The sequence below is a fragment of the Brassica rapa genome, chromosome A06, assembly GCF_000309985.2.
Source record: "Brassica rapa cultivar Chiifu-401-42 chromosome A06, CAAS_Brap_v3.01, whole genome shotgun sequence".
In the NCBI taxonomy this organism is placed as follows: Eukaryota; Viridiplantae; Streptophyta; class Magnoliopsida; order Brassicales; family Brassicaceae; genus Brassica; species Brassica rapa.
In genome coordinates this window covers 3,227,220-4,168,806 of record NC_024800.2, presented here as the reverse complement: position 1 = coordinate 4,168,806, position 941,587 = coordinate 3,227,220, and the positions used below count along the sequence as shown (strand labels likewise).

At 35.5% G+C, this 941,587-nt stretch overlaps 205 protein-coding genes, 13 long non-coding RNA genes, 8 other non-coding genes and 5 pseudogenes across 357 annotated transcripts; 113 read left to right on the top strand and 118 right to left on the bottom strand.

The window, feature by feature from the left end:
- Positions 1–3,209: 3,209 nt before the first annotated feature.
- Positions 3,210–3,316, bottom strand: LOC117126393. Its single transcript, XR_004448960.1, has one exon. It is a non-coding gene; the product is annotated as a small nucleolar RNA R71 (small nucleolar RNA).
- Positions 3,317–10,464: 7,148 nt separating this feature from the next.
- Positions 10,465–13,090, top strand: LOC103871846 (polygalacturonase At1g48100). Its single transcript, XM_009150159.3, has 6 exons — positions 10,465–10,875; positions 11,263–11,394; positions 11,474–11,695; positions 11,894–11,938; positions 12,026–12,233; positions 12,386–13,090. Exons 1-6 carry the CDS (start codon positions 10,465–10,467, stop codon positions 12,967–12,969), a joined length of 1,602 nt encoding a protein of 533 aa, XP_009148407.1. The 3' UTR covers positions 12,970–13,090.
- Positions 13,091–13,422: 332 nt separating this feature from the next.
- LOC103871845 (putative proline-rich receptor-like protein kinase PERK11) lies at positions 13,423–17,295 on the top strand. Its single transcript, XM_009150157.3, has 8 exons — positions 13,423–15,121; positions 15,388–15,831; positions 15,949–16,035; positions 16,166–16,236; positions 16,345–16,421; positions 16,515–16,662; positions 16,746–16,907; positions 17,009–17,295. The coding sequence occupies exons 1-8, from the start codon at positions 14,215–14,217 to the stop codon at positions 17,243–17,245; spliced, it is 2,133 nt and encodes a 710-aa protein (XP_009148405.1). The 5' UTR covers positions 13,423–14,214; the 3' UTR covers positions 17,246–17,295.
- A 12-nt stretch (positions 17,296–17,307) lies between these two features.
- LOC103871844 (transcription factor bHLH90) lies at positions 17,308–19,882 on the bottom strand. 2 transcript variants are annotated; one of them, XM_009150155.3, is made up of 8 exons: positions 19,456–19,882; positions 18,940–19,134; positions 18,786–18,855; positions 18,615–18,683; positions 18,222–18,503; positions 17,925–18,122; positions 17,669–17,848; positions 17,308–17,585 (listed from the first exon to the last, which is right to left on the bottom strand). In XM_009150155.3, the coding sequence occupies exons 1-8, from the start codon at positions 19,560–19,562 to the stop codon at positions 17,478–17,480; spliced, it is 1,209 nt and encodes a 402-aa protein (XP_009148403.1). In that variant the 5' UTR covers positions 19,563–19,882; the 3' UTR covers positions 17,308–17,477. The 2 variants fall into 2 exon arrangements, with proteins under 2 accessions (XP_009148403.1, XP_009148404.1); XM_009150156.3 differs by having other exon boundaries at positions 18,940–19,131.
- Positions 19,883–20,153: 271 nt separating this feature from the next.
- LOC103871842 (AMSH-like ubiquitin thioesterase 2) lies at positions 20,154–21,618 on the bottom strand. The gene is made up of 7 exons (XM_009150154.3): positions 21,391–21,618; positions 21,216–21,305; positions 21,065–21,127; positions 20,907–20,981; positions 20,768–20,830; positions 20,645–20,697; positions 20,154–20,569 (listed from the first exon to the last, which is right to left on the bottom strand). The coding sequence occupies exons 1-7, from the start codon at positions 21,544–21,546 to the stop codon at positions 20,395–20,397; spliced, it is 675 nt and encodes a 224-aa protein (XP_009148402.1). The 5' UTR covers positions 21,547–21,618; the 3' UTR covers positions 20,154–20,394.
- Positions 21,619–21,712: 94 nt separating this feature from the next.
- LOC103871841 (uncharacterized protein At4g28440) lies at positions 21,713–23,013 on the top strand. 3 transcript variants are annotated; one of them, XM_009150150.3, is made up of 3 exons: positions 21,713–21,827; positions 22,136–22,374; positions 22,529–23,013. In XM_009150150.3, exons 2-3 carry the CDS (start codon positions 22,137–22,139, stop codon positions 22,717–22,719), a joined length of 429 nt encoding a protein of 142 aa, XP_009148398.1. In that variant the 5' UTR covers positions 21,713–21,827; position 22,136; the 3' UTR covers positions 22,720–23,013. The 3 variants fall into 3 exon arrangements, with proteins under 3 accessions (XP_009148398.1, XP_009148399.1, XP_009148400.1); XM_009150151.3 differs by having other exon boundaries at positions 21,717–21,903; XM_009150152.3 differs by having other exon boundaries at positions 21,808–22,045.
- A 419-nt stretch (positions 23,014–23,432) lies between these two features.
- LOC103871840 (gibberellin-regulated protein 8) lies at positions 23,433–24,081 on the bottom strand. Its single transcript, XM_009150149.2, has 2 exons — positions 23,891–24,081; positions 23,433–23,779 (listed from the first exon to the last, which is right to left on the bottom strand). The coding sequence occupies exons 1-2, from the start codon at positions 23,970–23,972 to the stop codon at positions 23,595–23,597; spliced, it is 267 nt and encodes an 88-aa protein (XP_009148397.1). The 5' UTR covers positions 23,973–24,081; the 3' UTR covers positions 23,433–23,594.
- Positions 24,082–24,317: 236 nt separating this feature from the next.
- Positions 24,318–25,600, top strand: LOC103872187 (annotated as a pseudogene).
- A 3,628-nt stretch (positions 25,601–29,228) lies between these two features.
- Positions 29,229–31,101, top strand: LOC103871839 (transcription factor bHLH168-like). The gene is given in 3 exon segments (XM_033273989.1): positions 29,229–29,812; positions 29,963–30,280; positions 30,404–31,101. Coding segments are annotated over 3 exon segments (531 nt in total). The 5' UTR covers positions 29,229–29,668; the 3' UTR covers positions 30,473–31,101.
- Positions 31,102–31,481: 380 nt separating this feature from the next.
- On the top strand, positions 31,482–33,892 carry LOC103871838 (pre-mRNA-processing factor 17). 2 transcript variants are annotated; one of them, XM_009150147.3, is made up of 2 exons: positions 31,483–33,203; positions 33,610–33,892. In XM_009150147.3, the coding sequence occupies exons 1-2, from the start codon at positions 31,510–31,512 to the stop codon at positions 33,614–33,616; spliced, it is 1,701 nt and encodes a 566-aa protein (XP_009148395.1). In that variant the 5' UTR covers positions 31,483–31,509; the 3' UTR covers positions 33,617–33,892. The 2 variants fall into 2 exon arrangements, with proteins under 2 accessions (XP_009148396.1, XP_009148395.1); XM_009150148.3 differs by lacking the exon at positions 33,610–33,892 and having other exon boundaries at positions 31,482–33,207.
- A 156-nt stretch (positions 33,893–34,048) lies between these two features.
- Positions 34,049–36,517, top strand: LOC103871837 (4-substituted benzoates-glutamate ligase GH3.12). 2 transcript variants are annotated; one of them, XM_009150145.3, is made up of 5 exons: positions 34,049–34,543; positions 34,638–34,739; positions 34,826–35,277; positions 35,392–35,592; positions 35,686–36,517. In XM_009150145.3, the coding sequence occupies exons 1-5, from the start codon at positions 34,275–34,277 to the stop codon at positions 36,255–36,257; spliced, it is 1,596 nt and encodes a 531-aa protein (XP_009148393.1). In that variant the 5' UTR covers positions 34,049–34,274; the 3' UTR covers positions 36,258–36,517. The 2 variants fall into 2 exon arrangements, with proteins under 2 accessions (XP_009148393.1, XP_009148392.1); XM_009150144.3 differs by having other exon boundaries at positions 34,826–35,592.
- Positions 36,518–37,815: 1,298 nt separating this feature from the next.
- LOC103871836 (4-substituted benzoates-glutamate ligase GH3.12) lies at positions 37,816–43,367 on the top strand. The gene is made up of 4 exons (XM_009150143.3): positions 37,816–41,410; positions 41,521–41,622; positions 41,711–42,489; positions 42,585–43,367. The coding sequence occupies exons 1-4, from the start codon at positions 41,142–41,144 to the stop codon at positions 43,154–43,156; spliced, it is 1,722 nt and encodes a 573-aa protein (XP_009148391.1). The 5' UTR covers positions 37,816–41,141; the 3' UTR covers positions 43,157–43,367.
- Positions 43,368–43,615: 248 nt separating this feature from the next.
- LOC103871835 (4-substituted benzoates-glutamate ligase GH3.12-like) lies at positions 43,616–47,268 on the top strand. Its single transcript, XM_033273990.1, has 4 exons — positions 43,616–44,856; positions 44,982–45,083; positions 45,183–45,919; positions 46,039–47,268. Exons 1-4 carry the CDS (start codon positions 44,588–44,590, stop codon positions 46,608–46,610), a joined length of 1,680 nt encoding a protein of 559 aa, XP_033129881.1. The 5' UTR covers positions 43,616–44,587; the 3' UTR covers positions 46,611–47,268.
- Positions 47,269–49,405: 2,137 nt separating this feature from the next.
- LOC103871833 (ubiquitin-like-specific protease 1C) lies at positions 49,406–52,557 on the bottom strand. Of its 6 annotated transcripts, none has more exons than XM_009150137.3 (14): positions 52,121–52,557; positions 51,990–52,023; positions 51,837–51,922; positions 51,459–51,754; positions 51,333–51,381; positions 51,163–51,248; positions 51,046–51,075; positions 50,873–50,968; positions 50,687–50,789; positions 50,411–50,508; positions 50,122–50,244; positions 49,913–50,027; positions 49,723–49,830; positions 49,406–49,634 (listed from the first exon to the last, which is right to left on the bottom strand). In XM_009150137.3, exons 1-14 carry the CDS (start codon positions 52,466–52,468, stop codon positions 49,533–49,535), a joined length of 1,674 nt encoding a protein of 557 aa, XP_009148385.1. In that variant the 5' UTR covers positions 52,469–52,557; the 3' UTR covers positions 49,406–49,532. The 6 variants fall into 6 exon arrangements, with proteins under 6 accessions (XP_009148385.1, XP_009148387.1, XP_009148388.1 ...); XM_009150139.3 differs by having other exon boundaries at positions 51,837–51,898; XM_009150140.3 differs by having other exon boundaries at positions 51,837–51,892.
- A 2,888-nt stretch (positions 52,558–55,445) lies between these two features.
- Positions 55,446–58,004, bottom strand: LOC103871832 (U-box domain-containing protein 18). The gene has a single exon (XM_009150136.3). The coding sequence runs from the start codon at positions 57,774–57,776 to the stop codon at positions 55,689–55,691; it is 2,088 nt and encodes a 695-aa protein (XP_009148384.1). The 5' UTR covers positions 57,777–58,004; the 3' UTR covers positions 55,446–55,688.
- Positions 58,005–58,949: 945 nt separating this feature from the next.
- LOC103871831 (protein PLASTID REDOX INSENSITIVE 2, chloroplastic) lies at positions 58,950–60,534 on the bottom strand. Its single transcript, XM_009150135.3, has 3 exons — positions 60,169–60,534; positions 59,979–60,074; positions 58,950–59,374 (listed from the first exon to the last, which is right to left on the bottom strand). Exons 1-3 carry the CDS (start codon positions 60,427–60,429, stop codon positions 59,186–59,188), a joined length of 546 nt encoding a protein of 181 aa, XP_009148383.1. The 5' UTR covers positions 60,430–60,534; the 3' UTR covers positions 58,950–59,185.
- A 239-nt stretch (positions 60,535–60,773) lies between these two features.
- On the bottom strand, positions 60,774–60,989 carry LOC117126348. The gene has a single exon (XR_004448920.1). It is a non-coding gene; the product is annotated as a small nucleolar RNA U3 (small nucleolar RNA).
- A 162-nt stretch (positions 60,990–61,151) lies between these two features.
- On the bottom strand, positions 61,152–64,809 carry LOC103871830 (NLR family CARD domain-containing protein 3). Of its 2 annotated transcripts, none has more exons than XM_009150132.3 (18): positions 64,554–64,809; positions 64,224–64,476; positions 63,944–64,150; positions 63,809–63,867; positions 63,591–63,728; positions 63,403–63,477; positions 63,222–63,305; positions 63,040–63,101; positions 62,889–62,958; positions 62,682–62,757; positions 62,473–62,603; positions 62,347–62,406; positions 62,195–62,269; positions 61,999–62,103; positions 61,812–61,907; positions 61,666–61,746; positions 61,487–61,588; positions 61,152–61,409 (listed from the first exon to the last, which is right to left on the bottom strand). In XM_009150132.3, exons 1-18 carry the CDS (start codon positions 64,602–64,604, stop codon positions 61,341–61,343), a joined length of 1,794 nt encoding a protein of 597 aa, XP_009148380.1. In that variant the 5' UTR covers positions 64,605–64,809; the 3' UTR covers positions 61,152–61,340. The 2 variants fall into 2 exon arrangements, with proteins under 2 accessions (XP_009148380.1, XP_033129873.1); XM_033273982.1 differs by having other exon boundaries at positions 61,158–61,409; positions 63,944–64,157; positions 64,554–64,800.
- Positions 64,810–65,029: 220 nt separating this feature from the next.
- On the top strand, positions 65,030–76,230 carry LOC103871828. 7 transcript variants are annotated; one of them, XR_633594.3, is made up of 6 exons: positions 65,030–65,547; positions 65,669–65,729; positions 65,790–65,855; positions 65,973–66,221; positions 66,361–66,447; positions 74,563–76,230. It is a non-coding gene; the product is annotated as an uncharacterized LOC103871828 (long non-coding RNA). The 7 variants fall into 7 exon arrangements; XR_633592.3 differs by lacking the exon at positions 74,563–76,230 and adding an exon at positions 68,801–68,888; XR_633591.3 differs by lacking the exon at positions 74,563–76,230 and adding an exon at positions 68,564–68,650.
- LOC103871829 lies at positions 66,565–72,498 on the bottom strand. Its single transcript, XM_033273988.1, has 5 exons — positions 70,218–72,498; positions 69,494–70,136; positions 68,756–69,438; positions 67,594–68,670; positions 66,565–67,515 (listed from the first exon to the last, which is right to left on the bottom strand). The coding sequence occupies exons 1-5, from the start codon at positions 71,635–71,637 to the stop codon at positions 66,941–66,943; spliced, it is 4,398 nt and encodes a 1,465-aa protein (XP_033129879.1). The 5' UTR covers positions 71,638–72,498; the 3' UTR covers positions 66,565–66,940.
- Positions 76,231–76,454: 224 nt separating the features above from the next.
- On the top strand, positions 76,455–77,924 carry LOC103871827 (iron-sulfur assembly protein IscA, chloroplastic). Its single transcript, XM_009150130.3, has 3 exons — positions 76,455–76,692; positions 76,925–77,143; positions 77,603–77,924. The coding sequence occupies exons 1-3, from the start codon at positions 76,518–76,520 to the stop codon at positions 77,743–77,745; spliced, it is 537 nt and encodes a 178-aa protein (XP_009148378.1). The 5' UTR covers positions 76,455–76,517; the 3' UTR covers positions 77,746–77,924.
- Positions 77,925–81,107: 3,183 nt separating this feature from the next.
- Positions 81,108–82,439, top strand: LOC103871826. Its single transcript, XR_633590.2, has 2 exons — positions 81,108–82,097; positions 82,207–82,439. It is a non-coding gene; the product is annotated as an uncharacterized LOC103871826 (long non-coding RNA).
- A 2,025-nt stretch (positions 82,440–84,464) lies between these two features.
- On the top strand, positions 84,465–86,846 carry LOC117125912 (annotated as a pseudogene).
- Positions 86,847–94,185: 7,339 nt separating this feature from the next.
- On the top strand, positions 94,186–97,421 carry LOC103871820. 2 transcript variants are annotated; one of them, XR_004448757.1, is made up of 3 exons: positions 94,186–94,814; positions 94,924–97,314; positions 97,388–97,421. It is a non-coding gene; the product is annotated as an uncharacterized LOC103871820 (long non-coding RNA). The 2 variants fall into 2 exon arrangements; XR_633587.2 differs by lacking the exon at positions 97,388–97,421 and having other exon boundaries at positions 94,189–94,814; positions 94,924–95,421; positions 95,520–95,768.
- On the bottom strand, positions 96,321–108,278 carry LOC103871825. Of its 6 annotated transcripts, XM_033273987.1 has the most exons (11): positions 106,312–108,278; positions 104,103–104,291; positions 103,840–104,010; positions 103,498–103,551; positions 103,031–103,177; positions 98,940–101,353; positions 98,733–98,828; positions 98,516–98,599; positions 98,298–98,434; positions 96,959–98,212; positions 96,321–96,875 (listed from the first exon to the last, which is right to left on the bottom strand). In XM_033273987.1, exons 1-6 carry the CDS (start codon positions 106,525–106,527, stop codon positions 101,117–101,119), a joined length of 1,014 nt encoding a protein of 337 aa, XP_033129878.1. In that variant the 5' UTR covers positions 106,528–108,278; the 3' UTR covers positions 96,321–96,875; positions 96,959–98,212; positions 98,298–98,434; positions 98,516–98,599; positions 98,733–98,828; positions 98,940–101,116. The 6 variants fall into 6 exon arrangements, with proteins under 6 accessions (XP_033129878.1, XP_033129875.1, XP_033129877.1 ...); XM_033273984.1 differs by having other exon boundaries at positions 98,733–101,353; XM_033273986.1 differs by having other exon boundaries at positions 96,959–97,119; positions 97,220–98,212; positions 98,298–101,353.
- On the top strand, positions 100,551–100,874 carry LOC103871824 (ras-related protein RABA5c-like). Its single transcript, XM_009150127.3, has one exon. The coding sequence runs from the start codon at positions 100,551–100,553 to the stop codon at positions 100,872–100,874; it is 324 nt and encodes a 107-aa protein (XP_009148375.1).
- A 995-nt stretch (positions 108,279–109,273) lies between the features above and the next one.
- On the top strand, positions 109,274–115,031 carry LOC103871818. 2 transcript variants are annotated; one of them, XR_004448732.1, is made up of 5 exons: positions 109,274–110,350; positions 110,478–111,023; positions 111,211–111,509; positions 111,570–111,645; positions 111,731–115,031. It is a non-coding gene; the product is annotated as an uncharacterized LOC103871818 (long non-coding RNA). The 2 variants fall into 2 exon arrangements; XR_004448731.1 differs by having other exon boundaries at positions 110,478–111,509.
- Positions 115,032–118,919: 3,888 nt separating this feature from the next.
- On the top strand, positions 118,920–120,522 carry LOC103871817 (two-component response regulator ARR4). The gene is made up of 5 exons (XM_009150125.3): positions 118,920–119,304; positions 119,398–119,474; positions 119,564–119,641; positions 119,737–119,807; positions 119,889–120,522. The coding sequence occupies exons 1-5, from the start codon at positions 119,130–119,132 to the stop codon at positions 120,247–120,249; spliced, it is 762 nt and encodes a 253-aa protein (XP_009148373.1). The 5' UTR covers positions 118,920–119,129; the 3' UTR covers positions 120,250–120,522.
- A 1,177-nt stretch (positions 120,523–121,699) lies between these two features.
- Positions 121,700–127,369, bottom strand: LOC103871816 (paired amphipathic helix protein Sin3-like 6). Of its 2 annotated transcripts, XM_009150123.3 has the most exons (20): positions 127,169–127,368; positions 126,774–126,810; positions 126,542–126,673; positions 126,275–126,455; positions 126,103–126,201; positions 125,912–126,019; positions 125,641–125,746; positions 125,191–125,432; positions 124,935–125,089; positions 124,749–124,873; positions 124,407–124,661; positions 123,813–124,309; positions 123,389–123,706; positions 123,227–123,315; positions 123,008–123,146; positions 122,767–122,919; positions 122,534–122,685; positions 122,340–122,451; positions 122,084–122,255; positions 121,700–121,982 (listed from the first exon to the last, which is right to left on the bottom strand). In XM_009150123.3, the coding sequence occupies exons 2-19, from the start codon at positions 126,791–126,793 to the stop codon at positions 122,088–122,090; spliced, it is 3,051 nt and encodes a 1,016-aa protein (XP_009148371.1). In that variant the 5' UTR covers positions 126,794–126,810; positions 127,169–127,368; the 3' UTR covers positions 121,700–121,982; positions 122,084–122,087. The 2 variants fall into 2 exon arrangements, with proteins under 2 accessions (XP_009148371.1, XP_033128687.1); XM_033272796.1 differs by lacking the exon at positions 121,700–121,982 and having other exon boundaries at positions 122,088–122,255; positions 125,656–125,746; positions 127,169–127,369.
- A 311-nt stretch (positions 127,370–127,680) lies between these two features.
- Positions 127,681–127,752, top strand: TRNAP-AGG. The gene has a single exon. It is a non-coding gene; the product is annotated as a tRNA-Pro (tRNA).
- A 387-nt stretch (positions 127,753–128,139) lies between these two features.
- On the top strand, positions 128,140–129,913 carry LOC103871815 (serine/threonine-protein phosphatase PP2A-2 catalytic subunit). The gene is made up of 6 exons (XM_009150122.3): positions 128,140–128,494; positions 128,662–128,776; positions 128,864–128,972; positions 129,043–129,120; positions 129,267–129,458; positions 129,546–129,913. The coding sequence occupies exons 1-6, from the start codon at positions 128,242–128,244 to the stop codon at positions 129,717–129,719; spliced, it is 921 nt and encodes a 306-aa protein (XP_009148370.1). The 5' UTR covers positions 128,140–128,241; the 3' UTR covers positions 129,720–129,913.
- A 127-nt stretch (positions 129,914–130,040) lies between these two features.
- LOC103871814 (transcription factor BPE) lies at positions 130,041–132,211 on the bottom strand. Its single transcript, XM_009150121.3, has 6 exons — positions 131,565–132,211; positions 131,164–131,328; positions 131,012–131,077; positions 130,869–130,937; positions 130,702–130,773; positions 130,041–130,461 (listed from the first exon to the last, which is right to left on the bottom strand). The coding sequence occupies exons 1-6, from the start codon at positions 131,871–131,873 to the stop codon at positions 130,336–130,338; spliced, it is 807 nt and encodes a 268-aa protein (XP_009148369.1). The 5' UTR covers positions 131,874–132,211; the 3' UTR covers positions 130,041–130,335.
- Positions 132,212–135,201: 2,990 nt separating this feature from the next.
- LOC103871812 (tropomyosin-1, isoforms 33/34) lies at positions 135,202–139,287 on the top strand. Of its 3 annotated transcripts, none has more exons than XR_001958922.2 (13): positions 135,202–136,196; positions 136,292–136,336; positions 136,423–136,521; positions 136,588–136,698; positions 136,767–136,941; positions 137,034–137,090; positions 137,342–137,478; positions 137,582–137,641; positions 137,728–137,805; positions 137,928–137,995; positions 138,187–138,260; positions 138,340–138,449; positions 138,518–138,682. XR_001958922.2 is itself a non-coding variant. In XM_018659496.2 (13 exons), exons 1-13 carry the CDS (start codon positions 136,125–136,127, stop codon positions 139,029–139,031), a joined length of 1,194 nt encoding a protein of 397 aa, XP_018515012.1. In that variant the 5' UTR covers positions 135,215–136,124; the 3' UTR covers positions 139,032–139,287. The 3 variants fall into 3 exon arrangements, 2 of the variants coding, with proteins under 2 accessions (XP_018515012.1, XP_018515011.1); XM_018659496.2 differs by lacking the exon at positions 138,340–138,449 and adding an exon at positions 138,972–139,287 and having other exon boundaries at positions 135,215–136,196; positions 136,429–136,521; positions 138,518–138,681; XM_018659495.2 differs by lacking the exon at positions 138,340–138,449 and adding an exon at positions 138,972–139,287 and having other exon boundaries at positions 135,222–136,196; positions 138,518–138,681.
- A 5,055-nt stretch (positions 139,288–144,342) lies between these two features.
- LOC103871811 lies at positions 144,343–147,186 on the top strand. Its single transcript, XM_009150118.3, has 9 exons — positions 144,343–144,813; positions 145,189–145,269; positions 145,349–145,705; positions 145,781–145,916; positions 145,988–146,150; positions 146,221–146,349; positions 146,427–146,621; positions 146,694–146,816; positions 146,895–147,186. Exons 1-9 carry the CDS (start codon positions 144,630–144,632, stop codon positions 146,994–146,996), a joined length of 1,470 nt encoding a protein of 489 aa, XP_009148366.1. The 5' UTR covers positions 144,343–144,629; the 3' UTR covers positions 146,997–147,186.
- Positions 147,187–156,028: 8,842 nt separating this feature from the next.
- On the top strand, positions 156,029–158,311 carry LOC108872317. 6 transcript variants are annotated; one of them, XR_001959090.2, is made up of 4 exons: positions 156,032–156,843; positions 157,166–157,247; positions 157,358–157,519; positions 158,025–158,311. XR_001959090.2 is itself a non-coding variant. In XM_033274172.1 (3 exons), exons 1-3 carry the CDS (start codon positions 156,694–156,696, stop codon positions 157,457–157,459), a joined length of 261 nt encoding a protein of 86 aa, XP_033130063.1. In that variant the 5' UTR covers positions 156,029–156,693; the 3' UTR covers positions 157,460–157,846. The 6 variants fall into 6 exon arrangements, 4 of the variants coding, with proteins under 4 accessions (XP_033130063.1, XP_033130062.1, XP_018515310.1 ...); XR_004448845.1 differs by having other exon boundaries at positions 156,034–156,843; positions 157,143–157,247; XM_033274172.1 differs by lacking the exon at positions 158,025–158,311 and having other exon boundaries at positions 156,029–156,843; positions 157,431–157,846.
- LOC117126284 lies at positions 157,024–158,659 on the bottom strand. The gene is made up of 2 exons (XR_004448846.1): positions 158,272–158,659; positions 157,024–158,168 (listed from the first exon to the last, which is right to left on the bottom strand). It is a non-coding gene; the product is annotated as an uncharacterized LOC117126284 (long non-coding RNA).
- Positions 158,660–158,918: 259 nt separating this feature from the next.
- Positions 158,919–164,551, top strand: LOC103871810 (nuclear pore complex protein NUP98A). 2 transcript variants are annotated; one of them, XM_009150117.3, is made up of 14 exons: positions 158,919–159,114; positions 159,231–159,320; positions 159,610–159,686; positions 159,812–160,111; positions 160,508–161,095; positions 161,179–161,406; positions 161,489–162,141; positions 162,323–162,410; positions 162,488–162,548; positions 162,648–162,786; positions 163,044–163,160; positions 163,268–163,442; positions 163,548–163,589; positions 163,691–164,551. In XM_009150117.3, the coding sequence occupies exons 3-14, from the start codon at positions 159,668–159,670 to the stop codon at positions 164,365–164,367; spliced, it is 3,087 nt and encodes a 1,028-aa protein (XP_009148365.1). In that variant the 5' UTR covers positions 158,919–159,114; positions 159,231–159,320; positions 159,610–159,667; the 3' UTR covers positions 164,368–164,551. The 2 variants fall into 2 exon arrangements, with proteins under 2 accessions (XP_009148365.1, XP_033130050.1); XM_033274159.1 differs by having other exon boundaries at positions 159,231–159,325; positions 159,613–159,686.
- Positions 164,526–166,271, bottom strand: LOC103871808 (wall-associated receptor kinase-like 15). Its single transcript, XM_009150116.3, has 3 exons — positions 165,555–166,271; positions 164,914–165,278; positions 164,526–164,801 (listed from the first exon to the last, which is right to left on the bottom strand). Exons 1-3 carry the CDS (start codon positions 166,046–166,048, stop codon positions 164,740–164,742), a joined length of 921 nt encoding a protein of 306 aa, XP_009148364.1. The 5' UTR covers positions 166,049–166,271; the 3' UTR covers positions 164,526–164,739.
- A 2,249-nt stretch (positions 166,272–168,520) lies between these two features.
- On the top strand, positions 168,521–169,559 carry LOC103871807 (glutathione S-transferase U17). Its single transcript, XM_009150115.3, has 2 exons — positions 168,521–168,907; positions 169,006–169,559. Exons 1-2 carry the CDS (start codon positions 168,587–168,589, stop codon positions 169,366–169,368), a joined length of 684 nt encoding a protein of 227 aa, XP_009148363.1. The 5' UTR covers positions 168,521–168,586; the 3' UTR covers positions 169,369–169,559.
- On the bottom strand, positions 169,435–178,046 carry LOC103871805 (putative pentatricopeptide repeat-containing protein At1g10330). 4 transcript variants are annotated; one of them, XM_033274163.1, is made up of 2 exons: positions 176,365–178,046; positions 169,435–169,883 (listed from the first exon to the last, which is right to left on the bottom strand). In XM_033274163.1, exon 1 carries the CDS (start codon positions 177,814–177,816, stop codon positions 176,425–176,427), a length of 1,392 nt encoding a protein of 463 aa, XP_033130054.1. In that variant the 5' UTR covers positions 177,817–178,046; the 3' UTR covers positions 169,435–169,883; positions 176,365–176,424. The 4 variants fall into 4 exon arrangements, with proteins under 4 accessions (XP_033130054.1, XP_033130053.1, XP_033130051.1 ...); XM_033274162.1 differs by having other exon boundaries at positions 169,435–169,888; positions 176,370–178,046; XM_033274160.1 differs by lacking the exon at positions 169,435–169,883 and adding an exon at positions 176,191–176,303 and having other exon boundaries at positions 176,363–178,046.
- On the bottom strand, positions 170,381–171,774 carry LOC103871806. The gene is made up of 5 exons (XM_009150114.3): positions 171,427–171,774; positions 170,988–171,355; positions 170,823–170,900; positions 170,636–170,734; positions 170,381–170,548 (listed from the first exon to the last, which is right to left on the bottom strand). Exons 1-5 carry the CDS (start codon positions 171,686–171,688, stop codon positions 170,543–170,545), a joined length of 813 nt encoding a protein of 270 aa, XP_009148362.1. The 5' UTR covers positions 171,689–171,774; the 3' UTR covers positions 170,381–170,542.
- On the top strand, positions 173,377–176,271 carry LOC117125911 (annotated as a pseudogene).
- Positions 178,047–178,417: 371 nt separating the features above from the next.
- Positions 178,418–181,904, top strand: LOC103871804 (zinc finger CCCH domain-containing protein 5). Of its 5 annotated transcripts, none has more exons than XM_033274167.1 (10): positions 178,418–178,728; positions 178,820–178,960; positions 179,042–179,143; positions 179,250–179,445; positions 179,578–179,924; positions 180,053–180,142; positions 180,240–180,409; positions 180,569–180,643; positions 180,733–180,950; positions 181,051–181,904. In XM_033274167.1, the coding sequence occupies exons 7-10, from the start codon at positions 180,353–180,355 to the stop codon at positions 181,703–181,705; spliced, it is 1,005 nt and encodes a 334-aa protein (XP_033130058.1). In that variant the 5' UTR covers positions 178,418–178,728; positions 178,820–178,960; positions 179,042–179,143; positions 179,250–179,445; positions 179,578–179,924; positions 180,053–180,142; positions 180,240–180,352; the 3' UTR covers positions 181,706–181,904. The 5 variants fall into 5 exon arrangements, with proteins under 5 accessions (XP_033130058.1, XP_033130059.1, XP_033130056.1 ...); XM_033274168.1 differs by having other exon boundaries at positions 178,812–178,960; positions 179,578–179,627; XM_033274165.1 differs by having other exon boundaries at positions 178,812–178,960.
- A 4,854-nt stretch (positions 181,905–186,758) lies between these two features.
- LOC103872184 (RING-H2 finger protein ATL78) lies at positions 186,759–187,466 on the top strand. The gene has a single exon (XM_009150526.3). The coding sequence runs from the start codon at positions 186,759–186,761 to the stop codon at positions 187,464–187,466; it is 708 nt and encodes a 235-aa protein (XP_009148774.1).
- A 2,994-nt stretch (positions 187,467–190,460) lies between these two features.
- On the top strand, positions 190,461–190,928 carry LOC103871802. Its single transcript, XM_009150110.3, has one exon. It carries the CDS (start codon positions 190,461–190,463, stop codon positions 190,926–190,928), a length of 468 nt encoding a protein of 155 aa, XP_009148358.1.
- A 543-nt stretch (positions 190,929–191,471) lies between these two features.
- Positions 191,472–192,488, bottom strand: LOC103872183 (nucleolar GTP-binding protein 1). The gene has a single exon (XM_033272844.1). It carries the CDS (start codon positions 192,486–192,488, stop codon positions 191,472–191,474), a length of 1,017 nt encoding a protein of 338 aa, XP_033128735.1.
- A 7,568-nt stretch (positions 192,489–200,056) lies between these two features.
- Positions 200,057–207,240, bottom strand: LOC103871801 (dynamin-2A). Of its 3 annotated transcripts, none has more exons than XM_033273278.1 (22): positions 206,812–207,240; positions 206,448–206,498; positions 206,236–206,356; positions 206,060–206,164; positions 205,652–205,713; positions 205,365–205,482; positions 204,949–205,285; positions 204,591–204,738; positions 204,199–204,300; positions 203,995–204,114; positions 203,683–203,766; positions 203,472–203,599; positions 202,856–202,940; positions 202,615–202,738; positions 202,380–202,456; positions 202,229–202,285; positions 201,826–201,970; positions 201,598–201,737; positions 201,147–201,260; positions 200,979–201,046; positions 200,722–200,894; positions 200,057–200,616 (listed from the first exon to the last, which is right to left on the bottom strand). In XM_033273278.1, the coding sequence occupies exons 1-22, from the start codon at positions 206,950–206,952 to the stop codon at positions 200,369–200,371; spliced, it is 2,748 nt and encodes a 915-aa protein (XP_033129169.1). In that variant the 5' UTR covers positions 206,953–207,240; the 3' UTR covers positions 200,057–200,368. The 3 variants fall into 3 exon arrangements, with proteins under 3 accessions (XP_033129169.1, XP_033129170.1, XP_009148355.1); XM_033273279.1 differs by having other exon boundaries at positions 206,060–206,128; XM_009150107.3 differs by having other exon boundaries at positions 200,369–200,616; positions 206,060–206,152; positions 206,812–207,239.
- Positions 207,241–208,046: 806 nt separating this feature from the next.
- Positions 208,047–211,293, top strand: LOC103871798 (glycosyltransferase BC10-like). Its single transcript, XM_009150104.3, has 2 exons — positions 208,047–209,551; positions 210,366–211,293. Exons 1-2 carry the CDS (start codon positions 208,949–208,951, stop codon positions 211,005–211,007), a joined length of 1,245 nt encoding a protein of 414 aa, XP_009148352.1. The 5' UTR covers positions 208,047–208,948; the 3' UTR covers positions 211,008–211,293.
- Positions 211,289–213,994, bottom strand: LOC103871799 (pentatricopeptide repeat-containing protein At1g10270-like). The gene has a single exon (XM_009150105.3). It carries the CDS (start codon positions 213,937–213,939, stop codon positions 211,480–211,482), a length of 2,460 nt encoding a protein of 819 aa, XP_009148353.1. The 5' UTR covers positions 213,940–213,994; the 3' UTR covers positions 211,289–211,479.
- A 98-nt stretch (positions 213,995–214,092) lies between these two features.
- Positions 214,093–216,988, top strand: LOC103871797 (protein FAR1-RELATED SEQUENCE 11). Of its 4 annotated transcripts, none has more exons than XM_009150101.3 (4): positions 214,093–214,223; positions 214,617–215,606; positions 215,687–216,130; positions 216,217–216,980. In XM_009150101.3, exons 2-4 carry the CDS (start codon positions 214,629–214,631, stop codon positions 216,832–216,834), a joined length of 2,040 nt encoding a protein of 679 aa, XP_009148349.1. In that variant the 5' UTR covers positions 214,093–214,223; positions 214,617–214,628; the 3' UTR covers positions 216,835–216,980. The 4 variants fall into 4 exon arrangements, with proteins under 4 accessions (XP_009148349.1, XP_009148350.1, XP_009148351.1 ...); XM_009150102.3 differs by having other exon boundaries at positions 214,220–214,358; positions 216,217–216,988; XM_009150103.3 differs by lacking the exon at positions 214,093–214,223 and adding an exon at positions 214,249–214,407 and having other exon boundaries at positions 216,217–216,988.
- Positions 216,989–217,253: 265 nt separating this feature from the next.
- Positions 217,254–221,604, bottom strand: LOC103871796 (biotin carboxylase, chloroplastic). The gene is made up of 17 exons (XM_009150099.3): positions 221,476–221,604; positions 221,325–221,396; positions 220,889–221,229; positions 220,527–220,668; positions 220,289–220,387; positions 220,138–220,194; positions 219,918–219,989; positions 219,509–219,598; positions 219,172–219,231; positions 218,814–218,999; positions 218,605–218,697; positions 218,426–218,507; positions 218,232–218,338; positions 218,017–218,092; positions 217,837–217,883; positions 217,685–217,747; positions 217,254–217,603 (listed from the first exon to the last, which is right to left on the bottom strand). Exons 1-17 carry the CDS (start codon positions 221,575–221,577, stop codon positions 217,556–217,558), a joined length of 1,737 nt encoding a protein of 578 aa, XP_009148347.2. The 5' UTR covers positions 221,578–221,604; the 3' UTR covers positions 217,254–217,555.
- A 1,368-nt stretch (positions 221,605–222,972) lies between these two features.
- On the bottom strand, positions 222,973–227,592 carry LOC103871795. Its single transcript, XM_009150095.3, has 2 exons — positions 226,216–227,592; positions 222,973–224,389 (listed from the first exon to the last, which is right to left on the bottom strand). Exons 1-2 carry the CDS (start codon positions 226,835–226,837, stop codon positions 224,325–224,327), a joined length of 687 nt encoding a protein of 228 aa, XP_009148343.1. The 5' UTR covers positions 226,838–227,592; the 3' UTR covers positions 222,973–224,324.
- A 271-nt stretch (positions 227,593–227,863) lies between these two features.
- On the bottom strand, positions 227,864–230,362 carry LOC103871793 (mitogen-activated protein kinase 1). Of its 2 annotated transcripts, none has more exons than XM_009150092.3 (3): positions 230,161–230,362; positions 229,342–229,779; positions 227,864–228,818 (listed from the first exon to the last, which is right to left on the bottom strand). In XM_009150092.3, exons 2-3 carry the CDS (start codon positions 229,762–229,764, stop codon positions 228,132–228,134), a joined length of 1,110 nt encoding a protein of 369 aa, XP_009148340.1. In that variant the 5' UTR covers positions 229,765–229,779; positions 230,161–230,362; the 3' UTR covers positions 227,864–228,131. The 2 variants fall into 2 exon arrangements, with proteins under 2 accessions (XP_009148340.1, XP_009148341.1); XM_009150093.3 differs by having other exon boundaries at positions 229,342–229,776.
- A 1,501-nt stretch (positions 230,363–231,863) lies between these two features.
- LOC103871792 (LIM domain-containing protein WLIM1) lies at positions 231,864–233,200 on the top strand. Its single transcript, XM_009150091.3, has 5 exons — positions 231,864–232,129; positions 232,253–232,349; positions 232,419–232,462; positions 232,559–232,648; positions 232,745–233,200. Exons 1-5 carry the CDS (start codon positions 231,995–231,997, stop codon positions 232,949–232,951), a joined length of 573 nt encoding a protein of 190 aa, XP_009148339.1. The 5' UTR covers positions 231,864–231,994; the 3' UTR covers positions 232,952–233,200.
- Positions 233,201–233,467: 267 nt separating this feature from the next.
- Positions 233,468–233,549, top strand: TRNAS-AGA. Its single transcript has one exon. It is a non-coding gene; the product is annotated as a tRNA-Ser (tRNA).
- LOC103871791 (NF-X1-type zinc finger protein NFXL1) lies at positions 233,469–240,292 on the top strand. Of its 2 annotated transcripts, none has more exons than XM_009150090.2 (2): positions 233,469–236,284; positions 236,590–240,292. In XM_009150090.2, exon 2 carries the CDS (start codon positions 236,651–236,653, stop codon positions 240,002–240,004), a length of 3,354 nt encoding a protein of 1,117 aa, XP_009148338.1. In that variant the 5' UTR covers positions 233,469–236,284; positions 236,590–236,650; the 3' UTR covers positions 240,005–240,292. The 2 variants fall into 2 exon arrangements, with proteins under 2 accessions (XP_009148338.1, XP_033129168.1); XM_033273277.1 differs by having other exon boundaries at positions 236,497–240,292.
- A 597-nt stretch (positions 240,293–240,889) lies between these two features.
- LOC103871790 (protein PHLOEM PROTEIN 2-LIKE A9) lies at positions 240,890–241,984 on the top strand. Its single transcript, XM_009150089.2, has 3 exons — positions 240,890–241,237; positions 241,322–241,413; positions 241,494–241,984. The coding sequence occupies exons 1-3, from the start codon at positions 241,175–241,177 to the stop codon at positions 241,903–241,905; spliced, it is 567 nt and encodes a 188-aa protein (XP_009148337.1). The 5' UTR covers positions 240,890–241,174; the 3' UTR covers positions 241,906–241,984.
- A 33-nt stretch (positions 241,985–242,017) lies between these two features.
- Positions 242,018–242,536, bottom strand: LOC103872182 (protein PHLOEM PROTEIN 2-LIKE A10-like). Its single transcript, XM_009150524.1, has one exon. The coding sequence runs from the start codon at positions 242,534–242,536 to the stop codon at positions 242,018–242,020; it is 519 nt and encodes a 172-aa protein (XP_009148772.1).
- A 1,713-nt stretch (positions 242,537–244,249) lies between these two features.
- Positions 244,250–245,224, top strand: LOC103871789. The gene has a single exon (XM_009150088.3). It carries the CDS (start codon positions 244,522–244,524, stop codon positions 245,032–245,034), a length of 513 nt encoding a protein of 170 aa, XP_009148336.1. The 5' UTR covers positions 244,250–244,521; the 3' UTR covers positions 245,035–245,224.
- A 657-nt stretch (positions 245,225–245,881) lies between these two features.
- LOC103871788 (calcium-transporting ATPase 3, endoplasmic reticulum-type) lies at positions 245,882–256,057 on the bottom strand. Its single transcript, XM_009150087.2, has 34 exons — positions 255,788–256,057; positions 255,654–255,704; positions 255,522–255,555; positions 255,387–255,404; positions 254,924–255,060; positions 254,405–254,479; positions 254,099–254,144; positions 253,672–253,731; positions 253,491–253,571; positions 253,161–253,246; positions 252,828–252,929; positions 252,493–252,546; positions 252,111–252,212; positions 251,623–251,681; positions 251,184–251,328; positions 250,782–250,889; positions 250,272–250,424; positions 249,949–250,053; positions 249,533–249,729; positions 249,264–249,372; positions 249,062–249,160; positions 248,837–248,982; positions 248,652–248,709; positions 248,370–248,462; positions 248,142–248,192; positions 247,890–248,021; positions 247,646–247,747; positions 247,477–247,531; positions 247,245–247,330; positions 246,900–247,048; positions 246,717–246,822; positions 246,582–246,635; positions 246,345–246,390; positions 245,882–246,270 (listed from the first exon to the last, which is right to left on the bottom strand). The coding sequence occupies exons 1-34, from the start codon at positions 255,818–255,820 to the stop codon at positions 246,206–246,208; spliced, it is 2,997 nt and encodes a 998-aa protein (XP_009148335.1). The 5' UTR covers positions 255,821–256,057; the 3' UTR covers positions 245,882–246,205.
- Positions 256,058–260,111: 4,054 nt separating this feature from the next.
- On the top strand, positions 260,112–262,331 carry LOC103871786 (transcription factor bHLH74). 3 transcript variants are annotated; one of them, XM_009150082.3, is made up of 8 exons: positions 260,112–260,847; positions 260,946–261,125; positions 261,227–261,292; positions 261,394–261,462; positions 261,561–261,632; positions 261,734–261,844; positions 261,930–262,017; positions 262,093–262,331. In XM_009150082.3, exons 1-8 carry the CDS (start codon positions 260,407–260,409, stop codon positions 262,113–262,115), a joined length of 1,050 nt encoding a protein of 349 aa, XP_009148330.1. In that variant the 5' UTR covers positions 260,112–260,406; the 3' UTR covers positions 262,116–262,331. The 3 variants fall into 3 exon arrangements, with proteins under 3 accessions (XP_009148330.1, XP_018508060.1, XP_018508061.1); XM_018652544.2 differs by having other exon boundaries at positions 260,115–260,847; positions 261,725–261,844; XM_018652545.2 differs by having other exon boundaries at positions 260,117–260,847; positions 260,949–261,125; positions 261,725–261,844.
- On the bottom strand, positions 262,295–265,368 carry LOC103871787 (branched-chain-amino-acid aminotransferase 2, chloroplastic). The gene is made up of 11 exons (XM_009150086.3): positions 265,174–265,368; positions 264,429–264,539; positions 264,272–264,345; positions 264,004–264,178; positions 263,752–263,928; positions 263,526–263,657; positions 263,183–263,281; positions 263,003–263,119; positions 262,843–262,938; positions 262,661–262,773; positions 262,295–262,583 (listed from the first exon to the last, which is right to left on the bottom strand). The coding sequence occupies exons 2-11, from the start codon at positions 264,492–264,494 to the stop codon at positions 262,469–262,471; spliced, it is 1,164 nt and encodes a 387-aa protein (XP_009148334.1). The 5' UTR covers positions 264,495–264,539; positions 265,174–265,368; the 3' UTR covers positions 262,295–262,468.
- Positions 265,369–266,248: 880 nt separating this feature from the next.
- LOC103871785 (branched-chain-amino-acid aminotransferase 1, mitochondrial) lies at positions 266,249–270,836 on the bottom strand. 5 transcript variants are annotated; one of them, XM_009150080.3, is made up of 10 exons: positions 270,675–270,836; positions 268,997–269,079; positions 268,123–268,297; positions 267,868–268,044; positions 267,517–267,648; positions 267,339–267,437; positions 267,138–267,254; positions 266,958–267,053; positions 266,608–266,720; positions 266,249–266,509 (listed from the first exon to the last, which is right to left on the bottom strand). In XM_009150080.3, the coding sequence occupies exons 2-10, from the start codon at positions 269,062–269,064 to the stop codon at positions 266,395–266,397; spliced, it is 1,092 nt and encodes a 363-aa protein (XP_009148328.1). In that variant the 5' UTR covers positions 269,065–269,079; positions 270,675–270,836; the 3' UTR covers positions 266,249–266,394. The 5 variants fall into 5 exon arrangements, with proteins under 5 accessions (XP_009148328.1, XP_009148326.1, XP_009148327.1 ...); XM_009150078.3 differs by lacking the exon at positions 270,675–270,836 and adding an exon at positions 270,323–270,598; XM_009150079.3 differs by lacking the exon at positions 270,675–270,836 and adding an exon at positions 269,475–269,549.
- Positions 270,837–272,298: 1,462 nt separating this feature from the next.
- LOC103871784 (ergosterol biosynthetic protein 28) lies at positions 272,299–274,735 on the bottom strand. Of its 3 annotated transcripts, none has more exons than XM_009150076.3 (3): positions 274,484–274,735; positions 272,739–272,945; positions 272,299–272,616 (listed from the first exon to the last, which is right to left on the bottom strand). In XM_009150076.3, exons 1-3 carry the CDS (start codon positions 274,596–274,598, stop codon positions 272,549–272,551), a joined length of 390 nt encoding a protein of 129 aa, XP_009148324.1. In that variant the 5' UTR covers positions 274,599–274,735; the 3' UTR covers positions 272,299–272,548. The 3 variants fall into 3 exon arrangements, with proteins under 3 accessions (XP_009148324.1, XP_018508123.1, XP_009148325.1); XM_018652607.2 differs by lacking the exon at positions 274,484–274,735 and adding an exon at positions 274,009–274,272; XM_009150077.3 differs by lacking the exon at positions 274,484–274,735 and adding an exon at positions 273,175–273,972.
- Positions 274,736–277,124: 2,389 nt separating this feature from the next.
- On the top strand, positions 277,125–279,444 carry LOC103871783. The gene is made up of 2 exons (XM_009150074.3): positions 277,125–278,091; positions 278,372–279,444. Exons 1-2 carry the CDS (start codon positions 277,475–277,477, stop codon positions 279,108–279,110), a joined length of 1,356 nt encoding a protein of 451 aa, XP_009148322.1. The 5' UTR covers positions 277,125–277,474; the 3' UTR covers positions 279,111–279,444.
- Positions 279,445–279,871: 427 nt separating this feature from the next.
- LOC103871782 (amino acid permease 8) lies at positions 279,872–283,429 on the bottom strand. Its single transcript, XM_009150073.3, has 6 exons — positions 282,823–283,429; positions 282,023–282,116; positions 281,722–281,936; positions 281,483–281,625; positions 280,886–281,113; positions 279,872–280,627 (listed from the first exon to the last, which is right to left on the bottom strand). The coding sequence occupies exons 1-6, from the start codon at positions 283,175–283,177 to the stop codon at positions 280,202–280,204; spliced, it is 1,461 nt and encodes a 486-aa protein (XP_009148321.2). The 5' UTR covers positions 283,178–283,429; the 3' UTR covers positions 279,872–280,201.
- A 1,052-nt stretch (positions 283,430–284,481) lies between these two features.
- Positions 284,482–286,922, bottom strand: LOC117125910 (uncharacterized protein At2g29880-like; the record flags this gene model as incomplete). The annotated part of the gene is made up of 2 exons (XM_033272843.1): positions 284,482–286,742; positions 286,815–286,922. Coding segments are annotated over 2 exons (723 nt in total), but the record flags the coding sequence as incomplete, so codon positions are not given.
- Positions 286,923–286,924: 2 nt separating this feature from the next.
- On the bottom strand, positions 286,925–293,484 carry LOC103871781 (amino acid permease 8-like). The gene is made up of 6 exons (XM_009150072.2): positions 292,109–293,484; positions 291,695–291,788; positions 291,396–291,610; positions 291,099–291,241; positions 290,717–290,944; positions 286,925–290,618 (listed from the first exon to the last, which is right to left on the bottom strand). Exons 1-6 carry the CDS (start codon positions 292,419–292,421, stop codon positions 290,199–290,201), a joined length of 1,413 nt encoding a protein of 470 aa, XP_009148320.2. The 5' UTR covers positions 292,422–293,484; the 3' UTR covers positions 286,925–290,198.
- Positions 293,485–293,790: 306 nt separating this feature from the next.
- On the bottom strand, positions 293,791–298,306 carry LOC103871778 (amino acid permease 8-like). 7 transcript variants are annotated; one of them, XR_004458769.1, is made up of 9 exons: positions 297,835–298,306; positions 297,517–297,610; positions 297,206–297,420; positions 296,695–296,837; positions 296,171–296,395; positions 294,671–296,026; positions 294,365–294,554; positions 294,188–294,281; positions 293,791–294,087 (listed from the first exon to the last, which is right to left on the bottom strand). XR_004458769.1 is itself a non-coding variant. In XM_009150071.3 (6 exons), the coding sequence occupies exons 1-6, from the start codon at positions 298,256–298,258 to the stop codon at positions 295,607–295,609; spliced, it is 1,521 nt and encodes a 506-aa protein (XP_009148319.2). In that variant the 5' UTR covers positions 298,259–298,306; the 3' UTR covers positions 293,791–295,606. The 7 variants fall into 7 exon arrangements, 1 of the variants encoding a protein (XP_009148319.2); XR_004458770.1 differs by having other exon boundaries at positions 294,188–294,238; XR_004458768.1 differs by having other exon boundaries at positions 294,188–294,554.
- Positions 298,307–301,245: 2,939 nt separating this feature from the next.
- On the top strand, positions 301,246–305,754 carry LOC103871777 (protein FAM135B). Of its 2 annotated transcripts, XM_033292985.1 has the most exons (16): positions 301,246–301,477; positions 301,509–301,523; positions 301,627–301,938; positions 302,032–302,120; positions 302,202–302,356; positions 302,447–302,685; positions 302,781–302,835; positions 303,060–303,272; positions 303,372–303,508; positions 303,591–303,777; positions 303,853–303,912; positions 303,990–304,229; positions 304,325–304,583; positions 304,652–304,857; positions 304,957–305,007; positions 305,224–305,754. In XM_033292985.1, exons 3-16 carry the CDS (start codon positions 301,760–301,762, stop codon positions 305,524–305,526), a joined length of 2,373 nt encoding a protein of 790 aa, XP_033148876.1. In that variant the 5' UTR covers positions 301,246–301,477; positions 301,509–301,523; positions 301,627–301,759; the 3' UTR covers positions 305,527–305,754. The 2 variants fall into 2 exon arrangements, with proteins under 2 accessions (XP_033148876.1, XP_009148318.1); XM_009150070.3 differs by lacking the exon at positions 301,509–301,523 and having other exon boundaries at positions 301,253–301,463; positions 305,224–305,526.
- A 1,764-nt stretch (positions 305,755–307,518) lies between these two features.
- LOC103871776 (receptor-like protein kinase 7) lies at positions 307,519–312,483 on the bottom strand. Of its 2 annotated transcripts, none has more exons than XM_009150068.3 (3): positions 309,620–312,472; positions 309,109–309,538; positions 307,519–307,698 (listed from the first exon to the last, which is right to left on the bottom strand). In XM_009150068.3, exons 1-2 carry the CDS (start codon positions 312,147–312,149, stop codon positions 309,174–309,176), a joined length of 2,895 nt encoding a protein of 964 aa, XP_009148316.1. In that variant the 5' UTR covers positions 312,150–312,472; the 3' UTR covers positions 307,519–307,698; positions 309,109–309,173. The 2 variants fall into 2 exon arrangements, with proteins under 2 accessions (XP_009148316.1, XP_033148875.1); XM_033292984.1 differs by lacking the exon at positions 307,519–307,698 and adding an exon at positions 307,868–308,363 and having other exon boundaries at positions 309,070–309,538; positions 309,620–312,483.
- Positions 312,484–315,095: 2,612 nt separating this feature from the next.
- On the bottom strand, positions 315,096–318,480 carry LOC103871775 (sucrose transport protein SUC4). The gene is made up of 6 exons (XM_009150067.3): positions 317,706–318,480; positions 316,510–317,237; positions 316,258–316,321; positions 316,125–316,168; positions 315,608–315,789; positions 315,096–315,513 (listed from the first exon to the last, which is right to left on the bottom strand). Exons 1-5 carry the CDS (start codon positions 318,232–318,234, stop codon positions 315,631–315,633), a joined length of 1,524 nt encoding a protein of 507 aa, XP_009148315.1. The 5' UTR covers positions 318,235–318,480; the 3' UTR covers positions 315,096–315,513; positions 315,608–315,630.
- A 1,103-nt stretch (positions 318,481–319,583) lies between these two features.
- Positions 319,584–322,061, top strand: LOC103871774 (protein RESPONSE TO ABA AND SALT 1-like). Its single transcript, XM_009150066.3, has one exon. The coding sequence runs from the start codon at positions 321,158–321,160 to the stop codon at positions 321,848–321,850; it is 693 nt and encodes a 230-aa protein (XP_009148314.1). The 5' UTR covers positions 319,584–321,157; the 3' UTR covers positions 321,851–322,061.
- Positions 322,062–327,716: 5,655 nt separating this feature from the next.
- LOC103871773 (phosphoglycerate mutase-like protein 1) lies at positions 327,717–328,516 on the top strand. The gene is made up of 4 exons (XM_033273415.1): positions 327,717–327,804; positions 327,888–328,007; positions 328,095–328,139; positions 328,236–328,516. Exons 1-4 carry the CDS (start codon positions 327,797–327,799, stop codon positions 328,258–328,260), a joined length of 198 nt encoding a protein of 65 aa, XP_033129306.1. The 5' UTR covers positions 327,717–327,796; the 3' UTR covers positions 328,261–328,516.
- Positions 328,517–328,971: 455 nt separating this feature from the next.
- LOC103871772 (phosphoglycerate mutase-like protein 1) lies at positions 328,972–334,522 on the top strand. 4 transcript variants are annotated; one of them, XM_009150061.3, is made up of 10 exons: positions 328,972–329,032; positions 329,130–329,210; positions 329,841–329,948; positions 331,597–331,676; positions 332,265–332,385; positions 332,660–332,734; positions 332,836–332,924; positions 333,276–333,395; positions 333,532–333,573; positions 333,686–334,521. In XM_009150061.3, exons 2-10 carry the CDS (start codon positions 329,148–329,150, stop codon positions 333,768–333,770), a joined length of 783 nt encoding a protein of 260 aa, XP_009148309.1. In that variant the 5' UTR covers positions 328,972–329,032; positions 329,130–329,147; the 3' UTR covers positions 333,771–334,521. The 4 variants fall into 4 exon arrangements, with proteins under 4 accessions (XP_009148309.1, XP_009148308.1, XP_009148310.1 ...); XM_009150060.3 differs by lacking the exon at positions 328,972–329,032 and having other exon boundaries at positions 329,045–329,210; positions 333,686–334,522; XM_009150062.3 differs by lacking the exon at positions 328,972–329,032 and having other exon boundaries at positions 329,045–329,210; positions 333,681–334,522.
- Positions 334,523–335,219: 697 nt separating this feature from the next.
- LOC103871771 (TRAF-type zinc finger domain-containing protein 1) lies at positions 335,220–337,204 on the top strand. Its single transcript, XM_009150058.3, has 5 exons — positions 335,220–335,463; positions 336,008–336,143; positions 336,422–336,559; positions 336,648–336,769; positions 336,853–337,204. Exons 1-5 carry the CDS (start codon positions 335,420–335,422, stop codon positions 337,004–337,006), a joined length of 594 nt encoding a protein of 197 aa, XP_009148306.1. The 5' UTR covers positions 335,220–335,419; the 3' UTR covers positions 337,007–337,204.
- A 172-nt stretch (positions 337,205–337,376) lies between these two features.
- LOC103871769 (rhamnogalacturonate lyase B) lies at positions 337,377–341,309 on the top strand. Its single transcript, XM_033272464.1, has 15 exons — positions 337,377–337,571; positions 338,112–338,209; positions 338,290–338,411; positions 338,488–338,538; positions 338,643–338,762; positions 338,854–338,973; positions 339,067–339,208; positions 339,344–339,514; positions 339,617–339,772; positions 339,872–339,978; positions 340,064–340,154; positions 340,236–340,377; positions 340,448–340,604; positions 340,690–340,930; positions 341,004–341,309. The coding sequence occupies exons 1-15, from the start codon at positions 337,499–337,501 to the stop codon at positions 341,235–341,237; spliced, it is 2,025 nt and encodes a 674-aa protein (XP_033128355.1). The 5' UTR covers positions 337,377–337,498; the 3' UTR covers positions 341,238–341,309.
- Positions 341,288–343,395, bottom strand: LOC103871770 (pentatricopeptide repeat-containing protein At1g09900). Its single transcript, XM_009150057.3, has one exon. It carries the CDS (start codon positions 343,193–343,195, stop codon positions 341,414–341,416), a length of 1,782 nt encoding a protein of 593 aa, XP_009148305.2. The 5' UTR covers positions 343,196–343,395; the 3' UTR covers positions 341,288–341,413.
- A 124-nt stretch (positions 343,396–343,519) lies between these two features.
- On the top strand, positions 343,520–347,180 carry LOC103871768 (probable rhamnogalacturonate lyase B). Its single transcript, XM_009150054.3, has 14 exons — positions 343,520–343,824; positions 343,951–344,072; positions 344,177–344,227; positions 344,315–344,434; positions 344,522–344,641; positions 344,722–344,863; positions 344,933–345,106; positions 345,191–345,349; positions 345,446–345,552; positions 345,710–345,800; positions 345,894–346,035; positions 346,138–346,294; positions 346,415–346,531; positions 346,617–347,180. Exons 1-14 carry the CDS (start codon positions 343,783–343,785, stop codon positions 346,972–346,974), a joined length of 1,902 nt encoding a protein of 633 aa, XP_009148302.2. The 5' UTR covers positions 343,520–343,782; the 3' UTR covers positions 346,975–347,180.
- Positions 347,181–348,645: 1,465 nt separating this feature from the next.
- LOC103871766 (probable rhamnogalacturonate lyase B) lies at positions 348,646–353,342 on the top strand. The gene is made up of 16 exons (XM_033272463.1): positions 348,646–349,003; positions 349,746–349,848; positions 349,986–350,131; positions 350,301–350,422; positions 350,510–350,575; positions 350,655–350,771; positions 350,865–350,984; positions 351,069–351,210; positions 351,294–351,464; positions 351,549–351,704; positions 351,780–351,886; positions 352,048–352,138; positions 352,226–352,367; positions 352,455–352,728; positions 352,815–352,947; positions 353,034–353,342. The coding sequence occupies exons 1-16, from the start codon at positions 348,983–348,985 to the stop codon at positions 353,283–353,285; spliced, it is 2,163 nt and encodes a 720-aa protein (XP_033128354.1). The 5' UTR covers positions 348,646–348,982; the 3' UTR covers positions 353,286–353,342.
- LOC103871767 (multiple inositol polyphosphate phosphatase 1) lies at positions 353,278–356,223 on the bottom strand. Of its 2 annotated transcripts, XM_009150053.3 has the most exons (12): positions 355,995–356,223; positions 355,725–355,812; positions 355,364–355,642; positions 355,132–355,290; positions 354,893–355,033; positions 354,714–354,770; positions 354,480–354,618; positions 354,300–354,404; positions 354,002–354,192; positions 353,843–353,884; positions 353,672–353,759; positions 353,278–353,508 (listed from the first exon to the last, which is right to left on the bottom strand). In XM_009150053.3, exons 1-12 carry the CDS (start codon positions 356,099–356,101, stop codon positions 353,504–353,506), a joined length of 1,401 nt encoding a protein of 466 aa, XP_009148301.1. In that variant the 5' UTR covers positions 356,102–356,223; the 3' UTR covers positions 353,278–353,503. The 2 variants fall into 2 exon arrangements, with proteins under 2 accessions (XP_009148301.1, XP_009148300.1); XM_009150052.3 differs by having other exon boundaries at positions 353,436–353,759.
- Positions 356,224–356,833: 610 nt separating this feature from the next.
- Positions 356,834–358,913, top strand: LOC103871764 (probable purine permease 16). The gene has a single exon (XM_009150045.3). The coding sequence runs from the start codon at positions 357,596–357,598 to the stop codon at positions 358,760–358,762; it is 1,167 nt and encodes a 388-aa protein (XP_009148293.1). The 5' UTR covers positions 356,834–357,595; the 3' UTR covers positions 358,763–358,913.
- On the bottom strand, positions 358,793–361,492 carry LOC103871765 (low-temperature-induced cysteine proteinase). Its single transcript, XM_009150047.2, has 5 exons — positions 360,981–361,492; positions 360,344–360,579; positions 360,123–360,263; positions 359,610–360,041; positions 358,793–359,069 (listed from the first exon to the last, which is right to left on the bottom strand). The coding sequence occupies exons 1-5, from the start codon at positions 361,414–361,416 to the stop codon at positions 358,983–358,985; spliced, it is 1,332 nt and encodes a 443-aa protein (XP_009148295.1). The 5' UTR covers positions 361,417–361,492; the 3' UTR covers positions 358,793–358,982.
- A 2,525-nt stretch (positions 361,493–364,017) lies between these two features.
- Positions 364,018–367,954, top strand: LOC103871763 (shaggy-related protein kinase kappa). Of its 2 annotated transcripts, none has more exons than XM_009150044.3 (13): positions 364,018–364,278; positions 364,613–364,833; positions 364,943–365,035; positions 365,117–365,176; positions 365,262–365,534; positions 365,712–365,786; positions 366,028–366,084; positions 366,157–366,297; positions 366,402–366,452; positions 366,776–366,871; positions 367,162–367,245; positions 367,340–367,442; positions 367,616–367,954. In XM_009150044.3, exons 2-13 carry the CDS (start codon positions 364,702–364,704, stop codon positions 367,702–367,704), a joined length of 1,254 nt encoding a protein of 417 aa, XP_009148292.1. In that variant the 5' UTR covers positions 364,018–364,278; positions 364,613–364,701; the 3' UTR covers positions 367,705–367,954. The 2 variants fall into 2 exon arrangements, with proteins under 2 accessions (XP_009148292.1, XP_009148291.1); XM_009150043.3 differs by having other exon boundaries at positions 364,609–364,833.
- Positions 367,955–368,024: 70 nt separating this feature from the next.
- LOC103871761 (phosphoribosylamine--glycine ligase, chloroplastic) lies at positions 368,025–370,594 on the top strand. Its single transcript, XM_009150042.3, has 4 exons — positions 368,025–368,529; positions 368,669–369,042; positions 369,209–369,739; positions 370,029–370,594. The coding sequence occupies exons 1-4, from the start codon at positions 368,256–368,258 to the stop codon at positions 370,443–370,445; spliced, it is 1,596 nt and encodes a 531-aa protein (XP_009148290.2). The 5' UTR covers positions 368,025–368,255; the 3' UTR covers positions 370,446–370,594.
- Positions 370,595–370,745: 151 nt separating this feature from the next.
- On the top strand, positions 370,746–373,154 carry LOC103871759 (pentatricopeptide repeat-containing protein At1g09820). The gene has a single exon (XM_009150040.3). It carries the CDS (start codon positions 370,997–370,999, stop codon positions 372,833–372,835), a length of 1,839 nt encoding a protein of 612 aa, XP_009148288.1. The 5' UTR covers positions 370,746–370,996; the 3' UTR covers positions 372,836–373,154.
- LOC103871760 lies at positions 373,113–374,211 on the bottom strand. Its single transcript, XM_009150041.3, has 2 exons — positions 373,675–374,211; positions 373,113–373,495 (listed from the first exon to the last, which is right to left on the bottom strand). The coding sequence occupies exons 1-2, from the start codon at positions 373,853–373,855 to the stop codon at positions 373,302–373,304; spliced, it is 375 nt and encodes a 124-aa protein (XP_009148289.1). The 5' UTR covers positions 373,856–374,211; the 3' UTR covers positions 373,113–373,301.
- A 690-nt stretch (positions 374,212–374,901) lies between these two features.
- LOC117125909 (replication protein A 70 kDa DNA-binding subunit D-like) lies at positions 374,902–377,627 on the top strand. Its single transcript, XM_033272841.1, has 10 exons — positions 374,902–375,042; positions 375,138–375,402; positions 375,480–375,576; positions 375,662–375,786; positions 375,877–375,961; positions 376,052–376,199; positions 376,278–376,474; positions 376,578–376,701; positions 376,791–377,006; positions 377,114–377,627. Exons 1-10 carry the CDS (start codon positions 374,902–374,904, stop codon positions 377,309–377,311), a joined length of 1,596 nt encoding a protein of 531 aa, XP_033128732.1. The 3' UTR covers positions 377,312–377,627.
- A 1,709-nt stretch (positions 377,628–379,336) lies between these two features.
- LOC117126004 lies at positions 379,337–380,053 on the top strand. Its single transcript, XM_033273192.1, has 2 exons — positions 379,337–379,460; positions 379,552–380,053. The coding sequence occupies exons 1-2, from the start codon at positions 379,364–379,366 to the stop codon at positions 379,995–379,997; spliced, it is 543 nt and encodes a 180-aa protein (XP_033129083.1). The 5' UTR covers positions 379,337–379,363; the 3' UTR covers positions 379,998–380,053.
- Positions 380,054–380,115: 62 nt separating this feature from the next.
- Positions 380,116–384,686, top strand: LOC117126005. The gene is made up of 5 exons (XM_033273193.1): positions 380,116–381,040; positions 381,112–381,642; positions 381,762–381,849; positions 381,936–383,752; positions 383,843–384,686. The coding sequence occupies exons 1-5, from the start codon at positions 380,167–380,169 to the stop codon at positions 384,415–384,417; spliced, it is 3,885 nt and encodes a 1,294-aa protein (XP_033129084.1). The 5' UTR covers positions 380,116–380,166; the 3' UTR covers positions 384,418–384,686.
- A 1,958-nt stretch (positions 384,687–386,644) lies between these two features.
- Positions 386,645–391,412, bottom strand: LOC103871758. Its single transcript, XM_009150039.3, has 2 exons — positions 387,280–391,412; positions 386,645–386,888 (listed from the first exon to the last, which is right to left on the bottom strand). Exons 1-2 carry the CDS (start codon positions 387,547–387,549, stop codon positions 386,763–386,765), a joined length of 396 nt encoding a protein of 131 aa, XP_009148287.1. The 5' UTR covers positions 387,550–391,412; the 3' UTR covers positions 386,645–386,762.
- Positions 391,413–393,586: 2,174 nt separating this feature from the next.
- Positions 393,587–397,489, bottom strand: LOC103871754. Of its 6 annotated transcripts, none has more exons than XR_004448519.1 (8): positions 397,375–397,488; positions 397,228–397,282; positions 396,729–397,143; positions 396,343–396,538; positions 395,927–396,217; positions 395,748–395,804; positions 395,401–395,513; positions 393,587–395,295 (listed from the first exon to the last, which is right to left on the bottom strand). It is a non-coding gene; the product is annotated as an uncharacterized LOC103871754 (long non-coding RNA). The 6 variants fall into 6 exon arrangements; XR_004448520.1 differs by having other exon boundaries at positions 396,343–396,462; XR_004448521.1 differs by having other exon boundaries at positions 396,866–397,143.
- A 233-nt stretch (positions 397,490–397,722) lies between these two features.
- Positions 397,723–401,415, top strand: LOC103871755 (YTH domain-containing protein ECT1). Its single transcript, XM_009150034.3, has 9 exons — positions 397,723–398,046; positions 398,528–398,574; positions 398,755–398,882; positions 398,972–399,053; positions 399,176–399,240; positions 399,338–399,520; positions 399,609–400,094; positions 400,557–400,943; positions 401,029–401,415. The coding sequence occupies exons 2-9, from the start codon at positions 398,547–398,549 to the stop codon at positions 401,173–401,175; spliced, it is 1,506 nt and encodes a 501-aa protein (XP_009148282.1). The 5' UTR covers positions 397,723–398,046; positions 398,528–398,546; the 3' UTR covers positions 401,176–401,415.
- LOC103872181 (putative F-box/FBD/LRR-repeat protein At5g44960) lies at positions 401,194–403,178 on the bottom strand. The gene has a single exon (XM_009150523.2). It carries the CDS (start codon positions 402,492–402,494, stop codon positions 401,508–401,510), a length of 987 nt encoding a protein of 328 aa, XP_009148771.1. The 5' UTR covers positions 402,495–403,178; the 3' UTR covers positions 401,194–401,507.
- A 227-nt stretch (positions 403,179–403,405) lies between these two features.
- LOC117126327 lies at positions 403,406–403,601 on the top strand. The gene has a single exon (XR_004448902.1). It is a non-coding gene; the product is annotated as a U2 spliceosomal RNA (small nuclear RNA).
- LOC103871756 (tRNA pseudouridine synthase A) lies at positions 403,436–406,497 on the top strand. The gene is made up of 10 exons (XM_009150035.3): positions 403,436–404,024; positions 404,193–404,249; positions 404,481–404,558; positions 404,673–404,726; positions 404,911–404,993; positions 405,189–405,288; positions 405,391–405,453; positions 405,668–405,910; positions 406,022–406,082; positions 406,182–406,497. The coding sequence occupies exons 1-10, from the start codon at positions 403,785–403,787 to the stop codon at positions 406,277–406,279; spliced, it is 1,077 nt and encodes a 358-aa protein (XP_009148283.1). The 5' UTR covers positions 403,436–403,784; the 3' UTR covers positions 406,280–406,497.
- Positions 406,498–406,751: 254 nt separating this feature from the next.
- On the top strand, positions 406,752–408,480 carry LOC103871757. The gene is made up of 4 exons (XM_009150036.3): positions 406,752–407,144; positions 407,225–407,838; positions 407,919–408,119; positions 408,198–408,480. Exons 1-4 carry the CDS (start codon positions 406,964–406,966, stop codon positions 408,237–408,239), a joined length of 1,038 nt encoding a protein of 345 aa, XP_009148284.1. The 5' UTR covers positions 406,752–406,963; the 3' UTR covers positions 408,240–408,480.
- A 70-nt stretch (positions 408,481–408,550) lies between these two features.
- Positions 408,551–411,366, bottom strand: LOC103871753 (ATP phosphoribosyltransferase 2, chloroplastic). Its single transcript, XM_009150033.2, has 11 exons — positions 411,042–411,366; positions 410,815–410,874; positions 410,602–410,715; positions 410,322–410,387; positions 410,132–410,239; positions 409,956–410,039; positions 409,593–409,694; positions 409,392–409,505; positions 409,235–409,315; positions 408,996–409,115; positions 408,551–408,831 (listed from the first exon to the last, which is right to left on the bottom strand). Exons 1-11 carry the CDS (start codon positions 411,306–411,308, stop codon positions 408,736–408,738), a joined length of 1,212 nt encoding a protein of 403 aa, XP_009148281.1. The 5' UTR covers positions 411,309–411,366; the 3' UTR covers positions 408,551–408,735.
- A 38-nt stretch (positions 411,367–411,404) lies between these two features.
- Positions 411,405–412,709, bottom strand: LOC103871752 (cx9C motif-containing protein 4). Its single transcript, XM_009150032.2, has 2 exons — positions 412,525–412,709; positions 411,405–411,666 (listed from the first exon to the last, which is right to left on the bottom strand). Exons 1-2 carry the CDS (start codon positions 412,608–412,610, stop codon positions 411,561–411,563), a joined length of 192 nt encoding a protein of 63 aa, XP_009148280.1. The 5' UTR covers positions 412,611–412,709; the 3' UTR covers positions 411,405–411,560.
- A 428-nt stretch (positions 412,710–413,137) lies between these two features.
- Positions 413,138–422,040, top strand: LOC103871751 (COBRA-like protein 6). Its single transcript, XM_009150031.3, has 7 exons — positions 413,138–413,755; positions 413,857–413,936; positions 414,423–414,879; positions 415,190–415,334; positions 415,419–415,699; positions 415,778–416,725; positions 421,902–422,040. Exons 1-6 carry the CDS (start codon positions 413,641–413,643, stop codon positions 416,062–416,064), a joined length of 1,365 nt encoding a protein of 454 aa, XP_009148279.1. The 5' UTR covers positions 413,138–413,640; the 3' UTR covers positions 416,065–416,725; positions 421,902–422,040.
- LOC103871749 (cell division cycle 5-like protein) lies at positions 417,358–420,631 on the bottom strand. The gene is made up of 4 exons (XM_009150029.3): positions 420,301–420,631; positions 418,479–420,197; positions 417,967–418,248; positions 417,358–417,867 (listed from the first exon to the last, which is right to left on the bottom strand). The coding sequence occupies exons 1-4, from the start codon at positions 420,475–420,477 to the stop codon at positions 417,511–417,513; spliced, it is 2,535 nt and encodes an 844-aa protein (XP_009148277.1). The 5' UTR covers positions 420,478–420,631; the 3' UTR covers positions 417,358–417,510.
- LOC103871750 (U2 small nuclear ribonucleoprotein A') lies at positions 420,707–423,013 on the top strand. Its single transcript, XM_009150030.3, has 7 exons — positions 420,707–420,902; positions 420,980–421,020; positions 421,332–421,461; positions 421,552–421,757; positions 421,902–422,060; positions 422,168–422,317; positions 422,775–423,013. Exons 1-7 carry the CDS (start codon positions 420,821–420,823, stop codon positions 422,778–422,780), a joined length of 774 nt encoding a protein of 257 aa, XP_009148278.1. The 5' UTR covers positions 420,707–420,820; the 3' UTR covers positions 422,781–423,013.
- A 289-nt stretch (positions 423,014–423,302) lies between these two features.
- LOC103871748 (universal stress protein YxiE-like) lies at positions 423,303–424,738 on the bottom strand. The gene is made up of 5 exons (XM_009150028.3): positions 424,477–424,738; positions 424,276–424,379; positions 424,026–424,144; positions 423,773–423,867; positions 423,303–423,607 (listed from the first exon to the last, which is right to left on the bottom strand). Exons 1-4 carry the CDS (start codon positions 424,676–424,678, stop codon positions 423,777–423,779), a joined length of 516 nt encoding a protein of 171 aa, XP_009148276.1. The 5' UTR covers positions 424,679–424,738; the 3' UTR covers positions 423,303–423,607; positions 423,773–423,776.
- A 115-nt stretch (positions 424,739–424,853) lies between these two features.
- Positions 424,854–432,035, top strand: LOC103871747 (probable ubiquitin-like-specific protease 2B). The gene is made up of 16 exons (XM_009150026.3): positions 424,854–425,145; positions 425,356–425,732; positions 425,817–425,907; positions 425,997–426,046; positions 426,559–426,753; positions 426,870–426,945; positions 427,584–427,692; positions 428,061–428,117; positions 428,460–428,591; positions 428,814–429,014; positions 429,094–429,149; positions 429,228–429,321; positions 429,574–429,664; positions 429,818–429,937; positions 430,446–430,862; positions 430,953–432,035. The coding sequence occupies exons 1-16, from the start codon at positions 425,007–425,009 to the stop codon at positions 431,811–431,813; spliced, it is 3,066 nt and encodes a 1,021-aa protein (XP_009148274.1). The 5' UTR covers positions 424,854–425,006; the 3' UTR covers positions 431,814–432,035.
- Positions 432,036–432,277: 242 nt separating this feature from the next.
- On the top strand, positions 432,278–435,220 carry LOC103871746 (protein NETWORKED 2B). The gene is made up of 2 exons (XM_009150025.2): positions 432,278–432,502; positions 432,661–435,220. The coding sequence occupies exons 1-2, from the start codon at positions 432,409–432,411 to the stop codon at positions 435,174–435,176; spliced, it is 2,610 nt and encodes an 869-aa protein (XP_009148273.1). The 5' UTR covers positions 432,278–432,408; the 3' UTR covers positions 435,177–435,220.
- On the bottom strand, positions 435,197–438,327 carry LOC103871745. Its single transcript, XM_009150024.3, has 6 exons — positions 437,875–438,327; positions 437,590–437,785; positions 437,430–437,516; positions 436,937–437,314; positions 436,411–436,534; positions 435,197–436,242 (listed from the first exon to the last, which is right to left on the bottom strand). Exons 1-6 carry the CDS (start codon positions 437,949–437,951, stop codon positions 435,371–435,373), a joined length of 1,734 nt encoding a protein of 577 aa, XP_009148272.1. The 5' UTR covers positions 437,952–438,327; the 3' UTR covers positions 435,197–435,370.
- Positions 438,328–438,835: 508 nt separating this feature from the next.
- Positions 438,836–440,997, top strand: LOC103871744 (double-stranded RNA-binding protein 1). 2 transcript variants are annotated; one of them, XM_033274011.1, is made up of 3 exons: positions 438,836–439,396; positions 439,834–440,096; positions 440,294–440,997. In XM_033274011.1, the coding sequence occupies exons 1-3, from the start codon at positions 439,378–439,380 to the stop codon at positions 440,828–440,830; spliced, it is 819 nt and encodes a 272-aa protein (XP_033129902.1). In that variant the 5' UTR covers positions 438,836–439,377; the 3' UTR covers positions 440,831–440,997. The 2 variants fall into 2 exon arrangements, with proteins under 2 accessions (XP_033129902.1, XP_009148271.1); XM_009150023.3 differs by having other exon boundaries at positions 438,848–439,346.
- A 260-nt stretch (positions 440,998–441,257) lies between these two features.
- Positions 441,258–442,353, top strand: LOC103871743 (60S ribosomal protein L21-1). The gene is made up of 2 exons (XM_009150022.3): positions 441,258–441,545; positions 441,944–442,353. The coding sequence occupies exons 1-2, from the start codon at positions 441,309–441,311 to the stop codon at positions 442,199–442,201; spliced, it is 495 nt and encodes a 164-aa protein (XP_009148270.1). The 5' UTR covers positions 441,258–441,308; the 3' UTR covers positions 442,202–442,353.
- Positions 442,354–442,572: 219 nt separating this feature from the next.
- Positions 442,573–446,004, top strand: LOC103871741 (putative pentatricopeptide repeat-containing protein At1g09680). Of its 2 annotated transcripts, none has more exons than XM_033274010.1 (3): positions 442,573–444,480; positions 444,871–444,923; positions 445,755–446,004. In XM_033274010.1, the coding sequence occupies exon 1, from the start codon at positions 442,623–442,625 to the stop codon at positions 444,423–444,425; it is 1,803 nt and encodes a 600-aa protein (XP_033129901.1). In that variant the 5' UTR covers positions 442,573–442,622; the 3' UTR covers positions 444,426–444,480; positions 444,871–444,923; positions 445,755–446,004. The 2 variants fall into 2 exon arrangements, with proteins under 2 accessions (XP_033129901.1, XP_033129900.1); XM_033274009.1 differs by having other exon boundaries at positions 442,573–444,499; positions 445,755–445,944.
- Positions 445,762–446,889, bottom strand: LOC103871742 (protein PHLOEM PROTEIN 2-LIKE A6). The gene has a single exon (XM_009150021.2). It carries the CDS (start codon positions 446,341–446,343, stop codon positions 445,819–445,821), a length of 525 nt encoding a protein of 174 aa, XP_009148269.1. The 5' UTR covers positions 446,344–446,889; the 3' UTR covers positions 445,762–445,818.
- A 123-nt stretch (positions 446,890–447,012) lies between these two features.
- LOC103871739 (KH domain-containing protein At1g09660/At1g09670) lies at positions 447,013–449,327 on the top strand. The gene is made up of 8 exons (XM_009150017.3): positions 447,013–447,221; positions 447,284–447,437; positions 447,583–447,668; positions 447,760–447,887; positions 447,953–448,093; positions 448,176–448,292; positions 448,614–448,757; positions 448,846–449,327. The coding sequence occupies exons 2-8, from the start codon at positions 447,298–447,300 to the stop codon at positions 448,999–449,001; spliced, it is 912 nt and encodes a 303-aa protein (XP_009148265.1). The 5' UTR covers positions 447,013–447,221; positions 447,284–447,297; the 3' UTR covers positions 449,002–449,327.
- A 35-nt stretch (positions 449,328–449,362) lies between these two features.
- Positions 449,363–450,815, bottom strand: LOC103871740. Its single transcript, XM_009150018.3, has 2 exons — positions 450,568–450,815; positions 449,363–449,798 (listed from the first exon to the last, which is right to left on the bottom strand). The coding sequence occupies exons 1-2, from the start codon at positions 450,641–450,643 to the stop codon at positions 449,569–449,571; spliced, it is 306 nt and encodes a 101-aa protein (XP_009148266.1). The 5' UTR covers positions 450,644–450,815; the 3' UTR covers positions 449,363–449,568.
- A 335-nt stretch (positions 450,816–451,150) lies between these two features.
- On the bottom strand, positions 451,151–453,941 carry LOC103871738 (probable elongation factor 1-gamma 1). Of its 2 annotated transcripts, XM_009150016.3 has the most exons (8): positions 453,741–453,941; positions 453,591–453,637; positions 452,996–453,142; positions 452,827–452,887; positions 452,690–452,742; positions 452,482–452,583; positions 451,872–452,361; positions 451,151–451,761 (listed from the first exon to the last, which is right to left on the bottom strand). In XM_009150016.3, the coding sequence occupies exons 2-8, from the start codon at positions 453,597–453,599 to the stop codon at positions 451,382–451,384; spliced, it is 1,242 nt and encodes a 413-aa protein (XP_009148264.1). In that variant the 5' UTR covers positions 453,600–453,637; positions 453,741–453,941; the 3' UTR covers positions 451,151–451,381. The 2 variants fall into 2 exon arrangements, with proteins under 2 accessions (XP_009148264.1, XP_033129899.1); XM_033274008.1 differs by lacking the exon at positions 453,741–453,941 and having other exon boundaries at positions 453,561–453,637.
- Positions 453,942–454,009: 68 nt separating this feature from the next.
- On the top strand, positions 454,010–455,524 carry LOC103871737 (ras-related protein RABA2a). The gene is made up of 2 exons (XM_009150015.3): positions 454,010–454,266; positions 454,885–455,524. Exons 1-2 carry the CDS (start codon positions 454,102–454,104, stop codon positions 455,371–455,373), a joined length of 654 nt encoding a protein of 217 aa, XP_009148263.1. The 5' UTR covers positions 454,010–454,101; the 3' UTR covers positions 455,374–455,524.
- Positions 455,525–455,701: 177 nt separating this feature from the next.
- LOC103871736 (leucine--tRNA ligase, cytoplasmic) lies at positions 455,702–459,647 on the top strand. The gene is made up of 3 exons (XM_009150014.3): positions 455,702–455,876; positions 455,949–459,215; positions 459,359–459,647. Exons 2-3 carry the CDS (start codon positions 457,099–457,101, stop codon positions 459,360–459,362), a joined length of 2,121 nt encoding a protein of 706 aa, XP_009148262.2. The 5' UTR covers positions 455,702–455,876; positions 455,949–457,098; the 3' UTR covers positions 459,363–459,647.
- Positions 459,648–459,744: 97 nt separating this feature from the next.
- Positions 459,745–460,134, bottom strand: LOC103872180 (glucuronoxylan 4-O-methyltransferase 1). The gene has a single exon (XM_009150522.1). It carries the CDS (start codon positions 460,132–460,134, stop codon positions 459,745–459,747), a length of 390 nt encoding a protein of 129 aa, XP_009148770.1.
- A 575-nt stretch (positions 460,135–460,709) lies between these two features.
- On the bottom strand, positions 460,710–464,608 carry LOC103871735 (probable serine/threonine-protein kinase At1g09600). Its single transcript, XM_033274004.1, has 7 exons — positions 463,736–464,608; positions 463,387–463,671; positions 462,566–463,114; positions 462,392–462,492; positions 462,212–462,317; positions 461,741–462,127; positions 460,710–461,659 (listed from the first exon to the last, which is right to left on the bottom strand). The coding sequence occupies exons 1-7, from the start codon at positions 464,132–464,134 to the stop codon at positions 461,495–461,497; spliced, it is 1,992 nt and encodes a 663-aa protein (XP_033129895.1). The 5' UTR covers positions 464,135–464,608; the 3' UTR covers positions 460,710–461,494.
- A 193-nt stretch (positions 464,609–464,801) lies between these two features.
- Positions 464,802–465,924, bottom strand: LOC103871734 (60S ribosomal protein L21-1). The gene is made up of 2 exons (XM_009150012.3): positions 465,633–465,924; positions 464,802–465,209 (listed from the first exon to the last, which is right to left on the bottom strand). Exons 1-2 carry the CDS (start codon positions 465,867–465,869, stop codon positions 464,952–464,954), a joined length of 495 nt encoding a protein of 164 aa, XP_009148260.1. The 5' UTR covers positions 465,870–465,924; the 3' UTR covers positions 464,802–464,951.
- A 566-nt stretch (positions 465,925–466,490) lies between these two features.
- Positions 466,491–468,845, bottom strand: LOC103871733 (transmembrane emp24 domain-containing protein p24delta3). The gene is made up of 4 exons (XM_009150011.3): positions 467,825–468,845; positions 466,992–467,204; positions 466,845–466,921; positions 466,491–466,759 (listed from the first exon to the last, which is right to left on the bottom strand). The coding sequence occupies exons 1-4, from the start codon at positions 468,062–468,064 to the stop codon at positions 466,615–466,617; spliced, it is 675 nt and encodes a 224-aa protein (XP_009148259.1). The 5' UTR covers positions 468,065–468,845; the 3' UTR covers positions 466,491–466,614.
- Positions 468,846–469,027: 182 nt separating this feature from the next.
- LOC103871731 (calcium uniporter protein 6, mitochondrial) lies at positions 469,028–470,967 on the top strand. 5 transcript variants are annotated; one of them, XM_033274005.1, is made up of 3 exons: positions 469,028–469,129; positions 469,670–470,091; positions 470,178–470,927. In XM_033274005.1, the coding sequence occupies exons 2-3, from the start codon at positions 469,705–469,707 to the stop codon at positions 470,679–470,681; spliced, it is 891 nt and encodes a 296-aa protein (XP_033129896.1). In that variant the 5' UTR covers positions 469,028–469,129; positions 469,670–469,704; the 3' UTR covers positions 470,682–470,927. The 5 variants fall into 5 exon arrangements, with proteins under 5 accessions (XP_033129896.1, XP_009148256.1, XP_033129897.1 ...); XM_009150008.3 differs by lacking the exon at positions 469,028–469,129 and adding an exon at positions 469,281–469,388; XM_033274006.1 differs by lacking the exon at positions 469,028–469,129 and adding an exon at positions 469,294–469,388 and having other exon boundaries at positions 469,677–470,091.
- Positions 470,968–474,672: 3,705 nt separating this feature from the next.
- LOC103871730 lies at positions 474,673–477,574 on the top strand. The gene is made up of 5 exons (XR_633565.3): positions 474,673–475,613; positions 475,802–475,907; positions 476,025–476,146; positions 476,354–476,424; positions 477,005–477,574. It is a non-coding gene; the product is annotated as an uncharacterized LOC103871730 (long non-coding RNA).
- Positions 477,575–480,751: 3,177 nt separating this feature from the next.
- LOC103871728 (phytochrome A) lies at positions 480,752–486,006 on the top strand. Of its 3 annotated transcripts, XM_009150006.3 has the most exons (7): positions 480,753–481,345; positions 481,437–481,478; positions 481,584–481,657; positions 482,129–484,198; positions 484,285–485,101; positions 485,174–485,464; positions 485,536–486,006. In XM_009150006.3, exons 4-7 carry the CDS (start codon positions 482,137–482,139, stop codon positions 485,735–485,737), a joined length of 3,372 nt encoding a protein of 1,123 aa, XP_009148254.1. In that variant the 5' UTR covers positions 480,753–481,345; positions 481,437–481,478; positions 481,584–481,657; positions 482,129–482,136; the 3' UTR covers positions 485,738–486,006. The 3 variants fall into 3 exon arrangements, with proteins under 3 accessions (XP_033128011.1, XP_009148254.1, XP_033128010.1); XM_033272119.1 differs by having other exon boundaries at positions 481,437–481,657; positions 485,536–485,963; XM_033272120.1 differs by lacking the exons at positions 481,437–481,478; positions 481,584–481,657 and having other exon boundaries at positions 480,752–481,345; positions 485,536–485,963.
- Positions 486,007–486,320: 314 nt separating this feature from the next.
- LOC103871727 (germin-like protein subfamily 2 member 1) lies at positions 486,321–487,460 on the bottom strand. Its single transcript, XM_009150005.3, has 2 exons — positions 487,137–487,460; positions 486,321–487,060 (listed from the first exon to the last, which is right to left on the bottom strand). The coding sequence occupies exons 1-2, from the start codon at positions 487,378–487,380 to the stop codon at positions 486,516–486,518; spliced, it is 789 nt and encodes a 262-aa protein (XP_009148253.2). The 5' UTR covers positions 487,381–487,460; the 3' UTR covers positions 486,321–486,515.
- Positions 487,461–488,938: 1,478 nt separating this feature from the next.
- Positions 488,939–490,258, top strand: LOC103872179 (pectin acetylesterase 1). Its single transcript, XM_018659574.2, has 6 exons — positions 488,939–489,137; positions 489,512–489,594; positions 489,683–489,812; positions 489,912–489,985; positions 490,085–490,172; positions 490,227–490,258. Exons 1-6 carry the CDS (start codon positions 488,939–488,941, stop codon positions 490,256–490,258), a joined length of 606 nt encoding a protein of 201 aa, XP_018515090.2.
- Positions 490,259–491,302: 1,044 nt separating this feature from the next.
- On the bottom strand, positions 491,303–492,939 carry LOC103871726 (transcription factor MYB61). The gene is made up of 3 exons (XM_009150004.3): positions 492,637–492,939; positions 492,439–492,568; positions 491,303–492,364 (listed from the first exon to the last, which is right to left on the bottom strand). Exons 1-3 carry the CDS (start codon positions 492,767–492,769, stop codon positions 491,629–491,631), a joined length of 999 nt encoding a protein of 332 aa, XP_009148252.1. The 5' UTR covers positions 492,770–492,939; the 3' UTR covers positions 491,303–491,628.
- An 11,296-nt stretch (positions 492,940–504,235) lies between these two features.
- On the bottom strand, positions 504,236–508,480 carry LOC103871725 (transcription factor PIF3). 2 transcript variants are annotated; one of them, XM_009150001.3, is made up of 7 exons: positions 506,987–508,480; positions 506,529–506,629; positions 505,658–506,441; positions 505,470–505,577; positions 505,320–505,385; positions 504,907–504,972; positions 504,236–504,838 (listed from the first exon to the last, which is right to left on the bottom strand). In XM_009150001.3, exons 1-7 carry the CDS (start codon positions 507,062–507,064, stop codon positions 504,449–504,451), a joined length of 1,593 nt encoding a protein of 530 aa, XP_009148249.1. In that variant the 5' UTR covers positions 507,065–508,480; the 3' UTR covers positions 504,236–504,448. The 2 variants fall into 2 exon arrangements, with proteins under 2 accessions (XP_009148249.1, XP_009148251.1); XM_009150003.3 differs by having other exon boundaries at positions 504,321–504,838; positions 506,529–506,623; positions 506,987–508,474.
- Positions 508,481–514,988: 6,508 nt separating this feature from the next.
- LOC103871724 lies at positions 514,989–516,118 on the top strand. The gene has a single exon (XM_009150000.3). It carries the CDS (start codon positions 515,178–515,180, stop codon positions 515,898–515,900), a length of 723 nt encoding a protein of 240 aa, XP_009148248.1. The 5' UTR covers positions 514,989–515,177; the 3' UTR covers positions 515,901–516,118.
- Positions 516,119–516,354: 236 nt separating this feature from the next.
- LOC103871723 (tetraketide alpha-pyrone reductase 1) lies at positions 516,355–518,728 on the bottom strand. Of its 2 annotated transcripts, none has more exons than XM_009149998.3 (5): positions 518,471–518,727; positions 517,465–517,634; positions 517,174–517,359; positions 516,745–517,097; positions 516,355–516,646 (listed from the first exon to the last, which is right to left on the bottom strand). In XM_009149998.3, the coding sequence occupies exons 1-5, from the start codon at positions 518,586–518,588 to the stop codon at positions 516,493–516,495; spliced, it is 981 nt and encodes a 326-aa protein (XP_009148246.1). In that variant the 5' UTR covers positions 518,589–518,727; the 3' UTR covers positions 516,355–516,492. The 2 variants fall into 2 exon arrangements, with proteins under 2 accessions (XP_009148246.1, XP_009148247.1); XM_009149999.2 differs by having other exon boundaries at positions 516,367–516,666; positions 518,471–518,728.
- A 588-nt stretch (positions 518,729–519,316) lies between these two features.
- Positions 519,317–521,276, bottom strand: LOC103871721 (cinnamoyl-CoA reductase 1). Its single transcript, XM_009149997.3, has 5 exons — positions 521,034–521,276; positions 520,445–520,614; positions 520,176–520,367; positions 519,745–520,094; positions 519,317–519,647 (listed from the first exon to the last, which is right to left on the bottom strand). The coding sequence occupies exons 1-5, from the start codon at positions 521,149–521,151 to the stop codon at positions 519,509–519,511; spliced, it is 969 nt and encodes a 322-aa protein (XP_009148245.1). The 5' UTR covers positions 521,152–521,276; the 3' UTR covers positions 519,317–519,508.
- A 453-nt stretch (positions 521,277–521,729) lies between these two features.
- Positions 521,730–524,742, bottom strand: LOC103871720 (cinnamoyl-CoA reductase 1-like). The gene is made up of 5 exons (XM_009149996.3): positions 523,471–524,742; positions 522,819–522,988; positions 522,551–522,742; positions 522,130–522,479; positions 521,730–522,020 (listed from the first exon to the last, which is right to left on the bottom strand). Exons 1-5 carry the CDS (start codon positions 523,586–523,588, stop codon positions 521,882–521,884), a joined length of 969 nt encoding a protein of 322 aa, XP_009148244.2. The 5' UTR covers positions 523,589–524,742; the 3' UTR covers positions 521,730–521,881.
- A 564-nt stretch (positions 524,743–525,306) lies between these two features.
- On the top strand, positions 525,307–529,546 carry LOC103871719. Its single transcript, XM_033272450.1, has 3 exons — positions 525,307–525,559; positions 525,670–525,807; positions 525,923–529,546. The coding sequence occupies exons 1-3, from the start codon at positions 525,365–525,367 to the stop codon at positions 526,022–526,024; spliced, it is 435 nt and encodes a 144-aa protein (XP_033128341.1). The 5' UTR covers positions 525,307–525,364; the 3' UTR covers positions 526,025–529,546.
- LOC103872178 (glutathione S-transferase T3-like) lies at positions 526,464–527,231 on the top strand. The gene has a single exon (XM_009150520.2). It carries the CDS (start codon positions 526,464–526,466, stop codon positions 527,229–527,231), a length of 768 nt encoding a protein of 255 aa, XP_009148768.2.
- LOC117125667 lies at positions 528,160–529,422 on the top strand. Its single transcript, XM_033272838.1, has 2 exons — positions 528,160–528,778; positions 528,899–529,422. The coding sequence occupies exons 1-2, from the start codon at positions 528,160–528,162 to the stop codon at positions 529,420–529,422; spliced, it is 1,143 nt and encodes a 380-aa protein (XP_033128729.1).
- A 1,506-nt stretch (positions 529,547–531,052) lies between the features above and the next one.
- LOC103871717 (nuclear envelope-associated protein 3) lies at positions 531,053–532,833 on the top strand. 3 transcript variants are annotated; one of them, XM_018660018.2, is made up of 5 exons: positions 531,053–531,296; positions 531,511–531,689; positions 531,760–532,284; positions 532,360–532,461; positions 532,546–532,833. In XM_018660018.2, the coding sequence occupies exons 1-5, from the start codon at positions 531,287–531,289 to the stop codon at positions 532,711–532,713; spliced, it is 984 nt and encodes a 327-aa protein (XP_018515534.1). In that variant the 5' UTR covers positions 531,053–531,286; the 3' UTR covers positions 532,714–532,833. The 3 variants fall into 3 exon arrangements, with proteins under 3 accessions (XP_018515534.1, XP_009148241.1, XP_018515535.1); XM_009149993.3 differs by having other exon boundaries at positions 531,129–531,374; XM_018660019.2 differs by having other exon boundaries at positions 531,140–531,405.
- A 12-nt stretch (positions 532,834–532,845) lies between these two features.
- On the bottom strand, positions 532,846–534,896 carry LOC103871718 (PLASMODESMATA CALLOSE-BINDING PROTEIN 4). The gene is made up of 3 exons (XM_009149994.3): positions 533,505–534,896; positions 533,270–533,396; positions 532,846–533,187 (listed from the first exon to the last, which is right to left on the bottom strand). Exons 1-3 carry the CDS (start codon positions 534,055–534,057, stop codon positions 532,980–532,982), a joined length of 888 nt encoding a protein of 295 aa, XP_009148242.1. The 5' UTR covers positions 534,058–534,896; the 3' UTR covers positions 532,846–532,979.
- Positions 534,897–535,550: 654 nt separating this feature from the next.
- Positions 535,551–538,096, top strand: LOC103871716 (probable receptor-like protein kinase At5g18500). Of its 2 annotated transcripts, XR_004448284.1 has the most exons (8): positions 535,551–535,785; positions 536,058–536,617; positions 536,699–536,803; positions 536,897–537,019; positions 537,098–537,398; positions 537,465–537,677; positions 537,757–537,917; positions 537,981–538,096. XR_004448284.1 is itself a non-coding variant. In XM_009149992.3 (7 exons), exons 2-7 carry the CDS (start codon positions 536,073–536,075, stop codon positions 537,844–537,846), a joined length of 1,377 nt encoding a protein of 458 aa, XP_009148240.1. In that variant the 5' UTR covers positions 535,551–535,785; positions 536,058–536,072; the 3' UTR covers positions 537,847–538,094. The 2 variants fall into 2 exon arrangements, 1 of the variants encoding a protein (XP_009148240.1); XM_009149992.3 differs by having other exon boundaries at positions 537,757–538,094.
- Positions 538,097–539,751: 1,655 nt separating this feature from the next.
- On the bottom strand, positions 539,752–548,825 carry LOC103871713 (pentatricopeptide repeat-containing protein At1g09410, mitochondrial). The gene is made up of 2 exons (XM_033273033.1): positions 548,814–548,825; positions 539,752–541,786 (listed from the first exon to the last, which is right to left on the bottom strand). Exon 2 carries the CDS (start codon positions 540,695–540,697, stop codon positions 539,879–539,881), a length of 819 nt encoding a protein of 272 aa, XP_033128924.1. The 5' UTR covers positions 540,698–541,786; positions 548,814–548,825; the 3' UTR covers positions 539,752–539,878.
- On the bottom strand, positions 543,516–552,685 carry LOC103871715 (GDSL esterase/lipase At1g09390). 2 transcript variants are annotated; one of them, XM_009149991.3, is made up of 6 exons: positions 552,100–552,685; positions 551,257–551,448; positions 551,003–551,169; positions 550,670–550,934; positions 547,418–547,651; positions 543,516–543,648 (listed from the first exon to the last, which is right to left on the bottom strand). In XM_009149991.3, the coding sequence occupies exons 1-5, from the start codon at positions 552,356–552,358 to the stop codon at positions 547,419–547,421; spliced, it is 1,116 nt and encodes a 371-aa protein (XP_009148239.1). In that variant the 5' UTR covers positions 552,359–552,685; the 3' UTR covers positions 543,516–543,648; position 547,418. The 2 variants fall into 2 exon arrangements, with proteins under 2 accessions (XP_009148239.1, XP_009148237.1); XM_009149989.3 differs by lacking the exon at positions 543,516–543,648 and having other exon boundaries at positions 547,240–547,651; positions 552,100–552,682.
- A 295-nt stretch (positions 552,686–552,980) lies between these two features.
- Positions 552,981–557,464, top strand: LOC103871709 (WAT1-related protein At1g09380). The gene is made up of 7 exons (XM_009149986.2): positions 552,981–554,573; positions 555,655–555,717; positions 555,897–556,013; positions 556,102–556,354; positions 556,637–556,795; positions 556,883–557,034; positions 557,119–557,464. Exons 1-7 carry the CDS (start codon positions 554,392–554,394, stop codon positions 557,348–557,350), a joined length of 1,158 nt encoding a protein of 385 aa, XP_009148234.1. The 5' UTR covers positions 552,981–554,391; the 3' UTR covers positions 557,351–557,464.
- A 397-nt stretch (positions 557,465–557,861) lies between these two features.
- On the bottom strand, positions 557,862–562,649 carry LOC117125971 (annotated as a pseudogene).
- LOC103872176 lies at positions 557,905–558,405 on the bottom strand. Its single transcript, XM_009150518.2, has one exon. The coding sequence runs from the start codon at positions 558,403–558,405 to the stop codon at positions 557,905–557,907; it is 501 nt and encodes a 166-aa protein (XP_009148766.2).
- On the bottom strand, positions 562,202–564,704 carry LOC103871711. Its single transcript, XM_009149987.3, has 2 exons — positions 563,358–564,704; positions 562,202–562,818 (listed from the first exon to the last, which is right to left on the bottom strand). The coding sequence occupies exons 1-2, from the start codon at positions 563,985–563,987 to the stop codon at positions 562,810–562,812; spliced, it is 639 nt and encodes a 212-aa protein (XP_009148235.1). The 5' UTR covers positions 563,988–564,704; the 3' UTR covers positions 562,202–562,809.
- A 735-nt stretch (positions 564,705–565,439) lies between these two features.
- Positions 565,440–593,175, bottom strand: LOC103871660 (chloroplast stem-loop binding protein of 41 kDa b, chloroplastic). Of its 2 annotated transcripts, none has more exons than XM_033274187.1 (10): positions 592,905–593,175; positions 592,320–592,454; positions 592,144–592,230; positions 591,974–592,064; positions 591,845–591,899; positions 591,701–591,761; positions 591,385–591,606; positions 565,982–566,098; positions 565,804–565,893; positions 565,440–565,705 (listed from the first exon to the last, which is right to left on the bottom strand). In XM_033274187.1, the coding sequence occupies exons 1-10, from the start codon at positions 593,004–593,006 to the stop codon at positions 565,529–565,531; spliced, it is 1,137 nt and encodes a 378-aa protein (XP_033130078.1). In that variant the 5' UTR covers positions 593,007–593,175; the 3' UTR covers positions 565,440–565,528. The 2 variants fall into 2 exon arrangements, with proteins under 2 accessions (XP_033130078.1, XP_009148185.1); XM_009149937.2 differs by lacking the exons at positions 565,440–565,705; positions 565,804–565,893; positions 565,982–566,098 and adding exons at positions 590,561–590,901; positions 591,000–591,089; positions 591,178–591,294.
- LOC103871708 lies at positions 567,832–570,084 on the bottom strand. The gene is made up of 5 exons (XR_633563.3): positions 570,033–570,084; positions 569,000–569,226; positions 568,555–568,913; positions 568,333–568,372; positions 567,832–568,259 (listed from the first exon to the last, which is right to left on the bottom strand). It is a non-coding gene; the product is annotated as an uncharacterized LOC103871708 (long non-coding RNA).
- Positions 593,176–593,278: 103 nt separating the features above from the next.
- On the top strand, positions 593,279–595,148 carry LOC103871659 (Golgi apparatus membrane protein-like protein ECHIDNA). Its single transcript, XM_009149936.3, has 6 exons — positions 593,279–593,513; positions 593,823–593,879; positions 593,960–594,163; positions 594,286–594,345; positions 594,653–594,779; positions 594,918–595,148. Exons 1-6 carry the CDS (start codon positions 593,499–593,501, stop codon positions 595,004–595,006), a joined length of 552 nt encoding a protein of 183 aa, XP_009148184.1. The 5' UTR covers positions 593,279–593,498; the 3' UTR covers positions 595,007–595,148.
- A 263-nt stretch (positions 595,149–595,411) lies between these two features.
- On the top strand, positions 595,412–597,942 carry LOC103871658 (protein AGENET DOMAIN (AGD)-CONTAINING P1). Its single transcript, XM_009149935.3, has 4 exons — positions 595,412–596,106; positions 596,591–597,067; positions 597,141–597,596; positions 597,741–597,942. The coding sequence occupies exons 1-4, from the start codon at positions 595,528–595,530 to the stop codon at positions 597,753–597,755; spliced, it is 1,527 nt and encodes a 508-aa protein (XP_009148183.1). The 5' UTR covers positions 595,412–595,527; the 3' UTR covers positions 597,756–597,942.
- A 250-nt stretch (positions 597,943–598,192) lies between these two features.
- LOC103871657 lies at positions 598,193–599,085 on the bottom strand. Its single transcript, XM_033274188.1, has 2 exons — positions 598,414–599,085; positions 598,193–598,342 (listed from the first exon to the last, which is right to left on the bottom strand). Exon 1 carries the CDS (start codon positions 598,972–598,974, stop codon positions 598,420–598,422), a length of 555 nt encoding a protein of 184 aa, XP_033130079.1. The 5' UTR covers positions 598,975–599,085; the 3' UTR covers positions 598,193–598,342; positions 598,414–598,419.
- Positions 599,086–599,718: 633 nt separating this feature from the next.
- Positions 599,719–602,487, top strand: LOC103871655 (rhodanese-like domain-containing protein 6). Of its 2 annotated transcripts, none has more exons than XM_009149932.3 (8): positions 599,719–600,163; positions 600,399–600,560; positions 600,667–600,772; positions 600,844–601,024; positions 601,111–601,192; positions 601,262–601,344; positions 601,427–601,559; positions 601,621–602,487. In XM_009149932.3, the coding sequence occupies exons 1-8, from the start codon at positions 599,966–599,968 to the stop codon at positions 602,431–602,433; spliced, it is 1,758 nt and encodes a 585-aa protein (XP_009148180.1). In that variant the 5' UTR covers positions 599,719–599,965; the 3' UTR covers positions 602,434–602,487. The 2 variants fall into 2 exon arrangements, with proteins under 2 accessions (XP_009148180.1, XP_009148179.1); XM_009149931.3 differs by having other exon boundaries at positions 599,729–600,163; positions 600,841–601,024.
- A 22-nt stretch (positions 602,488–602,509) lies between these two features.
- On the bottom strand, positions 602,510–605,556 carry LOC103871656 (importin subunit alpha-4). The gene is made up of 10 exons (XM_009149933.3): positions 605,174–605,556; positions 604,929–605,025; positions 604,745–604,836; positions 604,506–604,637; positions 604,135–604,320; positions 603,863–604,026; positions 603,684–603,762; positions 603,471–603,599; positions 603,253–603,380; positions 602,510–603,158 (listed from the first exon to the last, which is right to left on the bottom strand). The coding sequence occupies exons 1-10, from the start codon at positions 605,408–605,410 to the stop codon at positions 602,774–602,776; spliced, it is 1,629 nt and encodes a 542-aa protein (XP_009148181.2). The 5' UTR covers positions 605,411–605,556; the 3' UTR covers positions 602,510–602,773.
- Positions 605,557–606,134: 578 nt separating this feature from the next.
- On the bottom strand, positions 606,135–610,482 carry LOC103871654. Its single transcript, XM_009149929.2, has one exon. The coding sequence runs from the start codon at positions 606,824–606,826 to the stop codon at positions 606,314–606,316; it is 513 nt and encodes a 170-aa protein (XP_009148177.1). The 5' UTR covers positions 606,827–610,482; the 3' UTR covers positions 606,135–606,313.
- Positions 610,483–613,409: 2,927 nt separating this feature from the next.
- Positions 613,410–614,362, bottom strand: LOC103871653 (transcription factor bHLH149). The gene has a single exon (XM_009149928.3). It carries the CDS (start codon positions 614,204–614,206, stop codon positions 613,589–613,591), a length of 618 nt encoding a protein of 205 aa, XP_009148176.1. The 5' UTR covers positions 614,207–614,362; the 3' UTR covers positions 613,410–613,588.
- Positions 614,363–620,851: 6,489 nt separating this feature from the next.
- On the bottom strand, positions 620,852–622,141 carry LOC103871652 (nicotianamine synthase 3). Its single transcript, XM_009149927.3, has one exon. It carries the CDS (start codon positions 622,027–622,029, stop codon positions 621,058–621,060), a length of 972 nt encoding a protein of 323 aa, XP_009148175.1. The 5' UTR covers positions 622,030–622,141; the 3' UTR covers positions 620,852–621,057.
- A 2,307-nt stretch (positions 622,142–624,448) lies between these two features.
- LOC103871650 (U11/U12 small nuclear ribonucleoprotein 65 kDa protein) lies at positions 624,449–630,431 on the top strand. Of its 3 annotated transcripts, none has more exons than XM_009149926.3 (12): positions 624,449–627,482; positions 627,584–627,655; positions 627,751–627,969; positions 628,054–628,135; positions 628,250–628,390; positions 628,582–628,743; positions 628,823–628,999; positions 629,289–629,376; positions 629,484–629,542; positions 629,641–629,706; positions 629,883–629,971; positions 630,098–630,431. In XM_009149926.3, exons 1-11 carry the CDS (start codon positions 627,313–627,315, stop codon positions 629,967–629,969), a joined length of 1,323 nt encoding a protein of 440 aa, XP_009148174.1. In that variant the 5' UTR covers positions 624,449–627,312; the 3' UTR covers positions 629,970–629,971; positions 630,098–630,431. The 3 variants fall into 3 exon arrangements, with proteins under 3 accessions (XP_009148174.1, XP_009148173.1, XP_033148897.1); XM_009149925.3 differs by having other exon boundaries at positions 627,313–627,482; positions 630,081–630,431; XM_033293006.1 differs by having other exon boundaries at positions 627,313–627,482; positions 630,053–630,431.
- A 435-nt stretch (positions 630,432–630,866) lies between these two features.
- LOC103871649 (calreticulin-2) lies at positions 630,867–634,011 on the top strand. Its single transcript, XM_009149924.3, has 12 exons — positions 630,867–631,080; positions 631,519–631,626; positions 631,718–631,910; positions 631,994–632,252; positions 632,355–632,459; positions 632,549–632,635; positions 632,711–632,768; positions 633,033–633,100; positions 633,181–633,276; positions 633,365–633,442; positions 633,544–633,654; positions 633,759–634,011. The coding sequence occupies exons 1-12, from the start codon at positions 630,987–630,989 to the stop codon at positions 633,768–633,770; spliced, it is 1,269 nt and encodes a 422-aa protein (XP_009148172.1). The 5' UTR covers positions 630,867–630,986; the 3' UTR covers positions 633,771–634,011.
- A 589-nt stretch (positions 634,012–634,600) lies between these two features.
- Positions 634,601–635,885, top strand: LOC103871647 (GTP-binding protein SAR1B). Its single transcript, XM_009149922.3, has 3 exons — positions 634,601–634,864; positions 635,001–635,132; positions 635,338–635,885. The coding sequence occupies exons 1-3, from the start codon at positions 634,736–634,738 to the stop codon at positions 635,656–635,658; spliced, it is 582 nt and encodes a 193-aa protein (XP_009148170.1). The 5' UTR covers positions 634,601–634,735; the 3' UTR covers positions 635,659–635,885.
- LOC103871648 (pentatricopeptide repeat-containing protein At1g09190) lies at positions 635,814–638,061 on the bottom strand. Its single transcript, XM_009149923.3, has one exon. The coding sequence runs from the start codon at positions 637,327–637,329 to the stop codon at positions 635,875–635,877; it is 1,455 nt and encodes a 484-aa protein (XP_009148171.1). The 5' UTR covers positions 637,330–638,061; the 3' UTR covers positions 635,814–635,874.
- Positions 638,059–641,683, top strand: LOC103871705 (annotated as a pseudogene).
- An 829-nt stretch (positions 641,684–642,512) lies between these two features.
- Positions 642,513–642,917, bottom strand: LOC103871645. The gene is made up of 2 exons (XR_633562.3): positions 642,803–642,917; positions 642,513–642,694 (listed from the first exon to the last, which is right to left on the bottom strand). It is a non-coding gene; the product is annotated as an uncharacterized LOC103871645 (long non-coding RNA).
- LOC103871646 (F-box protein PP2-B15) lies at positions 642,692–644,061 on the top strand. The gene is made up of 3 exons (XM_009149921.2): positions 642,692–643,035; positions 643,122–643,240; positions 643,335–644,061. Exons 1-3 carry the CDS (start codon positions 642,769–642,771, stop codon positions 643,783–643,785), a joined length of 837 nt encoding a protein of 278 aa, XP_009148169.1. The 5' UTR covers positions 642,692–642,768; the 3' UTR covers positions 643,786–644,061.
- A 645-nt stretch (positions 644,062–644,706) lies between these two features.
- LOC103871644 (malignant T-cell-amplified sequence 1 homolog) lies at positions 644,707–646,880 on the bottom strand. The gene is made up of 9 exons (XM_009149920.3): positions 646,735–646,880; positions 646,551–646,626; positions 646,075–646,156; positions 645,919–645,986; positions 645,734–645,831; positions 645,406–645,542; positions 645,250–645,317; positions 645,040–645,103; positions 644,707–644,953 (listed from the first exon to the last, which is right to left on the bottom strand). The coding sequence occupies exons 2-9, from the start codon at positions 646,559–646,561 to the stop codon at positions 644,936–644,938; spliced, it is 546 nt and encodes a 181-aa protein (XP_009148168.1). The 5' UTR covers positions 646,562–646,626; positions 646,735–646,880; the 3' UTR covers positions 644,707–644,935.
- A 180-nt stretch (positions 646,881–647,060) lies between these two features.
- Positions 647,061–649,884, top strand: LOC103871643 (serine/arginine-rich splicing factor SR30). Of its 3 annotated transcripts, XR_633561.2 has the most exons (14): positions 647,062–647,130; positions 647,211–647,300; positions 647,394–647,459; positions 647,552–647,626; positions 647,727–647,829; positions 647,939–647,985; positions 648,091–648,148; positions 648,289–648,338; positions 648,443–648,499; positions 648,582–648,679; positions 648,785–648,838; positions 649,127–649,223; positions 649,413–649,452; positions 649,606–649,884. XR_633561.2 is itself a non-coding variant. In XM_009149918.2 (13 exons), the coding sequence occupies exons 2-13, from the start codon at positions 647,211–647,213 to the stop codon at positions 649,618–649,620; spliced, it is 753 nt and encodes a 250-aa protein (XP_009148166.1). In that variant the 5' UTR covers positions 647,061–647,130; the 3' UTR covers positions 649,621–649,884. The 3 variants fall into 3 exon arrangements, 1 of the variants encoding a protein (XP_009148166.1); XM_009149918.2 differs by lacking the exon at positions 649,127–649,223 and having other exon boundaries at positions 647,061–647,130; XR_633560.3 differs by having other exon boundaries at positions 647,063–647,130; positions 649,127–649,452; positions 649,606–649,847.
- Positions 649,885–650,056: 172 nt separating this feature from the next.
- Positions 650,057–650,128, bottom strand: TRNAE-UUC. Its single transcript has one exon. It is a non-coding gene; the product is annotated as a tRNA-Glu (tRNA).
- A 130-nt stretch (positions 650,129–650,258) lies between these two features.
- Positions 650,259–652,402, bottom strand: LOC103871641 (protein SRC2 homolog). Its single transcript, XM_009149917.3, has one exon. It carries the CDS (start codon positions 651,391–651,393, stop codon positions 650,428–650,430), a length of 966 nt encoding a protein of 321 aa, XP_009148165.1. The 5' UTR covers positions 651,394–652,402; the 3' UTR covers positions 650,259–650,427.
- Positions 652,403–652,704: 302 nt separating this feature from the next.
- LOC103871640 lies at positions 652,705–656,804 on the bottom strand (the record flags this gene model as incomplete). Its single annotated transcript, XM_033272837.1, has 3 exons — positions 652,705–654,819; positions 655,013–655,717; positions 656,706–656,804. Coding segments are annotated over 3 exons (2,754 nt in total), but the record flags the coding sequence as incomplete, so codon positions are not given.
- Positions 656,805–658,257: 1,453 nt separating this feature from the next.
- LOC103871704 (probable E3 ubiquitin-protein ligase RNF217) lies at positions 658,258–660,220 on the top strand. The gene is made up of 2 exons (XM_009149983.2): positions 658,258–659,849; positions 659,937–660,220. The coding sequence occupies exons 1-2, from the start codon at positions 659,014–659,016 to the stop codon at positions 660,019–660,021; spliced, it is 921 nt and encodes a 306-aa protein (XP_009148231.2). The 5' UTR covers positions 658,258–659,013; the 3' UTR covers positions 660,022–660,220.
- Positions 660,221–660,404: 184 nt separating this feature from the next.
- Positions 660,405–667,327, top strand: LOC103871639 (nuclear transcription factor Y subunit B-4). Its single transcript, XM_033293007.1, has one exon. The coding sequence runs from the start codon at positions 665,538–665,540 to the stop codon at positions 665,934–665,936; it is 399 nt and encodes a 132-aa protein (XP_033148898.1). The 5' UTR covers positions 660,405–665,537; the 3' UTR covers positions 665,937–667,327.
- Positions 667,328–670,641: 3,314 nt separating this feature from the next.
- Positions 670,642–675,333, top strand: LOC103871638 (sucrose nonfermenting 4-like protein). Of its 2 annotated transcripts, XM_033273162.1 has the most exons (14): positions 670,642–670,947; positions 671,109–671,242; positions 671,319–671,406; positions 671,584–671,745; positions 672,057–672,179; positions 672,282–672,341; positions 672,544–672,633; positions 672,976–673,110; positions 673,584–673,728; positions 673,953–674,126; positions 674,373–674,436; positions 674,533–674,602; positions 674,744–674,861; positions 674,990–675,333. In XM_033273162.1, exons 2-14 carry the CDS (start codon positions 671,112–671,114, stop codon positions 675,082–675,084), a joined length of 1,455 nt encoding a protein of 484 aa, XP_033129053.1. In that variant the 5' UTR covers positions 670,642–670,947; positions 671,109–671,111; the 3' UTR covers positions 675,085–675,333. The 2 variants fall into 2 exon arrangements, with proteins under 2 accessions (XP_033129053.1, XP_009148157.2); XM_009149909.3 differs by having other exon boundaries at positions 670,642–671,242.
- Positions 675,334–677,866: 2,533 nt separating this feature from the next.
- LOC103871635 (mannosylglycoprotein endo-beta-mannosidase) lies at positions 677,867–682,774 on the top strand. Of its 3 annotated transcripts, XM_033272996.1 has the most exons (12): positions 677,867–678,384; positions 678,420–678,673; positions 678,839–678,977; positions 679,385–679,612; positions 679,716–679,774; positions 679,858–679,906; positions 679,993–680,223; positions 680,328–680,497; positions 680,588–680,792; positions 680,882–681,526; positions 681,643–681,870; positions 681,983–682,693. In XM_033272996.1, the coding sequence occupies exons 2-12, from the start codon at positions 678,525–678,527 to the stop codon at positions 682,691–682,693; spliced, it is 2,814 nt and encodes a 937-aa protein (XP_033128887.1). In that variant the 5' UTR covers positions 677,867–678,384; positions 678,420–678,524. The 3 variants fall into 3 exon arrangements, with proteins under 3 accessions (XP_033128887.1, XP_009148155.2, XP_033128888.1); XM_009149907.3 differs by lacking the exon at positions 677,867–678,384 and having other exon boundaries at positions 678,525–678,673; positions 681,983–682,774; XM_033272997.1 differs by lacking the exons at positions 677,867–678,384; positions 678,420–678,673; positions 678,839–678,977 and adding an exon at positions 679,252–679,281 and having other exon boundaries at positions 681,983–682,774.
- LOC103871636 (mitogen-activated protein kinase kinase kinase ANP1) lies at positions 682,753–686,990 on the bottom strand. Its single transcript, XM_009149908.3, has 17 exons — positions 686,616–686,990; positions 686,389–686,430; positions 686,240–686,305; positions 686,035–686,145; positions 685,872–685,952; positions 685,713–685,790; positions 685,541–685,623; positions 685,346–685,427; positions 685,177–685,277; positions 685,029–685,068; positions 684,881–684,940; positions 684,749–684,798; positions 684,426–684,648; positions 684,138–684,308; positions 683,671–684,026; positions 683,306–683,376; positions 682,753–683,106 (listed from the first exon to the last, which is right to left on the bottom strand). Exons 1-17 carry the CDS (start codon positions 686,910–686,912, stop codon positions 683,012–683,014), a joined length of 2,007 nt encoding a protein of 668 aa, XP_009148156.1. The 5' UTR covers positions 686,913–686,990; the 3' UTR covers positions 682,753–683,011.
- A 513-nt stretch (positions 686,991–687,503) lies between these two features.
- Positions 687,504–689,279, bottom strand: LOC103871634 (nuclear transcription factor Y subunit C-9). Of its 2 annotated transcripts, none has more exons than XM_009149905.3 (3): positions 689,023–689,279; positions 687,899–688,610; positions 687,504–687,735 (listed from the first exon to the last, which is right to left on the bottom strand). In XM_009149905.3, exon 2 carries the CDS (start codon positions 688,605–688,607, stop codon positions 687,915–687,917), a length of 693 nt encoding a protein of 230 aa, XP_009148153.2. In that variant the 5' UTR covers positions 688,608–688,610; positions 689,023–689,279; the 3' UTR covers positions 687,504–687,735; positions 687,899–687,914. The 2 variants fall into 2 exon arrangements, with proteins under 2 accessions (XP_009148153.2, XP_009148154.2); XM_009149906.3 differs by having other exon boundaries at positions 687,899–688,613; positions 689,023–689,208.
- Positions 689,280–689,447: 168 nt separating this feature from the next.
- Positions 689,448–689,519, bottom strand: TRNAP-AGG. The gene has a single exon. It is a non-coding gene; the product is annotated as a tRNA-Pro (tRNA).
- Positions 689,520–689,690: 171 nt separating this feature from the next.
- Positions 689,691–691,497, bottom strand: LOC103871633 (phosphoglycerate mutase-like protein AT74H). The gene is made up of 2 exons (XM_009149904.3): positions 690,702–691,497; positions 689,691–690,197 (listed from the first exon to the last, which is right to left on the bottom strand). Exons 1-2 carry the CDS (start codon positions 691,156–691,158, stop codon positions 689,812–689,814), a joined length of 843 nt encoding a protein of 280 aa, XP_009148152.2. The 5' UTR covers positions 691,159–691,497; the 3' UTR covers positions 689,691–689,811.
- A 241-nt stretch (positions 691,498–691,738) lies between these two features.
- Positions 691,739–695,902, bottom strand: LOC103871632 (sugar transporter ERD6). The gene is made up of 18 exons (XM_009149903.3): positions 695,426–695,902; positions 695,244–695,306; positions 695,059–695,148; positions 694,872–694,931; positions 694,700–694,765; positions 694,545–694,610; positions 693,965–694,040; positions 693,818–693,882; positions 693,611–693,703; positions 693,450–693,530; positions 693,242–693,326; positions 693,091–693,134; positions 692,939–693,001; positions 692,793–692,852; positions 692,596–692,649; positions 692,380–692,439; positions 692,161–692,275; positions 691,739–692,046 (listed from the first exon to the last, which is right to left on the bottom strand). The coding sequence occupies exons 1-18, from the start codon at positions 695,657–695,659 to the stop codon at positions 691,922–691,924; spliced, it is 1,500 nt and encodes a 499-aa protein (XP_009148151.1). The 5' UTR covers positions 695,660–695,902; the 3' UTR covers positions 691,739–691,921.
- Positions 695,903–702,130: 6,228 nt separating this feature from the next.
- Positions 702,131–705,704, bottom strand: LOC103871631 (sugar transporter ESL1-like). 2 transcript variants are annotated; one of them, XM_033272999.1, is made up of 19 exons: positions 705,211–705,704; positions 705,015–705,077; positions 704,809–704,898; positions 704,590–704,715; positions 704,428–704,493; positions 704,259–704,334; positions 704,110–704,174; positions 703,923–704,015; positions 703,758–703,838; positions 703,581–703,665; positions 703,455–703,498; positions 703,301–703,363; positions 703,161–703,220; positions 703,013–703,066; positions 702,834–702,893; positions 702,634–702,748; positions 702,408–702,554; positions 702,321–702,345; positions 702,131–702,281 (listed from the first exon to the last, which is right to left on the bottom strand). In XM_033272999.1, the coding sequence occupies exons 1-17, from the start codon at positions 705,355–705,357 to the stop codon at positions 702,430–702,432; spliced, it is 1,413 nt and encodes a 470-aa protein (XP_033128890.1). In that variant the 5' UTR covers positions 705,358–705,704; the 3' UTR covers positions 702,131–702,281; positions 702,321–702,345; positions 702,408–702,429. The 2 variants fall into 2 exon arrangements, with proteins under 2 accessions (XP_033128890.1, XP_009148150.2); XM_009149902.3 differs by having other exon boundaries at positions 702,133–702,345; positions 705,211–705,703.
- A 4,787-nt stretch (positions 705,705–710,491) lies between these two features.
- On the bottom strand, positions 710,492–716,035 carry LOC103871629 (E4 SUMO-protein ligase PIAL1). Of its 2 annotated transcripts, none has more exons than XM_009149899.3 (16): positions 715,181–716,035; positions 714,966–715,028; positions 714,809–714,881; positions 714,605–714,670; positions 714,471–714,536; positions 714,291–714,379; positions 714,148–714,199; positions 713,992–714,066; positions 713,840–713,907; positions 712,658–712,706; positions 712,501–712,585; positions 712,328–712,417; positions 712,201–712,255; positions 712,068–712,119; positions 711,859–711,975; positions 710,492–711,777 (listed from the first exon to the last, which is right to left on the bottom strand). In XM_009149899.3, the coding sequence occupies exons 1-16, from the start codon at positions 715,198–715,200 to the stop codon at positions 710,767–710,769; spliced, it is 2,031 nt and encodes a 676-aa protein (XP_009148147.1). In that variant the 5' UTR covers positions 715,201–716,035; the 3' UTR covers positions 710,492–710,766. The 2 variants fall into 2 exon arrangements, with proteins under 2 accessions (XP_009148147.1, XP_009148148.1); XM_009149900.3 differs by having other exon boundaries at positions 711,510–711,777; positions 711,855–711,975.
- Positions 716,036–716,331: 296 nt separating this feature from the next.
- On the bottom strand, positions 716,332–721,016 carry LOC103871627 (sugar transporter ERD6-like 2). 3 transcript variants are annotated; one of them, XM_009149897.2, is made up of 17 exons: positions 720,599–721,016; positions 720,402–720,477; positions 720,230–720,319; positions 720,084–720,143; positions 719,915–719,980; positions 719,756–719,821; positions 719,590–719,665; positions 719,447–719,511; positions 718,096–718,269; positions 717,929–718,013; positions 717,808–717,851; positions 717,648–717,710; positions 717,498–717,557; positions 717,353–717,406; positions 717,205–717,264; positions 717,002–717,116; positions 716,332–716,563 (listed from the first exon to the last, which is right to left on the bottom strand). In XM_009149897.2, exons 3-17 carry the CDS (start codon positions 720,296–720,298, stop codon positions 716,442–716,444), a joined length of 1,179 nt encoding a protein of 392 aa, XP_009148145.1. In that variant the 5' UTR covers positions 720,299–720,319; positions 720,402–720,477; positions 720,599–721,016; the 3' UTR covers positions 716,332–716,441. The 3 variants fall into 3 exon arrangements, with proteins under 3 accessions (XP_009148145.1, XP_009148144.1, XP_018514946.1); XM_009149896.2 differs by having other exon boundaries at positions 720,415–720,477; XM_018659430.2 differs by lacking the exons at positions 717,205–717,264; positions 717,353–717,406 and having other exon boundaries at positions 720,415–720,477.
- Positions 721,017–721,267: 251 nt separating this feature from the next.
- On the top strand, positions 721,268–721,986 carry LOC103871626 (probable histone H2AXa). Its single transcript, XM_009149895.3, has 2 exons — positions 721,268–721,546; positions 721,622–721,986. Exons 1-2 carry the CDS (start codon positions 721,340–721,342, stop codon positions 721,841–721,843), a joined length of 429 nt encoding a protein of 142 aa, XP_009148143.1. The 5' UTR covers positions 721,268–721,339; the 3' UTR covers positions 721,844–721,986.
- Positions 721,987–722,134: 148 nt separating this feature from the next.
- Positions 722,135–722,207, top strand: TRNAA-UGC. The gene has a single exon. It is a non-coding gene; the product is annotated as a tRNA-Ala (tRNA).
- Positions 722,208–722,416: 209 nt separating this feature from the next.
- On the bottom strand, positions 722,417–724,258 carry LOC103871625. 4 transcript variants are annotated; one of them, XM_033273001.1, is made up of 4 exons: positions 724,054–724,258; positions 723,686–723,937; positions 723,170–723,288; positions 722,423–722,992 (listed from the first exon to the last, which is right to left on the bottom strand). In XM_033273001.1, the coding sequence occupies exons 3-4, from the start codon at positions 723,281–723,283 to the stop codon at positions 722,540–722,542; spliced, it is 567 nt and encodes a 188-aa protein (XP_033128892.1). In that variant the 5' UTR covers positions 723,284–723,288; positions 723,686–723,937; positions 724,054–724,258; the 3' UTR covers positions 722,423–722,539. The 4 variants fall into 4 exon arrangements, with proteins under 4 accessions (XP_009148139.1, XP_033128892.1, XP_033128893.1 ...); XM_033273002.1 differs by having other exon boundaries at positions 723,686–723,836; XM_009149891.3 differs by lacking the exon at positions 724,054–724,258 and having other exon boundaries at positions 722,417–722,992; positions 723,686–724,047.
- Positions 724,259–724,500: 242 nt separating this feature from the next.
- LOC103871624 (superoxide dismutase [Cu-Zn] 1) lies at positions 724,501–726,748 on the bottom strand. The gene is made up of 8 exons (XM_009149890.3): positions 726,489–726,748; positions 726,004–726,099; positions 725,821–725,922; positions 725,542–725,637; positions 725,306–725,337; positions 725,160–725,235; positions 724,970–725,023; positions 724,501–724,718 (listed from the first exon to the last, which is right to left on the bottom strand). Exons 2-8 carry the CDS (start codon positions 726,077–726,079, stop codon positions 724,696–724,698), a joined length of 459 nt encoding a protein of 152 aa, XP_009148138.1. The 5' UTR covers positions 726,080–726,099; positions 726,489–726,748; the 3' UTR covers positions 724,501–724,695.
- A 2,253-nt stretch (positions 726,749–729,001) lies between these two features.
- On the top strand, positions 729,002–732,581 carry LOC103871623 (vesicle-associated protein 2-2). 2 transcript variants are annotated; one of them, XM_009149889.3, is made up of 10 exons: positions 729,002–729,297; positions 729,381–729,629; positions 729,895–729,960; positions 730,285–730,355; positions 730,445–730,526; positions 730,917–731,032; positions 731,119–731,301; positions 731,487–731,909; positions 732,003–732,080; positions 732,170–732,581. In XM_009149889.3, the coding sequence occupies exons 3-10, from the start codon at positions 729,912–729,914 to the stop codon at positions 732,281–732,283; spliced, it is 1,116 nt and encodes a 371-aa protein (XP_009148137.1). In that variant the 5' UTR covers positions 729,002–729,297; positions 729,381–729,629; positions 729,895–729,911; the 3' UTR covers positions 732,284–732,581. The 2 variants fall into 2 exon arrangements, with proteins under 2 accessions (XP_009148137.1, XP_009148135.1); XM_009149887.3 differs by lacking the exon at positions 729,381–729,629 and having other exon boundaries at positions 729,005–729,297.
- A 254-nt stretch (positions 732,582–732,835) lies between these two features.
- Positions 732,836–734,438, top strand: LOC103871622 (transcription factor MYB60). Its single transcript, XM_009149886.3, has 3 exons — positions 732,836–733,282; positions 733,374–733,503; positions 733,618–734,438. The coding sequence occupies exons 1-3, from the start codon at positions 733,150–733,152 to the stop codon at positions 734,201–734,203; spliced, it is 849 nt and encodes a 282-aa protein (XP_009148134.1). The 5' UTR covers positions 732,836–733,149; the 3' UTR covers positions 734,204–734,438.
- Positions 734,439–734,670: 232 nt separating this feature from the next.
- LOC103871621 (myosin-binding protein 1) lies at positions 734,671–739,871 on the top strand. 3 transcript variants are annotated; one of them, XM_033272994.1, is made up of 5 exons: positions 734,671–735,195; positions 735,285–736,038; positions 736,415–738,235; positions 738,319–739,482; positions 739,560–739,871. In XM_033272994.1, the coding sequence occupies exons 3-4, from the start codon at positions 736,486–736,488 to the stop codon at positions 739,443–739,445; spliced, it is 2,877 nt and encodes a 958-aa protein (XP_033128885.1). In that variant the 5' UTR covers positions 734,671–735,195; positions 735,285–736,038; positions 736,415–736,485; the 3' UTR covers positions 739,446–739,482; positions 739,560–739,871. The 3 variants fall into 3 exon arrangements, with proteins under 3 accessions (XP_033128885.1, XP_033128886.1, XP_009148133.1); XM_033272995.1 differs by having other exon boundaries at positions 734,671–736,038; positions 736,415–737,892; positions 737,932–738,235; XM_009149885.3 differs by having other exon boundaries at positions 734,671–736,038.
- A 384-nt stretch (positions 739,872–740,255) lies between these two features.
- On the bottom strand, positions 740,256–741,966 carry LOC103871703. The gene is made up of 2 exons (XM_009149982.2): positions 740,620–741,966; positions 740,256–740,536 (listed from the first exon to the last, which is right to left on the bottom strand). The coding sequence occupies exons 1-2, from the start codon at positions 741,116–741,118 to the stop codon at positions 740,457–740,459; spliced, it is 579 nt and encodes a 192-aa protein (XP_009148230.1). The 5' UTR covers positions 741,119–741,966; the 3' UTR covers positions 740,256–740,456.
- A 249-nt stretch (positions 741,967–742,215) lies between these two features.
- LOC103871619 (probable prefoldin subunit 4) lies at positions 742,216–743,245 on the top strand. Its single transcript, XM_009149884.3, has 3 exons — positions 742,216–742,351; positions 742,447–742,563; positions 742,875–743,245. Exons 1-3 carry the CDS (start codon positions 742,340–742,342, stop codon positions 743,133–743,135), a joined length of 390 nt encoding a protein of 129 aa, XP_009148132.1. The 5' UTR covers positions 742,216–742,339; the 3' UTR covers positions 743,136–743,245.
- Positions 743,235–744,062, bottom strand: LOC103871618 (PRA1 family protein E). Its single transcript, XM_009149883.3, has one exon. The coding sequence runs from the start codon at positions 744,003–744,005 to the stop codon at positions 743,355–743,357; it is 651 nt and encodes a 216-aa protein (XP_009148131.1). The 5' UTR covers positions 744,006–744,062; the 3' UTR covers positions 743,235–743,354.
- On the bottom strand, positions 744,013–747,267 carry LOC103871617. The gene is made up of 4 exons (XM_009149882.3): positions 745,920–747,267; positions 745,504–745,806; positions 745,108–745,199; positions 744,013–744,998 (listed from the first exon to the last, which is right to left on the bottom strand). Exons 1-4 carry the CDS (start codon positions 746,856–746,858, stop codon positions 744,122–744,124), a joined length of 2,211 nt encoding a protein of 736 aa, XP_009148130.1. The 5' UTR covers positions 746,859–747,267; the 3' UTR covers positions 744,013–744,121.
- Positions 747,268–747,573: 306 nt separating this feature from the next.
- On the bottom strand, positions 747,574–750,869 carry LOC103871616 (putative GPI-anchor transamidase). The gene is made up of 10 exons (XM_009149881.3): positions 750,488–750,869; positions 750,341–750,382; positions 750,119–750,263; positions 749,578–749,807; positions 749,401–749,458; positions 749,071–749,148; positions 748,891–748,979; positions 748,628–748,709; positions 748,161–748,349; positions 747,574–747,963 (listed from the first exon to the last, which is right to left on the bottom strand). The coding sequence occupies exons 1-10, from the start codon at positions 750,601–750,603 to the stop codon at positions 747,826–747,828; spliced, it is 1,167 nt and encodes a 388-aa protein (XP_009148129.1). The 5' UTR covers positions 750,604–750,869; the 3' UTR covers positions 747,574–747,825.
- Positions 750,870–751,773: 904 nt separating this feature from the next.
- On the bottom strand, positions 751,774–760,129 carry LOC103871614 (myosin-9). The gene is made up of 37 exons (XM_009149878.3): positions 759,621–760,129; positions 759,401–759,529; positions 759,171–759,314; positions 758,937–759,082; positions 758,711–758,867; positions 758,572–758,630; positions 758,337–758,496; positions 757,968–758,254; positions 757,746–757,892; positions 757,558–757,659; positions 757,426–757,483; positions 757,247–757,348; positions 757,127–757,164; positions 756,911–757,037; positions 756,664–756,834; positions 756,450–756,581; positions 756,246–756,355; positions 756,108–756,168; positions 755,865–756,042; positions 755,539–755,744; positions 755,331–755,450; positions 755,158–755,256; positions 754,846–755,067; positions 754,630–754,769; positions 754,420–754,531; positions 754,283–754,330; positions 753,943–754,197; positions 753,705–753,860; positions 753,424–753,630; positions 753,210–753,353; positions 753,039–753,109; positions 752,851–752,950; positions 752,721–752,777; positions 752,574–752,630; positions 752,420–752,500; positions 752,251–752,333; positions 751,774–752,173 (listed from the first exon to the last, which is right to left on the bottom strand). Exons 1-37 carry the CDS (start codon positions 759,621–759,623, stop codon positions 752,050–752,052), a joined length of 4,593 nt encoding a protein of 1,530 aa, XP_009148126.2. The 5' UTR covers positions 759,624–760,129; the 3' UTR covers positions 751,774–752,049.
- Positions 760,130–760,274: 145 nt separating this feature from the next.
- Positions 760,275–761,777, bottom strand: LOC103871615 (F-box protein SKIP24). Of its 2 annotated transcripts, none has more exons than XM_009149879.3 (5): positions 761,503–761,777; positions 761,258–761,431; positions 760,962–761,124; positions 760,736–760,877; positions 760,275–760,564 (listed from the first exon to the last, which is right to left on the bottom strand). In XM_009149879.3, the coding sequence occupies exons 1-5, from the start codon at positions 761,727–761,729 to the stop codon at positions 760,497–760,499; spliced, it is 774 nt and encodes a 257-aa protein (XP_009148127.1). In that variant the 5' UTR covers positions 761,730–761,777; the 3' UTR covers positions 760,275–760,496. The 2 variants fall into 2 exon arrangements, with proteins under 2 accessions (XP_009148127.1, XP_009148128.1); XM_009149880.3 differs by having other exon boundaries at positions 760,275–760,561; positions 761,503–761,776.
- A 920-nt stretch (positions 761,778–762,697) lies between these two features.
- LOC103871613 (presenilin-like protein At1g08700) lies at positions 762,698–764,503 on the top strand. The gene is made up of 2 exons (XM_009149877.3): positions 762,698–763,110; positions 763,327–764,503. The coding sequence occupies exons 1-2, from the start codon at positions 762,786–762,788 to the stop codon at positions 764,304–764,306; spliced, it is 1,305 nt and encodes a 434-aa protein (XP_009148125.1). The 5' UTR covers positions 762,698–762,785; the 3' UTR covers positions 764,307–764,503.
- A 73-nt stretch (positions 764,504–764,576) lies between these two features.
- On the bottom strand, positions 764,577–768,945 carry LOC103871612 (probable ADP-ribosylation factor GTPase-activating protein AGD14). Its single transcript, XM_009149874.3, has 13 exons — positions 768,621–768,945; positions 768,253–768,314; positions 768,070–768,157; positions 767,913–767,974; positions 767,737–767,833; positions 767,175–767,570; positions 766,467–767,072; positions 766,193–766,315; positions 766,015–766,110; positions 765,843–765,929; positions 765,317–765,452; positions 765,007–765,052; positions 764,577–764,799 (listed from the first exon to the last, which is right to left on the bottom strand). The coding sequence occupies exons 1-13, from the start codon at positions 768,714–768,716 to the stop codon at positions 764,745–764,747; spliced, it is 1,950 nt and encodes a 649-aa protein (XP_009148122.1). The 5' UTR covers positions 768,717–768,945; the 3' UTR covers positions 764,577–764,744.
- Positions 768,946–769,189: 244 nt separating this feature from the next.
- On the top strand, positions 769,190–773,087 carry LOC103871611 (sialyltransferase-like protein 1). The gene is made up of 4 exons (XM_009149873.3): positions 769,190–771,155; positions 771,238–771,320; positions 771,662–771,748; positions 771,837–773,087. Exons 1-4 carry the CDS (start codon positions 771,044–771,046, stop codon positions 771,957–771,959), a joined length of 405 nt encoding a protein of 134 aa, XP_009148121.1. The 5' UTR covers positions 769,190–771,043; the 3' UTR covers positions 771,960–773,087.
- A 10,484-nt stretch (positions 773,088–783,571) lies between these two features.
- Positions 783,572–785,750, bottom strand: LOC117125960. The gene is made up of 2 exons (XR_004448428.1): positions 785,346–785,750; positions 783,572–784,916 (listed from the first exon to the last, which is right to left on the bottom strand). It is a non-coding gene; the product is annotated as an uncharacterized LOC117125960 (long non-coding RNA).
- A 1,152-nt stretch (positions 785,751–786,902) lies between these two features.
- Positions 786,903–788,658, bottom strand: LOC103871608 (phosphoenolpyruvate carboxylase kinase 1). The gene is made up of 2 exons (XM_009149872.3): positions 787,556–788,658; positions 786,903–787,445 (listed from the first exon to the last, which is right to left on the bottom strand). Exons 1-2 carry the CDS (start codon positions 788,370–788,372, stop codon positions 787,396–787,398), a joined length of 867 nt encoding a protein of 288 aa, XP_009148120.1. The 5' UTR covers positions 788,373–788,658; the 3' UTR covers positions 786,903–787,395.
- A 2,056-nt stretch (positions 788,659–790,714) lies between these two features.
- LOC103871607 lies at positions 790,715–793,255 on the top strand. 2 transcript variants are annotated; one of them, XM_033272690.1, is made up of 10 exons: positions 790,715–791,005; positions 791,207–791,312; positions 791,403–791,507; positions 791,601–791,678; positions 791,762–791,817; positions 791,917–791,974; positions 792,066–792,191; positions 792,285–792,380; positions 792,546–792,617; positions 793,029–793,255. In XM_033272690.1, exons 1-10 carry the CDS (start codon positions 790,899–790,901, stop codon positions 793,089–793,091), a joined length of 867 nt encoding a protein of 288 aa, XP_033128581.1. In that variant the 5' UTR covers positions 790,715–790,898; the 3' UTR covers positions 793,092–793,255. The 2 variants fall into 2 exon arrangements, with proteins under 2 accessions (XP_033128581.1, XP_009148119.1); XM_009149871.3 differs by having other exon boundaries at positions 790,718–791,005; positions 791,210–791,312.
- Positions 793,256–793,540: 285 nt separating this feature from the next.
- On the top strand, positions 793,541–798,209 carry LOC103871606 (probable low-specificity L-threonine aldolase 1). 4 transcript variants are annotated; one of them, XM_033272688.1, is made up of 11 exons: positions 793,578–793,685; positions 794,355–794,399; positions 795,380–795,428; positions 796,194–796,652; positions 796,836–796,947; positions 797,039–797,089; positions 797,172–797,376; positions 797,467–797,525; positions 797,619–797,719; positions 797,865–797,931; positions 798,013–798,183. In XM_033272688.1, exons 4-11 carry the CDS (start codon positions 796,210–796,212, stop codon positions 798,049–798,051), a joined length of 1,077 nt encoding a protein of 358 aa, XP_033128579.1. In that variant the 5' UTR covers positions 793,578–793,685; positions 794,355–794,399; positions 795,380–795,428; positions 796,194–796,209; the 3' UTR covers positions 798,052–798,183. The 4 variants fall into 4 exon arrangements, with proteins under 4 accessions (XP_009148116.1, XP_033128579.1, XP_009148115.1 ...); XM_009149867.3 differs by having other exon boundaries at positions 793,580–793,685; positions 794,355–794,405; positions 795,367–795,428; XM_009149868.3 differs by lacking the exons at positions 794,355–794,399; positions 795,380–795,428 and having other exon boundaries at positions 793,541–793,685; positions 798,013–798,209.
- A 205-nt stretch (positions 798,210–798,414) lies between these two features.
- On the bottom strand, positions 798,415–804,240 carry LOC103871604 (putative lysine-specific demethylase JMJ16). 5 transcript variants are annotated; one of them, XM_033272685.1, is made up of 12 exons: positions 803,659–804,240; positions 803,170–803,220; positions 802,706–802,986; positions 802,566–802,628; positions 802,406–802,483; positions 801,845–802,327; positions 801,535–801,750; positions 801,238–801,399; positions 799,668–801,159; positions 799,477–799,580; positions 799,200–799,397; positions 798,415–799,013 (listed from the first exon to the last, which is right to left on the bottom strand). In XM_033272685.1, the coding sequence occupies exons 3-12, from the start codon at positions 802,970–802,972 to the stop codon at positions 798,744–798,746; spliced, it is 3,333 nt and encodes a 1,110-aa protein (XP_033128576.1). In that variant the 5' UTR covers positions 802,973–802,986; positions 803,170–803,220; positions 803,659–804,240; the 3' UTR covers positions 798,415–798,743. The 5 variants fall into 5 exon arrangements, with proteins under 5 accessions (XP_033128576.1, XP_033128574.1, XP_033128575.1 ...); XM_033272683.1 differs by having other exon boundaries at positions 803,170–803,217; positions 803,659–804,239; XM_033272684.1 differs by lacking the exon at positions 803,659–804,240 and adding an exon at positions 803,458–803,644 and having other exon boundaries at positions 803,170–803,217.
- Positions 804,241–805,050: 810 nt separating this feature from the next.
- Positions 805,051–814,833, bottom strand: LOC103871701 (protein CHROMATIN REMODELING 20). 6 transcript variants are annotated; one of them, XM_018659995.2, is made up of 26 exons: positions 814,581–814,833; positions 814,040–814,294; positions 813,882–813,944; positions 813,682–813,777; positions 813,508–813,600; positions 813,210–813,400; positions 812,881–813,124; positions 812,170–812,283; positions 811,885–811,968; positions 810,923–811,276; positions 810,288–810,616; positions 810,109–810,199; positions 809,791–809,997; positions 809,462–809,581; positions 809,149–809,315; positions 808,511–808,652; positions 808,128–808,277; positions 807,991–808,046; positions 807,607–807,904; positions 807,316–807,445; positions 806,868–806,923; positions 806,540–806,766; positions 806,255–806,458; positions 806,088–806,166; positions 805,786–806,003; positions 805,051–805,701 (listed from the first exon to the last, which is right to left on the bottom strand). In XM_018659995.2, the coding sequence occupies exons 2-26, from the start codon at positions 814,283–814,285 to the stop codon at positions 805,326–805,328; spliced, it is 4,335 nt and encodes a 1,444-aa protein (XP_018515511.1). In that variant the 5' UTR covers positions 814,286–814,294; positions 814,581–814,833; the 3' UTR covers positions 805,051–805,325. The 6 variants fall into 6 exon arrangements, with proteins under 6 accessions (XP_018515511.1, XP_033128571.1, XP_018515510.1 ...); XM_033272680.1 differs by having other exon boundaries at positions 814,040–814,337; positions 814,581–814,829; XM_018659994.2 differs by having other exon boundaries at positions 814,040–814,298; positions 814,581–814,829.
- Positions 814,834–815,618: 785 nt separating this feature from the next.
- On the top strand, positions 815,619–816,714 carry LOC103871602. Its single transcript, XM_009149865.3, has 4 exons — positions 815,619–815,879; positions 815,976–816,042; positions 816,269–816,349; positions 816,441–816,714. The coding sequence occupies exons 1-4, from the start codon at positions 815,718–815,720 to the stop codon at positions 816,500–816,502; spliced, it is 372 nt and encodes a 123-aa protein (XP_009148113.1). The 5' UTR covers positions 815,619–815,717; the 3' UTR covers positions 816,503–816,714.
- A 537-nt stretch (positions 816,715–817,251) lies between these two features.
- Positions 817,252–818,639, bottom strand: LOC103871601 (thioredoxin-like 1-1, chloroplastic). The gene is made up of 3 exons (XM_009149864.3): positions 818,259–818,639; positions 817,712–818,053; positions 817,252–817,627 (listed from the first exon to the last, which is right to left on the bottom strand). The coding sequence occupies exons 1-3, from the start codon at positions 818,481–818,483 to the stop codon at positions 817,379–817,381; spliced, it is 816 nt and encodes a 271-aa protein (XP_009148112.1). The 5' UTR covers positions 818,484–818,639; the 3' UTR covers positions 817,252–817,378.
- A 5,355-nt stretch (positions 818,640–823,994) lies between these two features.
- On the top strand, positions 823,995–825,496 carry LOC103871600 (syntaxin-related protein KNOLLE). The gene is made up of 2 exons (XM_009149863.3): positions 823,995–824,638; positions 825,138–825,496. Exons 1-2 carry the CDS (start codon positions 823,995–823,997, stop codon positions 825,415–825,417), a joined length of 924 nt encoding a protein of 307 aa, XP_009148111.1. The 3' UTR covers positions 825,418–825,496.
- On the bottom strand, positions 825,449–827,853 carry LOC103871599 (violaxanthin de-epoxidase, chloroplastic). The gene is made up of 5 exons (XM_009149862.3): positions 827,543–827,853; positions 827,294–827,460; positions 826,572–826,668; positions 826,103–826,494; positions 825,449–826,041 (listed from the first exon to the last, which is right to left on the bottom strand). Exons 1-5 carry the CDS (start codon positions 827,846–827,848, stop codon positions 825,528–825,530), a joined length of 1,476 nt encoding a protein of 491 aa, XP_009148110.2. The 5' UTR covers positions 827,849–827,853; the 3' UTR covers positions 825,449–825,527.
- Positions 827,854–828,496: 643 nt separating this feature from the next.
- Positions 828,497–832,827, bottom strand: LOC103871598 (RNA polymerase sigma factor sigB). The gene is made up of 7 exons (XM_009149861.3): positions 832,580–832,827; positions 832,163–832,329; positions 831,491–832,096; positions 829,496–829,726; positions 829,270–829,410; positions 829,003–829,203; positions 828,497–828,937 (listed from the first exon to the last, which is right to left on the bottom strand). Exons 1-7 carry the CDS (start codon positions 832,656–832,658, stop codon positions 828,641–828,643), a joined length of 1,722 nt encoding a protein of 573 aa, XP_009148109.1. The 5' UTR covers positions 832,659–832,827; the 3' UTR covers positions 828,497–828,640.
- A 171-nt stretch (positions 832,828–832,998) lies between these two features.
- Positions 832,999–834,578, bottom strand: LOC103871597. The gene is made up of 5 exons (XM_009149860.3): positions 834,227–834,578; positions 834,106–834,156; positions 833,593–833,726; positions 833,348–833,448; positions 832,999–833,249 (listed from the first exon to the last, which is right to left on the bottom strand). The coding sequence occupies exons 1-5, from the start codon at positions 834,542–834,544 to the stop codon at positions 833,098–833,100; spliced, it is 756 nt and encodes a 251-aa protein (XP_009148108.2). The 5' UTR covers positions 834,545–834,578; the 3' UTR covers positions 832,999–833,097.
- A 114-nt stretch (positions 834,579–834,692) lies between these two features.
- LOC103871596 (magnesium-chelatase subunit ChlD, chloroplastic) lies at positions 834,693–838,724 on the bottom strand. Its single transcript, XM_009149859.2, has 15 exons — positions 838,374–838,724; positions 838,110–838,288; positions 837,951–838,035; positions 837,564–837,880; positions 837,352–837,475; positions 837,129–837,221; positions 836,719–836,814; positions 836,464–836,613; positions 836,172–836,378; positions 835,920–836,075; positions 835,677–835,784; positions 835,439–835,573; positions 835,203–835,361; positions 835,013–835,133; positions 834,693–834,929 (listed from the first exon to the last, which is right to left on the bottom strand). Exons 1-15 carry the CDS (start codon positions 838,626–838,628, stop codon positions 834,844–834,846), a joined length of 2,271 nt encoding a protein of 756 aa, XP_009148107.1. The 5' UTR covers positions 838,629–838,724; the 3' UTR covers positions 834,693–834,843.
- A 1,501-nt stretch (positions 838,725–840,225) lies between these two features.
- LOC103871594 lies at positions 840,226–842,273 on the bottom strand. 2 transcript variants are annotated; one of them, XR_004448340.1, is made up of 4 exons: positions 842,114–842,273; positions 840,959–841,764; positions 840,554–840,761; positions 840,226–840,463 (listed from the first exon to the last, which is right to left on the bottom strand). It is a non-coding gene; the product is annotated as an uncharacterized LOC103871594 (long non-coding RNA). The 2 variants fall into 2 exon arrangements; XR_633553.3 differs by having other exon boundaries at positions 840,959–842,273.
- Positions 842,274–842,539: 266 nt separating this feature from the next.
- Positions 842,540–845,009, top strand: LOC103871592 (palmitoyl-acyl carrier protein thioesterase, chloroplastic). The gene is made up of 6 exons (XM_009149858.3): positions 842,540–842,796; positions 843,194–843,720; positions 843,807–843,940; positions 844,022–844,135; positions 844,205–844,376; positions 844,467–845,009. The coding sequence occupies exons 2-6, from the start codon at positions 843,223–843,225 to the stop codon at positions 844,785–844,787; spliced, it is 1,239 nt and encodes a 412-aa protein (XP_009148106.2). The 5' UTR covers positions 842,540–842,796; positions 843,194–843,222; the 3' UTR covers positions 844,788–845,009.
- A 929-nt stretch (positions 845,010–845,938) lies between these two features.
- Positions 845,939–848,820, top strand: LOC103871590 (cysteine desulfurase 1, chloroplastic). The gene is made up of 10 exons (XM_009149856.3): positions 845,939–846,198; positions 846,570–846,703; positions 846,778–846,937; positions 847,143–847,329; positions 847,413–847,558; positions 847,646–847,718; positions 847,832–847,895; positions 847,975–848,074; positions 848,183–848,341; positions 848,538–848,820. The coding sequence occupies exons 1-10, from the start codon at positions 845,998–846,000 to the stop codon at positions 848,706–848,708; spliced, it is 1,395 nt and encodes a 464-aa protein (XP_009148104.2). The 5' UTR covers positions 845,939–845,997; the 3' UTR covers positions 848,709–848,820.
- LOC103871591 (succinate dehydrogenase subunit 6, mitochondrial) lies at positions 848,762–849,942 on the bottom strand. The gene is made up of 3 exons (XM_009149857.3): positions 849,683–849,942; positions 849,415–849,517; positions 848,762–849,189 (listed from the first exon to the last, which is right to left on the bottom strand). Exons 1-3 carry the CDS (start codon positions 849,848–849,850, stop codon positions 849,044–849,046), a joined length of 417 nt encoding a protein of 138 aa, XP_009148105.1. The 5' UTR covers positions 849,851–849,942; the 3' UTR covers positions 848,762–849,043.
- Positions 849,943–850,026: 84 nt separating this feature from the next.
- On the top strand, positions 850,027–852,695 carry LOC103871589 (protein STRICTOSIDINE SYNTHASE-LIKE 3). The gene is made up of 4 exons (XM_009149855.3): positions 850,027–850,468; positions 851,330–851,605; positions 851,778–851,945; positions 852,143–852,695. The coding sequence occupies exons 1-4, from the start codon at positions 850,134–850,136 to the stop codon at positions 852,543–852,545; spliced, it is 1,182 nt and encodes a 393-aa protein (XP_009148103.1). The 5' UTR covers positions 850,027–850,133; the 3' UTR covers positions 852,546–852,695.
- Positions 852,696–857,448: 4,753 nt separating this feature from the next.
- On the bottom strand, positions 857,449–861,774 carry LOC103871588 (putative axial regulator YABBY 2). Of its 2 annotated transcripts, none has more exons than XM_009149853.3 (6): positions 861,477–861,774; positions 858,956–859,090; positions 858,754–858,886; positions 858,612–858,660; positions 858,445–858,520; positions 857,449–857,910 (listed from the first exon to the last, which is right to left on the bottom strand). In XM_009149853.3, the coding sequence occupies exons 1-6, from the start codon at positions 861,543–861,545 to the stop codon at positions 857,800–857,802; spliced, it is 573 nt and encodes a 190-aa protein (XP_009148101.1). In that variant the 5' UTR covers positions 861,546–861,774; the 3' UTR covers positions 857,449–857,799. The 2 variants fall into 2 exon arrangements, with proteins under 2 accessions (XP_009148101.1, XP_009148102.1); XM_009149854.3 differs by having other exon boundaries at positions 858,754–858,883; positions 861,477–861,764.
- Positions 861,775–866,291: 4,517 nt separating this feature from the next.
- LOC103871587 (aluminum-activated malate transporter 2) lies at positions 866,292–870,619 on the bottom strand. Its single transcript, XM_033272679.1, is given in 6 exon segments — positions 866,292–868,134; positions 868,372–868,515; positions 868,607–868,728; positions 868,930–869,252; positions 869,711–869,798; positions 869,950–870,619. Coding segments are annotated over 6 exon segments (1,524 nt in total). The 5' UTR covers positions 870,152–870,619; the 3' UTR covers positions 866,292–867,489.
- A 130-nt stretch (positions 870,620–870,749) lies between these two features.
- On the bottom strand, positions 870,750–878,253 carry LOC108872360. Its single transcript, XR_001959167.2, has 4 exons — positions 878,058–878,253; positions 877,905–877,989; positions 877,475–877,826; positions 870,750–877,392 (listed from the first exon to the last, which is right to left on the bottom strand). It is a non-coding gene; the product is annotated as an uncharacterized LOC108872360 (long non-coding RNA).
- A 236-nt stretch (positions 878,254–878,489) lies between these two features.
- LOC103871700 (RINT1-like protein MAG2L) lies at positions 878,490–881,407 on the top strand. The gene is made up of 4 exons (XM_009149978.3): positions 878,490–879,062; positions 879,148–879,243; positions 879,322–879,404; positions 879,489–881,407. The coding sequence occupies exons 1-4, from the start codon at positions 878,768–878,770 to the stop codon at positions 881,343–881,345; spliced, it is 2,331 nt and encodes a 776-aa protein (XP_009148226.2). The 5' UTR covers positions 878,490–878,767; the 3' UTR covers positions 881,346–881,407.
- LOC103871586 (recQ-mediated genome instability protein 2) lies at positions 881,365–882,852 on the bottom strand. The gene is made up of 4 exons (XM_009149850.3): positions 882,466–882,852; positions 882,282–882,396; positions 882,135–882,196; positions 881,365–881,602 (listed from the first exon to the last, which is right to left on the bottom strand). The coding sequence occupies exons 1-4, from the start codon at positions 882,583–882,585 to the stop codon at positions 881,489–881,491; spliced, it is 411 nt and encodes a 136-aa protein (XP_009148098.1). The 5' UTR covers positions 882,586–882,852; the 3' UTR covers positions 881,365–881,488.
- Positions 882,853–882,902: 50 nt separating this feature from the next.
- On the top strand, positions 882,903–883,829 carry LOC103871585 (photosystem I subunit O). The gene is made up of 3 exons (XM_009149849.2): positions 882,903–883,160; positions 883,251–883,323; positions 883,410–883,829. Exons 1-3 carry the CDS (start codon positions 883,073–883,075, stop codon positions 883,684–883,686), a joined length of 438 nt encoding a protein of 145 aa, XP_009148097.1. The 5' UTR covers positions 882,903–883,072; the 3' UTR covers positions 883,687–883,829.
- A 23-nt stretch (positions 883,830–883,852) lies between these two features.
- On the bottom strand, positions 883,853–886,183 carry LOC103871583 (mRNA-decapping enzyme-like protein). The gene is made up of 8 exons (XM_009149848.1): positions 885,913–886,183; positions 885,793–885,833; positions 885,671–885,720; positions 885,410–885,554; positions 885,103–885,159; positions 884,857–884,971; positions 884,172–884,633; positions 883,853–884,104 (listed from the first exon to the last, which is right to left on the bottom strand). Exons 1-8 carry the CDS (start codon positions 886,072–886,074, stop codon positions 884,048–884,050), a joined length of 1,089 nt encoding a protein of 362 aa, XP_009148096.1. The 5' UTR covers positions 886,075–886,183; the 3' UTR covers positions 883,853–884,047.
- On the top strand, positions 885,956–887,557 carry LOC117125880. Its single transcript, XR_004448339.1, has 2 exons — positions 885,956–886,193; positions 886,888–887,557. It is a non-coding gene; the product is annotated as an uncharacterized LOC117125880 (long non-coding RNA).
- Positions 887,286–888,879, bottom strand: LOC103871582 (60S ribosomal protein L10a-1). Its single transcript, XM_009149847.3, is given in 4 exon segments — positions 887,286–887,831; positions 887,931–887,954; positions 887,956–888,523; positions 888,759–888,879. Coding segments are annotated over 4 exon segments (651 nt in total). The 5' UTR covers positions 888,764–888,879; the 3' UTR covers positions 887,286–887,777.
- On the top strand, positions 888,319–892,173 carry LOC103871581 (transmembrane 9 superfamily member 5). Of its 2 annotated transcripts, none has more exons than XM_009149845.3 (8): positions 888,319–889,238; positions 889,396–889,543; positions 889,940–889,980; positions 890,140–890,731; positions 890,797–890,928; positions 891,023–891,179; positions 891,256–891,743; positions 891,809–892,173. In XM_009149845.3, exons 2-8 carry the CDS (start codon positions 889,413–889,415, stop codon positions 892,023–892,025), a joined length of 1,758 nt encoding a protein of 585 aa, XP_009148093.1. In that variant the 5' UTR covers positions 888,319–889,238; positions 889,396–889,412; the 3' UTR covers positions 892,026–892,173. The 2 variants fall into 2 exon arrangements, with proteins under 2 accessions (XP_009148093.1, XP_009148094.1); XM_009149846.3 differs by having other exon boundaries at positions 889,043–889,238; positions 890,800–890,928; positions 891,809–892,169.
- An 18-nt stretch (positions 892,174–892,191) lies between these two features.
- On the bottom strand, positions 892,192–895,202 carry LOC103871580 (rho GTPase-activating protein 5). The gene is made up of 4 exons (XM_009149844.3): positions 894,036–895,202; positions 893,322–893,562; positions 893,013–893,243; positions 892,192–892,792 (listed from the first exon to the last, which is right to left on the bottom strand). The coding sequence occupies exons 1-4, from the start codon at positions 894,158–894,160 to the stop codon at positions 892,310–892,312; spliced, it is 1,080 nt and encodes a 359-aa protein (XP_009148092.2). The 5' UTR covers positions 894,161–895,202; the 3' UTR covers positions 892,192–892,309.
- Positions 895,203–895,428: 226 nt separating this feature from the next.
- Positions 895,429–903,261, top strand: LOC103871579 (transcription factor TGA9). 4 transcript variants are annotated; one of them, XM_009149843.3, is made up of 13 exons: positions 895,429–897,734; positions 897,935–898,094; positions 898,529–898,623; positions 899,145–899,218; positions 899,588–899,809; positions 900,423–900,461; positions 900,640–900,699; positions 901,000–901,077; positions 901,171–901,219; positions 901,335–901,606; positions 901,748–901,969; positions 902,711–902,853; positions 902,951–903,261. In XM_009149843.3, the coding sequence occupies exons 2-13, from the start codon at positions 898,009–898,011 to the stop codon at positions 903,036–903,038; spliced, it is 1,428 nt and encodes a 475-aa protein (XP_009148091.1). In that variant the 5' UTR covers positions 895,429–897,734; positions 897,935–898,008; the 3' UTR covers positions 903,039–903,261. The 4 variants fall into 4 exon arrangements, with proteins under 4 accessions (XP_009148091.1, XP_009148090.1, XP_018514993.1 ...); XM_009149842.3 differs by having other exon boundaries at positions 895,433–897,734; positions 899,133–899,218; XM_018659477.2 differs by lacking the exon at positions 895,429–897,734 and having other exon boundaries at positions 897,771–898,094; positions 899,133–899,218.
- Positions 903,262–903,501: 240 nt separating this feature from the next.
- LOC103871575 (U-box domain-containing protein 4) lies at positions 903,502–904,912 on the top strand. Its single transcript, XM_009149838.3, has one exon. It carries the CDS (start codon positions 903,807–903,809, stop codon positions 904,776–904,778), a length of 972 nt encoding a protein of 323 aa, XP_009148086.1. The 5' UTR covers positions 903,502–903,806; the 3' UTR covers positions 904,779–904,912.
- Positions 904,824–906,587, bottom strand: LOC103871576. 4 transcript variants are annotated; one of them, XM_033272675.1, is made up of 4 exons: positions 906,170–906,587; positions 905,885–906,059; positions 905,600–905,811; positions 904,824–905,520 (listed from the first exon to the last, which is right to left on the bottom strand). In XM_033272675.1, exons 2-4 carry the CDS (start codon positions 906,041–906,043, stop codon positions 904,932–904,934), a joined length of 960 nt encoding a protein of 319 aa, XP_033128566.1. In that variant the 5' UTR covers positions 906,044–906,059; positions 906,170–906,587; the 3' UTR covers positions 904,824–904,931. The 4 variants fall into 4 exon arrangements, with proteins under 4 accessions (XP_033128566.1, XP_033128567.1, XP_033128568.1 ...); XM_033272676.1 differs by having other exon boundaries at positions 905,885–906,014; XM_033272677.1 differs by lacking the exon at positions 906,170–906,587 and having other exon boundaries at positions 905,600–905,819; positions 905,885–906,158.
- A 270-nt stretch (positions 906,588–906,857) lies between these two features.
- LOC103871577 (protein NO VEIN-LIKE) lies at positions 906,858–911,086 on the bottom strand. The gene is made up of 5 exons (XM_033272672.1): positions 910,029–911,086; positions 909,616–909,953; positions 908,939–909,524; positions 908,661–908,780; positions 906,858–907,611 (listed from the first exon to the last, which is right to left on the bottom strand). The coding sequence occupies exons 1-5, from the start codon at positions 910,434–910,436 to the stop codon at positions 906,979–906,981; spliced, it is 2,085 nt and encodes a 694-aa protein (XP_033128563.1). The 5' UTR covers positions 910,437–911,086; the 3' UTR covers positions 906,858–906,978.
- A 3,659-nt stretch (positions 911,087–914,745) lies between these two features.
- Positions 914,746–919,164, top strand: LOC103871572 (zinc finger protein WIP3). The gene is made up of 3 exons (XM_033274013.1): positions 914,746–914,753; positions 916,333–916,965; positions 918,050–919,164. The coding sequence occupies exons 2-3, from the start codon at positions 916,378–916,380 to the stop codon at positions 918,473–918,475; spliced, it is 1,014 nt and encodes a 337-aa protein (XP_033129904.1). The 5' UTR covers positions 914,746–914,753; positions 916,333–916,377; the 3' UTR covers positions 918,476–919,164.
- Positions 919,165–919,242: 78 nt separating this feature from the next.
- LOC103871573 (beta-1,6-galactosyltransferase GALT29A) lies at positions 919,243–921,118 on the bottom strand. The gene has a single exon (XM_009149837.3). It carries the CDS (start codon positions 920,700–920,702, stop codon positions 919,491–919,493), a length of 1,212 nt encoding a protein of 403 aa, XP_009148085.1. The 5' UTR covers positions 920,703–921,118; the 3' UTR covers positions 919,243–919,490.
- Positions 921,119–922,430: 1,312 nt separating this feature from the next.
- Positions 922,431–924,889, top strand: LOC103871571 (protein SUPPRESSOR OF K(+) TRANSPORT GROWTH DEFECT 1). Its single transcript, XM_009149835.3, has 8 exons — positions 922,431–923,093; positions 923,164–923,269; positions 923,559–923,757; positions 923,837–923,905; positions 923,992–924,066; positions 924,143–924,241; positions 924,325–924,480; positions 924,569–924,889. Exons 1-8 carry the CDS (start codon positions 922,631–922,633, stop codon positions 924,692–924,694), a joined length of 1,293 nt encoding a protein of 430 aa, XP_009148083.1. The 5' UTR covers positions 922,431–922,630; the 3' UTR covers positions 924,695–924,889.
- Positions 924,890–924,968: 79 nt separating this feature from the next.
- Positions 924,969–940,316, bottom strand: LOC103871570 (DNA polymerase epsilon catalytic subunit A). Its single transcript, XM_009149834.3, has 48 exons — positions 939,960–940,316; positions 939,750–939,815; positions 939,573–939,632; positions 939,377–939,472; positions 938,824–938,984; positions 938,595–938,683; positions 938,302–938,519; positions 937,768–937,854; positions 937,551–937,685; positions 936,963–937,085; positions 936,768–936,851; positions 936,319–936,483; positions 936,057–936,233; positions 935,811–935,924; positions 935,314–935,418; positions 934,887–935,150; positions 934,714–934,808; positions 934,437–934,542; positions 934,274–934,353; positions 933,997–934,173; positions 933,794–933,878; positions 933,582–933,662; positions 933,355–933,498; positions 932,677–932,772; positions 932,351–932,551; positions 932,121–932,184; positions 931,886–932,040; positions 931,416–931,816; positions 931,133–931,262; positions 930,859–931,056; positions 930,707–930,781; positions 930,046–930,236; positions 929,761–929,941; positions 929,616–929,680; positions 929,184–929,316; positions 928,974–929,075; positions 928,805–928,888; positions 928,482–928,556; positions 928,301–928,360; positions 927,966–928,228; positions 927,839–927,887; positions 927,361–927,521; positions 927,193–927,259; positions 926,746–926,850; positions 926,512–926,631; positions 926,244–926,432; positions 925,951–926,057; positions 924,969–925,556 (listed from the first exon to the last, which is right to left on the bottom strand). Exons 1-48 carry the CDS (start codon positions 940,116–940,118, stop codon positions 925,157–925,159), a joined length of 6,543 nt encoding a protein of 2,180 aa, XP_009148082.1. The 5' UTR covers positions 940,119–940,316; the 3' UTR covers positions 924,969–925,156.
- A 354-nt stretch (positions 940,317–940,670) lies between these two features.
- On the bottom strand, positions 940,671–941,254 carry LOC103871569. The gene has a single exon (XM_009149833.3). The coding sequence runs from the start codon at positions 941,167–941,169 to the stop codon at positions 940,693–940,695; it is 477 nt and encodes a 158-aa protein (XP_009148081.1). The 5' UTR covers positions 941,170–941,254; the 3' UTR covers positions 940,671–940,692.
- Between the last annotated feature and the right edge of the window lie 333 nt (positions 941,255–941,587).

Sequence of the window (941,587 nt, the reverse complement as noted above, 5' to 3'; positions counted from 1 at the left end):
ATATAAAGTTTCGCTTTATCAACAACAGAAAAATTAAAGAGATTGGCACGAGATCATAAAGAGTCGAGCTGTGAAGTCAAAGAGGTCTATTTTTGTTATTATTTGATATCCAATAATTACAAAACTCTCGTGCACCTTACAGATTCCTCTATATTATTAACATATACATCTAAAATAGCTAAAATAATGTATACACGTAAAAGCTTATGGAGTATATATGTGCATCGATTTTTGGCTTATGCGATGTATTGTACACGTAAAAGCTCACGCGATGTAATTGGCGGAGCTAGCATACAACGAGGGTGGTCATATGACCCATGTGAACTTTTGCAAAAACAAATTTTCTTTGTGTTTTGTAAAGAAAAAAATGATGAAAGTAGATTAATGACCCTTATAAAATATATGTGTTATCAAATTGACCCATGTAAATAGATTTGCTGCCTCCGCCACTGGATGTATTGTACACGTAAAAGTATAACATGAAAAAAAGTATAACATGAAGCAAGATTTATACGCATCCACGTATGCAGTATTTCTTGGTGATATCTTTATAAATGTTTATATGAATGTGATAAAACTTCTTGATGATTGGTATTGGTTCAGTCCCTCAAAAGAAAGTTTAACTTTGCATTCCTAGACTGATCGATCCATTCGGAAGGGATGATTTACATCGCTAAAAGGATATACCAACATTTCTTTAACAGAAGGGCTCCGTCCAAACATTATCGACACCAAAATAGTTAATATGAACAACGGATTAACGAGTTAATTATGAGTTTTTGAACATTGTTGTTTCTTACCACCAACAATGACATGCAACATGTTTTGTCCACCTATAAGTCTTCGATTTTAAAAAGCAACGTTAGCTTTAGGCTAATTTTAATAAATGATTTGTCGTACACATTTCTTGATTCTTTCCCTAGATTTGATAAATGTAATTTTTTTGTAGTGATTCGTCTCGTGCAACAATGAACAGTGGCGTTTCCGCTAATTTTAGTGAAATAGAAGGTCCTTTAGAAGGATATATTTGGAGCTATATTTTTGCCAAACTAACTGTAATCTCAGTAAAGAAGGCAACATGTCTCTGGCATCTGACATATATAATAAAACGTTGCTAAAACAATTTTAACTTTCATGCAACTTCGTGTACCGCGAAGTATAATAATATTATTGCCACTAGTATTATTGGATCGCTAATATATAGTATTATATATTAGGGATTGTGTGTGCACGCAATATCGTATTCGTATTTGAGCAAAAGCAAACACAAAGGGGAGTTTGGGGTTTCACCAATTGATATATGGTGTTTTATATATCTTGTATATATGCTTTTAAATTGGTTTTCAAGTCTTTATCGAGTCTTCCTAGTCCTTTTGGAGTCATTACAGGTCTGGAGTTGCATTTGATGGGAGATGGATCAGCTGGAACAAAAGAGGCAGAAAACAATGCAATTTGGTGGTTTTCACGTAGAACAGTTTTGATGACTGTTCCGAGTGAGTGTTCCAGCGGCAGAGATTTTTTAGGAAACTACAATCATTACGGAATTTGCCCTAATTATCCCTATTTTCTCTCCCAGCCGCCTGTGGCTTTGATATATCATATTTTCTGTTTCTCTTTATCATTCTACGCTGTTTTTGGGAGAAGAAACCAGACCTTAGAGTTGGAGACTTGTGATTTGATACTTTGTAAAGGGAGAAGGCTCCATCTCTCTCACCATAGAGAAGAACCCCTTGAACCCTTATTCTATTTTATCTACACATGTTTTATTCAGTCTCTGTCTCTGTGTTTTCTTGCTCCATGGCTGAGTAGTCAGCTTGCTTAGTCTAGGGTGTTAGGGTGTTAGATCCGTGAGCTTGACATAAATAAGTTATAAATCGATTGTCTTCATTCATTGTTGTTCTTAAGGCTTGCATCAAGTTAACCACTTAGTGCCTGATTCTAGGTTTAATCTATTCATCAAAAGTGTTATAGGTTGCTAGACATAACTTGAATGAGCATTGCATCCCTAATCAGCGAAAGTAGATATTAGGGTGTTTTGTGAACAGATCGGACTTGATCTTAATGTTTGTCATCGCATCTCAGTCCAAACGACAGTTTAGGTACTGAGATCGATTGACAAAAGGTGAAGCACCACGACAGTGGGCTGATCTATCTTAAGTGATCCGAGTTCTAGACTGGTCTTTAATAGAACTTGAATAATTGTTTGGCTCACACATGTTTAACACCCGACCAAACCACCCTAGGCTAGCATTTTAATCATCTGAAATCTTTAATTACTCTTTTTACTTGCTTGTTACGAAATCAACTTTAAAACCCCCATATTGTTTTAGCTTGATATTGATCCCATAAAGATAAAGTGTAATAGTTGGTCTCTGTGGATTCGATCCTAAAGTGCTACATCGACATACCATTCGATTGTGGTAGTGTGCACATTAGGTTATTTGGTGTGCGTATACACGTAATATCAAATTGGCGCCGTTGCCGGGGACCATCTTTTTACCTTTATTTTTCGGTTATTTATTTAGTCTAAGACCTCTAACTTGCCTTAACCTTTTTGTTGCAGCTAATGTTCCAGGTGCATGACCAGTAGACATACTCGGAGAAACGCACAAGGAGAGTTAGCTACATTTACCAACCAGGAGCTAGCAAGGTTAGAAAGACCAAATCGTCAACAGCCAAGGCAAACTGACACCACTATGGGTGATCACGCCAATCAGGATGATCTCGCTGCGGCTATGGCACTCATGCAGCAGCAGATGCAACAAATGCAGCAGACCATCCAAGCTCAGCAGGATGCTGCTGAACAGGCTGCTCTCGCGCAGCAGGAACAACAGGCGCAGACTGTTCCAATCGGACAGAGAAACCTTCCGCGTAACATCCCTACTACGCGCTCTGCCATTGTTCCTCCACTCTGCACCAGGCAGGACTTCGAGATCAAGCCTGCTTTGATCGGTCTAGTACAGAGAAAGGTGTTCTCTGGTCTCTCTACAGAAATTCCAATGGAGCATATTGAGAGCTTCGAAAAAGTCTGCAGTTTCACTCGCGTGAATGGTGTTCCACCAGACTACATCACGTGCATGTTATTCCCATTCTCTCTTGATGGAAAAGCTGCACGGTGGTTGAACTCTCTCCCTACCGACTCTCTCACTTCATGGGAACAGGTCCGATCAGCGTTCCTCAGCCATTTCTACTCTAAGGCGAGAACAACTGCATTGAGGAACAAGATCACCTCCTTCAAACAGCTCACTGATGAGCCTTTCTGCGACGCATAGGAGCGCTTCAATGACTATCGCAGAGAATGTCCTCACCATGGATTTGATGATGATTATCTCCTGGACATTTTCTATGATGGAGTGGACTGGAAATACCAAGGTGCTCTAAACTCTGCGAGCAATGGAGATTTCATGACTCAAACCACTGCTGGAGCGTTTAAGCTGATTGAGAACATGGCTGCTAGCTCAGCTAATAAGAAAGAGGAGAGTGATTACTCCAAGAAAGGAAACAGTTCTGACGCCCAGAAAATAGATGAGCTGACTGCCAAGGTTGATCAACTACTGAAAAACAACCAAGGGCACGTCTTCAGCATGGAGCAAGCTACGGCTGAGCATATTCAGAACCAGAACAAGCGACAATCGCAGAGCAATCAGCAAGTTGTTCCAGCTAACGGGAACAGTCAACCAGATGAGCTGAAGGGTCTGGGTATGATGATGCAACAGCTGTTGCAGGGTCAGCAAGTTCAGGCCAAGGCGTTGAATCAGGTAACCACGGAAATAGACACCAGGATGGGCAACATGTTCACTGAGCTGAATAACAAGTATGACAATCTTGCGATCCATATAAGAAAGATCGATGTTCAGCTTGCTCAAACAGTTGAGAGTGTCAAGAGGCAACAAGAAATACTCCCTGGAAAAACTGATAAAAATCCTAGGACTGAGCACTGTAATGCAATAGAGCAGCCGTTCGCTGAGACTGCTCCAGGCACAGAAGAGAGAGCAGAGCAGTCTGCTAGCTCTGGAGTGACTGCTCCTAGCGAACCTGCTGAGACTCTACTATCTCGAGTCTATGTTCCCAAAGTACCCTATCCAATTCCACCTAGACAACTGATGGACCCCATTAGTGAAGAGCAGCTGATAGGTTTTAACAAGATGGTGAGAAGGCTTCCTAAAGAACTTGCATTTGAAGATGCTCTGCAGATTCGTCCATTGCTCCAGTTCTTTAAACATTGTAGAGAGACTCAAGAGGAGATCAAGGTCCTCTATATCAAAGCACTGTCTACACCAGCATTGAAGGTATTGCCTAAGGTTGATGATCCTGGAAAGTTTGTTTTCCCATGCTCCATCGCAGGAACAACCTTCAAGGATGCTCTGTGTGACTCTGGTTCTTGTGTGAATCTCGTCTCAAAGGCTATTGTAGACAATTTGGGTATTGCTGATGTTGAGCATTCTCAGCTGACCCTGACCTTTGCAAACTCTTCTAGAGCAGTCCCATATGGAACCATCCGCAGCCTTCATGTTCAAGTAGGGGAATGCATTGTTCCTGCTGAGTTTCAAGTTGTTGAGATGAATAAGGATCATGAGATGCCTTTGATATTTGGAAGGACATTCATGGCTACTGTTGGAGCAACCATCGATATGCCCAACAAGAAAGTCTGCTTCTCCAACATCAACAATAGAGTTTTCTACAAGGCTGTACCCACCAGATCTTCCTCATCACACGTCTCTCGCATCTCAGTGTTTGATGTAGAAAAGCTGAAAGTTGTTCCAGAGAAGGAGCATGGTGATAAGGGTGAGAGCAGGCTGTTCTCTGATGAAGATCCTAGCACTGATCCTACTAAATTCAGAGGGAATTCAAGGGTGAAACAGAAAGTCCAGAAGAAAAGGATCAAGGGAGATCCTACAATGACTTTGATACCTCTCAAGTGTGATGAGAACTCCATTGAGTATGAGGTAAAGTGCAAGGGGACCTCCAAACCGTTCTCTAAAGTCAGAGCCATTCTCACACATGAGCTGAAGGAGAAAGGGGAAGCTGCTGTGAAAGGGTTGTTGAGCAGAGTTCTGGAGCTGAACATGTCTAATTGTGGAGCTTGTTTTGGAACAAGCCTTCCTGCTCAACCCGACTGATCCCAGTCACCAAGTCAAGCTAGAGACTTAAACCAAGCGCTTGGTGGGAGGCAACCCACTGGTAAGTGTAAATATAACTTGGTTTTCTTTTTGTTTACTTATTTTTCGTTTTAGTTTATTGAGTTTCAGGTCAAAAAGCAAAAAAAAAAAAAAAATTCGAGATACTTCAAAAATTCTGGGTTGCAGAAACGGAACAACCTACCCCCTGAAAAGAACGGTTGTTCCAGGCGATCATCTGACGATAGCACACCCAGAATTTTCATGGAGCGCCTGCTCCACTCAGGTAAGTATCTCGACCCAAAAAAAAATATATATATATTTATTCTTGTTTTCTCCTTTTCTCTGATTTATTTTCACACCAGGGACGTTGTGAAGTAAGTCTGGGGGAGGGTTTTCGTCGTTTACTAACTCGTTTCTTTCTTTTGTTTTTCTTTTGGGTCAATTTGAGTCAGTTTTTATTGAGTCAGTCAAAACTTGGTGGGAATTTGGACCTTATTCTGTGTTGATCACTGACCACCTCGTGCTTTAGTTATCTTATTCAGTGACCTTAGCAGTGGCGAAAGACACACATGTGGACCTGGAACACCCTGACATATCTCACTTGATTCTCCAGAAGTTCTCAGCCGATCAGGTTACACTGGGTAGACATAACTCCACCTTACTTGAACCTAATCTTGACTGAAATTCTTCTTGTTATGGGCATTAGATCAGGGAAACGAGAACACACTCAGGACTTCTTATCATTTTCATCCATCTTGCTGATCCTGAGTGGCTAGCTCATCTTTAGCTAGTTCCACCCTGCACTTTAGCCTTTATTCCACCTTCATGCATTTGTTTTTCAGTGTCATATGTGCAGATATGTGCAAAAAGGTCGGAGAGGAAAGGATCAACGCAGTCTGCTACTCGTTACTGCTACAGAAATTCAGTAAGAAAGGAGAACAAGCAGATTAAGGGAGCAACCACTCTATAACCAATGAACTGCGCAAGAGCAGGGGTGGAGAACCAGAATGGTCGCGAAATCAGAACCACCAGTGGCACTCAGAACGATCATGTATTACCTCCTTCTTCGTCACATCACCATATCAGTATTCAAAAAAAAAAAAAAAAAAAAAAAAGAGATTAATGTGATGGAGAAGGGGAAGAAAGAAAAGAAACATGGAGCCACTAGAAAGGTCGAGCAAGAAGTTGGTACCAAGTATTGAAGAGTGTGTAGAGGAAAGTGGAAAGCAGAACAATCAGTTGCATGTTCCGTCATGAGAACAGTCGCACCAGATAGAGCAAAAACGAGTAGAGGCTGTGAACATCAATGGATCTATCCTCTCTTGCCATTTTGTGTGATATCCTGCATTCTTTTCAATGAAATGGTAGCCCCTAAACACTCTTAACTCCACCATTAAATAGCCTGTTCCACACCTAGACCGTCTACCCTGAATGATGCCTGTGATGAGAAGCTCACGCTACTCTTAAATGAATGTAGGGAGTTCTGTCTCGATAGTGTTGCTTTTTCAGGTTTGAGATGAAGAGTATGGAGCCGATTTTTGAACAGCAGTCAGTGGGGTTCCGGTAAGGGTGTGTTGTCCTAGTTTTACTGCTTGTATGGTTCAGAGATTCGTGGTTAAAGTATGGTTGCTGAGAATAGGAGAGTTCCCACACTTTCAAACCTTTCTCTCTGTTCTTGATACTTGACATTGTTTGAGGACAAACACGGATCTAAGTCTGGGGGAATTGATATATGGTGTTTTATACATCTTGTATATATGCTTTTAAATTGGTTTTCAAGTCTTTATCGAGTCTTCCTAGTCCTTTTGGAGTCATTACAGGTCTGGAGTTGCATTTGATGGGAGATGGATCAGCTGGAACAAAAGAGGCAGAAAACAATGCAATTTGGTGGTTTTCACGTAGAACAGTCTTGATGACTGTTCCGAGTGAGTGTTCCAGCGGCAGAGATTTTTTAGGAAACTACAATCATTACGGGATTTGCCCTAATTATCCATATTTTCTCTCCCAGCCGCCTGTGGCTTTGATATATCATATTTTCTGTTTCTCTTTATCATTCTACGCTGTTTTTGGGAGAAGAAACCAGACCTTAGAGTTGGAGACTTGTGATTTGATACTTTGTAAAGGGAGAAGGCTCCATCTCTCTCACCATAGAGAAGAACCCCTTGAACCCTTATTCTATTTTATCTACACATGTTTTATTCAGTCTCTGTCTCTGTGTTTTCTTGCTCCATGGCTGAGTAGTCAGCTTGCTTAGTCTAGGGTGTTAGGGTGTTAGATCCGTGAGCTTGACATAAATAAGTTATAAATCGATTGTCTTCATTCATTGTTGTTCTTAAGGCTTGCATCAAGTTAACCACTTAGTGCCTGATTCTAGGTTTAATCTATTCATCAAAAGTGTTATAGGTTGCTAGACATAACTTGAATGAGCATTGCATCCCTAATCAGCGAAAGTAGATATTAGGGTGTTTTGTGAACAGATCGGACTTGATCTTAATGTTTGTCATCGCATCTCAGTCCAAACGACAGTTTAGGTACTGAAATCGATTGACAAAAGGTGAAGCACCACGACAGTGGGCTGATCTATCTTAAGTGATCCGAGTTCTAGACTGGTCTTTAATAGAACTTGAATAATTGTTTGGCTCACACATGTTTAACACCCGACCAAACCACCCTAGGCTAGCATTTTAATCATCTGAAATCTTTAATTACTCTTTTTACTTGCTTGTTACGAAATCAACTTTAAAACCCCCATATTGTTTTAGCTTGATATTGATCCCATAAAGATAAAGTGTAATAGTTGGTCTCTGTGGATTCGATCCTAAAGTGCTACATCGACATACCATTCGATTGTGGTAGTGTGCACATTAGGTTATTTGGTGTGCGTATACACGTAATATCACCAATGTTTACAGAAAATAATCCATAACAATGTTAAAGGATTATGATTAAAACTTAAGAAAATTCCTTAGCCATTGTAATTTACGCTAAAAAAATAGTATACTGAAAGTTATCCGAATTTTGGCAAAAAAAAGGAAAGTTGTCCGACTATTTGTTTATTAACCATCAAGAGTAACGTTTCATCTCTTCTTCGTGTGATGATATTCTGTAACACTAAGTGTATTTTTCATGGGGCGGCTGATCTGGAGATCAGCCGATAGGGCATATCAAAAATGTGATTGATATTCTCGACACAAAAATCTCATTTTCTTGTTGTTTATTTGAATATCGAAGAATCAGAAATATTAGATAGCCAACAGCTTTTTGGCTTTCAAGAAGAGGACTGTCGAATCACATATATGTGTGTTCATCACATGATACTTAACTATTTGCAGATAGTAATCAGTATTTAACCATTAGCCTTTAATCATAACTCAGAAAACCATAATGGAAATAAACAATAGTCCCTTGTTCATTTTTGTTCTATTCCTTTAGGACAAAACAACTTCCATTTTTCCAGCTTACAACAGTTGAAGTGAGCCTTCTTTTGTATATATTCCTCAATTTTAATTTTTTGAAGGAGAAGAACTTGTGTAAAACTATGAGCGCACAAAGATTTTTCTGAATCCCAAAGACGGTTTATGCTTATCCGTACATGACTGCACAATTGCATGTATATATATTAATTATGTTCTTTAATTTTTTTTACAATTGGTTCTAATCATTTTTATCAACAATTAATGTCCTAAAGCCGTCTAAGACAAAATATGATTAAATTTTTGAAAACATTCAGAAAATAGTTCAATCACTGTACCGATCATCATAATTAAGGTAATAAAAAATAAAGGTAGTGAATAGTAACTAATTTATTTTAAAATTAAATATTTGTTAACAACAAATATATAAGTAAATAATTGATTTTCAAATAAGAAGAAACAAATTGTTCTTCCCCCATATTTAGAGCACTATCTTAATTCCAAACTTTTTATAACCAGTACAGTCTACCATTCGTTTTAGAGCACCTTTTTCTTGAATAATAAGTGAATTTAATGTAGATGTGTTAAAAAAAAGGTAAGAAAAACTAGAAACTAATAACTGGCGGATTTGTGAATACAAAAGCAATGCCCGTGAAGTTGGTGCATGTGAGTACTAAAAGAGATGTTATAATCAGTGTCCCATTGACAATATAGAGACCCACTCACGAGTCTCTTTCGTTTTATATATTCATATATACATGTAAATATATATATGTTTTATAAATTAACTCATTATTACAAACTAGACAGAAAATTCTCTACTTTTTTTTATCAAAAGAAAATTCTCTACTTTTAATTCTTCCCTTTTTCTTTCTTATGAATTTAGTTTTTAGATTTTTACTATCCACTTTGTTTTGGTAACGTTTTTGACTACCCACTTGGAATCCTTATTCAATATTCATTGCATTTAGTTTAATTTATTAACAATTTCTTTTACTAGATTTCAGATTTTCTAATATATCATTATTTAACTGGATTTTAAATCTGTTTTTCAAGAATTTCTATGTTCTTGGCCATAGTCTCAACTCTCTAGCATGGTGTTCTTGATAATGATTGAAATATATTACAAATCACATTCCTATGTATATTTTAAATAGTTATTTTTCTAAATGGCCTCTCAAATTTGGAGACCACAGTATATGTGAAATCATATGACAACATTATCGTGTTAATACGACAGATCCGACACATGCCTACGTTACATACACACATGCTTCAAGCCTTCAATGCTTGTATCGATCAAATGGTATATATAAAAAGATTAAGCAAGATCCTAAAACTGAATAGACACCACATTTTAAGTATCCATACTTTATGTTGTCCACAGACATGTGCTTGTATATATGTGATTATGTAAAGTCTTGGCCATCCATGTACGCAACCAAATTAGATGAGCTTTTGACCAACCAGTTATCTCTACGTGGCGGTTTTAGTTATACTAGCTTTTGGCATATTTCGACTCACAACTTCCAAAAAATTCACACAAAAAAAACTTCCAAAAAATTCACGAGTAATACTTTACATCACTGTTAATATCATCATTTATTTTACAAAAATCCAATTAAATCGAACTTTATGGTCTTATTATCACATATAGGTAGTAAGCTTAGACTTGTTCGTTTATTTAGTAGTTTTTAAAAATAAGTTTGTCACTCACAATATAGAAAATAAAGGACACTATTGATTAATTTTGGTTTAGTAGCTTAAATATAAAAATTCCGTTTTGAAAACCCGTGAGCCTCTCTAGTCTCCACATTCTTGGATTGCTTCCTTATTTAACTCCCCTCAAAAACGTTCTCTTTCTTTAAGTCTCGTACTCTCACCCACCACCAAACACTCTTGTTTAGACATAGAAACAAACCCACAAAAACATGATGATGAGAAAAGGTCTAAGGCTAAGAAGCATCACGATGGTGATGTTAATGGCGGTTTTGGTCTGGTCTGTAACCCTAGAGACCTGCATTGCTAGAAGAGGAAGACATTGGAGACATAACCACCGAAGCTCCTCTGACTTGTCTGATTCCTTGTCAAGCAAGAAACCGAAAAGCCATGGGAACAGTCATCACAACTCTCACAATAACAACAACAATCATCACCAGAAGTCTAAACCTAAACCGAAGCCAAAGCAGAAAACGCCGCCAAAAGCTGACGACAACAACTCTCCGGTGATCTCACCACCACCAAAAGTACAACCACCGTCTCTTCCGCCGCTAAAGGGATCTCAGGTCTTCAACGTGATGAATTTTGGAGCAAAGGGTGATGGCAAATGTGATGACACTAAGGTAAAAATAAACTAAATTTAATAAAATAGCTCATTAAATTATTATCCGTACAGTTTTCAACCCTAGTGCTAGTATTTGATTTAATTAGAGCATTTTAAATTTCGTTTTCATGAGAATTTTAGAAAGTTTAATTACAGTTGGGATATCATTGAAACAGAACACGAGACAGAGCTAAGAAAAAGGTTTCTCTGTCTGTAAAGTTACTTTAAAACTTCTTAATAATTTTTTGTATCTTAAATGTTAAATTGCCCCAAAAGAAAAAGACAAACGAATATAAAGTGACAACAGAAATAACAGATTACAGATGGGACCACAAATCACAAGCGTTAATCACCATTATTATACTGGTGATTAGGGTAAATTAAAAGCGTTTCATAATGTTTGCAGGCGTTTGAAGCGGCTTGGGCAGCGGCTTGCAAAGTAGAGGCATCCATGATGACTGTACCGCCTGAATACACTTTTCTTGTAGGTCCAATCTCATTCTCTGGTCCTTATTGTCAAGCTAACATTGTGTTCCAGGTGAGAGTTGATCTTTTAAATACAATAATTGTATCACTCTGGTTTAAAATATCTAAAACGTTTTAGTGTGTGGTTGCAGCTTGATGGTACTATTATAGCTCCAACGGATTCAAAATCATGGGGAAAAGGGTTAATGTGGTGGCTTGAATTCACAAAGCTGAAAGGAATTAAAGTACAAGGTAAAGGTGTGATTGATGGAAGAGGCTCTGGTTGGTGGCAACAAGATTACCCTTTCATTGATGGTGAAACTAAGCTCATCGTTCCCTTGAACAATTCTGTTCACCAAAACCCACCAATGCCAGTATGTTCATATACAAAAAAAAATTTAATTTTTTTTTCTTCATAATTTGAAGGCTTATGTCTATATAACATTAAAAAAATTTGAGTGCCAAGGCCAATATTTCATTAGACTGTGTCCAGCTCAGGCCTTGCTTCAGTAGTGTGTCATTTGTAGAATATTCATCCAAGATCAAACCCTTTTTATTTCACATTTGAACAGGAAAGAAGTGAGCTTGATTGGAAAATGCCAAGCATTAAACCAACGGTGAGAAAGAAAGAAACAAAAGAGTTTGGCACTATGAAAACTTTAAGCATTGATTTTTATACTAACTTGTGTTTCTGGTTTATATAGGCACTGCGATTCTATGGGAGTATTGGGGTGGAAGTGTCTGGTATAACTATCCAAAACAGTCCTCAGTGTCACCTCAAATTCGATAACTGCATCGACGTTGAGGTACATGACATGTCCGTTTCTTCACCTGGTGACAGTCCAAACACCGATGGGATTCACCTTCAGAACTCCAGAGATGTCCTCATTCACAGCACAACACTCGCTTGTGGTATGAATCTTGAATTCTTGAATCATAATTTCTTGAGTCTTGAATTCTTGAATAATATGAATGTTAGACTAATGGTGTATATTTGACAAAAAAAAAAAAAAAAAAAAAAAAAAAGACTAATGGTGTATCTACGTGTGTGTGTGTGTGTGCAGGAGATGATTGTATCTCCATCCAAACAGGTTGCTCGAATGTATTCGTACACAACGTGAACTGTGGACCAGGTCACGGTATCAGCATAGGTAGTCTCGGCAAAGACAGCACAAAAGCGTGTGTCTCGAACATAACAGTGAGAGATGTGGCGATGCACAACACGATGACAGGCGTCAGGATCAAGACATGGCAAGGAGGAGTAGGATCAGTGAAAGGGATACTCTTCTCAAACATTCAACTCAATGAGGTCCAGCTTCCTATAGTGATAGACCAATTCTACTGTGACCATAGCAAATGCAAGAACCAGACATCAGCAGTTGCAGTGGAAGGAGTGACTTACGAGAGGATCAAAGGCACTTATACCGTGAAACCGGTTCATTTCGCATGCAGCGATAACTTCCCTTGCGTGGATGTGCAGTTATCTGCAATAGAGCTTAAGCCGGTTCAAGAAAAGTATCATATGTCTGATCCGTTTTGCTGGCAGACATTTGGTGAGCTCAATACTCCTACTCTTCCTCCTATTGATTGTTTACAGATTGGGAAGCCTGCAAGAAACAGAGTTCAGTCTGATCACGATGTATGTTGATGGGTCTTGGAACTAGTGTGAAACATGTAGATGAATGTATATCTTGTCTAAAAGCCTACTACTACTAGTAATCTAGTACCACTGCTTCATACGAATTATAGTTTAGTTTTAAATTGATGTCTTTTTCTATACTTTTATTGCTACTTAAATGTCTCACTTTATTGATCAGAATCAAGTGGTGATAAACCATATTGAGACCAGGCAGAGTTGCAGAAAATATTCTGCAATGGTCCTGAGGTTGGATAGAAAGATAAAGTATATTATCTGTGGTTGTAAAATGGATGTGAAAAGACAAAATCTTTAGCAATATGAATATTTGTATACTGTGCTATTTAATCAGAAGCCTTAGCTGGTCCTGCTAGTTACTGTTTACCAACATTGTGTGTTTAATAGGGAATGCAAGTTAAAGTATTTGAACCACACAAACATAATATAGAAAACAACACATTAGCTAGAGACAACGGTAAAAAGCATGGAGTGATCTCCTCCATCCTTGACTGACACAACAACGATTCAAAACTATATCACTCATTAATACTAATTTGAAATTCAAACCTATAGTACTCAAATAATCTGAAGTTTATATGCATGGACGTTTCACTTTACCAGTTAATAAACTTCCACCATTATCAGATCAATGTTGTAACCCCATTTTGTGAACTATATGTTGCAAGAATTCACGGAAAGAGCTTAAAATAATACTTTAAGAAAGAATAATTTACGCGGCAACCCGACAATGAAGCTGGAGGGTGAATCTTCCAGATATTGGTACTTTTCTTTCCTACAATGATTTACTGTAAAAATAACAATAAAGTAAATTTTTAGCCTATTTTCTCAGTCATTTTTAGAATTCAATTCGTCGAGATTTAGGAGACTTTCTATTTTTACACCTAAAAAGAACACGACAGAGAAAAAAACCTCAAGGAAGAAAAACATCATCAACTAACAAAAACCTGAATCAATTTGATAGAAACTCTCTTCCTATCATCCTTGAGTCACAAGAAACCCTTTAGGCTTGGTTTTTTTTTTTTCATCTCTCTTTTCGCTAGTTTCCACCAATCTTGTTGTTTTCATGAGCACATTGTATCTGAAAATAAATTCTGGTATTTCTGTGGGATTTTAGCCGAATTAGATTGGATCTCAGAGTAAACAGAAGATCCTTTCTTGTTCTCTACGGAACCTCTTTAAGAGCAAATGCTAACATGTAAAAGAAAGAAAGAGAACAAGCAAAGGTGAATAAAACAAATGGACAAGGTCCAGGAACAAGCAGATTTTATCGGAAAGAAGATAGCTCCGTTTGTTACTTCACATCAACCAAACCTCCCAGGATTCACTGATCAGAAAATCCTCGGCGGTTCACAGACGACACAGCCTCCAGCGACCTCACCTCCTTCTCCACCATCCCCAAACAGTGGTGGCGGCGGCTCACAATCATCTCCTCCACCGGTAACGGTTTCTCCACCACCATCAAATCAACCTCCTATTACAACTCCGCCTCCAAAGCCTCCTTCTTCACCTCCACCCTCTATAACTCCACCTCCGTCACCTCCTCAGCCTCAAACTCCGCCTCAATCCACCCCTTCCGGAGATTCTCCTGTGGTGATTCCTTCTCCAAAGCCTCAACTTCCTCTTCCTGCTCTTCCTCCTCCAACCTTAGTTACTCAGCAACCAGAGGCCAAACCTAATGATAACGGCCAAGAACAACCCAACAACCCTACTTCTCCTCCATCTCCGCCTTTAAACCCTTTATCACCGCCGTCAGGTAGCCAAGGCTCTCCTCCATTTTCATCTCCATCTCCTCCGGTTATCTCGCTAAACCCTAATCTCCCAAGAAACCCTTCACAACCTCTGGACTCACCTCCCGCGGAAGGATCAAATCATGTGCCCTCGTCCTCTTCTGTCCCGTCTCCTCCTTCCCTCTCCGGCTCCGATGACAACTCTGGAGGTTCTAATAGACATAATGGTGGTAATGGACAACAAAACAATGAACCTAACTTCACTGAGAAGGCATTGATCGGCATTGGGGTCGCAGGTGTCTTGGTCATTATAATCATTGCTGTCATCTTCTTCTTTAGGAGGAAACAAAAGAAATCTTCTTCCCCTCGGTCTAACCAGCAGTATTTGCCACCGGCTAATGTCTCTGTTCATACAGGTAACAAGACCAAAACATGTGTAAATTTACTTTTGGTGTGGTTTTTGATTCTTGTCTTCTTTTATGTTCTAGATTCTTGTTTTTCTGTTCTGATATTTATCTGCCTCCTAGTATTGTTCTTGATCCTTAGCTCCATGTTCTTGATTCGTGAATTCTTTTTTTTTTATTCTTGAATTCTTATTCTTGTTTTTATTTGATTCTTGAATGTTGATTCATGTTTTTCATTGTGACTTTTGTTCTTGATCCTAACTTTGGTTTTGGCGCAGAGGGACTCATTCACTACAGGCAAAACCCTGGAAACGGGCCCGCCTCGGCGCAGAACTCATTACCGGATACAAACAACAGTTTAGGGAATCCAAAACCAGGTCGAGGAACCCCTGACTCTGCAGTAATAGGGACTTCAAAGATCCCTTTCACCTTTGAGGAGCTAAGCGAGATAACAGAAGGATTTTCCAAGAGATTTGTCATAGGAGAAGGTGGGTTCGGGTGCGTCTTCAAGGGTATTCTTAGCGAGGGAAAGCCAATCGCTATTAAACAGCTAAAGTCGATCAGCGCAGAAGGATATAGAGAGTTCAAAGCTGAAGTGGAGATCATAAGCAGAGTGCATCATAGGCACTTGGTGTCTCTTGTGGGTTATTGCATCTGTGAGCAACATAGGTTCCTTATATATGAGTTTGTCCCCAACAATACCCTGGACTACCATTTACATGGTACTTTGCAAAATCTCTTTGTTTAATTAGCTCTATATTTTATTGAATTAAGATCAGATTTGTGTTGGTATTTAGTTTTGTATTGCCTAAGTACAACCTTCTTTATATTGTTGTCAGGCAAAGACTTACCGGTTTTGGAATGGACTAGAAGAGTCAAAATTGCAATAGGCGCAGCCAAAGGACTTGCTTATCTACATGAAGATTGTAAGTACTCTCCATTACATTTTCCAATTTATTTTCTTCGTAGTGTGAATTCTTTTTTTTTTGGTAAAAATTTAAAAGATTAATTTGATTTAAATGTTTACCCTGATTTAACTTTGTATCAATTTAATAGGTCACCCGAAGATTATCCATAGGGACATTAAATCGTCAAACATTCTGCTGGATGATGAATTCGAAGCTCAGGCAAAGTCAATATCTCATTTAATTTTATTTTGTTGTTTTTGATAATGATGCAGTATTCGTATTACATGATTATGATTTTCGACCAAGCATTTGATTAGTTACGTACAGGTTGCAGATTTTGGACTCGCCAGACTGAACGATACTGCACAGTCCCACATATCGACACGTGTCATGGGGACATTTGGGTACAGTTTCAATTCACAACAAAAATATTATAATCATCGTGTACAAGATAAGTTTTAATGAAAGACGACGTTACGTTGCATGGATGCATGCAGGTATTTAGCGCCAGAATATGCATCAAGCGGGAAATTAACGGACAGATCAGACGTGTTTTCATTTGGAGTTGTGCTACTCGAACTCATCACCGGCCGCAAACCTGTTGACACCTCTCAACCTTTGGGTGAAGAAAGTCTCGTTGAATGGGTACTTTTCATGTCTTGATTTGATAAATTTGGATTTTAAAAATGGAAATAACGAAATATGAGGGGTTCGTTTGGCTTGGTCAGGCACGTCCGCGGCTAATCGAGGCCATTGAAAAAGGTGACATCAGCGAAGTAGTGGATCCACGGCTGGAAAAGCATTACATCGAAGAAGAAGTTTATAGGATGATCGAGACGGCAGCCTCTTGTGTTAGGCACTCAGCTTTAAAACGACCTCGTATGGTTCAGGTCAGAACTGATTATCATGTAGTCCTAATAAATATGTTATACTAGTTTTAAAAGAAAAGTGATGCAGAGAGTGACGCTCTCACTTTTACAAAAAAAAACAGGTTGTAAGAGCTCTGGACACAAGAGACAACTTGTCGGATCTGTCAAACGGAGTCAAAGTGGGTCAAAGTACGGTCTACAACTCTGGTCAATACAGTAATGAGATTCGTATGTTCAGAAGAGCGTCTGAAGATTCATCTGATCTCGGTACTAGTAACGGCTACTACACAAGCCAAGACTTCACGAGCCGTGAACTTGAGAGCCGAGGCTTCAACACAAGTCACCAAACAAACAACTAAATCAATTTAGCTGGAATGTTGTAACCTAAGCTGTGTTGTTTGGTTCTTTTGGGACGGACTCATTAGAAATTTTGTGGATGTCTTAATTTAAAGAACTCAAAATCCAACACTAAGATCGAGTTTATAGTTTCAAACATGTAAGTTAACACCAAAAAAAGCTTGTGAGAATCAGATCTCAGCTGTAACTTGTGGCTCAAGCAAACAAAACATTTGACCTTTTTTGTTTGGTTGCTTATGTACATTGTCTTAAGGACTCTACATTTGGGTTTTCTGAAGTTCTCATCATCATCTTGAGCAGCAAATCTCTCAGATTTTCAGGTGTAGTTCCGTCTTTGCTCGCCTATAAAAAAAATACAAACTTTGATCAGATGCAAACAATATCTTGCGACTTAAGTTAGGGGAAATGAGATGTAATTAAGTTACCTTGACATTGAGAACGGTCATGACTCTGAGATCGAGTCTAGTGAAATTGACGTCTATAATCTCAAGTCCACAAGAGTCTACTGCTTCTATCAACCTTTTGAATCCATCCTGTTTATTATGCTCCTGCGCAACCCGGATCAAGAAACCTCGCTCACCAGTCTCGTACACTTCAAGACTCACCTGAAAGAGAGACAAGAAATCAAAGGCGTTACATGGGATAAATAATCATGATCTTAAGCCTCAATACTCTTTATACCTCGTTGTTAACTATCTTGTTGAGTCTAGATGCAACTTTTTCAGTATGTGGATTAGCTATTGCAGATTCTTCCTCTGCAGCGATTCTTCTGCTTTCTATCTCGTTGAATCCTCTCAGCTCATCTTCAAGTTTCTGCTTCTCTACTAGAAGCTGATTGATGTAATCAACCGCATCACTAAGAGTTCCATTTTTGTTCATCTGAATAACATAAAGAAATGGATAACCAATCAAAAAGGGAGAGTGATCACAAGAAAGAGTTATATATCAAAAAACCTGAAATGAATTTTCAGGAAGAACCTTTGTAACGTTAGGGACAACGGCTCTTAAAGCATAGATTCTCTGATTAATCCTCTCTCTTCGTTTTCTCTCTGAATGAAGATTCTTAGATTTGAAGTTTTCCTTTGCCACCTTCTTATCGTCCATGGTGTTTTGCATCACGACATCCTCTTCCTTGTGCATTAACATAGATTCCTCTTCTTTAGAAATGATCCTGAATGGGAGTGTTTGCTCAGGGTATGGTTCAAAGAAGGTGTTGCAATGTGATATGATCAAATCAACCAGGCTTTCATCCACCGGTTTCTGCAACAGAACCAAAAGAAGAGAGGACACATTGTATGAATGAAGTTACCACCAAACAATGTGACTGAACCTTTATGCTAAAATGCTAACATATTCTTTTCTTTTTTTTACCATTATGAAGGAGAAAAGCTCAACTAGACCATCACGCACAGGGACAAGAACCCTTGTGCTAAATATATCCTGCCAAAAAAAAAGAAAGACACTGAGATCAGATTGTTCTTATGATCAAATCCAATAGTTTTAATAAAAGATATAAACAAGTAAAAAAAAGAGTCTTTTAACCTGTTTAGATCCAGGACCTGAATTAACCAACCATTTGGGAGATTTTGACATGACTACTTCTCCATGAATCCTGTAAAATTTGAAGGAGCTTCATGCCATTTTAAAGCTTATAAAAAATGTCTCGAGGTTTGTAAGGATGAAACATAACAAATACCCGGGATAGAGAGGCATGAAGAGAGGAAAACGAGAGAGAGCTTCACAAGCTAAGGTTCTGATGTGATGCTTGTTGTCTTCATCTCTGCAAATAGAGCTCATCTTTTGCGTCTCTTCTTCTTCCACATGTTCATGCTTAATGTTCTTATCAATATAACTACCACTGCAGCAGCATCCCACCCATTCAATAAACCTGCTGATTATAAACGGAATAATCAGAAACCACAGTAGGCCTAACCAGGAGAAGACAATTTAGACAAAGAAGACATGTAGTATAGAAATTTTAAGACAAAACACGAGCAATAAAAACTTAATAGTACTGTCAAACTTTAAAACACACAAATCACCATAGAATCTCAAAGGCAAGATGAGGCAAAAGACTAATAAAACAGAAATTAAAACACCAAGACCCATTAGTATGCATCAAAATTGAAGTTTGTTACTGAAACAAAACAAAACATGTACAGATTCAACATGAACAACAACAACGAACACCCAGAGTGCAAGAGTGAGGTACCGAGAAGGATCATCGCCGAGTTTCCAGATAACGCAAAAGTCCCACTCTCTAGAATCAACAAAAGGTCGAAGAAACTCCTTCACTCTTTCACCACCTCTCATCATCATCTCTCTAACTCAAAGAAAAACAAAGGAAAGCCAAACAAAAAGCCTGCAACTTTTGTGATCTCTTTTGTTCTTACTTACTTATAAACTGGGACAAGGAGAGAGAGAGAGGGAGGTGTTTGGCATATACACATAAGGTACTCTGTCAAAACAAATCAGAACACGAATATACGATCGTACAGGACAAAAGTATTAACCAACTTCGCTTTTTGAATTAAAACCCCAGAGAGAGAGACAAAAGAAGATGAGTTGAATCGTCGTCTGTACCAATCCATGACGTATACAACTGACATCCGTAGACAGAGAGAGAAAGAGGGTCTCTACTCTGACTGTACGGAGATACTTACCATGTGCTAAAAAAAACGGCCATAAAGGTTTTCTTCTCTGAAAGCAAACAAAAAGAAGAAAAAAGGACTACTGTATGGTTTTTTTTTGATAGCTACACTTAACAATAGAGAAAGGTTCAACTTTTTTTTTTTTTTTGTTTCTTTCACTTTGATAAACTCATCCTCTATACCCATTTACTTGCAAGCTTGATAGCTTTAATACTTTCAAAAAATGATCGGATCTTAAAAATTACAAGATGACTTTAATTGAAAGAGCAAAGATACAACCATTTATACAATAAAAAATTATTAACATTTTCTTAGCTTATTACAAGATGACTTTGTGTTCATATAACCTCAATAAAGACAGACTTTTTTGATTAAAAAAAATATACAGTTCCGGTTAAGTTTATGGTTATTTATTTGATATCTTTTTAGCTCTCACAGTGGATCAAGCTTGATCCTTTTTTTCACTGATATTGCCTGCCACTGAAGGGTTGTTGCTTACCTCAGCGCAGATCGAAAATCTCGAACCTAAGGTTGGAGTTCTTGTAGACGTTTGAGCATTGCTCATAAACCGGGTTTCCATCTTCCGGTTCTTTGTGTGGGTGGAATCCTGTCTCCGAGCAGCCTCTCAGTATCTCCATTCCTCCAGGGTCCGTTAGCTTAAATATCCCATAACTCCTGCAACAGAATCAGTATGAGAGTTCATAATTGACTCCACGGTAATGAAGTTAAGATGGATTTGGAAACACATACCTAGAGCTATCTGTTGGAGCCACGACAATTGCAAAAGCCTCTGGCACCATTACCTGAAAAGGACGTGATAGAAACTGAGAACTGAATTGTCTCAAACCCATAAAAGAAACAACACATAACAACCTGATACGAGTAATGGGTATGCAGATCGACTGATGACATGAAACAGCCCTGAGAAGGATGAGTCTGTAAAGCACGCATACACTCATTATAGCAAAGCCAAGACAAATCAAAACATTGAGGAGGGAGCAGAGATAAGTACATGAATCCACCCAACAGGATAAAGCTCTCTTTCGTTTTGTATAGAAAACACATCCACTTCATTCATGGCTTGACACTGCCCATTTTTATTAGTACTATAAGTTAAGCAACCATCGTCACGTCTAACACCACCACGAAATGATCGAGAAAGATACTCACAGAGTTCGCAGTTGATTCTTGCTTAGGTATTATCAGAGTGGTCACATAAAAAACTCCTCTTTCCTTAAATCATTTAATCATGCAATTAAAATAAGACTTTAATAAACTTATCAAAAACATCATATCATCAAGATTGAGAGACTAATCTTACGAGGAAGGCAGCGAGAGTTCCACAAGTCTCGAGGTCCTTCTCAGTGTTCTCTCTCGCTAGCTCAGTGAAATCCTCCATCAACCTCTCTGACTAAACCCACAACAATCCCATTATATCACATAAAAATCGTTCCTTTTCGTCAAAAAAAAAAAAGAAGAAGAAGAGAAAGTCTTACTATATGAACATCTCTTAGTATCTTGGATGGTTCAGACGATTCTCCGTGAACCTCATCCGGACCAGAGAACAGAACCCGAGAAACGTGAGTTGATTTACTACATGTCCCGCTCTCTACGAAAGAGAGCGAGGGAGATGGAAACGACAGCGTTACCATCGAAGCATCTGTGCTCTACTGGATGATGAGCTTGCTTTTAGTGAGTGGAAGATGATCAAACAAACCGTCGCATACCGGTTTTAATGAACCGGTTCGGATTAAAAAAAACCGGGGTCTAATTTTTTTAAAAGGACGTGACACGTGTTCAGGTCATGAAACTACGGTTAGGTATTAATATTTTATGAATTTTTAGACAAAACACGCCGCGTCTTTGTGTGTTTATCATCAACACAACAGATCTGATCGCCTTTTAAGTCGTCTCTTCTCCCCCAAACCAAAACGTAAGCTGAGTTTCCAAAAACCCCTATCTTTTTTCTCTATTCGATCTTCTTATCGTGAGTGTTATCTGCTCGAACCGTGAGTCAAAAGATTACATTTTTTCATTTTTGTGTGATTAGCTTTGACTTTGTATTTATGGATGTGTTGTGATTGAAAAAAATGATCTGGGAGATTAAAGTCTTCATCTTTATCACTGTAATTAAGCTGTTTCGATTATAAGGTTCGAGATTGTTGTTTGTTTGTTTGTTTTTGAATTTTGAATTGTTATTGGTTCTGATCTGAGCAAAAGTATGTTTTTTTTTTTTTTAAGAATGGCTGAGGCAACACCAGCTTTGAGGAAGCCTGTGTTCACCAAGGTTAATGAGCTGAGACCTGGAACCAATGGTCACTCATTGAATGTGAAAGTTGTCAGCTCGAAGATGGTGATGCAGAGAGGTGGAGGAGGAGGAGGTCGTCCCAATGGTCCTCAGGCTCGTCAGATGAGGATTGCAGAGTGTCTTGTTGGTGATGAGACTGGAATCATTATCTTTACTGCACGAAATGATCAAGGTCAGTACACAAATACATATGCGTGTTGCCTTTTTTGGAGGCATTTATCAAATTATAGGAAAGTGGATTGCTATTATTCTTGTTGCAAGTTTAGAGTTAGAGAGTGATAACGTTTGGATTGTAGGTTTTGATGTTGTGATTCGTTTTTGATTAGTGGATTTGATGAAAGAAGGCAAGATTGTGACCCTGCGCAACGCCAAGATCGACATGTACAAGGGATCTATGAGGCTTGCGGTTGATAGATGGGGACGCGTTGAAGTCGCTGAGGAGCCCACAGACATCACTGTCAAGGAAGATAACAATCTTTCCCTCATCGAGTATGAGCTTGTGAACGTTGAAGCTTGATTTGGCCCTCGGCCGCCGAAAGAAAACAGAGTTACTCAAAAAGTCCCATTCTCTAGTTGTAGAAGCAATAGCATCTCTATCTATCTGCTTTGAGTTTTTGCTTATCAGAATTTGCAGGTGGGTTTATGTATTATCTGGCTTGCTGGATCATTCTCTTGTTCTAGTTTTGGTTTCTTTGTGTTGTCTTTAGACGCTATAGAAAAATAAACTTATAAAGACATATGTAACGACGAGAACAATAAGTTTATCTTATTCCTACCAATGAAGGTCCACATCGAGACAACAGTTCAAATAGTTTGTATGATGACATCCTATAGCATGCGTCAAATATGTTGTGTAATGATATCATATAGTATTCGTCAAAAATGTTGGTGAATATATTGACAATTGGGTTTTGACTTTTTGACTAATGACTTAAAAGATTGGTTCGTACATGTGTTTTTTGCGTTCATGAAATACATCATTTTCTTAAGTATGAATAGCAGATTTACGGTCAATAAAAAAAAGAGGCTGGATTCGAGAACAAGTCCCTTTATCCAAGTGTCACCGAGAAGAATACAAAAGCAAGAATCAGAATTGACGAGACTGTGCGCAACGGTGCTAATTCAACATCGCCAAATGTTGTTGGGCTCGGATGAAAACAAAGCTGAGAAAAAGTAAACCTTGACATGGTGTATTCTTGACCCCCAATTAGAGTATAGGAGATGTTAGAATAAAGGTTATATATGGTTTTAATGTCATTATCTCTCATTCTTTCATATATTAATCAGTTTAATCTCACAATTTTTATTTAGTAAATCAAACATAAGATGTAAGCATATTTTCATACACATATATATCAGGTATTATTATTATGATGATCTTCAAAAACATGTTCAGGGACACTTGGGCCCGCCTTTGGAGTTTTTCATATCTCGGTAGCAAGGGCATTCGTCTCTGTGTCCAAAAGTGCCAGAGGGCACACAACCATTACACTTCTGGCAACATATATTGCAATCTTTGATGCACAAATCATGTTGTGATGCCTTTGAGCATCTCACGTTGCACTTTCCACCACACGCTGCGAATTCATGCATCATCACACGTAAAATCTTATTATTAGAACTTTAGACAAAGTAGATCACCAAATGATAAGTTACCTAAACCAACTAACTAAATCAAGTATACTTACACGAATCCGCGGTTGAAAGCACGAAGAATGAAGATGTGAGGAGAATAAAGATTATAGAGAATTGTACAATCACGAGCTTCATCTTCGTTTTCTGATTAAGATGATAAAAAGAAATTTATGTTTGAAAATTATTAGTGGTGATGACTTGGAGAAGATAAAAACCTATGGCTACAAGGAGAGGATACTTATAGTGAGAAAAACTGTAGTAAAATATTTGTTATCTGTTTGTTTTAGTTTAAATAAATAAATAAATCAACAATTGCAGATATCCTACTTGTAATGCCTTTATTATTTTCAGTTATATTTCACATACAGAATCTAGCCATGCACATATATATATATATATAGTGAGAAAAACTTTATTATTTACTTTCTAGTAAATTTGTTAACTAAAACAAGAGAGTGAACCATGGTTAACATCATTTATTTATACACTTGATATTAAAAACAAAATCAGCTATAATTCCAATCAGATTTTGTCACATAATTTTAGATTTTTCAAGTTTCAGCTTGAATATATGAATTAAAATAATTTTATATGAATATTACCTATCTGATTCATTTAATCTATATCTCTCAATCTTCATCTTTTTCTTTCTTTTGTGTTAAATTTAGCTTAATTTTCCTCTTAATAACTGTTTTTATTTATATTTTTCCATAATTTTTTTAAGCTAGAAATATTTAAATATTTATAACGTTACTCTCTTAGCTTTTAGATATAGTAAAGATAGGTCACCTAAAATAATATTTTGTATCTAATCATACTTTGCGTCTTGGATGATATTATGTCGGTAGATAGTAGAAATTCTTTGATAGATGTATATTTCAGTGGTTTTGCTATCTTAGTCTATCTTAGAAACCAATTTCACACTTCTGTAAGTCTCTATAAAATCCTTTAGATAGATGTATTTGTATGACCTAAAGTGATGCACATAGCTAGGATTTACGCTTGTGTTATATTTTGATTATACACACATTCATGCAGAAAAGAAAAATCGTTATGTAACTTGTGATTTTTCTTGGCACCAGCAGTTACCAGTGCCCCAACTTGTAGAACAAGCGACATCGTACATGATCCAGTTGAAAGAGAAAGTAAAGTATTTACAGTAGAAGAAAAAAACATTGTTAGGAGAAGAAGTCGGGTGTCGCTCAGAAGGATCGTCGTCGTCTCTTTTGCCAAAACTCAGTATCCATTCACAGGGTTCGATCATAGAGATGAACCTGATTATCAGTGTTAACATGAAAAGATTAACGTTACACGAGCTTATGGGAGTTTTTGAAGAAGAAGGAGCTCAAGTTATGAGTGCTAATCTCCAGAACTTGAATGATAGGACCGCTTATACAATCATCGCCCAGGTATACGTATGAACACATCCACACACATATGCACGCACATGCATGTGTCACGACATAATTCACTATATACGATTTTTATTGTCTAAATGAATATTTGCAGGCAATCATATCACGCATCGGCATTGATCCATCAAGAATAGAAAAGAGAGTAAGGGATATCATCTTTTAATATGTTTTCCCAAGTCATTGATAAAAGGAAACACAAGATTTCAAAGTTCAAATTCAAAAATTTACTATTCATAATTATAAGTTTGTTTTAAACCGAACTTGTCGGGAAAGATATTGTCGACGATCCTGCATACCTTAATATCCCGATGGTTTATATGAAACTGAAATATGATGCAGCCTATAAGTAGAATAACTATGCATTGTTTTTCTCCTTTTTTGGCTGACATCGAATAACTGTTCGTTACTTATATCTATACATATGTACTTAGAGCAGTTAACTGTCTAAAATTAGGTTCTCACAAAATAATTTTTTTTTTGACAAAAAGCTTTCAAATTTAAATAACATAAACGTTTACAAGATAGGATGGTAAAACCCTATAACGGTGAACATATTAGAGTAATGAACATATTAAAGTAATGGTTTAGTATGATTCAATGTATTGTATTGGTTATCTCATTCCGGGTAATCAAAGCCTATATAAAGGCTAGTACATTGTAACTGTCACTTTAACAGAAATAAGAGATTACATTTTGATCATAACAAACTCTTTCATCTCTCTCGCTTGTTATTCAAGTAATAGAACACTTCATGATAGATAACATCTCATACCTATGAAACTACTTAAGTAGAAATTAGGAAAACCAACAATGAGATGAACGATAGTAGCTAGCATTTAGAACCGCGACCACGATGGCCATGCTTTCCTCTCTCTTGCACCGTCTTCCATTCTATATCTTGGTACTTGATAGGAATTTTTGTCTTCCTCCCACCTCTTTTCAAGCCGAAAGAACTCATTGGTTCGATCTCGACTTCATCCACATCACCTAGCACAGAGAAACAAGGACTCTTGTATACATTAGTGTTAGACATTGTGGTTAAGGGATCAACAAAAGGTGTTTGGACCTCCTTGTTGATATTGTTTGATGGAGAAGTTTCCAGAAAAGGTGTTGTAGTGGGAGCAGACTGAAAATCTGCTAATAGGGATGTAGAAGTGAATAAGCTTGGCTGTGGGGTTATCCTGTTGAATCTGCAAGGAAGAGGATATAGCATTAAACCTTGCAGCAGGTGTAACTTGGCCTTCCGTAGAAGCATCTGAGGCAACCACTAGTGGTTCGTGATCAGAAATCAAACCCGTAGCCGAGATTGGAGCAGTTTTATCAGTTGTGAATTTTTTCTGTTGAGAAGTAACAAGAAGACCATCCTACTCACTAACTGGTTCTGAATCGTAGGAGCCTCATAGGTCAAGTTAGCACTAGGAAATCTTTCTTGGTCACTGAGTTCTTTTTGTTGGAATGTTGAAGTAGATGAGGCAGCATTCTCATTATGCTGGATAATGATGTCAATATCCACAATAGGTACATCATCACTAAAAGCCACTGAATTTGACACCAAGATTGAATTCTCTGGGGTCTTAAGAGGCTGAAGGCACCTTTTCTCTTTATGGCCTAAACATCCACACCTCTAGCATGTAGAAGGGATCCAAGTATAGTCAACTTTAACCAAAAAGATATTGCCCTGCTCTATAAGCTTGGGAAAGTCCCTATTGAATTCCATTTCAACCAATACCTTGGCGTCACCCCACAAAAGAAAATTATTACTTTAACAAACATGGAGTAGACCTAGTATTCCGATACTGCTATCTGTTACCAATAATTTCTGGCGCAATAATCATGATAAAGATATACATAGTTACGGAATTAACCATGGATGGTTGTGGATTTAGCGTTTTTTCAAATAGTAGTCACTCAATAATCAATCTGAGCTGCTTTAATTTAATATATGGTCAACAGCTAGTTTTTCTGTGGTGGATTATAAAAATTATGGACAGATAAAAAACATGTGCAAAATCACTAAGCCTAAAATTAGCACTTAGCGAATAACGTGGTCAGAAGACTTGACGAAATATATATACAAATGAGGAAAGGCGACTTGCAAATGAGATTCTTCATTTCTTTGCGGCTAACATGTTTTGCATGTTTTCAGATGCTTTATTATTTTTAATTTAGTTTTGGAAACACTCTAGTTTTATTTCTGCTTATTGTGTCGTACGTGCATGGCTTTATATAAATAAGAGATCGGACCGATCGGATTATAGAGTATCATATCAGTTGCGATTCACTGCAAAAAAATGTCAACCACTAAGTTGTAGTCATCATTTTTAAGTTCTCTTTCGAGTGAACCAGGAACCATAGTTATGTGACGACTGGATCATGAATCCCACTCTCATAAAACAAAATAATAATAAATAAATAATTTTTTTTTGAAACATAAGAAGTATATATATAAATAACATACAGTTTATAGTAGTTTACTTCGTCCAGTTACGTCATGCGAATTTTCTGAAGGAGAATTTTGGTTTAAGAATCATCACCTATTTCTTTATTTATTCGAGTTTTGGTCAAGTTTTGATTTATTTATTTGTTTTTATAAAATAGCTATCAGATAAAATTTATATCTACTTTTATTTGATTTAGGTTGAAATAGTTTTAATTTTAAGTTATTCGATTTTAAACAAAATAATAATTATCTTGGAATTTATACTAAATTTTGTGATTATGCTTACAAATAGGATTCACTGGAATACATAATATTATAATGTCAACGCTTTATAACAGAGTATTTATTTTTACCTAGGTATTTATATGAAAATACTTTTGATAGCAAAAAAGTTATTCAGAAAATGATGTTCATCTAGTAAATAAGAACAAGTTCACTTTTCAATGTTACTGAATAAATAAAATTTAATAAAAAAAGTTATATAGTTTAGAGGACAAAAGTTTATCTTATGTGAATCAATAAAATCAAAATCAAATTTAAATATTACCAAAAATAAAGTAATAAACTATCACAAATAAATTTTTTATATATCAAAATAGCAGCATCAAAATTTCTTATATATCTATATAGTATGTGTAGTTTATATATAGTTTTCTTTTGATTTGTTCCATTCAGTTATCACCATATACAGATTCTGCAGTTTTTATAAAATGATTATCTATATTATATATATGATATAATCAAAATCCAACCGTATATATTCTTTATTTTAGTTTGGATTGGAACAATTTGGATTGGTTTTGCCAAATTTAACCTTCTTACTTTTATTATCCCTCTACTAGAAACTGAAATCATAACATATTTCAAACCCATATATACGATGTGGCCGATCCTATCACGCACCCGCAATTTGGTCGTCGGATCTTCAAGTTAGTGAACTTTTAGATCGGTCCATGTAGAATATTTCGCCGTCAAAGTGCCTATGGTACCAGTTCATATTTGGTTACCCGAAGCTCATGTAGAGGCACCTACGGCAGGATCCGTCATCTTGGCAGGAATTCCTTTAAAATTTGGAACCCACGGGTTTTTAAGATTTTCAATACCCATGTTTCCCGAAACGCAACTTTGTTCTATTCAGTTCTTGATGTTTCAATAACTAAACAGTGTCTCGGTGAATGATGTCGGTATACAGCCAAGCACTGCTCTAGTCCTTAATTTATGTAGGGAATGGTTTGTGTCCTTTTTTTTGGAGTAATGTGGGTGGTGCCCTTTCCTTGTACATGTTGAATAGTCTTAGCTTTTCTAACCAGTGATCAGATAATGAATATGTGCACCTTATTAATTGAACATGGAATTGATTTGCTGTGGTGTCTCTTTATCTATTTATTGGAAATACAAAACAATTTTTCCATTATATGTCGATTGAATAAACATACTACTTTGTAAGGAATATTTCTTTCTTTTGTCTATGATCATCTGACTAATATGCCATTGAAATGGTCTTTGATAAGAAGTTTGTACAAACCTACGTACTATATATACTTTCTAGCAGCTCATCACTGGACCAAAGCTTATATAGTTTAAGTACTCGGATAAAAAATATATACCATGTAGCCAAGGTCCTAGAAATGTCCATATATTTTACCTTGCGGATGAATAATCTATTTTCGTAAACTTTAGTATGTCGAACTTCGAAGAGTGAAAATTACAAGTAAAAGTGAAATTTACTTAGTAGACAATAATAATTAAGCACGTTATTAAGTAGTGTGTAAGCTCATGGACGCAATCACAAGTACCATGAATTTCTTTGGAAATACGTCAGTTTCCTTTAAACTTCCCAGCTCTTTCTATCAAAATTGAGATTTGCGACTCTCATCTGTCGCTCTCTCATTATGTCTTTATATATATAGAGTGATGAGATTGGGTTGAAAAGAGAGAAACAAAGTAACAGAAAAGCTTTAAAAAGGCAAAAAAAAATGAGGAGGCAGAGGGGAAGAGAATTAGGAGAAGGAAGCTCAATGTCGTGGAAGGAACAGCGAAACCTCAGAGAGAAAGAGCGACGAATGCGCATGAAACATCTCTTCTTTACACTCTCTTCTCATGTTTCTCCCACTCATAGGGTCTGTTTTTTCTTATAAGCAAACTTAAAACAAGTGATCACTTATTGGCCTTTTACGTTCTAGTTATGTATATATATATTGATCATAAGTAAACACATTCATGCAACAAAACATGAAAGTTTCTAACTTAGGATTTTGTTGCTCTAACAGTTGCCGGTGCCTCAGCTTATAGACCATTCGGCATCATACATGATCCAATTAAAAGAGAAGGTAAATAAATTGAGGGAGAAGAAAAAGACTTTGTTAGGAGAAGTTGGGAATCACTCTGAAGGGTCGTCGTTTAATCTGCCGAAACTCAGTATTTGTTCGCGGGGCTCGATCATAAAAATGAATCTGATTATGGACCTGAACATGAAAAGAGTGATGCTACATGAGCTTGTTAGTGTTTTTGAAGAAGAAGGAGCTTAAGTTATGAGTGCTAATCTTCAAAACTTGAATGATAGGATCACTTACACAGTCACAGCTCAGGTACGCATCCACACATATATGTACATACACAAGCACATGCATGTGTCAGTGACTCAGTGTCACGTTCTTTTAATAATAGTTTTGATTAGCATGTACGTAATCGCCTAAAATGAATATTTGCAGGCCATCATATGTCGGATCGGCATCGATCCATCAAGGATAGAAGAGAGATTAAGGGATATCATCTTTTGATAAAAAAATTTAAAGCATTATTCTAAATCTCGAGTTATTAGCCTATGCGCAATGTTGTTTATTTTTTAACTGAAAAAAAAAACAATGTATAAGTTTTTAGGGTGTGTTTTTACGGGTTTACCAATGTATAAGTTTTTTAAACCAGATATGAGTATTCTTTTTATATGTTGTTTTCAGTTCGGTTATGTTAGCATGCGTAAAACCTTTTAACGGAAATTAGTCGATGATAAGTAAATGCATATTTTTATTTGAGTAATTTGTATATATCGATAAAAATTATTAAAACACACACAATTCTCCAAAAAACCAAGAAGCTATTAGACAACGACTGCTGCCTCTCTAGTAAACTCTGATGTTTAAGCATACATCATACATCTTTAAAATGCATGAAAATATTACAAAGAAATTGTTATCCAATCTTCCTCTATGGTGTACTTATATTTTTATTTCATAAATATACAAACTACATGTTTGTTCAGTTTTATAACTCTTTTCAGTCGAACAAAAATAAAGTTTACTTAAAAATCACAAAACAAGTACTTTGAATTTTGAATTTATATTAGAAGAACTAGAAAAATGTAAAGGAGAAGACAAAAAAAAAACGAATAATGTAAAGGAAAAAACATAAATAAAACATATATGGTTGGGTTGGCTCTGACCTTTACACACACGAAAAACCAGTAGAGTTGAAATAGGAATAGTTTAATTTGTAATAAGAACATCATGGACTTCACTCACTCAGCGAGAAGCAAAAGAAAACACACATTTCGCCATGTGTGATCTCACCACCGTCAACAGAAAAAAAAACCTTAAATGTTGCTTTCGGTTTTATTCGGTTTGACTTCTGTGATTTCGACTATCGAGTAAGACAAAAGGACGTAAATGTTAAACAAACACACTAGCGGGGTAAATGTGAAAAACCAAACAAACGTTAGGGGTTAATCCTTCAACTTTCACAAAATTGCAAAAAAAGGCAATTCTGAAACCCTTAAAAGACCCTCTCAGAACAGTGACGCAAATCCACAAAAATCGCGAGAATGGATCTGATTCAATCCTACGACGGAGGAGACGCCTCTTCCTCGCCGGAACCCTCACCGCCTCGCATGCTGAAGGCGAAGTCATCGGCCCCGGAGGTAGACGACACGGCGCTCGCTCTCACGGTATCCAACGCGAGCCAATCGAAATCGAACCCGATCAACCCGACGCAGCACGCCGTCGCGTTCAACCCCACCTACGATCAGCTCTGGGCTCCGATCTACGGCCCGGCCCATCCCTACGCGAAGGACGGGATCGCTCAGGGGATGCGGAACCACAAGCTAGGGTTCGTGGAGGACGCCTCGATCGGGTCCTTCGTCTTCGACGAGCAGTACAGCACTTTCCAGAAGTACGGCTACGCGGCGGATCCCTCCGGGATGAACTACGTCGGCGACGCGGAGGCGCTGAAGCAGAACGACGGCGTTTCGGTTTATAATATCAAGCAGAGCGACCAGAAGAGGAGGAAGCTTGAGGAGAGCAAAGGCGAGGAGGAGGTTGAGATCGCGGCGGAGGCTGAGAATCCGGCGACGGAGGCGTGGCTGTTGAAGAACAGGAAGAGTCCTTGGTCGAGGAAGAAGGAGGTTGTTCAGGGAGAGTTGACTGAGGAGCAGAAGAAGTATGCGGAGGATCACGCCAAGAAGAAGGAAGAGAAGAGCCAACAGGGAGAAGCTAAAGGAGAGGCTTTTACGGATAAGAGCACTTTCCATGGCAAGGAGGATAAAGACTATCAAGGGAGGTCGTGGATCGAAGCTCCTAAAGACGCAAAGGCTAACAACGACCATTGCTATATCCCAAAGCGTTTGGTTCATACGTGGAGTGGTCACACGAAAGGTGTTTCCGCTATTCGGTTCTTCCCAAAGCATGGACATTTGCTTCTCTCCGCAGGTATGGATTGCAAGGTCAAGATTTGGGATGTGTATAACTCTGGCAAGTGTATGAGGACTTACATGGGTCACGGTAAAGCTGTGAGGGATATTTGTTTCTCTAATGATGGGACTAAGTTCTTGACTGCTGGGTATGATAAGAACATTAAGTATTGGGATACAGAGACTGGTCAAGTTATATCGACTTTCTCCACTGGGAAGATTCCATATGTGGTGAAGCTGAATCCTGATGATGACAAGCAGAATATTTTGTTGGCGGGGATGAGTGATAAGAAGATAGTGCAGTGGGATATTAACTCCGGGGAGATTACGCAAGAGTATGATCAGCACTTGGGTGCGGTTAACACAATCACGTTTGTGGATAATAACAGAAGGTTTGTCACTTCAAGTGATGATAAGTCTCTTCGTGTGTGGGAGTTTGGGATACCGGTGGTTATCAAGTATATCAGCGAGCCTCATATGCACTCCATGCCTGCCATTTCTGTTCACCCGAATGGGAAGTGGCTTGCGGCGCAGAGCTTGGACAACCAGATTCTGATCTACGGTACCAGGGAAAGGTTTCAGCTGAATAAGAAGAAGAGGTTTGCAGGGCACATTGTGGCCGGTTATGCATGCCAAGTTAATTTCTCGCCAGATGGAAGGTTTGTAATGTCGGGAGATGGAGAGGGTAGGTGCTGGTTTTGGGACTGGAAGAGCTGCAGAGTGTTCAAGACTCTTAGATGTCACAACGGAGTATGCATTGGAGCCGAGTGGCATCCTCTGGAACAGAGCAAAGTCGCAACTTGTGGATGGGACGGCTTGATTAAGTACTGGTAAGTGATCTTCTTCCATTCTACTTTGTTATATTATCTTGATACGTGCGTTCAACAAATGGTCAAGGCTTGTGGCTAATTGTAGCAGTGATTAGAGTTTTCGTTGTAGTAGCCTTGCATTTACTATATCATTATCTGGTAATAGTTTCAACTTAGGATTAATTGTAGAGAATCAACTTCTCAAGGATCCATTAGGGCATATATAAGATATCGACTGTATGTTGCATCGTAGGGGGTCATGATTTTGCGCTTGAGCAGAGAAATAAACAAGTCTTCTGCTTTGATTTTAATGGTGTCTATTCACAAATAGACATCTCTAGTTTTCATGATTACCAGCCATGTAACCACCATGTCTCTAAATAAGTCAAATACAATTTGATACTGATGTTTTGCTGCGCATTTGCAGGGACTAAGACAAGCGTCTTGTCACAAGACAAGAGGGCATCACGGAGAAAGAAGTAGTAATGACGGTCTACCTAGCCTGGGATATACAGAATGCTCTCTGCATCTTTGGGATACAAAATCCCTTTTTGAGTTTTGCTTTCATCTGTTTTTAGATTCTTCGATGTTGTAACGCTTTCCGTTTAATGGATTGTGTAGTGGGATGTGACCAAAACAATTTCAAATGCTTGACTGTATCGTTATCAAGATAGCATCTCAGACTTGAATATTTCGCAGAATCTGTGTTATATGCACCGTTGCAGCAATGTAGACGCTTCTATTAAGTTTCGTTATCATTGGTTGTTTACTTATTAGCAGATAACCAAATCTTGTTTATACATTACACTAGTCCAGTACAAATGCCTTGGTCCATTTACTTCTTGGTCCCCTCAGAAATAAACAAGGGAAAAGGTAAAACAGCAGAGGAAGCAGGCAATCAAACAAAACTCTGAAACAATAATTTGCTATTGCCTGTCATTGAGTAGTCAGTTTTTTGATGGGTCTCACCAATAGTGGTGTGCTATTGCCTGTCATTCAGTGGTCCAGTTTTTTGATGGGTCTCACCAATAGTGGTGTTCGATCTTTATAAAGAAACCGCTGATATGGGGTGGTGAATGAGTAGAACAAAATATGAGTCTAGACTGTGATCTCACTGTTCTAGAAGAGCTAACATCAAATGCGAAGCAAATACAAGACGATGTTTTGACCAAGATACTCAAAGCTAACGCGAACACAGAGTACCTCCAACGTTTTCTCCAGGGGAGTGCGGATAAAGAGCTGTTCAAAAAGAACGTACCGGTGGTGAGCTATGAAGATGTTAAGCCTTATATCGATCGTGTCGCAAATGGAGAACCCTCTGATGTCATTTCGGGGGAACCCATCACTGCGTTTTTAGTAAGGTGGTATATACACCTAAAAGATAACAAGAGTTGCTTATTTTACATATAAAAGATTTTGATAAATCTAAAGAGTTGTAATTAAATGGTTGTTTAGCTCTGGAACTTCAAGTGGGAATCAAAAGATATTTCCTGCGAACAACATCTTCTTTAAGAATATTCAAATCTTCTATACGCTAGGCTCTCTCGTTATGTCCAAGTAAATTTCCACAGTCATCCTTCTTTCGTATATTTGACGCTTTCATGACAACGATGAATTGATATCTTTTTTTTTTTTTAATAAAGGTGTTTCGATGGTTATAAGCAAGGAAAGGTGATTAGGTTTACCTTCACTCATCCGATATCCACAACTCCTGGTGGTTTGCCTCTTGCTCCTACGGTAACAAGCTTCACAAAGAGTGAATATTTTAGGAGCCTGCCAAAAAATAGTCCAAGCCCCTACCAGATCATAATGTGTACGGACGCCAAACAGAGTATGTACTGTCAACTTCTCTGTGGTCTTGTCCAGAGAGATGAGGTTGCAAGTGTTGGTGCTGTGTTCGCTGCTGTTTTGGTTCAAGTTATCCATTTTCTTGAAAATTACTGGAAAGAGTTGGCCAGTAACATCAGATTTGGTCATGTCAGCGAGTGGATCACCGACCTTAGTTGTCGAGACTCTGTCTCTACCGTCCTTGTTGAGCCAAATCCAGAACTGGCAGATCTAATCGAAAATGTGTGCGGAAAAAAATCCTGGCAAGGTATAGTTTCACTACTTTGGCCTAAAGCCAAATGCATTGAAGCTATTTTTACAGGAAGTATGGCTCAATACATCCCAACATTGGAGTTCTACACTAATAATGAACTTTCTCTAGTTTCCCTAAGGTATGCTTCGTCTGAAGCATTTTTCGGGTTAAATTTGGAACCTCTAAGCAAAAATGTGTCCTACACATTTCTACCCAACATGTCATACTTCGAGTTCTTAGATGTCGATGGAGGAGCCGAGGGGGAGATTGTTGATCTGGTGAATGTGAAGTTAGGTCGCTACTATGAGATCTTGGTCACAAACTTTTCCGGTTAGAGTCCTTTTTAAAATGTAATTAAAACGAAATTACTTATATTTTTGATTTTAGCTAATGTTTTTTTTTTTAATGTTTTGTGTTTGTTAGGTTTACACAGATGTAGAGTGGGGGATGTTTTAGAGGTCACTGGTTTTTACAATATGGCACCTCAGTTAAGATTTGTACGTAGAAAAAATGCGGCTTTAAGCGTTCACCTAGAGTCAACGACTGAAGAAGAGCTTTTAAAGGCGTTGGCTCGTGCGACACTAGTTCTTGAATCTTCGGATTTAGTATTGATGGGTTTCACATGCTATGGCGATATCTCCACTGTACCGGGTCACTATGTTTTTTACTTGGAGCTCAAATCAAAAGTCGACAACAATATCACTAATGTTCTATCACTTGTTAACAAGGTACTAGTGGAATGTTGTTGTGTCATTGAGGAATCATTGAATCGTATTTATAGGCACTTCAGGAGCAAAGAGGGTTCGATTGGAGCTCTAGAGATAAGAGTGGTGCAAGAGGGAACGTTTGGTTCTCTCATGGACTTTTTTGTCTCCCGAGGTTGTTCTATAACTCAATACAAGACACCTATATGCTTAAACTCTGCTGAGGCTTTAAAGGTTCTTGGAGACAAGGTTCTTGCTCGCTTCTTTAACGACAAATCCCCTACTATCTGATCCAGATCATGTGATGATGACCACCACCAAAAAAAAACTACATCACCCTAATAATGAAGCAATAAATTTGTCTGGTGAGAGTGGTATGCGTGTGCTTGTTGTTTATGTCTTGTGTGCTTTTTCTCTTTTGTCGTCATGTTTACTGTTGTGGGTGTTTCAGTTAAATGTGATTGATGCATTCTTATGTTTTAAAAAAAAAAAAAACTGTGATGAAAACCATAACTAGAGAGCATTGATCAATGAAAATGTCTTGGGATAAATAAGAGACTGTTCTGTACAGCTTTAATCGGTTTGATTACTTTCACGGAATAGCTCAACGAGTTTGTTTCCAGGTTTTAGTCCTCAAAGCGGAGGCTTCATTCGGTTTAGACCACTTCTTGCGAATCTGGAAGTGGAAACAAGACAACAATTGCTGTTAACAACAAAGTGTTTATAGAGAGACATATAGTTTAGATGAAGACTACAATTTGTCTTTTAAGAAATACTCATATATAAAACTTAAGATGGTAAAAGAGACTAGCCTTCACTTCAGCTTCGTTGATTCTATGTGGAAGGTCTCTCCATATGTTTTCTGAGATTGGTAAATCTGGTAGAGAGGCATCTTGATTCAGGTAACTCCATTCCCTACCAGAAACCTAATCAAAACCACGTATGAGAAAACAAAAGAATCTAGTGAAGATGGTCTTGAGACTGAGAAACTGTATGCAATGATTTCAAATGCTTGACTTTGTCGTTATAAAGATAGAATTTCCGACTTGGGTAATTCTCATAATCTGTGTTATTTGCACCGTTGCAGCTAGGGATATGTCACGTGTTTTTGGTAGTATCTTTAGCTCACAGGTTTTGATTTCAATAGTTTTCTTTGATACCAAATATAGAAATTAATCGTATCCCAAACTTTATTAACTTTGAGGGTGATTCTCATCCTCGTAGTCCAAACGGTGTAGTTCGAAGAATTCAGCATCAGAAACTTGATGGACGATGGTCCAATTTCTTTGTTGCTTGTTTTTCGGTTTCGTCTTTCACGTCAGCCATGGTGGTCGTCTTCTTAGTAGTATCTTTGGTTCAGAGGTTTTGATATCAATAATCGGGTTCTAATGCCAAATATAGAAATCAAGGAATCAAATTCTCAAATTATTTTTGTATTGCTTTAGAAAAATAACTCAAAAACTAAAGCTTAATCTTGACCAAAAAAAAAACTAAAGCTTAATCACTCACATAATTAGTGATTCAACAATATATATTTCAATATATATAAGACTAGAAAACTCCTAATCTACTAATAATAGCAATTCCAATTAATTCCAAAAGTTGTGAATTTCACTTATGTTGAAAGGTTGTGTCTTTTCTAAAAATTATCTAAATAGTTGTGTATTTTTTTTATAACTGAATTGTGAAAAGAGGCATCTCTTAGTTTTCAATTTTAGAATTTTGTATTTATTTTAATATTTCATCATGAAAAGTTGCATCTAATAGTTTACGAACATTGATATGAAAGGTTGTATCAATTACTTGTGTCTTTTCAATATCTATATATAGTGTATTCTAGAACATTTTCCTAAAACTCAGTTCTTTTTTCTATTTCTTGAACCAGTACATATTGTATTTTCCATTTATCAAATGAGTAAACATTCGGTAAATGTAAATCAAAACTTTAATAATTTATATTTAATTTTCAGTAGAATAGATTTGCTTTCAAAAGTGCCAAAAGTGTCTATAAGAGGGGCTTATTATATTGATGATTTGACAGTTTTTAAGGGATTTAAGAATCTCCTAATTTAAAAGAGATTTGAGATTCGAACAAAAGTTTTAGGAAGAGAATTAGAAGAGATTTTAGGAAATCTCAGGTTTTTGAAAAAAGTTAACATGTCACTTTTAGTTTTAGTTTGAAAGTATCTATAAGAAAAAACTATTCTGGAAACTGTTGTATGAGATGATTAACCAACATATGTACACTACCATTCACGATCAGAATTTCAATAAAATTATTAATGATACAAGTTATGTTACAAGTGATGGATTTTTTTCTTCACGATCTTCTTCCTGATCCACCACTTTTTTATCTGATTTTATTTGCAATCAGATTCCAGTTTAGAAACTGTTTTTTTTTTGTCAAATAAGTGAGTTCATATAAAAGGAGAAAGATTTGTAAGTTACAAAATGTTGTAGCTATTAAGGATTTCCTTAGCAAAAAAAAGATAATAAAAGGAAAGCCCATAGTTGAATGAAAAATAGTTAGAGAAGTCATTCATGTCGTAACCAAATTTGATGAGATACATGAATGATATCCTCTTTCTTTTGCCTACGATGATGTCACCTACAGTCATGTCAATAATTTTGAAGACCATCGTTGTTAGCGCTTGTTTCAGTTGGTCCAAATATTACAAATTGTAGCACGTGTAGCAATGCGCTTAAGGGTTCGGGAGCATGAGTCCCTCAATGAAAGCCAATCAGAGAAAGCATTCCAGATTTCTCAGAGACCTATGATGAGAATCCCAACGTTTGTAACCTATCCTTTGAAGAACCAAATCCCATATTTCTCAGAGACGTAAATTGGAGACGATAATTAGCGATTTAAGTGAATCATTGCAAGTGTATGGTGAACAATTACAACTTCTTAAATGAAAAATTGCAATTGTTGGTGAATGTAATTATAGTGATGAGCCATTGCATTTGTTGGTAGTTGTAGAATTTTGGTGATAAATCATTGCAATTTTGGTGTAAACCAACCATTGCAACCCTTAATCTTCTATATAAAGAGTTATGGACATTGACAAACCATATCAATCACAAATAGACTAGAAAAATGAGAGATTCATAGTAAAAAGATCATCAAAAGTAATGATATGCTTTTATGTGTCTTTTCATTTTAAATATTTTTTATTGATATGTTTTTGGTTATTTTCTCACTTTCAGTTATATTATACATTTTTAAAATCTATGGAAAGTTTATGGATATGTTTTTCTCTTTTTTGTGACACATAAACTTCTTTGAAAACAAAAATAAGATACTTTATATAAAATCATAAATTATACAAAGTGGCAAATATTTTTTAAAATAAAAGTAGTTAACAATAATAGCTTAAAACATGCATACAAATTTCAATATGTGTGCATTTACCAATTGATTATATTCTTTTAGTTGCGGTCTATTTTTCATGTAACAATTGAATAGTTTATGAGTATTTATTCTTATAATTCTCAATTTTATCTCTATTTGATCAAATTTTATTTTATTTTACATGCAAAAGATGAATTTTTTCATGGATTTTTCTGTTGAATAGATGCATCCTTTAAACATACTTAAAATGTTGTAAAAAATGTATCCTTTCAGAAAATTAATATTTTTATATTTAAATTATATTTCAGATAAAAGTTGATCTGTTTATATGGGTGTATCTTTGCCTTTTGATTAAATGAATTGAAATATGTTTTAGACTCATTGATAAAGACATATTTAAAATAAATATATTTGCATATATTAACATATTATAAAAACATAAATTTGAAAGATGATGGAATTATGTTTTAAAAATCATATTTTTTTGTTCACACCTTTTGAAAACGATACAAATGAAAATAAATAAATATATATTAATTATGAAATATTTGATACAAAACAACTTGGAAATAAATAATGTAAATACATTAAAGACTCAACATGATTGAATATATTTTTAGGACCAAAATAAGTTGAATAATTTTTATATATTTATAATATTTTCTATTACAATATGTAAATAATTATTTTTATAAAATGAGTTTCCGTGTGACATCGCACGGGTTCTTTACCTAGTCCTAATAGTAAGAGAAAACAGCCGTTAAAATCCCGAACTTTCAAATTAAAGCCAAAAAAACCTTCAACTCATGTTTAAGCCAAAATAATCACCAACTTTCAAATATTGGTCATTTTAAACTTCATATTTTGTTGACTTGGTCATTTAAGAGCTCCAAATAGTCAACCGTTAAATTTGATTAAAAATAAATGCATGTTAACTCTCTAAACGACATCATTTTAAAAATCGATTAAAACATTGATCAACCGAGGTTTTGTTTTCTTCTGAAACACTTAAAACATCTCTTTCGCGAGACCAAAGTGAAGAAGATGAAGTTGATTTGGGGCTCTAGTTTTGCGAAAGAGATGATTTGAGTGTTTCCAGAAGCAAAAAGACGTCATTTAATCAATGTTTTAATCAGTTTTATAAAAATAATATTGTTTAGATAGTTAATAGACATTTAGTTTTAATTGATTTTAACTGTTGACTATTCGGGTTTTTTAAACGGCCGAGTCAACAAAATATGAGAATTAAAATGACTAATATTTGAAAGTTGATGATTTTTTTGACTCAAACATAAGTTGAAGGTTTTTTTGGCTTTAATTTGAAAGTTCAAGGTTTTAATGGCTGTTTTCTCCTAATAGTAATAACACTTTCAATATTTTCTAATCTTTTAGATAAACATAACACTTAGGGTTAGGATAGCTTGTGTTTGTGTTTCAAGTTAGCCTCCAAACTTAAACCAACAGTTTAAAACCCTCAAGCGATAAATTTTACATTAAACAAATAAATATCGTTTCCCACGCTTGACATTTTAAAAAACTTAAAAGCAATCTAGCAGTTTCCAGAAAAGGTAAAAGAAATTAGAGGATAGAGGCAGAATCATACCAAAATTATGAAATAATCATTTGCCATTATTAGTCATGGTCTATTCCTTTCTTATATTTTATATTATTTTTTCTCGAAAAATTCAATGCATCACTCACCAATAATAGTGTAATGGATCTCTCATCAATAATGGTGTTCTATCTGTATAAATAAACCCCTGATATGGGGGGGGGGGGGGGGGGGGGGGGGGGGGGGGTGAATAAGAATAAGAAGAACAAATATGAGCCTAGGCTGTGATCTCACCGTTCTAGAAGAGCTAACATCAAACGCGAAGCAAATACAAGATGATGTATTGAACAAGATACTCAATGCTAACGCAAACACAGAGTACCTCAAAAGGTTTCTCCAGGGGAGCTCTGATAAAGAGCTGTTCAAGAAGAATGTACCGGTGGTGAGCTATGAAGATGTTAAGCCTTATATCGATCGTGTTGCAAATGGAGAACCCTCTGATATCATTTCCGGCGAACCCATTACTGCGTTTTTCCGAAGGTATACACACCCACCATCTTGTTCTTACCATTGAATAACAAGAGTTTCTTATTTTACAAATGAAAGATTTTGATAAATCTAAAGAGTTATTGTAATTAATGGCCATTTAGCTCCGGAACTACTAGTGGGAATCAAAAGATATTTCCTGCGAACAACATCACTTTTGAGAATATTCTATTCGCCTTTTCCCTAAGCTCGGTCGTTATGTCCAAGTAATTTCCACAGGCTTCCTTTTTTTTATATATTTGACGCTTTCATGACGACGATGGGTTGATGATATCTTTTCTATTAATATTGAAGGCATGTTGAGGTTTATAAGCAAGGAAAGGTGATGAGCTTTACGTTCACTCAGACAATATCCACAACTCCTTGTGGTTTGCCTCTCGCTCCCGGGTTAACAAGCTTCATAAAGAGCGAATATTATAGGAGGCTGGCTAAAAATAGTACAAGCCCTTATCAGATCATACTGTGTCCGGACACCAAACAAAGCATGTACTGTCAACTTCTCTGTGGTCTTGTCCAGAGAGACGAGGTTGTAAGCGTGGGTTCAGTATTCGCTTCTGTCTTGGTTCAAGTTATCCATTTTCTTGAAAACTACTGGAAAGAGTTGGCTAGTAATATAAGATCCGGTCATCTCAGCGAGTGGATCACCGACCTTAGTTGTAGAGAATCTGTCTCTACCATCCTTGTTGAGCCAAATCCTGAGTTGGCAGATCTAATCGAAAACGAGTGCGGACAAACATCTTGGCAAGGTATAGTTACACGACTTTGGCCTAAAGCCAAATGCATGGAAGCTATTATTACAGGAAGTATGGCTCAACACATCTCAGCGTTGGAGTTCTACTCTAATAAACTGCCTCTAGTTTCCCCAATTTATGGATCGTCTGAAGCATTTTTCGGGCTAAATTTGGAACCTCTATGCAAGCCACAACATGTGTCCTACACATTTCTACCCAACATGTCATACTTCGAGTTCATAGATGTTGATGTCGAAGGAGGAACCACGTCGGGAGAGGTTCTGGATCTTGTGGATGTAAAGTTAGGTCGGTACTATGAGCTCTTGGTCACAAACTTTTCCGGTAGAGTCCCCCTTTCAATTGTATTTATTATAAAATAAATCGAAATTACTTCCTTTTGTTTTAACTAATGTTCCTTTTTAATGTTTGGTTGTTAGGTTTACACAGATGTAGAGTGGGAGATGTTTTAGAGGCCACTGGGTACTACAACAAGACACCACAATTCAGATTCGTACGTAGGAAAACTACGGTTTTAAGCGTTCATCTAGAGCCAACGACTGAAGAAGATCTTTTAAAGGCGTTGGCTCGTGCCACAGTAATTCTTGAATCTTTGGAATTAATGTTGACAGGTTTTACATGCTATGGGGACGTCTCCACTGTACCGGGTCACTACGTTTTTTACTTGGAACTCAAAGCCAAAGTCAACAATAACAGCATTGATGATGAAGTACTTGATAACAAGGTATTGGTGGAATGTTGTCGTGTCATGGAGGAATCATTAAATGGTACTTATAGACGTTTCAGGAGGAAAAATGGATCGATTGGAGCTCTAGAGATAAGAGTGGTGCAACAAGGAACGTTTGATTCTCTCATGGACTTTTTTGTCTCCCGAGGTTCTTCTATATCTCAGTACAAGACACCTATGTGCATAAACTCTGCTGAGGCTTTAAAAGTTCTTGAAGACAAGGTTCTTGCTCGGTTCTTCAGCGACAAATCCCCTCCTATCTGATCCAGATATGATGATGACCACCGGTGAGAGTGGTTTGCGTGTTTATAAATTGCTTGTGGTTTATTTATTGTGTGTTTTTCTCCTTTTGTCGTTGTGTTTAATGTTGTGGGTGATTCAGTTAAGTGTGATTGATGCATTTTAAAAAAAAATTCATAACTGTGTGATGAAAGCCATAATTAGAAGGCACTGATCAATGAGAATGTCTTGGTAAGAGTGGTCTATTCACAAAGAAATCTCTACCAGCCAAATCAAATCAAATCGTTTTCCATGCTTGACATTTTGAAAACTATATATAAATAAAATCAGATCGTTTTCACACGACATTTTGAAAAAACTTTTGCATCTAAAACTGAATCAGGGATATTGGCAAATATCCAAATCTGGTTATACATTAAACTAGCTTCTTTGAATAGAGATCCACTTTTCATTCAAAAACAAAAAAGAATCGAGATCCACGCATAGCCAAGCCTGGCTTGTATAAACTATATAGTTTCTACATTGAACAAATCATAAATCATTTTTTCACGCTTGTCATTGACAATTTTAAAACCTTTTTGCATCTTTATAAATAATCCCCTGATGTGGGGTTGGTGAATCAGACCTCTAAACAGAACAAAATATGAGTCTAGACTGTGATCTTACCGTTCTGGAAGAGCTAACGTCAAATGCGAGACAAATACAGGACGATGTATTGAACAAGATACTGAAAGCTAACGCAAACACAGAGTACCTCCAAAGGTTTCTCCAGGGGAGCTCCGACAAAGATCTGTTAAAAAAAAAACCGCTTGTGGTTTTACGGTCTTTGGTGTGTGTTTGAGTGTAATATATTTAAATGTTTGATTGGTGTATGATATCTTCTCGTTGTTTTAATAACAGTCTGGTGTGTTATCTTATAAATAAATAAATAAATAAAACCGTCCAGTTCTTAATATATTCCGATAACGGCATGCACTCCTAGTTCTTCTTTCAAGCCTTTGAAGAACAGACTTGCAAGGAAATGATATGTGAAGAAAGGCCTAATTAGAGCATTGGTCAATCTTGGCATGAAACCGAGAGTTTATTCTCACGGAATAGCTCAATGAGTTTTTTCCAGATTTTGATCCTCAAAGCGGGAGCCTTCATTGGGTTTAAACCACTTCTTAAACCCAGTAAAGATAACTAGATAAGACAAAATTTTGTATTAAAAACAAAAGAATATCTTGACACTGAATAAGGGACGTTGGCAGATATCCAAATCTGGTTTATATATTAAACTAGCTTTCTTTGAATCGATCCACTCATAGTCCAGCCTGGCTTGTATAAACTTATATAGTAGTCTTTTACATTAAACAAATCAAAAATCGTTTTCCACGCTTAATAATTTAAAAAACCTTTGCATCTGTATAAAGAACCCCCGAGGTTGGTGAATCAGACCTCCAAACAGAACAAAATATGAGTCTAGGCTGTGATCTCACTCTTCTGGAAGAGCTAACCTCAAATGCGAAGCAAATACAAGAAGATGTATTGAACAAGATACTCAAAGCTAACGCAAACACAGAGTACCTCCAAAGGTTTCTCCAGGGAAGCTCTGATAAAGAGCTGTTCAAGAAGAACGTACCGGTGGTGAGCTATGAAGATGTTAAGCATTATATATATCGTGTCTCAAATGGAGAACCCTCGGATGTTATTTCCGGGGAACCCATCACTGCGTTTCTTCGTAGGTATGCGTACCATCTTATTATTGAATAACAAAAGAGTTTTTTTTTATATATATATTTTACATATGAAATCTATTTGATAATATCTGAAATAGTTATATAAGTGTTGTAATTAATGATTATTTTAGCTCTGGAACTTCAAGTGGGAATCCAAAGATATTTCCTGCAAACAACATCTTCTTTAAGAATGTTCAGATCATCTATACCCTATGCTCGGTCGTTATGTCCAAGTAAATTTCCACATGCATATCCTTCTTTTATATATTTGACGCTTTACATGACGACGAAGATGGATTGATATTTATTTTATTTTTTTATTAATATTAAAGGCATGTCGAAGGCTTTAAGGAAGGAAAGGTGATATGGTTCCAGCCAGCATCCACAACTCCTTGTGGTTTGCCTATTGCTCCTGTGCTAACAAGCTTCACAAAGAGCGAATATTATAGGAGCCTGGCAAAAAAAAGTACAAGCCCCGACCAGATCATAATGTGTCCGGATACCAAACAGAGTATGTACTGTCAACTTCTCTGTGGTCTTGTCCAGAGAGATGACGTAGTAAGTGTGGGTGCTGTGTTCGCTTCTGTCTTGGTTGGAGTTATCCATTTTCTTGAAAATTACTGGAAAGAGTTGGCTAGTAATATAAGATCCGGTCATCTCAGCGAGTGGATCACCGACCTTGGTTGTAGAGACTATGTCTCTATCCTCCTTGGAGACCCAAATCCTGAGCTGGCTGATCTGATCGAAAACGTGTGCGGACAAAAATCTTGGCAAGGTATAGTTTCACGACTTTGGCCCAAAGCCAAATGCATTGATGCTATTATTACAGGAAGTATGGCTCAATACATCCCAGCATTGGAGTTCTACTCTAATAATGAACTTCCTCTAGTTTCCCTAAGGTATGCTTCGTCTGAGGCATATTTTGGGTTGAATTTGGAACCTCTGAGCAAACCACAACATGTCTCCTACACATTTCTACCCAACATGTCGTACTTCGAGTTCATAGATGTCGATGGCGAGATTGTTGATCTTGTGAATGTGAAGTTGGGTCACTACTATGAGCCCTTTGGTCACTAATTTTTCAGGTAGAGTCCCTTTCAATTGTATTTATTATTAACTAAACCGATATTACATTTTTTTAGCTAATGTTGTTACAATATGGTTATGTAACTTATGTTGAATGTTTAGGTTTACACAGATGTAGAGTGGGGGATGTTTTACAGGTCACTGGTTTTTACAATATGGCACCTCAGTTCAGATTTGTACGAAGAAAAAATACGGTTCTAAGCGTCTATGCAGAGCCAACGACTGAAGAAGATCTTTTAAAGGCGTTGGCTCGTGCTACTGTCATTCTTGAATCTTCGGATTTGATGATCACGGGTTTCACATGCTATGCCGATATATCCACTGTACCGGGTCACTACGTTTTTTATATGGAACTCAAAGCAAAAGTCAACAATACTAGCATTGATGATTTAGTACTTGATACCAAGGTATTGGTTGAATGTTGTTGTGTCATGGAAGAATCATTGAATGGTTCTTATAGGAGTTTCAGGAGGAAAAATGGATGGATAGGAGCTCTAGAGATAAGAGTGGTGCAACAAGGAACGTTTGCTTCTCTCATGGACTTTTTTGTCTGCCGAGGTTCTTCTATATCTCAGTACAAGACACCTATGTGCTTAGAATCTGCTGAGGCTTTAAAAGTTCTTGAAGACAAGGTTCTTGCTCGGTTCTTCAGCGACAAATCCCCTCCTATCTGATCACCTACTTGAAGAAGAATAATGAAGGCATGGTTTTACTATGTTTGAGTGTGTTATATTTTTAAATCTATGATTGGATTATTACATTTTCTCGTCTTTTTTAAAGAAAATAATAATTTGGTGTGTCATCATAATAAATAAATAAAACCGTTCATTTCTTAACATATTCTGATTATGGCATGCATTCTTTTCAAGCTTTTGAAGAAAAAACTTTCCAAATGCAATGATCTGTGATGAGAAAGCACTAATTAAAGAGCATTGATCAATGTGAATGTCTTCGCATAAATATCAGGAACTCTGTTCTGTACAGCTTTAATCTATTTGATTACTCTCACCGAATAATAGCTCAACGAGTTTGTTCCATATTTTGATCCTCAAACCGGAGGCTTCATTTGGTTTAAACCAGTTCTTAAGTGTTTAAGAAGAGAGGAGGAATATATTATCTATACTATACTAAAAGGGGGATATAAGCCATGGAGAGGGTGTCCACATAAGATAGAAAAATCAACCAATCAGAGAACCCGAAATTGTCATGTCATCTCATTTTTTTTCGTAAAAAATAAAAAAACAATGCGAAGGTGAGAATCGAACCCGGGTTAGTATGATATATATATAGGACAGTTACCACTAAGCCATTGAAACTTTCTTGGACACATATACAAGAACCACTAAGTATATAATCACAAACTCTTATGTACATTTACAATAATATGAATTCAACTTTCAAGACTCCGATACTTTTTTTGTAAAAAAAAATAAGTAAGTGACTAAGCTAATATATCTTAGAAAGTGTGAGAACGTTGACAAGTATGAAAAAGCATATATTTTTGTTTTCGTGACAAAGTTAAGAATTTTGTAAAAGTAAGTTTAACATATAAATTTTCGTGACAAAGTTTAACATATAAATTTTCGTGACAAATATGAAAAAACATAGATTTTTGTAAAATTTTGACAAAACAACTCATAACATACTTCTCTAATGTCTTAATAAAATATTATTTAAAGGTGCAATAATTAAATATATTAATTCAATAAATTTTGTAATTTATAGACAAAACAATAACACAACAAATTTTGAAACATTTGTTTAACCTATCGATTTTTTTCATGAGAATCCAACTAAACAGATAAAAAAATAATTAGATTTACAATATTTAATTACCATTTTATTCAATTTTGATTAATTTCAAATTATCATAATGTATCTTTTTGAAGTTACAAATATGAAAAAGCATAGATTTTTGTACAATTTGACAAAACAACTCAAAACATATTTTTCTAATGTCTTAATAAAATATTATTTAAGGATGCAATAATTAAATATATTAATTCAATAAATTTTATAATTTATAGACAAAACAATACCAAACAAATTTTGAAACATTTGTTTAACCAATCGATTTTTTTTTCATGAGAATCCAACTAAACAATTAGATTTAATATTTAATTACCATTTTCTTCAATTTTGATTCATTTTAAATTGTAATAATGTATCTTTTTGAAGTTACAAAAAAATAATGTTCTTCTTTATTACACTAGAATTATATATAGATTCTATATACACAAAATAAATATAATATAACAACATAAATTTACTTTCCCCGATTCATATGAAAACTTTTTAAGTTATCCACAAAGCAATTAATTAAATCAATGAAATTGTTAAAATACAGCAAATTAATATATAATTTTATTTTAAATTAAATTATTTAAAAAGTGTATTTTTGTTAAAACAAAATAATAAATAAGTAAAACTGATTTGATGGTAATTTTTATGATATATATATATATATCAATTCTGTGAAAGAAATAGAAGCTTAATATGGAAAAAATCTTAAATACAAAAACCTCTAAAAATAACAAAAAACTAATAAATTAAACTATGATATCACTTAAAAGCTTCTTAGACCATATTAATAAAATATTTAAGCGATAATTAGACAAATTTGATTTTTTTTCCAGCAAAAAGTTTATTATTAATTAGCATCAGTTATTTCAAGATGTTTAAGAAATGGTGGACAAAAAAATAGGATGGACATTAATGATATATGAACTATGAATAGTACTTTGTGAAGCAGACTTAGATAACATATATGCACATACATTTTCAGTCCTTTTTGATGCCTAAATTCAATTTCTTCAGAGTATTATTCCACAAATAGATCGTAATGAGAGATTGTTTTGATATGTAGATTTGTTTTTCAATGTTAAGAAGATTGATAACTGTAAAAATGTCTTATCGTATATGATATGTCTATAACCGAGTCCCCAACATGAGACAAGTTTGTTTAAAAAGTAAATAATTTTATTTTTCTTATTTATATAATAAATATATATTATTTACTGATATAAAAATATAGTTATTCATCTATCACAAATATCAAGTTTTGTTTAAAAAGTAAATATTTTATTTTTCTTATAATATAATAATATATTATTTACTGAAGTTACATCTACACAAATATCTAAAATATGTGAATCAACAACAATAAACAACATAATGATTTCCACAAAAAAATTTAAAAAATATATTTATGTTATGTAGTCATATTTTATATTTTTTAAATAATATAATATAAATTATACATTATTTTTTAGAATTGAGAAATACATATAATATCTTGTTAAAAAATCTAGTTATATATAATAAAAGAGAGAGAGAGACGCACCATCCCCAAAAACGAACTAGATCACCTACTTAAACGAATAATGAAGCAATAAAGTTACTTGTGAGAGTGGGTTGCGTGTTGATTATAAATTGCTTTTGGTTTATTCTTATTTATTTTTATTGTGGGTGATTCAGTTAAGATTGATGCACTCTTCTTATTTTTTTACAACTGTGTGATGAAAGCCATACTTGAGAAATCACTGATAAATGAGAATGTTTTGGCATAAATCAGGGACTCTGTTCTATGTACAGCTTTAAACTGTTTGATTACTCTCAAGGAATAGCTCAATGAGTTTGTTCCAGATTCTGATCCTCAAAGCGGAGGCTTCTTTGGGTTCAAACCACTTCTTGTGAATCTGGAGTTGGAAAACAAGACACCAACTAGTGTTACCAACAGTGTTTATAAGAGAGGAAGAATAGAGATAATAGAAAAAAGAAACGCACCATTCCCAGATCCTGCAGTTTCAACCTCTTAGGAGCATCTTCGATGAACCGTTGTATAAACAAGAGCACAAACAGACCACAGTCGAAATCATTCTTTTGCTGCGGAACCTGTTGAATGAAAAGTGAAATGCCATATTACTACAATTTGTCTTCTAAGAAATACTCCATATAATTAGTAACTTAGACTAGCCTTCACTTCAGCTTCGTTGATCCTATCTGGAAGGTCTCTCCATATCTTTTCTGAGATTGGTAAATCCGGTAGAGAAGCATCTTGATTCAGGTAACTCCATTCCTCAATCAGAAACCTAAATCAAAACCACAAATGTGAGATAAAAGAATCTTAGTGAAGATAGTCTTAACACTGAGAAACTGTATGCAATGATTTCTCTAGTCTCTCACCTTTTGACGTTATTAAAAATTGATCTTGTTGGATGAAGTCCCAACGAATCCAAGTGGAGTATAGTCAAACCCGATTCGTCCTCCTTGTCTGGGATGCAAATGATCACCAAGCTCCAGTGGAGACTGGAACATGTAAGAGAACAAATTATTACGCAATCAAAGAACACACTGAGATAAGCCATAACTCTGATCTAAAATAGCACTTTATGCATAATAAATTATCGATTATCATGCCTTAAAGATGCAATCATGGAAGTATCAATAGACAACAGTTCAGGAAAATACTTACTCCTCATGAATTGGTATAAATATATATGATTTACGGAATAGATCAAAACCTTTCCACCACCGTCTCAACCTCACAAAAGATGCTTCCTTGTCGTTACCCTACTTACATTGAAAAGACAAAACAAAGAGACCGCATGAGTAGCCAGAAAAGAAATATATCACAAGATTCAAAGAAGTAGTATCATCAGATTCTCCTTGTCACAGTTGAACATAAAATATTTAGACTCAACCATCTATTCTGGTCAAACAATGAAACTTGAGGACAACAGAAACCCACCTTGTATGAAACAGCTTCTGTGAGCTTCTTGTAAAAAAATGTGTTAAAGAAATGGCAATCAGCAGCTGTCTGATTCGCTGAGAAAACCTGGTGCTGCAAGAACCTAGGCAAAACACAAGGTAGAATAATCACATAAAAGCAATAACAGATAAGTTATATATGTCAAGTCTGTCACTCAAAAGTCACCTGATGTAGAAATTTATAACTGGAGATGTAAGACATTCTCGAGGTGAAAGGCATTTAAGATCATCAAGAGACACTTGAACAAGGTCTGGGTCATCCCTTGATAGTGACCAAAAAAATAACAATGTCAGTAAGTAAACCTACACCAACTACTACATGAAAGCTTTTACACTAACCTTAATGGGTAGCAAATATCTCCCGGTAACCTGCAGATTTTCACTAAAACTAAGTTACTTCCAATTAAGAATCACAGTCACTTGATGAAAGGCAAAACAGAAACAACTCTTTTTTACCCTTCAGGAAGTTCAAGTGCTTCCTCTACTACCACTGGAGACTCAGGTTCCTCTTCATCCAAATTAATTACTTTATCATCTGATTTCTATAGCAAAAAAAAAAGTTAAATAAGTTGCTAAGCTCAGTTTACATTAATAATGTAGAAAATGTATGGAATAAGATGAGTTACCTTCCTGCAGCTTGACCTCTGTGATAGAGATGCTTTACAGCTCAACTCCCTATGAGAGAAAAAAGTAAATATACATCAACACACTAAACTCTCTATGAAGCAGCGGCATAGAGAAAAGATAGGAACCTAGGAGTATCATAGCCAACAACGTCTTCGTCTTCATCATCATCATCAACGAGCAAATAAGGGGAAGTCTCCTTTGTCTTTCTTTTTCTACTTACAGAAGCTTCATCGTGTTCTCGCTTCCCTTTTGGATCCTTAAATCCAGAATAAAAGTTTGTTTCACCGATCCGAGACTTTCCTAGTCTCGGCAACGACCGCCACCCATTGCTTTGCTTTGTTGCCGTCTCTCCACCAGCCTTTCCTTTCCAGCTTTCGCGTCCCAAATCTTCACTAAACAGTTTCAGTGGTCGAGCCTCCACCTGTTAAACAAAAGGATTATCAAGCCGAGAAGCAGCAACTTGAAAAACAACAAGAGGGAATGAAAAAAAAAAAGCATCATACTTTGAGATTAACACTAAAATGAGAAACGAATGTTGACCGAGACGCCTCTTTCGATCCTGTAGCTGTATTCGCTTTCTTACACACATCTTTAAGAACTTTAAACTTTAAGCACTCTTCAACAAACATTAGCATGGACAAAAAAAAATAAAATACCTGAGCTTTTTAGGATCTGACATTCGTCCGTATCCTAACAAAACCAGTGAAAGTGACAAACTTTAGACATAAAAGACAGAACACAAACACGGACATTCAAAAAGGTTTCTTTTTTTTTTTTGAACACAAACCAAAGGACGAACCGACTTGGCGCGGCGGAGCAACCGTCGCTGCTTCTCGTACTCGAGCCTTCCGATTCTGGAACGGATTCTCTCGCCCTTGTCCGGTAACTTGTCGGCGAAAGAAGCGAGAAGCGACCTCTGACGCTTAAGATAATCGTCGAGCTCGCTCTCCTTGAGGGATTTCACGCAGACGGCGGAATCGTCGCCGGAGAAAGTAGGCTCGTGCGGCGGCGGGGTTTTGTCGACGATCTCCAAGTCGGGGACTCCCTCGTCGACCAAAACATTGTCCCAATCTATGTTGAAGCTCTTCGTCGGCGTCTCGACACGATCTAACTCGATTACTTTTTGCCTCTTCATCTCTTCATCTAGTTAAGAAAAAAAAAAACCCTTGTTTTCGGTCGGAATCTACCGGGTTACGTTTTAGAGATCACTCTATATAGTTGGATAGTTCGATTCTTTTTTTTTTTTTTTTTTCACTCAAATTTTATTAATGGGTCATGGTCCAACTGGACCAAGCCCAACACAAACAGACAAAGGCCCAAACAACGGGCAAACAGAAAACACGGGCCTAAAGCCCAAGATGGATCCCGTTGAGGAAGACGCTTGCTCATCCCACCACGTGTAACGACGCCCGGCGTCTTGAGACACGCGTCAAGGAGAGGACTAGCCACCTTCCACCGGCGATAGAGGAGGAGACTCGACGGAAACTCCGCCGTCGACAGAGCTAAGCCGATGAAGAACCGCACACGAAGGAGCAATCTTCACGGCGATCAAGTCACACACCGGATCTAAGTTTCCAAGAAAATCAAATCGCCTACAATCGATCCCACCACCATCGATCTTCCTGCTTGAGAATCAGACATCTTTAATGATAAGAAGAAGCTCGAAGATGAAGCGGCTCGCGAGGAGAAGAGGAAGAGAGAACCGAGGCTAAGGAAAGAGAGGCGATTGAACCGATAAGAACTCGAAACGTCGATCAACGAAACCGGGAGAACCCCGGTGAGAAGCCGCCGTCGCCATCGAGAAGAGCACGACGCGGAGCCAAAAGCCGGATAGCTCCGTCATGAAGACCGCGAGCCACCAGAGTCAGAGCCGGCTATACTCGTCAGAAAGACCGACGTATACCGGAGTCAGAGTCGCCGACAGGAACCGGCGATAGAAACAGAGCATCATCTCGATCTCTTCTTCGTGAAGGATACGAGAGAGAGAACGAAGAAGAGAGAGAAGCTCTGTTCTTTTGTTTGATAGTTCGATTCTCAAACGTTCCGTGTGCTAAAGAAAATATTGAGAAAAACAGAAACAAAAAGTATGGGCTTTTTAACTCAACACACAAAGAAACAATTGGCGCAAAAAAAAAGCCCAAATGTACTACTATATATTAAATGAAAAACAACTTAATTAACTTTTATTTATGTGTATGTGTCAATCATAGAAAAAGTTTTTTAAAAATTATTATAATTTGATTGGTTGAATAATATTTAATTTTAATTTTTTTTATTAAATCTAAAATAAAAGATAAGTCTAAAACTAGTTAATATCACTCACCAAATAGTCTAAATGATATTACAAATAAACATTTATGGTAATTAATTGTCAAAATTATAGAAAGTGTAATAATGTTTGATTAATTCTTTTTATAGTAATATACTACATAAAATTATTAGTAGAACATAATTTATAAAAATCGATATAATGATTTCATATTATTATATAAAACATTATAAGAATTATAATAATTATTAATGTTTTATCATGTACATATATATCTTATAATTCATTTATAAAAAATTATAAAATTATTTATCATGGCTTACAAAATTAATTTATCTTAATTTTAAATGATTTATCTGAGTTTATAAAATATTATAAAAGATAAAATTCTCCTGTTAAACGAAAAGTCACTTAAGTGATTTTAGCGTAGATGGAGATCATTCGTGAAGTCTTAAGAAATTATTAAGATTTGCTTGGTCGATAAATTTAATTTTATTTATTTTAGTTTACATTTAAAATAAAAAATAAATTTAGAACCAAGTAATATCACTTGTCAAATAATCTACAATATTTTATAAATAATGATTTATGGAACTAATTGTTGAAATTATATAAAAAATACTAACGTTTGACCAATTATTTTTTATATTTATAAATTAAATAATATAATGGACAAAACTTTTATAATTTATAATTATTTTAATTAGATCTAAAATAAAAAATAAGTCTAAAGGTACTCATTGTCATTTGCCAAATAACCTAAATGACAAATAATAATTAATGGTAATAATTTATAATTAATTATTATTTATTTATTTATTTTGAATGAATGTAAAATTTTATTCAATCAAAACTTTGTACATCTAGTGTTTCTGTTTTGTTTTGTAGGAGATTAACTATACTCTAGGTTCTATGGAAACATGTTGTTTCTTCATGATGGCGTCTTTCTGGTTTCAAACCAAGTGATCAAACTCTCTTCAAGATACTTGTGTCCCAGTCCCTTTACCGAGAGTAACTTGAGTCTGATTGTTTTATCTACAAACTTGGTGATGACACTTGCAGTTTGCGGCTGCTCTTCATGTCTACGGGTGCTTTGCTCTTTCCATAGCACATGAACCCTAGCTCAAAATATATTCGTATCTACAAAAATTATTAATCTAGTATAATGTATGTATATATTTTATAAATAATTAAGCTTTGAAAATTGGACAGATTTGAGAACTTTGATTTTTTTTAAAAAATTTACATTTAAATCAAATAATATAGTGAATAAGGTAATGTTATGATTAAAAAGAATTCTAAGATGAATTTTTGGTTTATTGATTGTATTTTTGTATTACAATTTAAAGAGAAAAATAAATATCTGGTAAAAAATATGTAAAAAATTAGGAAAACATTAGCAAAATATAATAAAAAGAACGAAATGATAATTAGAAAAATAAGAAGAGGCAGAAAAATATGCATAATATGTGTTGGTGAAGTTAATGTGATAATTACATATATAATTACACAAACATTTGTTATTACTAAATATTCTTTAGTTATTTTTACATCAAATTTACAGAAGTTTTATGACTGATTTTCAAACTATTTGAAATTAAAAAATCATATTTTTAATGTTTTTAATTATTATTCAAAATTTATGAGATTGTATCCACAATATATATTTTCATATAATATTTATATCCGTGAATTCACAAACAAGCACCTAATTATATCTTTAATATCCTCTACAATCTTTTTATTTGATTTCAGTTTTAATATGTTAATTGATAAATTTAAATTGAATAAATTTGGTGATAATTCGAGCAATTCTCCTCCAATTTGTTTCACTTCAGTGAAATAGTTGTTGTTTGAAAATTCGTTTTATTTCCAGTAAAATATAATAATTACATTATGGACACGGCTTCTCCTTCAAAAAACCAGAAGCTCATGCTCTTTGGATTTTTTAAACACACCTGAGCTTATATATACTTAACCCCTTTATGAAAGAAAGAATAAATAATTTCAACCCCCTTAATCTAAGTAATTGATTATTTCTTTTGGTAAAAAACCCTTTCAAATACTCAAGGGCTATATACCAAAATCACCATGCGTGGATGAACCGTCCTCTTTGAAAACTCGGTTCAACTGAACCGGTTTTCCTCTCCTGGTACTCATGAATCATTCTGATAAGCGCACTAGCCTTTTTGCTTCCCCCATATTCGCCGTTACTTATCACCGTGTAAAGCGACCCCATCACCACCGAGTCCTTCACAAGAACCCCAACGACGTCGTTCCCCGCGTTAAGACACAGGTTCAGAACCAAACCAACACAGTGCTGTTTCACCGCCGGCGAAGCTTCAGAAGAAGACAAAATCTTCACCGCGAGTTTCAACCCGCCGCGACGGATCACACCAATCGTCCCGTCGGGATACTCCGCCAACTTCGCCAGCGTCGCTAAACAATCCGCCGTGAGCTCACCTCCCGTTTCCTCGTCTCTCAGCAGATCGAGAAGAGCCGGAACAGCTCCGGCGGCGAGGACGCGCCAGTGGTTTTCGGGTTGCATCAGCAAACCCATAACCGCGAGCAACGCGTTGCGTTTCGCCGAGTCGCCGAACTCGTCCCCTGTAACGATCCTCATCAGTCCAGGAATCGCGTCTGCGTTTTCACCGATGAGTAAGCTGTAGTCTTCGACGGAAGAGAGATAAAACAGAGCAGAAGCAGCGTATAGCCTCGTCTCTGTTTTATCTCCTTCGTTGAGAATCTCCACGATGAGCCCCAACCCTTCTCCTGCGATCTCACCTTTCCCGGCGGCGTGTTTAGAGAGATTCAATAGCGCAGCCATTGCGTTTTCTTGAATCCTCGAGTCTTCTGAAGCCAGAAGGTTTATAAGCGGACTCACGCAGCCAGCTTCGACCAGACAAGATCTATTAAAACTACCTGTCTTGGTCAGAACGCGAATCTCTCTTAGAGCTCTGTAAACCGTCTCTTCATCCCCGTTTGTTATCAGCTCTGAAGTGAGAAACCTCGCGATGAGTCTTCCTGCTCCTTTCGCGGCTAAACTATCTGGCGCCACGTCACCGTGACTTTTTCTTTTTCGACTATTGATCGCCAAAACGACGCCGTTTGCTCTGCAGTGCTTTTGGATCACGTGGCTCACGGAAACGTTGTTAACCAACTCGGTACTGGTCAGGATCTTTCCGGTTTTGGGGCACGTGATGTTCCCGGATCCGAACCATTTCGTGATGGAGCTCCGATCGTACGTGTGCCCTGTTTCTATGACCACAGGATCCGTCATGATCTCTAGAGAAATCGGGCAGAGAAGATCCTCAACTTTTATTCCTCGAAACAAATCTTCATGAACACGCAACTCGCTTTCATCACGATGAAGATGATGATCTCTCTTGTTCAGTATCACGCATCTGCAATAGCATATGAACCCCATTAAGCTGCTGAGAAGCTCGACTCTAGCGTTGTTACTATTATTATTCTTCTTCTTATTCTCTAACCGCTCCGCTTCTATCTCTTCTCCGAGAAAGTTTACTTCTTTAACGCAATCTCCCCATGTTCGAATCCCTACGTGATCCAAGATCCGGTTTATTTCATCCGGATCAGGGCTGACTCTATTCTCGAACAGAGCAAGTACTTGATTAACGGAATCTATAACCTTTTTATCGTCCGAGTCGGGTCGGACTACGTGTTTACGGGCTTGTTGCACCACTAGGTCGATCAACTCGTTGACTTCGCTCGGTAAGTCAACGAACGAGACAGGAAACGAGCTGAGGCTAGTGGAAATGGATAGAGTCAGGACCTGGAGATGATCCGAGACTTGATCTGAGCTCATCAACATACATACTCTAGCTCCGTCTCTCGTGCAGTCTTCTAGAAGGAACTTGAGTTTCTGGAAGATGACGTGGATTTCCGAGAGGCTCGAGACGCCGGGAAAGTAGCGTCTTGGAGACCCGACTCGGATCCGGATCTCTTCCAAGACGATAGCTAGGTTTTGGATCTGCCTGATGGTTTTTTGGAAGCTTCGTTTGTTGGTGGAGAAGTGTTTCTGCTTGAACGTGAGGATGTCGCCGGCGAGTTGGATCAGCGAGTCGAGTAGCGTGGTTACGGAGATTGATTTGCATGGTTGCACAGCTGGGAATGTCAGGATCCGGCGACTAAACCCGGTTTTAGAGTGGATCATATCTCTTATATGACTTGTGATTCAAATTTTGTGTTTCTGGATGTTTGTGTTTGTTTCGACTTTAAGATCGAGAAAGTAGGCGAAAATATATAATCAGTTGGCAAGTGTGTCAACTATTTAGACGCGTGGCTATTCATTATTGGGTGTTTATCTTGGAAACCCTGACCACTGACAATGTGCCACGTGAGATCCATCGTAAACGAGGAACAGGTTGCTTCGTAGATCGGTTTATATGGACTGAGAGGTCGACACGTGGTCGTGGAGTGTATGAGGATCCACGTGATCATGAAGTTACGTGCATGGAGGCTGCCGACAATTGGTACGACCCATGTGTAAGGGTAAGGAGGAGTTGGGATATTTCCTCGTTCAATTTTTCATAACCTATTTTATATAATTCGGTATTAAAGATTAATTAATCTTATGTTTACGGTAACCGATGCCATCTTATCTGATAACTCGTATGGAATTGATATGAAAATTATAACGTTACATTAATACAGTATTTATATATAAGTTTTCTGCTCCATCTCCATTGACCATTGTTTACTCTTTTCTCAAGGTAAATGTGCAAGTTAGATGTATGTTTTCTACCCTTCTTTGAATTGTAGAAGACGTTATTGTTCGTAGTCCTCTACGCAAAGATTATCATTACTCATTAGTTTTGGCATTACCCGTTACAAATTCGAATGATTGCCTATATGTGGGAAGTTTCGTCGACTTCATTTTCTAATTTAATGATTGATGGTGATAGTATTTAGTTTTGGAATCTTATTACCTGAGAGTGAAGATGCTTTAAATATGGATATGTTCAGGTAGTCTTCAATTTATCAGTCATGGGTTGTCAATTGTGAGTTGTTATTATACTTGGGAACAATGGCCGGTTGCATTCTGGACCCATTTTTTAAAAAAAGTCAACCGTTCATCAACTATTGATTCGTTTTCTTTCTGTATGTTATTTGCCACTCCTATTCATTTAGAGGAAAACTATATAATAACACGAAGTCACGAACCAATTATTCAGAGGAAAAGTCAATAATAGTTATAGTGTTGAGCTACTTGGAAGTATCATGGGAACAGAATTATTTCGTGCCAATTCGTCCTGGCTGTCCCAACCGTTATAGTGTTTGGCTTTTGGAACAAATATAACTAGCTTTGCTTAACAACATGAGCATATTAATCTTGAATCATTATAATTATAACTAACAGATCTTAGGTATCTTCAATTCTTATTTGGTACATCGGAAGAATCTACTCAACCACACACTGATCACCTTGGGAAACAAATGATGAGACCAAGGATTTTATATAAGAAGAGAACTAATAAAATTCTGAAATCTGCAAAATTCAGTTTTACAAAGACAATACATGAGTACTGAACTATATTTTGATGATTTGAGGTTCAGGTGCTACTAATCAGTGCCGGTCCATTCCTTCCAATCTTTGTCTACATGATCCTGAGCCCATTTGATAGCTGCACGAGCGGCTTGTGGACCTCCAGGCAGTTCCCGTTCATTGAGAGTATCAGCCATGTCGATGAAGGGTACGACCAAGAGTGTTCCAGGTCCTCCATACTCGCTCCGCAAGAACGTCTCGAAGATCTGCACATTGGCGCAAAACAAAATGCTCAAAGAGTTTGATAAGAAATATAACAGTCTTAGAAACCAATAACACAGAACAAAACTTATTACATTTTATATCTCTCACCAGGACCAGACCGTCTTGCAAAGGTTTGGATCCGAGGTGCTAATTGGTAAAGTGAAAACCATTCTAACTTTTTGTTTATGAACTTTCTAGATAGGTTTAAAGTCAAAACCGCTCCTCATTCTAAATAGAGTCACATAACCCTCTTCAATATAGACAAAGAAAACACTCCCCCTAGAGTTTCATATGTTTCTGGAAGATACTGCACACTCACAAACCTAAACACGAAAGGAGATGTAGTAGAATCATACAACATCATTGCAAAAGACCATTTCCTAACCACGCATATTCAGTTGACTCTAAAAACGATTAGATTCAAGTTCAGAAACAAACAAACAAAGGCGATTTTGAATTATTGCCATTTACCCAGTAAGTAAACATGCCAAGAAAAATCATAAGCTGAGACTTAAAAAAAAAAGACACCATTTTGAGTTCCAAACACAACAATTCAAGATAATTTCAAATAGACAAGTGGGTGAAAGAGAGAACATTGTCAGGTACCTCAGTGCAGACTCCGACAATCTCATCAACAGAGTCTTCAAAAAGATCCCTCTTTGATAGTTTCTTTGCCATATGGTCCCTGAACTTCTTAGTCTCCTGTATCACCACCCATCGATTACATTCAGTCATGTATAACACAATCCATCAGAGTTGAGTATGAAGGGAAGAAGAAGAAGTTAAATGAGCTCACAGCTTCGGCGAATTCGGGTATTGGATCCGGGAACTTGTACTCCGCAGCTCTGCATACGAACCGTCTCCGAGGCAACGAAGAAAGAGAAAAGTTCGTCGATTTGGCTCTCAAACGCCGTTTAAGAAACTGGGTCGATTTGGTTGCGCACGAACTCGCAGCTGGTGAAGAGAGATTGAAGATTGTTGGAAGAGCATAACGGATGGACGAGGATGAACGAAATTGAATCCTAGAAGAGAGAAGAGCTACGTCTGAAGAAGCCATTAGCACACTTTCGCTTCACTCTCTCAACCTTATCTTTTTATCTCTGCAAGCTGAGGGTTTAAGCGGAGGTTTCATTTGAGTAGTGAAAAAAGTAGAGGGTTAAATTATGAAAGCAAAAAAAAAAATATAAGCAAAACTTTGGGGTGAAAATGAAAGATATTAAAAAGTAGAGGGTTAAATAAGAAAGCAAAAAAAAATTATAAGCAAAAGTTTGGGGTGAAAATGAAAGATATTAAAAAGTAGAGGGTTAAATAAGAAAGCAAAAAAAAATGATAAGCAGAGAGTTTAGGGGTGAAAATGAAAGGAATTAAAAATATGAGGAGAAGAAGGGAAAATAAAAAAGGAGCCTGTCAGACAACCGTGCGACCACCCTAGCGAGGTCAAGACCAGGCTAGGTAGCGATCCTCTACAGCGCGGACACTCCGAGGAGTGTCGTAGCCGTTAATCACACTCAGATCGCACGGACATGAATCATCAACCAGGTTATCGGGCCTGTCTCCTTAGAAATCAAGGATACAGAAGTACTTCCTATAGAACAGATCCTGTTCAAGTAAGGTCGTGCCCACTGATGTTTTCTAGACATATATAAAGAAGCCGTATTCTCTCCGTTTTTCCGATGTGGGACTTTTACTTCCCCCACTTACTATCTCCTCCCATGACACGTGTAATCATCTATAGCAAAACCGACCTTATAACCAGAAACCAACTCAGAACCGGAGAAAACCAGATTAAAACTCTAGATCAATTAGTTTTCTTAACCAGTAAATTGGTCGGACTTCCATGAAACGCTTCTTTGAAATAAAAACTGAATCCAACAAAAGAACAATTCAACACCTCATAAAGAATGTAACAACGACTAATGGTGCAAAACTACAAGAGGGACAAATCTTCACTTCAATGTCTCTGTCTCTCTAGAAGTAAATCTCTACTTCCTTTTCAGTCATCTCAAGAACATGGTCTCTAGCGTCCGTGAGAGCACTCTGGATTTAAATAAAAAAAACAAAAAGGCTCAGCAACCAGAATCTTTTAACAAGGAGATATATATATGTTCTTTTACCTGTCCAAACTTGGTGATGAAGTTGTTCCCCAGGTTTATAGATGTAACCGTGACATCTTCATTAGCCTTTAGAGCTTGAGCAATGGCGAATGCTCCATCATCCTTTCACACAAAACAGAATAGTAAGATCGTTCGGCTTTACAATGTTTAATATGACTCAAAGTAGTTGAATCTTTTACCCGTATTTCATTGAAGCCTAAGTCCACTGATGTCAGAGCTTCATTAACTACTTTTAAGCTCCGAGCTAAGCAAGAAGCGCCCTGACAACAATAATAACGCATCAATATACGCAAAACAAGTTGAATATAAATATGTTTGCATTTACCTCATCTCGAAGTCCATTTGCCCGCAAGTCCAAAACCGAGATCGTGTTGTTATATCTCAGCATGTCTGCAACGTACTCAGCACCCTTAGACGCTATCTGCACCACATATAAATGAAAGCCAACAATGATAAACAATTGTGAAGGATCATTTATTTCAAAGATAAAGAGTTACGGGCAGAGGCTTTACCTGGCACCAACCAAGCTTGAGCGTCTTTATATTTCCATGGAACTTGAGAATTTCGGATAATGCTTTTGCTCCGTCGGGTCCTATGGGATTATAACCAACCTCTAACTGAGGAAATAATGAAACTAGCAATGTCATCATCTTCCAAGTTATAAGTCAACAAGGAAACCAAGATGAGAAAGATCTTTTTGGCACTGACCGTCGTAATAATTGAATTATCTTTCAGAGCTTGAGCTATAGCATTAACTCCCTCTGCATGGATGTTATTTCCACCCTATTTTATAAAAATTACGTTAACAGTCACAGCATAATACTTAGAGAGAGACTGGAGAAGAAGATGTCACTTCTCACAATGTCAATGGTTGCAATTGAACGGTTTTGCTTCAGAGCATCTGCAACCTTTTCAGCTCCCTGAACCCATTAAAAAATCATTAATATAGACAACCGGGTATATAGATTGGATGTGTAATCGTATACCTCATCGCCTATATCATTCATGTACAGGTTCAACCAAACCAAGCTCTTGCTTCTCTTGATGTACTCTGCTACGTAGAAGGCACCTTTTGCGGTGATGGAGTTGTTACCGAGGTCAAGCAGAGCCAGTTTCCCTGCACACAAGTAGATGTAAGAAATAGTTAATCTTGGACGTATGAAGAGTGTTCTATTGAAATAGCTGAAAAAAAAACCTTTGTGGGAAGATAGACCAGCCATCAAAGCGCGAATCCCTTCATCTCCGATTGAGTTTCCATGCAAATGAAGTTCCTGCAGAGTAGAATGGTCAAGAGCTTAAACGGATTAACTCTTAGCTGGCAAAGATAACACATTTAACTATTAAATGGTTCTCCTAACATCGAAATGGTATACATAGAAAGAGACATGAGGAGTATGTGTACCCGTAAAGACTTGTTACCCTCAAGTCCTTTAGCTAAAGCATTGGCACCCAAAGCACCACCATAGTTTCCACTAAACAGATTATCCATAAATCAACAAAATAAATAAATAACATGAGACTAAGAAAACATCCATCTACGATCCTAAACTCACTTGAGATGTAAATGTCGTATTGTATTATTCTCAAGAAGAGCACCAGCAAGACTTGTGAATCCCTACCCTCCATTTCAAAAGGAAAGGGGAGAAGAACACACACCAGATTCAATTCATAAACCAAGATGCTTAATTTAGCGATATAGAAAGCACATGAATAGAAAAAGAAAAAAAAAACTTACAGAATAGTCAATCATGTTATTGTTTAGCTCAATAACCCTCAAGGTTGAGTTTCTCTTCAACAACTCTGCAAGTTCTTTCGCCCCCTGCGCAAGAACATTGCAAGTCCTTAAGAGCATGAAACCAATTAAAACTATTGTGGCTAAATAAAGAGCTTGAAGATCATATACTGCTTAGACAAACCTCGTCTCCTAAATCAGTACTGTTTAGCTGAAGTTTCTCGATGCTAGAATTTTCCATCAATGTAGCACATAAAGTCTGTCATTACAAGATAAAAGGGGAAACCATATCACAGAAAGAAATGTAAAACCTGGAGACTAAGCTAAGCTCTGTGTTATTTTTCGAAGCTTAATGCTAGTATTTACACTAACCTTAACTCCTTCATCACCAATGGGGTTTCCAGAGAGGTTGAGAACCTTCAACATAATATTTGACTGAAGAACACCATCAAAGGCTTTAACTCCTGCAGCTGTAATTCCATTTGCAGAAAAACTGACTTCCTCTAAAGTCTGAAACACCACATTGGTATGATTACTCAATCAACATAATAAAGTTGGTAGAGTGAAAGAGAGAGAGAGAGATCAATAACCTGATTATACCCAAGGCTTTCAGCTAGAAAGAATAATCCTTCATCTCCAAAGTTGCATCCTGCAACATAACACTCAAAGGTGAGCTACATCTAGTACCAACCATATCTCTTTAAAAAAAACAAGTCAATGCAGACCTGACATGTCAACACTTCTGAACGCTCTGAGTTCTTTAGCGAACTCATTAAGCCTCTGCTTGGCTTCCCTATCAACCTTTGCAGCAAACCCTTGTAACAGATTAGTACCAGCACCGATCGACCATTTCACTCCCTGCGTAGAAGCTTTCCCTTCTCCAGGAGAAGAAGACTTTGGGGACATGAACTTCTCAACCACTTTCCACAAAACTGTCAGCTGAACAAAACAATTTAGTAGATGCCTCAGCCGTTAAAAAAAAAATCAAAACTTTATATGCGTTACCGAAAGTGACGACAACGAATGAGCCAACGGGCAAGACGGAAGAAGCAATCTGCTGAACTTTAGCGTTAGGAAACCCAGTAGCTGCCTGTGACTCCTTGTAAACCCTACGCCTCGAGCCTCCCTCTGATGAAGCTCTGATCGCCAAAAGTCTCGGCCTTTTCTGAAGAAACACCCCCGGAGAAGCAAACAACCGGTGGTTTGAAACGGACCCACCCAGACACCCATTCTTCCATTGGCCCAACCTGGAAGAAGCCTTTCAAGTTCCAAAGGAAACAAGATTGAATCAGAGGCAAAAACTAATTGAGAAAGTGGGTTTACTAGTAGAGTTACCTTCGGGAGAGAGTGGAGATAGAGAGAGCTGGTGGAAGAAGATGACGCCATAAAGGCGCGAAATTTACACTGTGGGAAGGAGACTGGAGCGGCGAATTGGAGAAGAGAAAAAGATGATGAAGATGAAGTTTGTTAATTCGCGCTATGCGCGGGCCTTTCTTTAGTTTCGGGTTTAACCCAACTTGGACTCGGGTTTAAATTAATGACCCGATAGTCCCGAGATTAAGACAATTGATCTGATCAAGTTCAAGTCTATCTATCTACTTTGGGGTTGTTAACATGAAACTTATATAATAAAAAAAAACACTAGATCCTGACCCGCGCGCCAGCGCGGGTTTGAATTTACGGTTTTTGATGATTTAATTTAACTAAATAATGTATTTGTAATATTTAATATATTATATTCACTAAGTAAATTATTTTTTTGTGGGTGTTAAACGATTGATTTATGACGAATATTCGATATCATATAAACAAATTGAATATATACATGTAATTAGGGAATTGTATACAATATATTAAAATAATGGTTATGAATGTAAAATATGAAGAAATTATATAATGGCTCCGTATGGCATATAAGATTGTAAATTATTAATGCATATTTAAAGAAAATACAATGATTTTTTAAACTTATATGAATAATGTAACATATAAAAACAGTTGATTTATGTAAATAATTTTAGATGTTTTATTAATAATAAATTTTTTTTTTGTTTTGAGATAAAGATGAAAATTAAATGTCCATAACCAATTATGTTAAAAGGGGCCTTATTTAAAAAACCCATGTGCTGTAAAAAAAAAAGAAGCCCATTTGGTAACCGTTTTTTTTCCGGGAAAGATAACCAAAAAAAAATTGTCTTTATGTTTATTTTGTTTAAGTTATGTCGTCAAAAATTAAAAAATATCTTATCTTCTTCGATGTTCAATCTGAGGCTTGTCTTTGATGCTCAATCTGAAGACATTTTTCTGCCGTCAAAATAGGTAGTGGAAGGTGAATATCTGTAGCCCTAATTCAACTTTTCTATTTCCATGGTTTTTGACTTTCGCTGTTTTAGCTCTGATTGGGTACTTTCATCAAATCTTATTCTTCTATATATAAACTGTAAGTGCAGATCGAACTTTTGATTTGGCCGATCTATAATCATATATAAAAGATAGGATCAAGGTGATCAGGTACGGTTAAAACATGGGCCTTTTTTACAACTGAAACTTTATATCCAGTTGCTGAAACAGGGTTCAAATTAGTTACATGGATGTTGACTTGAAGTTTTCGGATCTCTTTGACAAACTGATATGAAGGTAATAAGCCAATTAAAAGGTTAGTCATCTCACGTTTTCGTTGTGTTCTATTGACATTAATCTGAATTTTAAAAAAACACAAATATGCAGAACAAACATTTATTTTTTGCTTTTCAGAATTGATCTCCTTGTCAGATTGGAGTGCCATAAACGTCAATAATACTTGTGATTCTGCAAGGGACTGATCTCAATAATACATCTGACCATTATTCAAGATAAGTTATTATACAATGCAAGAAACATTAGAATTCAAATAATGAGATTCTCATATTCAATATTTGTAAACTATCAACTGTTAACTAATGTGTTTTTTTGTTAATTTCCTTGGTTAACCAAAGTAGACGGAGGTATAATGATGGAAATGAGGTAAAGTCCAACCAAATCCTTGGAATCCATAGATAAGTCTGTCACTATAGCTTTATTGACTTGACTAAAACTTGAGTAACTGTTTAGGTTCTAGATTAATATCAACTTGAAGTTATTAATGTATACAATTCTCATGTAGTTTGTGCAGTTGAATCTTTAGAGGCAGAGCTTAATTCACATGAAAGACATTGGAGGGGAGACATAACATTATGCAATACGTAACCAAGTAAGTAAATTTTTGTAATAGCTTCAATAAAATAATAGTAATTAGGCTTCGAACTGAAACTGGTAGTTAGGAGATGAACCCGGAGTTTATTTGATGATTGTTGATTGAAGTGTGTTTTTTTATGACGTATTAGTTGATTGACTGTTTTATTTGTTTAGAAAAAAAAATTCCCATAAAATCTTAGCATAAAAGTAAATGAGAAGCGATAGTATATAGAAAGCATCACACGATTCCAAAGACAACTGAAAGAAAAGTAAAGTCATAGATTCAAGAATATGAAATGTGAATCCACGTTCAAAGTTTGACACTGAGTCATGACTCCACCGCACCTTAAAAATCTTCAACCTTTTTAAGATGTCACGGTAGCCAGCATACTCTGATTACATCACGAAATAGAACTTGATTCCCTACAAAATATTAGTATGTTAATGTCGAAAACAAATAGCCTTAGTGGATGTAAGTTAAATTACATACCTCGTCAGGCTCCTCTCACTTATAGGTTGTTGAAAACTTCTTTGAAAACAACATTCATTGTTTTCCGCTGAGGTTTACCATCTTTGTCTACAATCAAAATTTTCAATCCTTTCTTTGATGTGACTCTGGAAACTGCGACGTATAGCTGTCCATGTGAAAACACAGGTCTTGGTAGAAAGAGACCAACTTCGGATAGTGATTGCCCTTGACTTTTATTTATTGTCATTGCAAAAGCCACAGCTATAGGCAATTGTCTTCTGCGCATCTTAAAAGGTAACCTGGTGTCTGATGGTTGAATCAACAATCTCGGAATGTAAACAATTTTCCCAACCTTTTCTCCAGTTATTATCCTAGCGCCAATCATAAAATCCATAAGTTCGGTGATCTGAAGTCTAGTTCCATTCATTAACCCTCCAGTGGGATCAATGTTTCGTAGAACCATAACAGGACAACCGATCTTGAGTCGCAGACTATGGTTTGGCAAACCAGAAACCTTAATTGTATTCAGAAAATCAGGCCCCAATGCTTCATTATTTACCGAACTTGTATCGGAAGGATCAATACTATCTGCACTTAGATAGATCTTTTCTTCACCTGCAATTTTGGAGTCCAAAAGTTAGTTTATAGTTTAAAATGTCCACCGAAATATTAAGAAAAAAAAATGGAATTCACCTTCAAGCTTATCCAACATATACTCGTTAATCATATTGACGTCTTCATTAGTTGGACACAGGATTGCTCTTTGTTGAAAAAACTTAGGATCTTGGTTCACTTGTAATGAATGAATATCACCATAGACAGCTTTGCTGATTGCTTCAATAGGTTCAGCTGAGTCTAGAATCAAGAATTCAGAAGGAATTTCGATCTCTGCTTCCCCATCATTCGGTTCATTAACTTTACCATCACCAATACTCAATATCCACTCTGAAAACTCTTTAAGATCCTCTGCCTCCTCTGGCGCTAAAGAACCAGATAACAATCGCATGTTCTTTGTCAGTTGTAGAACTCTGCAGTGTTCCCAAAGGTATGATGAATTCAGTGCTGCCAACACAATTTCAGCTCTACCTCCTCCATTTATAACAGGGAGAACTTGCCTAAAATCACCTCCAAATACCACGACCTTCCCACCAAATGGGTTATTGCTATCCTTTCCAATAATATCAGACAAACTACGATCCAAAGCTTCAAAACAATGCTTGCTCATCATTGGTGCTTCATCCCATATGATGAGTGAAGACTCTTTCACTAAATTTGCCTGATCCGATCCAGGAGACATTGTACATGACGAAAATTCATCAGGATTTAGTGGAATTCCAAATCTTGAATGGGCAGTCCTACCTCCTTGCAACAACAATGACGCAATTCCACTTGATGCAACATTCAAAACTATATCTCCCCGACATCTTATAGCTGCAGAAAGTAATTTCCATAGAAATGTTTTTCCTGTTCCACCAAACCCATAAACAAAAAACATTCCACCTTTCTCCTCATTCACAGCAGTAAGGATCTCATCATATATTTTCTTTTGCTCAGTAGTCATCTTCTGAATATCTCTTTCAAGAGTTTCTAATAATTCTTCTCGTGAATAGTTGCGCTCATCTAGTATCAACACATTCGAATCATGTCTACTTGTCTTTGGCAGCTTTGGCATAGAAGTAAATGTAGCTAGAGAAGTGCCATTACGCCTCAAAAGACTGTCAATCTCTTGTAGAGCAAATTTCTTTTTGTCCTCGTCACTTAACAATAGTCCTAAAATGACAAAAATGAGGTTAGACGACATGTAAAAAGGTAGATACATATATTAAAAAAATATTTCAATTCATTACATGCTAACCTGGTCTATTGAAAAATATTCTTCGGTTATACTCAATATCTTCAGAAAGGTGCTCCCATGTACTCTCCCATACAACTTCTGGACTGGATAAACTCTTATTGATCAGCATTATTACAAAAATCTGTCGCAATTCACCTCCTGAGCAGTAGTAACTTCTCCGTAAAATATCTTCAATGTACTCTTGATCATCGTCTAATAACCCTCGAGCAGAACATGCTTCCTTGTATCCAGGATAAAGAACTCCTTCATAAGTTTTAATGTCATCATAACTTGTAGGACCTTTAACAATGTTCAGCAACACACGCAAAAAATAAGCATCTTCCTGGATCCTTGGAGCATAGTTAATCCTTCCTATACTGAAACCTCTTTTTCTCCTTTTCCACTTCTTCTGCTTCTTGTCATAGGTAAAGAAGTTTGGTATCTGGGCATATGTAAGAGTTCTCGCAAGAGGATCCACTTTATTAAGCTCAAACCATGCCAAGAACATTGTATTCTCAATGAGCTTACGGCTGACAACAACTTCCATTTTATCTTTTCCTTTGAAGAAAATTTGCTGTTTTCCGGGTAGATGGAAACTAAGCTTCTCCACTGATACAGACCGATAGTGAATAGGAAATTTGAAGATTCTCCATGATCCTTCACAAGCCGAAACATATCTAGAAGAAAAAAAATTAACTACATTATTAAGCAGTGAAGCAAGCCACAAATTTTGTAAAATAAAAAAGCATAATGATGTACCTGCAATCGAAAAAATCTTTTATTTCATTTTTCTTCTTCTCGACGCTGCTATCTTTCACATTTCCTTCCACGTCTGGTTGAACATTTCCTTGTATGTTCAAATCGCCATTTGCCAACATACTGTCAACAATATGAGCAGGAGGCTCAACAGCCACTGTAACACGATCTTGTCCTTTGTTGATGTACTTAAATAAGTACTTAATAGAACCAGCTTGGTTGCACCATTCCACATTAATGTGAGCTCGATAGCGAAGAGATAGTCTCCTGTTGTAAGGAATGACAAATCGATTATCACATTTGACCCCATGTTTCTCGACAAAACAATCAGATTGCTCCCTTCTCCTATATATCGGAAATCCTTCTTTATTAATGGTTGTCTTCTCAGAAAATGATTTAGGGTATAACTTTGAGCACAATCCATTTTCCATGCATGGGGAATTCTTATTAGCAGCTCCACATGGTCCATGAATCATCATATCTTTAATCACTTCGTAGAGTTCTGGTTCTTCTTCCTTATTAGGAATTTCTGCAGATATGAGCTTGTCTATATCGTCTGTGTTGGGAAGCTTGCTTGTAGGATGCAAGAACAGGAGGATATGGGCGTGTGGTAGGCCTCGTTTCTGGAACTCGATAGTATACATAGCTGAAACAAAAATAACAAAAGAAAAGATTAACTTAGAACATGATTAATCTTCAAAATAATCATGGGTCAAAAACAACTTACACGCCACTGTCTTGCCAAGAAGGTTTTTCTTTGTTAGATCTTGCATTAATGAATCAAGTTTAATTTTGAAGATCCTACAAACTATGTCTGGCCTGTCCTCAACATTTAGCTTCCTCTGCTTAACAAACCTTGTGATCTCAGGCCATTTAGGATTGCAAGTAAAAGTGATGAAGAGATCTGGAAATCCAAAATGCTTGCATATGGTCATAGCATCCAAGTAATTGTTCTTCATATACCTAGGACTTCCAGTGAAAGATGCCGGCAATGTGAACTCCGTGCCTTGGTCATGCAAATCACTCTTTCCAGCATGTTCAGATTCTTTTATTGAATCATAACTATCTGATCTTAAAGTAGACTGATTGAACTTAAGATAGCGTAGACGATTAGACTCAATAGTAGTGTAGGCATCGACCAGGAATTGCTGAAAAAGTCGCCTACCATGTAAAAGACTGTGTGATTCATTATCACGTTCATGCAGTCGGAAAGCAAAGAACTGTCTCATGCTGATATTAGGCTTCTTAAGCTTCTTCGAAGCTACTGTAACACCTTTCTTAATACCCAACCTGAATCCATCTTCTCCATATGTAAACAATAGAGGATACTGAAGTGCAAGATATGAGGCATGAATTTCGCTTATCCTCTTTAGCTTTCCTGTTTTTTGCTCAAGGACAATATCTCTGTTAGCCATATCAAGATTAAAATCTCCAGGTATTAGCGCAGCAACTTCTGATGCAGTGGGAGTATTATATGTCCTTCCATCTTTTGAACGCTCGCTAACAATCCTCATATGAAATGCCTCTTCTGGATCAGTCTGAAAACGATCTTTAGCTGATCTGAACTGCTTTACATAAGGATTGACCTCATCTAGCATCTTGATCAAAAGGTCAATAATTTCTGGTTTCAGCTTATCTTTCTTCTGAGTTTTGAAAGTCCCTTTCCCTGAGCTGTAATTAATAGAGCAAATGTTAGAATACCCAAAAAAAATAAGAAGATACAAACTTATGCAAAGCACACGAAAAATTAATTGAATATACCTCAAGCAGTTTGCTCTATTATTAACTTCATTTTCAGTATCAACTATATATAGTTGGCCGAACTTGGCATCTTTTCCCTCGTTAGGTTGTAAGCTTCCCATCAGGTGATAGTTTTCACCTTGTAGTTGAAACATAGAAGGTCCTACACCCTTTTGGACTGATCTTTCAACTTTTCCTCCAAGTGAAGTAAAGGAGAACACCATGTTGTAAGGTCTCATATTTTTCTGGAAATGCTTACTTAATTTATCATCTCCTTCCATCAGCCTCTTCAAAACAATCGGTGGTTCCCTTAGTAATGGTAGTTTAACTTGACCTTGCAAGCAACATAGGGCAAATTGAGGCTTCGTAGTATTCTTACGCTTGTTTAGGCGTTCTCCATACCACATAATAGCACCACAATGACAACATTTGTGTTTAGGATCACCTTCATCAAGATATCCTATATGTTGTAAACTTACACATTAATTAAAACAATTATATATTCTTGTATAATCAGAGAAACTTATACTTTAAATTTAGCTTGTTCAAAATATTATCTTTCAGACTACCTTCTTCCTTCCTTTTAGCAAATGTCGTGGTTGACTTTGATTTCGCTTGTTGGCATCGTTTCAAAATTTTTTCCATACAAAACGGTTCTGGTCGGTAAGGGTCTGTTGCCGGTGTAGCATGAGAATCTAGATCGAATCCATCAGTATCAAGACCCATATTTTCAGAGTCTGTACTTTCTTGAGAACTACAGTCAAAATCAAGTTCATCTTCTCCATCACAGATTCCTACAAGATATTTGAAATCATTGGTACAGAACTAATAAATAATTGTGTTGAATTAAATTAAAATATAAGAAAGAGTTTCCTTAGTAACAGATAGCTTCCAATTACCTTCAACGGTTGCCTTATCTTGTGTAGGATTAAGAGACTTTCCTGATGATGAACCATGTTCTGTATTAGCTAGAGAATGCGAAATATTGGTTATGTCATTCAACACAGAAATTGGCGTGTCTTTGTGTCTCTTTGAATGTGTGGTCTGAGCTGACGTAAGACTTGAGTTTGGCATAACTGAAATAATTCAAAGGCCCTATGATTAATCAATGTTGATCTACCGCAAAGTGATTTTAGTTTTAATTCTTCAATTCCTTTCAACTCACAATGTAAAGATGTCAGACAACTCCTGCTCATTGGTGTATTAGTGTTTCGATTGGACATCAAATCAACACCTAACATTGAAAAAATAAGGAACTTTCTTTTAAGAATGTCATCAATATAGGGAGTATACGTGTTATATTAGTTTATAAAACATTTGTCTTACCAAATAGACGAACTGGTATATGGTTTGGTGTTTGTGGTGACATGGTTGTCTGTTGATACGCTTGATTGAATGAGGATATTGAACCTGGTGAGGAACCAATCTCATGAAGAACCCTCCTAAAAATCGATCTCACAGGAACAGAAGCACTTGATAAGTTAGTAGTGCGATTATCATTCCTGTTTTCCCTAATCCGATTAGCCGTTTGAATCTTGTGCGCATTAGGAGTCACGTTCTCATTATCATTTCCATAACCATCCCCCCGTTTTCTTTTCATTGTGATTTGAAGCTAGTTTCAATGTTCTGAGTGTCACAATTTGTCAAAAGAGTTGAAAGTGTTTCTTCATCGTGATATTTCCTTTAACTTTGTGTAATTGTGCGTTAACAACGAACCTACATTAAAGGATACAGTTCTGAAGAATATATCGATATGGTAAATGAATAAATTAATAGCCAATTGCCAATATTTGGTAATAGCTGTTATTTGGAAACATTTAATTCTTAGAGATAATGTGTATCATATAATTGGAAATATGAAACATGTGTGATTAATATTCCAATTCGTGAATGAGGTACTATATATTAAAGTCATTATGTATATTGTTTGTACTTTAGTAACATGTCATCGCAACATGTATATATGGAAAATTATAGAATGTTTGGTTTACATTATGTAAGATGCACTTGTATTCTTAAGATCTTAGTTATAAATAAACATGATTTACTATCGTACTGGATTTTGTATGCTAGTTTGTTTGTTTAGAAAGATAACATAAAATTTGCCCTTATACATCTGTTTTGGTTTTTCTTTTATGTTATTGATAATTTCAAACGATGTGAGAAAATAAAACGAAATAGTTCAATAACTAAAATCAAAACATAACCAATTCCTGTTTAAAAACCAAAGCCAGCTAAAATTCAAAACAAAAGCAAATTCAATAATTGAACAAAACATGCAAGGAAACGATGCAGATATGCTGAACAAATCACTCTAATCCGTCTTAGTCTTCTCCAGCTTGATTTGGTTTAGGCAAATCTTCTTTGAAGTAGAAGTCAGGTCTGGTAGATCTGCATCATTTTCTTTTCTTTTAGAGAGAGGAGTTGAACAATCCGATGATGGTTCAGTGTTTTCTTTGATCAACAAAACCTATTACATTTGAAAAACACACAAAATACTTAGTAAATCAAAGATTATATTCGATAACAAAAGCATTCAGAGTATCAATTTATATTACCCCTCCAGATGACAAACAGGATGAACCACCTTCAATCTGAGTCAGCGGCTCGGATTGAGATTCAATTTTCTCAATGATATCACCTGACCAGACCTGTGTAACCTTGAAGATATCTGCTCCATCTGATGAAGTAGTTATTCCAAAACAGAAAGATTTTCCAACTAAATCTCGAATAGGTTGTGGTAATATCTCTGGATCTTCAATCTTTAAATTTTTTTATATCAGTGATAAGTTAAAAATATAAAAGCAGAAATTATTTCTAATATGGGAAATAAACTATTAGAAAAAGTTTTACTTGCCTCCTCATAAGAACCATCCCATAGATCAACAGCTTCTGACCCAACGATGGATTTAGCAACAGAATTAAGCAACAGAAGCTTACATGTTCCAGTATCATCCTCAACAATCAAATGGAGTTTGAATCTGGAATATTATAGATAAATTAGGTTACAGACTAAAAACTTAATTTGGCGAGACTCTAGTTAAAAAGATTGAAAAATATACCTTGGTTCAACATTGGAAACATTGGCACGACACTTCCCTGGGCAACGGAATAAGGGTTTGTCACTTTTACTACCCTTTCCGGAGAGCCTTGTAACACCATGTTTGCATCTGGTACATCCAAAATAGTACCAAGCCCAGTCTGTATCGATCGCCTTAACTGAACATACGATCTTGGTCTGGTCGAGCTACATTATAAAAAAACAATAGCATGACAATTTATAATCTGTTTAAATTATAATAGAGATGTATTTAAGTTTATATCAATCATAGCATATGCAGCAAACAATCGGCATATACCAACCTCAGAGATTTCAGAGATTTCGGAGATCATTGAAATCCCAACATCATCCCAATCATCGGCATGTGGTATGATTTCTCTTTTGTCATGCTTCTTGTCAGTAATAGGAAGAGCAATAGAATTTTCTTCTATCCTGAAAATGATATAAGTATTTATTTTATAGCTAACCACAATCTCTATTATAAAAATAGTAAATAAAAATATTAATTGAGAAAATGTTACCTTCTTTTGAAATCGACAGCCTCAGCCATTGTTGGGTTCAGGTCCAACAACGATGCATCAAATGCATTGGTAATTTGAATTTCACCTAACATAGGTAACAATTGGAGCATATTAGGAGATTTTTTTAAAATAGCTTTTAAATAATCGTTACCTAGAAACTCGCCGATTTTGGCAAATCTTAACAACCAAACAGTGTTTGACGGATCCAATTCTTGGACACTGTTTTCGATTTGCTCAGCATAGGATCCCCAAAGACAACATGCCAAATTGTTACCGCTACGTATGAAATGATAAATTTATATTATACACTTATAAAATTGTTAAACTATGACCAATACAAATTATAATCATTATACATCTTACCTGATGTCTCTCATACGAAACTGAATTCGCTTTCGGTCCTCATGGTTCACTTGAACGATTTGGACTGCACCCACGTCATAGGGATGGCCAAGTATGTCTAAGTTTCATTAAACAGAGTAAAGTGTGAGATGAAAAATATATTATAAGAAGCTCGTATAATATAAAATAAAACAGAACAAATAAATATACCAATGAGAACGTTTGAATTTTCCTTTCCGTTTAAAATGTTTTTGTAATTGGCTAAAGTCAAGAAAGGGTTATCATCTTGGTGGTCGGATCCGGTGAAAACCGTTTCACTGGTGATAGTCATCTTATATTGATGACTTGTTTGGTCGATATTTTCCTTTACCCACTCCGGATATCTTAAAGTTTTCAATCACACGCCACTCTCCCAACGGAAGGTTACGTTGGGTCCGAAACATGTGTGCTCGCGGACATGTTGCATGGATTTTAACACCCTGTAAACAAATTTAAATGATTAGAAACTTAAAGCTTAAACGGATCATCTAAATATAGGTTTAAGTAGAACTTACAGTCTGATCAGCTAACACGAATTCTAGTGTTTCATCGGCATAGGGAGGGGTTTGTTTCCATGAGCGAATAACTTTCACTTGTAGACGCCATTTACTTTTAAAAGGCCTCAATCCGTTTATCAAAGTAAGACTCTTGTTCTCTGACATGATAAACTATAAGCAACGATCAAAATATTAGTTTAGTAGTGGTTTAGGTTATTGAACACTTATGCAAGGTTATGTATATATAATGTAAATGTGAAGCCCTAATCAATGGAATATACTTTAAGTGGGGCGGAAGACAAAATCTTGTGATTTTATGGAAGAATATAATTTGTTCCCAAAATTTCTCCATATCGTTCGCAAATAATGGGAAACCAGTGAGATAGTTATATATTTAGATTTTTTATAAATCTAGAATTGATTGTTTCTTTCTCTGCAAGAAAATGAATTGGTTGTAATCAAAAAGATATGATATTGAAGAGGAGATATTCGATTATAGGTTTGTATTTAATGTGATGTCCTCCTACGTTTTCGGTTAAATGTGATTCTGTTTCGAATTTTTAGTTTACTTTTACGTAATCATCTTTAGAAGTTAATTTATTGATGTTAAGTTTATATTTGAATATGGAAAACACATTAATAAAACTGAAAAAGACAAGCTTAAAAATAGGTAGTTAAATTTATTACTTCAGTGGCATTCAAATGTAATTAAGTTTGAAAACTAAGGGGTAATTTTAAATGGTACTTCTCTTTTAATAATAGAGATGTGGACTTAAAATAACTATCTGTTATTGGTCTCCTCAGCTCGGCGATTATTTCAATTTGGGATGGCGTCGTTCGCTGGAATCACGACTTCGAATCCAACGTTTCTTCAGCTAAGGATCTCCACCACGAGTTTACGTTCTGTGGCTCCGTGTAATTCGATTTCATTTCCTCGTTCTTCGTCGTTCGTGAATCTCAATAGGAGAAGCCGTCTCTATGTTCGATCTAGTTCAGCTCCAGGTTCGATTTTGATCAACGCAAATACTCTGCTTTAAGAAAGTATCGATTTTTATTTCGCTTCTGGGTTGTTATTGTTTGATTCGCTTATAAAGTTTCGATTTTTATAATAGAAATAGAGTTTTTGGATTTAAAATTGAGAAATTGTTAGGTTTTGGTTTTTAAATTGATAACTTGTTAGGTTGATGATCTCTGTGATGCGGTTTCTCACGAGAATCCTTTTGAATATTATCAGTGGCACCTGCAATGGAGGGACTGAAGCCGGCGATATCTCTGACGGATAGTGCACTCAAGCATCTGAATAAGATGAGATCAGAACGCGGGGAAGATCTGTGTTTGAGGATTGGTGTCAAGCAAGGAGGTTGCTCGGGGATGTCTTACACCATGGACTTTGAGAACAGAGCCAACGCTAGACCAGATGATTCCACCATTGAGTACCAAGGTTTCGCTATAGGTTAGTTTCTTCCTTTGGTTTGTTTTGAATTTGGATTATCCTTCCATTCTAGTACAATAAGGTCCAATAGTTTAAATCAGTTAGTTGGTTTGATGGTGTAGACACGTCATGTTGCATATGAATGTCTGCTTTGGTGTATTGAAGCATGCATCCAGATAAAAAGTGATGAGGTTATTTGGTAACATTCATAAGATGAAGCTATTGGCTATAATTTATGACCTTGTAGTTTTATACTGAATGTTGTCAAGTAAGATTGTCAGTTGATTTTTCTGATGTGGAGCTTGGATTGACCAGACTAGTATTAGCTGACTTGTTAAAGTCTGCGCTCTTGTCATTTAGACAGAATCTTGGTGTGAGACTTCAAGTCCGTGAGTCTATTTGTCGTTTGCAGTCCAGTGTTTATCCATCTCTGAAATGAAATCTCAGATTTTTTTCTTGCAACACATTTTTTTTTTGCAGTTTGTGATCCGAAGAGCATGCTATTCCTTTTCGGAATGCAGCTTGATTACAGTGATGCTTTAATCGGTGGAGGTTTCTCTTTCTCGAACCCTAACGCTACACAAACCTGCGGATGTGGAAAGTCTTTTGCTGCCGAGATGTAAAACCGGCTAATATTGCAGTCAAACATATATAGTTATGGACTTATAGCTAATGAAACATTTATTACTATAGACTTATAGTTCACAATTTCCGGTTTGTGTTTTATATCTGGTTTTCTTGGAAGATTTAATTCACAGTAAAATAAAATATCATAACTTGCAAAAAATAATCAATTGCTTTATCAGTTCCTGGTCTCATAGTTTGACAAGTGGTCAAATTCTTATAGTTTGATCAGATTCTCTTTGACCAAATTCACAAGAAACTTGTACATGTGGAAGATCAATTAATAGTAAAATAGGTAAACCTAAGATTTTCCTCAGACCAAAAACGATATAAATAGAGCTTTTCTTTAGGACTGGAGAAAGTACAAACAATTTTCTTGTTATACAATTTAAACAGATTATCACAAATACTTTGGTGACTCTCTTTCTCGTTGTAGTATTAACCTTCGTTGTTTAACAACAATATTTTGGCTTCAGGTTTGGTGAAATTTGCTTTAGTTATTTTCTTAGTTTGCTATGATGATCTGAAAGACAGTAGCTGTAGAATTACCAAATATCATATTGAATATATACATATATATATATATATATATGTATATTTGTGCACCACTAAAAGTCCAAAGCGGTATGGTATGTCAGTTTAGGAAAAAAAAAATTAAATATAAATATGTATTTACTGAAAAGGAAATCCAGTTTTTGAAGCTGTTATAAATACGGGTCTAAGTTTATGTTTTTTTTTCAATTCACACAATAATAAAAAATACTAGACAAGTATTTATCTCAACACCTAAAAATAAAGCAAATCACAATACTAGTATTTTTAGGAATGGATATCCGATTGCATATGTTATATGCATATATTCTACATGTACTTAAAGAATTATATATTTAAGTTATATATATTTAAGAATTATATATTTAAGTTATATATATATATATTCTACATGTACTTAAAGAATTATATATTTAAGTTATTTATTTTAGGAATGGATATCCGATTGCTTTTAGTTATTTTCTGATTTTTGTTTATTTTAGCGAACTAAATCAGATATCCAGTCAAAAATCTAAAATTTTCCGGATATCCGGGACACCGAATATCTGGATGTAGACCTGGGCATAAAATCCAGAACCCGAAATCCGAACTGAACCCAAACCGAAAAATCCGATTTGTTATCCTACCCGAAATGTAAAAATACCCGAACGGATCTTGCAGGGTGGTACAAAAAATATTCGAACCCGAAGTGTTATTAACAGATTCCGAATGAGTAACCCGAAAATCCAAAATTAATAGTCAATATAAATATTTTAAAATATATATAAATATTTCAATTATTAAATTCAATATTTTGTGGTAATATGATATATAATACTAAATATTAAAAATTTAATAAATGCTTTAAGTACACAATTAGTTATTAATAGGTACTTTATAATTTTCTCATTGAAATAAAAAAGTCTACTCTCTATAAGGCAATATATATTATTTACAAATGATGTTTGTTTTCATGCTTGATTTAAAATTTTATTGTTATTTTATTAATTTTATGTGTGATAGATTAATTTTTATTTCATTTAGATATTTTTCTTTATGTTTTGCTACAAAATTTTTGTTTTTTACTTCGGTTATATCTGAACCAAACAAATATAACATGAATTCGTATGATATATGATTATTTTATGGGTTTTAGGACGCAACACAATTTTGAATCGAACCCGAAATGTTATTATCCGAAGCTGACCCGTACTAATAAAATTTTAGTATGGGACCTAGGAGTATAAACCCCAAAAACCCAAAAACCCTGATCCAAACGCCAACGGATACCCGAACGTCCATGTCTATCTAGATGGATACAGATCAAATCGAATAAATGATCATTCGAATAAAATGGATCGAATTACAGATACATTTAAAAAACTCAGATATCCGATCCGCTCCCATCCACGCTGTGGGGAGATCCATATATTTACTGAACAAGTCAAATAGTAGAAAATATCAAACATTTATCTTTGATAAATCACTATAATCGATAGCTGATGCCATGGTTTTGATACATGTATTGTATCGGCTTTATTACACAAACTCACTCTTAAAACTAGAGAAGTAAATAAAATGAAAAAAAAAAACAATAGACAAGTGATTTCCCCGAACAGACGCAAAAGGGCATGCCCTTGGTCCCCCGTAGCAAAAATGCGTTTCCGCGCCTTTACTGGGACTCTTCCTAATCGTATAGGAATCCAGCTGATTGTCACCTATTACAAAGTCTTCAATCGGTAAAAGGGTACGGTTCTCTTTCGCAATCCGGATATTGCAGAAATATGCGGCTTGCCTAAAACCTTTCTCCAGATATTTACCCGAACCCATCTGGACAACAGTGTCCCCGCTAGAACGTTACTTCCATTTTACCATGTTGGGGATCGGATAATCTAATGAAAATTTTGGTATACCATTATCCTACGATTTATTCATTAATTGTTAGATATATTATCTCTATAATATTATTAAAAAATTCAGTGTTGGCTTTTACGTTAATTCTTATAATTATCAATAAAAACAAATTATCCTTAAATATTAAAATTTACAATCTGATTGCCACTACTCAAAACTAGTTTAATTTCTTTTGTTACTTAATAAAATTTTTGATGGAATTTAAATTTATTTTTTATTACATATCTACATAAATAATAAAAAGGAAAATATCTATAAAATATGAATATTAATTTATATATATAATATTTCCTTTACTTTATATTTTCTTAAAAAAAACATAAGCAAAAAGGAAATATCTACATTTAAAAAAACATATCTCTCTATATATTGTTTGAAAATAAATTTTCTATATGTCATCTCCGCGTTAATTTTTATAAAACTCAATTACAAAGTTATCATTAATGATTAACTTTACTACCTAATTTTCCACTATGAAGAATTAGTTGTATATCCTTTTTTACTAAATAATATTTGTAAATAAAAAGGAAATATCTATAAAAGTAAAATTTATTATATATCTATATAATTTTTTGCTTTTATTTTCCTTTATATTTCCCAAAAATAACATAAGCAAAAAGGATATCTACGTTTACATAAATAATAAAAAGAAAATCAATAAAACATGTATTATATTGATTTATATATAATATAGTTTTATTTTATTTTCCTTTAAAAAAATTCCCAGCAATATAAAAGGAAATATCTACGAAATATAAATAAATATAAATATATATATATATATATATATATATATATATATATAAATTCACAAGGTCACAAAATTTCAAAATAAAATAATTTAGGTACTTTTTATGTAAAATAAATTACTTTTATTATATATATATTTGCCAAATGATTAGAAAAGGAAATAAAAATAATTTAAACACAAAAATATATCATCTAATATAATATTTAAAAACATTATTTATATCTTATGATTAACTTCAAAACTAATAAATAATTCAAGAGGTGAGACTGAATTAAAATATATATTTTACTATAAATATACATATATATATATATATATATATATTGGCATATTATCAAATAATTACAAAAACATCTTAAATGGCATGAACCAATTATATAGACAAAGAAACATATCCAAACCAAAGTTGAAATGTTTAGCATAACTAGTCAGTTTAAATTGTTATTATCATTGAATAATTAATTTTATATAATTTTATTTTTTGTTTACATAAATGCTAAATTAATTTTAATATCTAATCATATTTTAGCATAATTAGAATTTAAATTGTTAATTTTTGGATTTTTTTTTAAAGATCTTTTTTAGATTTTTTAAAAGAATATTCAGCTGTATTTCAAATAAAAATGTAAAGATATTGAAAGATATTAAAATTTTATACAGTTTCTAAGAAATGGTCCAAATAAAAAAAATCACACATAAGAAAAATGGACTTCTATTTTAATAGATAAGATGTGGAGAATATGGTAATAACGTTGACATTTTTTCAACAAAAAAAAACTATATTCTTTGATAGCTCATATGACTTTTTCAGGTTACTGCATGTGATTAAATTAAGATTTGAACAATATATTTACTTTGACCAAATTTACAAAATAACTTAATTGGTCAAATATATAAATGAATATCCCAAATTTGCATGTATCGAATAGAAGATCAATTAAAATCAAATCAAATAGAAATGGAAATTTGTGATTTTCCACGACTAAAACTTATATAAATAGAGCTTTTCTACAAGACATGAAAAATTAAGGATATTTCTCTTGCTAGATATTTTATACATAAGAAAGATTATGGCGAAGACACAAAATTTGGTGATTTTTTCTCTTGTTGTGATATTAGCAGCTACAATATTTAACACCAACATTTTGGTTTCAGGTATGTTGAAATTTTACTGTAGTTATTTTGCTTAGTTCGACATGATGGTTTAAAGACAATCATTGAAGAATTAACAAATATCGTATATGTTTTGTGTGGGTTTGTGTAGGTGTGGAGCAGGAGAATAAAATCAAGTATACTTACTGCGCTAAGACTTTATGCTCGGACAGCTACTTACCTCATATGTGCTTTTTTGATTGTACTACTAAAGGGTTTGAAACCGGAACTTGTATAGTTCCTACTCCTAATACTCCCTTAAGATGTTGTTGTGGTACCTTGTAGCCATCATCTACCTAATATAATCTGCCTAATATAATAAAATGATTTAAGAGCTTCGTTTTTTTTCTTGTGCAATGATTTAAGAGCTTCATTTATACTTTTCTAGGTTACTATGATTAATATTGACTGCAAAATACTACTTTATTATAATGCATATATTAAATTAATCAACGAAAATACAAGTTTTTCTCATCTGAATCTTTTATAATACACACACAAACGATTAAAGTAGGAAACACATATGTTATATGACTTGCGCTACAGGCGATAACTAAACAACAAAATAAACTGCTAAAAACAAAAACACAAAAGCTAAAGGATCACTCTGATAGGACGATGATCGTAGCGGCCCTGGCCCTCCGTAGTAGAAATGATCCCCACAGCCTCTACTATGTGTCTTCGCGACACCGTATGAGTCAGGCTGAGTAGCTCCTATGTGAAAGTCTTGAGGCGGCAGAAAAGACCGGTTCTTCTCAGCAATCTGCAGGTTGCAGAAATAAGCTGCTTTCCTGAATCCTTTGCCTGGAAATTCCCCGGAACCCATTTGGGTTCTATTGCTCATTCCAGAAATGTTCAGGTAAACAACTTCCCCACCCCACTGTACTTCGGAGGCATGATCAGAGAGTGTAGTGAATAGCTCGACGGGCCCATAACCGATCGGGACAACATTTAGTAATTTATACTCGTTTTGATAAATTCAAATTACAACATATACAAAAAAATCTAAAATTTTAATATATGATTAATGTAATTGTGTAATTTATTTTAATAATAAAAAAAATAAACAAAAATGATAGAAAGTATACAGATTATTAGCAACTCATTATTTAAAATCATTAATTACTATGTATATATCATAATCACATTAGGTAATTCCGTAGGTTTTATTTAAGAAAATAATATTTATTAAATTTTAATTTGATAAATGAATGGTCCACAATGGGCATACTATATAATATAACATTTTCTAGCAATTTAATTATGGACTAACAAAATTCTCAATTGATTTTCAAGCTGCCACATAAACAAATTAACATTCCAGTTACGTGATAACTCAGCATGACATTTTTTTAATCAATACAAACTACATGTTCTAAACTTTTTAAATGTTTCCCTATTAATATATAGAGGATGTTAAACCATTGATCATTAATTTTTAACATAATAATTTTAATAGTTTTAGTAATTTTGTTGTTTTTAATAATTCAAAATATAACATAAATGAAAAATCTATATTTTAATTTTATAGCTAATTTGATTGTTTAATTTATTTTAATAATATAAAATTAAACAAAAACGTTGGATGATATATAAATTATTATCAAATCTTTATTATTAGAATAATTAATTGTTATATATATTAGTCATATTTGGTAATTCCGTAGCTTTTATTTAAGAAAAGATAGTAATTGTACACATCAATTAATTTTATGATTAGTTTAAGGAAAAGTATAATATATACTTAATTAGACCAACATATTTTCTAAAGATTCTGAATTTCATTCTGGTGATGACACGGTTGTAATGTTTCTCAATCTTCTATACTATTATTTGCGAAGTAAATTTTTAGAACCGAGCTCTCACATTAAAAGTTAGAGCTGTGTATATCCTTAATAAATAAAATGTATAACTAAATTAAAAAATAAAAACAAAATTTTAATTTATTTGATTAGATAATTGATTAAAATTACTAATAGTAAGAATTATTCAAAATCTGAAAATATAATTTTAGAAAAAAGATAATTTCTGTATATTTTGTATTGTTATTTAAAAAAAAATTGTTTGGTAAAAAGTTAAAAATATGAATTATATGTAAAAAGTTAAAACATGAATTATATAACTAAATATTAATCAAATAAAATTCTTAATTATATAATTAAAATAGAATATTGAATTATCCAAAATCTAAAAATAATTAAAAAATATAATTTATATATATATATATATATATATTGTATTGTTATCTGAAAAAGTGTTTTAGTACAAAGTTAAAACATAAATTATATAATTAAATATTAATCAAATAAAAAAATTAATTATATAATTAAAAATATAATATTGAGTTATTTTAAGATTTATTTTAGTATAATGAATATAGTGTATAAAGAACTTTTCAAGTACCAAAATAAAAATGCGTAGCTGTCTTCATTTTTTTTTCTATTTTCTTAGAAGAAAACTTTAATTTTATATGCGACACGTCGATCTTTCGTGTTGGACTAGGTTTCAAATGCCTTGATCTCTCTTGTAGATTATTAGGCTTTAACGTTTTAACCCTCCTTGCGTTCAGACGGTTGTAGAAAAACTTTCATTGTAGGAAGAAGCTTCATCTTTCGTCAAAGGCAGCGCACGAAAGCAGCAAACCTGCTTAAATCTTCTGAATATGGCTATGATTGGAAGTCACACGTTCCCAGCTTTGGAAGGCATCTTGTGACATTGACAGAGGAGAAAAATCTTTTCCCTAGTTTGCTTTCCATCATAGAGCAAGGAACTGAAGTTTTAAGGGGAAAAGCTGTGCGCTCTTCGTTGCACTTCTCTGCAAAAATAGTAGGCGGTGGCTAACAAATTTCTTCTGCAAATACAAGATTTCTTCCCGTTGTAGACAGATTAGCCAAAGAAAAAGACAGTTATAAGCAACAATGTCTTGAGGCATTTGTGAATGTAATTGCCCCCATAATTCCGGGTTTGCTGGATACAATAATCAGTAATATTCAGCAGCTAATGACAGGAAGACGCCATGCATGCACCTGTCTCTCCCCTTAACAGTCGAGCTGCCCTAAAGACTAATGTACACTTGTTCCCTGTGGTTCTTCATCTTCTTGGAAGCTCTTCTTTTAAGAACAAAATGGTAACCCAACAAATCCTAACGCAGCTGGCAAATCTTACAAAACTTGTGGAAGCCTCATTTCAGGTCAGTAGTTACAACTTTGCGATGCCTTTTTCATATTACTCTCTTCATTGCCTTATACTCGTCTTAACCATGTTTTATGACACAGTGAACTTTGATAAAGACATACTTGTGCAATTTTTATGCCATGTTATCAGTTTGCAGGGAAGAGATGACTTTCGTATAACCCTTCTTCAAGTTCTAGAATGCATAACAGAAGATGCTCCTCTGGTTACACAAAATGCCGAGATTACTATCCGAGAGATTCTCCCATCTCTGGCTACGATTTACAATGGGAATAACAAAGACGGGGATGATCGGTTTCTATGTTTGAAGATTTGGTTCGATACAGTGACAATTTTCTTAACCGAATGCACCAAAATCGAGCAACAAACCTCTGATGATTTGAAATCAATATCCAACTCTCATTTCCTCCCACTCTACCCTGCACTGATCCAATACCAGCTTTACGCGCAAAAGCTCCTCGTCATGCTAGTTGAGTTAGACTGCATCAGAATACAGTTTCACAATGCTTTGAGTTTCGGAGACTTGTCAAGCGCCAATGTGAACAACGTCAAGCTCAGACTCGCCTTGGCCTCAGCTTTAGAGATGGAAACTAAAGACATGGAAGATTTCCTTGAGCCTCCTTTAAGTCTCTGCAGAGCTTTCCTGCCTACGGTCACTTGGGAACAAGAAAGGTCTCAGCTCAAACTACACAAAAGAGCCAACGCTTTTATCAGAGGCATCTTTTACATGCGCGGTCGATCAAGAAGAATGCATAAGAGACATTGCATATTTCGGTAGCAACATTGGCTTGTTCTTGGACCTCGCGGCTTCTAGAGAAGCAACGACGGGATTTTTAACCACCCTTCCTAAGATCTCATTCACAACTATCCTCGAGATGTGGCGTCAGGAGGAAGAGCACGGAGCTACAATTATTGGTATCGAATAGAATCTTGCATTGTTTGGGTTATGCGTGTAAGCAGTATCTATCGCCGGCGATGATTTTGTCGATATCAGGACATGATGTCTATAAGATCAACGCCATTGTCTCTGAGATGAAGAACTCAGACGTCGCTGGTCTTAATAGCGTCGCTTCGCTGGTTGCTGTGGAGTTGCAGAGGTTGCCTCGTTGAGTTTTGGACTATTCTGATTTCTAAACCAAGGTAACACAGGTTAATGAATAACGAATTGTTTTTTTATTGTTATTTATACAATGAAAAGTATTTCTACATTTCTCGTTGTTAAACTAGGAGTGAGCTGTAGTTTTTGAATATGAAAAGTAGTTCCACGCTTTCTTGAGCAGCTCTGAGACGAGAATTGCTTGTGAATAATTTATATAATATTTTCAGAAGTGTTTTGTAGAGTTTTGCAAATTGGGGTCTTGTTAAACATGTTTGTATGTGTATTTGATAATGTTGTAGTTCCTTAAGGGATCTTTTATATACTAAATCGCAAGTCTACGAATCATAATTTGCCACATAATAAATATTTACAAATTTAAAAAGAAAATTAATTTGAACAAAAGAAAAGCAACCGTATGTTGGTAAAAAAAAAGCAACCGTATAGCAGTTCTAAACCCACTACTGACTACACCAACGATGTTCCACCTTATTTATCTATAGATATTGTTTACTTTTCATGTCTATATAAACAAAGAAACTGTCAATCGATCAGAAACAAAATATGAAAGGATACTCTTTTTTACGAGCATAAGAAGAAGACGAGATCAAAACTTAACCTTCCTTTGACTGAGAGAGATAGATTGGAACTGCGAGGATTGCGAGCCTCCACATGTTATCTCTTTTGAACAGGTAAAGTTTGAATTTCTTCCAAGCAAAATACTAAGTATATCTGCTATCTTCTATAATGCTTCTCTTCGTTATATGTTCGTGTGTTTTTCAATATAATGGTCACTATCCCCTTTTATGCAAATTCTTTTACTGTGTTTTCAAATAAAATTGTTCAAGCGATAAAGATAACATATTCTTTATAACATGCTAATTTTTTATTGTTCACTAGATTTATAATATTAGTTTTTGTAAATGGAGATACCGAATGAATTACTAAATGTAATTAGCCAATGAAAGATAAATCATACAAAAAAGCTTCAAAGTAATATTTATATCAAACAAGCTAATTTGTGGTTAGTTAATGATAAGTGTGTTAACATTCTCTTATATATATCAAAGTTAAATAATACATGTTATTTTAGTTATACATAATTAAAATTTTCTTTTATTTGAAATAAAAAACATTCAAATGTTTTTACCAAAAAAACAAATATTCCCATGCATAGCATGGGCTTAATACTAGTTAGTGTACTAAACAAGAGATATCTCCGCGGGTCAAACAAGGTGGGACTACGGATACTTACTCAAATTATCAGCCCTACATGCAAACCAAATAAGCCAAAATCAGAAACTAAAACCAGAGTAGACAACTTGAAAATGTGCGTACCATTTAAGGATAATTTTTACTATATCCTTACTAATAAAAGGGACCTTTTGAGGCTCCATAGAACGTCCACATCAGCAAAAAAAACTTCTCCCGAAAGATGACACGTGGCATAAAATATAGTTTTACATTTTAATATTACTAATTTTCGAAAATTATAAATAATATGTAAACATACAGCATAAAAAAATAGAAAAACTACATTAAACATATGTAAGACTACCATTTTTCACTAAAAAAAAGACATCTTATCTCCATAATGTAACATTACTATTTTGTAAAAAAAACATTATATATAATTTTGAAAATAATAAATAATATGTAAACATACAACATAAAAAAAGGAAATACTACATTAAACATATGTAAGATTACCATTTTATATTTAAAAATAACAATAATATGTAAACATACAACATGAAAAAAATGGAAAAACTACATTAAACATATGTAAAATTACTATTTTTTACTAAAAAAAAACAGTTTATCTCCATAATGTAACATAACCATTTTATAAAAAAAAGAAAAAAAAACATAAATATAACTATTTGACTATTTGTCCAAATTCTTCTTTAAAACATTGTCGTTTTACATTAAAAATGAAAAAATACATTAATATTTAAACATCTATCTTAAAATATAAAAAATAGATATTAATAAAATATAAAGTATAAGAAAGAGAAATACACAATATATAGAAAAATAAATAATAAGTAAATATTATAAATATATAAATATACGAATTATATATACAATAATAAGTAAATGCAAAATTTTAAAAAAATGGAAAGAGTACATTAAATATTAAACATCTATCTTAAAATGTAAAATACAGATATGAAGTAAATAGAAAGTATAAGAAAAAGAAATACAAAACTTAAAAACAATGGAAAAAATTATATTAAGATTTAAACATCTATCTTAAAATATAAAATATAGATATTACGCAAATAGAAAGTATAAGAAAAAGAAATACACAATTTAAAAAAATAGAAAAAGTACATTAGTATTTAAACATCTATCTTAAAATGTAAATCTATCTTTGAGGCTCCATAGAGCGTCCACATCAGCAAAAAAAACTTCTCCCGAAAGATGACACGTGGCATAAAATATAGTTTTACATTTTAATATTACTAATTTTTGAAAATTATAAATAATATGTAAACATACAGCATAAAAAAAATAGAAAAACTACATTAAACATATGTAAGACTACCATTTTTCACTAAAAAAAAGACATCTTATCTCCATAATGTAACATTACTATTTTGTAAAAAAAAACATTATATATAATTTTGAAAATAATAAATAATATGTAAACATACAACATAAAAAAAGGAAATACTACATTAAACATATGTAAGATTACCATTTTATATTTAAAAATAACAATAATATGTAAACATACAACATGAAAAAAATGGAAAAACTACATTAAACATATGTAAAATTACTATTTTTTACTAAAAAAAAACAGTTTATCTCCATAATGTAACATAACCATTTTATAAAAAAAAGAAAAAAAAACATAAATATAACTATTTGACTATTTGTCCAAATTCTTCTTTAAAACATTGTCGTTTTACGTTAAAAATGAAAAAAATACATTAATATTTAAACATCTATCTTAAAATATAAAAAATAGATATTAATAAAATATAAAGTATAAGAAAGAGAAATACACAATATATAGAAAAATAAATAATAAGTAAATATTATAAATATATAAATATACGAATTATATATACAATAATAAGTAAATGCAAAATTTTAAAAAAATGGAAAGAGTACATTAAATATTAAACATCTATCTTAAAATGTAAAATACAGATATGAAGTAAATAGAAAGTATAAGAAAAAGAAATACACAACTTAAAAACAATGGAAAAAATTATATTAAGATTTAAACATCTATCTTAAAATATAAAATATAGATATTACGCAAATAGAAAGTATAAGAAAAAGAAATACACAATTTAAAAAAATAGAAAAAGTACATTAGTATTTAAACATCTATCTTAAAATGTAAATCTATCTTTGAGGCTCCATAGACGTCCACATCAGCAAAAAAAACTTCTCCCGAAAGATGACACGTGGCATAAAATATAGTTTTACATTTTAATATTACTAATTTTCGAAAATTATAAATAATATGTAAACATACAGCATAAAAAAAAATAGAAAAACTACATTAAACATATGTAAGACTACCATTTTTCACTAAAAAAAAGACATCTTATCTCCATAATGTAACATTACTATTTTTCAAAAAAAACATTATATATAATTTTGAAAATAATAAATAATATGTACACATACAACATAAAAAAAGGAAATACTACATTAAACATATGTAAGATTACCATTTTATATTTAAAAATAACAATAATATGTAAACATACAACATGAAAAAAATGGAAAAACTACATTAAACATATGTAAAATTACTATTTTTTACTAAAAAAAAACAGTTTATCTCCATAATGTAACATAACCATTTTATAAAAAAAAAAAACATATATATAACTATTTGACTATTTGTCCAAATTCTTCTTTAAAACATTGTCGTTTTACATTAAAAATGAAAAAATACATTAATATTTAAACATCTATCTTAAAATATAAAAAATAGATATTAATAAAATATAAAGTATAAGAAAGAGAAATACACAATATATAGAAAAATAAATAATAAGTAAATATTATAAATATATAAATATATGAATTATATATACAATAATAAGTAAATGCAAAATTTTAAAAAAATGGAAAGAGTACATTAAATATTAAACATCTATCTTAAAATGTAAAATACAGATATGAAGTAAATAGAAAGTATAAGAAAAAGAAATACACAACTTAAAAACAATGGAAAAAATTATATTAAGATTTAAACATCTATCTTAAAATATAAAATATAGATATTACGGAAATAGAAAGTATAAGAAAAAGAAATACACAATTTAAAAAAATAGAAAAAGTACATTAGTATTTAAACATCTATCTTAAAATGTAAATCTATCTTTGAGGCTCCATAGAGCGTCCACATCAGCCAAAAAAACTTCTCCCGAAAGATGACACGTGGCATAAAATATAGTTTTACATTTTAATATTACTAATTTTCGAAAATTATAAATAATATCTAAACATACAGCATAAAAAAAATAGAAAAACTACATTAAACATATGTAAGACTACCATTTTTCACTAAAAAAAAGACATCTTATCTCCATAATGTAACATTACTATTTTGTAAAAAAACATTATATATAATTTTGAAAATAATAAATAATATGTAAACATACAACATAAAAAAAGGAAATACTACATTAAACATATGTAAGATTACCATTTTATATTTAAAAATAACTATAATATGTAAACATACAGCATGAAAAAAATGGAAAAACTACATTAAACATATGTAAAATTACTATTTTTTACTAAAAAAAAACAGTTTATCTCCATAATGTAACATAACCATTTTATAAAAAAAAGAAAAAAAACATAAATATAACTATTTGACTATTTGTCCAAATTCTTCTTTAAAACATTGCCGTTTTACATTAAAAATGAAAAAATACATTAATATTTAAACATCTATCTTAAAATATAAAAAATAGATATTAATAAAATATAAAGTATAAGAAAGAGAAATACACAATATATAGAAAAATAAATAATAAGTAAATATTATAAATATATAAATATACGAATTATATATACAATAATAAGTAAATGCAAAATTTTTAAAAAATGGAAAGAGTACATTAAATATTAAACATCTATCTTAAAATGTAAAATACAGATATGAAGTAAATAGAAAGTATAAGAAAAAGAAATACACAACTTAAAAACAATGGAAAAAATTATATTAAGATTTAAACATCTATCTTAAAATATAAAATATAGATATTACGCAAATAGAAAGTATAAGAAAAAGAAATACACAATTTAAAAAAATAGAAAAAGTACATTAGTATTTAAACATCTATCTTAAAATGTAAATCTATCTTAAAATATAAAATTATTAGTAAATAGAAAGTATAAGAAATAGAAATACACAATATAAATAAAAATTAAATATATAATATAAGTAAATACCCAATTTAAAAAATGGAACATTACATTAAGATTTAAAAATATATCTTAAAATTTAAAATATAGATATTACGTAAATAGAAAGTATAACAAATAGAAATATACAATTTAAAAAAAATGGAAAACGTACATTAAGATTTAAACATCTATCTTAAAAAGTAAAATAGAGATATTAAGTAAATAAAAAGTACAAGAAATGAAAATACATATACAGGAAAATATATAATAAGTAAATATGTAAATCTATAATATATGAATTATATATATAATAATAAGTAAATACACAATTTTTTTAAAAAAATGGAAAAAGTTCATTAAGCATTAAACATCTATCTTAAAATATTAAATATATAATATAAGTAAATACACAATTTAAAAAAAAAGGAAAAAGTACATTAAGATTTAAATATCTATTTTAAAATATAAAATATAGATATTACGTAAATAAAAAATATAAGAAATGGAAATAAACATTTTAAAAAAATGGAAAAGTACATTAAGATTTAAACATCTATCTTAAAGGTACATATATCTTAAAATGGTAGTAAGTTATATAAAAATGAAAATACCACATTAAACAAAAAAAATTAAAATGTACTCCCTCCGTTTCAAAATAGATATTGTTTTAGAGAGTTTTTGATGTTTCAAAATAGACGATGTTTTCATATTTCAAGGTATCTGTTAACTTTATCAAAAACTGTGTAACCAATTATATTTTGTAGTATGTTTTGTGATTGGTTGAATAATTTTTAATTTATATTTTAGTGATACCTTTTAGATAAAAAACAAGTGTTTTAATATTTGTGTCCCAACCTAAAACTTCATGTATTTTGAAACAGAGGGAGTCAAGAAAGTCCATACAAAACTCATTATTCCATCAACATCAACCTCATACTATCAAGGAAAACTTCAAAGCACTCGAGCAAAAAAATGGTTCCACCATCAACTATTGTCGTCCCAAAAACCTTTAATGACTTTGAAGGAGATTTTCTATAACAACGAACTTTTTGTTAGGTGGATTCATTGTTGGGAAACCCGCAACTTCCAAAAGCCAAACTTATTCATGGGAATTGAATTGCTTTTCATAGACTCAAAGGTATTCTTACAAATTTAAATTAATCTAATCCATCATTTTATTGTTAATATTCATACTAACTATTTCATGATCAAACTATTACAGTTAATAACCATTCAAGCATTTATCCCAAAACACTTCCTTCCACGCCGAATCAGGTATTGGTTCATGTTGGTTTAGTATTGTTTTTGGTTTATTAACACGTTTAGGATGGTTCTATTGTAAATATAATTTAAGTTGGTTTAGCATATATTATGCTTAAAATAACTTAAATTAAATAATAGTAATATTATGCTTAAAATATAATTTTAAAGAGTTTTCAAATATAGTTTATATAACATTATAGGTGATGAATTTAATTATTAAATTTGTTTATTACTTAAAACTAAGTTATTTTAAAAACATACTGAGTTATAAATATCAATGATGGATTGGTGAGTATAACATGAAGACAAAAATATAAATATTTTATTTTCAAGATAAGAAATTCAGCTTTTACTCAGTTACTCAATATATAATATCTTAAATTATTTTTTTAAAAATATACATAATTTATATATATAGATTAATCTTCCAAACTTAAACTATTATATTATATATGAATAATGTTTTTAAATAAAAATAATTTCTGATTTAAAAAAAAAATTAAAAACAACAAATGGTTATTTTCAAATAATGGATATAATTTACATTATACTATCATTTAACAAGTATTAGATACGTTTTGATATATCATTATTTTCTATTTCCAGAAAATAATAAATTCTTAAACATCAATATCATCTAGGTTAAGTATACGGACAACACAAATTCAAACATCACAAAAAATATTTACATAAACATTATAATACAATAATTTAATCAGAAAATATAATTAAAAAGAATAGTTATATACTTAATATCTGAAAATCAAAGATATTTTTGCTAAAATTGTACTTACCTGGCCAAGGAGATCGACCATCTTTTTACGGATCGATTGATTGTTGAGCATGTGGTCGATCCAAAAATACTCAACAGTTTAATTTAATATCTAAAACATTTTTGTTAACACTCAACAGATAGTTTTGCTAAATATGATAACTAGATAGCCAACAAAATTACAAAAAATATTTAAATAGTAAAAAATATGTTAATTTAACGTGTTAAAATTTAAAAATAAGTTTTAATTATGACATGCATCTTAACATTTATATAAATATATATATCATAACCTAAATATAAATAATTTAACAACTTAAATTAGAAAAAAATAAAAATACCCGGGCGTAGCCCGGGTTAATCCCTAGTTTTGAAAATAAGGAAGCTAGATTTCACTATAATACCTTTTTAACATATGCTACGAAAATTCAAAATGATTATCTTGGCATGTAAGGCCCAATAATATTCGTTAGCCCACTTACATTCTTATCGTAGGAAGTTTTCCCGCAAGTAGCGTAGGTTTCCTAACTGCAGTAATTACAGAGAATCAATCATATAATTCTTTTTGAGAAAGAATCAATCGTATAATTCTTTTTTTTGGTAAAATCAATCATCAATCATATAAATAGAGCGCATATAATTGACATGTACAGAATATGGTAATAACAATATTCCTTGACAGCTCATATGACTTTCAGGTCACTGCATGTGATTAAATTATGATTTGAACAATATATTTTCTTTGACCAAATTTACAAAATAACTTAATTGGTCAAATATATAATAGATATCCTTAATTTACATGTATCGATATGGAAGATCAATAAATAAAATAAAACAGAAATGGAAATTTGTGATTTCCCAAGACTAAAAGTTATATAAATAGAGCTTTTCTGCAAGACATGAAAAGTCAAAAATATGGCAAACACACAAAATTTGGTGGGTTTTTTTCTTGTTGTGATATTAGCAGCTTCAATGTTTAACACCAACATTTTGGTTTCAGGTATATTGAAATTTTACTGTAGTTATTTTGCTTAGTTAGACATGATGGTTTAGAGACAATAATTGAAGAATTAACAGATATCGTATATGTTTTGTGTGGGTTTTTGTAGGTGGGAAGCACGAGGATAAAATCAAGTATACTTACTGCACTGACACTTTATGCTCGGACAGCTACTTACCTCATATGTGCTTTTTTGATTGTACTAGTAAAAGGTTTCAAACCGGAACTTGTATAGTTCCTTCTCCTAATGCTCCCTTAAGATGTTGTTGTGGTAACTTGTAGCCAATCCATCATCTACTTAATAATATAATAAAATGATTTAAGAGCTTCATTTATACTTTTGTAAGTTGGCATGATTACCAATGACTGCAAAATACTACTTTATTATAATGCATACATTAAATTAGTCAACGAAAATACAACTTGTTCTCGTTTGAATCTTCTACAACACACACACACACACACACACACACACAAACGAGCATCATGTATGTCCGTACATCTTATACAAAACGGATTGAAGTAGGAAATTGCAAACACATATGTTTATATTACTTGTGCCACTTGATTTTGATGATGGAGATGACGTGATATTTACAATACCAAGGTTTGTTCTTGCTTTAAGATCTAAAATCCTTATAACTTTTAAGACTTTATCCATGGTTTATGTATGTTTTTGTTTTGTTGGGTTCAAATCTGCGGAAGTTCATGAATCTTGAGACGGTGCCTAGGAAAAGAGCAGTGGTTTTGGATTAGATTGAAAAACTTACTTAACTTTCTCCATGTTTAATTACTATTCACTTGATTCTATAGTAGTTCTTTGTTCAATGTCTATCAAGCTCTTCTTCTTGCGTACATATGAGCTGAAGTAAACGTTGGCCTTTGTGTCATCTCTCAGCAGGCTTCTTAACATCAATCATGTGATCTGATATAGTTTTTTTGAAGTATTACAGATTTGTCAATTTTATTAATAAGATCCCACCAACAAAATTTAAATCAAACACACACAAATTCAAATTCAATTTCTGAAACACAGTGATTTAAGTCACTTCCGATCTAAAGGGTTGAAATGATCCGATCGAATGTATCAACAAACTACTCATTTGTAAAGGTTGGTGAGAAGAGGAACGAGTGTGGGGAAAGGTACGATGCTGGAAACCGCAGTGTTCTATATAAAAACAGAAGAGTTACCAATGATAATGCAGATGCAAGAGAAGATTCTCAAACCAGAAAGCAAGTCTATGTGGTTGATCTTTCTACTGAAGACCCAATGTCAAAATTCATAAAACCCGAATCTGAAGATGGATAGGAATCAATATGCTGGAGAAAAACTGTGAAGATGTTATTGACAAGGGTGTAAACAATAACAGGAGAGGATTCAATGGTATTGGAAGGCAAAAAGAGTCATAGGGAGCTCAGGACATCTGAAGAAACATATTCCAAAGTCAAAAATTCCCAGATTATTTCATCAGATTTCTGCTTCCCGTATAAGTAAGGAGATACAAAAAGATTTGAAAGAGCTTTTTGAAGTTGATTTTAGAGCATTACCTACAAACATGAGGATGCTAAATAACAAGAGACTTTGTTTGCTTTTTACGTACAAACATGAATACTCATCATCAAGCGGTTTGCAAACTATGTACACCAGTGCCTGAACCTAAGCTCACTGTCTAAGCCTCATCCTCTACTGCTTGATCATATGAGGACAGTTTGACCTGGTTCATGTTCCGAACAAAGACTGTGAAAGCATCGTACCTGTCATGTCCATTAGATCTGTAGAATCCAGCTGTTAACTCAGCTTGGTGTAAGAGAGGTAGCACACACCACTTCCGCTGAATGCTGATGAAGCAACGGAGAGGACACGGTCTGCATGGGAGGTGAGAAGAGACGAGTACCAAGTCCACCGGCTGAGAAGAACGAAGTGGAATGAGGCTGGCAGGAGCATCGTGTGGTCCACCAAGTCCCCAAAGAGGGTTCCCACCAGAGAGATTCGTCTCGAGTTGGTGAGAAGGATACCTTAGCTGAGCTCCCCGTCTGGTCCCATACCGCTAATGTGATTCCCTGTAAACACACATGATCTAAAATCAGAAACTGAAACCAGAGTGGAGTAGACATACTGAGAGAATGAAAGTGCAAAACAATACCGTGATTGTGTTACCCATGTAGTCTGAGAAAGCAGACGCAGAAACCTCCATAGGAGTCTTCCCATCAAAAACAGGAGCATCATCAACTCCAAACGACAAGCAATCTTCTTAACAATCTCCGCCACAGCTAAACCCCGAGCTCCCTGCGTGTTAATTCTGGTCTGCAGATTGAAGGACATCTATAAATTGACGGCGTTAAGTCAACGTGCAATTGAAAACACCGTCAAAGGTAAAAGTAAAGTTAACGGAGAGATATTACACGGATCCCCAGAATAGTAAAAAGATTTCACAGTTTCACAAATCTAATCCGGGACTCCTCTGATTCCTCCGGCGAAGGAGAAGACTCAGTCGACGATGTCATCTTCATTGTCCATCGGGGATGATAGCGGCCGGGAAAAGATCTCCACGGGAGATAACGGCGGAGAAGAGTCCGAAAAATCAGTTTAGCACACCAACCAAAACACAAACACAAAGAATCAAACATGTTTCCATTAACCAAAGCGAATCAGTTTAGGTTTCTTGACAAGTACGCAAGCGCCTGAAGCCTGAGTCATCGATATTCTCACATAGCTTGAGGTCCAAGTAAGCTAGTTTCTTGCAGCAGCGAGTAATTGCAGCAAGACCAGTACCAGTTATTTTCTTTACCCCTCGCAGTTCAAGGTGACTTAAGGGCTGTTCGTTTGGTTGCCGCAGGTACCGGCGGCAGCGGCAGCGTCAACATTCTGCGTCAACTCTTGTTCGTTTCGTTGACGCAGGAACCGGCGGCAGCGGCAGCGTCCGAACGCTGCGTCCTGCGGCTGACGCCGATAAAACCTGCGGTCGCGATATGATATGCGGCAGCGGCAGCGGCAGCGTCAGCGTCTGCGAAACGAACAACAACTGTCCTCATTGACGCTGCTGCCGCTGCCGCCGAAACCTGCGGCAACCAAACGAACAGGGCTTTAGATGTATTTTTTCAACCCCAGCGTCTGTTAGTTCACCCGCAGGACGACCGCAGGTTTTATCTGCGTCAGCCCAGCCGCAGGACGCGGCGTCAGACGCATGCTGCATCAACGAAACGAACAAGAGTTGACGCAGAATGTTGACGCTGCCGCTGCCGCCGGTACCTGCGGCAACCAAACGAACAGCCCTTTAGATATATTTTTTCAACCCCAGCGTCTGTTAGTTCACCCGCAGCAGGATAGAATGAGCCGGTTCAAGCTCTTGCAACCTCTTGATATAGCTGCTAAACCGTCATCTCCAAAACCAGCCCAGCTGCACTCAAAAATCAAAAATCGAAATTAAAACACTTTCCATCAAGAATAAGCTCAAACATTGTTCTACAAGGAATGTTAATTACCGGTATAGATCAAGTTCTAGAAGCTTCGAACATTTGGAGCCGATATGAAAGATCCCTTTGTCTGAGATATTTGCGCAGAGGCCAAGTTTCAATCTTAGAAGACGCGAACATTTTGAGATATACTCATTACTCAAGCCCTGTGGCCAAAGAAAAATACCATAACTGATAAGATCAAGAAACACATTTAGAGTTTCATTTGACATGTATCTTCTCTTTACCTCTATCATTAACGCCATCACAGTCAGTAAGATAGAGCTCTCAAAGACGCTTGGAGTAACATCCGAACGATTGAAGACCTTTTTCTGTTATCAAATGACAAGACTCTAACTGTAAACTCTCCAAGTTCAGACAAGACTGAACAACAGCAGAGATGGCTGCATCCAATTTCTAAAACACTGACAATTAGTCTAATTAAGGCATGGATTATGAACTTACGGATATACAGTGACTAGCTTTAAGGTTTTGAAGATCAGGATGGCCTTTGAGTATGGAGATTAAGCTGGACGAACTCATGCTTGTGACATCAATCTCCTGTTTATAGTTCTTACCAGTTAATAAATAATCTTAAATTGATTAAAGCTTCAAAATAGTACCATTCTCAAGATACTGTAACCAAGCATCATCTATCAAGGGGCAGCTTACCATGTATAAAACCTCGAGCTTTGGTAGTAAAGCAATAGAGCGGACTGAATCATTCGTGATCTGAACCAAATGACAGCCAAGATAGAAAAACTTTACACCCATACGTATCAAAGTTTTCAACTTATGCCACTCGAATAACTAAAACAGAGTAAAGAGAGAAGCTCTGAGACGAACCTTAAGATACGAAACATCAGAGAGACTTCAACTCTTTACATTTCTTACAGAGAAGATCAAAATCCCAAGATCAGAGGTCTCCATACACCATTTCAAACTAATCTTTTCTCATTTATGCTTACAGAGAACTTTTTTTTTTTTTTGAACAACGGTTATCATATTAAAAAACGGAAAAAAGGAGCTGGGCCCGTAGGCAGGTTTTAAACAGAGGAAATTAAACAGCCATGGGCCTGAAGGGCCTGTTTTGCTAAGAAATCAGTTTCCCTGTTCTGAGAACGAGGGATGAACTGGAACCCGATAGAGACGAAGAGAGAAGAGAGGCGATCGATGTCTTGGAGAACGCCGTAGACCTCTTTGATCTGACTCTTGTTGACGATAGCTCTGATGAGCGTTTGGCAATCCGAGAAGACAGTTGTGGATTGTACTCCCGCTTTGATCAATTCCTCAATGCCGTTCCGGAGAGCGAGTGATTCGGCCATAAGGGGAGAGTTGACGTTGTCGAAGATCTGTGAACCTGATCGGGCATGGTGCGGGAGGTGTTTGTTAAGGATCCATGCAGATCCCGCTCGCTTAGCTGTGGAGTCCCAGGCGGCATCGACGAAACAGGGGTTCTCAGTATCTAGACTAATATTTTACAACACAAACGATTAAAGTACTACACACATATATTATATGACTTGTGCTACAAGATGATAACTAGACAACAACATAAACGCCCAAAAACAAAAATAGAATAGCTAACGGATCACTCCGAAAGGAGGATGATCGTAGTGGCCCTGGCCGTGGCCCTCCGTAGTAAAAATGGTTTCCGCAGCCACTAGGCCCTCTACCATGCGTCTTCGCAGCCGTGTACGAGTCGGGCTGCATCGCTCCTAACTGGAAGTCTAGAGGCGGCAGAAAGGACCGGTTCTTCTCAGCAATCTGCATGTTGCAGACATATGCTGCTTTCCTGAATCCTTTGCGTGGAAATGCTCCGGAACCCATTTGCGTAATATTGCTCAACCCGGTGCGGGTTAACGTGCTATTTCTCCACGAGAACTATCGTATAGCATCAGATGTCCACGAAACTATGACCTCATGCTATATTTACATGAACTGAATATTACAAATGTATTTCTCCCCAAATTAAGAGTTACAGTCTTATTTCTCCCCGAACTATTGATTTTGACCTTAATTATACATAAAACATGATTTTGATTGGTTTATTATTTATCAAACCATATAAACTAACTAAACCAAACAAAAAACTCAATTTTAATTAAACCAGAACTTTTAACTCAAAAAAAAAATTAAACCAGACCCCACCCGACCCAATCTGACCCATTGTTCTCTTCTTCTTCACCCGACAAATTAAACCATACACACACACACTCTCTCTCTTTTTCTATCTCTTGAACAGAGAGCACAGAAGAAGTTAGAGGAAATTAAGGCGAAGATATGTCGGAAAATGAGAGAGGTGAAGACTTTATCGTCGGCAAATCCAATCTCCTCACCCGCTACGCTCGCAACAAGTTCAACACGAACTCAAAAGCCATCATTGGCGTCGAGTTTCAGACTCAGAGCATGCTCATCTCCGGTAAAAAGGTCAAAACTCAGATTTGGGAGACCGTAGGTCAAGAACGCTTCCGCGCTGTCACTCCCGCCTATTACCGTAGAGCCGTCGGAGCATTCATCGTCTATGGCATCACTCGCATCTCAACCTTCGAGAACGTTGGTGGCTCGATGAGCTCAACAGTAGGTTCTCTTCTCTGTTTCAATTGAAACTTTGGGTGAAGAAGAAGAGAACAATGGATCGGGTGGGGTCTGGTTTATTTTTCTTTTTGAGTCAAATGGTTTGGTTTAACTAAAACTGGGTTTTTGTTAGGTTCTTAACTGGTTTATGTCGTTTGGTAAATAATAAACCAATCAAAATCATGGTTTATGTATAATTAAGTTCAAAATCAATGAATCGGGGAGAAATAAGATGGTAACTTTTAATTCGGAGAGAAATACATTTGTAATATTCAGTTCATGTATATATAGCACGAGATCATAGTTCCGTGGACATTTGATGCTATACGATAGTTCTCGTGGGGAAATAACACGTTAACCCACCCGGTGCTGTTGATATATAAAACTTCCCCGCCCCACTGTACTTTGGAGGCGTGAGCCGACAGTGTCGTGAATAGTTCGACGGGCCAGTAACCGATCGGGACAACATTCAGGCCCATCCCCAACCACCAATGGCCTGAAAGTGGATCCTGCAAATTTTGTTTCTTTAATTGTTAGCAAACATTAAACCAAATCAAATGCAATGAAATATATGAGAGCAGTAATAATAACAATCAAACTTGAAAGTGCATTCTTTATTATACATGCCTAGGAGTATTAAAAAGGAATATCAACTATATGGGGGGGGGGGGGGGGGTTAAATTATGAACCCTTGCCGGTCAGTGATCAATAATGATCTATTTGTCCTCAATATGACCAAATATAACAGACGGAAACCAAATAGGAATAGTTGTTTGAACGAATCTTCACTAAAATGATAAACAAAAGAATCTAGATAGGCGAGTTTTAAAAGCTTGAAGAGAGTTGCGTTAGCTAAGGTATCAGCTTCAAGAGTTATACGCGAATTGAGCAGCATAACAATGGTCTTGGAGTCGGAGAACACTCCCAATGTTCGAAATCCAGACGTGACTGCCACACTAAGTGCAGCTTGCAACAAGAGCAGAAGAGACAAACTTGCCATCCACATGATTGGAAAAGATCCACCCCCCCATTCCATGCAGCATACACGAAACAAGATAAACCAGTACCGAGAGTACAGAATAGGAGCTCTATAAGGCCGGAGATTTCACCAACAATTGGGGCTTCATGCAAAAGAACGAGAGCTTCCAAGGAAGCTTTAAGGATCACCTCTTCCACAGTAAAATGGAAAGAGAAGTTTTGTTTCCATATGATCCAGGGATGAAAGCGAAGGTAAAATAACATGTTGGAGGAAATGAAGTTACGGAAGGTGAAGATGGATTGTCTATTGCAGGTATTGGATCCAATACCTGGGACATTTGATATAACACACGAAGTTCAGTTTCTGGAGCTCCACATCCAAACTTGTTGACCGCAAGTTCATTCTCACAAAAGAGAGCATTACTTCATCATGCTCTCTAAAAGAGGTGCGGAGGATCGTCCAGATGTTCTGAATCCAATCGAAATCAAAAGCATATCCTATGATCAGCCAAACTCAAAGATCTCTCTCATACCCTATGACCACTAGGGTTAAGGCTTTTAATCTGAGGTAAGTGGCCGGCATAATTGGATCAGCGACACATGTATTTAGAGAGCAAGGGGGAGGAAGGCGTGGTTGCTAGGAGGAGATCCATGGTTCCGACCCAATATTGATGTCCATACCTAATGAAGATGCAGTGACGTGGGGCACAAGCGAATAAGGTGTTGAACTTCATTAGAGATGGCAAAAGAAAGGAGAGGGAAGAAGTGGACGGCAAGTCAACACACATCACCTTCCCTCCTTTTCTTCACTTGTGCCTCCCAAGTCCCAAAACCCCAAGGAGATGGTAAGACCACAGTTGTAGGCTGTGTTCGAAAGTAAGAGAGAGAGACGAATGAACTGAATTGGGGTGTAGCCGAGCCAAGTTATGGTCATAGGATCGAATATGAGGGAGTTGAAAGGAGAAGAGGGGGGGGGGGGGGGGGGGGGGGGGGGGAATGAGAATTAAATGGGCACGAAGTTCACAATAGAGAAGGTCAATGACATGGAGGAGAGGCGTTACAGAGGAGCTAAGATACCACTGAATGCTAGCCCAGAGTATCAAAGTGCCCAATTAAAGATTATGTGGGAGCATTTGGTTACTCGTTTTTTTTTGGTTAACAGTTACTCTTAAAATGACTTTATAAGTAATACTGTAATAGTAACTGACCTTCCAAATCTGCAAGGTTATATCGAACTGGTCTCCCCCAAATGTCGAAGTCCCGGTGATTGCTCCACCTAGGACGACGTGCCTGTTGACGTGTACGAACCCTTTGCAATAGTGGTTGTAACACCCGCTGCTAATATATGCATCTATCTGAAATTTATAAAGACTCAACCAAATAAAATCGTATTAGTTGTTACGTTTCAGATTTACACAGACTATTTCATGTCAGTATTCAAACAACGAGATGGTTTTTTACTACCCTTGATTTCTTTATCTTACTTCTTACATGTCTCGTTTCACATGGTTCCTATGATTCTAGAAGCCCAATAACTTTGCTAACCTTTTTCTTTCTTTTGAAACTAAATTAATGAACATTGTAAACCGTACTTATGAGGTATGACCAAAGATAAAAAGCACACTACACGTCAAATCATTCAGGTATTAGAAAGCAAAAAAAGGAGAAAACTTACCGTCCAATATGTGAACAGTCTAGCTTGTCGATCGCCATACTTGTTCGGGTACACCTAAGTAACATGAAATTGAAGAATAAAGTCTATGATTAAGTCATTTGAACGAGTCTCGGTTAAGTTTAACGAGTCTTTGGTTTGTTTCCTACATTTTCGGAGTCAATAAGTTGAGCTGATCAAGTCAGTTTATTAGAGCTTTTCTACTAGTTAGTTTCTCAGTCATTTGTTTCATGTAAAGATCTATTTAATATCGTCATTCTTCATTGAATAAAGCAAGCACTCTTTCAGTATTTAAGTGTTTTAAAAGTTACAGAAACAACATAAATTGTATATTCGATAAGTTACCTGCCAACCCGTCTCAAGCGTGTTGAGGTCGTTGTGTTTGTAATTCCCGGACGTTACCCAGATTTGGGCCAGACTGAAGTCGTCCGCTGACTCCACCACGGGGTTCCAGACGTTCAAAGTGGCTTTGGTTCCATAGATGGGTAGATCTGCTTCCACGAACCCTACAGCGTACTATTTTCACCAAAAAACACTCTTATTCATGTTGGGAATAGTAATATATGTTGAACTAATCACACTATTCTAACCGAATGAAAAACACTCGCCTGATGTCCTTTTGTGGCTCTTTCTGCGGCATCGGGAATCAGGGGGCCGTACTTCCCCTGTGAAAGCTCAGCTTCAGCTTCAACTCTTTGTACAGGAACTGTTCCTTGGGGGCACGCTGTTCCATTGCGATGCCAGACTTGCCAGCCAAATCCTCCATCTTCTGTTTTCGTCATGCCGCTGGGGTAATCCTGTAAAGACAACAAAAATGGAGTTAGACATGAAAAGATAATCATGATATTTGTTCTTAGCCCAAACCAGTTTGGGGTTATTGAGATGATATATGTTTTATCTGTGTTGGAGACAACAATATTAATTCTCTGTATCCGAATCGTGTTACCAACTTCAAACACTCATCAAATCATTAAACGGTGTGGTTTTGGTGAAGTCATTAGTTAAACTAAGGTTTGAAAGTATCAAGAGGGATTGTGGAGTATTGAGCTGTGAAGATGAATACGATAGTGTCGATCATGTTTAATGATTTAAATAGCTTTGTATTCATTGGAAATATCTAAGTGTGAGAATGTTGGAACAAGGAACAACCAGACTTCATTGGAATGGAGGATTTGGAGAAAAGAGATGTTGGATAAGCTTGAAATAGCTTGTGATGCAAGTCACCTAATCCTATTATGTTATGATTATCTATAAGGATTAGGAAATATCTAAGTGTGTTATTACTAATGAGTTAAAGATAAGTAAAGTGTTATATAAGGAGATATCAATGTGTGGTATAACTTATGATGTGAGCTTTAGTTTTAAGATTATTTTCTAAAGCAATAATAGTTGAGTTCTTATTAACATTGTGTGTGTGATCTCGACTTTGATATCGAGTGTGTGTGAACTTGTCTTGAGACAATAGTTAAGAGTTGGTAATAGTGGGTAAGAGTGCTAGTGGTTAAAACAAGTTGCTTATCTTTGCTTGTAACCTTAATCTAGTGCCTAAAGTAAAGGTATAGACAAGTGAGTTGTTAAGTCTAGAGTCCCAAGTAATTGAGCTGTAGTAAGTATCTGATAAAACTACTATAAGTATGTGTGTATTGTGCTGTAACTTGTAAGAATGTATCCAATGCTAATAGAAAAGAGTTGAAGAACGATTAACAATGTAAACATCCAACGAGTTCTCGCTTCAAGAGTGTTTATATCTTTGTATCATGACAAAGGCTAGAGCGTAAAGAAAGAATAAACCAAAGCTTGTGTTATGTACACAAACAACACAAGTAAAGAGAAAAACAGAGAGCAAAGAGAACAAAACAGAGAAGAGCTGGCCGTGAGTGAGGCCAAGCCAAAAATCTCAATAGCTGTGAAGATGAAGGTGATTGAAATGATGAAATGGAGTTTACGAAAGAAAACAAAAACTGTTATAAGACCGGTACTGTTTTCACAATCGTTAGCATTTCAGGAATGTCCAAAACTTGTTATGCATTCAGCATGACAATCAATCAGGCTCATCTCAAGATAACTAGGAGCTTAAAGAAGTTCCATGAAAGTCGTTAAGAATGCTACATTTGAAGGAAATAATATTAAGGATCAATCATCATTATGATTGATTAGGAATATCTTCATATATGGTTACAATATATATTAGCATTAACTACTAATGTTATACCCTAGTATCCCCTCTTGTATATAACTTGTCTCTGTACAATACAATGAATATACATTCGATACTACTCTTACAAATAACAAGATATCAGAATAAGCTAGAGAAGAGGTGCCACATGCGTATTAGTGGTCATATGGTATGAAGCTAGTATAAAGTTAACGAGCATTGGGTTTCAAATCTTCTGGTGGAGTTTTGTTGTTTACAGATTGTTTGGATTCAGGGTTTGTGTCAAAAGTCTATCTGGCAAATTGAGTGGCTTGTTCTGTTCTCGTAACAGCTATACAAAGAGGAGTTCAAAACATTTCTGATACAAAAACGTTTGAATAAGGGTCACAGATAAGTCAAAGACGGTTTCAGTAAGTTGAAGAAGGGACTGTGTCAAAATTATTCCTAGCAAGGTTGAAATTTAATTAAGTGGCAGGTTCCATTATTAACATTGGCGTAAAAGTTTGTCTTCAGAACTGGGATTGTTTGTAAGTTTGAAACATATGTGATTCAGTGAAGAAGTTGAGCTTGACAATGTGTAGCACCTCGTGTTTGATTTTAAGGTTTCGCCTAATACAAAAGCCTTTAAAAGACTCCTCGCTATAAACACAAGCAAAACATACCTGGAAAACGTGTTTTTTCAACAGAGGATTGTTTAAAGAGGGCTGATCCAGTGTGTTGATGCACTCTATGATATCTCCGTCAGGGCTATGAATTGTCAAGACCGGTGCGCATGCTGAAAGTGGGCAGAAAGTGAGTAGCAAAACCGCAACTGTGATCACACTCTTGGTTCCTTTCTTTCTAACTCGAACATTTAGTGCATCTTTCAAACTCGTCATATATCTCGTTTCGCCTCAGAAAGTCCCTCCGGATCCTTCTACTAGAAACATTTGAAAGTAAACGTTGATCTAAGTGGCATTAACACCCATGGGGTCTGTGCACCATTATAAATTTTACTTTATCCATTTTGGGAAATCCCCCAAAATAGAAACCTTTGACGAAAATAGCAACCACCACTCTCCGTGGACCCGAAACTTTTGTTTTGTTTTCTTCTGATATTTGTGAATATATGTGTTATCAAAAGCAACCATATTGCAATGTAATTGTATAATAAGGTATACATATAATTCAAACTAATTTATTTGATTAATATGGTAAACTTATCACTTATATTTAAAATGTTTAGTATAATTTTTTCCATGCAAAATTTCAGTCAGATATTCTTTTCCTACCACTAAAGACAAAACCTATTATCAAAATAGCTAGGGCTGCGCAAAAAATATGAATCCGAAAAAGTAGTACCAAGTCGGAACCAAAATTGATTAAATATCCCAAGGAATACAAAATTTTGGTATCTAGAGAATCAAAACCGAACTCGATCCGAATATGAGTATTTCGAGTATCCGAATATATCTATAATATATTTATGTACCTAAATATATTAATTATTTTAGATTTAATGTATATTAAAAGACATCCAAATCTATAAGATAGATTTAAGTTGTCCAAAATTCTTGAAAATATATACAATTAGTCAAAAGTAAATGTCTAAAACACTAAAAATACTTGAAATATATATAAATTTTCTATCCAAATATTCAAACCAACCCAATTTATATGTTAAATTTACGTATTTTGATATATGTTATTCAAATTTATATGTAATATATTATTTTATTTATATATTTTGAGATATATAAAGTATATAATGAATTTTAAAAAATTTAAATAAATGGGTTATCCGAATCCAAACCAAACCCGCAAAGATCCGAACCCAAACCGAAATTTAGAAATATTCGAATGGGGCTGAAATCTTTAACCCTGAAAATCTGAAACCCGAATAGATCCGTTAGGATACCCGAAATCCTAGAAATAGCTTTTAGTCAAAAAAAAAAACTATTATCGAAATAGATTAGAAATGATTAATGGCACTGACATGGAGGGTCTACTATAGTGAAAATATGAATTGTAGAGAGAATGAGAAAAAAACTTTTCAAACGTACTTCACGTACAAGAAATATTGAAAAGATGATCTTTTTCGAAGAGCAATCACAACGTGAGGTTTTTATCCCAGTATTCAGACAAAAAAAAATAACATCTGAAAAACACAAGTAAAGAAGAGAGGAGAATATGATGTCAAAAAAAAAAAAGAAGAGAGGAGAATATCTTAACAAACTTTTTAAAGCATCCGTTGTCCACTGAATCTAACCCATAAATAATATCATATATTAGTTAGATAATTAATAAAAATAAAAGTTGAGTCACGAGAAAGACTGGTTTACAGTTTCTAATTTCGAGTAACATATCTGCTTTTGTATTTTTTTTTTCTCGGCTCAATAAGGTATTATACAAAATAAGAGTGAAATTTAAATGAACTGCTGGTGCTGCAAATACTGCCAAGATACTTCGAACCACATATTCATTTGCAGTGCTTTTAGCTTTTGTTAAAACTAAAATACAATTATTTAACTAAAATAATCTTATATAATATATTACTAGATTTCCACCCGCACAACCGTGCGGGTATATATTTTCACATTTATATATATAGATATTTGTTTTACATAATTATTATATATTTTTAATGTTATTCACATATTTAAATGTTTGTATAATTATGCCAAATATAATAATTTTATAGTTTTCATGCTGTAAATTAAAATCATCACATATATATGTTGTTTATTATATATTTATCCTATTGAATTTGCGTTTGATTACTAAACTATTTTTTTAATGCATGAAACAACATATATGAAAACAATTTTGTTTTTAATTTATTATAATCATGATCCGTAATTCAAATCGCTAGATTTTTTTAGTAATTTTTAATGTTTATTAATTTTATATAATAAATTACTGTATATTAAAAAGTTTAAGATAAGATAAATTTTTATACATGTATTATATAGTTTACTAATATTAACCCGTTCTACCAACATATTATATTTTTAGCGTAAATATTTTATATTTATAAAAATAAAGTATGTTAACTTATCAATTTAAAATAATTTTATCATATTTTGTTCAATATAACGTTTTTATTTTAAAATGATAGATATTATTATAAAATTGATAAAATATGATATAATTTTATTCTTTTAGTAACATTTCATTACTAATTACAAAATTAGTTGAAAATATTTATATTCAATTTATGACAATTAAGATCTTATTATAATCGTTTTCAAGAGATTTGTCAGAATTTTAATTTTTTTTAAAAAATTAAAAGATATATAAGATATTATGATTAAAGTAGTTAAAAATATTATATATATTAGCATTAGTGATATACATTTAATAGAAAATTTAAATGATGGTCCAAATAAAAATATCACTCATAAAAAAATCATGATTTTTATTTTATTAGAAAACAAATTTGAAAAAATTAAAATATAAATAAATATTTATTTCTAACAAAATCTTTAAAAATTATTAGTAAGTGTATTTTTGAAATTAATTAATTTCATTTATTTAAATTTTCGTTTATAAACCAAAACTATATTCAATTTTAATTTCTAATTATATATTATGATAATTTAAATTAAAACTAACTATTTTTCGAAAGTAGATTTAAAAAGATTTTAAGAAAATTTTAAAAAGATTTTGTTAGAACATTTTAAATATATTCATTTGTATTTCAAATAAAAATATAAAGATATTAAAAGATATAATAATGAACTTATGTAAAATATAATATTTTTTAGGAATAGTTCAAACAAAAAAAATCACACATGAATGTTTTAATATATTAAATATATTATAAGTGTAGTTCTCCCCGTTCTAACTATAATAATCTCGTAAATTAAAGTTCGTGTTAAACTATTATATAACTCACGAGTAAAAAGAGATATTACATAACTTCCATCCACTATAAGCTGGTCAACACTAGGGGCAGGTGGATTTCTGGTGAATAAGTTTATTTATATAGATAAGAGAATAGTTTATATATTTAAGTTGAAAAGGTTAATATGTCAAAGAAAATAATCAATACAATACTAAAAGTTGAATAAGAGCTCCTCTCATGCTGTCCACGTCCTCACTAATAATCAACCAATCAGAAAAGTGTTTTTTGACACGTCAGTTTGGTTAATGTCGATAATGATAAAAGTGAGATTTTTGTTTGGGTTTAAATTAATTTGCTATATTGGCCCAACTATTATCTCATCTACCTTTATCGGTGTCGTTTCCCCTTCTTCCATTAAATCTGCATGACCAGACACTAATTGCAGCCATTATTCTCTTCTTCATAACAACATAAAAACCTAACGATTTCATCTTCCACTTCTCCTCTTTCACCCAATATAAATTGATGTAGCGTTCAAGCTACCACCAGGAATCTCCTACATAAAACGAAATTGAATACCGCATGGAACTCAGAAGAACATAATTACATCGAACCTATCTCTACTCCATAGAGCTGAAACGTTTCACCTAAGGGATCTCCTCTCAAAATCAAAAACTCCAAGCCGATTGTAACTGATGCCAGTTTCATGCCTCTTCTCTTGCCGATTCCGCCGTCGCCTCCTCCTCCTCAGCTTTGGCCGCGACGTCAGAGAAATGCGAGAGGTCGTCTGTCATGTGTTGGATCACTTGAGAGAGAGGAAGGTCCACAGACTACGACGAGAAGGTTGGAGACCGTTAAATTTTTGCGCCTTTTAGGTGTGGAATTTCCTCTCAATCGATTTTTATCTCTTGATTTCAGATTTGAAAAGTAATATCTTTTAGTTTTATTTCTTAAGTTCTTTTGTCATATACTAAATTACTTTGGATATATATATATATGCAGGCAGGCTTACTCCTTCTGTTGGATCCCCAGCTTACGACGACCTCGACTTTTTTTTAATTCCACTGCGTTAGTTGATGATTAACCTATTTATATTGTGTTGCAGAGAATTTGATGGTAACAGGAATTTGTTGCACGAGATCACTAGACTTTCACCTAAGGCGAAGACAAACTCTTCATTAGTTCTCTGGGCATATTGCATTACGAGAAACAACAAAAAGAATCTATGGCCTAAATCACCAAGCATCTCCTTCTGCTATCTATGGACCTAATTAATTTAGAATTATGCTGATAATTAGGAAGAAGTATACTTGATAGAGTAATATCAATGTTCAATATTTTGTATGTCTGTGTTTTGTCTAGGATTAGTCTCTTCAATTTGTTCAAAGTGCTTCTCTTCAGATTGATCATATAATTTGGAAGCTTAATTAAATCTATTATATTGGCTCCATGTTTGATTATCTTTTCTCTAGGCACTTCTCTCCCAGGATGTTCAGTCCAACATTGCTCCAGCAAGTAGTGAACCTTACGGCAGAACAACAATACGAGGTACTAAAGCTGCAACAAGCTCTCAAGCAAGACCCCATGGTGCAGCCTTACAGCACTGGGGTTGTTGTCTTATATGCTATGCCATGAAATGAATCTCACCTGTCTTAAGAGCTGCGTTGCTTTTCCTATATTTTCTTCCTTCTCTGCGATCTAATTCTTGCTCGGTTTCCACCCTCTTCAATCCAAGGGACAAGCAACTGGGTTGGACGGTTTCATTTGACGGAAACTTGCAGCAATGAACATGGTTTCTCACACTCAAATTACCAAAAGAAGAAGAAGAAGCTTCTCTCTCAAATATACACTGCAGGAAAGCATTCTCTGATGTTTTAAAGTGATTTCAGTCTAAAGCTCTCTTTTTTTTTTATATTATCATCAAATCTAATATGTCTGTTTCACTGCCACAGAGGACAGAAATTGATCGGGTCTCCTTTTGGAAATCTGGAATACATGGATGGGGCCTTCCTGCCAGCAGAATTATCTATGAATGTGGGTTTTGTCTTTTTTTTTTATAGAGAGGGAATGATGAGAGACGGTATTTTGTTTCAGATTCTTAAACACAGACTGGAATAGGTGAGACGTACAATTTGCAGACCTGAGAGGAAGGGAAAAAAATGCTATATGAGTTGAGACTATTTCCCATTTATCTCCACAATTATGTATTCCTCTCTCTATCTCTCTTTTAACCAAGGAAAGGATTTGTGTTGCAGCTGTTCAAGATCAGTGAGAAAGTAGTCGTTGATGCTACAAATAAAGGGAATATAGCTCGGCTTATCAACCATTAGTAAGCAGTTCTATGACATGGTGTGAAGTTTCACAGTTAGGAGTGATTGCGTTAAGACCCTTTTAGGAGATTTTGTTACACTGCAATAACTCATTGAGACAATTTTACTTCTACTCCCACTCTCTCACAAGGTAACACGCTCAGAAGGCATCTTACTTTGTTCCATGTAGTATTTTTTTCATTAGAATATATGCTTGGTTTCATCACTCCTCCTTTAAGTGTAAGATGCAGCGGTTTGTGACGTGCAATAATGATGGTAAACACACACATGCGTTGTGTGTCGAATATTTAATAAACTTTAGTGAGACTGGTTTTATGTAAGCTGGAATTGGTCAAAACCAGATAAAAGCAATAAATAAACACAAGAAGTTATCAGTTTCCATGTGAAAATCAGTACAATATAGATTCAGAACATTTGTACAGTGTGATTGGTTAGATATCAGAGTAAAAAGGTAGAAAATTTTGGTGAAAATGAGAGGGATGAAAATAAATAAATTTTTTAAAAAGTTTATTTCATTAAATTGGAGTTAAGATATACTCTATTTATTGTTTTCTCACTTTTTATAATAAACGAGTTATAATAAAAAAAAATTTGATTGGGTGAAATTAGAGTAAATAAGCTAAAAATAAACTGTCACCTACTTTAATTTACTCTAGCTGTATCCCACAGTCGTACCCGTAATCTAATATACTAAATCTATTTATAACTGATCACATCAAAAAATAATTTGCTTATATTATTAGCATCGTATTCCAAAATCAATACGTGAAAATACATATATAATTACTGTTATATTGTTAGCTGAATAAAACATTACTGCAAACTAAAGTCATTTATATAGTTTTTAAGGAACTAAAACATCTGAAGCATATCTATGTAAAAAAGTAGTTCTTTAAATATAAGAACCTGCACACATGTTACCTGATTAGATTTCAACTGGTCTGATCTCCAGATTTAAAACGAAAGTGTATCAATCAATCGTATGACAAGGTGTGCATAAGTAAAATTGTACACAAATTTGGTGTTAAAAATTCAGGTTATAATTAATGGGGGGGGGGGGGGGGGGGGGGGATTTATGTCTCTTCAAATCATTTCCATGCATTTTTTTTTCTTTCTGAATGCATTATGAATAAGATGTAGCTAATAAGTCAGCAAGAAAACCACTTCGTTAGTTTTGACAACTAAATTTATTACGAAGATCCTAGAGCTCTACTAAGGAATTAAAACCAACAAAAAAACTTTAAAATCTACAAAAACAAATTCCTGTAAACGGAAGCTTAAAGTTGGATATTAAGTCTCAGAAAATAATTTTACCTCCCAAAAGAAACAATTAAAAAAGAAACAAATATACAAAAAACGAACGACGAGCACATTGGTTAATAATTTATGGGAAAATTGCCAAAAGAGAATAAAAAAACCAGGTTGTTGTCCCTTCGGTATAAAACTAGTTTTGTCCATTTTTTCTCCTTTTTACCCTTTGTATTTCTGAAAACTAATGAAATAAATAATTTTGAGAATCAAAAAAATTATTAAAAATATAAACAATTAATAAAACATCCATATACACAAGCTGGTAATTTTGTTTTGTTCAAAAACTTGGTAAATAAGATTTTTAAGATACGTTCTACTAAAAGTAGAATGCGTCTTCAACATAAAATAGTATAGTAGAAAACAATTTCTAAAATAAACACGTTCATCTACTTCTTTTAGAACGTCCATTTTACTATTTACTAAATTTCTAAAAAAGAGGAATGTGCATTCTACTAATCGTAAAGGTATCCACTTTCCTTCCGAATGCATCTTCTACGTTTATAAAGTATTCTAAATTTTAGGGAATGTGTTTTCTACAATGTACTCTTACGTCTACTCAAAGTAGAAAATGTATTCAAAATTTTTATCATTCTTCTAAACTTTTAGAACTCGCCTTCTACGGATAAGAATACCTGATTTTTTGCGAAAATTAATGAAATTTCAGTTAAGGAAATATTATAAAAATCTCCTAAAAATATTCTAACTTCCTAAAACGTGTTATGGTCGATTTTACTTGAAAAAATTAAAGAAAAAATGATTCTCCCTTCTCTTCTTCATCAATCTATGGTTTTCCCATAGTTTTTCTTTTGATTCTTCTCACAAACTCTTGTTCTCTATGATGCATATCTATACCGTTTTTTTTTTTTCGATTGCCTTTCAATTTTTTTTTCATTTTTTCCATTAACTTCTTTTTTAAATTCAAATTAACTTTTAAATTGTGTTTAATTAGATTAAATATAGGGATAGTTTTGGGATTATGAGAAAAATTATACTATTGAGACAACTTCATGTTGGTTTTACACCAAGGGGACAACAACCTTGTTTTTTTGTTCTCTTTTAGCAATTTTCCCATAATTTATTACCATGGTTGCGAAACCCACAACCGTACGTCATCCTAAAATAAGTCAAAAACGAGAAAAATAATTTTAGAAGATGTTGGAGTTTTCTCTACTACACCGTAAATATATTTCTACTTCTATTCATGTTTATCAATGGAAAATTTCTACTACCAATATTCCATGAATTCTACATATTTGAAAATATGGCATAAATCTAAAACGTTTTTAAAGTCCATTTTTTACAAAGTTACGAAATCTATATAAAGAGAGAACTTATACATCTTGCAAGCATAATTCTACCTCATGCATACGGTCTCAAGTCAATATTTTATAATTTAATTTTGTTATACTCTAATTTAGATTATGAGGAGCTTTAATTTTGAGTTTTTTTTCTACGATGCAACTTTTATTGTTTCCTTTTGCTATCATTATATATTCAGATTATTTTATTCGGTAACTTTAAAGTTTAGGAAGTGTTGGAATTTAAACCAGTTTTTTTATTTAGTTAAAAAAATAACCAAAAATTGTTTTTAGAAGAACGAGTAGATATAAAAAAGTAGAGACCAATGAAAGATAGGACGAAATAGAAATGCTTCAGTTTTTTTAATATATAATTAAGACATCTATTAGTAAGAGATTATATAAGTTTTGTTATGAAACGAAAATAAATACAAACTTAATTTATATTTAGCTTTATTTTCAATGTTTAAATAACTGCATTATAATATATATTATTACAATTTAGATATTCATATTTAATAATTTAGTCAAATTACATAAATGTAAAAGTGTAGCTTTCAATAATTTAAATAAAACTTTGCTTTTAAAAAAAAATTATATAAGAGAGAATTTTAATTTTAATAATTTAGAATACATAAACCGCGCGTAAATAGAAATGCTTCAGTTTTTTTTATATATAATTAAGACATCTATTAGTAAGAGATTATGTAAGTTTTGTTATGAAACGAAAATAAATACAAACTTAATTTATATTTAGCTTTATTTTCAATGTTTAAATAACTGCATTATAATATATATTATTACAATTTAGATATTCATATTTAATAATTTAGTCAAATTACATAAATGTAAAAGTGTAGCTTTCAATAAATTCAAATAAAACTTTGTTTTTTAAAAAAAAATTATATAAGAGAGAATTTTAATTTTAATAATTTAGAATACATAAACTGCGCGTAGCGCGGTTAAAAGATCTAGTTAATGTAAAGGTAGTTCAATCCGATTAATCAAGTCCTTGCTTCTCTTATAGACGACTCCACGAACACTTGAACATTTAATTTATATTTTTTTTATATTATATGAGAAAAAAAAGAAGCCACCAAGAATGTCAAAATAATATGGCTCGGTCAGACAATATCGGGCCTTCACTATAATCATCAGTTTCGGGCTTGTGTAAAAGTTATATTCATCTAATCTCACGCAGTGGTCAGGATTGCATCACGAAAAGTTTAAACTCGTTAACTTCATGTGCTCTTTCCTTTTGACGTTTTTGAAACATGTGTTTTCATACATAACATATACATAAGAATAATATACATAACATACATAAGTATAAACTTCTGAGGAGTCGTGTTTGAAAATCTCATTCCCACCTATGAGATAAAAAAACTGTAAAGACATCCGTCAACTTACTATTTACTATTTGGAAATCTACTAAACTCAATATCATATCATAGTCTGAATACAAATTTTGACATCATTCAAATCGAAAATCGACCTAGCCCATCCCATCAACATGAGAAAAGATATATTCTTCTTTTTAAGAAACATATATACTTGTTGAAAGCAAAATATTTAATTTACATTGTTTTGGAATTTAAATACTAGGTTTTTTGGAACACAAGATGCTAGGTTGTATATAATTAGCATGCTTTTATTTAATTGTTTTGAAATTTGAATACTAGTTTTTATATTACTGTATTGTATATGTGACCTGATTAGTGACTTTTATTGCTAGGTATACTGCAATGAATATTTTAGCATTCTTTAGGGTTCCAAAAAGTGAGAAATGTTAGCTTACACTAATAATTATAAGTTTATAACTAAAGGATGTGATTTTATGTCACTATCTTCATTTTTTCTATTGATCTTCAAAGTTCCAAGAAACAAAGATAAAACTTTGATTTATATGCGACACGTTGATCAAACTTATGGATTTTTTTCAACCCTCGATTTTTAGTTGACATCATGAAGATTTGATCCATCGTTCGTTGGCCCATATCGTTTGAAAAATCAATTCACAAATCAATCTTTAGATTTCGCAATTGTTTTTATTTATTAAATAATGTGCATATCGATTGTAAAATCTGATTTCACGCGTTATTGAGCATTTTCTTTCTACTTGGTTGTATCAGTTGTTGCGGTGGCTCTACTAGGAGGATGTCACGCTATTAAGTTTGGTTCTTCTTTTGAACAATTAAGGTTTTACATCTATATTATTAAAACTGAAGTACCTTTTAGTACTGTTTGGAAACTTAGATAGTAGATTAAATGAAAGTTGTTTGAAAACAATGATAGCAGATTAATTTTTTTTATTTACATATTTAGTCACTGTATTTCTTTCTTATTTACAGATTCTGTCGTTTGGAAACTTGGATAGCAAATTAAATGAGAATTGTTTGGAAACACATATAGCAAATTTAATATTTCTTTTTATTTACACATTTAGCCATTGCATTTCTTTCTTATTTACAAATCTGCCACTTCACTTAAAATCAAAAAAAATAATTAATTAATTACAATGAATTGTTATTTCTTTTTGTTGAAATAAAAACACAAACTATAATATATAGTATATATTAATCTGCTACAATACAATTTTCAAGAAAACCAAATATCATAAAATTAATAATAATTCATAAAAACCTACTGTAAAAATTAAATCATTTTTAAATAAATAAACAAAAAAATCAATAGGTTAATATATGAATATTATAATTACATCAAATTGCATCAAGTTATAAAATTATAAATATAATATTACGTACAGATAAAAAATTATTATCAAACATTTATATTATAATATAATATATTATACTCTAAATATATTTTACAAAACATAAAAATATAAATTGACATTTTATAAAATCAATGGTTTATAAATTTACATTGAATGCAAGTTAAATCCAACATCCATCAAGATCTAGTTATCTTTAAGAGTGGTTGTTTATTAACAAGAGAAAAAATATTTAAACTAACCTTTTAAAAATAAGCGAAGGCGAAGCTAAAAAAAGAAATACATTTATGAATAATTTAATTATTTTTGAGTGGGAAAGACAAATCAAAAGAAATCTCCAAGATATGATACGCTGTTGTGTCTAAAGAGTTAAACAGCAAATTTTGTTTGGAAGAAAGGAAAAGTCAAATGACTTAAAAAAATGTTCGAGCAAATATTAATGGGTCCCTCCCTTTAGATTTCCTTGGGACCTACGAATCCTAATTTTAATGTGGACGTCAATGCATTATTATTTGTCCACCTTCCAATTGTTCGGAAAATTGATATTTGTCAAAATAAATCATCAAATTTTTGATGGCTTTTTGGATTAGTTTATTAGACCATCCGCATCGGTTGGTTTCTACCGTAATTTTTCGATTAAAAAAAAGAAAATAATAGAAAGAGATGAAAGAAAATGTATAGAAAAAATAAAAGAAACGCCAAGTATCTCTAAGACCATACCATTACGGACATTTAAGAGACTCTAAATACCAAAGGCATGTTTTAAGTGGCTCTGTTTTGTTTATCAATAAAAGTTAATTACAAATTCTAATTAAATCCAAAATAGTTATATTATACTTGGAAGAAACTTATTTACCACCGATGCAGATGTCCTTATTGTAGAGTAACAACTAAACGTCTGGTTTGGATAATGTTATTGCGGCTTATGATTTATGGCACCCATCGGCGAATTGGAAAAAGACATTATACGCATATCTTAATTTGAATTTACAATATTTATTCTCTCTTTGTTTGTGAACTATTTATTCTATGGATTGCATTTTATACTTTCGTGATAGTAAAGTAGAAACGGACCAATCAACAATATTTTTGTGTGTTATTCATCTACATTTCTAGAAAAATACATACATCTACAACATAACGTGTTGGGAAGAACGGTTCCAAACTTGCAATGAAAGATTATCTTGGGTAAAATTCTAGATTTGGTTAACTAATGTCTTGGTTACATTGAAACATGCATGGAGAACAGATGCTGAATCATAATTCATAACTCATACATACTCGGAAGTCATATGTTACATATGTTAAAATGCTTAAAGTGTGTTGCCCAACAACATATGTTACATATCTAGTAAGACCGATCCTAAACGAGCCAGATTATACGCACTCATTGAAACGGTTTACTTTAATCGCTACTGAGGACTGCAATGGCGACCAAACTAGCTTCACATTTCAGCTTTTTATTATGTTAATGAACAGTTAAAAGTCTACTTTCAGGTTTTCACTCACACTACCTAAAGAGATATTGGTCATGATCTGTCTATGGTATTATTTTCCGAGTCCTTTGTACGGATTTATCTCCTCTATTATTTATTCGATGTAGGAATATTTTCTCATTGATATTCGCACTAGGCCCCCCCCACCGGATTTTCAGAAATCTCATTTTTTTAATATTATTTATTTCTTCAAAATAAAGTTCAATTTTTCAACCCTACAAGCACGGCACACAATAAATAAACAAATATATTTTGTTGGATTTTCCTCACTGTAGAAGAAAACTTATACAGTACTAGTACTAATTTATAACAAAAGGACCCTAAAAGATTGATTTTAATTTCTGAGGAAAGAGGGAAAAAAAAATAGGAAATATAAAAAACTGTCGTAAGAAGACAGGAAGAGGAAACGAAAACAGATGTGAGCTCTCTCTCTCGTCTTAAACTTTAATATCCTCTCCTCTCAGTTACTACTACTACTCTCGGCCATGGCCAGCGACGGTGGCGTTTCATGTCTACGGAGGTCGGAGATGATGAGCGTCGGCATCGGAGGAATAGATTCTCCACCGTTGGATGTAGACGAAGTTCACGTCCTGGCCGTCGACGACAGCCTCGTTGATCGGATTGTCATCGAGAGATTGCTTCGTATTACCTCCTGCAAAGGTTCGTCTTCCTAATTTATAAAATAACTAAAAATGTATTTAGACATCGAAAAATCTAAAAAAATAAAACACATCTCGGGCGGTTCTGTTTCAGTCACGGCGGTAGATAGCGGATGGCGTGCTCTGGAGTTTCTAGGGATAGACAACGAGAAAGCCTCTGCAGAACTCGATGTAAAGTCTTCGAATTTAAAGAGATTTTTCTTTTATAATTAGTGATCAAGATTATTGATATTTTTTTTAGTTTTCTTACTGATTCTTAGAGATTGAAAGTTGATCTGATCATCACCGATTACTGCATGCCTGGAATGACTGGTTACGAGCTCCTCAAGAAGATTAAGGTTTGAATTTCACCGCCGTTTTACATAATTATTTATTTTTATTTATTTTTGAATCCTGTCGGAACAATGTGGAATTTTCCGGAAATCTGAAACAGGAATCGTCCAGTTTCCGACAAGTCCCGGTTGTAATAATGTCGTCGGAGAATGTAATAACCAGAATCGACAGGTGAGTTTTCGTTATCAATCCTCAGGCTTTGTTGATTTCGAGTTAGAGTAAACGGTTGACTGATAAAACTGATTCCGGCAGGTGTCTTGAGGAAGGTGCGGAGGACTTCTTACTGAAACCGGTGAAACTCGCCGACGTGAAACGCCTGAGAAACTATTTAACCAGAGACGTTCAAGTTTCCAACGGAAACAAACGGAAGCTTCCAGAAGATTCGCCGCCGTTGACTCTCTCGCATGATTCGTCGGACTCTTCTCCGCCGCCGTCGACTCTCTCGCCTGATTCTTCGGACTCTTCTTCCCCGCCGTTATCTCCCGTGGAGATCTTTTCCTCGCCGCTACTTTCTCCATTAGACGATGAAGATGACGATGTGCTGACAACGTCGCCGGAGTCTACTCCGTCGCCGGTTCGACGGCAGAAGATGAGGAGTCCCGGATTAGATTAGTGACCTTTTCCGGGGGTCCGTGTAATATCTATCTCCGTTAACTTTTTTTACCCTTTGACGGTGTTTTTAATTGCACGTTGACTTGACGCCGTCAATTTTATAGATGTCCTTTAATCTCGCTCCACGTGGACGTACTTCTGTTTCTAAAAGCTTTTCGAATTTCCTATAATTATTTTAATTATTACTATTATGCAACATAATACGTTATGGTTTTGAGTTTTGACTTTGTGTTTTAGTATATAAAAGATAATGGAAGAAAATAACTTTATAGTTCACACTACTAATTAGTTTTCAAGTTTGTTGACAGTATTTAAATTATTTACATATCGAACGTAGTAGTACCATCAACTAGTTAGCACAAACGACTCATTAGAGCCTACCACTTTGTCTTTTATTTGGTGTGTGCTCTTACTTGATCATTTCTGTATTGAAAAGCTATTTAGAGAAAAAAGTATAGATATCTTTAGGATCAATTGTTCAAATATTGTGTACTTGGCTACATTTATTGAAGATAGTTTTGGTTTGACATCTTTAATTAAGTTAAAACGCTTATAGCATTTGTAAAATGCCGGACGTATCTATTATCAATAACTTAACTAGATCTGAAAAATTCAAGAATCCAAGAGCTAATGCTTTTTACAAAATAAGTAACTGATAACGTCTGAACCTGATACAAGATAAAGATATAGGTGAGACTTAAGAGCATAAGCAAGTTTTTGATGAAAATTTTAGTACACAATGTAAACTCAAAAACAAAAAATATTACTAATATACAAAGAAGTGGATGCATCATTCATATTATGCATATGTACATGTGTATAAAGAAAGGAAGAAAAAAAAAGAAAAAAGGCTGGAAATGGGCAACTATTGTTCCCTTTCTTGAAGGCATATATCTCCATATATAGTCTTTACAGATCCGTTGTCTGTGGCGCTTATTTTGAGCGTTTCTTTAAAACTGTAGAATTTATGTTTACAACTCCATTTTGATTTGAGTATGATCTTCACATGGATGCGATATACAAAAGTTACTTAACATTAAAGGATTATATTAGTATAACCTCATCATGTGCTGTTAATGACAACCAACCACATCGGAAGGAGAATTTCAATATTGAAAAATCTAGATACAATGTATATATATATACCAACAAAACCCATTTAATTATTGTCGACAACAAGATCATCCCTAAAGGATGCTCCTCACGTTTGGCGTAATTTTTTTTAAAAAAGGCAATAATAACAAATATTTTCATTGGTTTGCGTTTTGTCACCTTCATGTGGGCAATGAATATATCTTCCTTTTTCTCTCTTGTCATCTTTGGCTACTGTAGCGCCCCGGTCGCTGTTGCATGCGTCTTCCAACGTTTTTATGCTTTAGTCTTGACATGTAAGACCAAATCACATTAAACCAAAGTCTCATGTGTGTTGTTACTAACTTAAACTCATGATATTGAATGATATAGGAGATCTTCTTTTTAAGACTAATAAACATGAAATGAAAGAGTTGTTGAATGTAGAAATTACTACTCCCCGATGTTGCAAACTTTCGTATCATACAATATAATATTCTAATAAAAACTATACACCAAAAGGTCCAAAACTGGCGGAAACAAAAAGGTTGCGTAGTGATGAATCATGAGCCATATGATGATCACACCTACACCACCAAAACTTTGCATAATCTCTAATAAGAGTCAAAGAACCTTTGCCACTAAGAACCTCAGCACTAACACCTGAAACAATTAAAAAAACACAACGTTGAAGTCTAGTAAATGACGAACCATTACATCAAAAGGAAGATACGATGTTAGAGAGAAAGAACTGGAGTAAGTACGTGCTTATAGAGACGGCAAGGCCATGGTTTTGCAATTGAGCATAATGTGAAACCGCGATATTCTCCTCTGTTTTGAGATTTCGCTGATTCTTTTAAGCCTCTGTCCCATTGGGTTCCGTTTCCTCTGCTTGCTTCTGTACAAAAGATCTGATGTGTTTGCTATATACTTCACCTACACAGCAGTTTGAATCATTGGGAGGCAAAGTAAAGTTTCATTCATCTGCAAATATACAAAAACTCATGATATGTTTTGTACCTTTGAAGTACTGCAAGCCATCTTAGCTTCAATCCCGTTTATAACATTTAATCCTTCCATTGCAACAAGCATCCCCGAAGATTCATCTATACCGGTGAGTTTCTCCTTGTTCCTGCAGAGAGTTAGCTTAAACATTACTCCAGAACCAAAGAAAACATATATACACCACATGCTCTTATCAATGCTTCCTTCACCTTTTCAGAAACACTCCGTGCTTCTCTTCATCATTGACCGATGTCAGAAAATCATTTTGCAGATAGTCTGCAAAACCTGGATCCATCGCTGTACCCGTTACTTCAGGATGACTGTTCATAAGCTGAATCGAGAGAGTAGTTTCCACCGACGACTGCAAAATAAGTTCCAAAATGATATTAATAAACTAAGACTCGAATGGAAAAAAAGATTTGAAGTTTGGGAGAAAACCTACATATCTGATCCGGTATATGTTTGCGTCGTGGAGAATGGCACGTGCATTCTCATGATACACTAGATCAAAGAATCTTCCCTTCTTTCTGCAGTTCTCATATGCGTCTAGTTGCACAAGCTTGGTGTCTGTCTCATCAGATGCAACGGCGTGGAGCTGAAACATATCCAAACCATTCCAATGAATCAGGCAAGAGAGAATGGACGCAGAGAGTTAAGGAGACATGAATTTAGTTTGTTCTTACCTGCTTAACAAGCTTCTGAACTAGCTTGTCCAATGTGAAAAGAACATAGGACTGTGCACCAAAAGCAGAGCGGCACTCATCTTCATACTTTGTATTGTCACTAGAGCCGTCAAGTAAATTATAGAGTGCATCCATGAACCTAATAGTGTTATGCTTCCAAAAGTCAGTAAGGAACCGTTGTTAAAGAAAAAAAAAATGTTAACTTAGAAGATACATCACCTTGAATAAGAATCAGGAGTTGTGTTATCTGGAGCCTTCCCCTTCTTTTCTGCCTGTTTCTTTGCTGATTGCATCCTCTCGTACAACATCTGAAAACGAGCAGAAGTATTAGCACCGGAGATTGAAACTATCATATTAAAGCTTGCTTTAAACAGTCCTTACTTGATGAAACCTAAATAGCACATAACAGGAATCATTCCCGTAGAAAACTCGAGAATCATTCTGGGAGCCAGTTTCAGTAGCTTTCAATGGCCCAGGCACATGATTGGCAACAGGTTTTATAGTTTCCAGAAACCTTTCTGAAAATGCGGAGGATCCATCTTCACCTTCGGGTCCATTAGCCACCTCACAAGTGCCTGTGGGAGATAATTCACCCTCTTCCCGCTCAACCTCAACTGATACTTCCTTAGCCTTACGAATCTCTACATTTTCAGTTATCTGATCGTTTCTTGGGGACACCAGCTTCGACGACTGGATAAGCTGTAGACCATGAACCAAGGTTAGGGATCAAACTCGTAACTAAAGAATTTTATTAGAACCGAAGTACCTAAGATATGGTTTAAAACAACTCCACACAACGACTTACCTCATTAGTCAATGCTTCATCATCTTGCTGTTTATCGTGCTTAACTGTTTTCACTATATTGGAAGACACATCTTTCCCAGGAGAGCTGCCTTGCACTGCTGGATTATCCTTCTTCAGCTTTTCCGGGGATCTTGGATGCTTTTTACGGTTTGACCCAGAAGCGCTGTCCTTCACTGCCACACATCCATCTTGCAATTCTTGGTTGTTGCTTTTTAACTCTTCGTCCATCGCCAGGTTACCTTGACTCCTCGAAACAATGCCGAACATGGGCTCCAAAAAGGTTGTCCACAGATTCATTACTTTATCTGCTTGTTCAGTCGTGCACAGTTCTTCACAGTAGTACTTGATTAACAGATACAGGTCTTCGTGAATTTGTGTATCACAATAATTGAACTCCAAATCCGGAGTAAAAGAAGGCATAGTTCTGACAGAGATAGCTTGAAGCAGATCTTCTTGATGCTTTTTCTCACTGATATCTTTTATCTCTGCCACTAAACCTGCATTTAAGGACCCAACAAAACAATGGCATTAATAGCTTGAAGCAGATCTTCCCACAATGAACTTATTAAGAAAAAAATTGAAAAAGAAGCTTACATTTTGTGCTCAAGTTCTTGGCGTCCTGCTGCTTGAAATAGAAACTACGATGATCCAGTGACTTATGGTGATTCTTGGCATACACTTCAGCCCAAACTTTCTGGAAATCAGAGTGGCACCTTGCCCATTCTTCTTGCTTCTGCTTCAAGCGCGTTAGTATCACCGGTAAAGCGCTATGCAAATTCTTCTTCATAAGATCCATGACATCAAGCCCATTATCACCGTATAGCCGCTCAATGCATCGTAAGTTCATAGCTATAAGATACAGTCATATATAAAGTTAATTAGCACAAACAACCAAAAATATAGCCACACTAGATTTGTTGCAAACTAACGACTTACGTGATAAATGTTTTTCAATGCATATCGTGTCCGTAGAGATTGTATTGTTGTTGATCTTTTCCAGAAGGATCTCCACGTGTTTGATAGCTGAACTTACAGATCCTAGTAACATGTCCATTTCATACCTGCACACACATTAGGAATGTTAAAGAGGGGGATTTTATTTCATCAACTACCAGATCATACCTGTCATCCTCACACCGAAACAAGCTTTCTTCATACTGGTTTTTGCGCATATGACTGAAGGAGTAATCTTCACTCCCTGAGGTGACGGATACCAGGTGGTCATTAAGTATCTTTTTACCAAGTGCATTCCTGTACCTTGGAATCTCAACTGGATACTGCATGGACAAAGACCAACCATATGATTATAAAAGAATGGCATTATGCAGTGAATTGCAGTGTAGTATAAAGATGTTATTAAGAACAACGTGGCACTCACATCCTTTGGAAGGAGCCGATAACTTGGCGTACACTGAACGCACTCGGAAAGATCAAGTTCATTTATAGGTACTCCCACATACTTCGAAGCAGATGGTGAACTTTTTTGATTTCCAGTATCAATACTGCCAGCCTCTGCACTTTTATCAGTTCTATCTGTATCTCTTTCACTCTCTTCTCTAATTCCCCCATTGTCTTCTGCCTTCAAATAGGCTCGCTGGCCTTCTTTTTTAACAAGGGAGTCTGCAAAAATGAACTACCTTAGAACCAGAAGTAAAACTACGGAGCACTGGGATTGATCACAGTATACAAGATGAAGATACAAACCACTACTTAAGACTTTAACAGAGAGAAAAATGACCATGGTCACATTACAAAAGATGAGGGTGCATCTACATCACTAGAATGAAAGACATCTTATAGAAATGCAACAGGCCATCCGAATACTCACTTCCCAGGGAATTACCAGCGGGGCAAGCGACAAGGTTCTCATCACCATCTTCTCGTTGATCAGAGTGTTCAGACTCATATTCGAGCTTACGCTCTCGTTTTATTCTCTGTGGCAAAAAAAGAGAGAGTATAGATCAATATCTCAATCAAAAACTGAATCATCAAGTTCCCTAGAGGAAATGATGAATGGCCAAAGTTCATTTCTCCATTAAGCACACAAATATGGCTAACTGCACAAAAGATGCTATCCTTTAGAAAAAAACGAATTAAACCTTCCGAAGCGGTACTGCATTCTTCGTAGAAGTAGATTCTGAACAACTAGGTAAGAAATTAACGAACTCTACCAGCAGATCTTCATGACCCTTGAACAGCAAAGTAACCTACACAACAGATGCATTAGAACTGTCCCATTAACAAATAAGAATAAGAGGCAGAAAGTCTAAAGAGTTAACAATAAACATACCTCTTTGTAGACCTCAGTGATGGACTTTTTATCCTTTCGGTACATGTTCAAGATGTCTAGAAAACTTTTATAGGCATCTTCATCACCACCAAACCTCGCCTGCAAAAGCAGTGATAATTCAAAGTAAACCTTACCCGTAAGAAAATCAAAACAGTGTCTACATTTTACATACCTTAATCTTGGTGACAAAACTGATAGCATCGTTGTAATCCACCTTGTTTTTAGGCTTCTCTTCCTCAGGCGAAAGGGTTATTGTATGGTCTTTGGGCAAGAAAGTATTAAAACCCAGGAGTAGGTCGTTGTACCCCTTGAACAAATCTTTAATTCTTTCAATGACACCAGCAGTGTCGACTCTGCAAACCAACACGAGACACCATCAGACCTTTACAAGAAAGACAAAAGTGAAAGAGAAGAGAAGAAGGTACATATATATATATACCTTTGAGCTTTAAAGTCCCTCATGACCTCAAGGAAAGTCTCATACTTGCCTACATTGTCATGAAAAATGTTCCTCACGGTTTTGAGGTAATGCAGGGCGTCACTTGTGGTTAATCCCCTGTTATTGGTTTTCCTGAAATGCACATACAAACACACACATGTAAGAATCAAAACCAGCTGAAGTTTGTAAACCTATACGCCTCATAAGGAACCAAAGAGAGAGAGAGGCTTACGTTTCTCTTTCTCTCTTCATCTCTTCTTTCTTCTCCACTAGACAAATCAAAAAAAACAAATCAGGGTTTTTAGCAGCCAACCAAACAAAGAACAATCAAAGTTCCGAGAGAAACAGTTCAAAATCAAACAAAAGGGTTTTCGTTTTCACACAGTAATACCAGATCTACCATCGAACAAGGTTAAAACACATAGACCAAAAACAAAAAAAAACGAGCAAGAGATGGTTTGATTATTATTATTATAGCCTTGAAGACGGGGATCACGTGACTCGCACGGTGAACAGAACGAAGAGAGCTTTCACCGTTCAAAGTGTTGGCCCACGAGTCGAAAGGTTTTTCACAAGTAAACAAAAAAGAGAGCAAAACAAACGGTTTTTGTGAGTTTTAAGAGTCACCTGGAACAATCAAACATGCATATGCGATGAGATTGCGTCTGGTTCGGAGCAACTTTCACGCTTTCGCTCTTCCTGGTGTTGGAAGCGCGGAGAGGAGAGGGTAGCGCAATGCTGGAGCAGGCGGAAAATAAGAAGATGAAGAAGAGGACTTCTTGGTTTATATATACGGAGAATTAATTAATTTACATCTGGTTGTATATTTTTTAACGCATGTAATGAAAAAATCATGTTATTTGTATTTTAATTAGACCTTTAGAGTCAAACGGAAGGTTTCGAAATTGATTCCGAGCCATGGCACAGTTAGGGTTTTTACTTTTTTAATGGGCTTTTTAATTGGGTCCATAAAATAGATATGTATCATCCAAAACTCCGCCTTTTTTATGCTCTGTTTTACTGTTTAAATTCAAACGCGATATACTAGCCGCAGTTTTAATTCTATGGTTTTAATTCTAGCCGCAGTTTCTAGCAACATGTTGAATGTGTCTTACCAAACTTAACGTTGCAACAACAGAGGGCATTTGGTCTAGTGGTATGATTCTCGCTTAGGGTGCGAGAGGTCCCGAGTTCAATTCTCGGAATGCCCCCTTTTTTAAAGTTTTTTCTCTTTAACTGCATCTTCCACCTGCCTTCTCCTTGTCTCTTCATCTTCTTCTAGTCCAGGCCCATGAAATATTGACGGGCTTGCATAATGTATTGGGTTTGTTTATTCACATTCTTAAAATTGTAAGAAAACGATATTTGTGTTGGAGAGATATGATTGATTACCGAATGAGAGAGATGAGTAAATTGGCATTGAGATTTTTCGACATTTGAGTATTTGACTAATCAAAAAATGAAAATAACCATTAGACAAATTCAAACTAGAACAACTCGGCTTCCAATTTCCACGTGTTATAAATCTCGGTCTAATTCAATTTTGATACACTAAACCATATCTTAACCGGGTTATAACATGCTGACGTATTATTTTATTTTTCTGACCATATCCATTTTCTCTCAGCCAAAGAAGAGAGAGAGAGAGAGTCTGAGAAACACCAAAGACCATTTGATCTCTGGCGATTTCATCTTCCGACATGCCGCCGAACGGAGATCTAGACCGTCAGATCGAGCATCTGATGGAGTGCAAACCTTTATCGGAGGAGGATGTGAGGACGCTCTGCGATCAAGCTAAGGCCATCCTCGTCGAGGAGTGGAACGTTCAGCCCGTGAAATGCCCCGTCACCGTCTGCGGCGATATCCACGGCCAGTTCTATGACCTTATCGAGCTTTTCCGAATCGGTGGTAACGCCCCCGATACGAATTACCTCTTCATGGGTGACTATGTAGGTCTGTCCTCTTTCTCCACACCTTTTCGTTGTTGTTTATTTAGAGGGTTTGTGTGTAGATCTACGTTTGTGGGTGATTCTTTGTAAAGTTTGCATCTTTACTTAATGTATGATTGAAAGTTTGTGTCTTTTTTTTTAAGATTGGGTTTTGTTTCTTTGCTTTTGCAGACCGTGGCAACTATTCAGTGGAAACGGTTTCTTTATTGGTGGCATTGAAAGTCAGATACAGGGATAGGATTACAATCTTGCGAGGGAACCACGAGAGTCGTCAGATCACCCAAGTGTAAGCTTTTGGTTTGTTGATGTCTTGTTACTTCTGACTCTGTGCACAACAACAAGTGTTACCTCTTTGATGATTGTTTTGCTTCAGATATGGTTTTTATGACGAGTGCTTGAGGAAGTACGGGAATGCAAATGTGTGGAAGTATTTCACAGACCTTTTCGATTATCTTCCTCTTACTGCTCTTATCGAGAGTCAGGTTTGAGCTCTAAACTTTCCCGTTTGGTGTTTGGTACATAAGTACACTTCCTGACTTCATCGGTTTACAGGTTTTCTGTTTGCATGGAGGGCTATCACCTTCTCTGGATACACTTGATAATATCCGAAGCTTGGATCGTATACAAGAGGTATTACCTTTCTTCTTATCTGTCCTTAAGTTTGGTTTGTTTTAGAAGAGTTATGGAATTGTTTCTGGCTCTCTGCCTCCACTCGCTCTCTTGAGGTATAACTTATGAAAGAGCAAATCTCTTATGTATGGTGTGATGATCTGTAGGTTCCACACGAAGGACCAATGTGTGATTTACTATGGTCTGATCCAGATGATCGATGCGGGTGGGGAATATCTCCAAGAGGTGCTGGTTATACATTTGGACAGGATATAGCAACTCAGTTTAATCACAACAATGGACTCAGTCTCATATCAAGAGCGCATCAGCTTGTCATGGAAGGTTTTAACTGGTGTCAGGTATGCATATTCATCTCAATTTCTTAAGGTTATAAGGGATGATTGAATCATTGACACCTCTTCCTTGTTCTTCTTTTTTCATAACAGGATAAGAATGTGGTGACGGTGTTTAGTGCTCCAAACTATTGCTACCGGTGTGGAAACATGGCAGCGATTCTAGAGATAAGTGAGAACATGGAGCAGAACTTCCTTCAGTTTGATCCAGCTCCAAGACAAGTCGAACCAGATACTACCCGTAAGACCCCTGATTATTTTTTGTGATTTTATTTGTATTTTTTTCTTCTAAGCGGAGTTCGAGTTTCCCTCAAAACGAAAGAAAGAAACAAACATCATTTTGTTGTTGTTGATGTGATTGCTGAGAACAAAGTTTGTAGTAGAAGCGTCTATATATAGAATAGTGTCTTCTCATTGTCATTTCACTTGTTACTGCATAGAGGAATGAGGTTTCGAACCCTGCCCGCCACTTTCATTTCAGTTTCATTTATAAAATATGAGTTTGATACTGATTCAAAGTTCTCTAGATCGAAATCTTTCTACTTTCGGAATATGAATCAATGCTTTGTAGAGAGAGAGAGAGAGCTCTTTGAGAACCAAACCTTTCCTTAGATAAGATTACAACACAAGATAAAACAGAAGAAAAGCATGTGAAAGCTTAAACAGTTATTAACATGTTCTAAAACAGCAACAGAGGAAAGTATCCCACAATCTACCCTCCGCTTTACTTCATGTCTAAGCTAGGAATCTATAACAATAAACCTTGTATATATATATATATTTTTATAAATGTTTATACGTATGCTGCTGCTTCTTTTTTCGTAACTAACATTGGAGATCGAAGTTTATTTTAGTGAATATTAGCCAGCTTTCTTTCTTATCACTATGATCTTTCGAAACCACCTCCTACCTGCATATGCAACCACTCCGGTGATGCTCCTCTGCTGTATTCCCTTGTACCTTGTGCCCCAAACTGCATCCCCTGATTCTCAAACGTTTGCTGATCAAACTGAGATTGCCAAAATGTGAAATTGTTCAGTGAATAATCATTGAAAGCTTTGTTAGCATGTGGTATTGATGTCAAGAGAAGATAAAGTCTTGAGGTTGGCTAAATCAACCGGATTCATATCTAAGTATCTAACCAAGAGTGTCGTCAGAAGCAGAACACGGAAGAGTATTTGAGGAAAATTTGGGACAATGGATCGATCAGGATCATTACATAGGAGTGTGAGTACCACAACAAACTAACCTCTTTTGGCGGGAAAACCTCGATTCCAGGAGTCATTCTTGAGTTGACTGCTTCGAGTTTCATCGATAAAAACTGAAAATGGAAGCAGTAGTAGTCTTGTGAGATGCACAAGCAATAAACAAAGAAATCATAAACGTTACACAGACTTGAGAGAGAAAGGGGTGCACCTCAACTTGACGCTGCAGAGATTGTATGTAATTGATTATCTCATCTAGAACAAGCGCTTTTCCGATAACCTGCAAAGTTTCAAGTGCTTAATTAAGGTTGTGACTACAAGAGGAGAGACAGATTAAGAGAGAAACCAAGATACCTTGTTACAACCAGGGACAAGATCTTGCAAGATTTTCATCCGCTCGCTTATCTTTTCTCTCCTCGCCTGCAAAACCAAGAAAAAACTCTGTTACCTAGTCTGCTCTCTCGAAGTTTTCTCATTTAAGATGAAAAGATTATAAAAAGAGTTACCCTTTCAGCTAGACTGTGACTATCTGTAGCCTGTCCCCTTCTAGCTCGCACATGAATATAATCTTTCGGAGGTTCAGGCAACTGCTGCTTCTTTTGATCCAATGTTCCTACTTCGACTTCATCTTCACATCCTGTAGTCTTCTGCTTTTTACTGTCACCATCATTCTGTAGGCTCCACACAAAAAAAAAAAAAAAAAAAACAGAACTACTAAAACATCAGAGAGAGTGTTGCCAAGTGTACTTAATACATTCAAACATGTCCTTACACACTAAACACGCGTCTTAAAAGAGAGTTTAAACTTTTAAGACAATCAGTACCAGTTAAGTTACTAAGATCTCATCTCAACCGTTTGATCCAACGGATCCGTTATTTTTAAAGAGGGAAAAATTAAACCGTTTACCGCGTCATGTCCGTCGCTGCCGGATACGACGTTATTATCCTCCGCACCCGCTTCCCGCCGCTTCCTAGCACCGGCGATACCAGCAACCACCGCCTGCGAGAGCGCGTGGCTCATACGTGCCGGATCGTTGCAGTTAGTGTTGCTAATCAGATTCGAGTCTGCGAACTGATGGACCAAGTTAGGTCCGCCGAACGAGACGCCGCTCCTCATCGAGGTATTAACAGCCGCGCCGCCGTTGATAGTAGGATACGGCCAGATCTCCGCCAGGTTATACGCCCCGGCCTCGTTCATCATCCCGCCTGGATCCATACACCGAGTTGACTCAGCTGCTAACGGTTTCAAGAGAGAGAGTTTGATGTGACTTGTTTGAGAATGCGATCTCTCTCTCTCCTTAGACAGTGGAGTCTGATGCGCACTGTGTCTCTTCCTCTCTTTCGCGATTTCCTTTTTCTTTATAAGTTTTATTTACCGACTTTTTTTTTTTTTTTTTTTAAATCTTCTCTTTATTTTTTTTAAGAAGCTGTCTGCTTCTTTTTTTCTTCTTCACTTACTTTTTTTCTCCCTTTTTCACCTCGGGAGTTGCAGGCAAGTCACTTCATAGCGAGGTTTTCTTTTGTGGGACCAGCTTTTTTTTTGTTGATCGTCTGTGTCGCGGACTATGCTAAACAAATCTCCTTCTTTATCTACATTCTACAAGATCAAAAACTGACGGTGATAAGAGGTTCCACGTATGCACTCATATGGTATAGGCGAAAAATGTCGCATCACCTATTTAGTTTATCTAATTATTATCGGCTTTGATTATGTAATAACTAGTAACCGCAACAAGATTACATAATCATATAATTGGATTAGTGATTGACAACGATGGTTTTTCTTGGATTTTAATGATGCCAAGTTTAGCTAAACAAACAAGATAATCTCACGTTGTATTTTTCATTTCTTCCAATCATTATAGGATCATTACTACCATCTCTTATTTGGCTTTAACTGCTAAAATGAAATTATGTTGTTTACTTTTCTTTTTATCAAGTCAAATACTTAATAGTATAATCAAAGGCTACCATTTAGTTTTACTGCTCATATGGTCTTGACTTGTTTTGTTTGCTAGGTCAAGAGACTGAATTTCACTGTTTGTGAAATTTCATTTGTGATAGTCGATTTATATATATATATACTAGCCAGTCACCTTACTCCAATTTTTTTGGCAGATTATAAATTTAATACCTAGTTGTGATTATTGGATACTCTGGAACGAGTATATAACATAATCTTTCAGCTTATATAATACTCAAAACTTGTGCTTGCTTATGATAAGTCCGTTAGCTGCGATCAGAAGCTCTAACTCCACCACCTCATTGATTAAATAAGCAGCCTAACATTAAGAAATTAGATGCAACTGCACGCAATAGAAAACCACACCAAAAAGGAAGGAATAGTGATGACAAAGGCTTTATTGTTGAGAAAGACTTGTAGAATAGGAATAGCATTTTCTGCCAAACACTTCACTGTCCTGTTACCATTTTTGCTATATAATGAATAGTGCTCGTTAGGCACCTCACTCTCACCGTTTAAAGCTTTCTGTTTCTCTTTCCTTTTTTCACATTAGTGAGTCTCAATCATTATCTGAAACGTGTCACCATTATATTCCGAGCAAATAATGTGAACAAGCACCACGGATATCGTGGACGTACGATGTTCGCCTGTTTGGCCTAACTCTCCTCTCTTTTTGTCTTCGTTAAAGTAATAAGAAAGTGAGAAGGAAGTTATAATAACGTATTCTATTATGTAATACATCTATCATTCATCGGTGATATATATGCTAGTTCTTTTGTGTTACATATAGTGATCTTGATTTTAAGATGGATTTGAAACGGAATATATGTATAAGCGATTATGTTCTTTATGTTATTAGAGATGATGTTTTTTATACAAATATTTGTTGATGATCGCTTTTTCTAGGTTTTAGATTATATGCTCAATCTGCATGTGCAAGAATATGAATCCAAACGGGAACCAACTTCGAGTTACTGTCTCGCACAATAATTTATTTGCAGTTGCAAAAACAGAATAAAGGAATTTAGGCACGTGGAAAATACGTAACCTAATGTGAAAATGGACTGTTAAGTGTTCACATCATGATTCACGAGTAGTAGTACGAACAAGAGGCAAATACTCCGCGTGCTTAATTGCTGTAAAAGGTAGTGTATTCATATGTCGCATTTGGTACACATATATGGGAAATCTATCTTATTAAAACTCAAGTACAAAATTGGAGTGTTTGGAGACTTGAATAGGACTTTTAAAAATTTGGAGTGTTTGGAAACATGGATTGCAGTCTTTTAAAAAAATATATTTTTGTTTGAAAACAAGGATAGTAGTATTAAGAAAAAAAAAGTAATGGGCTTATGTTTTTTTTTTAAATTTGAAAGTTATCTAGCCACTTTTAAAATATACCAAAATGGGTCAATCTAATTCCCTAAAAAAAAATTTTCTAAACTAACCATAAAACAAAATTTAAACTTTATATACATATTTCAAATCAAAATAATAATTCAAATTTGATTTATATCAAAAATTGATTCAAAAATATACATATATTCAAAAATGGATTTTTACTAAACTATTTTTCAATAACCATTATAAAAAAATATTGTCAATATATATAAGAAAAATATAATACAAAGCCCAATTTGAAATACCAACTCAAATTATGGTTTTCATATTTCATATTAAGTTTTAAAAATATAATATATGTAATTATTTATATGATGGTATGTATAAAATACTATTAATTATATGATTACTTATATGATGGTACATATAAAATACGATTAATTATATGATGATAAAATACGATATATAATAATGACTAGGGATGGGCTTTTGGATACCCATACGGGTTTAGTTCTGATCGGTTTGTATTTTGAGTTTTCGGGGTCAAAGATTTCAGCCTTATTAGAATGTTTCTAAATTTTGGTTTGAGTTCGATTTGGATCTTTGCGGGTTTGGTTTGGGTTTGGATAACTAATTTAAATTATTTTTAAAGTCTTAAATCATTATATATTTTAAATTTCTCAAAATGTATAAATAAAATAATATATTACGTATAAATTTGAATAACATATGTCATAATACTTAAGCTTAACATATCAATTGGCTTGATTTAAAATTTTGGATACGAAATCAATAATTATTTTAAGTATTTTTGGTGATTTGAGTATACTTTAACTATTTCAGATATTTACTTTTGACTATCTATATATATTTTCAACTATTTAAACCAATTTAAAAGTATCATTTTTGATGTTTTATATACGTTAAATCTAAAAATAATTAATATATATAAGTATATAAATCTATTTTTAGATAAATTCGGATACCCAAATACTTCGGTTCGGATCAGATTCGGTTCTCTAAATAACAAAATTTTGAATAATTAGAATATTTAATCAATTTATGTTTGGGTTTGGTACTATATCTTTGGATCGGTATCGGTTATGTTCCTCGGATTCATTTTTCCAAATCTTAATAATTACATGAAAAACAAATATCAACATATTTTTCAAAATATACACCCGCGCGCCTGCGCGGGTCAAAATCTAGTTGTTATTATTTGACATATATTATATGTTGTTTTTAGGTTGTATGTTAGGTGGTTAATGTAGCTACCTAATGCAAGTAATAACTTAAACAATATCTTGAAAGATATAAGGAAAGGTTGGCTAAAAGTTATGTACAAGACACTATTCAAAGCAACAATCGAATCTGTCATTACAACAATGTCAACAAACATGGATTTGTGTGTGATCATTTGACCATGCAAACTTCGGAAACTACCTTTAATATTATTTTCAGCTCCAGCTTTAAACACTAAAAGTTTTAACGCGAGTTCAACTTGATCTACATGTAAAAAAAATCAACAAGAAGAACTAATTTGAAAGAATAGCATTGTTCTTCTCTCTTTTGTTTGCTTTTCTTTTCATCGTCTTATCGCTATGCTATGACGTTATCGTCTTATCTCACACATGCTTATGTTTATTATTTTATGTATGATTTATAAATTTATAAAATATTATCTTCATTATAAAAAATTATACGTCTTTTACAGTATATGCATGGAGAAAAAAAATATGATTTTCAAAAATTATCTTAATTGATAAATGATAATGTTGATAAATATGATAAATATGATAAATTTGAGTAAAAAATCAATTAAATCAATTTTTTTGGAAAAAAAAAATTATCAAAGTTTATTTTGTCAAATGTTTAGAATGGGTAATATAAACAGATTAATCATCAGAGAATATAATTGCTCAATTAATTACAAATTTACAAAGATATAGGATATATAACAAGAACCCAACCTCTGGTTAAAAAGAAAAACAAGAAACCCAATCTCAAAATCCTAAGGCCCACTATGGTCAGGCCCATATAGAACAAAGTAACTCCTCTGACAACTGCACAATTGGTTTAGAATCCCGACGACCTAAGTGACATTTTCTCGAGAAAATAGCGGTCGAAAAAATTCAAAAAAAAAATCGGAGGAGAAACCAAAAAATGGAGCTGCTCAAGCTGTCAAAATTCAAATTGCAGCTTCAATCGATGATCGGAGAAGTGAGAGATCTGCGTGTAAGGCGACAGAGGTTTACATATCTATTGATCGTATACATTTTCCGCTCTCTCTCTCTTCTTCATCATCCACTTTACTACCGGCGATTTTGCAGGAAAGGGAGCGATCAGTCACAGATCACTCGAATCTCATCAATCAGGTTACCGAATCAACGTTATACTGCACATGGCTTCTCGTTTGCATCGCGTTTCTGAGTCGCGAATCGTGATCGTTGCTTTGGTACAGAAACAGAAGCAAACGGAGGAGGAATGCAGCAGGAAAGTGCACGAGCTAGAATCTGAGTTAGCTTCTTCTAGAGAAACTCAAGAGGCGCTCGAGAGGAAGGTTCGTTAGATTGTTTTTTTTTTGTTTTCGGCGAATCTGTTTCGGTTTTAAGATATGTGAATGCAGGTGAGTTATCTCCAGAACGACTATAGTTTGCTGGAAAACAAGCAGAGCGAATTGAAGAATACTATTCAAAACCTGCTTCAATCGCGAGAAAGTTTCTTAAATGCTTACCAGGTGCTTGCTTGATCTTGCTTTAGGAATCGGTGTAGCTTCGGTTAGTGAAGCGGTGGTGAATTTTGCAGGAGTCGTTTAGTGAAATGAGATGTTCAGTTGAGGCCAGGGATAGGAAGATTGCTATCCTTCACCAGAAGATAACATCTCACTTAGCATTGTTTGATTCAATTGAGAAAGAGGCGTCTGCAATCAAGAACGTTATTCAGGAAGTTCAGGGCCTTGTGGATCAAAAGGAAGATGTAGGCATGTGGATCCCTCGTCTCTTGCTTTTTTTTTGTTGTTGAAAGGATATGCTTCCGGAATGCTAATGCGTTCTAACGGTTTCTTGTAATCAGTGGCTGGATTGAGAGAGAGAATGGACCATGTCTCTACGTATGAGAAAGTATTCGTCGGTGAGTTTCTCAGCGTCTTGATGCTTGAGAGGTTACTTAATTGTTTATGAATGTATGCGAGTCTTGAAAAATGTTCCATTATATTGTTACTGATGGATCTGTATAAGTGTGTATGGTCAGTGTTAGTTTCTCTGGCTTTCTTTTCTTCGTAAAGAATGAATGTAAGGCATGCCGTCTTCGTTTATTTGGAAAGTGTCTCAAATTATGCATGCTTACCCTTATGAAGATAATGATTTCTTTATTTTATGCAGAGAAAATCAGCACCTTAGAAGAGAAAATTGAGTACCAGGAAGCAGAATTGCAGAGCAAGGATAATAGAATATCAGAGCTTTGCGCTCAGCTGGAAGAAGCGAAGATGAAAAACGAATATCAACTTCAAATCGAAGAGATATCCATGATAGAGTTTTAATTTTTTTACTGCAAGGGAACTTTGTGCAAGATCTTTCCTGTTGAAGTACTTGCCATGTTTTTGTTTGCTTGACCAGCCTTACTTTCAGAAAACTTTGAAGGTCAAAGATTTAGTTGTGGAAAACTTGGTTTCTGAGAAGGAGGTAGGAAATGAGATCATTAGTTATGTAACGAGTTTGATTCTTTTTACATCCTCAAACAGTCTCTAAGTAGTGTTTCCCTTGTTTAGGCACTGTATTCTGAAGTGAGGAGTCTAGAGATGATCTTACTGCGAATTCAGGAATCTGTCACCCTTATGACCGAAGAGGTGAGAGATGAATTCAAATTTACCCTTTCTAACCTTCCATCCTTTGATAATAGTCTAGTGATTTTCAAATTCAAATGAATAAATTGAAACTTCGAGTCTTCCACTCTCTTGATATGTGACAGGACAGAAGGGTGTTCACATCAATACTGACACTCGAACAAGGTGCCCATGAAAGAAACAACTATTCTAGGTTTGTTAAATCGCTTGAACATATTCCCTACTTGTCCATGGACGGATAGTTTGCATCAGAACATGGCATGATATAGTGAATCTTTACTCTTTTGTGGTTCGACTTTGGAATGACTTCAGAGGCCTTTCCGTCTCAGTCTGAATAAAGAACTGTCCCTGATCAAATCTTATTTCTTTTTATTGGCTAACTAGGTACAATGACACAGTTGACAAAACGGAGGAACTTGCATGTGAAGCTCCTATTGTGGGTTCCCAAGAAAATTCAGGTACGGCCTCTTCTCTTGTTGCCTTGTTATTTCTTTTGCGTCAAATTTAATATCACTTGCAAGCTGTACGACAATGCAGGAACAGAGCCATAACTTCGTCTACGAAATTTCAGTGTTCGTCACTGTGAAATAAGAATTCACTTGTAATAGAATGCAAAGAGAATGTTATCTAGCTGACTTGCTGCATAGGTAGAAGAGAATTACCTTGATCAATTAGAATTTTTTGCACTAACCAGTTTTCCAACTTCCTTTTGCAGTAAACGTTATTTCATCAGCGTCTCCTCGGTGTCCTCACCAAAACACAGGCTGCAGTTTGGTACAGGACGCTGATCATAGGCTGAACTCGGCGCAGTCTCTGCAGCATAACACTGTCAGTGGCCATAGGCAGAGTACTAATAACAATGACCACTTTGACACCAAGGCAAGCAAAAAAAAACGCTTTTCTATTTGTTTCTTACTTACAGTCACTGTTAGAACTTGGAGTTAACGCACAAACATAATGGTAATATGACCAGGTTTTGTGACATTGTGTAGAGTCAACTTCCTCACAATATAAGTCATCAGCTAGTTTTAGAATGCATTTTCCTCGATCAATCTTAGATTTTTTAAGTACCTATTGCACTCAGATTCTTATGAACATCCTAATAATATCATATAAGAGTAATTACAAACTTGAAACCCTAAGTGGATATAGTCGTCAATGTTTTGCAGGACAAGTGCAAAGAGTTAACGAACCAGCCTGATTCAGAGTGCTCAACTAATCGTGTATAATAAGGGAAGTGTCTAATCACGATTTATGATCGTTACCACTTATTAAAGTTATTCTCTTGTACACGACTAGTTAGGACTCGGGTCATATAAACGACAAGAATCATGAGTTTTCTACTCTCACACGCAATGAACTAGACGTAGAGAAAAGGTATTTTTCTTTACATTTTCATAAAGATTGGAAACTAAATATAGGTCTTTCATTTTCTTTTTAAATAGACTCTTCCTTTTCCATAAGATCCATTTTTTCTAGGTGAGATATTTAAATTTAACTGACCGGAGATTGTAATCTAATGGTTTAAACCAGCTTGTCCCTGAGCGCCATTATTATTTAAATAAATCTTATGTGTTATGAAATAAAGAGAGATATTTTGTGACGATTCTTGTAACTGAGCACTTGGCTGTTACTGTTAGTAACCTAGGTTTAGAAGTCTAGTGCTAATTTATCGGATGCCATTTGGGCCATACGAAACTTACGACATGTCATTTGTTAAACGTTTCCATTAAAGCGGTGTATTTAAGATTATTGGGAACATCAAAGATGGGACCAAGGCCGGCTCAACACTGATAGGGGTCTTAGGGCAAAAAAAATTTTTTTTACTCTCTAAAATTTATATAAAGATAATGTTTAAAATATTTTTAAAATTTAATCAATAATATTTTGTATATTTTGTAATGAAAATAAAACTATATACATATCAAATAATTTTGGGCTCTTTTCAATTTTATTTATTATATTTATAATTTTTTTATATATAAAAATATAGATTTATAAAAAAATTGGGCCCCTTATTTATCATTACACGGGGGGACACGGACTCGGACCCGGGGCGGTCGCACCGCTTGTCCCCCCTTGTAAGCCGGCCCTGGATGGGACGCATGGTCCACCAATCGATCTCATCGCTGGATCCAACTATCTATACATTTTTATCAGTTTGTGTACACAAAGTAAATGCTCACAGAAAAAAGTAAGAAAAAATGTTATGGACATCTACGGGATTGCTCGAAAAGGGCATCAATGAATAATTAAAAAAAAGGAAACGTGACTTTCTATGACTGTGTTAACTTTATTTGTACCTTTTTGTCAATGTAAGTTAACTATCGATACAGGTCTGAGCATGTAACCACTAGATTTAAGATCTTTGATGGAAACTTTCTGTGTTCAGTCGATAAAAATGAGTCTGAGGTCTTAAAAGACTCTATTATGTGGTATTTCTACATCAATTATGATGGTTTTTAGACTTATTCGTCGTGGTTTTCCTTTGTATAACACATTTAACTTTCAGAGGTAAGTTATAAGAGTAGGTTTTTTAGCGTACAGGGATTTAAAGACGCCAAATAAAGTTTCCCATCACTTCACTAAAGAGTGAAGTTGGTGAAATTGATGGTTCTTGTTGGGAAAGTTGTCAAGTTTCCACTCGTTTCATTTAATGCTTCACGTCTTTTCTTACAATTATCAAACCCATTTTCAGTAGTTAATACTTAATTCTGTAATTTATTAGTTTTTATACAATTAAAAAATAGTTTTACAATCACTGCGTACGTACGTTTGGAACGTTGGAGTCATTTCACTCAATTGACGGTCAAAAACGCAGACTGATGTAGGAAGGACGAGGCACTATAGTATTCTTTAATGCAGATAGAACTTTTTAAGTGCTATAAAACCACATACATCTTTTTGACTGAATATAAAGCCACATACATACAACAAAAGAAAACCACAAGCTTAAATATGTTTTAAACAGAAAATATCAACTGCTACGTCGAACTTGGTCGCCAATCGTCTTCAATGCAATAGAAAATATTACAATATTGTGAGGAATATGCTATATTTAGTAGTTGGAACTTCAATTAATTGGCAAAAAAAAAAAATACTCCACTCTATATGCATAGACCGGTTACCAGTACATAGATATTTTGGTTGGAATATGATGAATGCAATTTAATATTTAAATAGTGTTTATTATTTCCGGTTGAAACATTATTATATATATTGGAGTATATCATCTACTACAAATCAACAGAAGGGTAGTGGAGTTAAATTGTAAAAAAGTTTTTTTTTTTTTAATAAATTTAACATTCTCTAAAAAAAAGTTTAAACCAACATCTTTTTTTTTAAAACATCAACGAACCATGCAGTTAGTTGGCGTGTCATCACAATACAGGCTTTAAGAATTCACTGATTATTTTTGAAACTATATTCTTAAATTAATTATTACTCCATTATTATAATATCTATACTATTAAAGCATGATCCTATTGTCATAATTACCTTAGGAGCATGTTTCTTTCACTAACATTGCATGTTTCATTAAGGGCAATTAAGTAATATTAATAACAAATCTATATTGGGTCATTATTTTTGGATCCAGCCCAAATCAAATCTCTTTTGGGCCATTTGGACCTATTAAAAAATCAGATTTAATATAATTTAAACATTCATAAAAATAATTGAATTTTTTTATTGAAAAGTATAAATCTTTATTAAAAGTATATAATTTTTTAATTAAAATATTAACCCCATAATAAAATTAATTTATCAGATTTATACCAACTTAATTTATTAAAAAAATAAAGTTTAATTTTTTTAACATAAATAGTCATTTAAAATGAAATACGATAAATAAAGATAAAATTTTTAAGTCTTTTATAAAATAAAACACAAATATATGAAAATGTGACATTTACTAAATATTTGTCAATTGAAAAAAAAAACAAAAATAAACCCGCGCTTTGAAAGCGCGGATCAAAATCTAGTTTTGCACTTATATCTGCTGCTTTAACTGTCAAATTATTCAGAAACTATAAATTTAAAATTTAGTAACTATATTCTATATATGAGCATAAGTGGTGGGGCGGTTATATGCATGCATATATATAAACTTGTGACATTTGACAATCGTTAAGCAATAGAAAACTATTCACAATGGCCCCTCATCTCTACAACAAGACTGTCACGTTGTCGTTTCGCATCATTATTTGCTCGTGACATTTTTACATAGCAAAATGTATTTTAGTGTAGACTCGCATTTATGTGTATAAGGCACATTAGACATATACGATAAAATGGTTGATGCCAATTAACTTAACACTAGTATTTAACAGGATGCAGCTAGAGAAATATTTCTAACGTAATTTAATCAACAAAAGCCCTACGAATTATAGTTGTGAACAGTTATTCACCTGTAGATGTAATTGTTTGTTTCTTTCGGAATAATCCAAAGGATTGTGGAAGTCTGCGAGGCGTGTGTAGAACATGAAAGAGTCAGTTCTGAACAAATCAAAATGACAAGGAGATTCTGCCAAAAACAGCAACCACACGTGTGATGTTTGTTCATCATATGTACTCATTGTTACTGTCACTATTATTATTTTGTTTTTATTACCACAACACGACAATCCAATTACATAGCGAATTATTGGTTCAATAAAATCCATTTTATTTGATAAAAAGTGATATATACAAAAGAATAAAATTATGTCGACATAAAAACCAAGAATATGTTTCTTTCATTTCTTAATGGATGGCATACCGCGTATCCAGGTTTACATACCATTTGTATGGTTGTTGTGAAATGTAGAAGCTGGAAAGCAGAAAGTCTGGAAATTTACAAATTATATTCATATGTAGTTAGCTAAATTGCCATGCCATTTGTATAATAAATATTGGACAAAATATAAAGGAAAGATCAATGTAGATGGAGCGAGGGTCCATGGATATGAGAGATTGTAACTTGTAAGATTGTCAGAGTCAAATGAAATAAGGTGGACCAACCATGACACTCTACCTTGAAATTCAAACTTTTATACCACCCAGATTAATTATTTCTTTCTACTGGTACATGTGTTCAAACTTCAAACTATTTGTATTATCCCATGTGGTAAAGCCGTAAAAGGATTTCAGTCAGAGCTTCTGCCATGGATTTAATTATCCTTGACCATCTAGTCGTGCCATATTGATAGATTAGTTGCGTACTCGGATGCAAAACCTCGTAAAATTAATCTTTGTACCTATAAATTTTTAGAATCTCCACCGTTAAAAAAAAACTATTTGTATTCATCTTAGTTGATCGCTAGTGCACTTGAAATTGAGTTTTATTTTATATTGACAGATGATTTCCTCGAGGATTTTAGTGCCAGAAATTTTAGAGAGATGAAAAAATGTTCATGCTATAATAAAAGATCGCGTGTGCCTAACTAAATACAACATCTAAAAAATGTGCTATATACCATCGGTTGAAAAAATCATACAGAAAGTCATGATTTAGACTTTTAAAATCAACTTTAAGAAAATATTAGGAAGTATTCCATATATCATGTTTTTCTTCTTCTTTTCAACGCTACAGTGTATATATGCTTATAAATCTTAATGAAAGTATCAAAATCTCTCACTAATACCTGCATAGTGCAAACCACAAATCAATTTAGATTTTTCTTTGCAATTTCTTCCGAAAAATATGAAACCACAAAATTTAATAACTTTTCCATATTTACTATAAACACGTCTCTTGCTAACTTTTAAAATTTATTTGCCGACACAACAATCAATCTTGGAGAATCGAAGTTCAATATGGTGACAAATGAATCCATACACAACCGTATGTACCAATGCACATACTATTATTAGAAAGCAAATCACTGATAGAATACAAAAATATAAATATTGATGAATGTAATTTTTATGTAAATCTCTTATTTCCGCCATCCGCGTCGACCAAGTCGTTTAGCAGCTCAAGCTCAACCATTCAAACAAGCCACGTAACTTAGACCAGACATGACCCACACTCTCTTGCATGGCTATTTTCTTTTCTTTTTTTTTGCTAAGTTAAGATTGTCACATCGGAACCTAACTTATCACCATCTATTTCTTGTGACAATTAAAATTAGTTGGTAGGATTTCAACAAATGAGATATCTTATGTTAATTGGTAATATGATATTTTCGATCACAGGTAATGATGAGTTTTGACTTCCTTAACATTTCATCTTGCTTTGTTTAGTAATACTTAACTTTTCTTAGTGAGATTTCACTATATTTTTTTTTGGTCAAAAAGAAAAAAATAGATGATCAAACTCCTTATAATGGGTAGTGTGAGAAGTAAAATTGGTTTAAAAATTTGGTTTACTTTAATGGTTGAAAAAAAAAAGATATTTACAAAACTTATGTTCTTTTAACTACTTTTCAGTCTGATATCTTTTCTCCATTTTATTGATTTTCTTAAATCTTAAAAAAACGCAAAAAATAATAATTTATTATTATTTTTAATTGTGTGCTAATACTACTTCTGTTTCTTTCTGTTTGTTCTTTCATAAAGAAAAAAAAAAGAACTTTTTTCTTCACCAAATAATTAGTCTATTTCGAAAAATCTTCTCTTATACCTCTAGATTTGTGGGTTTTCTTCATTTATAGTTGGATTCGATGATGACAGATTCTATTACAAGACATTGATCAAAGCCAGAGATATAGATAGATAGAGAGAGAGAGAGACGTAGCTCTTTAGCTAAATTTTCTGGGCTTTTTTTTCTCTCTCTTGAGAAAACTAGGTGATCGTTCATGGAAAGATTGTAGCTAATTCTAATCTAGAGAGAGAGAGAGAGAGGGATGGGAGGTTGCGTGTCGACGCCGAAGAGCTGCGTGGGATCGAAGCTAAGGTCAAGCAAGCCAAGGAAGAGTCGTAAAAGACGAAGGAAGAGAGCAGCAGCAGCAGCAGCCTCATCCTCTTCTCGTCTCTCTGATGGATCTTTTGATCATCCTCGTAACAACTTGCCCACTCCCACTTTCAGAGGTTTTAATCCTTCTCTGTTTTGGTTTGGTAGATTCGTTTGCGAGTCTTCAAAGGTTTTGTCTTTTTTGTTGCGATGCTTGATTTGGATTAATGGGTTTTTCTCTAATGCTTCATTTATTATAGTATCTGAATCTTTGAGACTAGATTCTCATTATAGAGCAGCTGTTTTGTAATAAAAGTTCACTATGTGTAATTAAAAATCTTTGCTATATTGATCAAACTGTGAATTGTTCTCTCTTAGATCTTCTTTTCTTTGGTGGCTAGTCAAACTTATGAATTACTCAGTAAATCTTCATGATTTTTATAATTTGATTTGAGGTCGAGAGAGAGAGAGAAGTAACGTGTTAGTTTGATTCTAAATGTTTTGTCAAACAGCAAGTGGAGAAGAAGCATGGTTTGAGTCCAATGCCGCCTTTGAAACAGATTGTGACGATGATTTCCACAGCGTCAACGACGGTAAATTTACATCTCATGTGTCTAGGAGCTATGCATTATCGATCCTCATTTCTTTAGCTGTTCTGTTTTTCATTTTCAGATACATTGTCTTTAGGCGGAGGTGAGCGTGTATCAGTTTCGAGTACTACAACCACATCATCAACAGGAGACTCAAACTCAAACGAAGCCATGTCGCAGTCAGAAGGTGGCTTGAACGAGCCTAAGCAGCAGCTTGATTCCATAGATTCATCTGCAGATGAAGGAGGAGGAGGAGGAGGGATCTTGGAGAACTGCAGGATCTTGCCGAGCAACTGTTTGCCTTGTCTGAATCCAATATCTGTTGTTCCCTGTGTTGACAAAAGAAGAGCTCTTAGCTCTAGCCCTCCAAGTTCCAGGAAAAAAGCGTCTATTAGATTATCTTACAAATGGAGAGAAGGTCATGCTTCAGGGGCTTTGTGTAAGTGATTCACTGGATTTAGCATGTTGATCACAAATCAAGAACTTACTTGTTGTCTTGGAACTTGTTTTTCAGTTCTTTCTAAGTTGCAGTTGAAGAGACCAATAGCTGGTTCTCAGGTTCCTTTCTGTCCAATCGACAAGAAAATGCTCGATTGTTGGTCAACGATCGAGCCAAATAGCTTCAGGGTCCGTGGCAAAACCTATTTAAGGTAATGATTTTACTCTAATGATTACTAATGTAACAAGAAGCTTATGTTTTATTCTTTTTTTTTGGGTATAGAGAAAAGAAGAAAGAGTTTGCGCCTAGCCATGCTGCGTATAATCCTTTTGGTGTCGATGTTTTTTTATCTGAACGTAAAATAAACCATGTTGCACAGTATGTCAAGCTTCCCGTTACTACCACATCCACAAAACTCCCATCTATCCTTATCGTTAATGTCCAGGTACGAACTAGTTCTCTGATTATTGTTTCTTTTTTTGGAATCTTACGTGGTTGGTCTACCGCTGAAACAGATGCCGTTGTATCCAACTACAATCTTTCAAGGTGATACTGATGGAGAAGGAATGAATATAGTTTTATACTTCAAACTTTCTGATAATTATTCAAAGGAACTTCCGCTTCATTTTCAAGAAAGCATTCAGGTAAAGTTGATTTGTATCATCTTTTTTTTGATGCTCTTTGTATTGAATCCATGTTTTTTTTTGGTTTGTTGGCGCAGAGATTAATAGATGATGAGGTTGAGAGAGTTAAAGGCTTCCCTATGGACACAACCGCTTCTTTCAGAGAACGGCTAAAGATATTGGGACGTGTTGCAAACGTAGATGATCTCCATTTGAGTGGTCCTGAGAAAAAGCTGATGCAGGCTTACAATGAGAAGCCTGTTCTTTCCCGTCCACAGCATGAATTCTACTCGGTGAGACTAAACTCTTTTTTTATTCTTGATTCAAAATATGCTTAGTAACTAATGGATTTGAACTCTCTGTAGGGTGAGAATTACTTGGAGGTGGATATAGATATGCATAGATTCAGTTATATATCCCGGAAAGGGTTTGAAGCATTCATAGACAGACTCAAGATCTGTGTTCTTGATGTTGGCCTCACAATTCAGGTAAGTTTTGGATTTTTTTAAGAAGAAAATCATAAGGATTGTATCACTTTATGTTGAGGAGTTGTGTTTATTCAACAGGGGAACAAACCAGAGGAGCTACCGGAGCAGATACTATGTTGTGTGAGGCTAAATGGGATTGATTTCATGAACTATCATCAATTAAATCAAGAACCACTATGACTAATACACCAATTCTTTCTCACTCCTTTGTTTTTCTTTCCTTGTAAAAGAAGAAACAAAAAAAAAGCATCCCTTTTAGAACCCAGCAAAAGGGTGATGATTCTCAAGTGAATATATAAAAATTTGGAATCTTAATCATCCAACTTAATGTTAATACTCTTTATTATATATTTCTACTTTTGAGGATGGATAGCAGCAATGGATGCATTCTTTGGTGGAAACTAATCAAATTGATAAAATAAATCATCGAACCGTTTGTCAAAAATCAAAATGCTAATTTGGTAATAACACAGTTTAGATTCAGAGGCCGACATCATGGCAGGCTTTTGTCACATATATATATGGGCTTTTATGCAGGCCCAAGATTAACCGTAGCATATAGTCGTCTACTAATAGTCTGTATTAATTACTAAATTTGTAGGAAAAAATTAGAATCCTTACTAATAAAAGGGACCTTTTGAGGCTCCATAGAGCGTCCACATCAGCAAAAAAAATTCTCCCGAAAGATGACACGTGGCATAAAATATAGTTTTACATTGTAAACATACAGCATTAAAAAATGAAAAAAACTACATTAAACATATGTAAGATTACTATTTTTCACTTAAAAAAAAAGATGGCTTATCTCCATAATGTAAAACTACCGTTTTATAAAAAAAAACAAAAAACATTATATATAATTTCGAAAATAATAATTATATGTAAAACATACAATATAAAAATGGAAATACTACAATAAACATAAATATGTTTGACTATTTGTCCAAGTTCTTCTATTAAACATTGCCGTTTTACATTAAAAATAGAAAAATACGTAAAAATTTAAACATCTATCTTAAAATATAAAATATAGACATTAACTAAATATAAAGTATAAAAAAGAGAAATACTCAATATATAAAAAAATAATAAGTAAATAGTATAAATATAATATAAAATATACGAATTATATATAAAAAATGAAAAAACTATATTAAACATATGTAAGATTACTATTTTTCACTTAAAAAAAAAGATGGCTTATCTCCATAATGTAAAACTACCGTTTTATAAAAAAAAAAAAAAAAACATTATATATAATTTCGAAAATAATAATTATATGTAAAACATACAATATAAAAATGGAAATACTACAATAACATAAATATGTTTGACTATTTGTCCAAGTTCTTCTATTAAACATTGCCGTTTTACATTAAAAATAGAAAAAATACGTAAAAATTTAAACATCTATCTTAAAAAATATAAATATAGACATTAACTAAATAAAATATAAAAAAGAGAATACTCATATATAAAAAAATAATAAGTAAAATATTATAATATATAAATATACGAATTATATATACAATAATAAGTAAATGCACAATTTTTTAACAATGAAAGAGTATATTAAATATTAAACATCTATATTAAAAATGTAAAATATAGATATTAAGTAAAAATAGAGAATATAAGAAAAAAAGAAATAAACAACTTAAAAACAAATGAAAAAAGTATATTAAGATTTAAACAATCTATCTTAAAATGTAAAATATAGATATTACGCAAATAGAAAGTATAATAAAAGGGTAAGGAAACACACAATTTAAAAAAATGGAAAAAGTCATTAGTATTTTAAAACATCTATCTTAAAATGGTAAAATCAATCTTAAAATATAAAATTATTAGTAAATAGAAAGTATAAGAAAGATAAAAATACACAATATAAAAAAAATAAATAATAAGTAAATATATAATATAATCTCGAAAGATGACACATGACATTAAACATATGTAAGATTACTATTTTTCACTTTAAAAAAAAGACGGCTTATCTCCATAAGGTAACATTACCGTTTTATAAAAAAAAACAAAAAACATTATATATAATTTCGAAATAATAAAGATATGTAAAACATCGACATAAAAATGGAAATACTACAATAAACATAAATATGTTTGACTATTTGTCCAAGTTCTCTATTAAACATTGCGTTTTACATTAAAAATAGAAAAATACGTAAAGATTTAAACATCTATCTTAAAATATAAAATTTTAGACATTAACAAATATAAAGTATAAAAAAGAAATACTCAATATATAAAAAAAAATAAGTAAATATTATAAATATAAACGAATTATAAATAGACAATAATAAGTAAATGCACAATTTTTAAAAATGGAAAGAGTATATTAAATATTAAACATCTATCTTAAAATGTAAAATATAGATAGTAAGTAAATAGAAAATATAAGAAAAAGAAATACACAACTTAAAAACAATGAAAAAAGTATATTAAGCATTTAAACATCTAATCTTAAAATGTAAAATATAGATATTTACGCAAATAGAAAATATAAGAAAAAGAAATACACAATTTAAAAAAAATGGAAAAAGTACATTAGTATTTAAACATCTATCTTAAAATGTAAATCAATCTTAAAATATAAATGGCATAAAATATAGTTTTACATTTTAATATTACTTATTTTTGAAAATTATAAAATATGTAAACATACAGCATAAAAAAATGGAAAAACTACATTAAACATATGTAAGATTACTATTTTTCACTTAAAAAAAGACGGCTTATCTCCATCATGTAACATTACCGTTTTATAAAAACAACAAAAAACTTATATATAATTTTAAAAATAATAAATATATGTAAAACATACAACATAAAAATGGAAATACTACATTAAACATATGTAAGATTACCATTTTACATTTTTATTTTAAGAAAAATATGTAAACATACAACATAAAAAATGAAAAAAAGTACATTAAACATATGTAAGATTACCATTTTTCACTAAAAAAAGACGGCTTATCTCCATAATGTAACATTACTATTTTGTAAAAAGAAATTATATATAATTTCGAATAATAAATAATATGTAAACATACACCATAAAAAATGGAAATACTACATTAAACATATGTAAAATTACCATTTTACATTTAAAAATAAAATATATGTAAACATACAACATAAAAAATGGAAAAACTACATTAAACATATGTAAGATTACCATTGTTCACTAAAAAAACGGGTTATCTTCATAATGTAACATTACCATTTTATTAAAAAAAGAAAAAAAACATAAATATAACTATTTGACTATTTATCCAAGTTCTTCTATTAAACATTGCCGTTTTACATTAAAATGGAAAAATACGTAAAGATTTAAACATCTATCTTAAAATATAAAATATAGACATTAACTAAATATAAAGTATAAGAAAGAGAAATACTCAATATATAGAAAAATAAATAATAAGTAAATATTATAAATATATAAATATACGATTATATATACAATAATAAGTAAATGCACAATTTTTAAAAAATGGAAAGAGTACATTAAATATTAAACATCTATCTTAAAATGTAAAATATAGATATTAAGTAAATAGAAAGTATAAGAAAAGGAAATACACAATTTAAAAAAATGGAAAAAATACATTAGTATTTAAACATCTATCTTAAAATGTAAATCAATCTTAAAATATAAAATTATTAGTAAATAGAAATTAAGGAAATAGAAATACACAATATAAAGAAAAATAAATAATAAGTAAATATATAATATAAGTGAATACCAAATTTAAAAAATGGGAAATTACATTAAGATTTAAAAATATATATTAAAATTTAAATATAGATATTACGTAAATAGAAAGTATAACAAATGGAAATATACAATTTAAAAAAATGGAAAACGTACATTAAGATTTAAACATCTATCTTAAAATGTAAAATAGAGATATTAAGTAATTAAAAGTACAAGAAATGGAAATACATATACATGAAAATAAATAATAAGTAAATAATGTAAATATATAATATATGAATTAATATGTAATAATAAGTAAATACACAATTTTTTTAAAAATGGAAAAAGTTCATCAAGCATTAAACATCTATCTTAAAATGTAAAATATATAATATAAGTAAATACACAATTTAAAAATGGAAAAAGTACATTAATATTTAAATATCTATTTAAAAATATAAAATATAGATATTACGTAAATAAAAATATAAGAAATGGAAATAAACATTAAAAAATGAAAAAGTACATTAAGATTTAAGCATCTATCTTAAAATGTACTTCTATCTTAAAATGGTAGTAAATTATATAAAAATGGAAATACCACATTAAACAAAAAAAAATGTATAGTTTTACATCAAAAAGTCCCTATAAAACTCATTATTCCATCCACATCAATCTCACACTATTAAGGAAAATTTCAAAGCACTCGAGCAAAAAAATGTTTCACTATCAACTCTTGCCGTCCCAAAAACCTTTAATGACCTTGAATGAGATTTTTTTATAACAACAAACTTTTTGTATGGTGGATTCATTGTTGGGAAACCCGCAACTTCCAAAAGCCAAACTTATTCATGGGAATTGAATTGTTTTTCATAGACTCAAAAGTATTCTTACAAATTTAAATTAATCTAATCCATAATTTTATTGTTAATATTCATACTAACTCTTTCATGATCAAACCATTTCAGTTAATAACCATTCAAACGTTTATCCCGAAACACTTCCTTCCTCGCCGAATCAAGTATTGGTTCATATTGGTTTAGTATTGTTTTTGGTTTACTAACCGGTTTAGGATGGTCCTATTGTAAATATAATTTAAGTTGGTTTAGCATATATTATGTTTAAAATAACTTAATTAAATAATAATAATATTATGCTTAAAAATATAATTTTAGAGACTTTTCAAATATAGTTTACAGAACATTATATTATAGGTGATGAATTTAATTTAAAATTTGTTTATTCCTTAAAACTAAGTTTTTAAAAAAACGTACTGAGTTATAAATTTCAATGATGGATTGGTGAGTATAACATGAAGACAAAAATATAAATATCTGATTTTCAAGATAAGAAATTCAGCTTTTATTCAGATACTCAATATATAATATCTTAAATTATTTTTTAAAAAATATACATAATTTATATATTTAGATTAATCTTCCAAACTTAAACTATTATATTATATATGAATAATGTTTTTAAATAAAAATAATTTCTGATTTAAAATAAAAATAAAAACAACAAATGTTTATTTTCAAATAATGGATGTAATTTACATTATAATATCATTTAACAAGTATTAGATACGTTTTGATATATCATTATTTTCTATTTCCAGAAAACAATAAATTTTTAAACATCAATATCATCTAGGTTAAGTATACGAACAACAAAAATTCAAACATCAAAAAAATATTTACATAACCATTATAATACAATAATTTAATCAAAAATCAATTTTTGATATATATATTTATTTGAAAAAAAAATTTTTAAAATTAATATCCTCCAGGAATCGACATCATTTACATCACAAAATGTTCATCCAAAATACTAGTTTAATAAAATCTTAAAAATATTAAAAAGATAGTTTTGTTAATATGAAATAGATAGCTAAAATTACAAAAAATATTTAAATAGTAATATGTTAAATATGCGTTTAATAACTGTAAAATTTATTAAATAAAAATGACATGCATTTTAACATTTATATAAATATAAATAATTTAACAACTTCAATTAGAAAAAATAAAAATCCCGGGCGTAGCCCGGGTTAATCCCTAGTCCTTACTAATAAAAGGGACCTTTTGAGGCTCCATAGAGCGTCCACATCAGCGAAAAAAAAATTCTCCCGAAAGATGACACGTGGCATAAAATATAGTTTTACATTTTAATATTACTAATTTTCAAAATTATAATAATATGAAACATACAACATAAAAAATAGAAAACTACATTGAACATATGTAAAATTACCATTTTTCACTTTAAAAAAAAAGACGGCTTAATTCCATAATGTAATATACCGTTTTATAAAAAAACAAAAAACATTATATATAATTTCGAAAATAATAAATATATGTAACATACAACATAAAAATAGAAATACTACATTAAATATAGAGTAATTGGCGTAGATACACCCATAAACTCATGTAATTGCTATATAACCTTGAGGCTCCATAGAGCGTCCACATAAGCAAAAAAAACTTCTTCCGAAAGATGACACGTGGCATAAAATATAGTTTTACATTTTAATATTACTAATTTTCGAAAATTATAAATAATATTTAAACATACAGCATAAAAATGAAAAAACTACATTAAACATATGTAAGATTACCATTTTTCACTTGAAAAAAGACGGCTTTTCTCCATAATGTAACATTACAGTTTTATAAAAAAAGTCAAAAAAACATTATATATAATTTCGAAAATAATAATATATGTAAACATACAACATAAAATGGAATACTACATTAAACATATGTAAGATTACTATTTTACATTTTTATTTTAAAAAATAATATGTAAACATACAACATAAAAAATGGAAAAACAACATTAAACATATGTAAGATTACCATTTTTCACTAAAAAAAGACGGCTTATCTCCATAATGTAACATTACTATTTTGTAAAAAAAACATTATATATAATTTCGAAACAATAAATAATATGTAAATACAACATAAAAAATGGAAATACTACATTAAATATAGAGTAATTGGCGTAGATACACTCATAAACTCATGTAATTTGCTATATAACCTTGAGGCTCCATAGAGCGTCCACATAGCAAAAAAAACTTCTTCCGAAAGATGACACGTGACATAAAATATAGTTTTACATTTTAATATTACTAATATTCGAAAATTATAAATAATATTTAAACATACAGCATAAAAAATAAAAAAACTACATTAAACATATGTAAGATTACCATTTTTCACTTGAAAAAAGACGGCTTATCTCCATAATGTAACATTACCGTTTTATAAAAAAAGTCAAAAACATTATATATAATTTCGAAAATAATAAATATATGTAAACATACAACATAAAAATGGAAATACTACATTAAACATATGTAAGATTACTATTTTACATTTTTATTTTAAAAAGTAAACATACAACATAAAAAATGGAAAAACAACATTAAACATATGTAAGATTACCATTTTTCACTAAAAAAAAGACAGCTTATCTCCATAATGTAACATTACTATTTTGTAAAAAAAACATTATATATAATTTCGAAAATAATAAATAATATGTAAACATACAACATAAAAATGGAAATACTACATTAAACATATGTAAGATTACCATTTTACATTTAAAAATAACAATAATATGTAAACATACAACATAAAAAATGGAAAAACTACATTAAACATATGTAAGATTACCATTTTTCACTAAAAAAACGGTTTATCTCCATAATGTAACATTACCATTTTATAAAAAAGAAAAAACATAAATATAACTATTTGACTATTTGTCCAGTTCTTCTATTAAACATTGCCGTTTTACATTAAAAATGGAAAAATACATTAAAATTTAAACATATATCTTAAATATAAAATATAGATATTAACAAAATATAAAGTATAAGAATAGAAATACAAAATATATAGAAAAAATAAATAATAAGTAAATATTATAAATATATAAATATATGAATTATATATACAATAATAAGTAAATGCACAGTTTTCAAAAAAATGGAAAGAGTACATTAAATAAAATGGACATCTATCTTAAAATGGTAGTAAATTATGTAAAAATGAAAATACCACATTAAACAAAAAAAAATATAGTTTTACATCAAGAAAGTCTCTATAAAACTCATTATTCTATCAACATCAACCTCACACTATCAAGAAAAACTTCATAGTACTCGAGCAAAAAAATGGTTCCACCATCAAATCTTGCCGTCCCAAAAACCTTTAATGACCTTGAATGAGATTTTTTATAACAACAAACTTTTTGTTAGGTGGATTCATTGTTGGGAAACCCGCAACTTCCAAAAGCCAAACTTATTCATGGGAATTGAATTGTTTTTCTTAGACTCAAAGATATTCTTACAAATTTAAATTAATCTAATCCATAATTTTATTGTTAATATTCATACTAACTCTTTCATGATCAAACCATTACAGTTAATAACCATTCAAGCGTTTATCCCGAAACACTTCCTTCCTCGCCGAATCAGGTATTGGTTCATGTTGGTTTAGTATTGTTTTTGGTTTATTAACCGGTTTAGGATGGTCCTATTGTAAATATAATTTAAGTTGGTTTAGCATATATTATGCTTAAAATAACTTAAATTAAATAATAGTAATATTATGATTAAAATATAATTTTAGAGAGTTTTTAAATATAATTTACAGAACATTATAGGGGATGAATTTAATTTATTAAATTCATTTATTACTTAAAACTAAGTTTTTTAAAAAACGTACTGAGTTATAAATATCAATTATGGATTGGTGAGTATAACATGAAGACAAAACTATAAATATTTTATTTTCAAGATAAGAAATTCAGCTTTTATTCAGTTACTCAATATATAATATCTTAAATTATTTTTTTAAAAATATACATAATTTATATATATAGATTAATCTTCCAAACTTAAACTATTATATTATATATGAATGATGTTTTTAAATAAAAATAATTTCTGATTAAAAAATAAATAAAAACAACAAATGGTTATTTTCAAATAATGGAAGTAATTTACATTATACTATCATTTAACAAGTATTAGATATGTTTTGATATATCATTATTTTCTATATCCAGAAAACAATAAATTGTTAAACATCAATATCATCTAGGTTAAGTATACGAACAACACAAATTCAAACATCAAAAAATATTTACATAAATATTATAATACAATAATTTAATCAAAAAATACAATTCAAAAAACAATATTCAAAAGAATAGTTATATACTTAATATTTGAAAATCAAAGATATTTTTGCTAAAATTGTACTTACCTGGCCAAGGAGATCGACCATCTTTTTACGGATGGATCGATTGTTGAGCATGTGGTCGATCCGAAAATACTCTACAGTTTAATTAAATATCTAAAACATTTATTTCAACACTCAAGAGATAGTTTTGCTAAATATGATAACTAGATAGCCAACAAAATTACAAAAAGATATTTAAATAGTAAAAAATATGTTACTTTAACGTGTTAAAATTTAAAAATAAATTTTAATTATGACATGCATCTTAACATTTATATAAATATATATCATACCTTAAATATAAATAATTTAACAACTTAAAGTAGAAAAATAATAAAAATCCCGGGCGTAGCCCGGGTTAATCCCTAGTCTAATACTATAAAGTAAACAATTCTCTCCTTCTCAAGAGGACACGTCACTAAATAGGATCACCAGAAACTACCACGTGTTCCTCTTCTTTGAAACTTTGCGTTTCATTTAATAAGTTTTGGGTTTTGTTCGTTGGGCTGTGTCTACATTATTTGAGCTCATATATTGATAGATAGATCCAGGCTCCCCCCAATAATGAAACGCTACGTTTTTTTTAAGGGTTTGTGGTGTCTCCATCTTCGCTCTCTCCTCCTCATCGCGCAAGCGACCTTCCATCTTCTTCCTTCCGGTGGGAAGTGGTGACAGTAACCGACATGCTCTCTTAAAGCCCTCCATTAATAGACCACTCACGATCCATATTCAATGCGACTCTTGAGACTGGAAGGCGGTGGCGTTCGACTATAAAAAGTTATGAGCTCCTGCTTTTAGAATCAGCCTCCCATCCGTTGAACAAAAAAAAAAGAATCATCCTCTCATCTATGCTAAACTAAACAGCAAACAAAAAAAGGTATGAGTTATGGCTAATGCTTTGGTCTTCCTCTCCGACTTACAGCGTGGCCGCTCTTCCTCCACCCTTCAAGTTCGCCTGCTCCGTTTCTGGGACCCCAGGAATGTAGGCCGTGGTGGAGATCTCATGGGAGTCGACATGCTCCTTCTTGATTCTCAGGTTAGCTATTAAACTTCGATTTTATCTCATAGTCTAAATAATATCTAATTCTATACACATCTCTGCCTTATTGAATCCAGAAATTAATTTTTCATTGTGTTTTGAAGTTTTTGTTTTAGGATTTTGGCTGAGCCATTCCCCAACTTTTGATGATTGCTATGTCTTTTTTTTTAAAGTTCATATTTTTAACGTCTGTGTAATTTCTACGGTTAACTGCTTTACACATCTCTGCCGTCTTCAAATTAATTAATTAAATATGAAGAATGACTAATTTTGTTCTCCTCCTCGCTGATTTGTAGTCTGTCCGTGATCTACTGCTTAGGTTTTGGGAGGCGAGAAATATGAAGAGCGGCGGCAACCATATCGGTGTAGACCTTCTCCTCCTCGATGCAAAAGTGTTTCTGGTGAGAAACTCATGATCATCAAACTATTTCGATAAGATTGAGTTTACCTCTTTGGGAGATGATTTTGGTTTGTTTGTTGATTTTAGTTTTGTTTGTTGCCGTATTTGCAGGCGACTCTCATCTAAGTCACCGTCCGGTTCATGACTGCAACTCTATCTCCGGTGAATGCTTCTTTATTTACAGGTCAAACGACTCCTCAAAGCATCAGTTGAGGAAATGAGGGGGGATTAAATATCTGAGATTACACATTAAGGCAGTGCTTATTCACTCAGGTAACTTCTACAGTAGTAAGTAGCACAGGTTCTACGACTGTGTCAGACTATGATTTAATATCCTAAAACAGGAAAGTATCGAACATAAAAGGGTATTTTCTGTGGTTGGTGATGGATTTGTATGAGCAGCTATTTAGAGGGTATAACAAGACATGAGTATGGATTATATTATGTCTACTCACTGGTGTTTTTCCTTCCTCTGGGAAAATCATCATTGATCGCATGATTCTTTGATCATTGTATGTCAACGACGATTGCATCGTATGTTTAAAATAATCTTTGAACTCCACTGGACGTGTGTCTTGCGTCTGAAGAAACATTTATATCTGAAAACCAAAATTTCATCTGACCAACGTTTCTGTCATTGTGGTTACTTGATATTTTCCACTACAAAACCTAGCTGACCAACTTTGACACAGTAGACCATATAGTGTTTGTTCATTATTGTTGAACTGATAAATGCTTTCAGTCTTTATCTTTTCTATTTAATTTGTGATGTATATAGGTTAATACATTTTTCACGCCATACACGGCAAGAAAAAAAGAAGAGGGCGATAATGAAAGAAAGACAACAACATTACACATATTCGGGTTCGACAAAAGTTTCACGTTTTAAGACAATGGAAAGAACAACAAAAACATCATGCAACTCTGTATCTTACAGTCTTATCATTATTATCTTCACACTTTTGTGCTTTGTCAAATTATAGTTTATTTGTATTTTTTGCTTCATTTGTATTTATCTGTAGCACACTCATTATCTCTGTAAATATGAACAGTTAAGTAAGCTTATGAACTCATCTTAAAGAATACTGATGATGCTTTTATGTTGCACGTTTCCAACAATTTGCTATCCAGTACAATGATGCAACGAAGATGCTCTCTAAATTGTATCTTACATTTGTTCTACAAAATGATGCTTGAAATATTGATACAAATACACGTTAGAAATATTTATATATGGGAATTGACAATCTTGGACAGTACCTAAAATCCAAAAACCTCAGTGTTAGCAATCTCTTCATTACAAGAAAAAACGAATGACAAGGAAGCAGGTCCTCGAAACAAAAGTGTTTCAAAAAAAGAAGTAAGCTATTGCTCCTAATAATTTTCCAACAAACTTATGATATTTCGAACTTTTACCATAAAAAGGTTTTACCTATTTTCTTTATATGTTCATAGTTTCTGTAAATAAAGTATTCATTTTAGCCATCACAAACTTAAACATGAATCATAATATTTTATACCATGATTCAAATTATTTTAAATAAATAGCTAAAATTGTTGTAGAAAAATTAAGCACATGGATTATATTTTTAGTTAAAAGTAGGTTAAATATTTAAAAATAAAATTGTATTATTAATTTATCTACTCGCTCGCCCGTAGGGCGGGTTTACGCTAGTGAATAATAAATCACATTAAAAGAAATAAATCGTATGAGCCATCAGCAAGCAGGTAGACAAGTCATAGAAGAAACAAAACGCCAATCTTCGCCCTCCATCGCTCCGTCAAGTTGCAACTGTCGTCGCTTTCAAATTTCCGGCGAGATTTCTCCCTACTCCGCCGGTTTTTAAGATCGAGCTCTTCGTTTCCAGGTTCATTTCCGCCTTAGTATTTCAACTCAAACGTTTGATTCGACGACGACGAATCTATTCGTTTTCTCTCCCTTCCCGGAGATTTCACTCCTGAACCCTAATTTCTTCCCCCGCAGGAAACGAATTGGACGCTCGGAGCTTCATTGATCGAAGAACGTGTGTGCGTGTGTGGACCTTGTTCGTCAATTCCTACATCGGATTCATAGGTTTTTCTTCGATTCTTTCGCGGTGTTTAAATGCAACGATTAGTCTCGATTTCGTTTTGCGTAGTTAGTTAAGTTTCTGAGTTGCTGGTTTCTATATGTGATGTTGCCTTGTTTAGAGAGGTTCGTTATCGCTGAATTCATCTTTGAGTAATCTCCGTAGTTCATAAGGTGTAGAGATTCGTCATCTCTCAGTTATACCAGCTTATTATGCATTTACTTTCATTTAATGTTGAACTCTAGTATTATTATGTTTCACCAATACTTCCTAATAGTTTGTTTTCTTTACCAGCTACAAGATAATATACTTTCTTTTGGCTGGGCCCTGCGTTCTGAGACAATAGAGGAAGATGTTTGGCTCATCTAATCGTAAGTGCACTGACATGATCTTATTCTTACTCGTTGGTTTCTGTAGCCTTCTGTTTCGTTATTTCTTTTATTTATTTTGTAACGCTACAAAAGAAAACTGACCTGAAGAAATATTGTTCTTGTAGCTTTTGGACAGTCATCTAGTAGCAGCCCGTTTGGGTCCCAAACCCAATCTTTGTTTGGTCAGACCAGCAATTCTAGTAGTAATAATCCTTTTGCTCCAGCAACGCCGTTCGGCGCGTCTGCACCTTTTGGTGCGCAGACAGGGGGTTCAATATTTGGTGGCACTTCAACCGGTGTTTTTGGTGCACCTCAAGCCTCCTCTCCGTTTGGCTCCACCCCAACTTTTGGAGCTTCTTCATCACCAGCGTTTGGGAATTCCACTCCGGCCTTTGGAGCATCTCCAGCATCTTCACCTTTTGGTGGTAAGTACGGGCCTTTATATGTCTTTCGTCGCATGGTTTGTTAGTTTTCTCGGTGATTTATTGTTTTTTCCTGGATATGAATGTATTTTCTGTCTTTAACATCATGGATATTGGATACCTGAGGAGGTGGCCTTTTGATATTTTCAATAATTTATGTGCGTTGTTTGTTTCTGTGCGTAGTGTCCAGTTCTGTGGTTTGTAGAATGTTTGTCACTATCAGATTTAATATTCTAGAACTGTTCACTTTTTTGTGTTCTCTTTCTGCTGGTTTTTCTAGATATTTGCTCCAAATTTATTTGTTTTTTTCCTTTCTTTAGTTCAGATATTATTTAGTCTTCAGTTTCACGTTTGCGTTTGGGACTAAGCTAATTTATTTGTTCTTTTTTTTTTTCTCAGGGTCTTCTGCTTTTGGGCAGAAACCACTGGGATTCTCAACACCTCAGTCAAATCCTTTTGGAAGCACAACACAGCAATCGCAACCTGCATTTGGAAACAGCACTTTTGGTTCATCCACACCTTTTGGTGCCACGAGCACTCCTGCCTTCGGTGCATCAAGCACTCCTTCCTTTGGGGCTACAAGCACACCCTCATTTGGTGCATCAAGCACGCCTGCCTTTGGTGCTACAAGCACACCTGCCTTTGGCGCCTCAAACCAACATACCTTCGGCGCCACAAACACACCTGCATTTGGTGCTTCACCGACTCCAGCCTTTGGTGGCACTGGTACCACGTTTGGCAACACTGGCTTTGGAGCTTCTAGCACTCCTGCTTTTGGTGCATCAGCCACTCCTGCTTTTGGTGCATCAAGTACTCCTGCCTTTGGTTCATCAAGTACTCCTGCCTTTGGAGCATCTAGTACTCCTACTTTTGGTGCATCAAACACCTCATCCTTCAGTTTTGGCTCCTCTCCAGCTTTTGGCCAGTCCACATCAGCGTTTGGCAGCAGTGCATTTGGCTCTACACCATCTCCCTTTGGAGCCCAAGGTTCTCCCTTTAGCATGTAGAAACTAACTGCTGTGTTAGTCATTTGAATAAAGGATAATATGTTTGAATGATTTGTTTTGTAGGTGGGCAGGCTTCAACCCCAACATTTGGGAGTTCTGGTTTTGGTCAATCACCTTTCGGTGGTCAACAACAAGCGGGCAGTCGAGCCGTGCCTTATGCACCAACAGTTGAGGCAGAGACAGGCAGTGGTGCGCCTGCTGGAAAGTTAGAATCTATTTCTGCCATGCCGGCATACAAAGAAAAAAGCCATGAGGAGCTAAGGTGGGAAGACTACCAGCGAGGAGATAAAGGTACAGTTGATCAAACAAATCTTGTATTACATCTCCTTAACGCTATATTATTGTACTTTTTGTAATAAAGATGGATTTTCAGGTGGACCGCTTCCTGCTGGCCAGTCTGCTGGAAATACTGGATTTGGTGCATCACCTGCTCAGCCAAATCCTTTTTCTCCATCACCGGCGTTTGGTCAGACACCAGCAAATCCAACAAACCCTTTTTCGAGCTCAACGTCCACTAATCCTTTTGCCCCTCAAGCCCCAACAATTGCCAGTTCAGGTTTTGGAACGGCTACCTCAAATTTTGGTTCCTCGCCCTTTGGTGTAACATCTTCATCCAATCTTTTTGGGTCAACTTCATCAACTACCACATCCGTCTTTGGATCATCCCCCGCTTTTGGAACAACCACCTCATCACCGTTATTTGGTTCTTCTCCATCAATATTTGGTTCAACTCCTGTTCAGGGGGCAACTCCAGCATTTGGGAACACTCAGTCATCTAATCTGTTCAGCTCAAACCCCTCGATCGGACAGACTGGCTCTACATTTGGACAGACTGGTTCTGCATTTGGACAGACTGGTTCTACCTTTGGACAGACTGGTTCTACCTTTGGACAGTTCGGACAGAGTAGTGCTCCTGCATTTGGCCAAACTAACATCTTCAATAAACCTTCCACTGGGTTTGGCAACTTGTTTTCAAGTTCTTCAACATTAACTACGTCTAGCAACTCTCCCTTTGGACAAACAATGGTGATTCGTTTTTCGTATTCGTTATTAAGCCCAAGCACTTAGTTTTTTTTTTCTCATTTCTTTTGGTGATGCCTGCTCTCTTCACAGTTAGTAGTTCTTTTACTTCTCTTCATTAACACCCTCTACTGCACTTCACTTTTAATCTGATTTAGGCGTTCTAATCTTGAACTTTTTTCTGTAGGCTGCTGGTATGACACCTTTCCAATCATCTCAGCCAGGTCAAGCGTCAAATGGCTTTGGTTTCAACAACTTCGGTCAAACACAAGCAGGTACCTCTGTCAACCAAGTCACTGACGGTATCATCTTATTTCTAGATGCTAACTCTTACTATATTGGTGGTCTAAAGCTAATGCAACTGGAAATGCTGGTGGACTGGGATTTTTTGGTCAAGGCAACTTCGGGCAAACGTATGGTCTTTCTGACATCAGTCCTTGCATGACTTTCGTTTCCTGGAAGTTTTGTTTTGCTCTATTGAAGCTTCAATTTTCATTCTTTTTTGTTGACAGGCCTGCTCCACCGAGCTCTGTTGTTTTGCAACCCGTTCCTGTTACCAACCCATTTGGAACACTTCCTGCTATGCCTCAGATCTCAATAAACCAAAGTGGAACTTCACCTTCAATTCAATATGGAATCTCCAGCATGCCTGTAAGCCTACAATTCTTTCAGCAACACACAGATTGTGCATTTTTCTTTTAATTCTTTCGGTCTTTCCTAAATATTATCAAATAGTTTTATTAAGGTTTTAAGTTGAAGTTTAAATCAGAACTAATATCAACTTGTTAGTAGAAATTTGATATTTTTCTAAATTAATTATTGTCATACCTGAAAGTTTCTCAACTCAATTTCTTCTTTGCCATTTCATTCATTTTCTTCTTTGTTCATATTGTTTCTTTTCCTACCAGGTTGTTGACAAACCTGTTCCTGTTAGAATATCATCTCTCTTGACTTCTAGACACCTTTTACAAAGGCGGGCCAGGTTGCCGGCAAGAAAGTATCGTCCTGGCGACAATGGTCCAAAGGCATTGCTTCTATCTTGTGAATTTTTACTCGCACTATATTTTACTCAATCTTGATATTGGTGCTACATGTTCGTTCAACATGTTTAAATCAGAAATGGTTTTTGTAGGTTCCATTCTTCGCTGATGACGAGGAGAACTCCTCAAGTACACCAAAGGCAGATGCTCTTTTCATTCCGAGGGAGAACCCTAGAGCTCTAGTTATACGCCCAGTTCAACAGTGGTCTTCAAGGGTCAAATCTACAATTCCAAAGGACCGCCCCATTGCTCCAGTACAAGAAAATGGTAAGCTTTCGTTCAAATCTTAGAAAACTTCACCACGAAAATGGTACTGACTACTGAGTTCAATGATTCCTGGCTCTTTTTGACAATATTATCTGTAAATTTCAGGGAAGAGTTCAGAAATAGCTACTGATGCGGCAAACCACGTCAGTAAGTATATAAAATAGGCAAATGTAAAAAAAAAAAAAGCTTCATTACGTTTTGCCATATTTGGACCATTCTTTGACTGACTTGAGGGAAAATATTCACAGAAAATGATAACGGAGAAGTTGGTTCTGCTGAAGAAAGGACTCGGCCATCTGTCAATGGAAATCAGAAATCAAACGGCGCAACAAGCACAGATCACGCTGGAGAGATAGACCGTCCCTCCAGAATACTAGGTGGACACAGAGCCGGAAAGGCCGCAGTTGTCTACGAGAACGGTGCAGATATCGAGGCGCTATTGCCTAAGCTACGCCAATCCGATTATTTCACGGAGCCAAGTATCCGGGAACTAGCGGCTAAGGAAAGAGCGGATCCTGGTTATTGCAGGCGGGTTAGAGACTTTGTGGTGGGGCGACAAGGTTATGGGAGCATAAAGTTCATGGGAGAGACTGATGTTCGTAGGCTAGACTTAGAATCTCTGGTTCAGTTCAATAACCGGGAAGTGATTGTGTACCTGGACGAGAGCAAGAAACCGGCGGTTGGGCAAGGGTTGAATAAACCGGCGGAGGTAACATTGCTGAATATAAAATGTATCGATAAGAAGACAGGGAAACAGTTTACTGAAGGAGAGAGAGTGGAGAAGTATAAGATGATGCTTAAGAGGAAAGCTGAGGCACAAGGAGCTGAGTTTGTGTCGTTTGATCCTGTTAAAGGGGAGTGGAGGTTTAGGGTCGATCATTTTAGTTCCTATAAGCTAGATGATGAAGACGACGATGAAGCTTAGAGTCTCATCTCAGTGTTAATTCTGTTTCAATGTTGGAGTTGTGCAGTAAGAAATAGTGTGCCCTCTCCGCTTGTTGTGTGTTTCTTTTATACCTTTCTGTTTCTTACGACTTAAAAGTTGTTTTTGTTTTGTGTATTTTGGTATCTCTTTACTATATATGTGAAACGAATTTTCTTTTTCTTTACGAACCATTCCATCTATGATAGACAGTAGTAACACAGAGAACCAATAGAGAATCTTATACCATGAAGATATCACAAAGAATATAGAAAGAAAAAGCAAAGATTTCATTCATTAAGCTTTCTCTACGAGAACCATTAATCCTTGATGCTCCCAAGTTGGTACGTACTAACGCGAAAGCCTTTAACTCCTTCAAGGAAGACTCATCACTGTCCAAAGAACCACCCATGCCAAAAGGTACATCACCCATTCTCCTGTTAATTTAAGGAAAATTATATAAGATTAGATAAAGAAGTTATAGCTGAAGATAACACCCCAAGAATTTCTCAAGATAATATGTGAAAGAGTATGGAAAGTGTTGCTTACTTGAAAACCAAGGAAGAACAATAGAAGCCGAGTTATAAAGGAAGAAACAATCTGACGTCGTATTGATCCCACCGGGACAATTACAAACGAAGGAGCTAGTCTGAGTGTTGTACCCACAAGCACCGTTACTACGCTCGCAGCCACCACACACGGCAGGGTACTCATCGAAGACGTTGAACTTGTACTTGAGTGCGATTCCATAGTTCCAATTTTCAGGGTGAGATTCTTGGGCCGGACCAAGATTGTAGAAACCGGAGTAAGAAGAGCACCGGAGCTTCTGTAGATCCATTTCAAACGATGGTCCGAGATCTAGAGGTACGTAGACGCAACAAGTTGATTCTTGGAGGTTGATCAGACTAATCGCCCTATCAAAACCGGAAAGTCAAACCGGGTTAAGTAACAAACAGATGTTAGATGATGCTCTAAAGTCAAAACCAATAGTAAACCGGGTTCATTACAATTCATATATGTATTTGTCATACCAAATGATCTAATATACTTTATCTATCACTAGTTACTTAGAGCATCTCTTATGTGATATCTCCAAGATAAATTGGAAGCTGATTCGGTTTTCATTTCGGTTTAGATAAAATCACTAGCCGGGATTAACTTATGTTGGTTAAAGGGGAATTTCGGTTTACCTGCAATTAGAGTACAAGAAGTTGCAAATGGAGGAGCTTTGACGGTCACATAGAGAGACACGTCCGGTACTGTTACTTAACGGCTTGAAAACAGGGGATTCGTCAACAGAACAGTCCAGCAGCGTAAAAACGGTGTCGTCGTGGAAAGAAAACGGCGCGTCCCAGTCCAACCCGAATCCTTGGCTGGGTCGGGTACATGCACACGTGGACATCGACGAGTCCGTGACGTAAATGGTTTGCTTGGCGTAGTCGACGGAAGTGATAGGGTAGCAGCCTGTGTGGGTGGTGAGCGTTAAAGTCTGTTGGTCTGGGTCGCACTTGATGTAACGTGTGAAACGTGGGTCACCGCAACCAGACCCGGTTCCAAGCGGGTATTTGATGGGTATTTGGCCGCATGTTTTAAGGCAGGCTTGTGAGGAGACTTGAGAAGAAAGGAATAAGAAGAAAAGGATAAGGAAGAAAAAGGAAGAAGAAGAAGAGTGCTTCAAACCCATTTGCTAGATGTTTCAGAGATAGAGGGAGATAGAAATGTGAGTAGTACTTATGAATTGAGTGTGTGACTAACCTAATAATATAGGTGAATGCTAGAGGAGGAATATGTAATGCTTGCATGTACATTTATATTCAAATATAGGCAGAATATTTGTATATATAGTTTTTCTTTTCTGTGTTAAATAATAGATTCTTTTGGTTGGGGGTCTGTATGCATTTACAATTTTTTTGTTTATATGCATTTACAAATTTTTGTTTTGTTTATGAACACAACATTCGACTTTGAATACGCTGAAAAATCATGATATGCTTGATTTACATACAAAAACATGTTTGTCAGTGTGTATTAAAACTAGCTAGCGATGGTTACAATCTAATTTATTTTGAGAAATAGGTGATAAGAATGATTGGATATATATAAATTTGAAAGTGTAATTAAGTGAACAGAAAATAAATTTAAGACAATATGTTTTTTTCTTGTGATAAAAAGGTATCCCTGTAGGTGTCCTAAACTAACCAGAAAACAAGGCCTAGAGGATTACATATGATAAAAAGGTATCCCTGTAGGTGTCCCAAACTAACCAGAAAACAAGGCCTAGAAGATATTACATAATTGAAAAGCATCATTAATATGAAGTGCCCACTCACACTAAAGCTCCCACCCAACCAAAGAAAAGGGCAGGGATAAGGGAATAGATTCAACAGAATATGGTAAAGAAGCCTAAAGGCTAAGTTAAAGTTTCTCAGGAAATTATTCTCAACTTTAGTTTGTTTTTAATTCATTGTATGATGATGTGTTTGTAGTTAGTGAATATATATATAATGCATCTTCCAAAGGCATTATTCTATTTGCTATTCTTCTCAAGAGATTGTTCTGGAAGCCGATCAACTTTTTTTTTTCATGTATAAAGATGGTTGGTGTAAGGAAAACTTATCACAAAAGAAATAATGAAAAAGAGTAACGTCTAGCTTACATTTGATGATAGCTACTAGACCATACTCATTTGATCTTTTTTAACGTATACTTATTTCATGGAAACTACCTGCCTAAATGGTTATATCGTTATAAGAGCATCTCCAGAAAATTTCTTTATTTTAGAGTTTTCAAAACTCTATATTTGAAGTTTGAAGGTGTTTTTTTTCAAAAGTAAAAATTTTAATTTAATTTCAAAATTATTTATAATTTAAACTATGGTTCTTTTTTTTGTCAACAACTTTACCGACTCATATTGACTCTATAAACCACACCGGGAGATGTTGATCCATGTGAACGAACACTATGTTCTTATATTTGTCATAATTAATACTAATCCATATATTTATTATAAAAAATTAGCACATATATAAAAATATTACACTAATATTTATAAATAAATTCTTACACTAAAATATAAATTATAAATAGAAATATATAATTAAATATTAAAGTACAAGTAAAATATCACACTATTCCATAAAATTATTTCCATAATGCTCCATCTTTGGTTACAAAAAATTTGTTTGAACAATATTTTAGAGATCTCGAAGCAAATTTTTTAGACTATTAATATTGTTACAATATTTAAATTTGTATAATAATTATGTCTTTATGTATATTTTTAAAAAATTCTTGTATTAAGTTTCTTTTGTAATATTCTTGTTGTCTAGTTCTAGTTTCAAAATATTATAAATTTTATTCTTAAAATTTTATTTAATTTTATGTGTAAAATTTCGAATTTATTAAAATAAATTTTGAAATATTTATGATATACAAAAGTTTTAAATATTAAAAATATAAATGAAAAGATACTTAAAATCATAAATATGATGTTTAATTAATTATAAAGACCAAAATATAAATAAAAATATGAAATTTCACAACTCAAAATTCTAAATTTGAAGTTATGAAGTTTTTTTTTTGAAGAGAAAAAAACTTTATATTTGAAGTTATAAAGTTTTTTCGGAGATGTTCTAAATTATTAAAAAATGCATTCAATACAAATACATAAAACATGACTAGCCAACACAAATATTAAATGTACGTATATATAGAGCAACTAAAAATGATTATTATTATTTATCAATACTAAATGACAGTATGACCTGTGTGTTTGGATAAGTGAATGTACTCGAATGGTAGATTTGTACAATTGTACGTAACGTAACTATCCTTTAAATAAGTTTCACTTGTTTCACAATATCGTAAATGGTCCCATTGAGAGAAAGCTATCTCTATGCATGAAGTACAAATGTGAACACGTGAAGATGACACAGTTGTCGGTGTGTTAATGGTTCAAGTTCACACCACGCATCCGAACAATGTGAATATGTAACGCTCGCCCCTAATAAAGTGATGCACCAACATTTCAACGTTTTCCCAACCGTAGAAGACACATGTCAAACTTTAACTGGTGCTTCGTCACCTCCATGAAATTCCGAAAGCCTTACGTTACGACCTTACCTACCCCCTCGTCGCTTCCATATAATCCCCTACCATCTACCACCAAAGCTTCAACGAGTTTAACCAAGTCCTTCTCTCTGTTCTTGATCTTGAAGAGAAAATGGCTAGCGACGAAGTGAAGGTGATCGGCGCATGGGCGAGTCCTTTTGTGATGAGGCCGAGGATTGCTCTAAACCTCAAGTCGGTTCCCTACGAGTTCCTCCAGGAGTCGTTTGGAGCAAAGAGCGAGTTGCTTCTTAAATCAAACCCGGTTCACAAGAAGATTCCCGTCCTGATTCATGCTGACAAACCGGTTTGTGAGTCTAACATCATCGTTGAGTATGTTGATGAGACTTGGAGCGCATCTGGACCGTCCATGCTACCTTCCACTCCTTATGATCGAGCCATCGCTCGGTTCTGGGCGGCCTACATTGATGAAAAGGTTCCCCTCTTTTACCTGATCCACATGTTTTATTTATAGTTTCATGTCATGAGATAATATTTATGTTTTTTATGTGACGACGTTGAACATGAATGAAGTGGTTTCCCTCTCTAAAAAGTATCCTAAAAGCTGAGGGAGAAGAAGAGAAGAAGGCTGTGTTAGCTCAAGTGGAAGAAGGGAACGCGCTTCTCGAGAAGGCCTTCAACGATTGCAGCAAAGGAAAACCATTCTTCAATGGTGATCACATCGGTTACCTCGACATTGCGTTTGGGTGCTTCTTGGCTTGGTTGAGAGTCACCGAGTTGGCAGGTGGTCATAAACTTATTGATGAGGTCAAGACTCCTTCTCTGTCCAAATGGGCTGAGAGGTTCTGTAACGATCCTGCTGTGAAACCTGTCATGCCCGAGACTGCAACGCTTGCTGAATTCGCCAAGAAGATCTTTGCCAAGCCGCCGGCCTAAGCTGATGGCTGTGGTAGTTGTGGAACTGTGGGTTGATGAGTTCTTGAAAGAATAAAATGAGAGTGATGGTACTTATTTATTTATGTTTTAATTTTACTTTGGTATGTTGTTAAGTGTATTTTGAAGGTTAAGTTTGTATCAGGCTTGCTGAATGAAGCACTTTTATTTATGTTGATCGAGAAGTAAGAAAATGATGTCTCATAAAATCCAGCACTGAACACTAAGAACATCTAATATGAATATTTTATAATCAAAATAATATAAAGAAGAAAATAAATATGAAAAGAAGTTATAATATAAGATTTTCTAAATAATTTGTTTCTCTACGAATGATGTATTTTTTTAAATAATAATGGATGTCAGGGACGCAAAAGATTATAATTAAGTAGAACTTGGGTTCTTTGGTTCTGTGTTGAGGGTGCAAGAGAACCAGAAGTATATTAACTTGTGTTGCTTTCTCCTATTGTTCAGCTCATAAGAATATTACAAACCATAACAATGAACTAAGAGAAGCAAGAGACTACACATTAAGACATCACATTTTTTTTTTGAACACATTAAGACAAGACACTATATGCAGGGATTTCCGAATTCCAGCTTCTACCATGACCTTCCTCATCTCCTCTGCTTCTGCCCAATTGTTACCCAAAGCCTTTAACGTCGACAACGCCACGTAGTGCTCTGGCTGCAGTCCAATAAGCTGTTTACCTACTTCATTTCCCAACTCAGCATCCTCATGAATCTTGCAAGCACCCAAAAGAGCACCAAGAACCAAAGCATCAGCCTCAAACGGCAAACTCTTCACGAGATTCAGCGCGTCAGCCAATACTCCAGCTCTTCCGATGAGATCAACCAAGCAACCGTAATGCTCCGACGTTGGAGACTAAACCAAACCATTAGGTAAATGGTTTGGGTTGAACCATAACCAATAGAAGATTGGTTTTATTTGGACATGGTTTAGTTTGGTTTGGTTTATCCATTTTGACAACTTTAGGCATGGATGACACAAAAATTTGGAGAGAGAACGTTAAAGCAACAACACCAACTGTCTTTTTCGTTTGAGATTAAACAAAATGCAATACGTTATTTATTACATTATTAAACCATGCATATGAAAATCGAAACACCCTCTTCTCGCTTCTTCTCCCACCTTATCCTTCTTCAAATGTTCCTTTCAATACTTTAGAATAAAACCCAAGTCAAGGTAAAATCAAAACTCATAGCTAAATTAGGCGGGACTCAGAAGGAAAAGAAATGTCCAACTTGCCTTGGATTGCGTTGGGTTAAGTCTGATTCGACGCCCGCAGCTACGCTCCTTCCTTTTCATAAGACGTCTATCCATGTCTTGCGTAAGCAGCAAGTCCATCTCCAGCCAGTGGAAATCAGTGTTAGAGATTTTACAAAAAAAAAAAAACAACTTTGAGATGAGACTGGATGAATTTGATAACACATACCTCTGATGATCGACCAAAGGGCAAGTTTTCACGGATAGTACGATCCACACCGTTTTTACAAGCAAACCTGTCCCACTCCTGCTTGATAACACATATACAATAATAAGAACAACATGGCATAATACACAAGCAGCAGCGCACACAGAGAGAGAGAGAGATGCTTACACCATACTCATGCTCTACACTCTTGAGATGGGCGGTGAAATCTTCAAAGCTTTTGACAGCAACAAAGCATACTTCGCAAGCCAAGGGATGTTCATCATTGTACCTACCCTGACTATAAACAAGGCTCGTTGTTGTTGTTGTTGTCTCCTGTTCATCAGTGACTAAGGCATCCCAATCCCACTGTTTAGAAAAGGAACGTGGTAAGGGTGTGGTGCGCTGAGGATATGCAAGAAGAATTCTGTATCCAGCATCTTCAAAGTCGGAAAGGTTAGAAGCTATCCATCCTATTCGCTCATGATCATCTATGATCATCATAGTACTCGGAGGAGGATTCGCATCGGCCCACTCATCCAAATCATGTATATAGACTGCGCGAGGAAAGCAGAGAGCTGAATCTAAACCCTAATCCATTAGAAAAAGTTATACAAGAAAGACTTACGGTGGGAATGTTTAAGAGAGATTTCAAACGAAGAGAGTCTACTCATAACGTCTTCACCAGGGATCTCTGTTAGTTTGCTCCCGATTGCAGTGATGGAGATTTGACCGTTGCGGCGGACGTGGCCTGACTTTTCCACCGCCATTTGTATTTTCGCAACTACCGTAAGAGGATCGTGACCATCTGGAATCGGACAGTTTCCCATGTCCCATAGCACAAAAGCTTTCTCCACCTCCCCCACATGCATGTTCTCGATTTGGTTCATTCTCCTGCAAAAATGCAAACGATGGGCGAGCGACGGATCAATGTGTGTGCGAAAGAGAGAGCGAGCGAGAGAGCGATCTTCCGCATATATAAATCGTCGATGCTCATTAATTGGTTTGTATGGGCCGATACGCATGGCCCATTTCTTGCCGACCCTTCAATAAATAATCTCTAATATGGTAAATGATTTATATTATAATTAAACAGTTTTTTTTGAAACACTTAAAATTAATTATTTTTTTAACAAATATCGTACCCAATAAAAATACTATTTTCTAAAAAAATATATTTAAAATATCTATATTTTTATATTTTTAATTAGGATTAAACCAGATATATATCTAATTATCTTCTCTAATATATGATATGAGATTTTGATTGTTTTTTATTTATTCTGACAAAGTTTGTTCTGACAGACAGATGTGGAAATAAACATATTAACAGAATATATAAATAATAAGAAAGACACAAAAATTTAAGGTGGTTGACAAGACTAGAACAATCAATTCAAAATCAAAATGGGCTAACAACATAGTTAGTCCATTATTTTATTTTGACATCTTTTTGGACTGATCATCTTTAAATAAGTAAATTTTTAGATATAGACCCAACAGTCGAAATATTGGTCCATCGTGATTGGCAAAACAGAGAAGCGAGGAGCAGCTGAAATCAGCTGAAGTAGGAACGGAAAGGTGTGAGCTATGAAGGTGAGTTGTTGGTTCTGTAACGATCCCGCTGTGAAACTGCAACTCTAACTGAATTTGCTAAGAAGATCTTTGCCAAGCCCACGGCCTACGTTGTTGGTTGTGGTGGATTTGTTGGTTGAGTTCTTGCAAGAATAAATCAAGAGTGATAATACTTATTCGTTTATGTTTTTTATTTTATATAAAATCTAGCACTTGAACACTATGAACATATAATATAATTTAAAATAATAAATACTATTTTCTAAATAATTTATGTCACACTTGAATGATGTAGTTTTAACTAAAATATGATTACATTTGTAATTCATAAAAATGGAGGTTCTCTAAATGCTTAACTATCACTAAGTGACTAATTATCACTAAAGTGTTCTACAATGAAAATGTGGATAAATAATAAATAGTTTATAATTAAAATTAGAGCTACTTATTTTGTATGGACTTTAAGGGTGTTTGCTAGATAAAACCTTAGTTGAGCTAGGTACATTCTATGTACACAACATATATAGTAATCTTTGTGTTCTAAAATGCGGGTCTATGCGCTCCACCGAGTTTAACCGCCGTGATTTTGGTCAAATCGGTTCAATTAATCAGAAACCTGATTAATCATTTTAAAAACCAATTAATCTTTTTAAAAACCAATTAATCTTTTTAAAAACCAATTAATCACCTAAATGACTGACTAAAACTGATTTAAACTGAAAATATTTGACTTTAATGACAATAGTTTGGGCTAGAAAACAAGTCCAATTGTCTGAAAAGAAAGGAGACATTTTCTATGTATTTATAGAAGACTCCAAGAACTCTTCTTAGTGATACTTAGTCGAACAAATGCAAGTTGGTTTTTATTTTATTTTTTCTGGTAGAGATCTCTATTTTATGGAAGAGAATGTTCATTGTTAATCAAGGTGGTGATACTTGTTCAATCGTAAATAAGTGTAAACAGGCAAGCGACGTTCGCATCATCCAAAGAATTGATCATTGGATGGCAGATACGCTGGTTCTTGCGACTCTACTCCTCATCGCAGGTGATAAGAACTTTGATATGGCTCTCCGGAAGGTAGAGAGAGCTGGTTACAACATGATTTTAGCCTTTGATGAAAGCAATGTAGCACGACTGCTAGAATACGTTGGACACAAGCAATTAACATGGAGAGAGATTCTCCTTCTAGAGGGTTGACTTTCATCGGTGTAGCAGGAAGCTTGTGACATCAATTTTATCTTTTTTTTTGTTTTGAGCGTTTGCAAAACATTTTAAGTTTTTTTTAGAAGGTACTCTAAACTGTGTACACGTGTTTCCTTGGATGGCTTTGTACTTGATAGTTTTGGAACATTAAACAAAATATTTTGGAACATTAAAAACCGATTAATCGCCTAAATGGCTGACTAAAACTGATTTAAACCAAAAATATTTGATTTTAATGACAATAGTTTGGGCCAAAAACAAATCTAATTGTATTAAAAAAGGAGACATTGTCTGCGTATTTATAGAAGACTCCAAGAACTCTTCTTAATAATACTTAGTCGATGTAGAACAAATGCAAGTTGGTTTTTATTTTATTTCTTTCTGGTCTATTTTGTGGAAGAGAATGTTCCTTGTTAATCAAGGTGATGACGCTTGTTCAATTGTAAATAAATGTAAATTGTATGAATTATTGTATGGATTATAGCAAGCGATCACGATTTGCAAGCATATACATTAATCTTGTAGTTGTTATATTTACATGAGTTAATTGATGTATCTAACATTTTGTTGAATTTTTGATTTTTTGTTTGTTTTAGCGCAGCCACAGTGGCAAACACAAAGATGTCAATTCCTGATTAAATACATAACAAAGGTCAATAAAAATCCGTAGGCTACCGGCAACAAATATTTTTGTTTCTTCATTTTAAAATTTTAAGACAAAACATGTTGTACTCTAATGATTATTACCAGATTTGAATGTTACAACTCATTTGCGTGAAGCATTCGAAAATTGGTGTGATAGTATTGTTGAACTTCTACATAAAAATTTTGCATCTCATGGAGAAAATGATTATGTCAAATTTCTCTGCAAAATCGTCTTAAAAACAATATGACGTTAGAGTACAAAAAAAACAATCTATACTATTGTTTGCGAAGTAAATTTTTGGAATCGAGCTCTCACGTTAAAAGTTAGAGCGGTTAATATCGTTTATACCCTTAATCTATAAAATATATAACTAAATTAAAAAATAAAAACGAAATTTGTAAATTATTTGATAAGATAATTGATTAAAATTAATAATCCAAAATCTGAAAATATAATTTAAAAAAGAAATAATTTATGTATATATTGTATAGTTCTCTGAAAAAGTCTTTTAGTAAAAAGTTAAAAACATGAATTATATATAAAAAGTTAAAAACATGAATTATATAACTAAATGTTAATCAAATAAAATTCTTAATCATATAATTAAAATAGAATATTGAATTATCAAAATATAAAAATATAATAAAAAAAGATAATTTCTACATATATATATTGTATTATTTTCTGAAAAAGCATTTTAGTAAAAAGTTAAAACATAAATTATATAATTAAATATTAATCAAATAAAAAAATTAATTATATAATAAAATATAATATTAAGTTATTTTAAGATTTATTTTAGTATAATGAATATAGTGAACAAAAAACTTTTCAAAAATTATGAAAATGTTTAAGTCCGCATTGCGGGCAAAACACCTAGTATGACTTTAATTGGAAACCTGTTAAAACATATAATAATAAAACGAATATTTTATCTAATATTTTTATTAAAAAAAAATATATGTTCCTTGTTTTCTATGAATGACATAATTTTTAATTTAAATTTAGTTGTATAATTAATTTACACAAAATTTATTTTTGTTTGATAACAATTTTTTTTTTTTTTTTGAAAACAGAAATACTCGAAGTGCTTTTTTTTTTTACCAAGTGCTCCAAGTGCTTAACTATCAATCAATAAATGGCTAACTATCACTAAAGTGTTATATTGTGGTGAAAGTTGAATAAATAGTAAATAGTTTATGATAAAATTATCATTGGATCTCAAAGTCAAAGGTGTTAGCTGGACTGAAACTGAAGTTAATCCAAATGTTGTCAGTTCTTTTTTATAGGTGGCCTCTTCGGTGAGTATAAACGCTAACGACGATGATCTCAAGAAGTCTTACCGGAGACTAGCCATGAAATGGCACCCTGTCAAAAACCCCTTGACCAAGAAAGCAGCTGAAGCCAAGTTCAAACAGATCTCCCAAGCTTATGACGTCCTCAGCGATCCTCAGATACGCCATGCCTACGATCAGCACGGAGGTTTTGATCTCTCTGTGTCATTCTGATGATATCTTTATTACAGGAAGCCAAAGTCAGTACAAGAGATTTTGAAGATAGAGATAAAACCACGTTGGAAGAAAGGCACGAAGACCACATTCCTTGAGAAAGGTAACCAAGAACCATTGTCAAGAAGAAAGTTTCTTTGATAGAAGCTTTAACCGGAGTCACCGTTAGCTTAACAACTATGGACGGGAGAACCTAACAGTCCTGGTTCTGGACCCTTTGAAAATAGGAGACCTCAGAGTCCGCTTAGATGTCTTGTTCCCGTCACGGCTTACTTCAGAACAGAAGAATGGTCTCAAAAGAGTTCTTGGTGGAACGCTGATGGAGCTGAAGAGCTCTTGATCATGTTTAACAACAAAGCTGCTAGTCAATCCAGTGTACATATACTCAACAATAATGGCTGTCAGGGACAGAACAGATCCTAATTAAGTAGAACTTGGGTTCTTTGACTCTGTTGTTAATGGTGAAAGAGAAACATAAGCATATTATTAACTTGTGTTTATGTGTGCGTTTGCTTTCTCCTAATGTTCAGCTCATAAGAATATTGCAAACCATAACAACGAACTAAGAGAAGTGAGAGTTTCACAGAAGCGAACTATATCACATTTACTGACAGAACATGTACTGACCTGAACAGAGATTACACAGTAACTCTTGTGTCTGAAACCAATCTATTCTCACTTCTCAAGCCAGCCTTAAGACAAGACACTATATGCAGGGATTTTCCGAATTCCAGCTTCTATCATGACCTTCCTCATCTCCTCTGCTTCTGTCCAATTATTACCCAAAGCCTTTAACGTCGACAACGCCACGTACTGCCCACAGTACTCCGGCTGCAGTCCAATAAGCTGTTTACCTACTTTATTTCCCAACTCAGCATCCTCATGAATCTTACAAGCACCCAAAAGAGCACCAAGAACAGAAGCATCAGGCTCCAACCCCAAACTCTTCACGAACTTCACCGCGTCAGCCAATAGTCCAGCTCTTCCCATGAGATCAACCAAGCAACCGTAATGCTCCGACGTTGGAGTGATCTTATACTCACCACACACGGAACTAAACATCTTGACACCTAACTCCACAAGGTTAGACCTAGCACAAGCCGTGAGCACCGCAAGTAAAGTGATCCCATTCGGATCCACATTCCTCGCCTTCATCATCTCAAACATCTCCAACGCCTTCTCAGGTCTACCGTTGGAGGCAAGAGCTGAGATCATCGCGTTCCAAGAACAAACCTTTTTATCATAAACTTGATCGAAAACGATCAACGCCGCCTCCAAGTCACCGCCTTTCCCATACATGTCAACCAAAGCAGTACCTAACGTAGCAGCGAGAATCACCTCCCTCCTCATAACATAACAATGAATCTGCTTCCCTAAATGAACACCTCCTCGATCTAAATTAGCACAAGAAGAAAGCACACTAACCAAAGTAGCTTCATTGGGTGTTACCACCACTATCATCTCCCTAAAAAGCGTTACAGCTTTGGAGTGGGCCCCGTTCTTACCAAACCCGTTGATGACACTAGTCCAAGAGACCACATCAGTTGCATGCATTCTCCGAAAGAGTTCAAAAGCAGAACCCATCTCTCCGTTTCTTCCGAAAGCATCAATCATACTGTTGCAAGCCTTAACGCAAGGTTTTAGAATTTCGTCGAACACCTTCCTCGAGCTACTCAAGTCACCGACTTGGGCGTAGAAACGAACGAAAGAAGTCGGGAGAAAGGGGTCCGTTAGAACGCCGCGTTTAAGAGCTTGGGAGTGAAGGGAAAGGCCGTAGGGAAGAGAGAAGGAAGAGGAAGATGCTTTGATGAGGGAAGGGAAAGTGAGGTTGATTGGTTTGACTTGGTTTGCGAGCATGTGGTTGAAGAGATGTAGAGAGGTCTTGTGGTGTCCTGTGGTGAGGTAGGATCGGATGAGAGTGTTGTAGACGAACTTGGTCTTACGGCTCGAAGGGAGTAGTGCGTTGGTGGTGAGCAGAACAGAGTGGATCTGTTTGATGTGGTTTGTGGAGGTAAGGAAACGTTGGAGAAGGTGAAGCGCGTCGTCGAGAGACAAAGTGAAACTCGAAAGGGAAGTAGAAAGCATGCAACTTTTACAAAGCGAAACAGAGTAAAAAAAAAAAGCAAACTTTAGTGTGAAAATTCGAAACCCAGAAACAGAGAAAGACGAGGAGGAATCAAGCAGTGATGCTTACTAAGGTATAGTGTGATTAGGGCGTACGTAGAAGATGAAGAAGGAATCAAAAGTCGAGATGAAAGTTCTCTCATTTCAAGTCAGTAGCTAACGAGAGGGGAGCTCCGACCAAGCAACTTGGAGTTGGAGTCTTCACTATCAACTGGTAAACCAACTAGGGTTCTCCGGTTTGGTATGGTTTGATCCAATTTATTTTTGTCAAGATATCCAATTTTGTATTCGCTTTCAGTTACTTGTATATCAATTGGTAAACCAACTAGGACTCTCCGGTTTGGTATGGTTTGATCCAATTTTATTCGTTTTCTGTCAATTGTATATCAAATGGTGAACCAGCTAGGACTCTCCGGTTTGGTATGGTCTGATTCAATTTTATATTCGATTTGAGTCAAATTTTTATATCAATTGGTAAACCAACTAGAGTTCTCCGGTTTGGTATGGTTTGATCCAATTTTATATTCGATTGGTGGACCGCCGAGCGAGAGGTTAACGTGATCGGCCGCGGAACGGAGAACGATCAGAAGAAGCGGTGGGAGGGAAGGAGTTGTTGAAAGAGGCGGAGATGAGCCGTAAGGAGAAGCGAAAGGCGATGAAGAAAATGAAGAGGAAGGAGGTAGCGGAGAAGGAGAGAGAGGATGCGGAGGCTAAGCTAAACGATCCGGCGGAGCAGGAGAAACTGAAGGAGATTGAGGAAGAGGAGGCGAAGAAGAGAGATAAGGAGTCGAAAGAGTTCGAGGACAGCGAGAGAGCTTGGAGAGAGGCAATGGAGGTTAAGAGGAGGAAGAGAGGCGTTGCAAGGATCTAGAGGTAGTCCCTTGTTCTTTCATTGAATGGTGTGGTTGTTTTGCTGAAGAAGTTGTGATACATTCCCTTGTTGCTTCTTTTGGCAGGCTAGTAGGAGTGATGAGTGTGTAGAATATGAATATATATGGAAGGAGGGCCTCCAGATATTATATTTAAGGGTAATGAAATCATTCTCAGAAAGAACAAAGTGAAGGTTCCAAAGAAACCAGTAGCAGCTCAGGTGGATGTTAATGAGGTATTTGATCATTATCTTTACGAGAACATACCCTCTTGAGTATTTTTTTGATTTTTCGTCTAGAGTTTTTTTTTTTTGAAGATTGTTGACAGGCCTACATCAAATCCTCTACCTCCGGGAATTGAAGCTTTTTCAAAGTATCAGAATTTTAGTTCTGCTCAACAGATTCTGGATACTGAGCAGGTGATGATTGTTCTATCCCTTTGTTGAGATGGTATTACTCTTTATGTATCATTCTTTTGCCCCTCTAGTAAATCTGCCTTATTTTTTTTTTGTTTTTTGTTCTCAGTGCTCAGGATAAAGCTCATTGTCCTTTCCATTTAAAGACTGGAGCTTGTCGGTTTGGCCCGCGTTGCAGCAGAGTTCATTTCCACCCTGATAAATCGTGCACTATACTTATGAAGAACATGTGTAATGGTCCTGGCATTGCGTGGGAGCAGGATGAGGGGCTTGAGGTCTGTACGCGCTGCCATCTCGTGATGCTTGTATCCTGATAATAATTAGTTCTTCTCTACTAATCTTGCTTTCATTTTCTGCTTTTGCTGTGTGCTCTGGATTTGTGGAGTTCTGCTTTTTGTTTCTTTATTATTGTTATTATCTTCTTTAACTTGCATCAGACATTGATGGATTCCCTTCAGTGGAGGTGCATGATTACAACCTGGACCGGGTTGGAGTTGCAGTTTACTTCTTTATATCCTACTTGACTGATTGATTAGCTATCTATATATGCACGCATTTTTGTCTTATATTAGTGCCTCTCTCTTTCATTTCTCGTTCTTTGAGTTTCTTATGAATTATGATTTCCTCTAGGTGGTGTTTGATATGTGAAAAGTGATTTATCCAATGCTCAATACCTCAGAACTTCTTGGTTTTCCTGAATTAAGAATATAACAGTTTCCTTCATGCGGGTCTGGCTGTGTTGGGCTAGTAGTGTCTGAAAAGGAACTAATGCATTTATAATTACGTAAGGCTACTAGTGATCCGGGTTTGGTTGACAACAAAGCTACTGGATCCCACATGCATATTATCTCGCCTGGTTTTCTTTCTTTTAGTCACTTTCTGTAGTTTACTCTTTTCCTGTCTTCCTTGCAGTATACAGATGAGGAAGCTGAACATTTTTACGAAGAATTTTATGAAGATGTTACGGAGTTCCAGAAGTATGGAGAACTCATTAATTTCAAGGTCTGGCGATTATTTTCTGCTCCCTCGTTCAGATTTTCTTTTCAGTGCCAGCCTTCATTTTATACTAAATCTGAATGTTAGTTTTCTGAACCTGCAGGCTGCAAGCCATACTTGGTATCCATTGACAAAACTTGTCTTTTCTCAAAAGGAAACTTTATATGTCCATTTCAGTGTGTAGAAATGGCTCATTCCACTTGAAGGGAAGTGTATATGTACACTACAGAGCATTGGTTGCCTACCAGTCCATTAATGGTCGATATTTTGCTTGTAAACAGTTTTCCTTTGGACATTTATTGTATGGCGACATTCATAATTCAGATATATAATGCTTAGAAAGTTTTCTTGTGTGTATGTCGAGGCGTGATCCCTGATTGCTTTCAGCTTGCTGACATTGTAATCCATGATTATTGCATATTCCTCTTTTAGGTGACATGCGAATTTGTCAACATCTCAAGATGGAAAGTTGCCATCTGTGGGGAGTACATGAAGTCCAGGTTTAAAAGTATATGACTATTCATCTGGTCCATTCCCTTGGATTCCATTTTTTGGCTTTATCACTAGTTCAGGATTTTCATCTGTTCTTTTTACAGACTTGCTCTCGTGGATCTGCTTGCAACTTTATTCACGGTTTCCTAAACCCTGGTGGAGACTATGAATGGGCTGACCATGACAAACCACCTCCAAGATTCTGGATTCGCAAAATGACCGCTTTATTTGGTTATTCAGATGAATACGTGAAGCACATGGAGTTTGAATATTCAGGGTCGTTAACTGATTTTAGATCAGATCAACCAACAGATTCACATAGGTAGCTTAATCTATATTGGTCTTTGAATAACTTGCTCAGTGTATTTCCTACTTAATATGGTTATGGAGCGTCATGCTCATGTGATTTGTTTCCATGTCAGGCAACTTTCAAGAAGATCTAGATCAAGGGACCATGATCATGTTAATGTTGGATCTAAACCATGTCATAGGAACAGTAAGAACCACTGTGACAGTACTCGTGGACACAAACTTAGTAGGCATGAAGAGAAGCGTCATGGTGGAGATGAAAGTCCTACAAGTACTAGAGACGGTAGTTTAGAGAAGGAGATTTATAAAGAGCGACGGTATGCTAAGGAGACAACGCGTCATGAAAGCAAATGGTCTGAACACTCTCATGGACAACGGGTGATGAAGAAAAGAATCAATGGGAGGTATCCCGTTGATGATTCTCCTGATGGAGATGACGATGGCAGGGGAGAGACGGGTCACAGACGGAAAAGCTCAAAGCGTCATGGTAGAAGAGGCTCAGATTCAGAAACTCAAGAACGGCTGGAGGATGAAGAGGACACGAGAACCCATTGGTCTAGTTCTGACAGGAGAGCAAGAAGAGAAGAGCATAGAGAAGGATCATCAGGTGATCAGGAGGAGAGCCACCATGCACATGATAGGGTGGTTCATGCAGATAAGTCGCATCTGGAACGATGGAAACATGGGCATGAAAGAAGTACAGCTCAAGATTTTCACACGAGGAGTGAAAGGATTCTGACCGAAGCAGGAAAGGAAACAATGCCGTAGAAGCTTGGGGAGTGGTGTAAGAAAAAAAAACAATATCTTTGAAACTTTCATTTGATTGGGATACTAATTAAATGATATCTGCAAGTATTCAAATAGTAGATGTCACAAAAAAACATACTTTGACTCGTTTGTAGAGGAAAAAAAAAATCTTTGAAGCTTTCGGGATTCTAATTAAATGATATCTGGAAGTATTCAGACAGATGTCAGTGTTGTCAAAAAAAAAAGATCTTATTTTGAAAACCATAAAAAAAAATAGTTTTAAGAGAAAATTTCTTTAAAAATTAGTTTTGAATGAATTTAATAGTATAAGATTTTCAGTCACCAGAAAAATTAACTTAAAAAATGTCTTTAACTCGTTAATATAAAAATAAATTTAATTCATTAAATAAAGTTAGTTTGAGGTTATTTTACTACATATTTAGTTGAAAAGTTTTAACGTTAGAAAACCATATATATACATGTAACTTCTCTTTAGTATCCACAAAATAAAAATCTTTTCTCAATACGTTTCATTAAAAAAAAAATTAGTATGGGTTCTACAAAAACTTTGATGACTTGCTTACTCGTAGTAACATTAGCAGTTTCGTTGTCTAATAATCTTAACGTTCTGGTCTCAGGTATGCTTAGAATATAACTAAAACTTTTTCAGTTACCAATAATTATTGAAAAACAATAGCTAACCATTCGTTTGTGTTTTGCATACATATTTAGAAATGGATTCAAAAGTTTTGTTAAAATTTCTACCGTGTGGACACGTTACATAATTGTTTTTGTTGATAAGTTATATAATTATATATGTAAAAGTAAACTACTAAAACACGGGACCGGTAAAACACATGTTTATATCGAATAAAAATAATTATTCTTTATGTAGGTGCAGAGAAAAAATTATCATATGAGCACTGCAATGCTTTGTGTTCACCTACATACGACGGATGGTCTGAATGTCAAAGTGACTGTGCTGAAAAGGGCTACTATTATGGAGCATGTGCTTCTCCTTCTCCTAAACTGCCTAAGAAATGTTGTTGTCAAACGTTTATATAAATTTATATATATAGAGCTTTTGCATCTCGTGTTTCTTTATAATAATGTGATGAAAGTAAAAAAAAATAACTATTTACTATACTATTTGTTTTCTATCTGAAACTGAATTTTGTTTCATTTTTAGTATAGAAACTGAAGATCATTTGGTTTAATTTGGTACGGTATGGTATGAATTTAGACAATGTATGAAACATGTGTGGGTGTGTAAGTGTCTACTGTGTAAATTTGTAAGTTGATCCACAACAAAGTTATACATGTTTGTGTGTCCATTGCATTTAACTTCCACGACTTGCATACTCTGTTTTGGGAGAACTGCACTAGCTACGACATAAGAATTGAACTGGAAGAATAAAATATAGGCAATCTAAACATCATTAGTAAGTAATTATCAATCCGAACATTGTGACTCTTTTGAAGATACAAATAAGATAAATAAAAACTAAACGAACAAAAACAATACGAAACCAAAATATATAAGAATATAATCTACTGTAAGATGGACTGCTATTGACTTAAGAGTGATCTGGTCCTCCATAATAAAAGAATGTATCATTGAGCATCTTAGCGCTGTAGTAGCCAGGATGAGTTGCTAGTAGCTCAAGGTCTTGAACTGGCTGAAAATCGTTTTTCGGACAGTGAGATCTCAAGATTACGCATGTATGCCACTTTTTCAATTCCACTGCAGGATAACAGCTGTATCCCATCTGAGTCGATGTATGTCGGCTGAAAGCATGCTTGTTCACAATCTCTCCCTTCACTCCACTTTTTCTGCATATTCGGTTAGTAGGGTGAAAAGGAATGATGGCCAATAGCCAATTGGCTCAAAGATGCCATTGTCAATAAGAACACACAGCGACCAACTCCTAAGCTTCTGATCCTATACTTGTATTTTTATTTGGTAAGAAAAAAAATATTTTTATTTTTTTGGTAAACTAGAAAAACTATAGGAAATTAGACCGTATTATGTAGTGTTTTTTTTATAAACTAGAAAAAATATTATGTTGAATAATTAAAAAAAAAGAGAGAAAAACTTTCCATATTTTAATTGTGATCAGATCGACTTGAGGGCCTCCAAAAGTGGAGATTCGAGAAATTGCACCTTCAACCACGATCTTGTTGCTTGTTTGAACAAACACGATCGGTGGTTGTAACAGCATGTGTTATTGTATGTGTCCGTCTATAATATATGCACAAAATCATATTGATAAGTTTGTTAAGAAAACTGGTAGTGGACTTTTTGAAAACTTCTTCATCAGTTACAGTATATTTCTCAATTTTATAAGAAGTTAAGATATTAATCTTTTAAAATACCTATAATATAAGAATCCAACATGTAACATATACTTAGTTAATGGTGACACTATTGTTAGTTTGTTTCTAAAATCATTTTATTCACAAATCACAAATTATATTTACATATAAACTTTAATAAAATTTTATAAAAATATAAGTAAAATTATATAAAATATAAGTAAAAATTATATAAAATATAAGTAAAATTATATAAAATATATGTAAATAATAATTTTAAAAATAATTTTTATAAATTGTGATAGATTATAGTTAAAATGTTGATGATAATATTAAAAAATAATGATATATAAATAACTTCATAACATTATCTTTAATAATTATCAATGGAATTGAATAAGTTTATATAAGTTTGCGTGGTATCTTTTATATATATATATATATATATATATATATATCTATATATGATATTAAGAAAAAATAAAATATGTTGTTAACAATTTGTTTAGGGCATACAAAAGTATTAAATCGGTTTATGATTTTATGTAAAATAAATGCATCTTATCATCTCTTGAAAATAAACTATGTGAGTAATGCGTTACCAACTCTTACAAGTTACTATTCTAAAAAAAAGTCTCTTACAAGTTTTCATATCTTGGTTTATTAAATTGTAAAGATGGCAAAAAAAAAAGTTAGACAAAAAAAAAATTGTTACACGTGTCACCAGACCAACCCATTAATTGAGTTTATCAATATAACCGGAGCAAGTTAAGAAGTTGGGTTTACTATAGAACCATAGAACATCTTCAATGATAGCTTTTCTATTGAATTTCCTCAAAATAAATAATACATCAAAGGTGAGATAATACTGTCTACTAATGTTTTAAAAAATCCATATAACATTTGTTATTCACTGAGAGGTCAATTTTAAAAATGAACCTTTAAATGCTCTTTGTACCCATGAGTCCACGACTCAAATCGCTCAAAGGCTTCTCTATTTTTATTTGAGAAAATAAATAATAAAATTGAACTTTCTTTTCCTCTTTGGAGTTTGTATCTATACTATTAAAAGGGAAGGAGTCCCAAAAAATATACTTATGAAAAGTTGTTAAACTTATTCACTAAACTTAACTATTTTTTTGATCTCACCTTATATTTTTCTAACTATACACTAATCAATTACCTTATATTTCTCTAACTATAAAAATAACCAATGCTCTTATTTAATACTCAACTTACTATAATACATCAAAGATTTATACATCAATATTATTAATTCAGAATCATTGATATATTTTACCCCTATTTTTCCTTGGAATATTACTTTTGTACCACTAAACCTATTAAAAGAAACAGATTATAACTGATTTAATAATCATACAACCCACGATCATTTTTTCTTTAACAAAAACAGTTACTATAAAAACATTTGGATTTATTGATAATTAAAGTCTGAACAATACCATGCTTTTAATTCATATTAAATGTTTTATGACCCAAACTAACATGAAAACATGATGCAAGTACGATTAACAAAAAGTTAAAAACATTATACCATTCGACGGTCAAAACATATTAACTTCCAATTACGATTAGAGAAATAGTTCACAGTACAACAACAAGCTTAACTATATTTCAAAATTATAGTTTTTTCTTTGAAAACCTTCCTAGGTTATTTTTGTGATGAAAATCTTTTACAACTGGGTTTATTAGGAGAAAGGGTTTTGTATAAATATTTTCTCAGGAAATTATAGCATTTTTAGAATGTTTTTTATGTTTAAATAAAATATATTATTTATTTTTAACATTTATAGGTAACTCAATTATACTCAACTTAAAAATAATTTTATTTCTAAAATTCAAAAATTTAATCTTAATATAGTCATTATAAAACCTATAAACTAGAATGTATAACATAAAAAAAATGTAGTTTATTCAATTTTATATCTTAGTAAAATTTACATGAGAAATTTAATCAAATTTTGAAAAATATTATCATGTTATTTTAGATTTTTACCATGTCATCTGGTATAGATTCACGAGTTAATATGGGTTTTAGATTTTAAAGGATTTTAAATAATGGATTTTTATTAAACTGAAACTAGATTATATATGGTGACTGCGTTTACTGGTTTGACTGTGGATACTACTTACTGGTGTTTTGGTTCCTTTTAGTGAAAAATTAGACTGAATGTTGAGGACTTATTAAGATATTTTTTTTAAATTTGAAATTTTTTTTTGAGTAATTTGTTTTTATTGGATAATTCAGCTTATAAATAGTATATTTAAGATATTTGGTTATTTAGAAATTACATATAATTAATATTTGTAGGTATATAATTTGTATTTTAAAAATTCAGGTATCTATTTATCTTGGTTCTAGATATATATGATATGTTCGGTTATTTATAAATTTTGGTTCAAGTTTGGTTTCATTTTTTCAATTTGATACGAGTTGATTATTCGGTTCCGAATAATATGGCCAAAAATATGGCCAAACTTATAAACTATCTTATATAAAAATTTATATTAAAAATTATTAAATTCAAAAAATAAACCCGCGCTTTTTAAGCGCGGGTCAAAATCTAGTATATTGTTAAGAGTATATACAGTTTAGATATTATCTATAACATATATCTAAACCATATATACATATATAACCCTAAGCTTTCCAACTCTCGATGTGCTTCAACAATTACTTATATTTCTCTTGCATCAGTTTCGTCCAATTCTCTCGTTCAGTAGTTGCATCCGAACCATGGATCGATCTCCCCCTCTATTAGAACTTCACACAACTACGAAAAAGCTGCCACCGTCGGAAGGGATGGAAAACAAAGTCACCGTCGTGTTTGAAACCGTTATTGACTATATCCATAATGATTCGGTCACCGGAAACCAAACATTAATCGGATCCAGTCCCGACCATTCACTCTTCTTTGCCATCAATTTTAGCACCGCTAGCACCTGTCCCAGTCACATCAGTGATCTCATTATACGTTGCCTCTTGAATTATTATCCTTCGACAATAGAAAGCTTAACCACGCGCATCGGTGGGAATGCTTGGACATGGGGTAGCTTAGCCTGCCGTATAGCTTCTGCTGGACTTCGCTTAGGTTTCGGCTTTGAAATAAACCTGCTTTTGACTACAACACACCGAAGAATCCTCTCGGTTGGGTCGTCTCCTTCTCTTCTTCGTAAGTTGGTTTTTAAAGGAAGAATCGATGTAGAGGAGCTGGAGATACTGAAGATGGGAAAAGAACCGTGTTCCATCTGTTTGGAAGATCTCTCGTGTGGTGGTGGACCTGGTGGTGTTCCATCGCGCATGCCATGTTCGCATGTTTTTCACATTCGTTGTCTCTTGAAGTGGTTCAGCCGCAAAAGTACTTGTCCCATGTGCCGGAGACTTGTGTTGTCCCATATGACGAAGAAGCAACATAGGGAGGGACAATATGAGGTTTTTAATTAATCGCTTGTCATCTTTCTTTGTTTCAGTTAATAACTCAGCTGAAGTAGGGTCGCTCTCTCTGTGGCCAGTCTTTGTGCTGTGTCTAGGGTTTAGAATCCATTCAAAGAGGGTAGGTTTTATAATTGGAACTATTTATTCCAAAGCAAGTTTCAGAACAAGATACAAAGAACCCAAGAGACCAAAGACGTATTATCATGTGCATGCTACAACGATCGTAGGATGATTAGAACAAGATACAAAGAACCCAAGATACAAAGAAAAAAAAAGAACAAGATACAAAGAACCCAAGAGACCAAAGACGTATTATCATGTGCATGCACACAAAAGCATATAGTTTAAAAGAAAAAAATAGCATAATGACATAATTTCTACTATTTCCAGCTGAGGAAATAATAAATTTAAAGTTTTACAATCATTCATGATACTCATACCCATACATGCATGACTCCAATTGCTCAAAGGCTTCACCATTTTGAATTTGAGATAATAATTAGAATTCGATTTCCTATTCTATAGGAAGATCAAGGAGACTACCATATCGAAAATAATAAAATAATAAAATAATAAAAGTTTCAAAAAATATCGAGACAAATCTAGAAAAATCTGAGAAGATCAACCAAAATATAAAACTAATGTTTATCTACATATATATTATTCCATATTAATTTAGAAAATTATAGTATTTCTATTACTTAACTTTTGAAATTATCCACGTGGAAGCGCGCCTATATGTATAGAACCCTAAAGCTTTCCAAAATCCTCAATAGCTTCTTTTTTGTCAAAAGATATGAAAGAAACACATCAATTGTAAACAAAAGGTATTATAAGTCCAAAAGGTGAAAGATAATTCTACAATGCCTTCACAAAGCTTAGCTTATTCCCTGCAAGAATCAAATACACCATATTTATTCTCTGTTTTTTCTTTCAGCTTGCAAATTACAAGATCAAACTTTACTATTACGGTCAACCGTGGATGCAAATAGTATTTCATAGTTGTCATAAAACAGGTCATCAGAGCCTGATAAAGATAGATATGCATATGGCCTATGCTTAGATAAAGATTGAAATAATGTAATGTACCTTAATTATTTGGATTCGTCTTCTTGTTTTGTACACTCTTTGTTGTGGCCAGTCTTTGTTCTTAGTCATATATCCTATTGGCCTGATAAAGATAGATATGCATATGGCCTATGCTTAGAAAACTTTTTCTTAATGTAATGTTCCAAAACCATCAGAAACAAAAACCATAATACGATATCAGAATCAAGAATAAATGTTTTTTTACCATTGGCCTGAGCCATCGAACAATAGTAAGGCAGTTCACCGTCGTCCCTCTGTATGAGGTAACATCTGGAAATGTACATTAGGAAATTCTTTAAAAGAAAAAAAAACCAATTTAAAGAAAAAACAAATAAAAAGCAACAAATAAAAACTCACTTTCGTGAGGACCTTGTGCATATGGTACTGATGGAAACTTTAATCTCAGCATAAACACAAAAAGAAAATTGTGAATATAACTCACATAAATAGCCAATGGATGATTTTCAACTCCATGGGTGAAATGTATGTTGATACCAAAACCTTCGATTCTAGGTTGTCCCCCTGGTAGAGACTGGATAAATGTAACCGGCTCATTCACAGTTAAGGTGTTGTGGTCACCTACATTGAAATTAATCACCAGAGAAGGGCTTTCGACTCTAGAATGACCACCAGGTTGAAATTAAGTTTGTGTTTTTTTTGTACAATTCTTTCTTGTTCATATCGAATATATTCATGAGTATTAATATCATCGATAAAAATTAGTATTTTAGCAAATATTTTATGTTTCTATTTTACTTTCTTGTTCTGGTCTAATGTATTTACAAGTATTAATACCACTTGGTTTCAATAACTTTTAACTCTTAATCTACAAAGTAAAAGTGAGAAGAGCTATTTTTACTTCAAAATAGACTAGTATATCATATATGCATTACGAAAATCATTTTATGGAATAATATGGTATTTTGTTTGAAGTTTAATATTAATTAAGGTATTTTATTTAAAATTTTATATTTTAATATAATATTTTATTAGTTGTGATACATTTATATATGTGCTAGTTCTTTATAAAATTTATATGAATTCAAATTAGTTATGACAAATAAAAGGACCATATTATAAAATATAAATAGTTTTGAAGTTGAGTTTGAAATTTTGCTTTTGAAGAAAAACACTTTTAAACTTCAAATATAGAGTTTTGGAAACTTCAAAATAAAGTTTCTTTTTGGAGATGTTCATAGTGGTCGGTTGCTATGAAACCTTGGTTTAATTTTAATATTTAAACTTGATTTTAAGGGCCTAACGGGTCTGGTTTTGGAATCACCGACCCAATCATTTCTATATTATTAAAATAGAAATACCCCTTAGTTTTACAATTTATTTACATTAGAATGCCACTGAAATATTTATTAAACTTATATTTAAGTATGCTTATCTTTTTCTAATTTAGTTATAGATTTAAACATTTAATATATTTTCCTAATTTAAATAATATATTTTTTTAATCAAATCTTAACCAAAATAGATTTTCCAAAAGATTTTCTAATAGATTTCGTATTAACACATTAAATACTTTTATATTTATTGGTAGTAAATAATAGAATAAAAAATCACGCATCATAATCAATTTATATAACATATAAATGAAACTATAAAAATAATTTATTCATAAATTATTAGTATAATTATTTCATAATATAATTCTAATTAGTTATAAATATTGAATTTGTTTATATGATACACTATGATATAATAGACGATTAAAATCATAAAATATAATTATTCAAAGCAATAAATAAAATTATTAGTTTGAGATGATAATAGTTATTAGAAATATATTTCCTATTCCTTTTTGAAGTTGTAATCCACGTGGGATTGTAAAAAGCGCGCCTATATAAGAAGAACCCAAAAGCTTTCCAAAAATACTCAAATTGCTTCTTTTTTTGGTCAAAAGATATGAATCCTTCTAATCAACTATTGAGAGTTCACACGTCTACAAGAAGGCTGTCTCAATCGGAAGGGATGGGAAACAAAGTCACCGTCTCGTTGGGTTCAGCTATTGAAGACATCCATGAAGATCCGGTCACCGGAATCAGAACATTGGTCCAAACCAGTAACCAACAACTCGACTCATCTTCCTTAGTCAAGTTCAGTATCCATAGTACCTGTCACAGTCACATCGCTTATCTCCTCTTCAGTCGCTTCATACACATTCTTTCTTCAGGCGGCCAAGTCTCAGCCACGCGCGTCAGTACGGTTACTTCGCTATGTGATGACTTAGCCTCCCGCATCGCTTCGGCTGCAAGTAACTTAGGTTTTGGCACTAACGGTTTCGAAATAAACCTCTTCTTGATTTTTGCAACAGAAAGAGTCTCGGTTGGTTTGTCTCCTTTTCGTCAGAAGTTTTCTTCCTTGCAATTATGATTTCATCTTCTCTTCTTTTTTTTTTGTCTTAGGGTTTTGAATCCATTCAAGGAGAGGAGGTTTTTGGTTTTGAAACAATAACTTCAAAAGTACGTTTTACTTGATTATTTCTGTTAACATACAACTCTTGAAGTTTCAGAACAAGATATAATCTTATTACAAAGAATCCAAATATGCCAAGACTACGAACTCCTGTATATAAAATATAAGAGAGCCAGTTGGAACTAAAGCCAACCATCAACGAAATAGCATATAACCACTGCAAGTATCAAATATCATAATAATCATCTAAAGCCCATCAACTTATAAAAGCATCATATAAATAGTAAAAGAAAAAGAAAAAGTGCAGCTCTTCTTCAGTCCTTTCATAAATCTTACTTAAGCATATTCCCTGCAAGAATCAAATACATAATACTTTTATTCTATTTTCTTACCAGCTTACAAATCACAAGACCAAACAGGACTATGCTTGGAGATATATGCATATGGCCTATGCTTAGAGGAAGATTGTAAGTAATGTAATGTACCTTTGAATATTTGGTTTCAACGCCTTTGAGTTTTTCCTTTCCCTCTTTTACCTGAAAACAAGTGTTTCGGTTTAAGTGTTGGTATAACTCTGTCAGCTTCTCCACGACGTGCATCTTTGTTCCTCTTTCTGTGAGACTTGTTTCCAATCTTAATAGCCTTTATCTTCTGTGACGAATCTTTGAAGCCTTCACCAGCTAACACTGATCTCGATCTTGATAAACACAGCTTCTTATTACTTTGTTGCTCATCGTTCACATCATCACATCTCTCCCTCTTTCTGCCTCTAGATTTGCTTCTTGCACGGTTCATAGCAGAAGCAGGGTCAAGACCAAGGGATAATAAGTCTCTACCCAATCTCTCCCTTGTAAACTTCTTGTCCTTGTTAAACTTTCTTGGAACAGCTGCTCTGTTCTGTGCATTGCTCTTCTTGAGTCTATGCTCTTGAATCAGCAAAGCTTTCTTCTTAAGAATATCAGCCAGCTGTTTCTTCTGCTCCTCCGTAAGTTTCTCGTCTTCAATCTCAAAATCATCTTCTTCTTTCTCAGCTTTCCTACGGTGGTCTTCTTCACTTGTCAACTCCTCAAGCCTATTCAAAATGTCTGGATCCATAAAGTCAGCAACGTTATGACCATCACAAATCTCAGGTATGATGTCATCCTTCCAACTTTCATCAGCCAAGATGTACTTCTTCTTCAGACTAGCATTATAAACTCCAGCTCCACCATTCTCATCTTCCAAATCTTTCTCAGTCTTTTGACTCTCACCAGCTTCCATGACTACCTGAGGTGTACAAGGGAGCCTCTCTTTGTCATCACGAAGCTTCGGCATTGCCACGTGGAACCTGTTCAAGTGGTCACCGATGCGTCTAGATTTCATCTTCTCCTCCACCCTTTGATCCAACAGCCTCTCACAAGCGGCATTCTTCACAGCCATCACGCCTTCTTCCGTCAGAGTACTCATATTCAAAACCACCGCCTCTTCAGTCTTCATCTCTTCAATCAGCTTCAGATCTTCTTCAGACAGGCTTTTCATGGACACTATTGGTTTATGTATACCGGTTTAGTGGTTTGATTAGATTAGTTGGTCTAATATCAATTGTATAGCTGAATATATATACACATGTAAATGATGACTTTAATTAATAAGAGATATTTTATATTTCTCCTTCTTCTCTCCCAAGGAAGCTTGTACGTAACATGGTATCAGAGCTAACATTGAGCTCGATTCTCTTGTGATTTTGCTTGCTCGAGCTCGTTTCCGTCGATAATCAAGCTCCGATGGTGTCAGTGAAGAAGATTCCGCGTAGATCGAACCGCATTTCAACTCGTGCAGCTCCGATCGCTTCTCCGGCGAACTCTGGTCCGGATCTACAGGCGTCGCGAGCTCTCGTTGGTGTTGAACATGCTGATTCGATCCACTCTCCGTTCTTCATGCACACTTCTGATCATCCTGGTTTGATTCTGATCTCTATCAAACTTGATGGATCTAACTTTGATGATTGGGAAGCTGCGATGAAGATTGCTTTAGATGCGAAGAACAAAATCGGTTTTGTAGATGGATCACTCTTACGTCCTCTTGAATCCGATCTAAACTTTCGCGTTTGGTCTCGTTGTAACAGCCTTGTTAAGTCTTGGATTCTTAACTCGGTATCAACTCAGATCTATCGTAGTATCTTGCGTTTGAATGATGCTACAGATGTTTGGCGTGATCTCCACAGTCGATTCCATATGACAAACTTACCACGAACTTACAACCTCACACAGGAGATACAGGATCTGCGTCAAGGCTCTATTTCTCTATCTGATTACTTTACCAAGCTCAAGACCTTGTGGAGTAGTTTGGAGAGTTGTGAAGAAGCTGATGATCCTTGTACGTGTGGGAAAGCCACTCGGCTCCATCTGAAAGCTGAGCGTGCTAAGATTGTGAAGTTCTTGGCAGGACTCAATGAATCATACGCTGTGATTCGTCGTCAGATAATAATGAAGAAGACTCTGCCTTCTCTCACTGAAGTTTATAATATTCTTGATCAAGATGACAGTCAGAAGAGTTTTGCGACTGCTATCTCACCTGCTGCCTTTCAGGTATCTGAGACTTCGGTTTTACCGTCGAGTGTGTGCTATGTTCAAACAGGAGCTCACAAAGGCAAACCTATTTGCTCGTTCTGCAACAAGGTTGGTCACATTGCGGAGAGATGTTACAAGAAGCATGGCTTCCCTCCAGGTTATACTCCACGAGGAAAGACACCTGAGAAGTTTCAGAAATCACCCTCTGTTACTTCAGCGGTTCCTACCTCTTCTAAACCTGAAGTGAAGTCTTCCTCTCTTGACAACTTAATTGGTAATCTCTCTAAGGACCAGATTCAGCAGTTCATAGCTTTGTTCAGCTCTCAGCTTCAGAACCCACACGTCTCAACTCAGGGTGAAGCATCTACTTCTCAGAATACTAATGAGCTCCCTGGTATCACCTTCTCCCATTCTACTTTTTGCTTCATCGGTATTCTTACTGTTTCACAGAACATTATGAACAATGGTACATGGGTTCTGGACTCTGGGGCTACTCATCACGTTTCCCATGATAAAGAACTTTTTGTATCATTGGATACGACCATTACTAGTTCTGTGAATCTACCTAATGGCTCTATGATCAAGATCAGTGGTGTTGGTAACATTCAACTAAATAAACACGTTCTACTTCGGAATGTTCTGTTTATTCCAGAATTTCGCTTGAATCTCATCAGCATAAGCTCGTTAACGACTGATCTTGGCTCCAGAGTTATATTTGATCCCTCTACTTGTGAAATACAGGATCGTACCAAGGGCTCGATGATTGGACAGGGTAGAAGAGTTGGGAATCTGTATGTGCTGGATATCAAAGAAGCTTCTGTGAGAGTGAATGCAGTGGTGGATATTGGTACTTGGCACAACAGAATGGGTCATGCTTCTTACTCGAGGCTTGACTTGATTGCTGATAATCTAGGGACTCTGAAGCAGAAGAATAAAGGAAACTCCTACTGCCATATTTGTCACTTGGCAAAGCAGAAGAAGCTTTCATTTCCTTCTCCAAACAACATATGTAATTCAAACTTTGAGCTTTTGCATATTGATGTTTGGGGACCATTTTCAGTTGAGACAGTGGATGGATATAAGTATTTTTTGACTATTGTGGATGATCATTCTCGAGCTACTTGGGTTTATTTAATGAGAACAAAGGATGAGGTTATTAAGGTGTTTCCAGCGTTTGTTGCTCAAGTTGAGAATCAGTATAATGTGAGAATTAAGGCAGTCAGATCAGACAATGCACCTGAGTTAAAATTCTCTTCTTTCTTTTAAGAAAAGGGTATTATCTCGTATCACTCTTGCCCTGAGACACCAGAACAGAATTCGGTGGTGGAACGTAAGCATCAGCACCTGTTAAATGTCGCCAGAGCCTTCATGTTTCAGTCTCAAATGCCTCTTGCATATTGGGGCGATAGTATCTTAACTGCAGTGTTTGTCATCAATCGCACACCTTCTCCAGTGATTGGTAACAAAACCCCATTTGAGATACTAACCGGTAAGGTTCCTGCTTATGATCAGATGAGAACATTTGGTTGCTTGTGCTATGGTTCAACTTCACCAAAGGGTAGAAACAAGTTTCAGCCGCGATCAAAGGCATGTGTTCTGTTGGGTTATCCTTCTGGCGTCAAAGGTTACAAGCTCTTGGACCTGGAAACACACAAGATTTCTGTTTCAAGGAATGTTATCTTTCATGAAGATATTTTTCCGCTTGCCTCTACTCAACCATCAGATGACAGCTTGAAACTCTTCACACCATCTTCTCCTTTGTCCTCAGGTAATGATCAATCACCAATTCCATCACAAATTTCTCCATCTCCTGATCTTCCATCACAAATTTCTTCTCGTACACGAAAACAACCTGCTCACTTGCAGGATTATCATTGTTACAATTTCGATTCAACCATCACTTATCCCATTTCATCTTTCCTTTCATATTCCAACTTATCTCCTTCCTACTTATCTTTCGTCAATAGCATTACTAAAATCCCAATCCCTCAAAGTTATTCTGAGGCCAAGGACTCTAAAGAATGGTGTGAGGCGGCTGATAAAGAATTTGGAGCAATGGAAGCAACAGGAACGTGGGAGATGGCTACCTTACCGGCTGGGAAGAAAGCAGTTGGGTGTAAGGTGTTGTATTCTTTGAAGTATAATGCAGATGGCACTCTTGAGAGACATAAAGTTCGTGTGGTTGCTAAAGGTTTTACTCAGAAAGAAGGTTTGGATTATACTGAGACTTTCTCCCCTGTAGCAAAACTCACGACAGTTCGTTTCTTATTAAAAGTTGCAGCATCAAAGAACTGGTTTCTGCATCAACTTGATATCTCAAATGCATTTCTAAATGGGGATCTCGATGAAGAAATTTATATGAAGATACCAGATGGATATGCAGAGAGGAAAGGTATCACATTGGCTAAAACTGATGTCTTTCGCTTGAAGAAATCTATTTACGGTTTAAAACAAGCTTCCCGCCAATGGTTTCTTAAATTCTCTGCTGCCTTATCACGTTTGGGTTACACAACAGGCACAAGTGATCATACACTCTTTTTAAAATCATTTGATGATGGTCACTTCCTTGCTGTGTTGGTTTATGTTGATGATATCATTGTGGCTGGTTCAAGTGCTTCACATTCCAGGCAGTTGATACATGATCTTTCACAACAGTTCAAGCTTCGAGATCTTGGTGTTCTTAAATACTTCTTGGGTTTGGAAATTGCTCGTACAAGTCGCGGTATTTCTTTATGTCAACGCAAATATGCTTTGGAGATGTTGACTTCTACTGGCATGTTAGGCTGCAAACCAACCTCTACACCTATGGTTCCAGATTTACATCTGGCTTTGAAGGATGGAGATCTGATTGATGAGCCTGAACGGTATCGAAGTCTGGTTGGTAGGTTGATGTACTTAACCATTACACGCCCTGATATTACATTTGCTGTTAACAAGTTGTGTCAGTTCTCCTCTGCACCAACAACAGTTCATCTCAAGGCTGCTTATTGTGTATTACAATACATCAAAGGCACTGTGGGACAAGGACTCTTTTACTCTGCATCTTCTGATTTGTCTTTAAAAGGATTTGCTGATGCTGATTGGTCAACTTGTCGAGATAGCAGACGGTCTACTACAGGTCTTTCAATGTTTCTTGGTGACTCTTTGATCTCTTGGCGATCAAAGAAACAGGATACAGTCTCTTGCTCCTCAGCTGAAGCAGAGTACCGGGCTTTAAATAGCGCTTCTAAGGAGATGATTTGGCTTATCAAGTAGTGGATATTATGACTAAACCTTTGTTCCCTCAACAGTTTTATCATCTTATGTCCAAGATGAGTCTTCACAATATCTTTGGAAGCTCATCTTGAGGGGGCCTATTGGTTTATGTATACCGGTTTAGTGGTTTGATTAGATTAGTTGGTCTAATATCAATTGTATAGCTGAATATATATACACATGTAAATGATGACTTTAATTAATAAGAGATATTTTATATTTCTCCTTCTTCTCTCCCAAGGAAGCTTGTACGTAACAGACACCAAATCAGTCTTGTTGCAAACAATCACCAACGGTTTGTTCGCGAACGAAGACTTCAAGCTGTGGAAAAGAGAAGCCTGCTGAGCAATGGTGTAGCCACAAGAGCCATAAACATCCAAAAAGAACAAAACAGCAGCTCGAAGATAGGCCAAGGCAGTGATACAACACATCTCGATGATGTTACGGTCTTCCATCGGCCTATCCAAGACCCCTGGCGTATCGATCACCTGATACCTCAAACACTTGTAATCAGTATGACCAACAAAGAGCGACTTCGTGGTGAAAGCGTACGACTGAACATCCACATCAGCTCTCGTAACTTTGTTCATAAAAGAACTTTTGCCTACGTTAGGACATCCACAGATCAAGAGAGTTCTTGTGTTAGGGTCTATCGAAGGAAGCCTCGCCATGTGCTGCCTTACCTCCTCGAGATAAGCCAAACTAGGACCGACTCTCTTCATGACAGTACACATACGCCCCAGAGCAGAGACTTTCAAGGACTTGCATCGGTACAGAGAATCACCATACTTGACTAGCTTCACGTAATCGCTGGCGACTTTGGTGATCAGCTTCTTGGCGGTGTTGAGCTGACCGAGAGCGAGCTTGTAGTGATCCTTGCAGTGCCGGCTTTGGGGTGGTGCTGAAGGTGCAAATGCACTGGGCCCTTTTATTTTCATTAGAATTTTTTACCTGTTTTAGGGCCTTTATTTTTTGAATTTTACTTGTTTTAGGGCCTTGATTTGTTGAGTTTTACTTTTTTAGGGCCCTATTTTTTTGAATTCTTTAAAATCATGTATTTACGCAGGTAAATTTTATTGTATGGCACAGGGCCCACATACTATTTAAGCCGGGTCTGGATCCTTGTCGTAGAGGACGTTAAGAAGGTTGTCGTAGAAGGGATGAATCTCTTCGAGGCGAGGAAACTCGTCGACGATGGTGGAGAGCTTTTCGACGAAGTTTGATTGTGTGAACTTGATTTTTCTCATGTAGAAGCTACGGAGTTGGCTGATGTTGTTGCTCTTGTGGGTAACTGTTGGTGTCTGGCGCTGAGTGCGTGAGAGGATGATGTCAACGAACTTTTTTCCATCTGGGACAACAGTTATCTTCTTGAAGTTAAACTTCACCATTGCTTTTTAGCTTATCTGACATGCATAAGAATCATTACATAACATGGAGTTAGGAGAGTAGTAACATAGTTCTGAGATTTCAATGACTGAATCCACATCACCAGTGCCGTCCCAAAAAATTCTGTGGCCTAAAGCATATTTAAAAATAGTGGTTAACTTTTGTTTAAAATTTTTTTTCTGTAAAAACGTATATTAATTTAGATCATCAATAAATATTAGGGAGTTATTTTATAAAAAGAAAGGATAAAATAACTTTTAAATAAAAACTATAAAACTATCAAACTATATATGAAAGATGAAAATATATTGTGATAAACATCTAAATAATCGAATGAAAAAAAAAAATATAGTAGCAAAAGCCAACTAACACAAAGAAGAAAAAACATTACTCAAAAGAAAACCACGCTAACCAACGAAAATGAGTAAAAAGATGTTGCATTAGACATTGAGCTACAATCATTTTATTGCAATGTGGCCTTAAAAACTGTGATTAATATGTGGCCTTAAGAACTGTGATTAATATGTGGCCTAAAGCACAAGCTTTAGCTGCCTTATGGCAGGGACGGCACTGCACATCACAAGAGCATCAATTCAATGAACTGTACGATCAAACAAAAATCTCTGTGATAAAACATTGTGCATGCAATAAGATAGGTTTAGAGAGTAATTATAAGAGCATATGAAGAGTGTACGGACAATGTACAACAGAGTTTATAGGGTATACAGTTAAAAGAGATTGCGAGTTCGTAAAATAAAGAGAGTCGTGAGAAGACAGACATACAAAGAGATTTCGAGTTTGTGGAGAAGACGAACGCCGGCCGCGTGAGATGAATTTGAGGTATGTTCTAAAATGGATTCCTATATATTAATCACAAAAAGTCAGAACCTTCTGAATGTGTTGGAAGGTTCTGTTTGGCATAGGGGTGTTCAATCCGGATATCGGTTCGGTTTCGGTTCGGTTTTTTTCGGTTTTCGGTATTTCGGTTAGTAAAATATAACTACCATTCTAGATCCATATTTACTTCGGTTCGGTTCGGTTTATATACCGTCGGTTTTCGGTTTATTCGGTTTTATACCAAAAAAACATAATTATTTTGTTTGAGATCATATTATATGAATTTTTAGTCATATTGTCAAGATAGTCATTTATTAAAAAAATATTACATGTTCAAATAAATGAACAAATAAGTATAAATGATTCTACCGTCAAATAAAATAATCAAATCTATAACTAAAATCAAAACTTGAAATTTTGAAAATAAAAATATGAAACAAAACAGAAACATGAAAGAAATTTTTTTTCACTCTTCCATATTTAGTGTTCATTAAAATCATGCTTTTTCAATTGAAAACTTTCCATTAATTATTGTCCATCAAATTTATAATCTTCATATTAATTTAGTGAAGACTAAAATAAATCAAAAAGATAAAAAAAAAACTTAGAAAATAAAATGTCTGAATTGCGATGTATTGTTATTTAGTTATAGTTCAAGTGTTTTACAAATTAAGGTTTTTTATTACTATAAAATTATGGTAATAGTTATTAACACAAATTTAAATTATGTAACAAATAGATTTTCATGTATTGTTATAAAATAGATACATAATTATATGTTTCTACTTTTAATCGGTTTTATTCGGTTTATTCGGTTTAATCGGTTATATACCAAACCATATCCAAATCCTACGGTTTTTATAAAATTATATCCATTCGGTTTATATGGTATATACCAAAACCAAACCATATTGTCTATTTCGGTTCGGTTCGGTACGGTTCGGTTTTACCATATTGAACAGCCTTTGGCATGTTAATTACGGGCTTCTATAAGGTTTAGAGTTTGCGGGCTTTTAAACTTGGACGCCGACCGGATATTACAAGGCGTTCACATAATAATTTTAGAAAAAAACTCAAAAAGTAAACATAACTTCCAAAATATTGCATGAACATGCCCCTCAAAAATAGAAAGGTCCACACTTGCCCAAAAATAGTTGCCAAAAACAAAAAGTTGAATAAAGAACAAAAAAGATTCAGACAGACATGGACTCATGAAACAAGCACAGAATGTGTGATAATATCTATCTACAAAGAAGACAAAACACCGGTCCCCTTCTTAAACTAGTAAAATAAGAGTGACTTAGTCCCAGAATACGGGACCCAAACTCCAGAGAAAGAATCAGTCTCCGTTTTTTTTCTTTCTTTCAGGTTCTAATACCTGTAAGATGATCCACCCTGTGGTGGTGCTGGTGGAAGCCGGTTCGGGGTGGTGCGGCGGCTGCTACCAGAGCCTGGTGATGGTAAATCTCCGTTCTGGGCAGGATCGCTGTAACGGCGGCTGTGACTGTGACCACCTGATCCGTATCTTGACAGTGAATCTGACCCTCCATTACCAGCGGCGTTGAAGGCATTCATCCAGTCATCCCCTGAAGAACCTCCACTGGTTTTTGGGCTACTTTCTGCGGGTCAAGAGATACCACAATGAAGTTTAACAACAGCCGATGTATGTAACGTAGCCCACAATAGCCAGCATTGCACTGCCGAAATCAAGAAAAATAATTTACCAGTGGAACCGTTGTCAGACCAACTTGAAGCAGCAGCAGCTCGGTTGTCATGAACGCTAAGCTGCCTTGTGAGCTTAGAAAGAAGAGAGGATTGTTTCAGGTAACGCTCTCTTTTTCCTTTGACGTTCTGATCCTCTTGAATCAATGACTCAATCCTCTCATTGCCTATTGCACTATAGATCAAATACAAGAGAGCGCAGATAAGCACACCGCAACTGAAATGAAATTCGTCACAAGGTGGAGGACCGATATTGAACCTGATAGAGCTGTATAGTTGATTCAGCATGTCTTCTTTTGATTTCTCCACTTGACAAAGAACAACAGCCTGTTTAATTCATGTTGCTTAGTATCACGACCGAGGAACAACTGGAAAAGAAAAAGAGATGAACAAGGAAACTTGGAGCTATAGATTAAGCATAGTCCACCTTTGGAACATTGGCTGCAAGACTGTTAAGGACAGCTTCAACGTAACCACGTACTTCTTGGGACATCCACCGAAGTTCCTCTTCTGGATCGACGGGTTTCCTAACCATCTTATCCTGAAATGCAGACAAGATCACAGCATAAGTAACCTCTATCACGGATACCAAGCATAAATGCCCAATATGCCAACTCGACAACAATTTCCACGTTCACTAAGACATCGTTAAGTTTTTTTCACTCTTCCAACAAAACATGTTTTAACTCTTCAACGTAAAGTTTCTAAAGTTCTTCCGTTCAGTGTTTCAAGCACATCGAAACCTTTGTAATATAGAGTTGGAAGTTCGTCAGTGATAAATGGTAGTGCATAAGACTAGTGAAGATATCTAGCATAGATCTTAAGGAAGGGAAATACGAAAGATAGATTAAGCGTAGAAGTTGGCCATGATGACTCACAAGTGAACCTTCTGAAAAACTCTGTCTCATGGAAATATTGCCCACTTGGCCTCCTCGAGCCTGAATAACCTTCTGCAACTTATTAATCCACTCGTTCTTATCGACTGCACTCTCAGCCTTAAGCACAAGGGAATTGTGAGCTGCAACATAATCGTTTGAGGAAAAGCTCATATAAGAAGGCATAGAAGATTAAGAAGTTTGAATTCTGAAAATGATTGGTTCACGTACCTTTTAGTACAGTCTTATAGGGAACCTTGCAGGTTATTTTAAATATTAGACCTGGTCCTTTTGGATCAGGTCCGTTTGCCTTCTTGTCCTTCGAACTCTTTGATTTTTCTACTTCTTCCTCAGGAATTTCTTCAATAGTGCATTCCTGAGTGTTTAACAAAGTTTACGAAAAAGTAATATCAGAAAAACAGGAAAAGTGTTATTTATAGAGCATCCACATTTCTCATTGATAATATCAGTAGTATACGAAATTCGAAGCATGAGCTTCACAACACACAAAGTAATTGTAAATCTCTATGGAAATACCAGTGTGTGTGGGATAACAAGGTGGATATGAAACAATTTTATTAGCCTTATCTATTTTTTTGACAGGAGTAAAGAAAGAATGGAAAGAGAATGATACCTCCAAAGTTATTGTGCCCCGGAAGTTTCTTTCTTCTTGCTTTTTGGTATAGCCCAGCTAGGAAAAGGTAAATGGATAAGCAAGTGATTACAGTGCTTCCTCCCTGCAGATATTTGGATAAACACCGGAAGGATATACACTAAATACTAACCTTTCCAGTTTTCTCATTTAGAACAAACCATCGCCTACTCCATCCATTTGTTTTTGCACTTTTCTTCATTAAGTACCCTATATGAAAGAGTGATTATTTGTTATAGACCTTGGAAGTTGGTTTATCAAGGGTTAAGACGAAAAAGACGGAAATCATGCAACTCATGTAAAAGGATAGGGGGGGAGAATTAAAGTTTTTCGACAGCAACTGTGTAGACGTATAATAGGATACCAACCTGCTGTTATCTCTCCCTCAGGTCCAGCAGTTTTCAGACCAGAGACCTCCGGCGTCTCTTTATCTTGCGGACTAGGTTTGTCTTTCATTGATTTCATGCTACCATCCGGCTGAGGACTAGCAGCCTAAATACATGCAGGTATGAGAATTATTTAATTAAGTACTTTCATGAACGTTAATGTAATACCATAAAAAGCATTTTCCACGACGAGGATTCAAATTAATTTGAAATGAAGACGCACCCTGCTTAAAAGGGACTGCTCAGCATCTTGTCCCTTCTTAGAAGATCGTCCTTTCAGCTCATCCTCGCGACGTTGTCTTTCCATTCTGATGAATTCAATACATCGTCAAAAAGATAGAAATGATTTTCGGTCATGAACCATGAAAACAACAATTTTGGAGTTCCCCAACAAATGTGCAGATACAGAAATACAACTGCTTGGATACCAAAGTCCAGCCATAGAGATTCTAAAAGAAGCATACTGAAGTGACCATAAACACCCCTACCAGCCAGGCTAACAAGTATACAGAATCCGCAATCAGAAAGCATGGTAACTATATCATTAAGGTATTATCTCACAGGAAAGAATAACAAAACCATAAAGATGGTTGACAAGAAGTATAAGAAAATAATGGAATAGATCAATGCCAAAGTTGTCCTAAGCGAACACTCGTACACAGGTTTCTAGTAATGAAAGCATCAAACCCCTAAATGCTCTAATTACAAACAAACACGCAAAAACAAAAACATAAAGAAATTATAGAATTCAACAAAGATCAAGCCATGGCCCTCATTAAGTCCGAGTACAACCATTAAGAGTACAAAATAAAATTGAAAAAAAAACAAAGACAGTATACCTCCTTTGCACAAGACGGATAAAATGCTGAGGTGGTACAAAAGCCCGTTCCATATCGACTAGTGCAACCACCATTTTCTTGGCTTCATTCTTGAAACCATCAAGTGCTGCACTTGCTATAGCTACAACCTGGTTGATCATTTGTTAGAAAGGAACAGCTATTATCGAAATGATAAAATGCTACTGAACAAAACACCACCCAACATTATTACCTCTCGCTTGAAAGGAGGATATCTCCCGAGTCCAGGTGTAGCATTTGCAGAGGCTGAAACTATGTCAACAAGAACTCGATGAACCTAATCAAAAGTTGACCGTATTAGCTCAACAGAGAAATAAGACAATCCAGAGATCTGGATGCATAATATTTGGAGTAGGAAATATATACTAAGACTTAAATAAGTAGATAAAAGCACTAGGACAAGAGAAAACTTAACAAAAACTCTCGGCAACGTTCAGAATAATTAAAGTGTCAAAGTGAGACGAATGCAGTAAATTACTGAGATTGAATACTACTGCATGCACACCTCATCAACACAAAGACGTGCAGGGTCTTTAGCCAACTCGAGAACAATCTTTATCAGCGACCTCAACCCTTTCTCTGGAGATATAAGATAAGGTTGATAACCATCTGCCTCCAAAACAACCTGATAAATTCAAAAAAGAACCTTGAAGTTTAGTGTCAAAACATATCTCGTGCAGAAAATTTTAGGAAAGAAGCAGACACCCACCCTTTTAACATTGTTCAAGTCAAAATGCCTATCCAATGGAAGCTGCTTGATTCGGTTGGGAAAATTTCCTTCAAAACTTGCAACAACTTTCCAACCACTTCCCTGAATAAAAAAGACTGTTAGAGTAAAACGTACACCCAGTTGCAAAAGGACTTCAGCATGAACTAAAAGAACACAAGTGCAAAAAATGTAACTCAACCCCTCAGTGGGCTTATACACTACCATAAACCTCAGCTATCCGATTTTATGAGATTTCCCACGATATAATGTGATCTAACCAATCGTATGTTAGCAAGATACTCTGATTGCTAATATTAAGACAGTTCCTCTTTTTCACGATATGTTTGGATTTCCAACGAAAGTTTAGTTTATTTATGTAGGAAAGTACTTACTCCACCACCAGCCAAGTGGAGAAGAAATTTTTCCTCAAACTCACGGCAAAGCTCCAAAGCTATAGCCCTTGTACCTTCAGCACTGTTAACGAGTTGTTCCCCAAGCCTCGCTAGCTCGTTCTGCACTATTTGAGACTTACCCTGGAGCCTGTACAAAGAATTTGAATAATGAAAACAAGAAAAGACGCCTAAATATACGAGACAAGAAAACAGCTTGGGAAAATAATCATTTTCCCTGTCTGGCACATAAATGTAAGTATCTCGGTAACAATCATCACGGATTAATAGGTGAAACAATTGGTCCAACTCTCCTTTATGACACTAATGACAAAAGATAATATATAGAGAGAAGAAATACCCAGACAGGATACTTGGAAGCCTGAGCTTCATTCTGCTACGGATCTGGCTAGCAAGGGTGTCCACCAAGGCAACTCTGCCAAGCTTGCTTTGTGGGGCCCCAGTCAAAATGGACTTCAGACTTTCACTCTCAGCCCGCCATGCGGTTTCTAAGGAGTTCTCACCACTTCCAGACTGTGCTGATGCAATTGCAACGGATTGGCCAATAAGAGCTACCCATGGGATGTCAGTTGTTTTTGGCGGTCCTTGATTTGAGAGAAGAGCCTGAACAGCTGCGAGGGCTTTCGGATTCTCTGCAGCCTGGTCAATTTTCCCAATAATGCCAACTGTCCTAGTGCCTAGTAAAGTAACAGCCATTGGTAAGTATAAAATATAAACAATAAAAGAAAGCCAGATTGAAAAATCTAATGTACTCACTCTCTGGATCATGCTCCTTCGCAATCTTCAGTGCTCGGGAAGATGAAATTTCAGATGCCTGGCTAGCAGGGACTATAACCAGAAGTATGGCATCATTGTGTTGCGCGTATTCAGCAATCTTGCAAAGAGATCCCCCAAAACAAACAAAAGTTTTCAATAAGGAATAATAACAAACATGATAGTGAATCGATGTTAGCATTTCTGCAGGCAATCCGATTAATATTGTTGAAATCTTATGTTTCATGGTTGTCAGGTGGATGAAGGGCATGAAAAGGTCCAAAGCTCACCATTGAATCATCCACAATTCTCTGGTCCAGTCCAGGCAGGTCAACTAATTTCAGTGGGGGAGCTGAAATATACAGTGCAAAAGAAATATGTTATGATGATGATCTAATAAAATTTAACACTAAGACAATGCATGTCATATGTCACTACTCAAGTTCAAAAGAGTATTATTTGTTTTAAAGCTCCATTAAATATATTATATGTTACCCACCAACTTACAGCTTTAATCTCTTAAACAGTGCACTAAATTGTAGGAGTATATGGGATGGGGGTGGCAACTTATTACACCTGACCAGTTCACTGATATCAGAGATATACTCTTATCACCCAATTAACATTAGCTGAGGATGTGCTACTTTAAGAGTAGACAGGCATGCCACTAACAATTGTGCAATTAAAAAAGGACTTACCTGTGCTGGTACGAAGGTTTAAATATATTTGATCACGATTCTTCCCTGAGGCTCCTTTGCTAAGTCTATCTTGGAGAGAGTGTCTCAGAGCACCTATAACAAACCCAATGTCGAACACAATGGTAACATTATGAGAAGATTGGTTAAATCCATTCTATTGATAGAGGGAGACTTACTTGCTGAAACTTGTTGAGATTTACTGTCGATTTGCAAGATAATAGCCTTGCTGCTCAAAGAAGCCTCCCTGCTCAAGTCAATTATTATAGGAGCTCGTGTAGCACCATTCTCACCCGTAGGCTGTCCACAGCAAGGCCAGCGTGATTTGAATGAAAGGTATGATCCAATAATAAACATTAAAAACTCACATAAGACTCGATGTACTACTTACCAGGACTGGATGTCCAATAAGACTGTTCAGAACTGCAGACTTCCCAGCTCCCTGGTTCAATAAGCAAAAGGATATCACTTAGATCTCAACACTTAGAATTTAATTTCCGAACTACCTACCTCAATGAAGCAATTCATTCTCAAATCCTTCTACTAGAGAGTTAAATGTTGATCAAAAACAGATTAGATCAGAAACTAGAGTATCTGACAAGCAGATCTTAAGGCAAATATCAAAACAAATGAGCTATCAAAATCGTTAAACAGAAAAATATCTAATCGAGATCCACCGATAACGAATCTAATATTAAACAACACTCGAGCACGGGCCTAACACACACAAGCAGATCGAGGAGGAAGGAACTCACCACATTTCCCAAGGCTACAACGTTTAGGAAAGTGGCGGGGCGTCTAGAAGAAGAGGTCTCATCGGGATCTTCGTCGGCGAGCAGAGACGCGGCCTGTTTCATCGAATCTGAGAGCTGGGACAACTCATCGATCGCCTCCATCGCGAATCGAGATCGAAAGTAGGAGATCTGGGGGGAAGAGAGGAGTCACTAGATTGGATCTGGCGAGAACCGTAACCGGCGGTTACAGGAGGATTCTTTTTCTCGGTCGTGGTGGTATGAAGCTAAGATTGTTCGTTCGTCTCCGTTTGGGGATTTGCTTAAGAGCGGAGACGAGGTCCTCCTATAGAGACGACGTAGGATTGATTCAAAAAGGCACGGGACGAAGGTTCGGATTTCAAAACAGTTGCAATTAATCTCATACGACTCAAGTGGCTTCCTCTTTTTTTATTTCCCCCTTTTTAAAAATTTCCACCAAATTATAATGTTTAGAGAATTTATTTATTAAAAAATCTTGATCGTGCAAATAAAATGTTTTTTTACAGAAACAAAAACTAAAATTTATATCTTAACTGGATTAAAATAGTTTTTGAAAAAAAAAACAAAAACCAAAAACTATTTCAAAAATCAGAAACAACCAACACCAAATAATGTTAAGCTTCATGATATCACTTCCTAAAAGTATACCATTTGTTAGGTCCACTTAAATTTTTGTATAAAAGGCATTTTTACCTATTGCTATTTTCATTTCTATAATAGTATTTAGAGGTGAAATTATTCTAACCATCTCTATTTTTTATTCTATAATATAAATTTTATTTTTTATTCTATGTTTAGAAATTACTATTATAGAGGAATATATTGAAGATATCTCATTTTTATTATAATTTTTTTTATTTTAGAAATGAAAATAACAAAATATATTGGAGATTGTGTTATACTTATTCAGGTTATTTGATTATCTCGCACCATCAAAATGACTGGATGAGTTATAAGGTATACACATGTATTCATGTTGTCTCTCATTCAAATTGACAAATAACTAATTAAAATAGTTGGTGCACAAAAAAAAACTAATTAAAATAGTTTTTCCTCATTCTTTTGTAAGCCAAGAGGAAGATTGAAAGTAACACATAGTAATCATGATAAATTTGACAATACCATTCATATGGAAGTTTTTTTTTGAAACTACCAACCAATATGTGTTCTCTTCGTGGGTGACAAGATGACACTAAAATAATATTTTAATGATGATAAAATCTTTATATAACCCCTAACCAATATGCTTTCACTTTAAAAAGGAATTTTACCTAAGTATTCCATTATATATCTTGACTAGAAAAAATATGTTTTGTTATTGTTTTATAAGATGGAACAATAACAATTTTTCATCAAAGCATTCTTAGTTCCTTAAAGTAAAATCAAAAGATAACAACATAGTCATAAACTTATGTATAAACAAAACTACTAAAAGAGTTAAAAATTTCTATTATATAATACAAAATGGAGGAATAGTTGTATTAATTTATTCTATGAAAACACATACTCTGTACCTACTTGATTGGCTGGGTAAATAATGACCAAAGCTTTGTAGATTTGTTTTTAAATGTTTAATTATTACATTATTAAGGTTACACTTGAATAATTTATAAGCTTGAAATACTGAAATCTTTTTTAAATAGAAAGTCGGACCAAAGAGATGACGAGCACTAAACCACGTCACAGTCGAACGTGGGCCTCCAGCCCAATAACTTAAAGAACCTATAAGTTCTTCCCACCTGGCAAGATCTGCGGAGTTTGAACTTTGAACTCTTTATGTTTTCAACGTGGACCATAAACTCAATTAAATTACGTATAAACTCAACTTTTAATTTTGTTTTTTTTTTATAATAATAATAAAAAAGATCAAAATCCACCACACTTCCAACTAGAAAAAAAAGACCAGATTTGTTTATGTTTCTTCTTCTTCTTAGCGGAGAATTCAATTTTTTTTTTTCTGATCTGTTCCACTCATCCTTTCCCACTCTCACGAAAGATCTGATTATGATTACGGTCTCTCCGAAGCATACAATGTTTCCATGAAAGGCTGAAACTTTATTTTTTTTTTGGAGAGATCATCATCACTCTGTTTTTTTGAGAGTTTTCTCGAATTTTGATCATGGCGAGAGGAAGAGCGGGTGAGAAGGAGGAAGGCGAGAAGCACATAGGGTTACTAAAACTGGCTCAAACGCTGTCGTTTCTGCTCATATTCATGGCCGGGATCATCATCGGCCTCGCCGCTAGCTCCCACATCGATCGCTACTTCAACTCCTTGCCCACGACGGCGTTCTCCTCCTCCTCCCCCTCCTCCGCGGCCCTGCAAACGGTTCCCGATTACTCGAACTGCACGGTCGTCCACCGGGACTGCGCAGGCGGCGAGGACGAGAATCACGACGACGACGCGGCGGAGAAACGGAGGGATCGGGAATGCTGGAGCGTGGAGGGGTTTGTGCGGCCGGGGAATCTGAGCCACGGGATGAGTGACGACGAGCTGTTCTGGAGAGCGTCGATGGTTCCTGTGAAGGAGGAGTATCCGTACGAGAGGGCTCCGAAGGTGGCGTTTATGTTTCTGACGAGAGGGCCTTTGCCTATGCTTCCGCTCTGGGAGAAGTTTTTTAGAGGGAATGAGAAGTATTTGTCGGTTTATGTTCATACGCCTCCCGGTTACGACATGAATGTGTCGAGTGGTTCGGCGTTTTACGACAGGCAGATCCCGAGTCAGGTACGTGTTGATGTAATAAAGTGTCTTGCTTTTGTTCTCATTTGTGACTTAACTTAGAATACAAGAACAGAGTATTTTGGATAAGTAGATGAGGTTTGTAATGGTGTCTTTCATATGGAGTTAGGACACTTTGGGATTCTGTAGTTGTGCTAGCTTGAGCTTTAGGAGATGAAAAATCTAGGTGAAATGGTCCTGAGATTTTGAGCTGGAGACAGTACTATTTTACCAATTCTCATGGATCTTATAGTTAGCTCATGCACGTGGGATAATCAATAACGTCCAGGGTGTTGAAGTATAGTCATTCTGGATCATGGAGATCTAGTTTTGTACAGGAAGTAAATGTAGATTTTATTTTTTCAATTGTTTTTTTTTTACTTGTTAGCTACATCTATTTCAAGGTTGTGTATGGATGAAGATTGGTTACTCTTGTAGATACATAGTTCTAAATTTTAATAATGTTCACGAGTAATTTCGCCATGATATGGAAAATAGCTTGTTATAGTTCATTTGATGGGGAACAAATTGATCCGTAGGGGTACGAAACTGAAACATACTAGTTCACAAAAACATTATATGAACTTCTCATGTTGATTTAAAATTATTTTGTTGTAGTAATCTCTTTCATTATATGAATTGCTCAAGGCTTCTTTTTTTTTTCCCCACGACACTGATTTGGTTTCTAAATATTGTTTGGTTTATAACTTTGAGGATCATGGATAGTCTGTGTCACTCTATGTTTGATCTTTATGATTACAAAAAAAAATAGAAATAATCTGTTTGGTTCTGATGTTTCTTCTATACTTTAATATCTCAGAAAGTGGAATGGGGATCTCCACTACTAACAGATGCAGAGAAGCGGCTTCTAGCCAACGCATTGCTCGACTTCTCAAACGAGCGTTTCATTCTCCTCTCAGAAAGCTGCGTCCCCGTCTACAACTTCTCCACCGTCTACTCTTACCTAATAAACTCCGCTTACAGTTTCGTGGACTCTTACGACGAGCCCACACGTTACGGCCGCGGGCGTTACAGCCGCAAGATGCTCCCAGACATCAAGCTACACCACTGGCGTAAAGGGTCTCAGTGGTTTGAAGTAAACCGTAAACTCGCCATCTACATCATCTCCGACTCGAAATACTACTCCTTGTTCAAACAGTTCTGCAGACCGGCTTGTTACCCTGACGAGCATTACATCCCAACGTTCTTGAACATGTTTCACGGTTCGGTGAACGCGAACAGAAGCGTGACGTGGGTGGATTGGTCCATAGGTGGACCTCATCCAGCTACGTATGGGGCGGATAATATCACGGAAGGGTTTCTACAGTCCATAAGGAAGAACGAGACGGATTGTCTTTATAATGAAGAGCCAACTTCTTTGTGCTTTCTTTTTGCTAGGAAGTTTGCTCCTAGTGCGTTGGCTCCTCTTATGAACTTGAGCTCTACAGTGATGGGGTTTTGAGGAGAGCAGCTGATTTTTTTTCTCTTCATGTTTCTACTTTTATAGAGATGAGATGAGAGATTCTTCTACGAGATACATACTTAGGACTTCTTTTGGTTATGGTCACTTCTTTTACTTGATCTTAGATATAAAAAAATGTAAAGGTCGAGCCTTTTTTGTATGTAGGAGTTTTGCTTCTGCCGACCTGCAGAGCTAATAGCTAATCTAGTTATAGATTACCAACATCTATTCTTTTTCATCAACTTTTTGGAAAAATGAAATTACAGTGCGAGAGTTTTTACTGATATTGAACTGCATTACTCTTTAATCTTTATTAGGAGGCTTCAAGAGAAGCATAAATACAAGTCAATCAACAACAAAAGGTGTTAGATTATGATGTTGATCTTTAATAAATAAATATCAGAGTTTGCATGCGACCCACAAACCAAAAGGCAAAGGAAGATGGGCAGAATGAATAAGCCAAGTTGTCGAACTAGTTTCTCAATTCAACTACCTTTTTTTCTTCACCGTCTTGCCACTCATGGGAGGAAGATGACACTGGCTCTTGTTGTTGAGAAAGATGACCATTCCCAGAGTTTGACCACAGTGCTTGATTAGCTGCCACTTGTCCTGACGTGGGATTTGACCACTGTGACTGCTGATGGCTAGCTGTCTGATTAGACCATGGCTGCTGCTGCTGCTGCTGCCCTGTCCAAGCTGACTGCTGGCCAGCTGTCTGATTATTCCACTGTTGCTGATGATGGCCAGTGTTTTGATTACCCCACGGTTGCTGCTGGCCAGGCGTCTGATTAGCCCACTGTTGCTGATTATGGCCAGTCTGAATACCCCACTGTTGCTGCTGGCCAGTTGTCTGATTATCCCATGATTGCTGATGAGATGAAGGACTTGACCATCCCGGTTGCTGAGACCAAGATTGCTGCTGTTGATATCCTGGTGCCTGACTCGACCATGATGGTGTCTGTCGCCCTGCCGTCTGATTAGACCAAGGTTGCTGCTGCTGGTTAGACGAGGTGTTGGACCAAGAAGGATTCTGGCCGTTATTAGCCTTGTAAGTTCCTCCTGTTGTTTGACCTGACCCTGGTCCCTGGTTCGTCCATGGGACCTTCTCTCTAGGTTGCTGGGGAGCTGCAGATGTAGCCCCTAACACTGAGGGTACACCAGGTGCAGTGTTACCAGAACGCAGAGAGTTTCTAACCGGACGGGTAACCGTATTCAAGGTTTTCTCAATCTCATCACGACGTTTTGCTTTCTCAAAAGTCTCTATGATAAACTCACGCAGTACAGGAGCAACACCAACACTATATCCAACCATCTGACCAATTATATCCTTAGCTTGGTCAAGTGCACCGCCATCGCAAAGACCTCTAACCACCACATCGTAAATCGAAGAATCTGGTTTCGGTTCCCTCTCTCCCATCTTAGTCAACACCTCTGCAGATTCAACCAGCTTACCATTCTCAATCAGCTCGCCAAAGACCCTCGTACCGAAATCAGCAACCACCCTCAAATTCACATCAACCATCCTGTTCAACATCTTGAGAGCATCGTCGACCCTCTCCGCCTTGAGATAGGCATCAATCATCGCTCTGTGGCTCGGAGCATCAGCAGGCAAGGATTTGCCTACACCTTCCGCAAACAACCTTTCAGCCTCTGGTAACATCCCATGTTCACAGAACCTCGTTACTATGTTACAGTAACCTACATAATCCATCACAAACGGCCTAGACGTCGGTTTTCTCCCAACTTTCTTGAACGTCTCAACCGCTTCCTCAAACTTCCCCATCTTGAAACACTCATTGACCATTATACCAACGGTCTCCGAATTCACAGAGAGAATATTAGGAGGTGTGTGATTATCCAACATCTCATTAAACAGATCCCAAGCTTCACTCTTTTTACCATACTTGAGAAAAACTTCCAAAAGCACATTCCCAGTATGTGGATACATTCTAAACTTCTTCTCCAACAAAGACCTGTAACACTCCATAGCTTCCTCATCCTCACCTTTCTCAAACCAATACTCCATAAAAGTGGCGTTCACAATCCCATCGTAAACAGTACACTTACTTCTCAACTCATCAAAGAACTCATTCGCCTTATCTAACTCCCCAAGGTCCAAGAACCCTCTAATCAAATTACTGTACGCAATCGAATCCGCAGCTAGGCCTTTACTCAGCATCTCCCGTAACAAACTCGCGGCGTCTCCGCTCCTCCCAGCTTGAACCAAACCTCTCGTCAAATGTCTATACGTAACCGACGAAGGAGCGAAAGGAGAATTAGCCAATACGTAACGGTACACTTCGAGAGCTTCCTCCACGTGTCCTTCGTCGCAGTGAGCGTTGATGATCTGATTGTACGAGACTACATTGGGGACGATGTGATTCCGCTTGAAGAAAAACTCGAACAGAGAGATCGAGTCTCCGTAGCGCTTGGCTCTGCACATGGCGGCGATGATGGCGTTGCAGGTGAAGACGGTGGGCCGGGTGCTGGAGAACACGGAGTTCCGAGCGAGGCGCGACGCGGCGTCGAGATCGGACGCTCTGATCAGGGACTGGACTCTGTTGTGGAGGTTGAGCCGTTGGCCGACGAGGGAGGAGGTCGAGTCCGGGAGGCGCGGCGCGTTGGGGTCGCGTTTCGGAGGGGGATCGCGCCGGAGAGCGTTGAGAGGAGGCTGGATCCGGCTCTGGCGTCTCTGTTTGCGACGCGCCGCGTCTGCTTCCTCGGCTGATGAGAATGTTCGGTTTCGGATCTGGAATTGAGAAGGATCGTTGAGTTGAAATGATTCTTGAGTGTCAGCGATCGTCTTCGGATCTTCAGTTTGTGGGGAAAATGAGATGTTGTAGAAGCGCTGCTGGATGAGTGTGATCGGAATAGGGGCGGTGGTGGTGGTGGCCGCGTAGAGACGGTGGCGTAGGAGGTGACGGAGAGACATGGCGGGAGGAAGAAGAAGGTTTGGGTTTTAAGATCAAACGGTGTGGCTTAAACCCTTTGAATTAAAAAATAAATAAAAAGACGATAAATATAATTTAGTAAAACGGTGACGTATTAGTAAGTGGGAATGTTTGGTGATAGGTGTAATAGTATTCTCGAGAGGAGTTAGAGAAGGCGTAAGATAACAAGATGCGTATGAGAAACAAAGGGATTGTTGTCACCTCCCTGCGCAAATTAGGGCTTCTCCTTCGCAACACTGTGTTCGTCACTCTCGTCTTATAATCAGTACTCTCTCTCTCTCTCTCTTGCAGCTTCTCTGTCTGTTTCTAAAGATGAAAGAAACTAGCTTTCGATTCATGCTAGTTTCAATCGTGAAACCCATCTCTCTTGTTCTCATGGCCGTAGATCCGCATACAAAATGTGACCTTGATTTCGAAATCTCTAATTACTTTAAAGTTCTAATCTTTCTGTGAGATATTTGGATTCTGAATCGTTTTAGCTTCGTGTGCATGAGTTAAAATTGAAACTTGTTATCAATGTGTCCCAAGGTCATGTTAGCAGTAGATTCTAAGCCACAAGGCGATAGCTTTATATGAATAGTTAGCCATCTCTTAACATTTTATGTGTATAGTTATCCCAATGCTACTTAGATCCTTGTTGCTGTTATGTGCTTGTCAGGTAAGGAGCAAGATGTCGGATGATGCTGGACAGATGTTGCTAATCTACGATGATCCCTCAGACCATCGATCTCTCTCTTTGGACGACGCTAGTAGCACTGAGGAATCACCAGACGGGACGGGCCTCTCTTTAGAAGCAGTTAACGATGTCATCCCGTATATAGGACAAAGATTCCTCACACACGACGCAGCTTACGATTTCTACAGCACCTTTGCTAAGCGCTGCGGGTTCTCAATACGTCGTCACAGGACAGAAGGGAAAGACGGAGTTGGGAAAGGACTCACCAGGCGCTACTTTGTTTGCCATCGCGCTGGTAACACGCCTGTCAAGACTTTAAGTGAAGGAAAGCCACAGAGAAACAGAAGATCTTCTCGGTGTGGATGTCAAGCGTACTTAAGGATTAGTAAAATAACTGAGTTAGGTTCGGTGGAGTGGCGTGTCACAGGCTTTGCTAATCACCACAATCACGACCTGTTAGAGCCGAGTCAAGTTCGTTTCCTTCCTGCGTACAGGTCCATATCAGACGCAGATAAAAGCCGGATTCTGATGTTTTCCAAGACGGGGATAACGGTTCAGCAGATGATGAGGCTCATGGAGCTTGAGAAGTGCGTCGAGCCTGGCTTTTTGCCGTTCACTGAGAAGGACGTCAGGAACTTGCTTCAGTCGTTCAAGAAGCTTGACCCTGAGGATGAAAACATCGATTTCCTGAGGATGTGTCAGAGCATAAAGGAGCAAGACCCTAACTTTAAGTTCGAGTTTACGTTGGATGCAAACGATAAGTTGGAGAATATTGCGTGGTCATATGCTTCTTCCATTCAGGCGTACGAGATCTTTGGAGATGCTGTGGTTTTTGATACGACGCATCGGTTAAGTGCAGTTGAGATGCCACTTGGGATATGGGTTGGTGTTAATAACTACGGTGTGCCTTGCTTCTTCGGCTGTGTGCTTCTGAGGGATGAGAATGTGAGATCTTGGTCATGGGCACTACAGGTACTTCTCTTTTGACCTCTTGGTAGTTATCTCTTAAGTAGAACATTTGTCTCCTATCTGACATTTGTTTCATACATAAGGCTTTCACAGGGTTCATGAGTGGGAAGGCGCCTCAAACAATACTAACAGACCATAATATGTGTCTCAAAGAAGCCATAGATGGGGAGATGCCAGCCACTAAGCACGCGCTCTGCATATGGATGGTTGTTGGAAAGTTTCCATCCTGGTTCAATGCTGCTCTTGGGGAGCGTTACAACGACTGGAAAGCGGAGTTCTATCGCCTCTACCATCTGGAATCCATAGAGGAGTTCGAGTTGGGTTGGAGAGACATGGTGAACTCTTTTGGACTGCACACGAACAGGCACATTAATAACCTTTACGCCTCACGTTCCTTGTGGTCTTTACCGTACCTTAGAAGCCATTTTTTAGCTGGAATGACTTTGAGTGGCCGGTCCAAAGCCATTAACGCCTTTATCCAAAGGTTTTTGAGCGCACAGACCCGTCTAGCTCACTTTGTAGAACAAGTATGTTTTCGTCTTCTTCTTCTTCTGGCAATGCTATATTCAGTGCTGGTCAAGCTCTTAGGCCTTTTCTATTTCCTTATGTGCAGGTGGCTGTTGCGGTGGATTTCAAAGACCAGGCCACAGAACAGCAAACAATGCAGCAGAATCTTCAAAACATCAGCCTAAAAACCGGAGCTCCCATGGAATCTCACGCAGCCTCGGTCCTCACTCCTTTCGCATTCTCCAAGCTCCAAGAGCAGCTTGTGCTTGCAGCTCACTACGCTTCGTTCCAGATGGAGGACGGGTATCTCGTGAGGCACCACACAAAACTCGACGGAGGAAGAAAAGTGTATTGGGTTCCTCAAGAAGGCATCATAAGCTGCAGCTGCCAGCTGTTTGAGTTCTCTGGGTTTCTCTGCAGGCACGCGCTCCGAGTTCTCTCAACAGGAAACTGTTTCCAGCTCCCGGACAGGTATCTTCCTCTGAGGTGGCGCAGGATCAGCACGTCTTTTAGCAAGACGTTCAGAAGTAACGCGGATGATCATGGAGAAAGAGTTCAGTTTCTCCAGAATCTGGTCTCGACACTTGTCTCTGAATCGTCAAAATCAAAGGAGAGGCTAGAGATTGCAACAGAGCAAACCTCCATCCTATTGTCCCGCATCAGAGAGCAGCCTATCTCTTCACTTTCTCTCAGAGACATCACTTCTGTTCAGAGAAATTTTTGATACTGCAAGGCAGACGCGTTTGTAATCTATGCAATGACGTAATTTAACTGCAACTGTTCATCCTAAATAGCTTGAGAGAGAAGCCATTTCAACCTTCCTTCTCTGTTTATAACGACACTCTGATTATGATGATTTCCATCCCTTTCTTTGGACTGCTTTAGCGACCAACGCATACATATATAACGTATATGCATAAACTGAGTCTGTGTTCTAGTGAGAAGGTTGAAAACGGACAAGCATAGCGTAGAGAGTTCGTCAAAAGCCCTAAATATAGGGTTCCTGGTTCGAATCACCAACTCATTGACACACCTGTCTTTTATCCACACCATTCTCCATAACTTCATGGAATGGCACTTCCCTAGAGGTACTCCAGGGAAAGACAAATACTAAAAGGATCTGAAGAAGGTAGAGACATGGCAAGAAACAAAATCTAAGGATAAATAGGCAAACACACTGAATATCAAGTCTCACATTTAAAGCCTAGTCATAAAACATTTCATCTTGAAATACTTAAATGGTCTGAAAATGAAGTTCTCACAGATCCTCACACTAAATCGACAATTCCCTTGGAACGTATTGTGAATACCATAAACTCTAAAGAAAAAACAACACAATTATCGCTGAGATCATGCCAAGTGGATGAAGACTTTGCGGGCATTGGCATAATTGATTCCCCCTTGTTCTGAAAATTACTGGTTTCATGCAAGAGCTGATGAGTTCTCTAAGCAGCTGCATTTGTCAAATCTTTCACTAGCACAATTTCATGAGGCTGCACACATAGCATTGACCATAATTTAGAATAGACAAATCATGATTTGACGAGTAAAGGGTCTAAGAAAATTGTACGTACCTCTGCTAATTCCTCTTCATGCTTGGGGATGAATGCAGTGTCAACTTTTCCGTTCTTGAAATCCTGTTACCAGCATGTAAATTTTATAAACTCCAAACTTTCCTGATAAAAAGATTCACTAAGAGTACAGCTAGCTAGTTTATTTCACACACCTCAACTTCAAGGATAAGTTTGTGGTACTCAATGGTGGTGGGAACCCCTGATGAAAGAAAAAACAAGAAACAGAATTGAAAACATTTCATCTGAAGTGCAACAAAAGAAAGTGTCGGCGAAAGATTAACAATGTTAAAACATAAACATAGCAGAATCAGAAGAAAGTTATCACTGAATACCTGTAATAATAGTGTCATTAAGTGCACGTTTCATCCGCTCAATTGCCCTTTCCCTCGTTGGAGCCCATACAATAAGCTGAAATAAATATAAAATACACCATGAATGTCAAAAAGAAACCAATGAAAAAAGCCATAATAACTGAACGTAAGAACATAAATTACAAGTTCTGGAATACAAACACTTCAATGTAATAATCACACACAGTGTACTATACCTTTCCAAGAAGAGAGTCATAGCTTGGAGGAACAACATAGTCGGGATACACATGACTATCCATTCTGACAAAGGGACCTCCAGATGGCAGATATGATGTTATTCTTCCTGTTATTGTGTGTCAGCAACAATGTTGTAATCAACGGTCATTTGCTAAAAATTGGTAAAATGTTGCATATAAGCGGTGAAACATACCGGGTCCAGGTCTGAATCCTTTAAATGGGTCCTCTGCATTGATACGACATTCAATAGAGTGTCCTCTAAGCACAATCTCATCCTGTAGAGAAAATTAATCCAGAAATTGAAGAGGTTTTCTAGCACACCCTTCACCTATGTGGAATATCACAAAGGATACTGATAAGCACTAGTCATACCTGTGTATAACGCAGTTTCTCTCCCATAGCAACACGAATCTGTTCTTCAATCAAATCAACGGAGTAAATCATCTCTGTCACAGGATGCTCCACCTATTTTAAATCCCCCAAAAACGTTAGCTATTCATTCTGCTTCAGATACTTGGATTAAAGGAAAGATTCTATTGAATTATAAATATATACTTTGCAGTCATAACAACTTATCCAACCTGGATTCTAGTATTCATTTCCATGAAATAGAAGGAACCTCTCTCATCCAAAAGGAACTCCACGGTACCAACACCAACGTACCCAATGGACGCTGCTGCTGCAACAGCTGCATCACCCATGGCTTTTCGCAACTCAGGGGTCAGTGCAGGGGAAGGTGCTTCTTCCAGCAACTTTTGGTTCCGTCTCTGTTGTCAAGTGAAGATTTAGTTATTCATGTATTTGCATCTTAGCAACTACTACAGAGAACACAGTCTAGCAGATCTTGGGAAGATTAGTAAAGAGAAATGGTCTAAAGACTAAGCGGTCAGTTTTTTCTTTTGGTTCTTAGACCACCAAGCAACAAATAGAAAATGATACCTGGATGCTGCAGTCACGCTCGCCGAAGTGAACAACATTTCCAAATTTATCTGCAAGAATCTAAATCCAACAGCTGTAGATGAGAACCTTTGATAGCACAGTAAAGATTTAAAAAATATCTGTGCTTATTCAAAGTGTGGAAAAATACAGTTGAAGTTCTTTAGATCAATTCATTCTTTTTTTTTATGAAAAAGCGAAAAATGTCAGTGGTTCCATTAATGAGACGTGAAGCCATGAAAATGAACTCTGAGAATCAGGATCAACCATATACTGAAAACTTAGCCTCTTCTTAAAAATGCTCAGATCATTTGAACAACTTCTGTAGAGAACTGTATACCTGGAACTCAATATGGCGGGGATTTTGGACGTACTTCTCCAGATAAACTCCATCATTTCCAAAAGCAGCCGCGGCCTCACTCTTTGCTGCCTGTAGAACAGAAAATTAAGAAAAAAATAAAGGTTGTTAAAAATTTACAGATCTTCATGGTATAGTAGTTAAGGGATTGGCTAACACTATAATACTTGTTGTACTTTACTACAATATCTTCGTACATGTAAAGTTGTTCTTGAAGAAGTTAGAAATATGATGCAGATCATGACAATCTAGGTTCACTAAAGAGTTAAGATTATGTGATACATTCCTATCAAATATCAGAATTCAGTAGGACATGATTGTGTAGAGCTGTTCTCTTGAACAATCCTTCTGAAATTCAGATGCTGGCCACTTGTGGGCCAGTTTCTCATACCTGCAGCAGTTTCACAAACTCTGACGGTTCATTAGCGAGACGCATTCCACGTCCACCACCACCAGCTGTTGCCTGTAAACCAGAAAGAGACCAGTTGTGAGATTCAATACTCAGTGACTCTTTAGAATATAAAGGAAAAAGAAAGCTTCAGCTGATGCCTATTTAGCAAATCCCAAGTGAGAATTAAGGTAATCTGCAACATTAAAACGAAATAGTTTACCTTGATCATCACAGGAAACCCAATCTCATTGGCGAGCTTGACTCCTTCTTCTGTGCTCTGTAACAAAAAATTTCAACTCATGAAAGTTCCAATGGATATTTTGATGTGACTCAACTTGAAATAAACAACTTATTGAACCAGCATAATATACCTTTAATAGTCCATCACTCCCTGGTACAGTTGGGACACCAGCATTCTTCATCGTCTCCCTGGCAGTTGATTTGTCACCCATGACACGGATGCTATCAGGCTGCAGAAATTAAGGAAGAGATGCAGAAGATCCAGTTAGCGAGCATTTTCTTTTCTATTATTCTAAATTTTAATTAATACGGTTAAGTGCTTTCAAATAATGAATTTCTTATATTCTGCAAATGGTTTAAAGAACTTACATTTGGTCCAATAAAGTTGATCCTGTGCTCTCTGCACATCTCAACAAAAAGAGCGTTCTCTGAAAGGAATCCATATCCAGGATGAAGCATTGTGCATCCTCGGCTAATTGCAGCTGACAGAACATTCGGTATCACCAAATACCTGCACACATCTCACAGTTTAAAAAAAAAGAAGCTAAACTCAATCTCCCCACTCCCCAGTAATCAAGCATATGGACCAAAAATCTAATACACATGTTTAATAGAAAATCAATTCATATTACTCAAAATAATACTATTAACAAGAGAACACATTTATACATAGAACCAATGAAATGGTCAAAATTTGCTGCATGTTAACAGAAGAAGAGAAAAACACTTACGACTGGTTGCTAGGAGCTTCACCAATACAAACAGCCTCATCAGCCAATTTGACATGCAATGCATCCTTGTCAATGGTTGAGTAAACAGCAACACAAGGAATCCCCATTTCATGAGCAGTTCGGATCACACGGACAGCAATTTCACCTCTGTTAGCCACAAGAATCTTATCCCCAGTACTGCAAGTAGCACCAAGCGCACCACCACCACACCTCCTATTCACGTTCTTCCGGCTAACCTTCAAAGTCTGAGTCTTTTGGCTCGGGAAGGTAATGGCTTTCCCCATCATGACATTACACTGGGAACTTCTAATGCTACCTCCCGACCTCCCCAGGAACAAAGACTTCGCAACAAACAAACAAACATTACAAATGTCACTGATGACTAATGATTTTCATGAGAGAGAGAGAGAGAGAGAGAGAGAGTGTGTTCACTTACGGGAAGGGAGGCAGTGGATTTGCAATTAGTAATCATTGAGGCGTCCATTTGCTGGATAAAGAGACGCAGATCCTGGTTTACAGAAGAAACAAACCGTTAAATCTCAACAACAATGTGAAACAAGGAAGAAGAAGATGGAGAAGCTGCATACCTTCTTGTCTCTGAGGAGAAATGTTTCGATGTTAACGAGGGGACAAGTGATTGAATCGGATCGCCCGTGTTTTGTAATGGTTAGAGATTTGGACCCACCCATCCACCAAATATTCACCCATTTTAAAAAAATATTATAATACTGGATTAAAGGTTGTCCCAAAAAAAACAAATACTAGATTAAAATCCGCGCAATAATAAATATATTTAATAATTGAGAATGAACGTTATTTATATAAATTATTTTATATATTATTTTGTATTTATCTATGTATTATAAAATAATAAATATATTTAATAATTGAGAATCGAGTAAATATTATGTATATAAAATATGGAATAAGAACATAAATCAAAGCAATCATTTTATTTATTTAAATATATAATTAAATTTAAATGATATTAACATAAATATATAGTATATTTGAATATTCATATTTAATTGAAGTTTCCTAGTTTCTAATCATATAATTTTATTAACATTTGTTTAAACAATTAATCACAAAATTTTCTATGTGAGATTCTAATAGTTTTAATAATTTACAATTGCTTTTAAAATTCAATACAAATTTTAAAATTAAAATGTTCAGATCTCAATACATTTTCAATGCAAATTTCAAAATTAACATACGTGTGTATATTATATGGTATATCGTTTAATTTTATATAATATTAAAAATATATATATATATATATATTTATATATATTTAATCTGAATATCTATTAAATGATACTTCATATACATATGATTTTATTATCGTTTATATATGTGTATTAAAAATAAAAGTAAAATTATTGTTCACAAAAATTTTACTGTAAGACTTTTAACAGTTTTAGTGATTTACACTTGTTTAAAAAAATTTTAAATATAACATATAAGAAAAAAAAATATTGTTTGTTATATGGTTAATGTGATGTTTATTTTTAATAATATAAATTAAACAAAAATGATGGATGATACAAAAACTATTATCAAATTTTTATTATTCAAAATCATTAATTATTGTATATATGTTAGTCATATAAAGTAATTCCATAACTTTTATTTAAGGAAATAATGAATAATATTCATTTATGCACTTTTAATCAATTTGATAGTTAATTTAATAAAAAGTGTAATATATTTAGATAAACCAACTTATTTTCTAAATATTCTGATAATTTGATAAGACGTGGCTACACTAAAAGGTTGTAAATTGTAATGCTCTTTAATTAATATATAAAGAATTATGAAATAAGATTTATTTTTATCCTAACTAACATAATCTTAAGAAATAAACACATGCGATAACATTTTTTTTTCTAGCATCCTAATTAAAAAAGATTTTTCTTTTTTAAATCCTAACCAAAAAACATTTGTTTTCTTTTTCTTTTTAAATCCTGGCCAATGGGAATTGAAACTTTTATTTAAGATAATGTTAAAGTTTATGTAATAGTAATTTTCTTTTCTAAAACCTTTAAAAACGTAAAAGAATAGTTTTTGTAATAATAATTTTCATTTTTTAATTTTTTTTAGATTTTAAACAAAATATATTTGCATCATATTTTGATACATGTTACAAATTTTATTGACACGTGTCATGATCATGTTCAAGGATTATGTTAATTAGCAACTTTGAGAGCCAAATTTTATATAATAAGATAAATAGATGAAAATCCTACCTTTATTTTTTGTTAATGCACAAAAGAAACCACAATAAAACATTGTGTTTTAGAGATTTCAATTTCTGAATTTGATTCATACACTTATCAAATAATTATGATAACAATACTTCCTTTAAATTTATTGTTTGAATCTCTCTTACAGTTTCATTTTTCAACCAGTTTTGGAATGTAAGAAATTTTGATGATAGATTCATCAAAATTGTTAATTCATTGTACAACCAATGTACTTGTTGGTGCTCTCACAATATATCATACTAAATCTCCAATAATCTTTTTTTTGTTTCTCTGATTAGTTATTGCGCCATTATTTTTCAATTCCTTTTTCACTATTTACCTTTTTAGTTGACTTTTTCTTTATGTGCTAGGTACTTCAAGATAAGTTTCCAATTCTTGAGAACGTCTTATTTTATCATCCAATTCATCATTATCTCTCAAATTTGACTGTTTTATATATTTTTGATATTAAACTCTTTTCCTCATCCTCAAAATCCAAATACCTTCTACAAATCTTTTTATTGGTGTAGATTCTTGATATTTGTTAACAATTTTTTTTTCTTTCATGCATATTTCATCTTATTAGTTATGCTTTTTAACTTTCAAAATCACGCTTTTATGAAATCACGCTTTTATGAGTCTCGGGTTTTGGATCTTATGGTTTAGCTTTTTCAATCACTTTTGGCATGTACTTTTTTCTTTTTTCGCTTTTAAAAATCTTAAGATATGTTTAGCAAGATTATCAGTCATTGTATAACTAATACACTTTCCGGTACTCAAACAACTCATCATATTGAATCTCTCATGGTTCTTTTTCCTCGTCTTTTCTTATATGCTATTATTGTCCATTTCCTCTCTTACTGGTTATTTTAATATGCTTTATCTTAGACATGCTACACATTTTCAAAGGAAATTTTCAAATTCTGAGAATGTTTTTTTATCAGCTAATTCACCATTATCTCTCTTACCGTTTTTTTTTCTAGTCTCAAATTCTCATCCTCAAAATTCAAGCATCTTCTACAAAAAAAAAATAATAATTTGAATTGGAGATTTCCTGATTCTTCAGCCGATATAGATATAGATGTTTGATCCTTGTTAATAATTTTTTTTCTTCCCCACATGTTTCATTTTATTTGTTTTGTTTTTCAATTTCAGGAACATGCTTCTTATGAACTTCTGGTTTAGGATTTTTAAAAATTTAGTTTCTTCAGCCACTTTTGGCATATACTTCTTACTCTTTTGCTTTTGAAGAATCCTATTATAAAATAAAAAAAAATTATAATGATTAACAATCTTAAGAGAGAAACTATTTTATATTATTAATAAATAGATGAAAATCTAACTTTCGTTTTTTTGTCAATGCACAAGAGAAGACGACCACAAGAACGACATTTTGTCTTAATGACTTCAAGTTCTGAATTTATGAAATCTATTTATTAGATAATTAGGATACTAACAAAGCAACATTATTTCATTGTTTATATTAACATCATGAGTTCATGACTCATGCATGATTCTTTGGTAGGGTTTGAAGCAAAAGCTGTGGAACTGTTCAAGCAAAAGCTGTGGAACTGTTGAAGTATTAATTAGGATAAACTGTTTTTCCAAACTAAACATAAATTGTTACCAACTTACCATTCATTATGACCTATATGTTCTAATTGAACCCAACCCAACCAAACTGATGTTGGGCTGACTTCAGTAAGTTTTTCTCCTATTTATTTTATTAAAACATAAGCATTGTTTTGGACCTAACATTTATTTTGTAAATTTTAAATTAAATACATTTTCAACTTTATAGTTTAATTTAAATTAAATTACTAATATTTATTTTTATACTAATATCCATGTTTCCAAATAATATTCTTCTTTTTCTTTATACTATCATCCATGTTTCCAAATAACACTGTAATTAATCTTTTGTCCAAACAATATAAAATATCATGTCTCATCTTTTTTATAATTGCTAACAATTTTCTTTCAAATTATTTAGATAAATTAAATAATAGAAAAAATAAAATAATTTATAAAATAACGAAAATAAATAGAACTTATTTTACAGGTTTAGATACTACAAAAGAATCTACAAAAAATCAATTAAATTAACGGATTATTTTATTTATATTTCCTAAATAATGGTTATATTATTTAGGTAACATAATAACTCAATAATATCCATACCATAAAAGAATATATAAAGTTATACATTATAAAATAAATATAATAACAAAAATAACTATGAATTTTTTTTTAAAATGTTTAAAATACTTAACACTAAAAAAACAACAAATTAAAACCAATTATAATATAAACCAAATTATTAACAAGATAAATTAACAAAACAATTATAATAAAATTAATTAAGCTATATAAAAAGGATTAATATGTTCAAGACATATTTATAGTTCTTAATTATTTGATATCTATCATTTTCACTATCAAAATTTATAAGAAAAGTCATAATTTCATAAAATTGCAAAACAATGAACTTTAAAATTTAGATTAAAAAGTGACAAATTATGAAACTATAATAATCTAAATCAAATCGGATTACATATCAGTCATCCATCAGTTCAATCGGTTAGTCTTAGGTTTTAGTAATTTTTAAAATATGGATATTTTTAAAAATCAAAATCAAATTATCGAATCACCGGATTAATCGGTTTGACCGCTGGTTCGGATCGAATTTAAAAACAGTGATTTAAATGAAAAAATATTTTAAATATAAAAAATTCTTACAAATTAACAAAAAAAAAATATTAAGGTTATTTCCTTAAAATACCAAACGTGGGCGATAGTAAACAGTACAGGTTGTCCACAGAAACAAGCAACCAAACCTCGTAAACCAGTTATTCCCACTTAGATTAAAGATTCTACGAGTTCTGTATGAATTAAGGAACTACAGACCACAACTCCCTTTGAATAATTACATATCACTAGAATTAGAAAATATAAACAGAACAAATCACATAACAAGGAACAAAAAAGTAATTAAGGTTAATGTCAGATGAAACGAATAAAAGAACTTTCAAACACAATTAAAAGAACAAAGGTTAATCAGTTTTCGTCACCGAGTTTTACCAGGAGCAGCAGCCAGGTGCGGAAGCTTCTCCTTGAGAACATTTTGGTCACGAGCCATCCTCTCGTTCATTTTCTTCTTCTTCTTTTGGGTCTTGTATGTTGATCCTTTCTTTCGGCTTTGTTCTTTGATCATTGGAACCAAGTACCAAACGATACAAGTGCACATGATCGAAACAGTTCGTCCAAAAAACACCAAGAAGACTAGAACCAAGATCACTGTCACGGGTAAAAAACGGTTCGGTCTTGAAATCTTCTTCAGATTCTCGTTCAATACACATCTATGTTTCTTCTCCGTTGTTTCTGACTCTGTCTCCTTTATTTCCTTTGCCTCCTTTGTTTTTGACTCGGTCTTGATCTTGAGATCATCTTGAGTCTCTACCTTCTTCTTGGTTATTTTCTTTGTCTTGATCATGACAGGAACGCATTCTCCGGAGCTTTTGAACACAAACCGAACAAGAGGAGGCCCATCGGAGTCTAGCCTATTTGCGTAAATGCTCTGTCTCTTCTCGTCGAGCTCAGATAGAAGTGCAGAGAACTTGTCAAGACCACGATTTGAATAAGGGTTCTTGCTTTCTTTGCTTTCTTTCCTCGATCTCTTCGGTGAAGAAAAGGGACTCAACATATTGACTGGTTCTTTGTGTGTGTGTAAGGATTGGAGAGGTTGAAGGTTTTTGGTTATGGAGGAGTTGTTAGGAGGATTTAGTATTCCGACAAGAGAGTCGGCTTTATAGTTATCATAATGAGACTTGTCTTAAAACTATATATGTGATTTTTTGTATAAACAAATAGATTGGAGGATTTGACCAGATCTCATTCAATGTGATAAAATGATCAGATCACGTATAGTTGAAACTTTTTTTATTCTCCTGGGACGAATAGAATAGTTTCCATTTAATAAAACGTCATCTCTCATCCCAGTTGTATTTTCTTTACTGATTGACTTTCTTGCGGGAGAAGCAAGGTTTATTTCATTTTCCATGATGGCTTACTGCCTTACTCGTTTTTCTCTCTGTGTGTGTGTTTAATGTTTATCTTTAATTTTGACTGCAAAAGAGAGAAATTTCATGCATATGATATTATTCTTTATTCAAATCAAAAGGTTGATTTAATTAAATGACATTTTAGTTTAGCTAAATAATGGATTATATTAGTTTATAGATTCTCGTATTTTTAATAAAATTTAGTGTTATTAGTTTGATGGTTTTGAATTCTATATGCAATTTGTTGTTCTTCAAAAAGTTGGATTTTAACAAATCCATTAAAATTAATGTTATTGGAATTGTATATTTTAATCATTTTAAACTAGATTTTAAGAATACTACATATATCTCTTATATTCTTAAAACTATTATATTAATTTATTTTTATAGATTTTCACAATATATAATTTTTTTTCCAACACTTTCAAAATTTAACAAACATGTCTAACTTTTAAATCAACAAACTCTATATAAATTTGATTACCACTAACACCACCTAAAAGAAACAAATCATGTGTTGACAAAAAGAAGAAGGAAGCAACTCGTGTAATATAGGAAGGTAACATTATTATTAGCTCGTCTGGGACTTTGAACATAGACTTATCCGTATATGTTTGTTTGGTTTCAATTCGGTAAATTAGGTAGCTGCAAAGGTTGGTGTTCATATATTTGATCAAACGAAGACTTTTGTTACACGCAAAACATCCCATTGCATCAGAGGGTTCGAAGTTCTGAAAGAAACAAACAAGCAGAGATAACAGATCACTCTATGTACATATGTTACAGTCTCACAGGCTCACTTAAAGCTTTTAGTAAAAAAATACAGCTTCCATGGCATCACGACTGGTTTCAACTTCAAGTTATTCTTATTCTACAACATAATGAGAATCAGACATAACAGAAGATCTCTGTTAGTTACCAGTAGAGGAGTTGACCTCATAGCAGCTCAGATGTTGAAGCTTGAGGATGGTAATGAAGCATCTCATTCCACATCATCTCTCTTATCATCTCCTCTCCCAACTCTTCATCAACATCGAGATCAATAGGGACTTGAGCCGGAGGGTTTGCATTCGGATCATACAGAGGCGCCATGTAAGGATGCTGAAGCGCTTCAGTGACACTAATCCTCTTGGACGGGTCAAAAACAAGCATTTTCTGAAGAAGGTCGATGGCCAAAACATGAGCTCCCGGGTAAAGCCTAGATAAAGACATCCCAGGTGAATAAGGAAGCGATCTGATGTAACGTTTAGCTTTGGGGTTATCTATGAACTCAAGATCTTCGTCTCTTTGACTACCAAGAATGTTGACTATGAGTTTAAGCTGGTTTAAGCATTCAGTTCCTTGGAAAATCGGTTTTCTACCGAGAAGCTCGGCGAAAATGCAACCAACGGACCAAACATCGATGGATGTTCCGTAGTTGTCACAGCAGAGGAGAAGCTCAGGTGCTCTGTACCAACGAGTCACTACATATTCGGTCATGAACTGTCCCTTGGTGTTGCTCGTTCTCGCAAGGCCGAAGTCACATATCTTCAAATCGCAGTTTGCGTTGATAAGGAGGTTACCTGGTTTCAAATCTCGGTGGAGGATGTTGGCTGAGTGTATATACTTGAGCCCTCGAAGCAACTACACAAAAGAACAAAGCAAAACTTAAGCAGAAAGCAAGACATGCACAAAGCTAGAACCTAGCCTTCTTGGTTTGGTTCTATAGGTTTAGGATCCGTCCAGATATTTAAAAATTTTGGTTTGACTTTGGTTCGTTTGTTTCAGTTTTTTTTGTTCGGCTTGGGTAATAAAGTTGAGAACCAACTAATATCCAAATAGTTTCGGATCCATTCGGTTCCAAATTAGTTTCAATTTTTTGGTTGATTTGGGCTAAGAAGTCAGAAAATTAGGTTTTCTGGATATAAATTTAGACAGTTTGGATAATTTTAAATATTTCGGATAACGTATTATGGTAGTTTTTTTAATGTATTTCGGTTTATAAATAATATTTTTTTATTATTTGATTATTTTAAAATTAAATATAGTTAATATTTATAAGTATATAAACTATATTATAGAAATTTGGGTATTCCTAGGTTTTTATTTTTCGGTTCTAGAGATAGGATCCATCCGGTAATTGATAGGATACAAACCAATCACGTACCTGGAACAAGAAGTATTGGCAGTGATCATTACTAAGCACTTGAGAAGACTTGATAATTTGGTGGAGATCAGTATCCATGAGCTCATAAACAAGATACACATCCTTGAAGCTCCTCTTATGAATTGGCATCATGACATCTTTCAAAGCAATGACATTCTCATGTCTAAGATGGCGTAGAAGCTTGAGCTCGCGAAGGGTCCTCAAAGCATCAATCCTGTTCTCATAGACATTGTGAATCTTCTTGATAGCGACTTTCTCGTTGTTGTCAGTGTTAACAGAAGAGCAGACTACACCGTATGCACCACGGCCAATGGGTTTGATTGGCATGTACTTAGTGTCGATCTCGAACAGGTTTTGCCACATGGTGAAGTAATGCTTCCCTTGGTTCCTAACACCATTAGGAGGATCAACTGGTGTCGCCATTAGTTTCTTCTCCTTCTTCATCACAATTCACCAATCAAGAAATTAAATTGATACACAGAAAAAAAATATAATTTTTTCATAACTATTCATCCAAAAACTCATAATTTTTTCATACGTGTTCATCCAAAAAATATATAATTTTTTTCATAACACTTTGATCACACGAACATCAACTAACACCTCAAGAACACAAAATTATAGATTTTTTAAAAAAAACTAAAGAATTGATTTACTTGTAATAGCACAAACTTTAGAATTTAAGCTGTATTTCAGTGAATTTCTTGCGCAAAAAGATTGTCTATCAAAAGTGAAAATGAAAAGATCAAATATTAAGCTTGACAATCTTAGTCGAATTTTTAAAGGAACTTGTGAGATCAGAATGTGAAAAATGTTTACCGGAGAAAGTAGGGATGAGGTAGAAACAGTTGGTGTACGCCGACGATCACCGATGAGGGTGAGATCTTAGGATTGGCCTGGGAGAGAAGATGGAACCGTGGAAGGAAGTGAGAGATTTGGTCAACGTTCGGACAGTTGACTCTCTACTTGCTTGTTCGTACGTTATCTTTTGGAGGAAAGTGGGTGATGCCTACATGATCTTGTCTTATTATATGGGCTTAAATTAAAGCCCAAACCAGTTAACAAAAAGATTCACATTATTATTAAATTATTTTTCTGTTAGTATTGTTCACCAAACTATGCATCATCATCTTGTCATATGTGAAACGGGCTAATATTAAATTTTTTTTTGCTAACCGAATATCCTGGCCCCACCGAAGTGGTCCAGACTAAAGACCGAAGTGAGCATGGACGTTGACAGGACGTCACCATGTGGCTCACCGTGTAACGGTCTTCGGTCTCGGATACTGCAGCCCATATATCTAATATTAAATCTTACTCTACGATTTTTTTCCCTCTAGGAAAACTCGAATTTTTAACACCAAAGGACATGTTAAATATAATGAAAGGTAACAACGTTTGAGAACTGAAAAAAATATATATCAAAATACAGTCACTCTAAGTCTAAGTCTAAATTGAAAATTTGTTACATCTAGAAGAAAATGGGAGATGATCACAGAATAAAAGATAAAATAGTCAAAAGTTTCCATTAATAAGAGAAAGTAGGCCCATGCAGGCAAAAAAGGGAAGGCCCATAAATCTAGGGGGTGGGCAAAAATCTAAAAAACTGTATGGAATGATAAAGGGTTTGTAACATTTAAGTAAACAAATAAAATAAGGTTAGTTGTTTGATTAAACAAAGATGTTAGGTATCATTATGATCACTCATTCTCTTACAACCAATTATGTCAATATTACAGCTCAGCCAAAAAGCCTTTATGGTAAAGCATGTCTCAGATATTTTTGAAACATAAACACACACACCATATATTAAAAAGTATATTTACAGATTTCCAACCAATTCACCATAAGCAATACAGCTTTTAATCATTATATAAAACCAGACAGAGATTCTTTCCAGTTGTTTGTTTCCCCTTTTTCTGGGTGCTCCTTAGCTTAACCAAGAGAGTAAAACTAATCTTTACAGCACAGGCATTTAATTTTAAACAATAGTACTAAGCATTGTATAGTGTCTTCCTTCACTATTGAGAAAACATGGTGTAAATGTTAAGCATTGTCATTTGTCAAAAGCCATTGCATGTCTACCTAAAATAGATTTGAAATCACAGAGTTAAATGTTGAAAATATCTAGGAGACAAAGTATTGACTGGTGCTTACTTCAAGTTTGGACAAAAATCATTAAAAGAGAAAAATGGCCGTTGAACTTTTCTCTCTATACCTAATAATAGTACATTTTTATTTATTCACCGTTTATCTTGATTACTGGATGGATTAGACAGAGACAAAAAAAACATGCTAGATTTGTCAGAGAAACCCACAAATATTCGAATTTGAATCAGCAAAAGTTCAAAAATTTAGACTGATAACTTTTTCTTTTGCATTTGAATTAAAAAAAAAAACACTTTCTTCCACAACTAGATTTGAATTTATTTCATCACATTTCTATTAATAAATTTTCAATTAACCAACTTTTTATAAGTGAATTTACTGTAAAAGTAAATTAAAAGAAGAGAGACATGTTCGTTTTCAATATATCTGGTCCCCATTTAGAGAAAAACGAAGCAACAATAATTGACACTCTCTTTCTCTCTATCATCTTCATCATCTCTTCTTCTTCCAACTCTTGGTCTGATCCTCTTACAAGAACACACAAATGGCGTTCGCAGGAACAACCCAAAAATGCATGGCCTGTGACAAAACCGTGTACCTCGTCGACAAGTTAACCGCTGATAACCGGGTCTACCACAAAGCTTGTTTCCGTTGTCACCATTGCAAAGGAACTCTCAAGGTTTGTATTTTTCTTGGATTCTTTTTTCTTCTTACATTCTGATAAAACCAGAGGTAGATCTAGTAGAGATCTTTCATACCGTGTGAAAGATGAATCTGACTACTTTTATTGTTGATGAAACAGCTTAGCAACTACAACTCATTTGAAGGAGTTCTCTATTGCAGACCTCATTTCGATCAAAACTTCAAGAGAACTGGAAGTCTTGAGAAAAGCTTCGAAGGTAAACAAAAACAGATCAAAATGTGAAAACTCTGGAGGGTATCTGAAAGTTTGATTCTTTTCTGTATAGGGACACCAAAGATTGGGAAACCAGATAGACCTTTGGAGGGAGAGGTAAATTTTCAGACAACTCTTTTTATCTGTTTCTTGATTTTGTGTTTTTGTGGTTCTTGAACTTTTATAACATTTGATCTTAAAAATCTCTTACAGAGACCTGCTGGGACCAAAGTGTCCAACATGTTTGGTGGAACTCGAGAAAAATGCGTTGGCTGTGACAAAACTGTCTATCCAATTGAGAAGGTAACCAACCATCCAAATAATGATAAACTTAAAAACATTAGGTTCTTTGATCATTGTTATATTGTTCAATATCTATTGACTGCTTTGTTTATGAAGGTGTCGGTGAATGGCACATTGTACCATAGGAGCTGTTTCAAGTGCACACACGGAGGCTGCACGATAAGTCCTTCGAACTACATAGCTCACGAAGGGAAGCTTTATTGCAAGCATCATCATATTCAGCTTATCAAGGAGAAAGGAAATTTGAGCCAGCTCGAAGGAGGAGGAGAAAATGCCGCTAAGGACAAAGTCGTCGCTGCTTAAACAGTTTCAATTTTGACCATCGAAGAATCACTATAGTGTCTCTCTACTTCTCGATCCATGACATATATATTGGTTTTGTTTCTTCTCAAGTATGTGTTCTTTTTGTTGTTGTTGTTGTCTTTCATCTTGTTTCTTTTGGGAACTCTCCAAGGGTGATATGTTCACTCTTTGTTGGGTTTCTTGAGATAAACAAACAAAATAGAGAAATAACGGATGTTTGCTTATGAAATAATATACATTAAGTTCATATTACAATTTTGTATAATTTAATTTTCATGAAGAGGATTCTTCGGCATAATGCAGTGACTTTTCATATGTTCATTTTCACATAATACATATATGGTTTTTGATCTTTTTGACAACATGTGTTAACCATAGTTATGCTTAAATATTTTAGGAGTTTGCGTTATTTCCGAGTTCAGGCGTCGTAAATGTAATGCTGCCCATGTTCTCAACAAATTAAAAGTCAATATATCAAGGATCCAATACTAAGTTTCCACACGTCTATAACAAAAGGTGGACGTGCCGGAGTGGTTATCGGGCATGACTAGAAATCATGTGGGCTTTGCCCGCGCAGGTTCGAATCCTGCCGTTCACGTTTTTAACATTTTTATTGTTATTATTTATACTGTTAATCTGTTAATATGAACTGTTCTATTGGCCCAGCTAAACTGAGTAACGTAACGTACTTGTATACTCATCATGTGTTTTTTCCTAATGTTAGAAATCAATTGTTGTCAACTTTAGGAATAGTTGTGCATAATTAATGGTTTGCCTATTTAATATATTTATACATATATGCCTACAATCTACATATGCATCTATGTCAATGAAGAAGTATAAACTTGTATTCTAACAATAAAATACTTTAAATGTGCAAAACATTATGCTTAATTTCAGTTTAATTGTATTGCGTTAGATCGTACAAGACAAATGATCGTATTAATATATATATGGATAAAGCAGGAGGTTATATATGTAGCCAAATGCTTCCTAATGATGTTATCATTCCAACTATATATTAATCAAAACTTAGGTGAATATATATACATCAAATACAATTTTACGAAATGTTCTTATAATATATATTAATATATATATACACACACCAATATCTCAAATGAAACACATGCAAAGAGTCTTCATACACGATGCTTAGTCCAAACAATCATGAGTTCGATCAAACTTCTAAAGCCAAAGTTCCCTTCTCATGGGAGCTAAAACCTGGAATTTCAAGAAGAAAGAACAGAAGTGGCCGTGATCTGCTACAATGTAAGCTTACGCCGCCTCCATGCCCTGATGCTGACTATAGTGAGGAAGTGTTGCATAGTCCTCTTGTTGTGTGTCCTTTCACGCCTACTAACTCGAGATCAAGTTTGTCAAGTTTTAGGAAGAAAAACGTTGACCCTTTTCTTGAAGCTTACAGGAAATGTTTAGAGAATAGTCCGATTCGCATCTCTTCTTCCATGGGAAGAAACGTTCGAGGTGATCATCAAGATTGTTACGCCAAGGACAAGAAGAAGTCTCTTATGTTATGGCTGTGGAGTAAATATTCTTGCAAATTTGGTACTGATGGCTGGAGTTCGGTCTCTCGATTCCGTAGATCCAAGAAGAGAATTGATTCCACCAAGTAAACATATTTTGATCTAGTTACTAGAAGTTTCACAAAAAAATATTATTGTTCATTAAAGACAATATTATAGTGAAATGTTAATGTGGGAACAGAACAGTACTACGTGCATGTTTAATACATCTTTTGTCTTTCAATGAAATACTATTAAGTTTCATTCAAGAATGAACCTTAGATTTAAATGGCTAAGTATGCATGCACGTTAATAGTCTTGAAACAATGTTAGACCGTTTCGTACTTTCATTATGTGAATTGTATAAACTTTTGGTATGCGACTCTTCCGCAAATACTTGTAAAACCTACAGTTTCTAGTATGACCGGATATGAACTTAGTGGCGTGCTGTCTAAGTTAAAGCTTACGAAGAGATGTTTACATAGTGTCATCACTGTTTTTGCCCGATCTTCTCTCATATCAAGATGTTCATATTACTCAGTGATCATTATAATCAAAACGAAAGAGGGATGAGTTTAACCTTATCTCCACGGAGACGGAGAAAATAATAATAATGAGATTATATATTAAGAAAAAAAAGTAACAAAGACAGGATCTTCTCATCCAAATCCATACTAAAAATAATAAAAACCAAATCCGTACTAAAATAAAAGCAGTACGCCCTCAAAGACGTGGTCTTACACTTAGGTGCGGATAGTTTTGTCCATGTTTTATCATGGCCAATTCTCTTTGAGCAATATTCAAACTGAGTTGAAGGTGTTGAAGACGACGTTGGAGGCAGCGAATTATACCAACGCACCCATAAACTGGGTCCCGGATACGTGCTTCTGCCTCGAAACATAGCGAGTCCACGCAAGCTTGCCTCTGGCTAGGATCAATCTCATTGAGAATTCTTACCACATTTTTTATGCCATACACATAACCTAAGAAAGCGTATTTCTCAGGTTTGTTAGCCGGCAAGTAGGGTGTTAGCACACACTTTTTTGTGCACTTTTGCCTCTTCTCTTTACATATCCCGCAGGATTCCATCCGTGGCTAATAGAGATAGAAAAAATAGAATATCTCTATTAGCAATCAACCAAACTTGGAAAAAAAAACTAAAACCTCTAAATCTCCAAAACCCTAAATATTCTATAGCAACCCAGTTGTATTATTGAAAAACAATTAAAATATATGGTATAAACAGTAAGTAATAAAAGTAACCAACCTGATTATACATGTTAGTATGAATAACTTTCTCTGTTCAGGAAAAGAAAGAGGTAAAGAAAGACAGACACACCTTAAGAATATGTATTATATATGGGAATTTGTGAGCCGGTTCATTCTTTTTCCATATTGTAATTTTTTTTTATATTGAGCGATTAGAGGGCAATTTTATCGGCCACAAAACTATAAGCTGATTTTTATGGATTAGACCGGTTAAGGTCGGTTAAGTCAGCAATATAAGCCCATTTAAGGCCCACTGCAACGAGTCGGTCCACGAGTGGGCGTCAAGCAGAATAGAAAAAAATAAAAATAAAAATAAAAAGAAAAAGAAAAAGCCGTGCCCGTCTCTCTCTCTCTCTCTCTCTCTCCTCTTTCTAAAATTCCTTTGGCTGCAGCAAAGCAAGGCGGTCTCTCACTTTCACTCTATAAATATCTTCTTCTCCATCCTCCTCATCCTTCTTTCCATTTTCGCCGTCACTCGAACACCTCTCATTGATTCCGCAGATTGTTCATTTCTTTTCCCTTCCGTAGTTTTTTTCGTCAGGTACCAATTTTTTTTCCACAATTTGTTTTGGTTGCGATTTGTTGTTTCCTTCTTCGATTCAAGCAAAGATTATGATATAAAGTAGGGAACTTTATGAGATTTTTAAGAAGGAGCAATATAGCTCAGGATCTTGATAACCCGATGTAGGGATTTAAATTTGTATTGTTGTAGATGTGTTTGATTTGTTTGTGGCATTTTGTTGAATTATTTAGGTGTAATGTGAAAGATTACTTCTTTGAGCCATCAATGTTTGGAAGTTACCAATTTCTACAATCTGAATATATATTTCTCATTTGGTTGTATAGAAGCACTTTAGTGACGACGTGTGAAGGATCTGGTTCTGTATTTGTGGAGTCAGAGAAGAACATGAGCTCTCAAGTCAGGAGAGATAGGCGTCATCAGAGTTCTCAGCAAACTTGGGTTCCTAGAGGTGCTTCTACCTCCGTGGCGGTTGTAAATGAGCCTTCACATCCTCCTGCTAATAATACAGCCGGAGTTTCTGAAAGTCTTGTCGCTGGTGCTGCATCACGTCCTGTTTATCCACAAAGGCAGCATAACGGTTCTGTTCGTCCGCCTTATAATCAGCACCAAAGGAACAATAATGTTGCTGCTCCACCTCCACATAATCGACAGAGAAGAAACAATAATGCTCCGGGAGCAACTCTGCCTGATGATAATCGTCAACGAGTTGGGTCTAGGACCAGGCCTGTGTATCAGGGGAAAAGGGTAGCTAAGGAGGATAACATTGCGTTGACAAACCCGAACTTGCCTCAGCTTGTTCAAGAGATACAAGAGAAGCTGGTGAAGAGTTCTATTGAGTGTATGATTTGTTACGACAAGGTTGGGAGGGCTGCGAATATATGGTCTTGCTCCAGCTGTTACTCCATCTTCCATATGCATTGTATCAAGAAATGGGCTCGAGCACCAACTTCTATTGATTTGTTGGCTGAGAAAAACCAAGGTGATAATTGGAGGTGTCCTGGTTGCCAATCTGTGCAGTTGACGTCGTCAAGAGAGATATGTTATCGGTGCTTTTGTGGGAAGAGGAAAGATCCACCCGCTGATCCATATCTGACTCCACACTCATGCGGAGAGCCATGTGGGAAGCCGCTGGAGAAAGAGTTATTTGCAGGAGCTGAGACGACCAGTGAGGATCTTTGTCCTCATATCTGTGTGTTGCAGTGTCATCCTGGTCCTTGTCCTCCTTGTAAGGCGTTTGCTCCACCTCGTAGTTGTCCTTGTGGTAAAAAGACGATTCATACTAGATGCTCTGAGCGGAGATCTCTTCTTGTTTGTGGGCAGCGTTGCGAGAAGCTTCTCAACTGTGGGCGTCATCAGTGTGAAAAGACATGTCACGTTGGCCCTTGTGATCCTTGTCAGGTACTAGTAAATGCCACATGTTTCTGCAAGAAAAAAGTGGAGACTGTTATTTGCGGAGATATGAATGTGAAGGGAGAATTGAAAGCTGAATCTGGTGTGTATTCGTGCAATTTGAACTGTGGGAAGCCACTTGGATGTGGTAATCATTTCTGTTCCGAGGTTTGCCACCCTGGACCTTGTGGCGACTGTGACTTACTGCCCGGTAGAGTTAAGACGTGCTATTGTGGGAAAACGCGTCTAGAAGAACAGACCAGGCAGAGTTGCTTGGACCCAATTCCTTTTTGCTCAAACATATGCAGTAAGCTTCTTCCTTGTGGATTACATACTTGCAACGAGGTGTGCCATTCAGGTGATTGCCCTCCTTGTTTAGTGCAAGTCAACCAGAAATGCCGGTGTGGGTCGACATCCAGGACTGTGGAATGCTACATAACAACTTCTTCAGAGACGGATAAGTTTGTGTGTTCTAAACCATGTGGGCGTAAGAAGAACTGTGGGAGACATAGATGTAGTGAGCGTTGCTGCCCTCTCTTGAACGCGAAGAAGAATGATCTATCCGGTAATTGGGACGAACACGTATGCCAATTACCTTGTGGGAAGAAGCTAAGGTGCGGGCAGCATTCCTGTGAATCTTTGTGCCATAGTGGCCATTGCCCTCCTTGCCTCGAGATGATATTCACTGATCTAACATGTGCGTGTGGAAATACTTCGATTCCTCCACCACTACCATGCGGGACGCCTGTTCCTAGCTGCCAGCTTCCGTGCTCCATTCCTCAGCCTTGTGGCCATTCTGCTACGCATGGATGCCATTTTGGAGATTGCCCTCCTTGTTCTGCCCCAGTGGAAAAGAAATGCGTTGGTGGTCACGTGGTTCTGAGAAACATACCTTGTGGGCTGAAAGACATCAGATGTAACAAGATTTGTGGAAAGACGAGGCGTTGTGGTATGCATGCTTGTGCCAGAACTTGTCACCCGGAGGCATGTGACACTTACAGTGAATCTGAAGCAGGACTGCGTGTTACATGTGGACAGACTTGTAGTGCTCCTAGAAGAGATTGCAGGCATACTTGTGCAGCTCTCTGCCATCCTTCGCAGCCTTGCCCTGACTCAAGATGTGAATTTCCAGTAACAATTACATGTTCGTGTGGTCGCATAACCGCTACTGTCCCTTGCGATGCGGGAGGAGGAAGTACCAGCAATCTTAGTGTTGATTCTATCTATGAAGCCTCTGTTTTGCAGAAGCTTCCAACCACGCTTCAGCCTGCTGAGTCGAGCGGAAACAGAATCCCCCTCGGGCAGCGAAAGCTTTCGTGTGATGATGAGTGTGCTAAGCAGGAGCGTAAGCGGGTTCTTCAAGACGCGTTTGATATCACTCCCCCAAATCTGGACTCTTTACATTTCAGCGAGAATGCTGCTATGACAGAGATTATTTCGGACATCTACAGGCGTGATCCGAAGTGGGTACTGGCTGTTGAAGAGCGCTTCAAGTTCTTGGTACTTGGGAAAGCCAGAGGAAGCACAAGTGCCCTTAAGGTCCATGTCTTCTGCCCAATGCAAAAGGATAAACGAGACACAGTTCGACTTCTAGCTGAGAGATGGAAACTTGCGGTTAGCAATGCAGGGTGGGAGCCAAAACGATTTACAGTGGTCCACGTAACACAAAAGTCAAAAACGCCAACACGAATCATTGGAGCTAGGGGTGGCGCTATCTCGCTAGGTGGGCCTCACCCACCGTCCTTCGATCCGCTGGTGGATATGGATCCAAGGCTTGTGGTTTCTTTATTGGATCTCCCGAGGGAGGCGAATATCAGCGCTTTAGTACTAAGATTTGGAGGTGAATGTGAGCTTGTTTGGCTGAATGACAAGAACGCTTTGGCCGTGTTCCACGACCATGCCCGAGCCGCCACTGCCATGAGGAGGCTGGACCATGGTTCTGTATACCATGGAGCAGTGGTCGTCCAGAACGGTCCGCAATCTCCATCACTCGGTGGTAATGCATGGGGAAAACTACCTAGCAGCTCATCCTGGGATGTACAGAAAGCAAATCCATGGAAGAAAGCAGTGATTCAGGAGAGTGATGAGAACTGGGGAGCTGATGATTCCCCCATTGGAGGATCATCCACAGATATTCAAGCCGCTGCGTGGAGATCAGCAACGAGCAACACTCCAGTGGTTACTTCGGTTAACCGTTGGAGTGTACTGGAGCCAGAGAAGCCCAACACGTCCGCTTTGCAGCCATTGGTTCAGACAGAAGGGAGCAGCAGTTCAAAAGCTGCAGGTAAACAACCGGTGGAAGGCTCAAGCGAAGAAGTGGTGGATGATTGGGAGAAGGTATGCGAGTGAGAATATATGAGAAGTGCCTCTCATTTTCTACTTCTTTTGCTTAGTATAAAGACGTCAGGTTGCTCAGTCGTGTATGATATAATTTTAGACCGTATGCGTGTACTGTGATGAGCTTGGGTCTGTGCCTAGTTGGGAGCATAGGTGATAGACAACGAGGTGCCGTTTAGTTTTGGCATCTTTGACGTTTAATTGGTTCATATATACTACAAAACTATCTGAATGTTTGAAGCTATTGTGAAACGGCATTTTTTTTTTTTATTGTAGTTGAAAAATTAAGGCTTTTTCCTAGACAATTATGTATCCAAGATGAAGTAATGACTACTTTACGAGGTAATAACCAATAAGGTTATTCATACAAATCACTATCCCATTCCAACTAGTGTTCATCTTCAAATGTTAAGGTAACAAGCTGGTCATTATGTTTACAGTATAAGGTGGTGGTGTTATCACTAGGAGCCACTTTCGGAAATTATTCTTTTCTTTGTCAAACTTCGCCCACTACCCAAAAAGGTGATCTAGAATATAATCTAGAATCTAGAACACCATTGACCAAAACAGGAATCCTAAAACAGCAAAGCTCAACTAAGTCCACAAGCTTAGTTATATTCTGATTTCAAGCTGTTTGCAAGTTGAAGCCAAAACACTCAACACCACCATCTTCATCGTCATTGTCAACTTCTCGTTCAACCAGCCAATAGACGTTGCCTGTTATGTAAATTTCCAAATGTAACTCCGAACTCACATCCGATACCACACAGGCAACGACAGCATTTAACATTCTAACCTGTTAAAATTCTCAACTTTATATGACTAATAAGCATTTAGTAAAATATGTAAATCCGTTTGATACTCGTAAGAAAAGTTCAGATAGAACAAAGAAGAGCCGCACACTCAGAATAATTTGCTTTTACCTTATGCGGTCCAATAGAGTTTATGCCTTTTACATGGCTGATATGTTCATTCATATATGCTAAGTTTACAAAAAAAAAAAGTAACGCACTTCTTTAGAAGAAACATTTGGGACCAACTTAATATGTTCCTCTTCTGTCACAATCTTTTTCCCCACAAGAATTCAGTACAGTAAACAAAAAAAAAACAAATCTCTATATAAAGCACACTGAAGAGAAGTGTACTTGCATAAACGAAACAAAGAAGAAAGTAAGAAAGAAAATGTCTGCCCAAAAAGCTGTCAAGAGTTCTCATTTCGAGGCAGAATCCAACATGGAACAAGATGTAATATAATGTCAAATTTTTTTCTTTTTAGTAGCTATTTTGTATTGGTTGCAGCTAATAAACCATTCAAACTTGTTTACATAGATCGTTAGAAAAGCATGGGTTTTCAAGCCAAGTGGTCTTAACTTCGTATGGGGTGGTGACTCTCGGTACTGGGTCATCCCTAAAGAAGACAGGTACCCTACATTCTTCATCTTTACTTTCTTAACCAGTTATGTTCTAAACAAACCGGCTTTTTGTCTTTGTTGTTTTCAAGGACGCCTGCTGAACTAAAGATGGTGAGTTGGTTAGAAGTAACCGGTTCGTTTGACAAGGTCGAACCAGGCAAAACGTACCGACTCGGTTTCAAAATCTCCTTCACAGGTGATGCAACCGGATGGGACAAGGCTCCGGTTTTCATGTCCGCCAAAGTTGGGAAGAAAGGGAAGACAATCTGGAAGAGGATCAAATCTATTAACACCAACTTCGAGAAGCTTAAAAGCGGGACATCACCGGTTAACATACCAGATGAGACTGACGGAAGATTCGAGATCTTCGTCAGTCCCACGGAACCAATAACACAAGACACCAAGCTTCAGTTTGGTTTGTATGAAGTGTGGACCGGAAAATGGAAGTCAGGTCTGTTGATCTATGACGCTTCTGTTCAAGAAGTGAACCAGAAATTATGAAAATGTCACAAGAACCTTATCAAAATTTATAATATATAATATATGTTTCCATCAATAAGAATCAGTTTGTGCACATGCACAACAATATCTAACACTATAACCTTAGTGTAACCTAAGTAAAGACATCATGAGACGTCTTGAACTCGTCTTCTTCTTCTTCTTCCATCACGGCACTAGACCTCGAAGTAAAGACATCATGAGACGTCTTGACAAGAGTCTGGAGAGCACCGTTACAAACCGAAACAAGAACGTCTTTAACACTATCCTGATGTTTAGGATTAGTCAAGCCTTGGAAGATCTGATCATAAGCGTTGATGTCCATGGTCTTATCGAGGTACACAGAGACTGCAGTGCTGGTGAATCTCTGGATGCAATCAGCTAAAACCTCTCTACACTTCTCATCGCAAAGCAAGCTCACCCAATCACACTCCACACCATTCTCGTTAGAGTAAAGTCCAAGAACGAGATTCTTGGCAAAGCTACCAACAACAACTGATATGAAACCAGATCCTAAGGCCTTATCGATCACTCTATCAACCACACTTGGTCCCGTATCATCATCGCTATTGTATCCACGAGAGACACCGATCGTTAGAGCCTGAGAGACGTTACAGAGCGAGTCCGTGATCATTGGATAACTCTATAAATTAATAAACTAAACCATTGTTTCGGTTCGGTTCGGTTCGGTTCGGTTCGGTTCGGTTTAGATAATGTGAGTTTCGTAATTGTAGGTGGAGCTAGGTGGCAGCAGGCGATTCTTTATTAAGGTCCATTATAGTTGTGGGCTTTGTCGGTAAGGAAGCTTAGTTTTCATAGGCCTGCGTCTGCACTCTCATACAAAATAACCAATGATCATTAACTTTCCTGACTTATATATCATGAGGAAAAGATTTAGTCAGAAAATATTATGAGGAAATGAATTTGATATTCTTTGACATCTTCAAGTTGAATCTTACCATATCTATTTTTTTTAACATGAAATGTAAGTGAATGTTCTTTTTTTCCTTTTTTGAAAGTTAAGTGAATGTTAATGAAAACAGAAAATATAACTTTTCTCAAAAAAAAAACAGAAAATATAATAGCAGCGTAAAACTAAAGTATCTTTTTTGACAGAAGTTTAGTTTCCATTGAAAATTTTAAGGGAAGAGTAAGACTAATATAAAATGATGAATCTTATACCAGTTTTTTCTTATTAAAGTATATATGTAACTATACGGAACCCATCCCTTTTTAAAATATGTTTCTTTGACGTAATGAGTATACACACGATGTAGTTACCAGAAAAGATGTAAATTATTATACTGCAGTTCAAGTCAATATGACAATATTACATGTGTTGTCAAAAGAAATCTTGTTAACTACCGACTTGATTAAATCAAAAAGGATATGCAAACAGGGTTTATGTTTGAATAATTCAGTTGTGTTCTAGAAGCAATGTTAGTTTTGACGTCGGACATGTCTCCACATGTTTGTTCTTATCTAATTTACATTTTTCTAATAAGATGTGCCCACTTACCTGCCAAAAAGAAAAGTCCAAACCTATCAATGTTTCTTTGCCACGCTTCCCATAATTTGTGTCCGCCCCACGTTTTCAATTTTTATAAGATTACTACTATAGTTGCTAATAGATAAATTACTTTTAGTTCATCAAATATAGACCCGGTTACAAGTTTCATCGTAGGGAAAAAACACAAGGGTTTTGAAGTTGGCTTTTAAACTGTTTATGGTCCAAAGTTTTTTTCCCACATACCTTAGTAAGTGAGGTAGGAAAATGTACAAAAATAATAATCATTGACTCCTATTAAAATCTAAAAGTGAAATCGATTTTGGTAACGTTTATAAGTCTAAGGAAACTTCTAAGAACATAAAATCGACAATCTAGTCTTCATTAGTTATTAATACTTTATTCTATCTTTTCTATAAATTGAATAAAAAAATAAACAAGTATATCGATAAATAGATAAATCTATTTTTCTACGACTTGAAGAAAAATACACAACATTGACTAACCCGTACATTCAGGCTTTGACGTTCGTATTTTCTTGACATTTAAATTTGAACAAAGAAAAACGCGAAAATAAACGAATATAATTGAAGGCGGCGTTATTACTCCATGTCATAAGACTTATCCAATATTAGGTACTAGTAGTCCACATATAATTTACCTTTTTAATACGACATCTAGTTTAATTTCAATTCACGTCAGTATAATATATTTATCGCTAATTGTTATCTGTAATTCACATGCTACAAACTACATGTTGAATCCAATTTATATAGTGAAAATTGAGAACTACGCACTATATTTCAATATGTATATCAACAAAAACATGTTAATGATTACTATCAATGGGACCTTGTGATTGCTCTCTTCCACACTCTTTTCACAATTATTTTCCACGAACCCTACTATTAACAAAATCCTTAAAAAGTCACGTTTGATTCTCTCAATTATTTCTTCTTTAACATATCTCTTTAAAAACTATCATTATAAAAATCAAATCGCCATTTAAAAACCCTTAAAACCACATCACACTCCAAAAACCAAACCCATCATTTCAAACACACCAAACAAACAAACAAACAAAAACTCAAAACCATTCTCCAAAGCAGAACATGAGCGACGGAGGACAAAGCCACAACAAGTTCTTGAGAATCATCTCAACACCTTTCCGAGCTTTAGGCAAAGCTTACGTGAGAAGTATCACTGGTTGTGCCTCTCGGACTCAGTATCCATCCTCCTCCGTCTCCACTGCTTTTCCAAGAAGCAAGAGCTCTTCCTCCGCCGCCTTCTCCTCCTCAGCATCTACACGTAGAACAACTGATTTTGGGATTGGCGATGATTACAGCGAGCTAGTGAGAGCTGCGTCGGTTAGGAGTTTTGGGCACAAGAACGAGATAGACATGTTTATACAAGAGAAGGTGAAACAAGAGAAGCTGCAACTGGAGATGCAGAAGAAGATGAAGTATGGAGGGTTGCCGAAGAGCTCGAGCGTGGGGATGGCGAAGATAGATGAAGATGAAGAAGGAGAGGAAGGATCTGTGAATCCGAAGACGACTAAGAAAGTCTCTGAGCTTTTGTATCCTCGTAGCAAATCATATGCTGTTACTGGTAGCCCTAAGTTTTAGTTTTAGCTTCTGTTTCTCTTTTTTTTTAAAAGTAATTTGTGGATTGATTTTTGATATTTTTCTGCAACAAAGAAATAATGATAGAAGTCGATAATCTACTCTCTCTTCGAAGCCAAGTTTGGTTGATTTTAATGTTCAAAATTTTTTTTTGGAAGTTCAATACGTAAATACGAGCTTATGTGTGTTTCAATGATTTTGCATTTTTTTTTTTAAGTTACGTTTTGAAGTTACTTTTAATTTGTATTTTATACATTTTGGGGAAAATAATTAAAAAACATGCATTATGTCAGTCGAATACGCATTAGTTCAACACGGGTGTTCATTTTATTAATTTTCTACCATAATTATGACTGGTTCACACATTAAAAAAAATATTTGGTGAATAATGTATAGAAACATACAATTCTCATACCTTAGACAGTTAACCTCATGAACATATTTTTTTGTTTAATTCTGGTCTAAGAGAATTCTGAGGGAATATAAATATCTATGTCAATTTTCGGCTTTATCATAAGAATGATAAAGTTTCTTGTTTAATTATTTTTAATATGATGATTATTAAAGCAAGAAAGCGTTGTGTTTGCCACTAGTTCACGGAATCGAATTTTGTAAACTTTTCTTTCGTGTTATGATTATTATATTATTCTTGTTTGCCCCCAGTCACCACCACACTGACAAGTGACAACTAAATCTACTTTGCCTAATCAAATATTGTACATAGAGGGGCTGCTCACTGTTAAAAAAATATAATTAACTACGTTTTTGTCCCAAGATTGATAGATACCAAGTACCTGATCAAAATATCTTACGTCCTTTTTTTTCTTTTCTTATAAAAGTATAAAACAAATAAGAGAGACCGACACCTTTTTCCGTGACATATGATCTTGGAACTCTGCGTTATTGTGAACCAATCAAATATAGATTGCTCCCAAGTTCAGACTCGATCGGCACAAAGAGCGGTAGTATACTAAATGTTGATTTGATGTAAGAATACTGTGAAACTGGTTACACCAAAAACAAAATTCGGAGAGAGTCTAATAATGGTGTGCTGGGGCCTTGAGGATTTGCATTACAATCTATCAAGATTCCCTTTCCTCTGTGTGTGTCGGTGTGTATCTATTGAGAGCCAAAACTCACCCAAAAAAAAAGCCATGTCTTTGTTTTCTCATCCTTACTTGTCACGCCGGTCCTTAGGGAGTAAATCCGTCTTCCTCAGTCTGAACCTGAACCTCAAGCCTACATTAACAACAAACAGAAGAACACATCAGATTCAGGATGATAGGTGGTCTTTTAAATAATTGAAACATTACCGGTATTTCTAGAGAGGAACTTTAGAACCTCATCGATGATGATAACCTGCAGTATTTATAGAAAGACTCAAATTAACTGATCATTTCAAGGAATTTAATTGATTTCATAACTCTCATCTCATATCTGAATGATCAGCCTACTGTCATGCTATTCCTTGATGAGTTTTAAGGTGGTCTATATAGCAAGGTAAGGTTCCACTCTGAGGGTTAGTAGACTATCAAGAAGAGAAAACTTACTGGAAACGAAAGATACAGAACGGCGGTCCATTCGGCCCATGACAATGGCGTAACCTATATTAGCAGTAAACTTGAGAGGATTAAAAACAAGAAACGCGTATGTCATACAAGGTTTGCGGAAGAGACGAAACTTACAGAAAATAAGACTGCGAGTGGATGAACATATAATATAAGCATGTGCAGAACCATCGTCAGGATAATTGAACCAACAAGCCATAAGTTACTCCTTGGGGTTATAACCCTGCAATCACAAACAATCTTTACTACGGTAACGAATCAACTGTTAACAAGGAAAGAGTGAGAGAAATGTATACTTACAGAAGGGATTGATTTTCACTGAGGTTATTTAGAGCGTTAAACATCTCTACAACAACAAGTACTGTCATAGCCACGGTCGACGGATGCCGATCCTCAAATATGCTGCAGGGATAACTTGTCTCTCTAAGTGCGCACGTTTCAAAGTTCATCTGAAATGAGATTGTGAATATAATGAAAACAGATTCCAATTGCAATAACAACGTTGGATATGAATCATTTAGTAAGAAACTTGGGTAGTAACTTTAAAAATGCTGAGGTTTACACATGAATGTTGACAAATGTACAATCAATATCAGATTTTGGGATGAAATAATCAGTAAGACATAGCTGGAGAAAGAATCTAACCAGTTCACTGTAAGTAAGCTTTGGACCACCTTCAGAATAAACAAACCACCATATAAAGCCAGCAACAGTTGCCAGGCCAACATAAACTGCCAAAAGATAACAAATTAATCCTTTTGTTGGATAGATGTTTGAAGCCACAAAGTGACCTTTCAGTACTTGGCCACGGCGATTCCAAGATCCTAGTGTCGCATAATGATTAAGATAAGTTACAAAACCATCAATTTTATTTTACCTCCGATAACCAGATAGCGGAAGAATAACCACCCAGTGACCACTGCTTCACCAACCTGGAATTTAACAACAATCAAAACCAAAATGAAGATACAAGTTTAATAGAAACTGTCACAGCAACTATTTGCAAATTAATCTACAAGGTGTTACAGTACAGTTACAGCTCCTACCTTTCGAGGCTTTGCCTTCATGACATCGGAATCTTGTTTATTGAAGCCAATGGCAGTGGCGGGCAATCCATCCGTTACCAAATTGACCCACAAAAGTTGAACCTACAAAGTTTACCAAGAAGATCACTGATTTAGACAAGCTTTATAAAAGTAAACTTTGCAGATACGACTGTCACGATATTGGTGCGATTGGACTGGAATCTATTGAGAGTACAAAGTTTACTTCCAGGTTAAACAAACTCACAGGCGCCAAGGTATCAGGGATTCCCAGTACAGCTGCTACAAATATACACACCACTTCCCCGATATTTGAAGAGATCATGTATCTAATGAATTGCTTGGTGTTATTATATATAGCTCTTCCTTCCGCAACAGCCTGTCATGAGGAGAAAATGTTTAGGAGTTGCACTAACGAAGATACTGCGGTGTGATTTGTAGCCACGAAAACCACGCTGAACCAGTTATGCGAAGTGTATATGGAAGAAAACAAACATACCGCAACTATTGAAGCAAAATTATCATCAGCCAAAACCATATCTGAAGCACTCTGGAATTCAGAAACAGTTAGAGAAAGATAGGTTAGACGAAGAAGAGCTTAGAGATGTGAACTCTTGGCAAATCAGTTTATTGAAGGGACGAAGAGTCCAGTAATAGTAGTTTTACTATTATACAAAATATAACAATCACACAAGATGCAAATCATAAACGAAAACAAGGTAAATACCTTTGCTACAGCAGTTCCAGAACCCATGGCAATCCCAATGTCAGCTTTCTTCAATGCAGGAGCATCATTGACGCCATCACCAGTCATTGCCACCTAGGAGAACAAGGTTCATGTGTTCGACGGTTAGAAGCAAGAAATTTTTCTCTGATAAGTAAAAATGTTAACAAACATTACAAAACTGAAAGTTTAAACAAAGCCACTAATAGAAAATGTGAATATACACAAACGCAGACAAAAAGGAAGAAGTGAATAAATGATAACATAATGGAAAGGGGGAGTTACCACTTCATTTTGGTTCTGTAGGGCTTCAACAAGCATCCTTTTGTGGGAAGGTTCAACCCTACACGCAGAAAACTATGGTTTCTAATAAAGGATTATAAATTTTTAGAGAAGAAACAGAATTATGCATGATGATTAAAATTGAAGTTCATTGCTTCTAAAAACACTAGGAACAGTTGAAGAAATACCTGGAAAAAAGTGTCATCCGTCGCAATGCTAGACTTTGTTGCACCGCTGGAAGCCGTTCAAATTCAGAAGCCGTGTAAGACAGACCAGAAAATTCGACCAGATTGTCGAATGCCCCTATTTTTCTACATATCGACTCTGCTGTGGACTGAAGTTTCATGCTAATCAGAATAAGCACCCAAAAAGGTAGATAATTAAAAATTTGAATGTGCTCAAATTTCTAGTACCTTGTTATCCCCGGTTACAACTATAACACGAATCCCAGCAGTCATACACGCAAGCATAGCATCTCTCACTTCTTTTCGTGGTGGATCAAGGATTCCCACCTTCAAAGAAAGCAAAAGATAAGCAAGTCCTCATCAGTATAAGAAAAATGATGAATACTCAGTAAACTCATTTCAATATATCATATTTGAAAGAAAGGCGTACCAACCCAATAAACGTCAGGTCGTTCTCATTATCATAGGAAATAGTTTGTTGACCATGGGGCACGGTTTTAAATGCTAACGCTAAGCATCTCAGTGTTTCATCTCCAAAACTGTTGCAAAGATACATGGTCAGAAAATGGAACAAACACTTCATTCATATATTTAAAGAGCAAAATTGCCATTACAAGTGACAATACAAGCATCAAATGATATCATCATTAAGTAATAACAAAATTAAATCAAATTCCATTAAACGAGTTGATGTCTAACCTGTGGAACCTCGACTCAAGCTCTGCACGGGCAGCAGCAGTTAATGGAACAACAGAACCATCACTGTTGCAGAGAAGTTTGGTACACCTAGCAATTATACTTTCTGGAGCACCCTTTGAAAACATTACATCCATTTGCTTATGGCTACACAGGACGCTCATCATTTTGCGGTCACGTGTAAACTCCAAAACATAAACCTGAAATTTAGAATAAACATGACCATCAATTACTAATATTAAATTACTACGAATTGTTTGAAATATAATGTTCCGAGGTCATTATCAACTAATATGTGTGTAACTACAAGAGTAATGAAGTATATGCGTAAAAAAGAAGGACGGCTCTTTATTCCCTAAGCTAAATGCATGTAAATAGCGGCCAACACAACAAACAGGTTGGTTTTACTAGAGCAGCACCTTTTTAAATTGGTTTTCCCAATAATGGTTGCAGTATGCTGCACGTTCATGCTTGCTCAACATGTTTAGAGCAGACGGCATCGAATCAAAACCAGGGAGGCCGACCTGAAAATTAAGCAACAGAAGTAAGATGAACAGTTCTTAAGATTCTAGACTTGGTAAGTTCAACCTCTGCGCAGGGTATACGGTAAGATGAAAAGAAATGGGAGGTCGCGGTCAAGTCTAAGATTCAACATGAAATTGGATAGAAGAGTCTGTTATGTTCCATGACCCTTCTTGTGGAAACGAATTTTACTAAAGAAAGAATTTACAAAAATACAAACCTTTTCTGCAAGAACTCGAAGAGCAACTTCAGTTGACTCTCCAATTTTTTCATAAGAATCCTTGTCTGGATTGTATTGCAAAATTGAGTCATTGCAGAGTGATGAACACATTGCTAAATGGTGAAGGCATGGTGACTGAGCAGGGAAGTCAAGCTGCAAACGAAGAAAACAATTTGTCTTAAGAATGTATGCTGTTACGAGGCATGTCCGTGTAGTTTGTAGCTTGCTATAGAGTTTTTTGTCTTTTTCTTTCACAATAATAAATCATTGATATGTGCGATAAAATGATTAAGATGATAAGGAAAGGAACTCCTATGAAATTTTAAAATCAAACGAACATATTATACATTTATCAATCAATCCTGAGATACAATTTTCGGTTCAAGCTGTCCTTGTGTTGTTGATATTAGTTTGGGAGCATGTAGGTAAGGCAACTATCCGTCATCTTCACAACTATCATGTACAAGATAATTGGCCAATTACATAGTCCAGAGGAGAAGTAATAGTTACCTGCTGGCCATTGTTGTCAAAGACGGTACCTTCGGGTGCATAAGTTGTCCCGCTAACACTGAACTCGTTAATCACAGGACCATGGTCTGCAGATTGGACTACGCAGATCTGACATACAAGCACAAGAGTGCTTGAGACACCACTATGAGAAAATTTACATATTCTATTTGAGACACCACTATGAGAAAATTTATATGCAAAATTTTAACTAGTTTAAGTTAGTTACTCACAAAATCACATGATCTACAAGCAAATTGTTATTTTTTCTTAATTAGTCCTAAAATCTCTATCAAACTACTTGCCAAGATTTGCCAACCAAAGATGTTTCAGAAAAAAAACAATTCAAATAGTAACCAATAATACGAGTTAACAGGGTCAAGCACTGAGGAATATAATGCTAACCTTAGAAACGGACATCATATTGGTTGTCAATGTTCCAGTCTTGTCACTGCAAATTACAGTAGTGCAGCCAAGCGTCTCGACAGATGGCAATGACCGAACAATGGCATTCAAACGAGCCATTTTCTTTGTTCCAAGAGCTAAACACCTAAATCCCAAAAGCATCATAACCAATTTAAGTCCCAATATAATAACCAGGAGTAGCTACGAATGTGGAAGATGACTAATAATAGCAAAGAATTTTGAACTCAGCCAGCACTAAAGCGAATTGAAACTTAAAAAAAAATTGCAATTTGATGATCGTAATAGCCACCTGCTTCTCTGGGAAATTCTTCGTATCCACGACACACTAGAGTTCCGCAGAAATCATCCTAAGTTTCAACTACCATTAGCCTTTTCCTAATATTGCTATTTGCTAGCAAAGGAATTAGTGAACACTTACGTTGTAACAACAGCAGGGAGTCCTTCAGGAATAGCTGCAACAGCAAGGGCAACTGCAATCTGGGAAAATAAAAGCAAATCACCAATCCTGTCACCAAATAAACAGTATATCGCATATTTTAAGTTGGTAAAAAGGATCTAATTACAATCTTCAGCGTTTAATCACAATGAGGAGGATACATGGAGCAGAACTTCGGTAAGTCATAAATTTGTTACTGCGTGAAGATAAGAAACGCAGCCATGACTTGTGATAGCCTAAAACTTGATAGTTAACAATGTTTACTAGCGACTCATTGCAGAAAGATAATTTCTTATTTTTGTGACTTCGCTACTTAAATCTAGAAAGTCTATCTAGGGATGTCAGCGAAAGAACGGAGAAGCAACATCTATCTTTTGTTATCACAGCAAGAGCGGAACACACACAACTAATGTCGTACTTCCAAACTACAAATTCAAAACTGTCATAAAGAGAACAATAAATTTCTGTACCTTAAAATAGTGAATTGCGCCTTTGAAAAAGCCACCGTGAGAAGGGTCACTGAAGTGACCAATGTTGACAACCCACACAAGTACACAAATCCCCGCAATCACCTATACGAACAGAATAGATTACATTGTGAGAGAACTTTAAGTTATGTTGAGAAACATATAATATACCAAGGAAATTAACTAACTATCTTTGCAAGAGATCTCTGCCACACCAGTCATTTGACAGAACATTTTCTATTTTCTGTGAATTATTTCACACTTGCTTAAATTGTAACTGAGAAAATTTGACATCCAAGGGATGGGAAACTTCATACAGCCTTGTAACTAAAGTAACCCTTCAAATGAGAGAAATTTAAACTTTCAAAAAGGAAACAGTTTTCACCTTAGCCAAAAAGCTGCCAAACTCGTCCAGCTTCTTTTTCAACGGAGTTGCCTCCTGTGACAGTAGCATTTACAAATAAGAGAGAAAAGCCTAGTAGTTATAACGCACTTCAAAACAGATGGAAAAGAACCACCACCAGACAGGCTATGCAGCAGGAAATAAGTCTACCATGTCAAAAGCGTAAAGAGTCAAAACAATTTACTGAAGGAAATTGAAGTCAATTAAAGGTACAATATAACCTTATTTTATGAGAGAGTTCTGACTGGTAATAAAGCATATTGAACTACGCATGGTGCATATCAGATAGACATGAAAGAATATTGATGATAGCTTACATCATCTGTGTGCAACATCGAATCGTGTATGCTACCCATCGCAGTGTTCGAACCAACTCCAACGACAACAGCCCTGCCCCTACCCGCGACCACATCAGTTCCCTGGCAATCATTATACATTCTACTAAATTAGACACAGATAAAGAGGTGTAAAGAGGTAACTGGAACCAGAAATAGAAAGATAACTACAACAGGTTTTAGAGCCTAAATTCTAATAGTGAGAAACAAATAAGAATATTACAGCTCGTTAAGGTGAACGCATGAAATAGAACTAGATCTCTAGATACATGAAATGATAAGACAGCTAATGTACGTATGAGTATTAACTCGTACCGAAAATAAAATATTTTTCTTGTCTTGGTAGACAGCATTTGTTGTTAAAGGACAGTCAACATCTTTCTCCACAGAGCAGCTTTCACCTGCAATTTAAGGGGGAAACAATTGGTAATGAGGGAATGAATATAGCGCACTGAGAGTAACCACTTGGAATTTATTCTACATGAAAAGAACCACATCGTTATTGAAACTGTAATGTTATAAGAAAATGCATGTTCACTAACTGGTAGAGAAAAGGGTTGGCATGAATTTGTAGTAATCACCAACTTGCATCTATAGTTATTGTGCCTAGTAAAATAAGAAGTTATGAGTAACACGATGACATACCAGTTAGAATTGCTTGATCAACTCGTAACTCATTGTTAGACATCTCAATCATCCTAAGGTCAGCTGGAATCTTACAGCCCACTGTTTCGCATGCAAGCGTCACGAAAAGCAGACATTAATAATTTAGCAAAACTCTGAGCCATTGCCACAAAACTGCGTTTTGGTGAGAGAGCACACATACCAGCCACTTCAACAATGTCGCCTGGCACCAGCTCTGTTGCTGGTAGTATAGAAAAGCACCCTGCCATTGCATACATGTTAATATGGAATGTCGTCAACCTAATAAACTTGGAGATAACCAAAAACTGGAACAACGCCCCGAGCACAAAAGGAAAGAACACAGAAACATTTTTAAATACCTAAATCTTAATGTCATTTTAGACAACCTAGACAACCGTGAGTAACAAAATGAGCTATTAGCTTGGAAGAAGAAGAGTTGCCAAGATACAAAGTTTCTCTATAGGAGATAACAACATCATATAACGATAGGCTAATAAGCAGGTTAAATAACAGTTCACTGTAAGAATCAAAACCAATGAAAGGACAAACACTCAACGTATATTTTGCAGCGATACTAATCAATGGACATATATTTAACTTATAAGTACCATTTCGCAATACTGTGGCTATATTTGCTTGGTAGGCACGTAGCTCCTACAACAGGACAAAGAGAAAACAGAGGAGGTGGATAAGTAAATGTTACAGCTTACAACCAAAATAATATCTAAGCTTAACATAATCTTTAAGCCCATTTAAGTTTGTCGTGCCCCTGACAACACACCTTGTGGAAAGACCGAAAGAGAAAAATGACTGATCTTGCACTGTCCAGTACATTTAAAATAATATATTTTCAAGGAAATCTGATATGTATCCGCAAATATGTCATCACTTAAACCGTAGCAAAAAAACTATACCTCAAGAGCCTTCTCAGCATTAGTCTCCGTAATTACCCCCACCGCCGCATTTGCAGCCAATATCAGCAGAATCACCTGTGATGGAATAGTAAATTCAAAGAAGAACTGGGATACTCAGAGAAAGCTCCACATGCAAAATTTAGTTTATGGAAGTCTTGGTGAAGGGGCAATCATATACTAAATTAAATGGAGTCATATAACAGAACAGAATCTTATAAATGCGGAAATTTCTCAGCTAGTGAAGACTTTTAGTCGGCTTATAGATATCTTATTTAGAACGTCACAAAAGAATAGGCAATCTAAAGAAAACATAAATAACTAATTTTCACAAAGACCACAGAGATAAAAGAAAAACAAGGTTTCATGTTTAAACTACTCCAAAAAAAAAAAACACTAGCCAATCCAATTGACCAACCAAAAGGTGTTAACAATCAAGCATTACTTGTTCTAAAAAAAAAAAAACTCTATCAAGCATTACATGAAAGCCATTTTGAGTGGTAAAAAAGACGTTGGACTTACAAAAGGCTCCAGAAATGCTGTTAAACCAGTCTCTCCGTTGGCCAAAGCCAATACGAATGAGACAATTGCAGCCACAATCAATATCTTAACAAGTAAATCATCAAACTGTTTGAGAACCAGTTTCCAGAATGGAGTTCCTGCGTGTTTAATTAAGACGAAGATAAGAAAAACTGACACATGTGGTAAAAAGAACCATAAAGAATTCTAACACAAATCAACTAAGACATTCTCAAGAAGAGAAGTTAAAGAAAGATCAAATGTTTTTGCAATAGAACAGCTCTATTCTAGACAAATGAACCAGAGTAAGCATGTGAAAACAAAAATGAAATCACATGTGATAACTGGTCAAATCATCAAATCGCTAAAACAATCTTGAACCATGATGCACATATTTTTCAGGAAGCAAAATATAATTAAGGAAGTAGTAAGGATGAATTTAAAAGACAGTTACTGAAAAACTTACTTTTCTCTTCGGGCAGTACTGCACGTTGTGTGGAAAAAACATGCATAAACAATTAGAACAAAACAAGATTAAAATGAAACTTCATTAAAATTTGAATCTTATAGAAATGCAAGAGAAGTGGAAGTAATACAATACCATTCCGGCCGTAAAGTCTAGAATGCTGATCAACCTACAAATTATATTATGAGCTTTCAAAGTGACTGTAACAAGTTAAAGGTTCCAACTTCCAAACAATGGAGAATCTCAATTGGGTTCAGAAACTCATACCTGAGAATCAGAAAGTCCCTTCGTTGAGTCTACCTCAAAGAAACCAAGCACCTGCATTGACAACAGAAACTCATCATCACCGGTTTGATGTGCAATCGCAGCCACAAGATTGACAATTGAAAATGCATAGCCACCTCTGAGACAGATCTGGCGTAAGCGTCTTCCATTTTGGGAAAACGTCGATGGGTTGCAGAGGGAAATTGAGCTGAAATTCTAAAAGACTAGAGGAAGAAGATGAGAACTTGTAACGCCGTCTGCTTCTCCATGAGCTTCCTTCTGATTCACCGTCTTTGATCGCTCGCCTGCCTGAGAGTGAGAGTCAAGACACACACACACTATAGCGGGTGGGCTTCGCTCTCACGCGAGGCCCATTTACTGTCGCGTTAGGCCCATTTATTGATTTTTGTTTTCCTTACGAAAATAACGTAACGTGGGCCCAACTATGAATGATTCGTACATTTGAAGGTTAATAATTTCCTCTATAGATTAATACCAATAAATAATACGTGTATTTATCGGAGCTGATCACCAACTTCGTCTTCTTTATGCGTCAAAAACGAATCCTACACATTTTTTTTTAAATCCAACAAAGTTTACTGTCAGCTCACATTGACTCTAGCCTCTATACCTACGACAAATCGGCCAGAAACACATCAACGACTCAAGTGTCAGTTGAAACAATGCTCTCCACTCCATATTTATAACTTATCAAAACGAAAGGCAAACGTATTTTGTCATTCTCGGACGTCCGTTGATCAAGAAAGCGTTACGACACTCATTTTTCAATACAAGCATGTGGTCACATCAATTCATATATGTGAATTTTATGACAAGTTCAGAGATTTTTCTATTCCGATATATCATTAGCTATATGTCCCTGCGAATATATACACATTTGGCAAACTTGAAGTTGAAGTACACCTTATAATTATATCAAAAACAAATACTTAAACAAAACGATACAGACTCAACTGTTTTTAAAAATCCAAATTACCTGATTTTGTTCATTTTTTATCAAGAGTCGGACCATCTCGAGATTTTTGGTTCACATGTCTACTCTGTAGGTACAACGAATTGTTATATTTTTAGATTAAGAAACAAACAAAGATATGTTTATGATCTGCGATCATAATAAAGCTCCTAGGAATCTTTGAGCATCGTTGTAAGTAAAAGAGCACGAACCACTCCCACTTCATGTGGCCCATTGTAGTTTTAGTTAAAAGAGGGATCCATATAAGTAGTCCTCTCGCGTGGTCGGAGGATCTTCTCGCTTTAGTTGCCATTCACGCTAATCAAAGTTTTAGATAGTCTGATTAAAACGGAGTTTAATAAGGAACTCAAACCAACTCCATTACGGTTTCTTAATCATTCCTTTACTCACTTTTTACGTGTGTCATTGTTCTTTTACAGCACATGAATCCGATTTTATATAGTACTAATACTATTATATTTATACATTGATTAATTGGTAATTATACATCTAAGATGTGATTCTTCATGCTTGTAACTTTAAAAGTGTAGTGATAAGAGGATAGTAATTTTTTTATTCGACATTTTACTGTAACACTGATTCGGTCAAGATGTATGTCATACCAATATCGATGGTGAAATTTGTTTTAAAGTTTTGTAAGATTTTAACCATATTTGTTAACTGAGTTATTTGTATATCTGTTTGTAACAATTCATATTTTTATTACAAAATTACCATATAATTAATGTGAGCATATTTCGTGAAACAGTAATCTAGTGTGGTCCCAAATAATTATTGGAGTAATGTAGAATTGAGTTGTGTGCAAGTCTCACTTATCATAATTTGGTTGGATCTTAATTTTTCTACCTTGCTTGCAATGATGAGAACCATTTCCAAGTTGAATAAAAAATCTTCTATTCCCAACCTAACTACATTTGCAAATACATCCCCATTACAAGGGTTCATATTTGGTTGATCTATTTACAAAAAAAAAAGTCTGATTTTATTATGTAGTTGTAAATACAGGTTATTAAACAATAAAAATAGTACTCTACTTATTTAGAGAAGTTTTGACAACCGCGTTTAGAGACGAGTTGTAGTATATATGATTTACAGGCCTACAGCTAATTAACAACTATGATCGTGGGTTTGACCAAATAATATAAACTTTGACCGTGATTTATGGTTGTTGGGGGTTAGTTGTCCCAAGCCCTACAAGAACTAGTACGAAAAACTACTGCATCCAAGTCTTATAAACAGCTGTAGCTCGAACTTTATGCATATAATTATCGATTAATTGATTCCATCAGATTCCCTGTTATTCCTTATGTTTCCTCCTATGACAATGAGATATTAATATATTTTGTTTTGGTACTAATCTAGGATTATTTTGTTGAGAAAAGTTAACTACTACTATTATTGTGTGTGCTTCGTACCATAATTTATGAGTTTTATGAAAAATGATATACCACCAACTACGTATTGATTCATTCGTAAGAAGCAGGGGATCGAACCTGCTCATACTTAAGAAACAAAACTGGAACTACCTGACCAAACTGCACTTAGCAGCTACTGCTGGGATCATGATGATTTCCTGGTTTCATATTGTGTGTGTTTGAACTGTTATTAAGCTATAACTTCATCAATATTACAAAATAGCAAAAAGGAGAATTGACATCAGTACTATTTAATAAATTTTCTAACTCATGTTTCATGACAATAACAACACATCATAAAACTGGTCAAGTTTTTTTGGCAGTAAGATTATTAAGTTGAATAAGGGTTTGGAACAGCTTTTGTTTTTTTTTTTCCTTTTTTGTTGCTCAAAAAAAAGGAGCAGCTATGATTTCAAGGTGAGATTTTGATTTAACGAGTATTGTTTCCAGGAAAAAAGAAAAAAGAAGAGAAGTATTTTTTTTGGAAATTATCAGTCTGCTTGCCAGTTTAACTTTGTTTGTTTTCAGAAAATGACAACACAGTATCACCTTGATTTTTGGATCCTCGTAAACTTTACGCACTGTAAATTCGTAACTGCAATTTCAGTAATGGACGATATTATTTTTTTCTTCTCAAGTTGCAATATTGGTAAATAACACCAAAAGATTACACAATGTGTCCCTCATGCCATATTCCACCTATTTAAGAAAATTTCGATCTACCTTCAAATCCTGAGAACTGAAGAAAGTATGTATTATGTGTTCACACATTAGTATTACACTATAGAAAGGAAAATAGTAAAGAAAAAGAATAAAAAATATGTTGCTTGGATCCAACGGTGCAAAGATGAGATCTAAACGTAGTGATTTAATCACACGGCTGTTAGAAAAGCTGAGTGGGAAATTATTCCGAAAGAGGGTTAGTTGGACTCAGTCTCAGAACAAATATATGAGTGTGTCACAGCAAAGAGTCTTCTGTTAGAATACTATATAGTTGTCAGTAAAAATAATATTATCTTACACATAAATCATTATATGATTTATACATGCATGTATATGTACTTATATATGTTATAATATTCTAAAGCACATGTCAGAGTAGAAGCTAGAAAGCAAAGCTTGGGCATGAAGAGAAGAACCCTCTTGCTTGCACAATGAGACTTTAAAATAAGTACATTTAAAATAATGAAAATTTTTAATGGTGTTTGAGAAATTTGATTGAAAAAAACATGGTAAAACTTACATTGTTTTATACATTTTTTTTGGGCAGTACATTTAAATGTCAATTTAAGCACTTCCAAGTGTAAAAGTTAAGACATGTATTTATCAAAAAAAAAAAAGAGAGCTGGACATGGTAAAGAGGTAGATTAGGTTGTGTAATAATGAAAAAGAAAAGAGGAAAGCAAAGCAGTTTAGCAGTAGTTGTTCTGTCCCTTTGTTTTTAATAATCATATTATGTCTCCTCTGCTTAGTGTTAACCTCAACATCTCTCTCTCTCAAAACTAGTAATTATTCTCTTTCTCTAGGTCTTTTATTGTCTCTAAACACAATTATCACAACTGTTTTATTTGATTCTATAAAAAAGGTTGGAACTTGATGCTTGCTTTGTTCTTTTGTTCAAGTACCCCCAACTTTAAATTCTTCATTCTTCCCAATTCAAGCAAAAACAGCATTTGATACCCCTTTCACTTTGAGTGTACTATCTCTTCCCTTATCTACCTGGTTTGGTTCACTGTAAAATGTAAAACTCCCACCGAACAATTTGATTCTTGATTTGTACTCTTTCCTAAGGGAACCACAATCTTGGAGTATCTCAAAACAGGGTTTGTCCCTCAGTCTTACTTCAATTTATTAATTCCCCAAATCATTGCTTCTCTGATCCTACCAACTTGATCATATCTAATGAGGTTGTGTCAGTTTCCTTCATTTTAAATTCCAAATTCAAAGTTCTCTGATCTCCCAAGCTTTGCATTCATCTGAGTTTTTGTCTTTCAAAGGTCAAGTCTTTCTTTCCTCTCTCTCTCTCTCTCTCTCTCTCTCTCTCTCTCTCTCTCTCTCTCTCTTGAAGCTTGAAGAGATTGGTTATGAGATGAGACAGTGACTTTTGCTCTCTTTCACACTCTTAAAAGCGAATCTCCTTTTTTTTACTTTTGGTAAGCTCCTGTGAGCTGTAACTTAGCTAAATCCATTGCTTATTACCACTTTATGCTCTGAAAGTTCTCAGCTTTCTTTTGTCTATTGTTGTTCTCTTTAGTTACTTTCTTCCTTTGACTTGAGAACGAATAAGCATTTTATCCTAAGAGAGTTCTCTTTCCTTAACTTGCAAAGAAGCAAACTTTGTTTTGAAATGGGTGGAGAGAGCAATGAAGGTGAGATGGGGTTAAACCATGGAGATGATCAAAGTGGGATCTCAAGAGTTGGAATGCCTTTGTATGCAAAGTCAGATCCTTTCTTCTCTTCTACAGATTGGGATCCAGCTGTCAATGTTGGTGGCTTCTCTAGCTCTCACTACCCTTCAATGGGGATGGACAATCCAGGGATGAGTTGCTTCCCTCATTACCAAACCGGTTCTGGTTCTGGCTATCCTGACATGCCTGCTAGTCTTCTTCCTTTTGGTGATTGTGGTGGTGGTGGTGGTGGTCACTTTCTTGGTTCAGACAAGAAAGGGGAAAGTGCTGGAAGATTGGTCATAGCTGGAGATGGTCATCAGGTTTCAGATGATGTTGTTCTTGGTGGTTCCTCAAACAGAAAAAGAAGGCAACCAGAAGCTGAATCACAATGGAACAAGGTGAGTTTTGGTTTGGTAGCAATAGGTTCAAGGTTTGATTCTCATAATAGCTTTTGATGTGGTTTTGTGCTGAGACAAGTGAGTGTTGTTTAAATTAGCAGAAAGCTGTGGAGGAATTTCAAGAAGACCCTCAGAGTCAGAAGAAACAGAAAAATGATCAGAGTAAAGAGAAGATGACCAAAGAGAGCTCACAGAGTGATGAAGCACCTAAAGAAAACTACATTCATATGAGGGCAAGAAGAGGTCAAGCCACTAATAGTCATAGTCTTGCAGAAAGGGTAAAATACTATTTGAATGTTGTAAAATCTGCTCTTAGTTTCCTGCCAACCATTGGTTCTGAGATGTTTTCCTGTTTTTTTTTTTGTTTTGTTGTTTGAAGGTTAGAAGAGAAAAGATCAGTGAAAGGATGAGACTGCTCCAAGAGCTTGTTCCTGGATGTAACAAGGTATTTGGAGTTAAAATGTGGCTTTTAGCAGTTTTAACTTCCTTTGATTTCCTGAGTAAATTTTAGCTGAGAGTCTTTTTGTGGTTGGTGATTGATTCTAGATCACTGGGAAAGCGGTTATGCTTGATGAAATCATCAACTATGTTCAGTCTTTACAACAACAGGTTGAGGTAAGAACAACTCCCAGTAACGCCAGATTCTTGAAATTTGCTCCAGGTTGTGGTGCTGATGTTTCTTTCTGTGTCACACTTGCTTTCATTTTCTCCAGTTCTTGTCTATGAAACTCTCGACGGTGAATCCAGAACTCAACATTGATATAGACAGGCTTCTTGCTAAAGATGTAAGAAGCTCAGAACCTCCTCCCAAAACTTCACAATGAATAATAGTTTGCAAGTTATGAATTAGTACTAAAGCTACATTTTCTACGTTCCGCTTCTGCAGCCAAGAGACAGGAACACTCCTACGCTCGGTCTGAATCCTTTCGCCCGTTTTCAAGGGACGATACCGAACATTTCTACCCCCACAGCTCCACAATACAACTCATTACCTCAGGCAAGCAATAACAGCAGAAACAACACATCATGCTTTTGTCACCACTTTAAGTTCTCTTACACATTTTTTTAATCTCACCGTGTAGACAACACTAGAGAGTGAACTACAAAGCCTCTACCAAATGGGGTTCGTCTCAAACCCATCGACTATGTCTAGTTTCTCACCTAATAATGGTACACAAACTTGCTTCTCTCCATCTCTCTGTCTCTTCCTTATGTGTCTTTATTGATAGTTTCTTCTTGCCTTAGGTCCATTGAAACCAGAGCTCTAGTACTTCCATGAATGAGTTCAGAGGAAAGTTTGAAGAGAGAAAGAGTTTGTATAGAAGAAGGCTTTGGCCTTAAGTATCATATCTGTTCTTCCATGTTATTATTCTTTCTTTAAAAAAAAAACAAGAATGATTTGGATTCTCAGTTGTTGTTTTTTCTTTCTCAACCAAGAATGCATTTATTAAAATATGGAATCAGAATACATTGTTTTTACATTATCCAAGTGAATATGACAATATATTAATATTTTATTTTATTATACATTTACACAGTCTTCTTCATTGTTGTGTATACACATCTTGATAAAATGCAGAGTGAATCTCTCTTTGTAGTAAATGGTTTGAGAACTGGTTTCTCAGTTGATGCATGTAACCCATCCCTTGGTATCTTCAATGGTTCCTGTCTGAATACCGACAAGGACCGACCGCAGTTTCTGGCAGACAGATTCATCCCCAGTTTCATACCTTATTCTGAATGTTTCAGAAAGATTATTATTACATCAGGCCAAATCTTTGTTTAAAGCCATTGTGAGTTTTTTTTTTGTTACCTTTTGTCCTGATATGTTATAGTGCCCACAGGAGCTACTCCTACAGCAGTTCCAGTGCAGAAAACTTCATCTGCATCCATTACTTCATCCACATGAACTGCCTTCTCTACTACCTGATCATATCCCAAGCGTGAGATACTTATCTGAGTTTATTATTGTTGTTTCTTCTGAGTTTTTTTTACCTTGTAACCTTGATCACTTGCGATCTCCATCACACTCTTCCTTGTAATCCCCTCTAGGATAGTTCCATTAGTGGCAGGAGTTGAGATTGTCCGACCCTGAAGTAGTGATATTAGGAAAGATACAGCAAAATAGAGTTCACAGTATATGTTATATGTTTACCTTTACAACAAAGACGTTGCAAGAAGAAGCCTCCTCAAGATACTTCTTCTTTACAGCGTCTAGATAAAGAATGTCTGAAAACCCACGGCTCTTGGCTCTGCTTAGTGCTTTCAAAACCTACACCACATGGCTTATCAAAACTTGTTGTCTTTTTGAAAGTAAGTGGGTTTTTATACTTACCGGGGCATAGTTTGTGATGCTCTTGACTCCTCCAGCTCCACCAGGAGCTGCACGGACATACTCTTCCTCTACATAGAGGTTAAGAGCAGCGGTACCTTCCTATAAAACCAGTAGAGAAAAGACTCACCAATTGTTCTATTTTAAAAAATAAATAAATACCAGAAGCTCGTAATCCCCTAAGCCCGAAACTACAACATCTAATATTAGTTTCGTCCCAACGGTCACTCGAACTGATGCGCAATGGCCATAGTCCTTTCCAGTTGAGCTAACGACCCCTAGTCACCAATCGTTCTATTGTCACTAAAGAAAAGCTTAAAAAGAAAGGATATGTATATAAAGATACCTTGAAGTAGTTACCAACAGGAGATGCATAGATAATGAATGTATATTCAGGTGCCGGTGCTAAACCAAGAACTGGACCACTTCCCATCAACAGAGGTCTAATGTACAAAGACCCTTTCCCTGAAGGAGGAACCTAACCAAAGTCCAAAACACACAAAAACTCACTCACATCCTCAAAAGAAACCTCTTCAGAGAATATGTTTGTTTACAAAGAAAGCGTTTTGTACCCAACGTTTATTTGCAAAAGCGGTTTGTTTAACTGCATCAACAAACTGATCAACAGAAGGAGAAGGCATGAGCATCCGTTCAGCTCCAAGCTGCATTCGGACAGCGTTGTGATCAGGTCGAAACAAAAGAAGCTTCCCGTTTTCTTTCCTGTATACTTTTGTACCTTCATATATCGCCTGTGAATAGTCCACTGATTAGTAGATAGTTCAGAGAAAAATCAAGAAGCGTTTTGTGGTTACAAGAGTCTTTACCTGTCCATAGTTTAAGACTCCAGCAGAAGGACTTAGCTGAATATTACCAAAGCGACTAAGTTCACCTTTAGTGAACTCACCGTCTTTTGAGCATTTCATGACGTACATGTAATCAGCTGGAGTTAGACCAAACCCGAGATTATCCCAATCCATATCAGCATACTCATTATCATCTCTACATTAAAAAAAAATAGAAACAAGGATTGTGAAACAGAGATTTTCTAATGTAATGATAGTGAATATTTACATGAGTTGGATGCAAACTTACTGATAAGTAGGTTTCTTACGCTCCTCTTGCAACGCTGATGCAGCTTGTGCGTTGTACTTAGAAAAAGATTGTAGCTGGAAAAAAATAATAAATAAAGACGTTAAACAAATATATATGCATCTGAGATGTTGAGTTTTGTCTGGATAAGACTTTATACCGTGCGAATATGTACATGAAGAGGTAACACCAGACTTTTGCGCAGAGATGAGATTGTTTTGTTCATCTTCACAATCACAGAGCCTTTGTCTTTGGTGGTGAAAAGATGATTCTGTTGATCCAATAAAGTGGAAACAAAGATAAAGAGAGAAAGTTTTTTTTTTTTTAAATGATTTTTACCAAAAAAGAAAAGGTGAAGAAACCACCAAGAACAGTGTTAAATTAAGTATCCAACACGTAAGTAATTGCGAAGCTTATGTGAAGTGTGTCTGCTTTTATCTGGAAAACGTTTGTGATTTGTTTTATTTTCTTACCAATTGGTAGTAAGAGTTCTTATCTTGTTTTTTTTAATGTTTATTATGACTTTTTTTCCTTTGCTTTGTCACTTGTGTTTATCTACCTGATAAGATCCATTTCTAGATCCAGACGTCTCTCTCTGAAACTAGACTTTTAACGAAATTAACGGAGCTTTGTTCTTGTTTCGTTTTAATGGTGGTAAGTGAAGGATGAAAGAAAAGAAAAATATGTGGTGTATCTTCAAACGAGAAAATCCTATTTTTGAATTGTTTACAAGTGATTAATTAGCCTATTATAATTCTCGATCCAATGATAATAATTAGCTTTTGTATGTTGTATATGGAGGGATCATTTCAATGACATAGTAGTCAAAACACTCATTAATTGCGTTGTCTGGATTGTTATTTGGCCCGTTTCTTTTGTGCACATACAGTAGTAAAATAGATTACCTTCAAAAGACAAAATTTCGATTACAGTTTCCTTGATGGGAGCTCCAAAGATTAGGAGGGGAGGGGAACTTGAGAAGTGATAGCCACGTCAGATGCAGATGTTTTTGTCGGATAAACAACCTCCGTTCGTTGTGTCCTCTCCACATCATTCGTCTTTCCAACGTCTTCGTCCATTACCATTTGTATATTCAACCTTTTTATAGCCCGTAGAATTTTCAAATGGTTCAGTGTTTTATAATATGATTATATGAATTGGGAGATAAATACGAAAGCTAGTGGAGACTGAGAGCCACGTCAGAGAAATAGCCTTTTTCTACGTCACGTGTCCCTGTCCATATAGTGGTGGTATCAAAAATGTCTTCGTCTCACCCCTTCGTTTACTTTTCATAAGATCCTATTTTCTTTGACAAAACATTTGAATCCTATTTGTCATATCTAATCAAAGAAACTAACAGGAAGTTTACAAAAAAAGTTCGACAAACTTAGCGTTCGACAAACCAAAAAAAAAAGGTGAAAACGTAGAATTACGTTTAAGTGGGTATGATTCAAAGGTGATTAGACATGTCTCACGAAAAGTTGAATATGTTTAAGAAAATATTTTGTGAACAAAAAAAATAAGTTTAAGAAATATTCACCAAGAAGACCTTAATTCATGAAAGGCTGTAGGCTTGTTGGTCTTCAACCTTGATGATAATCTTAGGGCATAATTAATTCCGGTCTATTAGTTGAGGTTTTTAATTTATAATTTGACATTTTTCGGTTAAGAAATGATTTTTATATTTTTTATTTAAAAAACGGTCCTTAACTTTTCTTAATTAAAATTTAAGAAAAACTAAGAACCGTCTTATCTTGACTAAAAGACTGGTCTTTTTCTTCTTCTTCGCAGGCGCTTCCAAAAAAGTCAGTGTATTCTTGGAATGGCAAATTGTGATCAATCAAAACCGACCCAAATTGTAAGGGTTTCTGAACGGTACTTTTAATTGGGCCGTTGCTGGTCTATTTAGGCTTTTCAATTACAGGATTTTGGGCCGCGTTTTGGCGACATCAAATGTTTGCAGTTATTACATCCAAAAGGTAAGCCGAGGTAATTTATCTGATACTATTGTACCTTATAAATGAAGGGATGCACGAAATGTGACAACAACCATTTTGAGAGTTCCAAATCTTTTGATACATCAAAGAGTGAGTGCAACATAACAATTGATTTATTTTTCTCTGAAATTAATCTATCTCCAACACCCAGTTCTTAGTGTCTTGGATAGAACCAGTTTGTATTCCGACAAGAATAGATCGAAGTTGCTGCGTTACAAGCCCATCTCCAACTTTGTACTCAGTCCTGCAGATAAATTAATAGATAAGTGTATAATTATAAGCATCTACATATGTACATATATACTATATTCATCATGTATGTGAAGAAGAAGAAGAAGAGACCTGGTGTTCTGATACGTGATGCTCCCAACAGAAACAACTCCGGTGGCAGTTCCAGTGCAGAAAACTTCTTCTGCTTCCTTCAGTTCTTCTACCGGAACTACTCGTTCTTCCACCTGTACATTACAGAACAGAAGAGTTGCAACAAAGTAGGAAACAGAGAAGTAGACACACTGTTTCTTTGATTCCAAGTAAGTTTTCTGTGATTAACTGTATTTATTTGATTTATTATTTACATTACTTAAGTCAAAATTTATATTTGATTATGTAAAATTACATTAAATAAACTGAAACTGAGTGTTTAGGTGCTCTGTTTTACCTCAAGAGGAACAAAGCTGTGGAATGAAACTAACCTTGTAACCAAGATCAATAGCAATTTCGATTACGCTCTTTCGTGTGATCCCTCCGAGAATCGTCCCGTTAGTAGCTGGAGTCACTATTGTATTCCCCTGAAAAAGACTCAAGAAACTTCATAATTTTTACATTACAAAAGAAGCATTCAACTTGTTTCTTACAAAAGAGTTTCCTCTTACCTTTACAAGGAATATATTAGAAGCAGAAACTTCCTCTATGTTCTTCTTAGTTTCTGCGTCCAGATACAATACATCGGAAAACCCTCTCGCTTTTGCTCTTCTCATCACTTCAAGCACCTTTTTTATTACAATTTATTACCACAACACAAGACTCACTCACTTTAGTACTTGAAACCATGACTTGATAGTGTTTTAACTTACTGGACCGTAATTAGAAATGGCCTTAACGCCACCACTCCCTCCAATATACGCGCGTGGAATCACCTCCTCAACGTAGAGATCCAGTGCTGATGTACCTTCCTGTACAAGCAATCAAATTCAAAATCAAGATTGATCTTTTGCTTGAAAAACGAAGAAAAAGATCTTTGACAGCACTAACTTTAAAATAGTTTTGAACAGGAGAACCAAACACAAGAAACGTAAACTCTGATGCTGCAGACAAACCCAAGCTTGCTCCACTTCCAAACAACAATGGTCTGAGATACAAGGAGCCTTTTCCAGGAGGAGGAACCTAATGCAAAAAAGCTTGACATTTAAGACAACAAAACCAAAGATATGTAAATTGAAATATTGAAATATAACCTTCAAAATATAAGAAATAATTTGCATAAACACATACTTCTCCAAATTTATATTAAAATATATTTGTTTCCACAATCTTATTAAATTATCTATAACCCTAAAATCTCATGACCGATATGAGGATAAAAACAAATATTGAATGTTTTACCCAGCGTCTGTTTGCAAGAACAGTCTGCTTAACACCTTCAATAAATTGTTGAACAGAGGGAGAATGCATACACATTCTCTCTGCTCCTTTCTTCATACGCATCGCATTTAACTCTGGACGAAAGAGAAGAACCCTACCATTTTCTCCTCTGTACGCTTTCATCCCCTCGATTAGTCCCTGCAAAATCCACCAGAAAATTTGCTTATTATGTGATGAATTATTGTGAGTTTTTGGGACGTGTTTTGAAGCTTTTGCCTGGCCGTAGTTGAGAATTCCAGCAGCAGGGTTGAGCTCGATGTTGCCGTAACGGCTAAGGCAACCTTGTTCGAAGTTTCCTTCTCCGGAACTTCTGGTGGCAAACATGTAATCTGTCCGTACAAGACTGAATCCGAGGTTGTCCCAATCCACATCAGCATACTCTTCATCCTCACTGCGAGATAAGTTACTTTTTGGCTAGTAAATATTCTTTTTATTTCTTTAAACATCAAAAGTAAACGTATATAAAAATAAGTTGCAAACAATATCTTTTCCTTTTATCATGTCACATTTAAGTTTAAAAATGACTATATATTTTGACATATTGAATTACTATTTTATGCATTGTACAACTATAAATCGCAACTGCACGTAGTAGAATAATCTTAGACTTTAAACCAAACACAACCTTGGATTTAAGTTTTTTTTTTTTTTTGTTGCAAACTTTAATTCTTAGTCCTTCTGAAAGAGTGGGTTGAACTTTAAGCCTTTAACTATTGAACCAATGACACTGATGACCGGGTAGCTTGAGGTCACACAAAATTCAATTTAACTAGGAGAGTACACTTTTAGCATCTAATTTTTGCCTTTTACTTTATGTTATTTTTCTCTTATTTATTACTCAATCTTTTTATGTTTCATGATATAAATATTTTGAATGATAATTTTTGTTTCAAAATATAAGTGATTTCACATTTCTAAATAATTTTTATATTTATTGGATATAGTGTGATCAATCAAATTATATAAACTTATTTATGGTTGGTGCAGTTATATCTAATTATATATTAAATAATATTAGAAAAATACTGATAATTTTTTGTAATCTTTGTATTTTTAGGACAAACGTTGTTGCATTCGAATTGGTAATTACCGTCCTGTCCCCACCATCTCCGAGACATGTTCTTCTACAACAGAAACTGCTGCCTTAGTCCCATGCATACGAAATCCACAGATCTGTATTGTTTCATTTACATATCAAACGCGCGCGTGAGCGTAAAGGAAACCAAATCTCTTTTTAATTACTAGAAAACTTAAATACAAATTGCAAAATATGTTGTAGTTGTTTCCTTCTTGTATAGAAAAGAAGATATAGAATCCTTTTTGTTTTGTTAAAGGTTAATAAGAGTATAACGTTTTTTATTCGACGATCGTACAAACGTTTTTTTAAAGTAAAAGTACAAACGCTAGAGAGATAAAACAAAATTGTTGAAGATTCAGATAAGCAGCGAAGAGCCATGAAGAATGTTGTATGAGCTTTGTATGCACCAAACTGAAACTCTTAAGATAAATGTTATTGTATGATTCTATTTTCAGAGGTTATAGAAAATGAATGATGAGCTTGTGCATACTCAGAAGAAAATATTCGAGAAACTACAAATTAAGAGGGAGAGAGAAGAGAAGAGTAGAGGCAATTACAACTATGTTTACTGCTACTAGTACTTGTATTTATAGTAGCTTTGTGAAACCATAACTTTTCTTTACCCTTACCACCAAAGTACCGTGAAAGATATGTCGTGAACTTGTGCTTTGGTCTAGATGGTATTCAGTTTAAGGCAATAACGAGCTTATGAATTTTTTTATAAATAATTTGATATTCGGTTTAAACTTTATTAGAGAATAAAAATAATTTATCATGATAGTTTTGAATTGGTATATATATATATATATTAATAAGTAACTTTGAGATAATTATGTATGTATATACGGGCGAAACACTTAATATATATATTAAGCAAAAAAAAATATATTTTATAAAGCAAAAAGATAATTTATATATATATATTGGTTGTTATCCAAAAAAGAAAATTCTTAATCATAAAAATTAAAATAAAAAACATAGGCAAAACGTTTAGTAGAAAAAGTATTTTTTTTTTCTTTTTTTATATGTTCAAATAAAATTTCACGAGACTAAAGTCGTGTAGTTAAACCGATATAAAACCATACTTTGGATCTCATTTGAATATCCAAAAAGAAAATCCATCCGTGTGTTATACTTCCGGTTTAAAGATTAGTGTGAACTCTTCCATAGACCATGAATACCCCGTAAAAAAACAAAGACAACGTTTTCCATCTGTAATTTGTCTCTTTCCATATTGTCGTGATATCAAAAGAACAGTAAGGTCTTTTTGGTTCTGTATACTCTTCTTTTTTATACAGGAAGGAAACAACAACAAAATAATTTGATATTGATACAAACCTTAGAGAGATAAGAGAAAGCTGTTGAAGATTGAGATAAGCAGCGAAGAGCCATGACAAATGTTGTATGAGCTTGTTGTTCACCAAACTGAAACTCTTAAGATAAATTGTTTTTGTACGATTCTATTTTTTAGAGGTTATAGAAAAAGAATAATGAGCTTGTGCTGACATTGAAGAAAATATTCGTGATACTACAAAGAGGGAGAGAGAAGAGAAGACATGAACATTGGTATAAATATAGAGAGAGTAGAGGACAATAGAGAAATTTACAACTATAACGTTTAGTGCTATTAGTACTTGTATTTATACTAACTTTGTGAAACCACTTTTCTTTACCATTACCACCAATGTACCTTAGAAAGATATGTCGTGAACTTGTGCTTTGGTCTGGATGGTATTCAATTTGTTGTCCTAACAGCGAGAAACTGAAAAAGTGTGGTTACAGTTGAGCCTTGACTCTATCATGTCACGTAAAATATCAATGGGGAACTAAATGTATACCAACTTTTAGTTCCTTTCATCAATTAAATGTGTTTATTTTCATATTCTATTTTTGATAATGCTATATACTACTGAGGCCATCCAATTTATATTCTTGTCTCTTCATTTTCGATACAATATTGTCGAAAGTTTGCATATATGGGTGGTTGCAAGAGTTCGCCAATTTTGAATATCTACACGGTAGATGCAGAGAAGTTGGACAAGTATGAGATTGTAGGTGGTATGTATCCTTCGCGATGCTCTTATTAGTAACATTTACTCAACTAACGGATGATATTTTTTGATCCACTGCCTGCGATTACTTAAGAGATTTTTCTTTAAAAGTTGGATATTTGGAGGTTTAGCATTTGATTAATTTGTATGACTGATACTTTTGAACTATAGCTAATTGTATAATCTAGTAATTAATAATCAAACTACAGATCCGATGTATTATACTACTGATTTGACAAGATCCACTATACAAGTTATTTACTTAATAAGAAATATTAGTATGTGATTTAACCTAAGCATACTAAAATTAGCGAAGTTTGGTGAGATGACTGAAAAGGATGTGAGATACGAAAATGAAATATTTTGATACATATAAACTTTGCGTGTCAACTTGTAAAATTGATTTTGTAAAACCATCCAAAACTTAATTTCCTTTGCTATAGCTGATGTGAGGATGTTTAACTATCTCTTGCCTTTGTAATCCTTGAATTTAAATTTAATGAAAGTTGTGTTCCAAAAAACCATCCAAATCATTTATCCATCTGTTAACCTTAGCTAAACCCATATATTTTTATTTTATTTTCACAACCGTTGTAAATTCGTGGACCAATATATCTAGGCTGTGATTGGTATTCAGTGGAGTAAAAATGAAAAAAAGAAGTTGAAGAATGGAAAAAAGAAAAGAAAAATAGGCTGAAAACAAAGAAAAATAGGCTGAAAACAAGTTTTGCTTAATTGGGTAAAAGTAGAGTAACTTAGCAGAAATATATCTTACTCTACTTTATTATCGCTAAGAAGTACTTTCAAATCACACTTTAAATATTTATGAATTATGTATAGTACTGTCTTGACTTGGGTTTTGAAGCATTTGAGTTCTTTGGGGGCTGCAAGTAACGAATAATAATGAAGAGAAATCATTATAGTAAATTCATCTTGCGCAAGACATACGAAGATAAGGGCATGTATCTTACCACTGTCTATATAGTCTATACGACAGAAAATGCATTCTCAACTCTACTTATCAAGTGTGTGTATAAATTCAAAGATCTACAAAGGCTTTGAATGCCCTATCAGAAAAAACAAAAAAAACAACAACAACAAAGTTCTTCACATAATTACTCTCCCAACTAACAACTTCCACTGTGTAACAACCTCTAAACTTGATGCTAGTTTTAGAGGAACCGTTCAAAGATTTATCGCTCACAATACCATTCAGGCTAGTGTTCATCCTCATAATACCATTAGTCATTCATGCTCAAATTTGAAAAAAAAAAAAGTCAATTCAGCTGTAGCAGATGTCATACAATACATGATTGAAAAATTTGAGTCAGGTTTATTAGAAGATAACAAGTCCTACAAGTCTCCTTGAGACTATCAAAGATAGGAAGATGAAATATATAGATCACAACAGCTCTAGGAATCCGAGCAAAAAGCCGGAGATGATTCCAACTCTTAAAAAAGTTTCAAAGAAGAAAGACCCAGTTACATGTCTTCTTGAAAAGAAAAAAAAAAGTCAAGAAAGTTTGGAGTGCGGTTGTTCAAGGGAATTCCACTCCCAGAGCATCCACACAATCGACGTGCCTGTTACATACATCAAAAATAAACGCAGTATTGGGATCATTCACACAATGAACGCAACCTACATTAACTGATTGAATACAAGAGTGGGTGATGTAATGTCTGGTGATTTCCACAAGCCATACCTGCGAAGAAGGCCACGGTTGAGAGATTGGCGACGGTCATTGTATGGTAGAAGAGGTACTCAGTCAGGAAATGGCCTAAGGCGTAGATGAATGAGAGAAAGGTAGCCAAGTATAACGGTTTATTTTCGGGGTTGAATGCACAAAGAAAGCAGAGAGTGCATGTCAAGAGTGTCCATACTCCGAACGTACGTCCATGAACTTCACTCACTGTAAAACAGTTAAAACAGACGAAAGAACATCTTGAGTCATGAGGACGGGACTATTACTGTAAACCATAAGGAGCCATAGGAAGCCTAAAGTTAGAGACTTCAACTATGTGAATCAGTCTTTTCTGGATAAATAAACTTTTTTTGTTTCCTCAGATGATGCAAAATTGTTACTATATTTTTTTTGTTACAAGAAACAATAAACTAAACACTTGGGTGACCTTACTTACAATCACATGAAAACAATGTTCCGTAACACAATCCCTTTGCAGAAATCATGCATCACAAATTACAAAGGAAACGACACACATCAAGTTGCTTCTGTTCTAATACATCTACAGCATCTGATACACTTCACTTGGTCATTGATTTACTTCAACAGTATTTTAAGAAAAAAGTGCATACTTATCCCACAAGAAAAAATGATTGTGCATTGGATTCTGTACTGTAATCAAAACCAGCCAATTCTATAATCTACATACTTCCCTCCTTCCTGATTTATAGGCATGGTGGTCCACTTCCTACCAAAGTTGCATCACCAAGGAATTGTACAAGAGTTAATAACATTGCTTATCTTTCTCGGATATGTTGCTTTGGTTTACTACTAGTCTCTCTTTTCCTACATATTCTGTCTAAAAAAACCCAAAGCACCAAGCATGCGTCATATGAAACTGAACCTTTCTCATAAAGGTTCATAGGCGCAGAGGTTCAATGAACATGATCCACTGAGACATATAGACCGGAAACAAAGATTGTTCTCTATAAAGTTACTCCCTAGGTTGAACTTAATGAAATCAACACACAACACAACAGCTACAAAACTTTTTGATATAATAAAGAATCCTACAAGTTGTCATAACTAGCGCGATAGAACAGATTTAAACAGCTAACCATTGACATCAATATAGCTTCCTAGAAGCTGGAACAAATTATCGGGTCCCAAACGAAGATAAATCTATAAAGTTATATAATCTCAACTTGCACGGAAGACCAATCTTGGAGACATAAACAAATAGACATGACATGACATAGACTATTAGCCTAAAGAATTAACATATACATACACTTTGCTCGTGCCCTGAAGCAATTAGTGAATCTGCGCATGTGTTGCTTTCGATCCAAACTACCTCAACTTTGCAATCAAAGGAACATGAATAAGCAAAATAAAATAAAAAAACTAGAAAGATGATGAATATGTTCAAAGATTCAGACTTTCCTTCTTAGTTGACTTGTGAGCTACAAACCCATTGATCTAACAAGTTCCAAATTCTTTATAGCTTAGGGATCATCCCAAATTGGATCCGTATTGGCAGACACAATATCATTCCTCCTTGGAACAATAAACGCACCTCCATAGCCACTAGTGACCAAGTATGACTAGAATCTCAAGAGACTAAGCAAGTCAATTTGATATAACAAAATCTCAAGTATCCTATAGATTCTTATGTGAAACAACACCCACTAGACTAGGATCAAAAGACATTGGAATCGAAATGGAGATTAAAAGGGAGGGAGGGAGGGAGGGAGAGAGAACAGAACTGGTGGTTTGAGAGAAGACGGCGAGACGAAGAGCCCAAATGTTGAAGAAACCGAACCAAACCGAAGCTAATCTCAGCGAACCAACCACCATTAACCAATACCCTAACGCCTTCATCTTCGTTTTCGCTTCACTTCCTTTGCTGCTTCCCCTGTCTTTGATCCTCAGATGTGCTTCTCTCTTTCTTCTGTTTTATTCCTTTTTTCTTATAAATTTTGTCATCACTGTATCATCAATTTACCCTTTAGTTTTAAAATGTTTTTTCATTATTTTATTTTGAAGAACAAACAAATAATTTATATCTTTTTAACACTAACCCATTCGAGAATTATACAAGGTTGTAATACAAATCTAAGAACACTAAACCGTCAAGAGACAAGACAAATCTAGAGAGCAAATCTAGATCAAACAAATAACTTATGCTTGTGTGGCTCTCTTTATCCATGCTCTCCTCTTGTATGCTTTGGTAAAAATCTTACATATTTGATCTCATCATCTTCCAAAGAACCATAACACCGTTGTTTGCAAGATCACTAGACCAGTTATTTCCTTATGAAACATAATAGAAATATGAAGTAGCAGCCACTACTCTTCAAACATTCAGTGAGTTGAGTTCTCGTTGAATTTGAAGTTACATTCTCTACACCATTATTACTAATATCTGTCTGCGAGGCGAGAACTACATCATATATGTCAATATCTCGTGTTTAGCTTATGTATGAAACATACATGGTTATAGATTTTTACTACATGCATACAATATAATGTTATGGTCAGTATAAGGAGTTCACGTTGTTCATGTAACACATGAGAGAAAAATGATAACACACCACAAGGACTTCTTGTTCTCTCGGTCATTTTGAAAAAATAATTTTGAATCGGAACTTTTCCACAGAAACTTATGAATTTTTGAAATTTCTAACGTGTTTACACTTCCGAGGAAACCGTCCTTTTAAAAAATCACATCAAATAAGTCAGTCACACTTTTATTCGACTGCAAAGGTAAACTCCTCGTTTTTTTCTTAAACAAATTGCTGAGCTTCTTCTTCTTCTTCCATTTTTATAATCATTTCGTATCTTTTTAATAATATATGGATTAAAGTAGTATAGTAGTAATTGTTTGGGGATTGGGCGAGAGATATGCGTGCACGTTTACGATTACACTAGATTCAATTAACTATTTATTGGTTAGATTAGTTTATTACTTTATGCTGAACGAGGATCGTGGATGATAGCTGGATTTTGCTCCCTTGTTTTCTTCTTTTCAATATAGTAAGACCATCTCCAATCACACTCTATAATTTCTTCTATATTTCACTCAAAAATAGAGTAACTCTATTATAGAGTTGAATTTGCTCCAATGGTTCACTCTATAATAGAGTTACTCTATAATAGAGTGAAATATAGAGTATTTTTGTTTTTTCACTCTATATTTGGAGTAAAAAAATAGGATTACTCTATATTTCACTCTATTATAGAGTAACTCTATTATAGAGTGAACCATTGGAGCAAATTTAACTCTATAATAGAGTTACTCTATTTTAGTGTAAATTATAGAGGAAAAAATAGAGTACCTTTGGAGATGCTCTAACATCTAGGGTTATAGACTCAGTCACTCAAGAGGACAAAGGCATTCTTTTTGTTTATAACTGTGCTTCAACAGCAAACTACGTTTAACTATTAACTATTTTTTGCTATGATGTTTTATCCAGTATTTAATTTGATTTTTGGTTTGCATTTGAGTTGAGCCTTGGATGAGTTGAGAGTTAACGAACGACATTGGTTTGGACGTTCATTGGTGCGGCCCATAACAACAAAACAAACATATAAAAAAAGCTATGTGACTGACACAAAAACGTGAGCTCCGCATAGAGGCCGAAAGATTCCCCCGATCAATGCACAAAGAGCCGCGAACGTACACGTAAGCCATTAAGGGTGCTTTCGTAAAATTAAAAGAAGTGGGGGCCCACATTTTGTGTGGTTGGTCACTCACTGATCAGGTAGAGAGAGAAAGTCAAGACTCAGAGAGAGAGAGAGAGAGACGACACCGGCGTCAACCTCTAGTCCTAGCTGGCATCTCTTGCCAGCCTGTTCCCAGCTGTGCTCCAATGCCTTTTCTCTCTACCCCTCAACTAACTCTATATTTCGAATTTACCCTTTTATTCGTACACATTTAAAACTCAAAGAAATTGTTTAAAACTTTAAAAGAAAATTTGCAAAACAAGTGTCACATTATAGCAATGTTAGCTACTCGACATCAGTTTTTTTTATTTGTTAAAATTTAGCCCGATTTTAGGCTGCTTATCAAACATTTTAAAGGAGATAATTAAAGTTATGCCCTAATCCCAATCTTTTTACGAATATAATAATAAAATTTGTGTTATTTGATTTTATGTGTGTATATAATCATAAATTTACAATGCAAATGTACAAGTAAATGTGTCTGTTAAAACTTAGAAGTATATATTTAATACCTTGGATTGGCATAAGTAAAATTGCATTCAAAAATTTACATAATACTTTTATCAAAGAATTATGATCATAATTTTTATTATTGATAATTTTTTTTTGTTATTACTCTGACCTAGTTTGCTATTTGAGAGGCAAGATGGTGTAATTTCTCTCTTTCAATAAAATGGGGTCAAAATAGTAAAGAAATAAATCCGGGGCTAATCTTTATATGTTCAGAGAGAGCAAGGACGTATTGAACAATTCAGAAAAAAATAAAAGGAAAGAAAGGAGGGAATGCAAAAAATGGAAAAAATGTATTTCGAGCTTCCTTCTTGCCCCACTTAAGAACCAGAGGCAATACAAAAAGCGAAGAAGACAAACAGCGTTCGCTGGTGGTTAGGTCGTTAAACTCCAGCGGCGCCATTAAAACGCTGCGTTTTATTCGTCACCTTCGTTTTTCTTTTGTCTAATTCTCTACTGTCCATGTTAATGTCTCTCTCCCTAAACCCTTAGTCTTCCTCTCTCTCTCTCCTTCGCCCTAAATGGATCCTTGTCCTTTCATCCGCCTCACTATCAACAACCTAGCTCTGAAAGCTCCTCAAGCGGCGAAGACGTCGAGCTCCGTCGTGCACCCCTCTCCATCCACCTCTTTCTGCAAAATCAAACTCAAAAACTTCCCGCCGCAGACCGCAGCCATCCCCTACATTCCCTTGGACGCCACGCAGTTCCCGGAGATCCAAACCCTAGCCGCCACGTTCCACCTCAGCAGCTCCGACGTCGCCCGCTTATCCTCCAGATCCATCTTCGGCTCCAAGCCGTGCCTCAAGATCTTCATCTACACGGGAAGAGCCGGAGGAGCGTGCGGCGTGAATCCCGGCCGTCACGTGGCGGAAGTCTCCGTGCCGCTGGATCTAGCCGGCGCGCAGGGGAAGCAGTGCGTGTTCCATAACGGGTGGATATCGGTGGGGAAAGGGGCGGGGAAAGAGTCGTCGTTTCATCTGAATGTGAAGGCGGAGCCTGATCCTAGGTTCGTGTTTCAGTTCGAGGGGGAGCCTGAGTGTAGTCCTCAGGTGGTTCAGATTCAAGGGAGTATCAGACAACCGGTTTTCACTTGCAAATTTAGTTGTCGGAACACAAGCGATCGTACGATGAGATCGAGGTTAGTTTCCCGACCAAAACAAATCAATCTTACCAAATTTGTCGGAAATTGAGTTTTTTTTTCACTTTTTAAAATTTATTTATTTCCCCCGAGGAATCAAATCAAATCGAAATGCGCTTTAGCATAAGATCGAACGCCTTAGATTATTGTTATCACATTCCTGGATCTATTGAAAACTTTACTCTATAGGATATTTAGTATAAAACTTTACTCTTTGTGATATTAAATTACTTTTTTTTTTTTTTAACTTACTATTTGTATATGTTTCTTTATTGATCAGATCGTTGCCGCCGGAGACAAGCGTTCCACGGAGCTGGCTAAACTCGTTCGGGAGCGAGAGAGAACGTCCCGGGAAAGAGCGGAAAGGATGGTCCATAACGGTCCACGATTTGTCAGGTTCTCCAGTGGCTATGGCGTCTATTGTTACCCCCTTCGTGGCATCTCCTGGAAGTGACCGTGTCAGCCGGTCAAACCCCGGTTCTTGGCTCATCCTCCGTCCCGGGGACGGCACGTGGAAGCCGTGGGGGAGACTAGAGGCGTGGAGGGAACGAGGTGGAGCCACCGACGGGCTCGGCTACAGGTTCGAGCTCATCCCAGACGGATCAAGCGGCGCGGGAATCGTGCTCACGGAGTCGAGTATTAGTTCCCACAGAGGTGGCAAGTTCTCGATCGAGCTGGGGTCGTCGCCAACAGCGGGTAGCGTGAGCAGAACGAGAAGACGCAGCGGTGGAAGCAGCGGAGGTACGTCGCCGGCGAGTAGTCCGAGAGGAGGGAGCGGGGACTATGGATACGGGCTGTGGTTGGGGAGTGGGTATAAAGGGTTTGTGATGTCAGCGAGTGTGGAAGGTGAAGGGAAATGTAGTAAGCCGTGTGTGGAGGTTAGTGTGCAGCACGTTAGCTGCATGGAGGATGCAGCTGCTTACGTGGCGCTTTCTGCAGCGATTGATCTGAGTATGGATGCTTGCAGGTTGTTTAATCAACGGATGAGGAAAGAGCTTTGCAGTGAGTCACTCGGCTGAAGAAAAAAAAGAAACAAGGTTGAATTTTTGTTTTTTACGGTTCTGAAATTTTAGTCACAAAAAATGGCCTTGGGAGTATTTTCTTTTTGAAAAAAAATCTTCTAAAGGCGTTAACAAAATAGGATGTATATAGTGAGTTTCTTGTTTTGGAGTGTGAGGTTTCGTATTGGCTTTTCACCTTTTTTATTTTGGGTTTGGGATCTTATGAGTGAGATGAAGAGTGAGTTTCTTTGTCACTCTTCTTTTGCCTTTGATTTGGTTATGTAACTGTATAAATTAGATTAAAATCATTTTGGAATTTCTGAATGTAAAACAAACATGAGATTGTTGCTCCTTTGTTTCCTTTGTTCAACGTCCATGATATGTTCTGATAATCAACTTTAGTTGGTTACAGATGAAGTTAGTTTGGTATTGCTTGTTTGAGAAGAGGAGCATGCTACACTTGTAATCATGAAAAACGAAATGTTTGGGTTGAAAACCCATCTTCTTGACACTATCATTTTCGACACCCTTAATCTTTCATCCTTTTCAGACATTGGAACACTTGTGTAATTACGAGGCTACTTGTCTTGTTGCTAGAGATTTTTGTCTTCTGAATTCATTAATGTATATATAGAGAAACTGTGGATTCTGATTCTGGGTGGTAGAGATAACTAAGAAAAAGCATGTACGATGATGCGATGCGATTTAATGGCATGTAGTGTAGTACTGTGTTCTTTTTTTGTGCTAGGTAGTACTGTCTTTGTTTTGCAGAATTGTACTGTTTCTATCCGTGGTCATGTGGATTCCAGTTCTATTATGTTGTTAGTTATTTATTTGTATTGTAGTTGTTCAAAAAAAAAGTTATTAGTATTGTCATGTGTTGTTGTGTTATAGTCACAGATGCATATGTTTCTAGTTCCCCCTTGTATTCCTAAAAATTAACGATTTTCATACGATTTACTAATAGATCCATTAGCATTTGTTTTCATCTTTATCATAAAACAAAACATAATAGCATAATACGTTTACAACATTATTCTTTAGCTAAAATACTTTGCTGGAAAGAAATAATATATAGTTCTTATCTAAAATAGATCAGCATAAGTAACTTAGTCTATACTCTCGAAAGGCTTGTATTTCTTGACATTATTGATTAGGCCAACAATGGATCCCACAGCAGCTAGGGCGGAGACAATCAAGCAAACCAGCACGAGGAGGTTCAGCGCCAACCATCTACCCGAATACTTCTTAACCTTTGTCTGAGCAATGTGCATTGCCACAGGAAAATAAACTGTTAACGGCCAGAACGCAAGTGCCCCAAGCAAACCCAAGATGGAGTTGAAGAAGGGGAATATCATTGCAATAAATGTTGTCAAAATCACATAGTTTGTCCTCCACACCAGCCTGAAGAAGTTGACACGAAATTTTCCGAGCAATGGTATCTTCAACGAGTATTCTTTGTTGATGAAATTGCTTTCAGGCCACTTTTTGTTACATTTGCTCTCAACAAACTGGAAAAAAGGCTGAACATATACCTGCAAATGATATTAAACTAGGATTAAGAAGATATCATTAAAATGATTATATTTTAAACCAAACTAACTCTATTTCTACTAATTTCGACTATTAATCTAAATTTCTAAAACAGAGGATAACACAAGAATATTTAAGAAGATTACAAGTGTGTTGTGATAATTAGCTGTTTTTGCTTTTTAAATGTGTGCTACGTTCTCATGTTTGTTTGTCAATGATAGGTTTACTTTAAGAGATATAATTGTTAATGCTACAATTACCTGATAGGCACCTACTAAATGGACAGCAATGCAAACATTGGCGAAAATGACGAGCCAGAAAGGTTCGTAAAACCCAAAGTCGGTAAGGAAGTCACCAGGGGATAAGTTTCCGAATGCAGCATACCCAATGCAACCACATAAGAGGTAGAAAACAGTTGTGGTTGAGACTCCAATAAGACTTGCTTTCTTCATCACTTTGTTCTCTGGTGGGCTTGATCTCAATGTGTCCTGCAACAAAGAAAAAAAATAAAAACATATTTGAGCTTCAGTATCTTTAGAGCTTCACATATATAATTAAAAAATCCATCAAGCCTTTTTGTAGATGCATGCCTACTAGGCTAATACTCTAGTTGATAGTAACATCTTATCTTCAAGGTAAATGCCACCTTCTTCTTTATCCCTTTTTGGTGAAAGAGAGAATAGAAGTGGTAGTAGATCCATATTCTCTAACTAATATATCCATAATCGGTAGTTAGAGATTACTTCTAAGAGCAAAAAAAAAACATTAATAGATCCATACACTAACTAATACATCATATATATGACTACTATGTAAATGCAAATATTCAAAGAACGATAGAAGAAAGTAGTACATACCTGTATCTCAATGAGAATAGTGGTGTAAGCGTACGAAAACGCAATATCCCCAACCGCTTGAAACGCTTTCCACACTTTATCAGACGCAGATACGTCCACTCCTATCACCGTACCTGTCAGTGTTGTCTTACCAACCTTCCCACCTTCCACATAATTATACCACTTCCACCGTTAGCTCGATCGAACATTGAAGATTCATGTAAACATTTAAACGTTGAATAAAGGAAATGAAATCGTACTTGCCACTTTGGCGATGGCCAGACCGATACCAATAGATGCATAAGAGAAGGACATAACCGCGGCAATGATTGAGAGGAAAGATAGCTTGTGAAAATTAGGAATCTGACTTAGAAGAATCTGGAGGCCGCCAAATGCCACCATGTATGGATAATTCGATGCGGTACATTTCGCACCATGTCCCTTGTCATGAAAACAATTTGCTCTCCCAATCGCTCTAGCCAAAGCAACACAACACACATGTTTTAGTTACCATCACAAAAATTGTAACCGAAATAAGTTATCAGTTGTGTAACGACTTACACTAAGCTTATGGAGGCAGTGATGGTGTAACCAATAGAGACCCCAACGAGGTTTCCGTACTGTGCTAGTCCACATAGCTGCACCTTTTTACCACCTGTCGTTTTATGTTATGGAGTATTCTAAAACTTAGTTACTCTTCTAAATTACATAGGAGTCTTTGTTTTTGTCAATCAACAGCAGCGATTACACGAAGCAGGACTTAAGCATCGAAATTGTTTATTGTCATTAATCCTTTGATGTTAAAAAGTCGGATAATCTTTTGTTTTTGTGGATAAGTTTGGATCAATCTCTCATTTTGAATTCAATTTTTTTTTGGGAGGCCAACAATCAAATTTAATGATAGCATTCTTTAATGAGATAATCCTACACTAGTCAATTCAATTCATTAAGTAATTTTGGAAAGAAGATAAATTTCATAATTATTTTATCTTTTTGTAGATTTTGATAATTAACTCATATATCTTCCCAAGAAGAGCATGCAGAATTTTCAAAATAAAAAAATTTAGAACCACAAAATAATGTTCCTCAAAAGATAGGATACACTAAAAATGGTTGATTACTTTGATCTTGCAAGAAAACATTACTTTGATCTTAATTTGTTCCTGGGACCATCTTATGAAAAAAATAGGAAAAGATCAAAAATGTATCTTCACAAGAATATTTTTACCATATAATACCAAAAATTATTAATATCAGTAGACTAAATTGTTGATCAGAAACATAATTCTATATAAAACTGAAAAAATCTTGAATAATGCTGATAAAAATGATTTAAAGGATAATGGTAATAAATTGCATACCAAGGTAAGCTCGAACGACGCCCATGTACGTGTAGTTGCGTGTTCCGGTGATGGGGTCCGGCGCTCTGTAGCAATCGGCGAGCAAAGTAGACGTGTAGTAAGTGATGATGGCGAAAATCACCAAAATCATGGTTCCAGCCACCCAACCAAGCTGTGCTAATGCCCAAGCCAAAGACAACACTCCTGAGCCTATCACCGCCGTGATAATGTGCGCACTCGCCGTCAGAAACGTCCCCGTTCTCTTCTCTCGACCATCATCGTCGACGTTCTTCACAGCGGCGTTACCGGACTCAACCGCCGAGGGATTGTGGAGTGTGTCCAAGGATTTCATTGTAAGAGGGGGAGAAGGAGACATGAAAAGAGAGGAGAGTAAATGACACAAGTCTTTTGACAGTCAAGCTTGGCACATGTACAAAGTATACTGAGAGTCATATATATATATATATGCACATATATCAAGGCTTATGTGGAAGGAGCATTTCTGTACGTTGAATCTTACATTCATTTTAGAGAATCTTTATTTTTGGTATTTTTTTATTTGGTTATTGACCTGCTTGTGGTTCTTGCTGTGTAATTGGTTTTACTTGTTTTTGGAAACCTTGAATGGCCCGTGACTGTGTTAATCTCTTAAATTGTATTTTGTCATAGTTTCATAAGAAGATAAATAACATTTATGACAATGAGGATACCTGAAATTAGTTGAATGATAATGAAAGAAGAAGAAAAATACTACGTTTTGTGCTTCTTTGATATGCTTCCGACGATAATTTCTGTGATAATATTTATCTAACTTTTAAAATCATATACTCCCTCTGTTTCTTAATGTTGCATATTATACATTTTTTGCATATTTTAATAAAACATATTAAATTTGCATAATTTTTTGTGTTTATCTTTGTTTCATAATTTTAACCCAATAAAAATTAAGTAAGGACAATTAAGTTTTTTAAAATATGCAATTAGTTAATAAAACATGTCTTGAAAATATAAAAAATAAATATTTTTAAAACAATTTTTTTTCTATAATATGTAATATTAAGGAACAGAGGGAGTACTAGTTAATAAATGAATTACCGCATTAAAAGAAGATTTACTTTGAAACTAAAGTAAAAACTCTATAATTAATCATGTTAGAAATATGATAGTTTATTAATTTATAGAGTTATTATTTTTTATTTATAAAAAAAATTAGAGTTATAATTTAAAAAAAAAATTTCTAAAAGACAAAATAAAATTCATGATATTATATATTATCAAACTTTCTAGGTATAAACTTTGTCTATTATAATTAGATTATTTGATATATTATATGTGTGTTGAACCACTTTTATTTATTATAGAAAAATCACCATTACAATTTTATACACTACCCAAATTTTTGTTATCATACTCTGCAATATTTAAACAAATACTAAAGGAAATATTAAATTTACTCAACTAAAAACAAAACTAAGTAGGAGTTATTGGTTCTACTATTTTAATGGATTTGAGAATTCTTCTAGGATTTAAGAAATCCGTTGATTCTTAAATCAAACATATAGATTTTGAAATCAAACATACAGAATTCAGAATCAAAATAAATGGATTTTTAAAATCAATCAAATGGATTTGCAATAAATTCAGCTTTATAATAAAACAAAGTATATAAAATGTAAAACACATTCATATATCATACGTTTATAAAATCTCTCCACATATCTGTTGCTATTGTGGCTCTCACTTGATTGGCATGTTCTCTTTGCTGATCCTGAGTTACAAAAATTTCTTCGTCATTGTTATTAACTTCTTGAACATGTTCTACATCCTCAGAGTCTTTTTCTGCAGGAAAATTATCTGTTCTACAAAACTTCCGAAGAAAATTATGTAACCCAACACACGCAAGTACGATCTCTGTTTGTGTCTTGTAAGGAAAAGGGGGTGCAGATTTAAAAATTAGAAACCGAGATTTGAATATACCAAAAATTCTCTCGATAACATTCCTCAAGGAAGCATGACGATGATTAAACAACTCTTTATCATTCTGAGGAGTAGAATCCTGACCAGAAAACTCTTGTAGATGGTATCGAACACCTCGATATGGAGCTAAGAAATTCTGACGATTTGCAAAACCGCAGTCAACTAGATAAAATTTTCCTGATATTAAACGATAAATTAGTTAATTATCTGGAAAAAATATGTATGATTTACAATATATTTATATATATATATATATATATGTACCTTCTGGAACTGGTAGTCGATACCTCGAATTTTGACCAACTACAAGGAGAAAATTCTCACTTATAGCAAACTTGGATCTCTTAAAAGTATCTCTTGTATAGCAATACCTCGAATTTTGACCAACTACAAGGAGAAAAGAGGCAACCATTTCTTCAAGGCTGATATATCTTGTATCAGTTAAACTTGTCTTCTCTCTGAGAAGATTGCATAACTTCAAAAAAATATTTGGATACATCCGATATAACTCTCTGAAATGAAGAGGATTTTCTTTTAAGACATGATCTATATAATCTTGACCAGCTCTTGTGATTGGGCGTCATGTGGGACGTTCAATTTGCAACTGAAGTTCCCGTTGTCGCTTCTTCAAACACATCATCTGGCAAAGAACTAGGAGCACCAATAAAATAATATGGGCATCTAACTCATCATCTTCATGAGACAAATATGATTCTTTTTCTTCTGATTCTTGTTGGCCAAGAAATTCTGAATCCATGTTTGATAATAAATTGACAAAAGAGCTTAGAACCTATCAAACAAGCACGAGACTTTAAGTAATTATTTGATGGTTTTCTCAATAAGCAACCTAGATCATTATTTATATAAATTTTACATTTTCAGTTAGTAAAGTTTTTTTCAGTTACATAATTCTCATTTATAAATTTATGTAAACTTTACATTCAATAAAAAGTAAAAAAATGTAAATATTGATGTGTTAAATATAAAAAACTTTACTTTTTAATTGTATGTAAATTTTACATAAATATAAAATGACAATTGTGCAATCGAAGAAACTAAATTTTTTACATATTTACATATACTTTACATTCAATTAAAAAGTAAAAAAAATATGTTTGTGCTTAGTGCATCGTGCTTAGTGCATCGTAATATTAGTTACATGTGCTTAGTGCATCTAATATGTTTGTATGAAAGACACATGTGCTTAGTCATGTTTCAAACTAAAACAAAGGATAGCAACACTAATTTTATTATAAAAAACCATGTAATCAAATGCAAAAACCAGTATATAAAATCCAATATCAGTAAATAATAAAATAAATAAAAACCACACATAATAATGGCTCAAATCAAAATCCTATCACGTTATGCTTAATCCATCCGTAACGTTCATCAACAGACATGCTAATGAATACGTCTTTCATTCCTAATTGATTGATCAGCTTAACGGCATCAAAACGTACATGTTCTTCCAAATCAGAAACTTCTTTGACTGCTTCCCATAGATTATTTTTCTTTTTCTCTGCTTCTCTTTGCTCAGCTTCTTGTTTTTGTCTTGTCTCTCTTTCTTCTATCAAATTGAAGAGTTTCTGAGTGATGGTTGTCAAAGTATTCAGCTCGTCAGCTTCTTCTACACTTTCTTTTTGAGTGAACAGATCATCACCTTTGTTAAGAGGACTAGTTTTTTGTCTCTTTCTTAAAGGAAGCTTTTCCAAAGTATCGTCTGAAGGACTGCAAAAAAAAGATGATTGTGATTCATAGTTTTGTTGGACATCAAAAGAAAACTCTTCACCACAATTTGCTTGCTCCTTTTCTGTTTCTGCAACTCTAACTGTTTGTGCATCAGTAGTTTCACCTAAACCAATAGCATTCGTACCCGTCGCTATATTCTTGTCAAATATAAGTTTGAGATCATCAAATTCTTCAAATATTTCATCACGAAACTTTTTGAACTTTGGATGTGCCTAAAAAAAATTAAAAAAAAGTTAACATAATGAAAAAAATAATAATAATAATACAGCCTTATGTTTATTTACCTTTAGATATTCAGCCCATACTTCTTTTGAAGCTGTAAACCTTTTTGTGGTTGAATCCCATCCAAATCCAGAACTAAAACGAAGAAGTTCAGCCGCGTTTAGATATTTTGTTTACAAGATCTTCATTCTGTTTGAGTAGTGTTGATAGGTTTTATTGCATCCATGCATTCGATTGAGAGTAGATAGAATTCGTCTCTCCACCGTAAATTTGCTGAATGTGCCATTACTGTCACGCAAACCCGAAGCAACAGCATCTAAAAGTAAATTGATCAAAGTTTTATTTTCTTCAGGACTCCATTGAATATATGAACCTTTTTCTCGTTCTTGTGATGGGTCTTGTGTTTCTTGATGTGATTCTCCCATTGATGCTTCTGGTTTTAGGTTTTATGTGTTTGTGTGTTTATAAAATTCTGTGTGTATAATGAAGATTATATAGAAATCATGACACATGTATTATGGAAAACGAAAATCAATATAGAAATAATAGAAAATAAAAAAAAAATTAGGAAATATAACTTTTTGTTCAAAAGAAACGACATACTCCTACCAAAAAAAAACGATGACATATTCTACTGAAAAATAAAAGTTGGTGTTAATAATAGAATATTGCATGATGAAAGTGCCATGGCTTTTAGGAATTTTTGTTGCATGATGAAACGTGAGATATTGGAATTTAAATGTTAGAAAAAAATTTATAAGACAAATCCATTCAAAATAACAAGCTATAACTCAATATTTGTTTCTTTGTATTTTACTCTCTAAAACACTTATAAATCTATTCAAATCCAAATTCAAATCAAATGCTTAATCAAATCCTTACTATTGAATAACACCTAATTTTGAAATCTATTTTAAAATCATAGAACCAATAACAATGAATTTGAATACAGATTTTAAAATCATAGAACCAATAACACTAGATTTTGCTTGGATTTTCAAATCCATTAAAATCATAGAACCAATAACACCCCCTAAATAAATTTGAATATTATTTCCATTTTATTTTACATGAAAATAAGTGAAAGGATTCATATACTATAAACATTCTGTTCATATAGATTTCGTAAAATATCCATTTCACTTTTTTCCTTTTATACCATTTGACTTAGAATTCGTTCGTTTTTCTTTCATTCTTAATTCAAAGTCAGGAATTTATTTTACAATAAATGTTTATCTTGGACTAGATTTTATACGGTTAATATTTATATAAGGCTAGAAAGATAATATTGATAATGATCTAATTTCACACTCAAAAGCTATCTTAAGAGCATCTCTAAGGAGTAACTTTAGAATTTTAAATATAAAGTCTTATACATTTTAAAAACAACTTCAGAATTTAAAATTTTAAGGTTTTGAACAATGAAATCTTATATTTGATGTCTTACTGTTGAAAATTTTATATTTAAAGGTTCATATTTTTCAATCTCTACAGTTATGTATCTTTCAAATAACTATATTAATTGTTTTATATCATTTTAATTTTTATAATTTTATATTTCATAAATATTTTATAAAAATGTTAGATTCAATAAATTAAAGCTTCCAATCTATATATAATTAATAAATAAGTTAATATGTTTTTTTTTAAATAATAAGTTAATATATTATTTAAAAATTCATTTATTGATTTTGTATTCGAATATTACAAAAGTAGTTTTACTGAGTAATTTGATATTTTGCTTATAACTTATGATCAAAATGTAAAGTTTGTGATACAAATGGATCATTGGGTTGGGCCGCAATAGAGTTAGCTGACATCCAAAAGTTGTTTTAAATTGTAGAACTAAAGTTTTAAACGTGAAACATAAAACTTACCTTGACTAACACTGCGTTAGTCAACTGTTATGTTAGACAAAACAACGTCATTTTATAATGAAAGAAATCTTGAAAAAAATGTGCTTGCAGCGAATCAAACCTTGGCCCAAAGATTTCATGCACACTTATGTACCTTTGTGCTACAACAATTCTATTGTTTTCTTATTAGATTTAAAACATATATAGACTGTCATCTGTATATTCTAAGATAAAAAAATTATTTTTATTTACAAATTTTATTTAATAGTGATTCATTTTTTTTCTTAAAAATCAAAACTTAACTTTTAAAATAAAAATTTACACAAATTTAAATAAAATTATATAAAACTTAAAATACATAGATTGTAGATGTAATTATAATTTATAAAGCTTAAAGTAAATCTATGTATTTTAATTTTTATATAATTTTATTTAGATTTATTTATAGTGTTTATTTTAAAATTTAAGTTTTGATCTTTAAGACAAAAATTGTAATCACTGTTATATATAGACTCTTTAATTTTAAATATTTGAATTTAGATAACTAGTTGAGAAATGTCATTTTAAAATTAGATTGAATAATTTATGAAATATCATTTTCTATTTTATTACATGTATAACAATCTAAATTTTTTTAAATACATAAATTACTGATGCAACTATATTTGAATTAAATAAAATGTGTAAACAAAAATAATTCTTATCTTAGAATATCAAAGTCTACATATTTTTTAAATCTAATAATCAAACAATATATTTTGTCGTAGCACAGTAGTATGTAAATTTGATTGTTATCGTCGGGACCATGGTTCGATCTGCAGCTATTGCAACTTTTTCAAGATTTTATCCATTATAAAATGACGTCAGTTTGCCGAACATAATGGTTGATAATTCAGGTCTACAATTCAAATTAATTTTTAGTTTAAGTCGTATTTAACACTTATAATTTGTTCGAGTATAAAAAGACATGAACTTTGATCCTTTGGTTTCACTCTCCTTCTCCCATTGTTTTTTTGCTCAACATGAACTTTTCATTAACCAACAAGTGAAATACAAATATTAGACCTCATACAAATTACACCATAGAGATAAAGGAGTGATCTAGTTTCTCCCTTGAACACTCTCCTTCTCCTTCTCCTTCTCCTTTTCCTTTTGGCTTTCGTACTGTTGAATTGACCAACATATATTTATTCACAAAAGCTTTCCTTCCCATTTATAATTTTTTTTATTCTTCTCTTAGTCTTCTTACCTTTTATTTAAGGGAACAATACAAAATATTAGTTCAATTCCCATATATGATTGAGATTTTTGTAAAAAACATTAATTACATACTGATAATATGAATGTTTCCTTGAACACTTCAAAGAAAATCTGTTTCTACATTCTTCAAAAGTAAGCCTTTCTGATCACATAATAGTATACTAGTAATATTCTAAATAAGCGGACGAAACCGCACCGGACAAGCGAGCGTTTGGGCCAACGCCGTTAACTCTTTAAGACAGACAGACATGCACCAACACTACAAACTGTTTTTATTGAAAGAAATAGTTCCCACAAAATTCAGATAGCTTAGGATACAAATAACTAATCTTAACTATGGAAAGGCTTGTATGCCTTGACACTATTTATCAAGCCGACAATGGATCCTATTGCAGCTAGGAGCGAAACAATCAAACAAACCGATATAAGGAGTTTCAACGCATTCCATTTCATAGAATACTTCTTAACCTTTCTCTGCGAGATGTGCATCTCCACTGGGAAGTAAACTGTTAGCGGCCAGAATGCTGTTGCTCCGATAAGGCCCAAGATCGAGTTGAAGAAGGGGAATATCACTGCAACAAATGTTGTCAAAATCACATATGCTGTCCTCCACACCAGTCTGAAGAAGTTGATGCGCCATTTTCCGAGGAATGGTATGTTTATCGAATGTTCTTTGTTGATGAAATTGTTTTCTGGCCATGCTTTGTTGCATTTGTTCTCAACAAGTTGGAAAATTGGTTGTGCAAACACCTGCCCATTTTTAAAAACATCATCAATATGTTTATTTTCATCTTGAGAATTATGTAACTTCAAAGTTGTTTGTAGTTGGCACTAGGTCAGAGACCCACCTGATAGGCTGCAATTAGGTGGAGGACGATGCAAGCATTGGCAAAATTGATGAGCCAGTAAGGTTCATAAAAACCAAAGTCAGTAAGGAAGTCTCCGGGGGCTCGGTTTCCAAATGCAGCATATCCCATGCAGCCACATAAGATGTAGAAAACAGTTGTAGTTGAGACTCCGGCAAGTGTTGCTTTTTTCATGACTTTGTTTTCTGGTGGGCTTGATCTCAATGTATCCTACAAAAGATAAAGAATAAGATACATGAGATTCATTCTTCTATAATACTAATAAAAATCAAGTAAAAAGCAACAGTTAAAAAATTGCTAGCTAGAATCACTATTTTGATGATGACCACCAAAATATCTATAGGAAAAGAAAAAGAATGCATGCCTGAATCTCAACGAGAATAGTGGAAAAAGAGTATGAAAATGCAATGTCTCCAGTTGCTTGAAACGCCTTCCATATTTTGTCAGATGCGGTCACGTCCACTCCAACCACCGTGCCCGTCACACTCGTCTTACCAACCTTTCCACCTTATATTTCATGCGCCAATAGTTAGAAAATTCATATGCTTATCATATGCCTATATTAATGAATGTATCAAGATATTTGCCTAGTGTTTTGAAATTGCTTGAGCCTGTTACACAGAAGTAGACAAAAACACAAGATATGGAGAGAAAAACATACTTGCCACAACGGAAATGGCTAAACCAATTCCGATAGACGCATAAGAGAATGACATAATGGCGGCGATAATGGAGAGAAAAGAGAGCTTGTGAAAATTAGGAAGCTGACTAAGAAAAATTTCCACGACCCCGAAGGCCACCATGAATGGATAATTTGGGATGGAGCATTTCGCACCATGTCCTTTTTTATGAAAACAAGTTGCTTTCCAAATCGCTCTAACCGACGCAACACAAAACAACATGTTAGTCACCATCACAAAATTATAATCAAAGGAGGTTACAAGTTGTGAAACAACTTACACTAAACTTATAGATGCAGTGATGGTGTAACCAATAGTGACCCCTACGAGACACCCGTATTGTGCCAGTCCACATAACTGCACTTTCCTACCACCTGTTGTTTTTTACATCAAAAAACTATTTTCATTATTCAAATTTAAGGTGGTCTAAACCAAACTGGAACAGGATAAAAAGAACAAATCTCACACAGAAAACCAAACGCTTTTAGCTAACTGTTTGCCTACCACCTGTAGTTCTATAAATATACTTAAAATAATCTTCATTATCCTTTCATCAAAATCATAGTACACATACTCTAAGGATATAATAGACTTAGATCTTTCATAGCTAATGGAATATACCATTGTGTTTATATTTCGTGGTTAAAACATACCGACGTAGTCGTTGACAATAAAAAGGACATACAATACGTACCAAGGTAAGATCGAACGACGTCCATGTACGTATAGTTGCGAGCTCCTGCGTCCGATCTATAACAATCGGCGAGCATAGTGGATGTGTAGTAATTGACGACGGCAAAAGTTACAAGAATCAATGTTCCTGCCACCCAACCAAGTTGTGCTATAGCCCAAGCCAACGACAACACTCCGGAACCTATCACAGCCGTGATTATGTGCGCACTCGCCGTCATCAACGTCCCCGTTCTCTTCTCCCGACCATCATCGTCGACGTTGGCGTCAGCGGATTCCACCGCAGAGGGATTATGCACCGCGTCAAAGCTTTTCATTTTGAGAGGAGAAATGGAGGATGAGAGCAAAGAGTTACAAGCAGAATCAAAGAAGAGTAAATGACATTAATGTTATATACACAAACAAACGTCAATGGTCATGATATTTTGGAGATACTCTTACCTCTTTTGGAACGCATCAGATAAAGTTAAAAAAATGTATAGTCTATTCGTTCTTTTAAAAAAATCAAATGTATCATTTTTCATAATCTTAATGTTGAATTTTGTTATCCACACCGAGATTTTATTTCCTTTAAATTTTGTTGGTTAGACTTTATTTTATTCTCATCGTTTTGAATAGAAAGATAATATACGGATTTTCTTCTATAAAAATAATTCATAAATTCTAAGTCATTATTCAATTCAGTAATGGATTGACTGGCACATTTTGGGAATAAATAATTGTTGACTTTGAACAAACAAACACAAGATCTAGGCACCACTAACACATCAACCCTATGAATTTAAGAGACGTACGAATGTTGCTGATTATACGAATTCTTATGTTGTTGATTTTTAATACGAATTCTTACTTTTAAGATATTTTAATAATCCATAAAACATTCAGTTTTAAACGAGTAACATAAAATTATCTCCAATGGATCCTTCTACTTTTTCTTCAAAATAGATTAATTTTATATTAGAATTAGATTTTATTCCATTATTACTTTATTTTAGATTATAAAAATAAAATAACGAACAAACAATAAATGAGTTAATTTATAAATAGATTTAACCAATTTTTTTACTCGAGTTTTCTTAACACAAAATTTTACTTAGTTTTTTATTGTTCACCAAATTTTTACTCTAGTTATAGTGTGAAAAATAGAATAGAGTTTGAAACTTTTTACCTCAAACTATACTTTAAAGTGAAAAATAGAATGATGTGAAAATTATATAGAGCCAAAAAGACAATAAGGCGATGTGAGTGCCTCCATATGTTAAGGCGTCTTGGATGTTAAATGGACTCGGCCAAAGAAGTAGGCAAACTAAGATGCTTGACATCCGAAAGCCATTTCAAAGTAGAGGATCTAGCAGGTATGGAGCAGGCCTGTCTCATTGTCTTTATGGACCCTGTGCATATTCCATATGAATAACAAAATAATTGTCTGAAAAAGAGCTCTAAATTATTTAAAAAATGCCCTAAATTATATCTAAAATTGCTTAAAATCTTTTTGGGCTCTGTGCAAATGCTCCATCAGCACACCTTTAGAGACAGGCCTCAGAGTACACGCAGCTGATCGAATAGTACAGTGAATGAAAATTTAGTAGATCTAAGAGCATGATTAACCCATAACCCCATTTGGGTCTCTTATTCATTATTTTAGTAATTAAAAGTAAATAAGAACTTTAGTTAAGAACTTATTGATTTTGGGTCTCCAATGGTAGTCTCTTATTTTGAAGTTCTTAAAAAAAAACATTGTTATCTCAAGGTAATCTCCTACAGGAGATGCGTAAATGAGGAACATGTACACAGAAACCAGCCTTTTAATCCTCTCTGTTCATAGGCACACTGGCCCTGAATACTGCCACAACGTGCTGCTTGTAACTCTCTGTATTTCCAGCAATGCCACACAGCAAAATAATCTTCCTCTTCAACACTTGCAGGGTACCAAAAGAGTAGAATCAATTGCACAACCAAATGGTTCTCACTCCACAGCTCGTTCTGAAGTGACAACAAGAAAGCAAGATCAACCAGACAATCCCTCTTTGAGTTTGCAACCACTGTGAGAAAAAACCATGTGATACAGCGCAACACAACATACTCAGCTTCATCTCTAGCCGTATGAAGTAATTCCAATACGCCACTGCCGTTGCTGCATCAGAAACTCAGCAAACTCAGGAAACTTCCTCAAGAAACTACCAAAAACAAAGCATTAATCGAATAAAAAAAATCAATTAACTCATAAAAAAAACTTTTGGTAAGAGAGAGAGATCATCACCAGTGAAAAGAAGTCCTGCCTCCAGTTCGAGGAACATGGAGAAAGAAGAGCAGATTTTGAAGCGAGCGTTTGTCTATGTTAGGAGGATGTTCTTCACGAGATGAAGAAGTATCCGCCCACCTCTCGCAGCCGACAAATGAGGGACCAAGTGTTGTAGAAGTAGGAATCAATCAAAGTCTCCAATACAAACCTGAGCCGAGAAGTATTAACCAAAACGAAAACTTTAACAACTCATTCTTTCAACGCAAAAACTGAGCAAACAATATATACATACAGAACACACAATGATTCAAAAGACTGACTCACCAGATTATTTCCTTCAACAATGACACGATTCTGGGATCTGATGGCATGCTTAATAGTTTCAGATAGAGAGAGAGAGAGAGACTGATTCAAGGAAACGGCTTATTCCTCCGCTGTTAACGCCACTGGTCCACTGGGTTTCAATTCCGTTATCCTTCCCTCCTCCTCTCTATTGATTCAAGGAAAGCATCAGAGAGAGCATTGATTCAATTGAAACCTACAATGCCACAAAGGGCCTCCCTGCTTGAACTTCCACTCATGAGTATTATCAATCAAAAGTGAGGAAGAGAGGAGACAAATTCATCTGATTCTGGGAAGGGGACGAGAGATTCAACAGGAAGCAAGAGAAAGTGACGTCTGTCTACAAGAGGCGTCTCTTATGTCTCTTGATTAAGAGACGTCCCTAAAGATAATTGCATTTTTTCTTTTTTTTTTTAACTTAATAACACTAAGAGACGGGCTAAGAGACACGGTTAAAGATGCTCTAAGGTCTAGATCCTTTGGTTTCATACTCTCCTCCTTTTTTGTCATGTGTAGGCTATTGACTTAGACCTTAAATTTTCCTCCTTTTTTCCAAATTTTTGTTTTCTATTACACTTTTGCTTCTTTTTTTCAATCTAATGGAACAATACAAAATATTAGTTTCAATATTTTTTTTGAAACACTTATTAGTTCCAATATAGGATTGAAATTTTTGATAAAAACATTACAATATGAATGTTTCTTTGAACACTTCAAAGTAAATCTGCTCCCATAAGGCCATAATACCAATGTTCTATAAACCGGATAAGCAAGCGTGCAAGTCAACGCCGTTAACTATATAAGATACACAAGACAGACATGCACAACAATATGTAGCGGTAGTTACTACCAACTGTTTTGTCTTGAACGAAGTAGTCACCACAAATTTCAGATAGCTTAGGTTACAAGTAACTAATCTTAACTGTGGAAATGCTTGTATGCCTTGACACTTTTTATCAAGCCGACGATGGATCCTATTGCGGCTAGGAGGGTAACAATCAAACAAACCAATACAAGGAGTTTCAACCCTATCCATCTCATAGAATGCTTCTTAATCTTTCTCTGCGAGATGTGCATCTCCACCGGGAAGTAAACTGTTAGCGGCCAGAATGCGGCTGCCCCGATAAGACCCAAGATCGCGTTAAAGAAGGGGAATATCATTGCTACAACTGTTGTGAAAATCACATAAGCTGTCCTCCACACCAGTCTGAAGAAGCTGATGCGACATTTTCCGAGGAATAGTATGTTCATCGAATGTTCTTTGGTGATGAAATTGCTTTCTGGCCATGCTTTGTTGCATTTGTTCTCAACAAATTGGAATATTGGTTGTGCAAACACCTGCCCATTTTAAAAACATCATCAATGTTTGTTTTCATCTTGAGACTTCGGTAACTTCAAAGTTGTTAGTAGTAGGTACTAATTATTTCTTTATAATCGAGCAATCCTTGATCTGAGACTCAAGCTATATTCTTATGAGTTTACCTGATAGGCTGCTATTAGGTGGAGGACAATGCAAGCATTGGCAAAATCGATGAGCCAGTAAGGTTCATAAAAAAAGTCGGTAAGGAAGTCTCCAGGGGCTTTGTTTCCAAATGCGGCGTATCCAATGCAGCCACATAACATGTAGAAAAAAGTTGTAGTTGAGACTCCGGCAAGGCTTGCTTTCTTCATGACTTTGTTCTCTGGCGGGCTTGATCTCAATGTATCCTAAAAAGCAAAGAAAGAAAACGTTTGAGATTCATTGTTTTTTAAGAGCTTAACGTATGAACCGCGGTTGAAGGCTAATTATTATTTAAAGTGATCTGTGTCAAATTCAAGATATATATTCTCTTGATAAGAATCATAATTAATAACATCATCAAAAGTTATTAACCAAACCAACATATATCATATGATTTTTAAACTCAAATGCAAATAAAAAGCAATAATGATATAAAAAAATTGCCACACTAGCTATTTTGATGATGACCACCAAAACATCTATAAAAGAAAAGATTAATGCATGCCTGAATCTCAACGAGAATACTGGAATAAGCGTATGAAAAAGCAATGTCTCCAGTCGCTTGAAAAGACTTCCATATTTTGTCAGAGGCAGTTACCTCCACTCCAACCACTGTGCCCGTAGCCCCCGTCTTGCCAACCTTCCCACCTTTCATATCACACCCTTTTAGTTAGAAAAATCACATGCATATATCATCTTACAAATCTGTGAGAATCCTACAATATATGAGGCTTAGATCGAGATGCTTTTCTACCTAAACAAACTTTTTGTATGTACGAGGGCGTTTGAAAAGATTGACAACTAATGCAATCGAACAAGTCAACCCAGTTTATAATCAGTTTTGAATATGTGTATAGACGTATCTCAGAGCTCCTAAATTTTTATGTAAAAACAGAAAAATAAACAACTAAATGCATGTGTCAAGATATTTGCATAGGGTTTTGAAATTGCGTGAGCATGTTTTACAAATGTATATTTTAAAGACAAAAAGATAAGATAAGGAGAGAGAAGCGTACTTGCCACAACGGCCATGGCTAAACCAATTCCGATAGACGCATAAGAAAAGGACATAACGGTGGCGATAATGGAGAGAAAAGAGAGCTTGTGAAAGCTAGGAATCTGACTAAGAATAATCTCCACGATCCCGAAGACCGCCATGAATGGATAATTTGGCATGGAACATTTCTCCCCATGTCCTTTGTCATGAAAACAATTTGCTTTCCCAATCGCTCTAGCCAACACGACATATTAACCAAGACTTATTTTTTCTTCACAAAACGTTAGTAACCATAACGTAATCAAAAATAAGTCACAAGTTGCAACTTACACTAAGCTTATGGATGCAGTGATGGTGTAACCAATAGTGACCCCTATGAAACACCCGTATTGTGCCAGTCCACATAACTGCACTTTCCTACCACCTGTTTTTTAAAATCAAATTATATTAAAACAACCCGAAACAGAAATGTTACAACTTTTGACGAAAAAAAAAATCTTCAAATCAAACTAATCCTAACTAACTTCATTCGATTTTTGTAATCCTTAAGTTATTTACAACTAAAATAAAGTAAATTTTTTCAAAGCCAATGAACTATACCATGTTGTTTATATTTTCAAACATGCCAAACATTAATAAAAGACATACCAAGGTAAGCTCGGACGACGTCCATGTAAGTACAATTGCGTGTTCCGGTGTCCGACCGATAACAATCAGCGAGCATAGTGGATGTGTAGTAATTGATGACGGCAAAAGTTACAAGAATCACTATTCCTGCCACCCAACCAAGTTGTGCTATAGCCCAAGCCAACGACAACACTCCTGAGCCTACCACCGCCGTGATTATGTGCGCACTCGCCGTCATCAACGTCCCCGTTCTCTTCTCCCGACCATCATCGTCGAAGTTATTCCCGGTGGCGTCACCGGATTCCACCGTATCAAAGCTCTTCATTTTGAGAGGAGAAACCGAGGAAGAGAGAAAATAGTTACAAGCTGAACTAAAGAAGTGTAAATGATCTATACTATTAAAGCAGGATCCTATTGTCATAATTACCTTAGCCTGCCCTTTCATTCACTAACATTGCATGTTTCATTAAGGGCAATTAAATAATATTAATAACAAATCTATATTGGATCATTATTTTTGGATCCAGCCCACATCAAATCTCTCTTGAGCTATTTGGACCTATTAAAAAATCAAATTCAATTCTCACTTTTTTTTTCCTTTGGGCCATTGAATCCAAATTCAAATAATTTTTTTTCAACTATTCTTAATTATAACTTTTTTCTTTTCTTTATATAATTGAAGCATTCATAAAAATAATTGAATTTTTTTATTGAAAAATATAAATCTTTATTAAAAGTATATAATTTTTTAATTAAAATATTAACCCCATGATAAAATTAATTTATCAGAGTTATACCAACTTAATTCATTAAAAAAATAAAGTTTAATTTTTTAAACATAAATAGTCATTTAAAATGAAAAAGATAAAATTTTTTAAGTTTTTTATAAAATAAAACACAAATATATGAAAATGTAACATTTACTAAATATTTGTCAATTGCAAAAAAAAAAAACAAAAATAAACCCGCGCTTTGAAAGCGCGGGTCAAAATCTAGTACTTATGTTATATACATAACAAACAAGCGTCAATGTGTATGGCACGGGTCAGAAACAAATAATTACAGTGCATGTTACAAAAGCAAATTCATTCAATATTGCGACTCTGCATTTGTCACGTAATCACTCACATTTGCCGATAAAGAAGAAAAAGGTAAAAGTCAACTCCTCCTTTTTTAGCAAATAGATAAAATCTCTAAAATCAAATGTATAATTTATGCTTTTCTTCTTGGTGAATTTGTTATATACACCAAGAAGATTTTGTGTTACAAAAAAAAGAAGAAAAAATACACCAAGAGGATTTCATTTCATTTATTTCCTTTGCATTTACTGGTTAGACCATATTTTATTCTCATCGTTTTGAATAGAAAGATAATACATGGATTTCCTTCTATCAAAAGAATTCTTAAACTAAAAGTCATTATTCAATTCATTAATGGTTTTAACTTTTAAGAGATTAAGGCTGACCTTAGACACCACCACTGAACAAACAAACAAAAGACCTAGACAGTAGACAGTAGACACACCACATCAACCCTCTGCATAAGAAAAGAATACAAAATAATTAAATGGCATTATTCAGTTCATTAATGGATATTGAAAAGTGTGTTCTCAACGACCAAATATTCTCTAATGTACTTTGAAGATGTTTTAGTCGTAAAAGACCATACCAAAAAAAAGTTTACCGTCTATAATACCTCTGTGTTTATATTTTGAGCCTTCTCTTAAAACGATAATATGTATTGTACTCTTACATGGGCCTTCTAAATAGCCCAGATAAAACGGGCCGTTAACTCATCTTAGGCCGTTAAAATGGCGGGTCGATTCGGCGCAAAAAAAAAAAAGAGAAGAAAATATCGATATGAAAATGGGAATTCGGCCAAAAAAAACCTCAACTTTACACGAATTGCCAAAACAAACATGAACTTTGGGGCTGGCCAAAAAAACACCAAACTTTCATTGACTTTAGAATTAATTAACAATGTTTTCGCTGACTTGCCAATTTAGCACGCCGTCAACAAATTTAACAGAAATATTTGACGTCGTTTATTGTTGACGTTAAGTGAAACGACGTCGTTTTCAAATGAGATGAAACGACGTCGTTTTACACGATTTGAAATTAAAAATATGTAAACCCCTGGATTCAAACCCAGGTTGGTTGGTTAAACGGGAAGGTATTTTACCACTGGGCTACTGGCACTTTCAATGTACTTACTAACATGTTTATTTTTATTTGGTACATAATAAATATAAAAAATTCTCTAAAAACTTAATAAGATCTTTAAAATTCTAAAAAATTAAAAAATAAAGAAGATTTTTATAAAATTAATTTAGAAATTAAAATTAAAAATAAGATTTTATTTTTCTTTTTAAAAAATAAAAACTCTTCCAAAATTTTCTAAAAACTTAAAAAGATCTTTAAAATTCAAAAAAAATTGAAAAAATAAAGAAATTTTTTATAAAATTAATTTTGAAATTAAAATAGAAAATAAAATTTTATTTTTTCTTTTCAAAAAAATAAAAAATCTTCCAAAATTTTCAATTTTTTAATACATTTGCTAAAAGTTGAAATTAATTATACACACATAAAAAGTTGATAATTCTAACTTTAATTTTTTGCATTTTATTATAATTTTTAAAAAATTGGATTTTTTTTAAAAAAATGAAAATTTTGGAATTTTTTTGATTTTTTAAAGAAAAACAAATATTTAATTTTAATTCAAAATTAATTTTATGAAATTTTTGGAAGATTTTTTTTTTTTAAAGGAAAATAATTTTTTATTTTTTTAAAAGAAAAATAAAATTTTATTTTCAATTTTAATTTCAAAATTTATGTTATAAAAAATTTCTTTAATTTTTTCAATTTTTTGGAATTTAAAGTTCGTTTTAATTTTTTAGAAAGAAAAATAAAATCTTATTTTTAATTTTAATTTCTAAATTAATTTTATAAAAATCTTCTTTATTTTTTAATTTTTTGGAATTTTAAAGATCTTATTAAGTTTTTAGAGAATTTTTTATATTTAATATGTACCAAATAAAAGTAAACATGTTAGTAAGTACATTGAAAGTGCCAGTAGCCCAGTGGTAAAATACCTTCCCATTTGACCAACCAACCTCGGTTCGAATCCAGGGGTTTACATATTTTTAATTTCAAATCGTGTAAAACGACGTCGTTTCATCTCATTTGAAAACGACGTCGTTTTACTTAACGTCAACAATAAACGACGTCAAATATTTCTGTTAAATTTGTTGACGGCGTGCTAAATTGGCAAGTCAGCGAAAACATTGTTAATTAATTCTAAAGTCAATGAAAGTTTGGTGTTTTTTTGGCCAGCTCCAAAGTTCATGTTTGTTTTGGCAATTCGTGTAAAGTTGAGGTTTTTTTTGGCCGAATTCTCGTATGAAAATAAACATATAGAGCCAAAAAGACATAGGAACTAGTGTGGTCGTACCCTAAACATTAATCCATCCTTTAACCCGACAAAGACAAAAAAATCAAATCTGTCTTAAAAAAAAAAGTTTCAAAAAATCAAATTGAGTCCCTGGAGATAACTTTTATTACCATCATCATCCTGCAACTTCCCCCAGATCCTACTTCTGCTCAGGGTTTGTCTAGGTTTCCTATCTACCTGTATCCTCAGATCTCTTTAAGGTTCACGTTACGGTTCGCTCTCAACATTATCAATTACTGCAATCCACCGCCTCAGATTTGGTGATTTTTTTTAAGCTCATTGACCTAAGTTTGACTTTTTGTCAACGCTATTAATCTTGTTATTGACTCACACACTCCTTGTGTTTGTGTTTCTAATCTGCAGGGCTTAGCTTGTGTGTGACCATATGAGTTTGCAACTAAGAGTATGAGGTTTATAAGAACTGGTTTCAGGATTTGATTATCCTGAAACACACAAGTTTTGTTAAGAAGGGTGATGTGAGTGAGTGTTTCTCCATATGTTAAGACGTCTTGGATGGTTAATTGGACTGAGCCAGAGAAGTAGGCAGACGAAGACGCTTGATGCTGAGGCTTACGTAGCAGCCAGGGCGGTTAAGCCTGTGCTTATGGTCGACACTGTTCAGGAGATTGCTGTTTATATCCATAGGTTCCATAACCTTGATCTTTTCCAACAAGGGTATTTATCATTGTGAACTTTTGCTCATTTATTTAGCTTAGAGTGTGTATTTTGAAGCATTTTTTAAAAAATAAATCTCTTTGATTCTTTTAGATGGTATCAAATAAAAATCAGCATGAGATGGGAGGATGGTGATAACTCCTCCTCCTCTGGGATTCCTTCACGAGTTGTTCAGTATGAAGGTAGGTACTCTTCTCTCCATCACCTCTTGTTCTCAATCATTATCTTTTGCATAAGAATCTATATGCCTTTTGTGGTCACAGCTCTTGATGCAACCTCCAACGAATCATCTGGAGTGTGGAAGATAGATGATAAAGACAATAGTTTCTTATCACAGCCCTTCCGCATCAAATACGCTAGGCAGGATGTTCGTCTTTGCATGATGGTCTCTTTCACCATGCCATTGGAAAGATATGAGGTAAAAAAGCTCTTTCTTCTCTTATCTTAGCTGCTGACTTTGTTGATCTTAGTGACTAGTAGAGTAAATGAGCAGTTGTGAATGATGCAGGGGTCAGCTACATCTGCTGTTATATTGAGGTTTGAGCTTTTATACTCTCCTATTATAGAGAGTATAGATGCTTTCCCTGCAGCAGCGCATGATTTTCGTATTCCTCCTAAAGCTCTCTCAGGCCTGCATTCTTACTGTCCGGTCCACTTTGACACCCTTCACGCCGTTCTTATCGATGTGAGTGTCCACGTCAGTGTCATGAAATCCGCTGCTTACAAACGTCCTGCAGTTTTGTCAAGGTATGTTCACTTATAGTTGGATTCTGCATCACTGACCATTGTTGAATTCCACTTCTGCTGAGTTTAATGTATCTCTACAAGTATGTTTTGTGCAGTGATTCGAGTAATGGTAAAAATTTAGCCAGCGGCAGTGTTCAGTCTTCCAAGAAAGTATGTGCTCTTACACTATCATGTCATCATGGACTAAACTCTTTTTTGATTCAGCAAATCAATTTGCCATGATGATCTTATCATGGTCTTTATAATCAATTGTTCTTTTGTTATGAAGATGAACTTTATACTTTTATTCTTCTCTAAAATCTCTACCTTCTGAATGTTAAAGCTGTTGTAGACATATGTTCTTGTCTAATATGTCTAACACACCTTGTGCTCAGATTGCTTCTGCTGACAAGAAGCTGGTGTCATTCGTTAAATCCCTACTTGAAGCGCGTGACACTTTGCTTGAAGAAATGCAAAGACTAAGCAAGGCAGTTGGTCAAACAATCGACTTGTCTGAGTTTGTATCCACTATGGACAACACTCTTTTACCTGAACCTGTTGAAGATGAAGAAGGCTTAGGACAAGGCAAGCAGCAAAACAATCTTGAGGTCCTTGGCTTTATTTTGCAACAGAGTGTGTACTTTATCTATTATTTTGTGTTTCACTATCTTCTGGAGTATAAGCTTGTTTCTCCCTTCTTGGCGCAGAAATTGAATTCCCCATTTGATTTGGAAAATGATGATGAGTGGCTTCATAACTTCTCTAAAGAGCATCTATCTCGCACATTCCACTTGCTAGGCACCCAGCTCCATCATCTCTGGAATACCTTTCTGGCGTTTCATCGGTAATAAGCCTGCAGGTTCAGATTGTTTATGAAGTCATACTTTGATCTTATTCTGATCATTGATCCTATTTGTCCTTTTCAGGGAGAATAACACAAAAATCTTGGAATATCTTCGTGACACCTGGACAAAGGATCGCAGGGCTGAATGGTCAATATGGATGGTGTACTCAAAAGTTGAAATGCCGCATCATTTTATAAGTGGAATGGATGATACTTCAAACCATAGTTCGCACAAAAGAGCCACCACAAGTGTGTTAAAGCTGAATGATGTAAGTTATAATTACAGTCTGTGTTTCCGAAAGCAAGCTTAGCTTTACTCATCCAATTCTTTTGCTCTTATGCAGCCTGCGCAAGTTGCAGCCACCCGCGCTGATCTTCACCGTCGAAGCATTGCACAAATGCGGGTTTGTCTTTCAGTGTTTCAGTTACCTGTTGGCTTCATAAGTTGTAAATATTCATTTGTGACAACTAATGGGTGCAGATAAACAATCGGGGGATACAGGACATGCATATATTTGGTGATCCTATGAGAGTTCCTATTGTTATAATTGAGCGTGTCTGGAATGCACCAAAACGTACTTTCAGTGATAGATCCTCCATGAGACATGTTGATAAAATTGATTCTAGCTTGCTTAATGACGAGAATAGGTCAATAAAACATAATACTCCACAGCATAGTGGACGTGAGCTGAAGATCGTCGTGTTTGTTCATGGTTTCCAGGCAAGTAATCAATCATTATATCTTTGCTCAAATTGCTTCTTTTTATATTTTTTTAATTTTTGTTAGTCAAGTTGATTTTTGTTAATTTACTATAGGGGCATCACTTAGACCTAAGGCTTATCAGGAACCAGTGGCTCATGATTGATCCAAAGATAGAGTGTCTCATGTCTGAATCAAATGAGGAGAAAACACATGGAGATTTCAGGGAAATGGGACAGAGGCTTGCACATGAAGTTGTCTCTTTCTTCAAGAAGAAAATGGATAAACATGCCAAATACGGACGCTTGAAAAACGTTAAGCTGAGTTTTGTTGGACATTCAATCGGCAATGTCATCATCAGAGCCGCACTAGCAGGTAATGAATGAATGCTCTTAGAATCTCGATAAATTTTGTGTTCATCATTATGTTTTATGTTGTTGCAGATAGTTTGATGGGACCATACAGGAAGTATCTACACACATATCTATCGCTTTCGGGTCCACACTTGGGTTATCTATACAGTTCAAACTCCTTGTTTAATTCTGGACTTTGGCTCCTCAAGAAGTTGAAGAGTACTCAGGTTATTCATCAGCTCACGCTCACTGATGATCCTGATCTCCAGAACACTTTCTTTTACAAGCTCTGTAAGGTAGATAAAGATCCTAACATTTTCATCAAGTTTTTGTATCAGTTTTGAAACAAATCTTTGTTCTCTGGTTCTAATGTCAGTTTTTGAAACTCTTTTCAGCAAAAGACGCTGGACAGTTTCAAGAATATTATTCTCCTGTCATCTCCTCAGGTACATTCCGTTATACATTTATAAGCAGGGACTGGTCCTGAGCAAAGCCGAATGAAATATTTTGAAGAAAATTACATAGACATAAGCCCACTTTGCGCGAAAAAAAGTTTTTAGACTCCCAAATTTGTAAAAAAAAAAATTGGTTGAAATTTTTAATACAAATATCTTACTAGATTTATTCCTAATTAACAATACTTTTTTTTTTTGTAATCACAGGATGGGTATGTTCCATATCACTCAGCTAGGATCGAGTCGTGCCAACCAGCTTCTTCCGACAACTCAAAAAGAAGCGTTGCCTTCTTGGAGATGCTTAATAACTGTATGGACCAAATACGTGGGCCGACACTAGAAACTTCTCACCACCAGAGAGTGTTCATGCGCTGTGATGTCAACTTTGACACAACCTTGTATGGCCGTAACCTCAACTCGTTCATCGGTCGAGCTGCGCACATTGAGTTCCTGGAGTCTGATATCTTTGCAAGATTTGTAATGTGGTCATTCCAAGATCTATTCCGCTGACGAAACCTTGGTTACGGATAATTCTTTCTGTTTTGGGGGAAATAGAGAAAGATTTAAAACCTGTTGTATAGTGGTAGGAGACAGTTCTTTGGTTAGCTTTGTGTACACGTATGTAATCGGATGTACTTAGAAGCAGAAGCTGTTATCTTTTATGTTACCACAACTCTGGTCTCTGTATTGTTTCAACTTTATTATAGCTTCTAGATTCGCTTCTGGATCGTTAATGGTTATGATTGTTTACAAAAATCAAGTTAAACCCACTAACAAAGGCTATGCCACATAGTGGGCTTTGGTCAACGACAAATTCTCTCATGAATGCATATGTTTTTTTAGTGTGTCACGACACTAATCGCATTACATTGTTAACTGTTTTTTTGAGTTGGCTATTAAATATTGACTTATGTGTTGCTGCAGCCTTTGGATTGAAATGCAAACCAAGGGAACAAAAAAGATGGGGTGTGGGGGAGACAGCTTTTTAAATTGTGTTAAAAGTTGTAAGATTAGTCTTGTGGCAATGTGTTAGGTATATGATGAATTAGTTTCTTATCAATATATTTGTAAATAATGCAATTATAAACTAATGGAATTATGATGTTTGTCTGCATTAAGGTTGTTCTATTACGGGTATTGTGCAACACTTGATTTTTTTACTACGTTATTTCCTCCATCTACTAGGGAATTCAAATGTAAACTATATGTCTTATGCTCTTATATAAGAAACTAATAACTACGATGGATCTGCCACTGATAAGAACAAGAACTCTCTCTCTTCTCTCTTCAAAATCTTTCAGAGAGAGAATTCGTTTGTTCTGTTCGCCGGAATCATTTCTTTGTTTCTGGCTCTTGACTCCCGAGGTTCGGGCTTTGACTCTGGCAACCGGTGGCTCATAAAGCACCGAGTTGGCCGGCTATCGACTCTGGCAAGCGGTGGCTCCCAAAGCATCGACTTGGCCGGCTTGTAACTTGAGATTCATCACTCATCTCTGATGAATTTCAATGATGTTTCGTCCGGTTCATCCGGTTTTTTAATTTTCTCTATGTTTTATACTTTCAATCTTTTCTTTGGTTTTCCTTATCAAATCGGTTTTGCTGAGTTATTATTTGGTCGCTGTGATCTTTCTCCCATTATTGGGTTGTTCCACCTTCACGTTTATTCTTATCATTAAAGGTGGCTTTTTTAAATTTGTTAGATTCACAGCTTCTTTTGTTTTCGTTGGAACTTGGTGAGACCGATTTGATTTTCAATGAAGAGATGGTGCGGTTCATAGCTCTACCACTTTTGAGCTTTAGTTGTACTTGGATGTTCGATTCTTGAGCTTCCTGTTCCGGTCAGTATCCGGTGGATCTCCGGTTAGAAATCCGGCAACGGCTTGGAAATTGGTGAAGAAAGGGATGACTCTGCTCTTCCGCCACGCGTCCGTCTACCGCTTACGTTTGACACGTTGGCTGTGAGCTGTCTTGAGCCTCTTTCTCTGTTGGGCTTTTATATGGCCTTTGCGGTTAGGCCTTAGTTATTTGTACGTTTGGGCTTTACCTTTGTCCTTTATTTTATATTTTGTACCGGTTGGTTGGCTTTTAGCCATTTAATAAAACGAGATGACAAAAAAAAAAAAAAACTAATAACTATCACACCCTCTTCAGAATTAAAATAAATAAACAGAGGTTTATCGTTTGGTAGAATGCGTTATTGTCTGATAGTGTAGGAATAGAGTATTATATGTTAGTCAAAGTCGGCAACTATAAGTATTGAGCACACGTACATGTACATTTGACCAACTTCTAAGAATCACGGGTGACGGTGTTATCCTTTCATTATTTTGAACCGCTACACGATAATAATTTTCATTTCATCATCAATTCATCATCACAAGAACTCAATTTGGATTTGGTTTCGTTTTGAGAAGTCATAACAAACTGATCGCTTTGTACTGTTTGGTAGTCACTATTTTATAAGTCGAATATGCATTTGTTTTAGCCAAAGTATAGTGCATCTAGCCACTAAAAGATTTCACATAGTAGTTGGCATTCCCAAAATTCTACAATTACAAGAAATAGTTTACATCAGAGAACATTACATTACCCTTTTTTTTGTAACACAGAACATTACATTACCTAAGATTCCATAACCAGTACTACAATCACATTCTCCATCTAAACTCTCTTACGTCGTACCTAGGGATGTTGTCATGGGCAAAAAAACCCGGCCCGGCCCGAACCCAAACTAAACCCGCCCAGAAAATACCCTAAACTATAAAACCCGAAAAAAACCCGGTACTATTAGGGTAACTCGCGAAAAACCCTAGAACTTTAGGGTTACCCACGGGTACCCGAAAAAACTCTTTTTTGAGTTTTGTGGTTTTTTAGTTAAAGTTTTATAGTTTTAACTTAAATTTATATGTATTGAATATTTAATTTTAATCATGTTTTGTATTAAATTTGATTAATTTTCAATTATCAAATTTATTTTCTGTATAAAGTAACAAATAAAATTTTCATCATTCATAATTTTCAATTTGCAAATTTATACTATATCCATAATGTAAGTAAATAAATAAGTTATAGAGAGTGCAAAATTTAATAGTGGGCATTGTATGTTTTGATTTATACATCTAATTTTTGATTTCAATCATTTAAATCCTTAAAAATTAGGGTAAAAGTCGTCCTTTCAATTATATATATATATATATATTTAAAAACCCATAGGGTACCCGAAACCCGATAGGGTAAAACCCGAACGGGTAATTTATAAATCAAGACCCGCCCAAAATAAACCCGCGAATTTTGAAAACTGAATATACGGGTTTTGGTTTTTAAATTCCAACCGGGTTTAGGGTACCCTATGGGTAGGGATGTTAACAATGGGTTTTTACCCATAGGGTACCCTAAACCCGGTTGGAATTTAAAAACCAAAACCCGTATATTCAGTTTTCAAAATTCGCGGGTTTATTTTGGGCGGGTCTTGATTTATAAATTACCCGTTCGGGTTTTACCCTATCGGGTTTCGGGTACCCTATGGGTTTTTAAATATATATATATATATATATAATTGAAAGGACGACTTTTACCCTAATTTTTAAGGATTTAAATGATTGAAATCAAAAATTAGATGTATAAATCAAAACATACAATGCCCACTATTAAATTTTGCACTCTCTATAACTTATTTATTTACTTACATTATGGATATAGTATAAATTTGCAAATTGAAAATTATGAATGATGAAAATTTTATTTGTTACTTTATACAGAAAATAAATTTGATAATTGAAAATTAATCAAATTTAATACAAAACATGATTAAAATTAAATATTCAATACATATAAATTTAAGTTAAAACTATAAAACTTTAACTAAAAAACCACAAAACTCAAAAAAGAGTTTTTTCGGGTACCCGTGGGTAACCCTAAAGTTCTAGGGTTTTTCGCGAGTTACCCTAATAGTACCGGGTTTTTTTCGGGTTTTATAGTTTAGGGTATTTTCTGGGCGGGTTTAGTTTGGGTTCGGGCCGGGCCGGGTTTTTTTGCCCATGACAACATCCCTACCTATGGGTAAAAACCCATTGTTAACATCCCTAGTCGTACCAAATCTAAATGATCCACATTAGTGAGGGGAGAGATTTGGGCCTAGTCCTCAGTTATCAACTTATTTATTTGCTCTTCACATCACTCTCTTTACTAATCACAATGCCCATCAATCTACACGGTTCAGCGTCCTCGATCATCTGAACCACACTCCTCATCGTCGGCCTTACTCCAGGTTGTCTCGCGGTGCATAGGATTGCAACCCTCAGCATCTTGATTGCATCTTCTCTATACATTTCTCCTATCTTCTTGTCCACAATCTCCATAACACTCTCTTTGCTCTTCAGATTGTTACTAACCCAATTCACTATGTCTTTGCTCTCTCCAAACTCCGCCTCTATCGGTTTTTTCCCCGTGACTAGTTCCATTAACACAACGCCGAAGCTATACACATCGCATTTCTCATTCACTTTCGACGCGTATCCATACTCTGCAACAATAAGGGCTTTGATGTTAAAAAAATGTAACACCATAACAAACTGATCAATAAGAGTTTAATAAGTCTCATTACCTGGAGCTATGTAACCGTACGTTCCCGCAACGACATGAGAAGAATCTAGACCACCATTGTTGGTCTGAAGAATCTTGGCAAGACCAAAATCAGCAATCCTAGGCTTGAAGGACTCATCTAGCAATATGTTACTTGATTTAACATCGCGGTGAATCACCGGCCTCTCGTATCCATGATGCAAGTACTCGAGTCCTTTCGCTGCACCAAGAGCGATATCAAACCGAGTTTCCCAACCGAGATTGGACTTCTTGCACGAGTGAAGCTTGTCCCATAAGCTCCCATTAGGCAAGTACTCATACACCAGCAAGCTCGAGTCATCGCTCGTGATGCTACAATAGAGTTTCACCACGTTTAAGTGACGTATTGAGCTTAGTGTTTGCACCTCTGTTTCAAACTCTTTCGATCTTCCTTCCTTTTCGTTGAGAATAGGCATCGCGCTGCTAAATGAGTCTGTGCTACTACGTCGAAGGTGTTTGACAGCTAGTTCTTTACCATCGCCGAGTAGTACTCTGTATACATCGCCACATCCTCCTCTACCGATTAAGTTCTCTTCTTTGATCGAATCGATGATATCATCTTCGGTGAAACTCATCCTTTGGAACGACTTTATACTCCAAGATTCACGTCTTAGAGTTCTTTTTTCCTTCTTCTCGCTTTCCTTGAGGTACAAGTAAAACACAAGAGACGCAAGTAAGATCAGTAAACCGAAGACTAAACACAGCACAAAGACGTGCGTGTCTCGATGCGAGCCTGAAGAGTTAATGCACCGGTTAAACGATTTAATCGTCATGCTGCAGAGTCCCGGATTGCCATCGAAGCTACCGTTATACGATGACAAACTCTGAGGGACACGACCTGATAACATGTTGTTCGAGAGATCAAGAAGGCTAAGCCTTAGAGACGACAAACTCTCTGGGATTCTCCCAGAGAGCTTGTTGTCCGAAAGATTCAAAGCATTGAGCGTCGGGAGAGATCCAAGCGTGTGCGGGATCTCTCCGGACAGCGAGTTTCGCGCCATGTTTAGATCACTAAGCATCGAACACGATTCAATCGAGTCAGGTATGTTACCGGAGAAGCCATTACTCTGTATCTTCAAACTACTAAGTCCCTTAAGCTTCCCAATAGAGCTCGGAATCTTCCCGGAAAACCTGTTATCGTTAAGCTCAACCTTAGTCAAAGCTTCAACGTCACCTATCTCCTCAGGCAACTCATCAGAGAACTTATTGAACGCTAGATACAACGTTCCGAGCATTTTCGCGTTTTTAACATCGGCTGTGATCGGACCTTCGAAGTTGTTAACGGCTACGTCGATGATCTCGACCCTCGGTAAGCCCCAGAGTCCAGCTGGAACAGTTCCGTTGAGCGAGTTGTCACTAACTCTAAAACGTTCGAGAGTTAAACAGCTGGCGTACGACTCAGGGATTGAGCCTGTGAGATTGTTTTGGAGGAGGAGAAGATCTTTCATCTTCCCTCTCTTGCACATATCCGGAGGGATCGGTCCGGTTAAGCGATTCTCAGACGCATCGATGAAATCAAAATCAGAAACTGAACCGAGTTTTTGAGGGAGAGGACCGGTTAAGTTGTTGGTATACAGAGAGAGGTTAACGAGATCTTCAAACTCGCCGAACTCGGGAGGAATCTCGCCGGAGAGTTTGTTTTCGAAGAGCTGTAGCGAGACGAGGTTGGTTAGAGATCGGAGCTCCGATAAATCGCCTTCTAGATAGTTCATGGAAGCATCCACGCGAGTCAGATTCGTCAAGCTCCCGAATCCGCGAGGAAGCTTCCCGGTCAAGCTGTTGTTGTAGAGCTCTAGCTGCCGGAGCTTTGTGAGTTTCACGATCTCGGGAGGAATCTCTCCGGTGAGATCGCTATCGGAGATCTCCAAGTTCCGAAGCTCCGTCAAGTCTCCGATCGCCGAAGGGAGTTTACCCGCGATGCTGCAGTTGGATAAGTATAGCCACGTCAGACTCTTCAGAGAAACAATCTCTTCTGGAAACGGCGTCGTATCGAAGGGGTTATCGCCTAGGCTCAAAACGACGAGCCGTTTCGCGTTTCGTAGCGATTTCCACGGGAATACGCTGGAGAACGCGCTGTTGTTTAAGTACAGATACTGTAAGTGGCTTAGAGAGGAGAACTCAGGGAAAGTTCCCGAGAAGAGGTTGTTGCCGAGATCTAAGTACGTTAGATTCGTGCAGTTGTTTATATCACTGGGGATGGTTCCTGAGAGTGAGTTGAATCCGAGAGAGAGTTTTTGAAGACTCTTGAGATCGCAGAGCGAAGCGAACGGGAATTTTCCGGATAAGGCTTGACGAGAGAGGTCAATCTCTTTAACGGAGCCTGTAGCATCACAGGTTACTCCTGTGAAGCTACAGGGAGCGGAGACGGAGTTCAGCTTCCATGAAGCTAGAACTCCGGGGTTTGAGTTCAGGAGCGATGATTTGATGTTGAGTAGGACTTGGAGGTCGTGGGAGGAGACGAAGGAGAACAGAGAGAAGACGAGGAAGGAGAAGAATCCGAAATTTCGAAACATGTTGGTGAGTTTTGGTCGGAAAGAGAGAGAGGGAAGGCGTGAAGGTGGTTGAGTTAAGTGGAAGCTTGTTTTTTTTTTCACATCGGAAGGTTTAGTTGGAGAGAGAGACGGGCGCGAGAATATGACTTTGCCGCTTTGAAGCAAAGTTGTTATCTGATGCTGGTAAGTGTGGTAGGCTGGTAGCCATTAAATATTCAAATTTTGGGTGACCTTGTTAATTTGTATATCATTTGTTCTTTTCTTTATATTTGTTTAATTAATGGCGTCATTGTAAATTTGTAATAATATACGGCGCTGTTACAAATTATCTTCGATTAACAACTTGAATAATATGGGATTTCATTAAGCGGGGCCCTTGATTAGCATACTATTCTTCTTTCTGATTACGGTAAATGTGTGGAATATATAGGCATTTTGATAGATACTTTATATTCATTATGTAGTTTTTTTTTTGCTTTCGCTGAAATCTTGAAATGAAATAAATTTACATATATGAACGAAATGCATTTACAAAACTGAAACCCATATTCATGGGAGTAGGATCATATTCTACTCAATAGAGTATTGACTAAGCAAACATTATGTTATAGTTTATTTTGAAAATCTTGGTCACAGACACCTATAATATGTTATGGAAATGGAGACCAGTATTAATGTATTAGTGTTTTTCATAATGAAGCAACGTCAACTGAACAAAACTAAACAAAAAAAAACATTCTGCCAAATATATATTAAAAAAAAAAACTTCACTAAAAACGAAACCAAATGGAACCAAAATTGCATTCAAGAGTCTCCTATACTAATTTGTATTGTATATAGACAAGTTCGTCCATGGGACATTGCTCCCCAATTATTATGGTTTGTTGATTTGTTTTCGGTTAATTAAGTATTAGTTATCCTAGAAAGCTTGCAGGATTAATTTTAGTCAACTGTTAATGCATCGCCATTGACACGAACTTGCAACCTACATGCCTTTTGCAAAGTTAATTAGGAAGTAGTTACAATGTCGTAAGACTTATAATCCTTTACTTAAACCAAATGACTATATTTTATTTGAAATTAAATTTCATTCTAGAACTTTAGATTTGATCACCAAATTTAGACCAACTTTATAAGTTACACATAACAGAGTTTCCAAATTAAATGGTACTTAAGACGGAATCATATAACATTTTTTGATTCAATATTTAGGATATATATATATATATATATATATATATAAACTTTGGTCCAAAAATTCACAATCAGAAAATATATTTATATTATATAACAAATGTACCAAATAAACTATATACCCTTTTTCAAAAAAAAACTATATACCTAATAATTTAATTATGCCGCTTCATAATTGTCATGTTCATATAGTCTTGATGCTCTTCCCTTTCCGACATAAAACACTAAAATAAATAATAATTATATATTTTTGTTAATATATGGACGAGTAAGAAAATGAGAGATTGATTAAATTGGTCATATTCTGATTAGGTTGAAGACAATGAATGATTGATTCCACGCCAGCAGACACCAGTGAGTGCAAACAAGAACATGTGTTTCAAATCTTTGAAAATTTGCAAGGAAAAACTTTTTCTGCTATTGTTTTCTTTGCCATTATTGAGTTTTTATGACTCAAGTGTAACTAAGTGATGTAACTAGGGATGGATATTATAAGATAGTATAATTTAGGTGTCAAACTAGCGCTTAAGCTAAATACTAAAAGGACCTATGATATAATAGAGTAAAAAGATGGTTTTGACTAAAGCAGTCTAATGACTAATGTTCTCAAGGTGGTGTTTATATAACGTGTGTAACCGGCACGTTCGAATAAGTTTGGTTTGGGTTATTGGGTAGTTGCACGAACACATGTGTCATCTGGAATGAACTGCGATACCATGCGCATATATTACTTTTTGGGGGCAGTGTGCATGCACATGACGAGAAAATGTACTTATCAACAAATACAGGGTGGGCGTCACATAACTTTTTGTGATATAAAATTTTTGAAGTACCTTTTTAAAGTAAAAATCTTGAAATATATATATATATATATGCTAATTGTTTTGTTTCATTCCAAAAAGTAATTACTTTATTTCTTTTAGCTAAAGCTAGAAAGGTTATGACTTAAAGAAAAACTCCCCACTTATGTAATCCGAAGGCGACTAAAGGAGAAGCAATGGCCAATAGTGAATGCTTACAACAACCCAATTCTTATCAAAAATAGAAATGCAATGTAAACATGACATAAAGTGGGAGTCATCTTTCTTTTCTCGTCAAAAAGATTTTATCACATATAAGGATAACACAATATGGGACTTTTTTTAACATATCCAAAATGTAGTGCATGCAATGCCGGGCTAACTACAATAATTGACACAACTTATGTGATTTATTGGGATTCAGTTTCTTACCGTCGTTGAGAGTATATCCCCAAGTCTCATTCTCGTAGTGTTTTGAACAAGACATCAACACATTATACTTAACAATTTCGGTACTGTAATAGTGTAATCTAAACTTATTTCATGGTTGTATTAAATTCGACAGTATTTTATAGACGTAAATCTTTTTTCGTAATAGTTTAACAAAAAAAAAAAAATCTTTTTGTAATAGCAGGTCACATTTATTAATTAATGAGTAGGAAGTGTAAAATTTGTCCTCTTTCTAGAAAGGATTGAAGTGCGAAACCCGCCGTATTTGACTGTGAATGAGAGTTCTTTCCGTTGAGTTGGCAAGACCATGATTTTTTTACTTCTTTTATATCATAAGTTTACTTATGCTTGTATAGGTTTTCAGTTTTTGCTTATAAAATCCATTTGTTTAGAGATTTGACGACACCAAAAAAACAATTACTTGTACACACCAAAGTATGATCAATCTTGCTAATGATATATCATATCATGCCTATTACTATAGTTTGTTATATATGCTATTCTGATGCCTTCTCTTGAACTATTTCAGGAAAAAGAACATAAAACATTTTCGGAAATTTTAGTATCCGTTCAAACTCTCCATTGGTACACAGGGTATCACTTTAATTTACAAGAACGTGGTTAACTGGAAAAACCTTAGGTAGACAACAAAGAAACAGAGAAGAACCCGATTTGGGGGCTTCCAACATATACCTCACAACAAACTGAATGATGTGTTATTATTTCGTTGGGTAAACTTCTATGGCTCCTCGTGGACAGAAGGATCATAGCCCCAAAGCAGAGGGAGTTAGGTCCTAGACGCTGCAGCTAAGTTAGTCACACGAGAAGAAGGCCATTGCACGAATTCAACAAGGATCACACAATAAGTGGTGCATCTCCTTGCCAATCTTCCACCATGCCTTCACACACCACTCTTTATGCGTTCCTTCGCTAAGTCTCCTCTATTTTGCATTAACAAGATTTATTAATCAGTGACAAATTTTAAGTGCTTGCTATACGTTTGGTAACAGAAGAAAAAAGGGAACTGCGACGTACTTTATAGCGAAAAAGAGAGGATGTTATGGGAGAGGGATGGGCTTCTGAATCCTTGTTCGTGGAATAGCCAAGATGGCTACAATTCCGCCAATGAAACCTGCAGCTGCTCCAACTGCAAGTGCTGGTGAATTCCCACCTCCGAATAGTTGGTCCCATGGGCCACTGCCAACAGACACAATCACCTGCATACACATCCCACTGTTAGTTAACCACAGTGATTAAACAATAAAACTAAGTTTGATGTCAAAAAATCATAAACAACATAGGAAAGAAATGCATCAGTTGGCAGCATTAGGAAAGTAAAAAAAAAAAAAATCCTATAACTGGTCATAGCTAGCTAAAACATATAAATGGATTTTTAACTAACGACAACTAAAAGAATCCGTTTGCTTCACTAATACTTGCTTATGGACTCCCTTATGAGGATTTCTAAATGATGGACGGACACATTCAAACAAGAATAGAAATTGACTTGTGTCAAAATAAATTTCTAAAAGGATGGTTGAACGAAGCATACCTGTGGGATGACAATAGCCAAATTCAGCACACCCAAAGATAAGCCTAACACAACATAACTTCGATAAGAAACTCCACTCACTTGTAGAATTAAGGCAATAACCATAATATTAAAAATTTAAAATGATGCACACCTTGACCTAGGCCCAAGGACTCAATACGTATGGAGATCAACGCATATGGGACACTGTAAGTTATCTGCGGAAGAGTAACAATTGCATCAGTAAAAACGTATAAGAATAAATAAATGCTAACCATGTAGACACAGATGAGTAGTAAAAATAACAAATTAAAAGTTATATATATCTCCAGCTTGGCAAAAAGCATAGTAAAGATTAGTAGCAAACCACAAGTAACATAACACCATAATTGCAAGAGTAACTTACTGCCAACGGGATGCCCAAAACTGTAAAGATTAAAACAGCAGCAACGACGATCCCAGCAGGCGGCTGTTCATGGCCAATGTAGCCAATATGGTACGCAACAAACGAGGTAGCGATCATCGCAAGAAAGCAAATAGCCATAATGATGTTCGATATCCCCCAAACAAAACCAGCTCCCCACTTTCTACAAAGTTTCTCCATGAGCACCGAAGTGATCCCAAGAAAAACAGAATTCAACATCAAACCAAGCGCACCCATACTCACACCAGCACTATACGAAGCTCCTTGGTTCGGTTCACCACCGTAGATCTCTCTACCCATCCAATCAGTATCAAACAAAATAAACGGAAACCAACCAATCCACGTCAGAGCTGTGACAAGCAAAATTATCCAAACACTTCCTGGAAAATATTTGAAAGTGCCTAGTATCTCAGTAAGAAAGGCTTCATCTGTTCCACTGGATTGCCCGTGTGCGTCAGAGGCCAACGCCCCGAGAGGCACCTCATGAGCCGCTGAGATGCTCAAGACGGTAGTTATTGCGATAAAGACTACGTCTATGTAGAAAGCAGACTTGAGATTAGCGCATTCCACATTGCATGCAACGGTCTTGGTGAAAGGGAAGACCTTGTACCAACCGTTGTATGATCCAGTAGCGTAGCCAAGAATATTGCCAACAGCCATAAAGAGAGAGAAGTAGCCGTTTGCTACTCTGGTTCTGCGATTATCATTCTCTGAAAAGAAACAAATTAGACAATAAGTAAACCAATGTTCAAAATATCGCTAGACATTAATTAAGCGTTTTATAGGGGGCCTTATACCTATTTTTGAATGTATAAACTGATTTTTTAATAATCTTTAAAAAGAAACAGATTAGACAAGAAGTAAACCAAAACAGAGTTTTTTTTTTTTTTGCAATGGTCAAGAAATAGCTAGGCAGTAATTAAGCTTGTTATATAGGTGATTATTAATTATGCGGGTGCCTAAACCTATTTTTTGAATGTATAGACTGAGTTTTGACCCAAATCCGATAATTAGCAGCTTAAACCGATTTTTAGAACACTAATTTCTTTTTAAATAACATTAATGCCTAATTGTGTCCAAGAATCATAAAGTTGTGCACACTCCATGTTTTGCATGTGACAAGAATCTCCAAAAATCACAGAGGTCACTTAGAACACAAACAAAGAGGTAGAGATTACCAGTAAGATCAGCAAGGAGAGCTCTACAAGGACCTTGAGTCATGTTATTAGCAACATCAAGGATCCAAAACCCCAACACAAAAGCAACAATCGCCCTCGGCTTAATCCTCCCTTCTCTATCCCCAAGCGCCCACCCTATATCCGCCGCGTGTCCAATAATCAAAACCGAGATGGCGATCGCCACAGCTCCGGCGACTATAAACGGTCTCCGGCGACCGTACTTGCTCTTACACCTGTCGCTACTGTGGCCAACGAGAGGTTGCACGAACAAGCCAGAGAGCGGACCGCAGAGCCAGATCACGCTGGCCCAAGCGTGCGGGATCCCTAGCTCCTGCACGTAAGGGGTGAGGAGCGAGAGCTGGAGCGCCCAGCCGAACTGGATCCCGCACGCGACGGAAGCTACACGGAGAAGCACACGCTTCGAGACCTTTGATAGAGGTACCACGGGACGAGAAGGATTAGGCGGTCGTGGCAGAGGTGGGCGGTTGCGTGTCGGTCGATGGTGGCGAGGTTGATCGGAAGTAGACATCTCACTCTCTCTCTATTTGTCTCTGTCTTCAACGAATCTCTATGAGACTTGTTTGAGAGTAAAGCTAAGTGGTGGAGAAAAAGGTGGCAACTACTAAATCATCATGTGGGTCTGGGGTTGTTTTAGAATCTACTTTCTAAAATTAGGTTCGTTTTTTTAATTATTTTAAATTTGGTGTGGCCAATTTGTAAATAATAAAAGTATTATCCTGAAAGAAGGCACGTAAAAAGAGGAAAATGGCATTCGTCAGTTTCCACTTTCGGCGTTCACTATACGTAGGCACAAGAGCGACGTCAAGTATTCTGTTTATTTCTCTTTTTGGTGCAAAAGCTGAGCCAAACGATTGAGTTCGAGGTGGCAGTGTGAACCGTACACGTGCATCATTTATCCCTTTACGGCTTTACGTTACGGCTTAAGCGTATAACACGAGGGTGCCAACACTTAGCCAATCCCATTCTAAAGTGATAACACGAGAGGGTGCAACATTTAACCAATCCCCACTCTAACGTAGCAACATCTTTTTTATCTTTACATTTCGTTTTAATAGCTTTACGTGAGTATCCTACTTTTACTTAAGTTAGGGGAAATTTTATGGTTGTACTGGTTCAAAATAAATCAACCAGTTGAGCAATTTTACTCGAGAAATATGGATCTTACAAAAAATTCCAAACTTATATTCTCCATTTGCTTTTAAATAAAACTATTCAGTTCTTTTTTTACAAGAGAAATGAAGGGTAGCACACAATAAAGGCCCAACAACATGTGAACAAAACTCTTCTGAGCATACTGGTGAACTTTCATAACCCAAATAAGAAATACAAAACCATACACAAGAATGTCCATTTGTCTTCTTAAACAATGCTGGGCTTTAGATTTATATTCTTCACTTACAGAAAAAAACAATTCAAAATCTTTCTATAAGCAAAAGCAAACGAAGGTAGCATATAATTGAGGCCCAATATTATGTGAACAAAACTCTGCTGAGTTTTACCGATGAGCTTTTAAATAACCCAAAAAGGAATACGAAACCATACACAAGACGGCCCTTTTATCTTCTTTAAAATATTCTTAGCAACCGACTTCAACAGGTTTCATAATTAAGAAAAGAACAGATAAATTAAAATGCGGAGAGAGATTAAAAGGCCGCAAAAAGAAACGCGGGGAGTGACGAGAACATGACCGCGTAAGGAACGAGTTGAATAAGATCCGCGCCCGTGCGTGGAGTAGCCAACATGTGCCATCCAAGCGTTTTCACTTTTTTTCCAAAAACGTATATTCTCTTTTTCTGAATGAACAAAACGTATATTCTCACTTCTTTGTCGTCATGTTTTACAATCTTTTACTATGTTTTTTACTGAATACTGTATTTATCTTACATATGTTTGAAAGTAGTCTAAAGACTTGCTTGATTTATTCATCGTTGTGAGAGTTACATATATAATCGAGTTTGTTAGAGGAGAGTATGATCTTCCTATATTACAGAAGATTTACAAACTAAACAGAATATCTGAGAATATTCTTTCAATGTTTTTGTCTGTCAAGTGTCAGACATTCTTATTCAATTTGTACTTTTTTTATTTCTACATCTTTGGAAGCATTAATATCATTGAAGCATCATCATTCTTACTTAATTAAGTGAATTACTCGGACATACATAAATAATAATTAATACTCCATAGGTATCCTAGATTTTACTGAATTCTCAGCCATTGCATTGTCTTCTTACTCACATACAAGAAAACATACACAAAGTAATACTTGGTTATATTAATCTTGTAGATTTTAGATTAACTTGTTAATAGATTAACTTGTTAATTGTGTTAGTCATTATATAATACGTTGAAAATCTGAGACTAGACCATCTTTTCTCCCATAAATTATCTGGTTAATAAAATTGTTTTTGGTTTATCGACACCAACGTTTATGGAGGTAAACATATTTTCCTAGAATTAAGTGTCGGACAAGACTTGCACCCAAAAGAAGTGTCAGACAAGACAACTACTAGAATACTTTTTTTTGTCAACAGACAACTATAATACTAAAAGTCTAAAACTAATGTATATATTTCTTAGTAAAGAAGAAAAAGATGGCGCGAGACCTAACTGGAGCATTGATGAACCATTGTTCTTTTCGTCTAGTCCAACAAAATATCCGCACAGTAAACCAAAAACACATAAAATTATAAAAGAATTGAATTCTATGATATAGTATTGTCAGAAAACTGTGTTTCTTTGCTTACATGTCGTCTTTCTTATATGACATGTGCCTTTTTCTTTTAGCAACATATGTCGGTACCTTTTCAGATGCATTTTGAGATAATGCCATAAAATTGTGATGCAACCCTGACACACTTCTAGTTAGGACTAGGAGAATCCAAAATAAAAAATTCCAGCCAGAACTGTAACAACTGTTAACAGCAGCCTGATTAACAGTTACACTATTTTAACTTGAAACTCACTAAACGATAACTGCACAAATCTTTTGTAAGATCTGAAAACTATACTCTGTTTTAGTTTCAGTACCTAAAATCACATGATTAATCAGTATCTAATTGGAAATTACAAGGTAACAGGGATTTTAGATTTTTAGTTCCATTGATTTCTTAACAGTGTTATCACACATGTAACGGAACTTGATTCCAATACGAATTATTTAGTAAATGGTTTCAAGTTGCTCTGCTTGTCTGACCATACTTCACTCCCACAAGACAACAAAAAAAGGTCACAAAACTCCATTAAGCCGGCCGACAGAAAATATAATTTCCATCCAAGAACCGACATATATTATATAAATAATAATTAAATTGTTAAAAAAAGATTTTAGTTGGTCAAGTCCAAAAAATCGTATATAAATCTTTGTACACAAAGCACGTTCCAAATACACATACTCAGTCCTTAGTGACCACTCCACAGTAGACAAAAACATGCCAGTCACCAGCAGCTCCCAAAGCTTCAGCAGCTTCGTTAACGGTTGGCTGATTCGTCACAGGTATTTCGTCGAACAGCTTACATGCGCCTCTTCCTTCGACGAAACCAACGAAGAGCAGCAACAATCTCTCGTGACCCAGTTTCTATCTCACTGTCTCCAATACTACCAAGAGAAATCCTCCGCCGTCTCCCTCGCCGGAGACAACGTTTTCACCTTCTTCTGCCCGCCGTGGTTCACCTCCTACGCCAGGCTCATCCTCTGGGTCGGCGATTTCAAGCCTTCTCTCGTCTTCAAACTCACGGACTCCACGGTCGACGACCTCACGCGCCACCAGAGGGACCGGATCTCGAGCCTCCGGTCGGAGACGAGGAGGAGAGAGAGGGACGTGATGAGGGATTTCGCGCTGGTGCAGCAGAGCGTGGCGGATCCGCCGGTGATGCTCGCGGCGAGGCGAGTGGGGGCGAGGGGGTTGGTGGACGGGGAGGAGTCGGATTTGGAGGAGGCGATGGAGGTGCTTAAGAGAGGGATGGCGAGGGCGATGAACAGCGCGGATGAGCTGAGGTGTTCGACGGTGGGGAAAGTGGTGGAGATTCTTACTCCGTCGCAGGCGGTTAAGGTGTTGAGGACCATCGGTGAGCTTCATCTTCGGTTGAGAGAGTTAGTGGGTTTGGAGAGACACCACCAATGAGTTTGCTCTGCTTCTTCCCTAATTTTTCATTTGGATCTGTTTCGGATTTAAAAAAAAACATTCACTGTTTTTGATCTTACAAGTTTTTGAAGTGATGTTATGTTTGGCTTTGTTTTGTTTTTTTCTTCCGAGATTCCCGAATTTTCATCAGTTATCAGTTATTTGAAATTACACAATCGACAAAAAGCCAATAATAGTTTGCTTCCAAAATCCTACGTAGGATATGATGTGGTTGGCCATGTCAATGCTAAAAAGTTACTTAAATGCTGACATGTTAATTTGTTCGATACGAGACGTGTATTTTTTTTTTAATTTTAAGAGCTTGATTGGTTTCTCCGCTACCATCCGCAAACGCAGCTTTTGTGGTTGGTAGCGGTTGACAGCGTTTCAAAACAATCATACAAACCGCTACAAATCGTTTCAAACCGTTCCGAACCTCTTAAATTCAAAAGCTGGTTCCAGCTAGCGTTTGCGGTTGCGGGAGGATATTTTTTTTTTAAAACCATATAAATACAAAAATAAAAATATTCAATAAATTTTTTAAAATGAAATTATAAAAATACTAAAATATATCTATTATATTTTAATTAATATTATAAAATTTTAAAATAAAAATATTTTCTATAATTTTAAAATTTTAACACTATAACTTTGAAAATATAATTTACATATTTATTATAATATTATGATTTTTGATATTTTATAATTATATAAAATGTAAATATTGTTAATTTATTATTTAACCGCTGCTGTATTTAGTAGTTTATCAGTCATAAGTATCCCGCAAATGCACCAATTTCTAACCGCGGAATCAGTCGTACAAATCTTTTAAAACCGCTAGAAACCGCAACCATCTGCATCCGCAAACGCTCGCAACCGCAACCGCAACCGCTGCGTTTGAACGAGTCAGACCCTAAAAGTCAGGCGTTTTGAATTTCCGTTTCTGACTTAAAAAATCTGGTCAAGTTTAGGCCTGCGTAGACTTTCTGGCAGCCCAGTTTTCCCAGGAAGTCAATTTGATGGGCTTTTTCATAAGCCTGTGAAAATGAACAGACAATGCTCATTATCCACTCACAAAACAATGATGTAAAGTCTAATCTTCTGAGAAGAATGGATGGGAATAAATATGGGTATGGTTTCAAAAAATATCTGGATATGATAATTTCAGTTCAACCTCCAGAAACCGCAATAAACACATATGCTATCACCAAATTAAAAATAAGAAATATTAAAACATTCAACCTCTCAATCAGAGCAATACCATAAAATACACCCTCTCAGCCCTCTTATTTAATAGTTGTTCTTGAGTGATTCGAGGATGAGATTAGAGAAAAGGTGGAACAAAAGTAAACAACATTTGCTGCATCCATGTTTAGGTTATAGGTCAAACGACACGTATTTGATTTTTTTTTTGGCACAAATTTCTTTAAGCTTAAGATGATATATACGACCAGAGGTGTACTCCGACAGTAAAATGAATAACAATAACAGGAAAAGAAATAAAACATAGAATAGAAGTGTTAAAATGAGAAATTGGTTCGGAGTATAGAAATCGGAAGATCATTCAATTGAATCCATGAAACCACAGTTCGAAAGAGTTTCAAATAGACAGAAAAGACGTTGAAATACCTTAGTGAAAAGGGTTTAACGAACCCATTATACATAATGAATAGAGTGTGAATGTAGCTTCTGAGGAAGAAGATGTTCTTCTGATTAATGTCAAGGAGTAACATAATTGTTTCATTAAGTTGTTGTTTTAAATTAAATAACTAGATTTTGACCCGCGCTTAAGAAGCGCGGATTTGAAATTTTTAATCTTTAATAAATTTTAAATCTAGTATAATTTTTTTTGTTTCACATTATAACTATTGACTTTTAATGTTTTTATTATTCATTATTTTTTATAGTGTGAAATTTGTTTGAAATAGATTTAAAGATGATATGTATGTTTTTAGTAGTAAAGATATTCATTATTAAAAATATATATTTTAATTATTGAACTGTATTAACCAATGTTTTGAAAATCTGATCGGACCGTACGATCGAACCAGTCGGATCCTGACTCGTTCTTCTAACTGGTTCTGAGTTGTGCTAAAAACCGAATTTGAGTTAAATCAGACCTAGTTCAATATAAAACCCAGTTTTTGCAAATTCAAGTTAAAAATAAAAAGTTGTAAATTTTAATAAGATTTCATCAAAATTTAGTATTGTTTTCTACTACATATATAAATAAATTAGTTTTAAAATGGGACATTAATATTTAAAAATATGTACATTAATATTAATCCGTTTGTTATGACTATTTCCTTAAGTTATTTTCTGTATTAAGAAAATGATAATAAAAATTTTAGGTAAAATATCGTTGTTAGTTACAATATCTCTTTTTGTACATTAAGGAAATTATGAGTTGATGTATGGAATATTACTTTGCCTTAAAAATAGACTAAATTATATGGTGTTAGTCTAACTAATAGGTCCAAACAACCTTGCATAAATAGATTTTTTAAGAATGATTTCCTTTTACTAGTATAGATACCAGTGATAATACGACCATGTGACTGTCCGAAAATATTAGTGAAAACGGGATATGAAAAAACATTGGTTTGCTCCAAGTCGGGTTAAAATGAAACTGTGACCTAACCTGGTGTTTGATAGGACCGAAGCAAATATCCGATCTATAAAGTTAATACTTAACCTAGATCGATTAAGAAAATATTTTGGAACTCTTTCAACGTGTGATATAGTAAAGTTCATATGTAATAATTTGCTAATTTAGATAGAAAATATAGCCTCATTTCAAATATTAAATAAAATATATCTAGTAGATTAATTAAGATTTGATCAAAATCAATTGTATTGAAGTAATTTAGTAAATTTATATTGGTTACTAGAACTAGAAGAGCTATTATTAAATAAAAAAGTATAACGTGTTTATAAATTTAAAGGTTCTAGATTACTCATAGATGTTTAAATGTGTTAGAGTTTCTAACTAGAATATTTTGACATGTGATGAAGAAAAAGAAAAATATCTCGACATGTATTTCACGACAACGATCTTTATTTATCTCTCTAAACAAAGACTGAAATGTAAAAGTTCAAAAAAAAAGCGACTAACGACCTTTCCAGACTTCCAGTTCAAGGCAATATATGTTTAACATTTCTTTCTTGGAGTTGTACGATGTCTTTTGTCTCCTTTTTTACGTGATTTGAACCTTTTTTTGGCTCTATGACCCCAAATTGAAAAATTGAATGAACAAACTATATATATATATATATATATATATATTTCTTTTTTGATAAATGAACAATTATATTGCTACGCATAGAATTTTAACTAGTCATGAGATACCGAAATTTTTTAATGATCATATGGTTTCTTCGAATCCATATACTTTTATGTACAGAACAATTTCGACTGATTTATTACATTTCTCGTGATTACATGTTTTTATTCCAGTGTATTACTTATATGATTTTTATAGTAAAAATCTGTATATTAATAAATCTGAGACTTTAATATTTTATTAATTTATTTATCTATATACAGAAAATTTCCTTTTTTAGATTTACATATTTTAAAGTAAGTTTTTACGTAAAAATAAGAAAATATTTGATTTTACAATATTTTTACTATGTATATGTATCAGTTAAATTTTGTAAATATAAAATTTTAATTATTGTTATTGAGTTATTTGGTGTATAAAAATATGTACTGTAAATGTAAATGCATTTAAAGTGTAAAATGACAAAATAGCATCAATACATTTAGAAATATTAAAAATTTATCATGTTTGTTAATTTATAGAGTTCTTAATTAGTATAATATCATTTGAAATATAGCTTGTTGTTATCTATAATAAATTCTTTATAGGATTTGAATGAATATTTCAAAAATAAAATAGTGAAAAGGTAAAAGAAACGAATGTTTAATTAGAATCTAATGAAATACTTAAGAAACTAGAGTTTAAATTGATAGTTTAATATCATTTTTAAATAAAATTTAATTCTATAATTAGTTATATTTTATTTTAAAAGTAAAAATATTTTAAAGGATAGAGACGCTCTTAGCAATACCAAGTGACGAATGAGTCAAAACTTTGATTTATAATTGCATGAAATTTTACGTACAAATCCACGTTCACATGTGTGGTCTTTGAATATTCGAGTATATAACCAAACCAAAGAAAACCATCATTTTGCCTAACAATATCATCATTTAACTATAACCTTGAGATCAAAGAAAACCCTTGAGATCTAATCTTTTCTTCCAAAATACCTTCTCTCTGAAAGATCTGGTATTTGTAATTACAAATTTGTGTCCTTTAGTTGGTAAGTTCTCGTTATTAATAATCAATGATGTTTTCATTAATGTGTGCATGCGCATATATATATGTTACCTAGTTATAGTGAAAATCATTAGATATTGTTATTCATTTGATGTTTTAGGAATGGATACAAGATTCTTGTACCCCTTGGAAAGCTGTAAAATCATCCACTTGGTAAATCACAAATTATTAACAAGACTGATTAACTACACACCCCTAACTTTTGTTAATACGTACTGATCATGCTTATTCTTTCGTTTATTCAAGTTGAGACATGGACAAGCGGAGCACAATGTAGAAGCCGAAAAGGATAGGAATGCGTTGTTGTCTCCTCATCTTTTTGACGCTCCACTTACTGATCATGGTCACCAACAGGTAAAGGAATAAATACTAAAACATTAGACCTTTATACATCTTCATGCACCTTTGCATTTTGTTGATGAGTCGTGGATCGATCGTACGAGTTCAGTGTGACCCGTGACATACTGACTATCGAGATGGTTCTGAATAGAATCAAGACCGTTCATACTAATTCACTAGCTAAGAGCATCTGCGACTTCATTTCATATGTCACTGTAAAATGGAGTGTGAAATAAAAATTGTTTCAATTAATCCAACTTGATTTTCTATTATGTAATGAAATAAAATGGATTTATTCCAAAGATGAAGTGGAATTGAAGTATTTTTTACTTCAAACTCTATTTTGAAATGAAATATGTAGAAAATATTCTAAGGCTTATTTTAGTCGCTCTTTATTTACTTCAGTTTCTTTGTTTTTCTGTATAGTTGAGTTAGTGAAAAAAACTGTAACTGCCAAGTTTTTAATCGAGTAAAATCCATACCTGAAAGTGGACATAATTCTCAAGGAATAAATCATTACAAAAATTATTAGTATTTTATTATTTCTAATCGGCTAATGCTTCTCTAAAGGTTGAGAACCTCCGCGAACGTGTTGTTTCAAGCGGGCTACTAAAGAGGGTTGAGCTAGTTGTAACTTCTCCTTTGTTGAGGTAAAATATAGTATTTGCATAGAAGTATAATGAAGACTTTAAAGTTGATTATTTTATTTGTATTGTATTCCTTTTTGTTTTATAGTGACTTGGATTAATTAAAATTTCGTTGTAATATAGAACTATGCAAACTGCGGTTGGAGTTTTTGGAAATGAAGATAACCAACCAAATATGATAAACAAACCTTCCATTTTGGCACTTGAGGTTGCTCGAGACCGTAATGTATGACTAATACGTTGAGAAATGTCTCGTACATTCAACACTTAAAACAAACTCATGTGAACAAAGCATCGAAAATCTAGAGTAAATAATATATAAAGGATATGTGTATGCACGCAGGGAGTTCGCCCTCCTGATATGAGAAGAAACGTGAGCGAGTATCAAACTATTTTCCCCACCATTGATTTCTCTCAGGCATATATCTTCTTTCACGTTTCCTTCATTTATAAATCTTATTCTTGGAAAGCTATATTATACATTACATATGATGATTTCTCTACTCTAACACATGTTCTGGATGATATTATAGATTGAAAGTGAAGAAGACAATCTGTGGAGGCCCGATGTTCGAGAATCTGAAGAAGAGATTTTGGCAAGAGGATTAGAGTTCATGAAATGGTAACTCTTTTGAATCTTTACTTTTTGAATTATAAATAACATTGGCATATACTGTAAAATAAAGAGGAATTTTATTTTATTAGGTTATGGAAGAGACCAGAGAAGGAGGTTGCGGTTGTCAGCCATGGCATAGTTTTGCAGCATATGTTGTATGTGTTCGCAAACGATTGTGACGTGTCAGTTAGACATGAACTTTGCAAGAGGTCATACAAAAAATATGTTATCCTTTGCAGTGACCAACTTATAATTCTTTGTATAGTTTTAACTAATAGGTTATATGTTTCTTACAGGTTTGCTAATTGCGAAATTCGCACTGTTGTGATTGTCGACAAAAGGTTAATATGATTTTTAATTAATATAATTTCGAATAATTAATACTAATTATCCATTTCTTGACCTTTGATTTTATTTGTTATATCTTTACTTTTCAGCCTTAGTTCTTCTACGGAGAATTGATTCCAAGGAGAAATTTCAAAGAGTTTACAGAACCTTCTTTTTTTTTTGGCAATACAGAACCTTTATTAAAACCATTGTTGAAGAAGTTATTTAATATTTATTTAATTTTTATTATTGAAGTTCAGTATTGTTGAGCTTCTTCTATTTGCCTGAGCCCCTCGCTTATCTACTTTCCGTCTTCTGCATTTTTAAAAATTGTATTGAATAAAGAGACATTTTCGCACAGTAACTCTATTTTTTTTGGTAGGCTACACAGTAACTCTATTAGTTACATTTAATAAAATGTTTCAGTTTTTTTTTCTGTTTCATTTAATAAAATATTTTACAAGCTTCTATGTCAAAATTAAACTTATTTGCTTTTTGTGACTATTTCTACAGTATTTTTTTTATGGTTGGTTACATTTTTATTCATTATTAAACAATTGTTAATTGAATAAATACAAGAATACACAACTTATATATTGTCTTAAAGTTTAACATATTATCAATTTATAAAATAGAATAGATAAAATATAACATACGGAAAGGGGGAATAAAAACGAACGGTGTAAATTTTGGAGAAACATTCGACCCACTACCCAGTCAATTTATCCAAAAAAAGAGACTCCCATCCACTTCCAGTCAACACGGCATTGACTTTAGTCAAGTCATTTGACCTACGTCAATACTTAAAAAGAGAGGCAATTGATACAATTTCGAAGAAGTTTCTGTGCTTGTTGCAGGAAAATGAGTTTTTATGGTTCCATGAAAGTGAGTAGAAGGAATTGGATCTGTACGTGATATACTATATATATATATATATGATAATATGAATGTGTAAGGAAGAAGAAGAAGAAAAACAACGATATTCATTTGGTATATATTGCTAGAGAGGTGAGCACGTATACATGGAATTGTGTGGAGTTCAGACGCTGCGCCGCTCATCGCCTAATTTCAAAACCCTTCATTTGGTTAGTCTGACCATTTATTTATTTCGTCAGTCTCAATCTTATGGAAAATATTCGCAACTGCTGGTTGATTTTCTTCATCAGGAGACCTTTTTAGAAAAAAAAGTAAACACATTTTTGACGTAGTTTTTCTTCTATGTTTGATGGGACCTTTTGTTTCGATCTTTCCAAACATAATTTTTATTTTGCGTTTACATTTTTAAAAAAAATCTCATTTAAAACAAATATTAAACAATTTTTTGCTTGCATAAAATACTATCACAAAAGGCGAACACAAAATAAAATGTTCTTTTCCTTTTTGATTAACGTCTATGTTTACAATTAAAAAAAATTGTTGCAACACACATTTATAATAAGGTATACGCAAATGCAAGCACAAAAAACAGTCAGAACATACTGACCTACAAGATATCACCAAGTAATGGTAACAATATTCACCTTCCATCAGTTGGCATATGTCATATGACGTCAACATATTGAACTTTGAAATTTCACATTTTGATAAGAGGTGAAACTTTCACATCGTTTACAGACAAATTCTCATGGCTTGATTTTGAGATATATAGTACGTAAAGGTAAAGGGTATATGTGATAGATTCTAATATCGTGTGTTGGACCGGAAATGGATGAAAGGTGAGACATGCACAAGGAATCCACAACGTAGAAATAGAGAAAGGAGAATTGACTGCTTTATCTGGCAAGCTGTTTGATGCCCATCTCTCTCTAACGGGTATTCAACAGGTGAGAAGTAGATATATATATAACTACTCCTGTTAGGCTTTGATAAATTGAGATGCCCTCCTGTATTTTTTTTAGCATCTGTTGTTTTATTACTGAACATTGCGAAATGCCCTCCTGCATATAAGTATGAGAGTCTTAATATTAGTAACTAGATTTCCACCCGCACAACCGTGCGGATATATATTTTCACATTTATATATATAAATATTTGTTTTACATAATTATTATATATTTTTAATGTTACTCACATATTTAAATATTTGTATAATTATACCAAATATAATAATTTTATAGTTTTCATACTGTAAATTAAAATCATCACATATATATGTTGCTTATTATATATTTGTCTTATTGAATTTGCGTTTGATTACTAAACTAAAATTTTTAATGCATGAAACAACATATATGAAAACAATTTTGTATTTAATTTATTATAATCATGATCCCTAATTCAAATCGCTAAATTTTTTTAGTAATTTTTTAATGTTTATTAATTTTATATAATAAATTACTGTATATTAAAAACTTTAAGATAAGTTAAATTTTTATACATGTATTATATAGTTTACTAATATTAACCCGTTCTACCAACATATTATATTTTTAGCATAAATATTTATATTTATGAAAATAAAATATGTTAACTTATCAATTTAAAATAATTTTATCATATTTTGTTCAATATAACATTTTTATTTTAAAATAATAGATATTATTATAAAATTGATAAAATAGGATATAATTTTATTCTTTTAGTAACATTTCATTACTAATTACAAAATTAGTTGAAAATATTTATATTCAATTTATGACAATTAAGATCTTATTATAATCTTTTTCAAGAGATTTGTTAGAATTTTAATTTTTTTTTTAAAAAAAAATAAAAGATATAAAAGATATTATGATTAAAGTAGTTAAAAATATTATGTATATTAGCATTAGTGATATACATTTAATATAAAATTTAAATGATGGTCCAAATAAAAATATCACTCATCAAAAAATCATGATTTTTATTTTATTAGAAAACAAATTTGAAAAAAATTAAAATAAAAATAAATATTTATTTCTAACAAAATCTTTAAAAATTATTAATAAATATATTTGTGAAATTAATTAATTTCATTTTATTTAAATTTTCGTTTATAAACCAAAACTATATTCAATTTTAATTTCTAATTATATTTTATGATAATTTAAATTAAAACTAACTAATTTTTGAAAGTAAATTTTAAAAGATTCTAAGAAGATTTTAAAAAGATTTTGTTAGAATATTTTAAATATATTCATTTGTTTTTCAAATAAAAAGATAAAGATATTAAAAGATATAATAATGAACTTATGTTAAATATGATATTTTTTTAGGAATGGTTCAAACTAAAAAAATCACACATGAAAAGAAGTCATGACTTCTGTTTTAATATATAAGATATTTTAAAAGAATCTTTCACGAGAAAAATAGAAAATAGGAAACAAAGAAAAATAGAGTGAAAATCTCTTCTTTGAAAAATATACTAGTTTGAGATTCTTTATACATTTATCAAAATTTGAGTGTTTGATATTATATTCATATTAAAATTTGGTTAAATTTTCAAAAGGTTCCTTATCAATGATAATTTCTGAAATTCTCTAAATAATTTTGTAGGTTTCTGACATGAGGAAAGAAATCAGTAAATCAGGATTACTAAACACTGTCCAGTTAGTGATTACCTCTCCACTGCGCAGGTGCTACACCTACCTACCACTTCTTCTTAATTTGGTCAGGAAATTTTAGGTAGAGCTTCCAAAACTTAGATTTTAGTTAAAAATTTGGTAAACCATAGACATTATTATTAGTGAAATAAATGACGTGCAGGTCTAAGACAAGGTATATCTAACATTTACATCTGTCAACAATGATTAATTATTGAGTATTCTTAATTATTTATCCATTTGGTAGTTTAAATTCTTAGATGGTTAACTAATAGTTTATTTTAAATAAACTAAAATTGCCTGTATTTTTATAAAATATTTATCTGTGTTTTATTTAATTGATTAAGTATCAATAAGCCTAAAATCCATCATATTAATCTTTTATTGTGTATAAAATTAAACTTAAAAGATATTCGTTAGCTTTTTCAATGAAACAAGAAGAATTTATGTTTTAAGAAAACTGTGGATTGATCCGTGACAATCCACAGTTAATCAATTGGTTAGCTCACGAGCGAACCACGAGCGAACCACGAAAATCTGTTATCCCACGATAAAATTGGTTACATGGATGGGTTAGAATTCTTTAATACCCTGATAGTAACATTGTCGATACAATTTCAGGGCAATGCAAACTTCAGTTGGAATATTTAGGGGACAAGAAGATATGAATCAATCCGATATCTTTCCAAAAGTTAACAACTCCCCTCCAATTGTAGCACTTGAGATTTGTAGAGAACGCATGGTAATATTAATTCTTTTAACCAGGAAATAAATATGGATTACTTTTATTTTAATTATATAAGAATATATAGTGGAACAATGCTATATAATTGACTATGAACTTGAGCACTCAGATTTTCATGGAGCAGGATCAACTCGTTCTCTCTCATTAATAGAATCAAAGCTTCGTTATTAATAAAAACAATCAATTTATAATGAATGATTGCCACAAATGTTCCAGTAAAGGAATCAAAATAAATAACTATGCACGTTGATCCATTGTTCGATATCCGCAGGGATTATATCCGTGTGATAAAAGAGAAAGTATAAGTACCTATCGCACTTATTTCTCAGAGATCGACTTTACAATGGTAGTTAAATCTCGCACCGATTTTCTAGAAATTCAAAATGATCATGATCTTGTTTTTATTTTCAAATTTTAAGAAATTATTTTTTTTTCATTTTATTATAGATAGAGAGTGATGAAGATGCTGAATGGCAAGCAGAGGAGAGGGAAGACATGGAAGAGGTTTCTGCTAGAGGCCTTCACTTTCTCAAATGGTGACCACCATAATTTTCTTTTCTTTGGACTTTCTCATTGGCTTTCTGTTAAGCACAAAAAACTAGTTGACATGAAACCGAGCACAAAAGTAACATTAAAACAAAAACTGTCATTAGTTTTAATTAGTATCCATTTTCATATACGAAAAATTATTAACTCCACAGAGTCGTTTTGCTTAGAACTAACAAGTCGAAATGCGATTCAAAATCTAGGTACAATTTCGTGGAGTTAGTTTTTTTTTTACATTTTTTATAAACATACATAACAATTGCAAGTACGCATTGTAAAATCTGGCAATGTATATTTCCCAACATTATTGTAACAGTCTAATAATTTTTTTTTAAATGTAGGTTATGGGAGAGGCCGGAGAAAGACATTGCAGTTGTTAGCCATGGGATATTTTTGCAACAAACACTACGTGCGCTGCATGAAAAAGTTGGCACACCTGTTGAAGAAAATCATCTTAAAAGGTAATTATACTACGCCCACTCTCATGTTTATTTATGTGCTCTAACTTGTGACTAAAGTCACGGACCTAAGTTACCGACCGTACGTACATAATATATTTTCGGAGTTGATATCATTGATCTATTTTCTTTTGTTTAGGTTTGCCAACTGTGAACTACGGTCAATTCGGCTCGAGAAGAGGTAACTAAAGTTAGACTTGAAGAAAGGAGATTTTTTTTTTTTTTTTTTTTTTTGGAGATTTGAAGTACTGTATAATGCTATATCTAAATATTGTTCGTAATCTTAAGTGCAGTGACATGGAAGCATATACACTAACGCCTTACAATAGTAGAAAATACGTTACTCCACCTTCAACCTCCATTCACACGTTTGAATAGACAAGGCATGCACATGCATGTGAATTGTGTGTGTTTATGTTTTCATGCCATATATGCACATAACGCTTGAATATTGGAACGAGTAAAGCATTACGTAGCTAATAAAACCACCGCCGATCATCATTTCGTCTATCGTGGACAGGCATATGCCATGCGTGTGAAACTCTTTCTTTTGTTATTTCTGTTTTGTTTTCATTAATAAAGGTTTACTTCTTGTGAATTTCTCTGTATTCATATTTTTTTTACTTAAATTGTTGTTGCTTATTTTAACAAACAAGGTCTGTCTGTGTTTGTGGTTGTTGTCGATTTTATTTTAAAAACTAGGTTAAGACTCGCGCTTCGCGCAGGATAAACATTATATACAAAATTTATCTATGTATTAAATATTTTTACATATTATGAAATTAACATATATATATATATATATATATATATATATATATATATATTGAATCATTAAAAGTCAGTAACTATTAAATATATAATAAAATTGGTGCGAACATATAAATCAAATTTATTAATCCAAAGAATGTTTTTTTTATATTTGATAGGATATGTAATTAAATTTAAATGATACTAACATACATAGTATATTTTAGTATATTTTTAATATTAATGTCTGTCAAATGATGATTTTTACTCATATAGTTTTTTGATAATTTGTATCTTTTATAGATTTTTTTTTTAATTTTTAAATTACTGATAATAAAATTTTCATTGTGGTATTAATAGTTATAGTAATTTATAATTTTTTTTTTTTTAAAAAGTTGTCAATGTTCTTCAAAAATTTTATCGAAAAAAATTGTTCAAAGTAAAATTTGAAACTAAAATATTTATGTATTTTATATGGTTTATAATTTAATTTAAAACGATATATATATATTAATCTTAATAATTAAATTTTAAAGCATGGATCACAAAATTTAAATGTGAGACTTTTGACAATTTTAGTAATTTATAGTCGGTTTTAAAATTCAAAACATAACATATACAGAAAAATTTAAATTTTTATTATATGATTATTGTGGTTGTTTAATTTATTTAATAGATTAAAATTAAACAAATATGATAGAAGATACACTAATTTTTATCAAATCTTTATTATTCAAAATCATTAGTTGCCATATATACTTTAGCCATATTAGGTAATTCCGTAAATTTTATTTAAGGAAATAATAAAATACACTAATAATGAATTTATTGTTAGTTTAATAAAAACTTATTATATAATTAGATGGATCAACATATTTCTCTAATAGTTCTAAGAATCATTATAATGATGACATGTGGTTACAAAAAGAAGTTGTAATGATTTTCAAATAATATATAAGGGATATCTACCATGTGAATGGGATGTGGCAATGAGCCGCGTGCAATTCAGTGCGAACAAAGGAGCGTGGCGCGTTAGTAGTAGTTCATTACATAACATTAACTAATTAAATCTAAAAGTTCGGTTCAACCATACTCTATAATTACTCATTAATTAATAAATTAATTAAACCTCCTCTTCCTCTCTCAAAAAAAAAAAAATCTGAGGTTAAAAGAACGGTGCTTGAATCATCTCACATCATCGGGTGATTCTGAGATCTCGCTTTCCTCTGATCATCGATCATCTGATCTCTTACTTCGTCCCGTAAGCTAGCTAGACGATGGCCACTGAGACTGGAGAAATCACCATCGTATGCAACCACTGGTATGTAATAATTTTATTCCTTTTCTTCTAATTCGTTTCGAACCTTAAAGGACAATTCTTTGTGGACTCTCGCAAAAGTCATGACCTTTGGTCGGTGATTGATTACAAACCATATTGCAAAAAAAAAAAGAGTTGATTTTTATTTGGGTATCATTCATGTTCATGATATAAAATGTATGTTTTGTGAGAATTCTAAAACTATGGATGATTGATTTATGAAATTTGGGACTGGGGAATTTCAACAGTTCAATTACTCTGATCTGCTTGGTGTTTTACAGATTTTATCATTGCTACAACTTTTACTTTGATTATGTTCTGTTTCAATCTTGTTTAACGTCAAGGTTTGCCTCCATAGTTCTTCTTGGGCGTTGTTTGCATTCATTAGCATCCTGTTTTTTTTTTATTATATTCCTTCTTCTGTCGTCATGCTTTAACGTAACCTTTGATGGTTTCAGTTTGCATAGTTTCTAGACGGCTGTGTGTGCTTCGTTTAGTGAGTTGGTTGATCCCTCCTTGAGCGTACTCACAATCCTAATGTTTTCAGTGACAGAGACATTCCAGCTCCAAATATCGATCTGCATCGTGTACATTGTGCTCGGAATCTAGAAAAATGCAAGATTTGTGGTGATATGGTTCCCAAAAAGCATGCTGAGGAACACTTCTCCAACACACATGCTCCGGTACGTACGCTGGTTTTTCTTTTTTTTATTTACCAGTCTCTAAATTGTATTCTGTTTGATTGATTCCCACAGCTATCATCATCTTTGATCTAAGGAATTTTTCTTAGTAATATCCATGAGAACTTTATAGTTTGATTGATGTTAAGACATGTTGATAAAAATGGTTTCCATAGTTTTTCATATGGTGGCTATAGTATCTGTTATCTGCATATTGGTTTTAGATGGTGCTAGATTCTCGAATTGACCTACTTTCTCTTATGACCTTCCTCATTGAGAAGGTACCATGCTTGATGTGCAAAGAAACCATAGACCGTGAGGTTTTTAATAGTCATACAGAAGAAATCTGCCCCAAGAGGATGGTAACGTGTGAGTTCTGCGAGTTTCCATTGCCTGCACTTGATCTTCCCGAGCATCAGGTATTCACTTTAGTAGCTTTCACAGATTTCTCCTTTTCACTCCAACGAAGTGATTAATCTTTGATTCTCTCGGGTTTCATAAACTCAGGAAGTATGTGGCAACCGCACGGAACTCTGTTATCAATGCAACAGCTATGTTAGATTGCGTGAAACATATAACCATGAAACCAAGTGCCCTGGTTCTGTGCTCAACAATGTTGAATCATCCAGGTACATTTTTATAAACTCTGATTCAGAGACTTATTAACCTTTTGGGTTAAAACTCATGTCGTGGAATGGGTTCTGATGTGTAGAAGGGTCCCAAGAGCAGCAGAGGGAGATGGAAACGGCAGGAGGAGAAGAGACAATGGTGTTTCTAACAAAAGGCTGTTCTTCACGATAGCAATAACTGGAATAGCTGTCTTGATAGGATCGCTCTTCTTCCAGAGGAAGCCTGAGGGGAGCTAAGCAGAGAGAGAGACGTAACTCGTGTGTTGTTCTGTAAATCTGCTCAAACTCCCTTCCAGACAGATTCAAAAGAAGGGGTTTTATACATTTTAAATGCTTACTGAGACAGAGATGTTCTTCCCTAAAAGATTGTTTAAGCTGATCACCATGAGACTTTCTTTTATATTTGGTTTCAATAAAAGTGTTTTCAGGAATAAACATGAACTCAATGAAGACTTCTGCCATATGAGTAATCGGTTTGGTTTCTTTGATATCCGGTCCATGTCCGGTCTGAAGAAATTGAACCGGAAGTATAATTGAATTTGATTTTGTTACCGAGATTCCGATAAAACCGGAAGTGATACACTCGAGCGTTATAACGAAACGCTCAGACAAACGCTGACGCAACTGAAACAAAAGACACACATGCGCTTTGGTTTGATCAAACACTAAAGCAGTCTCTCTGTAGATCGGTAACACGTTTACACTTGTGAGCGATAGGCTTCGGTAGTGATGAAGAAACTCGCTGATCGGCTCTTGCATCGTTTAACCAACCATGAAACCGCTTCCAACGCCGACCACCACTGTATTACTCCCTCCTCCCTTCTCTGCTAATGGCTTCTCTATGTTTTAACCTCGCTTACAAAAGAACTGTTTTGACTCTGTTCAACAAAATTGCGACTGAAAATTTTGTATTTTTAGCCTAGACGATGAAGAAACAAGTTTATTTTGATGTCTTCTTTATGGTTGTTTTGTCCCTTTACTTTAGTTCCTAATGACATTCTAAACTGTTTTTCCTTCTCCTTTTATCAAATTTGATTCCTTTCTTTGTAGAAAGGTTTCCCCTTTAGTGGCTATGCGTATGAATCCAGAAAGGCAGAGACTTTAAACGGTCGGAGGATTATAATTTATTGATAACAATATTTGGTATAGCATATAGTTTTAAAAAGACCAGTTCTAAAGATCCTATATTTATGGCCGCTACAAAAGCCTTATTTTTAGACAAAACACTTCTCTTCTTTGATCATCTCATGGTGTTGCCTTCTTCTTTGTAAAGAGGAGTGTGTAATTAATTTTTCTACAAGCCAAAAAAGCGTTGAGATTTTTGTTCTTACACTAATTTTAGGCTCAACAGGGACAGGTGAAGGTACAAGTAGTCTTAGACATAGACAGGATCGCAGGATGCCTCTTCAAGGTGTCCGGCTTCATATCAGTGACCGTTATGTAATGCAACTTTCTCAGTCTGTTAATGTTTCCTTTTTTTATCTTTCTTTCATTACAAACTGAAGACAAACATGTTTTAGGTTGTGATGGACAATGGAATCCTCCAAGTTACACTTTCAAATCCAGGTGGTATCATCACCGGGATAAATTATAACGGTGTTGACAATGTGCTCGAAGTTCGTAACAAGGAGACCAATAGAGGGTATGTATGACTCATGGTTGATAATTTTATACTGTTTTCTTCGATGGAGAAGTCAAGTTTTTATGTGAATGTATAGGTACTGGGACCTGCACTGGAATGAACCTGGAGGCAAGGGAATATTTGATGTGTATGTCCTCTATGCATTTACCCTTTAACATTCTTTAGCATTAGAAGCAAATGCACCTTAAAATGTGTGTTGGTGAATCAAATCATTTGATTGTATCTATACAGCATCAGTGGAGAGAGTTTCAGGGTGATAGTCGAGACTGAAGAGCAGGTCGAGATCTCGTTTCTAAGAACATGGAATCCATCCCTTGAGGGGAAGTACATTCCCTTGAATATCGACAAAAGGTCTATCTTCTTGCATTATGTATTCCCCTTTTGACGAGAAACAAAAGTAGAGAAGAGGCATTGTTGACATGATGATGCACTTGACTTTCAGGTTTATAATGCTCCGTGGCTCTTCTGGAGTTTACTCATACGGCATTTATGAACACCTTAAAGAGTGGCCTGGGTTTGAACTTGGGGAAACAAGAATCGCCTTCAAGCTCAGAAAAGACAAGTAATATTTGTCTGATATGAATTAATAGTTGTTTGATATCTCATATATATATATATATATATATTTATCTTCATTGGTGATTGTTTTATACAGATTCCATTACATGGCGGTGGCAGATGACAGAAAAAGGATAATGCCTTTTCCAGATGATCTATGCAAAGGAAGATGCCAAACTCTAGATTACCAGGAAGCTTCCTTGCTCACTGCTCCGTGTGATCCACACCTACAAGGCGAAGTATGAGTTCCGTAACACTGTTTCAATCATTTAGAAGTTAGAAGTACATTTTGAACTGTTTAGTCTCCTTTCTACTAAACATGAATCCGTATATTTATGCTTGTTTTGTGACATCATTAATCTTTTCTCTTACAGGTAGATGACAAGTATCAATACTCATGTGAGAATAAGGATCTGAGAGTACATGGATGGATATCCTTCGATCCGCCTGTAGGATTCTGGCAAATTACGCCCAGTAATGAGTTCCGATCTGGTGGACCACTCAAACAAAACCTTACCTCACATGTTGGCCCAACCACCCTTGCAGTAAGTGTCCCCTGTAGTCAATGTGATGACTGTTTCAATGTTGTAGTCAGAATATTAGAACACTCTTGATCTTGGTTTTCATTGTGATTGTGAATATACCAGGTGTTTCACAGTACACATTATGCGGGGAAAACAATGATGCCTCGCTTTGAATGTGGTGAGCCTTGGAAGAAAGTCTATGGCCCTGTTTTCATTTACTTAAACTCCACAGCTAATAGAGATGATTCACTCTTCTTATGGGATGATGCTAAGATAAAGGTATGAGGGAAGCAACTCAGAATCTCATTTCCAAGCGTGGTTGAATACAAAAATAGATCTGTTATAGTGAAGGGTTCACTTATCCGAGTTGATCTGCAGATGATGGCTGAGGTTGAAAGTTGGCCTTATAGCTTTGTGGCTTCTGAGGACTACCCAAAGTCTGAAGAACGTGGCATGGCCCGTGGTAGATTACTCGTCTGTGATAGGTATTAGATTGCTTCCTTTATTTTGCATTGGTTCTGTTATTTCTTTCTTATCGGTTCAACATTCCTAATGTTGATTGTTGTATAGGTTTGTAAGCAATGATTTGATTTCAGCAAAAGGTGCTTATGTGGGTCTGGCTCCACCTGGTGATGCTGGTTCTTGGCAAATAGAATGCAAGGTGATCTTCTTCCCTCAAACATTCTCAGTTATCAACATTCTCAATACCTTTTGGATTCTTTAACTTTTAATATCTTACCAGGGATACCAATTTTGGGCGATAACAGATGAGGCTGGCTACTTTTCCATAGACAATGTGCGTCCTGGCGAGTACAATCTCTATGCATGGGTCCCTGGCTTCATTGGAGATTATCATAACAACATTGTTGTTTCTGTGACTTCAGGTAAGCTTGTTCTATCAAATACTATAGTCTCCTATACATCAGCCAAGTCTTGATGGTCATAACAACACAGGGTGCAAGATTGAACTGGGTGATATCGTCTATGAACCTCCAAGAGATGGACCTACCTTGTGGGAGATCGGCATCCCTGACAGAAAAGCTTCTGAGTTCTTTATCCCAGATCCTGATCCCACTCTTGTTAACAGAGTTTTAGTCCATCCTCAAGACAGGTTTTATGAGCTACACTTATGTAAACCTTACTTCTTGAATGTGCAATTAGCCTAACTAAAGGCGGGTTTGGTTTGATTTTACCAGGTTCAGGCAATACGGTTTGTGGAAGAGATACACAGATTTGTATCCAAATGATGACCTTGTTTACACTATTGGTGTAAGCGATTATCGTAGAGACTGGTTCTTTGCTCATGTTCCTAGGAAGAAAGGAGATGTGTATGAAGGAACAACTTGGCAGATTCGGTTTAAACTAGAAAACGTTGATCAAAAGGCTAATTACAAACTGCGAGTTGCCATAGCATCTGCAACCTTAGCAGAGTTGCAGGTAAGAATGAAATTTTCACATGTCTACTTGAGATGCACAATTTTGTTTATTAAGATTTGTTCTATCTCTGCAGGTGAGAGTCAATGATGCTGACGCAACACGTCCTCTGTTCACAACCGGACTTATAGGGAGAGACAACTCGATTGCAAGGCACGGAGTCCACGGGGTTTACATGCTGTACACGGTGAACATACCGGGAAACCGGTTTGTACAAGGTGATAACACAATCTTCCTGAAACAGCCAAGATGCAATGGTCCCTTTCAAGGGATTATGTATGACTACATTCGTCTTGAAGGCTCTCCTTAACAGTATGATAGATAGTATGTGTTTGAATATATATAAATAAGACCAAATGATAGTGGTAACAGCTGTTTCATATTTGATATGCAAACTCCAAAAACCAAAATTCTGACAAATCAAAACTGAACCTAAGACATAACAAATAGAAAGGAACCAAGTGAAGTCTTCTCATAGTGATTGTACTACTTACTGCTACATTTCCCTGCAACTTGCTCTGCTGAGCTTCTCTTCATCAGCCCCTTGTTACAAAGCTCATTGAGCAGCTCAAGAGCTTCCTTCGCCATACCTTCATAAGCTATGCCTTCTATCAGAATAGTGTACGATGTCTCAGTCGGTTTACACCCTCTGTTGATCATATAAACCAAGAAATCAATGGCCCGGTCCGTCTGCCTCGTCTTGCATAGCCCCAGCATTATAGAGTTAAAGGTAACCGCGTTTGGCCTAACGCCCATCCGCTCAAACTCATGGAAAAACTTGATAGCTTCATCTACTTTCCCCTCCCTGCTCAACCCTCCAACAAGAGAGGAGTAGGTGATGGTATCAGGCCTCAGATCCTTCGCACGCATCTCGTCCAGCAGCTTTATCGCCTTCCCCGTCTTCCCAGCTTTCGCAAGCCCATCAATAACAGTATTATAAGTGATCAGCACAGGCGAACATCCCTTGCTACTAAGCTGGTTAAGTATCTCAACGGCATCTTCAACTTTCCCATCTTTACACAAAGCCGTTAACATAGTGTTGTAAGTCACAATGTCCGGGTAACAGCCACGAGAGACCATCCTCTCCAGATACTCAATCGCCCTATCCATCTTCTTCTCCTTGCAGAACCCGTGGAGCAGCGGGTTGTAGCTCAAGGAGTTAGGCTGGCATCCATGCTTAGGCATCTTCTCCAAGATATCAATCGCCCTCCCAAGCAAGCCTTTCCTGCACAAGAAGTTAATCAAGATGTTGAAAGTGACAACACTCGGCGAAAAGCCTTTACGCAGCATGTCAGCAAGAAGCTTCTCAGCATCCATCCACCTCCCCGTGCTGCACATACTCCTCAGGATAATGTTATGCGTAATCACATTCGGCTGGCAACCATAAGACGGCATATCATTCAAGAACTTAATCGCTTCATCTAATCTCCCTTCTTTACAAATCCCATTAACCAAAACATTATATGTCACAACGTCAGGGGTACACCCTTTAACCCTCATCTCATCCAAAAGCTTCATCGCCTCTCCCACACCGCTCTCTCTGCAAGTTGCTTCGATCAATATAGTATAAGTAATCACATCGGGATAACAATCTCTCTTAAGCTGCCTGTCGAGAACCTCCATGGCTTGCTTCAGCTTCCCGCTGTCGCAAAGAGAACGCAAGATGGTGTTGTAAGTGACAACATCGGGAGAAACACTCATCCTATCGAGAAGAGACAAGGCGCTGGTGATCTCCCCGGCTCTGCAGTATCCACTAATCATCACGTTGTAAGTTATCACATCGGGGACAGCACCAGAGCCTTCAAGAATCTCCAAGATCTTAGCAGCTTTCTTCGTCTTCCCCATCCTGCAGAAGCCGCGGATCAGCGTCGTGCAAGGGATGATGTCGGGGACGTTCCCGTGGTAGACCATGTTCTCGAGGAACTTGAACCCTTCCTCGAGCTCGCCGGTTCTGACGAGCTGACGCAAATGGTTGTTGCTCTCTGCGTCTTCCAAGGCGAAAGAGGAGTTGGGAGAGCTGTAGTGGCCGTTACCGTTAACCCCAGAAGCTAAAGTTTCGAACTTTTGAGCTCTGCCGTTGAGACCAGAGGCTGCGGAGGCGAGAACAAGTCGGTTCCTTTTTCGTGACCCGAGAGAGAGTCTGGAGTTAACGTTGCGAGAGGTACGACCGAGGACATCAAGCTTGCTACTTGGTTTATGCTCGCGATGGAGTTGTTGAATCAAGGAGAAGCCTTCTTGTACACTGCTGGTGGAGACCATCAAATCCATGGAGATAACGATATTAGCAAGTTCAGGACATAGATAAAGTAACTGAGTTTAGTTCGGACTGAGATAAGGTTTAGGGAGGAGGAGAGTGAGAATGGGGGAAGAAGAAGGAACAGAGGAGGCGGGTTTGGTTGAAGAGAGTGAGTGAAACCGAAAGGATATGGCAGTGCTCTGTTTTTTTGGACTTTTGTGAATTTGGGCCTCATAGAGTTGGGCTTCGGCCTGGACTTTTGTGTTTGTTAGTGAACGTTGACTTTAAGGGGAAAGGGAAAAGTTTACCTAACGTAAATGAAGCACACAAAAATGGTATTGTTTTTAGAAGAGACGTAAGTGAAAGCTTTGAGACACACATACACGAATGTCACTATGATGATCATTGCGGCTATTTTAAGCGTTTTGTTGTAAACTAACCAAACTGTTTTGACGACGAAGTCAAGAGATTATCTCCACTATACCCAACTTGCTTTATCTCACGTTTAAGGCAACATAAGTTTCTAAATCCGATCCATATATATATGCACGTATACGTATAGGAAAGCATGTACATGTACTTTTAGCTTCAGACCAAAGCGGAGAAAGACATTTCGACAATGTCGTCTGTTAAACTGCAGTTGCAAGATAAGGGCAATCATGTTGGTTTACTTGAACTCTTCTCATGATCTTCTCTATGCGTTCATTTACCTGCAGATACTAAACAAGAGTGTAACGTTTTTGATGAAATATTTCTATATTGATGATGTATTAATGGCTCTGATCAGGTGGTGATGGATAATGGCATTGCTCGTGTTACATTATCAAAGCCTGATGGAATTGTTACAGGTATCGAGTATAATGGCATCGATAACTTGCTCGAGGTTCTTAATGAAGAATCCAACAGAGGGTAGTGTGCTATATATATATATGATCCTTTATGTTTGTAAGAATAGTTATTTGCATGCTTCTCTCTGTTTTCTCCTATGGATATAAAGACTATACATTCTTCAGGTATTGGGACCTCGTTTGGAGTGGACCAGGAACCGCTGGTACATTTGATGTGTAAGTCTTCTTCATAAGCTTACAAATTGAAGTTCAAAGAGGTTTCAAAGCAACCGTTAATTAATGACTATTTTCTTTTTGTAACAGTATAAAAGGAACAAAGTTTGAGGTAATAATGGAAACCGAAGAACAGATTGAGATCTCTTTCACAAGAAAATGGGACCCATCACAAGAAGGCAAAGCTGTCCCTTTGAACATTGACAAAAGGTCCTACTATATATCTTTGACATGCATGCATGAACTTCATATTCCAGTTTTTGTTCAGATTATGACCTGAAACCATTGTGGAAACAGATTTGTTATGCTTCGTGGGTCGTCAGGATTCTACACTTATGCCATCTACGAGCACTTGAAAGAGTGGCCTGCTTTCTCAATAGCTGAAACTAGAATTGCATTCAAGCTAAGAAAGGATAAGTAAACTACGCATCACTCCTTCACATCCTAACACATCTTTGATCACTTAATTTTTTTATTAATATTATCTGAGGTTGTAGGTTTCACTATATGGCAATAACTGATGATAGGCAGAGGTTCATGCCATTGCCTGATGACCGGTTACCGGATAGAGGCCAAGCTCTGGCTTACCCTGAAGCTGTTCTACTTGTTAACCCTGTTGAGCCTCAGTTTAAAGGAGAGGTAAAGTACTAATTAAGAGAGGTTAACTTCTTTCTTGTACTAATTACTGGTACTTCTTTGGGGTTTTAGGTTGATGATAAGTACCAATATTCATGCGAAAACAAAGACATTACTGTCCATGGATGGATATGCACGGAGCAACCATCAGTTGGTTTCTGGCTCATAACTCCTAGCCATGAGTACCGAACTGGTGGACCTCAAAAACAGAACTTGACATCTCACGTTGGACCCACTGCTCTTGCTGTAAGAATACACATCTCTTCTGCTTTAACGTTTTTCTCTAAAATTTTTTATGAATGTCGTGTAACCTAGAGTGGGATCCTTCAGGTGTTTATGAGTGCACACTATACAGGGGAGGATTTAGTGCCAAAGTTCAGTGAAGGAGAGGCATGGAAGAAGGTGTTTGGACCGGTCTTTGTCTATTTAAACTCCTCTACTGATGATGATAATGACCCTCTTTGGCTCTGGCAAGATGCTAAATCTCAGGTCCTTCTTAATATATTGTTTTATATATACATAGCTAGAAGAACGAATATATCATTGTCTCCTCATTTCACATCTTGGTAAATTTGTATATCTCAGATGAATGTGGAAGTAGAAAGCTGGCCTTACAGTTTTCCAGCTTCTGATGATTATGTGAAAGCAGAGCAACGTGGTAATGTTGTTGGCAGACTTCTCGTTCAAGACAGGTAAACAAATTACAACAGAGAGCCCATTGTGATTTGCGTTTGCTTTTACCTCTAAATACTAATAAATTCGTGTTCAAGACAAGTCAACTTTACATGACAAGTACATGCATGTATCTAATCATCTGCAAGATGTCATTTGTTTAAAAATGTTTTGAAGGTACGTAGATAAAGATTTCATTGCAGCAAATAGAGGTTATGTTGGTTTGGCTCTGCCTGGAGCTGCTGGTTCATGGCAACGAGAATGCAAGGTGAACTTTAGTTTGAGTTTGGCCCCATGAAGAAATTAATGGAAATATTTAGAATTAATATGATTATATGCACATATAATTTAATTCATGCAGGACTATCAATTCTGGACAAGAACAGATGAAGAAGGATTCTTTTACATAAATGGAGTACGACCAGGCCAATACAATCTCTATGCATGGATTCCTGGTTTTATTGGCGACTATAAATACGATGACATCATCACCATCACTCCAGGTCCTCTCTCCTTCTTGCTCTCTATAAACTCCACAAACCATTTGTTTTGTATAATTAAACCCAATATACAATACTGTAATTAGTATCATTCATTATGTGCAGGTTGTTACATGTATATGGAAGATCTTGTATATCAGCCTCCAAGAAATGGAGCAACCTTGTGGGAAATTGGTTTTCCAGATCGATCAGCCGCAGAGTTTTATGCTCCTGATCCGAATCCAAAATATATCAACAAACTTTATCAAAATCACCCTGACAGGTTTTTTTTACACTCATACAAATATTATTACATTTTCTAGACTATTCAAATCTTATAAAGTTTCTAGCTAGAGTTTCTACAAATAATTTCTTTTTAATTACTGATTTTAATATCTTGCAGGTTCAGACAATATGGATTATGGGAAAGATACGCAGAACTATACCCAGATAAAGACTTGGTATATGTTGTTGGCTCTAGCGACTATAGTAAAGACTGGTTTTATGCTCAAGTCACTAGGTTGTCCTCAGCATCTCTGTCATTTTTTATTTCTTGAATTTATTACGCTCTATTCTAAGCACATTGTTACGTTTTATTTTTGTAGAAAAAAGGATAGCAAAACATATCAAGGAACAACATGGCAAATCAAATTCGAACTCAAAAACATTGATAAGGATCACACATATACTTTACGAGTAGCCATCGCATCCGCTACTTTTGCCGAACTCCAAGTACGTGTAAATGATGCGAATGCAAGCCCGTTGTTCACGAGCGGATTGATCGGGAGAGACAACTCGATAGCAAGACATGGAATACATGGATTGTACTGGTTGTTCAACGTGGAAGTGGCTGGTTCAAAGCTTGTAGAAGGCGAGAATACATTGTTTCTCACGCAGCCAAGGTCCATAAGTCCTTTCCAAGGGATTATGTATGACTACATCCGATTCGAAGCTCCCAGCTAATCAAGTTTTCATGCAAGATACTTCACAAAACTTAAGCAATTTGATTCAAAAATGTTCGTTGATTGATTTGATTTTTTTTAATATGCGTCTGGAATCTTTTTTTTTAACACAATGAGTTTGAATTTCTTATTTTTCTACTTACGATAATTCTTGTTACTAAAGATGATAAACATGGCTTGGGTGGTATAACAATATTGGTAGTGCTTTTGATATAATTTAAAGAATCTCGCTAATTCACATAACATTGATGAGGTTCATATACAAGTTTAGTTTGACGAGAAGAAAAGAAAGTAATCTTGAAATTTTATTTTCTTCTATAAAAAGTCCGTAGACGAAATCAACCCATTTGGAAATACATCTTTCAGTTTTATGACATTCTCACATATAATGGATAACAGTGAAGATTGTAGTTGACACAAGAGACGAGAAAAAAAAAACACAGCAGAGAATCCAAGTAGTCCAGAGAAACTAAATCGTTAGGGTAGGTACGTACAATTATTTTATATTATTATCCTTTTTTTCTCATTTCCATGCTCTTTTTTTGAATATTTTTTCATTTTCATGATGAGAAAGAGTATCTAAGATTTGCAAATCGTTTTTTTGTTAAGTCTTTTTATGATTCAAAGCTATGTTAAATTTGTGTGGCTATTTTAAGTGTTTCCTCTCACTGACTCACATCGAATTTAGATGTGTTCATATATTTTATCAGAGATGAAATTATTGTCCATGCACTATGTTCTTGCATAAGAAAGAAAAACCATGTAGCATTTTCTTACAATCATATGATTATTTGCGAATCAAATGGTTGTACTCACTTTTCTGGAAACCAGCTTAGGTGGTTGTCTCGATAGAACTGCTAAAAAAGAAGAAGATGGTAACAGTCTGGGCAATATATCAGCACATGATGATACAAATACGATCCATAAGTTTTACATATCTGTTCTTTATAGTGGGATTTACCAACATTTAAACCGTTTTTAAAAACAAACTCTTACATCCATTTTAGTATTTATAGAATACATTCTTGGTTGTGTTGTATCTACAATGGAAAATAAAAATAGTTTTAGCCATAAAACTTAGTCAAAATAACATAATTATCACGATTTTGTGTCCATTTTGGTGAAATTTTATTTCTTTTATATCCATTTAAGATACTATTAATAGTGACATAAGTGGTACAATATCTTTATTTTCATTGATTAGTAAATGTCTTTGACTATTTTGTAATTCGATCTTGTATATATCTAATAAATTGAGAACAAAATAAGAAGGAATCTCAAATATATAAAAAAACTGATGATCATATATAAATCTGAAGGCTAAATTTGATTTTCCAGTTAATCTTTTCCTTAGGTAGTAACAATATAAATGCGTTTGAACAATTATATTTTATCATTCATTTACTTTGATTATTTTTAGGCAATGTGTCTATAAATTTATATTTATTAACTAAGTTATCTTACTCCCTTTTTTATCATTAATTTATTATTAACTAAGTTATCTTATTCCTTTTTTTATAAATTTGAAATTTTCTCTGTTAACCCCATCCCAATGTTGTGATTAAATAGAATCTTGTTTCCTGGTTGTATTGTCAATGATTTAGACTCACAGATCAACTATTATCTGGTTAGTGACGTTATGGTTCATTTTTGGTATATATATGATAGAGAGATGTAGTTGAGGAAATATTTGTTGGTATTATTCATCAATTTGATTTTTCTCTCTCATGGAAAAGGACATTTCTGTTAAACATGATAATATATAAAAAACAAACCCGTGAAAAGTTTTTGGTGAAGCATTTGGCCAACAACCTGTTAAAAGTCTTTGCATATATCTTCTATATCTTCTATAGATTGTATATGTATGTGCTTTCCCTAACTTCAAATCAACCACCCAAGTAGCCGCATAACAACATTTTTGCTTCAAGCATCAGCATTCTTTATATTCCTTCTTCTGTTCGTGTGCATTATATATACATCTTTAAAATACATTGGCTTTTATAATTTACATGGGCATCACGTCACATACGGTACGTATTCAAGGTAATAAGCATGAGATAAATCCAAAGATAGTTGTATATATTTTTATGTCTTTAACCGCATGTTTTAAACTTTAGAGTTCTTGTAGATGCGTTTCTCTGAAATAAATAATCACATATATCTTTCTCTACCACAGTAAACTTTAGAGAATATAATGAATATTTTAAAAGTGGTGACCGTCAAGCCGAACCACTTTCAAGTGAACTGGATGTCATGTTATGATTAGGTTTGTAGTTTCCTTAGAAATCTACCGAGTAGGTTAAGTATTGTTGTGGAAAAGAAAATAAAAGAAAGATTACTAGGAGTGGTTACCTTTTACGATAGCACATGATCACTAATGTACATATAAAACGATAACTAATGTATATATACACATCATATTATATACAATTATCAATAAGATCTTAAAATGAAGTCTTGTTGTAAATATATATATATATATATATATATATATAAAATTCTTTGTTTATTGAAGAAGAAAAGTCTTTGTTGTTGCCTTAACCACTTAACTTCCCTCTTTTTTCCTCCCTTTTTCTGTTTTTCATTTTCTCTTAGTTCACATGCACCTTTGTGTTACCTCTTGTCTTTTGTCTTTGTCCTACTTCAAAGGTTTTGTATGGGTGATAGATTCTTGTTACAAGAGAACCTATATAATGTTTTGAGCTTGTCACAAATATAAACGACTCTTCTTCTAATTCTTACTTGCCTCGTCTCTACAACTTCATATGTCAGATTATTTTTGTGGACAGCATTTCGAGAAAGCTCCAAGACATATCCGCTGATTTTATCATGTTTAAGTTGTCTTCACATGTTTACCAGCTCGTGACGACCATAGGTACGCGCGAATCAGAAAAAGAAACATCATTACAATTCTGTTTGGAATTATATAATCAACCTTTCCTTTTTAACCTGATAAGAACTCAACTCCTAACGAAGTGTTGCCATGTGTGTGTACGTGTTTGGTGAAAAAAGGTTACCGGAGACACTTACTGAGACAGGGAGGATGGATCGTTGCTTTGATCATGTTCTTGTCTTTGTTTGAAATTGCGATCTCCCAAAACCAAAGTTCTGATCCAGAATCAACACAAGTCTTGCAGTTACATTACCAAGATGGACATGTATGTTCTTTTCCACTAATCAATATTATACTTCATTAGCTTTTAGTTGACTATTAGAGACACCCTTTGGAAATGAAAAAAAAAACTGTTTCTAGCTTCTTCATTAGCTTTCTTGTTATCCAAGTCATGTAGAGCATTTTAAAACCCTAAACTATATGATTAATTACAGGTGGTGGTGGATAATGGAATTTTTCAATTAACTTTGTCAAACCCTGAGGGATTTGTCACCGGAGTTAGGTACAATGGTATCGAAAATGTACTTGCCTACACCGGCAATGAACATGATAGAGGGTAAGTCTATGTATGTGACTCAGCCACTGCCCTAATTTGAATGTTTAAACTCCATGATAATGATTTTAATTGATATGATTACTGCAGTTACTGGGACTTAGTGTGGAACTTTCCAGGGAAAAAAATTAAGAAGTCCAAAGGCACATTAGACCGGTAGATAACTCTCTGTTTCAAGTTATACATATACCAATAATCCTCCAATATAAAACTTACTTGGACTACTAATGTACAGTATTGAAGCAACAAAGATGGAAGTGATAACGCAGAGCGATGAAGAGATAGAGCTATCGTTTTCAAGGACATGGAATGCTTCTTCAACTACGGCTCTTCCAGTAAACATAGACAAGAGGTAGTTATAGATCTCAACATTTAGTTTCCGCATTATAAACAAAAGCTTTAGTGTTTTGTAATCAATATTCATGTATTTTGAGTTGATTTTCAGGTTTGTAATGCTGCGAAACTCGTCCGGGTTCTACAGTTATGCCATCTTCGAGAGGTTAAAAGGGTGGCCTGCTGTTGAACTCGACAATATCCGATTAGTATTTAAGCTAAACCAGGACAAGTAATGATTCTCTTCTTCAAATATAGTAGAAGTGCTTGTTGTTATGATGGTGACTGATTATTAACCATATCACCACTTGTGTAGGTTTCATTACATGGCGATTTCAGATGAGAGACAAAGGTACATGCCTATACCAGAAGATCGGATTCCTCCTCGAGGTAAGCCTCTTGCTTACCCGGAGGCCGTTCAGCTTCTCGACCCTATGGAGCCTGAGTTTAAAGGAGAGGTAAAACTTCATTTCTTTCTAGAAAAAAGAGCAGTAAAAGCAGAGGAAACAGATGATTATTAATCTTGATTATGATCTTACAGGTGGATGACAAGTATGAATACTCAATGGAGAGTAAAGACATAAAAGTTCATGGATGGATAAGCACAAATAACTCAGTTGGTTTCTGGCAAATCACTCCGAGCAACGAGTTCAGATCTGCTGGTCCTGTCAAGCAGTTCCTAGGCTCCCATGTCGGTCCAACCAACCTCGCGGTGAGCATAGATTTTATCTACATTAGGAAGTTAGCATATAAAGATGGTTGATAATTGATGTGTGTGTGTGTGAAATGGAAACAGGTATTCCACAGCACTCACTATGTTGGAGCAGAACTAATCATGAGTTTTGAAGAAGGTGAAGCATGGAAGAAAGTGTTTGGACCTGTCTTTATTTATTTAAACTCTTTTTCTAAAGGAGTTGATCCTCTCTTGCTATGGACTCAAGCCAAGAACCAGGTCTGTCACACATATACATATAGATAATCACATGTGAGAATAAAAGAGCTGAGCTGAATTGGCTGTTTGTTTCAGACAAAGATTGAAGAAGAGAAATGGCCTTATAACTTCACAGCTTCAAGTGACTTCCCTGCATCTGACCAAAGAGGGTCTGTTACCGGCAGATTACTTGTTCGAGACCGGTACACTATTTTCTTCTTTCTTCCTTTAAAACTATGTTATTGTCCTGGGATTAGTTGGTTGGGCATCGGCCTGCCAGATATCTCCGGTTTTAAAAAAGAAAAAAAAACTATGTCATTTTTCACATAGAGCATTCCTAAGCTGTTGTTTGATTATGTAACAGATACATAAGGAGTGAGGATATACCTGCGAATGGTTCCTACGTGGGTTTAGCTGCACCAGGAGATGTTGGCTCATGGCAAAGAGAATACAAAGTAATATATATTAATTTATTCACATATGATTCATTCTTCTCCCTCTTGATTTAGCGGCAATTATAAAGGTTTTGATTACATTGACAGGGTTATCAGTTCTGGTCAAAAGCAGACGAGAAAGGATACTTTTCTATCAACAATGTTAGAACTGGTCATTACAATCTCTATGCATTTGTTCCTGGATTCATCGGTGATTACCACAACCAGACCGTTTTCAACATCTCTCCAGGTCCGAAAACTAGTAAACTGTAATACAACGAGACTGTGTCCGTATATATTGTACTGGCACTAACAATGAGTAATGTACTGGACTCAGGTACGAATATTAGCTTAGGTGACTTGGTGTATGAGCCTCCAAGAGACGGTGTAACTCTATGGGAGATCGGTGTACCAGACCGAACCGCTGCAGAGTTCTACATTCCTGACCCTAACCCGACGTTTACTAACAAACTATACCTAAACCGTTCTGATAAATACAGACAATATGGATTATGGGAACGGTATGCCGAACTGTACCCCCATGAAGATATGGTTTACAATGTTGATGTTGATAGTTACTCCAAAAAGTGGTTCTACATGCAAGTTACAAGGTTAGTCTCCTTCTAAACTCGAACTCAAAAGCTGCTCTATACGAATATGAAAACTTTGTTAATATGTGCAAGAATGGGATTTGTAGGAAGCAAGCTGATGGAGGATACAACGGTACAACATGGCAGATCAAGTTTCAACTCGACGAAAAAATGAAAAACTTCACTGGAAATTTCAAACTGAGGATCGCTCTAGCCACTTCAAATGTAGCAGAACTGCAGGTGGGTTTGAAGTTGATTTCTTTCACTATAGAAGTGAAAACATTCATTTGATATTTGGTTTAACGTTTCTCTTTTTTTCTTTGCAGGTTCGTGTGAACGATGTTTCTAAGGATCCACCATTGTTTACAACGGGGGAGATAGGAAAGGATAATACGATTGCAAGACATGGTATACATGGACTCTATTGGCTATACAGTGTGAATGTTCCAGCTTCTTCTCTTCGCAATGGAAACAACACCATATACCTAACCCAACCACTTGCCAGAAGCCCTTTTCAAGGACTCATGTATGACTATATTCGTCTCGAGTGTCCTGATTCCATCAGTCATCTCACTTAGATTTGTTTTCAGTCTCTATCTTATAAGTTGATTAATATACACATTCTTTTCTCAGTATCTAGATCATATACAAAATGAACACACATACTACACGTCCTTAAGATCTGTAATATAGAGCTTTTGGTTTCTACCAAGCATGGAAAGAAAGATTCAGGGATCAAAATCAAGCTTGAGTGAGATGCCTCTCGAACCATTTCAGATTAGCGGAGTGAACTAGCTTAAACTGTGGCAAGAGGACAAACAAACAAAAAACAGACAACAATGCTCAATCTGATTTCAGGTTTTGAAACTGGACACAGCCAGAGTTTAAGAACAAAAGTTATTAAGTAATTAGAGCTCGGTTTTTTGGCTCGACCCAACCAGCCAGCTCCAAAAAGATAACTTACCTGATGGATGGTTCTGTTTAGGGTCATCTAGATTAGCATTGCAAAGGTTGTTAAAAGCATGCTTGAGATGAGGGGTCACCACTTTGGCCTGCAAGAACAAAATAGAGCATGAATGTGTAGTCTCAACGAGGAAGATTTATAGAATACTTCAGAGGGAATGATGCAGAATACCTTGAAATCTTCAAGAGGACAGAAGTCTTTTCCATCACAACCCTGTTGTCAGAAATAGATAAACTTGTAAGGAGATGTTAGGAAGCTTATTTCTCAAGGAAGTTCTGTCTCAACAGATCTGAAGTTGGGTTTGTGTTTGTTAATCAGATGAAAACTTACTGGAACTGCAATAGGATGCTCGTTGTGCAGAACCTGGACGAAGTACTTAGGCGAGGAAGCTGCAGGACAACTGTAGAGGACAAGCATGTTGTTCCCACCGAAAGGAGCCATGGTGCTGCCTTTAAAGTCCCTGGTTTTAGGAGGCTGAGGAGGGAGTTCCAATGGTTTCTCCTTCTGTATTTTCTCAAACTCTGAAACATTTCAAAACCTTCTTTAAGAACAAGGCTTAAGGAGAATTATCTATTTCATAACAAATGCAATTGCAGGAATCTGAGAAGCGAAAAATTGATGGACTAACCAGATGCATCAAGGAAAAGTCCAAGAAGACAAGAGAAGGGGACTATTGTTTCGGCATGTGCAAACCTAAGTCTTGCTTTCTCGTAACTTCCAGCTGGGAGATTTTCTGCATGATAAAAAATGACAAATAATTAAATCTTGTTATCAAGATGACAAGCAAATGGTTCCCTTTTGACATTACCTTCACGGGCCTTGATAGCTTCTTCCATGGAATGCAAAACATCTTCGAGCAATGGAACTCCCATTTTGTAGTTCAATGAATTTCCATAACCTTTGAGAATAAACACTTCCAAGTCATCTGCCCATTCCAGCAAAGCAACCTACAGTTGATTGTGTGTTACACATAACTACCACTAAATCCATAAACTAAAGAATATTCAAACACATTAAAGAAAGAATCTGCAACTTGTAGTACCTCAGATGGAGTGAAAAGTTCACAGCTTTGATTAGTTACATTAAGCAATGAAGCTTCCTGAAATTTTGAAAAAAAAAAAAACTTTTAGCATTCCAATCTATTCATCACAGACAAGTAAGTGTGATAGCTCACAGGAAATGAAGGTAATGAAATTTTGAAGAAAAGCAAGAAGGAAGCACCTGCTTGCACAGAAACCAGAGAGAAGAAACGTCCTGTTTGGTGAAACTCAAACCATGTCTCTTAACAACGGAAGCTGTAATCTTATTCAGAACAGGTTCCTTGAGCTTATCCACAGCAGGCTCTTTAGCTTTTCTATAGCTCTGCATTCACAGACCATGTTAAAAAAAAAGAAGGTAAACCACAGAAGCAAATAGCCTGAATAATTACTAGACTGAGGATGAGTCAATCAAAACTATACCTTGTAGTTTTGACAACACTCAAAAAACCTCAGCTTGGTATCACTAGCACGGTTCTCACTAGTGACAGCAAACGCTCTATTACGCCCCGGTCCCAAGTCTCCTTTCTCACTGAACAACCCCATTCCAAACGCCACCGCACTTGCAGACGCCCGAGGAATCTACAAACAGACTTAAACCATTCAGAAACATCTTCAACCAAAATAAAAATAGCAAAAGCAGCCACCAACTAACCTGCGTAGCTCTTATGGTATAGACATCAGGGTGATAATCCTCTTCGAACAAAGTAGGGAACCGTTCCCTAACCCTGATTCCAAGCTGGTACAACTCCTCCTCGCCTTGCCTGATCAGCTCCCCGCCTTTCACTTTCCCCTTCCAAGGAGAAACCCACTTCCCTAACCATCCAGGAACTTTATCTGAAGGCAAGTTCCTTACAAGTTCCTTTAACCTACCAGCTAAATTCTCCAGTTCCCTCAACCTTTTCTTAGTAGGAGAACGAGTCCCATGCCTAGCCTAACACGTTAAAAAAAAACAACCATTTCAGTACTTATCAATCCTTATTTAGATTTTCCTTCAAAATATAAGTAATGCTTACCACAAGGTTGAGGTGGATAGGTGTACACTCACTAGGGACATTTGACCCTTCAATCAAATTTTGTGTGACATCTTTTGAAACAGAGTATCTGCATTACCAAATCCAAAATAAATAATTTTACAACTTACTAATCAGGTTAATGTAGACAAGCAAACAGTGATTCGACCAATTAGGTTAAGCAAACAGTGTTGTTCCTGATTCAGTTTCCGAGCATCGATTAAAAACATCTGAGAGTTATAATGAGAGCGAGGGGGAGAGAGTGAGAGAAACCTGGTGACAGTGGATAAGTGGTGACGAACATCAAAAGCTTGATCTGCCTGTGAAACAACGAAGAAACAACACACCAGAATGATCAGCCAAACTGTCTTCATCGCCATCTCTCAGCGCTTTTCCTATTTCCTCTTTCACTTTGGGTCAACAACACTTTCCGTCTTACTCTGCGTTGGGTCACACGGAAATAGCACACGTGTTAACTTTCTTTTCACGACACGTGTTCATTCTTCTTCACGTCTTATGGTTAAGTCTTTTGATAACCAAGATCTTTTTGTAAGTTGTTTGGTTCGCTTCCCGGTTTATGACGGTTTGTCTCTTCTAATAACGAAAACCGATTTTTCTCTTACCGACGTTTTTTTTGTCACTCTCATACCGAAGAAAATAATATTTAACACTAATTTATATGTTACAGTTTATAAAAAGATTTAAAAGATGATTTTACAAACAACAATTCTATTTTTTACGAGGATTTATATTTTATTTCAAACTTTTATTTTCATATAAAATATTAATAAATTAGGTGTTTGTCTGTGCATGCGAACATAAATATTTTACAATTACGTACTGATATATTATTTAATAATTAAAATACTATAATGATAAATTATTTATGTTTTATTTTTAACCAGTTATTATTTATGTTTTTATTTGAACATTCTTATTTATAATCTTTTTTTTCTTTCTAAATGCTTTGTACACTATATTTATTATTAATAAATAAATCTTAAAAATTACTTAATATTTTCTTTTTAATTAAAGAAAATTAAAAATTTTACTTCATTAATATTTAGTTATGTGTTTTCTGTTTTTAATTTTTTTATTAAAATATATATTTTTAGATAACAGGACAACATATATATGAATTATTTTTATTCTAGAATATACTTTTAAATCTTGGATAATTTTTATTATTATTAATTTTAATCACTTATTAAATAAAAATAATTTAAATTCATTTTTATTTTGTAAATAATTTTATACTTTTTCATTGATTGCAAAAAATCAGTTCGAAAATAATAGTATAAATTGGGTTACTAAAAAAACTTGTACTTTGAAAATCAAATCAAGCAAACATAACCTAATAACTTCCATGTCGAAACCATGACAACCTGAAAAAGAAATATGGATAGAACAACAAGATGTTATACGCAACAAGACGACTCGCTTGTTTCTGCTACTGTTTCTGATATACACTATTGACTAACTCGTGATCCAAATATCAAACAAAGATTCCTCAGAAACATGCACGTCTAATCACAAAAAAAAAAAATTAGTTAGCTAACTACAGCTGGGAACGAGTTAAAATGACTTTTAGTCTTTGCCGGCAATATGCCCCCTTTGATAACATAAAAAATAAATAAAGCCATTCTTACAGCTAATTGTTGGGATCATAACTTATTCAAAGTAAGTTTGAGTCAAAAGCATATGACAATTTCGTGACCAATACTTCTCTCTTCTTTCTCTTTCCACTGATTGAAATGTGTGTCTGCACGTTTAACCACTCATGAGGAATGAGGTCCAACCTCCAACGCCATGGTTTATAAGACTAATTAATATCTGCGCATTAGCAAAATCCAAGAAGTAGAAGAAGACTACTCATGGAGGAGTTTCAAGGTCCACCAGAACCAGGACGTCACATCACGAGCGAGATCCGATCCCTTGCTCTCAAACAACGCAAATGGTGGATATCTGTTTTCTTCTTTGTCTTCTTGATCTTAGCCGGAGACTCTCTCGTCATGCTTCTCTTGAACTTCTACTACGTCCAAAACAATCGTTCAGAGAATGACCAAGACCAACAGTACAGAGGAACATGGACGCAAGCTCTGCTTCAGAACGTCGCCTTCCCCATCCTGATCCCACTCTTCTTCATCTTACCAAAACCGGAAACAGTCTCTGATCAAACCAACACTCGCCATCCTCCTTTTCTTAGTGTTCTTTTGCTATACCTTTCTCTAGGTGTTCTTGTTTCTGTTTACAGCAAGCTATACGCACTAGCCAGATTATACGTAGGTTGGGGTATCTTGGTACCTGCTCAGCTGATTCTAACCTCCCTCTTCTCAGCTTTCATAAACCGTCTCAAGTTCAACAGATGGATCATCATATCAATCATCTTCACTCTTGCAGCAGACTTCTTCTGCGCACCTGCGTTTTCCGGAACTCCTACTGAAGATGAATCTTATACTTATGGCATCAAGGCTTGGCTGATACTCATATTCCCTACTCTCGCCTTCTCCTTGTCTCTCTCCCTAACGCAGCTCGGCTTCGAGAAAGTCTTGGCCAAGACAAAGAGGTATGGTGGTAACAACAAGAAAGTGTTCCGGATGGTGTTGGAGATGCAGATCTTTGTTTCCTTCGTTGCCACGCTCATTTGCCTTGTGGGGCTGTTTGCTAGCGGTGAGTTCAATGAGTTAAAGGGAGATAGCGAGAGGTTTAAGAAAGGGAGAACTTACTATAGTCTGAGTTTGGTGGGGCTAGCTCTCTCTTGGCAGGTTTGGTCGGTGGGGCTGTTAGGTTTGGTTCTTTTGGTATCCGGTTTGTTCGCCGATGTTGTGCATATGTGTGCTTCACCGGTTGTGGCTCTTCTCGTTGTTTTAGCTTTTGATTTCAAGGATGATGATGGCTTTGGCTGGCAGAGAAGAGGTGCTTTGTTAGGATCAGTCTTGGCTCTAGCTTGTTACTTCTATTACCTGCACAAAACAAAGAAGAAGGAGATGGCAGAGCTGAACAAAAGAGAGAACAACAACAACAACAGCGAAGAAGCTTAGTCTCTCTGCTCTTTTGCGTACAATTATGTATAGATGAGGAAACTCTTGTTTATTTATTGTGTCCTGCAAGTAACCTTTTATTGATTCAAAAGTTTGTATACATCCAAATAAGAGACTAATAATACATATCACAACAACAGCTATAAAATAATCATCTCTCAGCTTATAGATAAACGAATCCAAAGAGGCTTCCGTATGGAAGAGTTTTGAAAACTTCCTCTTACATAACCCATTCCTCGAACTTGCCAAGTTTACTGGACGCATTCTTCTTCCAGAAGGGCTTGATCTCTGTGAAATTGCCAGTTTTCTGTAAAGAAGAATAAGCTTCATCAGTCAACAAAAGCTTAGAGGTAGAGCATTGTGATCAGTATATACAATCCATGGGTCACAGTAGGGCTGGGATTTTTAACCGAACCGAATTTGCCAAACTAAACCGAAAAGTTCGGTTTTCGATTAGTTTGGCTTCGGTTCAGTTAGTTAAAAACGGTTTTTGGTTCAGTTCGGTAATTGGTTTGATTTTTTATTTTTAAAAAAATTCAAACAGTACCAATCTTAACCGAAATTCGGAACCGAACTAACCAAAATCCGAATCAAAATAATCGAACAAACTAACCAAAATCCGAACCGATATTAACCAAAACTTTTCAAAAAAATTTCAATGTAAACCGAAAATCTAACTGAACAAACCGCAAAACAAAAAAAATAACTTCGGTAATTATTTTTGAAACTGAACTAACCGAAAACTAACCAAACTAAACTTTTTGAGTTCATTTCTGTGAGATTTTGACCGACCTGAACTACCCGAATAAACCGAACCCGCAGGCCTAGGTCACAGCTAGAAGAATACCTTAAGGCAAAGACTTCTGGTTGTGTCACAGACGGGGTAATCACGCGGACAACAATGTCGACCGTCCTTGCAACACACAGCAGACTCTAGCTCGCAGCATTTCCACGAGAAACACAAACCAAACAAGTTTCTCGCACAGCAACAAGTCTCGTCAGCTGAACAATATGTGAAAAGGTTGCATTTTGTGGGACCTGGAGGTGACGGTGGAGGAGGGTTTGGATGTGTCTTGATGGGATACGAAGCCAGCATGTTGATTCCACATACTCCTTCCGAGTTGCCTGTGTTACGCTGCATGTGCATAAACCCATCCATTCCCCAGCTTTTTCCCCAAGAGTTCTTCACGATCCAGTAATCAACACCGTTCTCTGAACCGTATCCTACGATGAGCACTGCGTGGTCCAGTGATGTTGAACATGGGCCAGAGAATATTCCCTGCATCAAATGGCAAGATTTTAAAACTTTAAACGTTCAGAGAAAAGAGTATGTGTAATATCTTTATATCATCCAACGTACCTTAGAGTATAACTGAAACGCTCTCTCGCTGCCACAGATACCAACACTAACTGGCTGAGCCGCTACAGCTTCCAGTAACGCTTTCTCGTCGTTTGATTTTACGCCAGCGTAGCTATCAATTGTCACAACCTTTCTTTTCAACTGCAGAACAGAAGAGACATATGTAATATCAAGGACGCAAACAGGGAGGATCCAACAAGGAAAACATCAAGGTGATATACCTTATCTTTTTTACAGGTGCCATCACGTTCTTGATAAGGATAATCTTTCTCTGTGTCAATCCCATGGTTTTTAATGACAAATTGAAAAGCGTAGTCCATGAGACCACCATTGCATCCATCGTTGTAGGACTTATCACAATCAATGAGTTCCTGCTCAGAGAGGCTGATGAGATCTCCTGTTACAATCTGGTTGATTCCCTCCATAGCTCCAGTCGCCGAGAAAGACCAACACGCTCCTATGTATGTACCACAATAATAATCAGTAACAGTGTTCTAAATTGCTAAAGTCTACCTGAGATAAACAAGGATATTTGCCTCCAGACTTTCCTAATTGGTTTCAGTTATACCACAAGACTTCTACTTATAAATCTATCTATTTATAATTATGAAAAGAAAAGTAAAAAAAAAAAATTATTATACTCCTAAAAGGTTAAAAGCGTGAAAGAGATGGCATTATAGTCCCAGACTATGTCATGATGATTGGTCTTCATCATGTAACATAGAAGAATCAGCATCATTGTCAAGAATCCTCAAAGATCTCAGATTTCAATTTTTTGTTACTTCTCCGATCTAAGTTCCATCCTGAAAAGCTCCTATCAAATCAAATCTGATGAACAGAGAGATAAAATCAAAATACCGCAGCTTCCTTGATCTTTGACATTAGTAACAGCTCCTTTCTTCCTCCAATCAACAGAATCTGGAACCTTTCCCCGAACGTTCTCAACACTCTGTCCCTTAGCCACCAGCAACGGAGCTGAAGAAGCAGAGAATCCTCCAAGACGAGAGGCCTTGAACTCGTGGTGAGTCAGATCCGCGAAGGCATTGAGTGAGAGAGAGTAAGTAGAGTTAGCGATGTTGTTGTGGCGTGTGACGAAGTCGTGATTGTCTTTAAAGATTCGAATCCTGTGTTGTCTCTCTTCCTCCGAAGCGTACGTTTTGCCGTGTCTCTGGCACCAAGCGTCGAACAGCTCGGAGATGTCATCGGAAGATGATGATGAGAAGCTCAGAGAAGAAACTAGAAGAAGGGAGAAGAAAGTGAGAGAAACAAAGGAAGAAGACGATGATGGTGACATTTCTTTTCTTACAGGGAAACCAAACAAGAAGAGCTTTTGTTTGGTCGTCGTCGTGGATTAGATAGTTTGTCCTAGTAATAAGGAGACTTTAGCCAGTAAGGATGCAACAACGTTTACAAAACGCGCGGCTAGCGTTTGTAATAAGCGTTTAGCGTTGAATGCTGAAGGGCTTTTTATTAATGATTAGACCCGGTTATGAATGATTGGGCCAGACAGGCTAGGCCCATTACAATCAAAATTCAAATGCTACTCTTAACTAAATAAATCATTGTTTGTTTTTTTGGTCAACAATAAATCCCTTATATATTAAAAGAGAAGCATTGTAATAAATGCATTCACATTATAATAGACACGTGGCAGATTCACAATGATTTGATAATAAATATGCTAACGCGTTCACACTATAATCATAAATGTGTTCACACTACGTACTTTGTGATTTTTTTTAATATAAAACTCACATACATAGTTCCAATAAAACTCTAGATTTTTTGGTTCGAATAAAAATAGATAACGAATCAAAAGCTAAACTATATATATATTATTTTTATTGTTTACGGATAAAATTGAGCAAAATATTCATAAATTTTGATTCGATTTGTTATCCGTTTTGATTTGAACCAAAAAATCTTGATATTTGAAACTCTACGAAACAAATCAAATACTAAAATACAATATCCAAAAAAGAAATAAATCACTAATACCAATATTTTTAGGAACATATATCTAATTTGATATGTTATATGCATATATATACATATATGAAAAGAATTATATATATATGTTATATATATTATACTTTATATCAGTTTTACAATATAAATTTATTATATTAGGTACTAGAATTAAAAGGTTATATAATGTTTTATTTTTGTAATAAAATGTTATTATTAAATTATTTTTAAAATTGTATTTTATTTACAATCAAATCGAATATTCTTTAAAATTCTAAAACATTTCGGATATCCGAGTCAACGAATATCTAGGTGGCTAAAAATCGAATCGACAAAAATGCTTCCAAATATCTAGATACTTGATATGTGTCCACCCCTATTTACGAATGTAATTTTATTTTCTTTTGATGAAAAAATGACCAATGTCAAGGTCTTTTTTATTTTAAATAAATTTTAATTTTATCTTTCATGTATTATTCTAAACAAAAATATCATTTAATATTAATTAACAATATCTTTATATATTTTCAACTATTTTTATATACTTTTTACATAAATATACATGTGCACCTTGATGTGAGCATCTTATAACTAAGTATTCACCACAGCTGAAGTATCTAATTTTTTTGAAAGTTAAAATATTTTTTCTTAATGTTTCTTTCACTATTGACCAAATTGTAGTTAAATGATTTGTCTTAATAATTTTCTTTTCTTTTTCTTAAACTATTATCTGTTTAAAAACTATAATATGAAACTATTGGTTCGACATGACGACTATCTAAACTTCATAATATGAAAATAAACATATAATATTAATTTTAGGTTTTTATCCGAAAAAACCTAAAAATCAAATGTTTTAACCGAATAAACTAAAATGAATATTAATTTAAAATAATAGTTATATTTTAGAAGATTAAAAACAAAAAAACGTAAAACCTAACTAATATCCAGATTAAACAGATTTATTGTCTTTTTTATTAAAAATAACGAAACTAATAATCACATCCCGCGCATTACCTAGTTCATTGTTAAATGTAAACATAGCATATACTTTTGTAAGCAAAAAGAAAGCTACTTTAACCTTTTTAGGTTATATGACCACTCCTTGTTGGACCTACTTACGACTTTATGGCATTAACCCTTTTTAGTATATACTTTTTAAATTTTAATTAGTATAATGTAAGATCACGCGGAGACCAGAGAGTAGTAGTAACTAGTAAGTAACCAAGCAATATGCTTTAGTTTTCTGAATTACTCATATAACACTAATCACATATTATATTATCAAATACGTTTACAGATCTTTCCATTGTATATACTTAAAGAAAAAAAACATAAGTGTGGCTAGTGACTTATTATGATGATGCTAGAATAGAACGAGTGACAAAGAAACAAACACATCTTCACACTGTTGAAAAGAAGAAGATAGTGTGGCGTGGCGTTCAGTCTTTACCTAACTGTCGACAAGTAAAGGCTACTTTTTACTACTATATAATAATCAGCAAATACGAACGTGCCTTTTCTCTTTTGAAAAAATAGTATTTTTTCGATTCTAAGAACATTTATTGTTGTTTTATCAGAAGGTAAAACATTAGAATATATGTCCCATGTAAATGCATTTTAATTTAAACTGAAATCGATGGTATTTTCTTTTGTAAGTATACACAACTACTAGAGTTGAAATAAGGCTGTAGATCAAAAGTTTGAATATCAGGTTATATTAGGTAGGCTAAAAAGGTTTGAAAACTGCTTCTTATTAATGTCACAATATTCGGTGACATCTCTCTACTTATACTATTGTTTAACTGATATGTATTCCTGGCTAAACAGTGTAAAGTAATTTCTCTAAAAAATACATAACTAAGCATAAAAATTATTAAATGGAATATATATAAATAAAGGATTAAAGATATCAATGGTGATAATGATGAGTTGTCCTTTCATAATCTCGCTTGATTCAAAACGGTAGAGACAAACAAAAGGTGGAAGAAGAAGAAGTAGAAGACAAGTGAAGAGTGAACAACAAAAAAAAAATCGAAGGTTTAGCTTCTTTTTTTTCTTCTATCTGATCATTAATCATCGAGAGAGAAAAAAGTATACTTTTTTAGATGTGAAGAAGCTCATCAATCGAAGAAGACAATCATCAAATGCTTCACTTTGGTTCCCTTTCTTCATCAGAAAGCTCGAGGTGATCATCCTTATTCTCTCAGTGTGCTCTTTTTACTTCTTTTTTTTTAATCTCCCCTGTTGAATTAGGGTTCTTCTGGGTAGCAAACTGTTTCTGCTGAGCTACTTGTGTAGTTGTTGAGACTGTAATTTTAGCCGGAAGTAGATCTGATCTTTTGTTCTGTAACAGTGTATATCGCCACTAGCTCAAAAACTTCATCAGTGATTAAAAGTTTCAAACTTTCCTTTAAAATTGACTATTTTTTTTATCTCTCTGTGATAAAAAAAAAGTGTTCTTGTATGTAAAAGCTGATGATCTGTTAATTTATGATACACCTTGAAATTGTACTAGGTAGATCAGTTCTTTGATGGGATGGGACACCAAATCGCTAAGTGTTATGATACCATCAACTACTAGTTACGTGCTATCTTCAGAGCAAATACAATGGCTTCAAACGGAGTAGGCAGTTCGAGATCTTCCAAAGGTGTGAAGGCCTCTTCTAGCTCAGTTGATTGGTTGACCAGAGATTTGGTTGAGATGAGGATAAGGGACAAGGTCGAGACTGATGATGAGAGGGTAAGTCTTGCATTACTTATTTACTTTGATTCTCTTTTTCATGTTTGTTCTATTGTCTTTTAGCTTGAAACCATACCATGAGCTTACATTGTGTGAGATTATGTTTCAGGATAGTGAACCAGATATTATTGATGGCGCTGGCACTGAACCTGGCCATGTGATTAGAACCACAGTCCGTGGACGGAATGGTCAATCAAGACAGGTAGGATTGTTATGGAGAATTGATTGGTAACGTTGTTGTTATCTAACTCTTTCTAAGATATTTTATTTTTTTGATTGACAGACAGTCAGTTACATATCAGAGCATGTAGTTGGTACTGGTTCCTTTGGCATGGTTTTTCAAGTAAGATAAATTTAACATCCCTGATGGCCTGCCTTGCTAATTGATTTGTGTTCATTTCCAACGCATTTATGTTTCCTTCTGGTAGGCCAAGTGTAGGGAAACTGGGGAGATTGTTGCAATCAAGAAGGTTCTACAAGACAAGCGTTACAAGAACAGGGAGCTACAAATTATGCAGATGCTAGACCACCCCAATGTCGTTGCTCTAAAGCATAGCTTCTACACGAGAGCTGATAACGAAGAGGTTTATTTGAATCTTGTCCTTGAGTTTGTGCCTGAGACCGTCAATAGGGCTGCAAGAAGTTACACTAGGACGAACCAGCTAATGCCTTTAATATACGTTAAACTCTACACCTATCAGGTAACTAGTTCCTGGATTAAAAAGCATGAGACCATTTCTTGTTTTTTCGAAAACTTATTTTAGATGTGTTTGTGTATGTATGTGTTAATGTTGTAATGCTTTGAAAGTGTAATGAACTTTTCATTGCATGCCAGACTCTTCAAAGTTTTCTTACTAAGTTTCTGTTAATGGTTACAGATTTGCAGGGCGCTTGCTTACATCCATAATTGCTTTGGTCTTTGTCACCGTGATATTAAGCCTCAAAACTTGCTAGTAAGCTCATCTGTATCTCCCTGTTTCTGTTAATTTTTTTCTATTTTCTGAGTTCTTTCACTCTAATTTTGTATATTATACTCTCTACATTCGACAATGTCCTAATATGTTATAAATTCGGACATGATAAATATTCGGTTATAACATGCTTCGAGTTCTACAACAAGGCTCTGTATACATCTTCACAGTGGTACTTGGATTCACTGCATTTAGATTTGACTTTAGATCTATTGTTGTGCAGGTGAACCCACATACGCATCAGCTGAAAATCTGTGACTTCGGGAGTGCAAAAGTGTTGGTAAGGTTTATTGACGCAGTTTTTAAAGAATCCATTTGTGGAATATAACAAAATAAAACTTATTCTCCTTAGGTGAAAGGAGAACCCAATGTTTCTTACATCTGTTCTAGATACTATCGTGCTCCAGAACTCATTTTTGGCGCCAGCGAATACACACCTGCAATTGATATATGGTCAACTGGTTGTGTGATGGCTGAATTGCTTCTTGGACAGGTTAAAGCAAAAAAACTATATATGTTTTAGCTATGTGATTTCTGTGCTAACCATTCTGATTTTTCCCTCTCTTACGTCTTTTTGTACTTACTAACGTCGTACAGCCTCTGTTCCCTGGTGAAAGCGGAGTCGATCAGCTTGTTGAAATCATTAAGGTAGCCTTCTATAAATTCTTCAAAGTTTATTTCAAAACTAGAGCAAATCACCTGTCTTTGGCGTGCAGTGACTTGATAGGAGCTTAGAGAGATTTTGTTTACAAGTTGTTTACGTATCAGACTACGGCATCAGCTTGTTAGCTGATTGTCAATTTTATAGCTGAATAAATACTGGCTTATGGACCACAGTTTGTTACGTCTGTTACTGGCTCATAGTCAGTATGAAAGAAAGCAATTAATTTGTAGAAGTAGAGAATGCACCTCAACCTTTTCTAAAAAAAAACCTTATTTTCCTACTTGTTGTACTTTTATTTATCATGCAGGTTTTAGGTACACCAACGAGGGAGGAAATCAAGTGCATGAATCCAAACTATACAGAATTTAAATTCCCCCAGATAAAACCTCACCCATGGCACAAGGTATGCCTTCTAGTGTTCATGATCACCTACAAGGATTTTCATGAATCAGCTGTTTTGTTGGTAAATATATATTGATCTCGTGTTTGTCATGATTTTGGAGTACGAATCATTCAAGAGAATGCACAATTTTTTTAAAACTCCTAATACTGATTGTGGCTTTAGTTTTAGATAAGTATTTCTATCTGGTTGAAGATGGTTTTGGCGTTTTATTTTCCTACAAAAATGTATAGTTTGGCTGTAATGATCAATGCCTCGCTAAATTTCCTGTATGATCTGTTTGTGATACGTAGGTCTTCCAAAAACGTTTACCGCCAGAAGCGGTTGATCTTCTATGTAGGTTCTTCCAATATTCCCCTAATCTGAGATGCACAGCTGTAAGTGATCTATGATTTTGTGCCCTACACTTTACTATTGACTCAGGATCTAAGATTATAAGCACATTAAAAAAATTGGTGTTATTTTTGGTAGTTGGAAGCGTGTATTCATCCGTTATTTGATGAGCTAAGGGACCCGAACACTCGTCTTCCCAATGGCCGGCCACTTCCTCCGCTTTTCAACTTCAAACCTCAAGGTACTGTTCCCTTGTTGTTTCTTGCTGGACCTTTCCATGAAAAACAGCTTACTGTAGGCTAGTAAACCAGCTCTCATGAGATCTAACGTTTATGATCTATCAAAGTTGTTGGCATGTTGTGTGTTTGCACCTGAACTAAATGTAAACGTTAAAACCATATTTTGCACCTGCAGAGCTATCTGGCATCCCTTCTGAAATCGTGAACAGGCTTGTACCAGAACATGCCCGTAAGCAGAACTTCTTCATGGCGTTGGATGCCTAAGCGCTTATCCTGTTTCTTTTCTTTTTCTTGCTTATGTATAAACTCTCTAGATATCGGGTATTTGGAGCAGCCAGAAGGCATTACACGCCCTCTTTGGCTTTTTTTTATCAGTGAGTTGTTTGGTTATCGGGACACGATGATGCATGAATACAAACAGTACTTGAGGTCGCTGCTGGCTTATAAGACCACTTGTTTGTTTCACAACCAGTTCTTATATATATTATTATACATAACCCTTTCTATTGCGAAATGGATGCGTTATTTCTGAAGATTTTAAAGAGTTTGAAGTTTCAATTAAATAAAAATCATATGATAATTCAATATTTTTCATTTATTCTCCTTAATTAACTGATTGATACAAAAAGTAGTAAAAAACAAAAAAAAAACAGAAGAAACTGTTTAAACCAAACCATGTGCTGACCAAAGAAAAAAAAACCAAACCCTTGTTGAGCTAAGCTGCTGTCTAAAACTCTCTAAAGCCTACACCTTTGACTGTCTCCGTCTCCGTCTCCGTCTCCGTCTCTCTTCTTCTCTTTCGCAAACTTTCCGACATGTCGTTGTGTACATTCAACTTCCATCCTTCATCATCTTCTTCCATCAATCTCTTCTGCAACAACAACAGCAACTCACCTAAACCCTTTCTCAACTCTCTCCGATTCACCACCTCCACTTCTTCTTCCTCTGTTGCTCCTCTCAGATTCTCTACCACCAACCACTCCCTTAGCTCTCCTTTCTCCTCGACCCGCATCCAAAGACACCAACTTTGGCTCCGGTGCGTCTCCAAAGAGTCCGAGCAGTCTACCTCTGTTGTTCCCGGCGGCGCTGGTAAATTCCCGCGTTACCCTTTTAGATTTTACAAAGCAAATTTGGTAGCTTTCTCTTCAGTTGTTGATTGTGATTGTAGAGAGATTATAACTTGAACACACCAATAGGTTTTGAGATAGAATCTTATTATATTGTGCAGAAGAGAGCATTGTTGTTCTTGTAATCGGTGGAGGAGGGAGAGAACACGCCCTTTGCCACGCTTTAAAACGCTCTCCTTCCTGCGGCTCTGTGTTATGCGCACCTGGAAACCCCGGCATCACCACTTCCGGAGACGCTACTTGCGTCCCTGACCTTGACGTATCAGACAGCTCAGCTGTCATCTCCTTCTGCCAAAAACATAATGTCGGTTTAGTGGTCGTTGGTCCCGAAGTTCCCCTCGTTGCTGGTCTCGCCAACGACCTTGTTAACGCCGGTATCCTCACGTTCGGACCTTCTTCTCAAGCCGCTGCTTTGGAAGGTTCCAAGAACTTTATGAAGAATCTTTGCCGCAAGTACAACATCCCTACTGCTAAGGTTTGTTGCTTCACTACTAGAATCTTGGCTTACTAGAACTGAATGTAGATTGTATGGTTTGGTTGAGAGTTGATAGTGTCTCATCAGTTAATGTTTACTTGTGTTAATTAGAATAAGAATAGCAGTTTTGTTGCTTTAGACACTGACATATTCAATCAAAATGCAGTATAAAACATTTAGCGATGCGTCTGCTGCTAAAGAGTACATTAAAGAGCAAGGAGTACCGATCGTGATCAAAGCAGACGGATTAGCAGCAGGGAAAGGAGTCACCGTTGCCATGGAGCTAGAGGAGGCTTACGAAGCTGTTGACTCGATGCTGGTCAAAGGCGTGTTTGGTTCCGCGGGGTGTCAGGTGATCGTGGAGGAGTTTCTTGAGGGGGAAGAAGCTTCGTTTTTCGCGCTTGTGGATGGTGAGAACGCCATTCCTCTTGAATCTGCTCAGGACCACAAGAGGGTTGGAGATGGAGATACAGGTCCTAACACAGGAGGAATGGGAGCGTATTCTCCTGCACCGGTTTTGACCAAGGAGCTGAAGGATGTGGTGATGGAGAGTATAATTCATCCTACTGTTAAGGGAATGGCTGAAGAAGGTTGTAAGTTTGTTGGTGTTCTGTTTGCTGGTCTGATGATCGAGAAGAAGTCCGGTTTACCTAAGCTGATTGAGTTCAATGTCCGGTTTGGAGATCCAGAATGTCAGGTAATGAAAATAAACTAGTCCACTAGGCAGATTATTCGGAATCTAGATGGTAACTTGGCTCTTTGTAGAGGACTAGTGACTATGCGGATTATTCGGAATCTAGATGTAACTTGGCTCTTTGTAGAGGACTAGTGACTATGCGGATTAACGAATTATTAATTTTATTTTATATTTTTCTTTACATTTATATAAGATATTTTAGTTTTTGGGTTTAATGTTAGTTTTTGGGTTTAATTAATTAATAGAACCATTGTTGTTTCTAAACACTGGAGCTTTTTGTTTAATACAGGTACTGATGATGCGTCTAGAGTCTGACCTTGCTAAGGTCTTGTTAGCAGCTTGTAGAGGCGAGCTAAGCGGTGTGTCACTTGATTGGTCAAAAGATTCAGCAATGGTGGTTGTAATGGCAAGCAAAGGTTACCCCGGTGCTTACGAGAAAGGCTCCATCATCAGAAACCTTGAAGAAGCTGAAGCAGTTGCTCCAGGAGTGAAGGTTTTTCATGCAGGAACGGATGTTGATGCAGAGGGGAACGTTGTAGCGAGTGGAGGACGTGTTCTTGGGGTCACTGCCAAGGGTAAAGACTTGGAAGAGGCGCGTGAAAGAGCGTATCTGGCGGTACAAGAGATCAAATGGCCTGGAGGTTTCTTTAGGAGTGATATTGGTTGGAGAGCGCTTCGTGAGAAACAAGTAGCTACAAAAGAGTGAGTGAAGAGAAAAGACTTTTGTTAGTAATGGTTTGTAAACGAGTGAAACAAAAGTTTGAGTGATTATTCAAAATAACTTCCTTCTCCTTGAATTTAAATTTTAAAGAAACGTTTAATTCCATCAGTTTTGATTTCCTTTTAACCATACCACCATTTACGGTCTTTGTATATTTCGATTATTTTCCCTTTTTGTTGTAATGTATTTGATCAGCAGTGATTAATATGTTAAGCTCTTTTATTACAGTGATGAAACAAAATTGTGTGGAAAGCTTTCTGCTGGATTGGACAATAATTTTGGATTAGTAAACTGTAAACCAAATAAACTATATAAAATAAAAAAAATAGATAGTTAATAACCCCATTTCAAAGTTTTGGATAATATTGAGAAAGAATATAAACTTGAGGATGTCATTTGCAAAAAGAAAAGTTATCCTAAAGTTTGGGTAAAATGGTAAACGAAGAAGATGACCAGTGACTCAGTGAGTGGGTTCGTTACAAAAACCCAAAACCTTAAATTTCAAAATCTCAGCCTTTCTCTCCATCTCGAATCAAATGTTAATCAAATCCAGAAAATTCTCCGATCTCAAAGATGTTTTCCCGAGAAAATTCTCCAGTCTTACTACACTCTGCCCTTCTTCATCTCCCATCACCAAAAGCCCCTTCCCACCTAGTAGAGACGACGTAGCTGCAATCGCCGATCTCATAGAGAAGCAGCACTGGTCAAAGCTCAAACTTCTTCACGTGAAAGACATTAACAACCCCAACGAACTCTTTCACCAGCTGATAAGTTCCAACCTCGACCCTGAGTTATGTCTCCGCTACTACACCTGGTTAATCGCGAACATCCGTAACACCTCCCTTTCGCTAGAGCTCACGTTTAACCTCTTGCACTCTCTCGCAAACGCCAAAAAGTACTCAAAGATCCGATCTTTCCTCGATGGGTTTGTCAAGAAACGATCCGATCATCCAATTCACTCGATCTTCCACGCGATCTCGCTCTGTGACAACCTCTGCGTGAATTCGATTCTCGCTGATATGCTGGTGCTGGCTTACGCGAACAATTTGAGATTAGAGTCAGCGTTAGAGGCGTTTAAGCGCGCAGGCTATTACGGTTATAAGCTATCTGCTCTCTCTTGTAAGCCTCTGATGGTTGCGTTGCTGAACGAGAAGAGGTTTGCGGATGTTGAGTTTGTGTATAAAGAGATGATTAGGAGACGGATTCAACCGAATGTGTTTACTTTCAATGTTGTGATCAACTCGTTTTGCAAGAAAGGGAAGATGGAGAAGGCTAAGGATGTTATGGAGGATATGAAAGTGTATGGGACTTCTCCTAATGTGGTTAGTTATAATACTCTTATTGATGGGTATTGTAAGCTTGGTGGGGTTGGGAAGATGTACAAAGCGGATGCTGTTTTGAAGGAGATGGTGGAGAGTAGTAAGGTGTCTCCGAATTTGACTACTTTTAATATATTGATTGATGGGTTTTGGAAAGATGGGAATTATTCGGGGAGTATGAAGGTGTTTAGAGAGATGCTGGAACAAGATGTGAAACCGAATGTGGTTACTTATAATTCGCTGATTAATGGTTTGTGTAGTGGAGGGAAGGTGAGCGAGGCGACTTGTATGCATGATGAGATGGTGAGTGCAGGTGTGGAGCCTAACTTGGTTACTTATAACTCTCTTATAAACGGGTTTTGCAAGAACGGTATGATGAAGGAAGCTCTTGATATGTTTGCGTCGCTAAAGGGACGAGGGATTGTTCCTACTGCTAAAACGTATAACATGCTGATCGATGCGTATTGTAAGTCGGGGAAAGTGGAGGATGGGTTTGGATTGAAGGAAGAGATGGAACGAGAAGGGATTGTAGCGAACGTTGAGACTTATAACTGCTTGATTGGTGGTTTGTGTAGAAACGGTAACATAGAAGGAGCTAAGAAGCTTTTTGATCAGTTGAGTGGTAAAGGGCTTCCTGATCTTGTGACATATCACATACTCATGGATGGTTACTGCAGCAGAGGAGAATCGAGAAAAGCAGCTATGATTCTGAAAGAAGGGATATCGAAGATGGGTCTGAAGCCGAGACATCTGACGTATAACATTCTGATGGAAGGCTACTGTAAGGAAGGGAATCTGAAAGGAGCAGCGAACGTGAGGGTGCAGATGGAGAAAGAGAGGCGGTTGCGGATGAACGTAGCGTCGTATAATGTGCTTCTACAAGGATATTCCCAGAAGGGGAAGATGGAGGATGCTAACAGGCTTTTGAATGAGATGCTGGAGAAAGGTCTAATCCCGAACCGGATAACGTATGAGATTGTTAAAGCAGAAATGGTAGATAAAGGTTTTGTTCCGGACATTCAAGGGCATCTATTTAACGTCTCCACCAAATCATAAGCTATCAATGATCGGCCTGAGAAGCAACCCCCTGTCTTTTGGCCTTCTAATTTACATGATTGGCTCGATGCTGGTTCCTAAGGTCACTATACTCCTCGAGTGGAAAAGAAAGTGCCATTCTAAGCACTGAAGCATATATACCTAAGAAGAGACAGTGACAGTAGGTGAAACCAGACCCTGTAGCATAGACGAGGATGACTCAGGCCTTCATCTTCAATTTTGAAACTGAGAGAAGGTTCTTGTAATGTTATGTGTTTGCTGACCATTAACCATGTCATGTCATAATGAGATTATAATTTGAAACTTTTGAACAACAAAATGCATTCCATTACCAAGGTTTTTAAGATTAAAACATAAACGTGAGTGATCCAGCCAGTGGCTGAACCAAACATTCACAAAAGACGAGAGTTTTGCAAAGTGACACTGGATAATACAAGGGAGCATAGATTAAAAAAAGATTGAATCTTTAGACACGACCTTGCCACAGACAATCCTGCTGAACCTTCTCCGTTTTCAAAACCCTCTGGATTTCATTAGGAGGATTCATCCCAAGACGCAGAGCACGTTCCCATCGATCAACTCTCGTCATACCCACGCACGGACCGTAAGCCATGTTCATATCAAATTGCCTAAGCATCTCCTCCTTCTCGTCATAACCATCTGTACATGAAACACCACAACACAAAGCAGATATGTTATCAATATAACCTTTGAATCAGATCCTAAATCTTCTATGAGGATTAGAGTTAAACCCTAGATTTTTTTTCCTACTGCAATCGTTGAACTTCATCAATACAATAGAGAAGAAAAGTTATAATCTTGCCGAAGTAAAAGCGTACCTTTGACATCGAGGGAGCCGTGAGAAATCAACGCCGCCGGCTGGGTAGCATCGGAGCCCTGGGTGGCCGCGTGTTTGGGAGAGACTTTACGGGAAGAAGGCTTGGACTTTGAGATTCCTCCGGTGATGTTGCTCTTCGTCTGCTTGTAGAAACCCTTCATATTCTTCGCCGTCGTCGCCATTACCCCTTTCTCTCTCTCTCTCTCTCTCTCTCTCTCTCTCTAAAGTTCAAATTTTGAATCTTTGGAATCTAACTTTCCTTTTGCTTCTTCGAGACGATTCAGAGAGAGAGAGATGGTGACTTTTTATCTATCTCAGTGTTGTAAATAAAATCGGCCCACTAACCATAATGGGCTTTTTATCTTGTCCCAAATACTAATTGGGCTTGTTCTTAGTCTAGTTAACGATTCTTTTATGCCTTTACGTTTATTTCTTTTGAGTGGAGTCGAGAAGTGATTTGTCATTTGTCCCAAAATTAATTTATTAATTTAGCCATAAAGTAATGCAAACAAAAAAAAAAGCACATCGACAATCTACACTCAAATGTACAATGAATCTATACTATTAAAGCAGGATCCTTTTTCATAATTACCTTAGGGGCATCTCCTTTTTTAGTGTTTCCTTACATTTCAAAGATTAAAAAAGGGTAAATGCGTGAATTACGTACAACACGTTTTTTTCTGAGTTTTTAATATGGCCCAACCTTGATTGTTAGCCCAATCGAAATTCTCCTTACACTTTTGTCTAAATGGCCCACGGCAAGCACATATTAGGAAGATATGTAACAAATATTTAAAATCTTAACTATATAAATCCTCTTACGATTTTCCCTTTTGTGAATCACAATATACTAGCTTGCCCATGAAGCTAACGATTTATCCTTTAATGAATCAGAATATACTAGCTTGCCCATGAAGCATACGTAATAACTACCCAAATATTTGTTTCATTTAATTCGTTTATGTTAAAAAAGATTTTTAAACCAACAGAATTGTAAATATTGTTAAGATATGTAAACAACCAGACATTAACGATCTCTAAATATATTTTCTTGATCAATACTCTAACTGTTTCCTATAGAGAACTAAGAATATACGAGAGATATTTTTTTACCAGACATTTAGAACCATCGATTAACCTACTGCTATATAAACACCTACAACATGCCTAAGCTTTCTCACATTTACTCACAACTACATTCGCAATCAAAAAAAAAATGTCTACCGCAATGGCAATGAAAGTGACCCCTTTGAAAGATGTGAAACCCTACAAAAGTGGCTGGAAAGTACATGTGAAGGTTCTGCACTCTTGGAAGCAGTACAACCCAGTGCACGGGGACACCCTCGAGATGGTGCTATCCGATGAAGCTGTGAGTGTTCTAATAAGTAGTTGGTTATTTGTTGTTTAGCGTAATATGTAGCTTTACGTTTGTTCACTAACTTTTTTTTTTTCAACCTGAACTAGGGATGTAAAATACATGCCTCTTGCAAGCGAACTTACATGGAGAGTAAAGGCCGCCTTCTTCCTGTTGGAGCATGGAGGCACATCCAGAATTTCACCCTCAGTCCTTCAACTGGCATGTACCGAGCAACCGATCATCCCTTCAAAATGAGCATCATTCAGAATACGGCAATCACAAGGTCTCCTCTGATCAACGAAGACATGTTTCTGAGCTTGGTGGACTTCCAGACTGTTTTGGGTGGATCACTCAAAACATGTTTTCTCATTGGTAATTATTTGCGCATTCTTCTAATTTGTTTTACTCTCGTGGCCTCTGTATATTTATTGATGTTTTTTTTTTTCCAGATGTGATTGGTCAAGTTGTGGACTTGGGAGATCTTGAAACTATTCAAGTCTCAGGCAAGCCAAGGATGAAAATAGAGTTTACCCTTCGCGACATGAAGTTTGTATTCCTGAACAAATTTTTTTTTATTGAGATACTCAAGTTAAATTGGTGCTGCTGATGTTTTTCTTTATATTAATCATAGTGATGCTCGTGTTCCCTGCTGTCTGTGGGGTAAATTTGCGGAGATCCTCTACGAGGGGTGTAGTAAAGACGAAGAAGGGAAGCCCATTTGTCTAATAAGGTTTGCAAAGATCGGGAGATTTAGAGGTATAAGTTTATTTCAATATAGTAATGACTTTATAATAAAGTTTGTAAGGAACGTCTTATAATATTTATTTACTTTGAAAAAATCTTCAGGTGAACTCCAAATCACCAATGCTTTTGAGGCATCACTGCTCTTGATTAATCCTGACATAGCAGAAACTGCAGCTTTCAAACAAATGTAGGGTTTCATTACTTTAATAATACTTACTGTCTATACATGTAATTCTGGAGTACTCTTTTATCTTATTTGGTTATAACACTTTGTTAGGTTTGTTGATGAGGTTAAACCCCTCGCCATTTGTGAGGGTCGTGATGAGATACTTGATTTGGAAGAGGTGAAAAGTATCCAAGACAAGCGTGACAAATGGATGCTCTTTCCCAAGAGAACCATCCATGGACTTCTTGAATCCACTCAGGTGAGCCTTCATTTTTTATTGAGGTTCTTTGTTTCTTATAGTGATTCAATTATATTTTAAAACTACCTAATTTACTAGGTGGAGAAGTGCTTGGTCGAGTGCGAAGTCTATGCTATTGACTCGGATTGGGGATGGTATTACTTTGGTTGCTGCACATGCAACAAAAAGGTAGTGAAAGTGGGAACTTTAGTTAAGACAATTCATGGAAAGGAGGTCACTACACATCTCTGGTGGTGTGAGGTGTGCAAAGAGAATGTTTCAAGTGTGTCACCAAGGTGAGAAATTTAAAACATTTTTATATTCAAACCGCATGTATTTGACTCATTCCTAATCAGTCTCTCATTTACGCAATTTTGCTTACTGATGTTTTGATTGTAGGTTTAAGCTCCATTTGATTGTTAAGGATGACACAGGAGAAACAAAACTGATGTTACTTGACCAAATTGCCAAGGGAATGATTGTCGAATCGGCTGCGACTCTTTTGAATGGATCATTTGATGAGGTATGCTTTACATAGTGTATATTTTGAGTTATTTTCGAGATACTTGAATTATTTCTAATATATTCTGATTTGGTCTTTTTGTCATCTAGCTTGAGGATCCTACAGATTTACCTGACGCCATCCTATCTGTTGTTGGAAAGACTTTCACCTTTGGAATTTCTGTGGAAAAGGAACATGTTTTGTATGGATCTGAGATTTACAAGGTTGGAAAAATCTACCGTCAAAGCCAAATTGTTTTCAATGAGTCAGCCAATGTTGAGAGTTCTGAGTCTGATCAAGATCTAGCTCTTACAAGTGGAGAAGAGGTTTGACTGTATTCTTATATTCAGTGATGTGCAGTATTATTAATTTGGCTTTGAATTTGTTGTATTAATACTGAGACTTGCTAAAGTTTATGTTTCTTATTTTTCAGAACTCTGTCAATCTCCTTGACAATGAAGAACACATTGAATGTTTGTCCACACCATCCACCACACCATCCACGAAGAGAAAGGGAGCATGGTCAGACCCTCCACGCGATATCACTTCGACTTCAAAGAACCTTCGCTTAAAAACTATCAAGGTGGAGAAGATGAGTGATTTGGATCTTGAAGCAGGCAAGAAGACCTAAATCTGCGAGGCTGAAGTTTATGTTTTTTTTTTTTTGGTTTTATTTGTTTTCTTATTTCTGAAGCAATTTCATGTTTTGGTTTTTTTTTTAATAATTGTTTGGTTTTGGTTTTTTATTAATGGTTATGTTTTTGGTTAAACTTATTATAATAAAGTATGCTTCAGATAATTTCTTTGCCTTTTTTCCTTTAATTTTTAAATTTCTATATTTATTATATAGCATTGCTTGCTGTCTAAGCTAACTATCGCAATCGACTATGTTCCCTATGTACCAATATCAGTTACATAACTAACCTCCAAAAATCTATGTATTGCAATCCACTGTGTTCCCTAACTACCAATCAGTTTCATACCTATAATGCATTTGCTATGGTTTTAAGAATGGGCTTACTTTATCGTGTGGAGTTCTTCTATTTGGGCGTATCTATGAGGGAGATTCCATTGTTCCCATGTCCAAATCATCAACTGATTGGTAGCACCTTAAGTAAACCGATGAAGCTGGAAGATCAAAGTTGATGATGGTTAGGAATTATTTTTTATGAATTGTTAAAAAAAAAACGCCTTATACTCACAAAGGTAATTCAATATTTATAGTTTATTTTGTAACCATAACTAATAAAGACAATAAATAAACTTGCAAGGGCAATCCAGTAACAAGATTGTATCCTATATTCCCTAACTAATTATTCTTCAATCTTAACAATAGAATAACGCAGAGTCTATTTTATTTCAGAGAACGATGAAAGATACAACCAAAAAGACAGTACCAACTGGATCTACCATTAAGAGAGAACAGAGTACAAAAAACAATGAAACTATTGCTCCAACCGAGAATTCAGCTATCTTGTGTAAGTCATCCTTAGCCTATGTTTTTAAAGATATTGGATTTGTGTCTTTTGAATTCAGCCCAAGCGTACTCACATCTTCAAATTCATACTTGACAAAGCACAAGCAAACATCGTGTCTACTCAAAGCACTATCAATTCAGCCCAAGCGTACTCACAGATACCACCCATTACGTTAAGTTCACGCTCAGTAGCTCAACGTCTTTGTTATAAGAGGAAGAGAACAACCAATTCCATTGAAGGAGAACTAATGGTGTTATCTGATATTACCAATCAAGTTCCTTCTGGAACCACACAGACACGACAATCTTATCTAACTGCAACGCATGATGAGAGAACTATAGCGAATACAAGAATTCATTCAACGACTACGCCTACCGGATCTAAAAAAGATTACCAAGTCAAAGGAAACCCATGTGAATCTGCTAAGAGGCTAAGAAAGAACGATTCTTTCTCATGTAAGTCCTATGCTATTTCAGTGCTTTGAGTGACTACGTGTTGTATTGCTCTTGGCAGTTTATTTGTTCTTAAATTGTCGTTCTGATGTGATTGTCCAGCCCGTTCTAACCTTCACACACCACCAACTTCTTTTCCTACAAGCTCTATACCTCTATCTGATACGACCAATGTCAGTCCTTCTGTAAGGACACAGACACAACAAGAGGTTCTACCATCTACGTTTGAATCATCTAAGTCCAGATTAACAGCTAAAGGTGATTATTATTTGTGTAAATCTGTTTATTTTTCTGATAAACCTTGGGAAGTTATCAAGATCATAACATTATTACTGCATAATTTATAAAATCTGTTTGTTTTCAGAAAAAGGAAAAGGAAAAGCTGTTGCCTCAGGAAAAAAAGCAAAAACAGTACATGGTATGTAGTTTATGTTATCTAGGGCGTATTGAATTCAAGGAATATGTTTACATTGTTTTGAGGAATTTATACATCCGTCTTGCTTTATTTTATAGCAACAGAAACAGAAGGAGTTGGCCTTCATGTTGATGGATACTCGAGTGAAGAAAATGATGACTCTATATATCATGATTACGAGGGTAATCAATACGCACGAATCCTATCGATAGTTTAATGTTCTTTAATGTTAAAAAATTCAGAATAGCGAAAGAACTTAACATGGAATTTTTAAAATAAAAGGTGCATATGAAGTCGAAGGAGAACAACATTATGATTGCAGCAGTGAAGAAAGTGACATGGAGTCTGAATCAAATGTGGATTTTGACATGTTCTCAAAAGAATCAGACACAGTTGGACCCTCCAAAAGGAAAACTTCTTCGAAGGGGAAAAACAGTAGGCAAAATTTTTATTTTAAAGTTTAATTCGTTATATTGACTGTGCTTGCCTATAATTTACCAATTAGTTTGGTTCATGTTTTTTCCAGAGGCAGTATACATCGACGAAGGTGATGCAACCCATAAATGTGAGCATTGTGGGGCTATAATGTGGTATGGTGAGCGCATAAACAGGAAGAGATCTACCCGTAAACCTAAATTTTCACTGTGTTGTGGGCACGGTCAGGTACAGCTGCCACTGTTAAAAGAATCCCCAGCCATATTGAAAAGATTTTTGACAGAGGATGATGAAATGAGTCGATATTTTCGTGAGAATATTAGAGTTATCAACATGGTTTTCTCATTTACATCTCTTGGTGGGAAAGTGGACCGCTCTGTTAAAAAAGGTATTGGCCCTCAAATGTTTCAGCTTCAAGGAGAGAACTACCATTTGATGGGTAGTCTAAAGCCACCAAACGGTGAACCCAAGTTTGGTCAGCTTTATATTGTTGACACAGAAAATGAGATAGGCAATCGATCTGGTATTATCGGGTAATTTTTTGATTCTTAGTTTAACCAGTTTGCGATATGATTTTCCACCATAAATGAGTTTGAACTAATCTGGACGACCTCGTGTTTATATTTTTCTCAGGAAATACAAGAAATCAACTGAAAAAGCAAGGAAAGAAGAACTTAGGAAAAAAGTTATACAGGCACTAACGGCTATGCTAGACGAGTGCAACCCCTATGTCCATCAATTTAGATCAGCACGTGATCGATTTGACACTAATCCTGACCAGACATTTCATATGCGTATCATTAGTAGTCGAGAGAAAGATGGAAGAACATATGATACTCCTACCGCATCTGAAGTAGCTGCACTAATTCCTGGAGATTTCAATTTGGACATGGATAAAAGAGATATTGTTTTGCAAGAGAAACAGACGGGATGGCTTAAGAGGATTAGTGAAATTCACCCTGCTTATCTGGCTCTTCAATATCCTCTAATCTTTACTTATGGTGAAGATGGGTTCAGACTTGGGATTCAAAAGAGGGAAACGGAGGCAACAGCAAAGCTAAAGAGGAAGGCACTCAGCATGAGACAATGGTATGCGTTTCGTTTACAAGAAAGAGAGAATGAGTGTCATACTCTTCTCCATTCGAGGAGATTGTTTCAGCAATTTTTGGTCGATGGTTATACAACAATTGAGGCGAACAGGCTGTTTTATCTTAGAATGAACCAGAAAAGTCTCAGATCGGACAGCTATGACTCTATCCAACAAGCTGAAAACTCTGGCAAAACAGATATGCATGAGCAAGGGAGTCGATTTGTGCTACCAGCATCGTTTACGGGAGGAGCAAGATACATGAAGAATATGTATTTAGATGCCATGGCGATCTGTAAATATTTTGGGTTTCCTGATTACTTTATAACATTTACGTGCAATCCTAAATGGCCGGAGATCACCAGGCATCTACAACCCAGAAAGCTTAGTGCTGAAGATAGGCCAGAGATTCTCTCCAGAATCTTTAAAATCAAATTGGAATCTCTCATGACAGATTTAACAGATAAACAACTTTTGGGGAAGACATCTTCGGGTGAGTTATTCAGTACAATTTCACCATTCCTGTTTTTGGTCTGAAATTTATCAGTCTATTTTTTTTTTCAGCAATGTATACGATTGAGTTCCAGAAACGTGGCCTACCCCATGCACACATTCTGTTATTCATGCATCCTAATTCCAAGATTAGAACAAACGATGACATTGACAAAATCATCTCAGCCGAAATTCCAGATAAAGAAAAAGAGCCAGAGCTTTATGAAGTGGTTAAGGACATGATGATCCATGGTCCTTGTGGAGCTGTTAATGTGAACTCTCCGTGCATGGAAAATGGGCAATGTTCAAAGCAGTATCCTAAGACACATGTTGAAAAAACATTTGTGAACAAGGAAGGATTTCCAGTTTATAGAAGAAGGAAAGAGGGGAATGGATTTATAGAGAAAAAAGGATTCAAGTGTGACAACACCCATGTCATCCCTTATAACAAGGAGTTGTCTCTTCGTTATCGAGCTCACATTAATGTGGAATGGTGCAATCAGAATGGTGCTGTAAAATACTTATTCAAGTATATTAATAAAGGGCAGGATCGTGTTACTGTTGCTGTTGAACCTCCGGATAATGGTTCGTCGAAAGAAAATAGTTCTGTGCCAGCAGGTGATTAACGTGCATTAGAAGTTATTATTTAACTGCTGTGAGTAGTGTGTATTTTTCGACGACATTGTATCCTCTACTAACGGATTTGCTTTAATGTTTTTCAGATGTGACTGCGCCTAATTCTGAGACTTGCACAAATACAGCTTCAAAAGAAGAGAATAAAAATGAGATCAAAGACTTTTTTAACTGCAGGTGCAAATTTTCTCGACTCTGTTAATGCTTATATTTTGATTTTTGAAATATTTAAAAGTAAACATCTATGACTAATTTATTTACAGATATGTATCTGCAAGTGAAGGTGGATGGAGGATCTTTCAGTTCCCAATACATTATAGATCAACTCCAGTTGAGAGAATACAATTCCACCTACCAGGAAAACAGATCATTGTTTTTAAGGATGATGACACATACGAAAAAGTGACCAGCCGAAAGCTCATTGAAAATACTATGTTTATGGGCTGGTTCGAATTGTGCAAGGTTAGTGAAGTTGCTCGGACTCTGACTTTAGCTGAGATTCCAACAATGTTTACTTGGAATAAAAAGGAGAAGAAGTTTTATGATAGAAAGAAAGGATTTAGTATTGGGAGAATCAATTATGCACCACGTAAGATAGAAGAAGCTTACTACATGCGTGTCTTGCTAAACATTGTTAAAGGTCCGTTTGAGGATAAGGACATAAGAACTTTCAACGGTTTTGTTTATGAAACATATAAAGAGACATGTTTTGCAAGAGGGCTACTTGAAGATGATCAAGAATATATTGATGAGCTTGTGAGGACAAGTTTTACTGGTTCGGCATCATACATGCGCCATGCATTTGTGATCATGTTAATGTCTGGTACTTTGTCAAAGCCTGAAGAGGTGTGGGAGAAAACTTGGGAATTCCTTTCTGAGGACATTCAATATAAACGAAGACAGCAACTGCATCGACCAGGTAATATATGTTCTTATTTGAGTCTGATTGCGTCGATTCGGTTACTAAAATACCACTTAAACGATTTTGAACTTGTGACACATGCAGATCTTTGTTTGTCGGATGAAGAAAAAAAAGAAGCAGCCCTTATAGAGATCGAAAAGATTTTAAAAAGTAATGGAACTTCATTGGCTAACTGGACCTCTATGCCACAGCCAATCCCAGACATCATTAATGAAAACGTGCTGATTATGGATGAGCTCAGTTACAACCGGGAGGAGTTAAAAGCTGATCATGATCGTGACTTTCCAAAACTCACTGATGAGCAAAGGAAAATCTATGATGAGATTACCGATGCTGTTTTTACTAAGAAAGGAGGTGTGTTTTTTGTTTATGGGTTTGGTGGAACTGGAAAAACCTTCTTGTGGAAGCTGCTTTCTGCTGCTATCAGAATGAGGGGTGAAATCTGTCTGAATGTGGCATCAAGTGGAATAGCTTCTCTATTGCTACCAGGAGGAAGAACAGCACATTCTAGATTCGGGATTCCTATAAACCCAGATGAGTTTTCTTATTGCAATCTGGTACCAGGAACTGATCAGGCGGATTTGGTGAAAGCAGCCTCTCTTATCATCTGGGACGAAGCTCCAATGATGAGTAAGCACTGTTTTGAATCTTTGGATAGAAGCATGGCAGATATCATTGGAAACAAAGATAACAGACCATTTGCCGGGAAAGTAGTTGTCTTGGGTGGAGATTTTAGACAAGTACTGCCAGTTATTCACGGAGCTGGAAGGCCGGAAATAGTTATGGAGTCACTTAATTCTTCTTATCTCTGGAAGCATGTAAAAGTTTTAGAGCTAACAAAGAACATGAGGCTGATGTCAAATGATCTCACACCTGAAGATGCAAAAGAATTACAAGAGTTTTCGCAGTGGATTTTAGATGTTGGAGATGGAAAAATTGGTGATGGAAACGATGGCGAAGCTCTAATCACTATTCCAGATGAGTTTTTGATTCTTGATGCTGATGATCCAATAGATTCTATAAGCAAAGCGGTGTATGGGGATGCTGTTTCTTTACTGCAGCATAGAGAACCTAAGTTTTTTCAAGAAAGAGCAATACTTTGTCCTACTAATGAAGATGTGAACATGATTAATCAGCATATGTTGGACAAGCTGCCAGGTTCGTTTGTAGATATGTTTTTGTTTAGATTACTGACTTCTCAATGAACGATTTGTTTGTTATAAATTAAAATTTTCGTTGTCAATGCAGGTGAGGAAAAGTTCTATTTGAGCTCTGATTCTATAGACTCTTCAGACAGGTTTTCAAAGAATGACCAAGCTCTTACTCCAGATTTTCTGAACAAAATCAAGGCATCTGGTTTACCTAACCATAGTCTCAGATTGAAGATTGGGTGTCCTGTGATGTTGCTTAGAAACATTGATCCTATAGGGGGACTAATGAACGGTACTAGACTCCAGATTACAGAAATGTATGACTTCATGATACAGGCTAAAGTCATTACAGGGGAAAAGGTCGGTCACACTGTTTTTCTTCCTAGACTCTCAATAACACCTTCTGATAAAAAACTGCCGTTCAAGATGAGGAGGAGACAACTACCTATTGCTGTGGCATTTGCTATAACAATCAATAAAAGCCAAGGTCAATCACTTTCGGAGGTTGGTTTGTTTCTACCGAGACCTGTTTTCTCTCATGGGCAGCTATATGTGGCTATTTCTAGAGTGACTTCTAAAAAAGGACTGAAGATTTTGATTGTCGACCCTGAAGGCAAGCCTCAGCGTCAAACAATGAATGTGGTATTCAAAGAGATATTCTCGAATCTTTGATTTTCGTTTTGCATTTGTTTCTCAGGACAAGTTATACTACTTCCAATTTGATACTGCTATTTATTTACTTTTAAGCAAAACAATTTGTTTCAAATGAGTTTTTTACATTAAGGATATTGTAGGAATTTGAACAATTCAAACAGTCCATCAAACAGACAAAAAAAAACACCACAATTCAATCAGCATTCATCAAACAATCTCCGGTTTTTATCCTAACTACCAGTATCAGTTCGCAATCTAATCTATACAATTTGATCCTTCTAAAATGCACTTACTTATTGGTTCGCACCAGATTGACCCTATGTATTTGTCCCATGGTCCTTCAGCTGAATTAATCTGTGTCTTCAACTTTTAACTGCACGACCAGGTCAAGAATTGTTAAACTTTTTAGTCAGCGGACTCAAATATAAAACACCTAAAGTTTCTCATGTATGTCCCATGTCAATAAATCTGTAACTAATCAACCTATATTTATATGTAAGTTACACTTTTGTATTAATGTAAGAGAAGAAAAACTTTCAGGAAGGAACTTATCTTTGATTTTGACCCGCAAGTTGTTGTCCATAGACAGATGACATCTCTATGATCGCTGTATTTCGAATATTTTATTTTCTCTGAGAGTACATTGTTCCTGAAAAGAAAGAAACAAATAACCCATTTTTAATAAACATACTTTTAAACACAGATTCTAAAGTCGTCAATAATACTTCATCAGAAATTAGACTTTGTCAAAACAATCTTACGCTTTATTGGGACAGTTACTTGGCTTTTATTTAGGCAGAGATGTTGTCGAATCAATTTTAATTGATCAGATTTTCACCCGCTTCAGAACTTCGTCGGATTCTTGGAAACCATTCCAATCTCACCTGCAAAAAAATATCCGAAAAATGTTTCATGCATATATTTGGTGACTACAAATCTGAGATTAACTTTTACCAAATGATTAAAAACTTAAATTATACTTACCGTTTAATTTTCTTTCAAATCTGATTATCACTCGGCCAAATTGAAACCCAAATATCAAACAACGGAAATAGAACTGAAGCTTTCGGATCTGACATGCAAAACAGTTACCAAATATTTCTTTAGATCTTCATCGAAAACGATCTATATAATCTGAAGAACAAAAGATTGAAAAAATAACCGAAAGAGAAAGGAATACGAGAAGTCCTTGGTGGATCTTACGAGTTTCCAACCAACGGTTTGATTTTGTTTCCAAATCAGATTTGTTACCCTCATCGTTGAAGATCTTCAAGCCATCGTTACTGCTTTACCGGTAATGATATTGATTTCTGAACCTTTAATCGCCATGGATGGGGATGAAGCGTCGATTTGTTTCTTTCTATTTTTTTCTTTCAATCGCCATGGATGGGGAAAGAAGCGTCGACGGATTTGTTCTTCTTTCCTTTTCTGTTTTTTTTTTCTTTAAACATAGATGTGTCCGTCCCTGACCACCTATTTGGTCGGTGAAATATTTTAACAAGGGCACTAATACCAATTTCAAAAATAATTTATTATTCAACTATTGTTAATATTTTGTACAATAAACAAAAAATCAGCAGAAATTTTTTTTTGTATATTCTTTTCTGAATATAATTCAAGCATTTATAAAATAGTTGCATTTTTTTTTCAGGAAAAATATATATTTATTAAAAATAATATACTAATTTAGGAACAGTTTAAATTATACAAAATATTTTTACAAAAATAAATAAACAAGATAATAAAATATATTTATTAAAGTTATACAAATTTTGATGCACAAAAAAATAAAGTTTAGTTTTGTGAATATAAATGTTTTATTTAAAATGAAACATGATAAAGAAAAAGATAAAAAAAGTTATATAAAATAAAACACAAATATATTAAAATATGATATTTATTAAAAAAAATCCGTTTATAGAATATTCCGTTTATGGAAACTTAACCCGCGCTTTGAAAGCATAAATGACTATTGGAAACTTAAACTTAACCCGCGCTTTGAAAGCATAAAACTTAACCAACTTAATTCATTAAAAAAATAAAGTTTAATTTTTTAAACATAAATAGTCATTTAAAATGAAATACGATAAATAAAGATAAAATTTTTAAGTCTTTTATAAAATAAATCACAAATATATCAAAATGTGACATTTACTAAATATTTGTCAATTGAAAAAAAAAAACAAAAATAAACCCGCGCTTTGAAAGCGCGGGTCAAAATCTAGTTATATATTGAATCTCTATGCATAACAAAAATTAAACTGGTGGCCTTTACTGCATAGTAGAATATATAACCCAACAAGTCCAACACTAATCTATGGAATGAGTTAGAAAGACACACAAGAGTTGCTGGTAGTAATATTTTAGAGGTGGAGAGGCCAACGAATGCCTTCTCTTCCACAAGGTAGAGGAGCCGGCAAAGCTATGTGCGACGGCAGCTTCTCTCCCGGCATCACTACCGATACATCCATCGCTATATTCACCTGAACCTATATACCACAACATATTCCTTCTTAATTAATGTCACAAAACAATAGATTGTAGATATTTGAACAAAAATAAAACAATAGATAGTAGATACTCACACACATAGATGCATAGACAAAAAAAAAACATATATACGAATATGACAACTTCAAGACAAAACTTTTGCTTTCACTTTCCAAAATTTGGTTATTTTTCTATTTATTTTGAAGAATGTTTTTATTTCCAAAGATTTTTGCACCGAAAAGCAAAACAATTTTATTTTTTAAAGGAAAAAAACAAGAAATAATTCTAACAGTGGCAAGTTAATGCGCTTCAGCTTTATTAAATAAAGGAACAAAACATTCTTTTGAAAAAAAATGCTTTAACAACTTTTTTGTTTTTTGTTTTGTTTACCATGGACGCTTGATTAGCAAGTTTCTGGAAATGAGTGGACCCATCTCTGCTCTGGTTCTGTCGTTGTCTGATCCTATGTGGTGACTCAAATGTAGAATTCTCAGGTCTAAAGAGATGCTCAAAGATGGCCATTAACAAGAACATGGAGATAAGTATCGCCGTAGCTACGAACCCGAAAGAGATCGCATTCATCGACGTGGACGATCTCCATGGCCCGTCACTCTCTCCATCTTTGGTGCTGTAGATGCTCCACGAACTTGACTCGTTCATTTTCTCCTTGTGGCATGCGAGCTTTGAGCCTTCTTTGGTTCTTAAGTGGATGTGATGTGGTTATCTTGGAGTAGAGAATTTAGATCAAAGATATTATGGTATAGAAAAAAGAACACAAATTAAAATGAAACAAAATAGAGGAATCTTTTACAAGAGCAGACTCAGAACTCTAAATCAAGAACAAAACCAACGTTTAAAAATGATGATAAAATTATATAGAACTACAAAAGTTGACAACCTTGAAATACTTTCACGTAATCGTTGATAGTGTCTGGTTTATTTTTCCTCTGTTTTTAGAGTGTTTATAAAAAGCTGAGGAAGAAGAAACAAATCACACTCTGTCTATGTGTATTAATGGGCTGTGTATATATAGTTACAAAAGGGAGTGTATAAAATATAATTTGTTTATTATGTGCCTATAAAGTATGAAAATAAACAATTAACAGGAGTTTTTTTTTTTAATTATCAAAGAGTTAGTGGCGGTAATGGTCCCTAACTAGTAGGAACAGACAGTATAAATCATGGTCCCTGGATCCTATATATTCCTATGATCTCATCCTCTTCACTCTCTTTTTGTTTAAACTGACTACTTCACAGTCCTTACTTTTTTATAATCTCTCTCTCTCTTTCTACTTGTCAAGATATAATCACTCTATTATTTTCTATTCTGACTTATTTTGTTGCAATAATTTTGTTAATATCTATGTCCCATTTGTTAGGAATCTCTGTGAATAGTGTAAGATGAGACATATTGTATATAAGTAGTTTATTGGAGTGGATTCTTTTCGTTTCATTTAGGCTCGTCCTGTCAAACATAGTCCAATATAAATCTGACCACTGATGCTAAGATTTGTGACTAAGTTCCAGGCGGCGCAGTTGGAGATTTTCTCGTGTTGAAAACTAAAGGTACAACTCTGAACAGAATTTTCTCAAGAAACTAGAATTTAATAGCATCCATGACGACAACCCTAATTAATATATAGTTTCAATGTACCTCATATACTTTATTTAGTTTTCTTTATAAAAGTGATTCGTTAATTCTTTTTTATTCATCGATTCGTTACTTGATAAACCATTTAAAGTTGAGTTGTATACATGAAAAAGGATTACGAATATTAGATTATTAGTTTGTATAATTGGGCCATTGGAAGCATAATATATACAAAGTAAGGAAAAAGCTATTGCTTCTTTCTAAAAATGTTTTAATGACATATACACAGTATGTTCAATATTGAATACATATTCGTTGTCTGCTTTTAGTAGCTATCTTATTCTTATCCACGACCAAAGAAAAAAAAAACAATACAATAAAATAAATCAACAATAATAATTGAGGGTGGGGGTTTCGTGTTATCATAAAAGAACGACAAAGAGAGACTATTGGCTGCTTTGAAATTTGTTTACTCTAAAGTCTGGTGAATTTGTTTATAGAATAAGATTTCAATTAGTTAGTTATCTCCTAACCAAAGAAACGATGATGGATTATAATTAAACCCACTTTTAATTAGTTGTATACGGAAATATATTTTACTCTCTTTTTTTTTTTTGCTAAATGGTTCTCATTCAAGTTGAAAATAGAAAGGAACACAAGTAGTTGATTCGCAACGTGACAATGGCTTAATTAATCCTCAGTTATATAAGTTTTTAAATGCTAACCGTGCGATGTACGAAATATGTACTCATTAGCTCCATTCTTATGTATGCACTATACCTGCACTGCAAGAACATACGTGATATGCAGATGGTGATATGTTACGAGAAAACTTCCATGTCAATATTCTTTAGGTGAATTAAGCTCAATAATAATGCAAACCCTAGCTAAAGTTCTTGTTTTCTTTGCGTCTGCAACCTAATTTTTATAGTTAACAAGTGCACCAACTAATATTCGCTTTATTTATGCGAGCAGCAATTTGAGGCCTTAAATAAATAGCATATATACTAAGAAAATAAATCAAATAAAAACCATTTTTAACAGCAAATGGAATACTCTTAAAGCTTAATTATTTAGGGGGAACAACTCGCATGCTAAAGGTTTTACTTTCCATAAGAGTAATTTAAAAAGGAAAGGTTGTTAGTAAGTATCAACATAGATGTTTCTGGACACATTTGTCTTTGATGTTCAGTTTTCTTTATGTTCCGACACTGCTGAAAATATGCTTATAGATCTGCTGCGATGTAGCATCATCGCGCGATAAGACTATAATCATGTATCTTTAATATGATATTTTGTGTTGACATGTTAATATATACGTATATGAACTTGCTTAATACTTTACTCGTTTATAGATGTGATACCAGTGAAAGTGCAGATCGCATAATAAAGGTAACATTCTAATATATGTACAGCTAGCTTACTTTTCAGTTAAGCACACATTAACAAAATTTAGGTTACCGGACCCGGTTCTTATTACCATTTTAAATCTAATGTAAGAAAACTTAGAAGTTTCCGAGAATTTAATGATATGAAATATGAATAATTTAATACTACGAGTCAAATTATAAAAAAAAATTAATACTATGAGTCACGCAGTTTGAACTTCTGAGTTCTCTGATGATTCACACATTTTACCAAAGATAAAATGTACACCATTCATTAGATTTAGGTTTAATTTTTTAAAACATGAATATAACCTAATTAAAGTTAATTAACATGTATATTCTTGTTTATCAGGGTTCAGTTATTTTAACGGGTTGTAAATTAAAATACTTCACCTATTAGCTCTAGTGCATTATCTCCTGATGACATCTTCTACCATTATGGATAAAATAAAAAATTATATTTATACACAACTAACTGAACATGATTTTATATTATTATATCGTGTGTATAACAGTATAAGTATAACCAAACTAAATTAAACTCTTTCTTAAAAAATCAAACTAAATTAAATTCTAGTAAAAAAATACTTGAACCTTACAAGTTAGGTGAAAATAGAATTAAAATACATTCTTTTCAGGAATTCGAAATTATGAAAAAGTTCAACACATGTGGGCAATGATGGTCCAAATCTACCGCAATCGAATAAATTTATCAAAACAGAATAATTATGGGAGAAACAATTATTCAGAGAAAGAAAAATAGCTTAACTAGCTGCGGCAAAAGCGGAGAGGCCTATCTAATATTCATGCACATGAGACTAGTGTTTTTTTTGTCTTCTAATAAGGTTAAAACAATACAATCAATCTGAAGCATGGAAAGCGATAAGCATGTGAAAATTACTATACTTAAATATGACTGAAATCAAATCAAGTACACAAACACATTTCTAATTATAAATAAGTATAATATTCATGTAGCTCAATGACCTGAGCAAGTGTTTCAAACCAAGTTATCAGAAAATATATCCAAAATTAATATTGTAAAATGATTCACTAATTGTGTTAATTAAGTGACATCCCTTTGTTGATATAGTATACTTAGTTTCAATAAAAATAGTCTTGTTACTTTATAAAAATTAAAAATATCACTGATGCTTGCTTCAAATATGACTGTGGAATATTGGTGCTATAAGTTATTATAACAGGAGTTGGTGAATAAAATCTGTTACAATTATTAGGGACCTAATTATCATAAAGAAAATTTGGCATTTAGAGGAGAGTGGGGGCTTAGGTGAACATACAGCAAAGCAAAATTCAAAAGTTGGAATGATTTTAATGTAGGAAAAAAATAGAATTGGAGCTTTTGGCTTTTGTGACTCAATAGTCACAGATCATTCATGACAAAAAAGAGGCCATCATGTGACCTCTCTTTTCTATTCACTCTCTTTAGCTTTTCTTTTCCTCTTGGCCATTTTCATCTGAACCATTTCTTTTACTTCTTTCTCTTTTTGTTAAGTCCTAAAGAAGTTTCTCCAGCTTACCGAATCAGTCATGGATAATAAAACAAATGTGTCTAACATTTCAATGTGATGGGTGTTACATACATAATAATAATACTAAATAAAAAGATCATCTACAATATCAACAGAGGTATACTGTATACATGTGAATAGGGTTAGAATATGAAAGAAAGCATTACATAAATAATGCAGGTTCTTCTTTATGCTCCATTCATTTGAAGTCTGAAAGCTATGCTATATAATACACGGCTCATTTTAGAATCAGCACGTATGTCTGTGGAGTTATTTTCCGGGATTCAGAAATCAGTTTAACAGACGATAATGATATTAAACAGAGTTATTTAAATGACATATAAATAAGCAAAAAACTAATCAACAGAATATAAAAATGTAAGAATAACAGAGACAGTCATTTTTTCAAATTGAGTTTTTTTTTTTAGAAAGTCCTTCATGGAGTTTTATATCAAAATTAAAATATTGTTTTCCGATATAGTAATATGCATGTGAGTAACAAAAAGCACTGTACAAAAAAATGTTTTACATGCTCAGAATCTCAAATAGTCATTGCATCAAAATTATGAAATTATAGTTTCGTATTATTTTATTTTAAAATATTTCTACGGGATTCAACCTAATTTCCGAATAGATATATAGAGTAGAATAAGAATTTGACAAAAACAGGAAAATAGATTAATACTGTTAAATACAATGTTGGAAAACTATCTAGTATATATGAATCTTATCATGTTTTCCCTATACTTTACTGTGAAAAACATACGTTATTCTGTTAGACAAAAAAACATACGTTATTCTGGAATATAATCCATACAAATAATTAATAAGTACTCAACTGTGTTGCTAGAGCAGGGCACATATCAAATACCCAGATTTGATTTGTATGTTACAAATATCTATTTTTTTATTTGATTCAGAAAATAACGGATATTCAGAAAAACATATATTCGGAAAATAAATAGATATTTACAGATATTTACGAATACTTACGGATATCTCATCCGTTTTGATTAATACAAATATTCTTTAAAAATCGATACAAATTTGTTTTATAAAACATTTTTTTGCATGATATATAAAATTAAAATTAAAAGAAAGAGTGAATCTACATATTTTGTAAAAATTTTAAACTTAGTTAACAATTATACTAACATAAAACTTAAGAAAAAGTTATAATTGTCATAAATTTCTTTCTCTTATTTTTATGTATTACTTTTATATAAGTAATGATATGCATAAACTTTGTCAAATCATATGTTAGAATAATAATTATATAATTTTATACATTTAAAACTTTTAAATTTAATCAAGATATACATGTATTTATATATTGCCGGATCGGAACAAATATCTGCTTCCTAAAATTTTAATATTTGTAATTTGCTTCGATTTTAATGTATATTAATTTTTAGTATTTGTTTTGCTTCGAAAATTTACGGATATCCAAAATTTTTGGATCGAATCAAAACGAATAACAAATCAAATTTAATAGATAAAATATCCAGCCCTAATAATTTGTCAGACTAATTGTTATTTTGTTAGTCAAAGCTGTTTTTTTCTTTTCTTTTTGACTGTAACTTTCATAGCGTCGTTATCTAGGCAAAGCAAAGCTTCAATGGTGTAGTGAAAAAAAGAAACAAAAAGCTTCGGTTGTAAGGAAAATACACACTACTTTTACTAGATACTAGAACTTTTTCCGGGCTACGCCCGGGTTATTTCTGTAAAGTTTAACTAAATATAAATTAATATTTTATTTTATGTATATATACATGTATAATATTATTGCATTGCAAACTAAAATAATTTATGATTTTCAAACTATTTAAAACTAAATTTTATTGTTTTTAATATATAAAATATATGTCAAATAGAAATAACCAAAAAATAATTAAGTCTTAATTATAATCCGACTACTCATCTTTACCTGCTTGTGTTTTCACTATAAGAAACTGTTTGATTCATAAATTATTTGTATTTTTTTTTGGTTTAAGGATAAGTACTTGGTCTCGATTTTTATTTGTGGCTTTATAAATTGTATTTTTCTTTTCATCCGTCTGGCTTTTCACTATACTATCTCTATTTTATATTAATTGTCATTTTGAATTAAAAAATTTATGTTATTTTAAGTGTCCTTTATATTTTCAATGTAGATGTTTATCATTTTTCAGTTTATTCATGTTTTCTTACTTTATTAATTATCAAATACAAAAAAATAATATATTAATTAGAGATATAACATACAATTTAGTTATTTTAAATATGTGTGATATAACCTTAAATGTTATATAAAATAAAACAGATGGAATATGATTTTAGAAATTCTATATGGATGTAATGCTCAATATCCGACAAATATATTAATTGTGGAGAGAAAATCAATGAAAAATGCTCAATATCCGATATATTCAGATATTTTTTGATTACTAAAATTATTGTCAATATATTTTTGCAGATTTCTAGATTATTTGATCTCCATGATTTTGTGATTTTTTAAGTGTACGCATTGTTGAAAAATGGTTAGTTTTTTTGCATGTTACTTATTAAAATTGTTTTTTACTAAACACATATTTATCTAGATATAATATAATTTTATTTGTTTGTATTGGTTGATATTTAGATTTAGGAAAAAAATCGAAGATATTAATCTGACATAATCACTTTAATCTTTTATTAATATAAATAAAAATATTATTTTTATGATTTTATTGGTTAGTTTTTGCCTATTTGGTGTATACCAGAGAAACTAAATCAAACTAAGATTTTGTCTACACTATCCATTGGTTTTATTATTTTATTTATTTATACTGATATTACTTTGATACTTTTATTATTTTTATTGCTTATTAAACTATAATATATGTATTATTTTTAATTTATTGAAATTGTCCACTTAATTATTTCATTTTATAAACTTTATGTGTCTTATTTTTTTTTAATTTAGATATATTTTGTTATGCTAATCTTTATTATTTCACTTTTTTGTCTTCCCCTCAATTGTTTTAAGTATTCTAATCACATGACCTGATCTAGTTTTTATTTCTAAGGATTGAATTTTGGGAATTTTTAGAATTACAGTCATGTTTTATAATAAATTTAGTGGGTAATTTGTGAGAGTAGGAAAACTAATATTTGAAAATGGAAAGAAAATAAAAGATAGTAGTTAAAGTCAAGGAGTTATCATTATAAAACTTTAACATTTCTAAGTCAAAATAATTTACACAAATTAAATATAGACATTACGACACTTCCAAAAAATAGAAGTACATGAAGTTGACTCTTTTCATATTTAAAGAATCAATAAATCCAAGTATTAATGACATTATATTAATATAGCTGATGGGTCAACTGTAAAATAGTAGCGTCGAGCTCGTCAATGATCACTAATATTCTGACTGAAACTGAATCCACATGAATAGTGCAGTTTCCTGATCTGAGTTAATGAGCTAATGTACATTCCTTTCTTTTGATATGGACCTGCAGAAACCTTGTTTCACAAAACCTCTCATACTCTGAAAGCAGCCGACTCTTCCCTCTGCTAGTTAGCAAGGATTATGAAGTGCATCATCCAGTATTGCTCATTTAGTTGAGCATACTTACTGCACCAACACTTGGATAGTGTTCACCGCGTTCACTAATTAGCCTATTCATGCAATTTTCAGGCAGATTGAAGGTTACTTGAAGACGTTTCTTCTCTTCTACCTTCTGAATGAGAAGCCATTGTACACTCTCAAAAATCCTAAATGGCTTTTCACGTTACCACTAAACTCCAAAAACTGATGGAAAAGTCTATTACTCCATCACCATGTTGGACTTGTTGAAACTACTGCATTCTCCATATAAATGCAACAGACATATTTTTTGACTGATGCTAGCAATTTATCTCAACTGCAGCCTGACAAAAAAAAATAAGAAGTATCTCAGCATTGATGCAAGGACAGTTCTTGTAGTACTAAATCCAGCTTAAGAGTATAATATGAATTTGTTTGCAGAGTCGTACCATATGAAACTGTATATCTTTTGACAGTAGATACTTTATATAGAGAACCAAAAAGAATTTCAACAATGTTCTTCAAACCATAAATCTCAAGAATGATGATGATCTGCAAAAATCTATCAAACAACAATTATAAGAATTTTCGTAACATCTACAAAAGAGTCTTACACTATCTTTCTCTATAATGGCAAAGGTTTAGACATAATAAACTCAAATGTCTGATCACATTATTGAGACCAAGACATAGCCCACTACGGTGAATCCTAATATCCCACCAAAATTATGAAAACCCCTAAAACAAACTTTAATATCTAAATCCAAAAAAAAAATAACAAATCTATAAGATTTACCATTGCTCAACGATAAATAATGCACTCAGCTCGAAGTTGGTGATGCGTACCTAATAACTTGAAAAGTCCACAATACAATGGGATATCAAACATTTTAGAATGATATTCTGTGACAGGTCCCTGATCCATGTTACTAATCGAACACAACTATTATTGTGAAACAGGAAAGTTAAACATACCTTTGCTCAATTACGCTTAATTTGAAGTCTACCCTTCATGCCGAGTCCATCTTTTGTATAGACCAGTTGGGGAATTTACCATTATTCATCTTCAACTGTTCGTTCTTCTAAATTAAAAGCTAAGATTTTCATAGTCTGTTTTAACTATTTTGTTTTCTCCGCATCGGTCATAGACTCATTGTTAACCACTTTCAATCAGACTGTTTTGGCAGTCTCAAGTTGGAATCCAGAAGGTTGGTCGATCTGCACACTGTTCCTTAGACCATACTACACCAGCGGAAGGAAAGACTCCTGTGAGAAAAAAAGAAAATGTACAATACAAATCATAGTGATTAACTAATAACTCCTAAAACTCTCACAAAGAATCTACTATATCCTCTGAACTAACAAATTAAAAATCAATTCATCAAACTAACCTGCTGAAGCTATTTCTTAAAATCGAGTAAAGAGAAAGAAATGCTCGTATTTGTTTTTATTCCCAATACCACCTCGGACAAACACTCATCTGCTGGATATGTGCCTCATACTGCTCACATCTAACAACTCAAATCAAAGCAAATCAATTCGATATACATTTCACAACATCCAGGGCTGGCACATCAAAAGAAAAACCTGCACTTTAAATAAAAGCTCATCATCTCAATTATACAAATGAATTTCATATACACAGCATATATAATCCATGCCTACAACTTAAAAGATGATAATCAATTTATATACACTATTAAGCTCCTACTGTATCAATCAATTAAAGCGAGATAAGACATCCAAAAAGGGAAGGGAAGCTTATGGCTGTACTAACCATCTGAGCAGCCTCGGGATAATTTTTTAGCCAGTTTCTACAACTCTGTAACCACACATCTACCAAATAGATCCAACGAAGGCATCATAGAGTTGATTGGAAGTCGCGAGGGAAGATTCAAAAAAGAGAGATGGAACCTGATCGATTAGAGGCGGTGCGTTGAAGGTTCGACGTCAGGCTCGCCCACATCTCCGGCCCGTCGAAAGCATCTCCAAACTTATTAGGGGTGGGGTGGCGCATGACCTCCATGCAAAAGCTTGCACATATGCTTACCCGAATCAAACCCTTTGTTGATTTAATCGATGTCAAGCTCACTCACTCGTACGGCGTATTCGCACTGATTGAACCGTAACTGATCATCACCGACGGCTGTAACCCTTGGCCGAATCCGGTTTTAGTTCAGCGATCTTCTACTCTGCACAGATTGAAGCAGTGATTAAACGACGCCTGAGCAGCGGAACGGTACAAGTAGAGGACGTATTGGTTGTAGGTTGCTTACATGGTGATTATAAACGGCGGCGTTGAAGTCACCGGAGCTTTCTCTATGTTTGAATCTAAAAGAATATTGAAAGAGTAAAAATGTTAAAGGAACGAAACTAAGAAGATGAAATTGTTATGCAATTAAGTTTATAAGAAACGAAATTACAGGGAAGGAGATGAAGAGATCAATGGTAAATAGGAAATTTATTTTAGGGAAGAAGGCGAAGAGATGAGATTGACTGTGGATGATTTTCGTAACTGTTTTTTTTATAAAGACACGAAGTGGCTAGAAGTGAGTAGGCAAAATGACATGGCAAAAATACAATTTCTGATTGGCTAATTTTCCAGTCTGACGTGGACAATCTGGCTACTCCTCATATATCCCTTTTAGTATTAGTTAGATTACCATATAATCAGCACAATTCATTTTATTTATGAAAATGTGACACCAGATTTCTATCTCGTCCGTTAATACATCATTACATGCATGCATGTGGTTTAAGGTTATGCTTTGTTGGTCATAACTATGAGTATCCATTTGTATTCAAGGAAAACAGATGGACTAGCGGTCAAGCGTTGATATTTGAAGCCCAATTAGAGATTTACTCAGGCCTTTGAGGCCCAATGAGAAGCATGGGAATCCAACGGTCAAGCTATTATCCACAGTGAAAAGCTATTAAAAGTAGTCTCAGCCGTCAGATGTTTTCCTTTTACGCAAGGGTTCGTTCCTCGACGCTAAACCTCTTCCTCCTCTTTGTCACGTTCTCAAGCGGTTTCCACCGTTGGTTTTCCGGCGAATATAGCCTCGTCTTCGTCGGTTACTTCCCTTTTTCTTCAGGTCTTTTCCTTATGACTCCCCTGGATTTATATGTATATGCTTTTTGTTTGAAACTAGTGACTGAATTGTTTAGCGCGTGGAGAATTCTGAATCATTCTACTCCAATTGTAATGGTGTTATTGTGAAGTTAAAGGACAGGGTTTGATAGTTTTTGTTCATGTAAAGTTTGTTTTTTTTAGTTATGTAAGAACAGAGCGACAAGATGTAACTGTCGAAGTTTCTATCTTTTGTCCTAAAAAAAACTGACAATTGACATTAAGCATCCTGTCTAGTCTTGTAAGGAGAGAATTTTATTTGGTAGTGTTTTAGCTTTGATCAAAATAATCATCTTTTTGTGGAATTGAGACCTCATGGACTCTAACTAAAGTAATCTAACAATTGTGGATTTTCTGAGACTATTAGCAAGCATAAAAAAAAATCAATTGAGTCGTGGATTCTCCATACTAACCTTATATTTTTGGTTCCCCTTTAATGGTTGCAGTGTATCTTGAAGATTTGTAATGGCCACTGAGAGGAACGCTATGGACTGTATCCTTTTCTGCTGACTCTTTTTAATTTAATTGCTCTGTGTTTTCTTACTTGATTGATTTTTACTTTAGTAGATTCTTGATTACAGTTTTGATGTAAGTTGGTGTCTTACTTTCTAAGTTTTTTTTTTTTTTTTGTTGCTATATCAATTTGTGTTTGCCCCTTGATAATTAACTCTAGCCGAGCGGGGAACTGTAACAGATTCAGATTCTACACCAAAGAGACATAATGAGGTATTTGAAATCTTATTAGGTGAGCTGCAAACTGTAACAACAGCTGCAGATTCTACACCAAAGAAACATGACGAGGTATTCAAAATCTTTTTTAGCTTCATTCTGAATCTCTCATTCTCCTGCTGGCAAAGGTTTCTTACTTTTATGTTGGGTAATCTTTTCAGTCTCCTCCAACAGATGACACAAGTCGTATGGTCACAGGGTCAACTACCTCATCTGTGACCGTTAGTGCATGTGCTGATAATGGTAATAGAACCACCTAATTATTAACCTTATAAGTCTAGTCTATTATTCGTGTTATGTTTCAAGAATGATCTATAGCTATTTCCTTCAAGTGATTGTGTTTTGTGTTGTGATGCGTTTCGCAGGAACTGGTGTAGTCTCTTCTCAGCCAAATAAAAATGGTCAAGCATATGCTACTGATTTTCTAAAGGTTTGACTTTTTTTTCTCCATTGGCTTTTGTAGCTCATATGTAAGTTCATTGTTTGACATTGTACCATGTCTCGAGCTTATTCATTTTTTTCTGCAGGCAAGTCACCGTGACAAAAACAACAGTTCATATAATAACTATCAAGATTCGAATCTGCACGGTGATCGAGCAGTAAGAAGCTATTGTTGGTCTCAAACTTCAGTGTCGTCTCCAGGGAATCTCAATGTTTATGGTCAGCTTCCTTCCTTTACACAATCACATGCGTTCAGACCAACATTCAAGGTACTTACTCGTATCTATTTTTATAGTTTCTGTACATTCTATCCAGACAATTTGAGGTTGAAAGCTCTTTTATTTATGTCTTCTGAAGGGAAAACAAGCCTCAGGACAGTTTACAAAACATGCCAATCAAAAGACAAGCTCCGTCCCATATAGCGGTTACTACGGTAATGGAAACACAAATAGTGGTTTCAAGGATCACAGAGATGGACACAGGAAGCCTGAGAGAAACGGAGAATCTGATTCATTGGTTGAAATGAAATGCGGTCCGAGAACCAGTGCAAAGACTCATCCTCCTCCTTCTGACTCATCATCATCATCGCTCAAGCAAAACAGTTCGTTTGTTTTGGATCTTCGTAGAGAGATGTTTAACCTTCCGGATTTTCAGACAGACTACGAGGATGCCACATTCTTCGTGATCAAGTCCTACAGCGAAGATGATGTTCACAAGAGTATCAAATACTCCGTGTGGTCAAGCACTGTCAATGGGAACAAGAAACTAGATGCAGCTTACCGTGATGCTGAAGCAAAAACACTCGTTGATGGCAAGAAACGTCCCATTTTCCTCTTCTTTTCGGTGAGTAGTGAGCTTAAAGATGTCTCTTGTCTCCTTTCCTTTATCTGGTTTAGTAGTATGCCTGTGGGTTCGGTTTCTTCAGTTAAATCGGGTTGTTTAGTTCGGAATTCGGTTAGTTCGGGTCGGTCGAAGTATTGCGGTAGTGAACCGTAAAAAAGTTTGGTTTTGGGTTAGTTCGGTTTTAAAAATATTTAGCAAAGTTTTTGGTTTGTGGTTAGTTCGGTCAAATTTTAGGCTAATTTTGGTTCAAATTTGGTTGGTTATGTTAGTTTGGTTTGAATTTTGGTTAGGATTGGTACCGTTTGAATTTTCTTTTCTTAGAAAACCAAACTAATCAATTAACGAACCAATAATCAATTTTCTAAGCTGACTAACCGAGAACTTTTCGGGTCGGTTCGGTTTGGAATAACTGCAGGCCTATTTAGTAGTAACCATGATTGATTTGTTTTTCTTTTGATTCAGGTGAATGCGAGTAGACAGTTTGTGGGATTAGCAGAGATGGTTGGATACGTGGACATGAACAAGGATTTAGATTTCTGGCAAGTTGACAAGTGGTGCGGCTTCTTCCCTGTCGAATGGCACGTGGTTAAAGACGTCCCTAACTGGGAGCTATGCCATATCGTACTCCACAACAACGAAGGCAAGGCGGTTACTCATACGAGGGATACTCAAGAGATCAAACTCAGAGAAGGTCTTCAAATGCTTTCGATATTCAAGAAGTTTTCCGCCGTGACGTCTTTGTTAGATGACATGGACTTTTATGAAGAACGAGAGAAGTCTCTTCGGTTGAAGAAGGAGCATAAACCAGCCACTCTCCGCATGGATCTATTCAAAGAGAAAGACTATGATGTAATCTATGCTCATGACCTTTTAACTTCTTTGACTTTTTCTTTTTGTCTAAAACAAAAAGTATATTTGTGTTTATTTGCATCAGTATGAGAATGGAGGCAACAGGAGAATGAATCAAGATAGAGGATGTAACTGGAGCAGAACACAGCAGTCTCTCGTCAATCAAACCAAGAATCTCTCCATAAGAGGAGGCTACTCTGTCTCCAAGAATAACACTCGCAATCCGAGATGAGACACCCTTCTTAGTTCATCTTCTATTTATTAGTGAATTGGTTTTTACTTAGTTCAGGAATCATGATTGTCTTTTGTTTTCCTTTTTTAGGGAGTTCTTTTTATTTTATTTTATCTACAGATGTCTTTTGAGTTTTGAGAGAGCTTGCAGATTTCATTTTCACAAAACTCATAAACAAATCATTCATTCATGATATTTGTGACTATAAATAATCCATATAGAATGTACATTATCATCCAATAGATAGACTCTATGTGTCTTGCCTTGAACCTAGAAAGCCTTTTTTATTTATCAAAAAGTAAGCCTAACTGCACTTTTCATGAAAGATATATTTACTCATGTGAAATAGACAAAGAGATTTGACACATGGGAGAAAGCTTTGTGGATGTAAGAAGCTTCTTGTAGCTCTCTGCCTCTTCATCAGTCATATCAGAATCTCTGAAACTCAATGTCATTTTCTTGAGCGCTGCCGAATTCTCAAGAAAGTAATTTACAATTTCAATCCCAGATTCCCTTGGTTGATTACGGGAACCTATGAAGCTCGATGTCATTTTCCTGAAGGCTGGCGAGCTCTCGAGAAAGTAGTTTACTAGTTTAATCCCATAGTGCTCCTCCTTCATTGTCAGTTTGTTGATCTTGACATACTCCAAACACCAAGGCGCCTCTCTGAAGACAGTTTGCTGTGGCTTCTTATTTAAAACAGGAACGTCCGTGGTAAGAGTTTTCAACACGGGAGACCCTGAGATGAGCCTCTCCATAATCACAAGAGCATCATCTCCCATGTAACAAACGTTGTCTAGATATATACTCTTGAGACAAGGTAGAGAAACTTCAAACTTGGGATCCTCAAGCCCTACGTTTACGAGACTCAGAGACACTAACGTCTTGCTCACGTAAAGATACTTAGGCATGAAATCAACAGCACGTCGTATATACGTCTCGTTTACTACGTCTAGGTGTTCAACTCCGCGATGAACCGCTTCAGCTACCCACTCCATGACTCTTTTGCCAGTGTTGTTAACCTTTTTCGAATAATCACTACCACGCTTTCTTTTTATTCTTAGGGAAGAGTCATCATACTTGATCTTGAACTTTCGTAGGAACGATCTGTTGTTCAATAAACTCACCAAGGAGGAGTCGTCTTCGAAACGGAGGAAGTCAGCGGCGTTTAAGTCCAGTTCTGAAGTGACCTCTAGCCAGAAAAATCTCCAGCTCTTAGACAAAACACTTGTCTTAACGGCATCTTTGGTCGGAAGGTACGAGAGTATATGAGTTAGCAAAGAATCTGGCATCTCGCTGATACAATCGCAACCCACCATGCTTAGAGCACAAGGAACGCTTAGGGTTTCTAAGTTATATTATTCGTAGGACGTTTATCTACGTATAGCTAAAAGAAAAATAATCAAAGTCAATTTTATTAATCTCTTAATTAATACCATGACTCTTTTGCCAGTGTTGTAACTAATTAAGGAAAATGAGAAAACAGCCATTAAAACCTTGAACTTTCAAATTAAAGCCAAAAAAATCTTCAACTTATGTTTGAGCCAAAAAAATCATCAACTTTCAAATATTGGTCATTTTAATTCTCATATTTTGTTGACTCGGCCGTTTAAGAAACCCGAATAGTCAACTGTTAAAATCAATTAAAACTAAACGTCTATTAACTATCTAAACAATATTATTTTTATAAAACTGATTAAAACATTGATTAAATGACGTCTTTTTGCTTCTGGAAACACTCAAATCATCTCTTTCGCAAAACTAGAGCCCCAAATCAAATTCATCTTCTTCACTTTGGTCTCGTGAAAGAGATGTTTTAAGTGTTTCAGAAGAAAACAAAACCTCGGTTGATCAATGTTTTAATCAATTTTTAAAATGATGTCGTTTAGAGAGTTAACATGCATTTATTTTTAATCAAATTTAACGGTTGACTATTCGGAGCTCGTAAATGACCGAGTCAACAAAATATGAAGTTTAAAATGACCAATATTTGAAAGTTGGTGATTATTTTGGCTTAAACATGAGTTGAAGGTTTTTTTGGATTTAATTTGAAAATTCGGGATTTTAATGGCTGTTTTCTCTAAGGAAAATTCAACAATCTCTTAATTAATAAGTAAAACCACTTTGGTTTGTTTTGTTTTGTTTTTAAAACGTCCCACATCGAGAGTAAGAGGCGAACGCCTTCGAAGTCTGATGGTATAAATAAGACGCTGGGCTTCTCTTCCAATTCATACCTTTCTCGGCCTTTTGGCTAAGATCAAGTGTAGTATCTGTTCTTATCAGTTTAATATCTGATATGTGGCCCATCGGGCCACACGATATTAACTCAATTTTTTAAGGGAGAAAGCCCATTAAGATAGCTTGCTATCTGGGCTTTCACGAGTCGCCCATGCGTTGCACTATTGCACGGGCCTGGCTCAGCCCATCAAATATATAATCTAATCTTTCGGATTAATTAGGCCCAATTCCGACAAAACATTGAGACGGACATGACAAAGATTAAACTAGCATCCAAACACATCTTTGGTTGGGTAATAATAAAGGATCATCCAAAAACTTCTTAAACCCTTATGCATATAATCAAATAATCTGCGGGGAGATTAGAAAGAATGTCTGATCCTAATCTGAAGCATCCTCTAGGGGAGGACTACACAGCTTCTCAAGAGAGGCTATCAAAGGTTGCGAGGATCGATGGATTCAGTGATGAAGAAGAGGAAGGAGGACATGAGTCTGAGAGCCCAGAAAACCCTAGAGTGCAGCGTTACTTGGTTGCCGTTGAGTATGTCGGAACGCGTTTCTTTGGCTCACAACAGCAGCCTAAGTACCGCACCGTCGTCGGCGTGTTGCAGGTGAATATTTTTCTGAGTGGATCATTCATTGCTTAGTTGAATCTTTTATTTCTCATTCTCTGTTTGCTTAGATTTCGAGAAGTAGGATTCGTATGTAGTTTTGTACCACGGAGAAGAGTTCATAATTCGTATGTAGTTTAACTGATACATCTAACGATCCATTTGCAGGAAGCTTTTCATAAGTTTATTGGACAGCCAGTTAAGATCTTCTGCTCAAGTCGAACGGTGAGAGATTTTTTTGATTAGTTTATTGGCCACCGAGTTAAAAGTTTTGGTCTTTTTCATTTTCATCCCGAGCAACTTGAACCTAAGTTAGTGGGAACAAATAATCTTACACATATTAATGAAGAAATGTTTCATCTATCTACAGAAAGATTTTAAATGAATTAGAGGTAGCAGAGTTAGGTTCATGATATGCGTGCTCATTATTTTGGTTTGAAATTGTTATGGCTCTAGGATGCAGGAGTGCATGCGCTATCAAACGTTTGCCATGTAGATGTGGAACGAGTCAGTAAAAGAAAGCCTGGTGAAGTGGTATATCTTTATTTTGCACCCACTGCTATTTATTTTGTGGCTTATAATGTTCTTGGCATGATTGCATCTGTTATATAATAGCGTTCTCACTGAATCCTATTCTCTAAAATGCAGTTACCACCTCATGAACCTGATGTCGTCCAGAAAGCTGTGAACCATTTCTTACAGGTTAATATTTACATTTTTATTGTCAAAGTTAACTATAGGATACAATGGTGATGTTAATAAAGTCTACATTTTTGCTAAGAGTTTCACTGATCTGTATTTTCCTAAAAGTGCTTGCATTTCACCTAGTTTGATCTAATCTACTAACGAATATCTTCACTAAAATCCTTACGTTTTAACTAATCAGAAAAATGAAGGTGATGTTATGGTGATTGATGTTCGGTGTGTCCCAAGTAATTACCATGCCAGATATAAGGCCAAGGAGCGCACGTAGGTATTCTCTGTGTATCACTCATTAGAGAAGCTAAGATTCCGTTATTCTAGACGTTTCAGTGTTTTTAAGTACATGATGATCATGTTATGGAACCACTAGGTTATGCTGAAACTTTGAGTTTATATTTTGGTTATCGAAAATGTCTGACGTCAATGGACAATAATGTATGTTTTCATGACACTCTGCTGTAGATACTTTTACCGCATGCTATCGGGGCCGGATCCTTTATCCATCTTTGAAAAAGACCGTGCTTGGCATGTTCCTGAGGAGCTAGATCTTCGCGCTATGCAGGTTCACATACTTCTATTTTGCTAAGCTTTTCCTTTACTGTGATCAATATCAGCAGTGTGATCCAAACGTTTCTAACGACCGTTGTCGATCTTTGTTGCACAGGAAGCATGCAGAGTTCTTGTTGGATCTCATGATTTTAGCTCCTTCAGGGCATCTGGTTGCCAGGTGAACTGTCTCTGTAGCTTCTAGTTTAAACATCTCGTTATTTAGTACACTTACCAATATAGATTATATTGAATATTTTTCCTCACCCCATTCAGAATAGGCTGATCAATGCATCTAATTTTTGTGGTTTGGTAGAACTTAAATATCTAGTGTAAGATTGATGTTTTACCAAAACTTGATAAATTTTGACAAGTGTTTTTTTTATTTATTGCAGGCAAAGTCACCGGTGAGATCTTTAGATGAACTCAATGTCACTGAACTACCATCAACTCCATATTTTCCACCTCTCACTGAAAGGACTTGGAGTAACCCAAACAATGGAGATCCTCTCACATGTTCCAGTCAACCCAAGACCGAAACTGCTGGTGTTACTACAAATGGCGACACTTTCGGTATAAGAAAACGACACCGCTGCTACGTCATAACAGCGCGTTCCCGCGGGTTTCTCTACCACCAGGTTTGATTCATATCCATTCCATTGTCTCTTCCTTCTCTTGGTACATCATATTTTGTAATCTGAGATACTCTTTTTAAAGTCATGTGGTTTTTATATCTTTCTGCCGTGCAGGTTCGACTGATTGTAGCAGTACTGAAATGTGTAGGCACTGGAGAATTGACCGTCTTAGACGGTATATTCCTCTCTCTCTGTCTCTCCCTTGTCAGAGTTATATACAGTAATGGTTTCAAAAATATTGAACAAAAGGGTCTTCTCTATGATTTGCTTTCAGTCGAACGGATCCTGAAGGCCAAGGACGTGTCTGCATCCAAACCCATGGCTCCTGCATCTGGTCTGTACCTTGCGCGTGTCAAATATGAATTCCCATGAAGATTTTCATTTTTTCTGCTACAGTGTGGTGAGAGGAGTCAAAGAATTAATTGGTCCTTGTTCACAGGCAGTTCTAGATAGAGATACTATATTCTTCAGATGGATTCTTCCTGAGTGATGAACCTAACGAGTGTGGCTTTCATTGTATTATGCAGACTCTATATTAAAAAGAATAGTTCAAAAGGATCTATGATGGAATTTTTTCTTGAGTTTTTTGACAAATGTTATGCAGACTCAAACTTTTGAAACGTGCTGAATATTGGAATGTTAAGGAGTTTAATGTTGGAGAACATCCAACAATGTTCACGATGGTTCTACGTCCATGATTGTCAAAACATCAAAGGAAAGAAAGTTCATGAAGTGGACGAGGGAATGATTTTCTATGAGTTTTGTGGTCAAGGTTTGTTACAGATAAAGAGCCTACGTGGCAATGGCTGATTGGATGAGGGGAAGTTTGTTGTTACGGGATAGAAAGGAGCTCTGCATCGGCTTCTTCATTCATGAGAATAATTTGTTAGATCATCTTCTTCCTCTAAACTCTGTGTAAGCTTTCTCCAAGTTACGTTGTAGAGGTGAACTCGTTTAGTCCACCAACTCTAGAGTCAATTATTTTCTGACAAATCTTTCTTCTTCTTCTTCTTTGATAAAGTCCACTTTCGCCTTTCTTTCATTGTGAGATCAATAATGATTCTGCACTCTGTTCCTATGCTATCGTCTTCAGGAAGCTACCGTACACCTGCACCTCCGCCTTCCTTTAGAGCTCTCCGCTTTCCCTTCTCTTCCAGTTTAGGAGTTTGTTACAGAACCACAATCTCTCCTCTTTCTTGTTCCTCTAATAATGTCCAGCCTGCCCCTGTTATCACTGGTAAGAATCTTTTATCTTTCTTGCTTCTGAGTTTGCTGGTTGTTTTCTTTAAAACCCTGTCTCTGTCCGTTCCTTCTTAGCCTGGTCGGAGTTCGCTCAAAATGTGTCTGGCGAATGGGACGGTTTCGGAGCAGATTTCTCACGCGAAGGACACCCGCTGGAACTACCCGAGTCAGTGGTTCCAGAAGCCTATAGAGAATGGGAAGTGAAGGTGTTCGACTGGCAAACGCAGTGTCCCACTCTCGCCCAACCCCACCCACACACCTTTCTTTACAAGTCCATCAAACTCCTCCCCACCGTTGGATGCGAAGCTGATGCCGCCACCCGTCACAGCGTCGACCAGAGGACCATCGGTCCAACCGCCTTATCCTTCTCTTATTCCGTCTCTGGATCTTACGTCGCCGTGTGGCAGCCTCTGGGGAACAACAACCAGCTGCTAGAGTTGGAGCATTGCCTGGTCAATCCAAACGACAAGGAGTCCCGCGTCAGGATTTTCCAGGTTGTAGAGACCACAATGTTGTCGTTGCGCAGTGTCAAAGTTTTCCGTGAGCTTTGGTATGGTCCGTTCAGGGACGGTGACCAGCTCGGAGGTTGCGCCACGCGTAGCTCCGGGTTTGCTTCTACGCCTGCCACAGCAGCTTCGGCCGTAGCCCGTTCTTGGAGAGCTGTGCTTGCTACCACTAGCTTTGATTCCGTGAGTTGGCCTGACCTTATGTGTATCCATTATTCAATAACTGTCATCTACTAAAACTGAAGGTATATCCATTCGTTCAGGGCTGCATTCAACAATTTACTGGTGAGAAGGTGGTTGAGATTGTGCGAGAAGAAAAGGATCTTTTATTGCTTCCTCAAGACCTGTGGTGTTCACTCCAAGAAGGCAAAGATGGCCAGAGATTGTTTTCTGTAGGATGGCTGTTTGAGCCAGGTCATGCTATCACATCTACCTGTGTCTTCTCCAGCGATTCTAAGCTAGAGGTAAACTATAATCTCTTTGTTGGCAGTTTGCAGCTTGTGTTTTAATTGTGTTATTATCTATCTTTTTACTTTGCGCAGGAGGTAACAATGGGTAGAGAGACCGCCCTCACAGATTTATGATAAGCTTCAGTAATCCTGTTATTATTTCCTCTATAGGATGTGTAAGTCAGATTACAATAGTACATAGAATGCAGAGCCCTTGTTGGTTCTATAGTTACTGGGAAGGATCCAGACTATATAAACAATATTCCTACGGAGCTTTGTAGCTTTTGCATCTCATGTCTCAGCTCTGTAAACAAGAAAGGATTCATTGTATTATGCAGACTCCATCATAGATCAAAAAAGAATAGTTCAAAAGGAACGAGTGTGACTTTCATCTAATCAACTTCTTTTGGTTTGAGTTGAGCTAATGAATGTACAAAAAAAGAATAGTTCAAAAGACAAAAGTGGAATTTTAATTTCGATAAAATTCTTAAACTATATCATCCGGAACTGGATCTGAAAGAAGATACAAAAGACGTAAACGAGACATCTATCTGTTTTTCTTGGAAAAGATCAAAAGTCTACGATTGAAATGCATCTGACTAAACCAAAGTCTGTCTGAGTAAAAGCAGCATCAAAGTCCGAGGTTACTCAAAAGCTGACTCCATCTGGGAGTCTCCTCATCAAAAATGTATGTTAGTGGTGAAACCAACACCCCACTACCTCCCACCTGCAATCACATTTCATGAACCATCACATATCACTAAAACTAAACATGAGCTTAAACACCAATCCGCACAATAAGCAAGATGGTTTGGGCTAATAACTTTTTAACTTTTGTGTGAATCTCATAGTAATGAGACATGAAGAGTAAAGATAGATGACATTACTAACCGCTCTCAGTTGCTGCACAGACTCGTATAGAGCTGTTTTGGGTACACATATCACAATGGCGTAGAACTCAATAGATACTTTCCCATCTCGTTTACAGTAAACTGGACTTATTGTTGGTCCCTGCACATCACGAAAGAAGCACAATTATCTGAACTATCATCACCTACAATCAGTAAAAAACACCAGATAGACATTGAAGCCATTCTTCAGTTGGAACAACAAATGTTCTCGAGTTTTACCTGCAAACCTGATAATGATGGTTGGGTTTTCAAACGTGCAGCCACTTCCTCAGCATCCGTTCCTCTCATGTTTGCAACAACCTGAAGTGAAAACATAGGATGAAAGAGAGAAAAAGTGGAGATCATGCGAAAAACATTAGAATTACTCTGCACATACAGTGAATTGACCAGCCGCCTTCAAGTGGGCTTCCAATCTCTCGAGAATCTCATGCACTGTGTCTAGTGCTCCTGTTCTCTCAGTCAATGCCCTCTTACTTGCCACGAGTGCAGCCTGATAATACAAAAGAAAAAATGTTCTGGTACAACGGTTGCCAAGTGTAGAACAATAATTAGCTCCATTATATCTTTCACATCAAACCTGGCTTTGCAGAACCACCCCTCCTTCAATCTCTTTCAAGTTGTTCTCTTTAAGAGTTGTCCCACTGCTCACAAGGTCTAAAATGGCATCAGCTATCCCCATCTAATTAACAAGAAAACAATGTGTTAATAAACACTCCAGGCAACGCAATAGTAATTTCTTTCAGCTAACAAATACAATCCATCATCTCAGACTACTACGAGCTATCGATGAAAACAAGACCCTACAAGCCGGATACAAATCTTCCAGAAATGAAATCATGAGTAAACGTTCAATAGGATAGCTCTCTTGCAGAAAGATCTAATGTACTATACATTTTCAAACCAAATCCAAGGCTGATATGCAGATAGAATAAAATCTTACCGCAGGAGCTGCCTCTAGGGCTCCATCTGCAGTTGAGAAAGTCACGTGCTTTATACCGTTCTCTTTCATAAACTTAGGGCCTAGCTGCAAACACACAAATTGGATTATTCCAAGACAATTGAACTGCGTTCTGGATAAAATTGATACACAAAAGGAAAAGTTGTAACTAATCATACATAAGTGAATCCTGTAGCAACTCGTAAAGGTCTTTCCGCAGTCCACTGAGGCATTTGTGCTAGCTCCTTGAGAGAGTTTATATTCTCAAATATCCCATAATTTGGTATCTGAAATCATATGAAAACAGCACACAAAGAAGTCATCTATAGTGAGGACATGCCACAACTACTCATGTAGGTCAGAACGAACCGCAAGGGAGAGATGACAGTCTCCAAAATTGAGAGCTTCATGAACAATGATAAGATCTTCATTTCCCTGAGAAAGGAAAAACTCAAAACATCTCAGCTTTGATGCAAAACTGGCCTTCAGACCATAAGCTAACTCAAACTAGTACAGCTTCACAACGTCAAGCGAAATCACAAAAAGAGATCAGAGTGGTTTCTTGATCTCTACCATGAATATCAGTAAGGTATCCTTATCCTAGAATCTCAACATGTAAATGCTAATCAAGATAAATAACGTCATTTACCTGGCCAAATTCACTAACAATGTCAAGACCAACGATGCCTAAATCAAGATCTCCAGAGAGCAACTTTCTGACAATGTCTTTTGGTCGTTGAAACCAAACTTCAGTGTTTGGTAGCTGTCGGACAAGACAAAACAGAAAAGATTTACCGAGACAAACAATAATAAAAAAAATAAAATTAAAAGCGATTGTTGTGCTTCCCTCACAAAAGCGTACCTGAGGAATCTGAGCAACATATTGCCGCGGGTTGACTTGTTTGACAGACAATTGACAATCCTTCACGAGAAAAGGAGAGAAATGTAAGAAAATGAAAACAGTCAGGACAGGTGGAGCTATGAGTTTGTGAATCTGTGTCTCCTCCACTTTGTCCAAAGAAGGAAGCTTTCGCACAAGAAACAGTATAAAAATGAATTACAAACCACAATCTCATAATAACACCTCACCTTGAGAAGATCTAGAGTATCGGTGGCCATGCGTCCCTTGCTAGGAAGACCGAGACGAATCTGGTTTCTCACAGAGACAGCGTCGGTGACACCGTTATGAACCGAGCTCTGAGAGTGGGAGGAGACGCATGAAGTCACCATCCTGAGGCATATCTTGCGAGTTCCGGTGACGGGAACAGTCGTCGTGTGAATCGGAGAGAAGACGGAGAGGGAAGAAGGAAGAGGCGAGCGCTGTAGAGTGGTGTTGAGAGGAGTCGCTATAGACATGGTTGCTGCTCGCAAATGGTCGGCGGATATTAGAGTTTTCGCAAATATCTCTGCCGTTATAAAAGAGCAGACGATTGTCCACGTGGAAACTCGTTATTTTTTTAAAAAATGTTTTTTTATTTATTTGGAAGGTGACGACAAATTTTTACAAAAACATATTCATATCGTATTAGAGGAGACAGAAATGAGTAAATAAATGTGTGTATTCAAGTCTCTTCTTGATGATGCCATCCCTCTCGTCCTTGTATTACATTATTTCTTGATTTGCTTCAAGAGGGCAGATACAGATCCACAATGCGTTGACTCGTTGTTGCATTTCTCACAACAAGCCTGTAATTTCTCTATCACTGTCTGGCACCTGCATATTCCAAATCCACACATAATCTAATCAGAGCATAAACTATTTGGTTGATAACACTTCGTCTATCTGAATCTGCCATCAATATTGTTACAAAGTGTTTAACAATATGTAGAAAACTATCATTTAGAAAGTGAGGTTGTTGTTAATCATCAGTTAACTATGTTCACATTTCTTTATGAAACCGTATAGTGCCTTGACTTGATTTGCTACAAGATAACAAAAAATGATTAAACCTGGACAACCACAGAATGTTGATAAACCAAGGTAAGTGACAATGCATTCGTTTTTTCCTCTTCAAGAGAAACCAACTTATTAATACAATCCTAAGACAAAGGTATAAGTATAGACTCATCTACAAAACAGCCTTCGTTTGGTCATTTGACAATAAGAAACCACAAAGATTCAAGGTAAAATATCTTCTCTCATTTTCTCAGACTAGGCGGTGATGGTGAATAATTAAATTATCTAAATCAAAAGCCTGACCATCATACACTTGTCACCATTCACACCATCAAGGAGGACTGATAGGGTGAAAGAGAGTGAGTATGATCCAATACAAAGCACTCAGAAAATTGGTCCATAATCTCCAAACCAAACCTCACAGTTTGAGAGATTCTTAAGAATGCATCAAAATATTTTGCTAACAAGAGAAAGGAATTTAGCTGAAAACCCCACTTTACATGATCGATACATGAACCCTAAACTCCCAAAAACTAAATTCACAACGTTAGATGGATCTCTCCTAATCCATGGAATCTTCTTTAATGAAAATAAAAACAAATCCTTTCCCATCTAAATCGAATTTATAGACAATCGCACGGCGGAAACATAAAAGGAATGAGTCGTCGTCGTCACCTTTGAGGAAGAAAATTGTTCTTGGAGAGACAGGCTTGAATGTCGCAAGCCTCTTTCTTGCACGGCTCTTTGCTTGGTTGCGGCATCTTTTGGATGATTTCAGACTTCTCCGATCACCGACTTGTCTTATCTGCCGCCTCAGGAACTAGTCATCGGCAGCTTGGAGAAAAGAAAAATAAAAAACCGACCAAACTTACTGAACCAACTAAACCATTCAGACAGCTATAAATCAAACCAAACCGGATTATAAAATAATCATTCTTGGTTTGTCTTTTTCCAAAGCTGTTAGTTAATTCTTTAATCTTTTAAGTACGGCGTATTTACGACCATTAATTATGGTTTTCGAACGAGAACTCCAAAGAGCGCGTGAAAAGAGCCTTTTTGACGTTGACGCTCATGAAAAACGCATCTCGTTCTGACACATTCTTTCTCTTTATTAACTTCTTAATCTTTAATTTATCTCTTCCCACTTTGGTCAAAACTTTTAATCGCATGTGTATAACAATGACAACGTCTTCAGAGATAAATAGAGAGAGAGAGAGACATAGCAAACTCTTCTCTCTATATTAATTAATCGACGACCATACGATTTTCTTTCTGGTTGCATTATCAATCAAAAGCTATCTATACGTAGTTCAAACGAAAACGTTACTAACCAGTATAACTGGATTGTGTACTATGGTTAATGAATGACTTAATATTATGATTACTACATTACTACTCCATAACAAAAATTACAGAAAACAATTTAAACGTAAGCAAAATAACATCTCACGACGAAGATAACGTGAAGCGTCAAATATAACCTTATAGAATTAATGGCTGCCGGTATCATTGATTTGTGAGGTAAAACAATTTTATTTAGCAGATAATATAGCTAGAGATAAGTATTGTAAAAACCAAAAATAGAAAGGAAAGAGTTAAAGAGTGTTAACAGATGCAAAAACTCTTCGTTCAACCACTAACAGTCACTAAATCACTTAATTCTCTTGAGACTTTTATCTCTCTCTCTCTCTCTCTGTTATTCCCAAAGCCAAATCAAAATTCAAGGGATTCAACCAAATAAAAATGCTTCATATTTCTTTCGTCATCGGAATCTGAAAATTTCGACGTGACATGGTTCTTTCCTTCTTGTTTGTTCATCGTTTGTTTTGTTCCACAACAATGGGTGCAACGCTAAACCTTGTGTATGCCGTCACTATCATTCTCTTCACAATCTCATCAACCTCACGTAAGTATTTTGAATTCATTTTTTCAATATAACATTTTTCATTTGATTTGATTTGTTTTTCAGTAAGGGTTTTTGATGATTAGTGATAAAAATGGTTGCAGATGGATATGATCCTTTGGATCCGTTTGGTAAAATTACCATCAAATGGGATCTTCTTCTGTCGTCTCCTGGCCATCACACGGTAACTCTTCTTTCAGCATGTGTTTTGTTTTGATACATAGAGAGATATAACAAATTAGAAAACTATGTGTGTCTAATTATGGGACCCGCTTGAGCCTTCGAGAATGTGTATTAGAATATGGGTTTATGATCAAATACACCAGATAAAATAACAAATTAGAAAATAAAAACATTGATAAACATAACATTTACTTAAATAGTGTCCTAATCTTCAGTTTTAGAGGAAGAAGTTACTCAGTCGTTTGTTTTGTTTCCTATAAAGTTGGATTCATCTTTTACATCTTCACGTTTTGTAAAGTCCCATTATTTAGTAATATAGCCCTCGTTTAATGAGGAAATTCAAGTGATTTTTCTAAGGATTAAAGATTATAAGTTATAAATATTGATTGCTATTTACTAGTAAAACTGTACACTCTTCAGATTTCAAAACATCTAATTATCTATACAAGCACAATTTAATGATTAGAATATTCAAAAATGTTGCTAGGTACAAGTAAAACTAGAGAACATGCAAGAGTACCGTCACATTGATAAGCCAGGATGGAAGCTGAGTTGGCACTGGGAAAGCAAACAAGTGATATGGGACATGCGAGGAGCCGAGACTACAGAGCAAGGCAACTGCTCAGCCTTTGCCTCCAGCGGAACACTCCCTCACTGCTGTCTCAGACGACCAACCATCGTCGACCTTCTTCCCGGATCTCCTTTCAACTCTCAAGTCTCCAACTGTTGCCGTGGAGGCGTCTTGACCTCTATGTCCCAAGACCACACCAACCACGTCTCAGTTTTCCACATGACCATCGGAAGCTTTCCTGATGACTCTGGAGAGTTCACTATGCCTTCTAACTTTGATATAGGTGTCTCGGGTTATAGTTGCGACAATGCTACCTCCGTGGCTCCTACTAAGTATAGTACTGATAAGGGTCGTCGCAAAACGCAAGCTCTTGGTAAAGAAACCCATCTTCTTTCCACTAAATAATTCTTTGACAAGTATATTGTTGTATTTTATATGGACGTTACATGCATTGTTGGTAATATTCAAAAAATCGTTAGGCGGTAGTTAGATGTTTTATAAGAGATTAATGCCTACACCGGTTATTTTAAAGTCACGTAAGAAAAATCGTTTGGCTTTTAATTATTTGCCTATTAGATGGGCGCAAAAATATTTTTGCCTTTTAACTATTTGCCGACTAGGTTTTTAGAACACCGATTTTTAGAACACTGACTGTTGGTGTTGTATGTTGGTGTTGAGAGCAGCAACATGGGAAGCAGTGTGCGTGTACTCGCAGTTTCGGTCATCACAAACACCAAAATGCTGCGTTTCACTATCTGCCTTCTACTACCGAAACATTGTTCCTTGTCCTACATGTAGCTGCGGCTGCTCGAGTTCCCATTGCGTCAAGTAATGATTCAACAATATTTTTTATTCATAATGTCATGCACAATAGGCTGAGTTTTTTTTTCTCTTTGTTGTTGGCTTGTTCAGGCCTGGTGAGATGCCACCATATCTGGAGCAGAAACATGATCCAGAGGAGGAAGTACCGCCTGTGGTGGAGTGTACGAAACATATGTGTCCCATACACATCCACTGGCATGTGAAAGTGAACTATAGAGAGTACTGGAGGGTTAAGATCACAGCAACGAATCTCAACACGATGAAGAATTACACTGATTGGAACTTAGTTGTGCTTCATCCCAACTTAAAAAGCGTAGAACAAGTCTTCAGTTTTAACTACAAGTCCTTAACACCTTACCACAACGGCATCAGTAAGTAACTTTTTATTAAAAAAAATTATACTTATTTTCCTCAGATTGTTACATCTTGTTCTTGGTTGTTTGTTACAGATGACACAGGGATGTTTTGGGGGGTCAAGTTTTACAACGATGTGTTGCTTCAAGCAGGAAAGATTGGGAATGTGCAAACAGAGTTGTTGTTAAAAAAAGATATGGGGAACTTCAGTTTCAGAGAAGGTTGGGCGTTCCCAAGGAGGATCTTGTTTAATGGTGATGAGTGTGTTATGCCTTCTCCAGATGATTATCCGAGGCTGCCCGGTTATGCTTCTTCTTCTTCCTCCTCTGCTGCTTCTAGCTTTGTTACAATCGTATTCTGTTTTCTCCTTCTATTTGTTTGATTGAAGCGTTTTCATTGGACCTGCACTGTTTTTTTGGCTTTTTCATGAACAACAGTTTGGTAATGAAAGCTGATTTTTTTTGCATGAAAGATGATTATTACATTAGAAAGCACGTAGTATGACTGGAGGGATGATCTTGCATCATTAGCCAACATAAATCTTATACATTCAACTCATCACTGATCATATCACAAGTGTTTTATTGTAAATTTGTAAGACTGAATTAGAAAGAACAATTTTGAGAAACTGGAGCAGTACGTTGTGATTCCAAGCGACAGTGGGATATACCATTCATTGGAAATTGCTGAGAAGGCAAGGGATACAAATCGTGCAATCCTTATTGGAAAGTTTGATCAGGTGAGCGAGTGACTCTCAGTCCTGGTTTGATTGTTGCAGATGATTCTTGAACAAGTGAAAGGTATTTACGTTGTGACTGCTGAACTGATCAGAGGACATGGTTAAGAGGGATCCCAGCCTTCTTTGGATAAAGGACGGAAGCTTCAGATTCTAACTTCTCACACACTCAAGCCAGTAAGTCTAATCTCTGCTATCTTTTAAACTTTGGACTAGATTTGTTGCGAGATTATGGATATTGGCTGGAATGTGTGCTGCAGGTGCCAATCACTTCCGAGTACTGGATTCCATCAAAGTCAAAGCCAAGGTGCATAAACAGGGTTTGGTATTAGTTTGTTACAAGATAAATACGTAAGAAAAATCATGTTCCCAAATAAAAGAGGATGCAAGGAAGGGTTCAGAACACACTTTTGTATCTTTGTTACAGTGAAAATCGGAAAAAATGAAAGCAAGTCCTGATGGGAAAAGGGAGGAAAGAAAACTGTAACCATACCTTTATCATTCCGTTGAAGTCTCGGAACCTCATTTTCTGCAGTAAATGAAAGTTACACAAGGGCAAAGCTACAATAAGTGCTTGAAGAAAAATGAATCACATGATGCAGATAATATCTTTGTCTAATATCTTTAACCATGTTACGAGCTGCAATGCACCACGAACAATTAATCGTAAATCCCTTTTCATGAACAACGGTTTGGTTAAGAAAGCTGATTTCTTTGCATGCAAGATTATTTTTTACGTTAGCAAGAATTCAAGTTTTCTTTATCTGCTGTGAGTTTTGAACTTTTGACAGTTATTGTAAAACTATAACATATGACAAAGTTTTAGTAACTCAAATCTCCAAATGAACGCACCATGACCAAACACTTTGATTTTGGTTTGAATTATGCATCTAAGTTTCTTTCTCTTCCGAATAGTCTCTAGCCGAAACTAAATTAAAAGAGATCTGACGTATTCAAATTTCTTGACCATTGCAAAGTATACAAAAGAGAATCACAACCTTTACAAAGTCATTATACTCATACAAAGTCAAGCTGCGTCTCTCCTTAAAACATAGAACCAATACAAAACTCAAGTACGTAAAGATTTGACGTTTACGCAGAAGCTTCCATGGATATGGCTACGTCCTCTTCCTCTCCAGTGGCTAGTTTAGCTTCTTTCTGATTAAGAGAATCCTCGACGACATCCGTCTGTTTCAATGCTTGTGCTCGGAACCCGACCATCAACTCCTCTGCTTTTTCAAGCGTTGACAACAGCTCCCCATAACGTGCTTGCAGTCTCCGCTCCGTCTCCTTTTGCTTTACCACTTCTTCCTCCAAATTCTTCTTTCTGAAAGATGCAGCCATCTCTTCTTGCCTCTTCAATGCTTTAAAGCATTCTACTTCTGTTCCACCAATCTCAATCTGCTTCAAACTCGCCTCTATCTGGCTCCACACGGTCTCTGCTCTTTTCTGTCAAAGTGGACAAATACTAAATCATTAAATATCAAGTGATTCAACCAATTAGTTTCAGAATTAAGATAAAGGCAGTGTAGATTATATTAATTATACCTCATGGCCCTTTGTATAAGTTTTATACTTGGCTTTCATGTGTTCTGCCTTCTTCTCATCCTCCTCCATCTTTTTCCTCGCATTCTCCATCTCCACTTGCAAAGCTGCAACTTTCTCTGCCTTCACAGCAACACTTGAGGGCCCGTAAGCATTTCGAGTGGGGAAGTACATGATATCCTTCACACAATCGTCGTGAGCTACTACGAACTCGTCAAATGTCTTGCTCTCGTTTCCCATTGCCGCGCAAAGAAATTGTGCCTCCTCCTTTATCATTTTGTCAGCCTACCAAAAACAACACGGACAATTTCCTTTAGAACCCACTACCTTATACCAGATTAAAATGTTGCTTCAAACCAAGGGAGGATATACATTCATGTGCATAACATCTATCAAGCAACCTATCCATCCATAAACCAAGAGCAAACTAAGGACTCAACTCAAGAGGTCAACAAATAAATCAACTAAACAACAAAGTAAACTGAGATAAAGGAAGATATTGTTCATATTCATACCTCTTGGAGTTCATTTTCCTCAAAGTCTTCAATTGCAGTAACTTGAGAACCAGAACTGTTAGCACGGTTCTTGCCTCCTTTCTTTTTCTCAGCTTTCTCATCAAGAGGATACTTTGCATTATCATGCTCCAGCAACTGTAGAAGCTCCTTTCTTACCATTTCATCTGCATCATCAACTGGACTAGGAGGAACAACAGAACTTTTGTCTCGGTTGGCTGAAAGCAGCGAATTCCTAATCAGTTCCAACGAAGCTGCTGGAGGTCTAGGAAGATCTCTCTGCAACACCTTGGACCTTTTCCTAAGCAGCGCTTGCTGTCTTGCTTCCTCCTCAGCCTTTTCCCTAGCAATCCTGTCTGACATGTCTTCCTCAATTTTCTCTTCTGGCTCTTCACTTTCTTCAGGAGGAGGTTGTGCAACTATTTGGTATTCGTTCCTTGGCTGAGGAAGCCCAGTCAGACCAGAGCGTAAGCTCATCCTAGCTTCCTCTCGTCTCTGCCTCTCAAGTTTTGCATTTTCGTGCATGTCCATGTCTTCATTTATGTGAAGTTCATCCCTGAAGGGAGTACCTCTGGGTGTCATAGCAAAAGAAGAACCCTCTCTTGATGGCGTCAAGCCAATTCTGGGAGTAAGACTAGCTCCACCAGGCGTCATCGATGGGGTCAACATTGGATTAGGCGTTTGAATCTCTTTCTTCCTCGGAGTAACCCCAGTAAAGTCAGAAGGGTGCAACTCAGGATTATCTCCTCCAAGCAAAGGTGTCTGAGAGTCTCTCAACCTAGCCAGGTTCTCAGCTTCCATCATAATAGCATCACCTTTACCAGCAGGAGTTCTTTGAGGCGTCCTCAATGGTGTCATTCCTTGCCTTGGTGTCTGCGAGTAATTTGCCAAAAGCGCACGAGTAGCAGCACTGCCTTCCATCAGCTCCTCATTCTCCGCAAGAAGGTCACTAGCATACCCCATCTTTGCAATCTCCTCTAGCTCGTGGTCTGAAATCTGCGGTGGTGGTAACATCAGCTTTGACCTCTTCCTAACAGCTTCAGGATCATTCATCTTGTTCGCTTGCAATATAGCCGCCGGAGCATCCCTTCTCTCAGCAATCTTGTTCCTAGCAACATCTTGCTTCCGCAACTGCGCTTCCACATCAGCCCTTCTTTTCCCTTCAAGATCCTCAATGGTCGTCGGAAACTTCACCTGGTCAGCAGGACGGTCCTCATCCGCAGTATCATAAAACCCCGCAGGCGCCCTCTTCTCAAAAGGAATCTCTGCATTATAATCAATCCCCTTTCGCTTCCTTTTCCTATGGCTGTTCCCAATCCCAGCTGCTTTCAACTCTCTCCTCTTCTGCAGAGAAGCAAGCCTCCTCGCTTCCTCCAGCTGCTTCTCTCTAGCTTTTCTCTTAGCCTTCTTTCCCCTAGTGTTGGCCAGCCTCGCCCTCGCTTCGGAAAGCATCTCCTTTTCGTCTTCGTCCATGTCCACCGGATCAGGACGAGCAGGCTTTGACTCCGGATTAGGATCAATCTCGCCAGGACGCAGCTTCCGCGGATCGTCCGCTGCTTCGTAATTCTCGTCCTTGGTGCAAGCCGCGTCAAGAAGCTTCTCATACCTCTCAAGGCACTGAGATGGCGTTCGTCCCACAATGGGAGCAATAGTTCTCCACTGAGTAGGCAAAAGCTTCGCGAGATGTAGAAGCTTCTCATCCTCTTCTCTGGTCCATTCAGTCTGCAATCAAATCATACAAACGTAACTCAGTTTCTAATCCAACAACCTAAGAGCATCTTCATTCATTGTTTTCCAGATCTAAACAAGTATCTTAACAACTAACCTTTTTGATGGAAGGATCGAGCCACTCGTACCAACGAGCTTTACACTGTTTGGCGGACTTACGAACGAGAAGAGAGGAGATCCGAGCCCATTGGTTCTTACCGTACTTCATGACGGCGGCTTTGAGGATCTCATCTTCGGTGTTCTTCCACACACCTCCCTTGATCATAATCCTCATCTTCGCTCAACTGTTTGTTCTCCCCAACGCACTCAAGCTTAAAGGAAGCTAATGCTCGCGCAAATCGGCAGAACGAAGAACAGAGGACGGAGCGAGCGAGAGGGAGAGAGAGAGAGTAACCCTAGATTAGGGTTGAGGGAGAAGAGATTCAATCGAACACGTGTCCTTTTGTTTTAAATTGTTTTTTTTTTTCTAAATTAAAGAAGAAGATATTTTATGATAGGCCGACTAAAAGCCCAATGGGCCGTGATAAGAGCAAAGTGGTTCTTCTTCGAGACACTCTCTTTCCTCTGAATGCGAAGAGCAGAGAGAGAGAGCCAGGGAGAAGCGGAGTAAAACCCTAATGGTGAAGCTCACGGCTGATTTGATCTGGAACAGTCCTCACTTCTTCAATGCCGTCAAGGAGCGAGAATTGGAGCTACGAGGTAAGCTTGTTACCTTTCCCATTATCGTTCTAGGTTTTCATCTGCTCCGGCTAATACTTTGTATTTTGCGATTACAGGTAACAAGATTCCTGTAATCGAGAACTTGGGTGCTACCGAGGTACCTTCTTGCTCTGCTTTTTGGCTTCATGTTCTGTCGAGTTTCGTTGCTTCATTGTCTATCATTTCAAAACGAGCTTGTGGATGGTTTTTAAAGTCTTCTTGTTAGGTTTCTGCTTTTAGTTATTTTGAAAATTCATTGAAAGGAACAGTCTTTGATATGCTGTTGCATGTTTATAATCTCTTACTAGAGTCAGTCATTCTCTGTGAAAGTCTTTGATATGCTGTTGGGTGAATCTCTTCATGTTATGTTTATTGTACTGGATTGCTTTTAATAGCTCTGTTAATTAACTTGTCGTGTTATGCTTGCAGGACCAGTTTGATACGATTGATCTTTCGGATAATGAGATAGTTAAGCTTGAAAACTTTCCACTTCTCAACCGCTTGGGTACTTTGATCATTAATAACAACAGGATCACCCGGATAAATCCTAATATTGGAGGTATCTATCCTAATAAAATGTGAATTTGAATACATTGTTTGCTTCGTTGGTTTAGCGTGTTGTGTATGTCTTATGGTTGTTCTTCTGCAGAGTTCCTACCGAAGCTGCACACTTTGGTTCTTACGAATAACAGACTTGTGAATTTGGTCGAAATTGATCCCCTTGCCTCCATTCCAAAGCTGCAGTACCTTAGTTTACTGGATAATAATATCACCAAAAAGCCGAATTATCGCCTGTATGTGATTCACAAGATAAAATCACTTCGAGTACTGGATTTCATCAAAGTCAAAGCCAAGGTGAGGATCTTATTTATATGCTTTATCCACTGGTCATCATCCTTGCTTTTTCTAAATGCCAAGTTCAAATTACTGCTTTTGCTGCATCTCAAGTTTTACACGGTGCTAACCATCATATCATCCTGAAACACTGTTTCCTTACAGGAGAGAGCTGAAGCTGCGGCTTTGTTTTCATCTAAGGAAGCAGAAGAGGAGGTTAAGAAGGTATCTCGGGAGGAGGTTCAAAAAGTGCCAGATTCTATGGAAGAATCAGAGACTCCAAAAGTGGTGGCCCCAACACAGGAGCAGATTTTAGCAATCAAGGTGCGATCATCTATAAATCATTATTCGCTGATTTGTTTCTTTATTTATATTAAGTAAGAGAAGTGTATGATGACAATATTCGGTATTTCATTTCCATGATGATCCAGGCTGCAATTATCAACTCCCAGACGATAGAAGAAATTGCCAGACTCGAACAGGCTTTGAAGTTCGGCCAGGTTCCTGCAGGCCTGATAGTTCCTGATCTTGTTCATTCCAACGTAGCCGACGGGGAGCCTTCATCTGGTGATCCCATGGAGGTAGACTTCTTATCATGAAATTTTTGCTCCTTTTACTTCAGCTTAGAAAAACTTTTTAGGATTGAGATCTAAGTAGACCATTTTGGAGTTCGATTACAATCATTGTTGCAGGTTGTTTAGTTATCCGAACTAGTGTGACTGACAGTTTTGATCTCTTTCTTCATTCTTTTTACTTTTCTGGACCATGCATAATAAATACTTTGCTTGAACTGTGATTCTGTGAAAAGGCTAAGTGAGAACCAATATCTGTAATTTCTTAGAATTTGGAACTTGGAAATAGTATTGTGCTAAGGCATTAAAGTTAATGTTTATTGTGCGGTAAAAGTCGTGAAGAAATTAGGATGACTATGCGATTGGTTTGCTTGACAGGTTGATGCTGCTGTTTTATTTTCATAAAAAAATCATTCTCATGGTTGTATTATGTACTCAAAAACTCTCTGCATTTGCTGCCCTGCAGGAATAGAAAATACGGCAGTTGCTCCTCAAGTTGTGGTCGCTGCTGCTGGAATGCTCAGCAATTATTTCTGACAAGCTTCACGATCCTGTTAGGTTCCCGTCACATCCTAGGAAGCTGTAAACTACTTCTGCTCAATAGAGCTGTTTTTGAACCCTTGAAAAGAATGATATAAAAGATTGTAATCTTTAGTTATTTTCGCGTTATACTCTTCTCAGTTTTATATGGCTTTCCTTCGATCATTGTATCGTTTTAATGAGAAACTTGATTATAGATAGATGCAGGCCATGTTACCCCATTTCTCGAAACTTGAAACCTTCCCTCTTCAAAAGAGGCAGATGCAGGCGCCCCGAGAAAATAAAATTGGGGAAAACAAAGCATAAACAGAGCACTCTTGCTGCGTGGAAGCTTCTCGGTTTTGTATAGGAATAAAGTCTACAAACAATGACAATAGAAGCCTGTCGTTGACATAAGACTCCGGCTACAAAACTTCTCAGTTTCTTTTCCATGATTATTATCCAATGCCACAAAATCATGTGATTCGGTTCAAACAGTTAGCTCTGTAACTGTTCTTCATACTATACAGTTCACATAATTAAATCATCACCATATTTAAAAAAATAAACAAACGATGAATATGAGTACAGCACAGCACATATACTGAGTCTGAGACTGAGCCAACCAATGTTTCTATAGCTCTTATTAATTTTTACATTCACACCAATGCTTTGAGAAGTAAGAAGGTGGATTCTTTGCTTTTCTGCTTCTATAGCTTCACATAGTTCACAAACTCACACAGATGGATTTGATATCCCTTTTGCAAATGTACATATCTCCTGAGAAGCGAAGAGATGATTGGATAACTCGGTTAGACGGACACTAACATTGATAAACAGCTAGAGATATAAAGGTTTTAAGGAAAATACTATTAAGAGAATGTGGATTAATAAGACTGATGACAATCACGAAGGTGTGAACTGTCAAAGGTAAAACTTGCATACCTGATTATTCAGAAGAATCCCCCTTGGGTTTAATTATAACAACAGGGCAGTGCACATGGTTGCTGCAGTAGTTGCTTACACTTCCCAAAAACATCCTGTTGGAAAGAAACAAAAACAAATACTGAATTCAACACTGGCAAAGATGTTACGGACCGTGAGTTGAGAATCAACAGTCAGAAGTCAGTAAGGGACAAGTCATTCAGCAACGCAAAGGCAAGATACTACTACTGTGTGTGGAAGAAGAGATTGGTACCTCTTAATGCGGCCATGAGCCCGAGAACCAATGACAAGCAGATCAGCGTGCAAACTCTCAACAGTCTCGCATATCTTATACTTTGGATCCCCAACCACCACTTGCGTTTTCACATTCACCTGAGAGTTAGTAAATCATCATCACAACGTTTCTCATCAAATCAATAAACTTAAATAGACCACACACAAGTAATGTCTCCATATTCTAACTAATCTCTAATGGATATCAAGTATATGTCACATGTACTCACCGATCTATCTGCAAAAATCAGACGAGCATGATCCATGATGGTCTCTGTGATCCGTTTGTGATGTTGTTCGATGGCAGCGGTGAAAGCAGGAACCTCTAGACCACCTTCATCGCAATGTTATTTCAATAGTCAACTCAACAAACACAATATAAAGATCATATCATACAGTCGCAAAGTATATTATTAGTAACAAGACTCAACTGGGACCACCGAAAGGTATAGTGCCGGGGCTAACTCCAGCGGCTACAGAAGGTGAAGGCTGCACATGTAGTACAACGAATGATGACTCGGAAGAAGACGATGAGAGCTTGAGGTTGTCCAGTGCCCACCTCAGAGCCTCCATGCTCACCTCGCTTCCATCTACCGCAACGACAACGCAAGTCAAACTTCCCGACGTATCCATGACTTCTTCAAAAACTCAAATCTCTCTTCTCTTCTCTGTTGCTAGACTGAGTTTCAAGTTTGTATGTTTCAAATGATGTCGTCCACGTCTCCACTTTCTTTATAAATTTAAAGGCGAAGACATAGGGGTATTTATGTCATTTCGTAAGCTGTATAAAAATTGTAAAGTTACATACGCGCGTGGAGTACAGACGCGGTAGCATTCGTTGTTTGACTTGTTTCGTTTTGGCGTTTCTCTCTCTCTCTCTCTCTCTCTCTCTCACTCGACCTTTCGATTTCCGATCGCAAATCTCCGATCTCCGGCTTGGACTATCTGTTTCCCCCCGGCGATGAAGAAAAGCCTTGACGTTTTCGATTTCAACGAAGAGGACGAGCTCGCCGAGTCCGCTTCTGGAAAGCTGTTGGAAAAATTCACAAACCCTAGCTCCTCCATTTCTCCGGTTCTTCAACGCCAACGAGTCCAAAGCGGTAAGTCGATCCTCTCCTTCTTCCGTAAACTTCACACGGTGATGTAGATGTTCTCTCCCTAGTTTTCAATTTCGAGAATATACTTAGGAACATTTGAGATTTTCCCAGCTGAACTAATCTGAGAATGATTTAAACTATTTTAACAGTCTAGTGTACAATTTTTTGGTAAGCAGTATGTGAATGCTTATGAACATGGTTAATTGCTATCAGTTTGCCAAGACAAATCTGCTCAGAAAGAAGACGCAAGCTGCGCAGAGGCTGCTACTGCTATAGTCGATGGTCACTGTGAAGATGCTCCTGCTTTAGCAACAGAAGCTGAGGAGTCAACTAGAGATGCAGATCATGTTAATCCTGGATTGGCGTTTGGTTTGAGTAACGATGACCGTGCGAAAGAAGTAGATGTAGATCATGATGATAATCATGGATTGATGTTTGGTTTGAATACTGAAGACCATGTTAAAGAAACAGATGTAGATCATGGACTGGGAAGCTTCTCTTGCCAGCCAAGCGCAAAAAGTTTCTACGCCGAAACTTCGGCATATAGTCAACCCCAGATTGACTCGCCCCTTTCGGATTCTTCGTCCAGTGTATGTGTAAATCTATTTTTTTTTTGTATGCGAGAGAGCCTTCAGAACTTTTAGATTGTTTTTTAAATCTATTCACATTTGCAGGAGGAGCAAACTGATATGATGTCAGCTATTGATGAAAGCTTGAGTGATCGATCCGCATTGAGTGACGCTTCTGATTCGGAAGGTGATGAAGGTACCTGTTACAGGCTTTTCGTTGTATTTCCTTATATGTATGCTTTGATGTCCTCCTACGTCTAACTGGATACTGATTTCGTTTGTTAGATGCGCTGGAAGATTGGGTGGCTGAACGTTGCTTGGATGATATTGAAAAGGTAATGAGTTTCTTCTTTCTTGACCAGAGTTTTAAAGCCTTAAGTCCATCTTCTGTGGTTGCAGAAAGATAAAATTGATTATTTTGCTTCGTTCAACCCCTATATGACATGATACTACTTTGTGCTATCTTTTTTTTTTGTGTGATTGAGTTTTACTTGTTTTACTTGTTTTACTGCGTTTTTCTTCAGCCAAATTAAGAATCTTTTTATGCATGGTTCATGATTTTTGCATCTTTGTTCGTTCATAATTCAGATTGTTGTTTATATCTGACCTTTCTTTAGTTCAGTTTTTAAAATATTTTGCACTTTATTGTTTATGAGCTTCAAATATTTCATGCCAACGATTATAATACGATCTGCAATATGGTTTTTTTTTTGCAACGTTTCTGATGGGGCTGGTTGATAGATTATACATCTCGTTATATTTTTTATTAATTAAGGATATTTTTAATAGAGCTTGAATGTTCAAAGTAAGATTTACAGATTGTCAAGTGACGCTTTCCATTTTGCAGATCGACAGAAGCACGACTGTTATCATGATTCCAGAGTATGTTGTACTTAAGGATATGCCTTGTGCTGCATCTCTGGTAATCTTTTCATGCAATGGCATCAAAATAAAGAGTTACCTTGAAAATAATGAAGACGGGCCAAAATGTGAATTTGGAGTTGAAGACATAGTTAGTATTCAGTACAATTGGTACCAAAATGTAAGTTTCTCATTTATGTTGTGCTTCCAGATTGGAGGATACTTTATGGGCTCATTTTCTATTTTGAATTTATGAACGTCTATCAAATTTACAATTTTTACTGGTCATTATAATAGGTTGGACTGATCATTCTCAGAATTCGAGTTCTATTAAAGGATGAAAAATGCCAGGAAGATATGCAACAGACCACAGGTATTTTAAGTTATTTTATATACGCCATACAGCTTATCACAAAACCTTTCCTGCATTAAGTTATCTTGTTGTAACCATGCCAATACAATTTAATGTCTAGTCATTTTAGGCACCGGATTCTGTATATTATTTGAAATTTAGTGGAGTCATTGAAGTTCTATATGGTGTCTAACTCAAAAAATTTCTTTGTCACATGTTACTGAATCTTTTTCGCCAAGGCCTCTTATTTCTCGATGCATATGGTCTGGGTTGAGCCTTTAAAGAATTTAGAAAGGTTATATAATCGTACATTGGGAAAGAACTATAAATATGATACTACTATTTCATGCATTCAGTTTGATGTTGGTTCTATTTAGCAGAAATAGGTATTACATGCAATTCTTCAATCTGATAATTTAGTGAGATATTACATGCAGTTCTTCAAACTGAGCCAATATAATTTTATCTGTCGAACTGTGAGTGGATGTAGACCCGCGTCCTGTATGTTCTTGTTTATGATAACCAAGAGTCATAAGAGAAATGTTTATTTAATTTTTATCTCAGCCAAAAAAATGTGTAGTGGCTTTCTAAACCCCAGCTCTTTTCAACCATAGGGGATTCCTCTTCTAACTTCTTATATTGCTTCTTATGGTTTCCAGATATTGAGGAGTTAAAGTTTGCAGTTAAAGAACACAATTGGCCTGAGAAACAACGACAAATCAACTCGTTGCATGTGAAATACCCGGCTGTATGGAGTGCTGACCTCGAGTAAGCTTCTAAAATTAGGGAACTATAATTGGAAAACACATTTTTCTGCCCACTTAGATTCCGAAAAATTCATTGCATGCTCTGATGATGAGAAAGATTATTTACTGAATTATTGAGCTCGGAGAAATTTTAAACTCTTAGTTCAATCTAGTCACGAAGGTAGACTCAAGTCTGTTAAGTTTAAAGTAAACAAAACCTTTAGTCAAAAGCAAAGTGCATATAAAAGAAAATACTTCAGGCTCACTGAGGGAAAACTGGACCAAATAATAGAAGAGGGGCACTTGGCTCATATTTGGTTTTAGTTACACACTGAGCACTTTTTGTGACTTATTGTTCCAAATCATCCCATAACTGTTTCTTTATTTTAGTGATGAGGTGGAAGTATCAGGGGAAAACTTGCATCAACAGAAGCGTTATTTTCCACGGTAAGAGTATTATTAGGACCTATACTTGTGTCCTTTTGAAATCAGATGTTGTCTTCTCTTCTGCTTTTGCGGTACAAATTTCCTAAGTACCTCAGGACTTATATTCTATGACTCTCTAAAGTAGATTACTGAAAATATATATTCCTGTCATTTCATCTTGAGCAGACTTCGTTTTAGCAATATATGTTTTTTCTTAGAAGGATTGAGACTTAGTTTTAGTAATCTGCAAGTTTGTGAATAAAAGTAATGGGGCAGTTTAAGGATCCGAATAGTAATGCCAAAGAAATGAGTGACAGATGAGACATTTCATATTGAGTTGCGAGTTTTATACTGTCATTTCAGCTTTGATGAACCATTTGAGGAAGTTATCTATCCAAAGGGAGATCCAGATGCTGTTTCCATTTGCAAAAGGGATGTTGAGCTCTTGCAGCCAGAGACATTTGTAAATGACACAATCATTGACTTCTATATTAAGTAAGTCCTTAAACTTAATTTCTCTGATGGAATGTTGACATAGTATAGACTCTGCCATACGTTGTAGTATCTCTTACTTGGTTGATGGTCTCAGCATAATTCACAATTTCACTTATGCAGTTCTTGTAGTCATATTGAAATTTTCTTGTGATGCTAACCTTGTTTAACTTGGATATTAACAAATCACATCTACCGTTTTGTGTATTCTTCAATTATTCACAGTTATTTGAAGAATCAAATTCAAGCGGAGGAAAGACAGAGACTCCATTTCTTCAACAGCTTTTTCTTCCGTAAACTTGCTGATCTCGACAAAGATCCATCGAGCATAGCTGATGGAAAGGCTGCTTTTCTACGTGTTCGGAAATGGACAAGGAAGGTGGACATGTTTGGGAAGGACTACATTTTTGTGCCGGTGAACTTCAAGTATGAAAAATTTATGGACCTTCTATTATGTTAGATTTGTACTCGGTTCAAATCTGACACTGTTAAATGCTAATGACAGTCTTCACTGGAGTTTGATAATCATATGTCATCCTGGTGAAGTGGCTAACTGTACAGGTAATTTCACATGATACTCTATTTATTACAAAGTCATGATCATTCACTTTATTATATTATATGTTGTATATTTTGCAGACTTAGACTTCGATGACTCCACAAAAGTACCATGCATATTACATATGGATTCTATAAAAGGGAGTCATGCAGGGCTTAAGAATCTAGTCCAAAGGTATGTTAGCTGTCTCACAGCCATATTTCAGTTTTGTCATCTAAGCATTGCATATACGTTATCTATTTACGTTTCTCACTTGCCCGACGAGATGATAATATATTTTCCTGATACTCTCTTTGCCTTAAACGTTGAAGAAAATGCTGTAGCTCCATGCTCTGTTACTTTTGAATTATGTGTGGAACTGTATTAATGCTCAAGTTTTAAGCTGGGTAGTGCAAGTTGCTAATAACAACATTTTGCTGATTTTAGTTACTTGTGCGAGGAATGGAAGGAGAGGCATAAGGAGACATCAGATGATATTTCTTCCAGATTCATGGATTTGCGTTTTGTTTCACTTGAGGTCTGGCCTCTAGTCTTTAATTCTTTTTCCTCTAGGCCCTTTTATACGGACTTTCTCTCTTGCGTAACCTATTTTTCTGCTCTTTATATATATATATTTATGCAGCTGTTAATGATAGTTTATGTGATTTCTGATTTGCTCTTTCTATTTCAGCTGCCACAGCAAGAAAACTCATATGACTGTGGCCTCTTTCTGCTGCACTATCTGGAGCTATTTCTTGCTGAAGCTCCCAAGAATTTTAGTCCTTTCAAGATATATAATGCTTCCAACTTTGTAAGTCTATTCTCTAATTTCTTACCTCTCATGTATATTACTATAGGTCATAGAAGGGTAAATACTTGCTGCGGGGCTTTAGTGATATATGTTACAAGCCCCCAAGAGTTCCAGTTTTCTTATAATATGATGTTGAGTGCATGAACAGATCAGTTCTACTTCATACCTTTGGTTATAGTTTTTCATTTTGTCACTGTTGAATAATAAGCTTTGCCAAACTGAATCTTTTCACCCGCGATCATTTCACAGATGCATGTACGAATAATCAGCTTTCTTGCTATTGGTTACTCTGAAATTATGTTGGCCAGTTGTGTTATCTGATTTTTCTGTGTAGTTGTCTATTTGCAGCCCAGTTATTAGGATAGACTCTTCTGCTTGCTTCCTGATATCATGAATTGGATCCCAAGAGTCGAAACATATAGTTTTTAAATGCAGTTGAAATAAGAGCAGCTGGCTCTGTATTCTTCAGTCTCTTGATCTGCTGATAATTTTTTTTTCTGGTTTCCAGCTCTATTTGAACTGGTTCCCTCCTGCCGAGGCCTCATTGAAGCGTACTCTAATTGAGAAGTTAATCTTCGAACTCCTTGAAAACCGTTCACGGGAAGTTAATAGTGAACAGAACCAGTCGTGCGAAAGTCCAGTGGCCCTTAATAACAACGCGGGAATCGAGGTTCTCTCTGGGAGAGGGGGTGTAGACTGTAACGGGAGTATGACACAGTTGCAAGACGATCAAGGAATTGAAATGACTTTGCTTGAAAGATCTTCCATGAAGAACATGCAAGCTGTTAATGATTCCGGTATGGTTCTGAGGGATTTATTCGATTCAGGAGCCAACAACACAGGATCATTACTTGGACAACTACAACAAACATTCGAGGAACCATCTTCATTTTATCATCTGGGTAACAGCTCATTGGCATCAGAGGTACTACAAGATTTCAGCAAGCTAATGATCAAATCTCCTGATTATCTGACAACAAATTTTAATTTTCTTATTTGCCTCTGTTTTGGGCAGCAAGTAGATATGGAGACTGGTGAACAGTTTATGTGTCTGAACTCTGGAGAGAGCAACTTTCAACGCATCACTGGAACTGCACCTCCGAGAGAATCTTCCTGGAACCTAAGTATGATGCCGGTGCAGAAGGAAAGTGAAGCTGATTCGTTATCTGAAACCTCAAAAAGTAGTTCTAGTGACTCGGAAGATATTTGTATCATTGAGGACTTCCCAATCCCAGTGGAAAACTTTTATGAAGAAGAAACCGATGAGAGTCCACCAAGAGAGGCGGTCTCTTTATTTTCTGTAGCCCTGGGTCCTAGCACTGACCACACCACCGAGAATGAAGAGCTCGCATCTACTCAGGACGAGCTTGTGGTTGTGTCGAGTCAAGATGACAGAGACGAGCTGAAGCAATTGGAGAATGAAGATCTTGGAATTGGGGACAAGACGAGTGGTGATATCGGAATAGAGCTCAAAACGAATGAAGATCTTGAAACTAAGGACAAGTCGAGTGATGCTCTTAGAATTGGGGAAAAGATGAGTGATGATCTTGGAACTGAGGACAAGCCGAGTGATGATCTTGGGATAGTGGACAAGTCGAATGATGATCGTGGAATTGGGGACAAGACGATTGAACATCTTGGAACTGAGGACAAGGCGAGTGAAGAACTTGAAGTTAATGAAAAGATGAGTGAAAAAGATCTTGGAATTGAGGAGAAGCCGATTGAAGATCTTGGAACTGAGGTCAAGGCGAGTGAAGATGTTGGGGATGACTGTGATCAGAAGGAGGAAGAGCCAGTGGAGGAAGAAGATGAGAAGCGAGCTGCGAAACGGCCAAGGCTATCTTCCACAGACGAAGCTGAGGAGATGGAGGAATAGTGACTGTGATATGTATAACTTGTCTTTAGGGTCTTTGAAGGTTAGACTTTGGAGGATTTATCATTAACTCAAGTTGTTTTGGGAAATGTTTATATCGTTTTAGGAAACAAAAATGTCTTTCTTCGGTTTTTTTTTCAAGTTATATCGAGTAACGTTAACATATTTATATAAAATAGACGTATGTAACGAATCTTGAATGAAAATGTAATCTTCCGACTCGAATGTGAATTCTCCATTTTTGGTTAACATATGAACTTAATTAGTTTCATGAGGGACATTGTTGGTGGACACCGACGTGGTCGATAACTATAATGCAATCTAACCATCGGTGTTAGTTTTGTCATCAGTTACAAACCAGTTGAACTGACAAAGTATATTTATAGTAATATAATCACTACAGTTTTAAACGACATTAGAAAACAATATACTATCTTCCAAATTTAGGTTTTCTAGTTGAAACCCACAAGAAAGAAACTCCAGTGCCATATAAACAAGTGAATTTAACATAAGAAATGAGAGAACAAAAGAAAAGAAAAGAGTAGACCATGTTGAAGCCTTCCTCATTGTCTTCTTAATAATCATTAGAACGAAAACGATGTTGCAGAGAGCAGCAAGCAATGCTTATTCATGGTGGTGGGCCAGCCACATCCGTACCAAACAATCCAAATGGCTCGAACACAACCTTCAAGGTATATTATATATGTTCCTGTCATGTTTTCACGTAACAATGTTCTTTGGTTACATAACGTTTTTTTTTTGTAACACAATGGTTACATAACGTTTAATATCATATATTGGAGAATACAAAGACTAATTGTGTTGCTTCTTTAATTCTCAACTTTTACAGATATGGAGGAGAAAGTACATTACACACTGAAGATCATAAACGAAGATGGAGACACTTTTGCCATAAGGGCCGAGATGTATTACCGCAAGAGGCCTGAGATTGTTAATTTCGTTGAGGAAGCGTTTCGGTCATACCGTGCTTTAGCAGAACGCTATGATCATTTATCCACAGAGCTTCAAAGTGCTAACCACATGATCGCCACCGCTTTTCCTGAACATGTTCCATTTCCTCTCGACGACGATGATGATGACGATGATGACAACCATGAGAAGCCACCTAAGCCTCTTCATCTCATTCCCAGTGGAGCTAACATACCAGAGATTCCAAAAAAAGAGTTCAAGAGCCAATCTCTGATGGTGAGAAAAGGAAACGGTGGTGATATGAAAAGTTCATCATCATCTTGTGTACTGGTGAGTTCAGGATTGAGCAAAGAAGAAGCACTAGAGGAGATTGATAAAATCCATAAAGGGATCTTGGTGCTTCAGACAGAGAAGGAGTTTGTGAGGAGTTCCTACGAGCAGGCTTACGAAAGGTACTGGAGTTTGGAAGATGAGGTTACAGAGATGCAGAAGAGGGTTGTTAGTTTACAAGATGAGTTTGGAGTTGGCGCGGAGATAGAAGATGGTGAAGCCAAGACGCTGGTGGCTAGCACGGCTCTTACCTCATGTAAAGAGACGATCGCTAAGCTTGAGGAGACGCAGAAGCGGTTTGCCGAAGATGCAGAAACTGAGAAGGAGAGGATTGTTTCTGCAACAGAGAGGTTTGAAGCACTGAGGAACAAGTTTGAGATGGTTAAGGTAACAAACCAAGAGGCTACTAAGACATGTCAAGAATCTAAAAAGGAATCAAGAGAGGTTGAGTTGAGTGAGAATCTGACTAATGTAGAGTTTGCAGAGAAGATAGATGAGCTTGTGGAGAAAGTGGTGTCTCTGGAGACAACAGCTTCATCTCATACAGCATTGGTAAAGACATTGAGATCAGACACTGATGAGTTACATGAACATATCCGTGTTGTGGAGGAAGACAAGGCAAGTCATGTTTCAGATTCCATAGATATGAAGAGAAGAGTAACAGCGCTTGAAGATGAGCTGAGTAAAGTTAGAGACCTCTTCCAAAGAGTAGAAGAGCAGAACAATGATCTTCAGAAGCATTTGGTTGATGCTAATGGCACAGCTAAACACTTATCCGGAAAGTTACAGGAAGTCAAAATGGAAGAAGAGCCTTCTAAGGATTCAGAAGACACAGAGATAAAGAGTGAAGATGAGATTAAAGAGGCCATTCAAGAGACTGTGCAAGAAGAGAAAGAAGAGACGAAAGATTCAGAAACAGAAAGCACTTGTTTCGGCACAGAGGGAGGAGAAGAAGATGAGGAGAGGAGAAACTGGAGGCAGCTGTTACCTGAAGACGGCGTGGAGGATAGAGAGAAGGTTCTATTAGATGAATACACTTCGGTGTTAAAGGACTATAGAGAAGTAAAGAGAAAGTTAAGTGAAGTTGAGAAGAAGAACCGTGACGGCTTCTTTGAGCTAGCATTGCAGCTGAGAGAGCTCAAGAATGCTGTTTCTTGCGAAGACTCTGAGTTTCATTTCTTACGTCAGAAACCTGCAACGCCCGGCAAGGATTCTGCACAAAGTATGAGTGTTTCTCATAGCTCTAACTCTTCAATCTCCATGGCACCACATCATCAGCAAGGAGGAGAGGTGAAGAGAACACCACAAAGAGCAAAGGAAGAGGAGGTTAAGGTGAAGTTTGAAGTTACTGATGAAACTCCAAGAAAGAAGATTCCAACTGTGGAAGACAAAGTGCGTGGAGAGATAGATGCGGTGCTAGAGGAGAACATCGAGTTCTGGTTGAGGTTTAGCACATCTGTTCACCAGATTCAAAAGTACCAGACAGCAGTTCATGACCTGGAAGCTGAGCTGTCTAAACTCAGTAGTAATGCATCAGAGGCAAAGCCTATATATAGACACCTCAGAGAGATTCGGACAGAGCTGCAGCTTTGGCTAGAGAATAGTGCTGTCCTTAGAGACGAGCTCGAGGGGAGGTATGAAACACTTTGCAATATTAAAGATGAAGTTTCAAGGATGACGTCTCAATCAGGTGGTGGTACGAAAGTGAACGATACAGAGATAAGTGGTTACCAGGCTGCAAAGTTCCATGGAGAGATACTCAACATGAAACAGGAGAACAAAAGGGTTTCTAACGAACTTCAAGGTGGGCTTGAGCGTGCACAAACTCTGAGAATCGACGTGGAGAGAGTTGTCTGCAAACTAGAAGAGGGTCTTGGGATGTCGAATGCAGCAGCTACAAGATCTCTGAGAAAGAACACTTCATCATCATCATCATCACCTAGAAAGCCCAGGATTCCACTAAGGTCATTCTTGTTTGGTGTCAAGTTAAAGAAGTATAAACAGAAGCAGCCTTCATCAATCTTTGCTTGTGTAAGTCCATCTCCAGCACTGAACAAACAATGTAGCTACCTTGTCCCACCTGAGAAGCTCCCAATGAGTCCCTAATCAAGTCAACAGATTCTGAGGATTGCAAACTAAATGTGTATTAAGACTTTGAACATTCGAAGTTTATGAGATTTGTATTATTAATTAGTACCATGTACTGGGGAAGGCCTACTTTACATAAAATCTTTCTTTCAAGTCTCCTAATAAAAACTAAAAATTCAAAAATAAAAGCATAAGATGTTTCTGTCAAAGAACTAAACACCCTGTCCGGTTCCTCTCACAGTTGCAGCAACCTCTGCGGGCTTTCCGCATGCTTTACTCACTGTGACTACCGAACCACCGACCTTGTTGTTTACTTCACATTTTGATTTAGATTCAGAACCAGCTCCACTGTTGGATGGCACTGCAGTTTTATCAGCACCGAGAACTGCAGTCTGAGTGTGTGTAGCAGCCTGCTTTCCCCTGCTAATCTCCGAGTTTGTTGAGGTCATCTTATTTGACTGGATGGCAACCACTGAGCTTGCTCCATCTCCTCTAGCTTGCTCTTTGTGTCCACCATCTGGTTTGCAAATGACAGTCTCTGCAGTTGGCTTTAGAGGTAATACAGTTGCTGGTACAGAGGCTGAAACAACTCTCTGATTGGAGACGATCTTCGATGCAGTAGCCAACTGCGTAGAAGCAGAAAACATTGTAAATCCTTCCGAACGAGAACCCACGAGAGGAGGAGGTTTGATAGAAGATGGTGAAGGCGTCACAGGTTTCAAGTTTCCATTAGCTAGAGGCCGGGTACTCGCAGGTCCAACCGCTTTAGTAATACTAGAAGCGGCAACAGTCTTTCCTGGCTCAACCTTTGGCATAACGAGGCTACCTGTGGGACGAGGCACACATACTTCGACCTTTGGTGCTGATGGAGCAGTCAATACGACACCCATGCATGCTGCAGCAGCTGCTGAATTAGCTGTTACCATTAAATCCGATCTGGAAGTGGACCTTGCCGTTGTTTTATTAACACCAACTTGAGATTTTGAAGCTGGACCTGATGTTTCTGCCCGAGACAATGTTTGAACAACAACTGCTTTGGACTGTTGTTGACCTTGAGAAGAACGGCCTCCACTGCCTTGAGTTCCTGTGATGGTACAAAACAAAGAAAACAAAACCCCACCCATGTTAAACCGGTAAGCTACTTTTTTGACTTAGACAATATCAGAGCAAGTGCTAACCAAACTAAAGCCTCTTCCGTTATATTATAAGATACTAGAACTAGCGGGAAAAAAAAATCTTCAGCTTCTTTTACCTACTGCAACTTTTTTTGAAGGGGGTCGATTTCCCAGAGCCAAAGATAACGCATGGTTTACTGCTATCTGCGATTGGCTAGCAGAGGTCGAAGTATCATACCTTCTTCTTAGATGCGGCCACCTCTGCAAATAAAATAGTCAGTCTGATACCATCAACAAAGGTAAAAAGAATAACACATGCTAAACATCATATCATCTTCCAACTTGACAATCAGTTTTTTTTTTGACATGGACTATATCCACAAAAATGTAAACATGGATAAAAATATCATAACACATTGCCTCAGCAGCTAGCTTCTATAATTGCCAAGCGAATATAAACGCATCATCCAATGGAAACTGTTGCCGGGATTTGAACCCGGAAAAATGGGGGGAGAGACCCCCACATCCATACCAGACTAGATGACAACAGATATGTTTCTAAAGTGATTACCATAGTGGTCCTGTAGTCTGACCTCTAAGAACTAAAACAAGGAAGGTCCATTCATCCATAACAGGATACAATAGATAAGTTTAAATCACAACCTGAGAGAGTTGGGAGGCGGTCCTCCTTCCTCTAAACTCTCCTCTAGCAATATGAGCCCAGTTGCCTTCACCAAACCGCTTCACAGCTGCAATCAGGTCGGCATCCTCCTCGGCAGACCATTTCTGCCTTGTCTTCCGTTGTGAAGGCATGCTACTACTACTAGCTGAAACATTTCCATTTATTATCCCCTCGGTAGACGTAACTTTCTGAAGACAAACAGGAAAGGTGATATTCATCCCTCTTGACAACCAAGGAGACTCTGATGGTTCCTGAGTTCCCTCAGGGAGAGCATACGGTATGTTTATTGTCAAGGGAGCCTCAGATGTTGCTTCGTCCAGTATATCAGAATTCCTTGGCACATACGAAGCAGCAATCACCTGAGATGCAAAATAAGGTTGAAGCAATTACAAAAACATGGCATCTCGATTATTCGACAAGAAGACACATTAATGAAAGAACGCGACTTGATAGAATCTAATGTTCCATTCTTACTTTGACATGTGCAACAGCCTCCACTGATGCTTCAACGCTGACTTCTGGAGAAGCTTCCAACTCACACTCCATATCACTATCATCGTCCTACACCACAAGCAAAAGACTCACTTACAAACTCTAACGAAAGAGCCAAATCACAAAGGAAGAGATTAAGTACCAGAGGGTGAGCATCATCTTCAACCACATGGAGAAGAGGATCACGATACGAAAGGTGTCTCCACAGCATCTGATACTCCCTAGCATTAGTAATCCCAGTGGTGGTCTTCCTCACCATCTCATTCCAATCCATCTTCTCGACATCGGAATAAAAGGCCATCTCTTGTAACAGCCTCAGTATCGTCTTCGCATCATATCTATCAAACCGAATTAAAAAAAAAAGTTCACTTTTTTTTTTTGAAAACGTAAGAGGAAGGAGGAAGGAAGAGAGACATTAATTAATTACCTCTGCAAAAGCGAGGCGATGTCGCCTTCGCTAATGGTTATCTTCCTTCTCTTGTTACTACTACTACTCTCAACCATATTCGTAGTTATACAACGATCTTTCCGCTTTTGGAACGAGAGGACAAAAGGAATCAATTTCACCCAAAAACCCTAAGAGAGTTGGGAATCGTTCCCACGGCGATCGGAGAAGGAAACCGATTAGATGATGATCGGAGAAGAGGAGGATTGGTCGCGAGTGTTGAAGCGCGTGGAACGTACGAGTGTGGTGGCAAAGGTTTTTGATTGGGAAGAGGAAAAGAAGGAGTTAAAGGGAGGGACTAATTCCACTAATTATTATCTTTACTATTAGGAAAGTTGAAAAGGGATTATCGTCTTAATTATAATTTAGTCTATCCCTTGTTTAACATAAATAAATAAATAAGTAATCAGTTTATATTTTTTTAGAGAAAAAGACTAGAATAACACTAAACCAAGTTTATGTTCACAAAGTAGCACTCAAAGCTGAAAGTCACAAAAATAGGTTTCATTAAAGAGGTAAATATACACTTATACCCATTGGGTTAATTAATCCAAACCTTAGGGTTTAGAGTTAAGGGGTGGGTTTTTGGAATTATGGTTTAAAATTTTAAAAACAGTTTCAAAAAGTATTTTTAAATATAAAAAGAAAATTTGAAAAAAAAAATTAAAAAAAAAAAAATTTATAAAAATTTCGAATCTGAAAACATATAATCTGAAACTATAAAAAAAATTTATTTCTTTTTTATTTTTTTTATTTTTATTTATTTTTATTTATTTTTGTTTGTTTATTTAATTTTAAACTAAGGGTATTAAGGATATTTTACCCTTTAATGAATGTCATTTTTGTGACTTTCTCTTTATAGTGCTATTTTTAAGACATAAACTTCAAAAGGTAAAGGTGTTATTATTGACAATTGTCCTATTTTTTATGGAAACTTAAAAACTTTACGTATGTGTAACAAATATTATAATTGATGATAATATAATAATGCAAAATTACAGCAAAATTAAAGATGATATAATTTTACACAACTATTTTACGTAATTTGTTTGGTTAATATTAGAGTATAATAATTTAGTAAATTATTTGTGTAACAAATATTAAAATTGATGATAATATAATAATACAAAACTACCACAAAATTAAAGATGATATATAATTTTACACAACTATTTTACGTAATTTGTTTGATTAATATTAGAGTATAATAATTTAGTAAATATAATATTTTTTTAATTTATTAAACTACTTACTCATGTTTTTTTTTCTTAATTTTATTTAGTTTAAACTATTTAATTGAGCTTGTAAGAAGAATTAAAGGGAGGAGGGTTCAAAACATCTCTCTCTCTCTCGGCTTTTTTAGGAGCATCACGCGGTGTGCCTCTGTTTCCGACTAGCATCTCTTCAGCTAACATTCTGCTCTAGAATAATGACGGCGAATGAAGTTTCCTCTGGTGAAATTACTCCCCCCCTCCCTTCTTCTTCATGTCTTTTTACTTTCCAGGTTTAAAAAGTTTCATGCTTTTTTTTCTTCTCTTGCTCGATTCCTTTCTCCCCTGGGAAATTAGATTTGCAGTTTTTGCTTTCAGTTATAAAAAAGATAGCTTAATATCTTAGTTATTCTTCAGGCACTGATTGATATATGAGTATGCATTGTGAAAGTTTACCCTTTTGAGATTATGACATAGAATAGAAGCTATGCTAGTCTTAAATTCTTCAGCTTTATGCTTCCTTCATTGCTCTTTTGAATAATTATAGTATAGCTTCTTGGAGAAAGTCCTCACCTTTACATTTGCAATTTTGAGACTCCTTCCCTCTTGTGGCTTTTTAACTTATGCTTGTAATGGATAGCATCCTAGGCTTTTCATTGCTGTTTCCTGTTTCTAGGCTCTCTATGAACTTTCTCCTCATTTTGAAGTTTTTTTTTTTTTTGCTTCTCAGGTGTTTCCAATTGCTATGTGTTCAAGAGCCGGTTGCAGGAATATGCTCAGAGATACAAGCTACCAACGCCTCTCTACGAGACTATCAAAGAAGGCCCTTCCCACAAACCTCTCTTTCAGTCTACAGTGATTGTCAATGATGTCAGATACGATTCCTTGCCTGGATTCTTCAATCGTAAAGCTGCTGAGCAATCAGCTGCCGAGGTTGCTCTCCAGGAATTAGCAAAATCCAGTGACCTAACCCAATCTGTTTCACTGCCTGTTGTAAGCACCTCATCTTTCTTATCTCGTGATTCTAATTGTTTAAGTCTAGTGAAGGACTATAGCCTGTGAACTGTAAGCTTTATAGTTAGTTTGCCTGAGAATGTTTTAGGTGTGACTCGAGAGTTCCACTCGTTAAGCAATTATTTTATGTATGTTGTGTGCATTTGGCTAACTTTTGAATGGCTTCTTAATGCCAGCACGAGATGGGGCTATGCAAGAATCTTCTTCAAGAGTACGCTCAAAAGATGAACTACGCGATTCCACTCTATCAGTGCCAAAGGAGCGAGACTCTCGGGAGAGCTCCACAGTTCACATGTACTGTGGAGATCGGAGGCATTAAGTACACAGGAGCTGCAACAAAGACTAAAAAAGAGGCTGAGATAAGCGCTGGGAGAACGGCTCTTATAGCCATCCAGTCAGAATCCAAAATGGACCTTGCCAACAACTACAGCACTCAGCTTACTGTCATTCCTTGCGAGAAGAAGACAGTAGAGGTAGCAAGTCCGGTGAAAGAAACCATCATCAAGACTCCAAAAGCCAGGAGGGCTCAGTTCAAGAAGAAGGCTCGGAAAGGAAAGCTCAAAGTCGCTAAGGATCTTGAAGACAGTACCATCCCTCCTCAACCTACAGAGCATTGTCAAAACCAACAGTTAAATCTGGAACCTTCTTCGTGCGTGAACGGGTTTAAGGAGGCAGCATTTGCGAGTGTGGAGACAGAAGCAAGCCAAGCATAGCTGTCTCAAGACGAGGTCTTTGTGAGTGTAGTTTATATAGCCATTTTGTAATTTTAATTGGTGTTGACATGTTTGAACGCCATTTTGGTCTTGTTTAGTTATACAAGATCATTGTTTCTTTGTTTTTAGTATTAAGATACATGAAGCTGCTTTGGCCTTGATCACTAGAACCACACTGCTTTCACTCTATAAAGCCACCATCTTGAGAGAGAGATGATTCTTCACAAATCAGAACTCATAGTTGGGTGTAATTTGAATTTTGTGCAAGTTTGGAGCTAAACCATATACAAGTTAAAAATACAGGGGCTTTATTTTAATTAATAAAAATCGTCTTTTGAATCAAATAAGCCCAAATATCTGACCCAACAACAGGCCCATTAGAGAAGAAACCCTAATTTCAGAAGAGATAATAATCATTGCCTTTCTCTCATTTTGAGATTTTAGGTTTTTCACTTGTCGCATCCACCAAAGAGGAAAAATGCCGGCGGGTCATGGAGTTCGCGCGAGGACGAGGGATCTGTTTGCTAGAGGGTTCAGGAAGAAGGGTACAATCCCACTCTCGACCTACCTCAGGACCTTCAAGGTCGGCGATTACGTCGATGTTAAAGTGAACGGTGCGATCCACAAGGGTATGCCTCACAAGTTCTACCATGGTCGTACCGGTCGTGTCTGGAACGTCACCAAGCGCGCCGTTGGTGTTGAAGTCAACAAACAGGTCTGAAACAACTCTCATTGCCTTGAGCTTATTGTACTGTCTAAATTAGTCAAATCTGTTGACTTTTATGATGAAATATGCAACTACTTGGTTCAGTTTTTGTGTTTTGTCTCAAGGGTTTTATTTTTTTTTATATTAAGCTTTATGATCTTTGTGCTGGAACTAGTTCGATTGCTTTAAGTATTCTCTAGTAACATTCACAGTTTCAAATCAAGTCCCATAAGTGACTGAACACTTCGATTCCTGATCCTTTGAACTACTTGTCTGTGCTGACTTCAAATTAATCACTATCATTCATATACTGTTTGGCTTTAAACATTAGTATACTCGGCTCTTTATATAGATTTTATCTTAGTGGGTAACATAATTGACATATATGTTTGGTGGGTGTGTTTCAGATTGGCAACAGGATCATAAGGAAGAGGCTTCATGTGCGTGTGGAGCACGTGCAGCAGTCCAGGTGTGCAGAGGAGTTCAAGCTGAGGATTAAAAAGAACGATGAGCTCAAGGCCGCAGCCAAAGCTAAAGGCGAGACGATAAGCACCAAGAGACAGCCTAAAGGTCCCAAGCCAGGATTCATGGTTGAGGGTATGACCTTGGAGACTGTCACTCCTATCCCTTACGACGTCGTCAACGATCTCAAGGGAGGCTACTAGTTATCTACTTTCTTCCCTCCCAGTGTTTTGGAGCTTTCCTTCATATGTTTTGTAGCGACCTTAATACTGAAGACGAAGATTTTAAACCGCATGAGTTTTGTTATTGATACAATTGTGACTGCCAATTTAAAAATGTTCCTTTTTCCAACCAATTATCTTAAGATTTAGTCATTGACTTGTAATTAGATGCAATGTGACGCAGCCCCGACCCACATCAGCTGGGATTAATACTACAGATCAGTGTTCCACTAATATTTCACATTGTTAAATGTAAATTAACACATTCAACCGCGAAATTGTACATTATCAGCTTTGGACCGGTTTATCCAAAACCCGGTTATATAAAAACCGGGTTACGTCGCCGTTTGTTTTCATTTAAAATCTCTCCGTCTCCAAAATAGTCTCAGCGCCGGAGAAAGAGATGTTCAGAATCAAAATTCTAAGAAACACAGTCTCTCGATCTCACCCACAAGCCTTTTCTCGAACATCGTCTCTCTTATCGACATGGTACTCTCCAGAATCTATCTCTCCTCCTCCACAAGCAGACGACGACGATGATCCAGTTCTCGTCAAACTCTCAATTGCCATCAGAGATTCAAACTCTTCGTTTACGTCATCCCCCTCTCTCAGGAACCTCCTGCCCTCTCTCACCGCTCGTCACGTCCTCGATCTCATCAACCGCAACCCTCTCTCCCTCCCGCACCATTCCATCTTCGCTTTCTTCAAATTCATCTCATCCCAGCCTGGGTTTCGCTTCACCGTCGACTCCTACTTCGCCATGGCTCGTTTCCTCGCCGTCCACAAGATGTTCGACGAAGCGCAGTCGCTCATCGCGCTCGTCGTCTCTCGGAAAGGGAAAAACTCAGCTTCTTCTGTTTTCGTTTCTGCGTTGGAAACGAGAGGAAGCGATTTTCTTGTCGATGCGTTGATGATGGCCTACACTAATGCAGGGTTCGTACCCGATGCGATTCAGTGCTTCAGGCTATCTCGGAAGCATAAGTTTACAGTTCCGATTCGTGGCTGCGGCAGCTTGCTCCATCGGATGATGAAGGTGAACCCTACCGAGACTGTTTGGGGATTCTATATGGAGATTTTGGATGCTGGTTATCCTTCGAATGTTTACGTTTTCAATATCTTGATGAACAAGTTTTGTAAAGAAGGCAAAATGTGTGATGCGCAGAAGGTGTTCGACGAAATTACTAAGAGGAGTTTGCGTCCTACAGTGGTTAGTTTCAACACTTTGATTAATGGGTACTGTAAAGCCGGAAACTTGGATAAAGGGTTTAGGCTGAAAGAGCGTATGGAGAGAGGTAGAACACGTGCTGATGTTTTCACATATAGTGCCTTGATTAATGCGTTGTGTAAGGAGAACAAAATGGACGGAGCGCATGGGTTGTTTGATGAGATGTGTGAGAGAGGGTTGATTCCGAATGATGTTGTTTTCACGACTTTGATTCATGGTCATAGTAGGAACGGACGGATTGACTTGATGAAAGAAAGTTATCAGAAGATGTTAAGTAGAGGTCTTCAGCCTGATATTGTTCTGTATAATACTTTGGTGAATGGTTTTTGCAAGAACGGTGATTTGGTGGCTGCGAGGAACGTTGTTGATGGAATGATTCACAGAGGTCTCAGGCCTGACAAAGTTACGTACACAACTCTTATAGATGGGTTTTGTAGAGGAGGAGATGTAGATGCAGCGCTGGAGATAAGGAAGAAAATGGATCAGAATGGGATAGAACTCGATAGGGTGGGGTTTTCAGCGCTAATTTGTGGAATGTGTAAAGAAGGAAGAGTCGTTGATGCTGAAAGAGCTTTGAGGGAGATGCTGCGAGCTGGTATGAAGCCTGATGATGTCATCTATACAATGATGATGGATGCATTCTGTAAGAAAGGTGATGTTCAAACCAGTTTCAGATTGCTTAAAGAAATGCAGAGAGATGGGCATGTTCCTAGTGTTGTGACGTATAATGTTCTGCTTAATGGACTGTGCAAATTGGGACAGATGAAGAATGCTGACATGTTGCTAGATGCCATGCTTAATATAGGGGTTGTTCCGGACGACATCACATTCAACATTCTATTAGAAGGTCACCATAGACATGCAAATTCATCGAAGCATTATATACCGAAACCTGAGATAGGGACTGTAGCTGATTTGGCCTCATACAAGTCACTAGTCAGTGAGCTCTATAGAGCTTCAAAAGAACACCGAAACAGATAATACCCAAAGATTGTTCCTGGATATACGAGCTAAACTTTTCTATTAATCACCAGAGGTAGTTTTCTTCATCATAGGTAATACCCAGAGATAACTTTGACTGTATTGTCTCCTTGATTTCAATTTCTCAACGTTTTCTGGCGATTTCTCTATTTAAATCTTCTGAACTGGGTATTGTTCCCTTTGTTGGAAGTCTTAAGTGTTTTATTTGTATGTTTGAATCCTTTTTATTCTACATATTTGGGATGCATTTGTAGTGAGCTGCATGAAAAACTAATGCGTCCAGTTTATCTTTTGAAACATACGACTTTTAAAAGGCCATTATGGCCACACCATAAAGTCATAAACTCCGCTCCCAGTTTGATATATAGATTCTTCTTAATTTATATGGTGTACTTTTGTATCCACAATCTCTGCCATTTACTTTGGTCGTCCTCTTTCTTCGCAGGATTAGTGTGGAAAAACGGAAGTCCTCTCATCTTTTGCTGCCTTGTGATAAGGGTACGATTTGAACCTGCTCTCTGATGTCTATTTCACATATATTTTATCTTTAGTTTGAAATTTAGGAATCTTTAGTTTGAGCCCTTCATGACTATCATATGCAAGTCACAAGACGAGACTAGTATTGTTAAAAGATTGCTATTTGTTGTTTGTTGATGGGTGAACAACTACATGGCCTGAGCTGACCTTCTCTTTCGATTAGACTATAATTATCGTTTCGTTGTCTTTTGGGTAGGAGTTGGAAACATTCACATTCAAATTAAGCTCGAGTTATATCGCTGGATATAAATTTTTTTATTACAGTAACAAAACAATGATCACTGACTGAAAAGTAGTACACCAATATAAACACAAAAGCCCTAGTATTATGACACACCATATATGGAAATAAACCAAAAAGAAACAAACTTTTTTATTATACATTATTTTGGTTCGATTTTGATCCTGCTGGGTAAATATCATCTGTTATTTTGGGGAAGACTGAAGGAATGGTCTTTCATTTTCTTAACCTCGACAACTCTTTTGACCTCTTTAACAATTTCCTTTATAAAATCCGCCTCGGAGCTGCAAAGTAAGTAGAGTAGTTTAGTCTATACAAAGTTTCACTGAAGGAAAAAATATCACAAAGGTGAAAGTTATTGAATCAGTGAAGATGTTATTCTAATATGGTTTTTTTTAAAGCGTTTTTAAGTAAAAATGAGGCATATGCATCAACTGTACATTAATATGAACTATGACGACCCTTCAGACATTGGACTGCTGCACATTCACACGATGGACGTGTTTGTTTGTTCTGTATAATAACCAGGTTTACTTTTCTTGTCGTGGCAGGTAAGTGGTTCAGAGGGGCATGAGGGAAAACGACGAAGAAATCTGATAATTGTCGTAGCATTTTTTAAGGATGATCAGTAAGGTACCTTTTGCCGCCTAAGGACAAGCCCATTTTGTCAGAAACAGACTCTAAAGCTTCCTTCCATTTCTTGATCTGTTCCCCGCTTGAACTCTTAGCTAATCTCCAGAAGTTGCTACCGAACTCAGCCTTTTGGTATCTCACAGATGCGGCTTTCACCTTGAAGAAGATGGGTATCACTTGTAGTTTGCGTTTATCGGTTCTTTTCTTTATTTTCGCTAACTCGTTCAGGCACCAGCGTGACTCTGCGTACCTTTTCGAGAATATAGTCAGAGCTATACTCGACTGCTTGATCCTTGCAAAGAGATGTCTCCGGTCTTTTCCTTTTTGTTCGTCTTTGTCTATGAAGAAGTTGATTCCATGTCTTTTGAATGCGTCAACAAGGTGGCTCACGAAGCTGCAGCGTAGCTCCTCTCCCCGGAAGTTGATGAACACTTGGTTATCGTTATGGTTGTGTGGAGGGCCAGATAGGGTATCCTTTACTGGGATCTTGCTATTGATCTTTTTCATGTTGGTTAGGCTGGAGTTTGAATGTGAGCAATGAAGAATAGGGTGCTGCAGGTTTATATTGCCAAGAGCATTTGGTTTCTGTGGAGTTGCATATTTATAGGCAGCAATGAGGTTAAAAGTGCATAGTTATAAATATATGTATATATCTTTTGTCAACAAATATATGTTTATATCAATTGATGTTTTCTAGTCCTATCTTATATAATATTATATATACAGTGCCCGCTCTTGCGGTGTGCCCAAAGGTTGCAAATGAACAGAGCTTTTTTTTTTTATGAAAAAAATCTTTAAGAAGTTAGGGTCTTAATTTGTTAGATACAAAAAGAATAGGGTCCTAATATGTAAATTTACAGAAATATAGCTAAAACTGTCCTCACTGTATGTATTTTTTAAGACTGAGATCTGGAGTTCTGCTGATAAATGTTTTCAGTAGTTAGTATTTAAAGTTTAGACGTAGAATATCGTTGCTGTTGTGTGTGTTCTTATCTATGCTGAAGTAAATCACATATAATTGGTATTGGCGGAGGAAACATGACAAGTATGTTGGGTCTGAGAACTACTTGTTAGATAAATCGATCGTTCAGTTATCAAGGCCTATTAGTAGATGCAAAAGGCCCAAACATGTCAAAAGACTCAACCCAAGGACCTATACAAGTCCTAGTCCAATAGAGAAATGATAACAGAAAAAGAAAGAAAATCAAAAAAGGAAAGAAAAGAGAGAGACACTCTGATTTTGAGCGTAGGGCTTTTGACTCTCTCTAGCTCCTTACTGTGCCCACTCTTCACAGTCCACACCTTCTTCTCACGGACATAAGACATAGAGTTTTCGATCGCCGCCAGATCCTCCGCCGCATCTTCTCCTCCTCACTTATCTCCTGGTAAGTCTCTGCTCTCACAATCTCTCACCTTTTTGTGTCTAACTCAGTCTGAGCTTCTACAGAGTGTGAAGATATAATGGAATCGGGCGCTGGCTTCGCGGCGATGGAAGAGAGGATCCTTCCCGGAAGCTTCTTCCAGTTTCCTCTTCCTGGATTCAGTGCTTCTCCCAATCGATCCCCTTGTCCTCCTCCTCCTCCTCCCACTGGTCGTGAGAGGTACTACTTCCACTCTTTCTCTCTTCTTCCAAAGTGTGAGGCTTTACTTGGATCAATTTAGATTGACTGTTGTGGATTGGTTCCAATGTGAACTGCAAGCATCCATTGGTACTTTACATTCACATTTCTTTGAAATCTTACTCAGGTACTTGGCTGAGTTGCTGCAAGAGAGGCAAAAGTTGAGTCCTTTCTCACAACTTATGCCACATTGCTGCAGAATACTTAACCAAGGTTGGCTCTTTTATCACTTCAAGATTTAAAGTGTTGAACTTTCTTTTTTTTAACATTTGCTTTATTGCTTACATTGTTCGTGTTTGTTCAGAAATTCGAAAGATCTCCAGTTTATCCGAATTTGATAGATATGAGCATGGCAGTCCATTTAGATCGCCTGGTCTGCCTCCTACAAGTGGAAAGCTTGATTTTGACGGATGGTCAATGATGGAAGCTGAGGTAGTATCAGACTCATGTTGAAATATGAATGTGTTGTGTTGATAATGATTGCTTGCTTTCTTTAGGAGAGTTTTCATCAACAGAGAGCTTCCCCATTTCGTGCTTCTCCTGCTCCAGTAGGCTGGGTTGGGATGCCAGGGCTACATTCTCCACCCATTGTTAAAAGAGTGATTAGGCTTGATGTGCCTGTTGATAAATTTCCAACCGTAAGTTCTTTAAACATTTTAACCAGAAAATAGTATTATGATTGTGTCTATATTTTGATTTTAATTCATTGAACCTCGGCAGTATAATTTTGTTGGGCGGATTCTTGGGCCACGTGGGAACTCTCTAAAAAGAGTTGAGCATGCAACACAGTGTAGGGTGTTTATTAGAGGACGAGGATCTGTCAAGGATACTGTCAAGGTATGGTTCCTTCTTTGAAGTATCCCATTTCATCACTGTTTCAACTGCAAGTGTATATGACTTCTTATAGTGCAAAACTTCAGTTTGTCTCATATGTTTACTTGCCAAACGACTCTATAGTCATTTGTAGAATATGCTTTACTGTAAAAATAATTTGCTTCTCGTGGTGTATAAGGTTGCACGTAGCCTTCTATTACTATAGCAAGTTCTTTTTGAAATTATGATGCATTTTCTCCTGCATTATCAGCTTTTTCTTCTTGTTCCTAATCTCTCATGCGGTGGCTAGGCTCATCCATTTTAGTATTTATGCTTTCCCTGCAGGAGGAGAAGCTCCAAGGTAAGCAGGGTTACGAGCATCTCAGCGAGCCACTACATTTACTGATCGAAGCCGAGCTTCCAGAGGACATTATAAACTCTCGATTGGAGCATGCAGTGCATTTCCTGGAGTCGCTCCTAAAGCCAATGGTACATTCTTTTTGACAATCTAAGCATCTCTATCTTGTTTTGTACTCCAAACCATTTTGTTCACATGGTTATGTTTTTCTCTCTACAGGACGAGTCAATGGACCACTACAAGAGAGAACAGCTGAAGGAGTTAGCGGCTATTAATGGTACGCTCAGGGAAGAGAGTCCAAGTCCAAGCTTGAGCCCTTGTCTGAGTCCAAGCATGTCCCCTTTCAACAGCAAGCGTGCCAAGACTGGACAATAAAGATTTCTACACGAGAGATGATTTCTTTTTTTTTTTCCCCTCTGCTTCGGACAGAGAAACCATGGCATGGTCGGGTCGTGTGGACAGAGCAAATGCTCTGTCACTATCTATCTGCGAGGTGATAATGTTCTAACGTTTGATGAGACTTCAATTAATTTTTTTTGGTCATTAAGTTTATTCTTTATTTTTGAAACTTTTTGTTGGCTAGCAGAGATTACGATTAACCAGTGGGTAATAATCTTAATAATGGTGTTTATGATTTGTAATCTCGTTCTGAATAATGTAACTTTTTGTTTCATAAAGTTTGAAGCTCAACATTGATTCCACTGCAACATCATTTTTACTTGTCAAAGTAGAGATATAATTAAATTTCGTGTGCATTTATTATATATTTCACCAAGATAAAAGCATGTCGATAACAAACATAAGATCACTTGAAAGTAAAACTTTAACCAAAGACATGTTCTGATCCATCTTAATACCTATAATTTATCTTACACGGAAAAAACCAAGCCAACACAAACAAATATACCTCAAGCATTTTGTCGATAGCTTGTAATTTTTTTTTTAATCTCGAAGGCCTAGCTCAACCTCAAGTTCATCATCTTCCTCGAAAAGCTTCAACAATCGAGCATACTGCTCGTCTCTTTTCTTCTTCTGCCATAGCTTGTATAGGAAGAAGGAGAACATAGCTACAGCCACGAATCCGAGCAGTACGAGGATTACTTTTGTGCCTGTTCTGCTGGAAGAAGTGTGGGACTCTGCCTTATTTGTATTCTTGGAATCACCTGATAGACCTGGAAATAATATCATATCAAAAAGACTTAATAGATGCCTTCTTAGTAACGCATGTAAGGAAAAATCAATATTCGGGCTTTCAAGAGCTATCGTATCTTCAAATAGTTTGCAAGGAGAAACAACTCCAACACATAGACAACAGAGAAGAACATCAATTGCAACAAATCACTAAACAGAATTTGCTTTACTTATTTTAAGGAACATAATGGTCATTTCTAGAAATATCTTAAGAACTATAAACATGAAAAAAGTTTCAGTCAATTTATCGCATTACTCAAATGCAGCATCACCATGAAACCATAACCATGATGGTAGTTGCAAGAAACAAAAAAAAAAAAACAATCTCCTCCGAGAAAAGAAAGCAGGTTTCGAAGACAAGCTATTCAAAGCATCAACCCATCAAAACTATAGCCACACAAAACCACATGAACTCATGTTTTTTTTTGTCTTAACTAACAAATTTGAGCATATCCGTGGAGTTTAGTTGCTCAAGATCTACTAACAGATATTTACACACACAATCTTTCTATCTACATGTTTGAATCCTCATCGCTAAAGAAACAAGATGCAACCTCGTGAACAGAGATTAAAAATACGAAATCTGGAAAGAGCCAAGTTCAGCTGAATTAGACATAAATCTCGCGAATTCAAAACCTAAAAGTTTCAAACGAACATTAATCCGATGATTCAATAGAATACTGACAAGGAAAATTGGGGAAATCTAAGGCCTTGGAAAAATAGAATCAGGTAGATCTGGAGAAGACGAACCTAAGACGAAGTGCAGAGAAATCGAAGCTAAGAATGCCAGACGCCGCCATGAGCTCCCTTCCATCTCTCTATACATATGTAACCCACGTCTCTCGGGTTCTCTATCTCCCTGTCGATATGAGTTCGCTTGTACGCAAGGAGGGATCGTTCTTTCGCTTTGGTAAGATCAACTTTTTTGACGTTTGAGAAAAAGGAATAATTAAGACACCCCAGATCTTTATTTGGATAGTTTAATGTCTTGTAGTACTTACAACCTCATTTAGTTTCAGACCCACCCAAGACAATAATTAAACATGTATTTACTCATCCCTCCTAAAAATTGTTTTACTTTATTGATTTTAATTCTACAACTTTGTGTATTTTGTAATTTCTTACATATATGTACAGTTTACGATTACAATATCTTCAAGTATACTAAATGTTAGACTATTAGCCGAACGGAATCAGCGACCTAATCAAACACATCGACGTCGACCAAAAAAGTAGCCTAAACGGCCAAGACACACGCCTACAGACGCCGCTATAGACTACAAGACCCTTCAACATTCACAATCTCAACAAAAAGCATAAGACAACTTGGTCATGGTTACAACTTACAACCATTGTAAGAACTTCGAAAAATTGTAAATGAATTCTGTCTCAGCAAAGAGAAACATTAACACAAGAGTAAAAGATAAAAGTATTACTTAGACCGCAGCCTAGTCCTTAAAACTCGATAAGAAAAACAGACTTAAGCGACTCAAAGGATCATCAAAACACAAGTCATCGAGCAAAACTCGTACGGGAGTATCAAATCAAAACCAATATAATCTTCTCACTTGAAGCACTTGGCGTCCAAGAGAGCTTCACCTTCAAACGGCTCTGCATCTTCGATCATCTGGCTAACACGCTCCTTCTGGGCTTCATCGGAGATGTCAACCTTGGTCCACTCGTACAGCTCCATGTCGTACACCTCATCCATTACGAACTTGGGGATCTCTGGTCCACGGAACAACCACAAACCCTTCACCTTGAACGGACCCTCTGACCCGCAGATCAGCATCTTTCCAAAAGCGTACTTGCGTGCCAAGTCCATCCTCTGAAGGAATCCACCAACCTTGTTGAGGGTTACAAATGACACCATGTTCTCGTCATTGTACTTGTAGTCGCAGAACCACAGTGAGTATCCCTCTGGGTCATACATGTCCCAGAATCCTGCATTATATGAAACATGGTGATTAATTTCATAAGCTAAACAATACGTTCATTGCAACCCCTTGAAAAAACTGTAAAACTAGATAAAGAGAAAATATCACACAACGCACCTTTAATAGCAACCTCACGGAAGTTGGATTTGGTGTTAGAGTAAAGCCTCTTCCACTCATCGAGGACCATGGGGGTTGGTGGTAGCAAGTCAAGAGGGTTCTTTGCTTTGGGCTTTGGTGCCTCTTCCTCCTCAACAGGCTTAGGTGCCTCTGCTGCAGGGGCAGCCTTTTTCTTCGGCTCCTCCTTGGCCTTTGCAGGCTGAGCAGGTTTCTTGGAAGCAACAGGAGGGACAGCTTCAGTCTGTTTGACCTCACCCACCACCTTCTTGAAGTTAGGCTGGTTGATCACGGTCCAGAAGTACCTCTCAACGTGAGGGAATGCAGAGGTGAAGCTCTTGGTCATGACGGTAGTATATCCCAGGCTCAAGTTGCAGACAGTGATGATATCAGCAAGGGTGATAGAATGGCCAACAAGAAAAGTCTTGGAAGCGAGATGGGTGTTCAGAGCATCAAGTGCTCTCTTCAACGCAGAGATAGCAGCTTCCTCACCCTTAATTCACAAAACATTCAGGGATGAGAAAAAAAAAAGCAGGTGTCTTATTCAGAGTGTATCCAGATAATATTCAAAGAGCGTGTATGAAACCACCCAATGAAAGTTAGAAAAGCTTACCGGAACACTGTATGGCTTATAGCCAATTCTTGCGCCAAACCACATGAAGATGCTTCCAAAGATCTCCAATGAGGAGAAATCGATCCATTGCTCAATTTGAGCCTGCAGCGTAGAATCATGCAGATAAACAGCTTGAACACGAACAAACAGAAGAACGTGCGCAAACATATAAGAGAAGAGCAGCCCCAGGAGGGAAGCAGGAACTTACATATTCGATCAGAGAAGATCCGTTCAAGGAGTTCTCACCGTTCAATCGGCTCACTACAATAGAATATCAAAACATCAATTATATAAAAATTGCTAGCGAGCAATTAAACCACACAAACAAATGGAATTTCTATTTACCATAACGGGCAATGGCGTTGCTCTCAAAGATGGGACCCTCCGGAGTCTCAAGCACCGGAACCTAGCAAAGATAGATAGCTCAAGTTTAGAGGAAAATAGACTCAATAACAAACAAGTCAATGAGTCATACAAGCAATAAAGCTACCACCTATCAGCGATGTTAACATACCTTTCCAATAGGGTTCATCTTGAGGAACTCTGGGGTTTTGTTAGCGACACCCATCTCAAAATCGGGGACATCGATCTTCACACCAGTGTACTCTGCGGCAATGAGTGCCTTCTCAGCACCTTTGTTTCCCTTGTATGTGTGCAACACCTACAGTCATCAGGGAACAAAACTGATCAGCCAAACTCATCTTTGCTGAGATACATCCACCACAACAGATTATTTTCTCAGCCAAAACTCAACTCTAGTTATAATCAGCTTATATATAATTTCATTCAAATTGTTACACAAAACAATCATTCGCCTAACTCCATCAATAACAAAAACAATGGATAATCCGAATCGGATAATCAAAAGATCGAACGGTTACTACTGTTTACGATTGCTTCTTCACGATCAAAACAGGATGCGATCATAATCATTCAAAAGCCTAAATCCATTCAAAGATAATCCGAATCGAATAATACTACTACAGTTTACGATTGGTTCTTCACTATCATATGCTCAGTTATCAACATATCAATACAGGATGCGATCTTTCAAGGTAAGCTGGGAAACGAAGACTAACGCGTAAACAAAATCATTGTAGAGAGCTCACCAAAGCCATTGCTAAGACGGATACGACGTCGGCTTATGGTATTGAATCTGATACAGAGGGAAAACATCAAAATGTGAGCTCGGTTATTATGATAGAGAAGAAGATAAGCTAACTGGAAGAGAAATGATTGTTGGATCGATGGGATCTTACCAGGAGTGAGAGAGCAAAGCGAGCGAGAGAGAGAAAGTAGATGAGGCGGAGCGAAAGCTATAAAAAGAGTGTTCCGAGGGATAGACGAATTAGGGTTTTAAATGGTTTGGTTTACGAAGAGTATTCAATTTTCCCCGGTTTGATCCGGTTTGATTTAAACTTTGTTGTTAAAAGCCCAACTTGATAAATCCAAGGCCTCGTTCATTTTAGTCGGCAGTCCAAGGGTATTTTAGACCACACAGAATTTCATTTTTCTCGGAAGAAAATAATAATTAATTTTTCTTATATTCTTCGTCTTCTTCTTTTCTTTCTCCTTTCTCACAGTTTTGAAAATCCCAATCACTCGCTCTTCTCAAGAACAATGGCGAGAAGACCGGAAGAAGAATACGACTACTTGTTCAAAGTGGTTCTCATCGGAGACTCCGGCGTCGGCAAGTCGAATCTCCTCTCTAGATTCACTCGCAACGAGTTCTGCTTGGAATCCAAATCCACCATCGGTGTTGAATTCGCCACTCGTACTCTCCAAGTATCTACTCATCTCTCTCTCTCTCTGAACTGTTTCTTGATCTAGTCTTAGTTTCAATTTTCTGGTTTTAAAGCATCTGAAATCCACTATGAACTTGTGTGGGTGTTTTCTTGGCTCGATCCATATGTGTATATATAAATCTCCGCCTTTGTGTATGTACATGTAGACTCGGATCTAAGAACCTTGTGCAACTCAAGATCTAAGAGCCTTTCTTGATTTTGAACATAGCTTACACTTAAGGTTAACTAATAGAAATGTAAAGTTTGTTGCTTTAAGTATGAGTCAGTGTTGTTATTTATACACTCTACTCATATAATCAATCGTATATAATAAGCTTTTTAATATGAATTGTGTTGCTTACTGTTTTTATGAATTAATATTTTGGACATAAATTTACATTTAGGTTAACAGTGGAAATGTTAAGTTGTTTGCTTTAAGTATGAAGTCAGTGTTGTTGTTTTGCATTCTTGAGTTTGCTGCTAATCATATCAAATAGATATGTTGCACACTCTACTCATATAATCCATCGTATGTAATAAGCTTTTTGATATGCATTTTGCTGCTTACTATTTTTTATGATTTAACCCTTTTGACTACACCATGCTTCTTTGTTTTAAGGTGGAAGGAAGGACGGTGAAAGCTCAGATATGGGACACGGCTGGGCAAGAACGATACAGAGCCATCACCAGCGCCTACTACAGAGGTGCGCTTGGTGCGCTCTTGGTCTACGACGTAACCAAACCAACAACGTTTGAGAACGTTAGCCGGTGGTTGAAAGAGCTCAGAGACCATGCGGATTCCAACATCGTCATCATGTTGATCGGAAACAAGACAGATCTGAAGCATCTCAGAGCTGTTGCCACAGAGGATGCTCAGAGCTACGCGGAGAAAGAAGGGTTGTCTTTCATCGAGACGTCGGCTCTCGAGGCGTTGAACGTGGAGAAGGCCTTTCAGACGATTCTCTCCGAGATTTACAGGATCATCAGCAAGAAATCGATATCTTCAGACCAGGCAAATGCGAATGCTAACGTCAAGGAAGGTCACACTATCGATGTCGCTGCCTCTTCTGAATCAAACACTAAGAAGCCTTGTTGCTCTTCTTCCTGAAAGGGGCTTTCACACTTCGAAGCCACTATGTATTTCCTTTTACGGCTTGCATTGTGTTGCACTAGCTAAACAATTGCAAGTAATGTATAACTCGAGGATCATTCCATATGAATTGTGAATTTCAAATGCAAGTAAATTGTTGTCTTATCCATTTTTGTTATCCAAGCGATTATATGTCTTCGCATTATATAAAGAACTGGGCCATTTATTATGAGTTGGCCCAAAGAAAAATAATTGGGTTTTTTGATTCGAAACTGGTTATGGACCGAGACCGGTTTAGTAGGACGAGACTCCGTTAGACAACTGGACGTTAACGGCCGTTAAGTCAAAAGGATCGAAGGTTGTGATTGAGTTTCGTTCTTCAACCCTTACTTTGCTGAAAAACCCTTAGACGATATCACTCATCTTCATCATCTTTCCCCAGCTGTGGCTCCATCTCTATCAAATCTCGCATTGCTAACGCGGCGTGCTCGATTCGCTATTCCTGGAATCTCATCGTTAAGGTACTCCTTGCGTTTCCTCAAGCTCATTCTCATTTCTGTAAACGTGATCTTTGTATGATTACGTTTGAGCAGACACTGTCACGCGATGGCATCTGAATCGAAAAGCTTCGTGAGGAGAGATCGTCTTCTCGAAATCGAGGTAGCTGTACGCAAATGGTGGGAAGATGAAGGCGTGTTCTTAGCTGAGTCTCGTAAGGATCCTCCGAAGACGGGAGAGAAGTTCTTCGCAACGTTCCCTTTCCCTTACATGAACGGTTATCTACATATCGGTCATGCCTTCTCACTCTCCAAGGTTGACTTTGCTTCTGCGTACCATAGACTGAGAGGTGCTAACGTGCTCCTTCCGTTTGGTTTCCATTGCACTGGTATGCCGATTAAGGCTTCTGCTGATAAGCTATCTCGCGAGATTCAGCAGTTTGGGAATCCTCCTGTGTTCATTGCTGAGGACAGCAATAAACAAGCTCGGGAAGTTGAGGAGGAGGAGAGTGATACGCCGGCTTTACCGTGGCAGTTCAAGGGGAAGAAGTCGAAGGTCGCTGCGAAAGCTGGTGGACAGGTGTATCAGTGGGAGATTATGCGTAGTTTTGGTCTTACTGATAGTGAGATAGCGAAGTTTCAAGATCCGTATGAGTGGTTGTACTATTTCCCTCCATTGGCTGTTGAAGATCTCAGAGCGTATGGGTTGGGATGCGACTGGAGGAGATCGTTCGTGACGACTGATGTTAATCCGTTCTTCGATGCCTTTGTGAGGTGGCAGATGAGGAAGTTGAAGTCTATGGGGAAGATTGTGAAAGACCGTAGGTACAAGATTTACTCGCCTTTGGATGGTCAGCCTTGTGCTGATCATGACCGTGCTACCGGTGAAGGTGTTCAGCCTCAGGAGTATACACTTATTAAGATGGAAGTGGTGCAGCCGTTTCCTTTGAAGCTGGGTCCTTTGGAAGGAAAGAAAGTGTTTTTGGCTGCGGCTACTTTGAGGCCTGAGACGATGTATGGACAGACAAACGCGTGGGTGTTGCCTGATGGGAAATATGGAGCTTATGAAATTAGTGAAACTGATGTTTTTATCCTAACGGAGAGAGCTACACTCAACCTTGCTTATCAGAACTTTTCAAAGATCCCTCAGAAGCCTTCATGCTTGGTTGAGTTGACCGGGTATGATCTGATTTGACTCGCTTTGAGGTCTCCTTTGGCTGTGAACGAGATCATCTATGCGCTGCCCATGTTAACCATTCTGACAAACAAAGGTACTGGCATTGTTACTAGCGTGCCTAGTGATGCTCCTGATGATTACATGGCTCTGCATGACTTGACTGCAAAGCCTGCTCTTCGAGCAAAGTATGGTGTGAAAGATGAGTGGGTGCCATCTGAGATTGTACCGATTATTAACATTCCGGAGTTTGGGGATAAGGCTGCGGAGAAGGTCTGCTTGGATTTGAAAATTAAAAGTCAGAACGATAAGGACAAGCTTGCAGAGGCTAAGAGGTTGACGTATCTAAAAGGTTTCACCGAAGGAACCATGCTTATTGGAGAGTTTGTTGGTAGAAAAGTCCAAGAGATCAAGCCCATTATCAAGACAAAGCTGATAGAGTCTGGCGAGGCAATTCTATATAGTGAACCCGAGAAGCCGGTTATGTCAAGATCGGGTGATGAATGTGTTGTGGCTCTTACGGATCAGTGGTACTTAACGTACGGCGAATCAGAATGGCGTCAAATGGCTGAGGAATGCTTATCAAAGATGAATCTTTACTCTGAAGAAACAAGGCATGGCTTTGAGCACACTTTGAGCTGGCTGAATCAGTGGGCTTGCTCACGGTCTTTTGGTCTTGGAACGCGTATTCCCTGGGATGAACAGTTTCTTGTTGAATCCTTATCTGATTCCACTCTTTATATGGCCTATTATACAGTTGCCCATATCTTTCACGATGGAGACATGTATAAAGGCAGCAAGTCTTTGATTAGCCCTCAACAGATGAATGATGACGTTTGGGAGTATCTCTTCTGCGATGGTCAGTACCCAAAATCATCTGACATTCCGGCTGATGTTTTAAGTAAGATGAAGCAGGAATTTGACTACTGGTACCCGCTAGATCTTCGAGTTTCAGGAAAGGATCTAATCCAGAATCATTTGACATTTTTCATCTACAACCACACTGCACTAATGGCGAGTCGTAATTGGCCTCGTGGTATCAGATGTAATGGTCACATTATGCTGAATTCTGAGAAAATGTCAAAATCAACTGGGAATTTCAGAACACTGAAGCAGGCTATTGAAGAATTCTCTGCCACTGCTACAAGGTTTTCTTTGGCTGATGCTGGTGATGGCGTTGACGATGCAAATTTTGTATTTGAAACTGCAAATGCTGCAATTTTGCGCCTGACAAAAGAGCTCACGTGGATGGAAGAGGTTCTGGCTGCTGAATCTTCCTTGAGAACGGGCCCGCCGTCTACATATGCTGATAAAGTGTTTGAAAATGACATGAATATTGCTATCAGACTGACGGAAAAAGCCTACAAAGATTGTTTGTTCAGGGAGGCACTTAAGAATGGGTTTTACGACTTGCAAGCTGCTCGAGATGAGTATAGGCTCTCTTGTGGCACTGGCGGCATGAACCATGACTTGATAATGACCTTTATGGATGTGCAAACACGCCTCATTGAACCAATCTGTCCTCAGTTTGCAGAATATGTCTGGAGAAAACTTTTGAAGAAGGAAGGCTGTGTGGTAACAGCAGGCTGGCCAGCATCAGATGAGCCAGATCTGGTTCTCAAGGGTGCTAACAAATATTTGCAAGATTCTATCGTTTTAATGAGAAAGCTTCTACAAAAACAGCTCTTAGGTTCCAAGAAGGCGGCTAAGAAAGGTGCTCAAGTAACAGCAGTGGCAGACTCGAATCTGAAAGGTCTTGTATATGTGAATGAGCAATTCGATGGGTGGAGAGCTCACTGCCTCCAGATTCTGCAGAGCAAATTCGACCGACAAACCTGTTGTTTTGCCCCTGACGCAGAGATACTTGCAGAACTAAGGGAGATATTGCAGAAGGATGGAGAAGCAGAAAACTTCAAGCAGATTCAGAAGCTTTGCATGCCTTTCCTTAAATTCAAGAAGGACGAAGCAATAGCTATTGGCAGTCAGGCTCTGAATTTGAAGCTACCTTTTGGAGAGATGGAAGTCCTTAAGAGTAACATGGACTTGATCAAGCGGCAAGTTGGTCTTGAAGAGGTTGAAATCTATTCAGCAAGTGACCCTGATGATGTTGCTAAAGCTGGTCCATATGCTTCACTCCTGACGCAGAATCCTCCATCTCCAGGCAGTCCAACCGCCATCTTTGTTAGCAGGTAAAAAGCTAGTTAAATGTGACAAATCTTCATCATATATGTTTCCTATTAGAACATGCATGATTCTATCTGTCTCGTCCAGTAGTTACTGTTCTAGCGCAATTGTCTACCTTCCTGCCTAAGAATTTCCTCCTGCATCACAGGTAATTCAAAAGAAAAGCGTGGAAAAGCTTTCAACTAGAAGGCTTGAGAGTTTGAAGGGGTTTTCGTACTTGTTTACGAGTCTATACATTTAGCTGTTTTGGCTACTCTGCCGTGTTTCTGGTTTTGTGTAGTAAGACTAAGACTCTGTTCTTTCTTATAAATAACACTTCCTTGTTTCATTGCACGTATTCATCCTACTGTTTTTTCATATCAACGTTCTAAATCTCTTTGTACTGCTGGTGGTTTGCAGAGCCGACACAAATGTAATAAGAGAGACTAGTTTCTTGCTTTAGGTTTATCATCTAGGCCCTTCAATACTGGTTGTAAACAAGTAGGAAGATAAAGAGTTCAGATATGGGGAAACAGAGTTACGTAGCATTTTCAACTATGGACAAAAGGGTCTGTCTGATTCTGATTCCGATCCATCTCTATGGCTAGGGATAATAAAATGCCCAAGTCTCCCTTCTTGTTTCTTCATGTACCCTTCAGACGAGAAAGACTTGGAGAACTTGTCTTCTACTTCACTATTTACATCGTGCACAAACACATCGGTCTCCCCTGCCTGTTTTCTGTTCCTTGCCATTATTCCCGCCGTGTAAATGGCCGTCATCCTCCCAGGAGAATCATCATAGTATCCAGTCAGTGCGTTGACCATTATTAGGTCCCAACTAGTCTCATAGATTTCATCATCCAGATCCTTGAGTGCTAGCCAGAGCCGGACCTGAGGACAGTCATACGAAACATTTGAATGGCCCCAATTTTGTGGGACTCCCATATTAAAAAATAAAGAATTTTATCTATTTATATTTATAAAATATAATTGATATACAAATATAAATAGTTTTTGGACAATTCTCTTAAATAAATTTTTTTAAAGTTTTGTCACAAAAATAGACCTTAAAAACTAAAATGACTAAAATAGCATTTTTTATTTTGAAAATTTTAACTTTTTTTTATCTTTAAACCCTAAACTCTAAACTCCACTCCTTAACTCTAAACCATAATGTCTTGATTAATTAACCCTAGGAATATAAGTGTATATTTACTTCTTTTGATAAAACATTTAAGTCTATGTTGGTAATTTTTATTTTTGAAGTATGTATTTGTGACAAAAACTTTTTTTGGTCTATTTTAGGAAATTTCTCTAGTTTTTTTGCTATCATTAAATTAGATATATAAAAAAATTAATAGTACAACCAAAATAGGAAAGTATTTTTTGTTATTAAAACTTACAATTTCCATGTTTCAATAAAGAGAATAAATCATGTAAACTTAATATTTGTTTTAAAATTATTTAAATGATTTTTCTGATGAGGACTCTACTAACATTAAAAAAAAATAAAAAAAAAATGAAACGAATGAAGAATAAATAAATTACACAAGTCTAGCTTTCAACACTACACAACACTTCACCAAAGATTATTTATTTTCTTCTCTTTGATTGTTTGATATCTCTCACCTACCGTTTGCAGCAAGAAACGCTTGTGTCTGTCTAGGTGTGGGCATTTTACCCGGACCCGAAGACCCGACCCGGAACCGATCCGAAAAAACCCGGTTCGGGTAGGAACCGACCCGATCAAATTACCCTATCAAATTACCCTATCGGGTCTTGTTGTAGAGGACCCGCGGGTCTTGGACCCGACCCGACCCGAACCCGAAACCCGATGGGTACCCGAATTAATAATGTAAATTAAATAAAATGCATTAAGGGGGAGTCGAAGACGGGTTATTTGTCTAGAGAATATGGAGGTCAACCACTAGGAGACAACGAATTGTTGTTGTATTTCGCAAAGTTTAGTATATATACACATTTTAATATAATAAAAACACAAATTTTGAATAAAATTTTGAATATTTTCGGATATATAAATATTTTCAGATATTTTTTTGTATTTTTAGGTCTTTTTTAGATCGAACCCGAACCGAATCCGACCCGAAACCGAACCGATAAATTCTAATTATCCGAATGGGTCTAACTATCTAAGACCCGACCCGACCCGGACCCGGCACAACCCGAACCGACCCGGAACCGAAAATTTGAAATTACCCTATCAGATCCTAAACTCTTAGACCCGAAAGACCCGGACCCGAAAGAATCCGACCCGAGTCCGACCCGACGACCCGAATGCCCAGGCCTATGTCTGTCCATGATCATCCCTATTACTCTTCTTGTCCACTCGAGCTTTTCGAACCGCTACCTGAATCTGTCTTTCATGTTCTTTCAACATCTCATCTAAGTTTCCTCCTGCAGAAACTAACGGCCCTGAGTAGTTCATTTTCTCTGTCTTTTCACCGTAGCCCTAAAATATGGCAAACAAAATGTGATTAGCCCACACAAAAAGCTTCACTGCAAAAGCAAAACACACAGTTGTTCTTCTTACCAGTATGGATTCTTTGTCCTTTGTACAATCTTTGGGTTTAACCAGCAAACGTTGGGACCAATCACCATCGTCTTGCCTTCCGTCGTTGTTATTATTCAACCTATCTTCAAGCCACCGTGGGTTTGCTATAGCGAAATGTGACGCATCTCTAGCAGCTACCGAGTTTGAGAACTTTGTCAACTGTGCCGCTCCGCGTTGAACAAAAGACCGTTGTCCCCTCAGCTCTTTCCTAGGAGTAGACCTACTCGAGCCCGAGGACACACCATTGCGTGCGTAACCGTTTTGTCCGGTTCCACTCTTCAGTGGTTCGATCAGGAAGCCAGCTGCGTCTTCATTAGGATTGAACTTTTCACTCATGCTTGTCTGGTTACTCTGCCCTTGACGTTTCTTTTAAGAACAAAAAAAATAAACCAAGAGTCAAGATTACATTACTATAAACATTTGTGTCAGTTATGCTATAACCATACGTACTTGTAGTGATGCTAGTAACTCAGCATTGGCATCTGGAGCCGGCACTGCTTTGGATTCTCTAGATACTTGTTTCGACTCGTTCTGCTTACTACTTGTGCCTTTCTTCCTGGTGGATAAGACGAAATTGGAATGTGTCAGTGTTCATTTACACTATGATACTGAGTAGAAACTGGCTCTTACCGTCTTGCTTCCTCCTCTCGAAGCTTCACATCAATTTCCTTTTTGGGTTTGTACTTTGGTAAACTTGATGGGTCGCTTGCATAAGGCTTTGTCGTAAAGAACTTGAAAAAAAAAATACAAAAGTGTGAGATAAGAAGGATCTAGACAACGTCATTGATGTTTCATAGCTTTTACCTCGCTTTGAAGGGCAAGAGCCGTGGTTCCACGTGCATCTGGTTCAACAGCTAAAAGAACTTCAACTAACGCCAAAGCTGAAGAAGGAAGACTCTTAAACGTCTCGGCTACACACCTCTTGTAAGGATTCTGAGGTTTAAAGACTGTGGCCTGCGAAAGTTTCGATCTCTTCCAATACTCTTCAGAAGGCGATCCACAGAGTTTGAAGATCTTGTGCAGTTGTTCCACCTCAGTTCTTCCAGGCATGATAGGCTTCCCATTAAAAAGCTCAGCTAAAATGCACCCCGTGCTCCACAGATCCACAGTAACGCCGTAGTCCATTGAACCGAGCAGGAGTTCAGGTGGACGGTACCACAGAGTCACAACACGGCTAGTGAGAGGCTGCTTCTGGTGTTGGTCTCCGTAAAAGTTAGCAAGACCAAAATCCGCAATTTTGAGATTGTTGTTACTGTCAAGAAGCAGATTAGAGCCCTTGATGTCACGATGCAATACACCTCGGCTGTGACAATGTTCTAGACCATGTAACAATTGTTTCATATAGCATTTAATCTGCACCAAAAGACAATACTTTTGATGAGAACATTAAGAAAAAACAATAATACTACTCATTCCGTTTCATTTTAATTGTTGTTTTAGCTTTGTTGTTTACTTTAATATACATTTTTCAATAACTATCAACCACTAATATTTAGCAAATTCAAATATTTTCAATAAATATTTTTTAAAAGTATACAACTTATCAACATTAACTACTAAAACTACTTTAAAATTCTATAAAATCTTATTTTCGGAAACGAATGAAGTAACTAATAACTAATTACCTGTGCCTCAGAGAACTTAACACCAGGGGTTGAAGCAAGCCCTGAGAGATCATGCTCCATGTACTCAAAGATAAGGTACATACTCCCTGACACCCTCGAAGTGATCAAACCCTCAAGCTTCATAACATTAGGATGGTCAAGCCTTCTAAGGATGATGATCTCTCTCGCCATGAACCTAACACTCTCCGGATCCATATTAGCAAACCTCACTTTCTTCAGCGCAACTATCTTGTTCGTCTCTAAGTCCCTAGCTTTGTACACACTGCTATACGTCCCTTGTCCAATCTAAAAAAGTAAACAAGAATGTCAAATCAAAAATGATAATTTCTTAAACAAAAAGGCCTCTCACCTTCTCCATCCTCTCGAAGGAATCAGCCTTGCGTGGAATCCAACCATTGATGGCTTCTCCAGCAACGGAAGCTAGCCATGAAGGCCAACCAGCCACAACCTGAGCTCCTCTTTCTCCATTAGGTTGCTGCAGCAATGCTCCTACTTTACTGGTGTCTGTGGTGAGCCGTCTCTGGAACACAGATCTGGAAGATTTTCTCACCTTCTTCTCAGCACCATCATCAGAGGGTATCAAGAGCTCCAATGTGGCTTCGTTGATGTTGCTGTTGATAAAGCTAGCTCTTTCCTCGGATCCTCCTCCTACATTGGCTTTGCTTGAAGGAACAGGCTTTTTCTTCTCCTTCACACTCTTCTTCACGGTATCGTTTGTTCGTGTTCCTTTGGAGACATTGCAGCCCATAGTTTTTCCACAGCTTCCTGATTAGGAATCAGGAAACTGTGTGGCTTGATTAGCCTCCTTATGCTTCTTCACTAATCCTCACACAACCACCAAAACAACTCAAAGATTCGAGCTTTTTGGATCAAATGTGGTTTTGGCCTTTTATACAAAGGTTCCTACTTTGAACCAAAACAGAGAGGAGGTTTTGTAGATCTAACAAAACTAGAGAATGTGAGATCAGCAACAGTCTGTTTTGGTCTTTTATACAAAGGTTCCTACTTTGGTCAGTAGAGAAGAAAGATGATCAAGAGAGAGAGAGAGAGATTTGGAATGTGAGTGAATGAGAATATTTAGTAACCGATGAAATGAGGTTTCTTTCTCTTCTTTTATCTAATTTGGGAAATTCAATGAGAAAAACAGATTTTAACCAAAAGCTTCAAAGAGAAATGAAGAAGCAGCTGGTTTTCTATCTGTCTCTAGAGGAAGGAGACTTGGTTACAAGAGTAACAGAAATACACACTAGACTCTTTTGAGTGCAGTGTTGAAACACAAAGTTAACGAGGAGAGTGTGTGTGTGTTGCTGAGACGCTACGTGAACGCCACGTAGCCCCCACCTCAACGAACCCCACAATGGCTGAGAGTCACATTGCTTCTATTTAAAATTCAATAATTAATCTAAGCTAATTGGTTGGGGGAAAAGATAACATTTTCATAATGGCAGTCACAAAATTATCAATAACCAAAGATCTGTCATTTAAAATAAGAGACAAAAGTTTCAAGTTGCTACAAAACACAAGACGGAAAGCTCCAAAACACTGGGAGGGAAGAAAGTAGAAAACTAATAGCCTCCCTTGAGATCGTTGACGACGTCGTAGGGGATAGGAGTGACGGTCTCCAAGGTCATACCCTCAACCATGAATCCTGGTTTGGGTCCTTTAGGTTGCCTCTTGGTGCTTATCGTCTCGCCTCTGGCTTTGGCTGCGGCCTTGAGCTCATCGTTCTTCTTAATCCTCAGCTTGAACTCCTCTGCGCACCTGGACTGCTGCACGTGCTCCACACGCACATGAAGCCTCTTCCTTATGATCCTGTTGCCAATCTGAAACACACCCACCAAACATATATGTCACTCACACATACAGAAAGTACAAAAGGCCGAGTATACATAATGTATATGGTTGGCTCCAGTGAGTCAAACAACAGTATTAACGCCTATTAAGACATGATTTGAAGCCAACATTCATATAAAGTCATGAATCGAAGTATTCAATCAACGAAACCCAAATAGAGAGAACTATTGATGCAAATGCAACACAATGCTCATAAAAATCAAAGCAGTCACTTTTTGAAATCTAAAACCAAGCTACAACACAGTAGATAACTAGTTCCCGCACAAACAACACAAAACATAATTAAAAATTAAACCTTTCAGACAAATCTCAAAACCTGAACCGAACCAAGTAACTGCACATTTCAACATAAAAGAAACAGATTTGAACAATCAACGTGAGCTGTTTCAGACCTGTTTGTTGACTTCAACACCAACGGCGCGCTTGGTGACGTTCCAGACACGACCGGTACGACCATGGTAGAACTTGTGAGGCATACCCTTGTGGATCGCACCGTTCACTTTCACATCGACGTAGTCGCCGACCTTGAAGGTTCTGAGGTAGGTAGACAATGGGATTGTACCCTTCTTCCTGAACCCCCTCGCGAACAGATCCCTCGTCCTCGCGCGAACTCCATGACCTGCCGGCATTTTTTTTTCTTCCCTGCAACAAGTGAAAACGCCGCGCCGCCGAACCAACGAAAGGAGGAAGACGCTTATATTATGTCTTCTGAGCTTAGGGTTTTTTTAATGGGCCTTTTATTTGAATTTGGGATTGCTTGTTTGTATAAGCTCATCACATATTTGGGCTTCACTGTAAATACTGATATGACCGAACTGATTTTATCTTATGGTGTTGATTGATAAATATAAATGTGTACTTTTTGTTGTAAAAACATTAGCATATTTGATGCCAAAAAAAAAAAAAAAAAAAAAAAAAAAAACATTAGCATATTTGCCAATATGATCGTTAATATTTCCAAGATAACAAAAAAAAATTTAGACTTGTTGAAATAACATATATTTAACACACATATACACAATAAATAAGTACAGTGAAACCTCTATAAATTAATAATGTTAGAATTACACCAAAACTATAATTTTTTATTAATTTATAGAGATATTAATTTATCGATCTACTAATTGAACCAAAAACTTAATTTGAGATTATAAATTATATTATTTTATAGAGATTTTTAGTGTATATTAATTTATAGAGTATTAATTTAAAGAGGTTATACTATATATGAATAATTTAAAAAAAATTGAAGAAATGAAAATCTGTTTATTGGCTTTTATCCCTGAAGTAACAGAAACTGCAAATTAAATCTTTATTATTACTTTGAACCCAACAAAAAGTTCTTAAAAAGGATGTGGATGAGTCAAAACTAGCTTATATAAGCTTCTTCTTCTGAAAGTATTGCTTCAAGTAAACTACTTGTATACCAGAGACAGCAATGCAAATACCCATCGACATTGTACTGAACCAAGCTACTCTCGAGTTCGTTTTCTCACTCACGGTTCTCATATCTGCTTCTCTGCAAAATTACCCATTTTGAGTTGATAACACAAAACTTTAGACTTTAGAAGTGAATATGCAGCTGAATATATTATATTTTTTACTTGTTTCTTATGTAAACTAAATTTTCATGGATGGCTTCCACTGCAGCTTCAAGTTTCCTTATCTCCAGCTCCACTCCCTACGTTAACAAACACCAAATCATATTTTAAATGTCTTTGAAAATGTAAAAAAAGTCTATGAAAGCTCACCTCGATCTTCTCTTTCTTAGCAATATTTTTCCAATCCTTAGCAGCGATTCCAGTTTTCCAGTCAACGCTGATGCTAACATTTTTGTTTCCGTGACTCTTTGTATCTGCCGTAAAGCACGCCATGTAGTTCCCTGATTCTTGCGTTGTAAATGCAAATTCCCCAACCGTCACGTTTTCCATTTGGTGCAGATTTTTGCCATATGGGGACGTCACCTACAACATTAAGACTCTCAAAACTCAGAGGCAGAAACATTTCAACAAAAAAAAAACTTGAAATAGTAATTATAGTAAGTCCTAGACAAACATTGCAAACTCAGACGCAGATTGTCATCAAAAGCACCAGTCTCATACTTTAGGATCTTCATGTTACGGCCAAAGAAGTATTCACTGGGATTTAGCTAAACACAATCATCGGTGAATTGTGACGCTCAAGCTCTAATGATACTTTTCCAACAAAAACTATGATCTCAAAATGCCAAGACAAAACCATATAAAGATCTCTCGTTACTATCACGTCGCTAACATTTGAAATGTCTTTGTGTTATTACTACGTGAATATGAGATGCCATAATTATCACCAACGAGTTGAAACTGCCTTCGGTAATTAACAAATAAATTAATTATGGCAATCAAAGAAGACATGCAACATCATGATCACAATAATCCAAATAAGGAAACTCGGATAGAGAATTAAACTCACCCTTTATTAATTCACCGTGTTTACTTTCGGACATTTTGAGTATGGATCAGTTGTAGCTCACGGATCAAGTAACAAAATGCAGATTCAAATCACTGAAGTTGATGATTCGGAACAGAGATGGAAGACAATTTACCTTGACAGATATAGTGGGTAATAAGGAGTCATCCTCAGAGATGATAATGTAATCAGCCAATACAACTACATTGCTCTGGATTTCTTCAGACACACATTTTGTTCCCGTGGTAGGCACGTCTAGCCAAACCGCCTCACCAACCGGAACCAGAATCAATAGAAGGAATGCCGTGAGGAGGCCGTGTTGTATCTTCTTAGCAGCCATCTTCAAAGAGCTTACAAACACTCCCATTGTATTCATCGATCCGTGTATTGTGGTCGTGTGCCGATCTTTGCTCTCAGTCGTTTTTCTGTTTGTTCATTTTAATTCTCTTTAATTTTTTTTCTTTGGAAGCATAATTTGTTTATTGGGCCTTATTGCATTAAGACATGGGGCATTTATGTTTAATTTAGATAATATCGAGTTGAGAGGCTTTTGTGATTACCAATCAAAAATTTGTAATAAAAAGACAATTTGGCATACTTAAACGATTACATGAAATTAAACCATGTTTAATAATTAAATGGCCAGGCTAGCGATAGTTCTGCATAAAGACAACTCATAATGTCATTATTGCTAGTTTACGTACGTATTTTTAATAATTGCTATTAATTACTCCTTTACGAAAGTGGTGCCCTAATTGCAATGTCGATTCAAATCTAGCACTAAATCTTATCAATTCCAAATTTATTAATCATTTTATTACACTTACATGTAAGCAACATGTTTATGGTAAGACAAGCACAACATATAAAAAACCTTTTTAGTTGTCTTGTTCAGTTAACCTCTTAATAAACTCTTCTTTGTTTGCACGTTAAACCTATGTTTGCTCAAATAGTAACGTGGTTCAAACTATTGTTTATTTGTGCAATATATAGATATTTCATTAATCATCTACAATTCAATAACAAAAATAAAATATTGTCTTCTCGTTGATTCAATAAAATGAACGTGGAAATTGATACTATTAAAAAAAAGCCCTGAAATGTAGTCACCTTCTCTGGAATTTTGTGTTTAAATCGCAAAGAAAGAAGATTCAACAAACAAAAAAAAAGATCAAAAAAGATAAAGGATTCAACAAACAAATCTGGCCCTTGAGATCGTACAACGATCGTAGCTATTCTCAAGGAGATAAAAAGGGGCAAAACAAGCAAGAGGATAAACTATTCTTGCTTTCTCTTTCGAAAGAGTGCCTCCAAAGAGAGAGCTACACAATGCAAAAACTATCAAGCAGTGGACGGCAGGTCTAAAAAAAATTTTTGGTCTTCTTCTTCATTCACATTATCAATCTATAGGAAAAAAAGCAAAACTCGAAGTATTATTCAGGTACATGCATTATACGTGTTGTTATGTGTTTGTTCATGTGCCAACGAAGTAGCTTGTTCCGTATACATTCCGCGTCAAAACTTAAATCCAAGGAAAAGGATAGGTCACAGAAGGGTAGATGGATAAATCAAGCAAGCTTCCATAAATATGCATAAATAGTAGTACTATACTCCAACAACAAGAAATTAAAATCATGTTGAAATTGTGGTGATTTCTGATCTAGGAAAAGCAGTTATGATGCATTGCTAAGTCAACAATGGTTATCACCTAACAACTTTTTTAGTTTTTTGTACTTTTTTCCTCCTTTTCTGATTTTCTAAATCCAATAAATAAAGTTAATGGCTCTTTAGTTTCTACATAATGTCCGAATCATGTGATCTTTATGGAGTTTATAAAAGAGCTTTAGATTCTTAATTGAGCGCGTTAAGTCACTTCTTAAACGAATCGAATCACACCTGTTTTTTTTAAATTCATATTCATGGCTTTTTATAATTCTTGATCTACGAGACTAATTTAATTACTTTGCTTGCTTTCACGTAGAGCTCAGATCTTCGAACCAGTTCGTGAAAAAAAAAATGTGGTCAATGGGTTTGATAAGACGTACGGCGATGTCCGCCGCGATCAGAGGGTCTTCACAGAGGACGTTGATGCTTGGTGTTGGTGGGTTAAGGAGCTTCACCGTCAAAACCTCGCCGGAGAAAGAGGAGGAAATGAAGAAGGACAAGGAGATCACTATGGCGGAGGCCAAAAAGTTAATGAGGCTGGTGAACGTTGAAGACATGAGGAAGAAGCTTGTCGGTATGTCTGAAAGAGACGTCGTCCCTTACAGTGCACTTGTAGAAGCTTCTCAGGGAATGGGTCTCGCTAGATCTCCCGACGAAGCTCACGTCTTTGCTCGCGTTCTTGACGATGCAGGAGTCGTCTTGATCTTCCGCGACAAAGTCTATCTTCATCCCGACAAGGTCCGAGAATATTAATGTCTCTTCAAAAAAATCTTTAATTTTCTCTTTCTTTTCAAAAAATATCGAATCTTTTTTTTTTGTTTCAGGTGGTGGATCTGATCAGACGAGCGATGCCTCTAGATGAAACTCCAGAGGAAGATCAAATCAAGGACGAGTTCAACAAGCTGAGGAACATGAAGGAAGAGATCGATGTGTTAGCTCACAGACAAGTGAGGAGGATTCTTTGGGGCGGTCTAGCTACTGCGATAGTTCAGATTGGTCTCTTCGTTAGACTAACTTTCTGGGAGTTCTCGTGGGATGTGATGGAACCAATCACGTTCTTTGCGACAGCGACTAGTATCATCGTGGGATACGCTTACTTTTTGATAACTTCGAGGGATCCGACTTATCAGGATTTTATGAAGAGACTGTTCCTCTCGAGGCAGAGGAAGCTGTTGAAAAGTCAACATTTTGATGTGGAGAGGTTTAAGGAGTTGGGGAGGATGTGCAAAACGACGACGTCCTCGTCTTGTCACGCGGCTGCGACTATAAGGAACCGCGTTGGGTTAGAACTCGATCTGGAGGATTCGTTGCAGAGTCGCAAAGACTGATTTAAACAAACAAACAAATAAAAATTACACTTTTTTTTCTTTTTCTTTGACAAAGGTTGGTTTCGAACATCTTTGTGTGTGTATGTTCCAAATCATACATAAGTAACCAATGACCATTTTTATTACTGTGAATGATTGGTTTAACAAATTTTAACAGTTACTGTTTGGGCCAAAGGGCCTTCATTGTGTCTTGGGCCGGACATGCAACATAATACCCAAAAAGACCCGAACACATTTTTCTTGGGCTGGATATGTTCAACATAGTAACTAAAAGTTACTGTTTTTAGTTTGCTGCCCAAATTATTTCACATGTTACGGGGATCTGTAAAGTAAAAAAAAAACTATATCTATTTTTTGGTAAGAGAAATTATACGTTAATTGAGTAAAAAGTTCAAAACACTATTAAAATGTAGCACGATCACTTAACAAATATCTGACCCAACTTAAAAGTGTTGTTTCAAACCTAAGAACCTCCTAACATTTTATATTCTAAAAATACAAATAAACAGATGCTATAACAACGACTTAAACTTCATTACTTTTAATTTAAACTATGTGTTTTACCAGCATATACGGACGTAAACTTGAATATTTATTAGTTTATGTTTTATTAATCTAAAACCAACATATAAGTTATTATTTATGGTTTTAAATAATTAAATCAAACATCAAAATATTTATATATGTTAAATATTTTTTTAATCAAAATATATACAGTGTTAATTTTTTTTAAACATTCATATCTTAGAAATAGTTTATAAAATATCTTTATATAATTTTTTGCTTGACTAATATTTACTTATCAATTGTTTTTTTTATCTTAACTTTTAACTTTTATAATCTATACTATTAATTATAAAGTGATTTAGCTTATTTGTCATGACTTTCATGATTTTAGGTAATCTATACTATTAAAAGGGAAGCAATCTTGAAAAATCTACTTAAACAAGGTTACTGCACCTATTCATTAAGGTTAAATTTGTCTTAAAAAATTTTAGTCTAACTATACCCATATATAAAACAGCTTGGGCTATTAGATAGTTGTATACTAATTATTAACCTAATAATCAAGTTCTCTCTCGGGTCGTAGTACAAAAATAACCAAAACGTATATGTGCCTTTGTAATTATATTTTAAACATTTGTTCCAACCTCCAAAACGTATTCTAAAATTTTATTTTATTGTTTTATATTAGCACGTATTGTTGGATTTCGTTTAGTAATTTATGTAACAGTTTATGTGAAAGATATAAAAAATAGAAAAAGCCAAAAGAATATTCCCACAAACTAGCAACCTCTTAAAATATACGAGAATAATATATTAAACAAAATCGACCATATTTTTATCCCATCATCTTCGATTACCAAATCTAATGAAACTTAAAGAATCTACTTTATTAAAAGAAAATGAGTTTAAATAAATCTATATATGAAGGTTGACCCTTTTCTAAGAGCTAATAATTTTATGGTCCTACTTAAATTTTGCCTAACAATATATTATCATAGTTAATTTATTATATATTAATATATTAGCTATCAAAAATATATATAGAGAAACTAAAGTTAAGTATTTCTTAAATATTTTTATAAAACATATCAGGGTTTAAAAATTCATAAATATTTTTTCTAAAGTGAATAATAAAATTAAATTTCAAATCTGACATTTTACCAAAAGTAAAACATCATTAATAAATTGACGACATCAAAACCGAAAAACCTAATTTCTTAATTAAAAATTATACAAAATAGATTTTAAAAACAAAAATAAAAAACTAAAAAAATTGTCCATTGGTTTTGGTTCAACCAGTGGTTCAACCGGTACCGGCTTCCGGGCTTTAACGGGTTTTAGCGGGTTTTTAAATTTTGGTTTCTTCACAAAACCCGAATCGGATTTATCTTGGGTTATCGGGTTAACTGGTTTAACCGCGGGTCCAGATCGGGTTTCTAAACACTGCATATAACTAATAAATGGTTAAAAATTGTTTTAATTTTAGCGGATTTAGAACAAAAAACTACCCGCGCTTCTTAAGCGCGGGTCAAAATCTAGTTTTACTTGTTTGTCAAGTTTTAATTAGGTATAAACTGAGTCATTACTTTATTAATAATTTTAGTTGAGTCTATAATTTATTAATTTAAATAATATAACTATAAAATATGTAATTAGATATATAATTATTTTGATTTTGCTTATTTGTCATGTTTTTTTATGATTTTAGTCAATTTGCTTATTTGTCATGCTTTTATTATGTTTTAGCTTAGTCATTGATTTATTAATAATTTTTAGTTGAATCAGTAATTTATTAATTAAAAAAATATATATAATTAATTTTATATATAATTAAAACGAATTTTGATTTAATAATATTTAAATCTATATGTTATATTAAAATTCTTATTTTCTTATTTGTCATATTTATTAGGTTTTAAGTTTTTATATAGGTCATTGATTTATTATTAGTTTTTAACAGAGTATTTATTAATTTTTACAAAACCCGTAATGAATTTTATATATAATAAAACACGAATTTTATTTTAATAATATTAAATATATATATTATATTAAATAATTAATTATAAACTCAATAATAAAATAGTGAAAATATATTTAAAAGTTAAGAGAATTCTTATATATATTGTGCTGCTATCTGAAACAATATTTTTTATTATAAAGTTAAAAATTTAAGATATAAAACAATTTATAATTAAATATTAGTCAAACAAAAATATTTATATAAAGATATTTTCTAAACTATTTCTAATATATCTTATATATTAAAACAGAAGTCACAACCTTGATTCATGTGTGATATTTAAAAAAATAGACTATCAACTAGAATTGGTCACATTACATTTTTCAATCATTAATAATCTTGGTATTAAATAAGAAACGTTACTAATATAATCTGCTTTATCTCACGGTTATGTTTTAAGAAAATTACTATTCCTTTTGGTTTAACGCCTATTTGAATGATTTAACATATATTACTCTTTCTTTTTTCTTGGACGACACATATATAACTTTTATCATTACCCATATCAATGATAAAATAAAATCATTCTACGAAAACATATGAAAAAAATCAAGATTACTTTTGTTTTTCAGTATGAATATTTTTGTTTTTTCAGACAAAGACTATATAACTCTTTAACTCGTATTTGGACCGGGTTTATGATTGTAAGCGACATAAAAAAAGATTATATGATTGTAAGCTTTGATCTTTTCAAATGGTTTCCTATATTTTTTGAAACATAATCAACTATAAGTGAAGGAGGCATGAGGAGGTATGTAATTTAAATAAATACCTTAACGTATATTACTAAATGCTATGATTGTTTTTTGAAAAGTTCTAAAACGTCAGAGGTGTTTTTATTTTCCAGAAACTCCAACCGATATTCACTTCTGGAGGAGAGGAGAATTGGTTATTATGGTACCTCAATTTCGCCAAGCTGTTTTTTTTTTTTTTTTGCTTACTTATGGATTGGAGTTATTTTATAAATTCCTAAGTTTTTCTACCTATTTAGTTTACCGAAGAAACAAAAGGGACGATGAAAATCATCGACAATACACCCAATACAAGTTACAATATATGTTAGGCTTACATCAATATTTTTTTCCCAGACAAAAATTAGCTACCTGATAATTTTGGGTTTACCAAAAATTTTTATTGAGCTATCATAATTAGATTTAAACAATAGATGATCTATTGGATTTATAGATTGTATAGATTAAATAGATATAATTTAATGTTATAATAGTTTACCTTCGTATTTGTCGATGTTAACTTTTAAAATTATAAAGATTTTTTTTAAATGACAAAAATCATCATTATCTAACAATAATTAATTTATACTACCTTAAACTAATGAAAACAAATTTAAAACTATATAGTTTATTTTAAAAATTAACAAAAACTAAATGTTTAATTATTTACTCGATAATATAAATCTATGAAGCTAAAAGTTTAATTTCTTAAAAAGTTCCTAAATTTGTGAAATGTTACAATATATTTGAAGATGACAATAAAACAATAATTTACCAATCTTTATATATATAGTTACGATTTTAATAATGAAATAATAATCTAAAAATATATATAGAAGAAGATACAAATACATGTGAAAGTTTTAAACAATCTATTCAATAAAAAATATACAGTAAAATTATTATGTTTTACAAATTGATAGATAACTTCAGATATATTACAATGTATACCATTTAGAATTGAAAACAAAATATTTATAAAAAAATTAATAAAAAATAAATCTGCGCTATTGCGCGGGTTGAGATCTAGTGAATGTTTTAAAACTTTTAACACAATAATAAGTACATAGTTTGATGAACATTAAGCTTGGGGTTTAATTTACAAAAAGATACAAATCCACCACCGACTTTGCCCTAGCTTATAAGGGAGCGTCATCTATTATCCGTCGTTCGGCTTCGTGATTGAAATAAGAGAGTAATTTTTTTCTTTCTTCAGTGGAGGAGAAGAGAATCATGGCTTGTCGTGAAGCGTTACCCGTTGGACGGGAAAGCTCCGAATTTCTAACGTGCGCTTGTTGCTTCTCGCGAGTGGTAAATTCCTGTCTCAATCTTTGAATTTCATGCTGCTTTATTGATGTTCTGGTTGGAGACTTTGGTAAATCTTATTATGAGTTTAGGGTTTCATCAAATTCGTGTATAGCGGTTACTGTAATGGGTGGAAGTCATTATTATAGCGGCTTGTACCTGGCGTGTCTTCGAAAACGAAAAGGAGCGTGCCTGGCGTTTCTGCTACTGGGCAAGTAATACCAAGTTTCCATTGGTTACAACTGGAGAAAGGGAGCATATCTGCAACGATGATTTTTTGACAAGAAAATGGGAGCCTGATTGGCGTGCCTGCAACTTGACAAGTGGTGCCGACTTTCCATTCCCCAGCCACAACATAAATACTGGGTAATCTATCTTCTTCTTTATTGCTTGCATATATATATATATATATGAATTTTGATCATTTATTATCTTGTGCTGAACTTATGCTATGTTAGTCTTTTCTTGTTATTCATGTTTCCCTTAATGCGTTAGTATTTTTTTTGTTGCATCCGGAATCACTCAGATTGAGTTTCTGATTCTTTTTTACACAGCACTTTAGAGGATCAGCATTTGTCAGCAGAAGATGGTTTAGGCACTTGGGAACCGCCAGAGGATCAGCATTCAAATGTAACAATCATCTGCCAGTACTGCCGAGCGGTAATTGTTATTTATCTCTCTCTTTTTTTCTTTTCCTTTTTGTGTGTGTGTGTTTCAATGGCTCATGAAGAAATCCAGATCCGTCTTAGTTTTCTAGTGATATTGGTTTATATGCAGACCGCAGCTGCCCTTGAGAAGGAATCTGATACCACACAGATGAGTCTCAGACTTTCAATGCTCAAACATTATCAGTGTCCATTCTTGCATGTGAATCAGAACACCAGCTCTCATCCTTATGTGTAAGCTATTCTGATCTGTATTGCTTTTAGTTGCTTTTTTTTTTCAAATGCCATTGTGTTCTGCTATTGTTCAGCTCATACACCACTGGCCGATATGAATTGTGATCTTGATTTTTTTGGGTTGATCTCATGCTATGTTTCCCTCTCACGCTGTCTTTGTCTTTTCTAGTTTTTGATTCTCATCTTCTTTGTTTTACACATTCACAGCACTCAAGATTCAGCCCAAGTCAGTGAGAACAACGAACCCTCTTCTTCTTCCTACCATCAGTGATTTAATGGTATTTATTATATTATTATTTAAGAAGTGATTTTGCTGATAAGTCATATTCTAAATGATTTTAGCTAATTTGATTATTTGTTATGTTATAAATAATTTTTATTAATGATTTTGCTTATTTGTTACTTTTAATGAATAGTGATATATAATTAACAACAAATTTTATATTTGATATTAACAACATAATAATATTGTATCAACTAACCACGTTAAAAAAGTCTAGCCGTTCATGAATGTTGCCAGGTTATATAACCAATTAATATCTTTGCTCACACGAGTTTAAAACTTCTCCATCGTCTAAATTTTTTTTATTTCTTGGTTATATGTAGGTTTTTTATTTTCCAACTTGCTTTTTCCTTCTTTGTTTATTAATATTTTGTGCAGATCCAAAAGTTCAGAATCAAATGATTAGGAAAGAACACAATTTAGAATGATTATTTATGTTTCATAAGCCATAGCACCAAAACAAGTCTTTATTTCTGTTCGTTTGGTACTTGAAGGACTCCTAAATCTACTGTGGTTGTTTGTAGTATTTGATATGAACCTTAATTTGTGATTTTATCATTTTCTATCTATTGCAGCCATAGTCGTATATGTCACTTTAATCTTGATCCTGGAGCATTGACAGAAAGCTTCCTTTGAGTAAAATAGCTTCTGTCTTGGCAAACGACACATGAGAATTTCATGTTTCATTGCACAGTCTTCCCTCACCAGCTACCTTGTTAAGCTAACAGTGGACGCCATTGACTCCTCTGGAACAAAAGTTGTTCAATCAGTAGCTGAAGAAACTGAAACTCCTATGAGTTGTTATGATGTACCAGAAACACTATTGATGAATGATCCCTCACTGCTGTGTTGAATGTGACACAAGCAGTGGTTCATCTTCATCAAGTGTTCATGATGCATTCATTCCAGAAGAAAACACTTTCTGAGTTTGGTGGCAGGCTGGCAGCAATATATGTTTCTTTTGCGGTTGGAAGCCATGACACAGTAATGGTGTTCTTTATACCAATGCAGTTCAAACTAGAAAAAGATATTGTGGTTGGAAGAAGAGAAATGAGTTTTTTTCAATCCTACAAAGAATCGTTAAGATTCAGATTTGAATAATAATTTCCTTAAAGCAAACTGAAGGTGTTAAAATTAGTTTTATTTTTCTTCTGTTTCATGGCTGCATTTTACTGATTATCTTTTTAGATTCATGTAAGATGACATCAAGTCTGCAAACAATACTAACCTACTTTTTGGCATGGTGCTGACAAAAAAAAATAAAGTCCATTATTTGGTTGGTAATATTACTCAAGAAAATTACCTTGTGGCGAAGGCGTAAAAGTAGTGACCTACTCGCTTTCAAAGGTACAATCACCAAAACATCGAAACATTACTTATCCTTGATAGAAACATATAGTTGAAACTTGTGAGTTTCACTTTGTGAATAACATGCTTCTTTTAGCTCAACTATGAACAATAACAACAACAATACATAAGAAACTGCGAATTACAACGAGGAAGATCATCTAATCAAAACTGATACTCTTTTGGATGAAGACACTTTCATGTCTCTTGCATTTGAATGATGACCCATTGCATTGGTGAAAATCGTACATGGAAAAGTTCAATGGTACAATCGTCACATCAGAATGCAATTAACATTGATGTTATGATGAGGATGAGGTGTTGAGTTTGATGAGGATGCGAAGATTTGATTGGAAGAAGACTTATGAATTTGAGGAGGTACGATCTCTACAGAGATGTGTGATCGCTTCACTGAGTTGGATTTGGAAGATACAATTGGGTCTCTTATTAAATTCATAACCTCCATGGTTATGAGTTTGTCAAAAAAGAAAGTAGGAGATTTTCGATCGGATTCAATTGGTTACTATTAGATTAATTTGTGGACAAAATCTACAGATTTGGAGGGGGGAAATAGAAGTAACGGAGGATTCTATGTTTGACCTTGGAACGTCCAGGATGATCATCATCTCCACTAAAGGGGCCTTTACTCCCTATGTGTCCTTTGTAACACTGAGGCCTCTGGAAAACGTCGGATTGTGTAATAAAACACAAGCTCATGGTCTATACTCATGGAAGTTCCTTCGGGTTAAGAAATTTTTTACTTGTCTCAGTCTATTTTTTATAATTCTATTATATTATTTTATAATCAATTATCTAATGTAACATATAACATATAAATTTATACTATTAAAATAAAATTCATTTTTAATTATATATAAAATTCAGTAAATATATTGTTTAAAATTCATTTTTAATATAACATAGAAATTTAATATTATTAACATTCGTCTTTAATTATATACAAGATTCATTAAGGATAATTTTAAATTAATATATTAATGACTCAACTAATAACAAATAATAAATCAATGATTTAACTAAAACCTAATAAAAACATTACAAGTAAGCAAAATTACCTAAAATCATGGAGAACATGACAAATAAGAAAAATCACTTCATAAATAATAGTATAGATAGATAAACATGAATTAACTTAGCAAAAAAACATTAAAACACACAAAATCCAAATAACAACAAAATAAATAAAAATTAAATAAAAAATAAAGTTTGATGATAATTTTGAAGAATTGTCTTTTAAAAAAACGAATTGAGATAATGACAATATTTCATTGGTTTACTTAATCAATATATACATTCACTTATCTTAATATTTCATAAGTTTAGTTTTAATAAAAAAAACAATAGATAGTGATACTTTTATTATTAAAGTTAATTTATGGTTACTTATATAATGATAAATCTAATTATTCATTAAAATATATTTACTTTTATCTGTTTTAGAAACTAAACCATTAAAGACATGTTCTTTTTTTTTGTCAACTTTAAAGACATGTTCATAACATGATTATTCATTAATATATATATATATATATATATATATATATATATATATATATATATATATATATATATATATATATTTTTTTGATGACAAAAAAAAAAAAAAACATGATTACATATGCAATTCTCTAATTTAATATCAAACCATATTTTTCTTACATACACGAAGATTCTGGTTCCGCACCCTGTCCAGATAATCATAAAGTTAAAAATTTAAGATATAAAACAATTTATAATTAAATATTAGTCAAACAAAAAATATTAACTATATTTTACTTTTAATTTTTTCATGAGTTTCATAGAATTATAACTTTATTTATATTAAAAAAGTTTGAAAAGACTATTATGTAAAGAAAAATGTGATTTTGTTTTAATGAAAACTGTATTTTCCAAAATAATTTATTTTTGTTATAATTATCAAATTTTGAAAGTTAAAATATCATTTGAAAATAACAAATTATGATTTTTTTAATAAACAAATACTATTTTATAGGAAAATATTATCTCTATTTTATAATAAAAATATACAGATTGACTATAACTTATTTTTCTCTATTAACATTTAGAAATGAAAATGATAATAGATAGGAAGTGTTCTTATCTTATACATTACATATTAATGTTTTGTTTGTCAACATGGTTAGTCTGTTTAAGTGTTTCTTCAATTATTATGTGAGGTATTTTAAAATATAATTATACATATATCAATATAGTTTATTTACTTTGATTAATCTAATAATTAAAGTTGGGTTTGGTCTAACATTCTTGGGCTTTTTTATTTATTTTGAGATTTTGTAAAAAAAATTGTTTAATTACATCTTTTTATATTAAATATTATATATTTGTAGATAATTGTTTATAAATTTATATAATAAAAACTAGTTAAAGATAACGACATATTTTAAAATATGAAATATTAGTGTTGTTATCCAAAAAGTTAAAAATTAAAAAATTGAAAAATTCATAAAATAGTATTTATTTAATATTTTATTTCAACTTTTTATCTTTAAATTTATAGTACATTTATTAATAAGTATCTACAAAGGAATTATGCCTGTATATGCGTATGTTTTACGAAGATTCTGGTTCTATCTTATTTTATAGCTATATTATTTAAATTAATAAATTATGGACTTAACTAAAAACTATTAATAAATTAATAACTCAGTTTAAATATAATTAAAACATGATAAATAAAAAAAATTATCTAAAATCATGAAAATTATGACAACGATAACTAAGCTAAATAATTTCATAAATAATAATATAGATTTCCCGTAATAGGCATCTAAAACGTGAAAGGTCGATAAAAAGGAATACAAATCTGGAAAGTCCCTTACTTTTAAATTTAATCGACCCAGCGAGGCAATAAACAAACCACAAAAAGCCGATAAAACGTGAAGCCCATAAGGACTTCCCTTGTCGTCTTCCTCAAACTCCACTTTCCACTTCCGGTTATTGCCTTCATTAAACACTGCCCCATCTCATCTCTCTCTCGCTTGTTTTTTTAATAATATCTTTTACTTTTCTTTTTTTAATCTTATCCTCTAGACGATTCTCTTTGATCAGATCATCTTCAATTTGTTCTCCCACTTGCACAGTGATAGTCACACACCCGTCAAAAATAAATATCAGTTTTGATGAAGTAAAAAATAGTTTTCTTTTTAAATCTCTTTTTTTTATTTGGGCTTAGGCCACCACCGTTGTGTGTTTGGAGAGAAAAAAAATATGTTACCGGAGAAGCCGACCTTGTTCTTGGCATGTGTGTGAAGTTTTGTCATTTATCCGAAATTAGCTTAACTTGTCCCGAATATAATATAAACAAATTGGGAGCCCATACTCCGATACATGGGCATACGTAAGGTTAGGTGGACCCATTCATCGTCGTCGTCTGTGCTAGGGAGCACAAATAATAGAGAGAAGAGAGAAGAAGCTGAGGCGGTGATCGAGGTCTTAAAGAAGATTTAGAGAAAGAAAGAATTAAAAAGCCTCTGAAGAGTGTGACTCGACAAGATCTGATCATTGTTTCTTTCAAACTCCTTTTAAAGGTAGCTACTTTCCTTTTCCCCAAGTTCCCTCCTTTTCTGTTGATTTTTTCATATAAATATTGAAGCTTTGCTTTGTTTGTTCTCTCCTCAGTGTGCTCAGCCAGCAACTGGAACTCACACTCCTCTAACTAAAGTAATTAGTTAAAAGCTATTCTCTGTTAGCATCTGTTTTCTATGGTTATAAACTTTGTAGGTCTCGTTTGATCTTCTGGCTTGAGGTGTGTTTGTTTTGTCTCAGTTTTTGTTGGCTGTGACCATTTATAAGAAGAAGCACCCCATCAATCGTTTCCTATTAGCACTCTTTTCCGAAAGGTATAGCTATGAAGTCTCTATGAGTTACCTCTTTAGTCTTTACTTATATTATGTATAGAAGTATTTGAAATGTTGGAAGGCAGATTGGCTCTGATCCTGGTTAGTTTTAGTTGGATTCTCCATGTTGAGTATCAACTACCGTTTGTGATACATGTTTTATTGTCCAGATCTTGTTGATTTTTGGATTGTTCACGGAATCTGTCTCCTTTACCTACTCTGTATACATCATAATCAATGCGGTTCAGTTGCTTGTTGCTTTGTAAATGATGAATCATTGAATAGTGGAACATGGCAGGATGATTCATGCATCTGTTTCTTGGTTAAGCTAGGTAGACTTTCTAGTTTTCTAGCCCATGCCTCTTTTTGATGTGAAAGGAACTTAAGCTATAGCGGTGTGACTTAGTGTTTCAGTTCTCGGTTAGTTCTTGAATGTTTTGCATTTAATTCTTGTTGTTATGTCTTTGGCATCAGGTGAAAACATGTCAGGTTCTAGGCCGAGCCACTCCTCCGAGGGCTCAAGGCGGTCAAGACACAGCGCTAGGATCATTGCGCAGACCACTGTTGACGCAAAGCTCCACGCTGACTTCGAGGAATCAGGCAGCTGCTTTGATTACTCAACCTCGGTCCGCGTCACCGGACCCGTTGTGGAGAACCAGCCACCAAGGTCTGACAAGGTGACCACCACCTATCTCCATCACATACAGAAGGGAAAACTGATTCAGCCCTTCGGCTGTTTGCTCGCCTTGGACGAAAAGACCTTCAAAGTCATTGCCTACAGCGAGAACGCCGCCGAGCTCTTGACGATGGCGAGTCATGCGGTTCCCAGCGTTGGTGAACAGGGTGCTCTAGGCATAGGAACGGACATAAGGAGCCTCTTCACTGCTCCCAGCGCCTCTGCGTTGCAGAAAGCGCTAGGATTCGGAGACGTCTCGCTCTTGAATCCCATTCTCGTGCATTGCAAGACTTCCGCAAAGCCCTTCTACGCGATCGTGCACAGGGTCACAGGGAGCATCATCGTGGACTTCGAACCTGTGAAGCCTTACGAAGTCCCCATGACGGCTGCTGGTGCTTTGCAATCGTACAAGCTCGCTGCAAAGGCCATCACTAGGCTGCAGTCTTTGCCCAGCGGGAGCATGGAGAGGCTCTGCGACACGATGGTTCAGGAGGTTTTCGAGCTCACGGGGTATGACAGAGTGATGGCTTATAAGTTTCACGACGATGATCACGGAGAGGTTGTCTCCGAGGTTACAAAGCCTGGTCTAGAGCCTTACCTTGGCCTCCATTATCCAGCCACAGACATCCCTCAAGCGGCTCGTTTTCTCTTTATGAAGAACAAGGTTCGGATGATAGTTGATTGCAACGCAAAACATGTGACGGTGCTTCAGGACGAAAAGCTTTCCTCTGATCTCACCTTGTGCGGCTCCACGCTCAGAGCGCCGCACAGCTGCCATCTGCAGTACATGGCCAACATGGATTCTATTGCATCTCTTGTTATGGCGGTTGTGGTAAACGAGGAGGACGGAGAAGGTGACGCCGCCGCACCTGATTCCACCGCCCCTCAGAAGAGGAAGAGGCTGTGGGGATTGGTGGTTTGTCACAACACCACTCCGAGGTTTGTTCCGTTTCCTCTCAGGTACGCCTGCGAGTTTCTAGCGCAAGTGTTTGCGATACACGTCAACAAGGAGGTGGAGCTGGAGAATCAGATCGTGGAGAAGAACATCTTGCGTACGCAGACGCTACTCTGCGATATGCTGATGCGTGATGCTCCCCTGGGAATCGTCTCGCAGAGCCCCAACATAATGGACCTTGTGAAATGCGACGGAGCAGCTCTCTTGTACAAAGACAAGGTATGGAAGCTGGGGATAACTCCGAGCGAGTTCCATCTCCAGGAGATAGCTTCGTGGCTGTGCGAGTACCACACTGACTCAACTGGTCTGAGCACTGATAGCTTGCACGACGCTGGGTTTCCAAGAGCTCTAGCTCTTGGAGACTCGGTCTGCGGAATGGCGGCTGTGAGGATCTCGTCAAAAGACATGATCTTCTGGTTCCGTTCTCACACCGCTGGGGAAGTGAGGTGGGGAGGTGCAAAGCATGATCCAGATGATAGGGATGACGCGAGGAGAATGCACCCGAGGTCTTCCTTCAAGGCTTTTCTTGAAGTGGTCAAGACGAGGAGTTTGCCTTGGAAGGACTATGAGATGGATGCCATACACTCCTTGCAGCTTATTCTGAGGAATGCTTTCAAGGATGGAGAAGCTACTGATGTGAATACGAAGATCATCCACTCGAAGCTGAATGATTTGAAAATTGATGGTATACAAGAGCTAGAAGCTGTCACTAGCGAGATGGTTCGTTTGATCGAGACTGCTACTGTGCCGATATTGGCGGTTGATTCTGATGGATTGGTTAATGGTTGGAACACGAAGATTTCTGAGCTGACTGGTCTTCCGGTTGATGAAGCAATCGGGAAGCATCTACTCACACTTGTTGAAGATTCTTCAGTGGAAATCGTTAAGAGGATGTTAGAGAATGCATTAGAAGGTAACTAACTCTCTTCCTAACTTACACTCAGTTTTGCTGAGAATATATTTCAGTTAGATGACACCTTTGGTTGATTGTTTATGCAGGAACTGAGGAGCAGAATGTCCAATTTGAGATCAAGACGCATCTGTCAAGAGCTGACGCTGGACCAATAAGTCTAGTGGTAAACGCATGCGCAAGTAGAGACCTCCACGAAAACGTGGTTGGTGTGTGCTTTGTAGCTCATGATCTTACAGGACAGAAGACTGTGATGGACAAGTTCACTCGCATCGAAGGTGATTACAAGGCCATCATCCAGAATCCAAACCCTCTGATCCCTCCCATATTTGGCACCGACGAGTTCGGGTGGTGCACGGAGTGGAATCCAGCGATGTCAAAGCTAACAGGTCTGAAGCGAGAGGAAGTGATGGACAAGATGCTGCTAGGAGAAGTCTTTGGGACGCAGAAGTCGTGTTGCCGTCTGAAGAATCAAGAAGCGTTTGTGAACCTTGGGATCGTGCTGAACAACGCTGTGACTAGCCAGGAGGCGGAGAAAGTGCCATTTGCTTTTTTTACGAGAGGTGGAAAGTATGTGGAGTGTCTGCTGTGTGTGAGTAAGAAGCTAGACAGGGAAGGTGTGGTGACAGGAGTCTTCTGTTTCCTGCAGCTTGCTAGCCATGAGCTGCAGCAAGCTCTTCATGTTCAGCGTCTAGCTGAGCGGACCGCGTTGAAGAGGTTAAAGGCCTTAGCTTACATTAAAAGACAGATCAGGAATCCGCTGTCCGGTATCATGTTCACAAGGAAAATGATGGAAGTGTCTGAGTTAGGACCAGAGCAGAGAAGGATTCTGCAAACTAGCGCTTTGTGTCAGAAGCAGCTCAGCAAGATCCTGGATGACTCTGATCTCGAAAGCATCATTGAAGGGTATGTATGCAAACAATGAAATGTCTTTGGTTGGTTCTCTCTTTTATTTGTTTTTTTTGCCTTATGTTGCAGGTGTTTGGATCTTGAGATGAAAGAGTTCAGCTTAAACGAAGTGTTGACTGCTTCCACAAGTCAAGTGATGATGAAGAGTAACGGAAAGAGCGTTAGGATAACAAATGATACAGGAGAAGAAGTGATGTCTGATACTTTGTATGGAGACAGTATCAGGCTTCAGCAAGTCTTGGCGGATTTCATGCTGATGTCTGTTAACTTTACACCATCCGGAGGAGAGCTGACTGTTACAGCTTCACTGAGGAAAGATCAGCTTGGAAGATCTGTGCATCTTGCTTATTTGGAGATCAGGTATACTTTTATTAATCAGGCGACATGTTAATGGAAAATTGCATTGATGGTTGTGTTGTTTATGAAAACAGAATAACGCATACAGGAGCTGGGTTACCAGAGTTTTTGCTAAACCAAATGTTTGGAACTGAGGAAGATATGTCGGAGGAAGGACTAAGCTTGATGGTTAGCCGGAAACTTGTGAAGCTGATGAATGGAGATGTTCAGTACTTGAGACAAGCTGGGAAATCGAGTTTTATCATCACTGCAGAACTCGCTGCAGCAAACAAGTAGTCAGTTCCCAAAAGAAAAAGGGGGTTATGGCTTTTGATATTAAGTCTACACTGGTTTCTTCTCTTTGTTTGCAACTTTTCCTTATTGCTTTTGTTTTCCATTTTCAAGTTCTCAATAACGGTGAAATATCCAATCCATTTTACATCTTCTGTTTATCTCTGTTGTTCTGAAGCTGTAAACATGGATGCGTATCTAATTCCTTCTCTGAGTGTTTTTGGTTTCATGATGTATTATGAGAAATAAAGCTAATTTACAGTCTGTTATGATCATAGTAAGAACATAAACTCCTCGCATGAATATTCTCTCTTTAGTCTTGATCCTCTGAGTATAGCTTAATGTTAGAATGGATCAGCTTAACAGGCTGTGGAGCCTATGCAACAGGGCAGAGTTTAGAGGTAATGTATGATCCTTTCCTTGAGTATTGGCTTTAGCTTAACTCCATGAAGAAACAGACAAATTTTCTAACTTCTACAATGGATTTAGTTAGCTGGGGACAATAGAATCTGATCTAATCAATTAATTAATCATTTTTATTAGAGTCCCATACGTAAGTTTGATTATTTTATGCATAAAGGGTCAGATAAGTAGGCTTACCTGCTTTTTTGTAAGTTTTCAAAATAAGATCAAAACATCAGTGGAACTCATAAAAAAAGACAAAGAAGATAATACATGAGACAACGAAAGCTCAAATGCACACTCAAATATCAGTTAATTGGTTTTATTACACAAAGATATTCTTTTTTTAGAAAAACAAAACCTGTAATTAAGAAGATCATCATCACTTCTTGGGTTGGAACTTGGTTTTGATGTGTTTAACAGTCCCCGGAGACGTCTGAAACGCTTGAGCCAAGACACTATCAGGAACAGGAGGCGTAGAACCGAACAAAGTAGCACCAAGAGACTGAGTCCCAGGAAGCTGGCTATTAAAAGCAGCTACAACAGAAGCAGGGACACGACCATTGTTCTTCTGGAAATGAACAAGTCCTTTGGGGAAAGCAAAGACGTCACCTTTCTTGAGAGACTGAGCGATGAGCTTGTTGGCCGTCGTGAGGAACCCGACGTCGAGTGTTCCTTCGAGGACGTAGACGACTTCGGTGGCGCGCGGGTGAGTGTGAGGCGGGTTTAAGCCGCCTGGAGCGTAGTCGATGCGAGCGAGGGAGACGCCGAGCGTGTTGAGTCCAGGGATGGTCATCACGTTCGCGCCTGTGACCAAGGCACCGAACGTGTTGTTGGTGAGGCCTGGATTCGCTATTCCTTGCGAGAAGAAATCGAGCGATGTGACGTTGGCTGCGTCTTTGCAAGGGAAGCCGTTGACTTTGATTCCTGAAAAAATCGATAAAAATTAAAACTTTTTTTAAGGAAGATGAGATGAGAAGTGTTAAATCTAAGTTTTTATTACCGGAGGAGAGATCAGCGACACAGAGGTCTTGGAGCATGTCGGGATCTGCGGAGACTGTAATGAAGAAGAGAAAGGCGGCGAGGGCGAGGGAGATGGAGATGGAGAGAAATGGAGTTTGAGAAGCCATGTTGATTGTTGTTGATGGTGTGACTGTAAACAGTTGAGAATGATAGTTTATAAAGGGGGAGAGAGATTGAAGAAGGAGATGACTTTTTCTTCGTGGGAGAGAAAAAGCAAGGAACATGCTGCTTTTTAATTCTGTTTCTCTCTCTCTCCTCTGTCTGAATGAAAAATATCAAAGGTCAACGAATAGAATACTAAACCGGATGGATCAGGACTGTGCTATTGGAGAAAGATGGCCTATACTTGTTTTAGCATTACATGGTAATATATATTTTAATAATGATTCTGTAAAATACTTAAAATAAATGGAATCATTATTACCTAATGTATTTATCACGTAATGTTTGTCCTACTCTTTTCTGTATTTATTAAATTTTGATTTGCATAGATATCCTCCGATTTTGATGGGTTTTGCTTTTTTGGTCCGAATACATTCATTTTGTCTTTATTGGGTTGGGTCTATCTTTAAAATTTGAGTTTGGGCTTTTAGTGTTTATTAAGCCTCATCTAAGACGGACGCTTTGTGGATTTAGAGAGAGGTAAGCAGATCGTTCGAATTAATTTAGTCTAAACGAGATACCGTTATCGACAATTTGGATCAAAGGCTTGAATTTTCAGTGCAATGTACAGAGATGATGTTAAGGAGCAGTTTTTTTTTTCTTGATCACGATTTAACACGTACGTTTAATAAGGACAGATAAAATGACAGTTTGATATACAAACCTGATTTTTAGATCACTTAAATAAAAGCGCAAATTAACTTGCTTTAAAAGTGTTTTAGCCTAATTAGACAGCCTAGTGATGAAAACGAGGTGACAACTACCTGAGAATCATAGACGATTGGCTACCTCGAAGAAGTAAAGAACTCATCTAAGCTAAAGCAGAAAATTGTTAGACTTTGAGTGATTACTCTGGTTTACTGCTTATTGGATTGTCACGTTCTTTTTTTTCTAATTATGTTAATATCATTTGGAAAATAAAAAGTTCCAGTATTACAATAGACTATTCTCCTACCAATTTGTTACCTTGGCCAAAAAAACAAAACAAAAACAAGGGAACAAAAATACGACCAACAACTTGACTTCAACTTCAGGAGCTTAATCATGAACCCTTAGGAAGAAACAAAAGGAATCCTTATTAAGGAAACGAAGGGTGTAACTGGTGACAAATAAAAGGAACATATGGAATGATAGGAATCACTATTTATGGAATTTTGTGGAATGGAATCAGTATTCCATTTGTTCATGAACATTTTTGATTTGGAATGATTTTTCAAATGATAGTTAAAATTTTATTTGGAATAATATGGAATGATGTGGAATTGAATGGAATACCCTTTCCATTTTTCTTTTGTAAATGGTGAACAATTTTTGGAATGCATAGGAATTAAGCATTCCGGAAGTTTTTATTCCAAAAACATACATTCCAGTTGCAGCCGAAATATTTTCTTTTTGTCAAGTTAAGGAAACAAAATATTGTAACGAATCTCTCTTATAACTGGTAGTATTTCTTTTTTTTTTTTGAAAAATATGGTAGTATTTCTCTCTGGCTCTCTGGTCTTCGTTTATCATTATGTTTCCATGATGCATGTAAACATGACCAGGACCAGTGGTTCTGCTTTCTTAGCTGTTTATATAACTACCCACTTTACATACGTCTCGGTAATCATTAAGAGGAGAATGGATGCGTTTTCGTTGTGTTGGAGTCTCGCAGGACTTGCTCTCGTAGGCATTTTTACAAATGGGGTAACGGGTTTTGATGAAATGGACTTGTTCAACGGATTCAACGACACAAGTGTTTATGAGAAACAAGAAAATGGTGCAAATGTTCTGATGGTAGGACTCACTCTTGTTCAAGCCGCTTCTGCCAAAGGAGCCGGTAACAATCTTCTTCCCTTTCATTTCTCTTAGAAGCTTTGAATGTTTCAAACGCTAAGCTGTTCGTTTGTGTTTCTATATGAAAAAAGAAAATCCATATTTTTATTTTTATTTTAAAAACTAGAAATTACAGTTTTTGAGAACAAAATTTTGCAAATCTAAAAGGGTTGCTGTTTAATTTTACTTCTTTGTTTGTGATACAAACTCATTTTACTTTAAAAGATTGTAGTTTTCTTTAGAAGAAACACGCTCTAGTTATTAGTATGAGGTAAACGCTTCTCCATACACAAAACAATGGAGACCATAGTTTATATCATCATTACCTAAAGCTTTTTATTCATCTTTTCTTGATATTTAAGGTTGCCTCTGTGGCAGTGTGTCTGGATGGGTCAGTGCCTGGATATCATTTGTATCCTGGGTACGGTTCAGGAGCAAACAACTGGTTCATTCACTTGCAGGTTCGTACAATAGATAATCTTCATGCATAAATATAACGAACGTATCATAATCAATCGCCTAAATCAACAAGGCCAATTTTGTTGAAAGGGTGGTGCGTGGTGTGACAGCGTGAAATTTTGTCAGTACCGTAAAAGAAGTAGTTACGGATCGTCCACATTAATGGAGAAAGTGTTAGCATTTACGGGAATACTAAGCAATAAAGCCTCTGAAAATCCAGGTCTTTCTCGAGAGCCCTTATTGATGAAACAAAAGATTTGATGTTTGTGGAACTGTTCTTGAATGTATTCTCTTCTTTTGTGGAAAATCAATGTTATAGACTTTTATCACTGGGATAAAGTTAAAGTACGGTATTGTGATGGTGCATTCTTTAGTGGTGACAGCGAAAACAAGGTTAGTTAAAACAACATAAAGATCTCTTAATTTGCTAATTGATTCGCTATATATATCATTAGTAATTAACTTGAGGTTTCTATGGTTGATTACAATTAGGCCGCACAACTTCAGTTTAGAGGAAAGCGTATATTTTTAGCTGTCATGGAAGATTTTGATGGCAAAGGGAATGCGTCAAGCAAAGCAGGTAAATACATATATTTCAAATTTTAGTTCATTTGTATCTTTGTGACAAAAAAAGGTTCATTTGTATCTTTCTTTATCCCCAAGTAATTAGTGTAAATAATATTACATTAAGGCTTTGCTCACCGGCCGGTTGTTCTGCTGGGGGTCTATAAAAATTAAAACTCTTACCAATCAATCAATCAATCATCTGATCAATAGTCATAAAACCTTCGAAGTCTTCTCACCGTTTCTTTTTTTTGTTAGTATGATATTTTAAAACCTCGGAAGCTTCCCTCTCGAAGAATAAAGAATGCTAATTTGTCCACTTATCAGCATATCAACACGGTTTCCGTATATCGGAACGTTTGTATTAAGATAATTGATATAAAAAGTTATTTCGACGTCAAACTATATAGGTAAATAAATTATAGGAGAGAAGAAAAGAGAGCAAAAAGATTCCACGACATTCTCCATTGTCTTCTCACAATAGATCTTTTTTATTGTTAACTAACCGCGATAAGTGTTTATGTTAATCATACTTTCATAACATACGCCAATCAAAATTAACACAATGATTAGTTCAATGTAGCACCAATTATTCGGCTCACATGCACTAACGGTTCCACTAAACCTTATTATAAAGCAAATGCATATGATAATATATCTAAACCTTATTAATCTGTTGTTCGGTAAATAAATTACATTATACCACTGAAGATAATATACCGTTAATATATTTTGAAAATTGTTGTTTTTATCAAATGCAAAACAAATTCTAACTTTCATTTTATAATTTTGAAATTAGACTTATATGTTATGACAAATCACGTTTTTGTTTAAGATACACAATGTCGGCTTTAAATTAAATTAAAGTCAAACAAACATTTGATACTTTTTTACGTACTGGTCGAGTTATTGCGTTAGGTTAATTCGAAAAAAGTAGAAGGTGGTTGTTTTGGATTGGAATGTTAAAAAACATTTGTGTTATAAAGTAAACTAATTGACTTTATGATAAAATGAAAACCATCCCATCACTTCCTTCGTGTTTATGAAGGTCATATCCTTAATTTTATGCTTTATTTTGTCTTGTAATTAATTACAGGTCTGAAAAATGGTGAAGGATGTGACTCTGGATCACAACTCGTTCACAGAAACAGACAGAAACTAATTTATTACGTTCATCATTGTTCTTCAACAGATTAATTGCATAGACAGACCTCTGGAATCATCTGAGAATACTATACATCATAATCTCAACAACAAAACATAAATATAAAACTATATAATATGAGACTGAAAGGTTTGCAAAAGATAGAAGAATATTTGACGTATAAAACACACTTAAAATATAAATAAAACCAGCTCATTTTGTTTACCCCCATGAATATACAAACCACTTCAACCCATTGTATACGTATGCATGTATAGTATATGTTTTTTTTTCTCTACATCTGTTAGAATTAAGAAAAAAAAGAAACCTAAAGGGACTGACCAAAAGAGACGGCCATTCTCTGAAGATCCTTGGAGAACACGTCACTATCTTCAGGTGTGTTTAGATTCTCGTTCTGGCTTTGGCTCCAAGGATCTGTAATGTTCGAAACATTGGCTAAGTACTCTGCCTCTGATTTGATGTAGATCGGTTGAGAGTTTTGAGTGCTCCCATTGAAGAACGGTGTGTTCATTGAATACTCTGACCACTTCATTTCTTCCAAGTTATGATTAGGTTTAACTAGTGAAGAAGAAGAAGAAGATGAGTTTGGGCCTGACCATGAGAATCCGCCGCTGTCGAAGAAGTTTGAAGTGTTGTCCGGAGCAAGAGTAACTGAAGGCTTCACGCAAACCTGAGTCTGAAAGACAGAACCAACCATGTTTCCTGTGCTAAACTGCGCCGGGATCATGGAGCAGAGAGGAGAAGAGTCAGGTGTAACAGAGAGTCCAAGATTGGAGTTGAAGTTAAGCTTCTGTAAACCGAAGTAGTCGGAGAAATCAGATTGCCTCTCGAGGAAGAAGTCTTGGTTAGTAGTTGGAGAGGAGGAGCTAGGAGGAGACTTGTTGCTTGTTGTTGTTGTTTTGTCTTTGTCAACTTCGGAGATGGGTTTGTGTGTGTTTGGGTCAATGCCTCTTTGTCTCAGTTTCTTCTTTATGTTTGAGTTCCATAGATTCTTGATCTCGTTGTCTGTTCTTCCCGGAAGCCTCGCAGCTATCTGTGACCATCTGATCAAGAACAGAGGAATCTTAACACACACACGCATGATCAAAACAGAGGAACCCTATGATTATGTTCTTACCTGTTTCCAAGGACAGCATGAAGCTCGACGATGAGATTCTCTTCTTCTGGAGAGAAAGCTCCTCTCTTTAAATCAGGCCTCAAGTAATTGATCCATCTTAGTCTGCAACTCTTTCCACATCTCTGCAAACCTGTAAAGTAGGCTCAGATTTGTTACTTTTAATGTTTTCTCATGAGTTTATAAGAGATAAAATGTTACCAGCGAGTTTAGGGACAGAGCTCCAGCAGCCATGGCCGTGATTGGTGATGTGGTTGAGAAGCTTCTCGTCTTCTTCAGGAGACCAAAGGCCTTTTCTCAGCTTTTGTTTGTAGCAGCAAGAATGTCTACCCATTTAGTTGATTTAAAGCTGCAATGTTGTGCTAAGGAGGAATGAAAGAGAAGAAAGATGTGTTATATTTATTTATAAGTATTGAAAGAAAAAAGTTTTGAGCAGAGAGAATGTATATGAAACTTTTGAAGGTTAATGGAACCTGAGAGAGGTGGACAAAAATGAAGTAAAGGAACTCCAGAGAGAAAGAGTATTAATAAGGACTAAGAAAAGTCGCTTTCTTAGTAAGGGAGGGCTTGTTGAATTTTATGCACTCTTTTATTTGGTCTCTCTCTAGAAAAAAAAAATTGAGAGAGAGAGAGAGAGAGAGAGAGAGAGAGAGAGAGAGAGAGAGAGAGAGAGAGAGAGAGAGAGAGAGAGAGAGAGAGAGAGAGAGAGAGAGAGAGAGAGAGAGAGAGAGGCAAAAGTGTGTATTTTTAAGCCTTGTAAAAAACAATTTGATTGGTCAAGTCGGATTGGTTAACACCAATAGTAAGAGAGTCATGGTTAAGAAATGGAGTTCATGTAGTTTTGACATTTTACATCACTCCAATCATCATACATTCTCCATTTCCCTGTTGACCCATTTTCATCACATTCAAATGATACAATTATAATATGATCGTTAATTTCAATCAGTCGCCAAAAACTATCTAGATTGATTTTAGAAGTGTGATTCTAAGTAGTGGAGACATGGTCATTCATGTTCGGCCTATACTACGAACACGCAGCCGTAAAAATGGCATGACCTCAGCAACTCTTATAGAGTTTACATTTTGGATATTTATGTGAGTTCTGAAGAATTTTCCATGTTTTTTTTATGTTTTTCTCCTCCGAGATAGTCAAGGTTTACAAAAACATTTCTTTCTTGGAGAATGACTATATATTCATGTGAGGCAGAAAGACGAAATTAAATAAATAAATAAATAAACATAATTAAGCATGCTTAAAAAGTAATTAATATCATGATTGTTTATAAATAAATTTTTAGTATATTCCGACTGAAAATAATAACATCGAACTATATATAGATTGTTGGTATGAGTGTTTTTTAGTATAGTCGACTGAGAATAGAGCATCGAATGGTATCGAATAGTTTGTAACACTGATGCCAACAAAACATTTAATGGATTATATATAGATGAAACAATGTGGCTTCCAAATATATGTTGATGGCATGAGTGTTACAAACTTGTTTCAAAGTCGCACATAGACGAGAGCTTGGAGCAATGTGTGCTCCTAAAAGAGTGATAAAATTCCAAAAATATCTTAAATTCTTTACTTGAGTATCTATGTCACCAGGTGAATCTGACTTTCCCAAAATCTACAAAATTCATTGAAATGTTTAGGATGGGCGATTTACTAAAACATTAATATGAATCCAAACCTAATATTTACTAGAGCAGTCGAAATGTTGTACAAAAAATATTTACAGTGAGAATGGAACAATTAAAATAACACATTAGATGGTTGTGTGTAGATAAGATAGAAGAAAAAGAAGAGCTCTACGTTGTCGTCATGCAAGACTTGTGCAATGAATTAAAAGCAAATGCTAAATAAGGACTTAATCTTTGTTAAGATGAACGCATCAAGTAAAGGAAATAATGGAAAAGGTTCATAACCAGCAAGAAATTGTCATTTACGGTTAATGTTTCCAAAAATGATTAAATGAAATTAAATGGCTAAATAACGGAATTTAGAAAATTTGCTTGAAAAACATGGTTTCTTCTTCGTATGAATGAGAATAATTAAGTGTCTCTTTTGTTTGATTTATGCATTTTTAAATTTAAATTGACACACTTCTCTTTGGCATTTTTCTCCCTTTCTCGCCTATAAATCAGTCATAATAGAGAGGGTATATTCTTTGTCCATTCACCCAAACTTTCCCTCAAATTAATATTCACATGTTGAATTTTTGTAGTTTTCTTACGTTATCTAGAGACGGCCACTCGTTAGACTCTTACCGATAATCCATTTGTTTATTGGGACCCAAGGCTGTACGTTTATATATGATTTTTAACGTCACGAAGTTACAATTTATTTATCATGTTTTTTATTTACTTGCATTAAGATATAGTATATGTATTTGTCAAAAAAAAAAGAGATATAGTATATGTAACGCATCTACCAGTCTTGCTTATAGACAACACGTTTTTTTGGTTCGTGAGTAAATTTGAGAAAAAGCAAAGACGAGTGAGATTATAGGTACAAATACTCCATATTAATTTTTACTAGATATGATTATGTATCTTAATATTTTGTTTGATAAACATGTTTACCATAAATTTCAAATAAAGAAATTAGCAGAATAAAGACTATATATAATAATAGTATTATAAATTTTTGACAAAAAAACTATTAATAATAATATATATGTGATCAAGACTCAAATTCATTATTACGTTATTACATTCATACTTTTATTTCGAATTCAGACATCGTTATCTTTGCTAATAACTGGTCGTATGCCTCATACCTTACTTTTACCTTTCTGATTTCAACTAATGGAATTATTTGTTTCATCCGCAATATTATGAAGCCTTTAATCAGAGATACATTGTTCAATGCCATTGTTCATGCAGGAGTCCGAAACAAAGACTAGCTAAATAATACTCAAGAGATCCTTCTTATAAAAATAACCAAAACCGACATGAATGTCTCATAACCAAACACAATAAAATAAATGGACTAGTTGATTTATTGTAGAATATATCTCGAAACAAGGCTGTCAGAAGATACTTCGAATTAAATAATTAACCAAATAATTAATTAAAGAATATAGGGAAAGACTTTGCCATTGTAGCGAGTTTCCTTTTAATCATACTCAATAAACTAATAGTCTAATACCAATCAGTACGTTTTTGGAGTATATCATGGAAAATAAAACATTATGTTAACTACACTACATAATATAAGTATCGCCTTAAAAAATAGAACATATTTGATTAGGATCATGCATGATTAAGACCCATCATTTGATCATCATCGATCATTCAATTATATGACAATCATACATATATCCGCCGTAGCCCTTCCATTAATTATATGCAAACCATATCCGATTTCAGATTTCTTAGGCGTTGATTTTGATTTGATTAGGAGCATGCATCTTATTCTTTGTTTCCAAGTTTTCAGACTAATCTCATCCTTTTGAAAGACAAACTCGAAGCATATCTTCTAAGTACTCAACAGGAAGATGCCTTATACCACTAAATGCATTATTTGTTTCCTATATTCAGTAATTTTCCAAAGTTATACGTGTTTCAATTAAGATCATACATGCAAATAATTTGATAATTAATAACTTGTGGTTTTTAATTCATCAATTTACTCACATGCTAATAATTCATTTATATTTCACCATACTTAAGTTTATTACAGATTTATAAACTTAAATTTATTACAGATTTATAAATCTCTACTAATAAAAGGGAGCTTTTGAGGCTCCACATGACGTCCACATCAGCGGAAAAAATTTCTCCCAAAAGATGACACGTGGCATAAAATATAGTTTTACATTTTAATATTAATTATTTTCGAAAATTGTAAAAAAATATGTAAACATACAGCATTAAAAAAATGGAAAAACTACATTAAACATATGTAAGATTACTATTTTTCACTTAAAAAAAAAGACGGCTTATCTCCATAATGTAACATTACCGTTTTATAAAAAATAAAACAAAAAAATTATATATAATTTCGAAAATAATAATTATATGTAAAACATACAACATAAAAATGGAAATACTACAATAAACATAAATATGTTTGACTATTTGTCCAAGTTCTTCTATTAAACATTGCCGTTTTACATTAAAAATAGAAAAATACGTAAAAATTTAAACATCTATCTTAAAATATAAAATATAGACATTAACTAAATATAAAGTATAAAAAAGAGAAATACTCAATATATAAAAAAATAATAAGTAAATATTATAAATATATAAATATACGAATTATATATACAATAATAAGTAAATGCACAATTTTTAAAAAATGAAAAGAGTATATTAAATATTAAACATCTATCTTAAAATGTAAAATATAGATATTAAGTAAATAGAAAATATAAGAAAAAGAAATAAACAACTTAAAAACAATGAAAAAAGTATATTAAGATTTAAACATCTATCTTAAAATGTAAAATATAGATATTACGCAAATAGAAAGTATAAGAAAAGGAAATACACAATTTAAAAAAAAATGGAAAAAGTACATTAGTATTTAAACATCTATCTTAAAATGTAAATCAATCTTAAAATATAAAATAATTTAAAAAAAAATGGAAAAAGTACATTAGTATTTAAACATCTATCTTAAAATGTAACTCAATCTTAAAATATAAAATTATTAGTAAATAGAAAGTATAAGAAATAAAAATACACGATATAAAGAAAAATAAATAATAAGTAAATATATAATATAATCTCGAAAGATGACACGTGACATTAAACATATGTAAGATTACTATTTTTCACTTAAAAAAAAAAGACGGCTTATCTCCATAATGTAACATTACCGTTTTATAAAAAAACAAAAAACATTATATATAATTTCGAAAATAATAAATATATGTAAAACATACAACATAAAAATGGAAATACTACAATAAACATAAATATGTTTGACTATTTGTCCAAGTTCTTCTATTAAACATTGTCGTTTTACATTAAAAATAGAAAAATACGTAAAGATTTAAACATCTATCTTAAAATATAAAATATAGACATTAACTAAATATAAAGTATAAAAAAAGAAATACTCAATATAAAAAAAAATAATAAGTAAATATTATAAATATACGAATTATATATACAATAATAAGTAAATGCACAATTTTTTAAAAATGGAAAGAGTATATTAAATATTAAACATCTATCTTAAAATGTAAAATATAGATATTAAGTAAATAGAAAATATAAGAAAAAGAAATACACAAGTTAAAAACAATGAAAAAAGTATATTAAGATTTAAACATCTATCTTAAAATGTAAAATATAGATATTACGCAAATAGAAAGTATAAGAAAAGGAAATACACAATTTAAAAAAATAGAAAAAGTACATTAGTATTTAAACATCTATCTTAAAATGTAAATCAATCTTAAAATATTAAATTATTAGTAAATAGAAAGTATAAGAAATAAAAATACACAATATAAAGAAAAATAAATAATAAGTAAATATATAATATAATCTCGAAAGATGACACGTGGCATAAAATATAGTTTTACATTTTAATATTACTTATTTTTGAAAATTATAAAAAATATGTAAACATACAGCATAAAAAAATGGAAAAACTACATTAAACATATGTAAGATTACTATTTTTCACTTAAAAAAAGACGGTTTATCTCCATCATGTAACATTACCGTTTTATACAAACAACAAAAAACATTATATATAATTTTAAAAATAATAAATATATGTAAAACATACAACATAAAAATTGAAATACTACATTAAACATATGTAAGATTACCATTTTACATTTTTATTTTAAGAAAATAATATGTAAACATACAACATAAAAAATAAAAAAACTACATTAAACATATGTAAGATTACCATTTTTCACTAAAAAAAAAGACGGCTTATCTCCATAATGTAACATTACTATTTTGTAAAAAAGAAAATTATATATAATTTCGAAAATAATAAATAATATGTAAACATACACCATAAAAAATGGAAATACTACATTAAACATATGTAAAATTACCATTTTACATTTAAAAATAAAAATAATATGTAAACATACAACATAAAAAATGGAAAAACTACATTAAACATATGTAAGATTACCGTTGTTCACTAAAAAAACGGGTTATCTTCATAATGTAACATTACCATTTTATTAAAAAAAGAAAAAAACATAAATATAAATATTTGACTATTTATCCAAGTTCTTCTATTAAATATTGCCGTTTTACATTAAAAATAGAAAAATACGTAAAGATTTAAACATCTATCTTAAAATATAAAATATAGACATTAACTAAATATAAAGTATAAGAAAGAGAAATACTCAATATATAGAAAAATAAATAATAAGTAAATATTTTGAATATATAAATATACGAATTATATATACAATAATAAGTGAATGCACAATTTTAAAAAATGGAAAGAGTACATTAAATATTAAACATCTATCTTAAAATGTAAAATATAGATATTAAGTAAATAGAAAGTATAAGAAAAGGAAATACACAATTTAAAAAAATGGAAAAAATACATTAGTATTTAAACATCTATCTTAAAATGTAAATCAATCTTAAAATATAAAATTATTAGTAAATAGAAATTATAGGAAATAGAAATACACAATATAAAGAAAAATAAATAATAAGTAAATATATAATATAAGTGAATACCAAATTTAAAAAATGGGAAATTACATTAAGATTTAAAAATATATATATTAAAATTTAAAATATAGATATTACGTAAATAGAAAGTATAACAAATGGAAATATACAATTTAAAAAATGGAAAACGTACACTAAGATTTAAACATCTATCTTAAAATGTAAAATAGAGATATTAAGTAAATTAAAAGTACAAGAAATGGAAATACATATACAGGAAAATAAATAATAAGTAAATAATGTAAATATATAATATATGAATTATATATGTAATAATAAGTAAATACACAATTTTTTTAAAAATGGAAAAAGTTCATCAAGCATTAAACATCTATCTTAAAATGTAAAATATATAATATAAGTAAATACACAATTTAAAAATGGAAAAAGTACATTAATATTTAAATATCTATTTAAAATATAAAATATAGATATTACGTAAATAAAAATATAAGAAATGGAAATAAACATTTTAAAAAATGGAAAAAGTACATTAAGATTTAAGCATCTATCTTAAAATGTACTTCTATCTTAAAATGGTAGTAAATTATATAAAAATGGAAATACCACATTAAACAAAAAAAAATGTATAGTTTTACATCAAAAAAGTCTCTATAAAACTCATTATTCCATCCACATCAATTTCACACTATTAAGGAAAATTTCAAAGCACTCGAGCAAAAAAATGGTTTCACTATCAACTCTTGCCGTCCCAAAAACCTTTAATGACCTTGAATGAGATTTTTTTATAACAACAAACTTTTTGTTATGTGGATTCATTGTTGGGAAACACGCAACTTCCAAAAGCCAAACTTATTCATGGGAATTGAATTGTTTTTCATAGACTCAAAGGTATTCTTACAAATTTAAATTAATCTAATCCATAATTTTATTGTTAATATTCATACTAACTCTTTCATGATCAAACCATTTCAGTTAATAACCATTCAAGCGTTTATCCCGAAACACTTTCTTCCTCGCCGAATCAAGTATTGGTTCATATTGGTTTAGTATTGTTTTTGGTTTACTAACCGGTTTAGGATGGTCCTATTGTAAATATAATATAAGTTGGTTTAGCATATATTATGTTTAAAATAACTTAAATTAAATAATAATAATAATAATATGCTTAAAATATAATTTTAGAGACTTTTCAAATATAATTTACAGAACATTATAGGTGATGAATTTAATTTATTAAATTCGTTTATTACTTAAAACTAAGTTTTTAAAAAAAACGTACCGAGTTATAAATATTAATGATGGATTGGTGAGTATAACATGAAGACAAAAATATAAATATCTGATTTTCAAGATAAGAAATTCAGCTTTTATTCAGATACTCAATATATAATATCTTAAATTATTTTTTAAAAAATATACATAATTTATATATTTAGATTAATCTTCCAAACTTAAACTATTATATTATATATGAATAATGTTTTTAAATAAAAATAATTTCTGATTTAAAATAAAAATAAAAACAACAAATGTTTATTTTCAAATAATGGATGTAATTTACATTATAATATCATTTAACAAGTATCAGATACGTTTTGATATATCATTATTTTCTATTTCCAGAAAACAATAAATTGTTAAACATCAATATCATCTAGGTTAAGTATACGAACAACAAAAATTCAAACATCACAAAAAATATTTACATAACCATTATAATACAATAATTTAATCAAAAATACAATTAAAAAATATTAAAAAGAATAGTTATATACTTAATATTTGAAAATAAAAGATATTTTTGCTAAAATTGTACTTACCTGGCCAAGGAGATCGACCATCATTTTACGGATCGATCGAATGTTGAGCATGTGGTCGATCCAAAAATACTATGCAGTTTAATAAAATCTCTAAAACATTTATTCCAACACTCAAAAGATAGTTTTGTTAAATATGATAACTAGATAGCCAATAAAATTACAAAAAAATATTTAAATAGTAAAAAATATGTTAATTTAACGTGTTAAAATTTAAAAATAAATTTTAATTATGACATGCATTTTAACATTTATATAAATATAAATCATAGCCTAAATATAAATAATTTAACAACTTCAATTAGAAAAAAATAAAAATCCCGGGCGTAGCCCGGGTTAATCCCTAGTGTAATATAATGGGTATTTATGCTGGCACATAGTAAAACTGACGACACTACATCTTTTCCGCTATAATTTTTTCTTCTAATTACGAGTGCAAAATTTAAGAAAACAAACTAATTATACTCTTTTAATTTTGTTTTAAAATACCATTAATATGTAATAAATTCAGTTTAACCGATCATCATAAAAATTAATTATTTTTAATTTTGTACAAAAGTTATGATAGCTTATAAATGAAACACAAAAATAACTTAAACACTTATATCATAGGATAGCTCAAAGTAATAAGTAGTGATGTAAATGCAGCCATCAACATGAACCATTTTACAAACCCTTGCTTTGGTGGGGAATGAATGAATAGTTTGCATGGTTAATCTTCATGCATTAAGAAATAAGTTTAACATTGTAGCTATATATTGGAGGTATTATTAGTAAAAACCATTGTAACTAAGAATATTCATATGAGAACATATGAGATGTTCTCCCAACTCAACCCTCCTCATTCCCTCTTCATTTTTTTCATAAAAAAAATATAATTATCCTCACTGTCATTTCCGTTGGTTTGTGCCCTAGTGTGTCTCTCTCTAAGTAGAGAAGTGAAGAAGGGTTACGTCTACCGGTCGTTGTCGTTTGCCATCGTCACAACTCACGAGGATTATGATATCTTCGCCGACAAAATGTGAAGAAGAGGCTGTATACTTAACACGTCTGTTAAAGTATGTATACGCAGAAAACTCTCCTTAGATCTAGGTCTTATTTTGTTCCTAGGTCTCCATTTTTATCAAATTAACAAAAGAATATAAATGATCTGACGGCGCTTCTGGTTTCGATGTACGTTTGTTTGTATTACTAGTACATATCTGGCAATCAAAACGAAACTAATTAATGCTGAAGACGCACAAAAAAATAAAAATGAAGAAAATAAGAATCGCAACAACAAGATATCATTGCAAGATGTATATCGATGTATTCTGTTGTTTACTTTACAGTCTCCGTACAATAGTTTTCCATCACAAAAATATTTAGACCATCTAGATTAACTATTAGTGGATAAAACTACCAATTAATAATGATAAACGAAAAAATGCATCTAGTAAAGGTTTGTGAAAGTGCACAATATTTCAATACATTCTACACCGATTTGAAAGATTTATCGACCTTTTGTGGTAATGATAATTTAATTAATTAGAAAAGCTGGAAGGACTTGCAAGAAAGTAGTATAGTACATTTAGATTACGAGGGTGAAGTCACTAGAGAGAGAGGGCCCAACGAGAAGTGACCTTAATTGTATACCATCTTAATTGGCCCGTTCAGCATTTAATCTCATCATCAAGAAAACATAAGCACATGCATGCACTTGTACTAATAAGGACCCGTTTTATTTCTTCTTCTTTTTTTGAATAATTTGAAAGTTTCATTTCGCTTATTGAAAACAATTCTTCATAATAAATGAATTATGCCCATATTAACAGACATGGACGAATAACCTATGTTTGTAGGTTATATAACCTATTTTATAATCTAATATTACATAGTCAATTTAAAACAATAGAGTGGAAAACAAAACAAACTATAGTAAAATTAAATTAAATTAAAAAGGCTGACATGAAACATAAAACAAAGTTCTAACAAATACTATTATTTATTTGAATATCATATTTTCTATTATTTGATTATTAATTAAATCACATTTTAGAATCTAATTAGATCAATTATATTAACTTCTGTTACTTAAGTACCTATCTCTATGTTTTCTAAATCTTAATAAATTATTCATCCCTACTTATTTTGAATTATATTTACTTCTTACTGTTTTTCTATTTTTCCTTTTAATTAAAAAACAAAAGCTACCCATATTAAAATCTGATAATGTTGATTGATTGTAGTTTCTACTTAATCCTCTTATTTTCGCATATTTATGCGAACAAAGTTTTAATCCATGTTTTTGTTTATTGTTATTCTAATTTTACTATTTGCTTGCCTCATTTGCTTTCCCCATAAGGCCATAATGATCATTTGATCGGTGTTATATGATTTGTGGTTAAGAAAAAGATTAAACTTAGAAAAGAAGGCAAACAAATATCTAAAGATTGATTAAAAATGAGAAAAGAGCCCTCGAACATATGGTTGATTTTCTCTATGGCACAATCTAATTGGTAAGATAAGAGAGAAGAAAAGACATAATCATAAATAATTTTGATAGATTAGTGTGGCCAAAAGCAAAATGATGTCTAACTTTTCTTGTGCTTTGCCATATTAACACCATTTTCTTCTCTTTCAAGTTTCAACCAAGGGTCCTTCAATGAAAACCTATCTTACTTCATTTGTCTCCCTCTATGTTATGTGTCGGTTTCCTATTGTTTATCCTAATTCATTAGTTATCGTAATTAGTTAGAGTTGTCTAATCCATTTTTTTTAGAAGATATATCAATTGAAAGTAATGAAGTCAAAACCCTTTTCCTTCTCCACAAGACCACCTTTTTCAAATTTCACTATCCAAGTTTAAGGACACATTCATTGAAAACTTATCGCACTAAAAATTCCGTTTGGTGCAAATATGTTCGTGCGGTCTGAGGTAGACAGAAACCCCCGCCCATTTATCTCACTGAACTCTTCTAGATTATATTATGCAAAGCTTTTGAAAAGACTAGATAAGTCATAGACTCGTCAGTCATAGGTGAGAAGTTCCTTTATATTCGTTTTAATGTCAAAAGACAAAAGATATCTGAGAATCTATATATTTGCTATATATGGAAGTTGCTTAAATAGCATCGACGAGAAGTAGATAACTTCTTTGTGAAGTGAACTAGACAAAAACGCTCTAAAAGGTCTCTAACGAAATGGGCTGACAAGCCCATCACACTTGTTTCACCATAAGTCCATGCTTCACCTTTTCTTTTGTAGCTACTTTAACCTTCGAAAAGTTTATTTTTAATATACGAACTTTCAAAACTAATGTTATTGGAAATATGATTTAGTCATTGAAGTTCACAAACATATAGTATTACCAACATCAAATTTTTCATTTTAAAATAATGTTACAATTAACAAGCACAAATTACAGACAGCAGAAGCACCAAAACACTTTTTTATCATGTAATGAACACAAATTTATTTTATGTATTTGCGGGTTTTAGAATTGATTTGTTTGAATGCTATTGATAATAATTAATGCATCAGTGCGTAAGTTTGTGCTTATGTCATAACGATCCACAAAACTGATCAGAAGACGCCTGTTTTCTCTTAATCGGTCTCAAGCTATTGTTGTCCTTTGTCGTCGTTTGATCTTTAGTACCACCAGATAAATCTCTAGTCGAACCATCATCACTCTTATTCATCTCCGCCGTTGAAGAACCAAAGAAACCACCAGCAGAGACACGTGGAATAGCCATGGCCACTGGTTGTTGCATCCCGGGAACCTGGAACTGTGGTCCGTTGTTAACAGAGGGACCTCCACGGCTCATATCAGGCAAGCCCATTGCATAAGGCATTCCCATGCCCATCGCCATTGCTGCTGCTTGGTAATGATGCCCCATACCCGGTGGGAACATAACCGGTGGCATGTAGTAACCAGACGCCATTGACATGAACTGAATGAGATTATTTAGTTAGTGTGTTTTCTTTTAATCAGTTCTTAAGGGAGTAGCAAGAGTGTTACCTGTACTTGAAGTTGAAGTGACTTTAGATACTCGATTGCTTCATCTAGCATCGAAGCTTTGTCCACCTTTTACAACCAAAGAAAGCTTTCAAGTTAGTGAAGCTGATAGAATACGAAAAAACTAGTTGCAACAATATAATCTCTTACTTCACAAAAAGTGTCATGTGGCACATTTTATAGTTACCAAAAAAATGTCATTTTACAGTTTCTGTACAACATATGCTTTACTTTAATCTTAATATTAACTACAAAATACATTGATCTTATAAATAAATTTATTTTTCTCAAATACTATATGTTAAATAGATATAATTACATAGGAAAATAAATGTATTTCAGTCGATTGTCTGATTATCTATGAAAGTGACACTCTTTGCGAAACAGAAGTAGTATAAATGAGAGAGAGCCTAAACCTTGTTGCAGTTTGGTATGAGTTCTTGAAGAGCACGCATCTTCTCGTTAATCCTATCACGCCGTCTCTGAAAATTTCAGGACAGTAAGTCTGTTACCAAACAGAACAATCCTTTTTTGTAAATTTTGGACATTCACTCACACTCACTCACCCTTTCAGACAGATTATGCACTTCAGCCGAGCGGCTTCTCTTTGAACCAATGCCTGTTCGAGATGGAGCTGTTTCTTTTCTTCCATCTCCTGATTCTCCCTCAACATCCTACTCAAACAATATTGAACAAGAGAAATAAACAAGATTTCAAATGTGCATCAAATGATAAAATGAGTATAAAAACTTACTTCACTATGACACTCAATGTCCTGAACATCCAAACGCTTTCTTTTTAAAGGACTTTCAGAAGGTCCATCGAGACTATTACCAGACCCAACAGAAGAACACACAACAGCCTTTTCACTCTCTTGCTCTTTTCTATTTGAGTCTTCTGAAACTAAGCAAGTCTTTTGGTTATTATCCTTAGGCTCGTTGAGAACCTTGTCTTTAGCTCCAAGAACTCTGGTCTGAAACACATTCGGCGGGCTTTGAGGACTCTTCTCTTTAGAGACATTATTAGTCTTAGCCAAAGCTGCCGTGCGTAAGAAATGCGAAAAGTTGAGCAAACCAGGCTTGTTACTAGTTACTAACGGTTCCTGTCTCTGAGTAACAGGATCTTTAGCTCTACCGGTTCCATACAGAGAATGTGAATCAAAACCGTTGAACTGAGATGAAGAAGCAGCCGGAGCTGATTCATCGCCATTGTTTCTTCTCGGGAAAGCATCGCTCTCTTGCTCGTTGACGGTAACGGGAGAAACATCATGCAAGAGATCAGAGCAATATCCATCAAGGGATTGATGATGAGGATTCAGCCACGGAACCAAGTCATCGTCTTGGCTCAAACCGGTCATTAGTGAGGGTACTGACATTGGGATCTCGTCCACCATCGTGGCCTTGGGGCCAGTTCCGATCTCTCTAGCTCTTGCTTGATGAATAGATTGTGGTGGTGGGATGTTTCTTGATCTGCTCGACTGGCTTTGAGTTGAGATCTGACCGTTTTCCCAAACCAGCTCAACAACTTCATCCACGGGTCTGTTTGTAAGAGAAAAATAAAAAGAACATGACACTGATGAACTCGAAACAAGACAGTCATGAAGAGAGAGAAGTGAATGGACTCACGGAGAAGTGTTCTCGTCTTGAGCATATTCAACATTAGCGTTGGCGAGCCGGAAAAGCTCAAACAGAGGCATGGTGGTTCCCTTACAGACAGAGACTTGATCCTGAATATAAAAAGGACAATCTTAAGATCAGAAACAGAGCTCCCAAATTTAGAAACTTTAATTCCCAAATTAGAAAAAATATATAAAGAAATCAATGTCTCTGTCAATATGCAATTATAAAAAAAGAAGAAAGATTCATATAAAAAAATTAATGCTAATGATTAGTCAAACGAATTGTTTAATCACAGATTAAAAAAAAAACAGAGTACTCGGAGCTAATTAATCAGCTGGTTCAGCTCTAAAAGACACAAAACAAAAAAAAATCAAATCTTTCGTCGTGTTCCCTCGATCCTAACAGGAACCCACAAAAACCCAGAAACAAAACAATCAAAGTCGAAATCTAACACTGTCGCTGACCTGTGAAAACAGAGGGGTACGGTAAACTGAAGAAGTCGAAGCTGGCGGCGACGAGAGAAAACGAGATCCTCGAAGCATTAAAGAGACATCAATCCAAATGCAGAGTGTGAATCGAGAGAATAGAGGAGAAGAAGACTACATAGAGAGAGAGAGAGAGAGAGAGAGAGAGAGAGAGAGAAGATGGGGACCGAATCGTGGCACGCACTGTAAGAGAGGATTTTGATGAATTTTCACAGTCTCTGAGACGCTTCTCTCGAACACTCAACTTTTATCGTCGCTCGAATCATTAGCTCTTCTCTTTATACTCTGTTTTTGTTTTTTCCCTTCTTTTCCTCTATTTTTTTTTCTTCTCCCAACTCTTACAAACTAATAATTAATTATTTTATAGCATATGGGTTTAATACAATTCAAGTAACTGATGCTTTTATACAAGATGGTGTTTCTGCATATGTACCATATGGTTATAGAAAGAAACTTAAAGAGAAAGGGACCTAGAGGGTCATGGTTGTTATTATTGAACCAAATTGCCTCTCACTGACCCACACATCGCCTGTCTCTGTTACATGGCAGTGGCACAGTCCTCTGCATTATTACCATTAATTCATGGTGTGTCTACTACTAATACATGTGAAATATAATAGTAGTATAAGTATGGTATAGAATATGTTATCTTTATCTTAAAGTGACATGGGCCTGTAATACACTAAAGTCGTGTGATGTGAACATTGCCAAAATAAGAGCATCACACACCAAGTGGGGGTTGAGCAACCCTGTCTCTATTCCTTTATCAATCTTCATAACAATAATTAAAGATTTGACTTTCTAATCATTACTTAAGTCTTTACTATACCAATCATCCTTAAGTCTGGGGACTAACTCATCTGGTTCTACTTACAATACAATAAAATGTACTTCTGTTGTCAACTAGTTTTGAAATTTAAACTAATGAAACCAATCATTTGCTTATTAACAATTCAGATTTTGTCTAATCATGGCATGTGTTATACACTTACTCACACTGATTCAAATTCTTATCGCATATCTTTTATCTTACAATCTAGTTCTCCCTTCTTATATGTAAAATATATATTTTTTGCTAGCGACTCTTATTTTTTACTAAACTATCTACAAAATCTCTTAAGTCTTAACATAACCTTGTTTGTATGTAAATGTTAGCATCTTCTGGTTTATTTCTCGTTTTAGTTGAGTATATTTTTTTTTCTAGCAAGCAGTCTATTGTCTAATATGAAATAAAATCAAATTGGATAATTTCAGTCATGCATGTCAATATGGATAATTTCAGTACCGTATTTGGAATTGCATGGAGCCATGGACCATTAATTATTGATGTCATTGCTGTAGTTTATCCCTATCTTAACGTAAAGGAAAATATTTTGAGTAAAATAATAAAAACTATATAGACCCAAAAACAACCCATCCAAGCAAATATGGTAGGCCGATAATCAAAATAATGACAACACCCTGTCCCCCGCAACACGTTTTGATATCTCTTACTATAAGCAATATAAAGATACGCAATTACAATCTTTTCTCACTATCATAACAACTTAGAAAAAAAAATATTTTATGTTTTTATGGAATTGGCCATTCATCAGCTTATATGGTCGGGTACGTGTTATATATACATATCAAAACGTCGCTTTACGTCAACACAAAAGCAAATCTGTTGGAGGATCTTTAGTGATAATCATAATCCAAAAACTTATTCAGGACGATGGTGATGGTGATGGTGAAGGTTAAAACTGGTGACAGAACACTCGAGACACGCGGTGACTGCTGAGAGAACTGGCTGTGACTAATGCTATGACAATCAAGCTAGATTGATAAAAGTAGAGAATGTGCTTCCTTTGATGCAAAATGCTGACCAGAACAGAATATTTTGAGAAAGAAACTGCTAGTGTATGTATGCAATGTATACAGATAATATCTTTATGCAAAATGCAGTGAACTTCAACACGTTGACACGCATTATTTGCTGCGTCTTTATCAAATATGTCCCCACTTCCTTGGACTGTCCAAAAACTAATCAATACCAACTATAAACCAAACCAAGTTAATTCTGTTTGTGAGTTCAATGTATGAGATCGTATAAAAAAACCAAGCCGACATTAGTTAATATCTCTACCGACGACAATGTAAGATTGATACTGTGCTTCTTCAATAATCTTGCTGATATTACAAAAGCACGAAGCTAAATGTAATACATTGGTTTTTTTTTTTTTTTTTTTTTTTTGAACTTAATGTAATACATTGGTTCCAAAAAAAAATCCCATAATACCATTAGCATAAGGAATAAGGATGATGTAAGTGTTTTACCAAAAATGATGATATAAGTGAAATTCAGAAGGTTTTTAAAATAGACCAAAAGATACCAATAGTGGCAGTTGAATGTAAAGTCAAACGTAATAAAGAAGAAAGACGAAAAGATTCAAATGTACAATAAAAACTCTATAAGTAAAAACTCTATAACTTAATGCACATTATAAATTAATAAATTGGACCAGTTTAAAATATGACACCAATTTATAAAAATTCTATGTAAATATATGGTCCCATTAACACTATAAATTAATAATCTATAGGGACATTTGCTAAAACCAACCCAAATATTCAAGTCAAATGTAAAAGTGTACCCCACTTTCAGTCAAATGCAAAACCAACCTAAAGGAGTAGTGAAAGTACTATTTCACCCTTATGACCAAACAAAAAACATAAATGTATTTTACGTTTCTATCCTTTGGAAGTCTACACGTAATAAAAGAAGTCTACATATATATAGACTTCCTACGAAGTCTACTTTATAGACTTGTTTTGTAGTCTACACTCTAATTTGGTCTACTAATTTAATTTTGAAAATGTATAAAAATAATTATTGTGATATTTTTAATTAATCATCAATATAATGGATAATATGAAGTAAATAAATTAAAATTTCATATAATCGAACAATTTTGAAGAATATATACTAATTTGGTTATCATGTGCTAGACTATGTTCATAGTTTAGAAACAAAAGGTTCTAACATGTTATGTCTTTTAGTAGTTGATTTCATAGGGTTAGATTTTAGATTTTGTTTTTTTTTTGTTTTATTAACTTAAATCTGCATATTAATGTTTAGTAGTTTATATTTTGTATAAATGAGACTTTTTGATTATCAAGCAAAACATTTAGGGTTTGATATTTGTGGTTTAGGGTTTCGTAGACCTACAATAAAGTCTATTTATCTGAAGACGTCTTTTTCAGTCTATATTTTTCAATTTGTTTTACAAAAAATCATTATATTTAAACTAAGTTAAGTTCCTTAAGAATAAAAAAGTGAAATCATATACTATAACTATTAAAAAATAAAGAAATAAATTTAATAAATCATATATTAAAATTATTAAAATAATAAAGAATAAACAACAATAATTAAATTATTATAGTAGACTTCCAAAAAGGTCTACTATGTTATAGTAAGATCTACTCCAAAATTTTAATTTTAGTAGACTTCAAACGAAGTCTACAGTATCGTAAATTTTAACCTAGTTACATTTTTGTCTCCCTATATAAACAAAATTTATTCAATCTCTCTCTAAAGTGGCTGCACAAGTTCTTAAAACTCTCTCCCTTCTCTCTAAAACTTTCTCTCTTCTCTCTAAAATTCTCTCAATTGTTTCTAAATCTCTCTCATTATCTTCTTTCTCTCTAAAATTTTCTCAAGTCTTTCTCACAATATTTTCTTGTCATTTTAGATATTATGATTCATGGTTTTCATCTTCTCCTTTAAAAAATGTAAGTTTTAGATCTATAGATTTTAAATGTGTATTTTATGTTTATTTCTCACAATATTATCTTTTTTTGGTAGGTATTATCACTCATGGATTTCATCATCTCCTCTAAAAATGTAAGTTTTAGATTAATAGATTTTAAATATGTATTTACATGTTTATATTCAAATAAATTTATAGATCAAGCTCTCTACATTAATTTGCTACTAGTTTACCTTATAAATTATATTATGTAAAGTATTTTCAGATTTAAAATTATTTTCACATTTCAAAATATATAGATTTTTTCAGATCTGAAAATTATCAGACAGTGTAGACTTCTAAAGAAGTTTACTAAAGCTTGCAGACTTCATATGAAGTTTACTAAACCATAAAGTTTAAGCAGACTTCATTGGAAGTCTACAAAAATATGACTTTAATTTTTTTTCTATGTTTTTTAATAATTTTATCTTATTTTGCAGGTATTTTCTTCCATAGTTGTTCTCTTCTCCTCCTAGAAATGTAAGGTTTACATCTATAGATTTAAAATATGTGTTCTAGTATTTATATTCAAATAAAGTTACATATTAAAATTCATATTAATATGTCTTTAATTTATAACTATTTTGTCTATTAAATCATATTTTTAAAAGTTTTTTAGATTTAAACTTATTTCATATTTTTAATGTATTATTTTTCAGATCTATTTTTTTTGATAGAGTAGACTTCATTTGAAATCTACTTAAAACTTACGGCTGGTAGACTTCAAATGAAGTCTACTAGCCTTGAATTTTAAGCAAATTTCATTAGAAGTTTACTCAAATATGATTTTAATTTTTATCTTATTTTTTAAAATTTTATTTTATTTTGCAGGTATTCTCTTCCAATATTTTCAAATCATCTTCCCAAAAATGTAAGCTTTCCATATATTCATTATAAGATATTTTGTGTTTATAATGAACTAAATTTATAGATTCATACATTATCTTTTTGCTTTGTTACAAGGATGACAAAAAACCATTTTTGAAATATTTTCCAGAACAAAGTATTTTCAAATTTTCTAAATGCACACTTTTAAATATGAAAATTTTCCATTAGTGTAGACTTCAACTAAAGTCTACTAAACAATAACTTTACGTAGACTTAATAAAAAGTCTACTAAAATATGATTTTATTTTTTATCTTATGTTTTTCTCATAACTCTATCTTATTTGGCAGGTACTTTTTCCAAGACTTTATTTGAAGCATCAAGATTATGAAAAATCAAACATACTCAAGAATACTTTTTAATATATTGCTCTGTAATAACTTTCATAATAAAATATTAATTTTTAAATAATTTTTTAATGCATAATCTATAAACATTGTATTCATTTTTAGTTGTTTTCACTTGTATGATATTATTAATTTTTTGTTAGATATCAATTTTTTCACAAGATCTAACCAACCAAACAAGTAAAACCACCATAAGCTAAAATAATAACTAACACACATGTGAGAAGAAGAAAATCTATACAAAATTTTCCCAAAAATTTTCAAGAATAATACTAATCAAAACAATTTGCAATAAGTATCAAGTGTATAATTATAACACATTAAATTGTGAAATTCATCCAAGACCATTAAAATTTTACTAACATACACTGTAAAATAATTAAATCATGAAAAAATATGATGAATAATACACAAATACACTTTTAATAGAATTTACGACGTAGACTTCAACTGCAGTCTACATTTGTAGATTTACAAAAACGTCTACACTTATTATTTAACATATAGTCAATCCAAATTTTTTTAGTGTATTGGCGCAGGCTTGATACACAAAGGCGTACAAAGTGTGTCTTAGATAACTCGATCAAGTTCCGTACTTGTCGATTATTCGTGACAGGCATAAGAGGAGTATATTCCTATTCGGAGTCATTTGTTTTAAATGATGTTTGGTAAGGAATAGGTTAGCACCATCTTCTCAATTTTGTTGTCCAGATCATAATCTTCTTGTGTCATTTCAAGAAGTTTACCATGTGTACAGCCATCATGCACAAGGAACATTCTTCAACCTTTCCGATTCTTCATCTTTTTCGAATATTTTGTCACCCAAAATGTCTTTGGCCCATACTTCACACTCGCTCTAAGTTTCCAACCACATCCTTGAACACGACACTTAGCCACATACAGAGTTTTTGTTGTCTTATATGCTGAAAATGTAAAATTATATTCCACAGTCACCGACTTCAGCTTTGAAACAAGCTCAGCCTTACTAGCAAAACTATAAACGAAGACTTAGAAATACGTCTACAATTATTAGCTAACAACATTGTCAAATCAAATGAATTATACCTTCATAATTATAAAAAAAAAATTATTTTCAAAATCACTCAAACCCATTAGGATTAACTAACACACACTGTCAAACAAAAAAACTAGAAAAAATTTAATGAATAATACACAAATTCACATTTTTATAGATTTTTCTATGAAGACTTAATATTTAGTCTCTGAAGATGTTGACGTTCTTTTCAGTTTACAGACGTAGACTGTCAAATAGGTCTACTCTTTGGGTTGGTTTTTGCAATTGACCATTTTACGGGTTGCTTTCTATAGTTGAATAAAAGTTGTAATTTTGTACATGTAGACTTTCATTTCAGTCTACAATTTAAAAAGGTTACTTTTTGCAATTGACCAGAATTCATCCAAGATTTGACTTTCAGAACTAGACTTCATATGCAGTCTACATGTTTGAATTTTTTTGAAAGAGGTTAGTTTTGCAATTGACCAAGTTTGACTTCAAATCAGTAGATTAAAATGAACGTCTACGGGTGTGTAGACTTCTTGTGAAGTCTACTCTCAAATCCGACGGGTTGGTTTTGCATTTGACCAAAATAAAAAAGTAGACTTTATACGCAGTCTACATTTTTTTTTTAAGATAAGAAGACTGCATATGAAGTCTACAATTTAATAAATTTTTGATTGCTTTTTAAACTTTTTGGTCAAACACAAAACTAACCTATTCCACGAAGTCAAAGTTTTGGTCAAATGCAAAACTGACCTTTTATAGACTTTGTTGGCAGTCTACATTTTGTAGACTTCCGTTGAAGTCTATTTTGAAAAGTCAAAAGTTCGGTCAAATGAAAAACTAACCTCTTTTAGGTAGACGTCTTAGTAAGTCTACCGAAAGTTTTATTTTTGTTGTCAAAGGTAAAGACGGAGACTACTGGGGAAGTCTGCGTTAGAAAAAAAATTTGTCTGCTCAATTGCAAAACTAACCCGTGCGTTGACAAATAGACTGCATCGTAAGTCTCCACGGAGGCGTAGACATACAAAACAGTCTACCGTCGCGACACAGATCTGAAAAAGAACGAAAACCATGTAAATAGTTACATTTTTCATGTGTAAAGCTTGTTTCCAACCTTTTCAACCGTCCAAACTCCAAATATGAGCAAAAAGAAGCATCTTTAACGATTCACTAATGAAGAAACTCGAAAATATGAAGTTTGTGATTATGAAAATGATAGTTATGAGAGTTTTTTAGATGGAAATGTAGAGGAGATGAGAGAAAATGAAGTTTTTTGGGTTATAATGAGAAAAAAAGTGGTTGAAAATTGAATTCTAGAGCTTTAGAGCTCAAAAATGGTGGTTCATGGTGGTTGGAAAAATTGATGATGATGGCATTTTTGTAAATAAGAAGAAATGGTTAGGGTGTATTTGATTTTTTGTTAATTTCGAAATTAATAAAAAAATAAATAAAAATGGCAATTTTGTGAATAATTCAAAAACATAAAGATAGTATGGAAATTTTATTGATGAATAGTATGGACAAAAAAAAAGGGTTGGTTTTGGATTTGACTTGAAAATATGGGTTGGTTTTGAAAAACACCCTAATCTATATGTATATAAATTTTATATAAGTACAAACAAACTATTATATTGTTTGTTATATATTTACAATGGAGTCATCTTTATATTTTTTTAACATTTAATATATTTTGATGAGGTTTAGTAAAATTATATCTAAAACTACATTTATATAGAATTTCAAAAATTTAATTAATGTATATATATTAAAATTAAATATATTTTTATTTTAGGAAAAATATATTTTGAAATAGAAAAATATAAAAAATAAATCTTTGGTAAATTAATAACTTTATAAATTAGTAAAATATCAAAGTCCAAACATCATTAATTAGTTTATAGAGTTTTTACCGTTGAATCTGATTCATCGGCCCATTGAAATCTTACGTTTTTGTACATTTCATCGGCCCATTTGTTAGCTCCTTTCTCTCCGTAAATCAGAAATAGAAGCCCAATAAATCGAGCCCATTTAGAAAGCCTTTTAGTAAGAAATCGATTTTAGCTTTCTCTCTTCCTCTCGATTGAGTAAACCCTAATTTTCCCCCAAACCGCAGACAGAGACAACCATGAACCTCCCCTCCTCCACGGCGACCTCAACTTCGGAGTCGCCTGATACGGCGGCGGGGGCGATTTCCCCGGAGACGTGCGGCGGTTGCAAACGCCAAGACTCCTGGGTCATACACTCGGCTCGTCTCCGCGGCATCCTCCGCTTCTACTGCACGCACTGCCTCCTCCGCAACCACCCGGCGTCGTTTTGCCCCACCTGCTTCGCCTTCTACGACTCCTCCCCGCCGCACCAGTCCCGCCGCGTCTCCTGCAACGATTGCAACTCCGTCACTCACATCCACTGCGCGGGAGACGCCAAGTCCCCTCCTTACCGCTGTCCTCCGTGCCGCGACCCCGACGGCTTCTCCTTCTTCCGCCCCACCGTCGACGAAAACGGCGCTCGGTGCATGGATAAAGCCCTCTCGGAGGCCTTCCTGTGCGCCGCGAAGATCGCGGCCTCGTCGATGAGCAAGGCCGTTACTTTCTTCAGAAGCGAAGCTGAGCGGAAAGGGAAAGATGCCGCCGTGGCGAAGAAGAGAGCGCGGGAGGCTCTTGAGGACGTGCTTAAGCTCGACGAGAAGGCTAAGTTGGCCGTTTCGAAGCCCTCCGAGAATAGAGATCAGAAACCGAAACAGAGTCCTGCTTCGAATGGTGGTTTGAAACAGGTTGAGAGCTCTGCCACAGCCACCGCCCAAGTCAAGAAACCGAGTTCGTCTGTAGTGCAAGTTAAGCAAGAGAAGTGATTGCTTTTGAATGGTATCAGTGAATAACTTGATGTATCTTTTGTCTTGTTTGTGAAAAAAAAGGTTCAAGCTTGGCATATTATGTTTCGGGTTTTAGTGTAGATTTGTGTAAGTGGTCTCCTTGTTTTTTCAGTTTCTTTTTGGGTTTGTTTGCTATGTGTAGGAGTATGTGGAACAGTGTGAAAGTGTTAGATTTCTAATTTTAATTGCTTCATCTTGTGTCTCTTCGTTCGTCGCTTTAGAGGTTTTGTCTTTGAGGCTTTCATTGGTATCTCTAAGAGCAGTTTGAACTCAGCAGCCAAACTCTTCACTTTCTCAACGCATAGCTTATGAATCACTGTTTTTAATCGCCTTAAAGCAAGATCAAAAATATATATTCTAATTAAGTATATATATATATATATGGTCTATTAAGATTGGAAATCTAGATGAGCAAGACTAAACACATGGAAAAAATCGCTAAAAAGATTCACCATTAGCTGCATGTACCACGAGTGTTTTGACTTGATAAGATTAAGAGGCAACATCTCTGGGGTTTAAATACATCCAGTAATACATGTTGTAAATACATTTATGAAACATGATCATATTCTCATAAGAGACATTTGTCTTTGAGACTAATGATAGTATCTGTAAGGCTGGACTTGAGAGGAGTGAACTCAATTCCCAAATTCTTCACTTTCTCCACACACACTTCGTAAATAATTTCTTTCGTCATGATGTCTTTCATCTCACTTTCTCCATTCCTAAAACAAAGTCAAATGATCTTACACATTCGGTAATAATACCTTTGGTTAAGTTTGTGATGATTGATTAGCAAAGATGAAATGGATAGAGAACTCACATATCAGCAATACACAAATCTGGAAATAATTCACGCATAGTCTCTCTAATTTCGTATATTGTCATCATGCTTGGGCCATCAATGAGGTATCTGCCATTGGCCGAAGGAATCTCCAACGCTTTGACATGAGCCAAGGCAACATCTCTCACGTCCACGAACCTGTAGTTTATACAGTTGAAAGGGTTTTTACCATTTATCATATCCACAATGAATCCATCCGAAAAATTAAGGGTTGGTTGCAAAAGTGGCCCGATTACAAATCCTGGAATTATCACGACCATGTCCATTCCATTGTCTTTGGTAAATTGCCAAGCTGCATTCTCTGCCAAAGTTTTGGAGAGTGGATACCATAACTGGAGAAGAAAAGGAAATGTGAAAGAAGATAATCGAAAATTGATATGTAAGTATGTAACAACAAATTTAAAGGACCTTTAATTCGGTGCAGACACTTGGATCAGAGAAGAAAGTCTCGTCCACCACGTCGTTTGGCTCCAAAGGACGAACAAGAACCGCAGCCGTGGACGATGTTAAAATGACTCTTTTTACGGATGAAGTTTTCTTGCATGTATTAAGTACGTTAATAGTGCCCTTTACGGCTGGATCTATTAGCTCCGTCTGATAAATAAAAAGCATTTTGATAAATATGATTTCGACCTTTTAGAACGTTAGAAACCGTTCTGCTATTTAATAGTAAAAAAAATTGCAATTCCCACGACAAACCTGAGGATCCGTGACGATGTACTTAACGGGAGAAGCCGTATGGAAGACAGCGTCACAACCTTGGATAGCTTGCTCGAAGGAACATTCTTCCAAAAGATCTGCTTTGAACAGTTGAAGTCTTTCTTTTGCACCCTCAAGAGCAAGAAGATGTTCTGTTTTCGCCTTGTCCGCTAATGAAAAAAATTGTAACATGTATGTCTTCAAAATGCAACTCTACAAGTCTTACTGACTGGAGAAAATTAGAAATTATGTATATTTAGCTATGTAAGTAAAATAGTGGAAACACTTTAAGAAAAAGAGTGGAAACACTTAAAAGCGTAGAAGTAAATAAAAAATTAAGTATATGTCTCGATATTTGGAAAAACTGAAAGTCATTTTTCAACAAAACACAATATATATTATTATATAAATCTTGGTTTTTCAAAATTATTAATTAATATGATTACGACATGTTCAATAAATTTTTAAGATTGTATATCCAATTTAGTTCTTCAGAATTGTTAATTAACATGATTGCGACATATGTCAATAAATTTTTAAAATTGTGACATGTGTAAAAAATATGATACAAATTTATTTTGTTTAGAGTTTAAAAGAGATTTAGAGAAAAAAAAATTTCTCACATAATTTTTTAACTATGAAGTTATTATGGTACATAAGTGTGAATATGATGGATGTGTTTCGACGTATAAGACAAAATATATAATTAATTAAACATATTTTTTATTAAAATTAAGTTAGTTGTATAAAAAATTAAAAGAAAAACTAATTATAATTAATTAATTTTCTTTTTAAAGTATAAATAAAACAAAAATGTAAAAATAATCTTATATTTCTTATAATTAACTAACTTTATCTTTTCATAATTTTATGTTAAGAATTGAATATGAATTTTAGTGTTTTACTTCTATATGTTAGAAATATATCCTACATATTCCGTATATATCTAACATTGTAAAAAGATGATATATTCAGATAATGGAAAAGAGAAAAGGAGGGAACAAACTTGGGTTTCTAACGGTAGCCCTGACGGTGTAGCCACGGAGGAGCAAAAGCTTAACAATCCAAGAAGCTATGTAACCGGAAGCTCCGGTGACGCATACCACTTTTCCTCCACAGTTCATCTCTCGTTCAGATGAAGAGAAGAAGAGAAGTTAATTGATAAGTCTTGTAATGTTGGTCAAATACGTGTATATTAGGAGACAAAGTGAGTGGTCGTGCATCTTTTGGACTGTTTTAACGTGTTACGTGTGGATGTAATGAATTCTACATTGCTTTCGACCGTTTCATAATCTTAAATGCTAAGAAGTTGATTAAAAAAATTATTTCATTTTTAATAAATAACAGGAGTTTGAATAAGAATTGGTTACGTATTTGACACGTTTAATATTACAAATTTTTAATAAGTTTGGCAAAAGATTTAAAATATTAAATTAACTAAATATGTGACCAAACTTCTTAGAGTAGCTCCATTGGCAATATCTCGAGGGAGTATTCATTATTTAAGAAAAAGAAAAAATAGTTAAATTATAAAAGAGAATAGACAAAAGCTTTTATCGCAAAACTTTTAACAATATGTTTAAAACTTCCAACAACAGATGTCAGTCCATTATAAATAAACATAAGTAAACAAATATAATATTAATTTTCTTAGACACTATCATGGTTTCTAACCAATAATCATGCTCTTACTAGTATAGTAAGTTGGAATTTAAAAATAATTTAATCCATAATTAGGCTACTTATATTCTTTATAAAATTCATAGATGGATGAGACATCTTCAACAGTATTTAAGGTCTATTTTTTCAACGTATTTTTGGTCTATTAGAATCTAAAATCTAGATGAGCAAGACTCTGCAAACTTATTGAAGAATTCGCTCAAAACATTCCCATATGTCATTTGACGTCACAATCTACAATTGGGTGCATGTACCATGAGTGCTTTGACATGAGAGGGGCAACATCTCTCACGTCCACAACTTAAATGCATCCAATAATTACTAATATAGAAGTTGTAATACATATATTAACGTGATCATATTCTCATAAGAGCCACTTTTCTTTAAGGCTAATGATAGTATCTCTAAGGCTTGATTTGAGAGGAGTGAACTCAACTCCCAAATTCTTCACTTTATCCACACATATTGTGCAATTGACTCCATCCATCAGACCTTCTCCATTCCTAAAACAAAGTCAAAAGATGTTATGTTTCTTGGTAATCTCCTTGATTAAGTTTATGGTATGATGATTAATAAGGATGAAATGGATAGAGAACTCACGTATCATCAATACACAATTTTGGAAATAATTCACGCATAGTCTCTTTAATGTGGTTTATCGTCACACTCGGGCCGCTGATTATGTATCTACCATTGGCGGAAGGAGTCTCCAACGCTTTGACATGAGCCAAAGCAACATCTCTCACGTCCACGAAGCTGTAGTATCTACAGTTGAAAGGGTTCTTACCCTTTACCATATCCACAATGATCTCTACCGAAAAGTTAAGGGTTGGTTGCAAAAGTGGGCCGATTATAAATCCTGGATTTACCACGACCATGTCCATTCCGTTGTCTTTAGCAAATTGCCATGCTACATTCTCTGCCAGTGTTTTGGAGAGTGGATACCATAACTGAAGAGGAACGAGAAACATGTAAGAATTTATTAATCTAATTCTCAAAATTGATATGTCACAAAAAAAAATCCAAAGGACCTTTCTTTCCATGCAAACACTTGGATCAGAGAAGAAAGTCTCGTCCACCACATCGTTTGGCTCCAAAGGGGGTTGACGAACAAGAACCGCAGCAGTGGACGATGTTACAATGACTCTTTTGACGGAGGAAGTTTTCTTGCATGTGTTAAGGACGTTAAGAGTACCCTTTACGGCTGGATCTATTAGCTCAGTCTGATAACATTTTAATAAATTTGCTTTAGGACTGTTCTGTTAAATTAATAGTAAAATTTGCAAGTTCCATAGCAAACCTGAGGATCCGTGACGATGAATTTAACCGGAGAAGCTGTATGAAAGACAGCGTCACAACCTTCGATAGCTTTCTCGAAGGAACAATCTTCCAAAAGATCTGCTTTGAACAGTTTTAGTCTTTCTTTTGCACCCTCAAGTGCAAGAAGATGTTCTGTTTCCGCCGTGTCCGCTAATGAAAAAAATATAACATATACATATGTCGTCAAAATGCAACTCTACAAGTCTTACTACTGATCGATGCTTTGGAGAGGATTAAAAAATTCCGTAATTAATAGGAGTATAATTTAATCAAATGCGTAGAATTAAAGAAAAACAAAGTAGATGCTCCGTTTTTGGGAAAGGCTGAAATGTCATCATTCAGCAAAACACATATATAAGAAAAATGGTACCAGTGATAGTAAAATAAAATAGAAGTAACTAATCAAAGAAATATCAGTTTGAACTTTATGATTTATAACTGGAAATGTATTTTGGTGTTTTAGGTAAAAAGACATGCATTAGAATCTCCCGTTTATGTGTGTTCAGCTACTTTTAATCATCCCCAAGAAATGCAGTCTCGTGGCTTGGATAAGAGAGGAGGAAACAAACTTGGGTTTTGAACGGTAGCTCTGACGGTGTAGCCACGGAGGAGCAAAAGCTTAACAATCCAAGAAGCTATGTAACCGGAAGCTCCGGTGACGCAGACCACCTTTCCTCCGCCGTTCATCTCTCTTTTAGATGAAGAGAAGGGATAAGTTCATTAATAAGTTTTGTAATGTTGGTCAAATACCGTATCTATTAGGCGATAAAGTGAGTGGTCGTGCATCTTTTGGACTGTTTTAACGTGTGGATGTAATGAATTCTACATTGCTTTCGACCGTTTCATAATCTTAATGCTAAGAAGTTGATTAGAATTTTAATTCCGTCTTAGTAAATAACAGGAGTTTGAATCTGAACTGGTTATGTATCTGACACGTTTATGATTACAAAATTTTAATATGTTTGGCAAAAGAATAAAATCTAAATATGTGACCAAATTCTTCTTACTAGTATAGTAAATTGGCATATGAAAAGAATTTAATCCACAATTGGGCTACTTATTATTTATAAATTTCATAGATAGATGAAACATCTTCGACAGTATTTATGGGCTTTTTCAACGTAATTATGGTCTATTACGATTTAAAATATTGATGAGCAAGATTCAAACCTATTGAAGAATTCGCTCAAAATATCCCCAAATGTCACAATCTACAATTGGCTGCATGTACCATGAATGCTTTGACATGAGAGGGGCAACATCTCTCACGTCCACGAGCGTCTAGTTGTTATGATGCGAAATATCTGTTTATAAGAGTTGGTTGCAAGAGCGGTTCCACCCCAAGTTTCCACAACTTAAATACATCCAATAATACTAACATAGAAGTTTTGATACATATATGAACGTCATCATATTCTCATACGAGACATTTTTCTTTGAGGCTAATGATAGTATCTCTAAGGCTTGATTTGAGAGGAGTGAACTCAACTCCCAAATTCTTCACTTTCTCCACACACACTTTGTAAATGATTTCTTTGATCTCACCTTCTTCTTTCCTAAAACAAAGTAAAATGATGTCATGTTTTTTGGTAATACCCTCGATTAAGTTTATACGCCGTATGTATGATGATTAATTAGTAAGATGAAAAGAATAAGATAACTCACGTATCAGCAACACACATATCTGGAAATAATTCACGCATTATCTCTTTAATCTCGTATATGGTCATACTTGCGCCATCCATTATGTATCTGCCATTGGCCGAAGGAGTCTCCAATGCTTTGACATGAGCCAAGGCAACATCTCTCACGTCCACGAACCTGTAGTATATTGAGTTGAAAGGGTTCTTACCGTTTATCATATCCACAATCATCTCTACCGAAAAATTAAGGGTTGGTTGCAAAAGTGGGCCGATTATAAATCCTGGATTAATGAAGACCATGTCCATTCCGTTTTCTTTGGAAAATTGCCACGCTACATTCTCTGCCAACGTCTTGGAGAGTGGATACCAGTACTGAAAGAGGAAAAGGAAATTACGTGTAAGAGATAATCCAAACTCTCAAAATTATGCAAAAATCAAAGGACCTCTGTTTCCATGCAAACACTTGGATCAGAGAAGAAAGACTCGTCCACCACGTCGTTTGGTTCCAAAGGGGGTTGACGAACAATAACCGCAGCCATGGAGGATGTTACAATGACTCTTTTGACAGAGGAAGTTTTCTTGCATGTATTGAGGACGTTCATAGTACCCTTTAATGCTGGATCTATTAGCTCCGTCTGATAATCAGACACGTAACATAAGAAATGGTCCTGCTATATATTAATAAAATTTGCGATGTCCACAGCAACAAACCTGAGGATTCGTGACGATGAACTTAACCGGAGAAGCCGTATGGAAGACAGCGTCACAACATTCGATTGCTTGCTCGAAGGAACATTCTTCCAAAAGATCTGCTTTGAACAGTTTTAGTCTTTCTTTTGCACCCTCAAGTGCAAGAAGATGTTCTGTTTTCGCTGCGTCCGCTAAATAGAAAAATATAACATATTATGTCGTCAAAATGCAGCTCTACAAATGTACGAGAAAGTTAGAAAATTTCGTATTTAATAACTTAATTAAAAGGGTAGAAAAAATTTATACGTTTTTTGTGAATTGAAAGAAGTGTTATCTTTTCTCATGTCTTAAGAATTTAACCTAATTCGTTGTAATATAAATTGTTTTTCTTATTAATAAAGGTTCAAGATGTTCTCTCTAATTTAACACATCACAATTTCCAGTTTGCTTTTGTTGAGCAACTTGTAATAATGGCAGTCTCGTGGTTTGATTTTTTTTTTGCCTGAATAGTTCTTGCTTGAATAGTTTTGTTCCATCTTATCTGGTAGTGTTTCATTTTATTTATTTTACCTAACTATGGAAAATATTAAAAGAACTGAAATTTCGCTAGTGAGTATATTTATATTTATTCTGATGATATATTCAGACAATGGAAAAGAGATGAGGCACAAACTTGGGTTTCGAACGGTAGCCCTGACGGTGTAGCCACGAAGGAGCAAAAGCTTCACAATCCAGGAAGCTATGTAACCAGAAGCTCCGGTGACGCAGACCACCTTTCCTCCGACGTTCATCTTTCTTTTCTTTATCTGACACTAAACTGTTTTAGATGAAGAGAAGAAAGAAGTTCATTACTTATCACAAAAAAAAAAAAAAAGAAAGAAGTTCATTAATAATAAGTTTTGTTATGTTGTTGGTCAAATGATATATAGTCGTGTGACCAAAAAAAAAGGGGTCAAATTATATAGTGAGTGATCGCAAAGTGACGGAAGACACTTGTGTACATCTTTGATTCTTTTGGACTGTTTTATCGCGTGAATGGGATGAATTCTACTTTGCTTTTTGACCGTTTCGTAATCTAAAATGCTAAGAAGATTACTTTTTAATTGTTTTTCATTAAGTTTGAATTCGAATTGGTTACGTATTTGATACGTCTAAGATTAGATTTAAATATGTTTCGTAATCTTAAATGCAAGAAGATAATTTTTAATTATTTTTATTAATAGCAGGAGTCTGAATCCAAATTGGTTACATATTTGATATTTGGCACGTTTAAGATTCGATTTTAAATATGTTTGGCAGAATAATTAAAATATTACATTACCAAGTTCTTATTACTAGTAACTAGAATAGTAGATTGGCACTTGAAAGAATTTGACCAACAGCCATTATAAACTTCATAGATGGTTGAAACAGCTTCAAAAGCCTATATATACATCATATTATTTATCCATAAGAATTATTACTAGAACTATAAATTACAGTTAAATATAAGCATGATGTGATTACGTAAGAGACGACTGTCCTTGAGGCTAAAAATAGTGTTTCCGATGGTTTCTTCTAGAAGAGTACTAAATCCATTCTTGCACTTTCTCCACACACACACTTTGTACTCAATCTCTTTATTAATTCTTAAATAGAGTTTCAATAAAACTTGATACTGCTTATATATGGACTCATATTTTAACGAATATTAATACTTCGCGCCGATGATAATAGTAACAAACATGGATACATATACCTATTAGAACTAAATAGTTGTTCCACGGTTGTTCTTTACATCACCATTCAGAGCCTAAATAGTGAAGAAGGAGCCTAAATAGTGAAGAAGAAAAAGGATGACTCATCCATCGTGATAGTTCATTCATAAGAGCAGCCTCATTAGAGGTTTTAGACAGGTTCATGGGCTCAGTATCATAGGGCCGGACCATTAAAAATAAAGATTAAATGGGTTATTTCTCGCGACCCGCCCCTTACGAGTGACCCCGTCCGATACGGGTTCACACCACGTGTCGCGAATTGATTGGAGACGCGGCGTCGACGTCACGCGATGGAAAGGGGAGAGAGATTCATTTCTCTCTTTTGTCTCGAAAACTCTAGGGTTTCTTCCTCCCGGCGAAACCCCGTGCGACGACGATCTCTGTCCCTATTTCTCGAATTTGCTCCATCGATTCGACGAGTTATTGTCTCCTCTACTAACAGAGGTGGGTCTCGACTGGAATCTCCTTTATATTGATGTCGTTTTGGTTTCGAAATCGACTTAGGGGAAATTTCAATTTTTTTTTTGACGATTTAGGGTTCGAAATCGAGAAGGGTTTTGATTTAATGCTGTATTACCTTGTCTACGGGTTCGATTTATAGTTTTAAGGTTCGATTCTCGCGGATTGGAAATCGAAAAGGGTTTTTCGAGTTAGGGTTCAAAATAGAATTTGGGGGTTTCGATAAGTGGGTTTAGATCTTGTACTGGGTTCGATTCACGGTTTTGACTACTTTTGTCTCAATCGATTCACGGTTTTGATTATTTTTGATTCAATAGAAAAGGGTTAATCAATTTCATTTCTCTGTTTCAGATGGATCCCTCAGACGAGATAACAGATTTTAAGAGGAAGCAGGAGTTCATCGACCACCTGTACAACGTTGCCGATTCGTCATATGGGATGCCGACAAGCTGTCCGTGTGGTGGTAGAATCATCGACGAGGTTCGGGTGAAGGAGGAGTACGACACGCGTCCCGGGAAGCGCTTCTTCAGCTGCATAAACTACGAGGTAACCCACATCATTCGCATTCCCTTCATTAATCTCACATGTCTTATTATGTTGTCTAAATTTTCTAGTTAAATATGTTGTCTGACTGATGTTTCCGTGGTTTAACCAAGGCTGATGGGTTGCATTACCGTCAGCCTTGGGTTATAGGTGTCCAGGAGGAGATGGTACGCATGCGTGAGCGTGTGGATGAGGCTGTTGAGATCATCAAATGTGTGCCCATTCTCACTAAACAGATCGAGAGTCTTGAGGTTTGTGAACACTTTTTATCTCTTTGGGTGATCATCAAATTTGAGATCATCAAATTTGTGAACACTTTTTACGTTTTTATAAGTGAGTTACAAGTTTTCTTTATCTCTTATGTAGGCACAGGTTAAGAGGCTCACATTGCTGCTTGATAAGCTCACCGGTGACGTCTATAACCTCACAGTCCAGGCGGCTGCTCTGGAGAAGGCCTGTTTCGACTGAAACAGAACAGGTAAACTTTCAAACTAAACTAAAGTAGAACTTAACTAGGAACTTGAGTAGGAACTGTTTCCGTGTAGAGTAGGAACTGAGACTTAACTAGGAACTCGAGTAGGAACTGTTTCCGTGTGGTTACTTGCTTCCTCTGGTTGAACTGAGACTTAACTTGTTCATTAAATATCTAGAGTAGGGAGTGTAGTAGTACTTCATTAAATATCTAGTACTAGTTTGGTTCCTCTAATTGGTTGCTGTGATGAATGCGCTTAAATTGCTGTGTCTTAAACGTTTTAGAGTTTTTTAGAATTGATTTGATGTGTAATGAATGTCTGTGAACAAGTTGTTGTCTAATTAAGTGTAATGAATGTTTGGTAGTTAGGAAACCACCCGTAACTCAAACGCAAGTAGTTCTTTAACAAACAACAAAACACAACCCCAAACCAAAATGGATACGTTTTCACAAAGTTCTCCCGGTTTTGTGAACCTATTATCTTCCCAGTCCAGTAAAACCGTAGAAGTAGGGTCGTCTGAGGTTCCTAAACCGGCTGGTGAAAGGAGAAAGTGGACGACTCAAGAAGACATTATCCTCATCAGTGCCTGGTTAAACACAAGCAAAGATCCCATAGTTAGTAACCAGCAGAAACTAGGGTCGTTTTGGAGAAGAATAGAGGATTACTTTAATGCAAGCGCTCAGCTAGGTGGCTTTCTACCTAGAGAGTGGAGTCAGTGTAAGCATAGGTGGGGAAGGTTGAATGAACAAGTGTGTAAATTTGTGGGAAGCTATGAGGCAGCATTGAAGGAGCAATCAAGTGGGCAGAACGAGAACGATGTCATGAAGTCAGCTCATGACATCTTCTTTAACGACCACCAGGCGAAGTTTGCACTTGAACACGCGTGGAGGGAGCTGAGGTATGATCAGAAGTGGAGATCGAACTCTATATCAAGAGATGGTGGAAAGGCGAAAATGAAGGAAGCTGCGGAGACGGTGCCTGACTCGGATGAGGCTAGGCCTCCTGGCGTTAAGGCTTGCAAAGCAGCCAAACGCAAGAAGCCTGGCAATGAAGCTGCATTTGATCGCCTGGAGATCATTCTAGAGAAGAAACAGAATATTTCGAAACAGAAAATACTTGATCGTCTCCTCTCTAAGAACATAGCTACTCTAACTGAAGCTGAGGTCGCTTTGAAGGACAAACTTGTTTCTGAGATGCTTTAGGTTGTTTAGTTGAAAATTTCTTGAACTCTTTGTTTGCTTCTTTACTTGCTTTGATAATTTTACAACTGCTTTTGTTGACTGGAAACTTATATTCTTCTGTGTTATTTTGCAGGTGAAAGGATCTGATAAAGTCTGGACTTGATGGGTTTTGTAGGTATCACGGGTATTGTAGTAGTAGTAGTTCACGGGTTGTTCATGTAGTTGTAGTACTACATGTATCTTTTGGGTCGCAGCAGGTCAGTGTTTGTACTAGACACTAGTGATGAACTTGGTGTCACGGATTGTAATATGAAGTGTAGTATTTTGTTTGTCTCTACACTTCACGGGACTTGTAAAAGTTTGTTATAAAAAGGACAAGTATTTCATGTCTCTCATATATGTTCTCTTCTCTCTAACATGTGTTTATGTTCTCTTCTCTCAAATGCCAAAGCATAGTTCTCTTCTCTGTATCTACAAATCATAGTTCTCTCAAGGTCGATACCCCTCCATCTTGTTCTCTCAAACCATCCGCCTTACTCTTGTTCTCTCAAACCAGCTGCCTCACTCTTGTTCTGTCGAACCAGCCAACCACTAGACACTCGCCGACTACAAAATCGAGTGACCAAGTAAAATCTAAAATTCTTTGTTTTGTTATCTATAGTCTGTAATTAATGTTCCACATATAAGTTATAATTAAAAACGAAAAAATGAAATTCCAAGATTTATTGAAAAAAAAAAATTAATATTCCACATATAAGTTATAATTAAAAACGAAAATATGACATTCCAAGATTTTTTTTTTTTTTTAAATTAATGTTATAATTAAAAACGAAAATATGATATTCCAAGAGATATTTAAAATAAAATTTAATGTTCCACATATAAGTTATAATTAAAAACGAATATATGATATTCGTAGAGATATTTAAAATATTTGTTTTTTTCAGTTATGACATCCTCAGAGTCAGATGGCGTTGATGAAGCCTTTGAAGATATGTTTGACGAAGAATTTGATAATATCATCGACTCCCTACTAGATGTTCAAACCAACAAGCCCAAAAAAAGAGCTTATATTGAAAGAGATCGGGAACGAGGACACATTCAACTATGGAACGACTATTTCCACGAAAATCCCACTTACCCGCCGGTGATGTTTAGGCGGCGTTTTCGAATGAACAAACCCTTGTTCCTCCGCATTGTTGATCGCCTTACTACTGAAGTTCCATACTTTCAGCAAAGAAGAAATGCTCACGGCAGGTACGGCCTATCACCACTTCAAAAATGTACTGCAGCTATACGTATGCTCGCATATGGTCAATCTGGAGATACGTATGACGAATATCTTCGACTTGGTGAAAGTACTGCACTTTTATGTTTAGAACATTTCACTAATGGGATAGTACAATTGTTTGGAGTTGAGTATCTAAGAACACCAACACCGGAAGATCTTCAACGATTACTCGACATTGGCGAGAAGCGCGGGTTTCCCGGGATGATAGGCAGCATTGATTGTATGCATTGGCAGTGGAAGAACTGTCCAACGGCTTGGAGAGGCCAATACACCCGTGGTTCAGGAAAACCAACAATTGTCTTAGAGGCTGTGGCATCAGAAAATCTTTGGATATGGCACGCATTTTTCGGATTACCAGGTACCCTCAACGATATCAATGTTCTTGATCGGTCACCAGTTTTTGATGATATACTGCAAGGTCGAGCCCCTAAAGTTAAATTCAAGGTCAACAACCACACTTACCGTATGGCGTACTACCTTACTGACGGAATTTATCCGAATTGGTCAACATTTATCCAATCCATCCCACTTCCTCAAGGTCCTAAAGCTGAGCTATTTGTCCAACGTCAAGAATCCACCAGAAAAGATGTCGAACGTGCTTTCGGGGTTTTGCAATCGAGGTTTGCAATAGTTAAAAACCCTGCTCTACTATGGGACAAGGAAAAGATAGGGAAAATTATGAGAACTTGTGTCATATTGCACAATATGATAGTGGAGGACGAACGAGACGGATACAGTCTTACTGATACATCTGAGTTCGAGTCAGGAGAGTCAAGCAGAGGTTCGAAGGTCAAAACGAGAGAAAGTTTGCATGCACATAATATGCTAGGCATGCGCAATGAACTTCGGGATTCAGGAAAACATGATAGGTTGAAAGCTGATTTAGTTGAAAATGTATGGCAAAAATTCGGTAATGAATAATCTTTCTATGTTCATCAATTATCAATGTAATGAATAAAATTTTATAAATTATTATATTTTATTCATGTATTAAAAAAAAAATCAAAACTAATTTTTTTTAAAAAAATTATTATTTTAATTCCTATGAACCCCTTCTTCGGGTTCACTAATGGAGAAGTACAAAATCAAGAAGTTCATCACTATTCATGGTCCCACCATAAATATATTAAAAAATTGGTATGAACCCCAAAGGGGGGTTCACCAATGTAGATGCTCTTGCTTTTTAATGTCTTTCATAGATGTATTCAAAATTTTGGATCTACATCGATGTATTTGCCATTAAGAAATGGATTTTTCGAAAACTTTGATATGATGACATCTCTTGAGTCCGCAAACTTAATACAGAAAGAGAATATTGTTCAATAACATCTCTAGTATCGGCTGATTAGTAATAGTCGATCTACATGGGTAGTCGACAAATTTTTTTTAAAATTTTTGTTAAAAAATGAAAATCACCAAAATAGTAGTATTAGTTAAGAATTATAATTTTTTTGAATTTAGTCTATAGTTTGTGATTTAGTATTCAGAGGGTGAAATTATATTTAAAGTTTAGGATATAGGATATGTTAATATTGTATTAACTAATAAATATTATTTTAATGATTTTAATGCTATTTATGTGATAAAAATTCAAAAGTGTTTATGTAAGAGATTAGCCTTAAAAACTATTCAAATGCTTTTTTACATATACTACAATTCAATATTTTATGTTAGTTATGTCAAAACACTCAAAAGTATCTCATTGAGAGTTACATTTATAAATAATTCCAAATCTCATATCAGGGTCTTCATCCTAATATCAGCCATTTGTATTTGAATGAAGAACAAACAATAGGCAGATGTGTAGAAACATGTGACGTGCATGCAAAGAGACATGTTCATCGAAAATGCGCCCACAACAACTATTGAGGAAAATTGCAAGTATAATCGTTATTCACGAAGTTGTTTATTAATATCATATACAGTATAGTACATGGAAGTATTGATCATATAATAGAAAGATTATATTAGAGAAATTTTCTAGTATAGCTATTTTTAATTTATTTTCACAAAAACAGAATTTAATGAACAAATGATTAAAATAAGATTTATATATTTTTGTCATAGGGTTAACTAATATAGACTTAAAATTTAGAATTAAATGGGTGAATTTTTGGGATAGAGTTTCAATATTTTTTTAAAGAAATTATTAAAAATTTCAAAAAAAAAAACTATTTTGGTTATTTTCTTATTGGAGTGCTATTTTTGTGAAAAAAATTTAAAAATGACTATTTGAGAGAATTACCCATAATATTATCATATATATATATATTTTTTTTTCCAACTTATATTATCATATATATATATTTGAGATTTTACCAATGCTATACTGTGTAATGTGTTCGCACGTGACTTTATACAATTTGAATCATAAAAATACAAATAGACTTTGCCGCGCTACAGTCAAAGCCTAGCAAGTAGCAACTGAAACCGAGCCCGCCTCATGCGTAGGTTCGGTAAGGATTCGTTGCTTTAAATGACACAAAAGCCAACGCACTAGGCTCGGTTACAACGAGGCAAAACATTATTATAGCCACTTACTTTAAAACTAATCCGAACCTAAATGAATACGGACCGCAACCCAGGCTCGTCTTCTTTCCTCCTCTCGAGAAATCACAAACTTGAAAGAATCTGCAAGTCCATTGATTATTATTCGATAGCCTAATTTTCTCAACTACTCGATTAAATTACACACTCTAAAGTCTAAACCATAGCCGTTAGATTTAGGCCTTCTGGATTTTCTTCTGACTTAATTTTTTTTCTTCCCGGGGAGTTGTCGACGACGATGGAGACTGGTGGGTCACGCGAAAGTTTGGATTTTTAGGCTTTGAAGATTCCAAAAAATCTCTAAGAGTTTCAAATTTTGGATAAAGGTCGCCTCTTTTTTGGCTGTATACTTCAAAAGTATTGGTCTTTATCACTCTAGCTCGTTAATGTAGAATTGTAAGTTAAGAGGATTTGATTTCACATTCTTAATTATCTTGAGATTGTGTATTTCATTCAATCCAGGTAAAATGGCAGCTTCTGTTAGCTTAAGAGAAGAGGATGATCCTCTGTTGAATGATCTGAGTGAGAAGAAGCAGAGTTTCAGGAGAAATGTTGTGTCTTTAGCCGCTGACTTGAAGCAAGCAAGGACTCGTCTCGCTGAACAGGAGCGTTCGTGTTCACAAGAAGTCATCTCGAGGCAGGTAAGCAAGCAAGCAAAGCTCATTTATTTTAATATCGATTTTGGTTTCCAAGTTGAGACTTTTGATGCAGGAAGCAGAAGCAAGAGTTAAGAGAATGGAAGATGAAATGCTCGAACTTGCTAAGGAACTAAACAAGAAAGTTGAGCAGATCCGTGCCTCGGATCTTGCTACTGAGAAGTATGTGAAGGAAGTGGGTGAGATCAAGTCACAGCTTGCAGCAACACAGGCAACTGCAGAGGCAAGTGCTTTATCAGCTGCATCAGCTCAGTCTCAGTGCAGACTGCTCTCCAAGCATTTGCACGAGAGGACTGGTTCATTAAAAGAGCAAGAGGACCAAGTAACTCGACTTGGTAAGCAGCTAGAGAATCTACAGAAGGAGCTGGAAGCTAGAGAATCTTCACAGAAGCAGCTAAGAGATGAGGTTTCGAAAGTTGAAGGTGTTGCATCAGTGCTACTAGAGGAAGATTCTCCAAAGAATTTTGAAAGAATCGATAAACTTTTGAAGGCTAAAGATGATGAGATAGCGAGACTGAGAGATGAACTGAAGATTATATCGGCTCACTGGAGGTTTAAGACACAGGAGTTAGAAGATCAGGTAACAACAACAACACATGCTATTTAGCGTCTCTTTATGGTTTAATCAAGTAAAGCCTATGTTTATATGGAGCAGGTGGAGAATCAAAGGAGGATTAACCAGGAGCTTAAAAAGAAGGTGCTGAAGCTAGAGTTTTGCCTTGGCGAAACACGCATCCAAACTCGAAAACTTCACAAGGTAAAATAAACTCTCACTTGCTTTAACTTTAGCATAGTAATTTATATGAAAATTGAGATGTTTGTTTTTTCTGTGGTTTGGTAGATCGGAGAGAGAAACGCTGTGGCAATACAAGAACTCAAGAAGCAACTAGCTGCAAAAAAACAGCATGAAGCTGGTCCTTTTAATAACCAAAACTTCTGGGACAAGTCAGGTTTCAAGGTTGTTGTCTCCATTTCGATGCTGATATTAGTTGCCTTTTCTAGGCGTTAAATTATTGAAAGAATTCATTTAGACTATGTTAAAGTAGATAGAACAACACCTCTTTGTTACAACGTCTGAGTTTCTGCTTTGGTCCTAAAGAGAGAAGGAAACAAAAGGGAGTTTTCTGTACAAAACCGAAACTGAGCGTTTGAACAAAACAAATTTATAATGTCTTAACATTCCTAGCTTCATCTTGGTACGTTACACTAAATGAGCTTAAGCTTGTGGAACACTATCTCATAAAACTAATTCGACTCCTATATAAATTCTACTTTCTAATGAAATAGCACTGCGTGAAGAATCAATGTTACCACCAGAGTGTGACCAAAGTGAAGCTGCAAGTTGGTAGAGTCTGATAACGTTGGATTGTTCCCATTAGGTGAACCATCAAACCCGTAGACCGCGGGACCTCCTGATAATGGATTGTTTAGAGTGTTTGATGAAGGATTCGCCGGGTTAAACACTGCTGGTGGAGTTCCAACCCTTGAAAATATAGTTAAGAGATACATTTGCAGTTAGGCTTTGAGACAAGAACAAAAGTGTTGAAAGAATGTCTTTATCTTACCCGATTATCCCGCCTCCTGTTGGTATTATTGGTGTTGATGTGACAGGAGGCTGGTTCACCGTTTGTGTTGATGGGGTTGGTGTTGTTGATGTTGATGAGCCTGTTTGGTAAATACAAGAACCAGTGCCTGTGTTTTAAAACAAAAATGGTTCAGTCATATGGTTGAAATAACACGAGAGGTCATTAAAAGATAAAACAAGAAACATAGTATATATCATTTTTTTCCCTCACTTACTTGGGTTGGTGCTAACAAGTGAGGCTGCACCGCCAAAATCGCAGCTTTGAGGAGAAGGGTTCTTCTGGTAATAGCTGTTGAAGGCAAATGAGGCATGGTTCTGAAGACTGATAGGCGAATAACAGTTGCCTCCTTGCTGTATCTGAGAGCAATCCGCTCCACCTAACCCGCAGGCATAGTCAAGAGCCAGTTGGAGTGAGGTTTGAGAGGCTCCAGGCTTTGCCACGCACCAGCTTTGACCTGAAACCGAAGGAGAGTTTGATGGAATCACAGGAACCGTTCCTGAGGGTTGTGTTGGAGGGTACTGTGTCACCGGGTTGGTCACAGGTGGTGTGAGTGTTGCAGGGACTGTTGTTACTGGAGGTGTAAGAGGAACTGTTGTGGCAGGGTTTGTTGGCGTTATGGTCACTGGAGGAAATGTGGTAACCGGTGGTGTAGTTGTAGGGTTTGTAGGGAAGACCGTTGGTGGGTTTAAGACATCATGAGTTGTAGTTGTTGAGGAAGAGAGTGAGACAAGAGAAAGAAACAAGAAGAAGTAACTCTGTTTTGCCATCAGAGCTTGAGATTGGGTTTGTGTTTTTTTTTTCTCTTCTTCTTTCTTGGGTTTATAAGTACATAATGGTGTGAAGAAGATGTGATTAAGAAAAAAGGACAAAAGCTTTGAGATTCTCTTGAGAAAATTGGGGGGAGAAGCTGACTGTATTTGACATGCAAGTGACTAAGTAAGAAAAAAATAAAAGAGAAAAGATGTTTGCTTTGCTATGAAGTCTTTTTGGATTAGGCCTGTGCCTAATCTCATCTTTATATATGTGTGCAAAGATATATAAGCTTTTGCCTTATGTTAACAAAAAAGAAAGAAAAAACATTTTTGTCAGATCCGTTTCAGACATAAGCATATGCATAAAGACAGTTCTGCAAAGTTTTCAAGAAAGAAGCTGCAAATTGGTATTTACATATCTTTTTTCTCTTAGCCAAAAAGGAGAAAAAGGAAGAGAGTAGTGCTGCAGATTAAGATAATGAGATTAATTAATACAAAGGTTGATCTTCTGCTTAGCTCAGCAAAACCCACAAAGATTTAAATAAATCTCCAAAGCGGAAAGTGATTGAAAAAAGCAGAGAACGTAAAAGCTCTGTTAGCTGTTTGTTTAATGGATTAATCAATTGTCCTAATTTTAAAAGTTATACTCTCCACGTTTGAAAATGGTTCTTCTTTGCTCATTACAAAATAAAAATGTGTACAACTTTGTTCTTGAGATAAGAAGATTGATTCATGCAAGTAGGGACAACCCATGTGGAATGGTGGATCTTGATACTATCTTCTTAAAAGAATACATGGGTTCAACAGTAAAGCTACCACTAAACTATTGTCACATACCCATAAAAAGTTAACAGTAGTTATTGAATTCATTTGCTGAGAGTGGATATAGATAATACACCCCTTGAATTAAAGTTTTCGGTCTACAAAGTTTGGACTAAAATTTTAAATTGGGCTCATAATCTAATTTAAAGCCCAGTACTGGTATGTCTATTATGGTCCAAATTGAACTTCTAATTTTGTTTTTAAACCGGGGATATAACCAACCCAAATAAATTATTATTTTATTGGTTTAATCGCAATTGTGCGAGGAAACTGCATTTGGAAATAAATATGATTCAAATGGAAGCTTTACAAATTTGTTGGACTTTCTTTTTCAAGGAGACGACGATGAACAAAGATTAAGCAACCTCTTTCGTAATTTGCTTCACACAACTCAAAGGCCATTTCTAGAAGACTACTACTTCTCTCTACCGATATAAAATGTTTTTAAAGTCACAGTTTCTGTTATACATTCAAGTTTTCAACCTTCTCATGTAATGTAAAAAGTCGGACAGTTACTTTGGGTAGTAAAACATCATCCTCTGCAATATATATATATAATGTATAATATACGTATATGCAGACGGTGTTTCATGTGATGTAGTTTGCAATGCAAGCTTCTTTTTTTCTCACCACCTAAATTAAAAGATTAAAAAAAAAGTTAAAGAGAGATTGAAAATTTTATCACCTACCACTTGATAACTCCATCTCTTCTTCTTCCACCAGATTTCACAGCTCACGTTTTAAAGTTTTCTTTTATTTCTTTTAAAACTTTCATCTTTCTTGTTGTTCTTCTTCTTCTTCACATAAGAAGTTCAACATTATTCTTTACAGAAAAAAAACTCTGTTTCCCCAGAGCTCCATCTAAAAATTCTTGTATTTTTTTCTTTGAAGAGTTTCTCTGATCAAGTTTCATTCTTAGAGGTAATATATTCCTCTGTATTTCTATCATCATTGCTTGTCTTAGGCATCTTCTAACTGGATAATGATAAATGTAATGATTGCTGCATTTGGTTATATTCTTGCCTTGTTGGGTTATTAATTAAGCTCCTTAGTGGTCCTTAATGTTTAATATGGGACCACTAGATCAACTTGGAGACATCATTTTTCATGTAGTTCCTTTCTACAATTTATTTCTCTGGTACCATTGTATCAAGTTTGCTCTCTTTTAACATTGATGATCTTGAATCAAACAGATTAGGAAGGAAACTATGTCTGGACTTAAGATCTGGCAAGCAACAGTTATCTCCATTGCCTTGTTCATCATAGCCATACTTTCTGTTCTTTCCTTTTGTCTCATATGGAAAAAGAAACCAAAAATATCCAAAACCTTGAGTCTTCCCATCATCCAAACCCCTCCTATATCCAAAGAGATCAAAGAAATCAGAATTGAGCATGTCTCAAACTTTGACCCTCACAGCAATGAACCTGACAACTTCTTGCTTAATTTGGATATGGAGAAGAAGAGAAAGAACGGTGTAAGTAGCAGCCCATCTGGCTCAGGGGAAGAAGGTTCTCTGTGTGTTGCAAACATGTCTTCATCATCATTGTATGAGATGGCAACACCATCACCTCTCTCCGGTTTACCTGAGTCACACCTTGGTTGGGGTCATTGGTTTACTCTGAGAGATCTCGAGATAGCAACAAACAGTTTCTCACAAGAGAATGTGATTGGTGAAGGAGGATATGGAGTTGTATACAGAGGAGAGCTGACCAATGGGACTCATGTTGCTGTGAAAAAGATCTTGAACCATTTGTGAGTTATACTATATGGTTTCAAAAAAAGAGTTCTCTCTATTTAATTTTGTTAAATATTCTGAAATTTTGGATTTTGTAGGGGACAAGCTGAGAAAGAGTTTAGAGTAGAGGTTGATGCTATTGGTCATGTGCGTCATAAGAACTTGGTACGTCTTCTTGGATACTGCATTGAAGGCACACACAGGTATAAGTGTAAACATTTTGAGTATTTCTATCTTTTTTTTATAGAGAGAAAAAGAAACAAAACATTTTGTGACATATTTTTTGCTATAAATAGGATATTGGTTTATGAGTATATGAACAATGGGAATCTCGAAGAATGGCTTCACGGAGCAATGAGACAGCATGGATACTTAACTTGGGAGGCAAGAATGAAAGTTCTCACATGCACATCCAAGGCGTAAGCATAACATTTTCATTAATTTTTTAAGTTTTCTTATACGTTCTGCTTAGAGTAATGGTTTTATCTACTGTGCAGTCTTGCGTATCTACACGAGGCAATCGAGCCAAAAGTAGTCCACAGAGACATCAAGTCAAGCAACATATTGCTTGACGATAGATTCAACGCAAAGGTTTCAGATTTTGGCCTTGCCAAGTTGCTTGGAGATGGGAAAAGTCATGTGACCACTAGAGTGATGGGAACATTTGGGTATGTTGCTCCAGAATACGCGAATACAGGACTTCTGAATGAGAAGAGTGATGTGTACAGCTTCGGTGTCTTGATCTTAGAAGCAATAACCGGAAGGGATCCTGTGGACTATGCACGTCCTGCTAGTGAGGTAAATAGACTATTGAGAGATGAATGTGTTTGATAATTTTGAGACTCATATACATTCTTTTTGTAGGTGAATCTAGTTGAGTGGTTGAAGATGATGGTAGGAACTAAGAGACTGGAAGAAGTCATTGATCCAAACATAGCCGTTAAGCCAGCGACAAGAGCGTTGAAACGTGTTCTTCTTACAGCACTTAGATGCATTGATCCTGACTCTGAAAAGAGACCTAAAATGAGCCAAGTTGTGCGTATGCTAGAGTCTGAGGAATATCCCATACCAAGAGAGGTTAGTGTAGTTTACAAGTTACAACCATTACAATGAATGCGGAATATATGTATACATAAGCAAGTATTTAACTTAACAGGATCGGAGAGGGCGTAGAGCGCAAGAGGAAAACTCGGATACTGATAGAAGCACACCGGCTTCAAGAACACAGAGCAAGAGGCTTCAGTAATCAGAGATCTTTGCTGGTGTGGCTTATTCTCTGTTCTTTGGAAGTTGTTGCTTCTTGTGCACTTTCTTGTTCTTGTGTTTGAGATTCTACTTGTTTTGTTTCTTCCGGGTTTGCTTTTGAAAGAACAGATGGTAGAGAGGGATATATATATAGATACGTGTGATATGTAACATATATACTCACATGCTTGTATATGGAACTGGATTTGTACTGAAACTTACATATCAGTATTAATAGTTTGGTGTGTACAGCGAGTGTTTCTCTACCACACAAAAGTCTAAGCACTATTCACTTTGAAATCTTATTTGTAGACTAACCTTTGTTTAGACTTGAATATCTCTTTGGAGTAGATGAGAGAACAAGTGCTCTTCAATACAAGTAACTATGTAACAAAAAGAAATGTGCCATTGAGTTCTTGTTTTGTAAGAGATTTTTTTTGGTTCTTATTAAGAAAAGACAAGAAAAATGCTAAAAAGGGGGGGGGGGGAGTTGATAACAAGCTCAATAAATAAATAAACATAACAAAGAGAGAATTCTCATCAATGGCTGAACAATCTAAGAGACCATCCTGCTTAGCCTTTTATTGAACCTCAGCAATAACTTTGCATGAACACTCCCCGTTCTTGAAGTGATGTAGGGCCTGTTTGTTTCTCCATTTGAATGAGTCATTTGGATGAAGATGAGAGTTTTGTTTGTTTAGACACTAAAAGTGCAACTCATTCAGATGGATCATCTGGATGACTTTTGGAAATTTAGGCTTAATTTTAAAGTCCATTCAGCTGAACCAATTTGGATCATTTGAATGGAGATGGTTCATTCAAAATGGTATAATGTCTATTATGCCCCTAATGTAATTCACAGATTACAAACCTAAACATAATATCATTTTTGTCACATACGAAAACTGACAAAACTACAAAAACACGTTTTTCCGCGAAAACCTAAAAACTATTTTTTCACGCCAAAACCCCAAAAACGTAATTTCCCGCCAAAATTGCAAAAACACGTTTTCCCGTCAAAACTGCAAAAAACGTATTTTTCCACCAAAACCGAAAAATCTCGTTTTCCCACCAAAACCGAAAAATCTCGTTTTTCCGACCAAAACTGCAAAAACGCGTTTTTCCGCCAAAAACGTATTTCCCCGCCAAAACCGCAAAAACGCGTTTTCCTGCCAAAAACGTATTTTCCCGCCAAAACCGCAAAAACGTGTTTCCCTGCCAAAACCGCAAAAACGTGTTTTTCCGCTAAAACCGCAAAAACGTGTTTCCCTGCCAAAACCGCAAAAACGTGTTTTCCTGCCAAAACCGCAAAAATGTGTTTTTCTGCTAAAACAGCAAAAACGCGTTTTCCCGCCAAAACCGCAAAAAACGCGTTTTCCCGCCAAAACCGCAAAAATGTGTTTTTCTGCTAAAACGGCAAAAACGCGTTTTCCCGCCAAAACCGCAAAAATATATTTTTTCGCCAAAACCGCAAAACGCGTTTTCCCACCAATAACGAAAGATCTCGTTTTCTCGCCAAAACCGAAAAATTCCGTTTTCCCGCGAAAATCGCAAAAACGTGTTTCCCTTCAAAACCGCAAAAAAACGCGTTTTTCCGCCAAAAACGTCATTTTCCGCCAAAACCGCAAAAAACGTGTTTTCTTGCCAAAACAAAAAAATCTCGTTTTCCCGCCAGAACCGAAAAAATTGTGTTTTTCCGCCATAACCGAAAAATGTGCTTTCTCGCTAAAACCAAAAAAAAAATTTTTCCGCCCAAACCGCAAAAAGGAACGTTAATTTTGAAATAATTCTAATGTAAATATATTAAACTCAATAATTAAATGTACTATAGTTAAAATTAATATCAAACATATGATTAAACCAATACAAGGGTATTTTGGTGATTTGTTTACTAAACTCATTTGAATGGAAATGAAAATAAAAAAACAAACATAAAATCCATTTAGATGATTCATCTAGATGAACCATGTGGATGAACAAACAAACAATCACAAAAATCTGAATGGATCATTTGAATAGATCATACAAATGAATCATTTGGATGGAGATGACAAATGGTGAAACAAACAGCCCCGTAATCTCTTTGCATCTCTTAAAATGATATCCTTCTCTTTCACCTTAGAGATTAGGTTGATAGCTGCATGGCAATCTTTACAAACTCTAAGGTTTTTCATGATGCGGAGGGGTACTCCTTCTGGTAGCTTCAAGAGACCATAAGCCACCGCGAGTCTCTCGCTATGATATCTCCCACTCAGGCTATCAACTCTCTCTCCCTCCTCTGCATCGCAATCAGGATTATACCCATCTTCTCTCAATAACACATCCCATTCATCCAGAAACTTCACAATCGCTTCTTGCTCTTGATGGATATCTCCCATAGCGAACGTGTGAGCCTTATCTCCAACTTCAGTCCAGCTACAACCTGTTGACTTTCTTATACCTTTACTCAGTTCTGAAACATCACCACACCTCCTACCTTGAGATGCATCATCGTTTCTCCTGTCTTGAAGCATAGTCCAAAGTACCTCATTCTTCTTAGGCATCTCGTCAAACACTTTCTTAGCTTCCTCCATCTCTCCGTTATTCATATACCCGGACACCAACCCGTTCCAAGAGGTGATGTTTCTCTCGCCTATCTGGTCGAAGAGAAGCTGTGCCCCGCGAGGCATGCGGTTTGTGAAATGCTCAGACACCATGGAGTTCCAGGAAGAGACTGAGTTAGAGTCACATGAATCGAAAAGCTTCCTGGCTTCATGAATCTGGCTGGTACGTGAGGGATGAGTAATTTTAGCGTTTGCACTGGGAGTGACGCTTGAGCAAAACGCTCTACGTAGGAGTAACTGTGCCTTCATACTCGGAATCTCAAAATGAAACACACCGATGAGAAAAGAGTGGTTCTGAGATGACACTATCACTCAAAGCAGCGCTATGTATCCTTTTATCCAAATACATACTGCTCGAGTTTTAGTAATCTTGCAGAACAATACTCAAAACAAGATTTGATGAACATGGAAAGAGAATATACGCATTAACGGAGGTGGGCCACACGATTTCAAAAGCTACTTCTTCTGTGCTCGCGGGTCCTGCTTTGCCTTAGCCTCAGCTCCAAGGAGCTTGGACTAAACCGCTGTTAATAACTGGAGCTACAGAAAGTTCAACTTTGTTTTCTGATAGCCCTGCAGCGGAAAACTCTGAATGGCCAGCTCTGCTCTTTCAACCAGGGATATAGGTAGGAAGAAGAATCAGTCTTCCGTAGACAGAACAAAGGCTATGCAACAAACGAAACGAGTTGATTCTTCCTCGACTCAAAGAGTAAAGCTTCCTACTGATAAGACCCGGTTTCCTTGGGCTGCTCGAATGAACCCACAAACAAGGAATCTCCATCGCGTGACAGTACCCGAATAAATGGAGGATGGCACTCCTAAGGTAAATATTCCGGATCATGTACTACTCCATGGTTTACAAAACCATAGGGAATATGTGATAGGACAGTTTTACCGCTGTCTGGTACCATCTGGTGGGTTAGTGTATGCTGTTCTGAATAAGATTTGGGGTAGAAAATGTGAGATTTTCGTCAGGAAGATTAGTGAATTCTCTTATATCTTCCACATCCCAGATGAATCTACTAGAAAATTTGTTCTCCAGCGTAGTTTATGGCATGTGGATGATTGCCTCATGTTTGTTGCTCCTTGGGCTTCTTCGGAAACTTTAACCCTTCCTGAAATTTCATCAATTCCGATTTGGGTCACGCTCAAAAACATCCCCAGCACTCTATATTCCATCCTAGGAATCGAATGGATTGCTTCAGGAGTAGGAGAACCAATGTTATCTTACAAACCGTGGTTAGATCCAACTATGATAGGAGAAGCTAAGATTATGGTGGAAGTTGAGTTAGATAAACCTTTCCCACAGAAAGTTGCTGCTTGGGATAAGCAAGGGAACTTTTCTTTGGTTGATGTGGAATACTCTTGGCTTCCTACATCCTGTGAGATGTGGTCAGATTGGTCATAAATCAAGGAGATGTTTGTCTATTTCTGGTCTTAAGGCAGCTACACCAGCTACTAAGAGAAAGGATTCAGTAGTTTCCCATGTCTTTGCATCTGCTGATGCTTCACCACCCGAAATGAATATTCAGAAGGTCATTGAGGTCTCTTCAGAAACATCGCAGGAAGCTGCTGTGGCTAAAAGAGATGCAACACTTTCAGATATTCCAATCCCTTCTCAAATTAAAGAAGCTATGTCAATGGCAACGGTACAAGCATCTAACTCTCAGCAATATATTTTGCATGCTCCTGTTTCAGATAAGCCAGCTACACCAAAAGAAGATACATCTTGCATTTGTGATGAGGTGATCGACAAGATTAATTCTACTGATGTGGATGATCTGGTTTCTTTAGCTACTGTTTCAGTGCTAGAGAACTTGTACGAGTCACCAACAGTTATTTGTGTCAATGAAACAATTGAGTCTTCCCCTACGGAGTCTGCCCCAACAAAGCAACATATAGAGTCTTCCATCACTCAAACCTCAACCGAGGTTAGCAAGGAAAGTATCAGAATGCAGGAGATTGATTTGGGCTCAAATCAGTTTGCCTCTTTAACTTCCTTAGAAGGAGAAGAAGAATATCAATTGGATTTGGATGAAAGTTCTGGTCCAATAGACATTTTGACACCTTTGGGGAAAAGACTCATTCGTGAAAGACCTGTTAAACCCTTGGCAAAAGGTATGGAATGGCAATTGCAATCCTCGTCTCGCGGGCGAGGAAATAGAGGACGTGGAAACCGTGGGAAACTACGGTAGAAGCGACATTTACCCCTCTCTAAAGTCAACTAAAGTAATGCTTTGGTAGTCTCTTGTTTAACTATGTTTATTGCATGTTACAATCTTCTTTTGAAACTGTATGACTTCAGTCATAGCCTACTATGTAACCGTCTTTTCAAAAAAAAAATATATATATATATATATATACGCATTAATTTGACCGAAAAATAAGGAAAGAGAATATACGCAGTGGAAAGAAAATCTAAAGTAATATTTTGAAAGCAAATGAGAGCAACAAGGCCTGGACAAAAAAATAACTGAAAGTTTTTTTGGAATTCTACAAGAGCCATTCGTTCTTTTACCCTATACTCTTTATTAGATCCTGTATTCACTCCGATAGTATCAGAAATCGAAATGGGAGCAGGTTTGAAAAAGGATCTTAGAGTTGTTTATCGTTGGCCTCTATGGTAGAATCAGTCAGGGGCTTGAAACAACCGAAAATCAAAAATGTTAGTTATATATTTAAAATCTATCAAAAATATGCAAAAGTCTTAAAAAAATCCAAAATTTCAAAAATTATTGAAGACTTGAAATTATCCAAAAAAAATCCAAAATATTCTAAATTATTATTTTTACCTGAATCATCGTAATTATATGATACTTTATACAGAATATCCGATATTTTACTTGAAATATCTTAATTATCCGAAATAACCAAATTGCAACTAAAACTAAATGAGAAAAAAAATTCAAGATATTAGATGGTTTCTAATTTTACTATATGAACCGATCTGAACCCAAACAACCCAAGCCAATCCAAACTAAAAATTTACCGAGATACCCAAAACGCCTATGCATGAAGTCAACGTTGGATCTACGTTTTTATAAGCAATTGTAGTTTTCTTGACATATATTTGGACTTTTCGAAAACAGAGAACCAGAACAATTACAAGTCTTTTAAAATGACATTTGGTAGAACCGTAGAAGCACACATCTCCTTTCTCTTTAGTGCAATTTTTTTAAATTCACAATTAGATGTATAATCTCAGCGGCTGCAGAAGAAATGAAACGGAGTTGGTGGCGAGGAGTATTGCATAGGGGTGTCAGTTGGGTTGGACCACACCCAAATGGGTATGCCCAATGGGTATTTGTTTTTCCTGGTCTCAAGACACCCACACCCACATCTAGCCCACACCCTATCTAGTCCACACCCAACTTAACCCAACACCCATATGGCCAACCCAAGCTTTCCCATGATTAGCAATTCTGTTTAAGCCCAATTTAATGTAAAAAAAATTATCTCTCAAATCCGCTGAATGTTTAATTTGTATTTGTTCACCTCTAATACAAATATGATGTAAAATATGTGGATACAATTTTAAGGTTTTGATAGCTCTGTTTTATGTAAAAAAAAAATATAACTCTCTGATTTATTGATTCACTTCTTCTCAGCTTCCAGCTTCTCTACTTGTCCTCAGCCTGCAAAAAGGAAAAAAAGAAGGTTCAACACCTACGGTTCAAGCTACTAAAGCAACACATGTTTAACACAAAAGAAGACACATGAAAGCATATGATTGTTGTATGTAGATAAAAGTTAAAAAAGGAGCTCATGAAATCTGAATATCTCTAACTCGTTTCTGAAATATGAAACATTTTTATTTTTTGATTCTCAGCCTACAGAGAAACATTGACCACTTAAACTTACCAACTGTGCTCTTATCTTTTCAGGTATACTAGTCTACAACTAAACTTATCAACACAAGCAAAAGAATAAAAGCTCAGTGTGAACCTGAAGCAAGTCTTCAACTCAAGCCTCATAACTTGTATGTAAACAAAAGTTAAAAATGGAGCTCATGAACCTGAATATCTCTAACGGTTGTTGTAACTTCCATCCATCATCTCAGTTGTTATTCCGCTATGCCTGAAAATCGAGAAACAAGATTCATCAACATACAAACTCAAACTCAAGGCATTTCAATATCTTATCCATAACAAGCACAAGATAGTACCTTCTCTCCACTATCTCTAGTCAAGTCTGTGGACTCTCCACTCTCTTCCTCTTTTTCCTTCTCTTTCTCTTCTTCCTCTTTCTCCTCTTCTGTCTTCTCATCACCTGCCAAAAAAAATAGTCGCATGAAGCAATTGATTATATGAAGCAATTGTTTATATGAAGCAATTGTTTATACTAACCCATTGCTGGAAACCCTTTTAACCAGTTTCTAGTACAGACCAAGGCTTGGACATTAGTGGGTAGAAGACAACTCCTATACTTGTTGAGCACTCTACTACCTATGCTAAATGAAGATTCTGAAGCCACAGTTGTTATGGGTATACTCAAAACCTCTCGTGCCATTGTTGCTAACTCTCTGAACCGAGCCGAATTGTCTCTCCAGTAATGTAACACATTTAGTTTCTTGTGAGCGGCGTAGTCAAGCAATGGCTCATCCAGATATATGTCGAGAGCAGACTTGCCACTGCCAACAGCTTTCTGAGAAAAGAAGGCGTAGAATCCCTGAAACAGGTTAAACATCAGTGATTTAATATCAGAAATTCACAACACTTGTCACAAATAACTACAGAAATTGATAACTTACCCCATAACCGGCTGGAACATCGTGTGTTTCTCCTTGTGAAGTTGTTGCAGCACTACTGTTTCTCTGGTTTTTCTTGTAAGCTCCAAACAACTTATAGATCTTTGAACGAACATTAGCCAACCTTCTCTTACAAGTAGACTGATCCAAAACTGAGAAACAATATTCTAAAATCTCAAATTTCAGTCTTGGATCCAAGACTGCAGCAATTGCAAGGATGTCGCTGTACTCATCCCAGTATTTGTCGAACTTAAGCTTCATAGACTTCACCATTTCACAGATAACTTGATCAGAAGAATTTGCATGAGCTCTCAACCAACACTCAATCATCCAAATTTCATTGAAATACAAATTTGATGTTGGGTATGAGGAACCCGAAATCAAATCAGTAATCTCCGAAAATGGTTTCAAAAGCTCAGATAACATTTCCACTCTCCTCCACTCAGAATAAGAGGGAAAACTCACATAACTTTCTTCTACATCTGCCAAGTGACTTAGTGCATTTCTGAACTTTAAAGCTCTAGAAAGCATGAGGAAAGTAGAATTCCAGCGTGTGCTTACATCTAAGACCAGACCTCCTTCATCATCCTCAACTCCCACTGTTTCAACACAGCTTTTAAACATTATTTCCCTACTTTCTGATCCTCTAACGAACTTAACACTCTCCCTGATTTTTTGCAGAGCTCCTCCTATCACTGCTAAGCCATCTTGGACGATCAGATTCAAGATATGTGCTGAGCATCTAACATGGAAAAATTCTCCACCACAGACCAGATCTTTGTGCAGCTGTTTCTTCAGAATACTCTGCATGGAATCGTTCGAAGAAGCGTTGTCGACAGTGAGACAAAAGACCTTCTTTTCCAGTCCCCACTCCTTGAGCAGCTCAACCAGCTTCATTGCAATGGCTATTCCAGTATGAGGGGGAGGAAAAGCAACGAAAGCCAATATCTTAGCTTGCAGATTCCAATCATCATCGACGTAGTGCGCCGTCAAGCAGAGGTAACCTTCAATGGTGATAGTCCAAAGTACCTCATTCTTCTTAGGCATCTCGTCAAACACTTTCTTAGCTTCCTCCATCTCTCCGTTATTCATATACCCGGACACCAACCCGTTCCAAGAGGTGATGTTTCTCTCGCCTATCTGGTCGAAGAGAAGCTGTGCCTCGCGAGGCATGCGGTTTGTGAAATGCTCAGACACCATGGAGTTCCAGGAAGAGACTGAGTTAGAGTCACATGAATCGAAAAGCTTCCTGGCTTCATGAATCTGGCTGGTACGTGAGGGATGAGTAATTTTAGCGTTTGCACTGGGAGTGACGCTTGAGCAAAACGCTCTACGTAGGAGTAACTGTGCCTTCATACTCGGAATCTCAAAATGAAACACACCGATGAGAAAAGAGTGGTTCTGAGATGACACTATCACTCAAAGCAGCGCTATATATCCTTTTATCCAAATACATACTGCTCGAGTTTTAGTAATCTTGCAGAACAATACTCAAAACAAGATTTGATGAACATGGAAAGAGAATATACGCATTAATTTGACCGAAAAATAAGGAAAGAGAATATACGCAGTGGAAAGAAAATCTAAAGTAATATTTTGAGAGCAAATGAGAGCAACAAGGCATGGGCAAGAAAAAACTGAAAGCCTGAAACAACCGAAAATCAAAAATGTTAGTTATATATTTAAAATCTATCAAAAATATGCAAAAGTATTAAAAAATCCAAAATTTCAAAAATTGTTGAAGACTTGAAATTATCCAAACAAAATCCAAAATATTCTAAATTATTTTAAGTTTTTACTTGAATCATCGTAATTATATAATACTTTATACAGAATATCTGATATTTTTCTTGAAATATCTTAATTATCCGAAATAACCAAATTGCAACTAAAACTAAATGAGAAAAAAAAATTTCAAGATATTAGATGGTTTCTAGTTTTACTATATGAACCGATCTGAACCCAAACTACCCAAGCCAATCCAAACTAAAAATTTGCCGAGATACCCAAAACGCCTATGCCTGAAGTCAACGTTGGATCTAGCTAGGGGGTGAAACGTTTTTATAGCAATTGTAATTTTCTTGACATATATTTGGACTTTTCGAAAACAGAGAACCAGAACAATTACAAGTCTTTTAAAATGACATTTGGTAGAACCGTAGAAGCACACATCTCCTTTCTCTTTAGTGCAATTTTTTTAAATTCACAATTAGATGTATAATCTCAGCGGCTGCAGAAGAAATGAAACGGAGTTGGTGGCGAGGAGTATTGCATGGACAATACTTTCATGGCTACAATGGCGTTAGCTGTCTCGGTGTAATGTATCCCGTCCCAGCTTATAAACCGAGAACCTTCATCGCAGCTGTTAGAGCCACCGTGGCCACACGTTATGTTCACGTTGTAGTTATAAGGAGGCCCTCCGTATCCGCAACACGCCATTAACGGTTTCTCAAAGCCTGCACATATATGAATGAACTAAGATTACATAAACAGCGTAACCATACACTAATGGTATTTATTTATTTACTAATATGTACTATCTAGGTTCCTAAAAGATAAATGTTTTAAAATAAAATTTTATTTCATAAAGATGTATTTGAAAAAATAATAATGCAATTTTTATTAGTTAAATAATAATGAACCGTAGCCTTGTTTACAAAAAAAAAATAATAATAATAATGAACCGTAAACTTTGTACTTTTAAAACATTATTGGTTTAAAATTAAGGAAAATTAGTAAATAAAAAAATAAAAATTTTATTATGTTCTCTTAATCCTACTATATAAAAGGGACTAAATTCAAAGCTTTTGAGACTATCCACCTCAGCCAAAATATTCTCATCCAAAAAGAATTAGAAATAAATGTCATTTATAAGATAATTAACTAACATACAACTTTTGATATTTCTAGAAATTTCAAATTTGTAACTACTAATTTATTAATAGAATCATATATCTATATTGAATTATGTTCTATTTTTAATCGTTAAACTTTAAGGGTAAATAAATTATTAATTTATAATATATATAGTTTATAACTTTATATTGTAGTTATAAATAAAGAGAAAATAATCGGAGAAGGTGAAGAAGCTCATGTAAAATTATGTAATTAAAATGATAAAATGGTGAGTATCATGACGTGAATCTAAGAAAATTTGTTGTACAAATTATGGTGCTTTCTTCGTCCACTATAATGATTTAAAATAAAATACATATTCACATAAATAAATCAATATTTGTTGTTTTTTTGGTAAGATGCTAAGATTATCAATTTTTGAAAGGTTACACTATTGTTTTTAAACAACTTATTACAGCAAGGAAACAAAAACAACCAACAACAATTCAAGGTAAAAAAAGCCTTAAGGAAGTCTTATACAAGAAAGATAAAAAGAAGTAGAGAAGAAGAGAAAGAAGAACTTGCCGGGTAAGAGAGGAGACAGTCACGCATCATACGGTCGAGAGAGGCAAGGATGACTGATAAAGGTGAGGAAACAGCTGTGAACACACGAGCATTACGCTCTTTCCACAACAGGTAGATGGCTGACTGAAAGTAGAGCTTGATGACTGGAGTAGCATGCGTATCTGCATTGACGCGAGGTTGATTGATCCAGGCTGCAACAGAGTGTAGATCAGCCGGAGAAGAAATCCAAACTTCAGCAGCAAATCTAAACTTGTGCCAATATTTGTTGTTGATAGTGTTTATATTCTTTTCTAACATTAATATCTATATTTTTTAGTAAACTGATCCAAAGAGATTAATTTGTGGAGCTAACCAAATGAGGATTATAGTATTTACTTTGAAAAAAGCTATGTTACATGGAAACGGAAGCGGGTACGTGGAAGCGGAAGCGTATGGAAGCGCAGAAGCGAGATTTTTTAAAAAATTAGGAAGCGGATACGTGTTGGAAGCGTATCCATATATATATATATATATATATGTAAGACTAAAAATTAAAAATTGGAATATATATACATATGTAAGATTATTTTTAAAAATCTAAAACTAAAAATTATATGATTTAAATTTAAAATAAAGCATTTATTCATTTATAATAATTTTGAAATAACTTCATATTTAAACTGTGAAAATACACATAAATTAAATAAAATAAATAATATTATATTTTTGTAATTCTTTATAATTAATTGACATAATATATTTGAATATATGATTTATCTTTAATAAAAACCTCAATGCATAAAGATAATTTATAGTATTAGTTTTAATATTTGTATATTTCTATTCTCTCTATTCAATACTATTAAAATTTGGATTATATATAAATTAAAAACTATAATTTTATATTCTTATTGATATAAGACATTGTGTTTAAAAAAAAAAATGGAAGCGTGATTCCAAAACGGAATCGTAAGCTTCCAATATGTTTTTAAAGAGAATATTTTAGAAGCGTTTTGGAAGCGAGATTCCGTAAGCTTCCACAAGGTTCCGATTCCGATTCCGGTTCCGAAGCGGGAAGCGGACGTCCGATGAAGCTTCCGTGCAACGTAGGAAAAAAGTAATAGGTTGAATGATAGATGACGTGCGTGCTTTTTCATATGAAAATCTGCACATATATTAAAATCATAAGATTTGAATCATAGAGAAAATATAGTGTATATGACTGAAGTTGGTCCATTCTGAAACTAAAGATGGCTAAAATTCTTCTTTGTCAAAATGCATAGTGAATCTTATATGAATAGAGTTTTTCATTGCTTATAACAGTGTAATAAACTCCGTGTGTAAAGGAGAAAAAATGTTATATAAGTGAAAACAAAAATTATGATTTTTTTTCTTGTGCCTATAGGCTCTTCGCAATTTGAAGAAGAAAGAACATATTGTGTGAAAATCTTTGGCTCGGTCAAATTTTATCCAGTTGTTTATAAAACGGTTGTTATCTGATTCATGTAAATTTTCAGTGTTGATTTAAAAGCCCAAAAAACCCATCTATACTGACTTTTTGATATTTTTTTCTGTGATTTGAATTTAAAAAGGGATAAAACTTTCGATAAGTTATGTAAACTCAGAACAAGTATTTAGCTTCAGAAAACATTTACATGTTTCAAACTTATAATATATACATATATAATGTTTAAAATTATGCATATAAAACCTGTGTAAAATGTGCATGAATATGTTTCTCTTCTTTAATGTGTTAATCATACTATATATAACATTATTTTAAAATATCAAAAAGTTTATATCACATACAAAAAACCATCAATAAAAAATATAATTCTTCATCTACAACAAGAAAAATGAAAAATTATAAACATATAAATTTAAATTAAGAAAAAATAACATTGAAAAAATAAGAAGTTAATGTAAAATAAAAAACCGACAAATAATATTATAAATAAAATAAATTTATAAGACACAATCCGCGCGAAGCGCAGAAAAAATCTCTAGTATGTTTAAAACACACATAAAAATTATTCTTTTAATAACAGAGGGATAGTATATGCTTAAAAACTTACCGTGATTAGTAGAGTTTGCGATGAGATCATACTTGATAGTATAAATGTCGACATAGACTATGTCCGCATCTCTCAGCTCGGTTCTCATTTCTCGACACATATGATCCAACCCTTCGTTGAACAGCTTAGCTGCTGAGTTATAACTCGATAGACAACCGTGCTTATCTAAAGCTTCGCTATGAACCATTGTAAGTTTCTGAGGCAGACAACCTAAAGGTCCTGTATTGTGAACCCAGAACTTCCGCCCTCCTTCATCATACAATGTCTGGAACATTTTCAACAATTACTTAACTGAACCAAAAATTTCACACTTCTATAAGCGAAAGTTCTCACCTTAATAGCACTCTTGATCTCAGAAATAACGTTTGGAATATGCTTGACGACCTGGGAGTAAGAAAGGCCTTTGGAAAATGAATCCGCAATATCATTCTGCCCGATATCGATCATGTACAATGCGTTTCTGAATCCATTCTCAGTTATCATCATTTCTTTCAAAGGATCTACAAAACAAAATGAATATTACAATGTATGAGTGGATACTACGTTGATTGATAAAGAGTTGGTTGGTATCAGATATGTAGAAATACCTGAGGTGGAAGCAAGCTCGAGTGCTCGTGATTTAAAGTGGAGGAACTGCATGAGCTGAATGTTGAGAACGAAGGGAACATATCTAGGAAGAGTGGTTGATCCAACGATGGCGAAGTTAACCCCGTTTTGAAATTTCGATCCAACCAATGAGTCTAAGTATGGGTTTAGTAGACTTGTATTCAAACTTTGGCCTGCAAATATTTCATGGAACGTTACATTCATTAAATATCAACATTGTATATAGAAGTTGCACTTTAATAACTTCACCAATCATCAGAAGATAAAAAGAGCCAAAACAAAACTGAAAAGTTTAAAAGTAAAAACAAAGGAAAGCAGACTAAATTTGTCTTATTCCAAGTCTCTAATAAGTATTTGAATCTCAACATCGTTATAAACAAAGTACTTATGCATTCGATTAATTATGATCGTAATAAAAAATCAACTCTGTATATAACAGATTAAAATAATATGATACGGACAAAGAAAAACTCAACAGGCACGGCGCTCTTAACTCTTTAGTCACGCAACCTAACAGATGGAGATCAGCGCCGAATCTAAAGAGTGGGACCCATTTCCATGATACTTTGGTCTTCCATGTTGTGAAATGGGACCCCCACTTGTCTCTTCTAGTAATAGATTTCATCATTTCAAGGAGCTGTGTCGTTTTGTGATATCACGTAACGCGATCACCGACATCGATTCTCGAGCGCGGTTGTCACCCGTTGATTATGAACTTAACCCGTTTCATCTGACGGTTGGTATGGCATGACTAAAACTACCTCTAATCTCAACCGTCGCATAGTTACGTGAGTCAAACAAGAGCGAAGAGAAGTTCAACTTACAAAGGAAATCGATGATGAGTCGGCCGTCAGAGAGTCGACCAGTGGAACGCCGGAAAAATGAACGGCCGTTCGGGAGACCAATGGTGTAACCGAGTCCGGCGGCGAGTCCACCCGTGTCAGAGTTAGAATCTCCGAAGTTAAAGATCACGGGCGGATACTGGCATCCTCCTGCCACCGCCAAGTGTTGTCGGAGAACGAAGATCACCAGCAGGAGACTAAGGAGGAAGAAGGTATGGGAGTGGAGAGAGAGCGTAGCCATTTGAAGAAGTGGCTGATTGATAGTGTGCACTGAGAGCTTTGCAGCTAAATGGTAAGCCTTTAGTGTGGGCCTTCTTTATCTTTCTAAGCTTTAATGCGATCCTTTATACAAAGTTGAAGAATTTGTAGGTTGGTGGTTGACACTGACACATATAAGTCGGGTTATTTAAGATCAGGCATGTTCTATTAAGATTGTTGAGTACAATATAGTTTCCCATCGTTGGAAAAAGTATGTGGGTCTTAACCTAAGGCCCATTAATATCAACTAGCCTAAGATTTAACCCACGGGCCACGACGAAATGTACATATGATAGAATGAACCGTATTTGACGCTATGCATAGAGATGCTAATCATTACGTAAATATTTTTTTGCTAACCGAGTATCCTGGCCCCACCGAGGTGGTCCAGACTAGAGACCGAAGTGAGCAAGGACGCTGCCAGGGCGTCACCATGTGGCTCACCGTGTAACGGTCTTCGGTCTCGGATGCTGCAGCCCATATGTAAATTTCCGCAGTGGCCAAGGCTCGAACCCAGGGGCGGGCACTCCAGCTGGAGCTCATTACGTAAATATGCATATGCATTCATATTATCCAAATAAAAAAACGGAAAGTTTCTATTTTACGTAATAACGAAAAGATGAGATCGAATAAATTTACATTGGAAGCCAACAAAGAGGCACGAAAAATCATTTGGACGTCATCGCTAGCTTGTATGACTCATGCAAATGGAGCACTAATCATATATAATCCTCCTCAATGTAGAAAGCATTTCGTATAAACCACTCAATTATCCAGCTGACTCTGAATCACCGTTAACTTTTCTTGAATTTAACAACATACAATTTTAGTATATGTTTTTTTTTCTTTTTGTATGCATATGTTGTAATACATCTTTTTGGCCCGGATCAATGTTATTTTTCTTTATATTTATTAAAACATAAGAAAGTTAATTTTTATGATTATTTGGCAGTTGCTGATTTTTTTCTTTGTTACTGACTAATAATAAATTATTAAAATATTTTTAGACCATCTTCAATCCATTTTAATTTTTTTTATTGAAATTAGAATGTTATATAGGTAGAATTCAACCCAATATCTCTCTCTATTTTTTTTTTGACAACCTATATTTCTCTATTCTAAAAGTGTTATTTTAGTCTCTACAAGAACTTTTAAATTCAAATAAATACCCTAACTACATATATGAGATCTTTATTTATACAATTTCAGTGATTATGAATTATGAATTTTACTTTTCTTTCTTTTGGAATTTTACAAATAATCACAGTTATATTTGTAATTTAAATAATCCAATCAGCTTTCTGAATTTATGGTTTAAAAATACCCATGATACTAATTTTAATAATTCAACCAGTTTGGTTAATCAAGCGATAAACCAAACCCTTGATTCAATATTACAGAAACGTGTTTTTTTTTTCAAAGGCAAATTGGTTGCTTGAAGCTTGAGAAAGACATTCATGCATGCGTGCTACTTCCATTCATTCACAAGCTCCACCTAAACCCATGAATAAAACGGAAACCGAAAAATAGTTCAGAAAGACAATTAATTTTCAGTTATTTTTTGAGAAAACGCCAATTTGGGATATTTTAGTAATCAACAAGAAGAAAAGTTAAATAAAGTGCCATAAATATCAAATGATACAAAATCACCCGTTGTTTCGTGTGTCCTATGCCCTAAAAGAGAGCACATGTGTTGCAAGTAAACTTCATTCTCGAACCGTTTCTCACCTTTCTGTTTAAAACATCTCTCTCGTAATATATAGTTTTGTTTGTATGTATATTTGTATATATACATTTAATTCACATATGTATACATTTGCGACTATAAATATAAAGGTCGAATGGAAAGAAAGATATATTTGTGGGAACTAATAATTAAATGCTCTAAAGAACCCACCTCTCTCTCTCTCTTTTTCTTAACTTGGTTTCTCGAACTATAATTATTGACTAGTAATAGTAAGAGAAAAAAATATAGAGTATAAACATAATTTTTTGAAGAATATATTAAAAGAGAAGATGGTTAAATCGAGAGACTTGTTGCCGTCCTTGGCTATGGTGTTGGTGCAAATCGGCTACGCAGGCATGAACATAACGTCGAAGATGGCTATGGAATCCGGCATGAAGCCTCTCATTCTTGTCGCTTACCGCCAAATCTTTGCCACTATCGCCACCTTTCCCGTCGCATTTTTCCTTGAACGGTACGTACTAATTAGAATCTAAACATATGACTCAGTTTGTTACAAAAAAAAACATATGACTTAGTCAACGAACGATTTTGGACATGCATTATTATATGATTAACAAAATTGCATTCATGAAATGTTGAATTCATATTGTTTCTTTGGACAACATTGTTGTAAATATAAGTTTAGTTTTATTAGTTTTATGAGCTTCAAATTAATTAAGGTTTCTTACATGCTTATTGAGTCTATGTTTTAAGAAGATCAGCAATAGAACTAAACTTTCGTTGGCAATTTCAATAGTTAAAATTTTCTTCTAGTATTTGTTTTGGTTGAAGTTAACATCTGGTTCGTCTTACGTCCAACTGAGAAAGTACAAAACGATTGTAGAACGATTTTCCCTCTTCGTTTTTCTTGCATCAACCAAACTAATTACTTTCGAAAGTTTAACAAATACTAGTTTTAATTAATTAACATGAAATATCGCTTACATTTAAAATTTTTGTCTGGTCAAAGACTTTTAAGGTTACTCCAATAAGTTAATTAATAATATTGTTAGTTTGAATGGATTTTAATTTTTAGCTAATTAATTTTCAACATTTAAAATGAGTTGGCAAACTAATTAATTTCCATTGATTAAATAATAATTAAGAAAAGGAGATTAGCACGGCATCGTTTTATTTTCCGGAGATTAACCTATATATGCATAGTATTATGGTAAGCTTTAGATTTGTTAATGACTAACTATTTGCCGTTATTTTAAGTGTCTCCGGCCATCTAGAATCGTCAATCATAGCCATTTTGTCGAGATTGTACGTAATTACATCATCATAGTTTCCGGTTCTCGAGAGAACAAATGAGAAATGTGACGCACTCTCACGCAGTCCATGCGTCACGTTTCTTTCTTAAACGGAAAGCACAAACAGATAAACAAAGCATTAGTTCTAGAATTAAGATGTGAATTTGATTTAAACCCCTTAACCCTGATTGCGATGAGTAAACATTGTTTTCATTATCACATTCGATGTTAGACGAATTAATTGATAATGAATATTAACTAATGAAAACATAAATTTCGTACATGGTTTCTTGTGTGCAGTAAGACAAGACCGAAGATCACACTAAGGGTTCTTGTCCAAATCTTCTTCTGCTCTATCACCGGGTATTTACATATATACACTTTGCCTGCCAACATCAATCTCATTTTGAAAACTATATTATTAGTACTTATTTTAAACAAGCACATTCAATAACTTCTTACCAGTTAGCACTTAGCAGAACAAACAATATTTTAAGAAAACAGAGTTCTTATAACACGGTTTATCTTGATTTTCTTCGCAGTGTGACCGGTAACCAAGTGCTCTACTTCATAGGACTTCAAAATTCATCTCCCACCATTGCTTGTGCCTTAACTAACCTCTTGCCGGCGGTCACTTTCCTACTCGCCGCAATCTTCAGGTTATCTATATATCCTTAATCAAGTGTCCATCATATACTAAACTCGTTAGTGGCAACTTTTTTTTATAACTCAAAACAACATTTTCAGACAAGAAGCTGTAGGGATTAGGAAGGCATCAGGACAAGCCAAAGTGATAGGGACAGTAGTATGTGTGGCCGGAGCCATGGTTCTCTCCTTCTACCATGGTCACACCATTGGCATCGGAGAGTCCAAGATCCATTGGGCATATGCTCAAAACATCACTAACCATGGTTCTGATTCCAATGGTTCTAACTTCTTCTTGGGGCCTTTCATGATCATGGCTGCTGCCGTTTCTTGGGCCGTTTGGTTCATTATTCAGGTAATTTATTCAATCTGGAAAAACAACCTGAACCCAACTGAAATAGCAGATACCTAAAATCGAACTAATTTTAAATTTGGCTAATGCCAAGCTTTTTCTTTCTTTGTTAAGAATCACTATATTATTTTTTGTATACCTTTTTTTTGTTTCAGTTATCTTTTAAATTTTTGAAAAATTAAACTGAGTAGAACTTAATGAGTTGAGGCTAGTCAAAATTAAAACGCGTACGTATCATAATGTATATAGATTATTATGGTTGAATAATTTTATTTTTTGTTACAGACGAAAATGAGTGAAACATTTGCAGCACCATACACGAGCACACTTCTAATGTGTTTGATGGGAAGTATCGAATGTGGAGGCATCGCTTTGATCTCTGATCACAAACTCGCTGATTGGTCTCTCAGCTCTCCTCTCCGCCTCATCTCCGCCCTTTACGCCGTAAGTCCATTTACGTATACTATGCTTAGATAGTTAGATAACAATCTTAATTAAGTAAATGTATTTGATATTTAATTTTAAACGCAGGGAGTGGTGGCGTCTGCGTTAGCGTTCTGCTTAATGTCATGGGCGATACAGATAAAAGGTCCTCTCTACGTCTCTGTCTTCAGCCCATTACTGCTCGTAGTTGTAGCCGTTTTCAGCTGGACTCTTCTTGAAGAGAAACTCTACACCGGCACGTATGTGTCTATGCTCTCTCTCTTTATAAACATTAATATATATAAAACCGGATGATGATGATTTGGATGATGTATGTGTATTAGGTTTATGGGATCAGCACTTGTGGTTATTGGGCTGTATGGCGTTTTGTGGGGGAAAGACAGAGAGATGAATGAGAATCAAGACGAAGAAGAGAACCAAAAGAAGGTGAAACAAGAACAGAAAGTCAAAACTGTTGTTAACGAAGATATTGAATCGAGATTGCCTGCGGTAGGAGGAGGAGCAGCAGCAGCATCAGGTAGTGGCAACGGTGCCACGAGACTTGTATCGCCTTAAAATGTTGATGCTTCTTTGTCATATAAGTATGAGCTATTAAGTCAACTAAACTGGATATCCATGCCTTTTTTTGTTATAAAGCATATTTAAGTTACTTTACTGGTTGATTTTGAATTTGATGATAAGATCTATAAAAACAAATAAAATAAGATAAAATCATCGACCAAAAATAAAAGAATAAATCTTTACAAAAAAATCTCAAAAATAAGATAAACACTTATGGCAAAAACTATAAACCATTTATAAATATCGATAATGATTTGTGATACCGTGTATTCAACAAATCCAAAGAAAAAAATTATGTACTAATTATACATTAATAAAGATTTTAGAATCCTAAAAATTAACGCACTAACCATCGGTAGTGGAACCTAGGAATGAAGTGAACGAGCGTGGAAACCAACTAGCAAGACGATGAGGAGGTACAAACAAGGGGTACAAATATCGAATGTTGAACATGTATGTGAGTAGAGATTTGCAATAAAGAAGCTTCTGAATACATTATAATATATCTGAAAAAAATTGCTTATATTATCAAAAGTTCAACAATCATATTATGAAGTAACCATACGACTAATGATTTTTTCCATGGCCGCTAAAACATTTGTCTCTCTGTTTTTCTCAATCATCGGATTGATATTATAACCGGGCACATTAAAATCTGTCTTACATATACCAACACCATATGAAACCTCATCCATGAGTCCGTTGATCTCAGCGTAACGTTCATTGTTAAAGAGAGATACAGCATTCGTGAACGATGCGTTCACCCGAGCGTACGCTTCAGCACACTTTTGTAGACCGGGCCCGCTTCCAACTTTTGTAATGATCGTGACGATGAAGGAATCTGTGTCAGCCGATATTCTTTCAGCTTCTGTCACTGTCACTTTCAAGAGATCTTTCATGCTTGGGGAAGTAGCTTTGGCAAGGATCCCATTGCAGAATTTGATGTCTATTGTCTGTTTGCAGATTGCGTCGACTGTTTGTTGAGTGTTCGCTTCTGCGATGGAGCAAACGAGTGTAATCGCCAAAAATATAAAAAGAATGCGATACATTTTTATTCGTTTTTTTTTCGGTTTGTGAGTTGCGAGTTGCGAGTTGCGAGTCGGTGGTGGTTTGAGAATGATTCCGATGATATCTTTATATATGAAAATTAGGCATCTTAATAAATTAGTCAATAGTCAAACAATTTTTTCATGGGTGTATATTAGCTAAGTTTTGTGCGAGTATAAAGATATCGAAATCTTCTTCAGTTATAGTCAATGTGATATATGGAAGCATACCAGACTGAAGAAGATTTTGTTTGACTACGTAAATGTTTGATAGACTGAAGTTTAAGGAGTTGCATGGAATCTAACTTTGGTAAGCTTTTACTGATTGTTTATCCACAGAGGTGTGGACCTCTACAAGATAAGTAGGAATAAAGGAGTAACAATTAAAAGGTTAAGAGAAATATATATATATATATATATATATATATATATCTTATTATATAAAGCTTGGTTTTCAAAGTTACTAATTAACACGATTGTGATATGTAGCAAATATATATTCAAGATTGTGACATGTGTTAAACTATCTCCTAATTAAAAATATATATAATTAGATAATAACAAAAAAAAACAATTTGTAAAAAAGTAACTGTAAATATTATTTAATAATAATTTTTCTTTTTAAAAATCTTAAGCAAATAATTATATGATAGTAGGTTTCCTTTTAATATATCGACATGTGTTGAAATCTCTCATGATTAAATATATATGTTAAGATAATAAAAACAAATTAAAAAAAATATTTAATAGTAAGTATTAATTTCAAAAATTATTTAATAGTAGCTGTTTCTAGAAAATTTCCTTTTTACAAATCCTAAACAAAAAAAAAGATTTGTAAAATAATTTATTTAATATTAATTTCCTTTTTCTAAAATCCTAAAGAAAAAATAATTGTAAACTATGATTTTTTTTAGCATTGTAAAATATGATTGAAATAACTAGGTTTCCTGATCTTCACATGTTTTTGTTTCTTCTTAAACTGATGTTGATATTTTTGTCATAATTGTAATGATGATGTACGTTAGTTATTGTCACAATTATACTTTGGCGTTTGTACATATAGTCAAATAGATGTTATGCAGTTATGCTGCTGTACAAAAGTTAATGTGACTATTATACTTATATGTTTTTGTTCTTATCGACAATATAAATTGGTTATATTGTTGTAGTTAAGTTAATGTCAAATTATTTATGAATAATCGACTTTTCTATTTAGGTGAGTTTTTCTGCATGTCCTTTCATCTAAACACATCTAAACTGATGTTCACATAATTTACCTTCTTAGATAGACAACAAATTGCTCTTGCAAAAGAATGCAGCTCCTGTTGAATGCATTACAATGTCTATATATCAAGATTTTCAAATTTACTTTTGAAGAGAAGAATTATCTCATCGAAAAAATAATGCTTACACCAACGAATAAGGAATGAAACGGTTGGTAAAGTGGATAACTATATGTTAATTTGCTTAGACGGTGAGCAAAAGGAACATTTGAGTTCTGATAGTATTGATAACGACAAAGAATAAGTTATAAATCAGAATATTATGTATCCTACAGATTTTAAATATGTTAATTTATTCAGGGATTCCAAATCACTAACTTGATCTCAAAATAGATGTTCCAGTCATGTTATTAAGGAATTTAAATCATCGAAAAGATTTGCAATGGAAAAATTTAACTAATAACTAGCCTAGACAACATGATTACTGAAGCAGAAAAATCCTAATCGAGATCAATAATCAACAGATTCTTATTCCTAAAATAAATCTCACACCAACAGATGCAAGATGGTCTCTCATGGACAATTGTACGCTTCACTATCAAAGAGTCACTACAACTTCATGACTTTAGAATTCTTAAAGTAGACACAAAACATATTGACAATAGTATTCTACAAAATATTGTATATAAAAAAAATCAAAAATATATGATATATAGAAAGAGGTTATAGTCACACTATTGATGCTAAGGTAGGGTATAGCGGAAAACAAATTTGATGTTTATCAAGCAATATATTTGATATTTAGCTTAATATCAATAATACATATTGATTGGTGTCTTATATCTTGCATATTTACATTGTTTTGATCATTCATTCCTATACATTTTGATCATTTAGAATAGAATTGAGGCATTTTTAGGTCCCTTTTGCATTGCATAAGTATATATTAGATGTTGAACTATCCATTGGAGTTCTTGGAGGTATTTAAAGGTATTTGGGATCAAAAAGGAGTGGGAAAGTGATCATTTGGGCGAGTAGAGCACCAGAGCGGATCTTTGCAGCGACCTATATCTTTGTTTACCCAAATTGCAGTCTCATACCCTTTAACCTCACCATTATTTGAAGCCAACATTATTTTGCTTGAGTGAGGTCTTTTTATTGATAGCATGTCATGTGCAAAATCTTGAAAGTATTAATGTCGTCTAACATTAATTTTGAATTTTTTTTTGAATTTTCTCACACAATATAAATAATATAGATAGTTTTCATCAATTCTATATGTTTCAATCAACTATAATATTAAAAATTAAATTAAAGTGAACTATTTATAGAAAAAATAAAAAAATTAATAGACTATTTTAAAACACCATTATTGAAGTAGAAATACTAATCAAAATTTATGTAAGAAAATTGATTATTATACTAAAATAAGTCTTACACCAGTATATACTAAAAAAAATTCAAAAACTAATGTGAAAAATATTTTTCATTCTTTTTATGTTTTTCGTAAACTTAAAACATCAAACACGGGTCCATATCTAGTACTATATAATTTTAAGAACTTTTAGTCAAACATATAATGAAAAACCATAATACACATTGGTAAATAGACTTACAATGAAAACTAATAAACCTTTATAATTTATAACTTCTAATTTATATTTTTGGAACAATTATTATTTATTAGAAAAACTGAGAAAACGAAGCTATGTTTTTAGTGGATATATTAAATCTGAAATTTCAAGTGAATTATAATGAGTCAACTAAATTAGATATCCATATGTTTTTTTTTTGCAGCAAAGCATTTCTCAGACCAAGGTAAATCACTTATGTCAAAAACTATGAATCAAATGATACCGTGCGAGTAAACATCACGGAGAAAAATAATAAAGGATCAATAAATAAGTGTTCCAATTACCTAAAAGTTAACACATCGACCTTCGACCGATGGTGAAATCTGCAGGCTAAGTGTGGAACGGGCGTGGACAAAATCACAAAAATAACATATATCACTTGTGGCAAATTAAATACTAGTGTATTTTACTCTCATTTATCAAATTATGAACATGTATGCGAGTAGATATTTGTAATTAAGAAGCTTCACAATACATTATTTATAATATTTCTGAAAACATTTGTTTATACTATCAAAGCTTCAACAATCAAATTAGGAAGAAACCATATGACCAATGATCTCTTCCATCGCCACTAAGACCTTTGTTTCTCTGTTTTTCTCAACCATCGGATTGATATGATAACCGGGCACATTAAAATCTGTCTTACATATACCAACACCCTTGGAAAGTTTACCCGTGAGTTTGAGTATCTCACCGTATAGTCCTTTATTAAAGAACGATACAGCAGTCCTTTACACCAAAAACGATACAGCATCCGTGAACGCAATGTTCACAATAGCGTAAGCGTCCGCACACTTTTGCAGACCGGACCTCTCGTCTCCAGCATCTCTAAGGAGTGTGCTGATGAAGAAATACGTCTTGGCCGAGTTTCTTTCAGCTTCTGTCACTGTCACGTTCATGAGATCTTTGTTGCTTGGGGAAGACGTAACCAGCTTCTTGGCAAAGATCCCCTTGCAAAATTTGTTGTCTATTGTCTGTTTGCAGATTGCGTCGACTCTTTGTTGAGTATTCTTATCGAGAAGAGCTTCTGCGACAGAGCAAACGAGTGTAATCGCCAAAAGTACCAATAGAATGCGATACATTTTCATTCGTTTTTTTGGTTTGTGAATTGTGATTCTATGATCGTTTGAGAATGAACTCGGCGACATCTTTATCTTTGAAAATTAGGCATATTAGTGAACTCATTAATGATTCAGTCAATGGTCAAAAGAAAAATTTGTGGGGGCATATATTCCGTGTGGTCATTTGTTTAGCTTTTAAATGTGCGTTTTGTCATTTTTCAAAACTGATTGCATGTTTTATAACCTTAATTTTCTGTAAAATCACGTCAATGCCGCTCCATCAATAAGTACATATATTAATTTAACAATACATAGAGTGTACCAGAAGAAAATTAAGTCAATGTCTTGATATATTGTAAACAACACACAAAAGAAGACCTAACTGAAGAAGATTTTGGTTGACTACGTAAACGTTTGCAGATTGAAGTTCGGTCTTGCATGGAATCTAACTTTGGAAGCTTTAACTTATTGTTTATTGGAGAGACATTAGGAGTCCTGGAGTAGCAAGTACAAAGTAAAGAGTAAAAACTAAAAAGACAACACACTATTTACTATAATATAAAAACCAATAAACCATTATATGCATTGGTAAAGAGTTTTGAGATGAAAATTAACAAACATTTACAATTTATATTGTTTGGAACGATTATTGTTTACTAAAAATGAGAGAACATTTTTGTTAATAAAAATCAGAGAATATTTTACCAAAAAACATAGAAAATATATGCTATGCATTTTAGTGGGTATACTAAAACTATGTGTTATGGAATCAATGATTTTAAATTTTACTATAAAATCTAATTTTATTTAAAATAATTGAAGTAGTGAATCTTAAGAGATCTGCTATGGTTTATGGTGGTTTGTTGATAAAAATTTATAAATCCAAATTTTATGTTTTTTAATAAGGTTTTTTTAATATACCTAAATAATCTAAAACTTATTAAAATCAAAGATAATCCAAATCTTTCCAAATACTATATTGGACTCTCTCTTTTTTTTTTCTGTTACAAACTGCTTATTAATCTATTACTTACTTGATCTACATCATTGAAAAAGCAAGGCTCGGTAACAACTGAGCTAAGCAAATAACCATTTCCATTTGTCACCATATACCCCGAAACCGCAGACATGTTGATCAAGATTTTCATCACTCTGCCCTTCTCTATTAAAAGCTTCTTCTTGTTCAGAGGAATCTGAAAATCGGTCCTGCATCTTTTCAAGATCTTTCTTGTGGATAAAATGTCTATGATCATACGTTCGTAATCTTCCTGACAAAACTCATGGCGTACTTTCAAGAAAGTACTGGTTTCGTCAGTGTAAGCCGTTAGACAAGTGTTGAGACCAGTCGTCTCCTCAGGATCAGGATGTTCACGCAAGATGTTACCGATGAAAACATATGTATCACTGGCGTGTTCAGTAGCGATGCGGAATATGAGATGTGTGAGATCGAAGAGATTCATTGTTTTTGTGTCTAAATGTTTGTGAATGATTTCTTTGCAAAGTTCATAATCTACAGTCTCAGCGCAAATACTATTGATCAGTTCTTGTGTCGGACCACCGACTTCGAGTGCTTCCATGTGATGGATAAAAACATAAAGAGCAAGAATAGTTATGAAGCCTCGCGGGAGTTTCATATTTCTTTTAATCTGAAAACTGTTTTGCATTCATCAGGTCCAAGAAATGAAGATGTATAAATACTTGTGTAAGCTTGAGGATTTATGTCTTAGTTTGTTAATTAATGTTCCAAAATTACTGGTTCAACTGTGTGTAGGAAAACAATCTTTTAAACATAGTTTATAGTTTGATTTACTATGATAATCCTTTATTAGATATCTTTGGTTTATACCACTTAAATAAAAAGGATCAAGAAATTCAGAAGATGATGTGGAACTCCGATCATATTTTAATTTGTAACAGTTATCCATAGTTTAGATTAAATAATAACTGTAATAAATAGTATATATTTAGAGCAACATTATGATGATGACGATGATGATACTATTCTCCAACAATCGATATAATTTTGGTAATAATAATTAAAAGAAATGACGTATATATATGATGATCAAGCAAATTAATTTTTTTACAAACATTGCTTATGTGTCCTCTTTACATTTACTTTCACTAAAAAAATGTGGTATCTTATAATAAAAATGATGACATGACTTTTAACTAATTGTAACATAGACAATTACATTTAATGTTAATTTATACTTTTGGTAAAAAATTTAAAATATATTAACAACTCATATATCATTATTAAAATAAATCTAAATATAACATTCAATAATATAATTATATAATATAAATTTTAAAGTATTATTTAATTCTATTTATTATAATTATTACCCAAAACGATTTTTAAATTTTCTACAATTTTTAAAAACTTATAAATTTTTAATTGTAGTATCATTAGTTTCTTTTATATATCTAAACAATTTAGAAATATTGTTTAGTTTCACTTTTTTAAAAATTATACAGTTTTATATCAAAATAATTTTTCTTAATTTTATACAAGTTGATTAAATATATTTTAACCAAAATAGCTATATATATATATATATATATAAATCTATCAAGATTATAATTTTAAATATGTACATATCTATTCTTAAATATAATTTAAAATAGAGAATTTGTTTTTATCTTAATTTTATGTTTAATTAGATAAAATTTTACATTAATATATTTTTAAGAAAATAGTAAACTTTAAAATATTAACAAAATTCTATCAATAAATATAATTTACATTTAATTTTTTATTGATGCACATGATGAAGGAAAACACCTAATTGACAAAAACAATTGTGAGATGAAAACATGTTATTGGATATTAATTGTGATATGATCTCCCTCATGACTTCTCTTTTTAGTATGATGATGATATCAAAGTTTGATTTTGATACTTAATATATACTGCCGATTTCATCTTGTATTGACAAATGTATAATTACGCCTGGTATATAAACCGAGAACCGAAAACTGAAGGTAGTTCAGATTTGGTTCGGTTCGTTTGGACAGTTGATGCAACTTTCATTCATCTCTATGGGACTGTCTCTCCTTCACTAAGTAAACTTCAAGAGCCAGACCGCCTCTTCTTAGAAAAAGTCGAACACAATCCGAAACCAAAATACATTTGAGACGACAATAAACCCGAGAATGTTCTTCAGTTTGAGATCACACAACCATACAAGCCAATATGTTTCTATAGAAGAACAAGTTTCTTGCTTAGAATCATGTCGTCAGTAGTGAAATCCGCCTCTTTTCTGAAAGTTCCACGACCGAAGTCAAGGTTGTATGAGTCAGTGAGACCATCCACCAAATCGAACTCTGGTTTCCATCCAAGAACATGCTTTGCTTTCTCCACCGAGGCAAAGAAATGCTGCAAGATCATACATAAACAAAAACGTCAACTTTCAAAGAATTTCATCCTTTGACGTTTTGTGTAGTTTGAATCATTTGAATGTTTGGAGGTTTAACCTGGTCACGGAAAGGGAACGCTTTCTTCTTCCCAAAGTCGAACTCTTTAGGGTTGTAGTGAACAATCTCTGGCTCTGGAAACCCACCAGCCTGACAAGAGTTTAAAACATTACAAGTTTACATCACTTGCAACTAAGTTACTCAAGCAATGATCCAAAAAAGACTCAAGTGTATGTACCTTTGCGCAAGCTCTTGCTAAGCCATCAAAGGTGACGTACTTCTCTCCTGAGATGTTGAATATCTCTCTGCTGGCTTTCTCGTTACCAAGCACGGCCAGAAAGGCTGTTGCCAAGTCCTGAAAATTTACAGAATCATTTATTTGATGTTATAAATCATTACGCTCTTGAAGCATGATAAGAGAGTTAGGAGGTAGCCTTGTGGTTCTGACCAAACCGCACAAGCGAGAGATTTACTCATATTTTCAAGGAAAGTTACAGGGTCAAATGTTTTCTTAGAAGAGGTTACAGTAGAAGATGGTTTATAAGGAAGATCTACACTGGAGTCTACTATGCTAGACCAAGGTTTCTCACTATTCGCTGGTTGCCTGGGAAGAAGATTTCACAGATACTGAGCTTTGTTTGGTTCTCCTCAGAGGTGAAGTCTTCTTAGCTTCTGGTTCATTGTTCAAAGATGACTTGCCATATTTCTTGGGATAGCACTACCGTTTCTGCCCTCACTCATCTTCTCTTTCTTAGTTGCATCAGTGTTTGCATTTACAGAAGAATCATACTCTTCTTTGGAGGAAGCTTTTCCATCATCCAAGTTAGGTATACTCTCTTCTCTCTCTCTTTCTCTCGTTATAAACATTAATATAAAACCGGAGGATGATAATCTTGATAATGTGTGTATATTAGGTTTATGGGATCAGCACTTGTGGTTATTGGGCTATATGGCGTTTTGTGGGGGAAAGACAGAGAGATGAATGAGAATCAAGACCAAGAAGATAACCAAAAGAAGGTGAAACAACAACACACAGTCAAAAGTGATTTTAAAGATGATATCGAGTCGAGATTGCCGGTGGGAGAAGAAGGAGGAGCTTCAACTTCAGGTTGTGGCAACGGTGCCACAAGACTTGTATCGCCTTAAAGTTTTGATGCTTCTTCATCACATAAATATGAGCTATGAGTGTTATGAAATTTCTTGCTAGTCAACTAAGATACCCATATTTCCCGACCGTTTAATATTTGTAATACCATTTTGAGGCCAGTGATGAAGTGTTAAAATGTAGGTTATTCGAGTGTTCATCCCATGGAACACTACAACTGTTAATTCTGATCACTCTATAGTTTTTATTACTAGGGGCATAGGTACGTTGATGATCCGTTATGTAGTTTTGTGTATGTGATTTATATTTTTAATCTTTGTTTTCTCTGTGTTTTCTATAATGGGAATGAATGGAACATTGAAAGTCACACAGCTTGATTAAGTTGATATAAAAATGACTGGCTAATTCATATGTGTTAGTATTTTCATATCTTATCTTCGTAATGATTTGATCGACCATTAACTTTATCAGCGCCTTTCATGTTCAAAAATTGAGTTCTATGGGATTGGTTTGTGTTTACTTAGTTACTGTAGTATATAAATCAAATAGTGTATATATAAAGTTATAAAATTTGGATTTTAAAATTTAACAGTTTATACAAACATTAAATTAAATTATTTTACTTATTTTACCCAAATTTAATTTATATATTTTTTGAACAAACCCAAATTTAATTTAAAAATATAAAATTGTAATAAACTGTTTTTAAAATTAATAACTCTATAAATTTATAAAATTATATAGTTACAAATTCTTTTAATATATTATTGTGTAAGTTTAAATTTAGTTAAGCTGTTGGCTATGCTTATCCCAGTTTTTATTTGGTTTTAAATTACACCGTCTGTTACAATGGAACTGTTTCAAATCCATAATTTTCATGGTGAAATTTGTGGGCTGCATCTGAAAACACTAAATGGGCTATGATGTCACTTGGTTGTAGAGGATCTTTAGTACCAAATGAATTTTAAGGTTTCAGTGGGTTATATGGAGCCTTATTAATAATATTCATTTAAAACTAAAGGGTTTACTTACATTTATAATAAATTAGCCAAAATGCATGTATACATGACTTCAATGTTTCTATGTAAACATGAAATGATGCATTTAGTTTTAAACATTTTGTCAACGCTGCCTTTATTATATAAAATCTTAGTCACTATCTTTTTGGTGGGAGGTATTTTGCCGAAAATAAAAGGGAAAAACCAAAGTTCAAAATAGGTAAAAACATAAGAATTTAGAAAACTTAAATGTATGAACATTGCTGAAACTATCACTTAGGGGTGTTTGCGGCTATTATCTTTGCTTCACCGCCTCTGATTTCTATCTTCGCCGCTGGAAACGTGTTGCTTGCAGAAGCTGTAGCTTCTCGACCTTCCCCTCCAATAACTGGAGCTTTGAAGCTGCTGCTACTCTGAAACAAAGTTGTATATGTGTCAATTTAAATTTGTCGGAAGAAAATATTTTGGAAAAAACAAGTATTCAACCTCGGTGTCACTCAGGCCCGGCTTAAAATGTATGTGGGCCCTGTGCCATACAATAAAATTTACCTGTGTAAATACATGATTTTAAAGAACTCAAAAAAATAGGGCCCTAAAAAAGTAAAACTCAACAAATCAGGACCCTAAAACAGGTAAAATTCAAAAAATAAAAGCCTTAAAACAGGTAAAAAATTCTAATGAAAATAAAAGGGCCCAGTGCATTTGCACCTTCAGCACCACCCCAAAGCCGGCACTGGTTTCACTGACTGCAGACCCAGACACGGTGGTTTGGGACAAAATTGTATGGAGTGGCACGTATCTGAAAAAAAAGTATTCCTTGGCAGCAAGCTTTTAAATACATCTTGGTAGTTTTTGCCCTCCACCGTCATTTATCTATAGTACGTTTGTGAAACAATTAGTGCTTGTTACAGTTCTAAACATGGGTCAAATGAAGTGTAAAACCAAAAGATTAACTCCCTCAAGAGCCAGAGCAGCAGCATCTTGCTTAGTGAGCTTGGTCATCTCCCTGTTGAAGACCACATATGTCACTATCGTTGCCGTAGTTGCAAGTATAGTTCGACATGATACTTGTAAAAAAAGTTTGAAAAATGTTAATATATATCCCAAAAAAACGTGTTCCCCTATTTTATGGGTGAGGATGTTAACTTTTTACCTGATCACAACTGTAACGTTGGGAGAAACATATTTGTTACAACAGAGAGAAGTGCCAAATTTTTCCAACTTCCTGCTGCATCCGACGTATAAGACAACGACCAGCCTTTGTAGGAGGCTATAAACAGATGAACATCTTTCAACTTCAAAACCTATCAACTTTGACGATGGAACCGGGACGGTAGTGATCCATCCGTCCGTAACGATGGATCAGTGGATCACAGATCTCTGCGTAAGCAGGAAGACGAGTAAACCAAAACATTTTTTAAAAATTCAATTAGATAGAGTGAGATGGAATGGAATACTTTATATACTAAAACACAAGTCACATGATCAATCAAATTCTGACACATGGCTTGTGCTTCAATATAATTTTAAAATAAAAAATAAATGCATCAGTAATACAGTTAAGATTTCTTCGATGAAGAATGAAGTTGCATTGTTAAGTCTAAACCGTTCCTTGATCAAAGCCACGATCCCAACAGTTTCCACAAATAATTTATTTTCTTTTGTGCATGGAACTTTTAATCATTTCAATAAATATTTTCTTTTACAAACCGGTCTCCGTTCTGATGGTTTCTTCATATCATCTTTCGTTTTCTGTGAAACTTTTATAATTCATTGCATAGATTCATTTGTACGACGGGTTTTTACGAAATGGCAAAATCTGAGTAAATAAAAACATTAAGAGATCCATCTTTGTATTATTCAGTTTTTGAAACTATTTTATTTGCTGCAGACGTGTATGAGAAATCAAAGGTACAAGAAGAAAAGAAGATATGACGAATGTACTAGAGAGAACTGCAAAACGTTTGACCATTCAAAATTCAGGTAAACAATATTTTTATTTACTATTTAGTCTTTACAATTTAAAGAAATTAATTGTCTAATTTTTTTCTGTAATTAATTTTGGAATTTCTCAAGTTTGGTTACTGAAATTTATTTTTTTTTTAACAAAACAAATTCCCATGCGTAGCATGGGGTCAATACTAGTATATAATATATAATACTTGATACAGTGAAAATAAAAATACCTTTTCATCGAGGAAAAGAAGAGTGATTCCCATTTCTTGATATTACGGGATCACAAAAGTGGAGGAGGCGACCAACAATGAATTGGGAAGTGCGGCCAAGTCGGACGGCTGATTGGGCGACAACAACATCATAAGAAGACATTTTGAAAGAAGCTTCTAGGTTTTCGAGTGAAGATAAACTGAGAAAAGGAGTTTGTGGGGGTGTGATTCCAGACCCTAGCCTCTCTTATTTATAGGGTTTGAGGTGTTTACCGGTTTTAACAGGCATAAAGCTTCTATTGTAAATGTAGGGAGACGAAGAGTTGGTGAGCTTTAATGATTTCAATGTGAACTGAAGATCCATTGTATATATTAAGAAAGAAACATTGAACGAAGGGTATGCAAGAGACGAAGTTGAAGAGATATGGGAGGTCAAAAGTTGACAGATAAGTTTTTTTAACAACAGCAGAGACGGCGATGTTGTATCGTGGAAGATGGAGACGATTTTCAACCTAATTAAGTAACACATTAAAGGCAGAGTTTAGATTTCTTTGGAGGTTCAAACTTCAAACGACATCATTACTAAGTAGGCTTGCCAATGGGCTTCAAAATTATTGGATTCGTTTATGATTTTGTATCATATGATATATATATCAAGATAATCAAACCAAATGACAAATGATATAATGAAACCAAAAGATAAAAAATTACGTGGACAAAAAGAACGTCGGTTACGCAATATTTATTGTTTAAATGAGGTCCACAAAAAAATACCTACTGACGTGGATAGGCTTAGGAGAGAGAAAAACTCTCATATTATAATGTAGACTAGGGATTAACCCGGGCTACGCCCGGGATTTTTATTATTTTTCTACTTTAAGTTGTTAAATTATTTATATTTAAGGTATGATATATATTTATATAAATGTTAAGATGCATGTCATAATTAAAATTTATTTTTAAATTTTAACACGTTAAAGTAACATATTTTTTACTATTTAAATATCTTTTTGTAATTTTGTTGGCTATCTAGTTATCATATTTAGCAAAACTATCTCTTGAGTGTTGAAATAAATGTTTTAGATATTTAATTAAACTGTAGAGTATTTTCGGATCGACCACATGCTCAACAATCGATCCATCCGTAAAAAGATGGTCGATCTCCTTGGCCAGGTAAGTATAATTTTAGCAAAAATATCTTTGATTTTCAAATATTAAGTATATAACTATTCTTTTGAATATTGTTTTTTTGAATTGTATTTTTTGATTAAATTATTGTATTATAATATTTATGTAAATATTTGTTGATGTTTGAATTTGTGTTGTTCGTATACTTAACCTAGATGATATTGATGTTTAACAATTTATTGTTTTCTGGATATAGAAAATAATGATATATCAAAACATATCTAATACTTGTTAAATGATAGTATAATGTAAATTACTTCCATTATTTGAAAATAACCATTTGTTGTTTTTATTTATTTTTTTAATCAGAAATTATTTTTATTTAAAAACATCATTCATATATAATATAATAGTTTAAGTTTGGAAGATTAATCTATATATATAAATTATGTATATTTTTTAAAAAAATAATTTAAGATATTATATATTGAGTAACTGAATAAAAGCTGAATTTCTTATCTTGAAAATAAAATATTTATAGTTTTGTCTTCATGTTATACTCACCAATCCATAATTGATATTTATAACTCAGTACGTTTTTTAAAAAACTTAGTTTTAAGTAATAAATGAATTTAATAAATTAAATTCATCCCCTATAATGTTCTGTAAATTATATTTAAAAACTCTCTAAAATTATATTTTAATCATAATATTACTATTATTTAATTTAAGTTATTTTAAGCATAATATATGCTAAACCAACTTAAATTATATTTACAATAGGACCATCCTAAACCGGTTAATAAACCAAAAACAATACTAAACCAACATGAACCAATACCTGATTCGGCGAGGAAGGAAGTGTTTCGGGATAAACGCTTGAATGGTTATTAACTGTAATGGTTTGATCATGAAAGAGTTAGTATGAATATTAACAATAAAATTATGGATTAGATTAATTTAAATTTGTAAGAATATCTTTGAGTCTAAGAAAAACAATTCAATTCCCATGAATAAGTTTGGCTTTTGGAAGTTGCGGGTTTCCCAACAATGAATCCACCTAACAAAAAGTTTGTTGTTATAAAAAATCTCATTCAAGGTCATTAAAGGTTTTTGGGACGGCAAGATTTGATGGTGGAACCATTTTTTTGCTCGAGTACTATGAAGTTTTTCTTGATAGTGTGAGGTTGATGTTGATAGAATAATGAGTTTTATAGAGACTTTCTTGATGTAAAACTATATTTTTTTTTGTTTAATGTGGTATTTTCATTTTTACATAATTTACTACCATTTTAAGATAGATGTCCATTTTATTTAATGTACTCTTTCCATTTTTTTGAAAACTGTGCATTTACTTATTATTGTATATATAATTCATATATTTATATATTTATAATATTTACTTATTATTTATTTTTCTATATATTTTGTATTTCTATTTCTTATACTTTATATTTTGTTAATATCTATATTTTATATTTTAAGATATATGTTTAAATTTTAATGTATTTTTCCATTTTTAATGTAAAACGGCAATGTTTAATAGAAGAACTGGACAAATAGTCAAATAGTTATATTTATGTTTTTTTCTTTTTTTATAAAATGGTAATGTTACATTATGGAGATAAACCGTTTTTTTAGTGAAAAATGGTAATCTTACATATGTTTAATGTAGTTTTTCCATTTTTTTATGTTGTATGTTTACATATTATTGTTATTTTTAAATGTAAAATGGTAATCTTACATATGTTTAATGTAGTATTTCCATTTTTTATGTTGTATGTTTACATATTATTTATTATTTTCGAAATTATATATAATGTTTTTTTTACAAAATAGTAATGTTACATTATGGAGATAAGCTGTCTTTTTTTTAGTGAAAAATGGTAATCTTACATATGTTTAATGTTGTTTTTTCCATTTTTTATGTTGTATGTTTACATATTATTTTTTAAAATAAAAATGTAAAATAGTAATCTTACATATGTTTAATGTAGTATTTCCATTTTTATGTTGTATGTTTACATATATTTATTATTTTCGAAATTATATATAATGTTTTTTTGACTTCTTTTATAAAACGGTAATGTTACATTATGGAGATAAGCCATCTTTTTTTCAAGTGAAAAATGGTAATCTTACATATGTTTAATGTAGTTTTTTTATTTTTTATGCTGTATGTTTAAATATTATTTATAATTTTCGAAAATTAGTAATATTAAAATGTAAAACTATATTTTATGCCACGTGTCATCTTTCGGAAGAAGTTTTTTTTGCTTATGTGGACGCTCTATGGAGCCTCAAGGTTATATAGCAAATTACATGAGTTTATGAGTGTATCTACGCCAATTACTCTATATTTAATGTAGTATTTCCATTTTTTATGTTGTATGTTTACATATTATTTATTGTTTTCGAAATTATATATAATGTTTTTTTTTACAAAATAGTAATGTTACATTATGGAGATAAGCCGTCTTTTTTTAGTGAAAAATGGTAATCTTACATATGTTTAATGTTGTTTTTCCATTTTTTATGTTGTATGTTTACATATTATTTTTTAAAATAAAAATGTAAAATAGTAATTTTACATATGTTTAATGTAGTCTTTCCATTTTTATGTTGTATGTTTACATATATTTATTATTTTCGAAATTATATATAATGTTTTTTGACTTTTTTTATAAAACGGTAATGTTACATTATGGAGATAAGCCGTCTTTTTTTCAAGTGAAAAATGGTAATCTTACATATGTTTAATGTAGTTTTTTTATTTTTTATGCTGTATGTTTAAATATTATTTATAATTTTCGAATATTAGTAATATTAAAATGTAAAACTATATTTTATGTCACGTGTCATCTTTCGGAAGAAGTTTTTTTTGCTTATGTGGACGCTCTATGGAGCCTCAAGGTTATATAGCAAATTACATGAGTTTATGAGTGTATCTACGCCAATTACTCTATATTTAATGTAGTATTTCCATTTTTTATGTTGTATGTTTACATATTATTTATTGTTTTCGAAATTATATATAATGTTTTTTTTACAAAATAGTAATGTTACATTATGGAGATAAGCCGTCTTTTTTTAGTGAAAAATGGTAATCTTACATATGTTTAATGTTGTTTTTCCATTTTTTATGTTGTATGTTTACATATTATTTTTTAAAATAAAAATGTAAAATAGTAATCTTACATATGTTTAATGTAGTATTTCCATTTTTATGTTGTATGTTTACATATATTTATTATTTTCGAAATTATATATAATGTTTTTTGACTTTTTTTATAAAACTGTAATGTTACATTATGGAGAAAAGCCGTCTTTTTTCAAGTGAAAAATGGTAATCTTACATATGTTTAATGTAGTTTTTTCATTTTTATGCTGTATGTTTAAATATTATTTATAATTTTCGAAAATTAGTAATATTAAAATGTAAAACTATATTTTATGCCACGTGTCATCTTTCGGAAGAAGTTTTTTTGCTTATGTGGACGCTCTATGGAGCCTCAAGGTTATATAGCAAATTACATGAGTTTATGGGTGTATCTACGCCAATTACTCTATATTTAATGTAGTATTTCTATTTTTTTATGTTGTATGTTTACATATATTTATTATTTTCGAAATTATATATAATGTTTTTTGTTTTTTTTATAAAACGGTAATATTACATTATGGAATTAAGCCGTCTTTTTTTTAAAGTGAAAAATGGTAATTTTACATATGTTCAATGTAGTTTTTCTATTTTTTATGTTGTATGTTTCATATTATTTATAATTTTTGAAAATTGGTAATATTAAAATGTAAAACTATATTTTATGCCACGTGTCATCTTTCGGGAGAATTTTTTTTCGCTGATGTGGACGCTCTATGGAGCCTCAAAAGGTCCCTTTTATTAGTAAGGATTTAAGATAGATGTTTAAATACTAATGTACTTTTTCTATTTTTTTAAATTGTGTATTTCCTTTTCTTATACTTTCTATTTGCGTAATATCTATATTTTACATTTTAAGATAGATGTTTAAATCTTAATATAGTTTTTCCATTGTTTTTAAGTTGTGTATTTCTTTTTCTTATATTTTCTATTTACTTAATATCTATATTTTACATTTTAAGATAGATGTTTAATATTTAATATACTCTTTCCATTTTTAAAAAATTGTGCATTTACTTATTATTGTATATATAATTCATATATTTATATATTTATAATATTTACTTATTATTTATTTTTATATATTGAGTATTTCTCTTTTTTATACTTTATATTTAGTTAATGTCTATATTTTATATTTTAAGATAGATGTTTAAATCTTTACGTATTTTTCTATTTTTAATGTAAAACGGCAATGTTTAATAGAAGAACTTGGACAAATAGTCAAACATATTTATGTTTAATGTAGTATTTCCATTTTTATGTTGTATGTTTTACTTATATTTATTATTTTCGAAATTATATATAATGTTTTTTGTTTTTTTTTTATAAAACGGTAATGTTACATTATGGAGATAAGCCGTCTTTTTTTTAAGTGAAAAATAGTAATCTTACATATGTTTAATGTAGTTTTTCCATTTTTTAATGCTGTATGTTTACATATTTTTTACAATTTTCGAAAATAATTAATATTAAAATGTAAAACTATATTTTATGCCACGTGTCATCTTTCGGGATAAATTTTTTCCGCTGATGTGGACGCCCTATGGAGCCTCAAAAGCTCCCTTTTATTAGTAGAGACTAGGGATTAACCCGGGCTACGCCCGGGATTTTTATTTTTTTCTAATTTAAGTTGTTAAATTATTTATATTTAGGCTATGATATATATTTATATAAATGTTAAATGCATGTCATAATTAAAATTTATTTTTAAATTTTAACACGTTAAATTAACATATTTTTTACTATTTAAATATTTTTTGTAATTTTATTGGCTATCTAGTTATCATATTTAGCAAAACTATCTTTTGAGTGTTGGAATAAATGTTTTAGAGATTTTATTAAACTGCAGTGTATTTTCGGATCAACCACATGCTCAACATTCGATCGATCCGTAAAAAGATGGTCGATCTCCTTGGCCAGGTAAGTACAATTTTAGCAAAAATATCTTTTATTTTCAAATATTAAGTATATAACTATTCTTTTTAATTTTTTTTAATTGTATTTTTTGATTAAATTATTGTATTATAATGGTTATGTAAATATTTTTTGTGATGTTTGAATTTGTGTTGTTCGTATACTTAACGTAGATGATATTGATGTTTAACAATTTATTGTGTTCTGGAAATAGAAAATAATGATATATCAAAATGTATCTAATATTTGTTAAATGATAGTATAATGTAAATTACATCCATTATTTGAAAATAACAATTTGTTGTTTTTATTTTTATTTTAAATCAGAAATTATTTTTATTTAAAACAATTATTCATATATAATATAATAGTTTAAGTTTGCAAGATTAATCTATATATATAAATTATGTATATTTTTTAAAAAATAATTTAAAATATTATATATTGAGTATCTGAATAAAAGCTGAATTTCTTATCTTGAAAATCAGATATTTATATTTTTGTCTTCATGTTATACTCACCAATCCATCATTGATATTTATAACTCAATATGTTTTTTAAAAAACTTAGTTTTAAGTAATAAACGAATTTAATAAATTAAATTCATCACCTATAATGTTCTGTAAACTATATTCGAAAGCTCTCTAAAATTATATTTTAAGCATAATATTATTATTATTTAATTTAAGTTATTTTAAACATAATATATGCTAAACCAACTTAAATTATATTTACAATAGGACCATCCTAAACCGGTTAGTAAACCAAAAACAATACTAAACCAACATGAACCAATACCTGATTCGGCGAGGAAATAAGTGTTTCGGGATAAACGCTTGAATGGTTATTAACTGAAATGGTTTGATCATGAAAGAGTTAGTATGAATATTAACAATAAAATTATGGATTAGATTAATTTAAATTTGTAAGAGTACCTTTGAGTATATGAAAAGCAATTCAATTCCCATGAATAAGTTTGGCTTTTGGAAGTTGCGGGTTTCCCAACAATGAATCCACCTAACAAAAAGTTTGTTGTTATACAAAAATCTCATTCAAGGTCATTAAAGGTTTCTGGGACGGCAAGAGTTGATGGTGAAACCATTTTTTGCTCGAGTGCTTTGAAATTTTCCTTAATAGTGTGAGGTTGATGTGGATAGAATAATGAGATTTATAGGGACTTTCTTGATGAAAAACTATACATTTTTTTTTTGTTTAATGTGGTATTTCCATTTTTATATAATTTACTACCATTTTAAGATAGAAGTACATTTTAAGATATATGCTTAAATCTTAATGTACTTTTTTCATTTTTTTAAATGTTTATTTCCATTTCATATATTTTTATTTACGTAATATCTATATTTTATATTTTAAAATAGATATTTAAATATTAGTGTACTTTTTCCATTTTTTAAATTGTGTATTTACTTATATTATATATTTTACATTTTAAGATAGATGTTTAATGCTTGATGATCTTTTTCCATTTTTAAACAAATTGTGTATTTACTTATTATTACATATATAATTCATATATTATATATTTACATTATTTACTTATTATTTATTTTCGTGTATATGTATTTCCATTTCTTGTACTTTTCATTTACTTAATATCTATATTTTACATTTTAAGATAGATGTTTAAATCTTAATGTACGTTTTCTATTTTTTTTAAATTGTATATTTCCATTTGTTATACTTTCTATTTACATAATATCTATATTTTAAATTTTAAAATATATTTTTAAATCTTAATGTAATTTCCCATTTTTAAAATTTGGTATTTACTTATATTATATATTTACTTATTATTTACTTTTCTTTATATTGTGTATTTCTATTTGTTATACTTTCTATTTACTAATAATTTTATATTTTAAGATTGATTTACATTTTAAGATAGATGTTTAAATACTAATGTACTTTTTCCATTTTTTTAAATTGTGTATTTCCTTTTCTTATACTTTCTATTTACTTAATATCTATATTTTTCATTTTAAGATAGATGTTTAATATTTAATGTACTATTTCCATTTTTTAAAAATTGTGCATTTACTTATTATTGTATATATAATTCGTATATTTATATATTTATAATATTAACTTATTATTTATTTTTCTATATATTGAGTATTTCTCTTTCTTATACTTTATATTTAGTTAATGTCTATATTTTATATTTTAAGATAGATGTTTAAATTTTTACGTATTTTTCCATCTTTAATGTAAAACGGCAATGTTTAATAGAAGAACTTGGACAAATAGTCAAATAGTTATATTTATTTTTTTTTTCTTTTTTTTTATAAAATGGTAATGTTACATTATGAAGATAACCCGTTTTTTAGTGAACAATGGTAATCTTACATATGTTTAATGTAGTTTTTCCATTTTTTATGTTGTATGTTTACATATTATTGTTATTTTTAAATGTAAAATGGTAATTTTGCATATGTTTAATGTAATATTTCCATTTTTTATGTTGTATGTTTACATATTATTTATTATTTTCGAAATTATATATAATTTTTTTTTTACAAAATAGTAATGTTACATTATGGAGATAAGCCGTTTTTTAGTGAAAAATGGTAATCTTACATATGTTTAATGTAGTTTTTCTATTTTTTATGTTGTATGTTTACATATTATTTTCTTAAAATAAAAATGTAAAATAGTAATCTTACATATGTTTAATGTAGTATTTCCATTTTTATGTTGTATGTTTTACATATATTTATTATTTTCGAAATTATATATAATGTTTTTGTTTTTTTATAAAACGGTAATGTTACATTATGGAGATAAGCTGTCTTTTTTTTTAAGTTAAAAATAGTAATCTTACATATGTTTAATGTAGTTTTTCTATTTTTTATGCTGTATGTTTACATATTTTTTATAATTTTCGAAAATAATAATATTAAATGTAAAACTATATTTTATGCCACGTGTCATCTTTCGAGATTATATATATATTTACTTATTGTTTATTTTTTTTATATTGTGTATTTCTATTTCTTATACTTTCTATTTACTAATAATTTTATATTTTAATATTGATTTACATTTTAAGATAGATGTTTAAATACTAATGTACTTTTTCCATTTTTTAAATTGTGTATTTCCCTTTCTTATACTTTCTATTTGCATAATATCTATATTTTACATTTTAATATAGATGTTTAAATCTTAATATACTTTTTCCATTGTTTTTAAGTTGTGTATTTCTTTTTCTTATATTTTCTATTTACTTAATATCTATATTTTACATTTAAGATAGATGTTTAATATTTAATGTACTCTTTCCATTTTTTAAAAATTGTGCATTTACTTACTATTGTATATATAATTCGTATATTTATATATTTATAATATTTACTTATTATTTATTTTTTTATATATTGAGTATCTCTTTCTTATACTTTATATTTAGTTAATGTCTATATTTATATTTTAAGATAGATATTTAAATCTTTACGTATTTTTCCATTTTTAATGTAAAATGGCAATGTTTAATAGAAGAACTTTGACAAATAGTCAAATAGTTATATTTATGTTTTTTGTCTTTTTTTTTTATAAAATGGTAATGTTACATTATGAAGATAAACCGTTTTTAGTGAACAATGGTAATCTTACATATATTTAATGTAGTTTTTCCATTCTTTTATATTCTATGTTTACATATTATTGTTATTTTTAAATGTAAAATGGTAATTTTACATATGTTTAATGTAGTATTTCAATTTTTATGTTGTAGGTTTACATATTATTTATTATTTTCGAAATTATATATAATTTGTTTTTTACAAAATAGTAATGTTACATTATGGAGATAAGCCGTCTTTTTTTTTAGTGAAAAATGGTAATCTTACATATGTTTAATGTAGTTTTTCCATTTTTATGAGAAGTTTAAATTTTAATATACTTTTTCCATTGTTTTAAGTTGTGTATTTCTTTTTCTTATACTTTCTGTTTACTTAATATCTATATTTTACATTTAAGATAGATGTTTAATATTTAATGTACTCTTTCCATTTTTTTAAATTGTGCATTTACTTATTATTGTATATATAATTCGTATATTTAAATATTTACTTATTATTTATTTATATATATATTGAGTATTTCTCTTTCTTATACTTTATATTTAGTTAATGTCAATATTTTATATTTTAAGATAGATGTTTAAATATTTATGTATTTTTCCATTTTTAATGTAAAACGGCAATGTTTAATAGAAGAACTTAGACAAATATGTTTAATGTAGTATCTATCTTATTAAAACTCAAGTACAAAATTGGAGTGTTTGGAGACTTGAATAGGACTATTAAAAAAATTTGGAGTGTTTGGAAACATAAATTGTAGTCTTTTAAAAAAAAATTAATTTTGTTTGGAAACAAGGATAGTAGTATTAAGAAAAAAAAAGTAATGGGCTTATGTTTTTAAGAAAAATTAAAAGTCCATCATATTATAAAAAACTATCTATCTAGGCGAGATTTAAAATATACGAAAACGGGTCAATCTAATCGCCTAAAACTTTTTCTTTTCTAAACTAACCATAAAACAAAATTTAAACTTATACACATATTTCAAATCAAAATAATAATTTAAAGTTGATTTATATCAAAAATTGATTAAAAACTAATACATATATTCAAAAATGGATTTTTACTAAACTATTTTTCAATAACCATTATACAAAAATGTTGTCAATATATATAATAAAAATACAATACAAAGCCCAATTTGAAATACCAACTCAAATTATAGTTTTTATATTTCCTATTAAGTTTTATAAATATAATATATGTAATTATTTATATGATGGTACGTATAAAATACTATTAATTATATGATTACTTATATGATGGTACGTATAAAATACAATTAATTATATGATGACAGTATACGATATATAATAATGAATAGGGATGAGATTTTGGGCCCCATACGGGTTTGGTTCTGATCGGTTTGTGTTTCGGGTCAAAATCAAACCAATTGATATGTTAAGCTTAGGTATTCTGACATATGTTATTCAAATTTATAGGTAATATATTATTTTATTTATAGATTTTGAGAAATTTAAAATAGATAATGATTTAAAACTTTAAAAATAATTTAAATGGGTTATCCAAACGCGAACCAAACCCGCAAAGATCCGAATCAAACTCAAACCAAAATTTAGAAACATCCTAACAGGGCTTAAATCTTTGACTCCGAAAACCCGAAACACAAACCGATCAGAACCAAACCCGTATGGGTGCCCGAAATCTCATCCCTATTCATTATTATATATCGTATACTGTCATCATATAATTAATTGTATTTTATACGTACCATCATATAAGTAATCATATAATTAATAGTATTTTATACGTACCATCATATAAATAATTACATATATTATATTTATAAAACTTAATAGGAAATATAAAAACGATAATTTGAGTTGGTATTTCAAATTGGGCTTTGTATTGTATTTTTATTATATATATTGACAACATTTTTGTATAATGGTTATTGAAAAATAGTTTAGTAAAAATCCATTTTTGAATATATGTATTAGTTTTTAATCAATTTTTGATATAAATCAACTTTAAATTATTTTTTGATTTGAAATATGTGTATAAAGTTTAAATTTTGTTTTATGGTTAGTTTAGAAAAGAAAAAGTTTTAGGCGATTAGATTGACCCGTTTTCGTATATTTTAAATCTCGCCTAGATAGATAGTTTTTTATAATATGATGGACTTTTAATTTTTCTTAAAAACATAAGCCCATTACTTTTTTTTTCTTAATACTACTATCCTTGTTTCCAAACAAAATTAATTTTTTTTTAAAAGACTACAATTTATGTTTCCAAACACTCCAAATTTTTTTAATAGTCCTATTCAAGTCTCCAAACACTCCAATTTTGTACTTGAGTTTTAATAAGATAGATTGGTTTGATTTAAAATTTTGGATACGGAATCAATAATTATTTTAAGTATTTTTGGTGATTTGAGTATACTTTAACTATTGCAGATATTTACTTTTGACTATCTATATATATATTTTCAAGTATTTAAACCAATTTAAAAGTATCATTCTTAATGTTTTATATACGTTAAATCTAAAAATAATTAATATATATATAAGTATATAAATCTATTTTTAGATAAATTCGGGTACCCGAATACTTCGGTTCGGATCAGATTTGGTTCTCTAAATAACAAAATTTTGAATAATTCGAATATTTAATCAATTTATGTTCGGGTTTGGTATTATATTTTCGGATCGGTATCGGTTCTGTTCTTTGGATTCATTTTGTAAAACCTTAATAATTACATGAAAAACAAATATCAACATATTTTTCAAAATGTACACCCGCGCGCCTGCGCGGGTCAAAATCTAGTTTCCATTTTTATGTTGTATGTTTTACATATATTTATTATTTTCGAAATTATATATAATTTTTTTTGTTTTTTTTATAAAACGGTAATGTTACATTATGGAGATAAGCCATCTTTTTTTAAGTGAAAAATAATAATCTTACATATGTTTAATGTAGTTTTTTCATTTTTTATGCTGTATGTTTACATATTTTTTACAATTTTCGAAAATAAGTAATATTAAAATGTAAAACTTTATTTTATGCCACATGTCATCTTTCGGGAGAAATTTTTTCCGCTGATGTGGACGCCATAAAACGGTAATGTTACATTATGGAGATAAGCCGTCTTTTTTTTAAGTGAAAAATAATAATCTTACATATGTTTAATGTAGTTTTTTCATTTTTTATGCTGTATGTTTACATATTTTTTACAATTTTCGAAAATAAGTAATATTAAAATGTAAAACTTTATTTTATGCCACATGTCATTTTTCGGGAGAAATTTTTTCCGCTGATGTGGACGCCCTATGGAGCCTCAAAAGCTCTCTTTTATTAGTAGAGATATTTTTTTTGTTTTTTTTATAAAACGGTAATGTTACATTATGGAGATAAGCCATCTTTTTTTAAGTGAAAAATAATAATCTTACATATGTTTAATGTAGTTTTTTCATTTTTTATGCTGTATGTTTACATATTTTTTACAATTTTCGAAAATAAGTAATATTAAAATGTAAAACTTTATTTTATGCCACATGTCATCTTTCGGGAGAAATTGTTTCCGCTGATGTGGACGCCATAAAACGGTAATGTTACATTATGGAGATAAGCCGTCTTTTTTTTAAGTGAAAAATAATAATCTTACATATGTTTAATGTAGTTTTTTCATTTTTTATGCTGTATGTTTACATATTTTTTACAATTTTCGAAAATAAGTAATATTAAAATGTAAAACTTTATTTTATGCCACATGTCATTTTTCGGGAGAAATTTTTTCCGCTGATGTGGACGCCCTATGGAGCCTCAAAAGCTCCCTTTTATTAGTAGAGATTCTCAATCTTCACGCGTTCCCATTAATTATTGGTATTATTTTTGTCTTTCTTCAAAGTCAAAACAAAATAAATCAAATTAGGTTCCGTTTCATCGCTGGATTAATGTGCATGTTTCTTTCATCACCTTCTATGTCTCCACGTAGGTCTCTGACCACATGAATCTCGCAATATAATTTTTGGTAGCATATTTAAGATACTCGACTGTTTGATTTTGGATTAGATGATAAGATCCATTATAAATAAATAAAATAAGATAAAATCGTTAACCAAAAAGTTAATATATTTTTGACACAACAAAATCGCAAAAAAAGATAAAGCAATTATAGCGAAACTATATGTTTTATTTTAATTGTAGTATTAGGTCCGTGCACAAATTAAAAAAAATATATTTAATTATAGAATAACATTTAATTATAGAACAATACTTATTTTGAAATAATTTGTTTTCTAGTATAAACTGAAATGAAGGGAGCATCACTTATCAAAATCGATTCAACTTCCATCCCAAGATGAACATCTTCTATACTATTATTTGCGAAGTAAATTTTCAGAATCGAGCTCTCACGTTAAAAGTTAGACTGATTAATATTGTTGTTACCCTTAATAAAATTATATATATAATAATTTAATTAAAAATAAATTTTATATTAATAATATTAAATTTCTGAAAAGATAATTCTCATATATTTTGTTGTTATCTTGAAATAATATTTTATATTTCTAAAAATAAGATAATACTTATATATTGTGTTGTTATCTTTAAATATTATTTTTATTATAAAACTAATATATACAAATATATAATTAAATATTAATGAACAAAAAACATTTGTATAAAAATATAGTCTAAAACATTTCTAATATATAAGTGTTTTGAAAAATTCAATACAATAATTAGTATATATATTTTGATGAAATTTTATGTCATATATAAATTATTTTATGTTTGGTATAAACTTGTTAAGAATATAAATAATAATTTAACATATTGTTTTTGAATTAACAAAATATAAAATAATAAATATCTATAAGAATTATGTCTGCATGTGCGGGCAAGACACCTAGTCTATATTAATATATAAAATAGCAATAAAGAAGCTTTCGAATACAATATTTTATTATAATTTTTTTTTTATAAACTCTATGGGCTGATCTGGTCAGTCTTAGAAGGAAGAAACCATATGACCAATGATTTTTTCCATGGCCACCAAAACCTTTGTCTCTATGTTTTTCTCGATCATCGGATTGATATTATAACCGGGCAGATTAAAATCTGTCTTACAGATTACATCTTCACTGGAAATATTATCCATGAGTGTGATGATCTCAGCATACCGTCCACTGTTAAAGAGAGATAAAGCATCCGTCAACGATGAGTTCAGAAAAGCGTAAGCGTCAACACACTTTTGTATAACGGGTCTCTGGTCTCCAGCATTTAAAAGGAACGTGCTGATGAAGAAATATGTGTCGTCCGATATTCTTTGAGCTTCTGTCACTGTCACATTCAAGAGATCTTTCATGCTTGGGGAAGTAGCTTTGGCAAGGATCCCATTGCAGAACTTGATGTCTATTGTCTGTTTGCAGATTTCGTTGACTGTTTGTTGAGTGTTCGCTTCTGCGACGGAGCAAACGAGTGTTGTCGCCAAAACTATCAAAAGAATGCGATACATTTTCATTCGTTTTTTTTTTTGGTTTGTGAGATTATGAGTCCTTGGTGGTTTGAGAATGATTCCGATGATATCTTTTATATCAATAAATTAGTTAAAAAGTCAAAAGATCTTAATAAATTAGTTAAAAGTCAAAAGATCTTTTATGAGTGCATATCTCTATTTTTATGGGTGCAAATCCATACACATTAAAAAATCTATAAATTAATAAAGTTAAGACTAATATTTTTTTAATTAAATCTATACTATTATTTAGTAAATAAATTTTTGGAGTCTACCTCTCACGTTAAAAGTTAAAGTAGTTAATATCGTTTATAACCTTAATGAATAAAATGTATAAATAAATTAAAAAATAAAAACGAAATTTTAATTTATTTGATTAGATAATTCATTAAAAAGATCTTTTATGGGTGCATATCTCTATTTTTATGGGTGCAAATCCATACACATTAAAAAATCTATAAATTAATAAAGTTAAGACTATAATGTTTATTAATTAAATTTATTAATATTGATTTTTTTTCTAAAAAATCTATTTTAAAATAGATCTTTCTAAAATAAAAAATATTTGATTTTAGTGCATGTACGTTAATTAATATTTTAAAATTCATTATCCGTATTGTTTTACTATATTAGTTGTTGTATATAAACTATGTTTTATAAAATTTAAATATACTTTTAGATATAATTTTTACTAAATATCATCAAAATATATTGAATATTAAGAAAAATATAAAGATATTTCATTATGAATATAAACAAACAATATAATAGTTATTTGCACTATATAAAACATTTATACATATAAATTATTAGTCATAATTTTAATGGACCCATATATTCACATATAATTTTATAAAAATTATTATCATATTATCTTATCGATTGTGTCATATTTTGAATCGGTTCGACTTAAAACCACAAAATATTTATGATGTTTATTAATACACAAAAATTAATTTATAGAGTTTCTACTTATTAACTAATTTTTGTGTGATCATTTTATATTCTTAATTATGTGTTGTTGTGTCATTTTTCAAAAGTGATTGCATGATTGATCACCTTTTCTGTGAAATTACAGCAATACGTATCATGCCAGAAAAAAAGGAAAATTGGAAAAATACATTTATATGATAGTAAAATTTGAAAATTACACTAAGCTTTTATTTTTGAAAACTACACCTATTCATATGTAAAATTACTAAATTGTCCAAGTTTAGTGTTTATAGTATCTAATATCAAATTTAATATATTGATTTAGAACATAAATACTTGTTTAGAAAAATGAAAACCAAATTACCAACAACGTTATAACCTTTAAAAATATAAAAACTGTTGATGACTTTACGAAAACAACTAAATAAAGTTTCTTTGATCCAATGGTTTGACTAAGAGTTTATGTTTCTATACCCAGAGATTTAGGTTTCAAATTCCGAATAAGACGAAATTATGTAAATTAAAAGAGAAAAAGTTTACAATGTGGTCTATGGCATGGTGTAAGGAGCACCGTCAATGGTGGATCCTATAAGACAGTTCAGATGATACAGTTAAACATAATTTTTCATTATCGCTTGTAGAATCGTCTGTAATATTTCTAATAGTTTGTAATAACATAAGATCTAATTTTAAAAAGAAAACTAAATCATCTCCTATCCTAAACTGGGTTTTTATTTCTTGTTTCATATAGAGCATACATACACGAAACAATCCAAACAAATTGCTATAATTTTATTTAATAAAAAACAAAAATCCAGTAAGAAAAATATAATCAATGAGTGTGTTAATATAGTTCTCTTATCTTTGTTACATTTTAAACTGAAAATATATGCTAGATATTTTCTTGGCATGGAGCACCGAACACAGAAAAACTCGTATAGATAATTTGATGTAGCTTTTCCATTTCAAAAATGTTTAAATTGTCAGTATTTATGATGATGTGAAAAGGTTGAACACCAAAATAAACAAGAGATTCGATCTTTTTTTTTCGCTGTGAAAACACCAAATGGTAGCAACTTCAATAATAAATCTCAACAAAGATTCAAAATAAAAATAATGGAAACTAATTGAGTTTTTTTTAATTTATAATAATTTGATAATAATTAAAATTTTAAGTTAGTTACTACAATTTGTATTTTTTTTATCAAATTGGGATAAAAATATCTTTACAGACAAGAAACCTGATCGGTGTAAACACAAAGATTGCGATTTTAAACGTTATTAAGAGATTTGTACAACTGATACAACGGTTCGAAACTTATACGTTTGCAGGATACTTATGAGTTATGACTGGTTAATTACCCAATACATCAGTAGCTAAATAATAAATTAACAATATTAACATTTTAAATAATTATAAAATAATAAATATCATGTTACTAAATAAATATAAAAATTATATTTATCAAATTATATAGTTAATTTTTAAAAAAATTGTGAAAAATATTTTTTTTTTAATTTTTAATCTAAATGAAAATATAATATATGTTTTAGTATTTCAGATTATTTCAATTTTAAAATTTAATTGAACATTTTATTATTATATTTACATAGTTTTTTGTGAAAAAATTACCCTCCTGCAACCGTAAACATTAGCTGAAACTAAATTTTGGATTTAAAAGATTCAAAACGGTTTGAATCAGTTTATGACATTTTCTGTGATTGTTATAAGATACTAACAACAATTAATAACTGTAAAAATTGTGTTTACAGTTGATAGTGGAAAAACCAGTCATGCTCAAAGTTAGTTTTCTAAAAAAACAAAAAAAAGATATGTATTATTCAAAAACATGTATTTACCCGTATATGAAGACAATGACTGAATTTTCATTTGAAAAATACCCTATTTAGATTTTGAAATCAAAACACGTATTTCCATCCCAAGATGAACATGTATGTTAGTATAGAGAATTGCAATAAAGAAGCTTCTGAATAGAATATTTTGATTATAGTATACTCTTAATTGCGTGTTGTGTCATTTTTCAAAAGTGATTGCATGATTTATCACCTTTTCTGTAAAATGACAGAAATATTTACCATAACAGAAGAAAATCCAGTCAATGTCTTGATATATGATAAACAACACACAAAAGAATACCAACTGAAGAAGATTTTTGTTGACTACGTAGATGATTGCAGACTGAAGTTTAAAGTCTTATAAATGGAATCTCAATTGTGTAAGCTTTCACTGATTGTTTACCTACAGAGGTATGGACCTCTAAAAGATAAAATAAAAAATGGATTATTCGAGTAAGGATAAAGGAGTAAAAGGTAAAGAGAAAAAAATCTAAATACTATTTTTTTTTAAATAGTCAAAAATATAATAAAAACATTTATACGCAATGGTAAATAGTCTTAGATGAAAATTTCTATGCATTTAAAATTTATAACTTATAACTGATACTGTTTGGCACGATTATTATTTATTGAAAGTGTAGAGAAAATAAAACTATGTTTTTAGTGGATGTATTAAATCTGAAATTTAGAGTAATTATATTAAAGTGACTAGTCGTATGTGATTTTTTTTTTTTTAAACTATGTGTTTATTGAATTTGTGATTTTATAATACCTTTTACATATTGGATTATACGTGATTTTTTATATTTTATAGTGTTATTGTAGAGTTATTAACTATAAATTAATAAATATAAATTAAAATAACATCGTTAAAATTAATAAATTAAGAAACACTAAAAATTAATAAATTTCTCTGGTTCCAAATTCGGTCGATTCAAAATCTAACATAAATTGATAAATAATAAGATAATAGTTTTTTATAAAATCGTATGTAATATATGATCTTATTAAAATTATAAATTAATATTTTGTATGTGTATACATTTTATATAAGTACAAACAAACCATTATATTGTATGTTTCACATTCACAACGAAATTATATTTCTATTTTTAACACTTAACAATTCGTGAGTATATTCAATCTGAGACTTAGAGTGATTTGTATTAAACCTATGAATCTTAAGTTATTCAGTTATATATATTTTTTAAAAACTATGTGTTATGGAATCTATGAATTTAAAATTGGGAAAATTACATGTTTACCACTTTTATGGTATCACTTTTCATTTTTACCACTACTAAGGAGACATTTTCAAAAATATTTTCTTCATTAAGTGACAAAAGACTTTTATGTGTTTGTTATTTATATATATAATAAAATATTATTTAAATAAAAAATAAAAAAAATAAAAAAAAAAGTAAAATTTTTTTTATGTTTTCTAATTATACTTTTTCAAATTCGAATTTTTTTATAATTTTTTTTTGAATTTTTTTTTTCAAATTTCTTTTTGAAAAACGAAAATTATGCTTGAAACTATTTTTAAAAAAATATATATTTTTAAGTATTTATTTATATATTTATTAGAATCCTAAATTTCACATTCCAAAAACCCTACCCCGCCCCTCAACTCTAAACCCTAAGTCTATATTAGTTAACCGTAAGGGTATAATTATAATTTACCCTTCATTAAAAGTGAGGGTAAAAGTTGTTAGTGTAAAGATGAAAAGTAGTACTATGAATGTGCTATTTGTGGTAATTTTCCTTAATTCTATTTCTTATAATTATTACCAAAACGATTTTCAAAATTTTCTACAATTTTAAAAACTTAGAAATTTTTAATTGTAGTATCATTAGTTTCTTTTATATATCTACAAATTTTAGAAATATTGTTTAGTTTCACTTTTTTATAATTATACAGTTTTATATCAAAATACTTTTTCTTAATTTTATACAAGTTGATTAAATATATTTTAACCAAAAGAAATATATAAAAATCTATCAAGATTATAATTTTAAATATGTACATATCTATTCTTAAATATAATTTAAAATAGAGAATTTGTTTTTATTTTAATTTTATGTTTAATTAAATAAAGGTTTACACTAATATATTTGTAAGAAAATAATAAACTTTAAAATATTAACAAAATTCAATCAATAAATATAATTTAAATATAATTTGTTATTGATGTACATGATGAAAGAAAACACCTAATTGACTAAAAATAGTGAGATGAAAACATGTTATTGGATATTAATTGCGATATTCTCCCTCATGACTTCTCTTTTTAGTATGATGATGATATCAAATTTTGATTTTGATACTTAATATATACTGCTGATTTTCTTGTATTGACAAATGTGTAATTACGCCTGGTATATAAACCGAGAACCAAAAACTGAAGGTAGTCCAGATTTGGTTCTGTTCGTTTGGACAGTTGCATGCAACTTTCATTCAACTCTATGGTCTATGTCTCTCTCTCCTTCACTAAGTAAACTTCAAGAGCCAGACCGCCTCTTCTTAGAAGAAGTCGAACACAATCCGAAACCAAAATACATTTGAGACGACAATAAACTTGAGAATGTTCTTCAGTGTGAGATCACACAACCATACAAATCAATATGTTTCTATTGAAGAACAAGTTTCTTGCTTAGAATCATGTCGTCAGTGGTGAAATCCGCCTCTTTTCTGAAAGTTCCACGACCGAAATCAAGGTTGTATGAGTCAGTGAGACCCTCCACCAAGTCGAACTCTGGTTTCCATCCAAGCACATGCTTTGCTTTCTCTACCGAGGCAAAGAAATGCTGCAAGATCATACATAAACAAAAACGTCAACTTTCAAAGAATTTCATCCTTTGACGTTTTGTGTAGTTTGAATCATTTGAATGTTTGGAGGTTTAACCTGGTCACGGAAAGGGAACGCTTTCTTCTTCCCAAAGTCGAACTCTTTTGGGTTGTAGTGAACAATCTCTGGCTCTGGAAACCCACCAGCCTGACAAGAGTTTAAAACATTACAAGTTTACATCACTTGCAACTAAGTTACTCAAGCAATGATCCAAAAAAGACTCAAGTGTATGTACCTTTGCGCAAGCTCTTGCTAAGCCATCAAAGGTGACGTACTTCTCTCCTGAGATGTTGAATATCTCTCTGCTGGCTTTCTCGTTACCAAGCACGGCGAGAAAGGCTGTTGCCAAGTCCTGAAAATTACATAAATTTATTTATTTGATGTTATAAATCATTACACTCTTGAAGCATGATAAGAGAGTTGTGAGGTAGGTGTGTGTGACCTTAACGTGACCGAGCTGTGAGATCTGGATTCCAGAGTTTGGAACTGGGATAGGGCGGCCAGCTTTGAGACGGTGGAAGAACCATTCTTCCACAGGGTTGTAGTTCAACGGACCGTAGATGTAGACAGGGCGTATGGAAGTCCAGTTTACACCTTTTGATTGCAGTAAGCTCTCAGTCTCCAGCTTCCCCTTGTGCCTGCTCTTTGGGTCAACTGCATCCACCTGCATCATTTATGAGAAGATCACATACTTGGAATATCTATAAATGAAAAATCCAGAGAGATTACAAGCTGAAGAGCTAGATTAGTTTACATACCTCACAGTGTGGCAAGACATCAGATTTCAAGTAAACACCAGCTGAAGAACAGTAGATGTACCTATCAAAATTAACCAAACATTACAATTATGAAAGGATTTTTTTTTAAAAAGCTAGCAAATATTCATGTGGTATATAACTAACTGTTCTAGTTTAGGAAGTGCATCTAATATGGGCTCAACTTCTTCAGCCTCCCTCCCTGAGATTAAAAAAGAAGGTACAATGTATCAAATGTATAAAGAGACTGTAACAACAAATTAGACAACATGTTACCGTTGATATCATAAACAACATCAAAGCCTTCAGCTGAAAGACTTGACTTCACAAAGTCATAGTCCTTTCTGTCTCCTTTCAAGTGAAGAATCTAGCAAAAAAAAAAACATTCATTCTAATAATTGTTCATCAAGTTCCTCTATGTTCTTTCACAAGGAATGTAATAATACCTTGGAAGAAAAGTCAGCAAAGTCTTGGTCAGATTCGCCAGGGAGTTGTTTGGCAATAGGAGATTTACCTCTTGTGAACAATGTAACCTGTAACAGCAACCATTGGTCAATGAGTCAATGAGAGAAGGAAACTAAAAGACAGTTTGATTGGTTAGGGAAGAGAAATGAAGAAGAACCTGATGTCCTTCTTTGACAAGGAGCCTGGACAAGAAGATACCGATGAATCGAGTGCCACCCATTATAAGAATCTTCTTTTCGCTGGAGGCTGATACATAGAGTGCTCCTTTTGGCTGTTGAACCTTCCTCTTGTACTGCAGTTTCAACAACAAAGAAAAATCTGTAAGAAAATCTAAGGCTACTGATGAATCTGAAGCTAGAGCTTCACATCAACAAGGATAATCTTGAGGATGTATTCAGACATATCAAAGCCAAAACACACACCAGAAATATTCACAATTATTACTAAGAAGCTCATAAGCTTTACTTTTTTTTTTTTTTGAGCAACCTCATAAGCTTTACTCAAATACAAAAGTACAATTATTACAAGAACCACACTATTACTTTTAGAGACACATTCATTAATCTTGAAACAATGATCCGTTGCTCAAGAAGTCAAACAAGATGAACATAAACGGATACATTGTGTAATGTGATAAACATGTAAATAAACTGAAAAGAAAAAAAAAAATACAGATTTTAGAAACATAGTTTGATTTAAAAAAAAAAAACATCTGAAAGTTGATCAGAGAGAGAGAAAAGACCTGGACTTGTAAGTGGAGCTTAGCGCCATTAAAGTCAGAGACAGAAGAAGTAAGGAGAGATAAAGAAGGCTGGCTCTGTTGCATCATCATCATCTTCGCCATAATTGTTAGTTCACTCTCTCAGCAAACTGAAGAACAGGTCTTATTTGAAGTATGTGAGTGTCTGTGAATGGTTCGTGAGGCCCCATCATCTTATTGCTTCTGATCTTTAAATCTTTATTTTTCTGGATAAGACAATGATCTCATCCTCTCGCTGTTTCATGGTCACATATTAATATCCATTGTCGTCCTCTTCTTTCATAAACACACTCATCTTAGATAGCGGATGAAAAATGTAATTAAACTTTTTGTATTGGGCCTAATGGGCCATAAAGGACATACACTTGGGCCTCTGGGCTGATTTAGAATAAAAAAGATTTTACAAAAAGAGAAGAAATCACGTAGAACACACGCGCAAGAGTTTGAAGATCTGGAACTGAAGAATAAAACTTTCTCGGAAAATTCTATCTTTCTCGGAAGGAAGATCGGTATTTTCCAAATCGAAGAGGTGCTTTTGTTTTCTCTGCTGATCCTTTTTTGGATACTTGGCGAGAGATGGATCCTAGTCAGGTGAACTTAGCCTCTACGCCTCTTTTTTCATTTCGATTCATGTTAATTTATGAGTTCGATTGCCTATCAGATTCTTGATTAACCTCGATTAGTTCGATCTGATCGTTATTTGGTTAGATTTTGTGTTCTTCGTTTTCGTCTCCTGAGAAGGCTTGAGCTAAGTAGACTTGCTAGGTTAAGAATCGTTTCTAATCTCGAATTGCTCACCTTCTCACGACAATGCGCAGCGAGATTAAATGTTTATTAGCGTTATAACAGTGCAAATTACTTTAGAATTTCTAAAGATTTGATTTTTTTCTTTCAATGCAGCCACCTGTTGAAAACTATGCGAACCCAAATACATGTCTCTTCCATGTTCTGTTCAAGGTATGGGCCCAGAGTTTTTATAAGTGTATGGTTAGATAGTGGACGATGGTAACAAGTTTTTGATTTTGATTTTGAGCTAGGGTGCTGCGTTGGCGTTTTACATTCTATCCGCTCTCTTCTTCAACAGCTTTGTCATCATCTTTGTTGTGACTGTTCTTCTTGCTGCACTTGACTTCTGGGTGGTTAAGAATGTGAGTGGCCGTATACTGGTTGGTCTCAGGTGGTGGAACGAGATCAATGACTTGGGCGAAAGTGTCTGGAAATTTGAGTCTCTTGACCAGGAGGTTATCCCCTCTCTTCTTTTTGCTTCATGTTTTTACTTTATTCAATAGGCTATAAGGTTGTGGTTTTTACCTTTCTTGGATTTTTTGAATAGTCATTTATATTGTTTGTTTATATGTATTAGTCCTTGGCGCGGATGAACAAGAAAGACTCGTGGCTTTTCTGGTGGACGCTTTACCTTGCAGTGAGTAGTTCCTATCTAAAACTACAGTTTGTAGCGTATGCTTATTATCACTTAGACCTGTTTGCAATGCACCCTGAAACTTTAGTGGAGGAGTAGGAAGCAAAGGTGTTGCAACGGTGATACATATGAATTTCAGAGCTTTGTCTTTTAGTATCCCACATTGACCATATTAAAAGATTGAGACCTATCCATGAGATTGTAGCTATGTGTTTAATGTCTAACGGAAACATTACAAACTTGTGAATGTATAATGCTATCTTTTATGTATTCGCAGCTAACTCTTCTTCTTATCTTTTCCTTTCTTTAGGCAGCTGCGTGGTTGATCCTTGGGGTGTTTTCGCTGATAAGGTTTCAGGCCGACTACCTGCTTGTTGTCGGCGTTTGCTTGTCCCTCAACGCGGCTAATATCATCGGCTTCACAAAGTGCAAGAAAGGTAAGATCCATTCCAGTATAACCTTGACTTTATTAAGATCAAATCAGCTATGGATCATTAGGTTCGTAGATTTGTGTAAACAATAAGAACGTATGCATGTACATACTCTAAATCGATATGCACACTCTTCGTTGGCAGATGCAAAGAAACAGTTTCAGCAGTTTGCTTCACAGACAATCGCATCAAGGTTCCAATCCACGGTACAATCTGCCTTCACCCTTGTTTGAAAAATAAAAAAGGTTTTAGTGAGAGCAAAGACAGTGTATAAAGAAAATTGCCGCCATAAGCCACACCATGTTTTTTTGGACTGATTGTTTTTTCCACTATATATATTAAGGGATTTAAGAAAGAGGTTTATTTTAATTCGTCCTTTTTAACATGTATTACACATTATCGACTTACCCTATGTTCCTATGCGTATGTTTAAACCCAAACGAAATCTTCAAGATCCTCGTCTGAAGTTAGTCACTACAAAAAAAAGGAAAGGTTGACATAAATTGGTGAAAAGCCTTACTAAAAAGAAAGTACAGTTGGGCCTCAACGTCTTATCAGCCCAGAATCACTTATTCACAAAGCCCAAGTTAACAATTTTTTTATTTTTTTAAAGCTTTTAAAAATGATTTGATTCACGAAATCAAACAACAAAACCCTAGAAAAAGCAAACTCCATTGATCCTTCTCCCTCCACACACAGAGAACGTATCCATCTCATTCTTCCCGCCAATATCATTCTTGAACACTCGCAATCCATGTCTTCGCTGCGTCGCCAATCTCCTATGGTAACGTATCCAACGAACCAGAGGAAGAAAGCTCCTTCCAACAATAACCGTCTCCCTTCTTTCCTAAAACCCGGCGTCGCTGTGGAGATCAGCACCAACGAGGAAGGTTTCCGCGGAGCGTGGTTCATGGGGAAGGTGGTCACAGTCCCATCTCCAGATAAGGATCCCCTCAACTGCCAGGTGGAGTACGCGACGATCTCTGAGTTAGACGGGAGTAAACCGCTCAAGGAGTTCGTCCACGTGGATCATCTTCGTCCTGCGCTTCCGCCGATGTCTGAGATGGAGAAGAAGAGAGATATCTTGGCTGGAGAAGATGTCGACGCGTTTTACAAAGACGTTTGGTGGGAAGGGACTGTTACTGAGGTTCGCGGTGGTGATGGGAAGCTCAGTGTTTACTTCAGAGGCTCCCAGGAGCTGATTCAGTTTCGCAGAGATGAGTTAAGGTTTCATCGCGAGTGGATTAACGACACGTGGCAGCCTCCCCTAGATGAAGCTGTGGAGGAGGAGGAGGAATCAGAGGAAGACGAAGTAGATGACTACACAGAAGAGGTAAAATACTTAACAATTCTTTACTTCTTCGTCAATGTTCTAAAAATCGCTAGACGGTATAGATGATTATTGTTTAGGCGCGGTTATGTGCATAGAAGATTATTGTTTAGACGCGGTTATGTGCATAGAGCATTATTGTTTAGGCGGGAACCTAGGCTAATTTTTGTTTAGGCCCGGTGCATAGAAGATTATTGTTTAGGCGGGAACCTAGGCTAATTTTTGTTTAGGCGCGGTTATATGCATAGAAGATTATTGTTTAGGCGGGAACCTAGACTAATTTTTGTTTAGGCGCGGTTATATGCATAGAAGATTATTGTTTAGGCGGGAACCTAGGCTAATTTTTCGAACGCCTCGGTTTGAAAAAACTGTTCCGTTCATATCTGATTTGCCGACTACGTGGTCGCGGCTGGACCAATTTTTAGAATACTCTTTTCTTGTAGAGCATTAGAATCCACATTAATCGTTACAGTTATAATACTTGCAGTACCTTGTACCGCAAGTGAATCTGGAAACTACCAAAGCCGTTGCGAAAGAGATGTTTTCCATTGGCACAGTCGTTGAGGTTAGCAGCGACGAGGAAGGTTTCGTCGGGTGTTGGTTTGCAGCGAAAGTCGTTGAACGCATTGGCGATGACGAGTACCGGGTCGAGTACAAAGACTTGAGGGAAGTAAACGGCGTCGAGCCTTTGAAAGAAGTAGCCGACTTTCTGCACATACGGCCGCCGCCACCGAGTGACGAGGATATAGACTTTGCTGTTGGGGACAAGATTGACGCTTTTTACAACGACGGGTGGTGGGTGGGTGAGGTTATAGAGAGTATGAAGGATGGAAGTGTTGGTATCTTTTTCAGGGAGTCGGCAGAGAAGATGCGGTTTGGAAGGCATGGTCTTCGTCTGCATAAGGACTGGGTTAACGGGAACTGGGAGCTGCCGTTGAAAAGAGGAGAGGTGAAGAGAGCAAAGGTAGTGTTAGATTTCTATATTGATCAATCTTCTAGAAATGTTTTAAGTTTTTTTTTTTAATTTGGATCTGCAGAAAGTTCCATTTGAACGGAACGTGAGACGTAAAATAGCAATCGACAAGCAATATTTCAGCATTGGAACTCCAGTGGAAGTTAGCAGTATTGAAGAAGGGTTTGAAGATTCTTGGTTTCTTGCGAAACTTATCGAGTACAGAGGAACGGACAAGTGCCTTGTGGAGTATGATAAGCTGAAAGCTGAAGATGGGAAAGAGCCCTTGAGCGAAGAGGTTAATGAATTTCAGATAAGGCCTCAGCCACCAGAGATGGTCATGGTTAATCCGTTCGAGAAGCTTGACAAAGTTAACGCTCTGTATAATGATGGATGGTGGATCGGGGTGGTTAAAAAGGTTCTTGCGAAGTCGAGCTACCTGGTTCATTTCTCGAAAACTGATGAGATGCTGAAGTTTCATCATTCTCAACTAAGGCTGCATCAGGATTGGAGTGATGGCAAGTGGATAACATCTTCTAAGGTATGCTTCTAAAACTTAGATGTTTGCTCCATTATTAGAAAGAAAAAGACAGTCAGCATTGGTCCTGGTTGTTGACCTGTAACGGTCATGTATTAATCATATGCTTTTACTGATGGGGTTTCTCCCATTAACTATGTCTTTCAGTCTCAGACGGTGTAATTAGGCTGGAGAAGGCGTCAGGATTTTTGGATCTCAAGTTTTGTTAATTGGGAGGTATTTGAAGCTTGTAGTCTTAATCCTGATGTTCCCTAGCTATTTTTAGACAATTTCAGTTATGAAGATTAACTAAAAGACAAAAGAGTTCATATTTTATTGATTTCACCATGAGATACCATTACGCATAAAAGTTTCATGTAAAGCTCTGATTACTTGCCTAGTTGACTACCTTATTGTGAAGTGAACTTACAAATATATATTCTTGAAAGAGGTAAATGTAGATCATTATATCACCTACGTTATCTAGCATCTCGGTGTGTCATATCACCTATGTCATTTGTAGCAACTGTGAAGCAAATTAGTATCTCACTTCCTGTAGTATATGGTCAAACGGTTTGGAGTCAATGCATATGAATGATGTTGCTATAGTGAGTGACATACAGAACCAACTTCAGTGTAGTTTATAAATAATTATACGGTAATACTTGTAAGAACAGGATGATGTTGACATCTTATTACAGGTAAAAATAAGCAGCAACGAGTGGTAGGTAATAGATGAGAGTAAGAGCAGTGAGAAGCACTAACTCTCAAAGGTCGGTTTAAATTGTTGAAGCACACTTCAAAAGATTTTGGTCTCTTTTTACTATAGAAGCAGTGATAAGCTTGGTTAGGCCTCCTTGACGGCAACAGCCTCTTTGGCAGGTTCAACCTTGGCAGCCTCCTTGGCAGGTTCTTCCTCGGTGACCTCCTCGGTGGCTTCACTGCTCTTCTCCTTAGCAGGCTCTTCCTTGGCTGGTTCGACTTCCTCTGGGACAATAAAAGCTGAGACAGGGAAAGTCCTGGACAGTGTGGTTGGTGACTTAAAGGTGATCTTCTCTTTCTCCTCTGTATAGATCTCGCTGACACTGACCCAAATAAGAAGCTCCTTGGCCTTGACTCCAGTGAGCTTCTTGATCTTCCCGGTTTTGACCACGGCAGTGACCTCGGTTCCATAGGAGACAAGCTTATCGATATTTTCGAACTTGTGGGTGATGCTTTGTTTCTGCTTCAGCCACACAACACCTGACTCTCTGTCATACCCAGCCTCTTCTATGTCCTTCAAAGGTAGTAAGCCATTGGGCATAGATATTTCCTTGAGGAAGCATTTTGTCTTCTCCCGGCATATCTCATCTCCCGTGTACATCTCTGCCTTAGCTCTCACCTCCTCTGTGACCAAACCCATCTCCGTTTCTTGGGGGTTTTAGTTTAAGCTTTTATCTCAAAGCTGAAGTTGTGTTGTGATTGAAGTAGAGACTTAACCTTGTGATATATAGATGCATGTAAAAAGCATTAATGGGCATGGTTGAGAAGGTTTGTGGATAGGTAAATTCTGACTAGTTTCATGTCCTGTTTATCCCATTCTTGTTGGGTTAAAATATCTGGCCGTCATCATCCTCACAATAATGGACAGTTATTACTATTAATAATATGATTTGATATGATGGTGCATGCATGGCCCCTTCCATATAAATGCAGTGCCTATCATCTCACTTTGTCTTTTACATATGAATCGAATCAAATTATCCCTTGAGATATTGAGGATCACCTTTTTTCTTCACTGCCATCTTTAGAACCCAAATAAGTTCACATAACTATTAAGAGTTCCCAACTTCTAACTTATTGATTGTGATTTCTCACCTTACTTTCCTGAGACTTGATGTCTTCAATTAAATCCTTCCTGTTTTATGATTATTAAGTTTTGTGAACAAACGCTAAAACCAACAATCATATCGGATATCAAGCAAGAGCCAAGTTGTTCTCGTGAATTAGACTAATCATTATGCTTCTCAATAAAACTGTTTCAAGTAACAGCTCCAATGTAACATCCTAACCGTTCATGGCAGAGATTGTTCAATATTGTCTCTATGTGTATCATCTCCTTAGGCTTTGTGAGCACCTTGTAGTCTGTCTAAGATCTGGTTTTGAAGACGAAACTGTTGTGCGATGGACTATTGGAGATGAGCATCTTGAAAGAATCCTGAACAATATAAACATCTACATTGGACAATAGGTTCAATTCAAGGCAAAATATAAGTTCAAGGCTGAAATGGTTTAATATACAAATTTCGGTTTAAGTATATCCCGGTTTAATTGGATTCGGTTTTCTTAACCGCAAGCAAATGACTTCTTCCTGGTTCCATCGCGACTTCCCGAGCCTGAACTGAAAACCCCTAATGGGAAGAACGAGCTCGTGTGGTGGCGATGGCGAGAAGCAGAGGATTGAAGATAAAGAGCAATACGGAGTGTTGCTGTACTACAAGTACACCTCTGTTCCTGACGTAGACGAGCTCGTTTCCTTTTATGAATCTAGCTGCAACTCGCTCGGTTTACTCGGCCGAGTCAGACTCTCAACTCACGGCGTCAATGTCACCGTATGCTTCTAATCTCCTTCTCTTCATATCCGATGTTGATGAATCAAAAAGGCTAAACCTTTATGTCTTTAGAGGAATGAAAGACAATAAAGTCAAACTCTTTTTGAGTTTCTGAGTTGAGAGCTAGTTGGGTTTGATTGCAAGATCCAATCCATATGAACCAAAGTTTGAAGCTTTTTGATAGAGTTCTGTTTATAGGATTTTAATAACATTAAAAGTTTGTGTTTTGGTTTAGGTTGGTGGGAAATTAGCTGCGTTGGAGGAACATATTGCTTCCGCAAAGTCGAATTGTTTGTTCGAAGGAACTGACTTCAAGCTTGCATCTTGCCATCATCCCTTGAACGACAAAGTTTCTCAGGAGTGTGGGTTTACATCTCTCTCCATCCGTGTTGTTGAGGTTCCTTTGCCTTCTTCTCTTATTCAAAACCATACTTTTATCTCCTTAGCCTTTCTAGCATTTTTTTTGACATGACTGTGTGTGGCATTGTGCTGTGGTTTTGCAGGAGCTAGTGACCTTTAGTACTTGCCCTCTCTTGAAATCACCAGACATTTCAAACGCTGGAAAGCATCTCTCTGCTGCTGAGTTTCATTCTGTCCTGGAGAGTGCCAGTAAGATCTTTCTGCTGCTTTATTGTGATTTGTGAGTCTCATCTGATTATGTTTTGATTCAAACTCAGAAGAACAACCTGATGAATCCGAGGAGCTTGTTTTACTAGACGCTAGGAACCTGTACGAGACACGGATTGGAAAATTCGAATCAGAGAATGTTGAGACCCTTGATCCTGAGATCAGGCAGTACAGCGACTTGCCAACTTGGATTGATCAGAACGCAGAGAAACTGAAGGGCAAAAACGTTCTCATGTATGAATTAATAGTTCAATGAACATAAACATAGATACGTTTCTTGTTCATTAAAGAAGCTCTACTGTGTTGGGCAATAAAATCAGGTACTGCACTGGTGGAATCAGGTGTGAAATGGCATCTGCATATATCAGATCTAAAGGCGCAGGGTTTGAGAATACATTTCAGGTTAGCAAATGGTTTTGATACACAACAAGTCACTGAACTTGTCTGACTATTATTTGTTTCTTGAAATAGCTCTATGGTGGCATACAGAGATACCTTGAACAGTTTCCTAGTGGAGGGTTCTTCAAAGGGAAGAACTTTGTGTTTGATCACCGGTATATATATATCTAACTTCTTCTTTCTCCAGTGATTGACTAGAACAAGGGGTAACTTACTTTTTTTCATGTATGATTGAAGGATCTCAGTTGGGAGCTCAAAAGAGGATATAGTAGGCTGCTGCCTTCTCTGCAACAATACCTTTGACGACTATTCTCCACGTTGCCGTTGCAGACTATGCCGCATGCTTGTATTAGTCTGCAATCATTGCCAGGTATTGGATCTACTTCACATGGATTGTGTTTCCATGGACTTATGATGTGGTGTTGTTGCAGGTTAAAGAAGATGATTATGTGTGTGAGTTGTGCCGAAAACACGGAAAAGGACAAGTCCCTTTGAGTCCTGATCCCTCAAAGGGACTTCCCCCTGCAGGTGATGACGATATGAGAAGAAAGCTAAGGATCTTATGCCTACATGGTTTTAGGCAGAACGCGTCTGGCTTCAAAGGGAGGACTGGATCACTAGCAAAGAAACTAAAGAACATCGCTGAGCTTGTGTTCATAGATGCACCTCATGAACTACAGTTCATCTACCAGACTGCTTCTACTACCCCTCCTCCTCCACTTGGGGCATGCAACAAGAAGTTTGCGTGGTTGGTGTCACCAGATTTTGACAAACCAAGTGAAACAGGCTGGACCCAATGCCAGTTTGATCCATTGCAGTATCAGAATCAAACGGAAGGTTTTGACAAATCGTTGACATATTTGAAGACGGTGTTTGCAGAGAGAGGCCCTTTTGATGGCATTCTTGGATTCTCTCAAGGTGCAGCAATGGCTGCAGCTGTGTGCGGGAAACAAGAGCAGCTCTTAGGTGAAATAGACTTCAGATTCTGCGTGTTGTGCTCCGGTTTCACACCGTGGCCACTGTTGGAGAAGAGAGAGCAAGGTTCTATCAAGTGCCCTTCGCTTCACATTTTTGGAAGCCAGCCTGGAAAAGACAGACAGATTGTGACTCAAGCTAGCTTAGATTTGGCCGGGTTGTTTGACCAAGGCTGCGCCACTGTTATAGAGCATGACTTTGGCCATATCATTCCTACAAAGTCTCCTTATATTGATGAGATTAAAGCTTTTCTTAACCAGTTCATTTGAGGATAATGTTTATCAAGACAAATGTTCTTGCAATCAAATAACTTTTCTTCTTGATTTTGTAATCTGACAAGTAAAAAATTTGAAAAGAAAAACTGTTACAACAAAGATAAAAGTGACAAATACAATGTGTGATCAAATCCTAAACATGATTCTTCCCAGAGTTTTAAGATATGAAGATACAGAAGCAGAGAATGATTCAAACAAATGACAACAAACAAAAGAAGTATAAGAGCCTTTTTGGACCAGTACTCAAAACCCCAAACTTGAACCTCAATCACAGTTCCAAAAGATGAATCTCATTGTCCCTCAAACCAAAGTATTCAATGTTCTATACCTTTTTTCAACCAAATTTAAATCCACCAGGGGGAGCAGCGGTCTGGTTATTCCCAAAACTGAAGCCCTGTTGTGGGTTTTCATTGACACCGTCTGGCAGAATCTGCTCATCCTCTTCTTCCTCAGCCCAATATCTCTCCAAGATCTTAACAGCCTTCTCATATATCTCATTGTTATCATGGGACTGAAGGTTTTCTATTTTGTCCAACCCATCAGATTCTTCAACTATCTGAGCATAGAGATTTACTCCACCGTTTAACCCCATCTCCTTGTCAGCCTCACCAATCTTGAGAATGTTCTCGAGCCCCTCTAGGCACACTGTCACGATCCTCGGATCAGGGCAAATTAGAAGATCACAAAGAGGTTTGATGCAGCCTTGTGCTACCAAATACCTGCATGCAAAAACTATATTATAGCATTCTTCGATATTGAGATGGATGTTGGTATAAGACTATAACAGTGAACACTGAATAGAGATTGGCTTACTGAATCTGCTCATGAGACCCTCCTGAGGTAGCATTTGAAATAGCCCACGCAGCTTCCTTCTTTATATCGAACTCCGCGTTTTGGAGCAAATGCACAAGAGGGAGGACAATACCAGCGCCAACTACAGCCTATTGTTTGAATAAGATAAAGTAAGTAAAACTTTGTCTTTAGCCTCTGAAACTTTGATGATTATCAATATTTTATGAAAAGCCTCATACCTCTATCTGAACTTTATTCCCAGCAGTGATATTCGAGATTGTCCAACAAGCTTCTTTTTTGATACTTTTCTTGTGATTTTGCGTAAGCAAATTATAAAGGTGTGGAAGTACTCCACTATCAATTATAAACTGAAAAGCAAACATACATGTGTAGTCAATATAATAAACACAAACACCAAAACATTACAAAGTATCATTCTTGACCAATGGTACCTGTGTCTGAGAGTCATCACCGGTTACAATGTTCCCAACGGTTCGGAGGGCAGGAATGAGAACCGTAGGTGATGGATGACTTGAAGAAATATATATCAGATAGTAAACAAAAACAAAACGATAAGAAAAGTTAGTGAGAGCAACCAACACTCAAATTTTAAAAGGAATAAGGAACTAACCTCAGAAGCTCCACAAGTCGTGGACAGACACCTGCCTGGATCACAGCCTGAATCTTATCATTGGGGCCATCTGAAAGGTAGGAGAGAGCCCAGCATGCATCAGTGAGAACTTCTTCATCATTCAGATAAATAAGCTGCCGGAGAACTGGCAAGGCAGGCTTCACCTGGAATATATGAATATCAAACATCAATATTCGGAGTAACGCGAGGATGAAAGCAACCAAACATAAGCAATCAAGTTACATAAAAAGAATACATTTCTTCATCCCTACCTCTTCAAATGGTGTTGGTGGTTTCCCACGACAAAAGTTGGACAAGGTCCATGTAGCATTCCTTAGCATGGATAACTTTGAATTTTCGTTTAACTGAGACAGCAAGGGTGCAAGAGCACCACAGCTGAGAACAAGGTTCCTGCAGTTTGGCGAGTCTCCAGCAACATTCCCTAAGGCCCACACGGCCTACAACGGATAAACATAAATAAAGGTTTATTATAAGAAAACATTAACGTTTTAGCAACCTAAAAACTACAGAGAAGCACTTGGCTGACTATCATTTCATATTAAAAAAAAAAATATGCAATATATATCTTAGATTAAAAAAAATTGAGTTACAATTATCTATAGATAGATAGTTAATGGCAAACCTGCTCTCGAACGTCATCACTAGCAGAGCTAAGAAGCTCAACGAAGATAGGTACGGCCCCATGTTCAATCACAACCCGAGTATGATCTGATGTTCCTGAGGCAACGTTAGTCAAAGCCCATGCAGCCTCAAACTGCAAAGACAATTCTTAAGTGTTTTTTTTTTGTTTTGTTTTTTTTTATTAAAGTCACAAACCATAAGGGGCAAATCTAAAAAAAGTAAGAAAATTATGAAACAAACCTGGAGTTGTGGATGGTCTTGCCTTCGAAGAAACTCAACAAAACGAGGGATAACACCAGCTTTGATCACCTCATCAATTGGAGGACTGCGCTCTGCTCATCAAATCACAAAACAACCATCAGATGTCTGTCTATTACACACATATAACATTCTGAAAGTAAAAAAAAAAAAAGAGTATACTTACCAATAGATAACAACTTTCTAAACTGAGTAGTAGCTTCTAGCTGAGCTTGAGGATCCTCAGAATAAACACCTTGTACCATCATTGGTATACCTTCCAACTGCCACATCATCAAAGATCCAATCCGTTAAGAAGATCAGCACGTGAGTTACTAGATGTGTTGTAATATAGGATCTAATCAAAGATCCATTAATAACAAAACAGATCATAGGATCCAAAATTAAACTTCAGATCAGCGAGAGAGTTACTCGTTTCTCAACGGCGGCAGCGCTCTGGAGGGCATCGAGACCAGCTGCTCCGAGAGGCTGCTGCTGCTGCTGGAGCATCATGCCTTCGCGGCGTTTCTTGAGGAGACTGTCCTCGCGCTTGTTTTTTCGAATCTCGACGAGGTTGTCTTCTCTCCTCCGCCTCGCCTCATCGGCATCGACACCTGTCTTGTATATCTTCTTCCTCAGCTCCGCGCGTGTGCTCGGCCTCAGCGACATCTTGGCTCACTCTTCTGGAAACCACTTCGTTGTCTGAGATCTTACGATGGAACTGAAAATGGAGAAGGAGATCGTGGAGGATGAGTCGTCTGTCTGTTGCTGTCGGGTCTGATCCGGTTTGGTTTAGTTTGGTTTGGTCTGGTCGGAGTTTTTTTTTAATTATTTGTTGGAGCTACTTGGAACCTTCGTTGTGACAAAGAGTATCCTAGAGTTTGCTTTTTTGGTGAAAAAATATACAAATTTTATTTTGCATGATTGCATGAATACTTCATGACTAAGGATTCTTTCTTATAGGATATGCTAGAATTAATTTGTTCTCGCAGTGGTATAAAAGTATATTGACTGTTGATTATGTTGTGGCAGTGCTCTAAAAATTGGTCTAGTCAGCAAATCAGGTATGAACGAAACGATTATTTTAAATCGATTTATTAAAAAGTTGGTATAGACGTTACCCGTCTAAACAATAATCCTCTGTAAAGCATGCTTAACCATGTAACATAGATAACCATCAAATATTTTTAGATAATACAAGATGGTGTATGATTGTATTTGTGGTTAAAACTTCTACTGAAAAAAAAAAAAAATTGTATTCGAATATTGGTTATTAATGAAAATTTGATGTTGAGAAAAAGAGATGGATATTTCATGGCTAGAACGACGAACAATGATATGATACATTCGAAATATTTAGAATAAGAAAAGCCACAAATATAACAAACAAACAAAAACAAGACGGAGTTTTATATATCCCAATAATTTGATGAAAAGCTTGATAGTTTTGATAGATTAAGATTTAATACTTAGGATAATACAGCCACAAATAAAACCAAAGAAAAGGAAACAGTACGGGGTTTTGTATCCCAACAACTAGATGAAAAGCTTGATAGTTATAATAGATTAGGACTAATCAGAATCAGAGTCAGTGTCGATGATATTAACACAAGGACGTTTTCCCTCCCTCACTGATTGATGAGGCGGTTCATCTTCTTGAAACATGATCCCTAACTCTCGTTCGATGTTGCCAACCCCACTCCCCTCCTCAGGACCATACAATGCCATCCACGTTGCGTTGATGATCTTGAAAGCTAACTTGGCAGCAACAGATTTGTTTTTCTCGGGGCAGAGCTTAGCCACAATGTTCATGTACTGTCTACGGGCTGTTTGATAGCTACAGAACGGGGGGAGTCCGAGGACGTCGTGGAGTGTAAAACTGCTGGCGTTTATGAACCTCCAGTGAATTTGATGAGCCAGGTAAACCTGCGAGATCTTACGATGGTTTGTAGAGGTGTTTGGGAAAACAAATGTTAGTGCATGAAGAACTTCAAGGGCTCCTTTCGGATTGCCTCTTCGGTACCGCTCTTCAGCTACTCTTACATTGTTTTCAGAGAACACCATAGCTGACACTGGTAGGCTCATTTTTTAGATTGGTTTGATTGCAAAATTTTGTAGAGGAGATAATTTTGAGGTGAATGAGGTTTGAGATTACCACCAAAATTTATAGTAAAAAAAAAAAAAATATCTTAAATTCTTCTATAACTAAAATACAATAGAAAAGGAAGTATATCGATGTAAAATATAAAGGAATGCATAATTTATATATACATAAAGCGGAAAAATTAACCTTTTGTTTATAATTTATATTTTTCTTTATAATATTTTGCAATATGAATATATATGTTACGTCATTGACGAAAAATCATAATTTTTATGTTATTTCATTTTAGATTTTTGAAAAATGTATTAGAAGGAAAGTTGACTAAAAACTAATTTAACTTGGTAGATTCGTACTTTCTTAAAATTAAATAAACAATTTTGGTAAATACGATTTAATAGTTATTATGGACGATATATATGTGGAATTGAAACGCTTATACCTCTTTTGGTTAAAGCAATTCAATATTATGGTCGATATATACATGAAATTATTAAAATGCTCGCATACCAGCTCATAAAAACGAATCATTGTAATATAAGTTTTACTTTCTAACATTTTTTGATAAAAATATATTTATGTTATTATCTCGAAAACAATAATTTTATGTTATTTTCAATATTTGATATTATTTTAACTAGGAATGAAACCTCTGCGATGTCGCGGAGGAAAACTATATTAAAACTATATATAAAAAAATTTGAACATAAAATAATAATATATAAAAGTTGATATTTAAAAATATTTCTGAAATTTATATATTTAAAATTGAAAATATAAAATTCTAAAAATAGACTATGAATAGATATATGTAGCAAACGAAAAGCTTTTGAGAAAGTGATATAACTCTTCAAAACATTTCTTGAAATGATAAATGGTTGAAAACAGTATAATAAAATATTTTTACGATTATTAAAAACAGATTTCTAATTAATACTTCAAGATACCTAAACACCAAAAAATGCATGGTGAAAAAGTCTTTAATAAGAGTTGTGTGTTTTTATTTTCTTTTATTTTTTCAGTTCCAAAATTCATATGGAGTTACTAATAAATCGTGTATCTAATTCTTAAGAAATTACAGTAAAATGAAACAGTGATAACAAAAAATATATTGATAAAATTTAAGATAAAATTAGTAAATTTAAAAAAAAAATTGAGGAATTATCTAATTATTAAGTAAGACAAAATAGGATATTTTGGTGCGATTTTGAAAATGTGCCATGATTTTGTTATAAATTTTCTCAACATTTTTCTTTAAATAGACTTATTCTGCAGTGAACTAATAATATGATTGATAGATTACCAATTGATATGGTGTATCCCTAAGTGGTACTTTTCATTGTATCTTTGCCACTCTTCATCTCACTCTAATAAATCTTTGCAACACATGCATTTCTAAAAAAAACCATAAATTTTACCATCAAATACCTTATAACTTTTATCGTCGTTTATTTGTTTAGCATTTGAAGATCAAATAAATTTTCTTAAAAAATATTTTGACTCTTTTGAGTTATATGAAATATTTTTTTAGGATAAGACAACCAAATGCAAACAAGTTTTCAAGGTTTATACGTGTTTCTCCAAAGATTGTATATGATCCTTTGGGTGGTGAATCTCTCTCTTATTTTATATAGTTCTATCTTTATTTGATGTTTTTTGTTATTGCATATCTCACTACTCACAACTACTACTATATATATTTAGACCAAAGATTGCAATGGGTAACCACCAAATATTACAATGGTTGATCACCAAAAATTGCAATAGTTGAACATCAAAACTTGCAACGGTTAATCATCAAAGATTGTAATGGTTCATTTAAAAAATTGCAAATGTTCATTTAAATCTCTAACATAACATTATATATATGAAAAATACAATTTAAAGAACAAAAGCAATAAAAAGTAAAAACAAAACAAAAGCAATTATAAGAGAAAAGTACAATAAACAATTATGAGCAAAAATATATAATTCACATTTATGAGCAAAGTTATAATGAAGAGACACATTTTAAAACATTGCTTGGAATCCCTATTATAGCTTTCAAATATTGTTCTCCATCTACGAAATAAAATAAATAATTATTAGATGAAATTATACATATATGTATCATTTCAACATTGCGACCAATATGGCTTCTTGTTTAACAATAACAACCGGTGTTTAATGATTATCTACAACAAATAAGAAGAAAACAATAATCTATTAATAAGAATAAAGAAATAAACAGGTATGAGACTAGTTTAAACAAAGAGGTACTAATTCAAAAAAACATAAATTAATGAGAGATACAATTTTAAAAAATGCAAGCAGATATAAACAAAAAGACCATAAACTCTTATAAACAGTTTTTTTTTTAATAAACAGACATGAACATAATTATAATGAAAAGACATGACTTTTAGAATTAATTATGATTGCTATTATTAATAGATATTTATAAGATGTTTTATATGCAAAATTATCATGAAGTTGGTGTTTTAGACGTCAAAATATATTAAAAATTTATATGGCATTAGTTTTAAAAAAAAATTGTGGTTAATTCTGCTACTTCTGTCTCATGTGCCAGGTTTGAGACTAGATAATGGCATTACAATTTATTTATTTTAAGCGTTGTAACACAAACCAAAGTTTGTAGTGTGAAAATTCTGGTTTGAATATACTCTTAGATTTTAAATGTGTATAAATACAGTTTTGAACAAACCGAGTAGAAATTGTCAAACTGGATCGATTAGAATGTTGATTTCACACTGGTTATGAACCAATGAAAAAAGAGAGAAAAAAATGAACCAATGTAAATGCTTGTAAATTTGTGCATGTCAGTTGATCGGTCTCTCAAGACTGGTCTAACCCAATCTTTATTAATAACACGTACTCCAGAAAATCGCTCGGTCGGGAATCTTAATTTATATGTCTAATCAGATAAGTTGACAAAAAAATATGTCTAATCAGATATCTCGTGTCGACATGTCGTCATTTAAACATGTGTGTCTTTCTAATCTGTTGATTTCAAAACATCACTGCATGATTTTTTTTTTTAATATACCGTATTAACTGATCCAGTCAATTTCAGAAAAATGCATTTAGTGGTATAGAATGGAAGGAATACCACACTACATCAAATCTAATTAATTTTTTCTTCTAACAAAATTTGAACTTGATTCAAACATAGAAGTCTCCAATGCAGAAATCTTTGGGATAAACATGAACTTTCGCGGAAGTTCTTCCATTGCTTATAGATTTCGGATAGTGAAAAAATTAAACATTTTCGTATCATTTTTCTCTAGTTGTAGAATTGCTGTACAAATATAACTCTATCAAGAATTTCTCTCTTAATTGCATTATACGTTTCCTAGTTTCACAAGAGAAAGGGTTACTGAGATATATACATTTCTTACGTATGGAATTTAAACCACCTTCTGTAATATTGGATGTATGGTACGAAGAACTTATTGTTTGCATCCCAAAAAATATTATTAAACATTGAAGAGCTCTTGTCTCTTACATTTTTGTTTGGAATCAAAGCACATATGAGATCTCAATGCATCGATCTCAAACCAGTCAATCTTTATTAGTCATCTCTTTCAACACTTATATCTTATAGAAAGCCACAGATTCATGAGACTTGCGTTTACTTTGTTCCTTCCATCACAAGTTTTCAGATTTGGTTGAAGGGTTAGTTATATTGCATCAAACTAATAAAACTTGATGAAGCAGCGATCTTTATGATTTGTAAAACTTAGTTGATTAGCAAAAAGAGACTATTTGGAAATGATAGGGAAAGAGGGCGAGCTTCTATGAAGAAGAGGTTCTCAGGTTTTATGGACGATCATCAAGTGGTTTCCCAGGATCGGTTTGAGAAAACTTTAACCATGTAGATAGAATGGATTTAAAGCAAGGAGGTCGACGCTCGCTTGTTTCTAGGCTCTGATTATTAGGTGCAATATTGAGTTCCTTTGCTTCTTATTTTTTGTTTTATCTCCATTGAAGTTTTTTTTTTTTTTGATCAAACCTCCACTGAAGTTTAGAATAAAATTTTCAGGATATGGCATGATAATGTTTGATGATGAAGAAAACAAATCTAAAGGATGATAGCATCATCTTTACGTACTAGGTAAATTAAAGAGTAAAATATTAAGTTCATTTTTGGGTTTGATATGTAATAGCCCACTAGCACAAACCATAAAAATAATGGAACAAGAACACAACTATATGCAATTGGTTTGGGTTTGGGTTACAAACTTGGGTCAATAGAAAATTAGAAATATAAATACAAATTTGTAACCAAAACCAAATGGTCGTAATCTAGTTGCAGTTTTGATGGTTGAAAACTCTTTGTTGATCGAGCAAGAAATTAAATCTCATCATATAATACTCATTTGTGTATGGATCTTAGACGCTATAGATTCAAATTTCTGATTGTCTATGAACTTGTGAATTACTCTGAAATAGAGATGCACAGTTGATATCAGTTAAGACTTAGGATATTCACATTACGAATAAAAAATTTGTGCATTTTTCATTGTATGCTCTTTTCTTCCCTCGCTATCTTCATGGTCATCCAAATGGGGATATAAAGAGTGAATTTGTTTGGCGTATAATTCTAGTACGTGACTGATTACATGCAAAAGTCATAACGATCTAATATTAACTTCGGTATAAATGGTTTTAAAAGGAAAAGTTGCATGTATGTTACCAGTGAGATAGAAGCAAAAAATTATGAGTTAAGTGGATATGGTTGACTTGAGAGCACGTGCGGAAATGTAGAAAAACACGAGCACAGTTCAAAGACAACGAAATTTCTCTGCCGAAGACATGTGCGAGTGCATGCTGTCTTGCGACGTGTTCCATGTAATTACACCACACAAAATTCCCTCACATATAAGAAACCTATATATGTATATATATTAATCTGATGTGAGAATGAAAAGATATGGACGATAGTATTTTTGCTGAAGTCAAATTTTTGTTCAAAAGAAGGTTTTGTTTGCTTCTCTCGTCCCAGGACACATTGTTCCCAACACCTCAAGCCATATAGTCTTGAGGCTCCGGTTATTTCCACCGGTTGAACCGATTGAATTTTGGATTTCCATTTTCTCTTTTGATTCACTCTACGGGGATATCTGATTCCTAACTTTTTGTTATAAATACTGTAATCATCATTAAAACATACATAGACAACCAAACTACGAAAATAATATAATCTAATAAGTGAAATTACACGTTATTTTAGGTGACATTACTAGTGAAAGCAAGGTGAGTGAATAAAAAAGTTTGATAATTTTTATTTTTGATAATTATGAATGACAAGGTGAATTTGTTTCTCATTCATAAATACTATATAGCTCTGTACAAAAAAAAAAAAGGAGGAAGAGGAGACTACTATTATTCTTCAAAAGCTGGCACCTCCTCGGCCACATTCACATATGAGGTCCATAATTGGAGTCACATGGTTGCATGTGATTACATTGGGTCTACCCCTTTAGCCACATATGGCCAACTCCACGTTTTCCCCTTTCTTTTGTTTTGTTTTGTAGCTATCATTCGATGCATTTATATATATACTTTGTTTCTTATTTTGTTCTACTAATTCCAAATATCATGTGAATACGTTAACTAATATCAACAACTCGTAATATCAGGATAAGAAATGTCAAAGGATAAAATGTGGATGCACAATCGTATTAATAAAAAGTTATCCGGGTAAGATTTGTGGAAATCATTTTGTGAGAAACACCTCGTCACCTTAATAACTTTTTTCCTGGAAACAAAAACACAATGACCCACAGACATGTTGCCATTAATTTGATATATATAAAAAGTGTGAATACAAAGAAGAAAGACATATTGGGGTGTAAAAAAGAAGTAGCACACGTGGGGAGACTTAAAGAGGGGAAGAAAGATGTTCCTCCAGATTCATTTCTCAATCTTTTTGTTTCCCCTTCTTTTGGTACTAATGTTGTGGTCCTTCACACTTATTTCAATGTTACTTAGTTGCTCTCCGCTAGTGGATTTCTTCTTCTGACAAACTTACACTACCTTTGTATTTTTATACGATAATGTAAATGTCAAGTCTTCTACAACTTTAAAGTAAAAAAAATATTATCATTCAAGAGTCAGAGTTATCTAGAAAGTAACTCTTTTTGTTTATCAATCAGTTCCAAAGTTACTCTGAAAGTAAATCTTTCTGTTTATCAAGCAGTGTCAAAGTTATTTTAAAAGGTTTATCAATCAGCTTCAAAGTTAAAGAGAGGCATTAGTAGCAAAATATAGTTTTGGACGGCACTCTAGCAATAGTGCAAAAACTTCAACGTCGAAAAAGTCAAAATGAGAACATCACATGGAGTCCATTGGCCCCAAAATTAAGGTGGGTGTTCTCTACACGTTAGGCCGTCTACGCACATGCTCTTTTTTTCTGAATTGCTTCAAGTTGCAATTCATTTTAAAACTTTTTATTCTTCTCTTATCTTCTTTTGTGTGTACACTTATCTTTTTAAGGGTCTATTAACACTTTGGAATCAAGATTAGTTGCCTTTCTTTTTCTTCCTTTAGAAGATTAAGAAAAAGTGATTCTAGGAAAATATTAAGAAGATCAAAATGGATACAACTAAACAAAGTAATGTACAATGTAGAGAAATAAAATACATGAAATTATAAAACAGAAACAAATAAAAAAACTTGAGCCAAACAAAGGGGGTAAAAAGGTAAAAAAACTAGTTTAACAACTGACAAACTAACTGCCGCCGTTACGGTCGGGTCAACATCGACCGTGGCGCGGCGGCTGCTAGGAGTTCTGCAAGAGACTCCATGGCTCGGACCTGCATCTCTAGAGCCGCGATGTAATCGGTCGCTTCGTCCAAAAGGTTCGGCACGGTGACTTTCCGGCAACCGGGAACCAACCTCCCGAGAATCTTCAGCTTTCTCTCAACCGCCGGCAGTTTACTCCGCTTCCTCTCCGCCGCGGTGTCTTTTCTCGGTTTGCGAGCTCCGGTTAACTTCGCCTTCTTGTGCTTCTTCAGACTCGCTCGGACGCGAGTGGCCAAGACCGCCCTGCTCCACCGCGTCGTGCCGCGAGCCGACGCGGCGAGAACTCGGTCCGCCGTGTCGCGTATCTCTCGCGCGGCGGAGGTGATTTTACCGCCGTCGTTGGATCTCTGACGAACTCGGCGCAGAGCTTCGACGAGCTTGGAGGCGTAGATCTGCTGCACACGATTGGTTCTCCATCTCTTTAAGCTTTCTTGGTTGATCTCTGATGACTCTGCCGTCTCCTTCGCCGTCTCTGATATCCTCCGCCTCTTCCGTCTTGACTCCGGAGAGGCGTCGTCAACGGTTGCTTCGATGCTCGGAAACAGAGAATCCACCATCAAATCTGATCAAACAAAGAAGTGTAAATAGTCACAAGACCACAACAACAATCTTTTCGTCTTCCTCACTACTACTCGTAAACAAGACGAGAGCTACAGAAAATGGAGTCTTCAGAATGTGACTGTATAGAAACAAAATGAAGATGAAGGGAGAGAGCTGTTTATATATCTCCTCCACTCGACCGAGAAGAGTCGTCAACAGTTTAATACCACTTTTGCCCTTAGTTACCGGTATTTTGTTTACTCAACGGGCCGGGCCTAATCACAATACTAAAAGCAGCATTTCCTCAAAATCTATGCTGCTACGTCATCAAAAATAATTGGCCAATCACAACATTTTATTTTTGTTTTGGGTCTCAATTGTCTGGGCTTGGGTGTGTGGATTTATTAAACCATATTCTGTGTTTTCATTTCAGGCCTATCTCTAAATATAATGCATTGAGACCCGAAATCGCATGTCGTCATCTAAGTCGTATCTTCATCTTACGGCCGCCGCTTTTTCCGAGATGAAAGTCGATGATAACACCATGGACGTTACAACGTTTCATCTTGCTCTTCTTTACTTCCTGTTAATTCGTGATTTCTCCACTCCTCAGCATTCAATCCGACTCCTTCTCTTCCCGTACCTACTCACTAGAGCTTCGGGTATAAATACTTCCTCATCCAGACATGAGCATCACAGCTTCGACGAGAACCAGAAGATCTCTCTGTTCAATTTCTGGTTATTACAATGGCGAATTCCCAAGTCTTTCTTGCTGATTTGAAAGCAGGACGCTGCTCCAACGTTGCGGAGGTCCAGAGGGAAGCAAGAAATGTGAGGAAAGGAGGTGAATTGACGAGTGTTGACATGCTCGTTGTCGATGAGAATGTAAGCCTCTTTTCATAGATATGATTTCAGACAAGAACATATATATATTTGGTGTGGTAGTCTTATCATTGTTCGTTCTTTATGATCATAGTTCAAGGAAAGGTTTGCTTGTGTCCTACCCGCATTCAGCTTTTACCAACGTAATGCGGTGAACAAGGTTAGATTTCAAGTGTGATTAGTTTGTATTGATCTTTTCCTCATTTAAAATGAACTCCGTGACTGTATTAAAAAGCAGAAAGAAGCAGCTTTATAAAGGTTTTTAGTACGTATACTAAAATAAGTGTGGATAGGAGAAATAAGATTGGAGAATTTTAGTTGATTTTCAGACTTAATTTTGTTTGGATGTTGCTTTTAAATGACCAAACCAGAGACTTAAGACATGTATGTGTGCCATCATGATGCTCTGATTGTGCTATGACCCAAAAGTTTTCAGTTTTTTTTTGTTAGTTAAACACGTGAAAGCTAAAATGTTCATAAGTTCGATTTAGAGTTGTAAACAAAATTCAAAGTTATAATATTCCATATAGTTGTATAGGCTATTGACTTTTAAATATTCCATCGGTTACAGCATTGAAGACGTTCACCCAAACGGTGGAATCAAGAAATTCAAATCTTCTGTCTACTCCAACGTAAGCTTCGTCCAATCATTTTACTCTTTCTTCTAATCATTTTACTCTCAAGTCAATCATGACAATATCGAGTTGTAGCGTGCACTGAGTCTCCTAATATACTTATATCTCTCTTATACTTTTCAGTTTATATTTTCCTTTCGTCTAAATCAAAACTGGTTCCCCAATCCAATCGTTCTCAAGTCATGTCGCTCATACAACAAGGTGAGATGGCTTTGTCTGCAAATCGGTTTCAAAGGTTACGAGAAGTAGCTCGAGGTCATCTTTCAAGACTCCAAGGGATTTGGTCTCTGTGCTCTGATCAAGTCGCAGTTGGACAAAAAACTCACTCTTGCTGCATGTGTGATCGTGCTCTGAGTCCAGTTTCTTTGTCTACCCCCACAAAGTCATCATCAAGACTTCTTCATCTTCACATCTGAGTGAGAGCGGGAGCAAGGCTGCAGACCCAGACCCAGTTGGGACATCACCAGAGCCTACAACTAAGAAGCCAATGAGGTGTACCAATCTTGAGTAGACGTTATAGTGGCTCTCAATTATCGTTCAGCCCAGCTGTCATCTATCATATTTTCATAGTTTATGCTTTCAGTTTAATAATTGTAAGGCTTATTAGGTCTCTGTCTATGCAAATATTTGGGCTTTGATATTTTAAAATTAAACACTTATACACCTAAGTGAGTCAATAACATAATATTTCCCAGCTTCTTATTTCTCTTCCAAACACACTCCATCGAAGATAAATTGACTCTACAGGAAATAGCTTTCCCCGACATACAACGTTTTTTAAAACTTCGGGGATATAAACATAAGAACGTAGCTGGGTGGATGTCTTCCACCTGAGTGTGAACCCAAAGTTGACCTTTAGTTCGTCAAAAGCTTTTAACACAAGAAAAATTCCAGAAAATGTTGTGTTTTTCAGTTTTGCCAATTTTGTTGATCAGACGGCAATATAAGCACTGCGATTAAACTATGTTTGGCACACTTTGACTCTAAAGAACGATTGTCCAATTACCACCATCCACAGATATAATAAACTGAAAAACTATTAATAAATAACAAAACAATTTAATCCATCGTAACAGTAAACTAAATGGAATAATCTGGAAAAAGAAGTCCAAGTCTTAGTTTACAATATACATTACAAACTAAAATAAAATAAAAAATGCAACACAATAAACATGAATTCAAGATTATTTTGAAGACAAAGTATTTAACCAACATGTCCACAATGAATTCTTAACATATTCTCACATCTATGACATGGACAAAACATGTAAGGATTGTTAATACTTTAAAAGGAGAAAATTTTGTTATCTTCATTCAAACACATGCATTTGCATGTTTTTCTTTTGGAACATCAATTTTACTTTATGCTTTAAGATCAACTATATTTACTTTGGTGCAACTATCACCTATTTATTCTATTTTTATTGAATCGATTAGTGAAAATCACTTATGCTATTCATTTTTGACCTAAACAACTTCAAAACAAAGTAATTCACTACAATCATTAAGGACTATCAAATTGATACAAAAAAATTAAAATTATTAGAAAATAAAACATACGAACCCGGCGCGTAGCGCCGGAATACCACTAGTAATTATAATGGGCCTTAAATTATTTTGTTAGCCTATGTCCAATGTCCAAATTGAGGATCAGGAAGGGTGGATAAAAAGATTGTTGGGCTTGTTTCATTTCTTACCAGGGGTTTTCCGGCGCTACGCGCCGGTTTTTCTATTATTAAAATAGTTATATTATTAGAATCTTAATTCTTATATAAATTCGATATTTAGGTTTTTCAATGGATATTATGTAGCATCTATATTAATATGTTAAACATGATTAGAATATAATTGGTTCATAGCGGAAATCAAATACAAAACTAATTAAACGAACATATATCATGAGTAGGTACATGCACATTTATTCGAAACCAAAAAACATAACCAAACAAAAAAAAAGTTCATTTTGGGTTTGGATTTTATCAATTATCCAAGAACCAAGGAACTGGAATCGTACGGTGCCCAAATTTCTAAAATATAATATATAAACTTATAAATTAATATCAACTATATTTAGTTTTAAAATAATCAAATAATTCAAAAATACTATTTATAATCTGAAATATCCGAGTTACCAGAATAATTTTAATTTATCCAAAAATTTAAAATTATCTGAATTATCTAAAATTTTATCCGAGAACCTGAAAATCTAATACTTAATCTGAAAACTCAAAATTTGCGACTTTTTAACCTGAACTAACCAAAAAAAAAATGAAACCAAACGGGATCTTAATTATCTCGGATATTAGCCGGTTCATTACTTTGTTACATGAACGAATTGAGAACCAAAACCGGAAACGTCCCAAGTCTACAATCTTTTCTATTTTAAAATGTCTTTTAAAACATTATAATTAATTGGGTTTGATTGTAACTGATTTTAGCAGTCAATTAAAAAATGTTACAAAAATAAATAAACCAAATCTTAAGTAAACATTTAGCAGTCTATAAGTCAAGTATTACATCACACGGATGGCCCTCTATGTTTTTGTTTGTTTTTTCAAAATTTTGTGGGGATTATGTTTCTTTTAGGCAAGCTTTTGGGGTAGTTATGTAATACTCTTATATCTACGATCTATATAAGTTACGCTTTATAAAAGATGTTTGTATATTTAATTTATGCAATACCAAGTGTGTATACAGTTATTTATATGTATGCTCATTCCTCTACTCTGCTGTAATGATTTCATTTCAAAACTCTGTTTTTATTTTCAAAATAAATAATAGAGTTAATAGTTCTAGTTAAGGTGGTAGATTATAGTCCTAGCTACATCATTCACAATTTACAAATTGCAGAATATGTATAACTTTGTCAAAACAATATTTGTCTTTATTTAAAGTCACTTTTACTTAACCTCATCCACAGAGGTAGAAAACCACATAAGACTCTCAAAGTTACCAATCTGAATTGATCACCGGACTTGAAACGGAGAGCAAAGCGAGCAGACCAGATGCGTCTACGCCAATGACTGCAATATCACATACAGAACATACGCTTTCTTCCTGGGTTGGTAGAAACCGGGCGGTGAAGGACATGACACATCCTTTTGTCCTATGCAGATCGGGATATAAGTTGACCTGCATATCACAAACGGGTCTTTAAGTCGTAGTTAAGCTTGGTTTCATGGGTCATGTTGCGTTTAGGGATTTGCACAACTTGTGTAGCTGTAGCCATCTTGGCCTAGCTCGCTAGATTTGGGTTAGTGCCAAAGAATCTTCTGGAAGCAATGGCAAGGTTCTTTGGCTTGTAGGAGACGCCCATTGCAGTAAGCAGTGCGCACCGTAACTGAGGTGGTTGGAGGTTGCAGTAAAGTACAAAATCATCTCAAAATCAACATAAAATTCATGTGGTTTGACCATTTTCAAAGACTATCACAGTCTTATGCATCTGATAAGAGAAATTCAAGTGGACATATTAAAAACCAACCATTAGTGTTTGCTCATAGTCATAGAAGCTAAAGAGCATTATTGTGATCAATATGCTTATTTCATTGGCTGAATCAGATGGAGAAAAGCATCATCTGCAGGAAATACAATAACACATTGATCAAGCTACAACCATACTAATCATTAGTCCTAAAAAATACTTCACATACACTTAACCGCAATGCAAAATACAATTAAAAAAATTAGCTCCACAAACGACACCTCATAAGAACAAATATAGGTGAAGTATTTTTTAATTACATGGTATCAGTTTTAGGAACGTCAATTTTAGGGATTCTCTTACGCTATAATATAGGTGGAGTATCAGAAATGTAGAAAAGAAAAAAATAATGTTGACCTTTATAAAGAAACATGAACTTGAACTTAAATTTCAAGGCGAGAAAGAATCAATATCATATTATATCATACTGGCCGAAACAGAATCCAAATGACTAAAATATTTATAGAAAGATAGAAGCAATACCCGTAGATATTTTGATGCCATGAATGGATTTCAGGGGTTATTTGGAGAGCTTTGGTTTTGTCATTGGATTGTGGAAGAGAATGTGTTATGAGCTTTCTAAGTAATTTGTTGTCTGAAGTCTGAACAAAGCTAATATTGCCTCTGGAGGCAGCGCAACTCGGCAGTTCATCTCACTGGATTCTCCCCGCAGCAGACAACATTCGCCATCATAGACAGGGATATCCGTAATGCCATCAGTGCGAGAAGACATAGGAGGAAATTCACTACTCTTATGCAACTTTGGATTAGATAGTTGCTACTTTCTGATCTAACAATCATGTGTATACCTTGTTTTTTATTTCTTTTTGCCAAGGTATCACTTTTAGGCTCTTGTAACCCTAAACTTTCATTTTATGATATTCACAGTTTAGCAAAAAAAAAAAAAAATATTGCCTCTGTACGACAAATTAAAAAAAATGCAGGAAAAACATTAGGAACCACACATGTCACAGGAGAGAGATAAGCATCAATGAAGTAAAAGCAAGCAGGGTAGGAAAAAAAATGCCCAGTATTTGTAGAGGTCAAAATCTGTAACATCTACACAGATAAGCATGTCTATTTACGATAAATTAACAGGCACCGCTGTAACAAATCTTTTTCTTAAAATATAGCAACACCAAAGTTTAATAGGCAAGAGATGGGAAGTCACCATTTTTGTAGGCTGTGTTCCAAGGAATGGATTGTTTGCTAGAGCGAAGTCATGGTCTTCAATTTATAGGATTGAAAATAATGAAGTTGAAAAGACGAGAGATAAGTGAGAATTAAATAAAAGGATTAATGAAAGGAAAACTCAGAATAAATATCAGAGCAAAGATTCTTGGGACGTTACGTTGTCGACTTTCTGTCAAGAGGCAGGGAAGAAGAAGAACGACGAAGAAGAAAAATAACCTAATCATATTTGGGCCTATATTAATCACACAAAAGCCCAACCTATTTGGTGGGACAAACACACAGACGTAAGCGACGCGCTCGCAGAGAAGGGAGAGTGTGAGAAACACCGATCCACTCCCGAACCGACACATGTCAAAAAAAGCCCCCTCTCTTTTGGTGTCGTGGAGGCATGTGTGCATCACACAAGTCAACTTTATATATAAAGAATTGGGGTTTTTGAAAACTATTAAATAAACAATATCCTTTGCATATTGCATCAACATTTTCCAAATTGATACTTTCTTTTGTAGTTTCATGAGTTGGATGTGTCGTTACATTTCTACCATGCTCTTGCAGAAACAAATACACTTTTATAAGTTATAACAAACCAGAGAACAATGGATAGAGAAATACACCAACGCACAACACAAAGACACAAACCATAATTAAGACAGTGAATTAAGATAATAACGTCATTTTAAGAAAATTGTTCTTCCCTGCTGGCTTCCAACTCCTCGATCATCATTTTCTTCTTCTTGTTCATTATCGCATGGATCTTGGAGCAGTTACAAGGCATGAGCAAGCACGATGGCCCACCAACAATACTCCCGTTTGAGACAACGGGGAGCTTTTTGGAGATCACCACGGAGTTGATAACGTCATCCGTCGGATGATAGATAGACAAAACCTCGAATCCTTGGAGATCACACGGCTCAACGATCGGATAAAGAAACGCTCTAGGGCCATGAGCACTCCTCAGCATGAGTACAGCACCAGGAGCCATGTGTTTCTGAAGATGCTCGATCACTCTAACTTTATCCTCCTTGTTCATCCCGACAAGAGCTGCTAGAAACACGACGTCGAAGCTCTTCAAGCTCTCCGTCACGTTCATTATATCAACGGTGTGGAAGAACATGCGTTGAGAGATGTCTGGATCAGAAGAGACCAGAAGAGAGGCGAGCGAGTTCGCTGACGGGTCGATGTCAAAGTTGTGGAAGACTGTCTCTTTGAGATGGGATGAAGCAAGAACGATGGAAGTGAGAGGAAGAGGACCAGATCCAATGAAAGCAACATTCCTTGGGACAAGACCGTTTAGGTTTTGTGTGAGGAGATCGTATTCGAGCTTCCCGAGTTTTATATAGTTATTGTAATAAGGGAAAATGTTTAAATGGTGAAGAGGGTTGTCTTCAAAAGCCGTCAAGATCGAAGAGAAATGATGTTCTAGGTGACCTTCAGCTTCGCCACAGATCTTGATGAGCTTTTGTCGAGTCTCTTGGACTGTGTCACACATCTTGGTGACGTCGATGTTAGGGTTGGGTGGGATGCATGTGGAAACGAGCTGGCTGAAGAGAATGTTGACATCTTCGGATGGTTTTAGACTCTCGAGCTTTGAGATCTTTTCGTAGAGATCGCAAATTGTGTTCACCAGTTGCTCCTCTTGGCAATCCATGTCGACACTATGAGGCTTTCTTGTTTTCAAATGAAAGATAAAAATATAAAACTTTCTTCGTTTTTTTTTCTTCAAGATATTGTGTTTCTCGGGTGGTGTGAACTGTTTCGAGGGATGGATATTTATTAGGGTAAGGTGGGGACCACATCAACTCAAAAACGAATATGAATTATTTAGCATTTCATGATTCAAGTTGAACACTTAGTTTTTTTTTTTTGAATTATCACGTCGATCATTTATTTTGGTAACTGGAAACCTTTTCAAAAAATAAACTAATATATATTAAAGATTTGTTATTTTGTTTAGGTGTTAAGACTTAATATGTAAGTTTAAAGGATGGAGTTTTAATTTAGTTTTATGGTTTGTGTTTTAAATTTCATATAAATAATAATTTAGATTACTCGATGAATTGTTAAATCATAAAAATTGAAATTGCACCGTCATTAAAATTCTCCCATAGTTTTGTTAAAGATATGTGTTGTTAAAAACTACAAAAGTTTTTCTATAATCTTCAAGTTACTCTGACTTGTGTGAGCATGCATGTGTGAGATCCAAAATTGTTAGAAAATAGCTAATTTGTATCAAGCAAGATGTGTACTGTCATTAGACTTCTCTCCTATATTTTTGTTAAAGATATATGTGTTGTTAAAAACTACACAAGTTTTTTTTTATAATCTTCAAGTTACTCTGACTTGTGTGAACATGTATGTGTGAGATCCAAAATTGTTAGAAAATAGCTAATTTGTATTAAGCAAGATCTGTACCATAGATATTGCATTGGTGAAAATGATATGTTTATTGCTTGATGTTTTTCATCTTATCAATTTATCGCAGAAATTAATATCTACATGCTCTGATTTTAGCACTGATGTTTAACATTAAAATTGATTATAAAAAATATTTTAAAATATACCTAGCTAGCGGTCAAATCTAACGACTGTGCTAGTAACTTTATATCATCTATATGCAAAACCAAGCCCTAAACAGTTATGAGACTCATGTGACTATGGCCCTGTTCGTTTGCTCACCCAGGTGATCCATCTGGGTGAAGATGCAAATTGATGTTCGTTTTGTGCATTATAATGCTACATCCAGATGGATCACCCAACTGAACTTTTAAAAACTCATCTCAAATTCTCACCCAAATGAAGGTGAGTCTTGATGGTGCATCTGGATGCAGATGCATCTAGTTCAGTCCAAAATGATAAATGACAAAAATAACCTTTTAAAATCAAAATATTATTTTCAAACCGTAAATTCTATTTTTTTGCATATACATTTTTCCGCTATAACCAAAAATGCATTTTCTCGCAAAAATTGAAAAACACATTTTCCCGCCAAAACCGCAAGATGCATTTTTCCGCAAAAAAAACATAAAACACACATTTTCATAAAAACACATTTTTTGGCTAAACAAGTAAACCGCACTTTTCGACCAAAACCGAAAAAATGCATTTTTCCGCCAAAACCCAAAAACGCATATTCCCGCCAAAACTCCAAAAAACATTTTCCGGCCAAAACCGCAAAAAAAAAGCATTTTCCCGCCAAAACCGGAAAAATGCATTTTCTCGCCAAAAACGAAAAAAATACATTTTCTCGCCAAAACCGAAAAACGGAATTTTCCCGCCAAAACCGAAAAACGGAATTTTCCCACAAAACCCGAAAAACGCATTTTCCAGTCAAAACTGAAAACACACAATTTTACCGCCAAAACAAGAAAATGAAATTTTCCCGACAAAACCGGAAAACGTATTTTCCCACTAAAATCGGAAAACATATTTTCCCGCTAAAACCGGAAAACGCATTTTCCTGTCAAAACCGGAAAAACGCATTTTCCTGTTAAAACTGGAAAAACGTATTTTTCCGTCAAAACCGGAAAAATGCATTTTCCCGTCAAAACCGGAAAAATGTATTTTCCCGCCAAAACCGGAAAAATGTATTTTTTTTCGCCAAAACTGGAAAAACGTATTTTCCCGCCAAAACCGGGAAAACGCATTTTCCCGCCAAAACCGGGAAAACGCATTTTCCCGCCAAAACCGGAAAACACATTTTCCCCTCAAAACCGGAAAAATGTATTTTCCCGCCAAAACCGGAAAAATATATTTTTCTGCCAAAACTGGAAAAACGTATTTTCCCGCCAAAACTGGGAAAACGCATTTTTCCGCCAAAACCGGAAATCGCATTTTCCCGCCAAAACCGGAAAATAGCATTTTCCCGCCAAAACCGGAAAATCGCATTTTCCCGCCAAACCGGAAAAATATATTTTCCCGCCAAAACCGGAAAAATACTTTTTCGTCGAAATCGCGAAAAAAAACTTTTTCCGCCAAAATCGTGAAAAAAAACTTTTCCCGTCTAAACCGCAAAAACGTATTTTTCCGCCAAACCCATAAAACATATTTTTCCGCCGAAAATGCACTTTTTCGCGAAAAACACTTATTTTCTCAAAAACCTCAAAAATATTTTCGGCCAAAACCGTAAAAATGTTATTTTTCCGCCGAAACGTAAAAAATTATATTTTAATCATTTTATTAACAAGTCCACCTAGATGCAGATGGAAGTTAAAAAATGAAAAGCAAACGAACATAGTTGCATTCAGATGATTCATTTGGATGCATGGACAAAATGAAGAAACAAACAACACCCAGATGGAGCATCTGGATAAGACATCTAGATGGACCATCTGGATGCATCTTCCAGATGTACAAACGAACAGGGCCATGCTTTTTCCAACTTGTATGAAGCAATAAAAAAAAGTTTCGCCTTATTATATTGTCTGATACACATAATGACATAATTGTACAGACATGAAAGAGTCCAATAAAAGTGCGATGTTCCAAATAATCAAGAGCTGTTACAAATTAAGAGTTTTGATTGTAAGTGACTTGGCAAGCGTCGTCGTGTTTAATTGTATTACTAGGTGGTGATCGACTCCCTTCGCGGAGTGAATGAAACAAAATTATGGTTTAAGCTTTCTCGGTGAATGAAACAAAATTTTGTTGTTCAAAAAAAAAGGGTTCTAAATTGTGTACTGCAACATTTAGGTTTCCATATAAGCAACAAATCTTAATATTTTTTTTTCATTAAGACGCGTTGAAACAAAAATGATTACAACAATACAAAAGGGCAGCTGATTACTAACATTTGGAAGAAAAAAATTAGGACAAAATCAAATTGAGTTTTCATTTGAGAGAATATTATAAATATGTAAATTTCGGAAGAAGATATTATCTTCATGCATGGCGTGTGCCTTCCACACATTTCGTACGGCTCTCTCCGTTTTCCTTTGATTTGCTTCATGATTTCTTTCGAAAATACTTCACGCAACCATTTATTTTCTTTCTTTTGTTTTATCTAGAAAGAATAAAAAGCATCTTATCACACTTTAGCTTGTAGGAATTCTACGAAAGTAACATATATGGAATACGTTGACAAAAACAAGCCATATGAAATTGGAATCGTCCATGTCCATATGTGAGACGAGTTTGCGAATAATATGAGGGATAAAAAGACACACGCCAACTTGAAAAGAGGGACATTCCGTTAAGAGAATGACACACCATGCAAACAATCGTATTCCATGTATGCATTAGTGCCTCTTGCATTAACTCAACGGCCAACGTAACTAATATATTTGCCGCATACAATCATATATTCCTATTTGTTCCAAATAAGGTTTGCTAACATATAACGCAAACTTATGTAAAAAATAATACATTCTTCTGGTTACAAAAGTAATAGGTCCTTTTGTTACTAAATAATCTACAACTAATTAAACTGTAGCAATTTGCCGCATCCAATCATAGATTCCTATTTGTTCCAAATAAGGTTTGCTAACATATAACGCAAACTTATGTAAAAAATCATATAGTTACATTCTTTCTGATTACAAAAGTAATAGGTCCGTCTGTTACTAAATAATCTACAACTTTTTAAACTGTAGCAATTTAATTGAATTCGAGATTTAAGTACTGTTTCTCTATTAGCATCGGTGGTGGCACTTGGATCATGTTAAATATGAATGTTCTTTCTTACATATGCTTTTATCTTTTTTTGTTGAAGCGAAGTCTATATCTGTTGTTTTCGTAGGATTCCATAGAGCTAAAAATGAGATAAAAGTTGTATTATTTATTATGTATACAATACAAAGAGATGTTGTTGCGTGAAGAAGTTGAGAAATTCATGAAGTATATCAAAGGAAAATTAAGGAGAGCCATAAGAAGTGTGTGGAAGGCACACGCCAATAAGATATTACATCTTCAAGTGAAATGGACATTTGATAATTCAGTACTTACTAAATGTAAGAAGTCTTGCAATTTAGTTGATGTTGTCAATGTTAGTGTTTGAAAGGAAGTATGTTTGGTCAAGCAACCTGTTTATAATCACGGTCTCTCACTATCAACTCTATCTTCTCGTTCTACTGAATTGGGTTGTCCAACTCACATTTTATTCTTACTTCTTTTTCATCAATAGTTTTGTCTTCATATTACATTACCAATTTTATCGTAATATCATTATCAGAATAAATAAAATGCATGTGGAAACACCATATCTTATTGGTTAAAAAGTTTAAAAACTTTTACACCCAAATCTAGGGTTCGATTCACATACTATACATTTTTTTACATATTATATGATGTGAAGCTTATCAGAGGTTCAAAAGTACTGTAAGCAGAACCGTTCGTTGTGGTCATCTGCTGCGGAAAGAATCCGTCTATCGAAAATATTGTACATGTATAACCGTTCGTCGATCTAAATTTTTCATGAAGAGTTTCATCATGGAATCTTTATTTGCAGAACTGTTAATCAATATTGTTGCAGGAACTGTCCGTCGATCCAAGTGTTTATGAGAGAGTTTCATCATGGAATCTTTATCTGCAGAAGTAGTTGATCATCATATGTAATACATTTAAAGATTATACGATGATGTAATGGGTTACCCAATATTTTAAAAAAATATCTACAAAAGATTGTAAAAGAAAAGCAAATGTTTATCACAAATGATTTTCACCCAAAAGGAAAACTTTATAATGGGCCACACATGCTTTAAACAAACATAATCGTAAGTGGGCTTAATCCAATAAAAATCCCTCCTGCTAAAGCGTCGTCGTTTTAATTCAAATACAGCTCTCGGTCTGTGACTGGTTCGATTACACGACTCCAAAATCTAGTCCGGTTTAGTGACAAATCAACTTTTACCGATTATTAAAAACCCCGACAATTCAGAAAAGAAAAGAAACAGTGAACCGAACCCTTCTGTCATCGTCGTCCTGAGTTCGAGATTTAATGGCTGCACATCCGACGTCAGAGCCGGTCGTGAATCTCCCACAAGTCGCAGAGCCCTTAGGTGTAACTCTCCTGGTTAGGCATCTCCCTGATGGAATCCCTCATGATATCGTCTCTCGTCTCTTTTCTCAGTACGGAGCTTATGCGGTTCGTCCTTGCTCCGGTGGAAGGTAAAAAAATCCCTAAACCGTTTCTTTCGATTTAATTGGAATAAAAACATTAGTTTAATGTCAAGTTAGTAGTCTAAGTTGACATATAATCATTGCTACAGATTGAGGAATGCTGCATTTGTGGATTTCAAGAATGAAGCTATTGCTTCTCAAGCACATCGTCAGTTAAATGGGTACCAGTTACTCCCTCACTCATCTTCCACTAATAAGCTAGAGTTAGTCAATGATTGACCTGTTTTTTTTTTAAAATCATTTTATGATTCTTTAGGTTGAGGTTTCTTGGTAAGGTTCTACAAGTACAGAGAGCTAACAAACCTAGTGAGAATAAGAAGCCTCGTCTAAATGAAGAATCTGTAAAAGATGGTCAACCGTTCGCATTCTCAACCGTTAGTGGCAGCAATAATGATTCAAAATCTGGGGAAGGACTTGCTGGTGAACCGATCGCTCCAAAACTTGGCATTAACTATCCATTCCCTCCTCACCTGCAGTAAGTTTCACTCATTTAAAAAAAAACATTGGTGTGTGCGTGTGTGTTTGGCTCTTCATTCTTCAGATGTTTTTATTTTTACAGATATGCTTACCCACCACCGGATGCAAATATATTAGCCAACATTACTAATGCCCTTATCGCTGTCCCACCTTTATACACTCAGGTTAGCTCTACTGTGTCACTGTGCAGAAGTTTTTATTTATTTATTTCCAGTTATGATCTGTGGAGTGCAGAAAAGAACAAGAGATGTAATTTTACACTTCTTCATAAATAACAGGTGCTGCATCTGATGAACAAAATGAATCTTCCACCTCCTTTTCGCCTTGCCTTACCCACACCACCTCTACCTAAACCAGCCCAGCAACCAACTGAGCTGGATCATCAATCTAGTAGCGAGTCAGAGATGGAGTCTGATGAGGTATGGCTCTTCATGTCATGTCTGTATTCTACAAATTTAGTCAAGTGGCTTCATGCTAAGCTCATTTTGGTTGCTTCTTTCTCTCTTTTTTGTCAGTGAACCTGTGTGATAATCGCTGTGTGTTTTTCTGCACTCTTTATATGCAGTGTTATTGAGTACTTGGTTAAGAATTATGATTGTATTATGATTAGGATACAGGTGCATCAAAAGCAAGAAGGAAGCGTGCTAGACATGAAACTCTTGTTGGTCCTGGTATAGACAAGGATGTGACGCATGAGACTGTTGGAGTGAAGCCTTCATCTTTGACTCCCAAAGAGATGCCTCGGATAAGAAAGAATAAACATGTTATGCAGGTATCCTTTTATCTATAGTTTATCTTTCAACCCTTACGCTGTGTAGTTGTGCTGATATTTGTAAGGTCTATACCGGTAGATCAAGATTACCCAAAAAGTTGTTCAAGAAGAACATAAAGAGGATATTGAGCTTGAAGGCCCTGCAGAGGAGGAGCCTAGAGAAGAAGCTTCAACTTTGAAACCCTTTGCAAGTTTAGAGGAGTTGGAGAATGGAAGGCTACCTCCGCAGGATATTCTTTCACTGCCTATGTTCAAGGTATGGATACAAGTATCAAGTTATAATGTGTGTGTGTTGAGAAGAATTTTTGTAATGGTGTGAGCCTGATTATCAGTTCCAGCCTTTTCTTTGGGTCATTGATTGGCTATGCATACTTGTTACAAGGGACTCTCTAATCTCTATCTAAGAAAAGCTATTTACTGATTGATAGTGTATCTTTTCTATGTAGCTCTTTCATGTCTGTTTTACTAGTTCAAATGTAAGAGTGTTCATCTCTGAAACAACATTTTCACTGAGAGAAAATGCATTTTGTTTTTGTTGTGTGCAGAACTATACAGCTGGGAATCCGTCGCTTGTGCTGTATATTAAAAATCTTGCCAAAGATGTTATCACTGATGATTTCTATTACATATTTGGTAAGATATCGCTCTGCTAATCGAATCCAAAATCTAGAGTCTTTAATTTACTGCTGACCTTGCCTTTCTGGAAGTCTATTCATAGCTATATTTTGGTACTCATGTAGGATCACAATTTGGAAGCATCGAAGCAGCTAAATCCAGTCTTGGTGTGAGGCTGATGCAGGTGATCCGTCTGTCTACGGACTTTCATAACCTTAAACTTGCTTTGGATGATTATCAATCTTCTTGTTTATGACTATAATCTATTGTGAGAAACTTTAGGAAGGAAGGATGAGAGGGCAAGCTTTTTTGACATTTCCATCAGTTGAAGTGGCACATCGTGCTCTGGTAAATAATCCTTAACACCTTCTTGCTCCATGTAAATGTCTTTGTCAGTCTGAATACTGTATATATGATGTATATACCATTGACAGCATTTTGTGCTTGAATATATGACAAAAGTGTTTTTTTTTATACCAACATAAAGAGGAAAGTAACTGATGTTTTGTTTATGATTTTTGCAGAATCTTGTAAATGGTTTTGTGTTCAAAGGAAAACCAATGATTATCCAGTTTGGCAGGAATCCTGGATCAGCCAAGCCAAACGAATGATGGTATGTATATCACAGAGTTGTTTTCTTTTGATAAATTTAAAGGTTTTAGATGATTAATTATCTGCAAATTGCTTTTTTTAGGATCTTCATGTAACTCATTGTTTTGTAGTGGCGCTTGATTTGTAGGCTGTGGTTTGGAGAGTGGTTCTTTGAGCTTGTAGAGTTTATGATGGTCCTGAAATGGCTGAGAGGGTTGGTTACTAAGAAGCTGATGGAGGTGACTATGTGCTTATGTCTAACATCTTTTGTGGTTCTGGGAGATGTTCAGATTCTCATAGATTTAGGAAACGATGGATGTTAGAGGTGTAGCTAAACTTCCACACCATTCACAATTAACAAAGCAGAACTTATAAGAATCTTCTCTTTATTTTAAGTCTTGTAATTAGGACTCCAACCTCCAGTGTGTTGATCATAACTTTTTTCTCATGAAGTGTGGGGGTGCAATGAGTCGTTATCATTATTAACTGAAGTTTAGACTTTGAGTAGCTTTCAAGCTAACCTTCACACGAAGAAGAAAGCATCAACACAAAACATAAAAGCTAAAAGTTATAGGCTCAAAGTCGTGATTAATTAATGGTTATAAAGAAGAAAATAACACACATGAGTGTTTTCCTCGGCCCACGCTTTTAGAATTGTTCCAAGATGAAAAAAAAATCCAACGGTGGTGATCACGTTTCAGTCCAACAAACCAAGCGGTGTTTTTTACGAAACCACCCGAGAGATTTGCTTTCTATTTTCTTTTTGTTTACTCTCCCCACGAGAAAAGCACACTTCTTTTTTGTTATAACCACCCACCGCTAATATTTACCCACGTGTCATCCTTCCTTCGCCGTTCCATCCAATATAATAGCGCCATGTCACTTCTAATGACAAATATTGCTGACGTGTCTGTTTCTGATTGGATAACGTGGCAAAAGATAATATCCGTGCTAGCAGCTTGCTCTATATATATATCTCCAGGTCTTATTCAACAACCTCTGATCTCAGTGAAGCAGCTCGGATCTGAGTTTTATCAATGGCGAAATTAATCCTTAGCGTCGTCTCGTTGGTTCTTATCGGTCTCGTCGCGATCGCTTCCGCCGCGGTTATCTTCGAGGAGCGCTTTGATGGTAACCTACTTTCCTCTCTCTCTATATGTACATTTCCAGCCTCTTAGGATTCAGTGATGTGTTTGTTCGTATCCGATTATATTCGTCAATCTGAGTTTCAAATTTGTGAATGCTGCGACTGCGAGTTAATGATCCATTTTCGATCGTACAACGATATCATCGATTTCATCGGATAAGATCATTTTTTATAAATGTTTGATCATATGAATTATTACGGATCTACCAATTTGTGGATCCGTTGTTTTGAAATTATTAATCGGAGGTATTGTGAAATGACTGTTAACTTTTGATTGATGATTCTCTTCGTGGATATATATCACTAGAGCAAGGAGACATCGATTGATAAAACTTTGAGATGATTGTTCACATTGTATTACTACTTTTAATTAAAGCCTTCAGTGCAATTTTTGTTAATTTTTTCTGTCTTTGTTTTTAAAGATGGATGGGAGAACAGATGGGTTAAATCAGAGTGGAAGAAAGAGGATAAGTCTGCTGGGGAGTGGAGCCACACTGCTGGAAACTGGTCTGGTGATGCTAACGATAAAGGTATATATGATTCATTCAGTCTCCAGAGCTAGTAACCGACTCATGATTCATTTTTTATTTTATTTTTTTGTTAACTCTCACTGTATTGCAGGTATCCAGACCAGTGAGGACTACAGATTCTACGCCATCTCAGCTGAGTTCCCTGAATTCAGCAACAAGGACAAGACTTTAGTCTTCCAATTCTCAGTCAAGCACGAGCAGAAGCTTGACTGTGGTGGTGGCTACATGAAGCTTCTCAGTGGTGATGTTGACCAGAAGAAATTTGGTGGTGACACCCCATACAGGTACCATTACCTATAAGACTAGTCCTTATAAACTGACATTTATTTTAATAAATAACAATCTTCTTTTTTTTTGTTACTGGCAGCATCATGTTTGGTCCCGATATCTGTGGGTACACCACGAAGAAAGTGCATGCTATCCTTACCTACAATGACGCCAACCACCTGATCAAGAAGGATGTTCCGTGTGAAACTGACCAGCTCACCCATGTCTACACGTTCATCCTCCGCCCAGATGCTACTTACACCATTCTCATTGACAATGTTGAGAAGCAAACCGGTAGCCTGTACTCTGACTGGGATCTTCTCCCACCCAAGAAGATCAAGGACCCCAACGCCAAGAAGGTATGTGATGACTTATGAACCAACTACTTGTATCTCATTTACAGACCGAAGAACAACAAACCAGACCAATGCTCATGCAATCTAATCTTTGTTTTTAAACAGCCTGAGGACTGGGACGAGCAAGAGTACATTCCCGACCCTGAAGACAAGAAACCTGACGGATACGATGATATCCCAAAGGAGATCCCAGATACTGATGCAAAGAAGGTTTTTTCCTTGTCTATAGTTGATCTAATATCTAAAATCTCTTGCTGTGTTCTGTATTTGCTGATTTTTCTTTGTGTCCTTTATCTTAGCCTGAGGACTGGGATGATGAAGAAGATGGTGAGTGGACTGCCCCTACCATTCCCAACCCTGAGTACATGGGTGAATGGAAGCCCAAGGTTTGTCAATCTCGCTATCAACAAAGTACATATAACTTTTTTCTTCCTCTCAAGGTTGTCATATTTTTTCTGTAGCAAATCAAGAACCCCAACTACAAGGGCAAGTGGGAGGCTCCAGAGATTGACAACCCTGGTAAGTTTACTATACTGTCGCCTTATCATATACACAATTGGTCTCTTTTTAAAATTTAGTCTTCTTAATCATTAAACCCAAGGTTGCACCAATTTGATACATTTAGTAATTCATATCTTTTGTTCACGTTAAATAACAGTCTTTATGTTATTTTCGTACTCAACAAGCTGGTTTAATGTTCTTGCATAAACTTATATGAAACTTTAGCTCTCCAAGACATAATATCCAACCATTACTGTGCCTAATATTACTGGTTGCATGCAGACTTCAAGGACGACCCAGAGCTCTATGTCTTCCCCAAGCTGAAGTATGTTGGAATCGAATTGTGGCAGGTAATAGATCTTGTCACTGTGACATTTTTTCTTCCTAGATCTGTTACTCCCATCTAAAAGTGCATATCACTCTTTTTCAGGTGAAATCAGGATCATTGTTCGACAATGTCTTGATCTGCGATGACCCAGACTACGCCAAGAAGTTGGCAGAAGAAACATGGGGAAAGCTCAAGGATGTACGTGTTCTAAAAATACTGCATGGAAGCAACTATTTGTTTCTGGTTACCGATAAGAATTAGCCAATCTAATCTCTCGTAATTGCAGGCGGAGAAAGCAGCTTTTGATGAGATTGAGAAGAAGAAAGAGGAAGAGGAATTCAAGGACGCTCCTGCGGAAACTGATGTAAGTCTTTATTTCTGATTATTAAGACTTCAGAGACTTTCTTTTGTTTCTCGTGCCAAGGTCCTGAACTGATATCATGTGTATATTGAATTTGTTTCCAGGGTGAAGATGAAGCAGAGGAAGATGAAGGAGAGGAATCAGATACTGAATCAAAGACGGAGGCCAAATCAGAAGTTAGCGAGGAAACCGCTGAGAAAGACGCCACCGCTCATGTATGTTACTAAAAATACTCGCCTCTTCATTCCCCTTCCATATTGTTGTTTTGATTGAGTAAGTTGATGGGGTTATTATATTGGGTGATATTTTGTTTATGCAGGATGAACTGTAAGGAAGATGACGTTGCAGTTTGAAGACCAAAGTTTTCGAGTCTCTTTTTTATTTTCCTTTTATCCTTTCTTTCGAAGTACTTTAGCAATCTAGTTTGTCTGAGGTAGAACAAGTTTTAGCAATTAAAAAAGCGGGGGCAAATGTGTGGGGAGACACTGATATGACACAATCAGAGGCTCTTTTTGTACTGAACCATATGATGACATTTTGCACTTTCATCTCTTTCTCTGCCTTAAGTTTTATATTGATTCCATCAAGTTTAATTTCTGGATTTCAGTTGAAAACCCAGACATGCTTGATGTTACACAATGGCTAAAAGTGGTTTAGTACTTTAAACACAAATGCATCTATAGGAGGAGTAATTTTGATAGAATAAACCAGCAACATCAAATTTGTAAAATGATTAAGTTGAGATGGTAGTGTTAATTGCGTCGGATCCGACTACTTCTTAATGTGTTACTATCCACCATAACCATTTGGACTTATATATGTTTTCGTAGTTAAATGTGGCTCACTTTCCTCATCGACAATTTAAATGATGTCGTCAAAAAGAAACTCATCTCCTGCCATTAATCTTCTTTTGCCAACCATCTCTCTTTTGGCTCTCTCACCTACCCGGAGAAAGAAAATTCTATTAAAGTCCAACCAACAAAGCCAACGTATTAAAAAGATCCTAACCTCTGATTCTTAGATCGGACGGTTCACATTGGTTCGAATTACGTCAACGAGAAGGACGAGTACCAATCAGGAGGCTCCACATCAATCCACCAGCTCCCCATCATCCACGTGTTTATTATTCCCCTTTCTCCTTTTTGTATAAATGCGTTACTGGCATTTAATAATGATTTCACTCATCAATCAATCAAACAAAACCTTTTCTATTTGATTTTTGGTTCTTCTCTCTCTCTCTCTCGATTAGATCTCTGAATACGAAGATCATAAAAGTTATCTGAAGACGACTTTGTCATGTTTTTGTTCGATTGGTTCTATGGAATCCTGGCCACGCTAGGCTTATGGCAGAAAGAGGCGAAGATCTTGTTTCTAGGTCTCGACAATGCCGGAAAAACTACTTTGCTTCACATGCTCAAAGACGAGGTGATTCTTCTTCTTATTTGATTAGATATGGTGTTTTTCGAACAGCGGATTGTGTGTTCGGACATGTATATAAGCTTGTAATGAAAGGCGCAACCAAAACATGCTCAATCTCGTTTCCCTGTTTTGTCTGTTACAGAGATTAGTTCAGCACCAGCCAACACAGCATCCCACATCGGAGGAACTGAGCATTGGCAAAATCAAGTTCAAGGCCTTTGACTTGGGTGGCCATCAGATTGCCCGTAGGGTCTGGAAAGACTACTATGCCAAGGTTTTAACCATCTCTCTCTCAGTAGCATCACAACATAATCAATATCACTAGAGACATGCTTTGTGTTATTACATGGCAGAATATTGAAAGCATAGAACTATATAGTTTAGATGTTTATGCTGGAACCAAAACCAGAAGATACATGTGTGTGTCTGTGAATCTATACCTCTGTTGGTCACAAACTATTTTCTCTGTGTGTGTAAAGGTTGATGCTGTTGTGTACCTAGTGGATGCCTACGACAAGGAGAGGTTTGTGGAGTCAAAAAGAGAGCTTGACGCTCTTCTATCTGATGAAGCATTAGCAAGTGTCCCTTTTCTTATCCTTGGGAACAAGATTGATATTCCTTATGCAGCCTCTGAAGACGAGCTGAGGTATCACTTGGGTCTCACCAATTTCACTACCGGTAAAAGCAATGTGAGTCTTGGAGAATCTGGTGTTCGTCCCCTTGAGGTCTTCATGTGCAGCATCGTCCGCAAAATGGGATATGGTGAGGGCTTCAAATGGCTGTCTTACTACATCAAGTAGGAAAACCAAACAAGCATCGGCGATTTGCTTCACGGTTTTATGAATCAGACATCTCAAAAATTTTCCTCTTTGAAAAGACATAAAACTGTTTCTCTATTGTAGTTTTTCCTCTTAAAGTTCTAATGCTATGTGTTAAGTCTGATGGCTTACAACTCTAAAACAAAAATGTGATTCTGATTGTGAAGTAGTAATCATTATGATATCAAAGAATACTTCTTAGGATGATACATTGCAAACACTGCTTTGGCCTGTAGATTTTCTCAGAGATTTCTTCTTCATCAACGCTCTTACCTTCTCTACATCTTCCCATCTCCCTTCCTCTGCATACAGATTAGATAACAACACATAGTTCCCCGAATTCTCCGGCTCTATCCTCACCAACTCCATAGCTGCAACCTCAGCTAGCTTCACATCTCCGTGGCTGCGGCACGCACTGAGAAGCGAACCCCACATCGACGCATTGGCCTTTACAGGCATGCCTTTGAGAAACTCAAACGCCTCTTTGATCCGTCCGCTCCTGCTCATTAAATCAACCATTACACCATAGTGCTCAGTGCTCGGCTCAAGCTTGAATCTCTCCATCATCAAACCGAACAACTCCTCTCCTTTCTCAACCTGACCAGTGTATGAGCAACACGCCAAAACCCCCAAGAACGTCGCTTCGTTTGGAGATACTTTTCCTTCCGTAATCATATCATCGAACAAGTCTATCCCGAACTCCCCATTCCCGTTAACTGCTGATCCTGATATCATTGTGTTCCAAGAAACCACATTTCTCCGCTGCATTTTCTTGAATATCTCTTTCGCAGCCTCCAAGTCGCCGCTCTTGCAGTAAAAATCAACCAAAGCGTTTCCCACGGTGACGAAATCTTTAACCAAACCCTTGGCTTCTGCCGTGGAATGAATCCATTTCCCAGTATCCAAAACTCCGAGAGAAGCAGAGACGGGCAAGACAGTCACCACAGTGGCCTCGTCTGGATCGAAGCCTTGATCAACCATTTCACAGAAAAGCTCCAAAGCCTCACGGCCCCTGCCACATTTAGACAAGCTCGAAATCATCGAGTTCCACGACACAACACTCCTCTCCCTCATCTTCCGGAACAATCCAAGACCTCTCTCAACATCCCCAGAGTCGCAGAACCCTCTAATCATCAAGTTCCAAACGACAACGTTTCTCTCAGGCATTTCGTCGAACACCTTCTGCGCATCACCCATCCTCCCACCCGCAGCATAAAGCTCCACGACCCCGATCCGAATCGAACCAAGCCGGTTCAACCCGGTCCTAACAACCTCACCGTGGACGCACTCCCCGAATCGTGAATCGGAAATCGACGAGCACGATTTGAGGAGAGGCGCGTAGGTGTACTCGTCGGCCCAGATGCCGCGGGCTTTCATGGAGGAGAAGAAAGAGAGGGACTTTAGAGGAGGGCCGACGAGGGAGTAGCATTTGATGATGGCGTTGAAGACGAGGACGTTGGGGTTTTGGATGTGGGAGAAGACGCGCGAGGCGTAGTCGGAGTAGCGGAGGGACCCGCAGATGGAGATGAAGTGGGCGAGGAGGAGATTGGAGCCGTGGAGGGAGTGGCGGAGGAGGTGGGCGTGGATCTCGGGTAAACGGGTTCGAGTGCTGTGGCCGTGGAGGAGACGCAGCAGCTTCCGCTCGATTTCCATTAAGCCTCTCTCTGTGTGCTCATCAGCTATAGTTAGCTTTGTTTTGAAAGAAGCAAGCTTGGAGTCTTTAGCGCTAATTTCTCGGTTCGTTACGGTTTAAGTATAATTTTTTCAATTAAGAACAAAAACCAAATATTAAACATGTTATACGGTAACTTCGTGATAATACGTGTATGTTTTTTTTTTTTCATTTTATTCACAGCGTTAACAAAAAATTAAATGCTCACTCAATTTCTGAACGAGTTGGTGTCAGGTTCAATAAAATAATTATCACAAAGAGAAAATATAATATTTTTGACAAATAAAAATAGAGTTTGCAAGATTTTTTTTTTAATTATTTTCAATGAAATATTTGTAAATGGAACAATTTTAAGAAAAAAGGCAATGATTAGTATTTGTATTGATACTTTAATAAAGTGAGTGGACTTTGTGGTCCAGTAGTAGTGGACGAGCCTTGGATGCAAACACATTCCGAATTCGATCTTCTTGCTGCGGAAACTAAGTTACATTGTTCTGCTCACCATAGCTGCGGATACGTCCGTATGAAAATCCGGGAGAGGGCCTGTCGTGGGCTGCACCTCTTATCTGGGGGTTAGGTCTGTATCTTTAATAGGCCCGTGTTTAACCTTTTGTTTAACAAAAAAAAAAAAGGTCCAGCTAATTGCTTAGAGTCCCTTGCTTTCGTGTTCTGTTTTTTACCAACCATGCTCTGACTGTTGATATCTGTTGTGTTTTACAGGGGAAACATCTGGAACAACTGTGACATTTGTTATAATTGATGGTTGGACTATCACTGTTGGTTCTGTTGGCGACTCACGCTGCATTTTAGACACCCAAGGTGGTGTGGTCTCTCTACTCACTGTCGATCACAGGCTTGAAGAGAACGTTGAAGAGAGAGAACGCATAACTGCCAGTGGAGGCGAGGTTGGAAGGCTTAATGTTTTTGGTGGCAATCCGGTATGCTCATGATTGTCCACTAAACTTCAGTTATAGCTTCATTGTGTTTTGGTTTGTGGTGGGGATGTAATGGTTCTGATGACGCAATAGGTCGGCCCACTTCGATGCTGGAGGTGGTTTGTGTCTTTCGAGGTCTATTGGTGATACTGATGTGGGAGAATACATTGTCCCAATACCGCATGTAAAGCAAGTGAAAGTAAGTCCCCTTCTTCCCCCTTGGTGCATTTTTCATCAATGCTTATATCATTAGACACTGAACAAAATGTTTTTTTCTTGTTTTGTCATCTGTGTATTCAGCTTTCAGATGCTGGAGGGAGACTCATTATAGCTTCAGATGGTATATGGGATATACTGTCTTCTGATATGGCTGCCAAAGCTTGCCGTGGTTTATCTGCCGAGCTTGCTGCTAAACTTGTTGTTAAGGTTTGGTCATCAACCCCCATTGACTAAATTTTTGTACAGTGTATATCCTCTGATCTAGAGATTCCTATTAAACTCTGAATCATATGTTTTTTTTTTTTTTGCAGGAAGCATTGCGAACAAAAGGGTTGAAGGATGATACTACTTGTGTAGTTGTTGACATAGTTCCATCTGATCATCTTACCTGGCTCCAACTCCTAGTAAGAAGCAGAACACATTTCACCGCATTTCTTTCTAGGACAAAACATTCGGATACAAACAACAAGAACGGGAACAAGCTTTCTTCTGTTGGGGTTGTAGAAGAGTTGTTTGAAGAAGGTTCTACTGTGCTTGCAGATAGGTAAACCTTTTATAGCCAAGAAAGGATATTAGTAAATAGTAACTGAGAGTTTCAGAGACTGATAATCAGTCTGTCTTTATTGCTGGTTTGAAATGCAGATTGGGAAAGGATCTTCTCTCCAATATGGAAACAGGGCTCTTGAATTGTGCAGTATGCCAAATAGATCAATCTCCAGCTGAAGGTTTATCATGCAATGAGGGTCCTACCATCTCTTCAGCACCTAAGCGATGGGAAGGTCCCTTCTTATGCGCAGAATGCAAGAAAAAGAAAGACGCTATGGAAGGAAAAAGACCAAGCAAAGGTTCAGTGACCACATGTTACTAACAGGGCTTTCCAAGTTGTAGTTTTTTAAATATTTTTTTTGGTTCTACCCAATTGTATTCATTGTGCATTCTCCAAACTGTTTCTAAAGAATTATCAGTAAAATGCCAAAAACCAGCAGATTTTAAATAAATATACAATTTACATGCATGTAAGTTTTGTAAAACCCATTGTTCAAAAATGCGAAGCCCCAAAAAATTAATTAGAGCCTAAACAAATTTTAGGCAGTTTGAAAAATTTACAAAATAAATCTACGTATTGCTCATGAACCTGAAATATTCGTGAGCAATAAATTCCTTATATTTTAGAATAGAAACATCTGCTGAGAATCAAAAATATTATATCATGAGAATTAGACAAAATATGTGTTTATTAGCTTATGTGATGATGTTCGGAATTTTGTTGTTGAAAATTCCGATAAGTTTTCGTCTACAAAATTGTGCAGACAATCTCTATTTGTCGGTAATTTTTAAGTTTTTCATTGCTGTTATGTTTTATTTTGTTTAACGATTATTGTTATGTTATTTTTTTCTTGATATTGCTTGTTGAATTTTACTGTAGTATTTTCTAATGTTGCTGCATTTTTTTTATCCTTAATGAAATGTTTGGATTTGTGAGTTTATTCGTATTGCTAAGACGATTTACACATAAAGTTATGGTAATTCTTTCTAGATAAAAATTCATGACGCATGTTTATAAGTTTTATCTCTGATCCAAAAACTAAAAGATTTCAGTTTGTATTTTATGTATATAAAGTATAAATATTGGAATCAAGATACAAAAACTAAAAGTTTTCAATTTTCTTGATATCGCTTGTTGAATTTTATTGCAGTATTGTCTTATGTTGCCATATTTTTGTTTACCCTTACTGAAAATGTTTGGATGATGAGTTTTTTCGTATTTCTTAGAGAATTTTCACATAAAGTTATGGTAATTATTTCTAGAAAAAATCATGAAGCATTTTTTGTGCGTTTTATATCTAAAGCAAAAACTAAAAAAAAATTACAGTTCATATGTTATATAGATATGAAATATAAACTAAAAATTATGATGAATTGGAATCTCTGAGGCTATGATATTGTGCTCTTCCTCTTGAACCACTGATTTGGTTTATTACATTTCTGATTGCAATTAGATTATATGTGTGCTTATTGACATTTCAATTTGCTTCTTTCATTACACAAGGACGAAGCCTCCATTGTTGAAAAATGAAATCAGTCTGAAAATTATATTGTAGGCAAATAAGGAATTGTAGCTACTCTTAATATTTGACTAGTAAAGATTTATGTGATTCTTGCAACTCATACCACTCGCAAAACATATACTTATGTCATTTGCTTCACATATTTTGTGTCAAAGGTAGTATATGCATTCTTTTATTACATCATTGTGTTACTGTTTTGTTTACTTTTTGCATTCTTAGCTAAAAATACATAACACAAATTAATTTTTGAAATTATAAAAGTTAGGTGATTTTTTTAGAACACAAAAGTTAGGTGATATTTGCTGGAAAAAGTTGAAATTATGTTTTATTCAAAAATAAATTAGAAATCGGTAAATAATTGCATTTTGCGAAATGACATAAACTAAATCCATATATGTTTTATTTTTAAGAAACTAGAAAGCTTATAGACAATTGCATTTTTCAGATACACAAATTCATATTTCTTTTGGACCAAAAATTGCCAAACCTCTAGTGTTCCAAGAAAGAAAGAATATAATATATGTATTAAATTGCCAAAGCATATGCTAATATTATATCTTTTATATATTAAAAGAAAATCATTATCATTTAATGCTTTCACACTACATTGGACACGTGACAGCTTCGATTTCAATTTGAATATACTGATATGTTTGTTTCACAATCTTTTAACAATTAATGTGTTCACATATTAATTTTTTTTTTAACTTCACCGCAGACTTAGTGCGTTCACACTAACCTTTTTTTAATTAGTTGATTTTTAGTTCCTTTATTTTAAACATTTGTATTAATGTACTGAAATACTTTCGGTAAAACTACTGAATAATATCACTTTGAAATAAATAAAATTACAAAATCATTAAGATTCACATCAACTAAAATGCTGGAATGAGAATATTTTTAGAAATTGAAAGTTTCATATCTTGCTGAACTTAGCCATGGTTGAAGTTTCTGAACACGAAGGAAATAAATAATTTTGATTGGTTATGAATTAAAAAAATTGAGTTAAAAAACACCACACACAAAATCAGATCTTTAGTTTAGCCAAATATTACTTTTATTTACGGAGTTATCATATCAGACCAAGAATTCAAAACATAATCAGATTGATAAAAAATCAGAAATCAGAAAAGCTTTACAAGAAAAAAAGTTCATAAAATCGATTGAAAAACAGAATTCAGGTGCTGACTAAGATATCACATTATTTTCCATACAACTCTGAGACTTTTCGCTTGACTGTATCGTGTTTTTATTATATTTACCAAGAATTTTTATAAGAAAATACACATTATTGGTTATAGACTACGTCAATTTTTCAACATGTCCAACAATATTGACACGACGCACAACCATTTTATAAGTATTCTTAACGTATGATCCAATAACCCAAAGAACCAAACTGGAATAGATTTAAAAGTAATACTAAACACAAACTAAGACTGATTAAGCACACATATGGATCTAAAAGTTTAATATCTAGATAACCAGATCTAAATCTGATCCAAACTAAAATATTTTGAATACCAAAAATATCTAAATCACAATTATATAATTAAATATGTTAATTATTTTAAAAATTATATCTATTAGATATTCAAAAGTATGAAAATATCTAAAATTTATCAACATAATCACAAGTAAATATCTAGAAATAACAAAAAATATTCAAAATACTGAAAATGTTTATTTGTTCTTCATCCAACTATTTAAATTGAACTAATTTTTATGTAAAGTTAAATATTTAGTCTTACATTATTCATTTTTTATGTTTAATATTATTTTATTTTTGAATTTTTAGGATTTAAGTATATTTGGATTTATATTAAAAAAGCATAATTAAGATGAGTACCCAAAGTCAAATCCAAACCGAAACCGCAATGAATCAAACTAAATTCAAACCAAAATTTGTTAATATCCGAATACGATTTAAATTTCTAACTCTAAAAGTCCAAAAAATATAAATAAATCAATTGAATCCGAACAGATATATGATCCCTAAAAGAAAATTATACAACAAATCCCTTAATACAACATGTAATAAATAATTTAATAAACAATTTTATTTGGTGCATATTAGCGCGGATCAATATCTAGTAGTATGATTAATCGGTCACCGCTTTCGTCTTGAACGCAAAACACATGTAGAAAAACATAAGAAACAAACAAAGCCATCAATATTACTATTCTCTATTTTTCAATGTTGACGATTGAAGAAAGGATAATGATGTTACCAGAAGCATGCGTGGCTAATATACTCTCCTTCACAACTCCGGCCGACACATTCTCCTCGGCGTCTGTCTCCTCTGTTTTCCGGGTCGCGGGAGACTCTGATTTCGTCTGGGAGAAGTTTCTTCCCTCAGATTACAGCCGCCTCATCTCTAGCTCCACTCATCAGAGTTTCTCCTCCAAAAAGGAGCTCTTTCGTTGTCTCTGTGAATCAATACTCATCGATAATGGCAGAAAGGTTATTGTTACATTCTTGGGTCTTTCTATATATATATATATATATATAAAAGAGCTTTAGTTAACTTAGTTATGTTTTGATCTTAGATATTCAAGATCGAGAAGCTAACTGGGAAGATATCGTTTGTTTTGTCGGCAAGAGAACTTTCCATAACTTGGAGCGATCAACGACATTACTGGTCTTGGAGCCATCGATCAGATTCAAGGTCATCTTTTAAATTTTAATATTAATAAGTTGTATGGTTGGTGTCAAAACGTATTTTTATTTAAATTTATTTCTTTTTTAAAAAATCGTTTTAGATTTTCGGAAGGGGCCCGACTTATAATGACGGACTGGTTAGAAATCATCGGAAAAATCCAAACCGGGGCTCTATCGCCGAGCACGAGCTACGGAGCTTATCTGATTATGAAAGTGACTGAACGAGCATATGGACTAGACTTGGTTCCGGCCGAGACTTGGATAAAAGTGGGGAATGGTGAGAATAAAACAAAGACGAGTTATCTAAGTTGCTTGGATGACAAGAAACAGCAAATGGCCAAGAAGGAGGAGATTTTCGGATATTATCGGAGAGAGCCGGAGATGCGAGAAGACGGGTGGATGGAGATAGAGCTGGGAGAGTTCGAGACAGGACGGGAAGGTAACGAGGAGGTTGTGATGAGTCTAACCGAAGTGAAAGGGTATCAGTTGAAGGGTGGGATTGTAATTGATGGGATTGAAGTCAGGCCTAAATCTCAAAAGTTGAGCTGCTAAATTAAAGATGGGTGCAAAATATTTCGGTTAAGTTGATAAATGTGAATAATTTCGGGTGGAAACTTGTACGATGAGAAAATTAATGAGTTGGCCAGTCGTTATCACTGAAGAATTTTTCATTATTATTGAATTTAGAATTTTTAGACGACTTTTCATCCGACAAAAAATATTCATTCCGTTTTAGAATGATCCATGTTTAAAAAAATTATTTCTAAAAAGTTCATATTTTACATTTTCAATATATGTAATAATAGAAAATTGTAAATTTCAAAGACATTAATTGTATTTACTAAATTTTGATTGGTTAAAAATCATAAAAAATAGCTAAATACAGAAATTAATGTATTTATTGTCAAAATTTTACATGTTTTCTTAATAAATGTAAAAACTCTAGAGAAATAAAGAAACGGATGGAATAATAAAATATTATTTTAAAATTGATGGAGTAATAAAGAAAGAAAACCCCCACAAGATTGTTAAATTAATCATTTGGTTAGCAACCACTTGACAAAATTTATTGTAAGTTTTGTAACATAAAAGATTATTTTCGTTGACATGTTTGGTTCCAATGGCAAATTATTCTAAAAAATAATAGAGCCGACGACGTGTGCATGCGTACGTTCACCAATGCGTTCATGATGTGAGCAAATGTTGTCACTTTTTTTAGCATAATAACACGAGGGGTGAAGACATTCTTACACATCTCATGGCGGGTTAAGTTCAAAAAAAAAAAAAAATGTCATGGCGGGTGTCATTATTTTAGTTAAGTAAATAAAATGTTGTCATGGTGTCATGCAATTCACATTAATGTTAGTACTTTTGTACAACACCATAATAACTAATTAGTAGGCACTAGGCACATTATATTCCTACTTATGTGTCATCATAAGACTTGTACTGTTTCTTTCTTCAATAACTTGATATGTTTAAAGACGTAATTAAAGTAATGGGTTATACGGAGCTAGCAAAATATTTGGAAACTGTTTAACCTTAGCTAAGGTTGATTGGCCGCTCTCTCGTAAAAGAAAACATGGAATATTTGAAAACAGAAGCTAAGGTGGAGATCCGGACAAAAGCTCCATAAGTTTAGAGAAACATAAAAAGGAGATCTCTTCCACAGTGATTCACACAAGACGTTTGACTTCGTTCCTCAATCTAGCCTTTCCATCTGCAGACAAACATGCAATACAAGTTTTATAAACTCTAACTCGATAAAATCCTTTAATCGACTCGATGCAGGAGGGGAGTAAGTACCTTCCAGAGACCGTCGTTGAGGTAATGCATGTTGTCCACTCCGATTCCTTTGTTGATGCTCTTTCTGTCAACAACCAAATAAGAGATGTCACAACAAAACATAGACAACCGAGTCAGAAAACAATACTACTAAACTAGCATAGAGACCAAATCATGATTCCTACATTCCAGTTGTGATTTTGAGTTTGGCATGAAGGAAATTTAACTTACATGTCTTTGGCTGACATTTTGGTGAAGCCTATTGCTAAGGCATGTTGCTTTCCTTCTGCATATATAGCCTAAAACAAATACAAACTCATGGTTTAAGATCAACCAGAAACAAATCAACCCCAAAAAATGTTTATTTTTATTTGTGTGTTCATATACCACTGGCCTCTCTGCCTCAACTTCTTCATCAAGAACGCCTCCAGGGGACGTAAGACCAGGACACATTATGTTTGCACCAGAGAAAACAAACTTTATGGCACCTCTATCAACTTGAAACCTCTTCATTATACTTGGGTCTGCAAAAAACTCCAAGAACATTCAAGTGCCACGTCTACATTCTCGGCTAACTGATAAAAACTCAAGATTCTTTCCATTGATTTCTATTGTGAACAGGGTCGCAGAGTTTTTTCAAGAACATAGCTTAATCTTCCGGTAACAGCCAATGCCAAAACCTTGGCACTATAATAAGGCAAAGAGGTGAGCTTACATTGATGAAGAAGACGCAGAGTTGGCATGTATGGCCCATCACGGATACAGAAGAAGAGAGGGACATTGTTGACAACAACTAGGGTCAGATGGTTTGGGCTGCACACGAGAAAAAATATAAGTCAGTGGCTAAACAAAGTTGAGAAAACATAGCACTGATAATATGAAGTTTGTTAGCTTACGAACCACTTGACTACAATGAGAGGAGACTTTTTGGGAAGTAGATCCTCCAACACTGTTTCAAGCCCAGGGTACTGCAACATTACATTTTAACATCTTTACACCCAACAAGCTACACATAATCTCAACAAGTTTTAAGATGGGATAAAACAGCAAGGATACCTCTTCTTGAATACTCTGGCGAATCCTACGTTGGACAGACGCCTTTACTTGGTTCTGTGATGAAATCTCCTCCAATGAAAACCTAAGTTAAAAAATAATTAACATATCGTAGACAAAACGGGTATAGCAAAGAGATGTAAATGCCTGTCTAAGAGAGAAAGACCACTAGTAGAGAGATAGACATTTTATACAAAAAGACTCAATAGGAAGGTGTAATCATGTATGGGAGATGGATAGAGTTGATAGGATGAACCAAATAAAGATCCAATCTCATTGAATTTGATACCATCTGTAAAGACTAACAACTTCAAGAAGCACAACCCAAAAACCTTGAAGAAAATATAAAAAAACCAAGCTGATACATTACTGTAACAATAAATGGCTATCTACATTATACTCACAAGCTATTGTCCTCATCAAAAGATTTAAAACAAAAGGGTTAGTCGAATATGAATTGAGAGAAGAGAGATTCTTACTTTTTGAACATGCTTGCTGGATGATAATGAGAGGTTATTTCTTTGGTAGGTTTATGAATGAGATTGGTCGATGCAACTGCAAGTGAACAATGGAAACTGCTGATGACGACTGGAGATTGTCCGAATATAACTCTAACAAAGTAATCGGAGAGTATTCAAAGACGAGCATAACAGATGAACTTACCGGAGAGAAACAGAGAGGGAGAGATCGGATGCGTTTCCGGAGCCGAGAGAGAATGTTTTTTCTCGCGATCTAATGTTCCTCTTTCCTACCAAAACGACTGTGTTTTAAGATAACCTAGGAAACCAAGCTTGTCCTGTCCGAATCCGACCAAACTGAGTTCTGGGCCTTTTGGGTACATTAATGGGCTTTTATTACAACAATCTCGTATCTTTGTCGAGAAATTTAATCGAACGGCTGAGAGAGAGTTGAATGTAGGAATCCCACTTTACACGTGGCCGCAGCAGATCAACTCCACTTCCGTTTAAAAGTACGCTTCTGGTTAGTTGTCTTTTGTTTCCAGAACAATCTAACGCTTTCTCGCTCCTCCTCTTCGTGTCTCTCTCCCTGCAAGCAAATGTAAGAGCTTCAAATATATTTTCTGTTTAATTTTCAATTTTTTTCGTAATTTTTGTTGTTATCTAACTGCGAGGTGTCAGATGAGTAGCAGCCGATGGAACCGTACGATCTACGTTGGGAACTTGCCTGGCGATATTCGTATGAGAGAGGTTGAAGATCTCTTCTACAAGGTTTTGAATAACATCTTCTGTGTCTCTCTTTTCGAATTCATTAGGATCTATCTGCACGTACTCTTAAGTAATAGTGTTGAATCTTCCTTGCAGTATGGACCCATTGTGGACATTGATCTGAAGATTCCACCGAGACCTCCTGGTTATGCATTTGTTGAGGTATATATGATTATAGGAGCTTAAAATTTAATGTATCTGTTTTGTTCTTTCTTGTGAATGACTTATGGCTAATGAGTCTGTTATTGATGCAGTTTGAAGATCCTCGTGATGCAGATGATGCTATTTATGGGCGGGATGGGTATGACTTTGATGGATGTCGTCTACGGGTCAGTTATAACATTTATCTTTATTATGAAGGTGTTTGTTACCTTTTGTGTGAATATTTAGGTTTGTTCTGAAGATGCTGAACTTTTGTGTGATGGTTAGGTTGAGATTGCACATGGTGGTCGTAGAGGTTCATCCTCGGTGGATAGGCACAGCAGCAGCTACAGTGGGAGCCGTGCACCTTCTAGACGGTCTGACTATCGTGGTGTGTATAATATCTTCTCAAGTGTGTTTATTTTACGTTATTTCGCGTTTTGAAAAAAAAAAAAAGAAACTCAGTGTTGCCACCTTTTTTATTTGGTAAAAACATACAGTGCTTGTGACGGGGTTGCCGCCATCTGCTTCCTGGCAGGACCTTAAGGTATGGGATATGATATTGTGTCTTTCTTGATGTATGTTCTCTCTAGTTCATGCTGTGTTTACTGTGTTCTGAACTGATGTTATTTGCTACTTATGGATGATTAAGGATCACATGCGCAAAGCTGGAGATGTCTGCTTTTCTGAAGTTTTTCGTGACCGTGGAGGTGAGTTATCATTCTCTAGTTTAATAACCTTCTTGTAGATATATATAAATAATTTAGTGTCCTGTGAAAGAGAATAGCTCTAGTTCATGATTTTAATTTTTAAGTGTAATCAGCAAGACTTAACACTTTTTTTTTTATAGGCATGTCAGGGGTTGTGGACTATAGCAACTATGATGATATGAAGTACGCGGTAAGTTGTATATCTTAGCAGTGCCTCATGCCCACAATTTAATCTTCTTTGAGGCCATTGTGTCAACTCTTTGATGCTCCCTTTATAAATTTCTGTTGTAACAGATAAGGAAGCTTGATGACTCTGAGTTTCGAAATGCTTTCTCCAGAGCTTATATACGGGTATGTATGTGGTGTTGCCTTCTTTGATTTCGTTAATGACTAGATCGATATATAGTCAGTCATCTCTAATTCCAATGTTCAGGTGAGAGAATATGAGTCGAGGAGTGTGAGTCGCAGCCCATATTATTCTAGAAGCAGGAGTCGAAGCCGTGGTCGAAGCTATAGTTATAGTAGCAGAAGGTCAGTTTTATTACGTACCTTTCCATGAAACTAAAGCTGAAAGAGGTCGTTAGTCCTGCAACTTGTTATTTATGAGTTTTTGACTGACTTCAAAGCGTAATGCAGTTTGTCGCCTGCTAGATCTTCTCGTTCTCCAACTCCGTATAGCTCGATCTCAAGGTATGGTTATCTACATTTATACCATTATTACATATGTTTGCATGGAGTGCTAGTTTTCTTGCTTATTGAACTCCTCTTACAACAAAAGAAGTTTTGTTGTTTTTATCTTAAAAAAAGTTGAATTTTTTTGACCGGCCTAACTATATGTTGGTGGTACTAGTTTATCTTGTGATACTAACTCAGCTAGAAGTTCTCTTTTGTGAAAAATTTATTTCCTAATGGAAGGGCAAAGATATGTGAATCTGGATATCTGAGGTTTCAGCTGTATTGCCTTGTTTGTTTTTCTAGATCTGGCTCACTGCGGCGAGCTGGGGACTGGATCTTAGGGACTTGATGGGGTTAATCTTAGATGGATCCTAGGACTTGCTGCTCTGATACTCAGCCCGTATCAGCTGTACATTTTGGCCTAAGAGTCCTCTGATTCCCTAACGTTTCTTTTTTTCTGTCCATGCTGGAATCCATGTTTTAGTTCTTTTCTAGACCAACACCCGAGTCCAGATGGGAGATGGTCAGTAGAAAATTGTTTTGTCATGACGCCACATTAACAAGGTTTTTTGTTTTTGTCTTACTGCAGGTCCCGGTCAAGATCGAGATCAAATTCTCCAGTTTCACCCGTAAGTAAGATAAACCTTGTTTAAATAATTAGCTGCTCTCAACCAAATATAAAACACATGAGGAAGTCTAGAGAAGCGAGGGTTGTCTAAGTCTACCTTTGTGTCATTATCATGTTTGCTTCAGTTAACATCATGACAAACTTTGCTTTGCAGGTGAGATCTGACTGAAAAGAAGACCTGGTGACCGGGAATAGAGTACCGCCGTATCCAAATTGAGTCATGCTTCTCATGGTCCACTCGTAGTATAATAATCTGATTTGGATTTGAGTTACTTATTATATCTCGAATGAACAATTAATAATATGTTTTTTCTATTTAAAAACTTTTAGTTGGTCTGTTATTGTGTCTTTTAGCAATGAACCGAACCTCTTAAAATAATCTATTTGTGGTTGCTTGAAAAACGTTTGTATCGTTTTATACATAGTTTGATAATTGATCTAAACGCCTAACTAGTAGCGTCTAACTCTAAACATTAGAGTCCAATACAAATTAAAGAAGCCACTTGGAGACGTAGAATAAACATTACAGTTGTGAAAGGAACACTCTGTTGCCATACTTGATAACTAAATCCATACTTACAATGCATGAAAATAAAATAAAAAAGCTCCGTTACCGGGAATCGAACCCGGGTCTCCTGGGTGAAAGCCAGATATCCTAACCGCTGGACGATAACGGATTTGATGTTAGCATTTATACAAATAATTATCTGACATTTTTACATTTCTGAGACCTCCCTTTCCTAACACTTGAATGTTGTTGAATGAAAAACTGATTATTAATCTCATACGAAATATCTGATAGCAACATATATCAACTTCACACAGTTTTCGTTAGGAGAGAGCCAGAAACAACACACAGACAAGAAAACAGAACATGTTGATTTCTCACAGGATAATCCAAAAGAAAAACATAGAACCATTTGCCTAAAGAAAATGAAATAGTTAATCACAACACAGAGATAGCAAAAACAGAAGATCAGAAATCAAAGTCGCCACCCATATCTGCTATATCATCAATAGCTTCACCAACCAGCAACCCACCCAATAAACCAGCTCCGAGTCCAAGTCCTAGACCCATTCCAGCTCCTCCGTGCTTCTTCGGCTTCTGCGGTTTACCACCATAACCTTGCTGTTGCGGGTAACCGTACGGACCCTGAGGCGGATATCCATAGCCTGGACCTTGTGGCGGATATCCATAACCCGGACCCTGTGGTGGATAACCCGGGTAACCTCCTTGCTGTTGGGGTGGATATCCACCATGTTGGTGTTGCGGGTATGCACCGGGTGGTGGATACCCGCCAGGGCCAGCCGGAGGATAGCCACCCGGACCTCCAGGTGGTGGATAACCGTAAACTCCACCACCATGTTTATCATCATGTCCTGGTGGTGGGTATCCGGAAGAACCCGGCGGGTATGCAACCGGGGCACCTTGTCCGGGCGGGTAAGCCGTTACAGGCTGATGATCTATAGCCTTATGCTCCAGAGTCGATAATCCAGGCGCGTGAGGAGCACTCGAGGCTCCTCCGAAAGTATACTTCTCACCAAACTTGAACGAGAATTTGAGATAACCTTTGGACTTCCCGTTAGGCAGCCTCACGGCGTACGTCACCGTCTTCTCCTCCTCCTCGTTCTGATCCAAAAGCTCCTTCACCGGAACGCTAACCTCTCCCACGGGCTTATCACCCGCGATGGGACGATCAGCCACGATCTCGATGAGGAGTGTGAGACGATTCTCATTCGCCGCCGCGTCGTCGACGGTGAGCTTCATCTGGTGTCTCCATTTGGGCTTGGTCCCGCAATCTTTGTCCACCTTCGTCTTCTGCTTCGTCCTCGCGTCGCGGTTGATTGAAACGACGGCGTATAAGTCCTGTTTGCCGATGAGTTGGATGTCTTTGAGATCCTCCGCGGATATGATCGTCAGATCTAACGGCCTACACTCCATGATTCAAAAGAAAAAAAAAAGCTTTTGAAATTTAGGCAAAGAGAAGATCTTTTTTAAAAAGAAAAAGGTTTTACACACGCGGGAAGCGGTTATTCCTTTTTTTAATATTAGTTATTTTCCTTAAGTTAGTTTTCCCCTTTATCCTATCCTAAGTAATGCTAACGCTGTATGTCAAAAAAGGGTAATGTTAACGCTGTTAAAAAAAAGGCTGTTAATTAGTTTAGTAACGACAAAAAAATAGTTTGGTAAATACTAAGGAAAATAACACTTGGGAGAGTCCATAAGGAGAAGAATGAACCAGAGATTGATGTTGAGTGTGAATGCAGAGAACATATTGGATCACGGTCACACCATGGGGTTTTCTTGCACGTCCTCACGTGCAGGAGGAGCTAAGTGGGATGTATTTCGACGCCAAGACGTCCCAAAGCTGGCCGAGTATTTGCAGGGAACATTTGAGAAGCCGTTGTATGAACGAATGGATTGTTCTTAAATGAACACAACAAGAGACAACAACTGAAGACGAGTTTGGTAAGAAAAACAAAAGGACCTGAAAGCGTTGAAGAGTCAGCTAGACTAGCTGAAGAAATCAGGTGTTTACCGAATGACCATGAGGCAAAACTTCAGATTCTAGAGGTAACAAAACTATTAACCATCTCAGTGCCTTCCCTCCTGAAACTCTTGAAAAAATGGTTTGCGTTTTTAATATATCAGATAGGAAAAATATCGTTATACGCAGCTAGTTCAGCTATCAAAGAGGTTCAGAAACTTGTCTTTGATCCAAAGTAAGTTCGAAAAATATAAGCTAAAACTAATCTAAGGAGTATGTGAAATGAATTTGAACTGACATTAGTTGTGCTCTTTTGAAATTTGGTTCCATTGTTGTGACTACAAAGGATTTGGAGCAGAGCTTGGTTTTGAGGACTCTAACTTAACTCAAGCAGTCTCCAACAACTTGGATAAGGCAGTCATCAATCGGCCACAACAAATCAGCTGCACTTGATCAGTCAAGATTTGTACAGTAGTATTAACATTGTTGTGACTAGTATTACTTACTATTCAGGATTTGTAAGTATAGTACTAAGACTACTAATACTACTATTCAGGATTCGTGTATATGCTGTATAAATTATATGCATGACAGCATGAGCATCATTATTTCACTTCGATTCTCGGGATCTAGACCATATAAAAATCATTTCGAATAACCTCCCAACAAATCGAATAATAGAAAACATTACTTATAGGCAAATATGCATTCACTGAGATGAGAGGAGGGCTAGAAGAAAGACTTCACCATTTAGAAAGAAAAAAAAAACTTGGATATGTTGTGTACTGTTCGTCACATTTAACCCAACAAAAAATGAAGAACAAAGAAGAGTATGTAATAAAACCCTTATAAAAATCTTTTTACTTCTGTACACATTAGTCTATAGCAAGGCTAATGCTGTCACAGCCAACGCCCAAACTCTTCAGACTCTAAGTCTCTGAAGCTCTGCTACGCTTTAACGAAAGCTTTAAAATAATGGGTGGGAGTTTAGGATGTTCAGTTAGCGCCGGCTTTGAATCATGTCTTCGATCCAGAGGAGGCTTACTACTCTCAGTTGTGGCTCCATTATGAATAAAGCTAGGCTTTGTATCCTCTATTTGATCCAAAGGGTTGTTACTTGCTGTTGCTTTGCTTCCATCTTCTCCTCCTCTTTGCTCCTTATCTGCAATCCCATTGTCTGGCAAAAGCTGTGTTCTGTTACTCACTTTAGCTGAGTGCTTTTTCCTCGAAGATCTTTCACGTTTTCTTGGTTTAACCGTAGTTTCCATTATCTCGGTTGTAAGTAAACAAGATTCAAGAGCTTCCAGAGCCCTGGTGGTCAATGGTCGCTTTCTTGTGCTGTGTCTTCTAGGAGCATCTGTATTAGCTTCTTGTTGTTCTGATGAACCAAGTTCTTGAGTATTGACCGGGTGGTCAATGGTCGCTTTCTGATGTAGCTCAACTTCTTGCTCTTGTTCCGTATCAATGGAAACACGTCCTTTGTCTGAGCCTGATGCTGAACAGAGCCCGTTTGAGTGATGTTCTGATGAAATGAGTTCATGGCTTGTTCTTATCTCCTCTGGAGAACAGTCGTTGTCTTCACCAGAGACCGAACATAACCCATTTGGTTTGGTCTCTGACATTTCTTGGGTATCAACAACCGCAGAAGACGGTCCATTTCCAGTCTTTTCTGATTGATCAGACTTTAAGTTCTTATAATCAACCGATAACTCGGTTTCATATCTCTCTTTGTCTTCATTCATCTCTTCAATGGTGCTGTTCTTGTGTTGGACCGCACATAAACTTAAGCTGTCTGATTCAGGATCCTCTTTTGAAAGGCTCTTCTCCCTCTTTACGCAAGCACTGAGCCGTCTGCGTTTCAACGATGGAGCAGATTTTACTGAATGATGATTAGTGTCTTCTGCTCTATGCTTTTTGATCAGCCTCTTCGATGGATCCTTAACCCTCTCCAAACTCTCTTCCTCCTCCTTGACGCTAGAATCATCCTTGTTTCTGCCATCACTTGGTAAACGTTTCCATCTCCTTAAACCAGACCATTTCTTACGGTGGTCTAGACTCGTATCAACAATAACAAACCGCATTGGAGCATCCAGAGAGGGCATTTCCACATTTTGACTGGGCAGGGAAGAAGAATCTTTGTCTCCTAAACCAGTCTTTGTCTCAGAGACTTTCAGATTCCGTAAATCACACAGTTTCCCTCCAGAGGCTAAACTAGTGTCAACAACAGTGAATCTCATTTGCAGGTTTCCACGGCTAGAGCTTGGAGACTTGAGGTAACGGTGTCTCTGACTATCAGACGGGCGAAGCTCTTCATCTGATTGGTCAGAAGAGTTAACGGATTCGTTGACTATCTCTCCTCCTCCTCCTGTTTCAAACTCAAGAAGCTCAGGCTCAGAAGCAACCTTTGTTAGAATGTCACTGACAGAGTCAAAATAATGATCGCCTTTGACAAGTTCCCCTCTCGAGAACCGTTTCACTCCAGGGACAATGAAAACAATGTTATCCTTAGATGTAATATAGCTTCTGTCCTTTGGCTGCTCTGAGTGCCATCCTCTGGCTAGCAAACGCGGCCACACAGCTTCCCAGAAGATATCGCTGCACCGAGCTTTGCTTAGACGGGAACTGCCTTTTAACTGGTTTATTATGTCGGCAGACGTGAGTGAAGCGTAAGCCCCTAAGCCCGGGAACGAAGAAGACTTTGGAGAAACCGTGAACCATGGTTTGTTGGTCTTAACTGGTACTGCTGACCGAACCGTGAGATCCTCTTTTCCTTTACCAACCGCCACAGCGTCTACCAGAAGCCTGAGACCCACAAGATCCTTCATAGCGTCTATGTATTTCTTTAGAGTGATCTTCCCTTCAGCAAATGACTTGGAGACCTACAAAAAAAAAGGTAAGATCAATTACCAAAACAAATACTCCCTCCGTTTCAAATTAGTTGTCGTTGTTTATGTTAGTTTAATTAGTGGCAAAAGAGACGAATTAATAGTAAAAGTTGCATTGGAATCATAAAACGACATTTAAAATTTTGAAACGGAGGGAGTATAGCATTATAATGCAAGAGAGACTCACATTCACAAGCATCTGTTTCTGAGATTCATCAGAGATAGAAGGAACCAAACGGGACAGCAACTGCTGTTGCCTCCATCCTGAGTAGAGCTTTCTTCCATATACGCATTTTCGACTACGCTTCTTGCGTGAATCAGACCAGGTGTGGTACTTAACTGAGTTGTAGAACTTGCCAAAGTAAAACAACAGTATCTCTCCTGTGCCTTTGCTCTCCATGAACTTCTTCACCTGAGTGAAGTTCTTCCCGAAGGTGTAAAGACCAAGAACAAAGCTAGCCACCTCATGGTCCTCCCAAGAACTGGATGGTAACTCCGGAACAGCCTCAAGATTCAGTCTCCGCTTCTTGGGTTTCGGATTCTTGTCAGAGCAGCGACTTCTTTTTGATCTTAAAGATTTCAAAGATTGGTTCATGTCAACATCATCATCATCTCCATTTGCTTGTCCTTTTGGACGTTTGTCTATCCACGTTACTTGAACAGGTTGTCCGATGAGAAAGGAGTATGAGGAATGATCATCCAAAGCTAGAGGAGTTGAAAGAAGCACTGCACGTTCGGATGCAGACAACATAGGAGGAATCTTGGCCTGAAACTCGTCTCCAACACGAGGCTCAACTTTTGGATCTCCACAACAGGCAAATTCAACATCAGAAGAATCTTCGATGAGAGCTGTTTCTTCCATAAGATTGTTTTCCTCGTCCATCAATATTGTCTGCACCAAAAGAAAAAGTACATTTTAAAATAATGAATCTCAATCATTATTAACATCTAGGCAAGGTTTGGTTTACTGATCACATTGTTATAAAAACATCTTATTCAAACAGCAAAGAGAGAAATCAATGGAGGTTTCCCGGCGACATGCAGACACATAGGAGATCTGAAACTCATTGAAATTGAAATTGAAATTGACAATCAAAGAATGTATAAAGTAAAAACAAACCTCAAGGATACATACATACATTGTCCAAGAACAACACAATAGGGGGTAAAGTAGAAAGCTTTTTAACATATCAGATTCACAAAAGTATCAAACTTGAAGAAGATTCAACAACTTCAGATCGTGAGAGCAATAGAGAGACAGGGAGATTCTAATAAAAAAACCCAGAAAAGACTTTAGAGAGAAACACGAGGAGACTGAAAAGATGATAAAGCTAAGTGTTTTCAAAGCTGAATTAAAATTGAAACACAGACCTAAGATTCAGACATAAAACCAGACCTGATCAAAGCAAAACCACCAGAGAACAAGCAAGCAATCGATCCAAAACATCAACAAGTTATAATAGCTATAGATAGCCATGTATGTAATTCACAACGATCTGAACATATACCACAATGGGTACTTACTGTAAGAAGAAAAGCAGCACAAAGTCGAAACCTTTAAAACGTAGAAACACGACAAGCGGGTGATGTTATAAAAAAGGAGGAGGAGGATTCCGCATCTACCTAATCTCCGATTGTTTTTGGTTTCTAGGCACGAACCCAGTAGCGTTAGGACACAAGCAAAAACCCAGAAAGAGAGAGAGAGAGGACAAACTAAAAGACAAAAGGGAACGCCGAACGTGAATTGACAAACACGGCATAAGGGATAGATAGATAGATTTGATAACCTGACTTTTAGATGTCTCAAAACTTTTGAGCAATGTTGGAGTTTGTGGCGGCACTGAAGTGGTTGATGAAAGCAAAGAAGATCGAACAAGTACCGTGTGTTCGGTGAGAGAGAAACGAGTACTGAGGTCGCTCAAGTCTTCGAGGTGAGATGTGCTTTTTTTGTGTGTGTGCGTTTTTGGGGATGTGCTTTTGTGTTATAACTCTTTTCTTATTCGGTGTGCGACCTCGTTGAACTCTCTCTCTATGCCGTCAAAATGTAATATTGGTATACCTTATGGTTTACCAATTTTTCCAAAGAACTGGTGGTGATAATGATAATTTTAAAAATTTATAAATATATTGATTTACGATATAACATATGTCTAAGAAGAATACAGTATGATTAAAGTCATTTTACTAGAAAATTCTAAGAGAAGAAGAGGGTTGGAAAAAATATGGTTACAGTAAAAAATGTTTTGGATGTTATCAAACTTAAGGTTTGGACTATTATTAACATATGAAAACTACGTCCATGGATTTGAGATTATATATGATCGGTGAGTAAGGGGCTTTTCTTGATATTGCTCTATATACGAGCTTCAGATTTTGTTATAGAGATAAATATGCATGACAGAGCTTCTTTTTAATCTTATGTTAAAATGATTTGATATGACAACATGTAACGCTCTGACCATCCCGTCGTAGAGGCCACGGCTAGTTGGCTGTCTTTAGTCGGGCTGTTACAATCAATCCTAATGTTCAACGCGGTCTCCTAACAAGGTCTCTTAAAGAAAACATTGATTAAAATAAACAAAAAAATAATTAATAAGTTAACAAACGTCTCTTAATTAGGAGAGGGAAGATACGTGAAAGACATGTATCATCATTTTGAGAAAACAAAAATGTTATTCCTCGATGGAATATTTTTTTTTCCTGTCATTGTTCACTCTCAAACTTCAATTATTTTTTTCGTCTCTTCAGCTCCTTTCGAAATTCACTTTGATTTGTTTTATATCCTCAATTAGAGTTTGGGTGTCGAGAATCTTTGGCATCAGCCAGACAAGGCTTCAACTCTTTTCTTCTTTGTTTCTTTATGTGGTGGGCTTCTCTGATTCTCAAGTTCTCGATCGCTTTGAAAGTTGTAGGAGCCGAGAGACGGCACACATTTTTTGTTGTTGTTAAGTTATCTATTTAGAGGTTGTTGTAACTTTGTGTGTTAATATTTGTTATGTTTTAGCCATTTTTAATAGGGGCTGACATAATTTTTTGTCTTTTAATCTGATCATTTACGTAATATTTTGTTTTCCCATGTTATATATTGTCCAAAACTAATCCAAACTTTAGGGTTTAAAGTTGATGAAGATTTGAGATTGAGATTGAGATTTAAAATTTTATAAAATAAAATAAAATTTAAAAATTTGAAAATAAAAATTTAAAAAATAGTTTCAAAAAGTATTTTCGAATTATAAAAATAAAATTTGAAAAAAATCGAAAAAAAATAAAAAACAATTATTAAAAATGTTCGAATTTGAAAACATATAATCTAAAACTATAAAAAAATCATTTTATTTTATTTTATTTTTTATATATCTAAGGTATTAGAATCCTTTTACCTATTAAATAAAATATTTTGGTCATTTTCCTCTTTGTAGTCTATTTTTGTGATCAAAACTTGAAAATTATCTATTAATTATTTTTTATATTTATAGCATGATTGTTAATTTGTTTATTTCTTTTATCATTTTAACATATGTAATGTATTAAAAAGATACTAAAATTTATATTTGCAACCTTAAAAATGTATTGTTTTTATTTTGCATTTTTCAGACATGTTTTTAAAATAGGAATTTCTATTCCTATTTCATTCCATCCTTCCTATATTGTTCATGTTTTGAAATTTTAGTAATTTTACTGAGACGTAAATGTGATATTTTTTTACTCTCAAAATTTCTAGTATAATCCATTTTTATCTGGTCATGATTTTCCGTTTTACTTTTTCCTATTTTTTCATATTCTTGTTTAATGTAGTTTCTAGTGTGTTATGTAGCCGTACTTTTTATTCCTCTTTCTTCATTTTTTCAGTTTTTTTTTTGTTTTTGCTATTTTGTGTTCTCGTATTAAGCTCACATTTTGTTATTGCAATAAGTATTTGTTTCATCAAATTATTTTTAGAATTTTTAATGTTTTTTTTTCTATTGTCTTGGTTTTATTCTTCTACTTTTTTGTTGTGGACAGATCTTTTTTATCATCATTTATTTTTCTTTTTTTTTTGGTCTAATGTGGTTGGAAAAATATTATTATTAGATATGGCCCAAATAAATTAAGAAGAAAAAAATGTGAGTTGCTTGTGAGAGATGTCAAGAGATCCCGTTCTCCTCCTGTGTATATATATATATATATAGATATAGATGTAAAAGGTTCATGGTTCAGAAAATCAAAAACACTTTTAGGGTTTTCCTCCGATCTCGCTGTATCGCTTTGATTCACACTTGGCTTCGGGTTTTGATTTCGCGTCAAATCAGGTTTCGATTTGTTTCATCCGAGCGTTGTTTGAATATGAATCCAACCACAGAAGTTAGCATGGATAAAGAATTGGAATTGGCCAGGCAGAAGATTGATCTTGTTATGGCAAGAGATGCTATTGCTTCCCAAACAAGATGGATTGAAGAAGGTGACGACACCAACACTGAGAATGAGACTTGTCCAGCCTGCTACACACACGTTTCGCGTCCTCACAAACTTGAGGTGAGGAGCGGTTGCTTCCACCGCATATGCTTTACGTGCATAAGGGACTGTGTCTCATCCCAACTAGCACGAGGGGACACCGTACTCTGCCCTTACCCGGGCTGCGAGAATGAACTTGTGCTAGAGGATTGTAGAGGTGTTGTTGATGATGATGCTCTTAATCTTATCATCCACCGCAAGAAGGAGAAGGCCATCCCCGTTTTAGACAGAGTCTACTGTCCCAAGCCTTCTTGTAACTTTTTGATGGCCGACCGCGACCTCCTCGCCATTGATCCTCGGCAAAAGAAGTCAGTAGAACGCACGTGCGTGGAGTGCGGCTTGTGTTTCTGCAAAAAATACCATGTTCCATGGCACTACAAGAAGACGTGCGATGAGTTCAAGAAGTCCCAGGCTTACCTGACTTCTGATGCCGCGCTTTTCGAGTCTTTAGTGAAGACACAGGGATGGATCAAGTGTCCCCAGTGTGCCACCGTCGTTCAAAAAAATGGCGGGTGCCAACGCATTAGCTGCAGGTATTGGACATTTGTTATTATTGACACTGGTTTTATATTATTTGTCTTTTGACTCTAATTATCCGTGTTTTTTTTATTTTCTCACAGACATTGCAACCACAAGTTCTGTTACGCATGTGGGGCTGCGTGTACAAGGAAGAAAATGTCATGCAACTGCAGCCCACAAGACTAGGCTTCTAACGTGCTGAAGGGCCTGATATGCCAATCTTCTCTTCAAATAAAAAGACTATATAAGACCATTCCAAATAGTTTCCTATTAACGATATGCTAGTGAGCTTCTGTATTCCCGAACAAGTTTGTGATGCATATTCGACACTTGCTTTCCCTCTTCAAATGAAATCTAATACGAAAACGACCATTGTTGAGTTTTATAGTTAAAACTGATACCCACGTTGTAAACAATTTATGCATAAAAAGGCAAAGGTAGAATGAAACAGAACTTGTAGAAGAATGAGAAACTCGAAAATGTCCATATGTTTATGAGTGGACCAAGGCAGAATTGGTGAGAATTTGATCAACTGTCTTTTGGGGGGGGGGGGGGGGGGGGGGGGGGGGGGTGTTAGAACAGGACATATAACTGCTTATCCAGTTCCTCATCTCTTAAAGAAACCAACAAAAGCTTTTGTTTGAGTAAGCCTGATTCTCTTATCACATGATTTGACCTGTTTTGTGGCATTATGATATATACTCTGGTGGTGTCTTTTATCAACACGAGGCAATGCTTGTTCATCTGGATAACCGGCTAAATTGTGAGAGTAACCAGTTCAGATTTATAAAACAACAAAAACCACAACAGATTCTAATCAAAGTCAATGCTTTTATTACATGAGAAGTTCATGATCAAAGTCCAGTTATCAACACAGGCTTTATAGCATTGATCCCCAATAAATGAGAGTTATCACATTTACGACTTTAATTTAACTATCTCTACGTTCATTTCTGTTATTGATTTAGTTTTGGTACAACATAATTCGAGGCAGGCTGTAAAATTGTTTTAATTAAGGTGCTGGCTTGGAATATATCGATCGAAGAGTACACGATTACACGTATTAGTGAAATGAGAATCATATATAACATTACAAATGCGCTACAAAGACAGCATTAACGAATTTTATATTAATTTAAGCATACGGTTAGCTAGCAAAAATTAGGAGACCGTTAACAACTTTTCCAATTAAAACCGTTAATTGATAGATTAAGGAAAAAGATAAATGCTTTTCAGAAAGAGATGAGCATTCTAGAATTATTTTGTTTTTAATTGGTTGTGCAGGGTCTGTTTATACCATATAAAACACATCAACTAGAGTTTGAGGGTTTTTGTTTATTTTATAAATGTAGAACTTTGATATTACTGTAAACGTTTTAACTTATAGTTTACATTTTAATGTAATATATTGTGTAATTCTATAATCTTATTAATTATCTTTCTTATCTGACATTATTTTATAATAGTGCATTAAGTTTGTTAAAATGCATTACTGTATAAAAAATAGTTGATTTATTTGGTAAATATTTTTATATTTTTTCAACCTATTTATTATAATTAAAAAATTAAAATTTATAGTTAAATTGGTTTGTTTGTTAATATTTTAAATGAATTATTAAAATTTAGAGTTTTCTAATAGCATGTTTGTGAATAACACATATGAACTAAAGGTTAGTTATATAATTTATATTTTGTTATAATCATTTTAATAATTGTATATTTTTTTGAGTCTCAAAAAAGATAATATATAATTTTAGATATGAAAGTTTAACAAATGTTGACAATTTTATTTTTTATAACAAATGTACAAATTTTAACACTTATTTAACAGTGATTGATATTTATTTATTTATATAAATGAAAGCATTTTTAAAAAATGGGTTAATTTACCAATTTAATACAAATTTGTTATATTTATTTCATATAGTACTTCTATTTTAATATCAATAAACTATAATTATAAAATTTATAAAAGATAGCATATAATCTTATTCTTGTTTCTAAAATTGTACTTAAAATCATTATAATAGTATTAATTACAAAATTAAATAATGCATTATTTTATAAAAACATTGAAATTTTATAATTAGATTTTGTTAGATTTTCCTCAACTGATTTTGTTTGAACTAAAAATAAATAAATTTATAGTTAAAATTGATTCAATAAGATTTAAAAAAAATTATATATTTGATTGATAAAAGTAAATAATAAAAAATGTCATAATAATAAATCAATGAAATGGTCCTCCTATGACTTTTGCCTAGTAGATTATTTTGTGCTTCTCTTTTGACAGAGAAATGTATCTCAAAGTTAAAATCCAATGCCATCAAAATTAGTTTATAGTATACACAACAAGATAGTGCGGTTAGAGTACTTTAAGTCAACCTAGTCGAAGTATGTAGAACATTTTCATACTCGCATATTACATCCTTTTTTTTTATTATTATACATAGACACTTTGGCTCACCAAAATGGGTCCAGACTAGCTCGAAAGAGCATTTGCCCCCACGGATGATTCTTTATCGCCAATAATGTTCAAATGTTAATTTTCCGGTGGCCGAAACTCCAATCCAGTTGACTTCCCGTATTAGAGTCGAAACTCCCTTGAAAACAAGTTTTTAAACATATTCCATCTAAATGAGACATTTTAAGTTTTTTTTTTGTCAATGCATTATAAGTTCTAACATAAATATATGATCACCACAATAATTGTTAAGCCTCCAAGGTTCTTATATTAAATGTATAGTTAAATAGATAATATATATGCGTGTGTATATGTATTCTTATATTGTAGTAAGTCAATCTAAAATACAAAGCTATATGGTGTACGTACGTTTTACATTTCACAGACCGTCTCCGGTGGCTTAAATTTCTCGAAACCAGACGCGTGTTGAATCCATATATATCTTTATGCACATTCTCATAATATATAAACCAATTACGTGGCAAAGATTATCAACCTTGGTTAGCTTTTAACCACGACACTTTTTCTATAATATTTGACCTTGGCTATTGTTTATATTGTATATATTATATATACTAGTTGAATTCGATCGTGTGCAGTATGCTAGTAAGTGTATATAATTTACATTTTAATGAAACAAAGGTCAAATGCATGCGAGTGGGATTTGATCCGTACCGGATATTATGCGGATTACGTGCTCGGAATTTCATATTTTCTAATGTTAAGGTTTTGACATTCCATAAGCTTACCATTGCTTCATCAAGAATAATTTCTTTTACCAAAGTAGCTATGCTCTAATCAAAAGTTAGGTCAACTTCATTTTCGTTATGTGTATAATTATCAGTTGTCATTTAGAGCACCGCATACGTTGTTTAATCAAAGTTACTCATTAATATATATGCATATTTAAAATAAACGATTATTTAAATCTTTTCATGATACTATTATGAAATATATGTGGATGTCATCTAAAATGTTTATGCATTGTCTCGTCTTACTATCGCGATTGGATACATGATAAAAGGAGTTGGACCACGTGATGTATAATATATTTCTATGTTTATAAGCTAGTTGGTTAGATTATTATATATACTCGTAGCATTTCCATAAAGCTGAGTCTAAGGTAAAGGTTTTAAAAGCTAAAGCTAATTTGTATATTGCTAAAATAATTATGCCACAATTCAATAGTATATATATAACTTTTGTATAAAGACGTGACAATTTTAATGGGATCTCATATTTTATGTATGAAAGTAAAATCTTCTTAAAAAGTTTTATTGTCGCTACAAGAGAAAGTTTAATTAGAATGATTTTCCAGTTCACTAAAATAGAAACTATGTAGATAACATTTGGTTTGTAAGATATTATTTGAAAGCCTGTATATTAAATCTTATAATTAAATTATAAAGTCTGGTCTCTCCAGATTTCTTATTAATGGAATGCTGAGCTCAATCGAAAACAAAAGCACATCAAATTAAAATACAATACTAGTTGAGCACGTCAACACAACTTATACGCTAATATAATGATCGATCCAGATACTTCATGATGGTGGCGCAAACCATAAATCATGTTTTTTTACTGATATAAATCATAAGTTAATAGCCCAGTATTCTCATTTAACGCACTACAATGGTAAACGATATTCATTTCATATGAACTATTTGTTTATTACAGGAACAGATGCTTGTCATGTGCACATTAGCTTATATCTCATCTTAATATGTGAATTCGTTCATTAGATATATAAATAGTTATCTGTTTTCTCTGCTAATGTACGGGATCAAATTTCATCCCAGCATATAGCTGAAAGTCGATGTAAAATTAATATTTTGGTTGCGTAACCTATAAAGATTCTACTATAAAGGCCTAGCTAGCATTACTCATCAAAATACTTTTCATATTGCAACAATAATGTTATTATATACTTCCTCCGTTCCATTAAAATAAACTTTTTAGAAAAAAAATTTGTTACACAAAAATATATTTTTTGTATTTTTATGAAACAATTGTAAACTTATTATTGGTTAAAAGTTATTGAAAATTAAAAATTACAAAAAATACATTTATTATGTTAGTTTAATGTGTTTTCTTAATATATGTGAAATACTAAAAAATCTATATTTTTAGAATGGAGGGAGTATTTCTTAATACAATGAGCTGACGAAACAAAATTGAATTACTAGAGACTGATGAAATAGACCACTTAGAGCATGATTAACCCCGGTCTCTTAGCCGGGGTTCTTAATTCAAGATTGACATTTTTTATTTTTCTATACTTTTCGGCTTAAAGACGGTTTTTATATCTCTTATTTAAGAGACGTTCTTAGCTTTTCTTAGTTAAAATCTAAGAAAAACTAAAAATCGTCTCTTAGCCGAAGGTAAAAATCCCAGTTAACAGACCGGAGTTAATTATGGTCTTATAATTTACAAATCACTGTACTAGTCCTAAAGATCAGATATGATATAATAATCCCATCAATCTCAAGCATACACATATGCACATACATATGGTAGTCTGAGCATGAGAAGTTCTTTTTACAGTATTTGGAACAGTAGTGAAGTGTATTTTGATGATGATATCATGATCATAATAACGATGATTGGACGTGATCATAATACACTATAGGAAACTAGGAATCATACATTTTTAAGCTCCAAAATCAATTCAAAATTGATAAACTGACTTGTATTGTATATATTATGCTAGAAGCATCTCTACTTCTAATGCGTGAGATATTCTAATATCAGGTCCATGTTGGAATATTAATCAATTGGTTTTATTTTAAGAATCATGGGTTTCCACCTTAATACAATTGATAGTAAATTGAAAAATGTCTTTTCTATATAGTTGTATATAGGAGAATCTAACATGAATGATTTTAAGGGGAAGAAGATAGAGTGGTTTCACCGTGAGTTCCAAAGTAGACAAAACTAAATCAATGATAAAAATGAAGATGGTGATAACTAATTACATTCACAGCATACTATATTATGCTTATATAAGCTTCACATACACACATCCATAGTGACACAGAATCTTAAAATAGCATGTAATATATTAGAGTTAAGGGGTATAGTCAAGTGCAAGGACATCATAGGACATATACATATACTCATACTACACATACACATACATACACATCTACATATATAGAGAGGACCATATGTTGGATCACTTGTATAAAAAGGTGATAAGAGAGACTAAAGTTGATAAACTCAATAAGAAGAGAAAAAAATGGCCGATGAAGATAGATTGCTACCAATAGCCAATGTAGGGAGACTTATGAAGCAGATCCTACCATCAAATGCAAAGATCTCAAAAGAAGCAAAACAAACAGTTCAAGAGTGTGCAACAGAGTTCATCAGCTTTGTTACCTGCGAAGCCTCAGACAAGTGCCACAGGGAGAATCGAAAGACGGTGAATGGAGACGACATCTGGTGGGCTCTAAGTACTCTAGGCCTCGATAACTATGCTGACGCCGTGGGGAGGTATCTTCACAAGTACCGCGAGGCCGAGCGAGAAAGAGCTGAAAACAACAAAAGCAGCAACGATAGTGGAAATGAGAGAGAACCAAACATCACAAGTGGTTATAGTAGAGTTTTGGAGAAAGGAAGCAGCTCTTCGGCTCGTTGAGATAAATCTATGTGACCTGAATCATGTACTATTAAGCCAAGAAAGATCTGTAGAGAGAAGAATAAGAGGATTATATAATGTTAATGCTGAATCTTTATTACATTGTATATGTTTACATTTGCTTTATAAATGTAATTTTCTACACATAAATAAAGCTATGAGATTTCTTCTTCAAAGAAAATATTGAACCAGTGGAGAGGTGAGAAAGACAGCAGAAACAAGGCTCAAGCTAGCAAGATGATATTCTTTTTTATAAATCTTAGGTATGAAAAGTAGTAAGTTAGTAAGAAAATAAGAGGTTTATAATGCGTCTCACCCCAAAGATCGATCTAAGGATGCATCCATGAAAATAAATAGGAAAAAGGGAAGAGTTTTATGTGTATATATCACAATGCATAGATCGATGTACTGTCTTTTTCAGTGGCTTGATCTATGATAATGTTCATCCCCATATGCTGTTTGAGCCTGAGGCTAATGTAAACCAAGATAAAGGAGGATTAAAACATAACCATTTTCTTAACATTTTTACCCAAAAAAAAAAAAAAAACATAACCATTTAAATGAGTTCTTATTAGAAATGGGATTCTTGGTGAGTTCTGGTGAAGTCAGAACGTAATTAGTTCATATTAATGGGCAAAGCACCAAAAAAAAATTTTTTAGTTCAAGTCAATATTTTTTTCTTTGCCAAAGAAAAAAAACAGCCAATCAAACCTAGCACAACCATTCGGGAGATGGGCTTGTTTTGTTTGTCGCAAAGCTGAATAGTCAAAACGGTCTAGGGTTTGCGTAGAGAGGGTATTAGGTCCAGAATTCAAAAAAAATGACCCCAAGATTTTAAGGACCACCACCTCATGGGTACGCTAAACCTAAAATTATATATAATTTTTTTCAAGATTTGTATATCTTATGACATGCTCGCTTTATGGTTATCTGCAAATCGGGTGATTTTAAATCATCAAATAAGAAAAAGAAATTTAGAAAAATTTCATCAAAGAAAGATGCAGCCAATAGTTTATGTAGAGTTTTCTTGGGACCACTTCTCAACTATGTTATGTTCTTGCTCTAATCAACTAAAATTGAACATTTAACATATATAAGAGATTAGTTCGAAGAGACAAAAGCTGATATCACAAACATCAAGATCTTTATTTAGCAATGACCATACGAAGATAGTAACATTCCTTAGTACATTTAAACCATTAGTATACCAATGTGGTAATACACCATTGCTATGTACTAAAACCTTAACAATGCTATATCTGATATCCAAGTACTTAATGATTCTGGGATACATGTTGGCTTCCACTGGCTCAAACCATGGAATCGCGGCATTGAGCTCCTGCACAGGCAGGCAGGGTTGCCTTGGGAACCATGAGCGCGAATATTTTAAGGTATCCACAAGTACACACCACATCTGATGTGCCCATTGAGAAGACAGAAAGAAAGATGAAGAGGACAAGTCCATGTGAAATATAAACGCTTATTATGATGATTTGCATACAACCATTGCAGCATGGACATAAAAGAATATAATAACTTAGTATGATGTTTTTACATTCAGCCATTGATTTTAAGAAGTTGCTGAACTTGATACCCATCAGAATTAGATGCAGGTATGTCAAAACTTCTTTGATTAAAAGAAAATATCTACTTGATATCATATATATTTTGTCTCTTTGATTTTATTTACTATTAGTGTAGTAAGAAAACAACTAATTCGTAAAAGAAATTTCAAAGCTTGGGGATTACGTAGAAACATATACCAGGTTTTCCTTTTGATGAGTTAAAAGTAGGGGCGTTCAATCCGGATATCGGTTCGGTTTCGGTTCGGTTTTTTCCGGTTTTCGGTATTTCGGTTAGTAAAATATAACTACCATTCTAAATCCATATTTACTTCGGTTCGGTTCGGTTTATATACCGTCGGTTTTCGGTTTATTCGGTTTTATACCAAAAAACATAATTATTTTGTTTGAGATCATATTATATGAATTTTAGAGTCATATTGTCAACACAGTCATTTATTAAAAATATATTGCATGTTCAAATAAATGAACAAAAAAGTAAAAATGCTTTTACCATCAAATAAAATAATCAAAGCTTGAAATTTTGAAAATAAAAATATGAAACAAAACAAAAACATGAATTTTTTTTTCACTCTTCCATATTTAGTGTTTATTAAACTCATGCTTTTTCAATTGAAAATTTTCCATTAATTATTGTCCATCAAATTATAATCTTCATAGTAATTTAGTGAAGACTAAAATTAAGCAAAAAGATCAAAAAAGACTTAGAAAATAAGATATCTGAATTGCGATGTATTGTTATTTAGTTATAGTTCAAGTTTACAAATTAAGGTTTTTTATTACTATAAAATTATAGTAATAGTTATTAACACAAATTTAACTTATGTAACAAATAGATTTTCATGTATTGTTATAAAATAGATACATATTTTCATGTTTCTACTTTTAATCGGTTTTGTTCGGTTTATTCGGTTTAATCGGTTATATACCAAACCATATCCAAATCCTACGGTTTTTATAAAATTATATCCATTCGGTTTATATGGTATATACCAAAATCAAACCATATTGTCTATTTCGGTTCGGTTCGGTACGGTTCGGTTTCACCATATTGAACAGCCCTAGTTAAAAGAAAAGAAGGATTTGCCAAGATAGGTTGAGTATTTACTTTAGTAGTCATACAAAAAAAAAAGATAGATCTAGATACAGATTTAATAATGAGATTCGATCTTTAATTACAGCTTATATTATGAGATCACTTTTATAAATGAAGAGAATTAATAGAACCAAGTTTAATGCAAAATACATCATATCTATTCAAGTAGAACCAAGATAAAGGCAGCTGCATAAATCAAGTAATGTCTTGGCCTCACCTCTATTCTAACTGGACGAGAAAATAGCAATAAAGATCATGATGTTATTTACCCATAGGCAACTTTCGTTTACAGATATTCCAAATGAACAACTCTGGCTTTTACATCCTCTTCATATTGTTTTCTCATCTGCCGTTCCTCTAAAAATTCGAATTTTTCCTTTTTAAGAACATGTAAAACCCTAATTCTAAACATATCGACTTTGTAATTGGACTTCTTTAGAAATATTTCCTTCAAAGTAAAAAACTTCAGATATATATATATATATATATATATGTGTGTGTGTGCGCGCGCGCCACTCAAGAGCACGATTGTGTGCATTGCGTACATTAGGTAAATATTAATTATGACGATTTCAAAACCAGATTAATTACAGTTTACCAAAAAAAAAAAAAAAAAACAAGATTACTAACAAAAAAGTGAAAGATAAAATTGCAGTCTCTCTAATACCTGCGATGCGTCACGTAGATTGTAGAGACCACTCGACCTTAAATCCTCATATAGTTGAGACTTCATCACTGATTGGTTTTATCAGTCTCGACCTGTAAAGAGATGTTGACCTTGTCTTACTTACCTATACATTTATATGCCCCATCTTTATTTTATTTAAGCCTTGCGCGGCCTTTGACCTAACCGTCTTGTAAGTGCTTATAGATAATTAAAATACTTTGTGTCCATCAAAGTTTATGTGTATAATTTAATGCTTACAGTGAAATATACAAGCCGTGGCTATATCAACCTAACTAACAACCAGAACATATTTTGGACTTTTTTTGGAAAAAAAACATATTTTGGACATTGCTTCCTCTGTTATAGCTTTTATAGTCTTCCGAGAAAAAGAATGTAATCATAGTTTGTTTTCTTATATGCGTAACCTGATGCAGTTAAGTTTACATCATGGATACAACGAGTCTTCTGAGAAAGTGAGAACTGGGTGTAATGGACGCATGGCCGGCCTTGAGATTTTGGAGTACTGTGACAATGTATATATAAACTTTTTTTTTTACAAATTTGGGGGTCTAAAATGATTTTTTGAGAACTCATGTCTTTGTAACTTTATTTCAAAAAATTTGGGAACCTGTTGCAAATGTTTTACTATGCATAGCCCAGGGTCAGCCTGAACGATCGTCGCACGTTTATGCCCGAACATGGAGTCTCTCCTCCCTCGAATTTTTCAATTTGAAAGACATTAGACTACCTTCTCCTTATAGTGTAATGATTTAAGTTAATATACACAATGAATTGAAAAAGATGAAGACAAAATTATATAGTTCGAATTTTAAAAACAAAACAAAAGGTTAATTTGCTCACCTGTTTTACTTTAAACACAAGTGATTTAACTGATGTAAATGATGATTAGAAACATGTCCTCATATCTATTTTTTTTAAAGAAAACAGTAGTAGTTGATTATGCTTGAAAAAGTATGTGTTTATTTTCAGTTGGAAACGTTTTGACAATAATTGTCTGGTTCGAAATTAGAAAATATCAATGTCTCAAATTATTCAAGAAATAAGTAAACACAACTTATGCATATCAAATTTATTTTTAAATTTATAAATGTGATAAAATAAAGGATATGAAATATATCTGACTAGATTAAAAAACATTCAATGGGATGCTATATATAACACAAGAGTAGGGACTATTTGTATACTTTTGACAACAGGAAAAAATTGAAAAAGAATATATTGTTATTGTTGTTAATTACATAAAGTAAAACGATGTAGTATATAGTTTTGATTTTTATTTCGGGAAACTATTGTTTTTAGTAAGTAATAATAATAAATAAATAAAAAAGAAAATGGGAAAAACCATATCTCCATGGGATTAAAAACAACATTTACATTACGCTGCTGCGCTTCTTCGCCCTCAGATTCTTCCACCTCCCAAAGACCCAATCACAGATCCAACACAATGCCTTCCCAAATCAGGGTTCCGATCATCGGCGTCTGTTATCCTCTCCCGCCTTCCCGAATTTAAGATCAGCGCCGCGAATTTCTAGAAACTTTCCTTTCCTCGATTAGGTTCTCCAGTGACGCCGTATTATCTCATCAGTTGACCTTCCCCTTTCATCGCCAGATCGTTCCGTGTTCCGAGTTAGGCCTCGTTATCAGGTTCTGGTGTTCATGAATTTCAGCTCTCGTTGTAGATCGTGATTTGGGCTTCTAGGGTTTCGATTACTGGTGCCTTGGGTTTGTGAAGAATCTTCGAATCGATTGAGAAGTTTGTTAGGGATTGAGTTTCTGTGGATTGTAAACTATATAAACAAACACAGGGGATGTTTGGTTCTACAGTGGATACAAGCCGTGGGAACAGCGCTGCCTCAGGGCAGCAGCAGCTTCTTACTCCGACTCGCTTCGTGTGGCCTTATGGAGGTAGAAGGGTCTTCCTTAGCGGATCTTTCACCAGGTGACGTGGATAGTTGCTTTGTATTATGTGCTCTGTTTAGTGTATAGACTGAGTTTTGAAATGGCAATGCGAACAGGTGGACAGAACATGTTCCAATGTCGCCACTTGAGGGCTGCCCTACTGTTTTTCAAGTCATTTGCAACTTGACTCCGGGTTATCATCAGGTTAATAATTTGATCTGTTTCGTAACAATTTCTTCGCGAGTTCATCCCTGCTGGAGAATTTTAAGTCCTTATAGACTCTGTTATAGTTGATTACAGTAGTATATGAACGTGGCTATTAAGACGTGAGATGCTTAAGTAGCCTCTGATGTAACATTCAGTTATTTCATTTTCATGCAGTATAAGTTTTATGTTGATGGGGAATGGCGGCACGATGAGCATCAACCATTTGTAAACGCAAATGGTGGAGTAATGAATACGATATTTATAACTGGACCAGATATGGCTCCTGCTGCTTTTAGCCCATCGAATATGGATGTGGATGATTTCTCCCAGAGAGTGGTAAGGAATTTGACCTTTTATTTTCCGAAAAATGCAGTGTTATGATATGCTTGTTTTCGTATTAGTAGCTTAGTTTCTGTTGTGTTTCGAATAAATAAATACGACGCTTCATTTTTTTCTTCTTATTGCAAATCTGAAAATCCTTAGAAGAGATATACGTTTTCTGCAAAAAAAAAAAGGAGGGAAATAAATAGTTTATGATGGTATCGTTTTATTTGATATATATATAGCAGGAGCCTTGAGTTCCATAATCCTCATTAGGCTAAATTTCAAATTGAATTTCTGACTCGTTTTACATGGGGATATTATAGGCTGATCCTTCCCAGGATTCTATACCTAGGATGTCAGCGGTTGATTTGGATATGTCCCGTCACCGTATATCTGCTTTGTTGTCAAACCGCACTGCATACGAGCTGCTCCCTGAATCGGGCAAGGTCTGGTTTCTTCATTTTCTTACTGTTTAATGTTTTTTGTCTTCATATCCTATATATTATTGATGAGACTACCTTCTGTCATCGTAATTTAAACTTTTACAGGTTATTGCATTGGATGTGAATTTACCAGTAAAGCAAGCATTCCATATACTCTATGAGCAGGTTTGCGATATTTACTATTGTGTCAGCTTCTCATCTTTTTGGATGTTTCTCTCCCTGTCCCTCAGTCATGTATGACATTCTAATGTTGTTGCGTCCCGACCTGAAAAGGGAAGGAAGTGAAACTTAAAAGAACTAGTTTCGTCTCAGTTTATATCTTGATTGTCTGGGTTTCTGGTTTTTTGCTAATTCTGGATGCTTTCAGGGAATCCCTTTGGCTCCTCTGTGGGACTTTGGTAAAGGCCAATTTGTTGGAGTTCTTGGTCCATTGGACTTCATTCTAATACTGAGAGAGGTTGGCTTCTCTAAGAAATTGTTCATTGCTAGAGCATTCCTTCGAGTGACTGATGTATCATTTTAAACTTTCCAATAGGAAATTGTGTTAACGTCAATAACTCGATGGGGAGATTCATATGCTTTACTGTCTGATAATAATACTACAGTGGTATTAATGATAATAGGTTGGGTTCACAAATATTCATATGATTTAGTGTCTAACGTGGGATTAATTTGGAGTATAATAGATTTCCGTAGTTTTCAAGTATATTACCTAGAAATTTATGTAGATCTTTGATTAGGTTCCTCAGTATGAAGTTTTTTACTCTTGCGTGGTAATAGCAACTCTGTGAAATTGCAGCTTGGAACGCATGGATCCAACTTGACAGAAGAAGAGCTTGAGACGCACACAGTAGCAGCCTGGAAAGAGGGGAAGGCTCATATTAGCAGACAATATGATGGAATTGGGAGACCGTATCCTAGGCCACTTGTTCAGGTGAGATTCTTATTGTTGCTTTCTACCGCTATCACTCCTCATCTTTTCATTTAGCTTCCTCTAAATGATCATCTCTCTTGATTATCTTTTCCTTCTACGTTGAAAAAGATCATGTTGTTATCTCGATCTACACACTTTTGACGAGTGTTTTAGCAATCTAGACTCACATATATCTGCGGTTGATTAAACGTTATAGGTTCAAAAAAAAATGAATTTTTTTTGAGCAACAAAATAAAATGAATAACATGACTGTTTCACTTTTGGATTGGGAGGTTTATTCATCTAGGATTGTAACCGATTCATATATGCATGTCTACTTGTCGACTTGTTTACTAAACTATCTTTTGTCCGCTTCCATTTGCTTTCACTGACATATCTTTATCCTAGAAACTTCTATTGCAGTTTACACTTTTTAGTAAAAAGAGCTAGAAGATTTTCTCTTTTACCATTAATGTTTTCATAATTGCAATCAGGTTGGGCCCTATGATAATCTGAAAGACGTTGCCCTGAAAATTTTGCAAAATAAGGTGGCAGCCGTTCCAGTTATTTATTCTTCTCTGCAGGATGGGTCATATCCGCAGTTACTGCATCTTGCTTCGCTATCAGGCATATTAAAATGTAAGGTCCTTCAATTGTGAATAAGATCATAAGGCACTGATAAGCGCTCCACATTGACCATATATTTTGTTAAGGGATGGGATCTATAGGAGGGAAGTTAGAACATATAGTTGGAATAGCCTGTCCCAAATTTTAGTAACAGTTTTCCCTGTTGTGTATACACATTTGTGAAAATTTATGCTTCTTATCAAACACTTTAGCCCTAATTACACTTAATACTCCAGGTATATGCAGATACTTTAGACATTCGTCTAGCTCTTTGCCAATCCTTCAGCAGCCCATTTGTTCAATTCCCCTGGGTACTTGGGTTCCTAGAATCGGAGAATCAAGTAGCAAACCTCTCGCTACATTGAGACCACACGCTTCTTTGGGTTCTGCGCTCTCGTTATTAGTTCAAGGTAAATCCGTTTTTGCTCATGTTTCATCAATACATTGGTTACGTTTCAATCGGATTTAAATCCTCTTCATAGATCGTTATCTTACCTAGTGAACATGTGGTGTTCTTCGACCTGTTTTATCAAAGTTGTGTTTACAGGAATATTATCAATTCAAATCAGTAGATTTCAGAATTTCACATGATGCATTGCATGCGAGTCGGGCTACATCTATGTTTCTAATATCTTGTGTGTTTCTGGTATTTACAGCTGGAGTTAGTTCAATTCCTGTAGTGGATGACAATGACTCGCTTATTGACATATACTCTCGAAGGTAAAAACATGTATTCCATCAATTGACATGATCTGTCTTCTGCATTACATTTTCTGAAGCCCGGTGTTCTAATCACATATCTTTTTCATTGGCCAGTGACATAACTGCCCTGGCTAAAGATAAGGCATACGCACAGATTCATCTTGATGACATGACCGTTCACCAGGTAAACAGAAGTCAAGATGCATCCCATGTCTCATCAATGTTATCTTTCAAGTCTAAGCTGAGCTGTCATCAGAAATTGTCTTCTTTCTAAATTTTGCGAACGTATGAGAATTAATGTGGTAAAAAAAATGTGTGGTTTCAGGCGCTGCAGTTGGGGCAAGATGCGAGTCCGCCTTACGGAATCTTCAACGGGCAGAGATGTCACATGTGCTTGCGCTCAGACTCTCTTGGTAAAGTGATCGAGCGGTTAGCGAATCCAGGTACGTACCATATCCTTCGATAACATCTTCAAGCTTTGATTTTGCTTTCATTACACACACACACAAACAAACATCATCAGATGAGAGAAGTATATTTATATTGGGGTTTGGCTGTGTAAAAAAAACAGGGGTAAGGAGGCTGGTGATAGTGGAAGCAGGGAGCAAACGTGTTGAAGGTATCATATCTTTGAGTGATGTTTTTCGATTCCTGCTCGGTCTTTGACTTCCTACAACGACAAACCTGTGCTACCTCCGAACTCTCTTTTCTCATTTCCTCGAAGCAAACTATCCAACAATTTGCTTATTTTTCTTTTATTGTTGTGCTTTTTTTTGGGCAAGGAATCATGTAAATTTTCTACGAACTTGTTTCATTGTTATTTTTATTATTTTTAGTTGAACGGGTTTCCCATTCTTGTGAAGGATATTATTGGCTATCGAAATTATTACTTAGTAGTACATTTTTTCTCAGCTTCTTTTAACTAGTGTAAAATGTATTCCGTTTCATGCTTGATCTGTTAACTACTTACAACGATAAAACACCAACTTCAAAACTCTGTTTTCTCAATTCCTCAAATCAAACTATCCAACAATTTGCTTAAATTTATTCCCTACTATTCTGTTATTTTTTCGCAAGGAATCATGCAAATTTGCTACAAAAACTTTTTTATTGTTATTTTAAGTTGACGGGTTTCCAGATGTTTACTTAGTATCGCATCTCCTCTCAGCTTATTTTATTTTCTTTCCTTGTTGAGTCTTCGATTCAAAGCTTAACGTTATGTGCATTAGTTCATAAGGACAACTAGATTTTGACCCGCACGCCCGTGCGGGTCTATTTTTTTTAAAAAAAATATGATGATATTTGCTTCTTATGTCACTATTTAGGGTTGAGTAAAAAACTTGAATTCGAAGATTCAAACCGATCTTAATCCGAATAAGTAGTACTAAATCCGAACCAGAATTGATTAAATATCTTAATTATTCAAAATTTTGGTATTTGAATAATTGAAACCTAATCCGATCCGAACCGAATTATTTTGGGTATCCAAAATAGATTTATATACTTATATATATGATACTTTTAAGTTCGCATAAATGCTTGAAAATATATACAAATAATTAAACGTAAATATCTTAAATAGTTAAAAAAATACTCAAAACTCTAAAAATACTTAAATAATTATTAATTCTCTATCCAAATATTTAAACCAAACCTATTTCAATTGGTTATCCAAATCAGAACCAAATCTTCAAAGATCTGAACTGAACACGAAATCCCAAAAAGACCCGAAAACGAATCCGAACGTCCACCCCTAATCACTATTATATATATCCTATATGTGTTATCATAGGTTACAAAATATGTGTTATCATATAACTAATCGTATTTTATACGTACCATCAAATAAGTTTTCTTATAATTAATAATATTTTATACGTAAAATCATATAAATAATCACATATTATATTTTAAAACTTAATGTGAAATATAAAACCATAATTTAAGTTGGTGTTTGAAATTGGATTTTGTATTGTATTTTTATTATATATATTTAAAAAAATTATAATAGTTATTGGAAAATATGTTAGTAAAAATCAAATTTTGAATATATGTATATTTTTGAATGAATTTTTGATATAAATTAATTTTAAATTATTATTTTGATTTGAATATATATATCAAGTAACATAGATCCATTACTTTTTAATATAATGTAATAGACTTTCAATTTTTTTTAGTAGCATAAGCCCATTATTGTTTTTTCTAATTTATTGTTATCTATGTTTCCAAACATTACTATTTTTTAACTACTATTCATATTGCCAAACAATCTCAATATGTGTACTTCAACTTTAATAATATAGATATAACGGAGCAGAGACTTAAGGGACCGCAAGCAAATGCTAATCATATTATTATAACATGTAAAAGCAAATGCGACAACAATCAAGTTAAAGTTGCGATGTATTTTATATTTGTTAGCAAAAAAAAAAAAAAGACTAAGGGGCTGTTTGTTTCACCATTTGTCATCTCCATCCAAATGATTCATTTGTATGATCTATTCAAATGATCCATTCAGATTTTTGTGATTGTTTGTTTGTTCATCCACATGGTTCATCTAGATGAATCATCTAAATGGATTTTATGTTTGTTTTTTTATTTTCATTTCCATTCAAATGAGTTTAGTAAACAAATCACCAAAATACCCTTGTATTGGTTTAATCATATGTTTGATATTAATTTTAACTATAGTACATTTAATTATTGAGTTTAATATATTTACATTAGAATTATTTCAAAATTAACGTTCCTTTTTGCGGTTTGGGCGGAAAAACACAATTTTTCGGTTCTGGCGGGAAAACGAGATTTTTTTGTTTTGGCGAAAAAACACATTTTTTGCGGTTTTGGCGGAAAATGACGTTTTTGGCGGGAAAACGCGTTTTTTTGCGGTTTTGAAGGGAAACACGTTTTTGCGATTTTCGCGGGAAAACGGAATTTTTCGGTTTTGGCGAGAAAACGAGATCTTTCGTTATTGGTGGGAAAACGCGTTTTGCGGTTTTGGCGAAAAAATATATTTTTGCCGTTTTAGCAGAAAAACACATTTTTGCGGTTTTGGCGGGAAAACGCGTTTTTTGCGGTTTTGGCGGGAAAACACATTTTTGCGGTTTTAGCAGAAAAACACATTTTTGCGGTTTTGGCGGGAAAACACGTTTTTGCGGTTTTGGCAGGGAAACACGTTTTTGCGGTTTTAGCGGAAAAACACGTTTTTGCGGTTTTGGGGGGGAAACACGTTTTTGCGGTTTTGGCGGGAAAATACGTTTTTGGCAGGAAAACGCGTTTTTGCGGTTTTGGCGGGGAAACACGTTTTTGGCGGAAAAACGCGTTTTTGCAGTTTTGGTCGGAAAACGAGATTTTTCGGTTTTGGTGGGAAAACGAGATTTTTCGGTTTTAACGGGAAAACTCGTTTTTTGTTTTGGTGGAAAAATACGTTTTTTGCAGTTTTGACGGGAAAACGTGTTTTTGCAATTTTGGCGGGAAATTACGTTTTTGGGGTTTTGGCGTGAAAAAATAGTTTTTAGGTTTTCGCGGAAAAACGTGTTTTTGTAGTTTTGTCAGTTTTCGTATGTGACAAAAATGATATTATGTTTAGGTTTGTAATCTGTGAATTACATTAGGGGCATAATAGACATTATACCATTTTGAATGAACCATCTCCATTCAAATGATCCAAATTGGTTCAGCTGAATGGACTTTAAAATTAAGCCTAAATTTCCAAAAGTCATCCAGATGATCCATCTGAATGAGTTGCACTTTTAGTGTCTAAACAAACAAAACTCTCATCTTCATCCAAATGACTCATTCAAATGGAGAAACAAACAGGCCCTAACAATAAATTGATTTATGATTATGGAGGTGTGTCACTGTCGTGTTTTTCCATTTCATTTGTGTGACACGTTCTCGCTCTCGATCTTTACCACACTGATACTTCACGCTTTGGCTTACCCAAAAAATACTCCATAAGTTTTCGATTTTTCTTGTCCCTAAAAGCTTGACTTTGAAGCGAGTGGTGATCTTTCTCTCTCTAGTCCGGCTAAGTTTCTTCAACTTTGTAACGAAGCGACGACACGTAGCACCATCCCAGTAACCTTTGATCAGAAACAACAATGGCGCAGATCGGAAAGACGCTACTCGATTCCGGGTGGCTAGCTGCCAGATCAACAGAAGTTAATGACGACGGCGAGCAGCTCACCACCACAAATCCGCCGTCTCTCGGTCCCAAATCTCCGTGGATGGAAGCCGCCGTACCCGGAACGTAATCTCCACTTCCTAATTCTAAATCAATCAAACAATTAATCGTAATGATCAATCCGATCTAGTGAACTCAGTGAAAGTCAACCAATTAAACAAAGTCAAACCTTATCATTATTCCCCCACTTGATTAGTTGATGATTTGTTGAATTGACTCTACTGTTCACAGTGTTTTGGGCACCTTGTTGAAGAACAAATCAATTCCAGATCCTTTCTACGGACTAGAAAACGAGACTATCACTGACATTGCCGATTCCGGAAGGGACTACTACACTTTCTGGTTCTCCACACAGTTCCATTGTAAACGGGTGAGAGCGCGCACAGTTGTTGAATCAATATGTGACAGCCCATCCGGCTCACAGCTTTGCAGGACACCGACTCTAACCCCTCACCGTGGGAGGTTATTGGTGTTCTTGACGAGTTACTGAAACCAAGACCTTGACTTTTAACAACACTCCTCCAAACGATGAGTTGTCACCAATTGACCTGCATGTAGAAAAGTTGTTAGAGGATGAGGTTTTGGGTTCAAGGAACGACAAGCGCACCAACAACCTAATTATAAAGTCAGCAAGGATTCATAAGTGAGGGGTTGGATCGATGCCCTGTAAAGCTGTGAGCCGGGTTCCGGGACAGATTGTCACACAATATGTACACAAAATTGTTATTTATGTATACTTTCTTCTTGTTTGTTTGACGTTTTTTTTTTTAATTGCAGTTGTTGAATCAATACGTGCATTTGAATTTTCGTGCCATCAACTACTCTGCTGAGGTGTATGTAAACGGCCACGAGATTGTGCTTCCCAAAGGAATGTTTCGCAGACATACACTTGACGTTACTGATATTCTGCGTCCTGATAGCGACAATCTACTTGCTGTTATCGTTCATCCCCCTGATCATCCTGGGACTATACCTCCCCAGGGAGGCCAAGGTGGTGATCACGAGGTACAAACCTGAAACCTCTCTTTCTCTCTCTGAGAAGCTCATGTTTGTTTTTTTCTCTTTGCTAGCAAACACTATACCTTATGTGGCTGAATATTTATGGCAGATTGGGAAAGATGTAGCTGCACAGTACGTGGAAGGTTGGGACTGGATTTGTCCAATAAGGTAAATGTTTTTTTCTGCTAGAAGATTGAGCTTATCAGATTGTTAATGGCATTCTCTCTGATGTCGTTTTTCTTTTCTTGTAGGGATCGGAACACTGGCATATGGGATGAAGTGTCAATATCTGTTACCGGGGTTAGTTTAGTTGGTTTACATATGTGTTTACAACTACCTTCTTACTAAATGTGCTATTAGGAACTGATTTTTTTTTTTGGTTGCAGCCTGTAAGAATAATTGATCCCCATTTGGTCTCAACCTTCTATGACGATTACGAAAGGGCGTACTTGCATGTGACTGCTGAACTTGAAAACAAAAGCACTTGGAATGCTGAATGTTCTGTGAATATTCAAGTAACAGCCGAACTCGAGAACGGTGTTTGTTTAGTAGAGCATCTTCATACAGAGAATGTTCTGATCCCTGCTCGAGGAAATATTCATCACACATTTAAACCGGTGAGTGGTTCTCTTTTTTTGGGATCTGATTAAATTTTTGGTACTTACAAAATAGCTTTTTATAATTGTTTATTCTATAAGCTAATGAGTTTGTGAATTACCAGCTCTATCTATATAAACCTGAACTGTGGTGGCCCAATGGGATGGGAAAGCAAAACCTCTATGACGTCTTGATCACTGTCGCTGTGAAAGAATTTGGAGAATCTGATTCGTGGATGCAGCCATTTGGATTCCGTAAGATTGAGAGTGTTATTGATAGTGCCACTGGTGGAAGGTAAGCTTAACATATTTCAGTTTCAGTTGGAAATGGGTTGAATGTCTCTGTGGAAGCTTTGCATCTTGTTTTTTTTTTTTAAACTTCCAGGCTGTTCAAGGTGAATGGAGAGCCGATATTCATCCGTGGTGGCAATTGGATACTATCAGATGGGTTGTTACGCCTCTCCAAAGAACGTTACAGAACGGACATAAAGTTCCACGCAGATATGAACGTGAACATGATCCGTTGCTGGGGTGGTGGGTTGGCTGAAAGGCCGGAGTTCTATCACTTTTGTGATGTCTACGGTTTGTTGGTATGATTCTAGATTCTAAGACTTATAGTTTGTCTATCATTCTTCAGAACTTTTTGCCATTTCTGAAGTTCATCTTACTTAAATCTCAGGTCTGGCAAGAGTTTTGGATCACTGGAGATGTTGATGGAAGAGGTGATCCAGTATCAAATCCAAATGGACCACTAGACCATGACTTATTCCTTCTATGTGCTCGTGATACCATCAAACTTCTGAGAAACCATCCAAGCCTTGCTCTTTGGGTTGGTGGAAACGAACAAGTTCCACCAGAAGACATAAACGAGGCTCTGAAGCAAGACCTGAGGCTTCACCCTTATTTCACAACCCAACTGTTACCAGACCAGGATTCAGATCCTAGTGTTTATCTTGACGGTACTAGAGTTTATATTCAAGGATCCATGTGGGACGGCTTTGCAGATGGAAAGGGAAACTTCACTGACGGACCTTATAAGATTCAAAACCCTGAAGATTTTTTTAAAGACACATATTATAAGTATGGGTTCAATCCAGAGGTCGGTTCGGTTGGAATGCCAGTTGCAGATACTATAAGAGCGACTATGCCTCCTGAAGGTTGGGAGATTCCTTTGTTTAAGAAGGTTTCAGACGGGTTTGTGGAAGAAGTGCCGAATAGAATGTGGGACTACCACAAGTACATTCCATATTCTGAACCTGGAAAAGTTCATGACCAGATTCTGATGTACGGTACTCCAGAGAATCTCGATGACTTCTGTTTGAAGGTACATTTGGGATCTTGACCCTTTCACAACCCCATATTCTAGCTTTGCTTAACTGAATGTGATCTCTAAGTTCGGCTGAATAAAGTTCATGAGTTGATTTGTTTTCTCCATAACAGGCTCAACTGGTGAACTACATTCAGTACAGAGCTTTATTCGAAGGGTGGAGTTCGCAAATGTGGACAAAGTACACGGGTGTCTTAATCTGGAAGAACCAAAATCCGTGGACTGGTCTCAGAGGTCAGTTCTACGATCATCTTCTTGACCAAACAGCCAGTTTCTATGGCTGCCGTTCCGCTGCAGAGCCAGTCCATGTCCAGTTGAACCTGGCAAGTAACTTCGTTGAGGTCAGTTGATTCCCTGTAACTCTTTCCATCACAATCTCTGTGAACCGAACCAAGAGTGAATAATATTAAATTATGTAAATAATCCAAATATCATGTACTCTAACCCCCACAGGTTGTGAACACTACTCCTAAAGAGTTATCAGATGTGGAGATAGAGGCATCGGTATGGGACCTAGACGGTAACTGCCCGTACTCCGAAGTGTTTAACAAAGTCTATGCGCCGCCAAAGATAGCTGTGAAAATATCAGAGTTCAAGTACCCGAAATCAGAAAATGCAAAGCCTGTGTATTTCCTTCTTCTCAAACTGTACCATGCCTCAGACAAAACGGTTATATCCCGGAACTTCTACTGGCTACATCTACCTGGGAAAGATTACACGCTCTTGGAGACATACAGAAAGAAGCAGATACCTCTCAAGATCACTTGCAATGCAGTTAACGTCGGCACAGAGTACGAACTAGAGATCAATGTCCACAATACATCTAGAGCTGACGTAGCCAAAAACGCACGCGATGGGGGTTTGCTCCAGAAGCTCTTTAGTAGACTTGGTGGAACGGAAGATAGCAATTTTAAAGTGGTGGAAATGGAGGGAACTCATCCAGGAGTTGCTTTCTTTCTTCGCTTTTCAGTCCACAATGCAGAGTCAGAGAAACAAGACACGAGGATTCTGCCTGTACACTATTCAGACAACTACTTCTCACTAGTTCCGGGTGAATCAATGTCTTTTAAGATCTCATTTGCAGCTCCTACAGGCATGAAGAAGCCTCCTCGTGTTGTGCTTCGTGGATGGAACTGCCCTGACGGGTTTACTGTTTTTGGTTAAGGCTAATTACATTTCGTGTTTGTGACATGACTGCTTGCAAAAACTCAAAACACTTTCAATAAATGGAACAGCTCTCTATAATATGCACCCAACACTCTTCAGATTACACAGATCTAGTACATTTAAAGAGCATTTCAGAATCATATATTCAGACCAAACCTCAAGTCTACTTCAAAACAAGAGTCACATACACATATATATATATACTAGTTGAGCAATGAAAAATCGAAAGCCGAGGATCAAGACCATCTGGGCCTGTTTCTGGCAAGTCTTACCCGTAAAATTATAGCAGGAGAGACATGGAGCTTTTTGTACATGTCATTTTCCTGGAGATGCAAACCTCGATTTCTCTCTGTGTCGGCTCAAGCTTCTGTCTCTTGGGGATGATCCCGTCCCTGCCTGGCGCATGATCTCTGCAACAACATATACTAAAAGTCAACCAGTTGATTCACCAAAGTTTATATCACATCGATATTGCTATGTCATGTCGTAAAATAGTCATGTTTATTGATCTAGAGAAAAAAAAACGCATTGTCATGCAAGATTTGACATCAAAGAAAACATAACAGACCGTGCAGTGTTCAAATCATGAACCTCACAACAGGGACATACCTTGTCGCTTTCTTTCTAGTTCTTGATCAAGCTCTTCCTTCCACTTCTTCTCTATCTCCGACAAAGCAGCACTGCAATGCCAAAACCAGACAATTTTAGCAAATAAAGGAAATGAATCAAGAACCTTTGGTTAAGGTAAAAATTGAAATTGTTGCTAGACAAGTTGAAGAAAGCGCGACAGATGTTTTAGAATTCTTAAACTTCACATGTTTGGACGCATTCGTGATTACTATTCTCATATGGTTCTTAAATCAGCACTTTGAAAACCCAAAATGCAACGTTATAGCTTATGACATGCATGAATGGGACATAGTTCTCGCTTCATTATTCCTACTGAGTGCCTAAGAGGATCAAAGGAAACTAACCTCTGGCTCTTTGATTCCTGTTCAGTGTCAACAATAAGGCCCCTCCAGTCACTGACTCGGGCTGGTACACCATCCTGCGAAGCTTCATCACCCCCATCGTTCATAATCACTTCACGACTACTTCCACTTCCTGGGCTCTTAGTACAAGTAACTGTGTCTGTTGCTCTCGAGGGTGAACCACCAAGAGGACCCCGACTCGGTGACCTGCTTTTTGGAGGCAGTTTCAGGAAACCACGAGCAGTGTCCTCTCTTCTACTGCTACTTACGTTACTCTCCATGCCACTGGGAGAGCATGTGATCAAATTGTTGTAGTATTCTTCATATAGAGGCGTCTGTAACTTCTTCAGGTCTGCAGCCTAAGATTATTATATTCACTCCCACTTTAGGGACTAACAGAATGTGATTTACGTATTAATGACAGTAAGAGTAAGGAACATGATAAGTGCAGTATAATGTGCGTGAAGCACCTTTTCATCTAAGAAAGCTTTAATTCTTGATTCCGTCAGCTCCTCGTCATCTTCTGAGTATGAAGGTTGGTCAACTTCCATGCTCATTTTCGTCTCTTTCACTCCATTACATGGACTTTCGTCAAATTTGGGGTTCAAAGCATTGGACATATCACTTGTGGCATCACAGCTCTGTCGAAGTAAGATTTAATAAATGATGCTTACAGAACAAAATGAAAGTCAATTCAAACAATAGTTGAGACTTGAACCGGTCATTGGAACTCTAGATGAGAAATATGAAATGGTTACCTTCTTCATATCACTATTATTTTCAAGGATAGGTCCTGTCTCTCCTCCATTAAGTGTCAAAAAATTGTCATCATCAATCAAACACATATCGTCTTCCTCCCCTCCATTATCATTTTGTTGCCAGAAATTGTTGTTTTGGATTGATTTCAAAGGAGATGCAAGTGAATAGTTCAGACTGCCCAAGTTACACATGTCTCCTACATCGTTGCATGTAGAATTTGGACTGAAACAAAGTAAGAAGACAATAAATAGTCAGAATCTTTCGTAACACCCAAAACATTCATTTTAATACTTTTGGTTTCAGCCAGGTTTGCAGAACTTACGAGCACTTAGTGTTAGTTAACTGTGATAGTGTAGAAGTACTACCATTATTCTGGAAAATAACAAAAATGGTCATATAAAGATGTCTTCAAGAACAACTTATATGATATTCATAAGATGGTCAATATACCCACCATGACAGAACCAAGATCAGTTGAAGCAGATTGCTTGTGTTCTCCCGTTACAAAGGGATGCTGCAAATAGAACAAAATCAAGAACACGTCTACTTTAAAAAAACAAAATCCATTTCGATGGTGCATGATTAAACTGTTTATAATTCACCTTTAGTAGCTCAGATGCCGTTGGCCGCATTTTTGGTTCCCTGCCAAGACGAATCAATGATTCAGCAATCCAAAAGGCAAGACACAATAGTAGTGATGAGATCTACTTTAAAAATCTAATTTATTTTTTCTGAAGCAAAGTAGCTTACTCCTGTAGACACTTAAGCAGAAAGTCTTTTGCATCAGAGGAGAGAGTATCAGGTATTGGAGGATGGGATTTTGTTGTTCCGATGAAGAAGATAGCAGCAACCTGAAAACAAAGTATGTTCACCTGTAATGACGAAAATTCTTTACAACGAGGAATAGGATATAAAATACCTCTTTATACTGCTGACTCCAAGGAGCCTTTCCAGTAACCATTTCAATAACTGTACAGCCCACGCTCCATATATCAGCCGAGCTGAAAATAATATCCACAGTATTGTGAGAAATCAAAATTAGGGAGCGTACGTCGCCATAATTAAAATTATAATCACAGGCGTATCATAGTTACAAGCACACATAAGAGCTTACAAGCTATGTCCAGTTTGAAGAATAACTTCCGGAGCCATCCAATAGGGTGTCCCTTTCATAGATTTTGCACCAGAAATTGTAGCCTACAGATGAATATATGTATTATAAGCATATGTTATATATGGCCAACTAAGAAATATAAGCTGAAGAAAACAAAAATGAATTGACTTACCAACTCAGCTACTTGTTTGGATGCACCAAAATCAGCAAGTTTAATGCATCCTTTGTTATCCACGAGGATATTAGCCCCCTGAGAACAGAGGAACATAGAATATAATGGACAATAACTCAAGTATTCAAGAACTTTCAAAGTATGGGGAGAAAATGTTACCTTAATGTCTCTGTGCATAATTGCATGATTGTGAAGGTACTCCAACCCAACAAGCAGCTGTTTTGTGTATGTCCGTACAACCTGATTAAACCACTCTCAACACTTAAAGCAGGCTGAACATTCTAGTAATATATCGGAAAAAGTAAATTCAAGTATGACTAACTGATTCAGGAAAAGGACCGAATTTCTCCAAGAGCGAAGATATAGATCCACCGGGAACAAACTCGAGAAGGATATTCAGAGTGTCATCTTCCCTAACTGTGCCCAAATATCTCTAAAGGCCAAGAAACAAATAGCTAAGTTAGATAACACAAAGTAAGTGGTGAACCAATATGCATTGAGAAGAAGAGGATATAGCTACTACTTACAACTATATTAGGATGAGAGAGGTTTTTGAGAAGCTTAACTTCTTCTTCAAGCTCCTGAATATGAGCCTTCAAGATAGAAACCAAAGTCAATAAACAATAAACTCGATTCGATTGGAAAGGAGAGAGCATAAAGGGTTGTTTATAAGAACCTGAGTTTTTTCCTTGGAAGCATAATTGGATGCAATCAGAACCTGAGTAACAAACAATCAGATCACATCCATGAACAAAGGTAAAAATCAAAGCTTTCGACTTTCAGAATCGTTTAGTAACAGATCCGAGATTGGTAAGTAACAACAAACAATTAAAATTAGCAGCAAAAGGAACTTCCTTTATTTAATTAAGATCCAATTAGCTTCGAAACCCTAGGTGGGAGTACCTGTTTGACGGCGAGAAGCTCCCCGGAATCGAGATTCATCCCCATGTACACCGTACCGAACGCGCCGCGACCGATTAACTGACCTTTCCTCCACAAAATCGGAGGTGGAGTATCTGCGGCGGTTGGAGGCGGCGGGGGAGAGGAGGAGGGTTTGATGAGAGCCCTGGATTTGCGGATGCAGGAGGTGATCTTATCGGCGAGAGCGCCGGGGAACGGAGGCTGATTCTCCTGGTTGTCTTCATCGCCGGGAGGACGGAAGACGAGAGATCGGCGAACGGAGCCGAAGAAATCTTGCATCTGATCGATTTTGGGGGTTTTCACACTGTGACTAATGTTTCTTCGTTCGGCTAAAAGTATTAACGAGTGAGAGGGAAAAGGGCTTCGGTATCATACTTTTTGAAATTAAAAAAAAAAAACAAATTGATTTTAAAATAAGAAAGAAAAAAACAATTTTTTATTTTAAATTTTTTAAAACACATCAAGAAAAAAAAAACATTTATATTTCTTTTTCAATTTTTTTAATATTCAATTTCGGATGAAATCTTATATTTATTTGAATGTCATATGTGAAGAGAAAAAACACTAAAAAAATAAGATAATATTCTCTCTGTTTCATAATAAGTGTTATTTTAGTTTTTTTTTATTGTTACACAAAAAGTATCACTTTACAATTTCAAAACAAAAATTTCAGCTGAAAATTATTTGCAAACTGCATTGGTTTTATAAATAATTTTATTTATCTCAAATACTATTGGTCAGAAAAATGTAATTAATAACAATCTACATATATTTTCGTCCTTTTTTAGTCTTTGTGAAAAGTGTAAAAGTGACACTTATTTAAAAATGAAGAGAATAACATTTTTTGAGAATTTTTCTTTTTCTTGAGAATGATAAGATAACATTCAAATAAATAAAAAAGAACTTGTCAACCCACACTTCTTTCATCCTTACAAAGTTACAGTTTATACATTCTTCAGGTAATTCATCCCTAAATGTCTCCTTACAAGAAAGGATGGAATGAACATAATAAACAAACACTTAGAGTTTCTTCTACAATTTGAAATTATGATATGTTCTTCTCTAAACTCCTTTCTTCATTCAACTTGGCTTGACATGAACTCTGCAACAAAGAAACAACAAACATAATAATATATAACTATCAGACTGTATAGCTTTGTCTTTGAAAGCATGGAAGTCAAAACAAGTCCTCATCTATACCACCAACACAAACACCCACACACTAGATATTGATTATGCGTAAAAGAAGCTAGGGAAAAACTCACAGTTTCTATGCCAAAGCTAATTTTCCGGGTCAGGTTGGTCAGGTCCCTGTTGCTGCGGCCACATGGGCTGACCCATATACGGGTTAGGTGGGTATGCACCACCAGGGTTACCCATAACCATTCCCGGGTTCCCTATTGGCCCAGTCCCCGGAGGCAAGTATCCATAAGGGTAACCAGCAGCAGCAGCAGCCTCAGGGACAGTCCCTCTTCCCAAAACCTCATCCCTGAGATCCTCCCTAGGAACAATATCCACAAGAAAATCAAAAATGTCAGTTCTAGTCACAGCAGCTGCTATATCATTCTTCTGAAGCGTCCTCCTCTTGTTCTCCTCCGTGTGGTTCCACGACCTTAGCGTCAGCTCCAAGATGAACATCTCGCAGGCCCTTGCAAACACAACGGGAGCCTCGGCGGAGATCATGCGGACGTCCTCGTCGGCTTTCATGATCTTCTTGATCCTCGCTAGGGGAAGGCTGTGGTTCTTGAAATCGGTTGTTTTCTCAATCTCTTTGAATTGGTTCTCCCAGAAGACTTGAAGCTGCTGAGTCAGCTGTTGCTGCTGCTGCTGTTGGTGGATCTGGTGGAACGCTAGCTGGCCTTGTGGTGCTGCTGGCCCCGCGCTTCCGGGTGCAGTGGTGGTCATGGGATTGGTTTGGTATGGGTTTGTGGCGTAGTTCATGGCCCCCGACTGTCCATGCTCTTGTTGATCCATTCTCTACTAGAAATAAAAGCTTTTCATCAAACATCTAAAGAGATAAGGTTGCAAACAATTAACAAGAATAGCTGGAACAAATTTGGATTATATATATGGTTTAATCAATATTCCTAAATTTACTTAGAAGATCTACTAAAGCAATAAGTATAAGCAGTGAGATTTATATAGTTAAAAAAGAAAGTGCATAAATCTAATTATTAGAAAAAAAGAACCCATAAATTTAGTTCCTTCAAAATAGTCAAACAGAGCAAAAGATATTAACCAAGTAGAAGCGTTTCAAACAACACACCATGTCTATTATTTTTATCAAGTGCATGAATTTCAGAAAACATATGCAAGAACAGGTCAGAACAAAAGAAAAAAAAACTAACAAAGGCAAAGTAAACAGAAAATATCTGGAAAGGAGAGTGACCTATGTATGAGTTGGATTTGCAAGGAGAATCTGAGGAAGAGGAAGAGTTGGACTGTGGGGAAGACACTAGTTGGATACTCTTTGAGTTTTAAGATCTGGTACTCCTTTTTCGACTTTAACAATGAAGGAAATAGAAGACAACAACAACAGAAACGGGTGTAATAAGTGTGGAAAGCTTTAAAAGGTGGGTGTCGTGTCAAGCGCTGGGCTTTTGTCAAGATTCTTGTGCTCCTGTCAGATGATGTTTCGTTTTTACTTTCTTTTACGGATATAAAATTATAAATTAACTATTATTTCTTCCACTCAAAATTAGTAGTTACTTCTTTGTGATAAAGAAATTCAAAAAGTAAAAAAAAAACTCAACAGTGGTCCAAATACTTCTGCAAGTTGGAATCTAAAATTGAACTAAAATATTTTTGAAAACTGGGGCATTCCGAGAATTGAATTCGGGACCTCTCGCACCCTAAGCGAGAATCATACCACTAGACCAAATGCCCTTTTGCATGTTTCCTTAAAATATACCTTTGACAATAATCAACCTACATGTATCTTGTTTACTTTGCAGTTTGCAGTAACTATAATCGGTTCACCAATTGGTTTTGAGGAACTATTACATGTGTTTTCTTTAGAAAATATCACTTCATTTTTCTTCTTATACGAAAATGTAATTTCAATACTACTAAACTTGATTTACAAGTGATGAAACCAAACAACAAATGATATAATTACTAGTTTTTTTTTTCCAAAAGCAAACACGTACAATAGCAATGTACATACAAATAATCAGCATCATTCTTCGTCGTCAGTCACATCTAACAAATCGAAATACTCATCGAGTTGCAATGTACAACAATCGTTCAACGTTTCACGAGAACCATTAACACGAACCATTTGATCATCAATCATATCTTTAGACATGCCCCAAGCCAACATCTCTTCTTCAGTGTGGTGTATCCCAAAGGTGTACTCTCCTCCTGCACCTAACTCCATCACTCTGAACTCGCAGTTCCCTAAATTGTTCAGCCGCTCGAACTCTTCCACCGTCCACTTGAACCATTTCATTAGAAACACACGAGAGGTCAGCCCATGGGACACAATCACTAGGTTTAGCTCACTCAATGGATCCACTTGATGCCTGTTCATGTCCACGTCTCTCCATAGAGACTCCAAGAAACCTTTCCAATGAGGTCAAACATAGAGATAGATGTTATGTAACGTAACATTTTAATCATTTTCAATATGGAAAACCAGTAACTAGGAGCGCTACACGTTTTCCGTCAACTGTAAAAGTAATTATCAAGAATCAAGATACGCGAAGGCGTTCCAGAAAAATAAACTTAGCATAATCAACAAACTCGAAGACCAATCAAAGTACGTCTTCTCTGTCTCAAGAGACAACGTCAAAAGTCTTGAAAGTAGAGCCGACCAAATTATATCAACTAATGCAAACTTTATAAAAAGATTTTAAATTACTTAAACCATCTGGTAATGACAATTACTGTAGTGATTTTATTATTTGAATTATCCTGACCTTATTTCATACCAGAAATATCCAACGCAACTTTTCTAAAAAAAAAAGATATTTCAAATATTAATATAGTTTTAGAATGAAAAACAATTATGTGGAGATATTAATATTAGCTATCTGAATTATCATCCTCTAGAGAGGCAGAACTTACTTGAAACACGATCATAGACGTCGGAAGCAGATTCACCCTCCGGGAAACGGTAAAAGAATCTTCCAAAACGTTCCCTCGTCTCCTTCACAACTCTCATCCTATCTTCCACTTGAAAATTCCCAAAATCTTGTTCTCTGATCCTACACTCCTCCCTCACTCCTATCACGCGCCGCCTCGAGAACGCTTTCCCTACTTCCCTCAGCGTTGTCCTCGTCCTCTCGTACGGGGACACGTAAAAGTATACGCGCCAATTCTCTCCGCACGTGCCGCCGCTTTGAGCTGAGATCAGGGCTCTCATCTTCCTACCGGCCTCACGTGCCTGCGCTCGTCCTTCTTCCGTCAGAGGGATCTTGTGGTCGGGCGTGGTTGCGTAAGCCCCTTGGTCGATGTTGCCGGCGGACTCGCCGTGGCGCATGAGTATGATGCGTTTTGGAAGTATCTTTTTGTCGGTCCCCATTTTATTCTCTCTACCTTTGTGGTGCTAGATTAATTATGTTTTGGTTTTATAGTGGAGAGATCGATTATTATTATGCTTCCTTGTCAAAATTGAGAGCCCACCATTTGAGACCACGATCTCAAGAAGACGACTACTATTATGTTTATGATCCCACTCCGTTTCCCATTGATTAAAACTTAGAAGGTTCTTTTGGGTGTAACTTAGCTCAAAGTTGACAATATGATTTTATTGTTGAACTGAACTCATTTGATTAGTTACTACTAATAGTTTTGGCTGGCAATACTAATTTGTAGGTTAAGTGGAGAATTTTTATAAATTATTTTGCAAAAGCAGAGTTGTATATAGTAGTCCAAGTGGAACGGGATGATGTCAATGTGTTACGGAAGACAACAACTACTCTTTTCACATTATTCTTGCATGATGCGTATGTAATGTAATTCACGTGTTCGTACGATAGCGTTTAAGACGCAACTTGGCTAGTTTTCGTGTTATCTTTACTTGTCTTTTCATTAATTATCAAACGAATTTATATTTAAGTCTATCCTTATTTCCTTAGTCATATTAAAAAGTCGTTTCTAAGTAATCAAACCATGCATTGTTTTCCAAACAATTACATATACAAATTATTGTTGTCATTTTCCCATACAAAACTCGACCCATACAAATATCTCATTAAAACTCACAAAAATCATAATAATCGATTTTTTCTCTCTTTAATTACAATAATCGATTAATATGATGATCATTTTACACAGAACAAAATTTATTGTACAGAGTCGGAAAACAATGCTTGTATTTCTTCAAGTGATCGGCCTTTGGTCTCTGGTACCAGAAAGTATACAAACACAATCGAAAAGGCTGAGACCATTGAGAAGATGAAGAACATCCCTTGAAAAATGAACAAAAAATACAATCAGTAACAACTTATTCATAATAGTAAATAACGGTAACTAATTGTTGTTGTTATGTGTTTATATGATTATATCTAATCTACTTATGTACCTGATGCATTCCATTCCAGCATGAAATTGAAAGTATAAGTGACAATCCAACCAAACAGCCAATTAGTCACGGTAACTAAGGTTCCAGCTGACACTTTCACATTCATGGGAAATATCTGCAAACGAAATAATTTTTTATTAATTGGATTCACAAAGCTAACTCCCAACACACATTCTCCGGATTCAAGCTAAGTCACATGAAATATAAATGTTGGAATACCTCAGCCATTATAATCCATGGTAGTCCTCCCATTCCCAACGCAAATGTCACAATGTGACCCTATACATTTCATAAATAAAACCAACAACGTTAACGACAACTAATCAGCAGCAATGAAAGGAGTTCATCCAAAGAATTAAGATACAACTAAAACATTGTCATCTGTTGTTTGTTTGTTATGGTAATTTTGTAAAAAGAATGTTTTAGGGTTCTTACCAATACGCCGATGCAAGTGACGATTGGAGTGAGATCTGAGAGAATTCCAAATGACTGCTCCATATGTATTTAACAAAAAATTTGAAGACAATAATTAGCTTAAAAGATTGCATATTAACTACATATACAATGCTGTCACAAAATATTATATTCAATTCATATACGTATTTATATGAATATGGCAGGCTTCAAACTACCTGGAAACCGTAGGAAACACTTAAGAGCAAAGCACTTAACCCCATCGCAGCACAAGAAGCCTGTAAATAGAGAAATATTTTATTTCTAGTGGGATGAAGAAAATTCATACTTGATATAACTTGATTGAATCTAAAGTAGATCTAACCATTAGGAGCGTTCTCCTCCCCAGTTTATCGACTATGATTGTTCCCAGCATTGCTTTGGGAACCTAAAAATGATACAAGAATAAATTCATATTTCATTTTGGAATTTTCCCTTGTACAATAAAGTAAAGAAACATATATCTTGAAAACTTACCATCATCGTGGCTATTACAGATGTGCCAACAGCACTTGGAAATCCTGTAAGTAAATTATATATGTTAATTTTGTAATTTGGAATGAGCTATTTACAAATTACACATGAAATGTTCATGTTGTCAAGTGTATATGTATGAAAACTAAGTTACCTCCTTTTTGGAAGAGGCTACTTGCATAATAGGTTACACCGGAGCTCCCGCTCAATTGTTGCAAAAACATTAAGCCAACTCCGATCTGTATACAAACATATGTCATGATTACATAATAAGTGATTCCAAATGAAACTATTATGTAAAAAAATTGAAAACAGTCGCATATCATTAGAAACTAGTTTTTTTTGTTAGGTCAAATACTTACAAATAGCGGATACGCATATCGTCTCTGAAACAATTCAGACATTCTAGTTTCACCATCGACTTCAGACATTTCTATGGTATCCTGCAAACGAAAAAATGTTGAATTTGAAAACCAATAGTGTTTAACCGTAGTTTTTTTTTTTTGTAATAGAAATTTCATACTCTGATTGTGTTTGCTTCGCGAGAAATGTCGACGTCAGGTCCTCTTAGACATTGCAAAGCAGTTCGGCAATCTTTATCACGGCCTTTTTTCGCCTGTCATATATATAACAAGTTTTAATTAATACTCTTCAAACAAATTTTCAAAACCAGTATTAAGTTAACGGAAACCAAAACCATGCATGCATATGCAAACATAAATAAACTTACTAGCCATCTGGGAGACTCGGGAATGAAAAATAAGCAAAAGACGTGGAGCACACATGGCACAAACCCTGGAAACGTAAAAAAGCACATTGTTAAAATTAAGCCCGTTTGAATTATATATATCATTCTCTTATAAGTTTAATATCGTACCGACTATTGCTAATAATCGCCATGGAACGAAATTGCCAATGATGAAGAAGAGCGCAATGCCGCAATTTTGCATCAGCTGTGCGTATTTTATCAACAAGAATGTATGTTATTTTTTCAAAATATAACGCTGGACCAAATTAGGTTGGACCGGTTTGATCAATTTGGTTATAACATAAACCGGACCAACAAATAAACTAAAGACGGTGTATTGAATCTTAAATTTGAAGTGATTTGATTTTAGTGAATTTTTAGATGATTTTAGGTGGATTTTAGAATTGGTGTGATTTTTGTTAAATAATTCTAAAATCTCATCTAAAAATATGAGATTTGGATTTTTATTTTTATAATTAAAAAATTTCACTAAAACACCCTAAAAATATTTAAAACATTCTAAAATCTTCAACTTAATTTTTGTTCAATAACAGTGGATTTCAAAATGTTTGTTAAAATGACAAGTTCAATAATACTGAATTTTAAAGTATTTTAAAAATTATATTTTGAATAACAGTGAATTTGTAATTTTAATACAAATTTTTTGAAACTCTTAGTTAAATACACTTCTTAAGGTAACGTAACGTACTTGATTGGCGAACACAAACGAACCACGGACATGTTTCGGTGCGATTTCGGCTATATAGACCGGGATCTACACTAACACAGAACTTTGTATCATTAACTCATCATTTAAGTAATTTTCATTTGTGGTGAAAATAAATTTAGAATGGTATAAATTACCACGTAGCTAAATAAACCAACGCCGATTCCAAGTAACAATCTTCCAGAGTCCAGCCACAATGCGTCCTTCATTTCAAAATATGATTATGAGAATAAATTTAGTTCTAATAAAACTCAGAAATAAAAAATAACGATAAACAAGACAAACAACAAGTAGACGAGAGAAACAAACCTTAGCCAATGCTACCGCGAGCCAGCCTGTGACGCAGAAGGCTTCGCAAAACAACATCGTCTGTTTATTATTCAGAAAATAGTAGAAAAAGGTACGTAAAGACCGGTTCGGTAGATGGGAACCGGTTCAACCAAACAACGAGAGTCGACAAAATAAATTAAAACATGTGTTGTAATCTATAACTTACCCGCTTTCTTCCAAGGACATCAGCGACTTTACCGCTGAATATTGCACCAATCAAACCTCCTAGTGTCAAAATCGACCCGAACATTGAGTACTGCATGATCAGTCAAGAGAGGTCAACTTAGAAGTCAAACTTAAAAATTATTTATATTAAAATTTCGAAAATAACATATTTTTATTATAGGTTACCTCAGCAACTGAGAGAGATAAATCTTTGGTAATCCCTGATTGAGCACCCGATGAAAAACCCGCCTACAGAAAAACAATACATCCAAATCAGTTAAGCTGGTTCAGAGCAGCAAATGAAACTCTGAAAGACAGTCAAAACCGGATGGATTATGGTTAAACCGGGTGTGAAATCGATGACTTACGCCACAACCGGAGCAGAAGGAGCCAGAGACGGCAACAAAGGTGCTGAGGAAAACAGAGGCAGTAACACGACATTCACCATCGTCGTCTTGACTTTTCTTGATAACATCTCTCGGGGATTTCCTCGATAATCCGGTTTCTAAGAAAATGTCTTCGTTAGGGAACTTACACTCTCGTTCTCGTATGCTTAAGCTCTTATTCAGTAACCCTTTCTCCATGCTTTTTTGTCGCTCCATTTCCAAAACAATCCTTCTTTGCTTCTTATGTTCGCTCTTTGTTAGGAGGATTTGGTATATAAAAAGAACAAGTAGAGTTGTTGCTTGTGAGAGGACTTGGAAGTTTCTTGAAAGGTTCGTATGCAAATTGAGGGTTGAATTCTTATCTACTAGACTAGTGGATATATCATTTTTTCTATAGTACGTCAGAAGCCATTTGAGAAGCCGGCTCAAAAGCACACTATTTTGAAACTTTTTGAGATATTATTTTTTGCTTTGTCTAGATTCATTCATCCAGACTGAACCTGAGTATTATTGGTTTGATTTCTACTTTCTATTTTGCTTGTACTTTTAAGCAATGTGTGTTGTACAGTGATAGCTTTAAATTTATCTCTATACCTAAGTTATAGGATTATACATGCATGTCAAAAATAAAAATTAGTGTCTATGTCTATTGTGATATATAGATTTTATATACTTTTGTCAATATGTAAATATACTTGATAAAAATGAAAAAAATTGATTTAAGGGAATTTAATTTTTATACAGAAAAGACAGTTTGTCAGAAAGGTAAAAATATCTTTGGTAGAATAACGGGAGTCAGTGTAGTGCACAAAGAGAGAAATATATATATATGTCGTTATCAATATATATATATATATATATATATATATATATCACTTTTTAGTTTTATTTTCGTAGTCGACCACTTTTTTTAAAGAAAATTCAAACATTTGACTATTCTTTATATACATCCAAGGAACACAGCTTTGAAGTTGATCCATTTCAATTAGCCAGGGATCGTCAACAAACCTTAGCTATTCGTTGGATCCTTGAAGCAACTTTCAAACGTTTCATTAAGATTCTAGACAAATCTAACTGATTTATATACATAAACATCATAATTATCGACCAATTGATATTGCATAGTTGTTGACATGGGTCCCTTGTGATCTATTCGGCCATAAAGGCGTTAAACAAGAATGTACAAAAAAGCTTCATGTTGGGCTATATGAACTAATACACGTCCTTTTATCCCTTTTGATTAAAAGAAAGTGATCGGAAAACTAATAGAGAGTATCCCGTTCTACTCGAGGCATAACATAGTTCAATGTTCCAATTTACTTAGGGTCTGATTGGTGACCATTCGGGAAACAAAAGGAACAAATAAAAAATGAATGTTCGGAAATAAAATAGTATGAATAAAAAAGAATGGTTATTCCTTATCAATTTTAACAAGGAATACTTTTGTTCTTTAATTCTCTACAAAAAAAGAAATAAAAAAAAAACGTTAAAGAATGCATTATTCCTCGTCATTCTCTGGTCACCGTTCATACCCTAAGTGTTCAACGGATTATTAAAGTATGTTGTGGCCAGTAATCTATGGCCCAATTATATTTCTTTCTTTTGCCCCATTTTCTTACCGAATATATTTTGTCTATATAATTGGGCTTTTAAGCTCACACATTTATAGGCCCATTTTAGTTTTTGTCCAGCCATTGAATAACAGAGCCTAATTCACTATTTTTACCGAGACTTTAACAAACTATGCAGTTTTACGTATACAGTACGCAACGCGATTATGGGAAGCAATCTACCAACTAGTTGACTAGTTTGTTCCTAACTGAGTATTTTTTAAATATATTTGCTTAACAATTTTACCAATAATTAAATATATTTGCTTAACAATTTTACCAGTAGTTAAATATATTTGCTTAACAATTTTACCAATAGTTCATCTTCAACTTTGGTTTATGTGGGGGTGACTTCAATCAAATTCTTCATAGCGCAGAGCATTCAGACTTCAATGCAAACTCAAGCCTTGCTAATATCTATGAATTCAGAGACTGTCTGTTCCAACTGGGCGCTTATGACCTCCGCTACCAAGGACCTACCCATACCTGGTCTAATAAGCAACTCCTGTCACCGGTAGCTAAGAAACTTGATAGATGTCTTATAAACAGCAATGTTTTGACGACATTCCCTCATGCTACTGCAACCTTCCTCCCACCTGAATTTTCGGACCATGCCCCCTGCCTGATAGACCTAGCCTTCCAACTACCTAAAGCCGGGACCAAACCCTACAGATTCCAAAACTACCTTACTAAACACCCGGGCTTCACTGAGGTGGTTCGAGATGCTTGGTTTGATGCCGGGAATGTGGCTGGTAACCTTGCGTCGTGGTGCTGGAAGTTGAAATGCATTAAGAGAAGTCTAAAACAATTAAATAGAGAGAATTACTCACAAATAGAGGAGAGAGTGAAAGAAACTCACCGTTTGTTACTAATTGCGCAGGTACATGCTTTTGAAGATCCGTCACCTGAGACTTTTGCTGAAGAGAAGAATCTGAACCTCAAATGGCAGTTTCTTAGACAAATTGAGGAATGCTACTTCAGACAGAAGCCGAGAATAAACTGGCTTAAGGAGGGAGATTTAAATACAACATACTTCTTTCGGGTTTGCTTGTCAAGGGCCAGTTATAATGCTGTTAGGTCCTTTCTACTCCAGAATGACGTCCTAATTACAGACCCTCTGCTCATGAGTGCTCATGCGGTCCAACATTTCAAGTCAGTGCTTGGGCCTGATCAACAACTTTTCTATCTGTCTTCACCTTCTGATTGGTTCCAAGGGCTAACCCCTTTCCAATGCAGCCTGTCACAGAAAGAAAAAATCTTGATCATGCCTTCTACAGCCGAGATTACTAAGCTTATGTTCTCTCAGAATCCTAACAAAACCCAGGACCAGATGGCCTTACCTCAGCGTTTTTCAAAGGAGCATGGAGTGTTGTGGGGACAGAGGTCATCAATGCAATCACTAATTTCTTCAATTCTGGATTCTTACCAAAGACCACCAACTCCACTATTCTCACTCTGGTACCAAAGTTCCCGGGAGCTGCGCTTATCACAGACTATCGTCCCATAGCCTGTCTTAACACAGTCTATAAAACAATCTCTCGTCTACTGGTCCATCGCCTCAAGCCAATCCTCAAGGAGCTGATAGTTCCGAACCAAACTGCCTTTGTTGAAGGGAGACTCCTGCTGGAAAATACAGTATTGGCCAGTGAGTTAGTCAATGGGTACCATAAGAACAAGGGCGCTAAGAGAATTACCATAAAGGTAGACATTGCGAAAGCTTTTGACACTCTTTCTTGGGACTTTCTCTTTGCTGCCCTTGAGAGTTTCGATCTACCGGCTCCCTTCCTTAAGCTTCTTAGAGCGTGTGTCTGTACTACAAGTTTCTCTGTTGGCTATAACGGGTCAGTGAATGGGTTCTTTAAAGGAAAGCGTGGTCTCCGTCAAGGTGACCCGTTATCGCCGTACCTATTTGTGATTGCGATAAACTGCCTCTCGTTGATGCTGAATCAGGAAGCGCGCTCCGGCCGTCTCTCCTACCATCACAGATGTGAAAAAACTAAGCTCACTCACCTATCGTTTGCAGATGATCTTCTAATATTTGTTGATGGGTCAATTGAGTCTGTGCAGACGGTTCTCCAGATACTTCATGATTTTGAGCTGCGCTCGGGTCTAGCAGTAAGTCTCCAAAAGTCAAGTTTCTTCTCCTCGGGTCTTTCTGTCGCTGAAATCTCTGCCATAGAAGTCTCTACTGGTATGCCTAATGCTTCCCTTCCAATGCGTTACTTGGGAGTTCCGATGGTTACTAGGAAGCTTACTCTCCTTAACTGTGAGCCACTTCTCCAACAAGTGAAAGCAAGGTTCTCTTCGTGGTCAGCGAAGGCTCTTTCTTTTGCTGGAAGACTCTTGCTCATCAAGACCGTCATCTCTGGGATTACTACTTTCTGGTGTTCCTCCTTCCTGTTACCTAAAGCTTGTATCAAACGTGTTAATTCCCTCTGTGGTATCTTCCTTTGGCATGGCACAGCAGAAGGGCCTCATTCTGCGAGAGTTTCATGGGAACAGGTTACACTAACGAAGGAGCAGGGAGGGCTAGGGGTGAAGGACTTGTTAACGTGGAACAGAGCATGCATTCTTAAACTCATCTGGCTACTTTTCTTCAGACCTGATTCTGTGTGGGTATGTTGGTTCAAGGAAGTGGTTCTCAAAGGATCCATCTCTAACTACTGGACGATCAAAGTAAGCCTATCAAACTCCTGGCTGGCAAACAAGCTGATTAAATCTCGGGATCTTGTTTTCCCTCTCATCAAACGTCGGCTCGGTAATGGACTTACTACCAACTTCTGGTTTGACAACTGGACTCCTTTCGGTAGTCTCACAAACTTTCTTGATGGTTCAACTAGACGACTTGGAATTCCAAAAACGGCAACAGTCGCTTCCCTGTTCGTTGGTGAGCATTGGCTTCTACCTCCTGCAAGGACAGACAATCAGTTAGCGCTTCAGATATATCTAACTACTGTCAACTTGTCTGCTCACGAAGACTCATATGATTGGGAGGTAAATGGCAAACCTAGTTTGAAATTTAAAACTTGCGAGATATACACTTATATTCTAGGCCCCCGTCCAACACTTCCTTGGTCTGCGGTTGTCTGGTGCTCTTATGGTATCCCTCGCCAAAGTTTCTTAACTTGGCTAGTAATGTTGGACCGCTGCCCAACGAAAGACAGACTTCTCCGATGGGGCCTCCAAGGTGTTGACCCTCTTTGTCTATTGTGTAACAATGAGCCTGAGACGAGGAATCATCTGTTCTTTGAATGCACATTCAGTCGTTCGGTCTGGTCTTCGATGGCGTTTAGATGTCAACTACAATCCTCGCTCCACTGGGATAGCTTGATTGATCAACTGATTTCACTAAGGATCAACAAGGATTTGAAACGTCTTACTATTCTCTGCTTTCAGGCTTCAATCTACTGGTTATGGAATGAGAGGAACACAAGACTACATCAGCACACTTTCCGGTCGGTAGATACTCTTCTCTCCTCCATCGACAGACAGATTCGGAATAGAATCCAGTCCTTCAGAGAGACCAACGCGCGAGCTTCCTCTGCGATGTCCCAACTTTGGTTTCTCCGTGAGTAACACAAACATCAACTCCTTCACTTTTGGCTTCATGGGCCTCTCAACCATCAGCTGCCCAACTAAGTTCCTTAATATGTGTTTCTTTTAATTGCACTGGGCTTTGCCCGAATGATACCTTAAAACCTTTTTGGTTTGTAAGATTTTATTTCTTTTTGTCTTTAAATATGAAAGCCCAGTTACAAAAAAAAAAAAAAAAAAAAACTTTGGTTTATGTTGGACATTAGAAGAAACAAAAATTATGCAATTAAGGTTTTACTTTGAAAAGAGGCATTTGACTAGTCAGTGATTAAGTGACTGGACTATACTGTGACTGTCTATTATAGCGATTTCTAGAACATCTTTCTAATTAAAAAACAACAACCAAGTTTACAAAAAAAAAAAAAACCAAATCGACGAGATCATAGAAACAGAAGAAAAGGTGATTCATGAGATCATTCCCACGTGCTCGCTTTGTTCCTTTCTGAATTATTAATATATAATTATATATACATATCTTTCTAAAGTGATTCTGCTTAATCATGCTGAAGAGTGAAGACGTCCAAGTTGCCAACCACGACAGTTTTAATAGTAACAGTATATAATAAGATACCACTTGTGAGAAATAATTACGTAAGATTTGAAATCCAATAGTTTTGCAACAGACAAAAAGAAAGACAAGATTATTAAAATGTCAGTAGAGTAGTTAAACTTTCAAAGGACTGATCCTTATGGTGTATGCAAATTAGATGCACTCAGCCTGTCACGGGTGTGTGGTTGGCACATCGATAGCTAACAAATCAAAAAAGAAACTTTCAAAGTTTTTAATTCTAAGAAGAAATACCTTACTATATAATAAAATTACATGGCAAATGTGCAAGAGTGTTGACTCGCCAGATTTGCTCGCTACTATATCACTGCTGCGTCTCCATTACATTATGCCGTCTCAAGCATCGACGGTTCTTCACATAGTCGGCTTTATGGTCCCCATCCCTTTCTTTGTCGAAATAACTATTATGCAAGAGTGTGGACTCGTCACTATTACGTCAACATTATGTTTCCATCACATTACGCCGTCTCAATCATCAACTGTTCTTCACAGAATTGTTTATGCGACCCTTTCACCGAAGCTGTTACCTTCTACGGAGGTTCCCGGACTTCTTGCTCTCAAAATTCATTGGTTGGGTTCTTCAACGTTGATTTTGACTTTTTTGCGTTCGTTCGAACGCATGATTTAGGATTACAAGTGAAGCTTTTTATGGGTTTCTTCTCTCCTTAGCCATATTTATCATTCGTTATGTTTTAATTATTTTCGTTTATCGGTTTACTGTCGAGGATTTCTCCCATTGTAACCTACTTAGTCCATTGGACCTCTGATTTTAATATAAGCATTTGTGTTCAAAAATTTTTTTACATGAATAATGCCAGAAATATGGAACAACTTAACAAAACAATTGAATGTTATTGGGAAGTTTACAACCGGCCCTAATTTATTGTATATATTGTATTGTGAAAACTACAAAAATATAAAGTAACTGGAAATAATTTTATTAATTTTTTTTTGTTATAAGTGAGAGAATAATACTATACATAAATGGGAGTAGCTGAGTAACATAGAGATCTTGGGTTTTTTCCCGAGTGATCTTTGCTCTCTATTGTACAAAATGAGGAAACAACTATAACAAGCTCTCTATTGTACAAAATGAGGAAACAACTATAACAAAAACTACTATAAACCTCCTCCTCTCCCCCCCCCCCCCCCCCCCCCCCCCCAGAGTAAAAAAAAAGAAAAGAAAAATAACAATGAACATGTGAATCTGAAACTCATTGTACAAAATCTGTAAGAGAAGCTTGTATGTCTTCAAGTGTTCTTCCTTTTGTTTCGGGTACCATCGCATAAATAAAAGCTATACCCGCAGCGCATATACTAAAGAAGATCAAGAACGTTCCTGAAAAATAGTAAGCCTCAAAAATTAAAAATGATCTAATAAGTGTAAACATTAGCTTTAATTGACCATATAATTATACCTGATGCGTTCCATTCTATCATGAAGTTGTAGGCGAAAGCTACAATCCAACTAAAGGACCAGTTGGCTAAGGTCACAAGAGTCCCCGCTGAAACTTTAACATTCATTGGGAAAATCTGCAAAATTTAAAATGTTTTATATGTTTAGAGCTTATTGACTTTGAGGAGAAGTTTCTTGAAAGAAGTGAATGGTGATTTATACCTCAGACATGATGATCCATGGTAAGCCTCCCATGCCTATGGCAAATGAAGAGAGGAAACCCTGTTTAAAAAAAAAAAAAAAAAAAAAGACACATCATGTAAAAATCAGATCAATTTTATACAGAGAGCATAGTGTTTTTTAGTTGCTTGTTTTATGTCGACAAATGATTTTATACGTACCACAACACCGATGCATGTGAAGATAGGAGTTAGCTCATCTAGCATGCCATATGACTGTCCAAGAAGAAAATATAGATATGATAAATATAACAGAGTAGATTGAAAGTTTGTATGTCATGTTTTGGTAAAAAAAAGTTGTTAATTGTACCCGAAAGCTGAAGGAAAATGCAAGGAACAAGCTGAAAATGCACATTCCAGTAGTAGATGCCTGTAATCAAAACATTATGTTAAAAAAATGACTCTTTTGCTTCATTTCACATTTGATCTGAAAATATAGCAAAAGTTTACCAGTAGAAGCGGCCTTCGTCCCATTTTCTCGACCAAAATCACACCCAGTATAGATTTTGGTATCTACAAACAAGAACACATGATGCCTAGTTAAGTGTAGTCCTTGGAAGGTTTATTTAAGAATATAATGAAACTACTATGTGTAAAGACATACCATGATCACTGCAAGAATCATTGAGCCGATGCTTTTTGGAAATCCTGTCAAGCATAAAAAAGATTTGTTACTCACAAATTAAGATTGTTACATGCAAAACAGAGTTTGTCTTTTATTTCTTTTTACCTCCTTTATCAAATACGCTACCAACATAGAACATAAGCCCTGAGCTTCCAGAGAGCTGTTGGAGAAGCATTAGCCCCACACCAATCTATGAAGAAAAACGTCATAAACTTTCAGTAAACGGCAATGGAGAAAAAAAAAAACGTTATCTTCACCACAAAACGTTTTAGATAAACTTACAACAAGAGATGGAGCATATCTCCTCTGGAACAAATCCATAATCCTAGATTTTGGTCCTTGATCAAACAACGCCATGGTTTCCTGACGTGGGATTTAATTATTAGTCACTTATTGAGTTGAAACAAGAAGTATTTGAAAACCGAGATGTACTGTAGTAAGTAATACTTTGATAGTGTTGGCTTCTTCAGAAACATCAGCATCATCACCACGGAGAAGCTGCAATGAAGCTCTACATTCTTTTTCACGTCCCCATTTTCCCTACACACCACCAAATTGTAATCATCACTTCACATGTTTTCCTAAAAAGATAAAAGACTTTTTAAAAAGGGTTCATTAAGCTCTAAACACGTACCAGTAATCTAGGGGACTCTGGAATGAAGAACAAAGTCACAACTTGCAAAATACATGGAATCAGACCTGAGAAAAGAAACCGATAAATCATTCTTCTTCTCCCATCACATAAACTGCTAGAAAGAAGGGTTTGAATGCAATTAAGCTTACCGATCAAGGCTAAATTACGCCAATGAATAAAGTTTCCAATGACATAGAATAATGAACACCCACAACTTTGCATCAGCTGTAAGAAACGTTTAAAGAAATTTTAAGATCATTAGTATAAACATATTTTTCTGGCTAAATTTTCATTGCCCCCTGATTGTTTTGAATTTACCTGATTAGCAAATACAAATGCTCCTCGAACATGTTTTGGTGTTATTTCTGCGATATAAACTGGTATCTGATTGCAACAGAGTTCAACCAGTGTCAGTTTAAACTTATAATTAAAAAAACTAAACTTTCATATAAAGAAACAAGATAGTAAAAGAATAATTACCACGTAGCTGAATAAGCCAACTGCAAATCCTGTGGAAAATCTTCCAGCGTCTAGCCAAATCGTGTTCTGTGCAAATGCTATTGCAAGCCAACCGGCGATGCAGAAAACTTGACCAGACCACATTGTCTGTTTTTGTTTTTAAAGAACAAAGAAAATAAAGTTTAAATTTACTGATAGTAATAAAATTACTGAGAGTCGAGATGGTAAGTTTAAAATTACCCCTTTTCTACCGATGAGATCTGCCACTTTCCCACTGAATATGGCACCAAACATCCCTCCGAAAGTCATGCTAGATCCAAACATCGAGTACTGAAGTAAAAAAAAAAAAAAAAAAGTAAAGAAGAGACAAATGTAAGCAAAAACGTAAAGGTATATAAGCTATACTATGAGCGAAGAAGAATCATGAAATGGTTTTGCTTTCTTACTTGTGCAACAGAGAGGCCTAAATCATTTATGATCCCAGTTTGAGCCATTGATGAATAACCCGCCTGTAATATTCAACGTTCTTAGTTAAATCTATATATAAAAATTATAATAAGCATAATCACATATTTTTTTGGATATGAACTATTTGTTCTTACTGTTTTGAACCCAGACAAAATAAAAAGGAATGTGACTAACCGCACAACCAAAGCAGAAAGAGCCACAAACAGCAACGAAAGTACTGAAGAGTACAGCCACAGTGATACGACACTCGTTGATGTCGTTTCGGTTCTTGTTCAGTAACAACCCAGCTTCAAGATTTCTTTGGTTCTCCGACATAGTCATCTTGATCAGTTTCTCTCCCTCAGGAATGTTTTGCTAAAAGGTGTTTTTTGAGTATTTGCGGAAAAAGATATGCTTTGTTGCTTCGATTTGAAGAAGACAGAGCCGAAAGAAAAGCTTATTTATATTGCTTGAATAATGGAGGAAGGAAAGGCAGAGGTCAGCTTCCATCTTTTCTTTTGTGTCACGTTTCTATTCGTATTTTTTATCAATTGTATATATGTTTCTTTTATATTTGAACTCTTTAATTTACTATTGGGTCTTTTTCATTTGACTTTTTTATGGCTTTCTGGCTCTGTCGTATGATTTTTTAAACTTTAAAGAGGTGTGTCACTAATTATCTTTATCAATTTTATTTTTCACTTAGTGGTTGTTAATTATCCTTTCTTTACTGGGCAACAGATTGAAAATTTGTGATGCACTATTTATATACGATAATGTCTAGATACATTTATAAATACGTGTTGCATAAACTAACTACGGTAGCTACTATTGTTATATATATTGTTATATATTTAGTATAATTGTATAACCATCTAGACCGTTTACACAAACTTTCTGTAATTCAATATATAGTCGTTTAAAGATAAGAAAACTCATTTCAAAATTTTCCTCTTAAAATATCAATGTACGGTTTTGTCTAAAAAACACAATTTAACCCATTGACCAAAGAAAATATACATGTTTTCCATGGTGGATATTAAGGAAATATATAAGCTTAAATACAAAATAATTGCAAGAATCATTTAGTGTAGAGGTACTATATATTAATATATTATACCTAACTGGTTTCTTAATCACCGTTAACAAAAAAGTCAAGTGTCTCAGACATCACTTGTCGTATATAAAACTCTGGAGAAGAGTAAAATATTTTTGTTGACAAAAAAAAGAGTACATGTAATTTTACCTTACGTGTATATAATCAATATATCACGAATAGAACTGACTTGGCACATGGAGTAGTTGCATGCAAAATAGTAAACGCGTTCATAGAGGTTTGAAGTTTATATAGAAAAAGGCGTGCACGTTATCTGTTGCGTTAGAGTAATTAATGACCCAATTCAAGATTACTTGTAAGCAAATCTAGAAACTACATATCCATATTTATTCAGATCGTCTTATGCTCACCGGCTTCTCCTCGCATTTCAAAACTATGACAAATTGTCATATCTGATTTGATACCGACAGACTTTGATTGCTTGTTTAGTTATTTCGGTAATAAGGCATCAGGAAATCATCAACAACCTTTGAATTTTCAAGTTTCTCCGCCAAACAAAGGTATTTTATTGTCCTATCTCAGTCTCTATTTTTAAAAAATAGCAGATTAAAGGTAATTTAAAGCTTTTAGTAAAATAAGAAATTTAGGAAATTGGCTTAAAAGGGTAGAGAATGATGTTCATTTTGTGGTCTTGTAAAAATTATGTGGCTCCGACTCGATGGAACAAGTCGGAAATCACACAATCAACGTTATTTGTCAGTGTCACTATCACGTTTTCTGTAGTCGCAGGTTGGACTCATCATTTTAGAAAATGCGTTGGAACTTTGTGCGCTCCTGCATGAATGGATATGATGTTTTGTTTTATGAACATTTTGTGAAAGATAGACACTGACAAATCACCATCTTGAGCTGCTCGGCCTTACCATTTCTTAAGGGGCACATATACACTAATATTTTTTATTTACAGTCATTTACGTAGATAAGCATACAACGACTCATTCATAGGAGTAGTAGCATGCATAATCATATTGCATGTGAGACTAATAATAGAGTAAATGAAAATGTTTTTTCTTTGTTTTTTTTCTCTTGAGAGACGATGAGTTGTTCTTGGCACATGAATTGAGAAAAGTCAAAGACCGAGCTAGTAACAAGCTTGTAAGTGAGTTGTGATACTAACTTGATATGCGGTAGCAGACTAGCAGTAAAGGTTTGCACAAATTGAGTGGTATGTCTTATCGCAGACGGCGTTGTCAGACGCAAACGATGATGAATAGCATCCGAATGTACCTTTAACCGTCGACTTATAATATATACTTTTGACTTAATTATTTCGGAAAAATGGGTTCACATTTACATTACTTTTGATTAATATATTGAACTTCTTATCAAGCTCCGGTTTTAGCATGAGATAAATATTTCGTTCATCAGGTTGATAATCAAATATTAACACACGCTTAGAGATGCACTGACTAATATTTTATTTCTCTGTAAACTGTTTTTTTTTATTGTCGGCCCTCTTTGAACTTAAAATATTAAAAAGAAAAAGGCGCAGTAGCAACAAACACTAAAATATAAGAGAAAGGTGTCTCTTCCTCAGTGATGATCATAATGTGACAACAAAAAAGATAGTGACCGACTCGTATCTTCAAAAATCTTAATGTTGGGATTCTATTGTGTTTGGCTTGGCTTCCTTTTACTGACTCATTTAAGATCTACAATGTCCATTTTACATGTGACGAAGAAAGTGGGTACTCCAATAACAACAAATCATGACCTAAAAGAATTCATTAATAATACCAAGGTGGTTTCATAAGAACTTTTTTTGATAGGGCCGGTGGATCGAGAAGAATATTTATTTACTAGAGACAAAATTTAAATTATTGTTAGTAATTAAATTACAACGTTATGAAAGCTTTTATCCTGGATTTGAAAACCTATTGTACTTTTGTTACTGGCTCAAGACACTTAAACACAGTAATATAATCATAGGCAAAGCAGACAAAAACAAGTACCAGAGGGAAGATCCAGATTAAAAAGAAAAGTTGAAAAAACTGTCAAGACTCAAGATCATGAAGAGAGGAAATAAAAGAAAAACCATAAAACATACAATAATCAATAAAAACGTTAAAAGTTAAAACAGATAAACATGAAATCAATGTGGGAAAGAAACAACTATTTTATGCCCAAAAAAGTCCAGTATCAATAAATAGAAAATTGACAGCACAATGGGGAGAAAGAATATGTAGAGTGAAAAAAAAAAGAGTAAATTAAGCAGGACGTCGTACTCCTTAAACCGCAGTTAACCGCAGGGGATAACAATGTCAAATATGAAGCACATAGCCATAGTAGTAATGGTAAATTAGAAGATATAATAAAGAAGTATATATGAGGTTTATTGAAGAGACAAAGGAACATGAGAGAATCATACTTATTTGGAAAGAATCTAGTACTATACCGTCACATTTGCTGGCTCCGGATCCCCATATACTGTTTTGAATGTTACAAAATATATGGAAAAAATTTACAGGCATGGGAATTTTGTACAGTTGCAACAGATTGGTGGTGTAACAGACAAGTGGAGTTCCAGATAGAAAATATAATACTTGTAAATTTGGTTAAAAGATATAAAGTGTGTATATTATTCATTTGTTTAATTAATTTGAATAATTTCGTGGTACATAGGATCCATTATCTCTCTCCTTCAGATGTCCAATTAATATTCGGTAGATTATATAAAGTTTATAAGCACGAGGTTGGCTATTATACATTCATATCGTCCTCTCCTGTCGTCTTTCGTATATTGATTTCGCCCTCAAATAATTGTCCTTTTGATTATAAATATTACAACTCAGAGGATAAAATAACAGATGCGCTTTCATGTTTAAAAAAGAATATTACTAATAAATTCGTATTATTAATTTGAATAGTTCACGTTTTTAGTATGATGAACAGAGTACCTACCTATGCCACCAGTCAGGGGCGGAGGTAGTGAAGGAGGTGTGGGGTCAACTGACCCCACTACTTTTTTTAAAAATATTTCTTTTTTATTTAAGAAAATCTGTACTGACCCCATAAAAAAAGAAAATTTGACCCCACTAAAAATATAACTTCACAAAAATAATCACAAAACATTAAAGATTGAAAATAATTTTAAACTATATAAATAATATGTTTATTTTATTTGTTAAACATTTGATTTATATTAATTTTAGCTTAAATTTCAATAAACATGTTTTTATATTAAATGTTAGTTACATATTTCAATAAAACCCAAATTGTATTAGGTCCAATAATTTTTTTTTTTTTGAAATTAATGAGTGAATTTGAAAAAAAGTGATTTGTGCTTCTTTTTTCTTTTTTGGACAAACGCAAAAAGAAAGAACTCTCATGTTACCCAAAGTTTTCTATTTTTTTTTTGTTATACACTCTCCTCTTTATTTTACCAAACTAGAAATGATTATGATTAACTAATTCAATAAAAATGTTTAAGGTTTATATTCATGATCTGAGTATTTTTTAAAACTAATTTTGTTTTTACAAGTAGATTAATCTTTAAAATTTACCAGTTAACTAATGGATCAGTTTCTGAATCGGCGAAAAAATATCAGCAAGTGAAAATTGTCAAAAAATAGTATTACAATATCGCAGTAGTAATGAGTACCTAAAATTGCTCTGATTTGTTTTATCGAAAATATTTTAAATTGTAGTAAATAATTATGATAAACAAGTTTTAAAATATGAATGATCATAGAATATATTTATAGTTTTTTGTGGTTATAAATTATGTATTTAGAAGAAAAAAAATTTGACCCCGTTACAAAAAATTTCTGGCTCCGCCACTGCCACCAGTTCAATCTATCTACTTATTTATGTTAGATTATTATTATTATTATTGTTTTAAGGTGGTTGATTTTTATTATTTTTGATATGTTTTAATACTTTTGATAAGTAAAAAGGTGGTAGATACTTGATCCCATAATGTTGGTGGTAACTGGTGTAGTGAAATATCCTTTTTAATTTCTAACGGCTAATGATTTAACTAAAGCCATGAAACCGAGAGCCTAAACTTATTTAACATTCAAGTTACAAGAAAAAGAGATTAACTGAGATTTTAATAGCATTATGGGATAAGAACAGAAGTTGAGTGGTTAGACGTACTTTTAGACTTCAATTTTACAAAAAATAGACACTTAGTCAACTTTTACAAACTCTTACCATTTTAACTTTTAATTTGATTTTGATTGCATGATATTGAGATTTTTGATAAACATGATAGGATAACAACTGCGACCTCATATGAATATTGAGATATGGACTTCCTTGGCCCACTGCATTAGACAAACTCCATCATTATGTCTAGTCTTTTTAAGTTATGCTTAAATTAGCTGTATATCAGCCCAAACGAACACCTTCCTGTAAACGTACCTGAACACAAACCGGATTATGTTTTTAGGAATCTAATACAAGAAAAAAGATCAAACAAATACCCTAGTGTTTTCACATTGCGTGAGTCTCAAGAATACCCTAGACCGAAAAAAACAACTTTCCCCCTGTACATACCGGAAACCTAAACCGGTTTGTACCAAAAAATACCAGACTCATACGCTACTTATAATTACTGTTACTGACTGTGTTTTGTGGATTCATGCTATTGCTACCAACGATGTGTTGCATATCTTAGCCATCAGACTTCATCATGTCTCACGAGGCACTGACCAAAACGACCCGAGTGGCGCAACATCTTCCTCCAAGGGCAATAAACTGCTCCCAGCTTGCGTTTCATTAGTACCAACAGGATAGCTTGGGTTCGCCAAAAACGTTTGAGCTTGTGACTGAACCGGGACGTGACTGTAAGCTGTTGGCTGAGGTGGAGGAAGTGTTTGAGCTTGTGATTGTGACTGTACCGGCCGCTGGGTAGGTCGAATGATCAGGTGGTCATACCTTGTGGAACCGGGAGTTATGCTGCCTCGCATCATCCGGATCTGTTGTGGCCTATTCGCAGAGTTATCAGGAGTCATGTTCATGAACTCACGTGATGACAACTGTTCCCCAGCCCCACCAGGATTATGTCTTTGCATGTGTCTCTGGTCGGAGGTCCCTCCATAGTTGAAAGCTAAAGTTTGAGGAGACGTAAAGGAAGATGGGATTGGTCTTTCCTGCACAGGTGACAAGCTCCTTGTGGGAAGATGAAACTGAGTTTGAGGTATGCAGTTTCCATAGTTGTGGTGGTTCCACCTCTCCATCAAATCAGAGTCTCTTCCAAGAGAAAGTCCAAGGGAAGAAACATGTAACCCTTGATATTGAGAAGAGTGAGCACCAGGCATAGGTATGTGAGGGCCTCCTGTATTTGCAGCTACTCTATCTTGCGGCAATGAGGTTGGTAAGAATGGCATGTGTATGACTTCTCTTGCCGATGACACTGGAAACTGTTGCTGCCCATCATTATTAACATTCAAAGTTTGTGGCAGTGCCTCCACTGAATCAGAAGACTGGTTAACCATAGGAATCAGACTGTTTCCGGATGTTTCCATTTCATTATCATCTCTTGTAAGATCCAAAACAGTTGGACTCAAGTTCTGGGAACTGCTGGTGTCTCCGTGATGATTAGTAGCTTCCACATTCTCATCGTTCTCCGTTACAACCTTCCATGATCCATCAGGAGAAATAACCACGTCTGTCACATTACTTCCCACCTCTTCTAGAATCTGTGCATATATTAGACAAGGTTATATATACATCCAGTGTAAGATGTACCACTAAGAAACAGTAGTAAGTGAGCTACTTGCCTTTATCATGGTTTGATCTAAACGGATGTCAGTATAGCAGACAAACTGATAGCAATGTGGGCAGCACCAGAATGGTACCCTCGTATTTATTTTGATATAGTTCCAGTAATCAAAACACTACAAAACATAAAAAGCAAACATAATAACTACAACGAATGATAACTATCCTTGATTCCTTTCATATACTGAAATAGAAAAATGGCGTCAACCTGAAGATGCTTGCAGGCATGACCCTTCACAGGAAGTTTGATACGCTTGCGGCTGTTAACAATGTGTTATCACACAAAGGTTTAAGGTAACTTTGAAAATCAACAAAGCTATTAGATATACATCCAAGGATACCTTATAGGACAGCTGAGAGATATTCTTGATGGGCCCTCCTTAGGTATGTCACAAGCTTACATACAGCACAAAAACAATAAACTCTCAGAAAAAGCAAATGTATAGTGACTAAAAACTCGTGAATCACCTGAATCTGATTCATTGACATAATCTTTCAGGGAGGGGTAGACAGGGGGTGGTATGTCATGGAGCAAGGCAATAACAATGAAGTAACTACCTGTAGCAAATGTGTATCTAATCTGTTCATTATCGTTTGAAAAATGAGGAGAACGAAATAAAGAAATGATATTGAGTAGAAACCTCCAAAACTGCCTAACGTTTGCAGAAGATTTGCCCCGTCTACGAGCATGTTATAAAGATTTGTTGGACGCTGCGGCCTTGAATCCTGAAAACAATTTACTTGTAAGTAAGAACTTACAAAAAAACATTATCAGTAAGAACTTCGAAACACACAAACCATTGAGCTGATATGTCTCTTGTCAACGCCTCTTCCATTCAATGAGAAGCTGTAGTTTCTCAAAATAAAAGCCAATGTGGTTAGTTAGCGTACAGAAACTACTTTCCCTAACAGTTAGGGGGTGGTATTGGATCTAGGAATTTAATAGAATTTGATTGAATTCATAAATATATTTTTTACAGTAGTTTAAACGATTTGATGAGACTTTAATGCATTTATAATTTTCTTTTGTTTACTTTTTCTTATGGATTTTAATGGAATGTACATAAATTTGATAGAATATCAATTTCTCTAAAATCTATGAAACTTTTGAATCTTTTTTGTATATTGAAAAGAAAAAGAACATTATTTTATAGAGATATGGGATTTTTTGATATAGGGTTGCTTAGAATATATAGAAGAGGGTCTAACAAAAACTCATTCAAAAAATGATAGGTACCATTTTATTAAGATTTTATGATATATTATTTTTTAAAATATATTATCAACGACAATTTGAAATTTTGTAATTAGTATTTTTGATAAGGTACTATTTTGTAGGGATTTCAAATACAGGTATATTATTTGTAGACGTTGCATAATTAAAATTCACAATACGATGGGAAACATTTGTGTTACTACAACGACCGTAAAGACGCACGAGATACAACTCTGTGAAGGAGGTCCAAACTGATCGTCGCCATTCTTTTCCACACTCTTGAAACAAATGAAAAGCATAGAAATAGAGATGATGTAGTTGTTGCGTTTTCTTACGATAGTGTGATAAGATACAAATATGGTGGGATAATGATCAACAAAAACTCCTGGAACAAGTGGAGGTCCAGACTGATCGTCAACTACTTCATGTCCAACAATATGTTGTGTTTTCTTACGATGATTACAAATCTCATCATAAGAGTAGGGAATTGGTTCTTCACATTTTTACTATATATTTTCCATTAAATTCTTTTGAAATGCTATTACTACAAAATCTATCAAATATTGAATAACACTAGAATTTAAAGTAATTAGAAATTTGATTACAAATCTTTAAACCAATAACACAAGAATTTGAAAGAATTGATGAAATCCATAATTGAATAACAGTAGAATTTAATGGAAACTATAATTCCTCTAAATTCCATCAAACTTCTAAATCCAATACCCCCACCTTAATGTTAAAAGAGAGTAATCCAACCATACCTGACTTCTTGAGGATGTATAATACAACTAGAGTTGCTTATGTCATCTGTCCGGAAAACAAATAGTCCCTGAAGAGCAAGCACAACAGATTCTTGTAATTAGAAACCATTAAAAGCATAAACAAAGATTAACATAAAATTTTCAGTACATACTGGTCTAGGTCTAGGAGAATGTTCCACAATGTTCTTTGAAATATGGAAAGGCTTCACCAAAGCGAATGATTCTGCCTGCCATAAGAGAAAAAAAAAAACTTAATCACACATTTAAAAAGGTGCTTAGAACTCAATAAATAAATAAATAGAAGTTACATCTGCTTCAGAAGAAACAAGAATATGCCCCAGCTTCAAAAATGGATAGAACCTACAGACATTAAAGAAAAGGAGGAGATTAAGTAAGATGAGTGAATGAACACACAAGACGAACATTTATAAGAAAAGACGTTGCAGGCTACCTCTCCATGACCTGAGGAATTAGACTGAAGGAACCGTTAGGAGTTGGACTAGAGGGGACGTTTTCAGAATCGGTGAAAGTCGTCAACATCTGTATAAGAAGAAAAGCATCGCCTACTTAAAAGAATCATGGCTAGTCTCTAATGTAAAAAAAAAAAATCGTATGGAACTACTACACATACGGAGTATACAAGAACCAACAGTTGTTGAGATTCTCTCTGAGGGAACCATCCTAGCTCACAAGCACTCTGCGCAAAGAAACATAAAAGACATTATATGTACAGGACCAAAACATATACTCCTGTTCTTATGTTACCTTAACTGACATCAACAGCGTCATGATCACTGCCTTCGTTTGATCACTACATTTACATTGACCCACCTGCACCATATAACACGGAAACAACAGTAAAAGATGACTATACTATTACTAACCCAAAGGAAGAAGAATCACATTGAAAGATTGAAACCTTATGAGAAAAAAAGAACACATAACAAAGAAGAAAAAGATCAAACAAACTTGATTGAGGGTTGAAGCAAGCTCTTGAGTGTTCCCTGGAACTTCATTATTCCAAATAGCTGCGTCGATTCGTCTGCACATGAACAATATAAAGTTCAAACCTTTTGAGATTCCACAAGAAATGCAGATTTAGATTAAAATGTCAGTGAGAATTTACGTAGCCAGAGACAAGAGGTAAGCGTGAAACTCGTTGCTGTTGACGTCTGTGTGATCGCTCAACCTAAACGTATAACAAAAGATTAAAGAATGTTTGTAAAGTCTTAATTTTTTTTATTAAACAAGTAACTGGTATAATTAACAACAACTAAAAAGAAAATCAGAAGTCAAAATGACAGATAAAAAAGATCAGACTACTTGTGAGAAAGAATATACCTAGAACTCTGAGGATTCATCGTTGATGAATTTTTTTTTTTTGTGTAATCCTTGATAAACCTTGAACGACTCTTCCTCTTCTTCTTCACTCTTTTCCGACAAGTTTCAGTGTCCGAGAATGGGCAGTGACTTAATATAGCATTTAATAGTTTGCAGTTTACACTCTCTCTGTTTTTAATTTTTCTTATGGTTGCTCTTAAACTTATGATAGTTATTACTACTATTTAATCTCCTTCTAGTTAGTGTCTTCCTCCCAATTTCTGTGAACACTTTGTTACCTTTGTGTAACTAATCAAAATAATATATTAGTGAATTAGTAATATCATGTTTTTGGTATAAATCATGTTATTTCCTTCAAACATAATCAATTAAATTTGATGTTTTCGCTTAATGATTTAATATTAATATTTTTGACTAAGTGGATGGTTTAAACTCTTGTTTACTAAAATGTTAATTTTTTTATTTTTGTTGACCAAATCTTTTAAATTTCATCGTTAATCAATTATGTTTGGTGACTAATTAAAAAATTTAAACGTATCAACAAAAGATATTATCACTAGTTTAGAATATTACTAGGATATTATCCGCGTTAAAGTGCGAAATATATTTTTAATTTTGAAAATTGATATATTGCAAATGCTAGAGTTTGTATGTTGATAATTTGGATTTCAGCTCCACATTTATTTTTGACAATATCTGTTATGTTAATAATCTGAGTTTAATATAATACTTTGTTTTTATTGTGACATGTTCTGCTTACTAAATAATTTGTTACGCATAATAAACCAACATATTTTAACTATTTTTAATTCCTTTTAAAAATGCTTTTGGATATCTACAAGAAAATAAAATACAAACCATTTTTATATGGTTTAATAGCTAAAATAATTAAAAAAATACTTTTTAACAATTTTAAATTTCAAAAACAGATTTAGGAGAATATATTTCCGAATATCATTTTTAATTTAGTAGGTTAAATTTTTGAATGATTAAAATAAAATATTAAATAAGACGTATTAATAATTTAATAATTGGTCCAACATAACATATATTCTTGTTTAGTAGATAAAATTAAGACTCTAAATTAATAGAATAGATTAAATATAAACTTTTGATTTTATAAAGTGGATAAAATAAAATGAAGGTGAAGATATTATAAAAGACTAGTCACATTTTATTAAAAACTTAACTGATATTAAAATGTTGAGAACTTTGTAACATGTTGAACAGAAACGTTTGTAACAGTGTATCATACTTCGATTTATGAAAATCGGACTAGTGATGCTTGAATCTCTTCCAGTGTTCGACCTTTTGTCTCAGGCACCAAAATCCATATGAATACAATCGTCACCAAAGAAACTCCAGAAAATGTAAAATATGTTCCTGAGAGTTTGATTAATGAAAAAAAGATCATTTTAAATTTGTATGATATATTTAACATAGTATGTGTGGACATTGCAGAACATATTTTACATATGCTCTTTCATGACTGCTATAGATAAACTTTGCTACTTTATAATATACTATATGGATTTTTTTTTTTTTTGGTAAAAAGGCTATGGATTTTTAAATTTTCTTTTATTGATCTTTCTTGTTTTACAAATACTAGTCGTCGTAAATAATTATCAAGAAATGAAGAAATTGAGAATATGATTACTTCTTGGGATATTTTGGATCGATATGCAAATTAATCTTTGAGACAAGTGAAAACACACTTAATTTTATCTTAAATACTGACCAACCATAATTGAATGGCTATAAGTTATAACTAGGGCAAATAACTAACTTTATGGGGGTGTGTTGGTACAGAGTTAAATTTACCTGAAGCGCTCCATTGCATCATGAAATTGAAACTATAAATGATGACCCAACTGAAAAACCAGCTTGACACCGTAACAAGGCTACCGGCAGTAATTTTCACATTAACCGGGAATATCTGGCATTGATTAACAAATCAATAATAAAATGTCATTAACAAAGATAAACTAAATTAATTAAAATCTAGTGGATAATTAAACAAATACCTCTGACATTATTACCCATGGTAATCCACCTAGACCAATGCAAAAGAATGAGACATGACCCTAGTATATAATTCGGTTGATTAGTGTTATGGTTTCATCAAGTTATTTATGAATAATTAACTGCAGAGTAGATTTGGCATTTACGTACTATTATACCGACGATTAACAAAACGGAACAAATCGTCTGAACTTCACCAGGCTTCTACTCAGGGCAGAAATTTGAATTTAAGTCCATAAGTAATGAAAATCATGTTTAGTTAGATTGGCCACTGGAATAGTTAAAAATACTAAACCTGAAGATAGTAAGATAGGCCGATTAAAAATGAACATATGCACACTCCAGTAGAAGACAACTGCAAACAAAAAAAAAATCAAATGGGTAAAACAATTTTGTCCAAAACATCAGTTAGATGTAGTTTATTCAATAATCATGAAGTACTAACCAGAAGAAGTGGTCGGCGTCCCCATCGATCAACGGTTAATATGACAACTATAGACTGTGGTACCTTTAAAAGAATAAATTGTATTGAATAAATAAAGATGAAATAGTCAGAGATATGAAAAATAAAGAGTGAATGATGTTTTCTAAAAATAATGTTATACCAGAACAGCTGCGAGGATTGTTGTTCCAATGTTGATTGGGAAACCTGATAACATGATGTTAAAGATGTTGATGCAATATAAAACCAGTGACCTGAACGGCAATCTTTTTATTTTGGTTTACCAGCTTTGTCAAAAATACTAGCAGCGTATGCACTTATCGCCGCACTCCCACTAAATTGTTGCATAAGCATTAGTCCCAATCCTATCTAGCAGTTTTCAAAAAGCCACAACAAGTTGATTATATATTACACATTTTAAAATAAATGACTGGTCTTAGACGAGACTTACTATCAACGGTTGTGCGTTTCTCACGTGAAACAAATCTTTTATTCCACTTTGAGACTCTCTTCGGGAGATTTCCACTGTTTCTCTGATTTCTTCTGCTTCTTCGAGAACATCAAAATTTTCTCCCCTTAGTCTCGTCAAGGTAACTTCAAGCTCTTGATCTCGACCATACATAGCCTTAGAGGAACATTAATATGTAGACATGCTTTAGTTGTGCACAAGAACTAATACTAACTAGATTTTGACCCGCACGCCCGTGCGGGTCTATTTTTTTTTAAAAAAATATGATGATATTTGCTTCTTATGTCACTATTTAAGGTTGAGTAAAAAACTTGAATTCGAAGATTCAAACCGATCTTAATCCGAATAAGTAGTACTAAATCCGAACCAGAATTGATTAAATATCTGAATTATTCAAAATTTTGGTATTTGAATAATTGAAACCTAATCCGATCCGAACCGAATTATTTTGGGTATCCAAAATAGATTTATATACTTATATATATGATACTTTTAAGTTCGCATAAATGCTTGAAAATATATACAAATAATTAAACGTAAATATCTTAAATAGTTAAAAAAATACTCAAAACTCTAAAAATACTTAAATAATTATTAATTCTCTATCCAAATATTTAAACCAAACCTATTTAAATTGGTTATCCAAATCAGAACCAAATCTTCAAAGATCTGAACTGAACACGAAATCCCAAAAAGACCCGAAAACGAATCCGAACGTCCACCCATAATCACTATTATATATATCCTATATGTGTTATCATAGGTTACAAAAATATGTGTTATCATATAACTAATCGTATTTTATACGTACCATCAAATAAGTTTTCTTATAATTAATAATATTTTATACGTACAATCATATAAATAATCACATATTATATTTTAAAACTTAATGTGAAATATAAAACCATAATTTAAGTTGGTGTTTGAAATTGGATTTTGTATTGTATTTTTATCATATATATTTTAAAAAATTATAATAGTTATTGGAAAATATGTTAGTAAAAATCAAATTTTGAATATATGTATATTTTTGAATGAATTTTTGATATAAATTAATTTTAAATTATTATTTTGATTTGAATATATATATCAAGTAACATAGATCCATTACTTTTTAATATATGGACTTTCAATTTTTTTTAGTAGCATAAGCCCATTATTGTTTTTTCTAATTTATTGCTATCCATGTTTCCAAACAGTACTATTTTTTAACTACTATTCATATTGCCAAACAATCCCAATGTGTACTTCAACTTTAATAATATAGATAAACCTAAATAATACACATCTCAAATATTATTGAAAAACATCTGAAAGTTTTTTAGTATACCAGCCATCTTGGAGATTCAGGGATGAAAAATAAACCTATCAGCTGCACAGCGCATGGAATTGCACCTAGTCATTCAAGAGAGAGTTTAGTAATATTACTTGATTGTAAAATTCATTTATTGTGATTTTTTTGGGGATACTTACTTAAAAGAGCTAATGTTCGCCAACGGAAAAAGTTCCCAGTGAAGAACATCAGCGAAATCCCAAGACATTGTAGAAGCTGTAAGTTTCAAATCCAAATGACAAAAACATTGGTTATATATTGTAATTTAAAAATTACAAGTTATTTTTGAATTATATAATTGTTCACCTGATTAGTAAAACTGAATCCACCACGAAATGTTTTGGGTGTAATCTCTGCTATATACACAGGAACCTGAATATCATGATCAATTAATCAAACAAAATGCTGCAATATGACTCCATTAACTACTCTGAAAGTAAATATTAAAATCTTTAAGTGAATTACCACATAACTAATGAGACCAACTCCGAAACCCAAGAAGAGTCGTCCAATATTTAGCAGCATAACGTCCTTTAAATAATAACAACAAATCAAATATTAATTGTTTTTTAGCTATAAGTGGAAGTATATTCACATAATATAAGATAAAATTATATGTGGAGGGGAAACAAACATGTGCAAACGCTACAGCGAGCCAGCCAAAGAGGCAGCAAACATCTGAGATCCACATTGTCTGAAGATGATCAATAGATGAACACATTAAACGCATATGTATATAACTAAGACGTCAATATAATGTATCAAGAGGAAATTAATTACTCGTCGACGACCAATGAGCGCAGCGATTTTTCCGCTAACCGCGGCCGTAATCATTCCTCCCAATGTCATTAGCGAAGTGAAAAACGAATACTGACCAAAACGAAAATAAAGAACCGGGTTAAATGATACTCAACCCATGGTTTAAGTGAACCGGTTTTTTAGAACTGCGTACACATTGGACTCACATCAGCCACAGAAAGTCCCAGTTCTTCCATGATTTTGGATTGAGCAGGCGATGTATACGACATCTTCAAAATTAAGGCCAAAAATAGTAATTATTAAGTTGAAATCACACATGACATATTGAGATCGAAATCACCGGAAGAGCTAAGAAAAGTAAGAAAAAAAAGAGAGAGAATGAAGTCTCACGGCACAGCCATAACAGAAGGATCCAGCGACAGCAACGGAAGTACTGAGAAGAACACCATGAGTGAAGGAAGAAGGAGTTGTTCTTGCTTCTTCTTGCTTATCCAGCAGACTTGCAGATTCCATCTTCTTTCCTCTTTTATCCTATCTACTTTTTTTTGGTTGCTCTAGTAAATTGTTTTACAAGTTTGAATAGTCTTCATACGTTTATTATATGTGGTCCGCTTTGTCTCATTGCTTTGTTGTTGCATGTGGACAACGATTATCATATGTTATGAAATGATGAAATATATTGACTCACTAGTCAGTAGTCACTACCACAACTTGAATTTTTTTTTTTTTAATTTCCATCTCTAGTTGCATCATCGAGTAATTTGTAAATTATATTTTGCTAATTCGACTTGCAAGATTTGATTAGTAAACCATGTTTTAAATGGTTGGTAGTACATTTGGAACAAGGGCCTTTTTATGGCCTTTGGGCCTTTCAAATGTCTGTTTCATCTGGGCCCTTTAAAAGCCGTAACGATCCTTAAAATTGGAATTACAGGTGTAAAGACGGTAACAAATCACACAATTTAAAGGCCCAGATCTAGTGCCAGGCTGGCGATCCGTGTGATGCCATGTTTAACCAATCAGAGTCAATAGTCAAGCCTTTATATAATAGACAAGGACATAACCCTAAAGCACACAACATCTTCCTCTGTACTCAAGAAGACTTCACCAACTTTTCTTCTTCAATCGACGATGAGCACCGGCGCAGGAAGCGGCACGACCAAAGGCGGTAGAGGAAAGCCAAAGGCCACCAAGTCCGTCTCTCGTTCTTCAAAGGCCGGTCTTCAGTTCCCCGTCGGAAGAATCGCTAGATTCCTCAAGGCAGGCAAATACGCCGAGCGTGTCGGCGCCGGAGCTCCGGTCTATCTCTCCGCCGTTCTCGAGTACCTCGCCGCTGAGGTATAACTTCGAATCGATTCGCGTCTTGTCTTTATTAAAATCTCTCGTACTGATGATTGGATTGGATTCGGACAGGTGTTGGAGCTTGCTGGAAACGCGGCGAGGGATAACAAGAAGACGCGTATTGTGCCGAGGCACATTCAGCTCGCGGTGAGGAACGATGAGGAGCTGAGTAAGCTTCTGGGAGCTGTGACGATTGCTAACGGTGGTGTTTTGCCCAACATTCATTCCAACCTTTTGCCTTCCAAGGTTGGGAAGAACAAGGGAGACATTGGATCTGCTTCTCAAGAGTTCTGAGTTTCATCTTGGTCTCTCTTTTGTTGTCGGATTCCCTTGTAAAATATCAACTTTGTTTTGAAGCTAATGGGGCTTTTGTAACAAATGTTTCGATGATATAATATTACCTAATGGATCTTAGGTTTGATTCATTTTTTTTCCAATTGCATGTTCGATGTTGCAGTTAAATACAATTCAGACCATATTTGCGGAACATAAACCCAGTTTCAATTTCAGTGTATCTCCTTCAGTTGTATTACCATTTCACTTTGTTCTGAAATGATTAAATGTACGAAACATAATGAACATCATGGGGATGTAGCTCAAATGGTAGAGCGCTCGCTTTGCATGCGAGAGGCACGGGGTTCGATCCCCCGCATCTCCAATCTTTTTAATTTCCATTAGTTAACTTTTTTTTTGTTTTCAGACCTGTGTATTCTCACTTACTGTCTGAACGAACGTGAGATATCTACAGTTAATATACGCTAATTAGGTGTGTATTTCTGACTCGTGATTAAGCATTTGATTTTTTGAACTAATTTGATGCATTAACTTAAATGTAACCCATATTGGGTTTTAAGGCCATAGAGTTTGTTACACAAGTGATTAAGCATTTCTTCTCATATATCTTGTTGAATTCACGAAACAGATTTAATAGCAAGTACACTTCGAAGTCAAACCTTAAATTTTTAAACACAGAACCAAACCTTTGCGTATCTAATCCAGGTAAATTTTGACATCGATTCCATTGTCAATAAGGGACTGAACAACAGCTCTGATCTTCCCTTCAAACTTGTCTTGGTCTCGAGGCGTATAAGAAGCCGTGTACACATCAGCCTCTTTCGCTCGTTCGGACAAGATCCTCCCTATGGACATACACGCTGGGATATCGCATCTTGACCTCAACACCGCTTTTACGTCTTTTGAGTTTGTCCCCGCAACCGCGACTTGCTTGCACGTGACACGGTGCGTGATAGATGCGGATACAAAACGTTTTGAGATGAAGACGTCGAGTGTGAATGGCTCCATGTACGCCACTGTCCGTTGCTTGAAGGAGACGTGTTTGTCTGGATTCTTCGATTTTTTCTCCTTTTGGTATGTGTATGGTCGGCTTGTGTCATCGTCCACGTAGTCTTCTACGCCGAAGAAGCTTCTCGGAGCAAGAACAGTCTGTCAAGAAAACAATTTGAAAAACGCTTCGAAGTAGATCAAGTAACGAGATCTCAACCAAACAGGGACAAGGCTGTACACACATGACTCGAACGAATACACTAGTTCTTCTACTAATCCTCGTACAAAATCAAACTACACACTCAAGTGATCAAAGTGGAAAGGATGGTGGCTTACCTGCCCATTGTGAAATCCACAATTGGTTTGGAACAAGAAAGGTCTAAGATATGCTCTGTTACTTCCATAAATTGCTTTACCTATCGAGTACTTGCCAACCACTTGCTTCAACATTATACCTAAAGAAATTACATGAGTGGAAATTTCAGACACACATATGCTTTCGTTCTCGTGTTCAGAACATGCTCCATGACCGACATCCTAACACACTGAACATGCTCTACTACTGAATTAGGCAAACTTGAATTCCCTCAATTAACATTACAAAAACATAAATCCATTACATATAACAAGTAACTAGACTATGTCATTTCTAATTTACGGAAAGTTCTCAAATTTACCGCTGGTTAGCTATGTAAAATGCAAAGGATGAAACAATCATATGAGACGTATATCATTTGAGGATCAAAGCCACGACATAATAATCATAACACTTTATCACATAGTATCGGCTCGTATGCAACGCGAATGCCTTTCACATAAGTGCTGTTCGTTTGGTTTGGTTGACGCAGTTACCTGCGGTTGCTTCGGCGTCAATTTTTTTAATAAACTCTTGTTCGTTTCATTGACGCCGGTACTATGTTTGCGTCTGCGTCTAAACGCTGCGTCTCGCGTCGATCGCCGAAAAAATCTGCGTCTGCGATTAAAGCTGCGTCGGCGTAGGCGTCTACGAAACGAACAACAACTATTTTCATTGAAGCTCACGCCGACGCCGACGCCGGCCGACGCTTTTTCGCGGCAACCAAACGAACATGACTATAGTAGTATCTGTAAGCTCAATATAGTGAAGACAGTATACTCTAACGCACAGAGGACTATTATAATTGAATTAATCAGTTACCAGCTTAGCTTAACTGTTAAAAAAACTGAGGGCAGAAAGAAACCTGAAATGGTAGAAAAGAAGTCGCGAATCGGGAAGTAACCGGCGACCTGAAGTTCGATGGCGAGGGCACGACGGTTTGATTTCGCAGAGGAGACACTCAGAGAAGGAAGGAAGAGAGGGGTGAATCTCAATGAAACCTAAAAAGTCGGTTCCAATTAAGTAAATTTAATTTGAACCAGACCGAGTAAGCTGGTTAAACCGGAATGGTTTCGGTTAACGCTGAATTAATCCCCGGAGTTTTAATCTTCAGAGGTTCAGAACCTTCACTTGCACGACCCTCTCACTGCTTCACTACTTTCGGTTAGTCTATGGTTTTAATATATCAAGTTGTGAACATTTTTTTCATGTGGATTTTGTTACTTCTACGCACTGATGTTTTAAGTTTCAGACTATATCCCCAAATGCATAACACTTCACATTGCATCAATGCAACTTCAGGCAAAGTTGATACGGTCAAAGTTTTAATTTCACATCTGCTCTTATTCATGAAATAGTAAAAGTCCTGAATTTTTTTTGGTCTTAAATAAAATGTATTGAGCCACAAAGGAGAGATTATAGCCACACACACAGTACACACACAAACTAGCCAGGTCTAGAGGTATATGACCTCCTTATTGCATCACTCTCTTCCTCGATAAGTGCTTTAGCCCTGAAGACCAATAATGCCTGCAAAAAGGATAATTCAGTTAGTTGATCCTTTCTGAGTCTATTAGATCGATTGAGAATCATCACAAGTGAGGTTGAATTCCCACAGACTGATAGTTAATCTGTCGCCACTTCTTAAACATATAAAAACTATGATACATTTGTTGACGGACATGATGTTATCTATTTTCAGCCTAAACCCAAAATGCAAGACCAAGATGAGCGTTGAGCTGCCACAGAAAATGAGAGAAATATGGTATATTTCTACTTACCACAAGCAACACGGCCACCTGCATTTCCGGTAGCCAAGCTGAGTTCATGGCCTCCTGAAAATGTAAAAATCGAATGGTTTTAGAGTGTTCTTAGTATTGATGTTGAGACTACTAGATGTCTTCATATGGACAATGTAACTTAAGGATGTCAACAAAAACAAAATGATCTTAAAGAGCCAAAAGTCATTACCCTTTCCGAGGTCATCAGGGTCTGCGTGGACAACAACAGCCCTTCCGACAATAGAGTTTGGTCCACTAAGAGGAATCTGTACAAGAACACAAAACATTGGTTCACTGAAGGAAAAAAGAGCACAAAGTAGGTAGAAAGCTACGAACCTGGCAGTCAGTGATTGTGAAGGTGGCAGTTCCTGGGATAGCAAAACCAAAAGGTTTGGTGTTAATCCATGAACACTAAAAGCTAGTCAAAGATGAGAACTGTACTATAAAACTAGGACCGCATAAAACAAGTTTACAAGGGCATAGCAAACAGGATGATGAAGAGTCTCAAGATATAAAACTGCTCAAAAGAAGTTTGAGATCAGAGAGATACAAATGCTGAGAACAAATTATACCATCATCTCCAACAATGATGTTTCCTAGATCGCCAGCATGACGATTAGCATCCTCAGGGGCACCGTGTTGTTTACCATCAGGGTTGAAATGTGGACCTATTAGAATACGAGATTTGACCACAAGATTAGTAACAATTTCAATTACTTCGAAGATGATTAAAATCCTAGATTCAAAACATAATTATAACCATGTAGGCAAACACCATCATCTCCTTAAAGTTTCTTATCCAAACAAAATATCCAGAAAGGTGTTCCTTCAGAGAGGTATAAGAGTAGTACCGGTGGACATGCAACCGTTAGTGGTGTCACCAAGAGCATGGACATGGAAACCATGTAGACCAGGTTTAAGTCCAGAAACTGTTCCAGTCACAGTGGTCACACCTAACACAAGAATCCAATCATTTCATAAAAAAGTAAGAATGGCTTCAAGTATCTTAAAAGGCACAATAAAAAAAAAAGTACCGTCTCCTTCCTGGGTGAAAAAGATAGTCCCCTTAACACCCTCACCGCTGTTCAAGACTGCCACTCCCTTGCCCATTGTTTATTATCCTTTGTGATCTGTAAAATCAACAGAAAGTCAAATAGTTTATCTCAACATATATACAAAAAAAAAACATGTAAACATCCAGAAACTAAAGAATGGTTTCAAACATCACAGCTATTTAGAACCAATCTCTCATCTTGTCTTAATTCAAGCTTAAACCCATTAGAGATATTTATCAAATGAAAAGGTCAAAGCTGTCTTCATAAGATTGGTAAACACAGAAGAAAACCAAGGAGTCAACAGATCTACCGATCATTAAAATGAAAACCCCAGCTCCATAAAGATCTAAGCGTTAGATTCGGACTTATAATCAGAAGAGAGCAAACATGTCAATACTCGATCTAAAAAAACGATCTAAGCTATCATCCATAGTGAAAAATGAAACCCAGAATCAAACTCGTACCTCAGGGTACCCCCAACAAAGAAGCTATGAAATGTCTGAATCTTCTCTCGATGAGCTTTATGTGTTTTGGTTTGGTTTGTCTACTTTGTTTTAGAGTTAGTTGTATATAAGACACGCACGAGGTCAGAATGTGGGTAGGTGATCGGTTTATTTATTTATTTAATTTTTGGGGTTTAATCTTATAAAAACCACACAGATCATGTGATTATCGGAGGCTAGATAGATTCTTTTCAAACTTTGAACCGCATTTGTTATTCTTTTTAGATGACGATGCATGTATCTGAGCGTGTGGGCCCTCTGTTTTAAATTAGTGGGCTCTCTGAGATTCTGAGCTTGTGGGCTCCCAATTCAATAAATTGGTGGCCACTTTATGTTTTTTTTTTGAATATATATGCACACCAAACCGAACATACACAAAATAAAGACGTTGATAATCATCCTTTTGCAAACAGATCATCAATAAGGCTGAAAATTTCACAGCACTATAAAATTTTGTTATAATCAACCTCACCAAGGAAAATATGTATTCTTGTAGAAATGTGATTTTAAAGTCGTCATCCAGTTATTAAAGTAGGTTGTGGTGTTTAAATGAGAAAATATATTAATTGTTTACTTGGGATGAAAACAAAATAGGCACATGGATAATAGTTTTATTGCTTTGTACACCTATAACAACAAAACAATGAATACACAAACATTTTGAAAGTGAGATAATGATGTAGCGGAAGCTTATAGGGATAGAACTAGAGATCCGTTGATTCTGAGAATACCCGGAAAACTAGAATAATACAAAGATCTTATTTAGTCTAAGAATGCCTAAGATCAATGTCTTCTTAAATTCGTTGAGATCACCAATGATCTACCGAAAGCAAGGAACAACAAAGAGAGAACTCTCAATTTTATTAATAAATCATCAATTCATAAACTACATAAAACCATAGCCTCAAAGACTATATATAATAAAACATAAAACCCTAAAAACCTTAGAGATAATTATCTTAATAATAAATAAACTCTAAATAAAATACTAAATAAATAATATATTTATTTTAAATATTATTTCTGCATCATTCTCTCCGGGTTGGAAAGATTCGTCCTCGAATCTTAACCGTGGTCTTCAATTAGTTTGTTTCTTCTATTCCTTAACATCCAATGACAATATTCTTGCCAAACAAGTAAGCAATGGTGACATATTTCATCAAAGTCAACTTGCGCCGTGAACAACGTAATCATCATGAAGCTGATATCCATGTGCTCCTCCTTATCACGATGATGTGTGAAAGCTTGTACTGGATCACCCTTAACAAAAACCCAGCTGGCTCCACAACTTCCAAAACGTGAGTTTCCTTGCTTCAAATTGATGCCGTCCACGAGCAAAAAAATATTCTGACGAGTAACTTCATTGCTCAACTTATGAACCACTTGACCATAGAATTCATTGACGTCGTACTGAATCCAACCGTCATCATCATAAAGATCGAAAATTGGATCTCCAACAATCTCTATATAGACAGTTTCTTCACTTTCGATGAACAAATTCTCCATGATTCCAGAATCGAGTTTTGATTAAGAAACCAAAACACCAGCTTTGATACCAACTGATGTAGCGGAAGCTTATAGGGATATAACTAGAGATCCGTTGATTCTGAGAATACCCAGAAAACTAGAATAATACAAAGATCTTATTTAGTCTAAGAATGCCTAAGATCAATGTCTTCTTAAATTCGTTGAGATCACCAATGATCTACCGAAAGCAAGGAACAACAAAGAGAGAACTCTCAATTTTATTAATAAATCATCAATTCATAAACTACATAAAACCATAGCCTCAAAGACTATATATAATAAAACATAAAAACCTAAAAACCTTAGAGATAATTATCTTAATAATAAATAAACTCTAAATAAAATACTAAATAAATAATATATTTATTTTAAATATTCTTTCTGCATCAGATAAACAACTTAAAAAACTGATAAATGTAAGAGGTTTTTTAAGCAGATGAGATTGCAACTCAGTAATTAGACTGTTAATGACATTTACATTTTTAGCAAAAAAAATTATAAGAGGGTTCGATCCTAATTAAAAACAAATCCCCATATTCCCACACGACATTTTCAGAGCTTTATCAACCGATACTACATTTTTTATAACTAATAGTACTACATGCACCTATTACATTTGATAAGATCATAAAAGACATAAAGTTTTATTCTTATTTTTTTCTGCCAATTTTAAATACTTCTATTTGCTCATCTCTTTTATTTCGTTAACATATTTCGGAATATTTGCATTATACGCATTTAAATCTCTTCTTCGTGTTAAAGAAAAATAAATGGGAAAGCACTTAAAAAGGGTGTTGATGATCGGAATCGAATCACAATCACGCGTGTAATCCCCCTCTTTAATAAAAAAAAAAGCATTCATTTCACAATCACATAATACTCTTGTCATATAACTCCGCATCTACCAAATTGCAATCTCACTTAATTTTTTGGTTTATTCTCAAAACCCCACTTTAAATTTGTTGTTTTCTACCGACTATAATATTACAAAAAAAAAAAAACAAAAATGTTTTTGGTCGTACCAAATTTTGTTTAGTAATTGCCGTCAGGTGCAACAAATTTTCACCATCTCCATCTCCAACAAATTGCCGTCATATACTTTTTTTTGGTGTTTTGAGCACATCATCCCCATACTTGCACTTCTTCTTCTACCCACCCCTTCCCATCAGATTACGGTTCTCGAGAAATCTCATCGCTCTCTCTCTCCACATCGCTGCTTGTTTCGTCATCAAGGAGAGAGACTGTAAGTTTTTCTTCTCATACTATCGCCCCTCTTTGATCATGCTCATCGTTGGTTTCTTCTGCTTATGTATTTTTTCTGTTTAGAATTTTAAATCGAAATCGCTAGGGATCCGGAAGATTCATTCCGATCTGAGTTTTTTACTAATTCACTAGCATCGGATCCCCGAGGAGTCAAAGTCTGCTCCTCGAAAACGTCGTCGTCCTTCCTATTTTGCCCCTATGAGTTGTTGAGCACACACTATGAGGCCGTTGGAGAAATAATCAGATCGTCGTCGAACTTGCACGCTTAGGCTTTGATTTTCCAGCGCCGTCGCCGACAGATCGCTGAATATAGTACGAAACGCTTTAACGTCAAATTAATCGCGTTTTGAGTCTTCGCGGTGGTTTAGGGTTTTTGGTGACGGAGGAAGACGATAACGGCGAACTCGATTAGATTTTAGCTCTTAATGCTTTTGATTAGAGTCCGTGATGTTCGAATCATAGAGAGAGAGCTAGCTTTATGATTGATCTGATTTTCCCGCCCTTTTACGAGTATTAAAAGTCTCTAATCAAGTGATTCTGAGCTGATCTTAGTGTGTGTGTTTCCCTCTTAAACCAGATTTTGTCACAGCAACCATGAACATGCCGCTATTGGATATTCAACCACGAACGTTGAAGTTTGTAGGTAAGATATCATTATCAAGGGGGCTGATTCTTAATCACTTGCCTAATGATCATTTTTTTTAGTTTAGTTATGGTCCTTGTTCTCTGAATTGTCAGCTATTTTCTTTTAATTAGAGTTTTGTGATAGTGGTGGTGCTTATGGTTTATGGATCGTGTAACTAAGATGAGTTGGTGTAATGTTGAGGTGTTTGTTGTGCTAAGGAGCTTTTGAACTACTTCCTGCTGCTGAATTTGAGCGTGGTGTGATTCTGTGTAGATTGAAGTCGCTTGCTTTTCAAATCATCTGTTATCCTTTTTATGACTAACTGGTTTGCCTCTTTTGTAGTTGATCTGAAGAAGCAGAGTACCTGCGTCGTACAGCTTACCAATACAACCAATCTTTTTGTTGCATTTAAGGTCTAAACACACGTACTCTTCTCTTTTTATGGCTAAATAGTTCTCTGGATAAGACGCATAAATTAGCTGTGGTTTTGGTTTATTGACAGGTCAAAACTACATCACCGAAGAAGTACTGTGTTCGTCCAAATGTTGGCGTTGTTGCACCAAAATCATCCTGTGAATTCTCTGGTATGATGCCAACTTCTTACTTCCTGTCGAACAATGCTTTAATTTCTTGCACCTACCTTTGTTCAGTCGGTGGTATGAGTTTGTTGCATGATGTCTGGTGGCCTGGGAAATGAACCGAAAATGTTTATATTTTCTTAGATATGTCATTTGTCTTTGGAGTTGAACAGAGTCTGGACAGTGTTTTAGGATCCTAGGCTTTCAGAGTTCACATCATAGTTGTCTAAAGGGAACATGGACCTGTACCAGATGGAGTTGCTAAGTTCAAAGTCTTTGTTGTTGGAAAACTCAGAATTTGTTTGTGTATTCGAAGTTTAAGTTGGATGATGAATAGGTCCTTCACGTTAGAATTTAGTCAATGCTTTGGGTTAATCGAGTAGTATGTTATTGCAGTCATTATGCAAGCTTTCAAAGAACCACCTCCGGATATGGTTTGCAAAGACAAATTCTTAATCCAGAGTACTGCTGTGCCTGAGGAAACAACTGATGAAGACATCACAGCTAGCATGGTAACCCCTTTGATCCTCTCTATCCCGAAATTCTGCTATCTGGTCTGTCAAGTATATATGTATATTCATTTATTCATTCATGGCAGTTCTCCAAAGCGGAAGGGAAACACGTAGAGGAAAACAAACTCAGAGTCACTCTCGTGTTACCCTCTAACTCACCTGAACTATCTCCAGTTAAAGGGACTCTGAAACAGGAAGCAGTATTTGAAGATTCCATCCTCAAGGATCGAGTATATGGTCAGTCAGAGACCCTTCGTCCTCCACAATATGTAAGAAGAGTATTTAGCCTTGTTCACAACCAAGTTATTTGAGATTTTAGTAATATATGAAGATTAATCACTATGCAGCGTGTGTAAATCTTTCCCAGCAAGTCCAGTTTAGTTCATCACATTTATTGGGTGCGATATGCAGCGTCTTATCCTTGTTTGTTTATTCTTAACCTTTATTTTTCCAGGAGAGTGAGATTGTCAAGGAGCCTAGGATGGTTGGACATGATGAGTTAAAGGCACCCTATGATGCAAAGGAGGCTAATGACTTGAAGGCAACTAAAGGCGGCTACGCTACATCGAACTTGGAAAAAGAAGCTGAATTTGATCCTATTAGGTATGCAGATGATGGAAGGGGGATAAAGTCAACACATAATTTGGATACTCCCACAAAAATGGCCATGGATCTGGATCAAGGGTTTGCTAATGGAAAAGCTTCGGCCAACAGTGTGTCTTATTCTGATGAACCAAAGATACCTAGGAACAGAGACGTTGTCCAGATGCAGCAAACTGACGCTCAGAATATCAAAGCATTGGAGGAGTCAAAGTTGGTTAAAGACATTGAGGGGATGAAGCTAAAAGTCAATGCTCTTGAATCCAAGCTAAAGCAGGTATGGTATCAAATTTAGAAGTCCATAACTTGGTGCAATCTTCTGATCACTGTTAAATGTGCTAAAGAGTTTTTTTTTTTAAATATGGTGCAGGCTGATTCAACCATTTCGAAGCTAATGGAGGAGCGGTCTACAAGCTTCCAACATAGAGAAAGCTTGCAACAAGAGCTGGTGAGAGTAGCTAGTAGTAACTGGCTACATAGCTGTTTCTTTTATAACCCAGTGATAACAAAGCTTGTATTTATGATGATATGATGCAGGCGGAACTGAGGACGAAGAAGATAGTGAAAGAAGTGCACATTGGATTCCCTCTGCTATATGTATGCGTGGTGGCATTCATTAGCATTGTTATCGGGTATTGTCCGCGCACTTGACTGCTCGGCCTTTCTCTCTCGATCACACATATCTTTTATATCTCTTAGCAAGTGTGCAGTCAGAAAATATAGACAAAGGAAGTGAAATTAAGGAGTTGTCTCGTTTTGGTACTCTTTTGTGGGAGAGAGTATGATAATGGTTCTCTCCAGATACTTTTAAGATGGATTATTATATAGACTGTATAGAGTTGGGTGTTAGTTGATGATACAAAGGGACATATGGTTTGTTGATGGTATGCTTGGTTTCTTCTTTGCTCTTTTACTAGCTAATTGAAGCAGCTTGTTTGGTTTCGTTTTCTTTCTTTAGTGTTCCGGTTATCTCGTTGGTTTATTATTTTAATCCTTCGATTTATAGAGTTTAAATTTGACTGGTTCGCTAATGTTCATTTTCGTACCCACCATTACAACTACTATCACAAAAATAGTGTCAGATAGCTTGCGAGTCTTCTTAGGTTATGAATTGATTATCTCGTTAAATTATCAACCACGCACGAATCCTCCATCAACGAGCAATTTATTTTTACCGATACACACTGTATTCACCTGCAATGTGTTAAAGAGTTCATTTATGGCAATATTCGATGATAAATTAATATGGAGTTCAAACTATACTCGTTGACAAAACTACCGAAAATAGTTAACGGAAAAGGCAGAGTGACTCGTGAGCTTGCTAGATCCAAAAGAGGCTGTCAAGAAAAGCAGGCATAGAAAGTTCTTCCCTCGTTTTTAAGTCACCCAATTAATTTCACACGTATATATATACACATATACATAATGCATTAACTTCATTTATGTATATATACATATTCACACATCTATAAAGAGCAGCATAATTAAACTCTAGAGATCTAGAGAGAGAGAGAGAGATGGGGAGGCCTCCATGTTGTGAAAAGATAGGGATCAAGAAAGGACCATGGACTCCTGAAGAAGACATCATTCTTGTTTCTTACATTCAAGAACATGGTCCCGGAAACTGGAGATCAGTTCCCACCAACACTGGTGATCATTATGTTAACATATTTTCTTCTAGTGCTTTTTCTCTTCGTTTGCTTATGTGTGTTGATTTTTTGTATCTTTTGGCTTTTAAAAGGGTTACCTAGATGCAGCAAAAGCTGTAGACTGAGATGGACAAATTATCTGAGACCCGGAATCAAACGCGGAAACTTTACTCCTCATGAGGAAGGAATGATCATTCACTTGCAAACCTTATTGGGTAACAAGTAATCTCACAACACAACATCTCTTCATCTTTTGAATGTTTTTTGTTATAATCTTGATGATATGAACCCTAACTCAGCTTATTTGCTACTTATGGGCGTGGGTTGAATCTTAAGATGGGCATCCATAGCTTCGTATCTACCACAAAGAACAGATAATGATATCAAGAACTATTGGAACACCCATCTGAAGAAGAAGCTCAACAAGTCCGAGAGTGAAGAGAGAAGCTTTTCAGAAAACATGGCGTTGCAAACTTCAGCCACTAGAAACACCACTAATCATAAATCTACATATGCTTCAAGCACCGAAAACATTTCTTGCCTTCTTGAAGGTTGGATGAGAGCTTCACCAGAGAGTAACACGGTTAATTTCTTGGAAGAAAAACTGCAAAACCAAACGACCAATCTCATGAATGATCATCACAATCAGTTTCCATGCGAGCATGTACAAGGTTCTTGGGAAGAGGGTCACAGCCAAACATTCAATGGGGATGATGATCAGGTAATCAATGTTCATCCAAAGGAATCAGAGAAAAACGTTAAAAGTGATCGTGATGTCCAAGAAGATGGTGATGGTGTTGATGATGATCATAATAATGCTAGTCCACCACTGACATTTATTGAGAAATGGCTTTTGGAGGAGACAAGTACTGGGGTTCAAATGGAGGAGATGAGCTTGATGGAACCCTCTAACATGCTGTAATTTAGCTGTCACTTTTCCTGTGAATCTTATTAATGAGACTACTAATTTTATAGACTTAAATAAAGAAACCAGAAGGCATGCTATAATATATTCCCACCGTTTCTAAAAGATACAAGAAAAAAAAATTGTTTAAAACAATTTATTTTTTATATTTCCAATGCATTTTTGTCAACTAATAATAAAAAATAATATGAATTTTAAAAATATTAATTGTATTTTTTGAAGTTTTATTGGTTTAAAAATATAGGAAATATGAAATTACAAAAAAAAAACTATACATTAATAAATAAGTTTTAATATGTTTTATTATTAAGTGTGAAAATTCTAAAACATGTATTATTTTTAAACATATGGAGTATGTTTTATTTTGGCTATTATATATATATATATATATATATATATATATATATATATATATATATATATATATATATATATATATATATATGTAGTTAATGCTCACTGCATAAGTTGTAACTAACCTGAAGTAGTCTGTCTATTCATTAATCAATAAGCATTCTTATATTTAGAGGAAACATTACTTGCATCTTGTATTTTTTCTTTAGTTTACCCAAATGATAGGAGGTGAAAGTGAAACATATTCAGCTTTTGCTCTCAAATCACATCAATTTATTTCTACATATAGTGAGTAAAGTTTGAGCAACGTTTAATGGAATGCCATAATATATTGGGAGCTCTCATATTACATTTTAGTCCATAATCATAAAATGGATGACAGGTGTAATTAAAAGCTTTTCTATCATACACGAAAACGTGTGATCTTTGTATTTGAAGAAATTAGACATAATAATGAATCGAGAAAAATGTAGGACCTCCATAGTAAAGGTGGTTAATGGTATATTAAAGAGAAGAACCCACACGTAATTATCTCTGAGCATCCTCTAACAATGACCATCTTTCTTTTCACAAACAATTTATTAAAGACAAGTTTTTTTTCCTTCTATTATGCAAACCTATTATCTTATTCATCCGTGCTATTTTGAGACAGGCGGACCCAGCCCTGACCACAAGTTGGTTAACCTTGGGCTTGGGCTTGGGCCTGGGCCGGAGCTATGATCAGAGAAGCTTCATTGATTAATAGAGAGAGTTTAGTCTAGTACAAGATGCAAGCAAAACCTACTATCTTATTCACCCGTTGCTATTTTGAGACAGAACCAGCCCTGACCACATGTTGGTTAAACTTGGGCTTGGGCCGGAGCTTTGATCAGTATATTTTGAGCCGATGATACATAATTGCCAACAAGATTAAATTTGCGAAAATCATTTTTGGTAATGAAAAGGAAAGAAATGTTTCTTTCTTTCTCGAATGGGAACTTTCGGCAGCCATTTTTCTAATCAGTAGCCGACTTTCCCGTCCCTCTCCGTCTCCACGTTCACTTTTCATTCTTTTCCCACCCATTTAATTATTATTCATTTGATTATTACCAACAAATTATTAAGAGAAAAAAAGTGAACATTAATTAACAATGTAATTTGTGTAATCTATTTCAACTTTTTTCCCCCTTGGTGTATGGTTTGGTCAATAAAATAGAGATATCATTCAATGTTTTAAGAAAGGAATAATTTTTTTCTGTTTATTTTAAATAATAAATTGTGAAGAAGACGACTACGTGCAGTCCTTGCTGGGTCTACTATGTATGGGGTTCACCTTTTCCCGAGTTAAAAAAAAAAGAGTAATATAAATGGTAATCAATGTTTTCTGGGGCAAGTCTCTCTCTCGGAAAACAGAGTAGAATTTGGATTTAATTACACTTTCGAAACTCTGTCATCAAAACCTTCGATCCCTTCCAATGCTCCTACCTCATGATCAAAAGGTAGATTTTTATATTTAAGAGAAAGACAGGCTTATATACATGTTTTTTGTTCTGTCTTCATATAAAGCTGTTTGGTCTCTCTAGATGCTAAGATTGATCTTCTGTAGTATCTTTTATGAGAACGTTCTATTCTAATTTTGATCCCAAGAAAAATTGTAAGTTGAGCTGTCAATTAGATCTCTTTTCTTTTTGTGGCAAAACACTTGATTTAGATTTATTAGTTCAATTATATATATAAAAAAATTTAGTTTGTTTGAAAAGAAATTGATCACATCTCCATGTATGTTTTGGTTTCGTGTTTGGTCAACTTTCTCTGATATTCTTTTAAGCAATCTGCAAATATTTGTAGTCTAACTAAAATTGTTTTCATTTGCAGATTTGATAAACCTGCCCTTGATTGATTGATTGATTCTTGATTCTTTATATGTTTGTACCATTACCAACAAGATGGCTATCTCTCCATCAAAACCCCAGACACGGAGTTTCACTAGAGCTTTGTCATTAGCCTTCAACGAGTGGCTACTCATCCTCATGCTCTTCATCAACTCCATCTTCTCCTACTTGATCACAAAGTTTGCAGACTACTCCGACCTCCAATCTCCATGTCTCATGTGCTCAAGCCTCGATCACATCCTCGGAAGGAGGACAAAGCATCTGAAGAAATCTCATTGGGACATGGTCTGCTCCAAACACAAAACAGAAATCTCCTCGTTGGTTTACTGTCACGCTCATGGCAAGCTCGTTGACGTCAGGGGAATGTGCGAGGCTTGTCTCTTCTCATTTGCTACGACCAATAAGTCAAACGCTGAGACTTACAGATTGTTGGTTGGGAAGTTGGGTGAAGATTCTTCTTCCTTTGGAGGAAGATCCAAGAGTGATCCAAACACAGGTCGAAGATACTGCACTTGTTGTAATCAGCTGTGGATGATGCCGCAACAAACCGGTTTTAATGATCAGGAGGTGGTGGCTAAACCGGTGACGCTGCCGAAGATTCGTGTGGTTAGTAGTCTCAGAACCGGGAAACAATCTAATACACCAAAGAAAAGTGTCAGTTTCAATCATTTGCCTGATGTTGGATACACCGAGCTCAAGGTTCATTCAGATACTGAATCAGAAGCTGTGTTTTCAGAAGATGAAGGTGTAGTAGCGTTTAAGGAAAAGGATGATCATAAGTTCCAAAACGTGGATTTGGAGACTCCTCGAGTTATCACCTTGCCTTATGATATGGCTACCGATAAGCTGCTAGACCTTGACTTCCCTTCGCAAGAGATCGGTTTGAGAAGTTATGATTCCTTTTTTCCTGAAACGTCAGAGAAGGTGTTGAAGGAGAAAGAGATGAGTTCATTAGATAGTCTTTTCTTTTCTGATTCTGCAGCTGTTTTGAAGGAGAAAGAAGATTTGATTCACTTCCAAGATGTTTCTTTAACACCAGATGCTTCAATGGAGGAGACAGAGCTTGTTCCGGTTAATGTTGTGCCTGAAGAAACATCAAAGAAGGTGTTAAAGGAAGAAGAGGTCCCTTCATTAGATAGTATTTTCTTTTCATTACGCTCCACGGAGCCTTTTGCAGCTGTTTCCAAGGAGACAGAGTTTGTTAGCCTCAGAGATATTATTTCAACATCATCAGCTGCAGCTGAAGCTCTCTTAATGAGAGAGGCTGAGGGAGATTTGGTTCAACTCCTAGATTTGTCATTAACACAAGATTCTAAGGAAAGACCTGCAGATGCCTCAGTGGAGGAGGCTGGGCTTATTTGCCTCAATGATGCTACTTCAACAACATCATCAGATGCTGCTGAAACTCCTGAAGGTGATGTCTTAATGGGAGAGACTGTTTTAAAGGAGAAAGAAGATCTGGTTCACCCACAAGATGTTTGTTTAGGTGAAGATTTTGAGGTTAATCCTGCAGATGCATTGATGGAGAAGACTGAGCTTCTTTGCCTCAATGATCTTACTTCAACATCATCAGATGCATCTGAAACTCCTGAAGATATCTTAAAGGGAAGTGAACAAATGCCTCTCCATGATACATCTCCAGATGAGGTTCCTGAATCATTCACTACAAATGAAACCCCTGTCGAAACGTCAAAGGAGAGAGACACAAGCCAAGATGATATAGCCTCTCTGGAACCTGAGTATGTAGTTGTATCACCTTCAAAATCTGCACAATCCATGCCTGAAGAAGATTCAACAGAAGACTGTAAGTTTTCTCTTCATCTTTGCTTGTGTGGGCTTATAATAGTTCTTGGTCTCTGATGAAGTACAAATGCATTTTCATATCAGGTGTATCAGAAGACAAGGAAACAAAAGAGACCATGGCTTCTCAGACAGAAGCTGCTCCTGTGTCAGAATCTGCATCTTTCAACTCAATGTCGGTGGCAGCAGATACAAACCTTGGTTCAGGTGAGTTGCTGGATCTTGCTGATACATACAACTCCATCCCACACAACGAAGGTAGTAGTAATGATGGAGAAGCACACATAGAACATTGGATGAAGAAAGACACTTCCAGAGTTAGCGAAGACCTTAAAACACTACTCACTCATATCTCATCTTCTCGTGGGATAGAGCTTCTGTCTCCTAGAGGTATAAGCCCCAAGATATCTACCGATCAAGAGACAAAGGACTTAGATCTCGACATGCAGTTGCTAATCCAAAAGAGAATGCTGGAGAGGAACGAGAGCAACTTATCGTTAGAAGAAGTTTCCGTGAGTGAGATAGAAGGAGAAAGCGAGAGTGATCGGTTGAAAAGACAAGTTGATTACGACAGGAAGCTTCTGACTGGTTTGTATAAAGAGCTGGAGGAAGAGAGAAGCGCTTCAGCGGTTGCTACGAACCAAGCGATGGCTATGATCACGAGGCTGCAGGAGGAGAAGGCGTTGTTTCAGATGGAGGCCTTGCAGAACCTTAGGATGATGGAAGAGCAAGCTGAGTACGATATGGAGGCGATACAGAAACTGAACGATTTGCTTGTTGATAAAGAAAAGCTTATTCAAGATTTAGAAGCTGAGATTGAGTACTTCAGAGACCAGACCCCACAGAAGAAGAAGCTAGATGTTGCAGAGATTGATTCTTCTAGTGAGACAGTGAGCAACAAGATACAGAACTGTTTAACTGGGTTCAACGAAGAGAGACTATACATCACAAGTTGTTTGGAGAATCTTGAGAACAGGGTGGTTCAAAGAGATGTAAACAGTGAGGCTCATGATGATGACTTAGCAACGCAAGAATCTGTTTCTGAGCTAGGTGAGAGAGTAGAGAAGCTGAAGGGGGACTTGTATTTTCTGGAACATGTTGTGAATTCTCTGGGGCATGGGGATGAAGGCGTGCAGTTTGTCAAGGAGATAGCTTCTCATTTGCAAACTCTGCGGAGTCTCAGCATGAAAAGACGTAATGATGCAGAGAGTTGATGCTACTGTCTACCTCTAAAACAAAACCTTCACAAAGGTATGTCTCTCTCTACTTCTCTGATTGCTGTGTTGTTTCAAGTTTCTTCATGTGTGGTTTTGTTTTATTTATGTCAGATAACTTGGTGGAGAAGATATTGCAGAGGAATACTAAAAGAAGATAAAGAGTGGTGAAAAAAGCTTAAGGAATCTGTACAGCATCTTCAAGATGGCCTTTTCTTCTTTCCTACACAATAACAATCTCAGTATTTTGCAATTTTTACAGGAATCATTCATATTTTTGGGGGTTGTTCATAATTTTCTTTTTGGATTTGTTTTGCATTTTCTATTGTTTTTCTTGTGCTGAAGTTCTCATTTAAACATTCTTTAAATAGATTGATAATTTTGTTTATAATGTCAAAAGTCATGCAACTTTGCTGCATTTTTCGCATATAGAAATATGGTTAAAACTCATATTCCTTTTGTTTGTAGTGTTTTAAAAATCGGTGTAGGCCGCGCTTAGTTGGCAAATCAAATCTAAAAAGTCAGTTTAGGTGTTCAAGAAATTGGTTTAAGTATCCGCCTAAACAATAATCTTCTACAATACCTATATCTCCTACTGTGTTTTGAATATTGGTTTGTATGACTAAAAAGCTAAATAAAGAACTTCAAGATTGTAAAATAATAAGATATTATCATCTTTTCTGGATTAAAACTCTTATTTCTCGCCTAAAATAAGGAAGCACATTTGTATTTGACATTAGAAAAGAAGTTTGATAGAGGACAAATTTACTAAAGATAAATTAAAAAAGAAAAGAGTGAAGATGGAAAAGGACGATAAACAAAAACCTAATATCTTTCTATGCTGAAAATAAAAGTTGGAGAATAATAACATGCATCTTTCTCATTTCTTCTTTTAGTTTGAAACTTCAATAAATGTACCCTTCTCTGTCACACCACTTCCTTTGCCTCAACCAAATTTTGCATAGTCTCTTTCATGTCCCATTCTGTAAAAATCCATCTCTAAGTGTCTGCTTAATTATGTTGTATCACAGAACATGCCACAGCTTGTGCCCAATGCCTCAGCCTTGTTTTAACCTGCTGGGGATTATCTCCTGAAAATTTACTTTTATAAATTAATATCATTCATTCCAACACTTGTTTAGAAAGTATAAAAAAACATGGGAAAAATAGTTACCTGGAGATAAAAGTTTCAATCCATCTGATGAGTCGCTTATAGGACTACCAAAAGAGGAGGAATGGTCTCCAAGAGAAGTAAGTCGAGAGGACGAAGATCCACTGCTTCCTGGTGTTGATACCGGCGAGATCTGACGTGTCACAGCGAAGTAAAGATCTAACGCAGGCAACGTGGTCGTAAGTTGTTGCCCTTGCTCCTCGTTAAAACCAAACCCTAACTCAATGGAACCTTTGAGCTCACTCAGGTCCTCGTCGGTTAAGTCAATATCACCTCTTTCGTTTATTTGCTTCCTCTGGAGGTGATATTGGAGCATCTGGCGACGGTGACGCTCCCATGCGATGTCTCTTTTGGTCTCCAGCATCGAGAGTTGCTTCGAGAGACGTTTCTTGGGCTTCTTCGGTGGTTCCAGTGGCATCTTTTGAAGCTCTTCAACTTCACTATCGTAGAGAGATGAACACGATGAGGTTGATACACTCAATGCTTCACCAACCCTCACCATTTTCTCGCTCTTTTTGTTATGATCTCTAACGTTTTGGTTAATTATGGCGCTGATACAAAATATCAATCTATAGAATGATTGATTTCAAAGGATTTGTGAAAATTAACCTCAGAGATCTTTCTTCCTTATATATGCCTGGGGAGAAGATTTTCTTGTGAAAAGTATATGGTAGAATAGTAGAAAGCAGAGGTAATAAAAAGAGGTTTTGGTTGGAGTTTCTACCGCATGTTTTTTATTAATTTGTTTTTAAAAAAGTTGTGTTTCTGTTAAAATGCCTGGGCAGACACTGGAACAGTTTTATTCTTGTGATGATTCAGTAACAAACTTGCATGGTTTTTGTTGGAATAACCAACCCTTTCTTGATTTAGGTTTGCACACTTCATTTTAAACGTTATGCTCTATATACACTTTTTATTGTTCGCCTACAAATTAAAAGAGTTAATATTTATGTATATTAATTGCTTTTATGTTTGATAAATATATATTACCATTTCATTTCTTAAAGAGTGTCATTCGACAATTTTAATTTTGTTTCACAAAAAATGTTGCTTTACATTTCCAATACAAATTTGTAAATAATATTTGAATTTTAACTTCACTATTCTAATGTATTAGTTGGAGAGAAACTTTTTGTTAATGTATTAATGATAAATAAAAATGATTTTTTTTTAAAAAAAATTTCTTAATTTATGCAAAAAGTCAAAATGACCTTTTTAATATATGCTTTACTAACTAACCTACGCGTTTGGCATTTTTTATTTGCAAAATCAACGTAATTAAAGCTATTTTGCAATAGGGTGGATTCTTTAAATAGTATAGATTTCATTTCAACTGATAAAAATGTTATCTTACCTATTATTCCACGCAATTCTCTATATATCATCAAACACGTACGAGAAAAATAAGAAGAAACTCACAAATCACAATTATAAAAAAATGTAGTATAGAATAGAGTAATCTTTGACAAAAAATATATATATTACAAGAAATAGAGAATAGGAAAATCAGGAAGAATAGACTCTCTGGGCTCAACTAATAGGGCTTAGTACTTGGGCTTCAAATTCCCTCTGTATTGGGCTTGTTGCCCTTTTTACAACGACAAAAGAACACACACTGCGGTCGCTTGAGGTTGCCCTTGTCAATTTTGTGAATCCCACAACCAAAATAGAGGAAAAACAAATTAAAAAAAAAAACTTCAATCGTCGAGAGGAACGAACGAAAATGCAGCAGCAAGTAAAGAAACTCTCAAATTTTTAACTTAAAATTTTCCGATTCTCAATTGCTATGGTGTATGACAATGGTCTGTGTGTGTGAATGATAATGTGCAGGGGAAGAGTAGTGGATCTGAGATGGAGGTGACGTGGCAGGACCAGCAGAACATTAATACCTTCAGCCGCTTCAATAATCGATTCCATGAGCTCGAAGACGAAATCAAATTCGCCAAGGTAATACTCCCTCCTTCCCTCCCTATCATCTAATCCTCCAAAACGTTTTGATTTCGATTTCATTTCTAGGGTTTTCAACTTGGAGATTATGTCAAATCCATCTGTAATTAGGATTCAAATCTTTACAATCCAATACAAGTTAGTTTAGTTAGCTATTGTAATTGTGTTGACATATCAGAAACTCAGTTATGTCGTTTCATAGAACTCTGGTAGTTAAGATTCAGTGTCTGAAATTGCTTTCTTCCCTGTCTTTGGGTTGCGATGCGTTTTGTTAGACCATCTCCAATGGCACACTAAAATTTACTACGCAGGAAAAGTGTGATAATCTGGAAGATGCGGGGAACGAGCTGATCCTTGCTGATGAGGAGATGGTGCGGTTTCAAATAGGAGAAGTCTTTGCTCATGTGCCCAAGGACGAGGTGGAAACGAGGATTGAAGAGATGAAAGAGGCCACCTGCAAAACCCTTGAGAAGCTCGAGCAAGAGAAGCAATCACTCATCTCACAAATGGCTGAGCTTAAGAAGGTGTTGTATGCTAAGTTCAAGGATTCTATCAACCTTGAAGAAGATTGAATCTTACAATACTCTCTGTGTAACCGAGTGTAAACCAGGATTCTCGAATTATAAAACTATTGGTTTTTTGTTTATTTGCTTAATCATGAGAGAGTTTTATTGAAACACAACTCAAAGTAATCTTCATTAACAAACAAATACATTACAAAGTAATCTTGGGTAACTAAAGCAAAGCCCAGCTTTCAAGCGAACCACAAGAAATGTAACTAAACCGGTAACTCAAATTGGGGTATAACTTCCCGGTCCCCGGTTAACCGAACCGGCGGAGACTAATCCACCCTGGCGAGCAGATTCTTCATCAAGAAACAAATCACCGGTATTACGAACCGCGGCGTGAGCTCCGACGAAGAGCAAACCAACGATCAGCGAAACCAGCACGTTCTCGCCTACATCTGTATAAACCAACGCCAAAACCGTCACCACGCTAAGTACAGCCAGCACGATCCGGTCATCGACTTCTCTCCCCGAAACCACAATCGGATCGTTGCCGTCGCGGGAGAAGTAGAAGAGGATCCACCCGATGAAGACGACGATAAACGCCACCATAGAGATCGGGTGGTAAACGAGGCCGAGGAAAACGACGCCGAGGACGGCGAGCGCGTAGTTCGCACGGAAGTAAGAGAGGTTGTGCCTCAGGTTCGCCATGGCTTCGTTGTAACTGTGAGGGAGAGAGAGCGCGGATAGATCCAGAAGCATTCGCCATGGACGGAGCGTGGCGATCACTGATTGCGTCGTCTGCTTGGCGCGTGCACTCAACGTCCCGATTGTTGTGTTTGAAGAGGAGGAGGAGGAAGGTCCTCCGCCGTAACTGTACGGCGGAGGAGGAGGAGGAGGCTTTTGATTCATTGGAGAGATCTGTTTGAGAGTCATCAACAAATGAAAACGGACTTCCTATTTTAAAGTTATTGAATTTTCTTTTAGGACCTTGTAAGTTTAATTAATTACAAAAATAGCATTAAACAAATCGGAGTATAACATTTAAACCATCATCTCTTTGATTTGGTTTCGATTGGTTTGGGTCTAGGAGAAGAGACACCACCACCATTACCACTACCACCAAGTGCTGCAGCTGCTGACTCCACATGTGTGAGAAGATACTCGTATATCTTCTTCCGTAATCTATCAATCGTTTCCTTTGACACTTCTTGCAGCCCTTCGTCATCTTCTTTCGAACCAATCTCGTCTAACCAATCATTCACACTCTTCAGCTGAGACAGCATCCCAGCTATCTGTCCGTTATCAGACAGGTTCGAAGACGTCTCCACGACGTCTGCGTCCAAGAATCTCTCCACGAAACCCAAGAACCAATCTTGAGATACCGTTTGCAGCTTCTCCGCTAGATCGGTTGCCTCGTTCAGACCATTCCCTTTCACCCAGTTTAGCGGTGGAGACTCTGAGCCTGCTGCTGCTAACGTGTTGGCCTTTTGGCTGCTACTGTTCTCCCTGTGTTTACGGATCATGCCTTGCGCCACGAGTTTGGAACCAATCGTTGGCCGGGTTTGGACGTTTCCACGGGGTTTATTGGTGGAGTTATTGCCCGGGCTCTCGAGTATGATCACGGGTTTGTTCTTGGATGCAGCAGATTTGGTTGGTTTGGTGGAGTAGACAGAGAAGGCTGATAAGTTAGTGACTAATGCAGCTTGGACCCAAGAGGCTGCTAGTTTCTGCTTTTCTGCAGCAGCTTTTATAGCTTCCTCAGATTTGTTTTCTTCATTTTCTGGGGAAGATGTAGAAGACATTAATTTAGACAATGACTCTGTTGTTATTTGAACGTTCTTCAGACCGGAATGGAGCTTTAAGAACTGCTCAACTACAGGCAATGGATCATCTTCCTTCGCCGCTGACATAAGATCATTGTACATACTACAAAATGGAGAAGTAGGATAAAATTTAGAAACAACTAAGGCAGAAAAAATTAAATTCAGCATTCAACGCCAGAAGTAATGAATAGCTTTTGCAAGAGATTACGAACATGAGGCATTGAAGTAAGCTCTCGGAAGCAGAGGCTTCTTGCATGGCTTCTATTGCAACAACTTGAGCAGCATCTCTATGCCTCAAGACTTCCTGAAAAATATTGATACCATTATCAGCAACGAGATAATTAATAAGCTTGTCTCCAAATTTATAACGATGCTAAAGACTATTAAGATACATGCTATACTGAGAGGTTCAAGTAAGAAAAAAATCATACAACAGCTATGAAATATTTAGATCTTATACAGGCAATATTTTACTTACAGAACTGGCATTTGGATTAAATAATTTATAAACAGTCGTTGTAAATGTCCTAATCACTAGAAATGCTTCAAAGGCAAACCATGAAGCAAACACATATGATATGATGATCCAAGAAGAGTCAATCCCATACCTGTCCTAGCCTTGAAAGAGATGAAGGGAGTGCACCCCACTGGACAGTGGCAGATGCTAATCTTTTACTATTAACAGGGACTTTAACCAAATTCCCAGGCAACCCATTCTCTGCAGTAGATTTCTTGCCAACGGATGTAGATTTAGGCTTACTCGTTTTCTCTTTGGTATCAACTACTCCTGCTGTCTCAACTTTCTTGGTTGACTGAGTCTTACTACTCTGCTCCTTGGATGATTTTGCTAATACATTAGCCCTCTCCTGTTTGCTCGGCAACTTCTCACTGGATGTGCTCTTCCGTGGACCCTAGAAACCAAGATAACACAAGCTAATATTCAAAAAAACTGAAAACGGAGCAAACAAATAACATTTGATGAAGTTAAAGATGAATCTGAAAACACAACTGTGAAGAAGCTTACAGTTAAGCTCCGAGAATCAGGGGTAGAATCACGTTTAGCAAGCTTCAATCTCTCCCTATCAGAACTCCTAATATCCAAATTCCCTTCCCAGCTCTTCCTCAACGCCTTAGCTCCAAACTCAATCCCCTGCACGAAGTTCTTGATCATCGGAAGCTTCTTCCCAACGCTCGGACTCTCCACTCTAAGCGGAGACCTCCCTCTCTCCGACAACACCGTCTTCTTCACATGCTGCTGCTGATGCTGCTTAACACCATTCGCAAACTTGGCAAACGAACTAGGCAGCGAGTAACAGCTCGTGGGAGAAGAAGGTATCGACTTCGAACCACCCCCGGAAGTAGAAGAAGAAGTCTTCACCTTCACCTTCCCCAACGCTTCCTTCTTCACATCCAAAACCAAACTCGTCTTCGCAGACTTGGCTCGTACCAAAGCAGATGGCTTCTTACTCACTGAAGCTTCATCCTTAGAAACACTAACACTCACTCTATTCGCTACCTCATTTCCTCCTTTAGAAGCTTCCTTAGCTCTCTCTTTCGGTTTCGAACCATTGCAACTATCACTCAGGAACCCTAAGGCATCGGCAGCTACGATATCCTCAGGAGTGCCGAGACAAGGATGCCTACCGGGAACGGGCCTAACGCCGCGGAGGATCGGGACGGGGGAAGAGGATTCGACTCTGTCCACGTGGATGAACTGACCTAATTGGAGCTTATCGGAGAGAATCAAATCGTCGTGCTCGTCGGGGAGGGAGACGTAGGTGGCGTGCGAGGAGTCGGAGACTTTGAGGTAGAAGCCCTGGTTCGGGAACAGCTCGCCTCCGGCTAGAGCCGGGACGATGCTGATTACTTGTAAGAGGGAGGACCTGTGTTCTCCGGCGATTTTGACGTCGGTGTTCATGTGCTGGAGGAGCTTGAGGAGGACGCCGGGGACTAGATTCGCCATCACCGACGACGGATCTAGAGATTCCAGAAGGAGTCAGATCTCAGAGCGAGAGTCCCCAGGTGATTTACAAATTGCAAAGCTCTAAGAGACAAACTAATTAATATTAATGGTGAGAGGGGAGAAGGTATACAACAAAGCTCAAGAAATTAAATATTAAAAAATTAAAGAAACATATGAGTGAGTGAGTGAGAGAGAGAGAGGGAGAGAGTACAGGTAGGTTTTGAGAAGCAAGAGGAATGTGAAAATAATGTTGAGACGGTTGTCTTGTTGTTGTGTGCCCATTCTCTTTGGTTTTTAAGAATGAGAGTAATTAAAAGAAGCAAGTAGAGAGTCAGAGTCAGATTCAGGAGATAGATAGGAGAAAAAGATGGATAGGTGTGAGATTCATTTTGTTGCCTTCTTGCTTATGTGGATCATCTTATATATCCTTTTTTTTTTAAGTCAATACACACTTTTATTTAACCATAAATTCGTTATTACATATTTCCCCAAGTTTATGGAATTCATAATCATAAATGTTTGTATCATGTTTCTATCATTACTCTCTCTAATGATATACACGGTCAAAATAAATTCAGCTTAGTAAATGTTAAAAATCCAATAATTGAAGTAGTTAAGTGGAAATATCTGCAGGTTAACATCAGTTAATGACTAATGTAAACGTGGTTCTTTAATTAACAATAATATAAAATGATGAAATTTTAAGAATTACAACTGCGTAAATAATTATATTCTTGTAAACTCTGTCAAAAAGTCAACTAATCTGCAGCAGATGTGGCTAACATTTGTAATGGTAACGAACCTCTGCATCAAGAGTTAACAACAACAACAGAAGTTAAAAATTTGATGTCAGCATGTGCGGTTATTTGCTATCGAGGAAATTTGAAGTAGTACAATGATGTCAAACTGCAACTGTTACGATCATACAGGGGAGATTAACTGAAGTAGGAGATGATGATGTTGATAATCATAACAAAGATGATGACACCATTACAACGAGTATCATCACCGCTATGCTGAGGTTAACCATTGTATCCACATTTTCAATCTTCTTCAGTTTCTCGTGGAGGTCTGCTCGCATTTCTGAGTATGGGCATTTTTGCTTCTGCAACAACAAACACACATGTGGATCTCAAGCCAGTAAGCGAATATGTCGATCATGCTCAACAGCCTAACCCAGCTCAAACTCATGATTTGGTTATAAGAAGATTTCCTTTATGTAAGAAATTACTCCAAAGTTTGGATAGTTTGCACAGCTCTACTTGTGATAAAATCAGAGAAGGGAGGAGTATAGACAATAACCTCAGTTTTCAACTCATCGTTTTGGTTGTTCGTATTCCGAAGATCTTCTTTAACATCTTGCTCGGAAAGCTGATTAAATGGCGTATCGGATTTGATCTTGCTATTGGAGATTCTACTCGAGAAGGCATGGTAAGCTGAATCAGTATGAATCGTCTCCATAACTGAACCGAAGAAATTCGTGACCGGTACCTAAATCCCATAATAAGTGAACTTGAAGAATGAGTAAATTAATCATCTCAACACATATGTAGTTCATCAAAACGAAAACTGAAAATCTATCCAGAAGGTGCAAGTTCTACATCTGAACATGTTATGATGACCTTATGGACAAACCTACACTGTTCAGCCCCTATAGAACAAGCACCTTAAACTGAGGTTACTTAAGTCTTTATTGGTCACAAGAGAAGATAGTAATTTAAGCTTCCTCTTCAAAATTAAAACGAGACATTGTGAAATCGTTTCCTCACCTCTGACAAATGTGGCTGGTAAAGATCAGTTCGGTAGTAGGCAGTAGACATTAGCTGTCTCGGATCATAAGACCTAAACAAACTGCACAACAGGAGGTGAACGGATATTGTAGATCAGAGGGTTCAGCTTACAAAGGCGTATCAATTTTAAGAGGTAAGACATACAGAGAGAACCATTCTCGTTAAAATATTACAACTCATGCACAAGAAATGTTAGAAGAATGTTTGGTGACAAAAGTTACATAGTCATTGACTTATCGTACCTGTTGAGTGATGCATTGTCATAGATATTGAGCCTCTCAAAGAACGCAAGAGTGTAATAAGTAAACCGGTCCACGACCGATACACCAATCTGAAGCAAAAACAATATTACAAGTAGAGATCAATACAGTGATAAAAAGAGAAAATATACTTTCCCTTCATAAATAGTAAGAGGCACTTACATCCGAGTCTAGGTGATGAGAGTATGAGTTCTCTCCTTTAAGACTGCTACCAATGGCCAAAACACCAGGAGATTGAAGCTAAGAATGTTTAACAACGTAAGAGAAAAATCCAAATGATAGTTTAGATGTCGTCAATTTTCGTACACTATGAAACATAAGCCGGAGTAACTGCTAAGAACAAGCTCCCCGGATAAGCCGTAAAGATACGATGGATTACGGATATCAAAATCTCAACTCCAAAAGCAGAGCAAAACTAAACAAACTGTTGGTTTACGAGAAGGTTCTTTCTTCGAAACATAAAGACGAAACTAAAGTGAGACTAAGATGTACCTGGTTAAAGAGGGTGGCAGCTTGGCACGTATCAACCATTATCAAAAGCTCCTTGAATCTGAAGTAGCCGAATAACGTCATACACCAGAAGTAAGATGAGACAACAATGACTAATAATTGTTCCACAAAGATAATATGGCCCATGGAAAAGCCACATTAAGAACACATGAAACATACCTACGCTTCTCTTTCATTTGTTTGACAGCATCAGCTAAATCGTGACTCTGAAGCTCTTCAGCATCTTGAAACTTGAGAAACTCATCACCACCATGGCCAGTCATGTAGAGTAGAATATGGCTACCTTCATCACTAAGAAGACGCTTCGACCTAGGAACAGCATTCTCATGACGCCCAGTCAAAACCCTCAAGAAATTTTCAACCGTCACCTCATAGCCACGATAATCCACCTGATTTAATCATACAAATCAGCTCTCGCAGGGGCCCACAGCAGTTTCAATGATTATGTGCTATGATGGAGATACGGCTAATACACCTACTACTCAAGAGAAAGAACATTCACTACTATACATTAAACCCTTTGCAGCCAGCAAAGATTTTTTCTTTTTTTTTTTAATTATACAGGGGGTACTAACTAGCTCTACAGAAGTGGTCCAGACTAGGCCGGGACTCGAACCCTTGTGGTTTCACCACTGTATGAGGGCTCAAGTTAATCACCACGACCACCAAACCACAAGCCCTGGTTCAGCGAGAAAGTTACCTCAACGTTATCACCGTAGAGGTTAATCTGGTGATTCTCATTGTTGAAGACTTGAGCAGGGTATTGATTTCTAGAGTTACATGCCATGTCATCAGCGAGCATTAGGATGATTCTCTCATCAGGTATTCCAAGTCTCTTTACAGTCCTGTAAACACCCAAGTAAATATAAGAAATAGAATATGTGAAAGAGTTTTAAAAAAAAAGACTTGAGCTCTCTATCACCTATAGAGGGAGAGTGTGTTTGCCATGTGGCGGTAGTTAAACCTGAGCAAGATAGCAAATCACAGCAACAGATCAGAGTTAGTTATAGTATTGTGAGAAGAATATTAATTAAATCCAATTTTGTTCAAATTGTGAGAGAGAATTGACCAGAATCGAGAAGTGCAGACCAAGACGGCCCAATTGTTCGTGTGAATCGTCGTATCTCCGGAGGAGGAGGCGAACGAGTAGCAGAGAAGCATTACGACGAGTGTAAGATTCTTCATTTTTTTTTTCTAAAGAAGATCTGAAAACGGAATTGGGAATCGATAGTGAGTTTTTTTCGAATCTGACTCTCAGATGGCGAGGATCTGTCGAAAGAGAGAAGTCGGCGATGAAACCCCGGTCAGAAGCTCAGTTTCGCCGGCGGTGGTGACAGTGACGCGTGGACGGGAACGGAAAATAAGACGATGGGGAAATTTAAAAGAAAAAAAATATTTAAATGATTTAGTCATGTGCTGTGTTATTGGATCATTATTATTTCAAACTAATTTCTTATTAGTGATCAATATACATTGCTAAGATCTTGTGTTATTTAATAATTTATAGTTGAACATCATATTTCTAATTTTTATTGTTAGCTAAGATTTACATAATTAGTTTTAAAATTCAGTCGTTTGATTTGAAATTGTTTTCCACTGTAGTGAACTAGATATTTTATACTTTTACGTTTTATTTGCCGAATAACAAAAAAGAAATGAAAAATTAAATTTTGAGAAAAAAAAATAGAGAGAGATAGGCTTACGGATCGGGTATCTGGATAATTTAAGGTATCTGGATCCTTATTTGGAGGATCCATAATTTTATCATCTTTATCCGGATCCGAAGTTTTTAGATATCCGGGTGTCGGATATCTTTCTAAAAATTGTAATATCCGGATCCAGATTTAGATCCTTAAAATAAATAAAAAATAATATTAATATATATATATATATATATATATATATATATATATAATATTAAAAATAATTTAAAAATAAAAATATATACAATGTTTTTAATTATTTCTATGTATAATATTACAAAATTTACATAAAATTTATATATACTATTATAAAAATGAAAATATATCAAATAAAATTAATTTTTATATATAGATATTACTATTTTTGAAATAGTTAGTAATAAAACTTACGGATCCGAATATCCAGACTAAAAATTAAGATATCCGGATCCGGATTCGGCTCCACCGGATATTCGGATCGAATCCAGATCTCGGATAAATGTCCCAGACCTAGAAAGAGATAGTAAAAGAGAGAGGGGAGTTTTAGTTAGTTTGTGTATTTTTGTTGTATATAGGGTGCAGTTTCCCTTTTTTTTTTTCCTATTATGAATTTTTTTTTTCATATCTATTATGAAAAAGTTATCTGCATAAAGAACTCAATTTCCGTCACCAATGGAATGAAATTTGTAATTTCTATTGGACGAAGAACAAGAGTTGGTTGCGTAACATTCAACCTTCAGAGAGGAATAATTCAAAACGAACATTAAGACATAAGTCACATGACCAATGTGGATGTAGACTTGTAGTACTGAACAGAAGAATGTATAATCTCCTTGAGAATTAATAAAGTTAATATTACTTGAGTCACAAGCGATCTAACTTTGGTAAAGGAGGAAGACACTAGAGCTAACTTTGGTTCTCGTTGGGTGTGTAAAGGTAGAGGCAAGGATCAATCAGTGACGGGAAATAAAAAGCTAAATCCAGAATTCTCCCGGATTAAAGGTGGAGGTTCGATATCAGCAATGTCAAATCTCTCCATCGACTTTGATAAATCATCAACCGAGAAAGGAATGCTGCAAGAAAAATCATTTACCATTTTAGTTTCCAAAACGAAATTTGTTGGCTTATTTAGTACAAACCAAGTAGTAACCTTGAGTCATCATCCAAAAGGAAAGAGTTGCTAACAGCATTGTTCGAGTCTTCTGTCATCAGCACCCTCATATTTGCTATAACCTATTCATTCATATACACAGAGAGAGAGAGCGATAGGTATATAATAAGCTAATCACACATATCATGAGTTTCTTGAGGTGACTTACGTCTGAAGAGACACTGTGTGTGCCGTATTTGTCGTCCCAGTACATCGTACTGATCCTGTATAGCTGTTGTATGCTCAGTACCTGCCCCCACATTTTCAATTTATCAGCAAATTCAACGTTTCTTTAGCATTTGCGCGAGGAAGGATCATCTTACCGGGCAAAGATCATGACTGATCTCATCGAGAGTTTTCTTTGGTTTTTGGTGTATTACCTGCATTTTTTTGGAGCAAGAATTAATGATAGTTGTTAACTTTACCCTCATCCTTAAAGATTTAGATAGAAGATGACGAAAGGGGTTTACCAGAAACCCAATGGCTTGTCTTATATGCTTTAACTCTTCCCACGAAGTACCCGCATACTGCAATTGTTTTTCAGTTAATTTAGAAGTTTTTGCTTGAGTAATAAATAATAGCAGAGTGAAAGAAAGATACCTCATCTGTTGCCTTAAAACACCAGTTTTCCAATTCACACAAGCCAGCTCTGACATACTCGCCATTACTAAATGAACAACACTCACGTCTCAACAGAAGACTGTTGAAGGGACAACAAAAAGAAACCCAGTTGATTAAGTAGAAGATAGTAAAGACTAAGCGATTATGGGATTTTTAGATGCTAAAACCTGTTAAACAGTTGAACATTGACGAATGAGAATATCTGTGTAAACACCTTACACACCAAGAACGAAGGAACCTAAAACCCCATAAAAATAGAAAGGTTCAAAACTCAGAACTGTCCACAACTTGTTTTCTATTTAGAGGAAACTGTGTATAATAGCAGCAAAGAAGCTCACATTGTTTGATTTTAAAGTATCGAGGAAGTTAGTAAGACTCTTCACAATTCCTTGCCAGTGAGCGATCAGAGCTTCATGAGCTGGCGTGTTGGCAACGGAACGAGATGCTCCTTTCACTAAACTTGCCCTAGATGTTCTTGGCGCCTATTTGAAGGTCAAGACAGACACGTAAAAACTAGGGAGTGGTTGTGAATATGGTGGCTGATGTGATTACCTGAATGCACAATCCAAGGAGTGGAGAAATCTCCTTCTTCAAGTTGTCCCGAATCATTCCGTATATCTTTTCAACATAAGCTGTGAGCTGCTGCTTAAACAGCAGAGCCGGGTACTTTGCTTCAACTTGTCTTAACGTATCCGCTCCACCTCCCGCACCACCGTTTATCATTGCAAGATTCACACCTTGTGGTGTTCCGCGGAAGCTCTGATTAACAGAAACACATATTAAGAAAGCTTTTGCTACATTGTGCTGATGGATTTCAAACCATATATACATACCTGAGTCATCCTTCCAAATAGAGTGGCAGAAGATGAACGGCGCCGCTGTGGAGCCATCCCAGCTGCACCACTAGCTTTAAGCGTGCGTTGGAGAAGTAAAAGGAGCGTCGAGGCATTTGATAACCAATAAGCCAATGTATTGTTGTTATCTTGACTCTGAGATAATCAATTTTCGCAAAAAAAAATTAGTTACAATTCCAAACACCACTTGCAATCATAACTGAATACCTAAGCCAACCTCAATAGCATGGCCTATAGTCTGAATAATGCGATCAAAGACACTGGTCCGTTCAACTTCAAACGACCTCCATTGCAGTAGGCATTTGTATATGATACATGCTGTGATAGGTCGGTTCCCTTTGAAACCCAAAGGTTGAACGATGCAGCGGATTAGCAGCTCATGATTCTCTTGCTGCTTCTCGTTTAATGTTTTCTGTGGTTTATCGTCAACTTCTAAGGGATCCCTGTTGTTCATTGAGTTGCTATGAAGATCCTGATTCAGATTAAAAGCACATTGGTACATCATTAAGCTTAATTTAAGACGTAAACTGTATTGGTTAATTCACTCATGTTTTTACCAAGTTTGACCTTGTATCCACTGCTAGATGACCACTCTCTGAACCTCTCTGTTATTATTAAACAGATTTTCAACTTCAGACATTTAGACAAAAAACATACTTGCGGTCTCATGTTTTAATTTAATGTCATAATTTACCTGCAAAATGGACCTTGAGCGTCCAGAGAGAAACTTATTTGGTGCCATGGACACAGCTTGTTGCCTTAAGACTTTATTCTCCGATTCCAAGTTGGTGCACTTTTCTTCCATCCTGATCACATTAACTTCAAGCTTCAGCTCATTTAAAAATGAAATTTACCAGAAAAATACATAGATTTACATATATGATGCTTGATGATACATTCTTACCTTGTCAGAGATTCTTGGAGTTGCTGACCTTTCTTCTCTGTCTCTTCCAGTTTCTTCATATTGTCATCGAGGGACTCTTGAGCCTCTTCAAACTTCCTCACTGCATCATCTGCCCTCTGTTTCTCGTTTTCTAGAGTAGCCTGTTGGAAGGAGATGCCATATGTAATTGATTTTGATATAACTGATTGAACATTGATAGCCACAGACAGAAAGTACCTTTACACTCTCCAGTTCCTCAGTCATCAACTCAATCTTCTTTGTATCTTCAACTAAAACTTGTGTTTCTTGTATAACAGGAGGAGCTTCTTCAGCTGCTTTCTTTGCAGCTTCGCGTTCCTTCACAAGCAGTGCATTTGTTTCATCCACTTTCTTCCGCATTTCCTCCAACGAATTCTGGAGTTTTGTTATCTCCTGAGTCTTTGCTTCTTCTAAATCACCCTGCAAAATTTTATTCAGCACTATACATTATTATATATCTACTTCAAGAAAAAAAATGATCAGTCAAAATAATGTTGCTATGGCAGATACCCTCAGACGTTTCTCCAACTGGGCACGGTATGTGAGTTCCTCAACTTTCTTCTCAAGCATATCCTTTGCCTCTTTAAGTGCTCCTGTTTCCCTTGAAGCCTGAAGATTAAAAAGTGTTTGAGTATGTTTGAGATAGTAAACCAATTTAGCAAGTGCGAATAAAGCAGTTGTACCATTTTGAGCTTCCTAAGTTCTCTCTTAGCAAGTCTGCCTCTCCATCTTGTCTGAGATATGATCACTCCATTTTTAAGCTTCTTGTAGTAAGTTTTTGCTCTGTGACAACGCCACTGAGCCTGCCATGAGTTACAGGATATTCTATGTGTTAGTGATCATGAGAAAAGTAAGATGATTTTGGCGAATAATTGGCGCAAGAACATGAACCTGAACAATTGTGGCAGCCTTTGTTTGCTTCCTGAATCTGAACTGCTTATGAGCAGCCATTGCTCTTAAACCAGTCTGTACGGAAAGAGCAGACACATAGAGCTTTTTGTACGATTTTCTGGAGTAATATCTCCGACCATTCTTCTGAATCTTCACAGCAGCAGCTTCTCGTCTCAAATTTTCAAATAGTTTGCCGGAAAGTCTTCCTATGATATTTGAAAATGAGAGAAAATTACACAAATGGTTTCATATTTCATAAAATTAGTCAAATAGTGTGACAAAGTCAATGTACTTCCAACTATTGATGTACAAATCAGTTGACTCGCCTCTACATAGCGCTTGGAGAGATATTGTGGCCTTTCTCAGAACAATAAACCGTTTCTGAGCCTGATGAGTTCGTGTTCGTCTCTGTATTTTTTTCGCAGCACCACTAAGCACCTCTGTTCTCCTAGCGTCGAGTTCAGCCATCTGACCAGCCCTCAAAAAGACCTTTGTTTTACCAATCTGTATTACCAAAAGATATGAGTTTGCACTTGGTTACAATCAAAAGATACTTGAGGAATAGTTACCTGGTATCCTTTAAGTCCCATGCTGTCCAAGATCTTTTTACATGCGACTTTCTCTTCATAGCTGTTCAGTGAAAAATTTAGAATCAATATTTTCAACTCTCACTAGGAGGTACACTTTGAAATTTTTTGTTTAATTACCTCCCTTGTAAAGCCTGAGGACATAAAAGTCCAAAACGATTTATGAACTCAAAGAAAGGTTTACGTGTTGGATACCCTGCGCAACTAATCCTAATAGCTTCTAACACACCCTATAAAGACAACACAAAGGTTAAGAGTTGATAACATAAAAAAGGCTTAGCGGAACCATGCTCATAACCCTTTATTACTCTTATTTATACTTACACCACAACGCAGCTGCTGCATGATGTTCACATTCTCAAATATGGCAGGCTTTAAGAGATTGTTAGGCTTCACACATCTGATGTAATGAGGCTCCGTAGAATTTAGTGTTTCCATCAGTTGCTGGAGTTGCAGCTGAATCAATCAGATGAAAATATTAGCAACACACTCTTTCTTAAAACAACATGAACATCATTCAATAGAATAAGATTCTTACCTTGAAACGAGAACCAATGGATGAAAACTTTGAAGACTTAGATGTTTCTTCAGGGAGTGGAGGGAAAAGACCAACGACAAAAGGACATTTGGAAGCTCCCAACAAATCTTGGTGTTCAGGGATCACATAGTCCTTGTTTTTATCTAGAAATAGATCAGACTGATAGAGAACCTGAAAAGAAAATTTCAAAAGAACATGAGAAACTTGTGATAACATTCCCTTGTGTCATTTTGAATATAGAACGTACTTCTCCAGCATAATGGGCAACGGTAAAATCGGTTCGGGAGAGTTTTGGTTTGATGAACCTCTTGTGAGCCTTAAAAGTCTGATATAGCTTGTTTGCAAATGTTTCGTGTGTTGATTTTGGAAACATACTGAAAAAATCACGTCTCATTAGTTCAGAAAATAGCATAATCACCAAAAAAAGAACTATGGAACTAGTTTGATCTTTAATTAATATTACCAAGCTTCATCGAGGAGAGCAACAATGCCACCAGGCTTCTGCAGATGGAAAGGAAAAGGAAAAAAAAGTGAGTTAAAGATCCATTTTGATAACATTGTCTTTTCTTGATTAAACAATGACCTTTTCTATAAGATCAAGAACATCTTGATTGTCCACAAACTCAATGTAGCTCCAATCTATTGCTTCTTTTGTGTATTCTTCCTGTTCCATCTTGAAAACATGCTGAAAATAGCAAAAGAAACTAATAAATTTAAAACCAACTCTGGAACCAAAGCTGAAAACTACAATCAAGAACCTACCTGATTGAAATGTTGCTGCAACTTCTCATTAGTGAAATTAATACAGAACTGTTCAAAACTGCAGCAGAAAGGTATTAGCAGAGAATTGCCGACTACATATCTGTGAGCCTTGATCATGTAAAGGTTCATTACCTGTTAGTTTTGAAGCTCTCAAATCCGTAAATGTCCAGAACTCCAATTAGAGATCTAGAATTTGCATCTTGTCCAATCGACTTATTAATCTTGTCTACCAACCTGCACACAACTAGAGATATTCACTTTAGCATCAAAAATATTTAAAATGATAACATTACTGTTGACTCCTAAAACCAGCCACTTACCAATCAAACAATCGAGAGTAGACTGTCTTAGCGAAACCGTCACGGCTAGTAACAGCACTCTGTGGATCAAGACTTCTCTTAATAACTTCCTCAGGAGTGACCATAACACGTTTACATAATGCATCTTCAAGAGCCTTTAAATCACACCTGTAAACAAGACTTCCAAGTTAGCTTTCATGAACTGATAAGACGTCTTTTCAGATGGAAAATGTTTTTACTTACATGAGAAGTTCCGCTGCTGTCTTAAGATGAAACTTCGACTTATCATCCTTCGGAACTGATGAGTCCACTTCCTTTCCCTTAGTGAAATCGATGTTTCCAATATGAAGAATTGCAGCAACCACCCTGAAAATTGCTTCCTGTTCCTTTTCGCTAATTCCGACAATATCCATAGCTCTCCTTGTCGCAAGATAATCATGAGCATCGCTTATACCAACAAGCTCGTAGCATTTGGATTGGTTCAGATAATGAAAGGTCTTTGGATGACCCAACTTGTACTTTTCAATCTCCTGCTTAGTTCTATTAAGTTATGGAACAAGTTGTTCAAGAATAAGATATATATATTCCAAAAGAGCGGCAGGGTGAAGTTACCTCTTGTGGTGCAGCACAAAGAAGATAGAAGCAGTGATAATTGCGCTCCGGATCAGAGATTTGACACACACGAGACCTCTCTAGAAGATAGGTCCTTACAGCAGCTCCAGATATTCTTCCTTGCTTATCGAATTGGATTTCAACAAATTTGCCAAAGCGACTGAGCCAAAGCATATTAAAACAATCAGCTGAGTTCTCAACACATGCACTCTATTATGTGAAGATTTTGGTTCACCTTGAGTTGTTATTCCTCACAGTTTTTGCATTACCAAAGGCTTCAAGGACAGGATTTGACTGGACGCACATATAAACAAGTTAGTGGATTAAGCTCATATAGATAAGAAGATCACAGAGATAGAATGGTCATTTATTACTTCAAGAACTTGTTGTTCAACAGTCCTTCCTTCTGTAACTGCACGACCTCCCAAGTATGCAAGGTACCTCATAAGCATCTTAGTGGTTTCAGTTTTTCCTGCTCCACTCTCGCCACTTACAAGAATCGAATTGCTTTTCCCCTCACTAATCATATCCCTGAGTGTACATAGATAAAAGGTCATCTTATATTCTCAACATATATATAAATAAAAATATTGAAGTCACCTGTATGCAACATCAGCAACAGCAAAAACGTGTGGACTTAGTTCTCCAAATGGTGCTCCTTTGTATTGTTGCATCATATGAGCATCATAGATGTGAGGCAATCGTTGAAATGGATTAATAGCGATGAGGATGTTTCCTGTGTATGTCTGTCAATGAACAAATAGATTCCAAGTCAAGACAGTAAAATAGTCAAAAAGGTCTTCACATTATGTTAACTAAGAAACAGGTACTAACATAGATCTCATTAAGCTCATATCTGATCTTTAAGTTCTGAAGGACACCAGGTTCATGCAAGTAAGACAGCTTTGTCATGTCATCAACACCGGCTGCAGGAGCTTCCTCATCCTTTGGGTATATCTTTGACAGCTTTGCAGTGACCTATAATACATGGATACAAATCAGTTTTGGGACTATACAGTAGGTCTCAAGTTGAAATGTCACAAAATTTTGGTGAGGTGAGTAACCTTCTTTCCAGTTGTGGCTTGGATCACAACTTCTTCTCCATTGATCTTTTCAACCTCCCCATCAATCCAAGCCACGTCTGAGTCTTCAACCCAAACATGAGAACCTACAATGATATTTACTGGAGTCCCCTGCAGTTTACAGAAGCATCATCATAGTGTGTTGTTGATATGCTTTAAATAGCCAAAAGGATATCTAAAGGAAAGTAAGACGTTCACGTACCATTGTTCAATATTGGTCAGTCTTTTCTTCTTCACAATGATTACAAGTCAATAAAATTAAATCTCTGGGACATTTTTCCTGTAGTATAATAGCTTCTTACGCAAGAAATCTATAAAATCTGTAGATTCCGAGACACAAACAGACCACCAATGATTACAGTTTCTGAGAAAAAAAACAAAATCAAATCACCAATCTCAAGACGTCCTAAAGAATAATGGTGTCATCACCCAAAAAAAAAAAGATAACGATGAGATCACCAGAAACGAGTAGAGATCAACAGGTGGGAGATAGAGAGAGGAAGAAAAGAGGTGAAAGAGAGATTATAGGGATGAGTAAACAAAAAAAAACAAGAGATAGAAAGAGAGTGACATTGCTGTGCGTCAGAGGAATCCTTCTACTTCGGTGGGGTTTTTTTTTCATTCTCATCCCCATGGAATTCGCGCCAATTTGTGGATCCTAATCACTCACTGTCCCTTGCACACCACGTACACTCTCTCCTTAAACAGTTTTTATTTACACTAGCAGCCCCCCAAATCTCCTGAGATATCATTTTCCTCCCAAAACCACTAAAGATGCTATACGTTCTTCTGTTAAATAATACCATCGAACCGTCACTGAACCGGATTGTATTATTGGAACGATTATTGCAGAGTATTAGATCAACCAAAGTACCAATATTTCATTTTCAACAAATGCATTTTATTCATTATACTGCAGTATTGGATTACAGACAAGACCAAACATTCACTTCTGTAACAAGATTCCAATGTTCTTGCTAAAAAATTTAACTGGAAAAGAAACAACAAGCAGTAATAATACAACAACAACTCACAGCGCTCTCTATCTGTCTCTCTGTGGAATGGTTCAAGCCGACCATCATTCTGATTCTAAGTGTAACAGCTTCTTCTTGTTACTGGGTCTTGCTGGGTTTTTATCCGGAACTGCTATTGCCAAATCCAGTGAAGAGTTCATAAGTAAGATCATAAAAGATTAACAAGTAAAATCAATAAGCTCAAACATTAAACATCATACATTTGTTTTAACTACCCATTTAGGTTGCAACAATATTGATCCTAAATGAAGAAAAAAATGAGGAAACGTTTCATAAAACTTACAGTTAATGCTCGTTTTCAACTTCTTCCTCTTGGCATTACTTGCTTGGTCTCCACTACGTATAGACTTATAATCTCGTAAAGGATGATACTTCATGGATTCTAGCTCTTTCCTAGCCACGTCAAATCGTTGTTTCACCTCCCTCTGCAATTTAAAGAGAAAACATTCTAAGAGACGGTTTAAAAAAGCCAAACTAGTGGAAGTGAAAACGCTAGCGGATATACTCACACGTGCCCTGTTCACGCCGGTGATTTGCTGTTTGCATAACTTAATCTCCATCTCAAGCGCACGCAACCGTCCCTCGACAGGAACAGCGTTTTGCTCAACCATTTGCTTTTGTCTGCCGCGAACAACCTCAGGCTGCCAAACGTTCAAAGCTACTGATGCTTGCCTGAGAGAGAGCCCAAAAATAGATCATTTGATCAACAAAGAATCATCTTTTCAAACTGTAAATCATTCTCATTCATCAAAACAACAATAAAAGAACAAACTTTATAGAATCTGACGATTGGATTAGGCACTACCTGACTCTCTGCAAATTCGAAAACTCAACAGAAGCAGCCTGCAACCTCTCTGCCTCCTCTGATAACCTCCTCTCCAATTCACGAATCCTCCTCCCCCACTCCAAAATCTCACTCTCCTTCCTCAGCAGAGCTCTTCTATGCGCAGATAGTCTCCTCTCCTTCTCCCTCTCAAACCTATCCCTCCCATCACCAAAATTAGAATACTTCTCCATGATGCTTGCTGGTGATTTTTATATATCAATTACCTTGTCCTGTAGACAAACTTGGTCGGAGATTCAGAAGTAGAGTCGGTGTGGGTGGGGAAATCAATGGCGAGCAGAAAGCGCCAGAGGCAATCTTCGGAGGATAGTCGGCAGAGACGGCGAGAGGAGATGGAGATGCAGCAGAGGTCTTTGTAGGAGAAAGTCGATGACTTTACGCCAATCTCTAGTACCTTCCTCCATAGCTCGTCCGGTATCTCCTCCGCAGACATTCTCTTGCTCCGCTCCTCCTGGATGTGCACAAAAAGCAAACCGATAAAAATCTTGTCTTTGTTTTATCCCGAGGCTAATTTAAAAACATTTTTAAATACAAGGATCTATTTGCAATTTATCTATGTACAAATGGTTTGCAAAAAACGATTAAAAAAACTTGTCATTCCATATTTGTAAAACATCGATAAATACAAGGATCTGTATGAAATTTACTTATTTATAAGTAGTGAGCCCAAAAACAAAACTAGGCATGGATATTTAACCGGGAACCAAAATTCATACCGGAACCGACTTGAAAAACCGGATTTTGGATTCGACCCGAACCAAACTCAAAACTTTATAAGGTATTTAAAATACCTGAAATTTCTAATATATATTAGGTATATATGAGTGTTTGATATATTTTTGTATACCAAATATTTTTAAAAAAATTTGGACTAGGATTTTCGGATAAAGTTTTGGGTTTTGAATAAAATTTAGATGTTTAAAAATAGAATTCATGTAATTTGATAAAATTTTGGATATTTTTAGGTTAGAATTTAGGTAAAATTACATGTATTTTTTATTTTATGTTTTTTGAATATTTTTCGAGTTTCAAAATCTTAAATATCCGAAGTTTTTAGAAATTGAAAATAGATGCTATTAGTGATTCCTAGATAACTAGACGACCCGGATCCTATAAAAATCGAATTGGCCCCACAACGATAAATTTAATCTAAGATCCGAATAACCTGAAATCTGATAAGATCCGAAGGCCCATGCCTAAGCAAAACGATAAAAAATCTTGTCTTTCCTTTATACAGTGGCTAATTTATAAAACATTGATAAGTACAAGGATCTATTTGTAACGATGCGGAAAAGCAAAACGGTAAAATCTTTTATTTCCTTTATTCCGAGGCTGATTTGTAAAACACTGATAAATACAAGGGTCTGTTTGAAATTTACTTATTTATAAGTGGCTGTGATGAAAATATCCGGTTAACCGTGTAAACGAGCTGGTCAGTTAGAAGACGACTAACTCTCTCCTCTCCTCCCCTCTCATCGGTGGAATCCCAATGGAGTCAAGTAGCATCCTCGATTCCCTCGGAGTCGAGATAATCGGCGTGATGGCTCCCGTCTCCATCTGCATGTTCCTCGTCGTCCTCCTCACCTACTCCCTCTCCGTCACCTCCGACCCCCAGATCCGCACCGCCGCCAACCTCATCTACATCGAGAACCCCTCCGACTCCGCCACCGTCAAGCTCGAAGGCAGCTTAGAGAACGCGATCGTCTTCGTCGTCCTCGTCGCCGCCGTCACCTTCGTCCTCGTCCTCCTCTTCTACTTCAACTTCACCAATTTCCTCAAACACTACATGCGCTTCTCCGCCTTCTTCGTCTTAGGTTAAACCTAACAACTTTTAACCGCACTGCATGGCCGTTAACAATAACAAAAATCTCTATATATACTCATAGGAGCCTTAGTGTTTGTTAGGATTTGCTTTTGCTCATCGTGGCTGTTAATAGTAACAAAAATCTCTACATATACACGTCGGAGTCCTAGTGTTTGTTATGGTTTGCTTTTGTTCATTGTTGATTTGTTGTGTGGCTTTGGTTTAGGTACAATGGGAGGCGCGATTTTCTTGTCGATCATCCAGCATTTCTCGATCCCTGTTGATTCGATCACGTGCTTTATACTGCTGTTCAATTTCACGATCTTGGGGACGTTGTCTGTGTTTTCGGAAGGGATGCCGATTGTGGTGAGGCAGTGTTATATGGTTGTGATGGGGATTGTTGTTGCGGCTTGGTTTACTAAGTTGCCTGAGTGGACTACTTGGTTTATACTCGTGGCGTTGGCTTTGTATGATTTGGTTGCTGTTTTGGCTCCTGGTGGACCTCTTAAGCTCTTGGTTGAGCTTGCTTCGACGCGCGACGAGGAACTTCCCGCCATGGTTTATGAAGCTAGGCCTACTGTTTCAAGGAGTCACCGCGGTGGTGGTGGCTCGAGTTTGCGGGTTTTGGTTGGTGGCGGTGGTGGGGTTTTGGATTCTGGATCAGTAGAGCTGCAAGCAGTTGGGGATGGTGCTGCAACTCATAACCTGGATTATAATGCTGTTGCAGTGATGGATATAGACAGTGTAGATGGTGTTGGGAGGTCAAGGGAAGGACACTCTGCTTCTTCTGTATCTTCAGAGCCCTCAAGGGAGTTAGGAAGTATCGGGAACAGAGAAAGTGTTGCGGAGGAAGAAATGTCACCTCTGGTTGAGTTGATGGGGTGGGGAGATAACAGGGAAGAACCAAGAGGTTTGGTGGAGGAGTCGGATAACATCGATAGAGGGATTAAACTTGGTCTTGGAGACTTTATTTTCTACAGTGTTCTCGTTGGTAGAGCAGCAATGTATGATCTGATGACTGTGTATGCGTGTTACCTTGCGATTATCTCGGGGCTTGGGTGCACTCTTATTTTGTTGTCCGTCTACAACAAAGCTCTTCCGGCTCTTCCCATTTCCATCATGCTTGGCGTTGTCTTTTACTTCTTGACGCGGTTGTTGATGGAGCCGTTTGTTGTGGGGGTGTCAACAAACTTGATGATGTTCTGAGTTAACCAAGATTCTAGTGGAACCAAGTAAATGATATCCTGATTATGTTGCCTCAATCCATGTTTTGCACCTTAGTGTTTGAGTAATGTTTGTATGGGGAAAAAACTGCTAATGTACACCCATCAGGTAAAGCTGATTTGGGTTTTTAAATGGATAGTCTCTGATTTAGTAGATATGTGAAAGTGTTCTACAAGCCAGTGTTGGACCGACAAAGAAGTATAATTTCTTGGAAGAGAAGATTAGTTCGAATGGCTTCTTGGTTTACTCGACTTATTCGTGGCATTCAAGTCCCACTTGCAAATACACTCAAAACTCAAAACGTACATACAGCTGAGTTGGTTTTGAACTAAGAAAATTAACACAATGCTTTGACAAGAGTGGTTTCTTTTAAAAATAAAATAAATAGAAGCACTGAAGATGAAGCAGATCGTGGAGTCTCTAAGCAAATGGATTTCCTCCAGTAGATGCAACATGGCCTTGTGCTGCTGGATTCCTACACCCATGTTAGGCAACAAGACAAACTATAAGCAGCCCCACATGATCAAAATATAAAAAAGTTCCAATCGAAGCATCATCCATCACATTAGCGAACAGAAAAAGGCACTTCTTCTTCGATTATTCACTCAAAGCATAGGAGTCATACAACTCTTACAGCCAATAACATCATTAAATATTAACAATATCACACAGCAGAACTTACTGTAGTTGGGATGTTGATGCTTGCTCTGCCATCCATGATAAGCCACCTGCATCAGGTTCTCAATGAATTAGACAACCCAAGAGGGTGAAACTTGAAAATATATGTAGTCTGTACAATCATTTTCCCCATCAGTGGAATATTTTCAACCCAAACTTAATCTGATAGAAGCATTTTCCTTCCAAGGGAGTGAACATGGAGGATACTCGCTTACTAATCTCTCATGCAACATGGTGTGATGATATTTTTTTCTTGTAGGGATCTAATTCTAAAGAGATAGGAGTATAGTTTCATAGCATGTAAGTAATATCACCTTGTGCGCCTGCTGGAGCAGGTAGGTACGAGGGTACAGAATCTGGAGCGAGCCATGGTTGTGATACATCATTAAAGAAGTTTGGTGGGGTCTGGATGTCGGGCAGCGCCCCATGTAAAGAACTCATGTCCAAGAACTGGCATTAAACACAACCAAAACAAAGTTGTCAATCATAGGATTCTAATGGCGGAGCGCAATAGATTCATAAACTACACACGGGAAATGTAGGCCACCTTGCCTACTCTATCTTTGCTAAGATGACCATTCGGATTAACTATGTTAAGAGGTTATTTTCTAAAAAATGAAGCGGAGTTCTCACATTCAAGAAAATTTTACACTACAAAGATCAGGCAAATTGCAGAATTGGAAATAGAATGAGAAAATAGTTGTTGTATCAGACAAGAATATGATACTCCCTCAGAACTTATGCAACTTAGATTCCCTAGATTTAAACAATATTACACCTTTGCATATGGTGTGAATTCTGATTTTCTTATAAGGAAAGTGTGGACAGGGCTCTACATACCATGTCATTTGATTCATACTCGGAATCATAAGGGAGATCAAAGGGATTAGCTGACTTTTGATCATTTACAGGCGGCCAAGATTCTTCCTGCAAATGAAGATTTTAAATCGATCAAAAACAAAATGACTGATAGGCAAGGGTGATTGATAAGCCTCTAAGAGAAAAGTGGAACCATGTAAGGGGAGTAGGCTGGTGCCATGACAATGTTCCCTGGAAAGCCAAAACCAGAAGAGTCAGCACCTGTCTGGGTACCATCATTACTTAACCCCTGTGACATGACATCATAAGAGAACTATTAATGGAGAGATTCATCTAGAATACACCTGCATGATAAGGGAAAATACAACAACCTCAACTTGTGGCAAATGGTGTTGATCACTGTTAGATTGCGAAATACTTGGTCCATGTTGGTGGAAATGGTTAGCGTTATCCATAGAACTGGCCTCCACAGAGTCCGGAAAGGCATTCCAGGGCTGCTCAAAACAGGTCAACTACGAGTTAGTTCATCACATACCTTGTAGAATGCTAATAATTATTGACAGTAAAATCATGCCGTTATTTCAGACACAAGTCTGCAACCTAACTGAATTAACTGAAAATAGAGGATAAAGAGTAAAGACTAACCGGGTTATGGGCAACATTCTTTACAACCTTTGAGTGATCATCCTGCCACGGAATTGATACCGACAAAGCATGCTGTTCCAGGATTGATGATAAAGGTGGCCATTGCATGCTTGTGCTAGGCTGCGGGATGCCTTCATTTTTCACTTCCATCTCGGGAACTCCAGCGGAGGTGGTAATGTTTGTAGATTTTGCAGCAGGTATTGGGTTCTCAAAAGAAGCCCATCCATCGTTCTTAGACGCAGACAAGTCAGGTGGTCCTGAAGTGGGTTTCTGACCCAAGTGTCCAGGAGCAAACAAATCTGTTGGAGTGGATGAGTGCGTCTGTGGAGGTTGATGAAAATTCACAGGTGGGGATGGAGCTCCAACTGAAGGTTGAAATGTACTGACTGATTGAGCCATTGGCGCTCCTGGTAACTGAAACAAATCAATAGGAGCCTTTGTAGAATCTGTTACTGGAGGAACTGGAGTAGATGTTTTATCTTGCTGCTGGCTTCCTATATTTTGAGCGTTTTCAGATACGCCTTCCCCTAAACCGCTCGAAGTATATGACTTGATAGACATGGAATTACTGTCAACTGATCTGACACTCCCAAGAGACGTAGTTCTCTGAATGAGAAAAAATTGAAAAGAAAGATTGAGAAGTTGGAACATCATGAACTCTCAGCGAGATACAAAGAAGCCTTTTAGAGGAGGTGGATTAAACTTTACCTGATGTTGCTTGGCTGGAAACAAGTTTTCACTTGGAGGGGCATTTGAATGCTGAGACTGGGGACTACGAAACCCACCTTCTTGCTGGAAATTTGGGGACTGTATTTCAGACCTAAAAGTATCTCCTCCACTTGAGGCAGAAAAATCTGAAGCCCTTGGAGCAGACCTCTCATTTGCGAATTGGTCTTCAAGCGTATGATCACTAAAACGTCCAGGGCTGTATACAAAACTAGAAGCTTTAGAATGAAGACCTTTTACTGAAGCAGACTTGCCGGTAAGTCCCAAGGGTATCTTTCCGTAACGCCGCTCTTCGTACTGATAGTCGTAAGGAGGGCTTTGTGAGTAAGAATGATACGAGTTGGCCCGTCGAGTCATATCTTCAGAACTTCCATGGCTCTGTCAATTGCATTACAGGAAAAGGAAAATAAATAAACGTTTGATGCATGCATGATCATGGTTGAATCTATAGAGCAACTCAAAAGAAGATTTCAAAATCCACATAGATTACTCTACTTTCCAAGTGAAAATCTTTTATTAGTACTAGCAACAGGGAAACACTTGCCTGATAATCATTAGGAGGCTTGTCAGCAGCATTTGCTCCTGCGTATTTCTTTTGGACATACACGTTTTTAATAAATTCGCGAACTCTCTCAGCATTACTGCCAAAGAAACAACAAAAACATGATACCGTGGAGATATTAAACATGATACCATGGAGGTAAAAGTGCTGATTTAAACCTGTTGTCTGGAAGTCTCTGCCGTTGATGGTCCCAATTTTTCAAATATATTTCTCTGGCACGCTGAAAACAGGAAACTCATAAGCTACAAAGACAAACATCTATCTCCAGAAAGGAAAAAAAATTAAAAACTAGAAAGCTAGCATCAAATATGTTACCTGATTACCACCATTTTGAAGCACTTCAACCTCTTGAGAAGTAAACTTTGACATTGATACAGACTTCACACGATGAGTGAATTCACGACTGATCAAAACAAAATTATGAGAAGACAAGAAAAGGTAGTAGTAACATATTCACTACATCATATATCAGAGAGATGAGGAAGGTGGCACACTCACTGAATCCCGCTACAAGGCATGCAAACAAATGTCCAGAAAGTGGTGCAAACATATTGAGGACCCTGCACACCAATACGCAAGTCTTACAATATAGTCAAAAGAGAAACCAAATGAACGAAAGTTGAAAGCTTTAGCTAGTCCAAGCTTGTCTCTTCACTTAAATAAGTTATAGAGACAATAATCAAAAGGTTTCCTCTACTAGACGATCCTAAAACATATATAATCATCAAAAATGATAAACCCCAGAAGACTAACAGCGAAACCAATCAGCTCGAAACTCAATAAAGAGATTTAAAAAAAAAAAAAGAGACTCCTTTTTTCTAATCAAAAAAGGAAACAGAACAAAGAAATAGGCTTTGAGGGATTACAAGGGAATTGCAGTTGATACAACGACGATTGGGAGGAAGCTTCATAAGCCCACGAATAATCTTCTCCTTCTTTTCTTCTTCTCTTTTACTTCCCATTTCCTCAATCAATCAATCAAACAAACGAGGTGGCGATTTCGTGAAATCGAGGGAAAGCTTGGGCTTTTAAGTCGCTGCTAATCAATCGATTTTTGGCAGCTTCTCTGGGGATTTTCAAAAGCTCCAATTTGAATTTCACCAGCAACGAAGAAGAACGCCTTTTTTTTGTTTTATCCCTCTTTGAATCAATCGATCAATAGAGAGAAAATAAATAAATGTTGTTTTATTTTAACGCCTCGGTCTTCATCTTTTCTCTTGTGGGTAGAGGTGGGCTTTTAGATAAGAGCCTCATAGAGACCCACATCCATTATGATTTAATAAATGACATTTAATTTAGTATTAAGTCAGTATATAAAACGGTTGATCATTAAATATGTACTCATGTAGTGTGTGTGATATACAACAAAGTTTTCATTGATATCATTTACTATTATGTAGTCATTTAGAAACATAAGTGTTTCGATATGTAGGTTTATATCATTTTAGTCTGGAGACTTAAAAATATGATTCTATTGTTGTATTTAAAATTTTTAATGACACCTCTGCTTTGTAAAAAAAATATTTAGCTTAATGACACTGTTATTATATAAGCATGATGATTCACAATTTCAAATCCAAAACAATAGTTTTTTTTATTTAAGAAACTTTGTTTATATGATAATTAACATTTTTTTATGTTGATCTAAAGTATTGATATATGTGATTTCTATATATGTTTTACTGAATTGAACTTCACACTATTGCATATTGAAATTCATATAATTTTATAGTATCTAAAATAGCTATTATATGTTGATTAGATGAAGTCAAGGTGTAAACTGGACAAACACTGTGCACAATTAAAAATCTTGCAGTAGCTTGTTTCCAACTCTATCTCGAATCTTTCTTCATGAATTGCATTTCTAAACATTTGAAAAGAGATGTTTTTATTTCTTGACATAATCTTGTTTCTTTCCAAAATAACATCTCGCAATTGAAGTTCTTTTAGATTATCAATCAATCTAGAAGTGATTTATTCATATGTTTTTTTGTAGATTTGTTTGATTTCATATTAATTATTGAGAATGACATTTAGTATGGTCTTATATCTTTTTGATTTGTGGAGTAATATCAAAAAGTACACCATAAAATCTTTCCGCCTCACATTCGAGAATATATAAAAGGCTTTAATGCACGTAGTAAACTTCCGACAACCGGTGGGAGCTGAATTACTTGGTTGCAATGAAATGTAGAGACCATCTATGAAAAAAAAACAACTACAAGAGTCCGTTGCACCAAAAGTCTCACATCGTGTTATCATGCGGTGATTATTGTAGCTGTGAAAAAACACGATGGCGAATGGGTAGCTGTGTGTAAGCTGAGCAACGGTACTCATATTGGTGATCATGGATACCTCTATGTATCTCTTATGGTCCAGTACATGCTCTGGCGGAAATTTATGAAGAATAACATCTAGTAGTATGGTCTTATATTTTCGATTCTTATGTCATGATTATCGTGGATTAGTAATTGTTGATGTAAGAAGATACAAAGGGAACTGGTTGATGTATGCAAATTAAGTAATGGATGACATGTGGGTGACTATGGATATCTTTTAACTTTTCCTTTAATCTTTGCAATTTTAAATGCTGGTAAATTATATTTTGATTTGGTTCAATGTTTTTGATTATATGTTCATTGCAGAGAATTAAGACACAAATATAATATTAGTAAACTTTTATTGAATTGGACCATATGAAAATAACCAAAACTAATTGAATTGGACCATATGAAAGTAACCAAAACTAATGTTGTTTCCTTCAATGTTTTTATCTTCTTCATATTTGTTTGTGTATGGACTTTTAGACGATAAAACCTAATAGAGATTCACATTCGATAGCTAATCTTAGTATAAGCAATCATATAAACGTTTGCTCTTAAAGAATACAGACAAGTTCTTTTATTAATAATGACTTGCTACGATGTAGTCAGTCATACAGAGACAAGTGTTTTTTTTCTATTGAAAATATATAGAAACTAGTGGATTTTATCATTTTAGTTTGGAATTTAATGTATGTTTATATTGTTAATACTTTTAATGACACCTCTGCTTTATCAAAATAGTCAGGTTAAGTACACACTGCTACTATATAAACAATGATTTACAACAACAAATCCAAAACGGAATGATTGAATTCGTTAAATTTGTGATTGAATAAGACTCGTTTTGCTATCATTTGAAAAACAACTGGCTTCTATTATTCTATGGTCGCGTGAGAAGGTCACGCAATATTTTCGTTTGCGCTTTTGCTTTGTTCCTTGCGCTCATTGATGGTTGAATAAGGAGAATGAGATCTCACCAAGGTGGTCGTAAACTGACGGTTCTTCAACTTCTATGTGCCGTTGCAGTTTTCTCCATCCTCCTCTTCGTCACCATCCAATCTTCCTTATTCGCAACAGGTCATCGTCCTTCTCTCCATTGATAACACTTCCTTCCTCGCTTAACTATTTTTTTTTTTTTGAATTCTTCTTCATCACGCAGATAATAGCAATCGCAAGCTATTCTTTCATCCGGAAGATATTAAGATCTTGTCAGTGTTTCAATCCAGCGTTCAACAGTGTGTGGTTTGTCTCTTCTCTTCACCTCTCTTTGATTGATTAGCTCATTATCACTTATATCTTTAGTCCCAAGTTTCGTTACGGTATCGTATAACGACGTTCATAGCTAATCTATTGTAATGTACGCTTACACTTCTGAGTCTGTGTACAATTAGCATTTCAATTCTGGAGAAGTTGAACATTGTGGAAGCTAACAACGACAGTGATCTGTTAGCTAACATGCTAAAATGTGCGATAGAATCATGTTTTGACGAGTTAAATATCTCAATTTGCTATATTCTGATTCTTCCTTATTATCTCGTTATTGTTTAGTTTGGAAGCTCGCATGATATAGTGTGTTTATGCAGGGGGACAGAGGTCTTGGACTATCTGCTCATAGTATCGATCACTGCAACTTGATCCTCAAGTTCCCTCAAGGCACTAACAACACTAGGGTATGTTTAACTGCTTTTTTTTTTTTGAAATTTCATTGGTTTTGAAGAGATCAAGCTTTCACACTTGTTTAGTATCTTTCAATGACAGTACAATAAACAGTTCAAGATTTTTGAGCCACTGGAGTTCAAGTATAATGTTTGTGAGGCACTTCTCCTATGGGAGCAGACGGACGAAAATAATATACGGCCAAATATAACATTGGCTCTTTAGCAATAATTAACTCGAACCTATTGGTCCTATCGATTTGATATTAGGAAACGAACCTATTGGCTAAAGAAACATCTGGGAAAATACATATTGGCTCTTTAGAAAAACGCAAACGAGTACAATAGACCAAATGTAATCATATTATAATAAAGTTTTATATGTAATATAGAAAATATAGATATCGATGTAGATATATATTTCTGAAAGCAACGTTTTAATCAAACAACACATACATTTAAAAACGGAAAAGGGTATTAGCCCTATTGATTAATAGTGTAAGTTTAATCAGCATAATATATACATTGAGAGTTTTTTTTTTGGTAAAATGTTAAATATTATACCAAGTTTTCAAATTTGTGACAGCAATTACAGAGATAACTAGTAGCAGAATGCAAGAAATTAAACTAAACAACAAATGGAATGCGACAACAACTGAAACCAACAGCAGTAGAGGTCAGACTAGAAACCAGCTAAGCAACGAAACAAGCTGAGACCAAAGCGAGCCGGAAAGGTCAGAGAAAAGGAGCCGGTTACCACGAGCTACCGAGAGATAGGCGACCTCAAACCTAGAAGCTACGGTTCCTACAGCTTCCAACAACCCAACCCAACACAAACTGACCCAAAGAATCCAAGCACGGACCTACCACAAGACCAGACAGAAACTACCTCTGACGGCACGAGAGAAAGCCTCCACTCGACGATGTCGTCGTTCGAAGAGTAGATCTGAAGAATGCCGCCTCCAAACCCAACACACCGTGACCGTTACATCCATTGAATCACAAACCCATATAGAGAGAGTGAACCGAATAGTGACCGACCCTCCAGAAGCAGCACCGACAAGAAGAATGACAAACCGAGAGTCTAACTGCCGCACGGAACCAAGTACACGGCCAACACCACCGCAGGAAACCAGAACACCACCGCAAACTTTATTAGGGTAAAGAGAGTAAGCAAACGAGGGCCACACCGTCGAGAAAACTCCATGGAAGAAGCGACAAGCACGCACCACCACCACGCACTGCCTCCACCTTAACGCGCTGCCACCAAATCACATCGGAAAGAAAGATTGCAACTTCCTTCCCAACGTAACTCACGCGTCTCACCGGCAAAGAAGGAGCAAAAGGATCCAAGATCCGCAACATCTCAGGACCAAACCATCGTCAGAACCTGTACCACCACCGCCACGCCACCAACAGATGGAGCACCAAGGTTCAGACTAGGCTTCTCAAACGCCACACGCGCCAACACTCTCTTGAAACACCGGAAGCAAGATGAAAATCGAACCGGACAGGAACACCGACAGAAACAGAGATTAAACCAAAGGGGAGCAGGCGCCGTCCTCTAGCACCACAACCACCGAATGGTCAGAACTGAAACTCGCCGGAGACGCCGGATCTGAACCGGATCTACGCTGAAGGTGAGACAACCCTTACCGAAGAGAGACAGAGGAGGAGAACGAAGAGAAACACCAACGAAACAGTAGCAGAATCCCGGCGGTCGCGTTATACAGAGGCGGCGGCGACCGCCGGAAACGAGTGTCGACAGTGAAAACCCTAGATCTAAGTAGAGAGAGGTTGGAGAAAATAAAGAGGAGAGAGAACCATTAACTTCTATACATTGAGAGTTATCCAATTGTATTACGGCTAAGGTTGAAAGAAGAATGTGGCGAATGTGATTCTTTGTGGATTATAATATAGTTTGTGTACAATTTGTCTAAATTCATTCCAAAAATACGCAGTAAAACAAAAAATGAAGCACAATCTTCTTTGTTATTTTGTTCATCACATAAGCTAAGTAATCGGGAATCTCTAAATTATTATGCTTGGAACGTATGTGATAAACAAATAAAAAAAAAATTTTTTTTTTTTTTTATTTGTGATAAACAAATAAAAAATTATTTTATACTTTAAACAAAAATATAAGAAAACCATGTCAATAGAAAACATGTATAATATAAAGTTTGTCTATTATTGATGTTGATTAAAGAGCACTGAAATTTCAACTGAATCGAACCGAAATCAGTCACATACATTCGGTCTTTTTTATGGTTAGAATGAAAAAAAAAATCTAACTTTAAATACACAGATATAGCATAATGAAAAATTAGACAAGAGTAATTATTTTGTTTTGTTAAAAAAAAATGCAGAAAACTTTATTACCAAACGAATTTATATATCAGATATTTTTCCTTGCTACACAATTTCTTAGAACTTAAATTAGAAAATTTATATTGAAGATTAAGAAAAAACTTTGGCACCAAAGAATGAATTGTCTAATTATTTTTGTAGTTTTGGAAAGCGCTAATAATATTTTTTCGCAGTAGTTACTGTTATATATCACATTAACCTAACCTTTATCATATATAAAGTATCGGTTGCAAACAAAGAATACCATCATCAAGTACTTGAAGTAAAATATCGATTGCAAACGAAAAAAAAAACTAATTTCATCTTATTTGGGCTTTAAGTATAATAATAACCTTTTTAATATTTTAATTTTATATTTTATATTGTCAAAAAATATAACAAATCTGATATTTTGAAAATTAGTGTAACTTCAAAATCAAAAAAAAAAATCTAAGTTAGTAAAAGAAAATATCAAATGTATCGGACCAATCATAAGTTTTAAGTTTTGATCCATAGTTCCAATTAAAATTGTTCCCGGTTCAACGTATAGATGATTATATAAACAATCCAAAGCTGTATACATATATAAAAACATTGTGATCATAAGGTTTTATCCTAGTATGATTGTAATTGGTAAATTAATTAATTGCATTTTAAAACAGCTCAACAATTAAAAACTGTAATCTAACTGGCACACCAAAAAATGGTGAAGAAGCGCTAGAGAAATGTAAACTGTTTCATGGAGAGAGGGAAGCAGCCTTCTTGTTTAATTCGTAAGTTAAAAGAAACCGAAATAGAAACGAATCTTGAAAAAATGTGATTTAGTTTGGATTATATGGTAAAAACTTAATATTTTCTCTTGGAAAATACATTATGACTAGGTTATAATTAAACTTATCAACTCAAATAAAATAATACATGGTAATATAGCTATATGTGAACTATATAATATAAAACTAGTTTATATGTGAGTAATTCTATTTCATATAATATTACTATTTACAGTTTTATTTGATTTTAAGTTCAAGGTTATCTTTTGTTGATTGTAGAATTGATATCTATTGTTTTCAATGTTTTATTAAATCCAACTTCCATCAATACAAATTGAAATTCTGATAGTTCTATAATAGCCTAAATATTGTTATTTTATGTTATGGTCAACATATAGAGTGACCAAACTCTGTACATTTGCAAATTTTGCAGCTGGTTTGGAACTCCATTTCCTACATCTTCATGAAATACTTTTCAAACAATTGTGATATCTATATCGCAAATGTTCAAGTTCCAAATACAAATAAATTCAATCATTGTATTTCAAGCAAAACTCATGGAGAAAAGCTGGAGGCAGAGTTAGGAATCAGCTATGTCACCTACTCTGCTGGGCATATACATCTGCTGATTTAGTAAGCGCCATAAGGGTTATTCGGAAGTTGACAGAAAGTACATCTTTTTGTGTCTTTGGTACCTTTCTGATTCTGTAGACCCTGAGTTGATTGGCACTAATCCTGATGCTAAGAAGGGACAAGTGTGTTATGGTAGCATGACAAAGGAGGCACTTCGCCAGGCTCGGTAAGCACCTAAACGTTGCTTGAACAATGCATATCTCTTCTTCTCCTTTTTCTTTTTCTTCTTCTCCTTCTCCTCAGAAAAGCTCCAATGTTTACCATGGAGAGTCAGTGATCCTGAAGACTTATCGTAGACGCGTCTAATGATGGCTTTGCGGTAAGACGGCTTACCAGCCGAGCCTTGGTCAAGTCTTTGTAGACCATGTAAACGTCTTTGTATACCATGTAAACGACATCATTCTTGGAGTCGAGTCTCGGCGGCTCCGCACCATTGAGACTTTGAATAGCTGTTCAATATGTTTAAAGTTCTATATACAATTTAATTTTTTTATTAATTAACAATAATGAATTGCAAATTTTTTTAAAAATTATACTTTTAAAAATACTATTGATTCAGAATTATGAGAAATTGATAATACAAAATAACATGTTTATTATAAAAAAATATGTTTTCATAAAAACACATAAACATATATTTTAAGAAAAATAAATAGAGAATATTATTCAGCATCTGCTCATGCACGCGGCACGCCTGACAAATGTATCCTTATGCCCAAAAACTGTGTGTTATCTACCTAAAACATAAAACTTAAATCCAAACTGTAATCAGTTAAACGAGTATTAATTCAACGACCATATCCATATGAGTTAGTTATTTATATATCGGTATTTTCCTTTGTTTTTTCTAGAGTACATTGGTTACCGCGTGATAGTTCATGCACCACGTGATTGATTTTTGTGTTCTGACTTCCTAAGCTATTAAATTGCGTGAACATCTCTTGGAAATTGTCGACAAAGAAAAATACCTATATTATACGCAAACGCTACTATCCAAAGGAAGATACTTAAAGAAAGATAGCTTATCAACCACATTCTTCGGTCGACCACATGACGTGATCTGTCAAGTTGCTGATCGTAAGTCGTTAATGGGTCCTGCTTCTAACTTTTTTTTGGTAAAATCCTGCTTCTAACTTTGCATTTGGCTTTGACGCATCTTCAAAAGAACAACTTCCACAACGGCACAAATTATTTGTGGGACTCGTCTATGGTTTTGTTTCTAAGTTATGTAATATTTGTTTCTACGAAATTTGTCGCAGTTAGGAATCAGCGAAAATGTTGAGTTTCGTATAATACCTGACAAGTTCAAGAGAAGAGAAGTTAGGTCAGGTCTCAATAGTTCAAGTTCGATTATCTCTTTCTTGTGTTTTAACTTGAGCATTAATTAGTGTGGTGTTCTCCTAAACTCTAGTAGTTATGGTTCTTGATCTTATCTTTCAAATTTTAAGTATAATGTTTCATTAAACTGAAGATTATGGTGTTTTTTTTTTGTTTTCTTCAATCATACAAATGACTTCTTTAAAAATATATAAGGTACTAAATTGAAAATTTTGAATCTAACAATTAATATTAAAACAACTACTGTAATCGGACAAGTAGTCGTATTAACGTGTATTAAATTACGAGTCGCTGTGAATTGTTGGTCTAGTCAATACCCATAACAAACACTTCAAGAGTCATCAATGAGATATTTCTCCAGTAAGCTAACTGTACCACATGGGTAGGTCCTGAGTGTTGTGTTGTATTGTATTCTATTCTCCCTTCTTGCATCAAATCGGGGGACGATCACTCATCGAAATGGAATAATATATATAAATTTAGGTTTGCAATTCCCTACCAAACAAAATCAAATCATAGACGAGTGAGATTCCAACAAAATTATAAAAGAAAAAACTTACATCGAAATTTATTACTTGCGGACGACTCGTCCTCTCCCTCTCCTCTTTGGCAAGCCATAAGATTGTTTTTGCTTAAGTTAGGTTATGGGCTTCAATCTAGCTTTGAGTTTCTTTTGTTTGGGGATTATTGGACCTTGCTCTTTAAACTTAAGCTCTTTTTGGGCTAGTATATTTTATTTCCTGCATTTTAATATATGAAAGTCAGTTCAAACAAAAAAATAAAATTTTTTTGTTCCTAAGAAATAAATATTTTAAATAAAATTTTGTTTCAATATATTTTAAGTTTTATATACAATTTTAATTTTTATTAATTTACAATAGTGAATTGTAAACTTTTTAAAATATATAATTTTAAAATACTATTGATTAAAATTATGAAAAATTGATAATACAAAAGTAACATATTTATTATATAGAAAAAAATCGAAAAAGACAAACATATATTATAAAAAAATAGAGAATATTGTTCAACATCTGCTCATGCACGCGGCAGGCCTGACACATGCATCCTTGTGTCCAAAAACAGAGTGTTATCTAGCTAAACATAACTAAAATCCAAATTTTAATCAATTAAATGAGTATTAATTCAACTATCATGTGGTTAGTTATTTATCGGTATTTTTCCCCTTTGTTTTTTCTATAGTACGTTGGTTACCGCGTGATAGTTTATGCACCACGTGATTGATTTTTCTGTTCTGACTTCTGGGGCTATTAAATTGTGTGAACATCTCTCGGCAATTGTCGACAAAGAAAGTTATATTATACGCAAACGCTACTATCCAAAGGAAGATACTTAAAGAAAGATAGCTTATCAACGACCACGTAGTTGATTCTTCCGTCGACCACATGACGTGATCTGTCAAGTTGCTGATCACAAGTCATTATTGGGTCCCGCTTCTAACTTTGCATTTGGCTTTGACGCGTCTTCAAAAGACACTTCCACAACGGCACAAAAGTCTATGATTTTGTTTCTTAGTGATATACTAATGTTGAGTTAGGAATCGGCTAAAATGTTGAGTTTAGTATAATACTCTTAACAAATTTCAAGAGAAGTTAGGTTAGGTTTCAATAGCTCATACTCTTAACAACATGAGCATTAGTGTGGTTTTAGCAAAATGGCAAAATATTTCGGCGTTCTTATGCCAAATTCTAGTTGCTATGTCTGTGGTTTAACTTTTTTAAATTTTCATGGCTTTGAAATTTGAAGTGTGAACGTTTCCTTGAACTGAAGTATGTACTTCAATTATACAAGTGACTTATTCAAAGTATATAAGGTACTAAATTGTAAATTTTGAATCTAGTGATTAATATCAAAACAACTAGTATATTGTAATCGGACAAAGTAGTCGTATTAACAAGTATTAAATTACGAGTCGCCACGAATTGTGGGTCTAGTCAATACCCATTACAACACCTCAAGAGTCATCAATGAGATATTTATCCACTAAGCTTACCGTACCACATGGGTAGGTCCAGAGTGTTGTGTTGTATTGTATTCTCTCCCTCGTTGTTTCTATCAAGTTTTCTTTTTCTTTCCAGCACCAAATTTTGTTTTATTTGATTCGATTTGATTTATTAAAAATTATGAAAATTCCCTTTGTTCATAAAGTCATTTAAGCAAAAGATTCCTCTTCTTGTGCAAGAGCATCAACCGAAATTAAATAAATATTGAATTCTACATAAATAATCTTATAGTGGATTCATTGCTAGACTCCAATATATGTAACTGCATTAAAAACGCCACGCAATAACGTGAACGTGACATACGGTTTACTATTACAATGCCACAATCGCCGTGAACGAGCTTGCTTTAATTGAGATATATATTGTTTGGTTAATTATTTTAAACAGAGTTAATGATTATAAAGTGTTTCGGGCTGATAACGCATGCAATAGTATCAATTTATCATACCATGCCACGGGGCATGTGAAGTATCACGCAGTATAGCAACACACTGCCAAAGTATATAACTTTCTTCTTTATGTATTACTAGGGGGTTTTCCGGGCTACGCCCGGATTTTTTCTTATAATATTAGTTTAATTTAATTTGTATAAAAAATATGATAAATACTTTTACCAAAAAATATGATATATACTGGAACGGGTTATAGAATTATATAAATAAATAAAATATAAAAATATTATTTGTTATGTTTTATTGGAATTTTATATAGGAGATTAGTAAGACTAAGAAAAAATTAACTAACTTATTATTTTAGATATATATATATATATATATTCTTTATCTTGGTTATTTATTTTATGTAAGACAACTGTAAAAATTATAACTAATACTGTATTAAGTTTGTTTGGTTTTACAATTATTAAGTATTCATTTTTGTACTTGTCTTTAAAAGTACAGAAAATAGGCCTATTAACCATACAAAAAACATAATTTCACTAAATATCCAAAATCTCATCATTTCTATACTTTCTCTTCTTATCTCTCTTCTTTTTCTCTAAATATTTTATTTCTATTTTTTTTGGTTATTCGGCAAATAACCCCAAACTAAAGTACCAACCTACTTGTAAACGGTTTTTTTTTATTTTTTTCTTCAGTTTATTGCTTTAGTCCAAATTTAAATTTATCATTTATTGTTTGCTATTTAATTTATTTTTTTGTTTAGTTTGTTTTGTGATGGAAATAAATTTTGCTTCATGATTTGAAATATTTTTAGTTGTAAAGGTATAGAAGGTTTTCTTTCTTACAGTTGATTTAATATTAATTTTGCAGTTTCTTTTTTTAATAATTTAAGTAATTAGATTTTACTATGGAAATATTGTAAATATTAATACTATTATTTGATGTTCGAGCTTTTTTGTTTGTTTGTTGGGTATTGTTTGTGTGCTGGGTCATCCTTTTTTCAAGACCGAATCTACATGCTCAAACATGGTCATGAGTCTCATGACGTCGCGAAAACAGGTATGAGTGAGGACTTCAAACCCAAAATTTATAAATGGTAGATATATAAGAAAATTATCAAAATTATCACTGTCAACGGTCTAAAATTAGGTTACTATTTGTTTAGCTTTTGTTTGTAAGACATTTTTTTTCTGAAGAACACTTAACTTAAATCTGATTACACGCATTGCATAGACGTTTTGTGTGTTTATGAAAATAATTTATGAAACAAAAACGGTTTTAAGAATTTTATAATTCTAACTGCTACGGTTTGATCCTGCCCTGCAATCTGAGTGGCAAACCAACGAATTACATTATTATTATTCTCACACTTGCCTCACTTTTTTTTTGTTCCACGACCTTTGTCTATGATGCTTTGATAGTATTGTGTACAAACTCAATATTCAACTTTTACCAAAAAAAAACTCAATATTCAACTCCCCCATGCTTGATGAAGCGTTTGACCACCAGCTTTAACTCTTCCAGAGTGGTTCTCTCGCCAAATTTGTTAAGCCTTATAATGGGAATAATAGCAAGCTCCAGAAAAGACATATGGAAGCTCCATTAAGAAAAGTGGACAGCAAGGTGCTCAATCACAGAAAAGATACACTGTTCTTGAAAATTCTGAGACTTCAACCAATTCTTAGGCAGCTTTATGGTTGAGACAGCTCCAAGCTGCTTTACTTGCTTTTCGCTGTCGTTTATGGATTTATATTCCAGTATATCCAATACCAGTGAAGCTATCAGAATGAATATACCACTTGCACGAAAGAGATTGAGCCATCAAATACATTTAATTCTTAGGAGCACGTACCGTGGTCCACTCAATAGTGTAGCAACTCCATTTATAACCTGAATTATAGTATAAAGCAGAGACTGGAGATCCTGAACGATAAAACTAACACAGAGTTCCAGATCAATAGATTATGCAACTCTAGTTATAGTATAAAGCTGATGTATCTTCTCAGCAGCTTCCTTATTCTCAATAGACACGTTGACGGCTATTGCTGCCTCAAGGTTTGAATTAACAGTTTTTTGAAGCTGGTTAACTGCTTTGTCACCAACTGCACTCTATATAAAAGAAAGAGAAGCATTTTTTTCAACAACACAAAGAAATCACCTCTTCCATTTCGCATTAATTTCAAACCTGTAAGCACTCTGTAATTGCAGAAGACATGGTTTTTTCAAGTTACAAAAAAAAAAGACATGGTTTTTTCAATAGCTTGTGTTACTGCACGTGCTATGGCTAGAACAATTGAGGTAAATTCTCTTTGTTATTTTCTCTAACACATCATTTAAGTCCTTGCTCATGAAGTTTGTAATCTAATGAGCTTTAGAAATTGTAACCAAATCACTAAAGCACAAAGCTAGGGAATTGTAAGAACTACAAAAAAAAAAAGATTGCGATTAAAAGACCAAAAGAAGTCCACAACTTAGACAATAAAAATTAGCTCAAAAATTCTGAAAATTCGGAGACAAAAAGTCCACAACTCTGCACTCAAGAACAAACAAAATAGGTAGCTCAACTAATTTAGAATTCACTTACATATCTTTTTATCAACCACCAACAGAGTAGCAGTAAACAATGATGATTCAGTGGTTTCTATAGAAAAATTAGTTGTTTCATCAGATTATTTAATAAATGAATGAATGTATAACGATTCTTACATTTTCTTATGCTTCAGAACCCTCATACATTGGGCTTCTAGGACCAAGTCTTCTTTTTATATGTTCGTCAGAGCTCAAGATCAAGCCTCTAGATCTTATCTTCCACTGGTTCGCCTTTCTATTTTTCTGAAAAACATTATGAAAGCAATTAAGTTGAATTTCGTTTTGGATCTTAGTGGTTCAATCCAATACTCCTAAACTTTCACACAAGAAACAGAGAAAATCAGTATGTCGATGCATATTGAAATTTCAAAACCCAATCACTATGAAGAATGATCGATGAATATCAAACGTTTTCACAAAACTGAATGATATAAAAGGAGAGGACAAACCCGATCAGAGGTATCCTGAATGAACTGACGCGGATTTTATCGATTTCACCATCATTTGGTGTTTTTTTTGTTTTTTTGGAACGTGGTCGTAGCTTAGATTCGGCGAAGAAGTTTAGATAAATTGAGGAACATTGGGAGTCCAAACGTTAACATTTTCATGTTTCAAGGAGTATTAAAGAGAATTAAATGTTAAAGATGATTTGCAGAGACGTTAAGAAAGATGAAGGTGAAGCTCTTCAGTCGGTGATCGACGAAATCATTTGGACCAAGACGGTCCTGAAACTGGGCCACCGAGAATTTTCATCTGCCCTTATGTTTCGGCCTGTGTTAATTGAAGTTGAATTCAGCAAATGAATGACATGGCACAAAAGCAATCTCTGATTGGTTAATTTTTTATGCTGAGTTGGATAGGCTCAATGGAGCTCATATATCCCTTTTAATATAGTATAGATATTCAGTTCATATACATGCGTCGTTTGGCTAATAAGTTGAAAGGGGAATTTTTATATAGTTACTTATCCACAGTCTATACAGACCTGCAAGGAAAGGGAGCGACGGAGACCGGGACTTCTCTGAGATGAGATGAAGCTTTCTCCGGTGTTCTATAATTCCCGTTCTTTGGGTTTTGCTTCTGGGAAGCCGTTGCTCCTTATGCAGGCTTCGCTGGCTCTGTTTCCGGGAGAAGGAGGCTTCTCTGGCTCTGTTCTCGCCGGCTTATGATCCCGGGGGTGGGGACTTTCTCAGTCCTACGACGCCGGCTATTTGCAAAAGACCCGTTGTGTTTGTGTTCTAAAGATCCTTCGTGATTAGTGGTGTGAAGGCCCTGGATGAGCTCTCGAAATAGGTTTCGATGGACGCTCTCCGTGGAAAGGGCTCAGGCGCTGATGGTGGTGAGGTGATTCCAGGATTTGTGATGATGTCTGGATCGTGTGGATGTGGTGGTTCTACGATTGGATGAGATCTCGAGGTTCTCGATGGATGCTCTCCGGTGAAAGGACCAAAGATTATGAAGTTGAATGAGTCGGAGTTCATGGTTCCGACGGTTTCCGGTGTCCCGGTGAAACGACGTTCGGTTTTCCGGTGGTGACTCAAAGCGGTGAAGGAGCGACGGTCTTGTGACTCGTGTCCATGGCTTGCTAAGGCTTCAACACGTGTTTCGTCCTCTCGGCGCGTGGTGCGGCGCCTCTTTTGTTTTTAGGGTTTTGGTGTAAGGCTAATGGGTTGACGGCCCAGGTTTAAGTTAAATTTGCCTATTATGTTTCTTGGGCTTTCTGTGTATGTTTTAAATGTATTTTGTTGGGCTTAGTCCCTTAATAATAACTATCAGATGGAAAAAAAAAAAAAAGTTGAAAGGGGAATTTTATGCGTCCACATTTTTTCACGAATGGAAGAACAAGAACATAAAAAGTAGAGATAACAACAACGTTTAAATTGTTAATAAAACTATAGTATTTTCCACTCAATCAGAAGATTCATAAGATCACGTCAAAACTTAGAGTCTCCTGCAAGAAAGGAATACTTAGAGGGTTGATCCACGGCATATGCTTAATGGAGATTGGAATCTTCATCGGAGTTTAATTTTGAAAGAATATGCTAAATAATATGCTAAAATGAATTTGTGTTTACCTTACGTGTGTGTTTGAATTGTAAAGATCCTCCGATCTATATTTTGGACATGCAAATAATAGACATTGAGATGTTTGAAAACTTGGACTTTTCTTTTTAATCTGACGTTACAAATGTTAGGACAAAAATGGCTTAGATGTGTGATCAGAATTGTTAGGTTACCGTACATCTTTACGTACATCAGAGACGTAAGCGAGTGAAAAAGTTGATCAAACTTTTTTTGTTTTCCTTTCATTCCTTTTAAAAGAAAGTGGACAAATTGAAATTCGGTGGAGACTTATTGAAGTTCAGGGCTCTAAGAGCAGGATTATTGCAAAACCCCATATAAGGGGTTCTTCTTAATTTTTTAATGCATTTTATTAGGAAAAGTGTATTAAGAGATTAGGATAAGAAACCCATAAATTTAATAGGTCCATTGCAAAGGTTCTTAATTAAGGGTTCTTAAAATTTTTTTTATGAAACTTATTTTTTTAATCAAATAAAACATAGTAAAAAGATAACATTTGAAGGGTCGCCAACCTTCCTCTTCTTCGAACTTCCATCAGTTTTGGCAGTAGATAGCTCAGACCACTTCTGGTCATTGCGCAATTCCTTCCATGCGTGCTCTAAGGTGAACTTCTTCTTGTGGTTGGTAAAGAAGATTTCGTGGGCAAGTTTGAGAACATCATTCTCATTTTGCCCACTACTTCTCTCCCTGGTAGCAGCCTCAAACGCTCCACAAAACTTGCTCACCATGTCATTGATCTTGTGTCATCTTTGCTTGCACTGAGACGACTCTCTCTTTTCACATCCTACAAGCTTAGGACTGGCGTTGAAGTAAGTTGCAATTCTTTTCCAGAATGCAACTGACCTCTGCTCATTCCCAACGACAGGATCCTTACTCGTGTTCAGCCACGAGCTGATGAGCACGACGTCCTCTGTTGGACCCCAACTCCTTCTTTCTTTAGGCTGTGCAGGACTGCTCTCTTCGAAGTTGCATCCTTCAGTAGCTTGTGTCCCAATTACTGGAAGAGCAGAGGATTCAAAACCAGAACTATCTTGTTGACTTTGAAGAAGATCAACAAAATTTAAATTCCTAAATGGATTGGGATCCATATCTGAATTTGTCTAAAGGAAGAGAAGAAGCCGTAGTTGAGAGATGGAAGAGAAGAAGAGAAGAAGGAGTTGTTTATAGAGGAGAAAGTTTAACTTTCAACCAATTCGAGTTGACATTCACCTAACTCATTAATCAGACTTAAACCTCTTTCTATCTACCCATTAATCACACCTCAGACAACCAGCCAGATTCACAATGAATATATTGCAGAGAAAAGAGATTCACAATCAATATATTGCAGACATTAATCAGTTTCTATCTAACCATTAATCACACCTAACCACAGTTATTTTTTCAAACTAGCAATCAATTTACGAGAGCAAATTTTATTTTTTACCTGTACGCCAATTGTAGACCTCTGCGTTGAAGAACCTTCAGGTTTCTTCGTGTAGCTTCATTCGTTCATCTAAAGAAACAAAGACAAAGAGACAGAACAAAAAGAATCAGTGATGATCGATCTTAAAATCACCAGACATAATCAACATAATAAACAGAGACACGGACTTAAACAAACACAAGAGACATCATCATCTGTACAATCACGAGCGGAGACATAAAAGGACAAATACATAGCTTTACCTTTTTCGATTTGATTTCCTCGATGCTAGTCACGGGCCGGAGAGCTTCGACGACTGAGAAAGACACGCAGAGTCATCGAGGAGAACAAGAGAGATAAGCGGAGTCGTCGAGGATGGCTAGAGAGACGTGGAGGCGTCGACGAGACCAAGAGAGAGAGAGTCGGAGTCGTGGAGGATCGCGAGACTGGAGTGTCAATCGTCGGCGAGACCGATAGCAAAGCCGAGCCGTCGAGGATCGCAAGAGAGACGACTCGTCGATGAGACCGACAGAGACGACGACTCGTCGAGGAGACCGAGAGAGAAGCAGAGTCGCCGACGAGAACGACGGAGACGACGACTCGTCGAGGAGACCGAAAGAGAAGCAGAGTCGCCGACGACACTGTCGAGGAGAGATCAGCGCCGAGGAGAGATCACCAGAGAGTTTCGATATCGTCGAGGATTCGGGAGAGAAAGAGAGAAGATGATCCGTCAAGAGAGAGAGAGAGAACGATGCAATTGTGACGCGTGTCCCATAAAACCGTCTCCTCTTTTGCTTAATTAAGCGACGTTTCTACCTAATTAATACATTTTTCTTTTTTTTTTTAAATCCAAAAACACCTAAAGACGCTGCTTAGAGACCGCGATATTAATGCTCTAAAGCAAGTTAGTTAAATCTAGAGAAAATATATCATGTCCATAAAAAAAACACAAAAGTCATAGTAATCTGTGGGTAGGTATGATTTAAATCCATGTGTCAAAACTGTAGAACGAAATACACAGAGACTTGATGGAAGCTATTGGTTATTGTATTTGAATAAAAGTAAAGTATGTTACTATATTTGTGATTGTAAAATGTTTTTAAAATCATATGTTATTCAGTTAATGGAGTCTTGATGGAAGCTATTGGTTATTGTTTTTGAATAATAGTAAATTATTTTATTCGTAATTGTAAAATGTTTTCAAAATCATATGTTATTCAGTTAATGGAGTGTCAAGTGCATTCAATTCTATAACTTTATTTTAATATTTAATTTTAGATACTTCAAAAAAATATCAAAAAATAAAACATAAATTTCTATGAAACCCATAAATTAAAAATATTAATTACTTTTTTTTTGAAAAATATGAACAGAAATAAATTTTAAAATATTAGTAAATTTATATGAATTTTCAAATCAGCAAGAATAATCTTTATGAATCATCAAATAAAACTTGGCGAATATACTTTCTTTGTATAATCTCAAGGTAATTTAAATAATAGTATCATTTATCATATTCTCTTCTTTACCATCATCGTAAGCGTGAATTTTGGATTACAGAAGTACTCAAATTATAAGTTACAAAAAAAAAAGAATTCAAATAAGTAAAATGAACATAACAGCTTATTTTATTGATAAAGCAAAAAAAAAGAGAGTACAACTCTTCTCTCGTCCTTTTACACATCCCAGAAGGATTAAAAAACCCGTAAAAGGCGGAAAATATGGTTATACCCTACACATTAGCTAAAGACTTATCAGCGAAAAGAAATTTAAAAAAAAAACTCATCGCCAAACACTACTCAGACGAAGAAGCCATCCCAGCTTTGGCATCAACCTCTTTTTATTTAGCTCCTTTTTTTTTATGCCTTCTTCCAGAAGAGTCTTCTGTCTAGAAAGCGGAGTTTACAAAGCCATACCCAAAATTTACATGCCGACACTGACACAAACACCTGTTAGACCAAGAAAGCTGATAAGCACTACTGATGATTTTATTACTAATCCGTAACTACTTTATTTATTCGCCTCATCTTTTCATTTTATTATATCCGAATCTCCATTCCAAACACTTTTTTCAGATGAATCTCTCCTCTGCTTCTCCTGCTCTCTGGATCCAAGGGTGTCCTGCAAATAATTAATAAAACATAACAAAATTATTTACTTTAGTTGAAAAATGAAACAAAATGTGAATTATTCTAAAGATAAATGTAAAAAAAAAAAAGATTGAAACTTACGGAGAGCTTGTTCGGCTGAGAATCTTCGAGAAGCATCTTTACAAATCATCTTCCTCAAGAAATCTTTAGCCATCGACGAAACTCCCCTGAACACCTTCGGCGGAAACCTCAGATTCCCTCTGAGCACCGCCTCGAAAATCTCCTCCGCCGTCTCCCCGTAAAAAGGCGGAGATCCAGCGAGCATCGTGTACAAAACAACTCCAACACTCCACAGATCAACCTTCTCTCCGTACGAGTACCCCATCAGAACCTCGGGCGCCACGTAATAAGGCGTCCCCACCACACCTTCGGTAGTCTCGCCCTCACCCAACCAAACCCCAGACCCGAAATCGCAGATCTTAACCGTATCGTTACGCAAATCCACGAGAATATTCTCCGGTTTAATGTCCCTGTGAACGACGCCGTATCGGTGGCAATGCGCGAGCCCCTGGAGGATCTGTTTCGCGAACGACGCCGTTTGGGACTCGGAGAAGGTCCCGGAGGAAACTAAACGGTCGTAGATCGAGACGGAGGGATCGACCAGCTCCATGTAGATGGAGAGGGTCGAGTCCGTGTCGACCAGATCGTGGATTTGGACGATGTTGGGGTGAAACGACAAGAGAGCCATGAGTTTCGGCTCGTTGTCGATGCAGGCACGGTCGAGATCGTCTGTTAAAGAGCTCTTCTCGATGGTTTTGCAGGCGTAGAAGTCTCCGGTGGCCGGAGCGTAGACGCGCGTGACGGTACCGAAGCGTCCACGACCGATCTCTTCGCAGATCTGGTACTTGTTGTCGTTATTGTTGTTGTTGTTGTGTCCGAGTGTTTGGCTGTAAGTCATAGTATTTGATTTTTGTTATGGTGGTGGTTGTGTTGTTGTTGTTGTTGGGTGTTGAGTTGTGTTTAAGAAGAAGAGGAGGTTTGGAGTCGGCTTTACGTTATTAATAGGCTAAATTCTCAAGGAATATTCTTTTTGATGCCTACAGGTTTTTTTCTTCCTTCCATCACATACGATTTTCTGTTAAGCTTTCTTTTTATTTTTATTACTTTTTATTTTTATTTTTAGTGGTTTTAATATCAGTTTCTCTATTTGAAAGTCAATCAGTTTATATTTGTAGGTGTAATTTCCTTATGTACTTATTTGCAAGACTGGTATGTTTTTATTTGTTTAGATGTTACTAGGAGTAGGGGTGGGCGTTCGGGTACCCGTTCGGGTTCGGATCGGGTATTTCGGGTTTTCGGGTATTTCGGTATAGAGGTGTAGGACCCGTTCGGGTATTTCTATACTTCGGGTCGGGTTCGGGTATTTTTAGTTCGGTTTCGGTTATTTCGGATCGGGTTCGGATATTTAGATTTTGAAAAAAAATTAAATTTTTCATTTTTTAAATTTCTTGTATTTAAGAATATAAATTTTACTTAACTTTTTTTTTATTTTTAATAGATTAAATGGTTAATAGATTTGGACATAACATTTTAAAACTAAAAATGCATTAATTTAGTTATTGTTTTAAAATTTTGGATCTAACTTTTTGTTAATTTTTGAAATAAAAAAAACTTGACATGCTTTTTAAGTGAGTACGAAATCATTTTTTCCGTAATTGCATGTATATCATATGAACTTAAAGTATGTGTAGTATTAATATAAATATTTTATATAAAATAAGAGATGTAAACTAGAAATATAAGGTTAATTATACATATGTTCGGTTATCTTCGGATATCCATTCGGGTTCGGATATTATCCATTCGGGTTCGGGTATCCAATCTCTCCTAATTCAATACCCGTTCGGGTATTTTGCTACTTCGGTTCGGATTTCGGTTCGGATTTTTCGGATCGGGTTCGGGTGCCACTTCGGATATCGGGTAAAGTGCCCACCCCTAACTAGGAGAAGGTTTGTAATATTATATTCATATTTATAAACATATTCATAAGGAATTTCATTCACTTATTATATTCTAACGATATGTTGACAAAAGAGAAATAAATATCATTTATATATTTGAAATTGTTTAAAAAAAATATTTTTTATAATAGTATAATATTTATATTATTTTAATTGATAATTCTTTGGTTAAATGAATGGAGGATTTAATATCTTTGTTGTAAAAAGGAAAATACTAAAGCGTTTGGAATGATTTGAGTATCTTATTTGGCAAGAAATCTGTAGTTTTAAAACATTTGTATGGAAAAAGTCTATAGTACTTAATGATGAACAATAATAAATAGTGTTCAATCGGGATCTTTATACATATTCTTCTAGAACGTTGACTTGATGATGATGTATATAGAGAAAATAGAAAACGGCATAAGTCACATATATGGTTTTACTCTATGATTGTTCATGTATTTAAGTATGGTTGTTATTTTGACCTCTAATTGTCCCATATTGATGGTTTCATGCTCTTTTTTTTTATGCATGTCTTTGTCTTTGGTTTATTTAGTGGTCATAGTTATGTCCTTTGGTTATTCTAATGCTAATTAGCTGTTGTGTTTACAGATTCTTTGCTCACTAGGGTTTTTCAGGTACGTATCACACCCCCGCATGTCTCTACTTTTTATATTTTGTTATTGCTTTCCACATCATCCACTTACAGAAGTGTAACGGTTTTTTTTTGTTAGCTAGGGAGAAAATCGTGCTAAAAAAGTAGAGAGAAATAACTTGTAAGAAATAATAATGAAAATCGTGCTTCTTTGTTGAAACATTACATATGACTTTGGTTGTGCGACACCTTTCTGGATGTTGCACAGAGGAAAATCAAAATCCATTTCGTTACAAGCAAAACAAACAAACACAAAAAAATCGAATACTACATAACAAACCACACGTAAAGTAAACATGCAAACTAAGTTTTATAGATTTCGTAGGGGGTTACCTGACCACCATTATCTCCAAAAAGTTAGCTCCCCCCCCCCCCCCCCCCCCCCCCCCCCTTTCTATTAGCAAGAGTGTAAGACACACACAAAGACTTCCAAACATTTTGAACTGATAAAACAACATTTCATCAAAGCTTCAAAATATGGGCCCAAGGGAGAAGTGTAAATGGCCCAAAACAAAATAAAGCCCAAACAAAAATAACAAGCTGTCTATTAGAGAAAATAAGAAGAAACCTGGCCCAAGTTGATATTCAGGGATGATGACCATTTTAATCAAAGTTTGTTCTCGGAGGGACGGATCCAGCAAGAGCCTTGAGAGAGGTAGTTCGTTAATAGTAGTCCACGACGAGATTCGAACCCGTAACCTCCCGCTCCGGAGGCGACCGCCTTATCCATTACGCCACGCGAAGTTAATTGCTATACCTAAGCTGACTTGATTCGCCGAACTCTCACTTGTTAATTGCTACTTCTGCGCCCTCCTCCTCCTCCTCCATGATGGCTTCCGCTATTTCAAACGCGTTTCGTTACCCTCCTCCTCAAATTGGTCATAGGAGCTCCAATACTACTCTTCGAGCTCCAAAGTCGCCGTCTTTCGTCAGGTAGCTTCTTCGTCGCCTTCAAAATTGATGCCTTTCATCTCTATTACTTGCTTAGCAGCCAATAACGTTTGTTTGTTAATTGAGCTTCAAAGCTGTAAGCTTTTCTTACAATTGGGTACAAAGTTTATAACTTTAGCGGAAGTTACATTCTTGTGCTCAACTTTGTTCAGACCATTTTCCTTATTTGTAATGAAAATGGTTCAGGCTTCTTCCTAGAAGGGTGTTGCAGAGCAGGATTGTGATACGTGCTGCTTCGTCTTCTGCTGCTGGAAACCCACAGTCTGATGGTGACTTTAACCCATATGAGGTGAATTGATTGATCCCTCTGAAAAGGACTTGTTTGTACTAGTCATTGTGTCTCTCTCAAGACGTGACTTGAGTGGGATCACCTTGTCAGGTTCTTGGTGTTAACCCCATAGAGGGATTCGACAAGATCAAGCAAACTTATCAAAGAAAACTTAAAGAAGCTCAGAGGAGTGGTGATGAAGCCACTGCTGCTCTAGTAAGTTGCCTCTCTCTTTCTTTTGCTCTCCTCTATGTAATGATTTTATTTTTTCTTCTTGTGTTAACACGTTTCTGTTATTCCTGTTGATAGCTTGAGAAAGCATATGATAAGCTCATGTATTCCCAGTTAATGAATAGGAAGAAAGGTGTGACTTTCGGTTCGTTTAAGGTATGTACCCTTTCCTCCTCCCATTCTAGCCAATATTAATGCCGTCTCCAACTTCCTTTCTTAATCCCTGGGTGAAATTTCAGGTGTCCAAGGACATTAGATATGCTGATAAGCAGCCCATAATACCATGGGGTCCTAGGTAAGTGATTCTTTTGTGAGTTTATTCAGATTATTTATGTTAAATCCTTCAAAAGTACATTATAATTTATAATGTATTGACCTATCTTGTTGTTTATAGGTATTCCAAGTCCCCCAAGAACGATATGCTGATCAACCTAGCAATATCAGCTGTGTTTGTAAGTCTTTTGGAAGAATATGATGTTTTGAGGATTAAGTTGCTCCCTTCACAATCGTATATGAATTATCTCTCTGTCTTTTTTTTTGCAGAGTGCATGGATTGCCATCCAACGTAGTGTTGAGTACAAACCGCTGCAGTTCATGTCCTTTGTGTTTGTTTACAGAATTTTTGAGAAATTAAAATCCTTTGAAGGCCCTTCAACTCCAACATATAACGTGAGTTTTTCAAAAAAAAAATTATTGTTTAATGTTGATACACCTGGTGGCTCTTATAATCCTGATTAGCATTGATGTTGACACTGGCTGCAGGAGGAAGGGGAAGAAAATGGACGGGGATTGAAAATGGGAAAGAGGCTTCTTCGGTCTCTTTCATTAGTTTTCGGCTCTATACTTGTTGCATCCTTGGTATGTTAAAATCTATCAAGACTCCTCTATACTTGCACTAGCTTCTACTAGTCTCACTTTATCAAAGAAAGCTGCTTATGTCTATATACTAGCTTTCACTTTATAAAAGTTATTTTGCTTGATTATAGTCTACGTTTAACACGCATAGTGAATCATGCATTGCAGGCATACACTGGGATGTTAAATGTCATAGAGTACATGGGCAGCTCCATACCCATTGCACTCTACAATAACCAGGTTAGTGTTATTCCCTAACGCCCATCTCTCTTCACTTGGACCCATCCCTTAACTTAGTCCCACACAAAATGATCATTTTGGTTGAGGATCATTAGTTTAATAGATGAAGCCTCAACAAACAATAGTAGATGATTAGGTTGTAGATGATTATGCTGTTGATCCGTAATATGATTGTCACATCTTAGATTCTATATGTATTATGGTATGTGTACTTCTACCGAATTGAAATCTAGATGCACAACTTTTAGTCAGTAAGTGAGAACATCCATGTTGGCTATGTTTGGCCATGATCTCTGAACCAAGAAGGGCCTGGTCTCTAAATTTTAATAGTTCCATCAGAGATAACCAGGCTTTCTGATATATTTCAAAAAGAACTAAATCAACAGTGCTGACGTTGATACTGGATTGCAGGAACTTATAATCACTGCTTCATCGGCTTTGATGCTCTACGTCATGGCGTCATATTACAGATAATGGGAGAGAGCACTATAAGAGCTTTGATCTACCAGGAGGTTTTGGAGAAGTTTTTTTTGATGTATAACTTATGGCTGCTAGATGTTAACAATTTGAGATGAAGTTCTTTTCTTGGGAGAGATTTAAATTTATCTTTTATAAATATTTTGTTTTGGAAAAATCAAGTAAAGAGACACTCGCTTGCTGAAAAGTTTCGTTTCGAAAATTGTGATTGGTTCGATTAGAAAAAAGTGTCAGGCGGCTTAGACTGAAGAATTTTGTATTACTTTCAAAATTATATATACATAAAATCTCATATAACAAGGAAATAAAGAGATAATAATTCTCGCAAATTGGTTTGATGAAAAAGAACGAATCAAAGCTGGAAAACAAATCTGACGGAGACGCAGCGGTGACGATGCATGAGTAGGAAAGACACGTAAGAGCTGACTCAGTCTCTATCACAGTCACGTCTCTATAAATACAGAGATGTGCGTTGTTACAGCTGCTCCACACTAATTTTTTTAGACTCTTTCGAAAAATATTGACGAGTGGGTGAACGATCCTTGAGAGTTCCGTCTTTTACTTGTAGTCCTTTCTTTTACTAATAAAGTGGTACGTTCCTCTTCTTCTTCTCCTCAAAATATAAACAAATTTAGCTGTTTTACTAATCGTTTTAGCTATTATGGAGAGTGTTTATGCAAGCTTTTTGCCGTTATAAGGTTGTATAGTCTTATCATATAAAAACATTTATGTTATTTTGGTTAGTCAAAAAAGAAATTTAGCTGTTTTGGAATTAGATGAGTTAACGGTAACAAGATTTGTAGACGACGTTACTTTACCTGGAGGCGCTGCAGTTATATTTGTCTATCCATATATTTGATATTTCTTTTATGAAAAGTCTATAAGCAAATTATCGATCCTTATATTTGCAACACATGATTCATATATTATGAATTTGATAAAGGCTATGAGTTGAAACATAGAGCATTAGAAGATTATAGTCATAATTATAAACAAACCAGATTTTAAAAATATATTGAAGACACGGCCTTAAGATGAATTGAATGTGAAGGCTACAACTTTGGGTTCATCGATACGTCCGAGGAGAATAAGAAGTAGACAACAATCTCGTGAATAACTTTTTTTCGTTTGCCTTGGACACTTATGTTACGTGTGCTTCCCATGCACAACACAACCTCATCCTTTTTTCGTGATCGTTAGATTCCTGATAAGCCAATTGGTAACTTTGGCCTTATTGTATCTTTGTATGTATCAAATCAGCTTAAATTTTCCACGTGGCACCCTTCTAACGTAGCTAATTACCACGTCCACGTATCCTTTTTTTTTCTTTTTGCTAATTACCATGTATCCTGCCTAATAGCTAAATATTAGGGGTTGATTGGAAATAGATGTAATTGTTTTGGACTATCATTTTCTTTTTTTTAGAAAACATTTTTATAAAGTAATTATGTTTTAGGTTTAAAAAATAAATTTATAGCCAGAAAGTAAAAAAAAAAATATTTTTTTTTGAACATTAAAAATATATATTTGTAACACCAAATAACAAGATTTTTATCTTCAGTTTATTTACATTTTAATCATACTACAAAAATAAAATTATCTATAAAAATTTGAAAATTATTTCTTATATATCATGATTTTCAAAAATAAATCTAAAAAATTGGCATTTATTTTAAAATAGTATTTAAAATAAAGACTTTATGCAAGATAATATACATTAGATAAGAAAACTATAAATGATTTTTACTATAAATATATTTTGATTAATTACAAAAATCTTTTAACTAGCATAACATTAAATAATTTTAATAAACTAAACGTATTATATTTTACTATATCGAAAACTTTGTTTTTGCTTGATATTTACTTTGGATTTAGTTTATTTTTCATTATATTTGTACAATCTAATACACACATAATAAAAATATACAAGTAAATCTAATTCATATGTTTACTATTATTTAAAATAAATTTCAAATTATTATATTAATTTATGTTATTTAAAATTTTTAATTATATTTAAAGAAAATATCATATATCAATAAATATTAGGTCCAATAAAACGTTTCTGTTTTTAATTAGAGATTTTTTTTTTTTAAAATGCTTAAAGCAAAAAATCTTTTATTTAGTCTGGAATCTCTGTTTCAGATTCTAATAGCAATAAATCTGAAACTTTCCTTATTTTTTATCAAAAGTATTAATTTCAGATTCTAATAGTAATAAATCTGAATTTTTTTTCCTTAGCTTTTTTTCTTCAAATTTTCCTTATCAGCGGCTATATAAAGTCTTTAAGGTGGAATCATAAACACGAGCATCCTTCTTCATTTTGCACAGGTACTCGTCTGTTTTATGTTTATATCCAAAACCTTTAGTATTAGCTATTTATATTTCAATGTGTATCATTTTAGTTATTCAAAATCTCTGGTTTTATTTACTAACTGAATCATACATGTTTTAACAATTTAACTTGCCTGAGGGAGTGTTATGTAAAATACACTTCTATGCATGATCATCTGGGAGTCTGCGATTCAATCTCAAGTTCTCAACAGAATGGTTATTCCATATACTTTAATTACTACGACTGGTTTTTCTTTTGTATCAATATTTTTTGATTTCTTACATTCTTTATTACTTTAATAAATATTATTTGAATATACTTCACGTTTGTGAAGAAGAATCTAAAGATATTCTAAGCTTTTATCTCGTAATGATGATGTTAAGAAGGAAGTAGACATTTCAATATTCTCCTCGTTCTAATTTATATTACCTTAAAACAGTAATCATTGAGATTCGTACGGAGGATTGCGAGTTAATAGGACAGTTATTGTGCTGTCCCAATAGACCAGTTCAAATGTTCTTCCTTCTGGTCTGACGTCAAACTGTTATAACAAATTATTTAAGATAAATCATAAACGATTAGGAGAGGAGAGTTACCTTATCCAACACGTTAGGGCTTAAGTATGTTTATCCTTCTCTTTTGGATTACGTTTCCGAGTCTCATTAGGATTGGTGTCGTTACAAATAGGCCTCTAGTGTTTATTGCTTCTGCTGCATATGACTTTCTAACCAGAAGAAAATAACAATTAATGTGTAATATAGGTAGATTGGTATCAAGATGGTGATGAGAATCGTGGATCTACGTTCAGACACCGTGACTAGGCCCACTGATGCAATGCGCGAAGCAATGGCTAGTGCAGAGGTGGACGATGACGTCCTCGGCTACGATCCAACGGCTCGACGTCTTGAAGAGGAGATGGCTAAGATGATGGGGAAAGAGGCAGCTCTGTTCGTGCCATCTGGTACAATGGGGAATCTGATATGCGTTATGGTTCACTGCGACGTGAGAGGCAGCGAGGTGATTCTTGGGGACACTTGTCACATCCATGTGTACGAGAACGGAGGGATATCAACAATAGGTGGCGTGCATCCTAAGACAATCAAGAATGAAGAAGATGGGACAATGGACTTGGTGGCTATAGAAGCAGCTATTAGAGATCCTAAAGGAAGCACGTTTTATCCATCTACAAGGTTGATTTGTTTGGAGAACACACATGCCAAGTAAGTGTTTATATAGACACTTTCATAAGAGTTTATATATTTTATTTTTTTTGCAACTTTTTCCTATATACATACAAAAAAATTTAAAAATTTGGAGGCCGTAGACCAATGCTTCACTAGCCTACGCTTAAGTATGATTATTTTTGTATTAGTTAGTTGGTCTCTTATGAGGATCTGTTACAGCTCTGGTGGGAGATGTTTGAGTGCGGAGTACACTGATAGAGTTGGAGAGATTGCTAAGAGACATGGATTGAAGCTTCATGTCGATGGAGCTCGCATTTTTAATGCTTCCGTTGTAATATACCGATCATCTACTTTATCTCAATACATCACAAACCACTAGACTAAACTATTATGAAATATTTTTTGTTTTTGTTTTGATGTAGGCACTTGGAGTTCCAGTACATAGGCTTGTGAAGGCTGCTGACTCTGTTTCGGTGCCGTTCTCTTATTTAAGCTCTCATGAAAAGTTTGAGATAAAAGATGGTTGAGACTCTCACTCACACACTATGTTTTCAGGTGTGTCTCTCTAAAGGTCTTGGAGCTCCGATAGGATCTGTAATCGTTGGTTCACAGAGCTTCATAGAAAAGGCCAAAACGTTAAGGAAAACATTAGGTGGAGGAATGAGACAGATAGGCGTCCTGTGTGCAGCCGCTTTGGTCGCACTCCAAGAGAATCTCCCAAAGCTACAATCTGACCACAAGAAAACAAAGTTGTTAGCTGGTACGTATGCACCAACTCATTTACCCTAATCACCATAATAAAACATCCACCATAATATTTACATAAACACAATTACGTAAATATTTTCAGAAGGGTTGAACAAAATGAAAGGGATTAGAGTGAACGTTGCAGCCATGGAGACAAACATGGTGCGTATTGTCACAACTCTTGTTTTTGTAATCAACAATAATAATGACAAAAAACGTTGTTTGTTTTAATTATTTCTACGCCATCAAGTTCAGATATTCATGGATATGGAGGATGGATCAAGACTGACCGCTGAAAAACTCCGCAAGAGTCTAACCGAGCATGGCATTCTAGTCATCCCTGAAAGCTCTTCACGGTACGTCTAGCAAGTATAGAACCACTTTATTTGTTTAACACATGATTACCCAAAAAAAACGTTGTATTTGCGTTTATATGCGAAGAAGAAACAAGTTTTTGAAAACATATATAATATTTACATGGGATTGTGTTTTTTATTTCAGAATCAGAATGGTTATACACCACCAGATAACAACAAGTGATGTGCATTACACATTGTCTTGCTTACAAGTAAGATTATTATTTATCATTTCTCTCTATACGATCCACTTTCTTTACTGATATTTAAAATTTTGATATTTTCTTTGGCAGCAAGCAGTGCAGACGATTCAGGAACCATGCCAGAACTAAATTGGCGAAACCAAAATGCTCTTTCTCTCTTTTAAATATTGTTTGTTCCAGTTATTTTTAGTTAAAAGCTACAAGGACCCAACTATCTATCAATGAAATTGTCACCCTTATGTCATCCATTTTATTATTGTATTTTTGGTTTATATCTTACTTACACATACATACACAAACAATGATTGGACAACCTTGAAACATACGGGTATGACCAGAATGGATGAAACACACTTCAAAAGGATTACTAGTTGTTTTCTTGTAACAGTGTTCATCCATATAAACGTGATAGCTCATCATGGGAGGCGTTGAAGCTAGACAATGTTTGTTTTTTTTTTCTACTCTGAAAGAGCTAAATATTGGAAAAGAGTATTATATGAACTCGAATTTTTTATAATCACGTTAAATCCGAAGTCCTTTGAACTTTCAAAACAGAGGAACATATATGTCGATAGTCGATACTAGTAAGTGATGTTGAAAAGGAAACCAACTAGTAACCAAAAACTAATGGTTTCAAGAACCCTAACAAATCTTCTTTCTTTCTCTTTCTCCTTTGTTGCTTCCAGAGAACGGAAGAAGAAACAGGGTTCTAGTTATATGTTTCTATCCTTCCTCTGTAAGGGTGTCCAAAAAAGAATGAGCAGAGGGAGCCTCATCAACTCTGTATGTACACAACTAAAATCAATCTCCTTCAAATCAAGTCAGCGGCGATTCTGAATCTCTTCCTTCACAAGTTCTGTCACCAAATCTATGTTAGACTCGCTTAAAACCTGCTGAAGGGAGCTTAGTTCCTCCATGTTAGCTTTCTTGAGCAGAACTTTGAGAGTAGAGTTTGTTCCAGCAGGCAATAGACCTTGTCTGGGGGATTCTCTGGGAAGAGGGTTTGCAGGGAACTGAACTTGTGGCCTCGAATAAGGCCTTGAATCCCAATACTCTGTGCAAACTCGATTCACATCTAGTGCTTCAATAGCCTGTTTGTTTACCACATTAAGGTATATATATCTGTCAACTAGATTTACAAACATTTTTAAATCAAAAATTTTAAAACTGATTTTAGTATTATATAATTAGAAAACCACATATATATAAGTTCCAGTGCAGTTTACAACAAGCATGTAAGTCTAAGGTTTAAGTCAAAAACTTGTAAAGATTTTTACCTGTATGATTGCTGGTGACGTGTATCCAAACATTTCAAAACCGTCAGGGCTCCCAGAAGGCTGCAGAGGAGGAAGATCTAATCTACCAGCTTTGTGTTGCTTACTTATCTCTTGATTCACTCTATCTCTCACCATCTCCCAGCATCTTGTAGGCGACAAGTGAGCAAACACCTCACTGGGATTACCTTCCAAGTAAACCTGACAATAAGAACATAACACACACTTTAGTTTTTGTTGATATCATTCTTTCAAAAATTTTAGACATTAATCAATTTACCATGAACAAGGGACTATTGCGTCCAGCATCAAGAATTTCTGAAACGTAAAAGCTCATGTTCGTTGGATCCAAAATATTTATGTACCTAACCCGGCTTCGAAACCCTGCACCAAACAAGAATTAGACATTAAGCACTTGCAAAATGTCTGTTTTGTTATTGAGTTGCAAAAATAACATGGTCACAACGTCACCTTTGGGAAAAATTGCTTGACGGTTGCACCATGATTTTCCAGAGAGCACACATCCATAGCTTAAAGGCTCTACTTTGCATTTGACTCTCCTCACAACTTTTGCTATACGTGGACCCTTTTGGCGGATGATCCTATCCGGACTATTGTTTTGCGAACAAGTCGGTGTACCTGAGTTACTTCTTGCTGTCCCATTATTATTTTGCGAACAAGATGGTGTACTTGATTTACTCCTCCTTGTCCCATCAACCACATCCAGTATAGCCAAACCTCCAGAGGTTTTGGATTTACTGCTACTAGGTTGGTTGCTAATGTTCACTCTATTACATATATCATCATCAGCTACAGCATTAACTTCAGTATGCGATACAGAGCTCGGTACATCCCCTCCCATTTCTCTTTGGTCATTAGTAGGCAATGATGATATGGTGTTCCGTGTATCAGGCAAAGAAGTTACTTGCTTACCAATTGCTTCCAACGCTAAAACGTGAGTTGGTCTTTCTCGTATTATTCTCAAATGCTTGCCAGAAGAAACTGAACCTCGTGAATTCTTTTTACCACTAGTGGGCTTAGCAGCTGCTGCCACAGAGACCATCATGCCTCCTTCAGATGGTTGTTGGCAAACTGAATCTTTTGGAACAGAAACAGTTTCTTCTTTGACAGGCTTCATAAACTGGCTTGGTGATAATTGCTCCTCCTTGTCTTTCACAAGTAAACTAACATCTGCTTGTGGACTCAGGTCCTTGTGCACTTTCCCTTCTTCATCCATCTCCATCTTTCTTTCTGACACGTGTGCACTTAAAGCCAATCCTAAGTCCTGACGCGCCCATCTATACACAGCACTAAGTTTCCCTTCCACAGCCTCAACGAGAACATTCAGCTCATCGATATCATACCGAAACAGAAAATATCTACTAACCCACGGACAAGAACACAGCTGGTTCACATGAGTCAAACACGTATACTTCTCCGGGGAACAACGGCAGCCAGCAGCGGAGAGGTGCAAGTCAAAGAAGCATATACAGCACTCTCTCTCGTTGGTAGCATCAAAATTACTATGCATCTTCAATGCAAGCGAAGAGCTGCAAAGAAACTCTCTTCTCGTACGTTCAATGTCAATCCGTGCCTTGAGTGTTTTTGCCAAGACTCCATCCTTTCCGCTGAACTGTTTCCACCTCAAGTTGTCAATAGTATTTTTCTTCAGTAAGTTCAGCTCCCAGTCGGCTTTCACTACTTCTCTTGCAGCCCCAAGCAGCAATTTATCGTGTGAGATTGACGTTTTTCTACCCTGTTGACAGTATAACTCAATGGCAATCTGCCCGTGAGGTAGCCAGTCAACTGGCGCTACATTCACAGCTTCAGCACAGTTGAAACCGCAGTTGAATCCAGCGTGGTACGCCCGGGGAAACGTCAAGACAAACTCTCCAGCGTGCTGGACGCAGCGGTGCACAGGTACTCCTGCCGTTTTCAGTTTTGATGGGGAGAGTTGTGTTACCTACATGAGAGTATCAAAGGATTTTATTTTTATGTAACAATTTAAACTATGGATTCGTAGAATTTTTTAAAAACTTACTAGCTTATGAAGCAAATCAGGCTGTTCTTCGAAAAGGTCAGGCAAATGCTTTCTCATCGCCTCCTCGAGTTTAACAGCGTCCTTCCCGGAAACACCGTACCATAGTTTTGGTGCACCCCAGTGCATGTAATTTAACGAATACAAGTGGTGATCTTCAACATGCTATTTTGGTAAAAAAAACAATAACACAAACTAAGCATATGCTATAATGAAAAATACATCTATTGTAATAACAAAATAGAATAACAGGAAGATACTCCAACTAAGCATATGCTACTCATAGAGATCAAATCTTACCCAGCAGAAAGAAGAAAAGCACATCCCAATATACAACCACGGTACAAGGACACCTGAAATATCACTGCCCTCGTGCTTAAGGAGGGATCCTGGAAGCCTTGAGAAATTATTAAGGTTCCATCCCGATTTTGCATATTTTTCGTCGGAAGAAGAAGATGATATCTTGGGGAATCCGCTACCAAATACTCCAGTTTCAAGGTCAGCACCATATAGCACCTATATCAAAGAATCAACACAGCCTCAGTCAAGAGATACAGATGCACTAAATAGACAATAAAACCTCCAAATAAAAAGGGAAAAAAAACTTTACCTCTATCTCTTCAGTTGCTTTATCTACTATACGCCAATATTCACCTTCAACATCCTCAACACCTGGCTCCCAGGAGTTACCAACAGAAGAAGTTTCACTCTTTTTAAAGTACTGGGCCTTGAACTCATCAGCATACTTTTTGAAGTCGTTTAGAGTGAACCCTGGACCAGGCTCAAACCCAAACGTCTCAAATCCACTCGTTTCTGTGCTTGCATTGCCGTTAGTGACAGCATCCACTCCCGTTTTCATGCACTTTCTTTTCTTCCTTCTCATCTGATTAGAAAGAATCTTCTTCATTGAGCTCCGGTTCTGAAGCTTATCCACTCTTTGGACACGTGTGGTGAATTTAGAGCCTTCCCATAGTTGCTTTTCTTTCAGCGGGCAAGGGGGTTTCCAGGAAGGAGGAGGAACAATGCGGCAGATGCCATACTTTTCAGCCTTTGGTCTTATTTTAGAAATATAACTCAGAGTGTCTTCAAACTCCTGGAAACAGGTTTGCCATGTTCATGTCAGAAAATAAAGGATCTATATAGAGTAGTAAGTATAGAATGCAAACAAGACCTCTTCGGTTGGGTAGAATATAGGGGCGTCTTCAAGGTCGGGCCTACGAGCTTCATCTGGATGCCACCTCGCAGTTACCTGTGAATATGAAACAAGAAATAGTAAGGCATCTAAGTGTTAATTTCTTTCTGAAGTTGTGAGCATTATTGAGATTATTAACCTTCTGGCAGTCATTACAGTCTGCACATCCCCGGGTCACACCCTTTGGTAGAGAAGGCTTCTTCTGCAAACGACGCAATGAATGAGAAAGAAAGCACACACAAGTTGCTGCAATGCCATAAGGAAAGAAAAAGATCTAACTTGATCAAGATTTTGAGGAGATGCATTGTCATAGTTGATCCAAGGTCTACGCCGTAGAGACCGAGCAGCTTTGAGTTCATCGGATTCAATCTCCTCCATCTTATTAGCTTGTTCGGTTACAGAACTTTCCATGGTTTTATCAGCAGCAGCAGCACTAGGGAGTGGTCTTTTTAAAGTGAAAGTAGCATATGATTCAAAGCCAGGAGGAACAGATGGTAACTCATCACTCTCTTCTTTCATACAGACTCTCATTAGCTCTGTCCCCATTACATACACATACTCTGCCAACACCAATATAACATCATGTCTCAGGAATATCACAAGCCAATAATTTTTTTTTTAAAAAGAAACAAATGAAAATACTAATAATACATCACCTGATGGAATATATGTAAAAGCCAATCAATTTAAATTTTTTAAAAAGACCCATAAAACAAAATAAAAAGGGAGAAAAAATTGCTTACATAGTTGAATCTAGGGTTTCTTGAATTGGATGGTCAAGGGTCCATCAACTGCAGCCAGATTCATGAAATCAAAACTCAAAATCAGTGACAAGGATTTGAAAGATCTGAGGAACCCTAGTAATTTACAAAAAATAGTAAATATGTAATTTTTTTAAAAAAATTCCAGATTTCATCAGATCTAACCCTAAACTCGACCAAAGAATCAGATTATTTACGAAATTGATGAAGAAACCTCACATGTCCTTATTACATATTTGCAAAAATAAAATAAAAATCATTCACCACAACCTTTTCTATATTCCCAGGAAAGAAAAAAAACAATCTAAGGGATGAAGGGAAGAAGAAAAGGGCAAATTGGGAATTAAATCTACAGGTCCATGTTTGGTATCTATTAAAATCACTCAAGAAAAACAATATGAACAACAACAACAAAGCAAGCACAAGACATGATTTTTCTTCACTAAATTGGTAGTTAAAAATATTAATCACCTTTTTGGTTTTTCTTTTCAATAAAAGATTTTTTTGTTAAGATCATATGAGAGAGGAAACAAACATGTGGCTTGCTTGCTTATTTGCTGGGCTTTGATATGAAATTTTTTTCCTAACTTTTCATGTGTGATGAGGTCTGTCTTATTATAAGTCAATAATAACGCTTCAAAAAAGCAAAGCTGAAGATGCAATTTCCTAAGCACCTTACTTACTCTAATAATTTTGTTTTTCTCAACCATCAAAGGTAACTAAACAAATAAAAAGCATTAAAAACAAGTTCATGGAGAATATAATTGTGGTTGGCTTTATAGTAAATTGGTTTCCTTTGTTTATCAATTGTTTGTTGGCTGACATTTTTTATTCACGGGTGGTGGACATTACTACCTGATATCCACACGGCATTTTTTCCAAAGGATATAATATTATGAAATAATTACTCTTTCTGTTTCGATTTAATTCTCATTTTAAGTGCACACAAAAATTAATAAAATATTTAATTTTATATATTTTCAATAAAAAAACATCATTGTCTATACAGCTAACCATATTTCAACTAATAAAAAAAACTAAAACTACTAAATTTTGTTTTGAAATTTTAAAATAACATTTATTTTGTGATGAAACTTTTTCTCTAAAACGACAAATAATTTATAATGAAAAGAGTACTAATTTAGATAATAGATAATATTTATATAGAATAGTGATGCAAGATTCGCCCATGAATACATGTAATTATATAAATATATATTATATAATAAATATATATATATATATATTTGTCCAAAAAAATATAAACATACATATTTAGTAATTTTGTTCTTTTAAAGAGAAGAGTTCTGAGAAGAAATATAAATCTATGGAAATTACGTTGTCAAAAGTAGAAAACTATTTTAATATTTTGACTCTGAAAAGGCAAATGAAGTTTCTTACCCATTGTTAATGGTATCAAGTATCAAACCTAACAGCTGGATTATTATATAGGGAATGGACTTTGAAGGAAAAGCAAATGTTACCTCATTTGAAGAAATATAAAATAGAGAACTTTTAATGTTTTTAATCTGCTTTTTTATTACGCGTGTCATAATATTTTTTTAAATAATAGTTTGGTGGTATAGCCAAAGATGATTTAAATTTAGAATCTCAATTCCATTTCAAAAAACAAGTTGACCATGGCCTAGCCAGAATCGATTAGATGGATAAAGCAATGGCTATCTTGAGAATCTTGGTAATGTCTGGTGCGGTTCCAGATACTGTTACCTAGAACATGGTCATCAGCCTTGGTCCTCTTAGATGACATGAGTTTGAGTGGAAGCAATAGAGGGAATGGGATCAAACAAACATGTCGAGAGTTGTATATTCGAATCTCGAACAAGAATGATGCGCAAATTCAAATTGGAGAAACAAAACCTTGCAATGATATGGTTACTCTTACAAATTGTCAAAATCACTTTAGATTTACAAGACACAAGTTCCAGCATGATTAGAAAGTAAACACACTAACAAACGCCCTGATTTTTATCTCGGCAATGGAACTATAATCTAAATCATCTATAAAAGCTAAAAGGAATGTCAAATGTTACTATTCCCTCATACTTCGGTTTCAGTCCCGTACTTAAAAAAAAAAAAAAAAGAGTAAACTCAACTCTCTTGCAATCTTCATTTACCATTTAGTTTACCTCTGAAAGTTTGGGTGCGGGTAAAACATCTTCCCACGTTATGACGCACCCACACTCCCCACAGATTGTGCTGCTACCCACTTTTCTTCTTTGGCTTATGAGTGTAAGCTCATGCGCGATTCTAGTGCAGCTTCGGTTCACAAAACGACTTCTGTTGAACCCCCTCGGGTGGCGTAAGGGCTGTATTTGTGGTGATGGCGAAGGTTTTTGTAGCACAGGTGCTTCATTGACTGGTGTCCGTTGAACTTCTTCCCACTGAAGCGCTTTCCTATAAACTTCCCAGGCCATGTCTTTTTCTTCCTTTGTCAGTCTTTCATCTTCATTTTCTTGTAGCAATGTCTCGTGCTCATGGAAACTAGAGATCCAGCTATAGTAAAACAAAGGATAGAGTGTGAGAAAAAACAAATAATGCAAGTACAGATTGTGAGTACGGTTACTCTTGCAAACTTACTCGGGGCTATGTCTCTGCAGTAAGTTCTCCATCAATTTGTCAGAGTCGCAACCGCGAGATGAAGTGGCCGCTTCCTTTCGCTTGCTTATCTCAGTGACGGCGTCAGATTTTTCATCGTCATCGTCAAATTCAAAAAGATGTAACATCTCTTCTTTGGAGATAGTCCTGTGCACCTGTTGTCTATCCACCACTCTCGCAGCGAGCCCCTCCTTGTTCACCTAATCATATTGACATATCTGATTCATAAATGTCTCCTCAAAAGACCAAATACTGAAACTCAAAATGTTTTGCTTCTTTCATACCTGCCGTTTATATATTTTTTCTTCAATAGTCCCACGTGCCATCAACCTGTACGCAAATACCGGCTTCTTTTGGCCATACCTACAAACAATAAGTCCGCATGATGCTAAGCCACATTTCGTAATGCTGCGTTTACAAATTTGAATTCCATGGGAAGTCTAAGAAATACCTCCAAGCTCGAAAGATAGCTTGAAGATCATAAGTTGGATTCCATGAACCATCAACGATGATCACGCGGTTAGCAGCATAAAGATTAATCCCAAGAGACCCCGCTCTAGTTGAGATTAGGGTGCATTTCACCCTTTTGTTTTCAGGCTCATTGAACTTATCAACCAACTTCTGTCGTTCTGAGCTTTCGGTTTTTCCATCGATTCTGCATCCATGCAAGGGAAGTTAGAGCCGCCATAATGGTTCATACATCATTCATGCTATTACGAAAGAAGTAGATACCAACCTATACCAGTCTTTTCCCTTTTTCCAACACTTGCCATGTTTACCATGACGAGCTACTCTTGAAAGATAAAGTTCTATGAGATCCAGTGTCGGGATACTCTGGCTAAACACGAGCGCCTTGTCGCCCACATGAGCGCACATGGATAAAATATCCAAGAGCAAAATCATTTTGCCACTATATTCCGAGACCTTATAATTATTTTTTTGAAGTAGGTCGACCCACCAATCCTGGCAAAAAGACAGGATTAGAATCAGAGCTGTTTACTTCGAAGTTTTAGACGGTAATTACTAAAACAGTCTAGCTGAGTATCTGAGTAGTCTATAGTTACCTTCTGGAGGTAGCCATCAACTTTATCTTGCAAATCACTCATATTCCTCTGTTTCTCTGTCAGTATCCAAAACAACAATGACACACTTTTCAATATATATTCAAAGTTAATAGTTCTCTGTTTCTCTGCCAGTATCCAGAACAACAACAATGACGCAAATGTGTTTATATATTTAAGCTATTGAACTTGTTATACTGCAAGCTCGGTCAAATATGATGAAGCTTGAAAACATACACGTTTCTAGAAAAAAATATCGTTCCTAAGCAAGTCTTAGACAAATTAAACCATTCCTCCCGCTAGGGGAAATCTTATTCAATTTAGAGAAATATAAAGATGTTTAAGTCTACTGCACCTAGCATTTCCTTAAATCAGAGTAAAAAAATATCTAAAATAACTAGTTTAAACAAATCTTAAAAATGTACTGTGAACAGTGAGAATTAAGAGTTACCTCCCGCAACCATGTTGCAGTCTAAATTTTCATCACTTGAACAGTCATCTGGAATATCAACAATGCTACCGCGGCGACCTTGTTTCTTATCTTCACTTCTTAATTGCGGAATCCCTGGATGATTCAAAATCTGAGAAGCCCAAAAACAATAGAGGGGGTTAAGAATACGAAAAAGGATACCAAATAATATCTCCAAAGTGGTTAACCAGTGCTTAAAAAACAGTTATAAATTTAAGTACTAAATTAATAAAAAAGATTGAAGGACTAGCAAAGCATTTAGCACATTTATACCTGAGCCAAGACCTGGTAAGCAGCAAAAAAGTTTTTTCTCATCCTTTCATCTGCTCTTCCATCATTGAACCCATATAACTTTAGAAATCTCTTATACAACTTCCGCTGCAAGGGCGATAGTTTGACAGATATTACGAAGACTGTTTTAGGTGGCAGATCCTTTTTCACGACATTCATATCCATTCTTTGCACAAATCCTTTCAATTCCTCATACAGGATGTGTGATCTCTGGTTCATAATTTTCACGTCCTCTGCAGTTGAATTCATATGCTGTCCGTTTTCTATTGGATTTTGGAAGCTGCACGCAAGGTTAAGCGCGATGAAAACTCTAGAAACATCACATGAGTATAGGCAGATAGTAAAACATTGGTATGAAAGACTAACCGATTTCTAAACTCAGGGCTACTTCCCAAGAATCCTTCTCTTACAAAGTCAACCATCTGTTGCAATAAAGACAAATTAAGAAACAGGGGCTAAGAACAAATTAGTCACAAGTTTATATGGTTCCTTCAATAACTTACGCAATAATATTCCATGAGATTGTTTTGAAGGGGTGACCCTGTTAAGGCAATTCTTCTCTGGCATTTAACTTGCTTTAATGCTTGGGTTGTGTCAGCCCTGGTGTTCTTGATAATGTGAGCCTCGTCACAAACAAGTATATCAGGTCCATCCTGCAGCCACATAGGTTCAAATAATTGCAAGAAAAAAATATTGCAAGCATAATCAAGAGAAAACATGAGAATAGAAAAATCTATGATACAGTAGGCATAACAATTCACAAAAATAACCTAAACAAAAAGATTAATCCTCGAATAATAGGAATTTGTAACCATAAACAGCAAGTGAGAAGATAATATAAAAAAGGTACCAAACAAGAAGTTTAACAGTGAAATTAAAGTCTTACCCTCAAGGCACTGCAGAATTCTTTGGCCGCATTTATATCCTTCACCCCTCTACCAAGAGACAGGTTTCTAAAAGCGGCATATCCCATCAAGAAGACTCCGCCCTTATTTCGCCACTTCCTTAGCAAGTCCAATCTCCTCTCCCTTCAAAAAAAAAAAAATACAGAGGAACTGAGTTGACAAACTGTCACCAAAAATACACCTGACATAGGTCAAACAAGAAGTATTTTATATATAAACCCTTTTGAAAAATTTGTAGGAAGTCAAAACAGCTTAGATGTCAGAATTTGGACGAGGGGGCTTGCATCTATATTCTTTTATTAGGGACAATATATTCACGTAGCTTTAGTAAACGCAACATTCAGCAGTCTTATGGCACACAGCTTTAGACTAAATAGGCCCTATTTTTAATCTTTAAAACCTAGAGTTAATCAGAATAATATACAAACACAAATCTGAACTGCCAAGTAAAGGTTTCAGGAGAAAAAAAGTTGTTTTGAGTATTAGTTAAACGATAGTCAAATTAGAGAAGAACAGGAAGACACTACACTTTGGAGCGTCAACCAAATGCCTCTCAGATAAAACTTTGGAAGCATGGAGAATCTGTAACCAAAAGCTTCATTCATAAAAGAATATATACCTCGAAACGTCTTCAAGCATGAAGATGCGAAGTGGTTTCACTTCTGAAGGCATCCACTTCGTAAATTCACTTCGCCAATTGTGCAACACATTTACAGGAGTCACAATAAGAGCAGATTTCAGGCCCAAATCAACACATCTCATTGCAGTGTAGAGGAACGCTATAACCTGATAGATTAAAGTGGGAGAAGATATAATGAGCCAGTAACACCACACATCATATTAACAATTAACCATTACCAGTATGCATTAATTAGACAGGACGATAATAAGATACATGCAAACAGACTCGTGCGTGAAAAAAAATTTAGTACCTGAAAAGTTTTCCCCAGGCCCATTGTATGTGCTAGAATGCACCCAAGACCTTTATCACCAGACTTCACACTGTTGATAGACTGAATAATATTTTCCCACATAAATCTAATCCCTGTAACCTGAAAACAGAAACCACGAAACTTAGGGCAGAATTCATTTCCATAATAAGCATTTCTAGAAGAGATGAGTATGTTTAATGCCCAATAGTGCAGGTGACAAGACTCTGACTATTCACTTATCATAAATGATTTTCTGAAAGAGATGAAGTATGTTATGAAACGGTTTAAGCTAAACAAAGGATGCACAGAGCACACATGTTAATGCTAACCTGATGGGGTTTTAGTTTGGCAGATATGCTACGAGGAACTCTCACAGCTTCTTCACCAATCTCCCTAGCCACATTCACTATGTAACCACTGTGTGCATCACCAAGAACCTCAGCTTCCGCACCTTCTGGAATTTTCACGTCTCCCATAGAGCTAATTGTTTTGTATCTGGCAGAAAACTGCAAGGACCTAAGGCGCTCCTGTCGTTTCTACAAAAAAAAAAAAGAACCAGATGTACAATGAGTAAAGAAGCAAAAATAAGGGAATATTAAAAGTCCGTATACAATATAACAAATATGACTGTTGGAGCAAGTTAGCACCTTCTCAATTGCTATTTTACTTCTCGTATCTTTCCCTAGTTCAGCATCATCAATTATCCGCCGGATTTTCTTTTTCGATTTCTTCTTTGAGCTAAACAAAAAAAAAGTCGAAATCAGTTGAAGACATGCTGGACTTTTATACCCGCTAGATATATATATGTGTGTATATATGATAATACCTTACTGCTACATTGACATCAGCATCTGTATCAACAGAATTATTATCGGAGCTGGAATCAGAGCTAGAATCCGAGCTGGAATCAGAGCTAGACTCCATTGACTTCTTATCTCCCATGGCTTTCTCCAGTTCCAGTGTCAGTCTTCGCAAGGGAATTGGAGCGCAACAGCAACAATCCCAACCAGAGGATTGAGCTTCAGACAAGTATTCTTCACCAATATTCCTCTTTATACATGATGCACAGAAAAGTTTTTCGCATGACCTACAATTTATTAAGTCAGCAATGTGTCCACACCATTCACAGTGACGTTCCAAAGAGGCATCAACCTGCTGGTAAGAGCAAACGTTTTGGTTAGAAAGAGAAAGATATGGAAAAATTATTTGTTAGATTACGGCAACATTTCAATGTGATCCTCCAAATAACAAAAAGTAGCATATGCACCAAATGAAGCCGTTTAGTCAAAGAAAAGCATTTGACGACGGTAATAATAATGAGAAAAAAAACGATTTAACAAATCTCTGCAGTCATGAATCTACTACGACAAAAAAATCCTTCTAACTAAATGTCTATCTATATCTGGCCCATACGCAAATGCATTGTAAGTCGCATAAAACTGGAAAAGGAAGAAAACATACCTTAGCGACTCTATCTTCAATTAAACGTTTGCAATCCATGCAAACTATTACTTCTAAAAGGGGATGACTGTGCACTTCCACAGTTACGTTATTACAGGCAGTACACCTAAAATTGCTTGCTGGATTCTGTGAATCATCTCTCATGGTATCTACATTAAGATCTGCGACGGGGACCATCTTATCTGCATCTGAATTAGACAAATTCCCGTTTGCCTCTTTGTTAACTTCATTATTTTGAAACTCAGTGCTATTCTCCGGACATTTTACTTGATCTTTAGCAGGGTCTGGGGCAATCGAATTCCCATACAAATACGCGGAATCATCATCCCTATCCTCTGCCGTGTGCCTGAGAACCTGAAATAAAACCAAATGAAGACTGCGACGTGAGCCAAATGATAATTCCACAGACCAACAAAAACTCCAGTCTTTGCATGCCTCAACAGGGGCGGAGGCAGATATTTTTTTTGTTGGGGGCATGAGTAAAATTAGTTGATGGATTAAAATTATATTTGATCAAAACAATGGGGGCATATTGAATTTATTGAGAGATTTACATGGAATTTTAAAAGGTTGTTGGGGGGGCATTTGCCCCCCTCTCACACAATGTGGCTCCGCCACTGTGCCTCAAATCTCGCTTTAACACAAGACAGAACCGTCACCGACAATCTAGTAACAAGATATAAAAGCTAAATAGCAGACAAATGATCATCTTACCCTATAAAGTATATTCCTCATCAAATTCATATCTTATATACATGAAATCACCACAATATTAAGTAGACAAAGTTTATAGCAAACACACAAACTCAACGTGACTAAACTCTCCAGGCTCACTAATACTGATGTCCCATTATCCCCTATAGATAACCGGTAACATTCTAAGTAACTAGTAACCCCAAGAAGTCTTGTATAAAATATATGCTATACTACAAGAAGAAACTCAACGAATATGCAAAACAGACCTGTTTAGATCTTTTCATGCGCCTCTTCCGTTTCAAACGAAGTTGAAGTTCACGATCGATATTTATATCATCCTCTTCTTTGACCTGTTGGTGATTTAGTGTCATATATAAGATGAAAAATTGAAAGGCGAGAGTTGGGAATAGTTTTAAATCGTATTAAGAATACATATTTCATTGCACACTCTGTAAAAGCAGGAACATAAAGAGCATCCATAAACGGTAATACTTTCAAAAGTAGCATGATTATTCACAGAAATGAAAGAAGTTAAGTAAAAAATATAATACCCTTATATAGTTTTTCTTTTGTTCTTCAGTGAGGGCAAGTTCTCTTTCGTTTTCTATTGCATCGGCGAAAAAAGGGTCTGCCAAACTTTCATCTATCTCTTCAATTTCCTCCACCTGAAAAAAAAATACAGTGATAATCAATCTGAAGTTATATTAAGTTGTCTCCCAGCAGTAGGATGGCTATGATCTAGGATTATAAAGACCGATATTTTAAATGTCCAGCTTTGTTGCACTAGCTTGAGAAGGAACATGAAATCTTCAACATAACTTGCATACCAAGGTAGCAAATAATGTCCTGTGCATCATCTAAACTGTTACAACTAATGATAACCAAGTTAATGCTCGAATTTTGTCAATACTTTTAAGACCTGAGAGCTTAGCTTAATGTTTTATTCTTTTAATTTTTAACATCAACTTTGCTTACTATTTTATGCTAATGAAAACCTACATTGTAGAGTGAGTAAGTTTCCTATCCTGATCATGGCACAACAATGGACCATAAATTTATTGACTTGCAAGCAGATACTAACAAGGAAAAAAATGCCTGCTTTCATAAAATGTATTATGGCAGGTAGGTCACCCAAGTAAAAATCGTCAAGAAAGGAGATGCCTAGAGCTTTTACTTGGAGAAAATTCAACAGATGAAATATACGCAATCATCATCAGCATCAGGGCTATCAGGAAAAATAGAGGCATAGATGAAAATTTTACCTCATTGACTCCTGGAAATTCTAATCCCATGGCTGCAGCTTGTTGTGGAGTGCTTGCCAAGTAAACAGAAGCCCAGTGCTTACTACCGAAGGAAATAGCCTCATCTCTTTTTTCCGAAAAAACCTTGTTGAGAGACGGCCAGTCAAGCTCAGATGTTCCAGTTAGACACTCTTTAACTGCATCGTCCGCAAACTTTTTCTCCAGAAACCCACTAGCTCCCTCCTCCAAAAGTTTTCCATGTCGTCTGAAAATGATTAAATATACCAACCATGACGTTCTTGAGTAATTGTACTAGCTAAAAAATTGAAAACAAACAAAACAAACCCTACTTTCGGACAGGTCGGTGGGTGAGAAGAAAACTCTCTGCGTTTGCCAATGATTCCCCAGTTTCTTTTGTCACCTGAGTACCAACCCAGTGGGCTCTTTTTTTCCAAGCTTCAGTGTAACAACCATTAGGGGCTTGACTTTCGATCATTTCGTACAATTTTGGAAGTTCAATTCCAGCACCATCAAGTTGCTCCTTTGAGAAAGAAACAAAAAGAGAATATAAGTTTGTAAGTTCTTTTTAGAGTAATAAATAAACGTTTGCATTAACTTTTGTGAAAACAGAAGCAAAAACGAGCATACCAACAAGTTTGCACTTTCAATTTCAAGCTCATCAAGAGTTGCCTCCCATTCGTCTTTAAATGTAATCATTTCAGCTTCCACAGCTTTATCCAGCTAAACCAGGCACGCTCTAAGATGTTTAGTAAGAAAGAACAAAGGAACCCGGAGCAATATTGGTGAGGAAATGAAATTAACCTCATCACCATCGAGTGTTTGTGCTAATTCCTCCCTAACTTCACTTTCTACTTTAGAAAGAGACTCCTTTTCAAGTGCTTCCTGCGCTTCTGCAGCCTAAATACCAATGTGGCATCATAGAGAGTAAGATTCAGAACAGGAAGCTAAATTATTAGCCTACCAAGAACAACTCCATCAAGTAAAAGGAAGAGATTGAATACCTTACTCTCTACTCCCAAAAGATCTGAAATCAACTCGTCTACTTCCTCCTCGCTTAGAGGTTTCTGCATAAAAATTATTAAAAGGTATATTAGGTCATGCTATCACAACATGACAACAACAACAAAAATGACAAAGATATATCCACAAGTTGCTTTACCTCAAGGTCCAACTCATCATCATTCCCCGAACGCAACCCTTCCTCTTCATCTGAATTAGAAACAGAACTCTCAGATCTCAAATCAGTATCTTGCATCTCCTCATCATCTTTCTGCTCATCTTGATTGTTGTTTTCTTCCATCATAACTTCATCATTCTGCTCCTCCTCCCTTGCTTCCACCTTCTCAATCTCCACCTCCATTCTGTCTTCCTCTTTTCCCTCCACTGTATCCTCTCTTCCATCCATTACTAGGAGCTTCCTTAACAACCAAAACAGTCAGTCACAAGTTAAACAACTCCTAACAAAAGAGCAAAAGGAAGTAAAATTAACAAATAACCAAAATGCAGTAAAAGGAAGTAATCAATGAGTATGGGATCAAATCACGCCCTATCATTATCTAAAAGATATAGAACATTAAAACACTCTTTAAGATCTATGAACCACCACTCCACTCCGATAGCAGAAGCGGAACAGACTCATACACAGTGACAAACGCTGAAGAAGGAATCGAAAACGACGAAATTGAGTCTGAGGGGCTTACGAAACGTGGTGCAAAGGCGGATAAATCACGAAAGCGATTAAGGAATATTATTAGGGTTTGTTTGGGGGGGGGGGGGGAGAGGAATCTCCGGCGACGGGGTCGAGACGGTTCGCCGCGGTGAGATTGTGAAGCAAAAAGTTATTGGGGAGGGGCGACGGGTTGGTAACTAAATTTACAGCCTTTTATTTATTTATTAATCTCTCTATCTCTAAATATCAGAAGTAACAATGTAAAATAGATTAATGAAAACTCTTGGTGTGTTGGGGGTATTCTTTTATACTAAACTGGATCAGAGAATGTAGTCGATGTTATTTATGCTAACATTTTTAAAAGGAAGAAAATAATCAAATACGTTACTGAATATATAATCGAATTTAAAATTATATTATGTTGATTTAGAAAGACGCGTATAAGTAAAGTTCAAAAATAAAAATAAAACGTATAAGTAAGGGAAAAAAAGAAAAATCTGATTGTAGTAAAATTTGTATGAAAAAATAATAAAGAAATGTAGACCATCTAAATATTATCCCCTAATTTTGGAGGCATCTAAATATTATACCCTAAGGTGTGTGTGTCAATGTCTAAATTACTTTTTAATGGTGAAATCTATCTAAGTGTTATCACATTTTTATTGTTTGATTTAGACATAATTTCGTTTTTTTTTTCTTCTGAATATGTATATATGTTTTCATTGATTTTTTTATAGATATCTTTATATAATATAGAGAGAAGTAGAAATGACTGTAACGATGTACTCAAAGAATAAAATATTTTATAGATGAAATCATGTTATCCAATCAAAGATGTGTTTTTTTAATAATCCAGTTTTTTTATAAATGTTTTAATAACATTTTTGTATATTAAGTAGATGACTCTATTTTGGTTTGGGTGAACTGAACCAAACCAAACAGGTGTGACATGTCTGAATCCAATCTAAACCGGCTGAACAAATAGAAACAAGACGGTTTGGGTAATAAAAGACATAGAAAAAGCCCAAACGAAGTTCGTAAAAGACATGGAAAAGCCCAAACATAGCTCAAAAGCCTACAGTGGATTTAGGGTTTAAGGAGAAGTTCTTCTAGGTTTGAGTAGAGAGGAGGAGGCGTCCGTTCGAAGCTTAAGGTTTTTGTGGCAGAGATGGCGAAATACAACGAGATAGCGAAGAAGAAGAGAGAGGCGAAAGCTGATAGAAAGCGAGCCATCCACGGAGATCCACTCACCAATAAACTGAAGAGCAGAGCTCCGGTTGTCTCCGTCTCCGGGAAACGTCAGAAGAAACTCCTCCGCAAATGGCGCCGAGTATGAATATCCTTTCTTTTAATCGTATTGGATTCATTATATTGCCATTAGTTTTCCTGTAATAATTAAAAAGAGTTGTTGTTAATGTGATAACAGGAGCAGAAAGAGATGGTGGACAAGGGTCTTGTAACTATGGAGGATGTAGAGATGGCTTCTGCTGATGGTACCATTTTTACTCTGAGCTTTTGTTTTGTTAATTAATCCCTTGACTTCACTAAGTTTGTTATTAACAATCTAGTTAGTAATAAATCTTTTATATTTAGTTGGAATAACTTAGCACCTAGAATTATTGTAGAACGGTTGTTGTTACTTTCCTGTTGATCATCTTCCTATTATATGATGTGTGTTTTGCTCAAGTTAAAGTTTTTTTTTTTCTTCTATGGTTCCAGCTGATTCGGAAGAATCCAAGAAATCCCCTAGAAAGTTTAGTGTGAAGAAGACCTTGAAGCTCAATAAACTAAAGAATAAAGGTAATCCTTGTTTAATCACAATGCCTATTAGTTACTTTATGCAATTTTAGCCAATTGTGGAAGTAACAAGATGTTGTCTACTTGTAAGCAGGCAAGAAGAATAAAAGTCAGAAAGCCGTTAGCCAAGTATCTGCCGATCAGATGCTGGAATGAGTGTGTATGTTGTATAATAAACCTTGAATCAACATAGACACGAACAGTGAGGAGTTTTGATAGGATTTGTTTTGACAAGTTTTCATGAATCTTTTGTATTTCTAATATGTTGTCTTTTAGAAAGATCTCATTTTGTATTCTGGCATGGATTATGATCTGGTTCTTCTGTCAATGAAGTGGTATGTTAGTATGTTACATTTTCAATATCACTATTTGTCTCCGAACCTTTTCTACCGTTCTTCCAATACCATTTAGGCATTGACTATTTAGCTAACTACCAGAAACCAATACCTAGTTTTGTGATGGAGAACTCTAATTCTCACAAACCAAAACTCTTTGATCCACCAGTAAATCACCAAAGTCTCGTTTTTGTTTGTAATTCAGAGGAAAGAATGCTCAACCAACGAACACAATTTAATCCATAATATGAGAGGAAACATGCCTAACGCCAACATTTGAAAACTTGTAAACAGAAGCTTTAGAAAAGACCTTCAATCCATAGAGAATGCCATCATAAATGACATTGTATCATAATTTTCACATGGATATTTTTACTTACATAGAAACACCTTAAAGGCTCAAAAGCAATAAAAAAAACAAGCCAAGAAACAAAAGTTATACTAAAGCTGATTGAAGTAGAAAGCTTTCTTCCCACTGTGCCCAAACGCACAACCTTCCACTATCCATAAGAACTCAGCAAAACCCGAACCGGTTTTGCTCAGGTGGATCCCCCCCCACCCCCCCCCTAAAAAAAAACTAAACCCCATTAAACCGGCTGCTCCAAGAACAGACAACTGCAATACATATTCAGTTGCTAGTAACTACTATCACCCAAACTGTACAGAAAAATGTTTATTCGCTCTCAGCACCATATCATCACCTCCCTGCAGAGACCAACGTCTTCTCCTCACTGCCACTCATCGACGGATGAGGAACAGGGAGTGCCGGGTTTGCAGTGGGAATAGCTGCTTCTTTCTCAACAGGTACAACCTTCGGCGTGTAACTAAAGTTAAGTTCTTTATTAGCTGCAAGCGCCACAAGCTCTTTCTCTTCAAGCCCCTTGGTTGGTCCAAGGCTGCACCTATCCGGACTATGCTTCGCCAACGCGTCTCTAAATTTCTTTATCTGAATATAACAAAAACCGATGATTATTATGACTAATTCTCTCTTTGCTTTAACGCGGAGATGATGATGATGAGAAACATTTACCGTAGCATTGGTACAGCTAAAGCTACAGACACGACCCTGAGCGCCTCGATAAAATCGAAAAAAGGGAAGGACATGGACACCGAGACTGTAACACATGGACTTGTGCTCCTCGTAATTCACCTGAAGAAACTGCACATCAGGGCTCTGCTCCGCCAGCTGGCACATCTTAGGATGCAGAGCCTTGCATCCCCCGCAGCCAGGGGAGAAGAAGTCAACCACGACGAGCTTATCGCCAGCGTCGGCGAGAGAGTCGACGAGGTCTTGCGCCGAAGAGATCTCTCTCATGTTCTCTTGAGAGCCTTTCTCCCACCACTTGTGAGCTGTCCCAATCCTCAGCGTCGACTGTATTAAAAAAAAAAAACATTACACGTGTTAAAAAGATCCTTTCCGACAGAACCAACAACAACTCAAACATGTCTGAATCTTAGCCCTTAGGATCTTGTTAATTAGATCTCGAGTTATAAAAATATTACACGTGTTTAAAAAGATCCTTTCCGACAGAACCAACCAACAACTCAAACATGTCGGAATGAATCTTAGGATCTACCTGAGCGGTGACGGATGATGATCGGAAGCTCCTGTTGAAGGTCTCTAGGATCTGTTTTCCAGAGAAGTCGCTTCTAAGAGGCTTCTGCTTGAGAGAAGAAGAGAAACTCTTTTTGAAACCGAAACTCACCGGTGAGACAGACAAGTCATCTACGTGGTGGTGGTGGTGATTCACGCAAGCTCCTCCTCCGAAGAACAAACTCGTTTTGCTGATTACCTCCGCCATTAGAAGGAAAAGTATACAAAATTTTAGAACCAGAAGATGAAGAAGAAGAGTCAAGTCTCGCGGAGACAACGTGTCCTCTCGGCAATCTTTAAGTTTCGCTTTTTTTTTTTTCCTCTTTCACACGAGAAAATTTATAAAGAGAAACGGAGAGGGAAAGTGTAAAAGAGATTTTCTGGACGAGAAGAAAGTGTTTTGGTTATTTGATCTAGGCCGTTGATTTTGGATATGGGAAATTATGATCTGACGGTTGTGAGTTGGAACCAGTCAGATTAATGGATAAGGTTCCACACGAATTTTAGCGGATATTAAGTAAAATTTTATCTAAACTTGGAATCGGATTATGTTTTCTTACCGTGTTTTGTGTAAATTTGTTTACCATAATGACTTTACCAAAAGTATTTTTAGTAACTGACTTTACTAAATCAATACTTAAACACACACTTTATATTAACAGTTTCTTTTTCTTATAGACATCGATTTTCATGTTTAAAGTCATATGTGAAAATTGAATTTCAAATTACTCATCAATGATTTGCTGAAAACGAATGGTATTAAAAAATAAAAAGGTTATCCGCCTCGTAAATATTTGTGTTGTATACGTAACGAGACTTTTAAAATAAAGTAGTGATGGACATTTGGATTTGGAATTTAAGGAAGCCAATTCGCCAGCACATCACACACATGGGTCTCACTCCCTCCACCACTTCTAGTTCTTCCCTTCCTTCAATCACCTTCTTTCTTTATCCCCTAATATAAATTCTACTTATACAAAAGGCTCCTATTTAACTCTTGTATTGAAAATAGACCTGTATTATATCTTTCACACTTATAACCCCACTCATGACAAGAAGCACAGTACGATCCAAGAGAGATATTTGAGAAATGAGAAGTTGATATGGACTAAAACATGAACCTGTGGTTAGTGTTGATAGGGATGCACACAAATGATACAAATAAATATGACCATTTCTATGAGAGTAAGTTTTATAAATAGAATGTTTTGCAGGGATAGATAGTGTTATGAAGTATGATAGTTTACTTAGTGAATTAATCTACTCCCTCCATTCCGAAACATAAAATGTTTAGAAAAAAATGTATTTTTCAATTTGTTATATTCTCATATTTTTAGATAATTTTAAATTTATCAAAAACTGCATAACCAATTAAATTTAATTGTTTTATTATGTAACTGGTCAAGTAGTTTTTAATTTAAAATTCTGATGATATTTTTTAAATAAAAAATATTTTTTTTTAATAAATGTGTTTTACTTAAAACATCTTATATTTAAGTACATATAAAATATTTTTTAATAAATAGTTTAATTTTTTTATAGTTTAGAATATGATTTTAGGGGAATATAAACAGATTTATAGAACGGATGGATGATTTACAAACATGAATTTCCAACTTTTTAAGTATTCTAATTTTTTTTTAAATATTCTAATTTGAATGACTCGGATGCATAAAACTTTACCACATGAACAGCACCATACAAGAGCCACCACATTTTTGAATAAATGGTGACAAAATAGAAGAGCCAACAATGGAAGTCGACCAAAAACACTTTTATAATTTTAAATATAATACTAGATTTTGACCCGCGCTTTTAAAGCGCGGGATTATTTTTTGGTTGGAAATAATAATGTAATAATTTATAAACTGGATATCCATTCTTGTTAAACTTGTGTACATTATTTATTTTAATTTTTTGTGTGTTAAATTTTTGGATTTTGAAGAAAACTATATTTTGTGATTAGACATTAATTTCTTATTCAATATTTTAAAATATATGAAAATAATCATGAGAAGTGTAATTTTTAGCTTTGTTAAGTGTTAATTTTTGACCCCAAACTCGCGGTCGAACCGATAAACTCGGTAATCTACGGTGAAATCGATAAACCCGATTATTCGTATATAATCCGGTTCAGATTTAATGAACAAACCCGTTAATTAAAAACTCGATAAAACTTGGTAAAAACCGAAAACTCGTCATTAACCTGTGATTCAACACGTGTTGACCCGGTAAAACCCCCAAAAAAATCTAAAAATATTTCTAAAAAGCTAAAAAGACTTCTCATATATTTTGAATATTATAGAAAATTAAATAAATTATTTGTAAAACGTTAGAAATGGATTTGATATTAATCTTCATTATTATCCACCGATTTGTTATTATAGAATTTTCGATAAATAAGAATGAGTAATATTTCCTTTATGTGATCCGATCATCCGAGTGTATATAGAAAATAGAAGTTTTTGAACAAACTAATATTTATTGTATAAAATGAATATAGGAAAATGAAGATATTATATATATATATATATATATATATATTTTTTTTTTGTAAAGTAACAACTTTAAGAATTTGCTTGATCGAGGGTCAAATGGATCATATATTAGTTGGCAACCCTGATTATGATATATATTAGTTGCTATATACAATATAACCTCTATAAGTTAATATTCGATAAATTAATAATCTCTATAAATTAATAAATTTTGCTGGTCCCAACTTGGGTCGGTTCAAAATTTGATACAAATCGATAAAATAATAATATAATAATTTTTAAGTAAATCCTATGTAAATATAAAGTCCCTTTAAAAATATAAATTAATAATTTATGTGTATACATATTTTATATAAGTAAGAACTTATTATTATATTATTTATTTTATATTCACAATGGAATTATCTTTATATTTTCTTAACACTTAATATTTTTGGTGAAATTTAGTAATATTATATCTAAAACCACATTTAAGTTATATACAATATGTGTTCAAAAAAAAGTTATACAATATATATTATATACACAATATAATATAATAAATTAATATAAATGTCAAATTTTTTAAAAATAACAATTAATGTCTTTACACTAAAATCAAATATTATTCTTATCTTATAAATATACCTTAAAATAAAAAATCTAAATAAAGAAGCTTCCGTAAATTAATATTTCTATAAATTAATAAAATTTTAAATTCTCAACATTATTAATGAATAGAGGTTCTATTGTATTCGGTTAGATTTACAAACCGAATTTTTGTTTTCACAGCATATATAGGAAATAGAAGATTTGGAACAAACTAAACATAAACTAAACATAACTGAATAAAAAAAATATATGAAACAAAGGATATTATAGATATTTTTGTTCAAAAAATAAATTCTTGGAATAGTTTTATAGATAGTTTTGTTCAAAAAGAAAAGGTTTTATAGATAGCTAAGTTTTGGAATATTTGTTAACATGGTTAATATTTTTTTAGTCTAAAAAGGGATTGGGTAGCTATCTTTTTATTATAGATCGATATGTTGTTTAAATTAATTATTATATTTAATAAATAAAACCAAATCGTGGAATAATTTTATAGATAAGTTATTTTGTAATATTTGTTAACATGGTTTATATTTGGAGTCTAAGTAGGGACTGGGTAGTTACAGATTCATATTTTGTTTTGATTACAAAAAAAAAAGATCCATATATTGTTCAAATTATTTATTGATATTTTATTATGTCTATAAAAAGGAATAAAGTTTTGCAATATCCTATCATAATGTAAAAATAACAATACGATGTAAGATAACTATTTAGTAAAATATATGGTAGGTGATCGGAATATTTTTCTGGGTTTAGTGTCTCATTATGCTTTCCCGTGCTTGGTAGATAATGGTAAAAGTACATATTTGTTCGATCCAGAACATCTTATGGGAAGAAATAATTTTTAGTTCATGAACGTTAGTTTTCAATTTATGTCTACTAAATTATTCGTATATTCTATGATTGGATCAAGTTGTTGAATATTGAATGTCGAAAATCACCATCAGCCCCCACAGTTAAACCAAAGAACTGATTATCAAAGTATCTCGAACCCTGTGAATAGAAACCTCAAGCAAAACTCCGTAAAAGTACCTTTGAGTAATGGAGGAGGAAGTTTATCGCGGAACTATGCGAACCTTCTTGAAACCTCCTTTGATTTACCAGAACACGACCTCAAGCAAAACGTCATCTTCATCTTCGTTAAACACTCAAAAATACTCGGTCAAAAAAAAATATGCCTCATCACCTTTATAGTATACTAGATTTTGATCCGCGCTTTTAAAGCGCGGGATCGATTCTTTTTTAAATTTCATTTAAATTAATAAATATTTGTCTAATCTATATATAATAGATTTTTTTTATTTGTTTATATTTAATTTTTATATTATTATATTCTTTATTTTTTAATTATTATTAAAATAAAAATGTTTGTTTGTGTAATAATTAATTAGTTAAAAGATTTTAAAATGGTAAACTCCTACTCAATAAATTTAATCATATTGTGATGATATATTTGGTAAGGTTATTTATTTATAATTTTAACTTATTAAATAAATATTATATGAAAAATGTAATAGACATTACATTTTTCATTCTACATATTTTTAATTAATGCATAAATTTTAAATTATAATAACATAAATATTTAATAATAGGAAATCGGTGATGCCTATTTATAATATTGATCGGATTCAAAGCGAAGTGTTAGGTTTTAGGAGAAACTTGGGGAGAAAGTTGGGGGATCTTTTCTTTAAAATATAATCTCTCTATATTTTAAGATTAGTTTTGGAAAATTCAGTTACCATGTCAAATAGTTAAAATATTTTTCTGCGTGTTCCTCAAGTTGGGAGATTTTCTTTTTATTTGATTTGATTCCGTAAATCTTTGAGTAAATGAGATTTAAAACGACTTAATGGACTTAAAAACGAAAATGTAAGTAGCAAATTTGTTGGGCTTTTCATTTTCGAAAAACATTTAAAACAACTGAAAAAACAATTGAAAAAAAAATGGAATGTTTTGTAATTAATAGGAAAATTTAGGGACATATTCATAAGAAGTATTCTGCTTTAATAGTATAGATTAGAAATCATCCTTGAAAATTGAAATCTAAATCTGCCGTGATCTCTTGTAACAGATTGCTAAACTCATGGATAGCTTTTAGTTATGCCAAATTAACGTGTTCCTTTATTAATATTGGTATAAATAAAAAGAATTAGGAAAATACTAAATTTAATTAAAAGCATATGTTTAGATAAAGTGAATGGCAGTATATTGTAATTATTTTCAAAACAGGAGGGCACTTCAAAAAAGGGTCTTCTGTTTTAATAGTATTGATTGCAGTTGTAGCCCCTGTATTTTCTCATCAGTCACAACTCACAACGGAATAAGAAAACCTCAATCTCAAGTCGGCCAACAAAAGCACTTTAATATACAACTAATTACAGTTTTGCCCCTCTATTCTTTTCCCGTTACGAAATCTTCACTCAATTAAAAAAACAATATTATATCAGAAGCCGATTGACAAATGTACGATCCAACGGATACATCTCCAAATATAGCCGTTGGGGAGTAACAATGACAGTAACGGCTACATATCCTCACTGATTAAAAACGTTACTTCTCAGATCATTTCTTCACACTACCAACACTCATCTCTCTCTACTCTCAAACTCTCCCAAGGCGCAAAGATGAACGACCTAATGACCAAATCATTCACAAGCTACGTCGACCTAAAAAAATCAGCGATGAAGGATCTAGAATCCGGACCACCAGACTCCGATCTCGAGATGGCGAACAACATCACAGACTCATCAAACCTCTCCTCGTTCCTAGAAGAAGCCGAGAAAGTCAAATCAGAGATCTCTCTAATCACCGAAACGCTCTCTCGCATCTCGCAGTACAACGACGAGAGCAAATCCGCGCACAAGTCCGACTCCGTGAAGTCTCTCCGCAACAAGATCTCCAACGAGATCGTCTCCGGTCTACGAAAAGCCAAATCGATCAAGGCCACGCTCGAGGAGATGGACAGAGCGAACCGGGAGATCAAACGGTTATCGGGAACTCCGGTTTACAGGAGCAGAGTGGCGGTTACGAACGGTTTGAGGAAGAAGCTGAAAGAAGTGATGATGGAGTTTCAGGGGCTGAGGCAGAGGATGATGAGCGAGTACAAGGAGACCGTTGAGAGACGGTACTTTACGGTTACTGGCGAGAGACCTGACGAAGAGATGATCGAGAAGATTGTTAGCGACGGAGGGGAAGAGTTTCTCGCACGTGCGGTTCAGGAGCACGGGAGAGGGAAGGTGTTGGAGACTGTGGTTGAGATTCAAGACAGGTACCGGTTTGATTTGGTTTAATTAACACTGAATCTCGGTTTGATTTGGTTTATTGATACTGAATCTTGGTTTGATTTGGTTATTGACACTGAATCTCGGTTTGGTTTGGTTTATTAACACTCAATCTCGGTTTGATGTGGTTATTGACACTGAATCTCGGTTGAGATTCAAGACAGGTACCGGTTTGATTTGGTTTATTGACACTGAATCTTGGTTTGATTTGGTTTATTGACACTGAATCTCGATTTGATTTGGTTTATTGACACTGAATCTCGGTTTGAGTTGGTTACTAACACTGAATCTCGGTTTGATTTGGTTTATTGAAACTGAATCTTGGTTTAATTTGGTTATTGACACTGAATCTCGGTTTGATTTGGTTTATTGACACTGAATCTCGGTTTGATTTGGTTTATTGACACTGAATCTCGGTTTAATTTGGTTATTAACACTGAATCTCGGTTTGATTTGGTTATTGACTTCTAATTTTTTTTTGTGAAGGTATGATGCGGCGAAGGAGATAGAGAAGAGTTTGTTAGAGCTACACCAAGTGTTTCTAGATATGGCTGTGATGGTCGAGGCGCAAGGCGAGCAGATGGATGAGATCGAGCATCACGTGATGAACGCGAGCCATTATGTTAAAGATGGTGCTAAGGAGTTGAATACGGCAAAGAAGCATCAGAGAAGCAGTAGGAAATGGATGTGTATTGGTATCATTGTGTTGCTTTTGATCATCCTTGTTGTTATCATCCCTATTATTACCAGTTTCACCTCTTCTTAGAGTGCTAAAAGGATGTCTTAATCCTTGTGTCTTTATGTGTAATCCAATTTTATGAAATGATTGAATGTTTTTTACAACAGTGTATGTATAATAATAATAATATAGTTTCTCTACCTGAACTTTCTGATTGGTAGAGCTTTTCCGAATAATTTCTCAACCTCATTAGCTTCCATTTTAAGCTCATCCAACAACTCCATCTCCTCTTTACTCAACCCTCTCAAGAAATTCTCCTCGTCTTGCTTTAGTTCTTCAAACCCTTCAGCTAATCTCTGGAACAAAGTCATCTCAGTCTTGCCGACTTTCTCCACTTCTTTCTCTACTTCCTCTTCTATCTCCTCAACCTCTTTGACTATAATCTTCTCCCCTTCCTCCACCGTCTTCTCAAGTCTCTCCACCAGCGGAGGCTCAGGACCGCAAGTGTTATCCGTTTTTATGAACGTGCTGAACTCTCTGCCTATGCTTTTAGCTGCCTTTTCAAGCTCCGGTACAATGGTGTTGGGTAAAGAAGCGCTTCTTGTGTACACAACCGCACCGCCATATCCATCCCAAGCATCGTTACGCCCACGGTAGTACACAAAGATATAGTCCTCAGGTTTGTTCTCTATCTTTGATGACAGTATATACCTGCAAAAAAAAAACTTCTTAGCCTCCTGCAAGAAGAGAAACAAAGACTAAATAATCTTACCAGTCGTCTTGATAGTGAAGGTACTCGTTGTCATGATTGTAGAAAACAGCAGGCTGGTTAGGATCTTGCACGAACTTCTGTACGGTTGATCTAGTGAAGAAGCCACTGTCTGGGGTTTTTATTCTCCACGAGATGTTTCCAACAAGCTTGCCGTCTTCCGTGTGGAACTCATGGAGCTGACAGTCAAAGGCGTCAAAGGTTGGATTCAAGCCACTTGTAATGTACCACTTGCCGTCAAAGTCCTTGACGTTGAAGTTCTTGACGAGAACAGAAGGGTCAGGGGCTGGAAACTCTCCGAGGTCAGATTTTCTAGGAACGCATTTTTTTCTTGACACGGCGCATTCGTTGAACTCGTCGACTACACTGTTCTCGAACAGATCTCCGCATTTTATCTGAAAAATAAAGCACAAACCATTGGTCACTTGTTTCATAAGCAGCTAAAATGATATGTTAATGATAGATGAGAAACCTGGCACTCGGTTTCATCTGGACGGTTGTTACAGGTCTGGAGGCAAGCGACATTGGCTGCACAGGAAGGGTTGGCAATGCACTTTGCGAGTTCTATCCTAACAAGATTATATGGTCGGACAATGTGAGATACATAAACTTCTCACAGAAAAAAAAAACAGAATGTGGTGATCAACTTAAATCAGCTCCATCTAGATTAATGTTACAAAAAATCGTTAGATGGTATGGTAACTAGGTGTATAGTAGATAATTAATGGCTAGCCGGATTATTCGAAGCCTAGAAAAAACTTGGTGGTTAACAAATTATTGATATACTTTTTATATATTTTACATTTATAGTTGATATTTTAATTTTTAGATTTAATTACAAAGTTATTTCGATGAATTATAAAAATTAGATATACAAAAAAAGTCAGACAAATTTATGAATTTAAATTCACATAATCGCTTGATTTAAGAGATTTAGACCAATTTAGATTGATTTAAACCGATTTAGAATGGTTTATATCGATCTGAGTAGAATACATCGGACCTTAACGCCGTCTAAACCAATTTTTAGAACATTGATCTATCTAACACTAGCTTCATCTAGATGTACACCCTCAACAATCTAAAACGGTAGAGTCTGAATGGAGCCATACAATTCAAAGCAAATGCAAGTTCAATACATATATTATCATCTAGAAGCACACTCTCAACAATATACTGATGCAGAGATTTTACCTGCACCCCTTAAGTAAGCATGCACAAGTCTTTAGCGCATCAACAGCATCTGCAGATGGAACTATGAGAAACGCGCAAGCTACAACACCCACGAGCTTTAGCATCAGTGGAGTACTCAGCTCTTTGAGTGCATTCTTTGAGGTCAATGCCACAATATCAAATACTCCCTATGACATAATTAGAGCATTAGGAATAACGAAAAGCATGAGCTGAAAAAAAACATTGAAATAAACAATCTTTTTGTTTTACCTTAGAGATTCCTGACCTGAATCCAGATAAGGGTCGTGAGGATTTCGCAGTTACTCTTAGATAAGCGTTTTGGGAAGAAGGTAAGATCTTGACCAAGAAAGTGCCTTTGATTCTCTTTCTTAGAAGTTTATTACCATCATCGCCTGAGAAGAATCTCGTACGGTCGTGACAAGGTGAAGTGAAACAATGTGTAGATACTGACATACTTGAGACTGAAAGCTCCGCGGGAAGCAGAGGAGGAAGATAGAGAGAGAAGAGGAAGAGAGAGATATAAGGATGTGAGGAAATGCCTTTTGGATAAGACATGGAGAGTCTTCCTTTGTGGACAATTAATTATCTGATAGTTTAAGATATTTTTTTCCAAAAAAAAATATCTTAGTTGTTATAATAATGTATCCTTTATATATTAAATGTATGAAAATATGAATGCAAAAGAATTATTAGATAATTTTAAGAAAGTTTATACAGCTTTTAAACTTTATAGTAAAACATAAAAACCTATTAAGTTTTTGACGCTAATGCCTCTTCTTAATTTTCCAAAACGTTTTTAATTAGTTTTATTTATATACATGAACAAGTTTTTTCAGGGTCAATGTTGCTACCATGTAATTTTCTTGTTTATTTATTTCCACTTTTGAAGTGCAAATAAGTTGTTTATTTTTTTATTTGTCTTTAGAAAGTGTGACATTTATATAGTATATAGTACATATGATTTCACCTGCTTTTGAAATAAAGAGTGCATCTGGTCTCCACAAAAATACTATTTTCTTTTTTTTTGGCAATTAGATAACACTCCATTTCAAATTAGATAATGATTTCAATTTCACTGTAACATTTATCACTTTAATTATTTATAATCATTTGTATTTTGTATACTTAATTGTTGAATTATGTTTAGATAGATAATTGATAATGTGATATTAAAAATAACTAGTGATGCTTTTGTTTAAAAACTAAATATAATTTGTATGTTTAATTTAAAAATGTCAAGTAATATAAACGAGTGTGTAAATGCTAAAAAAATTGTTATTGCTTGTGAAATGAATTTAACTCGGTTTCTATGCACAACACATGCTCTCAGCAAATGATAAAAATGATTTATGATTCTTTTGTTTGTGCAACTAAGTACTGCTGCAAATGGTTGTTTCTCTTCTTGTTCTTGAGCTTCCTGAAAGCAGAAGATTCTATCTGCCTCACCCTCTCCCGGCTCACACCCATCGTCTCACCGATCTCTTGCAACGTCTTCATCCTCCCATCCTCCATCCCAAATCTCCAACGTATCACCTGCTTCTCCCTCGTACCCAACGAGTCCAGAACTTTGTCCAAGTCCTCCCTCATGAACTGCTTCATCAGTATATCCTCTGAAGTTTCAGCTTCAGGATCTGATATCACTTCCTGCATTCACAACACTCATAATGTCATATTTACTCAAAACAAGAAGAAGACTATGATGTGTTTACCGAAGGTTTGAGGTTCAGATTGATTCCAATCTTCTGGTCTAGCGACCTTGGAGGCTTCGGAGAGAGCAGAACCGCCATGAGCCTCTTCATCGACAGCCCTGTCGCCTCTGCAACTTCTTCATTCTTTGGCTGCTTACCTGTTTCACTGTACAGTTGCTTTCTTGCCTCTTTCACCCTGTACGTTGCTTCCACCATGTGAAACTGCCAAATCATCCCATTAAAATTTGTATCATCAGAACATTTATTAAAATAACTGCGGCGACTTACAGGCAATCTTATCATCCTGGACTGATCAGAGAGAGACTTCCTCACAGCTTGCTTGATCCACCAATGTGCATAAGTTGAAAATTTAAATCCCTTTGTAGCATCAAACTTCTCTGCTCCCCTCACAAGCCCTCTGCATCCTTCCTGTGACCATAATGTTCACTTTCATCAGTACTGTTAACAGATGTAATTATATTACACAACAGATAAAGGAGTGAGAAACTCGAACCTGGACAAGATCTTGGAAGTCCATCCCAGCTCCTTGGTAATTCTTTGCAATCGAAATGACGAGACGAATGTTGCTTTTAATCATTCTGTCCTTGCATTGTGTGCCGTGAGTTATACGTTTCCTTAAAGTTTTTTTATCGATTCCAGCAGCAGAAGCCCACTGTGCAAGGGTTGGCTGATGGCCACAACGCTCAGTAAGCTCTGCTTGGAGTCTTTCCAACTTCAGAAGGTCCTGAATGAAAGACCCAAAGTTTGTGATCAAGAAACCACAATACAGAAGACAACGTATAGCTACTTGGCTTTCTTTTTTTACTGTGTGAAGTGTGGTGGTTGATGATAGAGGGTTTCTCGCTAGAGTAGAGTTGTTTCGGTAGTTGGGCCTTAGGCCATTTTCAGTTACTCCGCAAAGCCCGGTTTGTTTGGGTTTGCTTTCAGGTGTAAGGTTGTTTAATAAATAAGAGTTAATTTTTTTTTAAAAAAAAAAAAAAAAACAATACAGAAGACAAGAAGAGTTGCACACAAAAAGAAAACAAATGTTCAAAATAGAAATGGACCACTAGTTTTAGGCCTGCAGGTTCGGTTAGTGTTCGGTTTTTGATTAATTTGGTTCAACGTAAATCTTACTGAATTAACCAAAATAAAGTTCATTTCGGTTTGGTATTCAGTTAGTTTGGTTTTTGTAAATCCCACCAATTTTATCTTTATTTTGGTTAAATTTTGATATAATTTTGTTAAAATTTTGTATAAAATCAGTTAAATTCAGTTAGTTCGGTTTTTGGTATGGTTTGGGTATATTCTTTTTTTTAAGATGAAAAAGGGCTGTTCAATATGGTAAAACCGAACCGTACCGAACCGAACCGAAATAGATAATATGGTTTGGTTTTGGTATATACCATATAAACCGAATGGATATAATTTTATAAAAACCGTAGAATTTGGATATGGTTTGGTATATAACCGATTAAACCGAATAAACCGAACAAAACCGATTAAAAGTAGAAACACGTAAATATGTATCTATTTTATAACAATACATGAAAATCTATTTGTTACATAAGTTAAATTTGTGTTAATAACTATTACTATAATTTTATAGTAATAAATAACCTTAATTTGTAAAATACTTGAACTATAATTAAATAACAATACATCGTAATTCAGACATCTTATTGTCTATGTCTTTTTTTGATCTTTTTGCTTTATTTTAGTCTTCACTAAATTAATATGAAGATTATAAATTTGATGGACAATAATTAATGAAAAAAATTTACAATTTTTTTCTTATCTGTAAACAAACAGAGTTTCGTGTTCAATTGAAAAAGCATGATTTTAATGAACAATAAATAGGGAAGAGTGAAAAAACTTTTCTTTCATATTTCTGTTTTATTTCATATTTTTATTTTCAAAATTTCAAGCTTTGATTTTAGTTATAGATTTTATTATTTTATTTGACGGTAGAAGCATTTTTACTTTTTTGTTCATTTATTTGAACATGTAAATGACTATGTTGACAATATGACTCTAAAATTCATATAATATGATCTCAAACTAAATAATTATGTTTTTTGGTACAAAACCGAATAAACCGAAAACCGACGGTATATAAACCGAACCGAAGTAAATATGGATTTAGAATGGTAGTTATATTTTACTAACCGAAATACCGAAAACCGAAAAAAACCGAACCGAAACCGAACCGATATCCGGATTGAATACACTGAAGTAACCGTTGCTAAACTGAACCGAAAACCAACTTTAAAAAAATCTATCGAGCCGAACTTTAAACCTAATTAACCAAAATTTCGGTTTGGTTCAACATCCCAGGCTTAACTAATTTCATCACTCTCAAACATTTTTAAAAGGCTTTCCAAACATCCCTTTCACCTAGAATCTAGAAACCTAAGAAGGATGAGTTTATATTTATTTATCTGACTATTAGGAGCCATGTATAGAGAGGGAAGTGGTTAGTTTAGAATTTAGAATATCAGTGACAAACCTGTATTCCTTCAGACAGCTGTTGTTCTTCTCTGGCAGTGAGAAGCTTGGAACTGCTAGTTGTCATTCTTAGATAACGCAAAGGATCATTATTGTCAATCTCCTGAGAAGCAACACGTTTCTTTCTAGAGCTCGAAACAGTCTTCACAGCCGACTGCATACCTGACGCAGTTTTCTCTAGCCCTTTAGCCCTCCTAGCTTTCCTTTCTGTTTGACGCGTAGATCTCACAGCTGAACTCACTGCAACAATCTCCTCCTCCTCCTCCTCCAGAGGCTCAGCTTCTTGTTTCTCTGCAGACTCTTTGTTACATTCAGGAGGTGCAGGTGCAGTGACTCTATCGCTCACAACTCCAGTGTCTGAAACCGCTAGATGTCCCAATATACCAGCACGTTCCTTCTCAGTAAACTGGTCCCACTTTGAGCGTTTGTCGGGTGCTGATGATGTAACTGATGGTTTCGCGTTGTGAGTGTTACTAAATAACGTGGCATCTTTGGCAACTTTGAGAGCGGCTCTGGCAAGGGCGAGTGCTTCAGCTGCTGCTGCCGCAACTACTGCTTCATCGCTTGTGAGAAGTGTTTCAGAGGCTAAAGCTTCTAAGTACTTTGCCTATAAATTACAATAATATTACTAGACGTGAGTGAGAGAGATGTTAATATAAGAATGTTTAGCTACCTCAGTGGAAGGACCAACGGCTCCTGTATAAGTCCATGGCCTGTCTGAATCGGTATCGAAGGAGGGTAGTCTAAGCTTGGACACATCCAGCGTAGAAGTTAGTAAGGGCGGTGAAGTGGATACTGCACATTGCGGTTGGAAGTAGACTGAACTCTTATTGTGTTTTGCTGCATGTTCCAACATCAAAATGAACATTTGAGAAATTAGATATCTCACATTGATATAACAAATATCCTGAAAACATGTTCGTTTTTGTAATCTATGGTTGTGAACCACATAAGTTTAGATTCTATCACTTAGAATTTGCTACTATTAAAACATAAGGGAGGCTTAGTACAATCTGAACTAAAGAGACTAAACTATGTAGTCTTGAAGTCAAGGCTACCTGAGAATATAACACTTGAAGAGAATACTTACAGAGAGAGTAAGAGGTTCTGAAGTGAATAGAGAAAGAATCAGGTTGGCACTTGAAGTTAGGAAGAAGACAAGAAGACATGCTCTCGGCTAAATTCGAAAGCTAAGTCTTCTGACCATTGATAGGATAAAGTGAAAGCCGTTGTAGAGAGAGAGAGAATGGTGTGAGAAAACTGGTGATAGGCGGATGAAGACGATAAACGGATAAAGCTTGCCAATGGTTTGTTTCACACTGTTCATTTAACAGTTAGATGGGCCTTATTTGGCCCATATGAACATCAATGTGGGCCCAATCACATCTTATTATGATTTCTTGTACAATTATAAACCGAAATTTAAGGGGTGGTGCTGAATTAACGAGTTTAAAATAGGACTCAAAAAGAAGAAATAATTACCAAAAAAAAAAGACAGTAAGTTTCTACTTCGTCTTCGATCTCTTTGTTGTATTGTTATTATTTCTTTAAAGTACTGATAACTTGCAAAAAGGAACAGAAAATTAAAAGTGATAGCTTCTAAACGTGTTAGGAAGAATCTTCGTCCTTATCACCTCCGGTTATAATGTTCATTAGTGTTTTGGATGCTTTGCCTATTGCGTGAGAAGTCCTCTTCGCTGCACCAGCCACGACAGGTTGCAGTGATATTTCTGGTAAACTTGCTCTCTCGTCAATCATTGCTGAACAAACCAATATCAACGGTCGTCATAAGATCACAACTAACTTAATGTTGCCACCAATAATAGATAAAAAAAGATAAGAGAGAGAGAAGGGTTACAGAGAGTTTGCTGGTGTGCAAGTGTCCCAATCTGTCGGATTCCAGCTTCAGCTGCTTGAACCGCTTTAGCTGATTTGTTTACCCCTTCAGTAACTTCATGGCTGAAACCATTTTCACACCACAATCATGAATCATTGACCAGATGAAAAGGGGTAATAACTCTGGAAAGAATCATTCTTAAGCAACTGTTGAAAACATTTAGCTTTGCGATGATCAGGAAAGAAAAGAGCTTCTAGTGAGATTACCTTAACTCACTTAGTTCAAGAGTAAGATCGCTTATTTCCATGCCGGAGAGCCTTATGGCTGCTAAGGTACTAGGCAGTTCTTGGCGGGCCGTGTCGGCTAACTTAGCAAAGGAAGACGCAGCTCTTCCCATGGCCTGAGTAGGAGGATATGGTAATAAAAAAACAATTGCTTTTGAAACAGATCATATAGGTGAACAAAAGAAGACTGAATCAAGGGTATGAGTTGAATGTATTATTATCTGTTACTGCACTCTTCTGCTCTAGCTATGGCTACTTGTATATAAAATGAGTGATGAAGCAATAATATTGTACAAAAGGAAGCCAGAGGATTTAAGACAAATAAGCTTCTAAGTTGTAATATTTAGCTAGCAGCAAGTGTGGATGCTGGGATATTACAACTACTCTCTAGTAGCTATGGCTACTTGAAACAGTTCTTATATAAAACGAGTGATGAAGCAATCAAGTATTGTAAAAAAAAAGGAAGCTTCAAAGTTGTAATGGAGAGAGAGTTACCAGAAGTGTGGGAACTGCTGTAAGCACAAAACTTGTAAAAGCAACTGAAGTCTGTAACACATCAAAACATCAACTTTAAAACAAAACAAAGAAAATAAAAGACAAAAGTCATAGTCTTTACGGTGCAAGCGATGAAGGCCAAGAGAAGAAACGCCTGATCGCTTCTACTCATCGTCTTGCCTAATGGATTGATTAAACGCGGAGGAGGAGAAACAGAGCTTCCAAGTTTCATCTTGAAATCGTTGATGGATTGATCTTCCAAGACACTGATCGACACACCCTCAGAAGAACTCGAGCTCTTCTCTGAGTTTGAATCCAGAGACATAGTGACAAAACCGCCACCGCATCTCTTTGCTGGAGCCTTGAAGATAACTCGAGTTCGAGAAAGAGAAAGAAACGGAGTAAGGGGAGCTGTCGAAATCAAGCGAAGAGATTTCATAGCTGGTGAATGAATTTGGTTTCACCTCCTCGAACTCCCCGCTTCCTTTTACTCCGGTCTAATCCGGTTTAGAATGGATTTGAGAAGTCCGGTTTAAAATTGGTTGTTTTTAAGGAAGATCTCCGGTTTAGAATTGGATGCTGCTGTATATCAAATAACATTTCATTCTCTTGAATCTTTCCATGTTTGATGAAAGAATGTGTTGGTTGGTTGGTTGGTTGGGTCAAAAAGGAAATTAGAATGTACAAAATGTAAACCGGAATCATAAACCAAAGTATTGCAGACAAGTAGTGAGAGGTCTAAGAGTTCTTCAGAGCTGATAACGCATCTTTAGTGGTGGCCGAGATGACAGCATCCGAAGCATTTGGCAAGTAGTAATATTTCCCTGCCACAAAAAATACATTCCAATGGTGAGGTTTTTTCTTTTCTAAGATAAGAAACAGATGCAATCTTGTTCCAGAGACAAACCTTGAGCAACTCTTGCTATCTCCTTGGCAAAACCAGTTGAGACAAACTTGTTCTCTGTATCTATCACTAGTAGAGACATCCCAGCCTTGTATATCTTCCCAGCAACTTCCAGAATCTCATCCTACAAAGACCATCAATAGTTTAATCACTAGCTTCTTTGATATATAATAAGAAGCTTTTTTTTTTTTACCTTCAACTCTTGGGACGAGGGTCTAGGAGCATCTGGGGCAATACCCTCTGGATCAGTTGATCTTTTCAGTGTAATGTTAGCTCTACCATCGGTTATTGCAACTATCATTATACGCCCCACATCACCACTCTTCTCTGCGTTCAGTCCTACTCTTACCGCCTAATCAGAATCAACTTAGATATTATTATCATGATGACATACACATAATGACGAAAACACCATAATATATGGCATACCGTTGTTAGACCATGGGCAAGAGGAGAACCACCACCACAAGGAAGTCTCTCGAGACGATTTCTTGCCATTGCTATTGATCTAGATGGGGGTAAGAGCACTTCTGCAGCATCTCCTCTGAACGGAATAATCGCAACCTGTACCATATCACTGCAGTATGAGTCTCATCCCAAAGGCCCAACAGATCAACAATCAACAATCAACAATCACGTTTGCTGTTCAATAGAGTAACCTGTTTACCTGATCCCTGCTAGTATAGCTCTCTGCTAGCAGTTTGAGTGCAGCACCTTTGGCGTTTTGCATACGATTCAACGCCATGCTCCCACTTGCGTCAACCACAAAAATAACCTGACATACAACAATGGTTAGATTCACACATTGTTCATTTTTTTCTTCATCATGCCAAACATCTTTCCGTTTGATTCAAGGAAACTTTCAAAGTTATTTAATCTTTCAGAAGAATGAATGGAGAAGATTCAATACCAGGGCTCCAGCTTTCCTTGCCATTCGTTTGGCCCTCATATCTGTTTTCTCGACAAAGACTTTCCTAGTCCCTGAAATATCTTTCTCTCTGCGCAATTTCTGGTATGGTGCAGCCGCTCTAAGGGTTGCATCCACTGCTAATCTTTTTACTGGACCCTGTCAAAGTAAAATTTGTTAAGGACTATGCATGTTTTGGAGCCTGAGTGGCAATAAATTCAACTAGCCAGATTAAGATGGACCTAGAGAGCAAACCTTTGGAAGCATTGGCTTTATATAGCGTCCTCTATCTTCTGAGAATATGACATTCTTCGCTCTTCCAGCTTTACCCTTACGTCTCTGAGCTTGTTGAGCAAAGAAGAGGAGTTTCTCATCCACCAGACCGCCTTCAGCGTCAAATATAAACTCTTCAGGTATTTGATCCTGTTGCTGCTCATTTTCGTTTTCTTCATTGTTTTCATCCTACAATTGGTAAAGGATTTATACATTAGAGAACCTAGTTCGCGTGTCTAACAAGAGACAAATAATGTATGCCTAATCCACTGACCTCTTCTTCTTGTTCTTCTTGATCTTCTTCATTTTGTTCTTCTCCAGCATCATTACTTTGTGGAGGTGGTGGAGGAGGCGGTGGTTGGTTTTCTTGATCAGGTGGTGGATTCTCAACTACGTCTGAACGGGGAAGAATGACCAGTTCGACCTATTAAAAACGGACCACAACTGCCAATCAATATCGGGAGAATTATATAAATACCAATCCAAATCATTAAAACTTCTGAAAAGATGTTAAATAAGAGTACTTAACGGCCTTTCTGAGGTCATCAATGGTGACTTTTTCTCGCCCTTCAAGTGCAGCTAAGCACTTCGCCACACGGGCAGCATATAGCTCGGCTCGGTGTCCCTGCATCATAAATTAGTTATTGCAGCCATTTTTCCAGATTTTTCTTAAAGAAAATCAACTCTTATGATCCTATCTATATTTAGGATACAATGATTATCTTTCTGGCTGCGGTGAGCCATTTCTTGCATTCCATCCCTTATATTATTTATCCCTGATTCAGGACTAATAGACTTACACTAGTTGAAGTCTATGATCGTGACATTATCTTACAGGCATCTTGTCCTCTCTTGTAAATTATATTCGTTCTTGCAGGAATACGTTACTATACAGTACTTATTCCATACACATAAAGTAATAAAGAATTTGCATAACACCTGACAACCACCTCGCATAGCTTCCAAAACCAGATACTTCAATTGATCTTTAGTTATCTTGACATCTTTCAAGTATTCTCTAGCCAATATAATCTGTAGACAGAGAAAATGCACTGAGTTATGGCTGAGAAAAGTTTGATAAGAAGCATAGCATCCAATCCACTTTTTGCTGAAGAGGGGGCATATTAGCAGCCCTTTTATCTCTTAATTGATTTAAAGGTACCTGCGTCTTTGCTGTTTCTGTCTCTTCATCCACCATTCTAAAAACCTCATTACTGCGTTCCTGAAACTGTGTAGCAATGCCAACTGCTGCAACACGATCTTCAAAACTCATGGGAAGGTCTGCACTGCAAATGTTCAACATCATCATGTAAAAGGAGAAAGAACTCGGAACCGCCCTAAATAAACAGATCATATGTTTTACTCCAGCGATACCTTAAGTTGATGGCAACACGGTCTAGCAAGTGCTCTCGAACAGCACCTTCTTCAGGGTTATAAGTAGCAATCAACAGCGGCTTACAAGGATGCCTAAAGCTGATTCCTTCTCTCTCAACAATATTAACACCATCCGTCAATACATTGAGAAGCAGATTACTAATCCCCTCGTCTAACAGATTGATCTCATCAACATACAACACTCCCCTATGTGCTTCAGCCAAAAGACCAGGCTGGAAAACAGTCGTCCCTCTTTTCACAGACTCCTCAACATCAACAGACCCAATGAGTCTATCCTCTGTAACTCCTAGAGGAATCTGTGTAATACAAATGACAAAGTAATAAAGAGAACTGTTTTGAGAAAATCTGTTAAAACTAAAATGCTACCTGAATGAAAGGAGATTTAACAATCTCAGTCTTAACGGTGTTATCAGCATTGTACTCAACTTTCTCAGCTAGTTCGTCTTCCCACCTACATAGACAAGACATAAGGTCATGAACTGAAGAGGGAGAAGATAAAAAAGGTTGGAGATTTGAGATTCTTACTCATCAGGGCAGGCAGGGTCAGCGTTTGAGATAGAGCCAACAACAACTTCAATAGGAGGGAGGATGGCATGAAGCCCACGAGCCATGATTGTTTTAGCAGTCCCTCTACGACCTGAAATAGCAATCCCTCCGATCTCACGATCAACCGCTCCAAGTAAAAGAGCAGTCTTTATTCCTTCCTATAAACCAAAACAACAAAGAGAATCAACTAAAGCCTTCACCTTTACATTCTACACAACTGCAGCAATTCGAGAATTCTCTGACCTGGCCAACGACGGCGGCCAAAGGGAAGAACTTTCGGCCGTAGTCGGAGCTATCGATGTCTGAGCTCGACGCAGCTGCTCCGTTTGGGGATTCGACGATGGCATTCGCGGAGGCGCGGACGGTGAAACGGTGCGAGGGGACTCTGTTCCGTTTGGTGGGGAGGGAGAGGAACGGAGGCTTGGGTATGATGAAGTCGGGGCGGAAGAGACGGTATGTTGAGGCTGGAGATGATGCAGCGACGGGGGTCATCGCCATTAGTTGAAGATAGGAGGAGGAGGAGGAAGAAGACGAGTGTGTTTTCTACTGTGTTGGACCTTATCGGCTTTTATTTGGGTTCTATCCTTTATCTCCTCCTCGCTTCCTGATTGGAGCACTACTCAATTATAAGATTTTTTAATAAATTTTAAGTACTTTATTAACATTTTATATTTAAAAAATTGTTTGAAAAATTGAAAATTTGTTACGTGCTTCTACATTATTTGAAAAATAAGGTTTAAACTTCAAAGTTGTTTACATATGTTAAGAACAAATTAATATTTACTTTTATCTATTAGTATTTTCTAATTTTGTTTTTTAATTAGTTTAAGGTTTTGTAAGCTTCCCAATAACTTTCAACCAGTTATATATTTACGTTTGAATTTATGTTTTAATTTTAAAGTAAACTGCATTAGTTAAAGTTAAAACATCAATTTTTGTATACAGAATTAAAGAATATATATGAATAAAGTGGTGAATAATCAAAGAGAGCTCTGTAGTTTATTAAAGTTTTGAGTAACTTTGAAAATCACTAAAATTACACAACGAATGGCAAAAACAAGGAGTAACAAAATAAGCATAAAAATACAAATGCATCACTCAGTGAATGCCAGCTTCAGTTAGTTGGATCTACAAAACGAATGGAAATGGTGATGCATTTGTATTTTTGGTAATGGTGATGCATTTGTATTCATAGGCCACAACAAATTAAAAGAGTGATTTACTCATTTAGACACTTTTGTGTCTTTCTTTACACTAAAGAACACAATCCACTTGAAACACACATTATGAAAGAGAGAGAAGAAATGTTGGACGTTAAAGCCCTCGGTTCCTTAGGGAAAAAAAAGTAATAAGATTGGGATAATGGGGGTGATTGGTTGGGTTGTAGGAAGTGACTTTAGCTTTAATTTCCATCTACAACCTTAAATACTACCAATCATGATTTATTTTAGTTTTTAAAGCTACAACCCAAAACCTAAAGCTACAGCAAAAACAGACAAAAAATGGTTGTAAAAATCTTATTTTCTAAAGCCTCATTCTTTTAGCTGTAGGAAATTTTAAAGCTACAACCCTTAAAGCTAAATCAAAAAATTCTACAGACTAAATTCTAAAGTAAATTTTCTATAGTTACAGTCCAACCAATCACCCCCAATGAATATGGTGTGTTTATATATAGTTTCTTATTATTCATTCACCCTCTTTATCTTTATTTGTTTGTATTGTAAATTAAAAAATACATAAAGAAATATGGTTGTTATAATTAATTGTAACTTTTTTGTTTCTACATTTTAACATCCATTTCGATATATTTTAATAATTAATAAATAAAATTTTTGGACAAATAATAAATAAATAGTGGTTTGAATGGTCAAAATAATGTGGATGAAGAAGTTATGAAGAACATACTACGAATGAATTGTGGATGGTAGAGTTATGGATGGAAAATTTGTGGATAAATATGTCATGGACACATTAAGTATATACATATGAGTTATGGATGTCAGAGTTGTGGTTAAGAGAGTTTTATAATCAAACAATGGTTTATTCTAATATTGTTGACATAACATTAAACATTTTTTCAAAAGCTTAGAACACATAGTTAGAAAGTATATTAGTAAGATCAGTTATAGAATTAATAATCAAATTCCCATCAAACAGCTTGTCATCCCTTAGAACAAAGAGTGATGCAATTAGAGGGTCACAACCATTTGCAAGAGATACAGAGCTCTCTGTTGCATAAAGCTTGTCATTCGTTATCTTTCTTCCTTTTGGTAACTGGTGTTGTAACAGCTTCTTCGTTACTTTTCTTCCCCTTGGTAACTTTGTCTCTTCCACTTATTTGAGAAAAGAAACATGATATGTTAGCTCTAACAAATCCAAAGTTCGAGAAGAACAAGAAAAGCTTAATGGAATAGAAGAGACACCTTTGATATATATTCAGTGACTTCTTTAATTCTACACTGCTGAGAAAGAGTTAAACATAAATCTCTATACAGTTGCAAGTACTGAGCACATCATCCAATAGCTCGTGGTCATTCAGCTTCTGGATAGAAAGCTTCTCATGCATCTCAACAGGAGAGGTGTGAGTGCTAAGTCCAGTCACCACAATACTACTCATTTCCGTTGTATATCCTGATAAACACAAAACCAATAGCATTACCATGTATATATCTAAATCCAAATATGAATATCATTGAAAATTGAAACTGACCCACAAAAGATTCAAACTTTGAGTAGCTATAGAATAAAGATCCACAGAAACTAAGCACAAATCTAAAAAAATGAATTTCAAAATAAAAACCCAGAAATGAGAGAGAAGTTATTGTCACCTCCAGAGTTCTTGAATTGTTCAAAAGCAGAGTTTCTTGTAGAATCAGATTGGGAAAGCTCACAATGTGCTCTCTGGATGGGACCACACTTGACTCTGTTGTTCCCCGGAAGAAAACGAACACCGGCGGCCATCCACGAAGATCTTGAGCTCGGAATTCATGGCGTGGCTCACCGGCGGTCGAGGAGGAGGAGCTGGAGCACGGCCACACGAGATCATTTGGGTTCAAACACTGAATCACTATCTTGAATGAAGTTTAGTCAAAATTAGAGTTAAGGATTCGAAAACACAATTGGGAAAGTGCTTTTTTATTTTACATTTTTAAATTGAAAAAATAAATCAATAAAAAGAAGAGATTGGTATCTGAAGTAACGAGAGTTTGATTTAGTCCGAGGGTATATTTGACAAACACCACACCAGAAGTGTGTGACAAGTAGGAAGTGTCTTATGTTGTTATTGCAAAGACAAAAAGTGTCTATAGGTGTAATTGATAGCTAGCTAGCTAAGATATTGATAGACAAGGTGATACTAGACTTTTTTTTTTTTGGTAAAACGGTAGACTTATTACTCATACGCATACATCATAAATTTCCAACATAAATCGTAAATTACCAACATTTTCATATACATAATCAGAAGCAAACTATCTGCACACTGACAAAGTTTGTTCACAAATGTATAGTCAATATAACATTCTCCAAAATGCAACGCATCACTCTAAACGCTCAGCTCTATCAAAAGAGTCGCATGCTTACACATTCGCAACCGCGGAGGATACTCCACGAGACTACGATCCCAAAGGACAACCTATACAATTGTGGAGAGTGACAAAGAAGGGAGAGCATATGAATGGATAATACTAGCACTGCATAGCTTAACTTGTATCGTTTTTTCTCCTTAGGTTAGTAGGTATGTTTTACAAAAATTAATTTCTATGAATTTTAAATATAATATAAAATAATATGTTTTAGGTGAAACAAATTTATAAGTCCAACGGTGGACTTCACGTTCTACAGAAAAAAAACGTACAGTTAAACGAACCAACCAAATAAACTGTTAGAAATGCATAATGTTAGGTTTTGTATAAATGTTATGTTTCAATTTGAGCTTTGATAAAATACACACGAGTAAAGAAAGAGATAAGATGCACATGTACCTTGTTTGTTGTGCACTCAGCCCACTCAGCTATTATTACTAAAACGTCGGTGCCAAAGTTGACAATTCTCTGCTAAATACAATCTGATATACGTCTCTTTCTCCACAACAATATGTTGATTGGTTAGTGTAATTAGCAATCCTCACATATAGGGAGGAAATCAAATATTCAAATCCAAATGAAATTTCCACGGAAGCAAGTAATCAAGTCTTGCGTGCTTACATAACGAGTGACCAATAATATAAAAAAGAATTGAATTAGATTAGCCTAGTTAGGTTAACAATCTTTTAACAAGAAAAGGGTATAATTGGAAATACAAGAAAATTTAAAAATATGGTTTTGAAACTACGAGAAGGAAGGAGAAAGGAAGAAGAAGAAGAAGGGGAGTGCAATTTATATAAGAAAAGGCCTCTCGTCCACATCTCTCTCTCTCACACCCCACCCTACAGAGACTCTCTCTCCCCCTTTTATCTCTCTCTCTCTACGCCAAATTTTTAAATATTTTTTTTTCCTACAAAAAAGAAGTATTGAGAATCGCAAACAAAAGTAAAAAAAATATTAAACAAAAGGAGGAGAGGAGAGGAGAGGAGATCGTGAGGGAGGCACAACCGAAGAAGTAGGGACTTGGAGAAAATTAGCGTTACCATTTTTTGTGATTTTCATCTTCCATTCTACACCTGAAGGTGGTACCATCTCTCTCTCTCTTCTTCTTCTTCTTCGTGTGTTCTTCGTTAATCTCTTCATCGCTTGGTTCGGATTCCTTTCAAATTCAATGCTTTATCGAAAATAATAATAATTCCAATTATCTTTTTTTGAAAAAAAAGTTTTGATTTTTATCGGTTTACCTTTGTAGTTTCAAAATTCTAGATCTGGATTTTTCTCTCTCTGCTTGTTACACAAAAAAAAAAAAGTTTTGATTTTTATTTTTTGTTATTGTTGTTGTGTTTTTGATTATAGACGTGTAGCATTTTTGTTGTTGTTGATTAATTGATTAGCTAATTGTTACAAAGATGTAGACTTTGTAATAATACGTCACTCACTTTGTTATGTTTTGTTGTGTTTTTTTTTTTTGTTTTATAGTGTCTTTGAAACGCTCATCTCCTCAAGCCATGGTGGCCACCTCAGCTACATCCTCATTCTTCCCTCTCCCATCTTCCCCCCTCGACCCCACCGCAAAAACCAACAAAGTCACCACCTCCACCAACTTCTCCGGCCTCTCCCCCACTCCAAACTCCGGCAGGATGAAGGTTAAACCAAACGCTCAAGCCCCACCCAAGATCAACGGCAAGAGAGTCGGTCTCCCTGGCTCGGTGAAGCCTGATAACGAGACGTCCTCACAGCATCCCGCAGCACCGAGGACGTTCATCAACCAGCTGCCTGACTGGAGCATGCTTCTTGCTGCAATAACAACTGTCTTCTTGGCGGCTGAGAAGCAGTGGATGATGCTTGACTGGAAACCGAGGCGTTCTGACGTGATTATGGATCCGTTTGGGTTAGGGAGGATCGTTCAGGATGGGCTTGTGTTCCGTCAGAATTTCTCTATTCGGTCTTATGAGATAGGTGCTGATCGCTCTGCGTCTATAGAAACGGTTATGAATCATTTACAGGTACTGATTATGATTATGATTATGATTGTAGTTTCTTCTTTGTTACTGGACAAAGTTAATATGTATTGCTGTTATGGTTATGATAGGAAACGGCACTCAACCATGTTAAGACTGCTGGACTGCTTGGAGATGGGTTTGGTTCTACTCCTGAGATGGTTAAGAAGAACTTGATTTGGGTTGTTACTCGTATGCAGGTTGTCGTTGATAAATATCCTACTTGGTAAAGCTACTCTCAGTCTTATCACTTAACTTCCTTTGTGAGCATAACTCATTTGTTTATTCAAATATATCTGTCTCATAGGGGAGATGTTGTTGAAGTAGATACATGGGTGAGCCAGTCTGGAAAGAACGGTATGCGTCGTGATTGGCTTGTTCGGGATGGCAATACTGGAGAAATTTTAACAAGAGCATCAAGGTTAGATTTTTATTTATTGGTTTAGATATCTGAAAACTGAGTTATTAATGCAAAATATTATTTTTGCAGTGTGTGGGTGATGATGAATAAACTGACAAGAAGATTATCGAAGATTCCTGAAGAGGTTCGAGGGGAGATAGAGCCTTACTTTGTTAATTCAGACCCAGTCCTTGCTGAGGACAGCAGAAAGTTAACTAAACTTGATGACAAGACTGCTGACTATGTTCGTTCTGGTCTCACTGTAAGTATGCATACTTTCTCTATGTTTCATCAAAGCCTGTAAACTTCTGAGATTCTTACAGTTTTTATTTGGTAATTTAAACTTTTGCAGCCGCGTTGGAGTGACTTGGATGTTAACCAGCACGTTAACAATGTGAAGTACATCGGGTGGATACTGGAGAGTGCACCTGTGGGGATGATGGAGAGTCAGAAGCTGAAAAGCATGACTCTGGAGTATCGCAGGGAGTGCGGGAGGGACAGTGTGCTTCAGTCCCTCACCGCGGTTTCGGGCTGCGATGTTGGTAGTCTTGGGACAGCTGGTGAAGTGGAATGTCAGCACCTGCTCCGTCTCCAGGATGGAGCTGAAGTGGTGAGAGGAAGAACAGAGTGGAGTTCCAAAACATCAACAACAACTTGGGACATTACACCGTGAGAGAAAAACTCGCAAACATGGGTTCTTTGGTTCGTTTGTAAACTATACTACCTTGCTTGCAACCACCACTACTCAAAAACAGTTTGGGCCACCTTTGTATATTTTTTTGGTTCTTATTTTTCTTCTTCTTGGAGGTCCCTTTTTATTATATTTATTTTTTCTTTTGGGTGCCAGACAAAGGCAAATAACTTTCTTATCCTAATATTATTTAAATGTATTTTATTTTGGGGGTTTTGTAGCTGTTTCCACCTAAACAAAAGACGTGCATCATGTACTTTTGTGACCTGTAAGGAATGTAATGCCTTGTATCTGTCAAAATTATTGTTTTGAGCGGCTATTAAATAGACACGAACAACTAAAACGGTTTATGGTTTGTAGGGGCATTAGTAAAGCCATAAAGCAAATCATTATTACACGGGACCAAAAAAATAAAGCAATTAATCCAGAAAGTTAAGTCTAGGGGAGGAGTGTTCGAGAGGGAAAGAGGTGAGTAATGCTAATAGCCTATCAAAGTTAATCACATCATATGATATGAAACCTGGACGTAAACTTATGTTACTCAACTTGTCTCCAAGCTCAAGCTCAATATAGGCTCATAATGATAACTGCGGTTTGAGCGGCGCGGAACAAGCGGTTTAACTGCAATGTGATTTTAACAGTTATAAAAACGTATAGATATATGATATATGTAGAGATAACATTCAAAGCCATAATATTTACAGTTCCACTCTGTCCTTGACTTTTTAGATTCAAGTCATGACTCCTGAGGAAACATTACCATGCTTTAAGGCATTGTCAGTGAGATGCTTGTCATTTATTCTCATGCTTACCGTCCACTAACATCACCAATAAGAGTATTATTAAATCCAATTTTAGTTAGCTACCTTGTACTTTCTTCAACTACGAGTTGATTAAAAAAATGATTTACCAGGATAATTAGTGTTTTATCTTTAGAAACACATATTCTATGTATAAAATTAGTAAATGTTGGTATACTAATTATCAGCTAGGATATCTGCAAAAGACAATGCTTATTACACATACTATCATCATCACCACTCTCAATTGGTCATAGCAAACAAGGCCGTAAGGGCCCAAGTAAGCCCAATTAGGCCCAACATCAGCAAAACAAGCGTGTTCGCTTTTAAAACTGTGGAAAATCAAACGGTGGCACATCCCACTCATCCTCCGTCGTCTTGCTCCAACCACCATGGAAGGTGTGGCTATGAAACTCCCCTCTTTCAAATCCCTAGCTCCCACCGCCATATCCGTCGCCTCTACCTTCTCCATACGACGGAGCTTCTCCTTCGCTCGCCGCTCCTCTTCGCTTTCCGCCGCCACCATCACCGCCGATTCAGAGCCCGTCTCTCTCGGCCATCGCGCTCGTAAAGACTTCCGAATTCTTCACCAGGTAATCATCAACTCCATAACATCACTGTGTGGATTGGGATTATTGCTACTTTATTGGAGTATCAAAGTATTAATCTGTTTTTTGGTTTAGCTGGTTCAATCATATTGTAATTGATTCCGGTTTAATACTGATGATTCCGGTTTACTCTATCTATAAAGAGGATCCGTTGTAACTAACTTTGTAACAAGAAATGAATGAAGATTACTTTCTTCTTCGATGATCTCAAAACAGTAATATGGTATCAGAGCGTTGATCTCACCATCAACGATTCGATTCTCGGATTCTCTTAGCTCACTTTCTTCGATCGGATCGGATATCTTTCCGGCGGATTCTTCATCTCCAGTAATATACTTCTAATTGAGTTTTTTCAGGAAGTGAATGGCTCAAAGCTTGTGTACTTGGACAGTGCTGCGACTTCTCAGAAGCCTGCTGCTGTATTGGAAGCTTTGCAGACTTACTATGAGTTTTATAATTCAAACGTTCATAGAGGAATCCACTACTTAAGGTAGTTCTCTTGGTTTTCAATGTTAACGAGAGTATCAGAGGATTTTGATAAAAGGTTGTTTGAATTGATTGTAGTGCCAAGGCTACAGATGAATTTGAGCTGGCTAGGAAGAAGGTAGCTCGTTTCATCAATGCTTCTGATAGTAGAGAGATTGTTTTCACTAGGAACGCTACTGAAGCCATCAATCTTGTTGCTTATTCTTGGGGTCTTTCTAACCTCAAACCAGGAGACGAGGTGTGTGTGTGCCCCCTTGGTTTCTAATGTTTTACTCACATGCTGAGGTTAATCCCAATTACTGAAAGCCATATAGTTAACTAGTTACTATTCTATGGTTGTTAAAAATGGAATACTGTTTCCCGATGCCAAAAGCTAGAGTGTTAGCAAGGGGGATCAATGTTAATGCATAGCAAATGAGATTTGAATGGTGTTAGCTTTTCAGGTTATACTTACAGTGGCCGAACATCATAGCTGCATTGTTCCTTGGCAAATTGTATCTCAAAAGACTGGAGCGGTTCTGAAGTTTGTGACTTTGAATGAAGATGAAACCCCGGACATAGACATGTTGAGAGAAATGATTTCTGAAAAGACAAAACTCGTGGCTGTTCATCACGTATCAAACGTTCTTGGTAGCTAGATACCTTTTTCATGTTCTCATTATATTCAGTTAGGATTAGGTGAAATTTTAACCTGTGTTTTTCTTTCTGTTTAGCATCTTCTCTTCCTATTGAAGAGATAGTGGTCTGGGCGCACGAAGTTGGAGCTAAAGTTCTTGTGGATGCTTGTCAAAGTGTTCCCCACATGGTTGTTGATGTCCAGAAGCTAAATGCTGATTTCTTAGTTGCGTCTTCTCACAAGGTTGGAGTTGTTTACTTTTTTTTTCTCCTGAGATACATAATAAGCCTTGTGGCAAGCTTATAGTTTAAAATGATAATCATGCTTCAGATGTGTGGACCTACAGGCATTGGTTTCTTATATGGTAAGAGTGATCTTCTACTTGCCATGCCTCCATTCTTAGGTAAGCATTCTATTGTATATAGTTCAATGGAAACAATCATTTTATCTGTTTAATCAAGGATGTGACTGGATTAAATCGTATTTATTTTTCGTTTTGTTTATATTCTCTTTAAGGTGGAGGAGAAATGATTTCAGATGTATTTCTTGATCATTCGACTTATGCGGAACCTCCATCCAGGTTTGGTTTCTACTTATGTTAGTTACTTATTTGTATATTTGCTGCAGTTTGGGAATAAGTATATTCGATATTGTACCAGATTTGAAGCTGGAACACCTGCAATTGGTGAAGCAATTGCCCTTGGAGCAGCCTGTGATTACTTGTCAGATATTGGCATGCCGAAAATCCATGAATATGAGGTTCGATACAACTTGACATCAATGACCGTAGTGGACTAGCTAGCTATAAGATGTTTTTGATTTTCATAATTACTTTCTCTAATATTTATAATTTCTTTTGTCGTCCAGGTCGAGCTTGCTAAGTACCTGTACGAGACACTGGCTTCAGTGCCTGATGTCCGGATATACGGCCCAAGGCCTTCTGAAAGTGTTCAAAGGGCAGCTCTTTGTTCCTTCAATGTGGAGGGACTGCACCCAACTGATTTGGCAACTTTTCTTGACCAACAGGTATGTTATATCTGGATGCTATCTGTGCCATCACATGCTTATTTTCTCTTATCTTAAATGAATATTTATTCTCTGGATAAGAATTAGTACACCTCGAGAAGGATAAGGGCACATTAACTTCTCGTTTCCTACTTTGTTCTCTCATTAAAATATCTATTTTAGGATGAAAACTAAAGGAAACTATTGTATGTTGCAGCATGGAGTTGCGATAAGGTCAGGACACCACTGCGCGCAGCCACTCCACCGGTATCTTGGAGTGAATGCAAGTGCACGCGCCAGCCTCTACTTTTACAACACAAAGGAAGACGTTGACTCCTTCATCGTTGCACTTGCAGACACTGTTAGCTTCTTCAATTCTTTCAAATAGAGTGGAGTACACCACCTTCCTGCTGGATCTCTCAGCTTGTTGTATGCTATATATAAGCTTCAGACGGCTATCTATTTATTAATCTTCAAGTCCCAAGAGTTTGAAACCATTACATTATGGTGGGTCTCTTTCAAATTCAGTTCCGCAAATTTTCAAAGCACTCTGGGGCATGTTGTATTATTGAGACAAAGGCAAACAAACATGTTCCAAGATTGAGAACGGTAATAAAAAGGTTGAAAAGATAAAGTCTGGAAATGGATTTAAACTATTTATTGCATTTCAAGCTGTTTGCAAGATAGCACGCCTCTTTGTTATTTGGGATTTATTCATGACCTTCATTGAGTCTTGCGCTCCCACCATTCCATGAACTTAACTTGAGCAGCCATTGTGTCCAGCTTATAGAGCTGCAAGGTGTGGTTCGCAACTTCTTGCCCAAAGGTCCAACCAAAAACACCGCCTCCTAAGAAGGACAATGCAGCACCTGTGCGCATCACCAGCAGTATTATAAAGGTGTTGGAATTACCAATAGAAAATACAAGTACGATTCAAACAAAACAGTTCAGTATATTTGTTAACATATAAGCCGCTGCACCGCACTTTCCAAGCTCTATCAATATGTGACATAGAGTATTGATTTGAGTTCCTAAATATTATCATTTTATCAAAAGATTAAAAGGCCAGTAATAGAGAGAGAAAACGTCTTTACCGTGTGGACTCTTAGAGTATCTCCAGGCAAAAGCAGCAGTAGATAGAGCTCCAAGTGCAGCTCCAGTAACACCAAAAGTCGCAGCTTCCCTAGCTGTTTTCAGCTGAAATTCGATGTTACACAATGTTAGCCTATATATATAAACAAAAAACCAGATACACGAATGGGAGAAGCAATCAATCAAGGAGATGTACGAGAATAGCTAATTCCATAGGTAATGGATCAAACAACAAATCATCAATCAGAGAGAGAGATAAGGGGGGAATACGGTGGGTCCATGAACGGGATCGGAAGCTATAAACTCCTCGACGTCGGAGGAAGACCAAGAAGGAAGAGGCGTGTCGCGTTTGGTGAACCTCGTGTAATTCTCCAGGAACGACAACCTCTCCTCCCAGAACCCCTTGAATCCATCCGCAAACGACCTCGAATCTCCCATCTTCGATTCTTCTTCCCACTTTTCTTTTGCCTTTTCCTCAGATCGAAATTTCGATATCGGAGAAGAGCATCACTCCTCTACACCGCTCACATTATCAATTCAGTACACCTACTAATAACTTCCCGCCACGTGTCACTAACACTCTCTCATTAATTGAATTGAAATGTAACAGTTTTTTTTCAACTACTCCCTCTCTAATCGCTACACAACTTCCCAACTAAAATTTTTCTCTATCTTCTCTTCTCATCTCATCTACAAAGTCGTCACAAACTCCAAAATCATCATGGCGACCACGGTCTTCTCCAAGCTCTCGAAGATCTTCTTCCTCTTCGCCATCTACTGCGCTCTCGACCCCTTCAAGCACAGCTCCATCTCCAAGTACCCTGACTTCCAGACTCACAAGATCGACATGCCGCCGTTATCGTCTCTCCCCAAGGAGAGAGACCACGAGAATCTGCTCCAGAACTCCGAGATCAGATTCGTAAACGAGGTTCAGGGTCCAGAGAGCATTGCTTTCGATCCGCTTGGTCGTGGTCCCTACACCGGCGTCGCCGACGGTCGTATCCTCTTCTGGGATGGCACTCGCTGGACTGATTTTGCTTACACGTCGAACAATCGGTGAGTCTGTTAGTTCAATTGGGATCGAGTTTTTGTGATAAAGGTATTTACTAGTAGGCCTGGGCATTTTGAGGATTGGTTTGGGTAAGGTAGAGTGTTAGAGGATCAATTTAGGAACCGGTAAATTTTCGGTTTAGATCGGTTTAGGTCATTTTATCTTCGGATCGGTTCATATAGTATCCAAAAAAAACTTCAGTTGCATTTTGTTCCGGTTTGGTTAGTTTGGATAATTCAAGTAAAATATCATGTATTTCGATGATGATTTATATATAGACTTTGAATTATTCGGATTATTTTAGATATTTTGATAAAAAGAAGTAGATATTTTTGATAAAAAGAAGTAGATACTTTTGGATAATTTCCGGTAGTTCGAATACTTTTTGGTGTTTTCAAATATTTATCAAACATATTCGCTCTGTAGCGGATCTTTTACAAAACCAGCTCGGGTTGGCTCTGGCTGGATACTTTTAAGATATTTTTTAAATCATATATATATATATATATATATATATTTGATTATGTTATATGTATATATAGCTAATATTTTTATGTATTCTGGTATCAGTTTGGTTCTCGGTTCTGGTTCTGGTTCATTTCAGTTATTTTGGATAGAGAAATATAAGAACCGTTCGAGAGATTTGAGGGTTTGGTCTGGTTCTGGGGTCTGATTATTTTGGTTCGGTTCTGGTTCTGGTTCATTTCAGTTATTTTGGATAGAGAAATATAAGAACCGTTTGAGAGATTTGAGGGTTTGGTCCGGTTCTGGGGTCTGATTATTTTGGTTCGGTTCTGGTTTTTTTTGCCCAGGCCTTAATTACTACTAACGTGTGTTTGAAATGCTGTGATGTTATGTATGTTTAGGTCAGAACTGTGTGATACAAAGTCTTCACTGTTGGCTTACTTGAAGAATGAACATATATGTGGACGGCCTTTGGGTCTTCGGTTCCACAAGAGAACTGGAGATTTGTACATTGCGGATGCGTATTTTGGGATAATGAAAGTCGGTCCTGAAGGAGGTTTGGCGACTTCACTTACAACCGAGGCAGATGGAGTGCCTTTGAGATTTACCAATGATCTTGACGTTGATGAGGAAGGGAATGTCTACTTTACAGACAGCAGCTCTGTTTTCCAACGAAGGTATGTAAAGGTTCTATGACTTTGAACTGTGATTCCTGTGTCTTATTGAATGAAACTTGACCTTCAGTGAAGCTTGTGAACTGTGTTAACCAACTGTGCCCCTTAGTGTTGTTGTGAGTGTAATGAATGAGACTGTCCTGATTATTGTTTGTTTAAAACCCATTTTTTTCAGGAACTTCATGCACTTGATTGTCTCCGGGGAAGACACCGGGAGAGTGTTGAAATACAATCCAGAAACAAAGGAGACTACTACTCTCTTGAGAAATCTCCAGTTCCCTAATGGCTTATCACTTGGCAGAGATGGTTCCTTTTTCATATTCTGTGAAGGATCAATTGGAAGGTGAGTCCAGTTTATTCCCTCAGCGTCTCCATATTAGCCAACAAGTATCATCTCATTCTCAGGCTTCCACATCATTGTGTGTTATACATACTTGGAAGAATTGTGATGAAGTATCATGTTGTATCCACCCTTGTCCAATGATCCGGCAAAAACATACACTAAGTCTCATGTTTTCTTCTTCTTTTTTTGTCATTCAGACTAAGGAAATACTGGTTGAAAGGGGAGAAATCAGGAACATCAGAAGTGGTAGCTCTGTTACATGGGTTCCCAGACAACATACGAACAAACAAAGACGGAGATTTCTGGGTGGCGGTCCACTGCCACCGCAACATATTCACGCACGTTATGGCGCATCACCCAAACGTGAGGAAGTTCTTTCTGAAGCTGCCAATAACAGTGAAGTTCCAGTACTTGCTTCAGGTAGGTGGTTGGCCCCATGCTGTAGCCGTGAAGTACAGTGAAGACGGGAAAGTGCTGAAAGTGTTGGAGGACAAGCAAGGGAAAGTGGTGAAGGCAGTTAGTGAAATAGAGGAGAAAGATGGGAAGCTTTGGATGGGAAGTGTATTGATGTCTTTCATTGCAGTATATGACTTGCCTTAGTTTTATAAATAAAAACTTGGATTGATTTTGCAGATTAATTATAGTTGCCACGGGATTGCAACATCTCTTTATCGAACTCTGTTTTTGATGCAAACAATAAATAATTATATTATATAGTCTTTTGATGTAAAGTTCTTGTTTCAGGTCAAACACGATCACATAACTTCACAATTCATAAGTTTGCTTCCTTATTTATGTCTGATAGGTTAGCTATAGCCTATTAGTGTACTTTGCAATAAATGCATGTTTCACAATTGTACAAGTCTATTTATAAACGAAGAAGACTTGACTTCATGATTAACACATTTTTGGAAAGCTTAATATAAACAAGTTTATGTGTGTTTAAACAAGTTTTTTCTTGCAGAAATTGTTCTTGTTTGTATCTGGAAACGTAGCCTTATTATTTAAGTGCATGCTCTGAGAAACAATGGGGTAATTGGTAGATACTATGTTTGCCCAAATCAATTAAGAAACTAACAACATTTATTTTGTTATATTACAACTTTTTGGTAACCCATATACATTTCTAAAATGGATATAGACAATAAACAAACAGTATGTGACCTCTGTATATATTTCCGACTCTCTTTATATAAATAAGGAAAATGGTAGAAGAAAACAAAAGGAACATCTACCTAATAAAAGAAGAAGAGTTCTGGGGTTTGACTAATGGTGAAAGTCTCCTTAGTTCCGCAGTTTCACTAAGGATTTATTAATGCTTATACACTAAGATGTCTAAGATTCAAACCCGAGAAAATTCAAATTATGTGGATTATAAAGAAAAAAAGTTACAAGAGATCTTCAATATGGTGCATGGTGTATCATCGGATATGGATCTCATATGGCGGTTTGGAATATCACAGTCAGATGTGTATTCACACAAGATGTTAGAATTATAGGTGGTAGAATCGTCTATGTAATATTTCTCATTGTTGTAATAATATAATTAACTAAAAGTTAAAAATAAAAAGAGTAAAGTGCATATGCTCTTCTATGTAAGTTGCCTAGAACAAATCTTACTTAAAAAAAAAAACTATTTGTGTGTGTTTCTAAAAATTAGCCACTTTCTAATTATGTTCCTTTATGACACTTTATGATTATAAAAAAAAACCTTAATGAACATGGAGGTTGAAATTTTCTTTTTAAAAAAACATAATAATGAAGGAAGAAAAAGTGCAGTGAAAAAAAGAAAGATTAAAGGTGTGTGGACAAGACCCGTCAGAGGCACAAAGAGCCAAAGACATCCAAAAACCCCAACTAACATGATTTGACGTTTCAGATTCTGTTTTTCTTTTGGATCCTCTTCATTAAACGTTCTCTTCTTCTCTTTCTTCACTCCCTTGTTCATTTTATGTATATCCTCTATTGTACGCAAGTTTTAACTATTTTCTTTCTTTCTTTAAATGTGTGTGCATGGACGAGAGACGATGGAAGAGGTACGCAAGTGTCTCCAATACTGTTGCAGAGACTTGAAAATGTGACCCCACATCTCTGATCTTAGTCGAGAAAATTATCAGTGGTGGTGAAAGAGAAAGAGAGATGATTTCACTAAACATGGCCACAAGCCACAGTTCGTCGTGTCCATTTTGGACAAAAAAATGAAGTTATAATTAATAGGTATACTTGAACAGCCAATTGATGTCGACTTGGAAACTATAGTCATTCGAAAGTGTCATTCTTTTAGTAAAGGTTGACTACTACTACTACATAATAAAATATTAAAATAATTGTCACAAAAATCAATCCTAAAATAAATAATTTTTAAAAACACATTTAAATAAACCATAAAAAAATCAACAATGCAAAAAAAAAACACTCGCTTCGACACCAATAAAAACTTACTTTAAAAGTTCTTTAAATATTATTTTAAATTTCAAAGATTTTTTTTAAATATGATTAAATAAAAATCTTATTACACCAAACAAGAAAAGAAAAGACCAACTATGTTCTCTTCATATTTAGGGCCTCATTGGTTCAACGCAACAGTTGTAGTTGCGGTTGAGGGAGTTTGCGGATGCAGGTGGTTACGGTTTTTAGCGATTTTAAGAGATTTGTAAAATTGGTACTACAATTAGAAATTGATGCATTTGCGGAATACTTATGACTGGTTAACTAACAAATGTAGCAGCGGTTAAATAATAAATTAACAATATTTATATTTTATATAATTATAAAAATATCAAAAATTATAATATTATAATAAACATAAAACTGTATTTAGAAAGTTATAGTTTTAAAATTTTAAAAATTATAGAAAATATTTTTTATATAATATTAACTAAAATATAATAGATATATTTGTATTTTTATAATTCCAGTTAAATTTTTTATTGAATATTTTTTATTTTTGTATTTATATTTTTTTTTAAAAAGAAAAAAAAATTATCCTCCCGCAACCGCAAACTCTAACTAGAATCAACTTTTGAATTTAAGAGGTTTAGAGCAGTTTGAATCGGTTTAGAACGGTTTGAGTGATTGTTGCAAAATGCCAACAACCATTACCAACCGCAAAAGTTGCGTTTGCGGGTTGTAGCGGATAAACCCGTCATGCGCTTGTGTTAGTTGTGGTAAAATTCAAAATTTGTAACTTATTTTATAATAACACAAACTAAGATTATACTTTTGTGTTATTTTGTAAGTTGTAACTTATTATAACTTATTCCATATTTAAATATGCAAAAAATTCGTTAGCTAGAGTAAATTATTCAGGCGCACAACCATTCAAAATAAAAGTTTCAAAGCTGCCAGTGAGTGACCTTCTAAAACATAAAAGTGTGACTAATTTTAGTCATGATATTCAACCGGATTGCGAGTTTTGCGGCTGACAGGAGAAGACACGAGCACTGATTTCTCATCGAGTTGTTCTTTAAAAAGAAATAAAAACTGTTAAAATCAAGCAATTTATATATTCATTGGGAGCCTTTGCTTTTTGTAAAGAATGTTTCTTTGGAATGAGTGATTTTCAGAATAATCTCAGCAGTCAGCACCATAAAAGTTACCATATCATATCCCAAGATGGAATTTATTTTCTTACCACTCTATGTTACATTCTACTGTACATAATACTGTACATGTGTCTTTATAATATACAGAAATAACTATGTAAAGTCCAACACTGCAAAAAATGTGTTGAATTAAATCACTTAAATTGTATCAGAAAACTAAGTGATTCTATTTTAAATTACTTATATACAAATGATACATATATATATGATTTAGCATCAATTATGATAAGTGATGTTATTATTTGTTTACTTAGCATCATTTCCATAAAGTGATATACTTTTTTATTAGTTTGCATCATTTAAACATAATTGATACTATTATATATATTTATATCAGTTACACAACCGACGCATTAGTTTTTTAGTTAACATCACTTACAAAATTGATACAAAATGTTACATCAATAAAAAAATTGATACTAATAAAAAGTATGTAATTATATTTTATTCTAACATCAACTTAATAAACTGACCTTTTTTCTCATAATTTGCATCATTTAAAACATTTGTTCTGATATAAAATGTATTAACTTAGTCTAGTTGTTTTTTTAAAGCCAAATATTACGATGTTGTTAAGATTTTGTTGTTCTAGTTCCATTTTTGTCGCACTAATTTAATTGAATTTTGTTATGAGCAGTTTTTATCCAAAAGCATATTCTTTTCTAAAGATCTAAATCCCCACTTCGTCGATCTCCTTTTTTTTTCTATTCAAACTCCCACTTCGTCTCTTCTACTAGACTTCTTTTAGGAGTTTACTTGTTATTAAAAACCGATAAATCAACAAACCATCCAACTTTCTTTCTTATGTGAGTATCGTCCCATTAGCACACCATTGGTGGCATGAACCATTTTTATTTCTTATATGATGACGACGATTCTGTTTCCAACGAATTCGATAGTAATCTTTTAAAAGGTATTATTTTTCTTATTCTTATTCTTTTTCTTTGTATTCATTCTCTTCTGGCCTTTTATGTTTCCAGAGAAATGGACTTCAACAGAAGCATAAGGCCTTTGGAGGAGGAAATGACTTCTGGTCAGGTGTTGATGTATTCTCCAGGAAAAATGGCTAATCAAGAACGTCCATAAATATATGAGTCAAAGAGAAGATGGAATTATACAAGATGAAAAGAAAGAAGAATCTCGAGTGAAGAGTTTTCATGGCTTGTTTTACAATTTTTTTCTTTCAGTTCATTTTTCTCTCGAGACTTCTCTGTATATATTTTAATGTTTTTCTGTCCTTTATATTTGTATTTTCAATAAAAAATTATGAGTACAAAATTATTTTCTAAAAATCATACTTTATTGATTTTAGTAAATTACAAAAAAAAAATTGGCGTTAGTAATTTAAAAGTGACAATAATATTTCAAATTAAATTTCATAATTATTAAATTACTTTTAAATTGAAATCATTTTATTTATTAATAAATAAATAATTGAAATCATTTATTTTAACTGATACTAACATTAACATCATTTTAAATTAATTGATGTATATATTAATATCATTTTTTTGCAATTGATACATATTAACATCATTTACAATAACTAATGCAAATAATATAATTTTTTATATCAATTGTTAATAAAATGATGTAAATTATTTGCATCATCACTTTCAGAGTCATTTAATTAAATGATGCAAAATTTTTTGACATCATTTATAAGTAATGCAAATATACTAAATAAATGATGTTAAACAAGTGTTTTTTTTGTAGTGCAACTACACTTTTATTTACTTATGATTCTTGATTTTTTTTTTGTTTGTTCAAAAACTTATGATTCTTGATAAAACTCCGTTTCTTCAAAATTTATAACATTAATTAAAATTGATATAAAATCACTCGTATTCCTGTTAGCTTGTGTGTTAATTAGTAGTATATATATATATATCTACAACTGCTATAAAGTATAAACTTCGCATTATATAAGTTGGTGACCACACAAAAAGTTACACCTTTTCAGAACGAGGAAGGAGGAAATGATATACAATCTTCTTAAAGGAGATTCTTCTTAAATAATTAGGTTCAAATGTGAAAACCATATATGGGCTTCACTTATTAGGATAATATAAGCTAGAAACGAAGTTATAGATGGAACCCACACATGAAAAAGAAAGGGACATACATGTATATGTATGTATATATATATATAAGTAAGGTAATGTATGGATCTTCTTCTTCCTTGCCTTCTCTTCCATATCATCAGCGTACACATATATAATAGCCATTTATCAATATATGTAAAGGCTTTAGTAATAGCCATTAGACTTTTGGCCTGCAACTGACTGGTCTATTTGCTTGCCTTTTTTGTTGTTGCCGTCCAGCTTTAATCCAAAGTGAATGTGAGGAAAATGTGCCCACTACACACAAAAAATGACAAATTTAAATTTTGTTTAAAAGTATACTGTAATAAACATTCCACCACTTGTGCATAGTAGAATCCACTAGCTTATGGTATATACAGTAATATTTCAAAGGTTCATCCTAGCTCACAACAGTAAAAAAAGATCAAACCCTAGAACGTTCTCACCACTAATTAGTTTATGCCATACTTAATCAGAAATATATATATGATTTTATCCAATCATGTGTTTGCATATCTGTTTCTAAGATTGGTTATCCAAATTAACTATAAGTTTTTTTAAGTAGCGTTAAGAATTACATTTTACTAAGCCTCTTACTAGAAAAGAGTCAAAAGACTATATTATATATAGATTTATAGTTACGGTTTGTGTCTTTTCCTACTTCCAAATGTTATTTTATTTGTATCTTCTTCATAACTTCTGACATCGTCGGTGCTATAAATTCTAAAGAATTTTGTTTTTAGCTACATCTCGTAGACTACGTTGTTCATATATACGTGGAAAATGATAAAAAAGGAGAAGCTAGCTTACATTTTTCGCAGCTGTGCTAAACGCCTCACGGTGACTAATCTCTGGATTACCAGCCTTGATCCTTTGTATTTCCTCTCTGATTAGGAATAAATAGTTATTAAACTTCTCGTGAAGGAGTTGAGAAAATATAACTTAAAGAAAAACTTAAAATTACTGTTAACATTTACTTGATGAATCTGTTGTAGGCCGAAGGAACGCGTTGTCTTTTCTCAGGCGCTGCCATGAAAATAAAACTATGAACTCACTGCATATGTATGCAAACTTCAAAATAGTTGTGTATCAAATGTGAAAGGTATAAGAGCGACTTACGGCGAATAGGAGGCATTCTAGGAGCCTCTCGTTCTACATTTTCTGACAATGTGGTCGAGAAATGATTGAAGCTCCTAGAAGATGATCCGTGTTCTTTTCTTGTTACCGAAGAGGTTATGTGTTGCTTATGCTGCTTCATGATTGCAAGACTATATGAGCCATAATTCTACAAAAATGTTGAAGTTGTAGTGTATTATGATACCTGAAGATCTTGATGAATGGGAGGAGCTGGTGAGCTTTGATGAAGTGAAACTCCAATGTTGAGAGAGAGCAAATTGGTACAATGGCCACATCTCACCGTCACAAGTGTGAACAAGCTCGCGTATGGTACACTGACCTGATCACACATATTAATTGCAAAATCTCTTAAATCATTTACCTATTTACCACTATTTTATAATTCGATTGGTTGGTTAGAACAATATATACTGTAATATATAGGGTATAACTTAATTACACCTTGCATGCAATAATCAACGAGTGATTTTGGGATAGTACGTATGTTAACTATTCCATTCTATAGAGCAGTACGTTTTTGGTTAATTATAGAACAGGGTCTTGATTTGACAAATGCATATCCAACTAATATATACCAATGTAAAAGAAATAATATGTTTTCTTTTATTGACTTGCGAATAGATTAGTCAGAGAAAATTCTTAAGATCAACTAAAGCTGATCAATATTTAGGGTTTATTTGATAATTTATTTGATCTGTAATTTCATTTGATCATAAATAACAAACTTATGCCTGGTATAATGTCTTTAAATAATAAAAATGTACATATATTAGTACCCTTTTAATCTGAAACATTTGTGTGTGTTTATATAGAAGAAAATCAGACAGTATATTTTATGTTTTATATTTTTCATATATGCAAGATAGTCCATAGTTTTCTTGCATGTTTTTCATATATGCAGAGATGCATCTGCTTTCATTATATTAATAATTGAAAAAAAAAAAAACTGTGTAGAAGAGTCGCTTAAGAATATGTATATATATAAATATATGAGGGATGTATTTTTGTGTTTGGTGGGTTCTGATTACTTATATGTCTGACACACAATCCTCAAGGCAATATGATAAAAGATAGTAAAGAGATGAAGAATGGTTGATGAAGGCTTGTAAGGAGAAGACAGTCATGTTAGAAAACGACCTGACCTTAACCACAGCCTATAAAGTCATTAACACGTTATGTGAGGGTACCATCTTATATTATAATCTCATTTATTTTGTGTATGCATCCAATCCGAATTGGTCAAGATCGGCCATGATTTAACAGTCTGTAGCTTTTGTATAGATCAAGAAATTGTTGCTCGAACTGGGTAGAACAAATCTTTTGTACTTCCCACTACAATACCACCCTTATTTTGTGCAAGACGACCTTCAACTTTTTAATTAAATGTACCCGTTTTGTCCCTAACCAGAGTGATGCTACATCTCCACTATTTATTTATATGTAGTATATATAACGTTTACAAACAATAAACTTAGAAGGGTTCGTGATTGCTCCTTTTAAAAATCTTCTACAACTCACACACTTTAGGACATGATTTATATACAAGTTATGGCACTTGGGATACCACTACTACACTAGTATAAACTACGTTCTGACTACGTGTTCTAGTCAGGTTTTCGTGATAGCTCATGGATCATAAACCAATGATTTATATGTAACATATATATGGATAGATGTACACACACACGAAAATCAAACATTCATGTATGGATATTATTAAATAGACATAAAACCATTAAAAAGTAAACAATGTCAAGCCAGCAGCCTACGAAGCTGGAAAAATAGTGACATTTAAATAAAAGTTGAAAACATATTTATATATATAATAAAATTAGCCTCACCTCACTGTAGGAAAAGGAAAATTTGAGAACAAAAAAATGTTTTAACAATATCAGTTGGTGATGTGATGTAAACATTTTTAAATGGACCACGCTTTGTAGATCAAAGATCTATGATTGATATGATATATGTATGCATGTGTCTCATACTACAGTTATATATACAAAATAATATGAAGTCAGACTATAAAGCTGGAAAACTTAGTGAAAGTTTTTGAGCCTGTATCACATGAATACAGGCAGCAACTCTCTATCTACCAATTCCTTTTACAGGAAGTATTAATGACCGATTGGAACTTAGGGAATTATGAGTAGTATTTAAGAAAATGAAGAATTTACTAAAATACCAAAGAAATATATAACTCTAAAGCGACAAAAAAACTTCAGAAAATTGTGAGATCAGGGAAAGAAGATGCTTTTGTTGCAGACTATAAATCTACACATAGAGCCCTAAATCTCTCCAGGAGCTCTTTCCTTTGAGTTTACTTTGTTAGAGAACTACAAACTATGGTTCATTTACCGAACTTCTTTTACTTTTTTGGGTGTATATCTCATCACCCATTAGAGAGAGCCATCTCGAGAAAAAAAAAGTAAAATAAAAATTTAGGGTTTCTTTTCTTTTCTCAAATTAAGAAACTTCCCCTATATATCATCATCAACAATCAAAGGAAAAGGTACGTTGATTCATGAAACAGATGCAAAACTCATCATAAAATATTTATCACCAATTATGTAATTGATAGAAAGATAACTGTATTAATTATAGAAAAATGAGATCTATCCCTGTGTTAATCTGGAACACTCTTTCTTTTGAGAAAGATTTACAGTTTATAATACTAAGGAAGCAGGGTACTAGAGAGAGATTACCGCTAAAATCGTGGTGCAGAAGTTGCAGTGGACATAGCAAACACGCTCAGATGATATATCAATAGACATTTGTAATTTGTGGCTTCTGTTCAATGATATATATCTTCTTGTTTGGGATATATATGAAACTTTTAGTTATGCGAGTGAGATCAAAGAAGGAACTATTTGATCTTGAAGGAATAAACTAAAGAAAAGGCAAGCAAAGGAGAGATGAAGAAGGATAGAGAGAGGAGAAAGAAGGGTGGAGGAAGTGTACAAAAAATCTGAAAAGACTAATGGGGTTTATTTGGAGTGGAAGAGAGACAAGTGGGGACTACACTACAATGTTCTTCTTTTTTACTTACAGATATTTTTTCCAGATAACTAAGAGAGTTAAATACTTAATGGTAAAGTGAATATTTACCCGTGTATTTTTTCATATTTACATCTTTGATTCATTTTGTCTTGTAAAGATAAAATGATTTGATACATCAAATAATTTTAAAGGGTACATTCGATATATTAACCCAACCAACCAATCATCTACTTAACGTACGTATTTCCAATTTTATGTTGAAACTGTGTTGCGTATTTGCAACACTGATCGAATAATACATTAAAAGCTAAAGCCCTCCCTTTTATAAAAGTATTCATTCATATAGTAGACGGATTTTATTCCATACATTTTAATATCGGCGTAGTATTTGATAGTTGTAGTTATAAAAGATATGCAAGGGAAAGCAATGTACATTTTCATTGATAGACGATTGATGTATCTGGCCATTCACCAAATGAAAATGTTCGTAAGTTTATGACATCATGAGAGTCAGTTTATGAAATATATATATACATGCAAGTCAACGAGATGCATATATTCTAATTGATCAACTTTTTGACGATTTTTGTGTCATTTCACCAAATGAAGGCGCTCTTGAAGTATATGAAATCATAAAACTGGTTATAGGAGGATTCTTTTTGATTACTTATTTGCTACGCGATCCATTATGTAAAATCTCTTCCACTATTAATTTAGGAAAATAATACTACAACCTTATCAATTATGGATATATGTATATAATATGGAAATTAGTTACAAAATAAATTATCATTGTATCTAAATTTTATTTAGAGCATCTCCAAAAAGACTCTATATTTTAGAGTTTGCAAAACTCTAAATTTAAAGTTTCAAAGTGTTTTTTCCAAAATCAAAACTTCAAACTTAACATCAAAATTATTTGTATTTTACACTATGCTTCTTATATTTTTTATAATTAATATAAATCCACTCAACTTTTATAAATATCTAGCACCTATATAAAAATATTAACGTAATATTAATTAATAAAATCTTACACTAAATATATAAAATTATGAGTAGAAATACATCATTATATATTAAATTACGAGCAAAATACCACATTATTCCATAAAATTATTTCCGTGATACTCCAATTTTGGTTACACAAAATTTGTTTGAGGAGATTGGCCCTCGAATGCAAAGGCAGAAGGGAGCTTGACTGCAAGACCCACCTTGATTCATTGATATTTGTTTTGCATCGAGATTCAGTTGAAATGAGGATGGTTTTTTCTTGTTCCTGAATGGGCTTCTTCCTTTTTTTATTTCGTTTTTTTAGGTTTATGCTCTACTCCGAGTAAAAGGAAAAATTTGTCATATTTTAGATATTTTGGAGGTTCCGGAAATAATTTATCAGACTATTAGTGTTATTGTGATATTTAAATTTTTATTTAATTTTATAGATCTTATTTAAAAATTTTATTTAATTTTATGTGTAAAATTTGAACTTATAAAAATAAATTTAAAACATTTATGATATATGGAAATTTTAAAGATTAAAAAGATATATGAGAAAATACTTAAAAATTATAAATGTGATGTGTAATTAATTATAATGATCAAAATGTAAATAAAAATATGAAACTTCAAATTTAGAATTTTGAGAAGTGAAACTTTATATTAAAGCTTCAATTCTCAAAACTCTAAATTTGAAGTTTTGAAGTTTTTTTTGAGCAAAAATACTCTATATTTGAAGTTATAAAGTTTTTTTTTTTTGAGATACTATTAAAACACGTTTGTCAAATAAAACTTCGATCTAAACTTTATCATGTAACATAATATTGAAAAGGTTATATAATTCCAGTTCCCTATAAATGGTAAAATAAAACCAATTTATTATTCTAACAAATTTGCGAGACGGGACACAAAATCTCGTGAGAATTTGTGAACTCGTATTCTCACGAATTAGACATGCATTGGTTAAGATGCCGCCACTTTCTACAACTATCGGCACGACTATCTATTTGCTTGACTTGATAAGAGTTTTGGAGAAAAAAACATGTCACTGAAAAATACATGACTATACAAGTATACATGCATTGTTATGATATATTATAGCAAATTTCATGTTCAGTTATTTCTTGGTTAGACAAATAATTCTAACGAATTTGATGGTTATTGAAACTAATTTCCTTTTTTAATATAGGCAATATTCTGTGATGTAATTTTAATTTTATCCATTTTTTTGGAAACAAGAGTTTGCATCTTTAGCCGGATTGAAACTCGGAGAGTGACAGAAAGAAGAAAAAACACAAAACACAAAATATTATATTTCATGTCTTGCTCACTGATGAGAACAAATTGTCAAAAACAAAAATGATACATTATATACTGTATATGTTAAATAGTTTTCAGGCCTGGCTCACAGAAAATCAGGGCCTTGTGCTAGCCTAGGTACTTTAAAAACTTTTTGGTAGATCCATAATAGAATAATTGGGCCTTGACGATTTTGTTAAAAATATAACATGACATCAAATACATTCCATGATGGCAATAAATGTTATCAAAGGATTAGAATAGAGCAACTCCAAAGGAAACTAATCCACAATGAGAAATTCTCAGTAACATAGACTTCCCCATATGTAGCGCAAACATTGAACAAAGTACAAGTAAAAATGAGAGAAGAAAATACTTACAGGCCCATCTTGTTTTGTGTTAATGGCCTTGAAAAAGGCCTTAAGATCCGGTAAGAGGGGATTGTTTCTCATTTACGTGGACTATTTAAGACAATTCAATGAGAGAGATAGCGCGGTGCAGCTATTCTACCTAACTGATGAAAGGTAATTCATCTCTTTGTTGGGCACAATGGTAAACAGTAAAATATTAAATATACATTAGTGATAATTATTGGGTGAAAACGTATACGAAAGTCAAAAAGAAATCTGAACGCGTTTTTATATTTGTTGGGCACAAATGCTAAGTGTACCTTTTGCCACTTTAATTGTACGGTTAAGATCACATCAGCAGAGACTTTTAGCAAGTAGTAGAAAACTTCTATTGACTCGAAACGCATTAATGTCGTTATCACTAGACTTTTGTTTGTTTCTTCTTTAGTGGTTCGTTTAATCTGGAACGTCCTTAACATTTTTTAAAGGATTTAAATATTGGATTAGTATTCAATTGATAAAATATTAATTGCGGAAAGCCTGAAGGCGATGGTGCACGGTGCATTTCAAGAGCTTTTTGATACGCAAGTGGAGCACTCATGATAAGTGAAACTGTCTATTAAAGTGTTAACCTGACTTTTATAACGTGACACACACCATTGGATTCCAATGACTGCCTTAAATATTATATTTATTCTTTTGACATCCTTAAAAATATTTATTTTAATTTTAATTCTGTAAAATATTTAATTTAAATTTTTAGTTGAATTTCGGGTGTGGTTTTAGTTTTACTAGTGCTTTGTGTGTACCTGAATGTTGATGGAAACTGATTGTAGTCTGTCTTTTCAGACCGAAGTGGTGGATTTATTTCAAGCTTTTCTAACATAGGCCGTTGATCAGGTTTAGTTTTCTGAGTGTTTTTGGTGTAATAGTTTTCTGAGTGTTGGGCCAAAGTTGCATCTTTCTTGAGGAGAGCCTCTTAAAGATCTTAATATAATTCATTCCGCTAAACAAATTTTATTATATGCCACTTAAAGTGGCACTACAGGACAAATTGAGTTAAGTATGGCAGGGATTGTTGGATGTAAACTGCAGGTCGTCACCAGAGAAACAAACAGAGGAGCTACTTTCATTGCACAAAGTGTAACGGGTCAGGGTCTGGTTAGATCGTATGTTCAATGTGGCCACCCCCCTTGGCTCTTTGAGTTCTTTGTCAATGAAAGCCGTTTCCTCTAATGGAGGTTCTCGAAGTGAAAGCTAGTGTGGAGGAGGGATTAAGGAGAGAATGTTTGTTCCAAATTCTTCCTTTCCTATTTTTTGGTATCATAGTTGGTTGATTGTTATTTTGGACCAGAGGTGCGCTTCCTCGTTTGTTTTTGCTCTCTATGGATTGTAAAGCTCAGAACTTAAATGATCAATGGAATTTCAGGGAAAAAAAAAAAAAGTGGCACTACTGGTGGAAGTTTGGAGAAAATTATTTTGGGTATGAGAAACATTTAAACATGGCATAACATAAACGGGAAATACATGTACTTTTTACTTCATCATACCCTATTTTTGTGGAAATTGTACATGACAAAAGTGGTATTATCTCTGGACCCATATATTCGTTGAGGCTGGCTCATGTGACTCTGAGAGAGCCCATTCTCCCTTATTCATAGTTCATTTACCTCATAAGAAACGTATACGTTAATTCTAGCTACACTCTAGCCGTAAGATAAGAAGGAAACAACCATTAGTTTCTGCGACTGGTCAACAGTGTTTGATATATCAGCATCACATAAGATGTGACAACATTGACCATCACCATCGTGAGATTTGATTGGCATGATTCGAGCAATGCTTAGTTCCCGGTACAGAAAAACCATTAATTTCTTATTATTTTTATTGATCATATTTATTTTGTGATAAATATGTTTTAAACCAGTTTCAGTAAAATAATTTTTTTACCATGATGTTGAGACCTTTTTCCAAAGTTTATTTATTTTGTTAGCAATATGAATATGCAATATGTACAATAACAACACTAACACAAAAAAGTAGACTCTGTTTTTTTTTTTTTTTGAATTTATGTATAAACTATGAAATATAATAAGTACAGTAATTACAATTTTTTTCCAGTTGAAAGCATTTTTTCAACGAATGGATAACGGATCTTCGTACAAAATATTAAAAAAAATATTGAAGTTTATTAATGGAGACAAATACCTAATGCTGGTTAACTTACCCTCCACTTTAACTTGCCCGCCATTTTGTTCGAGATGTTTGAAAAAGCAGTTGAAAATAATAAAAAGGGCAATAGACAAAGGAGCACGAGCCCGTGAGTTTACGAGAACATGCCTCCTTTAAACATTTTCGTAGGGTTTAATAATGACATATCGCAATAACACTCATCGATCAATTTCTCCTAGACAAAAATATCTCTTTGTTTTATTAGAACTTTCGAAGACATAACGCATATAACATTATTATTATTTTTTGTTTGTTTGATTCTATATAAGAAGGATTCTACCTTTTTCTCTACGGATATTCGTATCTGTCATCTAAGTGCAACATGTGTATAACACTTTTCTAATTACTTGACTGCACACTTTTTATTTTTCAACTTAAATAAATTATGAACTAATCTATGATCATTGTCCCTAATTTTATTATTTGTTAAATATCATAGTTTTTAATGAAGAACTTGATCCCCCGAGTGACATAACAATAACTATGTGTTATTGAAAATAAAACATGAATGCTTAACTTCGTTGTTTCGGAAAATTGAATGACGGAAATACATATTGAACCAAAAAAGAATGACGGATATATACTAGTTTATGATAAAAACAGAGATTTTTTTGGGTATTATTTTGGATTCAATATATATATATATATAGAGTACACTTATTTAACATCGAGATGTATCAAGATATGACGTGACACATTTTAATTTTATTGAAAATAAAACCGATAAACAGAGAAAAATACATGGTAGAGTTAGGCTAAAATGAATCTTTGTTCAATAGAACTTTATTTAATATTCACCATTAGTCCCATCCCAGCCACCCCTAAATCCTATAATAAATAGTTAATTACTACTGTTAATTCTCTTATTACTACTATCTAAAACATCACTGGCATCACTTGGATCACATGAAACACAACTCGTATGTGCATGTATTTCACCAACTTCATGTTTTTCATGGACTAAATCATCATCGTCAATTTTTATGGCGACATGGTGGCAAGAGTCCACTGAAGTCTCTCCACGCGACTGGTCAACAGTGTTTGATACATCAGCATCACATAAGATTGTGACAACATGATCGTCACTATCGTGAGACTTGATTGGAACTGCAGCACGACCAATGCTTACAGAATCCGACTTCTTCAATGATGCCGTCGGCTTCATTTTGTTCTTAAACCTTGCAGCTGATGCGAGCTCATGTACTGATTCTGATATCTTTTCGGTTAAATTAACAATATCGATGAGAAGAGAGACCGTGGTAGTCAATGAGATCAATTGTAGTGGCTCAACATCGTTCAAGATGCCTGATTTGAGTAAAGTAGAAAGATCTTTGCAGGCAGATTGTGAGTTTAGGACATGGATATCAGAAGAAGATGATTTTGTCATTTTCTTTAGTGAGATGGACATTTCTTTCAATGATTTGCCTGCCTCCGAGCTCATTCTTCTTAATGGTTCTTCTAGCTTCTTCTTTATGTCCATTGGGATCTAACAAAAAATAAGTAAAGGGAAAAGAACATATTATTATGCTTATGCATAACATCCATATTAAAAGCATCTACTATATTGAAACATAGACTAAGAATTACCATTATATATGTTTTATTTATATTAAATATTTGTATGAGGGTTAAAAAAATTGGTCTGGACAATGTTTAAATTCCCGAATAGGTCGGTTATAAGCGCAACTATTTAAAAAATAAATTATTTTAATATGCTAAATACCTGAAAATCAGAGTTGAGATATGAGTTCAAGGCATCAATCCGGTAAGCGCACTGCCTGAGTAATGCAGCCACGGCAAGATATTGTTGCCATGGATGTCTAAATCTAAACTGGCCGTGACGCGGTTCCCATCTTGCGAAATTAGCCTAAGCACAATTTAACAATCATCATCAGATACAAAATCCATTACAAGTTATTGCAAAAGGGTACAAGTATAAAAAAGAGTACACTACCCACCAAAGCTTCCTCATTGCTTTTTGAGTTGAGAACACTTTTATATCTTTCAAGATTCTTTCTCCTCTTCTCCACCTCTTTGATATCGCCATCATCTGTCGCTTCAAAATATTCCTCTCTAAATTCTGCCAATTTAAAACTTTTTAATTCATCATGTATGTTGTTAAAAATACCACAATCTTTTTTTTTTTCAAATGTAATACACACAGTTGAAAAATATCCTGAAGTTTAGGAACTTAATAAATCAGTTGTAGGAACATATTTTTTGAGGATATCTATGTATCTCTATAATAAATGAATTGTAATTAGGGAAGAAAGAAAATAACCTTGAAGGAAGTGGGAGAGTGTGTCAAGATTGGAGGCAATAAGAGAATGAAGGTCTTGTCCAGCCCAGACAGGACAGACAAAGATAGAGATTAGGACGCAACTGACTCCTCCCATTATCACTGTCGATAGTCTCTTATGGGCCAAGTCCAATATCTCATCCTCTCTAAACCCCGACACTGATATCAGTGAGAACGTCAATATGAATATCAGTATGCCATAATCGTATCTGGCCTTCACCCGCGGGAAGAACCTCACGAACGTCGACAACGCAGCTGCACATATATATATTACCATGCATTAGTCCTCGCTCTTTGTTCTAGATCTTTAAATATGTCATATATGCAAATGAGTCTTATCATGTAGATTGACTAGTGTACGTATTAGGGACCGTCCAAAGCTAGAATAGCCCAAAGCAACAAGTTCTAGTTACATCGTTGTGGAGGACACTAAATTAATACCGTCTATATTTATTTTAATATGTATTTTGATATATTTTAAAACATTATTAAGAAAATAATGTATTATTTTGCAGATATCATCCTAGCTGATAATTAGTATACCAACATTTACAATGTATTATTTACCGATTTTCAACAATTTTAGACCAATAGTACTTTTATAAGTACAATTAATTTTAGTTTGTAATTTAAAAAAGCTAAAAACATGACACATATTTTAGAAAATAATTTATTTAAAAAACATTTTCTTTGTGAAAAACATAGAGGATATATGTTATGGTGAGATTATGGACCACAAGGCCCAAAATTTCTTGGACCGGACAAACTTGCTAGGTGATGAGCTCCAATTCCTAGTCCTCCGGCTACTAATGTTGCCACTGCCCTGTTTATTCCTTTCCCAAGTGTGGCACCTATGTACACACCAAACCAAAGTTAAAGATACAATAATAGCAACAATACGAATACAACTAGACCATTTGCATTCATTTCTACTTGGTCCCTAAATATTAGACATATCCAAACGTTAGAAAGAGGTTGATTCTGATCACACGTGGGACTAACCTACTGAGAATTCAAAGACGACAACAACGGTCATGACAGCCCACATTGCATTGACACCAAAGTTATCATAGAGAGGTTGGTAATAGTAGAAGGAAGAGACCAAAGCAAGAGCAAGTCCCACTTTGAAAGCATGAACTACTCTTCTTGGGTCTTCTTTTCCTACTCTCCTCCCTTCTCTCACTATTTCTCTCACTTTCTCCATCACCTCTCAAGTGTTTTGATTCGCTTAACTAGTTCAGAAGCAGAGGAAGAAGTTGAAGATGACATGTTGTTTTGTCTCGATGGGTCGATGTTATTTATAAAGAGCAACAGAGACACCTATCAAGGATTGGGGCTCGTAAAATGTTTTTTTATATATTTAAAAATAAATATTTGGTGCGTTGTACTTCGAACTTTAAAGGTTAAACAAATTGAAAATGAAAATCATATTTTAATTAGAGACGAGCGTATTATTATATTAATTAGAGGCAGAGACTACTTACGTAACCAAATTCTACTTTGTTGCTGAGTTGATCCGAAAATTAAAAGTAGAGCCATTAGTAGCTAGCAATGCTTTACTTCTCATTGTTAATTTGTTTCCAGAATTGCCAATAAAATGTCACGCCCAAAGAAGTTCTTTATATAAAAAATTATTAGTGCTTTCCAACATATGATATACATTTAGAATCATATATATTGTTTTGAATAAAGAAGAGAAGACAAGAGAAGAGAGGAATTGGTGTATATTATTCCATGAGTAATGAGTCCTTTATATAGGATTACAATAGCTTGTGGACAAAGCCACTTGGAGAACAAGTAAAGCTTGGAGAACAAATATATTTAAGACTTGCCATAATGGCATCACCATAATATTCATAACACTTCCCCTTGATGTCTATTATGCGCGTAAGATGCTGCCTCGTTAAAAACCTCACCAGAAAAACCCAATAGGAAAAAACCATGGTTAAAGGAAAAAGACTGCAGCGTGCAATGACTTCCCCTCATGTGTACATACGTCGAGATCTTTGAGACAACGTAGTTCAATAAGATGAGTGAGCTTCTTGAAAGTAGCAGGGGTAGCGTCTTGGTGAATGAAACAGCCAAATATTTACTCGAACGAACTTGTAGGAAACGAACTTCGCCATTCTTCAGTAGTGCATGAGTCTTCATGATCTGATCATTTCTTGGATTCTTTTTATCTCCAAAACTATAGAACAATGATAGATTTTCATCTCCCAAATTGTAACATTCTCTTTGGGTGTCTATCTTTTATGTGTTCTTTGTTGCCTCGTTAAAACCTTGTCATGGAAAAACCCAGTGGGATAAAAACCATGATGAGGGAAAAGAGTACAACCACACATATTTCACATTTCTTCTCCGGAAAGCAATATCTTCAGGATATGCATTCCAATAAGAGAAATCTCCTTTTGAAATTGAGAATATTGTAATACTCTTTCCATTAGAGTATTCAAGGTCTATAGATTTCTGGTCCACAATTCTTATTTGATATAGACAATATTTTCTTAGTCTATTTGGACTTCAAACCAAACTTCTTACATACAATCGTCTAGACATTCGTTTCGTACATACGAATAACTCATTCGTAACTATTATGACTTTCTTTCTTGTCATATGAAATTACATCTTTTGGTTATGAAAAAGATTAGTAATTTGCTCAATAACACTTTAAATATGGTACTTCAAGACCAAACATATATGAGCATCTTAAATAAAATCCTTCACGGATCTTTATGATAACATCTAATTTTAGATCTCCAATTTGGAATACATAAAGACAATATTTGTCTTGTCAAGAGCTTTCTTCCAAAATACAATTTTCTATAACTCTTCAGGAGTTTTATTGATATTCAAATCAATGATTCTATTGATCTATAATCACTTGACAAATATAAAGATGTATTGATTTACTTCAAATATTTCATATATCCCATAAAACATATTTCGATCGAATAGCTAGAGTTCCCGGGAACATGACTTTGATATAAACAATCCTTCAGGGATTATATATTTTAGGGATTTTATCTCTTAGGGATTACCAGTTTCCAGTGGGTCGTATAATTCAAATTCTTCATTTATTTTCAGAATAATAAGAAACTTGAAAGTAGTTGCATCTACCACATGAGACTATGTCTCTTCACAATCAATTCCATATTGATCTTTCAATGAGCAACAAATCATTTCCCACTTGTTTTACACTTTCTAGTGTATGGACTACTGGTCCAAATACTTGTCTCTTTCACAAGAGTTTGTATTTTGTCTATTGTTTCTTTCTGACTTGGCCAATCATTTATTTGTGTACACTTTTCAATAGACTTTCTTTCATGATCCTCTTTCTCATTCATCATATCAACTGCCATTTTTTTGGCATAAATATCATTGACGTCGATTTGCTTATCAGTTCCATTTTATTTCATACATGACATCACTTATTGAGATCTTTTCATTGTCTCAGGTACCTGAATTCTTTCAGTCATGTTTAATGTCTCTTCTGGAGATCATTCACAAACTCTTATTCCTCTTGACCATTACTTTATGCTCCTTTCATTTACGAGGATTTTTTTTTTTTTTTTTTTAATCTTTGGAACCAATATGTTTACTACGCTTCAGGTGTAACTGGCAGTTTGATATTGTTCTTCTGGAACATCAATTCTTATTTGGAGCATTTACAGCTGGTATATGTGATTTGATCACTATATTTATTTGGGTCAGTAAATGTGTCTGACAACTGATTTACTAAGCTATATAATTGAATTATCTTTTGGACTTATCTTTAGTCTGAGGATCAATGATAATTCATTCGAACTTATATTCTTTTCGAGCTGTTTATTTTCTCCCTCTTATGTTGGAAATACTAATTCAACTTTGGCATTCAAATCGAGTCTTACTTATATCCTTCGGGGATGGCTCTAGATTCTTAAGAATCAATGGAGATTCATATCCAACATGTATTCCAACTTCATTTGAAAACACATCTTACTTAAAGCTCTGTGGTGGAGCAATTGGAATGTATATCACACATCCAACATTCTTAGATTGAAAATGGTTGGTTTCTGACCCACTACCAATGACGGGGAGAACCATTAATTACTTGTTGGCTTGATGCGAATTAGTGTTGCTCAAAATGTTTATCACTTATCCTAGTGATTTTTCTATAGTCGTCAAAGACTTTAAGACGTGAATTCACCAATATCATAAAGATGCATAGTGGGTGATCAGTCCACCAACATCTCCATTATGCCAATAATTTTATTTGGCTGGTGAAAACCGTATTTTCATTTTATCTTATGAGAAAGAAATATATGTGAAATCATTCATAAGAATCTTCTGGTTCTTCAATGAATATTCATAAATCTTTATGTATCTTTTCACATCACTACTGAACCAAAATGGTCTAACTGATTCATGCCAAGTATTTTATAAACTTCTGGTATACTCTGTATTTATCTCCATTACACTAAATCTTTGTGTAGTATAATCTATAAGAGGCTGTATATACTTTCTCTAAAATACTTATACTGTCTTGAGAAATATTTCTGAATTGAAATATATATAGCATTTCTTTTGCTTACTGTCTCAACATAAGTGTCAAAATCCCACAGATTCCCTTTGAGAATGATTCATCAATCTTAGTTTAGTGCAAACATAATCTTTTGGATGTTTGACTTATCATTAAATGTGAGATTCATTAACTCTTCTCCTCGAGATGATAAAACTACATGTTTATCAATCTCGAATGAGTCTCATTTTGAATCAACAACATACCCTAGATGGGTCATGTATTCTTTCTCAAATCCTTTTAACTTCTTAGACTTATAAGAATATGACGCAATAAGGATTTTAAATTGCATTCTTATGTGCAGTAATATTATGTACTCTTCTGGAGCATCATATATATCTTCTTCCTGAACATTCTATAAGGTTTTACTACCATGTATTGTACTCACAATAATTTTCTCTCATATTTGGGTGATTGAATCATATCTCTTATCATCTTTATTTTCTCAACTTCAACTTCAAGTGAGAGAATGAGTTTTAAATAGAAACTCTTGGGTATTTATTTATTACCATCTTTATTTCTCAACTTCAAGTGAGAGTATGAGTTCTAAAAAAAAAAAACTCTTTGGATCTTGACCTTATTTATATCCACATTCACGTCTACAACCACTTTTATGTTCATTTTCTTGAACAATACTATTTGTGTTGATTTTCTTTCTCAATATAAAATGTCATATTCTCTTCAGGAGAATGATTATAATCAACTAGACATGATTTAACATCTAATTTTAAAAGCTCATTATTTTTCTCAGTCTCAAAGAAATAAAATATAGTTATAAACCTCCCTTTTTTTTCTCAATCGTTTGTCTGCTGGACAACATTACTTATATAATATATGCATCATTAAAAACTTCTTCGAGAAATTTTACTTTTAAACTCAACATCCAACATAGTTGAGATTTATTTACAGACTTCAGGTCTGGTAATCTTTAGTTGCAAGATACACAATTAGGTAATCACTTTTGGGATTATACCTTTCTTTGGATTGTTTTCCAAAACGTATAGATCTTTTAAAAAGTAAATAAGCTATATATTCATATATTTGCGTACAAAATGTATAAGGCAATATCAATATTTTATGTTCAATGCATAAATGTTTCTCAAAAGTCATAATATAAACCAACGAACAATTGAATTACTAATCATTCTTATCAAAATTTTCGAAGGTCAACCATATAATCTTTAAGCATTGAACAATGCACAGCTGTAAAACTAAGTCTATATGCAGCCGTAAATTATATGCTTTAGGAACATCAATTACTATGCTTTTACATTAAATTATATGCATCCGTAAATAACAATATGCATATAGATTAATATAAACAACTTATAAGGCAATATCAATATTCTATGATCAATGCATTAACGTTTCTCACACATCATATAAAGAAATATTGATTTAAGATTCCATGAGACTAACAACCTACACGTCTTCCTAATAATTCGTTAACAATCTACATGTGTTAATGTTCAAAATATATTCGTGTGTCGTGTTAATCGATTCAAGCCAGATATGCTAAAGTAAAATCAGATGTGTGACATATTTTAGAAAAACATGGGATGCAGCCATAAAATATTAATAAAAGTATGGTACGCAGCCGTAAAGTTAAAACTATGGAATATTAATTTATACACAAGAACGAATGCTACCAATAGAATTAAGGGCAAGACAGTTTCACAGCTTAATTAATTTATGAAAGTCATAATCCTATATGCAACTGTAATAATTATATGAAGCCGTGTACATGCCTATAAAAGATGTGACAGATGTATTCTAACGAGTGAAAGCAATATGAACAATATAAACATATATGCTAGCGTGATGACATAACATAATATAAGCATCACATATGATAATACATAAATAAAATACGTGCGAGTGTAGGCTATAATCATATTGAGCATTAGCTTATAAACATCGACAAGATCTCTTTTAAATCAAACGATTTTCTTTCCTTGAAACAAGGGTAGATCAATATTGTCGACTAAAGCTCCTAAGCTCATACTCTGTATGAATCCATTTTTACAAACCATGAATTGATAATAAACATGGTTTGAAGAAGGAATAGAAATAAACTAAAACTGTAAAATAAAATCTATACCTATTAGCTTGCTAGAGTTTCGTGCTGATAACGTGTTTTGAATAAAGAAGAGAAGACAAGAGAAGAGAGGAATTGGTGTATATTATTCCATGAGTAATGAGTCCTTTATATAGGATTACAATAGCTTGTGGACAAAGCCACTTGGAGAACAAGTAAAGCTTGGAGAACAAATATATTTAAGACTTGCCATAATGGCATCACCATAATATTCATAACATATATCTCTATATATGTAACCCTTGTATTTTTTTATCTTCATTTAACACAAATAAAAACTTCTTCAGAACTTGAAAAAGTAACTTCCCAAAAATCTGTCAATTCTCTAGTGATTAGAATTTATTATAAAAAGTAAATGATATATAAGATTTTTTTTCTCAAATTGGTTATAAATAGTTTGAACTTAGAAGTAAAACTTAGACTAAATTTAACTTTCACGTTTAAAGTTCATATGAATTAGTTACTTACATAAACTAAAGTTGTAAATCCTGCCCATTTATAAAATTATATTTTGTTTATATATACAATTTTTTCGAAAGCAGTGTGAAACTGATAAATTCCAAATGTGTTATCAAATCAAACATAATCTTATTTCCAATTATTGACATTTGTGGGGAGACAAAGTATAATGAAACAAACATTCTATTAGGTTATGCTATTGACATGACTAATCACAATTCATGAAAAGCTCCAATAAAAAGATAATCAATTTGTCATATATATCCAATCGTTTTCTATCTTTGGAAGCCAGGGAAGTCCATTTGCTCAATCACATATGGTACTTGACGAATGAAGTCCCACGTATTTATATTACTACACCAATTTTAGACCTAACTTAGCTTATTTGACTACTTGTCTAACTTTTTCATTTCCGTATAATGACCATATCCATCAGTATTTTCTTTTTTTCTCAACTAAAAGCGACATAAAGATTATGAGATTTATGTATCAACATCTTTACAAATTATATTAAACTGAAAAGGGAAAGAGATTATGGTTAGAACGCGGAAGTAGATAGCGGATGGTGCAAGTTACACTCAGTCCTTGCCCGTGCCAAGTTGGCACCAACGTACGGAACTCATCACCCCAAGTACAAAAGCATCCCTTTTGTATTTAATTATTTCTATTTCAATTTCGCAACGTTTTTGCCATAAATATTTTTATTTCATTTAAATTAAGAGAAATTAAGTCATGGAAAATGATCCTCTACATTACATTTTGTATGTAAATTTTTGCAATTTTTATATAATTTTTAATATTACTATTTTAGTGGATATTTAGGTAAAGATGGATAATCAAGAGAGATAATTTTTTCTATTATCCATTCCGATTTGCTGCCTACAATGTCCAAGCTCTATAACCTTATGAAATCTCGTACCATGTCCATCATTTATAAAACGCTCATGAACATGATAATATCAACACAAACGTTAATAAAACAATAAAAATACACAAAAGCCCCCAATGTCTAGATAAATAAAAAGATACATAAAACAGATTGAGTAAAAATTGAAAGAGACTAAAAAGCTCAAAAGAATAAACTCTACAGATCACTACTACCAAATCACCACCAAAACTGACTTTTCTACCCTTTCTGTCATCTCAATTTACACCGCCGCTGATATCTCCAGACCTCATCTTTTCTGTACACAAACATGAGGTGAAACACCAGGAGACAGATGTGCACGAGTGCCTCTTCTTCAACCTTACATCGAAGCCAGAGAACCTCCTTTGTCGTTTGTAGTGGGCGTCCTCTGGTTGGTGTCGCTGGCCTATTTGCGTTCAGCTCCTACAAAAAAAAGAAGCCAAAATGCCACGGCTGAGTAACAACTTTTCGGGTCAAACTATGTTTACTTAAGACGTGCACTAACCATAACAAATCCATGAGCATAATAGAGCCAGCGTCCATTGTAATTGGACGTTGTATATTCTCAATCTTCTCCACATGATATATAGAACGACCATTACCCCCATGCATACATATAATTTTCTTCTCTACCAATGCAGCCAGAGATAGCCAATTAAACAAACGGTTTATTCTACGCCACACCTAGATTCCATCGCGTTAAACCTGCCAAACAACAACATCATGAGAACAGCAAAACATGGCATAGAAACAAGTACCATTCTCTCAATACACTCTACTCGGAAGCCAAAAAGAGCGTTAATATCCGCAGCTTCATGGTTTCCTCGAATCAGGTGTACATTATGCTGGTACTCAACCTGCAGTAACGACACTAGAATGTCAAAACCTCTATGGTCAAGCAGCTAGAACACCTGCTAGGCTGGTACAATATATACCTTTAATGCAAGGAGAAGGGAGATTGTTTCTAGACTGTGTTGACCCCTATCAACATAGTCCCCTAAGAAAAGGTAATCGATGTATCTGACAATTACAAAACAGAAATGAGCAATGTCTCAGCAAAAATAGCAAAACTAAAAAAGTGAACTTACGAAATGTCTCCAGCTGTGGAATGTTAACCGTATTCATCAAAAAGGCGCATAAGATCCCCAAATATTTTGATAGGAGCTCTAAGCTGTAATACAGTTGGTTCGCTTGAGAAGATACGCTCTGCATTATCGCAAATATCAGCTATTTCATTGCAGTCTAGGAAGAACTGGCGTCTAACTGAAGGCTTCAGAAGATGAGCTATAACCTATTAAAGCAGGTAAAATTACATCACAAGATAGTCATCACTGATTACACCACTGTGTTTAACATTACATCACAAGATAGATCAATATATCTAAGGAAGTTGATGACCAACCTAGCTCCTGAAAGCATTGCAATTTCAGAGCTATTGCAAAAGGAAAATAAAAATCAATCAGTAGAGAATAAAAACAACGTGCCTTCAAGGCACTTGAAGACGCTCTGCCTCCTCTGCCTGCTCGATAATGGCGTCCACGTCACTGACTGATTCAAGAACCTTCTTCTGGAGATTCTTGACTTTGTCTTTGGATTCTTGAAATCATATGGTTGGCGTGCTTCACCAGTGATCGCCCCAACGCCGTCTTCTCAAGTTTCGATTTTTATTCTTCCTTTTGTATGAGAGGGTAAAATGGTAATTCCACTCGTTCGATTTGATAAGACAAAACAAAACTATTAAAGTTATCAAAACAGTTTAAAGTTCCGACAAGAAACCTCGCCGGCAAAACTGCTTCCCATGGAACATCCTCCTCCACTGTCTCTTGTGTTACCGCATCCGGACAAACTTTCCGGTGAAGCGTTAAGCCTTCTCGATGGTAACTTCGATGACCTAAGAGATCTCCTCCTACGCGCTTCGAATCTAACCTCTCATCTAAAACACGACACTTCTCATCTAAACGACCGCCTTCTCCATCTCCGTACGGATCTAACGAAACACGCCGTCTCCTGGATCTCCACCTCTCTCTCCGCTAAAAACTCTCTCGATGATCTGCGACTAAACCTCGAAAGCCTCAGTCTTGTTACATCTCTCCGTTAGTGAACTCAAACCCTCGTGTGCTTATTTATTGATAAAGCTTTATTAGTTTTTTTTCTAATTGCTTCCATTTTTATTTATAGCTCGGAGTAAGGATGCTGTCAGAAAGCAAAGGGAACATGAGTTACAGCAACTCGTTGAGGAGCTGTGTCGGATTCAGAACAGGCGCATATATCTCGGTGAATCATGCTTTGCTTCTAGTTGTAACATCAAATGGTGAGCTAAAAGCTAATTAAAATTTAATTACATTATTACAGTGACTGTCTTAAAGCTGGAAAGTCTGGTCGGAGATCTTGAAGATTCAGTGTTTCATCCTATGAGAGGACGAAGTATGCTTCAAGTAAAGCTTTTTAAATTCCACTAGTAAAAAGTTAGATACTAATATAAAGTCCTGCCTGGTTAGTATTTTAATCTTTAAATGCAGGTTCGTGTATTCAACCATGCTATTAAGACCATGAATGAGATTGAACAAGTGCTTGGTGATGTTACAAGGCATCACTCACAGTGGCGCCGCCTTGTAGATACTGTTGATAGCAGAGTAGATAAAAGCTTGTCCATTCTAAGGCCACAGATTATCGCAGAGCATCGAACACTTCTCTCATCTCTTGGCTGGCCTCCAAAACTAGCATTATCCAAGGATGAAGGTGGAGAAGCTGCTAGTGGCATCCCTAATCCTCTAGTACTGATGCAAGGAGACCAAAAGGAATCTTACTCCCAAAGCTTTCTTCTCCTCTGTGGTTTACAGCAACTCAACACCCTCAAGGAGAAACGGAAGAAGCTTAATAAAGAAAGTATTGGCGCTGGACTCTGGGCGATAGATGAGCTGGTGATACCAGTTGCGTCTCGGATGGAGTATCACTTCGCGAAATGGGATCAAGAGCCTGAGTTTATCTTTGCGCTTGTGTACAAAGTCACAAGCGACTTTGCTGATGGGGTGGATGATCTCTTGCAGCCTTTGATCGACAGAGCTATGTTGGTTAGCTGTAGCGCTAAAGAGGCTTGGGTTTCAGCTATGGTTCAGATGCTATCTTGTTTCCTAGAGAAGAAAGTTTTTCCTGGGCTTGTAGAGATGGTCAAGGAGAAGAAATCTGAAGGTGTTTCGTCGTGGTTCCATCTTGTTGATCAGATGGTTACATTTGATAAACGGATGCAAACGTTTGTGAGTTCAGACACTTGTCTTTCTTACGAAGGCTCCTCGCTAGGTATGTCAGTAATGGGACTGTTTTGTAAGAGACCTGAGTGGCTCAAGACGTGGGGAAAGATTGAGCTGAAGGATGCTTATAGAAAACTTAAAGAGGATATCAAGAAGGAGAAAGCTTGGGAGGGAACTAGGCTTGGTAATGATAATGAATCAAACTCACAGTCTGCAAAGTATGTTCTGTCTACAAGAGAAGATTATAAAGCGCCGTTTGTAGCAGAGACTTTTCTTAGTAGGACTTGGACGTTGATAGACCATGGTCTAACTCTACCAACCATTCTTCCGAGAATCCAATTTGTAAGAGCTACTGCCACTAAATTTCTCTGGTATGTATTCAAAACTCTGTTACTGGAGTTCAAGAAGAGTGATCTCTCTGACTATAGCTCGTTTGAAGATTCACTGGTACAAGCTTGTGGACCTATTAATACTGCTCGGTATCTCGAATCGAAACTACGGGAATGGAGTGATGATTTGGTGTTTGTAGAGATGTGGGAAGCTGAAACCAATGTCAAAGTTGAAGTTTCCTGCCATGGTTGCTTTTTTGGGGAAGAACTGAAGAGTCTTGTTGAGTTGGAAACAAACTGGCTTATGGAGATTATAACTGTTTGTCTCCACCAGTTCGACAATCTTTGCGGTGACCACTTCCACAACAATGTGGAGCCATGGGAGGAGGAGGACGTCTCCCAAGGTGTAGCAGAAGCATTGGACAGTTTAAGACGAGAACTCGCTGTTCTTCAGTTAAACATGAACAGGAAAGACTTCTTGGACTTGTGGAGGAATCTAGCGGAAGGGCTTGACCATTATGTTTCTTGTAAGTTTTTCGCGGGAGGAGAAGCTGTTTTGCTGAGGAGAAGGTTTGAGGTGGATGCAGAGGCACTTATGATGGTGTTTCAACCTTACTGTGTTCGTCCTGCTGCATTCTTCCCTCGGGTGAGAGAGATTCTGAGGCTGTTGAGCATGACTGAGGAAGAGAAGGCACGGCTGAGAGGAGCTTTAAGTCGAAACGGAAGTAGTTGTTTGGGTTTGTTTGGTATTTCTAACTTGTCTCCTCAACTTGTGGAACAGTTTTGTAGGTGTTACTAGTCATGAGTGGCGTTTTTTAAAACAGCAAAAACTATATATATATATATATCATGACTCAATGATTTTCGTAACAAAAGATAGTTAAAAAACTGATTGTTCTCTGAAGAAAATCTAGAGAATAAAAAGGTTAGAGCTAAAAAAATTCAAGAAAACTCTTGAATCAAGGGCTCATAGAAGAGTCTGTATGCGTCCATGACTTCTAAATACCACATGGCTTCACGATCTGGGCTTCCCGACAGGTCGACCATCTTATGAACCTGGATATATCAGCAAACAACACTGACGGTGTGAGATATAGGCTATACAGCACGCAAAATCTAAGCTTTGAACGTAAATGCATAACTAGTGGCTGTTGATTCTGATAATACTCTCACTTTTAACATTACAAAGAAGATGAATCTTAATCACTAGCGATTATACTGCTTCTTCATGCCACGTCTAGCTTCAACCTAAATGTATGGTTTATAAAGCTTGGCAAATAGTAGAGTTTACTGAGCATTTTAGATGACAGGGTCAGTCTGACACAATCTTAGGAGACTCTCTACTTGACCAAGAGGGTTCACACACTGATGGCTGTTGACTCTGATGATACTCTCGATCTTTAACATAACAAGAGAAGATGAATCTTAGTCACTAGTGATTACATTGCTTCTTCATGCCACTATGATCAGTCTGACACAATCTTAGGAGACTTTAATTAAGCAAGAGGGTTCACAAAATGATCCAATGTATCAGAGACCCAAACTTTGCATATCACCATGATGACAATTGAAAGAGGGAGAAGTAAACCTTAAGCAGAGGTATCTCTCCCGTGCGGATATGGTATACACCAACAACCATCAGGTACATCCCTGTGCACATAGGTTACGATACGAACAGTAGCAGCCACTAATACATGAGAGCAGAAATCAAAAATTGAAAAAATGGTATCGAAACCTGATTTCCACTGACGGAGGGCAAAGTCGTTGGAGAGGCCGAGCTCGACGAGACCTGTGCCGTCATCTAGGACCATACGGCCTCCGGAGATTACCGGATCGGAGACCAAAACGCCCTACTACACAAGATTCGGTGATGTCATCGAAACAGTTTACGAATGAGAGAGGATGGATAGATCGCAAACCTGTAACCAAGCGCGTTGGAAAAGTACACCGCCTAGTGCGGTGGCGTTCTGAGAAGGCGTCGGTTTAGCGTCCCGGAGCTGGGAGATGAGCATCTTCACCGCCGCTAAGCTGTAGTCCATTTTCCCCCGCGAGCCCCTCCTCCTCTCGATCCGAAATAGTGTTTTAACGCTGATTAGTAAATGTTTAACACGTTTACAATAAATTATTTATTTTTTGGTTATAAAACATACAAATTTAATTAGTTTTTGGTGTTTTTAGTCATACAATTTTTTTGTGTTTGCAATTAAAAATTAAAAATCGTCAAATTATCTGAAATAGAAATCCAAAAATATGCTAAATATCACATTGAAACTTAGGAGAATTTAAAAATTCATATGATTTAGTTATAACTTTATGATTTAATCACATATTAAAAAGAAAAATTTAGAGAAGGATTTTTTTTTAAAGACACTTATTAATCTACCTTATCCAAGAACTAGACCCACAATAGTGAGGTGTCACAAAGCTATTGATTGTAACACATACTTGTAATCTCTTCCTACGTCCACAAAATCAAAATCTATTTACAAAGAGGATCGGTTTGGGAGATAGAAACACAGAAGAAAAATGGCAGCAACATTTGCAACACCATCGACGGTTGTAGGTCTCGGAGGATCATCTGTTTCTCCCATCAACACCAAAGCCCTCTCTTCATGTACTCTTTTTCTTTCTTTTGATCATCTGATTCGTTGAACTAAAACATTATAATATTCATTGATTTGTAATTTTCTGGTTATGTTTTAAGCCTTTCTAAAGCCAACAACAAGAGCAAAGAACCCTCTGAGAGTCGCCGGGGCATCCGGAGGAAGATTCACTTGGTGGGTTACTCTTTGACTTGTTCTCTAAGATATTCATTAGGGTATATTCTCTAATAATGATTTTACTTGTGTGACAAATGAAAAAGCTTTGAGAGCAACTGGTTGAGGAGAGATTTGAACGTGGTGGGGTTCGGGCTGATCGGATGGCTAGCTCCGTCGAGTATTCCGGCGATAAATGGGAAGAGCCTGACGGGTCTCTTCTTCGAGAGCATAGGAAATGAGCTCGCTCACTTCCCAACTCCTCCAGCTCTCACGTCACAGTTCTGGTTGTGGTTGGTTACATGGCACTTAGGCCTCTTCATCTGCCTCACCTTCGGACAAATCGGATTTAAAGGCAGGACCGAGGATTACTTCCAGAAATAAATCATTCCTCTTGTTGTACCATATCTTTCTTTGTGCTATATTTTGATGTTTCAGTCAATGTCGACAAGTGTTTCTTAATGATCTTGATTATAAGATTATCGAAACTTGGAGATGATTGGATAAACTCTTCAAGATTTCAAACTCTAAATGCGTAAAGATTTGCGAAAACAATCAAAACGTACTGTAACATCGTATGTACGAAAATAACTTTTAAGTTTAACAGAAAGACGTTCATGCAAGTTTAAAGAGAGGGAGGATAACACTTAGGCTAGAAGAATGGTCGAAAGTAGAACAAAACTACGTTTTAACTACATATCTTACATCAAAACCCCCCACGCGTAGACGACGATCCTGCCCAGCTTCACGGTTGATGTGCATTTTGTAAAGCTCGGGTCACCATGTCGATGAATTCATTCTCCTGTCAAAAGCAACTCGTTAGGTTTGGGCGGCAGCTCAAGTCAAGTGAATATTGTAAGCGAACTAACCTGGACCAGGGACAAAAGGGCTTCTTTGACTTTGTCTCTATTGATAACCGGGCCACTGTGTGCAGGAGCGAGTGATGCTGGTGGAGTTGGTGGTGGGAAAGGCTGGAGCATCGGAGTACCATATGGGCGCTGCTGGTGAATCGCATTAGTAGTGGGCATAGATGAACCAGGAATGAGGTGTGGTTGTGCCATCATCCGAGGGGGCCCAAAGAACGATGACGGCGTCACCAGATCCGTGTGAACATTGGACTTATTGCTGATAAGATCAGGATTGTTGTCAAAGAGAGGCATCATAGGAGAGGAGGATTGCAGAGACGGTGGTGATAATATCTGTGGAGGTGCAGCTGTCGCTGCAGGAGGGGCAAGGGTGGGTTGGTGAGGTTGCATTGGAATTGGTGATGGTTGTTGGTACGGTGGTCCACTTGTCTGTCCACTTGAAGTGTTCCCAAGAGCCATCGCTGACTGTAGTCAAGCCAACAACATTATTGAGAAATTCAGTCTGAGGAGTTCAAAGTAAAAAAATCAAATGGCTTGTGCCCCACCCAGAACCTAAACTATACCGACTACTAAGCTAAAGATAATTCAATAATCTAGAACTGATAGAAAGCCCTCCTGCCGTTAGTCTTATATGATGCTATCATGATGATGAAGGCAACAATGTGTATCAAAAGCCTTAGAGACTTACGCTAAAGAAGTTGACAAAAGCAGGATCATTAGGGGCATCCCTAGCAGTTGAAGATGGCTCAAGAGGACCATCCATAACTGCCATTGTAGGCACAGCTTCCAATTCCTCAAACTCGCTGCAGAGTACAGAGAAAATTTTAACTCAATTTAACATATAAGAAAGATACAATCTGAAAACGTGATGTAGATTATTTATCAAAGCTTCTGGCTCATGTAAAAACACATCCTATAACATGAAGATCTTTACCTTTTCGAAGATGACGTATTGGGCTTCTGGTTTGCCTTGGAATAAGCGTTAAGTAATCTGTCATGCCAAGGAAACCATTAGGAGAAGGATACAACGAATTATAGAAACAAATAAATAGAAAGCTGAGCATCTTCATGAAAACAAAACATGTTTGCCAACAAGAAAGAATCTGTCTAGCGATTAAGTGAATAAAAAGGCTGATAACGATATTATTCCCGATTACACACTTGATACGTACGTGTATTATAGATCTACTTCTATTCTATAGATTATCCAATCACAAAATCAGCTAGTAAACTATATTCACCTGTCGAAAAGATGAGCAACCTCCTCACATTCACGTTTATTGTAGAACCAAATGCCATTAACTTCTTGAGATGCATTACGGTAAAGCAAATAAGGACCTTGCACTTCATACTCAAAATCTCCCAGCAGATCCTCCACCAGATTATCTTCCCACACAAATACACTCATGATTACTAATAGTAACTCCATAATCAAAATACCAACCAATTTTTACTGAGGATCTAAACCTTCCCTAATCCTAATCCTAATCCTAATCAAATACCTGTATTCCGACGATTCATCACGATAAACTGAAATCGAGGTTGTTTATTTCTGGAAAATGGATCAATCAGAATGTTAATAAGATTGAAGTTAACAGAGATAGTTGAAGAAGAGCTTACTTACCTTTTGACAACAAACAAAGATCCTTCAACATCCTTCCGACTCTGATTGCAAAAAAAACAGATCAGCTGGTAGCAAAGGAAACGTTTCATACGAATGATTGATTGATAGCAAGCAACTCACCCATTGACTGATCTCGATGTTGAATTCATAGAAAGTGACGTGAGCGGCAGTGATGAGGATTTCCTCGATGAAAGGATCGAGACGCTGGAGGACTGTGAGGTTGAGGAGCCGCGTACTGTTCTGATCCATATTTGGTGGGATCAGCTTCCCGTTCTGAGACATCTTTTTCTAAATCTGGGGGAATAGATGGTTCGATCTGGTTTAGCTCGAATAGGAAGAACCCTAGGGATTCTGATTTACGCAAAGCTCAGATTTGGGGGTTGGAGAAAGCCGGGCGAGAGGTAGGGGTGGGCACTTTACCCGATATCCGAAGTGGCACCCGAACCCGATCCGAAAAACCCGAACCGAAATCCGAACCGAAGTAGCAAAATACCCGAACGGGTATTGAATAAGGAGAGATTGGATACCCGAACCCGAACGGATAATACCCGAACCCGAATGGATATCCGAAGATAACCGAACATATGTATAATTAACCATATATTTCTAGTTTATATCTCTCATTTTATATAAAATATTTATATTGATACTACACATACTTTAAGTTCATATGATATACATACAATTACGGAAAAAAATGATTTGTTAATCACTTAAAATGCATGTCAAGTTTTTTATTTCAAAAATTAACAAAAACTTACATAAAAAAAAACTAAATTAATGCCTTTTTAGTTTTAAAATGTTATGTCCAAATCTATTAACCATTCAATCTATTAAAAATAGAAAATTAGTTAACTAAAAGTTATATTTTTAAATACAACAAACTTGAGAAATGAAAATTTTAATTTTTTTTTTCAAAATCTAAATATCCGAACCCGATCCGAATTAACCGAATCCGAACTAAAAATACCCGAACCCGACCCGAAGTACAGAAATACCCGAACGGGTTCTAGACCTCTATACCGAAATACCCGAAAATCCGAAATACCCGACTCGAACCCGAACGGGTACCCGAACGCCCACCCCTAGCGAGAGGTATTGGAGAACTCACGAGATCACTTTCGCTTGGGAAAAGAAAGGATATGGGTGTTTGGTAATAGTTTAAGGCCTTTTTTATTGGGCTTGGGCTCTAGTTAGTATGGGCCCAGACGCCATCTCCATCAGGGTTAAAATTTTGATTAATTAATTTATAGCAAAAACTTTTTAAAGACTATCCCATAAAATTTCTCAAACTGGCAAATTATTTCAAATAGCTCATTTTTAAGTTTTTGTCTCAAAAATAGTATCAAGAAAATGATCAAAATAGTTTTTTTTTAAAAAAAATTATTAATATTTATTTTTTATTTTTAAAATTTTGAAATCATATCCCAAAACCTCACCCCTTAATTCATAGATTAGTTAACCATAGGATAGAATTTAATTACTTATTTTGGTCATTTTTTTCATATAGAACTATTTTTACAATTTTTGTAACAAAAACTTAAAATGACTATCGTAAAAAATTTCTCAAACCTATATATTAGTACTTCCAAGATGTCCTAAAAAAATTTCAAATCTATATTTTTCTAAAAAAATTTTTTGTAAAGTTTAAAACATATAATGAAGCATATAGTATGGTTGAAATCTTACGTGGAGAATGATCTTGTATGTGTTTAAACAATTTGGTTAATACAAAGTAGAAGTTTGAGAAAAAAAAACATATAATGAAGCATATCTGGAGAGATATGTTATGCTTTGGCATATAATTTTTTTAGTTTAGAAAATTCTTTGTTTGTTGAATATTCATGAACAAGTAATTCAAGATAATATATAAGCTACAAAATCCATCAAACAAAGTCACTCCAACACATTTCTTAACTATATGTCTGCAATTTAAAAACAAGAGTGCAGGTGTATCTAGCCACCATTGACGGAGCTGCAAGAGCTCAGAAGATTCTTTGAGGTGGTCCCATTGTGCTCTTGAGGTACAAACACCTCACCTACAAGTTAATCACGACGCAGCAGATAGAACAAGTTAAGATAATGAAGAAAAGGAACAGTATAAAAGAAAGTAAGAAGTGGAGATTCTCAGTACATACATTTTGCCAGTTCTTCTTCAAGAAAAGAGACAAGGAAGTTAACACTCATCTGAACATTCTGAAAAATCTGCTTCTCCTCCATGGAGAGGTTACCAACAGCAACACCCATGCACAGAACCTTCTTCAGCTGAAACTTTACAGTAGCTTTGGTTTCATTCACTTTCCCCTCCAGCGATTCCTGGTGACTCACGAGCGTCGGGAACTTGCCTGCCTTGTTGAGACCAGGACCAAGAAGACGAGGAATCTGCTTAATGACAGACTCCGAGGCCAAGAAGGCGTGGTACTTCTTGGCAAGCTTTTTGACTAGCTTCTTGTTCTTGTTGAGCTTTTTGAGAGACTCCACGTCCATATAGTCTAGCCCCATTTTCTCAGCCTCCTCGACGTGCTGAGCGTCTCCGAGCATGCAGATTTTCATCTTGGGACGTGGAATGTGAGGTAGTTTGACGGAGCCGCTGAAACGCTTGTCCTTTTGAGGGTCATAGTTCTTGAGACCAATCTGGAGCTCGAGAGTCTCAACGAAGTTGCGTTTCTTATCTTCGGATTTGCCTCTGATTACAGTTATGGCTTCTTTCACGGCCTCACTCTGAAGCTTACTGTAATCCATCAAGGACAGAACCATTAATCAAACAGACAACAGTGACACAAGTATAGTTGGAACAAACCAAACTGTAACCAGTGTCTCAACTTATCTAAATATACCAAAGCCATTAGCAGGCTAATATAAACCTTAATCAAACGTATTTTATCTAATTGGTCACCCAAAATAGCCTAAAGGAAGAAGGAGAGTTAAATTCAAACAACTGTGAATGTATAGATGTAGTCAGGTACCTCATTTTGAGCTTGTCTCAAAGATCTGATCCTACAAACAAACAAACAACAAATGAAATAATAAAAAAACTGAAACAAAAAATAGCTCAAGAAAACAAGTATAATAAACCTAAACGAAGAAGAAAACCCTATGCTCGATTTTATTATAACTAAGAAAATGCGATAAACCCAAAACGCAATTGGGCCTGTAATAAGTAAGATAAAGAAAAGCCCAAATCGCAACCGAGGTAAACCAAACTGAACCGAATAGCTTTGTAACGTGATTGGTCTATTAATTTTATAACCAGAAACTAAACCGAGCTGATTGACCAAAAAAAAAAAAAAAAACTAAACCGAAACTGTTTTGTAACCTTCTATCTCTCGTCCGGGTTGAGTTCATCGAAGATGTCTTTTTCACCGTCGTGGGGGAGTTTCTGATCATGGTCTAGTCTAAGACACTCAAGTCATCTAGCTTCAGCTGATCAATTCATTCCAATTCAGGTTTGACTTTGTACTTCGACGACGTCGTTTCGTGTTTACATCTGTTCTGTCTCGTTTTGCTTCAGCTCATGTCAGATTAGAACATGTATGATTGTTAAATAGAAGATGTATGTTTCTGGAGCTCCTCTTGCTCATATCTATTCATTTGCGAAAGCAGCTCAAGAGTGCCAAATCATGGGGCAGTTTCTGCTACAAGTCCTGCTCGCATTGACCTTCTGGATCGGATCAGGCTCCTCGACTCGATACAATGCCGGCGATCATGTCCCTTTCTTCGTCAACAAAGTGGGTCCTCTCCACAATCCAAGGTGCTTTTTTGAATCTCTTTGTCTAGCTTCATTCACCCCCTTGAGGTTTTTGAATTCAAAAATCTTACATTTGCTAGGTGGGTTTTTAGATTCCAGATTAGTTAGTAGACTCAGAGAGGAAGAGATCTTTTGTTTAGATTGAATTGTGTATAGAGATCTAAGTTAGAGAATGTGTAAGCTATGTGCAGGGCCGGTCTTGAGATTCTGGGGGCCTGTGAGACAGTGTCTTATTTTTTTATCAGTTTAGGGGCTTAAAATTTATTTTTGGGGGCTTATGTCTATGTAATTTTTTTCAAAAATTTCGGGGGCCGTTGCAAATGTTTCACATAGCATTGTTCGGCCATGGCTATGTGTTTTGACTTAAAACTTGTTTATCTGGTTTTGCTTTGATTGCAGTGAGACCTATCAGTACTATGATTTGCCCTTCTGTCGTCCAGGTTAGGCTTTCTCAATACAAACTCAATCTCATCAGTTTAGTTCAACATTGGAATTTAAACATGATAAAGTTTATGCCTTTCTGTGGCTCCATCTTTACTTAGAAATGTGTATGTGTGACTCCTGAGGTTTGATTCAAGGTTGTTTTGTGTTTTTGGTAGAGCCTGTGATTGAGAAACAGGAAACTCTTGGGGAAGTTCTTAATGGTGACAGATTAATGAGCTCTTTATATGAGCTGAAATTTAAGGAGGACAAAACTCATTCCGTATTGTGCCACAAGAGATTAACCTCCAGTGAGATCGCCAGGTTCAGAGACACTATTGCTCAAGATTTCTACTTTCAAATGTATTACGATGATCTTCCCTTGTGGGGGTTTGTTGGCAAAGTAGAGAGAGATTATTCTGTTCATGGTGGGGAGGAGAATGCTAAGTATTATTTGTTCAGTCACTTGAACTTTAATGTTCTCCACAACGCAGATGAGGTTATTGAAATCCAAAGTCTTAACGATCCGAGTTACCTGGTTGACATATCACAGAACGTTGAGATTGATGTTCAGTTCACATACTCGGTTTCTTGGAATCTGACTTCAGAACGGTCTGAGACGAGAATGAATAAGTACTCTCAGGCGTCGCTTCATCCTATCAGCAAGAAGATTCATTATTTCTCGTTTCTTAACTCGATAACCGTTGTTGTTTTGGTTGTTGGGCTTCTTTCTTTGCTCTTCATGCGCCATCTCAAGAATGAACTAAGAAGGTGACAAGACTATTCTTGTTTTTGTGTAGTTTAGTTCAAATTTAATCTTTTGGAGTTAATTTCAGTAGCTCAAACGGAGATGAAGAAGAAAAAAGGGAAGTGGGATGGAAACTCATACAAAGTGATGTGTTTAGATGTCCTCGCAACATCTCCTTGCTTTGTGGCTTCTTAGGAACTGGTGCTCAAATGCTAATCTTGTGAGTTTCAGTTATCTATAATCCTTTTATCACACTTTGTTGCGTACAACTGGTCTTCTTAATATTGTTCCATGTCTCTCTGACTTGTTTACAGGATCATTGCTCTATTCGCATTAGCCTTCACCGGTTTTCTATACCCATACAATCGCGGAACGCTGCTCACTTCTCTTGTCATCGTGTACACTCTAACATCAGTAGTGGCTGGTTACACATCTGCTTCTTTCCATAGCCATTTCGAGGGAGCCAAACAGGTGAATTGACTTTTCAAGTGCCTTCTATTATTGTTGGCACAACCTTAAAAATTTGAGCATTGTTCCCTTTTTTCAGAGAAGGAGTGTTCGTCTCGCTGGGATCATCTACACGGTTCCTTTCTTCATAATAGTTTCGATCCTCAACACTGTGGCAATAACATACGGAGCAACGGCTGCACTCCCCTTTGGCACAATAGTCATCATCATACTCATCTACACTCTTTTGAATATCCCATTTCTCATGTTGGGAGGAGTTTTAGAGAACCGTTTCGGATTATCAGAGTTTCAGCCTCCTTCCGCTATTAAAAGAAACCCCAGAGAGATTCCAACACAGAACTGGTATCGGAGAAAGCTGTACCAGATGTTTCTTGGAGGCCTTGTGCCTTTCAGTGCAGTTGCTCTTGAGTGGCACCAACTCTACGCAACCTTGTGGGGGTTCAAAATATACACCTCCCCTGGGATAATGCTTTTCGCGTTCATTGTGCTCATCTTGTTGAGTGCGAGTGTTGGTGTTATCTTGACTTACATTCAGCTATCCGGTGAGGATCATGAGTGGTGGTGGAGGTATGTATTCTTTTACTGAACTGCATTCTTTTCCTTTCAGGATCATCATTTGATTTTGTGTGCAGATCGTTCTCGTGCGGAGGCTTCGCGGCGATCTTCATGTATGGGTATGGAGTATTCTTCTATCTGAGGTCTGACATGACTGGGCTTCTGCAGTTGAGCTTCTACTTGGGATACACTGCTTTGTTCTGTTATGCTTTCTTCTTGGTTCTTGGAACCATAAGTTTCTTGGCTTCTTGGATGTTTATTCGCCATATCTACCGTTCTGTCAAGCTCGAATAAACCGCCAAGAACCAAGGCGTACTCTTCTAAGTGATCATCTTTGTATCTGTTTAGATTATCTGATGAACTAAGTTAGCAACTGTATCTTTTTTGATATGACCACATGTTTCTACTAAGGAATGAAAGTGATGTTTCTTGCTTTAAGTTTTATACTTTTCATAACATAGAGTTAGTCTCATATCATACCACCATTCAACAACAAACTAACATTACTTAGAAGTTACATAATGCAATAATAAGATAAAAGCAATCCAAACACAAATACTTTAAAAAAAACATCAACTTCACTTGTTTCCTATGTGGTCTGGATTGCAAATGAGTGGCTGCACAACTCCATCAACTCCCTTTGAATCAGATGTAATAGATCCATCATACGCACTCTTCATGCTCTCCGACTTGTGGTCATCAGCAACCACTCTTGTTATCTGCAATGCTTCTTCCTCAATTATGTACACGCCATCTCCATCTTGCTCTTCTTCTTCTTCTTCTTCTTCTTCTTCTTTGTCTACTTCCTTCTCGCCACCTTCCGCTTCACTGTCTACTTCCTCAATTATGTACACGCCATCTCCATCTCCATCTCCTTCTTCCTCCTCTTCATCTTCTTCTTCATTGTCTACTTCCTTCTCGCCGTCTTCGGCTTCATTGCTAGATCTTGTATCAACTGGGGGAGAAGTGACTTCCCTTTCTCTCAGGGCTTTCTCTGTGAGGCACTTCAGCAGCTTCATCACTTGGACCGCATACATCAATGCGGTTAACGGGTCTTTCATCTACACACAAGAGCCAACACATTTCACAATACAAAATCAACTACTTAAACTCCAAGTTATCATAACAAAGGAACCTCAAAAGTAGCAGAATCATGCTAGGCTATATAACAACCAAATAGCTCTCTAGACAATGTGCTTTGAGACTTATAACAGAGGCTTGTTGTAATATCATCTGTGCATTCTAATGTTGATAAGAAACCACTTTAATAAAGAAACTGACCTGAGACATGTTAGGGGCAAAGACTAAAGCAAGATTACGAGAGTTCATCTTGTTAACATTCTCAAACTGAACAACATCAGCCATGAGATTGATGGCCCAGTTGAGAAGAGAAGCTTCTGTCTGAGGTAATAGCCTCACAACCTTGATGAAATCCTCGTCTGATTCACATTGCAGTACTTGCTCAGATGGCAGAGGATCTAGCACTCCTCTAGGCAGCTCTCTGAACCAAGCCTGAACACACACACACATCATCACCATAAACTTCAAGTTCCAATTAGATTTTAAGGGTAAAGAATAAGAAGAAGAAACCTTTATAAGTCCAGCTAGACAATGAACATCGATCCCATCAGGAATCATCCCTTTATTAAGCTGCTCCCTTACATACTCTTCCTCGCTGTTCTCTCCTGTTATCCTGAATATTCCTTCTACCTTCAACCCTCCTTGATCATATAGCCTGCTCTGCAGTAGCAATAGTATTACAGGAACACAGTTCCCTCTCGAATCATATGATAACTGCATTGATTCTGTTGAAACTCCAAACACTGTTGCACTGTCACAACAAAACAAACATGACATGAAATTTTTTTTTTTTAATGAATGTAAAATCTATTCATTCATTAAATAAAATATTTTAAAATGACAAATTTATTTATACATTCATCTTTTTTTTTTCTAAATGAAAATTTTAAGTCCCTATTTTTTTAGTCCCTATTTTCATTAAAATCATACTCCCTCTGTTCTTTATAGATCCATTTTTTAGAAAAAAAAAATTGTTTAAAAAAAGATACATTTTTTACATTTTCAAGACATTAATTAATGAAAATTTGTACTTTTAAAAAAAATACAATTGTGTTTAATAAAATTTTATTGGTTAAAAGTTATTGGGAATAGTTAATTAAGAAAAAACAATGTATTGAAAAATATAATTTTAAATGTTTTTTTAATAAGTGTGAAAAGAACTATAACATGGATATTTTAGGAACGGAGAGAGTATGAAATACAAAAGAGAGAAGTCTCAAGAACCTTGCACTGGGAGCTTTCTTGGGGACATCAGGCTCAAACTCAGACGGAAGGCCAAGGAAGCCGTTGAAACGATCAAAGGTCACGTGAGCCACGTGTTGAACATCGGTTGGACCACCAATGTCCATGGTTCTCCACTCGTTTACTTCCTCCTCCGCCGTCGTGGGGAAACAACGAGACAGCTCCAGGACGACACGACCCACCGATAATAACCACCAAAGTTGGGGCTTGCGGTGCCTTCTCACTCTCTCTATCTCTCCTCGCAAGAAGGTTTGGGACTAAGAAATGGTCATGGCCGGCTGAAGATTGAGAAAAGATTTTTAAGATGGGAGGTAACACGTTACAAAAGTTATGTTGCGGAGATTGAGTGGTGATGAAGGAACAGGTTAGGAGGAAAGGTGTAACGTGGGAATCACTACGTTGTGTTCTGTTTCCTAAGTCTTTATAGCATCTGTCTCAAAACAATAAATAAAAGGTGATAAAACAATTAGAGTGGGTCTTACGTTCCCCAAGTGTTTGGTGATCTATATCTATTTCTTTTAGTTAAACGCGTATTAATCAAAATGAATGAGAAATCTGACCATAATCATTTCTCTTTTGACCACTACTTGGTTTAACATAGTTAAAAGTTAGAACTCTGTGTATTTTGATACGAAAACGTAAAGAAGAAAAAAGGGAAAAAGGAAAAAAAAACTCTTACTGGTTTACACAGCGTTGCCACCAACTTCATCAGTCGCTTTTAGCAAAAAAGAAAAAAAAAATTCATCAGTCGTCACTCGTCACAATGTATTTTTCTACCATTTTTGTATCGATTTTGTAGCTCTTTTTCTCTTTTTTGTACCTTTGTATAAAGCTGGGCCCAACTCTGCAATAGTGCTGGGCCTCAACCAAATTAAACAAAAGTTAGCCCAACAGTTTTTGGATCAAAATTTGAAGATCAAATACAAAAAGCACTTAGGCCCTACTCTACATAATATTGAGCCTCATCTAAACCCAACAAAAAGTAGCCAAACAGTATTTGAAAAAGAAACTGAAGATCAACTACAAGAAATAGAGGCCTTAAACACTAGTTTACTGGGTCAGGTTTGATTGCGCTGTTATCGAGTTAGAAATGTTTGCTACCTTCGTAAACACTTTTTTCTATGGAGTTTATATTAAAGTCTCAAAATATAGAAACATGTCATATTTTATTATACTAATGATTTCCAAGTATGTATACTATTGAATGGGAGAACTTCATATTCGAATTAGTAGACTAAATTATATCCCGTCGGAAAAAAATATTGTCGTCAACCACCAAATGTATACGCAAAAAATTCAACAATATGCATTATCTAGACGAGATTGTGATATTGGGCTGATGAGTTTGATAATCTAAACACTATCTCAATAGACAAACTAATGTTGACTTTATGTAATCTAAATCTAAACTTCGTTGAGGGATTACATTATGACACACATTAAAGAAGAAAGCAATGACAGGTTTATATTTGCGAAAGCTCATTGACTGCTGTTTACGAATCACATGTAACCATTTCTAATAGAGGAAAGGAATCTGAAATGTGGCATTGAGATTTAGGTGATGACAGACGGGGGGAGTTGATGTTGACCCATCAACAAAATTAAGGATAATACTAAACAAATCCAATTAAAATAACACTTGATAATTGAGCTGTTTATAATTGTCGATATTTTCATATGTTTATTTACGATTAATGCAAGATGGCCGATTAGTGTTATCTTATTGGTCGTCTACATAATTGTCATTATAATATAATGTGTATAATTTGGTTGAACTGGTAGAAGCGAAATAGTTTATTCAACTTAAATAAGGTAGGTTAACCGATTAGAGGAAGCTGTTCGATATTGAAGTTTACAAAACTATATGTTGAAAAGAAAGTAAGAACTACGCTTTGAGGAAATGGTCACGTATATAATATCACTCTCTGCTATATATATATATATATCAAAATAAGAAGACTATACACGTAGTCATATAATTATATTCATGCTATGGTTATCCCCCTCCATATCGCAAAGGTCATTTAACAAAAAGAGCTACGATTTCGATACAAAAACTAACTCGATTCTGTTATTTAGATAAACATGTCAACAAACATTCCTTATGACACAATATTACATTGTCTTCTCATGTGCAAAAACATGTTTAAAATGTACTTGTTATTACTAAATAGATGCAAAGTTTAACATTATATGATCTCTCATCTTGTATTATAATCACGTAACAACATCATTAGATCATCCGAATAAAATAACCTAGATAATCTAGCTGGGGGCGTTGTATTCATCTAATCATTTAGAGAAGCAGAGTAGCTACTAGACTAAAATTATATATCCATAAATCATATTCAAAACATAAAGATGCTATTATTTTTGACAAAGTATGTTGTACTTTTCATGCCCATTCAAAGATTCTTGATAATATGCGATAAGTTTTTTGTTTTTTTTTTGGGGTGGAGAGTGGGGAGGGTTAGAACCACTTACAAACTACTTTGAAATGAGAACTTCATGAAACATGCTGCCAGGATATTAAAAAGAAACGTTTTTTACAAATGTACTGTACTCCTTTCACATATACAAAACGTAGTTATGTATATAAATGCATCTACGTGAACATGAACGATAGAAAAGATGATAGATTATAAAAACCTATGTGCTTGAATAAGCCCAAAAAGAGACTTGACGAAAAGGAGCCAATAAACACAAACAGGCGGTTACAAAGAGGGAGAGATTGTGGAGTAGGAGTCAGTGATTCTAGTGGGTTCCTCCTCTTTTTCTGCTCTTTTATTTTAATTTTATTTACTAAAATACAAATCATCATTTAATTTTTTATCAATCCGTTTTTTTCTACCTGAATATTTTTCATTACAAAACTACCTCAGTTAGATTTTATGTTCCGTCCAATTAATCTTGTATCCAGTTTCTCATTATCGTCTACGTTGAATAAATCTCTTTTCTTTAACAAGGATAAAGCTCCTTTAGCTCTTATAATTTATGTCTTCACTTATTTGACTTATTTATATAGTTTCGATATGTATGGGATGTACAGAGATCGGCTTCCTGATCAACCACCGCAATTTACTAGGCTTTGACCCTTGACAGCTATAAAGTTGGTCAAGTAAATAGTTTTCAAGTTTTGTTGTACAAATTTTTCAAACCCAAGTATTAGTCAGAAAAAGTAGCTATACACACACAATACAAAAATATAGCCGGGAGAGAAAGTCTGTGAAGGACAAGATCTTCGTGTGATATATCTTTAAAAATATAGTATTTTGTTTTTTGAAGTTAAGCAAGTGAACTTTGTTTTTAATTACTGTGGAAATAGATAGAGAAAGGTGGTGAAAAGGAGAGACTGATGAATCACAAAGGTTTCTTCACATACAAGTAGAGAGAGAAAGGGTGACAATAATAATTAATATTGGTCACCAAAAATAAAATAATGATTTAATATTATACAATAAAATTACTACTTATTTATTATTTCCTGTCTAAACTATATATAGACGCCCACATATTTATATATTTGTATATATGTATCTCTGTAAGAGAAAAGATTGGACCCTCTTTGTTTTTCTGTTCAGCCATAAAAGAAGCTTTTGACGAGAAAGTTTCCATTCTACTTTCTCTCTCTCATCTTTTCTTCTCAAACACCTCAAAGCAAATAGAAAACCTCACAAAAAGGTAATAAATTAAACACATAATATCTATCTTACTTTCATGCTCATCATCAACTAGCGTTCCTTTTTCATATTCCAATCATTTGTAATCTTTGGATCAAGAATTAATTAACACTTGCAATCTCTCTCTCTCTCTCCTAAGCTCAAAGTTTCTATTAGTGAACCATTTCTCTCAACTTTTCAAGACTAACTAATGTTTTACAGAAACGAGAGACTTGAGAAGGAGACAGAAGTAGAAGAGAAGATCAAGAAAGAGGAAGATATCACCAACCAGGAAGATGGCTACAAATCATAACCATAGTCATCATCTTTCTTATTCACTTCTTCATGGTCTCAGCAACAATCCTCCACCTCCTGGATTCATGTAACAAAATCTCCCCTAAGTCTTTTTTTTTTTTTTCTTCTTTTATTTACATTTGTATGCATACATAAAGCTCATTTTTCTTATTTTCATAGTTAAACATAAATGGTCTTATTTTCTTAATAATATTCAATATTAATTATAACTAGTTCTGAATTTACCGATGGGTTGTTTTATCCTCAAATTGTCGTATTCTTAGAAGTATGAGAATAAATGGTCAACGCATGAACTTAAAAATGGATCCATGCGGAATAGGTTACATGTGTAGTAATTGTAATTCTGGTGTAAACATTTTATCATAGGCGATCGTCTAGGAATATGGTTATTATAATTTAACTGTTCTTTAAAATATTATATAAATATAATTTGTTGCTAATTTTAATTCTGAATATTCTTTCTGTAGTGCTAATTGAATAATGAATTATTAAATGAAACAGTAACCAAGATGGATCCTCCAGCTTCGACTTCGGAGAGCTAGAAGAAGCAATTGTTCTGCAAGGTGTTAAGTATAGGAACGACGAAACTAAGCCACGTAAGCCCCTCCTCTCTCAAATCTTTGCATGACGTGAGCGTTCCTTAACAAACTCCAATAAAGTTTTCTAAATTTACATAAAAAACGAAACTGGAAAAAGAAAAATAATGATATAGCTGAGAGAGAGAGTCTGAACAAGTCTTTAGATAGGTTTGTGTTTTGGTGATGATACGGAGGCAAAAGAGAGCCTTGGATGGCGTGACTTCTTTATTTATTTCTCTTCTCGTTTTTTTTTCTTTTTAAAATAAAAAATCAAATAAAATTCCTTTACCAACTCTCTAACCTCCTCTATATCATATACACACAATATATTTATGCTGACAAATATTCGTAATTAAATTTGGTAAGCGTGTCATGTTATATATAGATCCACGTGATAAATGATGTGTTTAATTCTTAGCAGTAGATTACAGCAAACGCACACATGCACATAATTAATATCATATACTACTTGATTAAGAGCATATGTTAAATGTAAATGCGTAAATGTAATGATGGTAAACTTGCAGCTTTATTTGCAGGAGGAGGAGGAGGAGCTACGACTCTGGAGATGTTCCCTTCATGGCCAATCAGAACTCACCAAACTCTTCCTACTGTACCCTTTCTTCTTCTTTGACCCTTTCTTCTTGTTTTTTCTCCTTTTTCGGTATTTCAAAACAAAAAGTTATATTTATTCTCTTTTATATTTACATTTTACTCTCTTTTATATACATGTTTCAGCTTACTTGTTCCTCTTACTATCTATTATTTTTCCCTCAAAACTGAAAGCGATTTTTAAAATTGTTAATTACTCCTTTCTTCTGACTTTATAAACTGGAAGCAATTTGAATCATACCCATTTGTCAATTTATATACGCTTAAGGTCAAATCCTCCTTAGTATTAATCATGCCTTTTCTGACTTTTTATTAATTATGGAGTTTATTATACGATCATAAGTACATTTATGTTGAATATGCATTGCAGGAGGAGAGTTCCAAGTCCGAAGGAGAAAGCACCGATTCAGGATCAGCAAATTTCTCAAGCAAAGCAGAAAGTCAACAGCCGGAGTCTCCGATGAGTAACAAACAGAATCATCAACTCATGCTTCAGCATCAACGTAATAACAACATGGCAAACTCAGCTTCAACATCTGGACTTCCCTCTACTTCTCGAACTCCAGGTCCTCCAAAATCTACTGAGGATAAGGTACTCATAATCATCATCACTTTTAATAATTTCAAAGTTTGGAAAGAGATATATGCATGTCGAGTCATGTAACATGCATGATGTGATGTACATGATATATTGATATGTGTACTATATATGATTCTCTCTCTACATGTCATACTAGATATATGCATGCACATGCATTTCATATTTGTGTATGTCCTATCAAATCTTCCAATAAAACAAAAACCAAACACAGATCCCTAAAAGGAAACGGATCAGAGGAGATTCAGATTTTTGACCTCTCTCACTTCTTTGAAAAAAGACAAATTGAATATACAAATAAATAAAAACCAAAAGTGAAATAAAGCAGAATCTTCCTCAGTGTTATTTTCTTTTTAGTTTTCCTTTATGTAATGATTAAACAATATCCCCTCTTTTATTTTTATTTTTTCATCCATAATTATAACTAGTTATATATAGATGTTACACATATTTTCTAATTTATTACATAAACTAATATATGCTAGCTGCTTTGATTTGCTATATATAAATGTTTATCACATGAGTCAACTTAACTTACCCAATTCATTTCTGTTTATTTTTCCACTGAATTTATTTCTATTTCCATATTTGTTCTCTGACATTGCAGAGGAAGGCTACGACTTCAGGCAAACTTCTTGATGCTAAGGTACTTTAACGTTTATCATCATTAATTCATACCCGTTTGTTCGTCTCCCCCGAGGAGACATATGTGTATTGTATATACATATACTTTCAAGTGACCTTTTATATTTGGGTCATATTTTCCCCGAATTAGCTAAGTTAACCTCTCGTTTTAAAATGTGCTTAAAATGGGATTATCTCAGACATTGAGGCGTTTGGCCCAAAATAGAGAAGCTGCTCGCAAAAGCCGTCTTAGGAAAAAGGTAACCATTACAAATCCCTATCTTTTCACATCCCACTAATATTATTATCATTTATTTAAAATAATTATATTTTTCCTATATATTCATTTTGCTGTCAAAATAATAGTTCACATATTTACAATGATATACTCAGCTGGATATACTGTTAGTCCTCATCAGCTAGTACCTTATATATATAGATATATGTGTGTGTGTATTAACAGGAATATAGTATAGAACATTTCTTAATCGAGCTAGTAATGTTGAGTTATATTATGATATACGTAAATAACAAATGCATAAAATATATGGTTTGTGCAGGCTTACGTGCAACAGCTAGAATCAAGTAGGATAAAACTTTCCCAGTTAGAGCAAGAACTCCAGCGAGCTCGATCTCAGGTTTCACTTGAAAGTTAAATAATTTATAGTCTTATAGTATAACCTTATTGTGCTGATTAATTTATTTACCATATATTATTTATGTCGATATAGGGGATGTTTATGGGTGGCTGTGGTCCACCTGGACCTAACATCACTTCCGGTACTGAAACCTAAAACACCATTTGCAGTATTTTATTTTATTAAAATATTGTTTGGACCCAACTTCATTATATATATGTGTGCTTAATGACTATTAACATATTGTACGTACGTAGGAGCTGCAATGTTTGACATGGAATATGAGAGGTGGCTAGAGGAAGATAACCGTCACATGTCGGAGATTCGAACCGGTCTTCAGGCTCACTTATCTGACAATGATTTAAGGTTGATCGTTGACGGTTACATAGCTCACTTTGATGAGGTTTTGCGATTAAAAGCTGTGGCTGCTAAAGCTGACGTTTTCCACCTCATCATCGGTACATGGATGTCCCCTGCCGAACGCTGTTTTATCTGGATGGCCGGTTTCCGTCCATCTGACCTCATCAAGGTTCGTCTTCTTTTCATATCGCTCACATTAATGTAACACTAATACATAACAATAAACTAATATAAGATGGAAACATATCTAGAGAAACTATATAAATCAAAACTAAAAGAGAGATGGACTTAATGTGTGTGTGTTTTTAAGATATTGGTGTCGCAAATGGATCTATTGACGGAGCAACAACTGATGGGAATATATAGCCTACAACACTCATCGCAACAAGCGGAGGAGGCTCTCTCGCAAGGCCTCGAACAACTTCAGCAATCTCTTATCGATACTCTCGCCGCCTCTCCCGTCATGGACGGTATGCAACAAATGGCTGTCGCTCTCGGAAAAATCTCCAATCTAGAAGGCTTTATCCGCCAGGTTCTATTTTCTAACCTACATATATATTTATTTTTACTTCATTTGCGTTTATACTTACATTCTAAATTATTATGAACATGTAAGAAAATACCAACATATTGGTATTCTTTGAACATATTGAGAAGTAAAAACTGCAAACGCAACTTACAGATTAAATATATATAAACATAATTTGAAGATATAAAAATATTTCTGTTTATTAAATAGAAAGGTATAGCCAAATATTTTGCGTACATGTATGTACAAACATATGGGCTGGCTAAGTTTGTCTAATTAAAATTTGATCAGATGTTGCTTTCACGTATTGTCTTTTTGTAGATGATGTCCAATTGGCCATGTCTTTTAAATTCCATTTCCTTGCCGCTTTTTCCCTCTATCATATAATAATATATGTTTCTTTAGTCTTAAATTTAATTATTCCAAGAGCCAAATTTCTTTCACCTACTTGTTTTTATATACATTACTAAATTAGCTGAAGAAAAAGCAAAGAGAATATGTCAAAAGTATTATACATCTCTTTCAAAGTTTTGTTTTGAACTCAACAGAATTTTTTCATTATTTGGATCAAATTATTTATTTTTCTCATTAATCTGTTTACAAGCTATTGACTTTTGTAATACCCATTAGGCAGTAGGTGTGCCGTTGTTATCTTCTTTATAACTATACCAAAAAATTAGAGAGTCTTAGAATGTTAATTAAATAAACTGTGATAGCTAATTGACAATGTTAATTCAATTGAAGGCTGATAACTTGAGGCAGCAGACTGTTCACCAGCTGCGTCGGATTTTGACGGTTCGACAAGCTGCGCGTTGTTTTCTAGTCATCGGGGAATACTATGGACGGCTCAGAGCTCTTAGCTCTCTTTGGTTGTCTCGACCACGAGAGTAAGTCTCACTTTATAGTAGTAGCTCATTCTTCATTTTTCACATCATATATTTAGAAAATAACCATTAACTTTTGGCTATTATTAATGTGAAATAGGACGCTGATAAGTGATGAAACATCTTGCCAAACGACGACGGACTTGCAGATGGTTCAGTCATCGCGGAACCACTTCTCCAATTTCTAAATCGAAATGGAATCTTTATGACTAAATGGGGCCAAGTTCCTTTGTCTTAGCTTCACTCTTCGCCCACTCTGTTTCCTTTATGTTGTACTAGACATGTTAGGATCTTCCTTCACCTCCTTTTTATGAAACTATAGTCTTATGATATGAAATTAACGTACCACGTAAATCAAATCAACTTATGTGCCAAATGAAAATGAGTAAAAAGAAAAACATCTCGATGCTTTCGACACATTCATTTTCTGAGGAGAGTGCACTTGGCTCGTTTATTTTACAATGGACACAGTGAATATCATTCTTCGTGAAAATGAGTGAGTACTTTTTAGTTTTTACATTTACCACAAACGACGTACAGATAGAGTTGATACTTGATAGGGCGAAATCTAAAAACGACAAAAAAAAAACACTTGATAATAAGACCCATATATGAGATTAGCAGGCTGTGTATGGGCCAGACACTTCATAGGCTTAGATCATAACGAAAGCCCAATCTAGGCCTTAATAAACCCATATGATCTACAAACAAATGACAGAAACATAAATGTCGTGTAAGAAAAAAAGTACATCCACTGGATAAGTACAACATTCCATTTTCACTTGTAAACAAACAAACTTTCAACTTTAGTTTCCACTAATGAGACGACTCTTTCGTTCTTTGTTAATACTATTCCAAGTTTCCAACTAACTTGTTAATTAATTGAAAGTGACTTTGTTCAACAAAAAGTCAAACCAGGTTTTGTAAGGAGATACAGAGAGATTGATCCCATCGCCATGGAAACAGCAAAGCGCAGAACGATAGAAACCATCGTCTCCAAGCTCAGCTCCGTCTCCGAGCAAACCAGAGCCGCCGCTCTAGCCGAGCTCAGACTCATCTCCAAACAAGACCCCGACAGCCGCCCCATCATCGCCGACGCCGGCGCCATCCCCTACCTCTCCGAGACTCTCTACTCCTCCTCCCCCTCCTCCCAAGAGAACGCCGCCGCCACCCTCCTCAACCTCTCCATCACCTCCCGCGAATCCCTCATGTCCTCGCGCGGCCTTCTCGACGCGCTCTCCCACGCGCTCCGCCACCACGACACCACCACCTCCCCCGCCGCCGTCCAGTCCTCCGCCGCCGCGATCTACAGCCTCCTGATCGCGGAGGAGTCTTACCGCCCCGTCGTCGGATCGAAGCGAGACATCATCTTCTCTCTCATCCACGTCATCAGGTACCAAGACTCGCATCCGAGATCGATCAAGGACGCGCTCAAAGCGCTCTTCGCCGTCGCGCTCCACCCGGCGAACAGATCAACGATGATCTCCCTCGGCGCGATCCCGGCTCTCTTCTCCCTCATCGTGAAGGACTCGCGGTGCGGGATCGTGGAGGACGCGACGGCGGTTATGGCGCAGGTCGCGGGGTGCGAGGAGAGCGAGGAAGGGATGAGGAGAGTCTCCGGAGCCAGCGTGCTTGCGGATCTGCTGGATCCGTGCACCGGCTCGAGCCTTCGGATCAAGGAGAACGCGGTGAGCGCGCTTTTGAATTTAGCGAGGTGCGGCGGGGACGAAGCGCGTTTGGAAGTCGCGTCTGCGGTTGCGTCTGGTGCGGATGAAGGAGCTATGGAAGGGATCGTGTACGTTGCGGAGAACGGGAGTGCGAAAGGGAGGAAGAAGGCGGTTGCTCTGTTGAAGCTCGTTTCAAACGATTCACGACGTTTCGATCATCTGATCAGTGACAATGATAATGATAATCCAAGTAGTATCTGATCATCTGCTTATCATTTAATTGTTACACTTTTGCTAATCATTTACTTCATTCAAACACACACACTTTTTATACATAATGTAATTGTCATTGTTACGCTTTTGAATCAAGAATCAAGAATCTTTTTTTGTTTGTACATGGTTTGTTTCATCAATTCAAACGTTGAGTTGAAGAACTGGTTTGTACATTTTGTGTTCTTCACCGAGCAATAGAGAGCGTAGGATCGCGTCGCAAGTGCCGTCGTAGTGGACGATGAGATGTCCGCCTTGAGGGATCTCGTGGTAGTTGATCAAAGGCTGCTTCTGGAGAATGCATCTTTGAAGCTGAAACGGGACGACTTTGTCTTCCTTACCGTGCCAGATGTGGACAGAGCTCTCTTGTGTGATGTTTAGATCCGCTGGTTCGAAGTCCCATTGCCCGAAACAAGCCATGAAATCGTCTCTTAGTGTATCGAAAACGTTTCTTTCACGTAGCTTATCCTTAGTAAGCATGGGAAAGCCGGTGGTTCGCTTGAGCACCTCCACGTCATGGCTGTTGAAGTAGACTGGATTGCTCTCAAGAACCGAACTGTTTGATGGTATGACCTTTTGTACAACCCACCAATGTAACAGTCCAGGTGCAAATCTTGATATTCTTAAACACCATCTGATAATACCTCTCCTGTAGTCTTTCTTAATAAGCTTCTTAGGAAGCGATGGCCACCGATAGTTTACAACTGGAGCAACAAAAGCCACACCAGATAGCCTACAAAAGAAGATAGAATATTCTCAATAGTTACTTATTTGATTAGCCTTTTTTTTTTGGTTTAAGGAGTGATGATTGCCTGTGAGGTATGTGTTTTAAGCAACCCCAAGTTGGGTAAGATCCCATGGAGATTCCAATAAGGTAAAACTTAGGTCCTATCTCCAAATGATCTGCAAGTTCTGCTATGTCATCAACTTCACTTTTAAGGGAACGTTTGGTGTTTGCATCCGAGTCTCCATATCCAGAACGGCTGTAGAATAAAAGATACACTCCAAGCTCTTGTATAAGCTCCTGAAAAGCTAAATCCAGTTCAGATTTTTTTTTTTTTCAAATATCCAGACAAGATTTAAAGAGCATGTTTTACTTTTGAGGCAGAGAAGTTCATGTCTTTAGAGCTTCCAAAGCCATGAACAAGAATGATCTTGTACTTAGCTTCCTCCTTTGGAACCCCACTTTCTCTATAAGCTAAGAATCTTCCATCTCGAAGTTTAACTCTATTTGAATTTTCACAAGAATCCCCCATCAAACACTTATAGTCACTATACATGAAGAGAAATGATTTTTAGTTGTAGCAAGTTCATTAATTTGGGTGTGAAAAATGGCAAAACCAAGAACATCATCACAAGTTTTAGAACAGAAGAAGACATACCAGAAGAGGAGATAATTTGCCTTGAATCTGGAAGGAACAGAGAAGGGATTGAATAGTCAAAGAAATGATCTATTTTATCTTTATGTGCACAAGATAATGATGATGATTGATAAAGAAGACGGCTACTTGTAGAAAAAGCAAGTAGAGCCACTCCTTGGTGTATAGAATTTGAATAGGAATAAAGAATTTTAGAAGACCAAACCAAATATTCCTCTTCTGATTCCTTTGTCTAACAAAAAAAAAAAAAAATTCTCCAGAGTTTATCCTTTTCGCTGCCTTTGTTAAACTCCAGACGCCACTGTCAATTCACCAATCTCAGTTTTGCTTCTCCCACAAGTAAACGTTTTTGCATATGAAAATTTAGAAACTTCCCATAATAATTCCTTGAAAATATAAATTTCTCCAACATCTAAGTTTTTTCTGGAATTATGGAATATTCCTTATCTCAAAGGGTTCTATACTTCTTCTATCTACACATAAAAATCTAGCCTAGTATTGGATGCCATGTCACATAACCGGTTTTTGGTATAAGAACATAATGGGCTTTTAAATTGTCAAAATATGGGCTTTTAATTGTCAAAAATATGGCTTCTATGGGTAAGTATCCAGCCTCCCTGAATTTGAGTTACTTGAAGAAAAAACAAGTATCCAGCCTCCCTGAATTTGAGTGGATAAACCAAGTGAGAAGAACAAACAAAACAATCCTCTTCTGATTCCTTTGGCTAAACCATCCTTCATGTTTTTAATATGCTGGCTGTCTTTACATCTTAATTAAGTTCATGCCACTGCTAACTTACCAATCTTGGGTTTTAGAATTCAATTTTGGCGCCGTTGCGCTGATTGGGCATGATAATCATTAACCGGAGATGACCTTCTTGGCATAGCTTGACAAGGTTCCTATGCTGTGTGAGGATGGCATTACTGTTGCCTAATAAAACATGAGCAATCACGTAACTCTCTCCTTTCTCATTTGCAAATTGCCACTCCTTCACCGTCAAGTTGAAAGAATCTTTAGCTGCTGATACCGTTGCTTTCACCTCTATGTACTCTTTCTTCCCACCTCTGTTTTTGATTACTAGGTCGTAAGGTAACCCGGTCTCGCTCTGCTCGTTTATCCAACTAACCACAGCGTCCTTGCCGTATTTTGCAGCATAGTATCTGAAAGCGATCTCTTCACCTTTTTTACCAGTGTATTGCAAAAGTGTAGCCCGATCTGTGCCGGTGTGAAACTGATCTCTCGTGCTCAAGTCAGTTGAGATGGAGTTGTTCCATTCATGAGCAAGATTCCCTGAGGTTGAGCTACTCATCATGTTATGCAATGGGATTGGTGGCTTCGTAGCTCGTGAACTTGTGCCTGCACTATTATCGTATCCAGCTACCAAGTTTCTATTTGTGATCTCCATTGGTTTCTGTCCCTCAAGAGCCTCTGTTACAAGCTCCCTCTGATTAAAAGAGGAAAAAACAAAGTTACTATTCAATTACGGCAACTTTTCCTTTAGCAAAAGGAAACGAAGAAAGACAGTGCAGCAGCACACTTATGGAACACTGAACTAGATGCTTTTGCCACAGGACATGGAACCAGATGAGTTTTTTTCAGATGCTACAAACTTCATGTCAAATTCAGGTGTAAACAGAAACAGCAAGGCATAAATGCAACCAGGTTTCAGTCTCAGACATTCATTCCCCTACAGATTTGTCACAAAGACCGAATCGGCGACCAGAGATCTTGGAAGGTTTCCATTAATTACTTCAAAAAGAAGATATTGAGAGGAAGTGGGACAGGGAGAGAAAAGGGGCGCAACATTTATCCTTTTTTTTCAGCCTGCTACAGTGACATTGTCATGTGCACATGCAGAATCAAAGAGCAAAGCTGAATTATGGAAACTTTTAAATTTTTGTTACTCAACTCTAAGACATTGCAACTGGGTGCTAAGTCTCAGCGCAAGAGCAGGGACCACTGAACCACACAAAAAAAAAGAAAGTGCACAAGAAGAAACAGAAAAAATAACAAGAGTAACAGCTTAAAACAAAGTAGTTGTAGAAGTAAGAGAGGAAATGGTCTAGCTTCGAAAAGGAGGTACCACAGAAAGTACTCAAAATAGTGAGCCTGTGTTCCACAGTAAAAGTCAAATATCTTTTCAACTTGGCAAAAATAACAAAGGGGCAGAAATATATACTCAAAGGTGAAACTATCCCGCTTCTTTCACTTTTGAGAAAATATACTCACTTCCGACGGACATAAGACTCATAAACGACATCATTTGGGACCTTCAAGCTAACCAACAAGTGTTTCCCCAAACAATGAGCAGATAGGTTTCCCTGAGAACGGCAACTTCCGACATAAAAATATGAGGCATTAACAGACACCGCTAACAAAACTCTTCAGTGGACTAAATAAAACACGGAAGCAAAGAAAAATGCATCTCAGGAAATCACACAAAAGGAAAAATGCAGAAACGTTAAAACTAAATTTATATGACCACTGACTCACAGCGACATGTAGTAATCCAACAAATGGAAATGATGACATAGCTTTGGCTCTTTTACGCTTAGTCTTAGGTTGTGCTTCGGAGCCTCTCAAGTTGTAAAAAGACAAAATCTTCTCGACAAACTACAAAAATAAAAGAGAGCATTAGAGAATAAACAAATATACAGCCTCACTACTGCTCCACGCTTAAGATAATTCACTATCCGATTCAAGCGGAAAGATATATCTGATACATGATTCAAAAAAAACGTCCAATCTCGATATACTCAACATGGACTTACCATTGACATGCTTAGCTCTTTACAAGCGTCCTTCCAAGTCGAAATGAACAATCTCAAAGCTCCTTCAGAGAGTGTGAAATCAGCCTCATTGAAACTGAAAACCTGCTTGGTATCAGAATCATCCGCCGGTTCAGGTATCTCTTGTTTCACATGTCCTCTACGTAATTTAGAAGGGCTTCTTCTAAGCTGTTTGGACAAATCAGATTTTTCATGACTACGAGTTTCTGCCTTCCTTTTCTTAGTTTCTGCTTTCCTTTTCTTTTTAGACCTCCCAAGTTTCTTCACCTCTTCTGCAACAGATGGATATGGACAACTACTGACATGGTCAGAGCTATTAACATATTTAACCTCATAATCACCACTATCATCGTCATCTGAGCTCGATGAATCATATCTTGTATGCTTGCCACAATAATCCTTACGATGCAAAGCAGCTACGTCACTATCCTCAGAGACGGTAGGGGATTTATCTCGCAGCTGTTTCTTTGATGAAACGTTGTGATGCTTCTGATGCAGTCCAGTCAGCAAGGTCTCCAATGTTTCGCGTTCTTGTCTCTTTGCATCTTGAATGAAAGATACATACATCCTATAAAACAGTCAGCTATAATAAGTTGAGAACGCTAGAATCTTGAGAACACATCTATTGCGTTAACAACTACAGAAACAAAATATCATACCGCAAGCTCTGAATACGCACACCAAGCTTCTCCTTGCCTATAACAGACTTCTTCTCAGCAACATAATCAAGGAAGTCATCGAGCTTAACATCGTCCATACCGTAAGTGCTCAGATAGCTATCAAGAAACGATATTATCTCCTCGCTAGTGATCTGAACCGGACCAGAACAACCAGATATAGACGGGAAATACAACAAGACAAGTGGATGCCTTAGCAAAGGTCCCAACTTTAAATCATCAAAACAATCAACAAACTCGTTTCGGCATATTGCTACTTCCAAATCATGCAGAGTCACAATCCCTCTAGCGCCAATGAAGCAGTGAATAAACGCATATATCTACAAGCAACATCACAATATTAAAGATTCTCAAACGGTTAAAAAAGTTAAAAAAAAAAGGAATTAACTTTTTACCTTGCCTTCAAGGGTCATGAGCTGGCGAAGCGAAGGAACGTCTTGCATCTGCATCCCCAATGATCGCTGAGAATCAGGCTGCTGTTGTAGCTGTGCTAAAACAGACTGCGACACTCTAATCGAAGAAACGTTCTCTCCAGCAGCAACGAGCGATCTACGCGTCTCCTTGACGGCGTTATCGATTCGTATGGCTTCTACATTGCCACATGATCCATGGAATTGAGGACGGAAGGTTGGGATCTGTGGTGGATGAGCGAAGTTGAGATTCTGCTGGGTTTGGAGATTGTATCTGATCGGTTGTTGGATATTGAAATTGGAGTACATACGAGTGGGTTGAGGATGATACCCGCCGCTTCCACCGTTCGCGGAGGCGCGTAGGGGCCACGAGCCGTCGTGATTCCCTTGCATTGATCGGCGCGCGAAAGCGAGTCTTCAAAAAAATATGTTTTTGGAGTGAGAGAGAAGGAGGATTAGGGTTTAAGGTCAAACGTCCGGAGAGTCTCTAGCTGATTCGGAGGGTTTAAGGTACAATGTTCCGGATTAAATTCCGGTTCCGGTTTAACATTCTTGTTCGACATAGTATGACCCAATCTTATCAAATACCATCATGAGATCAATAAACTTTTCAAGTAATTCCCATTTAATATTTTAGAACTAAGTTTTCCTTAATAAAACAACATTTCACAAATTATATGTTTATATGCGAATTAATAGAGAAACATCGTACAAGAGAACTACAATATAGCGCAAAGAGTATTGTCAAGGATGGATCTGATATGACGGCTCAGATGATGCAGTCAGACATGAATCTTTATAAGACATATAGAATTGTCGGTTGTAAAATTGTCTGTAATATTTTTCAGAGTTTGTAATAGCATAATATATCTAGCGTTAAAAAAATTATATGTTTTTTATTTGGTTTTTACTATTTAGACAAATATAAGAATACAAAAGACTACAGCATGTTTGCACCGTCCTGTGTTGGATGATTGACTAGCGGTTCAAGTACGCTTCACAAAAAGATATAACCATAGACTAGTCACTAGTATGTTGCATATAATTAGGGGGTTTTTGCCAAAACTAACCCACAACTTGATTTTAATCCCAAACCTATACCCAAACTTGAATCAAATGCAAAACTAACCTAAAAGCCTAGTGAAATTACAGCTCAGCCCCTTGTGACCAAACAAAAAAACAGAAGCCATTTTTACGAATATAGCCCCAGTAAATCGTCTGAGTCGTCTGAGATGTTGGAAGTCGTCTGGACGACTGAAGTGTAAGTCGTCTGGTACCAGTTTATTTTAAAAATAATTTATAAATCTTGTAAAAAAATATTTTGATGCGTAAAAAATAAAAATCAAGTAATTATAAACAGTTTTAACTGATATAAATTAAGATATGATAAAATTGATTTGTTTTGAAGATAGATGAGTGGAAGTAGTGAATCATGAAATACTTTGGTTTAGGAGTTTGGCAAACATATGTTGTAGTATTGTATGTATTGTTAGGGTTAGATTTTGGAAAACTAAAATGTTTTTTTTTTAAATTAGTTTTCACTTATATGTGTTTATTTCTGTGTATAGTAAACACTTTTAAGTTTGATTTGGTTTTATGAAGTGTTTAATTAGATAATTAAGTTTAGGGGTTATGTTTAGGGTGTGGACGACTTATATTTCAGTCGTCTGTTGAATAATTTACCCGGACGGCGTATATTTCAGTCGTCCAGACGACTTACTTGTAAGTCGTCTGGAAAGTCTTCTATTTTAGTTTCCCGCTAAAAATATTTAATTTCCAGCTAAAAATATTAAACTCTTCTGGACGACTTACATGTAAGTCGTCTGTTTTAATTTCTTCACCAGACGACTGAAATGTAAGTCGTCCAGGAAGTCGTCTGAGTCAAAAATATTTAACCTAATTGGATTTTTTGTCTCCCTATATAAAGAAAAATTTACACATTCTCTCTCCTCCTCTCAAATGGTTGCAACAAAAATGTAATGTTCATCATTCTAAAACTCTCCAACCTCTCTCTAATCTCTTTGACTTGAAAACACCAAACTTTATATGAATTTTTCAGTTTTATCTCATGTATTTCTTACTAATCTATCTCTTTTGCAGGTTTTTAATCAAATGGTACTCATTTTCCACTAATTTAGAGGTAGATCTATTAATTTTAGATATGTATTTTTGTGTGTTCTATAAATGTAGATTTATCTAATCTTCCACTCATTTTCTCTATTTTTAAGTCATTTGAACGTTTTTGGATATGCAGGTTTTTCAGATCTGGATTTGATGTGCAGGTTTTTCAGATCTGGAAGACTTCTGGGACGACTTACCTGTTAGTCGTCTGAAAGTCGTCTGGAAGTCGTCTGAACTTCTTGGAAGTCTTCTGACAAAGTCGTCTGGACTTCCAGGAAGTCGTCTGGACTTCCAGGAAGTCGTCTGGACTTCCAGGAAGTCGTCTGGACTTCCAGGAAGTCGTCTGGATTTTTCTGAGCGTTTTGGTAAGTTCTTATGTCTGATTTTTCTTCATTTGGTAACTTCTTGTTGTATAAAGTTCTTACTTTTTTCCCAAACTAAAACTCTCCAAACCCACTCTAATCTCTTTGACTTGAAAACACCAAACTTTATATGAATTTTTCAATTTTGTCTCATGTCTTTCTTACTAATGTATTTTTTTTTTTTTTGCAGGTTTTTAATTAGATGATACTCATCTTCCACTAATTTGAAGGTAGATCTATTATTTTTAGATATATATTTTTGTGTGTTCTGTAAAGGTAGATTTATCTAATCTTCCACTCATTTTTTCTGTTTTAAGCCATTTGAACGTTTTTGAATATGCAGGTTTTTCAGATCTGGATTTAATATGCAGGTTTTTCAGATCTGGAAGACTTCTGGGACGACTTACTTGTTAGTCGTCTGGAAGTCGTCTGGAAGTCGTCTGGACTTCCTAAAAGTCGTCTGGACTTCCTGTAAAGTCGTCTGGAAGTCGTCTGAACTTCCTAAAAGTCTTCTGGCAAAGTCGTCTGAACTTCCTGGAAGTCGTCTGGACTTCTTAAAAGTTGTCTGGTCTTGTCTACTCAAGTGGAATCCAAGCTTGTCTTTGTAGATGAATGATCTATAATAGTTTTGTTTGTGGTCTGTTTTGTGAATTGCATGTATACTCTTTTAGTTGTGAATTTTTTGTAAAATCAGTAAAAATGTTTTCCAAGATGTATTAAATGTGCTAACAATGTGTTTACACATTTACAAATCAATAAAATAATAGACTTTAGTAGCCTTTTTCTTATCTTTGGATCTCTCATATGCAATAATAAACTCCAATGGCTTTTTTCTCATCATAATAAACAAGAATGTTGGTAAGAGATGGAAACAAACAATAGTAACTAGTCAAAGCATATCATATTTTTTATAAGTTTGCATTGAAAAACTTAGTCAAATTTAGTAAAACTAAGGGAGAGAACATATTTTGTAAATATGAGTTTTACATATCTTGAAGTTACTTATCACTCTTAAAAATACAAGTTATTCAAAAACTAACGTAGAAGACTTAAAAACTAGTGGAGAAGACGCGGACGACTTCAATCTAAGTTGTCTAGACGACTAAGCTATATGTCGTCTGGTCAACGCAGAGGTTATTTTTGCAATTGACTTTGAAATCTGTTATTTCGGACGACTGAAAGTTAAGTCGTCTACTATTGTTTGGTTAAAAAAAAAACTCCAAAAAAGCTAGACGACTTACATTTCAGTCGTCAGAGGTTAGTTTTGCATTTGACTGGATTATTTCAGAAGTTTGACTTTTTGGACGACTTACATTTCAGTCGTCTAGTGAAAATTAAAATAATAATATTTTTTTAAAAGTAGACGACTTAAAGTTAAGTCGTCATAGGTTAGTTTTGCAATTAAAAAAAAAAACTTCAAGATTTAATTATACACAGACGACTTATAATTCAGTCGTCCACCAGACGACTGAAATGTAAGTCGTCCAAGATTTACGAGGTTTGACCAGAATCTCGGAAAAAAGTCCTGGACGACTTACAATTAAGTCGTCTGGTGGACGACTGAATTATAAGTCGTCTGTGTATAATTAAATCTTGAAGTTTTTTTTTTCAATTGCAAAACTAACCTATGACGACTTAACTTTAAGTCGTCTACTTTTAAAAAAATATTATTATTTTAATTTTTGCCAGACGACTGAAATGTAAGTCGTCTGGGGAAGTCAAACTTCTGAAATTATCCAGTCAAATGCAAAACTAACCTATGACGACTGAAATGTAAGTCGTCTAGGTTCTTTGGAATTTTTTTTGAAACCAAACAATAGTAGACGACTTAACTTTCAGTCGTCTCAGGTTACAGATTTCAAAGTCAATTGCAAAAATAACCTCTGCGTTGACCAGACGACTTCCAGGTAAGTCGTCTACAGCCAGACGACTGAAAGGTAAGTCGTCTACAGCCAGACGACTTCCCAAGTAAGTCGTCTGACGAACAGATCTGGAAAAAAACTCGATGTCATACCTTATATTGGTGAGATAAGTTCCTTAGCATACATAAGGCTTCTCCAAGCACACAGAATCACAAACGAAAGTCACCCACCCATAATCGTTAGCTTCTATGACTCTATGAACCATAAAAATTTTGGAATCAAAATCTTGGGTTTTTTTAGCTCATTGTGGAGAGAAAGTGAGAGATATGTTGTGTTTAGTTCACAAGAATGGAAAAAAAAGAAGGGTAAATCGATTTTGGGAGCATTAAGAGCTTCAAATTGGTTGTTCATGGTGGTTATGGTATTGATGACAATGGCAATCTTGTAATTACTTGAAGATGATGAGGGTGAGAGAGTAAAAATGTCATTTTCGAAAAAAAAAAAAAAAAAAAAATTGATGGCATTTTCGTAAATTATATGAACTTGTGGGGTGAATAGGGCAAAACCAATTTTTTAAAAAAAAGGAGGTTAGTTTTGTGTTTGACTTTAAGTTGTAGGTCAATTTTGCAAAAATCCCTATAATTAAACCATAGATTTTCCGTGAATGATTATAAATTTATAACACACATACATTGAATAAGCTTGTAGATTTCGCTTCATGATTATTGTACTTCTGTTTATTTAATTACATGTATAGATTAGATCTTTAAGTATTTTATTCCTTCAGGTATTGACTAAACTGCCGTTACCTTCAACATTTTCTGCGGTGAAGATCTTCTTTTTCAATGTATTTTATACTAAAATTTTGTGCTTATAGGTCAAACTCCACTACCTCATTCTCTTCCAAAGTAATCTTTCCAACTACTAATCCTTTCATCATTATTTAAACCTTGAATCTATAAATATATCATTTTAATTATATTTTGGAAGCAAGTATGTGTATCACTGCATTGATTAATTAGTGGTGGTGCAAACCAAAGCCTTTCAGTAATCACTAAAATTTTCAAGTTAATTTCTACTTAACACCAACGACACTGAACAATTAGATGTTTCAATTAGTGTAAGTCTATGTAAATACAAAATACTATGTGTAGATCGTTTAATTATTATGTTTTAGTCTTTGCCAGTATATGTAATGAATTGGACGTCACTGTATTAATTTAAACTTTAAGGTTCTCATAATTTTTAGACAGGTACTACGAATGAACCAAGTTCCAAGCGTATGTTTCCCGTTATGTTAATTCATCTACTATTACATGGAGCTGAGTCCTAGGAAACTCTTGGAATAGTATTAATACATCATCATCAAAGTTCGTGTAACATCTGCTACTTGAATCATCAAACGTCAATAAGAAAGAACGCGTGAGTTTATAGTAATTTGCTTTTATCATTGATCCCTTAAAACACGGCTAAAATGATGTTGAAATTGTTGTTTTGATGTAATGATGAATTTCGTCTTCGCCGGTCTATATGCACTTAAAAGATATTATGACTATAAAATGATGAATGATATCGTATTTGTTGGGTATAAGATGTTACCTAGTAATACTAAATGTGAAAGGAAAAGAGTGTAAAGAAGAAAATAATTAAATTGTCTCAATGAATGAGTCTTAGGATTCTCTTTCATTGAAAAACCTTGTGCTGGTGCATCTCTTTTTCACTATATATGAAGTAAGACCCACCACACTATTATGAAGAAAATTACACTATTTTGCTCCTTAGTGTAAACGCGTACGAAGACACGTGCGAACATTATCATATCTAACTATACGTATTGGGGGTAGGAAGAACAAAGGGGACCTATTTTGACGAACCTACACACACATCAGAAAGGTTGATGATTATATAACCTTTTCCTACTAATCCTACACATCTTCTTGGGAGGGAGAGAGAGAGAGAGAGAAACAAAAGAGAGGGGGAGAGAGAGAGATGAGTTTGAGGAATCTTCATGAGATGGGTTTAGGTTTTGAATCTCCAAGCTTCATTGAATGGCTTAAAGCTCCATCGTCGTCTTCTTCTTCTTTGTTATTTCGTATCAAGACCAAAGATGTTATATCAAGATCAAACCACCAGAGTATGTTGGAAAGATCTCTATTCTCATACCAACCACAAGAACCACTCAACACGTCTATTCGATGCTTGCCTCTTCTAAACAAGCTCATGGAAAATGAAAGTCAGGCTTTGGATGATATCAAAGAAGAGAAGGATGATGATGATGTGGTTACTCTCCAGATCGGATTGCCAAACTATCGACGTGGTAGCTCTGTGGAGGATGATTCTGATACAACATCCGATCATCACCAGAAGAGCCCCATCAAGAGAGAGATAATAGATGATGAAGTGGTGATGATGAAGAAGAGAAGGAAGATGATCATTGATGAGGAGATGAATGATTTGGATATGGAAGTCTGTGGGAAGAGGTTTTGGATACCAAGTCCCGCTCAGATTCATGTCGGTCCAATGCAATTTGCTTGCACTATTTGCAGCAAAACCTTCAATAGGTACAATAACATGCAGGTACGTCTTCTCTCTTATTATCTTTATCCTAGTTGCTTTGGTACACATCCACTAATTCACCAAATCTTGCATTTTATGTCAAAACATTATCACTTTGTGTCATATTAACAAAGTAAGAAACATTGTCACTATGTCAACTTTACCTTTGCAATTTTGTCCATTGAAATATTTCGTAGGGTATAACATTTACGGTTATATCTTCTGAAAGGAAATATTTCTTAATGTACTGTACCTTTAATTTTAAACAACTTTCCCCTTCACAAATACAGGATACATGATTTTTGTTTTGAACAAAAGAAAACAGACATAGGAGTACTGAAACTAACATCATTACATACAGAGTATGAAAGGACTTTAATTTAGTTGTAAACTAAAGATTATGAACTTTAATGACTTAATTTTACGGTAATTAATCTCGGTTGGTAAATCATCGTAGTAGTAGATATACAACCCCCAATCACCTAAAAGAAGATAGTTTGGGTGTATAACTTCTGGATTAGTTGAGAAATCTTCATAAATCTTTTGACTTTTTTTTCATTTTGCGGTGCCTTTTTGGTTGAAAAGCCAAAAAGCAAAAATAATCAGAGTGGGATTTGGTAAAGTATAATTCAGAAAGAAACAAAAAAGGAAGAAAAAAACAATGATCACACTACTTTTACTGAATCTATGCAATCGATTACTTCACCTAATGATAATATGAGTAAAAGGCTTCTAATTAAGTATCATTCATTCTATATGTATTTTACTTAGGATTCTTTACTTTACCATTCAATATAAACTTATTTTCCTCTCAACTTTAATTTTACAAACATTACACCAATCCCTACTTTTAAGCAGGAAACACATTTTTTTCTACATCAATGGTTTCTTTAACTGAACTTGTGAAGTGACATATATAATAGATATTAGAAAGTGTAGTTCTAACTTGAACAAACATTGGAGTCCCATTTATAACATAATGGACATTAATATTCATAAACTCAATCATCTCACATATATATAAACATAACTGTAAAAATAAGTTATCCACATCAATGCAATGATATATTTTACGTTCTAATGAATTAATATATACCCAACACAGATGCATATGTGGGGACATGGATCAGAGTTCAGAAAAGGAGCAGACTCACTGAAAGGCACAACCCAACCCGCAGCTATCCTGCGTCTACCATGTTACTGCTGCGCGGAAGGATGCAAGAACAACATCAACCATCCACGTGCCAAGCCCTTGAAGGACTTCCGTACACTTCAGACACATTACAAACGTAAGCATGGCTCCAAGCCTTTCTCTTGCGGAAAATGCGGCAAAGCGTTGGCCGTGAAAGGTGACTGGAGGACTCATGAGAAAAACTGTGGGAAGCTTTGGTATTGTACATGTGGATCAGACTTTAAGCACAAGAGGTCTCTTAAAGACCACATCAAGTCTTTTGGTAATGGACATTCTCCTCACCCTTCTCTTTCGTTTGGTGGGTTTGAGGAGGATACGGAATGTGTCACCACAGAGTGATCAGAGCCACGTTAGGTAGACTCGTGGGGGCTGTGGGAACCATCGGTCCATATAGGTAAGATCTGAATTTTCAAATGTTGCTTCTAACCACAAAAAATATCGAGTCTAACAAAGAATTTCTATCTTGCAAAGGGAGAAATTCTTTGTTAGACTTAGACTCAATTACATCAAATCTAACATCTTAGCAAAGAAAACGAAGCAACATTTTAAAATTTAGATCTTCTTATTGGGATATATTTATGGTGAGTCTACATAGAACCCCACACTGTCTATCTAACACTTGTAAAATTTGAGGTCTTGAGCGTTTTAAGTATTTGGTGTGTTTTAGTTCTATTATCATGCATGTTAGGGTGTTTTGCGACTAAAAATAACCTTAAGAAGAGGTTAATTTAAATAATGCTCTCTAACAAAAACTTCTCTTTCTCCGAGGGATGTATTTGTCGGGGAGCATTTGGTTGCTTGTGTAAAACCCCTGTTTATCTTTGTAGTAAGCTTGTACTTTGTTTCCAGTCTTAACTAGGTTTCCTCTTTTTTTATTAAGGGTGGTTATCTTGTGAAGCACGTGAATTTTCTGTTTCTCTCATTCATGTATTTGTATTAGATGAGAAAATTGGTGTGCTTCACTCTATTATTGTACGATAATCCTCCTTTGAGACTTTCTAAATATTGTAATCTCTCTTTTCATTACATATGTGACATGCTTTCAATCTTATTTGTTCGCAAAGTTACAAAAAAAAGTTTTATAGAATAAGAGAACACATCATCGGAACGATCTCAACTTTGCCTTCGGCTTTAGATTGACATCATGTAAGAATATCGTCTAAATTTACCATACATTTTCATCAATATGTGTGACATGACAAATCGAAATTGTATAAAACAATCTTACCCTTTGCTCGCATCTCCCCGATCTAAAGTAAAATCTTTGGGACTTAACAGAGCACAACACAAGCTACTTTGCTTGAAGAACAAACTTTCTGACAAAACTTCTTTTGATGATGGTATACACTATACTTCAATGGTAAACTTTTACCGAAGGGATCTTGAACGCTTTCGGCAAGAACGGAATCGCCCTGGGATTATTCTCCAGGTCGTGATACAATCTGTACTCCGCTTCATAGTCATGAAGCTTCAGCTCAGCTTTCTGATTCGTATGGTAATGATGCTTAGTCAAATTCGACTTCCCAAACCCGAAAACGCTAACTCTCTCACAAACCCCCACCGCGAGCATCACCGCCTGCATACCAGACGAGTAATGAAACAACGACCCTTCGTGACCTTTACTCCAATCCCCAAACCCTTCGTCTCTCTTCTCTTCCAAGAACTTCTTCACGGAGTAATACTTCACGATCCTAGCGCAGAGTACGTCGAATCTCGGATCAGTGATGACAAGTGGAGCTTTGTGAGAGGGCTTGCAAACGGTGTAGTCCAATAAATGAATCGGTTGGCAAATGTACATTACTATAGGTACTGAATCTCCGTAAGGATGGCAATTGCAACGCTCTCTCCTCGCGCATTGGTGGAGAATGTTACTGTTTATGAACGATACGCTCGTTTTCGATCCCACCTTGTTCTCGAAACGCTGCGTTTTAGCGTTGTTGAGACGAATCACTATCTCGTGTTTATCGATGACGTCACCGTATTGGCTGTTTAGTAACGTCCCGCTGTTACCAACAACGGCACAAGACGAGTATCTCGAAACCGAAACGACGCCGTTTCGGTGAGATTCGATCGGGTTCTTGATAAGTCTAATCAAATCTAGTATGATGCGAGGCTCGTAAGCCTTTTTGGTACGAGTCCAGATCCTAAGGTTTCTCTTGAACTCTGACCAGTAACGAGAGACCTGAAGGGAGGAGCGAAGATTCGTTACCGGAAACTTGGACGGAGCGTAGCTTCTGCTCCTCCTCCTTCTTCCTCCGATCGGCGTCGCCATGGAGCTGAAGTAGCGGCGGTGGCTTCTCCGCGTGTTGTCGTAATCGGAGATCAGATCGACCTCCTGGTTGAACTTCGGCTCGCCGGGATCGACGGCGGCGAACTCGAGCAGCGTCTCGTTGAACGCGACCTCCTCCTCCTCCGCCGTCGTCACGAATCCGGAGGTGCTGCCGAGCTCGGCTATCGCCGAGCTGAAGGAGAAGCTTCTGCGGCGAATCGCGACTCTGCAGATGAGCGTCGCGGCGAGGAAGCAGAAGAGGAGGGCGCTGAAGAGAGGTCGGACGGATCGTTTCATCTGGATCTTTAGATGTTAAATCGAATCTGTAATGGTGACTAGTGAGCTTGACGACGAGGACTCCATTGTGAAGAATCTCTGGAGGTGAAGTCAACGAGAGGGAGACGACATTGTTACTAAAATGGAGATCTGGAGAAGGAGGTTAGTAGATCCGTCGACGATTCAAACTAAACATTAAATAAATCTTTTCTTTTTCTGGTAGATGACGCAGCACCCTCCATGTTGTTGTGTTCCCCCTTTACGCTTTGTAGCTAGAGTAGAGAGATAAAGAGTGTGTGTCACTGTGTGTGTAGCTTGTTTAATTCTTTTCTTTCATTAATAAACTTCTTTTAGTGGATAGGAGACATATATTTTGGTTAATGATTCGTTGCTATTTTTAAACATGAATTTAGAATTTAGTTTTTGATAAAACAAGTTTTTAAGAGAAAAAGACCAAAATAGCACTAAATCAAGTTTTTTTTCCCAAACTAGCACTCAATGCCAAAAGTCACAAAAATAGCACTCAAGGGGTGGGGTTTAGGGTTTAGAATTTAGGGTTTAGGGTTTAGAGTTTAGGTTTTAGGGTTTAGAGTTGAGAAGTGAGGTTTTGGGGATAAGATTTCAAATTTTGAAAAATAAAAAAATTAAATTTTTCAAAAGATAAAATGCTATTTTGGTCATTTTAGTTTTTGAATGCTATTTTTGTGATATAAACTTAGAAATGTGCTATTTTGGAGATTTGCCCATTTTTTAACAATGATATTTATATTTTTTTCCAACTAATTTTTATTAAGAAGCATCTGTAATAACATTAAAATATAAGAATGAGAAATTTCCTACCTAGTCTTTTTAGTTTATTTTCACAAAAATAGCTATAAATGAAAAAAATGATTAAAATAAATTTTATTAAAGGATAAACCTAAAATTAACTAATCTACATATGGGTTTACAATTAAAAAACTAAGTTTTGTGGATAGACTTTTAAATTTTTAAAAATTTAAATTAAAATTTCAAAATAAAAATATTGTTTTGATCATTTTTTAGAAATTATTTTTGTGACAAAAACAATTAAAAATAATTATTTGAAAAAATTGCCTTATAAGAATTGATATATATATATATATATATATATATATATATATATATATATATATATAATGATATATATATATCTTAATAATGATATATATATATATATATATAATATTCATAGAAAATTATATCGAATATCTTGATTCGGTAAAAATAAAAATCATCAGATAATTTTTTTTATAAAATAACTCAAAACAATTTTAAAATAGTCATAAAACAATCGGCTGGATATAATAATTTTCTCAACTTGTTATAAAATATTCTATAAAACAAATAAGAAATATGGAAGCCTCTTTAATCCAGTGATTTGATTAAGGATTCATTAATGCTTCTACACTAGAAAATCTGAGGTTCAAAATCTAGAAAATGCAAATGTAGAATTGCATTCAGACGTATATTTTCATATTATGATAGAATTATCGTATGTAAAATCGTTTATGTATCGTTGTAATATCATAATAATTAACCAGACATTAAAAAAAACAAATAAGGAAAGGGCCGGGATTGATTTGATGCCTTTTTGTTTGTGGGCTTTTGGCCTATGCTTGCTTATAAAAACGGCGGGTACTGCTCTTGTCATTCATTAAAACAGTTGGAAACATCCTACACATTGACGTTTTCGTTTTATACACACAAACACTCGGCTGTTTTCTCCGACGTCAAAGTCGCCTTGTTCCTCAATCCTCATCTTTCCTCTAATCATCTCCCTTCCTTTAATAATACTTTTCCAGGAAAATTTTCTGATCATGAATCGTCCACGCTTCTAGGGCTTCCTCAAATCATCTCAATTTTTAATTCAGCAAACGAATTTCAATTATCGATTATTTTCTCTGCAAAACCCTAAAAAAAAAAGAGCCATGTATAGCAATTTCAAGGAGCAAGCGATCGAGTACGTGAAGCAAGCGGTTCAAGAAGACAACGCCGGGAACTACAACAAGGCCTTCCCTTTATACATGAACGCGCTCGAGTACTTCAAAACCCATCTCAAGTACGAGAAGAACCCTAAGATCAGAGAAGCGATCACGCAAAAGTTCACCGAGTATCTCCGCCGCGCTGAGGAGATCCGAGCTGTTTTGGACGAAGGCGGGTCGGGTCCTGGATCTAACGGGGATGCTGCTGTGGCCACGAAGGCGAAGAGTAAAGGGAAGGATGGAGATGGGGAGGATAAGGAGCAGTCGAAGCTCCGAGCTGGGTTGGACTCTGCGATTGTGAGGGAGAAGCCTAATGTGAAGTGGTCTGATGTTGCGGGGCTTGAGAGTGCTAAGCAAGCGTTGCAGGAAGCTGTGATCTTGCCTGTTAAGTTTCCGCAGTTCTTCACAGGTATAAAGGGTCTTACTTTATTGGATTCGTTGATCTGTTTATTGATCAAAAACTTGATTGTTGTGATTAGGGAAGAGGAGGCCGTGGAGAGCTTTTCTGCTGTATGGGCCTCCTGGGACTGGGAAGTCGTACTTGGCTAAGGCTGTTGCTACTGAAGCAGATTCTACGTTTTTTAGGTAACATATGTCTCTACAAGTTTGTTGTTCTTCATTATGTTTGAATGATATCCCCTGTTGTCGTAAGATATATATGATGCACTTGGCGCAGTTTATAGTTATGTAGTTTAAATGGATTTTTAATGAGGAACTCTATATTGGGGCAGTCATGTAGATCTTTGGGGTTTAACGTGCCTTAGTTTCTTTCTATGTACCTTGCCTTACAGTCGGAAAAGTTTTAGCTTTGATGAGTATTCTGTTTTATTATTGAAAACATGATGTTGTGTTCTTTTTGCCTCCCAACTATCAGTGTGTCTTCATCGGATTTGGTCTCGAAGTGGATGGGTGAAAGTGAAAAGCTGGTATCAAACCTTTTCGAGATGGCCCGGGAGAGTGCTCCGTCAATTATATTCGTTGATGAGATAGATTCTTTGTGTGGTCAACGTGGGGAAGGTAATGAGAGCGAAGCTTCAAGACGTATCAAAACAGAGCTTCTTGTTCAGATGCAGGTGAAAAGATTTATAGAAATATACCTGCTAAAAATGAATTATTAGCATAAACTGACTTTCCTCTGTACTTGTTTCTCAGGGTGTTGGACACAATGATGAGAAAGTCCTTGTACTGGCAGCAACAAACACACCTTATGCTCTTGATCAGGTGAAACACTTTAGAGTGGACTGTTTCTTCGAATTTATTGTCAGCTTCAGAACAACACTGAAATCTAAATACCGTGTTGATTGTAGGCTATTCGGAGACGTTTTGATAAGCGTATCTATATCCCTCTACCGGATGTGAAGGCTCGGCAGCACATGTTCAAAGTAAACATTCATCTAAGTAAAATTATTTAGGGTGTCAAAATCCTTTTTTACCTAATGATGTCCGTGTATGATACAGGTGCACCTGGGAGATACTCCTCATAATTTGAATGAGTCTGATTTTGAATATTTAGCTCGCAAGACACAGGGATTTTCTGGTTCAGATGTGGCTGTTTGTGTATGTGGTTTGTCCTGAGTTATTATTACTATCCATGTGAACAAACATGTCTTTTATTCTGAATGGTTTCTAATCTATGGCAGGTGAAGGATGTTCTGTTTGAACCTGTGAGGAAAACCCAAGATGCCATGTTCTTTTTCAAGTCAGCTGATGGGACGTGGATGCCATGTGGCCCTAAACAATCTGGTGCCATTCAGATTACGATGCAAGATTTAGCAGAAAAAGGGCTCGCGGAAAAGGTATGCAGTTTATCATTGAAGAAAATAGAAAATTCTAATGGAGAATATGCAAAAAGCTTATGTTTTTTTTTTGTTGGACCTGAAACAGATTATTCCACCGCCCATCTCAAGAACAGATTTTGAGAAGGTATTAGCAAGACAGCGACCAACAGTGAGCAAGTCTGATCTTGAGGTCCATGAGAGATTCACAAAGGAATTTGGAGAGGAAGGTTGATCATTGATCACATAAATGGTTCAGCATCTCTCTCTGGTGTCAGGGGAACCTCAAGCTCCTGTTATTATGTGTGTACTAATAAGAACACATCGACTCTTGTTTCGTCCACATCATTGAATTTTCTTTATTTTAACTGTAGAAATTATTTCAGATATGAAATTTGCTCTTGGTATATATATATTCATAATCTACCAATCTAAATACTCATCAAATTAAATTGTTGAAAGTGTTGGTTTGTATGTTTCACCCCTTCCAATGGTAGATAAAATCTCAATTTGGGAAAAAAAAGTACTCATCAAATTAAATTGTCATATACTTGTTTTTAAGAAGACTAATGAGCCAAGATCGCTAGTTACGACTGTAATAAGTCTAAGTCTGTTTCTGACAAATGAAATTAAAACAATTCTTTTAGCCCACATCATCATTTTGAATGTTAAATAAATCTATGCACAAATCTATAGCCTATGAATGATGTCTTCCGGTATTGGTTTGCCAGCTTCCGGTGGGATCTAAGATCCAAGATGTGCATTCTTCTAACAGTTTAAACTTCTGGCGCTTTGCTATATCCAAGAAAATCTCCATCCTCTTGAGGAACTCAGACCCGCCCTCCTTGCATCTAAAGGATCCAGAACACTCACACTGCTCTGTCAAATGAGCCGCTTTCACCTGATTGCACCTAGTGCAAACTAGATCCTGCATGTGGTACATTCTTTCTCTCTGTCTCACCATCTGGAGAAGACTATTTTCCATCTGCTCTCTGTCATATATCTTCCCACATTGTGAATCTATGCAGCACCATTCTTTCTCTGTTAATAGAGCTGGGTCTCTGCCAATATCTAGGTCTCTGTAGGCATCACAGTTGCTGCAACAAGAAAAAAAAACAGTTCAACACAACTCAGTAAATACATATCAGCTCCTTTACTTCTTACTTACTCTTGCAAGAAAGTCAAGTATGTCAAAAGTGAGCTAAAGGTACTACTAATCTTTTTTCTGGGATTTGGGGAGAGTCTAAGGCAAGTTTCGTTTCTTTTAGTGTGACTAAACGCATCCTGCGTGTTGCAAACAGACAACATTTTTGCTATAATGACTCACAAGGGTGTGCCAGGAAATTGTCAGGGATTTTTCGTTTTATATTTAAACTAGTGATAAAAAGAAAACTCGATTTCGTAAAGATATTTATCTATTAACTAGATGAAGGCACCACAATGCATATCTGAATCACGAAAACTGAGCATATCTGTTTATTCAAGTAATACCTGCAAGCCACATTAGGTAAGATAAAGGAAGGCCCAGGATCAAGAAATTCGGCTTCAGCGGCAAATTCTTTTACGTTAATGTACTTCAACAGATTCCTTTTCATTACCTATAAAGAAAAACTATGTCAGAAAAATTGTATGTCTAGAGAACAAACATGTGAAGACGATAGTCAGCACCTATATGAAAAAATACTTAGTTTTACTGCAAAAAATAGTTTCAAGAATTACACAATATGGTTATCAAACAGAATCAGTATCAGGTAAAGAGGAAACGGAAGGAGTGGAGTATTAACCCGAACATCTTGCTCGACATTTTGGTCAAGACCCATAACAGCACAGATAGTTTGTATGAGCTCTAACGTGTAATCTCTTTTGGGAGCTTGACTAGAATCCCGAGATGCATCTGAAACGTCTATCTCCTTCATGTGTGACACGATATCATTGATTTTTGCAACAAGCATATTAAAGAAGCTGGATGGTATCTGCATTAAAGAAAAAAAAAGTGAGACAATTTTTTGAGTGGATGAAAAATATATCAACCGAATTGGGCTTTAAGACTACCTGTTCCTTTAGATATTCTACCATCTGTGCCTCTAAACTCTCTGAACTGCCTCTTTTCTTCTCTAATGAGAATTTCCATGGGTCAAATATAAACTTGGCAACAATTATGACGAAATCCCTCTGCCAAGACAGATGAAATGCATGAGTGTCCATGAAAACATGGTCCATGAGCGGACACAAATTTTTAGTTCTGCTAAATGACCATTGGTTTGAGTAAGGGATCTGCATGTAAACCTGAATATACTCAGGGAAAAGTCGAGCGACACTCCACTTTGGTTCAATAGTCACTTCGTCAGGTGAAATTTCATCGTCGGTAGCTTGGATACCAGCGTAGTTATACTACAAAATGTTGAAGAAAAGATGGAAATATATCAAGCAAAGACGAGATCAAGAACTAATGAAGAAAGATGGAATTTTAGTAGAGTTCCTTGCAACTTTGATATAATTTCTCAGCCATCCAGGTGAAAGTATTTTCATTTATCAGTTTTAGTTCCTCGACCCACTTTTGGTCTACTGGAACCCTGCATGCATTGCAGGTTCCATGGATTTTTAGTTTTTCATTTCCCATGTTTGAGGCTCAATTTTTTGTTCACGGGTTCGCAATTTACAGTTCTAAACAAAATTTGCCCTGTTTGGCAATCAGATATTGTAGATACAAGAGGGAAGTATAAGAGATCCAACCTGGTCCATGAAGAGTAATGAGTGCCAGTAGTGAACCGGCTCGAGCAAGATCCACTCAAAGATATCGCTGTTAGTGGCAAAGCATTTAGAATCAGTGACAGGAAAATGTGTAGAGTCCACAAGAGTTTTAAATTATAGACGTATATATTGGGCAACGAAGAAACCAACCTATTCCCTACAGCTGTGAGCAAGCTGTCACAATAAGCCTTAGCAGCAGATAGATCAAATTTCCCTGTGTCGATAACGATCTTTGAGAAGTCTGCAAATATTATTGTTGCACCTAATCTCCGCAAATCAGTCAAAAGCAGCGCAAACACCTTTTGCATGACCTACAATATTGATGAAAACCACAAGATGTCAAATGGATTTAGAAATTTATATGCAACCAAAATGTGAATGTCAAATGTCAAATATCAAGATCAAATATAGCCTACGACAAGTATACTGCAGCAACCATTTATAATTTGTAAGCAACAGAGTCGACAAAAGAGTTGACTGAAAGAAGAATCAGACAGAGATGCAAGGAGGAATTTTTTGTCCCAAAAAAAAAAAAAAATATGCAAGGAGGAATTAATATACTTTGCTGCATTTAATCGCACCAACAAATTTATACCTTAAAAAGCACAAATCATTAACTGTCACTTACCTTGTGAAGCATGAGATGAAGAGCTGGATCATGAAGCTTCGAGCAAGGGCTACAAAATGAAATTACCGGTTGGTATTTAATGAGTTGAGAATAAAGTCAATATGTACAGGATACGACATAATCATACCTACAGAGCCACCAAGACAAACGTTGCAAAATGGAATCAGCATATATATTGCGTGATTTACACACATCAGTCAAGCAACTATTAATTAATTGTTTCAGGACTCGGAATGCTTGAGCACATCCAGTGGTCTCATCAAAACTGGCGTTAACGTTCGAACTACTTCCTCTAGGATTCACATCCTGTTCAAATCCCAAAAAGTCACCTCCTTCCATCTCGCTCACCAGGTTGCTTTTCAGAAGGGCATTAACAGCCAAGTGATGGATCTGCACGATGCATGTTAATTAGAAAAAAAATCCAAAATTCACAACGATTAAAGCAAAAAAAAAAATTGTGACCTTTAACTCCACAGAAATTTTTCTATACGCTCCAGGATATACCAAACTTGTCTGTTGCACCTGTGACAAAAGAAGCATCCCAGTTATCACCTTGATAGTCTAAAAAAACATGGAAGCGGGCGAAGTTCATGACAAAGCCCACGCATACTAAAAGGCAAAAAGGAAAAATCATTTGACATACCTCATCAGCAAAGAATGTCTCTTCATTGTTCAGACCACCAAGGTCTGGAATACCATTATCTGACACCCAAAGGACCTGTTATACAAATACAAAATCAATGATATGGAAAATCTGCTTCTCTCTTAAACACATAATAAGGCATTTCAGAGTCATAATCAGTGATTTGGAGAAAATAGCATTTTGCCAAGGTTTCAGGTATATAGTTTCGAAGCTGTACGCACAGAGCAAGAGCAAAAAAGGAAAATAAAAGGAAGGGAGGCAAATAATGCAGTAGTTGAACTATTATAACACTTAGAAGCTAGACGGAAAGTCAAACAAAAAACCTGCTGCTGGTCGCGGAGTGCCCTGGACAGGAAGATATCTACTGTGAATGTTAACCAATCTAGTCCAAAATTCCCCAAAGGCACCTAATCAGTTGCATGGAAAATATAAATAGCTGCAATAAAGCAATATTATGAAGAACTACAGATCCACTTTACAAACATAACCTACATGGGCATATCTTGACTGGGAAATCCTTCGATCCAACCACTGAAATGCTGCAGCACAACGGAACATTGCTAATTTTGCTGCCGGACGTTGCCAGGAGACAGGCTGCGCATCACAACCACATCCACGCAAACATATTTATCATTAGTTGATCAAATGAACGTCTATCGTGACGGAAAAAAAAAAAAGAGAAAGGTCGATCAGTCAAGGAACCTGATAACTATTGTCATCGCCGTTGAAGGGAATCCTCACACATGGGAAATCATCCAGGGCTTTTATACCATCCTTGATGGAATTAAAGTCAGGGCATTCAGTGACTACAACAGTTGGTCCAGAATTTTCTTCTCTGCAAGAAAAGGAAACAATGGGAAAAGTCAAACCAGAGTGGAGTGACCTGAAGTTGGTTGCCTTGCAAGAGAAGTCCAAAATGCGTCATTTTTCACACCATACAATCAAAAAAAAATTGTGCTCAGCAGTTAACTTATACAGTTTATCAAATTAAGAAGTAAGCTAAAGAACTAATCACGCGGGAACAAAATAATTAGGAAAAGCATGCCCAACTGATCAGCATTAGAAAATCTATGGGTTCATCAAGTCACATAAACATAAACAGGTTGCACTGTTGTAATCAGGAAAATGAGTTACCTGTATTCACTTATCGCTTTTTGTATAATCTTTTCGGCAGCTTCAGCATGGTCAACATAGTCCACCTGATAATAAGCATTCAGAAAAGCTTGAAAAGTGCAGGATTGTTATTGCAGGGGCTGTACGTAACGGCTTTAAAGCTAACCTGGAAAACGATACCATCCCAAGACAATGACTCAAGTGACAATTCTTGGCAACCATCTCTAAACTGTCTCTCTAGGGCAGATGGTAATAATTCCTTGTCGCCATAAGGATTAACTACCACGGCAGACATAAGCTTCGATGCATGACAATATAGAACATATATAGCACGTAGTGTTGAGGTGCTGCAAACAAGCAAAACATAAGAAACCTTCTTTCAACTTAAATTGCATGTAGTAGAAACCTTCTTCCATCAGAAAAGGGGTCGTCATGTTACTTAGATTTCTACCTGTTATACAAGTAAAGAAGTGGAATTGATCGCTCCAGGTAGCGGCATTCAGTTGTAGTTTTCATATGAAGTTCACCAACTTTCCATCCATCTTGGGTGTTACGGTGCTTGGCTGTGTTATCAATTTTGCATACACATCCTATCTGACATATAGCACTAAACTCCAGCGGCACCTTTGTTTCATATATGCCCTGCCAAAGTCAAATGAGGTTAGCAAGCACAAACATGGTACTCTACTTGTGCAAAATCAAAGTGACATGCATGATCACCAACAAGTTGGTCTGGTGATTATCTGGCTCAGTGTCAGTAAGCACCAGAACAAAAGTTCAATTCCCACCGTGCTGATAAGTCACTGGGCCCCATTCACAGTTTATTCAAATAACAAATTAAACAGCATGTCCAGCACACACGTTAATATAGCTAGCTACCCATCGCTTGTAAACTCCATACCAGAATTTTCCTTACACAGGATACTTTATGCAGCCAAATTTTCCAGTAGAAAATTTCAGATTCCCAGACACCATGTACAAGTTGTCTATTCACCAGTATTAATGGTTAACCAAACAAAGAAAAGTTTTCCTAACATTTAAGCCATGTAGATGGGGTATTCGATAAAAGGTTGGGCTTCTGATGCACTGTATTACTTTATAAAATATCTCACCTCAATTTCAGGGTCTGCAAGAAGAGCTGCAAGCTTCTTGCTTTCTTTTCTAAATTGTTCTTCCTGAATCTCTACCTGTAAAAAAACAAACAAAATTATAACTACCTAGAAGGAATTCGAGGGGAAAGATGCATAGTGGTTGAAAGACATGCCTCAATCATATTATAACAAGGCTTTCCATGAGGAAGAATCTTGTTGACACACTTTCCGGGAAATTTTCCATCTATAGGAGCTTTGGAATTAATGTAAAACACTCTTGGGATTGTCAATGGGATTTTAAGCATCAATCCTTCCACAACCACCCAAGCGAAAAATTGTCCGCTCTGTGGACTTGGGACCAGCTGTATTATCTGAAAAAGTCGGAAAGAGAGCGTTAAGGCAAATGATTAGCAAATATATAAAATACATTGAGGTCGACATGCGTACCTGCCAATGTGAGCTAGTCAAAGCTTCTTCAGGCCTCCTAAAGAATGAACCTACACCTCTTCTAACCTGTGTGACTTTTTTCTTTATCTCATGAGATTCAATCTGCTTTAAAGATCGTTGATCACCCAACCTACAAAAAGAAGGGACACACCGTCAACGAGTTAATCCACGTTCCTTGTTGTAAAAGCAGTGGATGTTCTATTGAACTACATTTTGATCCAAATCAAAACCTGCTCGTTGTAAGACGAACTCCAGGAGAATCTATACAATCATGAGAACTAACCTTCGTTTCTTCTTCTTCTCCACAATTCCTTTCCATTTTCTTTTTTTCACTTCAAGCCAACCTTGGTAATCCACGTTCTTGTCAATGTTCTCAAATGAGATATCGTCATCGCACTTTGGATCCTTGCTCTCTTGCTGCTCACGTCCAAACTGTTCTTTATTAACTTCATAAGAACGTGCAATTGGCTTTGGTCCCTTTACGCCAGGCTTGTTTTCTTTGCAAAAATCCTCAATATCGTCCATATCATCTTGAGCCACCGAATGATTTTTGTCCAACACACCATCTTTGTTTGCTGAGCTGAACATATCAGCTAGTTTTCTCTGGCGAAATTTATCATCTTTTTCACGGACCTTTTTATGAAGCCAATCAGGATGAAGCACCCTAGGAACGGGATTTGCCACCTGTATAGGTCATATAAGCCGTTAGATATATATCAAAAGAACACCCAAAAAAAAGTGAGAATAACGAACCTTCTGCATTGCAGCGGGAATGGTGATAACTTTTTGGATAGCTGAACTAAGACGCTGCTTGTAATACGACCAGTCAATAATTAAACGAATATCAACTTTATGGTCTGAACTAAGGCGCTGCTTGCACCATTTTCCCAGATAAAACTTCATTCTTTCTGTAAAATTTGAAAATATACATCACATTTGAAGGTTAAGAACACAACAACATAATCTCACTAAATAACAGAATATTTACCAGGTTCCGTTTTAGATAAGGTAAATATGGCAACAGGGACAGCACGTTCACTTACAGGTGACCCCTGATCATCAAAAGTTGGTAAGTTATAAGGGTTGAAAATACTATGAAGAGAGTGGATGAAGCACTATGCTCAATGAATACTGATCAGTAAATACTTTTGAGATGTAATAACATTCCTAATATAGAGATTTGCATTTGAAAACATTCCATGTTTGACAGAAATGTACCTTTGGTTCACAAGCAACAATGTATTGGCAACGCAGTCCTTTATCTTTGACCATTGTATCACCAAGAAAATCAGCCAGGCGTTTTGCTGTGGTCACTGCACATGACTTTTGCTCACCATAATCTGCTAAGGATTTGCTCATGGTGCTTGATTCTGATATATAATCTAGTAGTTCACTGTCGGCAATATCTTTTCCTTGATTCTAAAGAAAATATGTAGGGAAATCTATGAGCAAAAAAATTACCCAGTAGCAAATAAGAGAATTTAACAGCACCCATATGAAATTATTCCTGCTCAGAAAAGAGATAATCGAGATATATGACATACATCGAGTAGGTCAAGCCACCGATTTGCAACGGCTGCAACAGCAGAATAACACTCTTCAAGTGTTGATCCATGGAGAAATTTGTCAAAAAGCTCGGCCTGTAGAGAAATAAAAGAAAAAGAAAATAATATTCACTTCAGTGTCTGACATCTCCATGAAGTGTAAATTTTTTAAAAAGTTCAAGAATTATGCTGACCTAAAATTTTCGAAACATTACACATACACCATTCAAGTAAAAAACCTGTTTATTTTATTGAGATACTTTGTCTACCAAATAATAAACGTCTTACTACATTGGGCAAATATATGTATGTAACAAGCTCAAGTAAAAATAAGAATCCAATAAATAGGATGGAAATTTTCAAACAAAATATACGGAACAAAAATTTATGAAAAAGCAGAAATTTTACTAATCACTTCTTTCTTTTATGAAAAAAAAAAGAAGGAAGAAAATAAACTCTCGCATAATTACTAAATTTTCACCTGACCAAACAATTTAGAACCATTGGAATTTTCCCAAACAGAGAATTACTTAACCACAGATATCAGTATTACACCTTCAAACTGCTGTTAGAAATAGTTTATAATACAAGTGGATCAAGCGAAAAGCGCATTGAGCCTAAATATAGATAAAGCAACAATTTGATGAATCATTACAGCACAAGAAAGTGAAATGATACCTGGAAAACTTTAATGAGTTTCAGCTCCCCTCTACGCTTGATCTCAAATCCCTTGAGTTCTGCTAAGGTTCCGTCATGATTGAAAACAGCATACCGCTTCTTAAGTAAGACTCCTTCTTCTTTCGATGCAGGAATAATCATTGCCTGAATGGAGAGAATCACATATTACTTGTTTGTGAAAAACCAAATAGCAGCACTCGACTAAAAGTCATAACGTATACGCATACCTTGTACGGTCCATCCACTTCGAATTCAATGGAGCATTCACTATGCGACTCGTACGTCTTGCGTACAGGATCTACAAGAGTCTGTTTCCAACCAATAACAAAAGGAAAAATAGAAACTGAACACAAGGCAAAATGCTTCCAGAACCAAAAAGGTTCATCTACTGAAGACTGAACACAAAAGCTACTTTTCAGTAAGGGCAGCTCCGGTATACCTGATATTGATCATTTGTATTATTTTTAGCCACATCAACATTAAGCATTACACACGGATAAGAGATCGTGAATTTCTTCATGTCTCTGCAGTAGACAAAAATCACTGATATATAACTCTTTGGAATATCGTAAACCACCAAAATACTGCTATAAAGTAAAAAAAATAGAACAAGTTCCTGATATGGAGATTGCAAAATCTTACATCGTCTTAAAAGTAAAGTTCTCAGGAAAAGATCCAGGTAGAGCACACCATATACCATCTGTATCCAACTCAAGTGGTCTCCCAATACGCTCAATAAGCAAACGGGCATTCTGGATGATTTTGGCTCCAGTATAGGTAACTACACCAGCCATTTCCATAGAGTACCATCTTGCACCCCTGGAATTGGTTTCAAGTAGAGATTTGGGTCAACCAAAATGGAACAGACATAAGGGTATAGCCAAAGTGCAAGCTCTTTGCAAGAGATCAGAGAACTCACTTTCGCATGACATATCCATAGAAGGAATTAAGAATACACTTATGAGCTAGCTGCAAGGAATCGTAAACCACTACCATGTCCTGTCGCAAAATTTTAAAGCTAATAAGCATCTAAAGGAAGTTCCGGAGATGATATATATGATCAACTATGTAAGAAAATATACCTGTGCTTCCTGGATCTTGATTGAATTGCCACTTGCCTTGGCCTCTGACAACTTTCCCTTCCAGACCTTGTTAAGTGTTTTGTATTCATACCTCCTATCTCGAAAGCTTTAATTACATACAAACACCATAAACAAAAAGCAACAAGGAAAAGTATTTAGGACTTGGCAGAATTTACATCATTGTCTATTCACCAAAAAGATTGCTGCTCAAAAAGACAAGCTAAGTCCTAACAGAGTTTCAATCAAGAACAGGATTGGGAAAACAAAAGTCACACACCTTCGAACAGTGTCTACATAAAACGGATTTTCTCTCATGCATATCCCAGCCTCAAGAATTTCAGTGCTTGGCTTGTCAAGTACTCGTCGATATGCCTATCATAGCACAAAACGACTTGCCTTTATATATTGACATTGTGGAGAAAATATTATCAAAAGAAAGAGAGAGAATACCTTTTGACAATATTTTTTCAGTCTTTCTTTTAGTTTAGATTGTTGCTCCACCTTTGGTAGATCAAGGAAAGATTTTGAAGACTGAATATTTGCACCAGCATCAACAAATTCGGACTCAATCTGCTTCTTCAGATGGTAATAATCACTTTTCTTGGCCATGTATGTCACCCCACGCCAAACCCATTCAAGTTTTCGAAGACACGTTTTTCCCGGGCGGTTGAAATCACATGCGGTGCAAATTTCATTCGTAACTATTGATGGTGGCTGGCAATGAAGAGGAAATTTCCACTTAGCATAATATTCCCACGGGATTCATAATCTTGACAGTGACGGTTGTGTTAATTTGGTAGATATTGATTTATAATTGCATGTTACATCATAAAATCAAGAAATCAGTTAGAAACATGCAAAAGGTTATTTGATGTACCTGAAGCCTATTTGTTAAGATGATATTTGGATACATCGCTGCAACATCAAGGTGATAAATAAGAGGTCCCTCTTCACGTATAGGGCAATCTCGTAACTTTTCCAGCTGCAGGGAAATAAAACCGCCAAATCATAACAGAACTAAGAGGACATCCCAAATCAGGTAGTACAGGGAAATAATGTATTAAATTATCAGGTTTTATGTTCTGCTTTCCGAAACCCACGCATGTATGTGCGTAGTTGGTGACAACTACTGTAAATGGACGGTATTTAATGGACTATCTCCTCAGGTTAACTTTGTTCTTTCCAGAAGAACTATTGGGGTTACTTTACACGAGAGAAGGATCGTCGATATGAGAATGCAAAGGAAAACTCTCCCAGAATGAAATGTGTATGCAGCGTCAGCCATTCAAAGAGACAAGAGAAAACACACGCTGACAAGAAACAAGGGAATAGGCGTCAAATCACTATCTATAATTCAGAAGGGGAATCTATTACCTTTTCCTTGATTTTTTCCTTCACTTCATCATAATTGGAAACTGAATCCATTCTCATTTTCCCTTCTACAGTGATAGCATACTCCAGATCCCGGTCAAGGTTATCGATCAGTTGCTGGCAATTAAATGGTCCAATATCAGATAGGTGCATAAATAAGTGACATTTGAACAGAACCATATCAGAAGAAGTAATGTTCAGAAAACAACAAGAAAAATCATATTGAGTAAAGTAAAGCAGATTACTAGCCTGGTATGCCGATGTGTCTAGCTTAAAACTGGTTGGAATGTCAGATCGGAAAACACCACTTTCGAGGCACTCTACATGGCCACCAATATATGTCTCACTTTCAAGAAGGTGACTTTGGTAGAACTTCTCAGGGTCAGCTTGGTTTTTATTGGGACATACAACATTTGCCTTATACGCCTGTACAAAGAATGGAAGACGTCCAATTAATAGAATGTGTCATACATCAAAGATTGCTAAAGACCTTGTAGTAAATGGAAGTCACCTCAACCATCAGAAGCATTTCACAAAGGGTTCCACTTCCTTTACGTAAGACCTCATCAGGGACCATAGGGATGATAGTCGCGAGAGAAAAAATGAACGGGTGAACATATGTCATGTATAGGTAATAAGTTGCAACAGCATCAGAGACAGAATAGGAGGCCATTGTCTGCAACATGGAACACAAATAAGATATAAGCACCCAATTCCACGCAAGCACTGCATAGACTAAAAATCCACAATTGCTGGAAGTTATCAGTCACAACATCCATGTTCGCTCCTAAATTTTGCGTACTGATAAGAGATAGTGTTTAACAGGAGCAGGAGAACATTTCTTCATCCCTTAAAGAGACACTAATTACTAGAACAAATATCGTCATACTCTACCCTATTCCAAAGCAATCAAACTACTACTCCAGTTCTTAAGAACCCTGATTAATTTATCAGCAGTACCTGTGGTTTCTCCATGGCAAACTGAACCATGTCTTCTGGGTTCACTTCCAGTGGATCATAGCCCAGTTTCGCCTTTGTAACGGCCTGGCATTTAATTAAGAGACGAGCATTACTCAAAACATAATATGAATTCCTTTAAAAAGGGACATATAAGAAAAGGATAAACAATAGCAAAGAGAAAGAAGTCAAATGAACCTTCAGACCATGGCTTCCCTGAGGAAGATAGCTATCCCGTTTCACCCAAGCAAAACAATCTAAATGGCAAACGAATTTAGCTCGACATTCACCTTGATTATGATCACAACGGAATCCCAACTCCTGAAACCATGGGGAAAGAAAACAAAATATACCAGTCAAAGTTAAGAATAAGATAGAAACTAAATAGTAAGATGCAGAGAATAAAAAGAGAGAAAAAAGAGTGATGCATGTTTTTGAAATAGAGTTCAGAACAGAACCAAGGTTCAGGATGAGTGGCACCTGCCAACTCTCAGAAGACTTCAGTGTTTAAACGCAAAAACATGTCACTCAAGATGAATATTATATTCACGGAAGATGACAAACAATATGTAGAAAATAGGCATGCAGGCGAGGATGTAGGAAGATCTTAAGCAGTGATACTGTTCTATCATTAAGCAAAAGAACACTCGCAAGGTCACAATAGTATGTCAGCAAAACTGTCACAAACTTTTTCAAACAGAATTTCTATAAGTATATCATATACTTCCTTAATGTCACGCAGATGAAATTTTAACGATACGACAATGAAGGAAACGTGTTGCTTACCTCATTCATTTTGATCTCATGATGGGATGCTCTGCGTTCTATAAATGGCCAGTCGAAAAAATCACCGTTATATGTAACATAAATACCGGGTTTAACCTCTTGCATATGGGAAAACCATTTTCGAAGGAGTTCAACCTACAATACAAAACCAAGAAAGAAGCTTGATTCTTGTTCATCAATGTTTCTTATATATTACTCAAATCCAGACCTAATTTACCTCGTTGCTAACGTTAGTAACTTTGAAATATCCTTCAAACTCTGGTTTGGGTGTATACTCCAGATCTTCTATGTCTTCGCCAACACACTGGTTTAAAATGAAAAATACTACGTGTAATCAAAGAAGATTGAAGCAGTCCAAATTTTTATACGGAAATAGAGCTGAGATATCAACCAGAGTTGACAATGACATGCAATGAAATTTTTATAACAAATCAGAAATCATGTTTTATAAACATAGAGAAAAAGGCTACAGTAGACCACAAACAATCTTTATGCCACATCATACAAAATCAGTCAGACAAAGCAGTATAAGTTTATATGGATCATTTATGATATCCCCAGGATTGACTTAATCTTTAAAGAAACACTGCATTTATGAGCTTTTCCTCAACTGATTGCTTGACATAATCTAAAAGATGATAAAGCAGGGCTATCATCTCTTTTAATGATTTGGAGATCATGCTCACACATCATGTATGATATTATCATCTATTAAATCATATTCAATACAGAAAAATGTACATAGTATTACCTCTCTGTTAACAATTAGAAAACCTTGCCCATCGACCATGTAAGATATCATCATAATTTGATCATATTCAGCATCCGGAAATTTCAACTCAAGCTTTGTTGTCTCTATATCGAATGCACAAACACGGACTTCTGCGCGCTGGAGAATATCTGTCCTCTTCTCTAGTGTGACATCAGTGCTGGAAATACTGACATTGTACCATTGCCCACTCCGCACATCTAGACACCAAGAAAACGTCATGTTTTGACAATCTTTAGGACTAACAGAAATTTAATTTTGACTAAATATGTTACCTTTATCAACTGCAAATCGAACATGATAAGGAACATCGTACTCGCGGAGGTCCACTAAAGAGTCTAAGCAATCTTGAAGACGTTGTTCTCTGCATTCCAAGAATAAAAAGAAAAGTGAGCACCGGTATCTGAAACTTGAGAATAACTAAAAAACAAGAGAGATCAAGAGGAACAATTTGAAACCTCGGAAACATAGGCAGTTTAAAACAACAAAAATACATCGTCTTACCGTTTTCCAGCCAAAATGGATTCGTATGCTTCAAGTGCGTCAAATTTTGCCTGGTTTCGTTCGACAACATGCGACAGATCCCTCTTGACTTCCATCAATTGTTGCACAGTATCAAATGATACTTTTAGGTATTTCTTTCGCAGGCCAGATAGATGATTTTTCTGCTCATGAGCATAAGAAAAAATAAACTCGAATTGGTAGGCCATAAACAAAAGTTAGAAAGACACACTAAGCGGAAGGAAGACTATAGAAGTCATGAAACCCTTCCTATCTTGCATACTATCGTAACTGATCATTAAACAATTAAGAAAACTAACATTAACAGTTCCAGCCCAACGTTATATACTCGCAAACACCTAGAGATTTCCGAATATGAATGCAGGATCACATTTTAAACTTATTACGATAGTTACTCAGTTTTCAAGTTACAAGAAGAGGATAAAAACTAAAGATTGCAGCAACATTTTGCTTAAATATGCGTCTCGAAAGAGAAATACGAATCATTAGGTAGACTAACTAAATCACATTAACAAGTAAGGATTTGAGGACTTACAAGATCAAGATCCTCTTTTTCAACAATCTCAATATCAGCAACTTGTCTTTCATATCGCCGTCTCAAGTACGCTTCAACTTCCAGTTCCATTTTCTCCTGTAATTTCGCAAATGCAGTTTTATTAACATCCAGAACAAAACTACGTGATTACTTCAAGGAGCATATCAGATGATGCACAAAGAGAAAATCAACATACTTTCGTAGCTGCATAGAAGTACGGGCGGAACTTGTACTTTGTCTTGAAATAAAACCCGTCCTGAAAAATAAAAACAAATCCTCACAACTCAATCGAAATAAAGAAAAAAAATGCGATAAAAGAAGATTCATCAGCTTATACGAAGCTAACAGAGTAATGATTAAAAACAGCTCTCACCTGAGTAACAAAGTAAAGATCCACACAGCTATAAATCTTCCCAGTATCGGGATCTTCCCAAGATGACTGCAAAACGTAGTGGAACAACCAATCAGTGAATAACTTAGTACTAATTAGATCAAAGTCCATACTTTTTTATTAAGAATCGAGTTCGAACCCCTACGCTCGATAACCAAATTGAGTTCGTAACAGAGTGCGACGGAGACTTACTGATGCGAATGTGAGTAGCCACCCGAGGCGCGTTTCCCCTTCGGAGAAAAGCCCAAATCCGAGTTTAGATTCGAGCTCATCTTCCGCCGTTTTCACGACTTTCTGAGTATTCGATCTCCGCGAGTCCTTTCGATCCCATCTTCGATTATCTCCGCTCATTTTTTTGCCTGAGGAGGGGCGATTGATAAATTACGAGACACGGAGGCTCCTGAATTGGAGCTTTCTTCCCACTGGAGAAGCTTCGAAGTCGATTGCGTTCTGAGAATAAATTAGGGTTTGAAAAGGGTTTCGCAGATGGAGGAGCTTCGTGGATGCAGGAAAGAGAGTGGGGGACTTTAGAGAGAGAAGCTTTTATCATTTTCCCGCGCTTTCTATTTCACTTTGCCCTCGGTTTCGGAATCTAATGGGCCGATGTAGAGGCCCATTTAAGTAACTTCGGATCGGCTCCAGTATCTGCCACCAACCCATTAAATAGTAACTCAGATTAGATGTGTAAACCAGATCTCGGTTTACTTTTGGTTTGGTTTGCTTGGTTCTTAAAGAGAATTGTATCACGAGAGACCGATTAAATCAAATTTTAAATCTTGAATAGTTATGTGTTATATTTTTAATCAAATTTTTTTATGCCAATTTTTTTTATTTCTACAAAAAACGATTACAGCAAATGACTAGTCATAAAATTGAAGTAAAATATGTTCGGTTTACAATTGGAGAAAGACGGGAAAATGATTGGTTAACCAAAACACTGGTAACTTGGAAGTGGACCAGGAACCGACCCGTTATCCAAGAACTGTAAACCGAACACCACAAGAATGGCTAGAAGCGACAGGTAAGACAATCCCTCGACCGCACCCAGCAAACCAAACGGCCCATTCGGCAGACCCGACCCGGTTTTGGTCTTGGTGTACAGAGACCAGCCCACGATGCCCAACACCACCAAGTAGCTCACACCTTCCAACGCGCCGATTGAACCGGCCGGTCCTGGAGGTAAACCGCAACCAGTTGTCTTCAGAGTGTAGAGTGACCATCCAATTACCGGCGTCGACACTAAACCGCCGGCTATAGCCGCATTCTCAAGAAACCCGCCAGACTCGGTGTTGTCCTTGGCCTTTGCTATGATCCTGCATGACGTCTTAACTGGTTGCCGGAATAGTAGTCCCCGGTGAAACGTCGGTGGTAGAGAGGCGTTGATCGGAGACAGCAGAAGCATTTTAAAGGGAGAGGGGAGTGAGAGAAAGATTGGCACTCGTTACCACAAAATTTTGGTATGGTGTGGAAATAACAAAACTTCTGGATAAGCTTTTTAACAAGCCTTGGCGACCGTTTGATCTAAATGCATCATCACACGTTACACAATCCTAAGCAAACCATTAACCAATTATTATATGACATGTGTAAGTGTAATGGATGTGAAACAAAGGACGAGATATAACTCAAAAGATTAATCCACATAAGCACCTTACAAATTTTAAGTAATCTGAATCTGAAAAAGGACTCTCGATTGCAATCTCTCCTGATTACAATCCAATTTACATGATACGTGTTCATCTCACAAGAAGGAAGATTCATAAACCACTCAAACTATGAGAGCTACTGGGACTTTGATATCATATCTGGGTAAAGTTACT

Bases quoted from the DNA above. Each gene is read 5' to 3' on its own strand.
- LOC103871601 (XM_009149864.3), bottom strand. From the start codon at position 818,483: ATGGCGGAGGTAATCAGCAAAACGAGTTTGTTCTTCGGAGGAGGAGCT. The intron at 818,054-818,258 runs GTAGATCCTAAG...TTTTTAATACAG, and splicing joins CATCATCCGTCACCGCTCAG to TCGACGCTGAGGATTGGGAC. The intron at 817,628-817,711 runs GTAAATGTTTCT...TGTTATATTCAG, and splicing joins TTAGCTGTACCAATGCTACG to ATAAAGAAATTTAGAGACGC.
- LOC103872180 (XM_009150522.1), bottom strand. From the start codon at position 460,134: ATGGGAGTCCCACAAAATTGGGGCCATTCAAATGTTTCGTATGACTGT.
- LOC103871728 (XM_009150006.3), top strand. From the start codon at position 482,137: ATGTCAGGTTCTAGGCCGAGCCACTCCTCCGAGGGCTCAAGGCGGTCA. The intron at 485,102-485,173 runs GTATGTATGCAA...CTTATGTTGCAG, and splicing joins CTCGAAAGCATCATTGAAGG to GTGTTTGGATCTTGAGATGA. The intron at 485,465-485,535 runs GTATACTTTTAT...TTATGAAAACAG, and splicing joins CTTGCTTATTTGGAGATCAG to AATAACGCATACAGGAGCTG.
- LOC103871782 (XM_009150073.3), bottom strand. From the start codon at position 283,177: ATGTCTCCTTCTCCCCCTCTTACAATGAAATCCTTGGACACACTCCAC. The intron at 281,626-281,721 runs GTACGATTTCAT...ATTATGTGGAAG, and splicing joins GGCCATCGCCAAAGTGGCAA to GTGGGAAGGTTGGTAAGACA. The intron at 280,628-280,885 runs GTAATTGTAGCA...TATCATTTGCAG, and splicing joins ATTTAGTAGGTGCCTATCAG to GTATATGTTCAGCCTTTTTT.
- LOC103871736 (XM_009150014.3), top strand. From the start codon at position 457,099: ATGTTAACCATTCTGACAAACAAAGGTACTGGCATTGTTACTAGCGTG.
- LOC103871596 (XM_009149859.2), bottom strand. From the start codon at position 838,628: ATGGCGATGACCCCCGTCGCTGCATCATCTCCAGCCTCAACATACCGT. The intron at 838,036-838,109 runs GTAAGAATCTCA...TTGTCTATGTAG, and splicing joins GACCCTGCCTGCCCTGATGA to GTGGGAAGACGAACTAGCTG. The intron at 834,930-835,012 runs GTTTGTCTCTGG...TTTTTGTGGCAG, and splicing joins GATAGCAAGAGTTGCTCAAG to GGAAATATTACTACTTGCCA.
- LOC103871655 (XM_009149931.3), top strand. From the start codon at position 599,966: ATGGGAAGAACGAGCTCGTGTGGTGGCGATGGCGAGAAGCAGAGGATT. The intron at 600,561-600,666 runs GTTCCTTTGCCT...GTGGTTTTGCAG, and splicing joins TCTCCATCCGTGTTGTTGAG to GAGCTAGTGACCTTTAGTAC. The intron at 601,345-601,426 runs GTATATATATAT...GTATGATTGAAG, and splicing joins AACTTTGTGTTTGATCACCG to GATCTCAGTTGGGAGCTCAA.
- LOC103871806 (XM_009150114.3), bottom strand. From the start codon at position 171,688: ATGAACCAAATCGAGAACATGCATGTGGGGGAGGTGGAGAAAGCTTTT. The intron at 171,356-171,426 runs GTAAGTCTTTCT...TTCCTCGCGCAG, and splicing joins CTCTCTTAAACATTCCCACC to TCTATATACATGATTTGGAT. The intron at 170,901-170,987 runs GTAAGCATCTCT...GTTATCAAGCAG, and splicing joins GTGTAGAGCATGAGTATGGT to GAGTGGGACAGGTTTGCTTG.
- LOC103871802 (XM_009150110.3), top strand. From the start codon at position 190,461: ATGAATCCTTCTAATCAACTATTGAGAGTTCACACGTCTACAAGAAGG.
- LOC103871793 (XM_009150092.3), bottom strand. From the start codon at position 229,764: ATGGCGACACCAGTTGATCCTCCTAATGGTGTTAGGAACCAAGGGAAG. The intron at 228,819-229,341 runs GTACGTGATTGG...TCTTTTGTGTAG, and splicing joins GCCAATACTTCTTGTTCCAG to TTGCTTCGAGGGCTCAAGTA.
- LOC103871599 (XM_009149862.3), bottom strand. From the start codon at position 827,848: ATGTCTTATCCAAAAGGCATTTCCTCACATCCTTATATCTCTCTCTTC. The intron at 826,669-827,293 runs GTAAAATCTCTG...TAATCTTGTTAG, and splicing joins TGCTTACTTAAGGGGTGCAG to GATAGAACTCGCAAAGTGCA. The intron at 826,042-826,102 runs GTAAGATTATTT...TTTTTTTTGCAG, and splicing joins CTTCACTATCAAGACGACTG to GTATATACTGTCATCAAAGA.
- LOC103871621 (XM_033272994.1), top strand. From the start codon at position 736,486: ATGGCTATCTCTCCATCAAAACCCCAGACACGGAGTTTCACTAGAGCT. The intron at 738,236-738,318 runs GTAAGTTTTCTC...TTTTCATATCAG, and splicing joins AGAAGATTCAACAGAAGACT to GTGTATCAGAAGACAAGGAA.
- LOC103871833 (XM_009150137.3), bottom strand. From the start codon at position 52,468: ATGAAGAGGCAAAAAGTAATCGAGTTAGATCGTGTCGAGACGCCGACG. The intron at 51,382-51,458 runs GTTCCTATCTTT...TTTCTCTCATAG, and splicing joins GTTGGCTATGATACTCCTAG to GGAGTTGAGCTGTAAAGCAT. The intron at 51,076-51,162 runs GTAAAAAAGAGT...GAAAATCTGCAG, and splicing joins GCACTTGAACTTCCTGAAGG to GTTACCGGGAGATATTTGCT.
- LOC103871598 (XM_009149861.3), bottom strand. From the start codon at position 832,658: ATGTCTTCTTGTCTTCTTCCTAACTTCAAGTGCCAACCTGATTCTTTC. The intron at 829,204-829,269 runs GTAAGTCGCCGC...ATGATTTGGCAG, and splicing joins CCAGGATGATAAGATTGCCT to TTTCACATGGTGGAAGCAAC. The intron at 828,938-829,002 runs GTAAACACATCA...TTGTGAATGCAG, and splicing joins ATCTGAACCTCAAACCTTCG to GAAGTGATATCAGATCCTGA.
- LOC103871723 (XM_009149998.3), bottom strand. From the start codon at position 518,588: ATGAACTGTGGAGGAAAAGTGGTATGCGTCACCGGAGCTTCCGGTTAC. The intron at 517,635-518,470 runs GTTTGTTCCCTC...TTTTTTCATTAG, and splicing joins GGCTACCGTTAGAAACCCAA to CGGACAAGGCGAAAACAGAA. The intron at 517,360-517,464 runs GTTTGTCGTGGG...TTTATTTATCAG, and splicing joins ACATCGTCACGGATCCTCAG to ACGGAGCTAATAGATCCAGC.
- LOC103871748 (XM_009150028.3), bottom strand. From the start codon at position 424,678: ATGGATACGTCGGGAAGTTTGACTTGCGTTGTCGTTGCGGTAGATGGA. The intron at 424,145-424,275 runs GTGAGTACATGT...ACTAACTCTCAG, and splicing joins TGATTTTTGCAGATAGATCG to GTGAATGTGAAAACGCAAGT. The intron at 423,868-424,025 runs GTACCAATCTCT...TCTTTCCAACAG, and splicing joins GCTCATGGCCGCATTAAGAG to GATGTTTTTGGGAAGTGTAA.
- LOC103871615 (XM_009149879.3), bottom strand. From the start codon at position 761,729: ATGTCTGCGGAGGAGATACCGGACGAGCTATGGAGGAAGGTACTAGAG. The intron at 761,432-761,502 runs GTAATTGATATA...TGGGAGGGATAG, and splicing joins AAGTTTGTCTACAGGACAAG to GTTTGAGAGGGAGAAGGAGA. The intron at 760,878-760,961 runs GTGAGTATATCC...TTTAAATTGCAG, and splicing joins CCGGCGTGAACAGGGCACGT to AGGGAGGTGAAACAACGATT.
- LOC103871659 (XM_009149936.3), top strand. The intron at 594,346-594,652 runs GTGAGTAGTTCC...TCCTTTCTTTAG, and splicing joins GGTGGACGCTTTACCTTGCA to GCAGCTGCGTGGTTGATCCT. The intron at 594,780-594,917 runs GTAAGATCCATT...CTTCGTTGGCAG, and splicing joins CTTCACAAAGTGCAAGAAAG to ATGCAAAGAAACAGTTTCAG.
- LOC103872179 (XM_018659574.2), top strand. From the start codon at position 488,939: ATGGATGCGTTTTCGTTGTGTTGGAGTCTCGCAGGACTTGCTCTCGTA. The intron at 489,595-489,682 runs GTTCGTACAATA...TTTTGTTGAAAG, and splicing joins ACTGGTTCATTCACTTGCAG to GGTGGTGCGTGGTGTGACAG. The intron at 489,813-489,911 runs GTCTTTCTCGAG...TCAATGTTATAG, and splicing joins TAAAGCCTCTGAAAATCCAG to ACTTTTATCACTGGGATAAA.
- LOC103871581 (XM_009149845.3), top strand. From the start codon at position 889,413: ATGGGGCAGTTTCTGCTACAAGTCCTGCTCGCATTGACCTTCTGGATC. The intron at 890,732-890,796 runs GTGACAAGACTA...AGTTAATTTCAG, and splicing joins CTCAAGAATGAACTAAGAAG to TAGCTCAAACGGAGATGAAG. The intron at 891,744-891,808 runs GTATGTATTCTT...TTTTGTGTGCAG, and splicing joins GATCATGAGTGGTGGTGGAG to ATCGTTCTCGTGCGGAGGCT.
- LOC103871743 (XM_009150022.3), top strand. From the start codon at position 441,309: ATGCCGGCGGGTCATGGAGTTCGCGCGAGGACGAGGGATCTGTTTGCT. The intron at 441,546-441,943 runs GTCTGAAACAAC...GGTGTGTTTCAG, and splicing joins GTGTTGAAGTCAACAAACAG to ATTGGCAACAGGATCATAAG.
- LOC103871627 (XM_009149896.2), bottom strand. From the start codon at position 720,721: ATGGAATCTGCAAGTCTGCTGGATAAGCAAGAAGAAGCAAGAACAACT. The intron at 717,711-717,807 runs GTATAACATTAT...ATTCTTTTAAAG, and splicing joins CAATCCTCGCAGCTGTTCTG to GTACCACAGTCTATAGTTGT. The intron at 716,564-717,001 runs GTAAATTTAACT...TCAAACTCTCAG, and splicing joins GATGCAATGGAGCGCTTCAG to GAACATATTTTACATTTTCT.
- LOC103871719 (XM_033272450.1), top strand. From the start codon at position 525,365: ATGGATCCCTCAGACGAGATAACAGATTTTAAGAGGAAGCAGGAGTTC. The intron at 525,560-525,669 runs GTAACCCACATC...GGTTTAACCAAG, and splicing joins TCAGCTGCATAAACTACGAG to GCTGATGGGTTGCATTACCG. The intron at 525,808-525,922 runs GTTTGTGAACAC...TCTCTTATGTAG, and splicing joins AACAGATCGAGAGTCTTGAG to GCACAGGTTAAGAGGCTCAC.
- LOC103872183 (XM_033272844.1), bottom strand. From the start codon at position 192,488: ATGAAAAGCCTGTCTGAAGAAGATCTGAAGCTGATTGAAGAGATGAAG.
- LOC103871613 (XM_009149877.3), top strand. From the start codon at position 762,786: ATGGAGTCAAGTAGCATCCTCGATTCCCTCGGAGTCGAGATAATCGGC. The intron at 763,111-763,326 runs GTTAAACCTAAC...GCTTTGGTTTAG, and splicing joins CTCCGCCTTCTTCGTCTTAG to GTACAATGGGAGGCGCGATT.
- LOC103871718 (XM_009149994.3), bottom strand. From the start codon at position 534,057: ATGGCAAAACAGAGTTACTTCTTCTTGTTTCTTTCTCTTGTCTCACTC. The intron at 533,397-533,504 runs GTAAGTGAGGGA...TTTAAAACACAG, and splicing joins ACTTGTTAGCACCAACCCAA to GCACTGGTTCTTGTATTTAC. The intron at 533,188-533,269 runs GTAAGATAAAGA...TATATTTTCAAG, and splicing joins ACAGGAGGCGGGATAATCGG to GGTTGGAACTCCACCAGCAG.
- LOC103871647 (XM_009149922.3), top strand. From the start codon at position 634,736: ATGTTTTTGTTCGATTGGTTCTATGGAATCCTGGCCACGCTAGGCTTA. The intron at 634,865-635,000 runs GTGATTCTTCTT...TGTCTGTTACAG, and splicing joins TTCACATGCTCAAAGACGAG to AGATTAGTTCAGCACCAGCC. The intron at 635,133-635,337 runs GTTTTAACCATC...GTGTGTGTAAAG, and splicing joins GGAAAGACTACTATGCCAAG to GTTGATGCTGTTGTGTACCT.
- LOC103871777 (XM_033292985.1), top strand. From the start codon at position 301,760: ATGTTAAGACGTCTTGGATGGTTAATTGGACTGAGCCAGAGAAGTAGG. The intron at 303,913-303,989 runs GTTTGTCTTTCA...TAATGGGTGCAG, and splicing joins GAAGCATTGCACAAATGCGG to ATAAACAATCGGGGGATACA. The intron at 304,858-304,956 runs GTAGATAAAGAT...AACTCTTTTCAG, and splicing joins TCTTTTACAAGCTCTGTAAG to CAAAAGACGCTGGACAGTTT.
- LOC103871733 (XM_009150011.3), bottom strand. From the start codon at position 468,064: ATGAATACAATGGGAGTGTTTGTAAGCTCTTTGAAGATGGCTGCTAAG. The intron at 467,205-467,824 runs GTAAATTGTCTT...TTAATGTTGTAG, and splicing joins TACCCACTATATCTGTCAAG to GTGACGTCCCCATATGGCAA. The intron at 466,922-466,991 runs GTGAGCTTTCAT...TTGTTAACGTAG, and splicing joins CTAAGAAAGAGAAGATCGAG to GGAGTGGAGCTGGAGATAAG.
- LOC103871711 (XM_009149987.3), bottom strand. From the start codon at position 563,987: ATGCAAAACAGTTTTCAGATTAAAAGAAATATGAAACTCCCGCGAGGC.
- LOC103871649 (XM_009149924.3), top strand. From the start codon at position 630,987: ATGGCGAAATTAATCCTTAGCGTCGTCTCGTTGGTTCTTATCGGTCTC. The intron at 631,911-631,993 runs GTACCATTACCT...TGTTACTGGCAG, and splicing joins GGTGGTGACACCCCATACAG to CATCATGTTTGGTCCCGATA. The intron at 633,101-633,180 runs GTAATAGATCTT...ACTCTTTTTCAG, and splicing joins TTGGAATCGAATTGTGGCAG to GTGAAATCAGGATCATTGTT.
- LOC103871619 (XM_009149884.3), top strand. The intron at 742,564-742,874 runs GTAATACTCCCT...TTTACTACGCAG, and splicing joins ACGAAATCAAATTCGCCAAG to GAAAAGTGTGATAATCTGGA.
- LOC103871644 (XM_009149920.3), bottom strand. The intron at 645,543-645,733 runs GTAAGCTCACCT...AGTTTTTTGCAG, and splicing joins TCTGCGTCTTCTTCATCAAT to ACCCAAGTATAATGAAGAGG. The intron at 645,318-645,405 runs GTATATGAACAC...TATTTGTTTTAG, and splicing joins TTGAGGCAGAGAGGCCAGTG to GCTATATATGCAGAAGGAAA.
- LOC103871778 (XM_009150071.3), bottom strand. From the start codon at position 298,258: ATGAAAGGGCAGGCTAAGGTAATTATGACAATAGGATCCTGCTTTAAT. The intron at 297,611-297,834 runs GTATGTCTTTTA...TTTAAAAAACAG, and splicing joins CGTCGTCCGAGCTTACCTTG to GTGGTAGGAAAGTGCAGTTA. The intron at 297,421-297,516 runs GTAAGTTGCAAC...CGTGTTGGCTAG, and splicing joins ACTGCATCCATAAGCTTAGT to AGCGATTGGGAAAGCAAATT.
- LOC103871626 (XM_009149895.3), top strand. From the start codon at position 721,340: ATGAGCACCGGCGCAGGAAGCGGCACGACCAAAGGCGGTAGAGGAAAG. The intron at 721,547-721,621 runs GTATAACTTCGA...GGATTCGGACAG, and splicing joins TCGAGTACCTCGCCGCTGAG to GTGTTGGAGCTTGCTGGAAA.
- LOC103871731 (XM_009150009.3), top strand. From the start codon at position 469,705: ATGTGGTCAATGGGTTTGATAAGACGTACGGCGATGTCCGCCGCGATC. The intron at 470,092-470,177 runs GTCCGAGAATAT...TTTTTGTTTCAG, and splicing joins TCTATCTTCATCCCGACAAG to GTGGTGGATCTGATCAGACG.
- LOC103871824 (XM_009150127.3), top strand. From the start codon at position 100,551: ATGTCGGAAAATGAGAGAGGTGAAGACTTTATCGTCGGCAAATCCAAT.
- LOC103871745 (XM_009150024.3), bottom strand. From the start codon at position 437,951: ATGGTTGAGAGTAGTAGTAGTAACAAGAGAAGGAAGATAACCATTAGC. The intron at 437,786-437,874 runs GTAATTAATTAA...TCGGTTTGATAG, and splicing joins ATCGCCTCGCTTTTGCAGAG to ATATGATGCGAAGACGATAC. The intron at 437,315-437,429 runs GTAAGAATGGAA...TTTGCATCTCAG, and splicing joins AGGCTGTTGCACATGTCAAA to GTGATTGCTGCTTCGTATGT.
- LOC103871771 (XM_009150058.3), top strand. From the start codon at position 335,420: ATGGCCACTGAGACTGGAGAAATCACCATCGTATGCAACCACTG. The intron at 335,464-336,007 runs GTATGTAATAAT...TAATGTTTTCAG, and splicing joins ACCATCGTATGCAACCACTG to TGACAGAGACATTCCAGCTC. The intron at 336,560-336,647 runs GTATTCACTTTA...TCATAAACTCAG, and splicing joins TTGATCTTCCCGAGCATCAG to GAAGTATGTGGCAACCGCAC.
- LOC103871623 (XM_009149889.3), top strand. From the start codon at position 729,912: ATGAACATGCCGCTATTGGATATTCAACCACGAACGTTGAAGTTTGTA. The intron at 729,961-730,284 runs GTAAGATATCAT...CCTCTTTTGTAG, and splicing joins ACGAACGTTGAAGTTTGTAG to TTGATCTGAAGAAGCAGAGT. The intron at 731,302-731,486 runs GTAAGAAGAGTA...TTATTTTTCCAG, and splicing joins CCCTTCGTCCTCCACAATAT to GAGAGTGAGATTGTCAAGGA.
- LOC103871801 (XM_033273278.1), bottom strand. From the start codon at position 206,952: ATGGAGGCGATCGATGAGTTGTCCCAGCTCTCAGATTCGATGAAACAG. The intron at 203,767-203,994 runs GTGTGCATGCAG...ACTTTTGATTAG, and splicing joins CACGTCTTTGTGTTGATGAG to GTTCATCGAGTTCTTGTTGA. The intron at 202,941-203,471 runs GTATACTGTCTT...TGAATTCATCAG, and splicing joins ATCCGTCTTGTGCAAAGGAG to AATGGAAAGACAACGTCGCG.
- LOC103871840 (XM_009150149.2), bottom strand. From the start codon at position 23,972: ATGAAGCTCGTGATTGTACAATTCTCTATAATCTTTATTCTCCTCACA. The intron at 23,780-23,890 runs GTAAGTATACTT...ATGAATTCGCAG, and splicing joins GCTTTCAACCGCGGATTCGT to CGTGTGGTGGAAAGTGCAAC.
- LOC103871724 (XM_009150000.3), top strand. From the start codon at position 515,178: ATGAACCTCCCCTCCTCCACGGCGACCTCAACTTCGGAGTCGCCTGAT.
- LOC103871569 (XM_009149833.3), bottom strand. From the start codon at position 941,169: ATGCTTCTGCTGTCTCCGATCAACGCCTCTCTACCACCGACGTTTCAC.
- LOC103871611 (XM_009149873.3), top strand. From the start codon at position 771,044: ATGAGATCTCACCAAGGTGGTCGTAAACTGACGGTTCTTCAACTTCTA. The intron at 771,156-771,237 runs GTCATCGTCCTT...TTCATCACGCAG, and splicing joins ATCTTCCTTATTCGCAACAG to ATAATAGCAATCGCAAGCTA. The intron at 771,749-771,836 runs GTATGTTTAACT...TTTCAATGACAG, and splicing joins AAGGCACTAACAACACTAGG to TACAATAAACAGTTCAAGAT.
- LOC103871618 (XM_009149883.3), bottom strand. From the start codon at position 744,005: ATGACTCTCAAACAGATCTCTCCAATGAATCAAAAGCCTCCTCCTCCT.
- LOC103871787 (XM_009150086.3), bottom strand. From the start codon at position 264,494: ATGAACAAAACAATCTCATCTCTGCGCAAAAGTCTGGTGTTACCTCTT. The intron at 263,120-263,182 runs GTAAGTATAAAA...CATGTGGTGTAG, and splicing joins GCATCACAAACTATGCCCCG to GTTTTGAAAGCACTAAGCAG. The intron at 262,774-262,842 runs GTAAAAAAAACT...GGATATGATCAG, and splicing joins CAAGTGATCAAGGTTACAAG to GTAGTAGAGAAGGCAGTTCA.
- LOC103871796 (XM_009150099.3), bottom strand. From the start codon at position 221,577: ATGGGTGGGTCCAAATCTCTAACCATTACAAAACACGGGCGATCCGAT. The intron at 221,397-221,475 runs GTATGCAGCTTC...TCTGTAAACCAG, and splicing joins TTCTCCTCAGAGACAAGAAG to GATCTGCGTCTCTTTATCCA. The intron at 217,604-217,684 runs GTACGTACAATT...CTATGTGTGCAG, and splicing joins ATGAAGAGGAATTAGCAGAG to CCTCATGAAATTGTGCTAGT.
- LOC103871653 (XM_009149928.3), bottom strand. From the start codon at position 614,206: ATGGTGGATTCTCTGTTTCCGAGCATCGAAGCAACCGTTGACGACGCC.
- LOC103871580 (XM_009149844.3), bottom strand. From the start codon at position 894,160: ATGGACATTGGTGGTCCAACCGATGTTCAACACGTGGCTCACGTGACC. The intron at 893,244-893,321 runs GTTTCTTCTTCT...GTGTGTGTTCAG, and splicing joins GTCTAGCTGGACTTATAAAG to GCTTGGTTCAGAGAGCTGCC. The intron at 892,793-893,012 runs GTCAGTTTCTTT...TCTTGTGTGTAG, and splicing joins TTGCCCCTAACATGTCTCAG to ATGAAAGACCCGTTAACCGC.
- LOC103871727 (XM_009150005.3), bottom strand. From the start codon at position 487,380: ATGTTCCTTGCTTTTTCTCTCCCACGAAGAAAAAGTCATCTCCTTCTT. The intron at 487,061-487,136 runs GTAATAAAAACT...CGATTTTTTCAG, and splicing joins TGTCGCTGATCTCTCCTCCG to GAATCAAAGTCAACGGCTTC.
- LOC103871752 (XM_009150032.2), bottom strand. From the start codon at position 412,610: ATGCCGCAACCAAGCAAAGAGCCGTGCAAGAAAGAGGCTTGCGACATT. The intron at 411,667-412,524 runs GTGACGACGACG...TGGAATATGCAG, and splicing joins AACAATTTTCTTCCTCAAAG to GTGCCAGACAGTGATAGAGA.
- LOC103871735 (XM_033274004.1), bottom strand. From the start codon at position 464,134: ATGGGCTGCAATGTCTCCAAAGGAACACGAACAAACGATACCGTGAAG. The intron at 463,115-463,386 runs GTAATTAGTTAT...CTTTTGGTGCAG, and splicing joins TTAAGTTCTCTGAGGCACAG to ATTAAATGCTATATGAAACA. The intron at 461,660-461,740 runs GTAAGAAGAACA...GCCATATTTTAG, and splicing joins AGGACAAAGAATCCATACTG to GGCTACGGTGAAAAGACAGA.
- LOC103871622 (XM_009149886.3), top strand. From the start codon at position 733,150: ATGGGGAGGCCTCCATGTTGTGAAAAGATAGGGATCAAGAAAGGACCA. The intron at 733,283-733,373 runs GTGATCATTATG...GGCTTTTAAAAG, and splicing joins ATCAGTTCCCACCAACACTG to GGTTACCTAGATGCAGCAAA. The intron at 733,504-733,617 runs GTAATCTCACAA...TTGAATCTTAAG, and splicing joins CAAACCTTATTGGGTAACAA to ATGGGCATCCATAGCTTCGT.
- LOC103872178 (XM_009150520.2), top strand. From the start codon at position 526,464: ATGGATACGTTTTCACAAAGTTCTCCCGGTTTTGTGAACCTATTATCT.
- LOC103871606 (XM_009149868.3), top strand. From the start codon at position 796,210: ATGGTGATGAGAATCGTGGATCTACGTTCAGACACCGTGACTAGGCCC. The intron at 796,948-797,038 runs GTAATATACCGA...GTTTTGATGTAG, and splicing joins GCATTTTTAATGCTTCCGTT to GCACTTGGAGTTCCAGTACA. The intron at 797,932-798,012 runs GTAAGATTATTA...TTTCTTTGGCAG, and splicing joins ACACATTGTCTTGCTTACAA to CAAGCAGTGCAGACGATTCA.
- LOC103871639 (XM_033293007.1), top strand. From the start codon at position 665,538: ATGGCCGATGAAGATAGATTGCTACCAATAGCCAATGTAGGGAGACTT.
- LOC103871634 (XM_009149905.3), bottom strand. From the start codon at position 688,607: ATGGATCAACAAGAGCATGGACAGTCGGGGGCCATGAACTACGCCACA.
- LOC103871751 (XM_009150031.3), top strand. From the start codon at position 413,641: ATGGTTCTTTCCTTCTTGTTTGTTCATCGTTTGTTTTGTTCCACAACA. The intron at 413,756-413,856 runs GTAAGTATTTTG...AAATGGTTGCAG, and splicing joins CACAATCTCATCAACCTCAC to ATGGATATGATCCTTTGGAT. The intron at 413,937-414,422 runs GTAACTCTTCTT...AAATGTTGCTAG, and splicing joins CGTCTCCTGGCCATCACACG to GTACAAGTAAAACTAGAGAA.
- LOC103871776 (XM_033292984.1), bottom strand. From the start codon at position 312,149: ATGTTTCGAAATTTCGGATTCTTCTCCTTCCTCGTCTTCTCTCTGTTC. The intron at 309,539-309,619 runs GTAATGAGACTT...TTATTGTTGCAG, and splicing joins GTACGGTTACATAGCTCCAG to AGTATGGATACGCGTCGAAA.
- LOC103871741 (XM_033274010.1), top strand. From the start codon at position 442,623: ATGTTCAGAATCAAAATTCTAAGAAACACAGTCTCTCGATCTCACCCA.
- LOC103871788 (XM_009150087.2), bottom strand. From the start codon at position 255,820: ATGGAAGACGCTTACGCCAGATCTGTCTCAGAG. The intron at 249,373-249,532 runs GTTAGACATCAA...TCTTTGCAACAG, and splicing joins CTTGAGTCGAGGTTCCACAG to TTTTGGAGATGAAACACTGA. The intron at 248,022-248,141 runs GTATGTTTGTTT...TCCTCATGACAG, and splicing joins ATTTTGCTTCAATAGTTGCG to GCTGTTGCGGAAGGAAGAGC.
- LOC103871750 (XM_009150030.3), top strand. From the start codon at position 420,821: ATGGTGAAGCTCACGGCTGATTTGATCTGGAACAGTCCTCACTTCTTC. The intron at 420,903-420,979 runs GTAAGCTTGTTA...TTGCGATTACAG, and splicing joins GCGAGAATTGGAGCTACGAG to GTAACAAGATTCCTGTAATC. The intron at 421,758-421,901 runs GTGAGGATCTTA...GTTTCCTTACAG, and splicing joins TCATCAAAGTCAAAGCCAAG to GAGAGAGCTGAAGCTGCGGC.
- LOC103871726 (XM_009150004.3), bottom strand. From the start codon at position 492,769: ATGGGTAGACATTCTTGCTGCTACAAACAAAAGCTGAGAAAAGGCCTT. The intron at 492,569-492,636 runs GTAACATTTTAT...CCTACTTTACAG, and splicing joins CTCTGTCCCTAAACTCGCTG to GTTTGCAGAGATGTGGAAAG. The intron at 492,365-492,438 runs GTAAGAACATAA...GTTCTTGATCAG, and splicing joins CATGCTGTCCTTGGAAACAG to ATGGTCACAGATAGCTGCGA.
- LOC103871608 (XM_009149872.3), bottom strand. From the start codon at position 788,372: ATGACTTACAGCCAAACACTCGGACACAACAACAACAACAATAACGAC. The intron at 787,446-787,555 runs GTAAGTTTCAAT...AATTATTTGCAG, and splicing joins CTCAGCCGAACAAGCTCTCC to GACACCCTTGGATCCAGAGA.
- LOC103871838 (XM_009150147.3), top strand. From the start codon at position 31,510: ATGGATCTGATTCAATCCTACGACGGAGGAGACGCCTCTTCCTCGCCG.
- LOC103871570 (XM_009149834.3), bottom strand. From the start codon at position 940,118: ATGAGCGGAGATAATCGAAGATGGGATCGAAAGGACTCGCGGAGATCG. The intron at 938,520-938,594 runs GTAACATATTTA...CTTGGTGTCTAG, and splicing joins TCGATTTGCAGTTGATAAAG to ATGTGCGGAGTGGGCAATGG. The intron at 931,817-931,885 runs GTTCGTTATTCT...TGACCTATACAG, and splicing joins TTCCCGCTGCAATGCAGAAG to GTGGCAAATCCCGTTCCTAG.
- LOC103871576 (XM_009149839.3), bottom strand. From the start codon at position 906,067: ATGTATAGTGACTATAAGTGTTTGATGGGGGATTCTTGTGAAAATTCA. The intron at 905,812-905,884 runs GTAAAACATGCT...TTAGCTTTTCAG, and splicing joins TGAACTTCTCTGCCTCAAAA to GAGCTTATACAAGAGCTTGG. The intron at 905,521-905,599 runs GCAATCATCACT...CTTCTTTTGTAG, and splicing joins TTAAAACACATACCTCACAG to GCTATCTGGTGTGGCTTTTG.
- LOC103871716 (XM_009149992.3), top strand. From the start codon at position 536,073: ATGTCTGGACTTAAGATCTGGCAAGCAACAGTTATCTCCATTGCCTTG. The intron at 537,020-537,097 runs GTAAGCATAACA...TCTACTGTGCAG, and splicing joins CTCACATGCACATCCAAGGC to TCTTGCGTATCTACACGAGG. The intron at 537,399-537,464 runs GTAAATAGACTA...TTCTTTTTGTAG, and splicing joins ATGCACGTCCTGCTAGTGAG to GTGAATCTAGTTGAGTGGTT.
- LOC117126005 (XM_033273193.1), top strand. From the start codon at position 380,167: ATGCTAGACGAGTGCAACCCCTATGTCCATCAATTTAGATCAGCACGT. The intron at 381,850-381,935 runs GTGCAAATTTTC...ATTTATTTACAG, and splicing joins AAAGACTTTTTTAACTGCAG to ATATGTATCTGCAAGTGAAG. The intron at 383,753-383,842 runs GTTCGTTTGTAG...TTGTCAATGCAG, and splicing joins TATGTTGGACAAGCTGCCAG to GTGAGGAAAAGTTCTATTTG.
- LOC103871775 (XM_009150067.3), bottom strand. From the start codon at position 318,234: ATGTCTACTTCCGATCAACCTCGCCACCATCGACCGACACGCAACCGC. The intron at 317,238-317,705 runs GTAATCTCTACC...GTTTCTTTTCAG, and splicing joins TCTCCTTGCTGATCTTACTG to AGAATGATAATCGCAGAACC. The intron at 316,169-316,257 runs GTGTGCATCATT...ATGTTGTGTTAG, and splicing joins GTCCTTGGGCCTAGGTCAAG to GCTTATCTTTGGGTGTGCTG.
- LOC117125909 (XM_033272841.1), top strand. From the start codon at position 374,902: ATGGCAATGAAAGTGACCCCTTTGAAAGATGTGAAACCCTACAAAAGT. The intron at 375,043-375,137 runs GTGAGTGTTCTA...AACCTGAACTAG, and splicing joins TGGTGCTATCCGATGAAGCT to GGATGTAAAATACATGCCTC. The intron at 375,577-375,661 runs GTTTGTATTCCT...TATTAATCATAG, and splicing joins TTTACCCTTCGCGACATGAA to TGATGCTCGTGTTCCCTGCT.
- LOC103871597 (XM_009149860.3), bottom strand. From the start codon at position 834,544: ATGAAATCTCTTCGCTTGATTTCGACAGCTCCCCTTACTCCGTTTCTT. The intron at 833,449-833,592 runs GTAATCTCACTA...AAATGGTTTCAG, and splicing joins CTTGAACTAAGTGAGTTAAG to CCATGAAGTTACTGAAGGGG. The intron at 833,250-833,347 runs GTAACCCTTCTC...TGGTTTGTTCAG, and splicing joins TGCACACCAGCAAACTCTCT to CAATGATTGACGAGAGAGCA.
- LOC103871737 (XM_009150015.3), top strand. From the start codon at position 454,102: ATGGCGAGAAGACCGGAAGAAGAATACGACTACTTGTTCAAAGTGGTT. The intron at 454,267-454,884 runs GTATCTACTCAT...CTTTGTTTTAAG, and splicing joins TCGCCACTCGTACTCTCCAA to GTGGAAGGAAGGACGGTGAA.
- LOC103871721 (XM_009149997.3), bottom strand. From the start codon at position 521,151: ATGAACGGCGGAGGAAAGGTGGTCTGCGTCACCGGAGCTTCCGGTTAC. The intron at 520,615-521,033 runs GTTTGTTTCCTC...TTTTTTCATTAG, and splicing joins AGCTACCGTTCAAAACCCAA to CGGACACGGCGGAAACAGAA. The intron at 520,095-520,175 runs GTCCTTTGGATT...GTTCCTCTTCAG, and splicing joins GTGTTTGCATGGAAAGAAAG to TTATGGTATCCACTCTCCAA.
- LOC103871602 (XM_009149865.3), top strand. From the start codon at position 815,718: ATGGCGAAATACAACGAGATAGCGAAGAAGAAGAGAGAGGCGAAAGCT. The intron at 815,880-815,975 runs GTATGAATATCC...ATGTGATAACAG, and splicing joins TCCTCCGCAAATGGCGCCGA to GAGCAGAAAGAGATGGTGGA. The intron at 816,043-816,268 runs GTACCATTTTTA...CTATGGTTCCAG, and splicing joins AGAGATGGCTTCTGCTGATG to CTGATTCGGAAGAATCCAAG.
- LOC103871632 (XM_009149903.3), bottom strand. From the start codon at position 695,659: ATGGAGCGACAAAAAAGCATGGAGAAAGGGTTACTGAATAAGAGCTTA. The intron at 692,853-692,938 runs GTTAGATCTACT...CTCTATTTACAG, and splicing joins GGAGGAGAACGCTCCTAATG to GCTTCTTGTGCTGCGATGGG. The intron at 692,650-692,792 runs GTAGTTTGAAGC...CATATGGAGCAG, and splicing joins GTGTTTCCTACGGTTTCCAG to TCATTTGGAATTCTCTCAGA.
- LOC103871767 (XM_009150052.3), bottom strand. From the start codon at position 356,101: ATGGCGATGAAGACAGTTTGGCTGATCATTCTGGTGTGTTGTTTCTTC. The intron at 355,813-355,994 runs GTTTCTCTCACT...TTGGTAATGCAG, and splicing joins CACTTATCCACTGTCACCAG to ATACTCTGTTTCAAAAGATG. The intron at 355,643-355,724 runs GTAAGCATTACT...TTAACGTGTTAG, and splicing joins CTATCCACCTCAACCTTGTG to GCTAGGCATGGGACTCGTTC.
- LOC103871579 (XM_009149842.3), top strand. From the start codon at position 898,009: ATGGCTACAAATCATAACCATAGTCATCATCTTTCTTATTCACTTCTT. The intron at 899,219-899,587 runs GTACCCTTTCTT...TATGCATTGCAG, and splicing joins CTCACCAAACTCTTCCTACT to GAGGAGAGTTCCAAGTCCGA. The intron at 900,462-900,639 runs GTACTTTAACGT...GGATTATCTCAG, and splicing joins GCAAACTTCTTGATGCTAAG to ACATTGAGGCGTTTGGCCCA.
- LOC103871616 (XM_009149881.3), bottom strand. From the start codon at position 750,603: ATGAAGAATCTTACACTCGTCGTAATGCTTCTCTGCTACTCGTTCGCC. The intron at 749,808-750,118 runs GTAACTTTCTCG...TGATTAAATCAG, and splicing joins TCTACGGTGATAACGTTGAG to GTGGATTATCGTGGCTATGA. The intron at 748,710-748,890 runs GTACGATAAGTC...CCTGTTGTGCAG, and splicing joins GACAATGCATCACTCAACAG to TTTGTTTAGGTCTTATGATC.
- LOC103871577 (XM_033272672.1), bottom strand. From the start codon at position 910,436: ATGCAAGGGAATCACGACGGCTCGTGGCCCCTACGCGCCTCCGCGAAC. The intron at 909,954-910,028 runs GTAAAAAGTTAA...TGTTGCTTGTAG, and splicing joins TCATGACCCTTGAAGGCAAG to ATATATGCGTTTATTCACTG. The intron at 908,781-908,938 runs GTAAGTCCATGT...TTATTTTTGTAG, and splicing joins AAGAGCTAAGCATGTCAATG to TTTGTCGAGAAGATTTTGTC.
- LOC103871720 (XM_009149996.3), bottom strand. From the start codon at position 523,588: ATGAACGTCGGAGGAAAGGTGGTCTGCGTCACCGGAGCTTCTGGTTAC. The intron at 522,743-522,818 runs GTTTGTTGCTGT...TCTGATTATCAG, and splicing joins TCATCGTCACGAATCCTCAG to ACGGAGCTAATAGATCCAGC. The intron at 522,480-522,550 runs GTCCTTTGATTT...TTCCTCTTTCAG, and splicing joins GTGTTTGCATGGAAACAGAG to TACTGGTATCCACTCTCCAA.
- LOC103871652 (XM_009149927.3), bottom strand. From the start codon at position 622,029: ATGGATTGCCAAGAGGAGCAACTGGTGAACACAATTTGCGATCTCTAC.
- LOC103871604 (XM_033272685.1), bottom strand. From the start codon at position 802,972: ATGGGGACAGAGCTAATGAGAGTCTGTATGAAAGAAGAGAGTGATGAG. The intron at 802,328-802,405 runs GTCTTGTTTGCA...ACCTGTTTCCAG, and splicing joins TATTCTACCCAACCGAAGAG to GAGTTTGAAGACACTCTGAG. The intron at 801,400-801,534 runs GTAAGATTTGAT...TTACCAAAATAG, and splicing joins GCTTTTCTTCTTTCTGCTGG to CATGTTGAAGATCACCACTT.
- LOC103872184 (XM_009150526.3), top strand. From the start codon at position 186,759: ATGGATCGATCTCCCCCTCTATTAGAACTTCACACAACTACGAAAAAG.
- LOC103871786 (XM_018652544.2), top strand. From the start codon at position 260,407: ATGGGTGGAGAGAGCAATGAAGGTGAGATGGGGTTAAACCATGGAGAT. The intron at 260,848-260,945 runs GTGAGTTTTGGT...TGTTTAAATTAG, and splicing joins CTGAATCACAATGGAACAAG to CAGAAAGCTGTGGAGGAATT. The intron at 262,018-262,092 runs GTACACAAACTT...TTCTTGCCTTAG, and splicing joins TAGTTTCTCACCTAATAATG to GTCCATTGAAACCAGAGCTC.
- LOC103871636 (XM_009149908.3), bottom strand. From the start codon at position 686,912: ATGCAAGATTTCTTCGGCTCCGTTCGCCGATCTCTCGTCTTCCGTCCT. The intron at 686,431-686,615 runs GTACTCCCACCT...TTTGTTACTCAG, and splicing joins AGCTTCTCGCCGTCAAACAG to GTTCTGATTGCATCCAATTA. The intron at 685,624-685,712 runs GTAAGTCAATTC...ATTCATCTGTAG, and splicing joins CCAAACAAGTAGCTGAGTTG to GCTACAATTTCTGGTGCAAA.
- LOC103871572 (XM_033274013.1), top strand. From the start codon at position 916,378: ATGAGTTTGAGGAATCTTCATGAGATGGGTTTAGGTTTTGAATCTCCA. The intron at 916,966-918,049 runs GTACGTCTTCTC...TACCCAACACAG, and splicing joins ATAGGTACAATAACATGCAG to ATGCATATGTGGGGACATGG.
- LOC103871756 (XM_009150035.3), top strand. From the start codon at position 403,785: ATGTCTGATCCTAATCTGAAGCATCCTCTAGGGGAGGACTACACAGCT. The intron at 405,911-406,021 runs GTTTGATTCATA...TCTGCCGTGCAG, and splicing joins GCGGGTTTCTCTACCACCAG to GTTCGACTGATTGTAGCAGT. The intron at 406,083-406,181 runs GTATATTCCTCT...ATTTGCTTTCAG, and splicing joins AGAATTGACCGTCTTAGACG to TCGAACGGATCCTGAAGGCC.
- LOC103871744 (XM_009150023.3), top strand. From the start codon at position 439,322: ATGACGGCGAATGAAGTTTCCTCTG. The intron at 439,347-439,833 runs GTGAAATTACTC...TTTGCTTCTCAG, and splicing joins GGCGAATGAAGTTTCCTCTG to GTGTTTCCAATTGCTATGTG. The intron at 440,097-440,293 runs GTAAGCACCTCA...TCTTAATGCCAG, and splicing joins AATCTGTTTCACTGCCTGTT to CACGAGATGGGGCTATGCAA.
- LOC103871817 (XM_009150125.3), top strand. From the start codon at position 119,130: ATGGCCAGCGACGGTGGCGTTTCATGTCTACGGAGGTCGGAGATGATG. The intron at 119,475-119,563 runs GTAAAGTCTTCG...ACTGATTCTTAG, and splicing joins AAGCCTCTGCAGAACTCGAT to AGATTGAAAGTTGATCTGAT. The intron at 119,642-119,736 runs GTTTGAATTTCA...AATCTGAAACAG, and splicing joins AGCTCCTCAAGAAGATTAAG to GAATCGTCCAGTTTCCGACA.
- LOC103871586 (XM_009149850.3), bottom strand. From the start codon at position 882,585: ATGGACTACAGCTTAGCGGCGGTGAAGATGCTCATCTCCCAGCTCCGG. The intron at 882,397-882,465 runs GTTTGCGATCTA...CTTGTGTAGTAG, and splicing joins TCCAACGCGCTTGGTTACAG to GGCGTTTTGGTCTCCGATCC. The intron at 881,603-882,134 runs GTTTACTTCTCC...TGATATATCCAG, and splicing joins GAGAGATACCTCTGCTTAAG to GTTCATAAGATGGTCGACCT.
- LOC103871836 (XM_009150143.3), top strand. From the start codon at position 41,142: ATGAGCCTAGGCTGTGATCTCACCGTTCTAGAAGAGCTAACATCAAAC. The intron at 41,411-41,520 runs GTATACACACCC...ATGGCCATTTAG, and splicing joins ATTACTGCGTTTTTCCGAAG to CTCCGGAACTACTAGTGGGA. The intron at 41,623-41,710 runs GTAATTTCCACA...TTAATATTGAAG, and splicing joins AGCTCGGTCGTTATGTCCAA to GCATGTTGAGGTTTATAAGC.
- LOC103871842 (XM_009150154.3), bottom strand. From the start codon at position 21,546: ATGGTAACGCTGTCGTTTCCATCTCCCTCGCTCTCTTTCGTAGAGAGC. The intron at 21,306-21,390 runs GTAAGACTTTCT...TTGTGGGTTTAG, and splicing joins TACTAAGAGATGTTCATATA to TCAGAGAGGTTGATGGAGGA. The intron at 20,831-20,906 runs GTACTTATCTCT...CGTGCTTTACAG, and splicing joins ATCCTGTTGGGTGGATTCAT to ACTCATCCTTCTCAGGGCTG.
- LOC103872181 (XM_009150523.2), bottom strand. From the start codon at position 402,494: ATGGTGGGTTGCGATTGTATCAGCGAGATGCCAGATTCTTTGCTAACT.
- LOC103871785 (XM_009150078.3), bottom strand. From the start codon at position 270,376: ATGGCTCTTCGCTGCTTATCTCAATCTTCAACAGCTTTCTCTTATCTC. The intron at 267,649-267,867 runs GTAAAACATTCA...TTTTTGCATTAG, and splicing joins TTCTTGCAAACAGACGCTGG to GTTCCTCCTCCTGGAAAAGG. The intron at 266,721-266,957 runs GTTAGTTTCATT...TGTAATGTACAG, and splicing joins CTATTGATCTTGGTTACAAG to GTGGAAGAACGAGTAGTTCC.
- LOC103871773 (XM_033273415.1), top strand. The intron at 328,008-328,094 runs GTCATACAAAAA...TGTTTCTTACAG, and splicing joins AGACATGAACTTTGCAAGAG to GTTTGCTAATTGCGAAATTC. The intron at 328,140-328,235 runs GTTAATATGATT...TTTACTTTTCAG, and splicing joins GTTGTGATTGTCGACAAAAG to CCTTAGTTCTTCTACGGAGA.
- LOC103871807 (XM_009150115.3), top strand. From the start codon at position 168,587: ATGGCTAGCGACGAAGTGAAGGTGATCGGCGCATGGGCGAGTCCTTTT. The intron at 168,908-169,005 runs GTTCCCCTCTTT...ACATGAATGAAG, and splicing joins CGGCCTACATTGATGAAAAG to TGGTTTCCCTCTCTAAAAAG.
- LOC103871844 (XM_009150155.3), bottom strand. From the start codon at position 19,562: ATGATGATGAGAGGTGGTGAAAGAGTGAAGGAGTTTCTTCGACCTTTT. The intron at 18,504-18,614 runs GTAAAAAAAAGA...GTTCTGTTGCAG, and splicing joins AGCTTTTCTCCTTCATAATG to AAACCGGTGGATGAAAGCCT. The intron at 18,123-18,221 runs GTTCTTCCTGAA...TATGTTATTCAG, and splicing joins TTGTCCCTAACGTTACAAAG to ATGAACAAAAATGGAACTCT.
- LOC103872176 (XM_009150518.2), bottom strand. From the start codon at position 558,405: ATGTATCGCATTCTTTTTATATTTTTGGCGATTACACTCGTTTGCTCC.
- LOC103871592 (XM_009149858.3), top strand. From the start codon at position 843,223: ATGGTGGCCACCTCAGCTACATCCTCATTCTTCCCTCTCCCATCTTCC. The intron at 843,721-843,806 runs GTACTGATTATG...TGGTTATGATAG, and splicing joins CGGTTATGAATCATTTACAG to GAAACGGCACTCAACCATGT. The intron at 844,377-844,466 runs GTAAGTATGCAT...AAACTTTTGCAG, and splicing joins ATGTTCGTTCTGGTCTCACT to CCGCGTTGGAGTGACTTGGA.
- LOC103871760 (XM_009150041.3), bottom strand. From the start codon at position 373,855: ATGGCGACGACGGCGAAGAATATGAAGGGTTTCTACAAGCAGACGAAG. The intron at 373,496-373,674 runs GTACGCTTTTAC...TTTCATGTACAG, and splicing joins CGGCTCCCTCGATGTCAAAG to ATGGTTATGACGAGAAGGAG.
- LOC103871829 (XM_033273988.1), bottom strand. From the start codon at position 71,637: ATGTGGTATGGAGAACGCCTAAACAAGCGTAAGAATACTACGAAGCCT. The intron at 70,137-70,217 runs GTAAGTTGTTTT...TTTTTGTTTCAG, and splicing joins TCTTGGCAAGACAGTGGCGT to CTATGTATACTATCGAGTTC. The intron at 69,439-69,493 runs GTACATCATTAT...TTCACTGCTTAA, and splicing joins AAAGATTTTTTCGATTGCAG to TAATGTAGTTAATTTTTTTT.
- LOC103871701 (XM_018659995.2), bottom strand. From the start codon at position 814,285: ATGGATGGAAGAGAGGATACAGTGGAGGGAAAAGAGGAAGACAGAATG. The intron at 813,778-813,881 runs GTATTCAATCTC...ATTGGTATTTAG, and splicing joins TTTTGGGAGTAGAGAGTAAG to GCTGCAGAAGCGCAGGAAGC. The intron at 806,167-806,254 runs GTATTTCTTAGA...TATTGTTTGTAG, and splicing joins GCTATCTTTCGAGCTTGGAG to GTATGGCCAAAAGAAGCCGG.
- LOC103871797 (XM_009150100.3), top strand. From the start codon at position 214,560: ATGTGTATAGTTATCCCAATGCTACTTAGATCCTTGTTGCTGTTATGT. The intron at 215,607-215,686 runs GTACTTCTCTTT...TTCATACATAAG, and splicing joins CTTGGTCATGGGCACTACAG to GCTTTCACAGGGTTCATGAG. The intron at 216,131-216,216 runs GTATGTTTTCGT...CCTTATGTGCAG, and splicing joins TAGCTCACTTTGTAGAACAA to GTGGCTGTTGCGGTGGATTT.
- LOC103871768 (XM_009150054.3), top strand. From the start codon at position 343,783: ATGTCGTCTGTTAAACTGCAGTTGCAAGATAAGGGCAATCAT. The intron at 344,642-344,721 runs GTAAACTACGCA...CTGAGGTTGTAG, and splicing joins TTCAAGCTAAGAAAGGATAA to GTTTCACTATATGGCAATAA. The intron at 345,801-345,893 runs GTGAACTTTAGT...TAATTCATGCAG, and splicing joins CATGGCAACGAGAATGCAAG to GACTATCAATTCTGGACAAG.
- LOC103871631 (XM_033272999.1), bottom strand. From the start codon at position 705,357: ATGACTATGTCGGAGAACCAAAGAAATCTTGAAGCTGGGTTGTTACTG. The intron at 704,016-704,109 runs GTACGTGTTTAG...GGTGGTGTGTAG, and splicing joins CAGAGTCCCCTAGATTACTG to GGAAAATGGGGACGTGAAAA. The intron at 703,666-703,757 runs GTAAGTTTATCT...TTTTCTTCATAG, and splicing joins GATATGCTCCATCTCTTGTT to ATTGGTGTGGGGCTAATGCT.
- LOC103871625 (XM_033273001.1), bottom strand. From the start codon at position 723,283: ATGTTGAAGCAAGTGGTTGGCAAGTACTCGATAGGTAAAGCAATTTAT. The intron at 722,993-723,169 runs GTAAGCCACCAT...TTTTCTTGACAG, and splicing joins GTGGATTTCACAATGGGCAG to ACTGTTCTTGCTCCGAGAAG.
- LOC103871746 (XM_009150025.2), top strand. From the start codon at position 432,409: ATGTTGCAGAGAGCAGCAAGCAATGCTTATTCATGGTGGTGGGCCAGC. The intron at 432,503-432,660 runs GTATATTATATA...CAACTTTTACAG, and splicing joins GCTCGAACACAACCTTCAAG to ATATGGAGGAGAAAGTACAT.
- LOC103871738 (XM_009150016.3), bottom strand. The intron at 452,888-452,995 runs GTATGTTAACAT...TATCTTTGCTAG, and splicing joins AGATGAACCCTATTGGAAAG to GTTCCGGTGCTTGAGACTCC. The intron at 451,762-451,871 runs GTGCGTTGTGTG...CATATAATGCAG, and splicing joins CCGTGAGGTTGCTATTAAAG to GATTCTGGGACATGTATGAC.
- LOC103871815 (XM_009150122.3), top strand. From the start codon at position 128,242: ATGCCGCCGAACGGAGATCTAGACCGTCAGATCGAGCATCTGATGGAG. The intron at 129,121-129,266 runs GTATTACCTTTC...GATGATCTGTAG, and splicing joins GCTTGGATCGTATACAAGAG to GTTCCACACGAAGGACCAAT. The intron at 129,459-129,545 runs GTATGCATATTC...TTTTCATAACAG, and splicing joins AAGGTTTTAACTGGTGTCAG to GATAAGAATGTGGTGACGGT.
- LOC103871646 (XM_009149921.2), top strand. From the start codon at position 642,769: ATGTTGACGATTGAAGAAAGGATAATGATGTTACCAGAAGCATGCGTG. The intron at 643,036-643,121 runs GTTATTGTTACA...TTTTGATCTTAG, and splicing joins TCATCGATAATGGCAGAAAG to ATATTCAAGATCGAGAAGCT. The intron at 643,241-643,334 runs GTCATCTTTTAA...AAATCGTTTTAG, and splicing joins AGCCATCGATCAGATTCAAG to ATTTTCGGAAGGGGCCCGAC.
- LOC103871792 (XM_009150091.3), top strand. From the start codon at position 231,995: ATGGCGTTCGCAGGAACAACCCAAAAATGCATGGCCTGTGACAAAACC. The intron at 232,130-232,252 runs GTTTGTATTTTT...TTGATGAAACAG, and splicing joins ATTGCAAAGGAACTCTCAAG to CTTAGCAACTACAACTCATT. The intron at 232,463-232,558 runs GTAAATTTTCAG...AATCTCTTACAG, and splicing joins ATAGACCTTTGGAGGGAGAG to AGACCTGCTGGGACCAAAGT.
- LOC117126004 (XM_033273192.1), top strand. From the start codon at position 379,364: ATGGAGTCTGAATCAAATGTGGATTTTGACATGTTCTCAAAAGAATCA. The intron at 379,461-379,551 runs GTAGGCAAAATT...TGTTTTTTCCAG, and splicing joins TTCTTCGAAGGGGAAAAACA to AGGCAGTATACATCGACGAA.
- LOC103871749 (XM_009150029.3), bottom strand. From the start codon at position 420,477: ATGAGGATTATGATCAAGGGAGGTGTGTGGAAGAACACCGAAGATGAG. The intron at 420,198-420,300 runs GTTAGTTGTTAA...ATTTGATTGCAG, and splicing joins TCGATCCTTCCATCAAAAAG to ACTGAATGGACCAGAGAAGA. The intron at 417,868-417,966 runs GTATAATTAATA...CCACTTTGACAG, and splicing joins CTTATACAAAGGGCCATGAG to AAAAGAGCAGAGACCGTGTG.
- LOC103871811 (XM_009150118.3), top strand. From the start codon at position 144,630: ATGGGAGGTTGCGTGTCGACGCCGAAGAGCTGCGTGGGATCGAAGCTA. The intron at 145,270-145,348 runs GTAAATTTACAT...TTTCATTTTCAG, and splicing joins TTTCCACAGCGTCAACGACG to ATACATTGTCTTTAGGCGGA. The intron at 145,917-145,987 runs GTAATGATTTTA...TTTTGGGTATAG, and splicing joins CGTGGCAAAACCTATTTAAG to AGAAAAGAAGAAAGAGTTTG.
- LOC103871600 (XM_009149863.3), top strand. From the start codon at position 823,995: ATGAACGACCTAATGACCAAATCATTCACAAGCTACGTCGACCTAAAA. The intron at 824,639-825,137 runs GTACCGGTTTGA...TTTTTTGTGAAG, and splicing joins GTGGTTGAGATTCAAGACAG to GTATGATGCGGCGAAGGAGA.
- LOC103871607 (XM_033272690.1), top strand. From the start codon at position 790,899: ATGATGGCTTCCGCTATTTCAAACGCGTTTCGTTACCCTCCTCCTCAA. The intron at 791,508-791,600 runs GTAAGTTGCCTC...TCCTGTTGATAG, and splicing joins ATGAAGCCACTGCTGCTCTA to CTTGAGAAAGCATATGATAA. The intron at 791,975-792,065 runs GTAAGTCTTTTG...TTTTTTTTGCAG, and splicing joins TAGCAATATCAGCTGTGTTT to AGTGCATGGATTGCCATCCA.
- LOC103871753 (XM_009150033.2), bottom strand. From the start codon at position 411,308: ATGTCTATAGCGACTCCTCTCAACACCACTCTACAGCGCTCGCCTCTT. The intron at 410,240-410,321 runs GTTCGTTCTGAC...ATATGATTTCAG, and splicing joins ACTGTCATCTCTCCCTTGCG to ATACCAAATTATGGGATATT. The intron at 409,316-409,391 runs GTATGTGCAGAG...TTTTCACTTCAG, and splicing joins AGGCGGCTGGTCAATTCACT to GTTGTTGCAAACATGAGAGG.
- LOC103871585 (XM_009149849.2), top strand. From the start codon at position 883,073: ATGGCAGCAACATTTGCAACACCATCGACGGTTGTAGGTCTCGGAGGA. The intron at 883,161-883,250 runs GTACTCTTTTTC...TTATGTTTTAAG, and splicing joins CACCAAAGCCCTCTCTTCAT to CCTTTCTAAAGCCAACAACA. The intron at 883,324-883,409 runs GTGGGTTACTCT...CAAATGAAAAAG, and splicing joins TCCGGAGGAAGATTCACTTG to CTTTGAGAGCAACTGGTTGA.
- LOC103871765 (XM_009150047.2), bottom strand. From the start codon at position 361,416: ATGTCACCATCATCGTCTTCTTCCTTTGTTTCTCTCACTTTCTTCTCC. The intron at 360,264-360,343 runs GTATATCACCTT...TCTGTTCTGCAG, and splicing joins GCACCTGTAAAAAAGATAAG to TTGAAAAGAAAGGTTGTGAC. The intron at 359,070-359,609 runs GTATTCTTCTAG...TCTTCTTTACAG, and splicing joins CCAGAAGTCTTTGCCTTAAG to AAAACTGGCAATTTCACAGA.
- LOC103871790 (XM_009150089.2), top strand. From the start codon at position 241,175: ATGTCTGCCCAAAAAGCTGTCAAGAGTTCTCATTTCGAGGCAGAATCC. The intron at 241,238-241,321 runs GTAATATAATGT...TTGTTTACATAG, and splicing joins AATCCAACATGGAACAAGAT to ATCGTTAGAAAAGCATGGGT. The intron at 241,414-241,493 runs GTACCCTACATT...GTTGTTTTCAAG, and splicing joins GTCATCCCTAAAGAAGACAG to GACGCCTGCTGAACTAAAGA.
- LOC103871612 (XM_009149874.3), bottom strand. From the start codon at position 768,716: ATGGGAAGTAAAAGAGAAGAAGAAAAGAAGGAGAAGATTATTCGTGGG. The intron at 767,834-767,912 runs GTTTAAATCAGC...TTTCTTTGGCAG, and splicing joins CAGAGACTTCCAGACAACAG to TAATGCTGAGAGAGTTCGCG. The intron at 767,073-767,174 runs GTAAAGTTTAAT...TTTCTCATTCAG, and splicing joins TTCCAGCCAAGCAACATCAG to AGAACTACGTCTCTTGGGAG.
- LOC103871633 (XM_009149904.3), bottom strand. From the start codon at position 691,158: ATGGGGACCGACAAAAAGATACTTCCAAAACGCATCATACTCATGCGC. The intron at 690,198-690,701 runs GTAAGTTCTGCC...CTCATTGGAAAG, and splicing joins CGTCTATGATCGTGTTTCAA to GTTTCTTGGAGTCTCTATGG.
- LOC103871575 (XM_009149838.3), top strand. From the start codon at position 903,807: ATGGAAACAGCAAAGCGCAGAACGATAGAAACCATCGTCTCCAAGCTC.
- LOC103871755 (XM_009150034.3), top strand. From the start codon at position 398,547: ATGGCCACTGAGAGGAACGCTATGGACT. The intron at 398,575-398,754 runs GTATCCTTTTCT...AATTAACTCTAG, and splicing joins TGAGAGGAACGCTATGGACT to CCGAGCGGGGAACTGTAACA. The intron at 399,241-399,337 runs GTTTGACTTTTT...TTTTTTCTGCAG, and splicing joins ATGCTACTGATTTTCTAAAG to GCAAGTCACCGTGACAAAAA.
- LOC103871766 (XM_033272463.1), top strand. From the start codon at position 348,983: ATGGGCATCACGTCACATACG. The intron at 350,423-350,509 runs GTAAGTCTATGT...TGATTACTGCAG, and splicing joins GGCAATGAACATGATAGAGG to TTACTGGGACTTAGTGTGGA. The intron at 351,705-351,779 runs GTCTGTCACACA...TGTTTGTTTCAG, and splicing joins GGACTCAAGCCAAGAACCAG to ACAAAGATTGAAGAAGAGAA.
- LOC103871808 (XM_009150116.3), bottom strand. From the start codon at position 166,048: ATGGGTTTGAAGCACTCTTCTTCTTCTTCCTTTTTCTTCCTTATCCTT. The intron at 165,279-165,554 runs GTAAACCGAAAT...CGGTTTTGATAG, and splicing joins TTCTTGTACTCTAATTGCAG to GGCGATTAGTCTGATCAACC. The intron at 164,802-164,913 runs GTAAGCAACACT...TTAAATTAACAG, and splicing joins TGTTCTTCCTTGGTTTTCAA to GAGAATGGGTGATGTACCTT.
- LOC103871654 (XM_009149929.2), bottom strand. From the start codon at position 606,826: ATGAGCCTACCAGTGTCAGCTATGGTGTTCTCTGAAAACAATGTAAGA.
- LOC103871740 (XM_009150018.3), bottom strand. From the start codon at position 450,643: ATGTATAGAGAGATGGAAGGGAGCTCATGGCGGCGTCTGGCATTCTTA. The intron at 449,799-450,567 runs GTTCGTCTTCTC...TATTATTTCCAG, and splicing joins TTCTCTGCACTTCGTCTTAG to GTCTATCAGGTGATTCCAAG.
- LOC103871709 (XM_009149986.2), top strand. From the start codon at position 554,392: ATGGTTAAATCGAGAGACTTGTTGCCGTCCTTGGCTATGGTGTTGGTG. The intron at 556,014-556,101 runs GTTATCTATATA...CAACATTTTCAG, and splicing joins CTACTCGCCGCAATCTTCAG to ACAAGAAGCTGTAGGGATTA. The intron at 557,035-557,118 runs GTATGTGTCTAT...TATGTGTATTAG, and splicing joins GAGAAACTCTACACCGGCAC to GTTTATGGGATCAGCACTTG.
- LOC103871624 (XM_009149890.3), bottom strand. From the start codon at position 726,079: ATGGGCAAGGGAGTGGCAGTCTTGAACAGCGGTGAGGGTGTTAAGGGG. The intron at 725,923-726,003 runs GTACTTTTTTTT...TTCTTGTGTTAG, and splicing joins TTTCACCCAGGAAGGAGACG to GTGTGACCACTGTGACTGGA. The intron at 725,024-725,159 runs GTAATGACTTTT...TTACATTTTCAG, and splicing joins CCCTGATGACCTCGGAAAGG to GAGGCCATGAACTCAGCTTG.
- LOC103871827 (XM_009150130.3), top strand. From the start codon at position 76,518: ATGGCGTCGTTCGCTGGAATCACGACTTCGAATCCAACGTTTCTTCAG. The intron at 76,693-76,924 runs GTTCGATTTTGA...GAATATTATCAG, and splicing joins TCGATCTAGTTCAGCTCCAG to TGGCACCTGCAATGGAGGGA. The intron at 77,144-77,602 runs GTTAGTTTCTTC...TTTTTTTTGCAG, and splicing joins GTACCAAGGTTTCGCTATAG to TTTGTGATCCGAAGAGCATG.
- LOC103871759 (XM_009150040.3), top strand. From the start codon at position 370,997: ATGTTAATCAAATCCAGAAAATTCTCCGATCTCAAAGATGTTTTCCCG.
- LOC103871725 (XM_009150001.3), bottom strand. From the start codon at position 507,064: ATGCTTCGAGGATCTCGTTTTCTCTCGTCGCCGCCAGCTTCGACTTCT. The intron at 506,442-506,528 runs GTGAGTCCATTC...TCTTACAAACAG, and splicing joins CAAGACGAGAACACTTCTCC to ACCCGTGGATGAAGTTGTTG. The intron at 505,386-505,469 runs GTGAGTGAGTGT...TGAAATTTTCAG, and splicing joins TGCATAATCTGTCTGAAAGG to AGACGGCGTGATAGGATTAA.
- LOC103871841 (XM_009150150.3), top strand. From the start codon at position 22,137: ATGGCTGAGGCAACACCAGCTTTGAGGAAGCCTGTGTTCACCAAGGTT. The intron at 22,375-22,528 runs GTCAGTACACAA...GTTTTTGATTAG, and splicing joins TACTGCACGAAATGATCAAG to TGGATTTGATGAAAGAAGGC.
- LOC103871798 (XM_009150104.3), top strand. From the start codon at position 208,949: ATGGCGAGAGGAAGAGCGGGTGAGAAGGAGGAAGGCGAGAAGCACATA. The intron at 209,552-210,365 runs GTACGTGTTGAT...TTAATATCTCAG, and splicing joins ACAGGCAGATCCCGAGTCAG to AAAGTGGAATGGGGATCTCC.
- LOC103871825 (XM_009150129.3), bottom strand. From the start codon at position 106,527: ATGACGAGTTTGAAAGATGCACTAAATGTTCGAGTTAGAAAGAAAGGA. The intron at 104,011-104,102 runs GCGAGTGTTTTT...TGGTGAAAATAG, and splicing joins GAGCCACAAAAGGACATCAG to TACGCTGTAGGGTTCGTGGA. The intron at 103,552-103,839 runs GTAACTTATCGA...CATGTTACTTAG, and splicing joins CGCTTGAGACGGGTTGGCAG to GTGTACCCGAACAAGTATGG.
- LOC103871770 (XM_009150057.3), bottom strand. From the start codon at position 343,195: ATGGATTTGATGGTCTCCACCAGCAGTGTACAAGAAGGCTTCTCCTTG.
- LOC103871789 (XM_009150088.3), top strand. From the start codon at position 244,522: ATGAGCGACGGAGGACAAAGCCACAACAAGTTCTTGAGAATCATCTCA.
- LOC103872182 (XM_009150524.1), bottom strand. From the start codon at position 242,536: ATGATCACGGACTCGCTCTGTAACGTCTCTCAGGCTCTAACGATCGGT.
- LOC103871700 (XM_009149978.3), top strand. From the start codon at position 878,768: ATGGAACATCCTCCTCCACTGTCTCTTGTGTTACCGCATCCGGACAAA. The intron at 879,244-879,321 runs GTGAATCATGCT...ACATTATTACAG, and splicing joins GAACAGGCGCATATATCTCG to TGACTGTCTTAAAGCTGGAA. The intron at 879,405-879,488 runs GTAAAGCTTTTT...CTTTAAATGCAG, and splicing joins GAGGACGAAGTATGCTTCAA to GTTCGTGTATTCAACCATGC.
- LOC103871629 (XM_009149899.3), bottom strand. From the start codon at position 715,200: ATGAATCCTCAGAGTTCTAG. The intron at 715,029-715,180 runs GTATATTCTTTC...TTATACGTTTAG, and splicing joins ATGAATCCTCAGAGTTCTAG to GTTGAGCGATCACACAGACG. The intron at 714,067-714,147 runs GTAACTTCTATT...CTCTTATGGCAG, and splicing joins TTGTTTCTTCTGAAGCAGAT to GCAGAATCATTCGCTTTGGT.
- LOC103871783 (XM_009150074.3), top strand. From the start codon at position 277,475: ATGGATCCTTGTCCTTTCATCCGCCTCACTATCAACAACCTAGCTCTG. The intron at 278,092-278,371 runs GTTAGTTTCCCG...TTTATTGATCAG, and splicing joins GATCGTACGATGAGATCGAG to ATCGTTGCCGCCGGAGACAA.
- LOC103871571 (XM_009149835.3), top strand. From the start codon at position 922,631: ATGTATAGCAATTTCAAGGAGCAAGCGATCGAGTACGTGAAGCAAGCG. The intron at 923,906-923,991 runs GTGAAACACTTT...TGTTGATTGTAG, and splicing joins CACCTTATGCTCTTGATCAG to GCTATTCGGAGACGTTTTGA. The intron at 924,242-924,324 runs GTATGTGGTTTG...AATCTATGGCAG, and splicing joins GTTCAGATGTGGCTGTTTGT to GTGAAGGATGTTCTGTTTGA.
- LOC103871795 (XM_009150095.3), bottom strand. From the start codon at position 226,837: ATGTTGAGTCCCTTTTCTTCACCGAAGAGATCGAGGAAAGAAAGCAAA. The intron at 224,390-226,215 runs GTAAAACTCGGT...ATTTTATAATAG, and splicing joins GCACCTGGCTGCTGCTCCTG to GATTCTTCAAAAGCAAAAGA.
- LOC103871739 (XM_009150017.3), top strand. From the start codon at position 447,298: ATGGAATCGGGCGCTGGCTTCGCGGCGATGGAAGAGAGGATCCTTCCC. The intron at 447,888-447,952 runs GTAGTATCAGAC...TGCTTTCTTTAG, and splicing joins GGTCAATGATGGAAGCTGAG to GAGAGTTTTCATCAACAGAG. The intron at 448,758-448,845 runs GTACATTCTTTT...TTCTCTCTACAG, and splicing joins AGTCGCTCCTAAAGCCAATG to GACGAGTCAATGGACCACTA.
- LOC103871769 (XM_033272464.1), top strand. From the start codon at position 337,499: ATGAAGAAACTCGCTGATCGGCTCTTGCATCGTTTAACCAACCATGAA. The intron at 339,515-339,616 runs GTAAGTGTCCCC...TGAATATACCAG, and splicing joins TTGGCCCAACCACCCTTGCA to GTGTTTCACAGTACACATTA. The intron at 339,979-340,063 runs GTATTAGATTGC...ATTGTTGTATAG, and splicing joins AGATTACTCGTCTGTGATAG to GTTTGTAAGCAATGATTTGA.
- LOC103871656 (XM_009149933.3), bottom strand. From the start codon at position 605,410: ATGTCGCTGAGGCCGAGCACACGCGCGGAGCTGAGGAAGAAGATATAC. The intron at 604,638-604,744 runs GTTTGTTTCATA...TTGTCTTTGCAG, and splicing joins AAGACCATCCACAACTCCAG to TTTGAGGCTGCATGGGCTTT. The intron at 604,321-604,505 runs GTTTGCCATTAA...TATCCGTTGTAG, and splicing joins GTGATGACGTTCGAGAGCAG to GCCGTGTGGGCCTTAGGGAA.
- LOC103871804 (XM_033274167.1), top strand. From the start codon at position 180,353: ATGTACACTACAGAGCATTGGTTGCCTACCAGTCCATTAATGGTCGAT. The intron at 180,410-180,568 runs GTAAACAGTTTT...TTCCTCTTTTAG, and splicing joins TAATGGTCGATATTTTGCTT to GTGACATGCGAATTTGTCAA. The intron at 180,644-180,732 runs AGTATATGACTA...TTCTTTTTACAG, and splicing joins ACATGAAGTCCAGGTTTAAA to ACTTGCTCTCGTGGATCTGC.
- LOC103871810 (XM_009150117.3), top strand. The intron at 162,787-163,043 runs GTAAGCCTACAA...TTTTCCTACCAG, and splicing joins ATGGAATCTCCAGCATGCCT to GTTGTTGACAAACCTGTTCC. The intron at 163,443-163,547 runs GTAAGCTTTCGT...TGTAAATTTCAG, and splicing joins TGCTCCAGTACAAGAAAATG to GGAAGAGTTCAGAAATAGCT.
- LOC103871660 (XM_033274187.1), bottom strand. From the start codon at position 593,006: ATGGCGAAGATGATGATGATGCAACAGAGCCAGCCTTCTTTATCTCTC. The intron at 566,099-591,384 runs GTCACACACACC...GTAAATTTTCAG, and splicing joins CACAGCTCGGTCACGTTAAG to GACTTGGCAACAGCCTTTCT. The intron at 565,706-565,803 runs GTTAAACCTCCA...ATGATCTTGCAG, and splicing joins CGTTCCCTTTCCGTGACCAG to CATTTCTTTGCCTCGGTGGA.
- LOC103871791 (XM_033273277.1), top strand. From the start codon at position 236,531: ATGTTTGGAAGTTACCAATTTCTACAATCTGAATATATATTTCTCATT.
- LOC103871650 (XM_009149926.3), top strand. From the start codon at position 627,313: ATGGCTGCACATCCGACGTCAGAGCCGGTCGTGAATCTCCCACAAGTC. The intron at 627,656-627,750 runs GTACCAGTTACT...ATGATTCTTTAG, and splicing joins GCACATCGTCAGTTAAATGG to GTTGAGGTTTCTTGGTAAGG. The intron at 629,000-629,288 runs GTATGGATACAA...TGTTGTGTGCAG, and splicing joins TTTCACTGCCTATGTTCAAG to AACTATACAGCTGGGAATCC.
- LOC103871703 (XM_009149982.2), bottom strand. From the start codon at position 741,118: ATGGTGAGGGTTGGTGAAGCATTGAGTGTATCAACCTCATCGTGTTCA. The intron at 740,537-740,619 runs GTAACTATTTTT...GTAAATTTTCAG, and splicing joins ATTGAAACTTTTATCTCCAG to GAGATAATCCCCAGCAGGTT.
- LOC103871643 (XM_009149918.2), top strand. From the start codon at position 647,211: ATGAGTAGCAGCCGATGGAACCGTACGATCTACGTTGGGAACTTGCCT. The intron at 647,627-647,726 runs GTCAGTTATAAC...TGTGATGGTTAG, and splicing joins TTGATGGATGTCGTCTACGG to GTTGAGATTGCACATGGTGG. The intron at 648,839-649,412 runs GTATGGTTATCT...GTCTTACTGCAG, and splicing joins CCGTATAGCTCGATCTCAAG to GTCCCGGTCAAGATCGAGAT.
- LOC103871757 (XM_009150036.3), top strand. From the start codon at position 406,964: ATGATTCTGCACTCTGTTCCTATGCTATCGTCTTCAGGAAGCTACCGT. The intron at 407,145-407,224 runs GTAAGAATCTTT...GTTCCTTCTTAG, and splicing joins GCCTGCCCCTGTTATCACTG to CCTGGTCGGAGTTCGCTCAA. The intron at 408,120-408,197 runs GTAAACTATAAT...TACTTTGCGCAG, and splicing joins CCAGCGATTCTAAGCTAGAG to GAGGTAACAATGGGTAGAGA.
- LOC103871747 (XM_009150026.3), top strand. From the start codon at position 425,007: ATGAAGAAAAGCCTTGACGTTTTCGATTTCAACGAAGAGGACGAGCTC. The intron at 428,118-428,459 runs GTAAGAGTATTA...CTGTCATTTCAG, and splicing joins CAGAAGCGTTATTTTCCACG to CTTTGATGAACCATTTGAGG. The intron at 429,150-429,227 runs GTAATTTCACAT...TATATTTTGCAG, and splicing joins TGAAGTGGCTAACTGTACAG to ACTTAGACTTCGATGACTCC.
- LOC103871812 (XM_018659495.2), top strand. From the start codon at position 136,125: ATGGAGCTGCTCAAGCTGTCAAAATTCAAATTGCAGCTTCAATCGATG. The intron at 137,806-137,927 runs GTGAGAGATGAA...GATATGTGACAG, and splicing joins TCACCCTTATGACCGAAGAG to GACAGAAGGGTGTTCACATC. The intron at 137,996-138,186 runs GTTTGTTAAATC...TTGGCTAACTAG, and splicing joins GAAAGAAACAACTATTCTAG to GTACAATGACACAGTTGACA.
- LOC103871781 (XM_009150072.2), bottom strand. From the start codon at position 292,421: ATGAAAAGCTTTGACGCGGTGCATAATCCCTCTGCGGTGGAATCCGCT. The intron at 291,789-292,108 runs GTACGTATTGTA...AAAAAACAACAG, and splicing joins CGTCGTTCGATCTTACCTTG to GTGGTAGGAAAGTGCAGTTA. The intron at 290,945-291,098 runs GCATGCATTCTT...TATCTTTTGTAG, and splicing joins CTATTCTCGTTGAGATTCAG to GATACATTGAGATCAAGCCC.
- LOC103871784 (XM_009150076.3), bottom strand. From the start codon at position 274,598: ATGAAGGCGTTAGGGTATTGGTTAATGGTGGTTGGTTCGCTGAGATTA. The intron at 272,946-274,483 runs GTTCTGTTCTCT...ACTGTTTTACAG, and splicing joins CGTCTTCTCTCAAACCACCA to TGAGTGAAGTTCATGGACGT. The intron at 272,617-272,738 runs GTATGGCTTGTG...TGTATGTAACAG, and splicing joins AACCGTGGCCTTCTTCGCAG to GCACGTCGATTGTGTGGATG.
- LOC103871583 (XM_009149848.1), bottom strand. From the start codon at position 886,074: ATGTCTCAGAACGGGAAGCTGATCCCACCAAATATGGATCAGAACAGT. The intron at 885,834-885,912 runs GTGAGTTGCTTG...TTTTGCAATCAG, and splicing joins ACATCGAGATCAGTCAATGG to AGTCGGAAGGATGTTGAAGG. The intron at 885,721-885,792 runs GTAAGTAAGCTC...TCCATTTTCCAG, and splicing joins TCTTTGTTTGTTGTCAAAAG to AAATAAACAACCTCGATTTC.
- LOC103871657 (XM_033274188.1), bottom strand. From the start codon at position 598,974: ATGGGTTTGGTCACAGAGGAGGTGAGAGCTAAGGCAGAGATGTACACG.
- LOC103871717 (XM_018660018.2), top strand. The intron at 531,690-531,759 runs GTAAGCAAGCAA...CTTTTGATGCAG, and splicing joins AAGAAGTCATCTCGAGGCAG to GAAGCAGAAGCAAGAGTTAA. The intron at 532,462-532,545 runs GTAAAATAAACT...GTGGTTTGGTAG, and splicing joins AAACTCGAAAACTTCACAAG to ATCGGAGAGAGAAACGCTGT.
- LOC103871742 (XM_009150021.2), bottom strand. From the start codon at position 446,343: ATGAAAAAGATCAATAGCAAGATCCCAGTAAAGGATACCCTATCTGGC.
- LOC103871617 (XM_009149882.3), bottom strand. From the start codon at position 746,858: ATGGCGAATCTAGTCCCCGGCGTCCTCCTCAAGCTCCTCCAGCACATG. The intron at 745,807-745,919 runs GTAAGCTTCTTC...CTTGGTTTCTAG, and splicing joins CTGATTCTCGGAGCTTAACT to GGTCCACGGAAGAGCACATC. The intron at 744,999-745,107 runs GTTCGTAATCTC...TCCATTTTGTAG, and splicing joins AGCTTACTTCAATGCCTCAT to TATGTACAATGATCTTATGT.
- LOC103871837 (XM_009150144.3), top strand. From the start codon at position 34,275: ATGAGTCTAGACTGTGATCTCACTGTTCTAGAAGAGCTAACATCAAAT. The intron at 34,740-34,825 runs GTAAATTTCCAC...TTTTTAATAAAG, and splicing joins GGCTCTCTCGTTATGTCCAA to GTGTTTCGATGGTTATAAGC. The intron at 35,593-35,685 runs GTTAGAGTCCTT...TGTGTTTGTTAG, and splicing joins CTTGGTCACAAACTTTTCCG to GTTTACACAGATGTAGAGTG.
- LOC103871845 (XM_009150157.3), top strand. From the start codon at position 14,215: ATGGACAAGGTCCAGGAACAAGCAGATTTTATCGGAAAGAAGATAGCT. The intron at 16,663-16,745 runs GTACTTTTCATG...TGGCTTGGTCAG, and splicing joins AAGAAAGTCTCGTTGAATGG to GCACGTCCGCGGCTAATCGA. The intron at 16,908-17,008 runs GTCAGAACTGAT...AAAAAAAAACAG, and splicing joins AACGACCTCGTATGGTTCAG to GTTGTAAGAGCTCTGGACAC.
- LOC103871799 (XM_009150105.3), bottom strand. From the start codon at position 213,939: ATGTCTCTCCGTCACCTCCTACGCCACCGTCTCTACGCGGCCACCACC.
- LOC103871772 (XM_009150060.3), top strand. From the start codon at position 329,148: ATGGAATTGTGTGGAGTTCAGACGCTGCGCCGCTCATCGCCTAATTTC. The intron at 329,211-329,840 runs GTTAGTCTGACC...AATGGATGAAAG, and splicing joins ATTTCAAAACCCTTCATTTG to GTGAGACATGCACAAGGAAT. The intron at 332,925-333,275 runs GTGACCACCATA...TTTTAAATGTAG, and splicing joins GGCCTTCACTTTCTCAAATG to GTTATGGGAGAGGCCGGAGA.
- LOC103871758 (XM_009150039.3), bottom strand. From the start codon at position 387,549: ATGAACGAGTCAAGTTCGTGGAGCATCTACAGCACCAAAGATGGAGAG. The intron at 386,889-387,279 runs GTAAACAAAACA...TGTGGTATATAG, and splicing joins TTGCTAATCAAGCGTCCATG to GTTCAGGTGAATATAGCGAT.
- LOC103871641 (XM_009149917.3), bottom strand. From the start codon at position 651,393: ATGGAGTGTAGGCCGTTAGATCTGACGATCATATCCGCGGAGGATCTC.
- LOC108872317 (XM_018659794.2), top strand. From the start codon at position 156,694: ATGGCTAATGCTTTGGTCTTCCTCTCCGACTTACAGCGTGGCCGCTCT. The intron at 156,844-157,165 runs GTTAGCTATTAA...TCTACTGCTTAG, and splicing joins TGCTCCTTCTTGATTCTCAG to GTTTTGGGAGGCGAGAAATA. The intron at 157,248-157,357 runs GTGAGAAACTCA...CCGTATTTGCAG, and splicing joins TCGATGCAAAAGTGTTTCTG to GCGACTCTCATCTAAGTCAC.
- LOC103871715 (XM_009149991.3), bottom strand. From the start codon at position 552,358: ATGGCTACGCTCTCTCTCCACTCCCATACCTTCTTCCTCCTTAGTCTC. The intron at 550,935-551,002 runs GTGAGAACTTTC...AAAATGTTCCAG, and splicing joins AGATCAAGAGTGCTATTAAG to ACATTGTATGATGAAGGAGG. The intron at 547,652-550,669 runs GTAAGTTTTTAA...ATATATGTGCAG, and splicing joins CGCAAACTCTACTAATCACG to GCTTTGAGAAACCGTTAATG.
- LOC103871761 (XM_009150042.3), top strand. From the start codon at position 368,256: ATGTCGTTGTGTACATTCAACTTCCATCCTTCATCATCTTCTTCCATC. The intron at 368,530-368,668 runs GTAAATTCCCGC...TATATTGTGCAG, and splicing joins TGTTGTTCCCGGCGGCGCTG to AAGAGAGCATTGTTGTTCTT. The intron at 369,043-369,208 runs GTTTGTTGCTTC...ATCAAAATGCAG, and splicing joins ACAACATCCCTACTGCTAAG to TATAAAACATTTAGCGATGC.
- LOC103871658 (XM_009149935.3), top strand. From the start codon at position 595,528: ATGTCTTCGCTGCGTCGCCAATCTCCTATGGTAACGTATCCAACGAAC. The intron at 596,107-596,590 runs GTAAAATACTTA...TAATACTTGCAG, and splicing joins TAGATGACTACACAGAAGAG to TACCTTGTACCGCAAGTGAA. The intron at 597,068-597,140 runs GTAGTGTTAGAT...TTGGATCTGCAG, and splicing joins GAGAGGTGAAGAGAGCAAAG to AAAGTTCCATTTGAACGGAA.
- LOC103871832 (XM_009150136.3), bottom strand. From the start codon at position 57,776: ATGATCCACTCTAAAACCGGGTTTAGTCGCCGGATCCTGACATTCCCA.
- LOC103871814 (XM_009150121.3), bottom strand. From the start codon at position 131,873: ATGGATCCAGGCGGGATGATGAACGAGGCCGGGGCGTATAACCTGGCG. The intron at 131,329-131,564 runs GTAAACGGTTTA...TGGAGCCTACAG, and splicing joins GCAGCGACGGACATGACGCG to AATGATGGTGACAGTAAAAA. The intron at 130,938-131,011 runs GTATCTTGGTTT...GAAACTTTGCAG, and splicing joins TTGTCCCTGGTTGTAACAAG to GTTATCGGAAAAGCGCTTGT.
- LOC103871704 (XM_009149983.2), top strand. From the start codon at position 659,014: ATGGTTCAGAAAATCAAAAACACTTTTAGGGTTTTCCTCCGATCTCGC. The intron at 659,850-659,936 runs GTATTGGACATT...ATTTTCTCACAG, and splicing joins TGCCAACGCATTAGCTGCAG to ACATTGCAACCACAAGTTCT.
- LOC103871713 (XM_033273033.1), bottom strand. From the start codon at position 540,697: ATGAAGGCACAGTTACTCCTACGTAGAGCGTTTTGCTCAAGCGTCACT.
- LOC103871764 (XM_009150045.3), top strand. From the start codon at position 357,596: ATGGAGGAGTTTCAAGGTCCACCAGAACCAGGACGTCACATCACGAGC.
- LOC103871835 (XM_033273990.1), top strand. From the start codon at position 44,588: ATGAGTCTAGGCTGTGATCTCACTCTTCTGGAAGAGCTAACCTCAAAT. The intron at 45,084-45,182 runs GTAAATTTCCAC...TTAATATTAAAG, and splicing joins TGCTCGGTCGTTATGTCCAA to GCATGTCGAAGGCTTTAAGG. The intron at 45,920-46,038 runs GTCACTAATTTT...TTGAATGTTTAG, and splicing joins TCACTACTATGAGCCCTTTG to GTTTACACAGATGTAGAGTG.
- LOC103871831 (XM_009150135.3), bottom strand. From the start codon at position 60,429: ATGGCTTCTTCAGACGTAGCTCTTCTCTCTTCTAGGATTCAATTTCGT. The intron at 60,075-60,168 runs GTGAGCTCATTT...GTGGTGATACAG, and splicing joins TACCCGAATTCGCCGAAGCT to GAGACTAAGAAGTTCAGGGA. The intron at 59,375-59,978 runs GTACCTGACAAT...GCCAATGTGCAG, and splicing joins TTGTCGGAGTCTGCACTGAG to ATCTTCGAGACGTTCTTGCG.
- LOC103871589 (XM_009149855.3), top strand. From the start codon at position 850,134: ATGGCGACCACGGTCTTCTCCAAGCTCTCGAAGATCTTCTTCCTCTTC. The intron at 850,469-851,329 runs GTGAGTCTGTTA...ATGTATGTTTAG, and splicing joins GCTTACACGTCGAACAATCG to GTCAGAACTGTGTGATACAA. The intron at 851,606-851,777 runs GTATGTAAAGGT...CATTTTTTTCAG, and splicing joins AGCTCTGTTTTCCAACGAAG to GAACTTCATGCACTTGATTG.
- LOC103871573 (XM_009149837.3), bottom strand. From the start codon at position 920,702: ATGAAACGATCCGTCCGACCTCTCTTCAGCGCCCTCCTCTTCTGCTTC.
- LOC103871805 (XM_033274163.1), bottom strand. From the start codon at position 177,816: ATGCTTTCTACTTCCCTTTCGAGTTTCACTTTGTCTCTCGACGACGCG.
- LOC103871816 (XM_009150123.3), bottom strand. From the start codon at position 126,793: ATGAAGAGAGAAAGAGAAAC. The intron at 126,456-126,541 runs GTATATATATAT...GTTGGTTTGCAG, and splicing joins AGGGACTTTAAAGCTCAAAG to AGTCGACACTGCTGGTGTCA. The intron at 124,310-124,406 runs GTAAGCTTCTTT...CCTTAAATGCAG, and splicing joins CAAGAACTTGAGCACAAAAT to GTTTAGTGGCAGAGATAAAA.
- LOC103871763 (XM_009150044.3), top strand. From the start codon at position 364,702: ATGGCTTCAAACGGAGTAGGCAGTTCGAGATCTTCCAAAGGTGTGAAG. The intron at 366,453-366,775 runs GTAGCCTTCTAT...TTTATCATGCAG, and splicing joins AGCTTGTTGAAATCATTAAG to GTTTTAGGTACACCAACGAG. The intron at 367,443-367,615 runs GTACTGTTCCCT...TTGCACCTGCAG, and splicing joins TTTCAACTTCAAACCTCAAG to AGCTATCTGGCATCCCTTCT.
- LOC103871830 (XM_009150132.3), bottom strand. From the start codon at position 64,604: ATGGCGTCATCTTCTTCCACCAGCTCTCTCTATCTCCACTCTCTCCCG. The intron at 62,604-62,681 runs GTTTTTTTTTCA...ACTTGTGTGCAG, and splicing joins TGGTCTATCTTCCCACAAAG to GGAAACTGGCTCTGCTTGAC. The intron at 61,747-61,811 runs GTAAATGCAAAC...TATTGTTGTCAG, and splicing joins CAAATGGACTTCGAGATGAG to GGCGCTTCTTGCTTAGCTCG.
- LOC103871591 (XM_009149857.3), bottom strand. From the start codon at position 849,850: ATGGGAGATTCGAGGTCGTTTGCGGATGGATTCAAGGGGTTCTGGGAG. The intron at 849,518-849,682 runs GTATTCCCCCCT...ATCGAATTTCAG, and splicing joins ATCCCGTTCATGGACCCACC to CTGAAAACAGCTAGGGAAGC. The intron at 849,190-849,414 runs GTAAAGACGTTT...TGATGCGCACAG, and splicing joins ATACTCTAAGAGTCCACACG to GTGCTGCATTGTCCTTCTTA.
- LOC103871588 (XM_009149853.3), bottom strand. From the start codon at position 861,545: ATGTCTATTGATATATCATCTGAGCGTGTTTGCTATGTCCACTGCAAC. The intron at 858,521-858,611 runs GTAAATGTTAAC...ATTCCTAATCAG, and splicing joins GCCTACAACAGATTCATCAA to AGAGGAAATACAAAGGATCA. The intron at 857,911-858,444 runs GTAAGCTAGCTT...TTTTGTGTGTAG, and splicing joins TTAGCACAGCTGCGAAAAAT to TGGGCACATTTTCCTCACAT.
- LOC103871734 (XM_009150012.3), bottom strand. From the start codon at position 465,869: ATGCCGGCAGGTCATGGAGTTCGCGCGAGGACGAGGGATCTGTTCGCG. The intron at 465,210-465,632 runs GTCTGAAACAGC...GGTGTGTTTCAG, and splicing joins GTGTTGAAGTCAACAAACAG to ATTGGCAACAGGATCATAAG.
- LOC103871774 (XM_009150066.3), top strand. From the start codon at position 321,158: ATGCCAGTCACCAGCAGCTCCCAAAGCTTCAGCAGCTTCGTTAACGGT.
- LOC103871638 (XM_033273162.1), top strand. From the start codon at position 671,112: ATGTTTGGTTCTACAGTGGATACAAGCCGTGGGAACAGCGCTGCCTCA. The intron at 674,127-674,372 runs GTAAATCCGTTT...TGGTATTTACAG, and splicing joins GCTCTCGTTATTAGTTCAAG to CTGGAGTTAGTTCAATTCCT. The intron at 674,603-674,743 runs GTAAACAGAAGT...GTGTGGTTTCAG, and splicing joins ATGACATGACCGTTCACCAG to GCGCTGCAGTTGGGGCAAGA.
- LOC103871614 (XM_009149878.3), bottom strand. The intron at 755,257-755,330 runs GTACAACTGCTT...TTTAATCTTCAG, and splicing joins AACTTAGGAAGCTCAAAATG to GCTTCAAGGGAAACAGGAGC. The intron at 752,501-752,573 runs GTAAGATGATCC...ATGTGGGGGCAG, and splicing joins TCAGTCATGATCTTTGCCCG to GTACTGAGCATACAACAGCT.
- LOC103871648 (XM_009149923.3), bottom strand. From the start codon at position 637,329: ATGGAAATCGAGCGGAAGCTGCTGCGTCTCCTCCACGGCCACAGCACT.
- LOC103871846 (XM_009150159.3), top strand. From the start codon at position 10,465: ATGATGATGAGAAAAGGTCTAAGGCTAAGAAGCATCACGATGGTGATG. The intron at 10,876-11,262 runs GTAAAAATAAAC...TAATGTTTGCAG, and splicing joins GCAAATGTGATGACACTAAG to GCGTTTGAAGCGGCTTGGGC. The intron at 11,696-11,893 runs GTATGTTCATAT...ACATTTGAACAG, and splicing joins ACCAAAACCCACCAATGCCA to GAAAGAAGTGAGCTTGATTG.
- LOC103871635 (XM_009149907.3), top strand. From the start codon at position 678,525: ATGGCGCAGATCGGAAAGACGCTACTCGATTCCGGGTGGCTAGCTGCC. The intron at 678,978-679,384 runs GTGAGAGCGCGC...TTTTAATTGCAG, and splicing joins CACAGTTCCATTGTAAACGG to TTGTTGAATCAATACGTGCA. The intron at 679,907-679,992 runs GTTAGTTTAGTT...TTTTGGTTGCAG, and splicing joins TGTCAATATCTGTTACCGGG to CCTGTAAGAATAATTGATCC.
- LOC117125667 (XM_033272838.1), top strand. From the start codon at position 528,160: ATGACATCCTCAGAGTCAGATGGCGTTGATGAAGCCTTTGAAGATATG. The intron at 528,779-528,898 runs GTTCAGGAAAAC...ATCGGTCACCAG, and splicing joins GAGAGGCCAATACACCCGTG to TTTTTGATGATATACTGCAA.
- LOC103871590 (XM_009149856.3), top strand. From the start codon at position 845,998: ATGGAAGGTGTGGCTATGAAACTCCCCTCTTTCAAATCCCTAGCTCCC. The intron at 846,199-846,569 runs GTAATCATCAAC...GAGTTTTTTCAG, and splicing joins ACTTCCGAATTCTTCACCAG to GAAGTGAATGGCTCAAAGCT. The intron at 847,559-847,645 runs GTTGGAGTTGTT...ATCATGCTTCAG, and splicing joins TAGTTGCGTCTTCTCACAAG to ATGTGTGGACCTACAGGCAT.